Source organism: Homo sapiens, chromosome 10 (genome assembly GCF_000001405.40).
Source record: "Homo sapiens chromosome 10, GRCh38.p14 Primary Assembly".
Classification (NCBI taxonomy): Eukaryota; Metazoa; Chordata; class Mammalia; order Primates; family Hominidae; genus Homo; species Homo sapiens.
Genome location: NC_000010.11, coordinates 132,472,446 through 133,560,002, shown reverse-complemented (window position 1 = coordinate 133,560,002; position 1,087,557 = coordinate 132,472,446). Strand labels below are relative to the sequence as shown.

Below are 1,087,557 nucleotides of genomic sequence, written 5' to 3'. Positions count from 1 at the left end.
TGGGAAATAATCCTCTTCACCTTCTCTTTCTTTTAAAACTTAATTACTTAAACTAAAAATAGGGCCCCATGTTTCAAAATTAAAGAAGCAAAAGGGTATAGAAGGCAAAATGTTTTCCCAAAACCCTGTCCCAAACCTCTCGCTGGTCACCCATCTGGCTCCACTGCAGTCCATTAGATCCAGAAGTTGCCGCCTTCACTTCCCTTCCTTCCCCCTCACCCGCTACTCCCTCTTTGCTCGCTAGGCTCCTGCCAGCCATGTTCCCACCTCATGATGGGTCTTTGCACTGACTACCTCCCAACCCCACCCAAATTGCTGCAGGGCCTGCCCCCCACCACTTGATTTGGGGCCCTCAGGTCCCTTCCCATATCTCAGGAGCACTTCCCACTCCTTTGCTCTTTAGCCTCCCTTGGCCTACTTCATTTCTCTTGAACACGGTTACCGCAGCCCCATTCGGTATCTTATTGTGTCTGTTCCCAGTCTTGCCCACCCAGAACGTGAGCCCCGTGAGGGCCCCACAGAGCACCTGCTTGCAGGAGGTACTCAATAGATCTGTGTTGCGTGAAAGCAGCAGAGACACAAGGCTGGCAACCGCCCCAACTCTGCCTGCCCTGTCAACTCAACCTCCTTTCCTCCGTGCAGTGGGAAGCCTAGAGCCCCGAGTTGAGGTCCTGATTAACCGGATTAATGAGGTCCAGCAAGGTGAGTTCAGGGGCCTTGGCTGCCAGCTAGGACCAGCTGCATGGTTTGCGGGGCTCAGTGCCAAGTGAGAATGCAGGGTCCCTTGTTCCAAAGTTACTGGTTATTCACAACAGCAACAGCAGAGCCTTAAATTAAGTACAGGGCATTTCAGCATGCGACTGCCATAGTTACATGCCCATGATCCTGGCCCTGCTATCAGCAGAGCCTGGCAAGGAGAGCTGGAAGCCTCGTTTCCTACTCTATAAAATCTAGGCCACTATAGATTTACCTGAAGGCAAATGAGAAATGTCACTGTTGGGAAGAGAATAGAGGCTGCACTCACACAATGTTTTTCTGCTCTTTGGTGAAGCAAAAAAGAAAGCCAATAAAGACCTAGGAGAGGCCCGGACCATCTGTGAGGCCCTGCAGAAGGAACTGGACTCGCGTAAGAGAGCCGGGGGTCACCCAGAGGTCCCCACAGTGTCTTAAGCCTCCCCTAACCCTGTATTCCAGATAATCAGCATCCTTGCCATGGCCAAGGGTCCTGTACCCTCTCTAGCCTCATGTCCTGCCAATCTCCCCCTCTCCTCTCTGCTTGTGGGAGTGTTCAGGAAACACCCTCCAACCTCATTCCCACCTCAGGGCTTTTGCCAGACGCTGTCTGTGCTTCCTCAGATAATACAGGTTCCTCTTTCCTCACATCATCAGCTCTAAGTTAGAATGTCCCCAGACAGGATGACTGGCATTCCCCAATCATCCCATTTAAAGATGGCACCCTGCCTCCATCTGGTCACATGCCCCATCCTATTTGATGTGTTTCTTTATAGCCCTTATCCCACTTCGTGGGTGTTGGTATTTTTTCTCTCCTCCCCATGTAAAAGCACGAGCATCCTCCAGGGCCCTCACAGCCACCCTCTGTAAATGTGAAGGCCCTTTGGTGCTTACAAGGAATGTGGGCACCAGAGGGTAGGGAGGGGCTCACCTCAAGGGTTCACATTTGGGTTGGGGCCAAGGCTGTGCCCAGCTTCCCATGTGACCGTGAGCAAGCCCCATCCCTGAGGGTGCAGTGCATAGTCCCTGATGCCAAAATGTGTCACTGTTTTCTAGTGCATGGAGAGAAAGTACACCTGAAGGAGATCTTGAGCAAAAAACAAGGTATTTGCCGCTCCCCTGTCTCCAGGCTTGTGCCTTTGCCAACCCACAGAAGCCCACTCTCCCTATGGCAGCTGAAGCCTTTTGAAACCTGTCCCAGCTTGCCTCTCTCCTGTGGCTTCCACCAGACATGTAGTAAATGTTAAAGCTCAATCAGGTGTCCACAGACCTGACATGATCTGGCTGTGTTCCCCCTGCCAAAACCCAATACCTTGACAGGTTCTCATAGGGCCCTGTTGCTCTCCCTACAGAGACCCTGAGGATCCTCCGGCTGCATTGCCAGGAAAAGGAAAGTGAGGCACACAGGTAAGAGCTTCCAGCTGAGCCTAACTCTGCACTACCTCTTTATTCTGGTAGAGCAGAAAGAGGCAGGAAGATGAATCTGAGACCCACAGCTCTCATTGTTTCCCTCTAAACAATGGAGAGTCCAAAGAATGTCTTTCCCCTTCGGCTCCAACAGCTGGCAGTAGTGTTAAGGGAAACTCTCTCAATGGCAAGACATTCATTTGCTAAATTGTCAATTAAATTTCTTCAGCTGGTTTTTATTTTTTGCCTTTTACTCTTTGTCATACTCCTTGGATGTCTATTCACTCATCTGTCTGTTCATTTAGGCATTGAGCCAACCATTTGTCCATTCTCTCTCCATTCATCCATTATCTTTTCATCCACCCATCGATTTGTCCATCCATTTCTCCACCTCCTGATTTAGCTCATTTGTTACCAGAGGCCCCAGGCCCTGGCACACTGAGATTTCAGCTCTTTGGGAAAACGAGATGATACTAAGATGTGTGTGCATTTGCTCACTTAACCATGTCCACATTAATCTCTCTTAACCTGACAACAATACTTCCAGGGGGCAAATGGTCATGTCACTCCCTACTTACCACATGTTACAGAGAAGGACCTTAATGTAGAGGGAAAAAATAGCCTCAATAGAGGGAGGCAGAAGCCCCAGCCCAGTGCCCTCCTGGGGCTTAAGAGAACATGGCTGAGGGCTGCCTCGCCTCTCCCAGGAAGCACACCATGTTGCAGGAGTGCAAGGAGAGAATTTCTGCCCTGAACTTGCAGATTGAAGAAGAGAAGAACAAACAGAGACAGCTGAGGTAAACCTTAGCATCTGAGGCAGGGGGTTTGGATGGCCAGTAGTTGGGATATAATGTCAAAGATGGGGGTTAGAAAAGCTGGCTACACTGAGCCATGGAGATTCAAGGTGGTGAAGATGTTCCCAGTGGAGCAGAGACCATGGGCAAAGCACCCCAAAATCTGCCTGAAGAACCACAGACTTGGACAGGCTGTGAAGGTGGTGATTTCAGCCCATATCCCCTCATGCCTGTGGTTGGTTCCCAGGTTGGCATTCGAGGAACAGCTGGAAGATCTGATGGGCCAGCACAAGGACCTCTGGGACTTCCACGTGAGTCCCTCAAAGCCACTCCTCCCCCTTCCACATCTTCCCTAGCAGCACCAGGCCCAAACGGTCACTTCTTCCTCTCACCTGCCACAACCAGTCGCCAAGCAAGCCCTGGTGGTGCTAAGATCGACATTGCCTGAATCCAGTCCCTTGTCACCTCCTTGTGACCCTGCTGCTCAGTGGTCAGGGGGATCTCTGATGAGACCAAGGTCAAGTCTTCCATCACTGTCCGTGGATGTGTCTGGGACCATCACGGGCACAAAGGAGACAACGAGGATAAGCAGCCCGTGTTTGTCCCCCAGGAGGATCCTAGGCACTGAACAAGAAAATAGACAGTGAGTGTCAGGAAGGAAGGGCTCAGTGAGGAGGTCACACCAGGACAGAGGGGAGTGGGGAGGAGCTGCAGAGCTAAACCGGTACCTGATCCTCCAGAAAACAGCCAAGACTCACAGTGCTTGCAGGTTTATCTGTTGTAAATAACAATCCATGAGCATCCCCACTGCAGTACCGCAGAGATGTGGGATGACAGAAGTGCACAGGGAGGGAATGGCCAGTGCCATGGCCCTGAGGCTGTACTGTAGCTGGTGTGCACAGAGGGGCAGAGTTGTTGGAAGTGAGGCATAGTGAGTAAGTATGAAACAAGATCCAGATAGCCTTCTTTGAGGCATGGGGGAAAGCCAAGAGGAGTGGACAGGCCTCTTTTCTGCCCCTCAGATGCCAGAGCGGCTGGCAAAGGAGATTTGTGCCCTGGACAGCAGCAAGGAGCAGCTGCTCAAGGAAGGTGAGACCAGGGAAGGTGGATGGCCCATATCTGACCTCACGTGCCTTCATGTGCTCACCTGCCCCTTTGTGCTGCAGAGAAGCTGGTCAAGGCGACACTGGAAGACGTGAAGCATCAGCTGTGCTCCCTGTGTGGGGCTGAGGGCCCCTCCACCCTTGATGAGGGACTCTTTCTCCGCAGCCAGGAGGCTGCAGCCACAGTGTAAGATGTGGAGGGGAAGAGGGTGGGAGGAGGGAGTGGCCGGTGCTGACCACCCCCTACTGGGCCCCCCAGGCAGCTGTTTCAGGAAGAGCACAGGAAGGCTGAGGAGCTCCTAGCAGCTGCTGCCCAGCGCCACCAGCAGCTGCAGCAGAAGTGCCAACAACAGCAGCAGAAGCGGCAGAGGTGCGTGTGGAGGCCCTGTCCCCGCAACCCCCACCAGGAAGATGACTGATGTTGTATCTCCTCTCTCCACCTTCTGTCTCTCTGACTCTTGAAAACCTCTTGTCCCTCCTCCACCCTTTCCTCCTCTTCCTTCCCCCATCCTACCTCTTCCTGTCCAGGCTGAAGGAAGAGCTGGAAAAGCATGGAATGCAAGTCCCTGCCCAAGCCCAGAGCACACAAGAGGAAGAGGCTGGCCCAGGAGATGTGGTAAGCCCCAGAAGTGGGCGTCAGGGAACAGAAACAGCTACTGAAGGGACAGCGGAAGGGGCGGGAGGACAAGGGAGGGGGTCCTGGGACTCCTCAGAGGATGGTCTATGGGGAGGGCCTTTCCCATACTGGGTCCACCCAAGGTGGTGATGGGGCAGGAGGGGACCATGTGGCCATGGGGATGGGTGTAAATTCCCACCCTGGACACTAACCTCCTGCAGGCCAGTCCCAAGCCCCTAAAAGGAGAAAGACCTGGAGCTGCACACCAAGCAGGGCCTGATGTCCTCATAGGCCAGGAGGACACACTCCACCCCGACCTTAGCCCAAGGGGCTTTCAGGAAATAAAGGAGCTATTTTGATACAGCTAAGTCTACTGGTGAGGAGTAGGGGTCAGGCCCAAGATCCCCAGTCTCCTGTGACTGATTGAAGCCTTGGCTTGACTCTGCCTCTTGGTCTGGGCCAGAGGTACATCACAGGTTTTCAATAAATGCTTCCTTAACCTCCTGGTCTCTGGATTGCTCATCTCTGGTACCTGCCAGCTTCTTCTGGGTCCGCAGGCAGAGGGATGCAGGCCCGAGACGCTCTCACAGTGGGCCCAGGAGGTCTGGAACCCACCTGCATACACACATACACATACCTTGTGATTATTTCTTCAATTCCTTCATTACAGGTCTGGACTACACAGACTCCCTGAAATTAAAAAAAAAATTAAAAATGAGGATCAGTGAGCTGGGGTTCAAAATCAGTCGGTTCCATATGGTAGTCCCCACTGGTTAGCTGTGTAGTTTGTGCTCTCAAGAACACAAAATGTATAACTCAGGCACTTTTGGACAGGAAGAGGATAGAAATCCTCAGCTTGCAGGGAGTCAATCAACTAGGATGTAAGTCATGTGCATCTGATACATGTTTCAAATTCACTGAAATGCGTTGACCCAATCAAGACCAATGGTGGGAGTCAAAGTCTGCATCTCCTGAGTCAGAATGCATTGAAGTAATGACAAAGCGATCCCTTTTCTTGACAGGCTCCCAGACCAGGTAGACCAGTGACATGGTGGAGTTGAAGAGAGAGGCTCACTGCAGAGCACTGTTTCCATGGAAAAATGGAACATGGCAAAGTGCAGAAATTCTTCAGTCAGTCCAGGACAGACGAGTTCTCTAAGATGCAGTTAATCATACCTGTCTTAAACAAACTGGCAATATACTATCAAACATGACTTTTAAATCAAGTGGAAGTTAGAAAATATATTGAACTGAGTGGCAATGAAGACACCACATTTTAAAACTGTAATTCAGTTAAGCCCACAATTAGAAGGAACTTTAGCTTTTATTGGTTCACCACAATTTTTTAAGAAATCAACCAATGATTGTTCAGTTAATGAATAAAAGGCCTTTGACACAGTTCACCTATTCATGTGAAAAAAAAAGACTAATAAATAGTCAGCTTCCCTTAGATTTATTGGTGAGATGTTTGAAGAATTTCATGTTGGGAATAACTCAAGGATGTCTGCAATATTCAAATACTGTTCATTATACTGGAAGTTCTATACAGTGAAATAGTTAAGACAGATTTATGATTATATGCTTTGTGAATCAATCTACAGATAAATTTCAGAATGTCTAAATGAGTATAAAAGTTTGCTAAATACAGGTCAATATTTTAAAATCACCTTTATGTCTCAATGCTAGGGCACAGGACCCACAAAACACATCACTTAGGAATCTACGGTTGGTTGATAGAAAAGGATACAATAAACCAGTAACAAAATGATATGCATCAGATAAGGATAAGCATCTCAGCCAAAGGCTGCCTCAGTGAAGGGTCAGGAGAGGCTGGCACAAGCTCTATTTTTTTCTCTCTGCAGGATTCTGCCAGGATGTTCTTCCTCAGATAAGAAACCAGCTGTGTGTGTAGAATACCTCAGAACGGGAGAACTGTTCTGGTTCTCTACACTCTATTTGGAGCGTAGTGTAGGAGTATAGTGTAAGCTGGGCTTCTTATATACCCTGCTGATCATGTAGACATATTCTCACGGTTAACCAGCTCCCAACAGAAGATCCCCTCCTATGTTTTCACCAAGACCAGGTGGGAACTATTTAAACATCAGTTTTACTACTACCAATAGCAATGGTGATGAGATGGGACCAACCACACCCAAACTCAGCTTGGATTCACTTATTAATCTGTATTTTTGACACCTCAGTTAGGGGTCACTGCCATGCAGGTACATCTCATTCCAGCAAAAGAGCTCAGCCCATTGCATACCTGCTAGAACTAATAGCCAGCTACAAAAAGCAAAACTAAACTTTAAAATAAATGCAGTATTATAAAAATACCATGTACCAAGGAATTAATATAGTGACAGATGTATATTATTTCCCCAAAACAACTTTAGAGAAAATTTAAAAGATCTGAATAAATGGAGAGAAAGGTCATGTCCATTAATGGAAACTCATTACTGTAAAGATGTCCTTCCTGCCTAAGGACGTATAAGTCCATTATAATTTCAATAAAATTTTGCAGAAATCTGTATTCCAGACATACTCTTCCTTATGAAAGAGTAGTCCAAATTCTACTCGGTAGTCGGGATCAATCACCCCAGCGAGTAACTCCCTCTTTGCTGGTTGATTCAGAGGCATGACTAGCCCGAAGTGGCCAGTGGCAGCCTTGCAGTTCAGTGGAATCACTAGGGTGTCTGAGTGGAAGAATTTCTTCCTTTCGAACTAAGACCTAAGAGCACAATCATGGGAACAGGATGCAAAACTTTTACTCATGGGTCGCTAGAAGTAATAATGTGGACACCACTCATTTCTACCCCTTGATTTTTGGACCTGTGAATTATGGCTACAGAAGAAACTACTAAATATTGGACACTGATTCAGAGCATATGCAGCCTTCTAGAGAATCTTGTTCCATCCCTGCAAGGTATTGCCACCTAGCTAGGACTTTGGGTCTTCAAAAGGCCACTCCATTAGTCTGTCAAACCAGCTGCTTCAGGGTGGTGGGGAACATGGTAAGACAGGTTAATTCCATGATCGTGGACCCACTGAGGTGCTTCCTTTGCTGTGAAGAGTTCCTTGATCAGCAGCAATGCTGTGTTGTAATACCATGGTTGTGGAAAAGGCATTCTGTAAGTCCACCAGTAGTAGTAATGGCAGAAGCATTGTCTGCAAGCAAATGTGTATACAGATATATGCTTATCATTCATTATTCCTTCTGGAGGGGAGTCACTACTGATAATAACCAAGGCACCGTAGTAACAATTTCACTTGTCAGGATACACAACGCTGGACTCTTGAAAGAGGCAGTCAATAAAACCTTAATTTCCCTGATAGGCCCAAGATAGCTGATTTAACAAAGAGGCATAGTGGTCTCCTAAAACAACCCCTTTTCAAATTTCAATTCGGTAATGGATCCCTAAATAGGTCTCTGTCTTCCCACAAACCTTACTCTCTTAATTGAAGGGTTTTTTGTAGACTCACACCTTATACCAACTTGAAAAACCTTCCCATCACCCTTTCGTATATTTGAAGTGGGATATGTTTCATCTCTATGTATATAAAGACTGTTTATAAATGAGGACCTTTAATAATGTCTCCTATCTTTATAAAATTTTGTTCCTGTCCCCATCCCATAAGGGCTAGAGGCCAGATCCATTAACGGTAGAATGTCCCATGGACCAGGTAGCTGACCATCTGCAATAGGACCCACATAAGCTTAACTTTCACCATCCCTAAGTCCTTCCTGAATATTTCTCTTTTTTAAATTTTTTTTTACTAAAGATATGTGGCATTTTCAATTAAGGTCCAATATTAAGGATTTTTTTTTTAAAGTTCCAGGGTATGTGTGCAGGGTGTGCAGGTTTGTGACATAGGTAAACGTGTGCCATGGTGGTTTGCTGCACCTATCAAACCATCACCTAAGTATTAAGCCCAGCATGCATTAGCTATTTTTCCTGATGCTCTCACTCCCACCATGTCACCCCCCCATAGGCCCCAGAGTGTGTTGTTCCCTTCCATGTGTCTATGTGTTCTCATTGTTCAGCTCCCATTTCTGAGTGAGAATATACCGTTTTCTGTTCCTGCATTAGTTTGCTGAGGATAATGGCTTCCAGCTCCATCCATGTCCCTGCAAAGGACATGATCTCATTTCTTTTTATGGCTGCATGGTATTCCATGGTGTATATGTACCACATTTTCTTTATCCAGACTATCACTGATGGTCATCTGGGTTGATTCCATGTCTTTGCTATTGTGAATAGTCTTGCAATGAACATACACATGCATGTATCTTCATAATAGAATGATTTATATTCCTTTGGGTATATACCCAGTAATGGGATTGCTGGGTCAAATGGTATTTCTGGTTCTAGGTCTTTGAGGAATTTCCACAGTTGTTGGACTAATTTACATTCCTACCAACAGTATAAAAGTGTTCCTATCTCTCTGCAGCCTCACCAGCATCTGCTGTTTCTTGACTTTTTAATAATCGCCATTCTGACTGGCATGAGATGTTATCTCATTGTGGTTTTGATTTGCATTTCTCTAATGATCAGTCATGTTGATCTTTTTTTCATACGTTTGTTGGCCACATAAATGTCTTCTTTCAAAAAGTATATGTTCATGTCCTTTACCCACTTCTTAATGGGTGTTTTTTCTTGTAAATTTGTTTAAGTTCCTTGTAGACTCTGGATATTAAACCTTTGTCAGATGGATAGGTTGCAAAAATTTTCTCCCATTCTGTAGGTTGTCTGTTTATGCTGATGATAGTTTCTTTTGCTGTGCAGAAGCTCTTTAATTAGATCCCATTTGTCTATTTTTGCTTTTGTTGTAACTGCTATTGACATTTTTGTCATGAAACCTTTGCCTGTGCCTATGTCCTGAATGGTATTGCCTAGGATTTTTTCTAGGGTTTTTATAGTTTTCAGTTTTACATCTAAGTCTTTAATCCATCTTGAGTTAGATTTTGTATAAGGTGTAAGGAAGGGGTCCACTTTCAATTTTTGGCATATGGCTAGCCAGTTGTCCCAGCACAATTTTATTTATTTATTTATTTGAGACAGAGTCTTGCTCTGTCACCAGGCTGGAGTGCAGTGGTGTGATCACAGCTCACTGCAACCTCCACCTCCCAATTTCAAGCGATTCCCCTGCCTCAGCCTTCTGAGTAGCTGGGACTGCAGGTACGCGCCACTACATCTGACGAACTTTTTGTATTTTAGTAGAGACGGGGTTCCACCATGTTGGCCAGGAAGGTCTCGATCTCCTGACCTCGTGATACACCCACCTTGGCCTCCCAAAGTGCTGGGATTACAGGTGTGAGCCACTGTGCCCAGCCACCAGCACCATTTGTTAAATAGGGAATCCTTTCCCCATTACTTTTTTTTTTTTTGGCCAGGTTTCTTGAAGATCAGATGGTTGTAGGTGTGTGGACTTATTTCTGAGTTCTCTATTCTGTTCCACTGATCTATGTGTCTGTTTTTGTACCAGTAGCATGCTGTTCAGGTTACTGTAGCCTTGTAGTATGGTTTGAAGTCAGGTAACTTGATGCTGCCAGCTTTGTTCTTTTTGCTTAGGATTGTCTTGGCTATATGGGCTCTTTTTTGGTTCCGTATGAAAATTAAAGTAGTTTTTTCTAATTCTGTGGAGAATGTCAATGGTAGTTTGATGGGAATAGCATTACATCTATAAATTACTTTAAGCAGTATGGCCATTTTCATGATATTGATTCTTCCTATCCATGAGCATGGAATGTTTTTCCATTTTTTTTGTGTCCTCTCTGATTTCCTTGAGCTGATTTGTAGTTCTCCTTGAAGAGGTCCTTCACTTTCCTTGTTAGCTATATTCCTAGGTATTTCATTCTCTTTGTAGCAATTGTGAATGGGAGTTCATTCATGATTTGGCTCTCTGCTTGTATGTTGTTGGTGTACAGGAATGGTTGTGATTTTTGCACATTGATTTTTGTATCCTGAGACTTTGCTGAAGTTGCTTATCAGCTTAAGAAGCTTTTGGGCTGAGATCATGGGGTTTTTGAGATACAGGATTATGTCACCTGCAAACAAAGACAATTTTACTTTCTCTCTTGCTATTTAAATACACTTTATTTTTTTCTCTTGTCTGATTGCCCTGGCCATAAATTCCAATACTACATTGAATAGCGGTGGTGAGAGAGGGCATCCTTGTCTTATGCTGGTTTTTAAGGGAAATTCTTCCAGCTTTTGCCCACTCAGTATGATATTGGCTGTGGGTTTGTCATAAATGGCTCTTATTATTTTGAGGTATGTCCCTTTTATACCTAGGTTTTTGAGAGTTTTTAACATGAAGGGATGTTGAATGTTATGGAAGGACTTTTCTGCATCTATCGAGATAATCATGTGGTTATTGTCTTTAGTTCTGTTTTTGTGATGAATTATGTTTATTGATTTGCATATATTGAACCAGCCCTGCATCCCTGGGATGAAGCCAACTGGATTGTGGTGGATAAGCTTTTTCATGCACTGCTGGATTCAGTTTGCCGTTATTTTATTGAAGAGTTTTGCATCAATGTTCATCAGGAATATTGGCCTGAAGTTTTCATTTTTTGTTGTATCTCTGCCAGGTTTTGGTATCAGGATGATGCTGGCCTCATGGAATGAGTTAGGGAGGAGCCCCTCCTTTTCAATTGTTTGGAATAGTTTCAGAAGAAATGGTACCAGCTCCTCTTTGTACTTCTGGTAGAATTCAGCTATAAATCTCTCTGGTCCTGGGCTTTTTTTTTTTTTTTTTTTTTTGGTCTGCTATTACTGCCTCAATTTCAGAGCTCATTACTGATCTATAAAGGGATTCAGCCTCTTCCTGTCTCACTCTTGGAAGGGTGTATGTGTCCAGGAATTTATCCATTTTCTTTTGGTTCTCTAGTTCTTTTAGTTGTGATGTTAGGATGTCAATTTGAGATCTTTCTGGCTTTTCGATGTGGTCATTTTAGTGCTATAAATTTTCCTCTTAATACTGCTTTAGCTGCATCCCAGAGATTCTGGTACATTGTCTCTTTGTGCTCATAAGTTTCAAAGAACTTCTTGGTTTCTGCCTTAATTTCATTATTTACCCAGGAGTCATTGCGAGGCAGGTTGTTCAATTTCCATGTAGTTGTGTGGTTTTGAGTGAGTTTCTTAATCTTGACTTCTAGTTTACGCTGTGGTCTGACAGACTGTTTGTTATGATTTCAGCTCTTTTGCATTTGCTGAAGAGTGTTTTCCTTCCAATTGTGTGATCAATTTTAAAATAAGTGACACATGGTGTGGAGAAAAATGTATATTCTGTTGTTTGGAGGTGGAGAGTTCCGTAGATATCTATCAGGTCCACTTGATCTAGAGCTGAGTTCAATCCTGAATATCTTTGTTAATTTTCTGTCTCAATTATCTGTCTAATATTGACAGTGGGGTGTTAAAGTCTCTCACTATTATTGTGTGGGAGTCTGAGTCTCTTTGTAGGTTTCTAAGAACTTGTTTTATGAACCTAGGTGCTCCTATATTGGGTACATATATATTTAGGATAGTTAGCTCTTCCTGTTGAATTGATTCCTTTACCATTATGTAATGCCCCTCCTTGTCTTTTTTGAATTTGTTGATTTAAAGTCTGTTTTGTCAGAAATGATGATGGCAACCCCTGCTTTCTTTCACTTTCCATTTGCTTGGCAAATTTTCCTCTATCCCTTTATTTTAAGCCTATGTATGTCTTTGCATATGAGATGGGTCTCTTGAATACAGCACACCAATAGGTCTTGACGCTTTATCCAGCTTAGCATTCTGGGTCTTTTAATTGGGGCATTTAGCCCATTTACGTTTAAGGTTAATATTGATATGTGTGAATTTGTTCCTGTCATGATGCTGGCTGGTTATTTTGCAGACTTGTTAATGTAGTTGCTTCATAGTGTCATTAGTCTGTGTACTTAAGTGTGTTTTTGTAGTGACTGGTAACAGTTTTTCCTTTCCATATTCAGTGCTTCCTTCAGGAGTTCTTGCAAGGCAGGCCTGGTGGTGATGAATTCCCTCAGCATTTGGTTGTCTAAAAAGGATTTTATTTCTCCTTCACTTATAAAACTTAGTTTGACCAGATATGAAATTCTGGGTTGGAAATTCTTTTCTTTAAGAATGTTGAATATTGGCCCCCAATCTCTTCTAACTTGTAGGGTTTCCACTGAGAGAACTTTGCATTGGATTAGAACATACTCCTTTAGCTCAGCAAAGTTTGTTATTACCTATCTTCTGAAGCCTAATTCTGTCAATTTATCTATCTCAGCCTCATCCCAGTTCTGTGCCCTTGCTGGAGAGGTGCTGTGATCATTTGGAGGAGAAGAGACACTCTGGCTTTTTGAATTTTTAACCTTTTTGCATTGATTTCTTTCTCATTTTCTTGGGTTTACCTACCTTCAATATTTGATGTTATTGACCTTTGGATTGGGTTTTTGTGGGGTCCTTTTTGTTGATGTTGTTGTTGTTGCTTTCTGTTTGTTTCTCTTTCAACAGTCAGGCCCCTCTTCCACAGGGTTGCTGCAGTTTGCTGGGGGTCCACTCCAGACCCTATTTGCTGGGGTCCCTCCTGCACCTGGAGCTATCACCAGTGGAGGCTGCAGAACAGCAAAGATGCTGCCTGCTCCTTCCTCTGAAAGCTCCATCCCAGAGGGGCAAAAACCTGATGCTGGCTAGAACTCTCCTGTATGAGGTGTCTGGCAAACCTTGTTGTGAGATCTCACCCAGTCAGGCAGCACGGGATCAGGGACTGGCTTAACGAAGCACTCTGGCTGCCCCTTGACAGAGTGGGTGCACTGCACTGGTTGGAATCCCCCTCATCCGGACTGCCTGGACTCTTCAGAGCCAGCAGGCAGGAAAGACTAAGTCTGCTGAACTGGAGACCATGGCTGCCATTTCCCACAGGGGCTCCATCCCAGGGAGATCAGAGTTCTGTCTGCAAATATCTGGCTGGAGTTGCTGAAATTCCTGCAGAGAGGCCTCATACAGTGAGGAGAGATGGACCTGGGTCCCATCTAAAGAAGCAGTGTGGCCACAGTCTGCCACAGCCTCTGTGCTGCACTGTGGGGAATTCCTCCTGGTCCAAACCATCCAGTCTCCCTGGCACAGGCAGGGTAAAACGGCCACATGGAGCCACAGTGATGGCAGCCACTCCTCCCCCTGGAAACTCAGTCATCTTAGGCAGTCTCCAGTGTGCTGCTGCTGGCTGCAACCCAAGCAGCCACCAAGAGCCTTCACAGTTCTGTGCTTGGGATCCACCCTGGTGACATGGGCTCATGAGGGGATCTCCTGATCTGTGGGTTGCACAGATCCATGGAAAAAACGTGGTTTCCCTGATGCAGTAGCACAATCACTCACCACCTCCCTTGGCTGTGGGTGGGAGTTTCCCTTACCCTGTGCAGCCTCTGGGTGGGCCGTCACTCTGCCCTGCTTTTCCTCAGTCTCCATGGATCACGCCAATTGCCAAGTCAGTCCCAGTGAGAACCTGGATACCTCAGCTGAAGATGCAGGATTCACTCACCGTTTTTGTTCTTCTAGGTGGGAGCCACAGGCTAGAGCTGCTTCTAATTGGCCATCTTGGCCCCTCCCCCACTTTCTGAATATTTCAGTAATAAGAAGATAAATAATCCAGGATCTCCCTCTGATTCCCTTCAAGAAGTTTCAAATTAGTACTACAGGGCCATTCCCACAATCAGTATGGACTATCAAAAAGGGAGGTAGAAAACTCCACTTAGTAAATTAAAATTTGGAGATAATAAAATCAACATCATATACAATAATGAAAAAACCAGACAACCCCTTCTTGGCAGTAGTACATTCTGGAGGAAATTCAATAATAAACAACAAAAGCCAGTCAAACACAGCTGCACACTGTTCTGTGTACTATTGATCTCCTTACTATATTGGTCTGGGTGCTTTCATTGGTTTGCAAGCCAGAGGCTAAAACCTTCCAGTTAAGCCATTGTTTAAACCATAACCATGAATGCTAAGGACCACAAGCCATCAATTTTGGCTACTATAAGCCTTACAACCTAGAGATTTTCCTGGCTTGCGTGTGACCAAACAAACCAACAACTGAGCCACAGGGCCTGCCCACAGGCCAATGTTTTAATTGACAGACAACTTCACAGCCTATTAACAACACACGCCCAAATCAGGCCATATGATTTAAAACCTATTTGCAATAGAACATCACCCATATGGGGGCAAAACCTTGGAATGTGGAAAACTGTTTGCTTGCCCACCCTTAATTGGGGCTCTCACTTTGCCAGTTGGGTTACCGCACCTTGGTTCATTATGATGGTACTGCAGATGTCATTGTTGCCTTTGCAAGCTGTGCACCCACACAGCTCCTTGACTTAAAAGATATTTGCCAGTCAGACTCCCAGGCCCAATATTCCCTTCTGTTGTAGTTTGGTTTGTTTGACCTCTTCAAATCTCCTGTTGAAATTTCATTGCCAGTGTTGGAGATGGAACTTAATGGGAGGTGTTTGCACCATAGGGATAGATCCCTTATGAATAGATTAATGTCCTCCCTTGGGGTGGGTGAGTTCTCACTCATTAGTTCTCATGAGAACTGCTTGTTAAAAGAAAACAAAACCTGGCACCTCCCTCCCCTTCTGTTGCTTCCTCTCTTGCCATGTGATCTCTGCACACAGCACCTCCCCCTTTATCTTCCACTATATGTGGAAGCAGCCTGAAGCCCTCATGAGAAGGAGATGCTAGTGCCATGCATCTTGTACAGCCTAAAGAATCACGAGCCAAATAAACTTCTTTTTCTCTTTATAAATTACCCAGCCTCAGGTGTTCCTTTATAGCAACACTAAACAGACTAAGTAAGAAACCTTCAAATTACACAACTGTGTCATGATCCTGGCTTGGCTCTCTGCCACAACCTACACCCCACACTCCCAGACCTAAGAGGAAACCTGGTAGAGGTTACTGCTACCCATCCCTTTTTTAACATTTAATGAAGATTATTGCTTTCACAAGGAGGAAATTGTCCTTGAGGAGAGGACAGCCCGCTTCCCAGTGCCTCTCCTATTTCCCTACTGCAGCTTTCCACCATGAATTCCTGTCCTGAGTATTTGACCGTGGCCACCACAACCACCCCCTTTGTGTTAAGGACTGAATATTTATGTCCCTCCTTAAATGCATATGTTGACATCCTAACCCCCAGTGTGGTAATATTTGGAGGTATGGTCTTTGGAAGGTGATTAGGCTTAGATTGAGTCACAAGGGTGGGACCCTTATCAGTTGCCTTATAAGAGCAGGAAAATCTCCCCTCTCCCGCCTCTCCCCACCTTACCCACATGCATGAACCAAGGAAGTGCAATCTAAGGACATGATAGGAATGCAACCATCTGCAGACGAGGAAGAGAGCCCTCACCAGGAACCAAATCAGCCAGCTCCTGATCTTGGACTTTTCAGATTCCGGAACTATGAGAAGTATATTTCTGTTGTTAAAGCCATCCAGCCTATGATAGTTTGTTATAGCATCTCAAGTAGACTAAGACAAATTGTGTTACCAGGAATGTGGTACTGCTGTGATAATATCTAAACATGTGGAAATGGCTTTGGAACTGGGTAATAGGTAAGTAGAGATTGAAAGTTTTAAGGTTCCTGCTAGAAATATGAATGCTAAAGGCCCATTTAGATAACCTGGAAGTCAAACCTGATGAAAAGGGTACTTTAACCAGACACAGGAAGAGTGTGTCCAGTGTTATGAGTGTATACCATATTATAGAGGAATGTAAACAAGAAAACAAGTACCTTGCTCAGGGAATACATGGCTCTTAATAACAGCATGGTAAGTTTCCCGATTACATTGAACAATTCAGACATACCAAGAAAAGCCAAGAGTACAGAATCAAGTGATACTGGAGGAAAACATTGCCTTTTCTAGACCTTGAAAATAAACGTTTCAGTGTCAGGCCATAACAGCAGAATTATAACCAGAGAAAAAGTTACAGGAGTTGACAAAAAAGATGGAAGGAGACAGTTATCATCATAGTCGAGGGAAAAAACATACCTTTTCAAAGGGATAAAGAACAGAAGGCAATATGTATGGCCTGCAAATTGGAATTCAGTGAGGTATCACAAAAGTTGAATTCCTGGGATATAAATCTGAGATGTTTCAAAAAGACACAGATTGCAGAACTAAAAATGAAAACCTTTTGCAGTTTCATTAAGAGCAAATGAATACTTTAAGAAAACCAGTAGTAGGCCGGGCGCGGTGGCTCATGCCTGTAATCCCAACACTTTGGGAGACTGAGGTGGGCGGATCACGAGGTCAAGAGATCGAGACCATCCTGGCCAACATGGTGAAACCCTGTCTCTACTAAAAATACAAAAATTAGCTGGGTGTGGTGGCGTTTGCCTGTAGTCCCAGCTGCTCGGGAGGCTGAGGCAAGAGAATCGCTTGAATCTGGGAAGCGGAGGTTGCAGTGAGCAGAGATCTAGCCACTGCACTCCAGCTTGGTGAAAGAACAAGACTCCGTCTCAAAAAAAGAGAAAGAAAGAAAGAAAAAGAAAGAAAGAAACAAAAGAAAAAAAGAGAGAGAAAGGGAAAGAAAAGGAAAGAAAGAAAGAAAGAGAAAGAAAGAAAGAAAGAAAGAAAAGAAAGAAAGAAAGAAAGAAAGAAAGAAAGAAAGAAAGAAAGAAAGAAAAGAAAGAAAGAAAGAAAGAAAGAAAGAAAGGGAGAGAAAGAAAACCAGTAGTAATTATAGGCTATCCCTTTGGTTCTGTAGCTTCTTCCCAACGTCAAACTAGTTGATCATAAATATCAACCAATCTTTAGTGGTGATTTGTGAAATTTGAGGTACACGCATCTCCTGAGCAGTATACACTGAACTCAATTTACAGTCTTTTATCCCTCACCCCCTTCCCACCCTTTCCCGTGAGTTCCCAAAGTCCATTGTGTGTCCCCAAAGTCTATTCTTATGCCTTTGCATTCTCATAGCTTAGCTCCTACTCATGAGTAAGAACATACGATGTTTGATTTTCCATTCCTGAGTTACTTCACTTAGAAGAATAGTCTCCAATACCATCCAGGTTGCTGTGAATGCCATTAACTCATTATTTTTTATGGCTGAGTAGTAGTCTATCGTATGTATATACTATAGTTTCTTTATCCACTCGTTGAATCGTGGGCATTTGGGTTGGTTCCACATTTTTGCAATTGTGAATGTGCTGCTATAAACATGCATGAGCAAGTTTTTTTTTTTAATCACCTCTAAAGAACTTACTTATGTAGCCAAATACCTACCACCTGTTCCCCAAGAACCTATGGAGATGAAAAAATTTTAAAAATAAAAAGTAAAATACAATAGTGTGGGGAAAAGAAAGAGAGATCAGACTGTTACTGTGTCTATGTAGAAAGAAGTAGACATAAGAGACTCCATTTTGTTCTGTACTAAGAAAAATTCTTCTGCCTTGAGATGCTGTTAATCTGTAACCCTACCCCCAAGCCTGTGCTCCCTGAAACATGTGCTGTGTCACCTCAGGGTTAAATGGATTAAGGGCTGTGCAGGATGTGCTTTGTTAAACAAATGCTTGAAGGCAGCATGCTTGTCATCACCACTCCCTAATCTCAAGTACCCAGAGACACAATACACTGCAGAAGTCCGCAGGGACCTCTGCCTAGGAAAGCCAGGTATTGTCCAAGATTTCTCCCCATGTGATAGTCTGAAATATGGCCTCATGGGAAGGGAAAGACCTGACCATCCCCCAGCCCGACACCCATAAATGGTCTGTGCTGAGGAGGATTATTAAGAGATGAAGGAAGGCCTCTTTGCAGTTGAGATAAGAGGAAGGCATCTGTCTCCTGCTCGTCCCTGGGCAATGGAATGTCTCGGTGTAAAGCCCGATTGTATATTCCATCTACTGAGACAGGGGACAACCGCCTTAGGGCTGAAGGTGGGACATGCTGGCAGCAATACTGCTCTTTAAGGCATTGAGATGTTTATGTATATGCACATCAAAAGCACAGCACTTTTTTCTTTACCTTGTTTATGATGCAGAGACATTTGTTCACATGTTTTCCTGCTAACCTTTTCTCCACTATTACCCTATTGTCCTGCCGCATCCCCCTCTCTGAGAAATGCCTGATAATGATCAATAAATACTAAGGGAACTCACAGACTGGTGCCGGCGTGGGTCCTCCTTATGCTGAGGGCTGGTTCCCTGGGCCCACTTTTCTTTCTCTATACTTTGTCTCTGTGTCTCTTTCTTTTCTTAAGTCTCTCGTTCCACCCAACGAGAAACGCCCGCAAGTGTGGAGAGGCAGGCCACCCGTTCAAATAGCAGCAGCAACATTATTTGATAATCTTCCTAGCTCTGATTATAATAATCAGTTCTCTCCAAATGTTTTCACAATCAAGAAACAAACACAGAATGATAATATTTATACATTGAAAAAAAATCAACCAATCTGCCAAGGGAAGGATACCAAACGTTTTGATAAAGTCAGCTTCCTGAATTGCTCACCCAAATGTGTATGGGATGAGGTTCTAATATTACTTTTGATTCTTCCCATATAACTAGATGACATAGTCAGCAATTGCTTCAGTTAGTGAGAGTGGCTATACTCTGCACAGTAGAACTTAGAGGATGTTTGGTTTGAGTAGTGAAAGTTCCTAACAAAAGAGGAAGTTTGAACATCTTTACATTAATGCAAAACAAAAACAAATCTTAGTCAATGAAAAAGAGTCAAATGAAGTCTCCGTGAACCGTTTTGGGAAAGCTGTCAACTTTGCGATGCCATCTGTTTCTAAAAAAGATTTCCCTTGGATATTCTCAATTTTAAGTCACCTATGGGTTGACAAGTCCAAGAATCCAAGGGAGCTCTCTTTAGTTCAGAGACATGAACCCAAGACTCAAGACCCTGAAGCTTTGCTGCAGTGTTGAGTAGTAAGAAGACCCTGGTATGGTTTTTTTCAGTGAGACTCAAGGGCAGTTTTTCTCTAGTGTCATCTCCAAAAGACCCAATCTTTAGGTTCTAGGTGATGGAAGATCTGAACATTCTCAATTGGTGGTTCACAGAAAGCCTACTTCAACTGGTGGAAATGTACATTTGTAAAATGCATCAAGGCCTTGCATTGTCGAGTCACATCAGAGCTAACAAGTACAGGGAATACACAACATCGTACTATCAAAGGAATAGATATTCCAGTAATTATTTCATAAGGGGTTAGTTTGTGTTTTCCCACAGGGGTTAATCTAATTACCATTAAGGCTAGTGGTAAAAACTTTTGACCAAGATAAAACACTTGACTCTGTTGGTTTAACTAATTTTAGCTTCAAGATACCATTAGTCCATTCAACCTTTCCAGAATAGTGAGGATGATAGTGCAATTGGGTTTGCAAAATCTTATTTATTAACTTGTCCCATAAAGTGAGTTGTCCAACAACTTTCTCCAAACCTGAATCTGTGGCTGTACTCATTGTTTATTTGGAATATTTTGGGTCAACAGTGTCCTTCTTGGGCACCATTCTCCTCAGCAGTGCACACTCTGCACAGCAAATGTGCACACACAGGTCGATACGCATCCTGACGTTAGGAAAGGATTACTGTTAGGGTTTTGGGACTCAGACTGGCTTCCCTGCTCCTCAGCTTGCAGACGGCCTATTGTGGGACTTCACCTTATGATCATGTGAGTCAATTCTCCTAATAAACTCCCTTTCGTATATACATCTATCCTATTGTTTCTGTCCCTTTAGAGAAACCTGACTAATACAAATTCCCCACCTCAATATGATTCTGACACTGAAGTTGTGTGATCCTAGATGGAAGAGCTTTTCAATAACATGAAAATTATGTTATAACTTAATATTAAAGTAAACATATATATTTAAAACCTCTCTCTGGCTGGGCGCGGTGGCTCATGCCTGTAATCCCAGCACTTTGGGAGGCCGAGGTAGGTGGATCACCTGAGGTCAGGGGTTCAAGACCAGCCTGACCAACATGGTGAAACCCTGTCTCTACTAAAAATACAAAAAATTAGCTGGCATGGTGGTGGGTGCCTGTAATCCCAGCTATTCGGGAGGCTGAGGCAGGAGAATCACTTGAACCCAGGACACAGAGGTTGCAGTGAGCCAAGATCATGCCACTGCACTCCATCCTGGTCAACAAGAGCAAAACTCTCAAAAAAAAAACAAAAATAAAAAAAAAAAAAACCTCTCTGTGAGAATCACTTAAACAATTAAGATATTCCATGACTTAACATATAGTTAAAATAATCATGTGATGATTTATTTATATTCTGGGAAAATATTTATTTTCAAATACTCATATGCAAAGAAAGGAATCAGTTTGAGAAATCCTGACCTCAAACAATTTGAAAACTTGTTTGAAAGCGGGGGGTTCAGGGTGTCCTCCACACACTCATGAGCGGGGAATGACACAGAGTTTGTAACGTGGTGGGATACAGCCAAACCCAATATGTATAGGGCTGAGGTCGATATCCTTTGGGTCAACGAGAGGCTTCAAATTAAAATGCTGCAAAATGGCACACAACAAAAGAAACAACTCCATGCGAGCCAGGCCTTCTCCAGCACACACTCGTTTTCCTAGAAGTAACAATGGTATTGATGAGACACTGAGGGAGTTTCAGAGACACGACACTGTTAACAGTGAGACTAGGGGAAGCGGGGAGGAGGAGGCTGTGGGCAAACGGCCATCACAAGGCAGGACTCACCCTTCTCTGCCTATTAAAAGAAGCACAAAATGTACTTGAGTGGAAGGATACCAGCAACACTGACTAATTCGGGGACCAGTCTTCATACAATCTCAATTATCCAGAGCTCAACTGCAAAAACCGGTGTTAAGTTGGGAAGACCGTGTCTGCCCAGTAAAGAAGGCACCCCCAGTGCTCATCAGTGATGCCTACAGGAGGGAAATAGTGCCCTGTTAGAAGCTGGGGCTCCAGCACTGGGTGTGAAAAGTATGGAGTTGGTTGTATGATCTTCCCACAACAATCCCTAAGATGAGGCCCTGGGAAGGAGGACAAGTGCCTCAAAGAAAATCACTGAGTCACATCCCAGGAAGGCTTTGATGCTTCCTGTGATGATTCTAGGTAACCAAAGGTTAGGTTTTGTTTAGTAGCTCTGGTTTAAAATTAGGGAGAATTGGGTAATATGGCTTTGAGAGCTTTTCACTAAGTCTTGTTAAAATAGAAACAAAATTTAGCAATGAATGATGTAAAATGTCTAGTCTTTGGGAAAAAAAAAATCCACCTACAACAACACTTCATTCCCAGGATTGCTGCTAAAAGATGTTATGTAACTTCTCTGAACAGGGAAGAGCACATTTGGGTCATGTTGTCAATAGAAACAGGGCACACAGTGAGGTTTGGGGTGTCAGTGGGTGCCTGGGACGAGGGCAGAGCACATGTGGAGGGGAGATGAGGAGTGTGGGCTGCTCCTCAAGGGAAGGTACTGCCTCTGATCTTTCTCACCTGTGGAAAATGGCTTGAAATAGTCACTGTACTTGAACTTTCCATTTTCATTCAGGAAGTGTTCTGGCTTAAACTTTTCTGGATCAGGAAATTCTTGGTTGTCATACAAAACAGAGTCCAGAGTTGGCACTACGACTGTGCCCTAGGAGAAACAAAGACTGTCTCAGTGAGTCATGTTAACAAAATGTGGGCTTTCATCTGGAAACCCCCAGTGAAGAATGTAGTTTTGAATATTATGCTATATAGGATAGTATATTTCCAGTTGAAGGAGTTGCTTAGTGAAGGATTAGATAGAAAGCAGTCAGGGGTCAGGTCTAAATGAAGATGAAAGCCCTAATCTTCTCACAGGATTAACCCCAGGGCTGGTTGTGATAGTTTGTTCCTGGCATTAGAATTCACTACAGTCCCAGGCACTATCTGCTGAGGCTCTTTTCCAGATTTCCTCCACCTCTCTGGTCACCAGGCCAATGTGAGCACTCCTGGAGATGCAGTATCCCACAGGGTGGGAGTGGGGCCAGCCCTTCCCCTCAGTGACCCCTGCCAAAGGGAAGGGTCTTGGGGCCCCCATCCTGCTCCCTGGCAGGAAGGCGATTAGCTGATAGGATGGTGTTCATGCTGTGTGCTGCAGGCTCATTGCTTAACCTTGGGGATGAGGTATCCTCTGAAAATGGTGTCTCGGGTTGCTTCATGGGGCAGGTTGGAGGGCACGAGGGTGATGAACCGCTGAATCTCATGCACCACAGCATCCATGTAGGGCATCTCTTGCCTATCCTTGATGGCAGGGATTCGGCTTGGCCCAATCACCCTGTCAATTTCTTCATGGAGCTTCTCTGCCAAGATATGAATGGGACAAATTTCAGGGATTGGTTCCTGGCCAGTTGGGCATCCACCCATCATCCACCCATCTATTCAATCACGCTTTTATCCATCTGCCCACCTACACATCCATCCACCCCTCCATCTATACACCCCTCCATCCATCCATCCATCCTCCATCCATCCACCCATGCATCCATCCACCCACCCACCCAGCCAGCCAGCCATCCACCCTCCCATCCACCCACCCACCCATCCATCCAACCACCCATCCATCCACCCTCCCATCCACCCACCCACCCATCCATCCAACCACCCATCCATCCACCCACCCACCCATCCATCCAACCATCCACCCATCCACCCATTTATCCACCCTCCCATCCATCCATCCACCCATTTATCCACCCTCCTATCCATCCATCCACCCAACCACCCATCCACCCATCCATCCACCCACCCACCCACCCACCCATCCATCCAGCCATCCCTCCATCCACCTACCCACGCATCCATCCAAGCATCCACCCATCCACCCATCTATACATCCAACCATCCACCCATCCACCCACCCTTCCATCCATCCACACATCCATTGACCCATCCATCCATCCACCCACCCATCCATCCAACCATCCATCCATCCATCCATCCATCCATCCGTCCGTCCATCCACCCACCCATCCAGCCATCCATCCACTCCCCTACCCACGCAGAAGATGTTTATGGAGCATCCTAAGCAGTGCTTAAGGTTCCCCAGGTCCTTTGAATTACTGGAAAATGCTCCAAAAACTTAGTGAGAGCTAAGCTCTATGAGGTTATTTACTGGATGTTTTGGCATCCATTATCTCAGTTGATGATGGCTTATTCAGTTCTCTTCATGTCAAGAGCAGAGAATAATGAAAGTGTTTTGGAAATTTCTTCTGGGAGGGTAACCTTTGCATTGATAATTACCCCAGGCTTGTTTATTGCATGCTTCTGAGTATGAAGGGGGTTTACAGAACAGAATCAGACATGCAGGGTCTACTTCTTGAATCTGAAAGCCTCTGTCTTTCTGACAGAGGTAACAGCTGCCTTGAGCAAGTCGCCTAGCCTCCCCGTGTTTGGAGTTCCCATGGAACATCATCATATGTTGAGTGAAAAAACCAAGCTGCAAAATGTTATGTACAGTACCCAGGTAAAATATTAAACACATACAGCAATAATATGAATACTGTGCTGATAATTAACAACTGTTAAAAGTGCAAAGCCACACAGCAATTCTGAAGCCATTTCTGGTGAGAGAGGTGGGGAGATGTGAGGAGGTAGACTTTGGCTGGCTCTGTAACACATTTTCTTTTTAAGAGCTCTGATGGAAGTATCGCAAAATGTTAATAAACGTTCAATTTGGCAATGGATATATACATGTCAATCATATTTATTTTCCTTTTGTCTATATTGGAACCTCCTCATAAATAATAATTTAAAACATTTTTTGATTCCATGGTTCCCCTAGTGCAGAGTAGTCGAAAGTTCTCTTATAATCACTGCAGATCCATACAATGATTCCTTCCCTAAACTTTTGGCTCCTTCACCCTTCACATTTCCATGTGATTGAAAAAGCAAAGGCCAGGGATGGGGCACGGTGGCCACACCTGTAACCCCAGCACTTTGGGAGGCCAAGGCAGGAGGATGACTTGAGCCCAGGAGTTCAAGACCAGCCTACAAAACATAGTAACAACTTGTCTCTACAATTTTTTTTTTAGACTGATTCTTGCTCTGTTGTCAGGCTAGAGTGCAGTGGGGTGCAATCTCGGATCACTGCACCCTGTGCCTCTGAGGTTGAAGCGATTCTCCTGCCTCAGCCTCCTGAGTAGCTGTGACTATAGGCGCGTGCCACCACACCCGGCTACTTTTTTGTATTTTAGGAGAGACAGGGTTTCATCATGTTGGCCAGGAAGGTCTCGAACTCCTGACCTCGTGATCGCCTGCCTCAGCCTCCCAAAGTGCCAGGATTACAGGTATGAGCCACTGTGCCCAGCCAAAATAATTTTTTTAAATTTTTAATCAGCTGGGTGTGGTGGTGTGCACCTGTGGCCCAGTTACTTGGGAGGCTGAGGTGGGAGGATCGCTTGAGCCCAATAGGTAGAAGCTACAATGAGCCATGATTGCATCACCGCACTCCAGCCTGGGCAACAGAGTGAGACCCTGTCCCCTCAAAAAAAAAAATAAATAAATAAAAAGAAGAAGAAGAAGGAAAGAACAAGAAAAGCCCAGGGTCTGACCCTGGATCCATCACATGTCGACTTTCTTGGGGGAAATAACTTCATAGCCTATAATACCTGCTTTCAGGAACTGACGAGCCTTAAGACCACAAGTGACCATTAGCAGCAGCTTCAGGAGGAGGGCGGCACACACCACTCAGGCTGTGAACTGCCTCGGGCAGAGGCTGCCCAGCCCTGTTTCCAGCCCAGCGAGAGGCAGGGGCTCTGGGCCCCCCGGCACTCTCCAGCCAGGCTGCAGCTCCCTTTCCTCCCCTTTACTTGGACCCAACCCTGACTGGCCTGTTTGCATGCGGGTGCCCTCACATCACCTCTACTTGGCCCAGATGGGTGTTTCTCAGGGCATGACCCTCTGCCCACCTAGACCCAGACCTTTCACACCTCCTCCAGGCACAGAGTCCCAGCTGCCCCAGGTGCCGCTGGGAGGAGCCCTGTGGAAGGAACAAGGGTCCAGGGCAGCTGTAGCTGCTTCTTCCTGGACTTCCCTCCTCACGTCCGCATTTGAGGAAGACGCCCCAGCAAGGACCCTCCCCTCCAGCTCCAACCTCCCCACCTGCTCTGCCTAGAAGACCAGGTCTTACTTGGGGGGAACTGGGACATTATCTTCTCTGTCATAAAGAGGTTATTTATGGAGCAGAATGCAGACCCTGCCACCTCTCTCCACTCTGGTGTTGGGATGTTCTTTTCTGCAACCAGGGGTGTCTTAGTGGGGTATGGACCAACCAGTGTGCAAGAGTACCAGGTGTTCAGCACAGACCATAACACCTCCCCTCACAGCAGTGCATCTAGCCATCTCACCACATCACCATGAGGGTTAACAAGCAGCTTCAGACAGAAAGCTGCAGCCTAAAATGTGCAAGGCTGGCCATCCAGGGAGATGCAGCCGCACGCACGGTGTCCCTTCAGTCACTTGCCTACCTTCGATCTCAGGGTATTTCATGAGAATCAGGAGCCCATATCTCAGAGTTGTGCTGGTGGTCTCTGTCCCCGCAAAGAACAGGTCGGCCACAGTCACGGTGATACCGTCCATTGTGTACAAGCGCTCTGCACTGTGCTTTTCCTGTGATACCGGAGACAGACCGGAGGAGAAGGGGCTGCTTGTCTCCTTTCAGCACAGAACCAGCCACCTCCCAGCTCCACAGGGACACAGGAGACAGTGTCCAAGAGGCTCTCCCAGTGGAACTGTGACTTGGAGCTGTGACAGACAGAGTCATCTCCACCTCACAGCCAGGGAAACTGAGGCTCCCAGAAATCTGCTGAGGGCAGGCCAGGGCTCTGTCTCCCTCCACAGCATGAGGGCCATCCTGGGAGAGGTGAGATCCCCCTGACCTTGGTCATAGCTCAGGCAGGAGCTAAACGGCTCCTGCTAACCCCTCCTGCTACAGGGCTAGTGTCTGCTGCCACGAGGGGCCAAACTGGTGGAGAAGATGCTCAGACAGTCCTGGGAAATCAGTGTGGGCTCCACATTTGTTCTTGAGCCACAAGCCATAGGAAAGGACAAGACAAGGATACAAGAAGTTTCACCAAGGTGGGAAGGGGGCAGGGGATCAGGATCCTGAGCACCTGCAGGTGGATGAAGCTGGGGAGGCCTGGAAGTCCTGCAGCTGCGCACAGTTGGGGAGTGCATGCCCACAAGGAAGGCTGAGGGCTTCTCCTCAGACAAAATGCAATTCTCAAAGTCTGCAGACTAGAAAGGGTTGAGCAGCAGGGCCTGGAGAGAGCTAAGCGTCCCGCCCATGTGACCCCAAAGCCCCAGGCCAGCTTGGCAGCCAGGCAGGCTGACTTGCGTCCAGTGGTCATGCTGAAGCCAAGAGTGTGTGTATGAAACTCAGAGCATGCTGCGGTGGGAGGTCTGGACACCAGCAAGTGCAGCTCACTCTGTAAATCTGAAATTGTGCATTCTCTGCCCACCCCGGAGAGCCCACATCATGGGAGGGCCGAGCCTACCTTCTCCATTTCCACGAGCAGGCAGTCGGTGAGGTCCCGGGGACAGTTGGGGTCCAGAGATTGATGGTGCTCCTTCACCCTTTCAGACACATACTCTTTTACTTCAGCCACATTTTTTATGACTTTTCTGTGGCTTCCAGGCAAGTAGTGTAGAAAGCTGGGAAAATTATTGTAAAGCTAGAGAGGGAAAAAAATATTTTACTACTTTTTTCTGGATGCAACATAATTGTGTGTGTTGGACCAACAACTTTCTCCAAACCTGAATTTGTGGCTGTAATCATTGTTTATTTGGAATATTTTGGGTCAACAGTGTCCTTCTTGGGCACCATTCTCCTCAGCAGTGCAAACTCTGCATGGCAAATGTGCACACACAGGTCGATACACATCCTGACGTTAGGAAAGGGGGTGCGTGGGGCCCCAGAGATGTCTCTGGGAGGAATATTTGGGCTGTCTAATCAAACACCCCTCGAAGCTATGTTGTTTGGCTTTTGCAGTCCTGTCTATCACATATAACCCAAATTTTCCTTCTTTTTCTAACGTAAACTCTACAGTTGATGACTGATGAAAGAGGAAAGTGGCTTCACCTGGAGCCAGGGAGTGCTGAGTAGGTGGAAGTTCTCATTAAACAAATACATCAGCCTTAGAAACTTCTCATCATTGTAGTCAAAATGCTTGCGGAAGAGGATGTCGGCTATGACGTTGCAGGGCGCGCAGCCGATGAGGAAGGTGGGGTCGAAAGGCTGGCCTACAAAACAGGCAGTCAGGGCAACCAGAAGATGGGGGTGAGGAGACTCCTCCACCTGCTCAGTCACCCACTGAGGTTCACCAAGGCCTGTGAGAAGGTGCCCTGAAAACTGCCAGTTTACGAAAGATAGTGAATGTCTGAACCTGTTTGAGTTTCCTTTGCTTTTCAACAGTATTTAGGATACAAGTCACGTGTTTAATGGCCACCCTTGCTCCCTGAACTGTGTAGCTGGAACCTAGAGTTGTAAAATGCAGTATCTGGGGACTCACGAGACCCTCTCCTTGTCCGTAGGTCCCTGTGGTTCAGATGCAGTCTAGGAGTCCCAGCCAGGGCTCCCCACACCGCTGGTCTGCAAGAGGACTGGGCCCTGCTAGGCAGCAGATACGCACCTTGGGTCTTCCTGAGTGCTTCCAGCAGGAAGTGGGCCTCCCTCTGGATCCGGCTCTCATTGCCCTGTTTCCCCATCCCATAGTTCCGGAGGGTGGTCAGGGAAAACCGCCGGATGTCCTTCCAGGTAGGTCCATTATTAAAAATGATTCCTAAGGCAGAGGGGCCAGCAGAAGGTTATTCTAAATACCCATTTTGGGGAGAAATGGGCTACAGAGGGCCTTGGAGAGCAGGGCAGGATTTACAGGTGTATAAAGAAGTGACAGAGGGGGCAGAGGGACAGAGAGACAGAGGGGTGTCCCAGCCTGGGAGCTGCCAGCACCGGCCACTGGTCAGGTTTTGGGGAGGAGCCTTTCTGGGGTCCTCACAGTCTGCACTGTGGTTTCTTCATCACATGTAGCCTCTCCTGGGTGCTCTACTTCATGCTGTCAATTTACCTTCTTTCTTTTTCCTTTCTGCTGAGTCTTCCCCATGCTACATAAAACCACATATGGCCACTCCAAGAACACCTCCCACCTCTTTCCTATCTATCGACAACATTCTTGAAAAGCCATTCATTCTGTTCTCACAGATTTTTAACCCTCACACCACACACACCTCAACTTGCAGCTTTCCGACTCCACAGCAAGTTTCTTCACTAAAATCTTGCAGGTCACACAAGTGACTGTGCAAAGCATCAGAGCTGGGAAAACCAAGAACTGTCCCTACTGCACCCTTCTGAGCTGTCAAGGCCTGGCCCTGCCCTGTCTCTCCTCCCAAGAGTTGCTTGATGGATCCTCCCGAGAGTATGAACACATTTGGAATCAACAAATTTAAAGCTAAACTTTTTATTCTTTAAAAATGTTCGCATATTCCCACGCTTATCTCAACTAACTGTAAACCTTTTTATTTTCTCCCAGATAGGAACCTTGAAATGATCCCTGTTCCCCTGCACACTCCCAGCCACACCCCCTTTACACCGCAGGGGCCCCTAGCCCCTCTCTCCCTCGCTCTCCGTCTTCCTCTTATCCATCATCACTTCCTCAATAAATACATTTTGGGTACTTCCTGCATATAAGACATCCTGCCAGCTCTGGGCATTCTGCGGTAAACAAGGGTCATGTCCTATGCAGCTTCATTAGCTGATTGACCACTGACCACTCCTGGGAGGCGCCTGCAGGGTGCTCAGAAAGTGCCTGGTGAAGCTGTGCTCGTGTGTTCCAGAAGCAAGGCTGTCCGGCCTGAGAGGGGCGGGAGGGCACATGAGATGAGGTGGGTGGGGCAGGGGTGCAGCTGGACTGAGGGTTTCATTTCATCCTGAAAGGTGGGGAGGAAGGACTGAGGAGACAGGTGGGACAGAGGGGCAGACGTGGTCATGTTGAGTGGAGGACATCCCGAGATGACCCATTTAGACAGAGTTCAACAGGTTAAAAATCTAGGTTGGGAACCAAACTTTCTCCGTTTTATGAACTTTTTCTGAAAGGATGTCTGCAGTTCCCTTGACACATTATCACACAGCCTGTGCTCAGTATTGTGCTAATAAGGAATATTTCCATCATTGTCCCTTAAGGGCCAGGTGCAGCCCATGCCCAGGGCTCTGCTAATTTTCCGCCAGTCTGCGCCCTGCGGGTCATATGAAAATGAAACTTTAGACCCTCCAGGCAGAGGCAGCAAAGTCCCCTTGAGCCCCATCTGTGTTGATGTGAATTCCGCTCCCCTCCCTGCTGCCTCCGACTGTGCCTTGGACCCGTGGGTGGCAGATAAGGGCTCCCCGGAACCAGAACTGAGCTCCTCAACCACAGAACCCCAGAGCCTCCTCCAGTAATGCTTCTCCTGCGTTAACGACAAGGACTGAGATGGTTAATTTTGTTTTTGGCAACCCCAGAGAAGTAAAACCCACAATGCAGAAGAAGGAAAACCAAATGCCACTAATTGTGATACAACCACCCCGTTGCCCGCTTCCGGAGACAAGGTTCTGGACGCGGTCCTGGCGCGGGAACCTGAGCTGGAGCCGGCGACCCCCGCCCGCCACCAGCCCGCGCCCCGCAGAGCGCACGCTCAAGAGCGCGAACACCCAGCGTCTGCTCTGTGCTGACGGCGTTCTTTATCAGCTCATTTAATTTTTAGATTTGTTGGCCCATTCGACGTTCACAATGTTCAGAAATGTACGCTGGACAAATAAATAGGGCAAGAGCACGAGCTCACCGATTTAAAAATTCCACACAGCATTGCAAAGGTTTTCTGGAGCCTCGTCATCAAAGTTGACCCAGGAAGAAGTAGAGGCTTCCATGTGGGACACTGTTATTTCTAATCTACTTTGAAACCGCAGGGCAGGCAGGGAGGGAGGAAGGAGAAAGAAGCAGCAGGCCAGGTCTGCAGGCAGGAAGAGGAGAGCCGGCCGGCAGCCGCCGCCTCGCTGAGGTCTGAAGCCAGGAGGCTGGGAGAATGCGCAGATAAAGACGAGCCAGACCTCCAGACCGCAACCCTCCTCTCCCTAGAGAGGGAACAGGCCGCTTTCTGCTTATGCTGAACTCGGGGCTCTGGAGACAGGAAGCGTGGAGGAGACAGCAGAGGTGAGGCTGGGAGATAGGATTTCAGTGGGTCTCTTCCCCCTTCCCGGTCTCAGGACATCCACCCCAGCGGGACATCAGAGACTCCCTCTCTGGAGGTCACCAGCTGCAGCTGAGCAAAGCCCTGAAGCGAGCAGTGTCCGCAGCTTCCGACGCCTCAGCGTGGGTGAGGGGACCTCGGTGGACGAAGCCACCTGTACCCCGGCGGTTGAACAGGAGGGGAAAGCGCTCCCGGGAGGAGCCTGCGGGCCCAGAGGCGGAACGGTGGGGGTGGGGGCGGCGACTCCTGCTCAGAAGCAGCCCCGCCCATCCCCATAAACTCTCCCGCACAGTCGCCGAGAGGCCGGATTCCTGGGCGACTCAGTGCGCCTCGCTCCGCAGGCAACGCGCGGGGGCCATCGCCCTAATCCTGATCTCATCCTTCGGATGCTGTTACTATAATATTACTGTTAGTTTATTATTTGGCCATCGCCGACGTGGCTAGCGCCCGTAACTGTCCCGGGGCGTGTTATGCACCCCCCGCTCCGTGCCAGGGACGCGGACTCACCCCTGTCCCTGTGCGCATGGAACGCGGGGAGGTCGCCTCTGCCCGAGAACTCGTCCTTGTAGTCCAGCAGCGCTTCCTTCACCGCCTTGTAGCCGTGCATCACCACCATGCGCTGCGAGCCCACGTACAGCGTGAACACCGGCCCGAAGCGCTGGGCCAACTGCGGAGACCCGTGGCTAGAAGTCAGGCCCGCCGCGCGGCGAGGAGGTGCGGGGCTCTAAGCCACACCCCTGCCGGGCGGGTATTGCTGTTGCTCTAGAGAACCCAGAGGGACGTGGGGAAAAGCTGTCTTTGTCCAGCCCGAGGTGGGGGAGACCCTCCCCTCAAGAGGCTGCTGCGTCTGCAGGGCGCTCGGGGGGTTCCAGCTGCTCTGCTCCCCACCCGCCTGGACTCCGCGGACAACTCCGCGGCAACTCCGCGGACTCCGGCTCCTCACGTCCCTTCCCTCAGGCGCGCCCACCAACCACCCCGTTGCCCGCTTCCGGAATCAAGGTTCTGGACCCGGTTCTGGCGCGGGAGCCCGAGCTGGAGCAGGCGACCCCCGCCCGCCGTCAGCCTGCGCCCCACAGAGCGCACGCGCAAGAGCGCAAACACCCAGCGCCTGCTCCGTGCTGACGGCGTTATCAGTTCATTTAACGTTTAGGTTTGTTGGCCCATTCAGTGTTCACAACAGTCGTAGGCGGCAGGTATTGGTGCCACACGGGCTGGCCCAACACTTCACGTTTCAACTCGTGCTTTGGCAAACACAGGCGGACGCCCAGCGAGTGCGCATCTGGCCGCCAGCCCGGTTATCCTGGCGTCGCAGCAGCCCGGCCTCGCCGGCCTCCCCATCATCAGCCCCAGGACAAGGCACCGGCGGGGGCCTCCGGGGCCTGGCACGCAGGCTCCGGGCTCCAGCTGCACCACAGGCGACACATTTTGAGTGTCGCTCCAGGATGCTATCAATTCAGGTAATTCACAACAGGCTGGTATTGAACAACCACAATTTGTCTGCAAATGAGTTGAATACACACATACCAGATCCAATTGCTGAGTTATTCTCCCTAAAATCAACACTATTTCTCTTACCCGGGTGAAGGACTTGGGAATATTCTTCAATTCCAACTGGAAGAGGTTCCCGATGATGGGAAGCGGGAAAGGGCCTGGGGGCAGATTCCAGCTGCTGTGCACCTGCCTCCACATGGACACCAGCAGGAGGAAGGCCGCCCACACCAGCAGGGCCACGGTGACTCCGAGGGCAGACATGGTGCCGCTGGGGCCCTGCTGCCAGCCCGGGAGACAATCCTGTGGAAACGGAAGGTTTTTATAATGTGTTCTGAGAAGGAGGGTGACCCACCAACCAATGCCCTCTTGCTACTCGTCTATCCCAAATTACTGGTTTATTATTAGCTGCTGTTGGCCATCGTTTCAAAGGCTGATTCCCGCAATGGTGGCCCCCAGGGGTTCCAGCCAGTGACCTGGTGAGGATGGAGTTGGACTGTGTCAACACCCTGGTTGCTAGCACCTGTCACTGTGCCAGCAAACACATCCAGGAACATGTTGCCAACCCATAGTTAAGAACGTGGGGTGAGGTACCGTCCTGCCCTTTGGCACTGGTTAGACAACGGGGAACTCCAGCCACATCCCCATGCATTTGTTTGGAGTAGGGTTTATGTAATACAACTCCAACCCCATGCCGACCACCTCTAGACACGGTACCGGCCCTCCTGGTGCAACAGCCTCTTGATGTCTGATGAGGAGGTTTGTCTGAGCAGCCCCCAGTAGTACCTGAATCACCACCTGCCACATGAATGGGGCCAGAAGGAAAATTCAACATCGGAATTCGATTCCACTTTCTCAAGTTAACTGGAAAATTCCATGGAAGAAAAATAAAAGGAAAGAGTGAGTCAACCAATTCTGAGAAAGTTAATCTCTGTTTTCATTTTTTTTAAAGGTATATATTCTGGCTGTAGAAAATTAAGAAAAATTGTTCTTTGGAATTATTCCAAATTTAAATTCTTAAAAAATTACATTAGAGTTTTATTGGATTTGTTTTACATTAGGGTAAATTTAGAAGACGATTTTAAAGATATCTTGTCTTTGTTGATCCCGGGACACAATAGAGCTCCACATTGACTAGCTTCTTCTTTCATGTATTAATTATTTTCTTCATACAGACCCTCTTCCACCTTCTATGAAGGTAGTCCATAGGTATTTTGTGGAGCTTTTTTGTGTGTGTGGTTAGAATGAAGAGAATGTTTTTCATTCTGTCTTCTAACTGGCAATATATAGAAGTTCTTAATTCATAGGTTGCAATTTTGTACTTTTATATTAACAATGAATCTTTATGTATAATAGAAAATATGATGAGAAATGAAGAAAATAAAAGTCATTTACAATCCAGCCAAATCACTTGTGGATTTTGAGTTATGCCATTCTATACTTGTATTTATACAAAAATGAGACTACATACTATATATTGCATTCTAACCCAGTTTTTCTCTTGACAATTTATTAGCCACATAAGCAAGTCATTGGTTGTGCTGCACCTAACACTGCACCTCTCCTGAACCAAGAAGGGGCGTTGGCCTCTGGCAGAGGCTTCAGGGGCCTTTGCTTCCCTCTGGTTTTTGGCACCCCTCGAGGTGAGAACTGACAATGTAGACTCGACTGGCTCACGGGTGGGTTAGCCTGCCGCCTCCTCCTCTCTTTCCTTTCCAGTGGCCAGTGTGAGGTGGCAGGGACAATTCCCTGGGCAGAAACAGCTGTCCAGACCCCTGAACCCTGTTGTCCTGTGTGGGCCCAGCCAGGCCTGGCCGGGACAGACACCCATTGGGGTCCACAAGTTTCCTCGATTACTGGTTCCTTCTTCTAGTGCTTGAGAGCAGCAGAGTCAGCTCCCCACAGACTGAAATTGAAGCCTTGGCTTTGGTGGGGTGAGAACAGGAAGCATCAGGGTGGAGAGGCAGAGCAGGCCTCTGGCTCCCCTGGGCTGAGGACACCTTGTCTGTGCAGCTCACCTGAGTGTGCACATCCCAGGCGGGACCCGCGTGCCCTGGAGAGTCTGTGCCTCACAGGGATGCAGCTGTGGTCTGAGTCCTCTGGCCATAATACTGTTAGATGCCCAACCAACATCAAATTTTATATACGGGAACACCTCGTTTGAAAATAATGACATTTCTGTGTGCTTCTTTTCAGAAGCCGGGGCTTTTATTTGTTTTGCATCTGTCCCATTGGCAGGACACTCTAGGACAAGGTGAAATAATCAGGATGACAGAGTGCCTGTGCCTCTGCCCGTGACAAGGTGAAATAATCAGGACGACAGAGTGCCTGTGCCTGTGACAAGGTGAAATAATCAGGACGACAGGGTGCCTGTGCCTGTGACAAGGTGAAATAATCAGGACGACAGGGTGCCTGTGCCTCTGTCCGTGACAAGGTGAAATAATCAGGACGACAGGGTGCCTGTGCCTCTGCCCGTGACAAGGTGAAATAATCAGGACGACAGGGTGCCTGTGCCTCTGCCTGTGCCCGTGGCAGGGTGTTCTTCAGGCTTCCATCACGTCTGCTGTTGGCTGGGTGTGGCAAAGAGGTGACTGTATTGGGACAATTTTCTTCTTTCTCTAGATAACTAACAGTGTTTATCAGGGATGAGAGTTGGGTTAATGAAATCTTTTTTTGATTGAGACAATCCTGTGATTTTTCTCCATAGACCTGCTAGTATGATGCTAGAAGAAAACACTGTCTCACAATGTACCATAAAATTACCATAAATTTTTATATTGTATCATAAAAGTACCTCATAGTTCCACATCACAACCAACTCGTTCATGGAGTGATACTCTTTTAACACCCTAAGGATTCAACTTGTTAATAGTATTTTTAGTAATTTTGCATCTATACCCACAAATAAAATCGGGCTATAATTTTTGTGTTATATTAGGTTCTTGCATAAAAATTGCACTATTCTAGAAATCATTGCAAAACCCCTGTCTTCTCTGTGACTGGGGATACTTTATACTGTAGGGGAATTTTCTGTGCTTCAAAATTTTAATAGAACTCACTAGTAAAGCAATATAGAGAAGATTTACTGGAATTAAATAATTGTTTATAAAGATTAGAAAGATAATTTTAATTGGGGAAGTAAAATATCTCCTTTTAACGAATGCAAACAACACAAAAGTGGGTGAAGTGGAAACTGCGAGTCCCAAATTCACCCTACAAAGGCAGCTTCCATATTTTAAACCCCATTGAGAAGGAAAGATTCTGCTAATTCTCTTTTTATTATTTGCAGTTTTAATTTTGTACCTACTAAAATACTTTTTGGCACTTACTTTAATTCTGTGTATAATGTGCATTTGAGTTACTAGTGTTCTTTGACTTTGACCCAAGAGACTTCCTTTAGTATTTCTTATGACAGGCTTGTGAATTCTCTCGGTGTTGTTTATCCAAGAATGTCTTAATTTCTCTTTCTTTTTGACATTTGATCTTAGCCAAAAGGCTGACATATTTTAAATTTTAATTAATAAATTAATGGGGGAGGGTACCAGAAAACCTGCTAGACAAATTCTAAAGAGCTGTAATACTTCTCTCTTTTTGGAAGAATGTTTTCTGGATATAGAATTCTTGGTTAGCAGTGTTTTTCTTCAGTGCCCTGACTGTGTCATCTCACTGCCTGCTGGTCCCATGGCTTCTGGTCAACAAGTGCTGTTATTTTATCAAGGGCTGATTTACCTGACGACTCATTTGGTTTCGGCGGAACAGGTTCCTGCTATTTTATCCAGGGCTGATTTACCTGATGACTCATTTCGGTTTCGGGTGAACAGGCGCTGCTATTTTATCAAGGTCTGATTTACCTGACAACTCATTTTGGTTTTGGGTGAACAGGTTCCTGCTGTTTTATCAAGGGCTGATTTACCTGACGACTCATTTCAGTTTTGGGTGAACAGGTTCCTGCTATTTTATCGAGGGCTGATTTACCTGACGACTCATCTCACTCTTGCTGCTTCCAGGACTCCCAGTTTCCCTTTGATTGTTTGACTACAGTGTGTGCAGGTATGGCTCTCCTTTCATTTATTCTATTTTGAGAATAAATGAATAAATGACAATAAATGAATATTCATTTATTAAGCTTTTGGATATGTAGATGGATCTTTTTCATCAAATTTGGGGAATTTACACCCATTATTTCTTCAAATAGTATTTTTGTCCCCTTATTTTCTCTCTTTCTGTGATTCCCATTGTACCTGTTAGATACCCTTGATGATGTCCCAAAGGTCTCTGAGGCTCCATTCATTTTTCAACACTTTAGCTGGTGTTCACATTGCAGTTCTGGAGGAACAGATTTTCAGAGCTTCTTATCCTGCCATTCTAGAAGTGCTTCTCTTGTCTATCCTATTTATCAGGAAAATGAGAGCTTTCCAAGAAACTTCCAGAAAATCTGAGATTTTTTAAATTCTTGGTTAGAATGTCACCACTCCTCTGTGCAAGAGGGGCTGGAAAGTGGAAAGACCTTTTAAGTGAATGTGTCAAAATATTAAGGGAATTAGGAATGGGATTGATTACTAATCAATAGTGTGTACCATACTATGGTTGTAAGTATTCTGTGTATTCTTCCAAACTTCAAAAACAATTTATATAAACATACACACACATACTACATTTTGTATTTCACAATTTGTCTATTTTGAGTTGATGAACAATTCAAATGGTTTCCCCAACTATTTATGTTACAAAAGGTGCCACAATGGTGCCCTGTAGATGTATCTTTGTTCAGACATGCACCTATCTCTGTAAGTCAGTTTTGTGGGAGTGGGACGGTTAGGTCACTGGATATGTGGATTTACAATGTTAATAGGTATATAAAACTGCTTCCTCAAAAGGTTGAAACACTTAAAACCCCCCACAGTAGGATGGGAGAGCCAATTTCTACACATCTGCTCCAACACTAGATACTGCCAGTCACCGATAACTGAAAATTCATATGTCATTACTTTAATTTGCATTTCTCTGGTCAATAAAGAAGTAGAGCATCTTTTCATCTACTGATTATTTATTTGAATTTCTTTTTTAATGAAACAATTCCTTCCCTTTTCATATTGGGATTTTACATATTTCCTCTCAGATTTTAAGGACTCTTTGTCTATCAAATAAATAGTAGTTGTTTTCATGTTTGATGGTTTGGAAGTTCCTCCCAGTCTCTTGTTTGATTTCCCATGTAGAAAATTAGATTTTTATACAGTTAAACTTTTCAGACTTTTCCTTTATGGCCTTTGGAATTTAGACAATGTTTTCTAAAAGACCTTCCCCATCAATTATTTTTAATTTAAAAGTCACCATTATGGCCGAGCACGGTGGCTCACGCCTGTAATCCCAGCACTTTGGGATGCCAAGGCGGGCGGATCATGAGGTCAGGAGATCGAGACTATCCTGGCTAACACGGTGAAACCCCCTCTCTACTAAAAGTACAAAAAAGTGGCGGGCGCCTGTAGTCCCAGCTACTCGGGAGGCTGAGGCAGGAGAATGGCGTGAACCCGGGAGGCAGAGCTTGCAGTGAGCCAAGATCTCACCACTGCAGTACAGCCTGGGTGACAGAGCGAGACTCCCGTCTCAAAAAAAAAAAAAAGTCGCCTTTAGAAAAGATCTATGTGGTCTTGTCATTTCTAGGTAAGGTGCCTTGATTTCTCTGACTAGAATCGTGTTTTATTACATTATCTTTTATTTTAAAAATCTACTCAGATATGTTAATATGTATTAAAATTGGCAATTAATCTTCTAATTGTATCTTTTACTGTTATATAAACATCTTTTTGACTCCCCTGATAACTGTTGCTACATGTGTTTGCTTTTCGTAGTATTTCCCTGGTCTATCTCTGCTCATCATAATATTTAAAGTATCTTTATGTTATTTTTGTTCTTGATAGGTGTCCTGTAAACATTCTATAGCTTTGACATAAACGGAAAGTTTTTCCTTTTTATAGAATTAAACGGTCATATTTATCACGATTACTAAATTTGGCTGTTACGATGTGAATGTATGTGTGTGTGTATGCGTGTGTATGTGTGTGCATGTGTGTGTGTGCATGTGTGTATGTATGTATATGTATGTGTGTATGTGTGTTTCCTTTCCCTATGTTCGGATTGATCATTTTTTGTTTGTTCTTTTTGCTTGATGATTTGGACTCCTGTTGTTATTCTACCGGTGGTTACCCTTGAATCTGAAAACACATATAGACCTATAGTTTTTTTATTCACTTGAATAATTTGTCAATATCTTCTGATCTAAACAAGAAGGGACCTTAGCATACTGTTCTTCTCTACTTCTCTTGCAATATACACTCTACCCCAAATCTCAGGAATTTTAGTTTTAGAATATTAGTTTTAAATTTGTTCAAATATACTTCTGTTTTATAAATTAATTTTTATCTAAGGCATTCACATTTTCAGCCACCTATCGAGTGATTATTTGCCCTCAAATATATGCTGTACCAGTCCCTTCGCCTGTTTCTTCTATATCATATCTTGTCTTCCATGGATTCCTGCTCCTAGACACACAACATCTTCCACATAAAATCAGGACCCAATTTTATGTGGAGAGGGTGGGCTGCACGAGGAGGTACACTTGGAATGCCCACCTCCCTGGGCTACTTGACCTCCCTCCATAGCCAACTTCTCTTCAGTGGCAGATCACGTGGCAAAAACATGTTGTCAGACTGACAGCAAACTTGCCTCTCCTCCCTTCACACTCACAAGTAGAAAGCATAAAACATCTCAGAAGTGCTCTAGGAGGATAATCAGTAGCCATAAACCCTTGGACCACAGAGCTACGAGGCAGAAGAATATTACTCTTCTGGGCACCCAAAAGGCTCTGGATAAGAAGGGAGGAGAGTACGGATGGGGCTGAAAACATGCTCAGAATGGCTGATTTGAGGGCTTTCCCCTGGAAACTTCCTCTTGTTTTGTATTGTCAAAAGGTTGAGAACCTTAAAACAGACATTTGTGTGGGCAACTATCTGATGTTCGATGCCATACTTCACTGGAAATAACGACCTTGACAAAAGCCAAACATCTGTTCCAAGTAAAACAAAAGCAGAGAACACACAACCTCGCCGCGTCCAAAGGGCAAGCCACGCTGGTGCAGGAACGAAGCCTCCCGCCTCAGAGGGCGCGGGGCTCTGTGCTGTGTCCTGTCTCCTGTCAGCCGGCTCTGCCCGCACGCTGAGCTGCGGTTATGGCTCCGGGAGCAAACAACCCGGAAGTGGCAGCGCGGCTGGGCGGAGGGCGCCCTCCTGGTTCCGCTGGGGCTGCGGCTCCCTGAGGCCCCGAGGGGACCCCGCTCACCCGGGCCCCGCCCACCAGAGGGCGCCAGAGAGAAGCCACCGGGGAGGCGCCTGCGCTGTTTCCCTGAGCCTCCTGGTACCCCGTTTGAGACACAGGAAAAAACGCGTGAAAGGCTTCTGTAAATTATCAAGTGTGGTGACGTATGAACCCCAGGCAGCCCACTCCCAACCCCAAACAACATCTCATTCAAGCTGCGTCTACCAGAAGCTCGCACATCCAACTGCCTCCCTCCAGAGGTAGCCGCTGTCCCGAATTTTGCTTTGAATGTTCCCTGTGATTTTCTTTTTTATACTGTGTAATTGGATTTTTAAAGGGATTTCATAACATTTATATTCCCGGAGGCTTGAATTTTTTTGCTCATCGTTTTTCGTTACCACGTAGTGAGGTGTTGCTGCAGTTCCTCGACTTTGTGACTCCACAGATACGAATATGTGGCACTTTGTTTAACCACTGTCCTGTCCGATTATTCCCAAGGTTTTGCTACTGCAGACTAGGAACATTTTTGAACATGATTCCTGGAGCACTGTGTAAGAATATCTCTAGGCCAAGTGTATACCTGGGCAACCTAATATACATGGAACCAGATTGTTTTCCAAGTATTTGAACCATTTACCTGCGTCCAGTGGTGTCTAAGTGTTCCTGTTATTCCCAACAGTATGTACTAATAAATTTCTTAATATTTTCCGATTTAGTCAATATAAAATGATATTTAACTGTGGTCCCATTTTGCATTTCCCTGATTATAAAGTAGAGAAACTTTCTCTCCCTATCTCTGTCTTGTCAAAATTATACATACTTTTCTCTGAAATGCCTACTCAAGTATTTTATGTATTTTGCTCTCCTCTTCCCTTGGGGTTTTGGTCTCTCATTGTTTGCAGGAATGCTTTATTCTGATCCGTCCTCAGTTCTATGTGTTGCAATAATTTTTTCCATTCTTTAGGTTACTTTTCTATACTATTTATGGCATTCTTTTTATCAACAGATGTTCTCAAGTTATCAGTCTTGCATTTTTGGATTAGCACTTTCTGAGCTTAAAAAAATCCCTTCTTCCAGCCTGGGTGTTGGAGTGAGACCATGTCTCAAAAAGAAAAATCCTTTCCTAGCCAGAAAGATGATAAAGATAACTGCTTATTTATAAGGTTTTACTGTTCCCATTTATGCCCTAAATCTATGTAGAATTTATTTTTGTACATAGTAAGGACTAAGGAAGTTTGTTTTCCCATATAGATATGAATTGTCCCAGGATCCTGTCTCTGATCCCCAAATCATCTTCCAAAACAAGACAAAGTTCTTACACAGGGAATGCATCAGAGGCCTGTCTCTCCCTGGTCCAATGCCATAGCATTTTAATTATTATAGCTTTATAGTAGTATTGATATCAAATAGTGCAAGTCCTGTGGTGATTCACTCAGGATGGTGGCAGAAATATTAAAGGGACATATTAGGGAAAGTTATAGGGAATAGTCACAAACCTTTTTGGAAGGCTGAAAGGTTACATAGCTTGTAATAATTGAACAGGCTGAAGGCAGCGGGTTCTTACCTTAGAGCATTAGGTCATAGGGTAAATACTAGGGACAATAGAGGCTTCCCCAGTTAAGTCTGTTTACCCTACCTCCATTAACTAACCTTTGAGCCAGATGGCCCTCTTGGTGCGGAGGAGGTTGACCAGGGAAATTGCCCCCTAATGGTATTTAAACCGTGGTACCTGAGCTTTAATCATTCATAGAACTACCGTCTTAACCATGTTAATTATCCACAAGTGTGTTGACTCAGAGCTTCTGTTGTTAAGCGTATACTAAATAAATGCCTGAAGTGCAAGCTGCTCAGAGCCAGCCACAGTGACAAACCTCTCTTGGTGTGTAGGCTGTCGGACACCGAGCTGGACTGGCAAAGCAGAATATCTCTGTGTCAGTGTACGTTGTATTCATCCATCGTTTGGGTCAGGGTCTGCAGGCACACCCCTGCAGCTAATGCCCTCTTGTGAGGAGCAATACCTCGAGTCCCACCACCGTTTTTTATTTCAAGAGTGCCTTGCATACAAATTTTAAGACTCAGTTAGTTAAATTTCCTCAAAAAGTCTTTTGAGATTTTGATTAGAATCACATAAACTCTGTGAATTAAATATCTTTAAAATACTGATTTTTCCTATCCATGATGTGGAATCTGTTTCCATTTATTTAGGCCATTTTAAAATGTTTTCAATAAATTTTATAATTTTCCGCATGTAAATTGTACACATTTTTGTTAACCTTACTCTTAGTTAACGTTGAGTTTTCTAAGCAGAGTTCTTGATAAATTATGTTTTCCAACTATTTATTGCTAGTGTATAGCAATACAAATGATTTTTGCTTATTGATCCTAGAGGCAGCCCCCTTCCTAAACTCTCTTATTTCCAATAATTTCTGTGCAGATTCTTTTGTGGTTTCTCAGTAGACCATCCTGTCGTCTGTGACCAATGAGAGTTTTGCTTTATATCTTTCAATCCTTATTCCTGTAATTTCTTTTTCTTGTCTTATTGCACAAACAGATCCTCAGTACACTGTTGCCTTGATTTTTATTTTAATGGGAAACATCTCAGAAGTTCTCTAAGAGGACGCTCAGTAGCCATTGCCCCTTTATGAATGATGTTTATTGTAAGGTTTTGATAGGTATACTTTTTGAGTTTAAGGAAATTACCTTTTATTTCTAGTCTACTAAGAATTTTTAAGTTAATAATAGATGTTGAATTGTATTAAATGCTTCTTTTGAAATGTTCAGATGATTTTCCCCTTTAATTTGTGAAAGTGGTGAATAAATGTATGGAATAAACACAGTTTGGTCCTGACAGTTTGTCTTTTTAATGTATTGACGGATTTGCACCCAGAGGAAGGGCTGGCTGGCAGCTGCATTTGGTTTACTCACAGGTTGTTTTGGATTTTTGCATCTATGTTCAGTATGAGGCTGGCCCATAGTTTTCTCTTCTGTCTTTCTCTGTGTTGAATATCAAAATTATCCAGGCTCCAAAGAATGATTTGATGACCATTCATTCATATTTGATCCTTTTGAAGAGTTTATGTAAGATTGAAATGATCTAACAGCTTTAGAAGAACTCACTTTTGAAACCATATGGTATTTTTACTTGTGAAAACATTTAGAATTAATAATTCAATGTATTTAAGAGTAGCATAACTGGTCAGGCTCTACACTTCTTGAATTGATTACGAAAACTACATTTTTTCTAGGAATTGTGATTTCTTGTAAGCTGTCAAATTTATTCACATAAATTTGTTTTAGTATTGTCTTATGTTTACAGTCATGGTTGTATTTATCATTATGTTCCTTTGACATCCCAAACATTGTTTATTTGTGCTTTTTTGTGCTTAAGTAGTCTCAGAAGCAGTTTCTCTACTTTATTAATCTTTTTCAAATAGCAAGCCTTGGTTGTGTTCCTCTCTATTTCCTCATTATTTTGTATTTCATGATTTCTGCCCTTCTTTGGGTCCAGTATGCTGCTTAGTTTCAGTTGGACATTTGGCTTATTAATTTTCAGTCCGTCTTTCTTAGTACAAGGACTTATGATTATATATTTACCTGTAAGATCTTCTGTTACTGCTTCCCCAAGTGCTGATATTTAACGGTTCCATTATTCACTGAGCTCTGTGTGCTTTCTTAATCTCCATCCCTTGATTCATGATTCATGTGCAAATGGGGTATTTTTCAAAATATATAGAAATTATTTTTTAATTAGAGAAAATTTCAAATGTGAAAAAACAGTGAGAGAAAGATAAAGCACCCCCACATAGCTAACACTCAAATTCAACAATGGTCAAAATGCAGTTAATTTTGTTGCATCTTTAGAGTTAAGACCTTACTCTCTCTAATCTCTCTCAAACTACTTACAATGCCAATACCACAGCTAAAAATAAAATAATTTTATGAAGATTGTTAGTTTATACTTTTACTGATGTCTAATTTAATTCCATTGTTGTCAGAGAATGTGGTGTGTATATAAGTTTTGTACAGTTTACTGAACTTACTGTATGGCCTAGCACAGTGCTCCCTAGAGTGTGGTATGCAGACCATCGGTGACGAGGCTGTACAGAAATTGAGAGCAGGCAACTGTTCAAACTGTGTTCAAATACGGCAAACACAGAGCTGTAAACAATCCAGCTGTTTCTAGACCTCATTTTCATTTTCTCTACATTTCTTTTCTGTTCATAAATCTTCCACCACGTGGCTCCACTGCAGTCTCTCTGAGCCTATTCTGGCCTAATTAAACTCTGTTAAATTTAATTTGTCTAATAAAGCTTTTCCTTTAAATATAGGATTGGAAGAAATATTGGCCACAAAGGAAAATTCACATTGGCAGAAGTCATAATGAGTTAAAAATAATGGATATGAACCCCCCACAAAAAAACTAAGGAACCAAATCTTCATTGGATAATTTAAATGGAGAAACTAATCTAGAATAAAACCATTAATGTAAAATTAAAGTGCAAAAAAGTCAGACAGTTCAACTACTCTGTGTAAAAACGTGATACGATATTAAATAACTTAAGAGAATTTAAAGAAAAGTCATGAATGTTGGCATAATTCAGTGTTAAAGTTGCATACGTATGTCCAAATGTCACCTGAATTAAAACATCCTTACAATCAAAGTTCAGGATAGAAACTCTCGGGCTCAAAGGTCTCCTGCCTTCCCTACTTTTATCTTGTTAATTTTTTTTTAAAAAAAGAAAAACCAGGTGTTGTGTGTGTGTGTGTTTGAGACACAGTCTCCCTCTATTGCCCAGGCTGGAGTGCAGAGGTGAGATCTTGGCTCACTGCAGCCTCAATCTCCTAGGCTCAAGCAATCCTCCCACCTCAGCCTCCCAAGTAGCTGGGACTACAGGTGCGTGCCACCAAGCCTGGTTAATTTTTTTTTTTTTTAGAGACAGGGTCTCACTATGTAGCCCAGGCTGGTCTGGAACTCCTGGCCTCAAGCGATATTCCCACCTTGGTCTCCCAAAGCACTGGGAAAGTTTAATTTTTAATGAAGTATGACGTATATGTCAAGGTTTATTTGTTTTGCATGTGGACACTCGATTTTCCCAGCACTGTTTGTTGAAAAGACTACCCTTTGTCCATCAAGTTGCTACTGCACCTATGTAAAAACAGGTATATTTGTCTGGGTCTATTTCTGGGCTGTCTATCCTGACCCATTAACTTGTCTTTGTCTTTCACCAAAATCATACTCTTTTTTACTGTACCTCAAGCTGAAGGACTCTTGCTACCCAGTTTACATCTTTAAATTGGGCAGCGGGAATAAATTAGGTAACGAGAGTCCTACAACTTTGTTCTTTTTCATAGTTGTTTTGACCATTCTAGTTCCTTTGCCTTTCTGCATAGATTTTAGAATTATTTGATCAATATCTGATTGCTAAGATATTGATTAGAATAGCATTGAATTTATAGATAAAACTGGGGACAATTGATGCACTAACAAGAATCTTTTCCAACCCATGAACATGACATATCCTGCATATATTTTATTAAATTAATATCTAAGTGCTTCATATGTTGCTATTGTAAATGTTTTTTAAACATTTAATTTTATTTAAAAATTCTAGTTTCCTATTTAGTTATTCATTGCTGGTACATAGGAATACAATTGCCTTTTGTACATTGACTTTATATTCTAGTCTTGCTAAACCCATTTATTAGTTTCCAGTAGCTTTTGGGGGTAAATATGTAGGGATTTCCATATAGATAATTATATAACCTATGAATGAAAACAGATTTATTTCTTCTTCTCCAATCTGCCTGCCTTTTATTTCTTTTTCTTGACTTACTGCACAGTATTGAATAGGAGTGGAGATATGGTTTGGCTGTGTCCCCACCCAACTCTCTCCTTGAATTGTAATAATCCCCACATGTCAAGGGCAGGGCCAGGTGGAGATCACTGAATCATGGGGCAGTTTCCCCCAGACTGTTCTCACAGTAGTGAATAAATCTCACGAGATCTGATGGTTTTACAGATGGGAGTTCCCCTGCACAAGCTCTCTTACCTACCACCATGTGAGATGTGACTTTGCTCCTCCATCGCCTTCCACCATGACCATGAGGCTTCCGCAGCCATGTGAAACTGTGAGTCCATTAAACCTCTTTCCTTTATAAATTAGCCAGTGTCAGGTATGTCTTTATTAGCAGCGTGAGAGCACACTAATACAAGTGGTGCGAGAGGAACTGTTGACATTTTTTCCAGTCTTGGGGGAAAGCATTTACCCACTTATCTTCAAGTATGATGTTAGCCGTAAGTTTTTGTAGTTGCCCTTTGTTAAGGTAGGGACATTCTTTTCTATTCCTAGAATGCTGTGAATTTTTAGTGGGAATGGAGGATGAATTTTATTGTTTTTACAGTATTTTTTGAAAAGACAATATAATTTTTCTTATTCAGCCTGTTAATACAGAAAATTACATTAATTTTCCCATTTATTATTTTTTAAAATGTATTGAGGTGAAATTCATTTAACAGAAAATGGATCGTTTTAAAATGAACAACTCAGTGGCATTTCGTACATACACAATATTGTGCAACCGCCACCTCTGCTTCCAAAACATCCTCATCATTCCAGAATAAAACCTCATACCCATCAAGCAGCTTCTCTCCATTTCTCCCTGCTCCTAGTCCCTGGCAATCACCAGTCTGTGTTCTGTCTTTAGGAATTGACCTATTCTGGCTATTTCATGTAAATGGAGTCATACAGTTTCTATTGCTCTATCTTCAAGTTAGTCTTTCCTGAGCTGTGCCAGTTTCCTGGTGAGCCTTTTGAAGGCATTTTTCTTCTCTAGTGCTGTGGTTTAAAATTTCTATTGTTCCCATGACGTTCATGTTTATAGTTTCCAGCTCTCTGCTAAAATGACCTACCTGATCTTGCGTATGGTCTGTCTTTTTCATTAGGACCATTAGCATATTACTGAGTTGTTTTAAATTCCCTTTCTGATAGTTCCACCACCTGTGTCATATCCGAGTCTAGCAGTAATGATTATTTTATGTCTTCTGTTTTTCCTTGCTTTTTTGCATACTGGACATCTTGTGTAAGACAGTAGATACTAAGGTCAAAAGTGTTTTATGCTTTGAGAAGAGCACACATTTTATTTTGCTAGTTCTTTATGTGTGGGGGCTTGTGCTCATCTTAATGGGGGTTAGGCTGAGTCGCAAGTTTGTTGTTTCTGTGTGAACATGTACCAGCAGCTCCTGATTCCCCTAGACATACTTCGAGTTTGTCTGCATGCATCGCTTTCGCTCTCTCTTTGCTCCTGGGAGAGAGGCTCTCTCTTGCAGCTCCACCAGCTCTATTCCACTGATATTTTTATATGATGCTTGTCAGTGAGATTATGGAGTGTGGAGGAGGACAGCATTCCCTGAGGTTCTAATTTAGCCTCAGTCTTCGGCAGACCCTGTCTTTCCAGCCCTTCCAAGCTCCAGGAATGCTGTGGGATCGCCTGTAATTTTCAGAGGCAGAAGTTCCTCCTTGATTGTGTCCCTCCACAGAGCACTAGATAAGGAGAGAATCAGTAACTTCCACTTATGCAACATCTTTTAAAGTAATTTTCTAGCATCTATTTCTGAGATTTTAAGGACAATCATGGCATGGAGACATCCTATAATACTCCAGTGGCATCTTGAAATTGCCAAGACTGTGAGAAGCATTTCAGAAACCTGGGGAATTATTTTCTGGATTTAAATCATGTGGAAGTTGTGGTGCTTTTAATATATTTATCTCATTTGGATGTTTCATATGCAGAAGATATGTCAGTTGTATTCATAGCCTAGGAAATAGAGTCCTGTCTAACACTCCATAGTTTGTATTTTTTAAACTTAAAACTCTATTTACAAGGACAATCTTCTGTGTCGTATATTTTGTAGGTTAATATATGCCCAGAAACAACTCCCACAAAGCCCAGACTCCTCAAGTGCATGCCAGGGAATAACCTTTGTATGAAATCGAATGATAATATGTTGCAAGAGTTAGATCAATTTGCAAAAGAGTCCGTTAAATGATGATGACAGCACAATGTGAAAAGCTGGCAATAAGGCACTTCCAATAATAGATATGAGGACATCACCAGTGTACATCAGTTTCAAAAGTTCTTACTTTTTTCAGTAATCTGATTTCAATTTCTAATTAATGAAGATTGGGGAAGTTACCTTTTAACTATTTCTAACTTTGTTGACTTAAGATCAAAGAATGTGGACTGTAAAGTGTTTACTTTTTATAATTTGATAAGGTTTACTTTGTTCCCAAGTACAAAATTGATTTTTGTAATTGGGACATGAACACACAAACAAAACGTTATCTTCTGTTTAAAAAGTAAGTTTAATGATTACATTATTCAGTTTTTTCCATATTTGCTTCTTGTACTAAATTTGTCCAATTCTGAAACTGTGTTTTGAAGGTTGCCACTGTCATAGAACTATGGTCTAGTTCTTTTTTTATTTCTAGTAGATCTCAGTTCAAATATTTAGTTCCATGTTTTTGGTAAATAGAGATTTGTGGCTGTTACATCTTCTTCATAAATTATGCCTTTTATAATTGTCTACTACCTCTCTGTGTCCTGTTTAGTGCATTTATCTATAAATACTGCAGCTGTTGTAATCTCAATACTATCAAATACATAAGGAAAAGTATGCTAAGTGTATAGCCTGATGGGTTATCACAACATGAGTGTGGCCATGCCGAAGGGCTTTCAGAGTAGAAACATCACCCGCCCTCGGAAAAACATCACTGGCTGTCACCAACTCCTCCCCTAGTCCTAGGGGAGTTTATCCTACCTTTTAATACCACAGAATAGTCCTGGCCACTTTTAGACTTTATGTAACATTCGCTGAATCACACAGTATGCATTCTTTGTGTCTTAATTCTTTTACTTAGCTTCATGTTTGTGTGATTCACTCATGTTTGTGAACTTAACTTCATGTTTGTGTTATTTGTAGAAGTAGTTCATTCTTTTTCACTGCTATATATTATTCCACTCTGTGAGTATAGCATGATGCATCAATTATACCCCAAACAATACTGTTTTTTCTACTTTTTCACTATGCAAATAATGCTGTCATGAAATTTCAGTGCCTGCCTTTTAATGCACCTGCGTTGCTTACCTCTGTTGTTTATATATCTAAAAGTGAAATTGCTGTAACGTAAGGTAAGCACAAGTCATAAGTCAAGCTTCTATGCATGTGTGAGTCTGCACTTTGTGTGGCTCCATTGGTTTATTTGTCCCTCCTTGCACCAATCCCACACTGTCTTATTTAGAACATTTTAAAAATTACTCTTGATATCTGATAGTGTAACTCTTCCAACTTTGTTCCTCTCCTAGGGGATATTCTTGGCCCTTTGCATTTCTACCTACATTTTAAAGTCATCTTGTCCATTTCTACCAAAAACTACTGAAATGTCTGGAATCGCACTCAATCTATAGATCAATTTGTGGAGAACGGATATGTTGCAACAATGACTGCTCTAATTCATAAACATGGTATCAGTTATTTCTGTGCAAGGAAACTCCCAGAACTCTCTCCTAATCCAGACTAGGCTGGGATGAGTGGCCTGTTGCAGGTGGGGTGGGTGGAGTGGTCCTGCCTTCCTGAAGGTCTTGTGTGGCTCTGCTTCACATCTCTCATGCTTTTTGGAACAGTTGAGGAGCTGACACATGTGTCCTCATGACCGTGGCAGGAGCACCTTCTCAGACACCTCCTTGCATTGGTTGCTCACTGTTTTAATCATGCACTGTTGGGTCTGACATGAATTTGGAGAAATATGTGACCTACCAAAGGCCTCGAAAGGCATATCTGGGGTCTCTGCATTCTCTTCATTTGTTGCAGACAAGTTGTTCAAAGCTAAGATTCAGGATGTGATGGTGCTCATGGCAATTTCCCTGCTGCACTAATTTTGGAATTTTCTTTTTTGTTCCATTGTTATTCTTGGCTAGTTTCAAAAGAGGAGAGTATAATAAAAATGACACGCATCTACTATCATTAAACAGAAGTCTCCATACTACTTTCCGTTCTTTTATTTTTCAAAATCATCATATGTAAAATAGACTTCTTTTCCTTTGGTGTACAGATCTATGAAATATAATGCTATTATATGTATTATATATATTATATTTATAATATAGAGTATATTTATTATATTTATTGTAGTATATATTATATTTTATGTAACTCCCACCATAAACGGGTACAAAACAATTCCCTCAATGCAATTATTTATCAGTTCTAGTAGTTTTGATGTAGTCTTTATGGTTTTCTGTACGTAATATCATGTCATCTGCAAACAGGAACCGTATTATTTCCTCCTTTCCAATCTGGATGCCTTTTATTTCTTGCTCTTGCCTAATTACTCTAGCTAAGACTGACAGTAGTACTACGTTGAATGGAAGTGGTGAGAGTGGGCATCCTTGTCTTGTTCTTGATCTTAGATGGTTTGACGCTTGTCTATAGTGATATGCTTTGACTATTTTCTTCTTATCTTTTGTGTATCTACTACAGATTTTTGCTTTGTGGTTACTTGAGGCTTGCAGAAAACATCTTATGTTTATAACCAGCTATTTTTAAGCTGATAAAAGCTTAATTTTGATTGCATAAATAAACTCTACATTTCTACTCCCCCACCTCATATTTTATGCTTTTGATGTCACAATTTATATCATTTCATCATTTGTATCTCTCAACAGATTATTGTAGCTATGGTTGTTTTTAATTGCTTTATCTTTTAACCTTTGTACTAGAGATAGAATTGTTTTACAGAAGACCATTGCCTGATTACTAGTTTGAATCTGACAATGTACTTACTTTTACCAGTAAGTTTTTTATTTTTGTATTTTTATCCTATCAATTAGTATCCTTTTAATCCAGCTTGAAGAATTCCTAGAATTTCTTGTAAGGCACATCTAATGGTGATATCCTTCCTCGACTTTTGTTTGTTTGAGAAAGTCTTATTCTTGCCTTCATTTTTGAAAGATAGTATTACTAGGTATGGTATTCTTGGGCAGTAATTTTTTTTTCTTTTAGGATTTTGAATATATCATCCAGCTCCTTCCTGGCCTATAAAGTTTCTGGAAAAAGAAAATCCATGGATATCTTACACGGTGGGCATCCCTTTTGTGTAACTATTTGCTGTCCCTTGTTGCTTTCAAAATTCTCTCTTTGTCTAAATTTTTAACAATTTGATTATAATATGTCTCAAATGTGTGTCTCTGGATTTTTCCTATTTGGTGTCATCTGAGTTTCCTGAATCTTGATTTCAATTTATTTCCCTAAGCTTGGGAGGTTTTTCCCCATCATTTCTTTGAATATGTTTTGTGTCCCTTTCTCCCTCTCTTCCTCCTGGTCTACCAATTCTGAATATATTGTTCTGCTTGTTGAAGTCCTGTAAGCTATCTTTTTCATTCTTTTTACTTCTAGGATTGGATTATTTCCAATGACATGTCTTTAATCTCACTGGTTCTCTCTTTCACTTAATCTGGTCTGCTGTTGAACACCTCTACTGAATTTTTCAGTTCAGTTATTATATTCTTCAGTTTTATAATTTCTATTGGCCGCTTTTGAAATACTTTCTATCTCTTTTTTGAAATTATTTGTTTATGCATTTTTCTCCTGACCTTAGTGAACATCTTTATGACCATTATTTTGAATTCCTCATTGGGTAGATCATACATCTCCACTTCACTAGGGTTGGTTTCTGCAGATTTATCTTGATCTTTTATTTGGAACCCATTTCCCTGTTTTTCTATTTCCTTTGTTTCTCTGTATTAGTGTCCGTGCATTACATAAGACAGCAGCCTCTCCCAGTTCTGTCAGACTGTGAGACTCCCAGTTCTGTCAGTGTAGGAGAAGGCCCTCACCAATTGGTCCAGAGATTCTGAGGTGCCTCTTAAATCCTGGTTTGTCCAAACCACTGTCTCTGATTTTAGTGCCCCCCGACTGCCCACCGTAGAATTTTACAATGTGCCAAGTCCTGTCAGTGCCTTGAGATAGGTAAGATAGAAACTAGATGCAGTTGGAAAGATTGGAGTGTTAAATATATGTTCCAGTTTCTTCTTTGCTCAGGGTGAAGCTAAGAGCAAGAGTTTATCTCCCACTCTCTATGCACTATGTCAGAAGAAGGATCTGTGACAAGTGTCTGCATTTTCATGCAGAATGCACCCTCTGATAGTCACTAGAAGTTGGATTGTTGAATGTACACTTCTTTATTTTCTGTCGTCCACGGAGACTCAGAAATGCAGAGACCCACCAATTCCCAAAGTTAGGTGGTTAAGGAGGCACTCCTCCGGGTGGGAGCTGTAGAAGTTGTGGCACTTGGTGCACAAACTACTTCTAAAAGGAATCTACAGAGCTGGTTTTATCACTGGGGTGAGGTGGAGGGAAAGGCTTGGGAAGTGCCTGAACTCTCATTCAGAATCCTGGAGGTCTATCGTTTGTCGGCCCTGTTGGCTCCCAGATGCAGGCTAGATAGGAGCCTGATCCTTAAGCAGTAACTGGAAAATTGTGCAGACTAACCCCTTCCAGGGAGAAACTGGAAGGCGTGTATTTAACCTCTTGTCTGCATTGGTCCTTGCGGGTGTAACTCCTATAAGTGCTTGCATGCCCATTTTTTTTCTTTCTTTTTTTTTTTTTTTTTTTTTTTGAGACGGAGTCTCACTCTGCCGCCTAGGCTGGAGTGCAGTGGTGCAATCTCGGCTCACTGCAACCTCCGCCTCCTGGGTTCAAATGATTCTCTTGCCTCAGCCTCCCGAGTAGCTGGGATTACAGGCATCCGCCACCACACCCGGCTAATTTTTGTATATTTAGTAGAGACAGGGTTTCACCATGTTGGCAAAGCTGTTCTCGAATTCCTGACCTCAGGTGATCCACCTACCTTGGCCTCCCAAAGTGTTGGGATTGCAGGCGTGAGCCACCGCGCCCAACCTTGCCTGCCCATTTAAAACTACCTCTTTGTACCGTAATCTAGGGAGACTAGCAAATGCCAAGACGCTTTCATTCCCAGAGTTAGACAGTTTAGGATGCAGTCTTTTGGGTGGGAGCTGTAAAAGTTGGGGCAGTCAGTGTGTGGACAAACCTCTTCCAGAAAGAATGGGTAGATCTGGATATATCACAGGTGAACCACAGGAGAGGAGAAGGCTTAAGATGTGCTGAGCTACTGCTTAGCCTCCCGGAGGGCTATACACTAGTCCCCCTTATCCGTGGGTGATACAGTCCAAGACATTCTGCAGATTCCTGCAGCTGTGTATGGCACCAAACCCTATATATACTGTGCTTTGTTTCCTATACATACCTATGATGAAGTTTCATTTATAAATTAGGCACAATAATGAAGGAAACATAATAACTAATTATAAAATAGAACAATTATAACAACATATGGTGATAACAGTTATTTAAAACTTACAAACTGTCTATTTCTGGAATTTTCCGTTTAATATTTTCAGACTGCAGTTGGCCATAGTTAACTGAAACTTTGGAAAGAAAAACCATCAATAACAGAGGAATATTGTAGTTTGTCAGCCCGGTTAACTCCCTAATTCAGGCTAGTTAGAAGCTCTGCTGTTAGCAGAAGTTGGAGGAGTATACCAACAAACTCCTTTTAGGGTTTTGCTACTTTGTTCTGTGGTCTAGGGAGACTTGTGTATGCCTAGTCCCTTCCACTACCAGAGCTAGGTGAATTAAAAGTCAAACCATGGGAACCTTGGAGCTAGGGTCATATACATGTGGTCCATACCCTTCTCTCCTCAGGGAGAAGTTATGTGTTGGGAGTTTTTCCTGGTTTATGGTGCAGTACCCAGGGTGATATTTGTGCCTGCGTGTGCCTCAGCTTTTTCTACCTGCTTGATGTGAATATTTTCTCAGTTGTCTGCTGTGTAAGAGACTCTCAACTTTTTCTGACTTTCTCTCAAAGAAAATTTATCCATGTGTAGGTGTTTATTCCACGTGTCCATGGGTGGAGGGAGAGGTAGAAGTCTCCTGTGCCACCATGTTGCTGATGTCACCTCCCAGTAAAGTTTTCTAAAACAAATTACTTGACCATAAAGCCCAGAACAACAAGAAGTGAATCAAAATAAAACTTAGACAATGGGGTTTTCTAGAAATACAATCATGTCATCTGCAAACAGGGACAATTTGATTTCCTCTTTTCCTAATTGAATACCCTTTATTTCCTTCTCCTGTCTAATTGCCCTGGCCAGAACTTCCAACACTATGTTGAATAGGAGTGGTGAGAGAGGGCATCCCTGTCTTGTGCCAGTTTTCAAAGGGAATGCTTCCAGTTTTTGCCCATTCAGTATGATATTGGCTGTGGGTTTGTCATAGATAGCTCTTATTATTTTGAAATACGTCCCATCAATACCTAATTTATTGAGAGTTTTTAGCATGAAGGGTTGTTGAATTTTGTCAAAGGCTTTTTCTGCATCTATTGAGATAATCATGTGGTTTTTGTCTTTGGCTCTGTTTATATGCTGGATTACATTTATTGATTTGCGTATATTGAACCAGCCTTGCATCCCAGGGATGAAGCCCACTTGATCATGGTGGATAAGCTTTTTGATGTGCTGCTGGATTCGTTTTGCCAGTATTTTATTGAGGGTTTTTGTATCAATGTTCATCAAGGATATTGGTCTAAAATTCTCTTTTTTGGTTGTGTCTCTGCCCGGCTTTGGTATCAGAATGATGCTGGCCTCATAAAATGAGTTAGGGAGGATTCCCTCTTTTTCTATTGATTGGAATAGTTTCAGAAGGAATGGTACCAGTTCCTCCTTGTACCTCTGGTAGAATTCGGCTGTGAATCCATCTAGTCCTGGACTCTTTTTGGTTGGTAAGCTATTGATTATTGCCACAATTTCAGATCCTGTTATTGGTCTATTCAGAGATTCAATTTCTTCCTGGTTTAGTCTTGGGAGAGTGTATGTGTCAAGGAATTTATCCATTTCTTCTAGATTTTCTAGTTAAGCTGATAAGCAACTTCATCAAAGTCTCAGGATACAAAATCAATGTACAAAAATCACAAGCATTCTTATACACCAATAACAGACAAACACAGAGCCAAATCATGAGTGAACTCCCATTCACAATTGCTTCAAAGAGAATAAAATACCTAGGAATCCAACTTACAAGGGATGTGAAGGACCTCTTCAAGGAGAACTACAAACCACTGCTCAAGGAAATAAAAGAGGATACAAACAAATGGAAGAACATTCCATGCTCATGGGTAGGAAGAATCAATATCATGAAAATGGCCATACTGCCCAAGGTAATTTACAGATTCAATGCCATCCCCATCAAGCTACCAATGACTTTCTTCACAGAATTGGAAAAAACTACTTTAAAGTTCATATGGAACCAAAAAAGAGCCCGCATCGCCAAGTCAATCCTGAGCCAAAAGAACAAAGCTGCAGGCATCACACTACCTGACTTCAAACTATACTACAAGGCTACAGTAACCAAAACAGCATGGTACTGGTACCAAAACAGAGATATAGATCAATGGAACAGAACAGAGCCCTCAGAAATAACGCCGCATATCTACAACTATCTGATCTTTGACAAACCTGAGAAAAACAAGCAATGGGGAAAGGATTCCCTATTTAATAAATGGTGCTGGGAAAACTGGCTAGCCATATGTAGAAAGCTGAAACTGGATCCCTTCCTTACACCTTATACAAAAATCAATTCAAGATGGATTAAAGACTTAAACGTTAGACCTAAAACCATAAAAACCCTAGAAGAAAACCTAGGCATTACCATTCAGGACATAGGCATGGGCAAGGACTTCATGTCTAAAACACCAAAAGCAATGGCAACAAAAGACAAAATTGACAAATGGGATCTAATTAAACTAAAGAGCTTCTGCACAGCAAAAGAAACTACCATCAGAGTGAACAGGCAACCTACAACATGGGAGAAAATTTTCACAACCTACTCATCTGACAAAGGGCTAATATCCAGAATCTACAATGAACTCAAACAAATTTACAAGAAAAAAACAAACAACCCCATCAAAAAGTGGGCGAAGGACATGAACAGACACTTCTCAAAAGAAGACATTTATGCAGCCAAAAAACACATGAAAAAATGCTCATCATCACTGGCCATCAGAGAAATGCAAATCAAAACCACAATGAGATACCATCTCACACCAGTTAGAATGGCAATCATAAAAAAGTCAGGAAACAACAGGTGCTGGAGAGGATGTGGAGAAATAGGAACACTTTTACACTGTTGGTGGGACTGTAAACTAGTTCAACCATTGTGGAAGTCAGTGTGGCGATTCCTCAGGGATCTAGAACTAGAAATACCATTTGACCCAGCCATCCCATTACTGGGTATATACCCAAAGGACTATAAATCATGCTGCTATAAAGACACATGCACACGTATGTTTATTGCGGCATTATTCACAATAGCAAAGACTTGGAACCAACCCAAATGTCCAACAATGATAGACTGGATTAAGAAAATGTGGCACATATACACCATGGAATACTATGCAGCCATAAAAAATGATGAGTTCATGTCCTTTGTAGGGACATGGATGAAATTGGAAATCATCATTCTCAGTAAACTATCGCAAGAACAAAAAACCAAACACCGCATATTCTCACTCATAGGTGGGAAATGAACAATGAGATCACATGGACACAGGAAGGGGAATATCACACTCTGGGGACTGTTGTGGGGTGGGGGGAGGGGGGAGGGATAGCATTGGGAGATATACCTAATGCTAGATGACGAGTTAGTGGGTGCAGCGCACCAGCATGGCACATGTATACATATGTAACTAACCTGCACAATGTGCACATGTACCCTAAAACTTAAAGTATAATAAAAAATAAAAATAAAAAATAAAAATAATAAAATAAATAAAACAGAAATAAAGAAGCTAGAATCAGAGGTTTCTGATCATATATACTGGTAGCCACTATATTTATAAAATATGAGAGTAAACAATTTTGGCATAGACTGTAAATGATATGAATTCTGACAAGATAACATAGGCAGACACCTCCTCATTTTTCATGGCAAGGAATGCGTTCATGTTGTCTAAAATTAAAATCTGTTTAGATACAACCAGTCTTCAATGTTTTTGTAAACTTCAGTGTATGTTCTAGGACACAGCAACAATCAGGGAGCTCCTTGCCTAAGTGAATGGCCATATTTTATTTCTTTTGAGATATATTTATGCTATAGTTTAGATATTAGACCTTCCAGACCTCATGTTGAAATATGATCCCCTGTGTTGGAAGTGGAGCTTAATGGGAGGTGTTTGGGTCATGGAGGTGGATCCCTCATGAATACATTAATGCCCTGGTGTAGTGACTTCTCACTTTATTAGTTCGCCCAAGAGATGGCTGTTGAAAAGAGCCTACCCATGATGGTTAATACTGAGTGTCAATTTGATTGGATTGAAGGATTCAAAGCATTAATCCTGGGTGTGTCTGTGAGGGTGTTGCCAAAGGAGATTCACATTTGAGTCAGTGGGCCGGGAAGGCAGACCCACCCTTAATCTGGTGGGTACCATCTAATGAGCTTCCAGCGAATATAAAGCAGGCAGAAAACCATGAAAAGGTGAGACTGGCCTAGACTCCCAGTCTATATCTTTCTCCCATGCTGGGTGCTTCCTGCCCTCGAACATCAGACTCCAAGTTCTCCAGTTTTGGGACTCAGACTGGCTCTCCTTGCTCCTTAGCTTGCAGATAGCCCATTGTGGGACTTTGTGATCATGTAAATTAATCTTAATAAACTTCCCTTTATATGTATATATAGTGTGTATATATACTCTAGAGAACCCTGATTAATACAGATTTTGGTACCAGGAATGGTTCTAGAGGAACAGAATATTAAGGATGGAGTTCTTTCATTGGTTTTTGGGTTTCTGGATTTGGCTGCTTAATATGATTAGGTGCAAAAATGCTAAGGTCTATACTTCTAATAGTATGTAAAACACTGCTAGTCCTTGGCATAAACTGTTTAGTAAGTTATGCAAAATAAATGCATTTGACACTCCTGATTCACCACCGCGTGTGAGAGGCAAGGAGTTAGTGACTCTGTACATAATACCTTTGACCATATGTGGGGAACCAAGAAACATAATGAAACTGGTTAGTTGCTCCTAAGTTCAGTGGACAAAGTGATGAAAGCAAATGATGAACTCAGGGATTCTGTCTCCTGGCTTCAGAGGCAGATACTGAGCCTCAAATCTGCTAAGGTTGCCCTGAATGAGAGTCTCATCTCTTTCAGTAAAGAGCTGAAATTGTGGAAAAACAGATGCAAGCTCTTATCATTTGAGTGGCTGACCTGCAATGAAAGATGCATGCACAGCCTCACCAGGTGTCTACTGTTAAAGTGAGTGCATTGACTGGAAAAAAATGAGATCCTCAAACTTGGAATGGGGACGTTTGGGAGGACCCTGATGAAGCTGGAGACACTTGAGTTCATAAATGCTGATGAACTTTTTTGGCCAGAAGAAACAGCTTCCCCATCCCCAGTAGTGGCAACATCCCCTCCCCGACCCATGCTGCCATCAGCCTTTCCACCTTTGTCTGAAGAGATAAACTCTGTGCTGCCTGAGACAACAGTGATGGCCTCCCCTGAGGCAGATGCCAGGCAAGATAATGTTGATTCTCCTCAGGAGCTACCCTCCAACACCTCTGTTTGCTTCTAGACCTGTAACTAGATTAAAGTCCTGGTGGGCACCTAGAGGTGAGGTTGAGAGTGTGACCCATGAGGAGGTGCACTACACTCAAAAAGATCTGCTTCAGTTCTCTAATTTATATAAACAGCAATCTGGAGAACAGGCATGGGAATGGATATTAAGGGCATAGGATAATGGGGAAGGAATATAGAGTTGGATCAGGCTGAATTTATTGATTTGGGCCCACTAAGTAGGAACTCTGCTTTTAATGTTGCAGCTTGGGGAATTAAAAAAGGTTCTAATAGTTTGTTTGATTGGTTTGCTGAAATATGGATTAAAAGATGGCTCATTGTGAGCGAGGTGGAAATGCCTGATCTCCCTTGGTTTAATGTAGAGGAAGGGATCCAAAGGCTTAGGGAGATTGGGATGGTGGAGTGGATTAGTCACTTTAGACCTACTCATCCCAGCTGGGAGGGTCCAGAAGATACACCCTTGACCAACGCCTTGCAAAATAGATTTGTGAGGGCAGCACCTGAATCTTTGAAGAGCCTTGCAATTGCTTTTCTCTGTATGTCAGATCTAATGGTGGGAGCCACAGTCACTCAACTACAAAACTTAAATATAATGGTAACAATTGGATCCCGAGGTGGCAGGGGCCAAGTGGTGGCACTCAGCTATCAAAAGCAAGGTGGGCATAGCTATCATAATGGACAGCAGAGGCAAAGCGGCAATCAGAATAGTCTGACTCGTGTAGAGCTCTGGCATTGGCTAATTAATCATGGTGTTCCTAGAAGTGAAATTGATAGAAAGCCTACTGCATTCCTACTTAATTTATACAAGCAGAAAACTTCTAGGTCGAATGGATAAAAGACTAATTTGAATTATAAAAATGTAGAATCATGGCCTCTTAATCAATTTCCAGACTTGAGCCAGTTTACAGATCCAGAACCACTTGAATGAAGGGGAAGCCAAGTTCCCATTAGGAAGGACCCTACTACATTACCAGCAATTTATGCAGTGAATCTTTCTCCCATCCTTCCCCAAGGAGACCTCTGGCCTTTTACCAGGATAACTGTGCGCTGGGGAAAGGGAAATGATCAGACATTTCAGGGACTACTGGACACTGGCTCTGAGCTGACATGGATTCCAGGGGACCCAAAACGTCATTGTGGTCCTCCAGTTAAAGTAGGGGCTTATGGGAGTCAGGTAATTAATGAAGTTTTAGCTCAGGTCTGACTTACAGTGGGTCCAGTGGGTCTCTGGACTCATCCTGTGGTCATTTCCCTAGTGCGAGAATGCATAATTGGCATAGACATACTTAGCAGCTGGCAGAACCTTCACATTGGCTCCCTGACTGGTAGGGTGACGGCTACTGTGGTGAGAAAGGCCAAATGAAAGCCATTAGAGCTGCCTCTACCTAGAAAAATAGTAAATCAAAAACAATATTGTGTCCCTGGAGGGATTGCAGAGATTAGTGCCACCACCAAGGACTTGAAAGACTCAGGGGTGGTGATTCCCACCACATTCCCATTCAACTCTCCCATTTGGCCTGTGCAGAAGACAGATGGATCTTGGAGAATGACAGTGGATTACCATAAGCTTAACCAAGTGATGATTCCAATTGCAGCTGCTGTACCAGATGTGGTTTCATTATTTGAGCAAATTAACACATCTCCTGGTACTTTGTGTGCAACCATTGACTTGGCAAATGCCTTTTTCTCCATTCCTGTCCATAAGGCCCACCAGAAACAATTTGCCTTCAGCTGTCAAGGCCAGCAATATACCTTTACTGTCCTACCTCAGGGGTATATGAATTATCTGGCTTTGTGTCATAATCTTATTCAGAGAGAACTTGATCGCTTTTTGCCTCCAAAAGATATCACACTGGTCCATTACATTGATGACATTATGCAGATTGGATCCAGTGAGCAAGAAGTAGCAAACACTGGACTTATTGGTGAAACATTTGCATGCCAGAGGATGGGAAGTGTATCTGCCTAAAATTCAGGGACCTTCTACCTCAGTAAAATTTCTAAGGGTCCAGTGGTATGGGGCCTGTAGAGATATTCCTCCTAAGGTGAAGGATAAGTTGCTGCATTTGGCCCCTCCTACAACCAAGAAAGAGGCACAATGCCTAGTGGGCCTATTTGGATTTTGGAGGCAACACATTCCTCATTTGGGTGTGTTACTCCAGCCCATTTATTGAGTGACCTGAAAAGCTGTCAGTTTTGAGTGGAGTCCAGAACAAGAGAAGGCTCTGCAGCAGGTCCAGGCTGCTGTGCAAGCTGCTCTGCCACTTGGGCCATATGGCCCAGCATATCCAATGGTGCTTGAGGTGTCAGTGGCAGATAGGCATGCTGTTTGGAGCCTTTGGCAGGCTCCCATAGGTGAATCACAGTGGAGGCCTCTAGGATTTTGGAGCGAGGCCCTGCCATCTTCTGCAGATAACTACTCTCCTTTTGAGAGACAGCTCTTAGCCTGTTACTGGGCTTTGGTGGAAACTGAACGTTTGACTGTAGGTCACCAAGTCACCACGCGACCTGAACTGCCTATCATAAACTGGGTGCTTTCTGACCCATCTAGCCATTAAGTGGGTTGTGCACAGCAGCATTCCGTCATCAAATGGAAGTGGCACTAGGGAAATGACCACAGGATGGAAGTGGTATATATGTGATCAGGTTCCAGCAGGTCCTGAAGGCACAAGTAAGTTACATGAGGAAGTGGTTCAAATGCCCATGGTCTCCACTCCTGCCACCCTTCCTTCTCTCCCCGAGCCTGCCCCAACGGCCTCATGGGAAGTTCCCTATAATTAGTTGGGCCTGGTTCGTGGATGGTTCCGCATGATATGCAGGCACCACCCAAAAGTGGAGAGCTGCAGCACTACAGCCCCTTTCTAGGACATCCCTGAAGGACAGTAGGGAAGGAAAATCTTCCCAGTGGGCAGAACTAAGAGCAGTGAACCTGGTTGTGCACTTTGCATGGAAGGAGAAATGGCCAGATGTGTGATTATATACTGATTCATGGGCTGTAGTTAATGGTTTGGTTGGATGGTCAGGGACTTGAAAGAAGAATGATCGGAAATTGTGACAAAGAAATGTGGGGAAGAGGTATGTGGATGGACCTCTCTGAGTGGTCAAAAACTGTGAAGATATTTGTATCCCATGTGAGTGCTCACCAATGGGTGACCTCAGCAGAGGAGGATTTTAATAATCAAGTGGATAGGATGACCACTTCTGTGGACACCATTCAGCCTCTTTCCCAAGCACCTCTGTCATTGCCCAATGGACCCGTGAACAAAGTGGCCATGGTGGCAGGGATGGAGGTTATGAATGGGCTCAGCAATATGAGCTTCCACTCACCAAGGCTGATCTGGCTATGGCCACTGCTGAGTGCCCAATTTGCCAGCAGCAGAGACCAACACTGATTCCTCGATATGGCACCATTTCTCAGGGTGGTCAGCCAGCTACCTGGTGGCAGGTTGATTATATTGAACCTCTTCCATCATGGAAAGGGCAGAGATTTGTCCTCACTGGAATAGATACTTATTCTGGATATCGGTTTGCCTATCCTGCACACGATACTTCTACCAAGACTACCATCTGTGGACTCATGGAATGCCTTATCCACCATCATGGTGTTCCACACAGTATTGCCTCTGACCAAGGTACTCACTTTACGGCCATAGAAGTGCAGCAGTGGGCTCATGTTCGTGGAATTCACTGGTCTTACCACGTTGCCCATCATCCTGAAGCAGCTGGATTGATAGAACGGTGGAATGGCCTTTCAAAGTCACAATTGCTGTGGGTGGCAAGCCACCCAGGTGCCAAGGCAAGAGACCGAGGACACGAGCTGTTCCAGTATAATAAAATATAAAATAAGAATAGTTATACCAGAGATAGATCTTAGATATGATTATATATGAATATCATTAATCATTAGTAGCAATTACTCTTTATTCCAATATTATAATAATCCTCACTCTATAATCATAAACTAGGAAAAACCAGGCCATACAGAGATAGGAGCTGAAGGGACATAGTGAGAAGTGACCAGAAGACAAGAGTGTGAGCCTTCTGTTATGCCCAGACAGGGCCACCAGAGGGCTCCTTGGTCTAGCGGTAACGCCAGCATCTGGGAAGATGCCCATTGCCAAGCAGACCGTGGTCTAGCAGTAGCGTTAGTGTCAAGGAAAAACACCCGCTACTTAGCAGACCGGGAAAGAGAGTCTCCCTTTCCCCAGGGGAGTTTAGAGAAGACTCTACTCCTCCACCTCTTGTGGAAGGCCTGACATTAGTCAGGCCCACCCACAGTTATTCGGAGGCCTAACCGTCTCCCTGTGATGCTGTGCTTCAGTGGTCACACTCCTAGTCTGCCTTCATGTTCCATCTTGTACACCTGGTTCTGCCGTTTAGTTAGCAGTAGCAAATTAGTGAAAGTACTAAAAGTCTCTGATAAGCAGAAATAATGGTGTAAGCTGTTTCTCTTTCTCCTCTCTCTCTCTGCCTCGGCTGCCAGGCAGGAAAGGGCCCCCTGTCCAGGGGACATGTGATCCATGTGGCCTTCCCTATCATTGGAGATGGCCCACACTCCTTATCCTGCCCCTTTGTCTTGTATCCAATAAATATCAGTGCAGCCTGGCATTCGGGGCCACTACCAGTCTCCGCATCTTGGTGGTAGTGGTCCCCCGGGCCCAGCTGTCTTTTCTTTTATCTCTTTGTCTTGTGTTTTTATTTCTACGCTCTCTCGTCTCCACACAGAAGGAGAAAATGCACCAACCCTGTGGGGCTGGACCCTACAATTACCATGTCAATTAGATGACAATACTTTGCAGGGCTGGGGCAAAGTACTCTAGAAGGCTGTGTATGCACTGGATCAGCATCTGATATATGGTACTGTTTCTCCCATAGCCAGGATTCACGGGTCCAGGAATCAAGGGGTGGAAGTGGAAGTGGCACCACTCACCATCACCCCTAATGATCCAGTAGCAAAATTTTTGCTTCCTGTTCCTGCAACATTACGTTCTGCTAGCCTAGAGATCTTAGTTCCAGAGGGAGTAACACTGCCACCAGGAGACACAACAACAATTCCATTAAACTGAAAGTTAAGATTGTCACCTGGACACTTCGGGCTCCTCCTACCTTTAAGTAAACAGGCTAAGAAGGGAGTTACAGTGTTGGCTAGGTTGATTGACCCAGACTATCAAGATGAAATCAGTCTACTACTCCATAACAGAGGTAAGGAGGAGCATGCATGGAATACAGGAGATCCATTAGGATGTCACTTAGTATTACCATGCCCTGTGATTAAGGTCAATGAGAAACTACAACAGCCCAATCCAGGGAGGACTACAAATGGTCCAGACCCTTCAGGAATGAAGGTTTAAGTCACTCCACCAGGAAAAAAACCTTGATCTGATGAGGTGCTTGCAGAAGGCAAAGGGAATACACAGTGGGTGATAGAAGAAGGTAGTCATCAATACCAGCTACGACCACATGACCAGCTGCAGAAATAAGGACTGTAAAAAGTATTAACCCTAGGTGAGTCTGTGTGGGTGTTGCCAAAGGAGATTTGAGTCAGTGGGCTGGGGAAGGCAGACCCACCCTTAATCAGGTGGACACCATCTAATGAGCTTCCAGCAAATATAAAGCAGGCAGAAAAACATGAAAAGGCAAGACTGGCTTAGCCTTCCAGCCTACATTTTTCTCCCATGCTGGATGCTTCCTGCCCTCAAACATCAGACTCCAAGTTCTTCAGTTTTGGGACTTGGACTGGCTCTCCTTGGTCCTCAGCTTGCAGACAGCCTATTGTGGGGACCTCGTGATCATGTTAGTTAATATTTAATAAACTCCCATTTACATATATACATATATATATACATATATAATATTTATCCTATTAGTTCTGTCCCTCTAGAGAACCCTGACTAATACAGATTTTGGTACCAGGAGTGGGCTGTTGTGTTGCTGAAAAGATACCCAAAAATGTGGAATTGACTTTGGAATTGGGTAACAGGCAGAGGTTGGAACAATTTGGAGGGCTCAGAAGAAGATAAGAAAATGTGGGAAAGTTTGGAACTTCCTAGAGACTTTGCCCAAAATGCTGATAGCAATATGGACAATAAAGTCCAGGCTGAGGTGATCTCAAATGGAAATTAGGAACTTGTTGGGAAGTGGAGCAAAGGTGACTCTTGTTATGTTTAACAAAGGGACTGGCAGCATTTTTCCCCTGCCCTACAGACCTGTGGAACTTTGAACCAGAGAGAGATGATTTAGGGTATCAGGTGGAAGAAATTTCTAAGCAGCAAACATTCAAGAGGTGATTCAGGTGCTGTTAAAGGCATCCCATTTTATAAGGAAAGCACAGCATAGAAGTTTGGAAAATTTGCAGCCTGACAATGCAATAGAAAAAGAAAATCCCATTTTCTGGGGAGAAATTTAAGCCAGCTGCAGAAATTTGCATAAGTAACGAGGAGCAGAATGTTAACTCACAAGACAATGGGGAAAAGACATGCCTCTCCAGGGCATGTCAGAGGTCTTCACAGCAGCCCTTCTCATCACAGGCCTGGAGGTGTACAAGATAAAAATGGCTTCCTGGGCTAGGCCCAGGGTCCCCATGCTGTGTACAGCCAAGGGACTTGGTGTCCTGTGTCCCAGCTGCCCCTAGCCATGACTAAAAGGGACCAAGGTAAAGCTCCAGCCATGGCTTCAGAGGGTGCAAGCCCTAAGCCTTAGCACCTTCCACATGGTGTTGAGCCTGTGGGTACACAGAAGTCAAGAATTGAGGTTTGGGCACCTCCGCCTAGATTTCAGAAGATGTATGGAAATGCCTGGATGCCCAGGCAAAAGTTTGTTGCAAGCGCAAGGCCTTCATAGAGAACCTCTGCCACAGCAGTGCAGAAGGGAAATGTGGGGTCAGAGCCCCCAAACAGAATCCCTAATGGGGTAACCACCTATTGGAGCTGTGAGAAGAGGGCCACCATCCTCCAGACCCCAGGATGATAGATCCACTGATAGCTTGCACTGTGTGCCTGGAAAAGCCACAGACACTCAACACCAGCCCATAAAAACAGCCGGGAGGGAGGCTGTATCCTGCAAAGCCAAGGGGCGGAGCTGCCCAAGACCATGGGAACCCACTTCTTGCATCAGTGTGACCTGGATGCGAGATGTGGAGTCAAAGGAAATAATTTTGGAACTTTAAGATTTAACTGCCCTGATGGATTTTGGACTTGCATGGGGCCTGTAGCCCCTTTGTTTTGGCCAATTCCTCCCATTTGGAATGGCTGTTTTTGCCCAATGCCTGTACCCACATTGTATCTAGGAAGTAACTAACTTGCTTTTGATTTTACAGGGTTGTAAGCAGAAGGGAGTTTTCTTGTCTCAGATGAGACATTGGACTGTGGACTTTTGAGTTAATGCTGAAATGAGTTAAGGCTTTGGGGGACTGTTGGGAAGGCATGATTGATTATGAAATGTGAGAACATGAGATTTGGGAGGGGCCAGGAGTGGAATGATATGGTTTGCCTGTGCCCCCACCCAAATCTCAACTTGAATTATATCTCCCAGAATTCCCATGTTTTGTGGGAGGGACCCAGTGGGAGGTAATTGAATCATAGGGGCTGGTCTTTCCTGTGCTATTCTCATGGTAGTGAAAAAGTCTCACAAGATCTGATGGGTTTATCACGGGTTTCTGCTTTTGCTCCCTCCTCATTCTCTCTTGCCACTGCCATGTAAGAAGTGCCTTTCGCCCTCCACCATGATTCTGAGACCTTCCCCAGCCACGTGGAACTGTAAGTCCAGTTAAACCTCTTTCTTTTGTAAATTGCCTAGTCTCAGGTATGTCTTTATCAGCAGCATGAAAATGGACTAATACACTTCCCCTCTTTGTCTTGCTCACTCACTCACTCACTTCCCCTCTTGCCTTGCCATGTGATCCCTGCACGCCAGCTCCACTTCACCCTCCACCATGCATGAAAACAGCCTGTGCCATCATCGGATGCAAATGCTGGCACCATGATTCCTGTACAGCCTGCAGAACCATGAGCCAAATAAACCTCTTTTCTTTACAAATTACCCAGCCCCAGCTATTCCTTTATAGCAACACTAAATGGACTAAGACAATTGAGATAGAAACTTTAAGCACCAGCCAGCAGATAGGGGTTTTAAGAGTTTTGTTTCCCATTGAACCTACCAAATGCCCTGAAAACAATGTCAAGTATTGCCTCATTACATCTGCCTCTGCTGCAAGTTGTGATGTCATAATAGAATCATCCAGAAATCCTTTCATTGTTTTTCTTATGGAAGACTTGTGGACCCAAGGTGGCATTTAATCATAACTCTCTTGTCTAACTTGGAAACAAGAATTTACTCTCCTTCTCTTTTTTGTTCTTTCTTTCTAAAAAAAAAAAAAAGTGGGGGGCAGTAAGCATGATGTCTGAAGAAATAAATACGCCCTGGAGATTTGGAGGTATTATGTATTACCTCCCACATTCTAGATGCCCACTCTTTCCCTGGGAAGAAACACAGAGACCCTGATAAGCCCCTGATTTAAGAATAACAGACTAATCTCCAAGAAGGAAAAACTGAAATGAGGTTTGTCAGGGCGTTTTGTGCCCTCACAGGGTGAGGATATGTAGTAATGTAGTTTCTTGGAAACTAATCTTTATGAGAAATATTTTCCTGAACTTCTTTAGCTTCATCAGTTTCCTTTCTTTTTATTAGTAAATATAGCTAAAACTTGCTTTTAAAACATATATGATATTCTCATAAAATTTTATCTTTCAACCTAATCTAAGCAGTTCTCTAGCTATACAAATTTAACTTTCTTTCTGTATATGCAGAGAGACATGGAATCATGATTGGAGCGATGTCCACCAGATGTCAAAATAGAGTTCTGGATTCTTGTTTTGTATCAACTTTAATGAGATATAATTTCCATATAATAAAATGTACATATTTGTGTATAATTTGATAAGTTCTCAAAAGCTTATACACCCATGTAAACACCTCCACATCATGATACAGAACGTTTCAATTACCCTAACAAGCTCTTCTCTGCCCTTTTGATACAAATCCTTCATCTCAGCCCCAAGCAATCACTATTCTCTCACTTTACATTAGTTCTCTTATTGTGCAGTTTTATATAAATGGAATTATACAATATGAACTTATTTTGTATCTATCTTCTTTTGCTAATCTAAACACTTTTCAGATTCATCCATGTTGGTGCATGGATGAATGCATGCTAAGTCCTATTCCATTATATAGATGTATCACATTCATATAATTATACTCCATTATATAGATTGCTAAATCCTATTCCATTATATAGATATATCACAATTGTTTTGTCCATCATCTATTGATGGATATTTGTCTTAATTTTAGCTTTAGATTAATTTGGATAAAGTTGGGGTAAGCATAAATACATAGGCCTTTGTGTTGATATATGTTTTTCAAGCTCTTATATAAATCCCTAGGAGTATACGTTCAACTTTCTAAAAAAAGCCATTTTTTCCCCAAAGTAGTTTTGCCATTTTACATTTCCACCAGAAATTTACGGTTGTTGCAGTTGTTCTACATTGTTTCCAACACTTGAAATTGTCAGTTTCTTTAATGTTAGTGGGTCTCTAATGGTATCCCATTTTGCTTATAATTTCTAGTTCCTTGATGACTAATGACGTTGAACATCTTTTCACATGCTGATTGGCTATGCATATAAGTTCTTTTATGTAGGGTCTGTTTGTATCAGTTAACCATTTTAAAAAACAATTAGGTTGATTGTCTCCCTATTATTGAATTTTTAGAATTATTTATATAATATGGAAATACAACTTTTGTCTAATATATATGTTATGAATATTTTCTCCAGGTTTGTGGTTTGCCTTTTCATTTTCTTATCTATGTCTTTCAAAAAGCAGAGGTTTCTAATTTTTATAAAGCCTACTTTGTAAATTATTTTCTTTGGTGGTTTGTGCTTTTTGTGTGTGTACTACCTACAAAATTTTTGTATACCCAAAAGTTGCATATTTTTTCTAGTAGCTTTTAGTTTAGCTTTACTGTTTTGGTATATGATCTGTTTAATGTTCATATATGGTTTGAGGGAGGGATTATGGTTCATTCTTTTCTATATACATAACCAGTTATTTCTTTTCTATATATAAGTAACCAGTTGTTTCAACACCATTTTTGAAAAGATTATCTTTTGGCTGGGCATGGAGGCTCATGCCTGTAAACCCAGCACTTTGGGAGGCCGAGGTGGGCAGATCACGTGAGGTCAGGAGTTCAAGACCAGCATGGCCAACATGTGAAACCCTGTCTCTACTAAAAATACAAAAATTAGCTGGGCATGGTGATACATACCTGTAATCCTAGCTACTCTGGAGGCTGAGGCATAAGAATTGCTTGAACCTGGGAGACAGAGGTTGCCGTGAGCCGAGATCACACCACTGTACTTCAGCCTAGGTGACAGAGCAAGACTCCATTAAAAAAAAAAAAAAAGACTATCTTTTCCCTGATTAGATTAAACTGTATTGATCCTTCGTTAAAGATCAATTGACCATTTAGGTATAGGTTTATTCATTTCTGAATATTTATCCTTACATATTTATCCTTATATCAATAGCAGACTGTCTTTAAATAATAGCTTTAAAGTAAATGTTCAAATCAAGTCATTTTATTTCCCTAATTATGTTCTTTCTTGTTCTTCAAAATTGTGTAAAATACTATATGACATTTGAATAACCATATAAAATTTAAAATCAAATGTCAATTTCTAGGTACTAGTTCAATTTTGGAAGAACTGAAATATTATCAATATTGACTCTGCAATCATAGCGTGTATCTCCACTTATTTTTATCTCCCTTGAGTTTTAGCAACAATGCTGTGATCATAGTACTTAAGTCTTAAACACATTTTGCTAAATTTATCCTTATTTCATGCCTTTGATGCAATTGCAAATGGTGTTTATTTGATTGCAATTTCCAATCCTTGTTATTAGTACATAAAACACTATTTATTTTTGTATGTTTTACTTTATATGACCTTGATAAACTCACTTATTAATTCAAGTAGCACTTTTAACATACATGTGATTATGTTACATTACATGGCATAGTTAACCTTAAGACAGTGAGATTTTCCTGGTAAGCCTGACCTAAGCACACAAGCTCTTCAAAAAAGAGAGGTTTTTTTTCTAGTTTCAAAAGGCAATGTAGAATAGAAGCAAACTGGTTTCACTCTCTCCCACAGAAAACCAAAAACAAAGATTATCACCAGAAATATCCCAGAACTCAAATAAAAAGATGAGACCACTTCCAGGCCCACAGAGAAGTGAAAACACTCTGAGTAGTTGGTAAGAGAACTAGACACCCACATTTGCAATGCCCCCTCCCCCATTCTGCCTGGCACCACATGTGTTGAAAAATTTCCCCAACTCATTGTTTCTACACTGAGAAAAGCAAAATGGAGGAGACAAACAGCTTCCCCACCATTTTGGGTTCCCTGGCAGGAGAACCGTCCCTACCTTAGCCCATGGGAAGCATCAAGAAGTATCCCTGAAGACAGGCAGAGACAAAGTGGGGAGGTGGGACTACCACCTCCAGCCCTGGAAACTCTGCTCTGAAACTCAGCCACAGAAGATGCAAATTACAGTGGATGTTCAGCAGCACCATGCTGTAGGAGTTTCATCCCACAGGTCCCCTGGGTACAAACCCCTAGCCAGCCTTCCCACACTACTGGGATATCCCTTTGGGACTTCCCCACCTCTAACTCGAGAAGAGCAGTGCTCTAACCATTTACTAGAGCCAAGGGGAGCTTGTTTTTAAGGTACCACCTAGAGCCATAAAGGAGGCCTGCCTATGTGACCTAGCATTAGAGAGCCTCTAAGCTTGGGAATAAGATAGCTGACTAGAGATGCCTGGTATTCATCTCCTCCCCACCCGCCACCCCAGACAAGAAGGAACCAAAGCAAAAAATAAACAGCTCAGTGTTGACTGGAGTGTTGAAGGAAGAGTGCTGGTATGCAAAAGAGGAGTGGAAATGCACCTGTGGTGATTAGAAGTCCAGGAGGGCAGTGTGGAAGCACTTGGCCTCTGAAACCCCTTGTCCCTCATCAAGATCAGAACTGCCTAATGTCAGGAGTCACTTATTGCAGATAAACAAAAGATCCCCACCATCCCTGATTGCCACTGCAAACACCTAAAGTCCTTACAACAGGAGAATCCCACCGTCACCCAGTTTGGAGAGCTGCAGGGCATTCACACAGCTTCATTGCCCTAGATTAGGAGCACAATATGTGCACTCCCCATCCCCCAACTATCCCCTGTAAGCCAGTCTGCTGCAGCAGGGCACCATCTTGAGACCAGAGTCATGTCTGGAGTGCACCCTATTCTGGAGGCCAGTATCCACTGCACCTTTCCAGCACTGGAGCTCTGTCTTTGTTCCACCAAGCCCACACTGGTGGCCGAGCACCACAATGCTGGCAGCATGAAGCCTGGGCCCAGGATTGGCTGTGACCCTGGAGAGCAGAAAAACCAACTCCTACCACCCTCACTTCCAGACAGAGGAAAAGTCTGGCAGTCCCACCCAGGGCAAAACTGCCCTTGAGCCAGCCACACTGCTGCATGCCCTCCTCCAAGTCGGAGAGGCCCTCAAGCCTCTGAGTAGCTGACACACTTCCAGGCCAGTGGAGTGGCTATGTGCCTATATTCAGGGTCTGAGTAACAGTTTTGAGGTGCCCTATTCCCTGCAGACAAGGCCCTGACTTGTCCAATGGCCCTGTGTCCACAATCAGTGGCTGAGAAACTGCTCTAGGGGCTGCCATTTGCAAAACACCCCCAGAATAACCAAGCAGTTGTGTGCCCTGGGACTGAAAAGCAGCTCAGCTGGCCAACCCTGGTGGGCAAATCCCCAGTCCAGCTGAGCAGATGTACACCCACATCCCAGGTCCAAGAAACAGCCTGGTGGCCCACCCCCAGCAGACACACACTCAGGCCAGCTGAGCAGTCATGCAGCTGTGTCCTGGGTCTGAGAAATAGTCCCATGGGCTGCCTGCAGCAGACACACCCCCAGGCCAGTCAAGCAGCCCTGTGCCTGCATACCAGGCCTGAGAAACAGCCCTGTCAGCCACCCATGGTGAGCATGCCCATAAGCTGGCCAAATATCTATGCTCATGCTCCTGGCCAGAGTAACAGCCCAGTGGCCCCAACCCCAGGGAGCCAGACCTCAAGTTGACCAGCCCATTGTGCATATGCACACACATCCCAACCTGAGAAACAGCCTGGTAAGCCTGACCTAAGTACACAAGCTCTTTAAAAAGGAGAGGGAAAGCTGCACCGCCAGTGCCACAGACTCTCTCAGACTAGGCCACTGAGAAACTTGAAACACCACTAATGTAGATTACAGCTGAAAAGACTACACAGAGACTACATTACTGCATCCATCTAGAGCCCAGGGCAATGCACCCCACTGAACTGATGCCCTGAGGCCCATTCACATGAATGAGTCTTTTGCTTCAAAACTTACTCCATACAAGCAAAAGAGGTGATTTTTTTTCCCACCAGATGTATAGAAATCAACATAGAGACACCTCAACACATTAACCTTGAAAACGCAAAGAAACATGTCACCTCCAAAGAAAAATAATAATTCTCCTATGACAGATCTCAATCATAAGGAAATATATAAAATGCCAGAAAAAGAATTCAAAATAATAATCTTAAGGAAACTCAGTGAGTTACAAGAGAATACAGATACAACATTCAATGAAATTAGAAAATAATTTATGATTTGAATAAGAAATTTAACTAAATGGTAGATATCATTAAAAAGAGCCAAATGGAAATCCTCAGCTGATGAATTCAATGAATGAAATTAAAATATACAATCAAGCACTTCAACAACAGATTAAACAAAGGAGAAGAAAGAACTTCTGTACTTGAAGATAGGTCTTTTGAAATAATACAGGCAGACAAAAAATAATTTAAAGGAATAAAGAAAGCCTGCAGGATTTATGGGACACCATTAAGCAAACAAATATTCTGGGCATTCCAGGAGGAGAAAAGAAGGGAAATGGAAAACACATTTAATGAAATAACAGCAGAAAAATCCCAAATCTTGGGAGAGGGATGAATGTCCAAGCCCAGGAAGCTCCAAGAACCCCAAATAGATTCAACCCAAACAGGTCCTCTCCAAGGCACATTATAGTCAAACTGTCAAAAGTCAAACATAAAGAATTTTTAAAGTAGCAGGAGAAAAGCATCAATTCAGATATAAGGGAATCCCAGTTTGATTAACAGCAGATTTCTCAGCAGAAACCTTACAGGTCAGAAGAGAATGAGATGATATATTCAAAGTACTGAAATAAATTTTTAAAAACCTGTCAACCAAGAATATTATATCCAGCAAATCTATCCTTCAAGAATGGAGGAGAAACAATTTTTCTTGAGAAGGAAAAATTGAGGGAATTCATCACCACTAAAGCAGTCTTACAGGAAATGCTCAAGGGAGCCTTACATTTGGAAGTGAAAAGACAATAACCCATCATGAAAACATGCAAAACTATAAAACTAACTGATATAACAAAGGGGAAAGATAAAGGAATCAAGCCTTATCACTACAGAAAACCACCCAACTGCAAAAATAAATAATAACAGATGAAGCAAGGACCAAAGAATATACAAAGCAACCAGAAAGCAATCAATAAAATAACAGGAGTAAGTTGCCACCTATCAGTAATAACTTTGAATGTAAATAGATTAAATTGCCCATTTAAAAGCTAGAGACTGGCTGAAGGACAAAAAAAAAAAAAGGCCCAACTATATGCGCTGCCTTACCTATAAAGACACACAAAGACTGAAAGTGAAGAAAGGAATGGAAAAAGATATTTCATGCAAATGAAAACCAAAAGTGCCAGAGACGGTGGCTCACATCCATATATCCAGCACTCTGGGAGGCCGAGGCAGGCAGATCACGAGGTTAGGAGTTCCAGACCAGCCTGGCCAATATGGTGAAACCCCATCTCTACTGAAAATACAAAAATAAAAATTAGCTGGGCATGGTGGCACACACCTGTAATCCCAGCTACTCAGGAGGCTGAGGCAGAAGAATCAGTTGAACCTGGGAGGAAGAGGTTGCAGTGAACCGAGAGAGTGCCTCTGCACTCCAGCCTGGGCAACAGAATGAGGCTCCGTCAAAACAAAAAACAAACAAACAACAAAAAAAACAAGCAGGAGTACCTGTATTTATATCAGAAAGTACAGATTTCAAGCTAAAAACTGTAAAAAGAGACAAAGAAGGACATTATATAATAATAAAGGGATCAGCTCATCAAGAGAACATAACAATTTTAAATATATATGCACCCAACACTAGAGCACCCAGATATATAGAGCAAATATCATTGGATCTAAAGGGAGAGGTAGACCCCACTACAATAATAGTTGGGGACTTCAGCACCCCACTCTCTGCACTGGACAGATCATCTAGACAGAAAATCAACAAAGAAACATTGGCTCTAAATTGCACCATAGAACAAATGGGTCTAATAAACCTTTACAGAACAGTTCACCCAACAGCTACATAAAACACATTCTTTTCATCACTACATGGAGCATTCTCCAGGACTGGTCATATACTAGGATACAAAACAGGTCTCAACAAATGTTTTAAATCAAAATTATATCAAATATCTTATCTGATCACAATGGAATAAAACTAAAAATCAATAACAAGAAAAACATTCAAAACTATGAAAATACATGGAAATTAAGCAGCATAATCCTGAACAAACAATGGGTGAAGGAAGAAATTAAGAATGAAATTTTAATACTTCTTGAAACAAATGAAAATAGAAACACAACGGAAAAGCAGTATTAAGAGGCAAGTTTACAGCAATAAATGCCTACGTTAAAAAAAAAAACTAGAAAGAAAATAAATGACTTAATAATGCACCTCAAGGAACTAGGAAAGCAAGAACAAACCAAACCCAAAATTAGTAGAAGAAAAGAAATAGTAAAGATCAGAGCAGAAATAAAATTAAACAAAAACACAATACAAAATAACAAAAAATGAAAAGCTGGTTTTTTGAAAAGAAAAAGTTGATAAACCGTTACCTAGACTAACATTAAGAAAAGAGAAGTCTCAAATAAATAACAGCAGCAACGAAAAAGAAGAAATCACAATGGATATCACAGAACTATCAAGGATCATTAGAGACTGCTATGAACAACTGTAGAGACTGATAAATTTCTGGACATGTACAACTTACCAAGATTAAACCAAGAAGAAATAGAAAACCTGAACAGACCAAGACAAGTAACAAGATTGAATCAGTAATAAAAAGTCCTTCAACAAAGAAAAGTCCAGTACTGGATGGCTTCACTGCTGAATCCTATAGAATTTTTAAAGAATAATTAATACTGCTTCCTCTTAAACTATTCCAAAAAATTAAAGCAGAGGGAATTCTTCCTAACTCATTCTTCAAGACCAGAATAACTTTGATACCAAAACCAGACAAGGACATAACAACAGCAAAAAGAAAACTACAGGCCAATATCTCTTGTGTACATAGATGCAAAAATCCTCAACAAAATACTAGCAAACTGAATTAAACAACACATCAAAAAACAATAACCATGCTCAAGTGGGCTTTATCCCAGGAATGCAAGGATAGTTCAACCTACACAAATCAACAAACATCATACATACATCAGTAGAATGAAGGGAAAAAAACATGATCATCTCAATAGATGCAGAAAAATGTTTTGATAAAATTCAACATCTCCTTCATGATAAAAACTCTTAATAAATTAAATATATAATCAAAGTAACTCAACATAATAAATATATATGACAAACCCACAGTTAACAGCTTATTGAATGAAGAAAAGTCGGGGGGGCATCCTTGTTTCAGTGCTTAGAGGAAAAGAAAGTTCTAACTCTTAGTACTGATAAATTTAGTAAAGTTGCAGGATTCTAATATACAAAAATCAGTAGCATTTCTATACGTGACAATACAGTTTAGATATTTGTCCCCTCCAAATCTCATGTTGAAATTTGTTCCCCAATGTTGGAGGTGGGGCCTAATGGCAGGTATTTGGAGCATGGGAGCAGATCCCTAATGAATGTCTTGGTGCCATCTTCATGGTAATGAGCAAGAACTGATTATATTTTAAAAGCCTGGCACCTTTCTTCCATCTTTCTCTCTCCCTTCACCTCACCATGTGAGGCAGCTCCGTCTTGCCTTCTTCCATGAGTGGAAGCTTTGAGGCCCTCACCAGAAGCATATGCTAGTGCCATGCTTCTGTTACAGCCTGCAGAACTGTGAGCCAAATAAACCTAATTTCTTCATAAATTACCCAACCTCAGGTATTCCTTTATAGCAACACAAATGGATTAAGGCACATGAACAATGAACTAGCTGAAAAAGAAATCAAGAAAGCAATCCCATTTACAATAGATACAAAAAAACAGTGCCTAGGAACAAATTTAGCCAAGGAAGTAAAAGATCTCTACAGGGAAAACTACAAAATATTGATAACAAAATTGAAGAGGATACAAATAGAGAGATATCTCATGCTTATGGATAGGAGAATGACAATACTACCCAAGGCAATCTACAGATTCAGTGCTATCTCTACCAAAATACCAATGACATTCCTACAGAACTAGAAAAAAAATCATAAAATTTGTATGGAATCACAAAATATCCCGAATAGCCAAAGCAATCCTGAGCAAAAGGAACAAAGCTGAAGCTATCATCACATTAGCAGACCTCAAAATATACTACAAAGCTGCAGTAACCAAAACAGCAATGGCATGGTACTGGCATAAAAACAGACACATAGACCAATGGAACAGAATGGAGAACCCAGAAATTAATCCACATATCTACAGCCAACTGATTTTTGACAAAGGTGCCAAGAATATTCACTGAGGAAAGGACAGCTTCTTTAATAAATGGTACTGGGAAAACTAGATATTCACATGCAGAAGAATAAAACTAGACCCCTTTCTACTCTATACAAAAATCAACTCAAAATGAATCAAAGATCTAAATGTAAGACCCAAAACTATAAAACTGCTAGAAGAAAACATAGGGTAAATGCTTCAGAACATTGGTCTGAAAAAAAAGATTTTATGAATAAGACCTTGAAATCACAAGCAACAAAAGCAAAAATTAACAAATAGTGTTATATCAAACTAAAAGATTTTTACATGGTGAAGGAAACAATCAAAAGAGTGGTGAGACAACCTATAGAATGGGAGAAAATATCTGCAAACCAATCATCCAAGAAGTGATTAATATCCAGAATATAAAAGAAGCTGCAACATCTCAACAGAAAAAAAAAGATTTAAAAATGGGCAAATGATCTGAATAGACATTTCTCAAAAGAAGACATGCAAATAGACAACAGGTATGTAAAAAAAATGCTCAACATCAAGAATCATCAGGGAGACACAAATCAAAACCACAATGAGATGTCATCTCATCCCAGTTAGGACGGTTATTATCAAAAAGACAAAAAAATAACAAATGGCGGCAAGAGCGCAGATAAAAGGGAACTCTCGTGCACTGTTAGTGGATATGTAAATTAGTACAGCCATCATGGCAAACAGTATGGAGGTTTCTCAAAAACTAAAAATAGAACTACCATATGAACCAGCAATCCCACTGGGTATTTATCCAAAGGAAAAGAAATCAGTATATCAAAGGGATACCTGTACCCCCATGTTTATTGCAGCACTATTCACAATAGCCAAGATATGGAATCAACCTAAGTGTCCATCAATGAATGAAGGGATAAGGAAAATGTGGTATATATACACAATGGAATACTATTCAGCCATAAAAAAGAATGAAATCTTATCATGTGCAGCAACATGGATGGAACTGGAGGTCATTATGACAAGTGAAATAAGCTGGCCATAGAAAGACAAATATTGCATGTTCTCACTCACATGTGGGAGCTTAAAAAGTTGATCTCATGGAGGTAGAGGGTAAAATGATAGTTACCAGATGCTGGGAAGAGTGTGGGGGAAGGGGATGAACAGAGGTTGTTAAGGGGTACAAACATACAATTAGACAGAAGGATCTGATCATCACACACGGGTACCCGATTTGATCATCACACATGGGCACCTGATTTGATAATTACATTACTCAGCAAACGTACACCCTTATTTATGCATTTTGTTGTTTGAAAATATTACCTTAAAAGGAAAAATAACTATAAACAAATGTTTAATGATATGCACGCAGAAGTATTTAAGAAGTGAAATGATGTTTGCAACTGGCTTTGAAATGCATAAAATAGATGGATTGGTGATGGACACAAGGATAATCAATTAAACAAAGATAATAAGTTAATGACAGAATGTAGGTGATTGGTGCATAAATTAAAGAATGAGAATGCCCTTCTCTGAAAGGAAGTAAATCAGTAAAGCCCCATGTATTTCCTGCAGGTCATTAAAAAGAAAGGCTGGATAACCCCATCTCTCACCCTTTATGGTGCCAGGACCACGAAACCTCACACAGGGAGGAGAGCATTTCTCATGTTTTCCTTGACCTCACACCAAGAGGAGTTGGGTTGGAGAGTCGGGGTTTGGGTGATTTTCTCCAAAGCAGGATATCAAGAAATGCCCCCACCCCGTCAACATAGACCAGGCAGTGTGCACAGTGGGCATATGTGACTCTCGACCCATCCCCGGGCAAGAACCCCTGACTAAACGAAGACACGGCCAGCGGCACCCCCAAGGTGAATGCTCCCACATTGCTCCTGGGACCCAGTTGCCAGTGAAAGGGAGTCAAGCAGGTGCATGGGGTGTCGGAGGGTGTTAAGTGGCCCTTTTGGGCTCCTGCTCAACTAGCCGCTGGCCCTCCCTTAGCTCCCTGCTGCCTTGTAGCCCTGACTGCACCTACCCATACAGCCTTGGGATGTTGGGAGTTCCACATTGAATGATGGCAGCCCCGTGCGGGAGCACATTATTTATAAATATGTGGCATTAATTACTTTCTTGTTCCTTGCTGCTTGCATGAGATTCTCAAAGTCATATGTTGAAATTAGTTTGTTAACACCTGGAACATTTCACACTAGAAACTTCCCTTCCTTTTACCTGATGCAAGAAAACACTCTCCTCAGTGCTACTGATAAGTCCTTGTTCCGCAGGGAGTAGGTGAGGGGTTCAGGGTGGGGCTGACCACTGTGTACAGCACAGCCACCACTCTGCTGTTGTCCATGGATGTGCAGACGATGTCTAAAAGGGCCAGGTTGGTGAGAAAGAAGTACACTGGCGTGTGGAGGCCTGGATTCAGACTGATGGCCATGACCATGAGGATGTTTCCTACAAGTGCCATCAGGTAAAGGAGGAAAAAAGCAAAGCAGCAGCCCTGGAGTGGAAGGTCTTCAGAGAAACCCTGCAGGACAAACGCCTCTACGCTGTGTGGTTGTCTGCTGCCATTAGGAGCGCGAGGCCCTCAGGGGTCACTGGGCACAGCTAGTGCCACCAGCCCAGGAACAGGGTGGCCAGGCGACCTGTCCTCTTGCTCGCCGTCCTGCTGAGACTCTCTGGGACCTGTCCGCTTGCTCGCTGTCCTGCTGAGACTCTCTGGGACCTGTCCTCTTGCTCGCCATCCTGCTGAGACTCTCTGGGACCTGTCCGCTTGCTCGCTGTCCTGCTGAGACTCTCTGGGACCTGTCGGCTTGCTCGCTGTCCTGCTGAGACTCTCTGGGACCTGTCCCCTTGCTCGCTGTCCTGCTGAGACTCTCTGGGACCTGTCCCCTTGCTCGCTGTCCTGCTGAGACTCTCTGGGACCTGTCCGCTTGCTCGCTGTCCTGCTGAGACTCTCTGGGACCTGTCCGCTTGCTCGCTGTCCTGCTGAGACTCTCTGGGACCTGTCCGCTTGCTCGCTGTTCTGCTGAGACTCTCTGGGACCTGTCCCCTTGCTCGCTGTCCTGCTGAGACTCTCTGGGACCTGTCCCCTTGCTCGCTGTCCTGCTGAGACTCTCTGGGACCTGTCCCCTTGCTCGCTGTCCTGCTGAGACTCTCTGGGACCTGTCCCCTTGCTCGCTGTCCTGCTGACACTCTCTGGGACCTGTCCCCTTGCTCGCTGTCCTGCTGAGACGCTCTGGGACCTGTCCGCTTGCTCGCTGTCCTGCTGAGACTCTCTGGGACCTGTCCCCTTGCTCGCTGTCCTGCTGAGACTCTCTGGGACCTGTCCCCTTGCTCGCTGTCCTGCTGAGACTCTCTGGGACCTGTCCCCTTGCTCGCTGTCCTGCTGACACTCTCTGGGACCTGTCCCCTTGCTCGCTGTCCTGCTGAGACGCTCTGGGACCTGTCCGCTTGCTTGCTGTCCTGCTGAGACTCTCTGGGACCTGTCCGCTTGCTCGCTGTCCTGCTGAGACTCTCTGGGACCTGTCCGCTTGCTCGCTGTCCTGCTGACACTCTCTGGGACCTGTCCGCTTGCTCGCTGTCCTGCTGAGACTCTCTGGGACCTGTCCCCTTGCTCGCTGTCCTGCTGACACTCTCTGGGACCTGTCCGCTTGCTCGCTGTCCTGCTGACACTCTCTGGGACCTGTCCGCTTGCTCGCTGTCCTGCTGAGACTCTCTGGGACCTGTCCCCTTGCTCGCTGTCCTGCTGAGACTCTCTGGGACCTGTCCGCTTGCTCGCTGTCCTGCTGACACTCTCTGGGACCTGTCCCCTTGCTCGCTGTCTTGCTGAGACTCTGGGACCTGTCCGCTTGCTCGCTGTCCTGCTGAGACTCTCTGGGACCTGTCGGCTTGCTCGCTGTCCTGCTGAGACTCTCTGGGACCTGTCCCCTTGCTCGCTGTCCTGCTGAGACTCTCTGGGACCTGTCCCCTTGCTCGCTGTCCTGCTGAGACTCTCTGGGACCTGTCCGCTTGCTCGCTGTCCTGCTGAGACTCTCTGGGACCTGTCCCCTTGCTCGCTGTCTTGCTGAGACTCTGGGACCTGTCCGCTTGCTCGCTGTCCTGCTGACACTCTCTGGGACCTGTCCGCTTGCTCGCTGTCCTGCTGAGACTCTCTGGGACCTGTCCCCTTGCTCGCTGTCCTGCTGAGACTCTCTGGGACCTGTCCGCTTGCTCGCTGTCCTGCTGACACTCTCTGGGACCTGTCCCCTTGCTCGCTGTCTTGCTGAGACTCTGGGACCTGTCCGCTTGCTCGCTGTCCTGCTGAGACTCTCTGGGACCTGTCGGCTTGCTCGCTGTCCTGCTGAGACTCTCTGGGACCTGTCCGCTTGCTCGCTGTCCTGCTGAGACTCTCTGGGACCTGTCCGCTTGCTCGCTGTCCTGCTGAGACTCTCTGGGACCTGTCCCCTTGCTCGCTGTCTTGCTGAGACTCTGGGACCTGTCCGCTTGCTTGCTGTCCTGCTGAGACTCTCTGGGACCTGTCGGCTTGCTCGCTGTCCTGCTGAGACTCTCTGGGACCTGTCCGCTTGCTCGCTGTCCTGCTGAGACTCTCTGGGACCTGTCCCCTTGCTCGCTGTCCTGCTGAGACTCTCTGGGACCTGTCCCCTTGCTCGCTGTCCTGCTGAGACTCTCTGGGACCTGTCCCCTTGCTCGCTGTCCTGCTGAGACTCTCTGGGACCTGTCCGCTTGCTCGCTGTCCTGCTGAGACTCTCTGGGACCTGTCCGCTTGCTCGCTGTCCTGCTGAGACTCTCTGGGACCTGTCCGCTTGCTCGCTGTCCTGCTGAGACTCTCTGGGACCTGTCCGCTTGCTCGCTGTCCTGCTGAGACTCTCTGGGACCTGTCCGCTTGCTCGCTGTCCTGCTGAGACTCTCTGGGACCTGTCCGCTTGCTCGCTGTCCTGCTGAGACTCTCTGGGACCTGTCCCCTTGCTCGCTGTCCTGCTGAGACGCTCTGGGACCTGTCGGCTTGCTCGCTGTCCTGCTGAGACTCTCTGGGACCTGTCCCCTTGCTCGCTGTCCTGCTGAGACTCTCTGGGACCTGTCCCCTTGCTCGCTGTCCTGCTGAGACTCTCTGGGACCTGTCCCCTTGCTCGCTGTCCTGCTGACACTCTCTGGGACCTGTCCCCTTGCTCGCTGTCCTGCTGAGACGCTCTGGGACCTGTCCGCTTGCTCGCTGTCCTGCTGAGACTCTCTGGGACCTGTCCCCTTGCTCGCTGTCCTGCTGAGACTCTCTGGGACCTGTCCCCTTGCTCGCTGTCCTGCTGAGACTCTCTGGGACCTGTCCCCTTGCTCGCTGTCCTGCTGACACTCTCTGGGACCTGTCCCCTTGCTCGCTGTCCTGCTGAGACGCTCTGGGACCTGTCCGCTTGCTCGCTGTCCTGCTGAGACTCTCTGGGACCTGTCCGCTTGCTCGCTGTCCTGCTGAGACTCTCTGGGACCTGTCCGCTTGCTCGCTGTCCTGCTGACACTCTCTGGGACCTGTCCGCTTGCTCGCTGTCCTGCTGAGACTCTCTGGGACCTGTCCCCTTGCTCGCTGTCCTGCTGAGACTCTCTGGGACCTGTCCGCTTGCTCGCTGTCCTGCTGACACTCTCTGGGACCTGTCCGCTTGCTCGCTGTCCTGCTGAGACTCTCTGGGACCTGTCCCCTTGCTCGCTGTCTTGCTGAGACTCTGGGACCTGTCCGCTTGCTCGCTGTCCTGCTGAGACTCTCTGGGACCTGTCGGCTTGCTCGCTGTCCTGCTGAGACTCTCTGGGACCTGTCCGCTTGCTCGCTGTCCTGCTGAGACTCTCTGGGACCTGTCGGCTTGCTCGCTGTCCTGCTGAGACTCTCTGGGACCTGTCCCCTTGCTCGCTGTCCTGCTGAGACTCTCTGGGACCTGTCCCCTTGCTCGCTGTCCTGCTGAGACTCTCTGGGACCTGTCCGCTTGCTCGCTGTCCTGCTGAGACTCTCTGGGACCTGTCCCCTTGCTCGCTGTCTTGCTGAGACTCTGGGACCTGTCCGCTTGCTCGCTGTCCTGCTGACACTCTCTGGGACCTGTCCGCTTGCTCGCTGTCCTGCTGAGACTCTCTGGGACCTGTCCCCTTGCTCGCTGTCCTGCTGAGACTCTCTGGGACCTGTCCGCTTGCTCGCTGTCCTGCTGACACTCTCTGGGACCTGTCCGCTTGCTCGCTGTCCTGCTGAGACTCTCTGGGACCTGTCCCCTTGCTCGCTGTCTTGCTGAGACTCTGGGACCTGTCTGCTTGCTCGCTGTCCTGCTGAGACTCTCTGGGACCTGTCGGCTTGCTCGCTGTCCTGCTGAGACTCTCTGGAACCTGTCCGCTTGCTCGCTGTCCTGCTGAGACTCTCTGGGACCTGTCCCCTTGCTCGCTGTCCTGCTGAGACTCTCTGGGACCTGTCCGCTTGCTCGCTGTCCTGCTGAGACTCTCTGGGACCTGTCCCCTTGCTCGCTGTCTTGCTGAGACTCTGGGACCTGTCCGCTTGCTCGCTGTCCTGCTGAGACTCTCTGGGACCTGTCGGCTTGCTCGCTGTCCTGCTGAGACTCTCTGGGACCTGTCCGCTTGCTCGCTGTCCTGCTGAGATTCTCTGGGACCTGTCCGCTTGCTCGCTGTCCTGCTGAGACTCTCTGGGACCTGTCCGCTTGCTCGCTGTCCTGCTGAGACTCTCTGGGACCTGTCCGCTTGCTCGCTGTCCTGCTGAGACTCTCTGGGACCTGTCCCCTTGCTCGCTGTCCTGCTGAGTCGCTCTGCGACCTGTCCGCTTGCTCGCTGTCCTGCTGAGACTCTCTGGGACCTGTCCCCTTGTTCGCTGTCCTGCTGAGACTCTCTGGGAAAGTTTGCTGTTGGCAACTTTGCTGCAGAAAGCACATAATTAAGATGTTAACATGGGTCCCTGCGCCCAGGGAGAATCAGAGCATTAACCCTCCACTCTGCGAGGGAGTCAACAAGCCCAGCGTCACTCACCCCCGAGGACAGTGCTCCCTGCCGGCCTGCAGCGGGGCTGGCATCACAGTAAATAACAAAAATGCAGCAAGAGCCTCTCATTGCTTTGATTTTAAACATTTCCTCCATTATTCCAGCACACAGAAGCTCGTGGTGTGCAAGTGTGTTTGGCCCCCGAGGCAGGTGGAGACCACATCAGTGACCTGGGCACAAGATTCTGGGTCGCGGAGAAGGAAAACCACCCAGCAGGCATGGGCTTTATGGAGAGTTAGCGTCAGGACAGCACAGGTTTCACCTGCAGAGGCTGTGAGGGGCACTCTCCAAAGGGAGGCATGTGGGGACATCAGGGCAGTGAGTGGCTCCAACTACCACCAGGCCAGACTCCAGCTCTTTTGGCCAGGTGACCTCAGCTGTCAGATTTCAGCTGTAGGTTGACCTGGCCACAGCTCCTTAGTAGAAACCATGACTGCGGCCCTACCTCAGCCACCCCAGGCCGCTCCCTCAGGAGGGCAGACTCCATGCAGAAGCGGGCATGGACTGGCCATTCCTGTTCCTGGTCTGGGTGGGAGGTTTGTTCCATCAGGGGGTGTCAGGCTGTGTCCGAGACTGGATACATCAAAGAAAGGCACAGACCCAGCCTCGGTGCAGCCCCTAATCCAGTGCCTCCACTCAACCAACCTCACATACCTCTCCCACCACCCATCTCTGACCACCTAGCCTCCTCGGGCAGGACAGGCCCAGCCCAGGGCAAGGAGAGGCGGCTTAGTCAACATCAGAGGAAACAAGGCCAAACCCACTTCCTTCCCAGCCCAGGAGGCACCCAGCCCAGGTAGTCTTCAACCCAGGCAGCCTTCAGCTGCAGTCCTCAGCCCAGGCAGTCCTCAGCCCAGGCAGTCCTCAGCCCAGGCAGTCCCCCCAGCCCAGGCAGTCCCTCAGCCCAGGCAGTCCTCAGCCCAGGCAGTCCCCCCAGCCCAGGCAGCCCTCAGCCCAGGCAGTCCCCCCAGCCCAGGCAGTCCTCAGCCCAGGCAGCCCTCAGCCCAGGCAGTCCCCCCAGCCCAGGCAGTCCCTCAGCCCAGGCAGTCCTCAGCCCAGGCAGCCCTCAGCTCAGGCAGTCCCAAAGACCTCCTGGCTGCCCAGTCTGAGGCCCGAAATCCATCCTCCATCACAGGAGCCCCATTTGCCTGTGAAACCAAGGGCAGGTGGAGCCTTGCACCAGATTCACAGGAAGCTTCCAGGCCCCTCTTACAGATCCTGATCTGCCTTAAAGGCCAAACCACGGGGCTCCGGCTTCTTGCTCACCTGATCGAGGGCACAGATAGGGCACAGTGCAGGCCCACAGAGGTTCCCAGGCACTTAGAGTTTCAAACGGAAACCCTCAACACAACAGCAAAGCAATTTCAGCAACATTTTTTCCACATTAATGTAGGTCAGGGCAGGGTAGAATCAGATCTGACTTTTCAAAAACATTGAAAGGAAAATTAGGTGGGTCATCCATGTGGAAGGCAGGCATGGAGGGTTGCAGCCACTCACTGAGTGAGGAGTGTGGCTAGGCCAGCTCCTGTCTAAATGGGAGCCCACATGTCCATGGACATGATGGTGCCTCAAGGCTGACGCCCGTCTCTTCCCAGTCAGTGTCTCCTGTGTTTGATGCTGACCTTTGAGTGAAGTCTGTCCCCTCGGGGTGGATGCTGAGGTTGCTACAGAGGCCCACGTGTCCCCAGGAGCGGCTCTCAGGGAGCAATTACCCCACTCGGAGGTAGAAAGGGGTCCCCATGGGAACCGCCCCCAGGCTCGAGCAGAGACAGGCCAGGGCACCTGCAGGGCTTCTGGGTGATGGACCTGGGGAGATCAATTCCAGAGCTGGTGGCTTCTCCCCAGCACCTCTGCCCTGGGCACACAAGGGCCATGTGCAACCCTCCCTGCAGGAGGATGGAATTTTATTTAAATAGACTTAATCTTTTAGAATAGTTTTAAATTTGCCCCCACCCAGTTTCCCGTTACTGACATCTCCCATTAGCATGTGTTACATTAATGTGCCAGTATCGATCCTATACTGTCAACTGCAATCCATGGCTGATTCCCAGTTCCTCCGTGTTCCCCTAACGTCCTTCTGTCCACATCACAGTTAGGAGTTTCCTTAGGCTTCTCTTGACTGCAGCATTTTCTCAGACTTTCCTTGCTTTTGATGAACTTGGTAGTTTTGGAGAATATTGGCCAGGTATTTTGTATCTTCCAGGTATTCCCTTGACTGGGATTCGCCTGATTATTTTTTTACTCATGATGAAAGTTACGGGTTTTGGGGCGGAAAGACACAGAGGCACGTGACATTCTCATCACACCACACCGGGATGCACACTGTCAGCATGTCTGGCTGTTGATGTGAACTCGGGAAGGTAAATATTTTCATCACAATTCTTATGTGCCCATCCAGACGCTGAGGTGGCCTGCAGTGTCCAGGGAGACACTGTCCTGACTTCAAGGATGGAGCATCCAAAGGGTCTGAGGAGACTAAGAGTCTTCTGGCAGGCTGAAGCCCAGACCCCCACTCTGCACTCAGCAGGCCTGGCCACGTAGATGAGGCATTGTGAGCCCATGGGGGTTGACTCACTTCCTTGTTTGGGCCAAAGGCCCACAACTGATTGGTAAAGCAGTGTAGGTGGTCACAGCAAGTGCCCACAGGTAGAACTGAGATGATAATTGTGCTCAGGAGAAACCTAGCAATTTATCTTAGAGACCAAGTGCAGAAAATAAGACATGGAGAAAACAGTCATTGCAAAAGAACCAGAGACGTGGCCATGGCTGATTTAAAGTGCTTCTTAATTTCATCACAGGAAGACAACTGGCCCCTTTAATTTTCCAAACCTTCTAACATCCTTCAACTCAATCAATCGGCACATGTTTTTAATCTCTGGCCAATGATTATCTATTTTCCATGACAGTATATGTAATAGCATTTCAGCAACCCAAGATTTGAACACTTCCTCTAATTTATTCAAATGTGTTATAACCTTCAGCTATGCCGGATTTTCCTAATCAAACACACCACTTTTCTTTAAAAATAATGTTGATTTATAAAAACATTCAGTATCAAAGGTCACTGCAACACTGATTTAAGGTTATTTCATGGCCCACAATAAGTAACCATATTTGTAGCATTTAAACCTCAAAATCCAAGCTAAGTGGTAAGATGTGGGAGCACCTGCTACATACCTGGAATTGTCCTAGGGCTACGGGGATCCTCAAAGCCCAATGAGAGTCCCTCATCTTCCAACGTTTTGGGATCCTCAGGCAGCAGGGCCATCCCCAGCAAGACTCAGCAGGTCTGAGCCACCTGACCACCGTCAACCAGGCACTCCCTGGGGGACCCTGTGCTCAGCCTATGGGAAACAAGCTAAGCAAAGGAGCTTCTTCAACTCTGGGGTCGGTGAGACACCCACCAACAATTAGACACAGGATGTTCCCTTGGGAGGGGTCTCTGTATTCATCTGTTCTCACACTGCTATAAAAAAATACCTGAGACTCTGTAATTTTTAAGAAAAAAAGGTTTAATTGGCTCATGGTTCTGCAGGCTGTACAGGAAGGAGAGTGGTATCTGCTTCTGGGGAGGCCTCAGGAAGTTTCCAGTCATGGTGGAAGGTGAAGGGGGAGCAGGTGCCTCACATGGCAAAAGAGGAACAAGAAAGAGGGGGAGACACCACACTCAATGACCAAATCTCAGGAGGGAGATGCCACACTCAACTGAACACATCTCAGGACGGAGACGCCACACTCAACAACTTACATCCCAGGAGGGAGACGCCACACTTTCCACTGACCAGATCTCAGGAGGGAGACACCATACTCAATGACCAGATCTCAGGAGGGAGACGCCACACTCAACGACCAGATCTCAGGAGGGAGACGCCACACTCAACGACCAGATCTCAGGAGGGAGACGCCACACTTTCCACTGACCAGATCTCAGGAGGGAGACGCCACACTTTCAACTGACCAGATCTCAGGAGGGAGACGCCACACTTTCCACTGACCAGATCTCAGGAGGGAGACGCCACACTTTCAACTGACCAGATCTCAGAAGGGAGACGCCACACTCAACGACCAGATCTCAGGAGGGAGACGCCACACTCAACTGACCAGACCTCAGGAGGGAGACGCCACACTCAACTGACCAGATCTCAGGAGGGAGACGCCACACTCAACTGACCAGATCTCAGGAGGGAGACGCCACACTCAACTGACCAGACCTCAGGAGGGAGACGCCACACTCAACTGACCAGACCTCAGGAGGGAGACGCCACACTCAACTGACCAGATCTCAGGAGGGAGACGCCACACTCAATGACCAGATCTCAGGACGGAGACGCCACACTTTCAACTGACCAGATCTCAGGAGGGAGATGCCACACTCAACTGACCAGACCTCAGGAGGGAGACGCCACACTCAACGACTAGATCTCAGGAGGGAGACGCCGCACTCAACAACCAGATCTCAGGAGGGAGACACCACATTCATCACCGTCTAATAATTTTGCTAAAATTCTCATTTTTTCTACATACTATTCTTTTCAGTAAAGTTAATTCATTATGTGTATAATTACTAAGCTAATATCTTTAATTTTTTAAGACTTTACACAAATAAACTCATAAGTAAGGAGCCCTCCTTTGTCAGCTCACACAGGCTGGTGATGGTTTAGGCAGTCACTCACCATCATCCTATCCAATCTGCTGCTAACCCAGAAGTTCCAACTGTGCTGATTTTGCCCCCAGGAAACATTTGGTGACGTCTGGAGACATTTTTTTATTGTCACAACTGGAAGGGGGCTGCCACTGGTGCCTGGTGGGTGGAGGCCAGGGATGCTGCTCAGCACCTGTGATGCACAGGATGGCCCCACGCAGAGAACAACCCAGCCCCAAGGTCAGTAGCGCCAAGGCTGGGGGCTGCTCTGCTGGCACGTGGACTCTTAACACTGAATTGTCATAGCAAATGCATTCTCTCCCCAACTCTCCAGCCCCACACGGCTGGGGCAGACACACCTCCCTCTGCCATTTTCCTCTCCAGGACACCTCTTCCCACAGGCCTGGGTGCCTTTGATACTTCCTAAGAGCCAGAGCCTCCCAGTCTCCCAGACTTTGCTCCTGCCCCACAGCCTCTTGGGCAACATCTGAGCCGCCAGCCCACCAAGAGCAAAGATCAGCAATGGCCCAAAGTACAATGGGGGCCGCTGTCAGGGTGGGGTCCCCTGTGTGCCCAATGGGACACCTGGCTCAGCTCTGTGAGTCTTGTGGGGAGACAGCCCAGAGGGAGGAAGGTGCTTAGTGTGGCCTGGCCCCCAAGCCCACATCTGGACCTGGCTGAGGCCATCCTGCAGGACTTGATTGAACACTTTCTTCCTGTGTTCCTGCTGTGGGGAGGACCCCTCAGTACCAGGGCCACAGTTGGAAAGGACCACCCCAGGGGAGCTCATGAGAATGCTCAAAACTCAAACAACCCAATAAAGCATGAGCAAAAATGTTGAACAGACACTTCAACAGAGTACATATACAGATGGCAAATAAACACATGAAAAGGTGTTCAATATCATTAGTCCTTAGGTAAATGCAAATTAAAACCACAAGGACACAGCACCATATACCTGTTAGAATGTCAAACGTTATCAACCGAGTGTTGGAACCTTGTGGAGGAAGCAGAACACTCAGAGATTACTGGGGAGATGTAACATGATGCAGCCACTCCAGAAAGGTTGGTAGAATGTTAAACTTGCACGTACCTTACAATCGTTCCATTCCTAGGTAGCCAAGAGAAATGAAAGCACGAGTCCATATGACGACTGGTACATGAATATTTGTAGCAGCTTTTTTTGCAATAGCTGGAAGCTTTAAGCAATGCAAATGTCCATCAAGTGAACAGGTAAACAGCACAATGGAGCGCTATTTGCCAAGAGGAAGAAATGAACTATGGTTTCTCACCACATGGATGAATCGCAAGTAATTGTGCTGAGCGAAAAAAGCCAGACTCTCATCCCCGAAAAAAGAGTACATACTATATAATCCATTTACATAAAATTAAAATAGTGCAAACTAGTCTACAGTGTCAGAAAGCTGAACTTTATCACCTGAGGGGCAGGACACAGGAAGGGACAGGACAGATGTTCAAACATACATGAAAAACGTTGGGGGCGATGGATGCGTCCATTCTCATAGACGCTGCGATCCTTTCAGGGGTGTACGTGCATGTCAAAACTTATTGCAATGTATTCTTTAAATATGTGAAGTTTATTATATGCTAATTATACCCCCATAAACCTATTAAAACAAAATCACAACATATCAAAACTCTTGGAATGCAGCCAAAGCCATGCTAAAAGGGAAAGTTATAACCTAAAATATATGCATTAAAAAAGAAAAAATGCTGAATATCAACAATCTGAATGTCCATATAAAAAAGCTAGAATAAGCAGAAGGAAATCACAAAGATGAGAACAGAAATAAACGAATTAGAAGGCAGATGTTCACCAAGAAAAATCAAGAAAACCAAAGGCACAAGCTCCACGTGCCTTGGAAAGACTAATGAGATGAAGCCGCCAGCAGCACCGGTCAAGAACAGCAGAGTGCCCAGAGTCCCAGCTGTGCGGGGGGCTGTGAGGGAGGATCGCTAGAGCCCAGGAGTTTGAGTCTGGTGTGGGCAACACAGTGAGACCTTGGTCTCGAAAAAAAAAAAAAAAAAGGAGAGAAGACACAAATTGCCACTATCAGGATTGAAAAATGCACATGACTACAGATTTTGTAGACATTAAGGCTAGTAGAAAGATACTATTAACAAATTTATATGGAAAAACTTGAAAATTTAGATTAAATGTACCAATTCATTTTTTAAAAGGACTGAACAAAGCAGATCTAATAGGAAATAGAGAATCTGAATACTTCAACTATTTATTTTAAAAAATTAAATCTGGAAAAAAAAAACCTCACTAAAGAGGAAACTCCAAGCCTAGAGAGCTTTACTAGTGAGTTCTTCCAACATTTAAGAAGAAATAAAACCAATGCTACATAAACTCTTGCAAATTTTTTTAAATTATTCTTTAAGTTCTGGGGTACCTGTGCAGAATGTGCAGGTTTGTTACATAGGTATACACGTGTCGTGGTGGTTTGCTGCACCCATCAACCCGTCATCTACCTTAGGTGTTTCTCCTCATGCTATCCCTTCCCTAGCCCCCCACCCCCTGACAGGCCCCAGTGTGTGATGTTCCCCTCCCCGTGTCCATGTGTTCTCATTGTTCAACTCCCACTTATGAGTGAGAACATGCAGTGTTTGGTTTTCTGTTCCAGTGTTAGTTTGCTGAGAATGATGTTTTCCAGCTTCATCCACGTCCCTGCAAAGGACATGAATTCATCCTTTTTTCTGGCTGCATAATATTCCATGGTGTATATGTGCCACATTTTCTTTATCCAGTCTATCATTGATAGGTCATCAGAGTGAACAGGCAACCTACGGGATGGGAGAAAATTTTTGCAATCTATCCATCTGACAAAGGGCTAATGTCCAGAATCTACAAGGAACTTAAACAAATTTACAAGGTAAAAGCAAACAACCCCATCAAAAAGTGGGTGAAGGATATGAACAGACACTTCTCAAAAGAAGACATTTATGCAGCCAACAAACATATGAAAAAAAGTTCATCATCACTGGTCATTAGAGAAATGCAAATCAAAACCACAATGAGATATCATCTCATGCCAGTTAGAATGGCGATTATTAAAAAGTCAGGAAACAACAGATGCTGGAGAGGATGTGGAGAAATAAGAACACTTTTACACTGTTGGTGGGAGTGTAAATTAGCAAATATTTTTTAAAAGAGAATATACTCCTAACTCTTATGAGACCTGAATAATCCTCATACCAAAAATTAAACAGAAATACTACAATAAAAGAAAAAAATTACACATCATTTTCTTTTTTAAACATTGACCCAACATATTACCAAACTAATTCCTGTGAAATACAAAAAGAATAATATATCATGATAAAGGTAAGTTTGTTTAACCCATGGTTAATTTAACATATGAAAATCAATCATCTATCATCTTAATAGATACAAAAAAGAATTTGATAAAAGTCAACACTTATGATAAAAAGCAAAACCCTTAACAAATTAGGTATAGACTGGGCTTTCCTTGATCTGATAAATAGCATCTACAAAACTGAACATCAAATATTATATTTCATAGTGAAATTAAATGTGGAACACATTTGCTCTGAGTCCTTGAATGAGACAAGACCTCCACTGGCTGCCTCTCTTCAACACTGGACTGAAGGGTCCCAGCCCCCGAAATAAGGCACAGAAAAAGAGATTAAATGTACACGGATTGGAAGGAGAAGATAAATCTGAATATTCACAGATGACATGATTACACAAGTAGAACATTTAAAAGATACTTTGGATTCAATTAAGAAGAGTTTTTAAGAAAAAAGAGGAAGGTTCTGGCATGGGGAGCTCTGCAACCCACTGCTGGGTGCCAGAAGCGAGCTGTGGAGCGGAAGATGAAGATGGCACCATGTGTCTCTAAACCACAAATGGAACCACTGATTTCTATGTGTATTTGCATTTGCTGTAATGTGTGGGAAATCTGAAGGTTACACAGCACAACTGTCCACAGCAGATGGCCCTCGAAGGGGATGAGGTTTAGAGCCAGGCAGGGCCTGGAAGGACTGGATTTTACATGGACATGGAGGACATTGCAAGAGAAAGGCATCCAAGGTGTTCTCACGAAATCCACTACAATTGTACAAGAAAATGAAGAGCTGTGATTTCGACAGCCAGCTGGTGTATCTCATCCTCAGGTTGCTTTACAACGTCATCTCCTCCAGAGGAAACGCAGCCTCGTCATATCCCTGAGAAACAGGTCTGCTGTGTCCTCCCTCCGCACGTATAGACTGTCCCTCCAGGAGGTTAGACACCTCCCCTGAAACTGGCGCAAGAGACACCGCGTGACCAAATCAGCACACGTGCAAGTTGTCCCCAGAGCACATTTGGCAAAGCCCGTAAGACAGGAACGCATAAACATGTCAACCAGAAAGCACCTGGCAATGTTCAAGGCATCCTGACATTGAAGCACCCCAAGCAGCCTGTGACAGCAGCACAGCTCCCACAGGTGATGAAACTGAGGCTGAGTGAGCTGCAGCATATGCCCCTGCCAGACCCGCGGCTCCCAGCACACCCGACCAGCCCTCTTCTCCCACCACAGGGCAGGCCTCTCCGATGGGGACTCCAGCCACTGACTCTGCCCTCATGGGTGTGGCCCTGCTCTCCCCTGCCCACGAGTCCCTTTGCATCCATGAGCCCTGTGGTCAGCAGCCTTCTGAAGCCAGGCTCCTGTGGTCAGAGTCCCTTTCCACTGCATCTTGTGGTCAGCATCCGTAGCCCACCCCAGAGCTCACCCCTGAGCTGGAGCACAAACCCACCTGCGGCTTCTGTGTCCACCTTCACCACACTTCCGTCCTCCTCATCTTGGAGCACAGCCTCGGCCTCCATGATTTCCTCGTACAGTCCTGCTGGCGGCATTTCCCCAATGACATCATAGATGGCTTCTCCAGGAGATACCTCGGATCTTCCCAGACCTGAGGCAAGGTGAGCATGGTCACACACAGGCCCTCAGTGTGGATGTGGCCACAGGCAAGGGAGGACAGCAACTCCAGGCAGGAACCCCAGCCAGGCAGCAAAGAGGCAGGATGCTGTGGGCTGGGATGGAGGGACCACGGCAACATAGCCAGACTCCCAGTGCCCTCCCATCCCTGGCCACCGTCCCTTGCCAGCAAACCACATGATGCTTCCCAGTGGGCCCCAATGTGCTGCCTGGGGGAACCTTCTAGGGTTGAGCTCAGTCTTGAGGGCTGGAGGCTGATGCAGATGTCTGCCACTCTCTCTGGCCAATAAAATGAGCCCTAAGTGAGATCAGCCTGCAGGCTGAAGCAACTCTGCCCTGAATGCTGATCCACCGTGTTGACTTCTGACCAACTCCAGTTCCGGGAAGGCCTCTAAGATTTCTATTTTATCTACTGTTCCTTGCATAAGAGCATGCATTCACTGTAAATCCTGCCCTTAAGCAATTGTCCTACATGTCCCCTTCCCCTGAGGTATATAAGTTCTAGTTGTGAGGGATGATAATATGGGCATCCACCGTCTCAGCTAGAGGCCATCCAAGGCATGGACATGGCTTGTCTTCATAAGTCCCTTTTAAGTGTTTCTTTCTAAGGAACTGGATTTGTCTGCCTCTTTCTTCAGCTTCTCAGTTCCTTGGACTTTGGGGGTAGGTCTGCATAGGCCTGACTGCTGTGGGGCACCCCGCCTGCCCAGACCCCAACACCAGGCTGGAGCTGTGAGCTGCTCTTGCTCCTGCACACCAGTTGATGGGATCAGGGTGGGCTCACGCTTACCCCTCTGCATGGCTTGTGTGACTCGAGGCAGAATCAGAAAAGCCATGAGGCCCAGAAGGAGAAGACCAAGAAGGGATCCCAGGACGACACTGACCACCCAGAATGTCCGGAAGGGAGCTGCAGGCAGTGGGGGGCCTGGGCCAGGCTCTGAGAAAGGAGAGGTCTTGAGCCAGCTGGGTGGTGGGGGGGACCTGCACACCCTCAGCAGGACAGGGTGGCTCCAAGGGCCCAGCCACACCCTCTCCCTCATGGAGGACCTGCGAGTCGGAAGTGCTGGGGGGGCATCTGCTGGTTTCAGCTGTGCAGAGCACCCCAAAATGGCTAGTGTCCACTGGGGGTGTCTGCTTTCAAGGGACAGCCCCCTTCCTTGGTAAAACATGGCCCCCAGGCAGATGCCAGGGCAAGTCACAAGAGGTGACCAGAGCACAGAGAATGGGAGTGGCTCAGGGAAAGTTACCACTGCTGCTGCTTTTGCTAAGGTCATCACTGTGGTTAACTGTTTGTTTTCTGCAAAGAGAATGAGGTGCAGGGAACAACTGAACCTGCCAACACCCAGGTGACACATACCCGAAATGAACAAGGATTGGAATAAACAAAAGGGAATTCCCAAAAAAGATTAGGGGGAAACCCCAGGGAGTGCATGTCCCAAACAGGCCTCCACAGCAAATCAGCCTATCCCAGAAAAATCCCAGGGTGGAAACCAACCCACTAACACCTGGGCGAGCTCTCCTGCCCACCGAAGTGACACTCAAGACTGACTCCATCCCAGCGCCCTCTGCCGGCCCCATGACCGACTTCCCACCGCCCCCCACTCACCCCAGCAGCGCACGCCCGCGTCCTCCTCGTGCGCGCGGTCTCCGCGTCCCCACCGCTCCGCAGGGCAGCCCCACAGGGACGCCTCGCTGCCCCGGCACCCCACCTCGTCCAGCCACACGGGCCCGGAGCCAGGGCCAAAGGCGGCGGCCCCCAGGGCGGCGACGGCCCGACCACAGCCCAGCTGGCGGCACACGACCTCCGCGTCCGCCAGGTCCCAGCCATCGTCGCACACGGTGCCCCAGGAGCCCGCGTGCCAGAGCTCCACGCGCCCGGAGCAGCGGTCCTCGCCCCCGCGCACGCGCAGTGCGCCCTCCTCTGCAAAAGGGGCTGCGGTCACTGCGGGGGCTGGACCGGGATGGGAAGGAGGACAGCGACAAGGACAGAGGGGTACCTGGGCAGCCGAGCCAGGAGGAGCAGTTGAGGGGCTCCCCAGCAGCCTGTGGCCTGTCCTCTGACAATCCTGCGGGTTAAACAGCAGCTCTGAGAGCTTCGGTGCCCAGAGAAGCTTCACAAGGAAGGCTGTGGATCCTAGTGACCCCCAGGCCCAGGCTCTGATTGAATGGCATCCCCTGTAAGTGACCTGTCAGGACAGATAAACCTCTTCCCAGGCACCCCCAGAGACCTCTAATGCCCACCTGCACAGGTAATCCAGACCTGCTCTCGAAGGTCGCAAGAGTGCGGGTGCCATGGGTGGGAAGGGCATTGCCACAGAGTGGAGTTGGGCAGCCTGCGGCACTCGATGTTGTCCACCCAGGCGGTCCCGGTGCCCGCAGAGGGGAAGGGCCTGTTCTCCAGCCAGCCCCACTCCCCACACCCCACACCCCAGCTGCTTGCAGATGATGGACAAGGAGAGGTCCTTCAGGGCATTGCTGCACATGGCGCCCCAGGTCCCATTGTAGAACACGTCCAGCCACCCAGCACAGCAGCAGGTCCCACCTCGCAGCCTCAGAGCCACCGACTCTGCAAGGCAAGCACAGTCAGGCCAGGGAGTGCCCTGCCTGGGCACCATGGGCAGTCTCAGAAGGAGGGGGCTAAGCTCAAGGGGTCCCAGCACTGAGATCAGTTATAGAAACAGTATAGAGCTTCTTCAGAAAATTTAAACTAGAGCTACTACACAATCCAGCAATCCCACTGCTGTGTATAGACCCAGAGGAAATGAAATCAGCCCAGCAGAAACATCTGCACGCCCAGGTTCACTGCACGCCCAGGTTCACTGCAGCACCCAGGTTCACTGCACGCCCAGGTTCACTGCACGCCCAGGTTCACTGCAGCACCCAGGTTCACTGCACGCCCAGGTTCACCGCAGCACTATTGACAATAGCCAAGATGTGGAATGAGTGTAATGTCCAACAACAGATACATGGATAGAGAAAATACAGCATATACACAATGGAGTTACTCAGCCATTAAAAAAACAATAAAATCCCATCATTTGCAGCAATACGGATGGAACTGGAGGACACTGTGTTAAGTGAAACAAGCTAGAAAGCTAAATAGCACATGTTCTCACTCATAAATGGAAGCTTAAAAATGTTGATCTCCTAGAAGTGAAAAGCAGAACAGAGGATACTAGAGGTTGGGAAGGGTTGGGGGAGGGAGGGATAAGAGGAGATCTGTAAAGATACAAAATTACAGCTGGATAAGAGGAATAAATTCTAGCATTCTATAGCACTGTAGGATGACTGTAATTAACAGTATATTATATGGTTTCAAATCGCTGGAAGGAGGATATTGAATGTTCCCAACACGAAGAAATGATACATGTCTGAGATGATGGCTTTGCCAATTACCCTGATCTTATCACTACACATTATATGGATTGAAACACCACTATGAACCCCATAGAGATGTACAAAGATTGTCAATTTAAAAAAAGAAAACAGAAATGTGGTACATAGATGCTATGGAATACTGTTCAGCCTCAAATAAGAAGGAAATTATGTGATCCGTGACAACATGGATGAACCTGGAGGACATTATGTTAAATGAAATAAACCAGGAATGGAAAGACAAATTCTGCATGATCCCACTTACATATGGGAGCAAAAAAAAAAAAAAAAAGTCAAATACGTAAAAACAATAGAATGTGGTTACCAGGGGCAGGTGGTGGGGGAATGGGGAGATGTAGGTCAAAGGGTACACAACTGTGCAGGATGAATAAATCTAGAAACCCAACATACAGCAGGAGGAATGTAGTTAATAATATTGCATTGTACACTGGAAGTTTGCTAGGAAAGTAGATTTTAGGTGCTCTTACCACAAAACCAAACGTAACTTTGTGAGATGGTGGAATGTTCATTAGCTTGACTGCAGTAATTATTTAAGTGTGTGTGTGTGTCTGTGTGTGTGTGTGTACCTCAGCCCCATGTTCAGAGATAGCTTTGGTCCTGAGGGATCAGTGCCCAAATATGTTCAATGTTACCCTTGGAGCAGTGTAAAGTCCAAAAGACTAATATGGTCACCTAATGGCATGTTAGACAATCCTTTAAAGCTGTGCCATGGAGCACTGTAATAACGCTTTTAAAATACCTATACCAGGATACTTGGAGAACATTGGGTATGAATTGCATCTGATAGGATCATATCTAATTAAAATAAGCTTAGAAAGAATACTGGAAAGAAATACACTGTAATAGAATACAAAAGTGTCCATAAGTATCCCCTGCCTGTTTCCACACCCTCTCACTGAGTCTGGGCCCCAGTCCTTGAATCGCGGCTGGCTTGGGACTTGGGTCAAGGAATAGGGTCTGAGACTCTGTGCCTGTTCCTAGGCTGACACTGCTATCATTTTTGGAACCAAGGCTGGATCATGACAGAACAGAGCCTCCACTACTCCTGCCTTCAGCCAGGGCCCCGAAGCAAGGCTCCACCTAACCATCAAGTGACTGAAGGCACTAAGGGAGCCCGGCTGGGACGGAGAACCAGCAGCTGAGCACAGCCAAAGGCAATGACCACAGAGGTCGGAGCCACACACCTTGCTGCTGCTGCCTGTGGCAGGGCTGGTTACTCAGCATTAATTTCACATATGTTACGCATTCACGATGGCTTTATCTCTGGGTGTTGGGATTACAGATGGTTTTTTCTTTCTAATTTTTTGGACTCAAATTTTAATAACATGTAACATACTTTATATCTCATTCTCTCAAAGATATTAGCAATATAGTATTTTTGTAAGTCTATCAAAAGAAATCTTCTACCTATGTCTAGAAATTACTGTTCTAATTCTTCTTTAAAATAGCTTCTGCCCCTCAGATATGAACAGTCCCATCTGGTTTCCCAAAACAATCAAAGTTTGTACCCTGGACGTATGCACAGGACCTTGGGCAAAGCAGCAGCATAGGCACAAAATGCAGGCCATGTGGGTGGCCCAGAGCTGAGCAGGGCTCCACGGCCTGCCTGTCCACCTGCCCACACGTGGGACAGCAGGAGCCACGAGTGCCCCGCCCCACCCGGGGGATGCAGCCCTGTCAGGCAGGGACCCTGAGGAGCCTGGAGGGGCCAGAAGTGACCGAGGCATAGCTGAGACCCAGGTGAAAAAGAGGCAGCCCCAGGAATTGAACTGGCTGTGCCCAACATGCTGGCTCCAGCAGATGGTCTGACAGCCGGGTGCCTGTAGATGCCAGCTCAGATGGGGTCCCCAGAATGAAGCTTCACAGAAAAACAAATAAAGCAGCCACCGGAGGAAAATGCTGCAAACCAGAGAGCAAGGACAACATGGAAGATGCAGAGGAAGGGCTAACATCCGCCGCTTTCCACAGAAACCAGCAGAATGTTCTAGAAAATGACCTGTCATTCTCACTGAGATGCCAGAAAAAGATGGACCTTTTATGAGAGCAGAGCATCATGTCATTAGGAGAAAACAAGCTGCCGAGAATAAAGACACAAAAATGAGATGATGGACGAGGTGAGGAGGGCGAAATAATACACCAAAGGACTGAAGAGCAGAATCGACAGAAACACAGATTGTGACGTGGGTGCCACCTGGAGAAACACCCCAAGAATGCCTGGGGAAAGAGTCATGCCAAAATTAATTTCAGAAGCATAGGGAAGGCTCAAACTCACGAGACTCCAGCATTGCATACAAAGAACACAGTAATTGAAATAAACGTAATAATCCAAGATATCGCTGAAGAAAGCGTTCCTAAAGTAAAATATAAACCAAAATCAATGAGAAGAGCCCACACTTGGATAAGCTGCCAGAGACTCTGCCAGCATCCAGCCTCTCCCCCAGGGTTGCCTGAAAATACCCTGGGAGACCACAGGTCAGATGGGCAGCCCGTGACCCTCTCAGGAGACCGCAGGTCAGATGGGCAGCCCGTGACCCGCTCAGGAGGCCGCAGGTCAGGTGGGCAGCCCGTGACCCACTCACAGGCTTCTCCAGAGAACCCATCCCCCAAAATGACAAAATTCCATCACCCAAGAATGACCACACCTGGACAAGATCAGAACACAAAGACGCTCAGGTATGTGTGAATAATAATAATAATAATAATAAAGCTCATCCACCATCTCAAAAATAGTCTGCAAAATGGTCAGGTGCGGTGGCTCACACCTGTAATCCCAACACTTTGGGAGGCTGAGGCAGGTGGATCGCTTGAGTCCAGGAGTTTGAGACCGGCCTGGGCAACATGGTGAAACTCCATCTCTACAAAAATAAACGTTAGCCAGACATGGTGGCACATGCCCGTAGTCCCAGCTACTTGGGAGGCTGAGGCAGGAGGATGGTTTGAGCCCAGGAAGCAGAGGTTGCACTGAGTCAAGATTGCACCATTGCACTCTAGCCTGACCAAGATCTTGTCAAAAAAAAAAAAGTCTGCAAAAAGTTCTCCAGTACACCAAAATATGGATCAAAATTAAGAATCTGAAGCCAGCGGCAGTGCCTCACTTCTGTAGTCCCAGCAGCTTGGGAGGCTGAGGCTGAAGGATCCCTGGACTACAGGAGGTCAAGACTGCGGTGACCGGTGATGGGGCCACTGCACTCCAGCCTGGGCAACACAGTGAGACCGTCTCAAAATAAATAAATAAATAAATAAATAAATATTTAAATAAATATAAAATATTTTTTAAAATATATAAATATATATATATATATATGAATTTCGGATGGAAACTTCAAGCGCACTTGAGCTGGTTACGGCGGAAAATGAGCCCAGGTGGGGCTGCCCCAGGGCCAACCTGCGACAGGAAGCTGACCAGCTCCCCAGGTGCACGGAACCAAAGTACTTTGTCCGGTAGCACTTACTATACCAACAGGAACCTCACCCAATCCACTGTGGAAGTTCTGCATTCAGGGAAGAGAACAGCTCCCGATAGTTTGATGCTGTTCTGGAAAGCAAGTGCGCATGACTGTACGTAATAAAACAGCATGATCATTCCATACCCAACGGCCGCTCACCTGAGCAGAAGACGCCGGCGTCCTCCTTGTGCCTCCAGTCGTGCCGCCCCCAGCCCGCCGACGGGCACTGCCACAGCGCAGACTCGTGGCCCTGGCAGCCCAGCTCGTCCAGCCAGATGCGCCCTGCCCCGGCTCCGAAGTGTGCGGCCCCCAGGGCGCTCAGGGCGCGGCCACAGCCCAGCTGCCTGCAGACCACGTGCGCGTCCCGCAGGTCCCAGGCATCGTCACACACGGTGCCCCACGCGCCCCCGTGCAGCGCCCCGGCCCCGCGGCCAGCCGCACCCTGAGGCTCCCTGTGGAGAGACAGAGTCAGGGCGCCCGGGATCCCGTGGCGACGGGCCATGGGGGACGCGGTTCCGACCTCACCGGAGCACACCACGCCGGCGTCCCGCGAGGTCCCCGCGGGCTCCTGCAGGGTCGCGGACACGTTGCACTGAGTCAGGCGGGTTTCGGTGCCCAGACAGCGCACGCGGCTCAGCGCCACCTGGACGGATCCGCGGCTGGGGGCAGGTGCGTCATAGGCTTGCTGGGCCCCTCTGCACCCGAGTTGCCGGCACACCACGCCCGCGCCGCGCAGGTCCCAGGCATCGTCCAGGACGCGGCCCCACACGCCATCCAGGGAGACCTCCACGCGGCCGTCACAGCGGCTCTGTCCTTCCCTCAGTCGCAGGGCGTGGGCCAGACCTGGGGATGGGGACGCACAGGGGCCCAAGATGTCAGCGGGAGGGACCCAGGACCACCCCCCAGCAGGGCCCGTACCTCTCCGCCCCCTCTGTCCTTCCTTGCACTCCTCTGTCCATGCCTCTCACTCACCCTCCTGGTCCACCGTCCTGGCTGCACCCACCTGAGCAGACCGCGGAGGCTGTGTTTCCCGGGGCACAGGCCGGGGCCCCCAGGGTGCTTACTGGGCAATTCCACAAGTAGGACTCTGTCCCCTCACAGTGAAAGGCATCAGGCCAGATGGCAGCGTCCCCGTCCCCAAAATGGCCTCCTCCAGGTGCGGCCACCGCGTTGCCACAGTTGAGCTGGTGGCAGAGGACGGTGGCATCTGCTATGTCCCAGTGGGTGGCACAGAGGGGTGCCCAGGACCCCTGCACCTGGAACTCCACGCGGCCCTCACAGCTGCTGCTGCCGTTGACCATCCTGAACTCTGGGGGAGAGGAGGAGTCAGCCTGGCTTGCAGACGGCCGACCCAGAACATGGCTGTCTGTGGTCATTTCCTTCCTTCACACCCAGTGGGATGGGCACAGAGCCCAGCCTTGGTCTCACCAGCTCCCCCACCCTCCTCTGCATCAGCATCCAGCTCACACAGCTCTCCAGAAGAATTTGATCTTAGCTGCAGCCTTGGGGTACATCACTCTACACCCAGTCTCTTCCCTGCGCTTCTTTCAACCAACAGAAGCAAACATCAAAAGCACCCACACCTACTGGCCAGAGGCACCTTTAGGGCACGAAGGGATTTGACAGAGAACAAGGCAGGGCTGAGCCTTCAGAGCCCACACACAGGACTTCACCTGAGCACCTGAGCCCCGCGTCGTGACCATGCCCACACTGGCTCCCACGCCCCCGTGGGCAGTGGAACAGCAGCGACTCGTTGCCCGCACAGCGGAAGGCCTCCGTCCACACCGGCCCCGAGCCCCGGCCGAAGCGGGCGCCCTCGGGCGTGGACACGACCGCCCCACACTGCAGCTCCCGGCACACCACGTGGGCCGTGGCCAGGTCCAGGGCCGCATCACAGACGGTGCCCCAGGTCACCTCCAGGCGCCCGGCGCAGGGGTGCTCGCCGCCCACCAGTCGGGCCTCGGTGTGTCCTGGGGGCAGACGTCCTCTCAGGCAGGAGACAGGTGTTCTCAGGTCAACAGCCTGGCCCTGAGCCTCAGACTGCGGAAGGCTTCAGCCAGGAGCCATCACCTGCATCTAGGCAGAGGGTCTACCAAGCACAGGCAGGAACTTGCAGCCACAGGCCCTTCCACCCGGCACCCAGAGCAGAGCAGACGTCCTTGGCCGCATCACCAAGGTCAGGGTCAGGGTCACCTGCTGCAGGTGCTCACGTATTTCACAGCCTCTGCCTGTCCGAGGCCATGACAGCAACACCCTCTGCAATCCCAGAGGCGAGGTCAGGGCACCCCTTGGTCCACTGAGCACCACCCTCTCTGGGGTACCGCAGCAGGCAGACTATCCACCTCATTTCAGCTGCTCCTCATATGCACAACAAGGCCAGGAGCTGTGAGGCCAGTGCAGCTCACACACAGTTGAGGCAGGGCTGGGAAGAAGTGACCTCTACCCAACCCCGATCCATGTTAGACATGCAGAGATCACAGCTGAGGCAGCTCAGACTTGCAGCGGCAGCCAGGACCCCTAGATGGCCTGCGGGTTCTGAGCCAGGACACCTCTGTGGGGCCACCAGAAACTCAGCTCCACTCTGCTGAGAACCAGCGTGAGAGCTGAGGCCCTTTCCCACCTCTGCGCCCAATGTCTCATGCAGGACAGGGGGGCCCATCCGTGGGAACGCCCACCCCCCTTCTCCCTGCCCTCCCCAGGTCCGGGCCCAGCATCATCCCAAGGGTCACTGGGAACATCAGGTGGCAGCCTCACCTGAGCAGACCACCTCTGCGTCCAGCCGCAGGTCGCAGCCGCTGCGGAAGTTGTTGTCCAGTCTGCAGCTGCGGATGGTGGGCTCGGTACCCCTGCAGGCCAGGTACTTCCTGACGACGCCCACGTCCCGGCGGGGGGCCTGGAGCACAGGGCCGCACCCCAGCTCCCGGCAGAACACCATGGCCTCCTCCACATGCAGGACACAGAGGCGGTCCACCCCATTCACGTTTCTGATCTCGGGGAGTCCCGCGCAGGGACTGCGGCCCTTCACCAGCCGGAGCTCCCGGAAAGTGCCGTCTGTGGAGCACAGGCCGGTCCTCCTTAAGGTATGGACCCAGCTGGCCGCATGGTCACTCGGCAGCTCCTTTTTCAGGGAGGACAGTGATGGGCTGAGCCAGGGCCAGCTTCAGGGGCAGGTGACCGGGCAGTCACACAGGGCCCTGGGCTCAGAGAGACCCCTGTGCCCAGCTTCATGCTCTGCTGCTGGTCTCCTGAAACAAGGTTCCCCGCAGGATCCGTTCACACTGGGCCCCAAAATGGTAGGAGGTCCTGGCCAGGTGGTTCAGCCTCAGAGGCAGGACGCTATGAGGGGGTCCTCACAGCCACATAAAATGTGAGGGACAGCTGAGGACCCTCGAGCCAGACCTCAAAGGGAAAGCGTGTACCTGTCTGTCATTTGTCTAAGAAACCATCATCAGCTACCTGTGTGGGCCTCAGGCGTCCACAGACCCCGCCCCCGCTCGGCTGCTGCCTCCCCCACGCCTGGGCCGCACTCTGCTTCCTTCCTCCAATCTCTGACTCTCCCTGGCGTTGGTTTTTCCACAGCTGAATCTTACAGTCAGGATGGCCCCGGTGCCCAGAGAGGAGCCCCTCCCAGAGAGAGCTCCAGACCCACAGCCTCCCCGCCCGTCTCCGAGACCCGCCATCCTCCCAGTCCTCCTCTGCGTCCTCCCAGTCCTCCTCCTCGTCCTCCCACTCCTCCTCCTCCTCAGCCCCGTCCCCTTCACTCCTCCCTACTTACTGGAGCACAGCGCGACCACCACCCATGCGTGGGGGCACGGGCTCTGGCACCATGAGCCAAGGCTGCACTCCCAGAGGGAGGACTCGTTGCCCCGGCAGGACACGTTGTGAAGCCAGGGCTGGGCCATCTCTCCAGGCAGCGGGACATACTTGGGGGCGCCCACGGCAGGGCCGCAGCCCAGCTGCCTGCACACGACAGAGGCCTCTGCCAGCGTCCACTCCTGGTTGCACACGTATCCCCATGCCCCGTGGTGTCGGACCAACACCACTCCGTCGCACGTGCTGTGTCTGTACGCCAGCCTCAGAGCACCTGGTCCACCTACAGACAGACAGGTCCAGTTAGAGGGGCCAGAACCAACCAGAGGCGCAGGAGGAGATGGCAGCCGCGGCAGCAGGGAACGGCCTGTGAGGCCTCAGCAGCGAGTCGGGCTCCTCTCACCCCACCAAGCAGTCCCAGAGAGGTGATGGGCGCGGCTCACAGAGAAACCCTCACCCCATGTGTCTCCCCGGGGGCTACTCCCCTCCCTGGCCCTCTGGAGCCCCAACATCCTGGAGGACCCCATCCCCCAGGCAAGGAAGTCCCCTGTCCTCCTGGGTCTGCAGCTGGGTGGGTCCTCCCACCCACTCTCTGCCTCCCAAGCATCATTCCCCTACTTCCACTGGAGGCCCTGTGGTCTCCAGCCCACCACTGTCACACCTGCCCCACCCACGTGACTGTCCACACCCCTTGGAGTGCCCCGCTCACCCTTCGGTCCTGTCCTCTGCAACCCTGAGTATCCAGGAAAACCACCCCTGCCTGCCCTCCCACTATGCCAAACCCAGCCCCACTACCCCACCCATACCGGCTTCCAGGCAGGATCTCACCCTCCGGTCTCTGAGCATCTCAGCTACTCCAGCACCTTCTCTCCCACCCGCCACGGAGGCACCCCTAACCACCCTCTCCAGGCCTCTGCAACCCCACATCAACACAGCCACCCCGAGGAAAATGAAGCAACCAGTAGGAGGAAGTCCATGTGGGTGGTGCTGTGTGGTCCCAGAGCAGCCTCCAGGGCCCCTGGAGGACTCTCCACACCCAGAAAAGAGCCTCCCCGATGGCAGTCAGGAGCAGAGGGGGGACCCTGCCTGGTCCAAGATGAAGACCTTTCCCTCCCACCTCCTGGGGAGCCTTGAATCTCCTCTCTCTCAGTCTTCATCCATCCCTCCACACCCCCCAGCCTCCTCATCACCCTCCCCACCTGGTTCTTCTCAGGACATGGATGCGTGCTGGTGTCTGCAATTTTTTCTTTTTTAGACAAAAGTCTCGCTCTGTCACTCAGGCTGGAGTGCAATGGCACGATCTCAGCTCACTGCAATGTCCACCTCCAGGGTTGAACTGATTCTCGTGCCTCAGCCTCCCATGTAGCGGGAATTATAGGCGCCCACTACCACGACTGGCTAATTTTTGTATTTTTAGTAGAGATGGGGTTTCACCATGTTGGCCAGGCTGATCTCGAACTCATGACCTCAGGTAAACTGCCTGCCTCAGCCTCCCAAAGTGCTGGGATTACAGCCATAAGCCACCACGCCCGCTATGAATAGCTTTTCATTTTATATTTTCTAAAGCTATTTCTTGTTGTAATAGAGAATTCCGGCCCTTGTGCATGCGATCGTTGACACAAAAGCAAATCCCTTCAACCCCAGGCTTCCATCCATCTGTGGCCACATTGCTGCCTTTCCTTCAAATCCTAACCTCCTCTGCACTTTCTGCAGCTGCCCACAGACTTCCACCCCACCGCTGGGGATGTGGCTCCGTCCAGCACCAGGTCACCGCCCTGCTGGGCACCTGGACCAGCCTTGACAGTGAAGTGTTCCTCAGCCTCAAGGGCACCCTCCCCTGCCTCCCGCCCAGCCCCACACTCACATCATGGCTCCATGCCCACGTACGCAGGTCCCCGGGGCTCCCTCTCACCTCCAGCCTCTCCTGCTGTTCCTTCTAGCTAGACCCCCCTCTCTACACCTCCCTGCCCCTGACCCAGCAGCCCTTCCACATGGCTTCACACCCCAGTGTCTCCACCTGGGTGCAGCATCTCCATGGGACCCCATGCTCAACCTCACTGCCAGATGCAGCCAACCCTCCCACCTCCTTCCCAGGACCTCAGCCCTGCTCCAGGGCACGTGGATGGAGCAGCCCCCGCAGGACCCCTCAGGACTCTGTTGATCAGGGTCATTGGGACCAGACACTGGGCCGTGTCCCTCATTTTGTCCAGGGCCTGACCCAGCCCTGAACCCTGGGTTCCAAGCAGTGGGGCTAGGGTCTGGGGGCCCTGAGGTCACAGGGATCCAGCCATGTGGAGTCACCTCCCTCCTGCCCCAGCATGTCCCACCCACTCTGGGCTGAGTGAGACCCAGGCAGACGGCAGGTCACTGCAGGGACCCTCATGCCCCGGGGCCTGGGCATCAACAGAGCTGATGCCTCCAGAAAGTTCCATGGATGAAGGAAGCAGAAACTTACCAATGGGGACTGCCCAGAGATTCAGAAGAAGGGGCCCGAGTCCCAGGGTCCAGAGAGCTGCCCTCATGGTCCCACAGCCCTCTGGGCTTCAGCAAGCTCTCGCTGCTTAGCTGGGGCAATGGCAGAGGTCACAGCCCAGAGTCACATATACAGAAGTGGGAGCTGCCAAGGACCTCCAGGGTCCAATGGGGACAGCCACAGCCTTTCCAGAGCGAATCAGCAGCTCTGCCTCTCAGCCGTGAGCAGAGCAGCCAATGCCTTGCTGGCCTGAGCATCACCAGACATGGGGAGGGTGCAGGCTGTGGGTTTCCTCCCACACTGATCAAGCTGCTGATGGGACTAGACCCAACCATCAGGCAGAGATGGTCCAACCTGCCCACAGCACAGCATCAGTGAAGCCCTGCGTCTCTGCCCTCCACCCGGGCCCGTCGGCTTCAGCCATGCCACCACCACAGAAGGCAGTGGCCCCAGACAGCCAAGGAGGCGTCCTCTGTGCCAGCAGATGGCACTAGCAGAGTTAGGGGTAGGGGTAGGATTAGGGTTTGAGTGGGAGTCCCAGCAGCACCAGAAGAATGACACGGAAGAGCTTTGCAAGAACTCTGAGAACTGAACTGTCGTTGGAATGAAAACCCTTGAGAGAAGATACAGTTAAGAATCACTCATCATATGAAGACCCAGGGACACGACCATTTCAGTAAGAGACAACCAACTAAGGGCGGCACCAGGAAGAGTCAGGTGTCAGAATTATCTGACAAGGATTTTAAAACAGGCATCATAAAAATGTTTCCACAACAAATTGCAAATGCTCTTGAAATAAGTGGAAAAATTGAAATCTCAGCAAAGAAATAGAAGTTATAAAAATGGAACAGGCTAGGCGCAGTGGCTCACGCCTGTAATCCTAGCACTTTGGGAGGCTGAGGTGGGCAGATACCTGAGGTCAGGAGTTCGAGACCACCCTGGCCAACATGGTGAAACCCTGTCTCTACTAAAAATACAAAAATTAGCCGGGCAGGGTGACATGCACCTGTAGTCCCAGCTACTCGGGAGGCTGAGGCATGAGAATGGCGTGAGCCCAAGAGGCGGAGGTTGCAGTGAGCTGAGATTGCACCACTGCACTCCAGCCTGGGTGACAGAGCAAGACTTTGTCTTAAAAACAAAATGAAACAGTGGTAAGGATGTAGAGAAATGGGACCTCTCAGATTTTGCTGGTAGATTCAAAAATGGTGCAACTGCTTTGAGAAAGTTTGGCAGTTTGTCAAAATGTTAAACAGAGATACTCCTGGAAGATACCACTTGAGCCCAGAAGGGGCAACTCCACTCTTGGGTACATATCTAAGAGGAATGTAAACTTATGTCCACACAAAAATCTCTACATGAATGTCCATGCAGCATTATTCATAATAAAGATGAAAACAGCTCACGTGTGCATCCACTGATAAATGGAGAAACAAAATGCGGTATGTCCACATTATGGAATGTCACTCAGCCATAGAAAGGGAACAAGGCACCCACACAGGCTGGATGTGCGTCAACCTTGAAAACATGCTCAGTGAGAGAAGCCAGATGTAAAAGACCACATACTGGGTACGATTCCATTCATATGAGATTTCCAGAATAGGCAAATCAATAGACAAGGAAATTAGATTCATGGTTTCCAGGGGCTAGAGAAGGAGGAAAGAGAAAATGACTGAAAATAGTATAGTGTTTTTCTTTTTTATTTTTATTTATTTATGTATTTATATATTCATTTATTTATTGGGAGACAGAGTCTCACTTTCTCATCCAGGCTGGAGTGCAGTGGCATGATCATAGCTCACTGCAGCCTCAACTTCCTGGCCTCAAGTGATCTTCCTACCTTAACCTCCTGAGTAACTGGGACTATAGGTGCATGCCACCATGTCTGGCTAATTTTTTAAATTTTTTTGTAGAGATGGAAAGCCTTGCCATGTACCCAGGCTGGTCTCAAACGCCTGGCCTCATCGGACCCTCCCACCTTGGCCTCCCAAAGTGCTGAGATTACAGGTGTGAGCCACCACAGCCAGCTACAGGATTTCTTTTTCAGGTGATGAAAATGTTCTGAAATTAGTGGTGCTGGTTGCATAATCCTGAATATACTAAAATCCTCTGCACCACACACTTTAAAAGAGTGCATTTATGATACATGAACCTCAATTAAATTGTTTTTAAAATAAATGATTACAGAACTGAAAATATAATAACTGAAATGTTAAAAACTCAATGAACGGACTAGTAGAATGGAAATGACAGAGGAACCAGTGAACCTGATGATACTTCAATAGAATTTACACAGTGCAAACAACAGAGAGAAAATAGAAAAATTTATAGAGCCTCGGGGATCTGTGGGACAATAATAACAAGACTTAATCTTTGTATCTGGGAAATTCAGGAAAGATAAGAGAGCGTATGGGGCTGAAAATGTATTTAAAGTAACAACTACTAAATATTCTCCAAATATGGTGAAAGGCACAAAACTACAGATTCAAGAAGCTGAGAAATCCAAAATAAGATGAATTCAAAGACATTCACACCAAGACACATCATAATTAAACGTTTGGAAACCAAAGGAAAAAAAAATCCTAAAAACAGCCAGACAAAAAGGATTGCACTGACTATAAAAAATGGTAAAATGTGAATTACAGCTAATTTCTCGTCTGAAATGGAAGCAAGCAGGAAGTGCCTTATTTTTAATTGACATGTAAGAATTGTACATATTTATGGGATACAGAGTGATACTTTGATACATGTGTGCAATGCATAATGATCGAATCAGGGTAACTACCAAACCCATCAAACATTTATCATTTATCTGTTGGGAACATTCAAAACCCTCTCTTCTAGCTATTTGAAAATACACAACAAGTTATTTTGAATTATAGTCACCCTACAGAGCTACAGAACACTGGAACTTATTCCTCTGTAACTTTGTATTTATTAAACAACCTCTCCCTATCTGCTTCTCCCCTAACCCTTACCAGTCTCTAGTAACTCTAATTCTACTCTACTAATATGAGGTCAATTTCTTAGTCCCGACATGTGAGTGACAACTAGCAGTATTGCAGTATTGATATTTTTGTACCTGATTTATTGCACTTAATAGAATGTCCTACATGCACACACTGCCACAAATGGCAAGTTTTTTTTTTTTTTTTTGAGATGGAGTTTCACTCGTGTTGCCCAGGCTGGAGTGCAATGGTGCAGTCTCGGCTCACTGCAACTTCCGCCTCCCAGGTTCAAGCGATTCTTCTGCCTCAGCCTCCCAAGTAGCTGAGATTACAGGCACATGGCACCACGACCAGCTAATTTTTGTATTTTTAGTAGAGACAGGGTTTCGCCATGTTGGCCAGGCTGGTCTTGAAATCCTGACCTCAGGTGATCCACCTGCCTTGGCCTCCCAAAGTGCTGAGATTACAGGTTTCTTTAATCTACTTATTTTTTTTCTTGAGACACCCCCAGGGTCTCATTCTGTGGCCCAGGTTGGAGTGCAGTGGCATGATCTTGGCTCACTGCAACCTCTGCCTCCTGGACTCAAGTAATCCCCCTACCTCAGCCTCCCTTGTAGCTGGGACCACAGGTGCATGCCACCACACCCAGATAATTTGTTTTTTTTTTTTTTTTTTTTTGTAGAGATGGGGTTTCACCATGTTGCCCAGGCTGGTCTCAAACTCCAGGACTCAAGCAATCCACCAGTCTTGGCCTCCCAAAGTGCTGGGATTACAGGTGTTAGTCACCATGCCCAGCCTATTTCACTCTTTTTTATGGCTTAATAGTATTCCATTGTGTATATATATTACATTTCCTTTATATAGTTATCTATTCATGAACACTTAGGTTGATTCCATGTCTTGTCTATTGTGAATAGTGCTGCAGTGAACATAGGGGTGCAGATATCTCTTCAATTCACTGATTTCCCTTCCTTTGGATAAATACCCAGTAGTGGGATTGCTGGATCATATGGTCGTTCTATGTTTATTTTTTTTTGAGGAAACCCCATACTGTTTTCCATAATGGCTGTACTAATTTACATTCCCACCAACAGTGTGTAAGTTTTACCATTTCTCTGCATTCTCACCAGCATTTGTTACTGTTTGTCTTTTAGATAAAAGCCCTTCAAACTTGGGTGAGATGATATCTTATTGTGGTTTCAATATGCATTTCTCTGGTAATTACTGATGTTGAGCTTTTTTCCATATATTTTGGTTCTTTATATGTTTTCTATTGATAAATGCCTATTCAGAAACTTTCACCCATTTTTTTATCGACTTAATTTTTTTTTTTTTTTTTTTTTTGCTATTCAATTGTTTGAATTCCTTATATATTCTGATTATTCACTCCTGGTCAGATGGATAATTTGTGAATATTTTCTCCCATTCTGTTGGTTGTTACCTTGTCATTTGTTTCCTGTGCTGTGCAGAGCAATTTTAGATTGATATATGCCCATTTGTCCATTTTTGCTTTCATTACCAGTGCTTCTGAAGTTTTGTTCATAAAATCTTTGCCCAAACCAATGTCCTGACTCATTTCCCCTATATTTTCTTCTGGTAGTATTATAGTTTGGATCTTACATTTAAGTCTTTAATCCATTTTGAGTTGATTTTTATATGGTGAAAGATAGAGGCCTAGTTTTATTTTCTGCATATGAATATCCAGTTTTCCCAGCACCATTTATTGAAGAGGGTGTACTTTCCCCAAGTGTGTTCTTGGCACTTTTGTCAAAAGTCAGTTAGGGCTAATGTGGATTTGTTTATGGGTTCTGCATTTTGTTCAACTGCCCTGTGTGTCTGTTTTCATACCAGTACCATGCTGTTTTGGTTACTATAGCTTTGTAGTATGTTTTGAACCCAGGTAGTGTGATTCCTCCAACTTTGCTCTTTTTGGTCAGGATTGCTTTAGCTATTCAGAGTCTTTGTGGTTTCATAGGAATTTTAGGAATCTTTTTTCTATTTCAGTGAAGAATGTAATTTATATTTTGATAGGAATTGCATTGAATCTACAGATTGTGTGGATAATATGGTTATTTGGACAATATTAATTCTTCCAATTCATGAACATAGGATGTCTTTTCTTTCTTTTGTGTCATGTTCAATTTCTTACATCAGTGTTTTGTAGTTTTCATTGTAGAGATCCTTTACCTCCTTGGTTAAATTTATTCCTGGGGGTGGAGGTTTGTAGCTATTGTGAATGGGAATGCTTTCTTAATTTCTTTTTTAGGTAGTTTGTTATTGTTGCATAGAAATGCTATGGATTTGTGTTTGTTGATTTTGTATTCTGCAACTTTACTGAATATATTTATCAGTACTAAAAGTTTTGGGTGGAGTCTTAAGGTTTTTCTATATATAAAATTATGTCATCTGGAAACAGGGACAACTCGACTTCCTCATTTCCAATTTGGATGGCTTTTATTTCTTTTGTCTAACTGTTCTGGCTAGAACCTTCAGTACTATGTTGAATAAGAGTGTTAAAAGTAGACATCCTTGTCTTGTTCCAGTTCTTAAAGAAAAAGCTTTCTACTTTTCCCCCAATCAGTATGATTTTGGCTGTGGGTTTGTCATATATGGCCTTTTTTTTGTATTGAGGTACATTCCTTATATACCTAATTTGTTAAGAATTTTTATCATGAAGGGATGTTGATTTGATTAAATGCTTTTTCTGCATCTCCTAAGATGATCATATGGTTTTTGTCCATTCTGCTGTTGTGATGTACCACATTTATTGATTTTCATGTATTGAACCATCCTTGCATTCCTGAAATAAATCCCACTTGATCATGGTGTATAATCTTTTTGATATGCTGTTGGATTTGGTTTGTTAGTATTTTGTTGAGAATTTTTACATCTATTTTCACCAGGGATATTGGCCTATAGTTTTCTCTTTTAGTTGTGTCCTTGTCTGGTTTTGGTGTCAGGGTAATTCTGGCCTCATAGAATGAGTTTGGACAAATTCCACTCCCACACCCCCCGCCTTCAAGTTTCTGGAATAGTTTGAGAAGAGTTAGTATTTTTTCTTTTTAAAGATTGGTAGAATTCAGCTGTGAAGCCATGCAGTCCTGGTCTTTTCTTTGTTGGGGGACTTTTTATTACTCATTCAATCTCGTTACTCATTAATGGTCCGTTCATGTTTTGTATTTCTTCTTGGTTCAGTCTTGGTAAGTTATATGTGTCCAGGAGTTTGTATAGTTTCCAAAGTTATTCTTGGTATTAATTTCTAGTTTCACTGTGGTCTGAGAAGATACTTGATATGATTTTTATTTTGTTGTCATTTTGTATATCCTTTTTTCCTTTCTTCCTCTCTTAGTGTCTATCTTTGCAGTTTGGTGGTTTTTGTAATGATAAGATTTTATTTCTTTCTCGTTCTCATCTGATTTCCTAGTGATTTTTATTCTTTTGTAAGTTTTTATCATGGTGGTTAACATCCTATCACTTCTAGATGTAGGACTCCCTTAAGCATTTCTTGTAGGGCTGATCTAGTGATGATTAATTCCCTCAATGTTTGCCTGTCTTGAATCCAGACACAGGACCCACAGAATCAGCAATGCGTGCAAAGCACATCACTGACGCCAAAGCTGGTTTTCTCCAGGCCTGCAAAGTTGCATTTAGGAAAAAAGCTAACACTAGAAAATCAATCACTGTAATTTGCCACACTGAAAGGCTAAGGGAGAACAATCATATTGTCATTTTCAAAGATGTAAAATTTTTAATATAGAATTCAGTATCCATTTCTGATAATAAAGTGTTTGCAAACTAGAACTAGAAGGGAACTTCCTTAATCTGAAAACAAGAACATACAAACGCAGCTCACAGAAGCGTCCCCGTTCCTGCTCTCACCACCTGCAGCCCACTTTGCCCTGGCGGCCAAACCCAGTGCAGAAAGATAAAAAAGAAAAGGCACGATGCTTGGAGAATGACAGTCAAGACCAGCGTGACTCACAGACACGCTGCTGGGAATGCCGAGACCCACAGGAACCACGGATCAGTTAGCGACATGGGAACGTTTAGTGAGTTTACTGAACATAGACAAAAGTCACTTGTTTTTCTACATATAAGCAATGAACAGAAAATGACTTTTTAAAAATACCTACCACTTACAAAGGCAACAAAAATACCAACTTTCTAGGAATTAATCTGGTGAAAGACGTGGAAGACGTTAATGCAGAAAGTTGAGAGGCGTTGAAGGAAGATCTGAGTAAATGCGGAAACGCACCACGTTTCTGGGTTGGAAGCTTTCCTGTTGCAAAGATGTGAAATTTCCCCCAAAGTAAACTCTAGGAGGGAGACGGGACTTGAGAACTGACTTAAGATTCACATGGAAATCCAGCCCACAGCGGAGGGCGGAGAAGGCTGTGGGGTTTCACAACCAGGCGGCCGCGGGTTCTCCCTGGGCGGTGCTGAGGAGTGGGGGCGTCCGGGGGCCGTGTTGGGAGTGGGTTCCTCCCTGCCAGCCCGGCGTGGGGGGAGGGGACCCTCGTGGATGGGACCCCAAACGCGCACACACACAGCCAGGAGGCTGCCCGGGGCCCCCGGGCCCAGGACGTATGGCTGCGGGCGCTGTGCGGGGCGGGGTCCCCGGGGCGGGTCGCTGAGGGGTGGCGGCCCCGGTCTTGGGCTCTCAGTGAGGCGGACCCGGGGCCGTGGGAGAGACCGTGAGAAACGGGCAGGACCTGGAGTCTGCACCTGCCCGAGGCGGGGGGCGCGGTGGGGCGTGGGGCTGGGTGGGCGGCGCCGCCACGGTGCGCGCCGGGTCCAGGAAGAGCCTCCCGCGCGTGCAGAGGCCTCAGCCCGGGGACTCCAGGTGGGGGCTCTGCCTGTGGGTGGGTGGTCGCGCCCGGAAGCTGCCCCGGGAGAGGGGGCTCCGCCAGGGCAGGGCTGGCCCGGACGGGGCAGGGCAGAGCCGCGAGTCCGCGGTGCTCGTGCCCTCGGGGGTCCTGGCCGCCCCGGCAAAGCCTCCTGGTGGGCACCGCAGGGCGGAGCTGGGCTGCGGCCACCGACGCAGGCCCAGAAAAGCTCCCGGGCTGCCCCAGGCACAAAACTGGAGGAGATGAGAATGGCGCCTTCGCCGACGGACACCCAGCCTCTGCTCTCCCCCCACCCACAGCCCCGGCCTTTGGAGCCCCGGGGTCGGTCCCGACGCACCCCAATGCCCACCTCCAGCCCAGGCCCCTGCTCCACACGCCTGTGTCCATGCCTTTGCCCAGCCGCTCCTCCATCTCTGCACTTGCACCCCAAAACCTTACTTCCGACTTCCCCCAGCCCCCAAAACCACGCTGACCTCACAGCCTTCGGCTTATCTCTGTTCTACACCCACATCCAATCCATCAGCGAATCCATCGGGCTGCACCCCGGCAGGGTCTGCCCGATTTCAGCTACGAGGGCCGCCCCCAACTGGGCCCTGCCCCGCCCATGCTCCACCAGCGTCCAGAGGTCGAGGGGGCTCCTTGAAAGCAAAGTCACATCAGTCCCCTCTCTGCTCGCCACCCCGCAGCCACTCAGTCGGTGACAGCCGAGGACACACCACAGGCCTGTGTGCCGACACCCACCGCTGAGCTCAGCCCTCCCTGCCCACTGCTCGTCCCCCACCACGCAGGGCCCAGGCCCACCTTCACCTGCGCAGCCGCTGTCCCCTTCCCTGGCACTCTCTTCCCTGACACCTCCAGGGTGGACCCTGGCCTTGGGTGTTCTGTCCAAGCAGTGGCCCTGATCCCACTCCTTTGTGTGCCTGCCTCTCCATGCCACGCTCCACCCCCGCGTGCTGCAGAGTTACCCACCATTAGCTGTTGTCTGTCTCCCTCCAACACCTGATCCCCCAGGCAAAAATTCATGCGTCCACTGCTGGGTCGGAAGCCAGTGCTGAGGCCCAGTAAGGACCCTCAGACATGGCTGAATGTGAATAAATGTGACATTTATGAATGTGGTTTTGGGACGTGGGAACACAGAGCCATACACCTGCCCCCGGCAGCCTTGGAGGTCTGTACCCCGTGTGGACCAGGACACCAGGCCAGGCTGGATGGACTGATCAGCTGTCTCTGGGACCAGTGAAGTCCCTTCTCCAAGCACACACAGAAGGCAGGGGCCAAAGACCCCTTGGTGGGTCCTGAGCACCTTCTCCTGACCTCCCACTGCCCTCTGCCACCTTGAGCTGTCCAGCCTGGACCACCCCTCTGTGGAGCATCAGCCAGGCTCAGCCAACCAGGTGGGGAGCAGTCAGAGGACCTTGGTGTCCAGGGAGAGGGCTCTGCCCCAGGGCCGTGGTCCTCACGGGTCTAGGTGAGGAGGGCAGAGGGTTCAGGTGCCTTTGCCCCTTTCACAGCCCATGAAAAGGTTTCCTCAATCAACCCTGTGACCCTCACAGTGGCCTGGCCAGAGATCAGGAGGTAGGGGACAATGAGTCAAACTCCAGTCTCAGACCCGACTGCTCTGAGCAGGCAGGCGGAGCCCACCTGTGGGAGACCCTGGGGGACCGGCACCCTCTGCTCTGGGATGTAGGGGCTGGGGGGCATACAGGGATCCCCAGGGGGGCTCATCTTTGCAGCCAGGCTTCTCTGGTTTTGCCTCTTCCAAGCCCTGATCTTGTTGGCCTGAGTGGTCACAGGAGCCCCTGCTTCGTCCAAGAGCAAACTCCAAACTCCCCACCTCAGCACCTCACAGGTGAGGAGATGGGCCGCCAGGTCAGAGCAGAGTGTGTGGGGCAGGGCTGGGACTCAGACCCAGATCCACCACCTAGAAACCACGTCATCCTCTGCACAGGTGACATGCTGGGACTCAAATCCAGATCCACCACCTAGAAACCACGTCATCCTCTGCACAGGTGACATGCTGGGACTCAGACCCAGATCCACCACCTAAAAACCACGTCATCCTCTGCACAGGTGACATGCTGGGACTCAGACCCAGACCCACCACCTAGAAACCACGTCATCCTCTGCACAGGTGACATGCTGGGACTCAGACCCAGACCCACCACCTAGAAACCATGTCATCCTCTGCACAGGTGACATGCTGGGACTCAAACCGAGATCCACCACCTAAAAACCACGTCATCTTCTGCACAGGTGACACGTGAGTGCTTGTGTTCATGAGTGTGCCTGGGTGCACCTGTGTATATCTGTGCACCCACCTGTGTATGTGCCTGTGTATGCCTGTGTCTCGGTGCACCTGTGTATATCTGTGCACCCACCTGTGTATGCACCTGTGTATACCTGTGTCTCGGTGCACCTGTGTATATCTGTGCACCCACCTGTGTATGCACCTGTGTATACCTGTGTGTCTCGATGCACCTGTGTATATCTGTGCACCCACCTGTGTATGTGCCTTTGTGTACCTGTGTCTCAGTGCACCTGTGTATATCTGTGCACCCACCTGTGTATGCACCTGTGTATACCTGTGTCTCGGTGCACCTGTGTATATCTGTGCACCCACCTGTGTATGTGCCTGTGCATGCCTGTGTGTGCCTGTGTGCACCTGTGTCTGTGCTCACCTGCATGTGCACCTGGGCATATCTGAGTGTCTGTGCAGCTGCATGTGTACCTCTGTGTGTCTGTGTATACCTGTGGATACCTGTGTGCACCTGTGGATACCTGTGTGTGCCTGTGTGCTGCCGTGTGTCTGCATGCGCACCTATGTGTGCTTGTGTGTCCCTGTCTGAATGAGCACCTATGTGTGTCTGGGAGTGCCTGTGTGAGCACCTGTGTGTAACTGTGTATGCCACGGCACATCTGCACATGCCTGTGCCTATAACTACATTGGGCAGCGAGCTGTCTGGGGTGTGCTGGTCAACAAGCTTCCCTGAAGCAGGCGGCCATGTGGAGGGACAGCATGTCTGTGGTTTCACATTTGTCCCCGTCATGGCCTTGTCTGTCCACTTGTTTCTGTGGGAAGCACCGGGCCCCAGAGGCCGGGGTGAGTGGTGCCTGCCTGTCTCCTGGGCAGGGGCAGCATGTCTGCATGGATGACTGTGTGCCGGGTCTGGATCTGCTGTGTGCGTGTTTTTGTCTGTCTGCTGGGAGCCTGCTGTCTGCGTGGGGGCCTGTGCTGGCGGCACATGTGTCTGGGTGTGGATGGGTGTAGTTCTGATGCAGGTACCTGGGTGCCCTGTGAGTGAAGCCAAGTGTGGGGTCGGGGCATGTGATTCTGCACTTACGGTAGGTGTGGGGGAGCACATGGGCTGTGTGAGAGCATCTCTGTAGGGCCTGCATGCCAGGCTGTCCGTGGGCACCTCTGTGTAAAGGGCGTGAAGCTCTCCTGCTCCATACTTGGCAGCAGCTGGGGTCCCCCACACCCCACAGCCCCACGGCAGCAGAGCACAGGGTGCTCCACATACCTATGTGACAAGGACTCGAGGACTCCGCTGCAGATCCTGCCTCAAATTCTATCAGATAAGGCAACGCTGGCTGCATCTTCCAGAGAGGGAACCTGGGACCGGAAGAGGCAGAGGGGCACCTCAAGCCCCACAGCTGCTGAGTGGCAGCTCTGAGAGGAAGTCAGTGGTCATGAGTCACAGGAGCCATGGGCAGTGAGGGGCCCAGCTCACCGGGGAGATGGCAGCATCAGAGACGGGGGATGTGCAAAGGTGAGGGCTTCGGCCACACTGGGTCTGACTTCACTAAGATCTGGCCCGAAACCTCCTGGTGCACAGCTTCACGCCACCCCCGACGGACGCCCAAAGCCCCAGAGCGAGCTCATCCATGGGGGACCAGCACAGCGGCCGGCACCGCAGAGACTCCTGACCCCTCCCAATCCACAGGTCCGAGGTCACAAACCAAGGGTGGGTCCGGGATTTGACTTCCAGCCCCTGTCCCAGAGCCCACACTCTGAGGAGCTCTGCTGCCCCCATAGTCTTTTCAGAACAAAACTGCACATTTCTGCTGGCCTCACATAGGCACTGAGCCGGCTGGGGAGGGAAAGGCACAGAGGGTCTGGGCAGCCCAGGCACAGAGGCAGGGGAGGCGGTGGACGAGCAGTGCAGGCTGAGGGTGGGGGCTGCCCTCCCAAGTCCATCCTGCAGGGTTCTTGGTCCAGGGACGTCCTTGGGGAGTGGCAGGGTGGGCAGAGCAGCCGCCCCTCATAGCATCTACTAGCTGGCCAGCCTCCAAGGCCCCCATGGCCCAGGGCTGGAGGGACCCCCCAACACACCGCCTGCCACGCCCCAAGCTCAGCTCTGCGGTGGTTCGTTGTCAGCCGTCCCCGGCCCAAATGCGTTCACAAAATTACCCAGCTTGTTTACCAAACTGGCTGAGCTTCACCTTGAGGTTAAGTGGAGGATGCATGGAGGGCTCACCTGAGGCACTTAGGGTGCAGATAAGCAGGAAAAGCCCAACCACAGTGCACACGAGTAGATTTACTTTAAAACAGGGCGAGGAGGAGGAGAAATAGGAAAATAGGACAAAGGACTCAGGTGGCCAAGAATGTTACCAAACAAAAACCAAGCTGCTGGGTCACCCACTGCCCACCATGACCCAGTCTCCATGGACGGCTGGCCCCCGGCTCTGTTGGGAACCAGTGGGTAAGGGCGGCTGGAACCTGAGCTCACAGCCCCGTCGGACCCTGACCCAGACCCCGACAGACGCTGACCCAGACACCGATGGACCCCGACCCAGACCCCGACAGACGCTGACCCAGACACCGATGGACCCCGACCCAGACCCCGACAGACGCTGACCCAGACACCGATGGACCCCGACCCAGACCCCGACAGACGCTGACCCAGACACCGATGGACCCCGACCCAGACCCCGACAGACGCTGACCCAGACACCGATGGACCCCGACCCAGACCTCCATGGACGCTGACCCAGACACCGATGGACCCCGACCTAGACCCCAATGGACCCCAACCTAGACCCCGATGGACCCAGACCTAGACCCCAATGGACCCCAACCTAGACCCTGATGTACCCTGACCTGGACCCTGATGGACGCTGACCCAGACACTGATGGACCCCAACCCAGACCTCAATGGACGCTGACCCAGACCACAACAGACACTGACCCAGGCACTCATGGACCCTGTCCCAGGCACTGGGGTTCCCCACAGGGATTCACACCCGGTGCCCCATCCTTAGGTCCCTCCCTGCATCCCTCCCTAACCTTCCCCCAGACCATAACATAAGGAGACCCTGGAGAGGCTGAGCCACTCTTCCAGGCAAATATCCTTCAATCCCACTGCAGGGCGGGCATCTGCAGAAGGCCAGGTTCGGAGACCGGACGAGGCTGCCCATGCTGAATACAGCCCAGCATGCAGGGCCGACGGGGGCTACAGCCTTGGCCTCCCGGAGGAATCTGTCCCCTGCTCCTCCTAAGAGGCTGTGAGGAGAGGGAGGGCAGTAGACCAGGTGCAGGAGCCTCCGGTTCCCCTTCGAACGCAGTGGCTCCAGGCTGGCGGAGCTGTGTGGCTCCATGTGTCTTCTATGGTGACCTTCAGGTGTCATGGGGACCCACAGCTGGGAGCTGCTGACACAGCCTGCGTGTAGGTCAGAATCACATGTATCTGCAACAACTGTTTCAGTAATGACTGTCAGTCCTGCTGGCAAGGTTGTAAAAATCTGGGATGTTCACCCTGTGCAGTGGACACTTGCGAGTCCTGAGCTTCACTCTCGGGACCAAAGTAGAAACACACAGAGGCTGAGGCATGAGGCCTCTTTCCACACTCAGGTATTGGCCCGGCCATGTGGCGTGGGCCTCGTGCTGACCGAAAGCCTGCAGGCCGTGGGGCCCCTGCATGCAGAGCTCATAGGCACAGACACACAGTCACAAGGACAGATGCCAGGGCCGTCCAAGCCCAGGGTGACCCGGCTGCCCCGGGGTGGTGCATGGCCTGGGGGTCTCTCTGGGATGCCTTTGTCTGCAGTGGAGACAGGGCAGGAACAGAGGGAGGAAACAGCCAGGTGCTCTGAAAGCAACATGCCGGTGGGGCTGAAGGTAGGGATTTTCAGAAGGTGGCAAAGCCAGCCCTGACCCCAGTAGAACTCTGAAGACAGTGAGCCAGGGAAAGCCAGGGGGGCCAGACTTGGACACACCCAGACCTCCTCTGTGAGCCAGGGAAAGGCAGGGGGCCCGGACTTGGACACACCCAGACCTCTGAGAGCAGAGGGACAGACATCAGGGAATTGCCCGAAGGCCCCCGTACTAAACAGAGAGACCCCAGCCCCACCAGATCCCTAGACGGTAGATGGCAGCCACTGACACCTCCAGGCAGGACCCCGGAAGATGTTCCTCTCAGGAATCTGCGTGATGCTGGCAGGCGAGGCAGGGCCTCCGCCAGCCAGATGACTCTGCCACGGCCTGGTCAGCATTTTGGATCTCTCCAGTGTGGGCTGACAGCCAACAGTCACCAGACATCAGACGAGAGCCCCTAACAGGGGAGATAGACAGAGGCTGAGAGAATGAGAAGAGGCTGGAAGACACGGAGACAGAGGGCGGTGAAATCCGTGAATATCCTCACGGACATCAGAACATGCAGTTTGCACCCTTGAAACAATAGAACACTACGAGAAAAGAAAGGAAAGACAGAGTCAGAGAAAGAAAGACAGATAACCCACAAATTGGAAATAGGATGCCAGAAATAAACTCAAGAAGGACTGGAAGAAATCACTCAGAAAGTTAAACCAAAATGTGATATGGAAAATGGAGATTAAGTATGTTTTACAATTAGCCCAGTAGATCCAATATCTAAGCAGGAGAGAGTTCCACATGTCCAGAGAAAACAACTTACTAATTCAGAGCCTCCCTTTCCTGGAGGACAACAGGATGCGTCTGATCTTCTTAAAAGCAGCCGGGGGTAGATGTGAGTGAGGAGCTGCTGGGCTGGGGGCAGGAGCCAATGGGCACCAGGGAGGCAAGCCCAGCACTCGGGCCCCATGCCAGTTCCTCCAAGTCCTCCCAACACAGTGGCCCTGGAAACCCACATCTATGCCCCCGAGGAATGAGGATAAACCCGACAAGCCCCAGCCCCTGGGTCCAGGACAACCCTGAAGCTTCAGTTGGAACATCAAGTGTAGACTGAATTGAGTCACGTGGTTCTAGACAACTACCGCCACCATGTGTCCAGAAAAAGTAAAAACAAGCAAAAATACTCAAGGTTGCATCAAAGCAAGCTCTCATCAGTCCCTCAAGTAAGTCTCTAAGCACAGTGCTCAGCACACAGCGGAAGATAACCAGGCCTAGAGACGGTGGGAAGAGCAGGCATCAGACACCAACAGACAGACTCGAAACTGCTGCACTTACAAGATCCAAGGAGGCAGAACAAGCAACAAGTCAGAAGGGTATGGAAGGCAGGAACGGCACCGCCACCTTGGCCTAACTGATGTTTACAGAACACTCCATCCAAAAACAGCAGGGTACGCATTCTTTTCAAGTGCACATGCAACATTTACCCCGACAGACCCATATTCTAGGCCGAGAAATGTGTCTCAAACTTAAAAGAATTGAAAGTAATACACAGTAATTTGCAGGGACCAGTCCTACAGGGTCTGTGGGTTTTTCTCCTCATGTGCAGAGACGAGAGATCTTAGAGATAAAGACACAAGACAAAGAGATAGACGAAAAAATAGCTGGGCCCGGGGAACCACTACCACCAAGACATGGAGACCGGTAGTGGCCCCGAATGCCTGGCTGTGCTGTTATTTATTGGATACAAGACAAAGGGGCAGGGTAAGGAGTGTGAGTCACCTCCAATGATTGATAAGGTCACATGAGTCACATGTCCACTGGACAGGTGGCTGAGGCGGAGAGAGAGAGAGGGCAGCTTATGCCATTCTTTCTTCTATGCATTTCAAAGACTTTTAGTATTTTCACTAATTCTGCTACTGCTATCTAGAAGGCAGAGCCAGGTGTACAGGGTGGAACATGAAAGCAGACCAGGAGCGTGACCGCTGAAGCACAGCATCACAGGGAGACGGTCAGGCCTCCGGATGGCTGCAGGTGGGTTTGACTGATGTCAGGCCCTCCACAAGAGGTGGTGGAGTAGAGTCTTCTCCAACTCCTCTGTGGAAAAGGAGACTCCCTTTCCCGGTCTGCTAAGTAACGGGTGCCTTCCCTAGGCACTGACGCTACCACTAGACCAAGGTCAGCCAAGTAACAGTTGTCTTCCCAGACGCTGGTGTTACTGCTAGACCAAGGAGCCCTCTAGTGGCCCTGTCCGGGCGTGACAGAGGCTCACACTCTTGTCTTCTGGTCGCTTCTCACCGTGTCCCCTCAGCTCCTATCTCTGTATGGCCTGGTTTTTCCTAGGTTATAATAGTAGAGCGAGGATTATTATAATATTGGAATAAAGAGTAATTGCTACAAACTAATGATTAATAATATTCATATATCATCATATCTATAATCTATTTCTAGTATAACTATTCTTATTCTATATATTTTCTTCATTACACTGGAATAGCTCGTGCCCTTAGTCTCTTGCCTCAGCACCTGGATGGCTTCTCGCCCACAGTAATTAAAAAGAGAAATCAACAGAAGAAAATGATTTATGGGAAATATTTTGATATTTGGGAAAAATACAGTTCTAAATAACCCATCGTCAAAGAAGAAATCAAAACAGAAGTTAGTAAATGTTTTGAAATGAAAATAAACACAACATATCAAAAAATTACTGGATTTTACTAATGCAGTACTTAGAGGAAAATGTATAGCACCAAACACCTATAAGAAAAGAAAGGTCTTAAATCAGTTACCTCAGTTTCCACCCTAAGAAACTAGAAATGTAATAACAAATTAAGCAGAAAGTGATCAAAATAAATAATAAAGATCAGAGCAGAAATCAATAAAATAGAAAACAAAAATGGCAATAGAGAAAATCAACAAAACCAAAAGCTAGTTCTTTGAAAATATCAATGAAATTGGGGCCAGGTGTGGTGGCTCACACCTGTAATCCCAGCACATTGGGAGGCCAAGGTGGGCAGATCACCTAAGATTAGGAGTTCGAGACCAGCCTGGCCAACACGGTGAAACCCTGTGTCTACTAAAATTACAAAAATGAGCTGGGTGTGGTGGCAGGCACCTGTAATCCCAGCTACTTGGGAGGCTGAGCCAGGAGAATTGCTTGAACCCGGGAGGTTAGCTGTCACTGAGCCGAGATTGCACCACTGCACTCCAGCCTGGAATACAGGGCAAGACTCCATCACAAAACAACAACAACAACAACAACAAACCATCTGATTAGAAATTGCAGAAGCAAAGATAAATTCAAGGCACAGCAGCAGAAACTACCAAAAAATGAAAAAGAGAGAAGAGAATAATGTTTTAAGTGAAACAGAGTATCAGTGACAACTGTTGGATGACTCCAAGCAGATTAATATACATGTAACTGAATCAACAAAGAAGAAGAGAGAGCAAAGATATTTGAAAAACTAATGGCCAAAATTTTTCTAACTTTGAAGGAAACTACAAACTCCTAAGTCCAAGTTGCTCATTGAATCTCAAGATAAGAAACATAAAGAAAACTACACGGAGGCACATCATAATTAAATTGCTCAGTACCAGTGATCAAGGGAAAATCTTAAAAGCAGCCATTGTCTCAAGAGAAGTAATGCAAGCAAGAGAACAGTGGAACCAAAAGTTTTAAAGACTGTAAGAAAAAAAAACTGTCAATCTAGAATTCTGTACACAGGAAAAATATCTTTTTTTTTTTTTTTTTTTTTTTGAGATGGAGACTCGCCCTGTCACCAACGCTGGAGTGCAGTGGCGAGATCTCGGCTCACTGCAACCTCTGCTTCCCGGGTTCAAGATATTCTCCTGCCTCAGCCTCCCGAGTAGCTGGGATTACAGGCGCACACCACCATGCCTGGCTAATTTTTTGTATTTTTAGTAGAGACGGGGTTTCCCCATGTTGGCCAGGCTGGTCTAGAATTCCTGACCTCAGATGATCCACCCACGTCATCCTCCCAAAGTGCTGGGATTACTGGCATGAGCTACCACACCAGGCCAAAAATATCTTTCAAAAACAAAAGTTAAATGAAGAATTGTTCATACATACAAAAGATGAAGGAATATATCATGAGCAGACCAAAAGATGAAGGAATATATCATGAGCATTACAAAAAATATTTAGAGAAACCCTCCAGGTAAAAGGCAAATGATGCCAAGTGGAAATAAGGATCTATAAAAAGAAATAAAGAGCACAATGAATGCCAATAGGAATAAATGCACATCACTTTTCCTTATTATTTAAAAGATAAGTATCTGTATAAACAAAAATAATAACAATTTATCGTGGAATTTATAACACATGAACATAAAATGCATGACCACAGTAGCACAAAGGCCAGTAGGAGAGAAACGGAAGTACACTATTGTACAGCTTGTAAAATATACGTGAAGAAATAACATATCACTTGAAGGTAGAGGATGACAAGTTAAAGGAATACACTAACCCTAAAACAACCACTAAAGTAACAAAAGAAGGAGTTACAGGTCATAGTCAGCAAAGGAGATAAAATGTAATCAGAAAAAGGGAAGTAAAAGATGACAACGGGAACAAAAATCAGACAGGATAAATAGTAAACAAATAGTAATGTGGTAGATAATAAGTGTAATCATATTAGTAATCACATTAAATGTAAATGGTTAAATACCACAAATAAAAGACAGAGATTATCAGACTGAATAAAAATGCAAGACCCAACTATAGGCTGCCTACAAGAAGCACAATTTAAAAAGAAAGACAGAAGTAGGTTTAAAGTAAAATAATGGTAAAAGGTATATCATGCACTATTTAAAGAAAGCTGCAGTTAATATCAGACAAAGTAGATTTTAAAACAACAAATATTACCAGGCATAAAGCAAATCATTGCATAACTATTAAGGGGTTAATTCTTTAGAGGGACAAAATCATCCTAAGTAGGTATGCACCTAATAACCACCTAAAAATACATGAAGCAAAAACAATATAACATCAAGGAGAAAGAGACAAATCCACAATTAGAACCACAGATTTCAATAAAGATTGAACATCACTATTAACCAGCTTACCTGATTGACATCTACAAGATGTGCCACCCAATAACACAAAATGCACATTCTTTTGGGAGAACACAGATCAATTACCAAGATAGACCCATATTCTAGGCCATAAAATAAATCTCAAATTTAAAACAAAGTATGTTCTCTAATCTCAAGGGAATTAAAATAGAAGTGAACAACAGTGAAATGTCTCCAGAAAATCTCTGAACATTTGGAAACTAAATAACACATTTCCAGATCATCTGGAAACTATCTAATAATGGAACAAACAAACCCTGGATATGCCTCAAAAACACTGTGCTGAGCAGAAACTGGAGACGAAAGAGAGGACGTTGTGTGTTCCACTTATATTACATTCTAGAATGAACAAAACCTATGAAGGAAAGAATCTCAGCAGTGGTTGCCTCAAGGTTGAGAGTCAGGGATAAAGTGGGAAAGGGTATGCAGGATGTCTGTGGGGTGACGGAAGTTGGCATCCTGATGCGTCTGGGTTCCAGGCACACACACACATTTATCAAAACCCATCACCTCAACACTAAGCGCATTACTGTGTAAACTGTGCCTCCACAGAGAAATTTAGAAAGGGCTAAAGAATTCCTACAAATCAATAACTAAAAGATGACCCCGTTGGGAGAAATGTACAAAAGACACACAGAAGCAGAAACACACATTGATACCAAATCTGTGGGACAAGCAGGAAAATACGAGTCACCAACACAATGAGACGCTGCTTCTCACCCATTAAAGTGGCCAAGACTGAGAATTCCACGAGACCACCTGCTGGAGAGGGTGGGAGAGCCATAGTAGCTGTGGAGCAGTACAGCCACACTGGGAAAAGAATCTGGTATTTTCTTAGGAGGTTTTGAGTAAAGTTTGACCTCAGCATTCCCATTCTTACGGGTGGATTACAAGAGAAATATTCACACATGACAACCAGGAACCAGGCACAGGAATGTCATCCAGTGCCATTCGCAAGAACAGAGGACTGGGGATCGTTCCAAGTGTCCGTGAACAAAGAATGTGTTATGACTTGCGGTGTAGTCACACCATGGAATATTACACAGGTGTCCGACTGAGTGGAGTGCAGCTGCTGAGAAGAGGGAGAGTCTTGACATGAAAGAGCAAGACCTAGAGGACAGCGCACAGCCCGGGGCTCTGGGTTATGAAGCTTGAATCCAACAAAGCCCCGTGTTTCGGGTCATCAACGTGCTTTCAAGAAAGCAGCCAGAGAATCCCAACGAATGGTCTCTGAGGGTGGGAGAGGGGAGGAGATACGCTCAGGGGTTAGTAATTGTCTATGTCCTGTGCTGAGGGGAGGTTCATGTGCTCTTTGTATTATTTTATAAATAGATGAATAAATGCCATGCATCGAAAAATAAATGAAATGGGTGTTCCAAAGGCAGCCTACTGGGTAGCATTCAGCAGCCCCCACCCTCAAGGGAAGGGCCTCGAGTCTGCGACCTGTCCCAGGTTGGTGTCCCCGGGGTGAGGGCACCGGGAGGGAAGTTTGCATGGAAAGCTCTATTTGCGGCTGAGCAGAGCGTGGGGAGGCCTCCCAGCTCAGCGGGTCCCTCCATGGGCCTGCAGAGCACTTTACAAATCGCTCTGGCAGTCCCATCGGAGTGAAAATTTGCAATGAGAGACTTCCAGGATGGGGAGCAGATAGGGGGTGGGGAGGGCAAGGTCACAAAGGAACCGAATAAGAAACACCAGCGGAGGCAGGTAGAGGCGGGGCCGGGGGAGACGCACCTGCGAGGGAGGCGGGGCCCGCCGTGACCTTGGTCTCCACGCGAAGACCTGGGGGAGGCTGCGCGGATGCACCCAGGGCCCCAGCCCTGAGCCCCAAGGTGCCTCGCTGGCTGGTCCACGTCGCCCGGGGTGCTGTGGGACTGGGGCGGGGTGGACGGGGGCGCTGCAGAGGGTCCTCAGCGCTGAGCCTTCGTCGGCCCAGCCCCTCCCCGCAGCCGCCCACGCTGCACCCAGGGCGGGGCCCATGCATCTCCTGAGGCTGGCCAGTGGCGCCCCCCAGCACTCCGTCCTCGCCCCCGCCATGGGTAGGGGTCTCTGAAGTCGCCTCACCAGGTGGGCCTGGAGCAGCCGCCAGCTCAGACCCCCGAGCGCCGGTGAGGGAGGGGTGGTAGAAGGCTGGGTCAAGGGTCACCCAGGAATTCCACTTGTCCACGGGGACCCGGCCGCTGCCCAGGCGCAGACAGACCCAGAGGCAGAGTGCGAGGTAGGGGTCTGGGGCTTACATCCCCCGAGAGGGGCGGGGACCTCCCAGAGGAGCTGCTGCACAGGCCTGCGGAGCTCCTTCTCCCACCACTGTCCCAGCTCACCCTCCAACCCCCATCCTGCCCTCAGACACCCAACTGCAGGCAAGTCCAGGAACCAGAACCCCACGCCACACAGACCCATTGGAGGCTCTGAGTGGACAGCTCCCGCCCTTCCCTCGTCCGCCCCTTTGCTGGCTCAGAAAGTACAAGATAAAGATGTCAGGACCTAAAAGGTGGGGAGGAGCCTCCCTCCCCTCTGCAAAACCCCTGGAAGCTTTGTTCACCCGTACAGGGTGCCCCTGGCCCCTGGGGGCCAGCAGGGTTGAGGTCCAGGAAGGGCCCCAAGGCACACAGCCCCGAGAAGGCACGCCAGGCAGAATGGGTCTTCCCTTGCGCTGTGTGTACATCTGGGGGTGTGCACTTGGGTGCATGTGTGTGCACCAGGGTGTGTGTGCAGCTGGGGAGGGACGTGCACTGAGTGTATATGTGTGCACCTGGCCACGTACCTGTGTGTTGGGGCAGGGAAGATTATGCACCTCAGGGCGTATAAGTGTAAGAGGGGGTATACCTGATCATATGAGTGTGTACAGGTCCCAAGGCCCCTTGGCCAGGCGTTAGCTCTGGGTAAGTGGGCATGTTGGGCTGAGAGGTGGGGATGACAGATAAGTATTGCAGCAGGTCCCAAAGGTGCATGGTGGGACAGTCTGTGAGCCTGAGCCCCTGCCCTAAGATCCCAGGAGGGCTTACAGTGCTCTTACCTAGCTCTCACCAGTGGAGCAGGGCTGTGACCCCATCACACACCACAGCCTAGTCTCCCCACTGTTCTGGAGTGCTGAGAAGTGACTTGCCTGACCAGGAGGGCCACGTACAATTCCAGCAATACTGTGGTGACAGAGTTTGTCTTTCTGAGCTTCCCAGAGCTGCCTGACCAGGAGGGCCACGTACAATTCCAGCAATACTGTGGTGACAGAGTTTGTCTTTCTGAGCTTCCCAGAGCTGCCTGACCAGGAGGGCCACGTACAATTCCAGCAATACTGTGGTGACAGAGTTTGTCTTTCTGAGCTTCCCAGAGCTGCCTGACCAGGAGGGCCACGTACAATTCCAGCAATACTGTGGTGACAGAGTTTGTCTTTCTGAGCTTCCCAGAGCTGCCTGACCAGGAGGGCCACGTACAATTCCAGCAATACTGTGGTGACAGAGTTTGTCTTTCTGGGCTTCCCAGAGCTGCCTGACCAGGAGGGCCACGTACAATTCCAGCAATACTGTGGTGACAGAGTTTGTCTTTCTGAGCTTCCCAGAGCTGCCTGACCAGGAGGGCCACGTACAATTCCAGCAATACTGTGGTGACAGAGTTTGTCTTTCTGGGCTTCCCAGAGCTGCCTGACCAGGAGGGCCACGTACAATTCCAGCAATACTGTGGTGACAGAGTTTGTCTTTCTGGGCTTCCCAGAGCTGCCTGACCAGGAGGGCCACGTACAATTCCAGCAATACTGTGGTGACAGAGTTTGTCTTTCTGGGCTTCCCAGAGCTGCCTGACCAGGAGGGCCACATACAATTCCAGCAATACTGTGGTGACAGAGTTTGTCTTTCTGAGCTTCCCAGAGCTGCGCCATCTTCAAGGGCTGCTATTTGGTCACTCCTCATCATCTATGTGGTGACCATCCTAGAGGACCTGGCTGTCGTGGGGACCATCAGAGCCAGCCACCACCTGCACATATCCACACACCTCTTCCTGGCCAAACTCTCGGTGCTGGAGACCCTGTACACCTCGGTCACCGTCCCAAAGCTGTTGGCCGGACTCCCAGCACGAGCGACGACCATCTATCTCCTTCTCGGGGCACCTCACCTGGCTGCTCCTCTTCCTCTCACTCAGCTCCTCTGAGTGCATCCTCCCGGCCAACATGGACTGTGACTGGCACCCGGTCATCTGCCACCTGCTGCACTACCCAGCCCATCATGGACTCCATGCAGCTGGCTCTGCCTGCACCTGGCCATCAGCGCCCAGCTCAGCAGCTTCCCAGCCTCCTTTGTGTCCACGGCTCTCAACTCCAGCCTGAGGCTCCGCAGCCCCGATGTCCTCAACCACTTCTGTGATATCCCACCCCCGCTAGGGCTCTCTTGCTCCAGCACCACTACCATAGAAATGCGGACTCAGGCAGCCCAGGTGATCCTTGCGGCTTCCCTGCAGGCAACCACGGTCTCCTACACCCACATCCTGGCCAGATCGCTGAGGATTCCAGAAAGGCCCAGCAGCTAAAGGCCTTCCCCACCTATGCCTCCCACCTGGGGTGGCGGCTCCTCTAACCTCATCAAGCTGGTGTCAGGGGTCTACTTGGTTGGGATCCCTCTGCTCAAACCCATCATCTACTGCCTGGGAACTGCAACATCAGGGAGGCCCTGGCCAAACTCCTCCAGGCCCTTCCCCTTTAGAGCTGCAGGAGGGAGAGCTGCCCAATCCCTCTTCCTCCTTCTCTGTGCTCACAGACACTGGTGACCACCCAAGGCAGCCACAGCCCTCTCCCACCAGGGCAGTCAGCAAGTCCTGCCCTCGCCCATATCACCCAGAGTTGCCAAGAGCACAGAGTGGCCACAGGCAAGCATCTCCTTGAGCAGTGGAGGGGCAGAGATGCCAGACCTGGGCCTCAGCACTGCCAGGACAGCTCCTTGCCACAGCAGCTAGGAGCCTCCAGCCCAGGAGAAGCTGGGCCTGGAGCTCACAAGAAGCCCCCTCTCACGGCCTCTCCCCTGACCCTCTCGGATGAACAGCTGCTATGGAGGCCAGCCACTCTGCCCAGTCCTGCAGGCCCAGAGGGATGGTCTCCTTGCCATGAGGTCCCAGCTTCTCAGAGCAGAGCCTGAGGCCAGGTGAGCAAAGGGCTCTGGCACATCCAGGCAGCACCACCAAACACACAGGTGTCCCCTTTCCTCAGAAACAGGAATGTCATTTTGTGTCCTTTTATTGAAAACTCCATGGGTCTAATGAATAGACAACATGCCCTTACCTGTTTTCTCTGCCTTTTCTCTCTGGTGCTTGAGGGCAGAAACTAAGTTGACCGAGCACGTCTCTTCCTATTGGGCTGCGGCACCTGGTTGTGGGGAGGTATCTCTCACTTGATTTCAGTTTTTCCATGCCCCAATCCCACCTCCCTCATCACAGCCACCCAGTGTGATGCATTCAGCATGTGTCCTTGGAGAGAGAGGTACTCAACAGATGCGTGGTATTTGTGTTTTAAATTTATGTCAATGAGTTTTCACTCTAAATCTCCTTTCTTACTATTTTTGTTTTGTATATTGTGAGGTTATGTCATGAAGTGCATACAGATTTAGAAATGTTTTATCATCTTGGTAAATTTACCTTTCATCACTAAGAGGCATTACTCTTTGTCCCTAGTAGTGCTTTTACCTCAACCTTTAAGTATAAAGTCTACTTTGTCTGGCATTAATACAGCTACACTGGCTTCCTTTTAGTTAGTATTTGCATGGTATCTATTTTTTATCCATGCCAATTATTAATCTGCTGCCTCTTAGCTTCTAACCACCCTTCACAGTCAGCTCTGTGACGCTGGGACAGGGACTTGACAAACTGCATTTCTGCTTTGTCACCCACTGCCTCTTTCTGTTGAGAAGTCAGCTGCCAGTCTTACTTTTACTCTTTTGCAGGTAATTTGAGTTTCCCGCTTCTGGAAGTTGTTTGGTTTACAGCTGTCTTACCTAGGTATGCCTTTTTTTTTTTTTTTTTTTTTTTTTTTTTTTTGATTTATTGCACTTGGAGTTTGTAATGCCTCTAGAATTCATGATTTAATTTCTTTCATCAGTTTTTGGAACTTATTGGTGATTATTTCCTTAAATATTACATCTACCTCATTCTCTTCTTCCATTGGTTCTAATATTACATGGCATGTCAGGCCTTTCTATAGTGTACCCTCTGCCTCCTAACATCCTATTCTGCATGCTTTTTTTTTTCTGGATATTTTCTGATCTTTCAGGTTACTAATTCTCTCTCTAGCCATGTCTAATCTTCTGTGTTTTAAAATGTATTTTTTGATTCTAGACTTTCCTTTTTGTCCTTTTAGTTTCCCATTCTCTACTAAAATTCTCAATCTTGTTTTATTCCTGTAGACGTGGACAGGCTCCTACATGAGTTTCTTAATGGTATCCTTGTTCTCTTGTGTTGGTCTCTGTCTAATCCTTGCCAAGACTGGGTTGTTTTATTACTATGGCTTTTTATGTCTTAATATGACATGGTGAGTTACTCTTCTTTGATCTTCTTTTTCAAAATTATTTTATTAATAGTTATTTTAGGCCTTTATTTTTCCATATAGACTTTAGAAACTTTTGGGCTCTGTGCTATTTTGTTACTACCATAACAAAGTGCCACAGACAGGGTGGCTTAAACAACAGAAATTTGTTTTCTCACAGTTTGGCAGGGTTGGTTTCTTCTGCAGCCTCTCTTCTTGGCTTGTAGACACCATCTTCTCCCTATGTCTTCACAGGGCCATCCCACAGTGGGTGTCTGGGTCCTGAGTTGCTCTTGTTAACGACATCAAGCTCACCTCACCTCATTTAACCTTAGTCACCTCTTTAAGGTCCTATTTCCAAATGCACCCACCCCCACAGTATTAGGGGTTGGGACTTCAATGCATGAATTTGAGGGAGACACGGTTCAGCTCATAACAGAGTCTTTTAAAAATTATGTAAAGATTTTTATTGTAATTTCATTAAATTTATGGATCAATTTGTGGTGAACTGTCACCTTCACAATATCCTGTGCATCCTCCATTTATGCAGATTTTCTTTTATATTCTTTAATAACTTTAGGATGTTCTTCATAGAGGTCTTTTACATTGCGGACTGTGGTGAATGGCTTTTTTTTTTTTTTTTTTTTTGGAGGAGGAGTCTTGCTCTGTCACCCAGGCTGGAGTGCAGTGGCGCAATCTCAGCTCACTGCAACCTCCACCTCCTGGGTTCAAGTGATTCTCGTGCCTCAGCCTCCCGTGTAGCTAGGATTACAGGCATGTACCACCATGACTAGCTAATTTTTGTAATTTTAGTAGAGACGGGGTTTCACCATTTTGACCAGTCTGGTCTCGAACTCCTGGCCTCAGGTGATCTGCCCGACTCGGCCTCCCAAAGTGCTAGGATTACAGGCATGAGCCATCGTGCCAGACTATGAATGGCTTTTTATCTTATATTTTTTAAAGCTATTTTTTGTTCTGGTAGAGAAATTCTACCATCTTTTAAATCTAAGGTATACATCTGGCTGCAAGTCTAGGGAGTACCTGCTTAATACAGGGATGAGATGTGAGACACCCAGCAGTGCAGAGTGGCAGAGCAGCACCGCTGTGTGCCGGGGACAACCCCACCCTCCACCCGCCTAGCCGCTGACCCAGCATCCTGGGGTCTTCCGATGGCAGGAGCCACCCTTGGCACCAAGTCCCACTCCCAGCAGGAAAAAGGGGGAAAGGACAATAGCACACAGGTTCTACGCAGCCCCTCTCCTTAGGGGGGACGGAGGCTCTCCCAGGAGCCCCCGACACCCTCAGTTGCAGGTTTCACCAGCTATGCCTATGTCCTGTGGCCTCTGCCAGCTGCAGCACTTGTGGTGGAATCAGGTCTCAGGGCTACAGCTGCAGGAGCCACCCCACCTTCCATGGTACAATCAGGTCTCAGGGCTGCAGCTTCAGGAGCCACCGTGCCTTCAACGTGCTGTGTTCTTCTTGGTGGCAGCTCTGCCAATGCTGTGTTAAACAGAAGCGGTGAAAGTAGGCAATCTTCTCATTGGTTCGTATTTTTAAAAATACATTTAAAAGCTCTCCACTACGTATGTCTTCTGAGATTAGCCTTTATCAAAGAAAACATTTCACTTCTATGATGAGTTTTCTCAACATGTTTCACCACAAACGAATGTTGATTGAAATCAAATGCTTTGTCTTTCTCTGTAGAAAACCGTATTTTTTGCCTTTGGTCCACTAATAGGTAAAGCACACTGACATATATCATGACATAAAACCACCCTGAACCTGACCTGATCATGGTGATTTGCTTTCTGATGTGCCGCTGGACTCATTGTGCTGCTGCTTTATTTAAAACTTTCATGTCTCTACTCAAACATAAAACAGCCTAAATGTTTCTCTTGCGCTTCTCTTATACACCCTAAGATACATCCTATACATCTTAAGATAGAAGGCTTCTGGAATCATAAAATCAGCTGGAGCACCGCCTCCCCCTTCCTTTTCCCATTCTGTGTTCTCGGCCTTGGAACAACTGTTAGATGTTAGAGCCCAAAATGGATCCCCTGGGTCTATCCCCTTTTCTTTCATATTTGCTGCCTTTTTGCCAGAAACATTTCCTTAAATATACAATTCCATCCTTCTGTTGGTTTTTTTTTTTTGCAGTAATTTTTTAATCTCAAAAGTGTCTTTTTTGTCTTATTTCATCTTCACAGTTTCCTGTTCTTATTATATAAATATATCTCCCTAATCTGAGTCTATGGATTGGAGTTTTATCCAATCCATTCATTCCAATGATTGGAATGATTGGAGTCATTCACATTTCTCAATCCATTTATTTTCCGTTTCTTTGCCTGGTCTTTCTTTTATGTGATGCAGCTCTCCTTGAATGTCTGATACATTTTCATCCTTTAAAATGAAGCCGATGGGTGACAGGAAGACGTGCTTCCATGAAAGGCAGTGTTTCACTCCGGAACCTCAGCTCCCGCACGCTGGATCCAGATCCACAGCATCCCCAGGACCTCTTCTCCCCTCTGGGTCCTGCCCCCATCTCACTGGCTCCCATCTCAGATTCCCTGTGAGGCTCCACGCTTGGCTTCACATGCAAAGTCTAGGGGTGAGGGGCCCCTCCCAGCCTCTCAGCTGGCAGTCCTGGGCCTGTGCTGGGAAACATGCCCTCCCCGCCCGCAGCCGGAGGAGCCGCATGGCTGTCTTGAGTGGAGGTCACACATCCCCTCCCAGGGCCAGGGGAGGGAACGGTCACAGATGTTCCTCATGAGCCAAAAATAAGCAAGGTCTGGCTGCGGTGCTGTCCACTGCCGGCTCCAGCACCAGGGGTTGCCCAAGAACCCCCTTGACTCCTTGGGGTAAGCAGCTCACTGCTGGCTGTCCTGTGTGTGATGGGGAAGGGGGACTCAACCCGAGTGTGCAGACCTATGATGACCCCCGCTCCCACCTCCACGTCCCATGGCCACGGCCCCTCCCTTCCAAGCTCCTTCTGCCTGATGGGCAGCACCCCCTCCCGTCTGGAGTCTGCCGGGGCCCTTCCTGCTCTCCTTCTTAATTTATTTTCTGTCTTGGAGGGAAGCTGGGTGCACCTGCTCAGGTGGCCCCCTAGGGCCAGAAGACCTGTCAGTCACTTTCAAATACATGTTCTTTCCAGCTCTTCCTTGCCAAAGGTTCTAAAAACACTGTTGTCCGTCTCACCCAAAAAGCTAAGCTTCTGTCCAATCCTTAACGGTAGCTATAAATGAGAAGCATAAGCTTGGTTTCCTTCTAACATCCGGCAAGTTAGAAGATAGAACGTATTTCTTCACTTATTCATCACATATTTGCAGGGCACCCCTACGCGGGACAGCAGAGGTCCCAGGCCGGTGCTGCACCCGGAGCCAGGCTCGGAGCTGGCCGTGCGCCCTCAGCTGAAACTCACCGGAGGCGCGGCCGCCCTGGGCTGAGAAGACGCCGTCGGCCCAGGTGGCATCAGAACCCACAGGAGGAAGACAGCCAGCCCAGGAGGAGCCATGGGGGGCCTCTGGGGATCGCAAGGGTCGACCCCATCCTCCCTGAAACAAGGCCGGAGGTTGAGGAGGTCTCCGCCCGGCCCCGCAGCTGACAACCGGTGGAGAAACCGCACCTGCCACGGGAGGGGCCGCGGGGTGGGCTCGAGCCACCATGGGGCTGGTACAAGCACCCTCTCCGCTCAGGACCTCGGCCCTCATCCCAGGGCACCAGGGCTCACAGGGGGATGGGCCCGGGTGGGGACGAGGGTGTGGAGGGGCAGGAAGCACGGCGGGTGGAGCGGGGCCGGGTGCGGGGGTCGCGGGGGACCGCGGGGACGGGGCCTTGTGATGCAGGAGACGGAGGGGGCTGGTGACGGAGGACGGGAGGCCGCAAGGATGGGGGACGCGACATCCTTTTCCCCTCCCACCGGCTCACCAGGGATGCGCCTCCGCGACTGCCCGCCCCAATCCCAGGGCGGAGGCCTCGCGCAAAACCCAGGCGCCGCGGCTCCGCGCTCCGGCTGAGGGTCCGCGCCGCCGCCCGCCCGCTCCTTCCCGCTCGGCCGCGGCCTCAGGGACGGATACTCCAGCGCGCGGTTCCAACCGAGGCCCGTGGCGGGTAAGGCCGGGAGGCTGGGGCGGGTACGGGGCCGGGAGCGAGGGGCGGCGCGGGGAGGGGATGCAGCTGTCGCCCGCACAGCCGTGTCTGGACGCGGCCCCGCAACTCGACCCCGTCCCGCCCCCAGCCAGCTGCTGAACTAGGCGGCCGGGGACGGCATTGAGCGCCGGGCGCGCGCGGGAGGGACTGCCCCTGGGGCACGGGTCTGCTGGGGCGGAGTCCGCACGATGTCAGCAGCCGCTTGTCCTCCGCAGCATCCGCAAGGCCCGCACCCAGGCTTTGGCCCCAAAGGTGGGGACCAGGCCCAGGCACGGCCCGTCCCCGTTCCAGACCCTGATCTGAGCCAGCTCTTGGTCCCGGCTACCGCGTCCTCCAAACACAACGCCCCTCCCCCCATGCCGCCTCCCCCCGCCCCCCACATCCCAGCAACGCGTGCAGAGCTCCCTCCCCCAGGCTTGCTCCCCCGCCCGGGCCTGGACGCCCCCAGAGGCCTGAACGCTCCTGCCCCGCTTCTACACCCCCAATCCAGGTGCACAACCTTCAGGTGCAGAACCCTCCTGCCCCACCTGCCACTTCCCAGCGCCTCCCCCAGGCCTAAGTCCCTGATGCTAGAGGTTAAACCGCGCCCCCCCAGGCCTCAGTGGGCCTCCAAGATGCTGGGGGCACCCTGATCCCACAAAAGATGGGGGTCCCTCTGCTCTCCAGCCTTGAGCCCTCCGCCCCTGGGCACCCGATCTCCATGGAAACTAAGGGCCCTTTCCCTCTCTTCCCGCAGGTTTAGCCCCACGAAGATGAACTGGGCACCCGCAACGTGCTGGGCTCTGCTACTGGCGGCCGCCTTCCTCTGCGACAGCGGCGCAGCCAAGGGCGGCCGCGGAGGTGCGCGGGGCAGTGCCCGGGGAGGGGTCCGCGGGGGTGCGCGCGGGGCCTCGAGGGTGCGCGTGAGGCCGGCGCAGCGCTACGGTGCCCCGGGCTCCTCCCTGCGCGTGGCTGCCGCCGGGGCGGCAGCCGGGGCGGCGGCGGGAGCGGCCGCGGGCCTGGCGGCGGGCTCGGGCTGGAGAAGGGCCGCGGGACCCGGGGAACGCGGCCTGGAGGACGAGGAGGACGGGGTGCCCGGAGGCAACGGGACAGGCCCCGGCATCTACAGCTACCGGGCGTGGACTTCGGGCGCTGGACCCACGCGCGGCCCGCGTCTCTGTCTCGTGCTGGGCGGCGCCCTCGGAGCCCTGGGGCTGCTGCGGCCCTAGGCCTGGCTGGGCTCGGGGACCACATCTGGCCCCCGGCCCGCGCCATCCCCCAGGATCCTCCGGCCTGGGCTCCCCCTTCCTCCCTTGCCCACGGTCTTGGAGCCCCACTGGGTGCAGGAGCTGCTGGCTGTCCCTGTGGACCCGCCATCCACCGTCCTGCCCACGCCGCCTCAGCCTGCCACCTCCCACCTAGAGGAGACCATGGGCCCTGCCCCACCCACTCCAGGATGTTAGGGTCCCCTCAGCCAAAAAGGCAGCTGCCTGTGGCTCCTGTACCAACCGCCCAGCCACGCTCCATCGCCGCCCAAAGGGAGGTGCCAAGGCCAGGAACCCAAGCCACCCCGGCTCCCCTCGCCTGCCCAGGGGCCGTGGTGACTCACGGGCAGGGAGGCGACATCAGGCTGGTTCTGCCACTGAGCCCCTGAGGAATCTGACCCTCCCCAAAAGAAGCAGTGAAATGGACCAAAGGACTTAAGAATTTGGGGGGAAGTGAGGGAAAAACGTTAGGTGCTAACCACCTGCCCAGAAGAGTGGATCTCACAGCCCAGGAACATTCCCAAGCAGGAAAACCGTCCGTCCGAGGAACGTCCATCCTGGCTCTCTGCGGCTGGTGGGAAAACACACCCTGCCCTGAGGGGCTGTCCAGGCCTTCTCCCCCACACCCTCAGGCCGAGATCCGTGAGAGACCCACTTTGCTCCAACAACTTGAAACAAGTCACTTTACCCTCCTTAGGACCCATTTTGGGGGGGAAAAACCAACACATTCCAGAGCTTTCCAAGTCCTTTGAACTTCAGGTTCACATTCAGGGATCACACAGTTCTGCCTGTTCTCAGGGCACAGCAACTGCCAATCCCGCTGAAGAGGCCTCCCTGGGCACAGCACAGGCTGCACGGTGCACGCATTTCCCTGAAGGCAGCCCCTTCTTCGGAAGCAGCTGTTCCAGGCCTCGGAACAGGGCCTGGGTATCCGCGTGGTGGGCTGGCAGCTGACGGCCTGCTCAGTGGAGCCAGGAGCTAACTCAGACCCCAAAGCAAGCAGGGGGCCAGTGGCGGGGCCCAGCGCCCAGCAGGACACCCATGCAAGAGGCTGAGCCCCCCAACATCCAAGGACAGGAGAGACATGGAGTGGCGCTGGACAGTCACGACAAGGACTTGCCTCCAGCACTGGACACACCTGTGTTAAGACCAGCCCTCTGCTTCCCAGTCCCGCCAGCCTGGGGCATCCTCCATGGGCTCAGCACTGAGAGGTCTTGGGTCTGCCACGTTCTCTAGCTCTCCAGTCACCCACTCATCCAGGGTAGGAGGGGTTCTCCCTGCCCCCCGCCGTGGCCTTGGGATCTCACCCTCTCCATGTCCTGGGGACAGCCTCGCCCTCAGCCGGACTGCATCCCTCCTGGGCCTGAGCCTCGGGACTCAGTGGACACCAAAGTCAAGACCAGCACCCACCACGGGCCCTGCCAGCCTCTGCCTTCCCCAGCTGGCCTGGGTTCTGGCCTGGGTGAGGATCTGGAAGCTGTTGGCAGGACTCAACCAAGCACTGCTCTCTAGCTCCAGGGCACTAAGCCACAGGAGGCAGCGCCCTGCAGCCTCCCGTCCACACTGCCAGCAATGCCCCTGGCCCAGTGAGCCCAGACGCTCCTCCACCCCTTCCAGACCAAGCTCAACGCCTCCAAGACCAGCAGGCCAAGGCCAAGCCCTGCCCCAGATCCTCATAGGCAGAGAAGCCCTTCTGACATTTCCCCCAGGAGGCAGGGGGTGGTCTGAGTCTCCTCACAGCAGAGAGACCCACCGGAGCCCCCTCAACTTTGCAGATGCCCACCTGGAAAATGGGCTGAGCTGCACCAGACCCTCACACACCACAGCACTGCAAGCTGATGGAATGTTCCAGTTATGATGGACACTTCGTGATCTGCAATGACTGTTGATTCAGCACATTAGCATCTGACACAGCCAACCTGAATACTTCCTGCCCCAGGCGGTCAGGGTTATGGCACGATGCAGGTGGCACTCAGGGGCTAACTTCAGGCTGATGAGTGTGTGGGGTATGGGGCAGCAGAGGCAGCCAGCCAGCAAAGAGGGGCCACTGAGCACCAGGGCCCTGGTGGAGGCTGCTGTGGGACGGTCAGGCCACCACCGCAAAGAGGCAGCCGGAGCTTCTGCACAGGATGTCCCTGGCCCCAGGTCCTGCAGCACCTTAGTCCATACTACCAGCCCCACCCACCTTCCTTCCTCTTCCCTCTTCTAGGACACAGGCTGTGGACCCCTTCAGGTGCACTATAATGGGGCTGGAGGGGCCCCCACATCTCTCAGCCCCACTAATGCAGAATCCCACTACCCGTGAGCTAGAAGGTGCTCAGAGGCCAGGGGTCTCTACTGCCCATGCCGGGCGGCCTTCCAGTCATTGCACAGCAAAGCCATGTGCAGGGCGTCCCCCTCAACCCTGCCCTGAACATGCCCCAGGGCACTGAGGGGCGAAGCCAGTGCTTGGGCTCTGCTGCTGGGAGTCTCTGGTCTGTGTCTGTGTGTGCCTGTAAGTGTGAAATAAACCTCTCTGATGGCAGCAAGCCTCTCACTTGTTGTAGGACTGCAAGACACTGGACCGAAAGCCTCCAACACAAACCCTAGCTGCCAACCTGCTCATTTCTTAGGTTTCACTGGTGAGAGCAGCTTTAACACACAGGCCCAAGGCACTACGGTGCACCTCACAGGCCAGTAAGAAACAGGCCCTTTAACTGGAGATTTTAAAGGTTACAGGTTATAGCTTTAACTCCTTCTGAGACAGCATCCATTTCTCAAGAGGCCTGAGCAGGAAGCTCCGGGAGAACCAAGCATGCGGAGCTGCTCAGGGACGTCCACTGGGAAGCCTGGTGTCCACTCCCACCTGCTTGGGCCCTGCAACTGGGGTCCCTGGAGCTGGCCAGGCTGTGGGGCGCCAGAGAGCACAGCACCCTAGTGACCAGCATGGAGCTTCTGGACCGGGTGAGCTGTCTTGAGCCTCAACCACCCAGGTCAGGAGGTCTGGGAGGCCACATGCCTCCGGCCCTCCCTACCCGGACAAGTTCAGGGCAAAGTCTCAGCCGGGGGGTGGCCCCGCAGGACGTCGAGGTCCAGCATCACGGAACCCAGCAGCCCACGGCGGAAAGTCTGCAGGAAGTCACGGGCTGCCGCAGGATAGTTAGGCTGAATAATGTTCACGTTACCTGGGGGACGGGAGGGTTCAGTGAGGAAGGAGCCTTCACAGCAGGACAGGCCCAGCCCTTACCCACCTGAGGGACCAGCCCTAAGAGGCTCCATGATGGCATCAGGGAAGCCCAGGGAACGGGATCACACTCAGAAAGAAAACAGCTTGAGCTACGCTGCCCGGAGCCTCCAAGGCCAGGCATGTGAGGCCTGCAGGTGTCCACCTAGCACTGCCCAATACGCGGCAGGGCTGGTCTCACCCTCGGAAGCCTGGACTACAAGCCCTTCCTCTCCAGAACTTTCTGTAGCTCCCCTGCCCTGAAACCCATTCCCAGAAGACCCGGCGCATGCTCCTTGACACGTTCCTCTCCTCCCTGCCTCCTCCAGGGATGGCCGGGGTCCCCCAGGGTGATGGGGTGAGGCTCCGGTGCCCGCATCAGCGACCTCACTCACCCGTGCCCGTGAGCACCTTCACCTTCTGCGTCTTCCCCAGCTTCACAGCCACACTCTTCAGCACGCGCTCTACGTTGTCACAGGCACTGCCCAGGCCGTAGTGCTGCACGTACCTGCACATAGGCTGCAGGTCAGCACCAGGGGGCCCAGCACTGACACCGCGCGGCCAGCCAGGCCGGGCCCTTCCTCCTGAATGCCACAAAGGCCACGGCCAGGCACCTCCTGTGGGTGACAGTGACTGCGGCGCTGTGGATGACCAAGATGAGACTGCAGGTGACCGGTGCTGGGCCCCGGGGGAGAGCCACTATCTAAGAATCATCCCTGAGCTTCGTCCTGTGTGGCCACGGCCAGCAGCATGGGGGGCGGCTCCCACCACCGGAGCCCTTGCCGCAGCGGGAGGAGTAACAGCTGTTCACACACACAGGCTTCATCCACTCTATCCGGGGTAGGACAGGCAGGCCTCTGTGCAGGCCCAGGTCCTGGAAACTAAAAGAGGAGCACAGCAGACCATCTGCAAACATACTCTGTTTGCTGCTAAGGATGGCACTCGGTAACTTCCAGGCAGCCAGTACACCTGCATCCTCTCCACCCGGCTGGGTGTTTGAGCGGTGTTTTCCTAGCACAGGGACCAGCATGGGCTGACTAGGCACCCACCGCTGCTAAGCGTCACCCAGTGATTGTAACGGGCACTCTGACTCCTCACAGTGCAGGCTCTGGGCAGAGAGGCCTGGAGGGAAAGGCCAGCACAGAGCAGCCACTCACAGGGACAAACACCACCCTAAGCCTTGGGAGCCCGACTAACCCAGACCCAACACTCTCCCAACCTTCCTGACAGCCAGGGGTGAGGGGAACCTGTCTCGTGGCTCCCACGAGGGCAGGCTCAACCTTGAGGAGGCTGGTGCCCTCGGACCTGGTCACAGCATGAGCCGGTAACAGAGGACTCACCCCAAGGCCCAGCAAAGCAAGACATGAGCTCAGAGCCCATAGGAGCATCAGAACCCTGAGTAACACAGGTTCTAAATCTAACTTCTCGGAGGCACCAAGCATGAGCTCTGAATCAGCAGCCTCAAGGGTGCCCTGGTGCTCCAAAAAAGCTGTCCCAGGAGAGAGGAGCAAGCCTGGAGGAGGCGCCCCGGACCACCCCCGAGACCTGCCAATGGGAAGAACTCCTGAAAGGACCGGACTGTTTCCAATAATCTAACTGTCCCACAACAAAGCTCAAGAATTTTTACAGGAATGTAGATATCCATCACCTAACAAGGTGAAACTCAAAATACATGGCATCCAGCCAGGCATGGTGGCTCACGCCTGTAATCCCAGAACTTTGGGAGGCCAAGGTGGACGGATCACTTGAGGTCAGGAGTTCGACACCAGCCTGTTCACCAATATGGTGAAACCCTGTCTCTACTAAAAATACAAAAATTAGCCAGGTGTGGTGGCACATGCTTGTAATCCCAGCTACTTGGGAGGCTAAGGCGGGAGAATCGCTTGAACCCAGGAGGTGGAGGCTGCAGTGGGCTGAGATTGTGCCACTGCACTGTAGCCTGGCTGGGCGACAGAGTGAGATGCCATCTCAAAAAAAAGAAAAAAAGAAAGTCATTGGTAGCTTGATGGGGATGGCATTGAATCTATAAATTACCTTGGGCAGTATGGCCATTTTCACAATATTGATTCTTCCTACCAATGAGCATGGAATGTTCTTCCATTTGTTTGTATTCTCTTTTATTTCATTGAGCAGTGGTTTGTAGTTCTCCTTGAAGAGGTCCTTCACGTCCCTTGTAAGTTGGATTCCTAGGTATTTTATTCTCTTTGAAGCAATTGTGAATGGGAGTTCACTCATGATTTGGCTGTTTGTCTGTTATTGGTGTATAAGAATGCTGGTGATTTTTGTACATTGATTTTGTATCCTGAGACTTTGCTGAAGTTGCTTATCAGCTTAAGGAGATTTTGGGCTGAGACAATGGGGTTTTCTAGATATACAATCATGTCATCTGCAAACAGGGACAATTTGATTTCCTCTTTTCCTAATTGAATACCCTTTATTTCCTTCTCCTGCCTAACTGCCCTGGCCAGAACTTCCAACACTATGTTGAATAGGAGTGGTGAGAGAGGGCATCCCTGTCTTGTGCCAGTTTTCAAAGGGAATGCTTCCAGTTTTTGCCCATTCAGTATGATATTGGCTGTGGGTTTGTCATAGATAGCTCTTATTATTTTGAGATACGTCCCATCAATACCTAATTTATTGAGAGTTTTTAGCATGAAGGTTGTTGAATTTTGTCAAAGGCCTTTTCTGCATCTATTGAGATAATCATGTGGTTTTTGTCTTTGGTTCTGTTTATATGCTGGATTACATTTATTGATTTGCGTATATTGAACCAGCCTTGCATCCCAGGGATGAAGCCCACTTGATCATGGTGGATAAGCTTTTTGATGTGCTGCTGGCCATCAGAGAAATGCAAATCAAAACCACAATGAGATACCATCTCACACCAGTTAGAATGGCAATCATTAAAAAGTCAGGAAACAACAGGTGCTGGAGAGGATGTGGAGAAATAGGAACACTTTTACACTGTTGGTGGGACTGTAAACTAGTTCAACCATTGTGGAAGTCAGTGTGGCGATTCCTCAGGGATCTAGAACTGGAAATACCATTTGACCCAGCTATCCCATTACTGGGTATATACCCAAAGGACTATAAATCATGCTGCTATAAAGACACATGCACACATGTGTTTATTGCGGCATTATTCACAATAGCAAAGACTTGGAACCAACCCAAATGTCCAACAATAATAGACTGGATTAAGAAAATGTGGCACATATACACCATGGAATACTATGCAGCCATAAAAAATGATGAGTTCATGTCCTTTGTAGGGACATGGATGAAATTGGAAATCATCATTCTCAGTAAACTATCGCAAGAACAAAAAACCAAACACCGCATATTCTCACTCATAGGTGGGAATTGAACAATGAGAACACATGGACACAGGAAGGGGAACATCACACACCTGGGACTGTTGTGGGGTGGGGGGAGGGGGGAGGGATAGCATTAGGAGATATACCTAATGCTAAATGACGAGTTAATGGGTGCAGTACACCAGCATGGCACATGTGTACATATGTAACTAACCTACACATTGTGCACATGTACCCTAAAACTTAAAGTATAATAATAATAAAATAAAATAAAAAGAAAAATATATATATATATATATCATCCAAAAATTGCCAGGCCTACAAAGCAAAAAAACAGACCCCCTAATGAGAAGAAAAATCAGTCAACTCAAACTGACCCAATGTTAGAATTAGCAGACAAGACATTAAATCTAAGCTGAAACACGAAAGATATTTTTTAAAACGATCCAAACTCAACTTGCGGAAGTGAAAACTATGAAAACTACTGAGTGGGATGAACAGCAGATTATACATTGCAGAAGAAAAGATGAGTGAACCCGAAGACACAGCAACAGAAACCACAAAACAGGCACAAAGCTTTACTGAGCTGCGGTGGGGCAAAGCCAAGCAGCCTGACGCCCGCCTGCCCGACGCCCGCCTGCCCGACACCCACGTGCCCGACACCCGCCTGCCCGACACCCGCGTGCCGACACCCGCCTGCCCGACACCCGCGTGCCTGATAACTGCGTGCCTGATACCCACGTGATACCTGTGTGCCTGAGGCCCACGTGCCTGATACCGGCATGCCTGATAACTGCATGCCTGATACCCACCTGCCTGATACCCGCGTGCCTGATACCTGCATGCCTGAGGTCCTGAGGAGTAGAGGGACAGAAAAAACACCTGCAGATATGAAGTTTCAAAATGATGCAAATTTCATGAAAACTACAAAGACCCAGATCCAAAAATCTCAATGAACTACAAGCACAAGGAACACATAGAAAACCATACCAAGGTCCATCGTAATCAAGTTGCTCAAAAGCACTGAGAGAGAAAATCCTGGAAGCAGCAGAGGAACAAACACACACGACCACAGACGGCTCATCAGACACCACGCAGGTGAAAAAGGGAGACCAACCCCTCTCAAGCACTAAAACAAACAAACATGACCGCAGACGGCTCATCAGACACCACGCAAGTGAGAAAGGGAGACCAACCCCTCTCAAGCACTAAAAAACCCCGTCAATCTGGAATTCTACACGTAGAGAAAATATCTTTCAAAACAAAGGTGAAATAAAGACATCTTCAGACAACCAAAAGCTGAAAGAATTCATCACTAGCAAACCTGCCTTACAATACATGTTAAAGGAAATCCTTCAGACAGAAGTAAAATCACACCAGAAGGAAACCTGGACCTACACAAAGAAATGAGTGCAGGACCCGTCTATGAAAAAACAGGGGCGCCCGCTCCCGCTCCCTCTCCCGCTCCCGCTCCGCTCCCTCTCCCTCTCCACGGTCTCCCTCTCCCTCTCTTTCCACGGTCTCCCTCTGATGCCGAGCCGAAGCTGGACTGTACTGCCGCCATCTCTGCTCACTGCAACCTCCCTGCCTGATTCTCCTGCCTCAGCCTGCCGAGTGCCTCCAATTGCAGGCGCGCGCCACCACGCCTGACTGGTTTTCGTATTTTTTTGGTGGAGATGGGGTTTCGCTGTGTTGGCCGGGCTGGTCTCCAGCTCCTAACCACAAGTGATCCGCCAGCCTCGGCCTCCCGAGGTGCAGGGATTGCAGACGGAGTCTCGTTCACTCAGTGCTCAATGGTGCCCAGGCTGGAGTGCAGTGGTGTGATCTCGGCTCGCTACAACCTCCACCTCCCAGCCGCCTGCCTTGGCCTCCCAAAGTGCCGAGATTGCAGCCTCTGCCCGGCCGCCACCCCATCTGGGAAGCGAGGAGCGTCTCTGCCTGGCCGCCCATTGTCTGGGATGTGAGGAGCCCCTCTGCCTGGCCGCCCATCGTCTGGGATGTGAGGAGCCCCTCTGCCTGGCTGCCCAGTCTGGGAAGTGATGAGCGCCTCTTCCCGGCCGCCATCCCATCTAGGAAGTGAGGAGTGTCTCTGCCCCGCCGCCCATCGTCTGAGATGTGGGGAGCGCCTCTGCCCGGCCGCGACCCCGTCTGGGATGTGAGGAGCCCCTCCGCCCAGCAGCCACCCCGTCTGGGAAGTGAGGAGCCCCTCTGCCCGGCCACCACCCCGTCTGGGAGTTGTACCCAACAGCTCATTGAGAACAGGCCATGATGACAATGGCGGTTTTGTGGAATAGAGAAGGGGGAAAGGTGGGGAAAAGATTGAGAAATCGGATGGTTGCCGTGTCTGTGTAGAAAGAAGTAGACATGGGAGACTTTTCATTTTGTTCTGTACTAAGAAAAATTCTTCTGCCTTGGGATCCTGTTGATCTGTGACCTTACCCCCAACCCTGTGCTCTCTGAAACATGTGCTGTGTCCACTCAGGGTTAAATGGATTAAGGGCAGTGCAAGATGTGCTTTGTTAAACAGATGCTTGAAGGCAGCATGCTCGTTAAGAGTCATCACCACTCCCTAATCTCAAGTACCCAGGGACACAAACACTGCGGAAGGTCGCAGGGTCCTCTGCCTAGGAAAACCAGAGACCTTCGTTCACTTGTTTATCTGCTGACCTTCCCTCCACTATTGTCCTGTGACCCTGCCAAATCCCCCTCTGCGAGAAACACCCAAGAATGATCAATAAAAAAAAAAAAAAAAGAAAAGAAAACACAAAGAAATGAGAAGGTGTGGATGGTAAACTGATGGGAAAATATATACAACTTTTTTTCTGGTATTTTATATTTCTTTAAAAGATAACTGTATGAAGGAAAGAAAGTATATCTGGAGGTTATAAAATATGTAAAGGTAAAATATATCATGATGATGATGGCACAAGAATCAGGATAAGAAAAACAGAAATGCATTATTGTAAGGTCATCACTTAAAGACATACTATACACCCTAAAGCAACCTCTCCCAAAAGTTGTAGACAATAAGCTAACAAAGAAGATACAGTAGAATCGTTTAAAAATATTCAATCCTAAAGAGGCAAGAGAGAGGAAAAAAGAAAACAAAAATTGAGACAAATGGGCCGGGCACGGTGGCTCACATCTGAAATCCCAGCACTTTGGGAGGCACGTGGATCACTTGAGGTCAGGAGTTCAAGACCAGCCTGGCCAACATGGCGAAACTCCCATCTCTACTAAAAACACACAAAAAAATTAGCCAGGCGCAGTGGCTCACACCTGTAATCCCAGCACTTTGGGAGGCCGACATGGGTGGATCACCTGAGATTAGGAGTTCAAGACCAGCCTGGCCAACATGGTGAAACCCCATCTCTACTAAAAATACAAAAACAATTAGCTGGGCATGGTGGCAGGCGCCTGTAATCCCAGCTACTCAGGAGACTGAGGCATGAAAATCATTTGAACCCAGGAGGCGGAGGTTGCAGTGAGACAACATTGTACCTCTGCACTCCAGCCTGAGAAACAGAGTGAGACTCTGTCTCAAAAAAACAAAAGTGGTGGCTATATTAATATCAGACAAGAAAGATTTCAGAGCAGAGAATATTCTGAAGGATAAAAAAAGATCATTTCCTAATGATAAAGGCATCAAATCATCAAGAGGACATAACAATCTCCTGAGCGTTTCTGTACCTAACAGCAGAGCTTCGAAATACACGAAGCCAAAACTGACTGAACAGCAAGAAGAAACAGAAATTCAGTTACAGTGGGAAATTTCAGTGCCCCTCTCACAATAATTGGTAGTACAAATAGAAAATTACCAAAGTAGAAATAAAAAAATAAACATCGAATGGAAATCAATGACATAAAAAACAAAGACAACAGAAAGTCAATGAAACCAGAAGCTGATTCTTTGGGAAAAATCAATAAAATTAATAAGCCTCTAGCCAGACTGTTCTCTTCAACCTGATAAAGGGCATCTAAGAAACACCCATACCTAATACTGCACTCAATGGTAAGAGACTAAAAGCTTCCTACCTTAGATCAGGAACAAAAAAAGATGTCTGTTCTCACCACATCTCAAATACTAAAAAAACCTGTCAATTGTATTGAAGACTGTAGCCAGTGCAATAAAGCAAGAAAACAAAATATGGCATCTGGACTGGAAAAGAAAAAGTAAGATGATCTTTATTTGCAAATGACATAATTGTCTAGGTAAAAAATCTAACTGGAATCTACAAAGAGCTAATAGAATGAATAAATGAGTTTAGCAGGGTTACAAGATACAAGATCAATATACAAAAATCAATTCTACTTCTGTATACTAGCAATGAAAAATCAAAAGTGAACATAAAAACAATACCATTTACAATAGTATCAAAAATAGCGAAGAGTTAATAGAGGGAATGACATCACCAAATAGAGAAGTAGAAGCAATCTGGCTTCCCTCACCCTCTCAAAGAAAACCAAAACCAAACATCCAGTGCCAAGAATATCACCAGCAATATTCCAGAACTCAAATCTGAGGATGAGACCAGAGAAGTGAAAAAAACTCCAGGCAGAAAGTAAGCTGCAAAAAACCTCTAAGCAAACATCCAAGAAAAAAAAAGCCAGACAGGAAAGCCTGGATAACAAATCCTTCAATGCAAAACCACAGACATATGTGCACAAGAAACAACAGCTAACGGAAAACCGCGACCTTCTCAAACAGACAAAGCAAAGAGCCAGTGGCCAACCCTAATGAGATGGCAACGTGTAAGCGCTCAAATCAAGAATTCAAGGTAACAGTTAAAAAAAAACTCAGCAAACTCCAATAAAACACAGAAAAACAACTCACAAATTTGTCAGACAAATTTAACAGAGATTGAAATTAAAAAAAAAAAATCAAACAGAAATCCTGGAAGTAAAAAATACATTTGCTGAAAAATATATTAGAGGCTCTCAACAGCAGAATGGACCAAGCAGAGGAAAAAATCAGTGAGCCTGAAGACTGGCTATTTGAAAACATATAGAAGAGGAAAGAGAAAAAAGAAGAATGAAAAGGAATGAAGAACACATGCAAGATACAGAAAACTGCCTCAGAGGAGCAAACCTAGGAATTACTGGGGTTCAAGAAGGAACCGAGCAAGAGGAAGGCACAGAAAGTTTATTCAAAGAAATAATTACAGAAAAATTTTCAAACCCTCAGAAAGACATAAATGTCCAGGTACAGGGAGGTCAGAGATCACCAAACAGATTTAACCCAAATAAAACTACCCTACAGAATATAATAATCAAACTCTCAAAAGTCAAGGACAAAGAAAGAATCCTACAAGCAGTAAGTAGTACAAGTAGTAAGAGAAAAGCAGCAAATATATTTATAAAAGAGCTCCAATGTAACTGGCAACAGACTTCTCCAGGAAATCCATATAGGCCAGGAGGCAATGGGATGATATATTCAAAGTGCTGAAGGAAAAAAAAATGCAACTGTCAACTGAGGACACACCTTCAAACATGAAAGAGTAAAGCTGAGGGAATTCATCAGACCCAACTTTCAAGAAATGCTAAAAAAAAGTTCTTCAATCTGAAAGAAAAAGACACTAATGTACAAAAAGAAAACATGTGAAGTATAAAACCCACTGGCAAAAGTAAACACACAGACTCAGAATAATACTGTGAATGTGGTGTGCATTCATTCACATCTCTAGTGTGAAGACTAAAAGAAAAATGTATCAAAAATAATAACTACAGCAACCTGGAAAGAGAGAGCCAATATAAAAAAAAATAAATTGAAATAAGAAAACGTGAAAATTTGGGGGAAAGATGCAGTTAAAGTACAGAATTCTTCAGTTTCTCCTTTGTTTCTATTCTTTCCTCTGTGATCACAGATAAGGTGTCATGTGTTTAAAATGATTGTTTTTTAAGAGAGGGGTCTCACTCTGTCACCCAGGCTGAAGTGCGATGGCACGATCATAGCTCACTGCAGCCTCAAACTCCTGGGCTCCAGCAATCCTCCTATCTCAGCCTCCTGAGTACCTAGGGTACAGTCACAGAGCACCACGCCCAGCTAAAATAACTAAATAACTTGTTATAAATATAAAATGCTTTTTGTAAGCCTGATGGTACACTACATATAATACATAGACTAAAAATACAAAGCAACAAATTAAAACATACCAACAGAGAAAATCTCTTAACCACATGCGAAGGAAGACAGTAAAAAAGGAAGAGAGGAGTTACAATCAGAAAACAAGCAACAAAATGGCAATATTAAGTCTTTATCCATAATAATATTGAAAGCAAATGTACTATATTCTCCAACTAAAAGACATAGAGTAGGCCAGGCACAGTGGCTCACATTTGTAATCCCAGCGCTTTGGGAGGCCAATGTGGAAAGATCATCTGAGGCCAAGAGTTCAAGACCAGCCTCAGCAACATAGCAAGACCTCGCCTCTACAAAAAATAAATAAATAAATAAATAAAACAGCCAGGTGTGGTGGCACACGCCTGTAGTCCTAACTATCAGGAGGCTGCGGTGGGAAGACTGCTTGAGCCCAGGAGTTCAAGGCTACAGTGAGCTATGATCACACCACTGCACACCAGCCTGGGCAACAGAGTGAGACCCTGTCTCAAAAACAAGCAAAAAACACAGAGTGGCTAAATGGATAAAAAACAAGATCAAACTATATGCTACCTATAAGAAACCGACTTTACCTATAAAGACATACGCAGACTGAAAGTCAAAGGGTGGAAAAACATATTCCATGTAAACAGAAACCAAAAAAAAAAAAAAAGAGCAGGAATAGCTATACTTACAGATGACAGAACAGACTAAAAGTCAAAGACTGTATAAAGAGCAGGAGCAGCAATACTTACACAAAATAGACTACAGGTCAGACTGTAAAAAGACACAGAGAAAGTCACTATACGATTGATAAAGGGGTCAATTCAGCAAGCAGATATAACAATTATAAATATCTATGCACCCAACACCAGAGCACCCAGATATATAAAGCAAACATTGATAGATTGAAAGTGAGAGGCAGAGTGCAATACAGTAATAGTAGGGGGCTTCAACACCCCCTCTCCGTAGGGTGTTTCCAGCCAGAAATCAACAGAAACACTGGAGTGAAACTACATGCTAGATCAAACAGGTCTAACTGACATTTACAGAACATTTCACCCAACTGCTGCAAAACACACATTCTTCTCATCGGCACATGGAACATTCTACAGAATATACCATATGTTAGGCCACAGAACAAGTTTCAACAAATCAAAATCTTATTGAGTATCTTTTCTGACTCGATGAAATAAAACAAGAAAGCAGTAACAAGAGGAACCTCAAAAACTACACAAACACATGGAAATTAAACAACACGCTCCTGAATGATCAATGGGTTAATAAAGAAATTAATAAGAAAAATTTTAAATTTCTTCAAACAAACGGAAATGGAAACACCATATATCAAAGTCTATGGGATTCAGCAAAAGTGTTGCTAAGACGGAAGTTTATAGCAACAAACACCTACGCTAAAAAAAGCAGAAGACTCCAAATAACCTAACCATGAACCTCAAGGCACCAGAAAAGTGAGAGCAAACCAAATCCAAAATTAGTAGAAGAAGAGAAATAACAGAGATCAGGAGACCAGAGCAGAAATAAATGAAATTGAGTTGAAAAAAAAAATACCAAAGATCAATGAAACAAAAAATTATTTCAAAAACATAAACAAAATCCACAAACATTTAGCTAGAATTTTAAAAAGATCAAAATAAATAAAATCAGTAAACAAAAAAGGAGACATTACAACCAATACCACAGAAATACAAGGGATCATTAGGGACTACTACGAACAACTACACAGCAACGAACTGGAAAACCCAGACGAAAGGGATGAATTCCTGGATACAAACACCCTGCAAGACTGAGCCATGAAGAAATGGAAAAACTTGAACAGATCGATAATAAGTAACAAGATCAAAGCAGTAATAAAACGTCTTTCATCAAAGAAAATCCCAGGTCCTGATGGCTTCACTGCTGAACTATCAACAGTTAAGGAAGAACTAGTATCAACTGTACTCAAACTATTCAAAAAAACTGAAGGGGGGAACACTTCCAAAGTCACTGTATATGGCATTATCCTCCTACAAAAACCAGACAAGGATACGGCAGAAAAAGAAAACGACAGGCCAATATCCCTGATGAACACAGATGCAGAAATCCTCAACAAATGACCAGCAACCCAAATTCAACAACATGTTACAAAGATCATTCACCACGATCAAGTGGGATGTGTCTCAAGGTTGCAAGGATGGTTTAACATATGCACATCAATAAACATATAACATTAAACAGAACCAAGGAAAAAAAACAATCATTTCAACAAATGCTGAAAAAGCATTCAATAAAATTCAGCATCGCTTCACGATAAAAGCTCTCAGCAAACTGAGTATAGAAGGAACACACCTCAAAACAATAAAGGCCACGCATGACAAGCCCACAGCCAACAGTATATTGAACAAGGAAAAACAGCTTTTCTCCAAGATCTGGAACAACACACAGATGCCCATTTCTACCACTTTTATTCAACAGAATACTGGAAGTCCTACCCAGAACAATTAGGCAAGAGAAAGAAATAACAGTCACCCAAATTGGAGAGGAAGAAGTCAAAATTATCCTTATTCACAGATGACAATCTTATATTGGGAAAAACTGAAAGACTCCACCAAAAAACTATTAGAACTGATAAAAAGGTTTCAGTAAAGTTGCAGAATTCAAAACCAACATAAAAAAATCAGCAGCAGGTAATCGGAAAAAGAAATCAGGCCAGGCACGGTGGCTCACGCCTGTAATCCCAGCACTTTGGGAGGTCAAGGCAGGCGGATTACCTGAGGTCAAGAGTTCGAGACCAGCCTGACCAACGTGGAGAAACCCCATCTCTACTAAAATTATAAAAAATGAGCCAGGCGTGGTGGCACACGCCTGTAATCCCAGCTACTTGGGAGGCTGAGGCAGGAGAATCGCTTGAACCCAGGAAGCGGAGGTTGCGGTGAGCCAAGATCATGCCATTGCACTCCAGACTGGGCAACAAGACCGAAACTCCATCTCAAAAAAAAAAAAAAGAAATCAAGAAAATCCCATTTATAATAGTTACAAAAATATAAAATACCTAGGAATACATCTGACCAAAGAAGTGGAAGATCTCTACAAGGAAAACTATAAAACACTGATAAAAGAAATTGAAGAGGACACATAAAAAATGGAAAGATATTCCATGCTTATCAGTCAGAAGAATACTGTTAAAATGTCACCACCCAAAGCAATTTACAGATTTAATGCAATCGTTATCAAAATAGCAATGACACTCTGCAAAGAAATAGAAAAACAATCCTAAAATTTGTATGGCACCACTAAAGGCCCCAAACAGCCAAAGCAAACCTGAAGCAAAAAGAACAAAGCTAGAGGCATCACACTACCTGACTTCAAAATATTCGTAGTAACCAAAAACAGCACGCTACTGGCATAAAACACATACACAGAACAGTGGAACAGACCAGAGAACCCAGAAATACATCCACACATTTACAGCCAACTCATTTTCGACAAAAGTGCCAAGAACATACACTGGGGAAAGGACAGTCTCTCCCATAAAAGGGTGCTGGTTAAACTGGATAACCACAGGCAGAATGAAACTAGACCCCATCTCTCACAATATACAAAACCAAATCAAAAGGGATTAAAGACTTAAATCTGGCCGGGTGCGGTGGCTATTACAGGCCAAGGCAGGTGGATCACGAGGTCAGGAGTTCAAGACCAGCCTGGCCAAGATGGTGAAACCCCATCTCTACTAAAAATACAAAACTTAGCCAGGTATGGTGGCGGGCACCTGTAGTCCCAGCTACTTGGGAGGCTGAGGCAGAGAACTGCTTGAACCCAGGAAGCAGGGGTTGCAGCGAGCCGAGATCGTGCCACTGCACTCCAGCCTGGGTGACACAGTGAGACTCCTTCTCAAAAAAAAAAAAAAAAAAGACTTAAATCTAAGACCTGAAACTTCAAAACTGCTAGAAGAAAACGTAAGGGAAACGCTTCTGGAAATTGGTCTGGGCCAGATTTTTTTTGTATAAGACCTCAAAAGCACAGGCAACAAAAGCAAAAATAATAATAATAATAATAGGCAAATGTAAAAAAATTTACATCAAGCTGAAAAGCTTCTGCACAGCAAAGGAAACAATCAGCAAGCCAGGCATGGTGGTACGTGCCTATAATCCCAGCTACTTGGGAGGCTGAGGCAGGAGGATCTCTTGAGCCCAAGAGTTCGAGGCTGCAGTGAGCTGTGATCGCACCACTGCACTCAGCCTGGACGGCACGGCAAGACCCGAAGCAAGAAACGAAACTATCAAAGCACTGACAAGATAATCTACAGAATAGGAGAAAATATCTGCAAACTACTCAACAAGGAATTAATAACCAGATTATATAAGCAATTCAACTCAACAGCAAAAAAAACCACATAACTATTTAAAAATGGACAGAAGATCTGAATAATTATTTCTCAAAAGAAGACATACAAATGGCCAACAAGTGTATGAAAAAATGCTCAACATGACTAATCACCAGAGAAATGCAAATCAAAACCACAATGAGATTTCATCTCACCCTAGTTAAAATGGCTTTTATTAAAAAACACAGAGAATAGCAGATGCTGTTGAGGATGTAGAGAAAGGGGAGCTGTCGTACACTGTTGGTGGGAATGTAAGTTAGTACAGCTACTATGGAAAACAGTATGGAGGTTCTTCAAAACACTACAAATAGAACTGCCATAGGATCCAGCAATCCCACTACTGGGTATAGACCCAAAAGAATGGAAATCAATATACTGAAGAAATACTGCACTCCCATGCTCACGGCAGCACTACTCACAATAGCCAAGATATGCAATCTACCTAAGTGTCCATCAAAGGATGATGGATACAGAAAATGTGGTACATAAAACACAATGAAATATTAGCCATAACAAAGGACGAAATCTTGTCATTTGCAGTAATACAAACAGAACTGGAGATCATTCTGTTAAGTGAAATAAACAGGCACAGAAAGACAAATAATGCATGTTCTAACTCAAATGTGGGAGCTAAAAACGTGGACTTCATTAAGACAGAGAGCAGACTGGTGATTACCAGAGGTGAGGGGAAGAGGGGATGGACAGAGGTTGATTAATGAATAGTTCGGTAGAGTGACTTCAGTTAACAGGAATCTACAGGATATTTCAAATACCAGAAGAGAGCAATTCAAATGTTTCCAGCATGAAGATAAATGTTTGGGATGATGGATATCCCAATTACCCTGATCTGATCATTACACATTGTATGAATGCATCAAAATATCATAGGTACCCTGAAAACATCTACTTTGTATCAAAAGATAAATCTTAGCATTAAAAGTTTAAAAAAGAGTTCAATATAAATCTTACAAAACACTGTAAACTACAAAACACTGCAAAGAAAAACTAAAGACCTAAATAAATGAAGAGATACACTATATTCACGGGTCAGAGACTCAGTGTTACAATATTGTCAATTCTTCCCCAGACTGACCTATAAATTCAGGGGAATCTGCCACCCGGCCTCAAGAAACATAGGGATTTTTGTAGAAACTGACAAAGTGACTGAAAAATGCATGAGAATACAAAGAACCAGGAAAAGACAAAGCAATTTTGACAAAGAAGAGTGGGGGCTACCAGCACTGCCTGATTTCAAATCTCATATTAAATTAGAAGCAGTTACCAAGACGGTCGGTCACACAGAAAAGTGACACAGTTAGAGTCCACAAACAGACCCACGTATATGGACAACCGATTTGCGACAAAGATGCAAAGACAATTCAGTGGAGAAAAGACAGTCTTTGCAACAAATGTTTCCGGAACAACTGGTTCTCCATGTGCAAAAAAAAAAGAACTTCAATCTGCAGCTTGTACCATATACCAAAAAATCAGAAAGGATCATAGCCCTAAATGTAAAACCTAAAACCATCTATCTTCAATGAGGAAACCCTTGTGACCCTGGTTTAAGCAAAGATTTCTTAGATATGACAACAAGAGTACTCTGGAAAAGATCTAGCTGATAAACTGGACTGCATGAAAATTAACAATTCTACTCCTCGGAAAACACTGTTAAGAGGGCTGAAAAGACAAGGCACAGACTTAAAGTATTTACAAACCGTATCTCTGATTAAGGACTTGTATCCAGAATATATTAGAAAAAGGTTACAGGCTGGGCATGGTGCCTCATGCCTATAATCCTAATGCTTTGGGAGGCTGAGGCGGGCAGATCCCTTGAGCCCAGGAGTTCAAGACCAGCCTGGGCAACATGGGGAAACCCTGTCTCTACAAAAAATACAAAAATCAGCTATGTGTGGTGGCACACGCCTGTAGTCTCAGCTACTTGGGAGGCTGAAGTGGGAGGATCGCTTGAGCCCAGGAGGTCAGGCTGCAGTGAGCTGAGACTGTACCACTGCACTTCAGCCTGGGTAACTGAGACCCTGTCTCAAAAAAAAAAAAAAAAAAAAGATTAAAACTTAGCAATAAGGAAAGAAACAACTCAGTTAAAAAAAAAAAAAGGGAAAAGGATTTGAACAGACATTTCCCCAGAGAGGGATGACAAATAAGCACATGAAGATGCTCAACGTCCCTGTCATCAGGGAAATGCAAATTGAAATGCTATGCGACACCCCTACACGCCCGCCCATCAGACAGGCCAAAGTTAAAGACTGATCTTAGAGAAACTGAAGGACTCATTCCCTGCTTGCCAGCATATAAAACAGTGTAACTACCTTGGAAAACAATGTGGCGGTTTCTTAAAAACTCAAACATATGCCTCCCCTATGATCCAGCCACTCTACTCCTAGGTATTAACCCAAGGGAAACGAAAGCCCGGATCTACACAAAGACCTGTCGGTACATGAATGTTCACAGCAGCTTTATCTGCAATAGCCAAAACCTGCAAACAACCCACATATCCATCAACGGGTGAAGGGACAGACTGCAGCGCACCTGGACACTGAAACCGCCTGGCAACAAAAAGGATGAATGACGGACAACACACGACGACACACGGGGATCACACAACAATCGTGCCGAGTGACAGATCAACAAGAATGCACATCCTGTGTGATTCCATCTACGTGGAATTCTAGAAAACCCAAAGCAACCTACAGGGACAGTAGACGGCTGCCTGGGCTCAGGGAGGGGCAGGAAGGTGTGATCACGAAGGAGCACAGGGACTGGGGGTGACGGGAACGCTCATTTCCTTGATTTCACGAAGGAGGAGCAGGGACTGGGGGTGACGGGAACGCTCATTTCCTTGATTTCACGAAGGAGGAGCAGGGACTGGGGGTGACGGGAACGCTCGTTTCCTTGATTTCACGAAGGAGGAGCAGGGACTGGGGGTGACGGGAACGCTCGTTTCCTTGATTTCACGAAGGAGGAGCAGGGACTGGGGGTGACGGGAACGCTCGTTTCCTTGATTTCACGAAGGAGGAGCAGGGACTGGGGGTGACGGGAACGCTCGTTTCCTTGATTTCACGAAGGAGGAGCAGGGACTGGGGGTGACGGGAACGCTCGTTTCCTTGATTTCACGAAGGAGGAGCAGGGATGGGGGGTGACGGGAACGCTCGTTTCCTTGATTTCACGAAAGAGGAGCAGGGACTGGGGGTGACGGGAACGCTCGTTTTCTTGATTGTGTGTTGCTTTCACAGACGTATAGCCATACTCCCGAACTTGTCCAACTGGACGCTTTAAACGATGTGCAGGTTACCGTGTTTATAATACCTTTATAATGCTGGGGGTTTTTTTGTTTGTTTTTTTTTTTTAAATGAGGTGACTAGGAGGAGGGGCCCCAGCTGCCCTGCATTCACTGCACTCACCCAAAGCGCTGGTGTTTGTTGAGGGTGTACAGCAGGTAGTCAGCCATGGTCTCCTCCCCGACCAGGTGGTCCAGCACCGTTCCTGTGGAAGCAGCAGCCGAGGTGAGCACTGGAAACAGCCACATCTATGTTCCTGCCAAGTTCAAACACATCCCTTCCAGTCCTAGCCCAAAGACACCGTGCCGTGAGGAAGAGGCCAGCCACTGACAAAGACACTAACCAAGAGGACGGCACTCGGCTGTGGTCCCGGCCCCCACTCCTGCCTGGCACCTGCGACCAACCTCTCTGCCCTGGTCCGTCAAATGGGGAAAGGGAAGGCCACTCATGGGGCAGGGTGGAATGGTGACCAGTGCCTGTCAGCTGTGCACTATTACAGCTCTCACACTAAGCTTCGAGGAAGGTCTGGCAGCAACCAGGTCAAAGGCAGTAACAACTCCCGTCTAGGGGCCCTGTGCCAAAGCCAGCCCTAAAGGTGGGGTGGCAGGGGCCCCGGTCCCAGCCCCAGCCCCAGCCCCAGCCCCGGCTCACCACACAGGGCCAGCTTCAGGCCTGTCTCCACACTTTCAATCCGAGGAGCCAGCACGCCAGGAGTGTCCAACAGGAACATCAGGGGCCGCTCAGAGACCTGTGTGGGCACAGAGGGCATGATCAGGCCGCGGTGGCAGCCTCCCACCCAGGTGGGCCACTCAGGAAGCCTGGGCAGCCCCTGGCACCCAATGCTCCGAGGAAGGCCTCAGGGACCCAACCCCATGGCAGCGTCACTCTCACCAAGCTCCAGGGTTCCCCAGAGGATCTAATTCCCACTTAATTTGGAGAATAAATAAAAGCGTCAGGTCCCAACAGCTTGTCTTCTGCTCCCAAGGAGAACACAAGGAAGGGAGTGGAGGGTGGGGCGGGGGGCGCCACACTCAGGTCTGTCCTGACCACTGCATGGCCCTGGACAGTGGCCTCCTCATCTGGAAATGGGGAAAACAGCGTGCCTTCCCCAAAGGTTTGGCGCAAAGACTATGACGACTGTGGAATAAGGGCAGGGGCAGTGCCTGCCCCGGGGGTGCTCAGCGGGGACACTGAGTGGAGGGGAGGGAAGCGTGGTCAGCAGCCGGAAGCCACACAGAGGTCGGCAGGTGCCAGACGCCTGCAGAGCTCTTGACAGAGTGCTGGGCCTGGCCCCTGAGGACTCCACCTGAATTTTGGACATCACAGCTCTGGTGATCCCAGGCTCGCCACCCACCCTGGTGGCTTTCCCTGTAGGAAAAGGAGAAAAGGAGGCTCAAATGTATACTAAACACAGAAGCTGCAGAACAAGTAGGGAGACGTATGTAACAAACACATCTGACCAGCCAAGCAGGGAGACTATGTAACAAACACAACTTACCAGCCAAGCAGGGAGACTATGTAACAAACATATCTGGCCAAAATGGAAACTAAAAGCCAGATGAGCTTCCCAAGGCTATAATTTGTTTCACTTTCAGTCACAAACCAGCTCACAGCAAGGGCACTTTCCAAGCCACACAGAGACTGAGATTCTTCAACAAATGCACCAGAACCTAACTCCCCAGGACTGGAAAGGCACTGTCAGACTGCGGAGGTCAGACCTGAGCTGCTCCTTCCACGCAGTCCCCCACCTCCCTCCTGGACCCACCCCTGCACCCCAAGGTCAGCCTGCCTCCCACAGCACTGTCCACAGGCGACTGGCTGCTCTAGGACCCAGCTCAGGGTGTGTCCCAAGGAGGCCACTCCACTGTGGACAAACAACCCAAGAATAAAAAACACAAGTGTCCATCCAGATGAATGGACAAGACAGGATGTGGTCTGTACACACAACGGGGTGATCAGCCTTAAAAAGGAATAAAATTCTGACACTCAGGACAACACAGACGAACCTTGAGGACATCACGATCGGTGACATCAGCCAGTCACAAAAGGCCAAGTACTGTGAGTCCACTTGGAGGAGGCAGTTACAGTCATCGAATTCACAGACAGAAAGTGGAACGAGGGGTGTAGGAGGCTGGGGGAGTGACTCTTTGTATTTACAGAGTTTCATTTTCAGGTAACCAAAATATTTGAAAATAGTGGTGCTGGCTGCATAACCCTATAAATGCACTTAATACCACTGATAAAAAATAATACGCTTAAAAATAAACTTAAAAGAATAAATGACTGTAACAATGCTCCAATTAGCACCAAAAACACCCTCTCTGTAAAATAACAGTTCACCGTAGTTTAAAGCCTTCAGATTTGCACATCATGAATGGGTTTGTTAATAAATGCCTTATTAATATGAAAAATGAAGCCAACAAGGACTTGAATTAAACTTGAAAATACTTAAGGAAAAGAGCCCACGGGGCAGTGAAGGGTGCTCGGGGCTCCTGCTTTGAATCAGAGTCTGAGAACAGGCACAGAGGGAGGAAAGGAGCGCCTGCGACTCCGGAGTCCAGGAACCCTCCAGCAAAGGCAAGGCGGACGCCATGGAGGAATGGCCTTGCAGCCTCCCTGCCTGATAATCCAGCCCCGTCTACTTCACACGCTTTGTATTCTCTGGATCAAAGGGATTTTTTTTCTTTTCTTTTCTTTTTTTTTTTGAGACGGAGTCTCGCTCTGTCGCCCAGGCTGGAACGCAGTGGCACAATCTCAACTCACTGCAAGCTCCGCCTCCCGGGTTCACGCCATTCTCCTGCCTCAGCCTCCTAAGTGGCTGGGACTACAGGTGCCCGCCACCACACCCACCTAATTTTTCGTATTTTTAGTAGAGACGGGGTTTCACCGTTTCAGCAAGAATGGTCTCAATCTCCTGACCTCATGATCCGCCCGCCTCGGCCTCTCAAAGTGCTGGGATTACAGGCGTGAGCCATGCACCCGGCCAAAGGGATTTAAATAAATGAACAAATATCAAAGTTTAGAAAAGCCATCTTCATGTTAAAGATTTTAAAAGAGAGAAAAATTAAGTGTGAAATTCACAGAACGACCTGGTCCCACTGTTCAGCCCTCCTGTGAACTGGACTGAACGAGACAAGATGTGCTCTGGGGCTGCGGGGTCAGCAGAAGACTGGCAGTGCTCCTCGGGCACGTCCCCTCCAAGAAAGATGGTGGCATCAGCACATCAGCCACACGCGCCAGTACCTTTCCTGAGGTGATCAGCCGCACGCGCCAGTACCTTTCCTGAGGTGCTGCCTCCGGAGGGAGTTGATGAGGGAGGACTTGCCCACGTTGGGGACCCCAATGACCATGATACAGTACTCCAGGTTCTGCGCAGGCAGAGAGAGGGGTCACAGGGCCCACCGTGGCCGCTAGAGCCTGAGACTCTGCAACCCCACCCAGGCAAGGGGACCCCAGGCCAGGTCAGCTCAGGGAAGAAGGGAGGTTAACGCCGAGGCTCTGCCCACCCAGCGGGGACGGCCTCGGCCCTTTCCACTGAAGAGAATGAGAGGACAAAGGAGGGGCCTCCCTGCCTGGGGCGCTGCGCCTTCTCCTTGGAGAGGCCAGGCAGGAGGGGCTGGCCCATCCCACGCCCGCCTCCCACTCCCAGCTCTGGGCCCCACCAACCAACCTCTTTTCGGTGGTAGCGGTGGCTTCTCCCAATCAGTTCAGTGACCATCGGGATGATCTGCAACAAACACCCACTCATGGAGCCACCCCAGGTCGGACGTCTGTGCACTGACCCGCTCCTTCTGCCACCTCAGAACAGGATTAGGGATTCCAGTGTCTCCACTTTCACATATCCGTTAGGAAAACAGAAACCTCCTATCTGGAATTCTACCCAACATTTCATAGGCAAACTGGGCGTCACCCTTCATCTGGAGGTAGCACACCAAGTATCCGGTGTTGGGAAACTGGAGTTCTGTCCAGGTCACAGATGTCAGACTGAGCTCTGGGGCCGGGGACCACCTATGCCCGTCCCCTCCCATCAAAAACAAGCAGGGCAGACCCGGGGCTTCAGTGACAGCTGTAACTACCTTTTAATGAAGAAACACATCAAGCCAGAAAATTCTACCACATACAACTGGAAACATGAGCTACCTGAGTCTCCAAAAGACTCTGACCACCTACAACCCTGGAATGCGTCTACAGCCTGACCTTGTGCCCTCAGTACAGGGAGACCCACTTGCCCCAGGAGATCGCATCCGTGTGTGGCAGCTGGAAACCAACACCTAGGATCTTTTCCAAAGCTCTGCTTCTTACTAAAGCATAAAACAGTTTATAATGCTCCTCGAACCTACTGAAGCAGAAGCGTCAGAGAGAGCACAGACGAAAAGCCTACCTGCTTGACATTTTCATCCTTTACACAGTTGGTAAAAATGACATTTTTTAGGCCTTCTCCTTCTAAGTGTTGCATAATTTTCTGAAAGACACAAAACATTTCTATGTTACTTTTTTTACTGGAGTCTTGGCTCTGTCACCCAGGCTGGAGTGCAGTAGCACAATCTCGGCTCCCTGCAACCTCCGCCTCCCTGGTTCAAGCGATTCTCATGCCTCAGCCTCCCAAGTAGCAGGGATTACAGGCATGCGCCACCACGCCCAGATAATTTTTGAATTCACTGGCCTTAACATGCAGTGAAACTAGTGCAAAGCAGTATCATATTTCTAAACATCAGTGCTGTTAATCATCTGACCTAAAGTATGACTGATGTTTAAATCAACAAGTCCTTCACTGATTCAGCTGGTTTTATTTAGCTGTCCACGAAGATGACACGGATGGAGAGATCAAACATAAGACACACACCTGAAGCCACACACTCTGGGTAGTAAATGTACTTGGGTGTCCCTGCTCAGGGAGGCAGAAGGCAGGGCCACCCAGGGGCAAGTCTACCTCTCTCCCGATTCTTCAGAAGCACTGGCCTTTCTCTGACCAGGTCAGACACTGCTGTGCCCTATACTAGACGGCCACCCACCAGTCTACAAAAAGTCACATTTTCAAAGGCAGGAGTTGCCACTGATATGACGTAAAAGTACCAACTAGTGAAAACACTTGCGATGATTTAAAAAAAAAAAAAAAACAGGCTGGACGCAGTGACTCACGCCTGTAATACCAGCACTTTGGGAGGCCGAGGCGGGCGGATCATGAGGTCAGGAGATTGAGACCATCCTGGCTAACACAGTGAAACCCCGTCTCTACTAAAGATACAAAAAATTAGCCGGGCATGGTGGCGGGCGCCTGTAGTCCCGGCTGCTCAGGAGGCTGAGGCAGGAGAATGGCGTGAACCCGGGAGGCAGAGCTTGCAGTGAGTCAAGATTGCGCCACTGCACTCCAGCCTGGGCGACAGAGCAAGACTCTGCCTCAAAAAAAAAAAAAGAAAATAAGACACAAGACAAAGAGATAAAAGAAAAGACAGCTGTGCCTGGGGGACCACTACCACCAAGATGCAGAGACCGGTAGTGGCCCCAAATGTCTGGCTGCACTAATATTTATTGGATACAAAGCAAAAGGGGCAGGGTAAGGAGTGTGAGCCATCTCCAATGACAGGTAAGGTCACGTGGGTCATGTGTCCACTGGACAAGGGGCCCTTCCCTGCCTGGCAGCCAAGGCAGAGAGAGAGGGAGAAAGAGAGACAGCTTACGCCATTATTTCTGCTTATCAGAGACTTTCGGTACTTTCACTAATTTTGCTACTGCTATCTAAAAGACAGAGCCAGGTGTACAAGATGGAACATCAAGGCGGACTAGGAGCGTGACCACTGAAGCACAGCATCACAGGGAGACAGTTAAGCCTCCGGATAACTGCGGGCAGGCCTGACTGATGTCAGGTCCTCCACAAGAGGTGGAGGAGTAGAGTCTTCTCTAAACTCCCCTGGGGAAAGGGAGACTCCCTTTCCCGGTCTGCTAAGTAGCGGGTGCTTTTCCTTGACACTGACGCTACCGCTAGACCACAGTCGGCTTGGCAACGGGCGTCTTCCCAGACACTGGCGTTACCGCTAGACCAAGGAGTCCTCTGGTGGCCCTGTCTGGGCATAACAGAAGGCTCACACACTTGTCACGTCTCACTATGTCCCCTCAGCTCCTATCTCTGTATGGCCTGGTTTTTCCTAGGTTATGATTATAGAGCAAGAATTATAATAATATTGGAATGAAGAGTAATTGCTACAAACTAATGATTAGTAATATTCATATACAATCATATCTATGACCTATATCTAGTATAACTATTCTTATTTCATATGTTTTATTACACTGGAAAAGCTCGTGTCCTCGGTCTCTTGCCTCGGCACCTGGGTGGCTTGCTGCCCACAATGCGCACTCACTGACCACTCGGGCTCTGGCAGCACAACCTGGCCACTTCCCACAGGAGACGTGCACTCCCTGGGTGTCCAGGTCACGAACCACACATTAGATGGGGGCACGCCATATGAGAAACGATGCTGGCACGCTTCTGCAAAGCAAAGGGCTGTTTCTAAAGCAGAGCCTGCCTGGGCAAACTGACAAGTGTGCGTCCGGCAACTCTTCCGTTAGAACAAGCGACCTCGGGAAAACACAGCCACACTGCTGAAGGCGTCTGAGAGAAAGGCCTTTACCTGCTGCTCTGTAAGATCCGCCAAGTCCATCTTGTTGAGGACCAGCAAGTGAGGCTTAAGCCCAAGGGTTTCCTGAAACAGAGGGTTGCGGCCTGAAAGTGGGATGTGGCAAAATTAAGGTAAAAATTCCTCCAAAGCTTTACCAGCCAACCAACTTTTTTTCTTGCCATCAGTGAACGAATCATCACATCCTGCCAATTCATTCCTCAAGTACAGGAGAAAAGCCCCAGTTGGCAGGAACATTTAAACAGTTTCATAGCCCATCTAGAGGATTCCACTGCTGCACCGTACCGTCAGGCTTGAGTGACGCAGATATATGTATTAACAATGAAGTTTCAAAGACACGCAGTCTGGACCCCACATCACAGATTCTGATTAACTGGTCTAGAAAGGGGCCTCGCAATTCATATTTTTAAAAGCCTCCCCAGGTAATTCTAATGTGTAATATGACTTCAGGCAGAGGGGCCTCCCCTGCTCTGTGAAAGGATATCCGGGCATCGTGGACCTCGATGATACAGTCCACCAGCTTCAGGCTGCTCTGCATCTTCTTCAGCCCTGGAAAACAGAAGGACGCCTCAGCGAAGGGGCTCACAACCTTTCTAGAGTGATCGATTCAAGCTGAACCGTCCAGAATGACACGCCACCATAAATAACCTAAAAAGACTATATCTGAGGGAAGCGTACTAAGTAATGGTAACAGATAACATCCGCTGAGCGCCTCCTCCAAGGTCCGCACCCTCGGAGTGGGAGACTGGGAGGCACCCTGCCACAGGGTGGGCCATGTGTCAAAAGCCAGATGCGGTCTTCACCACCTGACTCATGGCTGACTCTGGGTGGAATATTTAACGTGCATGGGTCGCTTTTTTGTTTTCTGAGACGGAGTCTTGCTCTGTCACCCAGGCTGGAGTGCAGTGGCACGATCTCGGCTCACTGCAACCTCCGCCTGCCAGGTTCAAGCAATTCTCCTGCCTCAGCCTCCCGAGTAGCTGGGACTACAGGGACGCGCCACCATGCCGGGCTAATTTTTTGTATTTTTAGTAGAGACACGGTTTCACCATGCTGGCCAGGATAGTCTCGATGTCCTGACCTCGTGATCTGCCCACCTCGGCCTCCCAAAGTACTGGGATTACAAGCGTGAGCCACCGGGCCGGGCCCTTCCACGGGTCTTAATCTGGGCTATAACACAGAGTAACACTGGCTCATTAGGCCCCTGCTACCTCGCGGGGATGATGACGATAGTCCCCTAACCAGGAATACCACACACAACCAAGATAACAAAGCTTCCAGCTTTCTTCCCCTCCAGTGTTATCCGAAGACCGAGGACACAGCCTCAGTCACCCACACGGGCCCTTCTTCCCCCTCGGCCCCCAGTACACGCGGAGCCGACGCAGGAGTGGCCATCACAACACCTAGACGGGCTGGGCTGGCCCCAGAGGTCTTCTTGGGGCCGAATTGTGACAAACAGTAAGAATTACCAAAGACGTTAAGCAGGAGAACGACTCAAGATACCAGTTAAAACTGAACAGGTGCCTTCATACCCACTGTTTCATTTAGTCCCCAAAAGACTCAGAAAAGTCTATCTTGTCAAGAACATGTGGAAACGGAGGCTTCGGGGGATTAAAAGGGCAGAAGGAACTTGCTGGGAACAGAGGACAGGGGCGGCGGGCCAGAGGTAGGAGGTCAAGCAGGCCCTGGGTCCGAGGCTGCGCCGCGGGGGCACTCGCGGGAACGGGCCTCTCCCGCAGCTGCGCAGGGGAAGGGGTCCCGGCGGCTCCGGGAGCGGGTGAGAGCGGGGAAGGAGGGGAGACAAGGGAGGAGGGGCGGGGCCAGCCCAGAACGACCGGGAGAAGCAGGCGACGGCCGAAACCGGGGTGGGAGGGAAGCAGAGGCGCCGCGGCCGTAGGCATGACCTTGCCCCTCCCCGCCGTGCCTCACCCTTGGCCATGTGGCCCGGGAACCAGCGCGCCACGTCGCGACCGCACAGGGGGAAGTTCTCCCGCCAGGCGGCCTGGGCGGCGCTGCACAGCGCGCGCGGGGTCAATCTCATGGCGGCACCGTCCCCGGAAACGCTCCCGCAGCTGACCTCCTCTGCGCCGCTGCGACCCGCCTCTGAGGTTCCGGCGCTGCGGGCCTCCGGCACTGCGGGCTTCCGGCGCTCCAAGGGGCCGCACCACGGCCTGCGCGTGCGCACGACGTTGCCTCCGCCTCCGGCGAAGCCCGGAGTGGGCGGGGCCCGGGCCCAGAGGGAGGGACGAATGGTGGGTCGAGCGTCGGGGCGGGACTGCGAGGAGACCCGGGGGGACGGGGAGGTTCCTGGGTTTTGTGGGTTTAAGTAATTCGCAGATTTATTAACATTCATTAAATATTAAAAATCATCGTTCTCCCTTAAGCATATCCTGAGTATAAGTGTAAAAATTTAGCAATCTCTTTTTACAATTTGGTTAAAATCTCTCAAATACTTTAAATTTACCTTATAAATGTAATCTCTTCATTTTCTTTTTAAGTACTTCAGGGTTTTTGTTTGTTTTGTTTTGTTTGAGACGGAGTCTCCGCTCTGTTGCCCAAGAGTGCAGTGGCACGATCTCGCTCATTGCAACCTCCAACTCCTGAGTTCAAGGGATTCTCCCACCTCAGCCTCCGGAGTAGCTGGGATTACTGGCGCCTGCCACCACGCCGGCTGATTTTGTATTTTTAGTAGAGATGGAGTTCCACCATGTTGGCCAGGCTGGTCTCCAACTCCTGACCTCAAGTGATCTACCTGTCTCGGCCTCCCAAAATGCTGGGATTACAGGCATGAGCCACCGCGCGCAGCCTCAAGTACTTCAGGGTTTAATATAACAAACTGTTTCCAAATACTGACTGCAGTTCTGCTAAATTAAACCGATTAATTAATGAGGCTGAAATATTCTCCACTGTCCAAGACTAGACATAAATATAGTCGGATTTCAACTCTAAATCAGCAGTCAGCAACTGCTCAATTGCACACTGCGTTACAAGAGTATTACTCTACCGGAATTTTTATTTTTGAGACGGAGTCTCGCTCTGTCGCCAGGCTGGAGTGCAGTGGCGTGATCTTGGCTCACTGCAACCTCCGCCTCCCGGGGTTCAAGCAGTTCTCCTGCCTTAGCCTCCTGAGTAGCTGGGACTACAGGTGCGCACCACCACGCCCGGCTACTTTTTTTGTATTTTTAGTAGAGATGGGGTTTCACCATGTTGGCCAGGCTAGTCTCGAACTCTGACCTCAGGTGATCTGCCCACCTCAGCCTCCCAAAGTGCTGGAATTACAGGCATGAGCCATGGCACCCAGCCTCTACTGGAATTTTTTAAACAAGCTACTGAAAATACCAAACATGCTCAAATTCTAAGTACAAAAATATTGCCATGGTTCTGATGTTCTTAAACCACCTAATACCCTAACGCCTAGCTGTAAATATTTTTGGGCATGAGAGAGTGGCCCCTCCGTGGAAGACAGAAGCCTCCCAGGTGGTTTCTGGGCTGAGTGGGGGCAGTCAGGGCCTCCTGCTAGGTCAATGCCCCCAAGCCCCCTCCTCACCAAGCCGGTCCCTCACACCCAGAGGGGGCAGCCTGGGTCTTGCTGCCTTTCTCCCTGGGATACAGAATTGATGAAACCCTAAATGTCAATGATAAAGATTTTTGTACTTTAAGGAAGCTGCATTCCCTCATGGTCCTAGGAGCACAAAACCACAATAAAACCCTGTGGAATCTGAATTTCTCTCCCAGGCGTCTGATGGGCAGGTGTCCCCAGAGAGAACAGTCTGGTGACACAGCAAATGCAGGTGGGGCTGCTGGCTACAGAGGGAGGCTGGGGCTCGGGAGGGTGGGGTCAGGGAACATCCTAGGAGGGGCAATTTGAACAGAGACCAGAGGGTGAGAAGAGAGGAGCCCTGCAGATCCAGGCTGGGGTGGAGGGGCCGGAGAGGGGCCTGGACTCCCAGCACATTCACCCCAATACCACGTGGTACCCCAGCACTGCCCACACCCCAACATCCCCCGGCACCCAGCACACTCACCCCAACACCCCCCAGCACCCAACACTACCCACACCCCAACACCCCCCAGCACCCCAGCACTGCCCCCACCCCAACACCCCCCAGCACCCAGCACACTCACCCCAGCACTGCCCACGCCCCACACACTCCCTGGCTCCCATGGGCTGGGCACCGTTTCTCTTTTCAGGCCTTATTATGTATTCACTTCCTCCAGAAAACCCCCGGCCTCAGGGCAGGGCAGGGCACCCCTCATCTCCCCAGTGCCCTGCGAACCTGTGAAGTGGGCGCCTGATGCAGCATCAGTTGATGAGCAAGAGGAGGGTTGTCAGCTATGCTGTCATCCCAGGCAGCAGCCACGAGAATGCAGGGGCACGAGAAGCAACTACAGGACCCAGAGTTCAGGGAACCCAGAGTGTGGGGCCATGTGTGGTTGTGGGGATTGGAGACACAGGGCCCTGTGCAACCTGGGCCCGGAGCAAGACAAAGACAACAGCAGCAGATGCTGGAGCCCCAAGGCAGGAAGGACAGGACAGCCTCAAGGCAGGAAAGATGGCTCTGGGAGCTGTGGCTGTAACTTGCTTTATGTGTCCAGCATCTCCGTGAGCATCTGGTGTCTCAGCTCAAGTCAACCCTGGCCAGACTCCAATAACAGACACAAGAACTGAGAAGGTGGCCCTGGTTACCAAAAACCAGAGGACCCTCATTAACATCCCCAAATTTCAAGCCAGACTGAAATCTGTCAGAAGAAATGAGGGTCCCAGCCTACCCCCGACACGGGTGGAACAGAGTAGGCTGGGCCCAGCTAGAGCCTGGGCCTGGGCTGCTGCACCTGCGGGGCCCACAGACTGAGGAGGCGGTCGGCCTCCCTCCATCCCGACAGCAGAGCCCCGTGCGTCGTGGAGTAAAACGTGCGATGTGTGGCTTCCCCCGCAAACAGGATCTGGAGCTGCAAAGAAGAGCCAGGGTTAGAATGGGGATGCAATTCAGACAGCAGGGTCTGGGCAAGGAAACACAGAAAATGGCTCACAAGCATCCACCAAGAAGCAGGAAAACAGCTCACACACCTCCACCAACGGACGAGAAAAGGGCTCACGTGTACCCACCAATAGCCAGGAAAACAGCTCACACACATCCACCAACGGGCAGGAAAACAGCTCACATGTATCCATCAACAGCCAGGAAAACGGCTCACACGCATCCACCAACGGGCGGGAAAACGGCTCACACGCATCCACCAACGGGCGGGAAAACGGCTCACACGCATCCACCAACGGGTGGGAAGACGGCTCACACGCATCCACCAATGGGTGGGAAAGGAAGCCACTGCACCCCGCAGCTCAGGTGTGAACAGCTTTTAGAGAAAACAAGGGGTGTAAACACTGAATAGTGATCTGGCCTCAACTCCTGGATCACATATGGGGAGGGTGGGGGAGGGATCTGGGAGTCGGGTGGGCAGAGGAAGAAAGCTACAGCCTTATCTGATGTAATGAGAAGTCAATTAGTAACACCTGAAACTGAAAACTCAAGAAGCAACATTTCCAAGCAGGTTCACTGAAGAGAGACCATGAGCTGATTGGAAAACTGAACAGTGACTAAATATTGGATCATATTGAGGAATGATTATTAATTTTTAAGTGGGTAAATGGTATCATAGTTATATGGTTTTATTTTTATGTTTTCTGAGACAGAGTCTTGCTCTGACACCCAGGCTGGAGTCCAGTGGTGCAGTCATAGCTTACTCCAGCCTCAACTTCCTGGGCCCAAGCCTGAGCAGCTGGGACTACAGGTGCATGCTACCATGCCTGGCTACTTGTGTGTGTGTGTGTGTGTGTGTGTGTGTGTGTGTGGAGACCGACTCTCACTATGTTGCCCAGGCTGGTCTCGAACTCTTGGCCTCAGCAAACCTCCTGCCTAGGCCTCCCAAAGCACTAGGATTACAGGTGTGAGCCACTGCCCTCAGCATCATAGTTAAGTATTTTACAAGGATGTCTTTATCTTTTAGAAACAGGCACCAAAATATCCTGAGGTGAGACAATGTCCTGTGTGAGTCATGCTTAATAAAAAAGGGCGGGGGTGGGCGGGGAGAAGCTTGGCTTAGGGGAAGCCTGGTGGGCACTGAAAGGTTCTCCCTACTTTAGTATGTTTGACATTTTGCACAGGAAATGTATCTCAAAACGTGGTAGCAGAAACATGTTTTTAGAGATGCAGTAAACTTAGCGATGAGAATCAGCTGGGAGCACCGTCTGAGAAGGGCAAAAGGGGCTCCACCTGCCATTTTGGTTTTATTTTCTTTTGTTAGCACTGCAGAATTCTCTGACTTTTTAAGCTGTGTGTGTATAATTCTCACAAAAACAGTACATTTAAAAATTATTCTTAGTTTCAAAAAGAAAATGGCTTCCGAGTCTGGGATCCCAGCCCACCCGCCACTGGCTGGTGCTCCTGCAGCGCCCAGACTCGGCGGGGGCCTCTGCAGCGGGACCCACGCCCCCCGACTGGGGCACGCCACATACCTGGGCGCCGGCGCCGTCTGCAGGGAGGGGCTGAGCCAGCAGGTCCAGGTCGCCCCCAGTACTGCCCACGGCCACGTAGCTGTAGGACCCCCTAGTGTACGGGGCGCTGTGCCAGCGAGACCGCAGGACGCTCTTGGGCGCGGGGAGCCGTGGGTTTCCTGAGCCACAGAGACACTGCATGTTAACCGAGAACTCTCACCCACAGGTCTGCAACTGTTTTTGTCATTTTTAAAGATTGAGCAGTTTAACGTGAAAGATGCTATGCAGGAAGAAAAGTGAGCAGCAGAGTGTGTCAGGAGAGGCTCTTCCTGCCGCCTCTGACCCGAGAGCAGTGGGCTGGGACCCGGGGGCCTCTGACCCGACAGCAGCGGGCCGGGACCCGGGAGCTGTGACAGCAGCAGCTACTGTTTCCGAGCCTTGGGTTCCTCCTCTGTAAAAATCTGATCAAGGACAACGGCATTTATTTTGGTGGCAGAAGTAGGAAGTGTTTGCAAAGTCATTTCAGTTCCTCGGAGGTAAGAACTGTTACTGACCCCACTAACATGAGGAAGGATGGTCCCTGGAGATGTACAGAGTCAGCCAAATTTAGTTTTTCTCTGTTCTGCAAAGTCTAGTTTCTGTTTAGAGATCAACCAGTAACGAGCAGAGGCAGGAACCAGCGTGTGTGGTGAGTACCTACCTGTCACTCTCCGGAGCACTTGGGTGAGACACAGAAGTACTTCTTCATCCGACAGAGTCTCCATGAACTCAGACTCAAGTCCGGCAATGAACCCACAGAGAACGTGGACAGACCTGCATGGAGAAAGAGAGCCCTGGGATGACCAGACCTGCATGGAGAAAGAGAGCCCTGGGATGACCAGACCTGCATGGAGAAAGAGAGCCCTGGGATGACCAGACCTGCATGGAGAAAGAGAGCCCCGGGATGACAGTGTCCAGCCCAGCTCTCCGCCCGCGTTTCTCAGCAAGGAACCACTGATGGAGCAGGGGCCCCAGAGGCACAAAGAGCCACCCCACAGAGCGTCCCTCAGGCAGCAGTTCGCAGAGTGTGGGCGGCAAAGTCCTGGGGGTCCGAAGGCCCTGCCAGGGACCCTCAAGGTCACAGCCATCTTCAGACGCTAAGACAGCATTTGCTGTTTCCACCACGCCGACATTTGCACCTGAGCAAGAGCCAGGGCAGGTAAACCGTCCCTTAGCAGAATCAGGCAGCAACAGGATCCACATGCGCCTACAGGCGTTCCCACCACTGCACATGAGGGTTACAAAATGCTGCTTTTTGCAGCCGTCAAAGAACGAGATCATGTCCTTTGCAGGGACATGGATGGAGCTGGAGGCCATTATCCTTAGCAAACTAACACAGGAACAGAAAAGCAGACAGCACATGTTTTCCCTTTCAAGTGGGAGCTAAATGATGAGAACACACACTGGGGCCTATGGGAGAGTGGAGGATGGGAGGAGGGAGAGGAGCAGGAAAAATAACTAATGGGTACTAGGTTTAATTCCTGGGTGATAGAACTAATCTGTACAACAAGCCCCCATGATACACGGTTAGCTACATAACAAACCTGCACGTATATCCCTGCCTCTGAATATAAAAATTAAAATATATATATTAAAAAATAAATAAAAATGCTGCTTTCACTTGAGAATGTCCTTGATCAAAGGCAGTAAAAGTTACTAATTTTATTAAATCTTGATCCTCGAGTTCATGTCTTTTTAATAATCTGCGTGGAGGGCCAGGCACAGTGGCTCAGGCCTGTAATCCCAGCACTTTGGGAGGCCAAGGCGGGCGGATCACGAGGTCAGGAGTTCGAGACCAGCCTGGTCAATATGGTAAAGCCCTGTCTAATAAAAATACAAAAATTAGCCAGGCGTGGTGGCGGGCACCTGTAGTCCCAGCTACTCGGCAGGTTGAGGCAGGAGAATGGCATGAACCCGGGAGGTGGAGGTTGCGGTGAGCCAAGATCGCGCCACTGCTCTCCAGCCTGGGCGACAGAGTAAGACTCCATCTCAAAAAATAATAATAATCTGCGTGGAGAAGCGGGATCCGCATAGAACACTCCTGCTGCGCGTGGTGCACGGTGGCCGTGGAGGACTCACCTAGCACACGCTATTCCAGGCGGGGCTGGTGCGTCTTTCACAGACAGGCTCAGAACTCAGGAGAGCACCAGTCAGACAAATCATGGTGTGGTATTTGGTGACATTTTCTTGAAAATGAGCAAAGTGTCTCTATCACAGGAAAACAACTAACAAATAGTATTTATAGACAATGACAAAGTTTAAGCTCTCAAGCAAAAACTGCAATTTTAGAAAAGCTTGTTTCTGCCACCAACAGCATAACAGCTTCCCAATCCTGAAAGACTTTTCTGAGATCAGTGGTATGTTAATAAATTTGATTTTTTATATTGTATAATGAAATGTATCAACATTTGGAAGACTACATGAACCAATATATATATATTTTATTTTTTTAAGACATGGCCTCCCTCTGTTGCCCAGGCTGGAGTTCAGTGGCTTGATCACAGCTCACTGCAACCTCCGCCTCCTGGGCTCAAGCAATCCTCCCACCTCAGCCTCCCAGTAGCTGGGACCACAGGCACGCACCACCACATCTGGCTAGCTTTTTGTATTTTTGGTAGAGACTGGGTCTTGCTATGTTGCCCAGGCTGGTCTCGAACTCCTGAGTTCAAGCCATCTGCACACCTTGGCCTCCCAAAGTGCTGGAATTACCGGCATGAGCCACCAAGCCCAGCCTAGTATTTTCCAATGACTAAAGCCATGGATAGATAAAAGATCCATTTAAAGTGCAAGACAGACAAATAGATTTCAGTGTCACAGAAGACAAAAAATTCACTGGTGTGCTCTCCAATTTCATATTTGGCCAACCTTTAAGGAATTACTACTACATCTTGACTTTTGAGGTAGTATCAAAGAATACCCACAATCATTTCAAAAGCTATTTAAATATCACTCCTTTGGCCGGGCGCAGTAGCTCACGCCTGTAATCCCAATACTTTGGGAGGCCAAGGTGGGCAGATCACTTGAGGTCAGGAGTTCGAGACCAGCCTGACCAACATGGAGAAACCCCATCTCTGCTAAAAATACTAAATTAGCCGGGTGTGGTGGTGGGCACCTGTAATCCCAGCTACTCAGGAGGCTGAGGCAGGAGAATTGCTTGAACCCGGGAGGCGGAGGTTGCAGTGAACCGAGATCGAGCTATTACACTCCAGCCTGGGCGACAAAAGCAAAACTCCATCTCATAAATAAACAAATATCACTCCTTCTTCCAACCACATATCCATGTAGATCCACATTTTCTTCCTATGTTTCAACCAAAATAAAACATCACCACAGAATGAATGCAGAGGAGGCCTGAGAACCCAGATGTCTTCTATTAAGTGTAACACTGAAGAGTTTTGCAGAAAAGGCCGGGCGTGGTGGCTCACACCTGTAATCCCAGCACTTTGGGAGGCCAAGGTGGGCGGATCACTTGAGGCCAGGAGTTCGAGACCAGCCTGGCCAACATGGCAAAACCCTGTCTCTACTAAAACTACAAAAATTAGCTGGGCATGGTGGCACACACCTATAATCCCAGCTACTCGGGAGGCTGAGGCAGGAAAATCGCTTGAACCCAAGAGGCAGAGGTTGCAGTGAGCTGAGATCACGCCACTGCATTCCATGCATTCCAGCCTGGGTGACAGAGAGACCTTGTCTCAAAAAAAAAAAAAAAAAGTTTTGCAGAAAAGACAAAACTGCTGCCACCCTTCATTAAATTTTAAGAAAATATTCATTTAAAAATGTTATTTATGCTAACATAGAATAGGTTTGTTACTATCATCTCAAATAATAATTTAATTTATCATGTGGTGACTGGGTGCGGTGGCTCATGCCTGTAATCCCAGCACTTTGGGAGGCCGAGGCGGGCGGATCACGAGGTCAGGAGATCGAGACCATCCTGGCTAACACGGTGAAACCCTGTCTCTACTAAAAATACAAACAATTAGCCGGGCGTGGTGGTGGGTGCCTGTAGTTCCAGCTACTCAGGAGGCTGAGGCAGGAGAATGGCGTGAACCCAGGAGGTGGGGCTTGCAGTGAGCCAAGATTGCACCACTGCACTCCAGTCTGGGGGACAGAGCGAGACTCCATCTCAAAAACAAAAAAATATTTTATTTATCATGGGGTAAATTTACAGATGTGACTCACATAAACAAAAGCTCTTTGAGATCCCCAACCCTTTGCAGGTATATAAAAGGATGGGACAGCTACCACCCCGTGCCACAGACAGGGTCCCACCAAAGCACTCAGGGTCCCACTGATGTCCTAAGCAAGAGAGCACAGGAGGTGGGGCTGGGCCTGGAGCAGGTGGCTCTACACACAGTCACCCACCCGGCTGCCCACCAGCAACCCAGGCCTATCTCAACACCTGGAATGCCAGTTTTCTTTCTTTTTTTTTTTAGACAGAGTTTTGCTCTTGTTGCCAAGGCTGGAGTGCAGTGGCACAATCTCAGCTCACTGCAACCTCTGCCTCCCAGGTTCAAGCGATTGTCCTGCCTCAGCCTCCTGAGTAGCTGTGATTACAGGTGCGTGCCACCACACCGGCTAATTTTTTGTATTTTTAGTAGAGACGGGGTTTCATCATGTTGGCCAGGCTGGTCTCGAACTCCTGACCTCAGGTGATCCACCCGCCTCAGCCTCCCAAAGTGCAGGGATTACAGACATGAGCCACCGCGCCTGGCCGAAATGCCAGTTTTCTCTTCAGTGTGAAGGAGACACACAGGCTTCCCCCGTCACAGGTGCAGGGCTGGTCTGCAGCCTGCAGCCTCCTGCTCCCAGTGGATGGCAACTATGAACCATCTGGCAGGCATGCCCTACATCCCACCCCATCCCGGGTCTTTCAGAACAAGAACTTGGTGCCCCCTCCTGCGGCATCTCTCAGTGGAAACGTGGAATTATTTCTGCCATCTGACTATATCAGGCTGTCTTTGTGTTTTAATCTTGCTGGAAAAGTCAGTCCCTCCATCCCCACATCACTCATGGGATTAACTCCTGAATCGCCACGTGGTCTAGATATGCTGTTTCTAAGAGGGCCAGCCCATACAAGGGAGCCCTTCCTCTGTGGGTCTCCCATTCCATTACTTCTCGGAATGTTTCCTTCAATTATTTCATCCCATTTAAGTATTGTCTCCCCACGTATGGGCAGATGGTGTTTCAAAGTTCTTCTGTATCTACAAGCCCCAGCTCCCTGCAACATTCCAGTAAACACGTTCCCACTGACTGAAGACTGAGCCTGCCTGCAAGTCTACAAACACATTCTGGGCCCTGAGGGACGCTGACAACCCGCATACAGCAGGGCGCCATCTGTCCCCGCAGGGGTCAGGCCCAGGTGCAGCCAGCACCTGGTGGGGGGGCGCTCATGGGAACCCTACCCATTAAACCCCCTAGAAATACCCTGCAGTGAACAGACACACTGCTGCGTCCTCCATCAGATGAAGGCCTATGAGCCAGCCACTCGCAGAACTTCTCAGGGAGCAAACGTACGCAAAGGCAGGCAGGACCACAAAGCCAATGAGCTTCCGGAACCAGGCGTCCTGTAGCTCAGGGGCAGCATCCTCCAGGGGCGACGTGTCCTCCCACACCAGCTGGATCAGCTGGCAGTCTGGCTCCCAGAAGGGCTCCTCAAACTCCAGGAAGATTTTGTTGTTGGTCCCAAAGCCTATCTTCCTGATTGCTTCTGCCTTCTCAGCCGGCAGGGGAGGGTCAAAGAAGGTGTCCAAATGTTCCCTAAGAAAACCTGGAATTCAGAATTGGACTCTTCTTACATCACATAAAGCCCTCCACGGAAGTCCTGTCTGTCCAGACCTTGGATCCAGCAATTTCCCCTGCTGGTGTTTATCCTACAGACACATTCACACAAGCAGTTTTACTTTTTTGTCCTTGTTTTTGAGATAGGGTCTTGCTCTGTTGCCCAGGCTAGAGTGCATGCAGCACCATGATCAGGGCTCACTGCAGCCTTGACCTCCCTGGCTCAGTCCTCCCACTTTGGCCTCCCAAACTGCTGGGATTACAGGCGTGAGCCTCTGTTCCCCACCTTTCACACAAGTGTTTTTTGTTTTTTTGTTTTTTGGGTTTTCTTTTTTTTTTTTTTTTTGAGATGGATTCTCACTCTGTCGCCCAAGCTGGAATGCAACGATGCCATCTTGGCTCACTGCAACCTCCACCTCCCAGGTTCTAGTGATTCTCCTGCCTCAGCTTCCCAAATAGCTGGGATTACAGGCACCCACGACCAGGCCCAGCTAATTTTTCTATTTTTAGTAGAGATGGGGTCTTGCCATGTTGGTTAGGCTGGTCTTGAACTCGTGACCTCAGGTGATCTACCTGCCTCAGCCTCCCGAAGTGCTGGGATTACAGGCGTGAGCCACCGTGCCTGGCCAACACAAGTGTTTTTAAGTGCACATGTAAAACTGCATGAAATAGAAAAAGTGAAGGCCACCTAAATTTCCATCTATGCTTATGAAATAATGACAAGAAAACACTGCGTGGCAAATTAACCCGCTCCTTTTTTTTTGAGACGGAGTTTCGCTCTGGTCTCCCAGGCTGGAGTGCAATGGCACAATCTCGGCTCACTGCAACCTCTGCCTCCTGGGTTCAAGCAATTCTCCAGCCTCAGCCTCCTGAGTAGCTGGGACTACAGGCACCCGACGGCTAATTTTTGTGAACTGGCTCCTTATAAACAAAATGCTCACAGTTGTAGCAATGTATCTACTGACAATGTCCCCGTGATCAGCACTTAGCAGGGCCTGCAAGCACTTACTCCAAACGTGAATGAACAAAGCCACTGGAGGGAAACAAAAAAGACCGCTGTAGATCTATGTGTGCTGATTTGGAAACACTGACAAGTTCTATTAAGAAAAAAACAAAAAACAAAAACAGGCAAACTGAGCAGCAGATTTTTGGTTTTTTTTTTTTTCTGAGACAGAGTCTCACTCTGTCACCCAGGCTGGAGTGCAATGACACCATCTCGGCTCACTGTGACCTCTGCCTCCCCCGTTCAAGCGATTCTCCTGCCTCAGCCTCCCAAGTAGCTGGAATTACAGGTGCCTGCCACCATGCCCAGCTAATTTTTGGATTTTTAGTAGAGACAGGGTTTCATCATGTTGACCAGGCTGGTCTCGAACTCCTGACCTCAGGTGATCCGCCTGCCTCAGCTTCCCAAAGGGCTGGGATTACAAGCGTGAGCCACCGTGCCCAGCCAGCAGCAGATGTTCATGTGTGGACGACGACTGCATCTCTGGGAAACAGCAATGGGGTCTCAGTGCTCATCCCTGCCCCGGGGAGGGCAAAGCCACCCCTTGGAGACAGGAGTTAGGGCTGCGGAGGCTCCTGCTTTTCATCACACACCTGTCAATCACACCTAGATTTCCAAGTGAGTGCTGGCAATCGCTAGCTTTGTGAACTTGGGCAATTAAGTGACTTCTCTCTACTTGCCTAGATGTTCAAATCTGTCATATGTGGGACAATGACAGACACCTCCCAAGGCTGCCTGAGTCAATGAGATAACTCAGGCAGAGACCCACGGCAGCGTGAAACCCGTGGGAAGCAAATGTCCAGTTGACAGCAATTATCCTAGTAACTCTGTTTTCAACCATCTCCACCTTTTATAAAACAGCTTCAAACCACCTCTACTCAAGGACAGATCTAAAGCACCAGATCTAGAATTAAACAGAATTATACACACGGCTCCTTCAACAGGTCACCCCAGGCCTGACCTTCAGACCAGGCCTTTCATGCCTTTTCCTGTCTGCAGCAAAGTGCGGTGTGGTTAATCTCCAAGGCCGTCGCAACCCTAAACGGTTACCTCCAAGCGAGCAGGACGCATACTTACTCGCGTTTTTTCTTACGGTGAAACCCTTAATTCCAAAGCATGTAATTGCTACAAAACATAACAGAATCATTCCTTCCACCTATCTGGAACTTACTAGAACGAAAATGTGAGCTTCGTACACAAGCAAACGCCCCAGAGCCAACTGAGGCAGGGTAAGGGCAGAGGCGGGGGCACTTGGGATGGGGGTTTGGGCTGAAAACCTGACCTACCTAAGGGCACGGTGACGATGACATGGTGCGCCGGGAACCGGTCTCCATCCTCACACTCTACCGACACTGGAAAGGTCTCCCCGGGAAAGGCTGCCTCCTGGAAGGACCCGTTCCAGTGGATGGTCTTCACAGGCTTCTCAAAAACTACAGTGTCCTCCGGCAGGGCGGCCATCATGCAGTTTGTGAGTCCTTGATAGCCCCTAGAAAGACGGAAGTGCTGGTTTCGTAGAGGCCCAGTCCCTGGAAGGGCAGGACTGGTGGAAATACGTGCTCTGAGTTCCCACCCGCATCAAAGGTAGCTGCGGGGAGCTCTCCATCGCTCAGGGCCAGCAAGGAGGTCAGCTCCACTCTGTGGTTTTCCACCTCAAGGATGCTCATACCTGCCCTCCAGGCTGTAAGGGAGGGTTCAGTGGGCACAGAGCACTCAAGGCAATCTGCCGGAACCAGGGCTTCCTCCTTACCACCACAGAGTTCCTGACTCACAAATGCCCATTGCCTGGCCAGGAGCCTTGGGGCCAACACCAGGGGTGACGGGACAGCCCGAGGAGGGTCTCATCTGCACCTGGTACCTGGCAGCCACCCTGCCACAGGGAGAGGGCCTGTCTGGCCCCCTCTGCAGTTGAAGCCCCTCATAAATACAGGAGCAAGAGAAGTCTTTACTCTTCTTCTTTTTTTCTCTTTTGAGATGGAGTCTCACTCTGTCGCCCAGGTTGGAGTGCAATGGCGCAGTCTTGGCTCACTGCAACCTCCGCCTCCCAGGTTCAAGCAATTCTCCTGCCTCAGCCTCCCGAGTAGCTGGGATTACAGGCATGCACCATCACGCCCGGCTAATTTTTGTATTTTTAGTAGAGATGGGATTTCACCATGTTGGCCAGGCTGTTCTTGAACTCCTGACCTCATGATCCACCTGCCTCAGCCTCCCAAAGTGCTGGGATTACAGGCGTGAGCCACCGCACTCAGCCTTACCTTTCCTTCTTTTAAACACTCTCTCTCAGAAATAACTTTTTTGGCTTAAATGAGCAAAACTAGGGAAAGGAGCAACCAGTCTGTCGGAATGGGGAGGACAAATGGTCTCCTGTCCCTCCCATACCCAAGCAAGAGCGGAGCTCAGCCAGCCCCGGTGCCCTGGGGAGCCTGGTGGGAGGACTGGCGGGGCAGGGGCTCAGGCACGCACTTAGAAAAGGTGCAGTCCAGCCCCGGCAGCACGGTATACTCCCCAAAGGGTGCCAGGGCCACCAGGTCCATGCTGTGGGTGCCGCTCACACAGCATTCCAGGTTGAAGAAGGAGTTCAGGACGGCCAGCTTCAGCTTCCTGGTCTCCTCATCCTCTGTCCAGCCGGCCACGTGCTGGCCAATCTCCTTCTTGAGGTACTCCCCGACGCTGGGCACCGGGGTCTCTGCAGCGTGCAGGAACTCCCGGGTCTGGTCTATCAGGCCGTAGAACAGAGTCGCCATCTCCGCCACCAGCTGGAGGCTCACGCTGGCCCCGGAGCTGGCGTAGCTCACGGAGGGCAGGCCCACGTGACCCCCGGTCTCCACCAGCTGGTTCTCCTGGGACAGCTCCTTCTCCCCCAGCAGCCCGTACTCAGCAGCCAGCTGGAAGACGGGGTTACCCCGGGAGGGCCCATGGATCCAGTGCGCGCCCACCTCCACCACGCCACCTGCGAGGGGACAGCAGATGCCACCTGGAGGTCCCTTTCCTAGAAGGGTCACCCCGAGCCCTTCTCCTGGGCCACGCCCACGCTGGCCTTCCCAAGGAGGATGTACCACACTGTCCCCAAGGGCCCTGTGGTCCCCCAGGGCAGGGCCCTGTCAGACCCAGTTTAAGGGGAGCACCTGGGCAGGAGGGCACTTGTCGGGCGGTGTGGACCAGAGGGAGGGGCGCAGGGTGGGCGTACCCCGGGGCTGGGGGGGCCCCCGTGGGGCAGAATCAGGGCGGCCTTGTGGAGCCGTAGGTCGCCTTCCCTGGCCGGCGCCCTCCTGACTAACTCTGAGCCCTGAGTTTCGGGGCGGTGAACTCTGGCGGATTAAGCGAGCGGGGATTCCCTCGGGGAGCCCGGTGAGGCGGCCGGGCAGGTCGGCTGCGCGCAGGGCAGGTTGGGGCCGGCGAGTTCGGGCGCAGCCGGTTGGGTTCCGGGAGGGGCTCCGGGAGGGGCGGTTACCGAAGCAGCGCTCCGAGCGGATGCGGCCCCCGGCGCGGGCCGTGGCCTCCAGGACCCGCAGGTGCGGGAAGGCGGAGTGGCCGCAGAGCCTCTGCGCCGCGCCCAGCCCCGCGATGCCGCCGCCCACCACCAGCACCCGGGGTCCGCCCGGGGCCTCCCCGACGCTGCCGGTCGACTCCATCGCGCGGTCCGGGCAGTCCGAGGGCTTCTGAGTAGCCGGGAGGTCTGGAGCTCTCGGAGGAGGCCGGAGGCGGAGCGAGGGGGCGGGGAGGCGCTGGGAGGGGCGGGGAGGGGCGGGGAGGCGCGGGGAGGCGCGGGGAGGGGCGGGGAGGGGCGGGGAGGGGCGGGGAGGCGCGGGGAGGGGCGGGGAGGCGCGGGGAGGGGCGGGGAGGCGCGGGGAGGCGCGGGGAGGCGCGGGGAGGCGCGGGGAGGGGCGGGGAGGGGCGGGGAGGGGCGGGGAAGGGGCCGGGCCGAGCCCCACAGTGCGCCTCGGCCTCCGCGAGCCTCCGGACTGGGCTCGGGTCTCAGAGGGAAGCGCCCCGCGTGGGAGGGCCCGCGAGGACAGGCGTCAGGGAGCGTCCCGCGCTGCCGGGCGGTGCGCGCGAGCGTCCCCATGGAGGGAGAAGCCGGCCGGCCGGGCGGGCCAGTGTCTCCTCCAAGGGAGACGAGGGCGCAGCGAGCGCTTCCCCCAGGGACCCGCGTCGAGTGCGAGGGCGCAGTGGGTCTGGGGGTGCCACGGTGTCAGGGGTGGGACCTGGGAGAGCTTAACGCGTCCGGAGGGGGGCTGTGAAAGCCTCCAGCATCGCCAGCGAGCCGTCAGTTCGCGTGTGCGCGCGCCTGCGTGTGCGCGTGTAGTCACAGGGCTGCAGGGACACAGGACCAAAGTACAAAGTACACTCGCAAAGTACAAAGTTCAGAAGCCGAGGGCAAGTGCAGAAACGTCCCTCGCCCGGGAAGTTGAGCGCACACCCAGGCACGCCTGTGTTTCTGGAGAATCCCCGGTGCAGGCGGCCGAGTTTTCTGCTGCATCGCAGCCCGCGGGGGTTGGAAAGGCTCCCGCCCTGTTTTCAGGCGCGTCCCCGCCTCCTGAGCCCCGGTCCTCTGCCGAGGGGCCGCGCGCTCCAGTTTGCCAGCGTGAGCTTCACTCTTCGCTCTCGGCGTGGGCCTCCTGAGCCGTGTCTTACTTTCCTTTGATTCCCTCTCGTCCCAGCTGGAGAAAAGGCTCCCGGAAGGGTGACCTGGTGTCGCTGGATTCCACTCCCCATCACTCCCTAGCCAACCCCGCGAGCTGAGCTCCAGGCAGGGAGAGGGGCGGGTGCCTGGGAGTCGGGCTGACTCCCTGGGCGGTGGCGGGCAGGGGTCGAGCGTCCTCTGTCCGTCAGGGGCCCGCAGCACCAGGAGGCGACGCTGGATGCAGTGGCCATCTCCTCCTGCCTCCAGGCCATGGGGAACCCAGGGCGGATCCCGGGTCAGCAGGGCCAGCTGTCCACCAAGCTGACCCACCCGACATGCCAGGACTAAGGAAAGAAGGGCTGCCCCACACCCTTAGTCGGATGGCAAGTGTTTGGGGTGCAGCCCCCGCCACGAGTGTCACCTGTTCTGCCTGAGCAGGCTTCTCTCTTACTCCCTGCTCTTGGGCCTGAAGCAGAGCCGCTGGCTCAGTGGGGCGCTCCATTCTGAGGTCCCTGGCATGCACCACGGAAGCCCAGCGGGACCACCCACCCACCTGCCCCAGCTCCCCAGCGGAGGTCCTGAGATGGCAGATTAAATACTCTGGGGTTCTGAATTCCACAGATGAACTGGGTCCCCCACGGGTATGGCCAAGGGAACGGCCCACTCCCTAGTGGCTCCGTGTGAAATCGAGCTGCTGCTGCTCTCGCCGCAGGGCCCAGCTCACTGCCCAGACATAGGAGCACATCGCCCTGCGCACAGGCTGGGTGGGCACAGCTGTGAGGGAGGCCACCCCATGCCTCAGGCCTCCTGCACAGGCGTGGGCCTCGCCACTCTGGGTGGACAGGCTACTTTGGCCCCTCAGCCTCTGGGGACTGCTGCCCTGTTTTCAGCACCGTGTCAGGCACCATCTGGTCAGCCAGCTCCTCCAGCCCCGAGACTCCCGTGTCCTCATTCTCCTGGGCCGTTACGGTCGGCCAGTGCCCAGCCTTTGCTGGAAGGCTGTCCAGGCTGGGCTCTGGTCAGGCATCGATGTCCCCCAGGCACCTGGCCTCACCTCGCGTTGGGACAGCCTCTGCAAGATGGAACAGGAAGGGTCTGGCTTTGCCTCTGTCACCTTCTCCCGGTCCATCATGTCCTCCTGGCCAGCCCGTTCCTGGTTCCTGCGGGGAGCCCAGCCCGAAGGGGAACCGAAAGATTCTAACTTAACTCTAGTTCAGCCTCCCGGATCCTCCTGTGGAGCGGCAGGATCCCATAAAAGATACTTGGCTCAGCAACTTGCTGGCCAAGCCTCCCCACAGCGGTCCACACAGGCCAGAGGTAAACATGCCCATGCCCCACACCTGGAAGGCCTGGTGCAAGGAGGGGTGATTGTAGTGACTGAAATGGGAACTCTGGCTTTATGGCGCGGAGAGAGAAGACATGGACCCAAGAGCTGCAGGGTGGGGACAACCGACGCGCTCTTTGTCCCCTGGATGTGGTGCCACAGCCTGAATCCAATAGCACGGGCCGCTGACGCGCTGACCTGGGGCTGGGTTAGTCGCTCGTCCCCCTTGCTCTGAAATGGAGAGTGCACGTGACCACGGCCAGTCCTGGACAATCCTGCCATGCCAGAGCCACCAGCTGGAACACACGGACACAACCTCTTTTCCATCTGACTGGTACAAGGTATGTGCTTCTCCTAGCTCCAGAGGGCCTTGGGTGATGCCACCTATGGTGATCAAGGTGGCAACTACCCATGTGGCTTTGACTGAATCAGGCTTGTTCATTTTTTAAAATAGCTTTATTGATATAGACATCATGCTGTAAGACTTCTCCCGTTTAAAGTGTTCAATTCAATGGTGTTCAGTTTAGTTACAGAGTTGTGCCACTGTCACCATCATCCAGTTTAGAACTTTTTTGTTTTGTTTTGTTTTTTTGAGATGGAGTCTTGCTCTGTTGCCCAGGCTGGAGTGCAGTGACACTACCTTGGCTCACTGCAACCTCTGCCTTCCAAGTTCAAGCAATTCTCCTGCCTCAGCCTCCTGAGTAGCTGGGATTATAGGCATGTGCCACTACGCCCGGCTAATTTTTGTATTTTTAGTAGAGACGGAGTTTCACCATGTTGGACCAGGCTGGTCTCGAACACCTGACCTCAGGTGATCCACCTGCCTTGGCCTCCCAAAGTGCTGGGATTACAGGCGTGAACCACTGCGCCTGGCCCCAAGTTTAGGACATTTTCATCACCCTAAAAAGCAAATGGGGATGCCCCTCAGCAGTCCCCCCCATTACCCCTCCCTCCAGCCCCTGGTGACCGCTAATCTAGTTTCTGTCTCTGTGGATTTGCCTGTTCTGTACATTTCATAGAAATGGAACCTATTCAATGCACGGCCTTTGTGTCTGGCTTTTTTTACTGAGCATAACATTTCCAAGGCTTGTCCATTTTGTAATGTGTATCAGCGCTTCTTTCTTTTTTACTCCTGAATAGAGTCCATTGTATAGTCTAATACATTCTAATGTATCCATTGTTTGGATATATGACATTTTGTTTATCCATTCATGAGTTGATGGACAATTGGCTTTTTCCCTCTTTTTGGCTATTATGAATAATGTTGCTATGAACGTTCATGTCTAAGTTTTTGTGGACATTTGTCTTCATTTCTCTGAGGTGTACACCTAAGAGTGGAGTTGCTGTTTGACCTTTTGAGGAAACAACAGACTGTTTTCCAAAGTGACTGCACCATTTTCCATTCCCGCTGGCAGTGTACCAGCGTTCCCCGCTCACGTCCCCCACAACCCGCTGTGACTGTTGGGCTTTTTATTGCAGCCAGCACAGTAGGTGTGACGTCGTATCACTGAGGGGTCAGTTTGCATTTCCCTAATGATTCGTGATGCTGAGCTTATCTGACACTGATTATCTTCATTGGAGGAATGTCTGTTCAGTCCTCTCACTATCTTGGTAGTGTCCTTTCAGACATAAAAGTTTTAAATTTTGGTGAAATCCAATTTACATATGTTCTCCCTTTGTTGCTTGTGCTTTTGTGGCTACATTACTTGATGGAGGACGGGAGCTGCCCGGCCTCCTGGGTCGTTAGAAAGGAAACCTCTTGGCGGACACGGTGGTCCACTCCTGTAATTCCAGCACTTTGCGAGGCCGAGACCGGTGGATCACTTGAGGTCAGGAGTTCGAGAACAGCCTGGCCAACATGGCAAAACTCCCGACTCTACTAAAAAACTACAAATATTAGCCGGGCATGGTGGTAAGCACCCGTAGTTCCAGCTACTCAGGAGGCTGAGGCAGGAGAATCGCTTGAACCCGGGAGGCGCAAGCTATGATGAGCCGGGATGACACCACTGCACTCCAGCCTGGGTGACAGCGAGACAAGAAAGAAAGGAAAGAAGAGAAGGTGAAGGAGAAGGAAGGAAGGAAATAAACCTCTTTTCTGTCTGAGCCATTTCATTTTGGGCCTGTCTGTCCCAGAGGTTTAACTACACTAGTATAGAGCATCGTTTACTAAAGGTTTGTTGAGGTTTGTTGTTGATTTGTTTCTACTTACACGAGATGTCTTCATTTTTACCCTCGGTCTTGAAATAAAATTTTGGTGCATGTTCATTTTTGGTTTGAATTGAATTATTTTCTTGAACATAGTGAGGCAGGAGAACAGGGTCTGGAGGCCAATTCATGCTGACTCCCTAGAACTAAATCAAATGGAAACACTTCCGCTATGACAAGAAGTGTCCTCTCCATTTACACAGGGCGTACACCAAGTAACCAATGGAAACCTCTAGAGGGTATTTAACCCCCCCAAAAAATCTGTAACGGGGCTCTTGAGCCGCTATGCTCAGCCGCTCCCACAGTGTGGAGTTATTTTCGTTGTCTTTTCTTGTTTCTTTTTTGAGACGAAGTCTGGCTCTATCGCCCAGGCTGGAGGGCAGTGGTGCGATCTCGGCTCACTGCAACCTCCGCCTCCCGGATTCAAGCAATTCTCCTGCGTCAGCCTCCCGAGTAGCTAAGACCACAGGCGTGCACCACCACGCCCGGCTAATTTTTGTGTTTTTAGTAGAGAGGGGGGTTTCACCATGTTGCCCAGGCTGGTCTCAAACTCCTGACGTCAGGTGATCTGCCCGCCTTGGCCTCCCAAAGTGCTGGGATTACAGGCCTGAGCCACCGCGCCCGGCCACACTTTTGTTTTCCATAAATCTCGCTTTTGTTGCTTCCTTCTTTCCGTGCTTTGTTTGTGCGTTTTGTCCAGTTCTTTGTTCAAGACGTCAAGAACCTGGACACCCTCCACCGGTCACAATAGCAGTTTCGCTTTCCATTCCATTTTATCCAGGGTGGTTTTATCTCCACCCTGGCGTTTGCAGAATCCGGGCAAGTACACAAATGGATGCTCCACAATACTTGTCTAGATATTTAAAAGGTATAAATAAAATAACTTAAATGAATGAAATTTTTATTATTTAAATCTGTTGAAGTCTTGTGTGCATGAAAATAAAACTCCTCCTAATGTGGCGTTCAGTGCCCACGCCGCTGCCACCGTGCCTGGCCCTGCGCCTGGGCGCGCTGTGTCCGCTGCTACAGACGCCGGCGGGCAGGCGGGCAGGCGGGCAGGCGGGCAGGCGGGCAGGCGGGCAGGCGGGCAGGCGGGCGGGGGGAGGCGGCGCAGAGCCCGGCAGGCGCCGCCGTTGCCTCCGCCTCCGCGCGGTCTCCCCGGGGCCAGCTGGGACCCCGAGGGCTGGGGCGGGGGCGGGGGCGCGGGCGACTGCGGCGGGGCCTGGAGGGCGCTGGTCCCAGCCCAGGGCGGGGTCCCGGGGACGCCCCTCGGCCTTAGATCCGCGAGCGGCAGCTCGGGCCTGGGGGCGGGGCCTGGCGGAGAGCGACCCGCTCACTCTGCCCGGGCTGATCTCGCGAGGGCCGCCTGGTCTCGCGGCGCTGGCCTGTGGGCGGAGCGAGCCCTGAAAGGCTATAGGCGAGGGGGCGGCTCCGCGGGGCCGGGCGAGGAGTCCAGAGAGCCATGGCCGCCCTGCGTGTCCTGCTGTCCTGCGTCCGCGGCCCGCTGAGGCCCCCGGTTCGCTGTCCCGCCTGGCGTCCCTTCGCCTCGGGTGAGTGCGCGGTGAGAGCTGGCGGCCCGAATCTCCTCCTGACTCCGACCTGCACGCCCAGACCAGATCCCAGACCGCACCCCCCTCCCACCTGACCCCGCATCCCCCACCTGACCCCAACCCACACCCCTCTTCCGCCTGACCCCGCACCCTCACCTGACCCCTACCCGCACCCCACTCCGCCTGACCCCGCACCCCCCCGCCTGACCCCGCACCCCCCCACCTGACCCCGCACCCTCCGGCCTGACCCCTACCCGCACCCCACTCCGCCTGACCCCGCACCCCCCCACCTGACCCCGCACCCCCCGGCCTGACCCCGCACCCCTCTTCCGTCCGATCCCGCATCCCCAGGGCCTGACTCCGCACTCTCCTGCCTGACCCCGCACCTACCACCTGACCCCGACCCGCAGCCCCTGCCTGGCTCAGGCCTGCAACACCCCCCTCGCCTAGTGCTGCACCCCCCACCTGACCCGCACCCACAGCCTGACCCAGGCTTAACACCCCCCCACCACCCGCCACCCCGCACCGACACCACCCACCTGACCCTGGCCCGCACCCCCACCCCCTGCCTGGCTCTGCAGGAGGCCACTCTCACCAGGCCACGTCCTGCGGGAGGCCCGGCGGCTGGCTGGTACTGCCCCAGTGCCAAGACCTCTGGCCAACTGGGCGCAGGGTGGGGGTTGTAAAAATCCGGGGTGTTCCCTCGGCTCTAAGAGCAGGCGTAGCTCCTGTGCAGCCGGCCAGCCCGAGAACAGGAGATGCAGGTGCATTTTGTCCTGGGTGCCTCCTGACCAGGGCCACCCCTCAGAGGGTCCTAAGGGAAAAGCTGACACCTCCTCCCCAGCCACAGGGGGCTGCCCTCTTCCTCCCTCGTGGCTCACCCGGGGCCCCACTCATGAGCGGCCATCACCGGCTCTAGTATCTGAGGAATCTTGGGCCATGCCTTGGGCTGGGGAAGAACTCTTGCTTCCTCTTCCTCCCTCACCCTGTGTAGCAGTGGACCACTGAGTTGTGTTGGTTTCATCTCCATGCTCTCCTTGGCCTTCGGCTTCTCCACCCTGACAGCAGCCCTTTCCTGGATCTTGCATGGCGGGCACTGCTGCCAGACACTTCACCTGTGATCTTCCAGTTACCCCTAGAAACCCACAGGATACGGCGGGGCACAGTGGCTAATGCCTATAATCCCAGCACTTTGGGAGGCTGAGGCAGGTGGATCACCTGAGGTCATCAAGACCACCTTGGCCAACATGGTGAAACCCCATGTCTACTAAAAATACAAAAATTAGCCAGGTGTGGTGGTGTGTGACCGTAGTCCCAGCTACTCGGGAGGCTGAGGCAGGAGAATCACCTGAACCCTGTAGGCAGAGGTCGCAGTGAGCCAAGATTGCGCCACTGCACTCCAGCCTGGGCAATAGAGTGAGACTCGGTCTCCAAAAAAAAGAAACCCATAGCACAGGGACTATGATCCCTGCTCTGCCACTAACGGAGGCAAGCATCCAACACACAGGCTACCTTTGTCTTTTCAGGTTCACCTTCTCACCCCTGGAACGCCATTGTCCTTTGTCTCCTTCCCACCTTGCTGTCCACCCAGCAGGCGCAGGTCCTGTGCAGCAGGCCAACCGAGAAGCGCCTGCGTCTCCCATTTTCGGGCTGGCCTGCTGCTCCGGACCTGTGCCTGATCTTAATGCTGCAGGAACACCCAGGATTTTCACATCCCCCACCCTGCGTCCAGTTGGCCAGAGGTCTTGGCACTGGGGCGGTACCAAGTGCAAGGAGCTGCCTTACACCCCCTCACCTGTTGGCATTTGTTGAAAGAAGGTGTTTCCTGGTGCCTTGTCTCAGCAGAGTCCAGGGCTGTCTCCAGAGTGGTGTCCTGGGAAGAGCTGACCAAGGCATATTAGGAGAAGGAAAGCGGCTGTGGGCTGTGTTCTGTGCTGGGGATTTTTCTTTTTTTCTTTTCTTTTTTTTTGAGACGGAGTCTCACTCTGTCACCCAGGCTGGAGTGCAGTGGCATGATCTCAGCTCACTGCAAGCTCCACCTCCTGGGTTCATGCCACTCTCCTGCCTCAGCCTCCCCAGTAGCTGGGACTACAGGCGCCCGCCACAACACCCGACTAATTTTTTGTATTTTAGGTAGAGACGGCGTTTCACCGTGTTAGCCAGGATGGTCTCGATCTCCTGACCTTGTGATTCGACCGCTTCGGCCTCCCAAATTGCTGGGATTACAGGCGTGAGCCACCGCGCCCGGCCCGGGGATTTTCTTTAGGACATGTTCAAACACATGTGAAAGCAGAGAGAATGGTACCAAGGCTACCATCTATCCTTGTGGCTGAGAGCTACACCTGGAGCCACTGAGGACTCGGCAGGGAGCCCTCAGAGGGCCTCTTGGGGTCACACTGTATCCACCGATGGGGCCACATCCCTTCCCCCACTCTCCCCAGTTTGATACCTGTGTGAATAGATACCCCTTTTTGCCTTCTTGCTCCAGGTGCTAACTTTGAGTACATCATCGCAGAAAAAAGAGGGAAGAATAACACCGTGGGGTTGATCCAACTGAACCGCCCCAAGGCCCTCAATGCACTTTGCGATGGCCTGATTGACGAGCTCAACCAGGCCCTGAAGACCTTCGAGGAGGACCCGGCCGTGGGGGCCATTGTCCTCACCGGCGGGGATAAGGCCTTTGCAGGTACGCGCGGCAGCAGAGGCCTTTGTGTCTGGGCAGATGTGGGAGGCACGTATGGCCTTGGGAGAAGCCTCCAGACAGATTTGCGCCTCTGTGATGGCAGAGGCATGCGACTGGGGACTTCCTCAAATATCGAGTGAAGACGGTCATGGGAACGGCTTGCATGAGCAGCTTTGTGTATGCCAGAGAGCTGCATGTGCTCCACCAGCAAAACAGCTTCTTCAAAGGGGTTTAGGTCCTTGGCAGTCAGGCTTTGTGTGTGTCAAGGGCTTATGCCCTGACAAATATGCCTAGCCTCTGTGGGCGCCTCCCTTGCACCTGCTGCCTGCCTCAGGGCCCCTCTGCGTGACTTCTGTTCTAGCTGGCATTACAGCGTCCCTACAGCTGTCCACGTGGCCTGGTGTCAGCCGTGCCCAGCAACCCCACTGCCTGTGTCTGGTGTGCTCTGAAGTTCCTTGTTGGTCTGAGAGATATAGGATGGGTGGGCTCTCTGCTCTCTGGTAACTGGAACCTCCTTTCCACTCCTGCTAGCTGGAGCTGATATCAAGGAAATGCAGAACCTGAGTTTCCAGGACTGTTACTCCAGCAAGTTCTTGAAGCACTGGGACCACCTCACCCAGGTCAAGAAGCCAGTCATCGCTGCTGTCAATGGCTATGCCGTGAGTGTTGCTGCCAAGAGTCTCCTCCTCTCGTGGTTGAAGGAACCGTGCTGTGCATACACAGCATAACAGATTTTTATTTTGAAGAGGCCTTTAGTTCCCAGGCCAGCAGCCTCCTTTCCTGCCTCATGGTGCTAAAGAGCCAGGAACTGTGTGGAGAGGACACCTCCTGGCATCTGCTTTTTTCGTGGCTGTTCACCTGACAGCTTCTCCCCAGCAAGCCTCTCTTCCAGGGTGGGGGAAGAGAGGTGTTGGCTTTGGCTACATCTATAAACTAGCTTCTTTTGCTCCCCTTGAAAGCTCTGTGTCCTGGGACTATTTGAAGTGCTGAGACTGATCTTGGCCTATAGGGAAGGCAATGTGATCATTTCATGACGCTCCCTGCCGTGTAAGCCAGGGGTCTGCGGATTGTGATCATTTCATGACGCTCCCTGCCGTGTAAGCCAGGGGTCTGCGGATTGTGATCATTTCATGACGCTCCCTGCCGTGTAAACCAGGGGTCTGCGGATTGTGATCATTTCATGACACTCCCTGCCGTGTAAGCCAGGGGTCTGCGGATGGAGTTTTCCCGGCACAGCCACACCCACCTGTGCACCTAGTCTCTGTGGCTGCATTTCGGCCACAGCAGCAGAGTTGAGTCGTGGCAGCAGAGCCTGTAAGACCCTCATGGTCCTTTACAGGATGTTTGCCAGCCCCTGGTAAACAGCATCAACCATCTGTAGTTAACTTATCATAACAATTATCTAGTTTGGTGCCACCATGTTAGTCTTTGTCATACCCCCAACACTGTTTCTTTTAAATGGAAAATTTGAATAAGCAAGCAGAGTGATTTCTGACTGGGTTCCCCTGGTAAGACTCTCCTGATGCCGAATGTTTTACAGTTTGGCGGGGGCTGTGAGCTTGCCATGATGTGTGATATCATCTATGCCGGTGAGAAGGCCCAGTTTGCACAGCCGGAGATCTTAATAGGAACCATCCCAGGTAAAGAGTGACACTGTCTCTGGCATAGATGCCTTAGGTAATTACTCAAAATCTGCCTGTGTCTCAGGGCCCACAGCTCATATCTGACCAGAGGCCCTGGATGGACAGCCCCATGGCTGGTCAGTGGTCCCTCTGTGGACAGCCACGGAGGCTAGAGTGGTTGTGACAGAGCTTGGGGGGGGCCTTAGAGTCCCGGGACTGTGACTGTGCCCACATCTGATGGTGTTGGGAGAGGCTGGTCCTGGGTAACGCTGGCTTCTAACCATGACAGTTCTTGCTTGTGATTCGTGTCCATGGCAGAGAGGGAACATGGTGACCCTGGGTGGCACTGGGAGCTCTGCACACTGCCATCTCACTGGCCATGGAGGTCACATGGCCTGGGTTCAGGGTGGGGAGTCAGACCCCCCACCCAGGCCCGTGAGAAGGGCCTGGGCTCTTGGCAAAAAGCAACACCCTCTAACCCCAGGGTTCTCCTGGTAGGAAGGGTGGGCCCAGGCCGAGCAGCCAGGAGGGAGCTGAGACCCTGAGGGGAGCAGCTGCACTCAGGGTGCCCTTCGCTGCCCTCTGAGTTGGACGAGGCCGATTCTGAGGCCTGGAGCTGTGAGCTCGGTGCATTTGTTTCGGGTCTGATCCCTAGAACAGCTGCTACTATAAGGGACCAGTGCCTGGGGTCAGGGAGGCCTATAAGCTTCTAATATGTTGACCACAGAGGCTGGGGAGGGCCCTACAGAGTCATCACCTTGATCTAATGTCAGGGTGTTGGGGGAGTGTAGTGTCCAGCCCTACGGGGCTTAGCAGGTGTTCTCCCCATGTGCGGAGACGAGAGATTGTAAGAAATAAAGACACAAGACAAAGAGATAAAGAGAAAACAGCTGGGCCTGGGGGACCAATACCATCAAGAGGCGGAGACCGGTAGTGGCCCCGAATGGCTGGGCGCACTGATATTTATTGCATACAGGACGAGGGGGCAGGGTGAGGACGGTGAATCCTCTAAGTGATTGACAAGGTGAAGCAAGTCACGTGATCATGGGACAGGGGGCCCTTCCCTCTTAGGTAGCCGAAGCAGAGAGGGAAGGCAGCATATGTCAGCATTTTCTTCTATGCACTTACAAGAAAGATCAAAGACTTTAAGACTTTCACTCTTTCTTCTTCCACTATCTGCTACGAACTTCAAAGAGGAACCAGGAGTACGGGAGGAGCATGAAAGTGGACAAGGAGTGTGATCGTTGAAGCACCACAGGGAGGGGGTTAGGCCTCCGGATGACTGCGGGCAGGCCTGGAGAATATCCAGCCTCTCACAAGAAGCTGGTGGAGCAGTGTTCCCTGACTCCTCCAAGGAAAGGAGACTCCCTTTCATGGTCTGCTAAGTAATGGTTGCCTTCCCAGACACTGGCGTTACTGCTTGACCAAGGAGCCCTCAAGCGGCCCTTATGCAGGTGTGACAGAAGGCTCACCTCTTGCCTTCTAGGTCTCTTCTCACAATGTGCCTTCAGCACCTGACCCTATACCCGCCAGTTATTTCTTGGTTATATTAGTAATACAACAAAGAGTAATATTAAGAGCTAATGATTAATAATGTTTATACTAATGATTGATAATGTCCATGATCATCTCTATATCTAATTTGTATTATAACTATTGTTATTCTAACTATTTTCTTTATTATACCGAAACAGTTTGTGCCTTCAGTCTCTTGCCTCGGCACCTAGGTAATCCTTTGCCCACAGGGGAGCACCAGATGTGGGGCCTGAGCTTGAAAAGGGGCTGCTGCCCCTGATGTTCCCGGGCTCTTGTGCTGCCTGGCCTCTGACCCCTGGACCTAGTCTCAGGGCCTATCTTAAGCCCCTTGGAATTTGCTGGCTGCACAGCTGTGATGTCTTCTTGGGTTCACTCATCACAGTGCCAGCCATGACCAGCCCCTCCCTGCAGGTGCGGGCGGCACCCAGAGACTCACCCGTGCTGTTGGGAAGTCGCTGGCGATGGAGATGGTCCTCACTGGTGACCGGATCTCAGCCCAGGACGCCAAGCAAGCAGGTATGGGTTGGGGCTGCCCGCAAGAGCCACCTGGAAACCCGGGGTGGGAGCCCCACAGAAACCCAGGGCGGCATCCAGGTGTCCCCCTCGGGGGAGCCCCACAGAAACCCGGGGCAGCATCCAGGTGTCCCCCTCATGGGTGCCCCACAGAAACCCTGAGCTGCATCCAGTTGTCTCCCTCGTGGGAGCCCCACAGAAACCCAGAGCTGCATCCAGGTGTCCCCCATGGGGGAGCCCCACAGAAACCCAGGGCGGCATCCAGGTGTCCCCCTCGTGGGAGCCCCACAGAAACCCCGGGCAGCATCCAAGTGCCCCCACGGTGGTTGCATGAGCTTTTGGGTCCTGAGGACCTGGGAGAAGACTGACTGCCTTTTGTTTCTACATTTTGAAGTACTGTATGTACGGAAGTGAACCACACGTAAGTATCTGGTACAGAATAACAGCCCAGCAATTGCGTCCCCAAAATGCAGTGTAAGCAATGGGCATCTCCAGGCCTCAGTGGCCGGTCCTCCCACTGCCCTGTTGGTGATCACAGTCCCCGTGTCTGGCCGCCTCTGCCGTCGGAGCTGTGGCCAGCCTGGCCCACATGTCTGAGAGCACAGTGACCGCAGTGCCGAGATCACTCAGCACTCAGGAAGGGGCACGTGCGGCACTTCCCGTGTGGAAGCCGCCCTTGCTTAGCGTCCAGAGGCTGGGGTGCTCCAGCCACGCTGCTCCCCAGCGGCCACTCACTCGAGAAGGGATAGACAAGTGCTGTTTCTGCACATCACTCACTGACTTTCTTGTGTTTCAGGTCTTGTCAGCAAGATTTGTCCTGTTGAGACACTGGTGGAAGAAGCCATCCAGTGTGCAGAAAAAATTGCCAGCAATTCTAAAATTGTAGTAGCGATGGCCAAAGAATCAGTGAATGCAGGTAGGGGATCTGCCAGGAAGACACTGGAGAGGTCTCCGTGGCTGTCAGGAGCATTCCTCAGCAGCAGGCTTTCTGGCTCCAAATGAATATGCCTTAAGCCCTCCTGGGCAGAAATGCTTCTCAGTGTCTCAGTTCTGCTGTCTGTAGAGTCGTGGTTTCTGGTCACGCACTCAGGAACTCCGCTGAGATGTTCCCAGCTCCCCTTTGTACCAGGGCCCAAGAACTGAGCCAGGCCTGGGAGGTGAGGGCAGTACAGAGCTGGCAGTGGCAGGGAAAGGCTGAGAAGGGAGCAGAGGTCCCAAATGTAAAATGGTCTCTGCCATGGGGAGGCTCGGTTCACCTCCCGAGACCTGGGGTTGGCGGCTGCGTGTGCGCCTGGCAGGTGGCTACGCAGGCTTGCAGCCCAGCACCACGCTGTTCGTTCTTGGCCTGGATCCCTTTTAGTTCTCCCTCTGCCAGGGAAGTGGATCTGAACCTCCCCCTCCTCAGAAATGCTCAAGTTTTAATGTCACAATTTATTCTCAGCATGTGGAATGAGATGGTTATTAGCTGGTTGAGTCCGGACAGGTGTGGGTGGCCCCAGGCAGGTCCCCTAACCTCTCTGAGTGCATTTATCTCGAGGGTGTGGCCGTCCCCCGGGCTTGCCGTTGGCTTGAGGCAGGATACAGTGAGGAGAGCATTTTGAAAGAACGGAGGCTGCTGTCGCCCGAGGTGTTTGGCAAGGTCGTGCTCCCCTGGGAGAGGATGCTGGCACCAGCCCTGGAGCCACAGCGCCTGCCTCCATCTGCGCACCTGGATCTGCTCTGCTTGGCCTCGTGCAAAGAACGGGCCTGGAATGAGCAGAGCCAAAGGCGTTCTTGGTGCCGGCCGCGCCCAGCTCTGGCTCTCGTGCTGTCCTTCCTGGTTTTCATCCTTGGTTATTTTTCTCTGTTTGCAGCCCCGTTGCCGCCTCACAGCCTCTCCTCAAGGGCACAGTTTGCCATCTCACCTTTCATCCAGTTCCTCTCCCTTCTTGGGGCCGTGGGCTACCGGAGTGTGACGTTTGGGGGCCATAGCAGAGCTGTTGGTTCTGCCAGGTCTCCGCTGGGGCAGTGCCTTTGAGAAGGGCGGCACCATGGAAGCCTGTGCAGGGCTGGGCCACGTCGAAAGCACAGTTGTGCATGGGTCAGTGAGGAGGGCTTCCTGTCACCGTGCAGGAAAAGTTCTGCATGTAATATCTCCGTTCATAACTCTGGGACTTTGTTTTTCAGCTTTTGAAATGACATTAACAGAAGGAAGTAAGTTGGAGAAGAAACTCTTTTATTCAACCTTTGCCACTGTGAGTAAACAGTGTTCAACCGGAGAATCAAGCAAATTCCAGTCACACAAGTTGCTGGGAATTTCCTTTTAAATTTTATCATTAAGTATCGTTTCTTTCTGGTCAGAACTGCCAGCCTCACCTTTAACGGGATCAGATTGGTTCCATCAGTGGGTCTTGATGTTAGGAAAAAAGTAGAGCATGTACAAGTTCAAAAGTACAGAAACCTTACAGGGGCTTTTCTTGTTTTTCCTGTTATGTGAGGTCTGTGAATTGCACCCTCAAGCAGCTCCTTTATTGAAAATGCAGTTTCAGCCGGGTGGGTGTCGAGCATCCGTAGCCCCAGCTTCCTGGGAGGCTGAGGCGGGTCGTTCGAGTCCAACTGGGCAGCAAAGCAAGACCCCGTCTCAAAAAAAAGACTTTTTTAAAAAATGAGGCCGGGCGCGGTGGCTCACCCTGTAATCCCAGCACTTTGGGAGGCTGAGGCGGGTGGATTGCCTGAGCTCAGGAGTTTGAAACCAGCCTGGGCAACATGACGAAACCCGTCTCTACTAAAAATCCAAAAAATTAGCCGGGCGTGGTGGCAGGTGCCTGTAATCCCAGCTACTCTGGAAGTTGAGGCAGGAGAATCGCTTGAACCCAGAGGCGGAGATTACAGTGAGCCGAGATCACGCCACTGCACTCCAGCCTGGGAGACAGAGTGAGACTCTGTCTGAAAAAAAAAATGTAACTCATTTTACCCATGTTTTTTTAGATCATTCCAATTATTTGGAATAGGCTCAAATGTATTCTAATAAGATAAGCTGAAGCTTTAGAGCAATATTTTATAAGATTTCTGCCAGTAACTTAAAGTAATTCCTCTAATTACCATCATAATTTTAATTTTCTTCCCTTTGAGGCAGAGTCTTGCTCGGTCGTCCAGGCTGGAATGCAGTGGTGAGATCTCAGCTCACTGCAACCTCCACCTCCTGGGTTCAAGTGATTCTCCTGCTTCAGCCTCCCGAGTAGCTGGGATTACAGGTGCCCACCACCACACCTGGCTAATTTTTGTATTTTTAGTAGAGACAGAGTTTCACCATGTTGGCCAGGCTGGTCTTGAACTCCTGACCTCAAGTGATCTGCCTGCCTCGGCCTCCCACAGTGCTGGGATTATAGGCGTGAGCCACTGCACCCGGCCAGATTACCATTTTAATTCATGTCTTTCACTGGGAGAAAGTCATACTTCGGTGTTTTAATTGTTCTATAAAATAAAAATTAAAAGTGGTTTGGGCACCTGAGGAAGGGGTACAGATGCGTGTGTGTGTGTGTGTGTGTGTGTGTGTGCGCGCGCGCACACCTGGGGACACACGTGCACACAGTGTAAGAAAAGCAGATGCAGAGTTGAGTTCTCACGTCCTACTCCAACACAGAGTAGCCCCTGATACAGGCCACCCATCATCCAGTTGATGACATGGTGAGTGACCAAGATGGGTGCATCTGAGGCTCTTTAGATGTGAGCTTGTTGGACATACACAGTGGCTCCTGAATGACCGTCACCTAGACTGGTAGAGAGAGGCCGTGAAAATCCCCGCGCCCAGGCCCAGCTCTGATTGGGCAGGTGTTCCTGCCGCTGAGTCCCCTCCCCGGCCCCCTGGGCCCCTGTGAGCATGAGTGAGGCAGAGCCAGGGAGAGACGGGCGGACATTGGCATCAGGCTCTGTGAGGATACTGCGCGTCCAGCTCTGTTTCTGTTCCTTTTCCTGCCAGGATGACCGGAAAGAAGGGATGACCGCGTTTGTGGAAAAGAGAAAGGCCAACTTCAAAGACCAGTGAGAACCAGCTGCCCCTGCTTCACACCTCTGCTTGGAGAGGACAAGTGCAGCCTGTCAGTTTTAGAAGCAAGTAAATCATCCTCTTTTCAAGAGCAGTGTCCGTGGTGTGCAGTTCCTCTCCAATTGCTGCGTGGTCGTGGCCCGACCTCTCACGGCATGACAGCCTTCGTCACCCAGCCTGTGAGGGTCCTGACTGGAGCACCTTCTAAATCTAAGATTCTGCTGAGGAGCCCCCGCTGGTCCCTCTGGGCATGCTGTGCTCGGACGGAAAGCGGGGCCTGCGGGTCCTTGTGTCCCTGCCGCTGAAGAATGGGGCTGCTCTGAGGGAAACGCTGTCTGCTGCCTTCATACAGATGCTGATTAAAGTGATAGCGATTCAGATTACACCACGCCTTGTAGTCATGTCTGCAATGAGCATTCTGTCATGTTAGTTGTTTTTTTAAACTTTTTTGTTTTTTCACTGTAAGGAACAACATTCAAACAAAACAAGTTTGTATAGTCAGTTGCCTCACATCATACTTCCAGGGTAGCCACTGTGAACAGCTGGGCTTGTGACTTCCTAGAGTTCTGTGCACGCACCCACACACCCCTGCACACGGGCACAGGCATGGTCTATGGTTTTCTTCCACGCCCACTCACGTCGAGCCCTTTCCTCACGAGAGCCCACCCTATTTTCTTCCTACTTCTGTCATAAGGAGCTCTCTGTTCAGTTTACTGCATTCTTCTCTACTGTGGGAACACACGACGTCAACTTGATCATCTTAACCACTGTGTTTTAGAGACGGGCTGGAGTGCGTGGCTCAGTCACAGCTCACTGCAGCTTGAATCTCCTGGGCTCAAGTGATCCTCCCCCCCTCCCAAGTAGCTGGGACCACAGGGGCGCACTCCCACACCCAGCTGACTGTTTAAATTTACCTTTTGTAGAGACGGGGTTTCCCCGTGTTGCCCAGGCTGGTCTGAACCATTTCAAATGCACATTTCAGCGGCATTAAGTACGTTCTCGTTGTGCAGCCATGACTATCCAAGAAAGCTTTCATTTTCCCAAACGGAAACTGTCCCCGTTAAACAACAACCCCTTTTCTGCTTCCCTCCAGCTCCTGGCACCCACGCTTCTACTTCCTGTCTCTATGGAGGGACCTCCATTTATCCCTTTGGGTCAGGCTCATTTCACTCAGCCCCACCCCAAATCCCTGGGTTGAAATCCTAACCCCTACCGTGACTGCATTAGGAGGGGGGACTTTGGGCAATGACTAGTCACAAGGGCAGAGCTCTTCGAGTGGGTTTAGTGTCCTAGGAGAGAGAGGGTGGAGCTCCTCCAGTGGGATTAGTGCCCTATGAGGGGGCGGAGCTCCTCCAGTGGGATTAGTGCCCTATGAGGGCAGAGCTCTTCAAGTGGGATTAGTGCCCTATGAGGGGGCAGAGCTCTTTGGGATTAGTGCCCTGTGAGAGGGCGGAGCTCTTTGAGTGGGATTAGTGCCCTATGAGAGGGCGGAGCTCCTTCAGTGGGATTAATGCCCTAAGAGAAGGCAGAGCTCTTCCAGTGGGATTAGTGCCCTATGAGAGGATGGAGCTCTTCCAGTGAGATTAGTGCCCTATGAGAGGGCGGAGCTCCTCCAGTGGGATTACTGCCCTATGAGAAGATGGAGCTCTTTGAGTGGGATTAGTGCCCTATGAGAGGGCGGAGCTCCTCCAGTGGGATTAGTGCCCTATGAGGGGGCGGAGCTCCTCCAGTGGGATTACTGCCCTTAGGAGAGCCCTGAGGGCACTCTTTCACCCCTCCCACAATGTGAGTGCTCTGTGGGAAGGTGCTGTCTGTAAACCAGGGTGGGCCTCATCACACACCGAACCTGCCTGGAGCCTTGGCCTCCAGAACTGTGGAAAGTCAGTGTTTATCAGCCACCCAGACCATGCCACTGCATCACAGCAGCCCAAGCTAAGGCACATACTGTCCAGAAGGTTTGTGCCTGTTGTGGCATGTTTCACCATTTGATTTTCTCACTAAATGACAGTCCTATAACATTCTTTTTAGTGGCCCTGACGTTTCATACTATGGACATGTCATCATGCCCTTGGTTCTAGGTATTTCCCCCAGGGAAGCCCACCTGCCCCCAGCTCAGTGCAGACGCCAGAGAGCGTTTGCCGGTGTCTCCTCCACTTGGCCCCGCAGCTCAGTGTGCGTAGGTGGTCTAGATTGTGGTCATGGCCTTGGGTTGGGTGGGCAGAGTGTGTGAGCCCCCACCGCTGAGGACTTGGGCTGAATACCAAGGACAGGTTCACCTGCATCAAGAAAGAAGAACAGTGATCTTTGCCGAGCTCTGGTTCCCTGAACGCTGCAGGTGCCACGCCCGTGTGTCCGGTTACATGTACACGCAAAGGGGACACACGCATGCTCTGCGACCGCTTGCCTCGGAGGCATTGGCTCTGCACTCCCACCCACCCCGTCTGTCCTCCTGTGTGCTGTGATTGGAGTCCACTAGTTCAGAGCCGGCTTCAGGGTGGAGCAGGTTTATCTCGCTTCTGCCAGGGCAGGTGGGAGTTCTCATGCAGTTGGCCTTAAAACAGGCGGGAGATGTTCTTTTCAGATAAGCCTCAGATAAGCCTTGGGATCTGGGACTGTTTGACAAATACTGAAACAGGTACAAAGGGAGTTTGATTCAGGTCCAACAGGGCATAACAGGCTCTTCCCTTGGGGTAGGGAATCTGGAACCTGCTCACTTACTGGAGTGGAGCACGTGGAGTCTGCGTGGGTCATGAACCACTGGCCCTGGAGCCTGGAGTAAATATGCAGAGATAGATAGGCACCAAATGTTCAAGTATGCAAGGGAGGAAGCCTGAACATTGAGAAAATCCACTCCGTTTAATTTTTCATGTGCACTGGGGTCAGCCTCCATAATCTGATTTCAAGCAATGGAACCTCAGAGATCCGTAGGGCTGGCTGCAGCCTCACGTTCATACCTGTGTCAGCCACACTTGGCTGGAAGCCAAGAAAGGGCCCAGCATGGAAGCCGCATCTCAGAGGGCTGCGTCTAGTTATCTGGTTCCAGAGCTTGGCAGGGACAGACACCCAACCCTTAGGCTGGGGAATGGACTTTGTCTTCATGCTGGCCCCAGGGAGCCTGGAGGGAGGGGTGCCACTGTCCGGGGCAGGGGAACCCCAGACTCAGAGTGAGGCTTCCACTCACTCCTGAGCTAGTTGACCTCTGGCCCCATTATTGTTTGGGGTTTGATTAGGTGTTTTTTCTTTGTTGGTTTTGTTTTTTTTTTTGAGACGGAGTCACTTTCTGTCACCCAGGCTGGAGAGCAGTGGAGTGATCTCGGCTCACTGCACCCTCCGCTTCCCGGGTTCAAGCAATTCTCGTGCCTCAGCCTCCCAAGTAGCTGGGATTACAGGCACCAGTCACCATGCCTGGCTAATTTTTGTATATTTTGAAGAGACGGGGTTTCACCATGTTGGCCAGGCTGGTCTCCAACCCCTGACCTCAAGTGATCCGCCCGCCTCGGCCTCCCAAAGTGCTGGGATCACAGGTGTGAGCCACCGCGCCCGGCCTGATTTGGTTTTGAAGCTGAAAACTTTCTTGCCCATCTCTATAAAATCCTCTTGCCCTTGTATATTTGGGTAAACGGTGACTCTCCACTTACAAGTTGGAGTAGAAACTGCCCAGGTACAGCTCTGAAACCCGGTGGCCTCGGTGCAAAGCCACCCCTCATTGGCAGGCCCTGGGCAGCCCCGGTCTTCTCTCTGCCCGAGTGGCCGGCCCAGGGCCAGCTGTTCAGGTGCTGCTGGGTGCCAGCCTGGGTGGCCCCACCAGGCTTTTCCGACGCAGCCCAGGCCACTTCCCATGGGGACAGGCTCCTAGGGCCAAGCAGTTCAACATGGAGACGTCTGTTTCCTCCTGGTTTTCTGACGCGGCTTTGTCATTTTTCACATACAGATTGATTTTCAGAACTTTTTAGGAGCCGCCAGGCCTCAGAGCATTTGTGTCACCTCAGGGCTGAGGGCCAGGGCCGCAGTGCTAGCCCCACAGCTGGTGTCCAGCTGGGAATCATGTGGAAGAAGGTGGTTCCGCGGAGGGAGGGCCTGGCCAGCCTGAGCTCAGCCAAAGGTCAGGATGCCGCCATCCTGGGCAGGGGGTTGCAGGCCGCTGACACCGGGGGATGATGGAGGACCCTTAGGTGTCCTGGCACTTCGCAGCTGAGCCTGGAAGCTGGGCCTGGCTGCCCTCCTGGACTCCCCCCAAGGGGGTCCGAAGTCCTGGCTCCCGTGTCCCTTGCTCCCGGTCCCTCAGGAGCGTGGGCTGAAGGCCTGGGTCCAGCTACCCACCATGGTGACCCCAGGGACCCGGTGCGCTCCGGGCATTCTGCCAGGCCTAAGGGCAGCACGAAGTGGTCAGAGGGCAGAGACCCTCATGAGGGGAGGCCGCGGCGGTTGAACCCCTTCGGCCTGAGGGAGCTCGGGGTGGGAGGCTCGGGTAGGGACACTGGGGAGCCCCCGGCCACAGCGCAAGGGCACCCGAGTCTCGGACCTGGCGAGGAGCCCGTGGGCTGGCTGGGTGTTGCCCCCACGCCACGACTCAGCCCGCACGTCCCCAGTTCCTGGGGCTCCCCGCCCTTCCTTGAGCCGCAAGCGGACCCCAGCCCGCCGAACCCTAGGCCCGGCCCGTCCCCAAGCCCCAAGCCCGGGACCCTAAAGCCCCGCCCTCCAATAAAGCCCCGCCCTCCCCGTAAAGCCCCGCCTCTGCCCCTAAGCCCCGCCCTCCCCGTAAGGCCCCCGCCTCTGCCCCCAAGCCCCGCCCTCCCCGTAAGGCCCCGCCCCGGCCCCCAAGCCCCGCCCCTAGGCCCCGCCCGCCCCGTCTGCCGGGCCATGGTGGCGCTGAAGGGTGTCCCCGCACTGCTGTCCCCCGAGCTGCTCTACGCGCTGGCGCGGATGGGGCACGGGGACGAGATCGGTGAGCGCAGCGGGCCGGGGCCTCGGGGAGCACCCCGGGACAGGCAGGAGGGCGAGGCTTGCACGGGGACCCCCGGGCCGGGAAGGGCCGCGTCCTGGGGTGTGGGCGTTGCTCGGGCCTCCCTGGCTTCCGGGCAGGAAGCCCCCTCCCCCGCATTCTTTAGGGAACTGAGACCTCGTGGGGCTCTGGGCGGAGCCGGCCCGAGCTTCTCCCGGAGTCCCTCCCCAGACGGCCCGAGAGCCCTCGCGTCTGGGCTGCCCCCGAGGGTTCGGCGCTTTTTCTTCTCCTGGGGCCTGGGGTCCCGGGGCAGGGGTTGGGTGGCCGGGGGCCTGGTCCGGGCATCGCGGGCAGCCGCGCGTCCTCTGGCCCCTGGGGAGGCGGCCGGGTCCGGGTCGGCCCCCTGGCCTGGTCAGCACCCGACAGCCTCGCGGGCAGCTGTTGACGCCTCTCTGCCTCCCAGGCAGGGACCTTGCCCTCCCCACCTCCCCGCGTGGCTTCCAGCCCTGCGGATCTGACTGCGGCCGGTCGGCGGTGGGGGCGCCCAACTGGCTGACCTGAGACCTCTTGTGACCCACGATCTGCCGCCATGACTGGGTGGGAGGACGGGCGGCGCCGACCCCGAGGGCAGGGATAGGTGCCGACACGGGCTGTCCTCCCGGCTGTTTAGTTCTTGCGGACTTGAACTTCCCGGCCTCCTCCATCTGCCAGTGTGGGCCCATGGAGATCCGTGCAGACGGTGAGCGAGCCCCAGGTCCCCCAGGGCAGGGCGGGCGGGTGAGCGGTGCTCCTGGCTCTGAGGCTCCTCTGTGGCCTGCCGTGGCCCCAAGTCCATGCTTGCAGTGTGAAGGGTGCAGACAGGCAGGCGGGCGGGCGGGCTGGAGACTGAGTGCTGCCTCCTCTGCCCTCCAGGCCTGGGCATCCCGCAGCTCCTGGAGGCCGTGCTGAAGCTGCTGCCCCTGGACACCTATGTGGAGAGTCCGGTGAGGGCTGAGTCGCCCCTGCACCCTGCTGCTCCGTGCCTCAGTTTCCCCTTTTGCGGGCTTCATAGGGCCCACCTGCCTTGGAGTGGGGGGAAGCCATGTGTCCCCAAAGGGGCCCTGACCCTCACCAGGGGAGTCCCGAATGGTCACCTGACCAGGAAGGCTGGCAGTGCCCAGGGCCCCAGAGCTGACCCCTCCCTCTAGGCTGCAGTCATGGAGCTGGTGCCCAGCGACAAGGAGAGGGGCCTGCAGACCCCAGTGTGGACGGAGTACGAGTCCATCCTACGCAGGGCCGGCTGTGTGGTAAGCCTGCAGCCCCAGTTGTGGGGAAAAGGCCAGGGACCCTCTGTCTCCTGGAGGCTCAGGAGGAGCCAAAGACAGAGGGTCCCAAGCTCTGTCCTCAAGTGGTCTCCCACCCATCACCCTGAGAACCCCGGACCACTGGCACTCCTTCACCAGCCAGGTGGAAGAGGTGCACCTGGGCAGTGTGGCCCCTCTTCCTCTGCCCCCGAGCTTTCCACCTGCCCTGCCCCGCCCAGGATCCTGACCTGCCAGGTGGGTTGTCACCCACCACAGCCTGTGAGTGGAGCCTGGGGGACTCAGGATGCCTGGCCTCCACCTCCTCAATCTCCCCTGGAGGGGTGCCCCCTGGTCCCAGGTCTCTCGCCCCATCCTGGCTATGGTTGGTCAGAGGCTTAGCTGGGTGCTGTGTCTCACTCAGCCCTCTCCACACCTTGCCCTGCAAGGGGACAGGCCCATTTTCCTGGGCAACCCACTGGCAGGTCTTGAGCAGGGCCTCCATAAGGGGGGCCAGGGGCTCTTGTCCTGGGCAGGGGACTCCCCCCAGGACAGCTGGCAGGGGCTCGACAGTCTACTGAGCTGTCTGGGTGGCCCCAGGTCAGGCAGAGACCCAAGCATGGCAGGTTCCTCGTCCACCATGTCCTGGGACCCCCTGTCCTAGGCCTTGGGAGCCAGAGGCTGAGTGACCGTGGGGCCCTTGCCGGGGGAGAGCCCAAGAAATGGAACCCCACTTCCTGGTGCCCTCCCTGCTTTGGGCCCTGGGGAGTCCAGGGCTGGCCCATGAGGGTTTCTTGGCAGGGTTCCCTCCAACCCTGCCATTTTGTCTTCCAGAGAGCCCTGGCAAAGATAGAGAGGTTTGAGTTTTATGAACGGGCTAAGAAGGCTTTTGCTGTTGTGGCAACGGGGTGAGTTCCAGCTGGCTCAGACCTGCCCCATCCCCACTGGGGCCTCAGGAGCTGCCCCCATCCCCACCGGGGGGCCTCAGGAGCTGCCCCTACCCTCTTCTCAGCTTCTGCCTGGCTGAGGCTAGACGTCCCACAGAGTGGAGAGACCAGGGAGGAATTTCGGGGGGGCAGGGCCCCCATTTGCCTGAGCATCAAGTGGGTGAAGGTGGACAGGGTCTGCTCTGTCCCCCAGATGCTGAAGCAGGGTCTCGGCACCCTGGCCCTGCAGCCCAGCTCAGTGCTGGGCTTGGCTCCTCTGCAGGGAGACGGCCCTCTACGGAAACCTCATCCTCAGGAAGGGGGTGCTTGCCCTCAACCCCCTGCTGTAGGCCTGGTGAAGACCACCTGGGCCGGAAGAGGAACTGGGGGCACCCTGAGCTCCAGTACCACCACTCACAACAGGCCTCCCAGTGGCAGCTCCCAGACCTGGGCCCTGGCCAGGGCTCTAGGGGCCGGCAGTCTTGGGGTGGGCCCTGCCAATTGGGACGAGTATCCCTGATTTGTGAAAATGATGGAAAAACGTTCAGTCTCAAGAGTCCAATTCCAGCTCTGTTCTCACGCAGGCTTGTTTGGTGCTGAGCTCAAGGGAGGCTGCTGGCTCCAGAGTGGCCCCCACGTACCCTTGACGAACCTTGAGTGGGAAATCAGGCCTGGGGCCCTGGGGACTGGGCGGGGTGCCTGGTGCCCTGGGGACACCAAGGGCTGGAGTGGGGGCAGTGGCTGCCCTGGAGGCCTTGAGAGGGGTGGGGACTTCTGCCATAGCCCCTGGGCTGTGGACACCAAGGGGGTTCTTCACCGGGGTCCATTCCTTCCACCCGCAGGAGGGCAGGTGGCAGGGGCTGGCCTGGACGCTTCGGGAGGAACTGTCGGCTGGAGAGGCCTCGGTGTGGGCCATGCCCTATGCCTGTGGCATAGGTGGCCTCCCGCTGAAAGCCTCACTTGCCCTGGCAGGCAGGGGAGGTAAAGGACACGAGGTCATTTGGAGTCCAGTGCCAGGCAGAGGTGGGATGCAGGGGGTTCCTGAAAGGGGGTGCCTGGGAGGCTTGCCCATGGGATGCTTGGACTGGTCCCCAAGGATGGGGAAGAATAACCACCAGCCACTGTCCGGACCCTCGTCTTGCTCCCCAGAACTTGCTGCAGTGACAGGTACAGGAAGAAGATGGGGCAGGGCTGGAGTTTGAGGGACCAAGGGCAGGAGTGGGGATGACAGGGGCTTCCCCCAGGGCCTGGGGCTGGTGTCCCCGGGGCTCGAGGGGGCAAGTCCCAGGGTTCCAGACCCCCACTCCAGACCGCAGGAGAACCTTGGGGGTGCAGGCAAGCCCACCCCGGCTGAGATGTGGCTCCAAATCTGGGGAAGGGACCCTGTCTGGGCTTGGCTGCAGACTTTGGGGTCCTGTCCGCCTGCTGCTCCCAGATGGTAGCCAAGGCTTTCTCTGTGCTCACTAGTGGTCAGCCTTGGCCCCAGGGGCCTCGCACTTGCCTGGCCAATCACTGCTCATCTCTAGACCCGATGGCCGCGTCGTGGCCTAACATCAGCGGTGTACGAGCTGGTTGCACACACCCTCGCCCATCCCCAGGCTCAGCCCCACAGATGAGCCTCTGGGGTTAGTGTGCCCTCTCTAGCATGTTATATAAATGAAGCCATATATGAGCAAACTAAGTAAAATCACGAGAAAAAACAAAGTAATGGGCAAAACAAAATAAAATCAAGATAGCTTTAAAAAAAAAAAAAAAGCCACAAACACCAGCTTGGGCTGCCTAGGGCAAGACCCTCCTGCAACTCAGAGATCCAGGGTCTTCTACCTGCCTGGGGCTCAGGGAGTGGGGAAGGAGTTGCCCAAATCTCAGCCCTGAGCGTGTTGATCCCTCAATGCCCTCCTACCCCATGTTCTTATCAGGATGACAGGGGAGGCTGCCAAGGGAGAAGCTGGCAGCCCATCTCTGGCCCTTTTAGGACAGAACCTCAAAGGTCACTGGCCTCTCCAGCTCATCCATAAGCCAGGGTAACAGCTCTTACATTGTGGGACACCGTGGGGCACCCTTGGGCAGTTACTCTCAGCCGTTGGTGTCCTGGGAGAGCGGGGATTTGCTGGCGGTGCAAGGAGCTCTTCCACACCTGGGCAAACCCTCAGCCCCCTGAGTGGCCACACGAGGGCTGAACACGGCAGGATGAGGGACGGGTGGCCTCTCTCCCTTGCTCCGTTCTGTCTTAGCTGCTGGAGCTGGCAAATGTGTGTGGCTCAGCCCCGGGCTTGGCACCAGGTGCTTCTCTCTCACCATAGGGATGAGACTGCCACGCAGGAACCCCGCCCACATTTGCATGTGCCCAGGACACATGCGGTGTGTGAGTGACTCCAGCAGCCTGGACCTGCGCTGCAGCATTGGGCCTGCTGGGCCAGGAGGACAGGATGGGCACCCAGAGTGGGAGCTGCACAGAACGTCAGGAGGGCAGAAAGGCCATGTCCTGGGCCTGGGTCTACCCGCCCTCACCTGAGACCTGTGCACTTTCCACCTGAGCACATGCACGTCCGTTCAGCTGGGCCCTGAGCCCCAGGCACTCGGCCACCCTCCTCCCCGACCCTGTCTCAGGCTCCTGCTGTAGGGAGCCCAGGGTGGGTTCTGTTTCTCAGCTGAGACTGGTCCCAGGGTGCCCTCTGGTCCCATCCCCTAACTGCTGCCACACCCCTCACCATCCCGGTATACAAGGAGGAGGGCCTGGGGGTAGTGCAACCTTCTGGGAGCCAAGGGTCACCTGGGCCTTGTGCAGCCCTTGATTCTCCTAGGCAGGGCAGGCTGGGCCCCGGTCATCGGTCTTCTGGGGCATGTGGCCTCCCACCTGTTTGCAGGGGTTGATTGATTGATTGATTGATCGATTGAGATGGAGTCTTGCTCTGTCGCCCAGCCTGGAGTGCAATGGCACGATCTCAGCTCAATGCAACCTCCGCCTCCCAGATTCAAGCGATTCTCCTGCCTCAGCCTCTCAAGTAGCTGGGATTACAGGCACCCGGCACCATACCCGGCTAATTTTTGTATTTTTAGTAGAGACGGGGTTTCACCATGTTGCCCAGGCTGGTCTGGAACTCCTGATTTCAGGTGATCCGCCTGCCTCGGCCTCTAAAAGTGCTGGGATTACAGAGGTGAGCCACCGCGCCCGGCCTGCTGGGGTTTATTTGTCTAGCTGGGGCAGGGTAGGGAGGGTCCCAGTCCCAACAGCCTGGGCCTTGGGACAGGGCGGGGGCAGTGATGGCCCCTGGAGCCCTACTGGGGGTGGTAGATGTGGTCTTGGTCTTCCTCCGGTCCCAGGAGCACCTGGTGATTTGGCATCACCCACAACCGGGGCCTCTCCTCGCCCTGGTCCTCCTCAGGCGGAGGGTGGTACAGGCTGTCATGGTCGGGCTCGGGACTCAGGACATGGCCCAGGGTGTCCTCGGTCTCCATCCAGGCCTTGGTGCCTAGGGACAAGCACATGAAGGTATAGTCTCAGTTTCTTTCCCGAGACCCTTGGTCTGTCCAAGTCAACCCCACGAGCGGACTCTGCTGCTGTGACCTTGTGCCCACCTGGAAGGATGGGGCCCCTGCCCTGACCTCGTGGCTTCTCCTCGGTGGTCAAGAGTTTCGGCTTCTGGACAGGGAACAGCACCACCAGCTGGTCGTCCTTCTCCGGAGGCTCCACCACACGGGCGCCCCAGGCCCTGCTGGCACAGTTTGGTCAGGTCCACATGCAGGTGGGGGAGGTGGACAGAACCCCCCGCAGGAGGGTGCCCACCATCCCAGGGCAGCCACTCCAGCCCCACCACCAGCAGCCCCAGGACAAGCCTCTCTCTCAAGAGCCAGTGATGAGTGGCCCCCAGTGCTCCCGGCCAGGCTTCCACACCACGTCCCTGGGTGGCTGCGTGGGGAGCAGTGGTCAGAGCCTTGGTTGAGCAGTGTCCCAAGGGCAAGGATGTGGGGAACCTCAGGATCCAAGACTGAGCCGCCCCAGCTACAGCCACCAGCCGTGGAGCACAAGCTGCCCTGGAGGCTGTGGGGAAGCTGAGTAGGGAGACACCGTGGAGCCCCAAGCCCTCCGGCTGTGCTCTCTTCTCCCTGCATGGGGCGCTGTTGACAGATGCCCATGAGGCTGGAGTGCCCCCTCCTTCCAAAAGCTGCTGGACAGGGCTCCTCTCTGCATCTGCCCCGTGCTCTCCAGGTTCAGGAAGGGCCCAGCAGAACGGGCTGTAGCTTCAGGGAATGGGTGGTGGGGAGGTGGGGTTGGGGGGACTTACTTCTCTGGGTCCTGCTCTGAGGGCCAGTGTTTGACTTGCATCTTGATAGGGACCTGGGGGAGAGTCACAGGTGTGGGCTGGGCCACAGTCCACGCGGGTGGAGGACACCTGGGGAGAGGTTGCTCCGAGGCCCACCTGGGGCTGCATGGGGTGGAGGTGGCTGCAGGGGGTGGGGGCAGGGCCAGCTCAGCACAGCTCGAGCGTCTCTAGTGGGCAAGCCACTCTCGGGTGTTGGGATTGCAAGCCGGGATTGAGGTTGCCGGCCTGTGCCCAGATGACCAGCTGGCCTGGAATTCTGGCCGGGTCTGGGGCAGCACAGGACTGGGATGTAACCTGGCACCGTATCCCTGACCTAGCACTCCCAACCCTGGCCGTCAATGCACTGGCTGTTTTCTGCAGTGACTGGTTGGGTCTGTGTCTGCACCACCCCTTCCTGGCTGGTGCCGAGAGAACGCGGTCAGCCGCTCTGAGCCCAGCTAACCTTAGTTGTCAGCTGCTCTGAGCCCAGCCAACCTTAGTTGTCAGCTGCTCTGAGCCCAGCCATCCTCAGTGGGGCAAAGGACAGACAGGAGAGCAAAGCAGGTGACCCCAGGGGAGGACCAGTGGCTCCAGGGGAGGACCAGCACCGTGGGGGGGCTGTGCCCATGCTCCTGCGTCTCCAGTCAAGGAAGGCGTGGGCCTCCTTCCTCCCGATCCATCCCAGGTGTGCAAGACTGTGTGGCCTTGACATGGGCCAGGGAACAGGGCCCGTCCCCAGGCATAGTCCCGGCTGAGGACACCACTGTCAGCACAGACAGTGCAGCTGAGCCACTAGCACATGGAGTCACCTCTGGCCTTCAAGGCCCAGGTGAGTATCAAGGGGTGTCATCCGGGCCCTCCTCCACCTGGGTCACATGGGTTCATCTGGGATCACCTGTTCCACTTGGGACCACGTGGGTGTCATCCGGGCCCACCTCCTCCACCTGGGGTCACGGGGGCTCATCTGGACCCACCTCGTCCACCTGGGGTCATGTGGGCTCATCTGGACCCACATCATCCACCTAGGACCACCTGGGTGTCTTGAGGCCTGTCCATCTGACCCCAGGGAAGGGAAGCCTGCCCCCTCCTCATGCCTGCACAGGCATCAAGAGTCATGAGCGTACCCATGCCTCTCTCCCCTAAGCCAGCTTGGGGTTTGAAGCCAGAAGAGGGGCCCTTTGTCCACATCCCCTGCTGTAGGGGCAGAAGGTGACAACTGGAGTTGCTGCCCAGATGGGAGGGGCTCACACCTACCTTGGGTGCTGGGACTGCACCTGCCTCCCACAGCAGCACAACCACCAGGCTGGTGACCAGGAGGAGCCTGAGGGGGGGCCAGAGAGGGAAGTGTGAGGTAGGGGAAGGGGACGCCCTGAACTCCAGGCAGCACCCTGATGGGCAGCTGGGAGGCCTGGGCTGGGTTCCTCCTTGGGAGCGCAGGTAGTTTTACTGGACTGTGCTCACATGGGCCAAGACACGCAGGCACAGAACAGGGAGAAGCCCCAGGCCCACCTGCCTCCAGCCCCCCTCAGGCCAGAGCCCACAGCCCCAGCCCCAGACTCTGCTCCTCACAGTCTGGGCAGACCCCACTGTGGCAGGCACTGGTGGTTGGCTTGGAAACTCCAGAGGTTCTGCCATGCCTCTGTGCCGCCCTCCACGTGGGGACACACATGAACACACTTGCACATGGGTGTGGGTATGGGTGGGTATGGAGCAGCGAGGGCCCACAGCCCCACGCCCACAGAGCCCTGAGGCTGCACGCTGCTGCAGGCAGGGCACCTGCTGTGTCCCAGAGCTGCGGGGCCACGGCTGGGGGGCTCAGGGGTGAATGGCAGCACTATTAGGCAGGCAGGCAGGGTGTCAGGTCAGTTCGGACACGGGATGTGTGTGTTTGTGTATGTGGTGGGGGGTGTGCATATGTTGTCTGTGCATGTGTGTTTTGTGGGTGTGGACCATGTGCATGGTGGGTGTGCATGTATGCTGTGGGTGGTGTCGTGTTCGGGTGTGTGTGCACTGTGTGCTTCAGTGTGTGGTGCATGTGTATGTTGTGTGTGGTGCGGAGTGTGTGAGTTCGGGGGTGCGTGTGCTGTGTGTGTATGTTATGTGTGTTTGTGTGTGGTGGATGTGTGTGTATGTTGTGTGTGGTGTGGAGTGTGTGGGCTTGGGTGTGTGTGTGTGCTGTGTGTGCATGTATGTGTTGGATGTGTATGTATGTTGTGTGTGGGGTGGAGCGTAAGGGTTTGGGGGTGGGTGTGTGCTGTGTGCATGCGTGTGTGGTGTGTAGAGTGTGAGGGTTTGGGAGTGTGTCTGTGTGTGCGTGCGTGTGTGATGTGGTGCAGACTTGTCTCTTCAGGGCCCTGCGGGGGAGGCTTGCGTCTGTCAGGGTGGGGTGGTCTTGGGGTGGGGCGGGGCTCTGGGTCTGTACAGGGCTCAGCAGGGCTGCAGTCAAGGGTGTCTGGGGCAGGCGCAGTGGTTCACACCCATAATCCCAGCACTTTGGGAGGCTGAGGTGGGCAGATCACCTGAGGTCAGGAGTTTGAGACCAGCCTGGCCAACATGGCAAAACTCCGTCTCTACTAAAAATATGAAACTGCCTGGGCACGGTGACTCACGCCTGTAATCCCAGCACTTTGGGAGGCTGAGGCAACAGATCACTTGAGGTTAGGCATTCGAAACCAGCCTGGCCAATATGGTGAAAACTTGTCTCTACTAAAAATACAAAAAAAAAAAAAAAAAAATTAGCCAGGCGTGGTGGCAGGTGCCTGTAATCCCAGCTACTTGGGAGGCTGAGGCAGGAGAATCACTTGAACCTGGGAGGTGGAGGTTTCAATGAGCCAAGATGGCGCCACTGCAGTCCCTCCAGCCTGGGCGACAGAGCGAGACACTCTGTCTCAAAAAAAAAAAAACAAAACTTAGCTGGGGGTGGTGGCACACACCTGTAATCGCAGCTACTCCTGCTGAGGCAGAAGAATCAGTGTCTGGGACACCCTGCAGGCCTGGATTGCAGCTCCACAGGGACCTTTGCCCGTTCTCTGGGTGACTCAGCCATGGTGAGAGGTCAAAGGGCAGGGGGGATGCCCCGGACAGCCCGGGGCCGGGACCTGGTCTGGTCTGGTTCGGGGGCCCTGCTTCTCCTCAGGACCCCCAGCTGGTTCTGATGCTGGGCAGGGGCTCTTGTCTGGGCACTGGACCCCAATCCCACTGCCGTGCTGCCTGGGCCACCCCTGGTGCCCACCTCCCATGACACACAGCCTGGGGGCCTGGGATTCGGGTCACGGTAGCCCCTAGAAAGGTGGTCGGTGGTGACTGCCAAGCAGCCTGGCTGTGGGATCCCCGTGGGTCCCCTCTCCAGGCAAACGGCTCTGGGCACCAAAGGGTCCCCAAGCTACCCAGAAGCCACCTCTCTACAAGGGAGAAACACCAGGAGAGGAGGGGCAGGGAGGGCCCTGGCTTAGAGGAGGGGGAAGAGGAGGAGGGCACCTCCACAGGAGCGGGGAGAGGGGTCCCCCACACAAGGAGGGGGAAGACAGACACCCCCACAGAAGGAAGGCAGCCTCTGATTCCAGGGTCCAGCGGGAGCCCGGGTGCTTCCCTGAGCTCCAGATCACAGCTCCCAGGGTGACACCACCTCAGGGCAGCCCCTGGCTCCTGCGCCCCAGCCCCTCCCCTCCCCCAGCCCCCTTCCTTTTGGGCAGTCACAGGCCTGCTGGTTTCAGCCTGGCACCTCCCCTTTCCTTGTTCCGGGTGGGGGTCCCTGGGTGATTCTCCACCAGGCCAGGGGAACCAAGAGGCAAGTGCACTCGGGGCCACAGAGGAGGTAGAGCCTGGTGGCAGACCCCAGACCCTCAGAGGGCCCCTCCTTCTCCCTCCCACCCGCACACTCCCCTGAACCAGGCCCCCTGGAGCGCAGCACAGCTGGGCCCCCTCTGGCTAAGGGCCAGGCCTCCAGGTTTGGGTGGGGTGGGGATTGGGGCTCAGGGATGGTGGCATTACCTCCTCATGTCTGGGGTCCGCGTCTCTGTAGAGAGTGCTCAGGGAGCTGCAGTGGCTGATCCCAGTATCTGGCACCCGGCCCAGCTCCTCCTGCCCAGGCCCAGGCCAATTGGGGCTTTGTTGCTGCCGCTTGGGGCGTGTCAGGACAGAGGTCGGGGCCAGGGATCCCACCCTGGGTAGCTCAGGTGACTGGCTCTGCAGCCGCCCAGCCCACTCGGGCCTGGATCTGAGCGGGGACACCCAGCTGCCTGCTCAGGGCCTGCCACACGACTGAGGAAGAAATTTGCCTTTAAAAACATGCTTGTTGACCGGGCGCGGTGGCTCACACCTGTAATCCCAGCACTTTGGGAGGCTGAGGCAGGTGGATTGCCTGAAGTCAGGGGATTGAGACCAGCCTGGCCAACATAGTGAAACTCCGTCTCTACTAAAAATAAAAAAAATTAAGTGGGCGTGGTGGTGGGCTCCTGTCATTCCAGCTACTCAGGAGGCTGAGGCAGGAGAATTGCTTGAACCTGGGAGGCGGAGGTTGCAGTGAGCCGAGATTGCGCCACTGCAGTCCAGCCTGGGCAACAAAGAGCGAAACTCAGTCAAAAAACAAAACAAAACAAAACAACACCAAAAAAAAAAAACCTGCTTGTCATGAAGGCTGAACCGTGCTCACAACCAAGGCAACTTGGAAGGGTGTCGTGGGCAGCTGTCCCCAGCTCAGCTGAAGCACTTCCTTCCTCAGGTGGGCGTGACAAATCCCCCATCCAGCCCCAGCCCACCTGCCTGTCACACCTGCCCCTGCCCACCACCTGCGGCAGGGCGGGACCAGCTCAGCTCCACCACCGTGGAACCCTCACCCCCAACGCCACCACCTTCCCCACCCCTTCCAGGCGCTCCCTCCTGTCCTTCCTTACTGGGCACACCAGCCTGAGGAGTCTTGCACGCTGTGTGGCCAGGGCCCGCTCCACGGGGCCCAGTGCCCTCATTGCCTTTTTTATTTTATTTTTTTTGAGACAGTCTCACTCTGTCACCCAGGCTGGAGTGCAGTGGCGCGATCTCAGCTCACTGCAACCTCCGCCTCCTGGGTTCCAGTGATTCTCCCGCCTCAGCCTCCTGAGTAGATGGGACTACAGGTGTGCACCAACACGCCCAGCTAATTTTTGTATATTTAATAGAAACGAGGTTTCGCCATGTTGCCCAGGCTGGTCTCGAACTCCTGACCTAAGTGATCCGCCTGCCTCGGGCTCCCAAAGTGCTGGGATTACAGGCATGAGCCACTGCGCCCGGCCCTGACCACCTTCTTTAGCCGTCCCTGGCACACCCTGTAAAACAAAAACACAATTCCAATCTCCGCCTGACCCCACCCGACTGATGGACCCTCCCTAAGCCCAGGGCATTCCACGGTTAACCTGAAAACTAGTTCAGGCCATAATGGGAAGTGGGGGTCAGACAGGCCTCATTGTACCCGCCTCCTTTTGGAATTCAGGCAAAACTGACCAGCATTAACATTAAAACAGAGACCTTAAGACTAATAGAACAGACTCTGACAAGAAATAGTCCCTTTTATTGATTCTATCTGCATATACTTGGTCTCCACAACACCTTATCTTAACCCTGACTTTCCCTTCTATTGATTCTAGGTCTTTAGATAATAACTTAACTCTTTTGACCAATTGTCAATTGGAAAATTACTGAATCCACCAATGACCTGGACACCCGCCGCCTTTCTGGACCAAACCCATGTACATCTCCCACGTACTGAGTGATGTCTCGTGTCCCGAACATGTATCAAACCAGCTGCACCCCAACCCTCTCGGGCCACACATGTTCTCAGGATCTCCTGGGACGGCATCATGGGCCTTCCGTCACTCATATTTGGCTCAGAATCACTCTCCAAGTATTTTACAGGGTTTCACTCTTTTCCTCGACAACCCCCAGCGGGCAGCTACTGTTGGGGGCTCTGAGACCGCCGGCCTGCAGGGTATGGTTCTCCCGAAGCTGCATGTTCAGACACAATTGGAGGCCGTGCTTCCAAGGGGGTGGAGTGAGGGCCCTCAAGAAAGGCCAACTCAGGAATTTCCAACGTGACCCACAGCGTCTGAGCTATTGAGGAGGGGTCACCCGAAGAAGCCGCTGGGCTTGGGTGAGAACAGATGTTCCTCTGGCCTTCTTGCCTGGGGCTGCTCCTGAAACCACCTTTGCGAAAACCTGATAGTGAATCTGACCTAACCGACTCCACCTTGCTTCTAACCTCCAACCTGTCCTTGTTCATTCCTGGGTGTAGGTCACACCAACTTTGGGAGGATCTTAGTTTATAGTTTAATGTTGAAACAAAGATGAAAACAGCCCCTTCCTGAACAAACCCCCTTCTTGCCTGGGGACCAGACTGCCTTTGTAAAACTAACAAATTAGTCACAAGATTAGAAATTATGGTTTAGGAAACTTCTAGTGGCTTGAGGTATCGGCCGGAGCGGCCGGGTGGCGGGAGGAACCGTTACGGGAACTGAAGTTGCCGATTAAGCCTGATCAAGATGCCAACCTCCCAAAAGCACCGAGACTTCAGGGCAGAGCCCATGGGGGAAAAGCTAGTGGGGAGCCTGGCCAGGATTGGTGAAGTCCTGGGCAAGAAGCTGGAGGAAAGGGGCTTTGACAAGGCCTATGTTGTCCTTGGCCAGTTTCTGGTGCTGAGGAAAGATGAAGACCTGTTCCGGGAATGGCCAAAGGACTCGTGGTGCCAACACCAAGCAGTCCCGGGACTTCGGATGCCTTCGAGAGCATGCGATGCCTTCTTGTGATGCTCTCCAGGAAGCTCTCAATCCCCAGCCCTCACCCAGAGTTTGTAGCCGAGTCGGGACTCCTCCCCTGTCCTCTACAAAGGAGAAGATTGCTATTGTCATACTCACGTCTGACGCACTCTGGGTCTTTTGGGAGTTTTCTCCCCTAACCATTTCAACTTTTTTGGACTCTCACTCTTGCATGTCTCCCCCTTCCTTTTTCACTTTCCCTGGTGACAGTTACCAGCTTTCCTGAATGGATTCCTGGCCCCGTCCCTCACCTCCACCCTCACTTTCAGTCCATTTGATACTATTTGGCTCCTTTTTTGGCAGAACAGTCACTGTCCTTGTAAAGTTTTTTAGATCAAGAAAGTCAGTGGCTTTCATGAAAAATAAAAAAGAAATTATGTTTTAGGTGTCAGGCAGGACCGGGCGCGGTGGCTCACGCCTGTAATCCCAGCACTTTGGGAGGCCGAGGCAGGCGGATCACGAGGTCAGGAGATCAAGACCATCCTGGCTAACATGGTGAAACCCCGTCTCTACTAAAAATACAAAAAATTAGCCGGACGTGGTTGCAGGCGCCTGTAGTCCCAGCTATTCGGGAGGCTGAGGCAGGAGAATGGCCTGAACCTGGGAGGCGGAGCTTGCAGTGAGCAGAGATCACGCCATTGCACTCCAGCCTGGGTGACAGAGCGAGACTCCGTCTCAAAAAAAAAAAAAAAAAAAAAAAAAGGAGTCAGGCAGCTGGAGGCCACAAGATTCTAAGCCTCCCCAATTATTCTTAGGGAAAACATCACTATTGTAAATCCTAAGATTGGTGCTCGAGACATTTTTCGGACTCTGAACTTGGTGGAACAGCTGGTGCCACCCAGATCCATGAACTGGCTCACCTGGTCTTGTGGCCCCCACTCAGGAAGTGACTCAGCACAAGAGGACAGATTCGACTCCCTGTGATTTCATCTGCAACCCAACCGATCAGCACTCCCTGCTTCCCAACCCCTACCCACCAAATTATCCTTTAAAATTTGAGTAGTGATAAAGCTCCAGCCTCCCGTTCAGCCGGCTCCGCGTGAATTAAACTTTCCGTGTTGCAGTTTCTCTCTGCCCTGATAAATCGGCTCTCTCTGGGCAGCAAGCAGAATGAGCCTGTTGGGCAGCTACACTCCCACCCACCCCTCAGTGGCCGAGTGGCTCCACGGGGGAGGCAGCAGAAGGCCAGTGGCTCAGGGAACTGGGGTCCCCAAGGGGATTATGAGCAGTGATTGGCAGGCCAGCCCGAACTTGAATGGGGTGATCAGGTCTGGAATGAGAAAGGCACAGGGAGCCTCCCCAGGTTCCCACACAGTCCCAGCTGACCTCCCCATTCCTCTGGCCCAACACAAGTCTGTGCATTCACACTCAGGAGACGGGAGACAGCCGGTGGGAAGTAAAGGTCGGGCACCTTAAAAACTGCATCCACACAGAGCGTGGCCCCCAGCCCACCCTTGAGGCACCAGCAGAGTGGGTCCCGCGGCCTGAGCACAGCCTCCAACCACACAACCCAGTGTGACTCAAGGAAGATAGGCTTAAAAAACTGGGCGGAGACACCAGGCCACGTGCTACAGGGGAAACAAAGTCCACAGATTTCAACAAAACAGCAACAACAACCCTTGGGAGAAAATATCAGAACTCAAAATGTTTGCAATATATTATCTAAAACATCTAGTCTTTAGTAAAATGAGACGAGGTCCCCAGGCTCGTCTCGAACTCCTGGGCTCAAGCAATCCTCCCACTCAGGCCTCCCAAAGTGCTGGGACCACAGGCATGAGCCACTGTGACTAGCCTGTTGTATATTTTAAATTAACAAAAAAGAGTGGAATTAGAATGTTAGCACAAAGAAATGATACAATCTTGGGGTTATGGATACCCCAATTATCCTGGTTTGATCATTACATATGGCATCCGTGTACCCCATGGATATATATACCTATTATGTACCCATAATAATTAAAACTTTTTAAAAATTAAAAATAAAGGGCCAGGTGCAGTGGCTCACGCCTGTAATTCCAGCGCTTTGGGAAGCCGAGGCGGGAGGATCACTCGCGGTCAGGAGTTCGAGACCACCCTGGCCAAAATAGCGAAACCCCGTTTCTACTAAGAATACAAAAATTGGCTGGGTGTGGTGGCAGGCGCCTATAGTCCCAGCTACTAGGGAGGCTGAGGCAGGAGAATCGCTTGAACCCGGGAGGCGGAGGTTGCAGTGAGATGAGACTGCACCACTGCACTCCAGCCTGGTTGACAGAGTGAGACTCCATCTCAAAAAAATAATAATAAAACTAAAAAAAAGAAAGAAAAGGACTTATACCCAGAATATAAAAAGAACTCTTACAACTCAACAATAAAAAGACAAACAACCCAACTGAAAAATATTCAAAACATTTGCACAGACATTTCACCATAGATGATTTACAAATGGTGACTCCACCCTGAGAAGATGTTCAGCACCACTTGTCACTAGGGCGACGTGGACTCAAGCCACAGCTACACTCCTATAGGACGGTGTTATGGGCTGTGTCCCCTCTAAATTCATACATTGATGTCCTAACCCCTCAGAATATGACGATATTTGGAGATGGGTTTTTAAAGATGTAAGTAAGGTAAAGCAAGGTTATTAGGGTGGACCCTAATTCAACAGGACTGGTGTCCTTATAAGAAGAGATGAGAACACACAGATACGCCAAAGGGAAGACCATGTAAGGACACGGGGAGGTGTGGCCACCCACAAACCCAGGGAGCAGCCTCAGGAGGAGCCAACCCTGCCAACAGCTCCAACCCTGCCGACAGCTCCGTCTCAGACGTCAGCCTCCATCGCTGTGAGAACATGAATTTCCATTGTTGAAGCTGCCCAGTCTCTGGCAATTTGTTATGGCAGCCTCAGCTAAGACAGATGGCTAGTATAAAAAAGACAAAATCAAGGATCAAGAGTTGGTTGCTGGGCACGGTGGCTCACGCCTGTCATCCCAGCACTTTAGGAGGCCGAGGCGGGTTGAGACCATCCTGGCCAACATGGTGAAACCCCATCTTTACTAAAAATACAAAAATTAGCCAGGCGTGGTGGCATGAGCCTATAGTCCCAGCTACTTGGGTGCCTGAGGCAGGAGAATCGTTTGAACCCGGGAGGTGGAGGTTGCAATGAGCCAAGATCGTGCCACTGTACTCCAGCCTGGCCAGAGGGAGACTGTCTCAAAAAAAAAAAAAAATCAAGAGGTGGTGAGGATGTGGAGAAACTGGAACCCTCCTATACTGCTGGTGGGAATGTCACATGGTACGGCCACTTTGGAAAAACACATTTTAGCATTTTCTTTCAAAGTTAAATGTCAACTTTCCATCAAATTTGGCAATTCCACTCTTCAGTAACTACCCAAGAGAAAGAAAAGCACACGTCCACCAAGGTTGTGATAAGAATGTTCACCACAACATTATAAACAGCTGACAAACTGGAAACAGTTCATACGGATGAATGGATGAAACCTGGAGAATCCATGGGTTAACAGCAATAATGGCCGGGCGTGGTGGCTCACGCCTGTAATCACAGCACTTTGGGAGGCCAAGGCAGGCGGATCACCTGAGGTCAGGAGTTTGAGACCAGCCTGGCCAATATGGTGAAACCCTGTCTCTACTAAAAATACAAAAATTAGCTAGGCGTGGTGGCACACGCCTATAATCTCAGCTACTCAGGAGGCTCAGGCAGGAGAATCGCTTGAACCCCGGAGGCAGAGGTTGCGGTGAGCCGAGAACGTTCCATTGCCCTCCAGCCTGGGCAACAAGAGCAAAACTCCTCTTAAAAAAACAAAACTAAACTAAAACAAAACAGGTCGGGCGCAGTGGCTCACGCCTGTAATCTCAGCACTTTGGGAGGCCGAGGCAGGCGGATCACGAGGTCAGGAGATCGAGACCATCCTGGCTAACATGGTGAAACCCCGTCTCTACTAAAAATACAAAAAATAATTTAGCCGGGCTTGGTGGCGGGCGCCTGTAGTCCCAGCTACTCGGGAGGCTGAGGCAGGAGAATGGCTCGAACCCGGGAGGCAGGGCTTGCAGTGAGCCAAGATTGCGCCACTGCCCTCCAGCCTGGGCGACAGACCGAGACTCCGTCTCAAAAAAACAAAACAAAACAAAACAAAAAGACAGTAGTAACAACGGGTTACCGTTCAGCGTGGATGAAACGCGGCATGTCCATGAGTTAACAGCGGGAACAATGGGTTACGGTTTAGCAATGAAAACGAAGGCATCACCAACGCATGCTCCTGTCATTGCTGACCACCCACAGCTGGGAGCCGCACTCAGGCAAATGCCTATGGAGCGCCTTCTGTGTGCTGGGCACCATGCGGGCGCCAGGGCCATCCTCAGGGTGAGTGAGAGCCAAACCCAGCTGGGTCTGACCCAGCACAAAGGCGGAGGGGACGGGGGAGTCTGAGCATCCACCCAAGGTCCACCTGGAGACTCTGGGGGGGGCCCCAGACCAAGGAGCAGCCAGGGTTGAGCTGGCCAGGGCACCTGCCCCTGCACAGTGAGGCGGCGAGCGTGTGTGCGTGTGCGTGAGGGTGTGTATGTGTGAGATGTGTGTGTGTCACATGTGTATGTCAGGTGTGTGTGAGGTGTGCGTGAGGGCTGTCAGGTGTGTGAGGTAAGTGAAATGTTTGCGTGATGTGTGTCAGGTGTGAGAGGTGTTTTGAGTGTGTCAGGTGTCTGCTGGGGTGACAGGTGTGTCTGAGTCAGGTGTGTGTCAGGTGTGTGTGAGGAATGTGTGCCACCTGTGTGGGAGGGTGCATGGGGTGCATGTGTCAGGAGTGTGTGTGCCTGAGGTGTGTAGGGGTGTGTGTGCATCTGGGATATATGTGTGAGGGGTGTTTGGAGGTGTCTGGGGTGTGTGTCAAGGGTTTGTGTGTGGGGTTGTCAGTGTCTAGGGTGTGTGTCAAGAGTGGGTGGATCCAGGGTGTGTCTAGGGTGTATGTGTGAAGGGTGTGTGTGCAGGTCAGGGATACATGTGTCAGGTGTGCATGTGTGAAGTGTGTGTGAGTTGTATGTCAGGCGTGTGTGTCTGGAGTGTGTAAGGGATGTGTGTGTCGAGTATATGTCAGGCATGTGTGGCTGGTGTGTGCGTGAGGTGTGTGAGGGTGTATGTGCATGGGAGGTGCGTGTTTCGAGCATGTGTGTGTCTGGGGTGTGTGTGCCTGAGGTATGTGGAGTGTTTGTGTGAGGTGTGTGTGTTAGGTGTGTGAGGGTGTGTGTTAGGTGTGTGAGGGTTGTGTCAGGTGTGTAGATCTGGGGGTGTGTGGTGCGTTTGTGAGGTGTGTATCTGGGTTGTGTGTGTCTGATGCATGTGTGAGGTGTGCATGGGATGTGTGTGTCTGGGGTGTGTATCTGGTGTATGTGTCAGGCATGTGTGTGAGTTGTGTGTGTCTGGGATGTGTGAGGTGTTTGGGGTGTGCATGTCAGGTGTGTCTGGTGTGTAAGCAGTATGTGGGGTGCATTTGTGAGGTGTGTCTGGGGGGGGTGTGTGGTGCGCATCCGGGGTATGAGTCCAGGGTGTGTCTGTGTGTCGGGTGTGTATCATGTATGTGTCAGGTGTGTGGTGTGAGGTGTGTGTGGCGTGTGTCTGGTGTGTCTGTAAGGTGTGTATGGGGGTGTGTCTAGTGTGTGTGTGTGAGGTGTGTGTCCAGTGTTTGGGATGTGTGTCTAGGGTGTTTTGGTGTGTGAGGTGTGTGTCAGGTGTGGGTGTGTCAGGTCTGCAGGGGGTGTGTCTGGTGTGTGTGTGTTTGGTAGGTGTGTGTTTCTGGTGTGTCTAGGGTATATGTGAGGTGTGTTGGGTATGTGGTGTCTGATGTGAGGTATGTGTGTCTGGGGTGTTTGGGTGTATGTGTCGTTGTGTGGTGTTTGCGGTGTGTGTCTGGGTGTGTGGTGTGTGTGAAGCGTGTTTCCTGGGTGACTGGTGTCAGGTGTGTGTTGGGGCGTGTGTGGGTGTGTCTTGGGTGTGTGAGGTGTGTGTGTTTGGGTGTGTCTGGTGTGTGAACTGTATGGGTCAAGAGCGTGTGTGAGGTGTGTGTGAGGTGTGTGTTGGGGGTGTGTGTGAGAGGTGTATGTGATGTGTGTATGGCTGGTGTGTGAGGCGTCTGTCTGAGGGGTGTGTGGCGTGTGTGAGGTGTGTGTTTGGGTGTGTCTGGTGTGTGAGGTGTGTATTTCTGGGGTGTGTGTCAGGTGTGTGTCTGGGGTGTGGGTCAGGTGTGTGTATGTCAGGTGTGTGGTGTGTGTGTGTCAGGGATGTGTTTGAGGTGAGTGTGTTTGGGTGTGTCTGGTGTGTTTCTGGGGTATGTGTCAGATGGGCATCAGGTGTGTCAGGTGTGTGGGGGGGTGTGTTTGGGTGTTTCTGCTGTTTAAGGTGTGTGTTTCTGGGGTGTGGGTCAGGTGTGTGTGTCAGGTGTGGGGTGTGTGTCAGGGGTGTGTGTGAGGTGTGTTTGGGTGTCTGGTGTGTGAGATGTGTGTTTCTGGGGTGGGTGTCAGGTGCGTGTCGTGTATGTGAGATGTGTGGGTGTGTCTGGTGTGTGAGGTGTGTTTCTGGGGTGTCAGGTGTGTGTGTGTGAGGTATGTCTGGGGTGTGTGTGTGAGGTATATCTGGGGTGTGTGTGAATTGTGTGTTTAGATGTATTTGGTGTTTGAGGTGTTTCTGGGGAGAGTGTCAGGTGTGTGTGTCTGGGGTGTGTGTCAGATGTGTGTTTCTGGGGTGTGGGTCAGGTGTGTGGGGTGCGGGTTAGGTGTGTGGGGTGTGTCTCAGGTGTGTGTGTGTCTGGGGTGTGTGTGAGGTGTGTGTCTGGATGTGTCTGGTGTTTGAAATGTGTGTTTCTGGGGGCTGTCAGGTGTGTGTCAGCTGTGTGTGTGTCTGAGGTGTGTGTGAGATGTGTGTTTGGATGTCTGGTATTTGATGTGTGTATTACTAGGGTGTGTGTGTCAGGTGTGTGTGAGGTGTGTGTTTGGATGTATCTGTTGTTTGAGGTGTTTCTGGGGTATGTGTGTCAGGTGTGTGGGGTGTGTGTGTCAAATGTGTGCCTGGGGTGTGTATCAGGTATATGTGTTGTTGGGTGTGTGTGAGGTGTGTGTCAGGTGTATGTTTCTGGGGGTGTGTCAGGTGTGTGTGTCACGTGTGTGTCAGGTGTGTGTCGGGTGTGTGTGAGGTGTGTGTTTGAATGTGGTGTTTGAGGTGTGTGATTCTGGGGGTGTGTCGGGTGTGTCAGGTGTGTGTGTGTCTGGGGTGTGTGTGAGGTGTGTGTGGTGTGTGTGTCGGGTGTGTGTTGGGTGTGTGTCTGGGGTGTGTGTGTCTGGGGTGTGTTTGGATGTGTCTGGTGTTCGAGATGTGTGATTCTGGGGTGTGTGTGTGTCAGGTGTTTGGGGTGTTTGTGAGGTGTGTGTGTGGGGGGTGTTTGTGTGAGGTGTGTGTCTGGGATGTGTGTGAGGTGTGTGTTTGGATGTGTCTGGTGTTCGAGGTGTGGTTTCTGGGGATGTGTCAGGTGTGTGTGCATCAGGTGTGTGTATGAGGTGTGTGGTGAGGCCCGAGCAGGGTCTGAGGGGCGCATGCGCGGCTCCCTAGCCGGGGCGGTGGGTGGGGGTAGAGGGTGCGGGACCAGAGTCGAGGCCCCGCCTCTAGCCGCGTTTCCATGGCGACCACAGCCTCGGTCTCGCAGCTGCAGCCCCCGCCCCGCCCGGCCGCGAAGCGTCTGGAACCGCATCCTCCGCATCCACATCCGCATCGTCGTCCTCCCCGACCGCGTCCTGCAGCAGCTGCCAGTGGAGCCGCCTGTGAGCTATTTCCACATTTCTTGCAGAATGTGGGCGGGGGGCCCGAAGGGGTGCGGGGGTGCGAGGCGCGTGTGCGGGTGTGTGTGCGAGGTGCGTGTGCTCGCGAGTGCGCTTGTGCGTGGCGCGCGTGCGGATGAGGGTGTGAGTGCGTGTGTGCGAGGCGCGTGTGCGGGTGCGAGTGTGCAGGGCGCGCTGCACGGCCGCCCTCCTCCCTCGGGCCTCCTCTGGCTGCCCCAGGCCAGTCCGACCCCGCGGACCCGAGGGCGGTGGTCTCCAGGCTTCCCGTGACGGCGGGGCCCCGGCACGAGGATCGCAGCCTGGAGTTAAGGGTGTCTCCGAGGTGGGGAGGGGGTACCAGTCCCAGCTCCCGCCCAGCTCTGTCCGCCGGAGGCGGGGTGGGGAGGGCGACAGAAGGGGCGTCGGACCAGAGCACCGAGGAGCCGCTGCCCGCACGGGGGTTGGGGGTGGGCGGTGGGCTTGATGGGGGCGTCTGCGTGACAGGCAAGAGGTGGCCAGGAGGCCGGGAGGGGCGCGGCTCCGGAACCACCTGCAGCAGGCTCGGGTGCGGGGCCACAGGTGGCTGGGCTGGAAGCGGGAGCAGCTGCGCGCCCACTCCCCTCCGAGGGGCTGCGCCGACCCCGCAGTGCAGCTGCCTTTTAATAAGCGGGGCAGCCACAGCCCCCTGCAGCGCCAGGGGCGGGAGGCTGCGGTGGCGCCCGCGGGGGCTGGGCGGGACCCTCAGATCCGCAGTCACACGCGCTGGTGCCCGGCCCGCACAAGCCCACCTGCGCGCACCCCCCAGCGTGACGCAGCATTCCATGGTTGGGGGGGGCGCATGCGGAAGCGAGTCTGTGACGTGACCTCCAGCCGAGCTTCCGTGGACTTTCGACTGAGAGCCTGCACCCCCGCCCCCGCCATCCATCTGTCCATCTGCACGGCCTCACTCACCCGCGCCCCCACCCATCTGCCATCAGCATCCCACGCCTTCCCCGCCCCAGAGACAGGAGCCGGGCACTGCCTCCCTGCCAGAGCGCGGCGGGTGGGGCGCAGGGGACCCGCAGAAGATGCCGCGACAGCGCAGGTGCAGGGAGGGGCCGGGAGGAGAAGCAGAGGCGGCCCCCCAGTTCCACGAGCCGCGTGTCATCCGTGGGAGGAGGCCCCCATGACGCAGCAATGCAAAGGGAAGGTCTGGTGTGTGGGGTGGGGGGGTTGGACCCCACACACAGGCTAGTCCCCCCTTTCCAACCCCGCATTCCGCCCGGGGCGCTGGGCCCGGAACCAGAAGCGAGGCTCCAGTGGGCCCCCAATGGCTTTTTCTTCCTGAAGACGCGTCTCGGGCCTGTCTGCGTTGCCATGGAAACCCGCGATGACGTAAATTGGCCGTCCGAGGAGTTGGATTTGAAGTTTGGCTCGAAGGGGACCCCTCAAGCGCAGCTCCTCCTGGCGGGGGTCCTGCCCGAGCGGGGGTTCGGGCGGAGACTCCTGGCGCGGGCCCTCCGGGGCGTGGCCCTACCCTATGGCGCTGCGGGCCCTGGTGCGGGACTGCGCCCCCTTCTCCGCCTCCCCCTCGCCCGTCTGTAGAGAGGCTGGGCTTGCTCTGGGCGTCCGCTCCGGGGAGACCCCCGACCCCTCCTCCTCAGCGGCACCCCCACCCCCGCGGGCCAAGCTCCACCTCAAGCCCCGGCGCTGGCTGCCCTCGCCCCACAACCACGTCATTCCCCGGCCTCTCGGCCCTCCGCTGCTCCGACTCTGCTTCCACCGATCGCTCCTGTATCTGAGCCCCGTGGCGCCTCGTCCGTCTCCGCCTGCACACACACGGACGCTGGCTGCACCGTGAAACCTCGCCCGCCGAGTGCCCATTGCCCCTGCCCGGGCCACGTGGGAACCCACCTCAGGAAGAGTCTTCAGCCCGGGGTGGGTGGTCTGGGGGACACCGCACGGCCTCTTCCAGAAAGGCCCGGCAGGCACAGGGTCGCCTGCGATGAACACACAACAACGAGGGGCACGGGTTAGGGCCCCAAAGCGCGTGGCCAGGTCCAGGACTGGGGGCCCTGTCTCCCCTCGCCTAGCTCCTTCCGGCTCAGAGTGGCCTCCCCCATCCCCTACCCAGCCCTCGTTCACCGGCCGCACTCTCGCCCACGCAGATCCTTCCCCCTCAGTTCTTTCCCCACGCAGAAGCTGCCACCTCCAAATCCTTCCTCCCCTGATCCTTCCCCCTTCAGATCCTTCGCCCCTCAGATCCTTCTCCCTCATGTCCTTCCCCCTCAGAGCCTCCCCCTCAGAGCCTTCCCCCCTCAGAGCCTTCCCCGCTCAGATCCTTCGCCCCTCAGATCCTTCCCCTCATGTCCTTCCCCTTCAGAGCCTCCCCTTCAGAGTCTTCCCCCCTCAGAGCCTTCCCCGCTCAGATCCTTCCCCCCTCAGATCCTTCGCCTTTCAGATCCTTCCCCCTCATGTCCTTCCCCCCTCAGAGCCTTCCCCCCTCAGAGCCTTCCCCCCTCAGAGCCTTCCCCGCTCAGATCCTTCCCCCCTCAGATCCTTCGCCTTTCAGATCCTTCCCCCTCATGTCCTTCCCCCCTCAGAGCCTTCCCCCCTCAGAGCCTTCCCCGCTCAGATCCTTCCCCCCTCAGATCCTTCGCCTTTCAGATCCTTCCCCCTCATGTCCTTCCCCCCTCAGAGCTTCCCCTTCAGAGCCTTCCCCCCTCAGAGCCTTCCCCCCTCAGATCCTTCGCCCCTCAGATCCTTCCCCCTCATGTCCTTCCCCCCTCAGAGCCTTCCCCCCTCAGAGCCTTCCCCGCTCAGATCCTTCCCCCCTCAGATCCTTCGCCTTTCAGATCCTTCCCCCTCATGTCCTTCCCCCCTCAGAGCCTCCCCTTCAGAGCCTTCCCCCCTCAGAGCCTTCCCCGCTCAGATCCTTCCCCCCTCAGAGCTTCCCCTTCAGAGCCTTCCCCCCTCAGAGCCTTCCCCCCTCAGATCCTTCCCCCCTCAGAGCCTTCCCCCCTCAGATCCTTCCCCCCTCAGAGCCTTCCCCCCTCAGATCCTTCCCCCCTCAGAGCCTTCCCCCCTCAGATCCTTCCCCCCTCAGAGCCTTCCACTCTCAGATCTTTCCCCCTCAGAGCCTTCCACTCTCAGATCTTTCTTTCCCCCTCAGAGCCTTCCACTCTCAGATCTTTCCGCCTCAGAGCCTTCCACTCTCAGATCTTTCCCCCTCAGAGCCCTCCCTCTCAGATACCTCCGCTCTCCGACCCTTCCCACCTGGGATCCTACCCCACTTGGATCGTTCCCCAAGTCGGATTCTTCCCCCCTCAGATCCTTCCACCCTCGGATCCCTCCCCCTGCGTCGGATCCTTCCCCCCGCGTCATATCCTTACCCCTTCGGATCCCTCCCCGCACCCCGTTGGGGTCCCTTCCCTTCAGATCGTTCCACCCTCGGACCCCTCCGCTCGGATCCCTCCCCTCCACCCCACCCCCACCCGCGCAATCCTTCCCCGTTGGGTCCCTCTGTCCTTGGATCCCTCACCCCTCGGATCCTTCCCCCCCCCCCACCCCCTCAATCCTTCTCCCTCGGATCCTTCCACCTTGCAATCATTCCACCCTCAGCTCCTTCCACCCTTAGATTCTCCTCCACGCAGATGCCTCCACATTATCTGTACTTGAGTGGCAGCAGCTGGGCAGAAGCTCTGTGACCGCGGGTCCCTTGCTCCTGTTCCCGTGGTGCCTACCCACACCTGGAACCCACAGCGGAGCCTGGCCACTGCAGGGCGAGAAAGACTGGTCACTGCTGGCTCTGGCAGTTAATTGGACATCCTCGCGCTGCTGTCACAAATTACAAGCAGGTGGCTTAAAATAACAAATTCTTTCACAGTTCTGGAGTCAAGAAGTCCAAAATGAAGGTGTTCACGGGGCCATGCTCCCTCCAAAGCCTCTAGGGGAGCTTTTTCCTTGCTTCCTCCAGCTTCTGGTGGCCCAAGCAATCCTTGGGTTTCAGCTGCATCGTTCCAATCTCTGCTCCGTCTACACATAACACTCTCCTATGTCTAATTTCCCTGTTTTAATAACGATACCAGTTTTGGGTCAAGGCCCACGCTGATTCAGGACGAGTTTATTTTAGCTTGATTACATCTGCAAAGACCCTATTTTCAAATAAGATCCCATTCAAAGGCACCCCTCACTCAGATCCTAGGACTTGGATGTATTTTTGAGGGAACATCATTCAACCCACAATGCACCCTCATCATTTGTGGGTTGCAACTGTCTTCTCCCAGTCTTGGTTTCTGCTTCCATTTTTTGAAGGCTGTTTTGATAAGCAGAAGTTCATAGTTTTAATGAAGTCATTTTATCAATATTTCCTTTTATGGTTAGTACCTATTGTCCTAATGAAGAAACATTTCCCTCCCTGAGACCAGAAAAATCTTCTTCTGTATTATCTTTGAGATGCTTTATTGTTTTGCTTTTCCAGTTTAGGTTTATCCACCTGGAGTAGACTTCTCTGTGTAATGTGAGGTAGGGATCAGGCTCATTGCTCTTGATGTGGACAGCGGTTTACTGAGAGGCAGCCATGCTGCAAATCAGGGTCTGTGTGTGCAAAGTGTGTCACGTGGGACTTTTTCCACCACGCAGTAGCCCCACACCTCTCCATTTCCAATGCTGTGCAACAAGCTAGACCCTGGCAGATGAGACCTCCTCCATGTTCTTTTTTTTTTTTTTCCCAGACGGAGTTTTGCTCTTGTTGCCCAGGCTGGAGTGTGGTAGTGCAATCTCAGCTCGCTGCAACCTCTGCCTCCCAGGTTCAAGGGATTCTCCTGCCTCAGCCTCCCGAGATTCTGGGATTATAGGCGTGTACCACCATGCCCGGCTAGTTTTTGTATTTTTAGTCGAGACAGGGTTTCACCATGTTGGCCAGGCTGGTCTCAAACTCCTGATCTTGTGATCCACCCACTTCTGCCTCCCAAAGTGTTGGGACTACAGGCGTGAGCCACTGTGCCTGGCAATCCATGTTCTTTTCCAAGATACTTGATGTGTTCCTGCCCCTCTGCCTTCCATATAAAATGACAGTGCTTGTCAAGTTCATTTTAAAAACCCTGTTGGGATTTTGCTTAAGATTTACTGCATCTACAGATTGGGGGGTGGGTAATTTGTTTAAACATAGAAACTCCCAAAATCCATAGCCACAGCCTTCCCCATTTACTTGGGGAATTTAGCTTTTCTTGGTCTCTGTCGACAGTGTTTCCTGGATTCCATGTGAAGGCCCTGCCCTGTCCCTGCTCCTCAGCTCTTTTTACACCTATTCCTGAGGATTTGATAGTTTTGATATTATTTAAATTGAGTACTTCAATAAATTATTTATTTATTTATTTTTGCCACTGACATATAGGAATGTAACTGATTTCTGAATACCTTAAATCCAACAACCTTGCCAAACTCACTTTTTGATCCTTATGATTTGTCTATATATTCTTTTGGGGTTTCTAAACACAGACACTGTTTCATGGGTGAATCAATCAGAGTTTTACTTTTTCTTGTCTGGCACTGGAGCTCTTTCTTTGTCCTGCCCTACAGCATTGGCTGAGACCTCCAGCACCATAACTTGTAGAACCGCAGATCGAGGCACTTTCAGGATTCACATTCAGTGAGGTTTGCTGTGGGGATTTAGTGGTTCACTGTTACCGGGTTACAGCACTCGCCTCCTGCCTTAATGCACTAATGGGTCCGAGGAATAGTAAATGAGCCCTGAGTCTTACCCAGAGTTACTTCTGCTCCTCTAGCAATTGATCAGATAACGCTTTTTCATTATTCTGTTAATATGGTGAAAAATATGATTGCTTGTCAAATGTTAAGCCAAACTTCATTTCCAGAATACACCCAAACTGTCATGATATGTTACCTTGTTGTATTCGCTGGATTCACGCTGCTTGAGCTTTGGGGCCTCGCAGTGGTGTGTACGTGTGGCGGGGGCTGGCCTGTGAGCTCCTCTCCGCTGCTGTCCTTGCTGGGTTAGGGACTGAGGCTACGTTGGCCTCAGGAGCTGGTGAGTGCTCCCTTGTCTTTCTGGAAGAGTTTTGTGGACGTGCATTACTTTCCCTGTAAATGGTTGGTAGAATGCTGTGGTGATGCTGTCTGCGCCTGGAGTTCTTTGTGAGAGAAGGTTGTAATGACAGATTCCTTTTTTTTTTTTTTTTGAGACGGAGTCTCTCTCTGTCACCCAGGCTGGAGTGCGGTGGCGCGATCTCGGCTCACTGCAAGCTCCGCCTCCCAGGTTCACGCCATTCTCCTGCCTCAGCCTCCCAAGTAGCTGGGACTACAGGCGCCCGCCACCGCGCCCGGCTAATTTTTTGTATTTTTTAGTAGAGACGGGGTTTCACCGTGTTAGCCAGAATGGTCTCGATCTCCTGACCTCGTGACCCGCCCGCCTCGGCCTCCCAAAGTGCTGGGATTACAGGCGTGAGCCACCGCGCCCTGCCTTTTTTTTTTTTTTTTTTTTTTTTTGGCAGAGTTTCGTTCTGTCACCTAGGCTGGAGTGCAGTGGCGTGATCTCGGCTCATTGCAACCTCCGCCTCCCGGGTTCAAGCGATTCTCCCGCCTCAGCCTCCCGAGTGGCTGGGACCACAGGCGCCGCCATAGCACCGGGCCACAGGTTCCGTGTCTACTGCACACAGGACCTTTCTTTTCTCCTTTGATTGATTGAATACATTTTCTTTTTCTGCTTTTTCCATCCATCAGCTCGGAGGTCATCCGCTGCATTCCTTTTCTCTAGAAGGTCCGCCTGAAGGCGAAGCCGGGCACCCTCGGCTTCTCTGGGTTAGTGGGGCCCGCCCTCTCCCAGCCCCGCGGGGCCCTGCTGTGGCTTTCAGCTCCGCAGGAGACCCGCTCTCCGCGGCCTTTAGCGCCAGGCTCGCAGCTGGGCTGACTCGCGGGTGCCCTCTTGTGGCCGCTCTTTCTCACTTCGTGCGTCTCTGGCAGAGAGCCGCCAGACAGAATGAGGACTGACTTCAGGATAAGCACGTCCCATACCGCGTATTGCGTGGGATGCTCTTATATTAAAAATGAGCTCGTTGCTTATTTGAAATTCAAATTTAGCTGGGTCTCCAGCATTTTTATGTGCTGAGTCTGGCACCCAGCTCTCCATACTGATGTCCGGGATTGTCGGCTTTAGGAGGTTGTCTAGAGTCAGGCGCGGTGGTTCATTCCTGTAATTCCAGCACTGTAGGAGGCCTAGGCAAGCAGATCGCTTGAGACCAGCCTGGGCAACCTGACGAAACCCCGTCTCTACACAAATTTTAAAAATTAGCCAGGCGTGGTGGGGCGCACTGTGGTCCCAGGTACTCGGGAGGCTGAGATGGTAGGACTGCTGAAGCTCAGGAGGCAAAGGCTGCAGTAAGCCAAGAACACACCACTGCACTCCCACCTGGGCCACAAAACAAGATCCTGTCTCAAAAAAAAAAAAGAAGAAGAAGAAGAAGGAGAATAAGAAAGAGGAGGTTGTCTAGAGCAGCCACCAGTGGAAGAAGAAGAAAAAAGAGGAGGTTGTCTAGAGCAGCTGCCGTTGGAAGTCTCCCCCTGCTTCGTGGACAGTCACTGGTTGGGGCGCTGTACCCTGCAGTGCTGTGGGGTCCAGAGGGGCTGTGGGGGTCAAGAAGGTACAGCACCCAGCATCTCGCTGGATTTGACCGGTTTGTCCAAGGAGGCTGGCCTGACCACTTACAGCCTGTCCCTGGCTCTGGTGTGAGGAGCATTAGGCCCAGCTCAGGGTCCTCTGGCTTCAGAGCCAGCTGGCGTGGGCATCCAGGGGGCAGCCTGTGGGCAGTGACTCTGTCTGTCTTTGGACAGGACAAGGACTGCCATCCACCATGGTGAAGCTGGGCTGCAGCTTCTCTGGGAAGCCAGGTAAAGACCCTGGGGACCAGGATGGGGCTGCCATGGACAGTGTGCCTCTGATCAGCCCCTTGGACATCAGCCAGCTCCAGCCGCCACTCCCTGACCAGGTGAGGGCCTGGGCCAGCGTGGGGGCCCTTCTCAGGCTCCCCTGGGAACAAAGGGGTGTGGGGTGAGGTTTGTCTAGATATGGCCTCTTCCCAGGTGCAGTAGAGCAAACAGATGAAGGGCCATGGGGGCCAAAGCCCCAGCTGGCCATGGGCACTCTGTGTGACCTCCTGGTCAGCTCCCCCATATGCCAGAGCTGGGCAAACTGGCTGATGGGTAACCGAGAATTCACGCACTGACTCCTAGACAGCACCCCGCCCACGTGCTGTCCATAGGGCACTCAGCAGGCAACGCTTCCCACCCTTCCCCTCGGGGCATGGCCCTGTCCTGGGTTTAGCCTGAGATCTGGGGGTCCTTGGGCAAGTGACCACTGGGGTTGCTTATAGCAGAAACTGGGGAGAAGCAAAGAGCTCAGCTTGAGCCCAGCCCAGTTTGACCCCCCAGGGAGTCATGCAGCATGAAGGGCACCCCGAGTTGTCCCTGCTGGAGGTGGGGGCAGCATCTATGCTGGGGACCCGGGGCAGGAGGACCACCCCTGCTGGCCAAGGGCAATTCTCCAGCACCCTGAGTTGAAGGCAGCAGGCAGAGTGAGGGGCTCTGTCAGCAGCCCAGCCAGGCCCAGAGCTGCCATGCGCCCAGCAGACAGACTTTCAGCGTCCACCTTCCCTTGGCCTCACTTTGTGGCTGCTGGAGCCCTGCCATCCACCAGACAGTCCTGGGAGATGGGTCAGCGTCAACACCACTGCCACGAAGCTGACGCTGGCTCCCTCCCCTCTCAGTTCAGGGCTCTCTTGGGTCCCTGCCAGCTGCCTACTGAGGCCATGGCCATCTCTTTTCACAGGTGGTCATCAAGACACAGACAGAATACCAGCTGTCCTCCCCAGACCAGCAGAATTTCCCTGACCTGGAGGGCCAGAGGCTGAACTGCAGCCACCCAGAGGAAGGGCGCAGGGTAACCACACCCACCCCACCCACTGTGGGGACTCAGGACAGGAGGAGAAGGTGGAAGGCAGCTGGGGGTGCCTGGGTTCCGTCCAGGCCAGTCTGGGGTCCCCTTGCTCTCAGGGAGGAGAGGGTGGCAGTGAGTCATCCCGCCCAGAGCTGGCCCCACCGGCTGCCCTGCACCCACCAGGCCCCCTCCCGAGGCTGCAGGTGCAGACTGACCAAACAGTGGCGCTCCTGAGATGTTTTTCTTTCTGGGAAGTGCCCGCGAGTGCTGCTTGCTTGTTTGCCCAGTGGGTCATTGTCTCATCTTCAGTGACTTACGGGCTTTCTATGTAATACTTCCTTTCTGCAGTATATCTGGCAAATATCTTCTCTCATCCTCTTGTTTAAATCTGTCAATGTTACTAATGATAGCTTTAGTCATTTTTAGTGGACTGTTTCCAAAGCCTTCCATTCTCCAGTAGACAGATCTGCTAGGGCTCCCCGCCCCTGGCCTCACGTTCCAGTCTGCAGCTCATGTTACCACACATGCACCCACTGTGGGCAGTCACCTGGGAGGCCTGGTGAGTGCAGCCTCCGACTCCCCTGAGGCTGCGGCCCCATCCCCTGGGAGCCCACACCGCAGGAAAACTGCAAATTCCTGCAAGACCCACCTGGGTCAAAGGCCACATCACTTTACCTGGTGGCAGATGTTTCCAGAACCCCAGTGGAGGGGCCACCAGCAAGGCCTGGCCCCGAGGGGTGACGCCTGCACACTTGACCCTCGGAAAAGTTGGAAAAGCCACTGGCTGCCCAGGGCGGGGGTGGGGCATCAAGACTGGAGGGCGGGGATGGTCCTGTGCCAGCCCAGCCCCTGAGGAGCTCCCCACAAAGACCGCCCCTGCCTGGCGTGGCTGAGCCCCTCTCTGCCCTCCTGCCAGCTGCCCACCGCACGGATGATCGCCTTCGCCATGGCGCTACTGGGCTGCGTGCTGATCATGTACAAGGCCATCTGGTACGACCAGTTCACCTGCCCCGACGGCTTCCTGCTGCGGGTAAGGGGGCCAGGGCTCTGGTGGGGGGTGTAGAGCCGCCCCTCCTCCCGTAGCCTCCAGGCAGGGGGTGGCAGGGGTGTCTCCTGCTGCTGGGGGAACGTGGTCTCCAAAGCCATGTTCCTGTTACTTCTCTAGAACATGAGATCGTATCTTTTGAAAATTTAAAAGAAAAGATGAGTTAGTGATGGGTTTCTCTTCTTGTAATTTAAAAAATAAGTAAAAAGATGAGGCAGAAAAGGTCACCCTGCAGCCACCTCTCTAGGGGTCATCTGTCCTCCTGAGTGACTTGTGTGAGGTTTTATTTTTATATAACATGATATTAATGCTCCCCACCTATTTGGCAGATATTTTCTTCCATCCTTTTTTTTTTTAAATCTCTTTGTCAATAATGGTTATAGCTTTTAGTGTGTTTTTAGAAAGCCTTTTATTTATCAGAAGTAAAATCTGCTCCTTTTCTCCTTAACTCCATGGTTTATGCTCTGGAGCGCGCTCCGCAGAGTCCTTGCTGCGCTGGGCAGGTCCACTGGTGTCTGCGCCCCTCTCCCTGGGTGGCCCCTCCCCTTACAACGCGCGACCTCCTGCTCCATGCCCCTCCAGGGCCCTGAGTTCTGAACTGGAGGCTGATCTTCGGTGTCCTGAAGCCATGGCTCCATTACAAACTGTCCGCAGTGTCCCCAACCGCAGAAGCGGGAGGGCCTGGGCCCGGGGCGCACAGGAGGGCTCAGCCCCACCGACCCTGACCCGGCCCCTCCCGCAGCACAAGATCTGCACGCCGCTGACCCTGGAGATGTACTACACGGAGATGGACCCCGAGCGCCACCGCAGCATCCTGGCGGCCATCGGGGCCTACCCGCTGAGCCGCAAGCACGGCACGGAGACGCCGGCGGCCTGGGGGGACGGCTACCGCGCAGCCAAGGAGGAGCGCAAGGGGCCCACCCAGGCTGGGGCGGCGGCGGCGGCCACCGAACCCCCCGGGAAGCCGTCGGCCAAGGCGGAGAAGGAGGCGGCGCGGAAGGCGGCCGGGAGCGCGGCGCCCCCGCCCGCGCAGTGACGTCTCCAGCCCCGCAGCCCGGCCCGGGGTAGGTGCGCGCCGCGGGGCTCCGGCCGGCTCTGCCCAGGTCTCTTCCTGGCCTCCCGCCACCGCTTCTGAGCCAAAGACCCCCGCCACCCTTCCCTTCCTCTTCCCTCCGACCCGGCCCGCCAGAACCTCGGGGTTGGGGGTTGCGAATCCGAGCCCGCCGGGTGACGCGGGGTCCGCGGGGAGCCCCTGGCCGCGTCGCCGCTCTCAACCCTCGGGCTCTGTCTCCGCAGCGTCCTCCGCCAGCTCCTGTGACCAGCGCGTCTCCCGATGCTCTCCGCCGTGTTCGTGTCCCCAGGCGCCCTCGCTGCAGCCCCGCCCCCGTGGGTCTCTGACTCTGTCGCTTTTCTCTAAGTAAAGATTTCACGTCCACCGGAGGCTTCCATCTCTCCTGCGCGTCCTCTGCCGGGCTGGCCTTTCTCCCGCCCCCCACCCCGCCAGTTGTGAGTGAGGCCGGCATTGTGCTCCCCCCAGGGACCCCCGAAGGACCCAGGAGAGACCCCGTGGGGGGCAGCTCCCAGGAAGCCGTGGTGCGCCCAGGCGGAGCACGCGCATCCTCGCGCTGCGTGGTCCGGGCCTTGTCCAAGCCCCACCGGGATGTGCCTTAATGGCGGGGCTCCGGCCCACCCAGGGGAGCCTCGGGTCCATCCCTATCCGCTGCCCAGCCCCTTGTCCTGCTGGTTCCCCGACCCCCCGCCCCCATCTACCTGGTGCTGGGCCTGGGCCCCGGGCGTTCCCCCTCTGACAGGAGTGTCTGCCTCCCGGGGGACCCCTGGTTCTGGGCGGCACCCATGAGCAGCTCCTGCCTCCTAGATGTGTGGCCCACAGGCATAAATGACCAAGTGAAGAAAGGAGTGAATGGGGGCGTCTGAGTGGGGAGTGGGGCCTGATGAGGGGTGAGCTCTGGTTCCTGGGGGCTGGGGTCTCCCGTGTCCCTGGAGCCAGATGAAAGATGGTGAGGCTGAAACGCCAGGGGAGCCTGGAGCTGCCATGAGTCTCCCCCAGCATCCCCACCCCAGCCCCAGCATCCCCACCCCAGCCCCAGCATCCCCACCCCAGCCCCAGCCAACTCCCGGCACTGAACACTACAGGGAATGGACTTCCGGCAGATCTCACCCACCACCTGCACCACCCCAGCCAGCAGCAGCTCTGCAGCCCCGCCCACCCCAGCCAGCAGCAGCTCTGCAGCCCCGCCCACCCCAGCCAGCAGCAGCTCTGCAGCCCCGCCCACCCCAGCCAATTGCAGCACTGCAGCCCCGCCCACCCCAGCCAATTGCAGCACTGCAGCCCCGCCCACCCCAGCCAGCAGCGGCTCTGCAGCCCCGCCCACCCCAGCCCCCGACCATTGGTGGATGGAAGCCCCCCACCATTGGCTCCCAGGCTTGCTGGCTAGGTGCGGGTCTAGGCAGCTTCCCAGCTCAGTGGGACTGGCCTGCTTTGGAACAGCGGCAGTGCCCAGGAAGCCTGTGAACTGGGCCTGCCAGGGAAGCCATGGTGAGCTGGAAGCCAGCCAGGTGGGGTCAGGGAAGGCAGGGCCATGCACACCACACCCTTCACTGCTGGGCTTCTAAGGGCATTGGCCAGATGAACAAGCACACGCAGAACTGAATTGGCCCTGATGGCCTGCAAGGGAGGGGGGCCCGGGGCCTGGGGCGTCAGCTGGGATATATGGGGGCAGGGAGTCTCTGCATGGCCGATGTTTGAATTAAAATACAGCTTTCCCCTGTATTTTATTATTATTATTATTATTATTATTATTATTATTATTATTATTATTTTGAGAGGGAGTCTAGCTCTGTCGCCCGGGCTGGAGCGCAGTGGCGCGGTCTCAGGTCACTGCAAGCTCCGCCTCCCGGGTTCCCACCATTCTCCTGCCTCAGCTTCCTGAGTATCTGGGACTACAGGCGCCCGCCACTACGCCCAGCTAATTTTTTGTATTTTTAGTAGAGACGGGGTTTCACTGCGTTAGCAAGGATGATCTCAATCTCCTGATCTCGTGATCCGCCCGCGTCGGCCTCCCAAAGTGCTGGGATTACAGATGTGAGCCACCGCGCCCGGCCTTATTATTATTATTTTTTTGAGATGGAGTCTCGCTCTGTCACCCAGGCTGGAGTGCAGTGGCACGGTCTCGGCTCACTGCAAGCTCCGCCTCCCGAGTTCACACCATTCTCCTGCCTCAGCCTCCTGAGTAGCTGGGACTACAGGCGCCCGCCATCGCGCCCAGCTAAGTTTTTGTATTTTTAGTAGAGATGGGGTTTCACCATGATAGCCAGGATGGTCTCAATCTCCTGACTTCATGATCCATCCACGTCAGCCTCCCAAAGTACTGGGATTACAGGCGTGAGCCACCACGCCCAGTCTGTATTTTTTTTTTTAACATTTCGAGATAATTTCAAATTTGGAGAACAACTGTGATCATGTAAAGAACTCCCATGCACCCTTTACTGAGATTGCCCAGTGGCTGATGCCCTAATCCCTTTAGTGTTGCTGTAAAAAAAAGGAGGTTTATTTGGCTCACAGTTCTGGAGGCTGTACAAGAAGCACAGCATCAGCATCTGCTTTTGGTGGGGCCTCAGGCTGTGTCCACGTATGCTGGATGGGGAAGCAGGCCTGGTGTGCAGAGACCACAGGGCCAGAGAGGAAGCAGGAGAAGGATGGAGGGAGGTGCTAGGTTCTTTTTCTTTTTTTGAGACAGGGTATGCTCTGTTGCCCAGGCTGGAGTGCAGTGGCACAATCACAGCTTGCTGCAGCCTCCACCTCTTGGGCTCAAGTGATCCTCCCATCTCAGCCTCCTGAGTAGCTGGGGTTACAGACATTGACCATATCATCTCTTTTGTAGAGACAGGGTTTTGAAACGTTGCCCAGGCTGGTCTTGAACTCAAGTGATCCACCTGCCTTGGCCTCCCAAAGTGCTGGGATGACAGGTGTGAGCCATTGCACCTGGCCATACCAGACTCTTTAACAATCAATTCTCGGCTGGGCGCAATGGCTCACGCCTGTCATCCCAGCACTTTGGGAGGCCAAGGTGGGCAGATCACTGTAGGGTCCAGTCCTAAGGGGCTTAGCAGGTGTTCTCCCCATGTGCGGAGACGAGAGATTGTAAGAAATAAAGACACAAGACAAAGAGATAAAGAGAAAACAGCTGGGCCTGGGGGACCAATACCATCAAGAGGCGGAGACCGGTAGTGGCCCCGAATGGCTGGGCGCACTGATATTTATTGCATACAGGATAAGGGGGCAGGGTGAGGACGGTGAATCCTCTAAGTGATTGACAAGGTGAAGCAAGTCACGTGATCATGGGACAGGGGGCCCTTCCCTCTTAGGTAGCCGAAGCAGAGAGGGAAGGCAGCAAATGTCAGTGTTTTCTTCTATGCACTTACAAGAAAGATCAAAGACTTTAAGACTTTCACTATTTCTTCTTCCACTATCTGCTACGAACTTCAAAGAGGAACCAGGAGTACGGGAGGAGCATGAAAGTGGACAAGGAGTGTGATCGTTGAAGCACCACAGGGAGGGGGTTAGGCCTCCGGATGACTGTGGGCAGGCCTGGAGAATATCCAGCCTCTCACAAGAAGCTGGTGGAGCAGTGTTCCCTGACTCCTCCAAGGAAAGGAGACTCCCTTTCATGGTCTGCTAAGTAATGGTTGCCTTCCCAGACACTGGCGTTACTGCTTGACCAAGGAGCCCTCAAGCGGCCCTTATGCAGGTGTGACAGAAGGCTCACCTCTTGCCTTCTAGGTCTCTTCTCACAATGTGCCTTCAGCACCTGACCCTATACCCGCCAGTTATTTCTTGGTTATATTAGTAACACAACAAAGAGTAATATTAAGAGCTAATGATTAATAATGTTTATACTAATGATTGATAATGTCCATGATCATCTCTATATCTAATTTGTATTATAACTATTCTTTATTCTAACTATTTTCTTTATTATACTGCTACAGTTTGTGCCTTCAGTCTCTTGCCTCGGCACCTGGGTAATCCTTCACCCACAGATCACAAGGTCAGGAGATCGAGACCATCCTGGCTAACACAGTGAAACCCCGTCTCTACTAAAAAAAAAAATACAAAAAATTAGCTGGGCGTGGTGGCGGGTGCCTATAGTCCCAGCTACTCAGGAGGCTGAGGCAGGAGAATGGCATGAACCTGGGAGGCAGAGCTTGCAGTGAGCTGAGATCGCGTGGCTGTACTCCAGCCTGGGTGACAGAGCAAGACTCCGTCAAAAAAAAAAATCCATTCTCGGGCCAGGTGCGGTGGCTCATGCCTGTAATCCCAGCACTTTGGGAGGCCAAGATGGGCGGATCACAAGGTCAGGCGACCAAGATCATCCTGGCTAATAGGGTGAAACTCCGTTGAGAGATGAAGCCAGCTGCACTTCCTGGGTTGAGTGGGGACTTGGAGAACTTTTCTGTCTTACAAGAGGATTGTAAAATGCACCAATCAGCACTCTGTAGCTAGCTAGAGGTTTGTAAAATGCACCAATCAGTGCTCTGTAAAAATGCACCAATCAGCACTCTATAGCCAGCTAGAGGTTTGTAAAATGCACCAATCAGTGCTCTGTAAAAATGCACCAATCAGCACTCTGTCACTAGCCAGAGGTTTGTAAAATGCACCAATCAGTGCTCTGTAAAATGGACCAATCAGCACTCTGTAAAATGGACCAATCAGCAGGACATGGGCAGGGACAAACAAGGGAATAAAAGCTGGCCACCACTGCCTCCCCACCCCCAGCCGGCAGCGGCAACCCGCTTGGGTCCCCTTCCGCAGTGGGGAAGCTTTGTTCTTTCACACTTCACAATAAATCTTGCAGCTGCACACACTTTGGGTCCATGCCACATTTGAGCTGTAACACTCACCACAAAGGTCCGCAGCTTCATTCTTGAAGTCAGTGAGACCATGAACCCACCAGAAGGAACCAACTCCAGACACACTACACACCGTCTCTACTAAAAATACAAAAAATTAGTGGGGTGTGGTGGTGGGTGCCTGTAGTCCCAGCTACTCAGGAGGCTGAGGCAGGAGAATAGTGTGAACCCGGGAGGCGAAGCTTCCAGTGAGCCAAGATTGTGCCACTGCACTCCAGCCTGGGCGACAGAGTGAAACTCAAAAAAAAAAAAAAAAATTCCTCACAGGAAGTAATCAAGCAAGAACTCACTCATTACCTTGAGGGTGGCACCAAGCCATTCATGATCTGCCCCATGACCCAAACACCTCCCATCAGGCCCCACCTCGAACATTGGGGATCAAATGTTAACATCCAAACTCTAGCAGTTGGCATTCCATCCCATCTGCTCTATCACATTCCACCACCTCGTCTATCTACCTACCAGCCTATCAATCATCTGTCACCTATTGTCTATGGCCTATTATCTATCATCGATCACCTATTGTCTATAATCTATCATCTATTGTCTATCGCCTATTATCACCTATTATCCTCTATCATCTATCACCTATCGTCTATTATTTATCACCTACTGTTATCTATCATCTATCACCTATCGTCTACTATCACCTAATGTCTATTGTCTATTATCTATTATCTATCACCTATCGTCCACTATCTATCACCTACTATCTATTGTCTATTATCTATTATCTATCATCTATCACCTATCGTCTATTGTCTATCATCTATCAATAATCTGTCGTCTCTTTAGCTGCTACCTACTACCTTTTTTTCTGAGCCAATGAGTGAATGGGGCATCTGAGTGGGGAGTGGGGGGTGGGGCCTGAGGAGGGGTGAGCTCTGCCCCAGGGACGGGCATCTCCCATTCCCCTGGAGCCAGATGGGAGATGAGAAGGGCCCAGGGGCTCCTGGAGCTGCCGTAAGTCCCACCCTCCCCACCCGGCCTGGCAACTCCTTGCATTCAGAGGAAGTGACCTCTTTATCCGTATATACTTGAGTGTGGATTCCCTGCAAACAAGGGCGTCTTCTTACGGAACCTTCATGCAATGATCAAAATCAGGAATTTAGGTTTCCAGATCCACACAGCCCACGTGAGAGCCAACAGGATGGGGGTGGAAGGGCCTCTGGCTTCCCTGTGTGCGAGCATGGACGCACGTACAGAGAGGAGGGGGCATGGATTGTGTGTGTGAGAGTGCGTGTGTTAGTGTGAGTGTGTGAGGGTATGAGCACAGACGTACTGAGAGGAGGGAGTGTGGATGACGTGTGTGAGCGTGTGAACACGGACACACAGACAGGAGGGGGTGTGCATTGTGTGTTAGCATGTGTTAGTGTGAGCATGTGAGTATGTGAGCACGGACGCACAGAGAGGAGGGGGTGTGGATTGTGTGTGTGTGAGCGTATGAGTGTGTGAGTGTGAGCACAGATGCATATACAAAGAGAAGGGGTGTGGATTGTGTGTGTGTTAGTGTGAGCGTATGGACGCACATAGAGGAGGTGCATGGATTGTGTGTGTGAGCGTGTGAGTGTGAGCACAGATGCACAGAGAGGAGGGGCGTGGATTGTGTGAGTGTGAGCGTGTGTGAGCAGGGACGCACATACAGAGAGGAGGGGGAGTGGATCATCTGAGTGTGCACGTGTATGAGCATGAGAGGCAGAGAGGGGCAAGGGGGACAGTAGGAGTCAAGGAATGTGTCCACCGTGTTCCCAGCACTGGGCTTCAAATCTGGCTAATTCTTGGAGCTCACCCGTCACCTGCTCATCTACAGATGGGTAAACTGAGGCCCGCGGCAGAGGCCTTACCTTCGCGCAGGGTGGCTGGAACCGGGAGGATCTCTGGGGACCCCTGCCCTGCTCCCACACCTCCTCCCACAGGCTCCCAGCCGCCTGCCCCTGGCAATGCGAGGCCTGGATGCTGGGCCAGGACCACCACAACCGCCGACTCTGCACCGCTCCGCGCGGGGCCGCCCACATCCTCCAAGCGCGTCCCTCCACAGTGTCCGAACTGACACCCAGCGGAGAAGGGTGCTGACGCCTCCAGGAGGTGGCGCTGCAGCCAGACACGCCGACCTGGGCCGCGGGGAAAGGGGAGGACGGCGGTCGGTCGCCTGAGGTCTTCATCTCCGCACGCCCGGGGGTATCGACCGGCTGCCAGTGGAGCAGACACAGGCACAGCCCGTCCGTGTGAGGAGCGGGCGAAGGGGCCAGAGGATGAAGGGACCGGGGTTGGCGGCCCCGGCCTCCGTGTTTCCTGTGAAGGAGGACGGAGACCGGCACTGGCACCCACGGCTGCACTTCAGCTCGGAGTCGTCCATGCACAGCTGGGCCCTGGCCTCTCCACCTGTGCGTGTTCCCGGGGATGCGGCCATCTTTCCATCTCTGCGTCCGGGGGGAGGGGGGTGGGGGGTGTGGTCTTTCCATCTCTGTGTCTGGGGGGCAGGTGTAGTCTTTCCATCTCTGTGTCCTCGGGGGGTGGGGTGTGGTCTTTCCATCTCTGTGTCTGGGGGGGGGTGTGGTCTTTCCATCTCTGTGTCTGGGGGGGGGGGTGTGGTCTTTCCATCTCTGTGTCTGGGGGGGAGGTGTGGTCTTTCCATCTCTGTGTCTGGGGGGGGGGTGTGGTCTTTCCATCTCTGTGTCTGGGGGTGTGTGGTCTTTCCATCTCTGTGTCTGGGGGGGGTGTGTGGTCTTTCCATCTCTGTGTCTGGGGGTGTGTGGTCTTTCCATCTCTGTGTCTGGGGGGGGTGTGGTCTTTCCATCTCTGTGTCTGGGCGGGGTGTGTGGTCTTTCCATCTCTGTGTCTGGGGGGGGGTGTGGTCTTTCCATCTCTGTGTCTGGGGGGGGGTGTGGTCTTTCCATCTCTGTGTCTGGGGGGGGGGGTGTGGTCTTTCCATCTCTGTGTCTGGGGGGGAGGTGTGGTCTTTCCATCTCTGTGTCTGGGGGGGGGTGTGGTCTTTCCATCTCTGTGTCTGGGGGGGGTGTGGTCTTTCCATCTCTGTGTCTGGGGGGGGGGTGTGGTCTTTCCATCTCTGTGTCTGGGGGGGAGGTGTGGTCTTTCCATCTCTGTGTCTGGGGGGGGGGGGGTGTGTGGTCTTTCCATCTCTGTGTCTGGGGGTGTGTGGTCTTTCCATCTCTGTGTCTGGGCGGGGTGTGTGGTCTTTCCATCTCTGTGTCTGGGGGGGGGGGTGTGGTCTTTCCATCTCTGTGTCTGGGGGGGGGGGTGTGGTCTTTCCATCTCTGTGTCTGGGGGGGGGGGGTGTGGTCTTTCCATCTCTGTGTCTGGGGGGGAGGTGTGGTCTTTCCATCTCTGTGTCTGGGGGGGGTGTGTGGTCTTTCCATCTCTGTGTCTGGGGGGGGTGTGGTCTTTCCATCTCTGTGTGTGTGGGGGGTGTGGTCTTTCCATCTCTGTGTCCTGGGGGATGGGGGTTGTGGTCTTTCCATCTCTGTGTCCTGGGGGAGGGGGTGTGTGGTCTTTCCATCTCTGTGTCCTGGGGGGGTGTGGTCTTTCCATCTCTGTGTCCTGGGGGAGGGGGGGTGTGGTCTTTCCATCTCTGTGTCCTGGGGGGGTGAGGCCTTTCCATCTGTGTGTCTGGGGGGGGGTGTGGTCTTCCCATCTCTGTGTCCTGGGGGCGGTGCGGCCTTTCCATCTCTGTGTCCTGGGGGAGGGAGGGTGTGGTCTTTCCATCTCTGTGTCCTGGGGGGGTGAGGCCTTTCCATCTGTGTGTCTGGGGTGGGGTGCGGTCTTTCCATCTCTGTGTCCTTGGGAAGGGGGGGTGCAGTCTTTCCATCTCTGTGTGTGGCGGGGTGCGGTTTTTCCATCTCTGCGTCTGGGGGGGGTGTGGTCTTTCCATCTCTGCGTCTGGAGGGGGTGTGGTCTTTCCATCTCTGTGTCCTGGGGGAGGGGGGGTGCGGTCTTTCCATCTCTGTGTTTGGGGATACAGTCTTTCCATCTCTGTGTTGGTGGGGGGTGCAGTCTTTCCATCTCTTTGTCTGGGGTGGGTGTGGTCTTTCCATCTCTGTGTCCTGTTGTGGGGGGTGTGGTCTTTCCATCTCTCTGTCTGGGGGGGTGCGGTCTTTCCATCTCTGTGTCTTGCGGGGGTGGTCTTTCCATCTCTGTGTCTGGGGGGTGGGTGTGGTCTTTCCATCTCTGTGTCCTGTGGCAGGGTGCAGTCTTTCCATCTGTTTGTGTGTGTGTGTGTGTGTGGGGGGGGGGGGGGGGGGGGTGGTCTTTCCATCGCTGTGTCCTGGGGGGGTATGGTCTTTCCATCTCTGTGTCTTGGGGAGTGTGGTCTTTCCATCTCTGTGTCCAGGTCGGGGGGAGGGGTGGTGCGGCCTTCCTATCTCTGTGTCCTAAGCGGGGGTGTGGCTGTTCCATTCTGTGTTTGGTAGGGGGGTGCGACCTTTCCATCTCTGTGTCCAGGGAGGGGGGTGTGGCCTTTCCATCTCTATGTCTTCGGGGTGTGTGGCCTTTCCATCTCTATGTCTTGGGGGTGTGTGGCCTTTCCGTCTCTGTGTCTGGGGAGTGCAGTTGTTCCATCCTGTGCCTTGTCTGAGTCCTCTTGACAGCTGCAACCTGGAAGCCACTTCCAGGTGTGTCGGGAGTTGGTTCCTTCCAGTGGGTTCGTGGTCTTGCTGACTTCAAGAATGGAACTGCGGATCTTCGTGGTGAGTGTTACAGCTCTTAAAGATGGCATGGACCCAAAGAGTGAGCAGCAGCAAAAGTTATTGTGAACAGCAGAGGGTCACCACTGCTGGCTGGGTGGCGGAGGGGGTTGTGTGTGTGTGTTGGAAGGGGCAGCTTTTATTCCCTTATTTGTCCCTGCCCATGTCCCGCTGACTGGTCCATTTTACAGGGTGTTGATTGGTCCATTTTACAGTGTGCTGATTGGCCCATTTTAAACACTTCTAGCTAGCTACAGAGCATTGATTGGTGCATTTTTACAGAGCCCTGATTGGTGCATTTTACAAACCTCTAGCTAGCTACACAAAAGTTCTCCAAGTCCCCACTCGACCCAGGAAGTCCAGCTGGCTTCAGCTCTCACAGGTCTTGCAGCTGAAACACGAGCATCTCTGCCGGGCGTGGTGGCTCATGACTGTAATCCCAGCACTTTGGGAGGCTGAGGCAGGCAGATCACCTGAGGTCAGGAGTTCGAGACCAGCCTGGCCAACATAGTGAAACCCTGTATCTACTAAAAATACAAAAAGTAGCTGGGTACGATGTTGTGTGTCTGTAATTCCAGCTACTCAGGAGGCTGAGGCAGGAGAATCGCTTGAACTCAGGGGGCAGAGGTTGCAGTGAGCCAGGATGATGCCACTGCACTCCAGCCTGGGCAAGAAGAGCGAGCCTGCCTCAAAAAAAAAAAAAAAAAAAAAAAAAAAAAAAAAGAAGAAAGAAAGAAAAGAAACATGAGTATCTTCTTAGAAACGGATGCAGCCCACGTACAGTTATGATGCTGGCTTTGAAACAAAACAGTAACATTCTTCATACCGAAGTTTTACACTCCCCACTTGTCAGAAGAAAAACTGAGACAGAATAAACAAATCGCTTCCAGGCAGAGATGAAGCTAGGATTGGAAGCCAGGACCAACAGTCCCCGAAGGGTATAGAACAGTCCTGCTGTGAACAAAAGAGTTTTAGCAGAATCTGCTGTTGTGGAAAGGGCTAATACATCCTCGTGGAGCGCTGCCGCCAGGGCTGTGCTGCTGGCCTTGTGCAGGGAGCTCACGCAAGAGCCAGAGGATTCAACGGGCTGGGGCAGGATCTTCTCAGGGAGATGGAGAACCAGCAGTAAATCTGCGTGTTTGCATTTTTCTTGTGTTGTGCTTTCTCAAGCAGCCGACAGGCCCCGGGCGGCCCCACCACAGCCACCCTCGGCCAGTGCTCATCTCCCACCCCACACATGTGCGTGTGAAACCTCTCTTCACTGATGCACCCAGGCCTGGGCTTCAGGCTTTAGTGTCTTCCCTTGAGTGCTTGGGAACCTGCCTTCAGTTTTCAGAGCACGAAGCACTGTGCCATGTCAGCTCTGAACCTGAGGCCCTTGAGATTCCTTGACTCCAGGTTGCTGGAGAGCTCTCAGCATCATCCTGTGGAGCTGGGCAGCAGCTGCAGATGACCACCCACTGCCTCCAGCCAGACCCAGAGCCCCAAAAGGAGTGGGCTGTGAGGCAATGCCAGGGGCAGGGGGCCAGGAGCACACCAGTCACATGAAGGGACCAGCCCCACAGGGTCTGTGTGTTTTTCTCCCCGTGTGCAGAGACAAGAGATCGTAGAAATAAAGACGCAAGACAAAGAGATAAAAGACAGCTGGGCCCGGGGGACCACTACCACCAAGACGCGGAGACCGGTAGCGGCCCAGAATGCCAGGCTGCACTTTTATTGGATAGAAGACAAGGGGGCAGGGTAAAGAGTGTGAGTCATCTCCAATGATAGGTAAGGTCACGTGTGTCACGTGTCCACTGGACAGGGGGCCCTTCGTCATTTGGCAGCCAAGGCAGAGAGGCAGAGAGAGAGAGGCAGCTTACGCCATTACTTCTGCATATCAGAGACTTTTAGTACTTTCACTAATTTTGCTACTGCTATCTAAAGTGCAGAGCCAGGTGTACAGAATGGAACATGAAAGCGGACTAGGAGTGTGACCACTGAAGCACAGCATCACAGGGAGACGGTTAGGCCTCCAGATGGCTGCGGGCGGGCCTGACTGATATCAGGCCTTCCACAAGAGGTGGAGGAGTAGAGTCTTCTCTAAACTCCCCCAGGGAAAGGGAGACTCCCTCTCCCAGTCTGCTAAGTAGCAGGTGCTTTTCCTTTGCACTGACGTTACCACTAGACTACGGTCCGCTTGGCGACGGGCATCTTCCCAGACGCTGGCGTCACCGCTAGACCAAGGAGCCCTCTGGTGGCCCTGTCCGGGCATGACAGAAGGCTCACACTCTTGTCTTCTGGTCACTTCTCACTATGTCCCCTCAGCTCCTATTTCCGTATGGCCTGGTTTTTCCTAGGTTATGATTGTAGAGTGAGGATTATTATAATATTGGAATAAAGAATAATTACTACAAACTAATGATTAGTGATACATATATAATCATATCTATGACATATATCTAGTATAACTCCTGTTATTTTATATATTTGTTATACTGGAACAGCTCGTGCCCTCGTTCTCTTGCCTTGGCACCTGGGTGGCTTGCCGCCTATATCACATGCTGTGGGAACAGGGCCGCTGGAGGAAGACGTGGTCGGGAGTCTCTGAGCGCCCTAATTTTATCAAAACAGAGTGATTTCTCCAGGACACACTGCCCCCAGTGTATCTCTGCAATCCAATGCCAGCCCCAATCTCCTGGCCTGCATTTCCTGATGCAGGCTCTGTGGTCCCCGCTGGCACTAGTGATGGATCCTGCACCCTCTGGGGCAGCACCCCCCACTCCCCCAGCATCCCACACACCCCCAAGCACCCCATGCCCCCAGAGCCAGTGCCCCTCCCTGTGGGCATCAGATCCTACCCCCACCAGGTCTACTCCCTAAGTGGTGTGGCAAGGACAACTGGGTGTGGCTCCCAAAGCCAGGAGGTCCGGGACGAGGTGGAGTGCTGTATCCTACCCCATCACCCACCTCTGAGGGGTGCCAGGACTTTATAAATCTTCCTGAAAACTGAGGGTGGAAAACAGAATACCCATGGGTAACAATAACCACTCCGCACCTGACTCAACACAGAAATGAAGACTCAAGACCATCAGTGAAAAATACTTATTTCATGTGTTTAAAAATACATTCTTAGGGTGGGCCCTGCAGGAGGAGACAGGCCGTCCACATCTCCTTCCCAATAGTGTGTCCAGGTCGTTTCCAAAATCTGTGGGTCCCTCACAGCTTCTGATGACAGCTGCTAATGCCATTTGCTGAGGAACAAGGATGGGGAGGATGGCGAGGGCCTGGCCCCCAGGGCGGCCACACCAGAAGGTCGGAGAAAGGCCCAAGGCGGATGCCACGCCCAGCAGTGGTGACTGCCCCCCACTCCTTTTCTGAGTCTATCAGCATTGTTTGGTTTTCTTCTTGTTGCTTTTAAATCCTCGAGCGGCACCCTGACCAAAGCAGATGGTAGAGGGTATTCTGGGATGGAAGAAAGTTTCTATTAGATGCTGTATTTGCCAACCAACAACCCAGGTCATAACAGCACTTGTGTGTCTCCTTCTCATTCTCTTTCACTCTGGGAACATGCGGAATGCAGAGCCGGCCCTCCTGGGCCCTGGGGCAGCTCCCTTTCCACAGCCTGAGACCTAGTTCCTGTGGGGGGTCCCCGCCAGCCACCAACGCACACCCGCTGGGAAGAACTCCGCAGAGAGGGCGGCTCCTGCCAAGCCCTCTGGGGCTGAGACTTCCTGCTACCCCATGTCCATTCCATGAAAACCCCTACTGTCCCAGCCCCCCGGGGCTCATTCACAGGCCAAAGTCCAGGCATCTGTAAGGAGGGTGCAGGGAACATTAAGTTCATCGTTCCACCTGTTTGGAGTCTTTGGTGATGTTTTTCCCCACTTGTTCACCGTTTTTCCCAAATTAATTTAAAATCAACTTTAACTAGAAAGGCAGACGGCACAGGTGACGCTAGAAAGGCAGACAGTACAGGTCATGCTAGAAAGGCAGACGGCACAGGTCATGCTAGGAAGGCAGACGGCACAGGTGACGCTAGAAACGCAGACGGCACAGGTGACGCTAGAAACGCAGACGGCACAGGTGATGCTATTAAGGCAGACGCCTGGGTTGTGACTGAAGCAACTGCAAGTGAGACTCTTTCCATCCCACTCAGACAATGAGGAAAAGTGAGTGGTGCTTGGCATTCCTGCGCTTCAATGGCTCAAAAACAGAGTATGCGAGAGAAACTAAGTTATTCACAGGACCTGAGATATCTGGACTTTCTTCTCTGGCGGAAGCCGATTTTCTTACCCAGCGTTACCTTTCTGAATTCAGTATGAGAAGAGCTGCGGCCCAGGTGCAGCCCAGAATCCTCAGCACCGAACACATGTTGAGAACGGGTTTCAGAAAGAGCTCAGACACTGACCTATGTCTGTAGATCCGCCTCTCACCTGCCGGTGCAGGGGAGGCTGCCACAGGCTCAGAGCAGATTTCCATGGCCTCCCCTTCTGACCGCTCTCCACTGTCCCCTGGGGCTTCTGCTGAGGCTGGGCTGCGGGGAGAGAGCAGTGAGTAACTGCCCTGCACGGCTCCCACAGCCCCTGTGTTCCCCAGAAATGAACATGCAAGAAAGAAACTGGATTTCCCTGTAAGTAGCATATTTTCTTACTATTTTGGCATAGTCTGATTTTATAGTGTGGTTTAAGATACTGGGAAAAGGAGAATGATTACAGCAAGGCCATTGTTTATATAATAGAGTCTGCATCTTATAAACTTAACTGTAACAATCATACTTTTTTTTGAAAATAGTATTTTTATGGTGCCAACGGTGCCACGGGTCTTTTTATGAGTGTGAGAAATTTGCTAAAGTTAACCAGAGACTATAAACTAGTCTCTTCCATAATACGAATGTCTTAATCCAGCATTGCACGGTTTTTCTCCTTAAAATGATCCCTCGGAAAGGAGACAATTACTTTACACGTAAGTCTTTGTAAAGCCTCCCACATTGCAGTGGGTTCTCCCAGTTCTTTTATTTTAAAGAGCAAATTACTACTTGAGAAAATGTAGAGTCTGAAAAACTCTGATCAATAAAATTGTAGATGATTATGAAAGTTCACCTCATCAGTTAAAAAAAGAAGAAATATAACACAATTTAAAAATTGTTCCGGCTGGACATGGTAGCTCATACCTACAATCTCAGCACTTTGGGAGGCTGAGGCAGATGGACGGCTTGAGCCCAGGAGTTCACGACCAGACTGGGCAACATAGCAAGACCCTGTCTCTACAAAAAATAGAAAATTTTGCCGAGTGCGGCGATGCGTGTTGGTAGTCCTAGCACTTTAGGAGGCTGAAGTGGGAGAATCGCTTGAGCCTGAGAAGTGGAGGTTGCAGTGAACCTACATCACACCACTACACTCCAGCCTGGGTGTCAGAGCAAGACCCTGTCTCAAAAAAAAAAAAAGATTGTTCCTGGAAGTATTTCCCAGAGTGCACTCTAGGCAGGAACATGTTAATCAACAGCTTTGTCATCAAGTTCATATGCGCACAACCAACCAGGACAAAAGGAAAGCCAGGGCTGCATGATGTGTGAGCACGGCCGACGGCTGCAGGAGGTACAGACACGGCCCCGAGGGGTGTGAGTGCGGATGACCACGGCCGACTGCTGCAGGAGGTACAGGCATGGCCCAGAGGGGTGTGAGTGCGGAGGCGCTGCGCCCGCTCATTCCCACACCCCCTCTGCTGCCTCCACCGGCACAGAGCTGGGCAGCCAGGGGCTCCCCTCCAGCCTCCCTTCGGCAGGGTGGCCGCTGGCACAACCACCTGTAGCTGTGTTGCCAGGGCTTCAGGTACCTGCAGGTGAACACCCCATTAGGTGACACACAAGTGCTTAATAAGTCTGACCGTCTATGCATTCCGGCTAGTTGGAAACCTTTTCCTAAAATCAAAAGCAGACACGTGCTGAGCCTGGCGGCTCCCTACCTTCTGCTTTTCTTTGGCTTATCAAACCGGAAGTCCGCGGGGTACAGGTGCATCCTCACCATGTGATCCTTCCGGTCTCTGCTGGTCTTGAACTTCTCTGTGCAGCCTTCTACCAAGCACTGATACTGAAATGGAGACCGTGTCACCTCCCTCTGACCCCTGGCCCTCCCCCACCGCCATGCCCCCGTAGCAGAGCTGCCAAGGGCGGAAAGGTGTCCCCGGCCTTGCCCGAGCACCCGAGAGCTGGGGGCAGCACTCTGAGCCCATCACCAATGGGGGGTGGCCTCGGCGGCTGTGCAGTTGTCACCCACCATGTCCTGCCTCTCAGACAGGATCTGGAAGAGCGAATCGTGCCACTCCAGGATGTGGGCGTCCAGCAGGTGTCCGGAAGGGAAGGCCCGCTTGCAAAAGGAGCAAACATTTCCGTGCAGCGTGTGGTAGTGGTGCTCGTAGTCGTCCAGGGCATCGAACACCTGGCAGCAGCCGGCCACCTGGCAGGCAAACGCGGGCACCCTGCCAAGGAGACGTGCTTCAGGAGCCCTTCCTCCGGTGCGAGGAACCAAGCTGGACTTTCTGCACAGTTTCCCTTTGAGACGTCCAATAAAGCCCCTATGCATCTTTTGCAATCCCAAACCCTCTTTTTATGAATTAAGTTTCACAAACAGGCTAGGTGGTGGAAGAGTCGGCCACGCCAAAGCTGGACAGGCACAGCGCCTCGGTGGGGCGGCCGCACATGGAAGAGCGGCAGCACAGCCCCAGGGACCAGGCACCGGTCAGGGAGGCGGCGCAGGAGTAGCACTGGCTAGGCACTGCCCATTCGCTTACCTGGGCTTCTCAGGCACGTCGGCCACCTGCATGATCACGTCCTGGAGGTAGAGGTGGCGCTGCACGTCCCCATCCTGCAGGAAAAGTGCGCCGTGGGCGGGGCCAGGTGACTCGCGGCACGCCCACCGCGTCAGGCCTCGCCCACACCCGTGGCCCCAGTCATCCCGCGCTCCGGTCCCGCCCCACAGCCTCAGGCCCCGCCCACTCCACGTTCCGGCCCCGCCCCACCACCTCAGGTCCCGCCTGTCCCAGGCTCCGGCCCCGCCCCGCAGTCGTAGGCCCCTCCCACTCCAGGCTCCGGCCCCGCCTCGCCGCCGTAGGCCCCACTGGATCCTACAACTACTTTTTCCCTCTTTTGCTCACGCACCTCGAAGAACTGGTGCTCCCGCGGGAAGCGCACGGGGCGCGCAACGAAGCGAAAGGGCGCGGCCCCAGCCGCGGGATCCCGCTCTACAGGCAGCGGCTCCGCCGCCCCGGGCCCCGCAGCGAGGCGGGCGCACAGCGCGGGGGGCAACTGCATCACCCCGGGCGCGGGCGGGCGCAGCCTGTCGGCCACCGTCCGCGAGCCGAGCCGGACGTGACGTCACGCTCACTTCCGCCGCCGTCGGGGGCTGCGCGGGGGCTGTGGCTCCGGGACTGCGGTGAGTCCTGGCCGAACGCGGGCGCGGGCGTGATGAGGGGGTTGGGGGACTGCCAGGCCCGGGGGGGCCCACGAGGCGACGGGGCTGGCGGGACGCGGCTCTTCCCGCGCGCTCCCTCTGGCTGTGCAGCGGTCCCCGAACTCTGGGGCCGAAGCCCTTCGGGCCTGCACCGGCCAGGCCAGCGTCTTGCCCCGCGGCCCGACACTCAGCCGGGGCGGGGCGGAGCGGGCCTCCGGGTCGTCCCGGGTGTCCCCTCCCAGCCCTGGGAAGCCGGGTCGCAGGTCCCCCTCTCGCACGCCCTCTCCCGTCCGCCTTGCCCCGCCTGTCGTCTCCCGCTGCAGTCCCTGGATCTTGTTCCCTCTAAACCAGTCGCGAACTGGAGCCAAAGTGACTCCAGTTTTATTGTAACCGTTTTTAATTTAAAGCCCTTGGGTGACTTCCCGTTACTTTAGTTCAAAGGCCCTTTCCTGGTTTGTCGGGGTCCTGTCGACCTCTCCAGTCCCCGCAGCTCCCGTGAAACACAGGACCTGTGCTAGGTGCTCAGGGCGTGTGGGGGAAGGCATCACAGGAGGGCGCGGCAGCCTTGTAGGAGAGACAGACGTCAGAGTAAAGAGTCACCTAATTAAAATGGTGAATGACAACACACGCGGGAAGCAGTGGACGCTTCAGATCTACTGCAGAGAATGGGCCCAGTGGCGGATAGAGGCTTTAGCTTTCTCGTCTGTCACCCAGGCTGGAGTGCAATGGTGCGATCATAGCTGATAGATCGCTGCGGCCTCAAATTCTTGGGCTCAAGTGGTCCTGCTGCCTCAGCGTTCCAAAGAGCTGTAACTGCAGGCGTGAGCCACCATGCCTGCCCCTGTACTTTTTCCATGTTTAGATACACAAATATCTCTGTGTTACAGTTGTCTAGTGTTCAGCACCGCCACCTGCTGGGCAGGTTTGTAGCCCACGAGCAAGAGGCTCCTCTAGGTGGTTTAGGTGCATTGTAGGCCGTACACCATCCAGGTCTGCGAGTGACTCTGATGATCGCACAGAAGGAAATCATGTAACCATACGTTTCTCTTTTTTTCTTTTGGAGATAGTGTCTCTCTCTGTCGCTCAGGCTGGAGTGCAGTGGCGCGATCTGGGCTCACTGCAACCTCTGCCTGCTGGGTTCAAGCGATTCTCGTGCCTCAGCTTCCCAAGTAGCTGGGATTACAAGTGTGCGCCACCAGGCTTGGCCAATTTTTGTATTTTTGGTAGAGACTGGTTTTCACCATGTTGGCCAGGCATTTCTCAGAATGTTGAGTGATGCATGACTGTACTTTCTGTCTCTGTAAAAGCCTTTGGGCTCTTGACATTTTCCACAAGTTGTAAAATAACATTTTTCAAACCAATTTGTACAGTTAGCTTTGAGCTCTCAACAGAGACTCTTTTTCACGTCCCTCTGTGTTTTAATCACTTGGAGTGTGTGCTCACTAGGAGTGTGTGCCCCGCTTGTCCGTGGTGGAGTGTGACATGCGTGCATTGCTTCCCTCAGCACGCGTCCCTGCGGTAGCTCACAGCCTCTGTGAGGAGGACGTCAGTCCCTCCCAGTCACAGTTGCTGGGCCTGTCAGTTTGTGTGATTAATAGTAAGAATTCAGGAGCATCAAGAAGGCCAAGTCAGCGGCCATGGCTAGACGTTCCTCCAAGAAGCAGCCACGGCTAGATGTTCCTCAGAGCTGTGTTTTCAGTGGGACGCTGTGCATTTCTGGCGGGACAGCTCTGTTGATGATTAGCATCCCCCGCCCTTGCCCTCTAAGTAGCGAGAGCACCCTTCCATGACCGTGACACCCCAGAGTTGCCCTAGGACTTTTCCAAAGGTCTTCTGGGGGGAGGGACTCTGTGCGAGTACGGGCTGCCCTCTTGGAGGCCCGGTCCCCACATTCAGGGAGAGCAGCAGGCTCCTCATGGGATGAACACTCATGACGTGCGGGCATCTGTGCTTCTATTTCTAGAAGAGATACGAAGTTTCCTGAAGGTAGTTTTTATTTTTTTTATTATTATTTTTTGAGACAGAGTCTCGCTCTGTTGCCCAGGCTGGAATGCAGTGGTGTGATCTTGGCTCACTGCAAGCTCCGCCTCTCGGGTTCATGCCATTCTCCTGCCCCAGCCTCTGGAGTATCTGCGACTACAAGCGCCCGCCACCACCCCCGGCTAATTTTTTTGTATTTTTAGTAGAGATGGGGTTTCACCATGTTAGCCAGGATGGTCTCGATCTCCTGACCTCATGATCCGCCCACCTTGGCTTCCCAAAGTGCTGAGATTACAGGCGTGAGCCACCGTGCCCAGCATGTAGTTTTTAAATAAATACTCAGATGATTTTTCTTCATAGGTAGCTTTCTCTCCTGACTTGTGTCTGGTGGGGGAGTGCTTTGTTTTGGTGGCAAATGGTTTTCTTGCCACCTAGCATGACCAAAGTGTTTCTCAGACCAGCAGTTATAGGACAACCTGCAGTCCTCGGGGAGCCGAGTAGAATGTGGGTGAAACAGGCCACCCTTGGATTTGAAGGGGCCGCTGGCCGGAAAGTTTGGGCTGTCTTTTCTGCTTCACAAGTAGTTTGCAGGGCCTCGTCCAGGGCTCCCATGACTGTTAAAAAAGCATCTGGTAGTTTAAGATGTTGTCAGTGATTGGGACCCAATTTTCCTTTTGTAAACCTAACCATTTCCCAGATAACAGAGTTAACACCTCCAGGGAGCAATGGTGCCGCATGTTTGTTTCTGCTTTCCTGGTAACAACAGTGTAAGAACTTACCACGTATGGGCCCTTCTGTGCTTTCTCAGGGTGATTTCACTTCTCTCTACCACAGCTCTACGCAGGACCTAGGGCTTCCCCTTTTCAGAAGAAGCTTGGAGAGGACGTGTCCTTGTTCAGGGTCCCACAGCCTAGAAGTAGCCACGTCAGTGTCCAGACTGCATGGGGCTCCATGGCGCGTGCCCTGCTGGCCTTGTGCTTGAACTGTAGTTACCGTGAGCACCTCCTGGGTCAAAAGCATGTGTGTGAGCAACTCAGCACCATGCCTTCTTATCGCTCTCCTTCCATTTTCGGAGATACCCTGCCTGTGACCAGTATTTGATGTTCATCTACAGATAAACTGTCTTCCATCACACAGGATTAGAATCTCGGTGTCGAGTCCCGTGCTAATAATCGTTAGTGAATTAGCATATTGTGGGAGTATGTGCTGAGTCTTCTGTACTCTATTGTAGGGACCAGCCCCACAGGGTCGGTGGGTTTTTCTCCTCGTGTGCGGAGATGAGAGATTGTAAAAATAAAGACGCAAGACAAAGAGATAAAAGAAAAGACAGCGGGCCCGGGGAACCACTACCACCAAGACGCAGAGACCGGTAGTGGCCCCGAATGCCTGGCTGCGCTGTTATTTATTGGATACAAAGCAAAAGGGGCAGGGTAAAGAGTGTGAGTCATCTCCAATGATTGATAAGGTCATGTGTGTCATGTGTCCACCAGACATGGGGCCCTTCCCTGTTACGTAGCCGAGGCGGAGAGAGAGAGGACAGCTTATGTCATTATTTCTTCTATGTTCTTTTCAGAAAGATCAAAGACTTTAATACTTTCACTAATTTTGCTACTGCTATCTAGAGGGCGGAGCCAGGTGTACGGGATGGAACATGAGAGCAGACCAGGAGTGTGACCGCTGAAGCACAGCATCACAGGGAGACAGTCAGGCCTCCGGATAACTGCGGGCGGGCCTGACTGATGTCAGGCCCTCCACAAGAGTTGGAGGCGTAGAGTCTTCTCTAAACTCTCCGGGGAAAGGGAGACTCCCTTTCCCGGTCTGCTAAGTAGCGGGTGTTTTTCCTTGACACTGACACTACCGCTAGACCAAGGTCCGCTTGGCAAGGGGCATCTTCCCAGACGCTGGCATCACCGCTAGACCAAGGAGCCCTCTGGTGGCCCTGTCCGGGCATGACAGAAGGCTCACATTCTTGTCTTCTGGTCACTTCTCACTATGTCCCCTCAGCTCCTATCTCTGTATGGCCTGGTTTTTCCTAGGTTATGATTGTAGAGCAAGGATTATTATAATATTGGAATAAAGAGTAATTGCTACAAACTGATGATTAATGATATTCATATATAATCATATCTATGATCTAGATCTAGCATAACTCTTGTTGTTTTATATATTTTGTTACACTGGAACAGCTCGTGCCCTCGGTCTCTTGCCTCGGCACCTGGGTGGCTTGCCGCCCACACTCGATGTTTTGTTGAGCTCATCCTTGTCTCCCTGAAGCTGTCAGCAGAGTGGTTGTTTACCTTTTTTGGGTCATAGAGCCTTTGAGAATTTGTTGAAGGGTCATCTCCTCAGAAAATAAAAAGTTATTTTGCCCATAACTTTCAAGGGCTCATCTGTTACTGATTACTCATGGATACCGGCTTAAGAACCCTTGTGTAGATGAAATGTTTGTGAAGCATGTAAAGTTTGCTTATATTTGTTTTGTAATCTATAGCCAGTTGCCTTGCCTGTGTTTTTTGTTTTGTTTTGTTTTTTGTTGAGACAGGGTCTCCCTCTGTCGCCCAGGCTGGAGTGGCTCAAGCGATCCTCCCACCTCAGCCTCCCGAGTAGCTAAGACTACAGGCATATGCTACCATGCCCAGTTAATTTTTGTATTTTTTGTAGAGACAGAGTCTCACTGTGTTGCCCAGGCTGTCTTGACTCCTGGCCTCGAGTGACTCACCTGACTCAGCCTCCCAAAATGCTGGGATTCCAGGCGAGAGCCACTGCACACAGCCATGTGTTTGTCTTAATGGCCTTGTATCGGAACTCTTGGTGACAGAGGCTAATGAGCAGCCACTGGTGGGAGAGTAGGGGCGGCGCTCACCCTGCCCCCTGACCCAGGGGTGGGCTCACCCTACACCCTGACCCCACGCAGTGTTCTGCTGCCCACTTGGGTGTCTGTGACGCCTTCGATCTCATATGTGTTATATGTCTCCTGGTGAGCCCCTGGGGCAGCTGGAGCTGCAGTGGAACTTCACCTAGCTCAAACGTGTAGGGAACGTGTAGAAGTCCTACCAGAAGCGTCTCTGTCGGTAGCCACGCTTGGGCAAGAAAAGGAGATGTCACGGGTACCAGAGTGAAAAAGTAACGCAGAGCCGGCCAAGTGAATGGAGCTGCGGCTGAGCACCGCGGGCTCTGAGAACCAGTGTGGGCCTCTCCGGTAGAAGCTGGGATGTTACTGTGTGTGCCGGTAGCTGGCACAGTGTCAATGGCTTGGGCCTGCACAGAGCTCCCTGTGTAGACCCCACAGGCCTCACGTCTGGGACCAGAAAGCTCTGTCCCCAAGCCGAGGCGAGCAGCAGAGCATTCCCTGCTGGCCCAGACCCATGTGTGGAGGGAGGTGCAGGGGAAAGGGAACCTGGGTCTCAGGCCCCATTCATGCTGCCCACGGGGCTGGCTCCCGGAGCTGCGGAGGCCGCCTGGAAGCTGGAGGCAGGTGAATCCCAGGCCCACCCAGAGGACCCTCTGAGAGGCTGCTGGGGTGTCGGGGAGGGGCCCTAATCCCAGGCCCATGCAGAGGACCCTCTGAGAGGCTGCTGGAGTTCAGGGAGGGGCCCTAATCCCAGTCCCGTCCAGAGGACCCTCTGAGAGGCTGCTGGGGTGTTGGGCAGGGGCCCTAATCCCAGGCCCATGCAGAGGACCCTCTGAGAGGCTGCTGGGCTGTTGGGGGAGGGGCCCTAGGCCAGGCAGGCCAGGTGATAACTTGGTTTGTCAAAGCCTGACATTGGCCAGTCTTGAGTGTTTAAAAAAATGTTTTTTATTTCTACAGTTTGAATTTTATGAATAGCTGTCTTCTTACCTATAGGAGAACATATTGTGATGTTCGTGCCTCAGAGCTAAAACTATGAGTGAATTTCGGATTCACCATGACGTCAATGAACTGCTTAGCCTGCTGCGTGTCCACGGAGGAGATGGGGCTGAGGTCTACATTGACCTGCTTCAAAAGAACAGGACCCCGTACGTCACTACCACTGTCTCTGCTCACAGTGCCAAGGTGAGCACTGCCCTTGGTGTAGCGCTGTGCAGGGTGAGCACTGTTCCTGGGTCAGGGTGGTGCAGGGTGAGCCCACCCCTGGGTCAGGGTGCAGGGTGAGCGCCGTTCCTGGGTCAGGGTGGTACAGGGTGAGCACCATTCCTGGGTGAGGGTGCAGGGTGAGCCCACCCCTGGGTCAGGGTGCAGGATGAACACTGTTCCTGGATCAGGATGGTGCAGGGTGAACCCACCCCTCAGTCCATGTGCAGGATGAGCGTCGTCCCTGGGTCAGGGTGCATGATGAGCACCGCCCCTGGGTCAGGGTGCAGGGTGAGCGCCACCTCTGGTGCAGGGGGCAGGGTGAGCGCCACCTCTGGTGCAGGGTGCAGGGTGAGCGCCACCTCTGGTGCAGGGTGCAGGGTGAGCGCCACCTCTGGTGCAGGGCTGTGCGGGGTGCAGGGTGAGCGCCACCCCGGGGTCAGGATGGTGCAGGGTGAGCACTGCCCCTGGTGCAGGGCTGTGTACCGTGCAAGATGCAGGGTGAGTGCCCGTTCCTGGGTGGCCTCAATGGTACCGGCAACGATGGCAGACAGCACTTGGTCTGTGTGTGTGTTCAGCTCTGATTCTCCTGACTCCCCCCAGCAGCTCCTGTGATTCACCCCACTGTGCAGATGAGTAAATGGAGGCCTATGGAGAAAGCTGGGCCTAGAACCCTCCCTCTTCCCCACTCTGTCCCCTGCAGCCATGAGGTGGGAGAGTCCTGACATGTGCATTCCTGTGGATAAAAAGGGAGGGACTGGGCCAGGCGCGGTGGCTCACACCTGTAATCCCAGCACTTTGGGAGGCTGAGGCAGGTGGATCACAAGGTCAGGAGATCAAGACCACCCTGGCTAACACGGTGAAACCCCGTCTCTACTAAAAATACAAAAAATTAGCTGGGTGTGGTGGCGGGCACCTGTAATCCCAGCTACTCGGGGGGCTGAGGCAGGAGAGTGGCGTGAACCCGGGAGGTGGAGCTTGCAGTGAGCCGAGATATCGTGCCACTGCATTCCAGCCTGGGCGTCAGAGTGAGACTCTGTCTCAAAAAAAAAAAAAAAAAAAAAAAAAAAAAAGGGAGGGACTGGTATTAACCATGTTGAAATGCCTTTAAGGTATTATTTCTTTATTCAGATAATATGTAATTCAGAAGTATAGATTTTCAGTAAAAATGATTTTGAATTTGAAGTCTATTTTAAAAAATACATTATGAAGCTTCAGTTATTTAAACAGGTTAACAATGGCACAAGGATAATTAGGCAAATTAGCCGAGTGGAATAGAGACTTGGGGACACCCATGTTTAGTTCATTCTGAAGGAAGCATTGTAAATCACTGAGTAAAACATAACCCCTGCTGGGCACGGTCGCTCACACCTGTAATCCCAGCCCTTTGGGAGGCCGAGGCGGGTGGATCACCTAAGGTTGGGAGTTCGAGACCAGCCTGGCCAACATGGAGAAACCCCATCGCTACTAAAAATACAAAAATTAGGGCGTGGTGGTGCGTGCCAGTAATGCAGCTACTCAGGAGGCTGAGGCAGGAGAATTACTTGAACCAGGGAGGTGGAGGTTGCGGTGAGCCTAGATCACGCCATTGCACTCCAGCCTGGGCAACAAGAGCGAAACTCCGTCCAAAAGAAAAAGCATAACCCCTAGGGTTGCACATAATAACAAATTCCAGAGGGAACATAGTGAGGTGTATACAATGAACGCATAAACTACTGCGGGGAATACAGTGAGATGCAGACAATGAACGCATAAACTACTGGGGGGAAAAGGTAAGTCGCTACTCTCCAGTACAAACCTGAAGAAGCATAAAAGGGAACACAGTGAGATGCATACAATGAACGCATAAACTACTGGGGGGAAATGCAAGTTGCTACTCTCCAGTACAAACCTGAAGCAGCATAAAAGGGAATACAGTGAAATGTATACAATGAACGCATAAACTACTGGGGGGAAGTGTAAGTCGCTACTCTCCAGTACAAACCTGAAGAAGCATAAAAGGGCGGGCGCAGGGGCTCACACCTGTAACGCCAGCACTTTGGGACGAGGCAGGTGGATGGCTTGAGCCTGGGAGTTTGAGAGCAGTCTGGGCAACATGGTGAAATCCTGTCTCTAGAAAAAATTAAAATAATACGAAGAAGCACAAAAGGAAAGGAACCATAATGGGAAATACGGATAAGGTTTGTTTTGTTTTGTTTTGAGACAGAGTCTTACTCTGTCACCCAGGCTGGAATGCATGTGGCACGATCTTGTCTTACTGCAGTCTCAACCTCCCAGGCTGATGTGATCCTCCCATCTCAGCTTCCCAAGTAGTGACCACAGGCAAGTGCCACCACGCCTCGCTAATTTTTGAATCTTTTTGTAGAAATGGGGTTTTGTTATTTTGGCCAGGCTGGTCTTGAACTCCTGGACTCAAGCAGTCTACCAGCCTCGGCCTCCCAAAGTGCTGGGATTACAGTCATGAGCCACTGCCTAGCTCAAAACATGGATAAGTTTAACACAATATGGAGATGAGTTTTGTTAGTTTATTTCAGAGGGATAATTATTTAACCTACCCAATTTAATTCCATTGGCTTATTGTGTTCAATTTTCGTAAAGGTTTTTTTTTACAGTGCTTTATTAATTACCGTCATTAAATCACTCATGTTTGTGCTTTTGAGGTTAAAATTGCAGAGTTTTCTCGTACTCCAGAAGACTTTCTAAAGAAATATGATGAACTGAAATCTAAAAATACAAGGAACCTTGACCCGCTGGTGTACCTGTTGTCAAAGCTCACGGAAGACAAAGAGGTAGGTGCCCATGCCACGTGCCACACTGCGCCCGTACGGCCCATGTTGGGAGTGGGGTCGCGTCTCCTGCTCACTCCACGCCATCTTCCTGTCAGCTCTTCCTCGCTCACACCAGTAACGCTTCTAGGCCATGTAGGAAATTTTTGGTGAATCAGAATGAAAGATAACCCATGTTGGGTGTAAACATGAGAAGCAGCCTCTGGGGCACTTTGAGCTTCCCGCATGTGTCACGCTCAGTTCCTGCCTGTCGCACGCGTCGCTTTGCTATTAATGGGTGCCTGTCAGGGTTGGGGAGCCGTCCTGGTGGTGTCGTCCCTACTCTCCCCCTATGGCCAAAGAGGTGCTGGCCCAGTGTGAACACACAGTTTTACATGTTTTCAGACTCTGCAGTACTTACAACAGAATGCAAAAGAAAGAGCTGAGCTTGCAGCCGCTGCTGTGGGCAGCAGTACCACCAGCATCAACGTCCCTGCCGCGGCCTCCAAGATCTCCATGCAGGAGCTTGAGGAACTGAGGAAGCAGCTTGGCAGCGTGGCCACAGGCTCCACGCTGCAGCAGGTACTGCGTCCATGGCTGTCCACAGGCTCCATGCTGCAGCAGGTCCTGTGTCCGTGGCGTCCACAGGCACCCACACTCAGTGCTGTGCCGGGCCCCTGCTGGAAGGACATGTCTCTCTGTCATTTATTGAAAATGAATCCCTTAGAGAGGCCAAGGCTTAATGCTTGATCATGACCTAGCTCTATATGTTTAGTTTTTTTTTTAACCAAGAATTCTGGACCACAAGAATCAATAGCAGCAAGGTTCTGACCCACGTGGGAGTTGTGCTGCCAGGTGGCCACGTGACTCTGAGCCTACCCAATCCTGACTCCCCATTTCCCTCCTCCAATTTTTGACAATTTTGAGGGAATGCTTTCAGATCATTATATTTTCAAGATTCTCGAAAATACAGTAATTTTTATTATTCCTTCTGTATTTGCTACTTGCTCTTGGTTTTGATTTTATGCCCTACCCTGGTCTTTTGACGTAAGTCATCTCCCAGTCTCTCTCATTAGAGCTGCCACGTTCCTGCCTTTGTGACCTTTAAACTCCCTTTGGAGCTGTGTCCCTGAGGCGTCCTAGCCTCCTGGGTGCGTGTTGAGTGCAGCGGCTCCCAAGGACCCAGCCGGTTCTTGCTGGGCACGTTCTGTGCTGGACATGGTGCTAGGCCTCTGTCCACGTCTCCCTCAGCCGTGGCAGAAGACTGGGTCTTACTGCCACGTGCAGAGACAGTTTGCATCTGCCCGTGTCCCTGACCAGCCCTGAGTGGGAGTCAGTGCTTCCGAAAGCTGGGCCAGCCCAGGCCGACCCCATCAGCCTCTGGCGGCCACTGGCGCAGGAGGGCAGGCTCTCTGACCACATGTCAGGAGCCATCCTGTCACGCTGGGGCCCTTCTCCGGCAGGGTAAGGATGCATGTCTGTTGCTGAAGCCTGTCTTCACCCATCAAGTGGTGTTCAGACCTAGTCACTGCCAGAAAGAAGCAATTCAGCTTGTTCACAGGGCGCCCTCCTTTGAAACAGCGGCTCTGTGCCTAGGTGCACCCTCTCCCGTGGTTCCCACTGCTGGTGCTCATGTTTTCCCAGGGGGGCCCTTGCAGGACCTGCACTCCTGAGAAGAGGGGCTAGGGCTCCCCATCTGCCCTGTTGTCCCCAGCCCCTCACGTTGTGGCAGGCAGGGATGTCGAGGCGCATTTCATTTCTATGTGGTTGACCCTTTGTGGGTGTTGAATTGAGTAATCATCTTTGCCGTAGATGCTAGCTTCTATGCATGTCTTTAGTTGAGTGTTTGCGCTAAAGTGTATCTTTCTGGTTTTGTTTTTTAAAATGTCCTTGCTAGTCTCTGGAACTTAAAAGAAAGATGCTTCGAGACAAGCAGAACAAAAAAAATTCAGGCCAGCACCTCCCCATCTTCCCAGCATGGGTGTATGAGAGACCTGCCCTGATCGGGGATTTCCTGATTGGTGCTGGCATCAGCACAGACACCGCTTTGCCGATAGGTACGTGATGCGTTGATTTCCGGGCTCTGCCGATAGGTACGTGATGCGTTGATTTCCGGGCTCTGCCGATAGGTATGTCATGTGTTTATTTCTGGCCTCTGGGCAGGACACTTTGCAGGCCCAGCCCTCCCCCGGGCCTGCCTTTCCTCAGGTTGTGAGGCTCAATGCTGACTGGCTGCCGCCTCCATATTCCCATCCCAGGATGGCAGCAGAGAACGGCTCACCCGGGTCCTTGAGGGTTCTTCTCCTGTCCCTTCTGCCAGAGCTGTGGGGCAGCCTGCAGCAGGCCCCTCCCCAGCCGGCATCCTGGTGCCCTGGTGCAGACCTGCAGGCATCAGAATTGTGTGCAGCACTTATTTCTGAACAGCGATTCATGACTCCCATAGATTCTGTTACAGCAGTATTCTCAGAGGCCTCTTAAGTAGTGTTCGTGTAAACAAGATGCGGGTGAGACCACACAGTCATTTCAAGACGTTGTTATTGGGGACCTGGGATGTGTTCATCTGTCACAATTCATGGGTACATTTTTATTTTTATTTATTTTTAGTTCTTTTGAGATGGAATCTCGCTCTGTCGCCCAGGCTGAAGTGCAGTGGCGTGATCTCGGCACACTGCAACCTCCACCTCCCAGGTTGAAGCGATTCTCCTGCCTCAGCCTCCCAAGTAGCTGGGACTGCAGGCGCCACCACGCCTGGCTAATTTTTATATTTTTAGTAGAGACGGGGTTTTGCCGTGTTGGCCAGACTGGTCTCGAACTCCTGACCTCTGGTGATCTGCCCACCTTGGCCTCACAAAGTGCTGGGATTACAGGCATGAGCCACCACGCCTAGTCAAGTACATTTTTAGATTGAAAAATGAGATTTCACAAACTAAGGACAGAGCATACCTGCTTATCTTGCCCCATCCCCGTTAGTCCAAACTCAAGAGGCAGCATGGAGCGTGGTCTGCTTCCCCACTACTCACGGCTCTGCAATGTGGGCACCAAGGGGCCAACCCTTGCCTTTGCCGGAAACCCTGGAGAACGGTGACGTGAAATCCACCTGTTTTCCTCATCCCCAAGCAAACAGAACCCTGCTGTAAGTTAATGAAAAGTATAGAAAAACCCTGCTGTAAGTTATGAGAAGTATAGAAAACCATGCTGTAAGTTAATGAAAAGTATGGAAAACAGTCTACTTCGGCCAGGCATGGTGGCTCACACCTGTAATCCCAGCACTTAGGGAGGTGAGGTGCGTGGATTCCTTGAGCCCAGGAATTCGAGACCAGCCTGGGCGACAGGACGAGACTAGTCTCTACAAAAAATGTGAAAATTAGCCGAGTGTGGTAGCGTGCACCTGTAGTCCCAGCTACTCAGGAGGCTGAGGTGGGAGGATCACTTGAGCCTGAGAGGTCGAGGCTGCAGTGAGCTGTGATCGTGCCACTGCACTCCAGCCTGGGCAACAGAGCGAGACCCTGTTTCAAAAAAAAAAAAACAAAGCAGTCTGCTTTGTGCAGTGTTTTCAGTAATAATCCAACTGTGAAAACCCAACTGTGAAGACTTAGGGAGAGAGAGCTGCTCCCTTAGCGGGTACTCAGCAGGCAGCCGGGGAGTGGTGGGCACCTGAGAGCTCCTGATGGTACCCAGGCAGACTTCGGAGAAGGAAGCGCGGGGCCCTGCTGCCTGGGATCCCAGCAGTGGAGCCGGCTTTTTGGAGCAGGAGGCACTGAGGGGGTGTTCAGGCTTTCCCCCCATGTTTCCCCATTCAGGGAAGGGGTTGTACAAAAGAGGAACGCACTGTCCAGTAACGCTGCGGCGCCGTGGGCAGCTCTGAGCGTGGCGGTGATTGGCAGCAAGTGTGTGAGACTTGGCTGTGAACCCTGCAGCCAGCTCTCAGGTCAGGGTGCAGGTGCCCTCAGCACACTCAGCATCCCAGGAAAGGGGCGGCCTCGCCCCACCTCCCTCCCACGGCCACATACCACAGGTCCCAGGGGTGCCTCCGGTATTGAGGCTGCCTTGCCTCCCTTTGTCCGCACTGTCCCTGTCCCCTTGTGCCACCTGTGCAGACTTGAGAATGGAGCTCACTGTGGTGTTCATGCCGGGGCCTGTCTAGCTCCTCACCCCACGATTTGACCAGTGCCACACCACGGGACCTTGTGTGACCTCGGGCCTGCGTCCTCTGGAAAACAGCTGTGGAGTGGTGTGATGAGGACAGGTGCCTTGGAAAGCATCAGGACCTTGTGAGCACGAGGCAGCTGCCAGCACTCCACGTTCCCGCCATGCTCTCCTCACCGTGTGGGCATCCACCTGGCCAGCGCCGCCTCCGCAGTGCCCCTCCCTCTGGTCGCTCCCGCGCAGCATGCGAAGGTGTTATCTGCCCGCGTCCTGCCTTTTCCCCACACCGGCACGGAGGAGCCACGTGTTCGGTGGTCGTTCGGACGTGGTGATTTGCAGGTGACATCGCAGGTGTTGAGATGACACTGAGGATGTTGAATATTGGGGAGGTGAAGCAACTGACTCTTTTTTTGCTTGAGACAGGGTCTCACTTCGTTGCCTAGGCTGGAGTGCAGTGGCACAATCTCAGCTCACTGCAGCCTCGACCTCCCAAGCTCAGGTGATTCTCCCACCTCAGCCTCCCGAGTAGCTGGGACTGCAGGTGTGCACCATCACACGCAGCTAATTTCTGTATTTTCAGTAGAGACGGGGATTCGCCGTGTTGCCCAGGCTGGTCTTGAACTCCTGGAGTCAAGCGATCTGTCCACCTTGGCCTCCTAAAGTGATGGGATTACAGGTGTGAGCCACCATACCCGGCCTAAAGCAACCCTTGAGGTCCCTCCACAGCCAGGCGGCTGGATCCACACTAACCCCCACCCCACGGCACCTCCACCCCACCGTGAGGCTTCTCCCCACAAGGGCATTGGCCGAGGCTTCGTGGCTGTGGATGAATGAGGCCAACATGGTGGAAAGTAAGTGATGCAGAGTCAGAGGCAGTTCCTGGAAGATGCACTCGCTGTTCCCAAAACGCCAAGCCACACCCACTCCTTTAGGGATGGTAGACATTGGGGTCTCGGTTTTATTGGTCATCCTGAGAAGGCCACTGGAGTAATAGAAAGAAATGGAATTTGAAGTTGAAAAGTGTAGATCTGCCAGCCTGGGCAACACGGCAAGACCCCACCTTTACAAAAAATTTAAAAATTAGCCAGGAATGGTGGCACGTGCCAGTGGTCCCAGCTCCGAGGGAGACTAAGGATACAGGATCGCTTGAGCCTGGGTGCTCAAGGCTGCAGTGAGCTGAGATTGCACCACTGCCCTCCAGACTGGGTGACAGAGTGAGATTTGTCTCAAAAATAAAAAAAGGAAAAAAAAAAAACAAGGACAGTGTGGATCTGCATCAGGATTGAGGCTTTCGCTGAAGGGCTTGCGTTGGTGACGGATTGTAGTCTTGAGGCCTGCAGTCACAGGACACTTCCCAGCAGATGTGTGAGGCTGACAGAGTGATTTTGTAAACCGAAAGCCTGTTGTACGGAGCCTTCCTGAGCTGCCAGGGCCTGGTTTGGGTATGGTCTGGCTGGCACGGGGCCCTGTCAGGCCCTCGTGGGGACAGTTTCAACATCCTGCTTTCGTCTGGTGCTCCTCCCGGCCCCCCAGGCATGGCCCGCCTGAGGCTGTGGACTGAGAACTTGGTCCTGGGACCTGAGGGGTTTGGTGGGTGGCGGCCCGTGGCCGTCCTCGTGAGGAAGCTTAGCTGTGTGTCCTGCAGCCGTCTCATCCTCTCTGGATAGAAATTATCAAGAGTTTCTTAACGTTTAAGTGATAGCTTTTTAAAGACAAGGTTTTTTGTCCCAGAGTAACTCAGACTTACCAAGTTGTACTTACCAATGTTGAAAGTGCAGCTTCTGCTGGAGTCGCCTTTTCAACTCCTAACTTCACCTTTTCAAATGTCAGCCATGTATCTGAGCATTGCGGAGCCGAGTGTGGTGAGATCTTGACACCAGCCACCACGCCTCCCAGGCCGGCCCCGTCCTGCGGCGGTTGGAACTCAGCCTGTGGCTCCCCAGTGGGGTCAGTCAAAGCCAAGTGCAGTGGCTGACCTTTTATACCCATAAACAAAGATGAGCAAGAGTGAGACTGACCCGCAGATGAGGGCACGTGGCTGTGGGGGCATGGGAGTGGGGGCTGCAGAGCCACAGCGCTGTCTGTGCCCGCAGGCACGTTGCCCCTGGCCTCGCAGGAGTCGGCCGTGGTGGAGGACCTGCTGTACGTGCTGGTGGGCGTGGACGGGAGGTACGTCAGTGCTCAGCCCCTGGCTGGGAGGCAGAGCCGGACCTTCCTCGTGGACCCCAACCTGGACCTGTCCATCAGGGAGCTGGTGCACAGGATCCTCCCAGTGGCCGCCAGCTACTCCGCTGTGACCAGGTGGGCACCGGGCGCGGTCCCTGGGAGCCTGCGCTGTTGTGGGGGAGGGGTTAGGTCCCATCCTGATGACCATGGGGACGTCTGCATCGCTTCTAAAGAGAGCGCCCGCCTTGGTGACAACTCCGTGCCCAACTCAGTTTTGGAGGGTCTGTGAGTCACCATCCAGGGTCCTGACTCATCTCCTCCTGGGGCAAAAGTTCCCCTCTGGGATGTGGGGTTCAAGTGAGTCATTTGCTTCCTGTTTGGGATGAGACTCAGAATATCGGACATTGTATGTGCCTGCAGCTTGCCTTTTTGAGGAAGTCTGACAGCTTTTCTTCCAGGTTCATTGAAGAGAAGTCTTCCTTCGAGTACGGGCAGGTGAACCACGCCCTGGCGGCCGCCATGCGCACCCTGGTGAAGGAGCACCTGATTCTGGTGTCACAGCTGGAGCAGCTGCACAGGCAGGGCCTCCTTTCGCTGCAGAAGCTCTGGTTCTACATCCAGCCAGCCATGCGCACCATGGACATCCTGGCCTCCCTCGGTGCGTGCCCGCCCGGGGGGCATGGGGCAGTGGTGGGTGGCAGGTGTTGAACATGGCACCCAGTGTGAGGAGAGACTCTGCAGGGGCCGTGGAGCAGCTGCCCAGGGCAGGGGCGTGTGGCCAAAGCTCATGTTGCTCCATGTGCTATTAACTTGCAAGAGGAAAGCCCTGGAAGCTCTTACTGGTCAGCTGAAATCAGCAACTACAACCTTACAGTTAATACGTATCCCAAAGAAGCAGCACCGTCCCAGGAAGAAGGTTGGAGAAGCATGAGGGGCCCCAGCAGTGTTGTTGGCAGAGGCTGGGCGTGCGCTTCCTTCTCAGCAGTGAGCCCTCCTTTCTCCCCACAGCCACCTCGGTGGACAAAGGCGAATGTCTTGGGGGGTCCACGCTGAGCCTGCTCCACGACAGGAGCTTCAGCTACACAGGGGACAGCCAGGCGCAGGAGCTATGCCTGTACCTAACCAAGGCGGCCAGTGCTCCCTACTTCGAGGTTCTGGAGAAGTGGATCTACAGGGGCATCATCCACGACCCATACAGGTAGGGCTCCCCGGGACACGGGGACACGGAGGGACACGGGGACACGGAGGGACATGGGGGACACGGAGTGTGCATGCTGCCCTCTCCCGTACAGGTAGGGCTCCCCGGGACACGGGGACACGGGGGACACGGAGGGACACGGGGGACACGGAGTGTGCATGCTGCCCTCTCCCGTACAGGTAGGGCTCCCCGGGACACGGGGACATGGGGGACACGGAGGGACACGGGGGACACGGAGTGTGCATGCTGCCCTCTCCCGTACAGGTAGGGCTCCCCGGGACACGGGGACATGGGGGACACGGAGGGACACGGGGGACACGGAGTGTGCATGCTGCCCTCTCCCGTACAGGTAGGGCTCCCCGGGACACGGGGACATGGGGGACATGGGGGACACGGAGGGACACGGAGGGACACGGAGGGACACGGGGGACACGGAGGGACATGGGGGACACGGAGGGACACGGAGGGACACAGAGGGACATGGGGGACACGGAGGGTGCGTGCTGCCCTCTCCCGTACAGGTAGGGCTCCCCGGGACACGGGGACACGGAGGGACACGGAGGGACATGGGGGACACGGAGGGACATGGGGGACACGGACGGTGCATGCTGCCCTCTCCCGTACAGGTAGGGCTCCCCGGGACACAGGGACACGGAGGGACATGGGGGACACGGAGGGACATGGGGGACACGGAGGGCGCGTGCTGCCCTCTCCCGTACAGGTAGGGCTCCCCGGGACACGGGGACACGGAGGGACACGGGGACACGGAGGGACATGGGGGACACGGACGGTGCATGCTGCCCTCTCCCGTACAGGTAGGGCTCCCCGGGACACGGGGACACGGAGGGACACGGGGACACGGAGGGACATGGGGGACACGGACGGTGCATGCTGCCCTCTCCCGTACAGGTAGGGCTCCCCGGGACACGGGGACACGGAGGGACACGGGGACACGGAGGGACATGGGGGACACGGACGGTGCATGCTGCCCTCTCCCGTACAGGTAGGGCTCCCCGGGACACGGGGACACGGAGGGACACGGGGACACGGAGGGACATGGGGGACACGGACGGTGCATGCTGCCCTCTCCCGTACAGGTAGGGCTCCCCGGGACACGGGGACACGGAGGGACACGGGGACACGGAGGGACATGGGGGACACGGACGGTGCATGCTGCCCTCTCCCGTACAGGTAGGGCTCCCCGGGACACAGGGACACGGAGGGACATGGGGGACACGGAGGGACATGGGGGACACGGAGGGCGCGTGCTGCCCTCTCTGGGGGCTCTGGCCTTCCTTTGCTTGTGGTCTCAGGAAAGCACACCCCGGGCAGATGTCCGCCTGCTGCCCATGGGGCCCAGGGCAGGAATGGCCCAGCTGCTTATGGCCTTATTCTTTTGTGTGCAGGACATTAAATTGCCTCCAATTAGGTCCTTCAACCTCTTTGGTGCTTGGATTTCCTGATCTGGTGGGGTCTGTCGGCTTCTCTTCAGTGCGATATATTTAAATGGATAAAAATATGTTAGTTCCCAAAGAATTGTATTATGTCTATTACGTCAAGATACCGTTGTTGAAATATTTTCAAAAAATACATTAGTGATGTGGAAATGTTATTTCTTTACTAATGGACCAAATAAAATCTGGTATAATGGGCACCTTTAAAGAAAGCACCTTCACACTTGAAGTGCGTAAATGATGTTTGAAGTTGTTCAGATGATGACGTGGAGATGTCTGGTTTCTGTCAATGTTGGCCCCGCCTACCCCACACGAGCATCATTTTGGGTGTCAGGGCCCCACGCACCCCACACGAGCATCATTTTGTTGCCTGGGCTCATCATGGAAGGAAATGCTAAATTCCAAAAAGAGGTGGGTGCAGATAAAGACAAATCAGTTTCCCACCTATCTCTGCGGACCGTACATTCTCCCTGAGCCCAGGTTAAATACTCCGTTCCAGAGCGAGGTTTGTAGGTTTGTTGGTTTTCTTTTTTTTTTTTTTCTTTTTTTTTTTGAGGCAGAGTCTCGCTCCATTGCCAGGCTGGAGTGCAGTGGCATGATCTCGGCTCGCTGCAACCCCCACCTCCCAGGTTCAAGCGATTCCCCTGCCTTAACCTCCCAAGTAGCTGGGACTACAGGTGCACACCACCACGCCCAGCTGATTTTTTGTATTTTAGTAGAGACGGGGTTTCACTGTGTTGGCCAGGATGGTCTTGATCTCTTGACTTCGTGATCTGCCCACCTCAGCCTCCCAAAGTGCTGGGGTTACAGGCGTGAGCCACTGTGCCCGGCCCCTAGGTTCGTTTTAGCCGAGAAGTGTTGGGGTTACAGGCGTGAGCCACCGTGCCCGGCCCCTAGGTTCGTTTTAGCCCACAGTTGAGAAGTAACTGGTAGATTAGGCTCGGCCCTTGTGGAACGTTACTTGGAAGTGTGCTGGCCTCTGTTAATGTCCCTGCGCGCTGCCGGCCTGGAGAAGTGTCGCCTGCCTCAGGCGCCCTTGCTTTGCCTGTGACCGAAGCGCTCCCTGTGGTTTTAGTGAGTTTATGGTCGAGGAGCACGAGCTGCGGAAGGAGAGGATCCAGGAGGATTACAACGACAAGTACTGGGACCAGCGGTACACCATCGTCCAGCAGCAGATCCCGTCCTTCCTGCAGAAAATGGCGGACAAGATCCTCAGCACAGGTGCGGCGCAGCGGGCGGGGACTTGGGGTGCGCAGCACAGCTCTGCCTGGAGAGTCTCCTGCAGCCCAGGCCCTCCCACCGGGAGCCTGTGCCTCACCCTGTGGTTGCCCTGAGCCCTGGTGTCCGTGAATGCGGGGCTGAGGTCAGGACTGGCCCGTGGGCTGGGCTGCGGCGCTGAGTTAGGCCTTGAGATGGTCTCTGTTGCCAGGTTCCCTCAGGTTTCCATCTCCGGGACTCTGTCCCTGACCCTGCGAGGCTCTCTCACAGGTGCCTTCTCTATTTCTGTTTCTGATTTCTAAAACTCCGCTAGCATGTCAGGAAAAACCAGCAAAGACACACGCCTGGCGGCCGGCAGTGTTTCCTATCTCTGACCACACAGGTTAGGGCCTGACCTGGACCCAGGGCAGTGGCGCGGGGACTTGGACTCGGCACATCGGGGCCGTCACGAAAGGGTTGGGAAGCGATTAGCCATCCGGTTCTCATAATGCCTGTTCGAAATTATTTCTGTGCCCTTGGTTAGAAAATTCCAGATGTGCAGAGCCACGGCAAAGCCCTGCCACCACCAGCTCAGTCTGTAGCCGCTGACAGTGATTTACCGGGAAGGAGCAAGGGTGTGGAGCCGCCTCATGCAGCCCAGTTTCCATTCCACTGCCTTCTGTGTAGACAAAGACAGCTGGGGCCTCAGACTGACCGTGTGGAGAGCCCATTCAATGTCCATTCCACTGCCTCCTGTGTAGACAAAGACAGCTGGGGCCTGAGATCGACCATGTGGAGAATAAAATTTTGAATTTCTGTGTTTTCAGGAAAATATCTAAATGTGGTCAGAGAGTGTGGCCATGACGTCACCTGCCCGGTGGCTAAAGAGATCATCTACACGTTAAAAGAGCGGGCGTATGTGGAGCAGATCGAGAAGGCGTTTAACTACGCCAGCAAGGTGCTGCTGGACTTCCTGATGGAGGAGAAGGAGCTGGTGGCTCACCTCAGGTGATTCCGTGCCCTGTCCCTGTGCGGGCACTCACCTCCCTCTGAAACCGGAACCTGTGGGACGTGGGGCTGAGATCGCTGGGTTTCTTCTGGCAGCTCCGCCTTGTCTTTTTGAAAGTGGGCACTGCTGGATGGTCTCTAGCTCAAGGACCTGGCACTCACAGTGGGTGGTGTAGGCCCCCGGTCACCTTGTCCAGGGGCCCCAGCTCCCCTCCTTGCCCAGGGCCCACCAGCCCCTTCTCAGCTCCTCCTGCCACAGCTTGCGTGGTGGTTGCACAGCCCCTGCCTGAGAGCCAAGCGCTTAGCCTGTTGTAGTGTGTTTTAGGGTGATGGCTATGGCGAGCATCTGTGGGTGGGCACGTGCTCACGCCTGCTCCCTGGCCGTGGCGGGCACCTGCGGGTGGGCACGTGCTCACGCCTGCTCCCTGGCTGTGGCGGGCACCTGCGGGTGGGCACGTGCTCACGCCTGCTCCCTGGCTGTGGCGGGCACCTGCGGGTGGGCACCTGCTCACGCCTGCTCCCTGGCGCAGGTCCATCAAGCGCTACTTCCTCATGGACCAGGGCGACTTCTTCGTGCACTTCATGGACCTCGCGGAGGAGGAGCTCCGGAAGCCGGTGGAGGACATCACGCCCCCTCGCCTGGAAGCGCTCCTGGAGCTGGCGCTGCGCATGAGCACGGCCAACACTGACCCCTTCAAGGACGACCTCAAGGTGGGTGGGGGTGCCGGGGGCTGTCCCCTGTGGCAGAGGCCTCGGAGGGGCTGGGAGGAGAGCACAGCAGAGGCCAGCCCTGTCCCCCACTCCCCGTCCCGGTGAGGCGACCGCAGGGTCTGTTTCCTTCACTTGGCTACCGGGGCCGGCTTGCCGGGATCGGGGGTCTTTGTGCCTGTGCTCTGGAGGGGCGCGGGTCTCGGGTTTTCCTGCAGTGCCCTCGTCCGGGCCTGGCTTTCAGGTCATGCTGGCCTTGTGGAATTGTTTTCACGTGTCCCTCCATCTGTCTTTTGAAAGGGTTTCAGGTCTTTTGAAAGGGTTTCAGGAGTGGTGTTAATTCTTTTTGTTTTTGCCTTTTTGTTGTCGTTGTTTTTTGTTTTTTTTTTTGAGACGGAGTTTTGCTCTTGTCACCCAGGCTGGAGTGCAGTGGCATGATCTCAGCTCACTGCAGCCTCCACCTCCTGGGTTCAAGTGATGCTCTACCTCAGCCTCCCGAGTAGCTGGGATTACAGGTGCGCGCCACCACGCCCAGCTAATTTTTGTATTTTTAGTAGAGATGGGGTTTCACCATGTTTCCCAGGCTGGTCTTGAACTCTTGACCTCAGGTGATCCACCCACCTTGGCCTCCCAAAGTGCTGGGATTACAGGCATGAGCCACCGTGCCCAGCCGTTTTTTAAAATATATATATGTTTTATCTGTTTTTTACTATTTTTAATAGAGACGGGGGTCTGTGTTGCCCAGGCTGGTTGAACCCCTGGGCTCAAGCGATCCTTCACCTGCGCCTCCCCAGGAGGGTGTTGATTCTTTGGCTGTTTGGCAGGGTTTGCCTGGGAGCTCTTGGGCCCTGGGTTTGTCTTTGTTGGAGACTTTTGAGGGGGACTTGGCCCCTTGCTGGCCACAGGTCTGCTCAGTCCCTTTCCTCTTGGTCGGCTGTCTGTCTCGCATCTTGTCTGGTGCACAGTTCATGGGTTTCTAGTATCTGCTTTTTATTTCTGTAAGATTAGTAGTTATATCCCTTCTTTTTCTGATTTTAGTAATTTGAATCTTCTTTCGTCTTAGCTGATGTAGCTAGAAATTTGTCGATTTCATTATCTTTTCAAAGAACCAACTCTTGGGTTTGTTGACTGTATTTTTCTGTTTTCTCTCTTCTGTCATCTTTGTTACTCCTGTCTGCTGCTTAGGGGTTCAGTGTGGTCTTCTTTTTTCTAGTTTCTTAATTTGAAAAGTTAGTTTACAGCTGTAAACATCCCTCCGAGTGCAGCCTTCGCTGATCCCCTAGCGTCATAATTTCTGTTTGTCTGGAGGTGTTTCTGATTCCCTCTGATTTCTTGTTGGAGCCGTGGGTGGTTTATGTTTAACTTCCACATGTTTGTGAAGTTTCTGGTTTTCCTTCTGTTGCTTGTTTCTAACTTTATCTCCTTGTTAGAGAACAGACTTTTTGTGATTTCAGTTTTGTGAAATGTATTGATTTGTGTAGTGGCCCCACATCCATCCTGGAGAGTGTTCCGTGCGCGCGGGAGGAGGATGTGCCCTCGGTTCCGTGCGCGCGGGAGGAGGACGCGCCCTCGGTGCTGTTGGGGTGGTGTTCTGCAGGTGGGTTGAGGCCGTGTCTTTCCTCACTGATCGTCTGTCCGGCGGTTCTCTCCGTGGTTAGAAGTAGGGCACCGAGTCTCCCTGTCACTGAAGAACTGCTTTTCTCCTTGTCATTCTGTCTATTCTTGATTCAGATATTTTGGGGTCTCTTGTTAGGAGCAGGAATATTTTCGTAGGAAAAATTCCTGGTAGTGAAATTGTTGGGTCACAATACATGGCCCTTGTATGACTAGGCTGACCTTGCTGGAGTTGATGGAGTCCAGTCTCAGGACGCTGCTGTCTGCACACCTGCGAAAGCTCCCACCTTGGCTATTTGATGGACAAGTGATGTCAGGGGCTCATTTCTGCGTTTGTGATGGTCACGATTTCGTCTGTCCGCTGCTTGTTTCTTCTTGCTTTATCCCCTGCCCTTCATTTCCTGTCCTGTCGTTGTGCGATGGTTTTGTAGGAACTCTGTTGCGGGTGGTTGGAACTTAGCAAATACTCGAGTGATTAACGTGAGGACAGTATTACTTGCTTATAATAACTATTATGTCCCTCGTCAAATATGCTTCATTTTTCAACCTGGGCCTGGTGCTTATCATGGTACAAAGGTTTTCGTCCTAAGGAATCACGTTTCTTTCACCGTCCTTAGCGGTTTTTCCCTTATACCACCCACAGCAGCAGTGGGTATTTACAAAGTAATTCATCTGAATTTTTGTTGTTTTGTTCTGATGGGAAGTGGTTCAGTTTTGAATTTGATTTATCAGTAGATGTTTGGGTTTTTGAAAAGCCTCTGATATTTAGAATCGGAATGTAGGGAACCTTACGTCAGCGCTGGGTCTGTGAGCGAGGATGGCGATCGGGATGCGACTTCGGGTCTTTTCCTTAAAACTGGATGCTTTGTTTCATTTCCTTCCCTCCAAGATCGACCTGATGCCCCATGACCTCATCACTCAGCTCTTGCGCGTCCTGGCCATCGAGACCAAGCAGGAGAAGGCGATGGCGCACGCCGACCCCACGGAGCTGGCGCTGAGCGGCCTGGAGGCCTTCTCTTTCGACTACATCGTCAAGTGGCCCCTTTCGCTCATCATCAACAGGTGCGGGTCGGCTGCTCGGGCACCTGCCAGATCTTCACTCAGGTTTGGCAGAAGCGAGAACTGTGCCACGCGGTGGCCACCTCGTCCCACAGAGGACCCAAGGCGGCTCTCCCCGGCCTTCAGTGTCCGAGAGATTCACGGGCTGTCCGGGGGCCACGGTGCGGACTGTGGAGTACAGACGCCGTGTCCACGACGCCGCCGGTCACGGAGGCCCACCTGAGGTGCCGCCACGTCTCTTGCAGGAAAGCCCTCACTCGCTACCAGATGCTCTTCAGGCACATGTTCTACTGCAAGCACGTGGAGCGGCAGCTCTGCAGCGTCTGGATCAGCAACAAAACCGCCAAGCAGCACTCGCTGCACTCCGCCCAGTGGTGCGTTCTTCCTCTGCCCCCGCATGCCCTCCTGAAGCAGCGCTCGCTGCACTCTGCCCAGTGGTGCAGCGCCCCCCTTGTGCCCTCCTGGTAGACAGCTTTCTAGGCTTCTGGAAGTGTCATCTGGAAGCGCACGTTGGTGGCTTTAGATCCATAATGCTTCATTGCTTCATTTTCCTGTCTTGGGGCTGCACGGCGCTGCCGTCCACCCCACAGGGGATGCTGGCTCTGTCCCTCAGCCCTCTCTGGAGCCTTGTGGTGACTGCACGGGCATGGAGACTGCCCAGGTCGGTGTGCAGGACACTAGCTCCTCCCGAGAGCGGACAGCCACATCTTGCTGGGACCAGAGGTGCTTTGCAGCCGGTCTGTGCCTCTAGGGTGTTGAAAAAAGGGGTCGATGGCAGAGCTTCATAAGAATTTGTCCAGTCGGGTGCAGTGGCTCATGCCTGTAATCTCAGCACTTTGGGAAGCTGAGGAGGGAGGATTGTTTGAGCCCACAAGTTCGAGACCCGCCTGGACAATGTAACAAGAGCTCATCTCTTAAAAAAAAAGAAAATTATTTTAATTAGCCGGGAATGCCTGTAGTTCCAGCAACTCAGGAGGCTGAGGTGGGAGGGTTGCTTGAGTCCAGGAGGTCAAGGCTGCAGTGAGCCAAGATCGTGCCACTGCACTGCAGTCTGAGCGACAGCAAGACCCTGTCTCTCGAAGAAAAAAAGAAATTAGAAGAAAAAGAACTCATCTTGATGATGAAGCACAAATATGCATCTGTTGTGTGGCACTTTCCTGGCGTGGGCTCCGAGGGGTCCGTCCACCAAGGAGCCCGCGTCCCAGTCTCCACCGTCCAGCTGGCTGGGGGTGTCCCTGCAGGGCACAGGTTGGTAGACGGTGACAGCTTGTGCTGGGCAGACGCAGGAGCAGCGGCCGTGAGTGTCTGGTGTGCTGGGAGGGGCGCTTGCTCTGCAGAGGAAATAGCCACGTCCAGAGAACGTCCTCCATGGCTGTCCTCCGTCCTCCGTGTCACTTGGTGGGCGCTGTCGGGGCCGCGTCCTCCATGGCTGTCCTCCGTCCTCCGTGTCACTCAGGTTTGCTGGGGCTTTCACTCTGCGGCAGCGAATGCTCAACTTCGTCCAGAATATTCAATACTACATGATGTTTGAAGTGATGGAACCGACCTGGCACATCCTGGAGAAAAACCTGAAATCCGTGAGTTTTAGCTCCACAGATAATAACGTTTGAAAGCCACTTTCCTTTCACAGGGAGACAGGAAGTGCAGGAGAGGCAGGGCGAGGGGAGAGGCAGGGAGTGCAGGAGAGGCAGGGAATGCAGGGAGACGCAGGGAGTGCAGGAGAGGCAGGGAGTGCGGGAGAGGCAGGGCGTGCGGGAGAGGCAGGGAATGCGGGAGAGGCAGGGAGTGCAGGGAGACACGGAGTGCAGGAGAGGCAGGGCAAGGGGAGAGGAAGGGATCCCCCAGGGCGGGGCTGCACCCACACTGCTGGCCACACACGGGACCCCTTGCTGCCTGCCGTCCTAGGGGGACTCTGAGCCGTCTTTGCCCCGAGGTTGTCTCTCCCACATTGCGCATCTGAGGCTGAGGGGCCTGAAGGCAGAATCTGTTGGTACCAAATTCCAGAAGCTGCCGCAGCCTCCCTTCCTGTCTTCTGCCTTAAGAAATGAAACCCCTTCGGGGTGTGCCCATCATTTTTTTAGTGGTGTTTGGAAGTTTTCCCCTAAAAGCCCAAGGCCCATTTAAGAGGTAGAAGTGCGTAAACAGGAATGCACAAAGCCAGAACTGAGCACGTGCGCATGCAGGGCCCGTCTGTCAGCCACGTCTTTCTGAGAAGGGGCTTGGCCTGTTCCCCGCAGGCCTCCAACATTGACGACGTCCTTGGCCACCACACAGGCTTCCTGGACACCTGCCTGAAGGACTGCATGCTCACCAACCCCGAGCTGCTGAAGGTCTTCTCCAAGCTCATGTCTGTGTGCGTCATGTTCACCAACTGCATGCAGGTGCGTGGGTGTGGGTAGCACCATCGGGTGGGCAGGCGCGGGTGGGCAGACCATGTCCCGACCGTGGCCGCACGCAGCCTGCTCACGTTTTCCTGCCCTTGTGTTCGTGGAGGAGCCGCTGGGATCTGAGTGTTTCCAGAACTCCTGGTCTTCCTGGCCGGGTGATTCCCTCCTGGAGCCCCTGCCCTGGCAGCGTGGGCAGGGCTGTGTTCCTCCCGAACCATCCCTCAGCCTCTGTGGTGCTGGTCTCTGTCCGGGGCCTTTGCTTATGGCCCTTGCATGCTCTTTTCCTCAGCACTTGAGCTATTTGATTCCGTTAAGGACCTGCAGGCACTAGTCACAAGCAGCTGCCGACTGGCGATGGTGCAGAACCTGCGTGTCTAGTGGCAGAAGCAGGGGTCTGAGAATGAGGCTCTCCAGGCAGTGCCATGGGGAGGGTCCGGAGGAGGGCGAGTGGGGAGGTGGAGGAGGGCATGGCCACTTCAGGGTCCCAAATAGGGAAACACCAAAATAACTGTTCTCAGGAAAATCAGCTGGTCACCGTGGAAGGTAGACCTGGGAATTCTGTCGGCACAGATAAGTCATTTCCCCTGCAGCCTCAGAGATGCTTGTGTACCCCCAGCCGCAGGCTACAACAGAGGTGCGGAGGGTGACGTGCCTGCAGGACTTGTTTTTTCTGCAAAGCATTGTGGTTGTAACTAACAGAAGCATTTCCTTGCGACTCTCCCCCCCTAGAAATTTACACAGAGCATGAAATTAGATGGCGAGCTGGGCGGGCAGACGCTGGAGCACAGCACCGTCCTGGGGCTGCCCGCAGGGGCCGAGGAGCGGGCCCGGAAGGAGCTCGCCAGGAAGGTGCGTGGCCTCCAGGTTTGGCCAGAGAGAGACGCTTCCTCCCGGCTGGGCGGCAGCCTGGGCATCCTGACGCAGGGAGAACAAACCTCCCCCCTTTTACTTCCATCTCCCCTCAGATTGAAGAAAAGACTTAAAATTAGCTTCCAAGCACAAGCACAAGAGCCTCTCACAATCTTCTCAGCTCTCTGGTCCCCACTTCAGCCAGTCGGGCTCGAGGGAACCCCCACAGATCTTCAGAGCGAGCGCTGTGCAGGGCGCCTGGGCGAGGGCAGGGGCCACACCCGCTGTCCCTGCTGAGCTCGGTCCTGAGTTAGAACCGTCAGGCTCTCAGCAGGCACGGACAGGCTGCATGTCCTCGGAGGCATGGCCCTGCGGCGCCGGCTCCGGGGTGGCATGGTGGGGTGGGCAGTCCCGTGTTCACACGCTGGAGCTGGAGCTGGCAGAGAGGAGTTGGGTTTGGAAGCGTGGGGGCCGGAGGTGAGGGACACTGAGAGGCGCCCCGACCTCCTTGCTGAGAAAGCTGCTGGGAAAGCTCGTTCATCTCACCCCAAAGGAGAGTGACCACCTCATCCCACGAGGCCTGGAGTGTTTCTCTGAGTGCTGGGTTCTCAGGAATGTTTTTTGATGTCTTTTTTACCTTGAATCTCCTGAAAACATCATGGAACCCATGTTTTCTATTTAAGAAAAGGGGAAGGGAAAGGACACCGGCCTGCTGGGAACAGTGTGGAGCCAAGAAGGCCCACGGTGGGGGTGGGCATGGCTCACGCACCCCGGCTTTCTTTCCAGCACCTGGCTGAGCACGCAGACACTGTGCAGCTGGTGTCCGGCTTCGAGGCCACCATCAACAAGTTTGACAAGAACTTCTCAGCCCACCTGCTGGACCTCCTGGCCCGGCTGAGCATCTATAGCACCAGTGACTGTGAGCACGGCATGGCCAGCGTCATCTCCAGGTGGGTGGGCGCCACCCCGGCTCAGCCCTTCCTCAGCTCAGTCCAGCGCCTGCCCCTGCCCAGCACCGCCCTGGCTCAGCCCTTCCTCAGCTCAGTCCAGCACCTGCCCCTGCCCAACACCGCCCTGGCCCAGTGCTGTCCCTGCTCAGCCGTCCCCCAGCTCAGCCCAGCACCTGCCCCTGCCCAGCACTGCCCTGGCCCAGTGCTGCCCCGGCTCAGCCTTCCCCCAGCTCAGCCCAGCACCTGCCCCTGCCCAGCACCGCCCTGGCTCAGCCCTTCCTCAGCTCAGTCCAGCACCTGCCCCTGCCCAACACCGCCCTGGCCCAGTGCTGTCCCGGCTCAGCCTTCCCCCAGCTCAGCCCAGCGCCTGCCCCTGCCCAGCACCGCCCTGGCCCAGTGCTGCCCCGGCTCAGCCTTCCCCCAGCTCAGCCCAGCGCCTGCCCCGGCTCAGCCCTTCCTCAGCTCAGCCCAGCATCTGCCCCAGCCCAGCGCCACCCCAGCTCAGCACCTGTCCCTGCATCCAGGCCCCATCTCCCCTGCACCCTCCCCTGGTCCACCTGGTGTAGCCTCCTTCAGAAGGTGGGGCAGGTCTGTGTCCTGGTGCTAGTGCTGGTCATATGCCACTCCCTGAAGTCAGGCTAGCCCAGCTCTCCCTGGGGTGTGACATTCTGTGCAACTGGGCTGCCCCATTGGCACCCTGCGGCTGTGTGTGTCCTGTGGGGCTGATCAGGCCTGGGTCAGCTTCCCTCATGCTGCACTAACACCTAGCCTGGGGGAAAGGGCCAGGTGGCCAAACTGCCAGCCTGGAAGGGGTGGTGCCCTTGGGGGTGCTGTCCTTGGGAAGGTGCCTATTTGTGCTTTTGGACCACCCTGTGCCCTGTGCCCCCCACAAATGTTCTGATTTTCTGAGCAGGGATTTCTGAGGCCACCCTGCATTGAGAACCACTGCTTGGTTCTCCAAGCCCCTGACACCTCAGGCCCCATTGCTAGGCCCTGTTGGGGTGATGGGAGCCCCAACTTTCTGGGGCCAGGAGAGAAGAAACCTGTGTTTGTGCCTTTGAGCAGGACTGAACAGGACTGAAAACCTTCCTGTGGAAACATTAGTTAGGAGCGTGCCTCACCCTCACCCCTGCAGGGCCTCTTATGGTCTCTGTAGCTGAACACTTCCCCATGGTAGGAGCAGGGCTGCTCAGGACGGACCCGCAGAAGGAGTGTGTGCCCCAGCTCCACTGTCCTTCCTCACCCCTGCTGCCCAGCACGCACCCGCAGAAGGGGTGTGCACCCTAGCTGCACCGTCCTTCCACACCCCTGCTGCCCAGCATGCACCCGCAGAAGGGGTGTGCACCCCAGCTCCACTGTCCTTCCTCACAGGCTTGACTTCAATGGTTTCTACACGGAGCGCCTGGAGCGCCTGTCTGCAGAGAGGAGCCAGAAGGCCACCCCCCAAGTGCCTGTCCTGCGGGGGCCCCCGGCTCCTGCACCCAGGGTCGCAGTCACCGCACAGTGAGCCCTGGCTGTGACAGGAAGGAAGGGTGTGGGGTCAGCAGGGACTGGTGCAAATGGGTCCAGAATTTTCAAATCGAATGCTCTGTGTTCTGTCTTTGCAGTTTAAATATAAAGCAGGAATGATTGACTCAGCTCACTTTGTTTCTCAAGGCGCTGGGTTTCGTTTTATAGAAGCTGCCCAGGCAGGGTGGATGTCTCCCTGGATTTGCTAATCTGTTTGCTTTTTGAAATTACACTATCACCTTTTTGGGTGTTTTTGGCCTCAAAGTGGAAATACATGGTGTTTAAGCCAGGAGCAAGCAAAGATGCATGTGGGGTAAGATCCAGGCCTGGTGTCCACATCTTTCCGGGTGAGCTGGGGCCGGGCTTCCTGAGGTCTGTCGGAACCGGGACAAGCCTCTGGAAACGGTCAGGGAGTTGTGGAAACCCACCGGGCATCGGGTGTCGGGTTTGCTTTGGCCCCAGAGGCAGCCCCGTTCCTTCTCCTGAGGACTCACCCGCCTCCACGACCCTCCTCCTGCTGCTGCTCCAACTGGTCCAGGGCAGGAGGCCACAGACAGGGCCCTCAGGCACCCTGGGAGCCCACACCTCCCCCTCCGTGGGAGTGGGTCGAGGGGCAGGCTCTGCTGCTGGCTGGAAACCCCACCCCGCCCTATCCGGTACCGCCTTGTTACGTAGAACTTACTCAGCAGACTGACACCCAATCCCCCTCGGGCGATCATCTGCCCTGTCTTCCCACCTCCAGGGCTACAGTGGGCAGCACCGCCATCCCCAGTGTGACAGGGCCCTGGGAGCCTCAGGGCTGCCCGGCCAGGTTGGTCTGCTCTGGTTACATTCTGGCCAAGCTGCCCCTTCCTGCTGACCTGCATGTGTATTGTTGTCACCTTCAGCTCTCAGCACCTCGGCCCCCTTGGGCAGTGAGGAAGGGCCCTGGAGGCGAGGTTGGGAGAAAGGATAGCTAGAACAGGATCCTGCGGGGAACAAGGGTTGTGGGCAGCTCTCACCCGGGGCTGCCTCACTGAGAGCACCGCCGAGTGGGGGTGGGGGTGTCCAACTCTCCAGCCACAAACCGCTTCCTCCTTGTCTGCAGGCTGTGCAGGTCTGGCCTGTGAGTAAACACATTTATCAGCAACCCAAGCTGTCAGTCTCAGTGTTGTGCAAATGCCGGACTGGTGAGCAGAGGAGCCTGCTAGCTTTCCTGCCTGGCCCCGAGGCCCAGAAACCCCTGATCTTGTGTCCTGGGGTCTGGGAAGCCCTGGGCCTTGAGAAGTGGGGTTTGCAGGTGGTGATAGGAGGAGGGGAGGGAAGCCTCCAGGGCTGTGGGGTTCAGGCTCCCAGACCCCCCGGCACCTGCTGAAGAGGAGAGCTGTGTTCTGTGGGATTGGGTGGAACTTCCTCAGCGCGGGAGGAGCCTGTTCTGGCCCAAGCTGGTCCTGTCTTTTTAGGAATAAATCCCTGGTAGCTCAGCGTCGGCAGGGGCCTTGCTGTGCCTCTGATGTGGCCAGCGTGCCGCCTTTGCACTTTGCTGTTGAGTAACTTGCACCATGAGGTCAAGGAAGGGAAGTGTGATTGCCAGCTGGCCATTGTTCTATAATAACAGGGTCACCTGCATGAGCTCAGGCACAGGCCAGTATCCCCAGCCCTACCTGGGAGCCTCTCGGCAGCCTGGGGGACCTCGTCCTGTGCCACACAGGCAAGCGGACACACCCCCAGGCAGCAGAAGTCACCTGCGGCCCAGTGCCAGCCCTTGCTTTCTTGCTTTTCATGCCATTCACATTAGGGTAAGAATGGCTTTGAGACAAAATGTGACAGCATCACTCACGCCAGCTTAGATCCTCCGGGTTCCCTGTCCTCCCAGGATAACGTCCGAGGCCCCGGCCTCTTCTTGCCACTGCCCCTTGACCTCTGTCCTCTGCCCCTAGGCCCGTGCAGTTCCCTGACTCGCCCTGCCCTGGTGCCCTCTCTCCAGGCAGGACTCCCTCCAGCCCCTTGCTGGCCCTGCCCTGCCTCTCCCCAGGGAGGCCCTGAGGCCCCCCCCCCCCATGTGATCTGTCAGCAGCGCCCTGTGTGGTCATCTGAGCTGCCTTTCCTGCCACCACCACTGTTCCCACTCCAGGAGGGCGGCCTGGCTGTGAAAGCCCCAGGGAGGGGTCCTGGGTGGACCGTCTGGGGAGCTGTGGTGTCAGCCCAAACCTGCACCCTCGAGGCTGAGCCCACCACGGGGAATGTGGTCACCAAGGGCAAGCACGCTTGGCCGCAGGCCTGGAGACGCCGGAGCCAGGCCACGGTGGGCTGCTGCAGGCTTTGGTCCACGTCGGCCAGCGTCAGCTGCTGTCTGGGGATCTTAGGCTAGGGACGGCCCCTGCACCTGCCATCACCTGGGCTGGGACCCCCACCTAGGGCTCCCCCTCCCCACTTGGACGCCTGCGGGCCCATGCCTATCCCACTCCGGTGAGGCCTCAGCCTGGTGGAGGGGGCGCAGGCTTGGGGGGGAGGGTGGCAGAGCTTCCCACAGGGCTGAACCTATGCCCACAAAGCCATGACTTGCCCCTGCCTGAGGCTTTCTGTTCCCCAGGAAATCAGAGACCCCCTCTCCTGAAACCGCCAGGCGGCCCTCACAAGTCCCTTCCCCTCCAGGACCTGCCTGGCGCCACCTCCTTCCAGCCGCCGGGTCCTTCGAGAGGCCCCCTCTCGGGGCTCTGGCCGGACTTGGGACAGGCTGTGCCTGAGTTTCCTCACCTGTGCAAGGGAGGATGCTGGATTGTGGGGAGAGGGGAAACGGACCCCGCCCCCAGGTGCCGCGCGCCCCGCCCCTCCCACCGGCCGAGGGGCCCATTGGCTGCGGGGCGCCGGGGCGGGGCGCGCGGAAAAGAGCCTCGGGCCAGGAGCGCAGGAACCAGACCGTGTCCCGCGGGGCTGTCACCTCCGCCTCTGCTCCCCGACCCGGCCATGCGCGGCCTCGGGCTCTGGCTGCTGGGCGCGATGATGCTGCCTGGTGAGTGGTTCCAGGGAACCGTCCCGGGCGCAGCGCGGGGCAGGGTGGCTCTCCCCGCAGGACGCGACGCGGACCCCGAGCCCCTGGCCTGCTCGCACCCCGCACCCTGGCCCGGCTTCGGGCTGGTCCCTGGGAGCGGGCCATCAGGTGCACAGTGGTCTCTGGGTGGAGAGCCCCGGGCCGGGGAGGCCGGGGAGGTCGGAGGGAACCTTCAAAGGTGAACTGTGAGAGGGAAGTCCCGCCTCTGAGCTTGTTAGTGGGGTCGGGGCCGGGCCAAGCAGGACGCTTCACCTGCTGCGCGAGGCGCCCTGGGTTCCTGGGATTCACCTGTGGGGCTACCCACCCCCACTATTTAGCCGAGGAGGGAAGGGAGGGCAGACAAGCTGAGGCCTGGAGTGCAGGGGTGTGGGCTGAGGGGACCCGTCTCCTGCCTGGGGGAGGACATGGGGCTGCTGACCCTGGATCCCACCCCTGCTCCTGGAGTGACTTGGGCTGGGGTGTGCTGAGGAGCTTCAGGCTGGAGGCCGGGTTGCTTCCCGCCAGTTTCCTGGGCAGATAGGGGCTGGCTGCTCCCCTGCTGCCTCTCCAGGTTGGAGATGTGGTCATGGAGACACGTCCACTATTGTGTTTTAATGGGAGCAAAGGGTCCTGGGGTTGGTGGTCTCCGAAACCCTGCCCATTGCATGCTGGGACCCTGCCCTCTGCTCTCGGATACCAGGGAGTTTCCAGTTCTTGGGAGGTGAACAGCCTCCGGGAGGCACTTCCTGCTCCCCAGTTAGATGCGATCAGATGATCAGAAGAATGGAGGAGGAGAATGGAAACGGGCAGGTCGGCGGCCCGAGTCCTCCTCCCTGGGGGGAAGGTTCATCCTTGCCCTCGGGCCCCTCCAGAGATCTGAGACAGCCTGGAGACCTGTGGAGTCACTGGCACCCGCTGGCACCCACAGCGTCTCTGAGCACTGTGTGTGGGTGCTGCAGGACACAGGCCCACCGGCCATGCCTGGGGGCGCTCCTGGGGTCTTTTAGGCACAGAACCCTCACTTGAGTCTTTGTCCCAGAGCTATCTGGTGAGTTCCCCAGGGGAGGGTCAAGCCCAGCAAGAGACAGAATCTGAGGGCCCAGGAGGCCTCTGGGAAGGAAACCTGCCCCCCGGCCCCTCATGCCTGCTGACCCTCCCTCCTGCAGCGATTGCCCCCAGCCGGCCCTGGGCCCTCATGGAGCAGTATGAGGTCGTGTTGCCGTGGCGTCTGCCAGGCCCCCGAGTCCGCCGAGCTCTGCCCTCCCACTTGGTGAGTCTAAGCTGGCCTGGGGAGGGTCCCTGGCTGGCCCCTGAGCCTATTTTTGTGAAAGGAGCTTTAGCTTACAGAAAGTGGTGAGAGGCCAGTGGGTGTCTGGGGCTGCCCTGTACAGCTCTAGCCCCCTGGGGCCCATCTCCGTTCCTCCCTCCAGCACTGCCTGAGGGCTCCCAGCCTCCTCGTTCCTTCAGGAGCTCTATGGACCCCTGGAAGGGAGCAGGGGCAGGTTGTGCTGGCCCCGGGCCCCTCCCCAGTTTCACTTGGCGAGGCTGATAAGCCAAATTCCTCTTTGAGAAGTGACGCTGGCTCACCGCAGAGTTGACACACCTTCCTGTGTTGGGGGGGGGGCCTGGCGGGGGTTTCCCAGGGCTAGAAACTGAGAATGCCCCCCTCCCCGACTGGGGCTGCCCGAGGGTGATTCCTGAAGCCTGAGTGGGTGGGTGTGCACACATGTGCACGGCATATGCATGTGTGCACCTGTTTCCAGGGAGGGCAGTTCCGGCCCCAGCCCTGTCCTTACCTCAGCATCCGGGGAACCTACTACCGACCTGCCCGCTGCCCTGGGCTCATCCAGCCGGTGGCACAGCTAAGGCTGTCCCAGAGCTCTGCAGGCCGAGCCCCAGCCTGCACATGGGGGCTGGAGATGCAGTGGTCCAGCAGGAGGCTCTGCAGGCACCACCAGGTCCGGCAGCTGCTGGAAGGGATGGGTCCTGGAGGCAGGCAGCTGTCGCTGGAGGGGCCTGTGCGTGCTATCCCCGCCACCCACCTCCTTTGCTGCCTGGCTGAGGCTATGCCTCCCCCACCCTATGCTTTCTCGGGGAAGGGGCATTGTCGTTACCCATGCGTGGTCAGATGGGGAAACTGAGGCCTGGGAGGACCGAGGAGCACCGTGTCCTTCCTGTCTACCCAAGTGCTGGGCTCCGCCGGTCGCCTTCAGCACAGCCCCGTTCCCTACCCTCCACCCTCCACCCCCCGCCCCCCACCCTCTGCCCTCCGCCCCCCGCCTCCACCCTCCACCCTCCACTCTCCACCCTCCACCTTCCACCCCCCACCCCCTGCCCCCTACCCTCCACCCTCCACCCTCTACCCTGCCTGAGGCTGTGGACCCTCCAGGATGGAGCCTTGACCTGGGGCTGGAGGCCGGCACCCCTTCCCCCCCAGCTGAGCTTCTCTGGCCCCCAGGATTGAGGTGGGCACAGCCCGGGCAGGCTGCTCACCTGGGACCCTTCCCTCCTCGCTCAGGGCCTGCACCCAGAGAGGGTGAGCTACGTCCTTGGGGCCACAGGGCACAACTTCACCCTCCACCTGCGGAAGAACAGGTGAGTGGGTCTCGGGTCGGCCCCCCTGCCCGGGCCTGGCTCCAGCACACTGGTGTCCCCGGCGTCCAGCCTCTGGGCCAGCCTCTCTGCACCGAGGGGGCCGAGGCAGTCACAGCACTTCTTTTCCAGGGACCTGCTGGGCTCCGGCTACACAGAGACCTATACGGCTGCCAATGGCTCCGAGGTGACGGAGCAGCCTCGCGGGCAGGTATGGGTCGGGCGGAGCAGCTGGGCGGGCAGGTAGGGGCTGGGCGGCCCTCCCCGAGCCTGTGGGGCCATGGGGGCACAGCCTGTGGACCCCTCTCCTGCTTCCCCCGCAGGACCACTGCTTCTACCAGGGCCACGTAGAGGGGTACCCGGACTCAGCCGCCAGCCTCAGCACCTGTGCCGGCCTCAGGTGGGTGTGGCGGACGAACGCCAGGGCTCCCGCAGGTGGAGAGGAAGGCCTAAGCCTGTGGTGGGGGTGGGGAAGGGAGGCAGGGAGGGTGCCTCCTCCTCCCACTCAGGCCTTTGCTGTCTTGCATGGGGGTCTGCTCAGGGGACGCCAAGCCCAAGAGGCTCACCCTCCTGTACCCTGGGGCCTGAAGTCACCTGCGGGGGGCTGCTGGTGGCAGGGTAGGGGGAGCTGTAGGCAACAAACTGGAGCCTCTGGTCCTTCGGGGCAGGACCAGGCCACTCTGAAGCCCACAGCACACCCGGCTCCCACTCCCCTCAGGGGTTTCTTCCAGGTGGGGTCAGACCTGCACCTGATCGAGCCCCTGGATGAAGGTGGCGAGGGCGGACGGCACGCCGTGTACCAGGCTGAGCACCTGCTGCAGACGGCCGGGACCTGCGGGGTCAGCGACGACAGCCTGGGCAGCCTCCTGGGACCCCGGACGGCAGCCGTCTTCAGGCCTCGGCCCGGGGTGAGCACCCTTGTCTCCTGTGTTTGGCTGGCCCTGCCGGTGTCCACTTGCCTGGCCTGTGAGTCCTCCTGGCTCCCCATGTGCTGGGTGCTGCCCATTGTCTGCAGCCTGGAGCAGGCCTGGCCACGCTCCCCCAGCACTGGACAGGGGCTGGACAGTGGCCCCGGGTCCCTGAGGGAGGGTCCAGGCCCCGGCGCTGGGAAGGCTGACTGGCTTCTTGTGGCTGTTCCCCAGGACTCTCTGCCATCCCGAGAGACCCGCTACGTGGAGCTGTATGTGGTCGTGGACAATGCAGAGGTGTGTTGGGGGCAGGGAAGGTGGGAGAGCAGCCGGCGGCGGGGGCATGGGGGGTGTGTGGGCTCCAGCCTGAGGGTCTCGTGTCCCCAGTTCCAGATGCTGGGGAGCGAAGCAGCCGTGCGTCATCGGGTGCTGGAGGTGGTGAATCACGTGGACAAGGTGGGCAGCGGTCCTGGCTGCAGAGGTGCCAGAGCCCCTGGCGGGAGGTGGGGGGGGTGTTGCCACAGGGTTCATTCCACCTGCTCCAGCTCTGCCCCGCACCTGTGCCTGGCCCCACCTCGCCGTGGGACAGGTGCATCCTCCGCCACCCACCCTCCCTGCTGTACCTTCCGCCACCCTGCCTGACCCCCAGGACTCCACCACCTCTCCAGCTATATCAGAAACTCAACTTCCGTGTGGTCCTGGTGGGCCTGGAGATTTGGAATAGTCAGGACAGGTTCCACGTCAGCCCCGACCCCAGTGTCACACTGGAGAACCTCCTGACCTGGCAGGCACGGCAACGGACACGGCGGCACCTGCATGACAACGTACAGCTCATCACGTGAGCTGGCGGAGCGGGCAGGGTGGGGAGGGCTGGGGAGGGAGGGCGGGCAGGGTGGGGTGGAAGGGAGAGCAGGGCTGGGGTGGGAGGGAAGTGGGGAGGGAGCCGTGTCCAGGGCATCTGTGTCACTCCCACTTCCAGGGGTGTCGACTTCACCGGGACTACCGTGGGGTTTGCCAGGGTGTCCGCCATGTGCTCCCACAGCTCAGGGGCTGTGAACCAGGTGAGGGGGCTCCTGCCCGGGTTTGCCAGGCCGAGGCCAGAGCTGGATAGGGGAGGGGACGCCTCGGTCCAGGTCTCTGGAGCAGGCCACCTCCCCTCAGGCCAGGTTTAATGCCTGATTTTATGTTTTAAGGTGGTGTTGGCGGGAAGCTGTGCCAAGTCCTGGGCCCTGGTGGGGTGAGGGTGGCAGGCGTGGGGAGTTGGCCACATGGTTCCTGAGAGCACAGACCCTCCTGCAGGACCACAGCAAGAACCCCGTGGGCGTGGCCTGTACCATGGCCCATGAGATGGGCCACAACCTGGGCATGGACCATGATGAGAACGTCCAGGGCTGCCGCTGCCAGGAACGCTTCGAGGCCGGCCGCTGCATCATGGCGGGCAGCATTGGGTGAGGCGGCCAGGCCCTGCAGAGCCAGGGTATGCTGGAGGTACGAGGTGGGTGGGGAAGGGGCCAGGCCGCCTCCCCCAATGCTGCCCCGCCTCCCCAGCTCCAGTTTCCCCAGGATGTTCAGTGACTGCAGCCAGGCCTACCTGGAGAGCTTTTTGGAGCGGCCGCAGTCGGTGTGCCTCGCCAACGCCCCTGACCTCAGCCACCTGGTGGGCGGCCCCGTGTGTGGGAACCTGTTTGTGGAGCGTGGGGAGCAGTGCGACTGCGGCCCCCCCGAGGTGCGTCCATGCCCCATACCTGCTCCCGTCAGCACTGGGTGCCACAACCTCTGTCCCTTCAGGCCAGGGTGACCACTGCACATCCACACGTGGAACTTGGGGCTCTGTGGGTGTCCAGAGCGGTCACAGGGAGGGAGTGGCTGCAGGGCACCCCAGTGGTCAGGGGAGGCGGCCAGGTCCGCCCTGGAGCCCAGCCCGGCCCCAGTGCAGCCTGCCAAGGCCTTTGCCGTCGCCCCAGGACTGCCGGAACCGCTGCTGCAACTCTACCACCTGCCAGCTGGCTGAGGGGGCCCAGTGTGCGCACGGTACCTGCTGCCAGGAGTGCAAGGTGAGTGCAGCCTCCCACCAGTGACCCCCAGAGCCCATGGCTGGCAGGTGGGAAGGGACCCTGGGGCACCAGGGACCAGGCAGCTTGCGTGGACCTGTCCCCATGGTGAGCTGTTCTCTGCTGGGCCAGGTGAAGCCGGCTGGTGAGCTGTGCCGTCCCAAGAAGGACATGTGTGACCTCGAGGAGTTCTGTGACGGCCGGCACCCTGAGTGCCCGGAAGACGCCTTCCAGGAGAACGGCACGCCCTGCTCCGGGGGCTACTGCTACAACGGGGCCTGTCCCACACTGGCCCAGCAGTGCCAGGCCTTCTGGGGGCCAGGTGAAGTGGGCACAGAGCTGGCCTGGCAGGGTGGCTGCAGGCCTTGCCAGGGCTAACCCGCTTCTGGTCCCACAGGTGGGCAGGCTGCCGAGGAGTCCTGCTTCTCCTATGACATCCTACCAGGCTGCAAGGCCAGCCGGTACAGGTGAGCTGAGACCGCCCTGGGCCCAGGACATGTGCTGTTCCCACAGCGGGGTCAGCCCCAGAAGGGCCTCTGCAAAGGGTCCTGCTCCCATGAGGGTCTGCTCTGGACCCATGGACCCCAGGCTCAAGCGCACCGTGTTGTGGGAGGGAGGTGGGTCACTGTGGCTCCTGGGCTCCCCAGCATGCTCCCAGGCAAGCTGGCCCACGACCTGCCGTCCATCCACAGGGCTGACATGTGTGGCGTTCTGCAGTGCAAGGGTGGGCAGCAGCCCCTGGGGCGTGCCATCTGCATCGTGGATGTGTGCCACGCGCTCACCACAGAGGATGGCACTGCGTATGAACCAGTGCCCGAGGGCACCCGGTGTGGACCAGAGAAGGTGAGCCCCTGGCTCAGAGGCCGCGCCACCCCCCAGGCATCCCGGGCATGTGCCCCACGTGGGTGCAGATGCGTTTCTGAGCTTGGCAGCTGCTCGAGGCCATGGGAACAGAGTTCTCTCCGCGCTTCTAGTAGAGACTGAAAGGTTTCCGGGGGTGGGGAGAGACATGGTTCTCAGTTCATCTGATGGCCGTCGCCGGCGGCCACGTGCCCCAGGAGGGCCACTTCCCAGGGGCTTTGGGGGTAGGCAGCCGGCAGATGGGCTGAAGCACAGCCACCTTGGACGTGGTGACCACAGCCCACCCCCAGCTTACCATGCAGTTTCAAGGGACGCTGGCGGGGCAGAGGTCCAGAGCGGCTGCCTGAGAGACGCCTCCTACCCCCAGGTTTGCTGGAAAGGACGTTGCCAGGACTTACACGTTTACAGATCCAGCAACTGCTCTGCCCAGTGCCACAACCATGGGGTATGTGTGGCCTCTCGGGACAGGGCCCCTGCACAGAGGCTGCCGCTCTGAGGGAGCCGGTGCTGGGGACAGCTCTGGACACGGGAGCCTGAGGCTGGGGGAGCCTGGCGTGTCCTGTCCATGGGGGTCTCTGTGGAGCCCCTGTCGGCTGAGGCCCGGCCTGGGTGGCCTCCGTGGATGGAACCTGCATGGTCACCGGGCAGCGGGCAGGGGCTACATGGAGAGGCCTCGCCGTCGGCGCATGTGGGCAGGGACCGAGGGGCCCTCGGGGGTGGGGCTGGCCCGGGGCCCTCATGCTGGAGGCACGGCCCCCACGGCCCCTTGGGGTCCACAACAGGGTTGGCCCTGAGCCCAGCCGTCCCCGCAGGTGTGCAACCACAAGCAGGAGTGCCACTGCCACGCGGGCTGGGCCCCGCCCCACTGCGCGAAGCTGCTGACTGAGGTGCACGCAGGTAGGCCTCCCTGGCCAGCGCAGGTGGGGCTGGGGTCCAAGCTCAGAGGGCCCGAACAGAGCCCAGGCAGAAGCCGCGGGCCCGGGAAGCTGGTGGTGTTCACGGTGCCAGTTTGCTGCCACAGGCATCGACACACAGGTATAGGCAGAGCCTGTCTGTCCCCAGGCTGATGTGAGGAGGGGAGAGCCCTGTCCCAGAGGGAGGCAGTGGCCGAGGGCAGGGCACGGCCGTGAGCTGAGACTCCAGTGTCCTCAGCCTGTGTCTTCCAGCCCCTCCTCGGCCCGGGGCCCTGAGGCCACCCAGCATTTCCTCCCCGGCGGCCACTGAGCATGTGGTCGTCCAGAGCATCAGGCCTCAAAGGCACAGCCGTGCCCACAGCACTGTGGCCCAGGGCCACCCTGCCAAGCTCTCCAACCTGTCACTGGCAAGCTGGGAGTGCCAGTGTAAGGTACCAGGTCCTCCCTGAGGGGTCCACAGGGCACAGCCTGGGGGTGCTGAGAAAGACCGTGTCTCTGGGAACCTCCCTGGCTCCTGCCTGAGGTCGCGGCCTGCCTGCCTGATGTGGGGCCGTGTGTCCCACAGCGTCCGGGAGCCTCCCCGTCTTCGTGGTGGTGGTTCTGGTGCTCCTGGCAGTTGTGCTGGTCACCCTGGCAGGCATCATCGTCTACCGCAAAGCCCGGAGCCGCATCCTGAGCAGGTGAGGGTGGTGGGGGCTGTGACGGAGGGTGGCGAGTGCTTCCCGTGCTCAGCTGCCAGAGGAAGGAGTGCCCAGCACGGGCCCATGGTGGACGGCACGGACACCCAGGCTCCTCTGTGCCCCGACGTCATGACGCCCCCCGGCTTGGGCTGAGTTTGAAGGGCCTTCCTGGCTCCACTCGGCCAGTGCCACTCTGGACTCCACCTTCCCCTGAGGCTGGGGCGGGGCATGGTTTTGGTGGCCGGTTGGGCTTGGGGCAAATCCAGAGAGGCCCGGTGGGGTCCCCCATACCCTGACCCAGCCCCGTGAGCACCCTGCCAGTTTCCTGCTGAGCCCTGCTCTAGGGACCTGGACCCCCACACAGCAGGAGACCCCCACGCAGCAGGACACACTGGCCCCACAGCCTCCAAGCATCTCCCGCCCACCTGACTGGGGCCCCCAGGACATGGAGGGGGTGTCCCTGCCTCTTCAGGGTCCGCCCCACCTCCTGGGCCTGTCTGTCTCTCATGGCCACAACCTCTCGCCCTGAAGCCTCTCGGGTCGGCTGGAGCTGGGAGGGAGAGACTCGGGGTGTGGTGCTGGGGCCCCATGGCCGGACACTGACCATGCGCCCTGTGCTTCCTCCCCAGGAACGTGGCTCCCAAGACCACAATGGGGCGCTCCAACCCCCTGTTCCACCAGGCTGCCAGCCGCGTGCCGGCCAAGGGCGGGGCTCCAGCCCCATCCAGGGGCCCCCAAGAGCTGGTCCCCACCACCCACCCGGGCCAGCCCGCCCGACACCCGGCCTCCTCGGTGGCTCTGAAGAGGCCGCCCCCTGCTGTAAGCACCACCCCTGGCGGGTTCATGAGGCCGAAAGCAGTGCCCAGGCCCCATCCTGCGACCCCAAGTGCAGCCCGAGGCCAGCAGAGCCCTTTCATTAAATTCACGCACAGGCCAGCGGTGGCCCCGAGGCCCAGAGCAGCTGCTGTGGTCGCCCTGCTGGGAACACTGAGGCTTTGGGAGTGGGCACTTCCCAGACCCCTTTGAGCCATGATAGAATCTGAGCTTGAACTTAAACTTGGGGGCTCCCAGCCCAGGGAAGCTTCCTGGCCTCCACAGAGCCCATCTGAGGACAGTGTCGAGACACAAATGCTCTCCGGCCCCCAGCTCGGGATCACACGGCTGAGGGGAGGAATGGGGCGGGGCCTCTCATCTGGGGTGGGGCCCTGTGGGCCGCGCAGACGCCTCCAGCACACACAAGAGGCAGGAACCTCGGATCCTGGAGCTGGGGGTGCTGGAGGGGCACGGGGGTCCCAGCTCTGACCCAGGCTCTCGGCCCTGTCTCCTCCAGCCTCCGGTCACTGTGTCCAGCCCACCCTTCCCAGTTCCTGTCTACACCCGGCAGGCACCAAAGCAGGTGAGCAGTGGTGATTGGGCGGCCAAGCCTTCTGAGGGTGTCCAGGCCTTCCTGATGGGATTGGGGTCTGTGCACTGCACCGGGGGCCAGGGATCCCCAGGTGGCCCCTGCTGTACACAGAAGGCTGGTTAGCCCGACCTCGTGAGGACATCAGACAGAAAGGCAGGTCAGCGAGGCCACAGGAAGGCAGGAGCTCAGTCCTGCCCTGCGTTGGAGCTGGTTTGGGGGTCCTGGCTCCTTCTCCTTCCACTCAGACCTGCTCCGCCCACCAAGCCCCTCCCAGAGCTGAAGCTCTGGCAGAGAAGAGGACTCCCTGGGGCCCTGCAGGACAGATGGGTGGGTGGGCTCAGGGCAGGGACACGTTCCGCGCTTCCCTTGGGTTTGGGGGCTTTGGGGGTTTTGGAAAGATCTCTCAAAACCCGAATCACTGGAGCCCTGGCATGCTGAGGGTTAACTCCCAGGCCTCCGTGTCCCCCCAGGGTTGGGGTCCTGTCCCTGCGCCCTGGCTCCCACCTCTGGGCTAACCTTGGAGCCCTTTTTGGACCCCGTGGGGGCAGCTCATTGGCCTCAGCCCTGGGAAACCGCTCTGGCAGTGGGTGGAGAAGGACCCTTGAGCTCCCTTCCTGGGGCCACTGACTCAGCTAGGGCAGCAGAAAGGGCCAGGCTTTCTCTCTGGGGCCTGGCACGGGGCCCCAGTGGTACCATCGAGGTCCACTTGGCATTGCGGGACATTGTGAGCAGCCTCTGTCCTCAGAGAGGGCAGGACGGTGGCGGGCAGGCTGGGGCTGGGGAGGTGCCTGTGTGAAGAGGTCCCACGGTGCATCTCCGGGGACCCCCTCCACAGAGGTTCGTGGTCAGCCCTAGGACTGGGCTGTGCATGGAAGACCTGGGGCAGGAGAGCCCCTGCCCTCTGGGTTGAGGCTTTTTTTTTGTTAACATTTAATTTTGAACAAATTTTAGACTTACAGAAAAGTTGCAAAAATAGCCTAGAGAATCCTGCATGCCCTTCGCCTGGCCTGCTCCCGAATGGCCACAGTGTGGGCGCGCAGCCGAGGCTCCACGTCACCAATGCGACCCAGTCAGTACCGCCTGCTCCCTCTGGACGCCCTTCTCCAGCCATGGTCCCCCCAGGCACTCAGCCCCCGGCCCCTCTGCCTTTCCTCAGCTTGCCCTTTGGAAGTGTGGCCAGCAGTGTTTTCAGAGTCCCTCAGCCTGGGTTTGTCCCGTCTTTCCTTGTGTGGATGAGGGCCCTGCACTGTTGGCGGGGGCAGCACTGGACACACCCTTCCCCAGGCACAGCCCAGGCCTGGCCCACATGCAGCTTCGGTCACGGGGGATGTTGACACAGCGCCTAGTTGGAGCAGCGTCCACAGATTTTTCCTTAGAAAGCTCCTGTCTTCTTTTTATAGTGAGCAGATGCCTCAGGGAGATACCTTGAGACTCTTTGAACCTTAAGCTTGGACCCACTAGTTTTGGCATCCATTGGTGAATATTGGCTGCAATAGTTGTTCTGTGCTGTTTGCCTAATAGTGATTTTCTCTCTTTTTTTTTTTTGAGATGGAGTCTCGTTCTGTCGCCCAGGCTGGAGTGCAGTGGCGCGATCTCAGCTCACTGCAATCTCCGCCTCTCAGGTTCATGCCATTCTCCTGCCTCAGCCTCCCAATGTATCTGAGACTACAGGTGCCCGCGACCATGCCTGGCTAAATTTTTGTATTTTTTTTTTCAGTAGAGACGGGGTTTCACTGTGTTAGCCAAGATGGTCTTGATCTCTTGACCTCGTAATCTGCCTGCCTTGGCCTCCCAAAGTGCTGGGATTACAGACGTGAGCCACCATGCCCGGCCCTAATAGTGATTTTCTATTTCTCTCTTTCCTTTTTAACTTTTTATTTGAACTAACTTCAGACTTGTACGTGAGTTGCAGAAATAGTCCTAGAAGGGGTCTGGACAGGCAAAATGGGGGCCTGAAGGGGGCAGAGAGATTTCTGGCCAAGGAAGTTATGGTTACCAGGCATAGCAGTATATGGGGCAGAGGCTGCAGCAGGAGCCGGGCGTGGTGGTAGATGGGGCAGAGGCTGCAGCAGGAGCCGGGCGTGGCGGTAGATGGGGCAGAGGCTGCAGCAGGAGCTGGGCGTGGAGGTAGATGGGGCAGAGGCTGCAGCAGGAGCTGGGCGTGGAGGTAGATGGGGCAGAGGCTGCAGCAGGAGCTGGGCATGGAGGTAGATGGGGCAGAGGCTGCAGCAGGAACAGGCGTGGAGGTAGATGGGGCAGAGGCTGCAGCAGGAGCTGGGCGTGGAGGTAGATGGGGCAGAGGCTGCAGCAGGAGCCGGGCGTGGAGGTAGATGGGGCAGAGGCTGCAGCAGGAACAGGCGTGGAGGTAGATGGGGCAGAGGCTGCAGCAGGAGCTGCGCGTGGAGGTAGATGGGGCAGAGGCTGCAGCAGGAGCTGGGCATGGAGGTAGATGGGGCAGAGGCTGCAGCAGGAACAGGCGTGGAGGTAGATGGGGCAGAGGCTGCAGCAGGAGCCGGGCGTGGAGGTAGGTGGGGCAGAGGCTGCAGCAGGAACCAGGCATGGAGGTAGATGCGGCAGAGGCTGCAGCAAGAGCCGGGCGTGGAGGTAGATGGGGCAGAGGCTGCAGCAGGAACAGGCGTGGCAGTAGATGGGGCTGAGGCTGCAGCAGGAACAGGCGTGGCAGTAGATGGGGCAGAGGCTGCAGCAGAACTGTGCAGGAGGGAAGTCACTCACTCTTCACTCTCACGGGCTTCCCCTGGCTGCTCAGTAGGGTCCTTTGGAAGCTGCTGAAAACTGCAAATGCTTAGCCCACCCAGGCTCCGTGTGACACAGCCAGGAGTGAGCTCCACAGCTCTGTGTGGTGGACATCCAGCCTCCCTACCCTGGGAAAGCTGAAATGCAAAGAAACACGTGTTTTAGTAGCTAATTATTGGCCTTTGAGCTTCCAAAACCCCACATTCCGGCAATCTGTAGAGCTCTTCAGGCCAGGCGCATTGGCTCATGCCTGTAATCCCAGCACTTTGGGAGGCTGGGGCGGGAGGATCACTTGAGCCCAGGAGTTCAAGACCAGCCTGGGCAACATAGGGAGACCCCGTCTCTACAAAAAATAAAAAATTAGCTGGGTATGGTGGCTTGTGCCTGTCGTCCCAGCTACTCAGGAGGCTGAGGCGGGAGGATCGCTTGAACCCAGGAAGAGGAAGCTGCAGTGAGCCAACATCACGCCACTGCACTCCAGTCTGGGTGACAGAGGGAGACCCTGACTCAAAAAAAAAAAAAAAAAAAAAGGAAAGGAAAAAAGCTCTTGGAGGGTAATATGGGGGTTGGTTAGGGGATGTGGATGGTGTACTGGGCAGGTGGGCCCAGGATGGCGTTCTGCCACTGATGGGCTTTATTCCTGGGCAGTGGCAGCCAGGAGGGCTTTTCTGTAGCGAGCTCAGTGGGGGCGGAGCCTGCAGGCTCCCTGGGGGGCAGAGCGAGGTCTGTGGGGAGCTTCGTTCCAGGTCCAGAGAAGGTGATGTCCAGGCTAGAGCCGGGAGTGCCTGGGGGACCCATGTCAGCTGTGTCTGTTTCCTCCCAGGTCATCAAGCCAACGTTCGCACCCCCAGTGCCCCCAGTCAAACCCGGGGCTGGTGCGGCCAACCCTGGTCCAGCTGAGGTGAGGCCCCAGCACACACCAGGCAGAGTCCACTGTGCAATGGACGGCACGGCCTCCCCACGGGGCTGACGGTGGCACTGCCCTGGAGGGTGGGGTTTTTTTCTGATTATCTGTGGATAAACTTGGGTGACTGAAAGAAAAGGGAAAGGCATTGGCAGTGGCTGTACTGTGGTATCTGTGCTGTGATCAGGGGACTTCTCAGCAGATGCCGACCCCGGCTGTCAGTGGTGCCTGACCTTCCCCCAGCAACTGCAGGGAAGAAAGTCTGTCCTCTGTGAGCTGTATATATTGTGACTGCCACACCTGCCATTGTGTGCATGGGCCATGTTGTTGGTGGATGAACCAAGAATCCACATTTTAAGAGATGTTAAAGGACGTAAAATTTCGTTGTACCCTTTATATACCTTTTATAGCAGGTAGTTTTTCAACATCAATTATCTTTTCCTCCTCCCAGGGTGCTGTTGGCCCAAAGGTTGCCCTGAAGCCCCCCATCCAGAGGAAGCAAGGAGCCGGAGCTCCCACAGCACCCTAGGGGGGCACCTGCGCCTGTGTGGAAATTTGGAGAAGTTGCGGCAGAGAAGCCATGCGTTCCAGCATTCCACGGTCCAGCTAGTGCCGCTCAGCCCTAGACCCTGACTTTGCAGGCTCAGCTGCTGTTCTAACCTCAGGAATGCATCTACCTGAGAGGCTCCTGCTGTCCACGCCCTCAGCCAATTCCTTCTCCCCGCCTTGGCCACGTGTAGCCCCAGCTGTCTGCAGGCACCAGGCTGGGATGAGCTGTGTGCTTGCGGGTGCGTGTGTGTGTACGTGTCTCCAGGTGGCCGCTGGTCTCCCGCTGTGTTCAGGAGGCCACATATACAGCCCCTCCCAGCCACACCTGCCCCTGCTCTGGGGCCTGCTGAGCCGGCTGCCCTGGGCACCCGGTTCCAGGCAGCACAGACGTGGGGCATCCCCAGAAAGACTCCATCCCAGGACCAGGTTCCCCTGCGTGCTCTTCGAGAGGGTGTCAGTGAGCAGACTGCACCCCAAGCTCCCGACTCCAGGTCCCCTGATCTTGGGGCCTGTTTCCCATGGGATTCAAGAGGGACAGCCCCAGCTTTGTGTGTGTTTAAGCTTAGGAATCGCCTTTATGGAAAGGGCTATGTGGGAGAGTCAGCTATCTTGTCTGGTTTTCTTGAGACCTCAGATGTGTGTTCAGCAGGGCTGAAAGCTTTTATTCTTTAATAATGAGAAATGTATATTTTACTAATAAATTATTGACCGAGTTCTGTAGATTCTTGTTAGATCAGCGGGGAAGGATGGAGGGCTTCAGTTCACGAGATACAAGGGTCGGCGCTTGGTAAAATGCAGACTGCGAATAGATGAGGTCAAGCCACCTTCTTTTCTCCCTGGATTTCTCAGGCCCTCCCCAGCGTAACTAAGCAGTCCCGCCCCTCCCGCGGGCAGACGATCCGATCCAGGAACCCACGCCCAAGAAGACTTCGCCGCGATGCACGGAGGAGCCCGCGCTACCCCTGCCCCGCCCCGTCTCCGGGCAATGGCCCGGCCCCGCCCCCGCCCCGTCTCCCGGCAACGGCCCCGCCCGCGCCCCGCCCATTCCGTCTCGTCTCCCGGCAACGGCCCCGCCCGCGCCCCGCCCATTCCGTCTCGTCTCCCGGCAACGGCCCCCGCCCGCGCCCCGCCCATTCCGTCTCGTCTCCTGGCAACGGCCCCGCCTCTTCCGGCCCCATGCCCTTGTCCGGGCCACTGCCCCGCACCCCCCCCGCCATGCTGGGCTCGACCCCGGCCCCGCGCGGCCTCCACGCCTGGCTGGACGCGCTCCCGCTCAGCCACCCACGCGCCGCCTGGCCCGGGACCTCAGCTATGGCGGTGGGCGCGCGTCCGCGAAGTCGTGGAGTCCGAGGGGCCCCCGCGGCAGGGGCCTGCGCCCTCGGCCCAGGAGAAGCGGCGAATGGCCCGCGGCGCCCCTCCCGGTTGCTCGCTGACCCCCCCGCCCAAGAGTCTGGGGCTGCGAACCCCGCTTCGCCTTTGCTGCATCCGACTCAGCCTTTCAGATCTGTAGGATCCGGGACTCCAGTGTCCGACTACAGGGCGGGGCTCACGGCCCACACGCGCCGCAGTACCCCGCCCGATGCGCACGTTCCCTCTGGGCACCCCCTGGGAGCGTCCCCGTGGTGCCAGGCTGGCGCGCTGGCCTCTGAGGAGGTGGCTTCTGCTCTAGGCACCTGAGCAGCAAGTCTGAGTGGGCGCCCACGGGGCGGAGGCTGTTAGACGCATCTGGTGCTGCACCGAGGAGGCCTGACGTCCCCTGTGGCCAAGCCCCCACACCCATGGGTGCTGCCTCCGGGTGGCTCCTCCGAGGCAGAGCCCTGAGCTGATAGCGCCCATTCGTCTCGCAGGCCTGCCACGCCCCCAGCTCCCTTCAGCACGAAGAATGAGAGCGTTCTGGAGGGGACAGGCCACTGCACTTGCAGAGGGTGGGTTCCTGTCTCTCAAGCCCATACCTCCCTTCCTCCCGATCTCCCCAGCCTCCGCCGCCCACCCCATTTCCTCGACAGTTGGATTCAAGGCTGGTGTCTACCTTGTAGTGGGGACCCAGCCGCCGGGCGCCAGAGCACCCAGACCCCGGAGTCCAGCAGCTACTGGAGGACAAGGAGCAGGCGCTGTCCTTTCCGCAGGAGACAGTCAGGGTGCAGGCGACCTGGCACCCTTGTTGCCGGGACACCCTGTGGCTGAAGGACTGGGAAACAGGGCCTGTGCGGAGCCTTGCAGAGAGGGCATGGCCTTCATTTTCTCCAGCCCTCCCCAAAATGCAGACATTTGCTGAGTACCTGTGGGCACCAGCTCTTATCACCTGGCGGTGCTGGCTGGCAAGTCTGCCTGGCTGCCCTCCAGCCAGAGCCGAGCCCCTTCTCCCATCCCCAAATGCACAGAAGACAGCCAGAGAGCCAGGGTCCTGGGCAGCACCTGCCCAGCCCAAGACTCCACATGAGCACTTAGATATGCAGTGCACACCTGGCTCTCTGCACACACCTGGTTCTCAACAGACACCTGGCTCTCCATGCACACCTGCTCTCAGTGCACACGCGGCTCTGCAGTGTACACCTGACTCTCTGCACACCTGACTCAGTGCACACCCGGCTCTGCAGCGCACACCTGACTCTCTCTGCACACCTGGTTCTCAGTGCACACCCGGCTCTGCAGCGCACACCTGACTCTCTCTGCACACCTGGTTCTCAGTGCACACCCGGCTCTGCAGCGCACACCTGACTCTGCACACTTGGTTCTCAGTGCACACCTGGCTCTCTCTGCAGACCTGATTCTCCGTGCACACCTGGTTCTCAGTGCACACCTGGCTCTCTCTGCAGACCTGATTCTCCGTGCACACCTGGCTCTCTCTGCACACCTGGTTCTCAGCGCACACCTGCTCTCAGTGCACACGCGGCTCTGCAGTGTACACCTGGCTCTCCGTGCACACCTGGTTCTCAGCGCATACCCAGCTCTGTGGTGTAAACCAGGCTTGACAGGCTCTGTGGACCCATGCCTGGCTCTGCAGGTGCACACCTGGCTCTTTCACCAGGGGTCTCCAGTTTTCCTGCGTGCAGGAAGCCCCTTGCCATACCTGCCTCCCCCAGCTCCAGCCATCAGGACCCTTAAGGGATGCTGGATGGGAGCCCGGACTCCACACAGACGTTCACTCCAGGCCTGCTGGGCAGTGCACGGCCACATCCGGAAGAATCCCTCTCACCCCAGGCACCTGCCTCGGGCACAGTGGCCACAGGAGAGGCCTGCTGACCGCCTCCTAAACCTTCCTATACTGGAAGCACAGACTCAGCCAGTCTCCAGCAGCAAACAACGTGACCCACTGTGGAAAAGCTGAGCTGCCTCAAAGGACGTTTCCCAGGTGAAGCCCAGGAATGACGGCCACATATGGGCAGAGCTGGGTGGCAAGGGGCAGGCCTGTGCTCAGTAGACTCAGCCGGACCAGGGCCCCCATGTGGACCCAACGCCACTCGCCGGTCATCCCAACAGTGTCTCTCGCTCAGAGACAAACTCCAAAGGCCAGGGGGTCTCTGCTGACTCTTCCAGGGCATCCATCTGACCCCATGCTGTGCAACAACTAAGCCAGGGCCCTCCGTGGAGTCGCCTTAAACTGCAGCTTGAGCTGCTTTCCCTCTGGGTGTCATGATGCAGCTGTGATTCTTGCTGCCACACGTGGATCATGGAGGCCGTGACTGGGAAGCCAGCAGCTTCACTTCCTGCCACCACTCCCTCTCTGCCAGGCTGCGGTCAATCTGAAGCCACAAAATGACGTCACTTTCCTGCTTTCTCCAGAAAACAGCTCATCCAGATCTGGGCACCCGCTCAGGAACCGCGATGTCGACATCATCTCCAAGAGCCCCTTCAACCCCGAGGCCCCTTGGGCACAGCCTGCACACCTGCCCCACACACTCTGTCCTGTGTCCCGGGCCCCTGTCTTGAGGTTCTGCCCTCCCCGGTGCCCCTGGGCCGAGGGCTTAGTCCCCTGCGGGGTCTCAGGAAGGAACTTCAGGGCCACAAACCTCAGGAGGGTTCCAAAGCCGCCTCAGGAGGCAAGGCGAAGGCAGCTGAAAGCAGCCGCTTCCTCCCTGAGCCAGAAGGCAAGGCCCCCTCCCCCTGCACGGCCAGCTGCTGCACCGCCCTGCAGGGGCACTGAGGCACAGCCCTCTCCACCCAGTGTCCCTGCAGTGCATAGGCTGAGAGGGCGGCTTCCCAAAGACTGGCCTGGTCAGGTGTGGTCAGCTACCCGGGGCCGCCTGTTCCCAGAGCCCCTCTCGAAGCCAGGCCAGGGCTGCCTCTAGGAAGGGGCCATTCCCAGGGGAGCAGCCCCTCAGTGCCACAGTGGGCTGGGGAGGGCCACGGCGGGTGCCAGCCCCCAGGGTCCGCCGCTTCCCCGCTGTCAGGGGGACTCGGTCCTGGCTCAGGAGTCCGGGTCATGCTGGGTCATGCACGTGGCAGGCTGCAAGCGGTGCTCCTGGAATCAGGAGACTCAGGTTTTCTGGAGTCACTGCAGTGACCCCTCAGAGACAGGGCTCCCACAGCACAGATTTCAGCAGGTCCTGCAGCTGGGGCTGGGCAGGAAGTGCTGGGGAAGGGCCTGGCCGAGAAGCCCGAGCCAACCCAGGCCTAGGCAGCTTCTGTCAGGAGCTGTGGCAGTGCCAGACCCTGCCCTGCCACCCCGGGTGGTGACAGCACAGGCCACCGCTCAGCTCCAGGTGCCCCCACAGGCTCATGCACACACAAACAGGGCTGCCTGCCACCTGCGAGGAACCTGCTCTCTCCAGGGACTCAGAAACAGGCGCCAGGCCAGAGACACACCACAGCCAGAAAGGCAGGTATCAGGAGCCAGCGGGTGCTTGGTGCCTGGAGGCCACACCCCAGACACCCACAGGCAGGGCCGGCTCACCCGCCGGAAGACAGGCCCAGGAGGCCCTCTGCAGGGTCCCCAGGATGACCAGGGCCCTGGTGGCATGAGGCTGGTGGAGGGTGTTGAAGCCAGGAACCCTCTCGATGGAGTATGGACCCCATCCTGGCTGGAGGAGAGGTTGTCAGGGCGGGGCTGGCCCTTGGGAGGCACCACAACCCCTGTGCAGGGTACCCCAACCGGGGAGAAGCCACCAGGCCACGCTGGAGTGGGAGCCAGGACCTCAGCGCCAGGTCCCCACCGCGTCTGCCGTGCCCACCCCTAGAGGGTGCTGAATCCTGGCCCCTCCCAGCTCTGGGTGTGTGGTGGGGAGGAGCTGCTTCTCTCCGTCCTCACCCGGCCTTGCCCTCGGCCAGCAAAGACCGCAGAGGAGAGTGAGACCCTTGGGAGCTCCCTGGGCTCAGGGGTTCTGAGTGCCTGTGCTGGGACCTTGGACGGCCAAGACACCGCTTGACTTCCACCTTCTGTCCTCTGGCGCCCGCCTGCACCTGGTCCTCTGCCTGCCCACGCGGCCAGCTAGAAAGCGCGCGCCCTCCAGTGGGAAGGAGAGCAAGGAGTAAAACGTCCCGCCAGGGAGTGGGGAGTGTCAGGAAATTAGGAGGAAGTGTCGGGGCTGCGGCTTGCCGGGATGTAGGAGCACAGGCCCTGGGGCAGAGGAGGGGCGGGGGGAGCCGTGAGAGGCCCGGAGGGAGCAGGGGAGGTGGAGAGGAGCTTTCCCCAGTGGAGCTGGCAGGAAGAGTCCCAGGTGCAAGGAGCGCATTTTAGAATTCCAGGACTCGGGAGGAAACCTGCAGGATGAGGGCTCCCCTTGGGGGCGGCCTGCATTTCTCAGCGGGAAGGTGGGTGTGGGTGCCCCTCACATCACCTGGCGTTTATTTTTGCATGTGTGAAATATAACAACAATTTCCTAGGGGAAAACACCCTAGGGTGCACAAAAGTTGTAAAAATGGGAACATATGGTCCGAAACTCACTGCTGAATAATGTGCTGTCATGAAATTTACTTCAAAAACCCCCTCACGGAGTACAATCTTGGGTAGATGAAGGAGAAAAAAAGTAAAAATGAATTTAAAAATCTCTTAAAGCTTCTGTTTTTTGTTTTTTATTTTTGAGACAGATCTGGCTCTGCTGCCCAGGCCGGAGAACAGCTCACTGCAGCTGGAGCCGTTCTCCCACCTCAGCCTCCGGCACGTGCCACCACGCCCAGCTAATTCTTTTCTTTTCCTTTTTTTTTTTTTTTTTTTTTGAGACAGGGGTCTCACTCTGTTGCCCAGACTAGAGTGTAGTGGCACAATCTCAGCTCACTGCAACCTCCACCTCCTGGGTTGAAACGATTCTCCTGCCTCAGCCTCCCAAGTAGCTGAGATTACAGGCGCCCGCCACCACGCCCGGCTAATTTTTGTATTTTAGTAGAGACGGGGTTTCACCATATTGGCCAGGCTGCTCTCAAACTCCTGACCTCAGGTGATCCGCCCGCCTCTACCTCCCAAACTGTTGGGATTACAGGCGTCAGCCACTGCGCCTTGCGTAATTCTTTTCATTTTTTGTAGCAATGGGGGTCTCACTGTGTTGCCCAGGCTGGTCTTGAACTCCTGGGCTCAAGTGATCCTCCTGCCTCTGCTTCCCACAGTGCTGGGATTACAGGTGTGAGCCACTGCGCCTGGCCAGCTTCTTTAGATCAAGCTGTAAATAACTTCAAATAGTAAATTAGTAGAGCAGACACGACTGACTAAAATTATTAGCAATGAAAGCACAAAGGAGTAAGCAGGGGAGGCCACCCTGAGCACGTCTGGACGGCTCGCGTGGGGAGTCCACGCTCAGAGCACCCCACAGGTGTGCAGGAACCGGCATGATCCACAGTGATCGCCTTTGGTGGCAAAACTTATTTCTTTTCTGCAGTACTCACAATTCTCCATCATAACAATGTGTCGTTTTACAAGCAGGAATAAATGAAAACAATGGCTGTTCAAAGCTTGCTGGAGAGAGGCGGCGGCAAAGCTCTGCTGCTCCCCGTGTTTCTGGAATCTGTTGACAATTGTATCTGCGCTTCTCACAGATTCTGAGAAGGACACGTATGTTTAACAAATATATATAACTTCCTCAGAGAGCCACTGAAGGCCAGGTGCGGTGGCTCATGCCTGTAAACCCAGCACTTTGAGAGGCCGAGGTGGGCGGATCACCTGAGCTCAGGAGTTCACGACCAGCCTGGGCAACACAGCCAAATCCCGTCTCTACAAAAAATACAAAACTTGGCCCGGCATGGTGCCCGTAGTCCCCTCTACTTGGGAGGCTGAGGTGGGAGGATCGCTTGGGCCTGGGAGGTGGAGGCTGCAGTGAGTCGAGATTGCACCCCTGTACTCCAGCCTGGGCCACAGAGTGAGACCCTGAAATAAAGAAAAGCTGTGGACGTGGCTGAATCGTGTGCACCGCTGACCCCCAGCATGTGGGCCTCACCCACCATCCACGCGACGCCCTCGCCAGGAAAAACAGAGCCATGTGACCGGGGAGGGTTGATGGGGGTGTCCAGAGGCCAGAGTGCCCTGGCAGGGTGGCCCCCACCCCATCTGTCCCTGGAGGTCTTTGTCTCCTTCTGTGCTGAACTCCACCCTCCAACAGCTCCCCGTGGCTGCCCAAGCAGGGGTGGCGGGGTGTCAAGGAGGGTGGGCGGCGGGACCGCGGGGCAGAGGGGCTGTGCATCCTGGGTAATCCCACCCTCGCCCTGGGTGGCCACCAAGCGGTGCCGGCAGCTGGACCTGGGTGCGGAGTGTGGAGCCGAGTTCACCTGCCTTTTTGTGGCTCCCAGAGGAACACGCAGAGACCCAACTGAGGCCAGCCTAACTGGGGCTGCTGAGGGTCAGCCCCGGCATCGGCTCGGGGCACCAAGGACCCAAGGAGACTGAGCAGGGACTGCAGCCGCTCAGCGGGGGTTGGAGGTGGCAGAGCCCTCCTCAGCCTGGGGGAGCTCAGCCCTGTCCTCAGTGAGAAAGACCCCCAGCCCCTGGCAGCGGACGGCAGTGACCACACAAGGGCTTGAGACCTGGGACTGGGACCTGGGCCGAGTGTGGGGTCCAGACCCAGGTGGTGGAGAAAGGGGTAGGCTCTGCAAGTGTGTGTGTGTGCATGTAGTGTGCTTTGTATGAGTGTGGGGTGTGTGTGTGTAGTACTAAACACATCATGTGACGTGTATATGTGTGTGGTGTGTGTCTACATGTGGTGTGGTGTGTGGGGTATGTATATATGTGGTGTGTACATGTGTGGTGTGTACAGGTGGGATGTGTATATATATGTGGTGTGCACATGTGTGGTGTGTGGGGTGTGTATTTGTGGTGTGTATGTGTGTGGTGTGTAGGTGTGTGGTGTGTGGGGTGTGTATATATATGTGTAGTGTGTACATGTGTGGTGTGTGTGTTGGGTGGCACGTGTGCACATGAGACACGGGGTCCAGCCCGGTGGCCCCAGCTCCTGGCCAGGCAATCCCAGGGGACAAAGGCTCCTGGACAAAATGGCTTTGGCCCCTTCCGCCCGCCGTGGCCTTGGAGGGCAGAGGAAAGTTCTCATGGCCCAGCGAGTGCTCCTGATATGTGGGTGTGCACAGGAGAAGAGAAAGAAAATATCAAGAAGCCGTGATTATCTCCTCTGAGGGAGTCACAGACACGCAGCCTTGAAACGCCAGCCCTGAGCTTAGGGCAGGGCTCTCCCAGGGCCGGGGATTAACTCTTTGCTTCCCTCTCCCTCCGGGGCTGGGGGCTGCCTATGGTGGCTCAGCTGAGCCCCTGGCCCACCAGCCCCTTGAGACCATCCCAGACCCTGCCAGGAGCCAGGCGGTGATCAGCCTCTGGGCACAGGCCCAGCCCTCCATCTCCCCTACAGCCGGCCTGGAGCACAGATTCCAGGGCCTGGCTCCCAAGGGGACATCCCATGGGGTCCCAGAGCCTCAGGAGCCTCAGGGCCCGGTCACTCAGCTGCACTGCCCTCCACACATGATCTGGGGCAGCCCCAGCACGCCTCAGGTCCTCAGTCTGACCTGGATCCCGGGAGCCCCCTGAAGACAGACGAACCGACCTGGGTCCTGGTCACTGCTCCAAGCTCATGCCCTCTCCATAAACTCGGTGTGGGGCCACCAGACGTAGCAAGTAAAAATTCAGGACACACAATTAATTCAAATTTCAGTGAAACAATGAAAACTTACAGTGTGAATGCATCCTAAATATTTCATGGGACATATTTATCCTAAGAAATGGTCCGTGTTCTTCCGAGACGCACATCTGACCCTGGGCCCCGTGTTATTCTGACCAGGGCATCCCAGGGTCAGCCGACCACCGCAGAGCGGGCACCCCCACGGCTCCGCCGCACAGCCCCAAGTTTTATTTCTATTTTATTTATTTTTTGCGGAATAAACAGTCTCAAGTGCACAAGCCCAGGGCTCTGGCAAATGCGTCCAGTGCGTAACTACCTCATCCTCAGGCCACGGAACATTCTACCGGGGGGGCCCTGTCACCCCACGTGGTTTGGCCTGCTCTGGGGAGGCCCGAGACCCTGTGTGTCTGCTTCTTTCTTGTACAGTCATCATGATTTTTTATCCATTTCTGTGTGGATGAAGGAGACTTGGGGACTTGGAGTGGTTCCTGTTTGAAGACCTTCTCCTTCTCCTTCTCCTTCTCTTCTTCTTCTTTTTTTTTTTATATGGAGTTTCACTCTTGTTACCCAGACTGGAGTGCAATGGCGCAATCCCGGCTCACCGCAACCTCTGTCTCCCGGTTTCAAGCGATTCTCCTGCCCCAGCCTCCCGAGTAGCTGGGATTACAGGTGCCCACTACCACGCCTGGCTAATTTTGTATTTTTAGTAGAGACGGGGTTTCTCCATGTTGGTCAGGCTGTCAGGCTGGTCTCGAACTCCCGACCTCAGGTGATCTGCCTGCCTCAGACTCCCAAAGTGCTGGGATTACAGGCGTGAGCCACCATGCCCAGCCTTCTTTTTTTTTTTTTGAGACAGGGCCTCGCTCTGTCACCCAGGCTGGAGTGCCTTGGACCATCACAGCTCACTGCAGCCTCGAACTCCTGGGTCAGATGATCCTCCCGCCTCAGAGTCTCGCATAGTTGGGACCACAGGTGCATCCACCACACACAACTAGTTTATTTTTTAATTTTTTGTAGAGACAAGGTCTCACCATGTTTCCCAGGCTGGTCTCAAACTCCTGGGCTCAATCAATCCTCCTGCCTCAGGCTCCCAAAGTGTTGGGATTACAGGCGTGAGCCACCCACCGCACCCGTCCCAGAATGTTCTTATTGAAGTCTTTCTGGGGACGGATGATTTCATTCCTCTTTGTAAATGCTTAGGAGTGGAATTGCCAGGTCACACGGTGGACACAGGTTTCATTTGTAAGACTCTGTCCATCTCCGAGGGAACTCTATTTCCAGCACCTCCTTTGACAGGTGGGGAAACTGAGTCCAGGAGCGGTCAGCTTTGCTCTAGGCCTCGGCTGCTTCTCTGGGGTAGCCATTGACATCGCCCGGCCTGCAACTCAGGGGTCGGTGGGACCAGCACATAACCTGAGGGAAGTGCTGACTCCCGGGACACTGGACCTATGGGGTGGGGGCTGCAGGGCAGGGTCAGGAGCAGAGTGGGACAGGGTGCAGGGCAGGACAGGGTGCAGAGAGGGATGGGGTACAGGGCAGGACGGGGTGCAGGGCAGGACGGGGTGCAGGGAGAGCTGGGGTGCAGGGAGGGATAGGGTGCAGGGCGGGCCGGGGTGCAGGGTGGGCTGGGGTGCAGGGTGGGGCGGGGTGCAGGGCGGGCTGGGGTGCAGGGAGGGATGGGGTGCAGGGCGGGCCGGGGTGCAGAGCGGGGCACGGTGGGGTGCAGGGTGGGATAGGGCAAGATGAGGTGTGGGGCAGGACGGGCTGCTGGGCAGGGTTGGGCCCAGCCTCAGGGTGTGGCCAGTGTAGACTGAGGTCTCCACATGCGATGCAGGAGGAGCAGGCCACCCTCTTTGGGAACTTCAGCAGGGAGAGTCCACCAAGGGTTAACAGTGGGCTGCCTTTGGCCAGAGACAGCTGCAGGGACACCCCCGCCACCCGCCTCCACCGGGCCCCACAAGGAATGGAATGGAGGGAGTGGAGCCGCCTGAAGGCCACCCGTTATCACCGCCAGCTCCGTGCCAAGCACGTCTGCCAGACCCACAGAGATCCTTTCTGTTTCTGGTGGAGGGAGGGAGGGTGGCCGGTGTGTTTGGTGTGGAGGGGCTGCTATTGGGGTCTGAGGCACCCAGGGAGTGTCTGGACCCACAGCAGGGCCCCTGCCCAGGTGGTCATCCTGACCCCTGCTGATGGGGGAAGGACCAGGACACAGTCCCCGGCTGGTGCTGGCTGGACTGCTGAGGCCTTCTCGGGGTTGGCGGTGCAGCAGGAGGCCCCGGGATGGTGGGAAGGATGCCCGGGTGGGGCTCCTCTGCTTTCAGGCCCTTCCACCCCTACTCTGCAAATCTCCGGCAGGAGGTCCCCAGGATGGGTGGGAGCCAGGCTGTGCGGCCTCCAGTGGGTGAGGTGGGTCCCTGTCCTCCTGCTCACAGGCTGGGTTTCATTCAAAGCACTGGGGAGCCACAGGGAGCTCGGGACGGGGGCAGGTGTGTGGGGTGTGCCTGTCGGGAAGCCTGGGGTCCACCTGCGGGTGGTCCCTCGGCCCTCAGGGGCTGGGGTTTGCTCTGAGTCCCTCCCGTCACCTCACAGAATCCCCTGAGGGGTCTCAGGACCTCCAGGGCTCGTAGCCAGGATGGCCAGGCGACACTGACACCTGGTCCCTCGGCTGCCGCCCCTCTGACCAGTTCCACCCGGCAGCCCGAGCCCAAGACAGCACAAGACAGAGAGACAGAGACAGCGGGGAAGCAGGGAGACAGAGACAGAGAGACACACACAGAGAGACAGAGACAGCAGGGAGGCTCTGGGCTATTCTAGGGCATCGCCCAGTCCCTCACTTGGTTTCCCTAACTTTTTTCTGGATTATAAACCCACACCTGCTGATCAGGAAGACTTTCATCATCCACACGGGTTTAAAGGGGCTTCCAGGGACCGGAGGGTCGGGCTGCGCACAGGTGTGAGGACGGCCACCCTCTGCCCACTGCCTGGCCCACAGCCTTCTGTGGCTCCTTGAGGCCTAGGGGGAAACAGAGGGGGGTCTGGGCCCCCACCCAGTTGTCACCCCAGCTCCCAGGCTCCAGCCGATGGGGCCAGCAGGAAGACGGGCCCTGGGCTCCTCCACCTGCAGAGGCAGCAGAGGGTGGCCGTCCCCACACCTGTGCGCAGCCCGACCCTCCGGTCCCTGGAAGCCCCTTTAAACCCGTGTGGATGATGAAAGTCTTCCTGATCAGCAGGTGTGGGTTTATAATCCAGAAAAAAGTTAGGGAAACCAAGTGAGGGACTGGGCGATGCCCTAGAATAGCCCAGAGCCTCCCTGCTGTCTCTGTCTCTCTGTGTGTGTCTCTCTGTCTCTGTCTCCCTGCTTCCCCGCTGTCTCTGTCTCTCTGTATGTGTCTCTCTGTGTGTGTCTGTCTGTCTCCCTGCTCTTTCTCTCTGTATGTGTCTCTCTGTCTCTGCCTCTCTGTCTCCCCACTGTCTCTGTGTCTCTGTCTCTATCTCCCTACTCTCTGTCTCCCCACTGTCTCTGTCTCTTTGTTTGTCTCTTTGTCTCTGTGTCTTTGTCTCTCGGTCTCTGTCTCCCCACTGTGTCTCTCTATCTCTGTCCGTGTCTCTCTCTCTTTGTCTCTCTGTGTCTGTCTCTCTCTCTGTCTCCCCACTGTCTCTGTCTCTTGGTCTCTGTTTCCCCACTGTCTCTGTCTCTGTCCCTCTATGTCTGTGTCTCTCTCTGTGTCTGCTGATCTCTCTCTCTCTGTCTCTGTCTGTGTCTCTCTCTGTGTCTGCCTCTCTCTCTCTCTCTGACTCTGTCTGTGTCTCTCTCTGTGTCTGTTGGTCTCTCTGTCTCTGTCTCTCTGGCCCTCTGCCTGTCTCCTCCTTCCCTCTTGCAGAACCGAGGTCAGGAGCCCAAGGTCAGGGTTTGCATTATGTGTTTCCCAGAAGCCTCGCCGGGCAGCTGTAAACGGGGAGAAACGGGGAGAAACAACGGGGAGAAACAGGGAGGGCTGATGCTGGGCGGAGGCCCAGGATGGGGGGCTCTGCAGGGGCCTTTTGAGCCCAGGCCCCCGAAGTGTGATGCTGGGGCTCTCTGTGTAGGTTCTAGGTGTCTGGAGGAGTGGGGCCCCTCCCCTGCTAGCCCCCCAAGGACTCTTCCTCGGATCCTCGGACCTCATGGAGGTGGGGGACCATGGGCGTGTGTGAGTGAGGGTAAGCATAAGTGTGTGAATTGTGCATGCGTGTGCGGATGTGAGCGTGCCTGCAGGAGTGAGTGTGGGTGAGCCTGAGTGTGTGAATTGTGCATGCACGTGTGTGTGGATGTGAGCATGCCTGCAGGAGTGTGCGTGAGCCTGAGTGTGAGCATGCGTGTGTCTGAGCTCCACGTTCCCTCCTCCCCCAGAAGGCAACCCTCAGCCTGCCAGCAGGTGGATGGAGCCCAGCAGCCCCCCGTGCCCACTCTGGGCCTCGTTGTGGGGGACCAGCCCTGAGCAGGGCCTGTCCCCAGCCCCATGTCCCCACCAGGAGGGCTTGTGACCGACTGATGTGCTCCCCCCCACCCCTCTGTGGCCATCGCTGGTCGTGACAATCACCTGCTTGGCCTGGCGTGCAGATCAACGGTTTGCACAAGGTGGGGGCAGAGGCTGCTCCCATGGGGGGTCTGCAGAGTGGCCTGGCAGGTGGCTGGGTCATCATCCATCGTCCATCATCCCCATGGTCCCTATGGCTCCTCCTGCCCAGCAGGGCCCACTCGTCCTTCCCCAGACGGGGCTCCTGGCCGCCTCGGGGGCCATCAGGAGGGCGCTGGACAGTCTTGCAGCCCCACCTGGCCCCTCATGCCCCCCACGCCCCTCCCCACTCAGGGGACAGGAGACTCTCGCGTACAACAGTCAAGGCCCGCTGCACCTGGGGGGTGTGTGGGTCCATTGTGTGCGTGTCTGTGTGTGTCTCTGTGTACATCTGTGTCTCTGTGTGTCTACATGTCTGAGTGTGTCTCTGTCTACATGTCTGTGTCTCTGTGTGTGTCTATGTGTGTCTGTGTGTGTCTCTGTGTGTGTCTATGTGAGTCTATATGTGTCTACGTGTGTCTATGGGGGTCTCTGTGTGTCCCTGCCGCATGTGGGTGCTGCGTCGGGTCAGTCCTGAGACTCTGGCCCTACAGATCACAGGTGCTGGGGCCAGGCGCCCGCACGGGCCTGCCTAGCGACGTTGAGTCTCCCCGAGGACATGGTCACTGAAGAGGCCTCTGAGGCCTCAGCCTTGTTCCTTCACCAGCCTCCACTTGCCTACGTCCTGGGGAGAGACCGCTGGCTGGGGTTCAGAAGCCCTGTCCCTGGCCACCTGTGGAAGCCCTGTGCCCTGGCCTCCTCTGGGCCTCTTCCTTGTGTCCTGAGCCTGGGACACAGGGACAGCCCCAGACCTGCAGGAGTTCTGCTGCCTGCCTGGGCCCTTCGGCCGGGGGCTCCCTGGCCCTAGGAGAGGGTGTCTGCCTGCCTGTGTGGTCTCGCTCTGTGTGGGCAGCTGTGGGTCTGGCCAGCTGTCCCTGAGGGGCCCTCTCCCTCCGACCCTGCACTCTTGCCCCCAAGGCTGCAGAGCGTGGCCCCTCTCCACGTGCTCGCGGGCTCTGTGGCCCGGGGAAGGCTCTGGGCCTCACTGGACCAGTGTCCGCCTGATGCCGTGAATCCTCAGGGAGCCCCAGCTGTGGAGGCCGCCCCAGGCCAAGCAGGGCCACCTACCCTGGGGGTGGGGTCTGGTTCCCAGTGGCCAGGACAGTGTTGGACACGCTGGCTGGGGGTTCTGAGAGTCCCTGTGAGCCAGGAGGCTGCGGGTGCAGCCCAAGGTGCTGCTTATTGCTGAGCTGGGCAGGCCCAGGAAGGAGAGTCGGCCCCTTCCCTGGACAAGCGATTCTTGCTCACGTGTGCTTTCCGGGCCCCTGACGCAAGCAGAAGCGCGTGGGGAGATAAGGGTTGGAGGAGGCGGGGGGACAGGCTGGCCCCATCCCAGCTCCCGGGCCAGCAGCCCCCGGCCCACAGCCCTCGCCGCCCGCCCGCCCGGCGGGCCCTGGCTCAGCACTCTTCTCACAGCAGGTCTTTGTGCCCCAATCTGGCAGGTGCGGGGGTGCGACGGGGTCCTTGGCACAGAGCAGCCCTCTGGTTGCATGTGACAGCGGCGGCCAAGGTCTCCCCTGCGCATAAATGTGGAGCTCGCTCGGCAGCAGCAGAACTCCCGGCTCAGAGAGTTCTCCACCGCTCCTCCCAGGCTCACGAGGCTCACGGGCTACCCAGCGCCAGCGGCCCAGGAGGCTGGACCACAGGTAAGACGAGGCCCAAGGCCTGCCTCTGGGAACTCGGCCCTGGCTTGGCTCTGCCCTCCTCACTCCCACAGGATCTCCGTGCCCACCAGGCCTCAGTCCCGACTTCTCCCTGCTGCCCGGCACGGGACCCTCCCCCAGGACAGCCACCTCCCAGTGCTGAAGAGCCGGCCCGCCTCAGAGCCGCCCGCCGTTCCTTTTTCCTATGCATATACTTCTTTGAGGATCTGGCCTAAAGAGGTATAGGGCATGGGAAAACGGGGCGGTCGGGTCCTCCCCAGCGGCACCTGCACCAGTGCACCTGCACCTGCTCCAGCAGCACCTGCCTCCTGACTTGGGACTCCACCTGCTTCCTTTCTCCTCGGCCGGGAGCCCCGGGGCTTTGACCCCCACATCCTTGGGGCAGAAAGGGGCCAAATATTCTAAAACAAGGGAAACGTGGATGTGTGCTTTTGTGTGGGTTCTGGAAGTGTCTGGGGAGGACGTGGTCCAGGCCTCTGCCCTGGGTTGATCTCTGCAGCCCCTGAGCTGGGACCCAGGATGCAGAGAGGAGGGCTGGAGCTGGGCGGTGCTCTGTGACCAGTCTGACCGGAGTTGGGGGTGGACCCATTACAGGAGGTGGCGGGAGGGACAACCTGGGCTCTGGGGCCGCCTGGTGGTCGGGGGAAGTGGGGCGGGGTGCCTGGGATCTGGGCTCTGGCTGGGAGGATCCACAACTCATTCTTTGGACATTTTCTTTGCAGACTACGAAGCTGCACCGTGTGGGGCCCACTTTTTATACAAGCGGGTGGCGGTGGATCCAGGCGCAGACGGGAGTGAGGCGTGGCGGAGACGCGTGCACGCTGGGTCTGTGCACTTTTGCTGCTGCTGCTTTTTTTTTTTTTTTTTTTTTTTGAGATGGAGTCTCGTTCTGTCACCCAGGCTGGAGTGCAGTGGCGCGATCTCGGCTCACTACAACCTCTGTCTCCCGGGTTTAAGCGACTTTCCTGTCTCAGCCTCCCAAGTAGCTGAAACGACAGGCGCCTGCCACCATACCCGGCTAATTTTTTTATTTTTAGTAGAGATAGGGTTTCACCTTGTTAGGCTGGTCTTGAACTCCTGACCTCATGATCCACCTCACTCGGCCTCCCAAAGTGCTGGGATTACAGGCGTGAGCCACAGCGCCCGGCTGGCTGTTGCTTCTTAACACCTTTATTACTTTTGTAATCATGGGTATGAGTTGATTTTCTGGTCAGAAATTTCAGTAGAGCTAATTTCATTTAAATGTGTGAGATGTGGTAAAGTTTTGACAATAAATACAAATTTTGACAAAGCAGCTCTGTCGTGCTGGTCTCCTCTCGTTCACGGTGGTTGGACGTCACATTAGTCACGTGTGGACTTGGGGGAACTTAGTTAAAAATGCATAAACACGGGGGGATGAAACGGCTCCTGGGGCCTCGGTTGGGGGCCTGGGCTGGGCACCGGTCTGGGGCCACCCTTCTGATGACCAGAGCCTGGGACCGGCCGGCAGTGTTGGGAGAGCCCAGAGGGACGGCTTGTGAGGGTGGGGGGCACTGGTCTGTCCTGGGCGGGGGCCCCGCAGCTTCCAGGCCTCCACAATGGCCAGGGTGGGACTGCGGTCTTGACTTCCCACTGAAGAAAAATGGACAGGGGGTCCCTCATCAGCCCTGTTTAAAGAATGACAGTCGGCTGCTGTCTTAAAAGGAGGCCTGAACGGGAGTCGGGGAGGCCCCACCCTTCAGCCAGAGTCCTCGTCAGCCGGCAGGGCCACGCCCAGGTCTTTGAAGGCCACAGCCTTTATCACCAATGAGCCCAGCAAATGGAGCAATGAGCTGGCTGAGAGGCCCCCAGGCCGGTTATCAGGGGCTGCCTCCCCAGGCTGCGCCTCCTCTCCAAGCCTAGCACTAATCTCATCTGATAGTCACCTCCCACCTCCCTCACAGCCCGCAGCTGGGGTGTCCGAGGGGAAAGATCAGGCAGCAGGCAGAGGGGTGGGGTGCTTCCGGCCGGGGGGCCGCAGGCCACATGTGGAAGGGCAGCCACGCCCCCCACCCCAACGAGCTCGGCTGCTCCCCCTGCCCCCTAGGGAACGGTGGAGGTCGGCCCTGCTGGGGAGTCTCTTGCAGGCCTTCGAGTCACTCTCCACAGGACACCTGAACATAGGGCTTTAAAGCTGCACAGATAAAGCAGGTATTACCTCGCTGTGCTGTGCGGACATGCAGCAGCAGCTGTTACTCCAGACAGTGTCGGCAGAATGGGGATGCAGGCACGGCTGGATCCAGGGAGCCAAAGGCTCTGCCTCACTCTGCGCTCGTACCCCGCCTGGCTCCGTCCCTCCGCCTCACTCTGCGCTCGTACCCTGCCCAGCTCTGTCCCTGCAAGGCTGCGGTGTAATTAACAGCACCTGCTGGGCTGTGAAAGGAGAGGCCCCACTCTCCAGTATGGTGCCCATTTCCCCAGAAGAGCTGTGGTTCTGAGGGCTATGCCCTCCCTGGGATCTGGGCTGGGTGAGCTGGGCCGTGTGCCCTCACCTGTACTGCAGGGTGGGCGGCTTGCTGGGCAGGGAGAGGGATGAATTCCCCCAGGAAGATGGGCAGGGCTCCTGCCAAGACCCCACCAAGGTGGCTGTCCAGGCTTGCCAAGACATGCCCACGTATCAGGTCCAGCCACTGAGACCCTGCTGAGGGCATTGGAAGGAGCACAGGGGCCAGGACGGGGCTGGAAGGCGTCCCAGAAACGGAGGCCTCCTGGCCACAGCCCCCCGGTCCTGAGGCCGTTGTCCTGTGAATGGTAGGTGGGGGCTGAGGGGCACCATGGGGGAGTGGCTCACTGTGGCTTCTGTGGACAGCCAGGCTGGGAATGAGGGTCCTCCTGGCCTGGGAACAAGAGGAAGCCCTCTGAGACCCTGCCTTGGGGAGTACTCAGGAGCCCCAGGAGTCCCCTGAGAAGCTGACCGCCACTCTGGGGCATGAACGGAACCTTTCTGAGGTGGGGGTGGCAGAGCCTCCCAGCCAGGCTGCAGAGGCAATGGGGGGAGGGCCAGCGCTTCTGGTACTTACCTTTTTTTTTTTTTTTTTGAGTTGGTGTCTTGCTCTGTTGCACAGGCTGGAATGCACTGGCACGATCTTGGCCCACTGCACCCTCCGCCTCCCAGGTTCACGTCATTCTCCTGCTTCAGCCTCCAGAGTAGCTGGGACTACAGGTGCCCGCCACCGTGCCCGGCTAATTTTTGTATTTTTAGTAGAGATGGTTTTCACCATCTTGGCCAGGCTGGTCTCGAACTCCTTACCTCATGATCTACCTGACTCGGCCTCCCAAAGTGCTGGGATTAAAGGTGTGAGCCACCGCGCCCGGCCCAGGTGATTTTTCTTTGACTGGGGGCTGTGCAGGGCCCCACCAAACACCCCTAAAGGAGGCCAAGGCCTGCTTTTGTTCAGTGAGCCCACTTTGCTCCAGAGGTCCTGGCGTGGCCTAGGAGGCCCTGAGCACTCTGCCACTTCCTCACGGCCTGGAAGCCGACAAGTCTGGGCTCAGAATGGGAGTGAGTGCTGGGCCTCGGAAGAGACGCTGGGGCCGGCTAGGGGCCGAGTCCAAGCAGCCTCTTCCCTGCAGTTTCCTGGATAGTCTCAGGTGCAGAATTGAAAAGAGAAGTGCACGAGCCCCGTGGACTCCCCACGGAGAGGGGAGTGGATATTCTGCCATATTTACGTCATGCTATGTCTTGAACCCTTTGAATGTCAGTTTCAGATCTGAGGCCCTGAGCGCTGCCTCTGGAGACAGGGTGTTCTCCACACCCGAGGACACGGACCACTCCCCAGCACCGTCCCGAGCCCCTCGGAATCATCCCCACCAGCTGTGCAGGGCTGTGCTTTCCCACACTTCTTTGTCAGGGCTCATGTGTGCACCTGCGGCTGCGTCTCCCCAGCCTCTGCATCAAGGGCACCCCGCCCTCTCTCACAGAGGCTTCTGCAGGAGCCCAGCTGATCACCCTGGGAGCCCCCGAGGGCACCCCACCTTCTCTCACAGAGGCTTCTGCAGGAGCCCAGCTGGGCGCCCTGGGAGCCCCCGAGGGTTCCTGTCCACTGGAAGTTAGATGTGCAGGTTCCCAGAGATTCTTGGCAGGACTATTTCATAGCGACTGCACCTCCCACCTGATCCCGTGGGGAAGGAGCCGGCATAGCCCTCGGCCCCATGCAGCTGGGCAGCTCAGAGGGAAAGGAGGGTGAGCAGGAAGCCCGGCGGCATCGCAGGCCCAGGGCCCATCGGCAGCCTGAGTCCCCGGCGTCCACACCCGGCCCCACAGCCTCCCTGCCCTGACAGCCACTCCGGTTACAGAGAGGACAAGGCAGAGTTGACAGAGTGTGTCCGGGGCTTGGGAGAGACACACAACATATGCAGAGTACACACGTTCACTACACACGACCCACACACAGCACACACGCTCACTACACACCCACACAGCACACACGTTCACTACACACACAGCACAGACATGACACACACGTGGTGCACACAACACATACACAGCACACACATTACACATGCACACAGGACATGCACACGACACACACGGCACAGCACACATTACACATGCACAGCATACAAGATACAGTAACATGCGTGCATACACTACACATGCACAAACACATATACACCCCACATCCAGAGCACAACACGGAATTCTCACATCCATGACATGTACGCACTCACACCACACACATCACACGTGACACACCCACTCACACGCCACGTGCAGCACGGGTGACACACCCACACGTGACTCAGCTTCGGCAGGAATCACCGTGGAGCTCAGGAGTTCTGGCATCTAAAGACTGTTGTTTCCGGATGCATCTTGGCTGGACCCCAAGACTTTCTGTCTCGCAGAGAGCTGGACCCTGAGGGGCCCTGTCCTACGCCCTGACCCCTGCCATCCGGCGCGTCCAGGCTGCACCCCTCGTGCCCAGCTGTGCTGAGACCTCCTCACAGCTGCAGCTTCTGACCGCCTTCCTCTGCCCGGGATGTGTAGGTGTCTCTGCCCCGCCGCCCTGCGCCCCCAGTCAGGTCAGGACCCCCAGTGCTTGTAAGATGTCCACATGGGGATGTTGAGTGGGGTGGGGCCAAGAGCACCTGGGGCACTGTGCTTGTGGGGGCAGCTGGGGGCATCCAGGAGCAGAGGACTTGCCAAACTCTGGGACTGACGTCCAGCTGTCAGCCAGAGGACCCCAGAAGAGAGTGGGAAACAGGCTGCGGGGATGTGAGGAAGGTCCCCAGGGGAGAGCGGAAACAGGCTGTGGGGATGTGAGGAAGGCCCCCAGGGGAGAGCGGAAACAGGCTGAGGCCAGCGGAGTGGTCACTGCATCCCGGCCAGCTGTGACGCAGCAGGTGGGTGGAGTAGGGCTTGGGGGCATCTTGGTCTTCAAGGTCCACCCAGATACCAGCAGCCCATGAGGCCTGGGCCAACTCACTCTGCAGCCCCGGATGGGGGACAGGGAGAGAAGTTTGGAAGTCGTGGGTGGCAGAGCCTTCCCTGGGCCTGAGGGCCTTGTGGATCCCCCAGAACTCAGGGTCTAGGTCCCTGCTGGACACTTGGAGCCCGCCCCACTCCTCAGCCTCCGGGACTTTGCCCTTTTCCAGAGCTCCTCATCTGCAGGATGGAGCCAGGGCCCTAAGGAGGCCCAGGTGTGCCTCCGAACAGGCACAGCTCAGCCCCAAGGGGCTGCCCACCTTGTAGGGCCCAGTGTGCTGGCAGGACCTCGAGACACCACCAGGCCAGGGCCCTTACTCACCGGGAGAGTTCAGGACCAAGACGGTGTGGTTTGTGGCCTGGGGCCACACAGGGGACCAGAAAGCAATCTCCACGGGCGGTGAGGGGCACTTGTACTTTTATCACGGACAACGTGCCCCCATCCACATCCACAAATCAGTGCTGTCCAGGCCAAACCCAGTAGTCCCTGTCCAGCTGCTGCCCTCCGAGGGCCTCGCCCAGGCTTCTGTCACATTGTCACTCGCCAGGACGATGTACAGCAGCTGTTCCCCTCTTACCTGACGTTTAAAAGCACATGCCAGTTGTAAACACTTACAACAAGGGAGAAACGAGCAAGGGGAAAGTGAAACTCGCTGGGGACGCAGCCGCAGGACCACGCTTCTGTTCCTGTTGGGGTGCCCGGGTGGGTTTCACAGGTCGCCTCCAGTTCTGCAGGCTGAACCCGTCTGCCTGGGCACCCCGCACTGCCTGCCTCCTGGGCACTCTGGGGCGACATGGAAGGAATTGCACTTGTCTCAGGTTTCATGCACGCAGTCAGGAGTCTGCACCAAGAACGGTCCATCAACGCGGGAGTCCTCCCCGGGAGGGGCTTCCGTGCCTCCCATTCTGGGCACTTCCAGACCTTCTGCAAGAAGTGCTGTCCTTGAGTCATTGTTTTGTCCCGAGGCTGCTGCGAGCAGGGGGACAGGTGAGCACGTGTTGGAGGGTGGGGACCTGCGGGACAGCTTCAGTCCAGGCACAGCCGCAGGTCCCGGCTGCCCTGCTTTCCCTGGCCCAAGAAGAGCAGCCCTCAGCAAGCTGTGGGTACAGTCCCGGCTCACGCACAGCCTAGAGCGCACTGCAGGGCCCCAGCATCCTCGCCTTCATGTTCACCTTTGTTCCCTCCTGCTTTCCAGCTTTGGAGTTCTTGTTAAGAGGGACTTGAACCACAACGCTATAAACACACCTGCATTCCCTGTTTTCTTTTGTACACACAAAGCTTACAACCTTTACTGTTTCCAACTGGAAAACCAGTTTTTCCAACCCCTTTTAAAAAACAAATGATCCTTTTATCGTACGCCGAAAGCCCTACCCATGACAAGCCCACTTCTGCATTTGACTCTGTTCACTGACCCTTCGTTTCCTTCCTAAACCGACTCTTTCGGTAACTTTCAGTGAAGAGGTGGCTTTAATAAATATATTCTCAGGGCCGGGTGCAGTGGCTCATGCCTGTAATCCCAGCACTTTGGGAGGCCGAGGCGGGCGGATCACAGGGTCAGGAGTTTGAGACCAGCCTGGCTAACATGGTGAAACCCCATTTCTACTAAAAATAGAAAAAATTAGCCGGGCGTGGTGGCGGGTGTCTGTAATCCCAGCTACTCGGGAGGCTGAGGCTGGAGAATCGCTTGAACCCAGGAGGCGGAGGTTGCAGTGAGCCGAGATTGCGTCATTGCACTCCAGCCTGGGTGACAGAGCAACACTCCGTCTCAAAAAAAAAAAAAAAAAAAAAAATATATATATATATACACACACATATGTATATATATATTTATATATACGTATATGTGTATTTACATATATACGTACATATATATATTTATATATATTCTCCAGTAATCTCCAGAACCTTTGTGTGGGTCAGGGTGAGAGGTGCCACCAGGATGTAAACAGAACAACTGAGTCCTCCAGGTAGGAGCCAGGTGCGATCAGCAAGACCGCGAGTGTGGGAGTCAGAGGTGCCTCCTCAAAATGCATCCCCCGTCTGTGGCATAGCACACAGGCCCCGGGGCCCCGTGGACAGGGCTGGTCCCAGCGAAGGCCGGCCTGGGGTAGGGGGGTGGGACGCCAGAGGCTGCCCGCAGCAGGAAGCTCCCGCAGATGCCAGGGCCTCTTGTGCCACTTGGCAGAGACCCCAGAAGGAGCCAGGGGGCAGCATCAGAGCCTGGGGCCCGGACAGGGGTGCCCAAGGGCACAGCAGCTGCAGGCCATTGGCAAGGCCAGAAGACGTTGAGTAGAAAGCTGGGGGCGCATGGAGAGACCCCGAGAAGGGGCTGTGCAGCTGGGGGTCCTGCATTTGCCGTTTGTGTTTCATGCGGCGATTCTGAAACCAGGTTTTTATCTGTAGGAAAAGCAAGATCAGAACAGGGGTGAGACTAGGCCACCAGCCCACCCTTGCCCACCCCTGCCCACCCCAGCCTGCCCGGCCCACCTCACCTGGACCTCTGAGAGCTGCATCTCCCTGGCCAGCCTCTTCCGCTCCAGAGGGCTCAGGTACTGGTGGTGCTGGAAGACGCCCTCCAAGGTGCGGACCTGCTCCATGGTGAAGGCTGTGCGGACACGGGGGGCCCGCAAGGTATTTGGCTCCTTACTCAACCCTGACATAGAGGGTAAGGGCATTTGGCTCAACATGCCACCCCATGGGGCAAGCTCGTGCCCACGGGTAACAGGTGAAGACAGCCATGCTGGGGGCTGGGCAGGGCAGATCTTCTCACCTGACAGTGACCAGCAGCACCCCCGCCGCCTCCCAGGTCACATGCGGAAAGGGGGCTCAGAGAGGGGGCTCAAGAGGGGAGGGAATGTTAACAGCAGCTTGGGCCTGCCCTCCGCTCAGTCCACTCAGTTCCGCCCCATCCCACACTTCCCTTCCAGAAGCCGGTTCCCAGGATGCCCTTCCCACAGCCTTCCAGGCCGGTAAGGTAAGAATCCATTATATGCAAAGGCCTGGCGACCCACCCAGGGGCACCCATCCCTGTCCCGGGCTCCGTCTCCTCAGCCAGCGGAGGCCAACTCAGTTAATCCCCAGGCCCACTGTGGTCAAGTCTGTTTCCTAATTTCTAAGTTAAGGAATGGGGGCTGGCACCAAACGGCCCCACGAGGTGGTCTGTGGAGCTGGGTCTGGGTCCCAGGAAAGGCCAACGTGGCCAATCGAGCTCGACATTAAATGCAAGTCTGACCAAAATGCTCGCTGGAGTTTCTGCGGAAGGAAGCGTATTTTACAAAATCTGTCTTAACGTTAGCCTGAAAGCACATGGTAGACCCAAAAAGCAAATGCCTTCTGGCAGGGAGGGCTGTAGGACTGGCATCAGAAAGGGGGTTGCGGGACAGGGATGGCTGGCTTTTTTGGGGTGGGGCAGGATAGCTAGCTGGGGAGAATACATTTAAATTTTCATTTCCCTTAAGTACAAAGTCACTCCATAAGGATCAGTCAAATTTTTAAAAATGAAAACTTGTAGATGATGTCAACCCCACTTTTGACCAAGTACTACCTTAAACCTAAAAGTGGTGATGATGTCACAAAGACTAAAACACAAACGCAGAGAACCTTTGTTCTCAGCAGACAACAGAGCATCTGGGCGGCCACAGAGGGAACTTCAGAGTTTCTGCAGGCATCGGGGTCACCGCCACCCCTGCAGCGAACCTGCAGGCTCTTTAAAGACAGCTGTGCTCCAGGTGACCCGGAATGGGCTTGAGCCTAGACGCTGAGCAGGCACCGGCTGTGCTGGGGGGCGGGGGCGGGGGGCTTGGCAAATCATCGAGACTTTCAGTGAGCGCCCGGAATCAGGGCAGGGAGGTGCGGACGGGGACCCCTTGGACGGTCCCTCGGCACCAGGCCGGGGTGGGGGACGAAGACACAGCTGAGGAACGGGGTGACAAAAGGAGGCAGAGGAGCCCACCGGGGGCTCAAGGAGAGGAAATCCCCGTCAAGGCTTTGGTTCCGAGGGAAGCTGCGCTCCAGTGAGGGCGCCGGCAAGGCCTCCGCCGGCCCTCATGGAAACGCCCCCGGCCCTGACCTAGTGGGCAGGGCACCGCGGGGAGTGCAGCCGCCGGGCTCCTGGCCTCTCCCCCACTCCCATCTCCACCTGGGAAGGAAGGGACCCCCCCCACCCGGACCTACCGGCCATGGTCCTCTCCGGCGCAGGCAGATTTGAGGACCCGGCGGCCTCCTTGATGCTGACGGCCTGAGGGGGCTCCCGGGCGCCGGATGTCTGGCCTGGGCCAGGGAGGCTCCCCAGGGAGAAGTCGGCAGGCCTGGGGGTGTGGGTCGGCCCTGAGCAGCTGCTCTGGGAGAGCCAGTCCACGGAGCCAAAGCTGGAGAGCTGCTGCGGGCCACGAGGTGGGGAGGAGGAGAGGCGCATGGCGGCCAGGTGGGCCGGAGGGAAGGCCAGGCGGGGCTGGCCAGGCGCAGGATCCACCTCGGGCCTCGCCAGGCGGCGGCGTTTATAAGCCCAGGAGGAGGGGGCGGGAGCCCGGTTTGCATACACGGCTAATGCCCAGATAAGCAGCGCCTAATTGCCTTCGATTCAGAGGCACAAAGGAGGCCGTTCACACCTCCCCGGCTCCTCGATGTCTGGGGGAGGGGCGGGGCTGCGGGCCCTGGTTAATGGAGAGGCGATGGTTCGGGATCGGTCACCTCCTTTCATCTCTCCCAACCCCCCACCCCGCGGGCCGAGGCTGCAGGAAGGTAGGAGGGTCCCACTCCCACTTGGGCCTGTCCTGGGAGGTGCCGGGCGACCTCTCCTCTCCAGGGGGACGCTGGCGCCTGTGCCCAGCCCGGACACCCGAGGGCGAGCAGGCTTCAGGCTGGGAGAGTCAGGGCGGACTTAGGTTGGGAGCAGGCTTCGGGGTGGGAGAGTCAGGCCGGTGCCCGCGTGCGCTGCGTCCAGGCTGTGCGGCCGCGCAGGAACCGAGGGAGGCTTTCCCGGGAAAGAGACGCGGAGGACCCGGGGAGCGGCGCGCGGGGGCGGGAATGTCGGGAGGGGCCTCTCGGGGGACTCGGCCGCCTCCAGCCCTAATCCGGCTCCTCTGGGGGACTCACTCCGGGGCCATCGCAGGAGCCTCTGCATTCGGGCGCGGGCGGCTCCCTGACTCCATCCCGAGCTGGAAGGGCCGGAGCCACTGCCTCGCACGGCGGGGTAGGAACTCCGCGTCGGCGGCGGGACTGGTGCGTCCCCGCCAAGCCAGGCTGTCCCCACTGTGGCCAGGGCGCGGGCAGAGCCGCCGGTGACTGTGGCGCCCAAACCTCACGGGGACGCCCTGAGCACGGGCCCCCGGGACGGTCATAGCCACGCGCGGCCGCTGCTCCCACGAACCTGAGTCCCGAGCTGTCTGCGTCTCCGCGTCCCCGGGTCGCCTGCGCGTCGGCGTGGGGCGCGGGGACCGACGTGACCGGGTGGGAGGCAGCCATGCCGAGGGTAGGACGGTGTCTTCCGCGCACTGGCTTGGGGTCCGCACGGCGTCTCCGGCGGCCGGAGTTAGGCGGAGGCGCAGGTCCGGCCCCCGAAGCCATGCGGGGTTTCGGCGCAGACGCGGGGTCCACGGAGCAGCCCCGACTCCCGGCCAGGTCCTGACCGCGGCTGCCTCAGCGCCCACGCCGCCCGCGGAAATCAGAAAGACCGGCGGGCCTCGCCCCACGGTTACGCCCGCCCCAGCCAGCCGAGCCTCCCGGGCTGAGCAAAGAGGTTGGAGCCCGGGAGGCGGGCGCTGGGGCGGGACCTCAGCCGGGAACCGATCGGCGGCCTACCTGGGGTCACAGGAGAGGGGTCGCGGAACGGACCGTGCCGCCGCTGACCCTGGTCTTCCTCGGACCCTGCCGGCCCAGTTAGGTCACTGGGCCCTCAAGGGGGAGGCTGGCGGGGGTGGGGCGCTGGGGGCTTTGGACGTGGCCTCGGGGGTAAAGCCAGGAGGGGTGGGGGGCCAGGAAGCCGGCCTAGACCCCCGCTGCACTTCATCTCCGGAGAGACCGGGTCACCCCCGGTAGAGGGGCTTTGAGCCACTGCACAGGACCGGCAGTGTGTCCCGGCCAGGGGCAGCGAGGGCCCAGATGCCTGTGGCCACAGGGCTGGCCCCGAGGATGCCCCATGGGGCAGGTCCCCAGCACTCCCGCAGTGGGGGCGGTGCCTCAAAGTGGAGCAAGACAGCACACCTCACACATCCCGCAAAAACATACAGAACGTTCGACAGGCAGGGAAAAGGCCCAGAAGCTTCCCTTACATAAAGAGGAACACCACGAGCATGCATTTCCGAAACGCCAGCACCCAGCCTTCCATTTCTCCATTTCTAATTTCCGGGGCCCAGGGCCCCGGTGTCTCAGCCCCCTTCTGTACGTGGTTCAGCACCCCCACCCCCAGCTCTACATAGAGCCCCTCCTGCCGGTTTCCCAGCCCCCCGCCACCACCTCCACCTGAACCGCCCCCTCCGATCCCCCCAAGCCCGAAGACAACCTCACCTTCACACGGCAGGGTCAGGCAGCCCCTCTCTCCTGCCCAGCGGCCCCACCACCGTGGCTCAGGCCTCCCCGCCTCCTGCAGCCCGGGCCCCTCCCTCCACCCTCCCTCTAGAGCCCGCCGAGGCTGCTCTAGCCCAGGCTTGGGGGTCCCCAAAGCCTCCGCCTCCAAGCCTCCGTCCACCCCCGGCTCTGGGACGCGCCCTGATGCGCTGCCATGGGTAGGAGACTTGGGCGCCCCCCTGCCTCCTTCCTCCCAGCCCCTGGGGCAGCCCAGCCCCGTGAATTGCGCCCCGCACGCCCCAGAGCGTGGTCCCCGCGGGCGTCGCCCTGTCCCCCACCCTCGGGGGCCAGGCCGGGTTGCGCTGGGCAGGAAGTCCCGCGTCACTCCCAGGCCGACAGCACCGCCCCCACGCACAGCCCGGAGTCCAGCTAGTCCCCGAAACGCGCTCCCCCCGAGTCCAGGGCCTGAGGACAGACACCGGGCCCAGCGCGTGCTGCCGGCCCCGTCGCGACTCGCCCGAGCCTCCTCCGAGCACTCTGGGACCACCTGAGGGGGAGGCCAGCTACTCAGGAGGCTGAGGCAGGAGAATCTCTTGAACCTGGGAGATGGAGGTTGCAGTGAGCCGAGATCGTGCCCCTGCACTCCAGCCTGGGCGACAGAGTGAGACTCGGCTGAAAAGGCTGCACATTGTATGATTCCATTCATATGGCCCTCTAGAAAAAGCGAAACTATAGGAACAGAAAATAGATCAATGGTTGCCAGGGCTGGGAGTCAGGGAGCAGGTGACTATAAAGGGACACAAAAAAAGTTTCTTGTTGTTATGGAAATGTTCCGTAACTCAATTGTGGTTTTGGTTGCACAACTATATGTATTTTTACAAATTCGTAGAACCGTACACTACAAATGGTGAGTTTTACTGTATGTGAATTACACGTCAATTAACCAGACTTTAAAAAAAGTTTGTAGAGATTCCCCAACCCCTCCCCAACACCCACCCCTGTGGCCTCGGCCTCCCTGACATCCCACGTGCCCCCTTCCCCGACGCCCCACGATCCCCGCTCCCCAACACCTCCACGCCCCCCTCCCCGACACCTCCATGCCCCCCTCACCGACACCCCACGCCCCCTTCCCTGACACCCCCACGCTCCCCTCCCCGACTCCCCCACACTCCCCGCTCCCCGACTCCCCCATGTTCCCCGCTCCCCGACACGTCCACTAGGAAGTGGGGCTGGTCTGGTGCATGGCCGATAAAGAAACGCTAAGCCGGCCAGGTGCGGTAGCTCACGCCTGTAATCCCAGCACTTCGGGAGGCCAAGGTGGTCGGGTCACCTGAGATTGGGAGTTCGAGACCAGCCTGACCAGCATGGTGAAACCCTGTCTCTACTAAAATACAAAATTAGCCAGGCGTGGTGATACATGCCTGTAATCCCAGCTATTCGGGAGGCTGAGACAGGAGAATCGCTTGAATCCAGGAGGCGGAGGTTGTGGTGAGCCAAGATCGCACCATTGCACTCCAGCCTGGGCAACAAGAGCCAGACTCCATCTAAAAAAAAAAAGGTAACGCTAAACCAACTGTGCTCAGACACTGGCCCCATTAAACAGCACACAGGAGGCTAATCCTGCCATGCCTACAGAGCGCCTTACTTATTTTGGAGACAGGCTTTCACTGTTGCCCAGGCCGGAGCGCCTCATGTGATCACAGCTCACTGCAGCCTCGATCTCCAGGGCCCAAGTGATCCTCCTGCCTGAGCCTCCAGTGAAGCTGGGACTGCAGGTGCGTGCCACCATGTCCAGTTAATTTTTGTGTATTTTGTAGAGATGGGATTTTATCATGTTGGCCAGGCTGGTCTCAAACTCCTGAGCTCAAGTAATTCTCCTGCCTCAGCCTCCCAAAGTGCTGGTATTACAGGCATGAGCCACCGCATCTGGCCCCTAGATTGATTTAAACAGCCAAAATACACTCTCTGCACCAGATTAGAAAGCATTAGAGGTCCGGGGCCCATGTATTCAGATTCATTATTCTGATACCGGGCTCAGGAGGATCATAGCACGTGGCCCCTGCCCCACTACCTGAGTAGGAAGGCAGATTAATTCTGCTTGGTGCCCCTAAATTGCTCCAGCCCAGAGATGGGTCCTTCCTCCAGGGCCGAGTGTCCAGTAACCCGAGTGATAGAGCGGCACAGCCCCCACCCTTAGGGTGCTGGTGTGTTTGCTGGGATGTGGCTGTCTGGACCTGGGCTTGCTGTCAGCAGTAACCTTCTGGAGCGACAGGGTCATGTAGGGTGCACCTAAGCTCTGTTTCAGACCCCACTGTGGCCTCAGCCTGTGACTCTGACCTTTGGGGGCTGTGTATGTGAGGGGGAATGTTTGCAAGCTTGGCTCATCCAACAGGCTTTTAGCAGCTTGAAGATTCTCAGGAAACACAGCAGGGTGGAGCTGATGTGAGACGGGGTCTCACCATGTTGCCCATGCTGGTTTGGAATGCCTGAGCTCAAAGTGATCTTTCCGCCCAGGCCTCCCAAAGTGTTGATATTATAGGCGTGAGCCACCTAGCCTGGCCTAGGGTGTCTATTTTTTTTTTTTTTTTTTGAGACGGAGTCTCGCTCTGTCACCCAGGCTGGAGTGCAGTGCACAACCTCCACTTCCCAGGTTCAAGCGATTCTCCTGCCTCCTCCTGCCTCAGCCTCCCGAGTAGCTGGGATTACAGGCTCACGCCACCATGCCTAATTTTTGCATTTTTAGTAGAGATGGGGTTTTACCATGTTGGTTAGGCTGGTCTCAAACTCCTGACCTCGTTTGTGATCTGCCCGCCTCTGGCCTCCCAAAGACCTGGGATTACAGGCGTGAGCCACCGCGTCTGCCTTCAGAGTGTTTTTTTGTTTTTTGAGACAGAGTCTCTGTTGCCCAGGCTGGTGTGCAGTGGCGCAATCTTGGCTCACTGCAACCTCCGCCTCCTGGGTTCAGCACTTCTCCTGCCTCAGCCTCCCGAGTAACTGGGACTACAGGCACCCGCCACCACACCCGGCTAATTTTTGTATTTTTAGTAGAGATGGGGTTTCACCATGTTGCCCAGGCTGGTCTCGAACTCCTGAGCGAGCTCAGGCAATCCACCCACCTCAGCCTCCCAAAGTGTTAGGATTACAGGCGTGAGCCACAGCGTCCGGCGCCTCAGTTTCTTAAATGAGGTGAGGCTTGGAGTCAGTTCTTGCAGGCGTGGTCTCACAGGCCTCCCCCTCAGACCTGGGCAAGCCGTTCATTTCCCCAGGAGCAGCCTTTAGCACTAGCGGGAACTATTCTTCTGGATACCCAGAAAAGCATGTGCAGGAGGGGCTGCAACCATACCACCCACAGGGAACCCCTCAGGACTGCTGGGTGCTGGGCCAGCGGGGACCCCCCCAGCCCCATTTAGCTGCATGGCCCTGGGCAAACCACTTGTCTTTCTGGATGGGCCCACTAATTTGCAGGCATTGTTATGCTAGCGGAACTCCTCCAGGCTACATTTGTATCTCCGGCTCCAGCCAATCCCTCTTCTGACTCAGGGGTCCAGGGTGGGGCCCTCTATTGCTACTTGGAAAATGCTTCCTGGGCAGGTTTGCTTCGGTTTTCTCAAAATTGCAAGGACCCTGCCCTCAGCCTCTGCCCAAGGATCACACCCCAGACGCTCAGCGCCTCCCTAGGCCCACCCAGACCAGAGCCACCTCCCTGGAGACAAAACCAGCATCCTCCCTGGAGCTCTGTGGCTTCTCTTCCCCTTTTGTTTCCCAGGACCTGGGAGAGTTCAGCCGGGTGGTCCAAGGCTGCCCGAGGCCATGGGAGGACCTTCGGAACCCCCCATGCTACTCCTGGGTCAAAGGGGGTTCTCTGCTGGGCAGTGTGGAGGCGACCACTCTAACCCCTACCCCTGCATTGAGTGAAGAGGTGGGGTCAGCCTCAGGTTCTCTCCGGACCCCCAGCGGAGCCCACCCGTTCACTTCGTTTTACTCAGTGGGGCTCCCCGGGAGGGGCAGGGAGAGTCTGGTGTGGCCTTGAGAACCGAGTGTGTGACCAGGACCCGGCAGCAGGCACCACGCCCACCACCCTCGAGCCTGGCCTCCTCGGCCTACATTTGGGTGCGCCCCACGGAGCTCTGTCTACACCTTAGGAGCGAGTGGGAGCCCCTCTCTGTGATGAGAGCGTCGCAACCCTGCCCTGACCTTTGCAGCCCCAGCACTGCAGGGCGCCACTCCCTCCCCGTCTCCAGACCCGCACTCCTACACAGCCCGGACTCTAGGAAAACAATCCTTTTATTGAACATACCCAAGAACGGGGGTGGGAAGGCAGCAGGAGGGGTCAGGGCGGAGGGGCCTCGGCCTGGAGAGGGGAGACTGGCCGCAGCCGGGACTCACTGGCACGGGTCCCTGAGGACCCCTCGCTCGGCGGCCGCGCTGCCCAGAATGAAGCCCACGGCCAGGGACACTGTCTGGTCGAAGGCGCCGCGCAGCTGCTCCACGTGCTGGTTCAAGGTCAGCAGCTGGTCGCGCAGCGGGCCCAGGATGTTCGCGATGTCGCCCAGGTGCCCCAGGGTCTGCAGCAGGGCGGTGTTCAGCGACGGGGGCGCGGCCGGAGGGGGCGCGCAGTCCTCGGGGCGGCCGGGCGGCGAGTCGGGGTCTTCGCGGGCCGGGGGTGGCGGCGGGGACCCGGGGCCGCGGACGGGCGCGCGGTCCTCGGGGATGCAGGTGGCGAGGGCGGTCGGGGCGGGAGCTGGCGGGGAGCCGGGGGCGGGGGAGGCGTCCGCAGACTTCGGTGGGGACGGGCTGAAGCGGAGCGTCCAGGTGGGGTCCGCGTCGCGGTCGCGGGCGGTGGGCAGCGGGGTGGCGTCTGGGAACGCGGAGCAGGCGGTCGGGCGGATTTTCGCGGGGCGCGCCCGCCCCTCCCCCGCAGCCCTCGGCAGCCCCCGGTTCCTCCGCAGTCCTCGGCCCCACCTGGCCCCCCAGTCCCCCGCCTACCTGGTTCGCTGGGAGCCGGCGCGTGCGCGTTGGGGACCGGGCGGCGGGCGCGCTGGGGGCGCCCGGACCCCGGGGAGCGGCGGCGAGGCCGTTTGCGCCCGTTGTCGCCCAGCAGCCCCATGAGCTTCCGGATCTGCTCGTCGAAGGGCCCGGGCGGCTGGCCGTGCGCCTCGCGAAACTTGTCTTTAAGGAACTTGTAGCGGCGGCGGCACTGCGCGGGGGTGCGGCGCACCTGCTGCTGGGCCAGCGCGGCCGACACGCGGCGGTAGGTGGGCAGGGCCTGGCGGCGGTCCAGGAGCAGCGCGCGCCACACGGCCGGTTGCAGCAGCGTCCCCAGCAGCAGCTCCGTCTCCCGGGCGCTCCAGGGCGTGCGCTGCGCCGAGCCCGGGGACACCGGCAACCCGAGTTCCCCCAGCGCGCTGGGCGAGGCGGGCCTCCGGGGCGGGGTCCCCGGGGCGTCTCCGGGTGTCCGCGGCTCGGGGTCGGGGCTGGCGGGCGAGGGCGGCGCGGGGGGCGCGAGCGGGGGCGGCCTGCGGGGCCGGAGCAGCATCCCGGGGCTGGGGCGCGGCGCGCGAGGATGGGGAGAGGGCCAGACGCCGCCCGGGCCGCCCACACGCGTTCTGAGCATCCCGCGCCGCCGTCCCTCCGTCCCAGCCGGGTCTACGCGACCCTCCCACCATCCCCGCCCCGCCCCGCGCGCCCCGCCCCGCCCGCCGGGTCCTAAGGGGTCGGTCCTGGCGCTGCGGCCGGGAAGACGCAGAGCAAAGACTGGCTTCGGTTGGAAACGGAGGGTCCTCAGGAGTTCTGTTCTTAGACCCGTTCAACGGAGGTGCCGCGATGCCTAAGCCCCGGCGGCTCCGCTCGTTTTTAGCCTGTGCCGAGCCTACCCCCGCCCCCGTCGAGGTGTGTGCGGAGCCCCTCCCGCTCCGGAAGGCGCTGGCGCCCCCTTGTCCGGCCCCCAGTGCTGCCCCCGCCCCCGCCGCCCCCGCCCGGGCTCAGCACCTGCACGCGAGGGGTCCGGAGGACCGACCCGGGTCCCAGGGGGAGTCGCCAGGCCAGGGGATGGGTCCGAGGAGAAGCCACGCCAGCCGCGGGAATGGGTGTCGGAATTCACGCGCTCGCAGAAGTAGCTTTTAAAATCTGAACTTCTTCCATCTGCAGCGCGTCTGCAGCCAGCATCCCTGGGAGGAGGAAATTCTCTTCCTATTAAATGCTCTTCCTCCTTGCCGCACGGCGCCGAGTCCTTCTGTCTCCTGGGTCTCCTCTGGGCCGTGGCAGCTTCTCGCGTCCTCGACACGGTTGAGGACGGGCCAGGTGTTTTGTTGAATGTTCCTCGACTTGGGTTTGCCTGGTGTCTTCCTGTGATCCGACTAGGGTGGTGGGTTTTAGGAAGGAAGGCGCAGGGGTGGAGTCTCGCCCCTCCTGTCTTGTGGCTCAGCACCGGTGAGGTCTGCTCCGTGCTGGGGTGCGGACTGTCTGCCACTCTTGCAGTCTTCAGGTATCGCCTTTCCATCCCTGCTCTGGTCACTGGAATCCGGCCCCTCAGCCCATCCCCAACTCATGGGGAGAGTAATTAGGCCCCACCTCCTGGAGGGGTGTCTGTATTTTCTGGGATTCTTCTGTAAGGTTTGTCTCTCTGCCTGTTGATTTATTTACTCAGTCATTTATTTCTACAGTGTGGGCTCGTGTATATTTATTTTATCCTTTAGGTCATAACCCGATGCTGTTATTATTTATTTGTTTTAAAAGTTCTGTTTGTTTTTATTATTTTTTACAAATGGGGTCTCTTTCTGTCACTCAGGCTGGAGTGCAGTGGCCTGATCACAGCTCACTGTAGCCTTGAACTCTTGGGCCCAAGTGATCCTCCAGCCTCAGCTTCCTTGGTAGCTGGGACTACATGTGTGCACCACCACACGCACCTAGTTTTTTTTTTTTTTTTTTACTTTTTGTAGGGACAGGGTCTTGCTATGTTGCCTAGGCTCGTCTTGAACTCCTGGGCTCAAGTGATCCTCCTGCCTGGGCCTCCCAATGTGCTGAGATTACAGGAGTGAGCCCCTGTGCCGGGCTTTTATTTGTATTTTTGCGCATATCGTTCCTGCTTTGGCCATTGAAAGTCTTCTCACCTCCTCCTCTCTTCCTTGTCCTTTTGAAACCCCCTCCCAGCTCCCTGGCAATACAGGATGCTCCTGCCTCATCTGGTCCTTTGCCGACCCTGGTCCTAGAATCAGCTTTTCAGACACTTCTCAAGAAATCTGTGGTTCCTGGCCAGGCACTCATACACGGGGCTCACACCTGTATTCCTAGCACTTTGGGAGGCTGAGGTGGGCAGATCTCCTGAGGCCAGGAGTTTGAGACTGACCTGGGCAATATAGTGAGACCCCCATCTCTGCAAAAAAATAAAAAATAGCCGAGTGTAGTAGCAGGTGCCTGTAGTTCCAGCTACTTGGGAGGCTGAGGCGGGAGGATGTCCTTTTGCTCAGGAGGTTAAGCCTGCAGTGTACCGTGATGACCTGACTGCACTCCTGCCTGGGTGACAGGGCAAGACTCTGTCTTAAAAAGAAAAGGGGGGCGTGCAGGCGTGGTGGCTGTAATCCCAGCACTTTGGGAGGCTGAGGCAGGCGGATCACCTGAGGTCAGGAGTCTGAGACCAGCCTGGCCAACATGGTGAAACCCCATCTCTACTAAAAATACAAAAATTAGCGAGGCGTTGGATGTGCACCTGTAATCCCAGCTTCTAGGGAGGCTGAGGCAGGAGAATTGCTTGAACCTGGGAGGTGGATCTAAAAAAAAAAAAAAGGCTGGGCGCGTGGCTCAAGCCTGTTGACACCCAGCACTTTGGGGGGCCGAGGCGGGCGGATCACGAGGTCAGGAGATTGAGACCATCCTGGCTAACACAGTGAAACCCGTCTCTACTAAAAATACAAAAAATTAGCTGGGTGTCGTGGCATGTGTCTGTAGTCCCAGCTACTCAGGAGGCTGAGGCAGGAGAATCGCTTGAACCCAAGAGGTGGAGGTTGCAGTGAGCCAAGATCGCACCACTGCATTCCAGCCTAGGTGACGGAGTGAGACTCTGTCTCAAAAAAAAAAAAAAGATTTTTAATAACTGAGGGTTGGGGGTGCTGGGGGCATCTGATGGGTGGAGATCAGAGATGATGGTGCACAGGACGCCAGCGCAGACTGTCTAGCCCACAGTGGCACTGCAGTGCACAGCACAGCCTGCCTTGAACCCGTCTGGGACAGAGCCGGGGAGTGGATGGCGGCGTGGGGGACAGAGCCGGGGAGTGGATGGCGGCGTGGGGGACAGAGCCGGGGAGTGGATGGCGGCGTGGGGGACAGAGCCGGGGAGTGGATGGCGCCGAGAAGCGAGGCTCATGAGGTTGCTGGCTGTCAGCTCTCTAAGAGAAAAGTCCTGTGCTCAGCGGAGCTGAATTTATTGGAGCCACTGCAGTGAGGGGTCCGGCCTGCATGGCGTGGGGGCGAGGACGCACACATGACCAGGACCAGGGCCCCCTGTCTCGGGCAGCTCCTGTCCAGCACAATTGGACTCCACCATCTTGTCTTCTCGGCTTCTCCTGGGCCTCCCTCCAGGCGGATAACCGCACCGTTCATCACGGGAACTTCCCGAAAGACCCATCAGCTCTTTTCCCAAAAGCATCCACAGTTTACAACCCCAAAACCATTGGAAGCCCTGGCTGTGAGCCCCTCCCTGAGTGGTGTCCACCAGTCTTACCCTGTGACAACCGTGAGAGTGTCCTTTCCCGGGCCACAAGCCCCACCTGCAGGAGCTCCCCGTCCTGGCCTCCTGCTCCACTGTGGTCAGAGTTACGGCGAGCTTGCACCGTGATGACGGGGGACCCAGCTCTGTCTTGCCCACAGGGCTGCCAGGTGGGAACTGGCTGGGTTGGGCAGAGTTTAGCGCAGATTGACCCAAGAACAGCCGTGGGTCTGTGCAAATAGCCTGTAAGAACTGATGGACAGACGCCCGTCCTGATCTTGGATGAAGACACTGCACATCCAGCATGAGGGACGTCCTTTTTGTCAATGGAGGGCGAGCCTGGATGTGCGCACACAGGAGCGTGGTTACGGGAGTCCGTTCTTTTAGGCTGTTTGCAGTCACAACCAGAAGCAAGTGTTTCCTGCCCCAGCCGGTGCGTTTGCTTGTTCCCACGGCCTGGGAGTGCTGGCGGTAGCTTTCCTCCTGGCGGGGCCTGAGTTGTGACACACGTCTGGCAGGCCCGGGCCTTTCTCTGCGGCATCAGAGGGCGTCGCTGTGGACCGGCAGATTCGTTTTCAGTCCTGGGTTGAGCACATCTCGCACCTGGAGTCCTTGTGAGCACCTGTAAGGGGCCTTCGTGCGGCCATGAAGGAAAACGTGTCGACCTGCAGAGGTCACCGTGGGGACCCGCAGAGTGACCACACAGCAGCAGCTGGTAGAAAGGACTTTATTCAGAAATTGGTGCCAGGACGGGAGGGAGCCATGCGGACAGTCGCGCTGAAGCCTGAGCCCAGTGCTGCCCCGGGGTCAGTCCTGACCGCTGGAATGTTGATTTGCACTGAGCACTGTCTGTTAGATACAAAATCTGAAAATGCGGGCGTGGGTCAGCAAAACATAATCCATATAAAAGCCTAAAAAAAAGTGAACTGCATTTCGTGGCCAGGACGCCGACTTCCTCTCATGTTACATCGAAGCGGGGCCCGGATGTCTCCGGTGAATTTATGTGGGAAAACACATCTTGACATTAAAAATGCAGCGATTTGTCACAGGTCACAGTTTTCCTAGAAATGCCACTAGCTGGCTGCTCTAAAGAATGACTAATTCTAAAACTCAAAAGCACAACCCTGGGTCTTGTGATTGGCACCGTGAGAGCCCCACGGAGCTGGGGCCGTGCCCGGGGCTCTGGTCACCCAGCTGCAGAGGCCAATGTGGAGCTGACTGCGCGGGACTCCCATGGCCCTGGCCAAGGGGCTCCACACCAGCTGCCTGGGGTCCAAGAACCTGAGCAAGGGCAAGGGGCCGTGGAGGCAGCGCACTTCCTGTCTCTGGCGAAGCGTGAGTGTGTGGCGAGCTGTGGAGGCAGGGCTGCGGGCGCACATGCATGGCTGCTGGAGGCGGTGGGCAGTGGCGGTCCCTGGGGCATGAGATGGGTGGGGGCACTCTCAGGGACCCCCGCCACAGAGCCTCTGTCTTGGAGCTGCTCTGAGTGTCCTTTCCAGGAAGCAGGGCCTTTGCCCGGGCATGACCACCTCACCAAGGGCTGTTCTAAGCTGGGGGGCCCTGGGCCCTGGGGGAGCAGGCCCAGCCCAAGGTGCCTGCTCCAGCAGCAGGCCTTGGGCACCTGGGGGTCTGGGCTGGGGAGGAGGGGCACTGGGCAGGGAAGGGGAGAGCGGTTCTGGGTCTGGGTTGTGGGGGGTGAACCCAGGCAGGGTCTCGGACCGGAGGTCTCGGAGTCCCTGGGAGCTGCAGTTGGCCACTCAGAGGTCAGCTTTGGCCCTTCGTTGCTCAGCCAACCCAGGCTGGCTCAGAAACCTGCTCAGGGAGGAGCTACTCTGAAGTTTGTTGAGTTGGCGGTGGAGGCTGTTGCTGTTTTGTGGGGGAGTCACTGAGAGCTGGGTAAGAGCCACTTATCTGTGTGTGAGAGGCGCAGACAGGCACAAAACTCCTGGGAAGCTGTCTTTCATTTTCATTTTTAAATTTAACTTTTTAATTCTAGCAGAAACACGCAAACCTCCAAGACTCTTGTGCCCGTCCTGGCTCCGTCTGCTGGGAGGAGACCAGCTCTGCCTGTCCCCATGGGGTCCCCTGAGCCTCCACCTCCTGGTCCAGCTCCCCAGGGTTCGGGGGCGGAGGGGCCTTGATAACGGCCGGGCCTGAGACGCGGCTCCCACCTCCCAGCCCGCCCCCCACAGTCGGATTCGGATCTGGAATTCCACACCAGGCCCGAGCTCGGCTACTGGAATGTAGCCTTCATCCTCCGTAGCTTGTCCTGAATCTTCCGTGAGTGCTTCTCGCTGGAGACCTGGTGGAAGTTGGCCCTGCTATCTGCGGCGAGTGTGGAAATGTCGGCACCGCTGAAGCGGGCAATCCTCTGCTTGAGGTACGACTGGAGCTTGGGGTCGGGGCTGAAGGTGTAAGGGTTCTCCTGGAACGCGTGCACCTGGCTCACCACCTTTGCGATGTTCCTTCCGTTGAGGAAAGAAGAGACGTTAGTTTGCACAGGGCAGGGGCGCGGCTTCCGTGGGGAGGGAGTCCCCCCGCGTTCTTAGGAATCATTTGGACTAAATCTTTTCACCGTGTAAATTCTGAAGGGTGGGTTGTCTGTATTTATTGGCGAGGTGGAAAGGTCACTACTCAGACCTTTCCGTCTGTCTGACTGTCCATCCATCCACATTTCAGTCCACACACGCTTATGGAAACCCTGCAGGCTCAGGCTCGTCCCTGCTGAGCGTCCCAAGAAGAGTCAAGCCCAGTCTGCCGCAGGGGCTGCAGCTGAGAGGACGAGGCAGGCAAGGGACTCTCTGCTGCCGTGCAGAGCGTTCACATTCACACCTGGGAATCGCCACGGCCGGGGCCCAGGGCCGGAAGCCTGGGACAGCTGGTTGACAGTGACCAGCACACCATAGAATATAATGGAGAAAGCTGGCCAGTCACGAGCAGGAGCCCTCAGCCAGGCCTGGGGACACTGATGCCACAGACAGACGCCCTGTCCTGATTTTGGATGGAAACACCACATGCCCAGTGTGAGGGACAAAGAAAGGGGCGTCCATTACGGCAAAGAAAGGCCAAGCCTGGATGGGCTCTCACACACACACACGCCGGGAAGAGCATGCCTGGATGGGCTCTCTCACACACACACACACACGCCGGGAAGAGCATGCCTGGATGGGCTCACACACACACACACACGCCGGGAAGAGCATGCCTGGATGGGCTCACACACACGCCGGGAAGAGCATGCCTGGATGGGCTCACACACACACATGCCGGGAAGAGCATGCCTGGATGGGCTCTCACACACACACACACGCCGGGAAGAGCATGCCTGGATGGGCTCTCACACACACACACACGCCGGGAAGAGCATGCCTGGATGGGCTCTCACACACACACACACACGCCGGGAAGAGCATGCCTGGATGGGCTCTCACACACACACATGCCGGGAAGAGCATGCCTGGATGGGCTCTCACACACACACAGACACACGCCGGGAAGAGCATGCCTGGATGGGCTCTCACACACACACACACGCCGGGAAGAGCATGCCTGGATGGGCTCTCACACACACGCACACACACGCCGGGAAGAGCATGCCTGGATGGGCTCTCACACACATGCACACACACGCCGGGAAGAGCATGCCTGGATGGGCTCTCACACACACACATGCCGGGAAGAGCATGCCTGGATGGGCTCTCACACACACACATGCCGGGAAGAGCATGCCTGGATGGGCTCTCACAGACACACACACGCCGAGAAGAGCATGCCTGGATGGGCTCTCACACACACACACACACGCCGGGAACAGCATGCCTGGATGGGCTCTCACACACACACACACACACATGCCGAGAAGAGCATGCCTGGATGGGCTCTCACACACACACACACCGGGAAGAGCATGCCTGGATGGGCTCTCACACACACACACGCCGGGAAGAGCATGCCTGGATGGGCTCTCACACACACACACGCCGGGAAGAGCATGCCTGGATGGGCTCTCACACACACACACGCCGGGAAGAGCATGCCTGGATGGGCTCTCACACACACACACGCCGGGAAGAGCATGCCTGGATGGGCTCTCACACACACACACACGCCGGGAAGAGCATGCCTGGATGGGCTCTCACACACACACACACTGGGAAGAGCATGCCTGGATGGGCTCTCACACACACACACGCCGGGAAGAGCATGCCTGGATGGGCTCTCACACACACACACACTGGGAAGAGCATGGCTGGATGGGCTCTCACACACACACACACACGCCGGGAAGAGCATGCCTGGATGGGCTCTCACACACACACACACTGGGAAGAGCATGCCTGGATGGGCTCTCACGCACACGCACACACGCCGGGAAGAGCATGCCTGGATGGGCTCTCATGCACACACACGCCGGGAAGAGCATGCCTGGATGGGCTCTCACACACACACACACACGCCGGGAAGAGCATGCCTGGATGGGCTCTCACACACACACAGACACACGCCGGGAAGAGCATGCCTGGATGGGCTCTCACACACACACACACTGGGAAGAGCATGCCTGGATGGGCTCTCACACACACACACGCCGGGAAGAGCATGCCTGGATGGGCTCACACACACACACACACACCGGGAAGAGCATGCCTGGATGGGCTCTCACACACACACACACACGCCGGGAAGAGCATGCCTGGATGGGCTCTCACACACATGGGGATGCTGAGAAGGGCAGATCTGGAGGCGCTCACATACGCACGTGGACGCTGTGGAGAGCAAGTGCCACTCTTGGCTTGTTTTCTTTCCTGATTGAGCATCACCTTAAGTTTTTTTTTTTTTTTGAGACGGAGTCTCGCTCTATCGCCCAGGCTGGAGTGCGGTGGCGCGATCTCGGCTCACTGGAAGCTCCGCCTCCCGGGTTCACGCCATTCTCCTGCCTCAGCCTCCCGAGTAGCTGGGACTACAGGCGCCCGCCACCGCGCCCGGCTAATTTTTTGTATTTTTAGTAGAGATGGGGTTTCACCATGTTGGCCAGGCTGGTCTTGAACTCCTGACCTCAAGTGATCCGCCCGCCTCGGCCTCCCAGAGTGTTAGAGTTACTGGCGTGAGCCACCGCGCCCGGCCCACCTAGGGTTACAGGCGTGAGTGGCTGCACCCAGCCCGGCCCACCTAGGGTTACAGGCGTGAGTGGCTGCACCCAGCCCGGCCTACCTAGGGTTACAGGCGTGAGTGGCTGCACCCAGCCCTGCCCACCTAGGGTTACAGGCGTGAGTGGCTGCACCCAGCCCGGCCTACCTAGGGTTACAGGCGTGAGCCGCCGCGTCTGGCCTACCTTAAGTTTTTAACTTCTCTTTTGCTGACATGGGTTTTCTGATCTCTTACGATAAGCATACATTTATGGCATATTATAATTATTGTTTTTAAATTGGTGGCTATCTAAGAAGGGGACCTTCACCTATCAGGCTGAGGATCCATGGGCACCTGGTCCGCTGAGCATTGCTCCCCAAGTGAGGCCATCTACCGTGGGGGAGGGTGGAGCCGCCGTGGCCTGGGCAGCCTCCACCTGACCGTGTGTGGACAACGGCAGGCGATGAGATGAGACGGGAGGGTGGGAGATTGTGTCTTGAGGGAGAGAGTGAGGCCGAGCTTGGGGCTGTGGGCACCTGAGGGTCATCGGACACAGGCCTGGGGCTCCAAGGAGAGGCTGGCCCCTGTGCCTTACCAGGTGGAAGAGCCTGTGTGGCCTGGGGTGTGAGCCCTGTGGGTCGTGGTGGTAGGTTTTACAGCCAGCCCCAGTCTGCGCCTCCCAGGTGGTGTGCAAGGTAGTTGGTCCCAGGTGCTGGGCAGGTGGACAGCAGGACCACAGGAACAGGCTGAGGACTGATCCTGGGTCCCACCTGGATGTCTCTAGGGAGAGGGGTTTCAAGGGGAGCAGGGACACTGTGGCACCCAGCGGTCAGGACAGGTTGCTGCCGGGCAGCCTCTGTGCTGCAGAGACCCTCAGGGTGGGGTGGAAAGTGTGCCTGGGTCCCAACACAGGGGTCCCTAGAGACCACGGGGAGTGTTTTGGGACCATGGACAGCAGAAGTGCAGGAAATGCTCCAGATTTGCAGAGAAGGAGGTGGCTGGAGGTTATCTTGGGTAGAGGGAGGTCTGAGGCTGTGAGTGCCAAGTGAGGGGCAAGGTACCCAGGCCTCTGAAAAGCAAGGACAGGAGGAGAGGTGCCACCTGAGCGTGCCCCACCTGGGCATGCGCCCATCTGAGCCCCTCCTCTGCTGGATGCGCGGCCACCTGAGCCCCTCCTGACCTGGGCGCGCGCCCGCCTGAGCCCCTCGTCTCCTGGGCGCGCGGCCGCCTGAGCCCCTCCTCACCTGGGCGCGCGGCCGCCTGAGCCCCTCCTCTCCTGGGCGCGCGCCCGCCTGAGCCCCTCCTCACCTGGGCGCGCGGCCGCCTGAGCCCCTCCTCTCCTGGGCGCGCGCCCGCCTGAGCCCCTCCTCACCTGGGCGCGTGGCCGCCTGAGCCCCTCCTCTCCTGGGCGCGCGCCCGCCTGAGCCCCTCCTCACCTGGGCGCGCGCCCGCCTGAGCCCCTCCTCACCTGGGCGCGCGGCCGCCTGAGCCCCTCCTCACCTGGGCGCGCGGCCGCCTGAGCCCCTCCTCACCTGGGCGCGCGGCCGCCTGAGCCCCTCCTCTCCTGGGCGCGCGCCCGCCTGAGCACCTCCTCACCTGGGCGCGCGGCCGCCTGAGCCCCTCCTCACCTGGGCGCGCGCCCGCCTGAGCCCCTCCTCTCCTGGGCGCGCGCCCGCCTGAGCCCCTCCTCACCTGGGCGCGCGGCCGCCTGAGCCCCTCCTCTCCTGGGCGCGCGCCCGCCTGAGCCCCTCCTCACCTGGGCGCGCGGCCGCCTGAGCCCCTCCTCTCCTGGGCGCGCGGCCGCCTGAGCCCCTCCTCTCCTGGGCGCGCGCCCGCCTGAGCCCCTCCTCTCCTGGGCGCGCGGCCGCCTGAGCCCCTCCTCACCTGAGCTTGCTCCACCTGTGGGCCCCGTTGGTCATGGTGAAGCCGCCTGTCTCCAGCTGCTGGATGTGCATGGCCAGGAGGTGGGCCGAGGGCAGGGTGGGCTGCGCCCGGAAGCGCCGCCCTTCCATCAGACACAGGCTGTCGCTCTTCAGGAAGACCTGGTGGTCCAGCCGGGGCGTGGGCCGGGGAGAGACAGGGCGTGGTCAGTGCAGGAGCCTCAGCCGGGGCCAGCGCAGCCCAACCAGTCCCAGCGGGTCCTGCGTTCTCCACGCACGGGGTCTACCCGGCTCTCTGAATTAGCTTCCAGTCCCGAATGTTCCTGGATGGTTGGACTTGGCTCACACCTGCGGGGTCTTAAGCTTTCACGGCCCTGACAGCCGCTGGGAGGTTTTGTGCCTCCTGCTGCTGAAATGGTGAGTCCCTTTCCTTGCTCTCTGCTGGACTCCAGGAAGTGCCAGGTAACCCAGCTTCCCTAAATGAGACCCCGGCTGACCAGAGCAGGGCCCCGTGTCTGCGTGTCCAGCAAAGACATGCAGGAGCCGTCCCACCCGTGGACAGCTGTGGCTGGGGCTTGAGGCCGAGCTCTGAGACCCAAGACGGGGACAGGCTGTGGCTGCTCTGGGACTCGTCTGAGTCATGTTTGGGGATGGCTGGTCACTTCCAGCAGCAATTCCTTGTTCATCATCTCATGAGGCCACCCCTGCCGTCCTGGAGGAGGTCCAGGTCGGTCAAGCTCAGGCCCCAGCCACAGACCTCAGTGCTGTCCTCTGGGCACCTGTGCTCTGTGTGAGGAACTCAGACCAGCAAGGCCCCGGGACCGAGCAGGTGGGACACCTCTGCCCAGGTGGCAACAGAGGCCCTGCCGGGAGATGACTCCAAGGCCTCCGTGAGGCCACCCTGGCTGGGCCACCTGCACACACTCTGTGGTGCCTGCGTCTGGGTGCGGCAGGCTCTGCACAGCAGTTCGTTTAGGAGAGGGCCTCGGGGGACCAAAGCCGCCCGGCCACGTAAAGTGCTGGTACCTCCACGGCTTTCAGCTCCTCCATGACCTCTGCTATCTTTGCAGGCAGAATTCTCCAGGCCTGAAATGAAAGCACAGGTGAGCCTCCTGCGGCCGTGCGGGTACCCACCCCCGCCTTGGGGCCCGAGGGGGACGCACAGGGGACTGCCTCACGGCCAGGTGCTCCAGCCCGCTCAGGATCTGCATGGCTGTCGCGAAGTTTCTCTGCTCATAGCAAGATTTTGCAATCAGCAAAAATTTGGACAGCAAGTTCACCTGCAGCTGCAATAAGAAAATGACACATTCAGCGTCTTCTGGTTTAAGATGAACAAAGGGAATATTTGAGAACCTGTTAAAATCACCCAGCTCCAAGACACAAGAGCGTGTGCTGCATCACGTGTGTGGAAAGGAAGCGGCTGTGTGGACGCAGGTGAGCGGTGGCCGTGGAGGGGCTGGGCTGGCGGGACGGGGTGGGCATGACTTGAAATAAAACAAAATAAAAGCAAAGCCTGATACGCGGAAAGACTTGAAAAGAAGTCCACCCTCACTTCTCAAAAGCAAGATTGTGCCTGGATGCACCTCCCCAGGCAGCTTCAGGACTGGGAAAGGCGACCCCACCCAGGGAGAGGCCGCTGTCGTGTCCACAGGCAGATGGGGAGCCACAGGCAGCTCCGTGCCCACCCCCCAACCCGCTGCGCCAAGCCCGTGGCAGGAGTGTTTGGGTGCAGTCCGGGGTGGGTGCCTGAGTGCCGCCCCCTCCTCCGGGGCTCTGTGGCTGGCGGTGACGACCTTGCTGGCCTTGGTTGGAACACCCCATGGGTGGTGAATGCCTCACCCAGCAGGATTCCTATTCTGAGCAGTCCCAAAGGGCTGCGTTCCTGGATCCACTTCCAGGGCTTCAGGAAGATTCTGGAGAACTCAGCTGACCCCTCCTGTTGTAGCTGCCTGTCCCTGAGGAATCACCTTGGCCTGGGCCATCCTTTGGTGGAAACCAAGGCTGCAGAGTCCAGCTGGACGCCATGCCCCGGATCGACTCTTTTTTTTTTTTTTTTTGAGATGGAGTCTTGCTCTGTGGCCCAGGCTGGAGTGCAGTGGCGCGATCTCGGCTCGGTGCAGCCTCCACCTCCCGGGTTCAAGTGATTCTCCTGCCTCAGCCTCTCAAAGTGCTGGGATTACAGGCGTGATAATTTTTGTATTTTTAGTGGAGACAGGGTTTCCCCATGTTGGTCAGGCTGGTCTCGAACTCCTGACCTCGTGATCTGCCCGCCTTGGACTCCCAAAGTGCTGGGATTACAGATGTGATAATTTTTGTATTTTTAGTGGAGATGAGGTTTCACCATATTGGCCAGGCAGGTCTCGAACTCCTGACCTCATGATCCACCCGCCTTGGACTCCCAAAGTGCTGGGATCACAGCCGTGATAATTTTTGTATTTTTAGTAGAGATGGGGTTTCACCATGTCAGCCAGGCTGGTCTCGAACTCCTGACCTCATGATCTGCCTGCCTCAGACTCCCAAAGTGCTGGGATCACAGGCGTGATAATTTTTGTATTTTTAGTAGAGATGGGGTTTCACCATGTCAGCCAGGCTGGTCTCGAACTCCTGACCTCGTGATCTGCCCGCCTCGGACTCCCAAAGTGCTGGGATTAGAGGCGTGAGCCACCGCGCCTGCCCCCGGGCTCAACTCTTGTCTGCAGGGCCCCTGTGCAGCTGAAGGCGCCTCATGTGATCCTGGGCTCACCCCGACTGCGGCCCCAGCCCTCTTGCCTGAGCGCCTTGAGAGGAGCTTGAGAAGTGTTTACCGGATACACTTTCTACGCTGACGTCTCAGTCTGTTTCTTCATCGGTTTAAGTAGATGCAAAGTATGTAATTTTGAGATAAAACTATTTCGCCACACTTTTTCACTGTTGTTTTAACCTTTTGATTTTTAATTGTAAAAAGTATGTAATAGAGGATTTACCTTTGTAGCCTTTTCTGAGTGCACGGTTCAGCCGTGTTAACTACATCCACACTGTGCAGCATGTCTGCGACTCTCCATCTTCCCAAACGGAAACTCGGTCCCCGTTCAACACGAGCTCCCCGTGCCCCACTCCCAGCCCCCGGCGCCCACCCTGCTACTTTGTCTCCGTGAATCTTGCGCCTCCAGGCGCCTCGTGTACGTGGAGCCGTCCACTGTCCGTGCTTCGCGACTGGCTCGTTTCCCTGAGCCTGAGTCCCTCGAGGTTCATCGTGCTGCCGCAGGCGTCAGAATTTCCCTCCTGTTAAGGCTGAATAAGTTCTCAAGGTACAAAGAGGCCGCATTTTCTTTATCTGTTCTTCTCTCCGTGGACATTTAGGTGCCTCCACCTCTTGGCTATGGTGTTCCATATTTTTAAACAAATCTAAAGAAACCAAAGCCCTATTCTGCTTTCAAACTCCCCATTTTTATTTTTTATTTTTTTTGAGATAGGGTCTCGCACCGTCGTCTAGGCTGCCGTGGTGCAACCTCAGCTCACTGCAACCGCCACCTCCTGGGCTCCAGTGATCCTCCCGCCTCAGCCTCCTGAGGAGCTGGGACTCCAGGTGTGCGCCACCAGCCTGGACAATTTTTTATATTTTCAGTAGAGACGGGGTTTCGATATGTTGTCCAAGCTGATCCCAACTCCTGGTCTCAAGTGATCTGCCCTCCTCGGCCTCCCAAAGGGCTGGGGTTACAGGCATCAGCCACTGCGACCGGCCTGCGTTTTCTTAAGGTGAGAAATTTTACGCTGTTTCTTCCTGCTTCTGTTTCCACCTTGTCTCCCTCCAGACGTCGTCTAAACGGTGCCACCAAGACATTGTCTGAACGGAACCACCGACCCCCCATTTTCTTCAGGTGAGAAATTTTATGCCGTTTCTTCCTGCCCTTGTGTCTCCACCTCGCCTCACTCCAGGCATCGTCAGAACGGAGCCACTGACCCCCGAGCATTTTTATTGATCACTGCTGCCCTCTGTGCTCGAATTTTGTATTTTAATGATTTTCTGGGGTCCTGAATTTACAAATGTGAAACTCAGTGTCCTGGATTGTTCCGACCTCACAGCCATTGAGACACAATACGTCAGGACATCGTGGCTCTAACACTTGTTAGATGGACGAGCGTGGTGCTTTTAGAAGTGGGTCTCCGGCGAGGTCCGTCCGCTCCCGTGAGGAGGTGAGGGGCCTGTTCTGAGCGATCCGCAGCTCCCTTTTGCTAACGGGGATGTGGCAGCAGTGCCGAGCTCTGTCCCGGCCACGCTGGGTGCCAGCAGCCCTGGGTGTGAGCCTGCACGACTCTTGCCCACCCTGCAGACCTGTACACGGGTGCGTGACCAGGACGAGCGGCCATCCCGGAGACCCTCAGGCAGGGCCGCCGCAGGCTCGAGGTGGGTCTCAGGCTGGGAGGGGCAGTCCTCCACCCGCTGGGGCAGCTCGGGGTGAGGGTGCGCCCAGGACGATGTGGGTTGGCCAGGTGACAGCCACCTGTCCTTGTGCTCATCCTCATGAAGCCTGGCCACACGGGCCGTGCGTGAAGGCTCTGGTTTAGGGAAATCGCATTTTCATGTCCCTCACGATATGGTGAAAACCATGGATCTGAGGAAAGAGGCAACCAGGCTCCCTGTTCCCACGCCCCGTGCTGGCGTGCCCTGGCGACAAATCCCCAAAGTTGGAAAGTTCTCCCCAAGGGAGGAGAGAAGGCGGTGCCTCTGCCTTCGTTTACGGCCCGGGGTTGCCTGCGGGCTTGGAGGGGTGTGAAGGAATAATAGGAAGGGAAGCTCTGTCCACCGTGGAGGTGGCTTTGCCGCCTGGCAGGGAGGTACTGCACCTTGGTGGACTGCGAGCAGCTCCTGGTTCCCCCAGAGCCTTCAGCCCACTCTGGGACAGCAGCAGGGACGGCAGTGATGGGGTTCGTGGCCGGGAGTCCTGTTCCTTGGGCTCAAGTTTGCTTTCAGAGAGCTCCGGCCCAGGAGGGGGTGGGCGTCTACCTGCCTGCTGTGGGGGAAGGGGCCCTGTAATCCTGAGTCTTACTTGGAGCGGGACCTGGTGACCCCAGCCCACGACAGCCAAGCGCCAGCTGAGCTCAGGTGTGAGGAGATCACAGTCCTCTGTAATAGGCTGTCCGTCTGCTGGGTGAAGGCATCCGCTGGGTGAAGGTGCAGACCCCTGGGGCTGGGGGACTCTGGCCTCCTGAGAAGCTGTGGACCCTGATGCCTCCTGGGCAGGTAAGCCCCGTGAAGGATGAGCTGGTCGAGGCAGTGACTCTCTAGGGGCTGCACAGTGCCCTGCCTGACAGCAGGTGGGGCAGGTCAGGGGAGGAGCCCCCAGTCCAGCCCAAGCCCCACAGGACCTAGAAGAGGCTGAGACTGGGCCCCGGCGCTGGAGCTTGACCTTGACCTTGGTCAGACCACGGAGCCGATCCGTTCCACAGACTAAGAACCCACAATGAGCATTCGGCCAGGAGGAGCCCAGGGTGGGACGCTGGGCATCACAAGCCCCAGCCCAGGGGCCAGGCTCAGGCACAGAGGGGATGGGGCCTGGGGTGGAGTGGGGTGTGTGGCGGAGCCCAGTGCTGGGGGTGGTGCGTGAGGGACTCTGTGTGTGGTGAGCACAGGTGGGGGTGGTAGCAGTGGTGGGTGCAGCTTGTCCTGGGTCTCCAGGCGGCCCACAGCCAAGGATCACCCACCACTGAGGGGAGCCATCTCTGGCTGCAGATGTGGACGTGGCTGTGGAAGTGGCCGTGGATGTGGATGTGGCCGTGGATGTGGCAGGCAGTGCTGGGGGAGAGCTGGGAGGGCGGCTGACCCCCCTCCTCCTGATGTAGTGAAGCCTGTGCCCTGCTCCCCTCAGCCTTGGGTCGGGTGTGGTTCCAAGGGACACAGAGTTGGGTTCACTGCATTGGGAGAGGGTTCAGGCCACGGCCTTATAGGAGGCGCTGCCACCCCCGCGTAGGTGGGCCCCACGCCCCGTGTTGGCCTCGGAACTGTAGGGTGCCCACCTTGGAGGTGTGGCTGGTCACAATCTCTGCAGCCACCCAGGTGCTGACGTCATCTGCGTTTCTTAGAAGCTGTAACAGATACTTGTCCTGAACGTAATTGGGCAGAAATAAGCTGCAGGTTTTGGCCGAAAGAGACTCAGAAGAGCTGGCTCTGGAAGAGAAATATGGTCCCTGTCACCCCCAGGACTTGTGCAGTGGCCCTGCCCGGCCCTGGGGCTGCTGGTGCAGGGTGGGCTGGGGTCGGGCCACGAGGCCGCTCCAACTGGCAGACACCACTCTCTCGCGTCTCTGGAGACACAGGCATCTCCTGCTGGTCAGGAGCGTCCACAAGACTCTTACGGGAAGCCCCCGAGACCCTCCACCACCGCTCCCAGCTGAGGGTCCCGGACGCTCACTTGGGGATGGCAGTGCTCTTGTCCATGACGCCCAGGGCCCGTGAGTTCAGGAAGTGGACCGGGTGGCACTTTTGAAACAACTCCTGCCCAGAACATGGAAACAAGAGGTTCAGGCTTCCATCCCTTAGGGCCTTGTGTCCAAGGCAGGGTCCCAGGGAGGGTGGGTGTTTTCTGGGGGGCCAGCTCTGCAATCCCAGGTTCAATACCCATCTAACAGTCCACAGGGGTCGGCTGCAGGGCTCCCCATGTGCTTGGCCCCCAGGGGCTCATGGTGTCCGGGGCAGCCCTCGTGACAGCAGGTGGATCACTAGATTGGCATCACTGCTGTCACCTGCTACATGATGTGGGCTCCCGGGATGGCAGGGACCTGGGAAGAGGCCACCTGAGGGCTGGCTGTGGTGGCGGCAGAGGAAGTTGGGCAGGGCCCTGGCAGCTGGGTGGGGGCACAAGGAACCGGGTTGGCCCAGCTCCGGTGGAGGGGCTGGGGGGAGAGACTCAGCGCCCCATGCGGCCCTCAGGGCATCCTCTAGTGCCTGTGAGGCCAGAGTGCTGGGCAGAGGCAGGGCCAGGCCCAGCGGGCAGTGGTCTGGAGAGGAGGACTCAGCTTTGCTGGGGCCTCCCATTGAGGCAGCAGCCGCCTGGACCTGTGCACCTGGCAGCCACCCCCAACCTGTGCACCTGGCAGCTGGCCCCTTCTCTGCCCGTCTGTTCCTCTGGAAGCAGCCGCTGAGGGCCCTATGGGCGCGGAGTGTTTCTGGGGCCCCGACTCGCAGGTGACCTGGGCGCAGATCCTCGCCCTCCTCACCTGCTGTAGCAGCGTGAGCTGGCTGAAGAGCTGGTGAGTGCTGTACTCCGTCAGGAAGTAGGGCCCCTTCTCACTGGTCTTGGCGCAGGGGCCGTAGAAGTCCTCGAGGAAGCAGGGCTTGGGCAGGGCGGCAGCAATGGTGTAGGGGCGCTCCTTGTGTGGCGGCAGCACCAGCCCGTTGCCTCGGGGCAGCCTCCAGGGGAAGCTCTGCAGGGCAGGCCGGGCACTGAGGGGCCTAAGCTCCGTGTCCCCTCTGGGTCAGGGGTCCAGGGAGGCAGGGTTGGGGGGTGAGGACCAGGCCAGGTGCAAGCCCAGTACTCCTCAGACTGGCCCAGCCAGAGCCAGAGAGCAGCCTGCCCACCCGCAGCTGTGCTGGCACAAGGATGCCTGTCCTGGTCGTTTCAGCAGGTGCCCCACGGGCAGGACGCTGAGGTTTAATGGAGAGGGCATTTCTCTCCCCACACTGGCTTCTGCCTTAGTCTCTGGCCCGTGGGTCAATGAGTCACAGCAGGACCCTCCTCCCCTGAGCACCCGGGATGGTGCAGGAGGTGCCAGCGCAGCAGGGCTGCCTGGGACCGGGAACATGGAGGGGGTATGTGAGTGTGCACGTGTGGATGTGAGGGTGCATGCGTGTGTGTGTGGATGCGTGTGCGGGTGCACGTGTGTGCATGTGTGGATTGCGTGAGGGTGCACACGTGTAGGTGTGGATATGTGTGAGGGTGCACACGTGTAGGTGTGGATATGTGTGAGGGTGCACACGAGTGCATGTATGGCTGTGTGAAGGTGCACGTGCGTGTGCACGTGTGGATTGAGTGTGCACGCATGTGCACGTGTGGATTGTGTGAAGGTGCATGCATATGTGCACGTGTGGATGTGTGTGATGTGCACAGGTATGTATGTGCACACAAGTGTATGTGCACACGTCTATGTGTATGCATGTATACAGCTGTGCCCATTTGCACTTGTGTGTATGTGTGTGCATGCACCAGTTGTGTCTTTGAGGCTGGGCTCAGGGACCCACATCCGCCTGTCCAGGGAGGACCTCCCCTGAGAAAGGACCCCACCTTCCTGGAGATGCCGTCCTCTGAGAGCCTCTTACAGAGGGCGTTGAAGGGTCTGGCATCCTCCTCGGCCTCCCTGGGGTTCTCCAGGTCTGTGCCGCGAGGGTTGCCCTCGGCCCGCCGGTCCATGCCCACCTCCAGGAGGCCCAGCAGGTGCTTGGCAGAGCCGTCCAGGGGTAGGATCTAGGCAGAAGCACAGTGGTGGGGGGGTCACTGCCACCTTCTGGAGGAGGGCGGCACCTCCCACTGTGGGAGCCCCGGGTGCGGCCGCCCAGCTCAGCGCCACTGTCACCTTGGAGGAGATGAAGTCCTCTAGCTTCCCCAGCAGCCCGCTGTTCCGAGGGAAGTCCACAGCGTAGCAGTCCTCCACCCAGGCCTGCAGGACGCAGAGGCTCCGCCTGTAGATCTTGGTGAAGGTCGAGGTGGGGTCCTGGTGGGCCCTGGAGACGCAGGGGAGCTGCTGAGCTGCCAGGATGTGGGAGTCGGGGGCAGAGGCCCAGGGGCTTGCATGTGGCTCTCCCAGAGAGGCAGGGTGGGACCAGGCTCCATGTGTGCAGGGGGCTTAGGGGGCTGGGGGTCTTCCGTGGGTCCCTCCCCCGAGGCAGGAGCTGAGGTGCCAGGGAGGTGCCCAGCCTGGGCGTGTGGGGGCAAGGGGGTGCGTGGAGTGTCCTGGGGGGGCAGCAGATCAGCCCAGAGAGAGGCAGAGCCCCTCCCCCCTCAGCCCACCACCCCTCTCCTGACACCAGGTGCTGGCCATGGGTACCGAGGGAGGCTGGCGGCCGGTAGGACCCTCTGCTTGGTGCTTCCCCTTCCCCCAGCTGACCTTCTGGCTCTCACTGCCTGCCCACCTGCCCTCCGCTTTCCTCCCAGGTCAGCAGGAAGAGACCCCGACTCCCCCAGGTCCCCTCCCAGAGCTCCCAGGTGCCCAGGCCACCGCCCTCCTGCCCCAGCTGCTTTCTCCGCATCCCTGTGTGTCCTCCACCTCCAGCCGGACCTCCAGCCAGGCTTCCCTGGCCCCTCACCCCCTTGGGTCGCCAGGGACCACCTCGTTCTTCATGGTGGCTAAACCAGGCCCATGGGCGCCCACCCTGCCCCAGGGGGAAGCTCTGGCGGGCGTGGAGCTGTGGAGCTTGGTACCTGGTCAGCGTGCTGTTGATGCGGTCGAGGAGGAAGTGCAGGAAGTCGTGGGGTGTGCAGAAGTAGCGGAAGGTGTAGAGGAATTGCTGCACATAACCCTCCAGGAAGGCATCACTGTGGGGCGGGGCGGGCGGCGGTGAGGTGGTGGGGTGGCCGCACCCCAGGGCTCGGCTAGTGTTCGGTGGTGGGGTGTGACTGTATGTGTGTGTGCGTTTTCTTTGAGTATCACTGTCAGGAGAATCCCCGGAGAAATTAAAGGGGGGACATGGATAACCCTCAAATTTCAAATTTCATTTGAAATTCCCAACTACTTCCAGCCTTCCAGCACCAGGGCCTTTTTTTTTTTTTTTTTTTTTTTTTGGCAGAGTTTCGCTCTTGTCGCCCAGGCTGGAGTGCAATGGTGTGATCTCCGCCTCCCAGGTTCAAGCAATTTTCCTGCCTCAGCCTCCCGAATAGCTGGGACTACAGGCGCCTACCATGCCCGGCTGATTTTTGTGTTTTAGTAGAGATGGGGTTTCACCATGTTTCCCAGGCTGGTCTCGAACTCCTGACCTCAGGTGATCTGCCTGCCTCGGCCACCCAAAGTGCTGGAATGACAGGCGTGAGCCACCGTGCCCTGCTGAACACCAGGGCCTTTCTGAACGCAGCCCTATGCAGGGCTTTGTGACGTCTCCACTCGCAGGACCCGTTAGCTCGGGAAGCTGAGGGAGCTGGTGCCTCGGGACCGGGCGCAATGCTGCACGCTCAAAGGTTCTGGGTCTTCACTGGGTGAAACCGCGCCACCCTCAGGAGACACTGACCAGGGCCCCGCCTGCAGGTCTGGGACTGTCCTGGGAGCCCGACGGCCACGGTCAGGAAGCGGAGGCCTGGCAAGGCCTCCTCCCACCCTGGAGGAGTCTCAGGCAGGAGATGGCGTGGCCCTGGAACAAGGGGCCTGGTCACCCACTCACCTGGGGTCCGAGGACACAGGTGGCCACAGCCCCAGCCCCAGGCTGCCCTGCAAAGGTGACGCCCACCAGGTCCACAGAGCGGGGAAGCCCCTCGTGACCACATCACGGCCAGGAGACGCTCCTTCCATGGAAGCACAGCACTCACACTCACGCCATGCAAGCCACAAACTGTACAACCACAGACACGCACGCCACACACGTGGACAAAGCCACACAGAACTCGACAACCAGACGCGCACACCACACACATGCACAAAGCCACACAGAACTCCACAACCAGACGCGCACACCACACACGCGCACACAAGCCACACTATACCCCACACCACACATACGTGCACACACACACTATACCCGCCACACACCACAGATCACACATGTGCACACATGCCACACTATACCTCACACCACATGTGCACACACTATACCCCACACCGCACAGCACACACGTGCACACACACACTGTACCCCACACCACACACACTATACTCCACACACCACACACACACTACCGCATACCACACACCACACATGTGCATACGCACCACACAAAACCCAACCACACACGTGTACACGCCACACTACACCCCATGCCATACACACATGCACACCTGCCACGCAATACCCAACCACACACCACACACGCCACACAATACTCCACATCACACACCATACATGGGCACGCAAGCCACACATCACCCCACACATGCACACACATCACACTATACCTCACAACCGCACACGTACCTACTACACCACACGATATCCCACAACCACACACCACACACGTGCACACATGTCACATTATACCCCACGCCACACATGCGTGTGCTTACATGCCAGACAGTATCCCATCAGCACATACACACACCACACACATCACACACTCCATACAAGCCTAAATACACATCACATTTGTGTACTACACATGCACAACAAAGCACATCACACATTACCCGGACACACCACACATGCACACACACCAAGAACGCACCACACTGCACACGTGCCCAGTCACGCACACGGACGTCTCCCGCAACGGCACAGAGACCCTGCGGTGGGCGTGGGCTGTGTCTGTCTTGCAGTTGAGGAGGCTGAGAACTAGGTCCGAGGGTCAGCCTGGACCCCTGGCTAGTAGGTGGCCCCATGTGACCAGGGGCAGCTCACCTTGGGAGAACGGGGTCGGAGGTGGGGCCACGTCCCTCTCTAGAGGGTCCTTGGGGTAACGGGGTTGGGGGGGCCACGTCCCTCTCTAGAGGGTCCTTGGGGTAACGGGGTTGGGGGCCCACGTCCCTCTCTAGAGGGTCCTTGGGGTAACGGGGTTGGGGGGGCCACATCCCTCTCTAGAGGGTCCTTGGGGTAACGGGGTTGGGGGGCCACGTCCCTCTCTAGAGGGTCCTTGGGGTAACGGGGTTGGGGGGGCCACGTCCCTCTCTAGAGGGTCCTTGGGGTAACGGGGTTGGGGGGCCACGTCCCTCTCTAGAGGGTCCTTGGGGTAACGGGGTTGGGGGGGCCACGTCCCTCTCTAGAGGGTCCTTGGGGTAACGGGGTTGGGGGTGGCCACCATCCCTCTCTGGGGGCCTGCCTGTCCCCACTGGCTGCTGAGAGCCCTGGCTCCCTGCTGTCCTCCTTGGCGTCCTTTGCTGGGCCCCATGGCCTCTGCTCAGAGAGGACCCTTGGGGCTCCAAGGTGGTGTCATAAGGGTCCCATAAGCCAACATGGGGTTGGCCCCAGTCACTGGCAGGGTGGCCTCTCTGGGAGCTGGTCAGACCAGTGGGTCCAGAGCCTGCTGCAGCTCCCAGTGCCTGAGAACAGGGTGCAGCCCAGGGGCCCATGCAGGCCAGAGTGGGTGAAGGGCCAAGGGGGCTGGTGGGGCGGCCGGGGGTCTGGCCCTGTGGCCCTGGTGGAGGTGAGTGGGCCCGGCGGCTCCTCCCTGCTGCAGGCGTACGTACGCACACCAGCGTTTACGGATCAGGGGTCTCCTGAGCCAGTGTGCACACCGAGTGGAGGGGGCTGCAGAAACACCCCAGCCTCACCCGTCCCTGGAGCTAATTACCCCGGGTGTTCTGACTCGGTGAGTTGGATGGAGTCCAGGCCACATCGCCGAGCTGCCTGTGCGTGTTATTTTTGGAAGCCATTCCGTGTGTTAATTATGTAGGGCGGTTCCGCAGCACCTCCGGGGACCACCAGGCGCACCCTGAGACCTGGTGCCCAGGCCCACAGGCGGCGGAGGCCACTCTGGCCAGGGCTCTGCAAAGCTGCCGGTGGCACCTAGTGCACATTGGCCTAAACCCCGATTAAACATTTCTCTAAACTAAAAAGTGCAAACCCAGCCTAGCTGACTGGCGAGGGCACGTTCCCCCCCTCTTCTCAGCACCCCGGGCTACGTCTCCTTTTCCGGGTGAGCTTTTCTCCCAACGCACCTGGAGTACAGGTAGGCCATGAGCCCCAGCGGCGTGCCGGCCTGCAGGATGCGGGCCTTCTGCCGGCCGCCCGGGTGCTTGTTGACGTTGTAGAAGATGAGCGAGGAGGACTCGTCCAGGGGGCTGAAGTCCAGCGTGTCGCAGGGTGCGGCCGCGATGTTCACGATCACTGGGAGGGTGCAGGGCTCCAGGCCCCAGCGTTCCGCGTACATGACCTGCCGGAGCGGGACACGGGCGCTTGGTCACTCTGCCCCTCGCCCCAGGGCTTCCTGGCATTGGACCCTCAAATCAGGGCCCCTTTTATAACTTCACACGGACAGATTTACAGCATCCAACAGTGGGAGGCCCGTCTGAAGCTACTGCCTCACGGGGCAGAGCGGGGCCCGGAGCCCACTTGCCTGCAGATACTTCTTGACCAAGCTGAGGAATTGCACCCTGGATTTCATTTCTTCTAGCTGCCCTTTCAGCTTGGACAGCATGGTCTTGACGTCGGAACCTGTGGGTGGAGCAGAGTGGGTGGGGGCCGGGCTGCCTGCAGCCAGGGTCTCGGACCTGTGCCCACAGGGGCCTTACCTTTGTTCCTCTTTTCCTTCTGTAAGAGTTTCTGGTAGAACTTCAGGGTCTTGCGGTAGTTTCTTTTCTCCATCATGAGCTGCTGTTCCAGCTCCTGGGGACGAAACACAGCGCCTAAGCCCCAGGCAGCCCCAACACACGTCAGCCACATCCAGGGCCAGGCCCCACCCCACTGGGGCCTCCTTGGCCTTGGAGATCAGCTGCAGGGCAGGGTCCCATGGAGACAGAGGCCCACTCAGCCAGCGAGGCCAGCCCCGGCCTGGGCAGTGTGGTCTGGGGGGCCCTGGGCTGCCCCCAGGCTCACAGGGCAGTGCCCAGCTTGGGGCCGACTGCTCCCTGCGCCCCTCACCCACAGTCAGGCCCTTGTGGGGGATGCTCAGGGGAACCAGGCCCCACCAAGTCAGCACCAGGCCCTCCTGCCCAAGCAGGCAGGGCTGTGCCACCTCTGGGCCCCCAAGTGCACATTGTGGGCGGGGCTGGGGGCAGGGGGTGGCAGCGGGACCTCCCCAACGTGCATCCCGTGTGTCTTCAGGTGTCTGCCTTTTTATTTTTTATTTTTTAATTTAGTTATTATTTTTGAGATGGGGTTTTTCTCTTGTTGCCCAGGCTGGAGTGCAATGGCACCATCTCAGCTCACCACAACCTCTGCCTCCCAGGTTCAAGCGATTCTCCTGCCTCAGCCTCCCGAGTAGCTGGGATTACAGGCATGCACCACCATGCCCGGCTAATTTTGTATTTTTGGTAGAGATGGGGTTTCTCCATGTTGGTCAGGCTGGTCTTGAACTCCCGACCTCAGGTGATCTGCCCGCCTCGGCCTCCCAGAGTGCCGGGATTACAGGTGTGAGCCACCACGCCTGGCCGTTTTTTATTTTTATTGACTTTTTAATTTTATTTTATTTTTTATTTTTTGAGATGAGGTCTTGCTGTCACTCGGGCTGGAGTGCGGTGGCCCGATTCGCTCTGCTGCCCAGGTGGGAGTGCAGTGGCGCGATCACAACTCACTGCAACCTCCAACTCCCTGGGTTCAAGCATTTCTCCCATCTCAGCCTCCCAAAGTGCTGGGATTACAGGCGTGAGCCACTGCACCAGCCTTGCCTTTCTTTTAAACTTAAAGAAGCCCAATGATGCGGATTCCAGCTGGCCTGTGCAGACGAGGCCCCCAAAAACCCTCCTCCCGGGAACCCACTGGCTGGACCATCGTGGTTTGCTGGGCGGCGGCCGCAGCGTTTGCCCCAGCCCTTGGGTGCTCCATAGAGCATGAGCGTTGAGTGTAAATGTGAGTGCACGCCCGGGTGTGATTCTCCGGAACCTGCCCAGAGTCTGAGTTCCTGCCTGCGAGATGGAGCCGGGGACCTCATCCCCAGGGCTGTCGCCATGAGGGAAGCAGGACTGAGGCCAGACGGGCAGGTCCTGATCACAGGAGCTGGGGGCGAGGGCCGCCGGGCACTGCTTCATGCACAGACAGCAGCTGGGGCTGAGCGCCTCCCTGGACGGGACTCTACATTCAGGGAGAGGGCGCCGCGTTGTCCCAGGATGCCTCCCACGCCTGGCCGGGCAGCCCTCGTCTGAGCACTCCTTCTGTCCTACGGGACAGGCACACGGGCGTAGAGGCTGGAGGAGGGGCGCCCTGAGGATGGGCTGCCAGGGCAGTGACCCCAGAGACGGCCCTTCCCTCTAGGGGTACAGGGGCAGATACAGCCTCCTCCTGCACCCGTGGGGCTTGGCCCAGTACTGAGGAGGGTGGTGATTCTGGGGGTGAGGAGGGTGGTGGTTCTGGGGTGAGGGGTCTGGGAAGTCTTGGGGGTCCATGGGAGCTGGGCCTTGAGCAGCAGGTCTTCAGGGGGACTGTGAGGTGCCACGGGGCAGGGGCACCTGGCTGGGGGCAGAGGTGAGAGGCGCGGCAGCCCTCGGCCCGCAGCCTCCTGTGAGGGGTTCACGTGCCCAGGGCCCGAAGCGACCGCCCCGAGGGGCTCATCCGCGAGCCGGTCCACCAGGCTTCCTTTTGTGAAGTGCGGTTGGCTCAGATCCACACAGCCACCCCCTCGCCTTGTCAGCCGCCAGTGACTCTGCTATTGACAGGGTTTATTTTTGAATGTTTTTTGCAAAATAAAAAAATGCAGGCGACATTTCTATTTAACTACTTGAATCCGCTCTATCTGGTGGTTCCATGGAGACGGGGTCCCTGTGCTGTCTTCTCCCACGCACGGGTTCAGCAGCGGCCGTGGCGGTGCCACGGAGGGCCAGGCTCCCCGCTACGGCAGTGTGGGCAGTGTCCCAGCTGCGTAAAGACCAGGCCTCTGCAGAACCTCGGCCACTAAGCCAGGTTCCCCAAGCCCTCCGGACCCCGCTGCCACCCAGCCAAGTGCGACCCTGCCTCCCACACTGAGCTGCAGGCTGCCGTGGCTGCCTAAAGTGCAGTGAAATTAAAACATCAGGTCCTCAGTCACGTGGGCCATGTTTCCAGAGCTCAGTAGCCACACGTGGCTGTTGGCTACCCGGTGGACAGCGTCTAGAACATTCCATCATCAAGGAAGGACCTACCGGGCTGGGCAGGTTGAGGTTGGTAAACGCAGGTGTCCCCATGGAGCTGTGTTCTGCTGCCGGGGCACCTGGTCCTGGCTTCTGAGGATGGTGGTGGCCACGTTCCCCCATGGCCTGCACCATGGGGCCCTCGTCCGGCCCCCGGAGGTCACCGGCGCCAGGCTCCATCCAGCCCTCTCACCCCCATCCATTTGCAGAGGTGCTGATGTCGAGAAAATCTCCTGGGAAAGGTCTGTGTACCCTGACGCATCCAGGAACCTGGAGGCGGGTGCCTGCGAGCCCGATGCCCGCCTGGCTGGAGTGCAGCTCACGCAGACTCCTCTCTGGCCGGCACCTCCACGGCCTCCGTTCACAGTCAGACTCGATGTCCGTCGGGGGCGCTCCTCACGCGGGAACCACAGGCGGACTCCATGAGGAGGACGGTCTTGACTGATTTTAATAAATCCACGGTAACTAAAATCCACACCACATGTGGGGCAGTGAGGAGGGAAACACGAGGCCAGGCTTCACCGGTGCAGACAGACGGGGGAGGAACCCACACCAGTGCTGTCCACGCTGACTCTGGGAGCCACGCTTGTTTTAACAGCAGGAGACGCGGATGCCAGCTCCACAGCCCCAGGGCACCCGCAGTGCTGAGCCCAGCACACACGGCCGGCACCAGTAGGTGGGGGTCAGCGCTGAAGGGAGGAAATGCCCACCGGCTGCTCCAGCCGCCCCAGAGAACGGCCCTCGCTGCACCGTGTGCGTTTTGGGCTGCGGATGTGAAAGTCTGTCTCCAGGTGGTTTTTGCCCTTGCTGTGTTTCTGAGCCTCCTGTTTTGAAAGAGACACAGTAGCTCCTCCAAGAGAAACGTGAGGCTGTGGCCATGGGCCGGACGCTGTGTGTTTGGGGGCCGAGTGCTCCCTGCTGGACACCATGAGTTTGGGGGCCGAGTGCTCCCCGCTGGACGCCGTGAGTTTGGGGGCCGAGTGCTCCCCGCTGGACTCTGTGCGTTTGGGGGCCGAGTGCTCCCCACTGGACGCCGTGCGTTTGGGGGCCGAGTGCTCCCCGCTGGACTCTGTGCGTTTGGGGGCCGAGTGCTCCCCGCTGGACGCCGTGCGTTTGGGGGCCGAGTGCTCCCCGCTGGACGCCGTGCGTTTGGGGGTGGAGTGCTCCCCGCTGGACTCTGCCAGTTTGGGGGCCGAGTGCTCCCCGCTGGACGCCATGCGTTTGGGGGCGGAGTGCTCCCGGCTGGACGCCGTGAGTTTGGGGGCTGAGTGCTCCCTGCTGGACTCCCTGCGTTTGGGGGCCGGGTCGTTTGGTGTTTGCTGTGCCGGCCGCCCTTTTCTCTCCCCAGCCCCGGGGGCGGCCTTTGCGTCCTCGAAGCCCCCTCAGGCCCTGTGTGGGGTGTCCGAGATGCAGGTGCAGAGGCTGTAGCACCATGCGGGTCTTTCACGTGGCCCAGAAGCTGAAATGAAGTGAAGGCTTCACAGAGCTTAACCCCTGTCCCCTCACCTGCCCTGAAGGGACACCGGGTCATGTTCTGGACTGAGTCATAAAGTGCAGGCCAGGAGGCGGCAGGAGAGGAGCAAGGAGGAGCCCCAGGAAGGGCTCCGATGCCCAGAGGCTGGGGGAGGCTTCCCACGGTGGCTCAGCTCGAGGCAGACGGTGGTAGGAGAGGTTCCCGGAGCTGATGGCCACTGGGCCCCTCCTGTCATCCACCCTGGAGTCCCGGGGCTCTCGAGAATGCAGCCCAGGTCGGGGCTGTGGGTCACTGGTCCCACCTTGCGTCCAGAGCTCTGCAGGCCTCTCCTGCACCCAGGACTCCCCGGTCTAAGACCTCCTCTCCCTGCTGGCCAGGGAGGAGTTGCAGCTGCTCCTGACCCAGGATGGCACTGCTGGCCAGAAAGCCCGGACCAGGCTGCAGCGACCAGGCCCAGTCTAGACTTGCTGGGCAGGCGTTTTTGGTGTTTTCTTTCACTGCAGAGCGAGGCTGCCCAAGGGCCCGGAGGCTGTGCCTGCCCCACGGAAAACACGACCGAACGCAACCTGGTCACGAGCATGGAGGGGCCTCCTGTGAACCCATCGCCCGGGCGACCATGAGAGAAAAGCCCTTCCCTGTCCTCAGACGTGGAGCCACCAGGAGCACCAGTGCAGACGAGCCTGTCCCTAGACGTGGAGCTCAGCCCAGGGAGGGGGCCCTGACCATCTTGACAGCCACGGGGTGGGGGCACCAGGACCAGTGTCACCCTGTTGGGGGCTCTGGGCACACGGTGCCATCTGTCACCTGCAGTGACCAGGAAGCTCTGCTGGAAGGAGACGCCCTGCCCCACCCGGCAGTGCCAAGGCCTGGGACTCACCGGGCTCTGGGCGTCGGGCAGGGCCCCGTCCGCCTGCTGCCGCCCCAGGTCCTTCACGTAGTTGTGGACGTCGGCCCCGAAGCAGTCGGCCTCGTAGAAGGCGCTGCACCAGCCGGGGCTGCAGCTCTGGAATCCGGCTGGGCCGGGGGACAAGGCTGGGCCGACCCCTTTGGACCTGGCCAGTCGGGTCACTGCCTCCACGTCTGAGGCCCCGCCAGCTGGCCGTCTGTCCTCGCCAGCCTCAGGCTGCTGCGCTCTCTCGGCTTTTACGGACCTCTGAGGCCGAAACCCCACCTCGAAGTTTCCCCGTGACAGTGCGTCCGAGTCCACATCCGACACCGAGGTGGGTGAGCAGGGGGCCCTGCTGCTGGTCCTGGCCATGGCTGGCTTCTCTTTTCCTTGAAAGAAAGAGACGCAGGTTACGTGGACAGTGGCTCCTGTGGGCGGAGCCCGGGCAGGCTGTTAATGGGAGGCCGGTGGTGCTTGCACACCCGACGCCCTTCTCTCTTGCACCCGCCCACCACGGGCGCCCCCCGGGCACGGCTGCCGCCTCCCAGTGCAGGGGAGATGCTGGGACCCTGAACTGCCGCACGGGGCCGGGTGACAGAGAGAGGCCTCTCCCCAGATGGAGCCCCACTCTGCGCCCTCACTGCTTCCAAACTCGTACTCGCCCCGGGGTGGGGCCGGGCCCTGTCCTCGCTGGCTCTGCTATCAGGACTGTGTCCCTCTGCCCCCTCACGCTCTCCTCTTTTCTTCTGGAATTTAAAAAGTGGTCCCCAGCTCTGTCCCTGCGGGAGCTTCCCCTGTGCAGGGCTTTCCTGCCATCCAGGAGTGCACGGGCCTCATGCCCCAGCCTGCCCGCCTGGTCTCCGACTTGATAGGAACTGGGCCCGTCACCAAGCCTGGCCACGACTACGGACAGCCTGAGGGTGACCACCACCCCCACCTTGTCCCTAACACCAAGCCTGCTGGCTGGACGCTGGGACGTCCCCAGCCTGGCACTCATGTGCCCTGGGATCCTGGGGCTAACAAGCCCACTTCTGCCTTGTCACCAAAGCCCCGGCTCACAGGCCCCCCTCTGCTTGGAGAGCGGATCCCACCTGGCTCCCGGCGGCTCCCACTGTCCCAGTGGCCGGTGACAGAGGACCCCCCACCTCCAAGGTCCTGGGCTCCTGCTCGCCCCCAGAAGAGGACGGCCTTTGGCTGGGCACCCCCAGGAGAGGACGGCCTTTGGCTGGGCACCCCCAGGAGAGGGCGGCCTTTGGCTGGGCACCCCCAGGAGAGGGCGGCCTTTGGCTGGGCACCCCCGGGGCAAAGGCAGCCCCGCTGGAGCAGTGCAGTCTGAGGCTGCTGGGACCCTGGGGCGCCCCCCGCATTGCAGAGAGCACAGAGGAGCCGCCCAGCAGAGCTCCTGCCGCGGGGCCCGCCCAGCACTTACCCAGGCGGTGCAGCGACGGCCTCTTGCTGGACGGGGAGCGGGGGCTTTGGCTGCCCTCGAGCTGTGACCCAGCCTCCTCGGCCGTGCTGACGACGAGAATGCAGGTCAGTCCCCACCTCCGCCCACTGGGAGGAGGCCACAGTCTCCACAGGGCGGGGCCCACAGGCCCACACGTCTATGCGGAGCTCTCGCTGGAGGCGGCAGGAGCTCACCCCTCTCAGTCACTAAGGGGCACAGCAGCCGACGGGATCCCTGGGTCATTCACTGCTTGGGGTCCCTGGGGGGACTCGGGAGCAGCCTCTCAGTGCTGCGGGGCCGAGGAGGCCGGGGCTGGGGTGGGTGCCCTTGCTCACAGCTGTGTTTACTCCACACGCACGCGGAGGAGCTGCCCGGGCTGCTGGCACCGCGTGGAGCTGTGAGCAAGGCAATGTGGGGTGGCCGCCGCCCCACCCAACACAGCTCAGTGCTGGGCCCTGTGGGGTCTGGGGCCACCTGTTTGGGAGTCTCTTCACCTCCTTGGGGCCCTCACACTGGTCCCTCTGAGCAGGGAGCCCTGTGGCCATCACTGCCCAGGCCCCCTGCAGCCTCCCGGAGAGCCCCTGCCTCATATTCTCTGAAAGCCCTTTCGTCCTCCAGAAGAAACCCAGGTCCGATGGGAAAGCTGTGAGTAGGCGTCAGGCCCAAGGAGGGGCTGCTGGGACCCCCACCCATCTCCACCAAGGGTAGCCCCTCTGGAGACAGCAGCGAGATGGAAGCGGAGGGTTGGGAGGGGAAGGCTGGGCCCGGGTCAGGCAGCAGAGCCCAGGCACAGTGGGCATCAGGGAGGGGCGGGAATGCAGGGCCGAACTGGGCACCCACCTTGGGGAGGGTGACGCCTGCCCGTTGACCACCTTAAAGAGGTTCTGCAGCAACTTCTCATCCCAGTACAGGTCACAGAACTTCTCGGAAATGGCGCCACAGAAAGTGGCAAAGGTGAGATCTTTCAAGGCGAAGATGTACTCCCCTGGTTTTGCAAAACGATGGAGACAAGTGAGATGGTGGCAGGGCTGCTCATCTGGTTCCCTTGTGGCTGATGAAACGGACAAGGCTGATCTCGGCTGGGGGGCTGGGGGAAGGGCGTGGGGCGGCCCCGAGTCCCCTGTGGGGCTCTCCCTGGCCCGGGCCTCCTCTGGGGCGTCTGCGGCCCCCACGTACCCATGATCAGAGCCTCCAGCCCATTGTCCAGGTAGCCATCGAAGGCAAATTCCTCCTGGATGAGGCGCGTGGCCTCCTGCAGCGACGGGCAGGCCGTCCTCCCTGGGAGTGGCGAGGCATCCACGCAGGGCAGACAGAGCCTCCGGTCTGCGGGCCGCGGCCTCTCTGGGACACTGTCTGGACTCTGGTCATCACGTTCCCCGGCAGGGGTGGCCCCGGGGCCCTCTGGCTCCTGGCCCGGGCGCTCGGTGGCCTTGCTTCGTGGGGGCTTGGGCGGGTGGCGTGGGCCGTGGTGGGCCGTGGTGGGCCCCAGGGCGTCGGGCCTGAGGCCCCCGGAAGCAACTCCAGGTGGGATCGGCTCAGCCGGCCCTTGCTCTACGGGCAGCGCAGATGCCTTCGTGGGCGGGGCGGGGACTGGAGAGCCGGGAGCTGCCGATGAGGCCCCCTCTGGCTGGTTTGCTGGGGCCTGGGGTGGAGGGCAGGGGCGGCCCTGGGCTGAGTCACGCTGCACTGACGCCCCAAGAGGCTCTGGGGCTGCTCCCTGTGGCCCCGGACCAGGCACCGGCCCGTCAGGCGTCTTCAGGCTGGGGGACCCAGCGTGGGCCTCCAGGGAGAGCTTCTCCTCACCTTCTCCCTCCCTCTGGCCGCCCCTCTCCTCGGACTCCTCCTGGGCCAAGGCAGGCTGGTCCCTACGGGAGGAGCAGAGCTCAGGAGGGGCTGCCTGCGCCCGGGACCCAGCAGCTCCGGGGTGTGGGGACGATGCTCACCTGGCCACACTTGCGTTCTGCGCGAGGACAATGGGCTTGAAGTGCGTGGCCTCGGAGGTGAACGCTGCAGGCAGCTGGGTGGCTTCTTCACCGCAGGGGTGCTGGCCGGGCACGGGCCCTGGCACAGCCACAAGCCCGGTGTCGCTGTTCACCGGCAGGAAGCCTGGGGAGCCAGGGGGCTGAGGGTGTGGGCGGGCGGAGTGGCCCCAGCACGTGCCGCACCACCGGCTCATCCCACCCAGTGCTCATCCCACCCAGTGCGTGGTGCCGCGTCCCCTCCCGCATGGCCCTGGGGGCTTCCTCTGTGCTGGGCCCTGGAATGGGAGGGTGGGTGAGACTGGTGCTTGGGGGAGGGCCAGCAGGCGGGGACGGGCCAGCAAGACCAGGCCCCACCAGAAGCCTTGGAGGGGCCTGCTGAGCAGGGCTCAGTACGGGGGTGGGGTGGGCTCTGTGTGGACTCTGGGGGTCTCCAGATGTGGGCTTGGGAGGGCCAGCTGCTGGGAGATGGGAGTGAGAACCTGGAGCTGGGGCCTGAGCGACTGGGAGTTTTGGGAGATGGGGGCTGGCAGGGGCAGGCAGGCTGGGCTGCATGGGCCACGTTGGCCGAGCTCTGGACTTGCTTCCCGGGTTTCCGAGAGGTGCCCGGCTGTGTCTGTCCATGCAGAGGTGGGGGCAGCTGTGGTGTCAGGTGCAGGAGCTGGTGGGGCAGCAGGGGCTGGTCAGGTCCCCACCTGGGCTGGGCTCTGGGGCTGGTGCCACACTGGGCTTCAGTTCAACCACTGAGAAGGCGTTTTGGAGGCTGATGGTCTCTTCCTCCTGGTACACCTGGGGAGGAGGTGACAGCCCTGGGCCAGGTGACCACGGAGCTCCGCCAGCGCCGGCAACACCCACAGGGCGTCCCCCACCACCCGCCGGTGCCGTGGAGCTTCCTGCTGGGGAGGAGCCGGGCATGGCGGCCACACGGCCCAAGCTCTGCAGCGGCTCTGCCTGGAGAGGGAGCCGTTGGGGCTCCTTTGCCTCCCAAGCCAACCAGGTTTCCGTGGGTTCCAGGGAGTGGGAGACGCCAGCACCACCCGAGACTCAGGGCCCACACTCCCAAAGCTCTCTGCGCCCGGGGTGGGTGCTGGGCCGCCGTCCTTGGGACCCTGCCCTGATCCTGATCTGGGTCCCTGGGGGCCACTGTGGGGCCTTTAGATGGGACTCGAGTGTCCCCCTGCACCCCCAGATGCACCCACCCACAGCTCGGTGGTCAACAGAGACCGGGGTGTGGGGCTGCCGGGAGCGGCCAGGCAAGGGCAAGTGCGTCCAGGAGGGAGGAAGCTAAGCGCGGCGGAGGAGGCGGCGGCCTGGCTGTTCTAGCCCACCTGGCAGATGGAAGCTCTGAGGTGGGCAAGGATTTTCCGGCTGTCCATGCCTCGCTGGAGGAGGTAGCTGCCGCACACCTGGAGGGAGGAGACAGTTCACACGTCCCGACAGGCCTCAGCCACGGCTGCACCGTCCCCGTGTCACTGGGTCCCCATCTGAAAAAGCTCAGGGCTGCCAGGAGGGTTTCCTGTTTGTTCTCACCGACACCCAACTACAGGCCCCGGACAAGCCTTTCTTAGAGCATTTCCTGAAAAGGGCTCACAGTCGGCCACTGTCCCCCAGGCTCCCTGGGAGGGCAGAATCCCAAACCCAGCGTTGGCCACAGACCTGGTAGCCTCGTCGCCTGGACACTGGCAGCCCTTGGTCACGTTCGCCTGAGCCCCACGCTCCCTGCCCCCGGCCACTCCTGTCCTCCCTTTATAAGCTCAGGCCTTGTGCACATGGGAACTGAGCTCAGCTTCCCCAGCTCTCAGTAGTTACTGAATAAAATCTGCTTTCACTGCTTGGCAGACGCCCAGCCGTGTCTAGATCTCATCCTCCTGCAGCAGAGGAGGCCTGAGAGGCCCACAGGGTCTGAGCAACCCGCCCAAGACCACAGAGCAGTCGAGGCGGAGACGGCTGGACCCAGGTCCCCAACCCCATGGCCGTCTCCGCTCCCCCAGACACGGCTCCTCCCCAGGAGGTCCTCCTGATCACCCACACCCAGCTCGGCTCCTCCCCAGGAGGTCCTCCTGATCACTGACACATGAGAGTTTGGCTCCTGCCCCACCTGCTGGTCCACCCGCTGGTCCCCATGCCGGGTGCGGGTGCAGGTCCCAGCAGGAGTACGTTAGAACCCAGCCCCAAAGCTTGAGTCCAGCAGGGAGACCAGGCAGGGAGGGGCGGGGCTGGTGGGATCCTCAGAGGAGGTGGGGGTTCGGGGTGGGGGGTGAGGTGTGGAGGCCTCTCTCTGCTCCCCTCCAGCAGGGCCTAAGAGCAGGGGTCTGCACGTGCCCACAGGACACCCCTTGCCCCCGCCCTGGCCTCTTGGACAAGCTGGAGAGAGCGGGCTCCGCAGGAGGAACGGCCATGGTGGGGAGCAGCAGAGACCCCCATGCTGTCCACCCACATGGACGTGGCCATGACGCGAAACCCACTCCCTTCCCCATGCGACGGCCAGGCCGACGTCTAGAAACAGGGACCTAGAAACAGACCTGGTGGCCTCATCACCTGGACACTGGCAGCCCGTGCTCCTCCACCCCCAGCTCAGCGAGGGCGGCCACTGCCCACAGTCCTTGGACCCTGGGCTGGGGCCATGACTGTGGTGTGGTTACCTTGATGGCCTCAGCCGCGGACGGCCGCTCCGGGGCACTGCGCCTGGCCATGTCCAGGAGGAGGGTCTTGAGCCTGCGTGGCAGGGCCAGCTTGTGGTTGCGGGGGACGCTGAACTTGGCTGCGGTCCACAGAACGGCGGCCACACAGTACACAGAGGCCTGGGCGGGTGGGGAGAGAATAGTGTCTACCGCAGGGCTGTGGGCTGCTGTGCCCAGCAGACCTGCCCACCTCAGGCACCCTGAGGGGCACCCAGGCACTGCCCCCACAGAGGGGCTCTCCTCAAGACCCCTCCTCAGCATCTATCAGGCCCCACCCTGGACCCCTGCATCCGCCTCCAGGTCGTGGTCCAGGAACCTGCAGGTCGAACTCTCCCCCATGGTTCTGTCCGCGTTTTAAACACCAGAGGGTTGGAAGCCTCAACTGGACTTTCCCACCTTCCACTCTCCTCACGAAGGCAGCAGCTCGAGGGTTTGAGGAGAACTGGCCAGCATAGCCCCCACCTCACGGACCCGGGAGCCCCCCGACTGGTGCCTGCTCCCGGAAGCCCCCCGACTGGTGCCGTGCTGCTACATGGCTAACAACTGGCTCTCCGAGCGAACACACCGCCTGTGTGCAAACTGAGTTCATCCGGCACGTTGCTGATGTAAGGGATGCACAGCACACCATTTGATGCACGTTTTGTAAGTTCCACAGAGCCAGTCAATTCTCACTGAAGGCTTTCATTGATAAAAATCAATGAAACCCATGTTCATCCACAGTCCACCACAATACACGAGTGCTGCTGACATGAGTGTTGGTTGATGTTTTCATTCATTTCAGTAAATGAGATGGAAGTGAAGCCGGACAGACCCATGCTGGAATTCGGGGCACCCCTCTGAGCGACGTCTTTGCTGAATCAGATGGTCGCGGTTGATATCGTAAGACCATGTCCTCCACCTTTTGGGCTATTCTCAAGGGAGCGGCCACAGACATGACACACTTTTAAGTTTAATCACATCATCCACGTGTTCTCCATCACTTCAGTAAGTCCAGAGAGTCAACAGAACAAGACATTTGTAGCGTTTGCTGCTTTCCCTGGTGTAAGTACTCCCACGTGGCTGACTTCTGGCTACCAATGCAGTGCCCTTGAGTGTGGAGCTGGGAAGAGGCAGCTCCCCTTTACAGAGTCTCCCCCATCCAGGCACAGCAGACGCAGACAGCCCCACGAGCATAGAACAGCCAACTAGAGTCAGATAAGTAGGAAATCACCCATTTTGAGCACTTGTTACACTTTTAAAAAATTAACCTTTTATTTTGTGATAATTGTACATAGTTTTAATAAATAATAGAGCTCATGTACTTTGTACCCAGTTTCCACAACAGTAGCAGCTTGCAAAATACTGATACTGATATAGTCCAGTATCTCAGCCAGCACATCGCCATTGGCACAAAAATCCTGGTTCGCCATATGTTGCATTTTCATTTTCACTCAGTTCTATATGTTTTTAAAATTTCCTTGAAATTTTCTCTTTGACACATAGAGTATTTAGAATGTGTTGTTTCGTTTCCAAGTGTTTGGAAAATTTCCCTTTTATTTTTGTTACTGTGGTCAGAGAACACATTTGTATGACTTAAATTCTTTTAAATTTGTTGAGGTTTGCGTTATGGCTCAGGATTTGGTCTAGCTTGGTGTATAGTCAGTGGGGCAACTGAGAAGAATGTGGATTCTGCTGTTGTTGGGTGGAGTGTCCTTTAAATGTTGATCCAGCCGTGTTGATTGACAGTGTTGTTGAGTTCCTTCATATTTTTACTGGTTTACAGTCTGATTGTTCTATCAAGTGTTCAGAGAGGGGAAACTGGCATCTCCAACTATAATTGTGGATTCATCTGTGTCTCTATTAATTCTATCAGTTTTGCTTCACATATTCTGCAGCTCTGTTATTTGGTGCATATATGTTTAGGATTGCTATGTCTTCTGGGCGGACTGACCCTTTATTGTTATAGAATGTCCCTCTTTATCTCTGGTAATTTTCTTTGCTCTGAAGTACACTTAACCTGATATTAATGCAGTCACTTCTGCTTTCTTTTTATCATTTTCATAATGTATCTTTTTCAACTCTTTTAACTTTCAACCTACTTATATTGTTTTATTTGAAGTGAGTTTCTGGTAGACAGTACATGGTTAGGTCATGTTTCTAAACATTACTCTGTCAATCTTCTTCCTTTCTTCTTCTCTTCCTCCTTCCTTCTCCTTTTTCCTTCTTCTTGTTCTTCTTCCTTCCTTCTTTCTTCCTTCTTCCTCCTTTATTTATTTAAGAGACAGGGTCTCGCTCTTGTCGCCCTGGCTGGAGTGCAATGGCTGTATCTGGGCTCACTGCAGCCTCCACCTCCCAGATTCCAGTGATTCTTCTGCCTCAGCCTCCCAAGTAGCTGGGATTACAGGCACCCACCACCATGCCTGGCAAATTTTTGTATTTTTAGTAGATACAGGGTTTCGTCATCTTGGCCAGGCTGGTCTCAAACTCCTGACCTCAGGTGATCCACCTGCCTCAGCCTCCCAAAGTGTTGGGATTACAGGCCTGAGCCACTGCACCTAGCCTGTTTCCTTAATTTCTGAAGGATATTTTTGCTGGAAATAGGTTTCTGGGTTGAAAGTTCTTTCAGAACTTAAAAAAATGCTATGCACTTCCTCTACAGTTACTGATGAGAAATCTGATCATCTGAACTGTTTTCCCCCCCCATATGTGTATATATGTAAGCTGCTGTTTCTCTCTCTTTTTGTTTTTTATTTTTATTTTTATTTTTTCGGAGAGGGGAGGGTTAGTATTCAGAGGTTTGACTATGATGTGTCCTGGTGTGGATTTCTTTGCATTGATCATGTTTGGGGTTTTCTCACCTTCTGAAATCTGTAGGCTTATGTGTCTTGCCAAAATTTGGAAGTTTTCAGCCATTATTTCTTTGAGTACTTTTTATGCACCACCCTCCTTCTCTTCTCTTTCCAGGATTTTGATGACATGGATATTAGATCTTTTATTATAGTCCCACAAGCTTCTCAGGCTCTGTTCAGTTCTTTTGGTCTATTTTCTCTTTGTTGTCCAAACTGTGTAATTTCTATTGTCTCCATTTCACCAATTCTTTCCTCTGCCCTCTCTATTCTGCTATTAAGCCCATTCATTGAGTTTTTTTAAAAAATCAGCTCTAAAATTTCCATTAGCTTTTTCTTTTTCTTTTCTATTCCTTGGTTGAAACTTTGTATTTCTTTGCTGAAACTTTTTCATTTGTTTCAAGCGTGTTTGCAATTGCCCAATGACGCATTTTTATGATGGTTGCTTTAAAAATTTTAAAGTCACTTTTAAAATTTCTGTCATCTCCAGGTTGGTATCATTGGTTGCCTGTTTTCATTCAGTTTGACATCTTCCTGATTCTTGGTATCATGAGTCCTTCCCCATTGCTTGATTTTGTCAGCTCTGTCAAAGATCAGATGATTGTAGGCGTGCAGCCTTATTTCTGGGCTCTCTATTCTCTTCCATTGGTCTATGTGTTTTTGTACCAGTGCCATGCTGTTTGGGTTACTGTGGCCTTGTAGTATAGTTTGAAGTTGGGTAACGTGATGCCTCTGGCTTTGTTCTTTTCACTTAAAATTGCTTTGGCTATTTCAGCTCTTTTTTGGTTCCATATGAATTTTAGAATAGTTTCCTCTAATTCTGTGAAAAATGACATTGGTAGTTTGATAACAATAGCATTGACTCTGCGGATTGCTTTGGGCAGTGTAGCTGTTTTACCAACACTGATCCTGCCCATCTGTGAGCATGGGATGTGTTTCCACTTGCTGGTGTGGTCTCCAATTCCTTTCAGCCATGATTTCCAGTTGTCCTTGCAGGACACGCTGCAGGGAAGGAAGGTCCTGGCTCCTGCTCACTTTCTTTGAGGCCACCTGGGGCCAGGGCAGGCACTGGACACTTCTCTGCAGTCTCACAAAGATGAGTCCAGGCTCCAGGCTCGGCCCTTGCTGGGCGGGGCCGCAGTGCTCCTGTGGGGTTTGGTTGGTGCAGAGCAGGGGGTGTAAATGCATCCTGGTCCTCCCTGGTCCTCTGATTACAGACCCAGGCTTTTGTTGGGGCATTTGTTTTACTTATTTTTTTGAGACTGAGTCTCACTCTGTCAACCAGGCTGGAGTGCAGTGGTACCATCTTTGCTCACTGCAACCTCTGCCTCCTGGGTTCAAGCAATTCTCCTGCTTCAGCCTCCCAAGTAGCTGGGATTATAGGTGCACACCACCACCCCTGGCTAATTTTTGTATTTTTAGTAGAGATGAGGTTTCACCATGTTGGCGAGGGTGGTCTCAAACTCCTAACGTCAGGTGATCGACCTGCCTTGGCCTCCCAAAGTGCTGGGATTACAGGTGTGAGCCACCACACCCGGCCCTGTTGGGGTATTTATTTTTTGAGACAGGGTCTGGCTCTGTCATCCAGGCTGGAGTGTAGTAGCATGATCTTGGCTCACTGCAACCTCCTGGGTTCAAACAATCCTCCCACCTCAGCCTCCCGAGTAGCTGGGATTACAGGCATGCGCCACCACACCTGGCTGGGATTACAGGCATGTGCCACCACACCTGGCTGGGATTACAGGCACGTGCCACCACACCCGGCTAATTTTTGTATTTTTAGTAGAGATGGGGTTTCGCCATGTTGCCCAGGCTGGTCTCGAACTCCTGGACTCAAGTGATCTGCCCGCCTTGGCCTCCCAAATTGCTGGAATTACAGGCGTGAGTCACCATGCCCGGCCAGTTGGGGCTTAAACTCTTTTTTATTACTCCAAAAAGCTTCATTTTTTCTTAGTTTTCTGACTCTGTGCTTGTGCCTCAGCACTTTCCCAGCGATTTTCGTTCCTTGAAGGGGAAAGCACTAACCCTGAAGGGATCCCACAGGAACACACACAGTGCACACAGAGCCACTGCAGCCTCACGGACGCGGTTTTTGTTTGAGACAATCTCATAAGAGCTTCAGGTCTCACAGCACCAACCCCCTGAGGTCGGCCTGGGCCACCTGCAGATGACAGTGCTTTCCCAGCCTTCTTGGTGTAAAGGTGAACGATCTATTGCTGGGGTTCAGGACAGCCTCTTTTCGTTACAGGCTAGACTGCAGGAAAGCCTTCGATGGTTTGGCAAATGGTGGACCATTCCGAGTTTCTCTAGACAACATCCCCAGAAGATGAAAAAGCGCGGCTTTTAGTGTGCGCCCATTGCTTTTTCCCGGTCACCGGCTTCTTTACCTCCAAGTCTCAATATGTGAGGCAGAAGGAAAACCCAGGGCACTCACGGCTGCCTTGTTCCTTGGTCCAGAGGCCCCTCGCCGGCTGCCGTCTCCTCCCCCTGCAGGTGGCCTGGTGCTTGTTTTTTGCACAGTGTGCAGGGTGCTTACTGCAGGGTGCTTAGTGCAGGGTGCTTACTGCAGGGTGTTTAGTGCAGGGTGTTTGTTTAGTGCAGGGTGCTTAGTGCAGGGTGTTTAGTGCAGGGTGCTTACTGCAGGGTGTTTAATGCAGGGTGGTTAGCGCAGGGTGCTTATTGCAGGGTGTTTGTTTAGTGCAGGGTGCTTAGTGTAGGGTACTTAGTGCTCTTCCTCGGTGGGAGGAGCGGGAAGTACACATTTCTATCATTCCTGAGTGGAAGTTTTACCTTGATTTTGAATGTAATTTATTGAATTGTATTTAAATTTGTGTAATTTAAATTTTAAGAATGCTCATGTTTCACAGGTGCCTTATACACATCCCTGGTTGTTTAGCCCTTAGTTCTCGTGAGCCAGGAGGCGCAGCTCTAGTGCACATGGCCAGTGCCGTCCACACCAAGCCCTGTCTTGGTGCCCCGGCCAGAGCCACGGCCCTGCTGGCAGATACCGCCTGTGGCCGCCTGGCCAGGAAGGGCTGCCCTGACTCCCTCGAGTCCTGATGGGGGGCTGCTGGACAGATGGGGGACGTGGCATCCCCGAGGGCTGGGGGCAGGGCTGGGGCAGGGTGGGGAGGGCCCGGGTACCTTTTCAGTTACCAGCCTCTCCTCTGCCAGCTCGGGAGCCAGAAAGAACGAGTCATAGGAACCTAAGAGAGAAACCCGACTGAGCTTTCCTCACCCCTGGCGAGCCGGTGCTGGACTCGGCCTGAGGGGAACCCACACACTCACCGTTGGCAGGGGGTGGCTGGAAGAGCACAGCCCCGTCCTCAGCAACCAGCACGGAGTCCAGACACAGGTAGGCTGTGGCAGAGCTTGGGTCAGGGCGGGTATGCATGCTGCCCCGCACTTGGGGCTGGCTGGGGGGAAGGAGCTGCGGAGCCTCAGTCAGGCCGGGCAGCCCCCCAGCCTCCCCATTGCACGGGCACGCACCTGCCAGTGCACGCACATGGCCTGACCCCAGCCCCCGGGGTCCTCGGAGCTGCCTCCTCCCAGCCCTCCCCGAGGGTAGCGCTGCCCCAGCCGACACAGTGGCTGCAGCGGCATATCTGCGGCTGAAAGGGAGCCAAGCGGCAGGGAGAACACGGTAACTTGAAGCCCCCGTGTCACAGGCCCCGTCCCGAGTCAGGGCCCACGGGGCAGCCACGGGCTCACGGTGGACGGACACTGGAGCCGGGTGTGTCTCCGATGGCCTCTCCCCCAGCCCTTTCAGATGCTGCCCTCATCACCCCCAGGACGTTTTTACGTCTCAGATGCACCGTCCGTCTGCCCTGATGTCTGGCAGGGCTAGGCTTTGACGGGGCAGACCCGTGCAATGCTGAAGATTCCCTCCCCACTCCAAAGCCAATTGCTGCCTCCCTGGGGACAATGTCACTGTGTTGAGAATGTGTGGGCGAGGGCCATGGCAAAGTCCCCGTTCCTCTTTACGGCACAGTCACCGGTTTCAAGGCCCACCTTGCAGGCATCTGTCCCCACACCTCCCTCGGTGCTGCAACCCAGCAGGCACCCACAAGGTGCTCCAGACGGGAGCCGCCTGTTCCGTTCACCGGAGACACTGTCCTGGCTGCCCCTGGGTCCCTTGGTTCAGGTGGGGGCCAGTTACGCATGGGACGGCAGGGGTGATGGGACAGTGGGGGGGCGTGGGACGGTGTGGGGGGTGGGACGGCGGGGGTGTGGGACGGCGGTGGGGGGTGGAACAGCAGTGGGGGGTGGGGACGGCGGGGGGGATGGGATGGTGCGTGCGTCACCTGGGTGCTCAGGGCGTGTCTGCAGTGCGCGGAGGCAGGCCAGGCACAGGGCCCACAGCTCGTACTCCCGGAAGGGCCGGCCCAGCTGGGACAGGAGGTCCTGCAGGGACACCCACTGTGGGCAGGAGAGCGGCGAGGTCAGTGTGGACACCCCTTGCCAGGGCCCGCCGCCTGGAGAGGCATGTCCGGGGGACAGGCCAGGGTGAGGCCCACTCAGCCCCTGAGTAGGCGCCCCCCACACCTGATAGAAGGGCTAGGGAGGTCCCTAAGTCAACTCCAGCGTGTGGGGGCCGTGGGGAGACTGGGGCCCTTGGCCCTGTGGGTGGGAACGTCCCACGGTGCAGCCACTGCAGACGACAGTGCTGCCGTTCCTTGAAAAGCTCAACATACACCTCCCAGGTGACAGCAGTTCCACACGGCCACATTCCCCGAGGAACCGAGGGCAGGGCTCACGCATACGTGCACACCCATGTTCCCAGCAGCACGGCTCGAAATAGCCAACACGGGGAGCACCCAGGCATCCACGGACGGACGCAGGGGCAGTGTGGATGGCGCTTGGCCTCGGGACAGGGATGGGGGGTTCTCACGCAGGCTCCCTGGGGAGGAACCGTGAGGACAGTGGGCTCAGTGAAGAGACCAGACACACAGCTCTGTCCATCCCACTCCCACGAGGCCCCTGGACAGAGCTCATGGAGGGGAAGGGTGGGACGGGGTGCAGGGGCCAGGCTCATGGAGGTGGAGGGCGGGACGGGGTGCAGGGGGCGGGCTCGGGGGTTGGGGTTTCGTGTGGGCTGATGGGGACAGCTGTGCAACAGCGTGAACACACCCAATGCCGCTGAGCTGTGCTCTTGCAGAGGGTTGAAGTGGTGGCTTTTGTTCGGTGCATTTTCTCACATACACACACACCGTGACACCAGGCATGCGTTCAGCCTGGGAGGCCACTCTCCACTCCAAGGCCTCACGGACAGCTGGGACCAAAGTCCACCCTCCAACAGGTGGCTCGGCCACCCTGTGCCTCCGTGTGCCCTTCGGGAAGGTAGGCTGTTGTGCGTGGGAAGGCGTGCCGCCAGGGAGAGTGGTGGAGGGCGACGGGGCACTGCGCCCTTGTCCTTCAGATCAACGAGGCCTGGTGGCTTGAGGGCACCCCCGTCCCCGGGCCAGGCGCTGCCTGGCAGATGGACTTGCATGCAGGCCACTGACTTCAGGTGACCTTGCCCGGAGGAGCTCACGGGGACACAGCTGGGGGTGGCTCACTGAGGAGCCAAGGAGGGCAAAATGCACTTGGCCAGGCCTTGGCCCAAGCGTCTTCGGCTGGACAGAGGGGCCGACGGACCAGGCCCCCCAGAACACTGGCTCCAACAGCATCCTCCATCCCTCGTGAGGAGCAGCTGACCAGGGGCAGCACTGGGCTGGGGAGGCCCCATCCTGTGTGGAGGCCACGTCCGGGCAGCCGCACCAGATCCCAGCGTCCCCGCGGAGGCAGCGGAGGTGGCCCAGCACCGACACCACCAAGCCCCACAGATGAGCAAGCTCAACCCACAGCTTTGGTTTCTAACTTTTAAACCGTCAGAATAGGAAGATGAGGAGGGCTGTGAGCATCAGGACTGGGGACACGGAGCCCCTGAAATGACATCACGGAGCCGGGGCTGCTGGCCTTGCTTCCCGGAAGAAAATTAATCCCTCGGGACGGCCGTGCGGGGCTGTGTGAGGAGCCGGGCAGGGCTGAGGAGGCGGCTGCTTTCTGGGTCATCCAGAGGCAAACGTCTACCCGAGAGGCCACGCCTGGGTGACAGCATCCCCAGCCGCAGCCACAGCTTCCTTCAGAAACGGGGCAGCTCAATGAAAATGTCTTTAATTATGGAGCGAGGGTGAAGGTTAATTCTCTGAGTTAAACAAAGCGTTTGCATCTGTGGAGAGGCCCGGCCCCGGACTCACTGACCGCCGACCCCTCCACCCACACACAAGACCCAGGCACCCACCTGCTCCGCGGCTGCACTTTCCAGCTGCCTAGCTCCTTCTGGAATTCTCTCATCGTCCCTGGGAGTCTGGGCTTCACCGCTAGCATCTCGAGGGTCTGCAGGGGCCTCTGCTGGCCCCTGGCTGGGGTGTGAAGTCTCGGGCTGTCCTGGACTGCCGGGCACCCCAGGGCCCCTGTCCGTGCTGCGGCCTGCACAGGGAACCCGTCCCAGCTGGTGTTCCGGCTCCTGCTCCGGCCACAGCCTGCATTTGGGCTGAGCCTGGAAGCTAGAAAGGCCATTTTTCCTGTCCAGAAAGGCCTTCCTGGGGTCCGGAGAGAATAATTCCGATATGGGCAGCTGGCTTTTCCCGCGGGTCAGCGGCAGGCAGAGGGTGGCCTCGGGGCTGTCGGACAGCAGCCTAGGGAACGTCTGCACCTTCCGCAGGCGGCTTCTCCTGAGGGCGTCTCTGTCCAGCTCCCCGAGGGTGCGCTCGGCATCCAGGACGAGGCCGGCCAGCCCCTCCCGGCTGTGGCTCTCGCCATTTCTCACCGGGGTGGACAGCAGAGCCTTGGTTGGGGAGGCTCTGGGGCCCCGGCTCGTCTCAGACTCCGGGCCTTCGGGGGTCGGCAGAACCTCCGGGTCAGTGCTGGGGTCCCCGGGCGGCCTCCTGGGCCCAGCGTTTCCTGGGGCAGGTCTCTCCCGCCAGCTGCTCTCGCTGACATCTGGGCACAAGCAAGATGTGGTCACGGCTGGGTGCCCCTCCCGCCCCTCCCCTCTCCTCCCGCCCCTCCCCTCTCCTCCCACCCCTCCCCTCTCCTCCCACCCCTCCCCTCCCACCTCTCCCCTCCCCTCCCCTCTCCTCCCCTCCCACGATCACAGACCCCAACCCAGGCTCTCACAGGAGGGGGCTCCCGCCTTCCTCTCCTGCCCCACTCATCAGGTCATCCTGGCTAATTAGAGGCTGGGGCTGCCTCTCCCCCAGGCCAGGCGGGGCTTCCCTCTGGGGCTTCCTATGGGAGCCTGGACCTAATTATCTCATCCAAAGGCACGTCGTTTTCCTCGAGGATTACACAGGTGAGTCCCCACAGGAAGAACCTGGATGATGTGGCTACGGCCGTCAGCGGCCGCCTCCCACACACGGCGTTGATCTCTCTCTGCTGTGTGTGGCTCTGTTCTGCCTACTTCACACTGCACACACTGCCTACTCCACACTGCACACACTGCCTACTCTACACTGCACACACTGCCTATTCCACACTGCACACACTGCCTACTCCACACTGCACACACTGCCTACTCCACACTGTACACACTGCCTACTCCACACTGTACACACTGCCTACTCCACACTGCACACACTGCCTACTCCACACTGTACACACTGCCTACTCTACACTGCACACACTGCCTATTCCACACTGCACACACTGCCTACTCTACACTGCACACACTGCCTATTCCACACTGCACACACTGCCTACTCCACACTGCACACACTGCCTACTCCACACTGCACACACTGCCTACTCCACACTGCGCCCCTCCCGCAGCAGCACAAACCCTGAGCTGCAAACGTGCTCATTCAGCAGGGAGGGCCCTGCCGGCCACCATGAGACTCCTCGTGGCCGTGCCCTGGCTACCGTCCTGAGGCCCCACGGGGCTCCGTGCTGCAGGTAGCGATGCCAATGCAGACACGGCCTCTGTTCAAAGGCGGCCTGAGAGACACCAGAATATGCGTGAGCCACAAACGCCCCAGATGCTGCAGCTGCAGCTCTGTAACGCACCCACCTGGCGCTCCTGGTGGGGGCAGGTGAAATTCAGTTGTGAAACATCAACCCATCCGTTTATTGAAATGCCCATGAGACTAACACCCAGATGCCTGGCACCAATGCCACACCGGCACCAATGCCACACTGGCACCAATGCCACAGACTTCTGAAGCTGAGCCTGAGTCACCTCTGCCTGCGTGGGTGCCTGCAAGGCTGGCACAGGCAACATGATGCACATGAGAGTGTGGAAATGGGTGTGTGCATAGGACCAGCATGTTTGCGTGTCTGACCACGTGTGAGGCAGTGGACGTGGTAGGCATGAGAGCGGGTGTGTAATGTGTGCATTCTGGTGTGGGCGTGTGCAGTGTGAACAGGCATGCCTGAATTTTCATGTGTGTGACTGTGAGCAAGAGTGAATATGTGTGTACGAGGCACATGTGATCTATTTGAACACTCGTGTGTGACTGTCAGTGTGTGAATACGTGAGTTTGTGTGATCTCTGAATGTGTGAGTGGGTGTGTGCGTGTGTGCGTGTGTGTGCGCAGCATGTGTGTGTGCATGGGTGTGTTGCAGCGTGTGTGCAGCACATGTGCATAGGTGTGTGTGCATGGGTTGTGCAGTGTGTGCATGGGTGTGTGTGCAGCGTGTGTGTGCATGGGTGTGTGTAACGTGTGTGTGCAGTGTGTGCGCATGGGTGTGTGTGCATGGGTGTGTGCAGCATGGGTGTGCATGTGCATAGGTGTGTGTGTGCATAGGTGTGTGTGCAGTGTGTGTGCATGGGTGTGTGTGGCATGTGTGTGCATGGGTGTGTGTGCAGTATGGGTGTGTGTGCAGTGTGTGTGTGTGCATGGGTGTGTTTGCAGCATGTGCACGTGTGCATACATGGCACACAGGTATATGTGCATGAGGATGCACGTGTGTGGGTTCAAGAACTCACCCTGCAGCGCTCCGAAGGACTCGATGGAGAGGACCCTCCTCCCCACAGCAGAGAGGCTCCGGCACACGCGACAGGAGGATGTGAGCTGCAGCTTCTCTTCACACAGCGCGATGATGCTCTGGGGACGGGAACACCTCAGACAGGAAGGCTCGGAGGAGGGGCCATCTCCCGCAGCCACCCACCCGACACGGCCGGATCCTTTGAAGGTGACCTGGGGACAGTCCCCAGAGCCTGCCTGCGCCTGCCTTGCCCATTTTCTAGTATGAAAAGGCAGCACATCTGGGTTGCAGAGAACCAGGAGGCTTGTCACAAGCAAAACCTTTCATAACAAAAATGGACAATAAAAAACCAAGTCCTCCTTTAAGCAAAATGCCATGCCATGAGACTGTGGTTGCGGAACCCAGGTGAGGCTGCTGGGCGTGGGTGTGGTGAGCACACGGTGTCCAGGCCTGTGGGGTCAGGGTCACAGCCTGGGGTGGCCCAGGGCAGCCTCGCTTACCTCAAGGTCCGGCCGGTCCCCGGGGTCCTCCGCCTGCATCCGGCTCAGCAGCGCCTCGAGGTCTTGGCTCAGCCTGGGTTCCAGTGTGGGCTCTGCCACGTACTCGAGGGCGGCCTTCAGCGTGGCCCCCAGAGAGTAGATGTGCGCCTGTGGGCACGACAGGCTGTCAGCTCCAGAGTCTCTGCGTGTGCGCCACCCCGACCGCGGCCAGCACTTCTCCGGGCCAGGAGCTCAAGTTTCAGGAATCGTGAGATTCCCCTGAGGGGAAGCAGCACCCGTGCCCACGCTGCCCACACCCTTGCCGCCCGCGCCCACGCCGCTGGCACCCTCGCCGCCCGCGCCCACGCTGCTCACACCCATACCGCCCACACTTTTGCCGCCCCTGCCGCCACCCACGTCCACACTGCCCGTGCCCACGCCGCCCACACCCTCCTCACTTGTACCCACGCCGCCCATGCTGCTCGCACCCATGCCACCCATGCCCTTGCCGCCTGTGCCCACGCCGCCTGTGCCCACACCGCCTGTGCCCACACCGCCTGTGCCCACACCGCCTGTGCCCACACCGTCCGTGCCCACATTGCTCGCACCCACGCCACCCATGCCCTTGCCGCCTGCGCCCATGCCACCCACGCCCACACCACCTGCGCCCACACTGCCCGCGCCCTCGCCGCCCGCGCAGTTGGGCCTAGATCTGTGCTGGCCATGGCCCCGCCCCTCTGCGCTTTCTGGAGGGACACAGACTCCTCTGGCCTTTCAGTGTTTAGGTCAAAAACTTCAAAACCTCAAAAACTGGATTTCAGTAGAAGGAAAGATGGGTTTTTCTTTTTGTTTGAGAGTCTGGGTTTTCCTCCCTTGCCTGAGAGGGTGGGCTCTGCACGAGGTCCACCCTGGACACGGCCGCACTTCAGGCCTGGACACTTCTTCCCAGGACGGCTGCCTGTGGGGCTTCACCTTTCCCACAAGAGGAAGCAGAACGCAGAGCGGCTCAGGAACCTGCCTGGGGCCACATCGCAGGTCACACAGCTCATGTGTGGAGCCAGGACCTGACCCAGGGCCTGCTCTGCCCCCGCACCTGTGCTCCCAAGTGTCCACTCTAGTCCAGGCTGGCTGAGTGGACACGCACCTGCATCCTGGGCTGGCTGAGTGGACATGCACCTGCGTCCTGGGCTGGCTGAGTGGACGCGCATCCGTGTCCTGGGCTGCCCTGGCCCCAGGCCTCTCCCTGGGTGGTCTCAAGATATCGTCACAGAACCCTGAGACCCACCTCCCCAGTCCGTCGTGAGGTCCAAGGTGACCAGCGGAGCATCCAGTCTTCACAGAAAGCCCTGCATCCCGCGGCCCCAGGCTAGCTGGTCATCCTGGCCGACTCCCCCTCTCTGTCAGGGTCTGTCTCAGGGTCAGGCTGCAGGGACCCAGCCAGATCCCAGGGCCCCTGACTCCACCTGAGCCTGGCTCCAACCACTATCACCAAGCTCATCCAATTCTGCCTCAAACTCCTTTTTCTCCTGAGATGTCTTATTTGAACAAGACAGAAAGTGTCACAGAGAAGAAACCAGGTGCACCCAGCACCCCACACTTTCTTCTCTGGGGCATAAACTGCCTCGCAGGTGGTTCCACTTCCACAGTCTGGTGTGTGTGTGTGTGTGTGTGTGTGTGGACGGTCCTGGGGCTTCCTGGTCTGGACACGGGCACACATGCAGACACATACGTGCACACCCAGCACACACAGACAGCTGGACACGCATCTCTTCTCTCTCCCCAGCTGCACTCTGCCTGCATCCTGGCTTTTTCATGGCGTGAATCTCCTTCCCGGTCAGGAACCCCGGCTGACCTTCTCTGTCCCATGCCTGGCCCTGCCTCCCCCGCAGGCTGGTTTCTGCTTCTCCTCTACCCTCTCCCTCCTGCACCCTGCCTGGTGCCCTGGGGCAGCCCACCTGGCACACCAGCCAGGCCCCCGGCCGCTGGCCATCCCCACAGACTCCCTGCTGTGCACGCACCTCTGGTAGGGGACCTGGCACCTCCCTGTCCCCTCACGGCTCGCCTGGCACCGGCCCCAGCCACTGTCTCTGACTTTGCACCTTGGGCCAGGAGCCCCGATAGCTGCTCTGCTGCCAACTCCTGGGGTCTCCTGTGCCATCCGGGGGGGACCTGCCAGCCTCTCGTGCCTGGGCCAGGGTCCGCCTCCCTGGGGGACCTGTGACATGCATGTTTGGGCACACAGGGTCCGTCCCCTCCGCTCTGATGCTGCTGTGGGTGCTTCCCATGTTCTGCTGTCATGACCGACACTTCCCTGGGTGCCCCATGTGGCATCTGTGGGTGCCCCGTGTGGCGTCAGTGGGTGCCCCATGTGGCGTCAGTGGGTGCCCCGTGTGGCGTCTGTGGGTGCCGCGTGTGACGTCAGTGGGTGCCCCATGTGGCATCTGTGCAGCCATGTCAGGTGTGCAAAGCCTCAATTCCAAGAAGGGGGATGCTGGGTCCCAGGTCACCTCCACTTACAATTCTGACAGCTGCGACAAACCCTCCTGATAAATGACCGTCCGGTTTACTCACCAGCCGCAGCCAGTCTCTGCGGCTTTGCCAATCTGTTAGAGTAAACTCACTCGTCGAGTTAATTTGCATTTTTGTAATTATGAATGAGACCAAGCATCTGTTCGTATCTACTCGCAGTTTTAATTTTTCCTCTAAATCCCCATGCAAGGACTATGCTTTCTCCGCTGAGGTAGGACTGCCGAGCGCCCCTGCGCATCAGGGCTCGCCTCAGCCTGGGCGCCGCACACACGCTTGCTGTGTGTGTTGCCAGCTTCTAACGTTGTGCGTGTGTCTTCTCACATCCAAGAGCTCTAAGTGCCCATGTGTGGAATCTGACCTGTTTATCTTCAGCAGCTTTGCAGGAGGATGTTCTCCACCCCGAGGCTACAGGGACAGCTTTCCTTTGTTTCTGCTAATATTTTTATAATTTTAAGATATCCAGACCTAATCTGTTTGAAGCCTCACTCTCTGGGGTGTGAACTTGGAGGGCACCCTCCGGCTGGCACCATAAGGAAGGGCTCCTCCTGCCCCTGAGACGCTATCCTTGCAGCCGCGGAGCCTCACATCTCCAGGTCTCTGCATGGCCGCGGGCGAGGGGCCCCTTGGAGCCCAGAGGACGCAGTCGGCCCTCGAGGTGCAGAGCCATACGGGGCCTGCCTTGCACCGATGCAGGGAGCTCAGCATTTCTGCCTTCTGGAAGCTTCTGACCTGAAGGATGGTGCACCCTGAAGGAGGGAAACACAACTGTGTGCTGCCCGCGGGGGTCAGGAGACAGCGATACATGGAGAAACAGATTTCTGTGAGAAACTGTGCTGGAATCAGAAGCTGCAGTATTTGAGCCACCGGCGAAGAGCAGCCGTTTGAGTGAGTTCCCTGGGGGTCATGTTGCCAGGGAAGGCTCCTCTCAGGAAACAAGGACCTCGGAGGCCCCAGGGCAGCAGGACGAGGCTGGACCACGGGCAGGCGTCTGGCAGAGGAAGGGAGGGTGGGGCCCACTCTCCAAGCCTGTGGGCCAGAAAACCTGGGACGCTGTCCTGGGAGCACCGAGTGGCCCTGCCTGGCTGGGCTTGGCCGTCAGCGGAGGGAACAGGCTGGAGGGAGGCCGATCAGGCATGAAATGATCACACCTTAGGCCACAGGGCGACGGGGAGCCGGGTCGAGGAGGTGGACGTTGCAGCTTCCTGCTCCGGGCCTCTCTGTGGTCCAAAGCCTGCAGCTCCCACGGCGCCTGCGATCGCGATGGGCATCCCGGTAGCTCTCGCCTCGAGTGGGGACAGGGCCTGGCCACGCACGTGAAGTGGACGTGAAAACTTCCCCACGAGATGCGATTCCTGAGCAAACGCGGTCAAGCCAAGTGGTTTTCAGTTCAACACTGGTTGAAGTTTTTCTCCAAACTGAAAAGGCCACCTCTCTAGGGGGTAGGAAGCGGGTTACACTCTCCCGAGTCTCGCTTCAGGAAGCCCCTCCTCTGCTCTGCTGGAGATTCTTGGATCAGGGTCCAGGTCAGCCCTGGGAGGCTCTTCGTGGCCCTGGGAAGCAATTCCAGTGGACTTGAGGTGACTGGTTCAAAGAAGAATTGCGGCTGCAGCACTCAGCGTGGTGGGTCCACCACAGCCCGGGCCTCAGGAGGACACTGTGAACACGCACCTGGGGGCTCCCAGGACCGCCTGGGCCCAGACAGGGCCTCACTGGCCAGGGCTCTGCAGACAAATGGTTGATCAGATTTCGGGGCAGGAACCCCATAGAAGGGGCTGGAGCATCCTGCCACACCAGGAAGTGGGTCAGAGCCCAGCAGAGCTGCGTCCCAAGGACCGGGGTGCCTTCTGAGCTTCAGGTGGAATCAGCAGAACAGACAAAATCCCATCAAAGACGTGCGAATCTTAAATTCATAAGATCATAAAACCAAGCTCACTGGTCCACGTTGGAGGACGCTGGATGCACTCACTGCTTTGAAAACAGGTGGATGAAGAGAAGGAGTCGAGCCTCCCACCTCTCTGTCCACAGGGACTGTCTGCTGCGGCTGCCCAGCGTCGATGAGGGCGGCTCTCCTGAGAGCGGGAGCCCTGCTCACGAACCAAGGTGAGGACTACTGTGGCGGCTCGCAGGATTCATGGTGGCTGCTGACGGCTGTCAGGGAGCAGACACCACAGGTCCCCGGTGGGCCCTGGTAGGAACCTGAGTCCTACGGCACCCCTGACTGTCCTGGGCCTGGCCTTAGGGACAAACCACCAGGTTTTCAACAAAAACCACAAGGAAGAAAGAGAGTCGGGGGTGTGGGGTCATGAGAGACTCAGGAGGCACAGAGGCAGCCAGGTGTGTGGATCTCACTCAGATCGCATGGGGAGATGGCTGGAAGAGCAAGATTCGGGCAGCAGAGGGGGGACCGGAACCCTCAGTCCATACCCACCCAGGCTGGGAGTGGCTTGAACGTTTCCGAGCGTGGCCGAGGCTCTGTGGTTACGTGTTAAGAGGGGCCTGATCTTTTCGGGTAAATCCGAGGCTGGGTGGAAAGCCTATTCCTTGAAACTTGCTGTAGTTTCGCTAATGTAGCTTCGCATATGCTGTTCTTACTCTCTTTTCTGTATGTTTAAAATGTTTTGTCATGAACATTAAAAAATAAAAAGCACTATCCACTGAAAGCCTTGTCCTCACCCAAAGACTGAGGATCAATCCAGTGCTGCAGACATGCACCATGCTACACATGTGTGCCTGTGACATGCAACACGCTACATGCATGCACACACACCACATACATACACATGCCACACTGCACACACATGCATGCTACACACAGGATACACTCGTGTGCCCGTGACACATAGACTACATGCATGCACACACACCACACACATGCACGCTACACACTGCACACACACCAAACTGCACACACATGCACGCTACACACACCATGCTACACACGTGTGCCCATGACACATACCACATGCATGCACACACCACATACATGCACACCACACTGCACACACATGCACGCTACACACATACATCATGCTACACGTGTCCGTGACATAACACACTACATGCTTGCACACACACACTGCACACACATGCACACTACACACACACCATGCTACACACGTGCCCATGACAACACACTACATGCATGCACGCACACATTACACCACAAACATGCACACACCATAGTTCATACACAGGCATGCTACACACACCATACCACACACATGTATGCACACCATGCAACACTCATGTGGCCACAACACACCATACCACATGCATGGACACACACATTACACACATGTGCCCATGATATACACACCACATGCATGTACACATCATGCAACACACATGCTCACAACACACTATGTGCATGCACATGCATTATGCACATGTGCCCGATACACACACCACATGCATGTACACATGCAACACACGTGCTCATGACACACACTATGTGCATGCACACACATTACACACATGACCATGACACACACCATACTACATGCATGCACACATGGCATACATGTACAAGATGCATACCACATTACATTCATGCACACCATCATACACGTGTGCTTGAAACACACCACACACCATACTGCATACGTGTGCACAACCCACAGACATAGCATGCCATGCATGTACACACGGGCATGACACCACGCTACATACATGTACACACTACATAGATGCACACATATGCCAGACCACATACATGTGCACACAAAACACACTATATCATATTGCATGCATATGCACACACCATGCACACACACACTATACTACATACACGTGCACATGACACACTATACTGTATACATGTGCACAGAGACACAGACACACAATTGGACATGGACATGGATACATTCTCTGCCAGGCAGCAGCTGCATGGGTCCCCAGCAGAAGAGGGTGAGCAGAGGTTGGTGCACAGCTGGGTGATCTGCTGTGGGCTGGGTCAGCTGCCATGCAGGGCAGCAGGGAACGCAGACTCAGATGGCAGAGGCTGCATCTGAATTCTGGCCCTGCCATGGCCTGACCAGGCCAGCTAGGGCACGTCTGCACATTTCCGAGCTGTGCTCAGCTTGACTGTGGACAGTGTTCCTGCAGAGTGGGCAGCAGCATTCTCGGCTGTGGCCAATGGCTTGAGCACAATAACCCCAGATGGCACCTCCCTCAGCCTAGATGCAGGGGTGCTGAGCAGCACCAAGCACAGCCCCGGTCTCCAGGGGATCTAATACCTGAGGACCCAGAGCACATTAGCAAAACTACAGCAAGTTTCAAGGAACTGGAGTGGGGCCAGCCTCTGTGGGCTATGGGTCAGGGAGGATTCCATGGAGATGTGAGTGAAGCTGTGAGAAGACAAGAGAGGACACTCCAGGTCAAAGGAGCAACCTGGGCAAAGATGTGGAGGCAAAAGTATGGACCAGAGGTTTGAAAACCCGGCCGAGCATCCAGATGGCCAGGGCCCACTGCACATATGCCTACCAGGCACTGCACACACAGAGGGCAGGAGACCAGCAACAACCCTCCTGGGATCATGCTCTCAACAGTGATTCCCACAGCCTTGAGAATAGAACTTATCTCCATACCACACGGAAAGCCAGGGTATTCATTCCTTCCCTCCATTCCCCTTTGTTTCCATCCAGGCACCTGGAACCCATCCGTCCACCCATCCATCCACTTATCCATCCATCTGCCCATCCCCCATCCACCATGCATCCATCCGCCTATGTATCCATCCACCCATCTAACTACATATCCACCCATCTATCAACCCATCCTCCACACATCCACCCACCCATCTATCCTCCATCAATCCACCCACCCATGATCCATCCACAAATCCACCCATACATCTGCCTGTTCATACACCTATCAATCCATGTATCTACCCATCCACCCATCCATCCATCCACCTATCCACTCACCCACCCATCTATCTATCCATTCATCCATCCATCCATCCACCCATCCATTCACCCACCCATCCATCCATGCATTCACCCACCCATCCATCCATCCATCCACCCATCCATTCACCCACCCATCCATCCATGCATTCACCCACCCATCCATCCATCCATCCACCCATCCATTCACCCACCCATCCATCCACTTAACTGCCCATCCACACGTCCACTCACCCATCCACCCAGCCAGCCATCTACATATTCACCCATCTACCTACCCATCCATCAGCCCATCCTCCACCCGTCCATCCTCTACTAATCCATACACTCATCCGTCCATTCACCCATCCATCCACACATCCATCCCTATCCGACTGTTCATCCACCCATCCACCCACCTACCCATCCTCCACCCATCTATCCACCCATCAATTCATACACTCATCAATCCATCTGCCTGTTCATCCACCCATCCATCCATCCATCCATCTACCCATCCATTTACTCACCCATGCATCTACTCATCTATCCTCCACCCAACCATCCACCCACCCATCCATGTGCCTGTTCATCTACCCATCTATCTACTTATCCACCCATCCACCTGTTCATCTACCATCCACCCACCCATCCATCCACTCATCCATTCATCTACCCATCCACCCACTCACCCATTCATCCACCCATCCATCCTCCACACATACAACCACCCACCCACCCATCCATCCACTTATCTATCCAACCACATGTCCATCTACCTATTCACCCACCCACCCATCCAGCCACCCATCCATCCACATATCCACCATCCACCCATCTATCCACCCACCCATCCATCCATTTGTTCATCCACCCATCCATCCACATATCCACCATGCACCCATCCACCCACTCATCCATCCACATATCCACCATCTACCTTTTCATCCACCCATCCACCCACCATCCATCCACCCATCCATCCACATATCCACCATCCATCTATCCATCCACCCATCCACCCACCCATCCATTTACCCATCCATCCACATATCTACCTTTCCACCCATCTTTCCACCCACCCATCCATTCACATATCCACCATCCACCCATCCACCCACTCATCCATCCACATATCCACCACCTACCTGTTCATAATCCCATCCACCCACCCATCCACACATCCACCTATCCATTCACATATTAACCATCCATCTATCCATCCACCCATGCATCCACCTAACCATCCATCTGTTCATCCACGCATCCATCCACATATCCACCATCCACCCATCCGCCCATTCGTCCATCCACATACCCACCATCTACTTGTTCATCCACCCATCATCCATCCACCCATCCATCCACATATTAACCATCTATCTGTCCATCCACCTATCTACCCACCCATCCATCCACATATCCACCATCATCTGTCCATTCACCCATCCACCTGCCCATCCACCCACCTATCCACCTATCCATCCACCTGGCCATCCACTCATCCATCCCTTCATTCATCCATCATCAATAATCTATGCTCCAACCATCAATCCATTTATTTAGAAAATAACTCAGCAAATAACCTTCTGGTTAGTTATTGGTTGACACTGCCTGATACACACCCGGTGGTATCAGCAACCTTCCCACTCACCGCCCTTCCTTCTGTGTTGGAAGTTCCCCATCTTCACCGCCCTTCCTTCCGTGTTGGAAGTTCCCCATCTTCACCGCCCTTCCTTCCGTGTTGGAAGTTCCCCATCTTCACCGCCCTTCCTTCCGTGTTGCAAGTTCCCCATCTTCATTCAGTGAACCCTACTCAACCTCAGGTCCCAGTTGAAACTCCACCTTCTCACAGTGGCCTCTGGAGGCCTCTGATGCAAACAAGAGCCTTGGGGCCCCATTCTCATGTCCCAGCATTATTGGATCCCCAGCCTGTGGGTCTCACATCAAGTCTGTCACTTGTGTAGACCAGAACCAGCAAGAGGCAGGACCCCACTCACCCTGCTGTCTGTGAGCCCAGACGCTTGCTAAGCCTGCATGTCGTGGATGAATGCCAAGCAAACAGGCCAGCGATGGGGGAGGGGTCGGAGTCTTCCAGGCCGGGCCACTGGAGCCCATTGGTGCTCAGGGCAGCGGGGTGGAGAGGGGAGCCTCATGGGGTGGAGGCTGGAGAAGTTAAGAAGAGAATGAAAATGACACATAAAAGCCCTAGTGTGTTTGGAAGTTTAGAGACGACTGTTGGGAATAAATGCTTTCCATGGCCACACGGAATAAATCTCACACCCGTGATGCTGGGTGGAGGACTAGCCACCAAAGGCAAGCGCTGCAGGAGCCCACCCACAGGAGGCACAAAAACAGGAAAACCGCAACCTCTGCTCTGCGCTGTCCAGACAGTGACCCGGGGAACAGGCAGGAGCTGCTGCCATCCATCTGGGTGCTGCTTACACAGATGTTCGGTGTGAAAATCCTTCAAGTTGTATGTTTGTGATATCTGCATTTTTCTGCATGTATATCTCAATAAAAAGTAAGAAAAAACCAATCTGTTCACATTGTTAAAATAACTCAGGGGCTAAAGAAGAAATCCCAGTGGAAATAAAAAAAAAAATTAGAAGGAAATGATCATGCAAACATTATGTGGCAAACTCATAGGCTGCAACAAAACCTACAGGTTGAGGAACATTCATAGCCTTAAGTACTCTTACTGATATTGGAAAGGAAGAAAAGCTGAAAGCCAATGACCTAAGTGTCCAGCTCGAGTCAGAAAAGGGATGGATCCTAAACTCAGAACAAGGAGGAAAAGAGAGAATGAGAAACAAGAATCAATGGAAAAGAAAACACAGACAGGCCAGGAGAGCAGACGGGACACAGAGGAGGCTCTTTGGAAAAATGAACGAACTAAACCCCTAGTGAGACTGGGAAGAGAAAGCACAAATTAACTGTCCAATCAGAGAATTGGGGTGACCTGCAGCTAATGCAGCGCCTGAAGAGGAGAGCACCTGCAGCTGAAGGCCAGAGATTTCACAAACATAAAAAGCAGACCCACAGCTGACTCAGTAAGAAACACCAGAGATCAGTCCTATAACTATTTTTTTAAGAAGTGGCGTCTCACTCTGCTGCTCAGGCTGGAGTGCAGTGGGGTAATCATGGCTCACTGCAGCCTGGAACTCCTGGGCCCACGCAGTCCTCCCGCCTCAGCCTCCTGAGCGGCTGGGGCTACAGGTACATGCCACCATGCCCGGCTAATTTTTAAAATGTTGTGTAGAGACAGGGTCTCAGTTTGTTGCCTAGGCTGGTCTCTAACTCTGGTCTTCAAGTGATCCTCCTGACTCGGCCTCCCCAAATCTCCCTGTGCTGGGATTATAGGGGTGAGCCACTGTGCCCAGCCAGTCCTGTAGCTATTAAAAACTGAGCAGTAGTTAAAAATCTTTCCTAAAGAAAACAGGTGGCCCTGTAAGTGAGTTTTACCAGACTTTCAAGGAACAGATCATCCCATTCTTAAATAAACAGGACAAAGAAAGGGAGGGGGTGCTGCTTATACAGGATTAGAACAATCCTGAGGCCGGTGAAAACATCAACAAAATGGGAAATCGCCAGTCCACTCCAATATGCGCAACAATCTGAAGCAAGCGTTAGTAAATCCAATTAAACAGTGTATACAAAAGGCAAGACACTTGCCCAATTTAGGTTTTTCTATGTAAGAAAGGATGATTTAATATAAGAAAATAAAGATGTGAATATGAAAATCTTAAGAAAAAATTAAAGGATCATGTCAAAGGATGCAGAAGAAACATCTTGTAAAATTGACACACACATTCACGATCAAACTCTGCATCAAGGGGGACTCGCGGTGGAGGCGGGCGCCATTCTGGATGAGGAAGGTGAAAAGCGCTCTTTTTAGAATGGGGGATGGGGGGAGTGGTCAGTTTCTCCCTGAGATGGGACAGTGCCCAGCCTCACACTGCTTCTGTTCCAAGACTCATTGCTGTTCCCTGCTGCATCAAGTAAGAGAAGGAAGGAAAACCTGTAGCAGGACCATCGGATGGGAGGAACCAACACTTGTTTCTTTGTCAGTGATTGATCAGTTAAATAGGAAAACTAAAAGAATCTGTAAGTTATTAGAAATATTAAAAAAACTTTAGCAAGATGGCTGGATATAAAATAAAGATACTAAAGTGAATTGTGGCCAGACACAGTGGCTCATGCCTGTAATCCCAGCACTTTGGGAGGCCAAGGTAAGAAAATCACTTGAGCCCAGGAGTTCAAGACCAGCCTGGGCAACCTAACAATACCCTGCCTCTACAAAAATAAAAATAAAAACATTAGCTGGGTGTGGTGGCGTGTGCCTACAGTCTCAGCTACTTAGGAAGCTGACGTGGGAGGATTGCTTGAACTCAGAAATTTGGGGCTGCAGTGAGCTATGCCACTGTGCTGCACCCTGTCTCGAAAGAAAAAAAAGTGCATTGCATTTCTGTAGACTAGCAACAAACAAACAGAAAAATGTAATTAAAAAGAGGACAATACAATTGGCCGGGGCCAGTGGCTCATGCCTTTATCCCCAGCACTTTGGGAGGCCAAGGGGAGAGGATCACTTGAAGGCAGGAGTTCAAGACCAGCCTGGGCAACAGAGTGAGACCCCATCTCTATAAAAATTTTAAAAAATTAGCTGGACATGGTGGTGCACACTTGCAGCCCCACCTACTTGGGAGGCTGAGGTGGGAGGATCACTTGAGCCCAGGAGGTGGAGGCTGCAGTGAGCCGTGATTGCTCCAATGCACTCTAGCCTGGGTGACAGAGTGAGACCCTGCCTCAAAACCAAAACAAAACAAAAAGAGGACAATGAATTTTAGAATAGAATCAAAAAACATCACATTCCTGAGGAAAATCTAATAAACTATATCTAAGACACCTACAGCAAAACTTTACAACGTTAAAGTAACTTCAGGTGGATCAAATGTGAAACAAAACTTAAAACTCTTCGTAGAAAATATCAGTGACTATCGGCTCAACCTTGAAATGGGAAAGGTTTCTTGTGAAGGTTAGACCCTAACAGTAGAAGAAGCATTAAAACATTTGATTATATTAAAATCGAGCAACTACTTTTCAGCAGAGGACACCGTCGGCCAGCTTTTCTCTGAGTGTGGCTCAAGAGGTTAAACTCTTCCTGTAATGATGCCGAGACGGCATTTGCCTTGGTCATCCCATTCCCTCATGAGCGGACAGTGGAGTTAGGGTTAGGGCTGGGGTTGGGCTTGGGGTTGGGGCTGGGGCCACGTGATGTGATATCACAGCCGACTGAATGCAGAAGCTGCCATGAAAATCCAGGCGTTTTCCACAACCCAGACGTGAAAGATTTACAAATATGCAACCCAATGCCACTCTTCTCACTAATTTTGGAAAGAAAAATATTCTTCATAAAAATGTTATGTATGTTAACATGCAATGGGTATTGTGATTTTTAAATGAATTAATAGATAACTTAAAATGTCTTGGTTTTAATTTATATCATCATAAACATGAAGAGACAGAACGCACATAAGCAAACGCTCTTAGGGGCAGACAATACTTTTTAGGGTTATAAAGCTTCACTGGAGAGGCACTCCTCACCCACATCCCCTATGACGCAGGAAGGAGATGCAGCGCGGTGCTGTCCTGTGTGTGAGACCCCAGGCCCCTGCCACGCCTGTGTCCTGCAGGAGCCAGACCCCAGGCCAGACCCCAGACCCCAGGCCAGACCCCAGATCCCAGGCCCCTGCCACGTCCACGTCCTGCAGGAGCCAGCGATCCTCACACCGTGTTCTCGGGCCTGCAGTTGGGGGAGTTCCAGGAACAGATGTACGTCCACCTGCCCCACGAGCCACACTTCCTCCTGGGCATGCACCCTAGAGAAACCTCGCCAAGATGTGTTCTTGGTGTACACACCAGGAAACACCTGCGCACCCCTCAGTCCCCTCACAAGCGGGGATTTAAATGTAGCGTTTCACCCGACGGGATAACACACAGCAGGTGCCACATTATGGCCACACAGTGCTCTGCAGATGAAGTTTAACAAGAAATACATAAAAGGAAGTCCTGGAAGATCACAGATGGCCTCAAGTCTTTTCAGAAAGTTAAAAATGGCCCCGAGGAAACAACAGGACTTGGAGGAACGTGCAACGCGGGATAAAAATGAAGGAATGCGAGTCCCACGGGGGAACCACGGAGTAGGGGGACCGGGCACGGCCTGGGCTGAGGTCATGTCCAGGTCTGAGCTGGATTATGACATGACTAGGAACGCAAGCACAAAACTAAAACTCCCTCATGTGCACCAGGGATCACAGCCACCAGGCCACGTGCCACGTCACAGCCACCAGGCCATGCGCTGCGTTCACAGCCACAGGCCACAGCCACATCCCAGCCACCAGGCCACACACCATGTCCCGGCCACCAGGCCACGTGCCGCGTCACGGCCACCAGGCCACTGCTGCAGGGAGTTGGGTTCTGGACGCTGGGGTGCACTAAAATGTAGGACCCCCGCAGCAGAGGCCTCCTGGGGCACCCTGCCCACCTCCCAGGGTGAAGGGCTCCAGCCTCACTTGTTTCAGAGTGAAAGTAAGCAGGGTGCGGGAAGCCATCCCAAAACTCTTCTTTCCTTGTTTTTGAGGCAAGGTCTTGCTCTGTCAGCCAGGCTGGAGTGCAGTGGTGCCATCTCCGCTCACTGCAGCCTCGACCTCTTGGGTTCAAGAGATCCTCCTGCCTCAGACTCCCGAGTAGCTGGGACCACAGGCGTGCACCACTGCATCCGGCTAACTTTTGTATTTTTAGTAGAGACGGGGTTCGCCATGTTGGCCAGGCTGGTCTTGAACTCCTGGGCTCAAGCGATCTGCCCGCCTCAGCCTCCCAGAGCGCTGGGATTACAGGAGTGAGCCACCATGCCCAGCCCCCAAACTCTTCTTTCAAGGTCAAATTTTAAGGTCATGACATAGCTGATGGGCTTTTATTGGGAAGATCTTTGAGTTCCTAGTTACTTATTTGTTAAGGATTGCTTTACTTTCTCTGCCCATGGGCTTCGTGACAGTAGGAACCACCAATGGGCCACTCCCTGCCCGGGGACAGAGCCCAGCCTGATGGACTGATCGACTCTGAAGGCCCCGGGGTGATTCCGCCCCTCTCCAGCCGGCCACACAGGTGCTGACCTCAAGGCGCTGGGCTGCCGTTGCCCGACTCCTCCCACGCAAAGGGTCCCCAAGGGGCTGCACTGGAGTCTGCTCTGGGAGCAGCAGCATCTATGACTCTGCCGGTGAGGCCCCCAGGGTGGCCCATGCCCACGCCCATACCCAGGAGCTGTGCCTGGAGGCCTTGTGTCTGGAGAGGCTGTGAGTGGCCCGGCTGCTAACTCCCTCAGAGGAGCTGTGATTCCCTGCCGATCATCACTGGTCATTTTGGTCACTTTTAACATGTTAAGTGTAGTAAATTCGCATTCCAGAAAACCTGCTATAAAATGGTAATGATGACAAACGTAGCCAAAGCCTCTGCCCACAGTCTGAGCTGCCCACAGAGAACCCACAGTCCGAGCTGCCCACAGAACCCACAGTCCGAGCTGCCCACAGAGAACGCTGCAGGGGACGAAGCCGGGTGTGCCCCAGAGGCCGTCCCTATAGCCCAGTGAACCGGGCAGCAGCGGCTCCGCTCCCGGCCAGAGGCCACTTGCAGAGGTCGCCCCAAGGCAGGTGCATTTCTGAGTTAATGGCAGAGGCCACCATAGAGGTAAAAGGGGGGTGTGGCACATTACCCCCACCTGCACTTACCTCAAAGGTGTTCCCGGTCACGTCGAACTCGGGGGGAACGAAGGCACCCTCAGGGTCGTCTTGGGGAGGAGAGAGAGAAGGAGAGAAGGCTTCTGGTCACACCTGCAAACCTGAACCCGCCAGCTGAGAAGGGCCTGGAGAGGGAGCGGCCCCAGGTTCCCTCCCCGCAGACCTGGTGTCCCCAGACCATTTTAGGCCATGAAAAAGGGAAATCAGCTCCTTAACGGTTATGATGGGAAATGGGTTCCAAAGTGGAAGAGGGAAGGGTTCTACCACTTTCCCAAGAAGGAAGCTGAAGACATTCACCAGGGAAAATCAGCTCCCGGGCAGGGGCCACGCAGTGGGAGCAGCTGACCCACGGAGGCAGGGGCGTCCCACCCTCCCGGGCCTGCGTCCACTCACAGCAGGGCAGGCGGGACTGGCTCAGGGGAGACAGAAGAGGGGCATAGCCTGCCCTTAGGGGAAGTCCTGAGCGGAGGGGGCTCAGGGCGGGCCGAGTGTCCCTCTGGTGTCTGAGGGTAGGCGTGACTGCCGTGGCACAGCAGGCACCCCCACGGACCCTCGGCCACTCTCCAGCCTGAGTCCCTCCCAAGGAAGAGAAGGTCTCCACAGGAAACCCGGGTCCGGGCATGCTCCCAGCATCTGCTCCGGCAGAGCCAGTGCTCACATCCCCCCTGAAAGGCACCTCCACCCCGCGTGCCCGCCGCCGCCGCCACCGCCACCGCCGCCTCACCGCTGAGCTGCTCCATGAAACACACGTTCCCGCTGGTGTTGAAGGCCAGGGTGTCGGGCGTGATGCACAGGCTCTGGAAGATGGCGGCGTGGGCCACGCTCCGCATGGACAGGCTGCACTCCAGGCACACGGCCCAGGCTTCCTGCTCGCTGAGGCCGCGGTCCCGCAGGGAGAGGATGTCAGCCAGAGACACGTTCTCCTGCCAAGACCGGCCCTGGCCGTGAGCCCGGCAGGACCCCCAGCCAGGCCCCGGCACCCCCACCGAGACGATTCCCTGGGGAAACGGACGACTCGTGGCAGCGTTTCAACGCGTGGGTCAGGGAAAGGGCTTTAGACCACGTCTCATTTTGTTTCAAGAGTCGTCCTGCTGTTCCCTGGACGTCAGAGCCACGGAACATTTGGTGGCACCGTCGGCGTGCTGCCCAGAGCAGGTGTCGGCTCCTGGAGCCTGGGCACGGGGCCTTCCTCCCGGAGGCTCGGCCAGAGCTGCTGGGTCACCTGCTCCGTGGAGCACCCCGACCCCGCAGGCTCACGGCTGGACTGGCCTGTGGAGGCTGCCAACAGATGAGCGAGGCGACGGAGTGGACATCCCCAACTGTGGACTCGTGCAGAGCTAACGGGGCGTGATCCTGACACTCACATGACTTACAACCACACGCGCTGCCAACATTTGTTCCAGGCAATTCACACGGAGGACACAGTCACGGCGGTTCCCTCCATGTGGCTCGGCCGCCCCCATGTGGGCTCACCTCCAAATCCGAGTGGGCTCCTGGACTCCGCGAGGGCTCAGCTGTGATCACGATGGTTGCCACCAACACCCACACCCCCCCCATGCACATGCACAAACATACCCACCTAGCACACGTGCTCACCCTCACACAGACACACGCATCCCCATACATGCATCCCACATGGACACACGCCAACACAGGGCACGCTCACACAGTAACACTCGGACGCTGGTGCAAGGTGTGTGCACACTCACAGTTCCATCCGCTTCACACACACACACTCATGCAATGAGAACAGACATCCTCATACACACACACACCTCACACTCACACACATACTACATGCCACCGCACACATGCCTAACACTGACCATATGCACGCACAGACATGCACACCCGCACACACCCATTCCCACACTTGGTGCACACACCCTCACAGGAACACACAAGGCTGCACAATCCACACTCGCACGCACCCGAGTATGGAGCTGAAGGCCCTCTTGGGTGTGCTGCTCCCCGGCCGGGGCACCCCATGTGCAGGTAGGAGGGGGTGGCCGGGGGCTGCAGCCTGGACACTATGGGTGGGGCCCGTGAGGAGGAGGCAGAGGCCCCTTCTCCCCCATCGCTGGCCCCCCCTCCCCCAGTGCACAGGGCGGCTCTGGCTGTACTGGAGCCACTGGGCTGATGTCCTGAGAGGCACCTCCTGCCTCCGGTCCCCCTACCCTGCCCCAGCGGCTGGCACTGCAAGAGGCCCCCCAGGCACAGGAAAGGGATGAAGGGCTCAAACCAAAGCAGGAGGCCAACAAACGACGGGATCAGGGCATGGGCGCCCGGTGGGGCCTGGCCATGGGGCTGGCTCTGCGTCTGTTCGTGGGGTCCTGGCACATCCCGTCCATCTCCTTCTTGCGGTCCAGGGAGGGGCTTGATGACATCATTTCCCAGGCCCTTCCAGCTCTTTCTATGGCGGGAATCTCCCTGCCCCATTCCTGTGGCCCGTGATCGATCAAAGGTGTTTGATTTGGGCTCAAGCCTGCCGCCCTCTTAGCACCGCCCAGGACTCCTCAGGACTCCAGAGAGCCCGAAGCTCCCAGCGACGCCTGTGAGGCTGGTTAAAGAGGTACCTGGGCACTGCGTACACACAAACACATGCACACACCCATGCACCTGCACACGCAGGCGCACACATATGTACACACTCCCGTGCACTGGCACACACATGCACACAGCGCAACATGCCCACGCACACGTGCCTGCAAACACGGGCACAGACGTGCACCAAGCGGTAAGTCAGTCTGAGGACCCCGTAGGTTGTGCTGCTTAGGAGGAAGGGAGTCAGCATGAGGCGCGTCTCAGCCGGTCCCCGTCCCCCTGCGGGGCCCTGGGGTGCCTCTGGCTGTCACTCACAGGTCAGGCGCCTGCCGCCAGCCCACAGAATGGTGTCGAGACACGTGGACCCGGGAAGGGAGCCCAGGTCAGCCGTGCCAGCAGGGCCACCACTCGCACACAGCACGCCCTCCTGCTCAGACCTGGAGGGGAGATGCCTGGTGATGGGCAGCCCCCTCCTCCCCTCAGGGAAGCCGGACACCTGGAGCCCCAGCACCCATGAGAGGTGGGCGTGTCTGAATTCCGTCGGAGATTCTCTGGATGACTTTAGCGGTGAATTCCATGGGGTCTGTGGCTGAAGCCTCCCCTCAGGGATAGGATGGTCTCAGCCTCTCTGGGGCTTTCCAGAGGGTGGGCTTCCGCTCACACAGGGTCCTGAGCCCGGCCACCCAGGGGGTCTTGTCATGTGCTGAGGGCTCCCAGGCCTGAACTCTGGGCCCCGGGTCACCTGCCCTCTGGGACCTGCAGCCTCCACCCTGCTCTGGCACAGGTGAGAGGAATTAGCCCTCCTTGCCCGAATCCACACTGGCTGGGTGAGCAAGGGGGGGTCAGACAGGCCTAAGAGGCCAGGACAGGACGAGAGGACTGGGAGAGACACAGGCAGCACTCAGCAGCCTGGGGATCCCACGTCCTTGGGCTCCCCCCGCCACATCCCAGCAGACAACCCCACGACCACCCTCAAGGTCGGGAGCTATCTGGGCGTCCTGTAGTCCTGAGCTGTGGGCGTCCTGTAGTCACCTCCAGAAGGGGCCCTTGGAGACCCCGGGGCTCTCAGCCTTGCTACCAGGTAGGTTCAAGTCCACAGCTGGGCCAGGAAGCTTCGTGCTCAAGTAAAATACGCCCAGCCGGGCTGCGGGGCTGCCGAGGTGGCCTCGACAGGAGTTTAATGGGCTGTGGCAGACACTTGGGAAGGAGGTGACGTGCTGTGAATAGCAACGCCGGCCTCAGCTGGCCGACGCCTGTCTGTCTGCCCAGCGCCGCCTCCTGCGCACCTGTCTGCCCAGCACCCACGAGGGCCCCACGGCAGGCTGGGGCCTCGTGACTTTCCACACTTCAGCCTCTCCTGCCCCTGCCAATACAGTCTGACCTTGTTGTGGCTGGCCAGCTTTCAGTGACTCCGTCTGCCGGCACAGACCCAGCCTCTTGAGCAGGCCCAGAGGGTTCTTCATGACCTAGTCCAGCCCACCGACCACCCACCCTGCCCCTTACCATCCCTAGCAGGGCGTGCCTGGGTGAGCCATGGGGTAGGTCTGAGAGCAGGGACCACCTAAGACCTGTTCCTTGCAGGACAGGAAAGACTGGTCCCCACTTTGCAATTGTGTGGCCACGAACTCCACCCCCAACCCAGGTGGGAGGAGGGATTCGGGAAGGCAGGTGGACATGAACTCCACCCCCATCCCAGGTGGGAGGAGGGATTTGGGAAGGCAGGTGGACATGAACTCCACCCCCATCCCACGTGGGAGGAGGGATTTGGGAAGGCAGGTGGCCACGAACTCCACCCCCATCCCAGGTGGGAGGAGGGATTTGGGAAGGCAGGTGGCCACGAACTCCACCCCCATCCCAGGTGGGAGGAGGGATTTGGGAAGGCAGGTGGACATGAACCCCCGGGACTGGGCTGCTCTCCAGGGCAGCAGCACATCAGCCAGTCCCTGGGTCTCAGAGGGCAGGGCACGCTTCCCACCGAGGACCCTTATCTCATGGCAGGTCCCCATTAGGGGCCCTGTGCATTCAGAAAGCTCCCACACCCCCCGCCACACTGCCAGGCAGACTTCGAGCCAGGGTTACACAGGGACGCCTAGATCGTGTGGCGCATTTGAAATACACTGTCTTATGACCAACTGATTTTTTTCAGCCGTGGGATTCTAACAGGACTAATACAAAACTCCAATCACAGCTGGGAGCACTGGCTGCCAATCCCCAGGCCTCCTGACAGCTCTCTTCACACTGCCAGGCCCCCACCACAAAACCACCTCTGCTCCCGAGGTGCCTTCTGCTCTGAGCTCATCCTGGCACAGATGTCATATGGACCCTGCAGCGGGGACGTCCTCTTCTTTACTGGGAGCCCCCAGCTGTGTGCCCCTCCAGGGAGCAACTGCATCCTGTCCAGCCTCAGATTCTGAGCCCAGCCTGACACCGGCACACAGGAGGTTCTGGGAGGCAGTTGCTGAACTCTGGGAGGGATGATAGTGCTGCCTGCCTCTCAGGGACCCGGGACACGTCCTGCTCTGGCACCCAAACCGGTGCACCCTCTTCGTCTCATCTGAATTCCCATGGGGCAGCCAGCATTGCCCATCCATCGACTCCAGCCGCCTGGACTGTGTGCCTCTTCTGCAGCCGCTGTTCTGCCTGGATTGCACTGTTCTGCCTCAGATCCCATACCCCCATCCACAGTGACTGAAATCTCATGGGAATCCCGGGCAGGACACCTCCAGGAAGCCCTCCTTGCATCACCCCCACAGAACATCTCCCTGTCTATCGTGTACTGGTGGTTCTTTGCCTGTACTGGGATCCAACCTGGTCACTTCCTCCAGGACCTGCTGGCCCACTTGCTGATGCTCTGGTAGGTTCCAGCTGAGAGTGTTCTCACACACGCACGGCCACGTGTCTCTGGGGCCCACACCATAGTGAAGTTGCTGGGACACAGGGCACTGGTGCCTTCTACTTCACCAGCGAATGCTGGGCTGTTTTCCAAAGAGGCTGCTCCATTTGTCCTCCCACTGGCGCGAGGGAGAGCTGCTGCGCCGTCCTTGCCAGCACAAGCCGCTGTCCGCTCTTCAGTTCTTGCCAGCCTGGCGGTCTTGGGAAGGCATTCGTGGGGGTGTATTTTGCATTTTCCTGATTGCAATGAGCAAACATCTTTTCACATGTTCAGCAGCCATTTGGATTTTCTTTGGGACCATGTCAAGGGAGGGACATTCCAGGGGCTCCGGTGGGTGTCCATAGGGGTCTATTTCTTGACCCCATCATGGAGCCAGCCATTATAATTAGCTGTAGAATGAGTGAGTTCCTACATCTTATGAAGCCTGCATATGTCCTGGGCCTGGCGCCACCGTGCTTTCCCGGCAGCTGCCCTGCACCCTTGGCCTTCCGGCATTCTGGGATGATGATGCAACCTCACCGTGCCCTCACCTCACCCAGGACGGTTTTCCCATGCAAGTCAGGTGCCCCGATGGAGATTTCAGAACCTTCCAAGCCAAACACGTGTGGGAAGCAGAGTCTGAACGCCAGGGGAATTCTGAGACATGGGGTGTGTTGGGCTCAGTACTGGGCACAGGGTTGGGCCAGGGACCACCCGATGCTTTCCAGGAGTGTCTGCGAAGGGCCCACCTGAACGTTCCCACTGCACGCTGCAAACTCGGTGGGATGACAGTTCACCTGGAGGCCTTGGTGGACGTCACAGGATGGAGCCACCCACCCCAGTACTGTGCCGGCCGGGAGCTGTCCGGCCGGCCCGAGGACACTGGTGTGTGCGTGGGGGTGGGGAGCGGGAGTGGGGAGTGTGCAGAAAGACAGCCTGTGGCTCCAAGTGGGCTCGCGCCTGGCGCGGCGTGTTGTGTGCGTGGCACCGGCTGCTGCCTCCGTGTGCGGAGCGGGGAGGCCCTCAAGGCTCAGGCCTCTGATGCACGAAGGAGCTGTGGGAAGAGCTGCGTCCTCAGGGCCGCCTCCTAACAGATACCCTGGGATGTGTCCTGGGGCGTTTCTGAAGGCTGCGGGCTGCCCCTCCCTCTCGGTCAGAGCCGAGGTGATCTTGGAAGCTTTATTGCCTCCCCTGGCTGCTCCTCTCTGCAGCCTTCAACTGCACCGAATCCAGGCCATGGTGGGGGCGGGGGCATCGCCAACCCCCGCACAGCCTCAGCTGTTTCTAGGTGGCTGGGCCGAGGGCCTCCTGGGGCTGAACCTTCCCAGAAGGACGGTGCTTCCACAGCAGAAACTCCCGGTCCCTTCAGAGCCCACTCCCCTGGGGCAGCAGGTGGGGACTGCGAGGGGGTCAGGCCCGCGGCTGCTGCAGCCGGGATTCCCTGCTCCAGGCTTACTTGGCCGGCTTTAAAGAGAGGGCGCCACAACATCCCACTAATGGCTGCAGGTGACGACGCTGTCACCCGGAGACGCAGGCGCCCAGCGTCTGGGCTCTTGCCTGTTGGAGGTTTGGCAGATCTCGGATCCCTGGAGGGTGAGGGTCCCTCTGGGAGCTGCTGTATCCCCTGGGGGCCACCTCTCATGCTTCCGGGCCTGGCTTGTCCACTCCATCCCAGCCAAGCCAGAGCTGAGCTACAGGGTCAGACCCAGCCAAGGTGGCGTCTGGGCAGCCGGTGCTGTAGGGTGGGCGGTCCATGAGCAGAAGCGCCAGGGTATGCAGATGGCAGGCAGAGCCCCTCTGCACCTTGCGGGGTAGGGGGGTCTTGGGTGAAGGCCCGGAAAACCAGAGAGCAGGAAGCAGCTCTCAGTCTCGGGGGGCAGTCATCCAGCGCTCCCCCCACCCCCCGCTCCTGAACCTCAGCTCCGGGGACCTCATCCCCCAGCTCCTGAGCGGCGCCTGATTGGACTCTGCTGCTCTGCACCCCGCTGGCCTCCTGGGGCCCGGCAGGGAGTAAGCAGACCCCCCTCCGTCCTCCTTGCTGCCCCCACACTGTCCCGCCAGGGTTTCCACCAGGAGCTACCGCGCACCAACTTCTGCAGGGGCTGCCCACCCGCCGCCGTCCCGTGCGCATTCGGGGGTGCTGTCCCCTCCGGGTGAAAATCCTAACGCGGGGGCTGAGAACGGCGGTGGGAACCCCTCGGCCATGGAGGGCGCCTGGGGAGGCGGGAGCTCACAGCCCCTCCCGGGTCCTCCCCCCGGGCGCTCTCCGCGGACCCCTCGGCGGCGGAAGGGGCCCCCCAGTGGGGCCGGGGGCTCACCTCGTCCTCGGGGAGGGTGGGCAGCGGCTCGAAGTCGTAGAAGTCCAGGTCTTTGCCGTCCTCCTCGTAAAGATCCGCCGCGGCCGGGTCCATGGCCTGCATCCTGCGGCCGCGCCGCGCACCGCCCCCGGGGCCTCCGGCTGGGCTGGGCTGGGCTCGGCTACGCGCGCCCTGGCTCCATGGAGACGCGCCCGGCCCTCGCCCGCCCCCGCCCGCCCGCCGCTGCCGCAGTGTCTCCAGGGGACGCGGTCAGGGATACGGGGCGGGCCCGGGGGGCGCGGGGGGCGCGGGGTGCGCGGGGGCTGCGCGGCGCTGTCCGGACCCGGCGCCTAGGGAACGTCGCTCCTTCCTGGGGGAGGCACCGGGGGCGGAGCCAGGCGTGTGGCCTCCGCGGGGAGCCACGGGGTCTGCGCCCCACCTGGGCCCCAAGGGTCGAGGGGCGGAGCCGGCGCCCAGGAAAGCTCGGACGGGCAGACCCCCTCGCCGGCTCCCGCCGCCCCCGTCCCACCCCCGCTGCTGCCGGGCGGGGCTGCCGCAGTCCCGGGGTGGCCTCTGCAGCGGCGTTGGGCAGGGCCGGGCGGGGCCCGGGGTGGGGGGCGGGGCCCGGGGTGGGGGGCGGGGCGGTCGCTGGGCCGGGGTCTCTCCTGAGCGAGGGTCTTTCGGAGGCCCGGGGATGTTGGGGGTGGGGCAATAACGCTGCCTCATCCCCACCTGGAGGCATCGGAGAGACCCACTGGGCACCCGACCCTCCCCGGTCCTGGGGGACCCTGGGGGGTCCTGGGGCTCTTGACCTCTTCCTGCCCCAAAGGCCCCCCGGGGCTTTCTTCAGCGCCAGGGTGACCCCGGCCCACGGTAGTGCCGCGGTCAGAAGAGCCAGGATAGCCCCAAGCTCGGCCAAGAGGCAGGGAGGGTGGAGGAGAATCTCACCTTCCCCGGCCACCCCCAGAACTCCCACAGGAGAGAGGGCGGCTTCAGGGCCCGGCTGTCAGCTCCCCGTCCGTGTGGCTGGCCAGGCACACAGTAGGTACTTAATCCATGCTCCTGGCTTGAAGGAGCAGCAGGGCTTTTGACCGCAGAGTGGGAGGGTGCAGTGTGTTCAGGGACGTGAATTCCCAGCACTCTGTCCCCTGGTCGGTCACCCGGGCTGTCACTCTGGCCTGGCAGGGAGTTCAGGGGCTCAGCTCCCCGGGAGCCAGGTGGGCACTGAAGCCGGAGGCTGGGAGTGGGGCAGGTGCTGGGCAGACTCCCTGCGTCCAGCCAGGCAGCCCCACCTTATTGAAAATGCCCACCCTGGGGCCCACCCTGGTCCACCGAGTCAGCAGTCAGGTGCAGCCTCCCCCATCCTTGGGTGTTTGGAAGCTTGGGCAGCAAGCCAAGGTGGAGTGGGCTGGAGCTGGAGAGGAGGAGTCTCACAGAGGGTGGCCTCAGCCAGCTGTCCCTGAGCTCTCTCTCTGTGGGCCCCACAGGGCCTGCAGCGCCCCAGTCCCTGTCTTGGAAGGAGGCGGAAGTGGCAGGCAGACTCTGCTCCAGGAGCCTGATCCCGCTGCACCCTGGTGCTCAGACCTGGACATTGGAGCTGAGCCCCTGGGCTCCTGGGCCCTCTGCTGCAGGGCTGGGGCCGCCTCCTTTGTCAGGTCTGGATGTGCCCCTGACGCCTCTCAGCTGCCACCCAGACTTGTGCCTCCGGGGGAACGCCGGGCTGACGTGACCCCAAAGGGAAGGCACCAGGGACCCCACAAGCACAGGACTTTGTCACCGAGTGCCCAGGTCACCTCACGGGCTTGGGGTGAGGATATAGACACTGAATAGGGGGCAAAGGTAACCCCATAATTTGGGGGGCAGCCATAGGGCAAGCACTCCTGGAAAGACGTGCATGCGGTTGGTAAAATGCAGAACTCACAGGCTCCTGGAGTCGGCCGTGTCAGCTTCGGCTGTTGCGGCCTAAAACCCCTCAGCAGGCATTTCCCACACCTGGGTCACTCAGCGCTGCTGCTGCTCAGGGCTGGGCACGTGGGGAGGGGCCTCGGGCAGGGGCCGCAGGCTCTTTCTTTTACGCACCTGCTGCTTTCCTTTAAAGATTTGTGGGCTTTGGTCTCTGTTGTTCTGGGGAGTGGTGGGAACTTCCAGACGTTTTGCGAGTTGTCCCGGGCGCCCGCACACTCGCCTGCAGTGATAAAGCTTTGACCCAAGTGGAGGGTGCGATGTCGGTCCTGTGTCCTGGCACCTCAGTTATGCTGGACGAGGGCGCAGTTCCTCCAGGGTCTGGATTCATCGCCCCACGTCTTCTAGAGCTGGTGAGCAGCTTCTGGGTGCCACGCGGAAACGGCCAAGAGCCCTCCGTGAGCCACAAGGAACGGCCTCCTCATCAAGCCCTCCTGCCTCTCGGTGCCAGCCCTGTGTGCCCAGCATGTGCTGGCACAGCTTCCTCCCGAGGATGCTTGTGGTGGTGTCGGAATTCTGAGGGGCTTCCCAGCTGCACGATCAGGTCCGTGGTCCAGGGCCATGACTTGGTGGCACTTTCGTCCTCTTCCAACTCTTCCATGGCCTCTACCCATCCTCTGCCCCACCCCACTGCCCTTTCCCACCAGACGTTCCCCTCTGCTAGAGGCAACAGCCTGAACTGTGGCTCCTGGCTGGAGTGAGGAACCTGGTTCCTCCCTCCCTGCCCAGGCCCTGCCCACCCTCCCTCCTCCATGAGGGGCCCAGGGTAGGACTCCCAGATGCTTCTCCTGAGACCTTGCTCCGAGGGGGTTACCGGGCCCTTGTCACACCCGGACGCTGTCAGGATCGGCCTTGTCCTTCTCACTCGGTCTCCCACAGTCGGCGCTCAGCTGGACTGGGCTGCGTGCTGAGGCGGGTGGAGCAGGGGTCTTCAGGGCCTTGGCTCTCGTTTTCCCTAAAACAATTTTGAAAAGCTGCCAAATCACTCACACATGTTGACGTCAACATCCAGGTTTCTTAAAAAATCCAGACATGTAAATGATGGCAAATAATGTCATTTCTGGTGTGATGTAAATACTCACATTTTGAAGTAAAATTGTTAGTCACTCCTGTAAATGTATCTAGGAAGCTAAATGCCAAAATGGTTTTGATACCTACTGTCAGTCGTTTAAAGAATTCGTAAACACATTCTTCTCTAACAGTCCGAGATCTTCGTGCTGACATTTTTCCTCAGACGCATCATAGCCATCTGGTTTTTGCCCAGATTGTATCTGACGATGAATTATTTTTATGCCCGAGTTTCTGTTGGCTCCTCATCACACTTTGCAACAAATACACATGTAAATTTTAATAAATCAGATATTTAGTAAAGAAAAAAAGGAAATGTGGAAGTAAATGGCGGTGCTCCTGTTAGAGATTGGGAGCCGGCACGCGGGAACCGTGGACCACGACTGGCTTCTGCGGGGAGCTGCCCTGTGGCTCTGGCGGAAACACGGTCTCCTCACTTTGTCTCTGGGCGCTGGGCTGGCCCTGTCCTGCCAGGCTCACCCCACGGGGGAACCAATGCGGCTGGGAGCAGACGGAACCCCCGTCCCTCTGTGCGTGTGTGTATTTGTGTGTATATGTGTGCGTATGTGTGGGTATTTCTGTGTCTGTATGTGTATGTGTATTTGTGTGGATGTGTGTGTATATTTGTGTGTGTATGTGTGTATGTGTATTTGTGTGTGTATTTGTGTATGTGTGTGTATTTCTGTGTCTGTGTGTATGTGTATGTGTATTTGTGTGTATGTGTGTGTATTTGTGTGTATGTGTGTGTATTTGTGTATTTGTGTGTATTTGTGTATGTGTGTGTATTTGTGTGTGTATTCGTGTGTGTGTATTTGTGTATGTGTGTGTATTTGTGTCTATGTGTGTGTATTTGTGTGTGTGTTTATTTGTGTGTGTGTATGTGTGTGTGTATTTGTGTGTGTGTGCGTGCATTTTTCCTCAGTGTCTCTGAGATTCAACCATGTTGTTATGGGTAGTAGTAATTTATTGATTATTGTTACTGAATTGTATTAAATTACATCAATACCCCACAGTGGAGGTTCTCTTTCCAACGACGTCAATACCCCACAGTGGAGATTCTCTTTCCAACGACGTCAATACGCCACAGTGGAGGTTCTCTTTCCAATGACGTCAATACCCCACAGTGGAGGTTCTCTTTCCAATGACGTCAATACCCCACAGTGGAGGTTCTCTTTCCAACGACATCAATACCCCACAGTTGAGGTTCTCTTTCCAATTACGTCAATACCCCACAGTGGAGGTTCTCTTTCCAACGACATCAATACCCCACAGTTGAGGTTCTCTTTCCAACGACGTCAATACCCCACAGTTGAGGTTCTCTTTCCAACGACGTCAATACCCCACAGTTGAGGTTCTCTTTCCAATGATGGCAATACTCCACAGTTGAGGTTCTCTTTCCAATGACATCAATACTCCACAGTTGAGGCTCTCTTTCCAATGACGTCAATACCCCACAATTGAGGTTCTCTTTCCAACGACGTCAATACCCCACAGTGGAGGTTCTCTTTCCAACGACGTCAATACCCCACAGTGGAGGTTCTCTTTCCAACGACGTCAATACCCCACAGTGGAGGTTCTCTTTCCAACGACGTCAATACCCCACAGTGGAGGTTCTCTTTCCAACGACGTCAATACCCCACAGTGGAGGTTCTCTTTCCAACGACGTCAATACCCCACAGTGGAGGTTCTCTTTCCAACGACGTCAATACCCCACAGTGGAGGTTCTCTTTCCAACGACGTCAATACCCCACAGTGGAGGTTCTCTTTCCAACGACGTCAATACCCCACAGTGGAGGTTCTCTTTCCAACGACGTCAATACCCCACAGTGGAGGTTCTCTTTCCAACGACGTCAATACCCCACAGTGGAGGTTCTCTTTCCAACGACGTCAATACCCCACAGTTGAGGTTCTCTTTCAAATGACGTCAATACCCCACAGTTGAGGTTCTCTTTCCAATGACGTCAATACTCCACAGTTGAGGCTCTCTTTCCAATGACGTCAATACCCCACAGTTGAGGTTCTCTTTCCAACGACGTCAATACCCCACAGTGGAGGTTCTCTTTCTGCGCTGGTGGGCACTCAGGTGGCTTCTACAATTTGCAGCCTTAGGAACGAAGCTACGGGGGCATCTTTTCTTCAGGTGCCTGTGTTTCTGTTTGGCCTATCTTTAGAGTGGAGTTGCCGGGTCTTAGGTTATGCATGTATGAAGTTCCTGTTTTCCCCGCACTGGCGATGGCCGGGCACGGGGGCGGGTGTTGGGAAGGTGCCCTTCACCCTCCGTTTTGCCAGCCTGGCTTCTGCTGGGTCGAATGTGCCCGGGTGTGAGTCTGTTTCTAGACTCTATCCTTTCCCATCGGTCTGTCAGTTCTGCAACAGCCACAGAAGTCTCCACACAGAACCCACCCTTGCCTCTTCCCCCACCTCCTTCTTCTTCAAGAAAGTCCTGGCTGCCCGCGGTCCTCTGCATTTTCAGACCCACCTGGAAGCAGCGTGTCATGTGCCCCGCAGCATGGCTGGGGTTGCGCTCACCCTGCACAGCTTCCTCACCCGTGAACATGCATCTCCTTCCACATGTTCCGATTACCATCCTGTTCTCCCAACGATATTTTGTAGTTTTCTGTGAAAAGGCCTTATGCATCTTTTATTATGTTTAGCATGAATATCTGATATTTTGTGGTGCTACTGTAGATTCTGTCTTTGCAAAGCACTTATTTTCTGTTTAGTGCTGGCCTATAAAGTTGGTTTTTGTATAATGACCTTGTATCTGGCAACTTTGCTAAACCTGCTTATTAATTCTGATCTTCGTGTTGCTTTGGATTTTCTATGTAAGCAACCATATCATCTGAGAATAATGTCAGACTGACTTCTTCATTACTAATCCTTCTCATGTTTCTTTCTTCCTCCTCCTCACTGTCCCTGCCAGGGCCTCCTGAACAACAGGGAATAGCAGGGGTGGCGATCGTCCACTCTGCTGAGTTCCCAGTGGGAGAGAAGGCCAGCTTTCCATTTCACCATTAAGTGTAATTTTGCTTCAGGTTTTTGTAACTCCCTTTAGCAGACTAATTAAGTCTCCTTCTTTTGCTGATTTGCCAAGTGTTCTATTAAATCACAAACAGGCGCTGAATTTTATCAAGTGTGTTTTCTGCATCCACTAAGATGATTATGTGACTTTCTCTCATATTCTGAGGATGTGTTAGATTACACGGATAAATGGTTGATGTTGAACTAATTTTGCACTCCTTCCATCTGGTTGTGATATAGGGTCTTTACTCAGTATGCTGGATTTGGTGGACTAATATTTTGTGTAAGAACTTTTGCATTTATTTTCATCGGCCAGTGATGTGTCTTTCTTATAATGTCCCCGTTAGCTGTAAGTATCAAGGTTATGCTTCTTCCTGAAATAATTGGGATGTGTTCTTCTTTTTCTATTCTCTGAAAGAGTTTGAGTTCTAGTAAAACTACTGTTATTTTTTTTCCTTAAATGTCTGGTGGAATTCTCTGGTGAGGCCATCACTGGATCTAAAGGCATTTGTTTTTAAATACGAAGGTTTCAAATTATGAATTCAATTATTTAATACTTATACAACTATTAAGATGCTTTCAGGCCAGGCACAGTGGCTCACACCTATAATCTCAGCATTTTGGGAGGCTGAGGCAGGAGGATCATTTGAGACTAGGGGTTCAAGACCAGCCTGGCCAACATAGGGAGACCCCATCTCTAAAAATAAAGCTTTCACATTTCCTAGGAATTTCTGTCTTTTCCAAGTTATTGGCATCAACTTGCGTGTATTATCTATCTGCTCTTTACCTTTTAATGTCTGTAGGGTCTGAAGGAATAGCCCCCCAACTCCTGACATTTGTTACTTGTGCCTTCTTTCTTTTTTCTGGATTGGATTTGCCAGGACTATATTGATTTTATGAACCCTTTTAAAGGATATATATTTTTTATTTTGTTAATTTCTGTTCTTATTTTTTCTTTCTTTCTTTTTTCTTTTTTTTTTTTTGCAGACTGAGTCTCGCTCTGTTGCCCAGGCTGGAGTACAGTGGCACAATCTAAGCTCACTGCAACCTCTGTCTCCCAGGTTCAAGTGAGTCTCCTGCCTCAGCCTCCTGTGTAGCTGGGACTACAGGTGCACGCCACCACGCCTGGTTAATTTTTTTGTATTTTTAGTAGAGACAGGGTTTTACTGTGTTGCCCAGGCTGGTTTTGAACTCCTGAGCTCAGGCTATCTGCCTGCCTCGGCCTCCCAAAGTGCTAGGATTACAGATGTGAGCCACCGCGCCTGGCCACTGTTCTTATCTTTATGATTTCATTCCTCTAGTTTTGGTTAGTTTGTTATTATTTTTCTAAATTCTTGAGATGATTGTATAACTCACTGATTTTCACCCTTTTCTTATCTTTTCTTTCCTTTTTTTTTGAGACAAAGACTCACTCACTGTGTCACTTAGGCTGGAGTGCAGTGGCGTATCTTGGCTCACTGCAGCCTCTGCCTCCTGAGTTCAAGTGATCCTTCCACCTCAGCCTCTCGAGTAGCTAGGGTTACAGGCATGTGCCACCATGCCTGGCTAATTTTTGTATTTTTAGTAGAAACCAGGTTTTGCCATATTGCCCAGGCTGGTCTTGAACTCCTGACCCCAGGTGATCCGCCTGCCTCAGCCTCCCAAAGTGCTGAGATGACAGGTGTGAGCCACCGCGCCTGGCCTAAATCTACCATTTGTTAAGTGTTTTCTGTTTTCCCCTTGTTCTCTGCTCCCTTTTCTTTCTGACTTATTTTGTATTGGTTATTAATGTATTGTTTCATTTCTATTCTATATTAGTTGGAAGTTTGTAGACCTGCTGGAATCCATGGCTTGTGTTTTTAAGCAGTTTGGGAAAGTTTTCACCATTCTGTCATTAGATGCTGTTGCAGTGTTCCCTCCTGTTCTCTCTCTCTTGGACCCCGGCTCATCCCGGCATTCGTGGACTCCAGGGACGCACGTGTGCTAGATCCATCCAGCTCATTCCGGCATTCGTGGACTCCAGGGACACACGTGTGATAAATCTGCCCAGCTTGTCCCAGCATTGGTGGACTCCAGGCACACACATGTGATGGATCTGCACACACTACACTGTGTGTCTTTTGCCCTCTATTCTGTAGTTTATCTTTTAGTTTTATGCTCGATGTTTTCAGATGGTCCATCTTCCAGTTCACAAACTCTCTTTATGTCTAATCTACCATTAAACCCATTCATTGGATTCTTTCCATTATTTCTTTTTCAGGCCTTTTATTTATTTTAAAATTTTGATGGTTTCTGATTCTCTGCCAAAATTCTCAACCTTAGTTTCTATGTCTGTCAACTCTCAAACATCAAAAGGATCAGAATCCAGTTTAAAAGAGTATATTCAAGCACGAAGCTGAAAATAGCCATCCGGATAACACAGACTCCAAAGAAATGGGGTCAGTGCTCTGAAACTGAAAAGTTAAGGTCTCTGTTATATATGCAGAAAACAGAGAAATTTAAAAGGGTTACAGCATTTTTCATACAAGGCTGGCTTGTGAGTGATAGCAATTTGATTCGTTATACTCCGTTTGTTTTCTGTTTTCCATTTAAAAGAGCATATTTAGCATTCAGCCTTACACTGTGTGGTAGTCATGAGGTCTTGTGTCAGTCAGGGAAGAAAGGGGAGTTAATCTCTAATGAAGATCAGCAGGGAAGAGGGAGGGTCTTCCTGACGCCTTAACTTCTCTACATTTTACAAAACAATGTCGGTCAAGGAAAGGCTGATCTGCATTCAGGGAACAAAGGTTGCAGCTGCCTGTCCTCTGAGTCAGGTCCCGTCGTTGATTCCTTAAGGCTCAAAATTGTGCGAAGTTCCAGGGACTTTGGTTTTGAGTGACTGATTTCTGTGTGTTATTGAGCATGGTGGGCAAGCACAGGTCACCTTCACAAGCCTGTCTGAGAACTCCATGAGCTGCGGCCCCACGCGTCTCTCCTGTTGTCTGCTGTTTCTTACCTCCCTGAGCTGTGGCCCCACGCGTCTCCTGTTTCTTGCTGGCTTTTATGGGTGTGATCTTTTCTCTTTGAGTGCCTGATTATTTTAAATTGTGTGCTGGCTACTGTGTTTCGCAAAAGTATTCTTGGAAACTACTTGAGGCCTAGGGTTACTTTATCTTCCCCCAGAGAGAGTTTTAGTTTGCTCCTTTGGCACTATTTTTTTTTTTTAGATAGAGTCTTGCTCTGTTGCCCAGGCTGGAGTGCAGTGGTGCAATCTCAGCTCACTGCAACCTCTGCCTCCCAGGTTCAAGTGATTCTCCTGCTTCAGCCTCCCGGGTAGCTGGGATTACAGGTGTGTGCCACCACACCCAGCTAATGCCCCTTGCCCCCAGGAATTTGCCCCTCTTTTCTTTATTTGTGGTATTTTATGAAACACACTTGGTTTTATTGGGGTGTGTGGGATGGGGATCCATGACCCCAGGAAGATTCTGAGTGACGGGAGTGTCTTTTGTTATTCATGAGGAGCCCTGTGATAACTCCAGGGTTATGGCAATGAGGTGGACAAGTGGGGCCCCTGGGGAGGCCGCAGGATGGCGGTCCTCAGAGAGACCAGCAATGATAGGATCCAGGTGGGAACTTTCTGCTTCACCCACTGCCCTCCGGGAGAGGGATCTGGAGACCACACTCCAGACAACCCCAAGCAACAAGATCCGATGAGCTTCGGGGTTTGAGCCTGGGAGCTTCCAGGAGGGAGGCACGGCCGGAGAGGAGGCTCTGGGCCCTGAGGGCGCCTTGGCCGCCACCCTTCACTGGGCTGCATTGAACGTGGGAGGTGTTAGGTTTGGGGTAACATGTGAAGGTTTATTACACAGGTAGACACGTGCCATGGGGGTTGGTGGTACAGATTATTTCATCACCCAGGTACGGAGCCCCAGCGGTTACCTTTTCTGCTCCTCTCCCTCCTCTCACCCTCCCCACTCAAGGAGACCACAGTGTCAGTGATTCCCTTCTTTGTGTTCATAAGTTCTCATCATTTCGCTCCCACTTGTAAGTAAGAACGTGCGGTATTTGGTGTTTTGTTCCTGTGTTAGTTTGCTAAGAATAATAGCCCCCAGCTCCATCCATTTTCCCACAAAAGACACGATCTCCTTTTTCACGGCTGCATAGTATTCCATGGTACATATGTACCACATTTTCTTTATCCACTCTGCCATTGATGGGCATTTAGGTTGATTCCATGTCTTTGCTATTGTGAACAGTGCGGCGATGAACATTCACGTGCTTGTGTCTTCATGGTGGAATGATTTCTATTCCTCTGGATATATACCCAGTAATGGGATGGCTGGGTCAGATGATAGTTCTGCTTTTAGCTCTTTGAGGAATCTCCATCCTGCTTTCTGCAATGGTTGAACTAATTTACACTCCCACCAACAGTGTATAAGCCTTTCCTTTTCTCCCCAACTTCACCAGCATCTGTTATTTTCTGACGTTTTAATCACAGCCATTCTGACTAGTGTGAGATGGTATCTCACCGTGGTTTTTACTTGCGTTTCTCTAATGGTCAGTGGTATTGGGCTTTTTTTCATACACTTGTTGGCTGCATGTATGTCTTCTTTTGAGAAGTTTCTGTTCATGTCCTTTGTCTACTTTCTAATGGGGTTGATTGTTTTTCTCTCGTAAATTTGTTTAAGTTCTTGCAGATGCTGGACATTAGACCTTTGTCAGATGCAGGACATTAGACCTTTGTCAGATGCATAGTTTGCAAATATTGTCTCCCATTCTGTAGGTTGTCTGCTCACTCTGTTGATAGTCTCTTTTGCTGTGCAGAAGCTCTTCAGTTTAATTAGGTCCCACCTGTCAAGTTTTGCTTTTGTTGCGATTACTTTTGGTGTCTTTGTCATGAAATCTTTGCCCGTTCCTATGTCCAGGATGGTATTACCTAGGTTGTCTTCCAGGGTTTTTATAGTTTTGGGTTTTACATTTAGGTCTTTAATCCATCTTGAGTTGAATGTTTGTGTATGGTATAAGAAAGGGCTCCAGGTTCGGTCTTCTGCAAATGGCTAGCGGGCTATCCCAGCACCATTTATGGATGTGGAGTCTTTTTTCCGTTGTTTGTTTTTGTCAGCTTTGTTGAAGATCAGATGGTTGTAGGTGTGTGGTCTCATTTCTGAGATCTCTATTCTGTTCTGTTGGTCTATGTGCCTGTTTTTGTGCCAGTACCACGCTGTTTTGGTTACTGTAGATCTGCAGTATCATTTGAAGTTGGACAATGTGATGCTTCCAGCTTTGTTTTTTTTTTTTTTTTGCTTATGATTGCCTTGCCTATTTGGGCTCTTTTTTGGTTCCATATGAATTTTCAAATAGTTTTTTTTCTAGTTCTGTGAAGAATGTCATTGGTAGTTTGATACGAATAGCATTGAATCTAAGTTGCTCTGGGCAGTATGGACGTTTTGACAATATTGATTCTTCCTATCCACGAGCATGGGATGTTTTTCCATTTGTTTGTATCTTCTCTGATTTCTTTGAGCAGTGTTTTATAATTCTCATCGTAGAGCTCTTTCACCTCCCTGGTTAGCTCTACTCCTAGATGTTTTATTCTTTTTGTGGCAATTGTGAATGGGATTGCCTTTCTGATTTGGCTCTTGATTTGGCTGTTGTTGATGTATAGAAATGCTAGTGATTTTTGTACATTTATTTTGTATACTGCAACTTTGCTGAAGTTGTTTATCAGCTGGAGGAGCTTTGGGGCCAACTATGAGGTTTTCTAGATATAGAATCATGTTGTCTGCAAATGGAGATAGTTTGACTTCTTCTTTTCCTATTTGGGTATCCTGTATTTCTTTCTCTTGCCTGATTGCTTTGGCTAGGACTTCCAATACTATGTTGAATAGAAGTGGTGAGAGAGGGCATCCTTATCTTGTGCCGGTTTTCAAGGGGAACACTTCCAGCTTTTGCCCATTCAGCATGATGTTGGCAGTGGGTTTGTCATAGGACGGCTCTTAGAGGTATTGGATTTTATGGAAACCCTTTTCTGCATCTAGTGAGAAAATCATGTGGTTTTTGTCTTTCATCCTGTTTATGTGACAAATCACACTTATTGATTTGTGTATGTTGAACCAACCTTGCATCCCAGGGATGAAGTTTTCTTTTTTTGTTGTGTCTCTGCCAGGTTTTGGTGTCGAGATGATGCTGGCCTCATAGAATGAGCTGGGGAGGAATTCCTCCTCCTCAATTGTTTGGAATAGTTTCTGTAGGAATTGTACCAGCTCTTCTTTGCACATCTGGTAGAATTCAGCTGTGAATCCATCGGGTCCTGAAGTTTTTTTGGTTGGTAGGCCATTTATTACTGACTCGATTTTAGAGCTCATTATTTGTCTGTTCAGGGAATCAATTTCTTCTTGGTTCAGTCCTGGGAGGGTGTATGGGTGCAGGAATTTATTTATCTCTTCTAGCTTTTCTAGTTTGTGTGTGTAGAGGTGTTCATAGTAGTTTCTGATGGCTGCTTTGATTTCTGTGGGTCAGTGCTAACGTTCCCTTTATCATCTGTAATTAGCTTTATTTGGATCTTCTCTCTTTTTGTCTTTATTAATCTAGCTAGTGGCCTATATTATTATTTTTTAAAAAAACAACTCCTGGATTTATTGATCCTTTGAATGGTTTTATGTGTCTCAATTTCCTTCAGTTCAGCTCGATTTGTGTTGTTTCTCATCTAGCTTTGGGGTTGATTTGTTCTTGCTTCTCTAATTCTTTCAGTTGTGAATTTAGGTTGTTAATTGGAGATCTTTCTGACTTTTTAATATGGGCATTTAGTGCTATGAATTTCCCTCTTAACACTGCCTTAGCTGTGTCCCAGAGATTCTGGTGTGTTGTATCTTTGTTCTCCTTATTTTCAAATAACTTTTTGATTTCTGCCTTAATTTTACCCAAAAGTCATTCAGGGGCATGTTGTTTAATTTCCGTGTAATTGCATGGTTTTGAGTGATTTTCATAGTCTTGACTTTTATTTTTATTGTGCTGTGGTCTGAGAGTATGTTTGGTATGATTTTGGTTCTTTTATGTTTATTGAGAATTGGTTTATGTCCAATTATGTGATTTTAGAGCCTGTGCCATGTGGCAATGAGAGGAATGTATATTCTGTTGGTTTGGGTGGAGAGTTCTATAAATAGGTCTATTAGATCCATTTAGTCCAATCTTGAGTTTAGGTCCTGAATATCCTTGTTAATTTTCTGCCTCAATGACCTGTCTAATACTGCCAGTGGAGTGTTGAAGGCTCCCACTAGTATCGTGTGGGAGCCTATGTCTCCTCGTAGGTCTCAAAGAACTTGTTTTATAAATCTGGGAGCTCCTGTGTTGGGTGCATATATATTTAGGAGTTAGGTCTTCTTGTTAAATTGAACTTTCTACCATATAATGCCTTTTCTTGTCTTTTTTGATCTTTGTTGGTTTGAAATGTTTTGTCTGAAGTCAGGATTCCTACCCCTGCTTTTTTGCTTTCCATTTGCTTGGTAGATTTTCCTCCGTCCCTTTATTTTGAGCCTAATGAGTATCATTACGTGTGAGATGGGTCTCTTGAAGACAGCATAGTACTACTGGGTCTTGCTTTTGTATCCAGCTTGCCACTCTGTGCCTTTTAAGTGGGGCATTTAGCCCATTTATATTCAAGGTCAGTGTTGATCTGTGTGGATTTGATCCTGTCCCTGTGCTGTTAGCTGCTTATTATGCTGGCGTGTTTGTGTGGTTGCTTCATAGTGTCACTAGTCTGTGTATTTAAGTGCATTTTTGTATTAGCTGGTCTTTCGTTTCTGTATTTAGTGCTCCTTTCAAGATCTCTTTTAGGCAGGCCTCGTGGTGATGAATTCCCTCAACATTTCCTTGTCTGAAAAGGATCTTATTTCTCCTTCACTTAGGAAGCTTAGTTTGGCTGAATATCGAATTCTTGGTTGAAGATTTTTTTCTTTAGGAATGTTGAATATAGGTCCCCCGTCTCTTCTTGCTTGTAGGGTTTCAGCTGAGAGGTCTGCTGTTAGGCTGATGGGGTTCCCTTTGTAGGTGGTCTGCCCTTTCTCTCTAGCTGCCTTTAACATTCTTTCTTTCATACTGACATTGGAAAATCTGACGATTATGTCAGACATTTTGGGGATGATCTTTTTGTGTAGAATCTTGCAGGGGTTCTCCGTAGTTCCTGAATTTGACTGTTGGCCTCTTTAGCAAGGTGGGGGAAGTTTTCATGAACGAGACCCTGAAATATGTTTTCCAAGTTGTTTGCTTTCTCCCCTTCCCTTTCAGGATGCCAGTGATTCATAGGTTTGGCCTCTTTACATAATTCCATACTTCTTGGAGGTTTTTTAATTCTTTTTTCTTTATTTTTGTCTGATTTCAGAGAACCAGTCTTCAAGTTCTGAGATTCTTACCTCAGTTTGGTTGATTCTGCAGTTAATACTTGTGATTGCATTGTGAAATTCTTTTTTTAAGAATTTTTTTTGAGAAGGATTCTCACTCTGTCACCCAGGCTGGAGTGCAGTGTCATGATCTCAGCTCACTGCAACCTCAACCTCCTGGGTTCAAGCAATTCTGCTGCCTCAGCCTCCAGAGTAGCTGGGATTACAGTTACTTGCCACCATGCCCGGCTAGGTTTTGTATTTTTAGTAGATACGGGGTTTCACCATGTTGGCCAGGCTGGTCTCGAACTCCTGACCTCAGGTGATCCACCCGTCTCGGCCTCCCAAAGTGCTGGGATTACAGGCGTGAGCCACCGTGCACGGCCTGAAATTCCTGTATTGTGTTTACTCAGCTATGCTGGGATTACAGGAGTGAGCCACCGCACCTGACCTGAAATTCTTGTATTGTGGTGACTCGTCTCTGCTGGGATTACAGGAGTGAGCCACCGCGCCCGGCCTAAAATTCTTGTATTGTGGTGACTCAGCTCTGTCAGATCCATGAGGTTGTTTTTCACGCCAGCTATTTCGTCCTTCAGCTCCTGTATCATTTTATTGTGATTCTTATTTTCCTTGAGTTGGGTTTTGCTGTCCTCCTGAATCTCAACGACCTTTGCTCCTAGCTGTATTCTGAATTCTATTTCTGTCACTCCAGGCAGTTCATCAGCCTGGTTAAGAACTCTTCTTGGAGAGCTGGTGTGGCTGTTTGGAGGACACACAGCACTCTGGCCAGTTGAGTTACTGGACTTCTTGCATTGGTTCTTACAAGCAGGTTTTTAAAAGCAAAAAAGGGGACAAGGGGCCGGTCTCTGTTGAGCCGCAGACGCAGGACTCTGTTCCGCAGGATGGGGTTTGTTAAAGTTGTGCAGGATAAGGCCGACTTTAAGAGATACCAAGTGAAATTTAGAAGATGATGAGAGGGTAAAACTGATTGCTATGCTCGGAAACGCTTGGCGATTCAGTATAAAAACAAATACAACACACCCAAATACAGGATGATAGTTGGTGTAACAAACAGAGATATCATTTGTCAGATCGCTTATGCCCAGATAGAGGGGGTATGATAGTCTGCACAGCGTATGCACATGACCTGCCAAAATACAGTGTGAAGGTCGGCCTGATAAATTATGCCACAGCGTATTGTCCTGGCTGCTGCTGGCCTGCAGGTTTCTCAATAGGTCTGGCCTGGACAAGATCTAAGAAGGCGAAGTGGAGGTGACTGGTGATGAATAGAATGTGGAAAGCATTGCTGGTCGGCCAGGTGCCTTCACCTGCTATATGGATGCAGGCCTTGCCAGAACTACCACTGGCAATAAAGCTTTTGGCGCCCTGAATGGAGCTGTGGATGGAGGCTGGTCTATCCCTCACAGTACCAAACAATTTCCTGGTTATGATTCTGAAAACAAGGAATTTAATGCAGAAGTACACGGAAGGGCATCATGGGCCAGAATGTTGCAGATTACATGTGCTACTTAATGCAAGAAGATGAAGATGCTTACAAGAAACAGTTCTCTCAATACATAAAGAACAGCGTAACTCCAGACATGGTGGGGTGTAGGGACCAGCCCCACAGGGTCGGTGGGTTTTTCTCCCCGTGTGCGGAGACGAGAGATTGTAGAAATAAAGACACGAGACAAAGAGATAAAAGAAAAGACAGCGGGCCCGGGGGACCACTACCACCAAGACGCAGAGACCGGTAGTGGCCCCAAATGCCTGGCTGCGCTGTTATTTATTGGATACAAAGCAAAAGGGGCAGGGTAAAGAGTGTGAGTCATCTCCAGTGATTGATAAGGTCATGTGAGTCACGTGTCCACCAGACATGGGGCCCTTCCCTGTTAGGTAGCCGAGGCGGGGAGTGAGAGGACAGCTTATGTCATTATTTCTTCTATGTTCTTTTCAGAAAGATCAAAGACTTTAATACTTTCACTAATTTTGCTACTGCTATCTAGAGGGCGGAGCCAGGTGTACGGGATGGAACATGAGAGCGGACCAGGAGCGTGACCGCTGCACTGACGCTTCCGCTAGACCACAGTCTGCTCGGCGACGGGTGTCTTCCCAGATGCTGGCATCACCGCTAGACCAAGGAGCCCTCTGGTGGCCCTGTCCGGGCATGACAGAAGGCTCACGCACTTGCCTTGTAGTCACTTGTCACTCACCATGTCCCTTCAGCTCCTATCTCTGTATGGCCTGGTTTTTCCTACGTTATGATTGTAGAGCGAGGATTATTATAATATTGGAATAAAGAGTAATTGCTACAAACTGATGATGAATGATATTCATATATAATCATATCTATGATCTAGATCTAGCATAACTCTTGTTGTTTTATATATTTTGTTACACTGGATCAGCTCGTGCCCTCCGTCTCTTGCCTCGGCACCTGGCTGGCTTGCCGCCCACAGTGGGGGAGAGAGATAAGAAAGCTCATGCTGCTCTACAAGAGAATCCAGGCTATGAGAAGAAGCCCAAGAAAGAAGTTCGAAAGAAGAGGCAAAACCGTCCCAAAATGGCCTTTGCTCAGAAGAAAGTTCGGGTAGCTCAAAGAAGGCAAGCTTCCTTGGAGCTCAGGAGCTGCTGAGAGCTCAACCGAACAATTACCTATGAGGATTTTTCAGATCAAGACAATAAACCTACAGACAGAAAAAAAAAAAAAAGACGAGGTGTGACCCACACCAGCTGTTTGTCAGGAGTCCCCACTGTCTACAGGGCGGCCGTTGACTGGTGATTAGCTCAGCTGTTTGTCAGGAGTCCCCTCTGTCTACAGGGTGGCTGTTGACTGGTGATTAGCTCAGCTGTTTGTCAGGAGTCTCCTCTGTCTACAGGGCCGCCATTGACTCACCAGTCAACGGCTGTTGAACTCTGGGGTCTGAGTGACGGCCTGGCGTGGGGCATGTCAGGCTCATTTATTGCTACTTGGTGTCGGTCGGTCTCTAAGGCAGGGAGGGCGGCCGCTCTTATTCCAGGGCCTCTCTGGGCTGATAACTTAAAGGGACCCACATTCCTCAGATAAAAGCTGCTTTCTCATCTGCATCTTTTATAATATCCTTTAGAATAAACGGGTAAATGTACATAAGCACTTCCCTGAGTTCTGCGAGCCGTCCTGGCAAATTAATCGAACCCAAGGAGGGGATCATGGGAACCCCACTTTGCAGCCAGTCAGAAAGGAGCATCCGGGTGGGCCAGACCTGTGATCGGGACCTGCAGTGCGGGTGGCTTGTGGGACAGCTTCCCCTCGTGGGGCCGGACACCATCGCCGGGTAGATGGTGTAGAGGCTGAACGGAATTATAGGACACTCAGCTGGTGTCCCTGGAGACACACATGTCCGGCCACAGAAGTGTTCTGTGGTGTCGAGTGAGTGCAGAGAAGAAAACAGCTTGTTGTTCCTCTTGCTCTCTTCATGGAAGAAGATTCCATAAAGGGCCTTACCAGGTGACCGGGGAGGTGGCCGTCAGGCTGTGAGGCGAAGGGTGACGTGAAGGTGGGGGCGTGTCTGAAGGGCAGGGCCAGGCGAGACCTTCCTGGCCCTTAGACTAAGCCATTATAAACAACTTTGTCTTTAAAACAAAATTCCAGAATAAACTCAAACTGAATCCGAATGAGATGCGTCTTGTTCATCGGCCATGCCGTTTGCAAACGCGTAAACAGCAAAACTGATCTTATACTGTAGTTTTCTGTAAATAAAATTCAAAAAGCCCATCACCTTTCCTGGATGAATGGTCATTTCTTGGAAAATAACGGAACGCTCCTTTTCATTCAATTAAATAGGATATGTTTCTCAGAAAAAGATGAAAAGACCTGAGAAGCAGGTACGTACTTAATGCACTCACGTTTTCTCTTCTGTCTGTTGGCTGGCGCGCCGATCACAGGGAAGGGGCCGTGCTCAGCACCCGGACACTCCGGCCCCGCCCCCAGGGCAGCAGCAGAAACCAGGGACTGCTCGGTGTGTGCCTCCTCGGGTGCAGGTCCCGGCCTGCACGGGGTGTCTGTGGAGGCAGGACTTTCCGGGAGCAGGGTGCGCGGTCCAGGGCAGAACAGGGCCACGGGGCTCCGGGATGCTGCGTAGTGCCGTGGGCCCTCGGGGCGATGGTGGCCGCTCAGTGAGGCTGAGGCCTGGGGGGTGTCGGGCCCCCGGATCCCAGCACCGGTGAGGGTGTCCCAGCCTCTAGGACGTCCTCCAGTCCCACATTTCCTCTGTGCCTCAATGGCTTCTCCAAAAACCAGCTCAGAGCAGGAGGCCTCCTCCTGGCTGATGCCCAGATGCCATCTGCAGAGCAGGGTCAGGGTCCCGGAGCCCACTGATGCCCTGACGTGCTTATGAGAACTGGAGGGGACCCTTCATGGGGCCCAATGCTCACAGGTCCCAGCTCCACCCCTACCCAGTGTGGGGATTTGAGCCCCGTCCTCATCTGAACACTGCAGAGGGGCCGAAACACACGTGAGAGAACCCGGGAGGCCCCAGCCCAGACCCAGCCCAGGTCACCGGGCCCCCTGTACATTCCCTTAGAGCCCGGCTGGGATGCTCCCAGGGCTCAGCCCCTGCGGGTGGCTCCTGGGCCTGGGAAGGGGACGGTACAGGACTGTGCGTGTCCTTGTTGCTCGCCGACCACAGGTGCCGTCTCCCGACCTAATTCCCCCTGGGTCCTGGGCCTCACTGGGTGCTCTTGGCCACGGGCCCTTCCCTGGCAGCCTTGCTTTTGTACTCACAGTGGAGGCTGCTTGCCTCGCCCCTGCCACACCTCCCACAGGGGCTGCCGTCCTTCCCTGATGCTGTGGCCTGACGGGGCAGGAGGCTGGGGTCCCTGGTGCTCTCCAGGAGCTCCAGCTGTGGACACTGTGATATTTCACCCCTCCTTCCAGGAGGGCCGCAGGCTGAGGCCGAGACACGCGGTTTCCCTTGAGGCATTCCAAGCTGTGGCCTGGCCTCCGCTGGCTCCCAGAGGCCCCCGGGGGAGGCACAAATGCCGCTGATGTCAGAGGGCAGCGTCACGGATCTGGCCCCAGAAGTTTCTGTGTGGGGCCTGCCTGCCCTTCTCCCCTGTGACCTGGGGAGGCCCCAGCCTTGCAGGGGAGGGTCACTGCCCCTGCACGGCGCTAAGGCGGGAGGCATGTGGAAGGAGAGGGACGGTGGCTTAGAGACCCTGCGTGTGAATGGCGTGGAGCCCACCGTGGTTCCCGAGGCCCCTGGGTCAGCACCTCCAGAGCAGGACTGAGGCCCCGGACACACAAGAGAGTCACAAGGTTCTTATTTCTGCTTCCCGTGGATGACCATCCTGCCCATGAAATCCAGCCGAGCCTGAGGCTGCTCCCAGTACATCCAGGAGGCTGACACGATGCAGCTGGGCCCTCTCCGCCAGCCCTGCCCTCTGCTCTGAAGGCTGATGCTACTCAGCCAGGCCCAGGCACCTGGCCCCTCCCCAACATCAGCCTGCTTCTTGCTGGGTGTGTGTGAAATCGATTTTAAGCCTTCAGGAGGTGTAAGTGACGCACAGTGAGCTAGAGTGCAGCCCCACAGGCTGGGGCCCGCGGCTACACCGTGAGGCCATCGCTAGCCTCCTGCAGTGCCATGTCCACCTGTCTGCTGTGCCCCTGCCGCCAGCTTGGCCCTCTCTCCCCCGGTTTGCCTGTGGGCCGGGGGTCCTGTGAAGGAGTGTGAGGGGGCACGGGCTCACAGCCCTGGAGGGTCAGAGGCGTCAGGGACGTGCTGGAGCCGCATCTCACTCTGGAGACCAGGCCGGATGGAGAAGTGGATGTAGGCCAGGGTGGCGGGGCAGGGGCAGGGCAGGGGCGGGGCAGTGAAGGGGCAGGGCAGGGGCAGGGGCAGCACAGGGACAGCACAGGGGCAGCGCAGGGGCAGGGCAGGGGCAGGGCAGGGGCGGGGCAGGGGCGGGGCAGGGGCGGGGCAGTGAAGGGGCAGGGCAGGGGCAGGGGCAGCACAGGGACAGCACAGGGGCAGCGCAGGGGCAGGGCAGGGCAGGGGCAGGGGCAAGACAGGGGCAGCACGGGGCAGGGGCAGGGGCAGGGCAGGGGCAGTGAAGGGGCAGGGCAGGGACGACCCACTCAGGGCTCCGGAGGTCGGTGTCCAGACTGCGAGTCCAGCCTCAGGGTCCAGCGGGAATTTAGCTGTGCAAGTTCCCTTCCCAGGCGCCGGGACCTGCCCCCGGGGTCACCTTTGAAGAAGGAGGAGAAATTCCCTGCAGCCCTGACTCCCCAGAGTGCCCTGGGGGAGGACTGCGGAGCTGAGGCAGCTTGAGAAGGAGGCAGGTGGGCCCCGCAGAAGGCCCAGAGCAGCTCAAGATGCAGGGGCAGCTGCCCGTGGGTGGGGCTGTGTCCCAACCTGGGCGGCGCTTCCTCACATCCTCGGAAGGCACCGCCTGGAGCCGAGGCCCCGCTGTGGCTTCCCAGCTGCCTGCTGAGGTTTGCTGCCGCCTCTTCCTTCCTCCCCAGTTGACCAATGAGCCCACCTTGGTCCAAAGAGCAAGTCAGGGTGAGAATCCCACCACTGACTGACTATCCTGCTGCCCCCGACAGAGCCCTGGAGACCAGCCGCCCCCACAGGGACCCAGAGACCAGACTCCCCCACAGGGACCCAGAGACCAGACCCCCCCACAGGGACCCAGAGACCACCCACCCCCACAGGGACCCAGAGACCAGACCCGCCCACAGGGACCCAGAGACCAGGCCCCCCCACAGGGACCCAGAGACCAGACCCCCCCACAGGGACCCAGAGACCAGACCCCCCAACAGGGACCCAGAGACCAGCCACCCCCACACAGGGGCCCAGAGACCAGACCCCCCCACAGGGACCCAGAGACCAGCCACCCGCACACAGGGACCCAGAGACCAGACCCCCCCCACAGGGACCCAGAGACCAGACCCCCCAACAGGGACCCAGAGACCCCCCCAACCACAGGGACCCAGAGACCAGACACCCCCACAGGGACCCAGAGACCAGCCGCCCCAACAGGGACCCAGAGACCAGACCCCCCAACAGGGACCCAGAGACCCCCCCCGCCACAGGTACCCAGAGACCAGAGCCCCCAACAGGGACCCAGAGATGAGCCGCCCCCACAGGGACCCAGAGACCAGACCCCCCCACAGGGACCCAGGGACCAGACCCCCCCACAGGGACCCAGAGACCAGCCACCTCACAGGGACCCAGAGACCAGAACCCCCCACAGGGACCCAGAGACCAGAACCCCCCACAGGGACCCAGAGACCAGCCGCCCCCACAGGGACCCAGAGACCAGGACCCCCCCACAGGGACCCAGAGACCAGCTGCCCCCACAGGGACCCAGAGACCAGAAACCCCCACAGGGACCCAGAGACCAGCTGCCCCCACAGGGACCCAGAGACCAGAACCCCCCCACAGGGACCCAGAGACCAGACCCACCACAGGGACCCAGAGACCAGCCGCCCCCACAGGGACCCAGAGACCAGACCCCCCAACAGGGACCCAGAGACCCCCCCCACCACAGGGACCCAGAGACCAGCCGCCCCCACAGGGACCCAGAGACCAGACCCCCCAACAGGGACCCAGAGACCCCCCCCCCACCACAGGGACCCAGAGACCAGACACCCCCACAGGGACCCAGAGACCAGACCCCCCCAACAGGGACCCAGAGACCAGACCCGCCCACAGGGACCCAGAGACCAGACCCGCCCACAGGGACCCAGAGACCAGGCCCCCCCACAGGGACCCAGAGACCAGACCCCCCCACAGGGACCCAGAGACCAGCCGCCCCCACAGGGACCCAGAGACCAGACCCCCCCCACAGGGACCCAGAGACCAGACCCGCCCACAGGGACCCAGAGACCAGCCGCCCCCACAGGGACCCAGAGACCAGCCACCCCCACACGGACCCAGAGACCAGACCCCCCCACAGGGACCCAGAGACCAGCCGCCCCCACAGGGACCCAGAGACCAGACCCCCCCCACAGGGACCCAGAGACCAGCCGCCCCCACAGGGACCCAGAGACCAGCCGCCCCCACAGGGACCCAGAGACCAGCCGCCCCCACAGGGACCCAGAGACCAGCCACCCCCACACAGGGACCCAGAGACCAGACCCGCCCACAGGGACCCAGAGACCAGCCACCCCCACACAGGGATGCAGAGACCAGACCCGCCCACAGGGACCCAGGGACCAGAACCCCCCACAGGGACCCAGAGACCAGCCGCCCCCACAGGGACCCAGAGACCAGCCGCCCCCACAGGGACCCAGGGACCAGAACCCCCACAGGGACCCAGAGACCAGCCGCCCCCACAGGGACCCAGGGACCAGAACCCCCACAGGGACCCAGAGACCAGCCGCCCCCACAGGGACCCAGAGACCAGAACCCCCAACAGGGACCCAGAGACCAGACCCGCCTACAGGGACCCAGGGACCAGAACCCCTACAGGGACCCAGAGACAAGACCCCCCAACAGGGACCCAGAGACCAGCCGCCCCTACAGGGACCCAGAGACCAGACCCCCCCACAGGGACCCAGAGATCAGCCGCCCCCACAGGGACCCAGAGACCAGAACCCCTCACAGGGACCCAGAGACCAGCCGCCCCCACAGGGACCCAGAGACCAGGACCCCCCCACAGGGACCCAGAGACCAGACCCGCCCACAGGGACCCAGAGACCAGAACCCCTACAGGGACCCAGAGACCAGACCCCCCAACAGGGACCCAGAGACCCCCCCACCACAGGGACCCAGAGACCAGACACCCCCACAGGTACCCAGAGACCAGACCCCCCAACAGGGACCCAGAGACCAGACCCGCCCACAGGGACCCAGAGACCAGAACCCCTACAGGGACCCAGAGACCAGCCGCCTCCACAGGGACCCAGAGACCAGACCCCCCCACAGAGACCCAGAGACAAGCCGCCCCCACAGGGACCCAGAGACCAGAACCCCCCCACAGGGACCCAGAGACCAGCTGCCCCCACAGGTACCCAGAGACCAGACCCCCCCACAGGGACCCAGAGACCCCCCCCACCACAGGGACCCAGAGACCAGATCCCCCCACAGGGACCCAGAGACCAGACCCCCCCACAGGGACCCAGAGACCAGAACCTCTCACAGGGACCCAGAGACCAGTTGCCCCCACAGGGACCCAGAGACCAGAACCCCCCCACAGGGACCCAGAGACCAGACCCCCCAACAGGGACCCAGAGACCAGACCCGCCCACAGGGACCCAGAGACCAGCCGCCTCCACAGGGACCCAGAGACCAGACCCGCCCACAGGGACCCAGAGACCAGACCCCCCCACAGAGACCCAGAGACCAGCCGCCCCCACAGGGACCCAGAGACCAGAACCCCCCACAGGGACCCAGAGACCAGCCGCCCCCCCAGGGACCCAGAGACCAGAACCCCCACAGAGACCCAGAGACCAGACCCCCCAACAGGGACCCAGAGACCAGACCCCCCCACAGGGACCCAGAGATCAGCCGCCCCCACAGGGACCCAGAGACCAGAACCCCCCACAGGGACCCAGAGACCAGCCGCCCCCACAGGGACCCAGAGACCAGGACCCCCCCAAAGGGACCCAGAGACCAGACCCGCCCACAGGGACCCAGAGACCAGAACCCCTACAGGGACCCAGAGACCAGACCCCCCAACAGGGACCCAGAGACCCCCCCCACCACAGGGACCCAGAGACCAGACACCCCCACAGGGACCCAGAGACCAGAACCCCCCCACAGGGACCCAGAGACCAGACCCGCCTACAGGGACCCAGCGACCAGAACCCCTACAGGGACCCAGAGACCAGACCCCCCAACAGGGACCCAGAGACCCCCCCCACCACAGGGACCCAGAGACCAGACACCCCCACAGGGACCCAGAGACCAGCCGCCCCCACAGGGACCCAGAGACCCCCCCCCACCACAGGGACCCAGAGACCAGACCCCCCCCACAGGGACCCAGAGACCAGACCCCCCCAACAGACCCAGAGACCAGACCCGCCCACAGGGACCCAGAGACCAGAACCCCTACAGGGACCCAGAGACCAGCCGCCTCCACAGGGACCCAGAGACCAGACCCCCCCACAGAGACCCAGAGACAAGCCGCCCCCACAGGGACCCAGAGACCAGAACCCCCCCACAGGGACCCAGAGACCAGCTGCCCCCACAGGTACCCAGAGACCAGACCCCCCCACAGGGACCCAGAGACCCCCCCCACCACAGGGACCCAGAGACCAGACCCCCCCACAGGGACCCAGAGACCAGAAACCCCCACAGGGACCCAGAGACCAGCTGCCCCCACAGGGACCCAGAGACCAGAACCCCCCCACAGGGACCCAGAGACCAGACCCACCACAGGGACCCAGAGACCAGCCGCCCCCACAGGGACCCAGAGACCAGACCCCCCAACAGGGACCCAGAGACCCCCCCCACCACAGGGACCCAGAGACCAGCCGCCCCCACAGGGACCCAGAGACCAGACCCCCCAACAGGGACCCAGAGACCCCCCCCCCACCACAGGGACCCAGAGACCAGAACCCCCCCACAGGGACCCAGAGACCAGACCCGCCTACAGGGACCCAGCGACCAGAACCCCTACAGGGACCCAGAGACCAGACCCCCCAACAGGGACCCAGAGACCCCCCCCACCACAGGGACCCAGAGACCAGACACCCCCACAGGGACCCAGAGACCAGCCGCCCCCACAGGGACCCAGAGACCCCCCCCCACCACAGGGACCCAGAGACCAGACCCCCCCCACAGGGACCCAGAGACCAGACCCCCCCAACAGGGACCTGGAGACCAGCTCCCCTATGGTACCAGCCCAGGCTGTCTCACACCCAGGGACCCAGTGGCCCCGAATGAAGTCTGCCGTGTTTTAACAAGCATCATTGAACCATGTTTCCTTTAACACTGCTCACCTGCAGGCCATCGGCCCCACCCCACCGAGGCACTGAAGCCACAGGTGCTGCAGTGGATTCTTTACCCTGGCAGCTCAGCCCACGCCAGCGTCCCGCACTCCCTTGGAGGCAGAGACCCCGGAACTCATTTTAAACAGTGTTTACCAGGAGACACAGACCACAGATACACAGCCCACGTGACACAGGACCTAGTACTCAATTGAGACGACTCAGACCACGAGAACTCAGCCTCCCAAACACACAGAAGAACACACGGGCGCAGCTCCAGCCCACCACATGCAAACGCACCACCACCGCCGCCACCTGGGCACACGGAGGGTGAAATTTCAGCCCATACCAGTGGCACCAAGAAAGTAGCCCAGAAAATGTGTCCTCATCCTACAGCAGCACAGACTGCTACTGTCACCTCGAGTATTTTACCCAGCAACACAGCTCACTATGAATCCAATACGAGCATTAACCCTAACAGGGAGGCACTACGTGCCAGAGTTCCTCACTCCACGAAGACGTGGGCCACGAGTACTCTCCGAACCAGGGCAGAGACATGGGTACTAACCCAGGCTATCCCTCACCAGGGTACTCACTCCACTAGGACCTAGACCAAGGGTACTTTCTGGACCATGACAGAGACATGAGTACTAAACCAGCCAATCCCACACCAGGGGTATTCACCCCTCTAGGACCTGGACTTGGAGTAATCTCTGAGCCAGGGCGCAGACATGGGTACTCACCTGCTTTGTCCCTGGCCGATGTCAGCCCTGCACCACTCTGTGGCTTGTTCAGTGACCCTGTCTGGGAGAGGCTGGGGGGCGGCTGGCAGGGAGGGACTTGAGCTCTGGGTGCCTCTGCTGCCGGTTCTGACCTGCAGGCCTCCCTGAAGGGCTATGTTGGGTGTGGTTGGAGTTGTGAGTAGGGAGCAAGGTGTCTGTTGCGATTACAGGGGAAGTTGTTGATATTTATGTAGAAAAGAAGTAATTAGAGTGAGTTTAAGAGTGTCCTCTTAACAGTGGTTTTCCCAGTACCCACGTCCTGGGATGGGAGTGGGAAGGAAAGGCAGGCCCTGGCAACCCCAGTCATTTCCTGGGACACAGGACAGAGGTGTGAGGTCCAAGTCGGCGCCCACTTGGGCCTGAGCGGTGCTGCTTGTCCTCTGGAAGTCGGCCGCCTGCAGATCTGTGGCCGGGGGGATGCAGCCTGGGGTCTGGGGTCCTGAGTCCTTGCAGGACCGTCTGTGGGCAGCCACGTCTGTGCTCAGGCACTGGCCCTGCAGCCCCCAGGAGGCCTGGACAGCCAGTGTTGGGAGTTGCCCTGGTGGGCCCCAGCTCACCCAGCAGCCCTCCCTCCAGGCCCAGAGGAGCCAGCACGGCGGGCATGAAGGGCTTGTCTTGCTGCTGAGCCCACTTGCAGCCTGACCTGTCTCACTGGGAGACACTGATCTTCTAGCTGTGGCCCGAGGGACAGGCCTCTCACGTGTGCCAGGCCCTCCTATGCCCCTCCTGCTCCGCCTGCCCTGAACAACCACAGCACTCAGATGCCTGCTCAGACTTGGCCCCAGGGACCCTCCGAATTGGCTTCTCTGTCCCTGTGCCCAGTAGCCTCCCCAGATGCCCACCAGGCCCCGCCTCCACCCCACCGTTGACCTGGCCTCACAGCACTTTGTCTGTCCTCACGGGGTGCTCACCCTTTCCCTCCCCCTACCCCGTCCCCTGCCTCCCTGGGCACACGCTGCCCCTGCAGACACAGGGCCGGCCTCCATCTGCCCAAGGTACCCCCACCCCACCCACCTCAAAGGCTACAGAACAGTCCTTGGTCTTGAATACAACAGGCAGAATTTCTGGCCGAAGGTGCCTGTGCAGTAAAGGCTCTGCAGAAGCCTCTAGGCTCAGGTACAAACCCTGGCAGTGCAGTGGAAGGGAAGCGTGATGAAGTGAGACACAGAGGAGCAGGATCCACGTGAGACACGGAGGAGCAGGGTCCACGTGAGACACGGAGGAGCAGGGTCCACGTGAGACACGGAGGAGCAGGGTCCACGTGAGACGTGGAGGAGCAGGGTCCACAGTCCCCGCACAGTGAACACACCCACTGTTCCAGCTCAGGCCAATGCTGGTCCCGACAGCGTCCCCCGAGAAATGCAAGCACCAAGGGTCAGGGAGCAAGTGGCAGGACCGGTCAGGCACCATCTGGGCACTGGGTAGGTGTGGAAGTGCCCGTTGCAGCCAGTCTCTGCACATGGGGGGCATTCACCACATCAGTGCAGGGCCCTGAGCTCCTTCCAGGGTCCCTAGACAGGCTTCCTGCAGCTGCTGTCACTGATGGGCGACACTGCAGCCTAGCGTGTGGCTGCTGAGCTGCCTTCTGCCAAGGCCCTCCCAGGGGCCCAGTGCTCCCATTCAGCCTGCATCCCTCCTCAGTCCTGCTCAGGCAGGTGGAACGTGCGGGCCCCAACCCAGCCCCTTCCCCGCAGAACCAGTGGGGGCTCCTCAGCTGCCCAAAGCCCCTGCAGGGGTGGCTCATTCAGAGACAGAGCAGGCCGACCAGATCTGAGCCCTGTCTGGGGCCTTCGTGGGCGACGCGGCAGATGCCACTGTGTGTCTCCCAGGACTGGAGGCCTCCTCAGCTAGGACTGCTCCAGAGAAGAACTGTCAGGGTCTGGAGGCACAGGCAGCTTCTGCTTCCTAGTCCTTTAAGCTGACTAAAGTCACCACAGTGTTGCCGTGTGGTAGTTACACACCCGCACGGAGACAGGGCGGAGGGGCCGCCTCACAGTGTTCCTCCAAAGAGCATGCACACACATGCACACTTACCCTCAAGCACACGTGCATGTGTGCACACAACTCCCACAGAGGGACCTACACACCACACAGGCGCACACTCTCACACACTAACACGTCAACACCCACACAACCCACAAGCCACTCACAAACACACAGGCACACAGGCAAGCACACTCACACAGGCCAGCATACACGCACACTCCATCGCATCCGACACGCAGGCACACGGACTCACACACACACAGGCACACAGGCACACTCGCACAGGCCAGCATGCACGCACACTCCATTGCATCCGACACACAGGCACACGGGCAAGCACGCTCACACAGGCCGGCATGCACGCACGCTCCATTGCATCCGACACGCAGGCACACGGGCACACTCGCACAGGCCGGCATACACCCACGCTCCAGTGCGTCTGACACGCAGGCACACGGGCAAGCACACTCACACAGGCCGGCATGCACCCACGCTCCATTGCATCCAACACGCAGGCACAGGGGCACACTCGCACAGGCCGGCATGCACCCACGCTCCAGCACGTCTGACACGGAGGCACACAGGCAAGCACACTCACACAGGCTGGCATGCACCCACGCTCCGTTGCATCCGACATGCAGACACACGGGCACACACAAGGAAGGAAGTGGCACGAAAGTCAGGTGCGGAACGCAGGGTCTGGCTCTGGCTTCATGGTCTGGTGGAAGCTGACTCCGAGCCAGGAGCCCCTCAGGGTGGTTGGGCTGTGGATGTTTATGCTCCAAAACGTTACGTGCAATTGGATATGGCCCAACACCAGTCCCAAGTGGACTCATGAGGCTAAGTCAGTATAGAAACACACAGAGGTTTAATGTTCAATGTTGACTTTCTTTGGTTGAATGGTGGGACGCCTCTCTGCTCAGCCGGGGGCACTGAGGGTGGAAAGTTCATGAGGGGCTGCAGGGGCCAGGGAGAGCAGCCCTGCCCCAGGATCCAGGACACAGACGGGGGCCACACATTCAGGTGCCCCTCTACCCCATCGAGGGTGAGAAAAACACACGGGGATGCTATTAACCAGCCTCACAAAGAACAAACAATGCCAAGACTGTATTTTTGTGTGGACGGTTCTGCACCTACAGTGCGTACACAGCACAGCGTGGGGATTCGGGTTCACATCAGCTATGGAAGCAGGTGAGAAGGTGAGGCAGAGGCAGAGCCACCTGGTGGTCCTCCGACGGCCCGTCTGGTCGACCTGTAAGGACACACGGGGTTTGCTGGGAGGAGCACGCTGTGGGTTACTGAGTCACGGTCAAGTTTACCGACACCCCGGGAAGTGAGGCTCCTCATACTCAGATACTGAGTGCCAGTCTCCGGAGAGCCCTTCCACCGAGCAGGTGCTGGGAACACTCCCCGACACCCCTCTTCTCGGAGGTGCACGTTAGGGAGGCTCTGCTCCTGGTGAGACCTCCCAACCGGATAGCACAGCGCACCGACGAGTCTGCTGACGTTGACGTTTGCAGGGTGAAACAATCTCCAATGCAAACCCAGTGTGTGGGTGGCTGGAAAACACACTACTACGTGTGTGTGCACATGTGCACAGCAGGTGCAAGTGTGTGTTAAGTATGTGTGCACGTGTGTTTGTGTGTGATATGCACGTGTTTGTGTGTGTGCGTGTGTGTGATATGCACGTGTTTGGGTGTGTGTGCGTGTGTGTGATATGCACGTTTGTGTGCATGTGTGTGATATGCACGTGTTTGTGTGTGTGCATGTGTGTGATATGCACGTGTTTGGGTGTGTGCGCGTGTGTGATATGCACATGTGTTTGTGTGTGTGCATGTGTGTGATATGCACATGTGTTTGTGTGTGTGTGTGTGGGTGCACATGTGTCACAGACAAGGAGGAAGAGGGAGGGAGGGAAAGCTGTGCACAGTTTCACACCCATGACCCTCTGGACTCCCTCCCACCTAGGGACGGGCCACTTGCTTTCACAGAAGTCTTGCTGTCATCCACATCTGTCCTTTGAGTCAGGGCTTGGTACCCAGATGTTCATGGAGACGAGAAAAAGGGAAAGGGATTTTGTCCATGAGAATCTCCCGTCTGTCAGCCCCTTTTCTTTTTGGAATAAACCTTCGTGTTGCTAAGTGCCTATACTGGAGTGGAATCCAGTCCCAGCGGTGGCTGGTTTTGGAAGTCGAGTCTTCACTAAAGGATGTCTGGGCATTTTCCCAAGCCTTGGGCCCGTGAAAGCCCCCCATTGGCCCTCTGAGGCTGACAGCCATCCCCAAAGTCCAGAGCAGCCCCCAGCATCTGTGGTGCTCTCAGCCCTGCAGGGCTGGGGCTACGACAAGGACAGGGCTGACAGGGCACACTGAGTGGGCAGAGGTGTGCAGGGGCCCTGTGAAGCTGCAGGGGTGGCTCAGACACACGACAGCGGAGGGTCCCGAGGGTTCTGCCCAGAGCGAGAATGCTGGGGACAGACCTGCCGCCGCCACCCCCGGAGTAGAACGCAAGACACACACATTGAACACTGGGAAAGGTCAGGGCAGCCCCCTCCTGCGATCTCGGCCCTGCCCGGCCACACCAGGGGAAGCCAGGACTCCGTGGGCAGCAGGGCATCTCGGGCAGGGCCATGCTGGGGTCTCAGTGGGTCCTTTGATGGAATCCCCTGCTCTGCCTCTAGGGTGCCCCAGGACTGGAGACCACAGGACAGAAACCGGATGACCGTGTGCGGGACCAGCACGCGGAATTGGGATAAGGGGAGTGGGCGTGGCCCGGAGCGTTTCCCCGCTGAGGTCTTTCACAAGGAAGGGGCAGGGGTGTGATCACAAGGAAGGGGCAGGGGTGTGATCACAAGGAAGGGGCAGGGGTGTGATCACAAGGAAGGGGCAGGGGTGTGAACGGCTTCTGAAAGGCGGGGTCACTTCGGTACCCCCAGTGACCTCATGTGGCAGATGGGCCCCCCACTCTGCTCTGAAGCTCCTCCAGGAACACCGTGTCCTCTGCCCCCATCTACACAGTAGTTTCGTTTTTCCAGGGTCCCGTTCGGATGTTGCCGGTCCCGTCGGTGCCAAACGGCAGGCCTTCTAGCAATTTACCCTTGGGCAGCCCGTTCTGGCTGGGGCCACCAAAGGGCAGGGACTGTGTCCTCCGCAGCATCTCCAAGTGGCCGGGCCCGAGCGCTGCCTCCCTGCCCGGCTGCGTGGGGCAGCTGTAGAGGGCAGGGCTCCCATCACTGCCCTCGGGCTGGGTGACCATGGGGAAGGGGTCGCCCTGGGTGCAGCAGGCCAGCGTGTGTGTCCCCGCCGGGCCATCCAGAGAGCTGGGGGGGCTGTCTGTGCGCGAGCTGCGGGGGCTGCCATCCAGGCTGGATGGGATGTGGTAGGCGTACTCGGGCTCCTCTGCTGGGTGCCGGCTAAAGTAGGGCGGCTTAGTTCTGCCCTGAAGGCACCCGTGCAGGTGGGGGTCGTGCCCGAAGGCGCCCTCCTCCTGCAGGTGCACGTGCGCCTCGTCCGCCGTCAGTGGCTCGCAGTGCATCTTGGCGCAGCACGGGGTGGCCGGTGACAGGCAACTGGCGTGGCCCTGCGCGGCCTGCAGGTTGGTCATCTTGCAGGGGCCCGGTGGGTGCGCGAAGCCCCGTGGCTGGCCCAGTCCCGGCGAGTGCAGGCAGGCGGCGCGGCCCAGCGCGGCCCCGTTGGCGTCAAGTGCGGGGTGGGCGTCCTTGCGGGGCGGGCAGCATGCCCACCAGCACTGCCACACGTCCTCACGCTTGGCGCAGTGGTGGATGAGCACGAAGAGTCCCAGGGTCACGCAGAAGGCGCCGTACAGGCAGCTGAAGACCATGTCCAGGAAGTGGCCCTGTGACACCGCCAGCGCCCCGAAGGCCCACGTGGCCGTGAACAGGAACAGCGTGAAGGCGGCGGCGCGCAGCTGTGCCTGGAATGAGTGCTCGTTCTGCAGCACGGAGGCGCCGGGGGCATCGTGTGCGGGTGGGGTGCCTGGCCGGATCCCACGGCCGCCCTCGGGTGTCGCCAGCCGCCGCTGCTCCTCGGGCTGTGTGCGCAGCTCGTACCTGCGCCCTGGGTGGCGCCGCAGCTGCACGTAGGTGCCCAGGAAGTACACACAGGTGACCAGGGTGATGATGGCGGCTGGGCCGTAGAAGGCGCCCAGGCTGGGCTCCCAGGCCATCCAGCAGCTGTGGGGAGACGCACGTCAGTGTCAGCGGGGCCAGCACGGCCAGGACTCAGGACGCCCCCTGCAGAGCAAAGGGCCCTGCACCCACCCGGCCTAGCGAGTGGCTTTGCACAGCTGCGGCTTGGGGGCCTTGGGCGTTTCTAGAGTCGCTGAGAGTGTGGATGGGAACCGGGCCCTATTGGCCCTACCAGCTTGGGAGGTGGGGTAGCCAGGAAAGTGTCCCAGGTGCGGGTAGAGGCAGAGCCAGGCAGGGGGCCAGGTGCAGGGCGGGTCTGGGTGGGCAGGGGCAGGAAGGACAGAGCTGGGTGGGTGGGGCTGGTGTGGGGTGGGTGGGGCCAGGAAGAGGTGAAGTGGGGTGGGCGGGGCTGAGCAGAGGGCAGAGCTGGATGGGAGGGGCCAGGCAGAGGGTGGAGCCTGGTGGGCGTGGCCAGCGTGGGGTGGGCGGGGCCAGGCGGAGGTGGAGCTGGGTGGGCGGGGCCAGGCGGAGGTGGAGCTGGGTGGGCGGGGCCAGGCGGAGGTGGAGCTGGGTGGGCGGGGCCAGGCGGAGGTGGAGCTGGGTGGGCGGGGCAAGGCGGAGGGCAGACGGGCGGGCCATCCTGGGGCCGCAGAAGGAACTGAGGGCCCTGAATGAGAGGTTCCAGGCTGGCTCTGGGCACTGATGGCTGGACCGCCGTTCCTACTCGATGGGGTTTCCCTTCTCAGCTGAGCTCTGTGCTGTTGCCAAATCGCTATTTGTCCCCAGGCCCCTCCCATAGAAGGCAAACCAGGCCTGCCTTGTCCAAAGGCAAAGATTAGGTTGGACTCCCTGGGAGAGGAGGGGGCGCTGCGCACTCCTCGGGGGTGCGAGCTGGGAGGGGCGCAGCTCTCGGCAAGCCCCAGGTCCAGGCCCAGGCCTTGCTGCTTCGTCCTGGGCTTCCCCACCACAGGTGCCTGGGAGGGACCTCAGGCAGAGCCCACCCGCTGCTCCCAGCTCCCGGTTCTGGGTGCCCGGTACTCACTACGCCGTGTCCTCGTCCTCTGTCCCGTAATTCCTGATGTTCGTGGCAGCCGTGACCCCACAGATGATAAAGGGGACCCCTCCGCTGACGAGGTAAAACCTGCCGGGGAGGAAGGCGTTGACCCCCTTGCAGACGCCGCCTGCATCCTCCGGGGTCAGCGCTGTCCCTCCCCCACTCCGCGGGGCAAGGGAGAGCAGCGGGTGCGGGCGGAGCAGGAGGAGACCAAGAACCCCGACCCCCGACCCCCGACCCCCGACCACTGACCGAGCAGCCAGTGCCGGCCTCGCTGGCCTCCCGCGGGCCTCTGCGCCTGGAGAGGGCCCTGACCAGGTCCTTTCACGGGTGGGCCCCGGGAGAGCTCCGTTGGCTGCGGACTTCTCTGCAACTGCAGGGAGCCCCTGGCTACAGGCGGGACTGCTCCCCGGGGCAGCGTGGGGTCACACAGGGAGCTGTGCGTCCCACCGGGTCCCCAGGTCATGGCCCCTCCCCGCGGGTAGTGCGTGGCCAGTGACCAGCAGTGCCCCGTTTTAAACAGTTTTAAGGCCCCGCTCAGCCTCAGGGGAAGAAGGTCGGAGGGCCGAAGTATCTGCTCCCTGTCAGACCGAGGAACCCCGCCTTGGAGGGGCAGAGTCTCATCCTGACAGGCACAGCCCGAGCCCAGGGCAGGGGCTGACCTTCCCCTCTGCAGGGCCTGGCAACGGTGCTGAGGGCGCCCAGGGATCCAAGCGGGATGCAGCGTGTCCCGGACCGGGTGCACTTGCTCACCGCCTCCAGCCCCCACCCGGACCCATGAGACAACCCCTGGCTGCCACCCCTACGGAGCATGGGTGACCTAGGGGCCGGCTCAGAGACCATCCCCCATGGACGCTGTCTCCCCGGCTCCTGCGAACACCTGGGTTGGCCACAGACCCCTGCCCCACACGTTCAGTGGGCTCCAAGGTGCAGTGGTGGGAGGGGGTGGCCTGTGTCTGGTAGTTCTCAGGGACTCCCTAGGAAACCTGTGCTTCCCAGACTCTATATCCCAAGAAGATATCCTTCAAGAATAAAGATGAAATAAAGATACTTTCTGATAAAAATAAAACTAACAGCATTTTCCGTGTATCGACCTGTACTTCAGGACATGTTAGATGAAATTCTTCAGGGTGGAGGGAGAGTAGACACTCCTGCAGGCACCGCACCTGTGGAAAACCCCAACCAGACCTGCACGGTGGGCCTTGGGCCGAGGGTCCGTGCTGCGGACTTCACCAGAACAGCAGGAAGCCCCTGGGCTGCTTGGGGGGACTTGGACTGTGCGGAAGGAAGGAGAAACACCAGAAACGCTGAAGGATAAATAGAAAAGATTTGTCTCCCCCTTCTTAATTTCCTCCCTCTTTCAATGACTGTTTAAAGAGAGAACTTTAGCAGTGCCTTGTGGAGGGCACTGGGGATGGTGCTCTGCCCAGCATCTGCAGGAGGAAAGGTGGGAGGCAGGAAACGGTCCTATATAGTCTCAAGTTTTCTGTAAATATGTTATATGAAGAGAACAATTTTACTCTACATAGGCTGTGGAAAGGTTGCGGATTTTAATCCATTAGAGCAACCATAAGAAACTAGGTAAAAACTAGGCAGGGCACGGTGGCTCACGCCTGTAATCCCTGCTCTTTGAGAGGCTGAGGTGGGCAGATCACGAGGTCAGGAGACCGAGACCATCCTGGCTAACACAGTGAAACCCCGTCTGTACTAAAAAATACAAAAAAAAAAATTAGCCGGGCGTGGTGGCGGGCGCCTGTAGTCCCAGCTACTCGGGAGGCTGAGACAGGAGAATGGCGTGAACCCAGGAGGCGGGGTTTGCAGTGAGCCGAGATCGCGCCACTGCACTCCAGCCTGGGCGACAGAACGAGACTCCGTCTCAAACAAACAAACAAACAAAAACATTAAAACAAATTTTTTAAAAATATTAAAATAATCCAAAAGAAGGAAGTAAAGGAGAAATGGAAGAATTCCAAAGAGCAAAACAATCACTTAAAGTGGTAAAAACGGAAAACAAACAGTAAAATGTAGACTAAATCCAACCAGATCAAAATTCCAATTAATTTTAACAAGCTAAAAGCTCCGATCCAAAGGCAGAGGTTGTCAGAATAGATAGTAAGCTTCTGGAACATGGTGACTAGAATAGAAACACTTTGAGTATAAGACACAAGTAGGTTGAAAGTAACTGGATGGAAAAGGCCATGCAGTGCCAACTGTGAGATTAAGAGAGCTACAGCGGCTACACGGATGCCCGGCAAAGTAGACGATAAGACAGGGAGATAGAGGGGCCCAGGGGACGCAGAAGTGTCCAGGATGGACCCACAGCACACAGGAGTGGTGCAGGACGGACCCACGGCGCACCACCGGCTCCGGGCTCCTTCCCGGTGAGCCGGCAGAGGGCGCGGGAGGCCGCCGCTTTTCTCGCCGCCGCCGCTGGGCAGTCACCGCCGTGGACGTGCAGGCGCGGGGCCGGGGCCGGGGCCGGGGCCGGGGGAAGGGGGTGCTCCGCTGGGTCCAGCATCCACCATCCACCGCCTGACGTGGGCCCCTCGCAACAGCCTCGGCCCACCGGTGTCCGGGGAGTTGTTCCCGCCCGTCTGGCAGCTGGGAACACCCTCTCCTATGGCTCCAAGCCCCAACCAGGGTAGGGGTCCAGCTTGTCCTCCTCCTCTGGGCGCTGACGAATCTGTCACTCAAGCGTCATCTTCTGTTACGTCGAATCCCGTCTAAGCCCCAGGCAGACTCTGGGCGTCGGGGAATGGCCACCCCACCCCTCTGTGCCCAGGTGCCCAGCGTTGGGGCAGCGGCTCGCACGCCAGGGCCACTCGCTGGGACATCTCCGGGTTACGTGATTTCCGCGAGTCAGGCCAACCACTGCCTTTGGGGGAAGGTTTCTAGAAAGGGAGGGCGGATCTGAATCTCGGTGAAATCCTAACAGCTTCCCCTTGGGAGCTATGAACCCGACCCAGAGGTGTCCGGAGGGGCAAAGCGGGAGCTGACTCACGGCAGAGCACATTGCTCAGAGCCCGGGGAAGGTGGCCTGGCCAGGGAGGGTGCAGAGCCGGGGAGGGTGCAGAGCCCAAGAGGGTGGCTTGGCCGGGGAGGTTGCAGAGCCGGGGAGGGTGCAGAGCCCAAGAGGGTGGCCTGGCCGGGGAGGGTGCAGAGCCCAAGAGGGTGGGCTGGCCGGGGAGGGTGCAGAGCCTGGGACCAGCCCTGAGTGCATCACCACGTGACCCAGTGCCAAGTGAGGGAGGAGCGGCCATCAGTGCCGGGGCAGGTAGATGAGCATCGCACAGGAGAACAAGAGCTCGGTCCTATGTCGGCTGAGTAACACCCCCAGACATCCACGTTCTCTTCCCTGAAACCAGTGAAGGTTTCACCTCACGCGTCAAGAGGGACCTTGCACATGGGGTTAAGTGAGTGGCGGTGAATGGTGGAGACTGCCCTGGGTTGTTTGGCTGTACTGACATCACCGGCGTCCTCTTAAAAGGGAGGGCAGAGATCCCAGTGGAGAGAGGACGCAGGGCTGCTGGCTTTCAGGGTGGAGGAGGCCCCAAGCCCAGGAGTGACGGTGGCCGAGGCAGCCCCAGAAGGTGCCGGGGGGGGGGAGGGAGGCAGTCCTCCCCACAACTCGACGTCGGCCCAGCGGGGCCCATTTCGGACCTTACGGCCTCTCGACTGTCGGATGATCCCCCTGAGTTGCTTTAGGCCACTGAGCTTTCACCGTGGCCACAGCAGCCACGGGAAGGCGGTGCGGCCCCAGCTGTGCGGTGAACCCCAGCTACACACAGTTACAGGACGGGCGTGCTGCTGCTCACAGGGGGTGACTGGGGAGCCTCGTGGAGGAGACATGGTGTGGATGTGGCATGAGGACGGGTACCTTAAACCATCCCTAGAAGCACGAGGCACCCCAGTATCACAGACTTTGGGTTCCAAAGCTGACTCAGCGAAAGGGAAAGTCTCTGCCGCTCGGGCTGATGTGAGGAACAAACACAGGCTCCTGCCCGTCAGTGAGGAAGAGTGGGCGGCCCAGAAGAGAGCGGAAGAGACCTGCACACGCTTCACAGAGGCAAGAGAGGACGGCGCAGCCAGCAATGCTCACAGACGGGCGCAGAGGGACGGGCGCAGAGGGACTCGCGGGGCCCCTGCCAGGGATGGGCTTGTGAGGAGTTAGCAGGCTTAGAGCTGAGCCCCGCATGGGTGGGACGAGCCTGCAGACCACCTGAGCCCTCGGAGACCAACGTGCCACAGTCGGCAGGAGGGATAAAGGGATAAAGCCCCGTGGTCTCGCCAGAAGCGGGTCCCGTGCAGCCATGGACATGGGGAGCCCCAGCTACCGACGGTTACAGGATGGGCCTTAAAGAAACACGTGCAGGGAAAGAAATCAGAGAAATCTGCTATGAAACCAGGTGAGACAACAACTCCAGGAACACACAGCTCGAAGCCAGTGCAGCCTGGGGACGCGTGTGCCTGGGGACGCGTGTGCCTGGGGACGCGTGTGCCTGGGGATGCGTGTGCCTGGCTGGTGAACCGGGAGGAAAGACAAGGAGGCCCCAGGGCCAGGCCAGGGAGGCACGGCCAGGGGTGGGGCCGGCCCCAAGGTTCTCGCTTCTGCCCCGCGGGTCGTGACCACAGTTTCCTGGCTGTGCTGGTGTGTCCGGCCAAGACAGCAGGTTCCTGGGCGGTGCTGGTGTGTCTGGCATCTTCCTAAATGTTCCACTGCACACTCAAAAATGATTAAATCTAGAAAGTATTTTTAAAAGGAAAGGAAAGAAAAGAAGAAAGAGACAAGAAACAGGCCTGTGGTGCAGGTGGAGCTTCGCAGTAGAGGGGGCACCTGCAGCTGACCCTGCCCAGCCCCTCGCCCATTAGCCCCTCGGCCCCGTGCCCAGCCTGAGTGCTGCCGGCTCTGTGATCCCTCCTGGCACACTAGCCCGCTGCTGGTTGGAGCTGATGGTCGGAATCAGCACACGCTGGGACACGGGGAAACGGGGCGAGGACGCAGACTGCAGGTGTGGTCCTGCCACGGCTCTGTTCCCGCCATGGCTGATGCTGCACACCTCTCACCGGTTGCAGTGGCACCATCACAGCCTGAGCGAAAAGGTCCTGGGCCCAGGTGCCACCCAGGGCAGCCCTTCTGAGACCAACACTGTGTCCCTGGGCTCAGGTGAGCAGCACTGCCTCTGCCTCCATGCTGCGCCTCTCCTTACACCACGCGCATGCTCACACGTGCACACACGTATGCTTGCATGACACTTCCACACGTACATGCCCCCCCACTCTCACACACTGGAACACACATACCACACACACACTGGCACCCATCACACACACAGGCACACACATACACACAGGCATGCACACTCACACAAGCACACTCACACACACACTGGCACACTGGACATGCACAGGCACTCACACTTGCACGCACGCACACTGGCACACACCACACACAGGCACTCATTCACACACGCACAGGCACACATATATGCACAGGCATGCACACACACAAGCACACTCACACACACACTGGCACACGACACGCACACTCACACTTGCACACACGCACACTGGCACACACCACACACACAAGCACACTCACACGCACACTGGCACACTCCACATGCACAGGCACTCACATGCACACATGCACACTGGCACACACCACACACATGCACACGCACACTGGCACACATCACACACACAGGCACTCACATGCACAAACGCACAGGCACACACATGCACAGGCATGCACACAAACAAGCACACTCACACACACACTGGCACACTGGACATGCACAGGCACTCACACTTGCACACACGCACACTGGCACACACCACACATGCACACACGCACACTGACACACTCCACGCACACGCACACACGCACACTGACACACCACACACATGCACACACGCACACTGACACACACCACACACATGCACACACGTACCCTGGCACATTCCACACACACAGGCACTCACACGTGCACAGGTGCACCTGGGCTTTGCAGGTCCTGAGTTTTTCACAGGTGGAGGCTGTGGGAACCCCGGGTTGAGCAAGTCCATCAGCGCCATTTTTCCAACAGCGTGTGTTCATTTTATGTCTCTGTGTCATATTTTGGTAATTCTGTAAATATTTCAACTTTACCATGATTACTATGGGGAGCTGTGATCAGTGATCTTTGGGGTTTCCATGGTAGTTGTCTTGGGCACCACAAACCACGCCCGTATAAGACGGTGAACTTAGTGGGTAAATGTCCCGTGTGATCTGGTCGCTCCACGGGTTGGCTGTTCCCCATCTCCCTCCTATTCCCCGAGCCACAGAAATATTGAAATTAGGCCAATTAATAACCCTACAATGGCCTCTAAGTGTTCAAATGAAAGGAACAGTTGGACATCTCTTGCTTTATTTATAAAACTAGAAATCATTACGCTTAGTGAGGAAGGCATGTCAAAAGCAGAGATAGGCCAAAAGCTCAGCCTCTTGTGACAAACAGCCACGTTGTGAATGCAAAGGATAAATTATTGAAGAAAATTAAAAGTGCTCCTCCAGCAACGCATGAATGATAAGAAAGTGAAACAGCCTCATGGCTGATGTGGAGAAAGTTTTAATGGTCTGGATGGAAGATCAAATCAGACACAATATTCCCTCAAGCCAAAGCCTAATCCAGAGCAAGACCCTAACTCTCTTTAACCCTATGATGGCTGAGAGAGGTGCAGCAGAAAAAATGCTCCAAGTTAGCAGAAGTCGGTTCATGAAGTTTAAGGACAGAAACTGTCTTCATAACGTAAAAGTGCAGGTGAGGTGAAGCAGCAAGTGCTGATGGAGAAGATGCAGCAAGTTCTCCAGAAGATCTGGCCAAGATAGCGATGAGGGAGGCTGCACTAAACAAGATATATTTTTTTTCTTTTTTTGAGACAGAGTCTCGCTCTGTCGCCCAGGCTGGAGTGCAGTGGCATGATCTTGGCTCACTGCAACCTCCACCTCCCAGGTTCAAGTGATTCTCCTGCCTCAGCCTCCCGAGCAGCTGGGATTACAGGCACCTGCCACCACGCCCAGCTAATTTTTTGTATTTTTTGTTGAGACTGGGTTTTGCCATCTTGGCCAGGCTCATCTCGAACTCCTGACCTCAGGTAATCTGCCTGCCTCGGCCTCCCAAAGTGCTGGGATTACAGGCATGAGCCACCGCGCTTGGCCTAAATAAGAGATTTGCAATGCAGATGAAAGCCTTCTACTGGAAGAAGATGCCAGCTAGGACTTGCATGGCTAGAGAGAAGTCAATGCCTGGCTTCCAAGCTTCCAAGCACAGGCTGACTCTCTTGCTAGGGGCTAACGGAGCCAGGAACTTTGAGTTGAAGCCAATCCTCATTCACCATTCTGAAAATCCCAGGGCCTTTAAGAATGATGCTCAATCTACTCTGCCTGTGCTCCGTTAAGTGGACAACAAAGCCTGGTGACAGCACATCTGTTGACAGCATGGTTTGCTGAATATTTAAAGCCCACTGTTGAGACCTACTGCTCAGAAAGATTCTTTTCAAAATATTGCTGCTAGTTGACAATGCTCCTGGCCACCCAAGAATTAGAAGTGGAGCCTGAAGATGGCACTGAATTGCTACAGTCTCACAGTAAAATGTAACCAGTGAGGAGTTGCTTCTTATGGATGAGCAAAAAAGTGGTTTCTTGGGATGCAATCTGCTCCTGGTGAAGATGCCGTGGACATTACTGAAATGACAACAAAGGATTGAGACTATTTCATACACTGAGTTGACCAAGCCGTGGCAGAGTTTGAGAGGATGACTCCAGTTTTGAAAGAAGTTCCACTGTGGGTAAAGTGCACCAAACAGCACCACGTGCTACAGAGAACTCTTTTGTGAAAAGAAAAGTCTATCAATGTGGCAAATGTCATTGTTGTCTTATTTTAAGAAACTGCCACAGCCGCCCCAGCCTTCTGCCACCACCACCCTGGTCAGCCCCAGCGGCCATCCACATCGCAGTGAGACCCTCCACCCGCAGGAAGATTATGACTTGCTGAAGTCACTAGCATTTTTTTTTTTTTTGGCAATAAAGGACCAGTGGCTGTAAGGTCCGCGGAGACCTCAGGTCATGGTCATGGCCTCCTCTGCCACGCCCGTCTCGGTTTGCACTTTAGCTGAAGCCCTCACCTGTGCTGTGACTTGAGCTGTGCTCCATGTGGGGTGCTTTGCGGGTGTGCGTGCAAGTGTGATGTGAGCATGTGAGTGCGTGTGTGTGTGCAGTGTGCAATGCAAGAGTGTATGTGTGTGGTGTGAGTGCATGTAAGTGCCTCAATGTGCACGTGTGCAGTGCAAGTGTGTGTGTGGTGCGTGTGTGTGATGTAAATGCATGAGTGTGTGTGCACATGTGTGCAATGCATGTGTGTGTGGTGTGTGAGTGTACGTGTGTGAGTGTAAGTGTATGAGTGCATGTGTGTGTGATGTGTGTGTGCACACTGAAGAGGTGGTACAGGTTCAGTTCCAGACCACTGCAATAAAGTGAGTCACACAAATTTTTTGGTTTTCCAGTGCACATGATATGGTTTGGCTCTGTGTCCTCACCCAAATCTCATCTCAGATTGTAATCCCATAATCCCCATGTGTTGAGGGCAGGACCTGGTGGGAGGTGACTGGATCAGGGGGCGGCTTCCCTCATGCTGTTCTCATGATACTGAATGAGTTCTCACGAGACTGAATGTTTTATAGGAGGCTCTTCCCCCTTCACTCTTCCCTTCTCTCTCCTGCCTCCTTGTGAAGAAGGTGCTGCTTCTCCTTCCCCTTCTGCCAGGACTGTAAGTTTCCTGAGGCCTCCCCTTCACCTTCCACCATGACTGTAAGTTTCCTGAGGCCTCCCAGTCATGTGGAACTGTGAGTCAATTAAACTTCTTTCCTTTATAAATTACCCACTCTTGGGTATTTCTTTATGGCAGTGTGAAAATGGACTAATACAGCACATAAAAGTTGTATTTATACTCTACTGTAGTTGACTAAGTGTGCAATAGCATTATGTCTAAAGAAACAACGTACGTACCTTAACTTAAAAATCCTGTGGGCACCGTGACCTGAGGCCTCCATGGACCGTACATCCGCTGGTCCTCAAGGGGTTTTACTCTCTAATGAAAAGGCAGTTTGGGAAATGAGGCAGGAAGAGGCTGGTGGGGCCTCAGTTCCTGAAGATGGTGAGACCAGAGAATCATCTGGAAGCCGGTGCCAGTGCTGATTGGGGACGGTGGTGTCAGTTTGGGGACACGTCCAGCTCCCCGCAGGGCTCACCTGGCTGGCCTGACCAGCTGGCTCATTCCCTCCCAGCCTCCACTGTCAAACACAGCTTTGCCAGTCAACTGGCCGCAGCCCCAGCTGCTGTCCCAGACAGGGGGACGACCAGCACGTGGGCAAAGGGAGGGGCAGGGATGATTGCTGTCTGGCCACTGGCTGGAGCTGGCAACTAGGGTGACAGGGGAGCTGGGCCTGGCAGGGACTCCTCCCAGGATCCCAGAATGAAGTCACCAGATTGCAAGCTGCCTAGCAGCCAGTCTCGTGTCTCTAAGTCACTGCCGGCTGCCCTTGTTATTTCAACCACTGAGGTCACGTGTGCAGAACCCAGAAATACATGGGACTCAGCTGAGGTCAGGGACACAGTCAATCCCCTTCTCCAGGCCCATTCCAGATGCTGAGCTGACAACTGGCAGCCTCCTCTTGGCCGTCCACGGCCTGAGTGCCAGGGGTAGGACCAGGGAGCACCAGCCCTGAGCAGGTGCCCGGGCTAGTGAGGGCCTGATCCTGGGGCCTCCTGGCCCAGGCAGTCTCCCGGGCTCTGCCCTGCCCACGTCCACAGTGCACCGGACCTCCCAGGGGGCAGGTCTGGTGTGGCCACGCTGAGCGCTTGGCCTCTGTGGGGCTCCAGGCTGGATGCACCGTCAGTAGGCTGTTCCGTGGGTGTTTGCTGGGCACCCCGGGCACTCACTCAGGCCAGGCTTTCGGCGCGTGCCTGCTCTGTGTGCACAGGTCTCGGGTCTCGGGCCCAGGCAGTGGGCAGGGGTGGGCTCCGGGTGCTGCCTCTGTGCCTTGGACTGTGTCCCTCTGTCCACTCACAGACAGGTGGCCAGCAGTCCTCGCTCTGGACCAGATAGCATGTGGCTCACAGCTCCTGCCGGGCACTGACCCCTCACTCGGGGTGCTCTGATACTGGCGACCAGCTGGCTCATACCTTCCCCTTCCCCCTTCTGCCTGTGCCTCCATGAGAGCACCTGGGACTGAGCCCTGGACCCCACTACAGAGAGCGTGACCGACCGAGGCCACCTTCCACAAGCTGCTCCAGTGACTGGATGGGGACAGCGATGGTGAGAAGCGTCCCCATCGCCCTTTACCCTCCCCGCCCTCTGTCCCGAACTGGGGGTCAGACCTGCATCTGTGCTGACACTATCCTGGCGTTCCTCATTCGCTTGGGTTCCTGGAGGAGTCTCTGCTCGAGGCGCCTGCCCACCCCTTGCCTGACTCGGAACTGACCAGAGCTGGGGGGTCAGATGAGGAGGAGAGGATGGAGGAAAGAAAGAGGCGCGGCCAAAAGGAAGGAAGCCTGGGGCTCCATCGGCTCCACCTGGCACACAGGTGGCATCCCCACCACTGAGGAAGGGGGGCCCTCCTCGGGCTGCCCGTTTCTGGTTGAGTGTCTGCGTCTCTTCATCGTGAGAGGCCCTGCCACACCTGGGGGGAGAGGACGCCTGTGGGTGGGTTGGGTGTGCTGGGGGGCAGCTGGTGGGCGGCCTTGGGTGTGGTCTGGGTGGGAGAAGGGTTTGGGCAGGGCCCAGGGACGCCCCCCAGACAGGGACTGAGGGAGCTGGAGTAGCCGTGGTGGCCCTGAAGGGACCGTGGGTGGTGGCGGGGGGTGGGGGTGGGGCGCTGACAAAGCCTGGACCACGTAGGAGCTAAGAGCTTTGGGATTGAGGGACAGTGAAGGCGAAGGCACAGGCCCTGCGGGGAGGGCGGCTGGGAGCTTTGGGGTCCCCCACAGGCCGAGGGACTGTTATAGGCGAAGGCACAGGCCCTGCGGATCAGCTCGGTTCCCAGGAGCATTTTCACCACATTTCGTTACTGTGTCTTTCACCCAATCCACACTCGCCCCGTATGGCCTCGCACTGGGCAGCGGCCCAGGGTAGGGGGGCAAGGGGCCTGGGCTCCACGAGGAATGCCCCTGCAGAGCGGCGTGGGTGGGCCAGGCATGCGTCTAGCCCTGGGCTTGGCCTGAAGCCGATGGAAGGTGGGGAGGGGAGAGGAGGAATGAGGGGGAGGGAGAGGGGAATGGGGAGGGAAAAGAGGGAGGGAGAAGGGGAGAGGTGAGCGGGAGGGATAAGTTAGGGAGAGGGTCTTGCTGGGTGGATGCTGGAGCAAAGCGCCAGCTCTCCCCTGGGGCAGGGTCTCTGGAAGGCAGGGAGGGGTTGGGGGCTGTAGTACACCAGGACCTGGCAGTGGTGTCTCAGGGCTGGGTCTGATGTGTGGCCCTGGAGGCTCAGAGGACAAGGGAACGTGGCCCTCTTGAGGACAGTGAGGGTTGGAGGCTTGCAGCCGGTGTGTCAAGGGTCCCAGCAGTGGGTGGTTCAAGGGGCCCGGGAGGGGTGACAACGCCATCGGCCGACCCTCGGCTGTGCTGAGTCCCCACAGTGCCGGCGGGGTCCTGGCCTCCCTCCTGGGGAGCCACCTGTGATTACTCATTTCCCACCAAGTCTTCAAGGAGGTGGCTGGCTAGCACTGCGCGCCCTTCTGCCAAGCATGGGCCAGGCCTGGGGGCTGCCCTTCTCGGGGTACCCCCGATCTACCATGTCCTTTGGGGTCAGGCCTCTAGGCTGAGTCCAGCTGTGGCCTCGTGAGGACTGTTCTTTGGCCAGATCCAGGGCCCGGCTTTCACAGGTGCAGAGGCCTTGTCGGTTTCCCTTTACTCTGGGGTTCCCCGCTCCCTGTGCCTGCCCGTGCCTGCTGCTGACCGCTGGGCAGAGCCTGTGTGCCATTGCCCTGCTGGAGGCGATGTGGACGCCCCCAGCCTGCGCCACCCCTGCCTAGGGGAAGGCCGAGGGGTGAGGAGGGCTCAGGGGCTGAGGGTGGACTCGGGACAGCCCCACTCAGGCGATGGGTGAGGCCCAGGTGCACCTCATCCATCGCCTGAGGCCCAGGTGCACCGCTGAAATCTGACCACTGGGCCCTTCCGGGACCCTCTCGATGAAGCCCCCCAGGCTCCTAGCCACCCCTCCACTGGAAGCACGTCCCCAGGACAGTGGCGCTGCCCCACCAACCAGTCGCACTCATGGAGTTGCGGCCCCTGGGGGCCTTCGATGCACTGAGGTCATTTTTCACAGGAAAGACGGTGGATTCCAGGTGTGGACCCGAGGCTGGCACTGCCCAGGGAGCAGAAGGAGCCAAGGAAACCGCAGCCTCAGGGAGCTGCCTGGATTGGTGGTGCAGGGGCGCAGGGGCGGGCGGAGCAGGACCGGGCAGCAGACAGCTCAGGAGACGGCCCCGGCACCTTCACTGCCCTGGGACACGGGACCCATCTGTGAGATCGTGATCCCTGGCCCGCTTAGCATTCTTTGAGTTAACCGTGACTTCTGAATTCCGAGAAATGAGGTTGAGAATTCCTGCTAGGATCCAAGAGCTATTTATGTCCATTTGCCTAAGTATCTCCGGAAAGTCACCAGTGAGCCTCGGAAGTGCATCCTGGGCTCCTCGGCATTCGATAACCTCTGAGGGTGGATGCAGGAGGACGCCGCGGGTGTCGGGAGGAAGGTAGGCTGGCGAGACAGGAGTCAGGTGGAGAAGGACAGGGCCACTGTCCTGGGCACCAGCTGTACCCTGCAGACGGCACCACAATGCCCAGCTCCAGACATGAGCTGAGGACGCTTCGTGACTGACAAGATGCTTTGAATGCCATAGCACCGCCGCTCTGGTCCGCTTGCAGTGGGTGCCCAAGGATGGGTCTGCAGGATCACTTGTGCTGTGAAGAGCACCTATGTTCCAGGGCGAGGTCTGTGTCCCAGGACGTCAGGCCACATGTGGCCTCGAGGTACCATCCCTGGACCCAGGCATCAGTGGCGGTGTGTCCCGCTCTGCCCTTGAAGCTCCAGTGCCCTCTGCTCCTGCTCAGGGGAGCTAAGTGTGCGGGCACTGGGCTTGGTGCTGTTCCCAGGGGTGGAGAAGGGGTTGTACCACGTGGCACCTCCTCCCTTCCTCAGCCAGCGCTGCTGTCAGTAGACAACAGGACCGGGCAGGAGACGGAGGTACTCATGGTGTCTAGAGTCAGGGGACCGCCAAAGTGTGAGATGCCAGGTCCTGGTGGCCAGGCCAGGGCTCTGGGTAAGTCCCCGTGCCTGTGGGCCCTTGGTTTCCCCATCTGTAAAGCTCACGGCTGGGCTAGAGGGCCAAGTGGGAGGCCCAGGCCCTTCCTGGCCTGACGTCCGAGGGTCCACAGGGACATGGGGAAGGGGCGGGAGGCTGCTTCACAGATCTCAGAGCTGCTCCCTTCCAGGGTTTTCCCCGCACAAAGCTCCCTCGGCTCCCTCCCACCCACCCCCATCCTTGCCCTCTCCCAGTGAACCCACATTCTTGGAAGTGGCAGGCGCCAGGTCGCTTGCTCGCCTGTGACCTCTGCCCGCCCTTAGGCAGCTCATCCTGAGGACTGGCCTCAGGCACGCATTCCAGATGGAACAGGAGGGAGTGGACACCTCCTACTGGCCATTCCCAGGGCCCCAGTGCCCGAGGGCCCCAGCCCAGTGGGGTCCAAGCCAGGCCCAGTGCGTGGCCACGGGCAGGTCCCAAGCCCAAGGCAGTCTCCAGAGTTTGCCCTGTGGCCTAGAGAGGGTTCCCAGCTGAAGGAGCCCCAGGAAATCACTCATCCATGGGGTGGGGTCAAGCATCCCTCAGCGCCTGGCCAGCACTGGGGAGGCTGCGAGGCAGGTGAAGGCGGGAGCAGGCATCCTCGGCAAGCCGGGCCGTGACACGGAATCTAAGTGCCGCGGTGCCATTGGACTTCCAAACCGAAACACGGCCCACAGACCCCAAATAACTGACACAGCTTACAGACCTCAAATAACTGACGCGGCCCGCAGACCTCAAATAACCGACGCGGCTTACAGACCTCAAATAACCGACGCGGCTTACAGACCTCAAATAACCGACGTGGCCCACAGACCTCAAATAACCGACACAGCTTACAGACCCCAAATAACCGAACCGACACGGCCCGCAGACCCCAAATAACTGACACAGCTTATAGACCCCAAATAACTGACGCGGCCCGCAGACCCCAAATAACTGACACAGCTTATAGACCCCAAATAACTGACGCGGCCCGCAGACCCCAAATAACCGACACAGCCCGCAGACCTCAAATAACCGACACAGCTTACAGACCCCAAATAACCGAACTGACGCGGCCCGCAGACCCCAAATAACCGACGTGGCCCGCAGACCTCCAATAACCAACACAGCTTACAGACCCCAAATAACCGAACCAACACGGCCCGCAGACCCCAAATAACCGACATAGCTTACAGACCCCAAATAACCGACGCGGCCCGCAGACCTCAAATAACCGACGCGGCCCGCAGACCCCAAATAACTGACGTGGCCCGTAGACCCCAAATAACCGACATGGCCCACAGACCCCAAATAACGGACGCGGCCCGTAGACCCCAAATAACCGACGTAGCCCGTAGACTCCAAATAACCGACACGGCCCGCAGACCTCAAATAACCGATGCGGCCCACAGACCTCAAATAACCGACGCGGCCTGCAGACCCCAAATAACCAACACTGCTTACAGACCCCAAATAACCGACGCGGCCCGCAGACCCCAAATAACTGACGTGGCCCGTAGACCCCAAATAACCGACATGGCCCGCAGACCCCAAATAACGGACGCGGCCCGTAGACCCCAAATAACCGACACGGCCCGCAGACCCCAAATAACTGACGCAGCCTGCAGACCCCAGATAACCGATGCGGCCCGCAGACCCCAAATAACTGACACAGCTTGGTGCACTTGATCAGAAAGGGTGGCCGTACTGCAAAATTAAGATGTCATTATTCATGGCTAAATGGGGAATCAGCCCCCGAGCACCTATGAAATCACAAAAGGTCTGCTTGTTTCTGGAGTGTCTTCCTTTTGGCTGGCAAAGGGAGCAGAAAATGTGGAAAGTTCTGTCTACTTAGAGGCCCTTCCTCAAAGTGGGCTGGCCAGCAGGATTAGGAGGGAGATGCCCATGGCAGGCAGGTGGTCTGGAGGCATTAGGAGGGAGGTGTCTGTGGTGGGCAGGTGGTCTGGAGGCATTAGGAGGGAGGTGCCTGTGGTGGGCAGGTGGTCTGGAGGGATTAGGAGGGAGGTGCTCACGGCGGGCAGGTGGTCTGGAGGCATTAGGAGGGAGGTGTCTGTGGTGGGCAGGTGGTCTGGAGGGATTAGGAGGGAGGTGCCCGTGGTGGGCAGGTGGTCTGGTGGGATTAGGAGGGAGGTGCCTGTGGTGGGCAGGTGGTCTGGAGGGATTAGGAGGGAGGTGTCTGTGGCGGGCAGGTTGTCTGGTGGGATTAGGAGGGAGGTGCCCGTGGCGGGCAGGTGGTCTGGTGGGATTAGGAGGGATGGTTCCCGGGGGGGCAGGTTGTCTGGTGGGATTAGGAGGGAGGTGTCCGTGGTGGGCAGGTTGTCTGGTGGGATTAGGAGGGAGGTGTCCGTGGTGGGCAGGTTGTCTGGTGGGATTAGGAGGGAGGTGTCCGTGGTGGGCAGGTTGTCTGGTGGGATTAGGAGGGAGGTGTCTGTGGTGGGCAGGTTGTCTGGTGGGATTAGGAGGGAGGTGTCCGTGGTGGGCAGGTTGTCTGGTGGGATTAGGAGGGAGGTGTCCGTGGTGGGCAGGTTGTCTGGTGGGATTAGGAGGGAGGTGTCCGTGGTGGGCAGGTTGTCTGGTGGGATTAGGAGGGAGGTGCCTGTGGTGGGCAGGTGGTCTGGTGGGATTAGGAGGGATGGTTCCCGGGGGGGCAGGTTGTCTGGTGGGATTAGGAGGGAGGTGCCTGTGGTGGGCAGGTTGTCTGGTGGGATTAGGAGGGAGGTGCCTGTGGTGGGCAGGTTGTCTGGAGGGATTAGGAGGGAGGTGCTCACGGCGGGCAGGTGGTCTGGTGGGATTAGGAGAGGAGGCACCCCTGGCGGGCAGGTGGCCAGCAGGATTAGGAGGGGAGCTGCCCATGGCAGGCAGGTGGCTTGGCAGGATTAGGAGGGCAGGTGTCCCTGGTGGGCAGGTGGCCCAGCCTACCCAGAACCTCCCCAGTTCAGCCACATTTCCACTTAACAGATTCAGAAACAACCCTTCAGTGGGCTGTGCTCACATTGGAGCAGGTGCTTGGGGACCTGGGATCACTGAATTATCCAGCAGCACCTGTGTCCAGGGCCCCATGCAGACATCACTCTGCGGCAAAGGGATTGGGCAGGAAACTAAAGACAAGGAAGGGGAAGAGGCTGAATAGAGGTCAAAACAGAATTCCGGAAAATAAATCTGGATTGTGAGATATGGGTATAGAGGAAGCAGGCTAATTGTTCAGACATGGGCATCAGACCACTGGCTTTTGTTTTGTGTACAAAGGGTCAGCTCAGGGTGCATAATATTTGCCCTTATTCTTTTTCTTCCAGTATTTCTTTATATTTCTTACCGACTCTCTCTCTCTCAGGCTTTCTTTCTTCTCACTCATATAGTTAGAAATGGCAGATCCAAGGAGCTTCTCTCTGAACATTCGACCCTGTGCAGCTCAGTGTTGCTCTGCAGAAGGGCCAGCTCTGGGGCGTGGCAGGTGCCTGGGTCAGTGGCTTTCAGCACATTCCCCACGCACTGCCTGATAAGGCTGCTCTGTGTGCAGGGACGCAGGATGTGGCACTACAGCAGCCTGGGCTGTTTGCATGAACCTTATGACTGACGGCAGCACCTGCCTTCCCGCCAGAGTGTGAGGCTCCGTAGCTGTGGCCAGCGGAGCTGGCAGAGCACACAGGAGTGACCTGTCCCAGCAAGAATGCGGAGCTTGAGCCTGAGCGGCCTCCTGGGCAGAAGTGCGGGGCACACTTTGCTGCATTTTGCTGCTGGAGGAAGGAGCAGGTTCCGTGTGGATCCTCCCCACCTGCCGTCTCCCAGGACAGGAGAACTTTGGAGACGGCACCTGGAGTCTTGGACCCTGCTGGATGTCTTTTCCCTCGTTGGCCCTGTGGTGTATCCTTCTGTGGAGACAAACCACACCCAGGAACGCCGCCGCTGCTGAGTCCTGAGTGTATCTTCCAGCCCCTCCCTGAGTGTATCTTTCTGTGGAGACAAACCACACCCAGGAATGCCACCACTGCTGAGTCCCGAGTCCTTCCAGCCCCGCCCTGAGTGTGCAGAGGCCGTGGGGCCTGACACTGCATGACGGGCAGTGTGCTGCTCACCCAAGCCTCAGAACAAAGTATGAAACTGATTGCTTTCCATCGACACATCCAGCCCAGCTGAGCCTGGAGGCCGATTTCACACATATTTACTACATCCCTGCCGTTTGTCTCTTTCTGGTTTCAACATTTAATCAGGAGGGGCTGGATGCCAAGCCTGGAGAATATGAACCAGGAGGGACCTTCCCGTCATTGTCATCGAGGGGAGGAGAGGTCAGGGGACAGTTGCTCTGCAATAGGAGGTGGGCACCGGGCAGAAGGTCGGGGTCTCACTTAAGAGGAAGCTGAGGTGCAGGGAGGAGGCTGGAATGGAGACGGGAGGTAACCATCCCACTGGAGGGACCGACCCTCAGTGCTCAAAGGGCAGGTGAGGCCAGGAAGGGGCAGACAGGAAGGCTCTGAGCCACAGCTGAGCAGCAATGGGGGGTCTGGGGAGTGGTCGTGGGGGCAAGCAGTCAGGCTTCCAGCTGGGGAGAAAAAGTATCCAGGTGGTGTGGAGGTGGCAGAGCAGGAGGCTGAGAAAGGGACCTGGAGGCCCGCTGGGGTCAGGGCAGTCCACAGAGCAGGAAAGATGAGGTCCAGGGAGCGGGGGCTGGGAGAGGAGGAGGGACAGGAAAGGTGGGGAAGACTCCTGGGCCTGGAGGTGTGGCCTGATCTGGGAAAGGGGGTAGAGAGTTTGGCAAAATGTCTAGCACCCAGACACGAATGCTGGGAGAGCAGTGCTGCTGCTGAGCTGCAAAGACATTGTGGGGGTGGAGCTGGTTCCATGGAGGATATGAGGGGCAGGGGTGGGGCCGGGGCCATGGAGGACATGAGGGGAGGGGTGGAGCTGGGGCCAAGTGGAGCTGGTTCCTTTGTGGGACTGATGGACGGGTGGAGCTGGGGCTAAGTGGAGCTGGGACCGTGGAGGACATGAGGGGACGGGTGGAGCTGGGGCCGAGTGGAGCTGGGACCATGGAGGACATGAGGGGAGGGGTGGAGCTGGGGCCAAGTGGAGCTGGGACCATGGAGGACATGAGGGGAGGGGTGGAGCTGGGGCCGAGTGGAGCTGGGACCATGGAGGATGTGAGGGGAGGGGTGGAGCTGGGGCCACATGCACCCAGTATTGAGCTGTCTTGGGATATCTGAGGGAGGCATCAGGAGGCTGCGGCAAATGTGTGTAGTGGTCAGGACTGGTGGGCAGACTGCAAATGGTGTTTTGTGGACTGGCAACAGAGTCTTGCAACAGAGTCTAGTGTCTAGAATCTTGAGAGTATTGGGAGGTGACAGTGGCCACCATGTTGGTCAAAGGTGAGGGTGCCTGAATCCAAGGAGGCACCACTGTGAGGGGTTGGGTGGCTGAGCCGGTGCCTCTGTGGGCCTGGGGGGTCCTGTGTCCAACACCTCTGTCTCCTCCCTGCCAATCCTCTTCCTCCTTCCCTTCTGGTGTCCCTCCCTGCTTCCTTCTCCACGGAGTCACCCTAGCCCCATTTAGCAGTGCCAAGAGTCCATGGACTCCTCGGTTGAGGCTGCACCTGTCCTTCTCCTAAACTCTCCCCTACAAGGCTGAGGGTGACACTTCTGTTGGCCAAAGGCTCACGCCAGGTTCTGTGTGGTTTCTCACCCACAGGAGGCCCCGAGGCAGAGCTCTGGGGCCAGGGACCAGATTCACACACAACCTACAACCATGCCTGCACTGAAGACACCAGCAGGGCAGCAGGTCCTGCACACTCCCAGGTGTGCTCGGGGAGGTCTGTGTGATGCCTGGTCCAGGCCTAACCTTGAGGCACTCCCTGGCCCCTCGTGCCCACATCCACTCCACTCCTCACATGTGGAGAAAGGGAAGAAGGCTGGGCTGGCCAGGGCAGGCCACACAGCAGGATGTGCAGGGTCACCCACTCCCTCACACCCCTCTGCTGTACCCAAATCACAGAAAAGAAATGAAAAAATGTTTTTCATCATTGTAATGAAGATCTCCTTGCAGAGACAAGCCACCCAAAACCACACTGCATTGATCAAGTGGGGACTCCCTTCATTCAGCTTGACACTAAAAGTTGCAGCACAATTTTAGACAGGGTGGTTTTTTCCCTGACTATCTAGAGATCTGTGAGAATTAAACAGCATATTTTAAAACAACCAATGGGCCAGAGAAGAAATCACAAGGAAAAGCAGAAATGACTATGTGGAGATAAATGAAACAAAAAAACCCACGAGACAGCTCAGGGATGCAGGAAAAGCAGCACTCAGAGGAAAATTCATAGCTGTGAACATCCACATAAGAAAAATGAGCTCAAGTCAACCATCTGATTTTATACCACAAGAAACCTGAAAAGAGAAGAGCAAGCTAAATCCAATGCTAACAGAAGAAAGGAAGTAATAAAGACCAGAGCTGAGACAAATAAAATAGACAACAGAAAAATAAAGACCATCAATGAAACTCAAACTGGCTCTTTAAACAGATCAAGAAAATTGGCAAACCTTTAGCTAGACCGACAAAGAAAAAAAAGAGAGACTCATTTTGTATTGGAAGTTGTAGCCAGCACAATTAGGCAAGAAAAAGAAATAAAGCCCTCCAGACTGGAAGGGAAGAAGTAGAATTATCCTTATGTACAGATGGCGTGATAATTATATATACAGGAAATACTAAAGAATTAACAAAACACCAACTAGAGCCAATAAAGGAACTCAGCAAAGCTGCCGGACACAAGGTTGGCACACAGAAATCGGTTGTGTTTTGTTCACAAACAAATAAGCAATCTGAAAGGAAAGTTAAGAAAAGAACCCCATTTATAATAACATCAAAAGAATAAAATCCCTGGGAAAAAAATTCAACCAAGGAGGTGCAAGATGTGTACACTGGAGACAGCAACGCTTTGCTGGAAGAAATTAAAGAGCTAAATAAAAGGAAAGACGTCCTGTGCTCACGAATTGGAAGACGTGGTGCTGTTGAAACGGTGACGCTTCTTAACGTGGCCTTCAGATGCAATCGTGACTCCAGTGGCGCTCAGAGCGGGCGTGGCCCCAGATAAACACTGCCCAGGAGCCCGCGATGGGCACTCTGAGCCGCGGGGGTGAGACTGTGTGCAGAGACATGACCTTCCGCTTTATCTGTGAGGGTCTTTGGCCTCGATGGCCTTCCCCCAGGAAGCATGCTGCACACTCTGTGTGACGTCCATCCACTCGCCCAGGCCTCACCTCGACAGGATCTGGGATGGGTGTCTGCTGCCGTACCCCCGATGCGGGGAAGCCAGCATCTCATGGCTGGTGCCCTTCCTGGGGGCTCTCCAGTCCCCTGCGCCCTGAGGCCAGGCTGTGCCCATCCTGGGCACCCTCCTTGGCCCAGTGCTGCTGTGCTGGGGACGCCCACAGGGATGCATGTGGGTGGATGGAGATGACCAGATCCTGGCACAGCAGGGGCTGAAGAGAGCAGAGGGACCCATCCTGGTGGGGTTGCTGGGCAGGGTCCCAGGCAGGACCACAGCTTGGGCCTGGAAAAGGGTCTCTAAGGGTTCCCAGGAGCTGGAGCCTGCGTGTGACTCATTCGGTCAGCAGGGGCCTCACCGGATGCTGCTGGAATTTGGAGAAAACGCTGTGTGAATGGAGGGGAGTGATGGGCCTGGGACTGAAGCAGGGAAGCTCCAGCCAGCAGGGGCTCCGGCGCCCCCCAGATCCAAAGCGCCCCCCTCAGGCTCCAGTCCTACCGCTCTTGCCCTGGTGTGGGCTCCAGGCCACACACCCATCAGGGCGGGGATCCCCATCAGGCCACTGCCCCTCCACAGACCCAGGGCGGTTCTGAGGGCCTGGCTGTGCAGTGCCTCCTAACCGGGGTGGGAGAGGGTGCCCCCAAATCTCTCCACACAGGCCCACATGCATGGGGGGCTCATGCTGGGACTAAGGGGAGATGAGACCAGGTGAATCCCCATCTAGAAAGTGGCAGAATCCGGTGCAGAGTCCAGGCTTGGGTTGTCCTAGTAACAAGGGCCACACTCCTGCTTGAGGGGAGAGGTGGATGGCGGCTGTGACCTTGGCCCCTGCAGCTGGAACGTTCGGGCCGCAGAGGCTGCTGGCTTCTCGCTGCTGGGCCTCCCTGGACTGGCCCCTCTGTTCCTTGACCTTGCCCTGACCAGAGGGCAGGTTCCTGCCCACGGAGTCCAATCCCTGCAGAGTTGGGGGTCTTGGGGGGTGTCCGCCCCCTCTGCTGACCAGGCTGTCTTGTGGAGAGGGGAGGTCCCCAGCCGAGGTGGGGCATCCCCCCTGCTCACACAGAAAGGGGCTCAGGCGTGTGAAATGCTCACGGACACCAGCGCAGCAACATTTTACATGGCTGTATCTTCCCTGGACTCTGAAGGTTTGGTTTCCAGGAAGCAGAGCAGAGGTGGCCGTTGCATGTGGGCCAACCCCAGCTGTGGGCCTTCAGGATGGCGAGGGCTTTCTCAAAACGTCGGCTGCTCAGGAGCGTCCTGAGTTCACGCAGCTGCTTCTCGGGGACAGCCGTTTTCTTGTTATTTCTTGTTAAACACTTGCAGAGCTGGGCCGGGGACGGGGGCTTACACACGGCTCCTTCATGCACGGCGGCTGAGACTCGGCCACTGCCCATGTGAGTGGGAGCTGGCTGCGCTGCCCTGTCCCGGCGGAGGGTCCGGCAGGAAGTGGTGTGGGCATTCTTTTCAGAGGGCAGGATGGGAACGGCCAGAGAGGGTGTGGGCGACGTGCTGCCTGGAGAGGCGTCTGTGCCCTTCCCTCCCAGACCGCAAGATTCTTGGAACTCAGGAACTAAATTTCTGCTGGCGTGGATAACGTGTGGGCCATGTAGAGTTCTGGGAATGGGGCTGGGGATGCAGGGCCGCTGGGAGGGGCTTCTCTGATGAGGAGGTTTCCTGGTGGAGGAGGGGGAGGTGAGCGGAGGCTCTGGACCAGGGCCTGGAGGGCAGACCGTGAGCACCTTCGGGGTGTGGGGAGAAAGGCCCCGCTCCAGCCTGCTGGCCTCCCTGAGGAGGTGCAGCCCAGTCTCCCAGCACAGTCCCCCAGCAGCCCCAGGCCCAGCCACGGAGAGGGCAGGCCCTCGGCAAAGCCCAAGCTAACACCGCCCACCACTCCTGAGTCTGCACCTGCCTCAGGGGTGCACAGGCTGAGCCCTGGCCAGACACCGGGGGGGCGGCTGGGGAGGCGGAGCGACGAGGCAGGCCAGGAACCAAGGAACACAGCTGGAACACGGCACTGTGTGGACACCCCCTGCCACAATGTCAAGACCTTTCTTACACAGGAAGGGGGCCCAGAGGGCAGGGGGTGGAGGATGGGGGTCTCCAGGCAGCCCCAGGAGGAAGCAGTCGCCTCGGCACCATGGCCGCAAGCAGGGCCTTGCCGTCGCTGGGTCCGCCGGTCAGTGCCGAGCCCCGGGCCCGCTGGCCCCCCAGCACCTGGACAGACGCACGGCTCTGCGGCGCGCATTGGCAGACACCGGATGGAAGAGCGCCGGGGTGTTCCACGGCTGCCAGCCTGGTCTTCAAAACCAGGCAGCTCTTCCATCAATTACAGATGAGGAAACGCATTTTGAGAGTGATTTATACACCCAGGGGACCTGGGGCCTCCCTGGCAGGAGAGGCAAGATAATGAAACCCTACCTCCCCAGCCCCCATCAGCGGCAGAAGCACCACCCAGCCCTGGTTGCTAAGTGGCAACGTGTCTGCGTGGATCTGAAAATCAAACAGTGTCAGAAAATGCTCCGGGTGCAAATGAGTGCTGTTTGCTGGAACAATACAGGACGTGGCTGTATCTGCCTTGAAATGAATTCTTCAGACCGTTTTGGACGGGACAGTGCCGGACAGCCCTTCCGAGGAAGCAGGTGTCCGTGCGCCAGCACCGGGTCACGTCTCCCATGCAACCGGATGAATGTCCTCCAAGACCCCCTGGGACCGCTGGCCACAGAGCAGCCTCTGGCGGGGGTGCCTCACACAGGGTGCTACTCTGGGCAGGCATTCAGGGAGCCCCAGGGAACCCCAGAGGATGGGCCAGGTAGGCACCCAAGGCCTCGAGGCCACGCTCCGAGCCTGGCTTTCGCCAACTGTGTCTGGGATTCAGTCTCAGTTCAGAAAAGGAAACACCAAAGGCGCTGGAGCTCCCTGGCGAGCTCCGGCCTGGTCACGGCCGCGGCCAGACCCCCGTCTAAAGCAGCTGTCCCAGCTCCCTGACCCGGCTTTTTCCTGCTGGTGCAGAGGAGCTCCTGCCACCTCCCAGACGTGGACGTCTGGGTTCCCCTGGCTCTGGACTGAGGGAGAGAGGGAGGGAGGTCTGTGCCATCATGGGCTGTGTCCGCCCCCCTAGGCAGGCCCATGGTTCCCACAAAGGCCACGGTGCATTCCCAGCCTGAGGATGGATGGGGACCAACAGCTGGTGCAGGCCGCCGGGGCGGCGGGGGAGGGCGAGTGTCCCATCCCAGCAACCGGGCCTCACACAGCAGAGACACTGGGGGACCACACCTGCCTCCTGGCCTGAAGGGCCCAGGCCAGGGCCACCTTGAAATGAGTGCCTGAGTGTGTGAGGTTTTCCACCCGCTGACAGTCAGCTGCCTGATGTTACGGAGACCATGAAGCCGAAGCCAAAACCACCAGAGCCCGTTTCCCCAGTGTGGCTGCCCTGCGGGGCATAGAGGGTCTCACGCCAGCAACTCGGTAGCACAGGAGGCTTGTCCAGCCCCCAACACACGCCAGCCCCAGACCAGCCCCAGAGCAGCCGGGCTCCAGCTGCAGATGTGGAGGGCAGGGCACCGCCTGCCTCAGACTCCACCCGGGACCCTCCACCCTCAGGGCCCCCTCTGCCCCACCCCCAGTGACCGGCGCCCCTCCCCTCCGGCGCCCCTCCCCTCCAGCACACCACCCTACCCTCAGATCCGTCGCCCGCTCTCCACCCTCCCTGGGAACACTGACCCTCCCCCATGGACCGGATCATCCTCAGGCCCCTGGTGGCCTGGTGAGAAGGTTTGCCAAGACCCAGAAGGTGCATGCAGCGTCCAGGGCCCAGGTGGCGGGGCCTCGCGCCCATGTGCACTCAGTACCTGAGCAGGGGCTGCCTGGGGTACGGTGGCTGGTCTGTGTCCAGGCACAGAGGGGCCTTCTTGGTCACCTGCTTGTAGATGTTCCTGGCGGTCACTCCTATCCACAGCATGGTGGACAGTGTAGAATAGTGCAGCACGATGCCCACCTGTGGGGGAGCAGCGGTCAGCCAGGCCCTTGGCGGGCACCCACCCCCCAGAGCCCAGCAGCCTCGGCCCGGGCTTGCAACTTCAAGAATGAGAACGGCAGGCGGCCAGCAGCGTCTGTATCCCAGGGCAGGCAGCGGCCGCCCCACAGCCGCCCAGAACTCACAGGGAGACGCTGAGCTGCAGAGACCCTTGAGCGGCTCAGCTTTCCTCCCCTTCTGCACAGAGACGGGAGCAGGGAGTCTGTGGGGACCCATGGGCCTGTGCACTCACGCCCCTCTGCATGCACAACCCGCTGTGGTCCCTGTGGCCCAGGCACGGACACTGTGAGCTGCAGACCAACGTCCCCTGAGCTCAGACCTGGATAGGTGTCCACCAAGGGAGAGGAGGTGAAGTCCTCAGTGGGGTCACGCCAGGATGCTCTTACTGTGGGTAGGATGAGCCCCCCACGGGGACGGCATTCGTGTGGCCCTGCAGGTCGCCGTTCCTCATTCACCAGGATGCTCTTACTGTGGGTGGGATGAGCCCCCCACGGGGCCGGCATTCGTGTGGCCCTGCAGGTCGCCGTTCCTCATTGCTATGGAAACTTCCTGCGTTTGCTTATTACGAGGGCCACACTGCTACCTTTGGAGTAATAACCTGACATTTTGAAATGACAGGTAAAATACTGCTATAATTGGAAAGGACATAAATGTTTAAGGAATACAGAGATTCGCCGCATAAAGCTAACGTCGCACCATTATGATGATTTATCAGATCCAGAGCTCAATTTTCACTGATGAGGAGGCTCTGCAGTAATTGATGAGAATATTGTGGGGTGGGCTGGAAAGATCGGAGGGCTGCGTTTGCAGTTTCAGGTGAGATCCCTGTGCGCCGCTGGGGGCAGGAGACACAGCAGCCCCCGGGGGGCTCCACCCTTTCCCCCGGCCTGGCCACTGAGTGTGGGGTCGTGTCCCATCCCAGTGCCTAGGCCTCATGCAGCCTGGTGGAGACAGGGAGGCCTGGAAACCATGGGGCACCGTGTCGAGGAGTAGGGCAGAGGCAGCCCCCACAGCCCGGCCTCGGGTTCTTTCTTTTCAGGAAGCAGCCGTGGGGCTGTCAGTGTCACTGCCCGGGGCGCTGAGGAGGGTGGCAGAGCTGAGCCTCACCCGTGCCATGTGCATTTGGGGGTCACAAGAAGGTGTACGTGGCAGAGCTCTGAGTCCTGGACACCGACTTCAGGCTGGACAGATGGAGAGGCTGCAGGGAAGCCACCAGCGTCCCACGGTGCTGCACGGCTGCCCCACCCCGCCGGACCCAGGGCCAGCGCCTGTCTCTGTTGAATGTGTCACTTAGCATGCGAATGGGGCTCACGGCCATCTCTTTGTTGCCATAGCAACAGTCCGTCCTCTCCAGCCATCCAGAGCCTGGGACCAGGTTTCACTCAGTGCTGAGCTGTGGCCCCGGTGGGCGGGGCAGGCGGGCAGGAAGGTGGGTGTGACAAGGGCGGGGCAGGCGGGAAGGCGGATCAGCCACCACTGGCCCATATGCAGGCAGGTTGGGCTCCAAGTCTAGTTTTTACTAGACCCTCAGGTCTCCTTCCTCCAGCCGGTAGTGGCTGAATTCTCCTCCTTACCCGGAGGCGGGAATGCGGAACTGGCCTGGCCTCAGCGTTAGATCAATGAGAGGGCTTCTGTTCGCCTCGCAGAGCACGGGGAGCAGACAGTTCATCGGGGAGCTCGGAGAACGTCGCCTTGTGGGCTCCCCGAGTGGCTCTGGAGCTGCAGCCACTGCGGCCCCTGCCTCCGCTTCCCGAGCCTGGCGTCACGCGTCCGGCAGGCACCTCCCACCACCTGCCGTGGGAAAATGCTCCCACGGTTCATTTTCCACACTTGCGTCCTGTTCTGGAACGCGGCTTCACAGTGAGACCATGTGGGTTTGTCTCTGGCAGTGCCCTAGTGCCCACAGCATGGCCTGGCACCTTGCAGGCCCTCAGCACATTTGCTGAGTGAGCGAGTGAGTGGATCGTGCTCCCTGGGAGATCAGGACAGCATCTGGAGATAGGCCACAATCTTTTCTGCTCATTTCCTCCTGATGGCTGTTGCCTTAACAAGATCTCCTCCAAGATTGCAACCCTCTGGAACCTTCCAGACCTGCCTGCTGCAGCCCCAACACCCCAGCATCCGCCCCGAGCTGTCACCGCAGGCCTGGGCCCCAGGAGCTCCGTCCAGGCAAGCAGTGGCAGGTGTTCCCGAAGGCGCGGGCGGGGTTTGCTGAAGGCCCTCGGGGGGCCTCACCCGCGGATCCAGCAGGCTTCATCCCAGTGTGGGGCGTACTTGGTGGCAAAGTGCAGACGTGATGGTGACGGCCTCTCGCAGGCACTTACAGGCGGGACGTCAATGGCGTTTCCCGGGCACTTGCTGTGGTTGTTTCCAGCTTACCAGAGGAATGATTAAGGAGGCAGGAGGTACGTCTGACCTTAGCCACCTTCAGGTGCGTGCCAGCGACTCCTCCGCCGGGGCCATGCTGGGCCCAGGCCCAGGCCCAGGCCGGGGGCACGGCCTCCTGGCAGTCTGGCATGAAGTGTGGTCACACAGACATGACGTCTCCTCTGCGTGCCGGACGCCAGGGCCCTGTGTTTGTGTGAGCGCCTGCCCGGCCCGTCCCAGCCTGGCACACGGAAGTGTAGTGCTGGGAAGGAAGGAAGCCCGTGGCCGTGGCAGGCAGGTGTGGGAGCCTGTGGGGGAGTCTGGGGGGTTCTGTGCACTCAGCTCAGATTCTCCCCAGACACCCCTGCATGAGTCTCCACCACTGCTGTCTGCAGGTGCATGTCAGTGCCAGGTACTATGGGAGGGTTCCAGAAACTGCAGGGTGGACCCCTGGCAAGTTGCCCTGCAGTCCGTGGCAGCCCCCTGGCTGTGTCTGGGCCCTGGAGGTGACTGTACTGGGCTGTGTGGCTGCTGAAGTGGGGTGGCCACTGGGACTGGGCTGGGTGTGCGGGGAGGAGCCGCCCCGGAGCTGTGGCTACAGAGGCTCCGGGCAGGTCCTCTTGTTGGCCATGAGCCACAGCCCAAAGTGGAGGAGGACAGGGCTTAGTTTTGATGTAAGGGTCTCCACCATGAGCTCTGCCAGGAACTGAGTGTGATGTATACGTCCCCCCTTTTAAACCAAGGTCAGGCTGGGCCCCCGGATGTGAGGAGCCCTTCTGTGTGTCGTTCTTTTCAATGCTCGGTGCTCTCCAGCTCTCCCTGCAGTGGGGGAGGAGGGTTCCCCGAGTGACATTTCTGTTTGGCTTCCGGGGGTTGGGGGGTCTGTGCAAAGGACGAGCTTGCCCTCCTGGTGACTCAGGCGGCAGCATCTGCAGGTTCCTCCCTGGACCGGAGTGTGTGCCCCTCCTCGAGCTGCCCCCACCACTCTCTCCGGGAGGGGTGGGCTGTGTCTCCCCACCACTTTCTCTGGGAGGGGCGGGCTGTGTCCCCCCAGCACTTTCTCCTGGAGGGGTGGTCTGTGTCCCCCCAGCACTTTCTCCGGGAGGGGCGGGCTGTGTCCCCCCAGCACTTTCTCCGGGAGGGGCGGGCTGTGTCCCCCCAGCACTTTCTCCTGGAGGGGTGGGCTGTGTCCCCCCAACACTTTCTCCGGGAGGGGCGGGCTGTGTCCCCCCAGCACTTTCTCCGGGAGGGGCAGGCTGTGTCCCTGTTCCCGGGCAGTGCACCTTTTGGGGACAGTAAGTGTCAGGTTAGCGCCGGCCTGGAGGGGGCGGTGCAGTGGAATCAACCCTGGGGTCAAACGTGGAGCATGTGGACTTGCATGGCGTGAAGCCGAGACACCGATGTGCCAGGGTCCGACCCTCTTCCCGGGAAATAGCTGAGCAAACGCTGGAATATTATTTAGTAAACAAGACGACGCTCACGCAGTTCCCCTCTGGGAGGAGCCAACGAGGGCGCCCCGGCACTCACCGCCTGGCACAGGATGGGGTACTTGGTGCGATTGATGCCGCCGGCGAACACAGTGAAGGTCAGGGCCGCGTGGAAGCAGAAATTCAGGAGCGTGTGCCGGCCCTTGCGGCTGATGCGGATGGCGCTGTGGGACGGGAAAGGAGGGTTTCACATGAGCAGAGGCTCTGCAGGGGGAGGCGTGGAAGGGAGCCCCCTGGGGCGCAGGCTCTGTCCCCGGGAAGTCCGGGCTCTCCGTGGGGTCAGGGGCAGCTGTCCGAGGACCCGGTCAGGGGAGAGCAGATGGGTCGTCCGAGTCTGCCCTGAGTGACGGCCACTGGAAAGTTCTGCCTTACGTCACCCTGGCACACTGACGCTGGAAGGGGTTTGCAGAAGCCTGAACAACCTAATCCCTTGGCGGATGAAGACACCGAGGCCCTGAGACTCCAGGACTTGGCCACACACTGTCTCAGAGATAGAGGCCGCACCCCCTGGGTCCCAGCATGGGGTGTCCCTCTGAGCAGGTGTCTGGCACATCAGGAAGAGACCGTGATTAGACTGGCTCAGCGTGACCCCGGCTATAGCCTGGGGCTGAGCCGGCCATGCCCTCCTGTGGCTGTGACCCTTTCCATGACCACCACCATGTCTGGGGCCCGACCCGCCCAGGCTGTGGCCAGCACAGGTATGGCTGCATGGTGGCCACTGTGACTCTGGCCATGGCCTCGCCTCATCCTCTCCCCATAATCACAGCCACTCTGGTCTAAATGTATTTTATCTGCCTCCCCCCGAGTTGGTAGGACGGCACTAACCACCAAGCTGATGATATTTGGAAGCGGGGGCCTCTGGGCAGAGCTGTGGTGATGGGATCAGGGACCTTGAGAAAGAGGCCCCCAGAGTGCCTCACCCTCCACATGCAGGGACACAGGCAGGGACACAGGCAGTGGGTGCCGTCTGTGAGCCTGGAGCTGGCCCTCTCCAGACGCACCAGACACAGCGTCATGGGTGCCTTGATCTGGGACCTCGGCCTCCAGAACTGAGAAGTCAGTTTCTCCTGTCGATAAACCATCGAGGCCCCCGTGTTCTGCTGCAGCAGCCCAAACAGACCAAGATGACAGTTTCGGAACCGCCCAAGCCTCTTCCTGTGATCACAGCCTCGTGTGTGCCCGAGTCTCTGATGAGACTGTGGCCCTGGGCGCCTCTAAGCTCTGTCCGTGACCGAGGCGACCTTGGCCTCAGACATAGCCGAACCCCCGCCCATGACTGGCTGTGGGCATGCCCACCCTGACTGCGGCTGGACACCCTCATGTTCTTGGTGCCTCTCCCAGGCTCTGCAGGCCATAGTGACTGCCCGGGGGAACTGAGCTCCTCAGGGTGCCTGGACGGACACCACACCTATTTCTGGAAGAACTTATTTTGCCCAGTTAAGGACACGGGGGATGCCGTGGAGAAGACCCTGACGGAGGCCTGAGTGGACAGGCGCGGCTTCCCTGAGCTCCATCCACCCTTCGGCTGTGTGATGGGCACCAGGCTGCTGAGCGGGTCTGAGCTAGCTGGTGACCTGAGTTGTACCTTCAAGGACTTCTTGCTACATGAGGGGGCAGTGGCATTGCCCTTCAGGGACTTGCCTTTGAAGGTAAAAGCAGGTTTCTTGGGCACAGGGGGCGCCCTTGCCCATGCCAGGCTCACCTCTGGTGCACGATGTAGGTGACGAAGGAGGCCAGGAGGCAGAGCAGCATGACGGCCGTGCACGCGTACACCACGGGGTGCAGGAACTCCCCTGGGTAGCGGGGCAGGGAGAGCACTGTCTTCAGATCCTGAGGATAAAGCAAAGGAGACGTGTGTGACTGGCTGGTGGGTCTGTGTGGGCGGCGCCGTCGCCTGAGCCTACCCTTGGGGCTCGGCTTCCCCTGCAGCCGCTCCAGGCATTTTCGTGTGGGGTCTCAGGGAAGGGGGGCTGCCTGGGGAGGTACGGTCAGGCTGCGTCTGTGGATGCTCAGGGAGTGCACGGGAGGGGCCCCACGTGGCCACGGAGTGCTGTCTGTCCTCGCCCTCCACTGGCTCTGCTGGCCAAAGGCATCCTTGTGTGGCTCTGAGGCTGGCTCCTGGGGCCATGTATCGGCCGACTGATGCCTGCCTCCAGCCTCCTCTCTTCCCGTGGCCTGCGGGTGGCCAGGTGGGATCTGGATGGGCCTTACAGAGAGGCAGGGAAACCATGGGATGGCCCCAGCCCTGCACTGGGAGCCCCACACTCATCGAAACCCTGCTTGTCAACATCTTCCGGGAGGATTCTGTACGAGCTTCTGCGAGAGGTGGAGAAAGAGTGGAGACTGTTCGGCACCAACAGACCTGGACCGGAGGCCGCAAACTCCACCTGCTTCTCGGCCCAAGAAAAGGGTTCAGGGTCAGAGTTCAAAGGGGAATGTGTGTTCTCTGTGGCAGAGTAGACTGGGGGAAAATCGACCCAGCTGGAAAGGCTTGGAGCTGATGGAGCTTCATCTTTTCTTCATCAGGTGAGTGAGGTGAGCTCACCGGGGAAGCACAGAGGGGTGCACAGGCTGGGGAGGGGGCTTCAGGGGCATCAGCCCAGAAACATGCGTGCACAGGCCCAGGAGGGGGCCTCGGGGCACCAGCCTGCACTCAGCTCTGTCTCAGGCTTCCAGCCTCCAGACTGTGGGAAACATGTCTGTGCTTCAGGGCCCCACTGTGTAGGGTTTAGTTATGAACCTCAGGCAGGCGAGCAGGGTGGGTGCCATGTTCCGGTAAGAACCCTGTGGGTGGGTGCCAGCAGGGGTGAGGGCTGCAGCCGCCTGGCCCCTCCCCAGCCCCCTGGTGATCGCTGCACCTGTGCCAGGCTCCAGCCACTCTGACCACGCCATGGATGCTGCCCTGGGCATCGGGGCAGGAGGAGGCAGCCGGCCGGGCCTCTGGGATGGCTCCGGCTGAGTGAGGCGGGAAGTGGAGAGGGACCCTCCTGTGCAGGAAGGGCCATGGGCAGAGGCAGTGTCACCTGTGTCGGGATGCAGGCAGCCAGCGGGCCCGAGAGCTCCTGCTTCCCTCCTGAGGCCACACTTCTTGTCCGTCCAGCCAAGACGAGGCCCTGGCTGGCTAGAGAGTGTCCACCGTGGACAGAGGGTGCTCTGGGGAGCCAAGGGACTGGCTGACAGTCAAAGCCCGAAATAGGGCCCCTGCCCCAGGGTTCGAACAGCACTGGCCAGGCGGGCACCGGAGGGGCCCTGCATCCCGGGACGAGGAGCCTGGACCTGTGCGAGGGCGAAGGCACCTGGGAGAGGAGCGGGCGTCGCTGTGGGGCCGCAGAGCTGGAGTGACAGCAGACACTTTGCTTTCCGGGGAGTGTTTAGAATCTGCCCATTTCTTCCTGGACACCAGGACCCCACAGAGAGACAGCGCCCTGTGGTTCAGGCTTGGCTCTGAGGCCCACCCTGGACAGAGGCCCCTGAGGGTTTTCGGGGGAGTCAGGGCCCAGGAGAGCCCCACCCTCACTCTGCCCCTCTGTAAAGAGGTGAGCTGGGTGGGCCTCTGTCCAGATTCTCCTGAGTGCCCCAGAGCCCGAAGCGTCAGTTGCCTCCTGCAACAGTCGTGGGGTGAGTGTCCGGTCCGAGCTCCAGCTGGGGCTCCTGCTTCCCCCAGAGATCAGCCCAGGGACAGCCCGGCCAACTGTGGACATTCGCACGTCCCTCCTTGGTGTTCTGGCTACTGGAGTGCTTGCCATCAGGAGACGATGCATGGGGGCTCTGGCGTGGCTCGGGCGGTGCCAGGCTGGTTGTCCCACGTTTGCTGGTTTAGTAGGCGCCCACTTCCTGCCACGTGCAAACAGCTCCAAAGTCACAGAAAAGCATGTTTTCCCGGCCAAATCCCGACATCAGGTTATCCAGTGAGTTATCTGCTGCTGGGAGGTGGAGAATGCCCCATGTGGGTAGAAGAACTGAAGTTTTAACAGGGCGTGAGCGACGCCCCAGATTCTTGTCCCCAGGATTCTTCCACGAGAGTCAATGGCTTTTCCTCCAAGACATTGACCCAGGGTCTAAAATAAACCTGAACGCTCTACACAGTTCCGACGAGCCATTGTTGCAAACCCAGATCCGCGAGAGAAGCCAAGAGAGTGGGGTCCACTCTGTGTCCAGCCCTCTCCGAGTCTATCGGAGCATTTCCTCAGTGAGTCGCCTGGAACAAGGACTTCGTTCTCATCTGTTGTGTTGAAGAGCCTGGGGTGGTCTGCCCCGGGCCCTCACGCGTCCTCTCACGGCCTCCCTGGGGCTGCTGTGGCCGCCGCGCCTTCCTGCAGGACTCAGACTCCTGCTCAGCTACGGGGGCGAGGGGCGGTGCCACTGTGGGCGGAGGCGCAGATGGCAGCCAGGAAAGTGTGTGCCCTGATGTCTGGTGCCTGCGAGCCGCGTCCTGTCCCGCTGCCTCCATCCTCAGGGCCAGAAGGAGACTTAGCCTCCCGTTTGTGGCTTTTAGTCACAAACACAAACCCCTTCATGTTAAGCCCAATCAGAGCTGCTTTTCATGCAAGAGGCAAACGTCTCAGGGCGCGAGTGCAAGGTGCAGGCTGCGCTGGGAGGAGGCCGCCCAAGCTCCAGTGACAGCGAGGGCCACGCCGCCTTGTGTGGGGCTTCTCGTCTGAAGGCCAAGCTGTGAGGTTTCACACGGACTGAGGCGGCAAGGGCAGGCGTGGACGCCTGGAGCTGCCGCGTGAGCTGGAGGCCTGGGCCATGGTCCTCACCTGTGCAATGATCCGTGTGTCAACAAGATGTTTTATAAGAAACAGATGTGTGATTTGGTTTGGTTTCTTTTCTTTTTCTTGTCTCCAAATTACAGTTATCAACAGTGCCTGTCTACATTTTCAGAGGTGACATTTAAAACTCAAAGTGGGTCATGTGCAGTGGAGACGTGTGTTGTCTTTTAAAGTTTGCACATGCACCGATTCTTCTTTGCAAGTGTTCCCCAGGCCTGCTGGTCTGATCTGTGGCTGAACAGAGCCTGGCTGACAGGGGTGAGCCAGCAAGTCAGAAGCAGAGTTCCTGGACCCTCGGCTCGCAATGCAGCCAGGCTCCTGGGGGGTGAAGAACACGGTTCCGAGGACCCAAGGGGGCTGGGAAGGGGCGGATGAAGGTGGCCCCGACCTTCTTGGCCCAGATGAAATGGCCGGAATGCCAGCTTGGTTCTGTGCCCGCAGGATGGCCCAGGTTGCTCTAGAAGGCACCCAGAGATGTCTCTGCTTCCCTGGGGAAGGCGGGCATCCATCTCCCATCTGCCGGCCTCGGAGCCAACAGTCCCGCCAGCGTGTGAGCCCGGCGTGCGTGGGACTCGTGCTCTGGCTTATTTGTGTCTCCTCTTTCTTTAGTCATAACTTCCTCCTCTGTTTTCCCTCATTTTAATTGGAGGTCTCCTCTTTGGTGTGTTCTGCAAATCAAGTGGGTCAGGGTGTTAAAGACAAAAACAAAGGAGGAAAGATGAGAAGGAAGCAGTCGGTCAAGTTATGTGTGAATTTTCTGATCAAAACTTAACCTTTCTGCAGCAGTGAGAGGTGGGAAAGTGACCTCTTCAAACCTGGGGAATGCCAGCTGCCTGAAGGAATCTTCCTCCCTGCGGGTGAGGTGTCCGGGGCCAGGTCTGCAGCTCCGACTGGCTGAGGAACCTTCTTTCCTGCACAGTGAGGTGTCCGGGGCTAGGTCTGCAGCTCCAACTGGCTGAGGAACCTTCTTTCCTACACAGTGAGGTGTCCGGGGCCAGGTCTGCAGCTCCGACTGGCTGAGGAACCTTCTTTCCTGCACGGTGAGGTGTCCGGGGCCAGGTCTGCAGCTCCAACTGGCTGAGGAAGGAACACATATCCTCCCAGGTGCTTCCAGTCCTCCTTCTCCTTCTTCCAGGTTCAGGCTCCCTTCATTTCCTTCCTTCCTTCCTTCCTTCCTTCCTTCCTTCCTTCCCTCCCTCCCTCTCTTCCTTCCTTCCCTCCCTTCCCTCCCTCTCTTCCTTCCTTCCTTCCTTCCTTCCTTCCTTCCTTCCTTCCTTCCTCCCTCCCTATTTCTCCTTCTTCATTCAGGTGCTTCTTCCTGGTTCTTCCTGTTTCTCTTTCTTGTTTTTTCTGGTTCTCCCTGTTTTACTTCCTGGTTCTGTGCCAATGAACACTGATTTCCTGAGAGCCTGATGTATTCCCTTGTCTGCCTTTTAAATAATAATTGCATCTACTGATCTGTCAACTTTTCATGGATGTGTTCCAGGGGAAAGGTGGAAGGTAGAGGAGAAGAATTTATTCCTCCAGAACACAGATGACCCATAGTCGGCATTACGTTTGTAAGGTGCGTTATGATTTTCTTCTTGGAGGAGTAGATGGGCTAGTGAAGTTTTGAAGAGATTTGGGAAAAAAGTGTTAAAATATCATAGACGCTTTCTTTCTAGACTGGTAGTTACTTGCTTAAAGTTCTTAATTTTCGGGAAGATGTGAGGTGGGATGACAAACTCTCCATCTGTGAGATGAAGGAAGTAGACTGTAGCCATTTTTAGTAATTTAGATATTAGACTAAAAAACAACTAGCTGAAAAGAACTCAGTATAGCTCTGAAATGTTCGTACGCGCGACCGACCATCCTTACGCCCTGTGAGAGGCCCTGCGTCCCGGGCCCCTCCCACCTCCTGAATGCCCATTCCTGGCAGAGGCCAAGGGGTAAAATTTGAGCAGAGATAAACCCACCTCATGTGGGCTCACGTACTTCCTAACAACTCAGAGCTCCGAGTCTCCCACAACCTGCCTTTGGGCCAGGACCCGATCCTGGTTCTCTTCAGGGCGGACTTCACATGGGTCCGGCCTCGGGGAGCAGCTGCAGGCTCCTCCTCACTCTCGGCCTCCGAGACTCCCCTTCCTGGGGGCACCGCCAGGAGGCTGGCCTTGACCTTGGGCCTGTCACCCTCCGGTTGGAGGTCTTCACCCTTTGGCTACCCGCCTCGTCTCCTTGGAGGTTTCGAAGGCACTCTGTCCTTTCAGAAGCTGGGGAAGGAAGTGTTAGACCCAAGGAGCTCCCTACACACACCAGGTCTCTGGGGTCCCCCAGCCCAAGCTTGTCCTCGCACTCAATCCCGGCATTGAGAACATGCAGGGTGCAGCAAACAGCGCCTCTGATGACCAAGAGTCAGCCCTGAATTGAGAGCTGGAAGGGGCTCGGTTGAGTCCCCTTTGAGAGCCTCCACCCTACTCACAGAAAGCTGGCAGCTCACAGATGACCACATAGAAACACAGATGCTAACCAGGCAATGGTGCCATCGGCACAGGGCCTGAACCCTGAAGGGACGATGAGCTCATGCTCCCAGCTGCACCTAAATATTGCAATTGTGGAATGAAAGTAGCCACAGAGGGCCAGACGACATCTTCACACCACACCATATCCCACAGCAACCACACTGCACCAGCCACACCGCCCATCCCACGGCAACCACACTGCACCAGCCACACCGCCCATCCCACGGCAACCACACTGCACCAGCCACACCATCCAACCCTGCAGGTGTTTCCCCATAGGTGCCACACCCAGCGCAGCCCCAGGCCTCCCAGTTGGCAGGATCTGTGGCTTTTCAGCCTCAAATTCAGGCCCTCGAGAACAACTGTTCTCTGAGTTAAGTGTGAGGACTGCAAGTTACAGGGTGCGAAGTGACACCTATTTCATTTCGGAGCCTGCTGGAACGTAAGTCCTGATAGCACCCCTTGCGGAGACAGGCAAGTTCACATTTGCTTTTGCTCGTTAACAGTGGTGACGGAGACACAGCTTGCAGAAGGAGGTGCCCCAGCTTTAACCACTGGACAGGTGGCCTGCAGGTCCTCCAGAGGGGAGCAAACTGTCCATCCTGTAGAGCACCATGGGCCGACAAACCAGCCTTTTGAGAGGACGGCCTGGCCCAGCCAAGCTGCTGGACAGCAGCTCAGAATCCAGGGCTGACTCATGCCTTTGTGCCTGGCCAGGAGCGATGCCACCAAAGAATCTGACCTGTGACCTGTGCCCTATGCCCTTACACTTGGGAGCTCAGCAGGCAGCTTGCCCCTGGCAGGCGTCAGGAGCCCCCCAGAGCACAGCAGTGGGGCAGGCAGAGTCAGGGCCACCCTGCCCTGGCCACGGCCTCCAGGCTTCCTTCTCAAGACCCCATGGCCATGGGGTGAGCCTGCCCAGGTATCTACGCTGTGAACTTGGAGACACGTGCTGTGAATTACGCTGTCACACTACGCTGTGAACTTGGAGACACATGCAGAAAAATGCTGCACCAGACTGATGCAGCACGGGAGGGCAACTCCTCACACTTTCAGAGATTTTCTCAGGTGCAAATGTTACTTGTTGTGAATAAAAACAGTGAGCTGCTGAAATGCCACACTCTCCAGGCAGATCGAGCTCAGCAGGCTTTCACAGTCTTGGGTGAGCAGGAGCTCTGGGCTGCCAGGCCGGCTGGGACCGGGTGGCCCCGGGCCGAGGAGGTGGTAGCAGGAAGCTCCACCAGGAGCCAGGAGCTGAGAGGAGAGTGCACGAACAGGCTCAGCCTGCGAGGGGTGGTGCCCTTCTTGGATTGGGGAGGCCCCCGCACAGTTGTTCGCAGAAGGGCCAAGGGTTAGAGAGGAGGAGGCGAGGAAGGGGATGAGAGGGACCCCCGGGCTGCGGCAGCACCCCCACCTTCAGAAGCCCTTCTCCGTTCACTGTCCTCTGTCAATGACAGTTTTCCATTTTGCAAATAAGGGTCTCAATTTGAGGCTGAAAAGCCACAGATCCTGCCAACTGGGAGGCCTGGGGCTGCGCTGGGTGTGGTACCTGCGGGGCAACAGCGATGGTTCCTGAGGCTGGTGGGAGCCTGGGGGCAGGCAGGAGCCCTGGGGCTGGCCTGCTGCCCCCTGAGGTGCTGCTGGTGCTGGAGACGCAACCTTGTCAGGTGTCTGAAAGGTAAGTGCGGAGACCTCAGCCAGCCTCAGAGGTGAAGCAGCCACTGGAAGACGATACTGAATGTTGGCAAAGGCATCTCTCTTGCTTGGACATTTCGAACGGAACAAGAAGAAAATGAGCAAGTGACTCAGACCGATGGCTCCTTATGCAGCGAACACTGGGTCTGCTCCGAAGCACGCCAGCCGGCGTCTGTGGCGGCCGCACATTCTAGAGGCCATTGGCATTCTCTGCACGTGCCCTGGGTCCTCACCGCCTGTCAGCTGTCCCTTACCAGCACACACAATGCATTGTTCACTCAGCTGTCAGCCCTTCCGGAACCCAGACATTCAGCAACTGCAGCAAAAGCTTGCTGGTGCCTCAGGGAGGGACCCACGATGGGCTCGGCTAGCCGATCCAGCCAGCTGCCAGCCACGAGCCCCTTCCCGCTGAAACACCCTTCCCGTGCCTGCCGTGTGCGCGGCCGCCTTCTCTCCGCCACAGCCTCCACTGCTGAAGCCCACCTACGTCTGTCCGCACTGCCTTTCATCAACTTTCTAATGGGAAGGGGCCGGCAGGGTGGCGTGGAGGAGGCCGGTGACCAGGGTGGAGGGGCTTGGGGTGGCAGGGACCCCAGCCCAGGCACAGACCAGGTTTTCACAGGGCACGGATGCCAGCTTTGCGGGAGGGACGTCGCCTCCATTGATTAAATGATTCCACATTGCCATATGCCTGCAACTCATTAGTATGATCAGCACCCAGCACGCGGGGAGCAGAGGTGCCCAGACACGCGGCCTGTCCCCGGCCCCCACTCCACAGAGCCTCCCACCCCGGCACTGAGCCCGGAAGCCCGGTCACCAGCTCGCCATTCCACAACTTTTCCAGCCTGGGAGTCCCCATACGGGTGGCCGCCCCCCCGCAGCGGCCTAGCCCCCAGCTGCAGGACCCCCGGGACCCCCGTACTCACCATGAGCGCTGCAAAGTTGCGGAAGCGTGAGCGCCGCTGGAGGAGGCGTCCAGGGGGAGGCGATCAGGTGGCGCCCTGCTCCCCGCCAGCCTCCATGGCCTCTGGAAGGTCAAAGTCCCAGACGGCGGCCAGGAGGTCGCGCTCCCGGGCCCCTGGCCTCAGGGTGACCGCGGCGGGGCGGGCGCAGTCCGGGAGCTGCTCCCATCTGTGAAGACAGCGGCGGTCAGCGGGGCGGGCGGAGGGTCCCCGCGGAGGGCAGCTCGCAGCCCCGACCCCGCCAGGGAGCAGCCGCGGCCCCTGTCGCTCCCTCCCCTCCGCGGGCGGCCTGGGGGCTGCGCCTGGGGCTGGCGGAGGCGGTGCCGGTGGGGACCGGTGGGGGGCTCGGACCGAACGCGCCAGCGGCAGATGCGTCTCCTTCTCCATATTTAAAAATCAATCTGCGCCCCACTCCCGGCTCCGGAGCCAAACTCAACCATCTCGGGCTGCACAAAGCCAGAGGCGCGCCGGGGGGTTTGCACCGGGAACCGGCACCGAGTGACCCGCCCGCCCCAGCCCGGCCGCGGCGCCTGCTCTGCCTGGATGTGGCTCGAGCTCCGGGCCGGGCGCGCGGGGCGGGGGCCCTGGATTATCCGTGGCGCCTCCCGCCCCAGCGGAGCCGAAAGTTACTCGGAGCTGCTTTCCTCGCGGCCAGTGTCACCTCGGGGCGCGAGCTTTTCTGCCGAGCCGCGGCCCCGCGCGTCCCTCCCGCCGCCCAGACCCGCGCGTCCTTCCCACCTGCTGTGGCCGAAGCGGCTGCCGGGGCGGCCGGGCCGCGCTCCCGGAGACAGACGCGCTGCGCTCCCCCCGCCGGGGACCCGCTCTCCATTCGCGAGGGCAGCGGCCGAGCTGGGACCGAGTTATCAACAGATTGCGGGGCTGCGGCGCCGGCCGGTGAGTCACAGCCCCGCGCACGAGCGGCCCAGCCCGGCCAGCAGCGCCGCCGCCTCTGCGCGCACCTCCCGCGGCGACAGCGGGGACCCGGGGCCGGAGGCAGGCGCGTAACCATGGGGACCGGGGCGGGCGATGGCGGCGGGCGGGCTCCTGCCGCAGGGTGGGGATGGCTCTTCCAGCCGGGCGGCCGCCGTCACACTGCAGAGCGTATTTAAAGAGACACCTCGCTCCGCGCTCGCTCCCCAGCACCAGACCCTCGCCCGAAAACGCCGCCGGGCGGACTGCACGACCCTGTGTTATTCCCAAAGACAATCTCCATCCGTGGAGAAGCTGCAGGAACAGAAATATACACAAGAAAATGGATTTGGAAGGAATTTTCCATCCTTTATTTAACATTCTCAAGTCCAGATATGCCAGAACCGAGGTGCACCTGTCGTGAACCCGTCTGAGTGTGAGTCAGCAGGGCAGCCGCAGCCGGTGTAGACAGACAGGGCCTGTGGCTGTGCAGAAAGCGTCCCTGTCCCCCTACCCCAACCCTCCTGCATCCTGGGCCACAGAGCTGGGCATCCAGAGCCAAGGCGAGTGTGGAGGCCAGGGTGCCAGGGGCGGCGCAGCCCAGCCTCCCACCCGCAGCGAGGTTTGGGCTCTGCACACATCCCACAGGTCCCTATCCTGCCCCAAGGGGCCTCCTACCCGACAAGGTGGGTCCAAGTCCACTCCAGTTTTCGTCACAAACTCCGTTTTCTGGGGCACGTGCTGGCCTGGTGGCAGCCTCAGCAAGAGTCTCAGGAACTGCCCTGGGGGACTCCACACCCCTCCACCTGTTCCCCCTTTGGCCCTGGGTGACCCCACACCCCTCCACCTGTTCCCCCTTTGGCCCTGGGTGACCCCACACCCCTCCACCTGTTCCCTCCTTGGCCTCCACCCTTGCATGGCTACTTCTGCCCCAGGTTCTGTGACACTGGCGCCTGTTCAGGGGGTCCCCAGGCCCTGCTGCCATGGATTTTGAGGGGCCTGAAGGATGTACTATTGGGAGGTTGTCATGAAGACTCACAGAGGCAGAATTAGATGCAGGGGTGACAGCGTTCCGCTTCCCCGGCCTCTCATTATGGGGCTTTTGAGCGGGATGTGCTCAGGGCCCCACTGCCCCATCTAGCTGGTGTTCCCAGAGCCCCTCTGTGGGGACACTGTGCTGGTCCCTGAACTCCAGCTGAGGGACACAGGGTCCAGGCAGGCGACGGTCTAGTTCCCAGCTGGAGACGCTCTAGGCACCCCAGGACCTGGCCGCCCTGACTCCCTGGACACCGTTCCCTTGGAGCCTCGGAGCCCCCCCTGGTGTCCCCTGGGTGATGGTCCTGGACAAGAGGGCTGGGAAGAAGCGGGCAGCAAGGGGAGGATTCTGCCCCAGACGTCCCCAGGCCGGGGGTCCCCATGGGCTCTGCCCTGACGTCTTACTCCTGCACCCAGCGGCTCCCACCACAGAGACTGCTCCAGGTGAGGGTACCACACTGAGCACAGGTCAGCCTGTGTCTCCCGGGAGGCTCCTGGCACATCACAGTTGGGGCCCAGAGGAGGCCCCGGCCGGTGGGGGGAGTGGCCCTGGCTTGTCTCTTTCCCTGCACACGGACTGGAGCCCTGCCCTGAGTCCCACGGGGACTTTGCGGGGGAACTTCTCGAAGGTGCTGTGGGGGCAGAGGGAGGTGGTGGAGCCAGCCAGGCTCTGGGAGGCCCCAGAGAAGCTCCCACTGCCCACCTCAGTCCTAGCTGGTTTTGGGCCCTGGGCTGGGCCCCCACAGGCTCCAAAGGGAAAGGTTGTCCAAGGGAAAGCCCTGGAGGCCGCTGGTATCCGGGTAGGACACACAGAAGGCTACCAGGTGCTGTGGGGGCCCTGGGGTCCGGCACTTGAGGCAGACAGGTCCACTGGCTTGCGAATGTCCTGCTGCCCCCGCACGTGGTGGTCAGGACCCGGGAGGGCTGCCCCTCCCCCCCCATTCCACACCTAGTGATAACCTAGGTGAAGGAGAGAGAGCCAGGGGGAGCTGGCACTGCCACGTGTTCCAGAGCTGCCCTTGGGCAGAGTCTGTGGGGCTCGGCCTTGTGAGGGGTGGGGGCACCGGGTGTCTCCTGCTCACTCACAGCTGCCCCCCAGGGCCCCTCCCCCGCTGCTCTGCGAGCCCCTCCCTGGAGCTGCCCTTGGAGGGCACCTGCTTCAGGTCTCATCTCCAGGGTGGTGCTGGGGACCGGGCACTGTCTCCTGAACAGTCCCACATGGTGGCCTGGGCGGCACGCCTGTGGGATGGGGAAACCGAGGCACAGACAGTCACGTGCTCTTCCAGTTGCAGGTTAGACCCCACTTGCGGTTGTGTGTTCCAGAAGTCTCCGGGCGCTGTGTGGCAGGATGAGGAGCTGCCCCCCTGGAGGATCACGCAGGCCTCTGGGTGGCATTCAGCAGGTGAGCCGGCGGCCGTGTGCCCGGCAGCCCGGGGATGTCAGCACTTGCCCTGCCACCAGAGGTCACTGCCCCGGGCCCTGGGCCCCCGGCCCTCTGCTCACTGTTCATCAGCAAAGCGTCTGCTTTCTGGACTGCAGGGTTGGCTGCGGCACCGGCTGACCACAGGGCCCACCTTTCCAGTCCCGGCAGGAGAGAAGCGTCTCAACCATGTTGCAGGCACACGGGTGAGGGTGCTGCCTGCCTCCCTGACTCTTACCTCCCCAAGAGAGGAAAACAAAAGAAAAAAAGATAAGACCAGGAAATGGAAATAAGACAAAGAAGAATGAAATTTTAAAATCCGAACAAACCCAAACATGCTGTTTCAAAACGTAAGTCCATGAAGAGTCTCGTGGTGAGAAAGACAGAATTCCTAGCCAGGAAAATGCCCCGTGCTTGCCCCTTGGAGGCAGGTGCTCACCACGGCAGGGTCTATCTAGGTGTTTATTAAGGTGTCTCACCACGTATCGCCCGGATTCACCAGAGATGCAGAGGCGGAGGATACGTTCCTGTTTACATTGATACATAGTTACATAGGTGAAGAGCTTTACAGTGAGGAAGCGGCTCACGCGGCCATGAGGGACCCAGGCAGGAGCTGCTGTTGCTGCCCCAGGTGCGATTCCTTCCTCCTCAGGGAGGCTCAGCTCCCCGCTGCAGCCAGGTGGGCCCAGGCAGGCCTCCTTGGCCTACAGCGCAGACGGCCAAGTGCTGGTCACGGCCATTGCATCTACACCACCCCTTTCTCAGCAGCAACTCCACGAGTGCTCGATGGGAAACTGCAGACAGCAGCCTTGCCAAGCGGATGCCCAGGGCCGACCACCGCAGCCCCTCCAGCCACGTTCTCCATCAGGGCAGCCTCCTGCTGGCTTCGGCACTGCAGGTAGCACACCAGCGAGGGGTGGGCCTGTGTGCCACGAAGCGTCATCCATGGACGTGCCACGAAGGGTTATTCTTCTTTTGACTTTTTCTGATGGTTTAAAACTGTAAGAACACACAGCTCACAGTCCACACGGAAGCAGGCATGTGGCTCCTGCCTCACTGTGGGAGGAAAGATGTTCTCAAAAGAAATGGCTGGGTTTGCGGAGGGGTTTGTGGAGGGCCGGGCAGTCTGAACACAGCCCAGCTGGCCTTGGTGGAGGTGGGCCTGGCACAGGGGGGTGGGAGCAGTTCTTCCTGACGCAAATCCTAACGCCTTCAACACTGACCTTCCAAAGAAACAGCTGCTGGACGCCGCCCGACAGCAACGAGAGCCCCACTCCTGAGGCGCGCGACTCTCGAGGGCTTTGTTGTTTATTTGGCACCCGAGGCCCAGGCTCACAGGGTCTCGGGTGCATGGGACCCCCCAGCCCTTCCCACTGCTCTGCGATTCTTCCTCCCTTCTGGAAAGGTCAGTTTGGGGTTCTATTCTGGGAGGGGCCAGGCCGCCACCTGGCCTCATTAACTGGGCAGGCCACTGGGACCTCCTCCGAAATGCTGGGGCCATGGCCGAAGACTTGCCTCCCGCCAGGAGCCTTCAGCCCTCTTAGTAGTGGATGTGGGCTTCCTCCCTCTGAGGGGACGTCCTGATGGACACGAGATGTGGGGCGCCCGTGGGTGGCCGCCTGCTCCTGCCACAGTCCCCCTTGGGGCCTGAGCTGCGGCTGCTGCCTCCGTAGGGAAGGAACAATGGGGGATGGGCCCGCCCCTACCCAGAGAGAGTGGGCCGTGTTGCCTGCAAGGCCTCAGCCAGGGGACCACGTTTCTCTGCATCTTGTGGCTTTGGGTTCTGCAGGCTGTTTGTGGGAGAACGGGAAACAGTCCCAGAGATGACGCTGCCTCATGCAGGTTAACAGAGTTGGAGGTCAGGCCGACGCCTGAGGCTCAGGACGCTGATGGGTGCCTTCCCTCGCCAGGGGTGAGCCCCCAGCCCCGTCTTCCCTCGCCAGGGTGAGCCCCTCCCCAGCCCCGAGTTTGGAGGGGCCGTGGCTGCCGGGGACTCGCGTGAGGAGCTTGCTGTAAATACGGAGCTCTGGAGCAACAGTGGCCTCACGCCACTGGCATCTCGGGCAGGACCTGCCTCTTTTTGGAACACTTTCGAGATCTTTGCGTTTGTTCGTTTCCAGCCATTTGGTGGAGACTCTGAGAGCCTGAACTTAGAAGCCCGCCGAGAGGGGAAATGGCGGCCTCCGGGGAGCGGGCAGCCTGGCCGCAGAGCGCGCGGGACCCAGGGCCACCGTCCTCCCGAGACAGCGGCAGCAGCCGCCACTCACCGTGCGGAATTAAAAACGGCTCTCTGGTTGCCACGGCAACCAGCCGTCTCCCCCCAGCGTCAGTTTGAATTTGTGCAGACCATTCCTAGCCAAGATTCAAGCCAACAGATTCGTGCTTACCCTGAGGTGAAGCCTCGTTTGAGAACCAAATAATAAAATTAACAAACCTAAAATCTCCTCACTGCTGCCGCCTCTTTAATAAGCACTCAGCAGAGCCCCCGAGAGGACACAGGGCCAGCACAGTCTCCCTCCTCTGAGGCGGGAGGCCCCCGGGGAAGCTCACGTGGCTCCCACTGACCACCACGTGTGGCAAACAGGCCCTTTGGCGCTTGTGGGCCCCCCTGCAGAATGAGCCCCTTGGGTGGGTTTTACGTTGGAAGGCCTCACCGCACAGGGCCTGCGTCCAGGGTGCCTCGGCCAGGCCTCTGCGTCCAGCGCAAGGCCCTGGCACACGCATCCAGGCTTACAGGGGGACGGCACAGGGTTCTGTCGGCCTGTACTGTGGGGCGGACTCTGCGTGTCAGGGGTCCGGCTGTGTGAGGGATGTGCTCTGTCTCAGCATCCTATGCCCACCTCAGGCCAAGGCCGTGGGTCTCGTAGGCCTCTACCCGCTGGGCCTCAGATACCTTCTCCTCCTTGGAAAAGGCATAAAGGCCTCCCCTCCCCAAGTCGCGAACCTTGGTTTTGCTGAAGGCTTGTGGAGGGTATTGAAAGAAGGCAGGAGTAGGCTCTGAGTGGGTGTTCACGGGAAGGGAGGCCCTATGCAAAGCCCCGATCCTACAAGGTTCTGGGGTCCCCGGTGTGGCCTGGGGCCCCCACAGCTCCTGTTGGCTCCTGCCGGTGGCCACAGAGGATCCACGTGGCCTCCTCTCTCACTGAGCCCACCCGGGACCCAGGCAGAGAGCACCTGGGGAAGTCTGGGATCAGGTGGGGAGGGCTGGATGGGTGTGGGATTCTGCTCATTCTGCAGGCCAGGGAGCCAGGCAGGTGTCGGGGGCAGGGGCTGTGAGGGGCAGGAGTGCACTTGGCTGTTGGGGCAATGGCTATGCTGTAGCTTTGCTCACACACTGGGGGTGACATGCCTTCACCCGTTCTCCCCGAGGCCCCACAGGCCCCACCCCAGACATGGCTTTCCGACGTCCTCAGCTGCGCATTGATGGATAAATCCTCTGCAGCCCAGGAGCTCCACCAGCCTCTGTCTGGACACTTGAGTGGGGGAGGGGAGCGGATGTGGCCAGGCCACAGTAGTTGGGAACCCACAGTGTCCCCGCCAGCCAGTGGCTGCACCCGGCACAAAATCCTCGTGTAGAGCTGCATCCGAGCACAGCCCCTGCTGCTGGCTGCCTGGTGCCCGGGTCTGGTTGTAGCGCCCGGTGCTGCCGAGGGAGCCCTGGCTCCAGGGGGTCCTGCCAGAGGGCGTGTTGATAATCAGAACACGGCTTCTGTGGGTGGACGACCTCCAGGAGCCCACAAGCACGCAGCCTTCCCTCCTGGTGTCCTCCTCCACCCCCGATGGCCCTGGACTCACAAGGGCAGCCCTGGTGAGGCCCGAGCCCTCTACAAGGAGTCAGGGTTCAGCAGACCAAGGAGGGCTCCCCTTCGGTGCACCCCAAGCACTGTGGCTGCTCCAGGCAGGCTCACGAGTGTTCGATGTGAGTCTCTGTCCACCCCTCCCAGGGCTGACACGTGGCCTGGGCACCCGGCCACAGACGTGGGGCGAGGACACTTATAAACTCTGCCACAGAAACCACCACATGCAGCCCGGAATTGTAATGAGGGCTCATCACAGGGAACCACAGAGCCACACTGCCGATCTTAACAGCGACATGCATGCGCTCCTGCCCGTTAACGTCCATGAATTCAGACGGTGAAGCCCACGGCCACCAAACGCCATCTTCGCCAAGATGCGGGAGCACCGTGAAACCCCCGATTTCATGCAGATGATTCCTTCCCGACTCGGAAGTTAATGTGGGTCCCCGGGAAGATTTGTGAACACAGAGCTTTTACATCTAGGTCCAAGGCTCTGGCTTCCCTTCATCAGAGCGGCGCATCCCGCCCAGCTGGCTCCAAGACCATCTACCCTGATCTCAACCTGGGACAGGTCCGAGGCTCCAGCTTCCCTGTATCAGAGCAGTGCGTCCCGCCCAGCTGGCTCCCAGGTCTACCCTGATCTCAACGTGGGACAGGTCCGCGGCTCCGGCTTCCCTGTATCAGAGTGCTGCTGCCTGCACAGCTGGCTCCCAGGTCTACCCTGATCTCAACGTGGGACAGGTCCGCGGCTCCGGCTTCCCTGTATCAGAGTGCTGCTGCCTGCACAGCTGTCTCCCAGGTCTACCCTGATCTCAACGTGGGATAAAGGCTGAAACAGAAACAGCCAAATGTCCAGATGGTTTTACATTTTTGGGACTATTCCGGTTTCCAGACCTGAATAATCAGCCACATGACCTGGTTTTCACAAAAGCCTCCATCCTGGGGGTCAGGAGCTGCCTCTTGGAGCCTGGTGGTCCCTCCAGGGCCAAGTCCATCGTTGGGGTCTTCCCAGGAGTGGGGGTGGCTCTGGGGCCTTTCTTGGTCCTGTCCCTGCTCTGTCAGGGCTGGGACGCCATCCCCGTCTGGCCAGCCATCCCTGGGCCGTGGTCACAAGAAGGACGGGGATCCAGCCCCCACCGCACCCCTCGGGGTCCTGCTTAGGCAAGAGGGCGGGTCCAGTGAGGAGGAAGCAGGCGGCCCCACAATCCTGTCTCCGTACCACCAAGGAGGGATCAAGCACGCGTTCCCTCCCGACCACACCCTCGCCTGCCTCCGGCTCACCCACGGGGCCTCACTGTCCTGACATTCATGAAGCCTTCCCTGCCTTACCCACAGCCCTGGAGCATCTTCGAGGGTCAGCCCAGGTGCCGTCCCTGGGGCGTCTGGCCTGGAGGGCCATGAGCAGGCCCATGGTGCAGCCAGCCCCTCCCTGGGGACCAGAGCCGGCAGCGGCTTGGGAGCTGTCCCTGGTGCTGCCTGGAGTAGACCTGGTACCTGAGGTCCTGCCCACCCACTGGCCCAGCCTTTGTCCAGCTCAAGCCCCCGCCCTTCCGTGGGACCCGCTCCGTCTGATCACACCTGCCGCCTGGTGCTGCCCGGCCCTGCCTGGGTCGGCTGCGCTGCCCTCCGTGGCTGGCCCAGCTGCCTCAGCCTGGTTCCTGCCAAGGCTTCTGGCAACCGGGCCAAAGCAATTTTACCAAATTAGATGTGGTCGGAAGCAAGTCGTTCCACCTGGCAATTTTGTTAAAATAATTATTTGTTTGAAAATTAATATTCCTGAGTCGCTGGTTTTTCTAGGATTAGCAGTTTTGGCACACCGCGGGGCAGTGTGTCTCACGCTGCGGGGCAGTTTCTCTCACGCCACGGGGCAGTTTCTCACACACACGCCGCGGGGCAGTTTCTCACACACACGCCGCGGGGCAGTTTCTCACACACACGCCGCGGGGCAGTTTCTCACACGCCGCGGGGCAGTTTCTCACACACCGTGGGGCAGTTTCTCACACACACGCCGCGGGGCAGTTTCTCACACACACGCCGCGGGGCAGTTTCTCACACGCCGAGGGGCAGTTTCTCACACACCGCGGGGCAGTTTCTCACACGCCGCGGGGCAGTTTCTCACACACACGCCGCGGGGCAGTTTCTCACACACACGCCGAGGGGCAGTTTCTCACACGCCAAGGGGCAGTTTCTCACACGCCGCGGGGCAGTTTCTCACACGCACGCCGCGGGGCAGTTTCTCACACACCGCGGGACAGTTTCTCACACACCGCAGGGCAGTTTCTCACACGCCGCGGGGCAGTTTCTCACACACACGCCGCGGGGCAGTTTCTCACACGCCGAGGGGCAGTTTCTCACACGCCGCGGGGCAGTTTCTCACACCCACGCCGCGGGGCAGTTTCTCACACGCACGCCGCGGGGCAGTTTCTCACACACCGCGGGACAGTTTCTCACACACCGCGGGGCAGTTTCTCACACGCCGCGGGGCAGTTTCTCACACACACGCCGCGGGGCAGTTTCTCACACGCCGAGGGGCAGTTTCTCACACGCCGAGGGGCAGTTTCTCACACGCCGCGGGGCAGTTTCTCACACACACTCCGCGGGGCAGTTTCTCACACACACGCCGAGGGGCAGTTTCTCACACACACGCCGAGGGGCAGTTTCTCACACACACGCCGAGGGGCAGTTTCTCACACACACGCCGCGGGGCAGTTTCTCACACACACGCCAAGGGGCAGTTTCTCACACACACGCCGCGGGGCAGTTTCTCACACACACGCCAAGGGGCAGTTTCTCACACACACGCCAAGGGGCAGTTTCTCACACACACGCCGCGGGGCAGTTTCTCACACCCACGCCGCGGGGCAGTTTCTCACACGCACGCCGCGGGGCAGTTTCTCACACACCGCGGGACAGTTTCTCACACACCGCGGGACAGTTTCTCACACACCGCGGGGCAGTTTCTCACACGCCGCGGGGCAGTTTCTCACACACACGCCGCGGGGCAGTTTCTCACACGCCGCGGGGCAGTTTCTCACACGCACGCCGCGGGGCAGTTTCTCACACACCGCGGGACAGTTTCTCACACACCGCGGGACAGTTTCTCACACACCGCGGGGCAGTTTCTCACACGCCGCGGGGCAGTTTCTCACACACACGCCGCGGGGCAGTTTCTCACACGCCGCGGGGCAGTTTCTCACACGCCGAGGGGCAGTTTCTCACACACCGCGGGGCAGTTTCTCACACACCGCGGGGCAGTTTCTCACACACACGCCGCGGGGCAGTTTCTCACACACACGCCAAGGGGCAGTTTCTCACACACACGCCAAGGGGCAGTTTCTCACACACACGCCGAGGGGCAGTTTCTCACACACACGCCGCGGGGCAGTTTCTCACACACACGCCAAGGGGCAGTTTCTCACACGCCAAGGGGCAGTTTCTCACACACACGCCGCGGGGCAGTTTCTCACACACACGCCAAGGGGCAGTTTCTCACACACACGCCAAGGGGCAGTTTCTCACACACCGTGGGGCAGTTTCTCACACACCGCGGGGCAGTTTCTCACACACCGCGGGGCAGTTTCTCACACACACGCCGCGGGGCAGTTTCTCACACACACGCCGAGGGGCAGTTTCTCACACGCCAAGGGGCAGTTTCTCACACACACGCCGCGGGGCAGTTTCTCACACACACGCCAAGGGGCAGTTTCTCACACGCCGAGGGGCAGTTTCTCACACGCCGCGGGGCAGTTTCTCACACGCCGAGGGGCAGTTTCTCACACACCGCAGGGCAGTTTCTCACACACCGCGGGGCAGTTTCTCACACACACGCCGCGGGGCAGTTTCTCACACACACGCCGAGGGGCAGTTTCTCACACGCCAAGGGGCAGTTTCTCACACGCTGCGGGGCAGTTTCTCACACACACGCCAAGGGGCAGTTTCTCACACGCCGCGGGGCAGTTTCTCACACACACGCCGAGGGGCAGTTTCTCACACACCGCGGGGCAGTTTCTCACACACACGCCGAGGGGCAGTTTCTCACACGCCGCGGGGCAGTTTCTCACACACACACCGCGGGGCAGTTTCTCACACACCGTGGGGCAGTTTCTCACACGCCGCGGGGCAGTTTCTCACACACACACCGCGGGGCAGTTTCTCACACGCCGAGGGGCAGTTTCTCACACGCCGCGGGGCAGTTTCTCACACGCCACGGGGCAGTTTTTCACACACCGTAGGGCAGTTTTTCAGTTCTTTGTGTCTTAAGACATTGCTTTCTCTCCTTTCAAAATATCTTTGAGCCTAAAAATAATCTTTTTATTTAAAAATTTATAATAATCTTTGAGCCAGTGATTCCTGCTTTGAGCTGTTGGTAATAGCCGAAGCCCAGAACAAGCTAATACCTGAAGTGGGGGCAGGGACTCACGCCCTCCGTGGGGACCACTCCCTGCATTGTGGAAAGGGGAGAAGCCAGTGGCTCGCAGAGCCATGGACAGATGGTTGCGGTGTGTGCCCGGGGCCTCGAGGGCATTCGTCAGAGCCTCACAAGCCCCTCTCCCCAAACAAGGCTCCCGTACAAGCAGCAAGTGGACCTTCCTGGGCTGGGCTGGGTGGGGGGTACACCACCGGGAGGCCCTGCTCTCAAGAATTGCTCTGGGGGGTGATAAGCACTTGAACCGACTGCATCTGTGGGTAGCAGCTGGTGCCACAGAGACGGGGAGACCAGGTCAGGGGCCCTGGGGCTTGGTGTTGAGCACGACGGCTCCATCTGGGCTGGGCAGGTGGCCACGGCAGCGCAGGCATCCTCCCTGGAAGATGCGGAGAGTTTGGGAACCACATCATCACCCAGGAGGCAGGGGAACCCGCAGAGCCTGAGACACGGGCACCAGCACATGCGGCCGCAGAGCCCGGCACCCTCGGCTCCTAAAGGCGCCACCCAGGAGCAAACACCCTGCTGACAAGGGGTTGGTTTCAGGTGGATCACATCCTCCCCAGAAGCTGGCATGTTTATATATTTTGGAAGTCTATGAAAGCCAAAATCCTCATTAATTTCAAAATATAGTTCACAAACTCCAAATATTTGACCAGTGCGTCCATATGCTCAGCCATCATCATAGCCACAGAGCAGCTGGCGTGAGACTCGCAGGACGAGGCGTGAGGCAGAGGCAGAGCCGGAGGCGAAGGCCGGTCCACAGTGACCGGTTTCACGTGCCCTGCAAGGGCTGTGGGCAGGAGGACCCAGAGGGGTGAGTGAGGTGCAGGGACAGGGCTGAGAGGGGGTGAGGTGCCCCCGTGTCCCTCGGAGGTGGTGGATCCTGCTCAGATCCTGCTCCCGGCCCATAGCCCACGCACCCCGCATTGCTGCGTCCTCCTCCTGGACCCTGTGGCCCACTGTGCCTGCATCTGCAGGATCCACGCTGTGGGTGGTCTGCTCCTATTTGCCCCTCACCTGTGCCTTGCCCTGAGGGTGCCCAAGGTGGGGGAAGAAGGGTCCAAGGCTGCCCAGGACGTCAGGAGTGGTGTCCAGGCCAGTCCCAGACCTCTGGCCTGTGATGCTGGGGGAGTGAGGGGCAGGCGCAGCCCTCGGTGGAGAAAAGGCAGCATCTTCCCGTGTGGGCCACCCCCAGAGGACCCTGCCTGTGGCCCCACGGATGCCAGGGGTCCCCCACTGGGGCATGAGGAGCCAGCATTGCACTCACCTTATCACACAGCGCAACCCTGTCACTCCTAAACTACGGATAAAACAAGACTTCCTCATCCGCAGGTTAAAAAAAGATTCCTGACACAGCAATTTTCTCCAAATGCAATTTGGACTCAGCCAGATCCACTAAGCCAGTCTTTCAAGTTGACTTTAAAATTCCTCCCCCAAATCTCTGCCCTCCGTTTTCACTCCTCAAAGAGTCAGTAGGTTTAGCAGTATCTCCCCACGCTGGTTGTGCCATGCCCAGGACACCCCGAGGGCCACAGGACCCAGGTAGTGGGTGTGTGGCCAGCAGGAAGGACACAAGGACCAGGCCCCAGCCTCCTGCCAGCCCTGCTGCCCGTGGGCCGCCCCAGCCCCAGCTGCTTCCTGGACCAGACCTGAGCGTCCACTCCTCCCAGGGCAATGCTGCAGGGAAACACGCTCGCTGCTTGGCCCGTGGGTGCTGTCTTCCTGACCGAGGGCGCCCACGTGTGATTTCACGTGACCCCAGCTTGCCTGCCAGGTGGACAGGGACTGCGACCGCTCCTGGCTGGGCCTGCTCCTCCCTCCATGCAGCTTGGCGTGGCCTGGGGCGGCCCTGCCACCGCCACTCTGCCCTCTCCTACCTGCCCAGCAAGGGTGCTCGCCTGGAGAAAATGGCTGGTTCCTGTGTGGACTTGGGGCTCCCTGACTGGGCTGTGCTGTGTGGGAGGTGAAGGGGCTGTGTGCTCTGCGGAGTTTAGACGGAAGCCTCAGCAGGGCTGGACATGGTGCTGTCAGCCAAGCCTCGGCACAGAGGTCACAGAGGTCAGCTGCTGGGCCTCGGCAGGGGGTGCTGTGGGCTGCAGAGCTCGGGGCCTGTGGCTGTTCCCTGCTGTGACCACAGGCCAGGGCTGGGGCCTGAGGCTTCTGCGGTGGCCCTGTGAAGAGCAGGAGCCTCTGCTCCACCCCCAGGGAGCTCATGACAGAGATCGGAAGGGAGGTTCCTGAGGGGCGGCTGCTTCTGAGTGCATGGCCGGGTCCTAGGTCTGCATCCTCAGACCGACTCCCAGCTTCACCCTGAGCCAAGGTCCCCACGGGCTGCTGGCACCTGTGGTCCCCACCACACTCCTCACTCCTAGTTTGCCCAGTTAAACAATGAATAGCCCAGTCTCAGTGAACACTCTGGGCAAACACTCTGTGGTCTCTAAAGCCCACAGCCCCTGCAAGGAGCCCTGGGCACAATGGTGATGCCCAGCTGGATCAGGAAGAGTGTGCACAATGGTGATGCCCAGCTGGATCAGGAAGAGTGTGTCGGGGCCGGGGGCCAGCAGCACCAGAAATCCGGGCCACTGCTGCTGACATCATCTCGGGAGGACTCTGGAGCCACTGACCACGCGGGATTGTGCAGGCGTCTACAGGGACCACGGACCATGGGGGCCTGTGTAGGTGTCTACAGGGACCACGGACCATGGGGGATCATGCAGGTGTCTACAGGGACCACGGACCATGGGGTCCTGTGCAGGTGTCTACAGGGACGGCAGACCACGGGGGATCATGCAGACGTCTACAGGGACCATGGACCAGGGGTATCATGCAGGCGTCTACAGGGACCATGGACCGGGGGGGCTGTGCAGGTGTCTACAGGGACCCCAGACCACGGGGGATCATGCAGGCGTCTACAGTGACCACGGACCAGGGGGACCTGTGCAGGCGTCTACAGGGCCACTGAAAGAAAAAGAGATGAGGGGATTGGCCTTCTGACCCCTGCTGGGTCAGTGGACTTGGCAACAGCCATTGTGGGAAGAGAGACTCCACCACCTCTGGGCGGTCAGTACCTCAGACACAGCCACAACCTTGTAAGACACGCAGGGGCTGGGCATGGTGGCTCACGCTGTAATCCCAGCACTTTGGGGGTCCGAGGTAAGAGGATCTTTAGAGCTCAGGAGTTCGAGACCAGCCTGGGCAACATGGCGAAAGCCCATCTCCACCACAAATACCAAATGTAGCTGAGTGTGGTGGTGTGTGCCTGTAATCACAGCTACTCAGGAGGCCGAAGCGGGAGGATCACCTGAGCCCGGGAGGTTGAGGCTGCGGTGAGCTGAGATCACGCGACTGCACTCCAGCCAGGGCAACAGAGTGAGACCTGGTCTTTTAAAAAAGGAAAAAAAAAAAAAAAAAAAAGACAAGGGGCCACAAGACCCTGTAAACAACACCGTGGGCACCACCCCTGAGTCCACAGGGGGAACTTTGGCCGGAGGATGCCGGCCGGCGTTTCTTCAGCAAAGAGTATTCGGGGAGACAAAGGCGGCTGGCAGAGGCCGGCAGGTCCAGACGGAGGGCGGGACATCAGCCAGCCACACCTGGGGCCTGTGCTGGTCCTGATTTTACAAATAAATTGTACAAAGTGTAAGAAAACCCAGAAAATGGGAACCTAGGCTTAATACTTGATCAAACAGGAATTTTATTGCTAATTTTTGAAGAAATCACAGCTGTTATCTTTTAGCAATGCGTACAGGGAGGCGTCAGTGAGATGAGGCTGGCTGTGGGGACGGTAGCGTCACCGCCTCATGACACTCTTTCTGCCACTTTACTCACACACCGTGCACGCGTGTGCACACACGTCGCCCTTTATCAGGACTAGCAGGGGGACCTGTGAACAAATGCCTGCACGGGGTGTGGGTGAAGGCCCTGCCGTTGGTCTCGGCGACTCCTCTGTAACTGGGACCTCCAGGGAGACCTGGGCTCTGGCACCCACTTGTCCTTGAGGCCGTAAGGCCACCTGGGGCCACCGGGCCAGCGTTGCAGCATCAGCCCAGATCCCAGAAGGCAATGGGGGCTCCTGCTGCCCAGGGTCCTCACCAGCCTGGAGCCTCCGGCCGTGGGCCCACCGACCAAGCTCACGGCCTGGCCCCGGGGGCTCGTGGACCCCCAGCAGCCCTGGGCACCCAGCTCCAGCGTTTCCTCACAGACGAGCATGGCAGCTCCGGGACTTGGCTTGCGTGCGCTGGGCGGTGGGGTGCCAGGTGGGTGAGAGGATTGCAAGACGGAGGTAAAAATAACACTGTTCCCAGAAGCAATTTCCCCAAACGAGTCGGCGGCCTCTGGTAATTTGTTGCCTAGGAAAGTCGGGAACAAATAAAGACGCCCTGTTTTCTGAGCAGCTGCCTTCCCATCTGCACGGCCGCTGGGCTCCTCTCTGAGCAGGTCAATAAATCCAGGTCCCAAGAACCCTGAGGGGCGCCCAGGACGGTGCCGGTGCCGTGCCGGAAGGGGTGGGAACAGTTAAGTGGGTCGCGCCCACTTAACTTTAAAGACTGTGTTACAGGAGAAACAGACTGAGATAGATGATATTAAATTGGAAATGAAATTAAAAAGCTTGATGTGTGAATTCTGTGAATGCACCACTTACGGTTCGTCAGTTCTCAGCGAGGTAGAGTCACCCGTGCGAGCTCGGCACTTGGCATCCAAACTGGGGCGCTCCAGTGATGGGGCAAACCAGGCAGGGCCAGGCAGTCCCCCGGGCAGGACAGACCCGGTGGCCCCTGCCCAGACCCGCCCTCCAGCCGGACCTCCTGTGGTGAGTGCAGGTCCGTCAGCATCCGTGGCAGCTGCAGGCCTCCCGGTCACAGCCTCGGGCTCCCTGGGGGATACGCCGCTTTTGTGTGGCCAGGCTCCGCCCTGAGCCGACTCTTCCTCCAGTGAAGAGGCTCCCGGGTGTCCTTGGTCACCAGGACCTGCAGGCCCTTCCCCGGGCAGATGTCCCACCTGTGGGCGGCCCTCTGGAGTCCAGGCTTCTGCCCCTTCCTCAGCAGGAATCTCCGGCATCCCGCTTCCAGGCTATGGCCTGGGAGGACGTTCTCAGGCCCATGGTGCTGTCTGGGCCTCACTCTCCCCACGGCTGCCCCAGTCTCCTGGAAGGGCCTCATCTGCAGGCCCCTGGCGCCACCAGCCTCACCTGAGTCCCTGCCTGGATGGTGTTGCCACCAGCAGGCAGCCACTCGGGTGGAGACGGGAAGCCCAGGAAGAGCCTGTCTCTGCAAATAGCCACTTCTGAAGACCCACGCCCATGAGGGCTCGCCCTCGGCCGTTCTCCCACCCTGAGGTGCCCGGAGGCATGTGACGTCTGGCAGGGGCATCTGCTGCCCAGAGAGCAGCTGTGGAGTCCCTCCTTCTCCAGGGCTGGGGCCAGGCCTGCATCGCCCTGCCCTGTGCTCCACCCCACAGCTTCCCGAGGCCCCCAGGGCTGCCCTCCCTCTGCCAGTGATCCAGAGCCCCCTTAGACCCCCAGCTGGGAGGCCACATCCTGGGGAAGGAGTGTGTGGCTGGACACTCTCAGCCACAGCCAGCCAGTGACCCTGAGCAATAGCAGTAGCCAGGCTAAGGAATCCGCTGTGCCTGGCCCCTGGGGTGAGAGTCAGTTGGTTCATTTTAAAGTCACTGGTTCATGACATCTACTGAGGGCTCAGGGTGTGTGAGGCTGGGGGGCCACAGGCGACTGAGTCTGACCCTGGGGGAGCAACAGAACAGTGGGGAGGCCCGAGGAGGGGAGAAAGGGAGGGAGGGAGGGAGGGAAGAAGGGAGAGAGGGAAGGAGGGAGAGAGGGAGAGAGGGAGGGAGAGGGAGAGAGGGAGGGAGAGGGAGGGAGGAAGAGAGAAAAGGAGGGAGGGAGAGAGAAAGGGAGGGAGGCAGAGAGAAAGGGAGGGAGGCAGAGAGAAAGGGAGGGAGGGAGAGAGGGAGGGAGAGCAGGAGGGACAGGGTTCAGCTCTGTGCTGGAAGCCCCCCAGCTCCTGTGCTCTCTCCTCCCTGGCTGCGAGGCTTCTTGGTGTGAGTTCACCTCGGAAGGGCCTCTGCACGCAGGCTTTGGGGCTTGGGTCCTGGGGGAAGCTGCCACAGATCCCAGCAGCACCTTTGCTCCGGGAAAGCTGACGTTGATGAGGGCCTCGATGGGCCGGTACGTCCATCTGCCCCGGGTGTGGCCCCCAGCGGTTGGGCCCCGGCTGTCTGGTGACTGTGGTGTCCGGCCCCCTCGGCAGTGTGCACCGTGCGCCATCTGTGCCTGGTGGTGATGGACGTTGCCCAGAGAAGCACATCTGGATTTCAGCCGCGAGTGGTTCCCGTGGCCTCGCATCTGCCGGGCAGGTGCCCCTTCCTGGGTCCACTGCGCCCCCCTTAGAGGCTGGGGTGTCTTCACTCAGATCCGAGATTGCAGAACAATGGAGGAGTTGATCTCTGAAATTGCTCCTTGGGCCTCCTAATAGGTGACTAGGTGACTGGCCTGTGCGGATGGGCGAAGTCCCACGGAGGATGTGAGCCGGGTGGGCGGCCCCAGAGGAGAGACAGGCACAGAAATAGCTGTGGCTCAAGTCACCAGGGACAGGCACTCGCCTGAGGCAAAGGAAGGGAGGAGCAAGCAGGCAGGGTGTCCTGGAGGAGGCGGCTTTGAAAGATGAATAGGAACCAAGAGGAGAGGAGAGAAGTCGTGGGAAGGGCCCAGGGCAGAGTGACGAGGAACGCCAGCGAGTCAGTGAGTGGTGAGGGCCTCAGGGCCAGCTCCTCCGAGCCTCAAAGGCCAGCGGGCAGAGATAGAGAGAGAAATGAGGTCAGAACAGAGCTTCTGGTCGGGCGCAGGGCCTCACACCTGTGATCCCGGCACTGTGGGAGGCAGAGGTGGGAGGATCACTTGAGTCCAGGAGTTCTAGGCCAGCCTGGGCAACATAGCAAGACGCCATGTTTACATAATAAAAGATGGAAAGATTCGCCAGGCGTGGTCGTGTCTACCTCTATTAGCAGCTACTCCGGAGGCTGAGGTAGGAGGATCTCTTGAGCCCAGGAGGTTGAGGCTGCAGTGAGCTGTGATCGCCCCACTGCACTCAGCCTGGGTGAGAGGGTGAGATCCTGTCTCTAGAAGAAGAAAAGCTGTGCTCTCAAAGATTCCCCAGTGCAGGGTGAGCTGCTGGTGGAGAGGAGCCTGGGGCTGCGGGGAGACCTCCTCGGCACAGGGAGGTCAAACATCCCAGGGCGTGGCTTCACCTCTGCCCCCTGACTCTGCAACCCAGGGCCCCCCGACTCTGCAACCCAGGTCCCCCCGACTCTGTACCCCATGGCCCCCTGACTCTGCACCCCAGGGCCCCCTGACTCTGCACCCTGTGGCCCCCTGACTCTGCACCCTATGCCCCCTGACTGCACCCCAGGGCCCCCTGACTCTGCACCCTACGCCCCCTGACTCTGCACCCCCGGGCCCCCTGACTCTGCACCCTATGGCCCCCAGTCTCTGCACCCTACGGTCCCTGACTCTGCAGTATGGCCCCCTGACTCTGCACCCTGCGCCCCCGACTCTGCACCCCAGGGCCCCCTGACTCTTCACCCTATGCCCCCTGACTCTGCACCCTGCGCCCCCGACTCTGCACCCCAGGGCCCCTGACTCTGCACCCTATGCCCCCTGACTCTGCACCCTATGGCCCCCTGACTCTGCACCTTACAGCCCCCTAACTCTGCACCCTACGCCCCCGACTCTGCACCCTACGGCCCCCTGACTCTGCACCCTACGGCCCCTTGACTCTGCACCCCAGGGCCCCCTGGCTCTGCACACTACGGCCCCCTGCCCTCCCACGCCTGCCCTGGGCAGAGGCGGGCGAGGTTCCTCACACTGCTCCAGGAAAACATGGACATCCTCTGTAAACACAACAGAACGCCAAGTACATCTCCCAGTGCTTCTAGAAAAACGTCGGCCGCCTTCCCACCCCTTCCTTCGCTCCATTGAGGTCACTCATGGGACAGGGTTGGTGTGAGCACCCCAGAGGCCTGCCTGAGACCTGCTGACGGCCCCTCGGCCTCCCCGCCAGCTTCCCAGCTGTGGGTCCCAGGGTCTGAGGCCTCCCACAGCAGCTGGCAGGAGCTGGAACCAGGCCCGGGGCGGCCGATCCGCGGGGGTTGGGCCAGCGAAGGGCACGATGAGGTTTCTCCAAAGGTCCTTGTGCGCCATGACCACACGGAGCCCTTGGGGCCGGCCTCACTCAAGACATAAGTGAATGTGTTTATTGGTTTTGGTCTGAAACAGATGAAAAGCCACCAAAGGGTTTTGCAATAATTAAAACCCAGCCACGCCGGCCGCAGGTGCTGTTTGAGAGGCGGCATCCACAGAGAGGAGCTCTCTCCTGTCTCCCCACAGAGCCCGAATCTGCTTCTGCATGAGAGACAGGAGGCTGTAATTGCAGAGTTAATTAAAAGAATAAAGTGATGACAGCCCCAGGGGCTGCAGAGAACTCAGGGAAATGGCAGATTTGGGACTCAGGGCCCAGGCTCAGCTGCACAGTTGGGGCCACAGGCCGGGATTTGGCCCCCACACACCCAGGGGGAGGCTTCTCTGAGCACTGGAGCTGCCCAGAGCACCGGGTGTGCCGGGAGCCCGGGCAGATGGCGGGGCCAACCCTCATCTCAGGGCCAGTCCTGGTGGCAGCCAACGGGGACCTCACACCAGCGTGATCTGAACAGGGTCAGCACTTGCCAGCCACCTTCGGGTGATGTGGGGCAGACCCCTGGGTGGCTGTTCCCAGGACACAGAGAGCTGACAACCCACGGAGCAAAGAGACCCCTTCGTGCACCCCAGCGCCGGCTCACTCTCAGCCGAGTTCTCAGGGCTTCTGCTGCGCCATGCTGTGGCCAGGGGAGGGCGGGGCCTCTCGTCTGTGTGACCATGGATGCTTGGACTGGATACTTGCCCAGGTACAGGTGCCCTGCCCCTTGGTGCAGAACATTCTGGAACCTCTCCCAGCTTTCAGCCAATGGGCTAAGAAGCCGCACAGCCCTCCCATTGCAGAGCAAACCCACAGCCAGCCAAGGTGTGAGGTGCAGCCAGCGTCGTGGGGCCAAGTGGAGCCATTTTGTGAAGGCCAAGAAGGTCCAGTGTCCACCTGCCAGGCTGTGCAGGAGACCAGGGTGCCCCTGGCCTCTGCCCCAATGGCTTGATGCCGCTGCCTCCCTCCACCCAACCATCTGTCCCTGAGCGAGCCTGGCCCAGGGTCATGGCCAGCACTTGATGAGTGAAGGCGGCTGGGGGTGGGAGCAGGGGGCTCCGGGAGCAGGCTTTCTAGCACACATGACACGTGTCTGCTGCTGTGGCCAGCACAGTGCTGGGGATGGGGGTGGGGCAGGCAGGCAGGGGCTCACAGCTCTGCTCTTCACTGTCCCAGGAGGAAGGTCCAGCATCTCCCAGGTGGTCCCACTGCAGCACATCCCAAGCTAGGACGGGGAGAAGCGGCCCAGTCCCCACCCCCTGGCCCGCACCAGGCCACAGCACCCTGAAGTGTGGGGCAAAGCCTCCCGCTGTGTATCCGCGTGCCCATGTGTCCATGCGTCTGCCTGTCTGTGTGTGTCTGTCTTTCACACACACCCACGCTGACCGGCTCCTGCAGGCTCTGGGAACCGCAGGCATTTCGGGACTGTTCTGTCACTGCCTTTTGCATCCTTATTCAGTAATGGCCATTTTTAGAAACAGCACTAAACCTTTCATTTCTTTACATAAAACCAGAATAATTTTCACAAAGTAGTTGAGGAAGTCCCAAACACATTTGTTTTGTTAACCTAATTTGTATATTTATGATACTTAACCTCATTTAAGAGAAAGTTACTGAGAAAACATTTGTTCTCACAGTTTTCTCCTCCCTTTCTCAGTGGTTTCCATGAAGCGAGCTGCTCTGGCGTCTGAACCCAGCGTCTGCGCCTGCACAGTGCGGTCTTCTGAGCCCAGCTGCTGCCGCGGAGTCCCCCCCTCTAGAGTCCGGCCTGAGCTCTGATCCAGGAGGAGGGAACGGAAAACCCTCCTCCAGCTCCTCTGCTTCTTTGTTACTTATCAGCTAATGTTTCTTTGCGGGGAGCTTAAAACATGATTTTGTTCCTAATATTTCATCCAGTTTTGGAATTTCTATAGAACAACTTCTTTATGATGTGGATCCGTAAATGTCCGCCCCGTGTGTCAGTATTCACAGGCATAATGAATTCCGGGGAAAAATAAATGCTTAAGGCTGGACCGCTGCTCCTTGGAACCAGCCTTCCTCTTTTTTTGAAGGTGAAACCATCCTGTGTTCCTTTCCCTCTGTTGCCCTGTCCATTCTCCAGCCATCTGTTTGTTCGTTCTTCCTCTTCTTGTCCATGCCTGCCAACCACCACCCACCTATCCCTGCACCCACCCATCCACCCACTCATCCATCCATCCCCCACCTACCCCTCCACCCCTCCACCCCTCCACCTCTCCACCCATCCACCCTCCACCCATCCACCATCCACCATCCACCCATCCACCCATCCACCCACTCATCCATCCATCCCCCACCTACCCCTCCACCCCTCCACCCCTCCACCTCTCCACCCATCCACCCTCCACCCATCCACCATCCACCATCCACCCATCCACCCATCCACCCACTCATTCATCCAACATCCATCCATCCATCCACCAACCATCCACCCATCCACCCTCCCCCATCCACCATCCACCCATCCACCCATCCATCCACCCATCCACCATCCACCATCCACCATCCACCCATCCACCCATCCACCCACTCATTCATCCAACATCCATCCATCCATCCACCAACCATCCACCCATCCACCCTCCCCCATCCACCATCCACCCATCCACCCATCCATCCACCCATCCACCATCCACCATCCACCATCCACCCATCCACCCACTCATTCATCCAACATCCATCCATCCATCCACCAACCATCCATCCATCCATCCTCCCCCATCCACCCACCCATCCATCCACCCATCCACCCTCCCCCATCCACCATCCATCCATCCACCCATCCACCCACTCATTCATCCAACATCCATCCATCCATCCATTCCCCACCTACCCCTCCACCCCTCCTCCCCTCCACCCTCCACCCATCCACCCACTCATTCATCCACCCATCCACCCTCCACCCATCCACCATCCACCCATCCACCCACTCATCCATCCACCCATCCACCCTCCATCCATCCACCATCTATCCACCCATCCACCCTCCCCCATCCACCCACTCATCCACCCACTCATCCATCCATCCATCCATCCACCCACCCATCCACCCACTCATCCACCCACTCATCCATCCATCCATCCATCCACCCACCCATCCACCCACTCATCCACCCACTCATCCATCCATCCATCCATCCATCCACCCATCCATCCATCCATCCATCCACCCTCTCATCCATCCACCCGTCCACCCTCCATCCATCCACCATCTATCCATCCCTCCATCCACCCATCCACCCACCCATCCACTCACTCATCCATCCATCCTCCATCCATCCCCCACCTACCCCTCCACCCATTCACCATCCATCCACCCATCCACCAACTCATCCATCCACCCATCCACCCATCCACCCTCCATCTATCCATCCATCATCAATCCATCCACCCATCCACAATCCACCCACCCATCCACCATCCATCCACCATCCATCCATCCACCCATCCACCCACTCATCCATCCATCCTCCATCCATCCCCCACCTACCCCTCCACCCATCCACCATCCATCCACCATCCATCCACCATCCATCCATCCATCCATCCATCCATTCATCCACCCTCCATCCATCCATCATCCATCCATCCATACATCCACCCACCCACCCACCCACCCATCTATCCATCCCCCACCCACCCATATGTCTCCATTTCCCATCTACCCACCTGCCCACCCACCCTTTTACAAGGACCCTCTCCCTGTGGACAGGGGAAACATACAGAGCTGCAGCTGGGAGGGGGAAGAGCAGAGGAGTGGCCAGCCCGAGGAGGGGAGGGTCCCTGAAGCCTGGGAGTCAGGGTACAGATTGGCAGGAGACAGGTTGAAAAGGCAAGTGGGGCTGGGTACACAATGTAACAACAGAAAGAAAATCACTAAGAACCTAGACACTAAGCAGCTTGACCTACCATCTTGACCTACTTGACACACGCTGGACCCTGCACACAGCGGAATGCCACCTTCTCAAGTGCGTGTGTGTGTTCACCCAGCGGAACGCCACCTTCTCGAGCGCATGTGTGTGTTCACCCAGCGGAACGCCACCTTCTAGAGTGGGTGTGTGTGTTCACCCAGCAGAACGCCGCCTTCTCGAGTGGATGTGTGTGTTCACCCAGCGGAACGCCACCTTCTAGAGTGGGTGTGTGTGTTCACCCAGCAGAACGCCGCCTTCTCGAGTGTGTGTGTGTGTTCGCCCAGCTGGAGTGCCACCTTCTCCAGTGTGTGTGTGTTCGCCCAGTGGAACATCGCCTTCTTGAGTGGGTGTGTGTGTTCACCCAGCGGAACGTCGCCTTCTCAAGTGGGTGTGTGTGTTCGCCCAGCTGGTGTGCCACCTTCTCGAGTGTGTGTGTGTGTTCGTCCAGCAGAACGCCGCCTTCTCGAGTGTGTGTGCGTGTTCGCCCAGCAGAACGCCGCCTTCTCGAGTGGGTGTGTGTGTTCGCCCAGCTGGAGTGCCACCTTCTCGAGTGTGTGTGTGTGTTCGCCCAGCAGAACGCCGCCTTCTCGAGTGGGTGTGTGTGTTCGCCCAGCTGGAGTGCCGCCTTCTCGAGTGTGTGTGTGTGTTCGCCCAGCAGAACGCCGCCTTCTCGAGTGGGTGTGTGTGTTCGCCCAGCGGAACGTCGCCTTCTCGAGTGGATGTGTGTGTTTGCCCAGCGGAACGTCGCCTTCTCGAGTGGGTGTGTGTGTTCGCCCAGCTGGAGTGCCGCCTTCTCGAGTGGGTGTGTGTGTTCGCCCAGCGGAACGTCGCCTTCTCGAGTGGGTGTGTGTGTTCGCCCAGCTGGTGTGCCGCCTTCTCGAGTGTGTGTGTGTGTTCGCCCAGCAGAACGCCGCCTTCTCGAGTGTGTGTGTGTGTTCACCCAGCAGAACGCCGCCTTCTCGAGTGGGTGTGTGTGTTCGCCCAGCTGGAGTGCCACCTTCTCGAGTGTGTGTGTGTGTTCGCCCAGCAGAACGCTGCCTTCTCGAGTGGGTGTGTGTGTTCGCCCAGCTGGAGTGCCGCCTTCTCGAGTGTGTGTGTGTGTTCGCCCAGCAGAACGCCGCCTTCTCGAGTGGGTGTGTGTGTTCGCCCAGCGGAATGTCGCCTTCTCGAGTGGATGTGTGTGTTTGCCCAGCGGAACGTCGCCTTCTCGAGTGGGTGTGTGTGTTCGCCCAGCTGGTGTGCCACCTTCTCGAGTGTGTGTGTGTGTTCGCCCAGCAGAACGCCGCCTTCTCGAGTGTGTGTGTGTGTTCGCCCAGCAGAACGCCGCCTTCTCGAGTGGATGTGTGTGTTCGCCCAGCTGGAGTGCCACCTTCTCGAGTGTGTGTGTGTGTTCGCCCAGCAGAACGCTGCCTTCTCGAGTGGGTGTGTGTGTTCGCCCAGCTGGAGTGCCGCCTTCTCGAGTGTGTGTGTGTGTTCGCCCAGCAGAACGCCGCCTTCTCGAGTGGGTGTGTGTGTTCGCCCAGCGGAATGTCGCCTTCTCGAGTGGATGTGTGTGTTTGCCCAGCGGAACGTCGCCTTCTCGAGTGGGTGTGTGTGTTCGCCCAGCTGGAGTGCCGCCTTCTCGAGTGGGTGTGTGTGTTCGCCCAGCGGAACGTCGCCTTCTCGAGTGGATGTGTGTGTTTGCCCAGCGGAATGTCGCCTTCTCGAGTGGGTGTGTGTGTTCGCCCAGCTGGAGTGCCACCTTCTCCAGTGTGTGTGTGTTTGCCCAGCTGGAGTGCCGCCTTCTCGAGTGTGTGTGTTTGTTCGCCCAGCTGGAGTGCTGCCTTCTCAAGTGTGTGTGTGTGTTCGCCCAGCTGGAGTGCCACCTTCTCGAGTGTGTGTGTGTGTTCGCCCAGCGGAACGCCGCCTTCTCGAGTGGGTGTGTGTGTTTGCCCAGCGGAATGTCGCCTTCTCGAGTGGGTGTGTGTGTTCGCCCCGCGGAGCGCCACCTTCTCCAGTGGGCGTATGTGTTCGCCCAGCGGAACGTCACCTTCTCGAGTGGGTGTGTGTGTTCACCCAGCGGAATGCTGCCTTCTCGAGTGTGTGTGTGTGTTCGCCCAGCGGAACGCCGCCTTCTCGAGGGCGAACACCCCAGGTTGGAGGTGGGACCCCGCTTGCTTCCAAGACGACCTTAGAAAGAGGATGAGAGGCGCCTTCTACTTGCAAACACCGAGACTTCCTCTAACGCAGCAGGAACTGAGATACGTGCTGCTGACGAAATGGACAGGAAACGGCCGGGAATTGACCCGCACACACAGTGGGATTGGGGAGGGAGGGGCCCGCAACCCAGGGCCCTGGACCCACGCCGAGTCCCATGGAAAAAGGGCTGAGCCCCACTCCACACCACCCTGGCACTGGCCTGAGGCGCTTGCAGATCTAATGGGAAAGACAAGAGAGAAGCTTCTGGGGAAACCGAGAGACGACTCATCTTTGAGGACTCGCAAAGACAAAGATTTTTAAAAAGAAGGCATAAAAAGAACTGTTTGTAAAGAAACATCAGGAATATTGGACTTCATTAAAATTAGGAATTTTTGATTATTAAAAGGCACCATGATGAGTTACAAAGTAAGCCGTGGCTTTGGGAAAGGTTGTCTGCAGGGCGTGTTGCCATGTGTGTCCGGGTCCAGAAAGCCTGGAGAACTCTATCTCGAGAGAAAGATGACGGATGATCCAGGTAAAACGGCAGCTGAGTCAACAGGTTCTTCCCAGGAGCGGACGGTGGTGGCCAGCAGGCACGTGACACGTTACTTAACGTGTTGAATCACTGAGGAAACGTGGAATGAAAGCACAATGGTGCCGCCAACACCCTCCCCCACGCAGCTAAAATGGAAAGGACCGACGCGCCCCCTACGCGGGTGCGGAGCCCCCGGAACTGGCTATTTTCATGCGGTGTGTGCTGGGACACCCATTTTGGAAAACAGCGTTTGGTGGTGTCTACTGGTGCTAAGCTATGTATATCCCATGACCCGAATTCTAATCCTGGGAAATCACCCAAGAAAAATGAGTACGTATGTCTGCTAAGGAAAGGGACATGAATGTTCTTATCAGTATTTTTCCTAAAAGCCAACATTTGGAAGTGACCTGAATGCTCAGTGTTGGAATGAATGCTTTGGGGCGTACGCACATGGGGAGTGCCACACAGCAATGGAAAAGGGGCCGCCACGGGGAGGGGTTCCACCCCCAGGAGGGCCTGCGACACGGGACCCATTCATGTGACACTCCAGGGTGACCCTGGGCAGGCCCAGGTCTGACGCTTCTGCCTGTGGGCCAGGTGGCTAAAAACGGGAAGTGTGAAGCCCCAGCCACCTGCACGCCGAAGGTGCAGCTCTGCTGCTGCTGAGTCCAGCCCAGCAGCCACGGCTGTGGGAAAACCCTCCCCAAATCAGGGTCTGGCCCACCCCTCCAAATGGGCTCCTGGATGAGGATGGGTGCCTGGAAGCTGGAAGAGAAACAGCGTGAGGCAGAGAGAGGCTCAGTGGCCCTGCCAAGCCACCCATAGGCCGTTCTGGCCAGTGGGGCCACCTTGCTGTCTGTGAGGAGGGGGTGAGGCCAGGTGGCGGGCCATTCGACTTTCAGCAGGAAACCCCGTCTCTGCAGCCGGCACCCGGGTGGAGGCGAGGGTCACGGTGGAGGCCTCGGATTCAGGATTCAGCATGAAGGGGAGCGTGGCCCACCTCGAGCCACAGAACATTCTTGGACAGAACTTTTGTTGGTGCCCTAAATCTAAACAGCTAAATAAGAATATTTTTTAAGCAGCAGCATATTTAACCTTTAGAGATGATTGAGCTCTTAATGGGGTTCAGCTGTGAGACTGGACTCTGACGTGGGCTTTGTTTCTGAGAGCCTTTGTCTTCCCCTGTGCACGGAGCACGCAGCTGCCCCAACACGGAACATCACCTGTGCACTCACTGCACGCCGGGCAGGGCGGCTGGTCAAGGGGCCTGAGCCTGGAGACGAGTGTGGAGCCTGGAGCACCTGCAGGGCCCTCACCTGGCTTAGGAGGGCACAGAGGAAGGAAGCGTGGGTGCCTATGGGTGGCCCCCGCCGGGAGGGCACAGGACTGACAGGGGAGGCTGGTGTCCTGAGACTTGAGGAGGGGAAAGGCCTGACCCAACCGTGGAGGCCTGGGGTGCTGGCTGGGGGGCTTGAGATTGACCTGGCTGGCAACTGGGGGTCATTAGGGGCAGCTGAGAGGGGGCGGCAGGCTCAGCTTTGTGCTGGGAGTCCCAGGGACAGGGCCACACATGGCGTGCCTGGCAAGAGGCAGGCGGTGTGACTCGATCGGCCATGGACCACCCTGTCAGTGTGCCCAGAGGTCGAGGACCTTGGCCTGTGTTGCAGACCCGGCCAGCCGGCCACAGGTGGTCCCACCCTCAGTGAAGGGGCAGGCCCTCCCCAGCCTGCAGCAGGCTGGTCTGGGCTGCAGGGTAAGCCGGATCAGCTGCACTCTCTCGGCGCCTGTGGGCTCCCCAGCGAGGCTCCCTGCCCAGCCCTCGGCCCTCGGCCCTCGGGGAGGCCAGTGGTGGGCAGACTGGGAGCTGCAGCCATCCCTGGGGCTCATGGGGAGGGTTTCCCTGAGGCGGTGGCGTCGGGGGTCCTGCTTGCCCACCCTCCTGACCCGTGGCCTTGCTGGGCCTCTGGAACGGCCAGTTTGGTGCCAGCTGTGGAGCTTTCTTTCGTCTGGAAGTCACCAGAACCATCCGCTACCGAGCCCACCTGCTGTCTGTGCAAAGGTGTTGCATGGGGAGTCTCCGAAGAGGCCGTGCAAGTCTCCCTGCACTGGGCCCGACTGGGGCGGGGCGGGTGTGAACCTGCCGGAAGTTACTGCCGGGTGTCTCCTGGCTCCCAATCCTAATTTCCTGCTTGGTGGGCACCGCAGGCTGTCAGGCTGGGGAGGGGTCCTCCTGCCACCCAGGCTGGCCGCCCACCTGCCCACATAGACGGAGACCAGGAGCCTGGGGCGGAGGAACGACCTTGAAGCCCCAGCTCGTGTACATTAGGGGGTGTCTTTACTACACTGTGTAGCGTGAAAGACGGAAAGTGAATGTGGTGTGTTCGTTTCTCTGGAAGTGAGCTGGCACGGCGGGCAGGTGACTTTGGAAGACCTCTGTTTCCCTGCACATAAAATCGAGCAGGTCCCCGGCCCCGGCCACACACACAGAGCCGGATTGTTCCTTCAGGATGAGGAGCAAAGATCTGGGCAGAGGCTGTGTGTGTGGGCAGCAGCCACCAGAAGTCCCTCAGGGTGGACTGGATGCCCCCAGACCCGTGTCCCTCAGGGAGGGCCCTGAGACCCAGGCTGAGTGGGGGGTGGGCAGCTGCCAAATTCGGGTGGAGTCCCCCCGCCCTGCCCCCTTGGCACCTGGAGGTGCTCAACACAGTAAGGACACATGTGGAAGCGCGGAGCCCTGGCTACAATCTGGGAGTCCAGCCCCTCTGGACAGAAGGCCCAGCTCCCTCCACTTTCCCCAGGTAATTTAAAATCACTATGTTCACCTGGGGCTGAGAGAGCTCTATATCTTAGGGAAAGGTAAATCCCACTTTAAATTCCACTAAGCATTTGGGAAGAAATAAAAAGAAAAGACATGGAAATGGAGGCCGGGCGTGGTGGCTCACACCTGTAACCCCAGCAGTTTGGGAGGCCAAGGTGGGTGGACACTTGAGTCCAGGAGCTCGAGACCAGCCTGGGCAGCATAGCAAGTCCCCAGCTCTACAAAACATAAAAAATTATACTCAGGAGGCTGAGGCAGGTGGATCACTTGAGCGTGGGAGGTCGAGGCTGCAGTGAGCTGAGATTGCGACACTACACTCCAGCCTGGGCCACAGAGCAAGACCCTGACTCAAGAAAAGGAAAAAGAAATGGAAATAAAGGTAACGGGTGCTGCTGACTCCAGACAAGACTTGGGACATCCCACGGTGACGACACAAAGTGACAGGAGCAGGAGTGGCCCCTCTGTGTAAAGGGCTGGTGAAGAGGCAGTGGGTGAGGCTGGATGACATTTTGAGTTCAATCAGCAATTTAATCGATGATATTAACAGAGCCATGATATGCAAGGGAGGAGGGCTGACCACACACATCAAAGTCCTCCACCTCCCACCCCCCAAAAGGCTGGTGATGGGGTGACAGTGTCAGTCAAGGCTGCAGGCCCCACGCCCTGAGGAGGCCGGGAGGGGCACCCCGGGAGTGCCGGCTTTAGCAGTGTCCAGCCTCTGATGGCAAAACACAGAAAAGGTGCATGGAAGACACAGGAGCTTAGGGGGCAAAAGGAAGCTCCTTCCCCAAGCAAACAAAACCCACAGAAGCCAAACCCTTCATAAGAGCACGAGGGTTGGATGATGTTAGAACCACAAACCAAAACCAAGATGTGAGCAGGAAAGAGAAGTCAGAGAAAGAAGGAGCTCTCTGAAATAAAAAATTAAACTGTGGGAGTGAGAAACGTCCTGTGGAGGGGCTGGGAGGAAATCCCAGGAAATTCCCAGAAAGGAGAGGGCGAGGCTGCTGCAGCGCTGACCCAGGGGCCACCACCCAGGCAAGCAAAGGAACGGAGGGGAGGGAGGAAGTGAGGACGGGAACTTCCACACCCGAGGGCATGAAGAGCCCCCCCAAGGAAAACCACCAACCCACAGGCACCACCACAAACGGCAGAGGAGACTCCAGAGGAGGCAAGGGAGCACCTGCAGGCCCCTCACCTGCCTGGTCCCTCACCTGCACATACTCTCACCTGCAGGGCCCTCACCTGCCCAGTCCCTCACCTGCACATACCCTCACCTGCCCGGTCCCTCACCTGCACATACTCTCACCTGCAGGGCCCTCACCTGCCCAGTCCCTCACCTGCACATACCCTCACCTGCGGGGCCCCTCACCTGCCCGGTCCCTCACCTGCACATACCCTCACCTGCCCGGTCCCTCACCTGCACATACTCTCACCTGCCCGGTCCCTCACCTGCACATACCCTCACCTGCCTGGTCCCTCACCTGCACATACCCTCACCTGCCCGGTCCCTCACCTGCACATACCCTCACCTGCCCGGTCCCTCACCTGCACATACCCTCACCTGCGGGGCCCCTCACCTGCACATACTCTCACCTGCCCGGTCCCTCACCTGCACATACACTCACCTGCACATACCCTCACCTGCCCGGTCCCTCACCTGCACATACCCTCACCTGCCCGGTCCCTCACCTGCACATATCCTCACCTGCCCGGTCCCTCACCTGCACATACCCTCACCTGCCCAGTCCCTCACCTGCACATACCCTCACCTGCGGGGCCCCTCACCTGCCAGGTCCCTTACCTGCACATACCCTCACCTGCCCGGTCCCTCACCTGCGGGGCCCCTCACCTGCCCGGTCCTTCACCTGCACATACTCTCACCTGCCCTGGGGCCACAGGCACCAGAGCCTGGCTTCTTATCTAGGGGCATGAGGTTCTGAGAACCAATCCATTAAGTTTGTGGCAGAACGAGGACTGTGTGACTTGTAAGGACACAGAAAATGTATCTCCTGATACACCATTTCTCAGAAAGTGCCTTGGGTGATTCCTGATGAATAGGACTAAAAGTCGCTCTTCCCAGGCCCTGGATAAACAAAGTCAAAATCAAGGCACAGCCCACAGGTGGGAGCCAGGGAGGAGCCTGTGGGGGGTGGAGGGGGATTTGCACTCACTCAGCCTTGCCCTCCTCTCCAGGAAGTGCACACCTGCCCTGCCCTCCTCCCTGTGAAGGGCATGGGTTGGGGTGAAATCACCTGCTCCCTCCTCTGCTCAATGCTCCAGGTTGGAAGGGGCCGTGGGGCCCCTGTGCTGGTCACCTGATGCTCGGCCCCTCCTGCATCCGAACTGCACCTCCACCCGCCGGTCGCTGCTGACCTCAGCCCTTCAAAGCTGTCCTCCAGTTGGTCTGGGGCTGCCTCATCCTGCTGGGGTTCCTCCTCCCGCCCTCCTCACCTGCCTCTGCACCTGCCACAGGGCATCACCACTTGCGGGTGAAGCCAGCCTCCTGGGAGGGAGGCCCTGAGCTGATGGGTTGTCCACCGGTGCAGGCGCACAGGCTGGGCTCACACAGGCCCCAGGAGTCTGTGGCAATGCCCTGGAGTCCCCGGAGCCTGGCACTGTCTGGATATCCATGACGGCCACTCCTCTCCTCGGGCCTGAGCCTGCCCCACCCCGGAAGGGCTGCCCCCCGGGTCCCCTGTGGCTGGGCATCCAGACCCACTCTCCCCTTCATGTCTGATGTGCCCCCTGCCCCCAGGCACGTGCAGGAAGAAGCACAGAACGTGGCTGGCACCCGCCCTGAGGCCCGGCTCTGTTCCCATCTTCTCTTTTCCTAAAGAGCGGCAAGGGAGCCTGTGACCCGTGGCCACGTGGCTGCCCCCTTGGACCCGCGGCCGCTGGGTGATGGATTCCTGGCTGGCCAGAGGTTTCTTGGCCATGTGGCCTGGACAGCTGCCCCTCCCTTCATCTCGGGCCTCAAAGTCTCCAAGTGACGTGCAAAGGCAGTGGAAAATTATTTCGGACAAGGTTTTCACCAAGGTCGATATCATTTATTTTATTCCTTCTAAATTAGCCCTTTCAGCTGAAAACCTTTTGCAAGGATGTCCTAGACAGATGGAGACAGATGATGTTCTCACCCTCCACCCCCTGCAGGCTTCTCTCCCATCCTCTTTTCCTGTGTCCTGGGCTCCAGCACAGGTGCTGGGGCCTGGTGTGGACGATGAGCTTGTGGACGGCCAGTGTGCGGGCAGTAGGTCCCCATGACATAGCCTTCTCTGTGGGGGCCATTCTCATGACCTTGGGTCCTGGGCCTGTGGCCCCCAGTCCCCCGGCTCCCCAGCTGTGAGGCCATGCCCAGGCCATCTCTGAGAGAGTCTGCCGGTCTGACGGCCGGTGCTTATCAGGGGGGCTCTGAGGGGCCAGAGCTCACTGGGCAGCCTGCAGCCTCAGGCCTGTGCCCTGGGGGCCACGTCCATTCTGCTTTCGGAAGCTCCCAGGACCCTTACATCTAACAAAGAGCCTCATGTGTGGCTTTGGCCCACGCAGCGGGGGAGGCCAGAGAGCCTCCTCATGGCTCGACGTGGAGACCACAGCCCCTCTCAGCTCCAACAGCACCTGCACCCACAGGTCCTGTGTGGCCAGCTCACCTCCCAAGCTGGATGCAGACCCTCTCCTCACCACTGTTCCCAGACCCCTCTCACCCCACTCTCCAGAACCCCATCCACTCCCCTCCCTCTGAGAGGGCCTGGACCTGCCTGCATGGGGCCAGCCTTGCTGTCCCTTGGCCACAGCAGCTGAGCCTGCCCAGCCATGGAAGATGCCATCCTGGGTTCTCTGTCTCTCCTTTAGCCTCCTGGCTTAATTACATAGGCTGGACGGTGCTCTCAGCCCTCAGGAAGCCACATCGTGGCAGCTCTCAGCTCCACATTCCTGCAGGGGCCTCTTGTTTCCTCAGTGAGGTCATTCAGGAGTGGCAGGTCCTCTCCCAGGGGGTCTCACTGCACAAAAAGCAGTTTCTATGAGGATTACACAGAGATGCAGAGCAAATGCTGTCCCCCACATGCCAGCACAGGAGACCACAGCCTGTCCTGGGGGCACTTAGAAACCAGGGAGACCCTGGCCGTGCACGGTGGCTCACGCCTGTAATCCCAGCACTTTGGGGGGCCGAGGCAGGTGGATCACCTGAGGTCAGGAGTTTGAGACCAGCCTGGCCAACATGGTGAAACCCCATCTCTACTAAAAATATAAAAAATTAGCTGGGTGTGGTGATGGGCACCTGTAATCCCAGCTACTTGGGAGGCTGAGGCAGAATTGCTTGAACCCAGGAGGTGGAGGTTGCAGGGAGCCGAGATCGCGCCATCGCACTCCATCCTGAGCAACAGAGCAAGACTCTGTCTCAAACAAACAAACACAAAAACAAAACAAAACAAAACAAAACAAACAAAAAAAAAAAAGAAAAGAAAGGAAAAAAGAGAAACCAGGGAGATCCAGGGAGTCACAGCAAAGGCCCAGGGCAGAGGGGAGGTTTCCTTCTTCTGCCCTGCCCTGCTTACCCCCCAACCCCAGGAGGCTTCCTCAGGAAGCTACACCTGCTGTGCACACGCGGTCAGGACTGAAGGTCTGAAAAGGATTCCAGTGCTTAGCCGTGTGGCTGTTGCCTGGGAACATGGGACCAAGGTCAACCTCTCTGTGGACTTGTCCAGGTGCTAGAAGCCAGGTGAGCAGCAGAAACCTTTCTCCTCACAGACGCTCAGCGTGCCCTCTCTGCGGCATCTGGAATAAATCAGACTCTTGTGTCATTAATGTGACCGTGGGGTGTGTGGCTGTGGGAAGCTCCATCTGAGACCCCATCTGTCCATCCAAAACCCCATCTGTCTATTCAAGATGCTGTCTCCCTATCTGACACCACATCTTTCTGAAAACCCATCCGATCATCTCACTCATTTGTTCATATATGACCACACATGTCCCTCCAAGATTCCATCTGCCTACCTGAGACCCCATTAAGCCATGAGTGACCACATCTGTGCACCAAAGACTCCATCTGCTCATCTGAAGCCTCAGTGCCCATTCCTGGTCCTCTCTGTCCACCTGAGATCCTGTCTGTTCATCTGAGACGCCATCTGTCCATTTGAGACCCTATCTGTCTGTCCAAGAACCCATCTGCCCATGTGACCCCCTGATCTGTCATCTATGACTTCATCTGTTTATCTGAGATACCATCTGTTCATCTGAGACCCTATTTGTCATCTGTGACCCCATCTGTCCAGTTAAAACCCCAGCTGCTCATTCATAACCCCATATACCTACGCGAGAGCCCACTGTTCACCCGTGATCCCATCTGCCCATCATTGACCCAGTCGGCCCACTTGACACTTGTCTGTTCATCTGAGACCCCATCTGTCTGAGAACTCATATGTCCATCCCACTCCATCTGTTCATCTGAGACTGACCACTGAGATCCCATCAGCTCATCTGTGACCCCATCTGTTCATCTGAGATCCCATCAACTCATCTGAGATCTCATCAGTTCATCTGTGATCTCATCAGCTCATCTGTGACCCCATCTGTTCATCTGAGATCCCATCAACTCATCTGAGATCTCATCAGTTCATCTGTGATCTCATCAGCTCATCTGTGTCCCCATCTGCCCATCTAAGATCCCATCAGCTCATCCGTGTCCCCATCTGTTCATCTGAGATCCCATCAGCTCATCCATGTGCCCATCTGCCCGTCTGAGATCTCATCAGCTCATCCGTGTCCCCATCTGCCCGTCTGAGATCCCATCAGCTCATCCATGTCCCCATCTGCCCGTCTGAGATCCCATCAGTTCATCCATGTCCCCATCTGTTCATCTGAGATCCCATCAGCTCATCCGTGTCCCCATCTGTTAATCTGAGATCCCATCAGCTCATCCGTGTCCCCATCTGTTAATCTGAGATCCCATCAGCTCATCCGTGTCCCCATCTGTTCATCTGAGATCCTACCAGCTCATCCGTGTCCCCATCTGCCCATTTGAGATTCCATCAGCTCATCCGTGTCCCCATCTGTTCATCTGAGATCCCATCAGCTCATCCGTGTCCCCATCTGCCCGTCTGAGATCCCATCAGCTCATCCATGTCCCCATCTGCCCGTCTGAGATCGCATCAGCTCATCCATGTCCCCATCTGCCCGTCTGAGATCCCATCAGCTCATCCATGTCCCCATCTGTTCATCGGAGATCCCATCTGCTCGTCTGTGACCCCATCTGCCCATCTGAGATCCCATCAGCTCATCCGTGACTCTATCTTTTCATCTGAGATCCCATCAGCTCATCCGTGACTCTATCTGTTCATCTGAGATCCCTTCAGTTCATCTGTGACCCTATCTGTTCATCTGAGATCCCATCTGCCCATCTGAGATCTCATCAGCTCATCCATGACCCCATCTGCACATCTGCACATCCTATCAGCTCATCTCTGACCCCATTTGCTCATCTTAGACACCATCTGCCCATCTGAGATCTCATTAGTTCATCCATGATCTCATCTGTTTATTTGTGACCCCATCTGCCCACCTGAGACCCCATCCACCCATCTGAGAGCCCATCTGCTCCCCTGTGCTGGGGCAAATAACCCCAAGGCTGGATGCTCGAGTCAGGTCCCAAGCATGAGCTGCCTTCCCTGATTCATCTGCCTGTGCAAGGCCCTGGGGTTCATGGCTGGGCCCAGGTCTGCTCACAGGTCATGAGGTCATGGCTGGGTCCTGTGTGGGGTCACGGGGTCATGACGAGCTGGGACCACGGCCCAGGGTGACACCTGTCTCCTCTCTGACACAACATGCTTCAAACAGTTAGAAGGGGGCAGCCAGGTGACCTCAAGGCAGGGTAACACCTCAAGTTTCTTGGGGGTCTCTGAAGGTGGGAGGGGCTGTCAGCCATGCAGATTCCTGGGGCCCTTCCTTGGCCGCTGCTTCTGCAAGGCTGGGGTGAGGCCTAGAATGTGTGCTGCAAATGGGCCCCTGGTGGCTCTAGGCAGGCTCTTGATCTGGCTCGTTAGGTGCTGGGCTGGGGTTCAAAGCAGAGGCAGAAACCAGACCCTCCAGCCTGAGGGCTGAGGGCGCGTCTGGCTCTGCCCACCACATCTCAGGAGAGGAAAGGGCCCCACGCTGCTGGGGGCTTCCCACCTGAGTGGGGAGGAGCTGGGTGCTGGTGAGGCCCCTAAGGCAGCTAGAATGGCAGGCCCAGGACACTGGCCTCGGACGCTCCCGGGGGAGCAGTGTGAATATCACACAGGTTCTCTGCGATGTGGCACCCCCGTGAGCTGCCTTGCCCACCGGGAGCCTGATGTGTAAATGCACAGCCCCAGGCTGGCCGGGAGAGAACCCCAGCTCCCGTCTGACACCCCCAAGACACAGCACCAGCGGCTGGGCCCGCCCGCTCCAGCAACCGGGGCTCTCAGGCAGCAGGTTGGGGGCAGAGCGTGTGATATGGTTTGGCTCTGTGTCCCCACCCAAACCTTACCTGGAATTGTATTATAATAATCCACACGTGTCAAGGGAGAACCCAGGTGGAGGTCATTGAATCGTGGGGATGGTCTCCCCCATGCTGTTCTCACCATGGTGAGTGAGTCTCATGAGAGCTGATGGTTTTATAAGCGTCTGGCATTTCGCCGGCTGGTTCTCGTTTTGTCTCCTGCCACCCTGTGAAGAGGCACCTACTGCCATGACTGTGAATTTCCTGAGGCCTCCCCAGCCCTGCAGAACTGTGAGTCAATTAAACCTCTTTCCTTTATAAATCACCCAGTCTTAGGTATTTCTTATAGCAGTGTGAGAATGGACGAATACAGAGTGTGTCCTGGTTGGGGCAGGGCGGTCTCGGTGTGAGAACAGATGAACACAGCGTGTGTCCTGGGGGCGGGTAGGGTGGTCTCGGTGTGAAATGGATGAATACAGTGTGTGTCCTGGTTGGGCCTCCAACAAGGAGGCCTCCTCAGGGAGCTGCTGGGCCTCTGTCTGTAGCCTGGGGGAGTCAGTGCTCCGTCCTGGGAAGTCCAGCGGTTAGATTTTAGTTGCAGGTCCTGCCACACGGGAACACACTTCAGGGCTGGGCAGGGCTCTCGTCAGCTTTCCTCTTTTCCTCTGAAAACCGTGATGGAGAAAGTGATTTCAAATAACCTGGAATAATCTTGCTCTAATTTAGCACGCACTGTTAGGCTGGCAATTTCTTAAGAGGAACATGATTTGGTTCCACGTGAAATCTGCATTTGAATGAGGAGATAACTTACTCTGACCTCGGTGCTGGAGTCGGCACAGCGAGGCGGCCAACCTCCCAGCAGGACCCGCATCCCCACCCATCCCTGTTTCCAGGCCTGCTGGACTTCCGTGGTCAGTGTTGATGCGGGGCCACTGCTGTGAGTCTGGAGAGGACAAACGAGTGTGGAAGGGGCTTGGTGTTCTGTTCCCTAGAACGGAGCCATGGAGCTGCTGAGCCTGTAGAACGGAGCCATGGAGCTGCTGAGCCTGGTCCCAGAGGCAGTGTGGGGATCCAGATGCCAGTGCCCAGGACAGCACATCAGGACAGGAATCCTGACACCAGCCCCCGGGACCCCACATCAGTGTGGAGATTCAGACACCAGTGCCTGGGACCCCCACATCAGGACAGGAATCCTGACACCAGAGCCTGGGACCCCACATCAGGACAGGAATCCTGACACCAGCGCCTGGGACCCCCAAATCAGTGCGGGGATTCAGACACCAGTGCCCGGGACCCCATATCAGTGCAGGAATTTAGACACCAGCACTGGGACCCCAGCTGAATTGCCGTCCAGCCTGATAAAAGCATATGGGGGCGGCCTGCAACCTGGCAAGGCTGCTGCCTTTCCAGCTCCAAGCATCTGCCCCCTGCCCTCCTCCTCATCAGAAAGCATTGGGTGGCAGAAAGTCCCAGCCCAGCAGCCGGCTCCAGGCTGGGGAGGGAACCTGCAGCCCGGCCCCGCCTGTCCTGCGGAGCAGCTGTCAGTGGGGACCTCCCCCACCCAGAGCCACCGCCCTCCCTGCCTCGGAGGCCAGGCCCTCGGTCAGGCCAACAGCCCTGGCCCCACAGCAAGCGCATCGTGTCCTGGTCGATCTGTCCATCAAGTTTTTGTTCTCTGGGGACTTAGACCAGATTGAACTGGGAGTGCCAGCCCCTCTTCCTGTCCACCTGAGGCTCACAGCTGCCTGCTGGTGTGGAGGTGGGGGCTTAGGGCCCTTTGCACGGATGGGAACTCCCTCATTTCATGTGGTGGGGGTGGGCAGCTCTGTGGACAGAGGCCCTGAGAGCTGCTCGGGAGCGCTGACTGCCTCGCCCATGCCCTGAGGCTGTGCCCGCTGGTGCTGGGAGGAGCCCTGCCCCATCCACGATCTCTCCGAGCCATCACGGCCCCGGAAGCTGGGCTGAATGGGTCTCCAGGAAGGGCCAGGGAGGGTGGCTAAGCCTCTGCAGCATGGCCGGCCTTTGGGACCACCTGTCCACCCAGGGCCGGTTTCCTGGAGCTGGGGCTCAGCCACCCTCCCTGGCCCTGCTGGCTTGGGGAGATCGTGGATGGGGCCAGGCCTCTCCCAGCGCCAACAGGCACTGAGCTGGGAGGTGCAGCCTCGGGAGGCGGGCCCATGGTGGGGTCCTCGCTTCCTGGTCTGCTGAGGGCCCTCCAAACCGCACATGGCCCCTCTGGGGCTTGCAGAGCCTATACCGAGAGGACTCTCAGGAGAGGAACCCAGAGCTGGAGAAGAGAGTCCAGGCCAGACCCTGGAACCAGTGCTGCTGGTAGGTCCGCAAGGCGGTGGAGGCAGAGACTCAAGGAGAAACCTGCAGCAGGGCCCCCACCCCTGCTGTGGGGCAAGGTCCCTGCCAGGCTGGGCCGGCCTGAGGTGCCTCAGAAGGGCCTTTGTGCCAGGCACTGTCTGCCGTGTTGGAGGAGCTGGGCCGTTCCGTGGCTGTGGCCAACATGACCCTCACCATCAGTCAAGGGAAGAAGGACGTGAACAAGTCTCTCCAGGGTACATTGAGGTTAACACGCTGGCTTCTCCCTTCCCCTCGGCCCCCAGGGAGCTCAGGGGTGAATGAAGGCCCAGTCAGTCCCTGGGTTAGCTGGTTTGCCTATTGATTCAGAAGGATGAACGGGGCTGACGGGCGGCGGGCAGAGCCGGTAACTTCACAACCACCTGCGTTTGCACAGCAGAGCCGTGTGAATGAGCATCTGCTCCACGCCTCCCGGGAAGAGGCTGGACACTGGCATTCCTGGCGCAGAGGAAACCAACAGACTCTGGATCTGCTTTGGGAGGTGGACACGGAGGTTCTCACTCTGGGTAGAACTGGGGAGACAGGAGAGAGAATGCTCCTCTTTCCTGCTGCAGTCCCGTGTGAGTCCAGCCCCCGGGTTACAGGAGACGGGCTTCAGCGCGTGGTGATGGGGGCCTGGGGGCTTGGCTCCATGGCTGCTGCTCCCTGCGTGGGTGGGGTGGGGGTCCCGGGTGGGGTGTGGGGTCAGGGCTGCGGAGCTATGGAAAGTCTAGAGTCTGTGGAGCAAGCTCCGGAGTGGGGTGTCTGTTGCAGGCATGGCCCCGTCTTCTTCCTGTGTGACCCCCTCTCTGTGGATGCCCCTTGCTCCTCTGGACCCCGCTGTCCCCTCTCTGCTCACACATTTGACACCGGGGGTCCTGTCCTCTCTCACCCCATGCCCTGCGCCCAGGAGCATCCGGCTGAGGGAGGTGGGCAGCGGTGTCCTCCCCTCCTCTGCCTGCTGTTCTGGGAAAGCAGCTGGGGAAGGGCCTGTTTCTTGTCTGTCAGAACTGGAGGAAACCACCACATCAATGGATGATGAGAAAGGACAAGTAGACATGTTCAGGAGTATTTAAGCTGCTGTGAAGACGGGAATGTGAACGGCAGAGCTTTTGCATTTTCAGGACACAGGGAGGCTCTGTGTCCCTGGTGGGGTCGGCAGGGGTGAGGTCCAAGCCCACGTGTCCCACAGCTTCCTCCTGCTGCCTCCACCCTCCGGGCCACAGAGCTGCACCTGCAGGTGGGACCTGCAATCCGGAGCCTGGGCCCCTGTGGAGGCCGGGGCCTCTCTGCTGCCAGCTCTGCACCAGCAGCACCTCTATGGGGGGCACAGGTCGTGCGGTGCAGGGTGGGGTTCCCAGCAGCTGCCAAGAGCACTTCAGATGCCTGTACTCTGAGCCCGGGTCACGGGGCAGGAGCAGAGTCCCTGCTGCCTCTGAGCTGAATCAGGAACCGTCTCAGCTCAGGCTTCCTGGTGTGCAGTCGACATTCGGAACTTAGAGAAGAAAGTTCCCGCTCTGGCCCTGGTGAGCTCCTTCCTCTCTCCTGTCCACACGTGAGTGGCCTCTTAATCATTTGCCCGATGTTAGAAACAACTGAACAGAGCCAGTGGCTGGGTGCAGGGTGGCCTTGAGCAGGCCAGGGAGGGACAAGGCAGGAACAGGCCCCCGGGTCTGTGCTCCCTGCTGGGGGTTCAAATGCATCTAGCAGCTGGAGCTGACGCTTCCGAACTGTGGGCAAAAGGCCTCACTGAGCGACAGAGGCCACACCGGGAAGATGTCGCTGCTGCGGGTGGCGTGATGTCACTGACAGATGGCCCCGTCGATAAATATCAACATCAGCATCACAGTCTCTAGAGTTGGTTCTGCACTGACAGGCGGAGAGCCACGGTGCGTGCAGAGGCCGCTGCTCGCACAGCCGCACCTGAGAAGCCTGAGACGTAGCTGACGGGGCTACGCGCAGGCAGGAGCCGTGCTGCCGGCACCGTTGGCCGGTGACACTGGAGGGGGGCGGCTGAAGTGCGCGGTCGGCCTCTGCAGGGAGAGGACGTTACTTCGGGTGCAGGAGGCCACATGCTGGTCACGCGTCAGAATCTGAGAGCCTCGCACGGGCCGGGGGTGGGGGATGCTGGGCCCTGCAGTCCTGGAGCTGTGGCCAGGCGTCCATACCCCGGTCCTGACAGTGGGCAGTGGGGGCCCGAGGGCCGGGTGTGCACTGGGCAGGCTCTATCCCGAAGGACTCCAGGCGTGGACCACGTCAGAGCCGAGGTGGGGGCTGGCCAGAGCCAGCTGCAGGAAGGCAGCATCACAAGGTGGCTTCTGAGGCCCTGAGTAGAAAATAATCAAAATTCAGAACTGACAGAGACGGAGCGATGCACACAGGCCTCAGCGGATCGTGCTTCCCTGTGCTCCTGCATGGGGAGGCTTCCGGAAAGGTGTGACTGGAGGGGACACCTGCGGGGGCACCTGGAAAGGATGCCTGGGGGGACGCCTGGGAGGACACGTCGGGGGGACACTGAGACTCTTGGGTGGTGACAGCTGCTCCCCAAGAACTGCCCAACTCTGCCCAGGACGCCCTGGTCAAATCCTTTGGGATCGAGCTCTGAAGGAGAAAACCATCTCTGTGCTTGTGACACGGAAATAGTTGCATCGTTCTCAAATCTGTGACTCCTTGATCCAACCAAACCCTCGCTTTGGGGCTTTCCCAGCCACTGGTCTCTGAGGCGAGCCGAGCTCTCCAGACTTCTTCTCCAGGGAACAACAGAAGCTCCAGTTTGCTGGAGCTGCCCCCTTCCTGGTGACCGATTCCTGAGCCAGCCCCAAATCAGCCTCGTGCAGTACCCCCTGCATTCCGTTAGCCTGGGCACTGAACAATAATGCATGGAAGGCTTTTTTAAAAATTAATTTCAAGCTTCATTCCTTGATTTGAACTTAATTTGCTAAAGCAGTTTTCATTTGAAGATGCTCTCCTCCCATGAAAAAAGCAAAACCAAAAAAAAAAAAAAAAAGAGCTAATTTATCTCTGACATGAATAGAGCTTTGAAGAGTCCAGCGACTCAGCTGGGAGATGGGACAGGGCGGGAGGTGCAGGAGGAGCCTCCGAGTCCCTGATTGGGATGCACCTTATAGGCCACAGTGGCAGGGACCTCGACGCATGGAATTGCGTCTTCACTTCAATGGCAACTTTAATTAGTGCACATTTAGCTGGCAGTTTGGGAGCAGATTCAATTAAGTGCTCCGCCGGTTCTGAAGAGGCCTCATGCTGCTGAGAGTGCCAGGCATGGAGTTAGAATCAGGTGAAGGAGCTGTTTTCCTCGTTCGGGGGCCCAGGACCACCAGCATGGGGGCTATGCTACGGGCGGGGGAGAGCAGATGCCCCGTTCCGAGGTCCAAGAGCCTTTGGCGGTGGAGCAGGTCATGGAAGGGACTTGCTGTGAGAACCACCTGAGCAGCCCCAGCTGGCCCCCAGGCGGCTGTCATCAGAGTTTGAATTTCACTCCTCAAGATAACGCCCAAGCAGGCTGGACTTGCAGGAGACAGCTCCAGGAAGTCAGGAGGGCAGAACCCGGGTGGCTGGGCTGAGCACCAAGGCTGGAGACCACGCATGGGCGACTGTGACTGCCTGGCGGGAATCTTTCAGGAGACTCCTGCTTAAAAGAACAGCGAATGCCCCACTGTGTCCTGCGGCTTTGTCTTCCTTTTACTTTTGAAGCTTAACACATCCCTGCAGAGTAATCTAGAATGTCCTGGCATGTACGATTGCTCCAGGAAGCGAACACCTGCCAGGCGCCAAGTCCCTTGGGGCCGTCCTCGGGTGGGGAGCAGCGAGGCGCTTTCATGTGGAGCCTGTGGCGACTTTCTGTCTTGGGGAGGAGAGGAGTCACATGCACACCCGCTGTATACACTCACACATGCACACACAGATGCACACATGCATGCACACACAGGCACACACATGCACGCATGTGCACACATACACACACATGCATGTGCACACACATTCACATGCACACTCATGCACACATGCACACACGTATGCACACATACACTCAGATGCACACATGCAGTCACCTGCACTCACCCACGTGCGCACATGTGCGCACACATGCACACACATGCACACGCTCCCATGCATGTACACACACACTCACCTGCACTCACACACATGCACGCACACATTGTGATCGTCTTGCTCCCCCCAGAGGGCAGCTGAATGTAGTTTCTGAGTGAGTGGACCTTGGATGTTGGCTACCAGGGCCAGGCCTGGAGCTCCCGGTGAGCAGGACAGGGCTGCATGCAGAGAGGAAGCTTTCATGTGTTTTCTGAGCAGCAGGAAGGTGGGTGTTACCACAGCTCAGGGCACCTCAGTGTCTGGGCATGGACCAGCCCTGTGTCCTCAGTATCTCGGCGTCGACCAGCCCCGTGTCCTCAGTGTCTGGGCGTGGACCAGCCCCGTGTCCTCAGTGTCTGGGCGTGGAACAGCCCCGTGTCCTCAGTGTCTCGGTGTGGACCAGCCCTGTGTCCTCAGTATCTAGGTGTGGATGAGCCCCGTGTCCTCAGTGTCTCGGCATGGACCAGCCTCATGTCCTCAATCCACGGCTTGACTCCTCGTGTCACAGCTGATGTTTTCTCCCCACATTTCTGGGGCCTTAAGAGGTTCATGTGTTCGCCCCCAGGCCACTCAGAGAGCAAGGGACACAGGACATGATGAATCTTGATCTGATTCCGAGTCATCAGTCCGTGATGATTTCACAAATCCGGGACAGGACCACGGAGCAGGAGCAGACCAGGAGCTGGGGAGCAGTGACCTGACAGTGTGAGGGACGGCAAACCCTGGACAGGGCCACGGGGTGGGGGCAGATCAGGAGCTGGGGAGCAGTGAGCCGGTGGCCTGAGGGACAGCCAGATGCCCTGCGGTCAGAACGAGGGGCCCCTGCCTGGAGGACAAAGAGACATGGGGGCGGGGAAGGCAAGATCCAGGGCCAGGCCCAATTGTGAGTTGTTCTGACAAACGGGCGTTTCCAGCCAGCACAGGGGAGGCGCCACCCTGCACAGCCAAGCGTGGCTGCCGTGGCCTGGTGAGATCAGATCCGGGGCAGCGCCTTTCCAGCCCTGTCGGGCTGCAGCCTCCCTCTGGGCCGGCGGGGACCTGACTGTCCAGCTGAGCTGCCCGTCCCTCCCCTGCTGCCCCCATTTCCCGCCGTCCTTCCACTGACCGCCCTGAAAGTTCAGTGGGAAAGGGGAGCCGGGCTTTCCCCTCCTGGGCCCCTCCTGTGTGCAGCCTTGGCCTCACGTGTGACGATGGCTCAGCCTCCCCCGGCCTCAGATTCTGAGGCTCTAAAGCTGTCTCACGGCAAAATTTTAGAACATTGCCAGGAGAGAACATATCTTTTTCTCATTATGAAAAGCCAAAAAGTCACTGTTGAAGAATTTCATCCATTAAAAGTTTGCATTTGAATAAAATGAGCTTCTGTGTCTCATCTGGGCTTAGAGAAGCTGGGAGCTGGGAGCGGGAGCTCTTCCCTACCAAGGAGCTTGTGGCCGAATACTCAGATGGGCTTTCTCCGGAAAAGGCGCCTGAGAAGGACGACTGGAGGTCAGCGCCTATGATGACTGACCCCAACTCCCAGGGGCCTCAGGATGAGGCTCCCTGTGTGCACCCAGCTCCTACCTGGGATCAAGGTGTCTCCGGCCCGTTCATGCCTCCACCCTGCTGGACAGCGCCCACCTCCACCCACCCGAGGCAGGGTGAGTCCCCCTGTGTTGTGCTGTGGTGGGTGGGGCAGGCATAAGGCCCCAGTCCCTGGGGCAGGGTGGTGTTAGGATGCTGCTGTGGGGCTCAGCTTCAGGCCCCAGGGAGGGGAGGCAGGGGAGGGAAGCAGGGGGCCTGGGGGTCTCCAGTCCCCACGTTCACAAGGAAGGTCACAGCCCCCACCGCCTGGCTGCTGTCCCTGACCCCAGACTCCCTCAGGTCTTCCAGCTCCACCTCCCCAACCCACCCACTGGCCAAGGAGACCTCAGGGCAGGTGGGGCAGCCTGGACAGCACCCGGAGGATGGTCAGCTGTGTTGATCAACGCCCACGTGAGCGTGGGCCGTGACTTCCCACCAGGTCCCTGAGTGGAGGAGTTCTGCGACGCTGCAGCCTCATGCCTGCTCCTTGGGCCAAACCTGACCTTCCCCAGGCCTCTCCAAGGTGTCTGGGCTCCAGGGTCACAGGGTCAGTGCGCATGACATGTGGCCCAGAACTCAGTGCAGTGCAGTGTCCCGGCCCAGGGGGAGCTTCCAGGCACAGAGGTGTCCAGGCAGGGAAGTTTCCAGGCAGGAGGGCATCCAGGCAGGGAAGTTTCCAGGCAGGGAAGCTTCCAGGCAGGAGGGTGTCCAGGCAGGGAAGTTTCCAGGCAGGAGGGCGTCCAGGCAGGGAAGCTTTCAGGCAGGAGGGCATCCAGACACAGGGGCATCCAGGCAAGGGGGTGTCCAGACACAGGGATGTCCATTCAAGGTGTGTCCAGGCAGGGGGGCATCCATCCAGGCCGGTCTCAAGGATGCTGACGTCCAGGCTTTGTCCCCTGCCTGCCGCAGAGCTGGACAGCACGCTTCCCTGTCCTGAACCCGGACAGAAGATTTCACTTTGACTCCAGAGGGCTCCAGTTGAGCTGGAGGTGTTTAGAGAGCTGCCAAAGCTCCCCCTCAAATTTCTCTCAGGGGTTCGAGGAGCTGCAGGGGACAGCGATCTGTGTCAGCATCGGGGAGCCGTGGAGCCGCCATCTCCCTCGCGACCCAGCTCCGGCCGTGGCCCGGGATTGATGACACGCTCAGTGAGAGGGAAAATTACATTTTCAGGATGTCTGCCAGGGCTCGCTTTGATAAATGTTTAAAAATGTGCTAATATGCTCTATTTAGCCATCTTTATTACAGTCACTGTCAGGGAATCGGCTCAGTACCCTTCCTCCAGAGCGCAGCTCCACGGCACTGAGGTCTTTCAGAGCTGAGCAGCCCACCTGCCCCCCAGGGGAACTTGGCTCCCTCCAAGGTGGGAAAAGTCCCTTGTGAGCCTCCAGCCGCTCTGGGTAGAACTCAGCCCCTCGGGCCCCCAAGGTGTGGCCAACTGTTGGGCTGTGCTCAGGGTGCAGGTCACTCCACATAAACTGGACGGCCCCACAGCAAGAGCCTCTGGGGCAATGTCACAGGAGACCTTGGAGGGTCAAGGGGATGCTGGTGTCATCCTCACCGAGGCCGGCTGGATGCTGGCTTAGAAACCGCCAGGCAAAGAGGCAGTCAGGTCGGAGGAAACAGTGTTCTCATCTGACCCGGAGCTCCTGGTGCTTGTCCACATGAATGTGGTGTGGCCTCGTTAGACAGGGCCACAGGCCACAGGGCCACGGAAAACAGGGCCACCAACGGTGGGGAGCCTGGTGCAGACGGCAACGTTTCCTTCTGTGTCTTCACAGCTCTGCACCCAAACATCTCACACAGGGAGTCTCAGAGCTCAGAGTCCCCATATGAGGACAGGCTGCATCATGTGGGACACCCTGCGTGTCCCCACAGACCCTGCCCATCCCCACGGACCCCAGCCTTCCCGGACCCAGCCTTACCGGACTCTGCCTTCCCAGACCCTGCCTTCCCGGACCCATCCCGGACCCAGCCTTCCCGGACCCATCCCGGACTCTGCCTTCCCGGACCCTGCCTTCCCGGACCCAGCCTTCCCGGACCCATCCCGGACTCTGCCTTCCCGGACCCTGCCTTCCCGGACCCAGCCTTCCCGGACCCATCCCGGACTCTGCCTTCCCGGACCCTGCCTTCCTGGACCCTGCCTTCCCGGACTCAGCCTTCCCGGACCCTGCCTTCCCGGACTCTGCCTTCCCGGACCCATCCCGGACCCATCCCGGACTCTGCCTTCCCGGACCCTGCCTTACCGGACTCTGCCTTCCCGGACCCTGCCTTCCCGGACTCAGCCTTCCCGGACTCAGCCTTCCCGGACCCTGCCTTCCCGGACCCATCCCGGACCCTGCCTTCCCGGACCCTGCCTTCCCGGACTCAGCCTTCCCGGACCCTGCCTTCCCGGACCCATCCCGGACCCTGCCTTCCCGGACCCAGCCTTCCCGGACTCAGCCTTCCCGGACCCTGCCTTCCCGGACCCTGCCTTCCCGGACTCAGCCTTCCCGGACTCAGCCTTCCCGGACCCTGCCTTCCCGGACCCATCCCGGACCCTGCCTTCCCGGACCCTGCCTTCCCGGACCCAGCCTTCCCGGACCCTGCCTTCCTGGACCCATCCCGGACCCTGCCTTCCCGGACCCTGCCTTCCCGGACCCAGCCTTCCCGGACCCTGCCTTCCTGGACCCATCCCGGACCCTGCCTTCCTGGACTCTGCCTTCCCGGACCCTGCCTTCCTGGACCCTGCCTTCCCAGACTCCTGCCAGGTGCCCTGCTAGAAAGCTGCCGGCCCTTGGGGAGTTGGAGGTGAGGGTTTCACAGGGTGCACGTGTCCAGGACCAGGCGTGGTGGGTGGGGTGGGCTGCCGTGAAGGAGCCCCTCCCAGGAGGATGGGTCTAGGGTCCCCCCACCCCTGAAGGGAGCTGGACCCGGGGCTGAGGGTTGGCAATGCTGGCCCCGTTCCCTTTCTTGATCCCTGAGAAGGCCAGAGAGAATGGCCCAGCCCTGATCCTTGCTCCGCTGGTTTGTGAGGAAGTGAACCTCCTTTTTCTTTTCTTTTGTTTTTCATGAGACAGAGTCTCTGTCACCCAGGCTGGAGTGCAGTGGTGCCATCTCAGCTCACTGCAGTTTCTGGGCATGAGGACTCCTCCTTCCACACCTTCCCTTGAAGCTGGGACCACAGGCGGGCACCACGACGCCCAGCTAATCTTTCTACTATTTCTAGAAATGGGGTCTCCCTGTGTTGCCCAGGCTGGTCTCAAACTCCTGGGCTCAAGTGATTCACCTGCCTCAGTCTCCCAAAGTGCCAGGATTACAGGTGTGAGCCACGGTGCCTGGCCTGGGGCTCCTTTCAGACCTGGATTTGCCATGTCTCCTCCCCCAGTGGATGTCACAATGTCCACTTCCGGAGAAGAGCCCTGCCCCGCTCCCTTCCCCACCTCACCCACAGCCCCCCGCCCCCGGCCCCCTTTCCGCCACCCCGCCCCTGCCCCGCCCACAGCCCCCCCCCCTGCCACCTGCCCCACCTCACCCACAGACGCCGCCCCCTGCCCCACCTCACCCTCAGCCCCCCTGCACGGAGCCACTCGTGTCCTGGGTCCCTCTCGCCTCCACTCAGCAGCCTCATGGCCTCCTGCGCCTCGTGCCCCTCCTGTCCTGAGGGTGCCTCTGGCCTCACTGCATCCCACATCCTCGGGGACAGCTGGCTGGTGTCAGCTGCATGAAAGCGGATGCAGTTTCCAGGCTGCTCAGGCCAGGTGGGAAGATGCTAAGTCCTGCAGCCGCCTGGCCTGACTCGCCTTGAGCCGGCCTGCCCCAGGTTTTTTATGAGCAGCTGCCGTCATTACAGCTGGAATTCTTCCAGAAGGTGTGAGAATGCCAGAGCCAGGTGGCAGCAGTGACCTCTGGGCTTGAGCCCTTGGCCAGAAAGGGCATAGCCCCTGGGCAGAGGACACCAGCTGCTTCCCACAAACGCTGAGGACCGACCCTGAAGGCAGGGACCTTCAGAGGGACACGGCCTGCTTCCACCCCAAGTCTCAAGTCCAGCGGCTGCCCGGGGCAGGGTCCATGCACCTTGGGGAGTCTGCGTCCCTGCAGCCTCCGGGGCAGGACTGAGGCACCCGCTGAGGACACAGAAGCCGGCACCTGACCGGCTCCTCCAGCTCCAGCCCCAGAGGCTTCCGTGATCAATCACAATATGCAAATCGCTCATTTATGAAATCTCATCACACCAGGGCAGCCTGATTCATTATTCAACACTCCAGGTGTGTGCACGGAATCCCTAATGACCCCGCGAGCCAAGGGCTTTTGATAACAGACCCCTGTTCCAGGTGGCGCCGCGTCTCTACTGCCTCAGCGGGGCTTGGGGCTTCCGTGATCTCATCTCAACTCCACACAGACTTTGTTGAGTCCCGGGGTGTCGGAGGAGCCTGGGTGCTGCTGGCTGGGGAGGCCGTCGGGCAGACGAGCCCCGGGGGCAGCACGGAGGCGGACCAGGAAGCCCCTCTGCTCAGCAGCCTCTGCACACGGTGTTCCAGCGTCCACACGGGCTGGCGAGGGGCCTCACAGCTGCTCCACAGATGGGACCCTTAGCCCATTCCCCAGTCCCAGGCCTGGGAAGTGCTGGCCCTGGGGGGCTCTCCTGAGGTCTGCTCCAATCTCAGGGCTGCAGAAGGGAGCCCCCAACCCACCTCACCCAGTCCCCAGGTCCCGGAGATCTGCAGAGTCTCAAAGCCACAGGGCTCTGTTCCTCAGACTGTCCTGCAAACGGCTGAGCCTCTCTGCACCTCCACCCAGTGATGAGAACAGGGTCCTGCAAGGAAAACAGCGGGGCTCAGGGGAGCGTGCGCATGCACCGAGCAGGTTCAGAGACTCCACGTCCGGCAGAGCAGCCTCCCGGCCCAGCTCCAGCCTCCCCCCGGCGGCTCCTGGTCTCCTGGACAGGCTGCAGGGAGTGGCTGCTGCTCCAGGTCAGAGGGGCTTCCAGGGACCAGGCGGGCAGAGGGGGCTGTGCTCTTCTCTTTCCCGTTTCTGCTGACCCCTGGGGCTGTGGGGTTGGAGGGACACCAGTGTCTCCAAGGGGCTGGCACCAAGTCATGACGGGGTCATAGGTCACTGTGGGAAGCGGGAAGGTGAGAGCAGTGTGGGGCGACGTCCGCAGCTGCAGAGGGTCCCAGCCTCGGCCTCCCCGACACCCCCAGCGGCAAATTCCCTTATAAGGACACTTGAGCCTGGATTAGGGCTGCTCCCACAACCCAGGATGATCTTGCCTCAAAAGACCCTTTTTCCAAACCCGAGTGCTTCTGGGGTTAAGATGGAGACATGTCTCTTTAGGGATCGTTACTCAATGTGCTACACTCTTCAGTCCCAGGGACCCACTGCTCAGACCCAGGAGAGAGGTGACCCAGGAGGGAGGTGGAAGAAGTTGGTGCAGTGAGTGGGGCGGGGACGCTGCAGCCAGGAGCAGACAGGAGGACGAGGTCTGTGTGAAGGGCCCTCCTCGTGAGCACCCGGGCCTGGGAGCTGGGGCTGCAAGAGAAGCAGGATCCAGCATGGGAACAGGCCTCTCTCTGGAGACCCCAAATGCGGGCTTCACACCGGAGATGGTGTGAGCCTCTGGGAGGTGGTGGACCGGCTGCATGCAGGGCTGGCCTCCAGGGAAACACTTCGGGACTCAGGGCAGCCGAGGCCAGGCGAGAGAGCCGCTGGTGTTTCAGGGGAGGCGTCGGGGACACAGCCGTGGTCCATGGGGCTCACCCCTGAGATCCAGACTCCAGGGACTTCTTTTCAGACCTTCCCAGTCTCTGCAGAGTCAGGCAGCTGCGAGAGGCTGCGGCTTTCTGCATTCCCCGTAAGGGAAGGATCCTTAAACGGTGAGCCTGTGTGTGGGGGCAGCGTCAGTGCTGACGAGGCAGGGTGGACCCCACACTCCCGGATCATGTGACGACCCAGTCAACGCGCGGAGGCCTGGAGGCAGTGCAGCCCTCCCACTCCCCAAACAGACAGGTTCAACGTTGCTGGTGTAATTTACTTTGTTACATTTTCACTATTTATTTGGAATTTATTTTGGAGCTAAGGACATGAGGATTTTCTCAGGAAAGGAAAACAATCTAGTTTGCGTTACCTTAAGTTTTTTTCTACTAACTTTCCTAATTTTGGAGTGGGGCGGACAGGCTTAATTCCATAATGTCTTCTATATCAATGTAATTTAAAGTATTATATCCTGGCAGAAATGGAAAGTGTATCGTAAAAGGTTTTCCTAATGTTGACAAAAAAAAAAAGCCCAATTCTGTAAAATATTGAAAGCGGTTTATTCTGAGCCAATATGATTGATCGTGGCCTGAGCTACAGTCTCAAGAGGCCTTGGGAATGTGTCCGAGGTAGGTGGGTCACAGCTTAGTTTTATACCTTTCAGGGAGATGGAAGTTACAGGCAAAGACGTCAGTCAGTCCATGGAAGGTTCAGGTAGGACATGGGGGCTTGCACCCAGATTCAAAGATTTTCTGGTTGGCAGTTGGTTGAAAGAGTTAAGCTTTGTCTAAGAACTTAAAAAGTCAGGGGACAGAAAAGCTTGGCTTGGTATAAAGTGGGCTGTAGACGCCAAGGTTGTTGTTAAGTAGCTGAGGCCTCCAGGTGGGAAACAGCCTTCAGAGAGAACGGGGGGTGGAAGTCTCTTTTCCAAATTTAAAAGGTGTCGGGCCAGGCGCGGTGGCTCACGCCTGTAATCCCAGCACTTTGGAAGGCCGAGGCGGGCGGATTACGAGGTCAGGAGATCGAGACCATCCTGGCTAACACGGTGAAACCCCGTCTCTACTAAAAAATATATATATAAAAAAAAATTAGCCGGGCGTGGTGGCGGGCGCCTGTAGTCCCAGCTACTCAGGAGGCTGAGGCAGGAGAATGGTGTGAACCCGGGAGGCGGAGCTTGCTGTGAGCCGAGACTGAGCCACTGTACTGCAGCCTGGGCGACAGAGCGAGACTCCGTCTCAAAAAAAAAAATTAATTAAAAATAAATAAATAAAAGGTGTCCGACTCCTAGTTAATCCTCTGTAGGTCTGGGAAAGACCTAGAAAGGGAAGGAGACCCTCTAAGATGCAATGTTCCCCCACAGCAGACAGGCCCATTTCTAAACGTGTCAAAGGCATACATTGTGGTGAGCACCCTGTGCGTGTCCTCAGGGCCTGCTGTCTGCCGTCCGTGTGGGAGGCTGCACCAGAGTCAGGCTGGGAGTCTGTCTGTCCATCCTAACATCTCTATTGCAACGTCAATGCTGGTTGGTGGTGCCCGGACGCCAAAGGGGAGGGGGCGTAACGAGAGGTGTCCGCCGCTTCCCACCATGGCCGGGAATCCCGTGTCTCAGGTTCTCTTGGCCATGAAGGGGGATCCGTCCAGTTAGCGGGGGGCTTAGGGTTTTATTTTTGCTTTACACTAAAATACTCTGAAACTGCACCTACTTGCAACTAAATCAATTAAAAATTCATCAGCTTCTATTTGAAACGCTTACATTTTAAAGCTCTCTTAGACTGGGCAATAGACCTCTGTCCTCATCTACATACACTTTAAACATTAATGTGTTTCTAAAAACAATGGGTTTTCTCTGCAAACCAAAAATATGTTTATTCACTTAAAAATGTATATCCTAAATGATTTTTAAAACATTCTTGGTGGACGTTAGCTGTCCTCCCTGCACAGGGAAGGTTTGTTAAATTAGCGTATTCGTTTAGTGCAGGCTGATTGACGTCCAGGGACTCCAGGCACATCTGAGGCTGTTTGCGGTCTGTGGATCTCTTTCACAAACATCAGCATCTCATTAGAGCTAAAAAAAAAATACCCTCTGGGAAGGCGTTTGGGCAGGTGTTATCACCGTCTTGCTTTTGGGAGGAGGAAGGAGACCTTAGCCTGCCAGGCTCACAGGGTGGTAGAGTGAAGGCTCAGCCCCCCTGCCCGCCCCTGGGGGAGGCCGCTCAGGATCGAGTGGGGAGCCGGACCCCCGGGAGGGTACCTGAGCCCCTCGCTTCCTACAGCAGGGATGGTTTATTGCTTTCAGTCCATCGTCTCATTGCATGATATTTCTCTTTTAATAGTAATGACTTAATTGTGTTTGTAAAACATGATACACGCTCCTTATCAAGAAAAAGTCAAGTTGCCCAGAAAATTACCAAGAAAGTAAAAACTTGTCTAAAATCCAACCACACAATCAGATTCTTCTTTGTACATACTCATAGCTTGAAAGAAAGAAGAATTTATTTCAGAAAATTGGAATAATATACTATTTCAACAAAGCATTACAAATGAATTTTACTTGAAATTGTTGATGAAAAGAGTCAAACTCTGTAAAATATTGGAAGAGATTTATTCTGAGCCGAATCTGAGTGACCGTGGCCCGTGACACAGCCCCCAGGAGGTCCTGAGAGCATGCGCCCCAGGTGGTCGGGTACAGCCTGGTTTTATGCATTTTTAGGGAGGCATGAGACAGCAATCAAATACATTGAAGAGATAAACTGGTTTGGTTCAGAAAGTTGGGACAACTCAAGCGGGGCTTCCAGGCTGTTGGTGAATTTAAACATTTTATGGATGACAATTGGTTGAGTTTATCTGAAGACCTGGGATCAGTGGAAAGGAATGTTCAGGTTGAGATAAAAGATTGTGGGGACCAAGTTTTATTGTCCAGAGGAAGCTCTCCGATAGCAGACTTCAGAGAGAGAGCAGGTTGTAAAATGTTTCTTATTAGACCTAAAAGGGAGCCTGGCTCTTAGTTGGTTATCTCCTGGATCTGCAAAGAAAGGAAACAAAGGGGAAGAGGATTCTTTACAGAATGAGGATTTTTCCCACAGGAGACTTTGGAGGGCAATTTCAAGGTATAGCAAGAAAATATATTTTAGGGTAAAACATTTCGATGTTTTCGCTTGTTATGCCAGAGTCAGATTAGATAGTAAGTCACGATATACAGGGTTAAATGAAACCCATCTGATGAGAATTTACGGTTTGTAGGGCATGACTCCCCAGACTCCTTAGATAGGAATTTGGGCAACATGAGAAAATCAGAGCTTCATTCTCATCACAATCATGGCTGAAGGGGAAGCAGCACCTTGTTCACAAGGCAGCAGCAGGGAGAAGTGTGAGCAGGGGAAATGCCAGGCGTGCAGATCTCGTGAGAACTCACTCACTATCACGAGAACAGCGTGGGAAAACCACCCCCACGATCCAGTCACCTTCCACAGGGTCCCTCCCGCAAAACGTGGGGATTATGGGAACTACAATTCAAGGTGAGATTTGAGAGGGAACACAGCCAAACCATATCAACATGCAAAGCACACAGTATGAGTGTTGCGTCCTAGAGCCGTGATTCTCCCAGTGCTTAGCATGGAAGGGGCTCCCGGGCAACATCGTGGTGCTGTGACTACCCAAATGTGAGGTTCATTCTGGCTCTGTCTTGGTTGGGTGGACTCTGGCAATAGTCAGTTTTCAAGAGCAGTTCTACTGCCCAATTCCTTGGGTTCTCTACATGTATGATGGCAGCTCATGGGTGTGATTCCCTCAACCTGCCACATAAGAGAAGAGTTCAAGGGTGTGATTCCCTCATTCCCTCCACACGGGAGAGGAGCTCACGGGTGTGATTCCTTTATTCCTTCCACATGGGAGCAGTGTTGACGGGTGTGATTCCCTCGGTGCCCTCGTATGTGAGAAATTCCTGCTGCTGTCTCTATTGCCTGGGATTCTATTTTTGACCATAGTTTCCTTATGCAGAATTCACATGTTTCTGGGCCTTGGGATTCTGTGGGAAGCCTGTGGACAGGCATCTCTTTCCCCACATGTGACCTGCTTTTTCTGCCTGAGTACCCATAGGATGCTGTTTCCTCCTGCAATCTGGGGAGAGGCCTCTGCTGGCCGTGCTGTCGTGTCTGCCTGGGTGTTTCAGGACAGCGTTCATCGTCCACGGCTTTGTGTTTTCTGTCCTGGGTTTCTGTTCTTTCCCCGGGAGCACCTCTGTGGACCCCCCGTGTCCCTGCATCTCCCTCCACTGGGACTTTGACTTGGTGACTTGGTTCCATTCTTTTGCGGCTTCTTCAGGCCTCTGCCGCTTCCCCAGCTCTGCTTTTGCAGTCCAGGCCTGTCCACAAGGCTCTCCTCCCTGCCATGGGTGTGTTTTTCTCTCATTCCTTCCTGAGCTCGGCGTTGCGGTTGGACCCCGGCTGCTCTTCCTGAGAGTTTTGTGGAGAGAGGTGCTGCCGCTGTAGGGCTCGGCCACGTTCCCATCGGAGACTCTGGTGGATCCTCTCCAGCCTCACGGGCTCTGGGTGGGGATGGCCGCTGGCTGAGGAGCTGGGGAGCTGCCTGCCCTGCCCGCCACCCTCTTTGCTACATTTTCTCCCCACAGTGGCTGCCTCCATCTTCCTCCCAGGCTGGCCTTGGCCCAGGAACCCATTCAGCTCGCAGGGTTCCCTCCAGGCCCTGTGGACCTCCCCTCCCCTCCTGCCTTCATCACGCCTCGCTCTCACGCCTCCCCAGGACTCTGACGCTAGTGGGTTTTCAGTCAGGGTTTGCAGCCCCGCCCTGTGGCTCGGCTGGCCTTCCTGTGTGGTCTTGAGAAGGCTGGGTTGCAGAGGGGGTGCACGACCCTGACCAGCACTGTCAATGCCTCCACTCCTCCAGGGCCGCATCTCTGGGCAGAGCTGGCCCTCCTGGCTGCCTGACCCCACACGCCTGGGCCTTGGTCGTGAGGCCTGGTGGCCACAGAGCATGCAGACAGGGTCAGGTCTCAGACATGCAGGAGCTGAGTGGGGGTCTGCTGTCGAGGCCCCCAGGCTGCCCAAGGAGCATGGAGGGTGGAGGTGCCCACCCCCTTGGAAGAGAGGGGATCTTAGTCCGTCTGTGTTGCTATAAAGGACTGCCTGAGGCTGGTAATTTATTTAAAAAGAGCTTCCTTTGGCTCACAGCTCTGCAGGCTTCACAGGCCGCGTGGCCCCGGCATCTGCCTCTGGTGAGGCCTCAGGAAGCTTCCACTCTTGGTGGAAGGCGAACGCAAACCAGCATGTCATGGGGACGGAGAAAGGAAGAGAGAGGGGAGGGAGGTGCTGGGCTCTGTTCAACAGGCCGCTCTCTGGGGAACTCAGAGCAAGAACTCACTGCCCCAGGGAGGGCACCAAGCCCCTCCTGAGGGATCCACCTGTGACCCACACACTCCCACCAGGTCCCACCTCCAACACGGGGGATCACATTGCAACACGAGGTTGGGAGGTCGCACCACAGCAGAGGGTTCCCTGGGCTGGCATGACCGAGGCGCTGTGACCAGGCCCTGCTCTCTGCACACCTGCAGGTGTCTGCTCCCCGGGACACCCGTGTCCACTTTCTCCCTTGACCCACAGTGACCCCGGGATAGCCACATTCCCATGAGGAGGGAGAAGGGGGCAGGGAGAGGACAGTGTCCATCACAGAGAGGCCCCTCCTGGGCTGGCCTTCAGCGTGAGCTGCCTGGGGGGCTCCAGCAGAGGCAGCCCCACTCCCCACTCCCCACGCCAGTGACATGGCCCTCCGGCCTCTGTGCTCCATGAGGCTGTGAGCTCAGGTGGGAGCTACTATAGAAACTCTGGGCTGTTTGGCAAAGACGCCCTCTGCGCCCAGGCCTCTGGAGCAGGCGAGCCCCACCTGTCTGGTGCCTCAGCACCTGGTGCCCAGTGATGGCCTCCGTGCCCCGGCTAGCTCTTGCCCCTCTGTTACTTTCTAGGTGGCCGGTCAATGACCCCCACCACCCCACACGCCTCCCGCCACCTGCACCCACAGACAGATCTCAAATCCCAGGATGGAGCCCTTACAAGGGCTGGGTGCCGGCTCCCCTGATCGGCTCAGGTGGGATGCCCCTGCCTTACCCCCAGGCTCCAGGCCAATCGACTGATTGATCTGACAGGCAGTTGTGGGAGCCTCCATGGAAAGACCGGGCTGGTGCTGGGACCACAGCGTCGACAAGTCAGACTGGCCCCTGTCTTCGGAGCTCCTGCTGGGGGACCCAAGTGAGCACACAGTGTGGGAGACAGGATGGCCTCTCTTGGGAGAGGCCTTGAACTGAGCCCTGGGGAGTGGGGGAACGGCCATGCTGTACCCCTATACCAGGAGTGGGGGAGGCTGATTCCTGGCAGGGGGATGAGCCAGGACACGGGCCCAGGGCGAGAAAGAGCTGGGCTCAGAGAAATCGGAGCAGGAACATGTGGCCAGGCCGGGAGGATGGACAGCCAGCAGGAACCGGAGCCAGGAGCCTCGTGGGGCCCCACAGGAGCCGGAATCGGCCCAGTGCAGCCCCGTCCAGCAGGGAGAGGCCTGAAGGAGCTGGATCCGGCCCAGTGCAGCCCCGTTCAGCAGGGAGAGGCCTGAAGGAGCTGGTCCCCCTCTGGCGATGAGTGCCTGTGGTTGCTGGGAGTCCCATCACCCTGTCCAGTTATGGGGATGCTGGGCCTGAGCTCTGCGGGGCTGGAGAGGAACAAGGCTGGGCAGGTGCCTCCGGCCAGGTGGACAAGTCGGCCAGTGGCTGGGCCCCTCAGAGGGGACATGGAGCGCGGCTCCCCTCTTCCATCTCACCCTAAATGGCAATCCCGGCTGGGGATCCACCTCACTGCAAGAGCAGAGCCTCCTGCATCTCTGGCCGCCTGTAGGGTTCCTGCAGTTCCCAGGGAGCGGAAGCTTGGAAGAAAAACTGCCCCCATTCCCACAGCTCGCTAATCACGCTGGAAGACACACGGAGAGCAGAACGCGGGCTCCGGATGAAGAAGGACAACGAAAACTTTAAACAAGTGAAAGAGCAGCAAACTCCCGGCCTGCGTCCCCAGCGGAGGAGAAACCGGCAGAAGCACCTCGCACCTCTTGATGAGCAGACGCCGGGGACAGCGTTGTTCACGACACACGGGAATGTGCTTTAAAAGCAGGTCAAAGACGACGTGTGTGCCAGGTGCCTACATGCCACCCGCGGCCCGGTCTTCTCATCCACCATCAATTATAAAAACCACCTGGGCCTCCAACGCGGCCTCCGCGGCACGGAGCATTCTCCAGCTGCAATCCCAGGAGGCAGCGCCTGTCTTTCCGATGTTCCTTCCACTCTTCCATCTGCTGCGAGATCAGACCTCAGAGCGCCGCGGAGCTCGGCCAGCGGCAGGTGCGTCCTCAAAGGCAGCTCGGAGCCGGCTTCCTGGCCCGCAGTGGGCGGGCCCGTTGAGCTGCATTCTTGAATTCCTGCCTTCAACACCGGAGGAACCAGTGGGCTTTTGATGCGTGGTTCACAAATAAAACGGAGCGGACTCTGAGGGCCAGCGCATAATGAGGGATGCATCCGCCTTCCCTTTGATGGTTGCACAGTGACAGGCGTCCTTGGCTTTTGTTGGAAAGTGCAGACTCTTTTTTTTTTAACAAACCTTTTGCTGTTAGAGGACGAGAACCGCATGTACTGGTGCTAGCTGCGAGTGGTCCTGGAGTTTCTGTGTGAGACTATTTTGTTGTTCTCGAGGCCAGCTCAAATGAGGTGCTTCTAAAGTTGTATTTTTAACTGGAACGTCCAATCCCAGTGACTGGGGTCCAGGCCTGGGAGGCAGAGTCCGTCCTGCGAATGAGTGACGTCTTTGTGTTGAATGAGAAAAGACGAATTGAAGTCCAGCTTCCAAAGCTTCTTGTGCGTCTCCCAACCTGCCCGCGCCTGGTGGGTTGAGGGTGTGTCTGTCTGTGAAGAGCCCTTGGACACCCAGGGGTTCGGTGGGACCAGGCCAGAGCCGGGCTCGAGGACCACCCATGCGTTCTGCAATGGAACAGGGACGTCCTGAAACTCAGGTGGCTCTGAGGTGCCTGCCCTTGTGGACAAGGAGCTCCCGTGTCACTGAGAGACCCCGGCACACGGGACCCCGGCGCCTCCCCCGTGGTGGGCGTGGCCTCCTGTGTCCCGGAGGAACAGGAGGAGCCTGTGGTTTGGGTTTCCCGGCGCGTTGTTGGGTGTCCTGGAGGAACGGGGGAACCTGTGGTTTGGGTTTCCCGGCGCATTGTTGGGTGTCCTGGAGGAACGGGGGAACCTGTGGTTTGGGTTTCCCGGCGCGTTGTTGGGTGTCCTGGAGGAACGGGGGAACCTGTGGTTTGGGTTTCCCGGCGCGTTGTTGGGTGTCCTGGAGGAACGGGGGAACCTGTGGTTTGGGTTTCCCGGCGCGTTGTTGGGTGTCCTGGAGGAACGGGGGAACCTGTGGTTTGGGTTTCCTGGCGCGTTGTTGGGTGTCCTGGAGGAACGGGGGAACCTGTGGTTTGGGTTTCCCGGCACGTTGTTGGGTTGCAACAATCTCTGTTCTTGTGACACCACTCCAGCCCAGGCATGCGGTGAGGTGTCCAGCTGTTTCACGGCCCTCTGGGAGTGTGATGCCCTGAATTCCTATGGCCCAAGGCTCAGGAGCAGCCTCTGCCTTTGGGGAGAGAACCCAGGAAGGGACCGTGTGGCGCTCGGATGACATCCTGGTTCAATATTGTCACGCAGTTTTCGTTGAAGAAAAGAATGGAAAATGCTGGTTCATCTAAACTTTCTCATGTTTTATTTAGGATGCTGAATTATTCACTATGGCCCTGAGCCTCCAGTGATCCAAAACTAAGCTGCCCGTTCATCAGGGACGCCTCCTGGCACTGCCTTTTCCTCTGCATCTCGTGGGGACTCTGGCTTGGCACCCCCTGGCCCCCGAGGCTCTGGTATCCAGGCTCCCCTGAATCAGCTCCCTGAAAAGAAGTCGGAGGAAAGCGGGTGGGGGCATGGCCTCATTCCCTGGCGAGGTGAAACAGGAAGGTGAAAACATTCACACTTAAAAGGACTGCACGGTCCTGCAGCTCTGCAGCCCCGAACCCAGAGCCTGGGAACGTGGCCGGTGAGAATTGGGCTTCAGCTCAAACCCGGTGCAAGCTGCTGGCTTCTCAGGGAGACGTGTTCACTGCTGCTCAGCTGCTCCGTGGCTTGGCCGGCACCTGGTCAACCTGAGTCTCCTCGGGGCAATCTAGACCCTCACCCTTAGGGATGAGGCCCAGGAACTGCGCCTGTGGAGCTGGGCCGGCTGTGGCCGCCCTTGGACCCTCTGCAGATGCCCTCTGATGGGACACAGCGGAGATCAGCCTCCCACCACACGCCCACGGGTCCGTTGGCAACTGTGTTGCCCTGATCCTGGGACTGCTCACTCAGTGTGAACTGGGCAACCCTGAAGGTGGCGATGGCCCTGCCAGGGAAGTGCCAAGCTCCCAAATTATTCACAACATCTAGAAGGAGGGCAGAGAACCCAGGGGTTGGGCAAAATTCCAGGGGTGCTCTATGCAGCCATGTTCTATCCTAAATGAGTGAATGATAACAGGGGTCTTATCCTCCCAAGAGGCCTCAGCTAGAGCATGGCCACCCTGCTGCCCACACCCCTGTCCTCACCAGAGCTACCTATCCCAAGGGAATAGCCCCCGAGTTTCACCATCCACCCACCTACCCACCCATCCACCCACCTATCCACCCATCCATCCATTCATCCATTCACCCATCCAGCCACCTACCCATCTACTCAACCATCCACCCATCCACCCACCCACCCATTTATCTAACCACCCACCCATCCCTCCACCCACCCATCCACCCATCTACCCATCTACCTACTCACTCATCCATTCACCCACCCATCCATCCAACTACCCATCCACCCACCCATCCATCCATCCACCTACCCATCCATCCATCCACCCAATCACCCATCCACCCATCCATCCATCCACCTACCCATCCACTCATCCATCCATCCATCCACCCAATCACCCATCCACCCATCTGCCTACCCACTCATCTACTCATCCACCCACCCATCCACCTACCCACCCATCCATCCATCTACCCATGCATCCACCCAGCCACCCACCCACCTAATAATCTACTCACCCCTCCACCCACCCATCCATCCACCAACCCATCCACCCATCCATCTACCCACCCACCCGTCCATCCATTCATTCATCCACTCATCCTGCTGTTCACTCAACAGACACACTGAGCCCCTCTGACTCCTGGGTACACTGAGGTGCAGAGATGAAACAGATGCACCTCCTGCTCTCCAGCATCAAAACCTCCAGGCGCAGCACAAGTAACTGACTCCTCAAACACCAAGATAAAGGTCAGTGCAGAAGGGAGAAAGTACTTCAAACAAAAGAGATTCTTGTTTCTAGGGGTGGGCTGGGAGAGCAGAAAGGAGCTCCCCAGGAGGCCACATCTGGGCTGAGTCCCACGTCAGAGAGAACTCGGGAAGGCTGGTCCTGCGATCCATGCTTAGCCTGACTACTGGTCAACTGATCATGAAAGAAGAAAAAAGCACCTGTTGCTGACTTTTCAAATGACAAAGGTGACGCCACCCGAGGACTGTGAGCCGGCTGCCTCCCTGCAAGGCCCTCACGGCTTGATTGCTGAGGTCACGGGCTCCACATTCTGTGCCATGCGTTCAGCTCAGATTTCAAGGCAAAGCTGTTGTCTGTGAGCTCTGTGAAGCGGGCTCACAGTGCACTGGTACCAACCTCAGGAGAGGACTCGAAACACCGTGCAGCTCACACACGTGGGGATCAGAGTGTTTGCCTGAGCTGGGCGAGGCAGAGCACTCACACAAGTTAGGAGGAGCAACCTGATTACCCAGACAGGCAGCAAGGGAGAACAGAAGCCCAGGGTTCAAGGCAAGCTGGCCCCCAGGCTCATAGGGTGGGCGGCAAGCCGGTCCCCCAGGCTCACGGGGTTCACGGCAAGCTGGTCCCCCAGGCTCACAGGGTTCACGGCAGGCTGGCCCCCCAGGCTCACAGGGTTGATGGCAAGCTGGCCCCCAGGCTCACAGGGTTCATGGCAGGCTGGTCCCCAGGCTCACAGGGTTCACGGCAGGCTGGCCCCCCAGGCTCACAGGGTCGGCGGCAAGCTGGTCCCCAGGCTCACAGGGTCGGCGGCAAGCTGGTCCCCAGGCTCACAGGGTCCACGGCAAGCTGGTCCCCAGGCTCACAGGGTTGGCGGCAAGCTGGTCCCCAGGCTCACAGGGTTGGCGGCAAGCTGGTCCCCAGGCTCAGGAAAGCAGCCCAGGGCAGGACGGGCCTCGTCTGCGTGTGCCCCATGTTGCACTGCCGCAGAGGGATCCAGAAGGTGCTGCTCTGGGTCCACACCGAGGGGACAGCATGCACCAGGCTTCAGTATTGCAGGACACCTGCTTTGCCTGGGCCGCGGTGCTTCTGGATACCCTGCTCTGGCTGTGGTCCCACAGCATACCTGCTCTACGGGGGACAGGAACAGAGCCCGGCTGCCAGGTCAGCTCCCCCCTCTCTCAGGATGCTGCGTTCCCAGCAAGAATCTGCAGTGGTTCTTGAGAAGTACAAGCAAGAAAGGCGGTGGGCACTAAGTGGGTCCAAGGCCACTCAGAGACTCACCCGGCCCCACTCAGCTGCAGCTGAGAGCCTTGTGTGTCTAGTTCTGTGTCGCCGCTGGACAAGAGACGTCCTGCTGATTTTTCCAAGCCAGCATAGTAAATCATTAATAATTGTGAGCCTGTTTAAACCATTTACTTTTGGAAAGTAACATCAGGATTTTAAAGGCAAGAATTGCCAGGAAATGCGGGTCTGTTGGTAACTATTGAGTTTTGTCCCCAGAACACATTGTAAGGCGGCAGGCAGCAGGCCCAGCAGGGCAGTGAGTGGGCTGGGGTTGGCCCTGTGGACTGGGACTGGTAGACATGTCCTCTGCAAAGCCCCCGCTGGAGCCTGGGCCTGCCTTGCTGGTGCAGAGGAGGCTGGTGCTGCGGGATTCCTGTGAGGAGGCGGCTGATGTGGGCCACGGGGCATCACCGTGGCACCTGAGGGGCCCCACTGGAGGAGCCAAGCGGGTACCCACACAGAGTACCTGCCCCTGAGGAGAGAGATGGAGGCTGCAGTCCTGGGCTCCCCATTCCCTTCTTTGCCTAACATCCGTGTGTCGAGGAAATCCTGCCTCCCAAGCAGAACACATCCCAGCTCCTCACTGGGGAATTTTACTGCCCTGTGTGGCTCCCAGCCTGCATCAGGCTACGAGCTCTGCCCTGTTCCTGGCTCCTCTTGCCCCGAGAGCTGTGGGTCCCACCCTTTGGCTTCTCACTCAGAAGCAAGGCCTCGTCCTCCACCCACCTCTCTCTTCAGGGCCTGCGTCTGCCCACACTGGCCTCTGCTCTGACACTCTCCTGGGGGTCGGCTGGCCTCCCAGGCCCACCCGGGACCCTCCCCACCTACACACCCCATGCTCCGTGCTCGGCAGGGCCCTCCTTCCCTCTTTGTTTGGCAAAGGCTCTGTCACCCCAGATCCCTCCAGCTCCCACACTTGCTCCCGCCCTCACTTAGGCTTCACCGACTGCACCTCTGAGCCCATCCCTGCAAGGGGGGGCAGTGGGGGCCCCTGCCTCATCCTCCCCCCACCAGGACCTGGGCTTCACAGGTGTGCAACAGGTTCTTGGCAAATAAACAGAAACCAAAGATTAAGCGTGTCCCCAAATGCCAAAATGCCACATTATCTCCGCTGTTTCAGGACTCTGGAGGAAGACCCTCCCAGCCCACTGGCCGCTGTGCACCTGCAGGTGAGGGGATGCACCTGCTGTGTGAAGGGATGCAGGGCGCATTGCTGCAGATGGGAGCCATGGCCCGGGGATGCCACCTCGTGCCGTGTGGAGAAGACCTCTGATGAGCCCTCCTCATCCTCTGTGTGGGCGCCAGTGCTGTCCCCAGACAGGGCTGGGAACTGCTGGACAGAAGGCAGGGAGCTGGCGTGATGGGAGCTGCCCCATTTTAAGGTTCACTCCCTCGTGCTGATCAGATAACACAGGGTGTCCAGCCTCTCCAGGGAGCCTTAGGGAGATTGGAGGGCTAACCTCGAAAACCTTAGTCTTCATGTCTTGCCGGTTACCTTTCCAAATGTTACGGAAATGAGACATTGGATGTGACACCCTGTGGTCCCAAAGTCAGGCAGGAGCGGGAGTGGCCACAGCCTCGAGGGACGCGGAGGGAGCCCGGTGGCCACATCTCCGCAGAGCCGAGCCCCGCCAAGTGTTACTCTGGGACTGCTCTGCCGGGTCTCATGGCAAAAGGAGATGGTAAAAATAACGTGGCCGTAAATCCTGGACGCCCAACAGGCCATCAAGTCTGCTGCAATGCCCGCTGCTGCCACTCTCGGTTGGGGCCCCTGCCAGCATCTCCAGAGCTGACTTCGTTGTCGGGTGTGTGACTCTGAGATGGGAGGGAACAGACCTCTGCGTTCCGAGGCGGGAGGAGTGAGAGCTTCATGGGCGGCAAGAGCGGATCCAGTGACATTTCGATTGTTATTTAAAAGCGATTGAAAGCTTGGGGCAAAGTTTTACATGACTGACTTATGCTTCCTGGAGACAAAGGAGCCGATTTCAAGTTTTCAGAGACAGTAAGTGTTCAATTCATGGAGGAAAAAAGTCAAAAGCAGTGTAAAAGTAGGATGCTGCCTTCAAACTGCTCACTGAACCCCCGAGACAATGCAGGAGCTCTCAGGGACCTCTCGGGAACGCTCAGGGGGCAGTGGCCCCGAACCAGCCAGGGCAGATGCTGTTCCAGCTGCAGGATCGATGCAGACTCAGGCAGCCACGTCCGACCTAAGTCAACAAAATGGTGCCACCCCGGCCCTCGGCAAAGCCCAGAGACCACCAAACAGCCCCTAGAGGTTTCATACCCCAGAAAACCTCTGCTTGGAAAAATGTTTAAAGCGAAACTTTGGGTTTTGGCTGTCTAGAGGAGAACGCATGTTTCTGGCAAGATGAGGTTGTTGTGAGCCAGGGGCGTTTTATCGCCAGTCCTCACGTCTCAGCCCCTGTTTGGAGTACGCTCAGGTCAGCCCAAGCATCTTCAGGAGGAGCCACCTTTCTGTGAGTAGGAAAGACAACGGTGCCCACCCCAGTCACGTCTTTCACACTTTCATCCTGGCAATGAGAGCGAAGACCCCGGGGCTGGAAGGAGCAGGAGCTTGAAGACCCCGGGACTGGAAGGAGCAGGAGCTCAAAGACCCTGGGGCTGGAAGGAGCAGGAGCTCGAAGACCCCGGGGCTGGAAGGAGCAGGAGCTCGAAGACCCCGGGGCTGGAAGGAGCAGGAGCTAGAAGACCCCGGGGCTGGAAGGAGCAGGAGCTTGAAGACCCCGGGGCTGGAAGGAGCAGGAGCTTGAAGACCCCGGGGCTGGAAGGAGCAGGAGCTTGAAGACCCCGGGGCTGGAAGGAGCAGGAGCTTGAAGACCCTGGGGCTGGAAGGAGCAGGAGCTCGAAGACCCCGGGGCTGGAAGGAGCAGGAGCTCTCCTCTCAGTGGTCACACATGCAGGCTCAGCAGCCAGAGACCCAGGACAGTCATCTGTGGCCCCACCTCCTTCCGCTGTGGCCTGGAACACCGCCGTCCCACGTGGACTTGGAACACCACCACCCCACGTGGACCTGGAACACCACCGCCCCACGTGGACCTGGAACACCACCGCCCCACGTGGACCTGGAACACCACCGCCCCACGTGGACTTGGAACACCACCGCCCCACGCGGATCCATCCACAGGGCCCCGGGCACAGGTTGAGGCTAAGACAGGAGCAGCCACAGCTCTGGGCAGCCTCCCTGACACGCAGGGACCCACTGCACTTGGTGAGGCCCCTGGTCATGTGAGGCCAGCCTGGCGTTTTTGGAAGGTGTGCGTGGGTTTGCGAACCATGTCTGTTAGTCATGGCTACCCGAGGCTCCGCTCCAGCTCGCTCTTGCCGTGGTCACGTTGGTGTCACCTGATTTCTATTTTGGCTGAGAAATGCTGCAGACGGCCCGGCCAGGCTTGGGTTGCGAGTGTGGGTGGTCGGTGGGACCTTTCATGGAAACGCAGGTGCTGGCCGGTGCCTGGGGAGGCCTGGACCAGCCCCACAGGGCACGGGCAACAGCTTCTGTTCCTGCGCTTGAGGTGGACAAAGTTGAAAGGTGCTGATAAAAGTGCCTGAGCCAGAGACGTACGAGGGAGAGGGAGCGAGGCCCAGACACCTGCTCAGCCATATTGAGACAATCCTGAAGCCAAAATCTCCACTAGGCCCCAAGGCCAAAGGGCTACTGGGAACCTCCCCTGAGCAGTAACAAGACCTCAGCAAATTCTTTCCAAATAAATTGTTTTCCCAACGGCTGAGGGCAGGCTAGCTTCCCGAGGATGCTGGGTAATCTGATTAGACGCCAGTGGGGCGGGAGGGAGGCAGGAAACAGCCCTCCTCCGGCCCAGAGCCGCCGCGGCTGACGGATCATTTGGTGGAAATGATTTTTAGCTGCTAGAAACCCAGAGTTGCCCAAGTGACAGCTGCGTTTCTGAGTTTGTAGGTAATGATTCAAACTTAATTCTGCAGAGCAGTTTAAGTCCGTTTTCGCTGTGAGCTCTGCCACCCATGGCTGCGGTGCTTGGACCACAGTCCTGAAGAGTTTAAAGTCCATCCAGACTCCCAGAGCCAGGAGCCTCAGACCCGCTCCAGGCACCCGGCTTTCCATGAGCTCCAGAGGCAGATCGGCCACATCACAGACGTGTGTCTGTGTGAGCACCTCTGCTCCTGACGACAGGGTGGGGGACTGCGGGCCGGGTCAGTCCCACTTCCAGGTCAGAAAGGGCCGACTGCTATCAGCCTTTGCCCTGCAATGTCAGGAGGCTGCCCGTGTATTCTAAAGAGGGTCAGCTCAGAGAGGACCCAGCTGACGTTGCCCTGGTGGGGTCCGCGGGAGAGCGTAGCCAGGCCGAGGGCCGACTCCGGAGAGCAGGACGAGTCGCCTGGGCCCTCAGCGGAGACAAGCGCGGTGGCCTCTTTCCGCGGCCCCCATGCAGAGCCGGCCCTGCCTCCCTTAGGCTCCGCCAACGCCTAGAGCTCCTCGTGGGTGACGGCGGGGCTCAGCCGCCCCCGAAGGACATCGTGGGGGTGGGACCAGCGCCCGCCCCGTGCCTCTGCATGCTTCAGGCTGCTGCGCCGCACATCAGAGAGAACCGTGCTGGGGCTGGTGGGTGCCCTGAGACACTGGAGGGGAGGGAACGGAAGTAGAAGGTTGTTCTCGGCCTGCGATCACGCGCGGGCAGGTCTGACGTGGCGTAGACCCCGGGTCCTTCCTGTTTATGGGTGTAATGTAGTTTATGGGTTTAATGTGGATATGTTATCACAGTTTGTAAGCTCGGATGTCTGCCAAAATGTCTGGAACACCCAAACTTGATTAGACCAACCGCGTTGGGGGGTTCCAAGGAGGGACGATGTCACGAGCCAGGCGCGCCGACCTCCAGGAGAGCCAGACACAGGTGGATGCCGTCGAGGGACTGTAGAAAGAGGATTCCCCAGTCAGCTCAACCCGCTGGCTGAGACGCAGACTTGAGAGGATAAGACACTGCCACTCAGAAAGGGGCCCGGAGTTGGCCGCCAACCTCGACGCTGGAGGAACCATCCCCGGAGACCCAAGGTCTCCCGCAACCTCCCTGTGCCTTATCGGTGTGAGAACTTGACCTTTCCCTAATGGTGAAAATGAGAAGCTGTGTGCAGTGTGACTGGGATAAACACCTACACTTGTTAGGAATTGTTTGTGCCAAGAAACCGTGGGATTCAGGCATTAAGCCACAGTGTCTCTCGTCCTCTGCCACTTCACCCGCTGCGCACGCTGCTGCCTCTCTAAATTGTTCCGCGCGTGGATCCCGGCACGTGCCAGGCGTCCCCTTGGAGTGCCCGTGCCCAGTCGGCAGCGGGGGCCTTGCTGAGGAGCTGGTGCTGCTGCCGGCCTCGCTTTCCGGTCCTGACTCCATGCCCAGGCCCGCCGGGCGTCGGCCGTGACCACAGGTGACATTCACGCAGCAGCCAGCGTCCTGGTGCCTGCCCGTCTGTCCCTGCTCCTCCCCAGCCCTCCCTCAACCCAGGGCTGGGGCCGGGACCGCGGAGGGGCTGACGGGAAGGGCGGCCGTCACCGCAGACAGGTGCAGACTGGAGCGACCAGTCTCAATCACACCAACCAGCCCAGGGGGAGGTTCTGAGCATTTGGTTGGCTTTTTGGAACTGGAAACACGCGTTCCCACAGAAGCACTGCTGTACAAATAGCGTTCCCAGCTTCTCCCCAAACACACACACCCTTGGAGAAGGTGTCCCGGGCAACAGCACTGCTGCCTCTAACTCCTGGAGCCACCCCCTCTCCTGACTCCTTCAGGGGAGAAGGCGGCCGTCCCCTGGGGGAGAAGGTGGCCGTCCCCTGGGGGAGAAGGCGGCCGTCCCCTGGGGGGGAAGGCGGCCGTCCCTTGGGGGAGAAGGTGGCCGTCCCCTGGGGGAGAAGGTCGCCGTCTCTTGAGGGGGAAGGTGGCTGTCCCTTCGGGCAGAAGGGTGGCAGTCCCGCCGAGAGCCCCATTCTCTCCTTTGTCCTGTCAGGGCGGTGATGACTTCTGCCCACACGGCAGGAAAGGACAGAGAGGCTTCCACCCGCGGTCTGAGGGGCTGTGTCAGGAGGCGTGAATCCGCACCCTGGTGCCTGGCTGGATGGGGGGCAGGCGGGATCCCTGGATCTTGGGGTGAGGGGAGGCCCTGACTTCACTGGCTCGGGCTGGACCTCAGGTGGTCTGGGCCACTGGTCTGTGGCTGTGTGAGTGGCCCAGCCCATCTGGTGCTGCTCAGGACATGATTGGTCGAGTGATCACCTACGAGGGCGCGGGCAGAGCTGGGGATCCCGCTGGGGAGGCAGCAGCTTCTCACACGCAGCGCCGCGTCTCTGCCCCACAGCCGGCGCCCACCCCAGCGACTCGGGTCCTTGGGTGTTGGACTGGACTGCAAGGCGGTGGCCCCGGCCTACAGACAGCGCTTCCCAAAGCAGGCAACTGGACCTAGAATTTCAGAGACCAGAGTTGGGTGCAGTTAGGGGTCCCAGCCCAGCTCCTCACTTGCAGATGGAGATGCTGAGTTCTGGAAGGTTCTGTGCTTTGCCCAAGACCCCCACCAGCTGTGGCAGAGCCCTCACTTTCACCGGTTCTAGACTCTGGCTCTTCTGAAGGCCCTGGGATCCCTGTGCCCTGCGCGGGGGGTACAGCCTGCATGTCGATGTCAGGCGCCCGCCCAGTGACTTGGGGCAGAGGTTGGTGTTTCGGTGGCTCTGACGCCCAGCCTGTGCCCGGCATGGAGCTTGGGTTAGTGACGCATGGACAGGTGCTGGCACCCCTTTGAGAAGCAGCTGTGCAGGGCACAGGTCCTCCCTTCAAATGCCTCTGGAAGTAGCTGGGGGCGGGCATGGGCGGACATGAATTCAGACTGGATGCCCTCTGGAACAGCCGCGTCTCCAGCCACTGTGGGCACGAAGGGACGGGTGCTCCCAACATGCAGCTGTGTCTGAGGATGAACTTCAACCCGGGTATCTCCAGCAGCGCACATGCTGTTAGCGGCTTGGAGCACAGGGTCCCCCACTGGCTGGCCCAGGAAGGGGGCAACCCCAGCCCTTCTGAGGATGAGGGACCCCTGTTTCTGGCCTATGTTGCCTGCTACTGGGAGGGCAGCGTCTTCGCCATGGTGGACTTTGCCTTTATCCTGGACACAAATGTCACAGCTGCCCTTAGGGAGGTGCGTGGAGCCTCCCCACCCCCCGCCCAACGCACCACAGGAGAGGCCCCAGCTCCACCTAGGCCATGTCCCGCTCGGGTCCTTCCCTCCAGCCTGTGGCTGTGTGAGGCAGGGGTGCATCCGACGGCCACTCGCCAGCCACCCCCATCCCCACGAGGATGCCACCGCCACTCCAGGAGCCAGGACACCAGCTGCACAGAGTGCGAGGCAGGTACCCACATCCCAAGGGCCCCGCCTGCAAACCAGCTCCGAAGGCAGCAGACGCCCAGCGCGGAAGGTGCCGGAAAGAGTCTCAGGGATGTGTGCCTGATGCATGTTTATGCTGCATGAAAAGGAAAACATTTCAAACCCCAAACAACCTTCACCTTTATCTAAATCTGGAAAAGTGTATTTTTTCATTTGTTCAGAAAGAGCATCTCTCAGAGGCAGCCTCGGCTGTCACTCGATATTAAACTGTCAGAAAGAAACTCCAGCCTCATAGCTCAATAAACCATGCGGAACAAAAAAGAAATCACAGGCTCTTTTATAGATTTTACAAAAGCAAGATGATGCTTTTTTTCAGGATACAAAAATCCCTTTTTTCTCTTTTAAGAAAACACAGTGTATAAAATCATGGTGCTAAGAATCAGATCAACAGCCTGGATTTTAATGTGGGGGAAGAGCATTCAGCAGAGAAATCCTTTTCTCCCCAAACGAGAGCTGCGGACACCAGAGACAGTCCCGGGGCACCAGACATGTCGCGGCTTCTGGAGCACGTTCTGGACTCTGGCTCTGGCGGGGGAGAGCCCCCTGGCTGTGATGACCCCCGGCTGACAAAGAGGACAGCCCCTGGGCCTGGGAGGCGAAGGCTCCGCCGGGTCTTCCTGAGCACCTGGTGCCCCCGTTCTGGAGCCCCCCAACCCCCGAACGTTTATGCAGCAGCAGGAGGGCAGGTCCCTGCACACGGTCCCGGTCACCACGGTCTCTGTCACCACGCTCCCTGCGGGTCCCGCTGTCCTACTAGACCCGTATGTGGCATCCGTGTCTACCAGACGCCCATGTGGCATCCGTGTCTACCAGACGCCCATATGGCATCCGTGTCTACCAGACGCCCATGTGGCATCCGTGTCTACCAGACACCCATATGGCATCTGTGTCCATTAGACCCCCATATGGCATCCGTGTCTACCAGACGCCCATGTGGCATCCGTGTCTACCAGACGCCCATGTGGCATCCGTGTCTACCAGACGCCCATGTGGCATCCGTGTCTACCAGACGCCGTATGTGGCATCCGTGTCTACCAGACGCCCATATGGCATCCGTGTCTACCAGACGCCCATGTGGCATCCGTGTCTACCAGACACCCATATGGCATCTGTGTCCATTAGACCCCCATATGGCATCCGTGTCTACCAGACGCCCATGCGGCATCCGTGTCTACCAGACGCCCATGCGGCATCCGTGTCTACCAGACGCCCATGCGGCATCCGTGTCTACCAGACGCCCATGCGGCATCCGTGTCTACCAGACGCCCATGCGGCATCCGTGTCTACCAGACGCCCATGTGGCATCCGTGTCTACCAGACGCCCATGTGGCATCCGTGTCTACCAGACGCCCATGTGGCATCTGTGTCCATTAGACCCCCATATGGCATCCGTGTCTACCAGACGCCCATGTGGCATCCGTGTCTACCAGACGCCCATGTGGCATCCGTGTCTACCAGACGCCCATGCGGCATCCGTGTCTACCAGACCCCCATGCGGCATCCGTGTCTACCAGATGCCATGTGGCATCCGTGTCTACTAGACCCCCATATGGCATCCGTGTCTACCAGATGCCCATGTGGCATCCGTGTCTACCAGATGCCCATGTGGCATCCGTGTCTACCAGACGCCATGCGGCATCCGTGTCTACCAGACGCCATGCGGCATCCGTGTCTACCAGACGCCATGCGGCATCCGTGTCTACCAGACGCCATGCGGCATCCGTGTCTACCAGACGCCATGCGGCATCCGTGTCTACCAGACCCCCATGCGGCATCCGTGTCTACTAGATGCCCACGTGGCACGTCAGCACCTGGCGCCCGGAGTGGCTGGGGTCTCTGTGAACGGAAGTGGTGTGTGGCCATACATGAGAAATGGTTGGACCCCTCCTTGCCAGGCTCAAGGTGTCCTTGGAGGCTGGCAGCCCCGGCCAGAACCGTGCAAATTTTTCCAAGGTGGCGCTGCCTCACAGGTGCCTGCACATTCCAAAGACTCAGAGAACCGCATGCGGCCCCCTCAGCTGCACGGGGGATGGGGAGACCCGCAGGGAGCGTGGCGACAGGGACTGTGGCGATGGGGAGCGTGGCGACGGGGAGCGTGGCGACGGGGAGCGTGGCGACGGGGACCGTGGCGACGGGGAGCGTGGCGACGGGGACCGTGGCGACGGGGAGCGTGGCGACGGGGACCGTGGCGACGGGGAGCGTGGCGAGAGGGAGCGTGGCGAGGGGGAGCATGGCGACAGGGAGCATGGTGACAGTGACCATGGCGACAGGGAGCGTGGTGACGGGGAGCATGGTGATGGTGACATGTCTGCTGCCCAGTCGGCCTCCAGTCCTTGAGCCTTGGAGGGGCCAAGGGATGAAGGGGGACGACGGTGAGCTCCACCTGTGCCCAGCCCAGCGGGAAGGAAGGAGGGAAGGAGAGCGGTGGGGTCAGTGGTGGGGCAGCAGCTTCCTGGCCTGTTCCTGGCTCTTTCCTGGGTATCTCGATGCTGCGCTTTGATTGTAAATGGTCCAGCACAAAGGTGGAGACGGGCAGCCCTGGCCTGCTCGCCCAGCGGATGAGACCATCTCAGGGGCTGGCAGTGGGGAGGCAGGCGCTGCCTGGCTGGGCCCGCCCTGGATGCAGCTTCTCCACGATGCCCGGCCACGGCACAAAGGACAAGAAACACGTTTGTTCTGAGTCTCTCAAATAGGCATTCTGGAACATTCCCTTCCACCTGACTCTCCCCAGTTCCTAGTCCCCATCGACACACCTCACTGAGGGCCCCAGACTCCTGGAGAGCCATGGGCTGGGCTCTGGTGCTCTAACCAGATCCATCAACTCCAGCACTTTTAGGAAGAGACCCCCCGGGGCAGAGTTCCTGGGTGAGGGCTACCCCGCTCCCTGGCCTGGACCCTGCCCACTCCAGGTCCTGCAGCTGCCATGGGGCGATGCCGGTGGCTCTGGGCCTGGGCTGCAGCCGCTTGGTTCACGTTCCGGAGGCCCCGGCTCAGCGCCGGGCAGTGGCTCACGGTGTTCTGAGCAGGCGTTCTGGGCAAAAGCGCCTGCTGGGTAGCGCGGCTGAGGCCTGAGGGTGGGTGGTGCTGAGGTGTGTGCAGAGCTGCCTGGGCTGAGTCCCCGGTGCAGGCGGGCAGTGTCTGCAGCGAACGGAGGCCATTTCGAGTTCAGGTTCCCACAGCCAGAACAACCCTTCCCTGAGGCCGGCCTGTGTGCTCAGAGGTCAGAGTTGCAGGCCCTGGCATCTGCTCTCCGCATGAGGCCCAGAGGCCACAGCACACGTGTCTGGGATCGCCCAGTCCCACCTGGGACAGAGGAGCCTGTGACCCCCGCTGTGCAACCTGCCTCCTGCCCTCGAAGCCATGCGTGGGTGCAGTGCCTTCCCCGACGCCTCCTTCCAGGGGTGCGGACTCTGCGGCGGAGTCTGCAGGCTGTTTGAGCTCCCTCCCGAGCCCCCACTTCTCCAGCCTGTCATAGCCCTGCGGAGGGTCCGAGAGGCAACTTCTGCCAGCGTTTAACACAGCTGAGAGAACACAGAAACTTCTCTTTTTTCATTTTTCCAGAAAGCAAACCCAAGTACTCTTGTCCCTGGCCCAAAAAACCTTCCCAGGACCACCACCAATTCCAGAGTGCAGGCCCAGATGCCCCTGCCAGCGTGTACCAAGTGTGAGTTTACCCATCGGGAGGGGCCTTTCGCAGGGTCTCTGCAGCGTCTGTCCCCCCACCCCTCAGTGTCGTGTGGCAGGAACCCCACCTGCGTCCTGGGCGCCCCCTTCCCAGTCGAGACCCCACTCAGGAGCACCTCGGGTTGCCTGCCCGCTGGGTCCGTCCGAGCCTGGCCCCTCGAGGGAGCTTGCTTGAAAGATGCACTGTTTTAATTAACTAGAAAAATGTTTCGCTTTGGCTTTTCAGTAAATATTTCATTAGTAGTGGCGGCGACGTCAACAATACTTCCGGCTGAGGGGCTTTCTTCCTCTAGGGAGCGTTAAAGAAGAGCTGCATATTCTATGCAGCTTCCCTGGAGTTTATGTTCATCCAGAGGCCCATCCAGAGGACAAGACGCCAGGAAAACTGCAACAGAGACAAGGAAAAGCGTGGAGGATTCACCCTGCGGCCCGGACATGTCCGTCCCTGCCAGCCGCAGTGAGGGCAGGTGCACAGGAGAGGCCTCCGGACACGTCCGTCCCTGCCAGCCGCAGTGAGGGCAGGTGCACAGGAGAGGCCTTGGCCTGCAGCGGACGCCCAGGACTTCCTTCCACCGGAGCCGGCCTGGCCTGCAGGGAGCAGCATCTCTTCCTGCCCAGAGGCAGCCCGGGCCTCCCAGAAGCCAGGGAGGGGCTGGGGCTAGAGTGTCGGGCCCCCATCCATCACATCAGCCATGCCATCTCTTCTGTCTCATGCCCAGCAGTGGCCTCGGAAGGCTGACCCAACCAGCAGGCCTCGGGGACCCGCCCTGCTCCATCCCGGCCCTGCCGCCAGCACCATTGGCTGCCTGAAACTCCTGGTCCCCCTGCAGCCCTTGCTGTCTTGAGCCACCTGCAGCTGAGCTGCCTCTTGGCTCCCGACTTCCCCGCCACAGTGACCCTGACTAACCAGGCTGCCCGGGCATGGTGCATACTGAGAGCTCTGGGACCCCCGAGCCTTCCCGGCCCCGTGCCTCCCCCGCCTCCTAGGCGCCCCTCACGTCACCTGTGGGTGCAGCTCAGACCCAGGCACAGCAGCTGCGTCGTGCGTTTGGGCCTGCTCGAGCCCTGCTGGGCCTTGTCTCTGCCCTTGCACAGGCCGGGTTTGGCAGAGGCTCCACTGGAAGCCAAGTGGGAACCTCTGGAGGCGTCCACCGCAGTCTTCACTGCACCTCCATCCTGACGTGTCCTGCCGGGTGGCCTTGGTTGCTGGATGTGGCCTCCTGGTGTCTTAGACCAGAGGGGCCTGCAGAGCCCACCGTGGCTGTCACCCCACGGTCCTGGCAGTTGTGGGTTTCTGGACAGGGTGAGGACGCTCACATCAGACAGGCAGCAGCCCGAGGCCTGGAGCCCTGGGGTGGGGGTCCTTGCTGGAGGCAGGGCCAAGCGTGGTGAGGGCTGGAGCCTTCTCCTCCCACCTGAGCCTCACACATCCCAATGCCCCGAAGTATCTTTTTTGTCAAGGTTTCTGGACCCTGTGTCACCTGCGTGGCTGCAGCCATCTGGGTGCTGTGCCGTGGTCTGGAGTTTGTGCCAGGAGCGTGTGGCGCGCTGTTGAAGGGATGTTCAGGGCTCTGTGCTCCCTGGTCGACCCTGGAACATGGTGGATATGCCAGCTGATCCCGAGCTCCGTCTCTCAACACTTCTCCCAGGGGCAGAGAGGAACATGCGGGTGCCCGGGGCTGGGCCCCACCCCTCAACACCTGTCACCCCACTCTGCCCCACAGCCTTAATAAGGGGGTCCCGCTCACTGTAGGGACTGTCAGGCAGTCAGAGAGTGAGGCCTATGCCCTCCACGCCGGGCCCAGCTCAGGCACCTCTGCCAGGTGACATCACAGAGGCCACCACGCAGCCCCCGTGCCGCCCGCATGTGCCACCGGCTGCTGGCGAGACCCTGCCCTCCCCGCACAGTGACACAGGTGAGTGCCAGTCTCTGGGCGGCTCCACACGGCGGCTGCTTTCTTCCTCGGCTTCCTCATTCTTCCTCGGCTTCCTCATTCTTCCTCGGCTTCCTCATTCTTCCTCGGCTTCCTCATTCTTCCTCGGCTTCCTCATTCTTGGACCTTGAGTTTTGTCGTCTTCCTGTTTCTTCATCAATTGCCCCAGATCCCTTCCTAATAACAACTGGTTTCAATAACCCAACAGGTGCTACATTTATTTTGTTGATTCTCTGAAGACCCCGTTATTCCTCCTGCTAAACGCCATCCCAGAGCTTCACAAACATCTGTGTGTCCATGTTTTGCACGCAGGGGCTCTCTGGGAATGTCTGTGGCCTGCAGGTCGCACACCTCCGTGGCAGCCCGTCGCTGGCCACCCCACACGCGCGCCGTCTGGTGCTTCCAGACCACCTGCGATGGGAAAACCGTGGCTTTGGGGATGAGCAGACCTGGCGCAGTGCAAACCCCTGACCCATCTTCACTGTGGGTTTTTTATTGTGACGAGCGCTGGTGCCCAGCAACCCCAGGCAGGGTCGGTGCCCGGCCCACACGAGGGGACAGTCAACGCCCGATGCTGTCTCTTGACTTCATTTGGGCCACAGCCCCAGAAAGACCGACCTCAAAGACAGCCTTGGGGCAAAGGGCGGGTAACGGTCGGCGGGGGGCACCCTGGGTGGTCCCTCCTCCTCCCCCATCTTTCCATCACCCACAGAACGCGTCGCAGGAACGAGAGGCCGACCACGCTGTTTTCCTTTCCAGTTTTGAGCCCCTCGCGTTTTCAGCTTGGAAACGTGAGTGTGAAGGAACAGCAAGGGCTGGACTGGGGCACCGACGCTCGGCCGCTCGCTCAGAGCCATGACGTCATGGGGCTGCTGAGTCACCGCGCGTAATTCACGTGAGTGCACGGAGAGGAACTGTGGCTCCTCTAACCAACCCATCACCTCGGCGAGTGCAGGGCAGGCCCCGGACGTTGACCCTCCCGCTCCTTAGGGCACCAGTACCCGCTTCCGGTGCCGCCGTGCCAGGCCTCCGAGAAATTGCCGCCCATGGAGACGCGGCACTCAGATAAGCTGAAGAGCCCCACGTGCTACTGGGGACAGCATTTGCCACGGGAGCCAGGGTCACCTCGATAATAGAAAACCCCAGGGCCACCCCATAATAGAAGACCCCAGGGCCACCCCATAATAGAAAACCCCAGGGTCACCCCGATAATAGAAAACCCCAGGGTCACCCCGATAATAGAAGACCCAGGGTCACCCTGATAATAGAAGACCCCAGGGTCACCCCATAATAGAAAACCTTGCCCTGTTTTAGCAACGCTGCAATACTGATGGTACATTATTTCCATCACATATAAAACCCAGGTTTTACAAATGTACCTAAGACGTAAGGATGTTTTTTACTTAAGTCAGGAGCTAAACATCAGTTTGCACAAAAGCACCTCACGGAAAGGTTGACCCTGATTTTGGCTCCTGGCAGCTGCCCCTGCAGGTTTGCCCCCGTACTTGCCCCGCCAGTGTCCTCGCGCCCTGAGATTCTCCAGATCCCTCCTCACTGCCCTCGGTCACGGTTCACAGGCCCCTTCGGAGAGGAAGGGATTCCACAGAGACTCAGCCTTGCAGCAGCTGCCTGTGCCTACAGTGTGGTTTGAAGGGAGAGGTTCACCATTTGTGAAGATGGCGGCTGGGCCCAGTGCATCTCTGGGGGCTCGGGCAGCCAGTGCTGCCATGAGAACTATCTCTGGAGGACACACAGGAGGCCTGGACTCTGAGGTAAGGGGCTGCCAAGCTCAGACCAGAGGAACCCCCACACTGCAGAGGCCACCTGACAATGCTAATGTCCACTTGAACAGCAGTGAGACATCACGCACGCTAACACATTGCACACTAACACACATCACACACGAAAACACATCACACAAGCACACATCACGCACGCTAACACACATCACACACTAACACACATCACACACTAACACACATCACACGTGCTAAAACACATCACACAAGCACACATCACACACACTAACACATCACACACACGAAAACACATCACACAAGCACACATCACACACACTAACACATCACACACACAAAAACACATCACACAAGCACACATCACACACGCTAACACACATCACACACTAACACACATCACACACTAACACACATCACACGTGCTAAAACACGTCACACAAGCACACATCACACACACTAACACATCACACACACAAAAACACATCACACAAGCACACATCACACACGCTAACACACATCACACAAACACACATCACACACACTAACACATCACACACACAAAAACACATCACACAAGCACACATCACACACGCTAACACATCACACAAACACACATCACACACACGAAAACACATCACACAAGCACACATCACACACGCTAACACACATCACACACTAACACACATCACACGTGCTAAAACACATCACACAAGCACACATCACACACACTAACATCACACACACGAAAACACATCACACAAGCACACATCACACACGCTAACACACATCACACACTAACACACACATCACACACTAACACACATCACACGTGCTAAAACACATCACAAGCACACATCACACACACTAACACATCACACAAGCACACATCACACACGCTAACACACATCACACACTAACACACACATCACACACTAACACACATCACACGTGCTAAAACACATCACACAAGCACACATCACACACACTAACAATCACACACACGAAAACACATCACACAAGCACACATCACACACGCTAACACACATCACACAAACACACATCACACATGCTAACAGGTAACACATTAACACATCACACACTAACACATCACACATGCCAAAACACATCACACATACTAACACACCACACCAACACACACCACACCCACCAACACACACCACACCCACTAACACACATCACACATGCTAACACATCACACACGCTAACACCACAGGCGGATGCAGGAACAACAGGCTCCTGCGGCCCAGCCTGAGCCAGCAGCTGGGCATCTCTGAGCCGGAGACCAGCTCCCACCGTGCCTTTCCCTGGCCCAGGCACCAGCAGCAGCCCTCAGAACCTGAGGCCCAGACCGGTGGGTGCAGCCTGGTCCCAGTGCTGCGGCACCCACAGCTGTGAGACAGACCTTCGGGGAGGGACCTCCAGCCGGCCCACGCGCCTCACACTGGACAGAGGGGAGTGTCCCTGGACACAGACCCCCGGCTCTGAACTGGACACAGGGAACATCTCCGGACACAGACCCCCGGCTCCAAACTGGACACAGGGAACATCTCCGCACACACCCCCCGGCCCTGAACTGGACACAGGGAACATCTCCGCACACAGACCCCCTGGCCCCGAACTGGACACAGGGAACATCTCCAGACACAAACCCCCGGCTCTGAACTGGACACAGGGAACATCTCCGCACAGACCCCCTGGCCCTGAACTGGACACAGGGAACATCCCTGGACACAGACCTCCTGGCTCTGGGCTGCATGATGAGGGACAAAGGCAGCCACCTCTGGTTCCTAAGGCGGAGGAGCCGCTGGCGTTCCCAGCACTGCCGGAGCTGGGGTGGGCTGCAGGGGCAAGGACCGCCCCGCCTGACCCCGCTGGAGAAGGCAGGCCGCACGGACCACAGAAGCGGCAGCATCGCGCTGGCCGTTTTCAGGCTGAAGGCAGGAGGGCATCCCAGGGATTTGCTTTTTGAAGCCGAGTTGTGTTGATTTGAAGCCACTTTCTCTTCCACGCTGTTTGTATCCACAGAACAGGCCGTCAGCCCAGAGGTGTCACCACGCACCGCCTGCCCCAGGCCCTGCCCCGTGCCGCACCCAGTGCTATGAGGAGTGCTAAGTATTGCCTCCTGAAGACAGGACTCTCGGGCTGCTCTCAGGAGGGAGTGTGTGCGGGGCTCGGGCGGTGGCAGCCGCTGAGCAGGGACTTCCCGGCCTTCCCTGCATTGGGGAGGCTGCATGGGCGTGTCTGGCCAACGGAACCTGACTTCCCGAGGTCCATTATCTCAGGTCCAGCCCCCAGGAGCCCTCCTAGCACCCCACCTCCTTCTCTTTCCTCCTCTGCTGACCTGGAGCAGAGGGGCCGGGGAGGAGCCCCAGGTGCCGGGGACAGGAGCCCTGTGCAGACCAAAATATTTTAAAGTTTTCTACTTCCTGCCCTGGGTCTGGTTCTGGGCCACTCCCGTGTGGGAGAGTCACGCCCTTGGTGGCCTGAGGGCGTCACTCACATTCAAGTGTGGGTAACTGGAAGGCTGGCTGGCGCCCTGAGAGAGGGTGGGGCCTGGCTGTCTCATGACCTCTGCAGGGACAGGGCCAAAGGGTTTTCTCCTGACACGTCAGTTTCTCTGGAGAAGAATCTGGCCCCTTCCTGCCTAGGAAAGATGGTGCTGCCTCTGTGTCAGCATGGGCCTCTCCTGGCCCTCCCCACGGCTGCTGTCTCAGAAACCACAGCCCCCAGGACCATTTTTCTCAGGTTAAACCTCCTTCCAAGGCGGGAGTGGGCATTCACAGACATGCTCTCCTGACTCTGAAGTTGGGGAAAGAGCCGTTCTCCTTCAGGCTTATTCTGTTCATGGTAATCACAGCCACATTGAGCCCCAGACATTATCATGCTTCTCTGCTTCTTCCCAAAGTGCGCTGAGGCTGCGGCTCGCAGTGGCGTGAGGGTCGTACCCATCTGCAGGGGCCTGGTGCAGCCCATACCTGATGTTTGCGTCCAGGCAGGCCGTTTGTGCTGGCGTGAGATGGACTCCAGCGAGGCTGTTGTGCTGGGCTTGGGAGTGTGACCTCGGTTGGAATTGCAGAGTCAGTCTGAGAGAATCTGTGCCTGGAGTCCAGGAGAGTGCAGGGGGATGCTTTGTCCACCCTGTGGCTCAGCCTGGCCCTGTGGGTCAGGAGATGTTCCCAGCTGCCGTGCAGTGAGCTAGGGGCCCCTCGAGTACACTCTGGGCAATGTCCGGGTGAGTAGCCCTTCCCCGCCCAGCTCCCGGGCAGCTGCTGAATCTCTTCCCAGGGCTCAGGCTGCTGTGTCCAGACCAGGACCCGGGTTTGGAGCAGAGCAAGCACTTTCGCACTGGATCTTCCAGAATTGCGGGGCCCGGCCTGACACTCAGCCTGTGGCTCTGTGATGTGAGCCGCCACCCCCTCACCAGATCGGGCTCTGCAGCAGTAGGCTCCTCTGAGACCCTCTCTCACAGGCCCGGGGGGCCCGGCCCTCTTTCCCTCCGCATCACCGAGGGAGGTGTGAGAGAGACGCTCCTGGGGGCCCGGCCCTCCTTCCCTCCCCGTCACCGAGGGAGGTGTGAGAGAGACGCTCCCAGATGGTGGCCCAGTGCCGGTCCTCCTGGTCTCGTCCAAACACCTCGCACACCACAGCTGCCCTGACGCTCGGAGCACGGCTGGCGGGACCCTCCAAACATGGTCCCGAGGCAGGGTCTTACCCATCCACCACTCCTGGGATGTGAGAGAAAGGGGAGGCCGGTCTAACCCAATATGTAGATTAAAGGAAAACATTCTAGGCAAGGACAGAGCACTTAGGAGGCTGGGAAACTTTCAGGAGAGAAAGATGAAGCTACGTTCATCAGTGTTGTAAATGTGAATGCTCTTCCTTCATTTTAAGCCTACTGGGTTGTTTTTTTCCACTTTTTTCTTTTGATGACAAGCATTCAGTTGCCGTCTCTCTCAAGTCCTAAGTGTGGGAAACATAACTAAGGCCGTCCCGTGATTACGGACAATTCTTCAGCTTACTGACAATCTGCCCCTCTGTTTCCAGCCCCTCTTTCCAGGGAGGTGCCAGCTGTGCCTAGGCTGTGGGGCTCCCTTTCCTGGGACCCTTGGCCTCTGGGTCAGGTTTGCCCAGAACCCCCGGACTTCCTGCCTCTGCCCAATAGAGGCCGCGGGGGTGGGGCTGTGTTTGGGAAGGTGCCCGGCCCTCTGCCTTGTTCCCAGACTGACTCTGACGTCACCTGGGCCTGGTGGGCATCTCCAGGCTGCCGCCCGGCCGATCTGGGTCCAGGCCTCTGTGCCGACTCACTTGTCCCACACCCTGGCTCTCAAAGGCCACCCAGGCCCTGGGAGGCCAGCTGTGCCCTGGTTCCTTGCCTCAAAGCCTGGCCTGGGTGTCCCCTCCAGGACAGCTTCCTCCCCAGGGACTGGCTGTCACCACTGCCGGCAGGTGAGATTCCTCTCCCTCTGCCATGTGCCTGGCTGGGGGCTGGGAGGGGAACAGGGACCTGGCAGGCAGGAATGTCCCATGTGACCGAGCGCCCTGGGCCAACTGGGACATAAAACCTCGGCCAGCCCCTCCCAAGAGTGGAGGCCCAGGAGCCATTCAGTTGGCCCTGGGTGAAGGTAAACTGAGGCCCGTGTGCTGGGAAGCCCCAGCCATCTCAGATCGGGTTCCGACTGTCACCCCTGTATGATGTGAAGGTACTGTGAATCCTGGGGAGCTCATTTCCTTTCCCCCAAATGTCACCTGCTCCCACCCTGAGCCCCCTGTGCCCCCACGGCAGGCGTGGCTCCTCACCCCCAGGGAGACGCCAAATCCTCCTGTGAGGTGTGCTGAGCCACATTGAGTGTCCCAGGGTCCCAGAGCCTTCTGGACAGCCAGGCAGGCGCGGCTGCTCACTGGGCTGTGGAATGAGCCGGGGCCCTGGCTGCGCTCTCCCTCGGGCCCTCCTCACGGCGCAGGACGACGTCCACCTGAGACCGCAGAGTACGTGGTCGTCAGAAGCTAAACCCTTGCCTGGCCCAGGGAAGGCCTGATGGACTCTTCGTCCTGTGGGGACCACGTGTCCACGGGAGGTCACTTGTCCACAGGAGGTCACTTGTCCACGGGAGGTGGCCTTGTGTGAGTGGAACTGTGTCCCTGGTTCCCGTCTCTCGCTCTTGGGTGTGGCCTTCCTGGCAGACAGGACCTTTCCGAAGGCAAGTGGGTTAAAGTTTAGTCATGGGGTGAGCTCTGGTCCAGCATGACTGAGGTCCTGAAGGAAAGGGACATGTGGACACAGACATGCACTGAGAGGAACGCTGTGGGGACGTGAGGACCCTTCCCAGCCCTGCGGGCACCTTGATCTCAGGCTTGCAGCCTCTGGGGCTGTGAGAGGACAAGGCCTGTGGCCTACGCTGCTGTGCAGACTCCCATCTGGATAGCCAGACCATCTCCTCCAGGGTCCGGAGGAAGCCCCGAGCCACACCAGACCCCCAGATGCTTCTGCGGCAGAGGGAAGTCCCTAAGAAGCTTGTCACCCGGTGAAGGCCTGGTCCATCCTTGGCCACGAGCCAGAGGCTCTGCCCAGGACCCTCTTTCTGGTCCCAGCTGGCACGGAGGAGGAGAGCAACCACAGCTGACACTCCCACAAAACCCTGTGTCTCCAGGTGAGCCTGGTGTAGTGTGGGGCGGGAGGGGCCTGGCTGGGAACAAGGGGGATGACTTCCACAGCCACCTCTGGGTGCAAAGCACAGTCTCTGATTCCCGGTGTCTGCCCAGGAGATGCAAAAGGCAGATGTTGTCTGCAAACCGCAGGACTTTCCTGCACTGAATTGGATCGGGCTCTGGAGACCTGGAGGGACCTGCCCAGGAGGGGATCTCCTCGCATGGTGGCAGGAATCTCCCAGATATTAAATGCAAAATCTTAATAGTCATGTTTTTCACATCAGAGGAGAAAAGCCGTGTTTGGGATTGGTTTTTGCTCCAGGAAAATAGATAGTTGAGCACTTATGTCAACAGGAAAAGGACCCCAGCAAACAGGCCCCAGATGCAGAAATGGGTTCTCTGTCAGGAGACCGTCCCCCGTCAGGCGCTGGATCAGTCAGGAGACCGTCCCCCGTCAGGCGCTGGATCACTCAGGAGACTGTCCCCTGTCAGGCGCTGGATCACTCAGGAGACCATCCCCTGTCAGGCGCTGGATCAGTCAGGAGACCGTCCCCTGTCAGGCGCTGGAGCTGCCAGTGTGGGCTGAGCTGGCGCGTCGAGGTGTGGGAAGCAGCCCAGGCTGTGGTTTCCAGGACACACCTCACGCTCGCACTGGTAATGATTTGTTTCTATTTTCTTCTTTGAAGACTCGTCCCATGCGACTTCAGATGCATGATAAGCAGTGATTTCCCTTTATCTTCTAATTTCCTCTGCTGTCATTTTGCCTGTCTCTGACAACAACCTCCACAAAAACAGAAAGGCGGGACAGTTAGGGCACGACTCATGGCCTCTGGAGGCTCCTTATGTGGGAAATGTTACGTCCAAGCCCACAGAGGGTCATTTGCAGACACAGAAGCTCTACTGTGTCTCCAGAACTGTGGCGTAGCCCCGCAACACCTGGTGGTGATGCCGCACACAGGACACCCGGCTTCGTGGGGCTTAATCCCTGGACATCCACACCCATCACGTTCCAGGCACGGCTGGAGAACTCCCACACCTGACCTGCATGCACCAGTGCTCAAGCCATCCCTTCAGAGACACGCTTGCCTGGACCCGCGGGAAAGGCTCACTGTGATGATGCAGCCTCGTCTGGGGCTAGAGGCTCCCTGGGACCAACAGCCAGTAGGGACACAGCGTGTCCTGAGCCACGGGGCCACACAGCGTGTCCTGAGCCACGGGGCCACACAGCGTGTCCTGAGCCACGGGGCCACACAGCGTGTCCTGAGCCACGGGGCCACACAGTGTGTCCTGAGCCACAGAGCCACAGTCTGTCCTGAGCCACAGAGCTACAGGACCTTGGGTGACATCTGACTCCCCCCGTCCCCAGCATTTTCTACAATGTTGCAATGAGCATCGCTTCCCACCTGAGACAAGAAATTGCTCCTGAGGAAAACAGTAGCAGGCTGCCACTTTACATGCAAACCAAGCAATGCACACAGAGGGTTTTGTTTAGTTCTGGAGGATGCATCATGGGATGCAGCATCCTGGGCTGACAGGACCTAGGGAGGGCCCACGGCTGGGGGTGCTTCCCAGGACTTCAGCCCTCCAGCTGGGTGCTACTTCGGCTCCCAACTGCCCACGTCTGGAGTCCACGCCCATGCTTCCTCTTTCATGCGCGTCCGTGTGAAGAGACCACCAAACAGGCTTTGTGTGAGCAACATGGCTGTTTATTTCACCTGGGTGCAGGTGGGCTGAGTCCGAAAAGAGTCAGCAAAGGGAGCTAGGGGTGGGGCCGTTTTATAGGATTTGGGAAGGTAATGGAAAATTACAGTCAAAGGGGGTTGTTCTCTGGTGGGCAGGGGTGGATCTCACAAAGTACATTCTCAAGGGTGGGGAGAATTACAAAGAACCTTCTTAAGGGTGGGGGAGACTACAAAGTACATTGATCAGTTAGGGTGGGGCAGGAACAAATCACAATGGTGGAATGTCACCAGTTAAGGCTGTTTTTACTTCTTTTGTGGATCTTCAGTTACTTCAGGCCATCTGGATGTATACGTGCAAGTCACAGGGGATGCGATGGCCTGGCCTGGGCTCAGAGGCCTGACATCCTCCCCCTGCCCAGTGGCCTCTGCCCAGAGAAGCTAACCAGCTAAGCAGTCACCATGCACACTGCATTTATTTTTTAAATAAATGTTTAATCTTAGGATAGCTTTAAATTTACAGAAACCCTGGAAAGATGGTGCAGAGACTTCCCATGTGCCCCGCCTCATGGAGGGGCTCTTTCGGTTGACATAACTGTGGGTGTTTTGTCTTGATTTCTTTGTTCATCTGAGCACTTCCTTGCTTTCTGGCACTACAAGATGCCCCAGTCACACCTTGTGTGTTTTTTGCCCCAGTCATAGGATCGGGAGCCCTGGCTGCTTTTACTGGAGAAGGGTGTTTGTAAGCCGAGGTCTGGGTGGTAGGGTGCTCACCCCTCCTGGGGTGTCACTGATTGCAGACCCCCTCTGCCAACAGAGCAAGTGAGTGTATGTGCATGTACCAACTGCACTCACACCTCAAACGTATGTGCGTGTACTAACCGCACGCACACCTCAAACGTCTGTGCGTGCACTAACCGCACGCACACCTCAAACGTCTGTGCGTGTACTAACCGCACTCACACCTCAAACGTATGTGCGTGTACTAACCGCACTCACACCTTAAATGTTTCCATGTGACCGTTCGTGAGCAGGCTAGAGCAGCTCCATCTCAGATGCTAGTCCAACATGTTGGCTTCTGATTAACCCCAGCTCCAGGGATGTGTAAACCAAAAATGAAGTTCTAAGTCCCTCCAACCATTTTAATGGGCCCCTCCTCTCAGCCAAGGGCATTCCAAAGTAAACCTAAAAAACCAGTTCAGGCCATGTTGGGATGGGGTGGGTTGGACGTACTCATGACACCCTCCCCCTTTTGGAATTCAGGCACAGGTGATCAACATTAATGTTAAACAGAGACCTGAAGAATTTGTAGCAGTAAAACACCAAATTCCAGCCTGACTGTAGTTTAGCATCACATGACAGAGATCAGGCCCTGAAAGAAATCAAAGTATTTTACCCTAAAATCTGTTTCTTTGACATATTTTGCAATGGCCCTGCAAAGCTGTCCCTCATGGGGAAAACCTGCATACTGTAGAGAATCCTGTTCCCTTTCCAAGTCTTTTCCCTGATCCAGGAGAGAATTAACTAAGAGTCTGGCACATTTTTAAGTCTGATAAGAAACATTTATAACCTATTGTCTCTGAAGCCAGCTACCTGGAGGCTTCATCAGCATAATAAGAACCTTGGTCTCCACAGCCCCTTATCCTAATCCAGACACTCCCTTCTATGGATTCCAGGTCTTTAGATAAACTCTTTCAACCAACTGCCAGTCAGAAAATCTTTGAATCCACCGATGAGTTGGAAGCCCCACCCCTTCCAGTTGTCCTGCCTTCCCAGACCTAACCAACTGATTGATGCCTTATGTCACCCTAAAATGCCTAAAACCACGCTATAGTCTGACCACCTTGCATACATATTCTCAGGATCTGTTGGGGCTGTGTCATGGGCCATTGGTCACTCATATTTGGCTCAGAATGAATCGCTTCAAATATTTTACAGAATTTGACTCTTTTCATTGGCAAATTCCTCTAAGATTTCTACTTTATCTACTGTTTCCATAAATCCTGCCCTCAGGTCAAAACAACCTCAATCACAATGCTGCCCTCAGGCAGATTCACAGAGCGGCCTTGCCTTTCCCTGAAGGGTTGACTTCAATTTTCCTGGAAGTCCCTTCCCTGTGGGGTAGAAGTCCCGGGTCTGCGGGGTGGTGGCTGGGGATCCACCATCTCATCATCCTGGGTCTGCGGGGTGGTGGCTGGGGATCCACCATCTCATCTGGTAGCTGCCCAGGACATTTGTTCTGTTTTTTGAGATGGAGTCTCACTCTATTGCCAGGCTGGAGTGCAATGGCGCGAGCTAGGCTCTCTGCAACCTCCGTCTCCCAGGTTCAAGCAATTCTCTTGTCTCAGCCTCCCGAGTAGCTGGGACTACAGGTACATGCCACCATGCCCAGCTAATTTTTGTATTTTTAGTAGAGATGGCATTTCACCATGTTGGCCAGGATGGTCCCGATCTGTTGACCTCGTGATCCACCCGCCTCAGCCTGCCAAAGTGCTGGGGTTACAGGCGTGAGCCACCACGCCCGGCCTAAATGTTTCTTTCTAAGAAACTGGATTTGTTAGCCTCTTTCTTTGGCCTCTCAGCTTCCTCAGCCCCAGGGGTAGCTTTGCATAGACCAGCTCACCATGGAAGAGTTTGTATCTACATGAAACTAAATTTGCACGCATGCTGAGGCTCCAGCTCTAACCCAGCACCACATGCAATTCCAGCCCCTCCTTCCTCATCTGTCACCTCCCACTGCATGGTGAGGAACCCAGCTCCCACCATCCACCATCCGTGCACTTAATTGTTCGATTCCAGTGTGCATGCACAGCAGCATCAAAACCCAATGTAAGAGTCTCCGGAATATCTTATAGTTGAAATCACAGAGCCTGTAAGTTCAGACTGGCTTCTTTCACTTAGCAAGATGCATCTAAGATTCACCCCATCTCTGCATGGCTTAATAACTTACTGCTTGACCTCGGTCCGACCACGGCCTGAGAAATGACCAGCACCTTCCTCTAACAGCCTCCGTCAAACAGCCCTTTCAGCAGAGAGCAAACCATCACTTTGCAAGTCACCAGGAGAGAGTGTCCAGGCATTGGGACTGAGCAGGACACTCTCTCTGCTGGAGCACCCTAGATTCTGGCTTCGGGATGACGGAGACTCAGGAGGTTTTACTCCCCCTCCCACCTGTTATCTGCAGAGAGCACCCTGCCCTGAACTCACCCCACCAGCTGGGGCAAGTGGTGTGAACCCCGCGAGGACGTCCCACGGCCTGTGTGACCCGGCACCCAGCAGGACGCAGGCAGCCCAGCCACTGTCACACAGTCACGGGAAAGGCCAGGGGACCTGGGGACTGTGGCCCAGAGCTGATAGCAGGAACCACCTCCGTTAGGCAGAAATGATGCACGAAGCCGCAGGTGCACTCATGGAACCAGGGAAAGTGTTCCAGTCTAAGTTTATCTGGGGGAAGTGGAGGTTATAAAACAGGAAATGTGTATAATGAAGCACTCAGATTTTAAACTGATGGCTTTGCACACCTTTTTATTAGCTAACGGGCATAAATGATGCCTCATATCTTTCCTTGTATTAATTTGTGGCATGATGTAAGTGGCTTTGGCATCTGAGGGAGAATCTGAACTCCTCTGTGTTCTGATACATGCTGTTCCCTGAGTCGACTCCCGGCTGCAGCCCTGCAGGGCAGTGCGGGGGTATTGTCTCTTCAAGCACATGGGGGTCCTGGGGAGGGGAGAGCAGCCGCCGTGTGCAGCCGTGTCTGGAAGGGTCTGGGGTGCCAGGGTCTGTCCAGCCACTGGTCAGCAGGCTTTACCAGAGGCTACTCAGACCACCCTAAAATCAGGAGAGGACAGCCAGGCGCAGTGGCTCATGCCTGTAATCCCAGCACTCTGGGAGGCCGAGGTGGGTGGATCATGAGGTCAGGAGTTTGAGACTGGCCTGGCCAATATGGTGAAACCCCGTCTCTACTAAAAATACAAAAATTAGTCGGGCGTGGTGGCGCATGCCTGTAGCCCCAGCTACTTGGGAGGCTGAGGCAGAAGAATGGCTTGAACCTGGGAGGTAGATGTTGCAGTGAGCCGAGATCGTGCCACTGCACTTCACCCTGGGTGACAGAGCGAGACTCTGTCTCAAAAAAAAAAAAAAAATCTGGAGAGGACATCAGGGCTGAAGAAAGGGCTCACTGGCCCCTGAGGCCTGCTGGGGCCTGACTCAGGCCTGAAGCCGTGCTTCCTGCCCTGCGTGGAGCAGAGGTTGTGTGGACCAGCACTCCACAGCCCAGGGTGCCGAGTTCCCCAGGGAGAATGCACAGCTCCTAGGTGCTGACATTTGTCAGTGAAGGGCTTGAAATAGGCTGTTCTTGCAGACTGACTTTAAGTTAAAGACACTTGAAACACAGCAGGTGCAACCAGGTCACTTTGACCTTTGTGCTGTTTCTTAAAAGCAGAAGATGAGATTCCCAAGTGGAAAACACCAGTCCTATACTAGAAGGAAAGGCAACGTCTTTATCTTCCAGGACAAGAAGTTCAAGAATACAGTATTCTCTTCAAGGACAGAATACCCTTGAGACCTTGTTAGAATAACTCATCTTTCCAGCTTCCTGTTTCATTCCATTGTATGTTGCTATAACACGACACCACAGACTGGTTAACTTACAATGAACAGAAATGTATTTGGCTACTGTTTCTAGAGACTGGGGAAGCCCCAGGGCGTGGTGCTGGCCTCCAGCAAGGGCCTTCGTGCTGTGGCAGCCCATCGGGGAGGGCAGAAGGACTACAGAAGGCAACAACAAGGGGGCAGGAGGGGAAACTCACGTTCCTAACAAGCATATTCACAATAATGAACCCACTTTGACACTAATCTGCTCACGAGGACAGGTCTCGAGACACGAGGGCCTCACTGGGAGGCTCAGGGGATGGAGGTGGAGAAACAGGAGGTCCTCGCCGGGAGGCTCAGGGGATGGAGGTGGAGAAACAGGAGGGCCTCACTGGGAGGCTCAGGGGATGGAGGTGGAGAGACAGGAGGGCCTCACTGGGAGGCTCAGGGGATGGAGGTGGAGAAACAGGAGGGCCTCACTGGGAGGCTCAGGGGATGGAGGTGGAGAGACAGGAGGGCCTCACTGGGAGGCTCAGGGGATGGAGGTGGAGAAACAGGAGGGCCTCACTGGGAGGCTCAGGGGATGGAGGTGGAGAGACAGGAGGGCCTCACTGGGAGGCTCAGGGGATGGAGGTGGAGAGACAGGAGGGCCTCACTGGGAGGCTCAGAGGATGGAGGTGGAGTTCTGCCGAGCCTGCCCTAGCTCTCCAGCTTTGTCTCTGTGGCCAGCCTGGCTGGATGGGTCTGATCCAGGCTGGGTCTCCTCTCATAAACCAAACCTGATATTGGCTGGACCTAGGAATGCATGAGGCCTGTCAGTACTGCCCAGAGGACGAGAGGGTCCTAGGAAGACAGTAGAGTGGGAAGACCCGGCCTGGGGTCCGCAAACTGGTGGGCGTCCTGCAGATGGGCTCATGGTGCTGAGCTCATGGTGCTGAATTAAGTGGACACAGCCTGGGGTCCATAGCCTGGTGGGCATCCTGGTGGGCTCTAGGAGATGGGCTCACGGTGCTGAATTAGGTGGACACCCTCAGGCAGGAAACAGGAACCTTGACTTAAACCTCACACCTTATGTGAAAATTACCTCAAAATGCACCATAGGTTTAAATGTAACACTTCTAGAAAAAAACAGAAGGAGAAAATCTTCAGTATCTTTGATCTCTAGGGCTAGACTTGACACCAAAGGCATGATCAATAAAAGGATAAAGTGATAAACTGGACTTTCAAAATTCATAAAAATGGAAAATACGTGTCCCGTGAAAGCCTGTTGTTAAGAGGATGAAAACTACAGGCTAAAAGAAAATATTTACAAACCTCATTTCTAACCAAGAACCAGTGTCTCGAATATATAAAGAACTCTCAAAACCCAATAGCAAAAAATCCAATTATAAAATGCACAGAAGACAGAGAGGGACATTTCACCAAGAGGATCTATAAATGGCAAATAAGCACACGAAAAGATGTTCAATATTGTCAGCTGTTAGGGAAGTGCAAATTTAAACCACAATGAAATATCACAACACACCTATCAGCATGGCTCAAATAAAAAATAGCATCAACAGCACATGCTGGATGCAGAGAAACCGGATCCCCATCACCTGCCGGTGGGAATGCGAAGTGGCACCGCCTCTGAAAATAGTTCGACAGTTTCTTAAAACATTAAAGGTACATGTAGCGTGTGCCCCAGCAACTACATTGCTGGGCATTTATCTCAGACAAACGAAACTTATGTTCGCACAAAAACCACACAAAAATGTTGATAACAGTTGCATGCATACTAGCCGCATCTGGAAATAACCTGGATGCTCTTCAAGCGAGTGTTAAACACACTGAGATCCATCCATGGCGTGAAGAGCTACTCAGCAGCGGAAAGGCGCGAACCATGGGCGACAGGACATCCTGCACGTATGTCCAGGGACCCATGCTGTGGGAAAAAGCCGGCCCCCGAAGCTTGCACGTGTTATGATTCCACTGACAGCTCAACAGCTCAACGTGGAGAAAGTATACAATTGGGGAACAGATTCCAGTTGCCAGGGGTTGAGGTGGGGCTGGGGTGAGGGCACAGGTCTGTGTGGAGGGTGTGTGTGCAAGTGCACAGGAGGCCCACAGAGGGTGTGCACGTGCAGTGTGTGTGCAGCAGTCAGCAAGCATGGATGTGAGAGGCACTGCATGCACGACTGTCCCCAGGTGTGCACGTGTGTGCTTGTGCCTGAGTGCACACGTGTGCATGTGTGTTGTCTGTGCGTGCATGTGTGTTGCCTGTGTGTGTGCATGTGTGTTGTGTGTGTGCATGTGTGTTGTCTGTGTGTGCATGTGTTGTCTGTGTGCATGCGAGTGTGTTGTCTGGGTGTGCACACAGGTGTGCACTTAGGTGTGTGAGTGCGTGCCTGTCCGCTTCACTCCTGGAATCTGACCCAAGATAGGTGACTTCATTAGATCGTGGGGCCAAATGCTTTCTGGAAAAGTATGTGTCTGAAATGACACTGGGAATGGGGAAATGGGACTCTGCAGAATGTTCATTTTACACATTGTTTCTGAACCAGATCAAATATGCAGAATAAAGCCAGCCCTGCCAGAGGCTGCAGGGCACCCTTCGAGCCCGAGTGAATACAGCCGCTAGTAAACTGCTTATGGCAATCTGGTTTAGTTCTAACGTTAAACCTCAACTGTGATAACAACATCTCCTGCATCAAGGAACAGCAAGTTCCTTTCAAATAGAGAGCTCGGCCTCAGAACATATTTAGAATATAACTCAATTAAGCAAAAATTAAGTTATGCACAATCTGTCAGAGCTGCAGCTATAATGTTGAGCAAAGCCCCATTCATCGGGCTTATAAGTCACGGGTCAGCGTGAATTTGTCTTTATTAACTGCAATTATCTCCCCACCATCCACTGGACAAGCTATGACCTGCTCTAGCAATCAGCTTCCGAAGGAAAAGGCCGAGCATCTTGCCACATCTCGACAGGATTGCTGCACGTCTCTTTTTCATACATGAGTTTAAAACCGGCAGAAATAGAAATCTTCCATTACTACAAAGCTGAGTTAAGCAAATCCTGGTAGAGTGGACCCTGCAAACCTTTACACGGAACGTCCGAAGGGGCCGACCTCGGAAGTGCTCCTGAAAAGGATGGTGCCCCTCAGTCTCTGTGCGTCCTCGGTCAGCCCTGACACACGGTGTCCCGCACAGAGGCTGTGCCGGTCAAGGAAGCCACCTCCGGGCCGGATGTGTCCAGGGACACCACAGCTCCCGCCACAGCAGCCCGGAGCAGAAGCCGTGAGGCTTTTCAAAGAAAGCTGGAAAGATGATGTTTAAAATCAGAGGATGGAAATGGACGGTGACAGAGCTGAGGGTCAGGGCGGGTCACCATGGGGTCAGGGTGGGTCTCCGTGGGGTCAGGAAGGGTCTCCGTGGGGTCAGGGTGGGTCTCCGTGGGTGGGTCTTCGTGGGGTCAGGGTGGGTCTCCGTGGGGTCAGGGTGGGTCTCCGTGGGTGGGTCTTCGTGGGCTTTGGTCAAAGGCCACCCAGGCGCACCAGCATCAGGCATGCTGCGGGGCTGTGCAGCCGACCTGGAGACTCCCAGGAAGCATCGCTTTGACACGGGGCAGGAGGTCCCCACCTAGGGGAGGTCGGCGTTGAAAAAATCAGAGGGGTCGTGGAAAGAATCAGGGAGAGGGCCGTGGCACCAGCTTGTGGGGGCACAGAGGATGGAGCCCACGGCATGGGGCCCTAGGTTGCCAGAGGGCATCAGTCTGGCTGGTGAGTTCCTGATTGTGAAGGCAGGTGACCGGCTTGGGCAGAGCGTGCTCTGGAGATGTGACTCGCCCAGAATGGCAGAATGCACAGGCCCCTGGACACACCCCAGGTGGTGGACAGGAAAACCCAGGCCCTCCAGGGGTCAGAGGTGAGGGACAGCAGCCCCAGACACTGCCTGGGCCTCGGGGCAGCGTCTCTCATTCCTCTGAAGGACGGAAGCCGAGGTCTCTGCTGCCCACTGCGCCCCTGCCGCCTGGTGTCGGCCGCTCCTGTCCAGCCCCGGGGTCCCCACACATCAGCAGGGAGTGAGGAAAACAGTGCAGCTGGCCGGGATGCATCCATGCAGCATTTTAGCAACAACGAACACACAGGGTTCTGAACGTCCAGGTCCCTGTGCTGGTGAATGGCCATTGCTGGGAGCCGATGTCTGGAAGGTCCCAGTGCTGGTGAATGGCCATTGCTGGGAGCCTATGTCTGGAAGGTCCCAGTGCTGGTGAATGGCCATTGCTGGGAGCTGGCATCTGGAAGGTCCCTGTGCTGGTGAATGGCCATTGCTAGGAGCTGGCATCTGGAAGGCAGTTGCTCCCTCTGCCAGCCATGACCCACTGGAAAGCCAGAACCAGTGACTTTTGAATCACGGGGTTTTAGAAAACTGTCTTTTGTATTTATTTTATTCTCTTAACAGCAATGACTTCAGTATAGGCTGATTTCTTGCACAGACATGGCAGAAAAGGCTGGAACATTTGGAAAAGCCGTAGAAAGCCGTGAACCAGCTATGAAAGCCCACATGGAGGTCAGGTGTGAGGGGAATGCAGCCGTCCCAGAGGACGCACGGCTGAGCTTGCCCCACATGGAGGTCAGGTGTGAGGGGAACGCAGCCATTCCAGAGGACGCACGGCTGAGCTTGCCCCACATGGAGGTCAGGTGTGAGGGCAATGCAGCCGTCCCAGAGGACGCACGGCTGAGCTCGCTGGGATTTACCTTCTCCTGGGCCTCAGGGATTTCTTCTTATTCCTGGGGAAAATCAGGAATTTGGACAAGCCTTCCATACACAAACTTATAAAAACAGCTCATGGTACCGAAAATGGGCCCATCCAGAGGACACCCTGGCATCCGGGATCCCGCACCCAGGTCCCTGCCGCAGTGGCCAGTACCTCTCCCAGTGCCGAGCCCTGCCCCTGCTGAGCTACCCCACGCTGGGTCCCTTCCGGGCAGCAGCATCTGCAGGCTGTGAGGCCTGGGCCTTCAGAGGCAGAGGTCTCTGTCCCCGAGCTCAGGAGGAGGCCACTGCCGGGACGCCAGGCCGCACAGGCGGCATTTCCAGTACGAAGCACAAATCTGGCCCTGTCAGCTCAGGGCACTGCTGGGAAAAAACATCCCTCGGTTGGTCCCACCGGAATGTGACCTTTTTTAAAGCTTGTCACTTTTACTTCATTAGCATCCGACACCAACGCTCTCCCTGGAAGGATGCAGCTTCAGCCCCCCCAAGTGCAAGGAAACCACACGCTGGGCCTTAAGGAGCCACTCAGCTTCCCTGAGGCAGCGAGCTCGTAATCTGGAGCTACGGGAGGCACCACGCAGCTGGAACAGGAGCTCTGGTGGGTTTGCCCCGCTAATGACAAGGTGTCAGGACTTAATGAGACGCGGAAACGCTGCCTCCTCAGGGCGCATCCTCATCTCCTCTCTCCCTCCCGCCCTTCCCACCCGTCGGCCTTCCCCGCTGCGAGCAGGAGCCGTTCTCAAACCGAAAGCAGCAGCCCGCAGGCAGCAACCGTCTCCAGAGGCTTTGCTCCAACTGCCTCCCGGTCGACCTACTTGATCCTCCTCCTAACCCGGGTGCTGTTATCACCCCAATTTCACCAATGAGGAAAGAGGTGCAGAGAGCGGAGACCCACCAAGGCGGCCCTGTGAGGATCTAAGAGTCCACAGTTCCGCTCGAGAGACAGCCGTCACTCCCGCCAGTGCGCTCTGGGTCTGAGACGTGAAGTGAAGTCACGGATGCTTTTCATGAGCTTTACCTGTGAGTGGGGGCTCGGCAACACCATGGTGAGCAAACGCCCCACATCTCAGGGGATTGAGACCACGAAGGTTTCATGTCACTGTGGGCTTCTTGGGCTGTGCCCCCAGGTCCTCCCTGGGACCCAGATGGCGGAGCCAACCCTGCCATGGCCGCGGCCTGGGGGGCTGAGGCCGGGGCAACGAAGTGGGCTTGAGACATCCCCTGGAAGGTGGAAGGTCACTGCCAGGTGGAATCCTAACTCACTCACCACATCAACCAATGGAGTGGTCAGCGATGGTGACGGCAGTGGGTGGGGTTCCGCTGAGACGCGCCTCGTCACTCGTCTTACTGAATTGACGTTCCCCCCATGAAACCGTGAACCTGCACTGGTGCTGAAGGAGCGTTGCGGTTTCCGCTTATCGGGACTCACCTGCAAAGCATCCCGACGGGCAGTTAAAAGTCCACGCAGTGTGCGACGCTGCCTCACACATACTCACACACACTCACACACACTCCGAAGACAGATGCCGCAGTGTGCGATGCCGCCTCACGCACACTCCGCAGAAGACAGATGCCCACAGGTGGCACCAATGGGGAATTCCCGACTCTCATGCAGTTTCTCTTTCAAAAGGACGTGGACCTCCCAGCGTGGCTCCCTCACGGCCACCACCGTATCCCTGAGCTGGCGCCCCACCAAGAGCAGGACCAGGGAGGCCCAGCCACACCACACAGCACCCTCAGGGGCCAGGCAACATCAGGGAGGCCCAGCCATGCCACACAGCACCCTCAGGGGCCAGGCAACATCAGACCTGCTACCTCCGTGGGCCCTACTGCGGTACTGCCTCCCATAGCAGGCACCGTCCCCCACTCTGGGGAACGTAGCAGGAGCTGCCGCAGGGTGGGAGATGGCCTGGCCTGGCCATGACCTGTGACCCCACGGCTTCAGGAGGGAGGGATGGGGAGGCCCTGTGAGGCCACGGCCATGGGGGACCCTCAGACACAGCTGACTCTCTCAGACACAGCTGACTTCCACCGGCAAAACACACCCAGAGCCTTACGTCTCAGTTCCTTCTATTTCAGAGAAAAGTACATCTTCACAAATGCAGCTGGATCCACGCTGGAACAGAGGCCACTCGCCCAGATCCATCAGCCACGGATGGCCTCGCCCTGAGAGTCTCCGCCCAGGTATGCCTGGAGTCCGCCGGGGGCGGGGCTGGTGCTGGGACGGGCTCAGGGTCATCACAGCACGAGGCTGCGTTCGGGGTCCTCACGGGGCGAGGAGGGGCTCTCGCTGCCGCCTACAGGTGCCCTGAGCTTCCCCTTCAGGCCCCCAGTCCGTGGGGCCCTCCTTCCCAGCCACACAGTTGGTGATGCCGAGGCCCCCTGAGTTCACTGTCTTGGTCCCCATTGGCAGGGCCTGGGGAAAGTCACACCCAGGACCCTCACTCTTCCCCTCAGTGGGGGTGGCCAGGGATGGCCGGGGATGTGCGGGCGAGGTGGGTGCTGGCCTGTCCAGCCTCAAGGACGGGAAGCGCACCACGGCTGCGGAGGTGGGAGGACCCGCGAGGATGCGAACACAGAGAGACCCCACAGAGCCAGACCCTGCTCCGGGAGGACAGAGGAGCCAGCATGAAACCCCAGACTCGGGGCTGAGGGGGTGGCAGCCCTGGGGACCCTGGATGCCAGGGGTCATGGGAAGGCTGCCTGGTGAGCAATGTCCATGCCCCGGCCCAGGGACCCAGGATTGCACACTTGGCAGCGCTCGCACTTGGCTCCCGGGCTGAGGAGTCCAGTGAGCTGCTCCCAGCTTCTGCCAGCAGCCCCTCTGCATCCCACCAGCACCCCTGCACCCACCACCTCCTCCTCTGCACCCCGCCCCCTCCCCCCGCCCCCGCTGCTGCCTCCTCTGCCTCCCGCCAGCCTGAGCCCTGGGGACCGACTGACACCACAGCCCAGGCTGAGGCTGGAACCTGGGACAGTCAGGGCGCCGTCCACCCTCTGTCCTCGAGGCTCCCTCTGTCCTCGAGGCTCACAGGCAGGACACCTAAACTACAGCCTGAGTGAAGGACGCTGGGACAAGGCCACCGTGGCTGCCCCTTTTGCAGGAATGTCCAGTGGCCTCCATTGCTTGGGGGATGGAATTTAGGTACCAGGGAAAAGTGGTCTTTGATTGGGTGACCCCCAGGCCCCCTACCTCTGTCTCTTTGTCAACTGACATGAATCCCTCCCCATCTCCTACTGTGAGCAGGGCCCAGCAGCCACAGGGTGGGAGGCCTGCTAGGACTCAGCTGCTCTGCTGACTGCCTGTGACCTTGCCTGGCTTCTCGCTCAGACGCTCACTGAGGAAACAGGTGCCCAGGTGCAGACCACACAACCTGCCGTGATTAAAGAGACAAGGTCTGCTGGCCCCGGGTGGACTCCACCCAGGTCGGACGCGAGGGGCTCCAGGCACTGGGGGGCCATTGGCGCCTGTGTTTCCTTTAATCATAAATCATTCCACTTTCGAGCAGAGAATATGAGTCCCCCCAGCACACACACATTTCCTGCATATTCTTTCTTTGGATCTGTATTTGGGCCTGGGTCAGAGTGGAAATGCCCCATGCAGGAAGGTTTCCTTGGCGATTACGGTCCCTCGTGGCACTGGTCAGTGTGGCTGGCTGTCCAGCCTGGTCAGTCCTGGGGCCACAGCAAGTTCAAGGGCTGGAGGAGCTGCCCTGAGGCCCAGGCCTCACCCCCCTCATTCATCAGAGGCTGAGGGGGCACCAACTTGCTGCCAGGCCTGCTCCAGAGGAGGCCCACGGGGAGCAGCCTGGACGGTTCCCTTCACTGTCACTGCAGCATGAAACAGAAACAAGAGGTGAGAGTGAGGGAGGCCGCCGAGAGCATGGGTGGGGAGGCTGCAGAGCCAAGAGCACCCCCAGGGAGGTGGGCGCCAGGAATCCAGGGGCAGGAGGGCCCCAGCAACTGTGACGGGGGTGCCAGCCGGGGGTGTGTAGCTTCCATGACAGGGAGCCTGGTGTGGGCCTCAGGCCTCATGGGAATGGAGCCCCCTCCTTTGACACCCCATCTGATTGTTAAGGGCTTCATTAGCATTAAAAAGTAATGTAAAAAGTTCTTACACAAATCATGGGGAATTGGATGTAACGGGGTAAAGATGCTTTTGGAAACATGTTTATCCGACAGTGAAACCACTGGGCACAGTGCCCAGTGCTGAGCGCTCCATCTGCCCGGGAAACACACGGGTGTGGGTCTCCTCCATCCACTGAGGCAAAGCACCCCATGTCCTCTTCGAACGAGGGATGGAGCCCGAGGGACTGGCGGGACCTGTCACACATGTGGCCACATGCACGTGGGGTCTCGGGACTGGCGGGAGCCGTCACACACTCAGGGTCTCGGGGCTGGCGGGACCCGTCACACACTCAGGGTCTTGGGGCTGGCGGGACCCGTCTCACACTCAGGGTCTCGGGGCTGGCGGGACCCGTCTCACACTCAGGGTCTCGGGGCTGGCGGGACCCGTCTCACACTCAGGGTCTTGGGAGAGGAGGGCGAGAAGGGCAGGATGTACGTGGTGGAAAATGCCTGTTTAGCAAAGGAAGGTGCCTCCCATCAATGAGCTCAGCTCTCACTGTAGGAAAGTGGGGAAAAAAGAGCAAATTAAATCCAGAGCAAGCAGAAAGAAAGTGAATAACAGAGATCAGAGCAAAAATCAGTGACACAGAAAACAGAAAAACAACAGAGAAAACGGATGAAGCCGAAATCTGGCTCTTTGAGAATATCAATACAACGGATAAATCTCCAGCTGCAATGAGCAGAAGAAAAGGAGGGAACACAAAATAACAATATCAAGAATGAGAAAGTTATTTACAATAAAAGAAAATATTGGTCAATCAGCCTTTATCGCAGTTAAAAATGTTTGCCCTTCGAAAGGTGCGGTTAAGAGAATGAACAAGCAAGCACCTGAGCAGGTGAAACTGTCTGCGATGCCCGGATCTGGGAAGGGACTTGTATCTAGAATAGACGAGGAACTCGTCGCCCAGAAATAAGACAACGAACAACCTGATACAAATACACACCCCCGGTTCCAGCAGACACTTCATTCAGCAAAGAACACACGCAAACAACCAGCAAGTACGCGAAGAGACAGTTCACACCGTTAATCCACGTGGAAACGCACATTAAATCGCGGTGCACCTAATGGAATGGCCAAAATTAAAAACACAAACGCCGACCGGGCTAGGGCTGCTGAGGGCGGGAGGTACCGGAACACGCGTGCTCTGCTGGCGGGAATGTCAAGTGGAGCAGTTGCTTGGAGAACAACTTGGCAGCTTCCTGGGCAGTTAGACGGCGTGTGTCACCTACAACCCACCCATCCCACTTCCCGTTGCTTCTCCAAGAAAAATAAGAATGTGTTCCTACCTGCACTTATGCAAAAATATGGGTAGCAGCTTACAGGTCGTGGTGAAGATGCAATGTAGCTCGCATGTCCCTCAGCAGGAGAACGCACCCTCGTGGTGGCACGTCTGTGCAGAGGGCACGGCGCTTCGAAGGAACAGATCCACCCACGACACACACCGAGCACCACGGTGGCTCCCGAGAGCCGAGTGGAGGAGCCACAGCCCAGATCCCATGTGTGGGCCACGTCCACAAAGTCCTACACAAGACAAGGCCCACCTGCCTGGCGGAATAGACCCAGGGCTGCGGGGGGCTGACAGCGCACAGGCTTAGCACCCAGGGGCCTGAGAAAACTTTTGGTGTGAAGAAAATAGTTGTATCCCGATTGTGGGGTGAGAGTGGTGAGGGCACCCACCAAAACACATCAACCGCCCCTCAAACGTGTGCATTTCATTTCTGGAAAGTGTGCCTCGGTGTGGTGGATTAAACGAACGAATATTTGCTATGAACCAGATCTTCAAAGCACCCGGCACCCACTGTTGCCCCACACACTGTCTTTCTTCCCAAGATAAGAATTCCCATTCTCCCGCCACCAGCTCCACACCAGGGCACAGAGAGGGGAACAGCAGCTCCCCAACAAACTGGCCTCAGGCCCCTCCCAGTAAGGTCAGCACCCCCCCCACCGGGCCTCGGGCCCCTCCCAGTAAGGTCAGCACCCCCCCCACCAGGCCTCAGGCCCCTCCCTGTAAGGTCAGCTACCCCCAGGCCTCAGGCCCCTCCCTGTAAGGTCAGCTACCCCCAGGCCTCAGGCCCCTCCCTGTAAGGTCAGCACCCCCCCCCCCCCCACCGGGCCTCAGGCCCCTCCCTGTAAGGTCAGCTACCCCCAGGCCTCAGGCCCCTCCCTGTAAGGTCAGCTACCCCCAGGCCTCAGGCCCCTCCCTGTAAGGTCAGCTACCCCCAGGCCTCAGGCCCCTCCCTGTAAGGTCAGCTACCCCCAGGCCTCAGGCCCCTCCCTGTAAGGTCAGCTACCCCCAGGCCTCAGGCCCCTCCCTGTAAGGTCAGCTACCCCCAGGCCTCAGGCCCCTCCCTGTAAGGTCAGCTACCCCCAGGCCTCAGGCCCCTCCCTGTAAGGTCAGCTACCCCCAGGCCTCAGGCCCCTCCCTGTAAGGTCAGCTACCCCCAGGCCTCAGGCCCCTCCCTGTAAGGTCAGCTACCCCCAGGCCTCAGGCCCCTCCCTGTAAGGTCAGCACCCCCAGGCCTAAGGTCTCTGCCTGTAAGGTCAGCACCCCCGGGCCTCAGCCCCTCCCTGTAAAGTCAGCCTTGGCCTCAGGCACCCAGCTGCTGGTGGTGCCCCTCGTGCAGCAGGAATCCTGTACCCTGCTCCCCACATTCGGCGCTCATGACGCACAGAATCCGGCAGAAGACAGCCACCCCCTCATGTGGCACCCCCGGCGCAATGGTGCCGAAAGCCAAGGCAGCTCTCAGAGGGTTCGGAGGCGGATTTGCTTCCTGTGACCACACGAGCTTTCTCTCCACAGAATCCTGGTGATAACCAGCAGATTCAAAACCCGGGCACTGCCATCTGGCTCCGTGAGTGGTAATTATGTCACTTGTTTCTTTTTAAACTCCACATGCCTGGCATTCATTCTGTTTCCAAATCTGTTCCCGCGTTCCGTTTTCATCTGGTTCCAGTTAAATGTGCATTTTGTTTATTGAGTATAATTTGGCTGCATAGTTAAAATATATCTTGATGAAGAATGGCCTTTAACGCTGATGTGGATTGCCGGCGATGGATATAGCATCCTCTAACCATACATTTTTTTAAACCCTCTCTGGCTTGTTAAGTTTGAATGATGCTGTGGAACGGAGTCTGGGCCAGGGACTTCCGCTGGAGATGATTCAGCATTGAGGACAAAGCCAAGCACATGAGTGGATGGGGCTTGTGTGCAGCGGGGAGGTGCCCAGGGCCACTGCCTCTCCAGGCCGGAGTTTAAGAGGTGCTGTCTTGGCCGGGCGCAGAGGCTCACAGCTGTAATCCAGCTACTCGGGAGGCTGAGGCAGGAGAACTGCTTGAACCTGGGAGGCAGAGGTTGTAGTGAGCCAAGATCGCAGCACCACTGCACTCCAGCCTGGGCAACAAGAGCGAAACTCCATCTCAAAAAAAAAAAAAAGAAAGAGGTGCTATTCCAAGAGGACTCCAAGGGCCGCTTCTCCCTGAGATGCCTGGTCCTTCCTGCCGGGGGCCTGGATGGTACCAACATATTTCCAGTCTCTCGGAGGGGGCCGACTCCTGCTGCCCCTCATGACGGCCCCAGACACATCCTTGGGACGGGTGTTCTCACCAGCTGAGATTCTCACACATGCTGGAGTCTGAGCACCACTAACCTTCTCCTCCCATGATCTCGAGACTTTACGAACGGATGTCTCCTCAAAGTCCATGAGGAAGACCATAGAGACCACTGACGTGTAAACCTCTTTTCCAGAATTGGCAATGACAATCTGTGTGAGCCACTATCGGGTATAAATTGCCATGTCAGTTGTTTATAAGAACTTATACTTGATAGCACTTTAAAGCTCCTCATTCCAGCTACGGCTCTCACCAGCGTCTGTCACACCCTGACATTCATTCCAGCTACGGCTCTCACCAGTGTTTGTCGTATCCTGACATTCTCGGGTAATTTTCGCAGAATCAGATCACGTGTGCTGAGCCAGACGTGCCGCCTGCAGCAGGCCACGCAGAAGAGTGAAATGAAGATGCGTGGACCCATCAGCTTCAGTTCCCAAAGGACAGCGAGACCACAGAATTCTCAAATCAAGATCTTCAGGCAGGATAGCCCCTGGCCCCAAGAGTTCAACTACACGCATCAGAAACACCTTTGTGAATAAAACACTTTGGGAATGTTCAAAACTCAAGGAGAGAAGACTCTGGAAGCCATGAGTGCCAGTGAAGTCCCTGTGGACTGTGACGTGCCTCCCTTCTCACAGCAAGAGCGTCACCAGCCCAGCCTCCGCCACCCGGGCCCACAGGCAAGACCAGCTTCCACAGAGAGGAACGGGTGCCCGCTGCACCTGCTGGCCTCAGCCAGTGCTCAGGACCCCCCAGCACCAGCATCGGCCACACCCACCCTGCTGGTCTGGTGCCCTGGAGGCCTCCCAGAAAACGGCAAAGGGCTTGTGACCTGTCCCCACCCTCAGGGGAAGGTCCCATCCCTGTCCCTGACCCTCAGGGGAGGGGCCAGGAAATACTCCCTGTGTTTCCTGGGAATGTGCTGAGGCCACATCTTGCTGGGAGAACCCACTGAGTGGGTTTGGAAATGGGACCCCATTGACCTCACACTGAGCTTGGTACTTATAACTGCTCTGTGGAGTCAGGCATCCGGGGAAAGGAGCTCTTGGCACCTGCAGAGCTGCAGCGTCCACACCCTTTGAGCAGGGGCTCCTGGAGAGAGCTCAGTGACGCCTGCCAGGCCTCTCCCCACCACCCACCCAGAGCCGCCCCTTCCTCCAGCTGGGCCCTGCTCTCAAGCTTAGATGATCATGCCACAAACGAGGAAGCCGAGGTCCAAGACCCCCGGGACCTGCCCAAGTAGCCAGCCTTGGACAGGCCAACCCTCCCTCAGGGACACCCTGGCCAGCCATGCTGGGACACAGGCCCCACGGCCAACACCTGCAGCCACTGCTGGGCAGGAAAGCTGGGCTCCCATAGACTGCAGAGTGCAGTCATGCTGAGGACAGCCTAGGGCCCCTTGACCAGCCCCTCCACTCCTACCTGGATCCTCCCTGACTCCCCCTGCACCCCCACCCTGTCTCCTCCCCCACCCCCTGCACCCCCACCTGGACCCTCCCCGAGCCCCCTGAACCCCTACCCTTTCTCTTCCCCAATCACCCTGCACCCCCAACTGGACCCTCCCCGACCCCCTGCACCCCCACCTGGACCCTCCCTGACCCCCCTGCACCCCCACCCTGTCTCCTCCCCGACCCCCTGGACCCCCACCCTGTCTCCTCCCCGACCCCCAGCAGCCCCACCCTGTCTCCTCCCCAACCTCCTGCACCCTCACCTGGACCATTGCTGACCCCCCTGCACCCCCACCTAGACCCTTCCTGACCCCCTGCACCCCCGCTGCTGGGACCCTCTCCACTGCAGCGTCCAGGCCCCTTGAGCCGCCCATGTCCCCATCTGGTCAGGGCTACCCCACATGCTCAGCTGCTCAAAGTGAGGTCTCAGCGTCATCTCAATTCTCTCTGTAAAGACAGCTCCTCCTCTGGTCTCTGTAATTGGATGTCCTAAAGACATTACCCCATCCACAGACGACCGCCACCTGCCTCAGGCCACTGTCATCTCTGGGGGCCCCTGGCACCCCGCCCCGAGGACCCCGAAGAAAGGAGGGGTCAGCCTTCTCCACGCCTGACCTGCTCTGGTCACAACAGCCCTGTGGGTGGCCATGAGCTGTGGACACAGGAGCAGCTTCCAAGGATCTTCCCAGGCAAGGAATGCCTCAGGGGTTTTCTCTAGCAGGGAACTGCAAATCCAGTGACCAAGGCCTGGGCTTTCCAGCCCTGCTCCCAGGACAGCTCATGTCTGTTGAAGTCCAGCCTCCAAAGGCACCACCCTTCCTGCCGAGATGGGACCAGAGCCGGAGCCCTTTTGGAGTGCGTGCCGGGTGGGGCAGGCCTGAGGGTTCCCAGCACCAGCCTGGGTTCGCCATCCAGACCTAGGGCCGGCCCGCCTGGGGCAACCCACCAGCCTGTTTCTGACGTCCTGGGGCCGAGGTGCCTGGTGTGGGGCCGCCAGCCCTCAGCCTGGGCCGTCAGTTCTCAGGATCTGCTGACCCCCACAGGCGGTGAATCTGCCTCACGGGCAGACGGGCAGGTCCTGGGAGCCCTTCTTCAGCCCCTCCCAGCTGCAGCCGAGCCAAGGTCGGGAGGGAAGAACCTCCCTTCAGCACCTGGAACAGCACTCAACTCCTCCCAGACCCAAGACGCCACTTGTTAACAGAGGTGGGACTTCCAGGACACCTGCGGTGGCTCGAGAAGTGACGGTTTGTGTCCAGTCCCGACGTCAGGAGGACAATCCAAGCCCCGTAGACACTAAACGACAGGGAAGCATCTGCAGCCAAAGCTGGGAGCGTCGGAATGCTGACCCGCATCTTTGTGCCTTAAGGAGAGAAATACAGAAACTGCCCAGCCAGCTTCAGGAGCCCAGGAAGACACGACAGGGGAAATCCTAGGGGCTGGCACACCTTTAAGTGCGGTGAATGAAGGCCCTGCAGCCGAGCCCAGCCAGGGCCAGACCTGCAACATGGGAGGAATTTCTACCGCAAAGATGACAACCCCCCCAGGTGCATGGCTTTTATTTTTATCTCCGAAAGCGCTCGGAGAGGAGGCATTTTGAGGATCTCACCTGTGTTCATCTCAGTGATAAGTTTATGAAGATTTTTAATTTTAAAAACCACACAGTCATTGATTTTATAAATAAAAAAACACTCAAGCTCAAGATGCAGTTAAATGAAAAAGCAGCAGCTTCCCTGATCTGACTCATAATTTAGCACGGCTGAGAGTTTCCAAGGGGTCTGGATTCTCACACCAACAGGACGGTTTGTAACAGACGGCCCGACCCCGGGCACTAAACGGGAGGGACGCAGACGAGCTTACGTCGGCCGCACACCCACACGCGCGCAGCAACTCGCACAGACGCCTGAGCCCACGCGGTCACGCGCGACTGACAGAGAGCCTCGTCCGAGAATTAAACTCGGAGCTGCCGTGAGATTCAGCAGCCCCACCCTCAGCTGAAAGCCGGCGTTCACACAAACACACGTGCAGGAACATTCGCATCAGCCAGCAGCGGGGAGCCCCCCAGACACCACCAATGGCGAGGACGCGTGAACAGGACGTGCTCATCCATGCACTGGAGCGACTAGTGACGAGGACAGGGACCCAGAACCCACGCAGGCTACGGCGTGATGAAGCTGGAAGGCATCTCGCTCCGTGGATAAGCCAGACGCGAAAGGCCGTATGTTTTATGATTCCATTTACGTGGAATGTCCAGAATAGGTCAATCCAGAGGCGGCAAGAGATTCCTGGTTGTTGGGGGCTGGAGGGCGGGAGAAGGGGAGCGGTGGTCAGCTCGGGCGACGCCGTGTTCTGAGCTCAGGGGTGATGCTTGCACAGCACTCTACAAGCCCTGCACACCCAGACTCGCACACTTTAAAATGGCTAAAGTGGTGAATTTTACCCCAATAAAAAAGGGGGGGTGACTATGTCCTATCTGCCCCCACCCACCTATTCTCAAGGCCACCCTGAACGACTGTGAGACCAGATGACCCCGAACGACTGTGAGGCCAGTGTGTGTCCATGAAAGGCCTGCCCAGGACGGTGTCATGGACCGGCCGCCTGAGCGAGCTCTAAGCTGGGGTGTCCAGCCAGGCCTGAAGACCCACTGCCCTGAGGGCCGCAGTTACAGGCGGTGCTGGGAGCCGGAGGGTGGGAGGAGGGTTACAGGCGGCGCTGGGAGCCGGAGGGTGGGAGGAGGGTTACAGGCGGCACTGGGAGCCGGAGGGTGGGAGGAGGGTTACAGGCGGCGCTGGGAGCCGGAGGGTGGGAGGAGGGTTACAGGCGGCGCTGGGAGCCGGAGGGTGGGAGGAGGGTTACAGGCGGCGCTGGGAGCCGGAGGGTGGGAGGAGGGTTACAGGCGGCGCTGGGAGCCGGACGGTGGGAGGAGGGTTACAGGCGGCGCTGGGAGCCGGAGGGTGGGAGGAGGGTTACAGGCGGCGCTGGGAGCCGGACGGTGGGAGGAGGGTTACAGGCGGCGCTGGGAGCCGGACGGTGGGAGGAGGGTTACAGGCGGCGCTGGGAGCCGGACGGTGGGAGGAGGGTTACAGGCGGCGCTGGGAGCTGGATGGTGGGAGGAGGGTTACAGGCGGCGCTGGGAGCTGGAGGGTGGGAGGAGGGTTACAGGCGGCGCTGGGAGCTGGAGGGTGGGAGGAGGGGAAGCCCGTCCTTAGAACACGCCACTGCTCCTAGGCTGGAAACTCAGAGGGTCCAGAGGGTCCACCTGACTTCATTTCAATGACGACATCGTGGCTCTCAGCATCACCGCCCTATCTGCACCTCTGCCAACTCCAGCCTGGCTGTGTCGAGCTCACAGGACAGCTGCCTGGAGTCCACTCCATCGAACAACGGGAAGCTGAGGAAAAAGACAAACAGCAGCAGCGCACAGAGGGAAGGCCAGGCCCTCCCAGGTTTCGTGTCTCTTTTAAAAGGTCCACTGTGCACAGACCTACTTCCGCAGGCAACTGGACCATCAGGTCAGGAGGCAGCGTGCACAGAGACCGAAAGCAAAGGCAGGGCCCGGGGCCTCACGTGCCACGGACACGCCGCGCCCATGCTCTAATGACGCGTCTGTCTCTGCGTCCTGCCCGTGGCCAGCCTTGGGGCGCTGGCGTGTTGCTCGTGGGACTGCCCACGTGGGTTTCATTCCAGGCCTGGTGAGGAGGGAGGCGCCTCCTGTCATCAGGAGTTCACAGCCCAGGGCACCCAGCCCCCTATGGTGCCAGCCAGGCCCCCCACAATCCCCACAAAATATAGCAAACGGGGTAGAGACACCCGCCTCTCCCTCCCTTCTCCAGGAGCCAATTGCCATCAAATACATCAGGAACAGTAACAATTTCTTGAAGGTTTGGGAGGAATGAACCTCATTAATCCATGGTCATGATTTATACAAATCACTTCAGCATTTCACAATGAAGCCGTTCAGCCACTGACAGCAGAGTGCGAAAGCCACCCTCGAAGCTGCAGCTCGTCTAGAGGGCCGTTCCGAAACAGAATGACAGAATCAGGTGGGCGGCCTAAGGCAGCCTAAAGCAACATGCTCGCACAACACAGACCCATCGTGGCACCTGACGAGACGTTGTCTCCATCTGAGCGCCGCTTTGACAAAGCCCTGACGGCTGCCACCAGCCAGACGCGCCTCTGTCCTCCAGGCCGAGGGTGAGGATGGGAGATGCTCCGTGGGACTTTCAGGCCTGAAACTGGGCATTCCGGGGCAAACCAGGAGGTGGGCTGCCCTATTCATTAACGCGTAGTTGTGAAAAGCAAATCGTGTATTTCCTGCTTCCACCAGGGCCTCTCCCATGTTCCACCTCGGTTCTAAAATCTCAGTTCAAAGAAATTTTGCTCTAGAAAGTAGCGCACACGCGTTGGTCCAAACCTCTTGTGCTGCTGGTAGGAGGGCAGCCTTGGGTGGGGAGGGCCAGCAGCTCCCACAGGTGGGGACAGGTGGGCAGGGCATGGGCGTCCTGCTGCCCGACTGCCCGCCTTGCCATGCCCCAGCCTGGGGAAGCCCTGGTCCCCGCTGCCCCGAGCGCGGTGGAGAGGATTGCGCAGGCTTCCCACCTTGTTTCTGAGAAGCTCCCACTGGGCTTGTCGGGCGGGGGCACAGCCCCAGATGTGGTCGCTTTTCTCAGGCAGCCCACAGCGGCCCCCTTCACCCCCTGAGCACCCCTGAGCCCCTCCTCTGGGCTCTGATGCGTTTCCCACAGGGGCTGGCAGCAGCAGCTTGGTGGGCAGCAGCTCGGTTTCTGTTCAGAACTGTCCGTCTGCCTAGACTGGCATGGCTCCAGGGTCAGCCGGAAACTGGAGCAAGGGTTGCGGACAGAACATGCTCTCCCACTTCTCTGCTTCCTCCTTTCCCAGATCCTCACACACTCACACACTGGCAGCCCTGGCTGTCCCAGGTATCTTCACCTGTGTTCTCCATACCCAGAGGTGGTGACTTTGTGCCAGCGTCTTACTAACCCCAGGCAGTGCTGCCCTCCTGGCAAAGCCACACACAGAAGCCTCGCCTGGGCCGGGTGCTGCTTCTAGCTCTGACTCTCCCTCCAGAAACTGCCTGTTTCTCCTGCTCTAGAGCCCCGGGCGGTTGACTTTGTATTGTGCCTGGGTCCACGCGTGTTACCCGAGGAGCCTCCATTCGCTGGGCACTCACCGGGCACTCGCTGGGCACTCGCTGGGCATTCACCGGGCACTCGCTGGGCACTCACTGGGCATTCACCAGGCACTCGCTGGGCACTTGCAGGCACTCACCGGGCACTCGCTGGGCACTCGCTGGGCATTCACCGGGCACTCGCTGGGCACTCGCTGGGCATTCGCCGGGCACTTGCTGGGCACTCACTGGGCACTCACTGGGCATTCGCCGGGCACTCGCTGGGCACTCGCTGGGCATTCACCAGGCACTCGTTGGGCACTTGCGGGCACTCACCGGGCACTCGCTGGGCATTCACCGGGCACTCGCTGGGCACTCTCTGGGCACTCACTGGGCATTCACCGGGCACTCACTGGGCACTCGCTGGGCATTCACCGGGCACTCGCTGGGCACTCACTGGGCATTCGCCGGGCACTCGCTGGGCACTTGCGGGCACTCACCAGGCACTCACCGGGCACTCACCGGGCTCTCACCAGGCACTCGCCAGGTACTTGCTCCTCCTCATTAGAGACAGAACTCTGGAATTTCCTTTCGTGACATACTCCTGTTGGCTGCGTTTATTTAGTGTTGACTTCGTTCCCACAGGTCCTTAATAGAAAAACAGTGTCACTGGCTGGGGTTGGCTGCAAGCTGAAATCCAATAAATTGGCGTGAAGTGTCTCTTATAACCTCTCAAGTGTGTAGGAAAAGCTGCACAAAGACGGAGCAGTTAAACCCAACTGCCAGGCAATTCCGTTTATGGTCAAAGCATCTTGAGAGCTGACCAGTAACTGCCCTCTGGAGCCCACGCTGCTGTTAAGAGCTGCAGGCTCTCCTTTCCACACTCATGCTCTCCCCCAGGCCAGCGTATCTGTTCCTGCACCTGCTGCCCAGGAGACCAGGAGGCCGGAGAGGCTGGAGAACCTCCACCTTCTCTTTGTGCTCCCTGTGGTGATGGTCAGTGGCAGGACGTCCAGGCACAAAATTGGGTGAGAGATGCCGTGAAGACACCTGTGTCCACAGGAGAGCTGAGTCCAGGACACACAGGTCTTCAGGTTACCTCAACGAGGTGAATTCGCAAGAGGACAGGGCTGGGCTGAAAAGCACCTGTGGGCACTGGAAAAGATTAACCCTTCATGGAACTCACCATGGGCCCAGCACAGGATCCCAGCCCTGAGGGTGCATCAGTCTTGACCGGTACAGTCCTTAGAGCTTATGAAACCAGTGTTCACGCAGGGCGACCCTCCGTCACGAGGGCAATTCATCATGAACCCACGAACATGCTCTCTGACAAGACCCCATGCATTTGACGCCGGAGAAAACCTGCCAGTTTTGATTAAATGTCAAAACATCAAATGGTGTTGCTACTGACCTGCAGAATCTAAATTAATAAGAAAAAAGACATTAATAAAGGGAGTTGAAAATCAGCCCTGGCAAACACAACAACAAAAAAGAAAACAGCTTTCCTGGGATCCTAGAGAAAACTTTCTTATTGGTGGGAGCATCATGGACAGTGTTGGAGCAGGACTGCAGGTGAGGAAGCCTCCAGCACACCTGTGCCTTCCTGGTACCCAGGCTGAGAGCTGCCAGGAAAACTCACAGTGAGGCAGCTGTCACCTGCTGCTCCGGCAGCTCCTCACACGGCCCTGAAGGGCTGGGTAGTTATTCCCAGCTTGCAGGTGAGGACGCTGAGGCCCCTCTTCTTTCTTAGTACATCTGGGCTCCAACCACCTCTGCAAGCACCAGCGTCTCCACTCAGCGCTGACTAAGACATCAGCATCTTAATCAGCGTGGATTAAGGACCCTCACATCCAACCACACTCCAGAAGTATTCCTCTAAGTTCTTGCTCATGTGTTTTTTGGAGAGTTCCACACGTGCACAGTAGAGTGGCTGCAGAGCTCACCAAGCATCAGTGGCTTCCAGCTCCTCAGCCAGGCCCATCTGGCTTTTCATCCTTGCTATGATCTGAGTGTGTCCCTCGAAAAGTTCAGGTGTCGGAAACTTAATCCCAAATGCAACAGTGTTGGGAGAGAGGGCCTAAAAAGAGGTAACTGGGTCGTGAGGGTGGCGCCCTTACAAGTGGATCGGTGTTATTGCTGGAATGAGTGGTCATGAAGTGAGTCCAGCCCTGGTGCCTCTGCTCACTCCCACCTTCCGTCTACATGGCGGGGCCACCCTCCCAGATGTAGACACCACGCTCTCGGCCTTCCAAGCCTCCAGAGCTGTGAGAAATAAGCTCATTTCTTTATAAATGACCCATAGGTGGTATTCTGTTTTAACAACAGAAAGCAAACTAAGACAGTAACAGTAAATTGGATTATTTTAAAACAAATCCCAGACATGATATCATTTCATCTGTAAATATTTCAGGATGTTTCTCCAAAGGATGTGGACACTTTTCAGATATATAACCATGGTACCATCCTCACACCTAAGGTGAGTAACAGTGCACCCTCCATATCATCCGATGTCCTGCAAGGATCCATATTGATAACTGCCCCATACGTCTGATTTTATTGTTGTTTACCTTTGCTACCTGGGGTTCATTTGTTCGACTCAGGGTCAAAATATCCCACAGAGTGCATGTGTCTTTGATGCCTCTTTTGATATCCTGCCCGCTCCGTTTCTGCTTTTCCTTGCAATTGATCAAAGTTGTTGGGCCATCTGTGCCATGGAGGCCAGCGTGCAGCCTGAGGACATCCTGTAGCTGCCCTGGGTGCTCTGCGTCTCTGTGGGACGTCTCCGTGCCCCGCGTCTCTGTGGGGACATCTCCGTGCCCCGCGTCTCTGGGGGACGTCTCCGTGTCCCGCGTCTCTGTGGGACGTCTCCGTGCCCCGCATCTCTGTGGGACGTCTCCGTGCCCCGCGTCTCTGTGGGAACTGCTAGTTGGAACGAGGCTGGGGCACATCCGGGTTCTTTGCTTTTGGTCGGAGGCGCCTCCATCAGGATGTATGTGGCATCCTCTTGTCTTGTCTTTGTTGTGATGTTAGCGTCAGTAAATACTTCAGCCAAGGAATGTTCTAGTGAACAAGCGAATGAACTCACAGAGCCCCTGCCCTGACGGGGCTGTTTACCCGCGGGGGCATTTTCCCCGGCCCCTCATCCTAACATGCACTCGTCTTTTAACTCTTTTGCTGAGTTAACAAAAGTTGCAGAAATAGCAGAGCGAGCTCCCTCATCCCTTCACCTAGATTCCTTCACTGCTAACCTTTCTGATCCACCTGAAACTTCCTTGCAAGCACAACAGATGCCTGTTACTGCTAAATACTTCAGTGAGTATTTCCTGAGAAAAAGACGCTGCACACAAAACTGCAGCAAAATCACTCACAGCAGGAAACCAGCGTTGGCTCAATGGCAACACCTACCCCATGGGCTCCACTCCGATTGCACCAGTTCCGCGGTTTCTTCCAGAAGTCCAAGACTAAGCCCAGGGTCAGGTGCTGTGTTCGGCCGCCACACACCCGTGCTCTGAAGAGCGTCTCGGCTCTGCCTGCGTTTCAGGATCTCGGCAGGCCGGCCCACGGCTTCGCGTCCTTCAGTTTGCCTGGCGCTTTCTTCTGAGGCGTGTGTTTCGGGCAGAACATGCTAGACATCGTGCTGGGCTGATCTCAGCACCGCGCAGGGCACGCGCACGAGGCCAACCCATCCCTGGCTGATGACCGCGCCTCCGACCACCAGGGTAAGAGGGTATCTGCCTGGTCTCTCTGCCGTTACTGTGTGGCCTCGGAGAGAACAGCCCCCAAGGTGCCCACCTACTAATCCTGGGAACCTGGGTATGCATCAGGTTATGTGGCAAAGGGAGCCAAGACTGCCTGGGACGCGAGGTCATCCCCAAGACTTCAGGGGCAGTGAGGGTTACCCACCTGCTGGCCTGAGACGGGGAGGTCATCCCCAAGACTGCAGGGGGAGTGAGGGTTACCCACCCACTGGCCTGAGACGGGGAGGTCATCCCTGGCCATCCGGGCAGGCCCAGAGTAATCATGAGGGTCCATCCCAGTGAGAGGGGAGGTGAGGGATCAGAGTCAGGGAGAGGCTTGAAGGTGCTGAAGAAGTTTGAAGATACTGGCTTGAAAGGTGGACTGGGTCTGTGAGACAAGGGACTTGGGTGGCCTCTAGGAGCTGAAGGGGCCCAGATTCTCCCCTGGAGCCCCCAGAAGGAAGGGCTCACAGCACCAAGTCCCATGTCAGGCATCTGGCCTCCAGGACTAAACAGTGACAGTGACTGTTGTTTCAGCCATAAGTTTATGCTGATTTGTTATAGCAGCCACAGAAAGCTAATGCACATGGAATATATTGATATACATGGAATGCATTGATACACATGGAATGCATTGATACACGTGGAATATATTGATACACGTGGAATATATTGATACACGTGGAATGCATTGATACACGTGGAATGCATTGATACACGTGGAATGCATTGATACACGTGGAATATATTGATACACGTGGAATATATTGATACACGTGGAATATATTGATACATGTGGAATATATTGATACACATGGAATACATTGATTGAAAAGCAATTAATATCTATTTTCCGGGGAGATCCTTCAGCACCGGAGGGGTCTGGTGATGACACCCTGGCCTGGTGCGTGGAAAGACCTCACAGAAGAGGAACACTGATGATTTGCTGAGACTTTGTCTCAGCTGAGGCAACAAACTCACTGGCCCCGCGGTGCCCTGGTGTCTTCACTCTGCCCCACCTGGCCCTGGCCCTGCTGCGCTGGACTCCCCCACACTGGCTCCTGGAGAGGCCCCCGCACGGTCTATGCCTGGATCCCGAGCCCACCTTTCCCCCAAGGACGCATCCACATTGTCGAAATCCAGGAAGGAAAACGAAACCACAGACGTTTTCTCTCCTCCTCTCATTAACCCCATGCGATGACAGTTAAGGAGCAGAAGGGAATTAACCAGCCGTGAGGAAGACAGAACTGGCATTCACAGAAAAAAGATTCAACAAATTCCCGGGAGGTGGGAAGTCGACAGAAACGTTTCAAGAAGCAGCGTAGGGGTGCCGGAGCGATGTCCCAGGACGGCAGGACCCCAGGGCTGTCCCCACACGGGAATCAGAGTCTGCATGGACGTCAGACTTCGCCTCAACAACGCTGGAGCCGGAAGACAATGGAGCCGGGCCTTCCAAATTCCACAGGAATCTGGCTTCCAGCCTTGAATTTTATACTCACGCAAACCATCCATCAGGGAGAAAGGATGCCTCAGCCCTTCCAGGCCTGGCCAGTTTGCACGACTTCTTAGACAGCACGCGGAGGTTTCCTGCAGCAGGGCAAGGACTCACCCAGAGAAACAGAGGCAGTGGCTCTAGCCTGGGGCCCGGAACAGCCCAAGAGGCATCCCAACCAGGGCAGAGCATGGAGGAGGGTGTCAGGAGGTGTCTCTGAGGATAAGGAGGGGGTAAGGATGGTGGAAGTGCAGACCACAGGAAGGAAAGGAAGTCAGTTGGGGCTGCGAGGAGACACAGCCTGCGCCGGGGATGTGCACCGGGGACGTGCGCCGCAGACATGGCCGAGGCAGCCTCAACCCTCCCTGTGGACTCAGCCAGGGGACACCCCCGTGGGGCATCTAGGTGGGGCCTCTGCAAAGAGCATTTCCACAGCTCCTGGCTCTGCCCTGCGGAGGGACCTGAGGAACAACACGTGTTGATTTGTTGATTTTCAGCTCTGGAATGAACCCTGAGACCAACCCTGAAGACCCAGCAGGAGGTGCTGGGCATTACTGATGTTGAGACTGGGTGGTTCAGCCGGGAGCAGCTGAGCCCTAACCTGCCTGCTTTGGTGGGAGGAGCCAGTCCTCATCTGCCCATCGGTGGCCTGGCGCTGTCTGGCCCTCAGCCCGTTCCCCACAGCACCTTTCCTTCAGGGCAGCTCTGGTGTCTGGTGTGGGCCTGACGCTGTAGGACCATCCCTTCCTGCTGTCCCTATGAAGGGAGCCTTTTCCCAAGGCTGCTGGTGGACCACCGGTCCCATCCCACTGGCTAGAAACATGGTCTCACGCTCACCCCTGTACTCATCCTGCAGGCAGCTCAGGCTGATGGGAATCTGCCCTCGAAGAGGGGCTGGGGTGGCTATTGGGCTGTGCACTCCCAGCAGGCTCCAGGGCTGTGACGCTGCAGCCTGGACCGCACCGTGTGTGGGCAGCAAGTTGCCAAGAACATGCTTGGTATCCACCTCTCCTGGGCAGGGCAAGTCGGGGAGAGGCAGGCACAGGCGGCGTCCATCTCTCCCAGGCAGGGAGAGTGGGGGAGAGGCAGGTGCGGGCGGCATCCACCTCTCCCGGGCAGGGCGCGTTGGGGAGAGGCAGGTGCAGACAGCGTCCACCTCTCCCGGGCAGGGTGAGTGGGGGAGAGGTAGGTGTGGGCGGCGTCCACCTGTCCCGCGCAGGGCGAGTTGGGGAGAGGCAGGTGCGGGCGGCGAGGATCTGGCCTCATCTCACAGGCAGCGGCAGAGCCCACCTGGAGTCAGAACAGAAATGACGCTGCAGGGTTTTGGGGGAGCTGTGTGTGGACGAGGCTGGGACAATGACACGCTGGAAGGAGGCTGTGAGCGGCGTGGGTTGACCTAGATTCTCGTCACCAGTCACAGCCTGAAGCTGGCGCCTCTGGAAGGCACAGCCCGGCACCACAGGACCCCAGCCATCAAACCACAGCCTCTGAATTTGGAAATGTCTCGCCAGAGAGGGAAATACCCATCCCCACAGGAGCGAGAGCCCAGGGGTTGACAACCCTGGGAAGCCGGTGGATTTCAGAATCCACACAGGAGGTCCAGCCCGGCTAGGGCCGGATGGCCAGGCTGTCCTTGGTTGGCCTGTGGCCTGGCCTCTGGCCTGGAGACCCCAGGAGGGCAGGTGGCCACTCCCAACAAGACCACATGGCCACTGCCACACGTGTCTTCTTCCTCCAGCCACAAAGATAGTGATCCCTTGGGCGTCCCTGTGGGGCTGTACAGCAAATCCCCTGGGGAGAGGGACCGAGGCCCGTCCCAAAGGGACAGTCCAGGTGCTGCAGGGCAGCCGCTCAGGGCAGGCATGGCTGGCAGAGGGTGCCTGAGGGGCTCAGATAGCCCCTTCTCCATGGAGCACCCCCGCCAACCCCCTTGGGCCATTCTTTCTGCACTGGGGGGTGTCAGCCCCCTGGGTCAAGGGCAGTGGGGACCTGGGCTGATGTCCTCAGCACCGAGGCAGGACCCGGCACCCAGAGCCCACCCCGGGCGGCCCCTGCACACTCCCCAGAGGGGCCCGGGTACATCTGGCCATGGCCGTGCTCTGTGCCTGAGCCCTGACGCCTGGCTTTGTGTGTGCTGGGCTGGGCTGGGCCTCCGGACAGGGGCATGAGCTGGGCCACTGGCTGACCAGGGGTGTCCGTCATCCAGGGGTGTCCGTCATCCAGGGGTGTCCATCCATCCCCAGTGGGCACAGCTCCAACCCCTCCAGGGCAGCCTCAGCTCCCATTCCCATCCAGTCTGCCCCTGCCCAGCCTGCCCAGCTGGGTGCAGGCCATGCCCTCAGGCCCAAGTGGGCCTAGCCTCATTCTCTGTGGGTGGCTCACCCCTCTTCCCAGGGTGGGCTGCCCCCCGTCCTCCCCACAGGGGAAGATCCTATGTCTGGGCCCACCGTGGACAGCCGGAGGAGACCTCACACCCTCTCCTGGAGGCCACGCTGGTGCGTGTGGCCAGGTGTGGGATCTGGGCCTCGCTGGCTACCAGGACATACTGTCATCCTTGTGTGCTGGGGGACGGGGCTGTCCCTGACATGAGGAAAGAGGCAGGCAACTTCAGTACACGGTGCTGGATGGGAGGAGATGAGAGGAGAACCCTGGCACTCGAGACCTCCCTCCAAGACGCCCTTGCCGCCGAGTCCGTCCTGAACCTCGGCGAGTGAGTCACTTTCCCACTCAGAGGTCAGTTTCTCCGAAGTGACTTCCCAGAGCCGTGAAGACAGCAAGCCAGCCTCTGGCAAGCGATGGCTTGGGGGCAGCGGTGAGGGAGGGGCTGTGCTGAGCAACCTCAGGACTGGTCGCCAGTGCCTGAGTCAGGGCACCTGGATGGGGTCACAGGCAGGGAGGTGGGCACGTCTCCAGCTGCGCAGCCCCGTCTACCCAGCCCAGCCCCAGAGACCCTACCAGCCTGGCAGGAGGGCAGTGTGGCTTAGAGCAGGTAGGAGATGGATCTGATGGCGAGTGCCGGGCTCTTTGTGCATAAAACGGGCCCCAGATACTCACAGTGGGCCCTCGTGTGCTGTCTCAGTCGTGGTCCCGTGGGAGGAACGTGAGTGTCGGGAACCAGTAGCAAGAGGGAGGGCCAGGGAGCAGGGCCTGGGCTGGGGAAGAACCTGAAAGGGGTGCTGGAGTGGCTGCCCTGTGGGAGGCGGAGGGAGGGGCCTCTAAAGAAGCACGGCCGATTGCTGCGACTCTGGGCCTCCTGGTTTTTAAGACCACAGCAGACAATTAAACTGCCCCTCACTCGTGTTTGGCGGTCTCTGGCCGCACGGAAGCCAGGGGTCAGAGCCCTACCAGCCCAGGCAGAGTCAGTTCCTTGAGGTCAGGCCCTCCAGGACCTGGGGGATCCAGGGACCAAGTGGGTGGACAGCTCTGCTCCTGGGGTGATCTTCCCCCTCCCCTGAGTCCTGACCCAAATAAACAGCTGGTGCCCTGTCCTTGCAGCCTATGCTCCTGGGGAGCCGGCCTGGGATTTGGATTTGTACTCATGAAGGACAGCGCTCCCTGACTCCCAGCTCCCCCTCCCTGGGCTGCTCCCCTTGGCAGATCACCAGGGGAGGGGGACAGGATGCGGGAACCAGCGCCCTCCCTCTCCTGAGGCTCAGCAGAGCCCTGCCCGGTCCCGCAGTGCTCCCAGGACCCTGTACCAGCCCATCTGTGCACTGTGCCTCGGGCACTCCTGGTAACGATGCCTCTTCCTCCAGGACGTGCGCCCAGGCCTCCGCTCAGCGCCGTCCGGGTTTCCTGCTGCCTCCTCTTGCTCCTTTCGGGGACACAAGACACCCGGGTCTTGCTCCTGCCATACCCTGCTCTGAACCTCCCCCCAGGAACCCCGACCAGACCGCCAGGCAGTGCCTGGACTCGCTGTCCAGAGTGGGGAATTCGACCAGACTCATTCATGTCTAAACCCTCTGAGTGTTTCCAAATCACCCCACTCCCAGCCCCACCGAGAGGAAGGTGGGGAAAGAAACCAAGCACGGTGGAGGGTCCCTGCTCCTTCCCCACAAGAGGCCGCGCCTGTGGTGCCGAGTCAGCACTGCTGCTGGTGTGGCTGTAAATAGTCCTGAGATTGGAGAGCTCAGCTTTGAGGAGGCTGGAAGGTAACAACACCTGACAAGTTTTATTTTTAAATGTATCTGCCCAGGCTGCAAGAGGGGCTTACATAATTCAGGCCAGTGTGTTTACTTAGTCTAAGGTGAAACCCAAAAAAAGAAAAGGAGGGAGGGAGGAGGAAGGGTGGGAAGGAAGAACAGAACAGGGAAGGGGGAGAGGAAGGGTCCCCAGCAGCCTCGGCTGGCACAGACTTGGCTGGGGCTGCCCTCAGCCACCGCCTGGAGGGAGTCAATGTCCACCACAGGTGTGGGGGCACCTGGTTGGCCTCCCAGCAGGCTGTTTCCTGGCTAGGGCCCTTGAGCAGAGCCCTCAGGCCACACGTGATTCGCTGAAGTGGGCATATCAAGGAGGGGGCACGTCCTACCTGGGGTGAGGGCCGAACCTGCTGCTCCCAGGTCAGCACAGCTAGTGGGGAGGAGGCGTCCTGACCCTGGAATTGTGGTATGTGCAACAGAGTCAGGCTGTTCTCAGCCGGGCAGAGCTCCTCCCTCCTCCTGAGCATGGAGGGAGCCATCGGGTACTAGTGGTTGCCATGAGCACCGACCCGCCCTGGTCAGTCCCCCAGTGCTGCTGCTGGCCACTCCAGGGGTCCCAGCTCTGAGGGCACCCTGCCCCTTCCTGGGGCAGCCTAACGATGCCATGCAGGCTGGGTGACCCTCACAGAGGAGCGTGGGTGCCTTGGGGGCTGAGGCCCAGTGGGGGCCGAGCGGTGGGCGTCGTGCCCACCCCAGGCAGCAGGGTGCACCACTCATGGCACAGTGGCCACCGCTCACTTCGTCCCAGGACGACTGGCATGGATGACACCCAGGTGCTTCTGCAGCAAAGAGCCCTGACTGCAAATGGGAGCTGAAAGGGGTCCCGCCGGCTCCCATGAGTGAACCCATCTGGAATGAGGTTTAGTCATCATCCTGACTGGAGCCCCAACTCCAGCTCAGCCCTTGCCCCTGCACACCTGGGACCCCCAGTGATGTATCAGCAACTCCAAACCCGACCAATAGAAATTATTCAATTTGAAGAACAGAGAGAAAAAACGATTTTAAAAAATAAATGGAGTTTAACAATATAAGTGTCTAACACACGTGTATTTGGAGTCCCAGAAGTAGAGAAGAAAGACAATGAGGTGGAAACATTTTTAAAGAAATAACGGCCCTAAGTTTTATGAAAACATATATTTATATATTAAAGAAGCCCAGCAAATCCAAAGCAGAATAAACACTACACATGATAACTGCACATCATCACCAGACTCCTAAAAACCAAAAACAAAGAGAAAAATCTTTAGAGCAGCCAGGGTGAAATGACAAATCACACCAAGGAGAGCAATGACACGAATGACAGCCAACTTCTTCCCCTCGGGAGAGAGAGCAATGTCCTCAAGGTGATGAAGGAAAGACCCTTCAACCCCAAATTCTACATCCAGCAAATACAGCCTTTTAAAAAATAAAGGCAAAATAGAAATATTTTCTGATAAGTAAAAATTTAAAGAATTTGTAACCAGCAGACTTTTGCTCTAAGATACGGTAAAGGAAGTTTTTAGGCTGAAGGGAACTGACACCAGATGGAAACTGGATTTTCAAACCCGACATGAAGCACACCAGACACAGCAAGTACATAAGCAAATATAAAATATTGTATTTTTAGTCTCTTGATTCTTTAAAAGACATATGACTATTTCAAATAAAAATTATAACAGATTTTGAAGTTTGTGATGTAAGTAGATTTAAAATATATGAAGCAATGGCACAAAGGACAGGGTGGGAAATGGAGCTGCCCTGTTGTAAGGTCCTCACATTTGAGAAGTGGCTCAATATTAACTCTAAGTAGACTGTGGAAAGTTAAGCATGTATATTCTAATACTAAGAGCACACATTAAAATACTTGTGCAAAGAAGCAGAGGTGAAAAAGCACTAGGAAGATTAAATATATTTAATTAACTCTTTAAAAGACAGGAAGGAAGGAACAGAGAATAAAAAATAGAAGGGATGCAAAGGGAAGCAAATAACAGAATGATAGACATAGAGTCAATCTTATCAATAATTACATTAAGTATAAATGAACTAATTCCTCCAATTAAAAGGGAGAGGTTATCGGACTGAAGTTTTAAAAATAAAAAAGCAAAACCCAGCTATATGCTATTTATAGGAGAGACATATTTTGAATGCAAAGTGACATAGTGAGAAAGCAAAAGGATGAGAAAAGATTAAAGTGTCAACAAAAACATTAAAAACCCAGAGTAAGTATATTAACATCAGACAAAACGGATTTAAGACAAAGAGTATTACCAGAGATAGAGGGTCAATGTATTAGTAAGACATAAGAATCATAAAGGTGTATGCACCTAATGAGAGCACTTCAAAATACATAAAGCAAAAACTGACAGTATTAAAATGAGAAATATACAAATTCACAAACCTAGTTGGATATTTTCACACTCTTCCCTTACTAATGGATAAAACAAGTAGACAAAACAAGCAGTAAGGACACAGATCTAAGTAACACTATAATCCACATTGACCTAATGGCATTCACAGAACACATCGCCTAATAACTGCAGAATACACGTTCTTTCCATGTACACATTGAAAACTTGCCAAAATAGTTGATATGTTGAGCCAAAATCAAGTGTCAATAAATTTCAAAACATTGAAGTTGTATGGTGTGTTCTCTGATCACTGTGGAATTAAATTAAAAATCAATGCCAGTAAGATATCCAGGAAAGTCTCCTGCCCTGCCAGATACATGGCAATTAAGAAAAATGCTTCTGAATAAACTGGGTCAAAACAGAAAGATTAAAAAAAATTTCAAATTGATAGTGAAGATACGAGAAATGTCTTTTCTGTTTCATTTTAATTTAACTGCTTTAAAGAATGAAATTCAAAACCAATTTTATTAGTCAGGGTTCTCTAGATAAACATAACATAGATAGATGATAGATAGAAAGATAGAGAGACAGGGAAGGATGGATGGATGGATGGATACATGATTGATTATTGATGGAGAGAGAGAAAATCTATTATAGGAATTGGCACACATAATTATTAAGGCAGAGAAGTCCCATGGTCTGCCATCTGCAGGCTGGAGAACAGGGAGAGCTGGTCACGGTGTAATTCAGTTCAAGTTTGAAGGCCCAAGAATCACCGAGGCCAGTGTTTGAAGGCAGGAGAAGAGAGATGTTCCACCTCCAGCAGAGAGAGTTTTCCTGTCCTCCATGTCTGTGTTCTATGCAGGTCCTTGGCAGATTGCATGATGCCCACACTGGGGAGGGCAGACCCTCTTGACTCGGTCTATGGATTCAAACACTGATCTCTTCCAGAAACACACCCAGAAACAATCTTTTACCAGCTACTTGGGCATCCCTTAGCCCAGTCAAATGGACCTAAAATTAACAATGGCACCAGTAATCCACATTGTCACAGCCAGAGCTGGAAAACTGTAAGTAAATTTAAACAAAAATAAATATAATTAAGAAAATAATAAAAATAAGAATAGAAGTCAACAAAATAGAAAACAGAAAAAAGTTCAAATTGGCAAATCCAGGATTCGGTTCTTTAAAAAGATTAATAAAATCTTGGTATATCCTTATGATACGGAAGTGCTGGGAGGGGAAGGGTGTGGTCCCTTTAAATGATAGGGAAGGGGGAAGGGAAGTGCTGGGTACAGGAGGGTGTGGTCCCTGGCTAGGGCTCCACCCCCACGGACCTAGGTGAGGACAGGAATTTCCTGCCTAAATGTTGCATTTCCCAAGACCTCCCCTGGCCTGTCACACCCCTGTCACATCCTGTGCCTATAAAAACCCTGAGACTCTAGCAGGCAGGCACACAGGCAGGTGGACATCAAGAGGAGCACATCAGTGGAGGAACACACGGGCAGCTGGACGTGGTGAGCAACGCTCCGACAGTCACCAGCACGCCAGAAGGACACCGACCGATCGGCAGAACGACGTGGAGTTTGGCCAGGGCAGTTGGAGAGACCAGGCTGCCAAGTGGCCTGACTCCAGAGGAAAACCTTCCCACTCCATCCCCCTCTGACTTCCCCGGAGCTACCTCCACGCAATAAAACATTGCAGTCATTCTCCAAGCCCAGGTTTGATTCGATTCTTCCGGTGCACCAAGGCAAGAATCCTGGATACGGAATGCCCTCTGTCCTTGCAACAAGGTCTAATTGAGCTGGTGAACATAAGCCACCTATAGATGGCAAAGTAAGAACATATGGTAGCACATGTCCACTGCAGCGTCAGGAGCTGGAAACATTCACCCCTAGACACTGCCATGGGGTCAGAGCCCCCCAGCCTGCTCGTCTGTATGCTCCCCTGGCTAGTTTGAGCATCGGGGCACTGAAGAAGCAAGCCACACCCCCATCGCACACCCTGCAAGGGGAACAAGGGAACCTTTCCCATTTCACTTATAAGACTGATCATAAGACCGATCAGGGCCGGGCATGGTGGCTCACGCCTGTAATCCCAGCACTTTGGGAGGCCAAGGGGGGCGGATTATGAGGTCAGGAGATTGAGACCATCCTGGCTAACATGGTGAAACCCCGTCTCTACTAAAAATAATAATAATAAAAAAACTAGCTGAGTGTGGTGGTGCATGCCTGTAGTTCCAGCTACTCGGGAGGCTGAGGCAGGAGAATGGCTTGAACCCGGGAGGCAGAGGTTGCAGTGAGCTGAGATTGCACCATTGTACTCCAGCCTGGGTGACAGAGCCAGACCCCATAAGACTGATCAGGAGGCCTGGCACCGAAGCTCACACTTGTAATCCCAGCACTTTCAGAGGCCAAGGCAGGAGGATTGCTTGAGGCCAGGAGTTCAAGACCAGCTTGGGCAACACAGCAAGACCCCATCTCTCCAAAAAATATTTTCTTTAAGTAGCCAGGTGTGGTGTTGCATGCCTGTAGTCCCAGCTATTCAGGAGACTGAGGCAGGAGGATCACTTGAGCCCAGGAGTTTGAGGCTGCAGTGAGCTATGATTGCACCACTGCACTGCAGCCCAGGAGACAGAGTGAGATCCTGTCTTAAACAAACAAAAACACAAAACAGATCAACCAAGATAAAAGAAAAATAAAGAGGGAAAAGCCTAAATTGCCAATATCAGAAATGAAAGAGGAAATATAGAGATTCTACAGTCACTAAAAGGGAAATCAGGGAACATGATAAACCAGTTTATGCCAATACATTTGGCAATTACAATGAAATGGGGGAAAGTCCTTGAATAATACAATTTACCAAAACCACCTTAGAATAAAATGGAAAATCCGAACGTCAACCCAGACTGAGGGGCACTCTGCAAAGTCGCTGACAAACACTCACAAAAATGTCAAGGTCAAGAAATACAAAGAAAGGCTACAAGAACTGTTGAAGAAGGATGGAAATTAGGACTTTGAAAAGGTCATAGGCCCGCGGTCCTGGATTAGATCCAGGATGTAGTGGGAAAAAGCTAAAGGGATGTTTAGGCACAATTGATGAAATCTGAGTATGGACTCTGGATTAGATATTTCATTGGTGTGAACTTTCCTGATTTTGACAGCTATACTGTGGTAATGAAAAGAAGTGTCTTTGTCAGGAAGTACACGCTGAGGTATTTAGCAGTAAAATGGCATAATTTCTTCAACTCTCAACTCACCCTCCGTCGATTCAGGGAAATGCGCATATGCAGACACAGGCACATGCAAACACATGTAAACACATGCAAACACATATAAACACGCGTGAACGGCAGAACAGCAGGAAGGTAACGCCAGAGAGAATTGGGAACAGCAGGAAGGTAATGCGTGAGGAGAAGTGGGAATGGCAGGAAGGTAATGGCATGAGGAGAAGTAGGAACAGCATGAAGGTAACGCCAGTGAGAAGTGGGAACAGAGGGAAGGTAACGTCGTTGAGGAGAAGTAGGAATGGCGGGAAGGTAACGCTGGTGAGAAGTGGGAAAGGCGGGAAGGAAACACCATTGAGGAGAAGTGGGAACGGCAGGAAGGTAACGCCGTGAGGAGAAGTGGGAATGGCAGGAAGGTAACGCCAGTGAGGAGTGGGAACGGTGGGAAGGTGACACCGGTGAGAAGTGGGAACCGCAGGAAGGTAACGCCGTTGAGGAGAAGTGGGAACGGAGGGAAGGTAACGCCAGTGAGGAGTGGGAACGGTGGGAAGGTGACACCGGTGAGAAGTGGGAACCGCAGGAATGTAACGCCGTTGAGGAGAAGTGGGAACGGAGGGAAGGTAACGCCAGTGAGGAGTGGGAACGGTGGGAAGGTAACGCCAGTGAGGAGTGGGAACGGTGGGAAGGTGACACCGGTGAGAAGTGGGAACCGCAGGAATGTAACGCCGTTGAGGAGAAGTGGGAACGGAGGGAAGGTAACGCCAGTGAGGAGTGGGAACGGTGGGAAGGTGACACCGGTGAGAAGTGGGAACAGTTGGTGAATTCGCCTAAGGCTCTAATGGCAGTTCCTTGTCGTATTCTTGTGACTTTTACATATGTTTGACGTTGTATCAAAATGGTAAGTTGGGAAAAACCCTCAGAGCAGCTCATCCTCAGACCTGCTGAACAGTCTTCAAAGACGCCAAACGGTGGCAGCCGCGTCTTTGTGAGGCTCTTCTGGCGACGGCGCTGGCGCGGACCTGCCCCGGCAAAGTGTGCGTGTCGGGAGGCAGCACCCGCCCGCCAGGCCTGGCCACAGTGGGAGGAGGGAGGTGGCGCAGCAGCCGCTGGGCGTCCTGGGGGTGACCTGGGCTCACAGAGGGCAGGGCCTAGGGCCACGCCGATGAGCCTGTTAAAGTGCCTCACAGTGTCATTGCGACTCATAACCATTCTCACCGTTGCTTATTTTACGTGGCACTTGCTTGTGTCCACCCAAACTGCCTGACCACGAACCCAGAAACCATGAATATTTTGTCCCCGACCGTTGGCCGCGCCCTAGAACCAGGCCTGGCCCAGGCTGGGTGGGTGGGTGTGAGGGATAAGAAGAGAAATGGCAGGCAAGTCGGTTTTAACATACAGAACAGGTGGCCACGCGGGACAGACCCTAAAGCCAAGGTTCTTTCTGACCTTATCATGAGGCTGATCCTTGGAGCGCAGGGAGGCGGCCGCAGGGTGAACAGTGCCCTCTGTGTAGGCTCCGGAGCAGAATGGTCATCATGGACAGGCCGCCGGCTGCTGGGCTGTGACTGTTCTGAGGCTGAAATGGGCAAACAGCCTTGCCTCCTCTCCACCTGCAGCTGCAAGCCTGGACAGTCGAGGCACCCCGGGAACCTCCCCTACGCTCATGTCTTGCTCGTGCATTTCTGAGCTCCCCGGCAGTTCAGCCTCCCTTGTATTAAATCCTGACAGGAAGCTTGGATTAAGACCTCGGTAGTGCTAAAGCCGTTGCTCTCTGAACCCATGCTCATGGGGGATGAATCTTGTCTCCCCAAAAGATATGTTCGAGTCCTAAGCCCTGGTTCCTACAAACGTGACCAGTTTGGAAACAGGGTCTTCGCAGATGTAAAAAGTTAAGGATATCATGATGAGATCATCTTGGATTTAGTATGGGCCTGAAATCCGGTGCCTGGCATCCTTATGGGAGAAAGGAGAGGCTTGCAAAGATGGAGGTGGGGCTGGGCGATGCTGAGGACACCCGGAGTCACCAGAAGCAGAAGCGCCGAGGAGGGATCTCCCTGGAGCGAGCAGCTCTGAGGGAGCGCAGGCCTACACCTCAATCTTGGACTCTGGCTTCCGGAACCATGAGGGAACAAGTGTCTTGTTTTAAGCTGCAGCCCAGGAATCCGCCTCCCTGTGGCTCACCAGTCCCCTTGGGCACATCTTCCCTCTCCTAATGGGGTAAAATCAGGGGCAATGTGCTGTGACCTGTGGCTTTGGGGGTGCTCTCAGGAGCGGCCTGGGGCTGAGCAGGCAGGGAGCCTCTACCTGTACCTACTGTGCCTGCTCCCTGTGAGGGCTGGGATGCCCCCCCGATGCTGAGCAGGTGCCAGGAATGTTGATGGATGGATGGATGGAGAGAGGGATGTTGATGGACGGATGGATGGAGGGAGGGATGTTGATGGACGGATGGATGGAGGGAGGGATGTTGATGGACGGATGGATGGAGGGATGTTGATGGACGGATGGATGGAGGAAGGGATGTTGATGGACGGATGGATGGAGGGAGGGATGTTGATGGACAGATGGAGGGAGGGAGGAATGTTGATAGACAGATGGATGAAGGGAGGGATTTTGATGGACAGATGGAGGGAGGGAGGAATGTTGATAGACAGATGGATGGAGGGAGGGATGTTGACGGACAGATGGAGGGAGGGATGTTAATGGACTTATAGAAGGGATGAAGGGACGGCCAGTCCACCACCAAGCAAGGATGAAACCCTAGATGCAAATCAGGCTCCGAGTCAACTTATGGGAGTTCTTTGATAAAAACACATATTCATAAAATGAGTCACAAAGGCCCTTGCATTTTTCATTTTCAATCTGCATTTGTAAACATCTTTACTCAGCTTCACTTTGTACAGGGAGGTCTTCGAAATTTTAATTTCAAGCTCAAAACATGAGGGCTGTTATTCTGGCCCACTTTTTTTTTCTTGGAAAAGATAGGAAGCTCTTCGCCAAAAGAAAAATAAGTCACAAGCTTAATAAATAACGAAGCACAAAGCAAACCACTCATGCTCAATTTTTCATACTTCTATGAATATTTCAGGAAATAATAGATGGCCTTAGAAGACTATCATAAGGCTGGCAGGGACCCGGAGCTGGGGACAGCCACCTTCTTCTCTCAACCCTCTTGATGTCATTTGTGTAAAATTAATGCAGGAGTTGGTTTCATTTTCTAATTCATCGAGAAAGGATATTTCTATTCACAATGGCATCTTCCAGTTACCCATCCAAGACTTCGGTGGTGCGGGGCAGGGGAGCCCCCAGGTGGGGCTGAGCCCCGACGGTTCTTGGCTTTACCCTGGAGGGAATTCAAGGGCAAGCCGCAGGTAGAAGGAAAGAGCTTTATTCAGGCGGCCGTGCCACAGCTCACAGCTCCCTGACTGCTCCTGCAGCGGGGCCGCCCCGTAGGCAGAGAGCAGCCGCTTGGGGCAGTTTTGCAGTCACACTTATACCGCTTTTAATCGCATGCAGATTAAGGGGCGATTTATGCAGAAATTTCTAGGGAAGGGGTAGTAACTTTTGGGTCATTGAGTCATTGCCATAGAAGGGGGCGGTAACACCCGGGTGTTGCTATGGCAACGGAAAACTGACAGGCACTCGGGTGGGCGAGGCTTAGGGAAAGCTGCTTCCGCGAGCCCTGCTTTAACTAGTCAATCCGGTCCGGAGTCCAAGTACTGCCTCTGGAGTCGACTCCCACCTCAAACCTCACTCGAATGATGGCGTCCCAGTCCTCTCTCAGAAGACGTCCATCAGCAACGTGATTCTGTCCTCCCAGCCAAGCTGGCAGCTCCCGGAGCCCCTGCCCTATCGCTGGTCTCCCGGGCTGTGCAGGCCCTGCAGGGACTGTGAGCCCTCCTCACGCGGAGGAAGCAGAGGGGGCTGGACCTGCCGGCCTGGCACATGCACGTGGAGAGGCCGACTGTTGTGCACACTCACGCAGGCACACACACACTTGCTCACACACACACTGAACTCATGCTCACACATGCCTGTCAGGCTCACACTCACACTCGCTCATCCGTGCACTGACACTCATACACGGCCAGCGTCCTAAGGCGGAAGAGTGAAGGAGAAAGGCCTGCACTCCAAGGCTGGGCTGCAAGTGCAGCGGGGGTGAGGGGTGGGGGATCGCCGGAGCAGGTGTGCAGCAGGGGTGAGGGGTGGGGGATCAGGGGAGCAGGTGTGCAGCAGGGGTGAGGGGTGGGGGGTCAGGGGAGCCAGCATGTGGTAGGGGTGAGCAGGTGAGAAGTGCCGGGGAGCAGGCATGAGGTGGGGGTGAGGGGTGGGGAGCCCCCGGGAGCAGGTGTGTGGCAGGGGTTGGGGGTGAGGGGTCCTGGGAGCAGGCATGCGGCAGGGGTCACATTGAGCCGATCTTGATGTTTCTGGTTTTGCCTTTCTTAGCCCTCAGCCCCAAATTCTTGCTTACACTTCTAGAAATAAATTACAGCCAACCCGGTCAACACGTTTCCAAATTTTCCAAGACGTTTGCTGACGTCGTTAGCTGGTGACATCCTCTTCTTCACATTTTTAAAGCTTAAAAATAAAAGTCCTGGATCCAAGTCAGACGCCAGCATTTGCTGCTTCCCCTCCGTCTTCTGAGCAGATCTGAGCCTGGGGTTCCGGCTGGGTTTGTTGTTAACTCATAGATACAAAAAACGTCTCCCAGCCCTGCCTCCCTCCGCCGTCCGCCCACAGGGCCTGCAGCCTGAGGCTGGCTCCTGCCTGAGCCGCGCGCTCTCAGTGCGAGGGGCCGTGGGGGTGTCCCTCTGTGGTGTGGCTCCGGACCAGGGGCCTCTGTCACACTCTGGGGCAGCAGTGTTTGGGAAGAGCTGTCACCTGTCGAGGGAATGCCCCTCGGGATGGCACCACCCTGGTGGCTCTGACACCCACGGTGACCAGGGAGGGCTGAGGTGGGAGCGCGTTCTGGCTGAACCACGTGGGAGGCGGCATCTGGGGACGAGGCCTCGCCGTCTGTCACCAGTGACCCTTGGCCGAGCGTGAGGACGGCTGTGTCCCCAGGCTGCAGCAGCCACGCACCAGCACCACCTCCCCCGAGCCCCTCACACCCCCTGTCCACAACCCCATTCGTGGCACCCTCGTCAGTGGTGGGGCGATCGTCCCCTTGGGTCCAATCTGGACGCTGGGGCCGAGGCCACCGGACGCCAAGGCCACCCGTTGGCTCCAGGCCGGCACCTGTTCTCAGAAGAGATCTTGCCTTTGCCAAGGCTGGCCCTGGCCTCGGGCCTGAGACAAGAGCCCAAGTGGGAGTTGACTGGGGGGGGCCTGGGGGGCACCGGAGGGGTGGGGATGTCAGGAGAAAGAAGGTGATGGCCTAGGAGCCTCAGCGAGGCCTGGACAGGGGACGGGCAGAGGAGCCTCCTTAGTCCCCGTCCAGGTGAGAAAGCCGTGGCCTCCACCCAGGTGCCCACCTGCCCCGGGGGCCTGATTGTGGGTCCCCACCTGCATGCGGGGCGTCCTCTGTATGGCTGCCAGTTTGGGGCATGGCGAGGGCCCAGGGACCTGTCTGACTCGAATTCCTGGCGGGAGCCGGGTTTGAGGCACACAGGAGCCTCGGTGCTGAGTCGGGGGCAGGTCGGCCCAGGTGACATCACACCCACCCTTGTGTGAGCCGCCAGGAGGAGCCCAGGCAGGATAAGGACAAAAGGTCAACCCTGGGGCAAGGAAGCCCAGAAGGTGCCGGCATGTCTGTGCCTGGGGTGGGTCCACCCTTCCTCTCAGGGGCCGGCGATGAGTGTCCGGGAGGAGAGCCCTTGGCCTCAGCGTGCACTGACACCAAGGTGGCGGCGCCTCCTCGGCTTATTCAGACAGCAGGACGCGTCAGAGGAGAGGCTCCAGTTTGGGTTGCCTTTCAAGCAGCGACATCAGAAATGCCCCGTCTCTCCTGGTCTGAGGGATCAGGAGGGTCTAGACCAAAGGGCGGTTACCCACCCAGGACAGCCTCTGTCCCTCTGGGAAGGAGAGGTCGCCTTGGTCAGAATCCCACCCTCACCTGGCCAGCCCAAGTCTCCCCTGGGACAGGAGGAGTGGAGGCCACCCCTTTCCAGACCCTGATTGAAATACCAGCTGAGAAGGGAGACCGGCATCCCTGGAGTGTGGTGGCCCCCAGGAGAGATGCACCCAGCCAGGTGGTGAGCGGAGATGGTACTGCAGGCACACTGGGCAGGTGAGGCCCAGGAGTCCTGGTCCAGGCATGTTGCCTCCAGCGCCCACCTGTCGGTCTGTGCAGGAGGCCAGGCTGCCCTGCAGGGGGGATTGGGTGGGGAGGAGCAAAGGGAGAGGAGGGCATCGCTGTGGCCCTCGACAGCCTGGGGGTCTCCACCAGAGTTGGCGAGGCCGGTGCTCCAGGAGCGGCCGCGTCACCCCCTGCCTCCCCCTGCAGAGCTATTCTGCACCTCCTGACCCCCGAAACGTGGTGCAGAGGCTGCCGTGTGCCTCAAAGACCAGCTCCCACCTGGGAGATTCAGGTCAGACAGACCCCTGGGCCCTCGCCATGCCCGGAGCTGGTGACTGTTCAGAGAAGGTCCTACATGCAGGCGGGCCCCCTGTGCTGGCCCACAGGCTCCAGGGACCCGTGACCAGGAGATGCTGAGCTCAGCGTGTGGGGGTGTGAACATCTGTCAAGTAAGTAAAGGCACGAGGGGAAGAGGAACCCGTCAGAGGATGGGGGTCCAGGGCCAGGCAGGGGATGGCGCCACAAGGACTGAGGGAGGGAGGACGCTGGAATCCCGCTGCCGTGGGAAATTAACCTGAGCAGCTCTTCAAGAGGAGGAGACCTTGGGCCAGTGCCTGGAGAACTGGCATGGAGCCTGGGGCTGCGTTTCAGCCATGCCCTGGGCAAGGCTCAGAGCAGCTGGCTCTGCAGGGACCTTGGCCACGGCTTCCTCCTGCTGCTCCCCAGTCTCGCTGCCTCCTTCCGGAAGGTGCACAACTGACCCCCCAAAGTGCTCCCTAAAGGTGACCCTGGGCTCAGGAGCAGGAGCTCCTGGGTCCTCCCACTCGCCTTCCGAAGGGCCCTGCCCAGCCTGGTGTCAGCAGGTATCCCAGGGGGAGGGCCCCACGGCTCCGCACAGCCTGTCACCTGGCTGTGTGCAAGCCAGGGAGGTCACTGTGACGTCCCGATTTAGTTTCCAACTTCGCTGGTAGAGTTGTGACATTTTCTCTCAAATCACTGCATCCTGCCACAGCTGACTGATCTTGCATTTAAACAGCCGCCCGCTCTGTCCTGGTGCTCAGAGGAGGATAGGGCCTGCCTGTTCAATACCTAGACTGTGAGCACACGGGGCGCAGAGAGGCCCTTCAGAGCAGGACGCCTAAAATAGCACCACCGGCGCCCTGCAGGAGCAGGCCTGCCCGACTCTTCCTGAGCACAAGGAAGGGCAGTCGCCCCGACACCCTGTCAAACTGAATGTTTAAAGCTCTGATGTGAGCCACACAGGCGGCCTCCGTGCTCCGGGCCTCGCTGTCAACCCACAGGTCTGGGCACCAACATGTCCTAAAGTCCTGCCAGGTGTCGCGTCCTGCCTGCCCCACACCCCAGGTCCTGTGGGCATCCCCAGCAGATCCCTCCCCAGCTTTGTAGCTGTCCCGATGGGTGCGGGACTCCCTGCTGCAGCCCCCAGACACAGGCAGGACCCTCGATGTGGGTGGGGTCTCTGATTTGTGGACGGAGAGATCCAGCCTCGGTGGTCAGGTAAGGGGTCTGCGTTCATCCAGGAAGGAAGGGACCAAATGGGAGCTGAGCCCACTGGACCTGCCACCAGCCCGCAGTGACCCCCGGGGGCCTGAGCTTGGGACGCAGGAGTCCACCTGCCCCCAGCACACTGCATGCGGAGCTCTGCCCTGTTTGTGGAAGCTTGAGGAGGGCTGGCCTCCTGGCACGGCAGAGAGGGACCCCCACTTCAGAGTGGTGGGGGAAGGAGGGGCGAGGGCCCTAGGGTGTCCTCCCTCAGTCCTCAGATGAGGCCGCAGCGCCTTCAGAGACGAAATCCTCCCTCGGTCTTCAGATGAGACCCAGCACCTTCAGAGATGGGATCCTCCCTCAGTCCTCATATGAGACCCAGTGTCTTCAGAGACGGGGTCCTCCCTCGGTCCTCACATGAGACCCAGTGCCTTCAGAGATGGGATCCTCCCTTGGTCCTCACATGAGACCCAGCGCCTTCAGAGACGGGATCCTCCCTCGGTCCTCAGATGAGGCCACAGCGCCTTCAGAGAGGGGATCCTCCCTCGGTCCTCAGGTGAGACCCAGCGCCTTCAGAGATGGGATGAGACCCAGTGCCTTCAGAGATGGGATATTTGATGTAGGATGTGGCAGAGGGGCTTTCACAGGCCTGTTGGTGAACACAGGGTGGCCTGGCTCCTTTTTATATTTTCACTGTAGTGGATGTCGCTTAACCACAGGCCGATTCCACATGGCTCTCAGCAGGGCTGGGAGACAGCTGTTAGTGCTCCAGGTGCGGGCCCACCCTGAGGGACTGACAGGGATCTGGCCAGCCCCAGGAGCTCTGTGCTCAGCTGCACTGAGGTGCAGGGGCTGAGATTAGAGCGCTCAGCCACATAGCACTTCCCAGCAAGACCTCTGATCACCCAGACTGATACACCGGCCACTGCCAGCGCAGCCTGGCATGACGGACAGGAACTGCCATCAGGGCCAGGCAGGCAAAGCAGGAGTGGCTCGCCCCAAGGAGGGCAGCTGAGGACAGGGCCCGAGGCTGAGGCCTGATCTAAAGGAGGCCTCGGAGGATCCTGGGGAGAGATCAATAAGGGGGTCGATAAGGGAATTGGCCATGTATCTGCAGGAAACACTGCCTGCTGCCAATGCTTCTTCAGCAACACGTTTGCCTTTTTTACTTGTTTGCGGAGAGGTTTGACCATTTAGGGTTTTTATGTAGCTGTGTGACCACCCTGTGGGTTCACCTTGCCCGATGTCTAGACAGAGCTGATTTATCAAGACAGGGGAATTGCAATAGAGAAAGAGTAATTCAGGCAGAGCCGGCTCTGCGGGAGACTGGAGTTTTATTATTACTCAAATCAGTTCCCTGAAAACTCGAGGACCAGAGTCTTTTTTTTAAATATATATATATTTTTATTATACTTTAAGTTCTAGGGTACATGTGCACGACGTGCAGGTTTGTTACATACGCATACACGTGCCATGTTGGTGTGCTGCACCCATTAACTCGTCATTTACATTAGGTATATCTCCTAATGCTATCCCTCCTCCCTCCCCACAACAGGCCCCGGTGTGTGATGTTCCCCTTCCTGTGTCCAAGTGTTCTCATTGTTCAGTTCCCACCTATGAGTGAGAACATGTGGTGTTTGGTTTTTTGTCCTTGCGATAGTTTGCTGAGAATGATGGTTTCTAGCTTCATCCATGTCCCTACAAAGGACATGAACTCATCATTTTTTATGGCTGCATAGTATTCCATGGTGTGTAGGGGACCAGAGTCTTTAAGGATAATTTGATGGGCAGGGGCCAGTGAATCTGGTGCTGACCGGTTGGCTTGGGATGAAATCACAGGGAGTCGAAGCTGTCCTCTTCTGCTGAATCAGTTCCTGGGTGAGGGTCACAGAACTAGTTGGCAGTTTCAGGTGGGGCCATCCAGTTGTCAGAAATCAAAAACCTGAAAAGACATCTCAGCAGGCTGAGCTTAGGTTCACAATAGTGATGATATCCTCAAGAGTAAGTGGGGAAGTTGCAAGTCATATGACCTCCAGAATCATGGCTGGTAATATTTAGAATTCCAGCCTGTCTCATTCTAACTTGGTAGCTGGTGGCCTTTCATTCATTTTACAAGAGCAGTTTAGCTTTTGGGAAGGGCTATTATTTAAACTATAAACTAAATTCCTTCCCAAAGCTAGTTCAGCCTACGCCCCGGAATGGACGCGGACAGTTTGGAGGTTAGAAGCAAGATGGAGTCGGTTAGGTCCGATACCTTTAACTGTCATCATTTCCTTCGTTATGATTTTCAAAGGCAGTTTCAGTTGTGTCTGTCAATCTTTCATGCTCTCTGGGTTTTGCGTCATAGTCATTCCTCAAGCCAAGGATGTTTACAGTTCTCCTCTTTTCTTCTGAAATGCTTTGGATTTATTTATTTTTTAATTTAACTTGATTTTTCCAGATGCATTTGGTGCGAGCGTGTGAGGCCCAAGTTGGCTCGTTCCTAGCCCCGCTGTCACATGCTGCAGGACCCCCTCTGCAGTGAGCAGGGCACCTTTCTGGCCACTGCATTTCTGGGTGGCTCCACCGTGGTCTGGAGACTGCAGCGGCTCCACTGACCGGTTCATGGCTCTCGAACAGTGCTAACTTCCTACCTCGATGAAATGTCTGTTATCCGGTAGGACTAGTCCATCCTTGCTTCTGCCACAGAATTTTTTTGAATCCATGCATATTTGGTTTTCTAAATAAAACTGAGAACGAACTTGCCCAGTTCTTCACACATGAATACACACACACACGGACACGCACACACACTCGTACATAAGTTGGCATTGGTACGGAATCACACTAAATGTACCGAGTCACTTAGGAATAATTAATATCTTTGTAATACTGAGTCTTTCTACCCAAGAATGCGGCAGTCCTTCCTTCTTTTTTCCAGTCTTCTCTTCCAGTCGCCAGTAACATTTATGGTTTTCTTTGGGAATATCTTGTAGTTCCTAGGCATTTTATCTGTGCTGCTGCGGTTGTTGTAAGTGGGATTATTTTCTCATTTTTCTTCTAACTGGTCACTGCTTTCTAGGGAGTCTGTGGCTTGTCACCCTGTGTTATGCACCTGCTCTGAGGGCGCCCTCTGGTCAGGGATCAAGTCCTGGTTGTGCAGTGCACAACCTGACCACCCTGACATGCCAGTGCCTTCACCTCCACCTTTCTCAGATTTGTGCCTCTGATTCCTGTCTTTGATCAAATTTCGTCAAGGTCATGTCGAACATCCTTGCCTTGTTTCTGACAGTGAAAATGGCCATAATATTTCCCGTTAAGTGGGATGTTGTACATGCCCGTTCATTCCTAATTTATTTAGGGTTTTTACACAAGAATGGACGCTGGATTTTATCAAGTGCATTTTAGACATCTATGGAAGTAATCACATTTTTTCTTTTACAGCCGGCAACAGGAGGAATTAGAGTCATCAATGTCGTAGTGTTAAATCGTTGGCTGGTCCCAATGGGTCATTCTTTCTGATCCACTGCCGATTCTGCTGGCTAAGATCCTATTTAAGATTTTTACATTGACATTCACAGGCAAGACTGGCTTGTAGCTTTCACTTTTGTGCTACCTTCATCAAAATTGAATGTCAACATTATTCTGCCTTTGAAAATTAGTTTTGAAGCTCTCTTTCTTCTCCTATGCTCCAGAATCTTTTAAAAAGCAACAGAGTGACCATCTCCATAAAGATGATGCACATTTTCTCTGTGAAATTGTCTGGCCTGATTTTCTGGGCAGGGCTGGGTAGTTCTTAACAGTTTTCTCTGTCTCTTCTACAGTCATTGGTCCATTGAGAGATTTTCTCTCTTTTGGGGGAGTTTTCATACCTACATTTTCCTAGAAAAGATAAAATCCATAGCAGCAGAGTGCTGCCATAGGATTCTTCACTGTAAATGTGTGTGATGTCTCCTTTTCCATTTATTATTTTGTGATCTGTATTTTCTCCATTTTTCTTAATTACCAACAGGCTGATCAGGTGCTGGGTTTATTTATTGTTGCTTTGGTTCTTCTGTTTTCTAATTAACTTCTATTTTTATCTTTTTAATCCCTTCCTTGTACTTTTCTTAGAGCAATGTCATTTTTTTTTAATAAAACCTGAGTTGGATGGTTAAATACTATGTCTGGGTTATAATCATAAGTACTTTTTCTCTGAGCACTGCCTCTGGCAGTGATATGTAACAGCTTTCCTTCTTGCTATTTTTGAGATATTCTATTTAATTTATTTAAGTTTTGGTTTGTTCTTGAACCTAAAAGTTGTTTAAGACACAGGCCTTTTATTCAGCGAGTAGGGCTGTTAGTTTCCAGTTGTGTTTTAAATGTCTACTTTTGTTGTCTTATTGTAAATCAAAAATAAAATTCTAAGCCCCTCGACCATCTGAACAGACCCCTCCTTTTAGCCAGGGGCCAAAGTTAACCTGAAAACTTAGTTCAGGCTGTGATGGGAGCAGGGAGCTGGACGTGCCTCATTATCCCTCCTCCCTTTTGGAACTACTGATAGAACAGACTCGTTAACTCTGATAAGAAACATTTACAGTCTATTTTCTCTGAAGCCTGCAACCTGAAGGCCTCACTTGCGTGATAAAACCTTAGTCTTCACAACTCCTTATCTTAACCCAGATGTTCCTTTCTATTGATAATAACTGTTTCAACCAATTGCCAATCAGAAAATCTTTGAATCTGCCTACGACCTGGAAGCCCCCTCCCCCTTCTCATTGACCCACCTTTCCAGACTGAACCAACACATCTTAGTGTACTGAGATGCATCTCCTTTGAGTGTATAAAACCAGGCTGTGCCCCGGCCACCCTGGGCGCATGCCCTCAGGGTCTCCTGGGGCTGTGTCACGGGCCATGGTCATTCGTATTTGGCTCAGAATAAATCTCTTCAATTATTTTACAGAGTTTGACTCTTTTCATCAACAGTGTTAGCAGTGACCAGCCAGAGAGACAAGGGGAGGGAAGAAGAAATGAGTTCTCCCATACAGCCCACCTCCTCCACTGCCCACACGGCCATTCCCTGCTCTGACCAGTGTCCCCAGGCATCTGGGGTTTGGAGTGGAACCTACCATGCCTGCTGGTTCACTATTTTCTCAGAGCTGTTTAAAAAGAAAAAAAGAAAAAAAATGACCACAACGAAACTGCTAAACCACCTGATAATTAAAGCAAGAAAAACAAATCAAAGAAAATGTCAATGCACAAAATTAGGACTGGGAACGTGAGACTGACCACAGACAGAGAGAATTAAAGTGCTTGATGCTCAGATCCTTGGATAATGTTTTGCACAACTCTTTGCTAATGATTTGAAGTTAGGAGGCAATGCAGCTTTTAAGGAAAATTAAGATGGGCAGGGTGGACTTTTGGATGGCCCAGTGACTGTGGATAAACTGGGAGAGCTCCGGGTGAGACCAGAGCTGAAGAGAGGTCCGTGGATCTCACTTCCCCAGCAGGGCATCCACAGCCATCTCAAGAGGATGCATCCTTCCTCCATGGGACTCCGGGATTTTCTGGCTTTCCAGGGCCTGCATTTCAGAGGGCAGGCTTTTCCTGCCCTGCCACACCCTGCAGTACCTGCACCTGCACCCCTTCCTGCATGCCGCCCTCTCTCTCTGCACACCTCAGCTGGGAGGGAGGAGAAAGAACAGAGTGAGTGATCCCTATTTGTGGGATTTCAGGACATTGGCAAAAGCTTCCATTCCAAATACAATATCCAGCCCCCTCTGAGTGGTGTCTAACCTCCACACTTAGAGACTTTTTCCTTTGACTGAAGCAAAACCATGCTGCCACTCACTTCTCAGGGGGTGCCAGCCCTGGGAAGGGGTGTTCCTGGAAAGGTCTGCACACTGGGCTGCACAAGGTGTTTCCCTCCAAGAGTGGAGAAGAGTGGGGTTTGGAGTCCTCACGCTCCAGGGTCATGGCCGCTGAGACTGGAGGAGCTGCATTAGTCCCGTCTGAATTCCGTGATTTGGGCAGAATTGCACTTGCCACGTTGAGCACACGCTCCAGCAAACCCCTGTGCTCTGCGTTATAGGAGGTTCTACAACAGGCAACTCTGGTCTGTGGTGGCTGAAGTCAGAGCACAGGTGCCCCAGGGCAGGGTAGGGCCAACTGGGAGGGGCACAGGGGCCTCTGTGGGGTGACAGGGTGGTTTCCGTCCTGAGGGGTGTGGGTGACCACGTGCACACACTTCCAAAACTCACGGAAACGCAGCACTTACCACCTGTTCGTTTTGCTGCATGTAAATTATACCAAAATAAAGGAAGCAGTGAAGGAGCAGGGAAAAGGCAGGTTTGTGATCTTCCTCGCCAGGGCTGGCTTCAAGGAAACAAGTGCTGACCGAGACAGATGGGCACTTGGTGGTAGCAAAGGATATGAGCCACAGAGAAGCCCCAGCAAACCCCTGTGCTCCGAATGGGATGGAATTGGCATCTGCTGAGAGTGAGTGACAGAGCCAAAGGGTGTGCAGGGAGAGCCAGACAGACACTTCAGAGGCCTGAAGAGCGTCGTCAGTAACACAGTTCTAACCAATATTCATCGAAGGCCTTTCAAGTGCCCATGGAACAATCACAAAAATGGATGGCGTATCGAGGCCCAGAGGAAACCACGAATTCCAAAGCATACACACCGCCAGGCGACGTTCACCAATCCCAGCGCAGTACCACTGCCGGTTGAAGTCAATACCGTGAAGCGGAAAACCTCACCATCTGAACATTTTTTAACTCTCTAACATAACTATTAAGCCAAAAGAAAATAAAGTTCTCTTTACAGAATATCTAGAAAACAATGAAGAAGAAAATCCACGTTCAAGAAAATATCTCCAAAGTTTGAAATTGAGGAAAATTAGTGGTGAGTGATTTTAGTATCACAGCAGAGCACTCTCCCCTCCCTCGGAAAATGCGGCCTCACTGCCTTCCCGCTTACGGCCCCCAAGGCTGCCGTACTGCAGCCCCATGAAACTGGAGGGCGTCTTACAGAAAGGTGATAATGCGGAAATTTTTTTGGAGAAGATAACCCTAGAGGTTACGCTTTTTGTAGGACATGAACCAGGTTTGGACCTAACTTATCTAATGATCTCATAACCCCAAAATAAAATTCTAAGACCCCCCCCCCCAGTTGACTGGACTCCCTCTGGGCCAAGGGGACCCCAGGAAACCTGAAAAACTGGATTATTGATGAGAAGGGAGGCTGGGCTCCCCCTCCCTGTTGGAGCTTAGGCACAGCTGACCAGCATTTATACTAAAGTAGAGATCATAAGACTGACAAATAGACTTTTTGTGGCAATTAGATACCAAATTCCAACCTGACTCTGGCATAGCATTGCATGACAGCAGATAGCAGACCCTAAAGAAAAGCACAGTATTTTACTCCCAAATATGTTTCTTTGACATGTTTTGAAATGGCTGGGAAAAGTGCACTCTTGTAGGGGAAAATTGTGTCTATAGAGAGTGGCCTTCCCTTACTAGGTCCTTTCCTGATCCGGGAGAGATTTACCTAAGAGATTTATGGCACCTTTTAAGGTCCAGAAAGAGATGTTTATCATCTACTCTCTCTGAAGCTACTTCATGTATGAAACAAAAATTACCTTGACTTCCACAACCTCCGATCTTAAGCATTTCTTTCTGCTGACTTCAACTGTAAGCAAAGCTTAACTTTTTCAACCAATTGCTAATCATAAAATCTTTGAATCCACCTAAGACCTGAATGCCCCTGCGCTGCCTGGCTTCAAGATGTCTCACCTTTCCAGGCTGAACCAATGTACACCTTATATGTATTGATTTGCCTGTAAGTTCTGTCTCCCTAAAATATGTAAAATGGAACTGTAACCCAACCACCTTGGGTGCACATTTTCAGGAGCTCTTGAAACTGTACCCCGGTCCATGGCCACTCATATTTGGCTCAGAAGAAACTTCTTTAAATATTTTAGACTTTGGCTTTCCTCATCAACAATCTCTCTCCCATTTAATTTCAATTCCTCAAATACTCTGTGAAGTCATGCTGTCATTCTGTCCGTTACCTCATTCATGAGTTAAAAAGAACTTTGTCACATAGAGCAGCTATTTGTATAAAAAAGAGTTTTAACAGTTTGAGAATTGTGCTTTTACAAGACATGTCAGAAATTATTAGATACTGCCAAGAGTGCTCAGATAGAAATTCATAGTCTCATATGCTTATCAGTTAACAAGAAAACATGAAAATAGGTAAATTAAACATCCAATTCAAGAACTGCAAAACATAGCTAAGTGAGGCAGACAGAAGGACTTTGTAAACCAAAAATAAAATTCTAAGCCCTGATCATCTGAATGGACCCTGCCTCTCAGTCAAGGGCATTCCAAAGTTAACCTGAAAACCTAGTTCAGGCCATGATGGGAAGGGGGAGCTGGAGGTGTCTCATTATCCCTCCTCCCTTTTGGAATTACTGAGAGAACAGACTCTTTAACTCTGACAAGAAACATTTATGATCTATTCTCTCTGAAGCCTGCTACCTGGAAGCTTCATCTGCGTGATGAAACCTTGGTCTCCACAACCTCTTATCTTAATCTGGACATTTCTTTCTAAGTCTTTAGACAATAACTTGACTCAACCAATTGCCAGTTAGAAAATCCTTGAATCTACCTATGACCTGGAAGCCCCCCGCTTCCAGTTGTCCCCCATTTCCAGACGGAGACGATGTACGTCTTACATGTGTTGATGGATGTCTCATGTCTCTCTTAAAGATATAAAACCAAATGTGGCCTGACAACCACAGACACATGTTCTCAGGAACTCCTGAAGGCTGTGTCATGGGGCCATTGGCCACTCATATTTGGTTCAGAATAAATATCTTTAAATATTTTACAGAGTTTGATTATTTTCATCAACAACTTACTAAGGAATAAAGAAGAAATTAATGATTTGAAAAGCAGGAAATGATAGGATCAATTAATAGGCACCAAAGCTGGTTCTTTTAAAAAAAAGGAAAACAATAAAATACAGAAACCATCAACAAACCTAACCAAAAAGAAATACATAAAATCAGAAATAAGCATCAGAAAATAGCCCAGATGCAGAGTAAGTGAAAAACAACTATGATAAGACTACTTTGTTCAACACTATGCATATTGAAATCTGGATGAAATGAATGCTTTTTAAGGAAAATATTATCAAACTGATTTTGGAGGAGCCAATTACCACAGGAGAAGTATTAAAGAGCTATGAGAGAAGTGTTAAAGAGCTACGACAGTCAGCCACACATGCTTATGTTGGAGGAAAACTTGTCCTCTGTCATCTCAGGTTCTCTATTGGGGGCCTGCAAATGAAACAAAAGACGGTTTAGCAAAGGGTAAAGTTGATTCACATGCATACTCAGGAAGAAAGTGACTCAAAGAAGCAGCTAGAATTTGGGGCTGAGAAACCATCTTATCAAGGGGAAGGAGGTAGGACCCTGAGGGCCAGCATGTGGTGGGAAACGAGCGAGAGAGACACAGGAAGCTAACGGAGGGCAAGGTCCGCTTGGGAAAGGTCTGTGTGTGCCATTGCTCATCCCAGTGCTGACTTCTCATCTCCAGCAACTGGAGTTGCTCTGTCTCTTGGTACCAGAAGCCTCCTTTCAAGGGGCCGTGATGGCTGAGTCCTTGGGCAGTAATGGCCGAGTCCTTGGGCGGTGATGGCCAAGTCCTTGGGCCATGACGGCTGAGTCCTTGGGCGGTGATGGCTGAGTCCTTCTGGAAGCCTCTGCTTTTAGGCAGATAAGGCCGCTGTGGAGAAAGCCTCCTCCTGCACTGTGGATCCCCAAACACCATCAGCTCAAAATGATCCTTACACCACAAAGTGTGATCTGGATCCCTTCACACACCTGCACATATACACACACATGCATGTGCTTACACGTATGTACACTTGCACACTCAAACACGCATACATATGTGTGGTTACATGCACACACGTGTACACATACACATGCACACATGCACATACATGCATATAGATATACACAGTGCATGTATACACATATATATCCATATCCACACAAATGCACACATGAACGTGCTTACATATGGGTACACATGCTCACACATATACACATATCTCCATCTACACATATACATCCACATCCACATGAATACTCATGCATACACATGTTTACACACGTGCACACACGGACACGCAGGCACACACATACACATGTACACACATGACCAAACAACACACATGCATGCATGTACTTACATTTACACATGCACACATAAACACCCACATGAAGACAACATACATATACATATGCACACATACATGCTCACACATTCATATACACACACGCTATACACATACATGCAGCATGTGCATACACAAACGTACCCACACACACACATACATATACACACTTGCTCCAAATGAGAAAGAAAAGTCCACCTTACAAGTTCTCGCAAACCTTAAGGAACATGTAATTACAATGCTATGAACCAGTTCAGGAGCACAGAAGGAAAGATCAAGCTTCCACATTGTTTGTTTGAAAATATCACAGAATCACCTTCCTTATCAATATCGAGGCACAAATTCTTAGTATTAGCAAGCAGATGCACACCGAAGGCAAGCGAGTGAGAAAGCCCACTGCGGCTGGATCAGAAGACACACGGTCTTACGGCAGTTCTCTTTAAATCAACCTGTACCGGAGAAAATGCCAACAGTGTGCTTTTGGCTGTGTTTTGTGTTTATTTTTTAAACTAGACCAGATGTTTCAGCATTTACATAAAAATAAACATGCAAATACAGTCTTACAAAACGTTGAAGAGAGAGGCCTCAGAGAAGAGAGTGCTGCCGCTGTCCAAGTGTGCCATGAGCTGCAGCAGCCTCTGCAGCAGGGCCTGCTGGACCAGGAGTTCAGAACGAGGCTCTGCTCTAATGACACAGCAAGGCTTCAAAAATATCTTCCAGTGAATGGATGGGTAGTTAGCTGGAAGCCATGATGCTAAACAGGTATGATGCAACTGCCATTTCTGTGAACCAAAAAAGAATATACATGTACACATCACCTGTGCACGGTGTCTGCAGAAGGCAGAGGGAAGGCAGGTAGAAGCATTAATTAAGAGCTGCAGATTCATCAGATAAAAATGTGTGACCCCAGGTTAGGTGCTGGGATGCAGCAATGCTGAGTTCCTGGGATCCTGGGATGCTGGAGGTACTGGGGGTAGTGGGATGCTGGGGTGCTGGGATACATGGAGGCTGGGATGCTGCAGTGCTGGGATGCTGGGATGCTGGGGTGCTGGGGTGCTGGGGTGCTGAGATGCTGGGGTGCTGGGGTGCTGGGATGCTGGGGTGCTGGGATGCTGTGGTGCTGGGATGCTGAGATGCTGGGGTGCTGGGATGCTGGGATGCTGGGATGCTGGGGTGCTGGGATGCTGAGGTGCTGGGGTGCTGGGGTGCTGGGATGCTGAGATGCTGGGGTGCTGGGGTGCTGGGATGCTGAGATGCTGGGGTGCTGGGATGCTGGGGTGCTAGGGTGCTGGGGTGCTGGGATGCTGGGGTGCTGGGGTGCTGGGGTGCTGGGATCCTGGGATCCTGAGTGCTGGGTGCAGGGCTGTTGGGGATGACAGCCTGGGGTGCTGAGTGCTGGGCTGTTAGGGATGATGGTCTGAGGTGCTGAGTGCTGGGGTGCTGGGTGCTGGGTGCTGAGTGCTGGGCTGTTGGGGATGACAGCGGATGTTCTCCTCCCTGTCTTTTCAGGGCATGTGCACACCACCCTCGGCCGTCATCCTGGAGACGCGGGAGCTCGGCTGCCAGGTTGCTGATACGCTCCATGTTCAGGAGCTGTCCCACCGGGAAAGGTGTCCGTGGGGGTGAGGAGCCCTCTTCTGATCCTCCTGCTTTCCTGGGGGGTGAAGCTGCTTTCCCAGAAAACACCAGGCCCCCCTCCCAGCTGCCGGACCCCACAGTGTGGTCTTTGTCCCCAGGGGCAGTGCTTTCTGCCCCTTTTGTTCTCTGCTGATCCCCAGAGCCTGGCCCTGCACAGGTCGTCGGTGATGTCTGTGGATTAGAGACCTGCTCCCCTGTGCCTCCACAGGGGAGGGCCACACATGCATACACATGCACACTCAGACACATGGTCACACACATGATCATGCTTACATGTCACACACTATACACACGCACTCTTGTGTACACATGGCACACACTTACCCTAACGCAGCCACACAGTTCACACACACCCACCCCCTCCTGCTGACACTCTCACAGTCACACACATGCACTCACCACACCCTCCCCTAGTGGGCTCTGGGGTTCCACCAACCGTAGCTGGGTGGCCACCCCATGGTCTTCACCACTGCGTGGCCCAACACACAAAGGTGGCCTGGGGTCTCTCCCGACTCTAGGTCAGTTCTTCCTGGTTCCCTGGGCCAACATTCTCCTGCGGGCCCAGTCTCAGTCAGCCCTCACACGTGGGGATTCCAGCCCAGCCCCCTTTCCCAGACTCCACACTTGGATTCTCAAGCCATAGGTAAAGTAGCCGTGCCGGCACCGACTGGCCCCAAAGTGGAGCCGATGCCACAAAGCACTGCCGGGCCAGACACCAGCCAGGCAGAGTGAGGAGAGCACAGGCCCCTGGGACAGCGGTGCAGGTCGGCTTCCAGCCAACTTTGGGGTCCCCAGGACCCCGCCTTTCTGGAGGGGTCACCAAGCCAGAGCTGGGCTCCACCTGGCCATTTGTGAGATGTGCAGCTTTGTGAGCTGGTGCTGCCCCTGGGGCAGTTTAAACAGCGGTGGTGGGAGGATGTGCAAATGCTTCCAACCAGGGGCTTCATTTTCGCTTTTCCCTGGAGAGCCTGCTTGCCAGCACCCCGCTACCAGGGACCCTCCGTGCCTCCCCAACTCCACCTAACCCCTTCTCCAGCTCCCCTAGTGGGGGGCGGCACCTTGCTCTTCTGAGCGGAGCCGGGGAGAGCGAGGACCCCGCACATCACCACGTCCCTCCTGCCCCCGGCTTCTGCTTGCCTGTCCCCAGGAGCTGGGATGCCAGGTCGATTTCAACTAAGTTCTCTTTTACGGACATACACACCAGTGGGATTTGATTACTGGCCTCACCTGCGCTGGAAGAAGCTCTATCTTTAACTTCTGTTCTGCTCATTCTGCTCATGTATATATTCTGAGATGTTTTAAACAACAATTCACCCATCTTCCTGGCTTTCACCTGATGAAATTACAAATGTTCAGAATTCTCACCACCTTCTGGTTAAGCAAGTGTCATGGATTGAACTGTGTCCCCCTGAAACTCTTATGCTGGAGTCCTAGTCCCACGGCCTCAGAATGTGGCCTTATTTGGAGACAGGGTCTTCACAGAGGTGATCTATTTAACAGGAGGTCCCAGGGTGGGCCCTAAACCCCATGGCTGGTGTCCATATAAGATGGGCACATTTGGACACCGAGACACAGACAAGAAGACGACCACATACGGCCACGCGGGGTGCCCTCCAAGGAACCAACTCCGGCCGCACCTTGTTCTCGGCCTTCCCGCCTCCTTTCCCGCTGTTTAAGCCGCCCATGAGAGTGCCCCGTGATGGCAACGCCAGCGGGCGCATATACAGCAGGCCTCTGGGGTCCAGCCTGGGAGCCCAGACACAGACACCGTCTCTACCTGGCAAGATGGGGTGATGAAATGAGAAATGAATAGATCTGGTCTCTGCTCCCGAGACCCCGCACAGGGCTCCAAAAGCCCTCGAATTTCCTGGGTGATGGCAGCAGATTCTTCCATTCAAATGAGGTGAGGCTTGGTGGCTCCTGGAGGGGGTCCAGTCACCAGAGAGACCAGCCAGGATTAGCACCTGCAGCTCTCAACCCTGCACCCACCCTCCTCCAGGGATCATCCACCATCATCCTTCATGTCTGCGATGGAGCCTCCATAAGAATGCCTGGACTATGGGTCCCGAGCAGTTCCAGGTTGCTGAACACATCCACGGGCCAGGAGGGTGGTGCCCCCCACTCCACGGACACAGAAGCTCCTGGGCTGGGGACCCTTTCCGACCCTGCCCTGTGCCCCGGCCCACCTGGCTGCCCATCTGCGGCCTTTCTCATCTCCTTTTCCTGCGTTCTGTGATAATTTTGTGTTGCACTCTTGATATTTAAGGCTAATGTGTAACTAGAAAACTGAGTTTTAATATTTAATGCCCTTGGATTTGGGAAATCTCTTACTACATTATGTTTGGATATACTTTCTCTGAGGGGATAAATATTTTATCGAGGCTGTACCCATGTGTGGAGTGTCTTTACCAACAAAGGCCCATCTGAGAACTGTCTTTGGGAAGGAATATGGTCATTTAGCAGGGATCTGAGGCTGCCAACTTCAAGACGGGGTGGGGCTCTAGGAGCCTGAGAAACATACGACGTTCAGGTTTCAAAACTATGTCCAGGCAGCTTATTTGATCCCATGTAGGTATGGTGGCCTCTCCCGGGTGGAATTCCACTCTCCCAGGTGGGCCTCTCCCAGGCGGTCCTCTCTCAGGGGGTTCTCTCCCAGGTGGGCCTCTCCTGGGTGGAATTCCACTCTCCCAGGTGGGCCTCTCCCAGGCGGTCCTCTCTCAGGGGGTCCTCTCCCAGGTGGGCCTCTCCCGGGTGGAATTCCACTCTCCCAGGTGGGCCTCTCCCAGGCGGTCCTCTCTCAGGGGGTCCTCTCCCAGGTGGGCCTCTCCCGGGTGGAATTCCACTCTCCCACGTGGGACTCTCGTGGGTGGGCCTCTCCCAGGGGGTCCTCTCCCAGGTGGGCCTACCCCAGGTGGGCCTCCCCTAGAGCTCCCCTAGTGTGCCCACCCCGGGGTGAGTCCCGGGCCCTCCCCTCCCCAGGCCGACCCAAGTCCTTCAGTGGCTCCGGCTTCCCCGCGCGGGGGCTGCGCGCCCCGCCAAGCCTCCAATTCGGGTCGGTCGTAGGCGCCGTCCGGACCCCGGCCGGAAAGCAGCCCCGGCTGGGAGGTGGGGAGCCCCGGGGGGCAGGTGGCTGCGCTGCTACCCTCTCCGTGGGGGCCGGGGCTCTGCGTCTGCTCCTCCCGCCTCGGCCACCCCCTGCTGCCAGGTCTTAGCTCGTCCCCAGACCCGGCGGCCCCATCCACGCCCGCAGCCCGCATTTCCACTGCGCGACTTTCTGTGCCCGCTGCACTTCCAGCACCGTGGCAGGGGCAAATCACCGCCTGTTAAAGTAATGACGGAATGAATGAAAGAACGAAAGAATGAAGGAATGACTGACTGACTGACTGACTGACTGACTGAATGGATGAATGAATGAATGAATGAATGAATGAATGAATGAATGAATGAGCCGACGAGCGCAGGCGCGAAGGACGCAGTCGGAAGTTCCCGGGGAAGGTGGAGGGTGAGCCCGGGGTCAGGACCAGAACCCGGGCACACAGGAGCCCTGAGCGGGGAGAGGAGGCCCGCGCGGAGCCCCCGGCGTCCCCCCACGCCGCCTTCCCTCCCCTTTCTTCTTCCCGCCCCTCGCCGGGGGTCGCTGCCCTGGTGTCTCACTCCCGCGGAGCTGGCGGGGGGCAGGGCGGGGGCGCGGCGTTGTTCGCCTTCCCCGAAGTGTGGCCCCGCCGCCGACCCGTAGCCCCGCGTCCGCGTCCCTTTCGGTCTCCAGGCAACCGTGGCCGGGTCCTCGCGGCTGGAGAACCCAACCGACAGTGGGCGGCAGGACGCACCGCGGACCCCGGAGAGAGCGGACGAGCAGGGCGCCGGCGCCATGGACCTGGTCATCACGCAGGAGCTGGCCCGCGCCGAGAGCCAGCAAGGTGACCCCAGGCCCGCCACGACCCCCGCCCCGGGGAGGCCCCGGGACCCGCCACGACCCCCGCCCCGGGGAGGCCCCGGACCCTCTCATCCCAGCCCGCCCAATGGGTGATCCCTCGAGGGCCACAGCCGGAGCCCCCACCTCCCGATCGTCTGACCAGAGCAAACGTACAGGAAGGCGCCCACACCGCTGCTCCCTGGCGGCGACAGGTTCTGACGGTGGCTGTGGCCCGGGGGCCCAAGGCGGCTGCCTGGGGCCTTCGGGATGGCGTTGCCCGGCTCACTTCTCCCAGCCCAGTGACCAAACCTTCCTCAACCACCCGTTTGGGACAGATGCTGCGTCCTTGAAGAAGGCCTACGAGTTGATCAAATCGGCCAACCTAGGGAAATCGGAGTTTGACCCCTCAGAGAGCTTCAGCCCAGACCTGTTTGTTCTGTGTGCAGAGCAGGCCCTGAAGGTAACTAGTTCCCGGGATCCTCGGTCAGGGCAGCTTTGACAGGGAGAGGGAGGGCCTCTGGGTGTGCAGCGGATGCAGAGTGGGGCTGGGGAGAGGCAGCTCCTGGCCGGGCAGTCAAGGGGCCAGGATGGAGGATGGGGCTGGAAACAGGCTCCACCTGTGCTGGGGGCCTGTTCTGAAAGCGGGCCCGTGGTGCTTCTGGGCAGGGAGGCCACCCCTCCGGGTCTGTGATCTTCTGTGGTGGTGTTCTCTTGCAGATGAGGCAGCCAGAGGTGAGCGAGGACTGCATCCAAATGTACTTCAAGGTGAAGGCGCCCATCACCCAGTTTCTGGGCCGAGCGCACCTGTGCAGGGCCCAGATGTGTGCCCCGAAGTCGGCAGAAAACCTGGTGAGAGGCGTCCTGTGCCCCTTATCCCCAACAGTTCAATTTTCACCCCATCTCCAGAGCAATGCCAGGCTAGACCAGGCTTAAAATCGTTCTTAGGGTAGTAGAGTGAAGGAATTCCTTTCCAGAGTGACACGAAACTTGCACCATTTCCTGTCCATGCTTTTTGCTCAAGTGGTGATATCTGACACACAGGACCCCTGGACCTTTGCCTCGTAGCAGCGTGGTCTCTGTGGCATCTGCGCCTGCAGCTGCCCCGAGTGGGCACAGGGGAGCTGGGGTGGGGCGGGCGTGCTGGAGCACAGGCACTGCGGTTTCTGCTGCCTCGCTGTGTCTGCGGGACGGGAACCCGGGTGCAGGTCCAGGACCTCGCCACGACACTCAGGCTGTGTCTGCCACACCGTCACCTGTGGATACACAGGTGACACACAGGGGGTACCAGGCCAACCGTGAGGGAGCCGTGGCATCCGCAGATGGGGCAGTGAGCAGGGGTCAGTATTTCGGTCTAATTGTGCTTCTTTATGTTGCCTTAGGAGGAATTTGAAAATTGCGTGACTGAGTACATGAAGGCCATAAACTTTGCCAAAGGAGAACCGAGGTAGGCAAAATTGAAGTGGCCGTTTCTCACTGACTGGGTGAAAGACTTCAGAGCCAGAACTTATCAAGTGGGTGTATTTATTTGAACTGTGGGGTTTCCCCTCGTTTGTGGTCTGTGATTTTCATGCACGTGTGATCACTCCCTCATCTCGTCAGCGTGTGGACAGGCCACATTCATGCCGAATTCCGAGTAACAGCCTCTTTTGCACTCGGCGGTTTTCGTGATTTTAGATGGCTGTGAAGAGTCTGTTTTCTGCCGGGCGTGGTGGCACATGCCTGTAATCCCAACTGCTGGGGAGGCTGAGGCAGGAGAATCACTTGAACTCGGGAGGCGGAGGTTGCAGTGAGCCCAGATCACGCCACTGCACTCCAGCCTGGATGACAGCGAGACTCTGTATCAATAAAAAAAAAAAAAGAGTCTGTTTTCTCCAGGGCCTCCCCGGGCGCACCCCCAGGGCGCCTTCTCCTTCCCCACGGTTCCTTCTTCGGCCCAGCGTGCCTTTGCTGCTCCCTAGCGGACAACTTGGCCAAGGCCGCTGTCCCTGCGGAGGCGACTCCAGCACTTTCTACAAAATCAGTGCTTTCTGCACAAAAACAAATATCATGCTTCAAACTGTTAAGCTTGCACAAAACTGATTCATATCCTATTCAAATCAGTTTTGTGCAAGCTTGACAGTTTCAAGCATATTTGCTTGAACATATATCACATATTCAAATAGGATACAATGTTTGGAGGATATTTAAATAGAAGCTGTGGGTTCCCTGGTCTGTTCTACCCACATCGGCCTGCTTGTCTGCTGGTGGCCTTCTCTGGTCACACCCTGTTGCAAGTGCTGGGGATGTAGGGCCCAGCCCCACAGATCCTCTCTGCATGGGGACAGGGACGGGGAGGCCCCACCTCAAGCCACAGATTCTAAAGACAAGGGGTATTTCCAAGGGTGCTGTGACGCGGGAGTGGTGGGTACCATGGGAAGGAGGCTGCTCTGCTCCAGGGCCCTCAGGGGCACTGTGGACGGGTCAGGGGGTGACAGAGCCTTGCCAGAGGTCAGGACCATCTTTGGGAAGGGTCCAGGTTGTGTGGAGAGAGAGGGCAGCGCTGGCTTGTCCAGGGCAGTGTCAGTGGGACAGGAGACTGTGAGCCCAACCACGGGCATGTGGAGGCCACAGTGGGAATTTGGGGAGAGCCACTTACAGGGAGGAGACGGGTTCCTTTCGAGACGCAGCACTCAGGGAGACGCAGCACTCAGGGAGACGCAGCAGGCCGCTGGAGTCCCATGATGACCCCTCTGACTCAAGCAGGCGTGACCGTCTGGTCAGGACACCCCGCACCTCCGCTCCTCTCCTGAAAACCTGGAAACAGGATGAGTCCTGTCCTAGGGTCACGTGGTGGCTCTGAGTAAACTCAGAGGAGTGGGCTTGCCACAGCCACCCTGGTGTCCTCCTCCCACCTGGGCATTGAGCAGTGCTGGTCCACCTGGTGGCCGGCCCAGGACCACAAGGCACACAGGCCCTACATGGCAGAGCTGGCCTGCCCCACTGTGGAGTGGCCCTAGAGTGAGAAGGGCAGATGGGCCCGGATTCCCTTACTTCAGTCCCTGCAATGCTCCCTGCTGCCCAGGGAGAGGCCCAGACCCCTGAGAGGGGTCTCTGCTCACTCTTCCAGCCCACCCTCCTCCACTTCACACTCTATGCTGGCAGACGGGAACTTTGTTTCCCAAAGGTTCCTCCCTTCTCCTCCATCTTCCTGACCTTCTTTTCCTCTACTACTGTCTTGGCTGCCTCCTGACATCTTTCAGGTCACAGCAGGCATGTAACCTCCTCCAGGAAGCCTTCCTTGATTCCCTCTGTCCTTGCCCATTCTTGTCTATCCCTTGAGAGTCAGAGGAGGCCTTGCCCAGTGGTGTATTTTCATGGGAGGGGGCCGATCAGTTTGTGGAATAATTGATGAAGAAGGCCCTGGTCTGGACTCGGGAGCCTGTGGCCGGGTCATCACAGCCGGGCCTGCGCTGGAGCCATGGCACGTCGGACGCAGGGTCGCCCAAGGCTGTCCCAGGGAAGGGCTCTGCATCCTGGTGCTCCTGCAGGCTGGGCCAAAGCTTCTCAGGTGGGGCTGCTGCCATCTGCTGGAGAGGACCTGAGGCCCCTCCTGGGAGGGGCTCCGGAGACACAGCGGCCCCTTGGTTCTGCAGCTTGGGCCGGCTGGGCTTTGAGCGTGCTCTCTGCTTCCTCTGCTCGCGCCGCAGGTACTACTTTTTGGTGTACAATGCATCAGTCCTCTACTGGCAGATGGTGAGGCCGTTCCTCAAGCCTGGATATCGTCACCATCTGATCCCCAGCCTTTCCCAAATCATAAACGTGCTGAGTCAGACTGAGGAGGAAGACAAGGAGTGGCGTGCTGAGCTGATGCTGTGAGTTGAGCTCGCCGTGCCCTCTGTGGCCTCCCGGTGGGCCGCCCTCTGGCTCTGAGGCCACCACCCCTTCTCCGGGGGGGGGACGGGAGTTCCACATCACTGGGGCACACTCCATGTGCGTTCTCTCCCACAGTCACAAGTTTCTGTGTGTCTTGTCCGAAGGTCGTTTCCAAAATCTGTAGATGACATTTGCCGTGCCCTGGTTATGAGGTTATGACAACAGAACAAGATACTGTGTTTAGACTCCCAGCAAAGCAGATATGATCCTGCCCCACGCAGCCTGGCTCACGGTTTTACAATCTTAGTTCTTAAAATGGTAACGCAGTAGACGTTTTAACAGCGTAAAACTAAGCAGAGTCAGCACATGCGGAGCCCAGGCAGCCCTGCGAGGAAGTTGGGGCAGCACAGGGCAGGCCGGCCTTGCTGGGTCTCAGCCCTGAGGGGTCACCGCACAGGCTGTCACCAATGCTTCGGTCACTGTGCCGGGCGGCGGAAAGGAAACGGGTCCGAGCCTCTCTGTGTCTGCGGCACTCTCTGTGCAGGCTGGGGACGGGTGGATGTCCCCATTGAGGATTCCAGCTGTGCCAACTCCAGAGCAGCTCCCCTCGGCACCAAGCCCACAGCCTGCAGGTGTTGGTTACTTGCCATATGGCCGTTTGGGGAACCTTTGAAGAATATCAATACAGATCTTTCATTTCAAAATGCCCCGGTGCTAGCGGTAACGAGCTGTCTGGCACCTGCTGGCCCTTCCTGGTGAGCCACACAGCCTGGTTCTGGCTGAAGAAGCTGACCCCAGGGTAGCTTTTAAACTTTGTGAAACACAAAATATGTAATGGTTTAATAACCTGGTTATTAGATAGGAGAAAACAGTTTCAACCAGGTTGACCAGTGGTGTGTTTCTATTATCCAGGGAACTTCTGGAGTGTTATCTGCAAGCCGGAAGAAAGGAGGAGGCTGCCAGGTTCTGCTCCACGGCAGCTCCGTTCATTAAGTCTCACGTGCCACAGAAATACCGGCAGATATTCTCTGTTATGGTAAATCAGCGTATTAGAAATAGAGACGTAAGAAGTAATTTTCTTAAAAGTCATTGTTCAGAAAACTGCGTAGAAATTACATAAGTTTGCTGAGAGATATAAAAATCTATATGCATACATACATGAACAAAATTACATAAGCATATTAAAAAGAAATAGCAGTTCATCCAATGCAAAGATGTATAGAACTGTGACATTTAGAAAACAAAACAGGGTCTTTTGCCTTTATCGTCGCTCTTTAAATATTTCCTTTGTAATAGCTTTGAATTTTTTTAAAGTTAATAGAAAATTCACAAAGATACAAGTAATTACTACAAGAATATGTACCAAAAGCATTCATTCATCAGCAGTCCATTTTGACATATGGGGAATCAGCTTAAGTTGTATCTGAAAAGCTAGATACAAAATTAATGAGAAAATAAAATCTAGACACAAAATCTGAACCTCTACCGAATTGTTTGAATCCAGATTAATAATCTGCTCCATTTTATGACAGGTTCGTCATGAATTAATGGACGAACTTCAGTTAAAGGAAGAAAAGAAAAATTCCATTAGCCTGTCAGTCACTTTCTATATTAATATGCTAAAGGCGTAAGTCGTTTTGGGAGGGAGAGCAAATACTGAGTTTCACAAGTGCTGGGCTTGGGAGAGCTCTGTCCCCTCCATGGGGGGAGGTCCTGTGTCCAGGGGCCTGTGAGTCTGGAGTTGCAGTGAGTGGGGCTGGAGAATAGGAGCCTGGGAGACCTCAGGGTGTGGGGATCCGAAGGCCACCCCAATTCCTGGCCCTGCCTCCCTCCCAGCACAGAGGAGAGGCCAGTGAGGCCACAGAAGGGAGAGGGCGGCTTTAAGCCAAGTGCAGAAAGAGCCTGTAGGAGGAGATCATGGTGTGTTTGGATGCCGAGGGGAGTGAGGAGATCATGGTGTGTTTGGATGCCAAGGGGAGTGAGGAGATCACAGTGTATTTGGGGGCAGAGGGGAGTGAGGAGATCACAGTGTATTTGGGGGCTGAGGGGAGTGAGGAGATCACAGTGTATTTGGGGGCCGAGGGGAGTGAGGAGATCACAGTGTGTTTGGGTGCCGAGGGGAGTGAGGAGATCACAGTGTGTTTGGATGCCGAGGGGAGTGAGGAGATCACAGTGTGTTTGGATGTGAGGGGAGTGAGGAGATCACAGTGTGTTTGGGTGCCGAGGGGAGTGAGGAGATCACAGTGTGTTTGGATGTGAGGGGAGTGAGGAGATCGCAGTGTGTTTGGGTGCCGAGGGGAGTGAGGAGATCACAGTGTGTTTGGATGTGAGGGGAGTGAGGAGATCGCAGTGGGTTTGGGTGCCGAGGGGAGTGAGGAGATCACAGTGTGTTTGGGGGCTGAGGGGAGTGAGGAGATCACAGTGTATTTGGGGGCCGGGGGGAGTGAGGATATCACAGTGTGTTTGGGTGCCGAGGGGAGTGAGGAGATCACAGTGTGTTTGGATGCCGAGGGGAGTGAGGAGATCACAGTGTGTTTGGATGTGAGGGGAGTGAGGAGATCACAGTGTGTTTGGGTGCCGAGGGGAGTGAGGAGATCACAGTGTGTTTGGATGTGAGGGGAGTGAGGAGATCGCAGTGTGTTTGGGTGCCGAGGGGAGTGAGGAGATCACAGTGTGTTTGGATGATGAGGGGAGTGAGGAGATCACGGTGGGTTTGGGTGCTGAGGGCTGTGAGGAGATCACAGTGTGTTTGGGTGCCGAGGGGAGTGAGGAGATCACAGTGTGTTTGGATGTGAGGGGAGTGAGGAGATCACAGTGTGTTTGGGTGCTGAGGGCTGTGAGGAGATCACAGTGTGTTTGGGTGCCGAGGGGAGTGAGGAGATCACAGTGTGTTTGGATGTGAGGGGAGTGAGGAGATCTCAGTGTGTTTGGGTGCTGAGGGGAGTGAGGAGATCACAGTGTGTTTGGGTGCCGAGGGGAGCGAGGAGATCACAGTGGGTTTGGGTGCTGAGGGGAATGAGAAGATCGCAGTGTGTTTGGGTGCCGAGGGGAGTGAGGAGATCACAGTGTGTTTGGGTGCTGAGGGGAGTGAGGAGATCACGGTGTGTTTGGGTGCTGAGGGGAGTGAGGAGATCGCAGTGTGTTTGGGTGCTGAGGGGAATGAGAAGATCTCAGTGTGTTTGGGTGCTGAGGGGAGTGAGGAGATCACAGTGTGTTTGGGTGCCAAGGGGAGTGAGGAGATCACAGTGGGTTTGGGTGCTGAGGGGAATGAGAAGATCGCAGTGTGTTTGGGTGCTCAGGGGAGTGAGGAGATCACAGTGGGTTTGGATACCAAGGGGAGTGAGGAGATCTGAGGTATTTGTGTCCTATGGGCAGCATCCCTGGGAGAGAGCAATGCTGGCCCAGGTCCTATCGCCGTTGAGCAGAGAGAGTGCCCCACATTTCCCGTGTTTGGCTCCTATGTGGGGTGCTGACTCTGGCGAGGGGTCTGGGCCCTCTGAGTGTTTCTATTCCAGCCTTGTAGGAAGGCCGGGCATCATGGAGGGAAGGAGGACCAGAAGGGGTGAAAAGTCATCTCAGGAATTTGAGGAAAGAAGGCAGGAGGGGTTATTTTCAGTCTCCTCTTCAGTGAGAAACACAATTTCATACACGCAGAGTTTCTCTTAGAAGAATTTGAATAAATCTGACAGGATCTTGTGCTGAATTACTCTCTGAATTATTTCTAGAAAAGCGGAGCAAAATGATTTACCAGGTGACATCAGTGTCATTCTGAGGAAGGCCTACAGACACTTAGGTCATTACAACCACCAGCGCTTTCCCTCTATCAGTGAAGAAAAGTAAGTGTTTGTATTTTTCCAATATCACATCTTCATAATCGTTGTACAAAATTTAGCAGGCACTGAAAAATGTGAAAAAATGTAAAACAAGCAACTAGAACCACCTTTGCAAAAGCCAGCCATTGTGGAGGTTTTAGTAAGGTCCTGTCTGGTCTTTTGTGGCCTGAGATTTGTACTGTCTTGCGAATACTTTCATACCCTACTTTTTAACATGAGTTTAGTTTGTAGGCATATGGATGGTTAGGTCACTGTGGCACCTCTCACGGTTCTGGTGGCTGCGTGGCGTTCCATGGGTGGGAAAACACAGGTTTCTCTGGAGCCTTTTTCAGGCTGGTTTGTTTGGATTCTGTGCTTTCTCGAATCCTCCAGGCACTGTTGAGAGTTTGGGATAAGTCCTGGGCTGGTATCCTGGAAGCAGGAAGCTGAGCCCGAGGCTTTCAGAAGCACATGGAAAGCACTGGCTGGTTTTGCCTTCGTGGGCACGGGGTGGGTGGGGGGGTTTGTCCCCTGCCCCTGGAGCGATTTTGTCACCTCCTTAGTAGCACTGTGTATATTTTTAAGAAAATGGGAAACAAGTAAAGCTTGTTGATATGGGAGGCTGAAATTATCTGTTTGGTTTTCTGGTGGCCATGGGAAACTAACAGAGAAGGTGTATTAGTTATCTGCAGCTGCGTAACAAGTACCCACAAACTTAGGAGCTTGAAACAACACAGGTCCATGACCTCACCGTGTCTGCGGTTCAGGTACCCGGGCACAGGTCCATGACCTCGCTGTGTCTGCGGGATGGGAACCTGGGCACAGATCCATGACCTCCCTGTGTCTGTGGGACGGGAACCTGGGCACAGCAGCAGCCACAGTGTTGACTGGTCTGGGGTCTTTTCTCGAGGCTGGACTGGGGAAGGGGTCCCCCAAGCTCACAGGGGTGTTGAGAGGACTCGGTTCCTGTGGGTTCAGGCCTCGGTCCTGGTGGGACAGCTTGCTTCATCAGTGCTAGCGAGGGGCGCCAGACGCCAGCACGTTCGTGGTCTCATCAGGGAGGTGGCACCTGCCCAACATTGAGGTCTCCGCTGCTCAGCTGCAGGCTCCTCGAGGGAGGGGCCCCAGGACCGCAGGGTGGCTGCTGGGCCACAGCCTGGGCCGCAGGGGCACAGGGCCAGCCTGCTGGTGGGTCTGTTTTTGGGAGGGGTATGAGTGCATGTGTACATGGGGATGTGTGTGGATATATTGTTCTGGAAGGAGTTTACGTCTTCCATCAGACCCTCCAGGTTGTTCTAACTGAAGTCCGGCCAAGCGTGGCCGTGGCCCTGGCCGAGCATCCCCTTCTGTGGCCAGGCGCTCCGACGAGAGGTCTTGGGACCAGTGTAAATAGCCCTGTTCCGAGGTCTGTCCACAGGCGGCATTCTCAGGCACTTTTACGGATTCTCTCTTCCCGACCTGCCCAGCAGGCCTGTGCGCTGGAGCTCAGGTAGGACGGAGAGGCCAGTGTTGTGATGCCAGGCCTGCCAGGACCTGAGAGGGCCCAACAGCAGAGCAGGGGGAGGAGGAGGTGGGCAGGGACGAGGGGCGGAGAAGCGTCCGCACCCCACCCCAAAGCAGCCTCCTGCCCACAGCTACCCAGGGATGCAGGGAGGATGGTCACACCACACTGAGGGCCGAGTTGAGTCGCTGCCAGCAGCCGCCAATTGTGTTCCCGGTAAGACTGTGATTACTCCCCGGGAAACAGCAGAAGACATGTAGACCTGCTCCCCAAGGACATTTGGCAATGTCTGGAGACACTGTGGGCGGCTGCTCTTCATCTAGCGGGCAGCTGCAGGGACACAATGGACAGGCTCCTCCTGGAAGAGAGGCGTCCCGGAGGGAAACCCTGGCCTAATCTCCACCGGAGGAGCGTGATCCTGATCCCTGCAGCTCAACAGGAAGCCTTAGAGTGGAGAGCTGAGAGCACCCGCTGTGCTCTTTCTTGAAGTTGTCTGGAGCACTGTGGGTCCTTGCATGTGGATACAAATTTTAGCCTCAGCCTGTCAGTTTCTGCAAAGACCCTGATTGGTGACTGCAGGTGCGGTTGGCGGCACGCCTACGGGCTTGTCGCATGGTAGGAAGGCCCAGGCTCTGTGTGGGGAGCGTGGGGAAGCCCAGGCTCTGTGTGGGGAGGAGGAAGCTGCAGGATCTATGTGGGGAGGAAGAAGGCCCAGGCTCTGTATGGGGAGCGTGGGAAGACCCAGGCCCTGTGTCAGGAGTGTTGGGAAGGTTCAGCCTCTGTGTGAAGAGGTGGAAGGCCTAGGCTCTGTGTGAGGAGTGTGGGGAGGCCCAGGCTCTGTGTGGCGACAAGGAAGGCCCAGCCTCTGTGTGTGGAGGAGGAAGGCCCAGCCTCTGCGTGGGGAGGAGGAAAGCCCAGGCTCTATGTGGGGAATGTGGGGAGGCCCAGGCTCTGTGTGGAGAGGAGGGAGGCCCAGGCTCTGTGTGGAGAGGAGGGAGGCCCAGGCTCTGTGTGGGGAGGAGGAAGGCCCAGGCTCTGTGTGGGGAGTGTAGGGAGACCCAGGCTCTGTGTGAGAAGTGTGAGGAGGCCTAGGCTCTGTGTGAGAAGTGTGGGGAGGCCTAGCCTCTGTGTGGGGAAGGCCCAGGCTCTGTGTGGGGAGGAGGAAGGCCCAGGCTCTGTGTGGGGAGGATGAAGGTCCAGGCTCTGTGTGGGGAGCAGGAAGGCCCAGGCTTTGTGTGAGAAGTCTGGGGAGGCCCAGCCTCTGTGTGGGGAGTGTGGGGAGGCCCAGGCTCTGTGTGGCGACAAGGAAGGCCCAGCCTCTGTGTGTGGAGGAGGAAGGCCCAGCCTCTGCGTGGGGAGGAGGAAAGCCCAGGCTCTATGTGGGGAATGTGGGGAAGGCCCAGGCTCTGTGTGGGGAGTGTAAGGAGGCCCAGGCTCTGTGTGGGGAAGAGGAAGGCCCAGGCTCTGTGTGGGGAGGAGGAAGGTCCAGGCTCTGTGTGGCAAGGAGGAAGGCCCAGGCTCTGCGTGGGGAGTGTGGGGAGGCCCAGGCTCTGTGTGGAGAGGAGGGAGGCCCAGGCTCTGTGTGGGGAGGAAGAAGGCCCAGGCTCTGTGTGGGGAGTGTAGGGAGGCCCAGGCTCTGTGTGAAAAGTGTGGGGAGGCCTAGCCTCTGTATGGGGAAGGCCCAGGCTCTGTGTGGGGAGGAGGAAGGCCCAGGCTCTGTGTGAGAAGTATTGGGAGGCCTAGCCTCTGTGTGGGGAGGGTGGGGAGGCCCAGGCTCTGTGTAGAGAGGAGGAAGGCCCAGGCTCTGTGTGAGGAATGTGGGGAAGGCCCAGTCTCTGAGTGGAGAGTGTGGGGAGGCCCAGGCTCTTTTTGGGGAGGAGGAAGGCCCAGGCTCTGTGTGGGGAGGAGGAAAGCCCAGGCTCTGCGTGGGGAGTGTGGGGAAGGCCCAGGCTCTGCGTGAGGAGTGTGGGGAAGGCCCAGGCTCTGCGTGGGGAGTGTGGGGAAGGCCCAGGCTCTGCGTGGGGAGTGTGGGGAAGGCCCAGGCTCTGTGTGGGGAGTGTGGGGAAGGCCCAGGCTCTGTGTGGGGAGGAGGAAGGCCCAGGCTCTGTGTGGCGAGGAGGAAGGTCCAGGCTCTGCGTGGGGAGTGTGGGGAAGGCCCAGGCTCTGCGTGGGGAGTGTGGGGAGGCCCAGGCTCTGTGTGGAGAGGAGGGAGGCCCAGGCTCTGTGTGGGGAGTGTGGGGAGGCCCAGGTTTTGTTTGTGGAGGAGGAAGGCCCAGGCTCTGTGTGGGGAGTGTAGGGAGGCCCAGGCTCTGTGTGAGAAGTGTGGGGAGGCCTAGCCTCTGTGTGGGGAAGGCCCAGGCTCTGTGTGAGGAGTGTGGGGAAGGCCCAGGCTCTGCGTGGGGAGTGTGGGGAAGGCCCAGGCTCTGTGTGAGGAGTGTGGGGAAGGCCCAGGCTCTGCGTGGGGAGTGTGGGGAAGGCCCAGGCTCTGTGTGGGGAGTGTGGGGAAGGCCCAGGCTCTGTGTGGGGAGGAGGAAGGCCCAGGCTCTGTGTGGCGAGGAGGAAGGTCCAGGCTCTGCGTGGGGAGTGTGGGGAAGGCCCAGGCTCTGCGTGGGGAGTGTGGGGAGGCCCAGGCTCTGTGTGGAGAGGAGGGAGGCCCAGGCTCTGTGTGGGGAGTGTGGGGAGGCCCAGGTTTTGTTTGTGGAGGAGGAAGGCCCAGGCTCTGTGTGCGGAGTGTGGGGAAGGCCCAGGCTCTGTGTGGGGAGGAGGAAGGCCCAGGCTCTGTGTGGGGAGTATGGGGAAGGCCCAGGCTCTGTGTGGAGAGTGTGGGGAAGTCCCAGGCTCTGTGTGGGAAGAAGGAAGGCTCAGGCTCTGTGTGGAGAGTGTAGGGAAGGCCCAGGCTCTGTATGGGGAGGAGGAAGGCCCAGGCTCTGTGTGGGGAGTGTGGGGAGTCCCATGCTCTGTGTGGGGAGGAGGAAGGTTCGGGCTCTGTGTGGGGAGTGTGGGGAGTCCCATGCTCTGTGTGGGGAGGAGGAAGGTTCGGGCTCTGTGTGAAGAGGAACCTGCCTCTTCCCTGCATGGCCTCTGGCCTCGCTGAGCTGCAGATGTGGGTCTGAGCTGCTGTGCAATGCAATGGCTTTGAGTACGCATGTCGTCATCCCTGTGCTTCTCCTGGGTTCTGCACATGACCTGAAGCCTGGAGAGCGAGGAGCAGGGTGTCCAGTAGGGACGTGGCCCTGGGCAGCCTCCACAACTGTGCTGGCCCCGGGAGACTGCTGGGCTCCGGTGCTGTAGCTTGAAGCCCTGCTGGGGCCTCCCCACAGGGCTTCTGTTCTAATTAACTTAATTTTATTTATTTCTTATCCTACCTTTATTTCCTGCTTCTGCTTGAACGGGGGACATGGATTCTCGCCTGCAGCCATGTTTCCTGTGCCCCCTATTGAGCCGGTGCTGGCTGGTTTGTTTGTTTGCAGAATGCTTTTGCTTTTTGAATTGGCGCGTTTTTCCTTGACCTTGAAATGCATGGAGATCTCCTCTGCCTGCCTCTCAGACCTGAAGAAGATGGAAAGCAAAGTAAGTGGCTTCATGACACTGCTGCCTGGGGATGAGGCGCTGCTCACCGTGCAGTTGGACAAAAGGCAAAGAAAGGAAGAGCAGTTCACCAGGCCACGGCCCCCAGGGCTTCGGTCCGTGGTTGGCACATTGCCGTCTTTCCTACCTGTGTTTTGCACAGTTGCAGTTAGATGGTGTTTGCAATTTTACACCTGCCCGTTTCTCTTTACCTTTCTTGTGGCCACGGGTCCACAGCACCACAGTTGTTTCTAGAGTCCAATTTACGGACGGCGTAAAATTTCATGATGCTGATGATCCAGAACATCCTCCACCAGTCCCATTATTGGACGTGTAAATCACACCGGCAGTGCCTCGTTACCCGCAGTTCACTTTCTGCAGTTTGTTACCTGCAGACAGCTACAGTATGAAAATATTAAGCTATTCTGAGGGAGAGGCCACAGCCACATCACTTCTGTTACAGTATAGTGTTATGATTGTATCTTATTATTAGTTATTGTTATAAATATCTTATTGTGCCTAATTTAGAAATTGAAGTTTATCGTAGGGATTTCCGTCTAGAAAAATCACAGTATAATCGGGTTTCGGACTACTCCACGTTTCAGGCCTCCACTGGGTTGGGGGGTCTTGAAACGTATCCTCTCAGAGAAGGGGGGGCTACCGTATAATTTTTTGCTTATTACATAAAGGGCTGCAGTGAACATTTTGTGCCTAAAACATTTTTCTGCGTTTAGGATTTTTCCCTAAGATGAGTATATTTACATGAAATGACTAGGGAATTTTCACTTTTAATATTTTAAGAATACACGTTAGAGTATTGCCCTCCAGAAGAAGCTTCACACAACGACAAGTGTGTAAGACTGCATACATCAGGTTTGCCGATGCTTTCAGGAACTGTGACAGGCTCTTCCACAGAGCAGGGAAAATGTGATCAGTTTATCAGGGATGGTTTTGAGCAAACTGAGTGTCGCTTTACACACAGAGAGTGAAGAAGGGGGACCCTCGGATGCACAGCCACATGCTGGGGCCTCCCTGTGTGCTGTCTTCATTGAGCACTTGCTGTGTGCTTTGCCCAGGTTACCTAAGAGTGAACGTAAACCAACCATCAGTGGCGCAGGAGACACGGCCATGGCTCAGCACGGGGGGAGCCGTCCAGTCACGCTGAGGGCTGTGCTGATCTGGAAATGGTTTCAGAATAGGAGATGCAGTTCACGTGGCCTTGACAGCCAGGCAGCCCTTGGAGGGACCGCCCACCAGGGTGCAGGTGGGAAGCGTGGTCAAGGCTGGAAACAGCAGCCCATGCCGCACGGAGGATGGGAGCAGCGTGGGAGGCTCCTGTGTTTGATGCCCTTTACCGGCTTCTGTGGGCCCCATTTCCATCTTCTGGGTTTTCACGGCACGGTGTCCCCAATTCAGAATGACTATGGAACGCCTGGGTCCGGCCCCACTTCCTCCTTCCCAGCAGCCCTTCCTTCAGCTCCCTGTGCCTCAGGGCTTGTCCCTGCAAAATGGCAGCAGTAACAGGACCCATCTCCAAGGGCTGCTGTGGAACTGAGAGCAATGTTTTGTGTATCCCAGGTTGAGGCTCTCGGGTGGGCCCCTGCTGACGTGGGGTCGCTGTTAGGGAGGCTCCTGTGGCCCAACTCTGCCCCCACCGCCCGTGGCCCCTGCACAGCATGTTCCTCTGCCCCGGCTTGAGGACACTGTCCTGGCCCTTTGCCCGGTTGGCCTCTGCCCATCCCTCAGGCCCCAGCCCTCCTGTTACCTCCTGACCACTGGTCGAAAGCGACCTTCTCTAGGTAAACATTCTACCAGGAGGCTCATTATCCCCGCCAGCCTACTGTTAGACATTCAGGATCTCACGAGATTTATTTTAAATTAAAAGCTCACTAATGTTAAGGATATGAATAGTTTTTAATTTTGAAGCCTTGGTGCATTTTTAAAGACTATCCACTGTAATACATTTCACAATTGCCTGAGTGAATGGTGGAAATGATTTAACCAGGCAGACACCTGGACTTGTGGGACCACATAAAGAGTTTTAAGATCCGTGAACGTGTGGGAAGCACGGAACGCTTTTTCTGACCTCTGTGAAGCCTGGCATGGCTTCCTTAGTGGCATGGAGGCTTGCAGCCGCTGGACAGGCCGGGGCACACAGCCTGGGGTGGTGGCCTCCTGCGCTCTCCATCCTGGCCGGCACCGAGGCCCAGACATGCAGGACTGCGGTGCAGCCATCCCGAGGTGCTGCGGGTACTTCCCGTGCTTGTGGACGTCTGCCGCCGAGGACCTGCTCCCCGGGACGGAGGCGTCTGCCGCCGAGGACCTGCTCCCCGGGACGGAGGCGTCTGCCGCCGAGGACCTGCTCCCCGGGACGGAGGCGTCTGCCGCCGAGGACCTGCTCCCCGGGACGTCTGTGTCTGATAGTTGTGAAGATGCTTCACCATCATCAGCGCCTGCGCTCACAGACTAGGAGCTTGAGTCTCCTGTGTCCAGAAGACCTGCACCCCTCACGCCAGGGCGGGTTTAGGGGTGTCACCCCTCGAGCGGGGTGGGTTTAGTGGTCTTTGGATGACAGCCACACGTTGCTCCCCAGCTTTTGTAAGGCCACCGAGGCCTGGGAACATCTTCCCCGAGCTCAGCAAGCCCCCAAGAAAGGAGAGGTAGAGTGCCCTTCTTCCCGGTGTGACGTACAACACATTGCTTCCCAGACTTCAGCGCAGCCCCGGGCCGCCAAGCAGCCTGGCTGAGGCCTGGGTACCAGGTGTTGGGGGCCGGGACAAGGCCCCTGAAAAGGGCAAACTCAGGACCCTCCCGTGCCGCTCTCAGGTGGTGGGGCCCGCAGGCAGACAAGGAGTTGGTGTAGCTGAAAACACGGCTTCCTCACTTAAACCTCTGCGTCATAGGTGTCTTTGTGTCATCGTGTGACTTGTATTTGTTAAACCTCTACCCAGTAATATTTTAAATGCCTTTGAATTTCATGAATGTACACAGCTGCTTCCCTTACAGATCTCCATCTTTTCAAAAACTGTTTATATCTGCAGGATCCTGGGAAGCTTATTGAAATGGAATGTCTGGAGTGTGAATCGGAAGCTTTAAGACTTGAAAGTAAGATGAAAGTGTACAACCGAGCGGCTGTTGAGGTCAGTCCTTACGCAGGAGTCATACACCTGGCATTATTTTGCAGATTCCTGGAGCTTGGTGCAAGTTGAGTGTGTCCCAGGCTTGAGGGTGCTGGGGACATGGCCTGGACCCCACTGCTAGACTCGCCCTGGCTCCCGTGACAGCGGGTGTGAGTCCAGCCTCCAGTGCCACACTCCCTGTCCTGCGCACAGGGGCCTACACGCCGCCCTGGTGGGGTGGGGTCGTGCAGGTGGGGGCTGGGATGCGACTCCCTCTGACCCTCCTCCTGCAGCCCCCACGGAGCTGCCCCCTCCCCGCCGTGTGGTGATGCCTGCCTGGGAGGACGGGGGACGGCCACGCGTCCCATGAGGGCTTTCTGCCAGCCTCACTTGAGTCCGGGAAGGCGTCCTAATGATGAGGGGCAAAAGCCACCGCCGGCCCTGGCGTCAGGTGCCAATTACAGGCACTTGACCCACCTCTGTCCTGCTGTCTGAGACGACAGGCTCTGGAATAGCAGCCACTACCAGGAAAGGAACTAGGAATCCTTTTAGACTCTTCCTCAGTAATAATTTCCCAGTTAAAAGATGAACAGAAACCTCACAGGATGGTGGCCTGCAGCCCTGATGTGGTACCACGGCAAGTGCCACAGGGTCGGCTGGGAACCCTCAGGCCCTGTCAGCCAGGCAGTGCGAGGCTCCGCTGGGTACAGAGGAGCCAGGGGCGTGCGGGTCAGTGCCAGAGGTGCCGTGGCAGGGGATGAGCACGGCAGCTGGGAGGCCTTCCCCATCCCCACTCCTAACGCATCCATCCTCAGCCCGCACTGCCTGGCACACGTGTCACAGCCCGGCGGGTGCCGATGCCGCTGTGGACTTGCTCCTGGGTCTGCCTCCGTGGGGCTGAGCTTCTCGCGGGAGGTTTTTGACTGCTGCTGTGCGCTGGTGCCACACGTGGTAGGCGCTTAATGAGTGTTCGTTTAAGGAATGATTTCCAGACGCTTTGGCTGTTGCACTTTGTTGTGAAAGTGAACAGAGGCTGCTTGTGGCTGTGGCGCTGTGGGTTGTGCGGCTGCTTCCCCGACTCACCTGCTGAGGACCTCAGAGGGGCCGGCACCGGCGTACGAGGCTTTCAGACCCAGCAGCCAAGTGGCAGGATGGAGTTGTGAGGTTCAGGCCCCACCCAGCCCAGGGGCAGCGTGAGGGCTAGGCCCCCGTGGAAGCCACAGGCTGTGGGGACGTGGCCAAGTGAGCCCAGGACGGTGGGCGGTCCAGCAGGGCTTGTGGGAGGTGGGAGTGTGGGGAGACTGCTCCACTGAAATCCTGGCCAAAGCCTTTGTCCTGGGAAGGGCCCGTGTAGCACAGACCGGAGGAGGCATTCTGGGGGTGGGAAGCGTAGCGAGCACAGGCCCCAGGAAAGAGACGGGATCAGGAAGGGAGCAGCGCCCGCTGAGTCCACACGGGGGAGGCGGGCGCAGCCACGATGTGTGGGCACCGCCAAGCCTCCTGCATGTAATATCTTGTGAGACGTCCACTTCCTCCTAGAAAGAGTCACTCTGGCCATTTTCACGGACAGATTTGAGCATGACGCCACGCAGGGTGATGAATTTAGGGCCTGCGTTCTCAGTGTGCCCTGCACGCAGGTGCCGCCCCAGCCCCGCAGCTCGAGCCAGCAACCTCCCTAGAATCCCCCACGTCTTCTCCGCAGGCCCAGCTGGATATCATACAGAGGCTAGACGTCGCGCTGCAGCGAGCCGTGCGCCTGGGCGACCCCCGGGTCATCCACGTGGTGTGCGCCACGCAGTGGAACACCTGCCTGCCCCTGCTGCAGCACAACCTGCGGCACCACCTGCGGAAGCCCCTGGCTGGCGTTGCGGACGTGCTGGAGAAGCTGGACAGGTGGGGCGCTCACCTGTGCTGTGTCCTCCACAGAGGGCGTGGCGCATAGGAGGAGACAGAGGAGGAGAAGGTGGCCCAAGCCCCCTTGCCATGACAGTGCCACAAGCAACAGACTCCCCCTGTACTCAATAAGGGCCACCCTCTGTCCCAGCTCCGGGCCAGGCACGTCGGGTCCTCTGTGGTGCATTGGCGGCGCCAGAGGAAGAAGCAGGCTCGGCCTTGCCTCACGGGCATCTGTGTCCCTCGAGCCTCCATGGAAGGGGCCTGTCATGGCCACAGAGGCCGGGAGTGGGGGGCTGGTTGTGGCCCCGTGGGACTTGGGCCATGCTGGGTGAGACAGGAGTGCTCAGAGGGCCCAGCGTCAGGGAGGAGCACGGTGTGTCCTCAGGGGTGACAGGAATGCAGGGGCCAGCGTGGCAGCAGGCGGCAGGCATCACGGTGGACCATGGCAGGCAGGCGGCAGGCATCAGGGTGGACCATGGCAGGCAGGCGGCAGGCATCAGGGTGGACCATGGCAGGCAGGAGACAGGTACTGGGGGTGAGGTGCAAGGGCAGCCACAAGCTGTTGCAGAGCCTGGGCCCAGGGTGGCTGGAGAATCACAGCCCTGATCTCAGGACCTGTTTCTTGTTGGGAGGGCTCAGCCTCTTCGTTGCCGTCAGCACAATCTTGACTCTGAGTCCGCCGGCTCAGCCCCCGCTCCCTGTCTGCTACCTTCCTGCACTGCCAGTGCTCCTTCCCACCTTCTCTGGGGCTCCCTGAATTTTTCTAGAGTTCTATTTAGTTTTCTCTATTGGCTTCTTGGTTTCTCGACTATACCTTTTGGAGGAATGGAAGATTTCTCTGGGGCTAAGAACATGCACCCTTAACTTAGCACAGTCTGTGTCAGGCCAGCATCACTCCAGCTCATTTCACACAGACACATACCCTAAAACATGGTGACCACACCCCTCACACCCCTGCTGGGCCTTCCTTCGACTTCCCACAGCACAGAATGAACCCTGGATCCCGGCTCAGCTGTGTCTAGAACTGCTTCTCAAGCCTGGGGCCATCAAACGCAGGCTCCTGTCACACACAGCCTGCTCGAGGCCGGGGGTCCGGGGCACCCCCACAAGGGCTGCGTGAGGCCAGGGGTTCCAGGGCACCCCCACATGGCTGCTCAAGGCCAGGGGTTCCAGGGCACCCCCACATGGCTGCTCAAGGCCAGGGGTTCCAGGGCACCCCCACATGGCTGCTCAAGGCCAGGGGGTCCAGGGCACCCCCACATGGCTGCTCAAGGCCAGGGGTTCCAGGGCACCCCCACATGGGCTGCTCGAGGCCAGGGGTTCCAGGGCACCCCCACATGGCTGCTCGAGGCCAGGGGTTCCAGGGCACCCCCACATGGCTGCTCGAGGCCAGGGGTTCCAGGGCACCCCCACATGGCTGCTCAAGGCCAGGGGTTCCAGGGCACCCCCACATGGCTGCTCGAGGCCAGGGCGTCCGGGGCACCCCCACATGGCTGCTTGAGGCCAGGGGTTCCGGGGTACCCCTACATGGCTGCTCAAGGCCAGGGGGTCCAGGGAACCCCCACACGGGCTGGTTGGGCTGCTCCGCACGGCCCTTCCTCTCCAGACCCTAGCCTCCTTCGCAGCCCTGCACCCCGACCCCTGCCGCCGTGGCCTGTGGGAACCACACCCCACACTTCAGGAAGTTGTCCCCAGGCAGAGAGCCGGGCAGTCTTGCACTAGCGCCCAGGTTTCCTTCCAGGGGCTGCCGTCGTGAGCTGCCGAGGCCTCTGCGGTCTGCAGGGGCTTCTCTCCTTGTCCCCATTTGTGAGTCCCCAGGGCCAGGTAGGGACATCACTGGAAGGATGGCAGAAAGCCAGGGGCACCGGGCACCAAGCCTGCCCTACACTCTGGGGCCACTGCAGGCCTTCCTCTGGAGGGTGTGACCCCAGCCTGACAGAGGCGCAGCGCCGCCAGGGCCCCTGATGCCACGCCACCCCCGCAGCCTCATGACGCTTCTCCGCTGTCAAGTGCACATGGAGATGGCGCAGATCGAGGAGGACGAGGACCGGCTGGAGCCCGCCACGGAGCACCTCCGGAAAGCCGCGCGCCTGGACAGCCTGGGCCTCTACCGGGACAGGATCCAGATGGCCTCCACCCGGCTGCGTCTGTGCACCACGCTATACCAGGCCCCTGAGCGCGCAGAGGACAAGGCCATCATGGCCGTTGAGCAGGTGCCGCCCCGGGGAAGTGAGGGAGGCTGGGTGCTGCAGCCCCAGCATGGGGCCGGGGCGGGGCTCTGAGGGCACAGCAGGGCGGGAGCCGCCCAGGGCTGCCTGAAGCAAGGAGGCCTGGGACCGAGCTGTCACTGTGTCTATGAGCACGAGGACCACACAGGCCCCTGCCAAAGGCCAGGAGGCTCCAGAAGTTGGAGAAGGTGCTGTGGAAAGTCCAGCGGCCCCTTGCTCATCAGTCTCTGCTTTTCACAGGCAAAAAAAGCTACACCAAAGGACAGCGTCAGGAAGAAGCGGGCCCTCCTGGTGAATGCAGGCCTGGCCTTAGCCCCTGACGCGTTTCAGATTGTGCTGGACAGTGAGAATGAGGCCAAAGGTGAGCTCTGCACTGGGCTCTCCCAGCCCAGAACGGTCCACCTTGGAATGGCTCCCAGGCTGCCCCGGGGCCTCCCCAGTCCCCATGCTCCCTGCCACCGCCCCCTGGATGCACAAGGACCTTGCACCGGCAGTGTCCTTCGATCTCGGCCCGCCGGGTCTGGCAAAGCCCAGCGACGGTCTTCTGTGCACACGCCAGTCAAGTCGGGTGCCCTGTGTGCCGGGACAGACCCCACAGGCTCCGCTGCTTAGACTACGGGAACTTACTCCTCCCAGCCCCAGGCTGGAAGTCAAGGCGTGGGCAGGGCTGATTCCCCCTGAGTGCTCTTCCTTGGCTTGTGGACGCCATCTCCTCCCCGCATCCTCACAGGGCCATCCCCTCTGGGGGTCTGTGTCCTCGTTTCCTCCCTTTGGAAGGACACCAGTCAGATTGGACTAGGGTCCACCCTGATGACCTCATTTGACCCAAATTACCTCCAAAGAAGGTCATACCCTGAAGTCCTGGGGGCGAGGACTTCAACACACCCTGCTCTGGGGAATGGGGTTGAGCCACTGCCTGAGGCACAGGACGGGGCTCCCTGGATCACGGGGGTCAAAGCTGAAGCCATCACATCTGTCCCAGGGAGACCCTGAGCTGGCTTTGGGTAATGGGACACGGGGCCGTACGGCCCATGTGCGGGGACTGAGCCAGGGTTCGGCAGGTGTGTTGCATCCTCACTGCCCGAGCTTCTCTGGGCACTCGCCAGTGGCTCTGGGAACGCAGGCGGCCCCACTCTCTCCAGCCCAGTGCAGGGGCCAGGCTGGGCCTGGCTTGGGAGCCCTTCCCGCTGGTCCCCTGAGGGTCCTGCTGGGGGCTGCTGCCAGGCCTCCCTCCAGCTCAGTGCCCAGCAGCCGGCGGCTTTCACCCAGCACGACGAACCAGGTGTCACCCAGACTGCAGCCTGTGGAGATGGTGGTCGGGAGTGGAGCTGCTGGGTCATGTCTCGGGTCTGAGACGAGGAGATGGGCAGACGCAGGGTGGGTCGCGCCCTGCAAGGGAAGGTTGGCGACTCTTGGAGCGGGAAGGGGCTGCCGCCCTGTCATCCACCGCCCTCAGATGCTGCCGCACCTGTGCTTTCATTTTGCCCTAATGAGTTTGAGGAGCAGCTGCAGATCCACCAGTAGGACCCAGACTCACCTGTTTTGCCTTCCTGACTCCTTTCACTCATGGGCGTGTGCTGCTGGCTGCCTGGGGGTCAGGTGCATGTCCACTGCTGGCTGTGGGGCCGAGACAGCACCTACACCCAGCAGGAGGTGCTGCGGGGCCCTGCCCAGGGGCAGTGAGGGCGGCACGGGCTCCAGGGGAGGATGCCGTTGAGTGGCTCCTGAAGGTGAACCCCTGTGCTGGCCGAGAGGGTGGACACCAGCCAGGGGAGGCCCAGCCCCCGGGGTCGCCCATGCACAGGAGGCCCCCCAGGGTGTGGAGCTGAGTTCCGGGTGCTCGTGATTATTTGCCAGGAAAAGGAGCGGTGATTCGGAACATCTGGCGTCATGCGGATAAACCTGCTGGGACTTGGGGTGCTACGCAGGGGCTGGGTGGGAGCTCGGGAGTCTGAGGCCGGGTGCCTCTGCTTGGAGGGCAGCTGGACAGCGCAGCCAGCAGAGCAGCAGGAGGGTCTTGGCAGACTCTGCTCCAAAGTTCCTGGAGCCTCCCCCACTCAGAGGAGCACTGGCTCGGCCTCATCGCCGGCAGGAGACACAGGCAATGCCACTCTGCAGCTCTGTGAGGAGCTCGGCTTCTGGGAGCCGGGGATCTAGGGCCCCTGGAGCCGCTACCTGTGGGTGGCCACCCCGGCGCCGGCGCAGGGCATTGGTTACTGATGGGCACGTCCCCGGCCCTTGGCCAGCAGCTGCAACACCTGCCTTTGCATTTCCGCCCTCAGTCTCCACCGGGAAGAACAGGGGCCGGTTCACCTACCTCTGTGCGAAGGCGTGGCACCACACCGTCAGCGTGGACAAAGCTGCCGGGCACCTGCGGCGCCTGGGCAACGAAAACGACAAGGAGAGGTGAGTGAGGAAAAGGCCAGAGCGCCACGCACAGCTCAGCCCGGGGGTCGCTCAGCCCGAGGGCCAGTGTCTGTGGCGGCTGAGCTGACCCTGCATGTGGCCGTCTGGGGACTCGCCAGGCCACCTGCTCCAGGATGGTGGGACGAGGTCCCTGCCTGGGAGTCCCGCCACAGACGGGACCCCCCAGCCTGTGATGACAGCCACGGCCTATGAGGTGTGCGGCTGCCCTGTCCCGCCTGTCACTGCTGTCACTCGGAGGACACGCAGCGCCTGTGACCAGAGCAGGCTGATTTTTGGTACCGACCCTGCGGTCGGTACCATCCCCGGGAGGCCTGTCCCGTGCACTCCCCCGGGGAGTGGATTGTGTGGCCTTTCTTCTCACCACAGGGAAGGGAGGTGCCGCGCACAGCTGGCTGGCAGGGAGAGCGGAGAGCTGCGCCCGACCCTGGGACATGCACCCGCCAGGCCGTACCCAGCGCGAGTGCCGGGCTCCTTGCCACCTTGAAACTGCAGAGCCACAGTGGCCTTTTCTCAGGCAGCCAGCCCAGGTGTTTTCTAACTTCAGCAACCACACTTGTCTACTCACCTTTCACTCGTTTGGGTTCTCGGTGAGCAGGATACAGATTTGGGCAGAGCTGGCCAAAGTGGCCCGGAAACAAGGCGTGTGGGACGTCTGTCGGACGGCGAGCCGCTTCTGCCTCCTGTATGACAACGTCAAGGTGAAGAAGTTGAGGCTGCGGCGAGGTTCGTACCCGCCCTCACGAGTGTGTCCCAGCCTGGCCACGGCCGCCCTCTGGGTGTGGGAAGGGTTGTGGTTCGTGCAATGACAACCCATGGGGCCTTCGCATGAGAAAGCGTATTGCTAAGTCACAATGGTAGCAGTTCCCACTAATTATCAGGACCGCCAATCATGGGGCGGCGGCCACATCTGGCTGTGTCGGCCGAGCCACGAGCACCGTCGTCACACTCCATCTTCAGTCACTGGGGGCCTCGGAGGCTCAGGCAGGGGCCACCACAGCCAGTGAGCAGATGCCCATGCGGGGCACCTGCAGGCAGAGGGCAGTGGCCACAGGCCCAGCGTGGAGCGGGACATGGGTGGGGCAGGCTCATCAATCAGCACCCGGCCCTGGAGAGGCTCCTGTCTCAGGGACAATCAGGACCCGGAGGGACGAGGGAGGTGACAGAACGGGCACAGGGGGTCTGGGAGTCCTGCAGGAGTCAGGGAGGGCACCCCCCAAGAAGGCAGGGGATGCAGGAGGAGTTGGGAGAGCCACAGGTGCCAAGAGCATCTGCAGGGATGTGGCCAAGAGCAAGCCCTGGCTGGGAGCCAGCACTCCACCCACCTCCGCCATCCCACGGAGAGCTCCTCCAGCCTCTTCCTGGGCAAGCTGCCCACCTCCCGCCTACCCGCCCACCTTGGCGGACCCTACACGGAGCTGGGGAGAGGCTCAGGCACTCCAAGATGGTTCAGGAATTCTTGTGTTTTTATTTATTTGCTAGAAAAAAACATGATCCTTACCTGCTGCCATTTCTCTCAGGGAAGAAGAAGCGAGGTAGGGACGGCTCGGTGCAGGACACCTGGAGCCAGCCTGAGGTCGTCCTGCAGAGGCAGGTGTGCCCCGACCTGCTGCGGAAGTTCGCGGAGGTGGGGTTCATCCATGCTGAGGTGCGTCATGGAGAGGGGGGTTCATCGGTGCTGAGGTGCGTCGTGGAGAGGGGGGTTCATCGGTGCTGAGGTGCGTCGTGGAGAGGGGCGTTCATCGGTGCTGAGGTGCGTCGTGGAGAGGGGGGTTCATCGGTGCTGAGGTGCGTCGTGGAGAGGGGGGTTCATCGGTGCTGAGGTGCGTCGTGGAGAGGGGGGTTCATCGGTGCTGAGGTGCGTCGTGGAGAGGGGGGTTCATCGGTGCTGAGGTGCGTCGTGGAGAGGGGGGTTCATCGGTGCTGAGGTGCGTCGTGGAGAGGGGGGTTCATCGGTGCTGAGGTGCGTCGTGGAGAGGGGGGTTCATCGGTGCTGAGGTGCGTCGTGGAGAGGGGGGTTCATCGGTGCTGAGGTGCGTCGTGGAGAGGGGGGTTCATCGGTGCTGAGGTGCGTCGTGGAGAGGGGGGTTCATCGGTGCTGAGGTGCGTCGTGGAGAGGGGGGTTCATCGGTGCTGAGGTGCATCCTGGAACTGGGGCTTATCAATGCTGAGGTGTGTCCCTGCACCACAGCGTCAGAGGGTTGCTTTCCTGCATCCACACAACCTGCTGTGGGGCAGGTGTTGGTGTCCACGTGGCCTGTTAACCCACTGCAGATATTTATTGTCATAGAACCTTCTGTGCTTCAAACAAAATGAATATGAGGGAGGGAAAACTTCCTGGATTCTTGGGAGATTTTCTAGGAGAAAAATATAAACCAAAGTGTGCATGGGTGTAAATTTCTCTTGGGAATCATTTCTGAGTGGTGAATCTGCAGTTGTGTGGATGACACACGGCAACCGCCACTCGGTGGGGAGATGGTACCTCGGCATTTGCTGCAGAAGCGCATTGAATGTGGCGTGATGTCCAGGGTCCCTGTGATGGGGCCGCCAGGCCTGTTCCTCCCACGCAGGCTCAGAGACTCCCGGGCTCGCCCTGCCCAAAGTCAGCAGGTAGAAATGGCGGAGTGGGATCCAAACCCAGCCCTGGGACCTCGGGTCCGAGCTCGCAGCCACCGCGCTGCACCAACACAAGTGTGGCCCTTGTGACATTGTGTGACTTCAGAGTTCCCAGAGCCACTCTCGGTTAGGTTTCTGTGGACTTTCTCAGTGGGTGCGTGGCCATCAGCCCTGGAGGACAGGGCACCTGCCGATTTAGGCAGTATGTCTGCTGAGTGGCTCCCAGGTGCCAGGCCCATGCCCTCAGCTGGGGTCAGGGTGAGAAGCGGCACAGAACTCTCTGCTCAGGGAGCCGGAGGCCACATGGCAGAACCAGAGCCAGCGGCGGCCACGGGGCTGTGCCACATGGTCATCCACGCCCCGGAGGCCAGCGCAGACCTTTCCCCTCAAACATTTAAAACGTAATGATTACGTAGGGGAGGTGCAAATGCTGGCCGGTGTCTGCTGATACCGGGAAGCCACTGTTGGTCCTTCGGGGCTGCTGGGGTGTGCGGTGCTCTGGAAGGACCTTCTCTTCCCTGACCCTTGTGCTAATGGGTGGAGAGAGTCTGTGAGGAGCTGGCTTTAGTCCCTGGAGTGGCTATTGGGGCAGGCCCAGCTTGCAAAGGGCACAGCAAACGGGTCTCACAGCCTGTGCTTGGCATTTTCAAATCAGAGCTGAGGGAAGGGCGTGTGTGTTTCCTATCTGGTGCTGGGCCCGTGCTCCGCCCATGACCCCTCCCACCGCATGTGTGTTTTGCAGGCCACGGTTCATTTGCTGCGGTCAGAAGGTGTAGAGCTGAATGACCGGGCCATCCCCCCCGAAGACCTGAGCCAGCACCCAGCTGGCTACGTGCCTGAGCCCCCGGAGGTGAATGCTGAGTGGATCACATACAGGTGGGCAGAGGCGACAGTGGCCTTGAGCACCGCCCGGGGCCGTGGGTCAGAGTGTCCCCTGCACTCAGGCTGGCGTGGGGAGGGACACCCTTTGCATTCGTAAGGACACCGGCTTCTTGCGTGGGGGACGTGTCCATCGTCACGTAAATGACTGAGACCATGAAAGAGAAAATGGGGTGACGTGGCCTCTCCTGTTTTTAGCCGTCGTTCCTCGCAAGACCCCAGGCGTAGTTTGCTGTTACTACGAGGAAACGTTCAGGAGTGTCTTTTCCAGCGTCCTGTAGTGTCCCTCTTGCTCACCCTCGTCAGGCCCTCTGATGATGCGTGAAAGGCAGCTGCTAGGGAGGTGGTCTTCGTGGCAGAAAATAGAAGGAGCAGCTTCTGTATTTGCTCAGAGGAAAAGCTGTGCTCTCCCTCCTATTGTGGGAAAAGCTATCGAGGACTGCCTTGGCCTCGAAAACGCCTTGTGTGTCAATAAGAAAATTTAGTTTGTACAGAACATCTCACAGGATTTGCTGACGTGAGGTTCCAAGTTCAGAAAGAATTGAAATTGGAGTGCTTGTACCAGCAATGATGGTTTTTACCTATTTTTAATATAAAATTAAATATTTTTAACTTATTTTTTTAATTGACAAGAATTTTACCGTTTTTGGGGTGCATAGTGACGTTTTGATCTGTGTAACGTGGTGATCAGATCTGGGTAATCAGCGAATCCGTCACGCTGGACGTGCGTTGTTTCTCCATGTTGGGAATGTTCGATGTCCCCCTTCCAGCATCCCTGTAAACTATAGTCGCTCGCCGTGCATAGGACACGGGAACTTATCCCTGCAATGCAGCTGCGTCAAGCACACGAACGTGGTAAGCTCGGGTGTCCCCGACTATCCATGCATCAGAAGCTGGGCACGGCACCCCGCCCTCGCCGGTCCCTCGGGGCAGAAGCTGGGCACGGCGCCCCGCCCTCACCGGTCCCTCGGGGCAGAAGCTGGGCACGGCGCCCCGCCCTCGCCGGTCCCTTGGGGCAGAAGGAAAGCCAGCTGTCCCTGCTTGCCATGCACGCCTGGAGCCACCCGGCCGAGCTCTTTGGAGGGAAGAGGTGGTCAGGCAGCAGCAATGACGATGACGGCTGCAGGTGGCCTTTGTCTTGGCCTCTTGGGATCCCTCTCCTGCAGCAGCTCCGGGCTCTGTGAGGAGCCACCGGGCCCAGGCCCACCCCGGGCCTCCAGCCCTCACAGCCCCGTCATTTCAGGCAGGGGCTCCAGATGCCTTTCCAGGACCCAGGCCCAAGGCTGGGCAGAGCTCTGCACTCCTGGTGGGCCTGCTCACAGACAGAGGAGGGTCTGAAAATTAGGGCTCAAGCCGTTTGCAGCCTGTGAGCTGAGAGTGGCTTTGACACTTTTAAATTTGTAAAACAAAATAGAAAAAATATACAGTGAAGACTATATGGAGCTTGCAAAGCTCAAAATGCTATTTGGCCCCTTATAGAAAAAGTTTGCCCAGCCTGGTCTAGCGGGACGGACAGACCCTGTCCACGTCCACACGGCTGAGTGAGGGCTGACTGCCCTGCGCTCGGTGTGACGGCTCCCTGGGGAAGGGCAGAGCCTGCATGTGATTCAGGTGGGGAGGAAGAGGGAGACGCTCACTTGGGCAGAAGGGAGGGCGGCGCTTCACAGTGTGGAGCGAAGCCAGGAGGCTCAAGGGAGCTGCAGTGTGGCTGGACACAGCCTCGGGCCGGGGTGCAGTGTGGCTGGACACAGCCTCGGGCCGGGGTGCAGTGTGGCTGGACACAGCCTCGGGCCGGGGTGCAGTGTGGCTGGACACAGCCTCGGGCCGGGGTGCAGTGTGGCTGGACACAGCCTCGGGCCGGGGTGCAGTGTGGCTGGACACAGCCTCGGGCCGGGGTGCAGTGTGGCTGGACACAGCCTCGGGCCGGGGTGCAGTGTGGCTGGACACAGCCTCGGGGCGGGGTGCAGTGTGGCTGGACACAGCCTCGGGCCGGGGTGCAGTGTGGCTGGACACAGCCTCGGGCCGGGGTGCAGTGTGGCTGGACACAGCCTCGGGCCGGGGTGCAGTGTGGCTGGACACAGCCTCGGGGCGGGGTGCAGTGTGGCTGGACACAGCCTCGGGGCGGGGTGCAGTGTGGCTGGACACAGCCTCGGGCCGGGGTGCAGTGTGGCTGGACACAGCCTCGGGCCGGGGTGCAGTGTGGCTGGACACAGCCTCGGGCCGGGGTGCAGTGTGGCTGGACACAGCCTCGGGCCGGGGTGCAGTGTGGCTGGACACAGCCTCGGGCCGGGGTGCAGTGTGGCTGGACACAGCCTCGGGCCGGGGTGCAGTGTGGCTGGACACAGCCTCGGGCCGGGGTGCAGTGTGGCTGGACACAGCCTCGGGCCGGGGTGCAGTGTGGCTGGACACAGCCTCGGGGCGGGGTGCAGTGTGGCTGGACACAGCCTCGGGCCGGGGTGCAGTGTGGCTGGACACAGCCTCGGGCCGGGGTGCAGTGTGGCTGGACACAGCCTCGGGGCGGGGGCCAGAGGTTTGCAGGGGTGAGCGGGGGTCCCATGGCAGGTGTGAGCACTCGTGGCCACGGGAACCAGCCAGGGGCTGTTGGAGGTGTCCAGGGAGGATGAGGACAAACTGGAACGAGGGGGCTGCTGGGAAAGGGGAGCACCAGGCCAGGCTTCAGGTGGAGCGCGCAGGCCGGCGGGGGGCTGGGTGGAGGGGTGGGGCAGAGACGCTCTGCCCCATGCAGCCCCCACAGGAGCCCCTTTCTGAGCCCAGGGCTCCACAGACTTCCGGAAACAAGAGAGTCTCATAGGAAGAGTCCACACTCTCTTTAGCGAGGGCGGGTGGGGAAAGACCGTCTCACACTTAGACACCATCCAGCCGTCCCAGCGGTTTCAGCCCCAGGGACTGGTTTCGTGGGAGACAGTTTTTCCACGGACTGGCTGGGTGGAGGCTGGTCGCGGGATGAAACGTTTCCACCTCAGATCATCAGGTGTTCAATTCTCGCAAGGAGCACGCGGCCTAGATCCTTGGAATGCGCTGATCGCAATAGGGTTCGCGCTCCTGTGAGACTGGAATGCAGCTGTTGATGGGACGGGAGGCGGGGCTCAGGTGGGAGTGCCAGCGGCGGGGCGACTGTAAATGCAGATGGAGTTTGGTCGCCGCCCACCCGCCCCTCCCACTTCTTGCCCTGCAGCCTGGTTCCTAACAGGCCCCGCAGCCTTCCTGGTGCCTGGCCCCGGGGCTGGGGACCCTGCATTAAGGGCTTGGTGGTGCTCGTTTTGCAGAACCTGGATCGAGAGTCTGTCCCGGTGTGCCATGAATAACTGGCTGCGCTCCGCAGAGATCGGACAGGAGATCCAGGAGGCGTGGATTGTGCAGAACGCCGTGGTCTACGTCCTGAACCACAACCACCACCTGATCCTGGCCGGGCGGCAGAAGGAGCTGGTGGACGCCCTGTACCACCTCCTGAGCATCGTTAAGGCCACAGGCCACAGTGGGTGCGTGTGGGCTGTGCTGCGTTCACGCAGGGAGGGGCTTCTTCCCTTGGGAGACCCCAGAGCAAAGGCAGGCAGCTGCACTCCATGGCCCTCTGTGTCCCAGCAGAGGAGGGTCGTGGGCACCCGTGCATCTCAGGCCTCTTACCGTGACCTGAGGACTCAGCACATGGGATCGGGGCGAGGCCTGCGGGGGCCAAGGTTCCCTCTGACAAGCATGTCTCCCAGGGACCCCGTGATGCTGGTGACGCTCTGCAACACCTTGGCGCGAGGCCTGATCATCAGCTGGATTCCAGTCCAGGCTGCCGAGAAGTCCAGGAAATTCATGCGACCAAACGCGTTTCACAGCCCACTGGACGCAGGAGCCACTTCCGAGATCAAAACAGCGGTGGAGGTACCACCTCCATGATGCCGAGAGAGAGAGAGAGAGAGAGAGAGAGAGAGGAGAGAGGAGAGAGAGAGAGGAGAGGAGAGGTGAAAGAGGAGAGAGGTGAAGAGAGAGAGAGAGGAGAGGAGAGAGGTGAAGAGAGAGAGAGGAGAGGAGAGAGAGGTGAAAGAGGAGAGAGAGATGTGAAGAGAGAGAGAGGTGAAGAGAGAGAGAGAGGAGAGGAGAGAGGGAGGTGAGAGAGAGAGATGAGCAGAGAGAGGAGAGGAGAGAGAGGCGAGAGAAGCAGAGAGAAGAGAGGAGAAAGAGAGGAGAAGAGACAGGAGAGAGAGAAGAAGAGAGGAGAAGAGACAGGAGAAAGAGAGGAGAGAGAGAGGAGGAGAGAGGAGAAGAGAGAGGAGAGGGAAGAGAGAGAGAGGAAAGAGGACAGGAGAGAGGAGAAGAGAGAGGAGAGGGAAGAGAGAGAGAGGAAAGAGGACAGGAGAGAGGAGGAGAGAGAAGAGAGAGAGGAGAGAGAGAGAGATGTGGGGGTGGGGGGGTGGGGGTGGAGGGAGAGAGCAGGGAGGCAGCTGACCTGAGACAGAGCCCTGCAGACCTGTAGCTGGAGGCTGGGGCTGAGCTTCTGAAGGCTCCTGGAAAGGCCCTGGGAGAGCAAACTGCCTTCAGTGGAGGCGACAGACGTGAGAACAATCTAGGAAGTAAAACGTCAGGGGCTCCAGTTACTGGGAAATAAGGCCAGGGCTGGAGAGAGGAAAACAAGACCCGTGGGTGGGTGTGAGGCCTCCCCTCAGGGCGGGCTCCAGGCCTAGAGGAGAGTGGAAATAGAACCAGAAACGGCGGATTGGAACGGCGAGAAACAGGGACCACACCACCCACACATGCAGCCGTCCCAGTAAAATGCAGCAGACCCAGTGTGTGGGACGATCCTGGTGGCCCAGGCGGATCATTTATCCCATGGAATGTGGATTTTGTTGTAATCCAAAAGGAAGGGAAAAGAAATAGTGTTCTCGTTGACAGATGCTGCAGAAGTGTTTGATGAGCCATTGCCCATTTCTAACTCAGAAGAGCCTCAAAGAACCCGAGAGAAAGCCGGTTTCCTAATGAGTCAAGGGAGTCTGTGGGGAACCTCCTGGAGCCTGTGTGTGGAGCACCCGCGGTGGGGCGGGGGCAGGGAGGCCTTGAGTGTCTCCGCAGGGGCACGGGGCGGGGGAGCTGTCCCCACCCTTGCGGAAGACTTTGTGCTAAAGCTCATCCTGCATGACCCTTTCTGGGCCATGGATAAAACCGCGGGCTGGAGAGTCTTGAGCCTGCGGCCCGGCACTCACAACGCTCACAGTCAGCTGCGCCAGGCCAGAGCCAGAGAGGGCCCTAGTGCTCCCAGCTCCCAGTGGGGACGGCTGGCCCTGGGCAGTCAGTGTGGGCCGGCCAGGAACACCGGCTGTGGCATCAGGTGCAGGTCGTTCTTCCGAGAAGGGACAAGGGGCCGGCTCCGGGGACCTACAGGGATCAGGCTGGAGGCTGCGGAGGGGAGGGCGCCGTGGGCGGCTCAGGCAGCTGTGGGTGCAGCTGAGCCTGCTGTGGGCCCTGGGAGGCAGCTGGGGGGTGCAGAGGAGCTTCCCTCTTAGATGTGATGATGGCTGGATCCAGATGCTGAGAGGAAATGCCAGCACCGACTTGGCAGCCCGGGAACACGGAGTGAATGGCGGAGAGTGTGAGGAAGCCGGCTTGGGCGGTGCCTGGACTGGGCATGTGCACAACCGCACGGGGAGTCAGGTGGTGAACAGGGGAGTGAGTGCTCCCCAAACACATTCCGATGGGATGGCTGTGTGGAACTTGACAAATGTTTGGAAGTTTATCCAGAAGGAAGGATGGAGGGGAGGAAAGGGAAGGACGCTGCCCAGTAGGTGTCTGTGCTACCAAGACGTTTTGCAAGGAGCAGGTGTTCACAAGGCAGCGAGAGATGGGACATCCCTGGGTTAGCAAGAGGTCACTCCCGGTGGCCAGTGCTTCCTGCACCGGGCGAGGCTCTGAACAAGGACTCACCGATCCTCACGACGACCCATAGACTGGGTTTCATTTCTACATAGAGATGAGGAAACTGAGGCGCACAGCATGAAGAAACTCACCTGGTCACACGGCCAGCAAGACAGGGAGCTGGGGCGCAGCCCAGGGGCTCAGGGCAGCAGCCCACATGCCCGTCACTGCAGGCAAAGCACGTGGCAGATTTCACGCCCCCACTTTCGGGGCTCCGTCCTTGCTGCCCCACCCCCAACCGATACCAGCTGCAGTGGGGGAGGGGTGCTGGCTCAGCTGCTCCTTCCTGCGGGGTCCCAGGCCCATGCCGTGGGGACAGCTCAGGAGTGAGGGCCGGGGCGCACTGGAGGCCAGGTGGCAGCTGCGTCCTCGGCGTCTGGGGGTGGGGCTTCATCTGCTGGGTTTGTGGTGCAGCCGCTGGTGGGCCTGAGGTCTCGTGTTTAAGGCCCTTCACGGGCTGGATCAGGAGCGGGCTCCATCCATCTTTTAATGGTTCGGATCTTGGCTCAAGGTCCCCTGTTTAGAATTCAGGTTTCGTGACCGAGAACACGTCTGTCCTAGGTCTGCGAGTTTGCCCTGAACCTGACCAATGGGAGTGCGCCCGAGGAGACGGTGCCCACCGGCACCCGGCAGCAGCTTATCGCCACCTGGGTCAAGGCCAAGCAGCTGCTGCAGCAGCAGATTGGGCCACGGCTGGGCACCGAGGAGCAGGTGGGCGCCCCTGCCCACATCTGGGCTCTGACTGAGGCCCTGTGGACATAGAGATCTGAGACAGCCGGGGGTGGTGGGGCCCCCGGGACCACTTAGCTCCAGATGGAGCCATCACGGATGGCCTGGGCACTCCCTTTTCCCACTGAGCTCACCGCCGCTGGCTGCCCTTGAGTGTGGCACGGGGCCTCCTCTGCCCACCCGTCCACGGGGTCTGTGAGCTGCTGGGCCTGTGGGGGTGCTGCGCTCTCCCAAGGAGGAGTGGGCCCAGGGCCGGCCCCATGAGCTCCTGGAAAGCCAGATGGAGGAGGGGCCTTGGAGCCTGGCCAGGAGCCAGGCCCTAGTGGGGCCCAGGGAGGCGGGGAGGGTCCAGGTGTTGACCTGCCTGCCCCAGCAGCCACCATGTCAGGCCCACTGGTCCTTCCCTCCTCGGGGGTCACCCAGCCTTCAGACAAGGCTGCCTCACACATGGGGGCCGCACGGACTTGGGGCTCCTCGTTGTATGAGAAGATGACCTGCAGGTCAACAGTTACAAAAACAGCCTAAGGTATAAACGCTCCCAATTTTGTGGTCTGATTATTGCCATAAAACTAATACCTTGCAGTGTTAAATTCACGCATATTCCAGACTCCCCCCGCACGCTTGGGCTGATACACTCAGGGCATCCTCCCCACCAGGGCACCAATGAGGATGTCAGCTCGGTGACCAGAGTCCTCGTTGCCTTGGAAATGTACTCATGCAACGGGCTGGGCCTCATGGACTTCACTGTCCCCTCCCTGGCCCAGGTAGGTGTCCCCAGGGGTCCCGGGAGGCCAGGGGCCAAGAGGCGAGGACGCCGAGGCTCTTGCCCTAGGTGGCTGGAACTCGAGCCCCATCGTGCATGCTCACCCCCACTCTGCCCCGCTCTCCCCCACCTCCCAACGGAGCTGCGCCCCCTCGACGCACTTCCTTCAGCTCCATGCTCAGAGCATCCCTGTCTCCTGGTGCGAGGCAAACGCTGTTTGAGCGGACCCTCCATTCCCACCCAACCCTGAGCCGCTCAGGGGCAGCCAAGGGCTGCACACGCCAGTCCCGTGTCCAGGACACCCTGTGGGGTGTGGGAGCTACAAGGACATCAGGGGTCCTCACAGGCACGGACGTGGCAGCTCAGCTTTTGTGGCACGGTGGCCCTTCACAGGCCACGCCTCTGCTTAGGATCACATGCGCTGCGTGGTCCGTGGGGGCTGCAGGCCGTGGGAAGTTCGTTGTTGCTAACACGGTGCCCCTTCTCTTGCCACCCACCGGAAGTTGGTGAAAATGGCTTCCGAGTGCAACTGGTCGGACCCCCTGGTGGAGCTGCAGACCCTGACGCGGCTGACCCACTTCGCCCATGCAGCGCGTGACCATGAGACCACCATGGCCTGTGCTCACAGGGCTCTGGAGATGGGCATCAAGTACCTGAAGAAATTTGGGCCGTAAGTAACCCTCATGACTGGACAAATTCCCTCAAAACGGGCAGGGAGCGCAGGCCTGGGCCTCAATCACAGATCAGGGAGCAGGTGAGCGCCCCACCAGTTCCCCAAAACGGGCAGGGAGCGCGGGCCTGGGCCGCGATCACAGATCAGGGCGCGTGTGAGCGCCCCACCAGGTCCCCAAAACGGGCAGGGAGCGCGGGCCTGGGCGGCGATCACAGATCAGGGAGCAGGTGAGCACTCCACCAGGTCTCCAGGCCCAGTCCAGAAAGCTTCCCACAGGCCTCAGCCATGTGCACAGGCAGCCTCCGTCCTGCCGGCCCCGTGCCCTCATGGACAAGTCAGCAGTGGCCCCGTGGAAAGCTGGTCAGGAAGGATTCTGAAGTCACGTGGGCCTCAGCAGGAGGGGTGTGTGGCCTGCTGGCCGCGTGTGCATTGTAGGCACAGAAAGGGGGGGCCTCAGCCTTCAGAGGCTGGGACAAAGGGCCACAGACCGGGGGGCTCCCACCCCAGATGGTTCCTGCTCACAGTTCCGGAGGCTGGAAGTGCCATCGAGGTGTGGCAGATTCGGCGTCTGCGAGGGCCCCTTCCTGTCTCACAGACGGCGCCTCCCGCTGTGTCCTCACATGCGGGAAGGGGCAGGGCTCTCTGGGGTCCCTTTCATAAGGGACTAACCCTGTTTGTGAGGGCTCCATCCCCATGATCCAACCCCCCTCAAAGGCCATCAAAGGCCACCCCAACACCATCACTGTGGGGGTGAGGATCGCCCAGCATGGGAATTTTGAGGGGACACGGACACTCCGCCCATGGCAGGTCGAAGGGAATTTTGAGGGGATAGGGACATTCAGCAGGTAGACAGCTGCCATTTCTAACGACATACAGCTTTGAAGTAATTTTGAATAGACAGATATGCACGCTAATTAAATTTGAAAATAAATAAGGGTAATTTCAATGAAAGAAAATGGCCTCTGACTTGGGTCCCTCGCTCACTCTCCAGAGTCAGCCGTGCCGCCAGGTCCCCGTCGTCAGCATAGCTGGACACAGAACATTCTCATTCTTTAATTTTCACGGATCTCACTTTTAGTGGCTTACCGTGTTCCATCCAGTTGAGCAATTGTTATCATCCCTAATCTTTCCCCAATTTTTGAATATGAGGCTGTTTTCCATCTGTTGCTATTGTAAATGTTTCTGCAGTAAAGGTTGTTTTCCTTGAGGTTCTTTTTGGCTAATTTCCTGGGTCTAATAATCCTGGAAGATGAAACCGCTGACCCAAAGGCTGTAACGATGTTTTCTGTGGCCAAATGGCCAGCGTGGGCAGCACCTGCCGGAGGCAAGGAGCGCCCCAGGCCCACGCCCCATCTTCCCACAGCCCTGCACACCAGGACGGCTCCAGGGCCTGTGTCGGCCACACCCGTGGGGATGCGAGGCCAACATAGGAACGTGCCAAGATGCCTTTCACGTCGGCAACTTCCACGTGTCCGGGGTCTCCTGGGTGCTCAGAGGCACAAGCAGGCCAGTGCTCAGGACTGGATACCATGTACCAGGCCCCCCATTCACTCAGTGCCCAGCACGGGGCATCACGCGCCAGGACCCCATTCACTCTTCTCAGTGCCCAGGATGGGGCATCACACGCCAAGACCCCGTTCACTCTTCTCATTGCCCAGGATGGGGCATCACGCGCCAGGACCCCGTTCACTCTTCTCGGTGCCCAGGACGGGGCATCACGCGCCAGGACCCCGTTCACTCTTCTCAGTGCCCAGGACGGGGCATCACGCGCCAGGACCCCGTTCACTCTTCTCAGTGCCCAGGACGGGGCATCACGCGCCAGGACCCCGTTCACTCTTCTCAGTGCCCAGGACGGGGCATCACGCGCCAGGACCCCGTTCACTCTTCTCAGTGCCCAGGACGGGGCATCACGCTCCAGGACCCCGTTCACTCTTCTCAGTGCCCAGGATGGGGCATCACGCGCCAGGACCCCGTTCACTCTTCTCAGTGCCCAGGACGGGGCATCACGCGCCAGGACCCCGTTCACTCTTCTCGGTTGGCAGGCACTACTGTTCCCAGGCTCTAGAGCAGGAAATGGGCAGGCAGAGGCCAAGTTGCTTCTGAGGCCACCCAGCTGGGGTGAGTGGCAGAGCTGGGACTGAACCCAGGCGATGGGCTATAAGCACTGCCTTGGCAGGGGTGAGACTGCGAGTGCTCAGGAGGCTGCGAGCCCTGCCAGGAGCTGTGCACCTGGGACCCTGCCCTGCTGGCCTGGCACTGCCATGCGTGGTGCCCCACGTTCACAAGGGGGGCTAGAGGGAGAGCGTGGCAGCAAAGGGCCGGAGCAGAGTTGGTCTGGAGCCCAGTCCCGCTGTTTTCTCTTTGCCAACATCGACGGGCTTTTCACTGCAAATGATCTTTCTTCCAAAACAGTATGGACAGGATTCCATGCCAGGCCCCCCTCTTTGGCATCCCTCTGTTGGAGGCTAGAGGTTACATTTTCCCTGCAGCCTGTAATAAAAATCAATTTGCTTCCAAAAGGAAAACTCACCTCCTTTGATGTCCCTCCCTAGCCTTCCTTGCAGGTGGGGCTGGGGGTGCGTCCCCAGCCCTGCAGCTCTGGCATAAGCAGGAGATGCCTGCCACCCACCCTGGCCCCTCAGGCCCTGGATGTGCTGAGGCTGAAAATACATCTGCCTGGCTCTGGACATGCTGAGATACCAGGCCAGGATCAGAGGTGTCTCTGGAAGTCTCTGTCTGACACCAGGCTGAGATCAGAGGAGCAGGAAATAGAACTGCCCCAACCTTCTCAGCAGCCACCACTTGAAGCAAAAAGAAAATAGAACGTTCCACGTGGAGGTAATTGTCAGCCTGGAATTCAAGCTCACCCAAACCATCAGTCACATATCAGGTCAAAATAAGCCATTTTAGACAAAAGGACCCAGAGAGTGTACTTCCCATACACCATTTTTAGAAAGTTTCTTGAGGATATGATCCAGAAAAACAAGGAAGTAAACCAAAAAAAAAAAAAAAAAGGAAAGATATGTGGGATGCTAGAAATAACAGATTCAACCTAGAAAGGTAGTCAAGAGCTGTCCCCAGATGGACGCTGTGCGGAGAGAGCTGTCTGACTGCATTGGGTGGCTCAGGAGGACCCTGGGGAGGGCGGGGAGACAGAGTCCCTCATAGGACGGATGGGGACAGTTCAGAGGCGTACACCAGTTAGAGAGTCCGGGAAACCAAGTCATTTACAGCCGGACTCTCCAATGAGAAACATGGTGTTCACTGATATTCCACTTTTAGGATTAACTTGTTGACAAAGAAAGAAGCATTTTGACAAAAGGAAAGGATTGATTTTGACAATACAAAAGTGAAGGAAAAGCGCAGATAACATATGCTGGTAGAGCAGGAAGGACGAGCTAAGGGAAGCGTGGGTGTTGTGGTCCTCACCGGGAAGGTGAGTCACCAGGGTCACAGTGGGGACCAGAAGATGAGAGGCTGGCGTGACGTCGTAGGTGCCAAGGTGATAGGTGGGGATTAAGTGTCATGCGGTCACTGGCCACACAAGTCAGTTGGAAGGGGCTGCAGGGGGTCTGAGTGAGCTGAACTGCATTCACCCTCGTAAGGAGCCTGTAGGTCGAGGCTGCAGCAAGCCGTGATTGTACCACTGCGCTCCAGCCTGGGTGACACAGCGAGACTCTGTCTCCAAACAAAACAGAACAAACATTATTTCTAAGAGAAATAAACTACAAAGACAGCGTCATAGAGGTGAGGGTGCAGAGTGCTGCTGCATAAAGCCTCCTCATAACTGAGTTACAATTACTTCCCCAAGTGTGGAGGGCAGAGCGGCACACAACAGGAGGATGTGGGGGCTGGGCGCCCTGGCCGTGCCACTGCTGTGTAAATTGACTTAAAAATCATTTTTTCTGTTAAATTAGCTAAAGCTGTAAATTTAAACATATGGTGACAGGGAAAAGGAGAAGTCATATGAGACTGGAAAAATTGGATTTCCACGTTAAGACTTTGGAAAGTCCTTTGTGGACCATTGCTGTCCTCTAGTGGCCCTTGGTGTCATTGCGTCCCAGCGGGAGCCCCTCTGCCCTGGGCGCAGTGTTGGCGCCTTTCCACCAACCGCAGGTGGGTGCTCCTGTGTGCAGGCAGCCTGGGTGCCAGGAGACTGGAGAGAACCCGCAGGCGTGCTGCTCAGCAGGAGATGATGTGGTCACCTCGCTGGTCACTGTCAGAGCCACAGGCCCTTCCCCAGTCCAGCAGGACCCATGCCCACATCCAGCAGACGACCAGCCTTTGTAAGAGATACTTTAAAAAGTTTACACATATTTCAGTTCTTCATTCTAATTTCTTTCCGTTTTGAAAATTATGTGTAGAAACTCTAGCATGGAATTTGCCACAGAGTAGCTTTTATGATAGCATTTTACACTAATAGCAAAAATGGCTTTCTGTTCTTGGTGAAAAGTACAGCAGTTACGAATGAGTTCATATTCTCAATTGTGACTGTGTGGTTGCCAAATCAGTTTCGCATTTATGCTATTAGTGTCAAGGAATATATATTATACATTTCATGTAGATTATTAAAATACACACAAAATGGGTAAAGAACAATAGTCTTAAGAGTGTCATTTGGACCTTCCAACTCAGCTCAACATTTTTATTTAACGTAATCACCAACAGTGATTTTATATATATTCACATATCATATATTTATTATGTGTAATATATTTATATTTAATGTTGTTAATAATATAAATTTAAAAGTCACCTAGTTCCGGCCTTGAAAGCATAATGGGTATCGTACTCTTGTGCTGTGAAAAAGAAAAACTGTAAAACTTGAAAATATACGTGAGACAGTTGTTTTTAGCTGTTGGACAGCAGGCAGTACCAGGCAGCCATTCTTGCTAGAAGGAAATATCGGAAGTGGGCTCCGCATTCTGCCTAAGGGAGCTTCACATGCTGCAGCCTGGAGAGCGGGCCCAGATGGAAGAGTCGCGGGGAGAAACGGGTCAGGGCTTGGGCCCAGATGGATGGAAGAGTCGCGGGGAGAAATGGGTCAGGGCTTGAGGCTGTAGCAGCTGAGGTGTCCAGGATGTGACGCGGCAGGTGGGGTGGGGCCCTCGTTCTGTGGAGCCACCCATGAGTCTGTGCCTGTCTGGTGGTAAACTGTGTGTGCACAGGACTAGATTCCAGGCCTGGCAGAAAACAGGGATGGAGGGGTCTGTACGCTGACAAGATGCCAGAGGCCATCCTGCGCTAGAGAAGTTGGAGCTGTGGCCAGCTCACATTGGGGCGTAACTCACTGAACTCCAGGCATTCAGAAAGACACACCTTAGCAATGGGGTGAGAGAAGTTGGAGCTGTGGCCAGCTCACATTGGGGCGTAACTCACTGAACTCCAGGCATTCAGAAAGACACACCTTAGCAATGGGGTGAGAGAAGTTGGAGCTGTGGCCAACTCACACTGGGGCGTAACTCACTGAACTCCAGGCATTCAGAAAGACACACCTTAGCAATGGGGTGAGAGAAGTTGGAGCTGTGGCCAGCTCACATTGGGGCGTAACTCACTGAACTCCAGGCATTCAGAAAGACACACCTTAGCAATGGGGTGAGTGCAGACTCACCCCAACAAAGCCTAAACCACATCTCAGTAGGATGAAGCTGAGCCACCAGTAATTAACTGCCTGTCAGAACAAAACCCAACACTCTTTAAAGGAAGTGGACACAATCCACACTTTCAGCAGCAGAGCCCTCACGACGTCCAGCATAAAGTAAGAAATTACTAGATGTGTGCAAAAGCAAGAAAATGTGGCTCATAACCAGGAAGAAAAGAGTAGAATAGAAAAAACAGCCAACAGACCCAGCTGTGGTGTATGTTGACATGAGCAGATGAGGAGTTGAAAACAGCTACTGTCAATATAATCAGATTTTCAATGGAAATAACTAGTGTACAGACAGGAATTTCAATAAAGAATGGAACCGATAATAAAATCACTGAATGGAATTCCTAGAAATGAAAAATAAAGTGTCTGAAATGCAAACGCCACTGGAAGAGTGTTATCATCAGGCTGGACGCTGAAGAATGATCAGTAACTTCGAATCCAGGCCAGTGGACTATGAAAACCGAAGCACAGGGAGAAAAACGGAGAAACTAAATGAACAGAGCTTCCCGTCTGTGACCCGTGGGGCCACAGAGCTTTCCGTCTGTGACCTGTGGGGCCATAGCAGGGGGTCTAACCTGAGTGTAACTGGAGTCTCAGGAGGACAGAGGCAGCAGGGGGAGGCCAAAATACACACGTTTGAAAACATAATGGCTGAAAATTTTACAAGTTGAATTAAAAATATCAACCTGGAGATCCAAGACTTTCAAGGAATCCCAAGTGGGATAAACGCAAAGAAAACCACACCTGGCTCCATCGTGGGGGAATTGTAGTCACATTGCTGAAGACCAAAGACCGGGAGCAGATCCTGGAAAGGAGTTAGCATGGGGACGGATTTGTGCATACAGGAAAACCAGGGCAAGAGCTGCTGCTGACTTCTCATCAGAAATGATGCAAACCAGAATACAAAGGATGACAGTTTTTAAGTGTTAAAAAAAGAAAACCTGTCAGTCTAGAATTCTATATCCGCCAGCAATAGTCCTCACAAATGAAGACAGAATCAAGACATTTTAAGATTAATAAGAGCTAAGAGGATCCATTCCCAGCAGATCCTCAGAAGAGGACATGCTAGAGGAGATGAAAAACACCAAAAATGGTAAATTTGGGGGTAAACATAAAAGACTTTTTTCCCTTTCAGTTCTTAAATTCTTCAAGAAACACTTGACCTTTTAAAGCAAAAATAGCATCCTATTGTGGGATTTTTCATAAATATAGAGGCAAGATGCAGGGCAGTGGAAACACACAGGGCGGGCTGAGAGGCAGCGATTCCGAGGGCCCTCGTGCCACACGTGACGTGGAGTAGGACTCAGGTGAGGTAGAGCCGTGGTTGGTGAAGGATGCACACTGCAATCCCTAGAGCAAATGCTAACAAATGGAATAAAGCAAAGAGATGTAACTAAAAATCTAATAGAGGATATGAATTGGGATACTAAAAAATATTCCATTCATGCAAAAAAAGGGAAGAAAGGAACAAAGAACATGTAAGTCAAAAGGAAAGCAAGGACCAAATGGTGGATTTGACCCATATCAGTCATTCCATTAAACGTAAACGAACCAACACTGCAGTTAAAATGCAGTTTATCTCACAGAACATAGGAGCAAGACCCAATGATAAAGTACGTACAGGAGACCCTCTTCAAATGTAAAGACACAGATACAGAACATAGGAGCAAGACCCAATGATAAACTACGTACGGGAGACCCTCTTCAAATGTATAGACACAGATTGAAGGTAAAAGGATGGGAGAGAGGCACTCTGCAAGTGCCAACCACAAGAAAGCTGGTGTCCGGTTAAACGGCCCAGGCACGCGATCCGAGGTAGACATTCCTCATGATGAAGGATTCAATCTTCAAGAAGACATAAAAATGCTAAATGTGTGTTCACCTAATAGCAGAGCTTGAAAATACAGGAAGTAAAACATGGATACGTCTACGATTCTAGCTGTAGATTTTAACATTCCTCTCTCAGCAGCTGACAGAACAAAGTAGGGGGGAAGTCACTGAGGCTACAGATGGAAGGAACAGACCTCACTCATTGGCATTTATGGAACACTCAACAACTGCATAACCCAGATCAAAATGTTTAGGACGGCAGTACCCAGGAAACTGAACTCTCCTTCCTGCCCTGCCTAGGTCGCCATGCCCGCCTTAGAAGGTGGTTTCAGCTTCAGACCACCGGCTTGCATTGGGCACTGCAGGCCCATGCAGGCCAAGGGGCAGCGCCTTCCTCCTTTGACTCCTTTGGGACAGAGGGGCAGAAGTGGCTGTCTGCTCCTGCAAGCAGATTCCTGGCTCTGGGACCCTGGCCCATGAGGGGAGTCTACCCGTGAGCCAGCATCTTTCTCATAGAATAAATCTGGTGCCTCCTCTGAGCTGAGCCGCAAGGGCGTGCTCCCCCATCCATGGCGAGAATCCTGCCTTAGTGTGTGTGGCGTTGCAGCCCCAGCCACGGCAGCCCTGGAGCAGCGAACGTCCAGGGATGAGGAGCCGTGGAGCTGATGCTGCTGTTGACACCCAGGAGTGTGCACCTGGCCAAGCTCTGGGTGCAGAGTGGACCTTCTGGGGCCAGACTTCCATGTGGGCTTGGGCAGCAGGGCTCTTAGAGGGGAGAGGCCCCAAAAGAGGGGCTGGTTCTGTGGATCTGTTGCTGCACAAGTCCCTCTAAAGATTAGTCATTAAAAAAACAGTTAATGATTCTGCCCCATGGTTCTGGGGGCTGACTGGACACAGCTAGTTAGTTTTGGGTTGGGGTCGCTCATAAGGTTACTGTGAGAGTCAGCTGGGGTGACAGTCTTGAGGGTCCACTAGCTGGATGTCCCCATAGCCCACTCCCACCCTTGCCATGTGACTGCCAGCTCCGTGGTTGAGAGCATTCCCAGGGCGGCTGTCTCCGGCACCCAGGCCACACGTGGGCACTCCAGGCCTCAGAAGACCAGGAGCCCCTTGCCCTGCATCCCTGCAGTCTAGCAAGTCCCTGAAGCTGACTCAGATTCGGGGAGGGCGGAGCCCTGTGCACATGTGCTTGTGGGCCAGGAGGTGCCCCATCTTAGAATACCACCTGTGTAGTCCACAGTTCAAGACAGTGACCCAGGGAGGGAGGACCCAAGGTGGGCCACAGTGGCCTCCCTCCTCACTGGCCCTGTTCCTGCAGCGAGGAGTCCCGGCTGGTGGCAGAGATGCTGTGCACAGCCACGGCCATCCAGGGCAGGAGCATCATGGAAAACCTGAAGGGCCGGAAGCAGCTGCGACTGGTGGCAGCCAAGGCCTTCACGGAGAGCGCCAGGTGTGTGGCTCTAAGGGGCTGGGGTGGGCTCTGTCCCTCCCCGGCCGTGCGGGACCCCTGTGCTCACCAAGGCTGTGGCCCATCCTGTGGGCCCAAGGGAGGGCTCCTGCCGGCGAGGGGAGGTGGCCGGTGCGGCCAGTTCAGGGCACAGTCTTCAGGGAGGTGCAGCGGCCCCCTCTTGCCCTTGTACCCACCTGGGCTCCTACAGCCTGGCCTTGGTGGGGGTCTGACCTCGTGCTGCCCAGAAAGGCCCACTGGAAAGGATGCAGCAGGGACTCCTGAGCAAGCCACATGCCCAGGAGGGAGCGAGCGTGTGGCTGGGCCCTGGGCGCCCGACCTTCCTGTCCCTCCTGGTCCAGCAGCTCCAGGTGGGCCCAGGTGGAGCCACCGCGTCATGACCTGCCCTCTTTTAGGTTCGGAGGCATCGCGGGCAGCAGCGCCCTGGTGATGCTGGCCGCGCGGCATTACTGGAACGCCTGGCTCCCACTGCTGTCCTCAGCCGTCTACAGGAAGAAGGCCAAGGGTGCCCTGAAGAGGCTCATCGGCATCATCAACAAGACAGAGGCCAGAAAGCAGGTGCACCAGCCCTGGAGGGGGCTCCTGACTCCCACTGAGGCCTCTAGTGGGTCTTCCAGAAAGGACCGGAGAGACTCCCAAAGAAAGACAGACCCCACAGGCCTCCCAGAGGGTGCACCAGCACCAGCCGAGGAGGGGAGGGGGTTAAGGGGGGTCTCCAAGTCCCAGCACTGCGGGGGCCCCTGCTGGACTCGGTGCTCAGACCTGACCTCTCCCAGCAACACACATGCACCGAGGGGCTCTCAGCCCTGGAGACACACAGCAGCGGGTAGAGTGAGGCCAGCACAGTCCCTGCCTTAAGAGGCTTGGATTCTAGGCAGGGAGGACAGGCCCCACCTGCCATGAGAGAGGGTGGCCCTGAGAACAGCAAGCAGAGGGCAGGGCAGGGGGCGGGGGCTGGGCCACAGGTGCCTCTGGCGGCTTAAGGCAGAGTGGGGTGGCGGGGAGTGGAGCCCCCAAGGCCCAGGGGATGGGGCAACCCAGGGAGGACGGTTGAAGGAGAGGGGCCAAGTGGACCCAAGAGTGCACCTCCTTCTAGGGCTGTTGGAGGGAGGCTAGGCATGGGTCCTGGAGTGGTCCTGCAGGCCTCTCCAAGAGCAGGAGCCTGGCCAGCTTCTCGCTGGGCACAGACTGGCAGGACAAGCCTCAGCCTTGTGGACTGGGCTTCCTGAGCAGGCGCTGGAGTTGGTGAAGGCTTCGTGCTCCTGGCTCACAGGTCTGTGGATGCAGCTCCCTGCTGGGAGATGGGGAGGCATCCCGCTCCTCCTGGAAAGAGGCTGAGACTCTCGGGTTGGGGTCAGTCTCCAGACCAGGGCTGAGCCAGACCAGCCCACTCTGAGCTCTCTTCTGCTGGCCTCAGCTGTAACCAGGAATCAGGAGTCAGCCACAGAGAACCCACAAAACGGGGCCCTTCTAAGAGAAGCAGAGCTGCATAACCCAAAGCTCCAGTGGGAGGAGGAGGACGGGAGTGGGGCACCAGACAGCAGGCAGAGACAGTGGGTGCGGCTACAGAAGCCGCTGCGCTGGATCCTCAGATGCATGCCCAAGGCAGCTTCTTGGCCTGACTTTGAAAAGGCTGTGTCGGGGCCTCTGGGCTGTCCAGCCCACCCCAGCCTCTCTCCCCATGCTGGCCTCCTCCGGGGGACTGCCTCCTCATCCAGTGTGGTCTAGGCAAAGGGACCCTCCTCGGCTGGCTCCCCCAGGAAGCCTGGGTCTGAGCTCTGTGCAGAGCTGCCTCTGGAGCCAGACTGGAGAGTACGGAGGCAAGCCAAGGCTGCTCCACCTGGCCTGCCGACCTGCCAACCTGCCAACCTGCCAACCCACACATGGCCATCCTGTGGGCCAGATGCAGCTTCCTGGCCCCAGGGCTTAGCCTCCCACTGGCGCTGCCCAGCACATTTTCTGGCTGCCCAGGAAGACCAGAGTAGATTTTTACTGCTTGTGACCAAGAGTCCTGGCTGACCTAGATATGCGGTTCCTACCAACCTGCGGTGTGCGGCGGGGCCTGTGAAGGGAGAGCCCACGGACAGTGAGGGCCGTAGCAGACGGAGGTTCATGCCAGAGAGCCTCAGGACAGAGCCTGCATATTAATCCCTCAGCAGATACCTGATTTGCAAGTATTTTCTCCCATTCTCTGGGTTAACTTTTCACTCATTTGATCATGCCATTTGATGCATAAATGTTCCTAATTTTTAAGAGGTTCAGTTTATCTATTTTTTCTTTTGTTGCCTGTGTCTTTGGTGTCATATCCCTGGTCCTGCTACATCTAATACCATGAGGATTTTCTCCATTATTTTCTTCTAAGAATTTTGTAGCTTTAGCTCTTAAGTTTAGATCTTTGATCCATTTGAGTTAAGTTTTGCATATGGTATTAGGTAAAGGTTCAACATCAGCCTTTTCCATGTGGATATCCAGTTTTTCCAGCACCACTTGAAGAGACTGTGCTTTCCCTAGTGAATGGTCTTGGCACTGTTGCTGAAAATAATTTGACCAGAAATGCAGGGATTTATTTTGGGGCTCTCTATTCTATTTCACCGGCCTGTATGGTATCATTTTGCCAACACTATGCTATTTGAGTCACTGTAGCTTTGTCATATGTTTCCAAGTTGGGAAGTGTGGGTCCTCCAACTTTGTTCTTTTTCAAGATTGTTTTAGCTGTCTGGGGCCCCTTGCAATTCCATATGAATTTGAGGATCAGTTTTTTAATTCCATATGAATGTGAGGATCATTTTTTAAAATTATATATATTTTTAAAAAGACTATTGTAACCCATAGGGATTGCGTTGAATACTGCTTTGGGTAGTATTGACATTTTAACAATGTTAAGGCTTCCTATCCATGAACATGGTCTATCTTTTTGTTTATTTAGATCTTTAATTTCTTTCAGCAACCTTTTATAGTTTTTAGCATGTAAGTCTTTCACCTCTTTGGTTAGATTTATTACTAAGTATTTAATTTTTTAAGGTGCTGTTATAAACAGGAATGCTTTCTGTCTTAGCTTGGGCTGCCATAACAAAATACCATAGACTGGATGGCTTAATTTATTTATCAAAGTCTGGATCTGGAAGTCTGAGATCAGGGAGCCAGCGTGGCTGGGTTCTGGTGAGGAACATCTTCCTGGCCATCAATGCCTGGATGCCTTCTCACTGTGTCTTCATGTGGCACACACAGCCTGGCTGCCTTCTCACCATGTCTTCATGTGGCACACACAGCCTGGCTGCCTTCTCACTGTGTCTCATGGCACACAGAGCCTAGCTGCCTTCTCGCCGTGTCTCATGGCACACAGAGCCTGGCTGCCTTCTCACCGTGTCTTCATGTGGCACACAGAGCCTGGCTGCCTTCTCACCATGTCTTCATGTGGCACACAGAGCCTGGCTGCCTTCTCACCATGTCTTCATGTGGCACACAGAGCCTGGCTGCCTTCTCACCGTGTCTTCATGTGGCACACAGAGCCTGGCTGCCTTCTCGCCGTGTCTCATGGCACACAGAGCCTAGCTGCCTTCTCGCCGTGTCTCATGGCACACAGAGCCTGGCTGCCTTCTCACCGTGTCTTCATGTGGCACACAGAAGGAGAGAGCAAGCTCTCTGGTGTCTTTTCTTAAAGTGCACCAACTTCATTGTGAGGACCCCACTCTCGTGACCTTATCTAACGTCAATTACCTCCCAGAGGCCCTGTCGCCAAATACCACCACAGTGAGGGTTAGAGTCTCAGGATATGAATTTTGGGGGCACACAGCTCAGTCTATAGAACTTTCTTTCTAATTTCATTTTTGGAGTTTTCATTCCTGGTGAATAAAAACACAGCTGATTGTTGTGTGTTGATCTTGTGCCCTGCAACTTTTCTGAATTCATTAATTGGCTCTAATAGTTTTCTTGTGGATTTGTAAGAATTTTCTCTGTATAGGATCATGTCATCTGTGAATAGAGATAGTTTTACCTCTTCTTTTCCAGTATAGCACACACAGCCTGGCTGCCTTCTCACCGTGTTCTTTCTTGTTGTTGTCCAGTAGCTCTGGCCAGAGCCTCTGGTGGAATAGCAGCAGTGGAAGCAGTGGCCTTGTCTTGTTCCTGGTCTTAGTGAGAGAGCTTCAGCCTCACCATTGCATGTGACGTGAGCTGTGGGTCTTTCCATAAGGACCCTTTATCATGTTGAGGAATTTTCTATTTCTAGTTTTCTGAGAGTTTTTATCATGAAATAGTGTGGGTCTTGCCAAATGCCTTTTCTCTGTCAATTGAGCCGGTTGTGTGGTTTTTCTCCTTTGTTCTGTTAATGCTGAATACTGTGCATCACGCTGACTGATCTGCACACAGTGAGCCACCATTGCATCTCTCATAAATCCTACTTGGTCATTATAAGTCATCTTTTTAATATGCTGTTGGATTTCATTTGCTAATCTTTTGTGGAGGATTTTTGCACCTGTATTCATAAGGGATATTGATCTATAATTTTCTTTTCTTGTGATGTCTTTATCTGGATTTGATAGCAGAGTAATGCTGGCCTCATAGGGTGAACCCAGGAGTGTTTCTTTTTCTTTAAATTTTTGAAGAGTCAATAAGGATTGTTGCTAATGCTTCTTTAAATGTTTGATGGGAGTCACTGATGAAGCCATATAGTCCAGGATTTTTCTTTATTAAGAGGCTTTTGATTACTAATTTAATCTCTTATTATAAGTCTGTTGAGATTTTCTATTTCTTCCTGAGTCAGTCTGGGTGTGTTTGGAGGGATTTGTTCATTTTTTCTAGATTATCTAATTTGTTGGTGTGCAAATGTTCATAGGATTTTCTTATAATCCTTTTTATCTCCCTGAGGTCGGTAGTAATGTCTCCACTTGCCTTACTTATTTTAGTTATTTGAATAGTCTTTCTTTTTTTTTTGTCAGTTAGCTAAAGGCTTGTCAATTTTGTTGATCTTTTTGAAGAACCAACTTTTAAACAGTAGATTTTCTTTATTGTTTTTCTGTTATCTATTTTTGTCTGTGCTCTGATCTCTATTATTTCCTTCCTTCTGCTAGTGTTTTAGTTCCTTATGATGTAAAGTTGATTATTGAGTTGAGATCCTTCTTTAATACAGCATTTACAGTGGTGAACTCCCTCTGAGATTGGCTCTCACTGCCTCCCGTAAGTTTTATCTAATGTGCTTTTCATCACATTGATTTAGAGCCATGAAACCAACTTAGATGTTCCATGTCATTGAAAAAGCTCTCAATTATGTTAGGGGAGCAGTTGCAGACTTTTTGTGACTTAGTATTTCAGAAATTTAGCTGCAATATCTGTAACTAGATAGAGCCAAATTCTTAGCAGCAGATATATTTGAGTCACACACCACCAAAGTACATTACCAGCGGCAAATCCACAGGGGGCTGCAGCAACCTCAAAGCGTGTTACCAGCGGCGAACCCTCAGGGGGCTGCAGCAACCTCAAAGTGTGTTACCAGTGGCAAACCCACAGGGGGCTGCAGCAACCTCAAAGTGTGTTACCAGCAGTGAACCCACAGGGGGCTGCAGCAACCTCAAAGTGTGTTACCAGTGGCAAACCCACAGGGGGCTGCAGCAACCTCAAAGCGTGTTACCTGCGGCAAACCCACAGGGGGCTGCAGCAACCTCAGTTCTTGCCTCCTCAGAAGAAAGACTTCAACTGAGGAGCATAAAGCAGAAGGAGAGACAGAGGCAAGTCTTAGAGCAGGAGTGAGAGTTTATCAAAGAGCTTTAGAACAGGAAAGAAAGTACACTGGGAAGAGGCCGAGCGGGAGACCTGAGAGATCACGTGCATGGCTCACCTTTGACTTGGGGGTCTCACACTGTTGCGGGACTTTTGCTCAGTTCAGCTAAAGACGGGGTCCTTGTCACATTGCCACAAAAGATGAGGCTCATAGACAATTTGAAGGGTGAGAAAGGCAGGATTTTATTGGGTAGAAAGGAAGAAAAAAGGGAAACAGAGACTCTTAGTGAAGCGAGAGAGTGTTTCCTGCCAGTGCACTTCCCACCTCACCAAATGAATCCCAGGTTCACCCAGGAGGAGGAGGGGCCAGGCTCCTCCCCGCTGCAAGTGGCGTGAGCCTCTGTGGCTCCACCCCAGTGCACATTCCTCCCAGTGAGCAGCTGATCAGAGATTCTCTGGGGACCCCTTCCCACCTGGCTGTCTCAATACATTGGCTGACTTCCAGCGTATTGCATGATTTCTCCCCAGATGCTTCCCTTGCAGTGGACTGTCCACGTGTACGGTGGCTGCCTGCACTTGGGAGGGGCCGCATGCCCAGTGTGTTTACTGGAGTTTTGCACGTGCTCAGTTGAGGTGGTCCCTTACCAGTCACGGTGTTCCTAGAGGAAGGTCATAGACCAGTGAAACTCCGCCATTTTGCCTCTCAGTGTGCGTGCTTGAGCCCGCTCACCCAACTCCTGAGATCTTATCGGGAAGCTACTCATTACCAGTTTTAGGTTTTTTATGTCTCTTGGGAGATGGCCTTTCCCTGGTGCTGGCTGAGACCAGTTATTATTTTAGAGAGACAGTTAACAGCTGCCTGACCATCACCTGATGGTTGCCTGAAGTTCCTGGTGTGGGGCGGGGGGCCTCTCCTGCCCCACTCATGTTTGACTAGCTACCTACTATAACAAAATGAAAAGCAAAATGGTGTCAACCTAAAAGGAAGAAGCTGAGGCAAAACTGGTGTAAATAGAGAGTTTACCTGGGCCAAGTTTGACGGTTGTAATCCGGAAGCATCGATTCAAGCGGCGCTGAACGTGCACTCCAATCAGAGGCAGTTCCAAGTGGGTTTTTAAAGGGAATTAAGAGGCAGTTCCTGAGTTGTTTGCCAAAAATTTACATTAAAATAACTTAAGTTATTAATTGGCTGTAGATTGTTAAGCTTTAGAATTTGGCAATAGTGGCCGGTACAACATTGTCAGGTTAATTTACAGCTGCTTATGGCAATAGCAAGCAGTTTAAGGAGAGGAACACAGAGCTCAGAGGGGGAGTTTCTTATCTCATGGTGAAAGACTGTCTTGCAACTTTCAAATATACGTGTCGTTTACTTGCGTTACTTTAGGAGAAAGGAAAGACGCTGCTTCTGCACCAGTGGCCCACGGCCGACTTCCAGGGTGGCGGGACGACCGAAGGATATTTTCTTCCAGGTTTGTAGCAGGACAGACAGACCCACAGGCTCCAGGTACAAGGAAAGGGAAGGACTTGAGCCAATTTTAAACGTGGTGCTTTTAAATTCCCATGCCCTGACGTGAAGCCACTTGGCAGTAACTCCAGATAATGTCTGTTCAGCATCTGATGCATGCCAGGCGCCTGAGTGCTCTTCAGGAATGAGCCCATGAAATTCCCTTTCAACGTGCAATGAAGCCAGAGCCGGGACCTTCTGACTGTCCATGAAAACAGTCAAACTCTGTAACTATTGGAAGAGATTGATGCTGAGCCACGTGTGAGGAGCATGACCCGTGACACAGCCCCTGGAGGTCCTGAGAACTTGGGCCCAAGGTCGTTGGTTTATAGCTTGATTTTGTACATTTTAGGGGAACAGGAGTTACAGGCAGAGACATCAATGCATGTCTGGTGCACATTGGTTTGGTCCAGAAGGTGGGACAACTCAGAGGGGAGGCTTCCAGGTCACTGGTAGATTCAAGATTTTCTGATTGACAATTTGTTGAAAGAGTTATTATCTAAAGACCTGGAATCAATAGAAAGGAATGTCTGGGTTTAGATGAGGAGTTGTGGAGACCAAGGTTTTTATCTTGCAGATGAAGCCTCCAGGTAGCCGGCTTCCGAGCTCTTCTCAGACAAAAAGGCACCAGACTCTTGGTTAATTCTCCCCTGGCTCAGGGAAAAGCCCTGGAGAGGGAAAAGGGCATTCTCCACAGCATGTGGATTTTCCCCACAAGAGACAGCTGTGCGGGCCCCTTCAAAATATGTCAGAGAAAGATACTTGGGTATGAAATACTTGGATCTCTTTCAGGCCTGCTATCTGTCATGCGATGCTATGCTAGAGTCAGGCTGGAACTTGGTGTCTTACGGCTACAAAGCGTCCACTCTGTCAGCCTTAAGAGCTCTGTTTTCATGTGGATGCTGGTCCATTGTGCCTGAGCTCCAAAGGGAGAGGGGATGATGAGGCCTGTCCACCCTTGCCCCCTACCACCCCCGACCCCACCAAACTCGTTTTTCAGGCATACTTCAGAAGGCCCTTGGCCGAGAGGAGGGCCCATTCAGTCGGTTGGGGGGCTTAGAATGTTATTTTTGGTTTACATGAACCTTGTCCAGGGCCACACACCCCTGAGTGCAGAGTGGGCACTGTCCCCCTGGTCGTGGCTGCCGCGAAGTCTGGCCTCTAGGCTGTGCTCACAGATAAATCGCATTTTTCTACTTCCACAAAAAACGTGGACACACACTCCTGCAAAAACAAACACACAAAAACGCATACTGACTTCAGAACAATAGAACCATATTAGAATACCAATTCATGTTTATAGAAAAAAAATTGTCTGCTAAAAAAAATTATCCCTGTTAAGAGTCCTAAGGTGTATTTGGGAAATCTTTAAATGCTGTGGAATAGAAAAGTGGAACCTACCTTGAGCATTAGAGTCTATTTAGAGAAGCAAAGTTGATTTAAAATAATAAACAAAAGTGTGGCCATGTGTAATTACTAAGGTGAGTACTAACCCCAGCAGTGTGTGTGGTTTGCTGGTCCTGCAGGCATGAGCCCGACGCACACGGCAAGTCCGTCCACTGAGAGGCTAGGCTGCAGCAGAGGAAGGGTTAATCCTAGGGTTGCTGAGCAGGAGATGGGGATACAGCCTCAGACCCACCTCCCTGAGGAGTTTGGGGATAGGGGTCTCGAGGGTTTTGGAGAGGACGGAAGTGTGGAAGAGCGCAGGGTCTTGGGAAGGCATTCCTGGGCCAATCCCTACCCGCTCCTCTGGGGGGGACTCCGCACTGGTTGCTGGCATTCAGGGTCTGAAAAATATCCTAAGTGATCCTTCAACCAAAGCCTTAGGGTTCTGACGTCAGAGGCCCATCATAGGAGTGACGGGGGTCCAAGTGACTTTTAGCAGCAAGGATGTGTCCAGGGTGCAGCCTGGTTACTGCTCAGTCATAACTACTTTCTGTCCACAACCCGGCATGTGATTCTTGTCAGCCCTGTGGGGTGTTTCACGAGGACAGAGATGTGGATCAGGGCACTGGGGAGGCAGAAGGCAGCCCAGACCCCTTCAGTACGTGGCTCGGGCAGAGGAGGCTGTGGAGGGTGTTTTGTGCCTCTGGGCAGCCCAGACCCCTTCAGAATGTGACCCGGGCAGAGGAGGCTGTGGAGGGGGGTTTTGTGCCTCTGGGCAGAACCTGGAAGCCACGCTATATTTTACTCCTTTCACCAAAATAAACATCAGACAGGTCGAATAAGTCGTTTTAAAAATTCAAATTCTAGAAAAAAATCAGAAAGTAGAATTGAGCATAGCAGAGATTTTGTGGAAAGGAGCACTTTTCACAGATACGAAAATGTACGCTCCTGAATCCTGATAAGTGCAGAACAGTAAGAAGTGAACAGACGGGAAGATACTCACACCACGTCTGGCAGCTAAATGCTTAGCGTCCAGGCCGCATCAATACTTTAATCAGGCGGGACGGCCATGCTGTGCTGTGGAAACACGAGGCCCAGAGCTCAGCACAGGCACATTCCTCCTCATGCACAGTCCACGGCCCTCACCCACCCGGAGGCACCATGGAGCTGACGGCCTCCGGGGAGGAGGAGACGGTCCACAGGAATGCATGAGGGGTGGGGTCCGGCTGCAGTGCCTCCGCCCGTGAATTGGATGTGTACTGGGTGGTCCCAGGACATGGCTGTGGGTCAATCAGGAGGTCACACCTCAAAGTGAGCCCTCCACTTAGGCAGGATTGAAGAGGACTCCCTGCGACCCTATGTGTGGTTTCCAAGTTCATTGGACCCTGGTTTAATGAATTCAAGCAGGAGGAAGCAGGGCTCAGGGTTCCCAAGTTTCAGACGCAGACCCGCTTCTCTGGCCAGTGCCTGGGTGAGGAGGGCCTGGCAGAGTGTGAAGGCCACAGTGAGCCCACAGATCCCAGCATCCAATGGGGTGCCGCCCTCCTAGCCATGGGTGCCTTCCTTCCAGCCATGGGCACCTCTGCTCCCTAGACCCAGCCGGTCGGCTCTGGAGAATGCAGTCTCATGAAAAATGAGTCAGAGAAGGGAAAGAAGTCTCCACACTCTGTGACGTAAGCCTCGGTGGTCCAGGTGCTGGCACCAGAGGCGGGTCCTGCTGATAGCATGACGGGGCTGGTGCAGGATGACACGGACTCCAGCCCTCAGCACTGTGGCCTGCAGAGTGCTGGGGGAGGGCGCTGGGAGAAAGGGGTTTGTCTTTCCTTGGGGTCATACTGTTTATCTTTAAAATTACAGAAAAGCACCAGACTTCTGAAAAGAGAAAGGGCGTGAGGGGCTGCGTAGTCTGAGAAGGCTCCAGAGGGTGGGTGGAGGCGGGAGCCTTCCTGACCTGGCCCAGAGACCCGCAAGCAGCACAGCAGGGCCAGTGGGGGTGGCAGGTGCAGGCGGCAGGGGTGAAGGTGGCAGGTGCAGGCGGCAGGGGTGAAGGTGGCAGGTGCAGGCGGCAGGGGTGAAGGTGGCAGGTGCAGGCGGCAGGGGTGAAGGTGGCAGGTGCAGGCGGCAGGGGTGAAGGTGGCAGGTGCAGGCGGCAGGGGTGAAGGTGGCAGGGGTGAAGGTGGCAGGTGCAGGCGGCAGGGGTGCAGGCGGCAGGGGTGAAGGTGGCAGGTGCAGGCGGCAGGGGTGAAGGTGGCAGGTGCAGGCGGCAGGGGTGCAGGCGGCAGGGGTGAAGGCGGCAGGGGTGAAGGTGGCAGGGGTGCAGGCGGCAGGGGTGCAGGCGGCAGGGGTGCAGGCGGCAGGGGTGAAGGTGGCAGGTGCAGGCGGCAGGGGTGAAGGTGGCAGGTGCAGGCGGCAGGGGTACAGGCGGCAGGGGTGAAGGTGGCAGGTGCAGGCGGCAGGGGTGAAGGTGGCAGGGGTACAGGCGGCAGGGGTGAAGGCGGCAGGGGTGCAGGCGGCAGGGGTGCAGGCGGCAGGGGTGAAGGTGGCAGGTGCAGGCGGCAGGGGTGAAGGTGGCAGGTGCAGGCGGCAGGGGTGAAGGTGGCAGGGGTACAGGCTATGGAAGCACCCAGGATGGGAGCCAGGTGAGGGGTGGCAGGGTGTGGAGACAGCCAGGAAAACCCAAGACCCGCTACCATTAGACGGGGTGGAGCCCGCATTGGTGCCCACTATGGTTCTCGGGCGCTCGATGCAGCAGAAATTGACTTGAGATCCAAAGAGTTTTCCAGACGAGGCTTCACTGAAGCTTATTCCTGGGATGAGAGAGGGAGAGGGGAGAGGGAGAGAAGAGGAGAGAGAGAGGAGGGGAGAGGAGAGAGAGAAGAGGGGAGAGGAGAGAAGAGGGGAGAGGAGAGAGAGAAGAGGGGAGAGGAGAGAGAGAGGAGCGGAGAGAGAGAGGAGCGGAGAGAGAGAGGTGAAAGAGGAGAGAGGAGAGGAGAGAGAAGAAGGGAGAGGAGAGAAGAGGAGAGAGGAGAGGAGAGAGAAGAAGGGAGAGGAGAGAAGGGGAGAGGAGAGGAGAGAGAAGAAGGGAGAGGAGAGAAGAGGGGAGAGGAGAGAAGAGGGGAGAGGAGAGGAGAGAGAAGAAGGGAGAGGAGAGAAGAGGGGAGAGGAGAGAGAGAAGAGGGGAGAGGAGAGAGAGAGGAGCGGAGAGAGAGAGGAGAGGAGAGAGAGAGGAGAGGAGAGAGAGAGGTGAAAGAGGAGAGAGGAGAGGAGAGAGAAGAAGGGAGAGGAGAGAAGAGGAGAGAGGAGAGGAGAGAAGAAGGGAGAGGAGAGAAGAGGGGAGAGGAGAGGAGAGAGAAGAAGGGAGAGGAGAGAAGAGGGGAGAGGAGAGAGGAGAGGAGAGAGAGAGGAGAGGAAATAGGCGAGAGGGGAGAGAGGAGAGGAGAGAGAGAAGAGGGGAGAGGAGAGAGAAGAGGGGAGAGGAAAGAAGAGGGGAGGAGAGAGGAGAGGAGAGAGAGAAGCGAGAGAGGAGAGAGAGAAGAGGGGAGAGGAAAGAAGAGGGGAGGAGAGGAGAGGAGAGAGAGAAGCGAGAGAGGAGAGAGGGGAGAGAAGAGGGGAGAGGAAAGAAGAGGGGAGGAGAGAGGAGAGGAGAGAGAGAAGCGAGAGAGGAGAGAGAAGAGGGGAGAGGAGAGAGAGAAGAGGGGAGAGGAAAGAAGAGGAGAGAGGAGAGAGAGAAGAGGGGAGAGGAAAGAAGAGAGAGGAGAGAGAGAAGTGAGAGAGGACAGAGGAGAGGAGAGAGAGAGGTGAAAGAGGAGAGAGGAGAGGAGAGAGAGAAGTGAGAGAGGAGAGGAGAGAGGCCAGAGAGAAGATGAGAGGAGAAAGAAGAGAGAAGAGAGCAGAGAGAGAGGCGAGAGAGAGAGAAGAGAAAAGAGAGAAGACAGATCCTTCACTGACCTCTGAAAGAGCTGGGAGGGTGTGGGAATTACCGTCAGGGGAAGGGTGTGCAGGCTGGGCTGGGCAGCGCCCATGACGGGGAGGGGACGCGTCAGCATTCTAGTCGCCATGGCTGTGTTGGGTCGGGGGCAGCAACAAGGCACAGACCCGCCACTCAGCACCCCTTCCCGAGGTGGGGCCTCCATGGCCTTGGTTTGATGTTTTGGATCTCCCGGGGCTCTTGGAATCCTTGAGGTAAAAGGACTCTTGGCCGGAAGGTGGCAGAGTGGGCTGGGTTCTGTGCTCACTGGGGATGTGTGAGGGATGCGGCCCTGTGTTCACCCCGTCTCTTCAGGGCCCTTCAAGTTCATCTGCAGCTCGCCCAGACACTGAGGGTTCCATCCCACCAGGATCCACCCTGCTGGCTTCGTGCATTTGGGGGCACTGATGGCCCACAGGGCGCCCTATGGAGGCTGGGTGGGGCTCACCTCCCGGCAGGCAGGCGATTTTTGTGTGTGCCCTGAAGGCAGGCACCTTTGCCTCTGCGTGTCACATGGCTCCGCTGCCTGCGTGGAGACTCGGGGATTGTTCCCGTGCTGCGGGCACCAAGCATGAGGACTCCCGAGCGTGCACGTGGCGCTGTGTCCTCGGCCGCGGGGGAGCTTTCCATGCAACTCCTGAAAGGACCCCAAGTCCTGCTCGCCAATCTTTAATACGTGGAAACACAGGTCTGTGTTTGTGAACGCAGAATTCTCCAAGGAGATGGAGAGTGACAGGCAGCAAGGAGACAAGACAGCTGCTTCCTGCAACGGAAAGGGCATCCCGGGTGGCCACTGTGGGGCTGGAGGGGCCATGCAGGTCCACAGCTCACTTCAGCCCTGCGGGGCATGCGCTGGCCTGGGCACCTCTGTAGCCGCGGTTCCACCTCAGGGGCACTGTGATGGGCAGCTTAGTCTGGGAGGTCCGAGGGCGCCTTTGATGAGGGATCAGGCGGCTCCAAGGACACCCCTCCTTCTCCCTCCCAGGGGCTGAGGACGACCTGGCGCTCCGTGCTGCGCTCTACGGCCTGCTCTTCCACAGCCATGCCGACCAGGACGACTGGGAGGGCGGCCTCAAGGTGCTGGACGAGGCTGTGCAGGTGCTGCCAAGGACGGCCCACCGCCTGTGAGTGCTCCCCCCACCGCCTGTGAGTGCTCCCTCCACCGCCTGAGTGCTCCCCCCACCGCCTGTGAGTGCTCCCCACACCGCCTGTGAGTGCTCCACCCACTGCATCCCCACCGGGGGTGTGCTCCCCCACCGGAGTGTGCTCCCCCCACCACCTGCTGCTCCCCCACCGGAGTGTGCTCCCCCCATCACCTGTGAGCACCTGCCTGCTGCTCCCCCACCCAGAGTGTGCTCCCCTGCTCCACGCTGTCCCCCTCTGCCTGGGCCTCCCCAGGTTCCCACTTGCACTGGAAGACTTGACTTCCCCAGGAGAATTCAACACAGGGAGAGCGGGGACTGAAAACCCTGCATAGCCCCGAGGCCCCCGCTCACCCCCGAGACCCCCGCGTAGCCCCGAGACCCCCGCTCACCTGGGCTCTGCTTTGCTTCGTCTTTTTAAGCTGGAGGTGGAGGAATAAGTCCGGGCTGCATCACCCACGTTTAAAATTCTGCCACCCGATCCTGACGTTGGTTTCTCACCTTCCCTTTCTTTAGCTTGATCTTCAAGCACATGGTCATCGTGAAGGCCAAGCTCGGGCAGAATTTTTCGATGGAAATACAGAAATTCAAGGCCGAGAGTGAGGACTACTTGGCGCGCATGTGGCACCGCCTGGCCCTGAACTCGCCGAGCGTGTCTGGAGAGCTGGCCTGCTACAACAACGCCATCCAGGCCTTGCAGGTGTGAAGCCGTAAGCGTGGGTGCACGTGGTAAAATTTGTCCTTTAGTGAAAGGGAGAACCGTGTGGACAGAAGCTCAGCAGGGACCTGGTGTGGGGCAGCACGCAGAGCAGCCACAGCTGACGGGCACAGAGAATGCACCGCGTGGCCCCGGGCACTCCTCTTGCTGACCAGTCAGGGACGAGGGATGGAGCTGGTTTCAGTGGTCCCTTTCCAGCATGGAGGGGTCGTGGTCAGGTCCTCGTCCCTGAGCAGGGTGAGGGGGGCCCAGAGGGTGATGCCCCAAGTGGAAGCGCCCAGGCTCCCCTGGTGGCACCAGGGCCCCGATGGGCGGGTGGCTGCAGAGGAGAGCAGGCAGGGGCCCCGATGGGCGGGTGGCTGCACAGGAGAGCAGGGCTCTGCAGGGCCCTGGGATGTGGGCGTTCTGGGGATGTTGGCGTCTCTTCCCCACCCCCAGGAAGGCGAGATGGACGTTCCCCTTGGGGTGGGCTCAGGAGGAGGTGGGTGCTTTGGCGTTGATTTGATGCCTCTGCTTGTCAGGGGCAAGGGCCATGTGGTATGCACCTGAGAACTTCATCTTGGGGACGAAAAGGCATCCCAGGCCCCTGGTGTGAAAGGCATGAACCTTTCAACATTAGTGAAGATCTTAAAAGGCTTTTCTGTTACACGAGCTGTTTCTCCGGCTCAGAGCAATCCTGCCCCGAGGCCTTTGGATTGTTCTGGGGTCCAGGGGGCCCTTGGCATCGGGAACTGAGGATGGTTGGGGGTCTCTGACGGTGCTGTGTGAGTGCCGGCTCAGGGCACTGGGTGATCAAGGCAGACGCCTGGGTACCACCGTGGGGAGCCACAGGGAGCCACTGCTCCTCGCTCCGGGGAACCAGAGGCCACGTCGTTCCTCGGCAGTTGCCCTGCTAGGGTTCGCGGGTATCAGGCAGGGACCTGGCTGCCTCCAGGGAAAGCAGGAAGGGCCTGAGGAGGGGAGGCTGCGGGCGGCTGGGGAAGGCAGGACCCAGCTGAGCTGCACTGGGCCTCGGGGCAGAAACCCTTGAAAGTGTTTTCTGTCTTCACTTACCCGAGTCCTTCCTTCAGTTGTCTTTGTTAGAGGTACAACATGTTTTTAGTAAATTCTCAGGGTTATATAATCACCCACACACAATTTTAGAAGGTTTCATCACCCCCCAGCAATCCTGCATCCATCAGCACTCACTCCCCATCCTTCTCTCCCTCCATTGGCCCCAGCAAGCCACAGATCTGGACATTTTCTGTAAACAGAGCCAAGCATTACGTGGTCCTTCATGCAGCATGACATCGCCCAGGGCCATCCCCATCATTCCCGTTTAGGACTGAGTCGTATTCCGTTATGTGTCTTACAGTCCACAGATGGCTATTTGTGTTGCTTCCCATTGTCTGCCTGCTGTGAGGAATGCTGTGGTCAGCATTTGCTCCCGAGTTCTGGCGTGGCCCGGTCCTCGTCCCCCGGGGGCACAGCCCAGCAGTGGAGTTGCTGGGCACACGGTCGCCCTGTGTGGGGCCATCAGATGAAGTGCCAGATTGTCTCCCACAGCGGCCTCACAGGGTTGCCTTCCCGCCTGCAGGGCGTGGGCTGCGGTTTCTCCACACGCTCACCAGCTCTTGATGTCGTCTGACTATTCTAGCTGTGCCGGCAGGGGTGAAAGGGGTGTCTCCTCGTGTTTGCCTGTATTTTCCCAGCCACTGATGATGGGGTGCATATTCCCATGTGCTTATGGGCCATTTGTAGGTTGTTGGAGAAGTGTTCATTGCAGTCCTTTGCCCATTTTTAATCTGGTTGGTTGGTTTTCGTTGCTTTAGAGGAGCTCATGGTGTATCGTGGATGCAGGTTCTTTAGCAGGAGCCTCATCTACAAACCCTTTCTCGTTCTGTGAGCTGCTTTTTCAGCCACGTCTCCACTTTCTGGATGCCATGATTTGTGGCACAAACACGTTTTAAATTGTGATGAAATTCTAGTTGTCTGTGTCTTGTTTTGTTGCTTGTGTTTCTGGCATTATATCTGCGAAACTGTTGCATAACCCAAGGTCTTGAAGGTTGGTTCCCCTGTTTTCTTCTGAGTTTTATGGTTGTAGCTGTTATGTTAATGAGTTATACAGTGTGAGGCAGGGTCCCCGGCACTCCTCAGCCTGTGGATGCCAGCTGGCCCCGCACTTCTGTTGAGAAGATGACCTGCTCTCCCTTGAACCTCCCATCAGGGCCAAGGCCCTCCCCCGCGTACACAGCTTTTGTGGGAGCCACCATCGGCCTCCACAGCTGCTCCCCTCCTTCCCCATCCATGGGCATCCTTCACGTGGCTCCCAAGCCCCACCACCTCACTGGTTCCTCGTCCTCCTCCCCTTCCCACCTCTTCATGACAGAGGAGGCCCCGGGCTAAGGGCAGGACCTTGGCCATCTGATCTCACTGCACGTCCTGAGCTAAGCACCGCTGCCGCCCATTTTACCCACAAGCAATTCTCTAGCCCAGACCCCCCACCCGCTAGACCTGTGAATCCTGCTGCCTGCCTGGCCCCGCCCTGGGGCCAGCATCTTACCCAAAACCAAACGCTTGCTTTTCCCACCATCCTTCTTCTTGCCTTCCCCCTCGAGATGTTGCAGCTCCATCCTCCGGTGGCTGGACTTACACCCGACATCCACAACAAACCCACACCTTGCACCTAGACCCATGGACACACCCAACTTAACAGCCCACAGCTGTGACCAAGACACACCCCACGTATCCCACCCCCACACAGCCTATACTACACCCCACAGGCCACACCTTCACACCTGTAACCCACATCTCATACACACCATTCACACCCAATACCCCCACACACAACTCACACACTCCACATCCCACTCACACCCCACATCCCACACACACCACTCATACCCCACATCCCACTCACACCCCACATCCCACACACACCACTCACACCCCACATCCCACACACACCACTCACACCCCACATCCCATACAGACCACACACACCCCACATCCCACACGCACCACTCACACCCCACATCCCACACGCACCACACACCCCCCACATCCCACACACACCACACACCCCTTACATCCCACACACACCACACATACCCCACATCCCACACAGACCACACACACCCCACATCCCACATGCACCACTCACACCCCATGGGGACCTGCTTGTGACAGCTGATGCAGTGTGAGTGCCGAGCACAGAGGGAACCCCCAGCAGATTCGTGGGCTGAATAAGTGGCATGGGCCAGCGCTCAGAGAGCCACAGATATTTGACAGCAGAAATGAAGTGGCGGCGACATCTGTGCATGGCACGTGGTGTGGTGCCAGTGCGAGGTCCACCCTGCTGGAGAAGAGTGTGGCCGTGGCCCCAGCAGCACCTGTGGAGGGGAGGGTGTGGTGCAGGCTAACCCCGGCTCGCAGGGCTGCGGAGGGTGCGGTGCAGGCTAACCCCGGCTCGCAGGGCTGCGGAGGGTGCGGTGCAGGCTAACCCTGGCTCTCAGGGCTGAGGCTCTGCTCTGCAAGGGTCAGGTTAGGGCAGCCTCATACAATTCTGTAGCGATGATGGCCAAGTTTGCACAGGCCAGGCCTTGGACTGGGCTCTGCATCTGGACGCAGGACAGGGCAAACACCTTTCCTACCCTGCAGAGGCCTCCTTTCCAGCAGGGACATGGGGCTGCCCACAGAGCCACCCAGAGAGGGCCACCTGCAGACAGAGCGACAGCAGGACCCCTGTCCTGTGTCCTCTTGCGGTGCAGGGAATGTCTGGGGACCCGGGAGTCCCCAGGAGGGTGGCATCTGCAAAGGGTGAGGAGACGGGGAAGGAATTCGCCAAGCTGCAGCCTTCCCACCTCTGCTTGTGAAAAGAAACAACTGCACCTGAAATGTCCCAATGAGCCTAAATGGCAACTTGGTCTCATTAGAGGCGGCCTGCAAATGATCACTGTGGGGGTAAGAATGAAGCTTTTCTTGTAGAAAATGAGCAATAAAAGTATTCCACTGCGTCAGGAACGCCTTCAGGGCCATCCTGAGGATGTCACCCTTCCTGTTCAATCCCACAGAAGCCTGAGATGGAGTGGCAGAAGGTGGAGTACCTCATGGAGTTCGGCCAGTGGCTCCATCACAGACACTTTCCTCTCGAGGACGTGGTCTTCCACCTCCGCTGGGCTGTCGAGATCCTGCTGGCCATGAAGCCGCCCGGCGATGTCCCTGAGCCACAGCCCACGCCGGATGGTGAGCCCACGCCGCTGGCAGGGTGCCGACCCCACGCCGCTCCCCAGAGCTCTGCTTCCTGCTCCGTGATCTGGACCGCCGTTGGGTATCCATGTGTCTGTGCAGGCTTTGGAGGCCAGGAGCCCCTGACGTGTCTCAGCGCTGTCCTCTGCAGGGGCCCCTGACGTGTCTCAGTGCTGTCCTCTGCAGGGGCCCCTGACGTGTCTCAGTGCTGTCCTCTGCAGGGGCCCTGAGGGACTCAGCCTGACTGCCACCAGATGACCTTCACAGAAAGGTTCCATCCAGGTCAGGCGGAAGGCATGTTCTCGGGCACACAGCTGGGCCGGCCCAGAGGCAGCCTTCCTCAGGAGGCCGGGGGAGCGGGGGTCCAGAGCACCTCAGACCCTGTGGGCACCTCAGCCATCCCCAAAGTTGCTTCTGACTCGAGGTGGGGGCTCCATTCTCCAGCTACTGCTCCTCAGCAGGCCCTTGGCCACCCAGCCCCTGCTCACAGCAGTGCAGGAAAGTGGGTGTTTGCTGGCAAGTGGGGACCTGGGCAGACAATGGCGGCCCCACTGGCATCATCCAGGGCTTAAACACTGCCAGTGCCTGGGCATCAGCCCAGGGTGACCCGGGGCAGAAACTCTGTGGGGAGCGCAGGTGCGCACGGAGAGTCCCATGGGGTGGCTCGGCAGTCCTGCCGTGAAGAGCAGAGGCCGGCAGAGCCCAGCTAGGGTGGCCACTCCACACACACACACACACATACATGCACACACACACACGTGCGCACAGCAGGGCCATCCTAGAGCACTCGACAATGCTGGCTTGCTCAGGGCCACCCTCCCTGTGGCCGCGGTTCTAGCCCCCTGTCAGGATGAGTGGGGGCCCTGCTCAGAACTCCCAGGCCCTTGGGACAGTCTGGGACAGGAACGGGGTGCCCAGGCCAGGTGCAGCTCATGAGGCTTCCAGGACACACAGGGCAGCAGGAGAGCTCTCGGGGTCTGGGGGCCTGGGGCTGGAGCTGAGACTGGAACTGCCCCTGGGGGTGAGGGGGCAGCCAAGCTCAGCCTTCGCAGAGTAAGTACAACACGTGACTCTTCCCCTGGCTGCCGGCCCTCAGCAGAGTGGAGCACCGGGTGTCCGCGAGGCACCGGGCAGTCCACCACAGCCTCGGGCAGGGAAGGGAGTGGCCTGGGGCCCACAGACCCGTAGCCGGGCCTGCTCTCAGCCTCGGGCACCCCGTGTTTCAGGGGAGTACGTGGCTGTGGAGATGCCCCCACGGAGCCCCGTGTCCGAGGCCGAGGAGGCGGTGTCCTTGGAGCAGCTGCGTAGCGTGCGGCAGCTGGAGGCGCTGGCCCGCGTGCACATCCTGCTGGCCCTGGTGCTGTCGCCGGGCGCCGAGGGCTACGAGGACTGCTGCCTTGCAGCCTACGCCTTCTTCAGGCACATCTGGCAGGTGAGGCCCAGCGCAGACTCCCCTGCTCCTGCAGCACCTCCCGGGACGGGCCGCGGGCTGGGGAAACCGCAGTGAGCGTTGTAAAGATGTCAGAGTCTTTCCCAGCATTTCCTAAAGACCTTTGAGATGTGAGCAATTTCCTGCGACATCCAGATTCTTCCTCTCTCCTGAATGGTTCCCATCAGCATAAAAACAAGAGACTCCCCCAAAACAAAAGACTCCCCTCTTCATTCCTGCACCCTCCACATTCCCAGCACTCCCCAAGGGAGGGGCTCGTGGCTCCCTCCAGATCAGCCGGTCCTCCCTGACACCCGCCCTGGCACCCTTGCAGACCACCACCCAAAACTGCCTCTGCCTGGCTCGCCACACCAAGGCAGCGGCAGGCGCCTCTGTTAGCTGGGGCCCGACAGCTCCTGAACCGCCCGCTGACGGGGCTTCCAGAGCCTTCTTCCCACTCCCACCCCCCTCCTTGTCCTGCTCCTCCTACCACCTCTCCCTGTAAAGCCCACCAGGAGCAGCTGTCGGGGGCCTCCCCGTGCGTCTGTCTAGGCCTCCCGCAGGCTACACCCCAGCAGGGCAGCGCCAGGCATGGCAGGCCTTTCTTCTGAGGATGAGTTTGCCCGGAGCCCCCATAGGGCATCTCAGGATCAAGAGGGCCACCGCCCAGCCGTGGGCAGAGCAGGAAAGGCAGGGAGGCCCCCCTATCCCGTCTTCAGAATGCTCCACGCTAACCCCCCACCAGCCTCAACCACTGCCAGACCCGGGGCTGTGGGCGCCCACGCTGCCATTCTTTGTGACTCTTCTAGGAGAATTGCTCAATGTTATTCTCATGTGTTCTTAATTAGAGACCTCGAACTCATTCACCCAAGGAGTGGCAAGTCTCCCCCAGGGCCAGCCACGCCTGCCCCAGACCCCCAGGTGTCAGGGCCGCGAGGGGCCCGCAGGGCCTGCCAAGGAGGCGTGCCTAGCGTCCTCCCTGCCTGGGTACATCCCCAACAAGGGCCGCTGCAGGGAGAGTGCGGGATGGCCAGCAGGGAGCCCCAGGGCCAGGGGTGTCCCGCTGTGTCCCTGACAGTGGAGTGAGACTGAGGGACACCCGCGGAGCCAGCAGGCTCACGGGCATGTCCCTGCAGCCCCCGGTGCCCACACCCCGGGCCAGCCCAGCTCCGTGCTCTAGGGGCTCCCCTGATGGCAGCTGACGGGGACGCAAGACCACCAGAGCACTAGAGTCTGGGGAGCCCCGCGGGTCTGAGCGTCCCTCATCCAGGAGTGGAGGGTGGGCAGAGTGGGCGGTGGGTGGGTTTTCAGTGCTGCAAATGTGGATTTCATCCCCACCAGGTTTCTTTGATGACAGCAGGAAAATCAGTTCTGGAAAACAGACCCCTGGCAGCAACCAGCTCACATCTGTTATTGCCTAAAAAAGAGAAGGAGAATGAGAGGAGTAAAGAGAAGGAGAAGGAGAGGAGTAAAGAGAAGGAGAATGAGAGGAGTAAAGAGAAGGACAAGGAGAAGGGAAAGGAGGAGAAAGTCAAGGAGCCCAAGCAGGTGATGCCCAAGTGGCCACGGTGCAGAGGCCGGGCCCAGGATGGCCTGTGCCTCAGTTTCCCTGCCTGTCAGGGTTCTCGGAGGAGCCCCAGGCGGCCTCAGTGCAGAGGCCGGGCCCGGGATGGCCTGTGCCTCAGTTTCCCTGCCTGTCAGGGTTCTCGGAGGAGCCCCAGGTGGCCTCAGTGCAGAGGCTGGGCCCCGGCTGGCCTCTGTGCCTCAGTTTCTCTCCCTGTCAGGGTTCTTGGAGGACAATACAGGGGAATGTCTGTAAAGCACCCTGGCTTGTCCCTGGCAGGAATCCCGGGCCTGGAGCTAGCCACGTAATGCACGCAGTTTGCACAGAGCACGTTGTCCCAGGTCTGCCAGGCTCAGAGGCCATGGCAGCAGACACAGCCCAGGGCCTGGGTCCCAGAGCAGTGAGAAAAGTGTTTTTTTCATCTCATGAAACCTTTCTCTCTGCAAGTATCCACTTCTCAAAGTGCTGGGCAGGTCTGAGAAACCACTTGGCTGCCCAGCTCCCCAGAGCAGGACGCTCACACCTGGACCCCGGCACGAGCACTGCTGAGTTCATGGGACGCTCACACCCGGACCCCAGCACGAGCACTGCTGAGCTCACCAGCCAGCTGTCACTGAGGGGAGACGCAGGAGGCAGAGGCTGCAGAGCCTTAGCTCTCGGGAGTCCTGAGCCTGGGCACCCCCAGGCCAACTCTGGCTGTGCACGGGGCAGAAAGCTTTGCGTGCACTGCCTGGAAACAGTATCAGAGGCTGGATCTGGGCACTCGCTGGGACCTGGTGGTGGGGAGGATGCCGGCTGCCCAGGGCTGTGGCCTGAATGCTGCACAGCCATGCCGGTGGGCCGGGGGTGTCTGCTGTTTCACCTCCACCGTTTCAGGTAAATCCTGTATTCTTGCCTTTCTAGTCTCAAAGCCCAGCTCCTATCAAACAACTGGAAGACTTACCCATGAGCATAGAAGAGTGGGCTTCCTACTCCTGCCCCGAGGAAGTGCTGTCTGTACTGAAACAGGACAGAAGTGACTCTACTGTGAACCCCTCAAGTATCCAGAAGCCGGTACGTTGACATAAAGAAAAGGCTCAAGACCTTGGTCACAGCATGGTGTCCCCTTGACCTGTCCCCAAGTCCAGTTTTCACTGTGAACTGTAGCCAGAAAAAGGAGGACAGGACAGAGTCCCATCAGCCCCCAGCCTCCCACAGGCCCTCCCAGCACCACTGTCTGCCCTCAACTGCCGACACTTAGGAAAGCCTTCCTTCTTTCCCCACTCAAGTCCAACACGTACCTAGTGAGACAGGACAGGTGTTCATGACAAGCTCCCACAACCGCATGGTTAAAACAACAGAAATTGATCCCCTCATGGTTCTGGAGGCCGGAAGCCGAAAATCAGTGTCCCTGGGCTCAAATCCAGGTGTCGGGAGGGTGGCACACCCTCCAAAGGGGCCGGGGAAGATCCCTCTTTCCTCATCCCGGTCAGCCTCTGTGGTCACGTGGCCTCCTCTTTTGTGTGGATCAAATCTCCCGCTCCCTCCCACAGAATTGCATTTAGGGCACACCTGGACCATCTCCACCTGCGGTGTTTGGTGCCACGCTGCCATGCTGCCCTCCATAGTGGTCATTCAGTTCACTGCCGTGCCCGCTGTGGGTAGAGTGGCCCTGCGCAGATCCCTGCTGATGCCACTCCCCTCAATATCAGCAGCCGGTGGGTGGGCAGGGGCATTCCCCTTGGTTTAATGGGACACCCCTGGCCACAGTGAGGTTGGCCTTCAGTGCTTCCTATCCTTGGAGGTCCTCTTTTGTGATGTGCCCTCCAGGCTGTCGCCCATATTTAATTAAGCTTTCTGACTTTTCCTGATTGGTTTGAAGGAATCCTTTATTCTGGAAAATCACATGAGCAGCCATGTGACCAGCAGATCTGCCTCCACTTTGTGCCTTGCCTTTCCACTCTGTTAAGGAGGTCTTTTTGGGAACAGGGATTAGTAGTTTTAATGTAATAAGAGTCATTAGTCTTTTCCTTTGTAATTAGTCAGTTTTTTGTGTGTCCTTTTTTTTGATGTTTTCATTTCTGGAGGTTGTACAGATATTCTGTTATAGTATTTTTCCAAAAAGTGGAAATATTTTGCACCTTTGTAGTTTTGCCTGTCATCTGAACTTGATGTGTGTGTGGTGTGAGGTAGGGGTCAAGCCTCAAGCATGGCAGTCAGGGTGTCCCATTGTTCTGACACCACTTCCTGAAATGTCACTGGCTGCCTTCCCTGCTGGCTGCACTGGGCATGAGCAGTTGCCCACCTGTGCATGGGGCTGCTTTGGGGTCTCTCTTGCTTTCTGTTAGTTTTTTGTCCTTGGCATCATCATCTCATTGTCAATTACTGAGCTTCACAACCGTGAGTATTTGGTAGAGAAAATCTCCTTACCTCATTCTTCAGGACGGTTGGGCTATTCCTTTTATTCTCCATTGCATGTCCATGTGTATTTTAGAATCAGTGTGTCAGACCCATCACAAACCCTGGTAGAGTTTTTACTGACATTGCATTGAATCTGTAAATTACTTTATGGAGAACTGACATTGTTATGGTGTTCAGCCTTTTGATCCATGGACATGGTCTGTCTCTCCATTGACGTAGGTCTTCTTCAGCATCTCTTAACAATAGACCAGAGTTTTCTGCTTGGCAGTTATGCATGTCAGATTTATTTCTGTGTATTTGATATTTTTGATGCTGTTGTAAATATAGCTTTTTTGTTTCATGTTTAAACTCCAGATAAACTATAGAAATGTAATTGTTTTCATTTTGGCCTTGTAAGCATCCATTTTGTTAAGCTCTTTATAACTTTAGTAATTTGTCTGTAGATTATTTTGGATTTTGTGTGTACATCATCGTTTTATCTGCAAACACATTTTTCTTTTTTAGTTTCCACTCTTTACACTGTTTTTTCTTTACCTTGCCTTATATTCTGGCAAGGACCTCCGGTATGAGGTTGAATGAAAATGGTGATAACATCTATTTTTATGTTGCACATCCTATCTCAAAGGAAAGTTTCCAGCATTTTACTCTGAAGTATAATTGATGTTTGTTGTAGGTTTTTATCGATCTTTATTGATGAAGGAAGTTTATTTCTATTCGTTAATAATTTTAGTCATGAATGCTTTTATATCTTTCTCCATCTATGCAGATGATGTTTTCCTCCTTCATTCCTTGAATTAATTACCTTGATTCTTTCTAATGATTATCACAATAGGGCAGTTGTAGGTTTTTATCGATCTTTATTGATGAAGGAAGTTTATTTCTATTCGCTAATAATTTTAGTCATGAATGCTTTTATATTTTTCTCCATCTATGCAGATGATGTTTTCCTCCTTCATTCCTTGAATTAATTACCTTGATTCTTTCTAATGATTATCACAATAGGGCAGTTGTAGGTTTTTATCGATCTTTATTGATGAAGGAAGTTTATTTCTATTCGCTAATAATTTTAGTCATGAATGCTTTTATATTTTTCTCCATCTATGCAGATGATGTTTTCCTCCTTCATTCCTTGAATTAATTACCTTGATTCTTTCTAATGATTATCACAATAGGGCAGCTTGGCTGTGCTGTCACTCACTTTATGTCACCAGCTTTGGTTGGCGGCACTTGTTTCCGGGGTGTGTGCATCTGTGCTTGTGAGGAGGACGATGTTTGATTTTCCTTTCATGTGTGTCCTCCTCAGGATGTGGTAAAAGTTACGCTGGCCTTTTAGTCAGTTACAAGTGTTCCTTTCTGACCATTCTTAGGAGAAATTTGTATAAGATTGGTGGTTATTTCATCCTTAAATGCGTGGAAGAATTCCCTGGTAAAGCCATCTGAGCCCAGAGCTTCTGTTTGGGAAAATTTTAAATTATGGATCCAATTTATTTCATAGTTATAGAATTCTTCAGAGTTTCTGTTTCTTCTTGTAACAGTTTTCATAGGTTGTGTTTTTCTGGGATGTTTTTATTGAAAATACATTTTGGATGTATTGCCATGAAGTTGTTCTCAATGTCCTTGTATTACCTTTTAATGCCTGTGGGACCTGTAGAGCCCTGTCACCCCTCGCTCGCTCTCCCGATCAGCCTCACTGGGAGTGATCAATTCCATTGACCTCTCAAAGGACCCTGTGCTTTCCAGGCCACCCGCACGGCCCCTCTGCCTGGTTGTCATCCCTGAGGGGACGGCCTCCTCCTAGATTGCCTGGAATTCTGAGGTGCAGCCCTTCAAGAACCCAGCCTGAGAGAGAGAGTGAGAGAGTGGAGCTCTTGGTGGGCCCTGAACCCCGTTTTCTAAGCCCAGCCTGCAGCACGATGCGGAGCACCATGGGGCCCTCAGCTGCCTCAGTGCCTGATAGCCAGGCTCGTATCCCTGGATGCCTCAGTGCCTGACAGCCAGGCTCGTATCCCTGGATGCCTCAGTGCCTGACAGCCAGGCTCGTGTCGCTGGATGCCTCAGTGCCTGATAGCCAGGCTTGTGTCCCTGGATGCATACTGACTTCCAGATCTTGGCCCAGTCATTCTTTGGATATTGATTATCCTCCAGTTCTTAGAAGTACATTTTTGCGACAAGTCATCCAACTTTCCTAATTTCCCACTCAAGAGTAATGGTTTTAACAAACCAAGTCCAACATAATAAGAAGCATTAGCTCTTCTCTATATATTAAATTTGTAAGTGGTTGTGTGTGCACACAAAGAAATTCTGTCTCTAATGAGTCAGTAGTTTTTAGTGGAAAAATGAAACAAACACATAAGGGTGTGTTTCTTGTGAGGATCTTCATACTTGGGTGCTGATGTTCACAAAGATTATCACGTGACAAAATGAAACCCATGAGTGGAAGAGGGAAGGAAGATAGCACAGCCTCCATCCATCCCACAGAAACGCACTGAGCACCTGCTGTGTGCGGACACGCGCTGAGCACCTGCTGTGTGCAGACATGTGCTGGCATGGGGAGGGAGGGAGTTCTCTGAGGAAAGACCCTTATGCTTGTGGTCTACACCCGCTCCTGTGACCTCCTGTGTGTGTTATGTGTCCATGTAGACATACAGTTTGTATTTCCTGGACCACCTGGTCAAGGCCCTGCAGAAGATGTGCCTGCACGAACTCACGGTTCCCGTCCTGCAGTTGGGGGTGCTGATTTCGGACTCCGTGGTGGGAAGCAAGGGCCTGTCGGATCTCTACCACCTTCGGTGGGTACAGCTCCTTTTTCGGAGTGTGATTTCCCCAAAGCAAAACAAAAATAAACAACATGTTAAGGTATTAATTCTGTAGTTGACTGTGTAAATAATAAAGTCCCTGGGACTTGAACACCAAGTAAATAAAAATATTTGAATATGAAAATGGTATTTTTGGTTGGGACGGGAGGACTATTTGATCCCAGGAGTTTGAGACCAGCCTGGGCAACATAGCAAGACCCCATCTCTACAAAAAATTTAAAAAATATATTAGCCAGGTATGGTGACACACACCTGTTGTCGCAACTACTCAGGAGGCTGAGGCAAGAGGATCACCTGAGCCTAAGAAATGGAGGCTGCAGTGAGCTATGATCATGCCCCTGCACTCTAGCCTGGGCAACAGAGCATGATGCTGTTACTAAAAATTTAAAAGATAAAATATGATATTTTTATTTTAAAATTTCTACCTGATCCTTAGGAGAATATTCTTGTTTTAAGGAAATACAGGCATATCTTGGAGATATTGCAGGTTGTGTTCCAAAACAAAACAAATATCACATTAAAACAAGTCACATGAATTTTTTGGTTTTCCAGAGTATATAAAAGTTAGGTTTACACTATTCTGTAGTCTATTAAGTGTGTGATAGCCTTATGTCTAAAAAATGTACATACATCCATTTAAAATGTATGTACTAAAAATGCTAAAAAGGCTGGCAATTTCTTAAAATAAGACAACAATAAAATTTGCCACATGGATCAACTCTTTCACAAAAGATTTCTCTGTAGCATGCAATGATGTTTGATGGAATTTTACCCATGGCAGAAGTTCTTTCAAAATTGGAGTCAGTCTCTTAAATGCTGCTGCCACTTTATCAACTCAATGTATGGAATATTCTAGGTCCCTTTTGTCATTTCCACAGTGTTCACAGCATCTTTACCAGGAGCAGATCCCATCTCAAGAAACCACTTTCTCTGCTCATCCATAAGAGGCAATTCCGCATCCATTCAAGTTTTCTCTTGAGATTGCAGCAATTCAGTGCCATCTTCAGGCTCCACTTCTGATTCTACTTCTCTTGCTATTTCCTCCACATCTGTAGCTCCTTCTACTGAAATCTTGGATCCTTCAAAGTCATCCATGAGGTTTGGAATCAACTTCTTCCAAATTCCTGTTAATGTTGCTATTTTGGCCTCCTCCCATGAATCAGGAATGTTCTTAATGGGATCTAGAATGGTGAATCCTTTCCAGAAGGTTTTCAATTCACTTTGCCCAGATCCATCAGAAGAATCACTCTCTGCGGCAGCTATAACTTTATTAAATGTGCTTCATAAATAGTAAGACTTGAAAGTCGAAATGCCTCCTTGATCCATGGACTGCATGGGTGCAGTGTTAGCAGTGGTGTTAGCAGGCACGGAGAAGGCATTCGTCTCCTTGTATGTCTCCGTGAGCACTCTTGGGTGGCCAAAGCATTGCCAATGAGCAGTACTATTTGGAAAGGAATCTGTTTTTCTGAGCAGTAGGTCTCAACAGTGGGCTTTAAATATTCAGCAAACCATGCTGTCAACAGATGTGCTGTCACCAGGCTTTGTTGTACACTTACGGAGCACAGGCAGAGTAGATTGAGCATCATTCTTAAAGGCCCTGGGATTTTCAGAATGGTGAATGAGGATTGGCTTCAACTCAAAGTCCCCGGCTGCGTTAGCCCCTAGCAAGAGAGTCAGCCTGTGCTTGGAAGCTTGGAAGCCAGGCATTGACTTTTCTTCTCTAGCTCTGAAAGTCCTAGAAGGCATCTTCTTCCAATAGAAGGCTGTGCGGTCTACAGTGGAAATCTGTTGTTTAGCGTAGCCACCATCCATGCTCTTATTAGCTGGATCTTCCGGCTAACTGGCTTCAGCTTCTCCATCAGCACTTGCTGCTTCACCTGGCATTTTTATGTGACAGAGACAGCTTCTGTCCAGAAACCTCACGAGCCCACCTCTGCCGCTTCAAACTTCTTCTGCAGCTTCCTCACGTCTCCCAGCGTTCATGGGATTGAAGAGAGTGAGGGCCTGGCTCTGGATGAGACTTCGGCCTGAAGGAATATTGTGACTGGTTTGATCTTCGGCGCAGACCACGGAAACTTTTTCATACCGGCACTGAGGCGGCTCCACCTTCTCGTCATTTGTATTCATATGTTCCCTGTAGGAGCTTCTCATTTCCTTTCAGAACTTTCCCTTCACACTTACAGCTTGGTTAACTGGTGCAGGGGCCGAGCTTGCAGTCTGTCTCCACTTCTGACGCGCTTTCCTCACTGAACTGAATCATTTTTGGCTTTTCTTTAACGTGAGAGACGTGCGCCTGTTCCTTTCTCTGGAACACTTAAGAGCCCATCGTAGGGTTATTAACTGGCCTAATTTCAAAATTTCTGTGTCTTGGGGAATAGGGAGGCCCAAGGGGAGGGAGAGAAATGCGGGAGCGGCCAAGCTGCAGAGCAATCAGAGCCCACGGGACATTTATCGACTCAGTTCACCGTCTCATATGGGCGTGGCTGATGGTGCCCCAAAACAATTACAATGGTAACCGCAAAGATCACTGAACACAGATCACCATAACACAATCATAATAATGACAAAGTTTGAAATATTTTGAGAATTACCAAAATGTGACACAGAGACACCGAGTGAGCAGGTGCTGTGGGAAAATGGCGCCGATGGACTTGGTCGCTCAGGGCTGCCCCAGACTTTCAATTTGTAAAATATGCAACATCTGAGCAGCGCAATACAGCACAGTTTGATAAATGGAGGCGCCTGTGCCCTGAAGGATCCGGGAGAAAGGCTGCAAGTTGCATCCTCAGCTTGCTCAGATATCCCAGGGGCGGGCACGGGAGAGGAGGCTGGAGCAGGCGTGGTCACGGGGCTAAGAGGGACCACCGGGGCCCGCACAGGGATGCTTCCTGGTGTCTGTGCAACTTTCCTGCTTGCCTGAAAGCATTTTACAAGAATAGGGTTTTCAACAGGAGTCGAGGCTTCTCTGCTTATTGTGGTGGGTGCTGAGCCCACCTGAGGGCCTCCTCTTCTCCTCGGACGGCGTCCAGGAGGCAACAGATAATGCCTCGCACGAGATCTGTGAAGGAGCGGGAGAAGAATCCCACTTGAAATTTGATGGAGCTACCGGGCACTTTTCCCTAGTAATTTCGCTTACCTTTAAAAATGATTGAAAATACCATCCAAGTGTGCCTCGATGTGTTAGTTGACCGTTTTCTGTGAAGCACACTAGTAGCTTCGTTTCTGGCTCCCTCTGCGCCCGTGCAACACTGACTCTTTCGGCCACACTCCCCACAGCCTCGCCCACGCGTGCTCCGAGCTGAAGCTGAGAGAAGCAGCCGCGCGCCATGAAGAGGCGGTCGGGCAGGTGTGCGTCAGCGAGCTGGAGCAGGCCAGGTGTGTGCCGTCCCACCCTGCGCCGCCTGGGGTTTGAGTCTCGCCCTTGGTGCGGCCAGGTGAAAGCCAGCTGCGCGGCCACCCTCTTCCCTGGACTCCTGCCCCTCTGGGGAGAGTGAGCACTTGGGGGACACGGCTGTGGCCGGTTCTCCTGGGTCGTGCTGGAGGTGGGTTGTGGGGAGGTGCTCCTCACAGAGGGAGGGAGGGGCGGTGAGGGGGGCTCTCCAGGGTGGCCCGAGCCCCTCCCCGGAGGACAGAAAGGCTGGCTGCCGGGCCCTGGACCCTTGGGCGCTGGGTGCTGGGCGCCGGGTCCTGAGGCAGTGCTCGGTCAGGCCACTCCCGTCTCCGGCAGCCTTCAGGCAGGAGTTCACTTCAGAGCTGTTGAAGTTTACTAACATCAGGCTGTGTAACAACTAACTCTCGTTAGTGTAGCAAATCACTTTTAGATTTAGAGACCATCTCAGAAATACTTCTGTGCTATGATTGTATACGGTTCTGTTTTTATTAGTTTTTACAAGATACTTTTTAAAATTACGTAAGTGATACATTTTATAGTGAAAATCTTAGAACATGTAGATAAAAGAAAGAGGAAAATAAAGCTCACGATTGGCCCCATCATTCAGCATAACCCTGTTCATATTTTCACTCATGCTCTTCCGGCCATTTCGCCGTTACATTGAAACAGACACTGTTATGGTGAAAGTGGAATTAAGCTCTCTATACCCTTTCACTTAGCGGCCTGTGGTAACCAGCCTTCACCTGCAATGTGAACTTTGCATTTTTCAGTACCGTGAGTTATCTGTGCACCGTGAGTTATCTGTGCAGCCCGGCTGAACATTGGAACCGTGTCCACACTCTCCTGGTATAAGGGACGTGGAGCAGTGTCCCAGGAACCTGGTCTTTGGCCCGGTTGTCCTCACAGCCCTAAAATAACTTTGGAGCAAAGGAGTTGTGGAGGCCATAGGGTCCTGGTTCCCTGCTGTTCATTTGTTTACGAGCTGTGGAGGGTGGCAGATGGCAGAGGCCAACGCGATGTGGGGTGGCCAGCGCGATGTGGTGTGCTGGGAGCAGCGACGTCTCGGCGGCAAGGGGCACCTCGACTTGGAACGCGCGTGGCCGGGGAGGCCTGGGCAGAGGGGCGTGCAGGCCTCGGGAGAGGGTCAGAGGTCAGAGGACGAAAACGCCCTGGGGCTGGGCCTGCTGGGTCTTGACCTCTGCTGTGACCCCCTGCTGGCCTGCCTTCTAAAGGACCTCTCTGGACGTGCTGTGGCAAATGGCCAGGACCTGGTGTTCATGGCACAGGAGAAGGCGGGACAGCCGGGGGCCGTGGCCGGGGCCAGGTGGAGCAGCGAAGGGGAAGGTAGCAGACACCTTGAAGACCCCGTGGGAAGGCCGAGCGGGGAGCAGGAGCCCACCCAGGGACCTGTAGTTGGTTCCGAACTTTCCGGTGGGGGTGCCCGCGGGAGGCACAGCGGGGCCGGGGCTGGGCACGCCGGAGAGATGGAGTCGGAGATGCTCATTAAACACCCCTGGCTGTCAAACAGCAGCTGGACATGACCTTGGAGTTTGGAAGAGAGAACCAGTGATGGACACAAATTTGGGAGTCGGATGTGCCGTTAGATCCTGAGGATTTTTAAAAATCTTTGTAAACACGCGCGTGAAGAATGTAATTGTGGCTGTTTTCGTTTGCGTTTCTTTGGTTACTCGTGAAGGGACATTTTCGTGGCCATGTGGCTCTTGCGTATTGTCTGTTTTCCTCGCATTAGCTGCAGAAAAGAGATCGCGTTGAAAAAAGAGAAAAATAAGGAGCCTTTATTAGAAGAAAGCCTGCCAGCACTGAATGAGCAGACACTTCCTGTCCAGCCTGGGGAGATCAAACCACTGGACGCCAAGGACAAGGTAACCTCACCGTCCAGAATCCCTCTGACCCGCAGCCCAGCGGGCGCCGGTGCCTCGTGGCCATGCAGGGCTGCAGCTGAGCCAGGCGGCCGGCCTGTGTGTGTGTCAGTGTGTGAGGGGCCGGCCTGGGTGTGTGTCAGTGTGTGAGGGGCCGGCCTGTGTGTGTGTCAGTGTGTGAGGGGCCGGCCTGTGTGTGTGTCAGTGTGTGAGGGGCCGGCCTGTGTGTGTGTCAGTGTGCGAGGGGCCGGCCTGTGTGTCTGTTTGTGTGGGGCTGGCCTGTGTGTCAGTGTGCGAGGGGCTTCCTGTGACTGATTTCTCCTCCCGTGGGCCCTGGAATTCCCCGGGAAAGATGAGCTTTATGTGCACCACGGGCCTCCCTGGAACAGGCCTGCTGGGCGCCTGGGCAGAGGCTGAGAGAAGGTGGGGGCAGCGAAGAGGGAGCTCCGCCTGGAGGTCCCGGTCATCTGACAGAACTGGTTCTCCCACCACCTGGGTTTCCCTCAGCAGGAGAGCACAGCACCCCTCTGCATTTGCCCATAAAGGAAGGTGACCAGCCTGGCTCCTAACCCAAAACGCAGTTACCGTGGGAGCACCATGGAGGGGCAAAGGCCATGCTTCCTGTGACCTGGCAGTCAGGACAGGACAGGGGCTCAGCACAGGACCTGGATCCAGAACACAGCAGTGCGGGGCTCAGCCACCGCCCCAGGCCGGGGGCTCTGCTTAGCGAGGAGAGGCTGGGGGGATGCGGGGTAGGCCCAGATCCTAGTGCAGGGGCTCAGCCACCGGCCCACACCCGGGGCGCCCTAGCAAGGCCGGGTGCACAGCCGCAGGCAGGCCCAGATCCCAGGGTTGTTCGGCACCACGAGGTGGGGCAAGGGGTCCTACACCCCAATGTGTGTGTGTGGAGTAGCAAAGGCTCTACGTGGCTAGTGGTGGGCTTAGTTGGCTTCAAGGGGATTCGTGAGAAAAGAGAGGTGCCCAGGGTGCAGGAGGTCTGTCGGGGGAAAGGCAAAGGCCTGAGCTCTGGCCTTGGGGCACACGGGGAGCTTGCGAGGCGCCCATGGTGCCTAGGCCAGCAGGGAGCCCTTGGTGTGGTGTGGCTCCCTGTGTGGTACAGATGGCTCCTGAGCCAGAGCCTGTCCCGTGAGACTCAGAGGTCACAAGTGTCAGGATCGTGCCGCCTGGGGCTGCGGTATCTTACAGATTTTGAAGATGAATGGGGAGACCGGGAGGGACCTGGATGGGACGTCCTTTCCCCACCTGTGGATGCTGAAGGCAGAAGTTCTGCTGGAGATGAACCTGTACCAGCCTGCACGGCTGCTCCTGTCGGAGGCTTACCTGGCTTTCCAGGTGAGGAGCCCCTCCCAGCCCATCACCATCCACAGCCGCTCCCAGCGCACTGTGCACAGTGGAGGGACTGCGGGCAGAAGCTTGGGCTGTAGCGTTCAGCTCTAGCAGGGCCACGTGCCTCTCTTGTCTGGGTCCAGCTCTCTGCGGGAAGTCAGTCCTGTGCGTCCTCTGTCTGTCCGTCTTTTGCTCTGCCACTCACAGTTTGCTGAAGTTTCTATTTCCAGTACCTGCTGTTGGTCTCTGCAACCTCTCGTTTCTCTTGGGTGTCAGTGGCTCCGCTCTGCCTCCTGCCATAGTCAGTTTCTTACCTTCTGAGGCTGGACGAGAACTTGGAGAACCCCAGAGGGTGTCTCTGCCAGGAGCGCCACTTTGTTCTAGAAGGCGGATTGTGTGCGGGGCTGCCTGGGTCCAGGAATCTGGGCCTGGTCTGGTCTTTGTTTGTTTTGCTCTCACTCCCTGGATGGGACCCTTACGGTCCCCAGCGAAAGCCCCGGGACGTTTGCTGAGGCCCCGTCTCCCCGGCGGGCGCTGCACCTGTTTGGTCTTAGCTGGTTCCTGCCAGGCTTTGTGACATCCTGCTCTGCCCTGAGCAGCCAAGCCCAGCTGACAGCCCTTGGACCCTTCACCTCGGCCCCTCCTCCTGGGACTGGCCCTGCAAGCCTCAGCACCGGAAGCCCCAGCTGCAGCCTCCTCTCCTCACCCTGGGCGCCTGCACTCCCCCAGCAGGGATGGCAGCCCCAGGAAAAAGCCAGATGGATGGAGGCCCACGGGTGCTTTTCTCTGTGCAGAGTGTAGTTGCCAGTTTTTGCCAGCACTGACTGCCCTCCAAACTCACCTCAGACACGTGGTGACATCTTCTCTCCAGATTTTAGAGTTGCTTTCACTGGGAGGGTGAGGCAGAGCTGCAGAACCAGACAGCCTGTCGATGTTTTGAAGAAAAACTCCAGAAAAAGAGAGGGTCCTAGAATGGTATAAAAGTTCAGTGATGCCCATCAAAGCCTTGAGAGGTTCAGACTTTATCTCTGGCACTGAGGGCAGGTGTGTGCAGGACTCTGGCACTGAGGACAGGTATGTGCAGGTCTCAGGCACTGAGGGCAGGTGTGTGCAGGTCTCAGGCACTGAGGGCAGGTGTGTGCAGGTCTCAGGCAGGGGGACAGGTGTGTGCAGGTCTCAGGCACTGGGAACAGGTGTGTGCAGGTCTCAGGCACTGGGGACAGGTGTGTGCAGGTCTCAAGCAGGGGGACAGGTGTGTTCAGGTCTCAGGCAGGGGGAGAGGAGTGTGCAGGTCTCAGGCACTGAGGGCAGGTGTGTGCAGGTCTCAGGCAGGGGGACAGGTGTGTGCAGGTCTCGGGCACTGGGGACAGGTGTGTGCAGGTCTCAGGCAGGGGGACAGGTGTGTGCAAGTCTCGGGCACTGAGGGCAGGTGTGTGCAGGTCTCAGGCAGGGGGACAGATGTTTGCAGGTCTCAGGCACTGAGGGCAGGTGTGTGCAGGTCTCAGGCAGGGGGGCAGGTGTGTGTAGGTCTCAGGCATGGGGACAGATGTGTGCAGGTCTCAGGCAGGGGGACAGGTGTGTGCAGGTCTCAGGCACTGGGGACAGGTGTGTGCATGTCTCAGGCACTGGGGACAGGTGTGTGCAGGTCTCAGGCACTGGGGACAGGTGTGTGCAGGTCTCAGGCACTGGGGACAGGTGTGTGCAGGTCTCAGGCAGGGGAACAGGTGTGTACAGGTCTCAGGCAGGGGGACAGGTGTGTGCAGGTCTCAGACACTGGGGACGGGTGTGTGCAGGTGTCAGGGGGACAGGTGTGTGCAGGTCTCAGGCGGGGGACATGTGTGTGCAGGTCTCAGGCACTGGGGACAGGTGTGTGCAGGTCTCAGGCAGGGGGACAGGTGTGTGGAGGTCTCATACAAAGGGAGAGGTGTTTGCAGGTCTCAGACACCGGGGACAGGTGTGTGCAGGTCTCAGGCAGGGGGACAGGTGTGTGCAGGTCTCTAATAGCAGGAACAGGTGTGTTCAGGTCTCAGGCACTGGGGACAGGTGTATGAAGGTCTCAGGCAGAGGGACAGGTGTGTGCAGGTCTCTGATCGCAGGGAGAGGTGTGTGCATGTCTCAGGCACTGGGGACAGGTGTGTGCAGGTCTCAGGGGGACAGGTGTGTGCAGGTCTCTGATAGCAGGGACAGGTGTGTGCTGGTCTCAGGCAGGGGGACAGGTGCGTGCAGGTCTCAGGCAGGGGGACAGGTGTGTGCAGGTCTCAGGCACTGAGAACAGGTGTGTGCAGGGCTCAGGAAGGGGGACAGGTGAGTGCAGGTCTCAGGCAGGGGGACAGATGTGTGCATGCAGGTCTCAGGCACTGAGAACAGGTGTGTGCACGTCTCAGGAAGAGGGACAAGTGTATGCACGTCTCTGATAGCAGGGACAGGTTTGTGCATGTCTCAGGCAGTGAGGAGAGGTGTATGCAGGTCTTTGATAGCAGGGACAGGTGTGTGCAGGTCTCAGGCATTGGGGACAGGTGTGTGCAGGTCTCTGATAGCAGAGACGGGTGTGTGCACACCAGGGTCAAAAGGGAGCTTGTCCAAGGAAGGGACTGAGGATGCTGTGGACAGCTATGGAGGGGACATACATGGGTGCAGCATTCTTTTAGCCGCAGACACAGAAGAGGGCCAGCCTCTGCTGGGGCCGCAGGGCTGGAGGTGTGGAAGAGCTCCTGGGAGCTCCCGGGGCAAGAGTCAAGCCTCCGAGGTGGGCAGAGGCCCAGTCTCCCTCACCCCGGGGTCGGGAGGCAGTGGGAGGTGGTGAGAGCCCTGGGACTTAGGGAGTGAGTCTGCTGCATGCCGGGGCCTCCGTGGTCCTGAGCTCTGGGACTTGGGGAGTGAACCTGCCTCATACCCGGGGCCACCGTGGACCTTGGAGCCCAGACCCAGGACAGACGTGATGGGTGCTGGACTCCCGCGAACGTGGGTTCGCCACCCTCCTTCCTGCAGCCGCTGTTTTGCAGGGACTTTGTTTCACAGCAGGCGCTTCTGACAGGAAGTTGTTTGTTTCCTTGATCTTTCCCGCCCTCTTGCCTGAAGGCCTCCTACCTCCCGTCCTCAACTTTGCCCTCAGCTCACCCTGGCTTCTCAGCCACATCCACACCACAGAAAGCCTGCCTCCATGTGCTGCCCTCCCCTCCCGCCCCTCCTCACCCTCAGCCAGTGCAGCCCGGCCGCCCCGTCCCCCTCCAGCCTCTCCTGAACCTGCTCCCCGAGGCCGGCGATGGGAGTGCGCTCTGCCCTTCCACCCTGGTCTCTCCTCCGCGGGGCTCTCTCCGTCCTGCTGGTGGCACCCCTCCCCTCTCAGGCCCACCCACACAGTGGCCTTGTCTCTCGGGGGTCTGACCTCCCCTGGGCTCTCCCACTGTAGCCTCAGCACTCAGCACTCAGACCCCCGCCGACCTCAGAGGCCTCCAGGCTGGAAACATCTGCCTTGGGGGTTGTGACTATTGTTGTACTGCCCACTCCTCAGGACAGGGCTCTGCCCCTCCCACTCAGTGTCGGCACTGGAAACCCTGGCATCAGCCTCACGCACCCCCCACCCCGCCCCACCCACCCTGTCCTCTCCCTGCCTTCTGGGCGCTCCTCACCCCCGGCCAAGCTCTGTCCCACCTCCGCACCCTCCTCCTCTCCATGTGGAAGCCCCTGCCCGCCCTGTCGCCGGCCTCCGGCCCACTGTAGCTGCCCTCAACAAGCCCCGCAGGGGCCCGGCCCCGTTGGACCCTTGCCAGCCCTTCTCTCTGGGCCCAGCCACGAAGGGCCTCCCCCTCTTCCCTCCTCAGAGGCCTGCAGCCCCCTGCCAGGCTTGGTCCAGAGGCCAGGAATGCCCTTCCACAGAGCCCAGTCGCCCACCTGCCTACCCTCAGGCCACCTGACTGCCCACGAGGCTGCTATGGGCCCAGGCCCTGCCTACGCCGTCTGGCGGTCACAGCCATGCCCAGGTGCATGCAGGCTGTGGCGTCCAGGTGGATCCTGTGTCGGGCAGGGGCACAACTGGGGCATGCCTCCCTAGTGGCTGGGGCCCCTCCCTCGTCCTGGGCATCTAAATGCATGGAACGGCCAGAGATGGAGCCCTCAGCAGCTGGGACACCTGCTCTCTGGCGGCGGGTAGCCCCAGCTCATCAGCCCACCCTCCCCTCTGTCCCCACACCTGCAGCTACACCTGGGAGGGGCCTGCCCAGGTCCAAACGAGCACACAGAGCCTCTTGTTTGGCCAGAAAGTGATACATGGGAACAGGACGCTGCCTTTCCACTGCAGAAGACACCTGGGCAGCCCTGCAGCTGGGACCGGCTTTCCCGCCACCGCTCCCGTCCTCTCCTCACCCTCTGACCAGCACCTCTCTGTTCTTAGCACAGTCTGCCCTGTATTTCTGTCCCAGATCATGTGGCTGCCCAGCTCCCTGGCTGCAGGCCCCCGGATGGGGAGGCCTGGCTCTGGGAGGCTCTGAGCCGCTCAGCATCCGTGTCCAGGTGTGGCTGTCCCGAAGCCTTTCGCCCCAAGCGGGAGCCCCTAAAAGACAGGGCCAGGACGGGGCCAGCAGGAGCCCCAGGAGGCTCCGGGGACGAAGTTTCCTGCCGCTCAGCTCAGGCAGAGGGAGACAAATCCCCCCGAAGACCAGCCAGAGTGGGGCTGTGCCTCCCTGAACGCCGATTCCACTTGTCAGCTCCTCACTGAAATATAATTAAATGGAATGAGATACAGTCATGCGCGCTGCAGCTGGTGCTGACTCCAGAGAAACCTCTGGAGGGCAGGGAGGCGGGCGTCCCACTCAAGGAACCACAGTGGGGCAGGAGCCGGGCAGCACTGCAAGTCCTGCCAGGGAGTGCGAGGGCGGCCATGGGCCCCACCCTTCCACTGCCAGAGTGAGCAGCCCTGTCTTCCCCTCACCTGGTGCGTCTGTCTGTCTCTGCCTCTCTGTCTCCCTCTTCCTTCTCTCTGCCTGCTCCTGTCTCCCTGCCTGCACACATCTGTAGAGGAACCCAAGCATGTCTGAGTTTCTCTCCTTCAGGAGCTGGATGAGCCTTGTGCAGAGGCCCAGTGCCTGCTCCTCCTCGCACAGTTGGCCAACAAGGAGAAAAACTATGGACAAGCCAAGAAAATGATCGCACAGGCCCAGCACCTGGGCGGAAGTGAGGAGTTCTGGTACAATTCCACTCTGACCCTGGCAGAGGCGCTCTTGTCCATGGAACACTCAGGAAGGGAAGCTACGGTAAGAGGCACGGGGACCTGGGGCTGCATGTCGGGTGCCGGGCCAGGTGCTTGGTGGAGAGGAAGGGCGTCCATGGGGCTCTGCCTGGCAGACCGCTGATGACACGCCTGGATCCATCCCTGCCCCACCCTCAGACACACCCGTATCTACCCCCGCCTGTCCTCAGGCCCGTATCTGTCCCTGCCCGCCCGTCCTCAGGCCTGTATCCATGCCTGCCTGTCCTCAGACACACCCGTATCCACCCCTGCCTGTCCTCAGGTGTGTCACATATTTCAGAAGCTCATCAATGCCTTCAAGATCCTCAAGAAAGAAAGACCAAACCGATTGCCTTTACTGGAATTCATGATCACAGATCTAGAAGCCAGGTAACTCTTTGTAAGAAACACTGTTCATTAGCGTGAAAGCTGTGGTTTCCTCTTTTCCATCTGCAATTTTTGTGCCATACGTCAAGTCTATGCAAGTTCAGAGACCCACGTCATGGGGCCACATATCCACAGCTTTCCGTGCAGCTCCAGAAAGCTCCAGAAGTTTCCTGAGCTTGCTTCAGACTTTCTTTGAGAAGTGGACCTTCCATCCACATGTCCCGTCTGTTTGGCTTAGAAAGTCAACTTCAGGGCCTTGGGAAGGGCCTGGGAAACCTTTTCCTCTAAGTCTGTGGTGTGTCGGTATAAATTTGTAGGGAGTGTGTTCTTATAGCTTTCACAAAACCCTTGCGGCAGGCACGCCTCCCTTATTGCCATTTATCGACGCCCAGGCTGGAGTGCAGTGGTGCAATCTCAGCTCACCGCAACCTCCGACTCCCTGGTTCAAGTGATTCTCCTGCCTCAGCCTCCCGAGTTGCTGGGATTACAGGCATGTGCCACCATGCCCGGCTAATTTTTGTATTTTTAGTGGAGATGGGGTTTCACCATGTTGGCCAGGATGGCAACGCCGTCTCTTCTAAATCAGAATCACAGGCTCCAACGCAGCAGACCTTTTCAAGGAGCTGGCTTTGGTTTACAGACCCCAGCAACACGGATTTCTGCCTGACTCAGGCTTTCCTTGTGTTCTGCTTCATCTTTGTGGAGCTCCCTGCATTGGCGCGAGGGCAGCCCAGGGCCCTGCTGTGGCTGCTCCGGGGCGGCGGCCTCATGCCTGTGCTCTCTGCCTCCCTCCCGACCTTGCCCTGGGCCCCCCAGCTGCAGCGTGTGAACAGCCCAACGCTTCAACATGGGTTTCTGTTCCACTAGTGAGTCAAGTAGGAGAGGGTTTTTGAATTTCCGCCTGGATACTGTTCCACTAGTGAGTCAAGTAGGAGAGGGTTTTTGAATTTCCACCTGGATACAGTGCCTGGGGTGGGGCTTGTGAGTTTCTGATTTTATCACATGCGATCACAGAATGAGGCCCATATGATGTTGATTTTCGAGAAATGCTCCGAAAGCGTTTCTCCGAGCATCCCTGGATGAACACCGGGGAGAACAGCGGCAGCCCAGCCGCAAGCCCTGACGCGGCCCTGGGGCTTCTGACTCCAGGCCCCAAACCGTCCCTCCGTCAGGTGCCTGAGCCTGCGGGTCAGAGTTGCGCAGCACTCAGCGGTCACTGAACCCACAGAGTGCTCGTTGCTACTGAAAGAGATGGATGATGGCCTGTTGGAAATTGAGAGAAAGTTTATCGACTGTGGCTGCAAAGAGAATTGTGTTGACGTAAAACTAGAGCGTGCGAAGATCAAGAGGTAAGGCTGCCTCCACGACCCCTGCACGGGAGTCACTGCTTCTCTTACACACAACACGCCCAGCGCCATCCTGCCTTCTGGGCCTGGCTCACCCCGGCTGCACCCCCGCGGGGTCCACAGGACCCTCCCCTGGGAAGCTCTCGGCTGCCGCCTCACCCACACGTTCTGATCACATGCCCAGCCCTCCCCGTCGGGGGAGCCCCCGTTGCCCCTGACAGGGCCTCCTTCTGGCCCCAGCCCTGCGGCTGCCCACACCTTCCTCGAGGGCATCCACATTGGGCCTTGCACCTCCAGCCCTTGGCAGACACGCACAGACATACAGCACCACCCACCCCCACCAGCCACAGGCACACGCGCATTGCACACACATGCCCAGGCCCAGGTCACACGTGCACATCCCGAGCACAGCCCTGAGCTGCTTGCAGGGCCCTGACCTCAGGAGGTGGCCCTGCCCTGCATGGCTCTGTAGCGCGGCCGCAGACGGCATCTCAGGGGCTGCTCCCACCGAGGGCAGGGCCAGCACAGCCCTGATGCCAGCCGTCCCCACCACAGCAGCTGCCAGCCACTCCCACCCTGGCAAAGCCTCCCTGGCCCCGCCCACAGCCCTGCCCCAAACCTGGGGTCGCCCCCAGCAAAGCCTCCCTGGCCCCGCCCACCGCCCTGCCTCCAACCTGGGGCCACCCCCAGCAAAGCCTCCCTGGCCCCGCCCACCGCCCTGCCTCCAACCTGGGGCCACCCCCAGCAAAGCCTCCATGGCCCCGCCCACCTCCCTGCCCCCAACCTGGGGCCGCCCCCAGCAAAGCCTCCCTGGCCCTGCCCACTGCCCTGCCCCCAACCTATGGCCCCCGGACTTGTCCACACGCAAGCGTCTCGACACGGCGGGCCCAGTGCGGGCGTGTAGAAGCCTGCGCGAGGGAAGCATAACCCACCACAAGGTCTGACCTGAGCCGTGTCTGTTACTGTGGATGTCGTACATTGTCCTTGCAGAAGTTCAGTTAGCTGATCAGACCCAGCCCGCTGGGTAAAGCTGATGCTGTGGAATTGCTTCAGCAAATCTCCTTCAAGCGCACACTTAATTTTTATAACCATAATACACTGTACATACTGCATTATTCCAGCTTCTTAAACCTCTAAGACGTATCGAGGATGTCTTTACATGTTAGCTATTTTAAAACATCATTTTAAGCACTAATAAAATATACAGTATGATAGAAAATGACATATTAAACATTTAGTAATAATAACATAATGTTTTAAAATTCCATTCTTATGTCTTATAAAGGTTACGTGCCCAGAACGAGAAAGATGAAGAACAAAAAACTGCGTATTACTTGGAAGCGTATGGCCTGGCCCAGGGTGCCGTAGCTGAGGAAGAAGGGAGGCTTCACAGCATCCAGGGCTTATATGGCCTGGCCCAGGGCGCCATGGCTGAGGAAGAAGGGAGGCTTCACAGCGTCCAGGGCCTATTGTCACTTCAAGACGTAAGCAGGTGTCCTGGTTCCTGTGCACACTGGGTCACTCCCACCGGGATATAAACCCCACTGTAACTTACCTTACAAGCCAGCTGACTTCTGCTTCTAGCTGAAATGGAATAACAGGGATCAGATACTCCCCCATCTGAAACAACAAAAAAACAAACAGTGTATGAAACAAAGACTTTGAAAACACTAGACGTCAGCAATGACAGGCAGTGGTCCCTGAGCTAAGGTCCGAGCTCACCACGGCGGCTCAGGTGGAGTCCGCTGGTGACCTGAGTCACAGGATGGAGCCGAGAGCCTGGGGAGAGCCAGGCACTGCCACTCATGGGACAGAGCCCCAGGGAGGGGAGGGCAGGAGAGGGCTGCACAGAGAGAAAACCCCAAGACCTTCGAGGGAGGCCCCGGAGTGTCCTACCAAGGACTAATCAGCACATTCTTGAGAGGAAGCTACCCCATGCTGGGGAAGAACCCACCCAAAAGGGTTCTAGGGTGGGAACAGCACCTACTTCACCAGCCGGATTGGAAAACCTCATGATCCCTGGGGCATCGGGCAAAGCAGACACAGGGCCTTGCCTCAGTCGGGGGTCATTAGGCCTGGGTGAGCCCCGCTCCAGACCTGCCTGAGAGACCCTAGAAAGCAGACCTGAAAGGACCCAGCTATTTCCTTTGAGAAGATAACTGTCCCGGAACAGAGCCCAAGCCTGAAGAACACATACAGGAATGCAGAAATGCCCACCAGACCCCAAAGGAAGACAAAGCCCAAATGTCTGGCAACCGATAAAATATTGCCGTATAGAAAAGCAGGAAATTAGGAAGAATAATTGATCAATCAAAAGCAAATTGATCAATGGGCACAGATATTATAATTGGAAGACAAGTTATCACTGTATTCTGTATGTTCAGAAAGTTAAGTAGAAATGGTGAAGATGTAAAAGGAAGAAAACCCAAACTTTCAGGGTGAAAACCACAACACAGGAGATGAAGAAGGCACCAGGTGGGGTGAATGACAATGATGGCAGGAGAAAACATTGGAGAACTTAGAGACATAGCAACAGAAACTTTTAAAAAGAGAAAATGAAATTAAAAAGAACAAAAATTAAAGTCACACAGTTTTAAGTGCACGAATATAGGTGTAATTGGAATCCTGGGAGAAGAGGAGAAAGTAGAATAAACAGAATAATTTGAATAACTAATGACTGAAAATTTTCCAAATTTGATAAAAATAAATACAAACCCACAGATCCAAGAAGCTGAATGAGTCCCAAGCACAAGAACTAGAAAGAGGAATGAAACTATATCAGGGCACACCATAACCAAACACTTTAACACCAGTGCAAGAAGAGCATCTTAGCATCAGCCAGAGAGCACTGTGTGTTGTGTGCAGAGTGGCAGAGGTGAATGGCGCAGCTTCCTGCAGAAGCAGTGTAGCTGAGAGCCCAGCGCAGGGACCTCTGTGAAGGCCGAGAGGAAACACTGCCAACCTGGAATTCTGTACCCAGAAAATATGATTCTTAATGAAAGTGAGATAAAGATGTTTCTCCAAACACTCGAGAGCTGAAGGAAGGCGTCCTCAGTGGCTGAGCCCTGCAGGAGCTCTTGGAGTCAGTCCTGCAGGCAGAAGGAAGCCACACCCACTGGAAGTGTGGATCCACACAGGTGCATGGAGAGCCTCGAACACGTAAACTCCAGGGGAAATTGTGTCCAATTCTTCTTCTAAAAATCACTCTAAAAGATAATTGGCTGCTTAAACAATAATAACAATGTAGCATGGGGTCTCTAACATGTAAAAATGTACGACAACAATAGCATAAAGATTGGGAGGTCAGTAACAAATGCAAGGTTTCTATGCTCTGCGTGAAGTGATATCATACACTACATACCAAAACAGCCACAGAAATACCAGAATACAGATGTATGCTGCATGAGCCAAGAAAGGAGATAAATGGAAATCATAACAAGTATTCATTTGTCCCCCTGAAAGCAGAAAAAAGAAAAAGAATAAAGGACAGGTGAGACCAACAGAAAATAAACAGCAAGATGATAACCTTAGACCTAATCATGGAATAATCACATGAAATTTAAATAATCAGAACACCCTCAGTTAAAAGAATCTATCAGATTATATAAAAAAGCAAAACCCAACTATGGGCTACCTACAAGAAAGCCACTTTAAATATTAAGACATAAATAGGTTAAAAGGAGAAGAATGGAAAAAATGTACCATGCTAACACTAATGAAAAGAAAGCTGGAGTGGCTATATTAACAACACACACAGCCGATTTTGGAAAAAAGAATATTACCAAGGATAAACAAACTCATTTTATAGTGCAAACGGCTCAACCAGTCAAGAGGCTATAAATGCAAACATTTCTGTAGCTAATAACAGAGTTTCACAATCAATGAAGCAAAAACTGATAAAATAAAATTGCAACGGAGAAATAGACAACTCTACAATTACAGTCAGATTTCAGTTCCTCTCTCTCAGTGTTAATAGAGTAAGTAGCCAGAAAATCAGCAAATCACTAGAAGATTTGAACAACACTACCAACCAATATGACCTGAAGATATTTCTAGAACGTTCACCCAACAACAGCAGAATAAGATGCTCTTTGTGTGCACATGAATATGTTTCAAGATGGACTGTATTTTGGACCATAAAACAAGTCTCAATAATTTTAAAAGATTTAAGTTATATAAAATATGTACTGGTGCCACAATCTAAATTAGAAATCAGAAACAGAGAGATAGATAAATCCATAGAAACAGGGCAAGGAGGATAAGGGATGATTTTTTAATGGGCGAGGGGTTTCCTTTTGGAGTGATGAAAATGTCGTGGAATTAGAGATGATGGTGGCACAATGTTGTGAACGTGTAAGTGCCACTGAATTGTATATTTTTAAACGGTTAATTTTGTGTTATGTGACTTTTACCTCAATTAAAAAAAACCAGAAAGCTGGCCGGGCACAGTGGCTCATGCGTGTAATCCCGTCACTTTGGGAGGCTGAGGAGGGCAGATCACGAGGTCAGGAGATCGAGACCATCCTGGCTAACATGGTGAAACCCCATCTCCACTAAAAATACAAAAAATTAACCAGGCATGGTGGCGGGCGCCTGTAATCCCAGCTACTCGGGAGGCTGAGGCAGGAGAATGGCGTGAACCTGGGGGGGAAGAGCTTGCAGTGAGTGGCGATCACGCCACTGCACTCCAGCCTGGGCGACAGAGCGAAACTCCATCTCAAAACAAAACAAAACAAAACAAAACAAAACACAGAAAGCTATGTATGCACGAAATGCCAAAGATTTGAAAAATAAATAGCAAATGTCATAATAACTGTGGGCCACAGAAGAAATCAAGGGGGAAAGTATTTTGAACTGAAGGGAATAAAAAAACACCTATCAAAGTGTTTAAGATGTTGCCAATTCAATACCGAGATGGAAATTTACAGCACTAAACACCTGTAGGAGAAATGGGAAAAGATTCAAATCAATTACTTCAGCCTGCACCTTACAAAACTATAAAAAGAGCAAACTCAGTTCCCAAATAAGCAGAGGAATAAAAATTAAAGATCTGAGGGGCAATCGATCAGTGAAATAGAAAACAGAAAAATAAAAGAGAAAAGTAATGAAACCAAAGCTAGTTCTTTGAAAAGATCAGTAAATTGAAAAACTTCTAGTCAGACGGATCAGAAAAAAAAGATGACATAAATTACCACTATCAGAAATGAGAGACACAATTTCTCCATGGATTCTACAGATATTGAAAGGATAAGGGAATCATATTACAAACAACTTTATGCTAATATGTCTGCCAACTTAGACGAAATGGAAAAATTCCTTGAAAGCATGAACTACCAAAGCCCACTCAAAAAGAAAGAGATAGCCTGAGTAGCCCTATATATTTTAAATTTTTAATTTGTAATTAAAAACATTCTCACAAAGGAAACGTCAAGCCCAGATGGCTTTACTAGTGAATTCTGCCAAATATTTAAGAAAAAATAATACGAGTTCTACACAAATTATTCTAGAAACTTGAAAAGGAGAGAATACATCCCACTTTTTCTATGATACAAATATTACCTTGATACCAAAACAAGATAAAAACATTAACAACAACAAAAAGCTACTGACCAGCATTCCTTGTGAGCAAAATTTTAGCAAATTAAATCCCACAATATATAAAAAGGATAATACATCATAACCAAGCCAAGGTTACCCCAGGAATAGTTTAACATTCAAAAATTAATTAATTTCACCATATTTTTTCAAAACTAACAAAAACCATATGATCATCTTTGTGGATGCAGGAAAAGCATTTGACAAAATTCAACACCCATTCCTGGTAAACACTCCTAGCAAACAATTAATACAGGAAAACTTCCTCAACCTGATAAAGGACATCTATGAAAAAGCTAGAGCTAACGTCACAATTGTGGGAGAAAGACTGATGCCCCCTTTCGATAAGGACGAAGACGAGGATGTGCCCTCTTCTCACCTGTGTTCCGTGTTGACATGGGAGTTCCGGCCTATGGAATCCGGCAGGAAAAAAGGAAATTAAAAGCATCCAGATTGGAAAGGAAGGAATGAAACTGTTTTTATTCACAGATAACATAGTTGTCTGCATACACAGTCCTATGCAATCCACCAAAAAATAAAGCTACTAATGCTGAGTTTTGTAAGGTTGCAGGATATAAGAACAATATGCAGATATCAGTTGTATATTTCTACATGCTAGAAATAATCAGACATTAAAAATTTTGAAACAATTTTATGACAGCATTTAAAAATGAAATCTGTCCCAAAAATGTGAGAACTTGTACTCTGAGAACTACAAAAGATAACTGAGAAAAATTTGAGAATACCTAGGTAAATGGAGAAATGCATCATGTCTGTGGATCAGAATTTGAGAATGCCTAAGTAACTGGAGAAACATACCATGTGTGTGGATCAGGATCTGAGAATGTCTAAGTAAATGGAGAAACAGACCGCGTCTGTGGATCAGGATCTGAGAATAGCTAAGTAAATAGAGAAACATACCACGTCTGTGGGTCAGGATCTGAGAATGTCTAAATGCAGAAACATACCACGTCTGTGGATCAGGATCTGAGAATTCCTAAGTAAATGGAGGAACATACCACGTCTGTGGATCAGGATCTGAGAATTCCTAAGTAAATGGAGGAACATACCACGTCTGTGGATCAGGATCTGAGAATTCTTAAGTAAATGGAGGAACATACCACGTCTGTGGATCAGGATCTGAGAATTCCTAAGTAAATGGAGGAACATACCACGTCTGTGGATCAGGATCTGAGAATGTCTAAGTAAATGGAGGAACATACCACGTCTGTGGATTGGGATCTGAGAATTCCTAAGTAAATGGAGGAACATACCACGTCTGTGGATCAGGATCTGAGAATTCTTAAGTAAATGGAGGAACATACCACGTCTGTGGATCAGGATCTGAGAATTCCTAAGTAAATGGAGGAACATACCACGTCTGTGGATCAGGATCTGAGAATTCTTAAGTAAATGGAGGAACATACCACGTCTGTGGATCAGGATCTGAGAATGTCTAAGTAAATGGAGGAACATACCAGGTCTGTGGATCAGGATCTGAGAATTCCTAAGTAAATGGAGGAACATACCACGTCTGTGGATCAGGATCTGAGAATTCCTAAGTAAATGGAGGAACATACCACGTCTGTGGATCAGGATCTGAGAATTCCTAAGTAAATGGAGGAACATACCACGTCTGTGGATCAGGATCTGTGGATACCTTGCACATGAATGTTGGCAGCAGCTTTATTGGTAGTAGCCCCAGAACTGGAAATAAAATATTTGAATAGATAAGCAGGGTGTGGCGCGTGCACACGGTGCACCGACGCCGGCTGTGAGAGGGAAGGAGCATGCGTGCAGCCGCGTGGGGGAGTCTCACGGTGACTTTACCGAGGAAAATGAACCAGACGGAAAGACAGCACTCTGTGCGCCTCCACTTAGGTACGGTTCTGGAAAATGCCAAGGAATGCAGGGTGCCGGCAGGCAGCTAGGTGACCGGGAGGGAACATGAGGGGACGCGAAGAGATTTGGGGATAAGGGCTACTGCATTATCTCGAAGGTGGTGATGGTTTCACGGGTGTATTCGTGATCAAAGTGTGTCAGTTTTCCACTGTAGATCTGCGCAGTTTGTTATGAGTTTCTTACGTCGGTTATGCCTCATCCAAGTTGTGGGGATGTAGATTCAGGCTTACCAGAAGCTTCCATGCTTCAGAGGCATGCCTGACCCCCTCAGTTGCAGAACGTCAACACGCCCCTGATGAGGAAGCTGGCGCGCCTCAAGCTCGGCCTCGTGGAAATGGCTCTGGACATGCTCCAGTTCATCTGGGAGGAGGCCCACGGGCAGCAGAGTGAGCAGGGGTCCCTGGAGAAGCTGCTGGCGGACTATCTGCAGAACACCAGTGACTACACTTCCGTCGGCCTGGTAATTGCTGGGGTCACAGATTCCCGGTGGAGGGAGCGCCAGGCCACAGTGCAGCTGATGGGACCCCCGTTCCAGCAGGAGCCGTCTCCACCACTGTGCACCTGGCGGTGCGGGTCAGCTGGGGACCTCTTGCAGCAGGGGGAGCTCCCGGGCATTGTCTCACCATTTGAGGAGACTGAATTGGCTCATGAAATCGAGGTCCCATTGCAGGGGTGTTTCCTATATGACCCACAGCTGCCCTTCCCGACTCATGAATTTGCTCTAATTAATTCGTATTAATAATTAATGCATATGTGGATTAAAGAGCTCAATAGAGGTGGACTCCATTTTGGTAAAAAAAAAAGTTGAATATGTAGAATGTTTTGAGGGAAATATACATTCTTCCATTTTGAGTTTTCTGAGACTTCATGAAACATGACTCAAATTAATTTACATAAGTATAAATGGACCAAAGACGGGCCTAAAACTGATTTGTCAGTGAGCTCTGAATTAAGGTTCTATGAGCAGACGTCTGTGACCCCCACACCAGAGCCCTGGAGACCCTCCCTGCGGGGCAAGGCTTTCTCAGAGCTCCCCAGTGTTCCCACCCACAGGGCACAGCAGAGGGCGGGCTCACTGGGTCCCCTGGGCAGGGTGGGCGGTTGCCCTTGGGGTGGCAGCTGTAACATGTCTGTCTTTTCGAAGCAATGGTTCACGCTGAAGCGGACTCTAGCACACGGGGCACTGGCACAGCTGGGGAGCCTGCAGCCGCTGAGCGTGGGCTGTGTGGAGATCCGCGCCCGGCTCCTGGGCCTGGCCGGGAGGGCCCTGCACCTGCTGGCCATGCAAGCTGACCCTGTGCACCCTACCTGCTACTGGGAGGCGGGCCCCTCGGTAGGTGCTCCTGCTTCTATCCCAAGTCTGGCTCCAACACCAGTCACCCGTGCCTGAAAAACACAAGCGAAGTGTTTAGGACTCCTGTGATTGCAGCAGTGGCCCCAGGAAGAGAGAAAAATGTAGGAAGTAGGCGTGAGGGAAGAAATGGGGCTGGCAAAACTCAGGCCTTCCGGAACAGACCTGGGAGGGAAACACAGTGTCTGTGGAGTAGGCAAGGAGGGCAGGCGGGCACTTGGGTCGGCCCACAGCAGCACAGAGCCAGCCCGCCCCAGCACGCGGCCCGCCCCAATCAAGCCCTGTGCTGGCGAGCGTGGAGCAACGCAACTGGTGTGTCCCGCAGCAGCGGCTCTGGCCAGGCCCCGCACAGGGACCTGGGGAGCTCAGAAGCTGCAGGAGCGGCCTAGGGTGGGCCTGAGCACCGGGCGCCGTGGCCCCCATGCCAGTGCACAGCAGGGCCAGCCCTAGGCAGCCTTGGCTCCCCTCCATCCCCCACCCCCTACAGCCCAGGGAGGCTGCTGCCTCCATGCCCAGGTGGCTCTGAGAAGGGCGGTCGGGACCTTCTTCACTCTCAGCCCAGGGCCCACCCTTCTCCAGAAGGCTGCAAGGCTGCCCAGCTGGGCTGAGTCAGCTGCAGGAGTGACCTGCTCCCTCAGGACCCTGGTGATGGCCCCTACAAGCCACGCAAGGCCCCAGGTCACCTTCCTAAACACTTGTGCAGATGCCAGCTCCTCCCCCGGAAGGCACCTGCCCCAGCAGAGAAGCTGGGCTCGTCCCCACACACCAGCTCCTAAGGAAGATGCCCTCAGGGACTGGAGCAACCACGCCATATGTGCCTGGCTCCATGCCCAGGGCAATCCCCCCACCAGGTGCCGTGCAGCCCTGGGTCGGCCCTGAAATGTCTGTCCTGCGTCTTCAGGACCTAGCACAGGACTTGATGTACCTCGAGTGAATTGATGGAATCGAGGCTCTGCATGCAACCAGCCTCCATTGGCCTGCTCAGGTAGCGGGTGGGTGTGGACCAGAAGCGAGGGTCGGCAGGGCCTCCTGTGAGCTGCGTCCTCATCCATGAATGCTGCTGATGGTGCTCCAGCGAGGAGGGGCCAGGGCAGAGCAGACGTCAAGTCCCGTGTGGAGGGCGCAGGGTTCTTCCGCGGCCCCCGCCCCATGCAGGCCAGGCCGGGACGTACCTGCCTTTTGCTGTCCTTAGATATGATTTATGTTGTTGTCCAGCTTCTTGAAATCAAAGCTTAAATCAAGGTTTTTCTGGGTTTTTTCTTGTATTCAAGGCTGTATTTTTCCTCTAACCCCCGTTTTAGTCTCCCAAGTTTTGATACGTAGGATCGACACGGTCTAGGGTTGCTGGTCACGTTGTCTAAGGTGTTATCCGAGCTCGTTGTCCATCGTCTCACAACCCAGAAAATTAAGGCGCGTGGACACAGGGAGAAGTTGCAGCGAAAGTTTAATAAGTGAAAGAAAAAAGCTCTCTGTGGCGGAGAGGGGGCCCGAGTGGGCTGCCATTTTCACAGTTGAATCCAAACGCTTTGATAAGAAAGTCCGCTGGTCTCTTTCGCTGTTCTTGTGACTTCCTTATCTGTGCCGCTGCGGGTGTGTCTTTAGGGAGCACAAAGCGCAGCCTCTCTTGTTTGTGCAGCTGTGGGTGTGTTTTGGATAAGCCCCCACCCCCTCCCACAACCCATGCAGGTTCCCTCGGAGCCCACCGTGTTCATGCCTGAAAAGGGGAGGAAACTTTCCCTGGCAGCCGGCTGATGACCTGGAGAACGAAGGCTTCTCTGCTGCCCTCCCTCCCCCCGACTCACCAGTGCTGCCGCAGCTTGGTTTTGCCTGGCAGCTCTCTCTCTGCCTGTGGCTGTGACATTTCAGGCTGTTTCTCCAAAGACCAGCCTTGGCTGTCGGCCTCACTGACTTTTCCTTTTCTCTTCCCTCAGTATTTTCATTCTCTAAGTCCGTTTTATAAATTCCATTGCAATTTCTTGTTTGACTGACTTGATGATTGTATCTTGTTTAATTTCAAGGCGACTGTTTCTCACGGGTCTATTTTCATGACTGACTTCCTGTTTAATGTCCTGGTGGTTGAAAACACACCGAGTGGTCTCGGTCCTGGGGACTCTGCAGTGGCTGCACGTGGTGCAGCCCTGGTTGGTTTTGGTAAATGTTCTGCACACGTCTGAACGGCGTGTGCTCCGTCGAGAAAGGGGCCAGGCTCCGTGCATGTCAGGCAGCCGTGCGTGTCAGGTGGCCACGGCTGCCCTGCCTCCAGCGTGCTTGCTGGTTTTTGCCTGCATTCAGGCAGCCTACTAGAACGGGGACATGTCCATCACTCCTTCTCCATTTCTATCAGTGTTTTTATTTTGACGCCTGATCATTGGGTGCATATATAGATTTGGTGCTGCGATACCTTGTGTCCCGAAAACCCAGGGGGCTCCCTCTCAACCCAGGTTCTTCAGGGGCTGCCAGGGCTTCCTATACCCAGGTGGGGCTTGTGTCTCAGCCAGATCAGGGGCCCCTGAGGGCTGGTGGATGCCTCAGCCTCAGTGCTGGCTGGTTCCGGGAGAGGTGTTTCCAAAGGACAGGAACGAGAGCCCCCTGGGAATGTGTTGGATTCCAGGCCCACGTGACTCAGGCCGGCTTCCTCAGGGGTCTGCGTCCTCACCCTGGCTGCAGCATCCCCTCGCCCAGGCTCCAGCGTCCCCTTGCCCAGGCTCACGGGTCAGGGCCACCCTGCATCAACTCAGGGATGGAGGGTTTGGGATAGTGAGAGGCCATGCTGTGGCCTGCGGTACCCCCTACCCGGGGACCCTGCTGAGGAGCCCGACCACCCCGGCCTCCCTGGGTGGGCCCTCCCCACGCCGACCAAGCAGGAACCCAGAAGTGTCTGCCAACCTGCAATGTGTGTCACAGGTGGGCGCCAAGCTGAGCGGCCTCAAGTCTCTGGAGCTGGAGGTAGAGGAAGAGGGTGCCACAAAGTCCAGCAGGGACCCGCCGGCCTCCAGGGCAGCCCCGGAGGAGCACTGCAGGAGAGGCGAGGACCTGAAGGTGCGGCTGCCCCTCCTGCCCCTCGTGTGGCCTCTGCCCGGAGCCTGGCCTGAGCCTGAGCCTTGTGCCCCACAGAGGAGGATGGTTCTGGCCCAGCAGTACCTGGCTCAGGCGTCAGAGGTGCTGCTGCAGTGCCTACAGGTGGCCCTTGGCAGTGGCCTCCTGGATGTCGCAGCAGCCGCCAGCCTGGAGATGGTGGAGTGTGTCGGCACCCTGGACCCTGCAACTACCTGCCAGTTCCTGGCTCTGTCTCAGGTGTGTCTCTGCCCTGCCCACCTCCAGCCAGGCCCTTCATGGAGGAGGGAGGACCCTGGGCTTCAGCTGGGGCCCTCGCCTTGGGGGGACTCCATTAGAGAAGCAGGCCGCAGGCCAGGGTCCTTAAGCAGTGGGAGCCTGCCGGCCACGTAAACTTGTGGCTCAGAGAGAACATGCATTCGTGTGCTTATCCCCGATCCCCTGCATCGGGCAGACATGGAGACCTGGCAGTCACAGGCCAGCAGGGCCCCGTCCATGCGGACCTCACAGAGGTCCCACAGAGGATCGGGCAGACACAGAGACCCGGCAGTCGCAGGCCAGCAGGTCCCTGTCCGTGTGGACCTCACAGAGGTCCCACAGAGGATCGGGCAGACACGGAGACCCAGCAGTTGCAGGCCAGCAGGTCCCTGTCCGTGTGGACCTCACAGAGGTCCCACAGAGGATTGGGCAGACACAGAGACCCGGCAGTCACAGGCCAGCAGTGCCCTGTCCGTGCAGACCTCACAGAGGTCCCACAGAGGGAACAAGCGTGGCCCCACGCGACTCTGCAGGTGCCAGGAGGAGCCAGCATCCCAGGGGAGCCTTGCCAGGAGAGCCAGCCCACTCCTGCTCCCAGGCTGCAGCTGCTGCGCACCCTCCGCAGGGTGCAAGGCCTCCCCGCCCAGGCCTCGGGCCCCTGGTACACCTCCCCTGCTCCCTTTCAGAGCTGCTCGGCCTCAGAGACGATGAGGGATGTCCTGCTTGCAGCCACAGCCAACACCAGCAGCTCACAGCTGGCGGCCCTGCTGCAGCTACAGCACCAGCTCCGGTGCCAAGACAGGACCACCACCAGCCTGGGCGCCCGTGTGGAGCAGAGGCTGGCCGCCGTGTCCAAGGTAAGCGGGCACGGATGCCGCTGAACCTGCCCCCAGCTCTGGAGCTCTGTGGACAGACACTGCAGCCGCACAGTCCCACGCCTGAGCGAGGCAGCCTTGCTCACCCCCCAGCTCATGAGCCATCCCTCCCCGTGCCCCCAGCCATGTGCACCTGGGTCGCCTCTCCAAGCCTCAGTGTCCCCTGGTCCTTGTGGGGGTAGTAACGGCCCACGTGGTGGGTGCGGTGAGGTTGGCGAGGTCACAACTACAAACGCACAGCCAGGCCTGCAGCCAAGAGCTGACCAGCAGATGGGCCAGCAGTGCCCTGAGGGCCTCATGTGGATCGGAGCTGCATGTTCCCTGCCTCCGTTTAAGGAAATATTTTACACCTTGGTCAGGTCTAAGGGTTCAACCTTGAGAAACATGTCTGTGGAGCAGGACAGCTAACGGCGCTTTTTGTTCAGATTAGCAGATGCGAATGGCAGTATTTAAAGAAAAAAGACGACGACATTTCTTGAATTGTGGGAAACAGACAAGCATGGCCTAATGGGGCCCCTCCCTCCTTCGGCTGCGTGGCTGCCTCCCTGGTCCTCTCGTTGGGGTGGACCTGACCAAATATCCCCTCGTCCAGGGCTGTTTGGTGGACAATGCTTTGCTGGTGAGGGTGGGGCGGGGGCAGCATCCGCCACTGGCTGACAGGAGCACCCCTGCCATTGTGACATCCAGAGATGTCTGCAGACATGGCCAGTGGGCGCAACATGGCCCCGGCTGAGAACTGGTGACTCAACCCAGAGGTGGAAACCTGGAAAGCTGCCGTCCTTCTGAAGCTGAGAGGACAGAGGGTGGAGGCAAGGGGCCTGCAGGCCCAGCCCAGGCCCGAGGACAGGAGAAGGTGGCACAGCCTGGCCCTGCGCCTGGAGGAAGATGCTGATGCACATGGCCCTGCCGGAGCTGGGTCCAGGAGGGTGTGCATGGCAAGCGGGAATTAAAATGGGCTAAGCTGGGCGTTGGGGGCGCCTGTGGTCTAAGCTGGGCATGCAGGGGGGTGCCTGTGGCCTAAGCTGGACATGGGGGCACACACCTGTAGTCCTAGTTACTCAGGAGCCTGAGGCAGGAGGATCACTTGAGCCCAGGAGTTCGAGGCTGCAGTGAGCCATGATAGTGCCTGTGAATAGCCACTGACGCCCAGCCTGACCAACATAGTGAGACCCCATCTCAAAAAAATTGGGCTGCCCCGGGCAGCACTTACTGGACAGGTGAGGAGCAAGCAGCCAGGCTGGTACCAGAGCACCTGCTGTGGGTGAGCTGGGCACGGGAGTCATGGCTCTCCCTCCCGCACGGCTGCAGACCAGGCAGAGCTCACCCCATAGGAGCTTTGGGGACCAAGGACACCAGTGTGTGTGCAGGACTGAGTGCAGGGCCAGGAGGCGGCCTGGGGCTTGACATGTGGGAGCCATCAGTCACCACGATGGGGGCCACCACTCCTCAGGCCCTCCTGTTTCAGGAATTCTCATGGAAAAGCTGCACCGAATCTCAGCCAGGCACAGACTCAGTGCAGTCGGGCTGGGGGATGTCGTAGACCACAGCAGGCCCACCGCAGCAGCCTCGGGAAAGGCTGGCGAATGGCAGAGCCTCATATTTTTGAAGTTATCAGCCGTGGAAGCAATGAGAACTAGCTAAGCTAAAATGTTTGCACTGAGAGCATTGAGTCAACCCTCACCGTCCATCCTGGGGCCACTGGGCAATTCGGAAATCAGCTGGGACTGGTGTCAACAGAAGCTCTGCGAGGAGGAGGAGCGAGCCTGCAGCCAGGACAGGAGAGGTCACTGCGCTGCAGCTAGGAGAGCCCCACAGCACCCTGGGAACACCCACCAGGAGCAGCCCCGCAGCACCCTGGGAACGCCCATTGAGAGCAGAGCCCCACAGCACCCTGGGAACACCCACCAGGAGCAGCTCCACAGCACCCTGGGAACACCCACCGAGACCAGAGCCCCACAGCACCCTGGGAACACCCACCGAGACCACAGCCCCACAGCACCCTGGGAACACCCACCGAGACCAGAGCCCCACAGCACCCTGGGAACACCCACTGAGACCAGAGCCCCACAGCACCCTGGGAACACCCACTGAGACCAGAGCCTTACAGCATCCTGGGAACACCCACCAGGAGCAGCCCCACAGCACCCTGAGAACACCCACCGAGACCAGAGCCCCACAGCACCCTGGGAACACCCACCGAGACCACAGCCCCACAGCACCCTGGGAACACCCACCGAGACCAGAGCCCCACAGCACCCTGGGAACACCCACTGAGACCAGAGCCCCACAGCACCCTGGGAACACCCACCAGGAGCAGCTCCACAGCACCCTGGGAACACCCACCAGCAGCAGCCCCACAGCACCCTGGGAACGCCCACCGAGACCAGAGCCCCACAGCACCCTGGGAACACTCACCGAGACCAGAGCCCCATGGCACCCTGGGAACACCCACCGAGACCAGAGCCCCATGGCACCCTGGGAACACCCACCGAGACCAGAGCCTTACAGCACCCTGGGAACGCCCACCAGCAGCAGCCCTACAGCACCCTGGGAACGCCCACCAGCAGCAGCCCTACAGCACCCTGGGAACGCCCACTGTGACCAGAGCCTTACAGCACCCTGGGAACACCCACCGAGACCAGAGCCTTACAGCACCTTGGGAACGCCCACTGAGAGCAGAGTCCCACAGCACCCTGGGAATGCCCACCAGGAGCAGCCCCACAGCACCCTGGGAACACCCACCAGGTCCTGGGCCTTAGGGACATTCCCCTGGAAGCTTCTGGAAGGCAGTGAAATCTGCTGTGGTCTTGTGGTGCCTGGAGAGGACGCAGCCTCCAGGACATAGTGTCCTCTGCAGCATCCCATATGTGCTCTCCTAAATGAAGGGCTCAATGTGGGGGTTTCTGGGAAAAGTGAATGCAGCCCAAGGTTGAATCTGTGACTGAGAAACAGACTGAAGAAAAGACCCTGTCTGAGGGGGACATTGGAAAAGACAGAGCAAGGGTGCTATGATTTGAACGTTTGTCTCCCTTGAAACTCATGTTGAAACAATGCCCAATGTGGCAGTATTGAGAGGTGGGGCCTTTAAGAGGTAACTGGGTCATGAGGGCTCATGAATGGATCAGCCCATTTGTTGACTAATAAGTTAATGGATTATGGTTATCATGGGAGTGGGGCTGATGGCTGTATGAGAAGAGGAAAAGACCTGGGCTAACACAGCCCCCTCACCGTGTGTCATTCTGGGCCACCTCAGGACTCTGCAGAGGCCCCACCTGCAAGAAGGCCCTCATCAGATGCGGCCCTTTGACCTTGGACTTCTCAGCCTCCAGAACTGTAAGAAATAATTTCCTTTTCTTTGTAAATTACTCAGTTTCAGATATTCTGCTATAAACAACTGGAAATGGACTAAGAAAATTGGTACCAGGAGTGGGGTGGTTAACAATAATGAATACTTGAAAATATGGAAGCAGCTATGGAACTGAGTAATGAGCAGAGGCTGAAAGCATTTAGAGGAGAAGGCTTTTAAAAACCCAGTATGTCTGTAAATGGATCATTGAGGGTGATTCTGGTGAGGGCCTGCCTGGAAGACAAGATGACAAGGGAAAGTTTGGAACTCTTTAGAGATCCGTTAAGTGGTCGTGACCAGAATGCTGATTTGGACAGGAAAGGCCATTCTGATGAGATTTCAGATGGAACTGTGGAGCAAGGTATTAAAACCTAGAATAAAGGCCAGCCTCGTCATAAATTAGCAAAGACTTTGGCTGAACTGTCCACGTGGAACAGCTTTGTCAAAGGCTGAACTTCAGAGTGGTGAACAAGGGTATCTGGTAGAATAAATATCCAAGCAGCAAAGAATTAGGCTGCTGCGTGGCTACTTCTAACCACTACACGGAGCTGCAAAAGGGAAAAAATAACTCGGAGATGGAATTATCATCAAAAGAAAAGTGAGCGGAAGGATCTGGAAGCTCTTAGCCTGGCCACGTAAAGAGTGAAAGGTGTGCCCAGGAGAGGAGCCAAGGCTCTAGACCGTTCACCAAAAGTCAGCACAGAGAGGAAGGGCCGGGTGCTGTTCTTCAAGGCAGTGGAAGAAAGACCCAGAAGTCATTTCAGAGATCCTCAAGGCTGCCCTCCCATTGCAAGCCTGGAGGCCATGGAGGGCAGAATTGCACTGGTGGATGTGCCAGAGGTGCCCTCCACAGGCTCTCTGCCCAGGGCCTGCTGGGGACCATGCTCCCTAAATTCCAGTGCAGCTCTCCATGGCGGCCCCAGGGGTGGCTCAGGCAGCTCTGGTGCAGATAGACCCACAGCTCAAGAAGGTGTGGCCACAGCATTGGCCACGGCCACGTGGCACTGATTCTGCAGGCTTGCAGAGAGCAAGATGGAGGCTTGGCAGCCTCCATCCAGATTTCAAAGGATGCCATTGAAAGCCTGGAGGCCTGGGCAGAGACTCGTCCCAGGGATGGAGCCACCACAGACAGCCCCAGCAGAGCAAAGCCACGGGAACAGGACCCCCACCAGGACCCCAGAGCTGTGGAGTCACTGGCAGCTCGGGAAGCTTCAGGCACTGGACTCCCACCCATAAGAGCAGCCATGTGGGCTGCACCCAGCAAAGCCATCGGGGAGGCCCAACCCCCAGCCCCTGCGTCCAGAGGCAGCAGGTGCTGTCGGAAGAGACCATTCCCTGAATTCAGGATCACATCAGCCCTGTGGGGTTGGGGCTTGCTTCGAGCCTCCACTCCTCATTTTGCCTATTCCCGTTTTCAAGTGGGAATGTCTCAGCCGGTCCCACCGCTGTATGTCGGAAGTAGAGAACTTGTTTTGATTTCACAGGCTCATAGATAAGACTGAACTTCGGACTTTTGAGTTGCTGCTGGAACAAGTTAAGACTTTGGGGCTACGGGGTTTGTAGGAATCTATTTGTATATGAGAAGGACATGAGTTTTGGGGGCAGAATGCTATGGTTTGAATGTTCCCTCCAAAACTCATGAATGGATTGATCTAATTAATGGTTTTAGATTCAGGGGTTATCCTGGGAGCGGGACTGTGGCTTTATAGGAAGAGGAGGAGAGACTTGAGCTGGCACACTCAGCCCCCTCGCCACGGAATGCCCTGTGCCACCCCGGACTCTATGGTGTCCCCACCTGCGAGAAGGCCCTCACCAGACATGGCTAAAACCGAACAGCGCTGGGCCACACACAGCCACAGCAGAGATCCCCAGTACCAAGGTCACTCAGAGCGTGTTTTCCAACCACGGTGACATAAAGCAGGAAATCAGTAACAAAAATGGACCTGTGAGAAACACGGGCACCTTGAAATTAAACAGTTACTTACGATGATCAAATTAGTCAAAGAAGAAGTCACAGCAGAATTCAGAAAACACTTTAAACTGACTTAGACTTAAACTGACTTAGAGAATGAAAATACTACAAATAAAAACTTACGTGACTTAGCTCAAACGGGTTACAGGAAAAATAACAGCCTTGCATACAAGAAGAAAGCCAGAAAACACCTTGATTTAAGCTTTGATTTCAAGAAGCTGGACAACAACAATAAATTACAGCTAAGAAAAATGAAAGAGGACAAATCAATACAACATCAGAAACAGCGAAGCCAAAACCAGCAGAGGAAATCCAAGGCACAAGTTGGTTCCAAAGAGAAGACAATGAAATGGAGAAACACCTGCTCAAGAAAGAAAGGGAAAAGGCAAGTTTCCAGTATCAGTAAGAAAAAGACCCATCCCTGAGATGATGCAGGCATTGAAAGTTCACACAGAATGTTCTTGACAGCCTTACTCCAATACAGGCAACACCGGACTCAAATGGACCAACTCCTCAACATAACACAGCTCACCAAAGCCAACAGAAGCGTAGAAAATCCAAATGATTCGGTGTCTGTTAAAGAAATTGAATCTCTTATTTAAAATGTTGCTACAAAGAAAACCCAGACCCCACTGGCTTCACCAGTAAATTCTTCCAAAAACTGGAAGAATAAATAACCTCTGAAAACTCATAGAAAGTAGAAATAAAGCAAACAACTTCCTCTTTTACTAAGAGGCCAGATGAACGTTGACACTAGAAACTTAGCAGGGACATTACAAGAAAGGAAAGGCTCTCTCATCACTAATACACAAAAATCCTAACAAAATACTGCAAATAAAGTCCAGCAGTTATAAGGGGCGCCACGTCAGGGTGAAGTAGTTGTGTTCCATGTGGTTCAATATTCAAAAATCATTCGATATCATTGACCATGTTAACAGAAGGAAAAGGAGACAAATCGCAAAATCACCTTGACAGGTGCAAAAAAGGTGTCTTTCAAAATCCAACATCAACTCATGATTTTTAAAATTAAGATAGAAGCAAATGTCCTTAATCCAATAAAGAATATCTATACAGCCCTAGCATGCATCATATTTAATGGTACAGTATTGAAAAGTTTTCCCCAAGAGCGGAAATGCACACCCTATCAGCACTTGTATTGAATACAGAACAATATGACTAGAAAAAGAAATAACATGTAGAAAGACTGAAAAGAAAATACAGAACCAAGAGACTGAAGAACTCGGGTGCTGTTCCGTGTGTGTGGGCCGAGAGGCTCCGTGCCATGAAGCCACCAGTTCTCTCTGTGGCCGAGGGTTCACGAAGGCTCTTCCTCCTTCCGGTGAGGTCTTAGCCTGGTTCCCCTGAGCTATTAGCAATGTTGTTTTCCACAGAGATGGCCTGGCAGGTGGCCCAGGGCTGTGTCCCTTGTGGGGACCTGGGGCTGCGCCACCCCCCTGTGGCCACGGGAGACACAGGGTAGGAGCCGTACAAGGGAAAAACGACAAATCAGACTGCGCTGAAATTCAGAAGTTCTGTTCACCAAAAACGCCCTGCCGAGAGTCAAGGGGCAGCCACAGAGAATGAGAAGATATTGACACTAGGTTGCCGACACATGTGTGTCCCACATGGATGAAGGGTGTAGGTCCCTTTTCAGTAAGAAAAGGAGACACTGATTGAAGATGGCACGAGGTTGGAATCTCACAAAAGCAGAGATTCGTGTGGCCAATAATTTTAATGGTGCTCAAGTTCATTAGTCAGGGAAATGCAAAATTGAAGCCTGACGCAGATAACCAGACACCAACCAGAATGGCTCCCATGGAAAAGGAGGACACGGCCAGTGGGGATGAGACGGGGATGGGGGCAGCTGAGGCTCCCTGGGCCTCATGCCTGCCCCTTGGCACAGTAGCCCGTGGGTGCAGCAGCCCCTGGGCAGGGTTCTGGCAGAATCGCTGTAGCTGACACAGCAAGTCTGCACCTGACTCTGCGCCCGGTAGAAATCCTTCGCTGGGGTCCCCAGAGAGCAGCATCGCTCATGACCCCCATTGACGGGAAGCCACCCAGATGCCCTTGGCCACAGAACGGATGAAGACGCTGTGGCATTCCCAGCTGTGGCATTACCAGCTGTGGCATCTGCAGGGAGGAAGGCCAGCCCCACGCTCCACCTGGGTGAAGCCCACGGCGCAAGCCAGAGGCCCGGCAGAAAAGCCCACCTGAGCTGCTAGAATCTGTTGTGGTCCCCTTGTGGGGACGAGGGCCAGTGGCCGGCAATGTCCCATCTCTTTGCCTGGCCACACAGGTGTGCCCACTGCAAAAATCCATCGAGCTTTTCACGCATGGGCTTTTACGCCACTTTCTGTATATTCTACTTTGATAGTAAGTTTTATAAAAACTGCTTTGTTTGTGCAAACTTGAAGCTATGACTCAGAACCAGAAGCCTCACAGCTCGATGGAGGGCTGCCCATGCGGAGAGGCCCAAGCCTCCAGGAGCCCTCTGGCTGGCCCTCAGGGGCTGTGGTGGCCGCCTGCCGCTGGTGGTGAGGAGCCTGAACTGCGTGCCGGGTCTGGTATTAGACAGACTCATAGTCCACGGGAGCGGACGGGCCGGAGCTGCTGCCTGCACCACCTGACCACAGCCGACTGGCATCCCAGGGGCCTAAGGCCAGGAAGAGAGGGCCTTCCCCAGGGGAGCATGGGGGCACGGCTCTGAGTCTGCACTGTGTACACGTGTGTCCGTGCATGTCTGCGTGAGTGTGTGCGTCTGTGTACACGTGCGTGTCTGTGTCCGTGCATGTCTGCGTGTCTGGGTCCGTGTATGTGTTCATCTGTGTGTGTCCGTGCATGTCTGTGTGTGTGCATCTGTGTACATGTGCGTGTGTGTCCGTGCATGTCTGTGTGTGTGCATCTGTGTACGTGTGCATGTGTGTCCATGCATGTCTGTGTGCATCTGTGTACGTGTGCGTGTGTGTCCGTGCGCATCTGTGTACGTGTGCATGTGTGTGTCCGTGCATGTCTGTGTGTGTGCATCTGTGTACGTGTGCATGTGTGTCCGTGCATGTCTGTGTGCATCTGTGTACGTGTGCGTGTGTGTCCGTGCATGTCTGTGTACGTGTGCGTGTGTCCGTGCGCATCTGTGTACGTGTGCATGTGTGTGTCCGTGCATGTCTGTGTGTGCGCATCTGTGTACGTGTGCGTGTGTCTGTGCATGTCTGTGTGCGTCTGTGTGCATCTGTGTACGTGTGCATGTGTGTGTCTGTGCATGTCCGCGTGAGCACGTCTATGCACGGGTGGGTGTCTGTGTCCGTGCATGTCTGTGTCTGGGTCCATGTACACGTGCATCTGTGTGTGTCCGTGCCTGTCTGCGTGAGTGCGTGTCTGTGCACGCGTGTGTGTCTGCATGCATCCATGTGTCTGTACATGTATGTCTCCATGTGTGGTGTGGAGGACACAGAAGGATGGAGGGAAAGGCACCACTCACAGAGGCGGCGCTGGAGAATTTTCCATTTGTTATTTTGGGTTTGGTGAACATGCACTTTGCGTCATGCAAATCAGGTTTCTAAACATTAACAACCGGAGAGAAATGACATTTTGGGGCCGCCGGTGACTCTTGCGTGCCTCTGCTGCCCCCTGGTGGCAGCCCCGAGTCACTTCCAGCAGGGCCCCCCACCCCAAGGGCCCAGCCTCGGGCAGGAAGGGTACAAAGCCCCCGCCGTGGCTCTGCCACGAGGTCTCCTGGAAATGAGGGGAACAGCACAGCGACGTCCTTGCGTCCTAAATGCATCCCCTGATGGCCGTTTTTCGCCACACAGGCTTGGCAAAATCTCTGCGTCACTGAGCAGCATTTTAACCTCTTGAATGAGATGCCTCCGACCTTTTGGATCCTCTTTCTGCACCTCTCAGGGGACAGGTAAAGCCGCTCCTTCTTGTTGAGGCCGCCCCCAGCCCGCTGAGAGGCCTCAGGGAGGCAGAGACCCAGCCGTGGGCTGCCCACACCTCAGCCCCACCCCAGGGAGGCCTGGGACTCGGGAAACGCCCGGACAGTCCCAAGAAGGTGCCGGACAGACACCGGGTACCCCAAGGGGGGGGGGCCGTCCAGAGACGCCACACACCCCTTCCTGTGACCTGTCTCCAGTACAGGGTCTTTGTGTCTGGTCTGGGCGTCCGGACCCGAAGGTCACTGTTATGGTGGAGCCGAGAGCAGGACAGCTGTCCTCTCCAGCTCCCACTGGCCTGGAGCCAGCCGGCGGTGCCTCTGGCAGTGACCACAGAACTCACTGGCCGTGGCCAAGTGCCCGGTGCATGACCCAGCGTGTTCTCAATCCACGTCCTGACCGGCCATGCACACCCAGCGGTGCCCCTGGAGGCGCACACGGGGAGGGCCCTGCTGGGCGTCCATGGTCTGCAGAGTTGGCCTCACTGGGCTCCTCTGAGGTCGCTGGAGCTGGGCTGTGAGGTGTGTTTCCTTCATGGCTTGCCTGCGACCCTGGCCCACGTCCTGCCAGCAGGTCCCGTCTGTACGGCGCTGCCTACGAGAAACCCAAGTTCATTACTGCAGCCAAAGGAAAGGTGCAGGCGGTGGGAGGTGAGCAGGGCTGCAGGGGAGGGGGAGGGGGAGCAGGGCAGGCGGAGCATGGGCGAGAGTGGGGAGGTGAGCAGGGCTGTGTCGGGAGGGGGAGGTGAGAGGTGGAGGGGAGGGGGAGCGGGGCGAGAGGGGGAGGGGAGCAGGGCGAGAAGGGGAGGGGAGCGGGGACGGGAAGTGGGGAGGGGAGTGGGGGGAGGGGGGAGCAGGGGCAGGAGCAGGGGGAGGGGAGCGGAGGGGACGGGAGCATGGGGAAGGGGGAGCAGGGGCGGGAGGGGAGTGGTTTCGGGAGGGGAGCGGGGGCGGGAGCAGAGCTGATACCCACTGTGCCTCAGGTTCCCTGCACACGGGCCCTTTCCTTCCAGAAGCTGAAGGCCCACCAGGGAGCCGCTGGGGTCCCAGGGGTGTGGCCTCTCCCAGCCCTCCACCCACAGGGATGGAGGGGTCTGTAGAGCCTGTGACATTCTGGAAACAGGTGTAGACGGGGCGTGTGCTTCCCTGGGGCCCAGGAGGCCCATCCGCTGCCTGCGCAATGATGTGGCAGCGTCTCCACAGCATGGGACCAGGGGGACCCCACATGAAGGAAGGGACTTCCATCCATGCAGCCTTTCCTGTGGGACAGCAGCCCTTTTCCCAGTGCTCACCATGCACGGTCCAGCTGCCATCCTCAGCCCTGGGCAGCGACAGAGGGTGTGTCCATGTCCCCACAGGCTCCTGCAAGGTGATGCGTCTGGCCATAAGTCCCACTGCCTTCTCCCACCTGCTGGCCTGTGCCCAGCAGTTCCGGAAGCAGACCCAGGCCCAGGTGTACAGTGAGGACATGGCCCTGAACATAGGCTCGGTGAGGCCCTCCAGGCTCCAAGCCACCCAGCCGGGACCCTCTGCTCCCCACCCCTGGGAGCCAGGACCCTGGCGAGGTGGGGGGAGGGGCGGGGCGCTAGGCCAGGCTGCTGAAGGGCTTGGGCCATCCCAACACCCGGGCACTGCCCAACTCCCAGGCCAAGCTCCATGTGGGGGGAGAACTTGCTCCTTGGGCTCCTTGGCCATGTCTGATCCCTGAAGCACAAACAGGAGGGGCCTGGTCCACTCTGCTCCGCAGAGCTCAGGGTCACCTGGGCCCGGCTGTCCCCACAGGCAGGACCCTCCGTGGTGCGGGCAGAGGAGATGGGTGGGGGCTGGGGTCTCAGGGTGACCCTCCAGAGGATGGGCCAGGTGCTATGGGGCCCTCGTTGCCGAGCCAGGTGCCCTTGTCCACCATGCTGTTTGCAGAAGGGGCAGGAGCTCGGCCTTTCTGCAGGGGCCTGGCCCTCGCGGGGTCTGGGCCATGCGCCCTGTTTGCTACGGGGGCCTCTTTTTTGGATTGCGGTAGGAACCAGAAGGCCTGCAGGTGGAAGAGAAGGAGCGCCCTGTGCAGAGGCTCAGTAGCGTCCTGGGGCCCCTGGAGGAGCTTCTGCAGCCGCTATTCCCCCTGCTCAGCCTCTCCAAGGCCAGGTACTGGGGATGACGTTGAGGCTGGCACCCCACCACGCTCACGCATGGACACGTGTGTCCAGTGCTGTGGCCAACCACGTGTGCTTGCTGTGCCTTCTCGGCCGCCTTTGTTCAGGACTCGGCGCCGCCTGCCTGCTCCCAGGAAGCAATTCTTCTGGTTCTGCCTCCATTCCTGCCTGGAGGAGTACTGCCCACTGCCCACTGCCCACGGTCCCTCCAGCCCCTGGCCCAAGTGTGGGGTGGGAGGGCAAGCACCTCCAAGGGACCGCCCGGGCTGCTTTGATTTGGGGTGGGAAGGAAGGCAGAGGGGACGGACACCTGGCACCGTTTAGCTTGGCTGGTGGATCAGAGATGATCCCAAAATCCTGTGGCTCATCCCGGCCCCACCTCAGTGGGACCATCCCCAGAAGTGAGCGTGGGGATTCGTGGTGCTGCTGCCTTAGAGTGAAACAGGCTGAGCAGGTGTCGCCTATATTCCAAGCGTTTGTTATCTCTGTTTCTTAAACCCGAATATATAACCTGACTTTCAGAGTGCAGACACCTGCGGTTGTTGCCGATTCAGGGAAGTCGAAGGGCAAAGACAAGGAGAGGAAAACGTCCACAGGACAACACAGTGAGTGGGGCGGGCGTGGCCACTCAGCCTGGGGAGCTCATCCCGCCAGAAGAGGTGGGGTTGGGATCCACCCACCCATCCGGGAACGCCAGGGGGGGTCAGGAACCCAGGAGTCCCACAAGCCCTGCTGCTCCTTCCCCTGAGGCCTCCCTGCGCCTGAGGTCCCCGGAAGGTTCTCTGCACAGCCCTGGACCAGCCCTCTGGGTAGGAGGCTCTGTGCCAAGCCTCCTGAGAGCACCACGGAACCCAGCACAGCCACCTTCGCGTGGGTGGATTGTCAGCCCCGCCACACCACACGTGCTTGCTAACAAAAAGAATCGTGTGGAGGGACAGGCGTGATGGGAGGCTGTTCCTCGCCCCGTTCTGGGGCATCTGGAGGAGGAGGTGGCATGGAGTCAAGGCGGGCTGCCAGCCTTTCCCAGCGCCCAGCAGCCAAGTCAGAAGACGGAGCCCTGCGACCCCGTGGGAGGGGTCCCGTCTTCAGGAGCTGATCTCCCTGCACTGCTGTTTCCCAGGCACAGTCCAGCCTGAGGTTGCCGATAAGATAGTCCTGGTCGCAGACAGACATCTCCTGGAGCTGCCACTGGAAGGTCTCTCTGTGTTCGATGAAGGGACAATTTCCTCTGTGTCACGAGAATTTTCTCTTCAAATGCTGTGGAATCGCCTCCATAAAGAAGAGACAGGTAGGAACTGCCCTCAGCCACCTTAATGTGTAATTTTAAAATGGAAATATTTAAATTATTTTTCAGATGAAACAATGTTAGCTCCTATCAAGAAATAATCATCAAATGTTGCAACATTTTTCTAGGCATTTATTCATTCAAAGATATTTGTAGGATATAAATACTCACCAGCCTGGGCAACATGGTGAGAGTGCATCTCTACAAGAAAGTTTAAAATTAGCTGGGCATGGTGGTGTGCACCTGTGGTCCTGGCTACTCAGGAGGCTGGGAGGTGGGAGGATGGTTTGAGCCTGGGAGACTGAGGCTTTGGGGAGCTGAGATGGCGCCACTGCACTCCAGCCTGGGCAACAGAGTGAGACCCTGTCAAAAATAAAATATATATGTATATATATAAACACTCAAAACTATTTATAAAATACCTGCTATGTGCCAGTATCCTGGTGCTAAACACACAGGGAAGACAAACTTAACGCTGTTCTTGCCCCCACAAATACCTGTTTCAAAGGAGGGGACCAGATGTGTAGTAAACAGCCAGCCTCTCCGTTAATCACTCAGACAGTGAAAAGCACGAGGGAGCGCGCGGAAGGCCCTGACCTCGGCTGGGATTCGGGGGTGATGACATTCTGTGACTGAGTGCTGGCTGTGCAGACGTGCCCCGGTTGTGAAGCTTCCCCGAGCGCTACCCTTGCGGTACGTGCAGTTTTCTGCACTTCGGTATCAAATAAAATTAAAAATAAATCGATTGGACTTTTGCTTCCATCTCAGATGAAGTAACAGGGACCAGATTCGTTCTTCCAGCTGAGACAAATAAAAACCAGAGAAAAGCACATGAAATGAGGGTTTTCAAACATTGACGAGCAGTCCGCGCAGGACGGGGGGCCTCGAAGGGGGTTTGGCTGGCGAGCGCCATGGCCCACCCAGGTCTTACTCTCTGGGGAATTTCCAGGCCACAGCATTGGGGGGGGGGGGCAGGAAGAGCCCAGGGGTCTCCGCAAGTTGAGGACAGACAGTTTGGAGTCTGGGAAACTGACAACTACAACGTGCAGGGCGGGACACCTGGAAGGAGAGAGCTGCAAGGAACGGCCACTCCGAGATCTGCAGAGCCCTCAGCAGGAAGACAGCCACCACCTGTGTGCGAGTCCAGGGAAACAGACAGCTCTGAAAATAGTGAAAACACGGATAAATACTTAAAACGCCTTTATTTTCAAAATCTCTTTAAAATATTTTTGAGCAAAAAGCTTAGAGCAAAAGACAATAATAATGGTATGGGGTTTTATAACATAAATGTGAAATGAATGACGACAGCACAAAAGATGAGAGGGAGGGAATGGAAGCAAAGTATTTAAAGTCTCCATCCTCTGGAGAAAGTGGTATAATATTACTTGGAGATAGACTGTGATAAAGTTATAAACTATACATCCTCAAGTAATCAATAAAAACAAAACAAGAAAAACAAACAAAAAACCCCACAGAGTTTATAGCAAATACATAACGAAGAAGATGAAATGGAATCATAAACATACCCTTAATCCAAAAAAACACAGAAAAAAAGGGAACAGAGAACAGATAGGAAAAATAAGAAAAACAAATAGCAAGATAGTATATTTCAACCCAACCATATCTATCATCACATTAAGTGTCTAAACACCCCCAACTAAAAGAAAAATATCATCTGATTAAATGAAAATTCAGCGTTCAAAATATGCTTCCTCCAAGAAACCCACTTTAAATACAAAGAAAATGGTAAGTTAAAAAGAAAGGATGGAAAAACCTTATCTCTTAGTATCCAAAGAAGGTTGGCATGGTGAGATTAAATTAGAAAAAGGTGGAGTTCATCCTGGGAATGTGACCAGGGCTACAGTGGGCCATTCCGTAAAGAGGAGGAGGCTAATTCATGAAGAGGATGTGAAACCTCAGTGTCTGTACATCGATTAACATCCCCGTAAAACACACGAGACAAAACCCATGGAGCCACAGAACAATCAAGACGTACCCGAGGATGGCTGGGGAGGTCAACATCCCTTTCTCAACAGTGATGGAACAAATATGCATCAAATCAGTAACGGACATTGATGTAACATTCCCCCCACGGCAGAAGAATGTACACTTTACACACACACACACACACACACACACAGAACATTTGACAAGATATACCCTAAGTTGAGCCATAAAACAAGCCTCAAAAATATGAAAGGGTCCAAATTACCCACAGTAGGTTCTCTGACCACAGTGGAGTTAAATAAGAACTTAATAACAGAAACCATGCCTGGAAAAACCCAGACACTTGGAAACTAAATATGCTTCTTAAATACCCACGGATAAAAGAAGAAATTAAAAGGAGGGAAATTTAGAAAATATTGTGATGTGAATGAAGACAAAAGCACAATTTATCATTATGTGTGGATGCTGCTGAAGCGCAAGAAGGACTTTATGGAACTAAGCATGTATGTTAGGAAAGAAGAAAAGGCTGCAAAGCAATGGCTGCTATTTCTATCTTCAGAAATTAGAAAAAGAGCAAATTCAACACAAGCATCATCAAGGATGATGAAAATAAGAACAGAAATCTATGACACAGGAAACAGAAACACAAACCAGAAGCAAGTGCTTTGAGAAAAATCAATAAAATTAATACACCTCTAGTCAGGTCAGGCTGATCAGGAAAAAAGAGAGACACAAAATTATCAATATCAAAAATGATAGAGGCAGCATCACTACAGAGTCAAGAGAGGATAAAAAGTAAATAATGAATAATGCTGCACCAATAAATTTAACAACTTAGATGAAATGGACAAGTTCCTCGAAAGACCCAAACTTCCAAACTCGCTCAAGAAGAAAGGGATGACCTGGATATGCCTGTATCTATTAAAGTAATAGAATCTTTAGTTTAAAATCTTCCCACAAAGAAAAAGCCTTGGCTGGGCGCGGTGGCTCACACCTGTAATCCCAGCGCTTTGGGAGGCCAAGTCAGGTAGATCACGAGGTCAGGAGTTTAAGACCAGCCTGGCCAAGATGGTGAAACCCCATCTCTACTAAAAACACAAAAATTAGCTGGGTGTGGTGGCATGTGCCTGTAATCCCAGCTACTCAGGAGGCTAAGACAGGAGAATTGCTTGAACCCGGGAGGTGGAGGTTGCAGTGAGCTGAGATCATGCCACTGTACTCCAGCCTGGGTGACAGAGCGAGACTCCATCTCAAAAAAAAAGAAAAAAGAAAAGAAAAAGAAAAGAAAAAACATCTATACCCAGAGGATTTCTACACACATCCTCCCACAGCAATTAAAAGAGGAGACTCTGCTTCCCAACTGATTTTCTGAGGCTGGCATTATCCGGATACCAAACCCAGAAAAAGACATTAGGAGATTAAAAAAAAAAAATGGACCAATATGCCTCATGGCTATAGATGCTAATAACATTCTTAACAAAATGTTAGGAAATGGAGCAAAACAATATGTTACAAGGATTTATATTATGTCCACGTGGGTTTTAACCCAGAAATACAAGGGTAATTAATTTAATATTTGAAAAATCAGCCAATGTAATTCACCGCATTCATAAGCTAAAAAATAAAGACTATCTGATGATTGCAATAGATGCAGAAAAGCATTTGACAAAACCCAACATCCATTCGGAATACAAACTCTCAGAAAATGAGGAGGGGAAGGCGGCTTCTTCCAGCTGGCAAAGGACATCTGCAGAACACCTGCCCCTGAGCGTCGCAGGTTGGCAGGAGGCTGAGGCCATCCCCTAAGGCCAGCAGCCAGGCAGGGCCGCTCACTGCAGTGTCAGCACCACGCTGGAGATCCCGGCCGGAGTAGAGAGGCAGGAAGAAAAAAGGAAAAGCATCTAGGTGGTCTTTCTCTGCAGGTGGTCTCATCATCTGTGTAGAAAATGTAGTCTAATCTACAGAAAAAGCTACTCTGACTAGTGAGTGATTTTGGCAAGGTTGAAGGATATAAAAGTCAAGGTACAAAAACCAATTGCATTTCTATATAACTAACTATCAGAAATTAAAACTTAAAACACTACCATTGACAATAGCTTCCAAGCCAGGAAATAATTAGGGATAAGTTTGACAAAAGGTGCAAGACTTTATACGCTCATACTATAAAACATTGCCGAGAGAGATTAAAGAACTCAACAAATGGAGAGAAACATCATGCTCTTAGATGAGAAGGCCCAATATTGCCAAGGTGTCACCTTGCCCCAAGGTGATCTATAGATTCCACACAATTCTAGTCAAAATCTCCACAGGATGTTTTTTTTTTTTTTTTTGTAGAAGTTAACAAGCTTATTCTAAAAGTTATATAAAAATGTAAGGGACCCCTATAATAGCCAAAACAGGAGGGCACACGCCACCTGATGTCAGGACCCCGTCACATGGGTGCAGTATTGATACAGTGGAGCGCAGGCGTGACGGTAGCCGTGTAGACCCAGGGGATGGGGCGGGGAACCAGAAGCACGCCACAGGTGCACAGCCGGGTGGTGGCTGGCAAAGGGACGAGGACGCTGAGCGGAGGAAGGGCATCTCCATGAGTGGCTGCAGTCCCTGGACGTCCAAGTGCAGAACGAAACACAACAAAAACGAGGCCGCACGCCACGCAGGAAAATCAGCTCGAAATGGATCCGAGACCAAAGACCCTCACATTTCTAGCAGAAAGCACTGAAGAAAATCTTTATGACCGTCAGCAAATTTAAGAATTTCCACTCTTTGAAAGATATTGTTAAGAAAATGAAAAGTTACGCCAAGACTGGAAGAATCTGATAACAGTAACAAATTTAGACTATATAAAGAACTCTCAAAACTGAATAATAAGAAAGAAACAACCCTAAAAAAGATTTGAACAGATACTTCACGAGAAAAGATTTAGATAGCAAACAAAGTACGATGGAAGGATGCCCGACATCATTAATTATCAAGGAAATGCAAATGGAAACCACAATGGAATACCCCTGCACACCTGTTAGAATGGGTGAAACTCACACAGTCGACCAGAGCGCGTGTTGGGAGGGTGTGGAACCGGAACCCTCATACTCGGCTGGTGGGAATGGTGAATGCTGGAGCCACTTTGGAAGACAGTTTGGCAGTTTCTTAAGAAGTTAAAGCAGGCCTGTTGTATGCCGCAGTCATTCCACTCCATCTACCAAAGAGATAAGGAGACACGCGTCCCGCAGAAACTCATACACATGTTTACAGCAGCGTTATCTGCAATGACCTAAACCGGGAAACCACAGAAAGATCCATCACCCACAGGACGGACACCTGGACACCCAGTGGGCGATGAGCACATTGGGGTGCGGCCACGTGGTGGGGTCCTGCCCGGCAATGAGGGGCGAGCTGTTGGTGCGTGGGACAGCGTAGACGGGGCTCAGAAGGATTACGCTGAGGGGTGACGGGGCTCACTCAGAAGGATTACGCCGAGGGGTGACGGGGCTCACTCAGAAGGATTACGCTGAGGGAAAGAGGCTGGATCAAGGGAGTGCACAGGGATGGTTTCATTTTTACAAAAGCCTGGGAAATACAAACCAATGTACAAGTCAGAAGGCAGGTAAGTTGCTTCCTGGGGGTGGGGGCTGGGGCTGCAGGAGAAGTTGGGGGAGGGTCGTGGGTGCAGGAGGGAGGGTTGCAGGCATTTTGGGGAAGCTCCTGGGGCTGGGTGTGCCGTGACCTTCGCTGTGGCGATGACTTGCTGGCGTGCAGCGTCCAGTCCCGTCACGTTGCTCACTTTAAATGCAGGCAGCTCCCTGTGGTCAGTTGAACCTGAACAATGCTCAAATTGGACTCTGTACTCTGGCACTCCGAGCCTTCCTGTGACCCCAAGGCCTCGTGGAGTCTCCTGCTTGTGAGTGGAAATTTTTTACATGAAATACAGAAAGAGCAAATTTGCATCGGTGTCACGGAAGTTTGCAGAAGGGCACATGTGCGAAGTGGATCCTTGAAGGAGGAGGTCCAAGGACAGAGGGCCCTGCAGGCACCGTGTCCCAGGGAGGCTCCTCCAGGCCCAGGAGCTCCCACAGCAGTCGGCGTGGCAGCTTATAGCTGTTCTCCGTCTGATTCTGGCCCACTGGGTGCCCCGTCCATCACAGGCCACGGTCAGCCCCTTCTCGGAACTGTGGCTGGTCCCTCCGGCCGCCCTCCTGCCTTCCCCTGACGAGCACCGTGTGGGGTTGTGTCTGCCCTGCATGGCAGGAGGGTGGCTCAGTGGCCCAGGACTGGGTGGGGCTCAGGCTGTGGAGAGGGTGGGAGTGCCGGGTGGAGAGGCAGGGAGCCCGGAGCTGGAGTCGGTTGGCACAGACACGAGGCTCATGGAGGTGTCGGAAACCGTTTTTGATAGTGAAGTGCACCATGGCTCTAGAAAAATGCCCAAATGGAGAATCAGGCAGGAGGCAGCACCTGCACCCACCCGAGAGCCACTCCTGCTTCCCCAGCCCAGCTCGCCGCCCACAGCGCCCACCCTCCTGACTGTACTGCAAAGCCAGGGCCTTTTATCACCTCACCTCCAAGATCAGCACCCCAAAATCCTGCAGCCTGGGGTGCCTGTTATTAAACTCGTGCAAATGGCATCTGAGGGCACATGCTGCATCCAGCTCCTGCCTGGCTCTGTGGCTCCAGCTTCTGCCTGGCTCCGTGGCTGGTCTCTGTGGCTCCGGCTCCTGCCTGGCTCCGTGGCTGGTCTCCGTGGCTCCGGCTCCTCCCTGGCTCCGTGGCTGGTCTCTGTGGCTCCGGCTCCTGCCTGGCTCCGTGGCTGGTCTCCGTGGCTCCGGCTCCTCCCTGGCTCCGTGGCTGGTCTCTGTGGCTCCGGCTCCTGCCTGGCTCCGTGGCTGGTCTCCGTGGCTCCGGTTCCTGCCTGGCTCCGTGGCTCCGGCTCCTGCCTGGCTCTGTGGCAGGTCTCTGTGGCTCCGGCTCCTGCCTGGCTCCGTGGCTGGTCTCTGTGGCTCTGGCTCCTGCCTGGCTCCATGGCTGGTCTCTGTGGCTCTGGCTCCTGCCTGGCTCCGTGGCTGGTCTCTGTGGCTCCAGTTCCTGCCTGGCTCCGTGGCTCCGACTCCTGCCTGGCTCTGTGGTGGGTCTCTGCGGCTCCGGCTCCTGCCTGGCTCCGTGGCTGGTCTCCGTGGCTCCGGCTCCTGCCTGGCTCCGTGGCTGGTCTCCGTGGCTCCGGCTCCTGCCTGGCTCCGTGGCTGGTCTCCGTGGCTCCGGCTCCTGCCTGGCTCCGTGGCTGGTCTCTGTGGCTCCGGCTCCTGCCTGGCTCCGTGGCTGGTCTCTGTGGCTCCGGCTCCTGCCTGGCTCCGTGGCTGGTCTCTGTGGCTACGGCTCCTGCCTGGCTCCATGGCTCCGGCTCCTGCCTGGCTCCGTGGCTGGTCTCTGTGGCTCTGGTTCCTGCCTGGCTCCGTGGCTGGTCTCTGTGGCCGGCCGTGTTCCACCCACCACAATTTATCTGCCCCACCCCCCGTTACCAGACACCCTGTCTGTCTGCATGTCCTGGTGTGCCCGGGAGTCCCAGCCCTTTCGGCTTTTCACCAACCAGCTGTTTGTGAAGAGCCTGTTTTGTCTCTCACCGGTTCTTCTGTGGGGTTATCTGGGTTTTGTTCTTTGAGGTTTGTTGGATTTTCCTGGTATACTTTGGATATAATTTTTATTGTTTATATGAATGACAAATGTCTTCTCTGTACCAGTTCTTTTCACTCTCTTAAATGGGTCTTTTGATGAACAAAATATTTTAATGTTATTATAGTCTAATTTATCAATCTTTTTCTTAATAGCTGGTGCTTTTAGCATGTTTTCTAAGCCACTTTGTTGAGGTGTGACCGGCATGTAAGAAGCTGTACATGCCTAACATAGACCACTCAGTGAGTTTGTGGATGAGTGTGTCCACGAAGACATTATCGTGATCAGGCCATGCACGTGTTCATCGCCTCCCAAAGGCTCCTCCTGCCCCTTTATATTGCGTGTCTGTAGATGGTAAGAAATGCTAACATGAGCTCCACCCTCCCAGTGGGTTCTGAGCCCACAGCGCGGTGGACACACACAGCACACATCAGTGCACACGGCACACATCAGTACACACAGCACACATCAGCACACACACAGCACACATCAGCACTCACACAGCACACATCAGGGCACACACACAGCACACATCAGGGCACACACACAGCACACAGCGCACACAGCACACAGCACACACACAGCACACATCACTGCACACACAGCACACATCACCACACACACAGCACACAGTGCACACATCAGCACACATCAGCACTCACACAGCACACATCAGCGCACACACAGCACACATCAGCGCACACACAGCACACATCACCACACACACAGCACACAGTGCACACATCAGCACACATCAGCACACACAGCACACATCAGCACACATCAGCACTCACACAGCACACATCAGCACACACACAGCACACACAAGCAGCACACACAGCACACATTAGCACTCACACAGCACACATCACTGCACACACAGCACACATCAGCACACACACACATCAGCGCTCACACAGCACACAGCGCACAGACAGCACACATCAGCGCACAGACAGCACACATCAGCACTCACACAACATACAGCACACATCAGCACTCACACAGCACACAGCACACACACAGCACACATCAGTACACACACAGCACACATCAGCGCACACACAGCACACATCAGCACACAGCACACGTCAGCACACAGCACACATCAGCACACATCAGCACACAGCACACATCAGCGCACACAGCACACACAGCACACATCAGCACTCACACAGCACACAGCACACACACAGCACACATCAGCGCACACACAGCACACGTCAGCACACAGCACACATCAGCACACATCAGCACACAGCACACAGCGCACACAGCACACACAGCACACATCAGCACACAGCACACATCAGCACACAGCACACATCAGCACTCACACAGCACACAAAACACACATCAGCACACACAGCACACATCAGCACTCACACAGCACACATCAGCGCTCACACAGCACACAGCACACACACAGCACACATCAGTGCACACACAGCACACAGCACACATCAGCACTCAGCACACACAGCACACATCAGCACACAGCACACATCAGCACTCACACAGCACACACAACACACAGCACACACAGCACACATCAGCACTCACACAGCACACATCAGCGCTCACACAGCACACAGCACACACACAGCACACATCAGCACACACACAGCACACATCAGCGCACACAGCACACATCACCGCACACACAGCACACAGTGCACACATCAGCACACATCAGCACACACAGCACACATCAGCACACATCAGCACTCACACAGCACACAGCACACACACAGCACAAACAAGCAGCACACACAGCACACATTAGCACTCACACAGCACACATCACTGCACACACAGCACACATCAGCACACACACACATCAGCGCTCACACAGCACACAGCGCACAGACAGCGCACATCAGCGCACAGACAGCACACATCAGCACTCACACAACATACAGCACACATCAGCACTCACACAGCACACAGCACACACACAGCACACATCAGTGCACACACAGCACACAGCACACACACAGCACACATCAGCGCACACAGCACACATCAGCACACAGCACACGTCAGCACACAGCACACATCAGCACACATCAGCACACAGCACACATCAGCGCACACAGCACACACAGCACACATCAGCACTCACACAGCACACAGCACACACACAGCACACATCAGCGCACACACAGCACACGTCAGCACACAGCACACATCAGCACACATCAGCACACAGCACACAGCGCACACAGCACACACAGCACACATCAGCACACAGCACACATCAGCACACAGCACACATCAGCACTCACACAGCACACACAACACACATCAGCACACACAGCACACATCAGCACTCACACAGCACACAGCACACACACAGCACACATCAGTGCACACACAGCACACAGCACACATCAGCACTCAGCACACACAGCACACATCAGCACACCGCACACATCAGCACTCACACAGCACACACAACACACAGCACACACAGCACACATCAGCACTCACACAGCACACATCAGCGCTCACACAGCACACAGCACACACACAGCACACATCAGCACACACACAGCACACATCAGCACACAGCGCACAGACAGCACACATCACTCACACAGCACACATCAGCACACAGAGCACACATCAGCACACACACAGCACACATCAGCACATACAAAGCACACATCAGCACACACAGCACACATCAGCACTCACAGCACACAGCACACATCAGCGCACACACAGCACACAGCACACACAGCACACATCAGCACACACACAGCACACATCACTGCACACACAGCACACATCACCACACACACAGCACACAGTGCACACATCAGCACACATCAGCACTCACACAGCACACATCAGCACACATCAGCGCACACACAGCACACATCACCGCACACAGCACACAGTGCACACATCAGCACACATCAGCACACACAGCACACAGCACACATCAGCACACACACAGCACACACAAGTGCACACACAGCACACATCAGCACTCACACAGCACACATCACTGCACACACAGCACACATCAGCACACATCAGCACTCACACAGCACACATCAGCACACACAGCACACACAAGCGCACACACAGCACACATCAGCGCACAGACAGCACACATCAGCACTCACACAACACACAGCACACATCAGCACTCACACAGCACACAGCACACACACAGCACACATCAGCGCACACACAGCACACGTCAGCACACAGCACACGTCAGCACACATCAGCACACAGCACACATCAGCACACACAGCACACACAGCACACATCAGCACTCACACAGCACACATCACTGCACACACAGCACACATCACCACACACACAGCATACAGTGCACACATCAGCACACATCAGCACACACACAGCACACATCACTGCACACACAGCACACATCACCACACACACAGCACACATCACCACACACACAGCACACAGTGCACACATCAGCACACCAGCACTCACACAGCACACACACAGCACACATCAGCGCACACACAGCACACATCACCGCACACAGCACACATCAGCACACACACAGCACACAGTGCACACATCAGCACACATCAGCACACACAGCACACAGCACACATCAGCACACACACAGCACACACAAGTGCACACACAGCACACATCAGCACTCACACAGCACACATCACTGCACACACAGCACACATCAGCACACACAGCACACATCAGCACACATCAGCACTCACACAGCACACATCAGCACACACAGCACACACAAGCGCACACACAGCACACATCAGCGCACACACAGCACACACAAGCGCACACACAGCACACATCAGCGCACACACAGCACACATCAGCACTCACACAACACACATCACTGCACACACAGCACACAGCACACACAGCACACATCAGCGCTCACACAGCACACAGCGCACAGACAGCACACATCAGCACTCACACAACACACAGCACACATCAGCACTCACACAGCACACAGCACACACACAGCACACATCAGCGCACACACAGCACACGTCAGCACACAGCACACGTCAGCACACATCAGCACACAGCACACATCAGCACACACAGCACACACAGCACACATCAGCACTCACACAGCACACAGCACACACACAGCACACATCAGCGCACACACAGCACACAGCACACACACAGCACACATCAGCGCACACACAGCACACGTCAGCACACAGCACACATCAGCACACATCAGCACACAGCACACAGCGCACACAGCACACATCAGCACTCACACAGCACACACAACACACATCAGCACACACAGCACACATCAGCACTCACACAGCACACATCAGCGCTCACACAGCACACAGCACACACACAGCACACATCAGTGCACACACAGCACACAGCACACACAGCACACATCAGCACACAGCACACATCAGCACTCACACAGCACACACAACACACAGCACACACAGCACACATCAGCACTCACACAGCACACATCAGCGCTCACACAGCACACACACAGCACACATCAGCACACACACAGCACACAGCACACATCAGCACTCACACAGCACACACAGCACACATCAGCGCACAGACAGCACACATCAGCACTCACACAGCACACATCAGCACACACACAGCACACATCAGCACACACAAAGCACACATCAGCACACACAGCACACATCAGCACTCACAGCACACAGCACACACAGCACACATCAGCACACACACAGCACACAGCACACACAGCACACATCAGCACACACACAGCACACATCAGCACACACACAGCACACATCAGCACACACAGCACACATCAGCGCACACACAGCACACATCAGCACACACACAGCACACATCAGCACACACACAGCACACATCAGCACACACAGCACACATCAGCGCACACACAGCACACATCAGCACTCAGCACACATCAGCACACACAGCACACATCAGTGCTCACACAGCACGCATCAGCGCACACACAGCACACATCAGCACACACAGCACACATCAGTGCACACACAGCACACATCAGCGCACACACAGCACACATCAGCACACACAGCACACATCAGTGCACACACAGCACACATCAGCACTCACAGCACACATCAGCACTCAGCACACATCAGCACACACAGCACACATCAGTGCTCACACAGCACACATCAGCGCACACACAGCACACATCAGCACACACAGCACACATCAGTGCACACACAGCACACATCAGCACTCACAGCACACATCAGCACTCAGCACACATCAGCACTCACAGCACACATCAGTGCTCACACAGCACACATCAGCGCTGTGTACCCTTTGCCCTGCGGGTCAGCGGAGCTTCCTCATCCTGCACCACCAGGGCTTTGCACCCTGGGCCAGCACCTCTCACTCCCTCCCCCAGCCCCCGTCAGCCACCACTCACTCTGCTTCTGTGAGCTGCACTCTTAGATTCCTCATGTATATGGAATCATGCAGCCTCTGGCCTTCGGTGCCTGGCTTTTTTCACTTTGCGTGATGTCCTCAAGGTTCATCCATGTTGTCGCCAACGGCGACAGGATGTCATCTTGCTAAGGCTGAGACCTGCTCCGTCGTCACCTTTAGATGTCACCTTTTCATCAACCTGTTAGCCATTTTTATGTCTTCTTTAGAGAAATGTCCCTTCAGGTCCTTGGCCCGTTCTTCGATTGGGTTGTTTGGTTTTTTACTATTGTATTATAGGAGTTCCTTATATACTTAGGCTATTGATCCCTTATCAAATATACATTCTACATTCATTTTCTCCCACTCCATAGATCACTTTTGCATTACGTTATTTCCTTAGCCATACAGAAGCTTTTCAGTTTGATGTGATCTCACGTGTTTATTTCTGCTTGTGTTGCTTATGATTTCAATGTTATATCCAAAAAATCATTGCCAAGACCCAGTCAAGGAGCTTTTATCCTGTGTTTTCTTCTAGTAGTTTTATCGTTTCAGGTCTTACATTTAAGCCTGTAATCCATTTTGAGTTGGTTTTTGTAGATGGTGTAAGATAAGGCTCCAAACTCATTGTTTTGTGTGTGGATATTGGGTTACCCCAACACTGTTTATTGACGAGACCGTCATTTCCGCATTGTGTGTTCTTGGCACCTTTGTCAAATATCAATTGACCCTGAACGTGTGGGTTTATTTCTGGATTCTCCATTCTCTTCTATCGGGCCCAGTGTCTGCTTTTATACCAGTACCACATTGTTTTGATTACTATAGCTTTGTTGCATAATTTCAAGTCAGGTAATGTGATGCCACCAGCTTTGTTCTTGCTCAGGATTGCTTTGATTATTCAGGGTCTTTTGTGGCTCCTCATAAATTTTAGGATTGCTTTTCTATTTCTGTCAAAAATGCCATTGGAATTTTGATAGTGCATTGCATCTGTAGGCTTTGGGTAATATGGGCAATTAAAAAGATTAATTCTTCCAATCCATGAACACAGGATATCTTCCCATTTATTTATGTCTCCTTCAACTTGTTTCCTCAGTGTCTTACAGTTTCCAAGGCACAGATCTCTCACTTGATAGTTGAATTTATTCCTAAGTATTTTATTCGTTCTGATGATATTATAAATAGGGTGGTTTTCTTAATTTCTTAATTAGATAGTTCATTGTAATGATGAGTTCATTGTAATGTATAGTACTGATTTTAATGATAGTTCATTGTAATGTATAGAAATACTACTGATTTTTGTATGTTGATTTTGTGTCTTTCAACTTTACTTAATTTATTAGTTCTAACAGTTTTTTGGTAGAGTCTTTGAGGTCTTGTATATATAAGAGCTTGTTATCTGCAAACATAATTTCACATCTTTTTTTCTGATGTGTGTGCCTGTTCTTTCTTTTTTTTCTTTTTTTTTTTTTCTGGAGATGGAGTCTCACTCTGTTGCCCAGGCTAGAGTGCAGTGGCGCAATCTCGGCTCACTGCAACCTTGAGCCTCCCAGGTTCAAGCAATTCTCCTGCCTCAGCCTCTCGAGTAGCTGGGATTACAGGTGCACACCACCATACCCAGCTAATTTTTGTAATTTTAGTAGAGACGGGGTTTGGCTATGTTGGTCAGGCTGGTCTCAAACTCCTGCCCTCAGGTGATCCACCCACCTCGGCCTCCCAAAGTGCTGGGATTACAGGCATGAACCACCGCACCTGGCCTGTTATTTCTCTTTCTTTCCCGACTGCTCTGGTGGGGACTTCCAGCGCTGTTTAAATAGTCAAGAGTGGGCTTCCTTGCCTTGTTTCTGATCTTAGGTGAAAGCTTTGTGCTTTTCACTGTTAGCTGTGGTTTGTCATTAGGTGTGTTCGGGGTTTTTAAAATCTTTCTTCACCTCATGATCATGAAAATATTCTCCGATGACATCCTCTAAATGCATCTTTTTTTGTGTTCCACCTTTCACGTTTCCACCTAACTGCCATCCGAGATGGACTCTGTGGAGTGTGAAGTGGAGTTTAAGGTTTTTTCTACGAGGGGATCCAGCTGTCTGCACATCGCTTATTGAAACATCCTTCCCTTCCCCACTGCCCGGCGCGGCCACCACTGTCATGGCAGGGGCAGAAAAGGAAAGCAGCAGCCCAACTAGACGCTCCAGCAACGGTGTGGTTGGCAGGACACGGGCCGCCCAGGGGTGCCTGTGAGCCTGCGACGTCGCGTGGTCCTGGGGCTTTGCAGATGCGATTCCAGACTTGAGACGATCCTGGGGATCTGGGTGGGCCCAGGTGATGAGAAAGCCCTCACACAAGAGAAGCAGGAGAAGGAGCCTGGGGGCTGCGCTGCCGACGGTGAGGATGGAGGGCGTGGCCAGGAGCCAGGAGAGGATTCTCCCCGGGAGCCTCCAGGCAGAGCGCGGCCGACGCCGTTCACTGTGACCCAGTGACCCCATTCGGACCTCCGACTCCCAGAACCGTCAGACAGGAAGCAGTGCCACATCAAGCCTGCGTTTTGTAGTAATTGGTTAACAGCAGCCACACAAACTAACAGAACCCTCACCACAGAGTCACTGAAAGCCGGGCTGCCGGTGATCTAGAGCCTTGAGTGTCCTCAGCCGCCAACCGCTGAGTCTGGGGCGCCGCCAGGTGTGGCCGCACTGCCGTAAAGCGCTAAGGACACCACCAGAGAGTCGGTGTGCAAACTCCCAACAAATAGAGAAGGAAGAATGAATGAGGAAGACGAAGGGGCCGGTTACCTCAATCAAATCCAACAGCTGGTCATGGAGAAACAGGTAGAAAACCAGGACAAATAAAAATAAAGTAGTAAGATGGTAGAAGTTGGCCCATTTATGTCATATATCAAAAAAAGAAAATTGGCCAACCCTGCCAGTGAGAAGACACAGGAGATAAGAGGTGCCAGCCGCATGCCCTTTGCAGGAAGCACGCCCGTCACAAATGACCCCCACGTGATAAACCAAGAGAAGGGAAAATGAGTAAATATTTAAGAGTAACCCGGAGGGCCGGTGTCTGACTCTCAGAGGAAACAGACTTTAGAGCCAGGCATTATTAGGGACATGGACATCATGAGAATCGAAAGTTCGCCTCCTCAGAGGTATGAAATAGCCTCTAAATACAAAAAGCAATAAAAAGCAAAAACCGCGGGGTGCAGCCGTTGGCCAGCCCCAACGCTGGGAGATTTTACCACGCCTGGATTACTGACGGTCCAGACAAAGAGCAAAAAGAGAGAGATTCAGGGCGACATAATTAACAATCTTGGCTTAATAGAGACATGGAACTCTGTGCCTCAAAAGTGGCGATTTGCAATCTTTTCAAGTATCCTGGGAATAATCACAAAATTGAGAAGCAAATCCCACTGTGCCTCAGACACAGGCAGACGGCCCGCATCTGAGGCCACAGCGTGATGAGGGTAGAAAGCAGTTCCCGAAGGCAGACTTTTTTCCATCCTCGCGCACTTGAAAATTCAACAGCTCACTTCTAAATATCTCATGGGACTCAGAAGACATGAAATGATCATGGAAATGTCAAAAACTAGCGAGATGTTGCTAAACATAACTTAGAAGGTATTGCAGATGTAAATGCCAACGTCAGAATAGGAAAAGCGCCAGGAATTCAGAAGCTCAGCATCTGATTTAAGAAGTCAGAGTTGGCCGGGCACAATTGCTCACGCCTGTAATCCCAGAACTTTGGGAGGCCAAGGTGGGCGGATCACCCAAGGTCAGGAGATCGAGACCATCCTGGCTAACACGGTGAAACCCCATCTCTACTAAAAATACACAAAATTAGCCGGGCGTGGTGGCGGGTACTTGTAATCCCAGCTACTCGGGAGGCTGAGGCAGGAGAATGGTGTGAACCCGGGAGGTGGAGCTTGCAGTGAGCCGAGATCGCGCCACTGCACTCCAGCCTGGGCGACAGAGCGAGACTCCGTCTCAAAAAAAAAAAAAAAAAAAAAGAAGAAGTCAGAGCAAGGAGGCAGAATGATCCCCAGGTGAGCAGAGGAGAACATGCAGAAGACGCCAGGGAAACAGAGATGCCACAGAGAAGAGCAACCGAGAACGCCAGAAACGGAAAGACACAGCGCTAACGACGCACCAGCAGCGACAGGAGAACCCGGAAGTCCCCGAGCAACTTTGAATCAACGTAGCAAAACCCCTGGGCAGCAAGGACAAAATACTAGGAGAAAACACCTTCCGATGCCAGGAAGAAAGCAAACCTGAGTAGTCTCATAACCAATAAAAAAGGACATCGATGGATTTGAGTCTTCCCACAAAAAATATGTTTTTCCATGTTTTCACTGAATTCTGCCAGACTGTCAAGAAACAGATCATGTCAGTGTTAGATAAATCTCCCCAGTAATAGAAAAGTAGACAGCTCCTCCCATCCTTCCCTAGGCCAGCCTACCTCCTCCCAGACTGCCCCAGAACAGCACAAAAAATACATAAAAAGATAAGCTGCCATCACTCAGTTCAGCTTTTCTCTTCCCTTCCTCCCCACTTCCTGACGGTCTCGCTCTGTCACCCAGGCTGGAGTCCAGTGGCACAATCACAGCTCACTGCAGCCTCCACCTCCTGGGCTCAAGCGATCCTCCCTCCTCGGCCTCCCAAAACACTGGGATTACAGGCATAAGCCACGTGCCGGGCCCCAGTTTAACCTTAAAACGTACAGATGTCCTAGAGGAACAGTGCAAGCATTTCAGTCAGCGCAGGGGAAAAGCATTTGATAAAATGCACATATTTACTTCGTGAGCCAGGAACCAAACGCAATGCCCCATCCTGATAAAGAAATCCATCAAAAGCTGGAGACAGCCTCCTTCTTAATGAGGATCCCTCAGAAGCAGCCTCTTTGAAGGCGGTCAGGCAGTGGGCCCCATGCGTGCGTCCATTCCGCTGTCTGCTGGAGGCCCCAGCATAGGCACACAGAAAGGAAAGTCGGGGGCAGAAACAGGAGGGAAGTGGCCATCCTTCCCAGGCACATGACTATCTACTCAGAGCCTGCAAAAGAAAGTGTTCGTGTCGAAAGGGGCAGGTTGTAAATCCCTGTACAGAAGGCCCTGGAACCAGTGAGGGGCCCGGGCATGGCAGGCACACTGGTGAGTACCCAGTGGGGTGGGTGAATGGTCAGCCAGGTGGGCCTTGGAGCCTTTGGAGACTGGTTCTTTCTTAAGGACTTTCCCAACCCTGTGAACCTTTGCATTTCACAAGTTATTGCCACGTCAACTTTACACAAATTAAAACCGCTTGTTCTCACAACTTGTTTTTTTTTTCATTTAAGTGAAATTTGCATAACATGAAATTAACCGACCGTGTGGCCGGAGGGCTGCCTCGAGCTGCTGCCAAACATCCCTGCCTCTTTCTTGTCTTCAACAGAAGGTGGCGTGAAAAAGGAGGGAAGAAGCAGAGACCCCAAAAAGAGAAGCCTAGCGAAGAAGGGCAGGAAGGTGGGTGGGGGCCTGTGATAGGGGATCGGGCTGGTGGGCACAGCGGGAGGTCAGGCTCCTGGCCCCTGCACCTGCTGACCCTGGTCTGTGGTTGCAGGGCAGCATCCCCCGGACCATCCCCCCTGACTGCATCATAGTCGACTCAGACAACTTCAAGTGTATCCTTTGATGGGCCCCGGGGGGGCCCCAGACCCCGCCCTGTGCTCCCGTTTCTCCTTGACCGGGACCCAGTCGTCGTGGACCCATACGAGGAGGCCCAGGGCCCAGGTGGGTGCTGCACAGGGCTCCCTGTTCAGGCACACGCCAGCCTCGGGCCTCCTGCCGTCCTGCAGTTGTGGGCAGCAACTGGTGCCCCACTCCTCGAGGCTCCGAAATCTGCATATGTGCTTGCCCCATTTTGGCTGTAAATATTTTAATTTGTTGAGGTTTTCTCTCTGGCTAGCCTGGTTCTACCATCACCCCACCCGGGCATGGCAGGGCACTGATATATGCGCCTGCATTCGCTGTGACCCCTCCCCAGGGACCCCGGCCCTGCACACCCGTGTCTGATGAAACACCGTGGTCTGTATCCACCCTGTTCTCCTTGCAGAAATGCTAACTCCTGTCTCCATCACCCAAGACATTTTGGAAAGATTCCAAGACACATTCACGTCGCGATGGGCGGGACATCTGGGAAGCAAGCACTTTCCCAGGTTCGGATCTGGGCTCCCAGGAGCCGTTTGCAGTGTGGCAGGTCTGGGGGTCCAGCGGGGAGCCACTGCCCCCTACCCCCGGCTCCCTGGGTCTGCCCTGCCAGTCCTGCCACATACAGCATGCAATGCTGAGACAGACCCAGCTCCTTGAATCCTCACAGAGACTGGGCGAGGGGCACTGTTACCCTGCTTTACAGATGGCGACCTGGGGCCCCCAGGGTCACTGATAGCACATGGTCCAGCAGCAGGGGCTGCCTCTTCACCAGCAGCACTGCAGCCCCTCCAGAGACCACTCGCAGACTCTGCCCCCCAGATGCCCTTGGGGTTCCGTGGTCCAGAGGTGTCCAGAAGCAGCCAGCAGGGAACAGAGCAATCAGGGAGAGAGCACCACGGGTGGGAGGGATCGTTCCACGTCACAGGCTCCACGCCAGGGGCGGGGCTGCAGGGGCAGGTGTGTGCAGGGGCGGGGCTGCAGGGGCAGGTGTGTGCAGGGGCGGGGCTGCAGGGGCAGGTGTGTGCAGGGGCGGGGCTGCAGGGGCAGGTGTGTGCAGGGGCGGGGCTGCAGGGGCAGGTGTGTGCAGGGGCGGGGCTGCAGGGGCAGGTGTGTGCAGGGGCGGGGCTGCAGGGGCAGGTGTGTGCAGGGACAGGTGTGTGCAGGGGCAGGTGTGTGCAGAGGGTGGCACTGCAGGGGCAGGTGTGTGCAGGGACAGGTGTGTGCAGAGGTGGGGCTGCAGGGGCAGGTGTGTGCAGGGACAGGTGTGTGCAGAGGTGGGGCTGCAGGGGCAGGTGTGTGCAGGGGCAGGTGTGTGCAGAGGGTGGCACTGCAGGGGCAGGTGTGTGCAGGGGTGGGGCTGCAGGGGCAGGGCTGGGATCCTGTATGGAAGGAGGGAACCCTGGTCTGGTCACTGTCTCCCATGCCTGGAGTACTGGGGGTGCCTTGACCTCCAGGTGCTGGGCCATTGGGAAAGCCCCTCCTAGCGTTTCCCGCAGCGAGCCCCGCCCGAGTAGGGGTGTTCATTCCAGCGTAGAAGTCCATGCTCACCGTGGGTCCCCTTGACTAGGCTCCGCCGTGACCCCTGTGATCAGAGCACAGAGGAGGGAGGCGTGGGCATTAGGAACATGAAAGAAAGTTCAGTTTAATGCACAAATGGGACAGGCGTGGACCACGCAGGATGTGGCCTGCTTTAAGAACGCACGGTGGGGTCTGGTACAGGTGCATGGGCACTGTTGACCAGCGCTCTCCTCTCTCTGCAGCCAGGCCCAGTGGGAGCAGGCCCTGGGCAGCTGCAGCGGTTTCTTCTTCTATGGAATGGAGAGCTTCCTGTCCCATATATTAGTGGAGAGATTGGTCGCCATGAACTTGCAAGGTGAGAGGTGTCCTCTCAGCACCCCCTCCCCCGCGGGCACAGGACAAACCCGCCTGAGGGCAGAGCAGGGCCACTGTCACCTGCTGGTGCTGCCCCCACCCCCTGTGGCCGCAGCCCCCTCCTGCCCCCCACCCTCTGTGACTGCAGGCCCCTCCTGTCTGCAGGTGGACGACCTCTACCCACCCCTGCACCCCCTGCCTGGCCCACACAGACGTGGCAGCCACAGGGGCTTCTGGCCCTCCCGCCCTTCATTTCCGAGTGCCCCCACTCCACCCAGCCCAGCTTTTCAGACCTGGCAGGAGTCAGTGCTGGGCCCAGGAGCCCAGGAAGGCTGGGGTGGGCTCAGGACCGCGCTGGTCACGGCCCCTCCCTCAGGGCCTCTAGTTTAATCGTGGGCACTCGGGACCTCGCCTTCCCCTTCGCCATCCACCAGCCGTGGAGGGGCTGCCAGGTGTGGTCCTGCCATGCTTGGCACAGTGACACCCCAGCCAGCTCCAGCACAGGGGGGGCTTTTGGCAGGAGGTGGGGATGGCAGGGCAGGCTGGGGGCGTGGCGTGAGCACAGCACACACGTAGGGGTACGTCACCCTGTCACACGCCACGGCCCAAGGGTAGTGCTGACGGAGACAGCAGGCGCAGCCACTCGGACACCGCAGGGCGAGTGGTCAGGAGGCAGGCGTGGCTCAGCCTTGTGCCGAGGCCACCCCTCTGACTCAACGTCCTGTGGCTGCAGCCCCACCAGGACGCCCCCTGTGCAGGGCCAGCCCACTTGCCGTGACCTTCTCTGATGGGGCTGCTGATGGCCCCACTGTGTGGGGTTGACAGGAGTCTTTTAGGGACTCGGGAGTTGCTGTGCCCCCCATGAGGGGTGTGGGCCCTGTTGATGGAGCGGAGCAGGTGTGTGGACACTTGTCCTGTGGCACCTGGCACCCAGGGCCTGCACTTGGGTGGGGCCAAGCAGGACCCCCACTCTGCTCTGCAAGCCTGGGCCTTGGCCATCAGAGGTGCTGGAAGCCCATCCCAGGTGGAGTTAGAAATGGGCCTCTTTGAAAGTTGAATTCCAACTGAGGCAGTGAGTAAAGTAGAAGAGGCCTCGCCAGGGCTCCCCCAACTCCCCAGCAGCCTCGGCCTCACGCAGCTGGACAGCCTGTCTGCGGGAACGGCCAGGCTGCGAGTGGAAGTGGGCAGCGCCCAGGGTTGCCCTGGCCCCCGATCCCTGCTTCCGTGGAGGGCCCAGGCCAGGGTGACCAGCTCATGCCCAGTGCCCGGGGCTCCCCTGCATCCCAGGAGCCTGCCATGTCTCCACTACACAGGGACATGTGGCCCCCTCACATCAGCCCCCAGTCAGTGCTGCCCCCCAGCAGCCTGTCCCTCCGTCCTTGGGGAGGGCTCCACCTCGTACACCTCATTCATGTGGGGTGCCAGGGTGTCCAGGCATGGTGGGGGTGCCGAGATGCCCTCCAGGGCAGAGGAGGCTGGGGGAGCCCAGGTGGGCTTCCCACCACTTCCTGTTGCCCGGCACAGTCGCCGGGAGGAGGCTGTGAAGGGGTCTGGGCTCCTGAGGCTGGCGAGGTCCACTGTGGCCAGGGGGTCCCTGGAAAAAACCTGACGGTCATGAGGTCGGAGCCCGGAGCTGAGTGGCCAGCGTGCCATGCCCTGCTGCGCCCTTGGGGCACAGGCCCCACCTGCCCACACCCCATCCCCACTCCCCATGTCAGGCCAAGGCTGCTGAGCTGCCCTTCCCGTCCCGGCAGAGTGCCAGGTGGCAGTCCTGCTGGACCTGGCGCGGTCCTACCAGAGCTTGAAGAGGCACATGGAGAGCGTGGAGCACAGGAGGTGCCTGGCTGCCTGGAACGGGTGGGCAGGGATGCTGAGGATGGAGAGGTCAGACAGACGGGCGTGGGACCCACAAGGGAGGAGGGACCTGGGGTCGGGTTTCAAGAACGGTGAGAGCTGTCAGGGTGCACATGCGTTCCAGCAGTTGGCGAGGTGTGGCTGTGCATGGGGAGGGGGGCGGCTCAGCCGGGCCCCTGGCACCAGCCCACGGGAGCCGGGTCCCCACAGCGCCTCACAGCTGTCCCTGGAGGAGCCCGTTGAGGCGGCCATCCTGCTGAGCCTGGTGGGCGTCAAGAGCATCCTGGCAAACCAGTGGCCGACGCTGCTGCAGGACAACGCGCTGCGGGCCAGCGTCTTATGGGAAAGTGCGTGGGCCCCTGGCATCCCGGGCCTGTCCCGCAACCCTTCAGCAAGGCTGCCAGGGTGTCCATGCCCTCCTGAGGGGACGTTTCTCCCCTAGATCTGTTGGCCGTTGGGAAGCCAATTGGAGAAACAGTGCGTCTCCTTCAGAAGATGAGTGGCGACGAGGCGGTGAACCAAGGTAAGGGAGGGGCGGCCTGCACCCCGCGGCCTTCAGCACCCTCTGCAGCCACTGCCCATGGGGCACGTGCACTGCACAGCCCTGCAGGGACAGGTGTCTCCGCTTCTCCGTGGGGGACCTGGGACTCCAGACGTTAACTAGGAGCCGGAAAGAGGGAGGGCTTGTTCTTGCCTGGAAGTTGCCTGCGTCTCTGTACCACCCCAGCCCCCCACCGTGGCGCGACCCTCGGCAGTGACGGCCCACAGTGCCACGTGGCTCCAGAACCCAGAGGGAAAGCATCACGGTTCCTCGTTGACAGCTCCAGTCACACAATCCCCACGAGCCCAGGGGCTGTCTGGGAACCAGTGGGAAATCCAGGTGGCAGCTGTGCCTGGCCCCCTCCCCAAGCAAGGACTCCTAGGGGGCCGACAGCTTGCACCACAGTGCCCGACGGCCCCTTGATATGACCAGGAGTCCCAGCCCAGGAAGAGGCCTCCCGGAAGAGGAATGCATGGGTTGAGGGGTGTCTCCCATTGGCGTCCTGGAGAGCAGCCTGCCTGTCACATGGCATCCAGCGCCCGTCCCTCTCTTGGCCTCACAGGGGAAAAGTCGGGAAGGGGCACGGGACATGGTCTGTTCTCAAACACGGACAGACGGAACCCCACCCAGCCGTCCTTCAGAGTCAGCAAAACCCTCCTGCCACGGTGAGGCGGGAGGAGCCAGAAAGGAGCTTCCCGGGACCCCGGGGAGGAGCCACAGAGGAGCTTCCCGGGACCCTGAGTTGAGGCGCTCAGCGGTGCACGGAGGGGGTGGTCTGCCCTGACTAAGAAGGCTTCCCCCAGAGGCCTTCAGTATCCACCGCTCACCAGGAGCTTATCGTGTAAAGAGCACGTGGTCCACGGTCCGGGGATACCGGTCCCAAGGATCCCTGCTTGTTGGGGGAGAGAGGGAGCGAGGGGCAGGAGGAAGGCAGACGGAACCCACACTCATCCCTGCAAATGCAGAGCAGGGCACAGACACGGATGCCGCCGTGATGTGGCCAGTGTGGGGCCCACACGATGCCCTGCTGGGGAATCGGGGAAGGGCAGAGCCAGGCTGGCTGTCCCGCTGCTGCTGCTCAGCGATGACCTGCAAGTTCTGGTCCCTGCAATGGAGGCATGAGCCCAGTGACTGTCACTGTTCAAAAGGGGCAGAGGCTGCTGCTTCCTGCAAGGCCGCAGCCACACTCTAGACGGGCGCCCCCCCAGCAGAGCAGCTCGCCTGGCCAAGGGGTAGAGGGGGATGGTGGGCTTCGGATCGGGGGTCCAGTCCTGGTGCCGTCACCCGGCTGCGCGGGCCTGGACACCTCGGTGCGGGAGGGGTGCGGGTGGTGGGGGCGCCCTGGAGGCCTGGCGAATGGCAGTGTGTTCCCCAGAGCGCCCTCAGTTGGAGCAGCTGCCACTTCCCGCCCCTGTGCCCTGGTCCTCACCGGGCTGGACGTCCTGCGGGGCCTCGGGGTTCATAGCTCCCGCCCCTTTCTCCACAGACGAGGCTTCTCAGACCTTGAAGGACAAGCTGCTGCTGCTCCAAAGCTCCGAGCTCCTTCCCACCACGCTCAACTTGGTCCTGTATGGGCTGCCGCACCAAGCCATCGGGTAGTGCAGGCCTGGACCTGCCTCCCATCAGCTGCTGGGGCCCCAGCACTTGCCTCTGCCCTTGGCTCTGCCCCTCTGCCAACCCATCCCCACCTCCCGGCTCCCATCCCCAGCTCCCAGCTCGCTCTCCCCTTCCTGGGCCTCTCCCCAGCCCTTGGTGCAGCCTCAGCCAGGGACCCTCCCCCAGCGACTTCCCGCAAGGCAGCCGCCTGGACCTCGAGCTCTGCCTGCCTGTGTGCGCCATGGGGTCTGCGTCGGGGCTGGAGCTGCGTCTCTTCCCGGGGCCAGGACAAGGGCGGCCTCCCCTTGGCGGCGCTGGTGCTGAGTTGCTTAGACCAGAAGACTATTCAGACCGTGAGCCTGTTTTTGATTTGAGTGTTCCACTAAACAAACAACAAAAGCCAGTCTCTGTGAGTGGTTTCCGTGACTCGAGGCTCTGGGTGGGGGGCTCCTGGCCCGCAAGAAATGCGCCCCCTGAACCCAGCAGCTTTCCAGAGTGGGGATGGGGGTGGGGCTCACACTGGCACAGGCCACGTACCCTGCACACGTGCAGGGCCCCTCAGAAGGAACCTTCCAGAATAAGGAGAATCATGGGTGGTGGAGTCTGTGCCGGCAAGCACCACGTGGAGCTTCTCGTGAAGTGATGCTTTTCTTCCTTGAACACTCCTGGTGGGCTGCTGCATCCAGCGGCTCCTTGGGGAAGAGACGTGCCTTCCAGATGGCCTTTCTGACCTTCTGGATATGTCTCTCCCAACTCGGCCGGATGAGTGGGGGCTGGGGGGGGGGTCAAAGGGCGTATTGGTCCATGGGAGGACCACGGGAGGACCATGGGGCCTGCAGAGCCTTCTGGGGACGCACCCTCCAGCCATACACACGGGCTCTGGCCAGGAACAGGGGAAGTCCCAGGACGGCCCCAAAGGGCCAGAGCGTGAGCCTCGCGTGTTCCCGCCAGCGCTCCTGCCCGCCCTCTGCGTGGGGCCGCGTGGGGCTGTTTCTTCAGCCTGGGACTCGCCATGGGAAGGCCGGAGGGCAGCCCCTCCCGCGTGGCCTACAGAAGCTCAGTGCGGGAGCCACGTGAGGTCAAGGCTGCCTGTGCAACCTCAGAATCCCCTCCGTGAGGGAGGGAAGGGTCTGCCGAAGGCGTTCCCGCCACGCTGCACCCATGGAGCCCACTCGCCCGGCTCGGCACCCACCCAACTCCTGCCGGGCACTGACGCCAGGCCGACGAGAGCCCAGACAGCTGGGTCAGGACAGGTGGCCCCAAAATTGTCCAAAATAGGTCTATGGGCCAGGCGCGGTGGCTCACGCCTGTAATCCCAGCACTTTGGGAGGCTGAGGCGGGCGGATCACAAGGTCAATAGATCAAGACCATCCTGGTCAACATGGTGATGCCCCGTCTCTACTAAAAATACAAAAATTAGCCGCACACAGTGGCACGCACCTGTCGTCCCAGCTACTCGGGAGGCTGAGACAGGAGAATCACTTGAACCCGGGAGGCGGCGGCTGCACTGAGCTGAGATGGCACCACTGCACTCCAGCCTGGGCGACAGAGCGAGACTCTGTCTCAAAAATAAAAAAAGGTCTACGTACCTAGTCCCATAGCTGGAATTTTAAAAAGAATAAAGATAACATCAAATGCTGGTGAGGACACCAGGAAACGGCCTCTCACACGTTGTGGTGCAGCCTCTTTGGAAAACAGTTGACCTGATTCTTACAAAGCCACAACCCAGCAATTGCACTTTTAGGCGTTTAGCCCAGAGGGCGGGAAATGCACCTTCACACAAACGCACACACGAGTGTTTACAGCAACCCTGTGTCCGTCCACAAGCAAATGGTCAAACTCCGCTCTGTCCACTTGGGGTTAATGCTGCCAAGCAACAGAAGCAGAGAACGGTGGCTCCGGCCCGGACAGACCTCCAGGAGTTGGGCTGAGGACAAAGCCAGCATCAGAAGCTTCACACACCGCAGGGTGCGGCTTGCAGAGCATCTCAAGGCGGCAGAGCTCCAGCACTGCACAGTTAGCGTGCCTGGCACGGGGGCCCGCTGCTGACACACCAGTTGTGTGTCTCGACGGTGGCTGCAACGCCAATCCCTACCTGAGAAAGGAACCACGGCACCCGCAGTTCACCGAGAGCTTGAACCAGTCTCATTTCCCAGCTTTGCCATTGGCTGCAGCTGTGCGGTCACCGCTGGGGAAGGCCGGGGAGCGGACCCGCTGCGCCGTGTACTGTTTTTGCAACTTCCTGTGAATCTATAATTAATTTGACATAAAAATTTCAAATGCACATCTTTGATAATATTGAAAGGTTATGTGTGATTCCCCTCTTTTGTTTGATTTTTCTTTTTTCAAATATATACACATGCTTATTTCAGTTTAGGAAAAAAAAAAAGCTAACTAATGACCAGGAAATAAATTCAAATCAGAGCTGCGCTGGAAATATGGGCTTCCTTCTATGGAGCCGCTGGCGCTCACCCAAACAACAAGAATAAAAGCTTCTGGAAATATTTCATCCACACAGCACCACATTTTTTACCCTACGCTGTGTCCACACATGTGAGAAATATTAAACGGTGAGTGCCGTTCCATGCATCACAGGCTTTAAAATAACTTTCTGAATTATGTCCCGGCAACATAACAAATCACATTATCAATTAGCTTCCATAACAGAAGTGGCATTCTGTAATATATTCAAGCATAAAAAAATTGCATAGGTGAAATTTATGTAACCCTAAAAACTATAAGGCAAGAGCAGATGCCTTGGAATTTATTGGAGATAATGGGGGACAGAGGGTGGTCTCGCGGTGCTTGGCCCTCAGCCTGCAAGTCCCGAGCGCAGAAACCATGCAGGTCGGTGGGGGACGGGACTTCCAGGAGACGCTCCCCCGGCCAGCGGGTCCCCAGCCCGGGCCTCTCGGATGTCAGAGGGCCCCTGGGACCAGGGGAGGCAGGGACGCTCCTGCACTGCTGTCCCCGCTTGGGTAGTGACAGGGTCAGCCCAAGCCCCAGGCCACACACTCAGCAGCCCCGTCTTCTCCCCAGAAAGCAGCTGGAAACCTGGCCTGGGCCTTCGGGGGAGCATGAGGTGAGGCTTGCTGTGCCCCGGCTGGGGGCTGCCCCCCAGCTTCCTGACTGCGTGCTGGGGGAGGTGACTTCCCTCCAGCCCCGGCGCTTCCCTCCCACGAGGCCTCGTCCTGCTCGGGTCCCAGGTGGTGGAGGGGCACCCCCAACAAGCTGTCCAATCTGGTGCCCTCAGTTCTTCCACCATCTAAAAATGTCCATTTATTAGTTTACAGATTGAAAATTTTTACACATTTAGAATGAGGGTTTTTCACCCAAAGCCACACCAGACAGCAATGTTTAGGGATCCTTTCTGGCTCCCATCAGCCTCCGTTCCTGCATGGCGAAGCTCGTGCTGTGTCTCCAGTAACTTTCCCAGCTTCCCCATTTGGAGGTGGTCACGTCCAAGTCCCGTTTAAAGCTCCCCTTACCCTGCGACAGGCACCTGGCAAGGACCCTCTAAAGAGTGTGAGTTCCCGGCAGCCCGGGCTCTGGAACGCAGCCTCAGCCCCTCACTGCACCGGTGGAGGTGGCCTCTCTGGACAGGGTGGGGCGACAGGGCCCCATCAGGTCTGGGCCACAGCAGAGTGGGCTGGGGGGGCCTGGGCACAGCCAATGCCCCCCGTCCCATACTCACTGGGGTCACACACATGTGGCCTGGAAGGTAGGTCCCCAAAGTTCCCACCCAAAAGGCTGTGGGAAGGTCAAAGGGCGTGGCCAGCACCCTGCAGTCGTCCCTCTTGTAATCCCCAGGTGCACCTCGCAGCCCCTGTAGGCCCCTACCCCGCCCCCGCCTCTCCCTTCTTTGGCAGCTCAGCCCCTCCCCTGCAGCCTGAGGGCCCGGCCTGGGTACCCTCGGGATGTCCCTTGAGCCACGCCCTGGCCGTCCTCTCTGGAAACACAGGGGCTCTGGGCCGCCACTCACAGGCACAGCCAAGAGGCCTTTCAGACGGATTTGGATGAAGGAATTAGGCGGGTTAATAAAACTAAAATGTTCACAGACGCTTGTATATAAATTTCTAGTAAGTTGCCTCATCCAACACTGGTCTCTCTAATAGTTTAATTTCTGTGTTAAATAATTAAAACTCTATCTCCAATTGCTGTGAACAATTGTTTTCCTTAATGATCTTCCCAGAGGAGCCAGTAATTTTATATCTTGTAAAAATGATTAAATGGCATCATTATCCCATATCTCTGAAATATAACTCAGCAACTTCAGGAGAGGCCATTCGTATTCAATTAATGCCCCCTTGCGCGAGACGTGGGTGTCACCTCACGCCAGCCTCACCCGGCTGTCCTCGTTTTATGATGACAATGATGAAGATGGAAACAACCAGTTTAATTATCCCATTTCCAACACAGAAATCAATTTCCAATACGTCTTCACCCGTAAGAAAAAAAGGCAGCCGTGGTTCCTGGGAAGGGCAAGTGGAGCGAGAGCCCTGTGAGGGGACAGGGCCGAGGGGACAGGGCCGAGGGGACAGGGCCGTGGGGACAGGGCCGAGGGGACAGGGACGTGGGGACAGGGACGTGGGGACAGGGCCGAGGGGACAGGGCCGTGGGGACAGGGCCGAGGGGACAGGGACGTGGGGACAGGGCCGAGGGGATGGGGCCGAGGGGACGGGGCCATGGGGACGGGGCCGAGGGGACCCGGCCAAGGGGGTGGACCTGAGGCCCTGGGGCCGCTCAGTTGCCCATCCCCCTCCCGGCTCCTTTCCCAAGCACAGGGCTGGGCCCTGGGAGCTCCCTGCCCCTCCTTGCTGAGCTCAGGGCTCTGCACCCTCCGAGGGGCCTGGATCCCCCACCTCTGTCCTGTTCCCAGGGGTTACCCTCCCCTGCCCCTCTCCCACACCTCCCTCTGGCCCCACAGTCTCTCCAGCTGGGCTCCAAGGGGCTGGGACGTGGGTTCCTGGGATGACCCCGCATGCTGGGCCGACACGCTGACCCCCATCGGCCCGTCCTGCTGTCCTGGAGTGGCTTTAGCATGGCGCGGAGCAGCTCCCGCTGTTAGGGTGACTCGAGGGACACGCCTGGCTACTCATCACCGTGCTAGTGGCCAAGATAATCTAATTGTTTGACATTTTTATCACAATTCATTGGGACCGGAGCGAGATGGCTAGATTGACACCCCGTGCAGTCGGCTAATGGCCACACAATTATGAAGAGCTCTTAAATGTTCTTATTACGGATTTTAATTCTTTGTGACAAGAGGCAAGAGATGCGTTAAGATAATGGGGACGCAGCTGAGCTCCGCCTGCTGCAGACCTGCCTGTCTTTCTGGCCCTGCCCTGAGTCCAGCCTGGCTAGGGTTGGGGTGCTGGAGGGACTTGGGGTGCTCAACAGCCTGGGCAGAGACCAGGGGGGGTCCCTATAACCCCTGACCCCAGGAGACCTCGTCTTTGGAAGGAGGCTCTTGAGGCCTAGAACCAACCCCTGTGGAGCTGCAGCTGGAGCCCCCGCGGAGCCTGCACCCCACAACCCTCAGGACAGAAGGCTGGACTCAGGGCTGTCCTGGGGGCCTTTCAAGGGGCTTGAGAAGGGTTTTTTCTGGGAATCCCAGCCCCAGAATGTCTTGCCACCTTTGAGGAGCTTGGAGACCTCGGCCCCTAAATACCGGCTGACCCACGACGGGGTGAGGCAGCTCCTAAATACCCACGATGGGGTGAGGCAGCTCCTAAATACCGGCTGACCTACAATGGGGTGAGGCAGCCCCCCCCCCCACCAATATCAGGCCCTAGGAGAGGAAGAGCCCCGGGGCTTGAGACCACAGGACTCACTCAGAAGGGAGGGCAGCGGTCCCATCACAAGTAGCTTTGCTCTTTGGGCTGTAGGGGTCGCTCCCCTCCCTTCTCCGCATCGCTGAGCCCCAGCCCTGCAGGGACAGGGCCTGAGACTTCCCAGAACCCTGTGCCTCTCTCCCTGGGCCCCGTTCTTGCTGACTGAAGAAATGGGAGGGAGTCAGAGAACCAGGGTCCCTTAGTAACAGACCCCCAATTCCTGGCCGGGTGTGCGGCCAGCCTCCCAGTGTCCCTTAGAAATCTCACACCTGTAATCCCAGCACTTTGGGAGGCCGAGGTGGGCAGATCACGAGGTCAAGAGATCGAGACCATCCTGGCCAACATGGTGAAACCTGGCCTCTACTAAAAATACAAAAATCAGCTGGGCATGGTGGCATGCACATGTAGTCCCAGCTACTGCAGAAGCTGAGGCAGGAGACTCGCTGGAACCTGGGAGGTGGAGGTTGCAGTGAGCCTAGATCTTGCCACTGCATTCCAGCCTGGCAACAGAGGGAGACTCCGTCTCAAAAAAAAAAAAAAAAAGGAAAAGAAATAGACCCCCCATTCCTGGCCAGGTGCACAGCCAGCCTCCCTTGCAACACGTGTGGCCATTTGACTAAGTTCTGGTTCAAGACACCTCCATAAAAGGAAAGGCTTGCTCTTTTTCCTTCCTGTCTGCAGGATGGGATGGAATTTGATGGCTGGAGCTTGGCAGCCATAATGTGCTATGAGGTGAAATCTACATGTTGAGGATGGCACAGCCACAGTTGCGAGGAGCCTGGGTCCTCAGTGCTCTTGGGGTCAGAAGCTTCCTGTCCTGACTAGCTCGCCTTGGACTCCATAAACATGAGCGAGCAACAGCATTGCCCCTGGTTTAGTTCTCACCAGAGAACCTGATCCCGTGGACGCGGTGGGACCATAGGACCATATGGACCACGCATGGGGGCAGGGGTCCCAGAGTCGTGTTTCCCCCTCCAAGGCAGAGTCCTTGAGAGCAGGTCTGCATGGGCTTCGAGGGTGGGGCCTGGGCCTGCTGCCCCAGGCTGCTATGGTCCCATAATCACTTCCAGGGTTGACAGGTGTGGTTCCCAAGGCTGCTCTGTCCTGCTCATCGAGGAATTCCAACCCAGGCAAGAGGCCAGGCGGTGGGGAGAGGAACGAGGAGGACTGTGGACAGAGGACCAGCCCACGTGAGCAAGGCTGCAGAGGGGATGGCCCAGCAAGAGGAAACACGGGTTCTGTTCTGGTTACACAGCTTCCCTGGGGAGGCTGAAGGGCCCAGCCATAGCAGAGCCATGAATGTGGAAAGAAGAACCCGGCAGGGGTGTCTGCATCCCCATGGTGGAGAGACGTCCCCACCCCCATCTCAGATGTCCCCGCCCCCACCTCGGAGAGCCCCAGCCACCTGCCACGTGGGGCCTGCACAGCTACCCCAAGTCCAGGGTCTCTGATGTCCGAATGAGAGGTGACAGCGTGCTGGCAGTCCTCACAGCCCTCGCTCGCTCTCGGCGCCTGCTCTGCCTGGGCTCCCACTTTGGCGGCACTGGAGGAGCCCTTCAGCCCACCGCTGCACTGTGGGAGCCCCTTTCTGGGCTGGCCAAGGCCAGAGCCGACTCCCTCAGCTTGTAGGGAGGTGTGGAGGGAGAGGCGCCAGCGGGAACCGGGGCTGCGCGTGGCGCTTGCGGGCCAGCTGGATTTCCGGGTGGGCGTGGGCTTGGCGGGCCCCGCACTCCGAGCAGCCGGCCGGCCCTGTGCAATGAGGGGCTTAGCACCCGGGCCAGCAGCTGCGGAGGGTGTACTGGGTCCCCCAGCAGTGCCCACCCACCGGCGCTGCACTCGATTTCTCGCTGGGCCTTAGCTGCCTTCCCGAGGGGCAGGGCTCGGAACCTGCAGCCCGCCATGCCTGAGCCTCCCACCCGCTCCGTGGGCTCCTGTGCGGCCGGAGCCTCCCCGACGAGCTCCGCCCCCTGCTCCAGGGCGCCCAGTCCCATCGACCACCCAAGGGCTGAGGAGTGCGGGCGCACAGCGCGGGACTGGCAGGCAGCTCCACCTGCAGCCCCAGTGCGGGATCCACCGTGTGAAGCCAGCTGGGCTCCTGAGTCTGGTGGGGACGTGGAGAACCTTTATGTCTAGCTCAGGGATTGTAAATACACCAATTGGCACTCTGTATCTAGCTAGGTTTATAAACACACCAATCAACACCCTGTGTCTAGCTCAGGGTTGTGAGTGCACCAATGGACACTCTGTATCTAGCTACTCTGGTGGGGCCTTGGAGAACATTTGTGTCCACACTCTGTATCTAGCTAATCTGGTGGGGACGTGCAGAACCTTTGTGTCTAGCTCAGGGATTGTAAACACACCAATCAGTGCCCTGTCAAAACAGACCATTAGGCTCTACCAATCAGCAGGACGTGGGTGGGGCCAGATAAGAGAATAAAAGCAAGCTGCCCGAGCCAGCAGTGGCAACCCACTCGGGTCCCCTTCCACACTGTGGAAGCTTTGTTCTTTCGCTCTTTGCAATAAATCTTGCTACTGCTCACTCTCTGGATCCACACTGCCTTTATGAGCTGTAACACTCACCGCGAAGATCTGCAGCTTCACTCCTGAGCCAGCGAGACCACGAACCCACCGGGAGGAAGAAACTCCGAACACATCTGAACATCAGAAGGGACAAACTCCGGACACGCCGCCTTAAGAGCTGTAACACTCACCGCGAGGGTCCGCGGCTTCATTCTTGAAGTCAGTGAGACCAAGAACCCACCAATTCCAGACACGAAGTACAACCTCAGCCTGGCTGGCCCTGTGCTGGGGGCCCCAAGGCCAGAGGCTGGGGGAAAGCTGGGGCCCCACCCAGGCCCTGCAGCCGGTCCCGAGTCACTTGCCCCTCAATGCCCCAGGAAGGCCAGGTGCCGCGGGGGTGTGTGACATTGCAAGGCCAGGCTCTGTGTCCCGAGCCTGTGGCCCACCCAGGTGGAAGACGGGCACCTCCAAACAGGGCTCTGGGGAGTGTGTGCCTCTCAATCAGTCAGCACCTCACTGCACACCCCACAGGCTGGCCAGGGCTGGGCAGTCCAGGGAGAGGGGCCCCTCCAGTTTCCAGCCAACTCCCCCAGATGGCCCTTGAGCCACCCAGAGGAGTCCCCTCTGCCACCGTGACTGTGAGTTTCCTGAGGCCTCCCCAGCCACACAGAACCGTGAGTCAGTTAAGCCTCTTTTCTTTATACATTACCCAGTCTTGGGCAGTTTTTTATAGCAGCATAAAAACACACTAATACACCAGGCTCAGGCGAGGTGTCCCAGGCTCAGGTGAGGTTTCCCTGGCTCAGGCGCGGTGTCCCGGGCTCAGGCGCGGTGTCCCGGGCACAGGCGCGGTGTCCCGGGCTCAGGTGAGGTTTCCCTGGCTCAGGCGCGGTGTCCCGGGCTCAGGCGCGGTGTCCCGGGCTCAGGCGAGGTGTCCCGGGCACAGGCGCGGTGTCCCGGGCTCAGGCGCGGTGTCCCGGGCTCAGGCGAGGTGTCCCGGGCACAGGCGCGGTGTCCCGGGCTCAGGCGCGGTGTCCCGGGCTCAGGCGAGGTGTCCCGGGCACAGGCGCGGTGTCCCGGGCTCAGGCGCGGTGTCCCGGGCTCAGGCGAGGTGTCCCGGGCTCAGGCGCGGTGTCCCTGGCTCAGGCGCGGTGTCCCGGGCTCAGGTGCGGTGTCCCGGGCACAGGTGCGGTGTCCTGGGCTCAGGTGCGGGCCTACACTGGGCACCACCTTCCCTTCTCTCCTCTCCTATGAGCACCAAGCCACATCACTTGGGCTGGAATCCCAGCGCCGGCCTTGGCCAAAGGGGTTTACTGGGTCTGGGCACCCCCTGCCCGCCTGTGCTGTGGGACAGTGCGTCCAGGTGGCCGTGTGGCCTGAGGGTCTGGCAAGGAAGCTGTGGAGCCGCTTCCCCACTGGCGTCTGTGTTGGGGTTGCCTCTTCCAAGGAGGCCCCACAGCCCGGCACTCCCCACACCCCACACAGGCCCTGTCCCAGAGCCTCACCACGGGGTGTGCTCGAGGGCCATGGCAGTAACGGGTCTACAGCTCCCCTGAACAGCCAGAAGCCTCCCCTTCTCCCGCCACAGAGGACGGCAACTTCTTCCCAGGCCCCTTCTCCTACCTCACTGAGCAAAACCCCGGAGCAACCAGGGCCCAACACGAAACGGCCCTGGTCCTTCCAAGCCGGGTCCTGCAATGAACTCCACAGCCACACACGCCCCACTCAGCCCATCCCCACACGCTTGAACTCCACAGCCCCACACGCCCTACTCCGCCCATCCCCATACGGCTTGTGAGCCACTGTGACCCCAGGCTTCCTCCTAGATGTACCCACCCTGGAATCCCATACATCAGGGCAGCACGTGTGAGGCCTCGGGCCACGAGACTGCGGCCTGATTTCAGTCCCCACCTCATCCAGCTGCCTCGGCCCACCTCAGGGCCACACCGTCCAGCCCAGCTGCCTCGGCCCACCTCTGGGGCACCTCGTCCAGCCTCGGCCCACCTCAGGATCACACCGTCCAGCCCAGCCGCCTCGGCCCACCTCCGGGTCACACCGTCCAGCCCAGCCGCCTCGGCCCACCTCAGGATCACACCGTCCAGCCCAGCCGCCTCGGCCCACCTCTGGGGCACCTCGTCCAGCCTCGGCCCACCTCCGGGTCACACCGTCCAGCCCAGCCGCCTCGGCCCACCTCAGGATCACACCGTCCAGCCCAGCCGCCTCGGCCCACCTGCGGGTCACACCGCGAAACACGTCTCCTAACGGGACTGTTGTGTCACGTCACAGCGGTGGAGAACGCTGGGGGAGGCAGGAAGGGCCGTGGAAGAAAAAATAATCCAAGGCCAGGCAGACCCGAACCGCACGCCGGAGAGACACGGGGAGAGGAGACGCGGAGCCATGTTAAACCAGAATTATTCAACCAGTGCAATGTGTCCAAAGAGTCGTCTTGATTAAAAATACTACATGAGCTTTTTTCTTAACAATGACATACAGGTATCGAAACTCTCAAGTTTGTTTAAAAGTCCGTTTTTCCTTCTTATCTTATAACCTAGTGACCAAGTAAGAAAAAAAAAAAAAACCCAGAGCCAGCAACAAACCTACGGTACAAGGAGTATTTTTTAAATTTTTAAACTTTTCTTACTTTACCTGAATATAAAAAATCATTAATATCATTTCTAAAAGCCAAATGGAAAAAAAACCTCACACCAAATAAATGTTAACAGAGTTTATTTATCATGTTTCACTCTCCCCAAAGGTAAAGTTATATTAACGAGCTTGATGAAAGAAATATTTCCTATTCATAAAACACACCGTTTTAGCAGCTTCGCGAGACCCCCGAATTCGAGGCGGACGGCGCAGTCCTGCGGGAATGCTGACCGTGGCAGTAGCAGTGACATGCGGTGAAGCATCGGGGAGTCCTCTGTGGAAGGATCATTATGAAAAACCTGCGCAATCTTAGGCTTCCCTCGAATTTAGCAGGATAGGGTTTTGTCTCTCGTGATGATGACAATCTCCTGTCTTTCCCAATTCCTCACGAGGCACCGGTTTGGAAGCACCCCATTGTTTGAAGGAATGGCTGCCCCGGCACCCAGAGACCGAGGCGGCATCAGGCTCTGACCTCCGCACACGCTCCAGCGCCTCCCTGGGTGTAGCGGCTCCCACCTTGGCGCGGGCACAAAGAGGGTAAACAGGCAAACAGCAAAAAGGCAGTTCTGCACCCCCATCCGCTGCCACCCGCAGGAACCTGATTCCTGTCATCTGCCACTGCGGAAATCACGAAGCAGAGCCTCCAGTTCCTGCGCTGCTGGCCCGGTGTGGACACTGAGCCGTGCCAGTGAGAACGGGCGCAGGGGCGTTGGGAGGCTGAGGGCCCGGGACCAGGCCAGGCACATCCAGGTTCATGCTTGACGGCTCCCAGGGAAGGACCCAGGCAAGCTCCCTGCGGAGCCCCAGGAATTAACTGTCACCACGGCTCAGACTCTGGCGGGTGGAAAGAACAGAAAGGTTTACCTGCAGAGTGCGAGGGAGCAGCCTTGAGAAGGGCCGGCCCGCCCAACAAAGCACAGCGGACGCCAACGGGAGAAAAACCACCTGCCGTGCTGCCAAGGCTGCGTCTCTTCATTTAGCTAGAGACGCTGCCGCCGCACCAGGTGGCTCAGAAGTTACCTCAAATCTCCAGGCATCCCCCGAGCAAACCTCAGGAGTGAAATGGTCACTCGTAGGAGCCCTGGGTTTATGGAAAGGATTCCAGGTGTTCTTATTTGGGGACCAGAAGCCTGCTGGGGTGACCCGACGTCCTAGTGCGGTGTGGCCTCCACTGCCATCATGGGCAGTGTCTGGCTGTGACTTCGAACCTGGTCCGAACCTGGTCAAACCATGTGACCCCTGAGAGTGCTGGGAACAAGCTCAAAGCCCCCTGAACTCAACGTCTTCAGCATCAAGGGAAGCTTCCGGAACCCACTGTGCCTGAGGGTTGGTCCCAGGACTTCCAGGACCTCAGGCAGCACCTGCTCTGTCTGACGAGGCGAGCTGCCTGTGACACATTTCCTAAATTGTGTGTTTGTTGTTTTTTATGAATAAAAATAAGACATGTTCACAGGAAAAAAACAAAACAAAACAAAACACGAAGCACAGCAGATAATACAATGAAGATGCAGGGTGAGCCTGCTCCTCCCTCCGGGGCGCCCACAGGTTTGGTGCCCAGAGGCTCCTCTGGGCTTTTCTGGTGCATGCTTACACAGTTAACGATGAAATGACACAGATCTGTTTGTTTATTTATTATTATTATTTTTTGAGACGGAGTCTCACTCTGTCATCCAGGCTGGAGTGCAATGGCACCATACCAGCTCACTGCAACCTCCGACTCCCTGGTTCAAGCAGTTCTCCTGCCTCAGCCTCCCTAGTAGCTGGGATTACAGGCATGTGCCACCATGCCTGGCTAACTTTTGTATTTTTAGTAGAGACGGGGTTTCGCCATGTTGGCCAGGCTGGTCTTGAACTCCTGACCTCAAGTGATCCACCTCCCTGGGGGACTGACCCTGGGATGTGGCCCATGCACACCTCCTCCTGTGTCCTCTCCCTGAGTGGGCACCCCCATCTCCCGGGGGAACGTGAAATCCGGGCGCCGGGAGCCCTTTGCACCTGGGAGGGCAGGTTCAGTGCTCCTGGGAGAAGCCGAGCAAGTACTGTTGTCTGGGCAGGGAGGCGCAGCGTCGCTGGGAAAAGTGGATTAATTTAGATTAATTGAATTCAACTCAGCCAGGGATGGCAGAGGCCGAGAGGGACCGGGCATCTTCCCCACCTCCCATGTCCCCGCCCCATCAGTCCCCCCTGCCCTCCCTGACCCCCTGACTGCCTCCACTGGCCCCCCACAACTCCGTCAGCTCCCACCCCTCCCTGCTGGCCCCCCACAATCCCGCCAGCCCCCACCCCTCCCCACTAGTCCTGTCTTCCTGTTGGGCTCCCGTTGACTCCAGGGCCTGAAGCATTTCCAGAAACAACCATAACTGGGAAGGCCGTGACCCCTCTAGGACGGCTGTGTGGGCAGCCTCAGGCTGTAGGTCAGGGACCTGCGACTCCAGGCAGGGGGTGCCAGACCCAACTGTGGTGGGAGAGCTGCGAGCCACCCAGCCTCAGGGCACGTGCCCAGACTAGGACCCAGGGCAGTGGCTCTCCTCCCCAGCCCTGCCCTGGAGACACTGACTCACCCGAAGCCTCAAGGCCTCAGGCCCCAGACCTGCCTCCAACTCCCAGGCCAGACAAGACCCCGTTTCCGAGGGGAGCGCCCCTCGGCTGGAAGAGGAGGCTGGGGGGCAACACTCCAATCACAGATGGTGTTTCTGTTAAGCTGACTCAGGTGGAATGGCCGGGGAGGGGCAGCTCGGCCAGGGGGCCTCACACGGCGGCTGCGTTCCCCAAAAGTCAGAGGCCATTCCCCATGCAGGGGATGCCCCAGGACAAGTGTCCCGTCCTGGATAAACGCTCTCACACGTGATGCCGGCGTGAAGGCTCTGGAGACGAGGCCCTCCCGAGCCTGGACACCCGGGGAACGGCGGGTGACTCCTTCACTCTCATCTGAAACCATCTTGTGGGGGCCCTGCCCTGGGCTCCCCAACCAGAGAGACCATTTTCTCCTCACACACTCGTGCCTGCCCGTGTGCCCCCCCACCCCCCCCCGGTGAGGCCCTGGGGTGGACTTCTGCTGCCGGGAGAAACAGCCACCTCTGCCGTCCCCCATGACTGGCAGCTTCCTCCCCTCTTTCGGGTCTTCCCAGCGACCCACACTGCGTCCTGGCGGCACCCCCGGCTCCCCCACAGCTCCTGGGCAGAGGGCACCTTCACTGGCACCGCACGGTGACCCAGCACAGGCTGGCGGCCTCCGATCACACCTGTGACCCTCGTATTGCCACTGTCCCTGCTGGCGCTGCTGCGAGCACTGCTCTTGTCTGAGCTCTGTCCGCCACTGGAACTCACCCAAGACCCGGGATAAATGGGCAAAGAAGCAACGCCCTGAGAGCTCAGAGCACCCTCGCAGGGTGGGGCTCAGACAGTCCTGAGCTGGAGCCGTCCCACGCTCGGCTTCTGTCACGCAGACACGGCTGCCGAGGCCACTGGGCACCCAGTGCCGGGGCCTCTGTGAAGACCTGGACGGGAAGGGGCCCCGAGGACCTGTGGAGGCGTCCATCACTGGGAGGCGCCATTGTCGGGAGGTGCCCATCAGCAGGGGGCGCCCATTGTGGGGAGGCACTGGCTGTGGCACCACACGACCCGTCGCCCGCCCGGGGGCCCTCACCCCCCTGGAAGCCCCCACACAGCGCCGTGGCCCAGCCTGGAGTGGCGCCAGGAGCGAGCCTCTCCGGAAGCCCCCCCTTGGCCGGTGCCGGTCCCATCTCATCCTCGGATCACAGCCAAGGCGCCGGAGCAGGCTCCTGACACAAATCTCCAAGGGCTCAGCACTCAATTAGCGCGTGCGCCACGTGGCCAGACACCCGAGAGGCCCCAGGAGAGAGCTCATTACGCCGGCTGCACATCTGGTGCCCCAGAGCCCTGGGGAATTAGCTCTGGGCGTGATTTACAGCCACGTCTCCTTGTCCTTTCCTGAAGGAGACAAGATTCTTTGGACCCCAGAGAAGAGGGTTTCTGAGGAGATGCGCCGCTGTCCCACCGACGGCGTGGCCCCTCCGCTTCGGCAGCCTCAGTGGCCCACCTGCTCCTGGGGAGTCTCCTCCAGTGATCGAGGGGGACTTAGTCACCCCCAGCCCGGCCTCTGTGTCCACAGGTCACACAGGTGGGAGGGTGGCTTCCTGCATGGGCTCTGATGTCCTCAAGGGATGCTGTTGCCCCAGGGCCTCCCCAGCCAGAGCCCACAGCAACTGTGTGCTGGCCACTGCAGGGGCGAAGAGCCCTTTCTGGCCCAGCTTGTTGGGTATTGTGGGGGCCAAGGCGGCCAAAGGTCTCCAGCTGAGGGCCAGGTGCCTCCAGAGGCAGGAGAGCTGCGCCCAGCTGCTCCATGGAGACGCCCTCCAGTGGCAGAGGCCCCCTTGGAGGGCCGCTCACCAGCTGTGGGCTCCAGTGAGCTCCTCCAGGTGTGGGCATCTGGTGTCCTTGTCCCAGGGGCCATGCAGGACCCGGGAGGAGAGGTGGCGCTGTTCCCTCAGGGGCTGTGGGACACCCATGTGAAGACAGGGAGGTTCCGGGCAGTGCACCCCGGTTGGTGGTACAGATGTGGGGTCCTCAGTGCCCGGCAGGGAGCCAAGAGGGCCCTAGAGGTGTCTGTCACCCACCAGGGCCGCGGACCCAGGGGGTTCCCGAGGATGGGCCTGGAAGTAGAGGAAGAAAAATGAGCAACAGACAGGGAGGAAAACTAGCTGCACCTGTAGCCTGGAGGCGGGGGGCAACGCAGGCGGGCGTCAGGGCCGAAGTCACATGGCCAGAAACCTGAGCGGTGCCAACAGATGGGGCAGCTCCGCTGGGGACCAAGGAGCTTGGGCCGTGCCACCCTTTTAAGAACTTCACCTGAGAAGTGAATGAAGATGACAGATTCCATCTGCAGAAGGCGGGGCACTCGCACGGGGCAGCTCCCAGCAGCCAGGGGTCCCAGGGACGCGTCCCCAAAGCACGACCACCAGGGAGAAGAGAAGCAGCCTGCCCGGTGTAGACGCTGCACCCACACGGTTCCCGGACCCAGTGTAGACGCTGTACCCATACGGTTCCCGGACCCAGTGTAGACGCTGCACCCCCACACAGTTCCCGGACCCAGTGTAGACGCTGCACGCACACGGTTCCCGGACCCAGTGTAGACGCTGCACCCACACGGTTCCCGGACCCAGTGTAGACGCTGCACCCCCACACGGTTCCCGGACCCAGTGTAGATGCTGTACCCATACGGTTCCCGGACCCAGTGTAGATGCTGCACCCATACGGTTCCCGGACCCAGTGTAGACGCTGCACCCCCACACGGTTCCCGGACCCAGTGTAGACGCTGCACGCACACGGTTCCCGGACCCAGTGTAGACGCTGCACCCACACGGTTCCCGGACCCAGTGTAGACGCTGCACCCCCACACGGTTCCCGGACCCAGTGTAGACGCTGCACCCACACGGTTCCCGGACCCAGTGTAGACGCTGCACCCCCACGGTTCCCGGGCCCAGTGTAGACGCTGCACCCCCACACGGTTCCCGGGCCCAGTGTAGATGCTGCACCCCCACACGGTTCCCGGACCCAGTGTAGACGCTGTACCCACACGGTTCCGGGACCCAGTGTAGACGCTGCACCCCCACACGGTTCCCGGACCCAGTGTAGACGCTGCACCCCCACACGGTTCCCGGACCCAGTGTAGATGCTGCACCCACACGGTTCCGGGACCCAGTGTAGACACTGCACCCCCACATGGTTCCTGGACCCAGTGTAGACGCTGCACCCACACGGTTCCTGGACCCAGTGTAGACGCTGCACCCACACGGTTCCTGGACCCAGTGTAGACGCTGCACCCACACGGTTCCTGGACCCAGTGTAGACGCTGCACCCACACGGTTCCTGGAGTCCAATGTGTGCATGAAAATGCCCCGCAGCAGGGCTGAGGCTGAGGAACGGCGTCCCCTGAAATCTCTGCATCAGGGCTCAAACACCTGGCAGGCCCACCCGCAGCCCCCAATGCCGCCTTGGCAGCTGGTCAGAGCTGGCCTGTGCTTCAGCAGAAAAAGGCACCTCCACTGAGGCATTCCAGCCTCCTGCAGTAGAAAAAGTGTCCTCCCAATGAGCAAAGGGCCCCTCCTCTTCCTCAGATGGCGTCTGGGTGTCGAGGGACCCACTGGGGCCCCTGCCGAGGGGTCCTGTGGTGAGGGCGCGCCTGCTGCCCCTCTTCCCCCCAGCTCCACTGCTCAAGCTTGGCCTGTCTGCACCCAGCACCCCCGGGTGTCCTCCTGGGAGGGCTGGACCTTGTCTCTTGGCAGCACCGTGGGGCCCTCAGAGCCCTCCATCTAGTTCCGGGCAGGGCAGGGCCCCTTCCCAACACCATCGGCTGCCTCTGGTCACTCCCACCCAGGGGCACAGGGAATCTCTGAACACCCCTTCCCTGGGGAGCAGGAAGACTTGAAACCTCCTTGGCCAGGCCAGGGCGGTTTCTACTGTGCCCACCAGACCCCCAGGCTAAGCCAGCAGGGAGACTGGAAGGCCCAGTGTCCAGCCCCTGCCCTGCCTCAGGGTGGCTGCTCGCCCTCTCCCCTCCCACCCCACCTGGACAGCCTCGGTCCTCAGGGCGCTGTAGGGAGTGAGGCACCTGTGGGATGGAGCCTCAGCGTGGGTGGGAGAGATGCTGCAGGGCCCAGGTGCGGAGCCGCGTGTGAACGGGCAGGCGGCCCGCAGCGTCTCCGTCACGAGAAGGAAGTGGATGCTCGTGACAACAGAAGAACTCGGTTCGGGGGAAGAACTTGGTTGTTCAGGGGAAGAACTCGGACCATTCTCTGTGTGTCTCTCTCTGTGCTTTCGGTAGGTGCTGCTCCGTGGCTGCTGCATTTACAAGTGACTTTTAAAGAACAGAAGCTGGAAGGAAACCTGGGGCTCAGGATTCAGGGAGGGGGCCCTGCAAGGTGGGAGGGGCCCGGCCAGGGCCCAGGCTGTGCAAGGAACTTCAGGCCCAGTGAAGCTAGAGGGTCCACAAAGGCTGGGCAGGGGCCACCCTGAAGGGGTGCTCAGAGAGTTCAGGCAAGCTCTCCCTCCCCTGCCATCCAGGTCCTCCCAGCCCCTGCCCTCTTAGCCCCCCTTCAGGGCCTCCTCAACCCGCGGGTGTTCCAGATTCCACAGCCTGGCCCATATCTTCCAGGGAGAGTGTTCGGGTGCCCGGGCACCCACTGTGGCCCCACCCCAGCTTCCATCAAAGCCTCCCTCCCTGTCCTGGGCCACTCGGCCTGGGGAGAAGCGGCACCCTCTCCCCAGAGCCTGATCCTCCACTTCATGTGGACCTGTAGGTGTTGGCAAGTGGGCAAGAGGCCGCCATAGCCTGGGAAGAGGGGGCACCTGGACGCCCCACCTACAGCTGGGTACCCCAGAAGCTGCCGGGCTCTACCTGGACACCCTCCAGCTCAGGAGATGGGGTGGGGTTGAGTTTGGTCTAAACAGCAAGACCTCAGGCTCAGCTGGGAAATGCCACGGCGCCAGGCCCCACATCCAGCATGTCCTGTGGCTCAGGGTTCCTGGAGGCACCTCCACAGTACCTGCTCCTCCCGGTGGGAAGTCAGGTGCGCGGTCCTCCCTCTCCAACCCGCACCCGGGCTCTGAAAATTGCTCTGAGGCCTGCAGCTGTCACACTTGCGTTCATTCACCCACCCAGCAGCATGAATTCAGTCCTGGAGGCGCCCAGAGGACAGAGCCCCTGCATCCATCCATGTCCTGAGCAAGGTGGCGAGGAGGCGGACATCAGACACATCCACTAATGCCTTCGGCAGGGGGCCAGTGCCAAGAGGGGCAGCCGTGCTGAGTGGGAGTGTGGGGGCTGCACCAGACCGGGTGGCCAGGGAGGCGTCCCTCAAGCTGAGACCGCGTGGAGGAGGTGAGCCCTGTGAAGTGGGGGGGCAGAGTGGCCGGGGTGGGTGAGCCTGGGGGCCACGAGGGGACCAGTGGAGGGCCTGGCAGGCATGGGATGGCATTAGGTGGAAACAGGTGGAGGTGGAGACTCGCGATCTCTGAAATAAAGCCGCTGCTAGCAGGCTGGTGCTCAGCAGGCAGTGCTGGAAGTGTGAGAAGGGGCCAGGCTAGGCCAGGATGAGGAGTGGAGCCTCCTCTGCCCACCTAGGGGCGTCAACTCCCACCCCTGGGCGGTCCCCACCCCAGCCCTCAGCGCTCATGGCCTTTCAGACCCGGCTGGGTCCATGAGCCCAGTGGGACGCCGGGGCTGCCTGGCTGGGATCTGCGCCTGCCTCCCAGCCCTTTCCCGCTGCCCTGGCAGGGCTGCCCCCAGAGGGCACGGGAGATGGGGTTGGGGTCTGTCCTGCGTGGGAGGCAGGGCCCCTTCGAGTTGTGTTGTGGGGTGGGGTTTTCTCTAGCCCCCCTTCCCCTTCCAGCAATTCCAGAGCGTCCTGGTGGGCTCCTCTGTTTCCAAGCAACAGAAGGCACCCCGCCTGGGCCCGGGCTCCTGGGGGTCCTGGTAACCCCACGCCGCTGCTTCCGTGGGTGGGGCCCACAGAGGGGTCCCTTGAGTCATCTTGGGCCTTTTTTGGTTCTTTGGTCATGAGGACCCCAGGGAGGCCCCGTCTGTGTCTGGAATGCCTGGTGCGGTTACCTTGTCAAGCCTGGAGAGGCCGGGAATGCGCTCACTTCGGGAAAAAAGACAATGCAGGGCCTTTGCCGGGAACTGCTAGGAGACCCCCGGCCTGGGGGCGCGGTCAGGGCGGGCAGCTTGGCAACTCGCCTAGGGCTGCGCGGGACAAGTCACCTCAGTGATAAATCAGAGTTTGTGAACTCTATGGCCTGGGCGGCCGAAGGCGAACGCAGGCTCCTTCCCTCTGTGGAGTTCCCCCGTCGCCCCTCAGCCCCCAGCGCGGGGACACCGGGGCCTAGGCCGGCTCTCCTTCCGGGCCGACACCCCCGCCGTCCTCCCCGTCGCCCGCTCCCCTGCAGACGCCGCGGGGGTGCCGGGGGAGCGCGTTTGCTGCTCTGACCCGCCCGCGCCCGGGCCGGAGCCCGCTGCGTTCACGGTGCACCCCCCGGACAGCCCGGGCGCGGTAGGAGCCCCACAAATACAGGCTGAACGAGTAAAACAAACTTGAATGGCCTCTGCCAAACCCCGCGCTCTCGGTTTTCCAGCGCGGAGCGTCGGCGCCGATGCCGGCAGCCTTCCTCGCGGGACATCTGCTCGCGGGCCAGGAGGTGGCATCGCGGACCTCTCCAGGCAGCGGGGCCGCCGGGCGGCGGAGCCCAGGCAAAGACATCGCGGTCGGAGGCGCTCGGACCTTCCCGGGAGGAGGGGGAGTTGCCTCGGTGGTTTCCGAGAGGGCGGCACCGGGGGACGCAGGAGAAAAGGTGCGGGCGGGGGCCGGAGAGGGGACGGGGCCCGGAGTGGGCGCCGGGAAGCGTAGGAGGTGAAGCCACCGGACCCACGCGCAGCTCCGCGAGGAGGAGGGCGGGAAAGCGCGTGGGGCGCAGGCCGGGGAGCCGGGTAGGACGCGGCACCTGCGGAGCGCGCCAAGACTTCCACGGCTTACAAGAACGTGGGAGAGGGACCCCCCCTTACCCGGCTCCTCTGCGCCCCCAACTCACCCTGGCCCCTCATCCCGCGCCCCTGAGCCCTGGAGAGCCGCGCGCTCCGCAGCCAGTGACACGCCAGCCCCACCCGCGACCCCACGCGTTCCCTCGGCAGCCCAGGGAGGACCGGGGGGCGCAGACAGACCCAGGGTTTATCGGGCCGCAGCGCAGCGCCTCCAGGTCCATGTTTCCTCAGCCATAAAACAGCGCTAGCGACGCCCCCTGCCCCGCCCCTCCAGGCTGTGAGAAGAGCCAGAGCCTGTCCCGAGCGCGGCTTCCTCCCGCCGTTCCGCCCGCGCGCGCCTCCTGGGCCTCAGTTCGGGCGACCCGCACCCCTCCCGGCCCGCCCAGGGTCTGCCCGGCCGCGCAGAGTGGGGGATCCCAGGGCGACAGCAGCCCCCGCCCCCAACTCCCCCTGCCCGCCCCCCCCGGCCCCGCAGTTCCCGCGTCTCAGCTCAGAGCCCGAGCCTTGGGCGCGGGCGCCGTCGCCTTGGGGTGCTGGGAGGGGCCCGAACCCGACCCGGGAGGGCCCTTCCTCGTGTCTCCTCCGAGGGAGCGGGGCGCAGGACAGGCCGGGGCGGGTCTCGGGGCCGGACGGGCGCTGGGGGTTCCCGGGCCAGGCTCCGCGGGGGCCGATCACCGGTGGGGCGGCCGCGCCCAATCGAATCCCAATCCCAGTCGAATCGAGTGCGGAGTCGACGGGGGAAGCGAACCCCCCGTGAACGCGGGGCTGCACCTCAGTGGAGCCGGAAGCCGCCGGGGCAGCCCCGAGCGCGCACACACCCGGCGGCCGCACCACTGCCCCGGAGTTTGGCCGCAGGTGGCTTTTCCAAGCCGCCATCCAGGAGCGGCCGACGGCGCCAAGTCCCCGCCTCGACCTGCACAAAACGAAAACGGACGCTGGAGGGGGGCGAGGGGGCGGACGTGAGACCCCGGCCCCGAACCCCGGGCGCCGCCTTCCTCCGCGGCACAGGCCCGAGAGAGGCCACGCAGCGGCGTTCCCTGCGCACAGACTCGGGCTCCCCACGAGCCGTGGGCCACAGCCACAGCCGCCCCGTGTCCCTAAATCAATACGAGACGTCACCACAGACGTCGGAGCGTTTGCTCGCGGCCGCCGTGCGCGGGGCTCGGAGTCATCTCACCGCCCGGTCTGCGGGATGGATGAGCGAGCGGCTCCCGGTGCCGTGGGGGCGGGGGGGACACCGGCCCCCCGCGCGCGTCTAAGGCCGCGTTTCTGCCGCTGCGCCCCCAGCCCGCACCCACGTTCGGGCCCTGGACAGGGCTTCCGCGCTGAGGCCGTCCTGGTCTCTGTTCTCCCGGCCGGGGATTCGCGAGAGGCGGCCCGTGGGCGAAGTCGTGGGCCCAGGTCACATCCTGGGGGACCCCCAGCGGGAGACCTGGAGGCCGATGACGGGGAAGTGCCGAGCCGCGCGTGTGGTCCCGGGACCCGCCTCCCCGCCCCGCTCCCGCCTGCCTCACTCCTCCACCGCGCCGGCCGCGTGTCGGCGAAACCAGAGGCAGCTCCGTGCGAGCCTCGCCCGGCCGTGAGGCCCGTGGATTCCGTGGACTCGAGGCCCGCGTCCTCCGCCCTCCTGTGGCCCCGACCTGCCCGGAGCGCGTTCCCCGCCGGCGTCCGCTGCCGCTCACACCCACCCCAGCCACGGGCGGCGGAGCAGTCGCGACTGGGACGCGGGCCGGGACTCTTCCCCGAGTGGGGCGCTCCGAGCGCGCGGGCGGGTCCTCAAATCTGCATTCTTTCCGTTAATAAAATACGTTCTCGTATTTTTTCCTGATTTCGCATGAAAACCTTTGCCTAACTACACTCCCATCCAAGCTGGATTTATTTCGTCCCCGGGGAGATAAATCGGGGCGAATTTACAGCCCGGGAGGCACCTGCCGCGCTAATGGGCCCTTCATGGAGTGCGCGGCCGGCGGGGGCGCGCGGGCGGGGGGGGGGCGCCGGCCAATGGCCGGACCGCGGGGTCCGCAGCCAATCAGCGCGCGCGCCGCGCCCCGGGGAGCCCCCGTTATCAGCGCGTCCGTCCCGCGCGGCGCCGCTCCGACCGGCCCCGGAGCCGCCGCCGCCGCCGCCCGCCCGCCCGCCCCGCGCCGGAGCCGCCCGCCCGCCCCCCGCGCCCCGCGCCCCGCGCTGCAGCCGACGCCCGCCCGGGCCGCGCGCAAACTTCCCGGGCCGGCGGGCAGGGGCGGCGGCGGCGGGGCCCGGATGGGAGCCCGGGCCGGCGGCGGCGGCGCCCATGGACACTAACCGCCCGGGCGCGTTCGTGCTGAGCAGTGCCCCGCTGGCCGCGCTGCACAACATGGCCGAGATGAAGACGTCGCTGTTCCCCTACGCGCTGCAGGGTCCGGCCGGCTTCAAGGCGCCCGCGCTGGGGGGCCTGGGCGCGCAGCTCCCGCTCGGGACCCCGCACGGCATCAGCGACATCCTGGGCCGGCCCGTGGGCGCGGCGGGCGGGGGCCTCCTGGGGGGGCTGCCCCGGCTCAACGGGCTCGCGTCGTCCGCCGGCGTTTACTTCGGGCCCGCGGCCGCTGTGGCGCGCGGCTACCCCAAGCCCCTGGCCGAGCTGCCGGGGCGCCCGCCCATCTTCTGGCCCGGCGTGGTGCAGGGCGCGCCCTGGAGGGACCCGCGTCTGGCTGGCCCGGGTGAGTGGCCCGCGCGGGGGGTGCGGGGCGGGTGGGCGCGGAGGGGGACCCCGCCGGCCGCTGACCTCCCTCCCTTCCCCTCCCTTGCAGCCCCGGCCGGCGGCGTCCTGGACAAGGACGGGAAGAAGAAGCACTCGCGCCCGACCTTCTCGGGCCAGCAGATCTTCGCGCTGGAGAAAACCTTCGAGCAGACCAAGTACCTGGCGGGCCCGGAGCGCGCGCGTCTCGCCTACTCGCTGGGCATGACCGAGAGCCAGGTGAAGGTGAGCGCGGCGGGGCTCGGGAGAGCAGAGCCGGGGGCCCGCGTCCTGCGAACGGCCCCAGCGCCAGCCCCGGGCCCCGCGGCCGCCTGACCGCCCCGTCCACTCCCAGGTCTGGTTCCAGAACCGCCGGACCAAGTGGCGCAAGCGGCACGCGGTGGAGATGGCGTCGGCCAAGAAGAAGCAGGACTCGGACGCCGAGAAGCTGAAGGTGGGCGGCTCGGACGCGGAGGACGACGACGAATACAACCGGCCCCTGGACCCCAACTCGGACGACGAGAAGATCACGCGGCTGCTCAAGAAGCACAAACCCTCGAACTTGGCGCTGGTCAGCCCGTGCGGCGGCGGCGCGGGGGACGCCTTGTGAGGACCCGCGGGGTGGGGGCGAATCTATTTTTGCAGAATCCGGGGGCGGCCCCGGGTGGGCGCGAGTCGCTTTGTATCATCAATAAATTATTTAACGGGTCCCCGTCGGAGCCGTCGCTCCGGAGCCTGCGCCGCGTGTTTCTTCCGTCTCGAACCCGGAGCGAGGCGGCCCCTCCCCGGCCCCGGCTTCGCCCCTGCGCCCGCCTCGGGTCCTCCGGGTTCCCGGTGCGGAGGCTGCGGGCCCCGGGCAGGCGCGAGGAGGCGGCGAAGGCGCAGGGAAGGGGCCCGGCCCGCGGGAAGGAACCGCAGCGACAGCCGCCAGGAGCCCGGGACGGAGCCGGGGACGGAGCAGCAGGTACGGCCCGGCCCGCCTCGCCTCGGGGCGGATTCGGACGCGCTTGGGGGTTCCCGAAAGGGCGGGTGAGCCGCGTACCCGCCTCGAGTCCCCGCGGGAGGTTTTTCTTCTTCCGTTTTCCCGCTTTGGGGCCACGTACTCGTTGCCACCGGGCACCCGTTCCCGCTTGGCCGAGGGCTTCGCTCTGATTATTTCCAAAGTCCCTCTGCGCATCAGCGGATCCCATAGGCCCGCCCTGGGCTCAGCCGGTGGAACCGGGTCTGATCCGCTGCACGGAGGCCCTTCGGTCACCATCCCGCCAGATCTTCCCGCGGTGGAAAGCAGTTTCTTCCGAACTAGGACCGCAAAGAGAAATCCGAAATAATTCCGCCCGCGGAGCGGCGGGGCCTCCCGTGGGTCACGCGGGGTCAGGGAGCCGGAGGCCCCCTGGGCAAGGCCCGCAGCGCCCAGCCGGGGGCTCGGGGGACCCGTCTCCTGCCCTGAAATGCCGCCAGCTCCGCGGGGCTGTGACTGCGGCTGACAAAACCCCTCCAGCCTCCCGCAGCCTCTGTGGCCGGGGCTGCCCATCGCTGCATCTTAATGGGCGTGGCTGTTGAGTTTTAATTTTTAAAAATTAAATGTAAATAATGATATCACTGCGGTGGTACGATTTCTCTTGGCATTTGCGGAAGCGTTAAAGGGAAATAGAAAGGGCTTAAACTCGGCGCGTTTTGTTTTAGGCTCTTAGCAGCCTTCTTTACAAGGAAGCAACTCGAAGGGCAGAAGCAACGCTTTTCTGTGGGGAGCCCCTCTCAGCTCAGAGCAGAGGGGCTTCTTAAAGTTTTGAGGAAGGCAAAGCGTTGATATAATCCCGTTTTAAAATGTTGAGGGATAAATCCTTTATTACAGTAGAAAGTCCAAAAGGCTGTGTTTCTCCTCTCAATGAACGGCTTAGTGTTTTGTGACAGCGTGTGATACAGTGAAATTCCAGGATTTCTAATGAGCTTGATCTCAAATAACAGGCTATACAGGAGGCCGCTCCCCTGAGTTAGCATTTCAAAGGTGGCAGGAGAAGGGAAAGGAAGAAAAAGCAACACGGGACTATTTTCACCACGGTCAATTTTATTGCTTAGGAACCAGACCGGTCACTTCCAAAGGCCCCTCAGAACGACCAACAGCTGAAACCCGCGGGGCGGACTCCGTGTTGAACCGCGGACAGCGGCAACCACAGCAGCGACACGGACCTGTGCTTCCACCAAGAACAGATTCCGCAGCGGACAGCAGTCACTTGCAGTGGTAGTATTTATCCCACACAAACACCCAGCTAATGCCTTCACCCGGTCCAGGAACTCTGTAGTGTTCTAAAGTAAAATCAATAAAACATACATTTGTGTTTCATCAACAGACTCTCTAATCACCTTCTAATGCTGTACTTACTGCTATAGGAGAAAAATATTTGCAACAAGGTTATGACATGGGTTGTCTGTAGCGGAGCAATGAGGAAATGTACAGTTTTGTTTCTCTTTAATATTTTTATATACAGCCCATGTTAAAAGCAGTTTCTATTGGAAGCAAACTAGGCTATTTCTATTTCTCCCATGATATTATTGTTGTAACGTAGGATACTTGGCACCATAAAACAGTAACAAAAGACAGACAAACGGTTTACAAAATTCTTAAAAGGTACACCCAGGCTAGCTATAAACTTCACATTCAGTTCTTAATATTACACAGAAGAACGGCATGGGAGTAACGGCCCGCTGGTGCAGACGTGCTGTGGGGCCGATTTTACCCACGATGGCGAGGCCATGTGTGTTTTTTACGAATTTGTGTGTTGATGGACACACAGCTGAGCTCCTAGACTCCAATGCCGCCTGCTGATGGGACTCTCCTGTGCGTTCATACTGGAAAGTATATTTAGCATAAGTTTTGGTAAGATTTATAAATTATTTTTAAAAAGTATATATTTATATATATTTATATATATATAAAAATGGAAAGCAGCTGCAGTGTGATTCAAAAACCATGTGACACGGCGCAGAGTCAGTGCCGCGGAAGGAGCATCGGCAGAGACAGACCCCCTTGCCATGCTCAGGGCCACGCTGCCGGCCGGCAGAGGGAGTGCCCGTCTCGGCTTCCCCAGCCCCTGGACACACCTCCACCTGGCAGAGGGGGTCCCTGGACACAGTGGGGGGTCTCTGTGCTGAAGAAGCCCCTCCACTGGCAATCATTAAAAACTGAAAACTGTGAAGTCTACGGTACAGACCCTCTTTGCTGTCTATTAGAGTTTTGACAACAGGACTGTGACTTATTTAAAAAAAAAAAAAAAAAACCAATATTTCTACTTAATGTCACATAGACAGACGAGACAGTGAGGTATGTGAGGCTGCTCCGGAATGGTCCGGAGGCTGAAGCGAAGTGTGGGGCTGGCCGTCTAGCAGGTGGCGCTTGGGCGGGTTCTCGATGCAGCTTTCAAGAGTGCGTATTCGGTCCACGGCTACAGGGAGGCTCACGAAGTGTCCTCTCGTGGCGCTGGCATCTCTTCCCTGTCACGGAATTCGTAATTTGTTAAAGGAACAAACGCACCAGGAAAAGCTGCGTAAAAGCTGAACTGGAGGGAGGAGTCATATTTACCACCACGTCACTGCACGACACAACACTTGTGCACATGGGCATGAGGTTTACCTGCCCCGGGCATGATTCGGAAGGCCAGGAACACGGGCTGCAGCAGGAAGAGAGGACGGTGTCAGCACGGCGCACGCGGGACAGCACAGCACATGCCGCCGCCTCCCGTTGCACCCCCAGACCCTGCGTCTCACCAGGGCAGCCATGAACCGGGCTGGGAGGAGCTGATGGCCAGCAGAGGCAGCTCGGCCCTTGTGCACAGCCACGGCAGCGCAGGGGTTGGGGGCCCCGTGAATGTGGAACTGGAGCCAGGCCGGCCATGAGAGGTTTTGCAAGGAAGGTGTTATTTCCAGGTAAAAAAATTAATGGAAAAACTGATGTAAAAGAATGGCTAAATAGGCCCCAAATGAAGCGGGGAAGGAAGGCTCTCCCGTCCTCGGCTCTGCCGCACCTGGCAGGTCCAGCGTCTTATCCGGGTGTGTTTGGGGCTCACAGCTCTGGGCCTCCAACGTGGAAGAAGCTAACTCATTTATTGGCTGAAAATGAGATTTGATCTGTCTCCTGTGCACACTCTCGAGGTGCAGTTGCCTGAATAAACGATCTGTGCCAGTGCTGCCCCTTGGCACACGGTGGGGAGCGCCCTCACCCCGGCTCCTCGGCTGACAGTGAGCCTGCCCCAAGAAGGCCATTAAAACACTGAAGCTGCATATTTGCAAAACAGCCTTCAGAAACAATCAGCTGTGGACATTTTTTTACAAATATTAAATTATGTATTTTATTCTATTGTAACGTCATTTCTGCCTTCTTCCTACTTACCCACCTAGCTTATGATATTTTATTAAAATTAAATAAAAACAGACCAACTTGGCCTACTCTGTAGTCAGACTAAGAAGACAGGAGAACAGGAGAGGAGAGACTGGCCAACCCCCGCCCACCTGCCTGCCAGCCCCAGCACCCGCCCACCCACTGGCCCCAGCCCCCCGGCCCCCTAGCTTCCCCTTGGTCCCCCAGCCTGGCCCCTGGACCTCAGTCTATGTCACCTTGTGGTCTCCCATGCAGACGTTGGGCCCAATGTGGTCATAGGTGACAACCTTCTCCTCGCTCTCCGACTGGAAAGGGGAAACAGACAGGTGAGTGTGGGGAGGTGGGGCACCCTGGGTCCAGTTGGGAGCTGACTGGCAGGAACATCAGGGTTTTGTGGGGGCAGAGAGATGGGGATGTCGGCCCCTGCCAGTACCTCCCCAGCCTCTGCCACCCGCCCTGCCTGGCCCCTGAGAGAGAGGCCAGCTCATGGACCAAAGGCTCTGGTGATGTGGCAGCGCCTCAGCACCTTGACCCTGGCCCTTTTGGACAACAGGTATCTGCCTCTAGGAGGGGTCGCGTGGGGAGCCGCGGGTGCTGGCCCGGCTCCCAAGCTCCCCTCTCCCGGACATGCTCCTGGGCTCTCAGGGGAGTTGCAGGGGACCCTGTTCACAGGAGTGTGTGCGCCCCAGCTTTCTGTGCAGGTGTGCTCCTCTGAGTGCGGCAGCCCATCTAGTTCCAATCTTCCCACTTTGATTTGTTTTTGACTGTTCTATTAACCTAGAACTCAGTGTTCAAACGAGAACAGACACCGAATTCCACACCACTACACAAAGCAATCTGTGCACAGTAATTCACGGCTGTGTGCGCACTTCCCAGCAGGTGCCTGTATTCCGGGCGCCTCCGGAAGGGGTTTGCTGCTGGTCAGCACTCGGCTCTGGTTGGGCTGGAATTTTATATCCACAGCTGGAGCATCTGAGACTATCCAGGTAAAACTGAGTTATCTTTAATGCAGTGGGAAGCTCAAGGTCAGATTTACTTTCCAGCATGGGCGCCTGCCAGAAAGAATGAGAAAACAAGCTTCGGCACCGCATGCATGAGCACCTTCCCGCCTCTCGCGGGTGAAGCGGCGCCTCCGCAGAAGTGGAGAAACATTCATCAAACGCAGCGTGGTAATTTACAAAGGCAGCATAAAATTGTGGATTTTCAACTGCATAATCTTTGGACAGATAAACAAATTACGGCGGGCACAGGCAGCGTGCGGCACACCTCACTGAACACTTGTCACCGAGGCTCCCCAAGCAGCACCGCCCGCGTCCCGAGCCCCTTTTGGTGTTTTAGGGCTCCGGAGGCAGAACGGAGCTTGGTGACGAGGTGACGGCGCGTGTCATGATGGATGAGGCTGCGGAGCGCGCCCGGCGCCCGTCTGCTTGTCCTGCACACCCGCTGCCCACTGGGTGGCCCCATGGGGAGAGCCTGTCCAAACTCCAGCCCCAGAAGGCAGGGGCTGTCAAAGGCCGCCAGGTGTGTGTTGTGAGGCTCTGTCCCCCACCCTGAGCATAAAGTGTCAAGTCCCGGATCCAGAGAACCCGAGAGGCTGTGAGTGAATGGAAAACGGGCTGCAACGCTGCCCTGCTCTGAGCTGGTGGAGCCCTGGCAGCGGCAGCACAATGTGGGGAGGCCACAGCCCTGCCAGCCTTCTGCCCTTGGGCGCTGCTCACCAATCTGCACTCGCGTGACCTCCGACGTTTTCCCAGGGGATGGCATCTGTGCCCGAGTCCCCGGGAGGCTCCTGCCCCGCTGGTGGCAGCCCTGGGCTCCACATGCCTGACCCGCTCTCAGCACTGGCAGATGGGAGCACCCACCATGTGGCACCGAGGGACTGGCGTGCCTACCAGTGAGCCCAGCCAGAGGGGCAGTGGCAGGTCCACAGCCAGGCTCCAGGCCGAGCCCACTCCTGGGCTTTTGGGCTTGTGGCCAGCACACTTTCCTCAATGATGGGCACAGGCCCTGCCCACAGGCCAGAGGTGGGGCTGCGGAGGAGCCAGGCTGGCTGCAGACCCCAGGGACTTCTGGCCAAGGGGCCCCGCCTCCAGCCCAGGCCCCCACCAGGCAGGCTCCTCACAGCACAGCCAGGGACGGAGGGCAGGCTGCACCCAGGGTGCTCCAGGATGTAGGAAGGAACAGTAAGGAACCCGGCCCGGCAGACAGAGCCACATGGCAGAGGCCAGCAGGGTGCATCTCAGGGACCAGGGCTGCAGAGGTCCCCGCCCTGCTGAGGGCACACCTGTACCCAGGTGTTTGCTGTGCCTGGGGTCTGGTGCCGTCTGGCACAGACACAGATGGGCAGTGAGGGACAACTGGAGCCTCACACAGCTGGTGTTGAAGTCGGGGTTAGTAGGGGGCTCCTGTCCCTGCTCTGGGCCTGGGACAGTGGAGAGGGGGCAGAGCCCACCAGGCTGGCAGTGGAACCACCAGAGTCTCCAGCCTCCTTCCGATTGCACACCCACGTTATGTTCAGAGGCCCCGGCTCTGGGTGTTGGGCACAGCTGCAGTTCCCACGCACACCCGCAAGCTTTCATTACTATCTGCATTTAATTTTCATTCACGGGGTTGACAAAACCAATTCAGATATTGATTCTTCTGAAAACACTCCTTGTATGTTAAAATGTGGGAATTGAAAAATCACAGGATTGACCGGGTGCAGTGGCTCCTGCCTGTAGTCTGGGTACTTTGGGAGGCCGAGGTGGGTGGAATGCTGGAGCCCAGGAATTTGAGACCAGCCTGGCCAATGTAGCAAGCAAGCCCCTATCACCTCTTTTGTAAAAAAAAAAAAAAAAAAAAAAAAAAAAAATTATTATTAAAAAAAAAAAATCACAGGAAATCTGAAAATTTCCCAAGGCCCAGGCCATCTGAAAATGTCGCCTATTTATTTTTAACTTATCGAGGCTCAAATGAATCTGGCTCTAATTTACAACTTAGGAAAACAACCTCAGACATTTCTACTGCGCTTCACGGCCCAGCCCATGAGCGCTGGAACGCACAAGAGCACGTTGACTTCCAAGGATACAATGAACCACGATTTGAAAACACTTCCTGCTAACCGCCTGTGTTATGTTTCAAACTCAGGATGACGCTGGCTGCCCATGGCCCAGGAACTCGGCTCCATCTGCTGCTGCCCCAGCCCAGGTGCTGGCTCAGAGGTGACCCAATGCTGGGGTGCAGCTCATGGCAGCACGAGGTCAGGGCCCAACCTGGCAGCATTCCCCAGACTGGGTGCCCCCACCCCTGGGGCCCTGTCACCAGGGCTGGGCCAGACCAGACCCAGCGCTCCACATCCCTCTGTGCCCAGGGCTGGGGCAGCACACACTCACCCGCAGCACCAGCTCCTTGGCAGACGGGGACATGAGGATGCGGTCACACCAGGCTGGGCACCGGGTGTTCATGTACTGCTCACCCTGGCGGGCGTCCTCACTGTACGGGTAGCTGGGGAGACATGAAGGCAGAGGGTCAGCCGGCCGGCTCGGGCCGTCCTCAGCCCCAAAGGGACGGCTGTGCCGATTCTCTCCCAATACACCTTAGAATGGCCAGCACTACCTGGGGAATGAATACACACATGGAAGTTTCTAGAATATAAAACCAAATTCACAATTTAAGTTCTATATCAAACTGTTTTTATGTGAGACTAAATTTTAGCTATAGCACAGTATCTTCACATCAGTCCTTCCTTTACTGCATGAAATTGTCTGTTGAGCTTTGGTTTTTGTTGGTTTTTTGAACATGGTCTAAAGTATGATGAAAACCTCCATGGAAACAAAATGGCAGCCAGTGTCATCTGGTCCCAGGACGTTCCTCCACCTGGTGACCTGGCCCGGATCAGCTCGAAACGCCTGTAAGTGCAGGCAGCTCTGGGGTGTGGCACACGTGGTCTCCGCTTTGACCAACGCCGCTCCCACCTCGGGGAGCATCCAGGTGCTCAGGCTGTGGCCCCGGGTCACTGCTGCAGTGGAGGGTGACTGTCCCCGACTCACTGCTTCCTGGGCCTGCCCACGCCCTCTGCGGGTCTGGGAATGGGGCTGGCCACATGGCGGTGCCAGTAGCCCTGAGGGCGGAGCCCTTCACCCACACAGTGAGCGCATCCCACACTGCCTGGGGTCTGCTGGTTGCGTCTCCACCACCCACCGCCGGCCAGGGCACAGCTCATCTGGGCTCCTCCGCGGCCTTGCTGTGTCTCTGAGCCATTGGCCCCCGCCCTCACACAGCAGAGCAGTCCACGCACACACGGACTGATCACTCCCCCACCAGCCTGGAGCCTCATGGCCATGGCCCCCACTACCCGCCGAGTCTGGAACACGCAAGCACAGCCCCCACTTCCGGGCCTGCAGGTTCTCAGGGGGCCCGACCCACCCATCAGGCTGCAAACCCACCCCCAAATGGGCATGTTGCTTGGGACTGCACTGAAGTGGTAACGAATTCCACTTGGAGTGAACGAACCCCGGGGGTCCTGTGGCTGAGCTCAGCCACCTGCCCCTAAGTGCAGCGTCTCTGCTTACTCTCAACATCTCTGGGGCCTTCACCAGAGTCTCAAGAGTTTTTTCAGTTAATTCCAAAATATCATACAGCACCTGTCGCGACTGGGATCTGATTCTCTGTGAAATTTCCCTGTTGGCTGTGATTGGGTTTCGGGTCCATCCCGGCACCTCAGCTGCGGATTCTGCAGCCCCTCCCATGCCCCCCGGACCCTGCCCACAGGGGCGCCTGTGGGCCCTGTGCCCAACCACCTGGAAACAGCCGGGGACTGGGAACTTGCTCTGCCCTGACGCAGGAGCTCCCATCCTCCGCGCGCTCCAGCGGGAGCCACACTCACAGGAGCCACGGCTGCCACCCGGCCTTGGGCAGTCACTGCTTGGTTAAAAACGTAGCTACGCAGGGCCTGCGTGTCATGCATGTCTCTGAAGAGCACAGAGCAGAGAACAGCTGCACATGCTTTCAGGAGAGCCAGCAACCTGGTGGCCTGCCCCATTTCACATGTTTGAGAGGCTGGGCCACTTTGTTCAGGAGCTTCTCAGCTGATCCCAACCGCGGACACGAGTGGAAACTGGATGCAGGCAGGGGCCTGCCCAGCCCCTGACACACGTCCACTGCCCCTGGACACATGTCCATTGCATCCGCACACACGTCCACTGCCCCCCGGACACACATGCACACAGCACACAATAGGTGACTTCTAAATAGGAAGCTGGAACCGAACCAGTTCTCCCTCCTCATGCACCCCATGGAGCTTGGAGAGCCCGTGCCACCTGGCGTCCCCTGGGGGCACGGAGAGAAGCCAGGGCGTGGCAGGAAGCACAGCCGCCCTCTGTCCATGGGACAGGGTCTGATGGGCATTGCTGCTCAGACAGACTGGGCTCTGGGGATGAGCAAGAGAGAACAGGGATGCCAGAGTGGCAGCGGCTTCCTCAGCCCATCTGCTCCAGGAAGGGCTTCCCTGGGAGTGTTCACAGACGACTCAACAGGAGGAAGAAGCCTGGGTGAGAGAGGTGTCCTGGCCAGGCTGTTGGGGGCAACACCCTTAATCCACAGCCAGGGGTGCTCCCTGTGGCCCCCAACACCCAGGGAGAAATGCAGGAGGGGCTGGTTCCAGCTGGGTCTGGGGAAGGCCAGTGTGGACTGCACACAACCGCTGTACCCACAGGTGGGAGGTGCTGGCGGGGCCACGCTGCAGAGCAGCAGGACGCGGGGCCTGGACGCTGCCCAGCAGTGACTGACGTGGGAGTGCCAGGCATGTGGGCTTATCTGAAAGCATACCTGCTGGGTGGGGGGGGAGGCACACAGGACAGGGGCGCACCTGCGCCTACAGCGTGGGAGCGGCTGTGATAGGGCGAACAATCGTACTCCTGTGCTAGCCTCTGCAGGCACTGCCCCTCCCCCTGCCCCTCCCCCTGCCCCCTCTCCTCCCTGCCCCTCCCTCTCTCCCTGCCCCTCCTCTCTGCCCCTCTCTCCTCCCTGCCCCTCTCTCCTCCCTGCCCCTCCTCCCTGCCCCTCCTCCCTGCCTGTCTCTCCTCCCTGCCCCTCCCCCCTGCCCCTCTCTCCTCCGTCCCTCCTCCCTGCCCCCCCTCCTCCCTGCCCCTCCTCCCTGCCCCTCCTCTCTGCCCCTCTCTCCTCCCTGCCCCTCCTCCCTGTCCCTCTCTCCTCCCTGCCCCTCCTCCCTGCCCGTCTCTCCCTACCCCTCTCTCCTCCGTGCCCCTCTCTCCTCCCTGCCCCTCCTCCCTGCCTCTCCTCCCTGCCCCTCCTCCCTGCCCGTCTCTCCCTACCCCTCTCTCCTCCGTGCCCCTCTCTCCTCCCTGCCCCTCTCTCCTCCCTGTAGGATGCGGGCAGCAGCCCCTGTGTAGGCTGCACGGCAGATTGTTTGCTGTGGCCAGGCTGACTGGCCCTGCTGACAAGGCCCAGCTTTAGAACCTGAGCAGGCTGGGCTGGGTAGGTAGGGTCGCCACGGGCCCGAGAAGCAGACAACAAGCTTAAAAGCCCGGCTATGTCGAGGTCTTGGGGCAGGGCTGACGGCACAGGAGAGACCAACGGGCCTGGGAGGACCCCAGAAGGCAGGCTGGGTGGGGGCCCACGGCTTCGCCACAGTGCTCAGCCGCCCTGAACCACAAGTGAACGGCGACAGTTCACGCCAACTCCCCGAGCTGTGCTCAGAGGAAGCGGCAGGAGCGCAGCCTCACTTCTCCAGGTGGGCGTCAGGGTGAAAGCCCCTCCTCTGACTCCCGCCTGGTTAAAATATTAACCAATTACCACGCCGCTCTTGTGTACACGGAGCAGGAGGGTGCAGCACACTACAGAGAAAACGGTTCTGACACACCCCCGTCACAAGCAGGACCTCATCAAAGCTCTGCCTTCCCGTGCAGCCTGCAGGCACCACTGGCAATGCTGGCTTCAGACACCCGCTTCCAAACACACCAGCTGCCACTGGAATTCCTGAAAAGGAGAAGGCCCTAAAACCAAAGAGAAAGAACTAAACGATTACAGCTGTGGCAATGCTGAAGCTACCGAGCGGGAGAAGGAAGCGGCACAGACTTCCAAGAGGGTCTGGGGGGCTGGGCATGGGGGCTCACGCCTGTCATCCCAGCATTTTGAGAAGCTGAGGCGGGAGGATCACTTGAGCCCAGGAGTTTAAGACCAGCCTGGACAACATAGTAAGACCCCTGTCTCTATACAAAATAAAAAAGTTAGCCAGGTGTGGTGGTGCACACCTGTAGTCCCAGCTACTTGGGAGGCTGAGGGGGGAAAATCGCTTGAGCCCAGAAGATGGGGCTGCAGTGAGGCAAGATCACCACTGCACTCCAGCCCGGGCAACAGAGCAGGAGGCTGTCCTGGGTGCTCCCCTCGCCCGTATCTCGAGGGACAAAAGCTCTCCGGGTGACCAGAACCCTTGGCAGGCCTCTTCTGTGGGACGGGTTCCCTCACTGTCCTCCCCCTCGGCACAGGTCCCACAGTCTGTATGAGCCACAGGCACCCAGGGTTCCTGACCACCAGGCGGACGGGCGGCCTCGCTCCCTCCTGAGCACCCAGCTCGCAGGCAGTAGAGTTCATTTTGCTAGATAATTATTACACTATAAATACACATCTAAAGACAGGAGAACATAAATTATGGCCCACGGAAAGTTTGAAAGGGGCCTCCTAATCCCTAATTTAAAAATATATGTGTCCATTAAAGAGAGACGACCTCTGGTTGGACTTGTCTGCGCAGTTCATTCCTGTGTTGCGTATATTTTTGTGTTTTTCAGAAGCTAAAACTCGATCTTGCTCAGTAATTGTTCAATGAAAACATCCCTCTCCCACCTCTGAGAGTCAGTCTTTCTTTGGGAAGGAGTGATTTTTTCCCACTGGACCTGCTCTGCGTATGATAAAAACTTTGAAACGTTTTGACGGGTAGCAATAGAACTTCTAAACTTTTCCATTTATTTTAGTAAATTTCACTTCACAGTGAGGCACACACAAGGCTGAGTGCACACGGGACATGGGTGTTCACCAGCCCACCGCACCCTGCGCCGGCCCACAGCCCAGAGGCCTCCACCGGGGAGGGCGGTGGGAGGTGATTCCCCGCCTGCAGTAACAGCACCCTGTGGAGTCCCAGGGCGTCCTCTCCACCTGTGCAACCCGGCTTTAAACTCACTTGTGGAGCTGTGCGCAGCGGCGGCTCGCTGCAGGTGGCTGCCGTGGCCTCCGTGTCAGTGCTGAGTGTCCGTCCCACTCTTCGTGGGGCGGCTGCCGTGGCCTCCGTGTCAGTGCTGAGTGTCCGTCCCACTCTTCGTGGGGCGGCTGCCGTGGCCTCCGTGTCAGTGCTGAGTGTCCGTCCCACTCTTCGTGGGGCGGCTGCCGTGGCCTCCGTGTCAGTGCTGAGTGTCCGTCCCACTCTTCGTGGGGCGGCTGCCGTGGCCTCCGTGTCAGTGCTGAGTGTCCGTCCCACTCTTCGTGGGGCGGCTGCCGTGGCCTCTGTGTCAGTGCTGAGTGTCCGTCCCACTCTTCGTGGGGTGGCTGCCGTGGCCTCTGTGTCAGTGCTGAGTGTCTGTCCCACTCCTCGTGGGGTGGCTGCCGTGGCCTCTGTGTCAGTGCTGAGTGTCCGTCCCACTCTTCATCGGGTGGCTGCTGTGGCCTCTGTGTCAGTGCTGAGTGTCTGTCCCACTCTTCATGGGGTGGCTGCCGTGGCCTCTGTGTCAGTGCTGAGTGTCTGTCCCACTCCTCGTGGGGTGGCTGCCGTGGCCTCCGTGTCAGTGCTGAGTGTCCGTCCCACTCTTCATGGGGTGGCTGCTGTGGCCTCTGTGTCAGTGCTGAGTGTCTGTCCCACTCCTCGTGGGGTGGCTGCCGTGGCCTCTGTGTCAGTGCTGAGTGTCCGTCCCACTCTTCATCGGGTGGCTGCTGTGGCCTCTGTGTCAGTGCTGAGTGTCCGTCCCACTCTTCATCGGGTGGCTGCTGTGGCCTCTGTGTCAGTGCTGAGTGTCTGTCCCACTCCTCGTGGGGTGGCTGCCGTGGCCTCTGTGTCAGTGCTGAGTGTCCGTCCCACTCTTCATCGGGTGGCTGCTGTGGCCTCTGTGTCAGTGCTGAGTGTCCGTCCCACTCTTCATCGGGTGGCTGCTGTGGCCTCTGTGTCAGTGCTGAGTGTCTGTCCCACTCCTCGTGGGGTGGCTGCCGTGGCCTCTGTGTCAGTGCTGAGTGTCCGTCCCACTCTTCATCGGGTGGCTGCTGTGGCCTCTGTGTCAGTGCTGAGTGTCTGTCCCACTCTTCGCGGGGTGGCTGCTGTGGCCTCCGTGTCAGTGCTGAGTGCCCCACTCTTCACGGGGCGGCTGCCTGGGCCTCCGTGTCAGTGCTGAGTGTCCGTCCCACTCTTCATGGGGTGGCTGCTGTGGCCTCTGTGTCAGTGCTGAGTGTCTGTCCCACTCTTCATGGGGTGGCTGCCGTGGCCTCTGTGTCAGTGCTGAGTGTCTGTCCCACTCTTCGCGGGGCGGCTGCCGGGGCCTCCGTGTCAGTGCTGAGTGTCCGTCCCACTCTTCATGGGCACTGGGGATACTTCCAAGTTTTGGGCAGTTCTGGAGTTGGCGTGTGGCCCCCTGTGGGTCCCTGGGACCCCTGCGGCAGTCTGAGAGGGGAGATCTACATTGACGAGCACACTAAGGTGATATTCACTGATTTCATGGAGCTGGCATTGCACGGATGTGGCAAAAGCTGCCCAAGGTGGTAAAACTGCCGGCGCCGGCGTGGGAACCAGGCAGAGGCCGGGCCGTGCTGGGCAGGGTCTCTCCCAGGGTCAATCCCTCAGCACTAAACAAAAAGCTACCTTCACTTACGAGGGAAGCAGGAGAAATGATTCCTTGTGTTGAACCCCAGGCCTGGGAGATGGGGTCTTGGGCTGGGTGGGATGAGATGAGGCCTCCAGGGAGTCCTCTGCCCAGAGGGATGACATGGCCCTCATCTCTCAGGGGAGCGTGCCTGCATCTGAGTCGTCAGCTAAAGCAGCTGCTCGTTTTCACGGACACCATATTTTGCCAGAAAGATTGACAGACAGACTGTGGTAACTTAGACCTCGGTGGCTAACAGGCATTTTCTCCAGAAGGGCGGACGAGCCTGCCTCTTCCAGCAGCAGCGGATGCTATTTGTTGCCAATGACAAAATTTAAGCTTTCAAGGAGACCCGAGGGTGTTGGAAAACGTATTCCTCCCAGAGGCTGGCGGCGTCCCCACCACAGAGACCCCTCCCTTGAGCTCTGCCATATTCTGAGGAAGGTGCTGCTCGCACTGGGTGCCAGACGTGCCGCGTCGAGACTCCCACACCCTGGGTGGCTGGGATTTCCCGGGACCTGTGTGTGCGGCTCCCAGATCACGCCCTGGCGGAAGGAGACCTCCCCGTGCATGGGTACTTTTTTCACAAAAATGTTACTTATGTAAACATGTAATTGTGTTATTTTTAAAACGGACTAATAAATATTTAAAAACTGATGGCCATGACCAACAGATGGAACCCACATAGACAAAAGCTCCAGGGTCCTCAGTAGCTGGAAGAGGGAAGTGGCCAGGCCACCGGGGCGGCCAGCGAGGCTCTGCGGGGCCATTTCGATGGTGGCATGTGGCTTTCTTCTTAATAAATGAATGATGCAGTCTCTTCACTATGTAAGGAGTCCACAGACACAGGGAGCCCCCAGGCAATGGACGTGACAATTCCCATCCTCCATACGCTCAGCGTCCACACAGACAAAGAGGGAGAGCCAAACCCCGGCTGACTATGCACAGCACCACGGCCTCCGCGAGGAAACGCAGTGCCCCCCACATTCCGGAAGCTGCAACAGGAGCCACCCGATGGCCGGCGACACTGCGGTGACTTGGGAGCGTTCGGCTCTCTGGCTGCGGAGAGGCTGACCTGGGGGTGGGTACCGTCGGGCAGGCCTGGGCCTGAAGGCTCAGCCTGCCCAGAGGAGACGATAGCATCCTGAGGGGGACGCTGAGGCCACGAGGGGTGAGCAATGTGCCCAACTCTGCAGTGTCAGGGCAGAGGTGGGACTCTGGTTCCAGAGGCGCCGCCCTCGCCAGCCCTGTTCTACATGGGGTTTCGTGAGAAATGCTAACGCCTAGAAATGTCGGGCTGTCACACCAGTGGAGCGGCCACCGAGGAGCCATCTTAAATCTCTTTATCTTAGAGTTAATGGCGGTTAATTCTCAAAGTTAAACTAAAAATTAGAAATTCACTTCTAGCTAGGATGCGCAAAAAGGCAGCAGCTCCATGCTACCACTGGGGTGTCCAAATCGCCGCCACCTGAGCCTGGGCTGTACCGGGAGCCACACGTATCAGGAACTTGGGGGGGGGGAGCTACGGGGTGGGGGCTGCAGGGCTGCTGTTGAGGCGCACACCACAATCCTGCCCTGAGGGCCTTGGCGTCTGGGGAGCCGGGCAGACCAATGCTGGGTGAAGAAAGCCCATCGCCGCCTCTGCTCACCACTAAGGGCTGACGCCACCTGACCCCGCATCCACTCATAGCCGCCTGGTTTCCAGAGACCAGAGTGGGCAAGACTCATCCCTGCCACCATGGGTCCCTCATCCCCCAGTAACTCTAAGCACACGTGTAGAGCTTTAACACGTCACACCCGATGGAAATAGCACATGGCATGAAAGGCCTTCGGGAGGCTGTATCCTGGGTGCTGTCCTGGCCTGAAGGCACCATCTTACAGCTCAGGGTCCCGCCCGGGAGAGTTCCTTATGCAGAGGCAGAGGCAGCCCAAGGTCTGGCCAGCCTCCTTCCCGCCTGCTCACTCTCCTGCTCCTGACCGCCTCAAACAGGTCACTTTTGTGGCTGTCCCTAAAGAAGGCGCTAGGAAGAACCGTGCTTTTAGTTAAGGACAAAAATTGAGGGTTGTATAAATGTCTGAAATATTAGCACCTTTTCTGGCAAAATGACAGACAGCATTCAGTTACAATTCATTCAGAGCAGAGTTCTATTCATCCATGGGATCAGTGGCAAACACCTTTGCAGGAGAAGACCCCGCTGGTCTTCAGAACCATCCGCCAATGACACATTTCCTGGCGTCACTCTGCCAGTGTACGCACCAACGCCCCGGGTGCGGCTGTATCCGGAGCTCTGCGCTAGGAATGCTGTCTCCTCTCAGGGTCAGCAGGTGCGGGCTCTCCCCATGGAGGGTCTACTGCCCGCGGGAGGGTCCTGCCCACCAATGCTGATAAGGTGCCTTGAACCACTCCAAGGTGGTGAGCTCACCTCTGCCCAAAACCAGGGCGGGGACTGTGGCAGTGATGGGAAGATGTACTTGGCTGCTCGGCCGGTTTGCAATGCGTTCACTCAAACAACAACAGCAAAAACCATGAAACGATTCTGAAAACCGGGAGTCACCGCAGGAAGGAGACGCTGCCAGACCAGCAGGTACAGATGGCGGCTCGGCTCCCAGCTTCTGAGGAGCTGGGTCAGACACAGGCCTCAGGGGCCAGGCCGTGGCAAGGACGCCTTCCCACGGCCTCAGAGCCCTGGCAGCCTTCAGGAAAGCACAGGAAGGCCAACGTGTCCTGACAGGGGCAGAGCTGCACGGGGAAGAGTGTGAGGCGGCAGGTGGACGAGCCTGGCACGCAGAGGCACTCGGGACCCCCCGCCAGGGCAGACGCAGCGGGAAAGCGGAAGCTGATCTCACCCAGCCAAATGCCGAAGAGGAAGCCAGGCCTGTGTGAGCACCTGGGAACACTGAGGGTCGGGGTCCATGGATCTTTCTGGAATGCCACTGGGCGCGTGAGCACCTGGGAACGCTGAGGGTCGGGGTCCATGGATCTTTCTGGAATGCAACTGGGCGCGTGGGCACCCTGGGAACGCTGAGGGTCGGGGTCCACGGATCTTTCTGGAATGCCACTGGGCGCGTGGGCACCCTGGGAACGCTGAGGGTCGGGGTCCACAGATCTTTCTGGAATGCCACTGGGCACATGGGCACCCTGGGAACGCTGAGGGTCAGGGATCCATGGATCTTTCTGGAATGCCAATGGGCACGTGGGCACCCTGGGAATGCCGAGGGTTGGGGTCCATGGATCTTTCTGGAATGCCATTGGGTGCGTGGGCACCCTGGGAACGCTGAGGGTCAGGGTCCACGGATCTTTCTGAAATGCCACTGGGCACGTGGGCACCCTGGGAACACTGAGGGTCAGGGATCCATGGATCTTTCTGGAATGCCACTGGGCGCGTGGGCACCCTGGGAATGCCGAGGGTTGGGGTCCATGGATCTTTCTGGAATGCCATTGGGTGCGTGGGCACCCTGGGAACGCTGAGGGTTGGGGTCCACGGATCTTTCTGGAATGCCACTGGGCGCGTGGGCACCCTGGGAATGCAGAGGGTCGGGGTCCACGGATCTTTCTGGAATGCCACTGGGCGCATGGGCACCCTGGGAACGCTGAGGGTCGGGGTCCATGGATCTTTCTGGAATGCCACTGGGCGCGAGGGGCTCTCTGGGGGCCCGTGTGTCTAGCAGTCAGACTTCAGATCCAAGCGGGATGGGGGAGCCCTCCAGGAAGAGGGGTGTGAGCCCGAGATCCCCTGAGGCTTCCTGCACCTCCCACAGGATAAGGCTGGCATGCCTGGCAGGGAGCCTCGGTGTCTTTGCAGAACAGGAAGAAGCTCGTGAGGAGGACGAGAGGCCTGGGCCACCACTGCCTTCTGGAGGCTCCTCCAACCTGTCCAAAAACTTCCCCTGGACACCAAAGTGCTCCGTCACTTTCAAGGCTCAGACCTCAGCACTGCCTCTGGCTTCAGGAAAGCCTGTGTCCCCAAGCTGAGGACACATCCTCCAGCTCCCACCCAAGCTCCGAGGCCGCATCCTCCAGCTCCCACCCAAGCTCCCTGAAGCCGCATCCTCCGGCTCCCACCCAAGCTCCCTGAGGCCGCATCCTCCAGCTCCCACCCAAGCTCCGAGGCCGCATCCTCCAGCTCCCACCCAAGCTCCCTGAAGCCGCATCCTCCGGCTCCCACCCAAGCTCCCTGAGGCCGCATCCTCCAGCTCCCACCCAAGCTCCGAGGCCGCATCCTCCAGCTCCCACCCAAGCTCCCTGAGGCCGCATCCTCTGTCTCCCACCCAAGCTCCAAGGCCGCATCCTCCAGCTCCCACCCAAGCTCCGAGGCCGCATCCTCCAGCTCCCACCCAAGCTCCGAGGCCACATCCTCCAACTCCCACCCAAGCTCCCTGAGGCCGCACCTCCGGCTCCCACCCAAGCCCACCCAAGCTCCCTGAGGCCGCATCCTCCAGCTCCCACCCAGGCTCCCTGAGGCCGCACCTCCAGCTCCCAATCTTGCTCCCAGCTGACAGGCAAAGTCCACATCTGCCAGTGGAAGTCCCCTGCGGCTTCCAACAGTGAGAACTGCTCTGTGCTGGCAAATCTGCATAAAAATGCACACAAACATCCACACCCAGGCACACATCTCCACGCGTGAACACACACACATGTGCACACACATCCGTGGAGCACAGCCACATGCATGAGCCCTACACACGTCACACATGTTCTCACTCATGCTCTCACTCATGCTCACATATGCAACCATGTACGCGAGCACACCTTATGCACACACATCCACAACTGTGTGACGCACGCCCCACGCACATCTGCACCAGGTCTGCACACACACGGACACCCACGCAACATCTGCACATTCAAACCCAGGCACACACACGCATGCCTTAAACACATCCACACCCACATAGACACACTGCATTTGGAGGCCCCGATATTGCCAGAAAGATCCATAACACACAGTCCCCGTAGGTCCCTCGTGAGCAAGTCTGATAAGAAAGTATTTTGCATATTGGAAAAAACCTTTTTTGGAAAAAGATAACAGAATTACTTATTACTCTCAGCTGCTTTTTTCATGTCATGAAAAGGGCAGGAGAAGGTGCAGTTTGCACACAAGTGCAGGACACACAGATACATGTGCACACACAAAAACACTATGCACACAAGAACACACACGTGCACACACAGATGCACACGTGCACACACAGATGCACAGGTGCACACACAGATGCACTCGTGCACACACACTCGTGCACATGTGCACACACACAGACGCATACGTTCACACACAGACGCACCTGTGCACACAGATGCACAACACACACGTGTACACACAGGTATGGTACACACACTCTGGATGCACACAGAATGCACACACTCATGCCCAGCACAAACTGGCACACACAGACACGCAGATGCACCAGAGACTGGGAGGGTGGAGACGCCACCTTCCCGGCCGGGTTCATCCAGCAAACAGCATGTTCCATACCTGGGAGGGAACGAGATGTCCAGTTCATACAGTCTGTCCTTAAAGACAGACAACTCCTTGTCAAACTCCAAGAGCTAAAGAAAAGAAAGAGCAGAAAATAAAGTCACATTGGTTTTCCTCGCTGGGGGCACGTGTGTCTGTGTGCAGCTGGGACGCTCAAATGCTCGGTGTGACATCTGCTCTTCCCAGAGCCGCCACATCTGTCACCAGAAAGCTCTGTGGTGCCAGCAGGCTCTGGTGTTCGCCTGCCTCTGCTGCAGACAGTGGGACCTGCCCTGCCCGTTATAGATGTGCTCTGCCCACCCATAAAGCTTTCTCTGTTGGTGACGCCAGAGAAGCACTCATGGCCTCGGGCACTGCCGTGGCAGCCCCAGTAGCAGCCCCTCTCGGCCTCTCCTCCCTAGTGCTGGCTCCCCCAGCAGAGGGAACACAGCTCCTGTCCTGCCCAGAGTGTCAAGTAACCTGCAGAGTGAGCAATGTCAGCTTTGTGAGAACAGGTCAGGGAAAATGGCCCCAAGGTGCACACTGGTGAGATTCTGGCAGCAGTTCGGGGGCAAAATGTTCATTCTCACATGCACGGGAGGCAGCAAATGGCCTTGCCCCCTGAGACTCTTCCAAAACAAGCCCCAGGCGGGCATCACCTCCCACACCTGCAGGACTGGCCCACCGTGTTTCTGAGCGGTCACCACACACACCCTCCCACCCCTGCAGGACTGGCCCGACCATGTTCCTGAGTGTCACCACGCACACCCTCCCACCGCAGCAGGACTGACCCGGTCGTGTTTCTGAGTGTCACCACGCACACCCTCCCACCCCTGCAGGACTGGCCCGGCCGTGTTCCTGAGTGTCACCACGCACACCCTCCCACCGCAGCAGGACTGACCCGACCGTGTTCCTGAGTGTCACCACGCACACCCTCCCACCCCTGCAGGACTGGCCCGACCGTGTTCCTGAGTGTCACCACGCACACCCTCCCACCACAGCAGGACTGACCCGGCCGTGTTTCTGAGTGTCACCACACACACCCTCTCAACCCTGCAGGACTGGCCCGACCGTGTTTCTGAGTGTCACCACGCACACCCTCCCACCGCAGCAGGACTGGCCCGACCGTGTTCCTGAGTGTCACCACACACACCCTCCCACCACAGCAGGACTGACCCGGCCGTGTTTCTGAGTGTCACCACGCACACCCTCCCACCCCTGCAGGACTGGCCCGTGTTCCTGAGTGTAACCACGCACACCCTCCCACCCCTGCAGGACTGGCCCGGCCGTGTTCCTGTCACCATGCACACCCTCCCACCCCTGCAGGACTGGCCCGACCGTGTTCCTGAGTGTCACCACACACACCCTCCCACCCCTGCAGGACTGACCCGACCGTGTTTCTGAGTGTCACCACGCACACCCTCCCACCGCAGCAGGACTGACCCGACCGTGTTCCTGAGTGTCACCACACACACCCTCTCAACCCTGCAGGACTGGCCCGGCCATGTTCCTGTGCGGTCACCATGCACACCCTCTCTGGTGCTATTCATTAGTCATGGCCCCACAGCTGTGCAGGGCATGGCATTGAGCTAGAGCTCCCTCAAAACCACACCATATCCCAGCTCTTCCTGTGACCTCGTCCATTATCCCTGAAATGGGCAATCAGCAGCCTCATGCACACAGTCATTACCCTGTGCCAGGCTGCTACCTGAGCCACCGGCCCAGGCCTCCTGCCTGGAGCACAGGCGTTCACAGCCCCACTGCCTCCTGCCTCCTAAGAGGGTACAGCTCCAGTTCCCCTTCCAGGGAGCAACTCCCTCCCTCCAGCACCCACAGCCTCTGGGAAGGGCCCCAAGTCAGCTCCTAAATGGGGTGGGGATGCAGCGGAGGCCTCGGGAGACGGATGCCCCTCCTCAAAGGCAGAGTAGGGGCATGGGCTCTGGAGCAATTCTGCACATGCGTGTTTATGTGTACACAGGCATGTGTTTGCATGCAGGCACGTTTATGCATGCACAGGCATGTGTGTGTTTGCATGCAGATGTGTTTATGCGTGTACAGGCATGTGTGTTTGCATGCAGGCATGTGTTTATGTGTGCAACGGCATGTGTGTTTGTATGCAGGCATGTGTGTGCATGCAGGCACATGTTTATGCATACACAGGCATGTGTGTGTTTGCATGCAGGCACGTGTTTATGTGTGCACAGGCATGTGTGTGTGCATGCAGGCATGTTTATGTGTGCACAGGCATGTGTGTGTTTGCATGCAGGCATGTTTATGTGTGCACAGGCATGTGTGTGTTTGCATGCAGGCACATGTTTATGTGTGTGTGCATGCAGGCACGTGTTTATGTGTATGCAGGCATGTGTGTCTTTGCATGCAGGCATTTACTCAGATACATTCACACACAGGCCTATAAACACGCATCATCTCTAGGTCATTCTGGAGCTTGAGTTTGAGGCTTCCCCACATCAGAGATGCAGCAGCGTCCCCAGTCCAGCGTGGGCCCTGCTGGCTTCTCAGGTGTGGAGGTGAGGAGGCAGCAGGGAGGCTGCCAGCGCTAGGTGCCATGCGGTTCTTGGCTCTGCAGGCACCAGCTATGAGACTAGGAGCCCAGATTTCCCTAAGGCCTGCCCAGGAGCATCTATGAGATCTGCTGAGAGTCAGAAAGGAGCCACTGCCATCCTGTGGCTTTCACCAAAATGCTGATGGCAGGTTCCCTGAATCTCTATGATACAACATGTTTCGAGATTTCAGGAAGGCACTGGCAGGAGGGGATCAGATCTCCCCTGCACCACCAAACCCTCTCATTCCTCCCAGTGTAACTCAGACCTTTCAAGAATCCCAAGTATGGTTTTTAAGTTATTTATTTATTTATTGAAACAGAGTCTCCCTCTGTCACCCAGGCTGGAGTGCAGTGATGTGATCTCGGCTCACTGCAACCTCTGCCTCCTGGGCTCAAGTGATTCTCCTGCCTCAGCCTCCCGAGCAGATGGAATTACAGGCGTGTGCCACCACTCCTGCTAAGTCTTTATTTTTTGTAGAGACGGGGTCTTGCCACATTGCCCTGGCTTGTCTGAGACTACTGGCCTCAAGCAATCCTCCTGCCTCGGCCTCCCCAAGTGTTCTACCGTGCCCAGCCCCAAGTATGTTTCTATATTACCGCCATGCATGAGTCCACAAAAAGCAGCTCGCCTCAGCCTACATGTTTTTAAGCTTTACACAAATGTTCTTCTTCCTTCTTCATCCCACCCTGCTCCAGAAGCTCAGCTACTCCTGGTTCTCTGTGGGACCTGCTGGTGGGGCTGTGTCTCTCCATCGCCAGGTACTGTCTTTATGGTGGCCAGTGTTCTGAAGGCTGACTTGGCTGCTGAGAGAACTCTAAGTGTGTGGGTGGGGTTTTCCACCAGCTCTTTGACTGAACGCCTCCACTTCTCCTGGTGTGTATTTTTGTGGTTGTTCTGGAAACCCGCCGCCACTTGCATTCTTATGTAATAGGACATTTTTCCCACAATGCTTCAAAAATATTCTCTTCGTCTTTGATGTTCCGCTGTTTCACTCTGACATGTCTGTGTGTGGATTTACTTCCATTCCTCCTGCTCAGGACTCACCATGCTTCCTGAGGTTTATGTCTTGGATAATTCTGGAAAACGCCCAGCCATTGACTCTCCAGTGTGCCCCTCGTGGACCCTCACTGCGCAAGCGCTGGGCTCTTCCCTCCTCTCCCAGCCCCGACCCTCCTGTCCCATCCTGCCACGTTTCTGTGCTGCATTCTGGGCCATTCCCCAGGCCTGCCATCCCATTCCTCAATCCCTTCTCCAGCTGTGTCTACTCCGGCACTTAATTCATCCCTGGAGCTTTTAATTTTAATGATAATACTTCTATGAGTCCTACTTTTTTTTATCTGTTGGGATTTTTTTCATAGTGTGGTACTTATGTTTCTAATTCTGTCATGCTTTTAATAATTTACAATATTATAATTTGTATCAATTATTCGATGATTTGGCATTATTGACGGTCTGTCCTGCCTTTGTTGTATTTCTGGACTCTTGCTATCTGTGGAATGTGTCCTTACGTGGTTCACAGTTTGCAACTGTAAGATCGTCTTTGGTGGGTCTTGATTTTTGGGAATTTTTTTAGTTGTGACAATGAATGTGGACCTGCCCTCCAAAGTGACCGACTGGGTCCCTGCACCGCACTGGCCTCCCACAGCTTGGAGTCACCCAGGGTGACTGTTTATGGCTCTTCTCAGCAAGCCTCCGCATGGCACCCCCAGGCTCCGCCCCACCGTGCTGTCCCCCACCAGCCATGCCATCCTCAGCAAGCTTCCTCGTGGCACCCCCAGGCTCCTCCCCCACAGGTGCTGCTCACCTGCTGAGCACACTATTCCCAGGCTCCTCCCCACCATGCTGTCCCCTGCCACCCCCAGAGCTCCATGGCAGGGATGTGTCTGTCTGTCTTGTTAACCCAGAGCAGGGCCTGGCTCAGAGCAGGCACCCAGAGTGCTGTCAAATGAACACATGCCCCCACAGTGCACTGCAGTGCCTTTCCTGTTCCCAGCGTGTGGTCTCCAGACAATCTAGGCATTTGCTTTCTTTCTCACATCAAGTTACTGCCTCAATGACACTCCAGTAAAACTTGAAAAGCTGGAGATGCAAGTTCATAGAAGTCTCAGGGGCCCGTGCCACCCAGAGACGGGCATGTGGCACCCGAAGACGCCATGACCTCTGCAGAGCACACCAGGGAGTCGAGGTCGAACCAGACGTGGCACGAAGCCTGGCGGTCCCAGCACATTTTTAGTCTAAGAATCCAAAGAGCCTGGCTTTGTGTTTTGCTTTTGCCAAGTGTGTATTTATATTATGCGGATGCAAACTCTTTCTGAAATTCCCCCTGGAAACGAGATGCTCTCACCAGATGCCAAATTCTTTCTCTGAAAGTGGGTCCCTCTCCCCGCGTTTACAGTGGAAACACTGCCTGCTGTGTCCCGAGATGCAGGGCGGTGGGCCTGTCTGCCACAGAGTTAGACCTGGGGCTTCTCCTCAAACTCCCCTCAGGAAGACAGTGGACAAAGGACCGCCCAGGAAGGACAGGCCCAGCTGTGCAGATGGGAAACCGAGCGTCCTCCTGCCTTGACCTGGGCCATGGGAGAGAGGGGCCCGGGCGTCATGAGGAAGCACACGCTGCGCCACAGTCACCCCGTACCAGAGATGGGCACAGAGGAAAGGAGAGTCCTCAGCAAAGCTCCCGCTCAGGTGAGCCAGAATGACAGCTCTGCTGTGTGGGGCCCTCCGATGCCACGTCCTTAATGAAGTTGTCCCGGATCAGCATTCCTCCAACCTTCTGCAGTGACCCCAGAGCTTTCACAGCTGTGGGGGACGCAGTCCTGGACAGCACCAAAGTGCAGGGGCACAGATGGCCTCTTGCAATGAGGGCTCTGCTCACAGCGGGCCCACAGCTCTCATGGAGCACTCAGGGAGCTCTGGAGCCCAGAAGGACCATCGCCCCTCGCAGGCGTGCGGCACAGCGTCCGACCCTGGCTCTGCCTCCAGCAACCACCAGCACCCCTCAAGTCCTCAGCACCCCCAGTCCTCGGTGCTGGCCCTGTGCCTGTCTGGGCTGCAGCCAGGCCCGGGCTGTGCCTTACCACGTAGGCCTTTGAGGGCCTGGGGCTGCTGGGGCTGCTCCACCTCCTAGAAGCAGCAGGTGCTGCAGAGAGGCTGGGCATGTGAGCAGAGGGAACGAGTAGCTGGAGCTCTTGGCCGACATGAATTCGTTTAGCTTCAGAGAGCAGAGCACCGGGCTTCCTGCACGGTGTGGCTATCGCCCAGGGTGGGTCATCCCTGCCTCTGGCCGCCAGGGTCCACGGCGTGGGGTCTGTGAGCACGGTGCTGCGTGGCTGAGCACCGAAGTCGTGAGGCCGCAGCCCTGAGTGAGTGTCCCCAGCCTGGTGAATGCACCGGGCACAGTGAGCACGGGACTGCGCATCAAGGGGCACGTGAACAAGAAGAGGGAGAACAGGCCCAGGGGACTCTGAACAGGGCCGGGGGGCTCTGAGGACGCCAGGGCTACCTCCATGGGCTGGCGTGGGCATGGGGCCGGGGCTCCTGCAGGGTGAGGGGGTCACTGATGCTTACGGCCGGGGCTCCTGCAGGGTGAGGAGGGCGCCGGGCCATAGAACACAGACTGTTCACTGTAGCCGGACCCCCGAGAGCCCCCCACCACCTCCCTTCCCGAGAGCTTCGATGTTAGCAGGAATGGGGGTGCCTGGGGACACACCCTGACGTGGAGCCCCACCTACTGGAACTTCCGATGCTGGGCCCCTCCGGCTACCACAGCACAGCAGCGAGCGAAGCCCCAGGCAGCCCCTAACGCCTGTTGGTGCAGGTTCTGGAAGCCGGAAATCCCAGGCTGAGGTGTTTCTGAACCATTCCAGGCCTGTGCACCCTTTGCAAGTTCCTGAGGCAGAAGCCACGGAGTGTGGCCACAGCTTCTGTCTGGCATGAGGCGCCTCAGGGGATAAGATCCCCGACCCTCCTCTGTACACTCGTGGGTGGAGAGACCTTTGCCCAGATCAGGATTCTGAGGACCCCTCACTACCCCGGGGGTCTTCCCTGGTGCATCCAAGCTGGCACTGAGGGGCCTGGGGACTTCCTGTCCCCCTAAGGACACTGTTGGTCCCTGGGGGCTCTGAGCGTGTGGACGGGCATGGCCTCACTGAGGCCTGGGCCACGCTGACCTGCTGCACACTCAGGGCCTCAGTCAGAAGCATACCATGCACAGTGCTCTGGAAATCAGAACTCCGCCTTCGGGGAGAAAAGTCTCTGCAACTCCTCGCCCTAAATGTAAACAGAGTTCAATATCACTGTTGGCTGAACCAATGATTTGCATTGACAGGGAAACGTGATGGCAGAAAAATTAAAAACCCAGCTTTCCGATCCTTTTCAGGAGGAACGCGGGTCTGAATCCAACTGACGAAACCCGACGCTCAGGAGACAGGGCCGCCGGACACCGTGGGAGAGTCCCACAGCCACAGGAGACCCCACGTGGGCCACATCCACAGATGGCAGCTCCCAGCCTTGTGCTCCTCATGAGAGGAGACAAAGGACGGTCTAAGGCTTTTCAGCAGCTCTGGGGGTCCTTCCTCAGCACCTGCCCATAGATAAGACAGTCCATGACAATAGGAAAACAGCCGAGCTGGGGTCAGCTGGGGACCCATTCCATGGTGCTGTGCTGTCGGGTCAGCTGGGGACCCACATCATCGCACTGGCCCATGGGGTCAGCTGGGGACCCAACGACATTGCACTGGCCCATAGGGTCAGCTGGGGACTCAGGTCATGGCACTGGGCTGTGGGGTCGGCCGGGCACCCACGCCATGGTGCTGGGCTGTGGGGTCAGCCAAGGACCCACGACATCGCACTGGCCTGTGGGGTCAGCCAAGGACCCACACCACGGCACTGTGTTGTGGGGTCAGCCAGGGACCCACAACATTGCACTGGCCTGTGGGGTCGGCCGGGGACCCACGCCATGGTGCCGGGCTATGGGTGTGGGGTCAGCCAGGGACCCACAACATCGCACTGGCCTGTGGGGTCGGCCGGGGACCCACGCCATGGTGCCGGGCTGTGGGGTCAGCCAGGGACCCACGACATCGCACTGGCCTGTGGGGTCGGCCGGGGACCCACGCCATGGTGCCGGGCTATGGGTGTGGGGTCAGCCAGGGACCCACAACATCGCACTGGCCTGTGGGGTCGGCCGGGGACCCACGCCATGGTGCCGGGCTATGGGGTCAGCCAAGGACCCACGACATCACACTGGCCTGTGGGGTCAGCCAGGGACCCACACCACGGCACTGTGTTGTGGGGTCAGCCAGAGACCCACAACATTGCACTGGCCTGTGGGGTCGGCCGGGCACCCACGCCATGGTGCTGGGCTGTGGGGTCAGCCAAGGACCCACGACATCGCACTGGCCTGTGGGGTCAGCCGGGGACCCACACCACGGCACTGTGTTGTGGGGTCAGCCAGGGACCCACGACATCGCACTGGCCTGTGGGGTCGGCCGGGCACCCACGCCATGGTGCTGGGCTGTGGGGTCAGCCAGGGACCCACGACATCGCACTGGCCTGTGGGGTCGGCCGGGGACCCACGCCATGGTGCCGGGCTGTGGGGCTCGGCTTTCCAGCCTCTCTGCTCCGCTGTGGTCCAGCCCTCAATAGCCACCAAGTCATCCTTCCAGGCTGTTTGGCAAGGGTTCTGCACACACACAGTCACGTGTCACGGAACGACGGGGATACGGTCTGAGAAACGCACCCTTAGGCGATTTCGCTGTGGGACATCACAGCGCGTGTACGCTCCACGCCTGGGCTGTACAGTGGGAGGCCCGTGGCTCCAGGGCTGCAGACCCGCACAGCAGGCCACCGACCACCGCAGGTGGCGTAACACACTGTAAGTACCTGCGCATCTGAACATACCTAAACGTAGAGAGGGAACAGTAAAAACAAGGTCTAAAGAAGAAAAAGCGTGCACCTCTGCGGAGCCCCGCTCGCGAAGGGAGCTGGCAGGGCTGGGACGGGCTCGGGGTGAGCTGGTGAGCGGGCGGGGGTGAGCGGGAAGGCCTGGGATCAACTGTGCACTGCAGACTTTAGAAATGCCCAGCGCTGAGAGTAACAGAATGTCAGACTTTATAAATACGGAACGCTGAGACGCTAAGAGTAACATAATGTACTGAAATGTATTTTCTCGTAATAAGTTAACCTTAACTTATTGTAACTTTTTTACTTTATAAACTTTAACATTTTTCAACTTTTTCACTCTTTTGTCAAATAGTACTTGGCTTAAAACACATTGTATAGCTGTATAAAATATTGTTTATATATTCTATAAACTTTTTGCCTATTCTTTATATTTAATATTTCAAAATCTTAAAACATTTTTTGATAACAATGAAGACAACGACACAGACATGAGCCTAGGCCCGCACAGGGTCAGGATCATCGACGTTCCTCTCTGCCGCCTCTGCGTCCCACGGAAAGGCCCTCAGGGGCAACCACCCGCATGCAGCCTCATCTCCTGTGATAACGGCGCCTTCTTCTCCGTGGACCTGCCTGAAGGACCTGCCTGAGGCTGTTTACAGGTACCTTTTTTTATTAAGTAGAAGGAGTGCATTACAGTAATGGTAAGAAGTGTGGGAGAAGAAACGCAGACACCAGTAACACAGTTGTTTGTTGTTGCTCTGAAGTACGACACACTGCGCATCCCTGAGTGTGCCAGACTCTCCCACAGCAGGCGGCGCAGCGGCTCCTTCACACCAGTGCCGCCACGCTGTGATGTCACAACAGTTACATCACACAGCGAGAGGAAGCTTTCAGTCCTATCGTCAGATTATCAAACCTTAGTCACATATGTAGTCTGTTGTTGACTGAAACGACATTATGTGACGTGACTGTATACACACACGCACACACACAAGTGCATACAAGTACACGCACACATACACACACACGAGTGCACACGTGTACACACACATGCATACACCACACACGAGTGCACACATGCATACACACATACACCACACACACTAGTGCACATGCACACGCATGCGTACACACCACACACGTGAGTGCACACATGTACACGCATACATACACCACACAAAGTGCACACATGTACACGCACACACATATGTGTACACACACACACTCCCCCCCCACACTTGCTTTTCTCTTCAATTCCTGACCGGGCCGAGGAATTCCAGGCCAGGCGGATTCTGAGTGTGTTGCCATCTTTACTTCTGAGCTGCAAATCTGACCACCCAATGATGGGGTCCCTATGAGCAGCTCTGGGGATGCCTCCCTGGGGCCCAGGCAGAGGCGACTCCACACTGTTTGGTGTGTGCACAGGTGTGCCTGGACATATGTCTGAGGGCTGTGTGTGCCAGGTACATGTGCCAAACGTTTGTGTCTGGATACGTGTATGGCTGGACTGCAGGGGATGGCTTCACTGTCACCACTGAACACTCCCCAGTCTTCCTCAGTCTCCAAGAGAGACCTGCAGAGCCGTGTCAGGCCCCTGGAGCCTCCTCTGGGGTCAGCACCTGCTCCTGGGTGGCCAGGACCTCCCTCAGGCCTCAGCGGCTGCCGCTAGGGTCTGCCTAAACTTTCTAACTAAAAAGCAAACCACCCCCCACACACACCCACTCACATGCACACACCTGCTCACGCTCATGCATGCACACGCCTGCTCACACACACACACACACCCACTCACTCATATGCATATGCCTGCTCACACACACTCGCTCACACCTGCTCTCATGCACACACCCACTCATATGCATATGCCTGCTCACACACTCGCTCACACCTGCTCTCATGCACACACCCACTCATATGCGTATGCCTGCTCACACACACTCGCTCACACCTGCTCTCATGCACACACCCACTCATATGCATATGCCTGCTCACACACACTCGCTCACACCTGCTCTCACGCACACTCCCACTCATATGCATGTCTGCTCACACACACGCTCACACAGCTCACACACTCGCCCACTCAAATGCATATGCATACACGCTCACACACACGCTCATGAAGGCTCACATGCACACACCTGCTCACACCTGCTCATGCATGTACACGCCTGCTCACACATGCACACACCCGCTCATGTGCATATGCCTGCTCTCACACATGCTCACACACGCTCATATGCATATGCTTGCTCACACATGCTGACACACCTGCTCACACGCCAGCTCACACACTTGCCTGCTCACATGCATATGCACATATGATCACACACACGCATATGATCACACACATGCATACGATCACACACACGCATACTCACACAGGCTCACATGCATATGCCTGCTCACACACGTCCGCACACATGCCTGCTTATACACACACTTGCCCATTCACATGCATATGCACGCACACTCATGCATACTCCTACAGGCTCACATGCATATGCCTGCTCACACACATATCCACGCACACACGCTGACACACACTCCAATAGGAACAACCCCAAGGCAAGTTGTGGGGAAGCTGGAAAACTCCAGGAAGAAGGAGCAGGCTGGGGCTGCCCAAGGTTTTCGGTGGCTGGGGGCCCCCTCCTTCCCATGGGGACTGAATGGGATTCCTCGGCCGGCATCCTGCCTGGGTGGTGGTGTTTCAGGACTGCTCAGTGGACCAAGGCCACTTTCCCACCCTGTCTTCTGAGTTAGAAGGCCCCCAGTTTTGGCAGTGCAAAGTAAAAATAAAAGGAAATTCGTGTGTGGTTTGAAGTGAACTTGAACCTTCAAGCTGCTTAAACGGTACTGGAGCCAGGGGTGGAGGGGTGAGGGCCCCAGGCTGTCCTCTGTCCACTGTGATGCCCCAGGCCCATAGGTGCTCGCCCCCACACACTGACCAGCCCTGAGCCTGGTGCCTGAGAGAAAACCCCAGGGCAGTCCGGCTGGGAATCCCCATCGCTCACTCGTGAGGCTGTCTCCTGACAGAGGTGTCCTGGCCTGGGCCTGCCTCCATCCTCATTGGACACGGGCTCACCGTGCTGCTCCCACGTCGGCACTGTGCCAGACACTCCAAACACGCGGTCTTTACCCCACGGGTCTTCCCACCTACAGGGCAGGCAGAGGTACACACGACCATGATACAAACGCAAGGCTGCGCAGGGACCATGGCGGCCAGGTGGCGGGGGGATCCTGTGTGGCGGGAGGGTCCTGGCATGTCCCTGCTCAGCCACTGGTTCTGAGAAGTCGGAGGGAGCCTCACCCTGCATGGCTGGCATGGGGGCTGTTGCCCCCGGAATGATGTGGGTGAGGGCCCCTGCTGCGGCTGGAACAAAATACCAGACAGGAGAGGTTTCTGATTAGAAACTGCGCACGTTGCTGTTGAATTGATAATTTGTATCTCTCTGAGATTTTTCACAAACATGATCACCAATTTCGCATGGTCTCCCACATTCTTCTTGATTACAAAGTGAAGGCAGGCAGGGCCGTGTGGACAATGACAAGGCAGCGGCTGATCCTGCCCATCTGTCAGGAGCTGTCCCGGCCGCCGCTCACGCCACTCCTGCAGAGACACTGGCGCTGATAAAGGAAAGAGGCCCAGAAAATCAATGCACCTGGGGCTACAGCGGTTGCTAAACACACAGAAAACACCTCCCTCCAAGAGGCCGGTGCTGCGGAAACTCCCAAGCCCGGCCCTGGGACAGCCGAGGAAAATTTAATCTCTCCAAATCCTCACCAGGGCACTCCATCCTGCAGCCCTGACAGCTACACTTATAATTAATTATACAATTTCGATGGGAATATCGACTAAACAAAGCTATAAATCATAGAAAAAGTCAATAGGCATGGACACATTCAATCATGTCCCGGCCAATGATTACTACTCTTAAAATACAATAATTATTTTCAGGAGCCAGCCTGAATTAAATTTCTGTCAGACGGGTACAAGACCGGCGGTTGATGAAGGATGCAATGGACTTGGGGCTGCGACCGGCGCAGGCACATCCATCCTGCGGACGGAGAGTTTGCTCTCCATGGCTGCGGTGCTGTGTGTTTAACCGGACCGTGGAGATGGGATTATCTCCCCAGGCTCCCCGTCCGACCACCTTGACCCTCCGTCGATGGGGACAACTGCCAATTTCTGGGCACAACTGACTCGGCATGCCGGCACCTCGGGCAAGTGCGAGGGCACCCGGGTCAGCAGGAACCCATGGGGCGTTCCCGAAGGTGCCGTCGTCCCAGGCCCCAAACAGAGAGGATCTGAGTAGCAGGACAGGAACGCCGAGGCATCGGCTCTTCTCATGAGAAACAGCCTCAGAAGGCGCCTCCTGAGCTCAGGCCGCCTTTCCACATGGGACTCCCGACGTATCGACACAGTGCACCAGGCCTCCGCAATCACACCGGGTGCCTCACGTGGCTTCAACCCCACAGCGTGTTTTCATTCAGAACCAAATCCAAAAGTTCTCTCAAATATTCAGATTAATTTTCCTCTAAAGGTAGGAAACACTGTACGGTATGGTGGCTACCGACAGCAGGGGCGTGCTCTGTGTCAAAATGCTGAGAGAAAAGGAGGACTTTGGATCCACATGAAAGACAATTGCTCCCAGATGCTCTAGACACACCCCTCCATGCCGCACCGCCTCCACGCCGCACCCCCTCCATGCCGCACCCCCTCCACGCCCCGTGCCCCTCCACGCCCCGTGTCCCTCCATGCCACACCCCACTCCATGCCACACCCCACTCCATGCCACACCCCTCCATGCCACACCTCCTCACCACTCCCCTCCACGCCACACCTCCTCGCCACGCCCCTCCACGCCACACCTCCTCCACGCCACGCCCCTCCACACTGCACCCCTTCCACTCTGCACCCCTCTCCATGCCACACCCCCCTCCACGCCACAGCCCCCTCCACATCACACGCCCCTCCATGCCGCACCCCACTCCACGCAGCCCCGGCTGGGAACTGTCCCCTGCCACCACCCTACCTGTGGCTGAGGGAGCCTCCCTCTTCCCTGTCTCCTAGCTCCTTCCAAAACATTCCATCTCCCTGGGCTTCCCTGGCATCCTCCTCCAAGGGACCCTCCACTTTTTCATGCCCTGTGCAAGGTCCCCGGAGACTTTGCTCCCCTGGCACTGAGGAGCCAGCTCTGCTAGGGACCCTGAAAGCACCTCCTCCAAACGACGGCAGCCCTGTCTCCCTCCTGGGCACCTGCCTCCACCCAGACGCCTCCTGGGCACCCGCCTCCACCCAGACACCTCCTGGGCACCCGCCTCCACCCAGACGCCTCCTGGGCACCCCCCTTCACGCAGACGCTTCCTGGGCACCTGCCTCTACCCAGACGCCTCCTGGGCACCCGCCTCTACCCAGACACGTCCTGTGCACCCCCTTTCACGCAGACGCCTCCTGGGCACCCGCCTCTACCCAGACACCTCCTGGGCACCCGCCTCCACCCAGACACCTCCTAGGCACCCGCCTCCATCCAGAGACCTCCTGGGCACCCGCCTCCACGAAGGCACTTCCTGGGCACCTGCCTCCACCCAGACACCTCCTGGGCACCTGCCTCCATCCAGACACCTCCTGGGCACTCGCCTCCACGAAGACACCTCCTGGGCACCTGCCTGCACCCAGACACCTCCTGGGCACCTGCCTCCACCCAGACACCTCCTGGGCACTCGCCTCCACGAAGACACCTCCTGGGCACCTGCCTCCACGAAGACACCTCCTGGGCACCTGCCTCCACCCAGACATCTGTGCTCCCCAGGCTCTCCCTGCTCCCCACTGACGAGGCCGGGATGCGCCACCCGGGAGTGTCCTGTAGCTGGAAGCATCCTGGAGCCCAGAGTCCCGCAGGCAGAGCCAGAGAGGGGCAGCGGGAGCCACAGACAGGCGGCCCCACCAGGCCCTGGAGGCTTGAGAAGGAGAGGGGAGGGTGCCTCCCACACATGGCGCAGGAGGAAACCCAGCCTGCCTGGATGGAGAGAAGCGGAGGAAACCTTAGGCTTGCCCAGGCTGATGGGGCCATGTGGGGACAGGACACCAAGGCCTGACCCGACCCCAGTGGGGGAAAGGACCATGGGCTCCTGCAGCAGGTGACAGGGACGGGCACAGGAGGCCCAGGCACCACGGAGGTGTGGGCGTCACGGGAGCCTCGGGCTCTGGGTTGATGAGGGGCAGGAGGCAGAAGTGACTTCCCAAGAAGACAGGAGCGTGGGGTCTGGGGGCCGTTGGGGAGGCAGCGAATGCCATCCTGGAGTGGAGGTTCTGGGCCTGGGACTCGGGGCTGGCAGCGTCCGCTGGGCTGGGCGTGCCCCTCTGTCTGGCACTGAGAGACCCCAGCTCTTCCTAAGCACTTTGCATGCACTCACCCATAAGCCCCCAAACCCCACGAGGGGAAACTGACACACAGACACCTGGCTGGCCCAGGATGCTAGGATGTGAACGCGGCTGCAGTGTCCTGGGTCTACCCGCCTGTGCTCCCTCACCTCTCCCCCGGCCACTCCCCAGACAGCTTCCTGAGGACAGGGGCCACCTGCCCTGACGCAGCGCCAAGGGAACCATAGCTGGCTCGGGAGCGCCCTAGGAACTGATGCCGAGGTTTCCAGATCTTGGATGCTGGCTCGTTGCACACGGCATCACGTGTGGCTTGGAATCGCCACAGTGGGCGTGTTTACAGAAATCGGCCGAGGCCGCATATGGGGCCCAGCCAGCTGCTGCGTGATTCCTGGTTCTTTGCGCTGATAAACATTTGTAAATACATTAAAAATGGGACAAAAGTAGACCACAATAAAAAATAAAAATTGTAAAGAGAGTGTGTAGGCCGCCCCTCAGCGCTCGCCTACACTGATCCCTTGAAGGGAAGACTCACGATTTCAAAACCAACAGCAGGTCCAGCAGCCGGGGCTGTCTCTCACTGGCAGGGGCCACCTCTCCGTGGACCGACCTGAGCCGCACATTCCCATTGACACGCACTTGTTTACACACGTGCTCATGGACATACAGCGGCACACCCACCCCACAGAGGCAGATACGCACTCACGTGCACATGTGCACACGCATGCACTAGAGCACACACACGTGCTCACACACAGACCCACACACAGCAAGTCTAGCGACAGGAGTGTGAGGAACCTGCTCCCTTCAGTCTCCCACTTCAGAGTGAGGCCCGAGGCCCGGCCGGTTCACTCTGAGACAAGGGGCTTTCCTCCCCACCCCACAGCACCAGCGTCTCCCCTCGCACACGGGGGGATCTCTGAAGCTGATGGGTCGAGTGTCATGCTGCCCGTGGACAGGACAGTGATACGGAGCCTCCACCCAACCTGGCCCGGGGTGCCGGACGCACCCAATATGTGTCCCCAGCAGTCTGACTTGCACTGGCTCAGAACTGAGTCCTGGAGGTGGCAGGGACAAGGCAGGGTGGTCCCAGGTAAGCAGAGGTAATGGGAAGGCCTGGGGGCGTGGATGTCCCAGGACGGGGGAGCTGCCACATTGGACCACAAACTCACCGCGGTGCCGTTGTTGTCTCGGAAAACCTCCTGGTTGAAGTAGTCGAAGAGTTTCTTTTCTAACTGGAGCATAACCTGTGAAGTCAGAGTGGCCCATGAGCACCTGAGCTCCCCCAGCCTTGTGCGTGTCCCCTAGCCCCCACCGAACCGGGCAGGCAGGGCGGCTCTGAAGGAAGCTGCAGAGTCCTGCGCAGGCCCCGTGCGTCACCTGCCCAGTCACAGGCCCCGCTCACCTTCCGGTCGTTGTCCGACTCACGAAATATGAGCTTCACCACTTCATTGGTGTCGGCGGCCCGGACCGTCTGCATGGTGGCTTTTGTGCAGAGCGTCTGCAGAAAGACAGCAACGGAGATAAGTCCCAGGGGGGCCCACCTGCCCATGGCAGCGTCACCCGACACCCCGAGTCAGTGGGATAGGATGGCTGGTTCCAGACAGCAGCTGGTGTCACACCCAGATTTCCGCACCTGGGGTCAGGGGCCACTCCCGCAACAGCCGACCCTCACACGTGCGAAGGGCCTGAGGCTGGCTGCTCCCCAACAAAGCGTGGCTGCAACCGTGAGGACACCCCGGAGCTGCTGCCGCCCACAGAGCTGCTTTGGGGCAAAAGCCAGTGCGACACCAGCAGGCTCGGAAGGCACAGCAGCACTGAGAACAGCAAAGAGGGTGCCTGCGGGGGCACATGGCCGGCCTCCTCCCGCTCGCTCTCTCCCGTCCCTGAACTCCCTCGAGAGCTGTTCGACTGTGACAACGGGCAAGGGCTGCAGGCGGCTTGACCGGGAACCGTCTCAACAGGCTCATCTGGGTGAAGCTGACGTGGGAGGGATGGCTGAGGTCACACGCCTGCTTTGTGGTGTTAACAGGCTCAAACCAGTCCCTGGGGCGCAGGCTGGGGTGGGCAGGGGCCCAGAGGCAGGTGGACAGGACCCAAGAACAACTCAGGCTCCCGCCAGGGTCCCAGCGATCACACCGACCAGGAGGACCAAGGAGAGGGGCTGGGGCAGCAGTGCTGCAGGGTCAGGGTTGCGGCCTCTGGTGCCTGTGGATGCTCACTGGCCTGACCAGCTACGGGAAGGGGCAGTCATCTGGGCAGCAGAGGAGAGGGAGGCTGAGTGAGTGCCGATCTCTCTCCCACACTGCATGGCTGAGCTGCTCCAGGAGGCACGGTCCTGGCTGGCGGACAGCCGGCACAGATCACCGCGAAGGATTACATTGAGGCCTGTTTTGAAAATTCTTCTCGTCTTAACCTCAGTACAATGCAGGGAATGGTCACTGAGGGTCAGTCCCTAAAGGTAAGAGAGCTGGAGACCCCTACCTGGGTGGACTGGCCACGGGGAGCCCCTGGCCCCGACACAGGGGCCTTGTGGGCACTGAGCTCTCCGAGCTTGGCAGAAGTCATGAAAACAAGAATGCCTAGAACCTCACCGAACAAGGGAAGTGTGAGACCCACATCTGAGAGAAATCAAAGCTCTGTGTGGACAGCGAGGGCCCGTGCTCATGGCGGGCAGAGGCACCGGCGTTTCTGCATCGCTGGTGTGGGTGGAGGAGGGCACAGCTGCTGCCTTACACAAAAGGCCACAGACTGTAGATTCCATTTACACAAAATACCCAGACATGGCGAAGTCGGAGAGACAGAGGCAGCAAGGAGACTGCGGGGGCCGGGAGGGAACTGACTGGGGCGGGGGCTGGAGGGATAGTCTAGAACTGGATTATATGGAGAGAGAGTCTAGAATTGGATTATAGCTTGTGTGTAAATTATACCTCAATCCAGCTTGTTTTTAATAAAAAAAATTTTTTTGCAGATAGGGTCTTGATCTGTCATCCAGGCCAGAGCGCAGTGGCGTGATCAAGGCTCGTTTTAACCTTGACCTCCTGGGCTCAAGTGATTCTCCCACCTCAGCCCCTCGAGTAGCTGGGACTGTAGGTAATGCACCACCATGCCCAGCTAATTTTCTAAATTTTTGTAGAGACAGGGTCTCATGATGTTGCCCAGGTTGGCCGTGAACCTCTGGGCTCAAGCGATTGTCCCATTTCAGCCTCCCAAAGTGCTAGGATTACATGTGTGAGCAGCTGCACCTGGCCTATAAATCTGTTTTTTTAAGAAAATAATATATGATTTTTGTTTTATAAAATGATGACTGCACCAAAAGTAACTTTGGCTTTAAAAATTTCTCCCTGAAAGGGCCCTTGGGAGCTGGTGCTGCTGAGGAGCACCTCGGTGCCCCGGGCGCTGGCCGGGGCTCGGAGACAGGGCTCAGGAGGACACCCCTGGGCCGGTGCCCGGCCTTCCTGTGCAGGTTCCGGGCATGCGCTCAGCAGGAACTGAGAGGAACTCTGGAGCCCTTCGGCAGCCCGACCCGCCTCTTGCCAAGATGCAGCGTCTACCTCCTGGTGGCTGGTGTGCAGTGTCTCAGCCTGGGCCAGGAGGCGGCCACCCGCTATCCCCAAAGCACACTCCAGGGCAGGCCATTGACATTCCGAGCACAGACCGGCTGATGGGGTCAAGCCCCCCAAAGTGGCTTTTGGACTCATGTGTCACAAATCAGTCTGGAGCCTTCAAACAGCGTGAGGATTAGAACAAGCACCCAAACAGCCACACAGCGGGGCCACCCTGCCCACCCCTGTGTCCCAAGGAGGTCCGGCCCCATCCAGATGCTAATGGGCTTAAGTGGCTTAAGCTGCTTTCCCTGAATGGGAGAAGGCTTGGCAGGCAGACGGCCATTGTAGCCATCCCAGGACGCGGCTCAGGAAATTCACGGCTCTGTCTCCCAAAAGGCATCTGCGGGAAACTGTTTAAAAACTGCTTTATCTCAGCACTTCAGGCAGGCTCCCAAAGGACAAACATCTGATGGACCCCAGAGCCCAGGAAGGGGCCGGCCACCCCAAACCCCTCCCCAGAGCTGCCTCATTCACAGGCTGTAAAGGAGTGATCAGGCCAGGCTGAAGGGGCCAAAGCTGGCCTGTTCCCTTTGCCTTTCAATCCAGCAAAGTCGTGGCCACTCATGCGGAAAGTGGCCAGGCTGGGCCTTTCCGGCTCGCCTACTTTGGGAAGGGATTCTTCTCTTTTGAAAGGAGAAACAAATACCCTAAATGCTATGTTTAAAAAGCCATCTAAGATGTATTTCATTATTAGCAGCCGCAAGGAGAGGCTCTGGAAAGAGTGGTCCGGTGTGCCGTCTTATCCACACTTAGAATTTAACGGGAACGCTGTGTGCCAGGGTCATCCACACGCGTGTGGATCACGAAGTTCCTGCATTTCTTCTTACTGTTTGGATAACCAAGGAGGCATGCTGCCTGGACAGGGCGTCCACAGGCCCAGGGCACAGGTGTCAGCCCAGGAGAAAGGCTGTTTTCTGTGCAAGGAAATAACGCAGTCATTCGGATGTGCACGGAGCTGCATGGCAGGCAGAGTCGCCCCAATGTGCACCTGTGCAGTTGGTCTCACGTTGGGAGCTGAATCTGTCCCATCACCCCCTCAACTGTCCCGGACACTCTGCCACAAAATCCAAAACTCTACTAAAGGCAAACACATCCTCTCAGACCCTGTCAGCCCAAGTTTTTAAATGCAACCTTCAAGAGCTGGTTTATAAAAACAAAAAGTTGTTCTGTACTCTCTGAAATGAATCCTCGCTGGCTGTAGCCTCCAGGCACCGCACGCACAGCCAGCAGGCGCCTGGGCTCCACTCTCTACCTGGAATCACCAGGTGTCCAGAGCGCCCTGCCTGGGCCAAGTGGACACACAGCCTCGGGGGCCCACTCAGGGCTCCGAAGAAGCCATCTGGGCACACGTGCAGGCAACGCCGAGGCCCTACCCCAGGCTTGGCTTCTAGGTCCTGCCAAGGCGTCTCAGGGTAGGCAGGGTAGGCGAGGCTGGGTGGGCAGCATGTGTTGCTCTTGTGGCTGAGCTGGGAGCTCTCACGCACCCGCCTGTTCTCCAGGACACACTCCTCCTCGGGGGCCACCACACCCGGGCCCACCACACCCGAGGCCACCATGGCCGGGCCCACCATGCCCAGGCCCACCATACCCAGGGCCACCACACCCGAGGCCACCACGCCAGAAGCCCACCATGCCCGGGCCCACCATACCCAAGGCCACCACAGCTGAGGCCCACCACGCCCGAAGCCCACCACGCCTGGGCCCACCACACCCGAGGCCACCATGCCTGAAGCCCACCATGCCCAGGGCCACCACACCCGAGGCCACCACGCCCGAGGCCCACCACACCCAGGGTCTGACACACTGTGGGCCCACCACACCCGAGGCCCGGGCTGGGGCCAGTGCCAGCCGTGACATGCCTCACATGAGGAGGAAGGTCCCAGCAGGGCCCAGCACAGATGCTGCCCGGACTCGGGAAGGGAAAGCTGGGATCCCAGGGGTGCAGCTCAGGCACTGGAAAAGCAATCAGGCTCGAAGGCTGGGAGATGCCCCTCCTGCCACACGGAGAGTCCAGTTCCCTGGTTACTCCCTGGTGGTCAACACACTCCCAGGCAGACAAGGGAATCCGTTAGTCACTGGGGCCACAAACCTCCTTCCTAGGGCCAGAGCCTGGCAACAGGGACAGCCCCAGCCCTCACCTTCCCAAAGGGGAGGTGTCCCCAGGAGCATCGTGGCCTCCAGGAGCTCGCGAGGGGATGGAGGACCCCGTCCTCTGTGGCAGGCAGGCAGAACCACCTGCCCCAAGATCAAAGGCTGACAGGCCATAGCGCCCTCCCACCACGTCACCCTGTGTCCCCAGGCCCTCCCAGAACCGCCCAAGCTCGCCTGGAGCAGAGGCAAATGCACCTCTGTGGCCTCCTGAGCCAGCCACTGGCTCGGGCACACCCTGTCCCCAAGCCTGTGCCACGGGAGAGGCGGGCAGCCCGGGCCTCGCAAGCTGCCAGGGGCTGCACCGCCGGGCCCAGGACAGCACTTTCGGGAGGGACAACGGTGCCGTGGTCTGTGGCGGCATGTCTAACATGGCGGCTGCACAAAGTGAGGCTGAGGTTGAATCCTAACCTTCCTCAGTGGATAGAAATCAGTCAGCCCTGCAGGTCGCCTCAGGCTCAGGGACAGCCCGGCCTCATGAAGCCTGGGAATCCCAACAACTTCTTCCTCTCCTTGAGAGCCGTGTCCTCTGTCTCACCTCAATGCAGGGAGTAAAAGGGCGTTCACAGTTAAATAAAATAAAAACGAACCACAAAGCCAACGTTGCCCCCGAATCTAGAAACACCACAGGCAGCTACTAAGGGGCAGATTCTAGTGCGTTCTTAAGGAATGAAACCATCATCAAGGAAATAAGGCTTTTTTCCTCCAAACTGAGACCCCCTAAAGGAGCCGGTATTGAAACTCCCCCATCTGCCCGACACCTACGGGCATATCCCACCATGAACGGGATGTCCGCTGACACCGATTCCATAGACACAGGGACCGGTGGAGCCGCAGTGTCCCACCCTCCCGGGGGTCCTGGAATTCCTGATCTGGCCATTGCCTCGGTGACAGCGGCCGCTCTGCTGCGGGAGCAGGGCCTCCTGGGAGGCCTGTGGGTGGTGGGGGATGGCTCACATGCTGGCCCCAGGACCAGGCCAGTTTCTACATACTCAGCTGCTGAGTCAATCCGTGGGGGGCTCAACTAACTTTTCTCATCCAACCAGAAGAAAAACCACCTTAAAGCAGAAAGCAACAAAATGAGCCTGCTCCTTGAGGCTACGACTCCCAGCCCCTCAGCAGGCACAGAAGCTCTGTGGGTGCACCTGTTTCCCTGGTGGTGTCTGGCAGCTTGGCCAGAGCCGGCCACTCCTCCACCTCTGTGGGGGCCCGTCCAGCCTGGCCCTTAAGTGTCGCAAGACACAGACCTGCAGGTGCAAATCCGCTGTGGCTGGAGTTCTTTCTCATAACAAAAACTTCCTCTGTTCCAAGGATGGAATTCGGGACCACACGCTCAGCCATGGTCTGTCTGCGCCAGAGTGAATGCACTAAAACCAGGAGGCTCAGATGTGGCCCCAGCCTGCCTGTCTGAGCCCCGGGGCCGGCCTTGGAGGGTGTCCTCAGCACACGTGTGCACCCCAGTCCTCATCACAGGTTTCCTGGGAGGGTAACGTCTGCGCTCCAGTGAGGCTGCCCGTCAGCAAGCTTAGCAAGGGTGTGACCGCTGTGGGCTGGCTGGGGTGGTGTGAACTCAGCCACTGACTTCAGTGATTCAGAAGTTTCCTCCCCACACGTGACGAGGAGTGAGTCCAGTCTTGAAGAAAGTGCTGATTCGGAAGCAAACTGCCTCTGGCACTTTGCAGACATCCAATTGATACTCACGGGACAAATGAATGAATGGAGGGAGGGGCAGAGCCCACAGCCCCAGGGTTAGGGTCCGGCCCTCCAGGGTTCGCGCAAGGGGCTCGCCCTCACTCCCAGGCCTGGTCCCTGCTGGGGCTGAGTGCAGCGCTGGTGGGTGGGCTCGCCCTCACTCCCGGGCCTGGTCCCTGCTGGGGCTGAGTGCAGCGCTGGTGGGTGGGCTCGCCCTCACTCCCGGGCCCGGTCCCTGCTGGGGCTGAGTGCAGCGCTGGTGGGTGGGCTGCCCTCACTCCCGGGCCCGGTCCCTGCTGGGGCTGAGTGCAGCGCTGGTGGGTGGGCTGCCCTCACTCCCGGGCCCGGTCCCTGCTGGGGCTGAGTGCAGCGCTGGTGGGTGGGCTGCCCTCACTCCCGGGCCCAGTCCCTGCTGGGGCTGAGTGCAGCACTGGTGGGTGGCCTTGAAGACACATTTTACCAATTTTTCATGCCCTCCCCTCTCAACGTGACCCTGCTCCTGAGCTTTTATCCTGCTGACAACTTCATGCAGAAAAACACGCAGACCTCTGATAGCATGAAATCAGAAACAATGGCCGGGGACAAAGGGGGCGCGGGGCAGGCGCAGGCCGGCTGGGTCGAATTTCAGCCACAAACAGATGTTCGTAGGAACATCTGAAAAGAAACTCTTCTAAAAGAAATGGTCTTAAAAACAATGCCTTCAGCGGTTAAATAAAGGGCCAAAGGACGCAGGATGCCTGTCAATGATAAATCTCGGCAAAGAGAACCAAACCGGCATCATGAATTTCAATGACAGGTTTCTTGACTACCAAGGGCCCCGGTTCACCAGGGATTCCAGACCCCGGGAAGGAAGCATCGGAGCTGGGTGTCCCTCACGGTCCGAACTCATCGGGAGGCACTTTTTGTTTCACGGGGCTGTAATTTATGGAAAGCTGTGCCCGTCTCCAAGACTTCCCTGAAGAACAGCAATGACTAAAACAGCAAAACCCCGCAGGGGAAGCTCTGGCTGGACACAGCCTGACTGGGCGCCGGACTAGATACAACCGCCTTCCACCTGGGGATGGCAGGCAGGACCTGAGACCAACGGCCAGCGAGTGAAGCTGGGGGTGGCCCTCTCGCTCAGACCTGGGGCTGACTTCCACAGGCGGTGGGCACCCTCTCTGCTCAGGACAAAGCTGGGAGCGCCCCTCTCTGCTCAGGACAAGGCGTGGTGTCGCCTCTGAGAGCTGGTGCCACTGTGCGAAGGCTTCCTCCTGCAGGGCGGGGCTGCGCGTGCTGGCCCAGGTCGGGGCTGCATCAAGGGGAACACAGAGTGTGTTCTTGGGGTGGGACTCTGAGCTCTGTGTTCACACGGGACTCACCTGGATTCATCCATCAGGAACAGAACAGGCTCCTATGAGGAGCACTTCGCCATCTCTCCTCGGCCCTATCTGATGCAGCGTGGCTCATGGCGCATGAGCTCTATCTGGTAGTAAGTTCACAGAGCAACCGCCCCTCAGGGCTGTAGGACCCGGTGCTGATTGGCCTCTGGGAGCAGGCTCCTCTCCAGGAGACTCGTGAGGACACCTCCTGTCCCACACAGCTCTGACCTGGCCTTTGCTCTCCCTCAGGAGTGAGCGCCTTCTCTGTAAGTATGCATCCTTTCTGCAGAGGACGGCCACATCTCGGAAAGAAGCCATTCGTGGGTGCTGCAGCCAGCTGCAGTTTATATCAGCTATGGAGTAAAGCAAGCAGACGCGGACGCCAACGTCCACCTCAGTTTACGTCGGCTATTGAGTAAAGCAAGCGGACGCGGACACTGACGTCCACCTCAGTTTACGTCGGCTATTGAGTAAAGCAAGCGGACACAGATACTGACGTCCACCTCAGTTTACATTGGCTATTGAGAAAAGCAAGCGGACGCGGATACCAACGTCCACCTTCATTCCGGGGTATCCTGTTCTGGGTGTGACGAGGGCCGGGGTTCTGCAGAGTGGACAGCAGCCTCCACCTTCATTCTGGGGCATCCTCTTCTGGGTGTGACGAGGGCCAGGGTTCTGTGGAGTGGACAGCAGCCTCCAGCTTCATTCGGGGGTATCCTCTTCTGGGTGCAATGCAGGCTGGGGTTCCAAGGATGAGGAAGCTCTAACTTTCCTGGCACAGATGCCGAGAAGTTCCCGTGGTGTGAACCTGCAGTGTTTGTCCAGCAGGAACCAGACTGAGACCAACCACTTGTGACCCACAGACACGGAGCTGCCCACTGTTAGGCTGCGGAGATCTGGCCAGCCCATCTCATGCTGTCAACCCAAGACAGGCGGTGTCCCTTTTTTTATTTATCTCTATTTTTAGGTTTTTGAGACAGGGTCCTCCTCTGTTGGCCAGGATGGAGTGCAGTGATGTGATCATGGCTGGCTCACTGCAGCCTCGACCTCCGGGCTCAAGCAATCCTCCCGCCTCAGCCTCCTGAGTATCTGGGACTACAGGCGTGCCCCACAATGCCTGGCTAATTTTACTTTCTTATTTTCTGTAGAGACGGGGACTCCCTATGTTGCCCAGGCTGGTCTTGAATTCCTGGGCTCAATGATCCTCCTGCCTCAGCCTCCCACAGTGCTGGGAAGGCAGGTGTGAGGCACTGTCCCTGGCCTTCCCCTTTCTTTGTAGGTGAACTCTTAGGGTTTCTCTCCTCCTCCTCCAGGAAATCACTGTGACGTCAGAGAAGCCTGACCCTTGGGTGGTGAATGCTGGGGGTGAACGATGTGGACCCTGCGAGTGGCTCTCACTGGGAAAACTGACCAAAGGCACGGCAGGAAGAAACTTGCCAAGTCCCATCCTTCTTTATTATCCTGTAGTTTTTGGTTAAATTTTAACCAGAAACATGTCTAGAAATAAAGAAGGGTTATACACAGAAGTTCCACGTAGCCACTCTCTAGCAGCAGGGATGAAAGGAGGAAGTAGAAAAGGATTTCTAAAATATGGTTCACAACAAAAGGCCCGAGTACTTTACATGGGTTTTCCTTAAAACGAGTTAATAGGAAATCATTACGGCTTCAGTTTTTGAATGACTCTAGAAAACAGAACTGACTCCAGGGGATAAACATTTTCTATGCTACAAATAATTCTTCTAGTCATGGTGAACGTGAATATAAATCTGTGCTCCCGGATGCCGCGCCACTACACCAACGTAATGCTTTCGCTGTGAAAGGAGAATTCACTAAGAGGCTCCCACCGCTCCTGCCCTGAACGTGCCTGAGGGTCCGGACCACTGCTCAGAATCGAGGGGGTAATTCCGTTACAGTTCAGAAAACTATGGAGCCTACTGACAAACCAGCACGCAAAGTTCCAGGTTTACTATTAGGTCACTGCAAACAGGCAGAGATAATTCAAACGCTAAGTTCTGACAAACGCCCCAGTCCTCTGGATATCCACCTGGAGAAGCATTACTGGTCCCGTGGGGTTAGCCATTCCTTGGTAACTCACATTATGGACGCTGGTGCAGATCTTAGACATTGCCGTGGAGTGGGAAAGGAGGACAACCAGCCAATCGCTTCACAGGCGGCCCCAACGTGCAAGTCCTGTCTTTAAAACCTGCTTCGTCCTGGGGAGGCCACGGAAAGTGCCAAGGAAGCCTCACCTCTGGAGTCCTCTGGCATCCCGTTGGGGTGGACACAGGCGGCACCCCCGAACGTCAGTGCTCATCAAACATACACGGGCCAACGGACACACAGGGTGGAGACAAGGTCCTCAGACCCTAGAAGACGCCTCTGCTGAGGCCCCTGGGTCCTGGCAGGGGGCATGGCGAGGGCCTCACAAGCACTACACCCAAGCCTGACGATCTTTGATGGAAACAGCACACGTCATCTCAAATTAACTCCCGGAGGCTCCAGACTCCTTTCCTATGGCACACACGTGTGCAGCTTCTTGGAAGCGAGAGTGCGACTCACCCGGCTCCCAGGGCAAGGAGGGCAGCAAAGGCCAGAGAGCGCTGCGTCCCCCTCTGGGAGTGGCTGAGATCAGGGGGCTGGCACTATAGCCACCACCCCCAAGTATGCTGGTGGCTACTAGGACCTATTAGCACACAGGCCCACAGGGCAACAGCTGTGCCCTCCAGGCTCGACAGGCTGGGGGTGTAGCAGGTGCAGGGTAAGGATGAGTAAACCACCTTCCCGCTGCCTTCTGTCGGCACGCCCCCACCACGGGCCTCACACAGGCTTCTCCAGGGGCTGGGCCTGAGCTTGGCAGAGGGACCCCGGCCAGACTTGGCGTGGGAAATGTGTGGTGAGGCCGGGAGGCCAGGGTGGCAGGCACCAAGGACCCTTCCTCGGGGGCACGTGCCCATGCTCAGCCCCCAGTGAAGCCAGGAACGGCGTTCTGTAAAGTGTGCCATGGTGCCAATTTCCTAGCTTTTTAGGACCAGAGTGGGCACCGAACACAGAGAATGACCATCCCAGATGGAATCTGAGGAGCTGAGAGCCTGGCTTGCTGGGAGGGCTGTGGGGCAGGGTTTGCTGGGAGGGCTGCGGGGCGGGCCCTCAGACACTTCGCCGGCCTCCCTTACTTTGACTTCCCAAGAGAAAGCCCTTCTGGTTAGCTCCATCTTCTCAACGGTCTTCCTGGTGAACCCTAGACCCGAAGGGGGACCCTATCACTTGACAAAAGTGCCCACCGTGAGGCCCTGGAGCACAGACCTCACCGCGAGCCCCAGGGCCAGGCACAAGGCCCTGCATCCCAAGCTTATGGGGTGCAGAAATGCAGCCAGTGAAAGGCACTGTCATGGGGAGATGTTGGCGTCAGCATCCGAGTGGCCTCCCTCCTCTCTGTGTTCATTGTCAACGGCCACCCAGAACAACAACATGCTATAAAGACTCTTTCATGTCCTCTCCCAAGGTTGCTCCCGGACTCCAGCAGCCTGGCAGGCTCGGACACAGCGCGCATGGAATGGGAGTGGCGCCCACTTGCTCTCACGCCAGCTAGAGCTCAACAGACTTTCTGGGAAGAAGGCGGCGGGTCTCTTTCTCAGGCTGTGTCTAGCACCATGCCGGGCACCCTCTGCTGGGCCCAGGGGTGGCTCCACAGGACTGGCCCTGCCCGGCGGCAGAAGCACCTGCTGTGCCTCTGGGTGGCTCCTCCCGGACATCCCCAGCCTTCCACTGGCACGGCTGGACGTGGGGAGGGGGATGTGGCAAAGGGAGGGGGACGCAGGACACAGAGCTCAGCCCTCGTCCCAGGGTCCCCTGTATGCTTGTCAGAGCCACTGATTGCTAGTAAGGGAGCCGGGTGCGATGTGTGAAGGAGGAGGACGAATGAGGCTACACAGTGTCCGGGGTCTCCAGCAACCCCCTGCCTTGGCACGAGAGACCTGCTCTGTGCCCTACCTTTCCCATGGGTTTCTTTTAAACCAAGGGCAGTCAGAGGAATTTTTAAATAAAGTATGAGCTCATAAAAAATATAGAAAAGTGCATTAAAGATTAGTGAACACACTACGGATTATGAATCATTTAGGAGTGAGTCCAAAAAACAGTTCCTCGAACAGAGTCCCAGCATAGACCAGAGAAAATGCCAAGCGTCTTTTGTTTTTTGTCTTCTTTTTCTATAAAATGAGAAGATTCTTGGCATCAATATACCAGTTGAAAATATTGGGTAATATTTGCAAAGTGAACTTCCTAGAAAAAATCCCCTAAATACGAAGCCTAATGTCATCACTATAATTAAGTATAACATTTTATTTTATTTTCAGTTGATGTCATAGGCCCTATATAGAAACAGACCAAATAAAATCTCTTTCTAAACAGAAAAATTAAAAAATAAATTTAATGATTTAAATCAGTGCTTCTGTTGTTGCCATTGCTATTTTACACCAAGACTCTAGAATAACAAGTGAGTGAACCGAGCAGCACGGCTTAGCTCACGTGCCCTCTGCAGGCCCTCACCGCCCTGACCTCCACCCTCAGGGAAGGGCGTCCCTGTGGCTGAGGAGCTGGCAGGGAGGGCAGAGAGGCTGCCACTGGCCTGCCTCACCATCCAGAGCACGCTGGGCACGTGGCGAGGGCAGTGCCCCACTGGGTCTGCACAAGGTCTGTCTACACACTGGGTCCCCAGGTAAGATGAGAACTTGACGATGACTAACATTAGTCCACGGCAGTAGGAGGACAGGGCTGCGCTAACATTAACCCACGGCAGCAGAGGACGGGGCTGCGCTAACATTAACCCACGGCAGCAGGAGGATGGGGCTGTGTGCATCTTTCCATCCATGCTGCTCTGGAGACGGTGCTGAGGCTCTACAGGAGTGTCACTCTGAGCCAGGCTTTCTGGGGTCTGTGGGAGTTAGAAGGGACCGTCCCTGCCACCTGCCCTCTGGACACACACTGTGCCCATGTTGCCACATCGAGTCCGCTCATGGCTGTGGGATGGGCCAAATCCTGAATGGTGCAGGGCTTTGGAGGGCTGCGCCGACTGCAGCCGATGCAGGAACATCGTCAGACTGAGGAGTCAGCCGCCATGCTCTCAGTTTTTAGGAGCTCAGGCCTGCCCATACACAGGGCTAGCGACAGCTGCACAGTCATCCCTGTCTGTCACGCCTGATGGGAGCTGCCAGTGGACACAGGGACCTGGCCTCTCCTGCCCACAGCCTCACGGCGCCCACTGTGCCCACGGCTGAGGGATCAGGGGGCAGAGGGGCTCAACAAGGCAGCCGGTAACCAGATGAGGTCACAACTTCACCTGGAGCCTGGCTGGGGCCGGAGCAGCCAGCGGGTCTCAGGAGTCTGTGGGGCTGTGGGGGGCCATGACCAGGTGCGATGTTACCTACTGGCTGACAGCTGCTCCTCCTCCCAGGACGCAGTGCACACTAGAAGGAAGGACGCCTGGGCGCCAGGAATGTCTGAGGTCTGGGCCTGGGCTTATGCTGCTGGGCAGCCTGGCCTTGGCTGCTCTTGCCGGCCATGGTCTCCACTGAACGGCAGACACAGCCTTTGAGGCAGGTGCTGGGATCCTGCCTCGCGGGCAGTGGTGGTATCCTCCCTGGTGCCCATTGAGAGCCGTGTTTTGGGAAGCCCGGCTCTCGGGGTGTCTCCTTGCGACGTCAGCCCCTCTCCGAGGACGGCTCCTTCTGGATGTCAACGCCCCCAACGGCCATTCCCCTGCAGGCCCAGCTGGCACCTGAGCATGTACCTGTCAGTGATTGGTAACTGGTTGTTAAAAATGGCCACCAGCCTCCAAAGACGCATCCATCACCGTCACTGTCAGACGTGATGGACGGCAGGTGTGGTGTGCGGTCGGGCCGCGTGGAGACGGGTGCGCCTGGCACTGCTGTCACTCTTTGTCACCACGGCCAGCTGAGCGCCCCAGCTGCCAGTTGCCACCGCGCGAGGCAGGAAACACACCCTCTGAACATCCCAGCAGCAGCTGGAGCCGCAGGCTGCATCACTGACTCGTGTGAGGACGCACGGCCCTCTCAGATGGCACACGACTGGCGTGTTTCATGTGGTGGGTTGTAATTACAGCTTCCGTGGTGCCAGATCTGACTCCAGTATCTTTTCAGTTCTGCTCTGTGAGCAAGTCTGCATTAATCTGCATCTGAAACACAGGAGGCTGCGCATTCCTGGGGGACAGTCTCTTCGCTTTGCACACAGAGCCTCTTTCACAGACTGGTGTGGGGCAGGGCAGGACTCCCGGATCCAATCCCTACAACCCTCCTGCCACCAAAAATCACAAGCAGGTCTCCACCTCGGGGTCTGAGAGCCTCCAGGGCCACCAAGCTGGTCGTCCTCCCAGACACCCTGCCCCTGAACTCTCGGCAGGGCAAACAACCCTGTATTTAATCTGCTGCTGCCAGCCCGGCTCTGCCCGGCCTCCCATTGCTGTGGAGATGGATTTAATTAACCTCTGATGAGTCTTTCCAGCAAGCCTGCCACTGAGGGCACCAAGGAGGCGCTGTGAGCAGGCAGAGGAACGCGGTCGGCAGTGAGAGCAAGAGGATGACCCCACCAGCCCAGGACCGAGGGGGCAAGGATGGGCTGCTGTGGGTGGGAGCTCAGCAGTGAAACCAAAGCCAGGCCAGCCGTGGTTTCTGAAAGACCATTACACTCACGTGTCCCTTCGTACCAACACCGCCCCAGGGCGCCCGTGCCACCGGGCACCGCCTGCCCCCAGCCTCCAGCATTCCCAGAACACTCCATCAGGCAAGACGCTCTGCACTGTGATAAACACGGCTTCCTGATGCGCTCTGGCTATGCACGACTGTGTCACTGTCCACAAACCTTCAGAACCGCGTATGCTTACTCTGATCCTGGGCAATCTGAAAACCACCCCAGAGGAGGGCACAGATCTCCCCACAAACCCAGGGTGGAGGCTGGGTGTGGCCTTTTCCGGCTCCCAAGGAGCCAGACTGCAGGTACCAACGTGGCCTCTGAATGTGGTATCTCCACACGGGGGGTTGCAGAGGGTGGGGAGGACTAGCCTGCATGGAGCCCACAGGGTCTCACTCTAACCCATGCTGCTGTTTGACAGAAAGGCTCAGGGGAAGGAAGGACAGGTGCTCGAGATGCACCTGCTCCACACGGCTGGGGAGCAGACAACACTTCTAAGCCCTCTGGGAGGCCCTGCCCGCCTCTGTGTGGCCTTCTCTGAGGGGCTCACCACACAGCTGCTCTGCCAAGAGGAAGGGCAGAGCCCATCTCAAGGACTGAACCCACTCCATTCAGCCCCGAAGCTAGCTCCATCCGAGGACCCTGCAAGACACTCCTGCCGGCCTTTGACTCCGACACTCCCTCTCCTTTAAAATGCAGATGCTTCTAGGAAGGCAGAGAGATGTGCACAGACACTTCGGTGGGAAATCACTCCCAGGCAGGGGGAGAACTGAAGAGAGGTGGGGGAGGCAGCCGCCAGGCAAACCCACTGCCCCGGGCACTCCTGGTGCCCAAGGCCATGGTCTTGAGGGCAGGCGGTACCCTCATCCTGGTGCTGGGCCCACATAGCAAACGCACAGGACACACTTGCTGGACCAATGGGGCTGCCCACAAGGCAGCCAACAGTGGGACACTCACCCACCCAGAACCTCAGCCATCCACAGGCCTGTGTGAAAAAGAACCTGCTCAGCTGAGCAGCTGGAAACGCTGCGAATCCGCACTCTGCCCAGGCCATGCTGAGCTGCTGCACGCTCCAATTCCTCCTGATACTTCCCAGCTGCAAAGACACTGGAGGCTGGACCACAGTGCGAAAAATGAAAGCTGTACGAGGAAAATGAGGCCCTGGACCACAGGGATTCCTCGTCCACTTTTCATCTGAGGAAGGAGAAGCGCACAGCCTCAGGGAGCACCGAGATCAGTGGGCAGTGACGGTGGCCACTGCCGGGTGTGGTCCTGCCATGACAGTCCAGCCCAGAGGTGATGCTTCTGCGTCACACGAGAGCATAGCTGGCATCTCAGGTGCGCCTGCAGCGATGCATCCCTGGAGGCTGCACGGGCATGGCACTGCGGGTGGCGTGGACCGAGCCTGAATCCCGACCAGAGGTACCTGCGCAGCCCCGGTTCACCAGCTGCACTGAGCCTGGTGCCAGGCAGACGTGAGGAGACGCTGCCTGGGCCCTGGGCCTGACTCACAGGATCTGTGTGCTGAGGAGCTCCCAGGAGACTCGCAGGTCCGGGAGAGCCCAGGATGTGTGTGCTAAGGAGCTCCCAGGCACTCCTGTCAGTTCTTCATCAAAAAGCTTCATGTGGAAGGAAACTGCAACAGGGACGTGCCACAGGGCCAAGTGGAGATCAAGCTTGTTCACGCGCAGAGGCTGAAATCAGCCTGTTCAGGTGCAGAGGCCGGCATCAGCTTGTTCACACACGGAGGGAGGCCAATATCACCCCGTTCACACGCAGAGGGAGGCCGGCATCAGCGTTCAGCACAGCCTGATCTGGTGCCGGTATGAGGGGTCCCCAAACACCTGCCCTCAATTCCTTGGTCCAAGTCAGCCTCAAAAGAAAATCGTGCAGAATTTTCTTTGGTTTCCACAAAATTTCTACGAAATGTTTTACAGTCAGAAACCTTTTTTAAAAACCATGCCATGCCAACTAGCAGATTTTGATTTTCCATAAGAGGGGCTTGGATGGTATTTTAAAATTCAATAATCTACCTAATTGGCACCTTAATTAATGCAGCTGAAATTAATCACCACCAACAAATAAATCTGGTCATTTTTCAGTGAGATTTATTTTTAGGTAGGGCTTTCAAAGAAACGTTTTCTGTGCTAGTGTTCAGTGGACCACGTGGCAGGAGACAGTCACTCCGGCGCTGCCTGCTGTCCTGGGCTGTACGGTGTGCCCCCAGATTCATGTTCACCCAGAGCCTCAGAATTGGGGCCTTGTTTGGAAATGGGGCCTTGCAGGTGTAACTAGTTAAGATCTCGGGATGAGACATCCTGGGTGGGGTGGGCCCTAAGTCCATGGACTCATGTCCTTGCAAGAAAAGGCCACATGAGGATGGAGGCGCAGACGGAGGTGATGCGGCCATGAGCCAGGGCCATCTGGGCCACCTGTGGCTGGGTGAGGCAAGGAGGGGTCCCCCCTGGAGCCTCCAGGAGCAGCGTGGCGCTAGGACACCTTGATTTTGGATGTCCAGGTTCCAGGACTGTGAGAGAATAAACTTCTGCTGTGTAAGCCACCCAGCCTGTGGTCCTCTGAGCCACTGCCGCAGGAATCTCCCCACACGGAGACAGGAGACTCTGCGCGGGAGGGATCCACCTGGCACGCACATTCCACGTCAACAGATGAGCAAACAGAAGACAGGCCGTGACCCTCCGGAGAGCCTGCACGTGTCTGCGGCCCACAGGAAGCGACATGGCCACGTGGAGGTGCCACGCAGCACTGAGGGGCCGCAGGTGACCCTGGGGATACCGCCCCTGCCCTGGGCCTCAGGGTCCTCCCCGTGGTCGGTTCCAGGGTCCTGTGACTCCTCACGGCCCCCAGCCCTCAGGAAATCCCTGCGGCCATGGGATCCAGGTGCTCAGCTTCGGGCCAGTCCCTGCACCAAGCACTTAGCTTCAGTGAGCTGTGGAATTTGACACACAGCTGACGACTGTGTTGATGATGCCAGGAGGGAAAAGCGGTCCTTATTCCAGAGGTGTGGCCCTCCCTTGACTGAACAGTCCTACAAGAACTCTACACTACACATCATTTTCCCTATTTTCCACTAGGCTCGCTTTACTTACATAGTAAACTGTGTGCAAAATGTAACGAAAGACTTGTCAAATGAACAGCTATGTATCCACAGTCTTAAAGAGCCACGTGGGCAGGAAAACCCTCCAAACACTAATGCAAGGATCTTAGACACTTGCTGAGTAAACAATCCAGTTTAAAACTATTCATTTTTCTTCCCATTCCTTTGCAAATGGCAGACAAACAGCGCAGAACAGTAAGACCCACGTCTGTCCAGCATGAGGGCATTATAAGCCAGGGCCTGGTAACTGCATGGGCAGCTGCTGTCGCGGGCAGCATCCTAGAGCCCAGAGACCAGGGTGGCCGGGCGTGTGAATGAGCCGTGGTGGGTGGAGGCCTCCCTGCTCCCAGGAATCTGCATTGCCACTGCCTGGGGTGCCGGGGGCTCCCCTGGGTGGCATCTACGTCTGTTGGGGACATGGTGTCCAATTCTGGTGCCATTTAGACAGGGGCTCCCCTGGGTGGCATCTACGTCTGTTGAAGACATGGTGTCCAATTCTGGTGCCATTTAGAAGGGACCTTTGCAGACAGAACCTGGATTTCCCACGAACGCCCTGGGCATGCCTCGGTGATAACCACAGAGCACATGCGGCTTTCCTTCTGCCGATTCGTGTGAACACTGAGTTCTGCACTGGAGGAAACCCGCACTGGAGGAAACCCTCACTGGGGGAAACCCTCACCAGAGACCAGCTCCCTCCCAAGCTGATCGCGGGGCTGGAGAGCCCCCACTCCCAGCAGATGCAACGGAGGCTCAGCCACCACCTCCTGCGTGCCCTTCCTTGGTCCCCTCCTCATGTCTGACACCAACAAACGGCACCAGCGAAGAAAACCTGCTGCTGAAAACACCTGCGTCTGATACGAGGCAGGGGTGCGGTCACTCCCAGGGTCGTCTGATACGCAGGAGGGATGCGGTCACTCCCAGGGCCGCCTGATATGGGGCAGGGACGCGGTCACTCCCAGGGGCGTCTGATACGCAGGAGGGACGCAGTCACTTCCAGGGGCGTCTGATACAGGGCAGGGACGCAGTGACTCCCAGGGGCATCTGATATGCAGGAGGCACGCAGTCACTCCCAGGGATGCCTGGTAAGTGGGAGGGGGCGCCTGATGCGCAGGAGGGACACCTGATACGCAGGAGGGGTGCCTGATATGCGGGAGGGGTGCGGTCACCTCCAGGGCCGCCTTCTCTGTTCTCTGACCTCTCACCGGGGGGAACCCAGGCCTGACTCTTCCCTGGGATTGTGCAGGGCTGACCACGCCATCCCATGTGAATGACCGCCACGTCTGCCAGGCAGCGTGGAGACCCCACCCAGGGCCCACCTCAGGGCTGTGGTTCCGAGAACAGGGATGCACTGGGGAGCAGCTGAGCCCAAGCTGGCTGGACAGCAAGTCCACGGGAATGTTCCTCCCCCGTGGTAGCCCCTGCACTGGTTGAAAGTCACCTGGTCTGTACTGTCCCATGGAATAGCCACGCGGCTCTATCAGATCTGAATTATCAGATCTGAATTAAAATGAAATGAAGTGAAAAATCGGGTTCCTGGGCTGCCCTCGGTGCTTGTTAGCCTCATGTCCTGGCAGCCGCTGCAGGGGCAGAGGGGAGGCAGCTTGCGGTCAGGCTCACAGCAGGACACGCCAACGCGGCTGGGACTTCAAGACGCCACCTGGGTCAGCCAGGCCCGCAGGAGCTCTGCCACGTTCCTGCTTACTGTTCCTTTGAGAAATCCACTTGGGGCATGCAGAGGAGGTTCCAGGAAGACCGCAGTTTTCTTTCCCTTCCTGACTTATAGTCACCTCTGACGCTTCGATGGCCAGGCAAGCCCCACACCCGCTGTCTTAACAAGCTGCACGCAGGAGCTGCTCTTCCTACACCCAGGACACCTCTCCACAGAGCTGAGTGGGTGGGGCTGCAGAGCGGCCGAGGAGCCTGCAGACAGGGCGTGAGGGACAGACGTGAACTGTCCTGCAGCAGATGGCGCCCCCTCCCGCGCTGCCCACGCAGCCCCGGCCAGCACGTCCACCAGCCCACCCGGCTGCACTGGGTCTGTCACCCGACTCGCCCACGTGGCCCCGGCAAGCAGGACACCAGCGTGATGGGGGCGGAGGCAGATGGGTGGCAATGATGCACCCCGTGGAGCCCAGAAAGGGGCCTGGCCGGTCCAGGGCAGAGGGGCTGAGGGAAGACCAGGAGGTGGTGGGGAGGGCCCCGCAGGGGCTGAGGACAGGGCAGGTGGACCCAGGCTGCTGGACTCCATTTAAAACCAGCTACTGTGGGGGAACTGAGAGGAAAAACAGCATTTCAAGTAACTCCATGTCTGTTCCAATTACTGTGGATGGGAAAGTGATAAAAAACAGTGACGACTCAATTCCTGAAGGACGGGAGCTGGTGAGGCTTATGGTGGTGTGGGCGGCTCTCAGACACAGGTGCTCACTCGCCCTGGAGTGCTCCACCAGCCGCTCGAGCAGCTGCCTGGAGGTTGCTGAAGCTCTTTACTGACTCTCAGGAGAAAGTGGCAGTTTCTGGAGAACTGTTTATCACCAGTTCACAAAGTAAACAGCCCCTTAAGCACAGCCATTAGAATTCCCGTCCTCTGTAGTTTGATGTTTAAAGTTAAGCATGAAGGCTGCCGTGGAAGATCCCACTGGTTTATTGGTGATGGGAATCTTCGAACTCTGGCTTCAGGCCAGTGCCCTCCCCAGCACTGGCCCTCTGCGTGGACCCCTTCAGCAGCGCAGAGGGCTGGGACGAGGGCTCCTTTAGCGACAGCCTAACACGAACACGGAGGACGGGGTACAGGTGGGGGCGAGCATGGTCTTGCTTCTTCCTGGGTAAAACTCAGGCAGGTCCCAGACCTGAAACTGGAAGGTCCGGAGAGCCCACTGAGGCCCGGGAGGCAGTTCCTGCTCTGCACCCACCCTCCCTGGCGGGGTCCAGGGCACCAGGGCCATCTAGACCTGGGCAGGAGCTGCCGTGCTGCGACTGCCTGTGTGAGAGGAACTCTTTAAGAAATAGGACTGATCTTGGTGATCAAAAAACACTGCTGACAGTGACCCATGAGGGTTGAGGGCTGTGTGTGAAGGCACTTAGGGAGGCCAGGGGAGCAGGCCAGGTGATGCAGGAGAAGATGTGGCAGACTCAGGCCGGCTCCCGAGGCCCCTGCACTGTTCTCCCGCCATGCCTCCTCTTACGGCCACACCCACAGGCAAACCCCGGTGAGGTGCTTTCTTCCTTTTCTGCTCAGCAGAAAAAGGAAAGCCTTGCAGTCCTTCATAGGAGTTGCCCAACGCCCCACAGGACCCAGCGTCCAGGCCCCCCACGCCTGCTGAGACCACAGCGGCCACGCAAGCCCCACAGGCCCTGGAGTCCAGGCCCCCCACGCCTGCTGAGACCACAGCGGCCACACAAGCCCCACGGGACCCAGCGTCCAGGACCCCCACGCCTGCCAAGACCAGAGCGGCCACACAAGCCCCACAGGCACCGGAGCCCAGGCTTCCCACTGCCCCCGACGCCTTGTGGTCACACGGCCCGGCCACCGGGCTCAGCAGCTGGCTCCCTTCACCAGGGAGGCTCCCGCGGCTGCTCCAGTGCGTGCCTCACCACGGCTCTGACCCGGCCAGGACCAGCTGCCCTTTACTGTGACATTTGCTCTACCAGAAGGAAAAGGCCCTTTCCAAGCTCCCTGACCTTTCCCCAATTGCTGGGCGCCCGGGATTGATCGGCTTTGGTCTTTCGCGGGTTCTTCTTGACTTTCATCCTGGCCCCTCCCAGTCAGAGCGGGAAGTACTTATGTGCACTGTGGACTCACTGGCTCTCGAGTAACAGGTTAGAAATGAGCTCACTCAGAGATGTTCCAGACCTGCCGGAAATGCCGCTTCCAGCCCCCTGTGGCTTGGCGGGGGTGGAGGAGGAGCCTATGACAGGGCCCCGCCTCTGTGGCCCCCAGGCCTTGCTCCCGGGTCCCGCACAGCCTCGGACGCGGGGACATGGATTCTAGCAAGGATGGGCACAGCCCCTGCCCTCGAGCCCTCACCGAGCCTGTGGGATGGCAGGCCAGAGACCGATCCATTTGACAGCCTCTACGAGGAGAAAGGAAGCACAGCAGCGGGATGGAAAGGACTTCGGGGCCCCTGCTGGGGGATGTGTGCTTTAAAAACTCCATGTGCTCCTCAGCCCACCACACGCAGAGGCCCTGCCTTCCTCCTCCACAGCCAGATGAAGGGATGCCTCGACCAGGAGCCACTGAACGTTTAGGCAATGCCACCAGCACGGCCAAATGTTGATACACAGGCATGCGGTGGGGCCTTGTGACAAGGTGCTGCCAGCTCAACCCAACAGAGGGTTTTAGGGGCACTCATTTCTGCCAACCACAAGAGACCCAGGATGATCAAAGCCAGCTCAGTCTGTCTTTCAGAAACAATGTCCTGCCACCGTTGGAAGATGAATACGTGTGGGTGTTTGGAACTGGAGACTAAAATGGGAAGATAACAGTCTCGGGGACCGCCATGTCCCCGTTCGACTCACCGTGTTCCCATCCAACTCACTGTGTCCCCATCCAACTCACCATGTCCCCATCTGACTCACCGTGTCCCCATCCGACTTACCGTGTCCCCATCTGACTCACCGTGGCCCCATCCAACTTACTGTGGCCCCGCTGTGGGCTGTCAGCTCATGCCCAGCACCTGGAGGGGCCACCAGGGAGGCTGAGGGTGAGGGCAGCAGGGCCAGGGCGGGTGGGCAACAGGTGCTCCACCATTTCCCACACCCCCCTCTTCACAGCTGCCCGGGAAGTGGAATCCCAAGTCATGAAAACTGGGAGGGAGGACCCACAGCCAGCGTGGACTGGACCACAGAGAAACATCGGCCCTTGCACTGAGCCTAGAGGCCCACTTCCTGTCGGTGGCACCTCGGCGCCCAAGCTGCTGGTCCCCGGCCAGCCCGAAAGCACACCCAGGAGCACCCTGGACCCCTGAGTTCCCACACCCAGGAGCACCCGGGACCCCTGAGTTCCCAGGCGGGGGTGACGACTCGTTAACTCACGGAATAATGACTTTGCAGACAGAAAAGCACAATGTTTAAAACGGGCTCTGACAGTTTCTACGTGTTATGACAAAAAATCGCTGAGATCAAGTTGGACAGTGTGAAGGAGCTGACACTCTGCAGAGGCTGCAGCTCTGTGGGCATCGAGGGGGTGGCGCTGTGACGGCACTCCAGCAGCTCCTTGTGTGCCGACGGCGGAAGCCACAGGGCAAAGCCCCACAGCACTGTCACCCGCCATCCGGGGCAACCTTGAGGGCCCGCGCACCCCGGATTCCAACACGGATCCCTCTGCCGACAGCAAAACATGCTTCTTCATTGAAAGGTTTTGCCTTAAAAAGTGCATCCCGGGAGGCGGATGGCATTGAAAGTGCCAGTAAGGGGCCACGCTCCTTCCACTGTTTTCCTCAACACAGAGCAAGGCATGAGACCAGGGCGGGAGGGAAGCCAGCGCCTACCTCCACGACGGACTTGGAATCCAGCCGGAAGTTGAAATCACCAAATACAAAGTAGGAAACCTTCTCGAATCGCTGATCAATGATTCTGGAAAGAAAAAGAGGACTTGTTACCGAGGGCGCTGAAGCCGGCCAGCCCTCATGCCCGGCCCCGGTGCTCCTCCACGCTCCCCATCCGCACACTCTCTGTTCTGTCACCTGCTGCAGGGGAACCTCAGTGGTTGCCTCTTTGCACACCCAAAATTCAGCTCTGAGACCACCCCCAATAGAGGTCCACTGAGCAGTGCTCAGCCCTTGGCAACACGGACACGCATCTGTTGCCAGCGACATGGAGGAAGAGGAAAGGCAGAGTCTCAGCTGCCTCCTCACCCACTGGGCCAGGGCAGCGTGAGAGCCTCACGCATGGAAAACCACGGCTGCCCCGAGAACGGGAAAGGGCCGGACAAGGATGCCTGAATAATCCACCACAAACCAAATAATCCACCGCAGAGCTCAGGAAAGGCGGGAGGGAGACAGACGGGAGGAGGGACCGACAGCGGGAGGGAGATGGACGGGGAGGCGCGTGCAGGTGAACCGGCAGGAACCGGAGCCCCCGCTCTCTCCTCCCAGACAGGGATGTCCCCTCAGACCTGTTTTGAAGGTTTACATATGATCTCCACTCGGACGTTTCAAAGTGAGAGGGTAACAGTGGCTGCATACGTGTGTGTATGTTTTTAGCCAGGTACAGCTGTACTCAAGAAAAATTCTTCCTCATATTTTCAATCAATCACAATCAGTTTCCTAAAGGTTTTTCCACTGCGGCTTCCCTTACAGATATAAGCCTGTAAAAAGATCTCAGAAACCGCCAACTCACTCAAACCCCAAATCTCCCCTCAGCGGCTCCAGTCAGTAACGCCGTGAACTGCTTGCTTTTGAGGAGGGCAAGGCACTCAACCCTTCTGGTGTGAAAGCAACACGAGAACCCTTGCAACGTGGCATTGGCCACCAAAACCATCAGTGGAACAGAAACATGTGATCTGTAGACAAAAAAAGGAAATACTCTGGTTGCCAAATTTCCTAATTTCACAGCCCAGAGCCAGGTGGGGCTGCCAGGGCAGGGGCAGGCAGCACAGAGGCTGCCCATCCAACTACGCTGCATTTGGAGATAATAAACTCAGGTTATTAGCCAGGCAAAAGTGAGAGCTTCCAATCAGGTTAACTGCAGGTGTGCACAGCTGTCCACAGGCAGGGAGTGCCAGCCCGGGCAGGTCACTGCTGGGAGCACTGTGCCCTCTTGGAGCTGGTGACAGGGGCATGAGGGGCACGGTAGGGCCCAGTGGGATGAGGCCGGGAGGCAGGGGGCCCAACCAATCACTAACTCAGCCTTTTCCAGCTTGATCCATTCGCTTGAGAAGTAGAAGAATCCCCAAGTGAGCAGATGGTCTCCCGCTTCCCAGTTCTTATGTGGTCTTGTTCTGCGTTGCCCCGCCGCCACCGCTGACACCTCCACCCTCGGGTTGGAGAGCCAAGTGGCCGTGAGGCACCAGCCGGGGCCACCAATGGCTGTGGACCCGCTCTGCACTGTCCAGGGCCTTTAGACCAGAGCGAGGGAGGACGGAGCATCCGTGCAGGTCACACTTTCATGACTGAGTGCGGGTGGAACCATCACCACTGTATTTCACTTTGGCTATGGAGCGTAGGAGTTCATTTCCATCTTAACTTGCACACCCTCAATATTTTTAAATCTACATATCAAAATTTGCATTTTCTCCCGATTTCACCTGTTCACAGCCTGCTGTTCTCTTTGGTTCCTGGCCTTTTCTCTTTGATTCCAGGGGCCTCCCTGTGAGTTCTGGAGAGTAACCCCCATCTGCGGTGAATATGGCGTGTGCTCCTGCTGGCCTGGGGCCCCCCGTGAGTTCTGGAGAGTGACCCCCGTCTGTGGTGAATATGGCGTGTGCTCCTGTCGTCCTGGGGTCTCCCCGTGAGTTCTGGAGAGTGATCCCCGTCTGTGGTGAATACGGCGTGTGCTCCTGTCATCCTGGGGCCTCCCCGTGAGTTCTGGAGAGTGAGTAACCCCTGTCTGTGGTGAATATGGCATGTGCTCCTGCTAGCCTGGGGCCCCCCGTGAGTTCTGGAGAGTGACCCCCGTCTGTGGTGAATATGGCATGTGCACCTGTCATCCTGGGGCCTCCCTGTGAGTTATGGAGAGTGAGTAACCCCCATCTGCGGTGAATATGGCGTGTGCTCCTGTCGTCCTGGGGCCTCCCTGTGAGTTCTGGAGAATGAGTAACCCCCATCTGCGGTGAATATGGTGTGTGCTCCTGCTGGCCTGGGGCCTCCTTGTGAGTTCTGGAGATTGAGTAACCCCCGTCTGTGGTGAACACGTGCTCCTGCTGGCCTGGGGCTGGCCTTTCCGTTTTGCCTGTGGTGGCTTCTGTCAGGCAAAAGTTTTAATTTCCATATAGTCACATGTATCAGTTTCCCCTGTGGCTGAGACACCTGCCCCAGTCCCCACGCGGGCATGGAGCCCCCACCTTCATCTTTATGGTAGAGTTTTAAGGGTTATCCTTTAATCCATCCGGAATTAAGGTGTAGAGCAGGGATCTAAGTTCATCGATTTCCCAAGCGGACGGTCAATTGATCGGCACCATTTATTCAACGTGTCCCATCTTCCCACCAAGTCTGTATCTCAACACAACATTCCCAGCGGCACGGGTTTTTTTGAGACAATCTATTCTTTTCTGCAGATCTTTTAAAAAATCAATTCCTGCATGCTTTTAATTAGTACAACTTTTTATAGGGAAGTCCTTCTTGTTGACAGTTCTTTCAAAAATGGTCCCAGCTATTTCGTGCTCCTCTTGCCTGTTAATTGCTATAGTTTGGCTTGGCAAAGCCCACGAAAGTCTTGTTTACCTTTTTAATTGGAATTCCTTCCACTTTAGGTTAAATCTCAGTTGTAACAAGTTTGATCTATTCTAGTGTGATTTGCTTAAACGAGCCCCAAGCTCTGCCCAGGAGAAAGGGAAGCGCTTGCTGTGTCCCGTGAGCACAGAAAGCTCGGAGGGTGCATGGAGGAAGACAGAGGGCCCTGTGCTCCGAGACCCCAGGAGAGCGGCAGCCCGGGGCACAGAGGCTCCCGAGGGAGGGCGGCAACGCCCGCCGGCCAGCGGGCAGGATGCAGCCAGCCAAGCCCAGGTGTAGGCGAGACCACAAGATACCAAAGCCATCCCCACATGGCCAATCCCCACACGGCCAATCCCCACACAGCCAATCCCCACATGGCCAATCCCCACAAAACCAATCCCCACACGGCCAATCCCCACAAAACCAATCCCCACACGGCCAATCCCCACATGGCCAATCCCCACACGGCCAATCCCCACACGGCCAATCCCCACATGGCCAATCCCCACATGGCCAATCCCCACACGGCCAATCCCCACACGGCCAATCCCCACATGGCCAATCCCCACACGGCCAATCCCCACATGGCCAAGCATCTGTGTGCGGTGTCGCAGGAACAGACGCGGCCGTCAGTTGGCTAAACAAACAGCAGAACCCTGACGGAACAAACTCTAATGAGTTCCCCAGTGCGGAGAGAGAGGAAATGCGGCCTCCCGGCTGGCCCTCACTCCACTGACCGAGTTTCCTCTCTCAATACTCTGGGGTGCCGCCTCACAGGAGGCCCTGCCCAGGCCTGGCTGCTCCTTCTTCCCGAGAAAGCCGCCAGGCGACGCACCAGGTGGGCCTGCAACGCCCTGGAGACGCCGCGTCATCGTCCTGTCTGGAATCCTGCAGGATCATCATGAAACCCTAAACTGGATCACACTTCCTCGCCCTGCTCTGCTGACAGAACAGCTTGAGCCCATTAATAACAGCAGCTGCCTCTAAAGGGTGCACGGCGGCCGCAAGACGAAGGGGCTGTCACGGCCGAGGCAATCACCTGAGTGCCAGCCCCGCTGCCCTCCCAGAGCTCACTTTCAATTTCAATATAGTGCCATTTGGAGCAGGAGAAAAAAAAACAGTTGTTCTAAAATTAATTACCTTGTCAGTAGCTATTATGATTAAAACGTAGGCCCACATCAATATCATGTGCCTAATTCAAAAAGAGAATTACAAGAAGAGCCATAAAAATCAATTTTTTAGGCCTTGAAAATGGGTGTCTCTCTCTGTTTTGACAAGTGGTCTCATTACGCGGCGGAGGCACTGGGAGGAGGGGCTGCCTCATCGTCCCAGCAGCTGCTCCACCGCGACGGCTGGGGGGCTCGTCAGCGTGTCTCCAGGACAACTGCGACCTCACGACACCGCAGATTAAAGACTTAGGGAGAGTCACGGGTTGAACGTTCCGAATTACATTTCCAACAGCGGGCGCTTCCCTAACACAGCAGTGGGAACCGGGCGCGAGGCTGCTGGGGCCTGGGACACCGTGGGAGGCCCCACGGTGACAGGGCAGGTGGCGGGAGAGCGTCATCGGCAGTCTCACTGGGGCCCTAAAAAATATCAGACTCGAATGGGGCTAGTTTTTTTTCCCCCAAGGAGGAGCTAGTGCAGTGTGGGAAGCAAACTGGCCGTGAGACATTCATCCAACCAGGACACCTAACTTGCTAGGAGTTGGTTTTTTTCCTTCTTTCCTTTTTTATTTTTTAACCCCTGAAAGCGACCGTAGCTGAAACCTTTGGCACTGTATTTTTAAAGGCCTAAGTTGTGTACAATTGGGAATCTATTAAAGTTGGTTTGTTTCTCTGCTATGGTAGAGACCACATTCTCTGATCAAACAACTTTACATAAGCAAAAACATCGACAGTATAAAATTACTAAAACTACTGAGAATATTTTAGTTAATCGCTTAAAAGTTTCTCTTAATAATCATAAACACCTCACTGCATGGTTCATCGCAGATGTGTTTAAGCCACTTTAAATAAACTCATCCCCCCAAAATAAACATACCAGCCTGTTTATTTTTACCTTCCTAGAAACTGCTGGACTATTTTTCATGACTTCACTTTTTACTCCACCCACTGTGAGCTCTACCCCCATAAAGCCTCAAGCCCTCAGGGTGAATCTCCCAGCACCACAGACGCAGGCAAGACAGCCATCTAAGGCGCCCCCAGACAGAACCTAGGCACCACAGAACCCGCAAGACAGCCGTCTCAGGTGCCCAGACAGAACCCAGGCACCACAGAACCCTGAAGACAGCAGTCTAAGGCGCCCAGACAGAACCCAGGCACCACAGAACCCGCAAGACAGCTGTCTAAGGTGCCCAGACAGAACCCAGGCACCACAGAACCCTGAAGACAGCTGTCTAAGGTGCCCAGACAGAACCCAGGTACCACAGAACCCTGAAGACAGCCGTCTAAGGTGCCCAGACAGAACCCAGGCACCACAGAAACCGCAAGATAGCCGTCTAAGGCCCCCAGACAGAACCCAGGCACCACAGAACCCTGAAGACAGCCGTCTAAGGCGCCCAGACAGAACCCAGGTACCACAGAACCCTGAAGCCAGCCGTCTAAGGCACCCAGACAGAACCCAGGCACCACAGAACCCTGAAGACAGCTGTCTAAGGCGCCCCCAGAAAGAATCCAGGTACCACAGAACCCGCAAGACAGCCGTCTAAGGCGCCCAGACAGAACCCAGGCACCACAGAACCCGCAAGACAGCTATCTAAGGTGCCCAGACAGAACCCAGGCACCACAGAACCCTGAAGACAGCAGTCTAAGGCGCCCCCAGAAAGAACCCAGGTATCACAGAACCCTGAAGACAGCCGTCTATGGCGCCCAGACAGAACCCAGGTACCACAGAACCCTGAAGACAGTCGTCTAAGGCTCCTCCAGGCAGAACCCAGGTACCACAGAACCCTGAAGACAGCCATCTAAGGCCCCCAGACAGAACCCAGGTACCACAGAACCCTGAAGACAGTCGTCTAAGGTGCCCAGACAGAACCCAGGCACCACAGAACCCGCAAGACAGCCGTCTAAGGCGCCCAGACAGAACCCAGGCACCACAGAACCCGCAAGACAGCCGTCTAAGGCGCCCAGACAGAACCCAGGTACCACAGATCCCTGAAGACAGCCGTCTAAGGTGCCCAGACAGAACCCAGGTACCACAGAACCCGCAAGACAGCCATCTAAGGCGCCCAGACAGAACCCAGGTACCACAGAACCCGCAAGACAGCCGTCTAAGGCGCCCAGACAGAACTCAGGCACCACAGAACCCTGAAGACAGCTGTCTAAGGTGCCCCCAGAAAGAACCCAGGTACCACAGAACCCTGAAGACAGCCGTCTAAGGTGCCCAGACAGAACCCAGGTACCACAGAACCCTGAAGACAGCCGTCTAAGGTGCCCAGACAGAACCGAGGTACCACAGAACCCTGAAGACAGTCGTCTAAGGTGCCCAGACAGAACCCAGGCACCAAAGAACCCGCAAGACAGCTGTCTAAGGCACCCAGACAGAACCCAGGTACCACAGAACCCTGAAGACAGCCGTCTAAGGCGCCCAGACAGAACCCAGGTACCACAGAACCCGCAAGACAGCCGTCTAAGGTGCCCAGACAGAACCCAGGTACCACAGAACCCTGAAGACAGCTGTCTAAGGCGCCTCCAGAAAGAACCCAGGCACCACAGAACCCGCAAGACAGCCGTCTAAGGCACCCAGACAGAACCCAGGCACCACAGAACCCGCAAGACAGCCGTCTAAGGTGCCCAGACAGAACCCAGGTGCCACAGAACCCACAAGACAGCCGTCTAAGGTGCCCAGACAGAACCCAGGTACCACAGAACCCTGAAGACAGCCATCTAAGGTGCCCGGACAGAACCCAGGTACCACAGAACCCGCAAGACAGCCGTCTAAGGCGCCCAGACAGAACCCAGGTACCACAGAACCCACAAGACAGCCGTCTAAGGCGCCCAGACAGAACCCAGGCACCACAGAACCCTGAAGACAGCTATCTAAGGTGCCCCCAGAAAGAACCCAGGTACCACAGAACCCTGAAGACAGCCGTCTAAGGTGCCCAGACAGAACCCAGGTACCACAGAACCCTGAAGACAGCCGTCTAAGGCGCCCAGACAGAACCGAGGTACCACAGAACCCTGAAGACAGTCGTCTAAGGTGCCCAGACAGAACCCAGGCACCACAGAACCCACAAGACAGCCGTCTAAGGCACACAGAAAGAACCCAGGTACCACAGAACCCTGAAGACAGCCGTCTAAGGCGCCCAGACAGAACCCAGGTACCACAGAACCTGCAAGACAGCCGTCTAAGGTGCCCAGACAGAACCCAGGTACCACAGAACCCGCAAGACAGCTGTCTAAGGCGCCTCCAGAAAGAACCCAGGCACCACAGAACCCGCAAGACAGCCGTCTAAGGCACCCAGACAGAACCCAGGCACCACAGAACCCGCAAGACAGCCGTCTAAGGCGCCCAGACAGAACCCAGGTACCACAGAACCCGCAAGACAGCCGTCTAAGGTGCCCAGACAGAACCCAGGTACCACAGAACCCTGAAGACAGCCGTCTAAGGTGCCCAGACAGAACCCAGGTACCACAGAACCCGCAAGACAGCCGTCTAAGGCGCCCAGACAGAACCCAGGTACCACAGAACCCTGAAGACAGCCGCCTAAGGCGCCCAGACAGAACCCAGTTGCCACAGAACCCTGAAGACAGCTGTCTAAGGTGCCCAGACAGAACCCAGGTACCACAGAACCCCCAAGACAGTCGTCTAAGGTGCCCAGACAGAACCCAGGTACCACAGAACCCGCAAGACAGCCGTCTAAGGCACCCAGACAGAACCCAGGTACCACAGAACCCTGAAGACAGTCGTCTAAGGTGCCCAGACAGAACCCAGGTACCACAGAACCCGCGAGACAGCCGTCTAAGGCGCCCAGACAGAACCCAGGTACCACAGAACCCGCAAGACAGTCGTCTAAGGCGCCCAGACAGAACCCAGGTACCACAGAACCCGCAAGACAGTCGTCTAAGGCGCCCAGACAGAACCCAGGTACCACAGAACCCGCAAGACAGCCGTCTAAGGCGTCCAGACAGAACCCAGGCACCACAGAACCCTGAAGACAGCCGTCTAAGGTGCCCAGACAGAACCCAGGTACCACAGAACCCGCAAGACAGCTGTCTAAGGTGCCCAGACAGAACCGAGGTACCACAGAACCCTGAAGACAGTCGTCTAAGGTGCCCAGACAGAACCCAGGTACCACAGAACCCGCCAGACAACCGTCTAAGGCGCTCAGACAGAACCCAGGCACCACAGAACCCTGAAGACAGCATCTAAGGCGCCCAGACAGAAACCAGGCACCACAGAACCCTGAAGACAGTCGTCTAAGGTGCCTAGACAGAACCCAGGTACCACAGAACCCTGAAGACAGTCGTCTAAGGTGCCCAGACAGAACCCAGGTACCACAGAACCCGCAAGACAGCCATCTAAGGCGCCCAGAGAGAACCCAGGCACCACAGAACCCTGAAGACAGCCGTCTAAGGCGCCCAGACAGAACCCAGGTACCACAGAACCCGCAAGACAGTCGTCTAAGGCGCCCAGACAGAACCCAGGCACCACAGAACCCTGAAGACAGCTGTCTAAGGTGCTCAGACAGAACCCAGGTACCACAGAACCCTGAAGACAGCTGTCTAAGGCGCCCCCAGAAAGAACCCAGGTACCACAGAACCCGCAAGACAGCCGTCTAAGGTGCCCAGACAGAACCCAGGTACCACAGAACCCTGAAGACAGCCGTCTAAGGCGCCCAGACAGAACCCAGGTACCACAGAACCCTGAAGACAGCTGTCTAAGGCGCCCAGACAGCTCCCAGGTACCACAGAACCCTGAAGACGGCCGTCTAAGGCACCCAGACAGAACCCACGCACCACAGAACCCGCAAGACAGCCGTCTAAGGCGCCCAGACAGAACTCAGGTACCACAGAACCCTGAAGACAGCTGTCTAAGGCGCCCCCAGAAAGAACCCAGGTACCACAGAACCCGCAAGACAGCCGTCTAAGGTGCCCAGACAGAACCCAGGTACCACAGAACCCTGAAGACAGCCGTCTAAGGCGCCCAGACAGAACCCAGGTACCACAGAACCCGCAAGACAGCCGTCTAAGGTGCCCAGACAGAACCCAGGTACCACAGAACCCTGAAGACAGTCGTCTAAGGTGCCCAGACAGAACCCAGGTACCACAGAACCCTGAAGACAGCTGTCTAAGGCGCCCAGACAGAACCCAGGCACCACAGAACCCGCAAGACAGCCGTCTAAGGCGCCCAGACAGAACCCAGGCACCACAGAACCCTGAAGACAGCTGTCTAAGGCGCCCCCAGAAAGAACCCAGGTACCACAGAACCCACAAGACAGCCGTCTAAGGCGCCCTCAGACAGAACCCAGGTACCACAGAACCCTGAAGACAGTCGTCTAAGGCTCCTCCAGGCAGAACCCAGGCAGATGGCGGGATGTTCTGAAGCAGCAGGGTCAGCCTCAGGGCTAGCAGAGCCCCCAAAGTGCCTGGGGCAGCCAGGCTGCTCACTGGGTGGAGTCACAGCAACCACTGCTCTTGAGGAAGCTCCTTGACCAACCCGCTGATCCCCAGTGCCGCACCCAAAGGCCCCCTGACTTCCCCACCCAGTGAGTCCCAGCCTCGGAGCCCCAACCCTTTAGGGGCCAGCACCTGAGGTCACGGGGGTGGGGGAGGGAGGCGGGGCCCTGATGCAAGAGGAAGGGTGTCCTTGTAAAAGAGGAAGACACCAAAAGCTCACCTTCCCTCCCTCCCTCCCTCCACCACGTGAGGACGCAGTGAGAAGGCGGCCGTCTGCAAGCTGTCACCAGAACTCAGATCTCAAACTGAGAACTAAGGTCGGCTGCAAAGCCCCGCCACAGAGTTGTGTTGCGGTGGGCGGGGCTGAGATGGCCTCTGGACCTCAGCCTTGGGGCTGGGGGCATCCTGGGCCCCAGCAGTATGTGCCTTCTCAGTGTCTGGCACCTTTTAAAGCCCACACTCCCTTCGATGAGTCCATCCCCACATCAAGTGCTCTCGGGCAGAGTCGTGCGGGGAGCCCCGTGCAGGGCGGCAGGAGGGCTGTGCAGGGCTCTCCTTCGGCAGCCGCCGCTCTCATGCTCTCCACACGGAGCATCGCCATTTTACTTTTGTTTTTCTCACTCTGAGACCCACCCTCTCAAACTCTGCTTGGACACCGCCATAAACCACAAAAACTGGTGCGGCACAGAAGTGCCTCAACCTCCAGGACCCCCCACTCCTCTCCAGCTAGCAGAAAACACAACTGGCTGAGATGCCAGTGGTGACGCTGGGGTTCAGGGTGTGGAAAGGACCAGCGGGAGTGGAGACACACGGCCCCCATGGCCCAGCACAGGCATCGTCCTGTCTGCCACCAAAGGGCCGGGAACCACCCAAACGCTCTCCAGACAGCCGGCAGCGAGTCCCATGACCGAGCACCGTGGCTGGAGCTCGTGGAGACGTCCGGCAGACTCCGTTCACAGGATGCTGGACATGTTGGTCACAGGCGATGACATGTGTAAAGACATAAACCACACACAGGCGTCACAGCAACGTCACGTCGACGCTTGCCTCCAGCTGGCACATAATAAAAGTACAGAAACATCCGTGCCTGTGTCACAAGAGGCCAGAAAGCTGCAAAGGAGCGACAGGTGCTGAATTCAGGCTGATGCTGGGGGCCAGGATGGGGTTCAGGATGGAGGACGGGGCACCTGCGGGCCCACATGGTTTGTTTCTTAAGGAAAGGAAACATGCGGAGAACGTGCAGGGTGCGTGGCGGGTGCAGGCGCTGCCCCTGCATCTGCATAGCGGCACCACCTTTCTTGGCTCTTGACTCCATGTTCAACAAAATGAAGATCGCAGCCATGGATCAGCTGAGGCACAGGCGAAAGGAGCCCCTCCTGCCGGGCAGCAGTGGACCGACCACGCCCTGGAGAGGCTAAGGCGACACAGAGGCAGCGGGCTTCACGGCAGCGGAACGGCAGAGGGCACGGGCTTGTGCTGCCAGGAGTCCCGGGCATGCGGAGGGACACCACAGGGTGCCTGGTGGGCTCCACAGACACATGACCTCGGCCACCCTGAGGTCTCCGAGTCTGAGAAAGCCTGATTGGGACGAGCCCACGACCAGCAAGAGCCTGTGAGCTGTTCTCCGAGGCCAGCGGGAGTGTGAGGAGCGCGAGAACCAGCCCTGTGGCCAGGAGCGCTCAGGGTGACCCAGATCTTTAATGCCGAGTTTGCCTTTGCCTGGAGACGCAGCAGCTTTTCTTTACTGGCTGCACAGCAAGGCAAGTTCTGGGAACGTCTAAAGAGAAACATTTAGGTTGGGGGCTCTTTGAGCGGCTGACAGCTAACTGATGGCCCTCCATAAAGCCACAAAGCGGGGCTGGGGCGCGGGCATCACGTCACCTCTCCCTGGGAAACTAATTGCTTGGAATTGTTCAGAAGAACATTATTTTTCTGGCAATCATTTCCTTTGAATGCCCAAAATGAGCATGAAACAACTCTTTTGACTGGACATAAAAGTTAAATGTCCCAATGTTGATCAAATTAACTTCAGCGCCATGACAATGGACTGTATTTGTGAGAAAATAATGGGGGGACAAAGGGGTGCTTTATGCCGAGATTTCACAGTTGTAATGTAAAATGTTTCTGTTGAACTAGCCCAGGCCACATTTCAGAGGGGAGACAAAGAGTCCCGTCACTTATGGGAAAATCTCCTTTCCAGCTGAAAGCTCAGGAAGGTTTCGGGACGCCTCAGTGGATGGTGCCTAGGAAGGCTGACGTGCACCTCTGGCTCAGCCCCCAGATGCCCCCCAAGGGCTGACCTGTGTGTCCAGGAGAGGGACCGGGGCTGCCCCCAACACGGGCTGAGTGCTCGGCGCCTCCAAGAGCCACACAAGGGTGTGCACGGCCCGGCCTCACCCAGGGTCCAGGACCCCAGCCCAGCACAGATGCCGCCAACACCTGCCCAGAGCCTGGTCCTCCTCACTCATTAGGGATTTGTCTTCTTTTTAAACTTCTCATAACAAGAGGTTAACAGCAACAATTTCAAAAATTACACACAAAAAAGTAAAGGTTCGCATCTGTGATAAGAAGTCCAGTGGAGCCCTGTGACTGGCTGTGGTGGTGGCAGGCACCCCGCAGCACTCGCCCTGGGGCTGCTTCTGAAGACTTTAACTCAGAGCTTGTCTCTCAGTTGTTTTACAATCATCTTCCTACTCTGGAATGCGTTTAGGTTTAGAGCAACGGTGCGAAGGTCCTACGGTGCCTCTGGGTTTTAACCTGGCCTGCATCCTCCTCCAGGGCTGGGACCTGCCCTCCCTCCTGGGCCTGGTGCTGCCGGCCCCGCAGCTGATACGGGACATGGACCTGGGAAGCCGCGCGGGGAGATTAAACCAGGAAGAGGCTGCAGGAGCCTCCTCGCTGTCTCCCTGCGGGGCAGACAATGTGCGCCCGGTTCCCAACGCCGTGAATGGGGCCCCGTTGGTGGCAGCGTCCATTCAGAGGCCGCGCGGCATTGTCCTGCCCGATCCGCACAGCAGAATGTGGTCTGCTGGTGGCTGCCAAGAGGTTAGCAGCCGCGGTGAAAGGGCGACCCATTGTTCCAGACTCCGACAGAGCCGCCCTTTGTGTTGCGCGGCCCGCCCCACGCCGCGGAGGTCCGGATCTGCGGCTGGCTGAGCGCGCCGCAGGAGCCATTCATGGGAATGCAGAGACGCAGAAAAGTGGCCCAAAAGCCCAAAGGCTGCTTTCTTGAGGCCGCGGAGCCATGGCAGCGAGGGGCAATGACACATTTTAATGCCATGCCATGCTGACAACCTAACCGCTGTCACCAAGACCCAACAGCAGACACGGCAGGGCCCTCCCTGCTCCTGGGCTCCGTGGGAGGTCCCCGAGACGCTTGGTGCCTGCAAGCCGAGGGCTGATCAGGCAGGAAGAACCGCGCCGCTCCTGTGGGTGAGGCCCTTCTCCCTGGGCGACTGACATGCTGTCCAGGGAGGGCGCCCAGGGCACAGGCGGTCATCAGTCACTTTGTCGCTGACAAAGCCCCAGGCCCCCATCCCCCACCTGTGCTGCTTCCCTACGGTGGGCAGTTGAGAGCACAGTCCCCAGGCTCAGACCGATCCCTGCCTCGGTGTCAGTGCCAGCTCCAGAGATATCCGGGAGGCCGGACAGGTCCCCTGCAGAGGGTGTGGCCGTGCACAGGGCTGAGGGCCGGCCTCAGTGTGTGGCCACGAGCACAGCAGCACCCAGGCCTCGCAGTTGCCACCCTCCCCGGGACCAGGCTAGTGGCAGGGGACCAGGGCTCCATCACTCTGGAGACGGAGGTCAGGGGCGGTCAGAGGGGATAAGGGGCCACGCCTCAGGGCCCTCAGCAAGGGCCAGATGCAGAGGAGAGCCAAGGCCATATACCCGCTAATAACAGCACAGGGATGGGAGCCCAGCCCAGACTCCTTGTGCAGAGCCCTGTGGGGAACCCGGGAGGATCGTGAAGGCGGCAGGCAAGGAGCCACGCAGGCCACACTCACCACAGCAGCAGACGGAGCCAGCATTCAGGAGGGGCCCCATCAGCTCCAACTCCCCCTGGAGCCACACCTACTGGAGAATGCAGCCTTCCACCCCTTCCTCAGGATGCACAGTGCTGAGCTATGACAGGTACACACTTATGTGCACATGCACCCACACCTGTACACCTACACACACGTGTGCACACCCATACCTACACACATACATGTGCACATACCCACAAATGCACACACACCCGCACACACACATACACATGCACTCCACACACCCACAACCTGCATGCACACATACCCACATGTACCTGCACACATATCCAACCCACGTGCATATGCTCTCCCCACATATGCACACACACCCACACACACGCACACATACATACATACACCCCAGCACACATGCATACACCTTAGCACACATGCATCCACACAGATCCACATGCACCCACACACCCACACGCCCACACCCATGCATGCACACACCCACACACATGCACACACCTACAGGCACATGCACACCCACACAGGCCTACACATCGACACGTACCCCCACACAAGCCTACACATATGCACCCACACGAGGCCCCACACACATGCACACATGCATCAGTGCACCCCTGCACACATGCACACACCCAAATACACAGACACATGCACCTACACACACACCTACACATGCATACACCTGCACTCACATGCACCCACACATGCATATACCCACTCACATGCACCCACACATGCATATACCCACTCACATGCACCCACACATGCATATACCCACACACACATGCACCCACACACCCGCGCACACATACACCCGCACTCACATGCAGCCACACAAGTGCACTCACATGTGTCCACGTGTGCACACACAATGCAACCCCCACACCCCTGCAAGTGTGCACACACCCAAATAGACATGTACCCACACACATCCACACCACACATGCACCCACACACACCCACACACGCGTGCACACACATATGTATGCACTCGTGCACCCACACATGCACACACAAGCATCCACACACATGCACACACGAACACACACACGCAGATGTGCGCACACCCACCCCCACACAAACCCCACAAGCAACTGTGCATACACTCACATGCATGTGCATGTGTGCACACACACAATTACATACATAATTGCATGCACACAAGGTGTGCACACTCAGGCATGCACACACGCACAGGCACACACATGCACACTGAACACTATCCTTACAAGGCACTATTAGGAGGCAGGGACCTGCTGGCTGCTGTTCTCCTTCATAACCCCACCTGCCTTAGGGACCCCTCAGGACGTGGGTCTTGGGTAGAAATGTGCTCCACACAGTCCCCAGGGGTGCCTCTCATAGGACTCTCCCACTCCTGCTCTTGAGCATCTGACGGCGCTGGTCACATACCACACATGACTCTGGGGCAGGGGCCCCACCCACGGACCCCTCCACATGGACTGCTCCTCCCACTGTCTTCCCCAGGAAGCCTCCCAGAGGCTCAGAGGGTACCAGGCCCTGCCCAGCCTCCTCCCTCTCTGGGTCCAGACCTCAGTGCCTGCCAATCCCTGCCTCTGCCTGTGCAGCCCCAGGCAGTTGTGACTGCCCCAGGGACAGTGGTGGCCTGGGAATGACTCAGTTATTCTGCTCTGCACAAGTCCAGGCTAAGACAGGTGTGGGTGGGAGAGAACCGGCCCCGGGAACAGAAGGTCGGCGTCTGAGGATGCCAGCTGCTGGAAGGTGGGCGAGGCGCAGGGCAGCTCCAGGCCCTCGCACGCTTAGTCGGGAGTGTAACTCCGCATTCTGCACGCACGGGGGCTGGGCGGGGGCTCAGGTCAGGGGCCCTCTAGGGAGCAGAATGGGGTTCAGGTGGAAATCAGGGACCACCCCAGGGCAGAACTGCTGGTCTCAGGCCTGTGTTCATCACTGCTGCAAGCCCAAGCTGACGGAGCACTGTCTTGTCAACCACAGGGATGCTGGCGGGAAAGGTTTCCATGACAGGCCTAACTGGAATGGGCAGAGAATAAACCCAGACTGCCTGGCTGTGGGGCCTGAGCTTCAGCAAAAGGCCCAGCTGTAGATGGGGAGGGACACGGGCCCCAAGATCAGACACATCCCACCAATGGGGGTCCCCTGCTTCCCAGTGACAGCCCGTCATCTCCACAGTATCACCGGTGGAGCAGCCCGGAGCACTGGGGGGCAGGGGCCCAGGCGCAGGTGGAGGTGGCCCCCACGCTCCCACTGACTCTTCAGTGTCCTATTCACCTCCCACCACAGCACCCCATGGCACCGTTTTCTTATCTTTCCCACAAAAAAGTCAGAGAGAAAGTGAAGCCATCCCCATCCAAGTCCATTGTGAGGGTGCAGCTCCAGCCTTTGCCAGGGCTTGGGGGCTCTGCCACCTCCATGGGGCAACTCCAGTAAGGCCCATCGGCAAATCAGCAAGCGCAGAGCAGAGTGTGCCTCCCAGAGCAGGCACAGCCTTTCCCAGTGGCCAACAGGGTGAGTGGACACACCGACCTGCCCACCCACCTACCCGCCCGCCCACACCTACCTCTCCACCCATACCTATACCTGCCCAGCACACCTACCTCTCCACCCATACCTATACCTGCCCAGCACACCTACCTCTCCACTCACACCTACCTGCCCAGCACACCTACCTCTCCACTCACACCTACCTGCCCAGCACACCTACCTGCCATCCACACCTACCTCTCCATCCACACCGACCTGTCCACTCACACCTACCTGCCCAGCACACCTACCTGCCATCCATACCTACCTCTCCATCCACACTGACCTGTCCACCCCACCTACCTGTCCACCCACACCGACCTGCCCAGCATACCTACTTGTCCGCCCACACCTACCTCTCCACTCACACCTGCCTGCCCAGCACACCTACTTGCCCGGCCCACGCCTACCTGCCCGCCCACACCTACCTGTCCAGCACGTAGCCCAGTGCCTTGTGCCGGATTCCCGAGTACACGGAAGGGCTTGTTTCCCAGGCGACCAGATTGGAAGCATCATGGAAAAGATGGATATTCACCAAGTCAAAGGCACTGCAACCAAAAGAGAAAAGGACACGTCACCAAGGGCCGGAGCCTCCGGGTCACACTTCGTTCTCCCAAGGAGTCCCCGGGAAGATAAGACCTGCACTGGCCTCCGCCGTGCGGAGCCACCCGAGGCGGGGCACCTGTCCACCCACCTGTCTTCCGACAAGGCCAGAGGTCAGGAAACCTCCAGTGAAGTCTGAATATGTCTTTACAAATGCAGTTACTCTGGGCAACTAAAAAGTGAGCTACTTTTCTTTAAAGAGAAAAACTTACAGGTGACTATGGAAACTCTCCCTGATGGCTAAGCTAAGAGGAAGGGCCACCCCTCAGCCTCAGCTGATGCTGCTCAGGGCTGCCGGCTGCACCCATCGGGGACCCTGTAAGGCAGGGTTGGGGGCACAGGGACAGGCAAGAAGAGTGCTTCATTTCACTCCCAAAGGGAAGACCCTTGGGAAGCCCCGTGGGCCGGCTGTGGGCCTGCAGGCACATGGACTCGGCAAGGCCTGATCAAGGCCTGAGCCTCTGTCACACTGCAGGGGACCCTCAGCACCTTCAGCTGGCAAGGACGTGCCCTCTCACCAGGGGAGGTCAGTGCAGGGCTTGGCACAGTCTGGACACTGTCCCACAAAGCCCTCACTGCCTGCGTGTCCTCCACAGGCTCCAAGACCTGGCCGTCTCCCTACCAGGAGGCGCCAGGAATGAGTGCGTGCAGGCGGTCTTGCCCTCCTCCAGCCTGTGGCCCAGCTGCCACAATGACCCCGATGACGCTGCCTGGTGAACGTGCCCCATGTGCCCCCACACCATGCCAAGGCTGTTCCCTGTGACCAACAGCAAAGGGCAGCCTGCAGCCTGCACTGCCTGGGGTGGGCACGGGACCGCGGCTCCTTCTCAGCTCCCTCTGTCCTCCCCCTCCCTCTTCTTCCTCTTTCTCTCCCCCTCCTTCCTCCCTCCTCCTCTCTTCCCCCTCCCCATTCTCCTCTCCTACCCTTCTCTCTCACTCTTCCCCCACCTCCTTCTTTTCCCCCTCCCCCTCCTTCCCCCATCCCCTCCTCCTCCCCCTCCTCCCCCCTCCCTCCCTCCATCCCCCTCACTTTCTGGACTCTTGCTCCTCCTGGGGATGTCCTGCCCTGAGCAGCCCCAGGGAGAGGCCCGAGGGGGAGGGGCAGAAACCCCTGCCCACAGCCCCAGTGAGCTCGGAGATGAGTCCTCTGGAAGCCCCAAGGTGACCAGGGCCAGAGCCCCAGAAAAGCCACTCCTGGGTCCTGAGACACTCACAGCTATGACCTCGTATGTGTTTTTAAAGCTGCTAAGTTTAGGGCGGTCTGTTACATGGCAGCAGATAATCAAGCAGCCAAGTTTTGGAAAATCCATGAAAAGAAAATGAAAACAGTATTCAAATGAGATGTGATGGCTGGAGGGACACGTTGGGGAGCCACCTGGAAGCCACCTTAGGAAAGCAGATAACAGGTTTCTGTTTCTTATGATGCAGAAAAGGTGGGGCGGCGCTATCGAGAACATGTTCACTGCAGAAAGGCCAGGCCAGAGGATATGTGGATGAGACGCAGGCTCCGCTACGTCTGTGCTCAGTCTGCTGATGGACCAGGCTGCCAGGCAGCGCTTACGCCGTCTCACTGGGCAGCCACAGGGCCCCAGTACTAGGGGGCCTCCCTGCTGACTTCTCTGTGCAGCGGGCTCTGGCCAGCGGAACTCTCCAGCTGCGGGGAGGGACTGGGGCCGTCACTGTGTCTCCATTGGCACTGGGCACCCAGATGTCTGACTTACAGGGAACAGTGACAATGCTCCGAATGCATCGCCGTGAACCAAAAGGGTCAGAGTGGCAGGTGGGGGTCAGGCAGCTGGGGGTCCTCATGCAAAATCAGTAGAGCCTCCAATGAGGTGTGTGGAACATGCCGCTGGTGCAAGATATAAAAGGGTAAGAAACGTTATGGAAATTGACAAAGCACAGACACCACGTACCAGTCTGCAATGCACCACCTCGTCCGGATGAAGCCTTTTCTTGACCATTTGCACTGAAAAATAAACACGTCACACAAATGAGCCAGAGTAAGTGAGCAAGAGCAACACGTGGGTCCCACACACCTAAAGGACACAGGAGATGCTTTCCAAACAAAAAACAGCAGGGCTCTTCCGGCACTGATGCCGCCCCACTAAAGAGAACCGAGCTGTGCACCTATCCTCAAGTGGGGCTTCGCACAGAGATGCCTGCAGGGGCTGCTGATGCCCAGCCTGGGGTGGGGTGGGGGGAAGATATGAAGAAACGTGCCAGCCTGCCGCCTGTGAGCCCCATGCCCCCATGTGAGAGCAGCTGCAGGGAAACCACTGTCACCACAGATGCTGATCAGGGAGCTCGAGACACACGGCCGCCCTCGGCTGGACCACAGGGAAGACTTGAGCAGCCGTGCCCAGCCAGGCGTCCTGGACAGTGGGTGACCTGCCCACCCCAACAGTGTGTGTGGTCTCTCACTGATCCCCACCACCCACCGATGCCTCTCACCCACCGATGCCGTTCACCCACCGATGCCTCTCACCCACCGATGCCTCTCACTGATCCCCACCACCTAGCAGAGCCACCGAACGTAGAGCCTGAGCTCTGGTCTAAAAGTACCCCCAAAATTCAAGTGAAACAGTCAACAGCATGAGATTCCAAAGAGGGGTGTTCTTTAAGAGGTGGCAGGGCTCCCCTCGAGATGGCATGGAGGCCCTCCTGCCCTCCCACCTCCCACCATGGTAGGTTCCTCTGCTGGGCCACCCAGTACAGCAGTGGCCAGCCACCGGGGCCACCGAGCGTGCAAAGTGTATGACTGAAGAACTGAATTTTAGATTCCATTTTATCTTCATTAATTTTAATTTAAACAGCCATGCAGAACAGGGTAGCTTCACAGCCTAGGCCTCTTGGGAAACCCTTGAAAACCACAGAAGGCACTGGGAAGAGGCTGACAGAGTCAAGTCCAAGGTCCACAAAGCAAAGCGCTTCAGGCAGTGGCGGGGGAACGGCAGCCAACAGGGCAGGGCACCGCCCATTCCGTTCCCAGCAGCAGCCATATGCCTGGCGCCATCGGGGGCGGAGGTGGACAGGGGCTGCTGTTCTTGGTGCTCATGGGCTGGCAGAGAAGGAAAGCAGGACAGGGAAGACCCTGTCTCCTCCACCACACCCTAAGGTCTGCTGAGGAGATGAAAGCAGATGGGAATCTGGAGTTAACTGTGGACGAAACACCCGTGAAGAAAGGGTCCAGCGTGGCGTGCTCCCTCTATCTAACACGGAGAGCGCAGTGATCAGAGGCTCTCCCTTTGACCCCACCTTGCCACTGGCCACCGTCCCCTTTGGCTCCTCCAGTATGCGCACGTGCCAGACAACAGCTGCCCAAATGCTCTCTGCAAGGTCACCACAGCCTCCACAGGCAAACTCCTACAGACACTCGCCCTTCATCTCGCCTGGCCTGTTGGCGGCACCTGGCAGCACAGTGGCTCCTGCAGCCCTGTCTCCTTCTCCTGGTCCCCATCCAGCACAGTGGCCCCTGCAGCCCCGTCTCCTTCTCCCTGTCTCCCTCCAGGACAGTGGCCCCCACAGCTCCCTCCTGGGCAAGGCTCTAGGGCTGTGGATTCCCAGGCATGAGGCCCTTCTTTGCCTGCCCCCACCACAAGTGCTCCCTGCCCCCTCCCTAAGTGCTCCCACTCATGCTCAAGAAGGGAAATTCCAAGCCCCACACACTGGTGGGGGTGATGCTGAAGCCAGCCAACCCTTCCCGTACACACTGCATTCTTCCCCTGCACTCTGGATCCACCACTGCTGTAAGAAGCACCCCGGCACACGAACTGTGAATCCTCTGAATGTATGTTTTCCTCTCTCTGGCTGTTTTAAAGTTTTTCTCTTTGTCATCAATATTCTGAAGCTTCACTGCCATCCAGGTATGGGTTTATTTTTATATATCCTGCTCTGTATCCAAATTGTGCTCGGGAATTAAATTTTTAAGAATTTCCCCTTATCACTTCCAACACTGCTCCACTGCTTCTTTCTGGAATTTATTTTGAGTTTATTTGAGCCTCTTAATAGTCTTTATGTCTTTTAACTGCTCCTTTCTATAAAAATAAAAAACATACAAACAACCAAACAAACACAAATCTTTGTCCGTCTTGACTATGTTTAGATGAACTCCTTAATGACATTGTCTAATTCTCTGATTCTCTCTTTGACCACATCTAGTCTAGAATCTGTTCTGTAATTTCTAATGCAGAATGTTTAATGTTTCTACAGGCTCCTCTTCATATTCCCTTTTCTTGTTTTATTTCTGTTTTAGTTGAATAACATTTTTAATGAACCCTATCTTTCACTTATCTCTTTGAGCAATTTAAACATACTTAAAGTCTGTCAGCTTTTCCCAAGAAATCAACTTTATTTGGGGTGAGTCTGTATTCTGGTGTCTGCTCGTCTCATAGACGTTCTTGGTTTGCAGTCTCCTGGGGAGTGAGAGGCGCCCCCTCCTCACCTGTGCAGTTCCATGGCCACCCCACCCAGCATTGTAAAAGGTCTGGGCTCTCTGCTCCCCAGTGATACTGAGGCACCCACAGACGCACCCTCAGGGTCCACAGGTGGCTCCAAGCTTCCTCCTTCCAGGGCTGGTCCTTCTTCCCTCACCTGTAAAGTCCCGGGCCCCAGGTAAGCAGACTTTTAAAGAAGTAATAGGCTTTATTTTTCAGAGCAGCTTTAGGCTTCCAGAAGAATTGAGCATAAGGTACAGAGACTTCCTGTACACTCCTCCCGGCCTGGCCACGCACTTGGACGCCAGGCTATGGCTCTACTCGTCGAGGAGGATCCGTCCTCACACCACGAGCTGGCTCTGGTACTGAGCCCACATCCCCTGCTGTGCTCAGGCTGCCCTGCTTGCCAAACAACATGGGCTGTGCCAAAGCTCCAGGAGGCTGGCCAAGGCATCCCCAGGCTACTGGTCTGGCTGCTGCATGGGGCCATGCCCAGACGACCCAGGGAGCTCTATGGCGGGGTGGCGGGGTGGCAGGCTCCCTGCGTGCTGCACCAGACACTTGTCTCTGATTCCAAACATGTCCGCCTCCTCTCTCGGGGAGGCCATTTGCCCCGGGGAGCCTCTGTGTTCATTTCCTGTCGGTAACTGTGTCTGCAATGGAAACACATCAGTGGGAAGCTGAGCTGTGGGGAGAAGTGGGTGCTGCTGATGCCCCACAGCGGGCTCCATGCTCCCACCAACGGTGCAGCTGGGACACCCCCAATGCTTGGACTCTCTCCCCTCCACTCAGCCTGCACTCCAGACGAGCCGCCTGCCACCTGTCCAGACGCCCTTCCTCCATCCTCCACACTCCAGAGGAGCTGCCTGCCGCCTGTCCAGACGCCCTTCCTCCATCCTCCACACTCCAGAGGAGCTGCCTGCCGCCTGTCCAGACGCCCTTCCTCCATCCTCCACACTCCAGAGGAGCTGCCTGCTGCCTGTCCAGACGCCCTTCCTCCATCCTCCACACTCCAGAGGAGCTGCCTGCCGCCTGTCCAGACGCCCTTCCTCCATCCTCCACACTCCAGAGGAGCTGCCTGCTGCCTGACTAGACGCCCTTCCTCCATCTCCCACACGTCCAAATCCAGCCTGCACTTTCCGGGGAGACGGCCCACCTGGAACAGCCACTGCCCCCCCACGGCCCAGCCACGCACAGGATCCACACCAGCAGCACCCAGGGCCTCAAGGCAGTGGGTAAGACAGGACTGCCAGGCTGCCAGGTTCAAGTCCCAGCTGTGGGGCCTCGGGTACAAGGAGGGGAGGACAGAGCCCATGTTGCCGGCGGGCTGCGAGGGGTGGCTCTGCGCACCAGCAGCCGCCGCGGGCTGGCGTCCAACACACAGGCACACACCCAACCCTCGGGCCGACCAGAAAGGGAAACTGAGGCTCACAGGTTAAGAACTGCACCTATGGTCCCTTGGTGGCTTTAGGCCACAGTCACTGGGCCCAAGGCTGGGTTCTCACCCATGGGGGCTGTCATGGGAGAAGGCTGGACGTGTGACTGGTGACAAATCTACAGTAACTGGGTGAGGCCCCTCTACTAGTGACAGTGGGAGGCAGGCGTCTTTCCAGGAGAAAAGGTACCGTCCCTGCAGGCCAAGGCGCCTCAATACACGACTCCCCTAGAGCACCAGCAGCTCATCTTCCGTGCCTCGACACCTCCTGTCTGGGGGGACTGGGGGGCCTGACATGCTTTGGGAACCAGATGCTGCAGCAGAGATCAGGCCAAGCCTTCAGAACCCATGCGGGTGAAGCTGCGTGTGTGTGGGGGTGAAGCCACGCGTGTGTGGGGGGGTGAAGCCGTGCGTGTGTGTGTGGGTGAAGCTTGCGTGTGTGTGGCATGTGTGTGTGAAGCCGCGTGTGTGTGGGGGTGAAGCTTGCGTGTGTGTGTGGGGGTGAAGCCACGTGTGTGTGTGGGGGGTGAAGCCGTGCGTGTGTGTGTGGGTGAAGCTTGTGTGTGTGGGGGGGGGTGAAGCCACGTGTGTGTGTGGGAGTGAAGCCAAGCGTGTGTGTGGGGGTGAAGCTGTGTGTGTGTGTGGGGGGGGTGAAGCCGTACGTGTATGTGTGTGCAGGTGAAGCCGTGAGTGTGTGGGGGGGGTGAAGCCGCATGTGTCTGCGGGGGTGAAGCTGCACGTGTGTGTGTGTGGGGGTGTGCGGGGATGAAGGTGCGCGTGTGTTGGGGGGCAGAAGCTGTGCGTGTGTGTGTGAAGCCATGTGTGTGCAGGGGTGAAGCCACGTGTGTGTGTGGGTGAAGCCACGTGTGTGTATGGGTAAATGTGAGTGTGTGTGTGTGTGTGTGGGTGAAGACACTGTGTGGGGGGTGAAGCCACGTGTGTCTGTGGGTGAAGCATGTGTGTGGGGGTGAAGCTGTGTGTATGTGGGGGGGTGAAGCCGCTTGTGTGTGAAGATGGCCGAGGGCCAGTTCCCCAGAAACCAACTCCATCAGGGGCCTGCGGCTGGCGGGTGAGAAACCTGCGGTCAACATGGATGGGAAGACAGGCACCGCGGGCACAGGGTTGTGCAGGAGGCACGTATGACAACGACCGCAAGAGCCCAGATCCATGTCCTCGCCAGCTGATGACAATCACAAGAGCCCGGATCTGTCCTCGCTGATGCAATCACCAAGCGACCGGGACAGGTGTCTTGCCTGCACCAAGTCACAGGGGTGACCGCAGGGGAAGCTGGCCTTGTGAGACAGTCAGGACCAGCTCCTCTGGGAGAAACGGTGAGTCCGAAGGGTGGGGGGCACCCAACGGGAGGGAGGGGAGTCCCAACCCCGGTGTGTGGGCTCGGCAGGGAGCCTGGAGGCCGCTCCTAACCAGCACCGGCAGGGCGCCCTCTGCCAGCTCCCACGTCCAGACTCGCGGTAGTGCCCCTGCCACTCCCCCAAGCCCACAGTCACCCCTGTGTAAACAAGTGCCCCGGCCCACCCCAAGCATCCCACAGCCCACTTCCTGGGTGCAGGCGCTGTCCACATCCTCTGCTAGGACAGCCCATGGGTCTCAGTCCTGCTGGATGGGGCCAGAGCCCCAGAGCACACTGTGGAACGAGAGAGCAGAGGTGCTCCGTGGCATGTGGAGGCAAGCGCTTCCCATGTGCGTCAGAGCTGTGCCCGGGCACTGCCTCTCCTGCTTCCAGGCAGGCAGTAGGGCCCGGGACACAGGGACACAGCACCTCCCTGCACGCACGCCTCTGAATTCTGACAGGTACAGCAGAGACCCCAAACTGAGCATGCCCAGGTTTTTACCTAGAATTTGCGATAACCGTCAACAGTTTTACTTCCATTAAAAATGGAAGGCATTTGTAAATTTTTGAACCAAAATTAATTATTCTTCTCCTGAGTTTTCGATTATTTGTGTTAAGGTGTGTGTTTGTGTGTCTTGAATCTATGTGCATGTGGGTACATCTTGGTTTTTTAAATTTTTAAGTTTTCCACAGTAATGGAGAATTTTTTCCAACATTAATTATCCATAGACTGAATAAATAAAACGAGAAACAATGTTATTTTTGAATAATATAAATTGGTAATAACTGTAGTTTTAGGATTCTAAGATTTTTAAATAAATTGCAAATGAATCTCAGAAAATTTAACAGTATATTATCATAACCAACTATTTTCTAAAGTATTTGTAGAAAATAAGTTCCTTTTGAGGTAAGCTCGTCAGAGCAGCTACCACTGCACTAAGACTATGTTTCGAGGGATTTTACAGCAGGAACAAATGAAGCCACAGCCCACAGTGTCCTGACACTTCCACGGCCCGTGGCTGCAGGTGCGGTCGCATCCTTGGGTTTAGGGTGGGATGCGCGGTGCAGGGAGAGTCCTCACAGAGGGCGTCCCATGCACCCTTCGGTGGCCCCACCAGCACTCAGGACAGGTACCACCCTCATTTCCCCAGCGAGGAAACTGGGGCCTGAAGACCTCCAGCTCTTTGGAGAAAGAACCAGAACGGGAACCACCGCCCCAATTCCTGCACTGAAGTCCCCGCCTCCCGACGCCCCACTCCCCTTGCTGGCCAAGCCCCAAGCAGGCAGCCAGGGCTGGGGTGGGGTGGGGTGGCCCAAGAGGAAGGAGGTCCCCAGAGTCATCAGCAGGTTCAGGGGCCCCTCCCAGAGGCCACGCCCCCACGGGCGCACCTGAGCACCCCAGCCTGAGGTGGATGCACCCCACACCCAACACTGTCCTCCAGAGCAGGGCCGGGAAGTGCTGGGAGGCAGAGACGGGCGTCCTGGGGCCTCAGCCAACGCTCACATGCTCAGGACTCAGGAAGACCCCAGAAGCTTCTGGATGTACATACTTGTTGCTCCAGCCACGGCAAATGGAGGCAGAGGGTGTATGGCCAGGGCTGGGGGTCTCCTCCATCCCAGGCTGTGTGCGGGAACTTTCTGGTCACCGGCCACCTTCGAAGCCCTCACTTGGGGAGCCCTCAGGAGCCTGCAGATGGGACGGCCGTGGCTCCGCTCTCCCGAGGTGGCCGCCCCCTGGCCTGTGTTGGCTCCTCTACTCCCAGAGAGGTTTTCACCTCAGAAATGACACCCACATCCCGTGGGGGTGGGGGTACATCCTTCACCTGATGATATGAAGTCTCTCTCAGGCCCCTGTTAATAGGGTTCCTTCAGCAGGCAGATGGATAGCGAATCCAGCCGGTTTCATCTACTAAAAGACGGCATAAATCGCCACGGAGAAAAGAGAGGCTGCGGGGAGGTTATTGCCACACAACCCTCACGCCGAAGGCCCGCTCAGAGCATTAGTGGAATTAATTCATCCTTCATGAGAGCTTGCAGCCGGCCCTGTGATCTATGGTAGCAACCAATTTCTCACTACGGGCAAAAGGAAAAAAATGACTCACCCTGATCGACTACACAAATCTGCGTTTTAAAAATGGCCTCACATTATCTGGAGTGTGGCTCCCAGAGGCATCATTTGAAATTCATACCAAGCCAAAAGCATCCATAAATCAGCAGAGAAAGTTTTGTTAGTTTCTGCTGCGGCTGTAATTATCTGAGACTGCATTATACCCCCATCAAGGTAATTACATTTAGATTACCCTTAAGTGATGGTAATAAAAGAAAGAGAAATCAGTCTGAAACTAGTTCCTTCCTCCAAAATGTGTTCAAACACAGCGAGAGGTCGGGTGCAGAGGCACAGAGGGAGGGGCGGGCCCGGCCAGGCTGCCAGGCCGGGACTCCCATGGCTCCCCGGGCCCCTCCCTCCTCCTTCCTCCCTCCAGCAAGGACACAGGGTGCCACATAGGCTCTGTGGGGTTAAAAACCCACACTAGGGACAGAATGTTAGAAGCTTACAGTTTTTAAAATAAGGGTTTCCTTTTGTTAATTTACCAGGGAAGAGGAAACGTCAGAAAACCTTTGCAGATCATCAAACACACGGGTCCCGGGAGGATTTCTAAGACGATGACGTGGCAGGGCTGGCCCTGACCCACAGGGAGGCCTCGGCCCAGGGCAGGGGCTGGCCCCCCGTCCCAGCCACCAGCAGCCACAAGGATCTGCTGAGCAGCTGACCACCAGGCCGCAGACAGCGACACGCTGCTTTCCCAGGGGAGAGACGGGTCCACACAAAGAGGCTCGGTGCCTTTTCCTCCCAGGAATCGTCTACTTTCCAGAATGTGCCTTCTCCTCTGCCTGTGGACACAACACTGCACAACACTGGGGTTGGACCCAGGCTGGGGGCTGGGGTTTCTATACAAACCGGGCCTGAGGCTGCTCTTCCTGGGGGAGGGGCGGCCCCTCGTGCTATGCCCTCCACAGACCCATGCCAGCAGGCCCCCAGCATCACAGAGGCCTCAGAGTACTGGCATTAGGGACCAAGGCCAGGGGCCACACTCAGACCCCTGCCAGGGCACCCACCCTTCAAAGGGTGGCAAAGTCATAGCAGAGGCCCCCAGATCTTGCCCAACTTCAGTCTGGGCCCCGGGCCTCAGCTCCCCGCTTGCTGGGTCCAAAAGAGAAGCCTGAGGCATGGGTGCAAGAAGGAGGTCCCGCTGGCCAGAGTGGCAGGGCTGCTTCGGGGCGGGGCTGAGAGACGGAGGGGTCAGGAGCCTGTGTGGCTGCCTGGGAGGACCCTAGAGTGTCTGTTCCTTGCTGAGGGCCCGCTGCCCCCGAGCTTCCCACCCTGGCTGACCCTGCGGGCCCTGGCCTCTCAGGACACACCTCGGCCCCCACCCCCAAGAGCTATGGGGCTCCCTATGGGCTCTCCTACCCCATCCGGAGTGGACAGGACCCAGTGAATAAGTGGACACCTGGTGGGGAGGGGACAGCCCAGCAGCACCTGGTCCGGCCACGGCCCTGGACAGCAATGCAGCCACATGGGTCCTGAGACGAGGTGCCGGGTCAACAGCCTCTGCCTGGACCAGCCCAGCCACCCACAGCTGCTCTCCTCATGCCATCAGGTGGCAGCGCCTGGCCCTGCCCAGCCCAGCCCCCCCCCACCCCAGCACCCACGCTTCCCACAAAGGGCCCTGAGTCGGTCTCTGGTCACTCTGAGATGAGAGCCTTGCCCGGGTTCAAGAGAGGCCAGAGTTCAGCTCGCAGGCTCTCCAGGGGAACCACAGCCCCCACCCTGCCCTTCCGACGGGCCTGCACCACAGCCCCCGCCCTGCCCTTCCGATGGGCCTGCACCACAGGTGGCCCCTTCAGGGAGGCTGTCATGACCCAGGGACGCAACTACTGTGCGTGGAGAAGACCATGGAGCTTTCTTGCATGTCCTTTCCAACTGCTGGACATCCGGAGCGGAGGGAGGCAAACGGGCGGTGCCGGAAGCAGGACCGAGGACAGGAGGCTGGCCCACTGACACGGCGTCCTTGGCCTTGGGAAGACGGATGAGGAGGCCGAGCCACAGGGTGACAGGAGCACCCCATCCTTCACGGGCGGCCACAGTCCCTCACTCAAGGTGCGGGCCATAAAGCAAGTTAATAAAGTTGTGGCCTTGCTGGAAGTCAGCTCCGTAGCAGCCTCAGCCTGCACAGCTCTCGTGGAGACAGGACCGCAGAGCAATCCTTCTTGGGGCTGCCTGCGCAGACAAGTCCGGACGAGAGCTCCTATATCACAGCCTGGACGCCCCCAAACCTGCGTCCAGCTGCCAGCTCTTCCGTCTCAGTGCCTGGGCTGCTTCTGGCCACAGTGCCTGCACCCCACTGTGATTCAGCAGATGAGGAAGGGCAAAGCAGCAAACGCTGCCTCGACAGGTTAACTACACAGCCAGGGAGACGCCGACAATGCCGCGTGTGAGGTTTACCCAAAGATCACGTGCACAGAGCAACAGCCGCGCACACAGCTCAGCAAAGTGCATGGCCGCCAGAAGGAAACACCAATTTCTCATCAACACCGTGTCTGGCAGTGAGACGACAAATGCCTTCCACACATTTTGATTCTAATCTCTCCGTGTGACGCAGGCATAACTGCCGGGACCCTGCTGCTCGCAGCCTGGCACAACCACCAAGGCTGTATCTGACACAGGACCGTGCCCCTGCCCCACACTCACACCACGGGCACACAGGACTGTCAGCCACTGTCTTGGTTACCACCAGTCAGCCTGACCCTCTCCCAGCTGGGCGTGCGGGAGACCCCAGGTGCACGCCAAGGGAGCTGAATGATTTTCCTACATCTTTTGGCGAAGGTTCTTTCTCCTGGATATGAGGATTCAGGAACTTACTGATTACTTGGTGCTAATGCCTTAGATTCTCACTGCCCTTACGTGTGACAGCCCAGACCAACCACAGAAGCCTGGACTCCCAGGAAGACAGATTATCGGAGGTAACAACAGGCAGCTGTGACTAGTAACAGTGCAATGCGAAAATTCCGTGTTCCATGTCACTTCTGACTGGCTCACTCTGAGAAGTAAACACGTCAGTGAGAAAGCCTCGCTACGTACCTCGGGGAAGTAGTCCTGCGGAAACTTCTCCTTCTCCAGCATGGGCGTGCTCTCTAAGGTATCCGAGTAGATCTCTTTGCCAGCGACCTTTCTATACTTCTTAGCTGGAAGAGACCAGAAGGACGAGGTGACTATCCCATCACTGTGCCCCATCCAACCAGCCTGGAGCACAACCTGTTTCCACCCGACTTCAGCCCGATGGGAGCCAGAGAGGCCCCCCGAGAGGAGGCCCTGATGAGGGGTCCGACCCAGAACAGACCCCCAGCGGGCCGGCTACTCCATGCCTGTGGCTCATAAATTCCCCTCCCATGACCTGGAATCTGACACTCCACTCCATTATCGCCTGAGAGCTCCCAGACTGCAGATTTACAGGAGCTAATTGGCATCCTCTTTTAAACCCGTGAATATATTTAAGAGGGCTGTAGAATTACCATTCACTCAGACCTTCACATGAATTTATTTAATAACATCGATTTCCTCCCCGTATCCAGCCTCCATCACTCATATTCCAGGGAAGAGGTTTATGTGTGATGGTGAGAGAGGCAGCGCGCGGCAGGGTGCCTCCCAGATGGGCTTTGCCAGTGGCTGCTTGGCACCTTTCCTGGACCCCCCAGTGGATAGGCCAGGCCCAGGGACACAGGCCTCGCCATGGGCAGGGCCCGTCTCACTATTGTTCACAACCAGGCCTCAGCCTTTCTTTTTATGGACAGGTAGCTCCACACCCAAGGTGGGGTGTGATCAAGGATGGCAGGGATCCATTCCTCAAACTCCTGCTGGGTCCAGTGGGCAGGTGGCTGCTGGCCTCTTTGCAAGATGCCACAGGATGGCTCCTGGGCCACTGAGGTGACACTCCTGGGTGTCAACGAGGTTCCTGGAGACCGCTTTGGAGCAGTGTGTTGTGTCCCACAAGCAGCTCCAACCTGCAGTTTCTGGGGTATTATCCACCCCACTATGGCAGGAGGAACAGAGGGGGCAACCTGAGGACCACAGCACCATGGGCCAAGGTACTGGGTCACCACTGGGGTGGGCAGGAGTTTCAGGAAAAAACAGAGTGCTGTGGTCTGGCCCAGCCCTGGGTGCTGTGGTGTGGCCCGGCCCTGGGTGCTGTGGTCTGACCTGGCCCTGGGTGCTGTGACCCGGCCCAGCCCTAGGCGCACAGTCCTGGATGTGGGTGCCTCATGGACAGGAGACAGCATGAGATGTTTCAGCGACTTATGGAGCATGGACAGAACGTGAAATAGAGGCCATTCCCTAAACTCGGAGCTTAGACACCACGGATCCTTTCACTGTCTCCACAGTTCTGCCTTTTCCAGAGTGTCACAGAGTTGGAATCACAGTGTGTAGCCTTTTCAGGTTGGCTTCTTTCATTGGTAGCAGGTGTGTCAGCCTCCTCTGTGTCTTCTCGCAGCTTCAAAGCTCATTTCTTTTTATCACCAAATAACACCCCGTGGAGCTGACATGCCACAGTCTGCTTGGCCCATTCACCCACAAGGCAGAACAGCAAGTCTTGAAGTCAGGAAGTGCAGGCTCTGACTCTGCTCTTCTTCTTCAAAACTCTGGGCTATTCTGGGTATTTTGCTTTCCACATAACCTTTACAGTCAGTTTGTCAATGGCATGACACACCTTGCTGGGGTTGTGTTGAATCTATAGCTGAAGTTGGGAAGAGCTGAGCCCTTGACAGTATTGGGTTTTCCCATCTGCCTTAGTCCACTGGGCAGCTATAGCAAAATAGACTGGGTGGTTTGTAAACAAAGTAAGTGTCTTTCTCCTAGTTTGGAGGGATGGGAAGTCCAAGATCAGGGTGCTAGGAGATGAGGTTCCTCACAGATAGTGCCTTGTGTGTGTCCTCATGCATGGAAGGGGCAAATGAACTCCCAGCCTCTTTCATGAGGGCTCCGATCCCATTCGTGAGGGCTCTGACCTCACATTCTAATCAGCCTCCCAAGGCCCCGCCTCTTAACACCATCACCTTAGGGGTTAGGAGGTCAGCAGATGAATTTGGGGGTGGGGGGCACCTACTTTCCAACCATAGAACTATCCATGAAGATGAAATCTCTCTCCATTTATCTAGATCTTCCTTATTTCATCAGAGTTTTATAGTTTTCCTCACAGAGATCTTGTATTAATTTGTTAGATTTATTCCTAAGTACTTCCTTTTGGTGTGTGCTTAAGCAAATGGTATTATGTTTTTAATTTAAAATTCCACCTGTTCATTGCTGCTACACAGGAAAGCAATTGATTTCTGTATCTTAACTAGGCATCCTGCAATGTTGCTATAATTGCTTACTGGTACCAGGTTTGTCTGTTATTGTTGCTGACTCTTTGAGATTCTTGACATAATCATATCATCTGAGAACAGAAATAGTTCTATCTCCCATCACCCCATCAACATGGCTTTTATTTCCTTTTCTTGTCTTATTACATTATCTAAGATTTTCAGTAAGATGTTGAAGAGAAGTAGGAGAGGAGGCATCCTTGCCTTGTTCCTGATCTCATAGGAAAAGCATCTAATTTCTCATTAAGTGTGGTATTCATTGTAGGATTTTTGGAGCTCTTCTTTATCAGGTTGAGGAACTTCCCCTCTATTCCTAGTTTGCTGGGAGTTTTTTTTCAAACAATGAAGAGATGTGGATTTTGGGAAATGCTTTTTCTGCATCTATCCTATGATCATGTGATTTTCCTTCTTTTGCCTGCTGCTGTGATGGATTACATTAATTGATTTTTAAATGCTGAACCAGCCTCTATACCAGGAGTAAATCTCGGTTGGTCATAGTATATAACTGACTCTTGAGAATTTTGTTGAGCATTTTTGTTTACAGTTCATAGTTTTCCTTCTTTGTAATGTCTTTATCTGGTTTTAGTATTAGGGTAATGCTGGCCTCATAGAATGATTTAGGACGTTTGTCCTCTGCTTATATTTTCTGGAAAAGATTGTAGAGAACTGGTATAACGTCTTCCTTAAATGCTTGATAGAATTCACCAGTGAAACCATTTGGTCTGATGCTTTCTTTTTCAGCAGGTTATTAATTACTTATTCAGTGTTGTTAATAGCTATAGACCTGTTCAGATTCTCTAGTTTTCCTTTTATGAGTTTTCATAGATTGTGTCTTTCAAGGAATTGGCCCATCTAAGTTATTACATTTATAGGCAGAAATTAATGATATTCTTTTATTATCCTTTAAATGTCCACAGGATCGGCAGTAATGGCCCCTCTCTAATTTCTGATATTAATAATCTGTGTCTTCTCTCTCTTTTTCTTAGTCTGGCTAGAGGTTTATCGATTTTATTGATCGCTTTAAAGAATCAGCTTTTGGTTTTGCTAATTTTCTCTATTCATTTCCTGTTTTCAATTCTGTTGCTTTCTGTTCCAATTTTCATTATTTCTTTTCTTCTGCTTACTTTGGAATTTTCTTTTCTTCTCCTAGCTTCCTAAGGTAGAAGCTTAGATAATTGATTTTAGCTCTTTCTTCCTTTCTTCTTAGCACTTTTTTCTTTTTAGCTCTTTCTTATATGCATTTGATGCTATAAATTTACCTCTAAACATTACTTTTGCTAATATCCCATGAATGTTAAGCTGTATTTACGTTTTCATTTGGTTCAAAATATTTTTAAATTTCTCTTGAGACTTCTTTGACTCATATGTTATTTAGATATGTGTTGTTTAATGTTCAAGTATTTGGGGATTTTCCAGCTACTTTTCTGGTGCTGATTTCTGGTTTAATTCCATTGTAATCTATGAGCATGCTGTATATGGTTTCTGTTCTTTTAAATTTGTAAAGGTGTGTTTTATGGCCCAGAATGTGATGTCTCAGTGAATGTTCCAGGCGAGCTTGACAAAAACGTAGATTCTGCTGTTACTGGATGAGGTATCCTATAAGTGTCAATTAGATCAATTTGTTTGATGGTGCTGTTGAGTTAAACTATGTCTTTCCTGATTTTATGCTTGCCAGATCTGTTCATTCCTGATACAGGGTGTTGAAGTCTCTAACTATGATAGTGGGTTCATCTGTTTCTCTTGGCAGCTCTACTTGGTTTGCCTTGTGTATTTGACACTCTGTTGTTAGGCAGCTAGATACTAAGGATTGTTATGTATTCTTGGAGATCTGATCTTTTCATCATGATGTAATGTCCCTCTTTACTGCTGAAAACTTTCCTAGCTCTGAAGTCTGCTCTGCCTATTCTGATAATTTCTGACATGAATAATTTGTGTCATTTTTTTTCTTAGTCTGGCTAGAGGTTTATCCATTTTATTGTTTTTTTCAAACAACCAGCTTTTGGTTTAATTTACTTTTCTTCTAGTTTCCTAAGGTACAAGCTTAGATAATTGATTTCAGATCTTTCTGCTTTTCTAATATATGTATTTGATGCTATAAATTAATATAGCTCCTCCAGCTTTCTTTTGGCCCATTTAAGTTTTCCTTTGATTCATGTTAGAACACTATACCTTCCTCCATCCCTTATCTATTAATCTTTAGGTGTTTATATAAATGGGTTTCTAGAAGACAACATATAGTTGGGTATTTTTTTTAATCCACTCTGACAGTCTCTGTCCTTTAATTGGTATATTTAGACCATTCACATTTAAAGGGATCGTTGATATAGTTGGAGTAATATTTACCATATTTGTAAGTTTTCTATTTGTTGCCTTTGTTCTTTGTATCTTTGGGGTCTCCCATTCTTTATCTGCCTTCTCTGGCTTTTACTGGGCATTTTATATGATTCCATTATCTCTCCTCTCTTAACACATCAATTATACTTCTTTTAAAAAGCTTTTTAGTGGTTGCCATAGTTTGCAATATAATGTATAACTAATCCATGTCCACTTTTAAATAATACTATATTCCTTAAAACGATAGTACAGGTTTCTTATAACAGAGTACCCCAAATTCCTCCCTCCTGTCCTTATGACTTTTCTGTTATTCATTCCACTTATCCATAAGCTGCAGTTAACCAATACATGGTTGCTGTTGTTACGTTGAGCAAAAGTTATCTGCTAGACCAATTAAGGGTAAGAAAAATATATTTCATTTTACCTTCACTTATTCCCTCTCTAATGCTTTTTCTTTCTTTAGGTAAACCAGAGTTTCTGGGCTATATGATATTTCCTTCCGTTGAAGAGCTTCTTTTAGCATTTCTTGCAAGGCAGGTCTACTGGCAACAAATTACTTCAATTTTTGCTTATCTGACAAAGTCAATTTCCTTCACTTTTGAAGAATAATCTTTTTCTGAATATGATATTCTTCTTCTTATAATGCTTTAAATGTTTCACACTACTCTCTTCCTTCTTGCATGGTTCCTGGGAAAAGGTCCAATGTAATTGTTATCCTTGTTCCTTTACAGATAAGGAATCACCTCGCCTATAAGGAATCTCCTGGATTCTTTCAAGATCTTCTCTTTTTTCTTTGATTTTCTGCAGTTTGAATACAAGGTGGCCTGGGGTTGACTTTCTGGCATTTATCCTGCTTGGTGTTGGCATTCGTTGAGCTTTCTGGATCTGTGGTTTGGTGTCAGTTACAAGTTTGGAAAGTTCTAAACCATTACTACATTAAATCTTCCTTCTGTTCCTTTCCTTCTACTCCTACTGGGGTTCCCTTTACAAGCTGCACCTGTTGTCGCTGTTTCACAGGTCTTGGCCATTTTCTTCTGTTTTCAAATTTATTCTCATTTCTTCTTGCTTTTCAGTTTGTGAAGTTTCTAACACCTTCCAGCTCGCTGATTCTTCCCTCAGCCGCGTGTGCACATGAGCCACTGCTTCATTTCTGGTACTGTTTCTGATTTCTAGGTTTTCTTTTTGAGTCCTTCTCAGAGCCTCGAGCCCCTAGCCTGACCCCCGAGCCTGACCCTCGAGCCCAACCGCCCAGCCCGAGGCCCCCCGACTGCGCTGAGCATCAGCAGCAACACCTGCCGTGTGGGGCACTGAGAATATCGTCAGCATCCGCATGCCTCCCGGGACCGCACGCCTGCCAGGACCGCACGCCTCCCGCGACCGCACACCCCGCGACCACACGTCTCCCGCGACCGCATGTCTCCCGCGACCACACGTCTCCCGCGACCACACGTCTCCCGCGACCGCACGTCTCCCGCGACCACACGTCTCCCGCGACCGCACGTCTCCCATGTCCACACGTCTCCCGCGTCCACACGCCTCCTGTGTCTGCATGCCTTCCTGACGCACCACGTGCTCAGGACATGCTCGCTGCCCACTCCTCATGTTGTTCTTGTTAGTTTGGCCACATGGAGGGCTCTGGGGAAAGTTTTGCTAGAGTGAAGTGTGTATCTCATGTATAGTTTTAAATACACTGTAGGTTCACCAGGCACTTTATGACTGATTTAACTTAGTAGTAAAACAGGTATTCAAATGGCTACTGAAAAACACAAAAGGTCTGCAGATCCGCGGCACGGCGCAGCCTGACGCACCAGCTCCTTGGCTCCAGCTTCCTGCAGCACACGCTGCGTCGGCGCGCTCTCTCCACTCTCGCCGGCCGCTCCGTGCCTGAGCGCACAGCACGCAGACGCCGTGTCTCCAAAACGGAGCGGAGAGCGCCACCGGCCGGCTCCTGCAATTCTGTGCGGCTGATCCTGCCACGGGCCTCATAGAAGGGCTTGGATGCTATAATTTGGAAGGATCTGAAGGTCTTCAGGTAACGGGGCAGTGACAAATCATTTTGCTGGCCAGAATCTTGCTCTCGTCATCAATGAAATCACCACTCAAGCAACTGAGATAAGACTACCGCGCAATTTCACAGGAGCCGCTCCGTCTCCCGAGGGAGCACAAACACGGAATCCGAACGAAACGACATCGTTTGTGGCTCCACAGTTACTACGACGTGCAGGGCACTTCACATGGATGTCATCTGCTCCGGAGGCCGCGTGGGGTTCTGAGAACTCACACACAGCAGGAAACGATAGCGTCAGACGGGAAGTCATCGCACAAACACCCCCAGGCCGTGTGGAGCACGCACGGAAGCCCCACACCCGGCCTAGCTCACGCACCTGCCCCCGACAAAGAAATGAACAGGAGGGGACAGCTTGTGTCAGCGGAGCGTCTCAGGGCAAGTCTTTTCCGTGAAGACACACAGCACATGACCATCAAACGGGGATGCTGTTCACGGCAGGGAGGACCGTCCCTGCCTGTTCTTATTTCTGAAACATGCAACCCTCTCATTCGGCTTTTCATTTTCTCACACTGGATGGGAACACAGATACAAACTATTCCTTCCTCTTAACTCAACTCTAGGAAAGCCAGGTCCCCACCAGAGCCTTGCCAGGGAGCCAGTGTGGGACAGCCAAGGGGCCTCGAGTCCAGGTCCAGGAGGCCCCTGGAGTGACCTCTGGACAGTGGCTCAAGACACCCAGCCCACAGTGGCCACTCACAGAGACAGGGCAGGAGAGGTCTGGGGAAGCCAGACACCAGGAGGGGTGAGTGCCGAGACAAAATCCCGGAAGACGGCACGCAGTCTTACCTTTAAAGTCAAACTGGTAGATGTTTTTTAAGGACTCATGAAGAAAATAAAAGCTTCCTAGTGCCTGTAGAGCAAAAAGAGAAATCAAATGAGAGACTGGTGCTGGGAATATTTCTAAAGATCATTTTTAACAATAAAAGAAGCTCTTTTAAACTAGCTAGAGCAAGAGTTTCACCAGTTATAATTTAATCACAGTTACTGAGGCACAGGATGTCAGGCAGAGGTAACCTGCAAACACCCAAACTCCACCAAGCTCCAGGCATGCGGTGAGCCGTGCAGCCGCTGCTGGCTCCAGCAGGGACGCAAGTCCCACGGGCCAGGCATTGAGTGGACCAGACCCTTCCCAGGTGAGCCGTGCAGCCGGTGCTGGCTCCAGCAGGGGCGCAGGTCCCGCGGGCTGGGCATTGAGTGGACCAGACCCTTCCCAGGTGAGCCGTGCAGCCGGTGCTGGCTCCAGCAGGGGCGCAGGTCCCACCGGCCGGGCATTGAGTGGACCAGACCCTTCCCAGCACTGATGCTCGGCTTCGTCCTGGGGCCTCCAACCATCAGCTCCACTGCGCCTGGCCCCACCCTGCCCCATCGCCCCAGGAGCTGCCAGTGTCTCCCACTTACAAATTAGCCGGATGGTTGCAGAGCACAGGGATCCCTGCTCTTCATACCAGAGAAGGCAAAAGTACGCGGCTGGACGCCACAGGGCTGGGTCGACGGATACCACACAGACAGTTACTTGTTGATCTGAACTGCAAGTTTCACGTGGTATTTTCTACAGATGAACCTGTGTCTACATGCAGCAGTGTGTTCGTACTGACATGTGTATTATTTCTGTGTATTTTTTTCTTTTGCTAAATCTGGCAACCCCAACACGGGGCCTGGTGCAACTCTGGGGTGATCAGAATATTCTACACTGGTTTGCAGTGGTTGCCTTTGTCAAAACTCACTAAATTATACCCCAAAGAGGGCGAATCTCACCATCTATACATTAATCGTTATAAACCTGACTTAACAAACAAACCTATCTCATAGGAGATAGCTGTGTGCCCTGTGGGGGTAGCAGGTCCTGGGATAAAGCAGGGGAGAGTTTGAAGCGGCGGTGCCAGGTGGGCCAGAGAGGAGGGCACACGGGCGCAGCTGCAGACGGAGGGCAGGGGCTGCCTGCAGGGAGCCCAACCGTTACCAGGTCACACAGGGCCTTCCACAGGGAAGAGACTCTGAGCCACTGGGGGCTCTAACCCCAACTCTGCATTCTGAACAGGGCCTGTCCTCAGCTGAAAGCACAGGGCGTGGTGCATCCCTCACTGTGTCTGTGTGAGCCTGTGGGCAACACAAGGGCAACGCCTGAGTATCACCTCATTCCAAGGCTTCACTTGTACACTCTTGCACATTCATGTACACACATGCACACCACACGCTTGCAAACATTAACACATATATGCACTCACGCACAAGCACTCACAGGCACTCACACACACTTGCACACATACACTCATGCACACACAACATGCATTTGCTCACAGGCACTAACATGCACACATGCACTCATGCACACTCACGTGCTTGCTCTCCCACTTGCACTCATACACTCATGCACTAACTCATGCACACACGCACTCACGCACACTTACACTTGCACTCAGTCATGCACTCACACTGGTGCACACACGCACTTGCTCACACACGAACTCATTCGTGCACTCACATGCACTTGCTCACACACTTGCACACATTCATGCACACAATGCACTTGTTCACACTTGCACACACATGCACTCATGCACACGCACACACTTGTTCACACTCACTTGCACACACACTCATGCACACGCACGCACTTGCTCACACTCACACACTTGCACACACGCACTCATGCACTCTTGCTTTGTTTTGGGCAGAACCATGACCCCACAACCCTGCAGTTCTGAGTGCCCCAGTGTGGACCTCCTGCTGAGATGCTGCCCTACGGGGCTGCAGAGCTATTGTCTCTCTAAGAAAGTCAAAGGCAATGCCTGAACATCACCTAATTCCATGGCCCAAGCTAAACGTCCCACACACTTCAGGCTCTGCAGTTCCCAGGGAACTGCTGCTCCCTCCCTGACGACCGGTCACTGGGGTGGCTGTCCTGGGGGCAGGGCTGCAAGAAGGTGCACCACACTGGGGCGTCAGGAGGCTGCTGCTCCCTCAGAGGCGCAGGGCGGCAGGCACAGTGCATGGTGAGGGGACTTATGTTCTGGGCCTGCTGAGGGCCAATCGTGCCAGTAACTCTGGCCTGGTCCCTGTCTGCAGCCCCCTGGGCCCCTGGGTCAGCTCTCTGGGGCCTGTTAGGCCGTCTCTGGTTTGATGCCGACTCCACAACATGGGAAGCTCCCTGGAGGCTGTGCAGCTCCTGCTCCTAGGGCGTGTGCAGTGCATGGTGGGCTGGGGTGATGGTCCTGCTCCCGGGGACGCTGGCCACATGGACACCTCACCAGAAAACAGTGTTTCACCTTGGGGATGACACAGCTGCCCTCTGACAGAACACACTTCAAGGAGTGCATTTAAACTCCTAAAAAGAGAGGCCGGCTGGCAAGCCTGAGTCCTGTGCACCGACGCCATGGTGGCCTCTGCCTCCTGTCTCTGCTGCGTCTGGTGGGGAAGGGAACACACCCACAGGCAGGAGCAGGGACACGTGCCGCCTCCACCCAGCACAGGTGGCAGGTGCGAGTGCTCGCTTGCATGTGCACACACACATGCACACTCATGAGTGCCAGACCTCGGTGGGAGAACCCAAAGCTGCAGGGTAACCATGGGCCTCCCAGCCCTGCATCCTGGCCACCACCCAGATGGGAGCCCCCAGGCTAGATGACAGGGACCTTCTGTCTAGGGGACGGAGATGAAGGATACCCGAGGGGGACGCAGTGCACTTCCTCTTCTCTCGCAGGTGGGTCTAGGGTGCAGCAGGCAGCATCTCTGCCTCCACGGGAAAGCCAGAAGGTGGGAGAACCTGTGTGCCTGACATGGGGCTGTGTCCTCAGGCCCTCTGTGGTCCCTGGCCCCAGGCCACATGCCCTGGTGAGCTGCTGCTGGGTCCAGAAGGCTGCGTGTGGCCATGATGCACTCGGCTGTGACATGGACACTGCTCGACTGACCCGCTATCTCACTAGGCATCTGCTGTGAACCTGCTCAGAACCCGGGGAACTGAGCCACCTTTACAGCAGGTCTTAAAAACACCCAGTGTTGGCCAGGCTTGGTGGCTCACGCCTGTAATACCAGCACTTTGTGGGGGCGAGGCAGCGGATCACTCGAGGTCAGGAGTTCAAGACCGGCCTGGCCAACATGGTGAAACCCCGTCTTTACTAAAAGTACAAAAATCAGCCAGGCGTGGTGGCATGAGCCTGTAATCCCAGCTACTTGGGAGGCTGAGGCAGGAGAATTGCTTGAACCTGGGAGGCAGAGGTTGCAGTGAGCTGAGATCATGCCACTGCACTCCAGCCTAGGTGACAGGGCGAGACTCCGTCTCAAAAAAATAGAAAATTAAAATTAAAAAGCCAGTGTTCATCCTTTTCTTTGGCAAAATAGAGTTTCAGCACAGAGTTAAGAGAGAAAACTGCAGGCCTATGCCCCATGGATGAAACTTAATGTCTCCTCCACCAACATCAGCCCTTCTTTATAGAAGATATCCCTTCATTTGTTTCAGATAAAGAAAGCACTCTGAAAAAACATAATAAATGTCGCTGCAAACATTTAAATCATTACCTCATTGAATGTTAAAGCTAACAGAATATTATAAAGTTTGCAATAAATAAGTGAAAAATAAATTGCCAGTGCAGGGATAGAAACTGCAATTCATAGTCAGAAAATCCATAATTAGCTGTAATGAACATTTAAAGTCAAAGTTCGACCCAACTTTTTCGGTGTTTACCCTGTCCCATCAATACGGTTCAGGGCACCCATTTATCACAGACACCAGGACATTGGGCCAGGAGCGTGTCCGGGGCCTGCCGACAGGAAGTCCCCAGCTCGCCCAGGTCTCTGACCACAGTACTTGTCAAGAGTATGTCTGTCACATCTGAGAATAATGACTCCTCGCCTCTTGCTAAAAACAAAATACTTTTTACGTATTGATAAACAAGACTGTCAAGAGTGCTCATTAATTCTGCATTAGTGAAATGCAGCCATTAGCTGTGATGCTTCTGCGAGGACTGCAGACACGGGCAGGAGTCCTCCAGCCCCCGGAGGCCACGGCACAGCCGGGAAGCGGCCTCCACTGGACAAAGCCAAGCCCCTGGGGCACCGAAAAGTCGATCCGGTGCGGGCCACACAGGAGATCCAGACCCCGGCTAACCTGGGCCCTGGCTGGGGCTGCACTGGTGGGACCCTGGTCTCTGAAGGCAGCCTGGGAGCTAATGGGCAACTGAAGCTCCCAGTCACCACCATCAGGCTTCCACACCAACTGGCGACCAGGGCGCAACGAACCCTGCGTACCATGGGGGCTCAGTGCCTCTCACAGGGGCGGCTAGTGAAGATGGAGTATTTACAAATGCTATTAAAACAACCTCTCAACTTCAATTGGAGTCCGGTAATGTGATAAATGGCCACACCGTGTCACTTAGCTTGATTTCGGGAGCTGAATTCTGATAGCGGGCCCACTTTGCAAACACAGCCAACTCAGGGCGGGAGCAGACCACTTCTCACACATTTGGAAAGAACAACGCGTCCCGGCAGGCACTGTGCAATCACAAAGCCCGTGTTTGTTGAGCAGGGTCCCACCTCCCGGACGGAGCCACCGGCTGGAAGGCTCGGGATGACTCAGGCCGGGGCAGAGGCTGACAAGCCAGGAACACAAAGCTGCCATTGGAAATGCCTCCATCACTTTTTATTTGCAAACAAGTCAGATGGCCGGTAATTTATCATTTCCGCAATCAGGTGAACGACCAAAGCACACATCATTAACCTGGTCTTCTGCACCCAGCTCCCTCGTGCACAAAACAGAACACATTCCTAAAACTTCAGTCACACAGACCCCGCGCTAAGGGACGCACATGAGCACACACTCTGCTCGAGACAGAAAGGGGAAATGCACAAGCAGTGCCCATGTGAGGCCCCAGGTGGCAACAGGGCCCTTCCCCTGTGCTGGTTCCAACCGCGTCGCGGGCGTGACCACAGGTGCCAGCTCCCAGTGCGCCCCAGGGGGATCTCTGTGGAGCCTGCCACTGCATTCTGCCACTGGGAAGGGAAAAAGTGTTGAGGGAGGAGGCCACGGCCCGCGGCCCAGGGGAGCCCTGACTAAGGCCGACCGTGCTTATCAACAGTGACTCAGAAAAAAGAGTGGCAGCATTTGGTGACTCCCATCTCACTCTGAGACAGCATGACATTTTGTTATTTCTACAGATAAAGCGTTTTCACCTCCAGTTTTTTTTTTTAATAAAATAAATCTAGGAGCAGAAAGAAAAACTTCATAAGATATTGTTGGTAACTAATCTTCAAGTCTGCAACAAAATAGAGAACTTCATTTGTTTTAAATGAGAGTCGAGAGATTACTAAACATGACTCCCCTCATACGCAGCCCACTCCTTCCCCAGCTGCATGCTGTGAGGACACAGGACCCCCAAATGAAGGACGCGGCCTCACGCAGGAGCCCAGGGGCACGAAACCATGCTCACCTGGGCTCTGACACACCCTGTGAGGGCCAGTGGCAAACATCTGTGCTCTCTGAGAACAAAGCTAAGGACATCACGGAGAGGCCAAGCCTGACGTTCCGTCCTCATTAGGGTGAAAGCACCTGCCCGAGCTGAGGCAGGCATGTGGTTCTGAGCCTGATCTTTCAGACATTTCCTCTGCCCTTGTAATACAGGAGAAATGAGAAGACAGGCTCACAGTGACTAATGAGTGACTGCTGAAGACATGAGCCACAGGGACACACCACATCCTGTGAACTTACAACCCCACACCCTCACGGCTGCTTTGCACCCAAGAGAAACTCCTGCACACACACACATATGTACACATCCATGCACACACATGTACATAACCCACATCCATATACACTATAGACAAACATACATATGTAATACACACACATACATGCATACACCTGTAGACATACATATGTCTGTATACACACGTGGAATGCACACACAGACCTCTCTCAGAGACGCTGGAGCTCTCAGGAGACAGGCATGAGAATACAATGGCATATGACCTCTGAAAACACCAACTGAAAATGACCCAAATGCTTAACGTGCAAATGGGTAAATCAAATTTGAAATATTCCTATGATAGAACCAGATACAGCAAGGAAAATACACAGATCAGAGTTACATCCAGAAACACAGGTGGATTTCACAAAGGAAGCCAAGAAAGAGGACAGTTTCTCAAATGTCCTATGGCGTGATACCAAGATAAAGACATATTTTAGCTTATTTTGAATGCTACATAATAATTCACCATATAAAAATACTGTAATTTGGCCAGGCACAGTGGCTCACACCTATAATCTTAACACTTTGGGAGGCCAAGGTGGGTCGACCACTTGAGGTCAGGAGTTCGAGACCAGCCTGGCCAACATGGCGAAACCCCATCTCTACTAAAAATACAACAATTAGCCAGGTGTGGTGGCCCATGCTTGTAATCCCAGCTACTTGGGAGGCTGAGGCAGGAGAATCACTTGAACCTGGGAGGCAGAGGTCGCAGTGAGCCAAGATCGCGCCACTGCACTCCAGCCTGGGCGACAGAGCAAGTGAGACTTTGTCTCAAACAAACAAACAAAAAACCCTGTAATTTATCCATTTCTCTGTTGCACATAAAGACTACTTCCAATTATTTGAGTATTGTAATTGATGCTATAATAATCTTCCCTGCATGGTGTTACTGAGCAAGTGTGTCAGAGATAACAAGCATCCAGGTACATGGGTACTGAGTGTTCACACAGACATACTATGCAGGAGGATTTGCTGGGTCACTGCAGACACGCACCCTCCACATAGGGTAATACACACATGTACACGTGAATTAAACATGCGTGCATATATATATAACAGCCTTGCTGTGTCACCGCAGACACGTGCCCTCCACATAGGATAATACACATGTGTACACGCAGATTAAACGTGTGTGCATATGTATATAATACACAGATGGCCTTGCTGGGTCACGGCAGACACGTGCCCTCCACATAGGATAACACACACGTGTGCACGTGGATTAAACGTGTGTGCATATGTATATAATACAACACATGGCCTTGCTGGGTCACGGCAGACACGTGCCCTCCACATAGGATAATACGTGTACACGTGGATTAAACGTGCATACATATGTATATAATACAACACATGGCCTTGCTGGGTCACGGCAGACACGTGCCCTCCACATAGGATAACACACACGTGTGCACGTGGATTAAATGTGCGTACATATGTATATAATACACAGATGGCCTTGCTGGGTCACAGGAGACGTGCCCTCCACATAGGATAACACACACGTGTACACGTGGATTAAATGTGCGTACATATGTATATAATACACAGCATTGCTGGGTCATGGCAGACACGTGCCCGCCACATAGGATCACACACATGTGTACACACAGATTAAACGTGCGTGCATATGTATATAATACACAGATGGCCTTACTGGGTCACGGCAGACATGTGTCCTCCACATAGGATCACACACGTGTACACGTAGATTAAACATGAGTGCATATGTATATAATACACAGCATTGCTGGGTCATGGCAGACACGTGCCTTCCACATAGGATAACACACAGTTTACACGCTGATTAAACATGCGTGCATATGTATATAATACACAGATGGCCTTGCTGGGTCACCACAGACACATGCCCTCCCAGGCACCACCACGTTGCCCCTCCTGTTGCCATGACGATCCCCCAGTGGTCTCATCAGGGCAGTGCCCACGTTCCACATCCTTGCCATGGCCCAGTGCCAGCCTCTAGTTTTTGCCAACTGGATAGGTGTGAAATTAGACCTTATTGTTTTAATTTGCATCTTCATTATACTAGCATAGTTGGGCACCTCTTCATCGAACTGTGTGGCTGTGGTAAAATGCACACAGCATAAACTTGACCATCGTACCCACCTTCAGGTGAGCAGGTCAGTGGCACGCAGTCCGCGCCTAACGAACGTCTGCACCCGTCACACCATCCATCTCCAGGACACTGTCCACCTTCCCAGCTGAGACTGTTCCCGACCAGCAACAGCTCCCATCACAACATCCATCTCCAGGACGCTGTCCACCTTCCCATCTCCAGGACGCTGTCCACCTTCCCATCTCCAGGACGCTGTCCACCTTCCCACCTCCAGGACGCTGTCCACCTTCCCACCTCCAGGACGCTGTCCACCTTCCCAGCTGAAACTGTTCCTGTCCAGCAGCAGCTCCCTTCCCGCTCTCCCCTTCCCGCTCTTCCCTTCCCGCTCTCCCCAGCCCCTGGCAACCAGGCACTGTACTTTCTGTCTCCATGACTTTGACTAATCCGAGTACCTCATGTAAGTGGAATCATACCATGTTCGTGTTTCTGTGACAGGCTTGACTTGGCATAATGTCCTCCAAGTTCCTCCACCATGTTGTAGTGCTTGCCAGAATTTCTTTCCTTTTTACGGTTGGGTCATATTCCATGGTACTGCTTCCGCATTTTGCAGTTGTGAATAATACTGCTTTGATTATAGGTGTGCAAATATCTGCTGGAGACTGCTCTCAATTCTTTGGGGTCTGTACCCAGAAGTGGGACTGCTGAATCAGACGGGAATTCTATTTTTAACTTTTTGAATAATCACCTCAATGTTCACAGTGGCTGCCCCCTGTTATATTTCTACCCACGTGCACAAAGGTTCCAACTCCCTCCCATCGTTATCAGCACCTGCTATTGTGTCCGGAATTGGTGGGTTCTTGGTCTCACTGACTTCAAGAATGAAGCCGCGGACCCTCGCGGTGAGTGTTACAGTTCTTAAAGGCGGCGTGTCCGGGGTTTGTTCCTTCTGATGTTCAGATGTGTTCGGAGTTTCTTCCTTCTGGTGGGTTCGTGGTCTCGCTGGCTCAGGAGTGAAGCTGCAGATCTTCGCGGTGAGTGTTACAGCTCATAAAGGCAGTGTGGATCCAGAGAGTGAGCAGTAGCAAGATTTATTGCAAAGAGCGAAAGAACAAAGCTTCCACAGTGTGGAAGGGGACCCGAGTGGGTTGCCACTGCTGGCTCGGGCAGCTTGCTTTTAGTCTCTTATCTGGCCCCACCCACGTCCTGCTGATTGGTAGAGCCGAGTGGTCTGTTTTGACAGGGCGCTGATTGGTGCGTTTACAATCCCTGAGCTAGATACAAAGGTTCTGCACGTCCCCACCAGACTCAGGAGCCCAGCTGGCTTCACACGGTGGATCCCGCACTGGGGCTGCAGGTGGAGCTGCCTGCCAGTCCCGCGCTGTGCGCCCGCACTCCTCAAGCCCTTGGGTGGTCGATGGGACTGGGCGCCCTGGAGCAGGGGGCGGAGCTCGTCGGGGAGGCTCCGGCCGCACAGGAGCCCACGGAGCGGGTGGGAGGCTCAGGCATGGCGGGCTGCAGGTCCCGAGCCCTGCCCCTCGGGAAGGCAGCTAAGGCCCAGCGAGAAATTGAGTGCAGCGCCGGTGGGTGGGCACTGCTGGGGGACCCAGTACACCCTCCGCAGCTGCTGGCCCGGGTGCTAAGCCCCTCATTGCACAGGGCCGGCCGGCTGCTCGGAGTGCGGGGCCCGCCAAGCCCACGCCCACCCGGAAATCCAGCTGGCCCGCAAGCGCCACGCGCAGCCCCGGTTCCCGCTAGCGCCTCTCCCTCCACACCTCCCTACAAACTGAGGGAGTCGGCTCTGGCCTTGGCCAGCCCAGAAAGGGGCTCCCACAGTGCAGCGGTGGGCTGAAGGGCTCCTCCAGTGCCGCCAAAGTGGGAGCCCAGGCAGAGCAGGCGCCGAGAGCGAGCGAGGGCTGTGAGGACTGCCAGCACGCTGTCACCTCTCACTATCTTCTGCGCTTTTTGACAACAGCCATCCTAATGGGTATAAGGTATTTTGCAAGTCCTTTTAAACTGACAAATGAAAATGGCAGTTTGGATCTGCATCTCCCTAAAGGTTCGTGGAGCTGGGCGCTTTTTCGTGTACTTATCGGCCGTCTCCACGCCGTCCTTGGAGGGAAGACGCCTATTCAAACCCCTTTCTGACTCAGGTTGGTTTTTGTTGTTGCTGTTGTTGAGTTTTCGGAGTTCTCTATATATTCTGGATAGTAATTCCTTATCAGATTTTTGATTTGCAAATATTTTCTCCCATTCCACGGTTGCCTTTTTACTCTGTTGATGTTGTCTTTGGCTGTACAAAGTGGTTGTGTTTTAATGCAGTCCAATTTGTCTCTTTTTTCTTTTGCTGCCTGTGCCTTTGGTGCTGCGTCTGAGAAATCATCGCCAAATCCAATGTTGTGAAGGTTCTGGCCCATGTTTTCTTCTAAAAGTTTTATAGTTTTAGGTCTTTGACTCATTTTGGGTTAACTTTGTACACAATGTAATGTGAGGGGCCAACTTCATTCTTCTGCGTGTGGGTATCAGCGTCCCAGCACCACTGGCTGGAGGCTGTCCTCTCCCATGGAATGCTCTTGCACCCTTGTCAGAGACCACCTGGCTGCCCAGGCAGGGTGCCTCCTGGCTGTCCCCTCTGCTCCATGGTCTGTGTGTCTGGCGCATCTCTTTTTAAGATTATTGGCAATTTAAGTTTCTTCTGTGAACTCTTTGTATCCTTTGCCCATTTTCCTGTCTCATTTTGTAGATTTTTAATTTTTAAATATAATCCAGAATTATTTATTTGTCTCATCACCTTCTCACGCCCTCCACCCTCCTCCAAACTCTGTTACTTCTAGGCTACGGGACTCCACATTCTCCTTCCCTGGATCTCCTCCTCCTACTTGGGAATAACAGCACTCTGGATCTGCTCAGGGTACCCTACGAGCCCTTCTCCTCCACCTCCTCCTCCCGCTGGGGTGGCCCGTCTGTCCCATCTTCCAGCGGGCAGCTCTTGTGTGTACAGCATGGAGCCTCCTAAAGGCCAGCCTCCTGGCCCGGCGGCTGCACAGTCTCCACTTGGGTCTCCCGTGACAAGTCCGACCTTTCAGGACTGGAGACCTACTCCACCCTCACCCTCCTCCAGCTCCCACTGGAAACCACGGATCTCTCCAGATTCCTCCAGCATCTTGTCCATATGCCTCACCCAAACATCCCTTCCTTCCACAGGTTCTACGGATTACAGAACCCTGTCCATCTCTAGCCTTCCACGTCTCTGCACTGCTGCACACCCACCTCCCTCATCTCCCTGTGGGGCCCCCGCCTCCTCCACAGCTGTAGCCCCCTTGGTCTCTTCTCCACCGGGCACCAAGGTGGCCTTTTCCACATGCACCTCTGGGCCTGCCACTGCACTTCCTCCCAGCCACGTCCTGCACAGTGGCCACCCCAGCTGTCCTCTGGCCCTCACACACCCAGCTGACAGAGCTCCAGCCCCATTGGCCATCTGGGCCTGAGGAGGCTGCGCCCTTCTGTCAGGAGGGTACCTCTGCTGCCTCCCCTTTTCCAGCTTCTCACATGGACCCCCTGCTGCTTCAGGTCTCTGTGGAAATGCAGCCTCCTCCAAGCAGCCCTCTTGATTGGCTACTCTGGGCAGAGGCTTGGCAGTCCCAGTCCCCAGCCTTTCCTTCAAGGTGCTGCATATTCCAGCACTCACTGGTTTCCTCATCTAAATTCTTTCAGGGAAGGGAAGCCCCCTGAGGGCAGGCATGTGGCCTGGGCGCCTCTGAGTCCTCCACCACAATGCCCAGGTCACGGCAGGCAGGAATTCCACGGCTCCTGGGCAATGAGAGAGGCACCACACCCTCTGGGCGCCCGGCTGAGCAGCAGCAGCTCAGGACCGCTGGACAGAACCCTCAGCTCAGGTCTCAAAGCACAACCCAAGGCACAGGTTCACGGTGCTCCCGAGAAGCTGAACACACTTGCAAAAGTCACACATTTAACCCTATCACAAAGGCAAGTCCCAAGACACCTTGTTTTGAAACAATTTAACAGATTGAGTAATAAATCAAAGCAAAGTTATAATAACAGTCATTAGATTATAAACAATAATAAATGAAACAAAGCTTTTGTTTAAATCAATGTAGCGCTTCATTGATCTTTTCCTGTATAATGAACTCATGGGCGGCTGACCCAACTGGACAAGGCGGCGTCCTCACTACTGCCCACTTCCCCCAGTGCCACCCCCAGGCAGCATACGGGGGGCTGTGACCGTCCGCTCTCAGAGGAGCTCCGTGACCACCACAAAATGACAGCTGACTTATTTACAAAGCACTGACTTTCCAATTTCAGCTCCTGGGGCCAAACGGGATGACGGCACCAAGGTGTCCCCCTGTCTGGCCTCCTGCCGAGCCCCTCTCCCGGCTGGCTGCTGGCGGGAGAGATGCACACGTAATCTCATTCTGCCTCCTGTTCGACAGCTGACGCTAGAGGTTAATTAAATTGGTTGTCCATTGTATTCATCCACTTTACAAAGCTAATGATATTCTGTTCCTGAATTAAAGAGCATTTTATAAAGCGTGCCCCGTGGAAGCCGGCATTCTGCACGCGGGTTGCTGAACCCTGTCACGGCTCTTGGATGTAGTGTCCCCAATTAGGAGCCCAGGAAGGACCGGGCCTTCATCTGCCAGGGTGGAACACCAGTCATGCTGACACGAGGGTAAACACGCCACATACCAGCCGCTTAATCGCCCTCGCTGGCCACGATAAATTCCACCAGACGAGTGCGCCCGTTAACATTTCCGATTACCACGGTGAGGAGCAACTGAAATGGAACGAGATGGCCTGTAAAACAGCCTGCGGCAGGCTTCTCCAAAGGGGGTACATCTGAGGGCGGCAAGGTGACCAGCAGTCCTGGCTTCTCGCCTGCTACCAGCACTGGGCTCTCTGTCACACTGCGGGGGCAAAGTCATTGGCCGGTCTAAGGACACCCACCCTTGCTGAGAGAATTCAGTCACCACTCACATTCCACAAATATGCACCCGGCACTTTCTCCTTCCTCTGTGCCACATATGTTCTCAGACATGTGAGATACATGAGTGACCAGATGGCCAGAGCCCAAGACGGCAGCGTGGTGAGGGGGGCCATGACAGAGGAGCCCCAGTGGGGAGGTTCAGCTCTGCACCCAGGCAGCATCCACAGGACCTCCAAGACCAATGTGAGCTGGGATGGGCTCTGGAGAGACAGCGTCCAGCCATGGACCTGCAGAGGCTGAAACAGCTTCAGACACCTCAGGGAGGCATCAAAGGTGACTGAACCTAGGTCTACAGTTCAGGACAGGTGCCTGGGTGATGGTGGGGGTCACCATGTGAATACCTGTGGGTCTACAGTTCAGGACAGGTGCCTGGGTGATGGTGGGGGTCACCATGTGAATACCTGTGGGTCTACAGTTCAGGACAGGTGCCTGGGTGACGGTGGGGGTCACCATGTGAATACCTGTGGGTCTGCAGTTGAGGACAGATGCCTGGGTGACGGTGGGGGTCACCATGTGGATGGGCCTCAAAGCTGGGGAAGACTCAGCTTGCCAAGGAGGAGCTGGAGCCAGAGAAAAGGGCAGGGTCAAGCACTGGACTGAGGCTACTACTGTGGAGAGACAGGAGCAGGTGAGAGCCAGCAGTCAGTGGGGCAAGGAGCCACGGGGGAAACAGGAGGGGCCGGTCAGGGACTAGGACGGAACCTTGGGCAGGTGGCACCTTGGAGCAGAGTCAGGAGGAGGGAGCAGCCACAGGTGCCCAGGGCTGCCATCTCATCAGGGGCGCAGGGAGCGGAGCACTGGCCGGGACAGCAGTCTGTAGGCCAGCGGCGGTTTGGGCAGCCCTGTCCCACACAGTCACCTGCTTGTGTTCAGCCCATTATCATGGACCTTGCTTTTCAAAAGGGAAATCTCTATTGACTTTTGTCTGATGTAATATATTTCACGAGCTGATGCCAGACAAAAAGGAAAAGCAAGTAAATTCCCCATGCCTCTTTCACCCGGAGTGGAGGGAGACAGGTGGAAAGGTCCTGGCCCAGAACTCACGGTGTGCCAGACAACAGCAGCCTCGGCCACAGGGAGACGTGACGCCCCAGAGCCTTTCCGCAGGTCTCATGAAAAACGAGGCTGTGTGAGGAACCTAGTTTCCCTGTGGGTGCCTACCAGTCATTTTAAACCTGTATCACCTAGAGCTCTTCCTCTCAAAATGAGATTCATTTGCAACGCAGATGCTATTTTTTGAATAATAAATATTTCACAAATTGAAAATTTCAATAATGAACAAAGAAAAATATCAGTCTTAAAATAACTAGTTTTAATTATGAAATTTGTTATATTTTTCTACGTATAAATGATTATACAAGTAAATCAATAAACTTTTATGCCAATTAAATTATGTAAGGAGTTTGCATCCTAATTAAAATGGTTCTGACTCTTATCTTTTGTCTTCTAAAAATCATTAGCTTTTCAATTACATTTCATGTATACATGTTCTGGAGAAACTGGTTATGTGCATTATGGATATAGAATAATTAAAGTAAAATGCACTTTAAGAGATGGCCAACACTGAACACAAGCTGTTTACAAAATACCTTCTGCCAGTACAAAAGCTCAGGGCATATAAAACTCTACTCAAAAGCCTTAATTGAGTTTTAAATGTCCATTATATTAGGAAATTGCCATCTACTTCTGTTTCAAATAATTTACCTTAGTTCCCGGTCCCCAGAAATGCTAAAACAGCAGTATTCCAAGGGCACACGCTCCCTCCAGACCCTGATCGGGGTCCCAGTTCTCCGCGTGGGAATATCCCCGTGGGAATGTCCGTTACCCTCACTCTCCCGGGCACGGCAAGGCCCCTGGAACGCTCACTCCACACGCACCCACCCCCATGCTCAACCGCACTTCTCTCCGTGTTTTACACTGCAGGAGGTGCCTCGGTTTACACAACCAATGCCCATGGCCATTTGCCCGCTTCCCCCAACTGCCTTGAGTCTCATTCCTTTCTCCTCTCTGACTTCATATGAGATCATTTTCTCTCCGCTTGAAGAACATCCGTTAGTACTTACTGTTTTTCATTTGAGTTAAAATGTCTATTTCACCTTCAATCTTAGGAGATGTTTTGCCGGGTAAGACCCTATGCTGACATTTCCTCCAAGGACACGGAAGATGCGGCTGCACCGTCCCCTGCGGTTACCATTTCTGCAGGAACAGGAAGGTGGCCTGTCAGTGTGACTGCGGCACACCCCTATGCTCTCTATGGTTTTCTTGATTTGTTATAATCTGACTGGGTATGAGTTTTTATTTTTTTGATGCTGCTAGGGATTCACTGGGATTCCCAACTTTCTGGACTTTGGGTATGGAGGACTGAGGGGGTCCAGAAGAGGAGTAGGCTCTGCAACAGGTCCAGGCTGCTGTGCCAGCTGCTCTGACACTTGGGCCATATGACCCAGCAGATCCAATGGTGCTTGAGGTGTCAGTGGCAGATAAGGATGCTGTTTGGAGCCTTTGGCAGGTCCCCATAGGTGAATCACAGCGGAGGCCTCTAGGATTTTGGAGTGAGGCCCTGCCATCTTCTGCAGGTAACTACTCTCCTTTTGAGAGACAGCTCTTGGCCTGTTACTGGGCTTTGGTGGAAACTGAACGTTTGTCTATGGGTCATCAAGTCACCGTGTGACCTGAACTGCATGTCATGAACTGGGTGCTTTCTGACCCATCTAGCCATGAAGTGGGTCATGCACAGCAGCATTCCATCATCAAATGGAAGTGGCATGTATGTGATTGGGCTTGATTAAGTCCTGAAGGCACAAGTAAGTTACATGACGACGTGGCTCAAATGCCCATGGTCTCCACTCCCGCCACCCTCCCTTCTCTCCCCCAGCCTGCACCGATGGCCTCATGGGAAGTTCCCTATGATCAGCTGACAGAGGAAGAGAAGACCGGGGCCTGGTTCACAGATGGTTCTGCACGGTATGCAGGCACCACCCGAAAGTGGACAGCTGTAGCATGACAGCCCCTTTCTAGGACATTCCTGAAGGACAGCGGTGAAGGGAAATCTTCCCAGTGGGCAGAACTTCAAGCAGTGCACCCGCTTGTGCACTCTGCTTGGAAGGAGAAATGGCCAGATGTGTGATTATATACTGATTCATGGGCCGTAGCCAATGGTTTGGCTGGATGGTCAGGGACTTGGAAGAAGCATGATTGGAAAATTGTGACAAAGAAATCTGGGGAAGAGGTATGTGGACAGACCTCTCTGAGTGGTCAAAATTTGTGAAGATATTTGTATCGCATGTGAGTGCTCACCAATGGGTGACCTCAGCAGAGGAGCATTTAAATAATCAAGTGGACAGGATGACCCCTTCTGTGGATACCATTCAGCCTCTTTCCCAAGCCACCCCTGTCATTGTCCAATAGGCCCATGAACAAAGTGGCCATGATGGCAGGAATGGAGGGTACCCATGGGCTCGGCAACATGAGCTTCCGCTCACCAAGGCTGATCTGGCTACGGCCACTGCTGAGTGCCCAATTTGCCAGCAGCAGAGACCAACACTGAGTCCTTGATATGGCACCATTCCTTGGAGTGGTCAGCCAGCTACCTGGTGGCAGGTTGATTATATTGGACCTCTTCCATCATGGGAAGGGCAGAGGTTTGTCCTCACTGGAATAGACACTTACTTTAGATATGGGTTTGCCTATCCTGCATGCAATGCTTCTGTGAAGACTACCATCCATGGACTCACAGAATGCCTTGTCCACCATCATGGTGTTCCACACAGCATTGCCTCTGACCAAGGCACTCACTTTATGGCTAAAGAAGTGTGGCAGGGGGCTCATGCTCATGGAATTCACTGGTCTTACCATGTTCCCCATCATCCTGAAGCAGCTGGGTTGACAGAATGGTGGAATGGCCTTTTGAAGTCACAATTACAACACCAACTAGGTGGCAATACTTTGCAGGGCTGGGACAAAGTTCTCCAGAGGGCCATGGATGCTCTGAATCAGCGTCCAATATATGATACTGTTTCTCCCATAGCCAGGATTCACGGGTCCGGGAATCAAGGGTGGAAGTGGAAGTGGCACCACTCACCATCACCCCTAATGATCCACTAGCAAAAGTTTTGCTTCCTGTTCCTGCAACATTACGTTCTGCTGGCCTAGCGTTATTAGTTCCAGAGGGAAGAATGCTGCCACCGCGAGACCAAACAGCAATCCCACTGAACTGGAAGTTAAGATTGTCACCTGGATACTCTGGGCTCCTCCTACCTTTATGTCAATAGGCTAAGAAAGGAGTTACACTGTTGGGGTGATTGATCTGGTCTATCAAGGTGAAATCAGTCTACTACTCTGCAACGAAGCTAAGGAAGAGTATACATGGAATACAGGAGATCCATTAGGGCGTCCCATAGTATTACCATGCCTTGTGATTAAGGTCAACGGGAAACTACAACAGCCCAATCCAGGCAAGACTACAAGTGACCCAGACCCCTCAGGAATGAAGGTTTGGGACATTCCACCAGGAAAAAAACCACGACCCGCTGAGGTGATGCTGAAGGCAAAGGGAATACAGAATGGACAGTAGAAGAAGGCAGTCATCAATACCAGGGGAGTGGGGTGGGGCGTGGAAGGCGTGGGGTCCAACGCACATGTAACTGGAACCTAGAGGGAATGCAGAGGGGGAGTGGAAGTCGTTTTTGAAGAGATGAGAAATCACGTTTTTCCAAACTTAGGAAAGACCTTGTATTAGTTTGTTTTCACACTGCTGATAAATACATACCCGAGACTGAGGAATTTACAAAAGAAAGAGGTTTAATATGGACTTACAGTTCCACATGGCTGGTAAGGCCTCACAATCATGGCAGAAGGCAAGGAGGAGCAAGTCACATCTTATATGGATGGAAGCAGGCAAAGAAAGAGCTTGTGCAGGGAAACTCCTCTTTGTAAAACCATCAGATCTCATGAGACCCACCCACCACCATGAGAACACCATGGGAAAGACCTGCCCCCATGATCCCCTTGCCTCCCGCAGGGTCCCTCCCATAACATGTGGGAATTCAAGATGAGATTTGGGTGGGGACGCAGCCAAACCATATTATTCCATCCCGACCCCTCCCAGATCTCCTGTCCTCACATTTCAAAACCAATCGCCAACCCAAATATTATTTCATAAAGTTGACAATACTTAAATGCTGATATGAAGTGAATAAATCTTATGTCACATGATAAAGGAAAAGGAAATAAAATGAAGATATTTTCTTAGTACAAGTGTATACATGCACAAACATGTTTTTAGCAAAAGAATGTCACAATGCTCAATAAGAGCCACTTAACAAAACGTAGTTCTCTCCCTACATCCTTGGGAAAGGAACTACTGAATTTTGACCTCTAACGAAACCTGTCCTCAAGCTTTAAAACCTACAGTTTAGCTGAATATTGGACAACAGTCACCTCTAATCAATGCTGTCCACCCTGAGCACCACCCCCACCGTCACCCTGGCTGAAGCTGGCCTTTCCTGCGCTGTCCCCTTCTGAGAGCAGAGCAGGCTGGTTGAGAGTACAGGCTCTGAGGCCAGAACCAAGTTCAAATCCCACATTGGCCTCTTCTGGTTGGTCCCTGAACCTCTCTGTGCCTCAACATCTCTATCTGTGACACGGGGAAGACAAATAACAGTACCCACTTCATAGGGCTGCTCTGATCCCTGCATGGGTGGCACATGTAAGGCACATGAAACAGTATCAGGAAGCTCATGTGCCAACGGCTATTCCAGGAGGTGTTGGTGCTGCTTCCTGTCAGCACCTTCCCATGCTGGAGGAGCCGCAGAATACGGCCCCAACACATCCTTGGCTGATGATGGGATCAACAGGCATGGCAGGAAGGGCTGTGCCAGCCAAGAAGGTTGTGTCCTTCCAAAGCAAGGAGGTAGATACCGAAGCAGAAAGGGTGGAGTCAGAAGCAGGGAGGGCGGAGTCCAGAGCAGGGAGGGCCGAGTCCGAAGCAGGGAGGGCGGAGTCCGAAGCAGGGAGGGCGGAGTCCAGAGCAGGGAGGGCGGAGTCCGAAGCAGGGAGGGCGGAGTCCGAAGCAGGGAGGGCGGAGTCCGAAGCAGGGAGGGCACAAGCCTCGCCGCAGCCCACGTTTGAACTCTCCACTCCTAAGTCATCTGTGCCTCCCTTGGGCCCAGGGGAGGCCACGGCTCCAGGGGCCCCAGTTGCCCACTGGCCACCAGTGTGACCCACTGTCCCAATCAGAAGGGAGAGACAGGGACACTCCTGACAGATGGAGGCGTGCCCACATGCCCATGCCTCACTCCAGAAGGAGTGGGCCACCTGCTGCTTCCAACAATATGAAAGAGAGACCTTCTCTTTTCTTTACTGAGGCCAAACCATGAGCAACCCTTACGGGAAAAGACATCCAAAGAAAGCTATCTCCCACTAATGGCCCTGTTATAAATTAGACCTGACTGACAAAGACCAAGGAAAAGTGACGCCCGTCAAGCCGTCACCGCCGTTTGCAGTTTCTCCACTTTGGCACCGCTGTCCTGACCACATGAATATCCATCATTTTCCTTAAAAAAAAAAAAAAAAAAAAAAGAAAGAAAGACACTGCCAAGAAATCAGTTTCTATAGGACAAGGAGCTGGGGAGATACGGGGTCAAGGGAGGCTTCTTCCCTAAGAGGGAAATGCCTGCCTGTTTGCTCACAGGGGTGACCCGGCACAAAGGGAGACTGGGTGTTCTGGGGAGAAGACAGGCTCCCCACTGGGACCTCCCAGAAGGCCACAGGGATGCGCGCAGGCAGGGTGAAGACTTAGCTGTGCTGTGGGCAGCAGAGGGGCAGGGGACAGGTGTGCCCCAACCACTCTCCCCCCAGCAAGGAGGGGCTGACAGTGTCCTCCTGCTTCTGGGCCAGGGCTGTGCTGAGAAGCAAGCCAGCCAGGGGCTGGGGACTACAGCAGAGGAGAGGCTGAAGATGGGGGCTGTGGGGTGGTGTCAGGGGGTGTGGGGGTCAGGTGCGGGTTCTGGGAGTGCGCACTCAGAGGATGTAGGGTCAGGGGGTGTGAGGTCGGGGGGGTGGGGTCAGGTGCAGGTTCTGGGAGTGCACAGAGGATGTAGGGTCTGGGGTGTGGGGTCAGGTGTGGGTTCTGGGAGTATGCAGAGGATGTGGGGTCAGGGGTGTGGGGTCAGGGGGTGTGGGGTCAGGGGGTGTAGGGTCAGGGGGTGTGGGGTCGGGGGGGTGGGGTCAGGGGGTGTGGGGTCAGGTGCAGGTTCTGGGAGTGCGCAGTCAGAGGGTGTAGGGTCTTGGGGGTGGAGGCTGAGGGTGTGGGTTTCAGGACGTGGGGTTTAGGGATTGGAAGCTGAGGACATGGGGGCTGAGAACGTGTGCAGTGAGGGCATGGGGGCTGGGGGTGTGGGGTCAGTGGCTGCAGAGGGATTTTCTGCAAAGAGGTTGGTGACCCTGGGGACCCAAGAGAAGATAAGAGTTTGGACAAAAGAAAGACCTGAGAGGGCTAGAAGGGCTGTGCAGGGCTGCACCCTGAGGACAGAGAGGGAGCAGTCACCAGCGGGTCCTGGCTCCCTGGGGGCTCAGCAAGGCCACAGTGGGGACAGGGACACGGGAACAATGCCCTTCCAGAAACCCAGGTCCACGCTCACGCCAAAATCCCAATGGCATCTACCCACATCTCACTTGGAGCTGCACATCTAGAGTCCAGCACGAACCGCGCCCGCCCTCTCTGCCCATGGGGCACGCACAGGCAGGCCCCACATCCTCCAAGCTTGACCAAGTCACTGTCAGACTAAGGACACATGAATGGTGTCTGCAAGCACGTAAGAGAAGCAGAACCACTTTCAAGGACGCAGCTAAGCCAGGCTGAAATGTCACCGACGGTCCCCCAGGAGAACACGGGGCCTCCTCGAGCAGCTGTTTCTGCCCTGTCACTTGCCACTCCTCCACCACACCCCCAGCTCCCTCTCGTTCTGTGGTCCCGTGAGGACGTGCTACATAGAAAGCCTTGAGGTTAAGAATAGGAGCCTGCATTGTGCCCCTCAGAGTAGGCCACAGTGGGCACCAGGGAACCCGCCTCACAGGGAAGGCCTGGCCCGGCAACACCTGGCGCTCACGGGGCTACTTCCCAGCTTCACACAAGCTGGTGCTACTCACCGGCTGTTTGTTTGTTTATTTTGAGATGGAGTCTCACTCTGTCTCCAAGGCTGGAGTGCGGTGGCACGATGTCTGCTCACTGCAAGCTCCGCCTCCTGGGTTCACGCCATTCTCCTGCCTCAGCCTCCCGAGTAGCTGGGACTACAGGCGCCCACCACCACGCCTGGCTAATTTTTTGTATTTTTAGTAGAGACGGGGTTTCACCATGTTGGCAGAATGGTCTCTATCTCCTGACCTCGTGACCCACCCACCTCGGCCTCCCAAAATGCTGGGATTACAGGAGTGAGCCACCATGCCCGGCCTCACCGGCTGTTTCTTAACCTTCCTGTGTCTCCGGCACCCCAAAGATAAAGTGGGGAAATGATCCCCCAGAACAAAGCCTCACAAGCAGTACACGCTCAATAAACGCCAGCAGTGGTGGTCGTGCGATGGAGCTCGGCAGTTTTTAAAGAAAGCCACAGAAATGGACCAAACCCAGAGCACGGTCAACAGGGGCTGAAGCCCCCTGAGCTATTCAGAGAGGGGTGAAGTGGGCCGCAAGCTTTTAAATCCTACGGAAGAGAATAAAAACATCAGGAGGAATGATAAGCCCTTCTAATGCTCCCTGTGCAAATTCATGTTTAATTTGAGGAGAAATATCAACATTTTTTCATTTCCCTGATCATGCTTTAATTAAATCTCTAGCCCACTGTTTAAAATAAAGCCATTATGGATAGTGATCAAGAATTTCATCACTCCCTACTGAACTATAAAATCAATCACTTAACTTTTTATTATATAACCTCTGAAAAGTGAAACAGTTTGAGGTTACAGGATTTGAAGTGCTCTGATTTTCGCCAAAAGAAGTCCGTCAAATGTGCTTCTGAGAAACTCATGTTCTGCTTCATTTCCATATTTTTTCCATGGCAGCATCAATAAGTTACAGGGCGTCACTTTGCCCCCTAACCACCAACAGAAAGCCTCAACTGAAAGGAGGCCGAGGCCATCAGCCCATGGCAGGAACGTGAGGCTCTCGTGTCATTTCACCTAAGAAAGGATCAGTGACACCTGAGCCTGGGATCTGCCACTGGAATTTTCAAAAGTCAAGTGTGGGGCTGGGCTGCAGGAGCCCATTAGTCCCTCACCACCACACCAACCCTGCAAGGCCGGCAGACTCCAGTACACTCAAAAAACTGAATAACTTTGTTTAATGTTGCCTAGAAATAAGGAAAAATAACAAATACTTGTAAAAGTTACACTTGAAAGATCTCCACTCCAACTTATGTTCAATGTACTTAGCAAAAAGGTCAAAGCTCCGGAATTTGCTGGATAAATAAATGTTGGTGAGGCGGATGAATCACTGGAGAATTGGTGCATGGCGGCGAATGAATAACCTGCAAATGCCTCCCAAACCCCATTATTTCCCCTTTTCCAAGAGCCCAAGATTCATGTCCCCGCATGCCGCCAGTTCATTACCGAGAAATATCATCCCTCTTCCGGCTCGCGCCGGGCAGCGCACACGGCCCCCTGAGGACCCTTTAATGTTTAATTCCCCATCATCTGCTCCACTGAACAGCTTAATCTCTGCTTGTATGATCAATACTATATCAGTGTAAATTAAAATGACAATTTTAAAGTAATTAAGCCTGTTAATGCTCGATTCAAATGTCATTATTTGCACAAGGGATTGAGGAGAAATTACATCGTGTCCGGGGTGACAGGAAGCTGTCTGGGCCTCTTCAGCCCCGCTGTGCAGGGCCACTGGAGGCTTCAGCAAAGCAGATTAACTTCTGCCTCGCCCTGCCAGCATGCCTATCCAATTTCTAAAGAGGATAACGCAATTTGATAAATTTAATTCCAGCTACAAACTCAATTATTGTGATAATAGATGAAAACTGGGAGGAGCCTCTGCACAAGGCCCACAGTTTTAAAAACACACTTAACTCCAGAACGAGCTTCAACAGTAATGGCTTGATTTGATTTGTTCTCTCTCTTTTGAAGCCCCTTTAAATAATTATGATGGTTGGAAGAACAGCCGACATTTATTAAACAGCCGAGCTCCAACCAAAAGGGGCTGCGGCTTAGACAATCCAGGTCATACTGGAAACGTCTGCTGTCCTGAGCTTGTACAGCAGCATTTATTAGACAAGCACATCATTACATTATTGGATCTCATAAATAGATATATAAAACTCAGCCAGCCTCAGATGAAACCTCCCTCTTGCTCAACACTGGCGGGTCTGCCCCAGCTTGGAAAGCGGCATCCAGCAGGACCCTGCCATTTTTTTGTCCCAGGTGGCAGAGGGGGTTGGGGGTGAGAGGAATTAATGAAAATAACTTTTTTAAAAACCACCTTTACCCTCCTATGATTCCCAGCACACTCAGTACACATTATGACTCAAGTTATCTCCAACGAGCTCTCAATGCACAGATATCTTTCTCTACCCGAGTCCACTTACGGATGAGGTGGGTGGGTAGCCTGCCGAGAAGGTCTGCACAGCACACGCTGGGGGCCGCTTTAAGGGGACAGCTGCAATTGCTGGACTTCATCCATTAGGTCAGCAATAAAAATTGACAACCAAACATTAATTTCAAGATGAAGAGCACAGTGTAACAATTTCCGTTTGAAAGATGTTTCGGCTCGGTGTGGGCCATCCTTCAGGGTTTTCCCAGACAATTCCAGATGCTGCTGCACTCCAGAAGGAAAGAGAGCCCCACTGCAAAGTCGGCAGCCTCGGGATGGTGCGCCACGGGGCCAGCGGTTTTGGGTGATCCGACAGGGGTTTTTTTGTGGCTGTTTTCAAACCCAGTGATGTATACTTTAATACTTTAACTGTCTAAATTCCACCTTTTCCATACAGGAGGGAGCTGTACAGCTGGTGTCTCTTCACTGCATGCTTGAAAGGCCCTTATCCGTTACCTCCCTACTGCCTACGATGACTTCACAGTTCCTCAAGTTTCCCCCAGCCAGCAGAAATCAGATTTAAAACCAGTGAAAACATGGAATAATGTGTTCAAATGGCTCTCCCTTTCTGTCGGTTTAAACATAAATATCCCTGACTATGAATTACTCCCCCAAGTTCCTAGATGAATCATAGTGAGGAAGTAATGATGCATTATAACAGTCACGACATGGGAGGAAGCGCTGAGTAAAGGCCAGGCACACAGTGACTCAGTTTTAAGGCAAACCTGGTAAAGGACTAATGTGGTTATATCATTCTTCTCTTTTTTTTTTTTTTTTGAGACAGGATCTTGCTCTGTTGCCCAGGCTGCAGTGCAGTGGTGTGATCTTGGCTCACTGCTACCTCCACCTCCCAGGCTCACACGATCCTCCAGCCTCAGCCTCCCAAGTAGCTGCGACTACAGGTGCACGCCATTGCAGCTGGCTAATTTTTGTATTTTCAGTAGAGATGGGGTTTCCCCATGTTGGCCAGGCTGGTCTTGAACTCCTAAGCTCAAGCAATTCACCTGCCTCAGCCTCCCAGAGTGCTGGGATTACTCCTAAGCTCAAGCAATTCACCTGCCTCAGCCTCCCAGAGTGCTGGGATTACTCCTAAGCTCAAGCAATTCATCTGCCTCAGCCTCCCAGAGTGCTGGGATTACTCCTAAACTCAAGCAATTCACCTGCCTCAGCCTCCCAGAGTGCTGGGATTACTCCTAAGCTCAAGCAATTCACCTGCCTCAGCCTCCCAGAGTGCTGGGATTACTCCTAAGCTCAAGCAATTCACCTGCCTCAGCCTCCCAGAGTGCTGGGATTACTCCTAAGCTCAAGCAATTCACCTGCCTCAGCCTCCCAGAGTGCTGGGATTACAGGTGTGAAGCACTACACCCAGCCCATTCTTCCCTTTTAACCAAGGAAGAAATTACACAATGAAACAAATACCCCGAATCTTAATATCACTTTTCCTTTGTCATAATTAACAATTAGCGACACAGAATCGAGGGGAAAAACACAGGATCCGTTTACTCCTAGGAAGGGCGTTTCTGTGAATCTAAGAGGGGGCTTTCCTGTGTTCTCAAGGCCACGGGTCAGCCAGTGGCCGCTGCGGGGTGCGCTGTCTGGGAGACACTCTCGGGATGGAAGTGAAGTGCTCCGTCTGTCCCCCTTCTTTGGAAACACAGGTGTGTCTGCAAAGGCGAGGGAAGGCCTCAGGTGGGCATGATCTCTGAAGCTCCAGCTTCGTTTCCTTCAGTCTGGGGGTGCCCTCATGCACAACAGGGCTTGGCCTTGAGGGACCTGCCCTGCACAGGCGGGGCGCTGCCAGGCCACGACTTCAGGAAAGTTCTGGGCAGGCAGGGGCAGCCCCTGACTGCTCAACGCCTCAGTTGCAACGGGAAAACCTGAGCCACCCCAACAAGCCTACATCGGGGACTCCGATACTTAAGACAGCAGGATGCATCTCTACGTGCACAGGTGGGATGCACTAAACGCTGCCCTGACAGGGATGTGTGGCCAGGATGGGAGCCACTTTCTCCCAGGAAAACATCGTGCTTGTCACCTTCCTTGGGACAGAAGGATGGGTGGTTTTCAAAGAGCACATAGCAGTTCTAACAGGTGCCAAGCCAAATGGCAAGGTGCACTCATGAAAATCACCCACACTTCTGTGCTCAGCTCTGGGCTGCTGCTGATGGGGAGCTGTGGGCCCCAGCAGACGTGGCTGTGAGAGAGCGCACTCAGAGGCCCAGCCACCCCCACACAGCGGTGTGCCACACCCCAACTCATCACACAAACGCACAGGGCAACAGGCGAGGTCTGTGTAGACACCCATCTGCTCAGGAACACACTGAAAAACACGATGTTCCCTTTGGGACATCAGGTAGTGAAGCCTCAAGAGCAGGTCAGGTGCCCTCCAGGCACACAGCAGGGTCCTGGGCAGGCTGTGACATAAAAGCTCACATTCATTCTGTGGATTAAGCCTAGAAATGTACACACGGCTCACAGCATCTGAAGCCAAACCTGGACGGGCTTTGGAGAAAATATTTGTTCATTCAGTTTCCTTCGGTCTCCTTCAAAATCATAAAAACCCATCTCCAGGGAGGCTGTGGTTGGGTGAGCACAGCTGAGGGACCCGCAAGAATTTGCACAGGAAAGAAAGCCAGGCAGAGCAAGGAGCAGCTCACGGGGCTCCGGAAGTGAAACATCACCTGAGGCCAAATGAACAGAACAACAAGCTAAACTGTGAATCAACCATGGCTATTTCTTTATGTTCACTGCTTCAGTGATTTTCTGTCAAAAAATGCTAACAAGCATGAAAGTCCTTAAGAGCTTTACAATTTTTCAGTTCGTTCACCAATACCTTTCGCGCGGCGTGTTTGTTTCCTGGGCTGCGTGTGACACGGCACTCGATCACGCCTGTCGGCCGCCTGATGGATCGGCTGCCCACGAGGCACCTTGGCCCAGCCTTTGCCACAGAGCCTGTTACGGATTTCCCACCCGGCGACAGGGGGAGAGGAATGATGTGAGCGCGGCCCTGCCCAGCTCACGGCTCAGAAGAGGAGCGAGATGACTTCACCCCTAGGGGCGAATCTGCTCACAGAGCACCAGGGACCCTCCCCAAAAGGCAAGGAAAGCGCAATGACCCAAAGTCATGCAGACGGCTGCCACAGGCACAGACTCCACTGCAAACCAACCCCAGCCAGAAGCTAGAAGTGGCACCTGCCGGCTCAGAGTGCAGAGAAAGTACAGGTGAACGTCGACCAAAATCACTCATTGAGTGGGAATAATGTTACATTCAAAATCAACAAAGCCTTACTTAACCTTAAAAATGTCTTTTTGGCAGGGCACAGTGGTTCGCACCTGTAATCCCAGCACTTTGAGAGGCCAAGGCAAGAGGATCACTTGAGGCCAGGAGTTGGAGACCTGACTGGGCAACACGGTGACACCCAGTCTCTATAAACAGTTTTTTTTTAGCCAGGCGTGGTGATGCACACCTGTATCCTCAGCTACTTGGGAGGCTGAGGCCACAGGATCACTTGAGCTCAGGAGTTCAAGGCTGCAGTAAGCCACGATTGCACTACTGCACTCCAGCCTGGGCAACAGAGTGACATCCTGTGTCAAAATAAAATAAGATTTAACGAGAAGAAAGTCTTTTCAATTTTATATAACATACGCATATGTGTATATAAAATGGAAAATTACTCACACTCTGCCGTTATGTCCTGCGGCGTGCCGAGTTGCCTGAGTTGTGAGACACACAGTGGTGTGCACAGTCCGTTCGAGGGGCCAGCTGCTGATGGAAGTACTTCCCTTTTCCATTAAATCTGCAGTTTGACCCCTCACAAGCCATCCACCACAAGACTAGATTTTCCTTCTAGAGTGCTAAGGTACGTGTAAGTGGCACTGACAGAATTGCACCCATGTGACGTGTAACTGGATGAGTCCTGACACATCCACACGTGAAACCATCACCACAATTAGGAGACTAACATGCCCGTCGCTCCAGAAGGTTCCCTGGGTCCCTTCGCCCCTTGACACAATTTACACTTGGCTCTGGATTGTGTTTGCTAAACTACAGCATGAAAGGGTGGGAGCAGAGAGCGGCCAGGCTGGAGTGCGGGTGGGGTGGGCAGTGTGGAAGGGACAGCTGCCTTCCGTCCAGCATCCTCACCTCGGCCAAGGTGCGGGGATCTACCGTGCTCCCCTCCTGGGCTTGACCTGGCTTCTCCTTAGTGCTCACTGGAATCCCTCCAGCCCCCACCACAACCCCTTCCCCGGGAAACCACTATCTGTGTTCTGTCATTACAGACTTGTTTGCATTTTTAAGAATATGATATACATGAAATCATACAGAATGCATTTTTGGTTTGGTCTGGATTCTTTTGCCCACCATAATTACTGCGACAGCTGACACACCACGGTGTACACAGACTGTCCCCTCCTGTTCCCACTCACCTGCTGTGGCTATCTGGGCTGTTGACAGGTTTTGGCTATTCTGAATAAAGCTGCTATGAACATTCAGTCTTAGTGTGGAATGTGCTTTCATTTCTCTTAAGTAAATACTGAAGAGGGAAACGGCTGGGTGATACGGTGTGTGTATTTTCAACGTTTTTTTTAAGACCTCCATGTTTTCGCATGTTTTACATTTCCAGCACTAACACGACGGCTGCAGTGCTACCACCGCCTCCCCAGCGCTTGCCACGGTCGTCTTCATAGGTCCAACTGACTGGTTTCCTCTTATAGTGGTTTCTGCTTTTGGTGTCATATTTAAAGAAAGAAGTCCTGTGTGATCTTGTGGAAGCTGCATGGTTCTAGCTCTTACGCTAGGTCTATGATCCAGTTCAAGCTAAATTTTCATGTGGTTTCAAGTAACAATTGAAGTGAGTTTTTTGCAAACGGCCCTCTAATTGCTACAGCACCCTTTGTGGAAAAGATCATTCACTCACTGCTGAAGTCCACTGATACCTCTGACAAAGATCAATAGTGGGCCACTTTCTAGACTCTCCATAATGTTCTGTGATCTGTTTATCTGGTTTTATGCCAATACTATACTGATTTAATTATTGAGATTCAAAGAAGTCTTAATCAGGTAGTATAAGGACTCCATCTTTATTCATGTTCAAAGTTGTTTTGGCCCATTCTAATTCCTTTACATTTACATATACATTTTAGAACCAGCTTAATTTCTACCAAAAAAAAAAGTCTGCTCAGATTTTGATTAGTAATGCACTGAATCTTTACATCAATTTGGGGAGAAATGACATCTTAACAAGATTGAGTCTTCTGATCCATGAACATAGTATATCTCTCCATTTATTTAGATCTTATTTAATTTCTCTGAGCAATATATCATAGTTCTCAGTATACAGGTCTTACACATCTTGACCTAATTTATTCCTAAATATTTCATATTTTTGATGCTATTATAAATGGTAATGTTATTTACATTTCAATTTCCAACGGCATCATTTACAAGTTGACAGCTTACAAGCCACTAACTACATAAAGAGATTCTGAAGACATAATCAAAATATTTTTATGTTAGTAAGACCCTTCTGACTATTCATGAAAGCACTTCATTTTGCCTTTTTCTTCCTGAAGGAGGTATTGTCCTCATCACTTTCAATGTAGGCAATTCAGTAAAGTTGATCTCAAGCATCAAACAATTTACACATGGTGCTGGATTGTGTTTTTGAAACCATATCACGAAGAGGTGGGAGCATGCAGCTGGGGACACAGAGAGACCTGGCTGGATTGTGGGTGGGGGCATTGTGCAAGGGAGAGATGCAGGCCTCATTCCAGGACTGGCTATGCTCCATCCGGCATCCTCATCTTGGCCAAGGTGCAGGGATCTGGTTTTCCTCCCTCCTGGGTTTGACCCTACTTCTCTTTAGTGCTCAGTATGGGACACTGCCCTAGTTTTAGGCTTAAAGGAATCAGAGTCAAAAAAATAAATGTGCACCAATATGGATCACCACTTCTGGTCCTCTCTGTGCATTTACTTCAATAAGAATTTAAAAGGTAGATATCAGAGGACTCTACGTTTGAAACAACACACTTGTCCCTTCTCCATCTTCCCCCAGTTCTGACTGCCTCACCTCTCTCCCTGAACTCTGTAATGGTCCCCACTGACTACCTAATCACATTCAAATTTCTTTACCTGATACTCAAAGGACAGTCAAGATTCTAGGCTCTTCTCTCACCGTGAATGGCATCCAGACAGCCTCTGCTCAGACACCAGAGCCTCTGCTCAGACACCAGAGCCACTCCCACCTGTTGCTGACACAGGTGCCTCACCGCACCAGATCACAAACTGGCACACCACCTTCTTGTCAGTGCTACCTCCTCCTGCAGGTCTTGTTTGATGTCACCATCAACAGAAGGAGTCTCTTCCTCCTAAGAAGTTTCCTGGAATTTTGTTTTTTAAAAGCTAGTAACACACACACACACGAGTTCTGCAAGGCACACTATGAAAACAGTAGCTCCTGTCCACTTCAGTCTTCTAGTTCCCAGAGGCAATTATTTTCTTTTGATTGTTTTCTTTTGGTATTTATCTCCATACCTCTAAAGCTTATATTGCCACTTCTTGATTTTCCAGTTTTCAACATTGATTTTTCAATTTTTCCATGCTGGAAGAAGAGGATTTAACTACTTTCTACTATCTTTCCCCGTCACTCAATATCACACACACACTCCATCTCTCACCCCCACCCTCTCAATATTTTCACTTAAATCAATAATCAATATTTACATCATTATAATGTGCCGTGTGTCACGCATTGGCAGACGTCAGAACGTGCCGTGGGCCACGCGTCGGCGGAGCGCGGGAACGTGCCGTGGGTCACGCGTCGGCGGAGCATGAGAATGTGTTGTGTCACGTGTCATGTGCCATGTCACAGGGAGTATGCCGCGTGTCATGTGTTGTATGTCACATGTCATGTGTCAGGAGCTGCAGGCTGCATGTCCTCAGGTTTCTGGAGCCCAGCTGACAGCACTGGATCCTGTTGTGGGCATCTGGCTCTGTGATGAGGCACTGGCCTTCTCCATGCTCCACCTCCCAGGGCAGGCAGCCATGAAGCCGTGCAGACCTGACTCGGGACAGTGCTGGGGAGGAGGCCCTGGTGAGTGCCAGGCAAGGTTGCCGCCTGCCAAGTGGGTTGTTCTCCTGATCCGGCCCTTGCTGTGGGCCTGCGTGCAGAGGTCTCCTCTGCAGGGGACGGTGGGTGTGCATCAGCCACGGCGCTCAGCACAGAATACCCATGGCTGTGCAGCAGCTGGACCAGGGCATGTTGAATGAATGGACTGCCATGGGAGCTGCTCGCTGAGAAGGAACACTGGATAACCTGGGCACGGTCATCCTTCAAAAGCCTCAGCTTAGACAGCAGCGCCTCCAGACCCGCGTCCGTGGATGCACCCCACAGGGACCTCATGGCCAGCACTGCCCACCACTCCCGCCTCACCCAGAGCTAGGGAACCCTCTGCCCATGGTCCCATGGCTAGATGGCCAGGACCAGCCCCAGAGCTACGGGCCAATGGCAGCTCTCCATCTTTCCAGTTCTGGACCCTTCCAAGGCTGCTCTCAGCAAGGTGCCTTTCTCAGTGCTCCAGCTCCTGACAGGACTTCCTGCTTCCTCAGCCCCAGGCCTCAATCTGAACCCCTGTGCCTCTGAGTCTGCCTGACACCTACAGGAGCACAGACAGGTCTCCCCGGAAGTTTGGAGAACACTGGCGTGGGGAGTGGCACCTGCAGAGCTGGGGACCCACCTAGGCATCTTCGCCTCCTGGGCTGCTCATCCCCAGGGCCCAGGTCGGTAGCCTTGGTGGCTGGCAGCTTCCACTGTGGACGGCAGCTGACTCCAGGTGATGGCAGAAGGAGCTTCCCAGGCAGCCTGTTGAGCACCCACGAGGAAGCGCAGATGCTGGCGGCACCTATCTTTTCAAACTGCCCCAGGCCCGACGCCTTCCACTCTCCTGCCGGGTGCATGGAGCCACCGGGAGCAGCCGGCGGCCTTGGTGGTCTTGGCAGTCTCGGCGGTCTTGGTGGCTTTGGCGGTCTCAGCAGTCTCGGTGGTCTTGGTGGCCTTTCGAAAGGAAAGCTTCTCAAGAGACATACAACCCAGCCTCCTTGGAGCCCAGAGGGCCTAGAGCATCCGTGCCCAGAGACCACCCAGCTGCGGGCAGCTTGCAGACACCCGGGCACCCATGAGCACCCCCGGGGGGCCGGCGGACTCAGCCCTGTGTGTAAACAGATCGACACGCGTCAAGGCTGCATCCAAGGCCCGGCCTGCAGCCAGGAAACACCCGTCTGCTCAGAACGCACGGAGCCGACCATGAAATTAACCTCATGGCAATTGTTTTCCCACCCGTTTGATAGCCCAATGTCAGCTCATCTGTTAGAAGGAAATAAAAGAGTCAAGCCTAAATGTACAAAAAATTATGATGGAAGGTCCTAAATAAAGCAGGCTTATGGAGTCAAACATCAATCCATCAATAAGGGAGTGGATTAGGAGCACCTCATAAGCCCCAAAGAAATAATGTGCCCAAACACTGGGATTTCACAGTGGAGGACCAAATTCCAACACTTTTAGGAAGTAAATAATGAAAAATCAATTCAAAGAAAAAACAGATCAAGAACCCTGGACTCTGACACATTTATTGCTGAATACCATTTCTCGGCTGACCCAAAAACTTCGGAAGGTGTTTATTTACTTTCAACACCTTCCAGAGATCAATATTTTTAATTTGGATCCGAGTTATTATTTTTCACATCACAGCAGCGGGGAGCGGAGTAAAGTGGCTCATATTTTAGTGCTAAAAAGATCGATATGACAGTTTCACCTTCACTGCAGCCCCAGCCGCACATCATCGCGTCCCACGGGACTGCAGGTGCTGGGGCCGGGGAGCAGGTCATTACCTGCCCGCTGAGGAGACAGCCCGTGATTTAGGGGAGCATGAAGGGCCCGGTGCCCTCAGAAAACCAATCTCGCCCCCTCTCACTTCATCAGGACTGTCTTGCCCCCAGGCAGGTGAGGAGGCAGCGAGCCCCAGGGCAGGGCTGGAGCCCTAAGGCAGATGAGCTTCCTCATCATAAACGCGTTTGCCTTTCCTTCCCCTTCTCTGGATCAAAGAACATCCGTAAACTCCATCAATTTTCCATAAATTCTCCCTAAAGTCTTATTTAGGAGAACGAGAGTGGAAGGGGGAGCTCACAGAGGAGGAGGAGGGAAAGCAGAAGGGCCTCTCCCAGGAAGCAGCGGGCCTCTCATTCCTGGGCCACCGCTGGGTACTGGGGCCCCCCACCCCAAGAGCACCAGGGCCACTGCCTGGGGGCCATGCCGAGAGCCTGCCTCTTACAGACTACAGAGCTGGGGGTGGGGGCTGTGAGCTGCCGTGCACAGCACTTGCAAAGGGCATCTGTGCCCCACTTCACTCTCCACAGACCCAGCCGCGGGGGAGGCAGACCCTGCTCTGCAGGAGGCCAGAGCCCCTGGAAAAGCCTAGAAGCCACCAAGGCGCGAGCAGAGTCCACCATGGCAGTGCTTGCAGGTCACTCATGGTGCCAGCAGAGACCTGCCCTCCGAGGTGCAAAGGCAGCGCTAGCGGGTGGGAGAGGGGTAAGCCCCCGGTTGGTGACCAGCGGCCACGTGCTGTGGCCACTCTGCCCAGCAGGCCTTGCAGGCTCATAGTTCTGCTCCGAGCCCAAGAGCCTTGAGTGAGCAGGCGGCGCAGCTTAGCAAGTGCATGGGGCCATCCTGGCTGAGGCAGCCTCCTGCCTCTGGGGCTACTCCACACGGAGGTCTCCTACACAAGGAGCTCAGACTTCACTCTCTCTTCCTCAACGCCTCGGCTTGTGGCTGCCCCAGACCCAACTAGGTCATCGGACCCCAGGCTCAGGCCTGCCCAAGTCCCCACACAGCCCTGTCGCTGCTGTCTGCCCAGAGACTCCTGGCACATGGGGTCCCACGGTTCCCCACATGCACCATCTGGGCTGAGTGCCCAGGCCTGTGGAGCCCTGCTGCATAGGGAAGGGTGCACACGCCTCCGGGCCACCTGAGCAGCTGTGGAAGGGTCTGCACCGCCCTGGGCCCCTCCAAACTGTCTCCAGCTGCTGCATGTGAAAAATCCTCTCAGGAGCCCGGGGCAACCCTGCTTGGTGCCCTTCAGGACCGGCTCACCTGGCCCAGCTGGCTGGCTGCACCTCCAACCCCTCCTTCTGTCTATGTGGCCACAGAGGGGCTCAGGCAAGAGGCGAGGTGGGGCAGCCCGCACAGCCACCTCCTGTCCCCAGCCGCTCCTCCAACCCCCTCTTCTGCTGACTCCTTGACTCCAGCTGGGGTCCTGTGCAGCAGGTACCTTCCCAAGCAGGGGGGACCCTCCGAGGAGCAGGCACTCTCTGAGCAGGCACAGCTGGCGGGGGCAGGGGTGTCCCTGGAGGCAGTGTGTCCGCCAGGCCACACCTTCTCAGCCCTCTCCCGAAGCTATCTTAATTGTATCAGCAGATAAACCCTTCTGCTCCAACTTTAAGCCATTAAAAGGCATGGTTTCTTCAAACTTCTTCTGGGTGGGTGGATGAAGAGGAGAGTGGGGCTTTCCTTCTCACACCCTGACCCCACTGCCACCTTCCCTCTAGGAGTTCCTCCAGGTGGGTGGATGAAGGAGCTGCATGGAGAGAGGGTCTTTCCTCTTGCACCCTGTCCCCACTGCCAGCTTCCCTCTAGGGCTTTCAGTCCGGTCAGGACAGTCCTGGGCATGGGCCCCAGCAGTGCTCACAGCTCCCAGCAGGAAAGCTGCTGAAGCAGCCGAAGCTTTGAGAGGCCACGGTCAGTGCTGGGAGGCCTTGAAGAAGCTGCTGCAGGTGCCCACGCCAGGCCCTCCTGGCCCCACCAGTCTGCATGGGACCCATGCCCAGCCAGCCACAAGGCTTCAATGGGACTAGAGCCCAGGACACAGGCTGGGACCTACACTCAGGCGCCTGCAGCCCCACGCAGCCTCTCTGGGAGGGGCGGGTGACAAGCGAACCAGAGCCATGGATGGTAAGTCACCAAGCTGAGCTGGGAGGATGGGGTGGCCTTGGCTCCTACCAGGCCCCAAGCAAGCCTCAAGTCCCTACAGTAAATACATCTTCTGGGCTTCCCAGGTAGGCCAAATCAGCAGCAAAGCCCAGTGACAGGCCCCCCACCCCTCCCACTGCAGGGCTCCACTTCTGTGGTGAAACCAGATGCGGGTGACGTTAAACGAAAATGAATTTGCAACCTCTTCCTCACAGAACCCTCTTGGAAGCGGAGTTCAGGAAAGCCGTTACCCTGCGTCCTCTGGCCGACGTCGGCTCTCTGGGCGCTGACTGATGTGTTCTCGGAGCTCCCTGCGTGCCCGGCAGACAAGACACGGGATTTCTGTGCTGTTGGAGCTGTGGATCAATAGGCACTTGGCAGCCCGGGAAAGCCTCGCCCAGGCACTTCTTCAGTGTCGAGGCCTGTGTGGGAGGATGCACCGCGGTGGCTAAGAAATTTCTCTGGGTACCAACGTGGTACCGAGACCTCCACGGCGGGGCTAGCTCTGAGCCCTGTCTCCAGTGCTGTGGGTGGACATGTGTTCCCAGGGGTAGGGACACCAGGCTGAACCCAGGAGCAAGGGCTCTGACAAAGGCGCTTCAGGGATGAGGCACACAGACCGCCTGGCACTCAGGTGTCTTCCAGCCTGGCTCTCGCCACTTTTCCATTTTCCATGCGGGCGCAGAGCTCGGGGCTCAGCCTGGGCACCTCCTGGGGCCTTCTGCCCTGAGCCAGGCCCACCTCGCCTGGCGGAGTCGGTGCATGTCCATCCCAGACTCAGCCTCCCAAAGTGCTGGGATTACCGGCGTGAGCCACCGCGCCCAGCCTAATATCCTCATTTTTTAAGCATTAAAAGTTGCCTTCTGATCATCTCCGGTAGGAAACTCTCAGGCGCTGCGTGGGCGCCATCTCCTGGTGGCAATGGGCACCTGCAGGTCGCTCAAAGCCCCTCAGCCGCGTCCCCCCCACAGGCTCACGCGCCAGGCGCAGCTTCAGGTTCAATCGCCTTCTGGGAACAGGCCACTATTTTCTGATCCCTATTAATACCCGTGACAGCATTTATGTACAAGATAAATTCATTTCAATTTCCTTTTTCAATTAATGGCCTATTATTTGAACCAGACTCAGCTAAAAATATTGCTCCAATACCATCAATCTTGTAAAAATTAAATTTTCCTCCCTCTGACAGCCAGAGGGCACCTGGCTGGGGCAGGAGGGTGATTGTCTGGCTGGCCGCTGCTGCCCAGCTCTGCCCAGGACCCCGGGGAAGTCAGGCCCCGCCACACAGACACCCCGAGGGCCCCCAGCAAAGACCAGGCCACTGAGGCAGCCAGTGGTGGCCCAGGGGGCAGCGTTCCGAGGTCTGCCAGCCCAGTCTCAGTGACAAGACAGGGAGGACAGGCCCGCCTGGCACCAGCTTGGCATGAGCTAACTGGGCATCTGGGGCATCCTGGACCCTCCTACCTGCCAGGCAAGGCTGCCCTCCACCATCCACCTGGCCTAAAGCCTCACTCAGGGCCGTGGCTGTGGGAGAGATCAGGTCCGTGCCCAGGCAGGGAAGCCGGGGCTGGAGCCCACTGAGCTGAAGGGCGGCAGCAGAGGCACGGGAGCTCCTGCCAGGCCACAGTTCCCCGAGAGCAGGCCTGAGACCCACTCTCACTCCCAAGCCTTATCCTGTCCCATTTTCCGGAAACCCTCATCGTGAGGGTGACTGGAGGAACAGCCTCGGGGCCTCAGACACAGCACGGCTGCCTCTGGGTGGCCTGTTCAGCCGCCCTGGTGCCCCGCACCCTGGTTTCAGACATCTCAGAGACGTAATTGGGAAGCGTGTGTGCTGAAGAATGGGCTGCCAGGCCCACGTCACTGTCGGGCACTTTGAGGCACCAAGTACACAGCGGCTTCTTGAGGGGAGGGGCCCGGCCCAGCCCCTGTGCTTCCTCCCCTGAGAGGCACCTTTCCTTTGACGGGGGGCGCCGTGCTCCCCGCGCTGAAGGCTGCCGTACGATCTGCAGCGGGTGCAGACTATTTTGGCATCTCACAGATTTTGAAGGTTCTAGCTTTTCACATAATTTAAAATACCTTGTAATTCTCTTTGACTTGGGATTATTAACAAACAAGTTAATTTCCAAATATTTGAGACTTTTCCATATATCTTTTTTATTTACTTCTAATTTAATTCTTTTTGGTAAGAGAATGCGTTTGTATCCTTTCCATCTCTCAGAGGCAGGGGCAAGGTCTTTCTGGAACTAGACTCATGTGCCCTGGCGACTGTTTTGCTGGAACCACCCAGGGCCAGGGAGGAACCCTGGAAAGAAGGGAGAACAACCCCAGAGCTCGTACAGGCCTGGCACGGCCTGTGCCCGGCAGCCAGGTGCAGATGCCCAGATACGCACGCCAGGCAGAGTCTCGGGTGGACCTGAGCCCTTAAGCACAGGCCGCTCCGGACCCACCTGGAAAACCCTGAAAGCCAGGTGTGGAGGCAGCCGCAGCCCTCGGGGGCCTGAAGAAGGTAGCCAGGTGTGGAGGCAGCCGCGGCCCTCGGGAGCCTGAAGGAGGTTTTGCTGAGGCTTTCGCCCTCATGTGGAAAAACGTTTTGGTGGAAACAGAACTACAGCATGACGGCTGCCCCTCCGCCAGCCCATGTGTGCCTCGCTCTCAGGTATCCCAGCCAGGCTCGGACAGACGGAGAGGCCTGCTCTGGCCAGGGCCCAGCACGCGGGTGCCTTCTGTCGGTGGCTGCGTCCACCACTGCTCTGGCTGGAGAGCCTCAGATGCCAAGGGTGCGGGTGGCGGGCACTGCCCCTCCGCCCACCTGCACATCGGCCAGCAGGAGGGGACTGTGGGGTCCTCCTGCGGTGCAGAGCCTCCCGTCTCCACCCAGCCCTGTCGGTTTCGCGTCTAAGTGAGCTCTGATATTAGGGGCGCACGTTCACGACCGCTATGTCCTCCCAAAAAGCTGACCCCTTATCATCGTGAAATGACCGCTCTCAGCCCCGACAACACGCTCGTTCTGAGGGCACCCTGACATGCAGACAGCCACTCCTACTTTCTTCTAACGACTGTTTTACAAGGTACATCCTCCTCCGTCCCTTCACTTTTAAAATACCTGTGTCTTTATATCTAAAGGAAGCTGGAAAGAGCTGAGCGATGGTCCCCATGAGGAAGAGGTAGCTGGCGACTGGCACAGATGAGGCTCCCATGGCAGGGCAGCACGCAGAGACGGGGAGCAGAGCCCCACTCTTCCGAGGATGATGGGTGGCAAGGAAGGGCCTTCATGTAACTTGCTTTCAGCAATCGGACCTTGGCCTGCGTTGGTATGTTTATTCGGCTTGAAGCTTGTTGCAGTATTTGGATCTTTCTGTAAGTTTCATGGACTGATGAAGAAATCTGAGCCATGACATCTGTAAGCATCACCCTGTCTGCCTCCTTTCCCCGCTCCTCCTGGGGCTGCAGCCACACGTGTTAGGACACCTGGTATTTCACAGTGATTTCTATCCACTTTTCAGTCCTTCTCTCTGTTTCACTTTAATTTTGTGGCTGTCTTCAAGTTCAGTCACCTTCTCTTTTCTTCTGCAATGTCTAATTTGCTGCTCCCCCAGTGGTGTTTTTCTTTTTCATCTGAATAAGCCCCTACTTGGGAAACACATTACGTTGGGTCATGGCAGAGGAGAGTGAGAGGGTCAAGGAAGCTGCCATTTTATGGAAAGGATGGCAGAGCTGAGAGAAAGAAGCTGGTAGGGAGGAGGGACCAAGGGGGAGAGGGAGGAGGGACCAAGGGGGAGAGGGAGGAAGGCTGACAGGAGGAGCTACATCCTGAGCACAGGGGTGAGGGCCTTGGCTCTGGTGTGAGTGGGGGCCCCGTGGTCCCCGTGTGCCCCACAGAGCGTGAGGAGAGGCCGCTTGTGTGTGGGCAGCTGCTTGACAGGGCGAGGGTCGGAGACCGAACGGGGGATTCCCGGGATTGTACAGACTCCACTACTGGTGGGGACCACGCATGACAGCTGTGTGACCATCTCAGGGACAAGGACATTGATCAACTGGCACTGGATGCCCAAACAAGTGAGATGGCCCTTGAACCCAAACAGCAATGAGAGTCCCACCTGCAGGGCAGGGGGGCACTGGAGAGCGAGACCCTCAGCACTGCAGCCTACGGGGGCCCACCTGGGAGAGGGCAGATTAACAAGGGCCTGTCACGTGACGGCGCAATGACGGCTAGTGGGCGCTGATGCTGGGGACAGAAGGCCAGAGATGGGGGAGAAGGATGCAGGGCCTCTCCAGAGACGGGGGAGATGGAACCAGGCCGGGGGACCCAGGGCCTCCCCAGAGATGGGGGAGATGGACCCAAGCCGGGGGACCCAGGGCCTCCCCAGAGACGGGGGAGATGGACCCAGGCCGGGGGACCCAGGGCCTCCCCAGAGACGGGGGAGATGGACCCAGGCCGGGGGACCCAGGGCCTCCCCAGAGACGGGGGAGATGGATCCAGGCCGGGGGACCCAGGGCCTCCCCAGAGACGGGGGAGATGGACCCAGGCCGGGGGACCCAGGGCCTCCCCAGAGACGGGGGAGATGGATCCAGGCCGGGGGACCCAGGGCATAAAGACGGGATTTAAGACGTGGGTCTCTGAACCAACAGCAAGTTATTCACGACCTGCAGAGTGTCCCCTCCTCTGAGGAGCTTCCTGCCCCTTCCCAGACACCTGGTGCCTGTATCTCTGTGGCTGCCACGTCCACCAGGGCCACCCTCTCATGTGTCCACCTGACAGAGGACCGCAGAGGAGGGACAGGTCTTTCCCAGCCCTGTGGAAGGCTCTGTCCCACTCCCCCTGTGCTCACCCTGAGGAACAGCCTCTCTCCGAGGCAGGACACCGCCCCAGCCCTGCACACTCAGGGATCAGGAAGGGACGGACCCAGCATGGGAGCAGGGCTGGCGACGGTGGCTCTTGAAGCAATACCGGCTGCTGTCCAACCTCTCATCTACACGCCTGGAGCCCCGGACTCCCTCTTATTTTCATGCACGCTGAGGCCCTGGGCCTCTCCCCACCTGTCACTCCCCAATTCCCTCTTGGGCTTGGTCTGGAGCCCCAAGACCCTGTGCGTGCTGGGCCACCTTCCCTGCCAGGCCAGCCATGGGCTCAGACCACGAGCAGACCACCAAGCAGGCTGCGGGAGTGCCAGGCAGGGCAGCGTGAGTGAGGCTTCAGGCAGGGAGCACCCCGACCTCTCTCCATTTACACAGGAGAAGGGCTGGCTTCTGCCAAGGCCAGCCTGTCTGACCCCTGCACCAGGCAGCGGGAGGGACTCACCGTGAAGTGCTCCTGGGATTTGTAGTTTTCATCCAGGTAGACTCGAGCCCTGTTATATTCTTTCATCGCATCACTCGACAATAGTTCTCTGGAAGGAAGAAAGTAGGTTCCTGAGGAAAAGCCACACAGACGCCTTGCACCTCATGAGATGACCACAAGGTATAAGAGGGGCTCCAGCACATAGGTACATCACCGTGAGACCATCCACCCGTGACAGGCAGAGGGCAGGGAATGGCGGCAGCCACCGCAGGAGCTGGCCTCACGTTCAGCTCTCAGCATGTGCAGAGCTCAAGCTCCCACAGGCTCTGGTCTCCACGCAGCCTGTGAGATGCCGGGGTCTGAGGCATCCCAGGGATGGAGACATTGAGAACTCACCCAAGGTCTCATGCCAGGGAAGCGCAACTCCAAGCTCTGGGGGCTCTCCTGATAGCTCACGCTTGGTCTTAAGAGAGAAATTGGACCCCCAGTAGCCACCAGCACACACAGGTTGGGGCACATGCACCCCAGGGCCCAGGTAGTTCTGTCCCCATCTGCTCCTCCCAGAAGTGGCAGCGAGAATGGTGGTTGAGTTGCCACGGCCTTGCAACCACACAGGAGGGAAAGGACCTCTGGACACGCCATTGTCCCCGACCGTTCATCCTACTGGTCACATTTTATCATCAGGAAGGCCTTAAGGAGACAAGCTCACCACCATCTCCGCAAAGCATGGCTGCACAGGAGGCCACCGCACACCCCTGGAGCCCATGAACGGAGGACGAGGCCCCGTCTGCCTGGCCCCTCCACAGAGACAGTCCATCATCCCCCTACCCACGCATGCTTATTCAAGCCAGTGGGGAGAGAGGAGACCAGCACCCTGTGATCCAGCCAGTCCATGTGTCAGGAAGAAGGGGGGTCCACATTGAAGAAAATAAAACTGCACCAGTAGAGAAGGGCAAGGCAAAGAATGCCTTGACAGACCCACACTGATCCCCATGTGGCTTAACTGTTGGTAAACACAACCTTCAACACGCTTTAAAGGAAGAAAACAGGGCTCAAACACTAAACAACGTAACATTCGCAATGTCTGCCATCCTACGGAAAATAACTTGATATGAGAAGCAGCAACACCACGTGAATGTGTCCCGTCATCCTACGAAGAAGCCGTCAACAGAAACAGACCCGGAAGAGGCAAAAATGACGGAGTGAGCTGAAAGCAACTGGGAACAGTCATTGCAACTGTGACCAGACAGCGAAAGGAACGCACAGACGGAAGGAAAAGCGAGGACAGGGAAAGCACACGTGAGGCTTCTGGAAGGAGTGGACAAACACAATGTCAGAAATAAAACGAACTGACTGCATGGACCTAAGAGAAGATCAAAATCTGCAACAGAAAAGAGCCCAGCCACTTAAAAATACAGCAACAGAGGCGATCCAAACCGAAACACAGGGAAAATGAGCTGAAAACAATCAGAAGAGCTTTAGGGCCCTGTGGGGCAGAACCAGGCAATCTAACATCAGGTAACTGGAGCCTAAGAACAAAAGAGAAGGGAAGGAAAAGAAAAATAGTATTTAAAGAAATAATGGACAAGGACAAATTTTCCCCAAATTTGATTAAAACGATAAACCCACAGACTGCAAATGCTCAAACGGCCCCAAGCAAGATAAACATAAAGAACATCAAAGCAAAGTACAACATAATCAGGTTGCTGCAAACCAGCTATAAAGACAAAACCTAGCAGTGGAGGAAAGGGCACATTATATACAAGAAAATTAAGAGAGAACAATGGCGAGATTCTCGCCAGCAACAATGCAATACAGAAGACAATGGGGCGATATCATTAAAGTAGTGAGAGGAAAAAAAATTGACAAGCTAGAATTCTATTTACAACAAAAACAGCTTTCAAAAATGAGGACAAAGACCTTTTTCAGATAAACAAAAGCTGAGAAAATTCATGAGCAGCTGACTTGTGCTAAAATAAATGTTAAAGAACGTTCTTCAGGCAGAGAGAGAAGGGTGCCAGATAAAAAGCAGAATCCACACAAAAGGGCGGAGGGCACTGAAAGCCAGTGAACTGGTCCACACCAAGGGCGTTTCTCTCACGTCTTAATCTTTTAAAAAGAAAATTGTTTAAAGCAAAAATCATAACGCTGTACATTAGGCATAAAGCGCGGAGGAAGGAAACACACACGGCATCGCGGGGGCACAAGGCCGTGGGGGCCACACTCCACTGTGAAGCTCTCACACCAAACACGGCGGCATCGTTCCCGTCCGGCCTGCGGTGTCCCCGCCTGCTGTGAGGGCGGCGTCCTCCGTGCTCAGGGTGCACCCCCACTTTCTCTCCTCTGGAAGGTGCTTCCCAACAGGGGCTGCTTTCCTTCTCTTACCGACTTACTGAGTTCTTCATATATTTAAACACTCGTTTTTGTCAGTAAGGTGTGCTGCAGATATCTTTTCCCGAAGTGGCTGAATTTTGATTTTGTTTTGAGTGACTTCATTTTGAGTGACTTCATTTTGAGTGCCTTTTCATAAGCAAATGCTTAGTTCAAACATGGCCACATTTTTCAGCCTTCCATTCTGTAGGCTGCACTTCCTGCACATTTTAAAAGAAATCTCTCATCCCAAAACTATATTTTCTCCTATATTTTAGACTGAAATTTTTAATGTTGCCTTTTACATTTATATAATTAATACAACTGAAATTCATCTTATGTAGGGTGAGTGAGAAGTGGCTGCTTATGACACAAAGCAGGGATCCAATTTCATTTTTCCCAACAGGACACCAATGATGCCGTGCCCCAGCCCATGTCCCCACCCACCCTCCTCCAAGGCAGCCGCGAGGGTCTGGGTGGGGCCTCGACTCCGCTCTCCACTCTCTGGGCTGCGCACCTGCCTCGATCCGCTCTCCTCTCCGGGCCTGCGTCATGCCACCTGCCCCACTGCTTCTTCGGAATGAGCCTTGGGGTCGAGCTGGGTGAGAACCCACTTTGTTTTCCTTCAGGATTCTTTTAACTATTCTTGACCCTTTGCTCTTATATGGCAATTTTAGTATTAGTTTGTTGAGTGTTAGGAAAAATGCCGCTAAGATTTTGATTAAAACTGCCTTAAACTGGCCAGGCATGGTGGTTCATGCCTGTAATCCCAGCACTTTGGGAAGCCAAGGCAGGCAGATCACAAGGTCAGGAGATTGAGGCCATCCTGGCTAACATGGTGACACCCCATCTCTACTAAAAAAACACAAAAAAATTAGCTGGGTGTGGTGGTGGGCACCTGTAGTCCCAGCTACTCGGGAGGCTGAGGCAGAAGAATGGCATGAATCCAGGAGGCGGTGCTTGCAGTGAGCTCAGATCACGCCACTGCACTCCAGCCTGGGCAACAGAGCGAGACTCCGTCTCAAAACAAAAAAAAAAAAAGAAAAAAAAAATGCCTTAAATTACAGATTATTTTGGGAAGTTGTGGCAGTTTTTTTTAGCAGCTGAAACCACTTTGCTCTGCTCGAGGACCCTGCGCTGGGAGTTCAACACGGAGGGCTTATGTCACAGCAAGGATGCAGCGGCTGGGATCGCCTGAAGCCTCGCTCACACTCACACTGGCACCAGGCCGGGAGGGCTCGACGGCTCTGCCCACAGGTCCCGACTCCGGGTGGCTGCATCGACCCACAGAGCATGGCAGCAGCGTCAACCCACAGAGCGTGGCAGCAGCGTCGGCCCACAGTGTGTGGCAGCGGCGTCGGCCCACAGAGCGTGGCAGCGGCGTCGGCCCACAGAGTGTGGCAGCTTTGTGAAGCTCTGCGATGTTGGGGGCTGGTCCCAGAAGCCCTCATGCTGTGAAGAAGCCAGGGCTTGCCCAGGGTCTGGAGGTGGAGACGAGCCCCCAACATGGGAATGTGCCAAGGCCACACTGTAGGGGACACAGAGGGCGGGCTTCACGGCTGCGGCCTCGGGAAAATACAGCAGCCACTATTAGCAACAGCCTATAGGAGGCCCCATGTCTGAACACAAGCCTGCCTGCCCCTGCCTGCTCCTGTCCACTCCTGGATGCCCCAGGTCCGGGCGCCCCCTCTTCCCAGGCAGGACCCAGTTGGGCCGGCCCTGTCAGAAGCCTCAGGGCATGTACAGTGGGAATACACGTGGGGCACCTTCCTCCTAAACGATGGAGATTTCGCCCCCAAGGAGGATAGACGCTCCCTGCCGACCTCCTTGAGACAGACTGCGCAGTGGGATGTGAACCCCGGCCACCACAGGCCCAGGCCTCAGACACACACACACGGAGACGGCTCCACTGGTATCTGGGGCTCACGTCCCCTGGCCCGAGAGCACAGACCCTCGCCGTGTGGAGGCAGCAGGCTGTCACTCCGTGGCCTTCTGTCGCCGCCCCAAGGAGGCTCGTGGCCACACGTCTGGGCCACTCCTCTCTTTGGAAAACTGAGACTCAGCCAAGATGACCCCCAGGTGAGTCCCGAATGGTGAGGCTGGTGATCATAGTACCATGAAAAGACCCCCGCCGGCACCCCACACCCCTGGGAAGTGGACATGCACCAGCACCTGCCCCTAGACTTACTTGACGAACTTGTCCACGTGGGACATGGAGGCCTCGTAGTTCTTCCCTCCAAACTCCTGACAGTGCAAGGCCATGAAGTGCGGCTTGTGTGTGTGCACGACCTGGAGGGAGAGAAGCACACTGTCAGGGTCGTCGGAGCCGTCCACAGAGCCACACGTGGCACCACCCCCTCCACCGCCCCCACAGCCTGGGAGCCACCAGGGTCTGGCAGAGACGGGGCCCCATGTCTGCGACCATGGGTTCTGGACAGATTCTAGGAGTCACGTCGCCTTTGTGCTTCCAGTTATTTATATTTCCAGTGCTTTTCATTTTCCCATTACTGTAAATTCCATAGAAAAGAGTCCAGATTTCTCAGAAGCCTCTTCAATCATCTAGAGGCCTTATTTCTAGTTAAAAAAATGTTATGCGTGTTTACTGCAGAGCCTCTGGGAGCCTCAAGATCAACTGGTCACAATCTCACCAGGAAGGCAGCCATTAGCAACACCCAGGCACAACCCCAGCAAGGGTGCACACGTGTGCATACGTGTGCGGGAGCACGTACCAGCACGCGTGTGCCGGAGCATGTGTGTGTACACATGTGCCTGTGTATGCATGTGTGTTCACGTGTGTAGGAGCCAGGCACTCCGCCGCCTGCTCACAGCCTGGGAGGACGCCGACACACAGCAGCAACTCACGCAAGGCCACTTCCACTAAGTGGCAGAGCCGGGAACCTGAGCCTGGCATCACGGCCACTGGTGCCCCTGCCCCGCCCGCCCCATCAAGGCTCCCAGGCCCCCGACATGTCTCTGAGGTCCCCAGCAAGGATTCTGACTCAAGCAATCACCGCTGCAGCGTGCTGAATCTGTCCCAAACTTTTACAGCTAAAGAGCAGTGCAACAAATATCCTTGTCAGTGCGGCTTCCTGTGTGACCTGGCGGCTTCCACCATGAGGCTCTGAGAGGACGCGCGGGCAGAGAATTCAGAGAGCGGATGCAGTATCGACATGGCCTCCCCTCCTTCCAGGTCCCCGTCTATCTCCCACTGTCAGTCCAGCCACTGCCCCACACCGCACACCTCGCCACTCATGGGAGTCCTGACAGGCCAGGACACGAACCATCTCACCTGGCAGGAAACCCTGGGTGGGACACATGTGAGGCAGTCGGGGAGCCCCATTTCACTTGAGCAGGATGAGGGGTGAGGCACTGATTGACCCCGCTCCCCTGGAACACAGGATGCGCAGCGCTTCCAAGGAGCAAGCCCCGACAGGGCTCTCTGTCTGGTGCCGGGGTGGTGGTGCTACAACAGCCACTGAGGGCCCAAAAGGACGAGCTTCCTTGGAGGAGCGGAAAGGCGGGGAGAGAAGGGGCCGGTGCTGTCTGTGCTGGGCTTGGGAGCCTGGAGGTGCTCACGACGACACGGCACTCACTGTGAGCCAGGTGGAGCTGTGGGCATGGCCCACCTCCCAGGAGCCCAGCGGCCACGGTCCAGGGCGCAGCTGAGCAAGTGGGCAGCCAGCAAGGGACGACGGGCTCAGGCTGGGGAGACAGAAATGGTTCCAACCAAGCCCGGCGGACAGGCCCTGTCTGTGCTGCAGGTGAAGACGGGGCTCAGGCTGGGGAGACAGAAACAGCTCTGACCAGGCCCCGTGCACAGGCTCCGTCTGTGCTGCAGGTGGCAGCGGCAGCAGGAGACAAGGGCGGCCGTGCCTGAGTTCGCAGCCGCCTCTGCGTGGATGCACCGAGTGGGCCCCTCCCTCCTGGGCGTGGGCGTGGGCTCCCCGGGCACTCAGGAGGCCAGACAGCCCACTGCCTTCAGGCCCAGGCAGTGCACTTCTCCCTAACAGACGGCCCAACGTGGTTCCCAAGGGCCAGCTGTCCCTTTGGGCTGTGCTCAAAACAACAGAAGTTCTGAAAACAGACAACCCTTGGTGCCGGTGGTCTGAGTGTTTCCGGTGGTCTGGTTCCAGCTGTCTTGATGCACAACTCTGGTTTTGTTGTGGTGTCCGAGGGTGGGGGAAGAGTGGGTGGGCTTGAGATCTGCCACGCCTCCCTGGCATGGAAGAGGCCTGTGTCTACACGCCCTAGGACACCACGGGGTCACCAAGCTCCGGAGCCTCCACGACCCCCTGTGAGTGGGAGGCGATGTCAGCACTCTCCTCACTCACAGGGCGCCAGGACCCAAGGTGATGGATGCTGTGGGCATAGTGGCGCAGGGCTGGGCACAGGAACCGACGCTGGCTTTTGCTTCTATGCCAGAGCTCCTGGCCTTGGTCACAGCACCTCGAATGCACCAGCAGAATTAGTAACTCACAGCATCCTCAGACCTGGGCCAGGCTGATGCTTTTATGCCCTTTGACTTCCTCTCATGCCCCGTCCCTTCACCATTCCTGCTAGGTCTCAGAATCCAAACACTAAGCTGCCCGTCCTAAGACAACATATTTATTACACTTATAGGTTATTTAATTTAATTTTATTTCATTTAATTTCATTTGAGACAGGGTCTCACTCTGTTGCCCAGGCTGGAGTACAGTAGTGTGATCATAGCTCACAGCAGCCTCCAACTCCTGGGCTCGAGTGATCTCCCACCTCAGCCTCCCAAAGTGCTGGGACTACAGGTGTGAGTCCCCACATCTGGCCTCAAAATCCTTCAGGCCCGTGACTTTTCTCACTAGACTGCCTCAACTCCTGTACCACCCAGAGAAAGACAGTGGCAGTAGTACAATATTCAGTGATAACTTGGATGTGTTTAGGTTTATTTTGTGCCTTTCTTAGTCTTTAATAGTTGAATTCCTTCTATATACTAGCAGAGCTAACTGATTAAACCATACCTCTATGGGAGAAAAAAACCCCCCTATATTCAATATATCTTAATTGGTCAACCCAATGACCTTGCTAATTAATAGTATTTGAAACTAAATTTTAACAAATCACTAAGTTTAAATAAACAACTGAGGAAAATGACTCCTCTCTCCGTGACATTCATTTAAAGTCAACATCTCCCACAGAGCGACCTGGCAACACCTGCTTTGTACTGGACGGAACGTGAGCTCAGCTACGTCAACAGCACATACTCTCAGTTTCCCCAAGCTGGCAAGATTTCAAGCACGTGACAGAAAAGCAGGATGATGAAGAGTTATGACATGTAAAATTACCACTGCGCTTCATCGGCAGGTCTTTATCCCCACGTGCGGCCGCCCCTCCACATGGACAGTTGGGTCAGAAGTCTTACGTATATATTTTCATGCAGTTATTGACAAACGGTCCCACTAATTTAAAGCGGGACAGCTTGGTTTCTCTCAACAGCAAGTGTACGTGACATGGATGAGCTCCTCAGCAAAGCCCAACAAAGGCCAGGCCTGCTCAAACAGAGGGGACCCCTGCTCCCGGAGTGACAGGGGAGGAGAGGGGGCTGCGACGCACACAGCTCTGTAGGCAAACGCCATCACAAGAAAAGATGTGTCCTCAGATTCCAACGACCCCACGGATAACTAGATTTTACAGCATTTCCTGGGCTGTCACGGCAGGAGTAAGGCGGTGGAGAAACTGCAGCTATGCTGGCATAGCCACCACATCAGGGGCCCCGGAACGCCAGACGCACAGTGAGACACAGCCCTGATGCGAGAGGATGGCCGGCGAACCGCGTGGAGAAGAACCGAGGACACCAGGGCTTCTCAGATGTCGTCCCCAGCCCGCCGGACACTGCACAGAGCAAGTGCTGCACGCTGGGGCTCTGCTGCTGCCCCTCTGCTGGAAACGCCTCCACCCACTCCCACGCCCCAGGCCTCCTCTGCAGATGGGCTCCAGGCTGTCCCCAGACCGCAGACGGGCTCCAGGCTGTCCCCAGACCGCAGACGAGCTCCAGGCTGTTCCCAGAAGGCCGCCCCTTCCCGCTGGACTCCCAGATGGCTTTGTGAACCTCCTTTTCTTCTGTGGTCACAGGCTGCTCTCCACATCCCCTCCCACTGGACCATGAGCCCTGAACCGTGATGCGCCAGCACTGGTCCACACTGGGGAGCCCTGCTGGTGTGCTCCACACCCTGACCATGCACAGGGGTGATGACGCCCTCAAAGCTGAAGTGAGAGGACGCTTCAGAAACACAGAATGTTGCATCAGGAGAAGCCCGGGGTTCCCACACATCTGCAACAGGTTATGGAGATGGGTACCCCAAACAGACGAAAGGCCACACTTCCTTTGAAAACCAAGTTATCAAAATGATAAGATCTTTACCATGAGAAGTTTCAGAAGAAAAGCAATGAACGACTATAGAAAAGAGCAGGGCACTGAATGGCAGCAGATGATGCTATTGTTCCTCCACACCCACAAATCAAACTACCTCCACGCACAGTTTACAACACGGGGCCCTTGCGAAGCTGTGCTGGAACAGACTGCAGGTGAGTTAACACCCAGTCCCTGGAGCTTCTGCTGAAAGACTGGGCTCAGAAAATCGCCCTCTGGCACGGGGTCGTCTCACTCCACAAAGGCACAGGCAAACTGTCTGAGGAATTCATGAAGGAGAAGGAAGACATCCTGGTTAGATCTATCCGGATAGCTGGACTAGTTAGCTGTATGGAGAAATATAACTTCACATATTATAAACTCCATCTAGGAGACAGAATTATGGTCTAGAATGGATCGGCACAACAAGAAAGTTTATATCCATGAGTACATAATGAGCCTGAGAGTCTCCAGGCATTGGTCATCTTGAAATCAGGGTGTTATTTTAAATCCCGACATTGTTTGGAAAACTGGCAAATAAGGGGAATGGAGCAACGTGTTATCCTGCCTTTCTTGGACAAACAGTGTCTCTGGAAAAGCACAGGGGACACAGTCCCTCTTTACAGAAACACTCCTACCAAAAAGTGAAAAAGAAATGGTAGAATTAGAATACAGCCATTTTACAATTCTTAATGACGCAGTGAATCGAGGCAGTGAACACCAGCAGCTGCTAATACCACAAAGAGACACAGACAGAGGGGTGAACAGAGTACATGCCTCCCGATGAAAGCTGTAACGCCATGGCAGAGCATCCCGGCGGAAAAACTGAACCCACGTCGGATCTCGACGGAGGCCGATTCCAGGAAATGGGAGACAGCACGCTGAGCACAGCCACAGGACACCTCCAGCCACAGGACCACGGACACTGTGTGGGGGACACTGGATGCCTTCCACAGATAAGTGCTGGCAAAGAGGGGCAAAGAAGAACAGGAAACGGCCGAGAGAAAAGAAGGTATACAGAGACACGCATCAACTAAAAGGCACTACAAGGGCATATCAGCAGGGGCTCCGGTTTTGCCATGGGAGCATGTGGCCCTCGGAGGCCACTGTTCCCGCCGAGGACAACCACACACTACAAACAAAACATGTGCCCGAGGAGGCTGAGAGGTAAAGAGAGGCAGACAGGCAGCGCCGGGAGTCAGAGCCTGGAGAAGTGATACACAGGGCGAGCCTCTTATTCTTTCCCTCTTCGGGCTTTGCCCAAGCCTGGGCCACACTTACGGGAGCAGCAGAATGTGGACCCTACAAATCCAGAGGAAACCCCACCCTCTCTCTGGCCAGAAGAGCAACAGAAAGAAACCCAGGCTAGCCGGACGGTGTGGGGCAACCCTGGAGGGAAGAGCTAGGAAGAGGGAACCCTAAGTCTGTGTATGAAGCCGCTTGAGTCTCCAATAACCCCAAACACACACATGTGTGACAACCCACGTGAGCGAGCAGAGGCTCTGAGCAGTGAGGTGGGCTCTGACCAGCACCCAGCATGAGACTGAGCTTATGGTCTGTACCTCATCAGGGTGAATGCGTGCATGCTGAGAACCGTAAGAAAAGCCAGTGTCTATACAACGCAGCATCCACAATGACCAGGACACAACCCTGAGTTATCGGAATCTGAAAACATGGCCCACATTTAATAGAAAGAATGACAGACAGATGCCACCACTAAGACAACACCAATGCCGGACACAGCAGAGGAAGGTTTTCAAGCAACAACTACAACATGCTCCATGAGGTCAAAGTAAATACTCTTGAAATAAATGAAAAGACAGAAAATTTCAACAGAAACTATAAAGGAGAAACAAATGGAAATTTCAAAAACTAAAAACATTTATACAACATCTAAAATAAATGACCAGAAGAACTCAATGGTAAAATGAAGATGACAGAGAACAGCTGGCAAATCTGAAAATAAGTCAGTAGAAATTACTGAAATCAAAGAACAGAAAGCACAAAGGTTCAGCAAAAGCCAGCAGAGCCTCCAGAAAATGGCATCACATCTACTCTACGCGTAGTCGGAGCAACAGAAGGAGAGGAGAAACAGATGGTGCATGAGAAAAACACTTGGAAAAAACAACGGCCAAAATGTCCCCAAATTTAGTGAAAGACATACATTTACAGATTCTAGAACCTCAGTGAGTGCATAACAAGATAAATTCAAACAAATAACAAGATAAATTCAAAGAAATTCCTATCTAGGCATATCTGTGCCACATTTTATCATAATCAAATTGAGGAAAAACAAAGATGTATTAATAGAAAAAACTTCTGAAACCAACTGGACAGAAGTAACAGAACACACATACAGGAAGGAGTCAACAATTCAAATTACCACGGATTTCTTATCAGGAAACCTGGAGGCCAAAAGACAGTGGAACAAGGCCTTTAAAGTGCTTAAGGAAAAAAAAAAAAAAAGTCAACCCAGAAGTCAGTATCTATTGAAAATATCCCTCAGGAATGAAGGCAAAGGGAAACATTTTCACACAAAAGAAAACTAAGCAAATGTTCCACCAGCAGGTCTGCTGGAAACTGATGGCTGGGCAGGGCTGGAGGGGAATGATCTGGGGGCAGCTTGGATCTCCAAGAATAAGGAAAGGCAGGAAAAATGGGAAGCATCTGGGTAAATATAAAAGATTATATTTTTTCTTCTTGGGTTCTTTAAAATACATAGAATGAGCCTCCAGGGTAGCTGAAGACAGCCTAGTCCCAAAAATTTGCTCCCCAATTTTCTATGTAGGCAGGGGATGTGATATATAATGAATGTAACATATAAACTATGTCATATATATATGTAACTTATATAGAGAGAAAAACCCAAATTGCAGCCTCAGCGTGGCTTGAAGAAAAAGTGGAAGCTGCCAGGCTCAATGGCTCACACCTCTAATCCCAGCAATTTGGGAGGCCGAGGCGGGTGGATCACCTGAGGTCAGAAGTTCGAGACCAGCCTGGCCAACATGGTGAAACCCCGTCTCTACTAAAAATACAAAAATTAGCCAGGCATGGTTGCATACACCTGTGATCCCAGCTACTTGGGAGGCTAAGGCAGGAGAATCACATAAGCCCAAGAGGCAGAGGCTGCAGTGCTCCGAGATTGTGCCACTGCACTCCAGCCTGGGTGACAGAGCGACATTCTGTCTCAAAAAATAAACAAATAAATAAATAAAATAAAATTGGGAGCTACAAATAGCAGTGAATAAAATGAGGAAAAATCCAGACTCCAGAAGGTGATCTCTCGGGCTCCGGGACTGCCCCCGCTGGGGTGTGAGGCTTTGTGAAGCACAAAGGCACAGCAAGAAACACCACAAGAGAGGGAAGGGAGACACCAGGGAAGAGACACACAGAGAGTCAAACACACAGCCAGCAAGTCCGGAGGCTGAAGATTCTGGAAGAGCATCCCAGCACATCCGAGCGTGGGTTGGAACACAAGGCGAGACTTGGAGGCTGCTGTGATGGAAAGTGGGAGGCCCAGCCTAGCAGGACAGCCATGCTTCAAGGGCACTACTGAGACACTACCAACGAAGAAGAGAAAAATATTTCTAAAAAGAGAGAGAAGTAGCAGCCCTGAGTCACCAGGTGGCAAAGGAGAAAGGAAGAAAAGGCAGGAAAAGAGGGACTTGAAAGAGAAAGAGCGCCAGCAAATCAGAGAACGAACAACTCCCAGACCCCAATCACTGCCCAACTTCCAAAGCCAGCGAATGCACTTGGACTTTGCAATACCAACACAAGAGGGTGCTATTAAATTAGGAATCTTGCAAACCCCATACTCCCACTAAAGATGAGCAAAAGGAAGTCCCTACAAAACGGCTGTAAAAAAAAGACAAAAAATTGTACACACACAAACTGAGGAAAACGTGCCCGACCTGAGGAAAACGACCGTGAGGCAGAACAGGACGGGAGCCCACATTGCAGATAAAATCAAATCTACTCAAGCAGTCGAGAATATGAAAAACCACCTCACATCAGAGATGCGAAACTAAAACACAGAATGGACCACTGGGAGAAAGAGACGGAGAGCGCCCATCAACCTCGGGGGCGGCAAAGGCAAAGCACAGAACAGTCATGACAGAGGAGGACAGCCACAGCAGGCGCCAGGAGAGTCACTGGAAGGAAACCCCAACATGGGCATCAAAACCAGAAAAATCCACTGAGAAAGCAAAATCGCACAGAGAAAACAGCGTGAGAGAAAGAAGTGACCGTGGGAGACAGGCAGAGAAGGAGGAACATTTGGAGGATCAGGGACCCAAAGGACACCCGAAACACCTAACATTTAAAACTATAACCCAGGAAAACTTCAAAACAGAAAAAGACCCGCACTTACACACTCACCTGAAACACCTAACATTTAAAACTATAACCCAGGAAAACTTCAAAACAGAAAAAGACCCGCACTTATACACTGAAAGGCTCACTGAATACTTCAGAAAATTAACCCAAAGTAATCAACTCCAAGATTTCAAAGATAAAGATAAGATCCTCATGGCCTCCAGGTAAAAAAGATCAATTAAACAACAGGTGGCTCACGCCTGTAATCCCACCACTTTGGGAGGCCGAGGCAGCGGGCGGATCAACCACAAGGTCAGGAGATCAAGACCATCCTGGCCAACATGGTCAAACCCCGTCTCTACTAAAAATGCAAAAATTAGCTGGGCCTGGTGGCGCACGCTTGTAGTCCTACCTACTTGGGAGGCTGAGGCAGGAGAATCGCTTGAACCCGGGAGGCGGAAGTTTCAGTGAGCTGAGATTGTGCCACTGCACTCCAGCCTGGCGACAGAGCGAGGCTCCATCTCAAAGAGAAAAAAATAAAAATAAAAATAAAATGTAAAGAATCGGACCAGCACCAGTCTCTTCAAACCCAACATACGCACTAAGACGACAACAGAATGACCTTTCCTAAACATCTCAGTGAAATGAGGCCTGAACCAAGGGCGATTTATCCAGCAAAGCATCCTTCAAATTCCAAAACTATACAAAACAGTTTTCAACGTACAAAAATTTGGGAAATTTTGCCCCCATCAGCCCTTTCTGAGGAATCCAGGAAGGCAGGGCTGGTTCTCTTCCATAAATAACCAAATGGACATGGGAGCTCTGTGGTCCCTGCTCAGCAGCGCAAGGGCAGCCCCAAGGGACAGGAGCGACTGGGGGTGGCTGTGCGTCCACAACCTCGATTTCCAAAGGCGTGCAGCAGGCTGGCTTGGGCTGCAAACCAGGGTGGAGGGAGTGCAGTTTGCTGATGCTGAGTTCATTTTTTAAATTTGTATACATGTAAGGGGTACAGTGCAGTTTTGTGACGTGGCTGTTTTGCACAGGGCTAAAGCCAGGGCTTTCAGTGTAACCACCACTCGAATCGTGTGCACACTGTACCCTTAGGTGACTCTCATCCCTCACTCCCATTTAGAAGGGAGAACATGTGGACTGACTTTCTGAGCTGTTTCACGGAAGAAGTAAAGCAAGTTCTATCCACGTTGCTGCAAAAGACGATTTCATTCTTTTTATGGCCGAATATTACATTGCATATATGTGTGTGGTATAGAAAATACACACACACACACACACACACACATTTTGTTTATCCAATAAAGCATTTTTTTGAAATAATATTTCCAACTGGGATTTTCAACGTACACAGATGGAATACATGCCATATAGAAACCTATGTGATTTCAAGATTTCAACATTGCACATGAAGTAGTACAATATTAACTAGCAACCACTTGAATATGCCTTTTTTTTTTTTTTTTTTGTCTTTGAGATAGGATTTCGCTCTGTCACCCAGGCTGAAGTGCTGTGGTGTGATCACAGCTCACTGCAGTCTCCACCTCCCAGGCTTCAGTTATCCTTCTGGCTTAGCCTCCAGCCTCCTGATGCTGGGACAACAGGTGTGCACCACCAAACCCAGCTAATTTTTTTTTTTTTTAAATCTTCGAGAGACAGGGATCTTGCTATGTTGCTCAGGCTGGTCTCAAACTCCTGGCCTCAAGCAACCCTCCCACCTCACCCTCCCAAGTAGCTTTAAAAATATCTTTAAAAAGGGCCGGGCGCAATGGCTCATGCGTGTAATCCCAGCACTTTGGGAGGCTGAGGAGGGCGGGTCACGAGGTCAGGAGATCGAGACCATCCTGGCTAACACAGTGAAACCCCATCTCTACTAAAAATACAAAAAATTAGCCGGGCATGGTGGCGGGCACCTGTAGTCCCAGCTACTCAGGAGGCTGAGGCAGGAGAATGGCATGAACCCGGGAGGCGGAGTTTGCAGTGAGCCAAGATCGCGCCACTGCACTCCAGCCTGGGCAACAGAGCGAGACTCCGTCTCAAAAAAAAAAAAAAAAAAAAAAAAAAATCTTTAAAAAGGCAAACAGCCAATAAAGAAATAAAAATGGAATGCCAAAAAAAATTAAATAATTCAAAAGACAGCAGGAATGAGGGGAAAAGGGTACAAAAACCAGTGTACAAACAGAAAAATAAAAAATGGCAGACCCCAATTCAACCACATCAACAGTTATAACAGGGTTAGTGGTCTAGACTGGCACTGTGTTATCTAGCTGTCACAAGTCAAATGTGGCTATTTAAAAGAAAACGAAATAAATGTTTAAAAACTGAGTTCTTTGACAGCACGAATCACATTTCAAATATGCGCCATCAAAAGCCACAGGTGGCCAGTGGCTGCCATTGTGAATGCCACAGACTGGAACTCTCATCAGGAAGTTCCGTCAGCTGAGGCTGTTCTGGACTTTCCAATTGCAAGGCTGGGAGCTACAGGGTGGATAAAAAACAAGACTGAAGGACACACTGCCTGTAAGAGACACACTTTCAGGATAAAGACACAAACAGACAGAGAGCAAACAGGAAAGCACACACCACACCAGCCATGAGCCTGGGAGGGCTGCGGTGAGCCAGGCAGGGCTGCCGGCCGAGAGCCTGGGAGGGCCACCGTGAGCCGCAGTGGCGGCAACATTCATTGGACCAAGGCTCCAGGAGACGAAGAAGAACATTCGTGATGACCGAGACAACTCTCAGGAAGACAGCACAACCACAAATGTGTATATGGCTAATAACAAAAAACACACTGGGCAGAGGTTGACAGAACAAAGGAGAAACAGACAATCCCACAACCACTGTAGGAGACTTTAGCGCCCTCCCTTGGCACTCAATGGATCTAGACCAACACACACAAGCAGTCAAGATGCAGGACACAGTCAAGCTCCGTGGTCCACTTGGCACGACAGAAAACCACATCTGACACCTGCAGAACACAGAATGCATACTCCTCTCCGTGGCACACTCACCAAGGGAGATGACACGCCTCTCCGGGGCACACCCAAGGGAGATGACATGCCTCTCTGGGGCACACCCACCAAGGGAGATGATACGCCTCTCCGGGGCACACCCACCAAGGGAGATGATACGCCTCTCCGGGGCACACCCACCAAGGGAGATGATACGCCTCTCCGGGGCACACCTGCCAAGGGAGATGACACGCCTCTCCGGGGCACACCCGCCAAGGGAGATGGCACTCCTAACTTCACGAAAGCTACAAAACAATTTCCATCAAAACATCAATTAATTGTAACACATGAACTGTAAAAAACAATTATGAGACAACTGAGAACATCTAAATCCTAACTGGATATTGAATAGGTTGGAATTACTGATCATCTTTTTAGATATAAAGCTACTGTGTAGGGTCTGTATTCTTTGAAATACCTACTGAAATAGTCACGAATGAAGTGATGCACTGTCTGGTTTTTGCTTCAAATGCTCAGGGGTGGGAAGAGCAGGTGGAGGGGTCTGAAGCAGAACTGGCCACGAGCTTCACAGCTGAGCGTGGGTGCTGGGCACGGAAAGGATTCTCTCCATGTTTATATGGGCTTGAAATCGTCACAATAAGTTTGCTGAACGTGCTCACTGTTTAACTAACTCTGTAGGAACAAAACCAGAAACCCAAAAAACACATTCCCTCCAGCCAGCAACACCCAAGGCAGGAGCCCTGGAGCTGCGCAAAGCCACCCCCAGGGCCTTCGAGTGAGTGCCTCTGAACAATGGAAAAATCATGACCTTCTCTGAGGTCTGTGATCTTTCCTGGTCTCATAATGGCAAGGCCAGGGAGAAAAGAGGGAATCTCTGTTTCTTACCAACGTCCTGCTTGGGGATTCAGCTTGAAAACACTTCTGTTTGCCAGCTCTGGAGGAGGTGCGGTGCCCAGGCTCAGACAGTACGAACCCACTCCACGCTTGGGCACCTGCAGTGGCCTCACCAGAGCCGACAGACACGCACATCAGAGACTTCGTTTTAAAACAGATTTAGTCACTGCACAAGGCGAGAAACTCAAAATAGCTCATTTGAAGAGGATGGGTTTTCGTGACCTACTATTGGACATTTTTGGCTAACAGAAAAAAAAATATTTCCTCTGCAAGTGAGTGAAGCTGCAGAATGTACCGGGTAAATGTAAATGCTTCACTGATGAGCAATGACTCCCAACAGCCAGGATTCAAGCACCTCGCCCACTAAAGGGAGCCAGGCAGGGGCTGAGGTCCGGGAGCTCACTACTGAAGCTGATGGGTGGCTAGCACCACCACAAAAGGCAGCCAGGGACAGGGCACCTTTGTTGCAATGTCTTTACCTGACCAAGTAAGCCAGCACCCAGGAGCCCCTGCCCTGGGGACAGAGGCCTCCTCCATGGGGAAGGGAGACAGAACCAGCCCCCCAACTCCCCAGGCAGTGGTGTGCTCGAAAGCTCTCAATACTAGCTCTCCAGGCGAGGCCCTGGGACTGCCCTTCCGAGGTGTGAATGCCCCGCCATGGCCAACGCTAAGCCACCGATGTGGCATCACTGAACCTGGGGTAGGAGAGGTGCTCGGCAAGGCACCATCATTCACACATCAAATACTGTGTGAGTATTTCCCTCACCCAGACACAGAGCTAAATAGTCAAGATCATACGTAACAGTACAATAATTAGGAAGGGATGAGTGTGGGGCATTTATTGCCTTTGGTTTTAATATATTTACTTTATTACAGGTTTATATAATTTGATTTTTAATAATGGCTGCATTTCACACCTGGCTCCCAAGTTCCTGATCAATTCAGTCAGTGCCCATGACAATCTGGGCGGGGTGCAGTGGTGGTGGGTGGAAGTGTGGGCTTTCCAGGAAGCACACCGGGCACGGGCTCCTGCTGGACCCCTTCCTGGCGGGAATTCTGGGGCCTGGTTCCTGCCTCTCAGAGGATCCACTTCGGCACATGCCTTCCTGAGACGGTCGCTGTGAGGTGTCAACAATGCTGGCATCCAGGCTCAGCACAGGCTGGACAGAGTGAGGTGACACCAGCCAGACACAGCTACTCACACCACAGGCGTTGGCCCGTGCCAGAGAGATACAGCCACAGGGGACACAGGCGCCCTGGCATCCGGGAGGACAGGGACACACACAGAGCTCTAGGCAGCTGCAGAAAGCCAAGCAGCTCCCCAGGGCTGGCCTGGGAGCCTCTGCAGCCTGCACGATCCTGGACAAAGATCCCTTCAACAAAACATATTGCTGGACCGCAGAGGATGGACAGGAAAGGCCACGCCACAGTGTCGGACAGCACGCTTGGGTCAGGCCTGGCTGGAAACACACTGCTGCAAAGCACAGATGTGACCGAGTGTCCCCAGGTTACCAGGCAGGGCTGTGAAGAGACACAACCCCCATGGGGGTGCACATCTCCACCCACGAGTCTGAGCTTCTGCTCAGCACTTCACGCCCTGAGTGACAATGACACTGGCATGCGTGACCTTGGAACTATCGGGGAAGTCACGGCCCAAAGCTGTGCATTTTCTTCACCAAAATTCTACAGTGAAAAAGCAGGTGCTCCTACCTTAAAGGAAAAAAGGGCAGTCAATAAAACCACATGGGTTGTTTTATTATAGTGTCCTTGAACTGGATGCTTCATAGGAAGGCCCAGGAAAAATATCTTGGAAAGGCATGGCAAGAAAAAGCACGTTCACCAGCCAAACAAGCAGCACCCTGCTTCTGCCGCGGAGCGGGGCCCAGCACGAAGGGCCCCTGGTTCCCAGGAAACAGGCAGCACAGGCCTGCCCAGGCCACGTCCATCGGCACGGCCAAGACTCGGTGTTAAAAATAGCAACAGCCAGGCCCTGTCAGGCGTTCTCCAAAGAGGAGTATCGGAGTGACCTAAAAAGGAATTACATCCTGCACAGCACCCCAGTGGAAGCCCCATGCCAAGATAAGGCGCGCAGAGGGACACGGGAATTTCTTGATAGAAAAAGGCCACAGTTACTTGCCAACGACGCCTGGAAAACACCCTGTTTAAAATCCCCGCTGCCCACCCTTGCCCTGGGTGGGGGCTCTCCTCTCCAGGTCCCTTCGGGGCTGGGCTGGGCTGCAACGGGTGCTGGGACCCCAGAAAGAGGCCTGTTTGTGACCAACCAGACCCAGGTTCCCACAGGCCCCTGGTCAGACAGCCTCCTCAAGGCGCAGCCGATGGGACCGGCCAGGGCACACGGAGCAGCTGTGTGGGCAGGGGCCTGTTCTTCTCTCCGCCCTGCACACAGGACACCATGAGTTTCCATGACCTCACCGCAGGCAGCCTGGCCAGCCTGTGTGATCTGGAGCTGCCTTTCCTTGGCCCTGCGTGGGGCTGGGCCACCATGGGGAGGGGTGTGGGACCCAGCAGGCCCCACCCAAGCACAGCCTAGAGGTTTTTTGGGGAGACTGTGGGTTCTACCACACTGACCACATGCAGCAGCCTTCCCCCCAGAGATAGGGCAAGTGACTTAAGCAAATCTGCAGATGGAGCCAGAAGCTGCTGCCGGAGACGCCACGGGCAGAGGTGGAAACGCAGGGCTCTAACCCGAACAAAGTCCGGGCTTGGGCCATCGAAGCTCCCACAAATCAGCTCTAGTTTAAGAAGCACGTCCCCCGCCGCCCCCGCCGCCTCCCGGCCCCCACCACCGCACAGGGCAGGGCAAGGTTAAGTCCAGGGTCATGGCAGGTGCGACCGAGGCCCCACCCGCCCCCCACCCTCATGGACACTTTCACTTCACTGATGCCTTCCCCTCATGGATGTCTTCCCCTCATGGATGTCTTCCCCTCATGGATGTCTTCCCCTCATGGATGTCTTCCCCTCATGGACGTCTTCCCCTCATGGACGTCTTCCTCTCATGGATGTCTTCCCCTCATGGACATCTTTCCCTCATGAAAGCCTTTCCCTCATGGATGCCTTTTCCTCAAGGATGGCCTCTCTTCATGTATGCCTTTCCCTAGAGCTTGCCTTCCCCTCAAGGACACCCTCCCCTCATGGGCACCTTTCCCTTATGGACACCATCTCCTCATAGACATCTTTTCCTCAAGGACACCTCCCCTCAAGGACGTCTTTCCCTCATGGAGGCCTTTCCCTAGAGGACACCCTCCCCTCACAGACACATATCCCTGGAGGATGCCTTCCCCTCAAGGATGCCTTCCCCTCATGGACGCCTTCCCCTCATGGACGTCTTCCCCTCATGGACAGCTTTCCCTCATGGACGCCTTCCCCTCATGGACACCTTACCCTCATGGACGCCTTTTCTTCATGGATGGCTTTCCCTCATAGACGCCTTTTCCTGGAGGACATCATCCCCTCATAGATGCCTTTCTGAAGGATGTCTTTCCCTAGAGGGTACCCTATCCTCGAGGACGCCCTCCTCCATGAACACCTTTCCCTCATGGATGCCACCTTCCCCTGGAGGATGCTTTTCCCTCGAGGATGACGTTCCCTCAAGAACGCTTTGCCCTCAAGAACACTCTCCCCTCAAGGACGCCCACCCTTCTTGGATGCCTTCCCCTTATGGACACTTTCCCCTTATGATTGTCTTTCCCTGGAGGGCAGCTTCCCCTGGAGGACACCCTGCCCTTGTGGACACCCCTCCCTCATGGATACCCTCCACTCATGGACCCTCCCTCATGGATGCCTTCCCTGGAGGACAGCTTCCCCGGAGGCCACCTGGCCATCGTGGATGCCATTCCCTTGTGGATACCCACCCCTCATGGATGCTCACGTGTGGAATGCATGTGGAGAACTGCCGCAGCACAGGGCTGTCCGCACAATGCAGAGGGAAGGGCCAAACCACGCAGCAGCAAGTGAACACTCATTCCACAGCCACTAGCACCAACCCTGGAGCCACACTGGAGACTTCCAGAAAAAGAGGGGACACAGAAGAACCTTCTGTTCAGGTCTCCCGTCGCCCCACAGCCAATCTTCCGCTATGCATGCAAATGTAACACAACTCCCTTCAAAGATGTACGATGAGATTTTTATCTTCAGCCACTTTCCTGAGTCACTGAAAGTTCATGAAGACACTGAACAGCTGCAGGGCCCTGGCTCGAGAGGATGGGGCCATTCGTCACCTGAAGTTGAGCAGGCGGGCAGCGCACTGCCCTACAACAGAGCTGGGGTTCCCTCACGTGGAGTCTGTGTTTCTGGAGCTCTTAGGAGGGGAGGGCTGGGGTCAGAGGGCAAGAGCAAGTTTGAGGCCACTGCTGTATAACACCAGGTAGCTTAAAGAGGAACCACCCATCTGCAGTGCTGGGGACACACGTCAGGCAGCCAAATGGACCCACCCTCGGCACCCAGAGGCCAAGAATGGGAATGCCAGGTGCTGCTTCAGCTGTAAGCAAGGAAGGGGCACTACCTGGCAGCCACCTCCCCTCGCTCCTGCCATCTGTGCGGCCACGGCTCAGGGTCAAACACACCCGGTTCTGAAGGCCACACAAAAACAGATAACATGTCTCATTAATAACTGTATACTGATTATATGTTGAAATGATAACATTCTAGATACACTGGGTGAAATAAAATATATTATTAAAATAATTTCACCTATTTCTTTTTGCTTTTTAAAATGTGACTCTTCAAACTTTGAAATGACATATGCACTTTACACACCATTTCTATTGGATGGGGCTGGGCTAGATTCTAAGAGAAGCTTTTGACCATCTTTCTATTGGAATTTTACATGTTCTCTTTCATTTATAAGAGTTCTTTATAAAAATTGTTAAACCAGCCTATTGTTGTTTTTAAAAATATATTCCCAGTCTGCCTTTTAATCACATTTAAACTCTAAGAGCCTAAGAAAAGTCCTGCCAGTTTTATTTACTCGAATCCATCAGTCTTTGCCTCTACAAATTCCTTCAACTATGTGGAGTTTAGAAAAGCCTTCCCCATCCGGAAAGGAAATAAACAGCCATGTTTCCTTCTACGTGTCCCCCACGCCACGCCCCCCCCCCCCCCCGCCACCAGAGCACATCTGGAGGGAGAGGGGGCGGCCACCATAGGGCACAGGGCTCCAGGCCCTCACAGCAGTTAGTGCTTCCTGAATGGTGCTGCCGGCCCGGTGGAATTCACTCTGTCACTCCTCACAGTCATTGCCAGCCATGGGTGCATGCTCACGAGGAAGCGGGGCACGGTGAGGTTACACAGCCCAGAAAGGGGAGCCTCCCATCAGTCTCCTCCCAGGGTCCACGATGGGCTCTCAGCCATGCCGGCCCTTACTGAGCTGGTAGGAATGGGCCTGAGCTGCGTCAGGCAGACAAGGATCACACTGTCTTCCAAAGGAGACCAGACCACTGGCAGGAGGTCTGCTTTTAGAATCTGGTTTGCGGTTAATTTCCACACTTGAGCCTAATCTAATGGTTGCTCTTCACCAAGAGTAGATCCGCAGCTGCTGATCAGAGCGCTGTGCTGTAAACACCCTCCTGGGCAATGGCAACCAGTGAAGACATCAACATCAACAACAAAGTCACCGAGTCAGATTCGCGTCCCTTATCTCCAGTTTCTCTCCACACCCGACGCCGCCACTCCAGCCTGGGCACCTCCCCCACACGGCTCTCTCCACGGCCTCACCCCTCCCGGTTTCCAATACTCCAACCAAAGGTCCTCACAAATCTGTCCGTGGCTGCCGTTACCCTGAGGATGAAGAAAGTCTGAAGCTTTTCACGGGGAAGAGGAGGCCCTGTGGCATCTACCCGTCTGCATCCCCTGTCTCGCCTCTCACTATAATCCCAGCCATCTCACACCCCCAGCCCCGGACCACACTGTGCTCGCTGCTTTCACCACGATTCCTGGAAGGTGTCTTTTTCGGCTCTCACTCCCTCGTTCATTTCACTTGTCATCCGCTGCACGTTGCTGGCAGCTGGGGACACAGAGGGAGTCGGGACAGACCAGGCACTGGCCCTCAAAGCACCCACTTCTGGCAGGGACGCTGCTGGACGAGGCAGCCACCGCGGACAGCTGCACGCATCTTGGGAGCCGCGCCCAGCACCGCCAGCCCCACCGCCCTCCAGACCCACCTGCTCAGCGGCCAGGACAGACCCTCTCAGGACAGGTGTGGAGCCAGCAGCAGCTCCCGGCCCCGGTCTCCCCGTGAAGCCTCCTGGGAGCACCCAAGGTGAGGTATTCCCAGCCTGTCCACCCTCAGCCCCTCCCTCGGTCGGCAGAGGCTCCATCACAAAATGCCACAGACCAGAGAGCCTAAACGAGACACGTATTTCTCCCAGTTCTGGAGCTGTCAGTCTGAGGCCAAGAAGCCGGCCGGTTTGGTTCCTGGTGAGGGTCCTTCCTGGCTCACAGAGCTGCCTCTGCGCCCTGTGGAGAGAGCCTGATCCCGTGTCCCTTCTTGTAAGGGCACCCATCCCATCCGGGGGGCCCACCGCATAACCTCATCTCACCCCATCACCTCCCAAAGGGCCCACCCCCCTCAATACCATTACACTGGGGTCAGAGCACAACCTATGAACTTGGGGGGACACAATTTGGTCTATGACACCCACCCCGCCCCAGTGCCAAGCACAGGACCAAACTACAGCCAAACAGACTCTAGCAGAACACACGACCCTTCGAGGGCAGTGGGGCATGAGCTGGGAGGGCCTCACACGGAGCCAACAAGGGGCCTCCCACAGTCGCCACAGGAACCCCTGCACTGCTGTGAGCTCGGGCTGTCCACAGGGCACAGCAGACTGCTAACGTGTGCATTCCACAGCAAGCCTTGACAATCTGTCTGTAAAGAATCTAAGTGCTGGCTAAAACGAACACCAGAATCCACCTTGTGGATACTGACAGAGGGCTCTTGTGCACACCCACAAAATCTCACTTCAGAACAGAGAGAAAGAATTGCACAGTCTGCGATCTTGAACACGCCAGCTCCCACAACTGTATATTGCTACGAGGCACTTAGCGGTGTCAGGGAGCCGAAAGGCAAAGGACAGCACCAACTGTGAGAGACACATGGAGTGACCAGGACTCCCACCTACTGGCTGCAGGCGTGACCAGGCACCTCACCTGGGCAGCTCCTTGAAGCCTTCAACACACACCCACCCTACAGCCAACAGTCTCCCTGAGGAATGGACCCAGGCAGAATGAAGGCGTGTGTCCCGGGAAGCCTGCGTGTCCACATGCACGGCAGCTTTGTTTAACCAGGCGAACCTGGATATAGCCCAGGTGTCACCAAGGGGAGAGTGGGGAGCGCAGAGTGGGCCCCACACAGCAGGATCCAGGACCAGTGCTCGTGATGACAGCACTGAGCCACAGTGTGTGACAACACGGAACTGGCTCAACACACTAGCACAGGGAAAGCAGGCGGGTGCCGCCACGTTCCCTGGGTCTCAGCGTGTGACGTTCTGGAATGGGAAAAACGGATCTGTGGTACCCGAGGGGCGGGGCAGCAGGGAAGAGGAAGATGGAAATTCCCCATTATGTTGGGGCGGGCACTATACAGGTGTGCGCATTTGTCAAAATCGAAGAAACATGCACCAAAGATCAATATATTTTACTGTGTATAAACTACCTCAAGTTTACAAACACTGTACACACACACACACAAACACACACACACACACACACACACACACACACACACAGAAGTCCTGCCAGCCCTTGCAGAGAAGCAGCCTCAGGTGAGTGGGAAGTTGGGCCAGGCAGGATGGCACCTCCCCCTCCAGAACCCCCTGCTCCGTGCAATGCCCAGGGCCAAGGCACGCCCCTGACCTCAGCCAAAGAAAGGAACTGAGAGTCACAGGGCCCGACCTTGGTCAGGAAGCCTCAGGACTGGCCAGGGGTCACCCCTTGCCCCTGCAGCAGAGGCTCCCATGTCCCCGGGCCTGCCCTTCAGTGCCCCTCAGCCAGCTGCCGGCCAGTCTGAGACCCCTGTGCCTCAAGGGGCTCCCAAAGCCTCCCCTCCTAGTCTCATCTACCCACTCCCCAGCTGGTTTTTCCTGCACCTCCCAGCTCAACTGCTTTCACTGGAATCCTGCCTGGGGTGTGTTTTGGGAGACCTCAAACCAAGACATGAATATTTATTGACTGCCTCCCTCCCTAGCCCAGGCATTGACTCAGAAGCTGGGAAATCATACAGTAATTCAGAAAGACACAGGGCCACAGAAAAAGATCCTGCTGAGAAAGGGGTGTGGGGTGGGATGACAGGAGCGGAGTAGGGAAAGCCTTGGGTTGAGCCACGTGAGGGGGAAGGACAGGGACAGGCAGGGAGCAGAGGTGCCGTCAGAGGGAGCGGTGGCCTGTGCGAGGTCCTGAGATGGCAGAGCAAGGCCAGCTGGAGGGAGGGAAGGAAGGAAGGAGGGAGGGGGAGGGGGGAGGGAGAGAGGGAAGGGGCGGGGCCTCCAAGGCTCAGCCTGTGAGAAAACTGAGGCAGGAGCAGGAGGCCCTGCAACCAACCAAGGAGAGTGGACTGTGGCGTGGGCAGGGTGGCAGCAGGGACAGTGACCAATGCCAGATGCCAGGGAGCCTCTGAGGGTGGCGGGGCAGCACCTGCTGACAGGTGCGATGCCACATGGGAGAAGAGGCAGATGCCACGGTGTGGGCCCTGGCACCGGCGGCATGGAGCTGTGTCAGCCAGGAGGGTGACACTGTGGGGCAGGCCAGGGCGGGGGTGGGGTGTGGAGCAGAGGACGGAGAAGCCCCTCTGGACATTCTAAGTCCGGCAGGCCACAGGGCATCCAGGCAGCTGGAACCAAGAGTCTGGAAGGAAAGGAGGGGTTTGGGTTTGAACAGAAAGGTGGGGAGTCCTGAGCATGTATGGAGGTGCTGAACGGGCAGAGACCACGGCCTACATGCCAGGCACCAAACAGGTGGGAATGGGAGGAACCGCACAGAAGACAGGAGCTGCCAAAGGGAAATGCACATTCCCCAAGTGCAGACACGCCAGTGGGAAGTGCAGACACGCCGGTGGAAGTGCAGACACGCCGGTGGGAAGTGCAGACACGCCGGTGGGAAGTGCAGACACGCTGGTGGGAAGTGCACGTGCCGGTGTGAGGTGCAGGTGTGCTGGTGAGGGCGCGCCGGTGTGAAGCACGGGCATGCCGGTGTGCAAGTGGCACCACAGCCAAAACAGCGAGCTCACACTTCAAACTCCTTCAAAGACCCCAGGCCTCTGTAAGAACCGCTCATCTCTGTGCCCACAGCTCCCCCGCTTCCATGTGACCCAGAAATGGAACCACGCAGCAGAGGCGGGGATCACAGGTGAAGCAGCTGTGAACATTTGCTTCAGGCTTCTGTGCAAACAGGCGCCATCATGTCAGCCGGTGAGCAGGAGCAACGTGCGTGGGTCAGGGGGTGGCCACACGTCCAACTTTATAAGAAATGACAGATTCCCTGATGGCCATAGGGATCTGCAGGGCCAGCAGCAGGCATAGGACTTCCGGTGGCCCTGCGTCTTCATCAACACTGAGTATTGTCAGGGTTTCTGTACTGTTTTTACAGCCAATTGAATTTTAGCCAGTCTAATAGGCACGTACTGATTATGTTGCTGTAATCTGCATTTCCCGAAAGACTACTGAAGCTGAGCACCATCTCAGGCACTTACTTGCCATTTGTATTCTCTTCTTCAGTGAAGTATCTAGTAAAATTTTTCAGTTATTTTAAAATTGGGTTCTTTGCTTTCTTATTATTGGCTTTTCAGAGTTCTTTGTATATTCTAGATACAAGTCCTTCATCAAATATGTAATTTGCAAATATTTTCCTCCAATCTGTGATATGTCTTTTCATTCTTTTCACAGTGTCTTAACAAAGAGCAGAAGTTCCTAATTATGATATATTTGAATTTGCCAATTCTTTTCTTTTATTAATTGTGCTTTTGCTGTTGCATCTAAGAAATCTTTGCCTAATCCAAGGTCAAAAAGATTTTCTCTTAAGTTTCCTTCTAGAACTTTTGTACTTTTTAAGATTTATATTTAGCTCTAAGATCCATTTTGAGTTAATTTTTGTGTATGGTATAAAGTATTAAAATTCTCAACTTTTTGCATATGGATGTCCTATTGTTCCTGCACAATTTGTTGAAAAAAAAAAAAAACTGTTCCTTTCTTTAACAAATTGCCTTTACCCCCTGGTCAATCCTAACTGTATGTGTGAGTCTAGTTCTTAATCTCTTTTCTGTTCCACTGATCTGTATTTCTGTGCTTTTACAAAGAGCACACTGTTGTGATTGCTTCAGCTTTATGGTATGTCTTGAAATCTGAATATAAGCCCCCAAACATTAGTATGTTTTTACTTTTTAACTGTTCTGGCTATTCTAGTTCTTTTGCTTTCCTGTGTATATTTTAGAATAATCTTATAGAGTTCTACAAAAAAAAAATCCTGCTGAGATTTTGGTTGCAACTGCACTAACTCAGTAGATTGGTTAGTGGGGAATTAACATGTCAGCGTAACTGAGTCTTCCAATCCACGAACACGGACGGTATATTTCTCAAGTTCTAACACGTCACCGTAACTGAGTCTTCCAATCCACGAACACGGACGGTATATTTCTCAAGTTCTAACACGTCAGCGTAACTGAGTCTTCCAATCCACGAACGCGGTATATTTCTCAAGTTCTAACACGTCAGCGTAACTGAGTCTTCCAATCCACGAACGCGGTATATTTCTCAAGTTCTAACACGTCAGCGTAACTGAGTCTTCCAATCCACGAACGCGGTATATTTCTCAAGTTCTAACACGTCAGCGTAACTGAGTCTTCCAATCCACGAACGCGGTATATTTCTCAAGTTCTAACACGTCAGCGTAACTGAGTCTTCCAATCCACGAACGCGGTATATTTCTCAAGTTCTAACACGTCAGCGTAACTGAGTCTTCCAATCCACGAACGCGGTATATTTCTCAAGTTCTAACACGTCAGCGTAACTGAGTCTTCCAATCCACGAACGCGGTATATTTCTCAAGTTCTAACACGTCAGCGTAACTGAGTCTTCCAATCCACGAACGCGGTATATTTCTCAAGTTCTAACACGTCAGCGTAACTGAGTCTTCCAATCCACGAACGCGGTATATTTCTCAAGTTCTAACACGTCAGCGTAACTGAGTCTTCCAATCCACGAACGCGGTATATTTCTCAAGTTCTAACACGTCAGCGTAACTGAGTCTTCCAATCCACGAACGCGGTATATTTCTCAAGTTCTAACATGTCAGTGTAACTGAGTCTTCCAATCCATGAACATGGTATATTTCTCAAGTTCTTTATATCTTCTCTGATTCTTTCATCAGTGTTTCAAACTTTTCAGTACAGAGATATTGACATATTTTACCAATTTATACCCAACTATTTCATTTTACTGCTATTGTAAATATTTTTTAAGTCTCCAATTATTGATAGCTAATGTAAACAAGATGTTTTCATACTGACCTTGTATGTTGAAAACTAAATAAATCCACTTAATAGTAATAGTAAAGTTTTATGGATTCCTTCAGTTTTTCTAAATAGTCCACCATGTCTTCTACCAATAAAGTTCTATTTCTTCCTTTCAAATCTGTATGACTTTTGTTTCCTTTTGTGAAAGGAAAATAAACCTTGGGAACACAGAATCACTAAGCCAGTGGGAAAAGTTAAGCTAGGAATTGCGTGAGGCAAACCTGCCTCCTATTTTATTCCTAAATAAGACAGCTACACAGATTTAAAAAAAAAAAAAAAAGACATACCCCCCTCACGATTTTCCCACAAGGTAATTCCTTATGGACAAAGGACAGACAGAACTCAAAGTCATCCCTCTGAGGCTCCTCTGGGACAAACGCATGACTGATGGCTTCCTCTGCCCTACCACTTCACTGAGCCAGACTAAGGCATAAGTGATTATTCCTCTACCCCCTCACATGTAAACTGTGTATTCAGTAAAAGGCTAATCAGAGACTCAAAAGAATATGACCCTTTGTCTCTTATCTACCTGTGACCTGAAAGCCCCCTCCCCTGCTTCAAGCGGTACCACCTTTCCAGAACAAACCAATGTACATGAACACACACTGAGGCCTCATGTCTCCCTAAAATAGATAAAATCAAGCTGTGCCCCAATCGCCTTAGGCAACATCATCAGAACCTCCTGAGGCTGTGCCACAGGAGTATTCTTAACCTTGGCAAAATAAAATTTCTAAATTGGTTGAGACCTGTCTCCAATATGGTGTGTTCACACTTTCTTGCCCTATTGTGCTGGCTAAGTCTTTTAGTACCATACTGCATGGGAGAAGTAAGATCAGGCAGCCTTGCCCTGTTCCCAGTCTTCAGGTAAATAAGCACTTCCTCTATCACAGTTTAAGTGTGGCATGAGCTGTGGGGCTCTGTAGATAGATGCCCTTTACAGGCTGAGAATGCTCTTTTCTATTCCTAGTTTGCTAAGAGTTTTTATCAGAAATGGTTACAGAATTGTGTCAAATGCGTTTTCTGCATCTACTGAGATGATCATATGGCTTTTCTTCCTCAATCAGTTGACATGGTAAATTCTGTTGATTGATTCTTGAATGTTAAACCAGGCTTGCATCCCTTGATTTACAACATTGAAAATAATTTTTGCCTTTATTTTCATGGGGAATGTTGGTTTGAATTTTTCTAATGTTCATATCAAAGAATAATTCAAAAAGTATCATCTGTGACTCAGTCTTCTTCTAAAGGCTCTGTAGAATTTCTGTTGTTTCTTGTTTAAATATAGAATTCACCAGGGAAGCCATCTGGGCTGGGAGGGTTTTTGTGGAAAGGTAATGGGCAAATTTTTAATTGAATAGATATAGGACTATTGAGTTCATTATTTCTTCTTGATACTTTTGTTTTTCAAAAAAAAAAGTTTCTTTCATATAAAATTTCAAGTTTATTGGCATAAATTATATTAATATTCCCATAACCCATGATATGCTTTAGCAAAGAACTTGGCTGCATTCTGTTTATGCTCTAGAGATCAATGGAAATTTGAAGCAAAGAGTGATGATTTAGGGTATCTGATGGAAGAAATTTCTAAGCAGCAAAGTGCTCAAGAAAGATGTGGCCTGGCTGCTTCTAACAGCCTACACTCAGATGTGGGAGCAAAGAAATGACTTACAGTTGGAACTTACATTTAAAAGGGAAGCAGAGCACAAAAGTTTGAAAACTTTGCAGCCTGGCCACATAGCAAAGAAAGAAAAAGCTTTCTCAGGAAAGAAAATCAAAAAGGCTGTAAAGCAACCACTTGCTAGAGATATTTGCATAACTAAAAAGGAGTCGAGTGCCAACAGACGAGACAATGACAAAAAGGCCTTGAAGGCATTTCAGAGACCTTTGCAGCAGCTCCTCCTGTCACAGGTCCTGAGGCCTAGGAGGAAAGAATGGTTTCATGGGTCAGGCCCAGGACCCTGCTGTCCTGTGCAGCTTCAGGTCAGTGCTCCCCACATCTAGGTTGTTCCAGCTCCAGCCTCAGCTCAAAGGGCCCCAGACACAGCCCAGGCTGCCATTTTGAAAAATGCAGGTGTTAAGCCTGTAGGTGCACAGAATGCAAGAGTGAAGAATGCTGGCAAAGTGCAGTGGCTCACACCTGTAATCCCAGCACCTGAGGTGGGTGAATCACTTGAGGTCAGGAGTTCAAGACAAGCCTGGCCAATATGGTGAAACCCTGTCTCTACTAAAAATACAAAAATTAGCCAGGTGTGGTGGTACATGACTGTAATCCCAGCTACTCAGGAGGCTGAGGCAGGAGAATCATTTGAACCTGGGAGACTGAAGTTGCAGTGAGCTGAGATCATGCCATTGCACTCCAGCCTGGGTAACAGGATGTATAAGAAAACCCAGGTGCCCAGGCAAAAGCCTGCTGCAGGGGTGCAGCCCTCACAGAACCTCTATAGGGGCAGTGTCAAGGGAAAATGTGGGGTTAAAGCTCCCACAGAGAGTCCCCAGCAGTGCACTGCATAGTGGATCTGTGAGCAGGGGGCCACCATCCTCCAGATCCCAAAATGGTATATCCACTGGCAGCTTGTACCCTGTGCCTGGAAAAGCCACAGGCATTCAACTCCAACCCATGAGAGCAGTCCTGGGGGCTGAACCCTGCAAAGCCACAGGGGCAGAGCTGGTCAAGGCCATAGAAGCCCACCCCTTGAGCCTGTGTGCCCTGAGTGTGGGACATAGACTCTGAGGAGATGATTTTGGAGCTTTAAGATTTAATAGCCGCCCTACTGGGTTTCAAACTCGCCTGGGGGCTATAGCCCATTTCTTTTGGCTTATTTCTCCCTTTTGAAGCAGAAATGTTTACCCAATACCTATATCCCCATTGTATCTTGGGAGAAAATAACTTGTTTTTGATTTTGCAGGTTCATAGGTGGAAAGGACATGCCTTGTCTCAGAGAAGTCATCAGACATGGGACTTCTGAGGTGAGTCAAGACTTTGGGGGGACTATTGAGAAGGGATGATTGTATTTTGAAATGTGAGAAGAACATGAGATCTGGGAGGGGCTGGGGCAGAATGATACAGTTTGTATATTTGTCCCCGGCCAAATCTCATGTTGAAATGTGTCCCCAGTGTTAGAGGAGGAACCTGGTGGGAGGTGTTTGGATCATGGGGGCAGATGCCTCCTGAATGGACTGGGCCATCCCCTTGGTGATAAGTGAGTTCTTACTCTTGAGTTCACATGAGGTCTGGTCATTTGAAGGTGTGTGCACTTCATCCCCACTCGCTCTCTCTTGCTCTGGCTTTCACTGTGTGGCATGGCTACTCCCCCTTTGCCTTCTGCCTGACTGAAAATTCCATGAGGCCTCCAAGGGCTGAGCAGGTGCCAGCACTAAGCTTCCTGCACATCCTGCGAACCGTGAGCGAATTAAACCTCTTTCCCTCATAAATTACCCAGTCTCGGGTATTTCTTTACAGCAAAGCAAGAATGGCCTAATACACTCTTCTTCCATGTTAGCTGGAAACAGACACTGCCTATCACATCATTCTTAAAATTACCATCAGGAAAAACTGTGAAAGACTTTAAAATGAGCAATAATGAGAGTGCCTCCATTTAGCTCACCTATTTGGGTTATCTCTACCTTTAGTTGTCTCTGAGCTATGTTGCAACTCTGTGAGTTTAAAAGCTGATGATGATGGAAATGATTCTTGACCACAGAAATGCACAATGTCCAGCAGATGTGATGGATCATGACCCTGTGGACAGTGCCAGCCTTGCATCCGTGAAGCACACTCATGTCAGTACTGCTGATGGGAGAAGCTATTTGCCTACATTCTGGATTCTTCCCTGAACCAGTTCTACATCTTACTGGGTCTCTCCCTGATAAATAAACAACATTTATTATCTCAATTTAAAACTCTATTTTTAAAATAGGTATTTAAAGTGAATAAGTACCTATTCATTTTATATTTGCATGACAGACAACATTATATCCTGTTTTAAAATTTATCCTCATTCCCACAAGCAAACTTTAAACTACCTCAAGGTCCAACAGAAAAACAACTTTAAAAAATTAAGGCCTAACTATATCATAAAATATTCTGAAGCTATTAAGATAGACAGCATATATTAATTCACATAGAAAGATTTCCCAGCTTACAAAAAAGGCAGAGAGAGTAAGCTGTACGCACATGTGTCTGCTGCCCACTTGTGGATGACCCACTTGTGGACTGCACACCTGCCCACAGCCACGCAGGCAAACACATATGATGGGGTGTGCATCATGCTGGAGGCAAAACTGGGGAAGGAAAGAATGTTTATCCTTTTCTGCTTTGATCAGTATCCTCAGACTTCTGTGTGGCAGGCAGTTGCTCCACACACGCCACGTGCCAGACGCAGTCAGGTGCTCGGTGAAGCAATGCACAGATAGCCAGAAGCTTCCACTCCATGTACTGTCTTTGTCAACAGGAAGAAGGTCACAATGGATGTCCTGGCTACCTCACCTGCAGTCTGAGGATTCAAGATCTGCACTGGCCACACGAGCAGGTAACAGCCGCTCCTCCACACCCTTCAGGTGTGGCTCACAGGAGACCTTCCCTCTGGGAAAGGGGTCCTCCACCGCCTCTCACCCAGGCAGTGAGCGTGTGTGAGTGTGAGCATGCCCACGGCCGGTGGACATCCCTTCCTCTCGTCCCTGCAGTCACCGGAGGGAAAGCTTCTTGTCCTTAGATCAGACCAGGAGGCAGAAGGGCCCTGAGAGAGCCACAGGGTGGCTTTGCCCCAAGCCACACTGCACAGGAGCTCTGAAGGGCGGGGACTGTCTGCTGAGCTGCCTGCAAAGAGCCAGAGCCCAGGGCCAAGCAGGGTCTGTCCTGGCTCTGCCTCAGCCTGTGGCTTCGTGGCTCCCCACCTCAGCTCGTCACTGGGAGACCAAGAATCAATACAGCCACCAACCAGGGCGCGGTGTTTGAGGAGTCACCAGATGATGGAGGGAGAGAGAGCCTGCAGAATCTTCCTACAGGTGAAGGCTGCGGGGCTGGGCTGGGACATGATGCCGAAGCTGCAGAAGCGGCCTGCATCTGACCCCAGGGAGCAGACAGACCCAGGCTGCTTCGAAGGACCTCAGGCGGCCTCTCCCCACCAGCGCAGCAAAGCAACTGGCCAGCACGATGGCTCCACAACCCCCAAACATCCTCACTCCCAGAACAGACTGCCCAGGAGCTCCTGCAGCGTGAAGCTGGCCTTCCTCCCTGCTGCATGGTGCCACTCGCCACTGGCCAGAGCTACAGGAGATCCAGGACCCCATATCCCCCACGCCACGTCCCCCATCACCACATGACACATCGCCATGTCACCATGTCCCCCACACTGCATCCTCCACGCCACATTACCACACCACCTCCATCACCACCACACCCTACCCTGTCACCATGTCCCATGTCACTACCATGTCCCATGTCACCACTGCAACCCCAAAACCACATCCCATGTCACCACCCCATCCCCTATCACCAACACACACTATGTCACCACCACGTCCCATACACCATGTCCCATGTGACCACAGCATCCCACACACACCACATCCATCAGCACCACATTCTACACCACCACCACATCCTGCGTCACCACCATGTTCCCAATACCACATATCCCACACCACGCCCACGGCGTCCCCGCACGCCACATACCTCACACCACGCCCACGGCGTCCCCGCACGCCACGTGCCCCACACCACGCCCACGGCGTCCCTGCACGCCACATGCCCCACACTGCACATCTGCCACTGTGGTCCTCCCTTGGATGCTTGTTCACAACCAACAAAGCACAGGCACCTCCCACTGCAGCTGCCTCCCACGCCACCCTGTGGTTCTTTCAGGGCCCGTCTGCCTCCCGGTCTGACTTAAGGACAAGAAGCTTCCCCTCCAGTGGCTGCAAGGACAGGAGGAAGGCATGTCCACTGGCCATGGGCATCCTCACGCTCACACACATGCTCCTAAAACGACGCACACGACCATCCCTCACCGCTCCCCACAGGACCCGGAACCGGCAGCTACAGAGGGTGAAGCCCATCACCACTAAGAGGGGAGGCCCCTGTTCCCCAGGCCCAGGGCCTCAGGTGCCAGGCCCACCAGGCCATGAAGGTCGCAGCCTCTCAGCTGAGAGGCTCAGCTGCACAGCTTTGTTTATCCCAGCCGCCCAGAGCGGCAGACACCCCCTTGCCCCAGCCTGGGGCCTCCCAGCCCCTCAGTCTCCAACCAGCTCCTCCACCAACCCAGTGCCTACACTCCACTGACCCAGGGCCCACTCTGTCCTCAAAGCCCGCCCCTTCTCCTGGGTCTTCTTAGCTTCAAGCAAGGGTGCCCACCTCAGTCCCAGCTGCCCACTCTCCAGCAGGGCCAGTTCCTACCCCAAAGACGGGGCCCTCAAGCAAAGGGGCCTGCCCAGCTGCTTCACCAGGGGCAGAAATGCAGCCGCAAAGCTGTGTGTCGAATGCAGGCTGGGTCCCACCCCTTCGGTCAAACCAAGCGCAGTGAACTTCCAGGTTCCGAGAGTTCAGGAGCCTCCCCGCACCCAGCAGCCACTTCCTCCAACTCCACTGAGCAGCGGCCACGGGCCTTCACCCCAGATGCCTGGGGGTTTAGAAGGAAACTCGGTGGGCCAGAAAAGTCACGTGTGAAAGCCACACAGAAGTCTTCCTCATACAGCATCCCATGTGCTTCCAGGGTGCACATTTTTTAAAGGCTAAAACCAGCAGTTGCATCCTGAGCTGGTTCCGGACGCCACACTTGGAAGACAGGCAAGGAGTATGGGAAGCTTCTGAGATGAAGCCCTCCATTGTGGCCCACGGGCTGCGGGCCGCCACGAGACAGTGCTGGGAATTCAGAGCAACTCGAGACGTGGATCGGGCCACTGTGGGGACAGAGGGCAGCAGCTCCAGGCCCAGACTCGGGGCTCCCTCTTGCCCCACGCACCATCCCTCCATCTGAGTGCAGCCTGGCATCCCCCAGCAAGCGTTCTTATCGGGTCCTCCACACTGACCCAACGCTGGACGCGTCACGGGAAGGCGTTCTCTTCACTCAGGCTGCGGCAACAAAACACCGCAGCCTGCGGGGCCTACGCCACAGACGTGTGCTCCACAGGGCACCTGAAGCTGGGAGGATAAGAGCGAGGCCAGCCCATTCCACGAGGAGGGTCCACTCTTCACAGACGGCACCTTCTTGCCGTGTCCTTGTAGGATAGAAGGGGTGAGGCAGCACTCAGGCCTCTTCTTTCAGGGCACTGATTGCATTCATGGGGATGGAGTCCTCTCCTTGCGATCTCATCGGCCCCCAGAGCCAGGCCTCCTGAGGCCACCACCTTGGGGGCAGGATGTTAACACAGGAATGTGGGAGGGGCCATAAGCATTCTGAAGACAGCAGCGGGGGCTGGCTCCTGTGTTTGGGGCCTGAGCCCCTCCTGACATAGAGAAGATTCTGGAACCCCTGGTGATGAGTCTGTGAGTCTGATTCTCAGGAGAGAGGACGGAACCTGGACGGGTGGACAGGACAGCTGAGGAGGCCAGCACAGGGTGAGCCCAGGCTCTGCAGCTTTGTTTATCTATTTATTTTTTTGAGACAGGGTCTCACTCCATCACCCAGGCTGGAGTACAGTGGTGCAATCTCGGCTCACTGCAACCTCTGACCCCTGGGTTCAAGCGATTCTCCTGCCTCAGCCTCCCAAGTAGCTGAGATTACAGGCGCCCACCACCATGCCTGGCTAATTTTTTGTATTTGTAGTAAAGACGGGGTTTCATCATGTTGGCCAGGCTGGTCTCGAACTCCTGAGCTCAAGTGATCCACCCGCTTCGGCCTCCCAAAGTGCTGGGATTGCAGGCATGAGCCATCGTGCCGTCCAGGCTCTGCCTGGGGACTCAAGACTTGGGAAGGCGTGCCAAGCTCTCCAGTGCCAGGCTGAGTTCTGGACCTAATCTTCGAAAGCCGTGGGTCCCAAAGGCGTCGAGGGTGCTCACGACTGGCGATGGAGGCACACACAGGCTTTTCTGCGCTGTCTCCTGCACTCTCTACAGGGATCAAGTTTTACAGAAAGGGTTTCTAAAAGACCATGAAGATCATATTTAGTTCTTCCCTATATAAAAGCCACTTCTTCAAGGCTATTTTGAAAAATAATTGTATAATGGAAACTCTAGGATTTAAAAACACCCGAAACAGTCAGAGGCCCAGTGTCGAGGCATCTCATCCACCCCTTGCCCTTGAGCTGCTGGCACAGTGGGCTCTGGTCATGGAGACCACCAGGTGTCTGATCCAGCCCTGGCGAGGCCCACTCACTGCCAGAAACCCACCAGCCCGAGGCCCCTCAGTGCAGCCGCTGAACTGGCTGATAGCCTAAGAAACAAAGTCAGGCTAAAACAAGCATGAGAGTGGGGATTGGCATTGAAATCGAGAGTGGGGATTGGCGCTGAAATCTCACTTTTGAGAATTCTCTGTTCTAAGTGTCACTGAAATTTCTTCCTTCTGAAGAGGTTTTTCCAAGAAAACCAAGAAAATTTGGTTTTGCAACCAGGAAAAATGACACACTGCACAGAGCAAACCATCATTCATTATTTTTCTTTACAAATGACTCTACTGTCTTTCATAAAGGCTGAGTCTCCAGAAAGGACGCCAGGTGCTGCTGTCCACCTCCAAGAGCCCTGCCCACCTTTCTGTCAGGTCCCACAAACCGCCCAGCAGGGCCTCTGTTCAGTGGGGGACTCGGGAAGGAGGGGGCCCTGCGGGGGGACTCGGGAAGGAGGGGGCCCTGCGGGGGGACTCGGGAAGGAGGGGGTCCTGTGGGCCGTGGCGTTCCAGGGGCTGCAGGTCACAGGAGGAACCACCTCGCTCAGAACTCACTTCCAGCACCACTGGCGAACTCTACTATCAACGCTCACAGTAACTGTTTAAGCCATAAGTAAAAGAAAAAAAGGTAAAAGGGAAAGAAATGAAAGAAATGGGACATGTACGTGGGGATTCTGGGCGGCCTGAGCCTTGGATCTGAGGTCTGTCAAGTTGGGGTCTTGCCGCCTGCTCCCCAAGACTGCCCTCCCCCATGGCCTCTGGTGCAGACGGTCCCACACTGAACAGGCTGCAGAGACCCGAATGCGCGGGAACTGTCCCTGCTCCATGGGACAGAGCAGCCAGGACCCATCCCCACTGCCGGCCCCTCCTGGATGCGCCCAAAACCCAAAAAGAATTCCAACCCCCACCCCACTGCCCCAAGGCCTCCATCTTAAAAGAAAACAAACAAAAGCTTGAGCTTAACACACAGCTGTTGCTGCCAAAATGTAACACAAACCAGGAAGCCTAGAGAGCGGACATGGGCTCCAGCCACAGCCCAGCCCCTCACAGCCGAGGGCCACGCACACGGCCAGGCAAGGGGCAAGGGCCCCTCCAGCCAGCGCCACTGTCCCAGATCAGCAAAACCAGCAGGGGAACCGGGCCTCAGCCCAAACCACCATCAGCCAGCTTGGAGCAGCCCTAGGAGTGCCAGGCCCCCTGCACAGCCTCCCCAAACTCCCAAAACAGGCCCCCTGCACAGCCTCCCCGAACCCCCAAAACAGGGCACCTGCACAGCCTCCCCGAACCCCCAAAACAGGGCACCTTCACAGCCTCCCCAAACCCCACAAAACACAACATCACAATTCTAACTCAACAGGACAGAAAATGGGAAAGAGAGGCTCACCATGTGATAAGACACCATTTCTCTACCACAGGTCTTGTCTGACAGGAGCTGTCCCATGAACTCCTCACCTCCCTCACCCTCCTCTGACAAGGCCTCTCCCCTGCCCACCTCACCTCCCACACCCTCCCGACAGGGCCTCTCCCCTGCCCACCTCACTTCCTCCACCCTCTTCAGACAGCGCCTCTCCCCTCTCTGACAGGGCCTCTCCCACGAACTCATAACCTCCCTCACCCTCCTCTGATGGGGCCTCTCCCCTGCCCACCTCACTTCCCTCTCCCCTCTCTGACAGGGCCTCTCCCCTGCCCACCTCACCTCCCACACCCTCCTCTTGACAGGGCCTCTCCCCTACCCTCCTCACCTCCCACACCTTCCTCTGACAGGGCCTCTCCCCTGCCCTCCTCACCTCCCACACCCTCCTCTGACAGGGCCTCTCCCCTGCCCCCCTCACCTCCCACACCCTCCTCTGATGGGGCCTCTCCCCTGCCCACTTCACCTCCCACACCCTCCTCTGACGGGGCCTCTCCCCTGCCCTCCTCACCTCCCGCACCCTCCTCTGATGGAGCCTTTCCCCTGCCCACCTGACCTCCCTCACCCTCCTCTGACAGGGCCTCTCCCATGAACTCCTCACCTCCCTCACCCTCCCTGGACAGGGCCTCTCCCCTGCCCACCTCACCTCCCTCACCCTCCCCTGACAGGGCCTCTCCCCTGCCCACCTCACCTCCCTCACCCTCCCCTGACAGGGCCTCTCCCCTGCCTACCTCACCTCCCTCACCCTCCCCTGACAGGGCCTCTCCCCTTCCCACCTCACCTCCCTCACCCTCCCCTGACAGGGCCTCGCCCCTTCCCACCTCACCTCCGTCACCCTCCCCGGACAGGGCCTCTCCCATGCCCACCTCACTTCCTCCACCCTCCTCAGACAGGGCCTCTCCCATGAACTCCTCACCTCCCACACCCTCCTCTGACAGGCCTCTCCTCTGCCCACCTCACCTCCCTCACCCTCCTCTGATAGGGCCTCTGCCCTGCCCACCTCACCTCCCTCATTCTCCTCTGACAGGGCCTCTCCCCTGCCCACCTCACCTCCCTCATCCTCCTCTGACAGGGCCTCTCCCCTGCCCACCTCACCTCCCTCATCCTCCTCTGACAGGCCTCTCCCATGAACTCCTCACCTCCCTCACTCTCCCCTGACAGGGCCTCTCCCATGAACTCCTAACCTCCCTCACCATCCTCAGACAGGGCCTCTCCCCTGCCCACCTCACCTCCCACCCCACATCCTCCTCTGACAGGGCCTCTGCCCTGCCCAACTCACCTCCCTCATCCTCCTCTGACAGGGCCTCTCCTCTGCCCACGTCACCTCCCTCCCCTCCTCTGACAGGGCCTCTCTCCCCTGCACTCCTCATCTCCTGAGATCCTCCTGATGCTGACCTCTCCTTGTCCCAATCTCAAAAGACCCCTTTCCAGATGTTTTTTCCTGTTCAGGCCTCAGCTGTTCTCCAAGCGATCTGCCTACATCCTCATCCCAAACCCAACCATAAACCCTGGAGAACAAGAGCTTCTTCAGTTAGTGAGCAAAGACACCAGCTCCAAACCCTGCAGCAGATGCAGCTGTCTGGATGGTGAGGAGCAGAGCAGAGAAGCTGCCACGGCCCAGCCTGTGGGTGCCTGAGCATCAGTGGGATGTGGATGGCTGGGCCCAGCCGACCCAGCACTGGGTGGTCCCCACGCTGGCCAGCATAGGCTGCAGACCCTGGAGCAGCCCCAGGTCTCCCCACCACACCTGCGCCCTGCAGCGAGCTGGCTGGGGCCACACGCCAACGTCCACTGGCAGGCCCTCTGGGTTTTTTGCAGCTCTCTGTGCTCAGGTCACATGTCCCAGGGCCAGCACCTCGCTTGGGAAGTCCAGCACATGGTCCAGCCTGAAGAGAGCCCACCAGGTGTGCAGGCCCGGAGCTAGGCCCGGGGCAACCCCTACTTCCTGTTCACGAACCGCCCCCCACCCCCCACCCCCATCACTGGGCTCCACAGAGCTGCAGGGGCAGAGGGGACCCAGGATTCGGGGGGCCACGCACACAGGGAAACAATTGCCAGGGGCTGGAGCGTGGGGACAGGGGCTTCCTCCACATCGACCTTTCCGGTCCCTCACAGGTGGGGCTCACGTGCCCCTCCATGAGGCAGAAGAGGCCTTTGGAGCCCCAGGTAGAGCCTGGCCACTGCCTGGTGTGAGGAAGCCCAGGGTTTGTTGGGAGCTGTTGCCGGGACCTCGGTGTCCGCCATGGCTGCACTGTACCATCAGGAACTGCGGGTCAGGCCCAGCCACTGTAAACGTCTCCTAAAACTCTGCTCCTGCGGGGCTGCCGCTGGCTTGATTGGGACAAAATTTAAATATAATTAAAATAAAATAAACCAAGAAAAAAGCGGCAGACAGGCCAGGTGCGGTGGCTCATGCCTATAATCCCAGCACTTTGGGAGGCCAAGGCAGGCAGATCAGCTGAGGTCAGTTCAAGACCAGCCTGGTCAACGTGGTGAAACCCCGTCTCTACTAAAAATACAAAAATTAGCCGGGCATGGTGGCGGGTGCCTGTAATCCCAGCTATTTGGGAGGCTGAGGCAGGAGAATGGCGTGAACCCGGGAGGTGGAGCTTGCAGTGAGCCGAGATCGCAACACTGCACTCCAGTCTGGGTGACAGAGTGAGACTCCGTCTCAAAAACAAAAACAACAACAACAACAACAAAAGCAGCAGACAGTTTTCAAAAAGGAAAAACACCAAAACACAGGGGCAGATTCTGATTTCAGCTGTGTAGGCGGCAGGTTCTGCTCCTTGCCGGTCACACACACCTAAACATTCAGTGAGGGAAAACCTGTGGATCCCTGGAGGGGAGACACACCAGGAGAGGACGAAGGTTCTGCAAGGATGTGGGTCTCCCCGACAGGCACACGCAGCAAGACCCCACCTCACAAGGCAAACCCGCCCCCGCCACTGGCCCCCGACGTGCGGTTGACATAAAGGACAGAGATGATGAGAGCACCGTGGATGGGGGTGGCACGGCAGCTTCAACTCCTGGAGTGTCCTCTTTCTCCAAGTGAGCGCTGAGCAGATGATGTCACACATTACAGCTAAATTCATCATATCTATTATTTCGATTTGTAAATATATGTTTTCAAAAGGGAAAGATGTCTCTCATTTGCACATCTGACCAAAGACTCTACGGAGAGAGATTTATCAGGTCCCTGTAGAACAATGGCTTCCTCACCACATAGGTGCTAAGCACACACATGCGCACACACGTGCACACACACGCCGTTGTCCCTATGGGGGGACTTGGATGCCGGCTACAGAGCACCATTGCATGCTGGGAGCCTCACCACATGGGAGCACTGGCAGGCAGGACACAGGCCCGAGGGCACAGAGGTCCCCAGCCCTCCTGGCTGTCCCAGCTCCACCTCTGGCCCAGCACCTCAGGCCCAGGTCGGGCCACCCCCCAGGTCCCACACCCCCATGCCCTCACAGAGGGCCCCTGGGCCTCCACTCTGGCCTCCCCAGCCCATCTCCAATCAGCAGCCAAACACACCTGAAACAGGATTTCAGTCCCGGGCTCAGCCCTTGCGTGGGTCTGAGCATGTGAGCAGCTCCACCGTCCAGGCCACCCCATCCTGAAGCTGACCTCACCACCAGCCCCTGGAGCCGAGCCTGGCCACCGTCATGCCCATGGCCACGTTGCCCTCCTCGCCTGCCTGGCCTCCCCCATGCACCCAGTCCTCAGAGAGGCCTCTGGCGCCACCCCACAGGCACACATGCTCGGCCACAGGCCCCAGGTGGCTCCTTCCATGAAGACCTGCGAGGGCACCAGCCTGTCTCTTCACAGTGGCATCTGCAGCGTCCACACCAGAGCACAGCACAGTACCGGGCTCCATAAACACCGGCCCCATATTAGACAGGGGGGTCCGTGCCTCGGCCTGGCAGTGCCAGCCCGAAACCCTCCAACCGGTCGCCTCCCCCAGCCCAGCACCCACTCTCTGCACAGAGTGCGCTGCACGGACCGGACCTGGTGAGGAGCACACCCAGCCTCGCTGCCAGCTCTCCACGGCCCCACTGGGGATGCTCACCCAGCCCTGGAGGGAGCCCCCAGGTTCTCTGATTCTCTGAACCCCGCGGGGAGCGGGGAGGGAGCCGGAATGTGAACAGTGAGCCCGAGGAGGATCTGGCCAGGCTCACCGGCAGGCGGGCAGTGGACCGACTGTGACACAGAAACATGTTGCCCAGCACAGGCAGCGGAGCCGAGAGACCCAGCCACAGCCCAGGCCTGCGCTCCCCATAGACACACCAGACTCCATGGAGGAATGCCAAAGCAAAAAGGCACCTTATTGGCTAAGTAATGAATCCAAAAGAACACGTTTCAGTGGTTCTTACCTGGTAAAATTCCCGAAGCCAGTTCTTCTGCAGGTTTTCTGGCTGTAAATTAAGAAGAAAAAGAAAAGCCAGTCAGACCAATGGCACAGCCCTAAACAGAGCCAGGACAAGCTCCTGTGAAGACAACGTGGGGCAGGAGCAGAGGCGCAGCCCGGGCCCACCCCGCATGGAGGAGCTCCACCCGCACGGGGAAACCCCAGGCCCACGCGGGGACCCCGCTCTGTGTGGGGGCTCCGCTCTGTGCTGTCCCAGGGACATGGTGCACGATGCACTCTGTCTCAGGAAAGCTCGGGCAGCGTCGCGCAGCCCCCACACGGGTGGCGAGGAGGGGAAGGCTCTGTGTTGCTCCAGCCTCCAGCCTCCCAGGGAAGAGACGGCTCAGCCAGTAACCCAGCTTCAACAAGCAAGACGGTGGCACCTTTCCACACCCGCCCCTGCCTGAGCCAAAGCCCCTTCACAGGCACTAGACAAAGCTGAGCTTTGTGGAGTACAAAACATCATGGTCGCATATGGCATTTCTGTGTGTTTGGGGTGAAGAGCAAGGGGCTTTTATAGAGTCCGTCACAACTGTCAGAATCTTCAGAAAGCACTTGCTAGAGCCATCAACAGAAAACCTACCACATGCCACAGGCGTGCACACACGTGCACACACGCAAGGAAACTCCAGCCCCGCCAGAGACCCAGGCCCCAGGAAGCTCCTGGACAGAATCGGAGGAGCTAAGCGCAAGCCTGAAAATGCCACTGCTTCAGGAGAAGGGACGGCCCAGTCGCTCTCCACCCTGACCGCTCCGCTGAGCCCCAGGCCACCTGGCTGCTCCTGGGCTCTGTGCCAGCTCCGGCCAAGGGCAGCACAGCCATTCAAACCCAAGAGGAGGGAGGTCACCGCGGACGAGGCTGAGCGCGAGCACTCAGCACAAGCCGCCCACGCTCAGGAAGCACCCCAGCTCCAACATCGCCCACCGTGAGGGGACAGAGTCAGCATCTAAAAGGGTAGAGTTTCCATTTTGCGAGAGAACAAGTTCTAGAGATCCGTGCAACAACGTGAATGTACTTAGCACTAAGGAACTGCACACTCGGAAACGGTTAAGGTGGTAAATTTAATGTTGTGGGTTTTTGCCGCGATTAAAAACAATAAACAAGGCCCTGCCCCCGCTCCCATCGGGACTAAAGCCCCTGCCCTGGTCTCAGCCTCCGTGGCCGTGGGCATGGGGCCAAGGCGTGCAGGCCGCCAGTGCAGCTGGGCCCAGACTCCGCGCCCACGCAAACACAACAGCATCGCAAGGCTGGCCACACACCAGGCGCGCTCCTCCGTTCACTTGCTGACGGGTCTAAGAACCCTAAAAAGCAGGAAGACTGAATTTTAGATAAATTAATGAAAAATAAAAAACCTGACAAGAAACAAGAGCTTCACAGATCACAGGACCGAGCCGAGAACACCCTGGCTCCAGGCTTCAAGGACACACAACCCCAGCACACACACACGCGAAGGGAGAGAATCGCCCACTGCGGCTCTGAGCACCCCCATGCCCTGCCCTCTGGGTCCAGGGACCTCCTCGTGGGACGCACGCAACCGCCCCAGCAGGAGGGGAGGCCATCAGCCCACGCCACTGTCCCGCCACTGAGGACCCGGCAGGAGGGGAGGCGACTGACCCACGCCGCTGTCCCGCCACTGAGGACCCGGCAGGAGGGGAGGCGACTGACCCACGCCGCTGTCCCGCCACTGAGGACCCTCAGCCCACGTGGACAGCCTCCCTTGGCCCCAGCTCCTACCAGCAAGTCCCCATCGAGGGTCCCAGCCCCACATCCAGCTGCAGCTGCGTGCCCAGCAGCCCTGCCCAGGAGCCACCCTAAACACCAAACGCACAAATGTGACAGCGGACACCTGGACACACCGTTCACTGTGTGCACCTCGCCCCAGTAACACGCGCTCCAGCCCAATTCATGGGTCATGACCTCATTTAAACCGTGGATATGACTTCCCCCAACATTGACTGTGGATCCACTAAGGTTAATAAGCCCAGACAGTCCTAACACGGTGCTCTAAACAAAGACATCCGTGTTTGCTGACTGTTTATGAGGAGGCACTCAAAGGCTGTGAAATAATTAGACCAAAAGTCTAAATGAAAGATGAGAGCAAAAACACTCCAAAGAAGGAAGAGAAGAAACGTGAAAAAAAGACAAGGCCCTCAAGGCCTTCAGTTCTTGCCTTTGGCACACACCCCAACACTAGTCGGGGCCACTGTGACGGCCACGGTGACCATGGGGCCCTGCCCAGGGGCCACTTTCTGGCCCGCGTGGCGCTGCTGCGTCTGCCTGGCTGACCCCAGCTTGGAAGCTCCCAGGGCCTCCTGGGCCCCATCCCACCATCCCACCATCCCACCAGCCTCCCTTGGCCTCAGTGCCACTGTGTCACTTCCAGGACATCCCCCAGGGGATCCACGCCCTCCCTGTCCCCTCCCCATCCCCAGCCCCTTCCCCATCCCTCCAAGGGATCCACACCCTCCCCATCCCCTCCCCATCCCCAGCCCCTTTCCCATCCCTCCTGGGGATCCACTCCCTCCCTGTCCCTTCCCCATCCCCCAGCCGCTTCCCCCTCACTCCTGGGGGATCAATGCCCTCCCCATCCCCTCCCCATCCCCAGCTGCTTCCCCCTCACTCCTGGGGGATCCACCCACTCCCCATCCCCAGCCCCTCCCCCACTCCCTCCTGGGGGATCCACTTCTTCCCCATCCCCAGCCCCTCCCCCACTCCCTCCTGGGGGATCCACTTCTTCCCCATCCCCAGCCCCTTCCCCACTCCCTCCTGGGGGATCCACTTCTTCCCCATCCCCAGTCCCTTCCCACTCCCTCCTCAGGGATCTCCCTGCTCTGTCCTTACCTGCTTCCAGTCTACACTCCACAGGCAGCCAGGGTGATTCTCAGAAAACACAAGTGGATCCACCCTCCAGGGCCCTCCTGCTCTCTCAGGATAAACAGCAAAGGCCTTCCAGGTCTGCACAGCCACCAGGCCCTGAGCCCGTGGCCTCCCTGCCCTCCGCTCCACCTGCTTTGCTCTGAGTCTCAGACATTTGGTCCTCTGGCCCCAGGGCCTTTGCACTCTCTCTTTGCAGACTGGCAACAGCCCCCATGCCTTCACTGCTCACAGGTCTGATCAAATACTGTCTTCTCCATCAGTTCAATTTTCCCTGGGTCACTGAGCTTCCCCAGACCAATAGGTGACCCCTAATCCCAGCGTTTTTCCATCCTGAGCAGTGAGGCTGCATCATGTTCCTTCTCTGTCTTCCCTCCATCCAGGAAAAGGACATTTCACTATGCAGCCCCACAGACCACAGTGTGCAAGTAGCATAGCTTGAGGAATTGATATGACAAGAAAACCTTTTCAACTACTATTGAGCTCTGGGCAAACACACCATAAGGAAGATTAAGACACCCCTTTCCCCCCAAACCTCACCAAATAACAAACGGGGGGAAGAGGAAGAGAAGGATGCTCCAGAGGCAACAAAACAGGGTCTGACTGCATCCTCGCTCCTGAGCGTAGCAGTCACGGGAAAGGAGGATGTTTGCAGGGCAAGCGTCAGAGAGGGGACCCTGACAGCACAGGGCAGGATGGAGAGGGGACCCTGATGGCACAGGGCGCGCCAGAGAGGGGACCCTGACAGCACAGGGCAGGATGGAGAGGGGACCCTGACGGCACAGGGCAGGATGGAGAGGGGACCGTGACAGCATAGGGCAGGATGGAGAGGGGACCCTGACAGCACAGGGTACGCCAGAGAGGGGACCCTGACGGTGCAGGGCAGGATGGAGAGGGGACCCTGACAGCACAGGAGCACAGGGTGCGCCGGAGAGGGGACCCTGACAGCACAGGGCGGGACAGAGAGGGGACCCTGACGGCACAGGGCGGGACAGAGAGGGGACCCTGACGGCACAGGGCGGGACAGAGAGGGGACCCTGACGGCACAGGGCGGGACGGAGAGGGGACCCTGACGGCGCAGGGCGGGACGGAGAGGGGACCTTGACGGCGCAGGGCTGGACGGAGAGGGGACCCTGACGGCGCAGGGCAGAACTCAGGTGATGCAGCAGAGCCCAGAAGTCAGAAAGGAAAGACCACAGTGACCCACACCATGTCCACACAGTACAGAACCAAGGGCTGAAAACGGAGGCAGGGAAAGGTGGAACAGAGTGTCTCTGTTACAAACTAACAAAACACAAGTAATAGAATCTATTAAATCAGCAAGTGGGGCCCAGGAGCTGAGAGGCTGCCTAAGAATCATGATACCTTCCAAACCAGAGCATTCATAAACGTGCTCTAAAATTAAAATGTATTCTTAAACGCTACATTCTTCAAGTTTAGAAAAGTTTTCTTATCCTTAGAGGAATTGTAGAGCTTTATCTCTTGCACCAATAAATATTTATCTCAAATTCAGAAGTTCCTTGAGTTTCACTTCAGTGTCTGTTTCTCCTGACAATTTGAGCAGGATTAAATTTAACTGGTGAAGCACAGCCTGTCCTCCTTGCTGGAGCTCTGCAGACTGGGATGACGTTTATTCCACGTGGACAAGCGTTCTTTCTGGGTAGTGGGAGCTGGAGTGATCTGTAATTTTCTATAGTGCATATTCTGAAGGGAAGGGAGAAACAGACCTTATAAAATGATTCCATTTTAGTGAGAAGTACTAAAAAACTGAGATGATCTTTAGCGTGTTTGCTATACAGCCCCTAATAGAGAATACCCACATGAGAGACCAAGATGCCAGAGGCAGCCTGGCCCACAGCCGCCCAGAAGGCCCAACTCTTCCCCTTTGTAGCTTCGGAAGGCAGAGACGTCAGCAGGAGAGATTGAGGCATTTCACACTGTTGAGGGAAGAGGCATTAATTGACAAGCAATACTAGGACTAGTTAAATATTTACTTTTAAAATGCTATATTAGATCCTTTCTTTATTCCACAAAGAAACTAAACTCCAGATAGATTCAGAAGATATGAACATAAGACTTGAAACCACAAAGGAATCAGGAGAGAAAATAAGCAAATTGCTGTCATCGTGGTAGAAAAACAGCCTTTCTAGACACAAAAGGAAAGAAAGGACCTCTGAGAGAGAACGTGCCTGTAGATTACCACCCACAGTGAATGCACTCAATAGTGGATGACAGAAAGCTTTCCCTCTAAGAGCAGGAACACCAGGATGCCCGCGCTCATCACTACCATTCAACACTGCACTGGTAGGCCCAGCCTGGGCAATTAGGCAAGAAAATGAAAGAAAAGGTACCCGAATGGGAACGGAAGAAGTAAAATTATCTCTGTTCACAGACTATATGCTCTTATGTATACAAAACCCTAGAAATTCCACCAAAAAATTGATAGAAATAAGGCCGGGCGCAGTGGCTCATACCTGCAATCCCAGCACTTTGGGAGGCAGAGGCAGGTGGATCACCTGAGGTTAGGAGTTCAAGACCAGCCTGGCCAACATGACAAAACCCTGTCTCTACTAAAAATACAAAAAATTAGCCAGGCATGGTGGTGCATGCCTGTGGTCCCAGCTACTCGGGAGCTGAGGCAGGAGAATCACCCGAATCCAGAGGCAGAGGTTGCAGTGAGCCGAGACTGTGTCACTGCACTTCAGCCTAGGTGACAGAACGAGACTCCGTCACAAAAATTCAGCAATTCAGCAACGTGGCAGGATATAAGATCAACACACAAACAACACTAACAATGAACAATGTGAAAAGAAAATGTTTTAAAATCCCATTTATAACAGCATCGAAAAGAATAAAAAACTTAGAAATAAACTTAACCAAGGAGGCAAGACTTGAACACTGAAAGCTACATAATGTTGCTGAAAGAAATTCAGATATCCATTCCATGTTCACAAACTGGAGTTAACGTTATTAAGATGCTGATGCTACCCAAAGAAACCTGCAGATTCAATTCCATTTATATCAAAATCCCAATGACTTTCTTTTGCAGAAACAGAAAAGTCCACGCTAAAATTCATATGGAATCTCAAGGGACCCTGAATAGCCAAAAATAGCCTTAAAAAAGAAGAACAAATTGGAAACCTCACAATTCCTTATGTGGAACTTACTACAACCTAAAGCAGTCAAAACAGTGTGGTCCTGGCACAAGACAGACATGTGGACCAATGGAATGGAATAAAGAGCCTTGTAATATGGTCAAATGATTTTTGACAGTGGTGCCAAGACCATTCACTGGGGAAAAGAACAGTCCTTTCAACAAATGAGGCTGGGAAAACTGGATAACCGCATGCAAAAGAATGAAACTGGTTTCTTACCTTACACCACAGACAAAAATTAACTCAAAATGGATCAAAAATCTAAAACTATAAAAATTCTTAGAAGAAAACATAGGGGAGAAACTTTGTGACACTGGATTTGACAATGACTTCTTAAATGCAATATCCAAAGCACAGGCAACAAAAGGAAAAACAGACAAGCGGGACATCAAACTTAACAACTTTTGTGCATCAAAAGCCACTATCAATAGGATGAAAGACAAGCCACAGGATGGAAGAGAATATCTGCAAGTCATGTGTCTGCTAACGGGTTAATATTCAGAATATATTTTTAACCTTCTACAACTCAACAACAAAAGGACATACAACCCCATTAAAAATAGGAAGAGGACTTAAACAGTTTTCTAAAGAAGACATATGAAATGGTCAACGTGCACATGAAAGGATGTTCATTATCACTAATCATTAAGGAAATGCAAATGAAAACCATAATGAAATGCCATTTCACACCCATTAGGATGGATACGATGGATATTATACAAAACATTAAAATTGAAAAGAGAAAATAATAAGTGTTGGGATGAGATGGAGAAATGGGACCCTTGTGCACTGCTGGTGGGAATGTAACATGGTGCCATCGCTATGAAGAAAAATGGCAGCTCCTCCAAAAATTAAACAGAATTACTATACAGTGAAGCAATTCCACTGCTGGCTATATTCCTGATGTGGTTTGGCTGTGTCCCCACCCAAATCTCAACTTGAATTGTATCTCCCAGAATTCCCATGTGTTGTGGGAGGGACCCAGGGGGAGGTAATTGAATTATGGGGGCCAGTCTTTCCCATGCTATTCTCGTGATAGTGAATAAGTCTCATGAGATCTGATGGGTTTATCAGGGGTTTCTGCTTTTGCTTCCTTCTCATTTTCTCTTGCCACTGCCATGTAAGAAGTGCCTTTTGTCTCCTGTCATGATTCTGGGGCCTCCCCAGTGATGTGGAACTGTAAGTCCAATTAAACCTCTTTTTCTTCCCAGTCTCAGGTATGTCTTTACTGGCAGTGTGAAAATGAACTAATACGGTAAATTGGTACCAGGAGTGGGGTATTGCTGAAAAGATACCCGAATATGTGGAAGAGACTTTGGAACTGCATAACAGGCAGAGGTTGGAACAGTTTGAAGGGATGAGAAGACGACAGGAAAATGTGGGAAAGTTTGGAACTTCCTGGAGACTTGCTGAATGGCTTTGCCCAAAATGCCAACAGCAATACAGACAGTAAAATCCAGGCTGAGGTGGTCTCAGATAGAGATGAGGAACTTGTTGGGAACTGGAGCGAAGGTGACCCTTGTTATGTTTTAGCAAAGAGACTGGCAGCATTTTGCCCGTGCCCTAGAGATGTGTGGAACTTTGAACTTGAGAGATGATTTAGGGTATCTGGTGGAAGGAATTTCTAAACAGCAAAACATTCAAGAAGTGACTTCAGTACTGTTAAAGGCATTCAGTTTTCTAAGGGAAGCAGAGCATAAAAGCTTGGAAAATTTGAAGCCTGAATATGTGATAGAGAAGCAAAACCTATTTTCTGGGGAGAAACTCAAGTCAGCTGCAGAAATCTGGGTAAGTAGCAAGGAGCCTGTTGTTAATCCCCAAGACCATGTGGAAAATGTCTCCAGGCCACATCAGAGACCTTCATGGCAACACCTCCCACCACAGGCCCAGAGGCCCAGGAAGAAAAACTGGTTTCATGGGCCAGGCCCAGGGTCCCCATGATGTGTGCAGCCTAGGGTCTTGGTGACCTGCATCCCAGCCACTCCAGCCGTGGCTAAAAGGGGCCAACATACAGCTCGGGCTGTGGCTTCAGAGGGTGGAAGCCCCAAGACTTGGCAGCTGCCAGTGGTGTTGAGCCTTCAGGTGCACAGAAGACAAGAACTGAGGTTTGGGAACCTCCACCCAGATTTCAGAAGATGTATGAAAATGCCTCGATGTCCAGGCAAAAGTTTGCTGCAGGGGTGGGGCCCTCATGGAGAATCTCTGCTAGGGCAGTGCAGAAGGGTAATGTGGGGTCAGAGCCCCCACACAGAGTCTCTATTGGGGCAATGCCTAGTGTAGCTGTGAGAAGAGGGCCACCATCCTCCAGTCCTCAGAATGGCAGATTCACCAACAGCTTGCACTGTGTGCCTGGAAAAGCCGCAGACACTCAATGCCAGCCCATGAAAGCAGCCGAGAGGGAGGCTGTACCATGCAGAACCGCAGGGGCGGAGCTGCCCAAGATCGTGGGAGCACACCTCTTGCAACAGTGTGACCTAGATGTGAGACCAGGAGTCAAAGGAGATCATTTTGGAGCTTTAAAATTTGACTGCCCCGCTGGATTTCGGACTTGCATCGGCCCTGTAACCCCTTTGTTTTGGCCAATTTCTCCCATTTGGAACGGCTGTATTTACCCAATACCTGTACCTCCATTGTATCCAGGAAGTAACTAGCTTGCTTTTGATTTTACAGGCTCATACATGAAAGGGACTTGCCTTGTCTCAGATAAGACTGGACTGTGGACTTTTGGGTTAATGCTGCAATGAGTTAAGACTTTGGGAGACTGTTGGGAAGGCATAACTGGTTTTGAAATGTGAGGACATGAGGTTTGGAGGGGCCAGGGATGGAATGATATGGTTTGGCTGTGTCCCCACCCAAATCTCACTTGAATTGTATCTCCCAGAATTCCCACCTGTTATGGGAAGAACCCAGGGGGAGGTAATTGAATCATGGGGGTTGGTCTTTGCTGTGCTATTCCCATGATACTGAATAAGTCTCAAGAGATCTGATGGGCTTATCAGAGGTTTCCGCTTTTACTTCTCTCTCATTTTCTCTTGCTGCAGCCATTTAAGAAGTGTCTTTCACCTCCTGCCATGATTCTGAGGCCTCTCCAGCCATGCGGAACTATAAGTCCAATTAAGCCTCTTTTTCTTCCCAGTCTCAGGTACGTCTTTATCAGCAGCATGAAAATGAACTAATACAATTCCCAAAAGAACTGAAAGCAGGAACTTAAACAGATATCGGTACACCCACAATCAGCCAGAAGCTGGAAGAAACCCAAGTGTCCATCCACGGACAAATGGATACAATTGTGGTCTATCCACATAACTCAGCCTTAAAAAGGAAGGGTATTCTGACTATGCAACAACCTTGAGAACATTATGCTAAGGAAAATAAGCCAAACACAAAAAGACAAAGAATGTATGATCGCACTCATGTGAGATATCTGGAGTCATCAGATTCATGGAGACAGAAAGTAAAATGTTGGTGACAAAGGAACTGGGGGCAGACAGGGACTCAGTGTTTAACGAGGACAGAGCTGCAGTTTTACAAGATTAAAAGAGATCTGGAGATGGATGACAGTGATGGTTATGCAACATTATGAATGCATTTCATGCCACTGAATTGCACCCTTAAACATGGTTAAGATGGAAAATTTTATACCCATTTTACCGCATTAAAAAGGTGGAGGTAATCTCCATCGCCACAGCGCCACTCAAGCAGCCGAGCCACACACTGAGTCTCCACACGTCTGAGAGCTGCACTTTACTCACCTCATATAAAATGAAAAAAAGAGAAAGTTCTGACCCTAGCAGTAGGAAGGGTAGGTCCCAGACGCCCAAGCGAAATCAAACAAAAACTGCAATTGAAATTAAAACAGACAGTAAATCTGAGACCTGCCCAAAAGGCCCAGAGTCACTATGTGTAGCACAGCCCGGGAACACGCACCACAGGCCCAGGGTCACTACGCGTAGCACAGCCCCGCAGGACGCACCACAGGCCCAGAGTCACTACGCATAGCACAGCCCCGGAACACGCACCACAGACCCAGAGTCACTGCGCATAGCACAGCCCCGGAACACGCACCACAGGCCCAGGGTCACTACGCGTAGCACAGCCCCGGAACACGCACCACAGGCCCAGGGTCACTACACGTAGCACAGCCCCGCAGGACGCACCACAGGCCCAGGGTCACTACACGTAGCACAGCGCTGCAGCACACACTAAAGGACAAAACACTGGAAACAGAGGAACAAGCAGACACGTGCAATGCACACAGATGTTAATACAGTTTTTACAACCGCTCTGCATATAAACATATCCCCAACATGTAACACTATTGTTTAACTTGCCTAATGCATTCCTGAAGATGTGTAAGAAATTATATAATTTCTTAAAATTCACAACTGAAATAACAATATAATATCCTAATATGTGACTCAAATTTTATCCCACTGAATGTAAGCACTTTCACAACAAACCACAATATCCTCAATGAAGAAAATGTGGATATAGAAACTTCCCACCACCTGCAGGAACAGGGGAGATGGCCCGAGTCCTTGTGGATGAGCTGACAGACCACATCCAGACACCCTGACACATCTTCTGAGACTGAGAGAAGAGGGAGAGGACAGTAGCACAAACACTGAGAAGAACAGAAAAGGTTCTGTCACTTAGGGCTTCAAATTACTAGAAAATAAACCCTCGGCCATGAAAACACAAGTGCATGTGCATACGCACACATGCGCACACACACTCACACACATGCATGCACACATGCACACGTGCACATACCCATGCACACACATGCAAACACATGCACACATACACACACGCACACACGTACAGGAGCCTGCACACACACATGCATGCATACACATGCACACATGCACACACGTACAGGAGCGTGCACACAAACACACGTGCATGCACACACGCATGCACACACGCACACATGTGTGCACACACGCACACATGCGTGCACATGCGCGCACACATGCACACATGCACAGGAGCCTCCAAACACACGTGCATGCACACACATGCACACACATGCACACACACGCATGCACACACGCACACAAGCAAACACATGGACACACACAAACGCGCACATGTACAGGAGCCTGCACACAAACACACATGCATGCATACACACGTACACAAACATGCACACACACATGGGCCGGGCGTGGTGGCTCACGCCTGTAATCCCAGCACTTTGGGAGGCCAAGGAGGGTGGATCACGAGGTCAGGAATTCTCAAGAACAGCCTGGCCAACATAGTGAAACCCTGTCTCTACTAAAAATACAAAAAAATTAGCCGGGCATGGTGGTGGGTGCCTGTAATCCCAGCTACTCAGGAGGCTGAGGCAGGGGAATCGCTTGAACCTGGGAGGTGGAGGTTGCAGTGAGCTGAGATGGTGCCACTGCACTCCAGCTGGGTGACAGTGCGAGACTCCATCTCAAAAAAAAAAAACAAAACAAAACATGCACACACACGCACACACACTTGGGTGTCCTCTTCTGCCAAGATCAAAGACAAAAAAGAAATTTTGAATGTACATGTGCCAGAAGCTTTTATAAAATTAGACCCTGCCTACCACGACACCCTTTAATTGAGGGCCATTCATCCTGCCCAAACTGGTCTTTACTGGGCCATGCCGCCACGCCGCCATGCCACGTCCATGTAGCTGTCCCACTGGGTGATGGGCACAAACTAGAGAGACTGAACCCTTTCCCAGGAGCAGCTCTGGCAAGAAGTCCTCGGAGGTACAGCCACGTTTGGTTAATGTAGTTATTTTTAAAACCACTGAAGTGAGAGTAAAAAATAAACAAACTAGGTCTTAAAGAAATGCTCAAATTTCAGCCCACAGGCCAAGCAGCTCTGCGTGTGTTCAGCCACCATATGAAAGAAAGCACATGCCTTCTTTTTCTCTTAAACACCCAAAAATTCTTCTCTTGGTCTCAAAGAACAATACAAAAACTATGAAAATATGGGAAATGTTAAAAAAAAAAAACTCATTACTTTCAAATGTGGAACTCTATTTCTGGGAGTCAGTCCTTAAAAAAGTAATTCTAAAGAGCAAAAATGCTCTGTCAACAAAGAAGTTCATAATAGCATCATTTATAAGAGAATTACAATTAGAATACTGCAGAAAAATATTACAGAAGGCACCTCAATAAAGAAAGTTACACAGGGCGTCCACGGAAGGAAAGAAGAGGGAGGAATCAAAAACAAATTTATTGGATAAAACATGACGTGGAGATAGACAGGGTGCCAGTGACAAACACCCCAATGTAGGTAAGGAAGGCACTGAACTACACACTCACCAACAAACACTGGAATGTAGGTAAGAAAGGCAGTGAGCCAGACACTCACCAACAAACACCGCAATGTGGGTAAGAAAGGCAGTGAGCTACACACTCACCAACAAACACCACAATGTAGGTGAGGACGGCAGTGAACTACACAGTTACCAGTGGTTAAAATAACAAGTATTAGGTATATGTTATCAAAGTAAAGATTTACAATGAGCACATAGACATGGAAGACACTTATACTCTAAAAAAATGGATTGAACACAAAATAAATCACACCTCACACAAGCCCCCACCGGCGCGAGCAGCCCACATGGCCACCTGCAGACGTGGCCCTGCAGAAACTGCATGCCCTGGCCCCCTTCCTCGCTGTGGCCAATGCAAAGGCACAGCTGGCCCCTGAGGGTCCGCGGGGACTCCAGAAAGGGTGCCAGCACGTCACAGGAGCCCCTCATGCCGAGCGCTGTCAGCACTCCCAATGGTATTCTCAATAGGAAAAGGGAAAAAGACAGAAAAAAACGCCCAAAGGTTGGAGTGGGTATTTGAGGCAGAGGTATTTCTTTTTCTCTTCTTTATTTTTAACATGCCTATAATCATCACGCATTACTTTCCTATTTTTTAACTCTTAATTTTAAAGGCTTTAGGAAGAAGAAAACAACGAAAGCCACTTTGGCCAGAATGTTAAATAACTGCCTGTCACTAAGAGCAATAACAAAGGGCAAATGGCAGACGGGGAGAACCATGGAGAACCTCATACAGCCTGCAGGGCTGGCAGGGGGACCGCCTACCAGAGAGCTCCAGGCAGGCAGCTGTGGGGCAGAGGTCCCCACCTCAGGAAGAGCTGCTACAACTGGGCCAGCAAAGACAACCACCCAAACACACATGCCACACACGTGCAGGCACACACACACCCACCACGCCACACATATGCACCCCACACACATGCATGCACCACACACCACCCATGCACAGGCACACAAACGCACCCCACACACTCACATACCACACACCTATGCATGTGCATGTGGGCACACCTACACACGCATGCACCACACACCACCCGTGCACAGGCATGCAAACGCACCCCACACACTCACCACATGCCTATGCGTGTGGGCACACCTACACACACACGTTCAAAAACCACCTAGGCCGTTGCTACAGGACTGGCCGGTGTAGATGACGGAATGTTTCCACCGACGCAGGAAGTCTCAGTACGTTCCGCAGTGATGGACACGTTCTAGACCTGCACTAGCCACGTCTGTCCTTTAAATGAGGCTACTGGTGACTGAACAGTTTTTTTATTGCATGTAATTTTAGTTCACTTAAATTTTAATAATCACACGCGGTTAGAGGCTACATTACTACACAGCACAGCTCTAGATCACAGCACAAGAAGGAAAGTTCTAAGTTCCTATTATGAGACAAACATAACATTGGCATATAAACAGGATGAAGACAGCGTATGTGCAAAAGGGAAACCTTCAAACCAGCCTCATGTGTGCACTCATGTGTGTGCCACGACACACACCCCAAAGATCCAGCAGCACGTTAAAAACTTCACACATAGTAAGCAAGCGAGTGACTATTCTATACATACAGACATGGATGATTCACTGTTAGGAAAACTGCTAATACAACTGATCACACCAACAGATCTAAAAAAGTCTAATGATTATCTTTATAGTTCCTGGCAAACTTAAAGAATTCCAGTTACAGTTGCAACATATAAGAGCTTTGAAAATTTCCAAAATTAGTGCCAGACACCAAACCACAGATCCACGAAGCCCAGAGAACATCAAGCAGAATAAATACCAAAAAATCTATACCTAGGCAGATCATATCCCAATTGTAGAAAATCACAAATAAAGAAAATCTTGAAAGAAGCAAGAAAAAAATACATCTTAGCTATAGAGGAACAAGGACAAGAATTAGAGTGAACTTGTCAACAGAAACCACACCAGCAAGAAGAGACTGGAGGGACTACCCCCCGACCCCAGTCATGTGTACAGCAAAATCATCCTTCGAAAGTGAAAGAAAAATAAACTTTCTCACACAAAAAAGTAGACATGCCCTGTAAGTCATGTTGAAAAAGTTCTTCAGGAAGGAGAATATGACACAACTCAAAATTCCGGATGTACATAGGAAAGGAAGAATGATGGAGAAGTAATAAATGAAGGTTAATTTTTTTTAAGTTTACTGAAAAGTTCTTCAATTAAAGTCAACAACCATTTGTCATAAAATTGTAATGCAGGATCCCAGCAGGCCCGCAGGGCTCCCCACGCCCCGGCATTCACATCCAGTGTAATCCCCGTCCTCAGTGCAGGTGGGACCTATGAACCGGGGAAGACGGCGCGCCCATGCATAGGCTGAGGCAAAGGTGAAAGTGTCAGGCAGACATAATGAAGCTCCATCTCCAGCTGATCTTAGGTTAATCAAAAGGGAGATAATCCTGGGTGGGTCTCATCTTATCGAAGAGCCACTTCAGAGTGAGTCTAAAGGTCTGAGGCTGTAAGCAGAGGGCAGTCTCTCCCCGATAGGCTCTGGCACAAGAAGCTGTGAGTCCTACAACCACAGGGAAATGATATCTGCCAAGCACCTGAGGCAGTCTGAGAGCAGGCCCTGCCTAGTTGGGCCTCCAGATGAGAACACAGCCCACTGAGAACAGGCAACCTGACTGCAGCCGCGTGAGACCTGAGCAAAGGACCCAGCAGGCTGAGCCCTGACTCCACCCTACAGAAGCATGAAACAACAAACTGGTGTTATTTTAAGCCACGACATCCGTGGCCACCTGTTACACAGCACAGAAAGTCCTGCGTGTGCCTCAGATTAGGACTATACATGCCTGTATCAGAAAATAAAATTAATATTATTTTAAACATTTTTGGCCGGACACGGTGGCTCACGCCTGTGATCCGAGCACTTTGGGAAGCCAAGGCGGGCGGATCACCTGAGATCAGGAGTTTGTGACCAGCCTGGCCAACATCACAAAACCCCATCTCTACTAAAAATAGCTGGGTGTGGTGGCGCCCGCCTGTAGTCCCAGCTACTTGGGAGGCTGAGGCAGGAGAATCACTTGAACCCGGGAGGCGGAGGCTGCAGTGAGCTGAGGTCGTGCCACTGCACTCCAGCCTGGGCCACAGAGCAAGACTCCATTTCAAACAAACAAACAAACAAACAAACAAACATTTTTGCCCCACTTAGATTTTGTTTTGGTATAATGTCTATAGTAAGACCCCAATTTAAACCTTTCCCCGAATAGTTAACAAACTATCTTACAATGGATTGTTAAACTGTATGAATCCTCCTGTTCCTCACACTACTATGCAGTCAACCTGCCCCTCCCTCTCTCAGGTAGCTTTACCAAATGTGTGCTTCATTTATGTTTTCAAACTGTTGCCATTTCCTTAATTTGCTGTCTTTCTGGGGTTTTTTTCTGTATTTTATTCAATAATTTTTGGATTTATATAATCCTTCCGTAATTCCCTCATTTATGGCACAGTTCTATACTCTAGCCTTATAAGTGAAACGCTTTGTCTTTTCACTGTTATTATTTCTTGTTTAATAGCAACAACGCTGAATACCACGCTGAATACCACATGAGACGTGGATTCGAAACATCCCACCCCACACACGCTGACACCTCATCCCAGAGCCGGCTCTTTCCTCCTGGGCAAACCCAGTCATTCCCTCGGACAAGGAAACACAGCAAGGGCGCCCGTTACGCCCAGTGCCATTTCACCTGACATATCGGGGGAGGGAATGAGACCCGAAAGGGAACACATGCAGAGGCGCAGCTCCGGGAAAGGAGATCTGAGCTCCCTGCACCTGCAGATGGCGTCACAGCACACCTGGAGGGGCAGAGAAGCAGGCAGAAAAAGGACAGACAACAGGAGAATCCAGGAAAGCAGGAGGTCCTGAAATTAACAGACAAAACAACAGCCATCACAGACACCAACAACAACCAGGCGGAAGGCCTGCTGGAAGAGAAGGCCCGCTTCCAATGCAACAAGGAAAAAGGTAACCTCACAAACGACCTTTTGCATATGTGAACATTGTGTAAGAGAAAAACTTTAAGACATTCCTGAAGGAAACGAACAAAAGCTTTGAGTCCATGAAAAGACCTCTCTTGTTTCCAGGGACCATGACTCGGCGCCATAGAGCTGTCAGTCCTCTCCAAGCGAGCGCAGAAATAGCCCTGGCCTGTCCCACAGCCTGCCAGCGGCCCGCCCCGCCCAGCCCAAACCAGACAAGGTGATTCTAAAGTTCATATGGAAAAATAAACTATGACTCAAAATCCAAACACAATCCTTAAAAAGAGTGAGTCAACTCTAACTTTTTTTAAACTTTGGCATGGCAAAATCAAAAGACAAATGTCAAACTGGTTGAAAATATTTGCAATATATATCACAGATAATTAATCTTCTTGCAATTGAAAGAACTCTTAAAAGTCAAGGGAAAATACAAAACAAAACAAAACTGATGGAAAAACGGGCAAAGGACCCATAGAGGAGTCACAGAAGATCCCCAAATGGCGTCATACATGAGGAGCCTCCTCCCGCCAAGCTGGGAGTGGGGCGATGCCACCTTCCCTGTGACAGCAGCCTGGGCCCCCAGAGCTGATGGCACAAGAAGCGCCCAAGCTCACCTTGGTAATGTTCCTGCCCAAAATCTCTAAGTGAAAACCATGGAGCAACCAACTACCTAACTAACCACGGACAGGACACAGCTAACCACGGAGCGAGCAATGACCACAGTGACCCACACGGCAGGCTGCCCTAAAGACAAGTGGGCTAGACTCTTTCAGATGGCAATGCCAGAAAGAGCAAAGCAGGGGCCGAGATGAAAAGACTCAAACACTCACGACCTCCAAAGACGGCACGTGGCCCCTGTGTACATCCAGGAAGAGGAAGAGGGGACTCAACGCTACCGAGGCTGTCTGGAAGCAACGGGGTGCGGTGATTCTAGACGCGACGCTTGAGATCACTGCACCGAGGACCCATCGCTGGAGGGTGCGACCAGCATGGTGGTCGGAACATCCTCGAACGCAGGCCCCACTGACATCTTTACACGTGTCGCAATGTCCACACCTGTGTTCCAACAGTGTCTCCCCCACACTCCTCTGTGCCCCAGGAGGTGTTGGACACAGCCAGCCTGACTTCCCAGCCTCCCTGCCGGCAGACAGCTGCTGGAAACCACCTGCACTCCTAGCGCGGACAGTGTGGGGGACATCATGGAGGCCGCACTGTCCCTCCCCACACAGAACGGCATCATCACAGACGGAGACGATACTGTCAGTCCCCACACAGGACGGCGTCACCACGGATGAAGGCCACACTGTCCCTCCCCACAGGACGGCATCTGACCACTGCAGGAGGCCCCATCCCACAGGACGGCATCTGACCACTGCAGGAGGCCGCATCCCTGGCGTCCCTCGCCAGCCACATACCTTGACCAATTATTTCAAGCCAACTTCTGGAAAGCCCAGGTGCCATAACTCTCAGCCACCTTCGAGCCTCCACTTGTAGACCGTGTCCTTTTCCAGCCGTGTTGACAATGTGAAACCATCCGTGCAGGAGCCATGGGTCTCGTCGAGGGGCTCCCCGAGGCCTGGCATGGCATTGCACATCGGTGCCCTCCCACCACGCCCTGCTCCAGCCTCCTCTGTGACCTCCCTGTGCTGGCGCCAGGCGTGGCCCTGGGTGGAGGCTGTGGGCTCCCTGGCATGGGATAACCTGCGTCACCCCCTAACCCCACAACACCCCTCGCACTGCTGGTCTGCACAGGGCGAGAGTGGAAAGCCAGGAGCGTCTCTTGGAGTCCGAGGCCACCTCTGGTCTGTCTGCTCTCTGAAGGCCATGAGACAACACCGTTTGGGAGGACAGGGCAGCAGGGCCATCCCTCTCCCACTCACCAAGCACTGCCTGGGCCCTGGCTGGCAGGGAGCACTCGGGGTTCTGGGACACACAAGACCCACAAGCTGTGCAGTGCACACCGGCAAGAAACCTCTACAGGCAGAAGGCTTCCCAAGGCAGGACTCCGTCCCAACAGGAAGAAAATGCTGGAAGCAGTGGAGGCTGTGGCCAGTGGGGCCTGAGGAAGGACAGGAGGGGCGAGTGCCTCGGCTTGGACCGCGGCCCCTACCGGAGGCCCTGGCAAAGGGACCCTCAGGGTTTGGAACCAGGTGCCCACATTCTGACCCACCATCCAGGACCTTCTGCAAACTCCACCTTCCCTTTGCCTCAAGAACCCGCACAGCAAGCCTAGTGGGAAGGCACTCCCACAGCTTCCTCGAGCCCGCATGCGCACGTGGCCCTGCAGGGTGTGGGTGCCGCCTGTCAAACGACCCCAGCGCTCCCTCAGCAGGCAGGCAGAGTGAACGCCTGGTCAGAAGGACTAGTGGGCTTCAGAGACTGGGCAGGAACCCTGCACGTGGCGCAGATGTGGATTCCAATCCACAAAAGCCGGGAGGCCTGGGCAGCAGCCCCCACACCCTGGACCACACCCCACACTCCAAGAAACAGTGACCACTGATGGCGACACACACCAGAACGTGGGACCACACACCACACTCCAAGAAACAGTGACCACCGATGGCGACACACACCAGAACGTGGGACCACAACCCACACTCCAAGAAACAGTGACCAGCGATGGCGACACACACCAGAACGTGGGACCACATCTCACACTCCAAGAAACAGTGACCACCATGACAACACACACAGAACGCGGGACCACACCCCACACTCCAAGAAACAGTGACCACTGATGGCGACATACACCAGAAAGCGGGACCACAACCCACACTCCAAGAAACGGCAACCACCGATGGTGACACACACCAGAACGTCAACTCATTTCCTTCCAAAGACTTCCTTAAAACTTTCAAATACAAGTCATTTAAAAAAAAAGCACTGTGGGTGCCTTAACCCTGTAGACGCAGCACAGGCTAAGGCCTCCTGGGGACACAGGGTGGGCGCTGTGCTGGGGGGTGGGAACCCAGGGCCGTGCTGCTGATTCCTCAGGAAATCCTGCCCCGCACGACTCGCTTATCCCTGTGGAAAAGCATTTCCTTTCATGAGAAAAGTCCTCTTGTCTGTGCAGCCATAAATACATTGCAGCTAAAAATAGTTTTGTAAAAGGAAGTAACGACTGGGCCTTCCACCAAATGAGAAGCACAAACTGTGTCCAGGCGGTGCAGGAGGAAGGCCCGTGAGAAAGGACCCAGTCTGCAAGCTGCGTCTCCCGAGTAGGACAGAGAGCTGTCTCGAAATTCAGTTTTCTCTCAGAATATTATTCCTGTTAGCTGAACCTCACAGAGCAAGAGAACTATAAAAGAAAACGGGGACACAGAGGAACAGATACCTTCTGATGAGAGATAATTCAGAAATATCCTCCTCTTTCATCAAATACAGAGACAAAATCAGCTTAAGTCTACACATGATGGCAAATTTCTCCAAAAGATGTCTGCTAGCAAACTGAATCCACTGGGAAAAGGGCTGCATACCCTAGAATCTATTTAAAATGACAACTTATCATTAGAGAGGATCAAATCCTTTTTTTTTTTTTTTTTTTTTGAGATGGAGTTTTACTCTTGTTGCCCAGGCTGGAGGGCAATGGCGCCATCTTGGCTCACTGCAACCTCCGCCTCCCGGATTCAAGTGATTCTCCTGTGTCAGCCTCCTAAGTAGCTGGGATTACAGGCGTGCACCACCATGCCCGGCTAATTTTTTGTCTTTTTAGTAGAGACGGGATTTCACCATGTTGGTCAGGCTAGTCACGAATTCCTGGCCTCAGATAATCTGCCCGCCTCGCCTCGGCCTCCCAAAGTGCTGGGGGATTACAGGCATGAGCCACCATGCCCGGCCAAATTCTAAGAAACAACACAAGTATAACTTTGAAATCATGGCATACACAAAACGCAATTATCTACAGGCCCCGTTTCTGAACGGAATCCTCTGGCTAGCTTCTGAGCACGGCATACAAACAACAAAGAGGGAGAGGCTGGAGTTCAGGCAGGTTTAAACATTGGCCCAGAAATTTCGCCTGCTCCCCGCGTCCCAACAGCTCTGGTTACAGGGACCCTGTGGACAAAGGTTCCGTCTGGTATGGCCGCATCCTTTCCCCGTCATGATTTCTGACCTCGAATCACACAGGCCATGCCAGGATCCCTGCCAGCCCCACAGAGCACACCATGGGCTGTGCTGGCAGCAGCAGAAGCAGGCTGGGCCACCCAACTGCTCCTCAATCGGACCCCCTGCCACCCCTGTGAGGATGTACCAGCCCCTCCTGCCCAGACACGGCCCTCACTCCTGCTGCCAGCAGGTAACAGGTGAGGAACGGGCCCAAGCTGCCCTGGGTCCATCTCCTGTCCGCCCTCTGAGTTCTGTGGACACTGTTCATTGCCTACTGTTTTCACACTGGCTCTCTTGTTTTTTAAATGTGTTTGTATTATTTTTTAAAACTGAAAAAATCAAGTCATAGCACACTACATGGCTCAGCTGTGACTGGAATACACGCAGTCCTAGTGACAGTGATCTTGCTGATGACAGCGTAACGATGGCGGGGGAGGGGCCACCCAGGGGACGGGGAATGATGACATTGGTCTGCAGAAGCCGACAGATGATGAAAAACTAGCTCCAGCTCCGACTCCGACTCGCTATTTACAAACACAAAGTGGGCACAAGCAGAGAACCACAGCCTCGCCGCGCTGCGCCGCCTTCTGACGCGCAGGAGAGAACCGTGGCCTCGCCGCGCTGCGCCGCCTCCTGACATGCATGCATGTTTCTTTCTCTGTTCAACTTAAATGGAAATTGCTTTTCAAAAGTCAATCATACTTGTTTCAGAAATTTGGGGAAATTCAGCGGGAGGGAAGCACAGAAGAGTTAAAATCACCAGCAGCGCCATCACCACGAGGCTCTGGCGCACGTATCCGTAACCAGCCATTTCACTCCAGATTCCAGTGACTTCACAGGAGCCCGTCGTCACCGGCCACCCTTCCAGGCCACCCATGGTGACCTCCAGTCCCCCATGCCAAGTGACGCCTCCAGATGTTCCGCAGCACCAGACACTCGGCTGACCACTTCCCACAGAGGAAGTCAACTGGGTTTCTGGGGAACGGCGTGTCGTGCCCACCCTGCCAGCCATGCGGCACTCTGTGGGGAAGGGTGACGAGGTCGCCACGGAGCTGTGAGCCCCTAGGGAGGCAGCCCCGCCCATGGTCCAGAGAGCCCCCTGCTCTCCTCACAAAAAACCAAACGTGTGCCAAGTCCCCGTCCTGGAGGGTGCTGGCTTCTGTTCTGCTGCTGACAAAACCCAGCTGCAGTAACAGAGTCGGAGGTGGGGGAGACGTGGAGAAGGCCCGAAGTCTGCTTCTCCTGACAGAGAGCCACCTCTGATGGCCCAGGAGGGTCAGCACCCCAGAAGCACAGGGCGCGTCCAGCCCCAGCTGCACGAGGCCAGTCTCTGCCCGGGTCTCCAGAGGCACACCCATTTCCCAAAGGGCAGACGTGTCCCTAAGATCACCTGACCACTGGCCCCCGGACAGAAGCGCTGGCCAGGTCTCAGGGACAAGCGGCGAGGTCCAGGGAGGCCTCCAGTTCCAAGGAGGTGAGGCTGCTTCACAATGACCCAGAGGGAAGCCCAGACACACACAGCACCCTCAGGGTGGGATCCACGCTTGGACAGAGGCTGCAGTGTCATCTGCTCCTGCTAGCAGGAACCAGCAGTGGACACCCGAAAGGACACTCCACCTGCAGGGCAGCCGCTGACGACACACATCTGTGGGGAGCGTCACACAGAAAATGAAATAAGACAGGGGCCACCCCAGAAGCAGAGGATGTGGAAAAAGAATGAAGTGCAAGAAAAGGATGAAGAAAGAGATGGTGGTATCTGAGGCTCCGTGAGACCTGGGAATCCAGGGTTGTCATCATTGCTCCTGGCTTTGCCCTGGTAATGCTTCTCACCATTGTGGAGCTTCCAGTCCAGCACACAGGCATCCCCCGTAGCTGAGGGGACACATTCCAAGACCCCCCCAGTGGACGCCTGTAACGGCAGCTAGTACCAAACCCCATATACACCATGGTTTTTCCTATACATACATACATATCCATGATAAAGTTTAACATTAGGTACAGTAAGAGATAAATAATAACTGATAATAAAATAGAACAACTAGGACAATATACGGCAAAAGAAGTTACATGAATGTGCTCGCACTCGCGCTTTCTCTCGCTCTCTCAAAATATCTTACCTAGTTTCTGACCGCAATGACATAAGGTACCTGAAACCATGGATGAGGGAGGACTACTGTACTTGTATACAAATGATTTCATTTTATTTCATTTTTAAGAACATATTTTATTTAGGTACCTGTTAATAACTTTGTATAAAAAAACTTTTGGCTCAGTTACATGACTTCTAATTTCATTTTATTGTATATGTAGTCAATGAATTTTAAAATTGCTTCCCCAAAGCACACTTTTAATCAAAACCTGGAATCAACTGCAGTCCTGTTAAAACTGCGACCTTCTAGAAGCCCCTGAAGGTCTGATTAAACAAGTTCCTTGGAAATAACTGTTCCATGTCACCAAGAAAACAGAAAACAGAAAAATCCCAGCACTTTGGGAGGCCTGAGGCCAGGAAAGACCAGTCTAGACAACACAGTGAAACCCCCATCTCTACAAAAAAATTAAAAGCTTAACCAGGCTTGTGCCTATAGTCCCATCTACTTGGGAGGCTGAGGCAGGATGACTGCTTGAGCCTAGGAGGTTGAGGCAGGGAACTGTGAGTGGGCCACTGCACTCTAGCCTGGGTGACAGAGGGAGACCCTGTCTCAAAAATAAGTAAATTAACACAAAAACAGACAATTTTAAAAATTAACAATTTTTTTTAGTTCTTAAATAGATTAGCAAAACTAATAAGCCAGTAGGTAGAATGATCAAGAATAAAAGACACAAATTACCACTATCAGGAATCAAAGAGGGGTTATCACTATAGACATTAAAAGAATAATATGAGAATATGTGAACATTGTATCAACAAATTGATAATTTACATGAAGTAGACTGATCATTTAAATAATTTTTAAGTTTATGTTTTCCTCAGAAAATAAATTTAAAATATATTTATTCCTTAAAAAACAAAACTTGGCACATAATGAATAGAAAACTTTTATCTATTAAAGAAATTTGAGTCATATCAAAAACCTTCCCACAAAAAAAGGCACAGATGGTTTCACTGGTAAATTCCATTAAACACCTAAAGAAGAAACAGCATCAATCACAGATGGCTCTTTTCAAACACAGAGGAGGGATGACACTTTCCAAATGGTTAGTGTTTTCCAAATGGTTGGTGGTTAATCTCTGAAGCCAGCATAACCCCAACACCAAAACCGGCAAAGGCATCACAGAGGCAAGGCAAAGAAACAACATTACAGGTCAACAGCTCTCACTGATGTGTACACAAAGCAAGGGCAGAAATGTTTGTTTGTTTGTTTGTTTGTTCTGGAGACGCAGTCTTGCTCTATAGCCCAGGCTGGAGTGTCGTGGCGCAGTCACAGTTCACTGCAGCCTCTACCTCCTGTGCCCAAGGAATCCTCCTACCTCAGCCTCTGGAGTAGCTGAGACTACAAGCACACACCACTGCAACTGGCTGATTTTTTTAATTTTTTGTAGAAATGGGGTTTTACCACGTTGCCCAGGCTAGTCTTGAACTCCTGGGCTCAAGCTATCCGCCCCCCTTGGCCTCCAAAAGTGCTGGGATTACAGCAATAAACCACTGTGCCTGGCCCAAAATAGATTTTTTAAAGGAATATAATGTGACCAAGTAGGGGTTAGCCCAGAAACACTAGTTTCGTTTAACTAAACAGCGATGTAATTTACCAAGTTAGCCAAATAAAGGAGAAAGTGTGGGGTCACGTTAGCACATACAGAAAAACCATCTGAGCACATTCGACATTCCTCGACGGCGAAAACGCTCAGCAGAGTATGAAATACAAGGAAACCTCCTCCCTTTGATAAAGGACATTTTTTTTTTTAAAGGAACAATGACAAAAACACTCCAGATACTCACATCCTTACTGGTGAACCACTCAATACTTTCCCCGAAAGGAAGAGCATGGCAGAAAGGCCCAGCTCCCCACGCCGACTCACCCGATGCCAAAGGTCCTGACCAGCCCAACGAGGCAGGAAAAGAAAGGAACGGCCTCAAGCCTGGAGAAAAAGGTGCTCACATGGCTCTATCTGCAAATGCCAACTGTTTACAACTGTCACCCACGGCTCCACAGAAGCTACGGTTCAGAGGGGCCATAGGACACGAGATTAGTACACAACCATGCATCTGCATCTCCATTCACTAATAGTAAACAACTGGAAAATCACACGTTTAAAAATACCATTTATAATGACATAAAAAACATAAACTACGTAACAATTCATTTACAAAAGACACAAAACCACTACACTGAAAATCACAAAATGCTGCTGAGAAAAATTAAAGACACCCTCAGTAAATGAGGTGACAACCATCTTCATAATCAGAAGACTCAGCATTGTGAAGACATCACTCCCCCGCACACTGATCTACGATTCCAAGCAATACCAGCCAGAAGCTCAGCAGGCACTCTGCAGAAATTGACAAGATGCTCTAACATCTATGTCGGAATGCAACAGGCCTGGAATATCCAAAGCAGCCTCTGCAAGAATCAAGTTAGGGATGTGCACTGACTGTAAGACTTACTCTAATGCCAACACAACTGAGGCATGTGGACCTGGAATAAAATTCAATGGACTGATGGAGCAGAATAGCGAATCCAGAAATAAAGCACACTTATACCTGGATTTTCAACAAAAATACCAAAGCAATCCAATGGAGAAAAACAAAGTATCGTGCCTGTAAACCCAGCACTTTGGGAGTTCGATGCAGGAGGGCTGCTTGAGCCCAAGAGTTTGAGACCAGCCTGGGCAAGATAGTGAGACCCCATCTCTACAAAAATTATTTTTAAAAGTAGCTGGGCATGGTGGCGCATGCCTTTAGTCCCAGCTACTCAGGAGCCTAAGGTGGGAGGATCGCTTGAGCCCGGGAGGTCAAGGATGCAGTGAGCCGTGTTGCCACTGTACTTCAGCCTGGGTGACAGAGCAAGACCCTGTCTCTTTAAAAAAAAAAAAAAAAAAAAGTTATCAACAAACAGTGGTGGAACAGCTGAATTCCATATGGAAAAAATAATAATAAACTTCAACCACTATCTCACATCATACACAAAAATTAACTTGTGATAAGTCAAAAACCCAAATGTAGACAGTAAAAGCATATAGCTTCTAAAGAAGGCAAAAAGGAAGAAGGTCTTCATGGCCTGGCAGTGAACACAGATATATTCTGCCTCAGAAAGCGAGAACCATAGAAGAATCATAACTAAAAACTGCTGCTCATGGAAACTGCCATTAAGAAAATGAGGCCGGGCGCAGTGGCTCATACCTGTAATCTCATCACTTTGGGAGGCCGAGACGGGCAGATCATGAGGTCAGGAGATCGAAACCATCCTGGCCAACATGGTGAAACCCCCGTCTCTACTAAAAATACAAAAAAATTAGCTGGGCATGGTGACAGGCACCTGTAGTCCCAGCTACTCGGGAAGCTGAGGCAGGAGAATGGCATGAACCCAGGAGGCAGAGCTTGCAGTGAGCCGAGATCGCGCCACTGCACTCCAGCCTGGGCAACTGAGCAAGACTCTGTCTCAAAAAAAAAAGAAAATGAACAGGCAAGCCACAGACTGGGGGAAAGTATCACAAAATATACATCTGACAAAGGACTGGTATCCAGAGTACATAAAGGCCCCCTGCAACTCCCTAACGAAAACAAACAACTCAAAAAAAATGGGCAAAAGATATGAACAGACACTTTGCAAAAGAAATACATGAATGGTCAATAAGCAGCTGAAAAGATGCTCACCTCCTTAATCCTCAAAGAGATGCCAATAAAACCTACAGTGAGGTCCCACTGCACACCCGCCAGAAGAGCTAAAACTGAAAAAACAAGAACACCAAATGGGGGAAGGGTGAGGAGCAGTCAAGGCCTCCACGCACTGTCAGAGGAAGAGACCAGCAGAATTGGCCTGGGAAAGTTCCAGAGCCTCTGATAAAACTAAATGCACATCTACTCCAGGACATTGCCACTTCACTCCTAGGTAGAATTGCCTAAGAAAATAAAAATAGATGTTCACAAAAAATGTGTACAAGAATGTTCATAGAGTCTTTGCTCATCATAATTAAAACATGCTATCATTGTAAGTTTCCTGAGGCCGGACAGGAAACTCCTGTCGACAGGAGAACAGCTAAATGTGCTATGGCATAGTCATACACTCCCACAAAGGACTACTATTCAGCCATGAAAAGGAACAAACCTCTGGTTCGGAGAAGAATATGGACCCATCTCAAAAATGTCTGGCAAGAGACTGAAGCCATATGGAGAGAGGGCATCTGTGAATGTGGCGTCCTCCGACAGGCGAAGCTACGTGAGGGAAAACCCACAAGAGCCACCTCCCTGGGAGGGCCAGGGAAAGGTATGGGGGAGGGGTCTTGGGTGATGGTCAAGCTTTGTGTTTGTTTTGATAACAATTTTGGTTAAACAGACACGTCAAAACTCAGCAAATGTGTACTTAGGATCTGTATATTTTGCTGTGTATAATTTTTATGTCAAAAGAAAAACATTAAATACTGAGCTCTAGCTAGTGATATTCACACAGAAGCATTTGGGGGAAGTATGCTGATGTCAGCAATTTACCTGGAAATGCATCAAAATCAACAATGACTGATGGACAGAGGAAAATGTGCTAAAACAAGTAGAGTAAAACATTAATGATAGAATCTAAGTGGCAGATAAACAAGTGTTAGCTATAAAATTCTTTCAGCCTTGTAAGTCAAAATTTTTATAAAACAATCTCACATGTGTCTTTAAGAATCAAAAATAAAAGGGCTGAAGTTGATGATCTCTAGGGCCCTTCCTGTGACTCTTTCCCCTAAGCATGGCCAATTCCAGGACAGTATTAGTCCGTTCTCACACTGCCATGAAGACTTACCTGAGACTGGTAATTCATGGAGAATAGAGGTTGCACTGACTCACAGTTCCACAGTCTGTACAGGAAACATGGCTGGGAGGCCTCAGAAAACTTACAATCATGGCGGAAGGTGAAGAAGAAGAAAGCACGCCTTACCATGGTGGAGCAGGAGATAGAGTGTGAAAGGGGAAGTGCCACACACTTTTAAACAACCAGATCTCACAAGAACTCACTCACTATCACGAGAAATCGGCCCCCAGGATCCAATCACCTCCCACCAGGTCCCTCCCCCAACACTGGGGTTACAATTTGACGTGAGATTTGGGTGGGGACACAGAGCCAAACCATATCAGGGACCCAGCAGGCTTTCTTTTCCTTCTTAAACAGAACCCACTGCAAGTTGCCAAATAATTCTACTCTCAAGCCACCCAGATGCAGCCCCTGGAACCTTCTGGGCAGATTATTCAATGAAAACTCAGCCCTGGGAGCTGCCAGCAAAGCCCCTGCCAGCAGTGGGAGGAAGGTGGGCCACAACCCGGGGGCAGACTCCACTCCAGTATCGGGAGTGGACCAGCCTAGGCAAGATAGCAAGACTCCATCTCTACAAAAAAAAAAAAAACTTTTAAACAGGCAAGGCATGGTGGCTGAGCTTCAGGTTTGCAAAAGGGGAGCACCAAGAACCAGGCGCCACGGAGAGGCAGGTGGATGACGAAGCAGGGGTCAGACGAAAATAGGGCCCTGTGAATTAAAAACCTGCTCAATCTTCCGGGCTTCTCCTCTCCTTCACCCCATCAATCGCTATGGGAGGCCAGCCCTGGGCAGCACCAGAGTATCATCTCCCAGCCTCACTGAGGCCCCACCTACAGCAAAGGGACAGGGCAGGATGGCCGGGGAAGCAGGCCCCACCACCGCAGGGCAAGGCTGGAGCCAGCCGCAGAAGCACAGAGCTTCTGGAGAATGGAGCTCACCCTTCTAGTGTCCCTGGCCCACAGCAAGCATCAGCCCAGTTCATCCTCACACAGACCATTGGGATGCCCAGAGTCCACTCCTTGGCTCCGGCCCCCTCTCTGCCCCTTCCCTGCCCTGCACAATCCCACACCCCTACTGCTCCCACCAGAGCCACCGGTGCAGCTGCTTTCACCACAGTACTGGGGCGGGGGGACTCAAAAGGAGGAAAACGGAGTTCATGCCCTCACTTCCCAACAGGTACGCCTCACTCAGGGGCACGACAGCCACCCACAGCTGCAGCCCCAGACACCAGGAGCCCCACTCGCCACCCCGCCCCGCGGTCCCCTCCGTCACCGGCCCACAGGCTCCACCTCCCCCCACACTCTCCTTCCCCCGCCTCCAGCTAGCCCAGCTTGGAGCCCGCAACCGGCGCGGCTCTGCCTCCCTGCCACTCAGAAGCCCAGCTCATTTCACAGCTGCCCGGCACGCACCAGCCTTGAGCCACACAAAGGGGCATCAGGCCCCTTCCTACATCACCGCAACAAGTTCAACCATACAGGTGTGGAAACCGAGGCACAAGAGGACGAGCAGCTTCCCTAGGGCCAATGAGAGGCAGCTCCAGCACTTAAACCCAGAGCCTGTGAGGCCCGACCTCTACCCTGCACCACAGAAGGCAGGCGGACTGAGCACCTCTGCAGTGCCTGCCACCCTCCCTAAGACTACGGCCGCAGCCCCTCTGCTGGCACCCCCTCCAGCCACCATGCCATTCCCTGGGGCTGCCCACCGTCGAGAGTCTCCTCTCCTCTCCTGGAGCCCAGACCCAGCCCCTGCACACTCTCCTGGTGTCCTGGAGCCTGGACCCAGCCTCCACATACTCTTCTGGGTGTCCTGGAGCTCGGACCCAGCCCCCACATACTCTCCTCCCCTGAAGCCCAGACCCAGCCCCCGCACACTCTCCTGGGTGAGACGCCCCACACACTCTCCTGACAGAGCCCCTCCAGCCCCCGCACACTCTCCTGACAGAGCCCCTCCAGTCCCCGCACACTCTCCTGGATGAGACTCCCCGCACACTCTCCTGACAGAGCCCCTCCAGCCCCCGCACACTCTCCTGACAGAGCTGCTCCAGTGCAAGGTCTTGCTCACCTTCACCTGCCGGGGACTGGCACGGGGGCGGCATGCAGAGTGGGCACTGAATGCCGGCCGAGGTGCTCCACATGCACCCAGTGGAGAGAACCAGGGTCTTTGATAAGGCTCGGGCTTGTGCTACAAAGATCCCCATAGACAGAGCACCACACAGCCACAGGGGCAGAGGTGGAGCGCCTGGACCCTTGAACCTTCAATGCCCAGATTTATATGGCACTGAGCTAAAACCAGACACAAAAAAGGAGAGGGTTCATTTTTATTGCTGTCAAATCAAAGTTCTGCAACACTTTCTGTAGAGAGCATAATAATCTCCCAATGGTGAAATAACTTCCCCTCACACGTTAATTTTAGAATCCTGGTTTACTTCATTCAATGCAGTTCAATACTGAGCCTAATCTCAAAACAAATTTTGAGTGAGGCCAAATTGCTGACATTTAGCAAACATGCCTACAACTAAAATAACCCAAGAAATACCAGTGTCACGGCTGTCCAGCTGCCAGCTTCATGGAGCACCCCCAAATGGCACAGCTGAACCCCTCGAGGACAGGGAGCCCACACTCCCTTCTCAAACCAGGAGTCTGACGGCTGCCGAGTAACCAACGAGGCTGGAACCGAGAGCAGCGCCCATGGGCGAGAGAGGCTGCTGTCCAGTGACCAGGAGAGGTCACTAGGAGGCCACGAACCACCGCTGCCCACAACACCCAATGCCTCCCTGAGACAGGCATGCTGGCTGCACTTTCCCACCTCATCCATCTCCTCAGGGGCCCTCCTGTCCTTCCTTTGGGTCTCAGTGTCACCTCCAAGGGTCTCAATGTCACCTCCAAGGGTCCCTATGTCACCTCTAAGAGCTGCCACTTTCCACCTGACCCCATGGGGGGCTCAGGCCCCTCCCTGATGGCCACCAAAACAGGGGCCACCAAAAGATGGGCCTCAAGACAGCAGGGGCCCACTGTTTTCATGGCCATGTCCCGTTCCCTGGCCCGGGGCCGGGCATGCGCAGCCCGAGATAAACGTGTGAACAAAAATCACAGATACAGGAATGCCACCTGTAGGATGCCAGGTACCCCACCACCTTTTGACCCCATATCTCCTGTGTAAACTTAACTCAGATACCAACTAGGATATGCAGGCCGGCTTGGAGGATGATCAGAGTCCCGTCCTGAAATGCTCAGGAGCAGACACTGCAACAGAACGTGATGCACCACGGGCGGCGTGCCGGGGGGGAGCAACCCACCTGCACTCAGGGCACCACGACCCAGTCTTTGCCTTCCAGCTTCTCTCCAGGTGCAGCGGCCCTGCCTGGGGGTCCCTCTGCCCCCTCCACTCCTGGCCCCTTCATTCTGCTGAGCCTCAGCCAAAACCCCTTCCCCACAGTCCTGCCACCTTTCAGAGGTCCCTCAGAGTTTTCTGGAGCCCAGCACAAGCCCTCTCCCCATGGGTCAGAGGCACCACAGGTGCGTTCAAACCGTGGCACTCAGCCCACCACTGGGCTCACAGCAATTCAGCGGGTGTGACCAGCATTCTGGGAACAGGGCAGACACCGGCAGAGCACATCCTGGTGGCCCTCGTCAGTCTCACTCTAAAACCCGGGTTCTGGGGTGTGAGTCTGGGTGCGACCCTCGGCTCCCCATCCCAGCTGGGGACTCTCCCAGGGTCTGTGGCCGGTCAGCACAGGCAAGACGCTGGGTGCATCAGAGATCTGCTTAATTCAGAAGGTAAAATGAGGTGACAACCATTTATTTAAGAAGGTAAACATTTAATGCTTGAAAGTAACATATGCAAGTTTGTATTCCAAGATCATTTAGAACACTCTCGTTTGCATCCTGTTAGCTGGTTGGGAAAAAAGGTAATGAATGATATCATGTGCAGTTTAGGCCCCAGAGAGGGTGGATGCAGTGGGGGACGCACACTGGGGACAGGAGCAGAGGACCCCTCCCAGCTGCAAGGCCTCAGGGAGCCACCACAGCCCAGAGCCCAAGGCTAGATTCTCTCCCTCTTTCCATCCAGGGCCAGGACTGTGTGGAGAACCCACTAGAACCTGCAGCCCCACACCTGAAAGGAAAACCCGCTCGGGGTGCCACCCAGCACCTGTCCAAGCCCGCATTCTGAACCTCTCCATACTCTCCTCTCCCTGCAGACAGGAGCTGTGCTGTGAGCCTCAGGAAGCAGACAGAGAAGTGCTGTCCTGGGGGCAGGAGGGGCACACCAGCACCTCCCACCTCTGGCAAGAGGGCTGGAGAGGAGCAGAGCCACAGCCCCGGACCACGGCTCCCTCACCTGGCCTCAACCTGGAGCCTGACCTGCACAGGGAGGGCCCAGGGCTGGGCCGTGATCTCAGAGGCTCAGCACACACACTGGCAGGGAAGGGCAGAGTCTGGTCACCAAGGAGCTACAGCAGCCCAGTGGGTAGCTGCAGGTCAGGTGGCATCTGTGGTGGAGGGATGTGGGCAGGGGGCAGTGGGTGAAATCATTTCCCCAGAAAGTACTCGTGGTTCAGGAGGAGAGGGGAGCCACCAGCTCCACAGTCCACAAGAGCCGCGATGTCAGTGGCATCAAGCAGGTCCTTTGGCAGGGAGTGTGAGAAGCAAACAATCATAAAGAAAGAAAACAGCCACAGAGCAGGCGGTGTCACTAGGGGACCACACACTCCCCACTGCCAGGGCCCTGGGCCGCACACACCACGCGGGAGCCCACGGCCAGAGGGACACAGGGAACCGGGGAAAGGCTGTCCTGAGGGCCAGGCGCTGAGGCGTCAGGAGTTCCTTGTCTAAGCTGGTGCAGGATTCCTCCTCGCCAAGATAAACACTGTTTACGGATTTCAAATAAACGCACTTCCACAGAGAAGCCAAGAAATAACTGGCTCCGCTGCTTGTGGTTGGGTTAGGGAAGTAGGATAGTGCTCATTGCTTTCCCCTTTTCACCAGTTTCCAAATGATTGTGAATGTGGTTAGATCGGTTTGGTTACTAATTTTATGATGTTTAACCAGACTGACAGTGACGTGCAGGCCCCTGTGGTGCCTGGTGCCTCAGCCTGTACTCCCCTCCCATCCTGACCCTGTGAGCTGCGGGGGGCTGGGAGCAGGCTAGCCACATGTCAGTTCTGCACAAGCCTTTCTGGGAGCTACACATCAGGTAAGAGGACCAATCCCTCCCTCAGGCAGAAACCAGGTGTCGTCCAAATGCCAAAAGCAGGCAGACATCAGGCGGCCGCCCTTCAGCACACAGGTCAGGGTTGCGATGTGTCCAGGCCGGTGCAAACGCCAGCCTGCGGAGGAAGAATGCAGCATTCAACAGAGTCCCAGCGGCTGGACAGGGAGCCTGAAGGCTGGGTCACCTGTCACCTGTCACCCTGTGGACCTGGCATCATGTGTTTTCCACGGACACCCCGAATCCGGAGCCCCCGGGAGGACTCCGCAGACCATATGCTGAGGTGTGCTTTGCGTTTCTATCGTCAGGTGGGCTGCAGGCTTCCAGGCTAGACAGCTCCTTACCACCAGAAGTCCGTGCCTACCAGCTGCCTCACGCCCCAAGGCCCAGCAACAAGGACAAGCACCTCCCCAGAGCTTCCGGAAGGCTCTCACAGAAACCACATTCCAGGCCTTTTAAAACGAAAAACACCCCCCAGCTACTCCAGAGGCTGAGGCAGGAAAATGGCTTGAACCCAGGAGGCAGAGGTTGCAGTGAGCCAAGATCCCACGACTGCACTCCAGCCTGGGCAACAGAGCGAGACTCTGTCTCAAAAAAAAAAAATACTGAGACCCCATCTCTACAAAAAATAAAATAAAATAAAATAAAATAAAATAAAATAAAATAAAATACAAAATTAAAAAAAAAAGAAAAAAAAGAGAAAAACACCCTCCCTAAGACCTCTGTTCACCCCTCCCTGTGTGAGGCCCAGGAGGCATCAGTAAACAGAAACAAGGCCGGCCCTCACACAGCAGGTACACCCCAACATCTCAACAAAACCTCACACAGGACACACACCCAACATCGCAACAAAACCTCACACGGCACACACACCCCAACATCTCAACAAAACCTCACACAGGACACACACCCCAACATCTCAACAAAACCTCACACGGCACGCACATCCCAACATCTCAACAAAACCTCCCACGGCACGTACAACCCAAAATCTCAACAAAACCTCCCACGGCACGCACACCCCAACATCTCAACAAAACCTCCCACGGCACGCACACCCCAACATCTCAACAAAACCTCCCACGGCACGCACACCCCAACATCTCAACAAAACCTCCCACGGCACGCACACCCCAACATCTCAACAAAACCTCCCACGGCACGCACACCCCAACATCTCAACAAAACCTCCCACGGCACGCACACCCCAACATCTCAACAAAACCTCCCACGGCACGCACACCCCAACATCTCAACAAAACCTCCCACGGCACGTACACCCCAACATCTCAACAAAACCTCCCACGGCACGTACACCCCAACATCTCAACAAAACCTCACACGGCACACACACCTCAACATCAACAAAACCTCACACAGCACACACACCTCAACATCAACAAAACCTCACACGGCACACACACCCCAACATCTCAACAAAACCTCACACAGCACACACACCCCAACATCTCAACAAAACCTCACACGGCACACACACCTCAACATCAACAAAACCTCACACGGCACACACACCCCAACATCTCAACAAAACCTCACACGGCACGCACACCCCAACATCTCAACAAAACCTCACACGGCACGTACACCCCAACATCTCAACAAAACCTCACACGGCACGCACACCCCAACATCTCAACAAAACCTCACACGGCACGCACACCCCAACATCTCAACAAAACCTCACACGGCACACACACCCCAACATCTCAACAAAACCTCCCACAGCACACACAACCCAACATCAACAAAACCTCACACAGCACACACACCCCAACATCTCAACAAAACCTCACACGGCACGTACACCCCAACATCTCAACAAAACCTCACACGGCACGTACACCCCAACATCTCAACAAAACCTCACACGGCACGCACACCCCAACATCTCAACAAAACCTCACACGGCACACACACCTCAACATCAACAAAACCTCACACAGCACACACACCCCAACATCTCAACAAAACCTCACACAGCACACACACCCCAACATCAACAAAACCTCACACAGCACACACACCTCAACATCAACAAAACCTCACACAGCACACACACCCCAACATCTCAATAAAACCTCACACGGCACGTACACCCCAACATCGCAACAAAACCTCACACGGCACACACACCCCAACATCTCAACAAAACCTCACACGGCACACACACCTCAACATCAACAAAACCTCACACAGCACACACACCCCAACATCTCAACAAAACCTCACACGGCACGTACACCCCAACATCGCAACAAAACCTCACACGGCACGCACACCCCAACATCTCAACAAAACCTCACACGGCACGTACACCCCAACATCTCAACAAAACCTCAGTATCTACAAAAAGTAGCTGTGTATGAAATAAACCGAGCTGATGTTTCTTTAAACAAGTTCTTTCAATGGGATTCCAGAGGCCCAGGTCTTGCATTTCAGCAATCAGCAGAGCAAGGGAAACACTCCAAGGCACGCTGCAGACAGACGCCCAGCAGAGGCAGGGCCAGAAGCAACACCAGGTTAAGTGGCACAAACTTTCCCTCAGCAACAGTGTCCTCTGAATCCTGTCCTGTTATAAACGCTACCGAGTAAAGCCAGAACAAGCACACTAGCCCATTACCAGGACTAGAGCATGAGAACCAGCAGTACCAAAAACACTTCCCAAGGGCTAGACACATGAAAAAGAGCAAACGGCACATCCCCACCAAGAGCCCTGGGTCACGCTGCTTCACAGGGAAAGCAGCCCTGGGCAGCCTCAGCATCCCTCCCAGGGAAAGCAGCCCCGGGCGGGCGTGCTCAGCATCCCCCTCCCCCAGGACAGCACCAGCACAGCCCTACGAAAGGCCCCACCCCCAGAAACCACGACTCCTCCCAGGCAAGCTGTGCAGCTCAGGCACCTCCCTGCAAAACAGAAGCTCAGGGAAGGCCTCTGGTCCAGGTGAGGGGCCCCACACCAGGGGCATCTTGCCACCAGGGGCATCTTGCCACCAGGGGCATCTTGCCAGCTGAGAAACTCCGACATTCTTCTGAAGGCCCCCCCATGGGCCACAGGCGTTTTCCTCTGAGTATCACAATGGTCCCTCCGGCCAGCCTCTCGGCACACCTGGGCCAATACCCTGTGGGTTTCCGGCCAGGCTCTTGGATGAGTCACCTTTTCCTAGACTATCTGCGGTGCCAGACATGAGCTGTCAAATCCCCAGTGTGTAAGTCCCAAGAGGGCTCTGCAGGCTCGTCCTGTGCTGCATGCTACTCAGCAGGCCTGAGTCTCTTCTAGTCAGGAGGGACCACAGGAAACAGTGAGACAGAGGGGCACAGCAGTGGGGGACAGAGGTGGTGGTCAGGGTGCGGCCCACTCTGCCTCTAGCCCAGTCGGTCGTTAACAAGCTCAGATGCCAGAGCCAGCCCCAGCTCAGTTCACACCCTGCCCCCTCCACCTGCTACCGCAGGGCCTCACACTGGCTGCTCACTCGCTAGCCCCTGTCTTTCCATCTGTGCAATGGAGCAACACAGCACAGGCATCAGGGCTGTGGAGATGATAGGTCTCCCTTCAGACACTCGAGGTCCTTACAGCACGCACGTCAGGGCTGCGGGGATGACAGGTCTGCCTGCAGACACTCCGGGTCCTTACGGCACAAACGTCAGGGCTGACATACCTAGAGACACACCACATCCTTACAGCACTATCTGGCACATAAAGGACATAAATATCAGCTGCACTTTTTTTAAATTTAGCTAAGCTCCTTAATAGCTCTGTGTAGTCCAAAGTTGGTGGTTTTGATTATCAGTGGTCCTGAGTGACCCAGAACCACACACAGCGGCAGGAGCTGGGCCTCTGTGTTCACCCAAAGGGAACTGAAAGAAGCCCTTCCCCGCAGCTGGGGAGGACAAGGCCCAGACAGGCCCATGTGGCAGAGCCCGGCGTGCCAGCAGAGAGGGTAGGCAGGTCCCAGCAGTGTGATGAGGGATGGGTGTGTCCTTGCGCCAATGGCCCTCCTCCTCTGCTCGGCAGGAGCCTCTGGCCTCGCTGCTTTGCTAGGCGATCTCTCCTTTTCTCCCTCTTGCTGTTCACCTCATTCAGCAAAAGGCACCTGCCTCATGCTGCATTCCCAGGTAGCTGCTGTCAGGGCCAGGGAAGGTGTCCAAAGGGCCCAGGGCGGAGCCCACGGTGAGGAGGGCCCAGCAGGTGGGCGTGCACTGTGCCCAGCTGGACCTGGCCAGGCAGCAGGAGGGGTTTGGAGAATGTTCCAACGCCCCGAACCCACGGGAGTAGGCTGTGGTGGGGAGGGAGTGCCTCGTTTTCATCCCTCAGCCCCCACCCACCAGGAGAGCCAGGCAGGCTGCTGCCGTGTGATGCGCCGCTGTGCCGATGAGAGGCGACCTGAGAGCAGCAGCGGCCGGAAGGACGGCCCTCTATCCACATCGCAGCACGAAGCTCACTGGCACAGAACACCCCCACCTCCTGCTGTCCTGGCAGCCCAGAAACACCCAGCACCAGCCAGTCACCCAGAAGTGTCACCACCGTATGGGTGTCCCCAGCCACCACTTCCAAATGGCTCAGTTGGTCCCTTGGTTTTATTGTTGGTGCACTGGAATTCTTACAAAAAAAAAAAAGTGTTTTGGTACTTAGAAACACAAGAGCTGAAAACGAAATATTCAAAGCAAACACCCACAATGAAGATTCAGTGGCCAAGTTGCCCAGTTCTCCCATGAGTCTGTGTGTGGTCAGCACCAGCAGCAGCACCAGGCCAGCGGGGGTTCAAGGACCCAGTGACAGCTAGAGAAGCCTTGCCACCCCTTTCTCCCCTCCCCAGACAGGATCGCAGAGGGACTCCACATACCTCGTCGGAAGGAAAACCCTCCAGCTCCACCCGAACTCCTCCCGCTTCCCAGGGCCAGAGATGAAACTGATGGATACGAAGGTGCCCACGGGGCATCCACAGAAGGGCTACAGTTAACAGTGAGCCCAAATGGTCATCTGGTTCTATGAGAGCTCACAGCTCAAGGCAAACGTGCAGTCACCAACAAGAAAATATCAGCAGAGCGCAGGCTCACACCTGTAATCCCAGCACTTTGGGAGGCTGAGGCGAGTGGATCACCTGAGGTCAGGAGTTTGAGACCAGCCTGGCCAATAAGGCGAAACCCCGTCTCTACTAAAAATTCAATTAAAAAAAACAGTGGGGGCCCAGCGCGGTGGCTCACGCCTGTAATCTCAGCACTTTGGGAGACTGAGGTGAGTGGATCACCTGAGGTCAGGAGTTCGAGACCAGCCTGGCCAATATGGTGAAACCCCATCTCTACTAAAAATGCAATTTAAAAAAAACAGTGGGGGCCCAGTGCGGTGGCTCACACCTGTAATCCCAGCACTTTGGGAGGCCGAGGTGAGTGGATCACCTGAGGTCAGGAGTTTGAGACCAGCCTGGCCAATATGGTGAAACCCCATCTCTACTAAAAATTCAATTAAAAAAAAACAGTGGGGGCCCAGTGCGGTGGCTCACACCTGTAATCACAGCACTTTGGGAGGCTGAGGCGAGTGGATCACCTGAGGTCAGGAGTTCGAGACCAGCCTGGCCAATATGGCGAAACCCCATCTCTACTAAAAATTTAATTAAAAAAAACAGTGGGGACCCAGCGAGGTGGCTCACGCCTGTAATCCCAGCACTTTGGGAGGCTGAGGCAGAGAATCGCTTGCACTCAGGAGTTCGAGACCAGCCTGGGCAACATACTGAGACCCCGTCTCTACAAAAAATAAACAAAATTAGGCGGTCATGGTGGCACATTCCTGTAAACCCAGCTACTCAGGGGGCTGAGTTGGGAGGATCCCTTGAGCCTGGGAGGGAGGTGGAGGCTGCAGTGAGCATTGATCCCACCACTGCACTCCAGCCTATGCAACAGGGCGAGACCCTGTCTCAAAGAAACCAAAAACAAACTAACAAAAAAACAAGCAAAATGCAGAAACATTTACAAGACCATGTCAGCTTCATATTAACAGAAGAAACCATGTGAGATAAAATTTTTATTATTTTTAACCAAAAAGAATTGACAATCCAAAAGAAAAACATGTAGAAAGTATAAGAACTTAACACTCTCTGCTGTATGGTGAGAATTAATCAGATGCTCAATGTTTAAAATAATTTCAAAAAAAGAATACCAGTAAGACCAACATGGAGAAACCCTGTCTCTACTAAAAATACAAAAATTAGACAGGCATGGTGGAACATGCCTGTAATCCCAGCTACTCGAGAGGCTGAGGCAGGAGAATCGCTCGAATCCAAGAGGCGGAGGTTGTGGTGAGCCGAGATCGTGCCATCGCACTCCAGCCTGGGTGACCGAGCGAGATTCCGTCTCAAAAAAAAAAAAAAAAAAAAAATGCCGGTAAGAACATATTGTGATCTATGTTGCCTTGCTCTTTGCAAATATATGTAGTAAACTTACATAGTTTTGACAATACAATTTCTGTACTTATTCACTAAGCTTCAATTGTCTCAAAAAAATTCTTTTTTGTGTTTTGTTTTGTTTTGTTTGAGACAGAGTTTCACTCTTGTCGCCCAGGCTGGAATGCAATAGTGCAATCTCGGCTCACTGGAACCTCCACCTCCTGGGTTCAAGCCATTCTCCTCCCTCAGTCTCCTGAGTGGCTGATATTACGGGTGCCCAACACCACGGATGGCTAATTTTTTTTTTTTTGTATTTTTAGTAGAGATGGGGTTTTACCACATTGGCCAGGCTGGTCTCAAGCTCCTGACCTCAGGTGATCCACCCACCTCAGCCTCCCAATTACCAGCCTCCCAGTAATCCCAGTAGCTGGGATTACAGGCGTGAGCCACTGTGCCCAGGCCACAAAAATTCTTAATTTACAAATGGAAAACTTGAGGCTTTAATTGAAGGCAGCTTAATAATTCTGTTATCTCATGGAGCCATTAAGGGCAACTTTTGAAATATTAAAACAAACTTCGCTATCGATACACATGGAAATGGCTTCCAGAGAAACACATAGGAACCCTTAGCCGGGTCCTCCACAGGTGGTACCAGGTGAACACCAGGAAAAATGTCTGGTGTTTCAGCCAATTTTTTTTTTTTTTTTTTTTTTTTGAGACGGAGTCTTGCTCTGTCACCAGGCTGGAGAGCAGTGGCTCGATCTCAGCTCACCGTAACCTCCACCTCCTAGGTTCAAGCAATTCTCCTGCCTCAGCCTCCTGAGTAGCTGGGACTACAGGCACGCACCACCACACCCAGCTAATTTTTGTATTTTCAGTAGAGACGGGGTTTCACTATGTTGGCCAGGATGGTCTTGATCTCTTGACCTCATGATCCGCCCGCCTCGGCCTCCTAAAGTGCTGGGGTTACAGGCGTGAGCCACCGCGCCCGGCCTCAGCCAATATTTTTTTTTAATTTTTTGCCAGATGTGGTAATTAAGCACTAAGTTATATGATCATTCAAAAAGGAAAGCATATAATTCAGTATAATTCACATTAAATCTTTTCTGAATAAGCTTTATATGTAGAGAACATTAAATATGTTTTAAATAACCAGATATTGGAATAAAAAGCTGGAATCGTTGGACTTCAGGCCACAGGGGCAAAAGCAGCTTTGGAAATCAGACCGAGCCCCGCATCTTCACCACAGACACGTTTACATGGAGCGGAAAAGGGAGGTGGGTGGAAAAACTGGTAAAACCCAAATAAAGCCTGTAGTTTGGTCAACAGTAGTGTCCCGTGTTACCATCCTGGCTCTGACAAACGAAGCATGGTTATTTACGATGTTCCTATCAGGGGAAACATAGGAACCAAACCTAAAATTATTCACCATACAAAGGTTTTTAAAAGTTGCCCAAGGGGCTGCGCCCAGCAGCTCACACCTGTAATCCCAGCATTCTGGGAGGCCGAGAAGGGAGAAGTGCTTGAGCCTAGGAGTTCAAGACCATCTTGGGGAACATAGTGAGCCCCCATCTCAAAAAATTAATAAATGAAATAAAAGTTGCCCAAGTAAAAGAGAGTTATTTTGTTTTGGTTGTTTGGGTATTTTTGCGTGCTTCCTTCCTGCTTCTGCAGAATGTGGGATGAGAATCTGACAGTGGCATCTGAGAAGGACGGTGTCACCTGCACAGGAGGGTGGCCGGATGGAGACAGGGGAAGAACTGGTTCCTGGTGACATCACTGAGCTGCTTGCCCACCCGGGAGCCTCCCTCCTCCAGACATTCCAGGGCAAATGACACCACCGTCCATGAGGGGTTCTGTTACTGCAGCCTACAGGAGCCGGACTAATACCCTGTGCCTCCTGAGAGATCAGAGCTCAAGATTAGCAACAGTTACTATTTCTCCATAAACCACTATTACAGGTTTTCAATAGATTCTCTTGTGTTTTCCAGATGCACAATCATATTTGCAAGTAACGTCTCTCCATTCTAGTATTCAATATTTACATTATTCTTTCTCTTGTTAAATTGTTAATTTCACTAGCTAGAGCTTCTGAAAGTATATTACACAACTGTGGTTACATGGGGTGTCTTGTCCCTGACACTAGTGGAAATGCCTGATTCTGTGTTTTAAAATTATATTATGGAAATACATGTTTTAATTTTATTAAGAATAATCATTTTTCAATCAAAAGTAGGCATTTAATATTAACAAATACATTTTCAGCATCTATCGAGATAACCTAACAAGGTTTCTTCTACTGATGAACTATTAACTTATGAAAACAGGGAATTACATCCCTCAACCTTTTGGAACATGAACTTATCCTTACGTTTCTAGTATGAACACATTGGATCGAGTTTATTTGCTATTGGGTCCTAAGCCGAGATGGTTTCACTCACAAGCAACAGCAAGACAACTGCACAGCTGTTTTCACGGTGCCACCTTCTGTCGGGCCTCCGTATCCCTGCATTTTCCTTCTGTCTGATAAGCTGGCTGGTTGAAAGGGAACTGGGGCCGGATGTTCCTCAACAGTTTGGTAGAATCCACTCTGGAAACACCTACATCTGGAGCTTTTTTGGGACAGCAACTTTGACAAGTCGATCAATCTTTTTAATTTTTTTCCTAATAACTGGTCAATTTAGTGTCTCCCTCTCTTCTGGAGTCAGTTTCATCATGCATACCTTGCATACATACCAATTTTTTCAAAAGTATTTGAACATCGTTGAGCAAATTAATGTCTTAAAACTGTTTTAAGTTTGACAGGTTTCCTTGGAGAACCAAGGACGACCACACATGTGGCCAGGTGTGAGTCACACCCAGAGAACACTCCTGAGGCTACAACGCCTCCCCGAGACCGACCACAGGGCTCTCTTGTCTACGACTGCTCCAGGCTACGAAATTGAGCAAAGTGGTCTTCACTCCTGCAAGACTCCACTGAAGGTACCTCCACACACAAGCCTCCAATTCAAAGAGACTCAAAACTAGGAGGAAATGGCACACACAAACACACACACACATTCACATACACACATGCACACATACATGCATACACAGAGACCCACACACACATACTCACACGCATTCACATACACACATGCACGGAGACCCACACACAACGGCGCACACACACACACACACACACAAACTCAGGCACACATTCACATACACATGCACTCACACAAACACACCCACACATAGACCCACATACACACATACACATATACATACATATACACACATACACACATGCACACACAGTGACATACATGCACAAATGCACATGCATACAGACATACGCACACATACATATATACACACACACAGGAAGGCTTTTGTCTTGCCTGTTTTAGACATCTGGGCCAAAAGGTAATGCCTCGGCCTGGATCTGTTCCACTGTCTAAACACACAAATCCAAAGCTATCTGGGAAGGTTGTGTTGAGGTGGGCCCATAAACTCCAAATACCTTACAAACTGTGCACATCAGGGAGTGTGTTGCCACAAACTATGGGGTTAAAAGTGACTGGATGAAAGTGCTTCAGAGAAGCCTTTGGCTTATTCCTTGAGTTGTTTAGGGTCAGACTTAAAACTGGCCAGGTGTGGTGGTGCATGCCTGTAATCCCAGCACTCAGGGAGACTGAGGCAGGAGGATCCCTTGTGCCCAGAAGGTCAAGGCTGCAGTAAGCCGTGACCATGCCATGCACACCAGCCTGGACAACAGAGCTGAGACCTTGACTCGAAAACAAAACAAAACAAAATTTTTTTAAGAATTAAAATAAATCTTTAGATATGTACCATCTCACTCTATAAAATACGCAGGGACATTCCAAACTCTCTATTCAGCACAAACGTCGTAAAGCAGCGCTGTGAATGGCTTGTTGGTGTTGGTACTGCTGCTGTGGGGAGCGGGGTGGCAGAGGCTCATACCAGGTGACCCAAGCACAGCCCAGAGCCCATGGGTGGAATTCTCACGGCCAGCACAGGCCCAGGCATACGGGGGCATGCAACAGACACGTGCTGCATGAATAAGGAGCCCCAGGTGACGCCATCCCACTGACCAGAACTCCCAGACCTCATAGAAGAGCCCATCTGCCACCAGGAGCTCCAAACAAGAGCTGGGCCCAGCGGCCACTGGCAGGGCCTGGGCACCCAAAAGTCACACTGCACACTCCCGTCTGCCCTGCACTCACTGCCATTTGGCAAGGTCTGTTTATTTTTAATAGTAAATTTTCATCCAGTTAAAATACACTCTTGTTATATAAACTTCTACTCCAATAACACTGAACTGTTGGAAACGACCCTCCATTGCCAGTGCTATTTTCACGGCCACCGACTCACAGTGAGCTGAGCCCTGGGCCGGTGACTCTGAGGAGGAGGAGGGGCCGCACAGCCCAGGGAGGCAGCCAGGGGCTCTGGGAGACCCTGGCTACCATGAAAAACCATTTGTCACTCACCCATTGAGCAGGTCAGGGCCTCCAAGCCCACCAGAGACGTGCTCACAACCCTCTTCAAGAAGCGCAGTCCCTGAATCGGGGTGGAGGGAGAAGTCCAACTCCTCCATAAGATCCGTAAGAGGTCCCCTGGGACCCTCGCCTTCCCTCCCCAGGATCATGTGTCACCCCAGGGACCAATCATGGTCTCCCCACTGATGGCGGTGGCCATACCCACAACGCGCACGCCACATTTCCCCAAACAAGCCGAGACAATGACAGCAACGAGCAGGACAAAAAATCGTGAGGTGAGAAGCCCAGGGGAGCAGCAGCAGGCTCCTGAACCAGCTGCTGAAACTGTCCTAACTGAGAAGGCATCCTCACACCTATCCTTTGTGGTTAAAAGATGCCGAAATGGCTTGGTGAGTTTGCAGACCACAGCCGCGGCCGGGCCTCTCGGTTCAGGTATGAACCAGGACGACTTTGCTCCCGCTCTGCCCTGACTCAGCCGCCAGGGCTCAGGGCTCAGAGTAGAGTGGACATGAGCCACCATGGAAGTGAATACGCCTCCCTGGCAACCGGCCCCCACTACAGGCGGCAAACCACCAAAGCAGTGAGAAGGCGAGTTATAAATCCCCCGGGGCTGTCTCACCAGCAAGCGCAAGGAAAACCAACAACCAATTTGCTTGTCGGGGTGAACTTATGGTGTGCTTTCCTTTCTTTCCTTTCCTTTCCTTTCTCTCCTTTCCTTTCCTTTCTCTCTTTCCTTTAATTTTTCTGTAGGACACCCACTCGCACTTCGTTTTTCAGCAGCAGTCCTGAGAGAGGAACCCTTTTGATTTTGAAGTTATTCAGTGTAACAGGCAGTAATGATGATCTTCCCAAACACACCTGCTATTTTCTGCTGCTTTTCCTACCCTGTATACATTCTAAATTCACCTAATAAGACATAAAGCAATAGGTTTTTGTGAACTCATGAAGATGACGGCGCTGCTGTTCACTGTCCTTGATTTAATCACAGCTGGTGCTCACATTTGCAGGACCCACATCCCCACAGAAAAGGCTCCCGCAGCACCCGGCAGACGCTGTGCTATCCACACCCCAGAGCAGAGCTCGGCCCCGGAGACCCCACTTCCCTAACAGATTGGCCAAGACCCTCAGCAATGCCAATGCCACCGCCAGCCCCCAGGGACTGTGAGGGTGTGCAGGGACCTGGCACTCAGCAGGACCCTGAGGCCAACTCACAGCCGCCAAGTGTGGCTGCTCCAGGGCCCAGCTCCACAGCCTGGAATCTGAACAGAATGTCAGTCTCTCCCAGCCCCTCCCCATCTGGTCTCCTCCAGCACCTCGCAGTCCCTCTGCCTGGGCGGGGGCATGGCACCTCCTCACCTCCTGCCAGTTCTGGCCCATGAGGGCACCTCCTCCCCGCGCCCTCCCCACAACCCTCCCTGAAGCCCTCTGCAGAGCAGCCGGCATGGCCAGGGAAGAGCATACAGGGAAGGGGGCACCAGGGAGCAGACAGGACCTGAGATACCAGAGCAGGGGAAGGAGGGCACCACCGCCCCGAGCCTGCGACTTCACAGAGCTCCAAGCTCAAGGCTCTGTCCCTCTCGAGGGGCCTCTGCAGCTGCCATCCATCCCCACAGGCCTGCAGAGCCAAGGTCTGGTCCTGGGCGTGGGGTGACTTTAATTCACCCTCGAGATGAGCCGTGGAAGCATGCCGCTCCTCACAGTGCCGTGGGCTCTGAGGGAAAGAGAAGCCAGCAGGGCTTTCTCCACCTCAAGAAAACCAGCTCCAGTTCATACTGGCCACACTCGTGCCGTGTGTGCAACACGCACCATGTTTCACGTGCTGGGAGCCGCAGGCGGCAGCCACATCCAGAACGCAGTCTCTGCCTGTCATGCAGAGGTGTGACGGGTGTGCAGGGAGCCGAGGCTGCACCTCGCTGTGACCCGACGAGCTGCTGGGTGCACACTCCTCACAGGAACTCTACGCACCTCATGGGGGGAGCCACCCCCAGGCCCAGGTTCACCTACGTGTCCTCCCACCTCCTGACAACACTGCCAGGTCTGTGCCCACTTCCAGAAGGGCTGCAGACAGGCAGCAGACAGGCCAGAGGTGGCGAGCGGGCCACGCAGAAGGTGCCTCCCAGGTTCCCTGGGTGCCAGGCCTGGCCCAGCCGTATCAAGCCCTGGACACCTGTGATGTGCAGAGGTCATGCCTGGCACCAACTGGGCGAGGGCGGTGCAGCAGGAGGAGGACGCCAGGCCCCAGAAGCCGCAGGTGAGCCTCACGGTGCACAGTGCAGGTGAATGCACCCCTCTTCACAGGAGGCCGCCAAGCCTGGCTCTTCGGCCCTTCCTGGGCACCACCTGATGTTTTGTGTTTTTAAACTTCCTTTCCTACTTAAACTGCAGACATGAGTTTGCCCATCATAACTAGAACCCTGAAGCTGACAAACCCACAAGGGAGGCTTTAAAATCATCTTGCCGGGATCTCCCAGCCACATCACATGCCCCTGAGGACAGGGCCAAGCCATCTGCTCCCCTCCCCAGGACCAACCCCTATTAAGTAAGAACTGCATCTACAGATCCAACGCAACCCCCAAAATTCCACCAGGGTTGTGTGTGTGTAGATTCCAGCAGGGTGGTGTGTGTAAATTCCAGCAGGGTTGTGTGTGTGTGTGTGTGTGTGTGTGTGTGTGTGTGTGTGGAAATTGACAAACTAATCCTAAAATCAAAACAGAAATGGAAGGACACCAGAATAGTCAAAACAATCTTGAATAAAAGACAACAAAGTTGGAACTCTCACTTTCTGATTTCAAAACCTACCTCAATGCTACAATGATCAGGTCTGTGGTACTGGCATAAGGACAGACACATAGATAATGAAACAGAATCAAGAGTCCAAAAATAAATCTATATATTCATGGTCAATTAACTTCCAACAAGGATGCCAAGACAATTCAATGAGGAAGAATAGTCTTTTCAAAAATGGTACCGAGACAACCAGATATGGATATGCAAAAGAATGAAGACCCCTACCTCACACCAGATACAAAAATTAACTCAAAATATTTCAAAGACCTACATGTAAGAGCTAAAACTATAAAAATCTAAAAAGAAAAAATAAGGGTAAATTTTTGTGACCTTGATTAGGAAATGGCTTCTGGTTATGATAGCTGAAGCACAAAACTTAAAAAAAACTAGCCAGGTGTGGTGATACAAGTCTGTAGTCCCTGCTATTCCAGAGGCTGGGGTGGGAGGATCACTGGAGCCCAGGAGGTCGAGGTTGCAATGAACCACGATCACACCACTGAACTCCATGAACTCCAGCCTGGGCAACAGGGGAAGACCCTGTCTCAAAAAAAAAAAAAAAAAAAGTGCTTCAAACGACACTATCAAAAAAGCGAAGACAACACACAGAACAAGAGAAAACATTTGTAAATTACATATCTATCTAATAAGGGTCTAGCATCCAGAATATGTAAAGATCTCTTTAAACTCAACAATTAAAAAAAAAAAAAGCCTGGGCATGGTGGTTCACACCTATAATCCCAGCATTTTGGGAGGCCAAGGCAGGAGGACTGCTTGAGGCCTACAGTTTGATACCAGACTACAGCATAGCAAGACCCTGTATTTACAAACTAAAACTTTTTAAAATTAGCCAAGCATGCTGACACACACCTGTAGTCCCAGCTACGTGAGACACTGCTGCTTGGGAGGTGGGAGGATACCTTGAGCCCAAGAGGAGGCTGCAGTGAGCTATCATCGCACCACTGCCCTCCGGCCTGAGCAACAGAGCGAGAATCTGTCTCTTAAAAAAAAAAATTAAAATGTGCCATGGATTTGAATAAGCGTTGCTTCAAAGCAGATCTACAAATACCCAGTAAGCACACGAAAGACACTCAACATGATTACTCATCAGGGAAATGCAATTCAAAGCCACCAGGAGATACCACTGCACACCCACCAGGACGGTTACAGTAAAAAAGATGGACAATCACGAGTACTGTTCTGTGATGTTGGAAGTCTGCAGCCCTCAGACACTGCTCACAAGAACGAAAAATGCTGCAGCTGCTGTGGAAAGAGTCTGGCAGTTCCTTAAAAAGTCAGAATTATCACGTGACCCAGCAACTCCACAAGCAGGTCTACACCCAAGAGAGCTGAAGACACATCGTGACCCAGCAATTCCACAAGCAGGTCTACACCCGAGACAGCTGCAGACACAGGTTCACACAGCAACTCCACAAGCAGGTCTACACCCAAGAGAGCTGGAGACACATGTTCACACAGCAACTCCACAAGCAGGTCTACACCCAAGAGAGCTGAAGACACATCGTGACCCAGCAATTCCACAAGCAGGTCTACACCCGAAAGAGCTGGAGACACATGTTCACACAGCAACTCCACAAGCAGGTCTACACCCAAGAGAGCTGGAGACACATGTTCACACAGCAACCCCACAAGCAGGTCTACACCCGAGAGAGCTGGAGACACAGGTTCACACAGCAACTTGCACATGGACACTCATGTCCATCCACTGATGAACAGATACATGAAATGTGATCTCCGCACAATAAACAGCATTCAGTCATAAGGAAGAAGCACAGGTGAGCCCAGAACACACGTGCTGAGTAAGTGGAGTCCCTGGAACACACATGCTAAGTAACTGAGGTCCCTGGAACACACGTGCTGAGTAAATGGAGTCCCTGGAACACACGTGCTGAGTAACTGAGGTCCCTGGAACACACGTGCTGAGTAACTGAGGTCCCTGGAACACACGTGCTGAGTAAGTGAGGTCCCTGGAACACACGTGCTGAGCACGTGAAGTACGATGCGAAGGCCACACGCTGTTTGATTCCATTTGCATGAAACATCCAGGTCAATCCACAGAGACAGAAGTGGCTTCGTGGTTGGCGGAAGGGGGGAAAGGAGGGTGTCATCAAATGGGTACTGGGTTTCTTTCAGAGGTGATAAAAACATTCTGAAATCAGGGGCGAAGGTCACACGACCTTGTGAACACGCTAAAACACTGAACTGTAGGTTTTATGGTGCCTGAATTTTGTCCTAATTAAAAGTAATATCGACAACAATAAATGCAGCCAACACAGGCTTCCCCAAATGACAGGACTAACCCCCCACTGATGGGGCAGATTTACCACGTGTGCGCTTCACTCAGCAGGGCCGGGGAGAGGGGATGGAGCTGGCCCTAAGAGAGCTGCCACAGCTCCGAAGCCACCGACGGCCCCGAGCGGCGGGCAGCCTTCCTCCAGAGGCGAGCACACCACCACGTCTGTGTGTGATCAAGGACCATGAGGCAGTGAGTGGCCAGCCGGGCAAGCTCAGGGACCCTCAGGAAGCTGGCTGGGCAGGAGGCGGGGACAGAGAGGGCATGGGCCAGAGGACGGGGCTGGACTGTCCCGAGGAGGCCGATGGGTCTGGGAGGAAGGCTCCAGCTGGCTGGGCTCGACCAGGGTGGGCACCGTGAGCAGAGGACTTCCCTAAGGGGTGTGGAGGGAACGGCAGCTCCCAGAGCCACACACCCATGGCCCCGGAGGCTGCAGCGCACAGCTGCCTGAGGGTTCCACCTGGGAATCACCACTGCAAGGCGACTGCCGGCTTCAAAAGCCACATGGAATATCCTGGTCCCACGCTGACCCTGAGGAGTTTAGGCAAAGGATGTCAAGAAGCTGGTCAACTGCATGCGATGGCAGCGAGGCTAGGCTAGCACTGAGCCCAATGCTGCCAAGGCTACCGCCTCCCTACCTGGAGCGTCCCCCAGCTCCAGGGAGAAGGAGGAAGGGCTCCTCCAACAGCGCTCCTCATCGGCAGCTGCAGCTGGCCTCTCTCCACACCTGGAGCTCTTCCAGCCACAGGAGACTGGACATGAGGGACAAGTGGACCCCATGCATATGGACCACCCGCCCCCAGAGGGAGCCTGATGGAGACTCCGGTCTCTACTGCACAGGAGCCGACGTGGACGTGGCTTCAGGAGGCAGAAATACCAACACACCATGCAGCTGTCAGGGCCTGAGGAGGGGGACTGGATGTCAGGCGAGGATCATGTGGGATTAACCATGATTAGCCCCGGAGCGAGTGGCCTCTCAGGAGAGCGTGGGCCGGGGGGGAGAGCCCCAGAGCGTGCTCAGCGCGTGGGCCGGGGACACCCGGAGCAGCTTGGGGAAGTCGCGGCTCTGCGTGGCCCTTGGCACACCCCATCACATGCGCAGCTGGCGGGAAGGCTATCAGGACACAGAGCGCCCCTTCCCTGCTGACACCTCCAGGTACTCTGACCTGCCCTGCGGAGCCTCCACCTGGACAGCCAGGTGGCTTTTACTACCAGTTAAGAAGACACGGTGGCCATGTTTAGGTTCTACAGCAATTTAATTTTTCATGGGTGAGAATCTTCTCACTTTCAACAGTGAAAATGACCACAGTCCAGCCCCCAGGTCCACTGGGAAGACAGGGACTAGAATTCTCGCAGCAGGAGGCGGGCACGCGGGACAGACTGAGGGAGCACAGGGCCTCACCTGGCTCTGTCCAGCCTGGCGTCACTCCCGCCATAAGCCGTGGCTGCCACACTCTGAACAGAGACCCAGGGTAAGATGCACACTTTAGGCTATGGCCCTCCCCGCCCAGGCCCAGAGGCATTCAACAGAAAACTATGGTAAGTACCTCCAGGACTCACCTCCCTGCAGCCCGAGACACTCGGGCCCCTTTTAACCCAAATATGGTCTGACCCCTCAAAATGACCTCACAACCTGTGGTTACACCCTAAGTCTGACAGACATCAATTCCATAGGCACCAGGTTCAAACCAGCACTCAATGACCCTCTGCACTTGCTGGCATCAACATCAACTCAGAAAAGAGGCAAGAAGAAAAAATTGACTCGGCCCTACACAAAAATGAGCAGCTGAACCAGCAGCTGAGAGCGGCCATTTTCTTCTGATTTCTACGCAGGTCTCTTGTTGGCATTAAGCAGTTGGGGAAACCCCCCTCGTGACTCTGCATGGGGGCTCCTCTGCAGCACGGTGACACTGCGCAGGTGTGGCACAGGCCAGGTGCCCGCGTGCTGCAGGAGGGCACTGCTGCAGGAGCCCACATCTGCCCGGCACTGAGCACTGTGACCCGTGGCCTAACCGGAACAAATCCCAGGCTCCATGGGAGTCACAGTGGCCCCGGGCGAGGGTGCCTCAGCCTGGACTCCATCCCTCATGTGAGACAGTCGGTCACAGCGGCAACAGACACCAAAGGATACCCCTCTGCAAGGGAAAACCTTCTCCCCAGAAAGCCGGGCCCGTCGGCCTTTAGGCGGAACTGACCAAATCTCCACTCAGACCTACCAAACCGGTGTCACAGCATACAAAAGAAACACACACACAAAGGCCACAACATGTGCGTACAATGAGACTCAGGAAGAAAACTTTCAGCCAAGAGTGCCACAGAAAGTGACCTCTCTACACCCATCAGTAAACACCGTCCTGAGAAGTCACAAGCCTAAGTCACTCAGCATCAGGGAGCACAATGACAGAAGTGTCTATTCCACAAACCCTACAGTCACTGCCTCATCAAATAACTTATCAGCAACCTAAATACAAGATCTGCAAGGGCTCCAAAGTTCTAAAATCAAAATCATAGAAAACCAAAAAAAAAAATCCCCAAAATGATAATACAAGTAACCAAGGCAATGCAAATTAAATTATAACAGATGCCATTTTACACATCTAATAGGTCACATTTTAAAGCCTGACCACAACAAAAGTTGTCAAGGATGTGGAATATCAGGGACTCTCCGACGGCCTGGTGGGAGTGTGTGATGAGCATGTGTGTGATGCACATGTGTGTGCCTATGTGGTATGCATGTATGTATATGTATGTTGTGCATGTGTATGGTGTGTACATATGCACCTGTGTAGTGCATGCTTGTACATGCATGTGTGTGCCTGTGGTGTGCAAGTGTGTGATGTGCATGTGTGTACAGAAACTTGGCACACTGGAGAGCAGCTTCCACCAGCCCCAACAGGTGCCCAGATATTCTGGCCCTGGTCCCCGTGGAGGTGCACGGAGAGGGCTCGCCGCATCAGCCCATGTGACAGCCGAACAGGAAACAGCCTCAGTGTCCACTGTGGGTCTGTGGATGCATTCTGGTGTGTTCACTCGGTGGAGCAAATTTCACAGCAGTTAAAATGCTGCATGACCTCACAATGCCTGCAGGACAAAGCCACAGGAGGACACAGGTGGCATAGTGACAGCCCCCGGAGCGTGCCATCAAGGAGGACCTATACATCTGGCAACTTCAGCACGGGGGCTGGGCCAGGCATCTGCACAAGGAAGGGAGCCCACAGGCTGGGACAGATGCCTGGGTGAAGGCGGCTCCTCCACTTCAGGGGCCGGGCAGCCCCCCGAGACACCAGGGCACGGCAGACCCCAACTCAGGTTCCACCCAAGTCTGGAACTGAATTTTCTCCATCAAAAGCACCAAGCGCTGAGCCAAGGTGAATTCCAGCAGGTGAGAGGCTGTTCATCCTCTTACGAAAAGGGGAAACGCGTGTTTTTCATCTGTGACGCAGATTCCTAATGCAGCAGCTGCCATAAAACGCTGAAGTCACCCCCTGGTCTGTCTGTGCAGACCACACGTGCTGAGGGCAACAAAACACCCTGCAGAGTGTGACAAGGTGTGTCAGTGTTGTGCCTGTCTGGGTCACTCTGCACGAAAACTAAACTAAAATTGTCAAGGTTATCAAAGTTCATAGACCATTTTTCTCCAAGACGCTAGGATACACTTGAACTCTCTCCCTGATAGGATAGAAGCCCCAAGTGTGTGCATTTGAGTTTGTGACCCACGGCTCTCAGGAGGCGAGTCAGGACGGCCCCACTGTCCAGAGGCTCCTGGTCACCCCGTGCACTTTGTGAGCACACACCAACGGCGCCAGGTCCCCTGAGTCACTTCAAGCTCCTCATCCTCCCAGCGTGGCCACGCCCCAGCCCAAGCCCCCCTTCTTCCCCTTCCGGCCAGGCAACTTATCAGAAGTTCAAAAAAACAGATAGGCCCCAGCAGCTCCACTGGGCCAGCGCCTGTAAAATGGGGTGAACGTACTCAGGGGACAACAGCCTCTCCTACGACATCTTCTCACTGGTCTCACAGAGGGATCAGGAGCGCCCTTCCCCAGCACGGTGAAGGAACAGGGGCCTGAGCACCATCACATATCACCACCCAGCCTGCAGCACCTGGTCCTGCCGCTTGCCATCCACACCCCCCCACCCCACCATGCCATCTATGCCACCCACTAACCACGCCAGCCACACCACCTATGTCACCCACAGCAGCCATGCCACCCACACTGCCCATGCTACCCACATCAATGCCAACCACGCCACCCATACCAATCATGCCACACACAATACCATGCCACCCATACTACCCACAGGGACCAACCACGCTACCCACATCAGTGCCAATCATGCCACCCACATGGACCATGCTACCCATGCCACCCACACCAACCATGCCACCCACACCATGCCACCCATACCACCCATGCTACCCACATCAATGCCAACCACACCACCCACATTGATCACACCACCCACACCGATCATGCCACACACAATACCACGCCACCCATACTACCCACAGGGACCAACCACGCTACCCACATCAGTGCCAACGACGCCACCCACACCAATCATGCCACACACAATACCACGCCACCCACATTGATCACACCAACCACAGCAATCATGCCACACACAATACCACGCCACCTATACTACCCACATGGACCAACCACGCTACCCACATCAGTGCTAATCATGCCACCCACATGGACCATGCTACCCATGCCACCCACACCAACCACGCCAACCACAACCCACAACACCCATGCCACCCACATCAACCGCACCAACCACGCAGCTTCCCAGGCAGGCTCAGCACCTATTTCCCGCCTCTCAGTAGCCTGAACAGCTGCCCCTTCCTTATTCTCCAGTTGGCTCTGATCCTCTGAAGCCCTCAGAACCCAGCCCCGCCACTTGCCCAGGAGACCCTCTGCGGTGTCCACCTGCACTGTGGACTCTGCGTGCCCTAAGCCACCCTCCAGCCACTGGACAAATCCCTCATCTCCTGCTGGAGCTCAGAAGCCAGGGAAGCCGGTGACCACAGCCGTGGAGCCAGGCAGCACAGTACACTACCCCTTTGCCCTGTGAGCACAACAGGCTAGTGAGGCCCTGAAAGTGACAACAGATATTCCAAATACTTCCTATCTGAATAAATATTTAACCAAGGCTCTGAGGAGGCGCCCTCGAATCCTCCCTCCCTATCCCACTCAATATTCCACCAAGGCTCTGAGAAGGTGTTCACCAGTCCTCCCTCCCTGTCCTACTCAATATGCCACCAAGGCTCTGAGAAGGCGTTCACCAATCCTCTCTCCCTATCCCACTCAATATTCCACCAAGGCTCTGAGAAGGTGTTCACCAATCCTCCCTCCCTATCCTACCCAATATTCCACCAAGGCTCTGAGAAGGCGTTCACCAATCCTCCCTCCCTATCCTACCCAATATGCCACCAAGGCTCTGAGAAGGCATTCACCAATCCTCCCTCCCTATCCTACCCAATATTCCACCAAGGCTCTGAGAAGGCGTTCACCAATCCTCCCTCCCTATCCTACTCAATATTCCACACCAAGGCTCTGAGAAGGCGTTCACCAATCCTCCCTCCCTATCCCACTCAATATTCCACACCAAGGCTCTGAGAAGGCATTCACCAATCCTCCCTCCCTATCCTACTCAATATTCCACACCAAGGCTCTGAGAAGGCATTCACCAATCCTCCCTCCCTATCCCACTCAATATTCCACATCAAGGCTCTGAGAAGGCGTTCACCAATCCTCCCTCCCTATCCCACTCAATATTCCACACCAAGGCTCTGAGAAGGTGTTCACCAGTCCTCCCTCCCTATCCTACTCAATATTCCACCAAGGCTCTGAGAAGGCGTTCACCAGTCCTCCCTCCCTATCCTACTCAATATTCCACCAAGGCTCTGAGAAGGCGTTCACCAGTCCTCCCTCCCTATCCCACTCAATATGCCACCAAGGCTCTGAGAAGGCGTTCACCAATCCTCCCTCCCTATCCTACCCAATATTCCACCAAGGCTCTGAGAAGGCGTTCACCAATCCTCCCTCCCTATCCTACCCAATATTCCACCAAGGCTCTGAGAAGGCGTTCACCAATCCTCCCTCCCTATCCTACCCAATATGCCACCAAGGCTCTGAGAAGGCGTTCACCAATCCTCCCTCCCTATCCTACCCAATATTCCACCAAGGCTCTGAGAAGGCGTTCACCAGTCCTCCCTCCCTGTCCTACTCAATATTCCACCAAGGCTCTGAGAAGGCGTTCACCAATCCTCCCTCCCTATCCTACCCAATATTCCACACCAAGGCTCTGAGAAGGCGTTCACCAATCCTCCCTCCCTATCCTACCCAATATTCCACCAAGGCTCTGAGAAGGCGTTCACCAATCCTCCCTCCCTATCCTACCCAATATGCCACCAAGGCTCTGAGAAGGCGTTCACCAGTCCTCCCTCCCTGTCCTACTCAATATGCCACCAAGGCTCTGAGAAGGCGTTCACCAGTCCTCCCTCCCTATCCTACCCAATATTCCCCCAAGGCTCTGAGAAGGCGTTCACCAATCCTCCCTCCCTATCCTACCCAATATGCCACCAAGGCTCTGAGAAGGCGTTCACCAATCCTCCCTCCCTATCCTACTCAATATTCCACCAAGGCTCTGAGAAGGTGTTCACCAATCCTCCCTTCCTATCCCACTCAATATGCCACCAAGGCTCTGAGAAGGCATTCACCAATCCTCCCTCCCTATCCTACTCAATATTCCACCAAGGCTCTGAGAAGGCGTTCACCAATCCTCCCTCCCTATCCCACTCAATATGCCACCAAGGCTCTGAGAAGGCATTCACCAATCCTCCCTCCCTATCCTACTCAATATGCCACCAAGGCTCTGAGAAGGCGTTCACCAATCCTCCCTCCCTATCCCACTCAATATGCCACCAAGGCTCTGAGGAGGTGTTCACCAGTCCTCCCTCCCTATCCCACTCAATATGCCACCAAGGCTCTGAGAAGGCGTTCACCAATCCTCCCTCCCTATCCCACTCAATATGCCACCAAGGCTCTGAGAAGGCATTCACCAATCCTCCCTCCCTATCCCACTCAATATGCCACCAAGGCTCTGAGAAGGCATTCACCAATCCTCCCTCCCTATCCCACTCAATATGCCACCAAGGCTCTGAGAAGGCGCCACCAATCCTCCCTCCCTATCCCACTCCAACTTCACCAAGGCTCTGAGAATGCGCCCATAAATGCTCCCGAGTGAATGGGAGACAAGGATGCAGGAGGACACAGCCTCACACAGAAGCTCTCCTGGTCCTTGGGCCTCCTGCTCCACCAACAGACTCAGCACAGCAGAATCAGAGGACACCTGGACCCCTGTGTGGGGGGTACTGCCAGGTTGGGCCGCAAGGCAGGCAGAGCTCCAAACCCCAGGGACTCCCCGAGCAGAACCCAGTTTAATCGTGCAGCCGACTATTCAGAGAAGACCCCGGCTGGCTCTTCTGACAGTCTTGGTCAGTCCTGCCTCTGTCCCCCTGGGTCCTGCCTCTGTTCCCTAGCTGGTCAGGCCCATTCCCACCCCACGTCCCTCCAGCCTGGGCCCAGGCCTCCACCTTCCACCTGTGTACGACGCACACACTGCCCACTGCAGCAGCGAGGGAGGCACAGCCGTTACAGCAAACAGGAAGTTGCAACAGCTCTGAAAAACCGTAACGGTGATGGAGAAAATTAAAGCAAGTCATATGTCCCCACAAGTCTGTGTGCTACTTGGACAGATGTCTTTCTCAAGAGAACCAGCTCCTCTGAGAGTCCCACCCAAATCCCCCCACATGACCCACAGTGGCTGGTCCACTTTGCACCCAGGCGTATGGCAAACACTTGCTGACCCAGAAGCCCGGTGTCCCCCGACCACCTGGAGGGACGCTGCAGGCAGATGACGGTGGGCTGGCCTGTCCCCTAACTAAGGCACTCTTTGCAAGAAACAAAGCAGCAGGCAGTCAACCCAGTTCTCAGCTTCACACTCGCAGGCTCATCCATGTGGTCAGAGTGCCAGGGACCACAGGAAGGGGCTCCCCACTCAGCTCTGCAGTCTAACATTCACAGTGCCAGCAGGTGGCAACTGACAGCCGCTCAGAAGCCTGAAAGGTAGGCAAGGGAGGGTGCTCAGGGATAAGGCTCCACAGCTGCCCACCAGGCTCGCACTCTGGGCCTCATCCCCATCATCTGCTCAGTGGGCTCAGGCAGGAACCTGGACCAAGCAGCGTGTGGCTACTGAAGCCACTGGCCCAAATGGACCACAGTGCAGCCCCTTTCAGGTGGACCCCTTTCCAGGTGGCCTGCAGAGTCCCCACCACATGGCCCACTGTCACCCAAGGATGGCCAGGTCCACCCTAGAGAGCCACGCACCCAATGACCACCCTGAAGGCCAAACGCCATAGGGGCCAGTTGGTGGCCAAAGAGACAACAGCTATGTCTGGCAGAACCGCCCCTGCAGTGCCAAGGATCTAAGACAACAGGAGGCGAGGTCAGCGACCATGGCCCCTCACACTCTGGCGGCTGCCACCTCCACCGTCTTCCATGAGGTCAGGCGGGACCAAACTAGTGTTTCCACTTGTTTTAATAGTGAAATAGCCAGACACCCCCACTCCCAGCTGTCCTACAGTGGACGTCCTGTGGCCAGCGAGCCCAGCCAGAATGCCGGCTTGGCCACTTGCATTCAGAAGGTTCGTACCATGCGGCTCACAGCCAGGCCCTCTCAGCACGTCAAGGGACACAGCTGCCGGTTCACGGAAAAGCTCAGCCCAAGGGTGTCGCTTCCCTCCTCTCACGGGCGCTGCTCCAGGTGTGGTGAGGTGCACCTTGGAGTGACAGCAGTGTCACAGGTGGCACTAGCTATGCAGAACCTCAGAGTTGCTGCTGAGACCTGCACCTGGACTCCCAAAAACCACTGACACCCAGGAGAGAGCGGTCGCTGGAGAGGACAGGGACTACTGGCCAGAGGCCTGAGACAGCCCCCCGAGCAGCCTCATTACATCCCTGAGAGGCTGGGTGAAGTGAATTAACCTGCGGGACCACTCTGACCCTAAACAGTGGCAATGTGGTCTCCTAAGCTCTCTCTGCTCTCCCCGATAAATACTAATAACTCAAGACTGACCCCATCTTCTACTGCCTGGTTAGTAACTCGAGCCTGACCCCATCCCCTAATGCCCGGTTAGTAACTCGAGGCTGACCCCATCCCCTAATGCCCGGTTAGTAACTCGAGGCTGACCCCATCCCCTAATGCCCGGTTAGTAACTCGAGGCTGACCCCATCCCCTAATGCCCGGTTAGTAACTCGAGGCTGACCCCATCCCCTAATGCCCGGTTAGTAACTCGAGGCTGACCCCATCCCCTAATGCCCGGTTAGTAACTCGAGGCTGACCCCATCCCCTAATGCCTGGTTAATAATTTGAGGCTGACTCCGTACTCTAAGGCACAGTGACTCAGACGTCACACCAATCCTGTAACAGAGACACACCAACCCCACCATTCAGACCAGGGGCAGAGAGTGGGGGCTGCAGGAACCCAGGCTGGGCTGGGTGGCCCCGACCTGTGTCACAGAGCCTCACGGAAGCCCCGGCTCCCGCCCTGCAGCTGCAGAGCTCCAGGACACGCACCTGTCTGCTCCTGCTTCACCTGCACTCCCCATGCTCATCACACCTGCCACCTGCCAGGCAAGCGGGAGCCTCGTAGCAGAGGCCTCGCATCCCACAGGCCCTCCTGGAGGGGTGGGCAGAGGGCAGCCCGCCAACACCGTCTGTCATCCAGCTGTCAAAGCCATTACCAACACGGCAAGATAACCATCCTTGTGGGGAATTATTATTTGGAAGTAGGACCAGAAATGCAAGTTAAACCGCAAGATGCCACCACACAGCCATAATTAAAAAGACAAATGCCACCAAGTGCTGGCATGATGCAGAAGAGCTAGAGTCCTTCCACACCACTCGACGGGGCACGAATGGGGCAGCAACTATGGGAAGAATTGAGCAGCTCCCGGAAAGACAGCCACAGAGTGACCACTCGGCCAGCCCTAGAGCAGTGACACCCTCGTCCACACAGGCACGTGCATATTCACAAACAGTACACTAGCCACGATAGCCCCGACGTCCATCTGTGGGCGACTGGAGAAACGAGGTATGCCTCCACTCAGGGGACACTGCTCAGCCATGAAACAGGGAAGACAAGCCCAGGCGCAGTGGCTCACACCTGTCATCCCAGCACCTTGGGAGGCCAAGGTGGGAGGATCACTTGAGGCCAGGAATTCGAGACCAGCCTGGGCAACATAGCGAGACCCCATACCTACAAAAAATTGTAAAAGCCTGGCATGGTGGCCGCGCCTGTGGCCCCAGCTACTCAGGAGGCTGAAGCAGGAAGAATGCTTGAGTCCAGGAGTTTGAGGCTTCGGTGAGTGGTGACTGCGCCACCGCACTCCAGCCTAGGTGGAAGTGAGACCCTATCTCAAAAAAAAAAAAAAAAAAAAAAAAGCCAGATAAACTGCTGATATGCAAAGCATATCAATACAAACCTTGAAACGCTGCGTTATGCTAAGTCAAAGAAACCAGACGCATGAAAACAACACAGCCTGTGGTTCACGATACAGTGCCCTCGGCGCAGGCGAAACTGGCGGGACAGAAAGCAGTTGTGGCCCAGGGCCGGGAGCAGGGACTGAGGAGGGAAGTGTCTCAAAACTGGGGTGCGGTGATGGTTACACACCATAAATATTTTCTCAAAGTCAGTGAACCATACACTCACATTGGGTGAACTGCATGCTATTCAAATCCCGGGTAAATAACACTGTTAAACGCGCAAACACAAAAGCCAACCAGATCTCGGAACACCCCCAGGCCGGGTGCGAGGCAGAAGCAGAGTCGACTCCCGGGCCACCGGCAACGGGCAGCAGAGGCCTGGCCTGGCCTTTGGTGACTTCAACACCCCTTCCCCTGGCCCCACTGACCTCCTGAGCATGGCATATGTGGCCGCAAACACCACCACGGTCCGGGGACTACCGGATCCACAGCTCCTCCAACTCCCTTCCAGCTGCATTGGCCCCACCCCACCCCTCCACCCATTTGAGCAGAACCCGAATAAAGACACCATGGCCGGGCACGATGGCTCACACCTATAATGCGGGCAGATCACAAGGTCAGGAGTTCAAGACCAGCCTGGCCAATACGGTGAAACCCTGTCTCTACTAAAAATACAAAAAAAATTTAGCCGGGTGTGGTGGTGCACGCCTGTAATCCCAGCTACTAAGGGGGCTGAGGCAGGAGAACTGCTTGAACCTGGGAGGCGGAGGTCGCAGTGAGGTGAGATCACGCCATTGTACTCCAGCCTGGGTGATGGAGTGTCCATCTTAAAAAAAAAAAAATTAAAAAAGACACCATGGTCCCCACCCCAGACGCTGCTGCCAAAGGCCAGCACACCTGAGTGTGACGCCACAGTCACGGTAAAGCACAGTATGACAGGAAGGGAGCTTGGGACTCACTTGGTGAGTCACCAAGAGCGCGTCACAGGGCTGGGGGCACGCGGGCTGTCCCGTGAAGGAGGAAAACCCTGCTTGCCTAGGCGAGGCGTCCCGGAGGAACCCTTTGAAAAAAGAGCCCCTCAAGCTGAGGCATGAAGGCCTGAAAAACCAAGTCCTGTTCAGGCCACGGGCGCTTGGGTAGAGAAGGAGGAGATGGGAGGTCAGCCCAGGGCGACGGCGAGGGTGCAGGTGCCCGGCCTCCCGGGAACCCCAGATGCCAGGCAGGTGGGCAGAGGCGGGCACTCCCTCCCGGTTATATTCACCACGGCAGCTGGGCCCGGGCTCACAGAACCTCACACCACCTAGGCAGCCGAGTGCACTGCTCAGCCTGGGCCACGCGCCCCGGACAGAAGCAAAGGCCAGGCTGTTACCGAGAGGCCGCCGAGAACACCTGACGCCAGGAAGAGGATGGAGAGAGCCCCTCCAGGGACCCCTGATGGCAGTAACGCCTCACTCAGCCCAAAGGCTGACAGTCCAGAAACCATGTGACAGCCACGCCCTCCCTGACCACCCTGAGCCACCATGCAAGGTGGGATTCCTACTCCCTGGGCACAGACAGGCTGACAGGTGAAACACAGCCCAAGGCCGCACATGCGAGGAGAGGTGGGGCCTGCCCCGCATCCACGTGAACCTGGACTGTGGCCTGGCACCTGGCACTGAAGGCGGGATTTCCTCTCCACAGGGACTTGGGCCAAAGCCAAGTCTCGGGTTCTTCAATCTCCTCTGGTTCCTGGAATGAGGACCAGTCATGCGGGACCCCGAGAGGGGAGGACGCAGAAAGGAAGGCTGTCTGCGGCAGATGACACAGCCTGCTAACCAGGGCCAGGCCTGGGCTCTGCTGAGCAGGAAACAGAGTCTGCCCCTGCCAGAGTGCAGTCCTGGTGCCTACAGGACCAAAAGCAGGGCCAGGCAAGACCAGCCAGGCAGGCCCAGGCAGAAACGAGAGGGAAGGGCCAGGGAGAACAGTGGCTGGGCGGTCAGGTGGGGACAAGGGGACAGGCCAGAGCCCAGGGGGCCCGGGGTATGCAGTGCACCCAGGAAGAGGGGCAGTTCAGTGCAGGCTACACAGATCTGCAGGAGCCAGGAGACCCCACACAGAGACGCCCAGGACAATCCAGAGTGGGAAGGAGGCGGGGAAGGGGCCGGGGAAAGCTGCCCCAGCAGCCGAGGCAGCCCTACTAAGCCCTTACACCTTCCAAGAGAGAAGGGGGAGCACGGCCCCCCGACACAGCAACCAGCTGGTCCCCAGCAACCCCTGAAGAGGAGTCTCACACTCCTGTCGGAGAGAAGGATCAAGAAGACAACCGGCTCAAGGTCACCGAGACCCACCAGGGGCTCAGGGTTCAAGTAACAGGCTGATCCGGAGGCCATGCTCCTGGAGGTGGGGCTGTTCTCACTCACAACGGGGAAAAACCAGAAGCGGCATCTTCTGAACCTGGAGCGGCAGCAGAGGGCCTTTTCCCAACACTCAGGGCACGCCGCTGGGAAACCACTTCTGCGCCAACGCCAAGACCCCCGCGGGCTGGGAGCGCCATCACCCTAGACCTGCCCCAGAAGTGGTGTCCAGCCCCAACCCACCCAGGACGACTGGTGGCTTCCACATCCTCGGAAGCGTCCTCGGTCACATGAGCACATGGCGTGACACGGCCAAGGGCTGCAGGCTCCAGGACGTCCCCAGACGCCTCGGCCACTCATCCCAACACAACGGTGCTGCCGGCCCCCGTACACAAGCAGGACCTGGTGGACGCTCCTCCAGAGCCACTTCCACGTCTCCAAACACACCATGAACATTAGAGCCTAAAGAGTGGACACAGTGCAGGTGCCATCCACACTCTCATCACCTCAGGCCGAGCGGAGGCAGCAACCACGATTGAGGCAGTCGGCCTTCCTGAAAGCCGGCCTGGAGCCAGCGCTCAGAGCTCCACAAAGCAGGGGGAGCTTGGAAAACGCCAGATCTGAGCCCATGGCAGCACCAACCAGACCTGGTGGGGTGCGACTTGGGGCTCCAGAGCCTCTGAGCTCAGTTCCTGGTTCCCACCGGGCTCTGAGATTCCCAAGTATCCCAATTAATGAAACCGAGCAAAGGAAGGGGGAACTTGACAGCACTTTCAGGTCCGCATGGGAACAGCCTGCCTGTTCCGCACCCTCTTCCCCTAAGGCCCCCACAGGTATTTCACTGGAGTGCACTCACATCAGAAGGACCCGCCCAGGAGACAGCGGGAACACCCCGGCAGGGGCAGTGGGGCACAGAGTGGCATGTGGAGAGATGCCCACCCTCCTCCGCCTGGACCCCATTCCCGGATGGAGGCCACCTTCCTGGAGGCTGTCCCTCCGTGAGCCCCACAGCTCAGAGAGACCTGCCGTCTCCTGCCGTAGGCAGCCCCCTCAGCCGCCCCGATCTGGTCAAAGTCTTCCGAATGCCCCTCTAGCCCCTGGACAGAGGGGCTCTAAATTTGATGCTTCACGGTGGGGCAGGCCTGGGTCTGGATTTCTGTAACTTCTGAATCAGACCCAACAAGTCCACGGAAACACCCCAGTACCAGCCTCTTCCCCCAAAATCAGACCCCCACCGAGCACAGCCATCCCAGAGCCGTGCGGGGCCCTCTGCCCTGCTCCACCTGCCCCACAACTCCACACGGACAGACACTCCTCAGTGGTGCTGGTCAGAGTGGGGCTTCTCGGAGCAGCGCAGGCAACAGGGACGGACGTGACCACGCCTACGTGCAGACATTCTCCCAACACTGCCCGACAGGTCGATCTGGGTGCTTACTTCAAAACATGAGGAATCGTTAATATTTCAAACCAAAGAAGTCCCACCACCCCCACCCCTAACCCGGGTGATCTAAACTCTCTCCTCAGCAACTCTAGAGACTGATAAAAAAACAGGAAGTAAACGGGGGATGAAAGTTTGTGAGCAGAGAGAACACCGCCGGCCGTTCTCAAAGGCTGAATCAGTAACAATCCAAAGAGCACAGCCTGCTGCGTCCCAAATGCCAGGGCCGGAGGGAGAGGGGCATGCAGAGCTGGCAAACGGAGAACTGCCAGGCTTATTCCAAAAGTCTAAAAATCAAGGACCGACCCGAAATGATGCTGTCTAAGGTAAGGAGGTGTTCAAGATTTAGACGTGGTTTCCTGAGGTGGCAGAAGCAGCTCCCGTACCCTGCAGCCAGGGCCGGGACCACAGTCATATTTAACCCTCCCTGCCCGGCAGACAGACGATCCTGCCGCTTATGAGCCCTGGCAAACAGGTCATAATTCTCCCAGGGAAAGTGCACCGAGATCTTGGGTCAGAGACAGCAACCCAAAAAAAAAGACTGCTGAGACACCTCCAGCCACGCCCATTGCCGCACCGGGGCAGGGAGGGCACCTGCAGACCACAGGCCGCCCCCATCCTCTGTGCCCGGCACACAGGTAGGAAGACAGCTGCCTCCGAAATGAGGACGCCCCAACCTCCTTGAGAGCTGGCACTCTGCTCTGGCCGGAGCGGCAGAGCAGGGCCCCACCTACTGCAGGCTAGCATCCTGGTTGTGCGCTTCTCGCTGGGAGTGGGCACCCACACAGAGATGGCACTTATGGCTGTGCGTCTAGATGAGGTCCCAGGAAGGGAGAAGGGTGGCCAGCCTGAGCCCAGGGGCGCCAACACTGAGAGGTGCAGAAACCAGAACCCTGGGAGGGATGTGACATGGGGCAGCCACCATGGACTGCCTGACAGGCCCTCAAGGGTTAAATACGAACTCACCACGTCACCCAGCAATGCCAAGACTATGCACACCCAACAGCACTGAGAACGCATGTCCGCCTAGGGACGCCTGCAAAGATGCACACAGCAGCACTGTTCACCAGAACCGGAAGGCGGGAACAGCCCAAACATCCACTGTTCACCCGAACTTAAAGGTGGGAATAGGCCAAACATCCACTGTTCACCAGAACCGGAAGGAGGGAACAGGCCAAACATCCACCAGCTGATGAACACAGAAACAAAACTTGGTGTATCCACACAATGGAATATTATTCAGCCATAAACAGGAATAAAGAGACTTGGCACTGTGGCTCATGCCTGTAAGCCCAGCACTTTGGGAGGCCAAGGCCAGGGGATCACTTGAAGCCAGGACTTTGAGACTAGCCTAGGCAGCATAGTGAGACCTCATCTTCTCAAAAAGTAAAAAGAATTAGCTGGGCATAGTGGTGCATGCCTGTAGTCCCCGTTATTCAGGAGGCTAAGGCAGGAGGATCACTTGAAGCCAGGAGGTCAAGGCTACAGTGAGCTGCGATCACACCATTGCATTCCAGTCTGGGTGAACAGCAAGACCCCGTCTCTGTAATTTAAAAGAAAAAAGAAAGAAAGGAAGAAATGCAGGACTGACGCACGCTGCAGCATGGACACTTTTACATACGCTCAGTGAAAGCAGTCAGGTCAAAGGGCAGACCGTCTGATCCCATGTATGTGAAACGCCCGGGACAGGCAAATCCACAGAGAGGAAAACTGACTGCAGGGGGTGGGGAGGCTGGGGGACGTGGGGCTTGGGTGCTAATGCAGCTTCTTTTTGAGGTGATAAAAATGTTCTACAATTGCCTGTGGTGACAGCTGCACACCCTGTGAACATACTGAAAACCAGTGAATTGTACACCTCATATGGGAGAAAGGGCTGGGTGTGAGGGCCCACACCTGTGATTCCAACACTCCGGGAGACAGAGATGAGAGCACTGCTTGAGCCCAGGAGTTTGAGCCCAGTCTGGGCAACACAGCAAGACCCCATCTCTACAAAAAATAAAAATAAAAAAATCAGCTGGGTGTGGTAGCGTGCACCTGTGGTCCCAGCTACTTAGAAGGCTGAGGCAGGAGGATGGCTTCAGCTCACTTCAGCCCAGGAGTTCAAGGCTACAGTGAGCCACCGCACTCCAGCCTGGGTGACAGAATGAGACCCTGTGTGAAAACAAAAAAGAAAAGGAAAAAGAAATGGGTGAGGGGCATGGTGTGCGAATTCTGTCCCAGCACAGCCATTACCAAGTGAAACGTCCCTGAAGAAGAAGGAGGATCCACAGAGGGAGCAAAAATTCTGGCTAGTCACTGCCAGCTGGGTACAACCCGCACCCAGCCCTGGGCCCTGCTGTGCAGGAGTGCTGGGGCAGAGGCCTGGAGAAGGACATGGAGGGGAGACCCCCCCACCCCACTCGAGGGCTGCCACGGTAGAGAGTCAGGATGCCCCGCAGTGGCTGGAGGAAACATGGAGTTCAGAGTTTTCAAGGTGGGAGAGAGGGCAGTACCTTTGGTGTTGCCAGGAACCACATGGCAAAGAAGGCAATGCTGATGCTACCAGAGAGAGACGCCAGCCTGCACCACTGACCATCACCGACTCCATACCCACAGCAGCTCCGCCACCTCCACGCTCTTCCAGGGCTCTTCAACACCTGCTGACTGCAAGGTGCTCAGGTCCCTGCCAGCGAGCACTTGCCGAGCCCACTCTCACAGCCGTTCTGCAAACCCGGGTCTGGGCAGAGGGACAGGGCTGCCCGGGAGCTGACTAAGCAAAAAGGCAAACTGGCTCAGAACTGACTTAGCTGCGAACAAGCAGCAGGAAGGGCCACCAGGCAGATACCCGCCAGCGGGCTGTGTTCTCAGGACCAAACAGCAGCCTGACCATGCAAGGGTGGGACGCCACAGCTGGCAAGAATTCACCTCCTCAATTCCCTTCTCATAAAAATGGAAGGAACCAAAAGCCAGAAACCTCACTTGTCAAAAAACCAGCCACATCAAAGCAAAACAATTAAATATGGACCCCTGGTCACCTCTTTCCAAGCAAACCAGTAGTGACAGCAGGAGTCCAATCCAGGAATTAAAGACCAGCTGCAGGGCTCACCGAGGGTGATCTGGCAGTCTGCATAAGCCTGGGAAAGTCCCAGGCACCCCAGCCACCTGGCCAGAGACAGGGGTGCCCATGACAGTATGGGGAGGGAGGACTGGGCTGAGGAGGCCTTTTCACAGGTTGACTAGGTCAACACTATTTCCATAATACTACAAAATGACTCCTCTTTCCATTCTCACTGTCTCCTAGGGAAGAACGGCCAACACCTGAGGGGGTGCCTGTGATGTGGGATGATGTAATCGCTCTGCCAGCTAGTGCAGTGAGCTATGTATTCTCATGCAGTCTCAGCTCCCAATATGAGAAATATTGGTAGTTATAACCAACATAAACAAGAACTCTTTCGGGTCCTCCATAATTTCTAGGAAAGTGAGGGATAAGGGCTTGGGGACCGGTACACTGTAAGGCATTTACCGCAACACTGTCTGCACAGGGTCAGACACAACCCCAGTGGGGACAGCCCCGCAGCCCGCAGCATGGCCAATCTGGGGTCACAAAGATGGAGTAGTGATGAGCAAACAGGGGCTGCTGAGTGAGATTCCGTGTGGATCCCAGGATGCTACAAACCACAGCTGAAGTGGATGCACGCAGCGTTTTGAGAGGGGTGACCTCTGGACCAGGGACAGTGGCTCACACCTGTAATCCCAGCACTTTGGGAAGCCGAGGCAGGTGGATTGCTTGGGCCCAGGAGTTCCAGACCAGCCCGGACAACACGGCGAAACCTGGTCTCTACAAAAATTAGCTAGGCATGGTGGCATGTGCCTGTGGTCCCAGCTACTTAGGATGCTGAGGTTCACCTGAGTCAGGGCGGTCGAGGCTGCAGTGAGTTGTGACCGCACCACTACAGCACTCTAGCCTGGGCGACAGAATGAGACCCTGTCTAAAACAAAAACAAGAGGGGGAGGAGGAGGGGCCTTAAGAGGGGAGACTTTCAAAACTGCAAAAGCAAAAGCAAACCACCTATCACTTGTGCACAAAAGGAAAACAGAGTCCGCCACAGTCCGGGATATCTGCTTCAGATTCAAACACCTTCCTCCTCGGAACTGTGACCGGCTCCAGCACTGGTCACAGACGAGCTTGGCTTCCAACACGGTGAGACTGGGCGAGAAAGATTCCTTCACAGCCTGAGCACTGCCTGCAGGGTGCGTTCGTCAGCACGGGACGGGCTGCACAAAGGCAAACAGAATCTCAAAGCAGGTCCCCTGAAATCCAGGACAAACCAAGAAACCAAAACTTCCTTCACTCATGAATTTCCTTCCACCGGCCAGGCTTCTGGCCCACAAGTACCACACCCCAAACCTCAACCAAGGAAGGGGGCCTGGGAATGTGAGTGCCTGGCTGGTTTCCACTGAAGGAGACTGGGTCTGGCCCCCGGGGACTGAGCTGCACACATTAAGAAATCTTCAGACACGGACAGATAAGTTTCCACTCAGCCCTGAAATCACAATGCACCTTTCAGAATTAACCTATGTACTGTTGACCTAAACAAATGTTCCTTCTAAACATAAACATAATGCAAAATTCCACATAGCCTTTAAGAAAAATGAAAATTCAGAGAGAATAGGTTGCTAAACAAAAGTGAATTAAGTTACCCAATTTAATATCAACAGAGATAAATACGTGTATACAATTGAAACACAACAAAAATGCTAGAACTCAGAATCAAAGATTACTGGAAAGAATGTCTGCACAGTAAAACTCGTTTCCCTTTGAGACTAAAATGCCCCAGCAAGCTTAATGCTCCTGACATTTCTGAGGCTTTGAAGCCGCAGCTAACGGATCTGAATCATCTGAACAAAACCATGCTATAGTGACATGTTACTGGAAAGCCTAGAATAGAACGCCAAATATACAGACACACACCCATGCCAGGCACTTTTGTAGAAAATGATCAAACATAAACCTAGATGAAGTTGTTAATAATAAAGTGTGAGGAAAACCAGTTCCTCCCCAGCAGGTCAGTATAATACATGGGCACCTGGAAGTTAAAATAAGAAAAACAGAAAAACAGCGCCTTTTGTTAATAAAAACCAAACCTAGCCTGTGCATGAACTGAGCTTCATCAAACACTTCACCCATGCTTGCTGCCAGCAAAGACACAAGACCTCCTCCTGAAATGGAAACCACGCGTGCATCAGTGGCACACATCCGTCATAAAGCTGGTGCGGTGCCCCACTGTTCACCTAGGGAGGGAGGGAGGGAGGGAGGGAGCGTCCGTGGCTCCACGGCCTCCATCTGGGCCACTTGGAGCCTCACTCTGCTTTATTTGGGTTGGCAGCAGGAGTACCAACAGCAGGGTGGCACCGTGGCTGAAACGCCAAACTAGGTCAGACCGGCCTGCCTCTGGGGAGCTCCCAGTGCGCCCTGGGCCTCAGCTCCCTGGTCTCTCCAGAGATGGGGGCACCCTGGGATCCTGGGTGGGAATGAGGCTTGGGTGGGAGGGGCCCTAGAAGGTAAAGGCCATAGGCAGTCAGCATCCCCTTTCTGGCCCTGAAGAGCTTCTCAGCATCTTTTTCTTCAATAAACAAGAAATATAAAGTCCTACAGTGCTTTACAGACTTCCCTTATTTACGAACTAAAGAGATACTAAGTGGCAGGGTTAAATGGGGGCACCCTACCCTCTGGCCCTGCAGGGACAGACAGACAGTGAGGCCGGCACCCAGGCATCCAGGAGCTGGGGCTGACAGCCAGAGTGGAGGGCCTAGGCTCAGAGGACAGGGGCCAGGGGTGGGAGTCAAGGGTTAGGGTTTGGGAATTCTGCAGGCTCAAGGCCCAGGCTTTAAGACCAGGATTCAGGATTCAGGATTCAGGGGCAGGAGCTTGTTGGAGGAAGGGGCCAAGGATGGGATCTAGGAACCAGAGTTAGGGGCAGGGTCCAGAATTGGGTTTGGGGCCTGATTCTGGAACCAGGGTTCCAGGTTCAGGGGTCAAGGACAAGTGTTCAGGGCCATAAGCTGGGGCCTGAGGTTGAAATTCAGGGTTCAGAGTCAGGCTAGATTGGCTTTAGAGGCAAAGGGCCACAGTATGAAGGCTGGGATTCTAGGGCTAGAATTCAGTGATTGGGGAACAGGGACAGGAGGTTGGGGCCACAGCCCTGTGTCAGAAGTTCCTGGGTTAGGGTTTGTGGTTATGTTTCAGGGTTTGGGGTCCAGGGCTCAGGGACCAGAGACAGACGTTTGAGAGCAGGTTCTGTAACCAGAGTTCTGCAGTCAGGATTTGTGGTTCCAGTGACCATGGACCTGGGGTTCAGGGCCAGGGTTGGGGATGGGCATTCCAGGGCCAGGGTTCTGAGGATTCGGAAATCAGGGCTGGGGCTGGGTTTGGTGCGCACAGACCCGGTTTCTGGGGTTTGGGTTCCAGGAACTGTTAACAGGGGTTCTGACAGGGTTTTAATATTGGAGTTTCGAGGTCAGGATTTGCAGACAGGAGTTCAGAGGCAGGGTCCCAGGGTCAACGGTCAGCTGCTGGAGTCTGGAGGATGGGGTTCGGGGATTCAGGGCCCAGGTCTTCAGGTCTCGGGCTTGGGGATCAAGACAGGGGTCTGGGCTCCCAGACTTGGGAATCAGGACAGGAGTCTGGGGTCCCGGGTACAGGGATCAGAGTCTGGGGCCTCTGGGTCTGGAGGTTCACGGTCCAGGGTCCAAGGCTTGCAGTTCGGGACCCCGGGGTCAGGGTCGGGGGTTCCGGGCTTGGGGCCTGCCGCCGGCACGGGGGACTTACGTCGTCGAAGAGCGAGCCCACGTTGGCCGTGACCAGCAGCACCGCGGTGCCCGGGGCGGCCGCCTTCCCCGCCATGGTGCCCGGGCGGCGCGGGCGCTGGGCTGGGCGGCGGCGGCGGCGGCCGCTTCCTCCGGGACCGGCCGGCCGGGGTCTTCGCGGGGCCGCGGGGCGTCAGCTGCGCCGGGGGGCGGCCCCGGGGCGCATCGCGGGCTCGGCGGGTCGGCCGGGCCTGGCCGGGGCTCCGGCCTCGCGCTCGCTCGCTCGCTCGCTGCTCCGCGGCCCCGCGCCCGTCGCTCGCCGCCGCGCCTCACAGCGGCCCGCGCGCAGCCATTAGATCCGCTGGGAAAGTTCCCGCAGCCGCCGCCGACTCAGGCTGAGGGCAAGTCCCGCCCCGCGGAGCCGAGCCCGGGGCGGGGCCTGGGCGGGGCGGAGCCTGACTCGGGGTGGGGCCTGTGCGGGGTGGAGCCGGGCCTGGGGCGGAGCCTTGCTGGGGGCGGAGCCTTGAGGTGCGGAGCCTGAGTTGGGCCTAGATCTGAACAGAGTGGGGCGGGGCCTGCGGGGGGCGTGGCTTGTGCGGGACTTGGTGTCCTTGTGGAGGCGGGGCCTGCCCCGGGGCGGGGCCTCCTTTCGGGGCGGGGCCTACGCGGGGCGCTCTTGCGACCGGCGGCCTAGTACTGGTCGCTCCCGGAGGGCGCTCCTGTCAGTCAGGCCCGCAAGAACGCCGCGCCCCCGCCCCGCCCCCCGCGCCGCGGCTGCGCACAGACTCCGCCCTTCGCACTTCTATGACGTCACGGCCCTGCTCCGGCGGCGCCTCTTAAAGGGGCCCTGGGTTCCGGGCGCCGGCGGCGGGTGCGCTCTCTTGCGGCTCTGAGGGGATGTTCCAGCCCCCGCGCGGCCGCAGTCGTCCAGCCGCGTGCCGGGCGTGCGGGGGAGGGGAGCCCACCGGGGCGGCGGCAGTCGCGCCTGCAGGGGCCGGGCCACGCGCGCCCGGCTCTCCGCGCAGACGGAGCGTGGACCGTGCAGCTTCCCGGCGCGTCCACCCGGCTCCCTGGCCGCGACCTCACTCACGAGGAGCGGCTGCGGCCCAGAGAAGACGGAGGGGAGGCGGCGTGAGGCCAGGCGCATCCTGACGTCGCGGAGGGCTCCGGCCCGGGCCAGGCTGGGTCTCAGCGCGGGGCGTGCAGGGAACCCTCGCAGGGACGAAGGGGGCTCCAGGGGAGGGGGCTGGTGCGGGCCCAGGAGCGCAGAGCACGGAGGAGCAGCCGGCTCGGCGCGGGCCCCGGGGCAGCGATGCTGATCCTGGCCGCCGGAGGGGCCAGAGCATGGGCTGGACCCTGGGTCTGAGGCCGCGGGGACACAGCCGCCGTGAACCGGGACATGCCTGTAGATGGAGGAGGAGAACCACATTTGTCATCTTAAAGCTTCCAGTAGCTACATTTTTTAAAGGTAACAAGTAATAGCCAAAGTTAACAATACGTTTTACTTAACCCAATAGATAGATACATCATTCAACATGTAACCAGAATTTAACAACCTCAGTGAGATTCCTTCACAGGAAGGCTTTGCACGGGCACCTGCCTCTTGGCAGCAGCTCACAAGGCCGCTTCCAGTGCTCAGCAGCCCTGTGTGGCCAGTGGCCACCATGCGGAGCAGGCACTCCGGAGGATTTTGTGGACACAGATTTAGGGGCGGTCAGGGCCTGGCAATGGGCTCTAGCGAGGCTAGCCTCCAGCTTCTGAGTAAACCGCCAAGGCAATGCCCAATGACATCAAAAGGGGCTTGTTCTGTTCTAGGAAGACACCTGCTGCCAGGGCGGGGCGGCAGGAATGGTGCTGCAGGCTCGGGCCCCAGGCCTGTGCTGAGGCCGCATCACTGGCTTGTGTTAACACCCCCAGGGTTCCTCCTTACGGCCACCGCTGAGCAGGACTCCAGCAAAATCCATTTGATGTATAAACCAATGTCTACTTTAGTCAGTAGGTGCCTGCTACAGACTGAATTCCGCCCGCCCCACCCCACCCCACCCCGCAAATTCATGGGTTGAAGCCCTAACCTCCAATGTGACTGTATTCGGAGGTGGGCTAGCGGGGGTAATTAATGTTAAGTCGTGCAGTAGGGCTGGTGTTTAATGTTAAGTCGTGCAATAGGGCTAGTGTTTAATAGAAAGGGCTCAGTGCTGTCCCCACCCTTACATGTGCAAAAGAAGTGGCAGTGTGAGTGCACAGTGGGAAGCTTCACCCCAGCCAGCCACAAACCCTGCACCAGAAATCCAACGCTGCTGGAACTTGATCTTGGATTTCCAGCCCCCAGAACTGTGAGAAGTAAAAGTCTTGTTTCAGCCTCCCAGCCTGTGATATTTCGCTACAGCAGCTGAAGCTGACTGATGTAGTCGCTTATTTTTCTTTTTAACAAAATCAGCACATGCTAAGGGTACCCTTAGTAGAAACCAAATGTGGGGGTGTCACTGATCCCTGGAACGTGCTTTCTGAGAAGGGACATTGCCTCCTCACTTCTCCCCGCAGGCTGTGCCCTCACACCCGGCTGAGGCAGCGTCCCCCACCCCTTGTGCCCTCCCTGCTCCCCCCTCCTCCTCTCCTCGCCAGCCAGCTCCTGCCATGCCTGGACGTTGGCCTCTGCCCTTCCTCCAGGCAGCCACCTCCTCTTTCCCATGCACCCCTCACCCACCACAGGTTCAGCCCCTCACAGTTCTCCTGCCTCCTATATTCCGTGCTCATTACCAGAACCTCCAGAACCCAAGGGGGTGCGGCCTGGACCTCCCACTTCTGCATCCACGGCCCTGGGCATAGCCTGGATGTTCTCATCACCAATGACCACACCAAGGCCGAATCCAGGCACCTTGCCCTCCCCACCACCTCCTCTCCTTTGGTTTCACTTCCGTGGGACCTCATGGAAACCTACAGCCCATGCTGCTCCCATGCCTTCGTTAGCCACCGCCACACGTGCACACCCACACAGAAACACATGCACACGCATGCACTTGCACGCACACACATCTGCACATGCGCATGCACGAACATGCACACGTGCACACATGACCACGCATGTGCACACCTCTTCTTCCTGCCTTACTCTGCTTCTCTCTGAGGGTAGAATCACTTTGTGTACCCACTCCCTCCCCTCTCCCTGCCCCCCAGCACTCACCCAGCTGGCCCCCAGGACTGATTTACTTGCTTACAGTGAACCTGCGCCCAAATTAGAGAAAACTAAATTGGGGGAAAAACTAGACAACACCTTATTTCCATGCCCCTGGCATCTCCCAGGTCTCAGGCACACCCACGTTGAGCACTAGGCCTCCTGGCTCTGCGCATGTGCACTCCACCACTCCAAGAGGCCACTGCAGCCTTCCCCTTCTCTAACCACCAACTACGCTCCCTGGAGGAAACGTTTGCCCTTTGTTGAGGAAGGATTTGCAGTCTGGGATTTTCCCACTGTCACCCTAAATAACAGAGAGAGGCTCTCTAAAAGAAAATGAGATTTACTCGGGAACATTCATTGCAATAGAATATGTGTGCCATCGTAAATTGGGTGTGGGTCAAGGAAGGTAAAGGAAGACAAAGATTTTCAAAGGAAACAGGAGGATTACATCATTGTTTTGAATCAATGATCCTTGGCTACAAGGATCTCCAGGAAGGATGGTGCCAGTCTGAGGCTGGACAGGCAGCTACTGGGCAGATGTCTTCCCAGAAGTGTTTGTGTGTGTAAGTTGTGATGGTCTTTGTGCACGGCTGTGATTTTTGCAGTCTTTTGTGATTGTTCTTGCTATCAAGCATGTCTGCATAAGAACCCTCCCTTCATGCCCTTCCACAGTCTATATGTCAGGGTTTTTAATACCAGTGACTCCATTTGGATTCTGACTGTGATCACGCCACTAAGTCAACACATCCAGCATCTGGTGTCTGTCCTGCACATCCTCCATGCTGCTACATGGAATGAGGTGCCTGTCCCCGCCCAAGGCCACCCCCTCCTGGGTCACGTCGGCAGTTCACAAGCATGCTGCGGTCTCTCAGATCTCTGGAAGCCTCCAGCCTGTGCCCCTCCATTTTCCTCCCCCCTCTCTGCTCTCCTTGCTGCAAACCTTGTCCTAAAAGTCTGCCCATCTCTGCCCCGCATGCCAATGGACCACTCTTGTCCAGGCCCTCGAATTGTGCTTCTCATGCCCACACCCCATGGGGCATCCTAATTCAAGGGCCAGCCCCCCAGGCCTGATTGCAGCTGACCTTCCAATACGGTTGACCACTGGCTGCCTCTTGGAAGTGAGCCTTGCCCTGGCATCTGTGGCATTCCTGCTCTTCCCTCCCAACTGCGCTGACCACCCCCAGTCTCCTCTGCTGGCTCCCTTCATGCTCACCTGAGTTCTGGGGCCCTGGGGTCCTGGGTGTGCCCTTCCTGTGTTCACTTTCTCCCGGCTGACCTGGCTGGGCCCTCACCTTAGATCATATCAGCATGCCGACCGCTGCATGGGCATGGCAGACCTGTCACTGTGCCCGGGGCCTGGCTCTCCTATGTTCAGAAAGACATTGGCCACTTGTGTCACCTGTGTTAAAAGCCACACTCATGAAACCAGGTGAGAGGGAGGATGCCTCTCCCTTGTGTGCCCTTCTTCACCCTTGAAATATTGCCCCGTGTATTTGCTCCTTTGCCAAAATAATAATAATAACGAGTTTCCTAAAGACCTACTTACCTGGCTTAAGGAGATCCTGGGCCCACCTAGTCTGCAAGGAGCAGAGAGGGAGATGGGGAGCAGAGCCTGCCCGATTTTCCTCCTCCTACCATGGATGAATTCCTCAGCAGCTGCCAACCCTCTTCAACCTGGTCAGCCACTTGGCCCAAAGCTCTTGTTCTCCCAGGAGGGAAATTCGGCCCAAGACTTTTATTAGACAACAATATATTGCGAGCTTTTTAAAAAGGACAGCACTAAATATCACATTGTTACTTCGTTTAAGACAGTAACCAATTTGCTTATGGATTCATAGTTATCAGAGGCTTCCAGCCAGCATCCCTCATGCATGTCCACAGCAGATTCAGAAGGTGCCCTGCGGCATGTCTGCGTCTAGCACTGCGCAGCCGTAAAGTGCATTTCTAGCGTCTAATAATCATCGCTCTTCAGTACTCCTGCCGGGTGGGTCAGACTTACTCCATTGCATATAAAAACACTGAGGTTAAGTGACTCACTCAAGATAATTGTCTGCAGACAGAGCCTGGCTAGGTGCACAGTGAAAGGAATCCAGGGTCCTGTCCTCTTTGGGAGTGGCTAGACCTGGTCACTTTAGGCAGAGGTATTTTGCCATTAGTAAGCTCTGACGTCACCCAGAATTCATCTAGAAAGGGAGCTGTTGAATTATGGGGATACTTTCCTCATTAATCAGCTTAGTAACAGTTATCATTTTTCAGGAACCAATTGTGTGTGAGGGGTTTACATTTCCTATTTCTAATCCTCACAAAGGTCTTACAAGGTATGTATGTCTGTTTTACATATAAGGAAAGCAAGGCTGTAGAATTAAGAAGTTTACCAACCTCACACAGCCTCTAGGATACCTAGCGAAGAACAGAGCCCAATCAGGACCCCAAGCCAGCTGGCCCAGGCAGCGCTGTGTGGCTTAACCTCCATACACGCATGCATTTAATTTATTTAATGCATTCTCTGTGCTATGCGCTGTTCTAGACACCAGGGATGAGACGGTGAAAAACAAAACAGAAAGACATTGTCCTCAAGAAGCTGGCATTCCAGCAGCAGGAGCAGGCTCGAAGCAGGTGCAGGGTCATTCAGATCACATGACATCATGCCAGCCTCCTGCATGTTTCCTTGTAAAAGTCACATGCTCATCGTAGCATGATGAGCCTTTAAACTTTTCCATGTAGAAGTCATCTGCTCAACATTTTACAACTACAGAGCAGGGTACAGGGTATTCAGGGAAGAATGTTCACTCACAACTTCACTCCAAATATACCAAGCACTGTCACTATTTTGATAATATTTCTGTCGAGTTTCATTTATGCTTAGCTCTGTAGTGAGCACTCGGATCATTCCGTATACACAACTGTGATGCCTTTTTTAAAAAGCCGACATTAGAACATACATCCTTTCTCATTCAACTGAAAACTCTAAATGTTTTTAATGCCTATGTAGTAGTCAGCTGATAGACGTGGTGGTTTACCTAACTGATAACACCGTATTGTTGTAAGTTAAGGTTGTTTTCAATGCTGCATGATTAGAAAAATGGCAGGATGAACATCTTTGTACTTAAGCATTTTTAGGTCTTAGGATTCTTTTCTCAGTATAGTTTCCAAGAATTAAAATGTTTTAAAGGGTACAAATAAAGAGCATGAAAACACAAAATGTATAAGATGCAGGTAAAGCAGTGCTTAGAGGAAGATATATAGCTTTAAAGGCTTATTTAGAGAAGAAGAAAAAGTGTAAAATAAATGTCCTACAGTTCCAAATTAATAAGCTATAAAAATAAAGCAAATTAAACCCAAACTCAGTACAAAAGAGGAAATAATAAAGTCAAGAGTGTAATCAATGAAGTAGGAAGCAAACAAGACAGGAAATAAATAAAACCTAAAAGCTGGTTATTTAAAATAATCAATAAAATTAAAAAACCAGGCCAGGTGCAGTGGCTTAAGCCTGGAATCCTAGCACTTTGGGAGGTCAGGCAGGCAGATCACTTAAGCCCAGGAGTTTGAGACTAGCCTGAGCAACATGACGAAACTCTGTCTCTACAAAAAATACAAAAATTAGGCATGGTAGCATGCACTTCTAAACCCAGCTACTCAGGAGGCTGAAGTGGGAGGATCACCTGAGTCTGGGAGGTAGAGGCTGCAGTGAGCCATGATTGTGCCACTGCACGCCAGCCTGGGCTGCAAAGTGAGACCCTGTCTCCAAAAAAAAAAAAAAAAAAAAAAAAAAAATTTAATTGATGAATGAAACCAATATCTAGAATGATGAGGGTGATGCAGAAAGGCCAAAACAGAGACATAAGTTACTAATATGTGTAAGGAATGAGAAAGGAGACATTACTACAGACCCTACACACTTTAAAAGGTAGTAAGAGAATAAACAACTTTGTGTTGACATACCAACAATTCAGATTAGAAGGACCAATTTCCTGAAAGACACAAACTACAGAAACTCATTCAAGAAGAAATAGCTGCTCTGAATAGCACTCTATCTATTAAAAATTTTGAATCTATGATTTAAAATCTTCTCACAGGGAAAATTTTAGGCCCAGATGGCTCCACTGGTGAATTCTGTCAAACATTTGAGGAATAAATAGTAACAGTTCTAGACAAACCCTTCCAGAGATTTGGGGGAGGGGTGGACTATTTCCCATTCAGTCAGTGAAGTTAGATTTCTCTAATCCCAAAATTAGACAAAGACAATACAAGAAATGTAAACACCAATATTCCTGATGAACACTATCGCCGAAATCCTCAGGAAAATGTTGGTAAATCTTGTCAATATGCAAAAAGAATAATACCTCATGCCCAAATATGTTATCCAAGGAAGATAAGATTGGATTGAGATCCGAAAATCAATTTAATATATCGTATTAATAGATTAAGAAAAAATATGATCAGGTCAATAGATATAGAAGCGCACTTGACAAAATTCCATATCCTCTTACGATAAACACTCTTCATGAACTAAAAATAAAGGGGACTTCTTAAATCTGATGAAATGCATCTATTGAAAAATTACAGATAACACGGTTAGTGCCGAACGATTGAACACTTGCCCCCAAGGTTACGAACAAGGCAAGGATGTCTGCTGTCACCCCTTGTATTCTACTTGACATTGTACTAAGGTCCCAGTCTGTACAATAAAATGAGAGAAAGAAATAAAAGTCGTACAGATTGGAAAGGAAAAAAATAAAACTGCCTTTGTTTTCAGCAACAGGATGATATGCATAGACTATCCTAAGAGACCTGCAAAACATACATACTACTGGATAAGTGAATTTAACAAGGTCATGGAGTACAAATCAATATTTTAAAAAATGTATTGTTGTATATTAGAAATCAGCATTGGAAAATAAAGTTTTAAATAATTTTCATTTATAATAGCATAAAATTTAAAATAGGAATAAGTGTAATATAAGATATACGAGACTTTTACAAAATCTACAGAACATGGCAGGTTAAAACTTAAGTATCTAAGTAAATGGAGATAAACCATGTTCACAGATTGGAAGACTCAGTGATGTTAAGATGTCAGTTTTCCTCAATTGTTCTATAGGTTTAACATAATCTCAGCTTCCTCCTCCTCCTCCTCCTCCTCCTTCTTTTTCTTTAGAAATGACAGGTTAATTCTAAAATGTAGATGGAAATGGAAAGGTCCTAGAATAGCTAAAAAAGTTTTAAAAAAGAACAAAGATGAGATAAACTACCTGATTTCAGGACTTACACAGCTGCAGTTGAGAGGGTTTGTGCTGGCATAATGGTAGGCACACACGCAGATCAATGGAACAGAATAGAGAAGCCAAAAGCAGACCAAACTGATTTCAACAAAGGTTTCAATTCAGTGGGAAAAGAGCAGTCTTTGTAACAAACGGTGCTGGGGTCACTGTAAATCCATGTGGAACAAAGTGAACCTTGATGTACCCGCAATTCACAAAAATTAGCTGGGTGTGGTGGTTCCAGACCAGTTTGGGCAACATGGACTCTGCCCCCCCAAAAATAAAATTCACTAAATATGGATCATAGTCCCAAACACAAAAGCTAAAGCTAAAAATCTAGAAACGTGAGAATGTTTTTGAGACTTTTGGGCAGGCAAAGATTTGTTAGAAAAGACATCAGAAAACACTAACATAAAAGAAAAAAAATGAATAAAGTGCACTTCATCAAAATTTTAAAACTATACTCTTTGAAAAACACCATGAATAGGCCAGGCATGGTGGCTCACGCCTGTAATCCCAGCACTTTGGGAGGCCGAGGCAGGTGGATCACCTGAGGTTGAGAGTTTGAGACCAGCCTGACCAACATGGAGAAACCCCATCTCTACTAAAAATACAAAATTAGCTGGGCGTGGTGGTGCGTTCCTGTAATCCCAGCTACTTGGGAGGCTGAGGCAGGAGAATTGCTTGAACCCGGGGCGAGGGGTGGGCGGGGTGGCGCGGAGATTGCGGTGAGCCAAGATGGCACCATTGCACTCCAGCCTGGGTGACAGAGCACGACTCTGTCTCAAAAATAAAATAAACTTGAAAAAAGAAATGATTACATCTACAATTCTTACATATAATAATGTAAATCAAAATCCTCTAAACACAAAAATTGTTTTATTTGTTGACATAACCTGAAGTAAGGAAAAATCGTGTCTTTGCGCCTGCACTGAGTGTGGTTGTCCACGTGTGCTGCTTTGGAAACATCGAAACGTGCGGACATACGTGCTGCTGAGGCTGCGTAACAGGTGGGATATGCAAGCTACCCTCTTTCTAAAATCCGAAGGGAAGAAAAACTGAATTCTGAATTACATCTGGCTCCAAGATTTCGCATAAGGAATTGTTGAGCAACATCTCAGAAAACAGCTGCATTCAGACCCGCACAGCTCATTCTTTAGAGAAATCACTCCAAGGGTCAAACATCTGGAAACACAATAGCAAGGTCTGCAGCTGCTTCTCTGGTTCCTGTGCAGATTGGACACTTTGTTTCATCGTCATCCTAGAACCTGCAGAAACGGAGCATCTTGGGGGAGGAGCCTGGAGCAGGACCTGGCACACAGCAGCCTCCCATGTGGACGGAGGGACCCCCAGGTTCCCAGCCTAGGAGCAGCCCTGCACACAGGGCAAGAGCAAAGGCAGCTCGCGACCTGCCTCCCTGCTCCACCAAATGAAATATGATCTTCCCTGGAAGCAAATCACTAGTCAGGGGCTCTGTACACATCTATGCACGTTTCAAAAGTCCCGACAGTGAGAAAGGGAAGCCCCTGGGAAGCACCAGCAGCAGCTGGACCCTCGGTTTCTGCAGGGTTCCCCCTCTGCCCTCATAGGACACCCACAGCTCTTCCTTTTGGTTGGTTCTTGATCAGCACCATAAAATCCATGGCCATCTTTGCCCCCGACAGGTTTGAGGTCAACCCTGCCCAGCCCTGCTTTGAACCTGGGTGTCCCCAGCCAGACACACTCAACCCATGTGACCCTGACACTTCCCATGGCCCCGGGGGGCGGGGGGTCACTGTTGTCATTCCACCTGACTTTGAAGGAAAAGAAATTGTGACTTCGGATTCCTCATGGCAAAAGCCATAGGTTTGCGTCTCCAGTCAGATACGGGTGAGGGAACAGGGCGCCTGTTCTTTACGGTCGGTAAAGCAGTGAGTCCCTCTCTTTTGGCTGGGACAGGTGGTTGACAGCACCAGATTATTGACACGAAATGTACGTGCGTACCGTGAGTCAGGAGGGTAAGCCAGAGGGACGCCAGTGCGCTCTCTGTGGTAGACTCCCCGCTCGGGCAATGCAGCCCCTGCCAGGACACGGTGAGGGGCTAAACCTTGTGGCCAAAAGGACAAATAGCCCAAACCATGAGCAAAACAACATCAGCAAAAACAGACAAGGAAAATCTGTGTCTGTCTTGGCAATGCTCTTTGAAGTTGTCAGAGCTTCTGGCATTCTTTCAGCCTGTTTCAAGGGTCAGGCAAGATTTTCTTCTAATGACCAAGTCTTAGGAAAGGGCCGGGCGCAGGGGCTCACGCCTGTAATCCCAGCACTTTGGGAGACTGAGGCGGTGGATCACCTGAGGTCAGGAGTTCAAGATCAGCCTGACCAACATGGAGAAACCCTGTCTCTACTAAAACTACAAAAATTAGCCAGGCATGGTAACACACATCTGTGATCCCAGCTACTCGGGAGGCTGAGGCAGGAGAATCACTTCAACCCAGGAGGCGGAGCTTGCAGTGAGCCGATATCGTGCCTCTGCACTCCAGCCTGGGCAACAGAGCGAGACTCCGTCTCAAACAAACAAACAAACAAAAAGTTTTAAGGGAAGGCCATCCAGCTCCCATGATCAACATTGCTAGTGCAGGGGATCACTTTTCAGAGGTTCTCTACTCAGCTGTCACTTCTATTTTGCAACTCTGTATTTAATAATTAAGCTTCATAAAGATTCATCTCTGTTGTCCATTGCTCAAATCTTCAGAAGACTTTGAAAGCATCCTTACGTTGTTTTAAAAGGAAGACACCCACAGGAATGTCGGCGTTTCACCAGTGCCTTCGGGAGCTTCGCCTCCTTTCCTCTGGGCTCTGGGACTCACGAAGGCTGCAGTCCTAACTGGCAGCGAAGGGAAGATGAGTCAGCAAGCAAACGTGAATAAATGACTCCACTCCACGGAAATGTTTTCACGAGAAAATACTACTCTAGTACACGTTTATATTATTTTGAATAGTGAGTGGTCTGCTCAAAAGTGAATGTCGGCCGGGCGCGGTGGCTCACACCTGTGATCCCAGCACTTTGGGAGGCGGAGGCAGGTGGATCACCTGAGGTCAGGAGTTTGAGACCAGCCTGGCCAACATGGTGAAACTCTGTCTCTACTAAAAATACAAAAATTAGTTAGGCATGGTGGTGCATGCCTGTAATCCCAGCTACTCGGGAGGTACCACTGCACTACAGCTTGGGTGACAAAGCAAGAATCCATCTCAAAAAGAAAAAAAATCAAGTGAATCTCACTGTATATATACCACATATTTTTGTCTATTAAAGTTTATTTCTCAATGACTTGATTTTGTCAACCAGCTACATTTTTGCTTTGGTGGATGTGGGTAAATAACTCGCCATCAGCCATGTTATTTCCTTTACCTTTTTTTTTTTTTTTTTTTTGAGACGGAGTCTCACTCTGTCACCCAGGCTGGAGTATAGTGATGCGATCTCGGCTCACTGCAACCTCCGCCTCCTGGGTTCAAGCGATTCTCCTGCCTTAGCCTCCCGAGTAGCTGGGATTAGAGGCGCATGCCACCATGCCCAACTAATTTTTTGTATTTTTCAGTAGAGACGGGGTTTCACCGTGTTAGCCAGGATGGTCTAGATCTCCTGACCTCGTGATCGGCCTGCCTCGGCCTCCCAAAGTGCTGGGATTACAGGCGTGAGCCACTGCGCCCAGCCTTATTTTATTTTTTTAAATAAGTCATCTACACTTCTTAAATTTATTTCTGGGTATGTTAATCTTTTGTGTTTCATTGGGAATGGGATTGTTGTCTGCCGTGTATTCAAACTGGTTGAGGTTTATAAATAGAAATGCTACTAATCTAAACATATATTTAATATTTGAAAACTATCACTTCCGGTTTTCTCTCTTTCATGATTTATAGACATTCTCTTACAGTTTTCAGGCGGGCAATCACATTAACACGTTTGAAATGAAGGTTTCCACGCTATTTAAAGATAAATCAAGGTATGCCCAAGAATGAAAAAGACATGGTGACTTTTTTTCAAACCACAAGTACATGTAGTTAAACTGTTTTATTTTTTGAAACGTGAATCCATCACAGTGTTTGCTTTGCAATGTGGACTATCATCATGTATGTGATAATGATGTAACTTGAGGATAAGAGATTTCGAGCAATTCTTTAAAAATGAAAAGCCCACCTTACTCCATAAGGCTCAGCCCTCCCCTCTCAGCACCTCCCCGCATGGCTGCTTTTGCTTTTTGCTTTGCCCCACTCATCCAGTTTCCTTCTGCCAACGCTAACTTGGGCTGGCAGGATTAATCTGCCCAAAATTTATCAGCAAAGTTGCAGATGGTACAATTACCCACTCAGCAGCTGGTATCCCCACCTTTCAACTTTAAAATGAGTCTAGGATCAATTAGTAGAACAGTTGTGTTAATTAAAAGATTCATTCAGAACTCAAAGCCTGCTTAGAAGCTGCAGATTCTGCCTTTTCCAGCCAAAGCCCGAGAAACAAACCGGGAATGAGTCCTTGGTATTTCAGGGAAAACGAAGAACCGGCCTTCTGACCCCATTGCTGGGCACCTGCCCAGCTCGCTTTGGGTGAACTTCTCTCTCTGTGGCCCCTCCAGGCTCTGAGGTTCTTGTCCGCCCCAGGAAGGCATTCCTCTTCCAGCTTGTTCCCAGCCTTGGTCTGTAGGTGACTCTGGGGCTTCCAGTGTCCTTTCTCCACTGAACACCCAAGGCCAGCAGCACCTTGACAAGGGCAAGGGAGGGACACATCCAGAGAGCTCCAGGCAGGCTCCGATCTCGGCCTGGGCAGATTTGGGGAACAAATAGCAGGGGTGGCTTTGGGTAGACTGTGGTCTTCCTGGAGCTCAGAGTCTAAACTTGTAGGAATATACCGTTTGCTCCACTTCTAAACACGCACCTCCAGTGTAGACAAAGTCGAAGGTCCTGGTCTCAGCCGACCCTCAGTGTTTCCTCAGCCGGACTGCTGGGACCTGTTTCCTCATCTCGCCCACAGAGCACGGTCTCCAGAGAAGCTTCTGAGCCTCTGTCCTCCTGGGCCAGAGGAGAGAAGGCGATTCCTTGGTGCAGACAAGGGCTCAGTCCTCCCGCTGGCCCTGGGGAGAGACCAGACCCAGCCCTCATCTCTTCTGTCCTCCATTCCAGGAGTCCACCGGGTGCCTCCCACAGTCTCAGCCGTGAGTGCCCAGCAGTGTTTGTGATGTCCCCCGCTTTGTACGAGCTGCTGTCCTGAACAGCACCCCTTCCACTGCCTTCTGGAGGGGCTGCCCGCAGAAGCGGGCAGCTCAGCTTCATGCCAGGCACACCAGGCTCCCCTCTTCCCTTGGCTTCCCCTCGAGCCCAGCCAGAATCAGCCTGTCTGCTGGATCCCTCTCCTCGGCACCTTGTCCCCACCTTTGCTGGCTCCTCTGGGGCTGCACTGGTCCCTAGGCTGTGTGTGATCCAGGGTGCCCGTGGGGTCCCCTGGGCTCCACTGCCCCAGCTGCTGTGAAGGACAGACTTCAGTCGTCTGGGACCGGGACCTGTGGCAACAGTTCTCCATGCTGGAGGCCCTTGTGGCATGGAGGCAGCTGTCTACAGAAGGAAAGATGACTGTAAGCAGAGAAGCAAGAGAAAGAGACGGGAACAGGTGAGCGGTGCTCCAGAAAGCTGGAGTCTCAGAACAGGGACAGAGAGGGACTGCAGACCCACATGGAGAGAAGACAGAGAGAACCGAGAGGGTCTGACTTCATCATGGAGGCCTGGCCCAGCCCTGCCTGTATGGCCTGGGCCCCCGGGGCCAGTCTGCTGTGGGTGCAGCCGCAGGTCTCCAGCTCCCTTGCAGCTCCTTCAAGCTGGCACCCACCCTGAGGTGCTCTGTCAGGGAGGTCCCAGCCGCCAGGCTGGTGCACTGGAGGGCCTGTTTCCTCATCTCAGCCTCAGATCCTCCACACCCTAACAAGCTGGGAGCAGAGACAAAGACTTCAACCACTCGTTCATGTGACGGTGTGACCTGGCAACTGCTTTTCTGACCCAAATCAGTGAAGGTGGGAGCTGGGGTGTGGGCAGCAGCCACCTAGTGAGAAAGGATGTGATGGGTTTTGGCCACAGGCAGTGTTAATTGCTTATGATGTTAGTTAGGCCCATGAAATGGGGCTGGGGGCAAAAGCTTCTGAGTCGAGGGAGAAAACCTGCTCGGTGGATGCACCATGCTTGTGCCGATTTGGGGGCATAGTGGGTGTGTCTGTCAGCCCAGAAGAGCTTCACTAGGTCCTTCAAGAGCCTTTGCTGAAGGGACATCACCCTCGGTGCAGGCGAAAGCACCAGGGGCCCGCAAGGGGCAGGAGTACGGCCAGGGGTGAGGTGGCCGAGCAGAGCCCAGGGATGGCCTGGTGTGGAGGAGGGCCACCTGCCTGAGAGGGTCAGGACAGCCCAGGACAGGGACAGCCAGGAAGAAGTACCCAGCCATGATCAGGGCCCTCCGGTGGGCTGACCCCAGCTAGAAGTCAGCAGGCCGGTGTGCCTGGGCTCAGCCTCCAGGACCACAGCAGAGGGGACAGGGTGGCGGGACCAGCAGGAGATCAGCTCTGTGGGCATCACCCATCCCCTCCCAGACCTGGGGTCCTCTCAGCTGCTAGCAGCCTCTTAGGGGCAGGGAGGGTCCCCACATTCTGTGTGCTCAGCGCCCCACATCTGAGTGGATGAGGGTGGCCCCTGGGCGCCTGGGCTCTGCAGGCTGCTCTGAAGGTGCTGGGCGGATGGGAGGGCTGCACTGTGGCTGGAAAGGCCTCCCTTCTCCCCCGGAGTCATGGGGTCTGCAGTCCCCTGGGGTGGCCCTCGGCCAGCCAGGCTCAGCAGAGGCTAGTGGTCAGCTGGGAGGTGACTTCTTCTCGTGGGGCAGAATCCCATTAGCCCTGCATGAGATGGGCTAATGGGTGCCTCTGAGAGCCAGCTCAGGAACATTCAGTTCCTGCAGCCCCTCCTCCTAGGAAGTCCAGCAGAGCCAGGGTGCTGCCTCGGAGCTGGCCCAGGGGTGCAAGGTGGGTGACTCTCGTGCTGAGGCCTGGATATGGGCTGGCCAGCCCCACCAGACCGACTCCTGGCAGCCCCCAGCCAGCCCCCTGTACTTGTTCCAGACTGGGCAGAGGCTCAAGGGTCCTCCCTGTCCAAGGACAGACTCCTCCAGGAATGAGGCTCCTTCCAGCCAACAGGGCCAAGCCTGGTTGCTGTAATGTCAATCTGCGTGCCTCTGCCTCTCAGCAGAACTCCCCAGCAACGCTCCCATCCTGGTCCATGGGCCACCTCTCCACATCCTCAGGCTCCAGCAATGCACCCTCAACAGACCCATGGGGGCTCACGAGCTCCCAGCAACGCACCCTCAGCAGACCCACGGGGGCTCACGAGCTCCCAGCAATGCACCCTCAACAGACTCACTGGGGGGTCACGAGCTCCCAGCAATGCACCCTCAACAGACTCACTGGGGGGTCACGAGCTCCCAGCAATGAACCCTCAACAGACCCACGGGGGCTCACGAGCTCCCAGCAATGCACCCTCAACAGACTCACTGGGGGGTCACGAGCTCCCAGCAATGAACCCTCAGCAGACCCACGGGGGCTCACGAGCTCCCAGCAATGCACCCTCAACAGACTCACTGGGGGGTCACGAGCTCCCAGCAATGCACCCTCAACAGACTCATCGGGAGGTCACGAGCTCCCAGCAATGCACCCTCAACAGACCCACGGGGGCTCACGAGCTCCCAGCAATGAACCCTCAACAGACCCACGGGGGCTCACGAGCTCCCAGCTATGCACCCTCAACAGACCCACGGGGGCTCACGAGCTCCCAGCAATGCACCCTCAACAGACTCATTGGGGGCTCACGAGCTCCCGGTCCGAGGCCTCCTTTGGCAGCAGGGACTCAGGAGGGAGAAGAGTGAGCCCTTGGCCACATGGTTGGTCAAATCAACTCCTAGAGGTTGTGACCCTTCTCTGCTGTGGCCTTCACCAAACCACGCATGTTGGGTGGAGGGGAAGTGGCCTCTGTGGCTGCCCCAGCTGGCAGAGTGTGGTCTGTCCTGCTCTAAACTGGGTCCCCAGAAGGCACTGCTCTCCAGATGGGCTGGTGAGACTCCTTGGTGTCCAGCTGCTTATGACCAGCACAGTTAGGGGCTGTCGTCAGCACCGCCACTGGTACCTGCAGAGCCGAGTCCACTCCTGGGGCCGGCTGGATCAGGGTGCAGCCAGGGTGTGGGGCACCAGGGAGCTCTCCGGGACCCCCAAAGCCAGATGCGGCCCTGTCCACTCGTGCTCTGTGGACGGAGAAGGCAGAGTCCCAGGACACTGTGCTCAGGAAAGCGAGCTCCAGAGGAGGCTGAGGAGATTTGGGAGTGCCCAGGACAGCCTGGCCCTGTGCAGGTCCATGGGAAAACCTTCCACTCTCCCCTTTCAGGGAGGTCTGGGGGCTTGGCTGCCTCTCAGCGGGCCAGGGCGACTTCTCATCATTTCCGCAATGGATGCAGCTCTGGCCTGGGGGGGTGGGGAGGAGCCTCCAGCCCTGGCCCCTCCGCCCCAGCCCTCGCTAGCGGCATGACTGTGGGTGAACGGCGGCACCTGAAAGCCTCAGTTTCCCTGTCTGTGAAGGGATGCACAGTGTCAGTTTGACCCCCGGAGGCTGCAGTGAGGACGGGGCCCAGGAGGTCAGGAGAGCAGCCCGTTTCTGGCCAGGGCACCGTGGTGTTTGTGGAACACAGCCCCACTGACTTCAGCTGCTGGGGCAGAAAGAGCCGTGAGAAGAGTCGATCTCCCAGGGGCTTCATGTGTCTTTTTGCTGCATTTTACTCACACACGACCCTCCTAGTCCATGTAAGAGAAGATAAGTTTATGGAACAAACCCAGTATTTACTTAACTTTTAAAATATAAGCTTCACAGACCAGCGTTACATAAAAAGAAGAGATGCTTTCTGGCCAAGCTTTGCTCCTTGCCGCGTTTCCCCCGCTGTCTTCTCATGGAGCTGAGAGCAAACCGCTTCCAACCTCGGAAAAGGTGAAACAGAGGCCGCTGGCGCTATTTTAAGCATGAACTTACAAAGTAAAAGCAGCTGTGACATGAAAGTTTTAGGAACATTTCCATTTCCTGGAGCGATGGAACAGACAGCATTGCCAGCAGGTCCTGAGCAGCCGGAATCAGCTGCTTGGATGAGTGGGGCATCCAGGCCTCCGCAGCCCAGCCTGGCACTGCGAGGCCCCGGCTGTATGTAAGGGCCGAGTGTCAGTAATTCATCGTGGTTGGGGAGATGGGCCAAGGCTGAGGTCGGTGTGTCCAGCCCGGGTTCACCCCCTGGGCCCCATCATATGCTGGGCTCTGAGGGGAGAGGATGGTTTTAACATGGGCCCTGCCTTAACCCTCTCAGAGCCTGTGTGCGTCTGGCCTGTGTGCCCATTCTTCCTGCCTGCTGTCCCCATCCCTCCCTCTAGCTGAGGCCAAAGTCCTTGATGGGGCCCCAGGAGACTCATGGGGACCCCTCTGGCCTTCCTTGGCTCCCTACTCCCAAGGTTCCCAAGGTGCCTGCCCAGGAGGCCCCCAGGGGCTGCAGTGGGGGGTGATGACTCCATGGGATCCAGGCGTACATGGCTGCCTTGCTGTTGCCTGTGGGCTGAGCCAGCTCCGGGGCCTTCACCCCCATCCTGGGCTGGAGAGGGTCCCAGGGATCACCTCAGCGGCGCCCGCCTGGGGGCCCAGAGGCAGCAGCACTTGGGCTTGGGGCTGCGTTTCCTGGGGGCGCCCACGGACAACACTGCCTCCTGGCCCCGGGGCTGGCGTCCCCTGGGTGTTCACCATCCATGATGGTGTCCCTGGCAGACCCGTTCCAGGGGATATCCTTGTTAGTGTTTGGGAAGTCGAAGCAATCGCAGCTGTGCCCCGCCCAGCACAGGGAAATCTGGGGACAGAGCTGCAGAGGGAGTTGCTGTTTCCCTCCAGGCTTCCTGAGGAACTGGAACCGGAGCCACCCCAGGCTGATCATGGGCCGGAACCCAGGTTACTACAGACCTCACTCTCTTTCCAGAAGGTTCCCGGGATGCCCCGGCTCATGTGCTGTCTGGACCCAGAGGCCGTGTTCTCTTGCACGAGGCGTGAACACCTCCTCAGCACGGAGAGCTGATCCTGCTGTTTGGAGCGATCCCAGAGTCCAGCCCTCGGGGCAGGCTCACCTTTGAGGCCGTGGGAGGGGGTTTGAGGTCAAAACATAGAAGCATCCACGGGGCCTCCTGCCCTCTGACCTGACCTCCCTCCTGGGAGTTAGCACGAGGCCACAGTGTTGTCTCTGGGGCTTCCCCGGGGGAGCTTTGCTCATGGACACGGGGACCAGGCAGCATCTGGGGTCCCCGCTGAACATTTGGTAATGAACATGGCAGTGCTCTTCCCAGCACCCTCCCCGGAGCAGACAGACCAGGAGGCAAAGTCTGGGCATGACAACACTGTGTCCGGACACCAGAGGGGGAGGCGGCTGTCCAGAGAGGCTGCGTCTCCTCCATGGGGAAACAGCCCCGTGCCTGACAACAGCAACACAGCCTCCTGGTGCCGGCCCCACAGCTCAGGTGCTCTCACCACCTGGAGGAGTAGCTGGGATTACAGGAAAGGAAAGAGGAGCCCAGCAGGGGTTAGACAGGGTTAGCGGCTGCTGGGGAGTGAGCTGGCCAGCGGTCTGGGAAGTGTGGCTCGTGCCTCCGACCTTCACCCCGCAGAGGCCCTGAGTCCCTTAGGGATAAAATCTCCACCGATCCTTGTAGGTTTCACAATGTTAAACAAGTGTGCTCTGTGACCTGGTGTCTTCCTCGGGGATTTGTCCAGAAAACAATCAGAAGGTGGGCAAAGATACAGGCCCAAAGGCACCTCGGCTGCTTGTTTCAGCGGCCAAAAAAGCAGACGTGATATAAATGTCCATCGGCAGGTCTGGGTGGAGCAAGTTACGGCACCGGCCCACGTGCCCTTCAATGTAGGCGGGGCTTCTCCAGAGGGAGGAGCACAGAGACACGCCAAGCTGTGCCCGGACCAAATCACAGGTGCACTTGGCCTCACGCCCGCACCCCCGCCTTTTCCTGCGCTGGCCTCCATAGCGGCTGTAGGAACCGCTAGGGAAAGGTCTTGGGGGGACACAACCTGCTTTTACTTTTTTGTAGTTTGTATTTTTTACAAGGGGTATCATTTTTATAATCAGACAATACATGAAGCTACTTTCAGGGTCAACCATCCACACGAACTCTGAGTCTCTGCGTTTGGGGCCGGGCCCTGCCCCCAGGGTCTCTGCAGTGGAAGGACTGGAGCTGTGTTCTGGGTCCCACGGGCTGGAGGCAGCGCTGACTGGGTTGAGCCTGGGGCTTTCTCTGTTGCAAAAGTGCACCCTCCTCAGATGGGGATGGGGAGTGGCCTTCACTAGGGTGGTCCTCCTGGCTGAGCAGGGCCGGCCCAGGGGAGGGCGGGGCCAGCACGTCCCCAGAACAGTGCCTGTCCAGGGGCACAAGGGTTCACTGAAGACTCAGGAGAGGGGTTTAGAGCACAGCCTCCCTCTCCAGGGTCAGGTTCACGGGAGCTGTTGGGGGCTCCTTCCCTCGCAGCAGTGACCACTCCAAGGACCACGGCCTGGACATGAGCGGCAGCGGTGAGCTGGGAGCTGCTGGCCTGGTAGCTATTGTTTCCATGGAGACAGGGTCTCGGCTCAGGTGTCCTGGGGACGGCTGCACCCTGATGTATCTCACACCCCTGCAGGCCCCACGTCAGTGGTTTCTGGGGACAGGGTGCAAGGCTGGCTTTATGGGGGTGCAGCTAGGGCCCAGAGTGGCTGCCCCCAAGGCCCCATACTTGCCCCGAATACTTAGTCATTGTTGAAGGGTGGCCTCGCAGTTTTGTTTTGCACTGGGCCCTGCGTGAGCAGTGGGTACAGAGAGTGAATCCAGAAAAGGCCCCACAGACGTGGGAGACTCCCCAGGGTGGGCAGGGGAAGAAAGTCACCCTCCTGATGGAACAGCAGGTCCTCGCGGGGCAGAAAAACCAGGAGCTGCCCCCGTACAGTGCCTGGTCATCCCTGGGAAGCGCAGGAAGAAGGGGCGTGTGGGTGGGAGTCAGGCTGAGGGCGCAGCCCCTGCCCTGCCCCCACCGGAGGGACCCGGCTTGAGTGTCCAGGGCCTGGTGACCTGGCAGCCCCACAGCCTTGACCGAGCCCCTCCCTCTTCCGGGCTCTGAGAGGAGAGGCCACCCCAGGAGGAGGCCCTGCCGCAGCCTAATAATAACTTCCCGGCTGGTCCAGCGAGCGCCAGCGCAGGCTATTTTTAGAGTCCCCTGGCCCAGCCCCCATGTGACTCAGCCAGGCCAGTGCTGGGATGAGAAAGTCACCCTCTGCGTGGGATGCTCCAGGCGGCCAGTGGGCAGCCCAGGCCCAGGGGGAGGCCAGCAGGACCTCAGGCCTGTGGAACCTGGAACAGCCTCAGCCACCCCGCCCCACCCCCCGCTGGCCTCGGCTCCCTCCTGGCTCCCTGCCGGCTCCTCCCCCAAAGCTAGCTTGGAAAATCTGATGTCAGAATTCCAGCTTCCGCAGGAATGTGGCCCGACCTTCACCTCCCGGAGGAGCCGCCTTGTTGAGGCCTGAGGGGCTGGCTTGGATCTCACCCCTAGGCGTGCCCTGGCACCTGAGAGCCCTCTTTCCAACCAGCTTGGGGCCACCTGCGCCCCCCGCCCCACTGTGGCCCTGGCCAGACTAGTGCCTGCGTCTTGCCCTGCTACTGAGCGCCCCAAGGTGCCACGCGGCAAGTCCCCGGGCTGGTCTCGCCCCAGCAGCCATTTGTCGGGTGCAGCGGTCCGGGGGAACTTGTCTCTGGGACGGTTTCTGGAGCAGGTGACTTGGGTGCCTGTGTACCTGGGAGCCAAGGGGGCGGGTCCCTGCCCCAGCCATGTGTCACTGAATCACATGGGTAGGGAGGCCCCTGATCCTGCCTTTGAGGTGAGGGGAGGGTAGCAGGATCAGGAGAGAGCTGTGTGTGTGTGTGTGTGTGTGTGTGTGCACGCGTTGTGCACTGTGTACTTGCAGATGCATGCTGACGTACATGGTGTGCATGTGTGTACATGCATGTATGAGCACATATTGTGTGGATGTGCACATGTGTGTGCACTGTATCTTATATGCGTATGTTTGCTTGTGCACAGCACACATGTGTGCATTGTGAACATGAACTGTGCATGTATATATACACGTGCGTATGTGGGGTAGCCAGTCCCTTGGGAGCAAACCGTTGCTTCCTCAACGTCTTCTGGTCACAAGGAAGCACTGAGTGATGCGTCTCATGGCCAGGCACCTTCCCACCACAGCCGGAGCCCTGCACAGGCTCTCCAGCCCAGATCCACAATGCCTCCTGTGAGACTGGCAGTCCTCATGCCCCGGGTAGAAAGGGGAAGAGGGAGACCACTTCACAGCCAGGGCCAGCCATAGGGCAGAGGGCAGAGGACAGAGGGCAGAGGGCAGAGGACAGAGGACAGAGGGTGGAAGGCAGAGGGCGGTGGCTCTGCTGGAGCTGGGACACTTGTTTCTGCAGAGGCATGGGCACTGGGGGGCCCCTCCAGAGTCAAGGAGGCTTTGTAGTAGATGGAGAGAGAGCCGACCACCCTGGCTGGAGCTGGGGGTGCAGCAGAGTGAAATGAGACACCCAACACCCCAGTTCTCCCTCACCACTTTCCCAGTGGCTCAAGTGGCTTTGGGCACTGTCCCCTTTGCAAGCAGGAGAACCATGCAGGCAAGAGGTGGCAGCCAGGGTCCCCGGCCTCCCCAGCCTCCCAGCTCTGCCAGAGCTCCCAGGTGCCTTCCAGCTGTGGGACACATTGTCCTGACTGCCCATAGCTCCTGGGTGCCATCCGGCTGTGGAACATATTCCCGTTTATTTCCCAGAACGAGGTCATTCGGGAAGGTGGCCGTTGCTGTGCGAGCCCTGGACTCCCAGCATGGGAGCCGTCCCTGGTTGGTTTTCTCTGCTTCAAGCGTTAGGGTACTTTTATATGTAGACAAGAAAATTGCTTCCTGGGAAGATGGATGATAATAGGAAATTGTACCTTGTAGATCCCACATCTTTTTTTTTTCTTTTTGACTCCTAAGTCTGGCTTTAATGAAACAAAGGAAAATAAAAAGATCTATAAAAAGCGATTCATATTTTCTAGAATGAAAGCATTATGTTGTTTTTCATTAACTTCAAAATCTGTTAGAGAAAGGTTTCTGTTTTAAAGATCAGGCTGGCTGCCCCGGTTGCAGACTTCCTCTTTAAACTGCCCACTGAGGTGCCCCTGGAGACGGGAAAAGCACAAACCCATAACACCTGTGGAGTCCGAGCCCCAGGTCCACCGTGAGACTCTGGCAGGACTTGCAGGCAGCTGCAAGACTGGCGGAATTTGGTGGAAAACATGCTTGGCGGCCCCTCTGCTGTGCCTCCGCCACAGAGGCTGAGGCCAGAAACACAGACGGCCTTGGGCCCACCCCGCTCGTTGCCTCCCATGCAGGAAGCCGAGGCCTGTGTTCATCAGAGCTCCAGTCAGGGCTGCTTTGGGGGCAGCTCTGCCATTTCCCCAGGTGCCTCTTGTGGTTCCACCCCTTCCGAATCCAGGCAGGGATAGTGGCCGGGGACCTCCTCGTGGGGCCACACAGACCCCCTGCCTGAAAGCGTCTCCAGGAGAGGCCTCGGGCCAGGCCAGAGGGAGAGCCTGGGAGCCGTGAACACAGGGCTCTGCGGCGTTTTTGAGTAGGAGCAGACAGAGGGCTTGGAGGACAGAAGAGCTGAGCCAGACATGGATGGGGAGTCCCTGGGAACTGGCTCCCCCAGGGGCTCCATCCAGCCAGGGCTTCCGGAGGGTGCACCAGCCCCAGGTGGGCCCCAGAGGAAGGAAACCCATATACGTGTCCTGTTTTTGTCAAATGCAGAGCTGATCATCTTACACACATGCACCACATACACACACACACAGCACACACACCACACACATACCACACATACACACACCACACATATACCACACATACACCACACACAACCCCACACACCAATACATATGTGCATACACACACCACACACACACATGCACACACACCACACATCCATACAGGACACATTCATACATATACATGCCACAGACACACTCACCACACACCACACACACTCACATACGCACACCACACACATGCACACACAGCACACATCCATACATATACACACCACACACACACCACACACCACGCACATACCATACACAGTCATATACACCACACATGTCACACACACATACTCCTATACATACGTGCACACACCCACCACACATGCACACAACGCACATTCACACAGACCACACACACACCACACATATCACACACATATACCCCTATATATACATGCATACACACCACACACATCATGCCACATGCAAACCACACATATACACACATACATACCACACATACACACATACATACCACACACACACCCATACATACATGCATACACAAACCACACACATAACACACACACACCCCTCATAAGCCCTTCCTGACATCCACACCAGGGAGCTCATATATAGTCCTAGGTAAGAAACTGAAACACCGTCATTCTTCATTCTGATGGAAAAACAGCAATAAATTTTAAAATGCATGGCAAATAGAATCCAGAAAATTAAAGAAAATATAAATAAGCAAAATTATAATTATAACACCCAGGCAATTAAAATATGAAAATCTCAACAAAATAATTTTATAAAAATATAAATTAACAAAATCTCCTCAAGAAGCATGAGAAAAACTAAACAGGCCAATAACAATGGAAGGTGTTTGAAAAATGCTGTCTAGGAATTACCTCTAAATACAGGTTTCATGGATTGACCTTTCATACATTTAAAGAACAAGCAATTCTCAAGCTATGTAAACTTTTCTGATAAGAAACTCCTTTCTAATTCATTTTATGAGGCCAGCATAACCTTGATTGAGACACCAAACTCATTCAAAAGGAAAATTATTGACCACTCAGAAGCAAAAATTATAAATGGAATCCTGGCAAATCAAATCCAAGAAAATAGGAAAAGAATATGATGTCCAAATATGGTTTATCCCAAGAATGCAAAGATAGTTTAATTTCAGGAAATTAATAAGCTCTACAATAGTCAAAGGTGAAAGAAAAAAATCTTATCTCAATGAGTTACAAAGAGGGATTTGAAAAATTCCAAATCTACTCTTAATTTTTTTATTTTTTTTTATGAGACAGAGTCTCACTCTGTCACCAGGCTGGAGTGCAGTGGTGCAATCTTGGCTCACTGCAACCTCTGCCTCCCGGGTTCAAGTGATTCTCCTGCCTCAGCCTCCTGAGTAGCTGGGACTACAGGCATTCGCCACCATGCCCAGCTAATTTTTGTATTTTTAGTAGAGGCAGCGTTTCACCATGTTGCCCAGGATGTTCTCGATCTCTTGACCTCATGATCTGCCTGCCTTGGCCTCCCAAAGTGCTGAGATTACAGGTGTGAGCCACCACGCCCGGCCTATTCTTAATATTCTTAAACAGAATAGAATATGGAGGAAGAAAAAGAGCATTTGCTAGGACAATGGTGACCACAGCAAAAGCTGAACGCCAGGCTGGAGGCAGCCCATTGATATGCAGGTTCACGTGGTGCCAAGTCAGGGAAACCAAGTCACAGTAGCTGGAGCGAGAGAGGGAATTTACCAGAAGGCTGGCTGGGCATCTCACATGTCCAAGAGAAGAGTGAAAGGAGCCATTTGTCTGTGGGAGCCATGAGCTTCCCCCATGGAGTCCTGCTGTTGGTAAGCTCAGCTCCTGGTCTCTGTGTCCCTGAGCTCAGATTCTAGTCTGCCAGCAGGGTCTGAAAGATGGACCAGGGAGCCGAAACGCATATGTGGGAGGCCACCCTTATAGAGGGTGGGGGATGAGAGGAGGGCTTGGGTGGACCTGGGTCATTGGGGATAAGAGGAGGGCTCAGTGGACCTGGGTTGGGAATGACAGGAGGGCTCAGTGGACCTGGGTCATTGGGGATGAGAGGAGGGGTCAGGTGGATCTGGGTTGTTGGGGATGAGAGGAGGGCTCAGGTGGAGCTGGGTCGTTGGGGATGAGAGGAGGGCTCGGGTGGACCTGGGTTGTTGGAAATGAGAGGAGGGCTCAGGTGGAGCTGGGTCGTTGGGGATGAGAGGAGGGCTCGGGTGGACCTGGTCATTGGTGGCACCTACCCAGCTCTGCATCTCTTCCCTCACCTGTCCACCCTAGGAATGGGCAAGTGACCCGGGGTGACAATCAGCACATTGTTTTCCTGGCCACAGGTGGGCAAGAGGTCCCAGGAGACCAGTGAAGCATAATTAGACTTTTTCTGGAAATTCTGGAAAAAATACACACATTATTCCCTTGGATTCATACCCAAGGGGACATACAGTCTAGAGCTATTGCAGCCATCTTGTGACAGAGAGGGGAAGCACATATACACACTTAGAACCTAGGCTGGGATGCTTGATCCAGCCACACCTGAATCTCACAGCTGTGTGTAAATAAGTAAATGCCCTTGAAGCTAATTTGGTTGTTTTTCCTGTCTTTTGTAGGAGTCTAGATGAATATAGGCAGCAGCCAAAGGCCACAGTCACGACAAACCTACACACTCTCACCACTGTCATCTCATATTGTCCTAAAATTTCCAGCCAGTGCAAAAAAACATGAAAAAGAAAAAATACAGCCATTGGAAAAGAGGAAAAGTAATTGTTATTAGCTGATGATGTGAATGTCTTCCTGAAAACCTTAAGAGAACCAACTGGAAAACAACCAGAAATGAGAGCATGGAGTTAGGCAACCGCCGATCTGCTTTCTGTCACTTGGGCGAGTTTTTCCCGTCCTGGGATTTCATATCTCTGGAATCCTGCAGTACGTAGCCCTCTGTCTGGCTTCCTCGCTCCGTGTAATGTTCTTGAGATTCATCCATGCAGCTGTGTATACCTGCAGTGATTGTTTCTCTTGTTGAATTGCTGAGAAGGGTTCCATCGTATGCCTTTTCCAGTTTATTTGTTCATCTGTTGTTAGACATTTGAGTTATTTCCAGCTTGGGACTCTTATGAACAAAACTGCTATAAACATGCATATTCAAGTCTTTGTGGATATGTGCTTTCTTTTGTCCTGGATAAATGTCTCCACGTGGGCTTCCTGGGTCTCACGGTAAGTGTATGTTTCGCTTTCTGTACCGCTTTACATTCTCATCTTCCTCATTCCCCGTTTCCCCGATGACTAAGGACGTCAGCAACTGGTATGGTCTGGATCCTTGTCCTGGCCCAAATCTCATGTTCAGTTGTGATCCCCAGTGTTGGAGGTGGGACCTGGTGGAGGTGACAGGATCGTGGGGGTGGATTTCCCCCTTGGCTACTGTTGTCACAATAGTGAGTTAGTTCTCGTGAGATCTTGTTGTTTAAAAGTGTGTAGCGCCTCCCATCCATCTCTCTTCCTCCTCCTCTGGCCATGTGACGTGCCGGCTCCCCCTTCACCTTCCGCCATGATTGTAAGTTTCCTGGGGCCTCCCCAGAAGCAGAAGCCACTATGCCTTCCCGCACAGACTGCAGAACCGTGAGCCAATTAAACCTCTTTTCTTTATAAATTAGCCAGTCTCAGGTATTTCTTCATAGCAGTGCAAGGATGACAGAATACAGTATCCTTTTGTGTGCTTAGCCATTTGTACATCGTTTCTTATAGTTTGTGTGTTCAACGTTTTGTCCATTTATGAAACTAGTTGATTTGCTTTCTTATTGAGTTGTAAGTGTTTTTTATGTATTGCAGGGAAAGTCCTTTGTCATTTATAGGCATTGCAATTATTTTCTCACAGTCTGTGGCTTGTCTTTTCATCGATTTAATGATGTCTTTGGAAGACAAAAAAATTTAATTTTTATGACATCCAATTTATCAACTTTTTTATAGTAACTGCCTTTTCTGTCCTAAGAAATGTTTGTTAACTCAGAATCACAAAGTTTTCTTCTGTGTTTTAGTCTAGAAGTTTTATAGAATTAGGCTCCACATTTAGGTCCATGATCAGTACTGAGGTCATTTTTAAGGACGTGGTCTGGGTCAGAGCGGCCACTGGGAGGGGCTTGGAGGAGCCGGCAGGGCCCTGTGGGGAGGCCACCCCAGGAGCAGGGTGGCAGCATTCACCCACTTCAGCCCCAACCCTCTGGAGCTTTGCCGCAGAGGGCTCAGGGCCGGCGGCGTCACATCACCCCCGGGCTCAGGGGCTCTTTGCCAGGCCTGGCCTGCCTTGTGCTCAGCCCTCACTCTGGGCATCACAGGGCGGTCCCAGGTCTGCTCTGCGACCGGGTCTGTGCACCTGCAAATAAATGTCCCTCAGAGCCAGGCACGGGACCAGGCCCCAGGCAGCCACACTCAGAAGGGTTTGGATGACGGCCGCTCCCGGCCCTGGCCTGGCTCGAGGGTTTGGGGGCCCCAGGTGGGTGGCAGGAGGATCCTGGTAGCTGCGGAGCTAGGCACAGGCTCCGTGCAGGATGAAGGTGGGGATAACACACAGATCTGGGGAGGGGCCCAGGGCAGGGCTACAGGAGAAAGATGGGCTTGGCAGGAGGCAGGGGGTGGGGTGGGAACCATGACAGGGCCACAGGTTAGGGCTTGCAGAGTCCGGAGACAGGTGTGAGGTCTTCCCCTGAGAGCAGGAGCCGGCTGGGCCCATCCTGGCCTCCCAGGAACTGAGAGTGCATAGGTGGGGCTGTACCCAGGGAGGCAAGGTCCTGTGGCTGTCACAGGTTGTCATTCCCTGGGAAATCCCAACCTCCAGCCCAGATTCAGCTCTGGTGAGGATTTGGAGCAGCAGAAAAATCCTCAATGCCCCACTTCCGAAGGCTGAGGGACCCTTCAGCACTGACCTCAGCTCAGCATGGCTCAGCCCCAAGCTCAGGAGGGCCCTGTGTGGGCGGGCTGACCCTCCCCTGCCCCGCTGGCTTCTTGTTTGATGCTCTCCTTCCAGAGGGTGACAGGGCTTCATTCCTGGATGGAAAAGTGCACGGCACCCCCATCTCTGCCACGACGCCTGGTGATACGGTGACCACCACATCTGAACACAGCGGGCCCCGGCCCACTTGCCGGCCCAGACTTGGTGGGGGCCGCTCCTGGGCCTCTCTCCTTCTCCCCGGCAACACCCAGGCCTCCTTTCTGCACCAAGAAACTGCCCACTTGACCCAGCCCCTGGGCACTGGCACCAGCAGCTCCCTCTGTCTTTGGCCCTTTTCCCTGGATCACACGCAGCTGGCGTCTTGCCCCTCAGTGCCCCCTTGGGAAAGAATTTGCAGGTCAATCCAGTGAGACTCCCATCACATCCCCTGTTTTGTTGCTATCAAAACATCTGCACTTGGTGGATGATCCTGTTTGTATGTTTGCTCACCCACGTACCTTCGATCCTTCCCACTAGAATGTAGGTTCCCAAGAGCAGGGACCCCACGCCCAAGAGTGGCCTTTTCACAGCGGGAGCTGCATGCTTGCTTGCTTGCTGGGTGTGTGAGGACCAGAACGGTCCCCTCCTGCACTCTGCACACCTCAGGTTGGCTGCCCTTTAAGGGTGAGGCAGGTCAGGCTCTGGGACTTCTGGGGGGCTCCAGGAGGGAGAAGAGCTCGATGTGGTGGGGGCTGTTGGCTGAATCCCTGGTTGATCTGGAGGGTGTGGAGCCTGTGGGGCAAGGCGCACCTGCTCAGCAGCCCTGGAGTCAGCTGTGCTCTCCGACCTCAGGAGCCTCCTTCCCCGGGCCCAGCTTTATTCCGGGTGGCACTCAGGGTGGCACTGCTGTTTCCCTGCAGGACCTCACCAGCTGACGTGGCCGGCCCTGGACTTGCCATGGAGAAGGCAGAGCCTGCCTCCCAGTGGGTCCCTGTGAGGAACAGCAGTACCGGCTTGTCGTCTTTCTGGGAAATGCATTTCGCCTCCTCTAGGAACCTCCCGGATGACCCAGAGTGTTCTCCACCCACTTTTCCTGCCCTGTGCGGTCACCTCATTTCTACAGGCTTGGGGAAACAAATGCAAAGTGCTTTCCAGAACGTTTTTGTCTTACACATGACACTTCTATGGAAAAAATGACTTTTTTTCCATTGTTCCTTCCAGAACCTGAGCACATCCCTCTGCTGGGAGGACGCTGTCTGTCCAAATGTCACTGTCCCCCATTTAGGAGCAGCAGCAGGGCCTTGCTTCATGTTCATATGGGTGTTGATTGGGATATGATGGATTCTTCTGTGTACTTTGGAGGATTTTCTCCTTAGTTTGAATAGTAAACTGTAAACTCAGACTCAGGACCTGGCTGGTGGAGAGCTGGGTCCCTGGTTGGGGCTGACCACAGAGGCCCAGGGTCTGTCTCTCCTTGGAAAATGCCCAGGCTGGGCAGGCAAGGAGCTGGGCTGACCTCTGCCAGTGACAATTCCTGGCAGGTACACCTGGCTGGTCCCCAGTGCCCTGGGCCAGTAACCCTGCAGCAGAGAATCTAACGCTAGCCAGGCCTGAGCCGTGGGTCATCTGTGAAGTGGCCTGCCCACTGTCATAAGAGGTGCACCCGTCTGCCTGAAGCCAGGCTCAGCTAGCCGACTGGTGAGCTGCCTCCTGCTTCAGAGCTCAGGCCCCGGAGTTCTGCTGTGGCCGCAGGCATGCACCCTCGTATTGGCCTGCACAGCAGGCCTTGGGCTGCTCCATGCATCACATGTGCTCCAAAGGATCGTGGATGCCTGAGTTCCACCCTGGAGGGACCGGGCATGGCCTGGACATCAGGACGTTCACATCTCCTCAAGGATTCGTCCTCCGTGACCCTGCTGTGGCTCCAGACGGTTTACAAAGGGCACTCACCTGTGCCTGCTCATTGACACTTCACTGTGTTCCCATTCGATAAGGAAACCACGGCTCCAAAGACCAGCTGAAGTCACGGGTGGTAAGAGGCCAAGCTGAGGCCCCTTGCCCCATCCCTGGCTCCAGGCAGCCTTTGCCCCCACCTCTCCCTCACCGTGGCCTCCAGGGTCTCCCAAAGCTTCCTTCCCTCCTTCAAATCTCAGTTTGGTCCGTGGTGAGTCAGGTGTGCTGAGTGGACTAAAGTTCATAGCTCCAGCCAGGTACAGCCCGGGCAGCACCAGCACCTTCAGTTTCAAGGGGTCCTGGGAAGGCTGGCTTGGGAAGAGTTCCGAGCCTGAAGGGTACAGGTGGGTCAGCAGGTGGGAGGAGCTGCCATCATCCATGATGTGTGGACCATGAGTTTCTTCTGAGAGTGAACATTTCCCCAGGCAGGTGTTTTGGGGGAAGGGAATGTGCCCTGCAGGCAGGTGTGGCCCTGGGTAGCTGCATGGTCGGGTGCATGTGGCCCCAGGCAGATGCATGGTGGGTGGTGTGGCCCCAGGCAGGTTCATGGTGGGGGAGATGTGCATGGTGGTGGGGTATGACCCCAGGCAGGTGCATGACCAGGTGGTGTGACTAGAAGGCTTCCTCCATCCTTGCTGGACGGGGGGTCCCACACTGCCTGGGCCCTCTCTTTGGGTCACAGGCTTGCTGCCCCTTTTGTTGCCATTTCTGGGCCTGTGTTAGCCAAGGTGACCTTCAGCAGCCACCATCATGCACAGAGAAGGACCTCTGCGCCTCTCAGAGTCCCTGGCCTGACAAGAAGAAACTGAAGCCAAAGGCAGCCCAAACCTCGGGGCACCATGGGCCCCTTGGCGGCCGCGGCTCATTAAATGCCCTCTTTCTAAGGGTTTCCTCAGAGCCTTCATTCCCTGCTCAGCATTCCAATGGCCTCCTCCGGGATGCCTTTTAATATCCCTGCCAAATTGAAATGTGAGCCACCTAATTACAACCAGAACATCCTGCCCTTGGACGCGCTCACTTGATCCATGGAGGGACTGTTCCCTCTGTTGTTCACGTCCTGACTGGACTTGGAGATGAGAGACTTGAAACCTGCATCTGTGTCTGGTCAGGAAGGACCAGCAGCTCTAGTGACCACAGAGAGCAGAGCCCAAAGCACTGACTCAAGCCCCTGCCAGGTGCAGAGCCTGGAGGTCCCAGAGTGACCACTCCTATCACTGGAGCCAATCCCAGAGTGACCGTCCCTATCACTGGAGCCGATCCCAGAGTGACCGTCCCTATCACTGGCGCCGATCCCAGAGTGACCGTCCCTATCACTGGAGCCGATCCCAGAGTGACCGTCCCTATCACTGGCGCCGATCCCAGAGTGACCGTCCCTATCACTGGCGCCGATCCCAGAGTGACCGTCCCTATCACTGGCGCCGATCCCAGAGTGACCGTCCCTATCACTGGCGCCGATCCCAGAGTGACCGTCCCTATCACTGGCGCCGATCCCAGAGTGACCGTCCCTATCACTGGCGCCGATCCCAGAGTGACCGTCCCTATCACTGGCGCCGATCCCAGAGTGACCGTCCCTATCACTGGCGCCGATCCCAGAGTGACCGTCCCTATCACTGGCGCCGATCCCAGAGTGACCGTCCCTATCACTGGCGCCGATCCCAGAGTGACCGTCCCTATCACTGGAGCCGATCCCAGAGTGACCGTCCCTATCACTGGAGCCGATCCCAGAGTGACCGTCCCTATCACTGGCGCCGATCCCAGAGTGACCGTCCCTATCACTGGAGCCGATCCCAGAGTGACCGTCCCTATCACTGGAGCCGATCCCAGAGTGACCGTCCCTATCACTGGCGCCGATCCCAGAGTGACCGTCCCTATCACTGGAGCCGATCCCAGAGTGACCGTCCCTATCACTGGAGCCGATCCCAGAGTGACCGTCCCTATCACTGGAGCCGATCCCAGAGTGACCGTCCCTATCACTGGCGCCGATCCCAGAGTGACCGTCCCTATCACTGGAGCCGATCCCAGAGTGACCGTCCCTATCACTGGAGCCGATCCCAGAGTGACCGTCCCTATCACTGGCGCCGATCCCAGAGTGACCGTCCCTATCACTGGAGCTGATCCCAGAGTGACCGTCCCTATCACTGGCGCTGATCCCAGAGTGACCACTCCTATCACTGGCGCTGATCCCAGAGTGACCGTCCCTATCACTGGCGCTGATCCCAGAGTGACCGTCCCTATCACTGGCGCTGATCCCAGAGTGACCGTCCCTATCACTGGCGCTGATCCCAGAGTGACCGTCCCTATCACTGGAGCTGATCCCAGAGTGACCGTCCCTATCACTGGCGCTGATCCCAGAGTGACCGTCCCTATCACTGGCGCTGATCCCAGAGTGACCACTCCTATCACTGGAGCCGATCCCAGAGTGACCGTCCCTATCACTGGAGCCGATCCCAGAGTGACCGTCCCTATCACTGGAGCCGATCCCAGAGTGACCGTCCCTATCACTGGCGCTGATCCCAGAGTGACCGTCCCTATCACTGGCGCTGATCCCAGAGTGACCGTCCCTATCACTGGCGCTGATCCCAGAGTGACCGTCCCTATCACTGGAGCTGATCCCAGAGTGACCGTCCCTATCACTGGAGCTGAGCTCTGTACAGGAATGGAGGAAACAAAGGCGCCCGCTGCCTTGGAGGCCCAGCACCTTCGCACCTTCTTCAGGACTTGCTGTTTTCCAGGGCTGTGGTCGGCACTGGGGACCTCTGAATGCAGCCCCTCCCTGCACCAGCAGCCTGGGCCTTCCGCCCTTCTTGGGACATTGGGGTGATCAGAAAACCACAGGCCAGGCCTCCTTCAGATAGTGCTTGAAAAGATCCCAGAATTCAGCCCTAGGAGGGGCTCCTTCTCCCACTGCACCCCTGTCCCAGACAGCCCTCCTTGGTCTGTGGGGGCACCAGGCCTTGGGTCTTCCAAGGGGCCCAGCTCCCCAGGTGTGAGCTCACAGCTGAGAATTGCCCTCCACCTGGCCCGGGGTCTGGCCATTCCAGCGGCTGTGCACATCTGGGGCTCCTGTTCACTGCAGCCCCTCCTCTGTCCTGTCCTCGGTTCTCCCTCCCAGCCTAGAATCCCTACCCCAAAGCATACACTTCCCAGGGAGCTGAAAGGACCTCAGGGTGGGGCCCACCCTGCTGGGTAGAAGGAAACAGCAGGGTGTGTAGGGCAGGAACGTCCCTGGAGGGCTCTCGGGGTGCGCCTGCCATCCCTCTACACCCCTCTGTTCCACCCCCACGCCCGTCAGCCTGAGTGCAGTGGTTAACCGTGGCATTTGGGAGGCCAAGTCTTGGAAAAATCAGGCCATTTTTTGGTCTGTTTGTTTGATATTCTGAGAATTTCTATGAAGCATGAGTTCCTGCAGTCCGAAGGCTGAGAGGTTCTGCAGAAGGGCACAGACCCTGCGCTCCCTCTGCCATCATCAGCAGGAGTGGGATGACCCTGTCTGGGAGGCCGTGGGAGGCAGGACTCGGTCTGGTGCCTGACATCTGGTGCCAGCAGGACTATTCCTGGGGAGGCCTCAGCATGCCACCCTGAGAGAAGGGAGGGTCTAGGCAGGGGGCTGTGTGGGTCCAGAGACCTCAGCTGACCCCAGAAGGAGCTGGCTGCTTTGGCAATCAGGGTAGCCTAAGTCTCGGCCAGACTCAAGCCTCTGTGTCCTGCACTGACTGGACACGGGATACAGGCCAGCCCCAGGGTCCTGGGCAGCACGTCTCCCCAGATATGTCCATTGGTGGGAGCAGCTGTCCTCCAGGCCTTGTGCCGCTCTTACTGAATGGGGCCAACAGTCAGGGCCGCCACCTGAGACCCACACGTTTCCTGCTGGCACCTGGGCGGTGGTGCCCTTTGGCCTAAGCAGCTCCCTGTGCTTGGCTCAGCCTGGCCTGGGGGTGTGGTGGACAGGTGGTGCATTCTGCTCCTGATACCCCTGCCTGGGCAGAGCCCTTCCAAGTGGTGGTCTGGGCTCGTCATGGAGGCTGAGGGCTGGCAGGGCTGGTTCCCTCAGCCATAGAAAGGATCCTCTTGGGGGTTGGCGGGGAATTCTGCAGGAGCCTTTGAGACAGGAGTCCCAGGCCTTGGTACCCTGGCAGGGGAGGCTCTCTGTGCCCACCCCTTCCTCCACCTGGGAGTCCTGCCAGGGGGCCTGCGGACAAGCAGCCCTGGGTATCCCATGCGCTGCTGCTGGAGAGGCCGCCCTTGGAAGCTGCTCCCGAGATGGAGGAGAATGGGGCAAGCAACCTTGCAGGCAAAGAAACTGGAAGCCTCAGGATCCTTATGGATGCTGCTACTTTCTCTTTAACAATTGAGGATTAACTCGCCGATTCCAGGCTCATTTGAGGTGACCCCGAACGATAAGCTCGCTCCGATTGAGAGACTCAGAAAAACAGTCTCTGAGCAGGTCCTTAATAATCGACCTGCCCGAGGCATCATTACAATAGATAAATCTAAATAAAGATTTCCTTTGCCATTGACTTGTCTTGGCCTAAATATCGTGGAAAATTTCCAAGACTGCTTATGCCCGACACACGACGTGCAGCCCAACTGCACGTCGAAATGAAAACTGGGGTGTGGCGAGCCTGGCGGGGCACGCAGAGGAGATCAGGGTACATGAGAGCGCTCCTAAGGGTGCGGCGCAGTGGAGCCAGGAAGGCTGGCGAGGACCCTGCAGGTCAGCGGCTCCCCGGACGCCCTCGTGCACAGTGACCCTTTGGGGTGGAATCCAGTTCCTGGCCTGGGTTGGCCTAGAAACATCCTCTGAGGAAACTCTCGTTGAGTTGTTACCTTTTCTCTTGACACAGCTTTACTGAGGTAGAGTTCACACGCCAGCCCCACATCCCTCTGAAGTGTGCAGTTCAGCGGTCGTTGGTGCATTCACGGAATCCCTCTGAGGTGGGCAGTTCAGTGGTTGTTGGTGCATTCACGGACACGCTCAGTTCAGTGGTCGGTGCATTCACGGACACGCTCAGTTCAGCGGTCGTTTGTGCATTCACGGACATGCTCAGTTCAGCTGTCGTTGGTGCATTCACGGACATGCTCAATTCAGCGGTCATTGGTGCATTCACGGAATCCCTCTGAGGTGGGCAGTTCAGCCGTTGTTGGTGCATGCATGGACATGCTCAATTCCGGACATTTTCATCTTCCTCCAAAGAAACCCCGGGGCTGGGCAGAGCAGCTCGTGTCTGTAATCTCAGAGGAGGGAGAGCAAGGCTGGAGGATCCCTTGAGCACAGGAGTTAGACCAGCCTGGACAACATAATGAGACCCCACCTCTATAAAAAATATAAATATCAGCTGGTGGTGATATGTGCCTGTGGAGGCTAAGGTGGGAGGATCATGTGAGCCCAGGAGGTCAAAACTGGAGTGAGCTGTGATGGTGCCACTGCCCTCCAGCCTAGGTAACAGAGCAAGACTCCATCTCAAAGAAAAAGACAACTCTGTGCCCTTTGGCTCTCGTGCTTGCCCCCAACCTCCCAGATGGGAACCTCAGCGTCCCAGCAGCGTCCGGGAAGCTTTGGGAAGCCCACTGCCTTCCCAGTGGGCAGGGTCAATACACTCACCTTGAGAAGATGTGTTACTAAGTATGAAAATGTGTGCAGAGAACCAAACCCAAAGTATGAATATTTTGTGACAGATTTATGCATGTTTGGTATTTTAACACTATGCAATGCTTCTGAGATTTTTGCTAAAAAACAGGTCACCTGGTGGGAGGCCGAGGCCAGCAGATCACGAGGTCAGGAGATCGAGACCATCCTGGCTAACACGGTGAAACCCTGTCTCCACTAAATATAAAAAAAAATAGCCGGGAGTGATGGCAGGTGCCTGTAGTCCCAGCAACTCGGGAGGCTGAGGCAGGAGAATGGCGTGAACCCGGGAGGCGGAGCTTGCAGTGAGCCGAGATCACGCCACTGCACTCCAGCCTGGGCGGCAGAGCGAGACTCCATCTCAAAAAACAAACAAACAATAAAACAAAACAAAAAAGAAACAAGTCACCTGGGATTCCAACTTAAACAGGGTAATTGGGTAATTGATTTTGACTTTATCAGTAGATACCTTTCCAAATTGATATATAGCTTTGGACACTTACACTTTGAACATGTAAAGATCAGCACATGTGTAAGGTTAACTAGCATTGCAAGTATTTGGGAAAGTCTGTTTTTAGGCAAATAGAGTCCTTTAAAAAGAAGTGAAGTTTTACAGTTTCACAATTTCAGCTTAAAAGGTTTAAAGAAGCTTAGATAAGTTTACAAATGGGACCAAATACTAATCAAAAGTGTTGAAATTAGTTAGGTTTAAAAATAGAATATCATGAAAAAAGATAGAATATGTGGTGTATAAGCTAAGATTAACCCTTAAGAAAGAAATGGTTTGCAGTCAAATGCTCTATCCCTGAACTATATCCCCAAGAAACAGGATTTGCAGTTCTTGTTTTGATAAACTGTACTTTTGTGGGTTTTTTTCAAAGCTTTTATTGTGGTAAGACACATACAGCAAGCAATTCAGCATCTTACCCATGTTCGCATGTACAGTTCCATGGTGTTAGCGTGTTCAGGATGTTGTGACGCCGTCATCACCACCCGTCTCCAGATCCGTTTTCATTGTGGGAAACGGAAACTCGGTCCCCATGAAACACCCACTCCCCATTCCCATCTCCCCAGCCTCAGGGAGCCTCCGTTCTGCTTTCTGTCTCAGTGAGTTTGGCTCCTCTGGGAGCCTCAGGTACACAGAGTCAGGCAGTACTTGCCCTTCTGTATCTGGCTTCTCTCCTTTCCCACAGTGTCTTAAAGACCCATCCGTGTTGTAGCACATGCCAGGTTTTCCTTCCTTTTTAAGACTGAGTTAAAATCCATTCTGTGGGTATTCCACATTCTGTTTTCCATTCATCTGTGACAGACGCCCGTGTTGCTGCTGCCCCTTGGCCATCGTGACTAATACTGCTGTGAACATAGTGAGCAAATATTGCTTGAGACCCTGCTTCTGATTCTTCTGTGCATATACCCAGACGCAGACTTGCTGGGTCCTAGGGTGATTCTATTTCTAATTTTTTGAGGAATCATCATACTGTTTTCCACAGTGGCTGCCCCATTTCACATTCTTACCAATAGTGCATGAGGGATCCAATGTAACCATAACCTCACCAACAATTGTTATTTTCTGTTTTTTAAAAATAGTAACCATCCTCATGGTTGTAACGTGGTATCTCCTTGGAGTTTTGATTCACATTTTTCTACAGATTTGTTATTGTGTTAGCCCGTTCTCACACTGTTAGTAAAGACATATGCAAGACTGGGTAATTTATAAAGGAAAGAGGTTTAATTGGCTGGGGAGGCCTCAGGAAACTTACAATCATGGCGGAAGGGGAAGCAAACACCTCCTTCTCACGGCAGCAGCAAGGAGAAGTGCCAAGCAGAAGGGGGAAAAGCCCCTTATAAAACCATCAGATCTTGTGAGATCTCACTCACTATCATGAGAACAGCAGCATGAGGGTAACCACACCCATGATTCTATTACCTCCCACTGGGTCCTTCCCATGACATGTGGGGATTATGGAAACTCCAATTCAAGATGAGATTTGAGTGGGGATGCAGCCGAACCATATAAGTAATCCAGGAGGATCCAGGCCCAAATTACAATGGACACAGGACCAACCCATGATGGAACCAGGTTCAGCCCATGATAAACCCAAGCTCAGCTCAGGTAGGATCCAGGCTCAGCTAAGGTTGGAACCAGGCTCAGCCCATGATGGATCCAGGGCCAGCTTAGGTTGGATCCAGGCTCAGCCCATGATAGACCCAATCACAGGCCACAGTAAACCCAAGATCAGCCCTCAATGGACCCAGGCTCAGGCCACAGTGGACCTAGTATCAATCCAGGAGGGACCTAGGATCAGCCCAGGATGGATCCAGGATCAACCCTGGCAGCTTTGAAGGAGGAAACTGGGTCACAGTAGATGCATCTCATTCTGGACTCCTGGCGTCTGGGAGCTGTTTGATGATAGAATGATAGGCTTTAACACTGAATAGAATTACATCCTGCCTGTCTTCAAGTTGCTTAAAAGAAGCATTCTCTCACCTTTCCTGAGATCAGTGGGAACGTCCCCAGGAGTCAGTAGGTCTGTGTTGGAGATCAATGCGCTGGAAGCTGAATGAACTCTGCCATGCCAGAAGCCCCAAGCACACAGCAAAGCTACCCGGAGGGAGCGTAAACACACAGGATGAAGCTGGGCTAACGTCCCTCAGCCCAGCACCTTCCACTGTGCCACCCACAAGGAAGGTGCTGTGAGGGACACGGCCTCTGCCCTCAAGAGGCTATCGCCTCCTGTGGTCCCGCGGAGCCCCACCCTCGCCTGCTCACACCACCTGCTGAGGGTGGGCCACCTGCTTCCTGCCAGGACAGTGACCCCCTCTAGACTTGGATTAGACCATCTGAGCAATTGCAGAGAATTCGGGGGCAAGTAAGGCCTCTGAGGGAGCGGACATCCCACCTGGGCCCCTGTGTCCAGGTGGAAGATGCTGGTCTTGTCCCACCACACTGAGAGCTCTACCCCCGCCAGCCTCCTGTCGCTCAGGCAGAGATGCCAAGGAAATGTCCTGGAACGCAGCTGTCAGTGCCTGGCACTTTCCAAGCTAAAGCTACATTGCCAAGGGACTGAAGACACCATACAGTTTGCAGGCCTTTTTTTAAGAAGACATTGGGGCTGGGTGCAGAGGCTTACACCTGGAATTTCAGCACTTTGGCAGGCTGAGATGGGAGGATCGCTTGAGCAGGAGAGTTGGAGGCTGCAGTGAGCGGTGATTGCACCATTGCACTCCAGCCTGGGAGACAGAGCAAGGCAGTGTCTCTTAAAAAAACAAATAAAACTTTGGGGAACACTGCGATGGAGCAAGACCATGAGGAGCACAGGAGAAGACGCTCAGCCCGACGCAGCCGTCCGTGTGGCAGGAAGAATGCTGTACATCACAGCTGGCATGGCCGCCCGTACCCTCTTCTTCACGCTCTCATGCCTCCTAGAGCTTAGGCTCCAGGACCTCTGTCCTGACCTGGCCCTGGTGTGTGTGTGCATGTGCACATGTGTGTGCATGTATACATGTGTTTGTGTGTGTGCATGTGTGTTTGTGTGTGTGCATGTGTGTTTGTGTGTGTGCATGTGTGTGCATGTATACAAGTGTTTGTGTGTGTGCATGTGTGTTTGTGTGTGTGTGTGCATGTGTGTGGTGTATGTGTGGTGTGAGTAGAGGGGCTGGTCGGTTGGGTCAGGGGAGGAGTTTATGTTCCCATTGAGGCATAAGGGGGGGTCTTCTGGGGACTTCAGGGAAGGTTTTTTCTGCTCTGGCAGAGGGGCAAGCTAGAGGTTTCTCTCTTGCATGAACCACACTGTCTGGCTGTTCCAGCTGTCTGGTGACCAGGGTGGCCTGCCCGGGGCACTGAGGATGATCGTGTGGAAAACGGCACTAACTCAGGTCCTGGACCTGCTCCACCGCTCAGAAACCACTGCCAGGGCTGCCCCACTCTCACACTGGATGGGGGAGGCAATGCAGTGTCCTTACCTCTGCCTGCAGGTCCTCTGACCCACAGATGGTCACAGATGGTATATGGCCTCTGGCTAGGACTGCATGACCTATAGGCCACATCTGGGGGCTCTGTCGTGGACACACCCAGCGTCCCAGGGCTGTGGTTTTTAAATCCCTCCTAGGGCCCTTGGGAACCAAACCAGCCTGACGGACCTCTGCTGCAGGGTGTGTCCCCCAAGACAGGGCGTGCTGTGGGTGCCCGCCTACAGAGCCTCTCCAGAGGACAAGGGTTTGGGCCACAGTGGCCCTGCCAGCCTGCACCATCTGGTCCCCATCACCGCCTGGCTGATGGCCTTAAGCTCACCCCACACGTGGGTCCTGCTAGGGCCCTGCAGCGTCTCATGCTTGGGGCTTCGGCACGGCTTCTCCTGGGAGCGTGTGGTGCTCTCGGGAGGCTGTGGCTGAATTTAGGCTTAGCCGCATCCCCCGCCATTATTTGGTTGAAAGTAGGAAAGGTCATTTGGATGATACATAGCCTTGGGCTCCAGCTGGAGGTGTTCATTTCATGTCTAAAACTCCTCTCAATGCCCTGGTTCTTTTCTGTGAAATATTTTTCAAAATTTCTATAGAGAAGGGTTTAAAATAGGCTGCCCAAGAGCCACAGGGAGCAATGACCCAATTGTTGGTCACAAGAGGGAAGCGGGGGCCCATTTGGCCGTACCCGCCCCTGTCCGGGCCTCCCCGTCGCAATGTCGAGGAGTCTGTGCCACCCCTGGGGCCCCTTGGGGCTGGTGTTGGCTTCTTGGCAAGTTTCAACAGAAACGTGCTTCTGACTTCCCCAATCGTGTCTGCACCTCGTTCAGGGAGCTTCTCCCTGTGGGTCTGCCACTTGGCCCTCGGGGGCTTAGAACGCCGCTGGTCCTGAGATAGTGCCTTGTGCCCGCCGGCACCCTTGCTGCTCTCACTTGGGGGCTTAGAACGCCGCTGGTCCTGCGACAGTGCCTTGTGCCCGCCGGCACCCTTGCTGCTCTCACTTGGGGGCTTAGAACGCCGCTGGTCCTGCGACAGTGCCTTGTGCTGCCAGCACCCTTGCTGCTCTCACTCGGGGGATTAGAACGCCGCTGGTCCTGTGACAGTGCCTTGTGCCTGCCAGCACCCTTGCTGCACAACCATCCCCAGTGTCTTGGCATTTGCAAGCTTGGCTCCAGGACAATTTCTGGGGGTTTCCTCGCTATCCCTGCTCCTGAACAGCCGCTCGGCAACAATGCAGACTCCGGGGTTTCCAGGAGTGGTCCCGTTGGAGACAATGATGACAGTGGGCCTCCTTCCCTCCCTAAGCCGCCAGCACAGGCATTGCTCAGCAATGAGGGGGCTGCCTGGAGTGGGGAGCAGGCCATGAGCCCTTCAGACAGGTCCCAGACCTCGTGTCTGGCTCAGAGGCCAGAGGGGCATATATGTCAGCAAGATATGGAATTACAGAAGTGACAGGTGTCCAGACAGAGGAAGGACAGTGCCACGAGAGGACGCGATGGGAGGACACGACCTGGTTTAGAGATCAGGGTGGACTTTCTGGAGAAGCAACGTCTGAGGGGTGACCTGGAAGGTGATGAGCCCACCCTGGTGTCTCACTCTCCCCCTCCAGCCCAGCCTCTGACAGACAAGGCCAGTTTCCTGGCCCACAAATCCCCAGGAGTGAATTGACTTAGCGCCTCCCTTTGAGGTCACACTGCCATCTTCGTCAAGTTGCCTTGTAAATCCTACAAGCCTGCCACAGTTACTGACTCAATGTCTGCTACGTGCCAGCCAAGGGGAAGGGTGGGGAGGCATATAGGCAGTAATGCCTGTTGTTCAGCTTGGCTCAGAGTGTGTGTGTGTTTGTGTGTGTGTGTACATGCACACGTGTGTCATGTAACTGTTGTGTGAAGACGAAACTACACAGAACATAAGAGTGAATTAATGCACAGAAAACATCTTTAGAAAAATACAACAGGAAAAGGAGGGAAAAGTAAATTGAAAAGAAATTAAGGAAGGGGTTAAAGTATTAGGGAGAAACTGAAAATACTGAAGATCTGATATGTGGATAATAGGAGTCCCCGAAGTGGGAAATCAAAACAAAGCAGAATAAATATTTACATTCAAAGAATTTTTAGCTGAAATAAAAAAAATTGAATTACAATATTGCAAAAGCACACTGTGTACCTGAGAATACTGCCCAGAATGGCCAAAACCAAGACATGGTCTAGTAAAGTCATTGGACTTTAAATAAAAAGAAAAGTGCCTTTGGGCTCTAGTAAAAACAGTGGGGGACTTATAAAGAAAAAAAAAGATTTATCATCAGACTTTTGTCATTGACATTTCTTGCCAGAAGATAGTGAAGATTACAAAAAAAATTAGCCAGGCATGGTGGCAGGTGCCTGTAGTCCCAGCTACTCAGGAGGCTGAGGCAGGAGAATGGCGTGAACCCAGGAGGCGGAGCTTACAGTGAGCCGAGATTGCGCCACTGCACTCCAGCCTGGGCGACAGAGCGAGACTCTGTCTCAAAAAAAAAAAAAATCGTCTTGCTGAGAAAGCTTTTTGTCTAAATGCTATTTTTCCTTGCAGTACCAAGGAAGAAGCATTCTGTTTCTAAATAAACATTTTACTTATAACAGTCCTCTCAAATTCTGCCATTGCTTTGTCAGCTAAGTTTGTGGAATATTTTAAATCCTTTATGTCATTTCAACAATGTTCACGGCATCTTCACCAGGAATAGTTTCCATCTCAGGAAACCATTTTACTTGTTCATCCATCAGAAAGAACTCCTCATCCATTAAAGTTTGATCCTGAGATTGCAGCAATTTAGTCCCACCTTCAGGCTCTACTTCTAATTCTAGTTCTCTTGCTGCTTCCCCCACATCTGCAGTTACCTCCTCTGCTGAAGGCTTGAACCCTTCAAAGTCATCCGTGAGGGCTGGAATCAACTTCTTCCAAACTCCCGTTAATGTGATATTTTGACTTCTTCTCGTGAATCATTATTGTTCTTAATGGGATCTAGAAAGGTGAAACCTTTCCAGAGGACTGTTAATTTACTTTGCCCAGATCCATCAGAGGAATCACTATCTATAGCAGCTATAGCCTCATAAAATATTTTTCTTTTTTTTTTGTCTCTGTGCCAGGGCCTTGCTCTGGATGGGGGTTGGGCTTAAGGGATTGTTGTGACTGATTGACCTTCTATGCAAGCCGCTGAGACTTTCCACATATCACCAAGAAGACGGTTTCTCTTTTTATCATTCGTGGGGTCACTGGAGTCGCACTTTTAATTTCCTTCAAGAACTTTTCCTTGGCATTCACAACTTGGCCAACTGTTTGGTGCAGGAGGCCAAGCTCTCGGCCTCTCTGAGCTTTCTCCATGCCTTCCTCCCTCAGCTTAATAATTTCTAGCTTTTGATTTAAAGCGAGAGACCTGCAACTGTTCCTTTCACTTGAACGTTAGAGGCCATTATAGGGTTATCAACTGGCCTAATTTCAATACTGCTGTGTCTCGGGGAAGAGGGAGGCCTGAGGAAAGGAAGGGAGAAATGAACAGCAGTGGTGGATTGGTGAGAACGCATATTTATGCGCTAAGTCCGCCTGCATATATGGCCGTGGTTCGTGGTTCTGTGAAACAATGACTGTAGTAACTACAAAGGTCGCTGAGCGCAGGTCACCGTAACAGACACAATCATCATGAAAAGGTGACATGGAGACAGGAAGTGGACACCTGCTCTTGGAAAAATGGCACTGATGAACTTGTTGGACTTAGCATGGCTACCAACCTTCAGTTTGCAAACAATGTTATTTCTGCAAAAAATGCAGCCCAGCAAAAGTCAAGTGCATAGAAATAAACCTAGTGAGGCATGACCTGACTGGCCATCCTGGGAGGAGGACAGGAGCCAACTCATCGTCCTGAAAGATGATAAATGAAGGGAGAGAATCCTGCATTCATCCTGCCTTTGCTCCATGACCTGCACCCCCAGGCAACCCGGTGGTAGTGAGGGGAAGCGACATTTTATAAAAGCCAATGAACAACTAAAGGGGCATGATGGAATCCGTATGCCACCATCTTGCAGCCCCTGGGGATGCGAGGACCAGGCGCTGGACCTTCTGGGTGCTCATGTCAGAGCTGGGGCAACGGCCAGGCAGGAGGTGCCTCCTGGGGACGGTCACCACTGCTTTGAGTCTTGCTAACGGGACTGGATCCAGCTGTCATTTGCCTGGAAATGCAAAGGAGCTGGTGCACGGCCCCGTGGGGTGGTGGGCAGCCCGTGCTGGCTGGTCCCAGGCATTGCAGAGAAGCCACGAGGAAGCAGAGTGGGGAGGGGGTCTGTGAGTGAGAGGAGACCTGGAAGACTCATCAGATCTGAACACGGGGCAAGACGGCTCTGGTGTCTGGGAACATGGGCTTGGGTGACACACAGCACGGAAGTTTGGGGGAGTGGGGACAGTCATTGGCAGGATAGCCAGGCGCCAGGTGCTGTGCTGGGCGGGGCACATGGAGGGCTCTTGGGATAACTGGCCAGGTTCTATCCAGGCCTGGGAGATCGTGATAATGGTGTTTGCCTTATACTAACTCATTAAACTACACATTGTTGGTGTGCTTTTATCCCTCTGAGCTTTATTTGGCAATAACTGGGCCTAAGGAATAGATACCACATCTTGCTGGTATGCAGTGCAAGGTGACCTCCCATCAAGTAGGCAGGGGCGTGGCTCCTCTGTGCCTGGCTGTCTCCTCAGGGCAGGGCTGGGCATAGGGCTGGAGGGTAAGCACCCTGGAGCCCCGGAACCTCAGGTCTCCATGGCAATGCTGCGCCCACTTGCACAGTGCCTGACAGCTCTTGCGGAGGCCCTTGCAGGGATCAATCACTGTCAGGAACATCAGGAACCTGCAGAAAAGGAGCACCCAGCCTTCCCGAAACCAGCCCACGCCCAGAGTGGGTTTGCAACAACCCTACCAGCACTCAGCTGATGGGCAGGGACGGGATCTCTGAATCTGTCCAGACTCAGCAGGCCCTGGGGGCCCATGGGGGTCAGAGAAGGTTGATTTTCACACCCCCGCACAAAGAGCTCACAGAGCAGCTGTGTGAGATGGAGACTGAGGGGAATTGAGCCATACCAAGGAGGCAGCTCTACTGGCCTCATGAGGGGGCCTCTGGGGTCTCGATGGACGGCCCTTCCTTGCAGAAGGAAGACTCGCAGGATTATGGGGAAAGAGCATGAAACACGGAAGAAGGAGGCTTATTCTGAAGACGTAGAAGAATTTTCGAAGATAATTTTCTGGAGAAAGAGGAAAACTCTTTGACATTTACAGTGTGATGTGGGAGGCACGGCCCCCACGTAAGGGGAGGAGGCGGCCTTCAAGAGAGACAGCTGAGCCAGAAAGACAGGGACGTGACAAGAGGGAAATGTTTCTTGCAAAAACATGAAGATGTAACAATTCAGATCATCCAGGGAGCGGGAAAGAACCCCCAGACAGCTGAGTCAGGGAGCACCCTGTGCCGAGAGAGAGGAGCAGCAGCGAGGACGGGGGCCCAGCAGCCAGAGAACAGCGAGAACGAGGCTCTGCAGGCCCAGTGGGAACAGCTGGAGCCAGGGCAACAGCCAAGCACACAAGCCAGAAACTCCCTTGTTGAGTAAAACACAAAAGAGATGAACTGGGCATTGAAAAGGAGACGCAAACCTTTCAAAGAGCAGGGGGGACAAGGCCGAGATGCAAGCCTTTCAAAGAGCAAGGGGGACAAGGCCAAAGCACAGGATCCTCTGAGGGCCTCGAACGTGCGGGAACACAGAGCCCAGGCGGGCAGCCGTGGATCATGAAGCAGCCTCTTTCTTTCGCTCTTTTGTGACAGGGTCTGGCTCTGTTGCCCAGGCTGGAGTGCAGCAGGGCGATCACAGCTCACTGCAGCCTCAACCTCTCGGACTCAGGCAATCCTCTTGCCTCAGCCTCCTGAGTAGCTAGGACTACAAGCACACGGCACCACACCTGCCTAATTTTCTAATTTCTGTAGAGACAACGTCTCCCTATGTTGCCCAGGCTGGTCTCGGACTCCTGGGCTCAAGGAATCTTCCCACCTTGGCTTCCCAAAGTGCTGGGATTGCAGGTGTGAGCCACCGTGCTCAGCCTGAAGCAGCCCCTTCCTGTGTGTTCACTTAGAAAGACGGCGGGTAACGCAGCTGGTCTAAGATTCTTCACATGTGTTTTTGCCTCAAAATTCTGCAGTTATTGCCCCATTGCACATTAAATGTAGAAATACATGTATTATATTGTAAATAACAGGCTATTATTAATTACTGATAAGTAAAATGAAATAATAAATATAGCTATTCTCTATCAACACATTAGAAACATTAATGGTGATGATAATTATGATAATATGTACATAATACTATGTGTCCTCAAAAAGTACTTGAAGACATGTTTTGACCAACTGAAAAATGAATTAAAAATGTAAGCTGGGGTGGGCGCGGTGGCTCACACCTGTAACCCAGCACTTTGGGAGGCCAAGGCAGGCAGATCACCTGAAGTCAGGAGTTGAAGACCAGCCTGGCTAACATGGTGAAACTCCGTCTCTACTAAAAACACAAGGATTAGCCAGGCATCGTGGTGGGCGCCTGCAAAACCCAGATACTCGGGAGGCCAAGGCAGGAGACTTGCTTAAACCTGGGAGGCGGAGGTTGCAGTGAGCCAAGATCTGCGCCACTGCACTCTAGCCTGGGTGACAGAGTGAGACTTCATCTCAAAAAAAAAAAATGTAAGCTGGGATTGGTGGCAAACAGCTGTGGTCCCAGCTACTGAGGAGGCTGAGGTGGGAGGATCACTGGAGCCTCAAAGTTTGAGGCTGCAGTGAGCTGAGACCGTGCCTGCGAATAGCCACTGCCCTCCAGCCCAAGTGACAGAGTGAGACACTGTCTCTTACAAAAGAAAAAAGCAAGCGTGAACACTGATGCAAAGCATGGGCTTTGGGCGGTTTTGTGTCCACACAAGTTCCGTGTCCATGCAGGTTCTGTGTCCACGCAGGCTATGGGTCCACGCAGGTTCTGTGTCCACGCAGGTTCTGTGTCCACGCAGGCTATGGGTCCACGCAGGTTCTGTGTCCACGCAGGCTATGTGTCCACGCAGGGTCTGTGTCCACGCAGGCTATGTGTCCACGCAGGCTATGTGTCCATGCAGGTTCTGTGTCCACGCAGGTTCTGTGTCCACACAGGTTATGTGTCCACGCAGGTTCTGTGTCCACGCAGGCTATGTGTCCACGCAGGTTCCGTGTCCACGCAGGTTCTGTGTCCACGCAGGTTCTGTGTCCACGCAGGCTATGTGTCCACGCAGGGTCTGTGTCCACGCAGGCTATGTGTCCACGCAGGGTCTGTGTCCACGCAGGCTATGTGTCCACGCAGGCTATGTGTCCACGCAGGTTCTGTGTCCACGCAGGTTCTGTGTCCACACAGGTTATGTGTCCACGCAGGTTCTGTGTCCACGCAGGCTATGTGTCCACGCAGGTTCCGTGTCCACGCAGGTTCTGTGTCCACGCAGGTTCTGTGTCCACACAGGCTATGTGTCCACGCAGGCTATGTGTCCATGCAGGTTCTATGTCCACGCAGGCTATGTGTCCACGCAGGCTATGTGTCCATGCAGGTTCTGTGTCCACGCAGGTTCTGTGTCCACACAGGTTATGTGTCCACGCAGGTTCTATGTCCACGCAGGTTCTGTGTCCACGCAGGCTATGTGTCCACGCAGGCTAGTGGATTGTAGGGAATGCGCCGCTCTGGTGGGGGAGAGAGGGCAGGGTGTGCACGAGGGGAGAAGGGCGTACAGGAACTCTTTGGACTTAACTCTCACATTGGCCGTGCATCTGAAACTGCACTAAAAATAAAGAAATTAAAGGTTTGAAAAGAAGAATAGAAATGAACAGCTGGTGGCCCCCAGGTCAGGGTCCTCGGTAAATGCTGCAACCCTGCATGCCTTGCCCAGCGGCCCTGCCGTGATTCCCCAGTTCCGGGAGATACATTTCTTGGGTGCACCCCTGCTCAGCCGTAGAGCTGCGGAGAGAGCGATGGTGTCTGTGTCCCTCGGCAGACTGTGAAGGGTGCCTCCCTGCATCATGAAACCTCGGGTTGAAGCCTGTGGACTCTCTTGTCCATTTCTGTTCATAAAGAACAATAAGCCGTGACCGCCAGGCCCCTGGCACCCAGCTCCACATTTCCTCTTCCACCAGGAGCGGCGGATGCTTTTACGATGCCCTGCCCCCCACCAGCCCCGCGGGACGGGACGACTGCAGTGAGGCCGTGAGAGTCCCCGGAGCCCTGAAAGTCCCAGAGCCGTGGGGCCTGCCTCTCCCCGGAGGGGGTTTCCTTCTTTGCCCTCTCCTGAGAATTCCAGCTTTTAATAAGGCGTACATCTCACCTTTACAACCAGAAAGGAGCATTTGAGCGGGAAATGCAGTGCCGCCTGGGCACTCTCTGACCGCTGAGTGAAGACACACCTGGGCATAAAACTTTGCAAGGCTCCTCCGAGCATGTGGGGGCCCGAGGCCAGGGAGTATTTCTTCTTCTTTCTAGTTTATATATTTCCCAATGTTCTACAATGAAATGGTATTACTTGTAAAACGGAATTCACTTTAGTTTAAAACTGAAAATCAAATCAAGGTGGGTGAGAGGAAGTCGCTGTTTAAGGACACCGCCTCATGGCGTCTAGGAAGTCCCTGTTTAAGGATGCACCTCGTGGCGTCTGGGGCGAGCTTCTCGGGGCCCTGTCTGGGGACGTGGCCATGTCTGCAGGCGAGGCCTTGGGTGGGAACAGGGCCGCTTCTCAGAGGCGTGGCGCAGCCCAGCCTCGCAGTAGGGACGTGGACAGGCTTGGTGCAGAGGTGCCATACTGTGCTTGGTGGGTGCCCTGCAGGACAGATGGACCCTCAGGGCACCTCCTGCAAACAGTCATCTTGCGTGGCAATAGGTGGGCAGGCCCAGCCAATGTGCCACTCAAGCAATGCCAAAAGTGTTCCTGGGAGTAAACAGAGGCTGGAGGCCAAGAACAGCAGGCTCCCTGCTGGGCATCTGCCTGGACGGTGGGGCTGGGGATGTGACTCAGCCCCACCAGGCCTGGGTCAGCCAGCAGCCAGATGTGCTTGGGAGCCGTGCAAACCAGCGGAGGGGACTCAACAGGGAATGGCGTGGACAGGGCTGTTGTCTCACTGCCTGAGGGGCTCACAGGGAGGGTGGACGTGGTGGTGCAGGGGCTCAGGAGCATGGCCAGGGGAGGGCTGGGGACAAGGCCGCCCTGAGGGAAGACCCCCACCCTGCCCTAGGCGGGGTCACCTGGCTGAGGTGTGCGTTGGGTCTCCACACTGCAAAGGCCCCTCCCCTCTTTCCATGCTGGTCTCTCTAGAAGAAAATAACCTCATGGCCCAAACATGGAAATGACTCGTGGATCCTCTGCACTGCAGCTCTGTCTCTGGGTTTGCTGCTTCGGGGAGTGAGGACTGTGGAGAGGATGGTGTCAGACCCAGATCTGGGCATCAGCGTGCTCTGCCTGGACTGGGCTGCCTCGCACTTGACACTGGGGACTGCAAAATGCTGTTCTGCACAGAGACCCCCGCCAGCCCACCACTGAGCCTCTGCCATGCCCTTCCAAAGCAGAGAGGCCTCCTCCAAGGAGCCCAGCAGCCCACGACCAGGCGCATGCAGTGGGCAGGACAGGTCCTGCAAGTGGCCTGCTCCTCCAATCCTGAGGGCAATTGTCCCCCAGCCCACCCGCCTCCAGGGCCCTCCTGAGGTCTCCTGTGTGAACACAGACACCGTGTGGACACAGGAGCCTCCATGGGCTTCTCACGCTCTCCCTTCTGAAGGGTCACCATCCCCTCCGGTTCCCACCCTGACGTTTTCAAAGCTGCCGCTCCAGGACTGACCACCACCTTCACTTGGGAACAGGCAGCCTGACTGCTTGTGAGGGGGCCCCGGACCCCGCAGAGCCTCAGGGCAGCAGGGACACTGAAGAGGATGATGGACAGAAACCGCCCCCCGTCCTCCGCAGGTGGGGAGCAAACCTGTCCCAGCTCCTGCTGCTCCAGGGGTGGCCTGGATGGAGCTGGGACTCCTGGCCTTCCATCCTCCATCCTCCATCCAAGAAGGCCCTCCCCCAGAACCTCATATGAAGATGGGAGGGATCCACCTGGGGAGCACCCCCACCTCCAGTGCCCTGAGTGGGCTTCTCAGGGACAGGAGTGTGGGGCCCAGTCAAGCCGCAGGGGCAGAGTGAGTCCTCAATGGCTTGGGGCTTTGTCCCTCTAGGAAGAAGCATGTCTTGACCAGAGAGCTGGATCGATGGTGCTCTCCCCGCTGGCCAGGCTGGGATGCAGTGGGGTGCCCCCCACTGTGACACCCTCGGCTGTAATCTCCTTGGCCCTGGGCTCCAGGCCTCTGATCCAATTCCCTCTGCTATAAACCAGAGCTGTGCTCGTGCTGAACGGGCTTGTTGATCTGATTCTGGAAGTGTCTGCTCACCCTGCCCTGGCCGGGATTCCCTCCCAGGCTCTCATCGTGTGTTTGCCGTTTGAGCAAATTCAGCCTCCCAAGGCGATGTCTGCCTGTGTCCTACTGGAAGGATGTGGAACCCTGGAGGTGGAGGCAAAGTCCCTACACTCGGCAGGGCGGAGCTCACCTCAACAGGGCCTCCCGCACAGGACCGGGTGGGGCATCCGTGACGGAAAAGCAGCCGCGTGAGCAGCCCCGTCCACTCATTCCCGCTTGCGGCACAGCTTCCCAAGCCTGACTCTGTGGCCACCTGCAGCTCACCGGAGAGAAGCATCGAAGACAAAACAGGACGGAGCACAGGGCCCGGGTCTCTTGCCTGACTCACCACGTTCCGTAAAAGATGAACGAGTCCAGTCCTTGCCTTTCCCCGCACGTAAGATAACATCGGCCGGGGTTGGGGATGACGCCTCTGACCTCTAACCAGACGTCCTCCTGCACCCACACCTGGTGCGACTCTTCACCAGCTGGAGGTAAACCGTGAACTGAAACTCTCGTAGGCGCAACTTCACGGGGCTGCTCCTGAGCTGGAGGCCTCGGTCCACCGGCCTCAGTCAGATTTCCACATGAAACTAACTTGTATTTTCCTTCAGTCAACAGGCCCCTAAGGTGCCCTCGGCTGTCTCGGGTGTCCTGTGCTCTTGGGTCCCAGGGTTGCAGTGCGTTTGGGGACTGAAGAAGGTGGTCCCAGAGTCTGGGCTGCAGGAAGGTTGGGGGAGGAGGAGGATGGGATCTGGCCAGGCCGATGCAGCTTCGGGGTCGGGGTGGCCTGAGTGGAGGGGACATTCCGGGACATGCCTGCAACAGAACCAGCCGGCGCCCTCCCTGCACCGTTCATTCACTCCTTTACTCACGGCCCTCTGCTCGGTGGCAACTGTGCCAGGGCTGTCTGAGCCACAGAGATGCAACAGCAAACCTAACACACAAATCCGGGCCCCCAAAAGCCGACATCCCAGGGGATGCGTCAGGCCAGGAACAGACGGGAAACAGTGTGTGGGTCGGGAATGGGCTCTGCAGGAATCTCTGTGTCGGCGCGACGTTCCCCTCGGTGACTGGTGATCGGGGCTCCACCGGGTGGTGCCTGTGAAGAAAAGCCTGAAGGGGTGAAGGAGGCAGCTGGAGTCTCAGAAGGGATCTGCTTGGTCCAGGAGAGGGTTTTCCAACCTGGCTGTGCCAGTTTGCACTCTCAGCAGTGGTGCGGGAGAGCTCTGTGTGGACTCGGGGCTCCACCCAACGCTTGGTTTTGTCAGGCTTCTCACTTTTTGCCCATCTGTTGGGTGGCAAATTCACATTCCCACCTGATGAAGGACAGTGGACGGCCTCTCCCCCGGCGGCGGATCGCTGGTGGCTCCACCTCGGAGGTTCACGTCTTTTGCACAGTTTTACATTGGATTGTTTGGGGGTTTCTTTCTCTTTTTTTGAGACAGAGTCTCGCTCTGTCACCCAGGCTGGAGTGCAATGGTGTGATCTCGGCTCACTGCAACCTCTGCTTCCCGGGTTCAAGCGATTCCCCTGCCTCAGCCTCCTGAGTAGCTGGGATTACAGGCATGAGCCACCACACCTGGCCTGTTTGGGATTTTCTTATACTTTAAGTAATGTGCTTTTAAAAATCCTAGATAGTGGCTGGGCACAGTGGCTCACACCTGTCATCCCAGCACTTAGGGAGGCTTAGGCGGGAGGATTGCTTGAGCCCAGGAGTTTGAGACCAGCCTGGGCAGCATGGCAAGACTACAATAAATAAAAAAAATTAGACTGGCATGCTGGCGCACATCTATAGTCCCAGCTACTCTGGAGGCTGAGGCTCGAGGATCACTTGAGCTCAGGAGTTTAAGGCTACAGTGAGCAGTGTTTGCACCACTGCACTCCAACCTGGGCGACAGAGTGAGACCCTGTTTCAAAAAAAAAAAAAAAAAAACCTGGATAGTGATCATTTGAAATTTGTCTACATTACAAATATCTTCCCCTGGTGAGTGGCCTGTATGTTTATGTGGTGGTTTTTAATGATGAGAAGTGTTCAATTCTAATGCCGTCACTCACTGTGTTCTGGACATCTGTGTTCCTCCAAAACTCCTATGTTGACCACTAACCTCTCATGTGTGGGAATGAAGAGGCAGGGCTTTGGGAGGTGATTCGGTCACGGGGACTCTGCCCTTATAAATGGGATTCGTGTCCTTACAAAAGAGGCATGAAGGGGCCCCTTTGCTCTTCAACCACGTGAGGACACGGCTGGAAGTTACTACCGCTGAAGCGTAGAGCAGGGCCTACCAGACACCCAGACTGCCGGCACCTTCATCTTGGACTTCCCAGATCTAGAATGTGAGCAAGAAACTTCTACTGTTCCTAAATCCCTCGTCTAAGGTATTTTGTTATGGCAGCTGGAGCAGACTCAGACATCACTTTAGGAAATATTTTCTCTTATGGTTGACCTTTTTGGGTCTTGCTTAAATTCTCTCTTATTATGAGGTCATAAAATTCACGATCAGATATTTTCCTCCAAAAGCTCTAAGGCTATGGGTTTCTACACTGATGTCCTCCACCGTTTCACAGGCGAGCCTGTCCAAGGCTGTGCGTTTCTACACTGAAGTCCTCCTCCGTTTCACAGGCGAGCCTGTCCAAGGCTGTGCATTTCTACGCTGAAGTCCTCCTCCGTTTCACAGGCGAGCCTGTCCAAGGCTGTGCGTTTCTACACTAATGTCCTCCTCCGCTTCACAGGCGAGCCTGTCTCTCGGCAGTGACACGCTAGCTCAGCGACGTGAATCGGATAGGACACACCCTCTGCTTGTTCTTCCTCAGGGATGTCTTTGGTTATTCTTTTCCACTTGTTGTACCATGTAATCTTTAAAACTGGCTTGTTAAATTCCACAGAAACTGTTGGGATAGTGACTGCAACTGTATTGGATGGAGAGATAAATTTTGGGAGGTGGAACATCTGTACAGATTGAGTATCTCTCCATTAAAATGGTGTATCTCCATTTATTTGTTTATGTTTCTGTCATAGTATTTTCTTTATGTAGGTATTTTCTGTCTTTATATAGATTTGTTCCTAGGTACCTTATGGTTCAATAAATTTTTTGAGATAAAATTCACATCATAAAAAATTCATCATTTTAACCATTTAAAGCACACAATTCAGTGGTTTAGTATATTCAATGTTGTGTAACTATCATCTCGCTCTCATTTTAGACATTTCAATCACTCCAAAAAGAAACTCCACACATGCCCCTACCCTCAATAACCACTCATTTATTTTCTGTCTTTATGGATATGCCTATTCTGGACATTTCATATAAATGCAGTTATACAGGCCGGTCGCGGTGGCTCACAACTATAATCCCAGCACTTTGGGAGGCCGAGGTGGGTGGATCACAAGGTCAGGAGATCAAGACCATCCTGGCTAACACGGTGAAACCCCATCTCTACTAAATATACAAAACATTAGCCAGGCGCGGTGGCGGGTGCCTGTAGTCCCAGCTACTCGGGAGGCTGAGGCAGGAGAATGGTGTGAACCCGGGAGGTGGAGCTTGCAGTGAGCCGAGATCGCGCCACTGCACTCCAGCCTGGGCGACAGAGTGAGAATCCGTCTCAAAATAAATAAATAATATATTAATTAATTAATTAATTAAGTTATACGACATATGGCTTTAAGGTATAGACCTAGGAATGGAATTGCTGCATCATATGGTAATTCTGTTTAACTTTTTTTTCAGACAGGTTCTAGCTCTGTCACCTAGGCTGGAGGGCAGTGGCATTACCAAGGTTCACTGCAGCCTTGATCTCTCAGGCTCAAGCGATCCTCCAACCTCAACCTCCTAAGTAGCTGGGACTACAGGGCTCTGTCATCACGCCTGGCCATTTTTAAATTTATTTCTTTGTAGAGACGGGGTCTCTCTATGTTGCCAAGGCTGGTCTTGATCTCCTGGGCTCAAGTGATCCTCCCACCTTGGCCTCCCAAAGTGCTGGGATTCCCGGTGTGAGCCACCGAGTTCGGCCTGTTTAACTTTTTGAGGAACCACCAAACTGCTGTCCACAGCTGCAGCCCCATTTTACATTCCCACCAGCAATCTGTGGGGGTCCCAATTCCTCTACACCCTCACCAACTGCTGTTATTTTCCTTGTATTAGGACTACTTGGATTACTTTTTGCAGCTGTCCTCACGGGTAGGACCTGGTGTCTCATTGGGGTTTCTGTTTGCATTCTCCTAACGACTAATGACCTTGAGCATCTCTTCCTGAGCTTATTGGTCGTTTGTATATCTTTCTGAGGAACATGGCTATCAAATACTTTGTCCATTTTTATATCGAGTCACTTCTTATAATTCATTATTATTATTGTAACTATCTTTATTTGAATTATGTTTTCTATTTGCTGATGTTAAGAAATACAATGGCTTTTTATGTGGATCTTGTAAGCCGGCTACCTTGTTAACTTTCTTTTAGTAATTTCTCTACAGATTCATTTTGTTTTTGTAATAATCATTGCCTGGAATTTATGAATTATGTTCTTCCTTTCCAATCCTGGTTCTCTTCACTGCTGTTCCAGTGAATGACAAGGTGTGAGGCTGCCCTGCGTTAAACCTCGGCTGGATCTCTGCCGTGCCGCTGAGGGGAGAGTATTCCCACCTTGGCTCTGGATTTTTTTTTTTTTTTTGACGGAGTCTCACTCTGTCACCCAGGCTAGAGGGCAGTGGTGCAATCTCGGCTCACTGCAAGCTCCACCTCCCGTGTTCACGCCATTCTCCTGCCTCAGCCTCCTGAGTAGCTGGGATTACAGGCGCCCGCCACCACACCTGGCTAATTTTTTGTATTTTTAGTAGAGACGGGGTTTCACCGTGTTAGCCAAGATGGTCTCCATCTCCTGACCTCGTGATCCGCCCACCCCGGCCTCCCAAAGTGCTGGGATTACAGACGTGAGCCACCGTGCCCAGCCTGGGCTCTGGATTTTTAAAGGGGATGCACCGGTGTTTCCCCATTTTTGGTCTGCTGTAGGTTTTTGGTAAGTTTCCCATTTCTAAGTTTGAAAAGTCTCTTCCTTTTTTCCTGAGTGTGTTTTGAGTTGTGTTGAGTGATTTTCGGCATCCACTGGGATGAGCCTGTCTTCCCCTTTAATCCGTTCATGCGGTGAATGAAAGTTATCGATCTTCTCGGTCTAAATCACTCACATTCCTGGGATAATCCCAGCAAATCCCAACACAGTCATGAGTGTCATCACCTTTTAAAAATAGACGCCGTGAGTTCAGTGTGCTAATGATTTGTTTAGGGTTTGTACGTCTTTGTTTGGGAGTGAGATTGTACTAAAACATGATTTTTCTTGGACTATTCTTGTCTGGTTTGTTTTAAAGATTGTAATGGCTTCACAATGATTCAGGGAGTGCTCCCTCCTTTCTACTCTCAGGAAGAGTTTGTAAAAGACTGGAACGTTCTGTTCCTTGAAAGTTTGGTAGAACACATCTGTGCAACCCTGGGCAGGGGAAAATAAGAACCCTGTGAGTTCTTAGTCGGAACAGATCCCTCTTACAAAACAGAGATGAATAGAAGAAAAACAAGCAGAGGCTTATTAACATGTGTGTTTCACGTATGTGTGGGAGATGCCTAGGGCATGAGTCACTCTCAACGAGGCGGCTTTGAATTCCAGCTTGTAGAGCATCTTTAACAAAGAGCGATAGATTTTCAGAGAAGTTCTGGGCAAAAAAGAAAGACTTGGAGTCTCTGTAGGCAGGAACTTGAGGAAAAGCGAATAAATGTCAGATAAAGGCTCCTTCATAAAGCTTGTTGGTGCAGATTATTCTGGAACTATCTTCAGGTGCAGGTGATGAGGGTCTGAAGCTGTCTTCAGTGGTTAACCTTTGTTCTCCCTAGTAGAGGGGGGCAGGATTCCTTCGTCTTTGTAAGCCCGTGTCCTGTGTCGAGGGGGGACCGGGAGCTCTACCTCCGTTGCTCCTCGCAGAGGCCCTCAGCCCCACAGGCCTGCTTTTCAGGAGGCGCGTTCTGGTCTCCCACACCTGTCAACCTGAGTTTTCTTGCAGGAGATTTTAAATCAATGGTTAAATGTCTTTAATGGTTGTAGAATTATTAGGTCATCTCTTCCTTCTTGAATCAATTTTTTGTCATGATCTTCTGCGAATGTATTCATTTTCCACAATTTTCTGGGAATGTATCCATTTAAAATCTTACCTGTTTTGGAAAAGATTTCAAACGGACTGGTTCCTGATATGTTTATCTTTAAACTTCTGCTTGTGTTTGATGATTCTCCTTTTCATTCCTAATACCGACTCTGTTCTCTCTCTCTCTGTTTTTGCCAGTGGCGTCTGTCACCTTCATCTTTCTAATAATCAGCCAACATTTGTCTTTGATCCACCCGATTTGCCTTTTATTTTCTATTTCCTGAGTTTCTGCTCATATTTGTATCTTTGTCCTGCTTTTATTGCTTTAGCCTCTTGTTCTTTTTGTCACTTACGTTGAAGGCTTGGCTCATTAATTTCCATTGTTTCCTTCTTTTAAATCTGTCTAATTTCTGGAGTGAGTTAGTTGCACTTTGCAATATTCCATATGTACGTGGAGAGTTTCATGTACTCATACATAATAGGCAGTGCACCCACTGTAATCTGGTTCTAAGCATTTCTCATTTCTATCATGTGTTATTCTTTAACTCACGGCTTTTAGAAGTGTATATTTTATTTTCCAAATAAATGGTAATTTTGGAAGGTTCTACTTCTTTTTTTTTTTTTTTTTTTTTTGAGATGGAGTCTGGCTCTGTCGCCCAGACTGGAGTGCAGTGGCGTGATCTCGGCTCACTGCAAGCTCCGCCTCCCAGGTTCAAGCAATTCTCCTGCCTCAGCCTCCCGAGTAGCTGGGACTACAGGTGCCCGCCAGCACACCTGGCTAATTTTTTTTTTTTTTTGTAATTTTAGTAGAGACGGGGTTTCACCGTGTAAGCCAGGATGGTCTCGATCTCCTGACATTGTGATCCACCCACCTTGGCCTCCCAAAGTGCTGGGATTACAGGCGTGAGCCACCGCGCCCAGCCCCTGAAAGCTTCTTCTTATCTCAAATTATTAAGATCAGTTGTAAGATCTCATGTTGACTGTTAGCTCGTTGCATCCTGGTCAGGAAACATTGTTGCTACAGCATGAACTGACTGAAGTCAGCTCACTCACTTCCTGTGGGATGTGCAGCTACTTTTCCCAAGTGCTGCATGTACTTTGAGAACAGGAAGGCCCCTTGGACTGCCAGGGTGCCAAGCCTGGGAGGGATGTCCATTCATTTGTCCACATAGCTAGGAAACCCTACACCACAGCTCAGTGTCTCAGTAGGGCACTGCTCGACGACTCAGAAGGATGCCAACTTCCCCGGTGCCCCAGGCAGGGAGAGTGTCTCGGCTCCAGTTGACCTAGACTCTCCTTCAAGTCTTGCCCAAGCTCTCCGACCTTCCTCGGTCTCCCTCAGGGCAGCCTGCACTTCCATATACGGAGGTTCTCATCGTTTCTTGCCTCTCTGCCTGCACTTTTTTCTGCCATCTACACCTATTAGCTGACATTTGTCTGTAAAGAAGAGCCTTCCCTTCTCCCCCACCTCTGCCTCCACATCGTGCATCCTAATTGTGGAAGTGCCGGTTCTTCCCTCACTCAGTGCCCTCTTCCGCCCTGGGCCACTGGCCTTGGTCTGGTCTTGGTCTCGGTCTTGGCACATCTGGGAGTTGTCCCAAATGTGCTGGCTATGAACTCCTCACACTGGAGCTGGCACAGGTGAAAAGTTGAAAGAGAGATACCAGCTGATGTTTACGAAGATGCGATTGAGAAATACCAGCTGATGTTTATGAAGACGCGTTTGGAACAGGGCATGTGCATGTCCTGGGGACCAGCACGGCAGCTCGGCCACCAGGACACAGGGGCACTGCCTGTTCCCTCCCTGAGTGGTCAGTGTTCTTGGGCCAGTGGCCATAGTCAGCTCGTTCTCTGTCACCAGCGTGTGGGTCACACAACATTGGGAAGCCCTGTGTACACATTTCCATGTGTCCCGTGACAGGTGGCAGCTCCTCCCAGGACACCAAGAAAGAGACCAAGGGGCTGGGCTGGGTTCACAGTCGGATGTGAGTGGCCTCCAGGCCTGCAGGACAAGGAGGCCAAGCACTTTCTGCAGCCACAGGGTGATTCCTGATGCAGGTTTCCATCCCAGCGTCACCTGTGGTGGCACCTGCAGCCCCACCCATTGGGAGCTCATCTTCTACTCCCTAGGGGGGCAATGCAGAGGGGTCTACTTCTTCCTCTGCAGTGCGAGGCGGGGTCGTCTTCTGCATTTAGAGTCCAAGCCAAAAGTCCCCTCCAGAACCAGCTCACGCAGGGGTCTCACGCCTTTCTCCACCCACCCTCAGGCCCGTCAGCCATGCATGGTCCCGCAAGGTCACTGAGCCACCCTAAGCCCTGGCCTTTTCCCTCTGTGGGAAGGGGCTCAAGGTGGGGCTCTAGGTACGGCTAAAGGTGGGGCTCAAGGTGGGGCTCAAGGTGGGCCCCTTGTCCAGCTCCTGCTCCAGCCAGGGAATGGGCTCCATGGATTCATGTCCACCAAGAACCTCAGGATGTGGCTTTATTTGGAAGTAGCCTTGCTGATGTCATGGGTTAGGGATGTTAGGGATCTCTGGATGTGGTCACCCGGACCTAGGATGGGCCCTACAAGGATAGCAGAGAACACAGAGAGGAGTCCGTGAGAAGGCATGGCTGGGGTGATGCAGGCACACGCCCAGGAACGCCAGGAGCCACCGGGAGCCGGCAGAGTCAAGGAAGGGTCCCCCCTGAGGGACAGAGGCTTCGGAGGGAGCGTGGCCCTGCTGACACCTTGACTGCAGGCACGTGGCCTCCAGCACTGTGGGAGCAAACACGTGTCTTAGCCACTCACATGCTGGCTCTGTGGCAGCAGCCCTGGGACACCGACGGGAGCCCTGAAAGGGGCACAGCCTGAGGCGCAGACGTCTTCGGCTAGGTGCTCTGTGACACCCTCAGGGCCAGAACTGTCTCAGTGCCTCCTGTACAGGTGGAGAGACTGAGGCACAGAGTTGGCAGAGGTGGCAGAGGTGGGGTTCAAACCATGCAGCCCGGGTTCCTGCCACCCAGCAACTGCCCCTCCCAAGTGCTCAGGGTCACGTCCTCTGGGCCCCAGGGGCAGGGTGGAGGCTGCAGGAGCAGGTGTGCTGGGGCTGCCAAAGGGAGGATTGCACCCACTTCCTGGGGTTTGCAGGCCTCGGCAGCGGCCTTTGCCCAGCTTCAATATCCCCGGGCCCAGAGGGCAGAGGGTGCCGGGGGGAAGCCCCTTCAGGCCTCTCCTTTCTCCCCCCTGTACCCCACAGGACCTGCTGCAGGGGAAGGGGCCAGGAGGCCAGGAGACTGGACAGCAGGAGGCTCGAGGACCACGCAGACACTGGCCTTGGGAGCACCCACCTCTCTGACCCGCTCCAGAGGGGGCTAGAGACCTGGAGGCAAAGCCCAGGGTCAGAAACCACAGATGGCTCCTAAGGCCAGGTGGGCAGCTGAACCCAGCAGGGTGAGGAGCAGGAGGTATCCCTGGGCCCCAGCACCCACCCAGTGTGGTGCCCCCAGAGCTGGCCTGGAGGAAGATGCCCCCCCTGCTAGACCTCAGGGCTGACAAGCCCCCTGCGAGGGGCTGCGGGGCCATGGGTGGGGGCTGCTTTCTCCCGGCTCCCTGGGCCCCAGGGCCCCTCTCCTCAGCCTGGAAGCCCACATGCTCCTGACTCCATGGCTGTGGTTCTTGGCCCACACTCTGGGTTCTGGAGGCTGAGGGGGCTCCGACGGGGGCACACCTGACATCTGCTAAGGAAGCAGGAGGTCCCAGGGCACAGCGGCCACATCAGCTGGAGGCACTGGGAGAGCTGCACTCCCGGGCTAAACAGAGCCAGGCATGTGCTCCACGGGGAGTGGGTGGGGCACTGCCCTCAGTGGTCTTGGCCCAGGCTGCCTCTGGCTAGCGAGGGAGTGCGCTCCTGGGTGGCCTGGCTGCACGGCCGTCCTGCATGGCCCAGCTTTTGTCTGTGTCCCTGTGCAGCCTCATAGGCCCCGCAGCCCCCTGGGATCCCATATCTGCACAGGTGGCCTCTGCTGGGAGGGAAGTGGGTGGCTCTGATTCCTCTCTGGCTCCTGTTCTCTCCTGGGGCCCCTGGAGGTGGGCGGGCGGCCTCGAAGCCTGCCTATGTGGAAGAAGCTCGGACGGCACCAGCAGGATGGTCGCAGGACTCAGGGGCCCGGGCTGCACCTGTTGTCTGGCCTGCCTGTGCTCGGGTTTCTCCCTCCCTCCTGGAGCCCCCAACCAATGGGGGAAGCAGGCAAACAGTGGGGGCCCCGCCTGGCCCAGGGAAGGCTTTATGGAAGAGGCGAGGCCTGAGACCCCAGGAAGGAGGAGCAGCCTCTGGGTCAGGGGAGGGCAGGGGCCAGAGCTGGCAGGAGGCGCAGCTGTGAGCTGGGGTCTGGGGGCCCTGACTGGAGTCTGCGGAGGGCCCTGGGATGAGTGATCAGATGCTGTGTTATCAGGAGGAAGTTTTTGGGGAGGCTGGCGGTGGGGACCCACTTGTCAGAGACGCGTGTGGAAGTGGGTGAGACTCAGGAGACCCTGGAGCAGGGATGAGGGAAGGAGGGACGAGCTGGAGAAAGGAACAACGTGGGCATCCAGGAGGGCCTCACTCCCTGTCTCCTGGGGTCCCCACGCCCACATCCCTGGCACCACCAGCTCCTCCCCAGGCTGTCGGGGACCCTGCACCATGAGTCCTGCAACTGCTCCTGTGACCGCTGCAGAGTGGGTAACAGGAGGGAGTTGATAGAAGCCCTCAACCCAAGTGCCCCCAGCTGATGAGCACCCCAGCGGCATCTCTGACCCGGGCCGGGAGCCCTGGCTTTCCAAGCACATCACAAGCTAGGCCACTGGCAGATGCAAAGGTTGGGCTGATTAATGCTTCTCCAGTGAAATGCCACAGGGGCCACCCAACATGCGGGCTCGCCTGTCTGCAGCTGTGAGCAGCTTATTGATCAGCTGGGGAGCTTGCAGAAACCCAAAGACCTCAGTGCAGACATGGAGATGGCACGTCCCTAGGGCGCCAGGCCTGGGGTCTCAGACAGCTGGTGGGGGACCCAGCGTCCCAGCCTGGACCCAGGAGACCTGAGCTGGAGCCCCTGGGGAGCTCCCCAGTCTGTGTCCATTCTGGGACCTGGGTTCCCAGGACACAGTCCAGCTGGAGACAGGGTTTGGAGGTGGGAGGAACTTTGCACCTGGTTCCCAGGACACAGCCCAGCTGAAGATGGGGTTTGGAGGTGGGAGGAACTTTGCACCTGGTTCCCAGGACACAGCCCAGGTGGAGATGGGGTTTGGAGGTGGGAGGAGCTTTGCACCTAGGCGCCTGGTCTACAGCAGGTGCTGTGTGACCGCAGGAGGGGGCTCACCTCAGCCCAGCTCTCCATCAGGCTCGGGAAAGGAGACACCTGGATGGAATGCAGAAGGTACCATGGCCGGTGACCACAAGAGGTGAAGGTGGCAGGGTGGCCAGGGGCTGGGTGCATGGCCACCTTCAGCTTAAGTTCCAAAGCAGACGGGTGTGAGGGGAGCCAGGAAACATCTGCTCATAGATGCCTGCTCTACTGGGGTGCAGGAGTCCCCTCAGCACTCCGGGAGGAGACAGACGGGGCAGGCACACACACACACACACACACACACACACACACACACACCTGCATGTGTGCACAGACTTTTGCTCACATACACATCCGTATGCACATGTACACGTGCACAGAAAATCCATACGCATGAGTGCATAGGTGTGTACACACGCACACGTGCACACACCCAGAATAAAACCATGTGGGCCTGTGAAAAGATCCACCATCATAAAGGGCAGAGAGCTAGCCGGCCAAGAGGAAGATAAAACAGGCTTCGAAAAGATTTTCTCGCAGAGATTCTCTCACTATTTTTTGAAGCATCTGCTTTATGTTTTCATTAAAAATTAAGAATAAGTGGACTTGGGGAACAAGAGGATACATAAGAGGTCTCAATAGAGTAAGAAGATTTTAAAAAGAAGAGAAGCTGCCTAAAAATCAGAAATAAACAGGTCGATGGAGAGGGGAAAGGGGAAACATTACCCCAAAACTGACAGCAACTGAAGGAATGAGAATCTGCATTCGCCGTGGGTCTGAGAGGCTCACCCTGCTTCCAACCAGGACAGTGGAGAGGGGACCTGAGGTCAGAGACACCGTGACGGGCGTCTTGGAAGTTAAAAAACTGAGGGTGAGTTTTGAAATAAATTCAACAGGTCAGTGGTTGAAATAATTGTATTTGGTTACCTAACAGAGTTAACTATCAAAAACAATTCTTAAAAATTACATAGTAGCAAAGAATTATAAATGAAATAATGTGCAACATTATTACATTTGTACATCTCAAAGAAAGGGGCAATTTTCCAGGAAAATGTGGTTTTCCAAAAATTGTCTCAAAAGGAAACCTGAACACTTTAAGAGATGAATAACCACTGAATGAACTGAAAGGGTTTTGCCAAAGAATTATTTCCATACGTGATGCCAGACCAGTACAACTTTATAGGTGGGTTAGTTCAAACTTTTAAGGAACAGAGCTCCAATGCCATATACATTGAAAATTCATAGAAATATTTGGAAAGCTCCCCACTTAATTTTATGAACCTAGTATAACTTTGATATTAAAACTTGGCAAAGATAGTATCACAAGACGAATTATAATATAATCTCAATTACGAATGTAGATATAAGAATTCCAAATAAATTCTTAAATGTAAATTCAGTCACCATTTTAAATAAAGAATATATCAAATTCACAGAATTTATTCCTTGAAGGCAAGGATGAATTAATATTATAAAATCTAATAACTTAATTATATCAATAGGTTAAATGAGAAATATAATCATTTGATTGTCAATAGATAACAAAAAGGCATTTGATAATGTTTGATATCCATTAACCTTAATTTTAATCAAAACCATAATTAATGTTAAAATTTGAACTGTGCGGCAAGGCTTATAACCAAATGCTGTAGCCCCTTACCTAATCTGTCTGACTTCTAGAAAGTTCTTCCTCTTCAGAGGCCACCACTTTCAGCTCTTTGCAGAAATTTTTTTAGGTATTTACCTACATATTTCTAAATAACACACTTACCTTGTTGTTGCTTGGTTTTTGAGTTTTATATATTATCTGTTGACCGTAGATGGGAAGATGAAAGTTAAGTTCTCTTACATGGCCTCTATCACCACACAGACCCATGAACTTCTTTTCTTCCTATTTTTTTTGGGATAAATCACAATTTTTTATTTATTTATTTATTTTTTGAGACAGAGTCTTACTCTGTTGCCCAGGCTGGAGTGCAGTGGTGCAATCTTGGCTCACTGCAACCTCTGCCTCCTGGGTTCAAGGGATTCTCCTGCCTCAGCCTCATGAGTAGCTGCGGCTACAGGTGCCCGCCACCATACCTGGCTAATTTTTGTATTTTTAGTAGAGACGGGGTTTCACTATGTTGGCCAGGCTGGTCTCGAACTCCGGACCTCATGATCTGCCCACCTTGGCCTCCCAAAGTGCTGGAATTATAGGCGTGAGCCACCGTGCCCGGCCATAGTTTTTCATTAAATCAAAGTTAGTGTTTGTGTTAGGTAAATATGACTCAGATCTGGGCTATGACATAAAATTTGATTACATTTCCTTTGTTGTATAACTATAGTTTCCTGATGTTAATATTGCCTTTCTTTTTCACCCCCCCCCCCCATTTTCTTTTTTTCTTTGACACAGGGTCTCCCTGTGTTGCCCAGGCTGGAGTGTAGTGGCATGAACACGGCTCATTGCAGCCCCCACCTCCTGGGTTCAAGCAATCCTCCCACCTCAGCCTCCTGTGCAGCTGGGACAACAGGCATGTGCTACCATGCCTGGCTAAATTTTGTATTTTTCGTCGAGATGGGATGTATCTGTGTTGCCCAGGCTGGTCTCAAACTCCTGGGCTCAAGCAATCCTCCCACATCAGCCTCCCAAAGTGCTGGGATTACAGGCATGAGCTGCTGTGCCCTGCTGCCTTGTTTTTCATTAGCTTAATTTTTCTCTTGTGTCTTGCAGAGCTTCTTGAATTCGTGAATTCATTCTTGAGTTCTAGGCCATGATCTTCTTGCACATTGCTTCTGCCCCATTTGCTCTCTCCTCTCCTTCTGGGACTCTAGTGATGAGAGCATTGGAACTTTGGAGCGTGCTCCACACGCCTGTCACAGGTTTCTCTGGTTTTCTTCTTATCTGTTTTTACAGTCTCTGTGCTATAGTTTGAATGTTTTCTATTAATCCATTTTCCGGTTCACCAATCTGGTGTTCAGCTGTGTCCAACTGCTATTAAAGCCATCGATGGAACTGCTAATTTCAGATACTGAATATTATAGTTACAGCATGTCCATTTGATATCTTAATAATTTAAATTGGCCGGGCACGGTGGCTCACGCCTGTAATCCCAGCTCTGTGGGAGACCAAGGCAGGAGGATCACGAGGTCAGGAGATCGAGACCATCCTAGCTAACACAGTGAAACCCCATCTCTACTAAAAATACAAAAAAATTAGCCAGGCGTGGTGGTGGGCACCTGTGGTCCCGGCTACTTGGGAGGCTGAGGCAGGAGAATGGCGTGAACCCGGGAGGAAGAGCTTGCAGTGGGCTGAGGTCGCACCACTGCACTCCAGCCTGGGTGACAGAGCGAGACTCCATCTCTAAAGTAATTAATTAATTAATTAATTAATTAAATTATTTTTTCAGATTTCAATTCTTTGCTGAAGTTTTTCAGCTTTTTATTTAACTTATTCGATCCCTCCTTGAATTCTGTAATACTGATGTGGTTTGGCTCTGTGTCTGCACCCAAATCTCATCTTGAATTGTAATCCCCACATGTCCAGGGAGGGACCTGGTAGAAGGTGACTGGATCATGGGGGCGATTCCCCCATGCTGTTCTCATGACAGTAAGTTCTCACAAGATTTGATGGCTTAAAAGTGTTTGGCAGGCTGGGCGCTGTTGGCTCACACCTGTAATCCCAGCACTTTGGGAGGCCAAGGCGGGTGGATCACAATGTCAGGAGTTCAAGACCAGCCTGACCAACATGGTGAAACCCCGTCTCTACTAAAAATACAAAAGTTAGCTGGGCGTGGTGGCACACACCTGTAATCTCAGCTACTCGGGAGGCTGAGGCAGGAGAATCTCTTGAACCCAGGAGGAAGAGGTTGTAGTGAGCTGAGATCACGCCACTGCACTCCAGCCTGGGCGACAGAGGGAGACTCTGTCTCAAAAAAAAAAAAAAGAAAAGGGTTTGGCAGTTACCCCGCCCTTGCGCTCT

The 1,087,557-nt window shown here is 54.9% G+C and overlaps 21 protein-coding genes, 15 long non-coding RNA genes, 4 other non-coding genes and 5 pseudogenes across 118 annotated transcripts in view, besides 211 other annotated features; 25 read left to right on the top strand and 20 right to left on the bottom strand.

Moving 5' to 3' along the window:
• Positions 1 to 6,104, top strand: part of SYCE1 (synaptonemal complex central element protein 1) — a 14,393-nt gene extending 8,289 nt beyond the window's left edge. For 2 of the 3 annotated variants that reach the window (NM_130784.4, NM_001143763.2), the window contains exons 3-13: positions 643 to 702; positions 1,052 to 1,126; positions 1,789 to 1,836; positions 2,085 to 2,139; positions 2,847 to 2,936; positions 3,181 to 3,244; positions 3,956 to 4,022; positions 4,100 to 4,223; positions 4,296 to 4,406; positions 4,565 to 4,652; positions 5,675 to 6,104. In NM_130784.4, coding sequence (NP_570140.1) covers positions 643 to 702; positions 1,052 to 1,126; positions 1,789 to 1,836; positions 2,085 to 2,139; positions 2,847 to 2,936; positions 3,181 to 3,244; positions 3,956 to 4,022; positions 4,100 to 4,223; positions 4,296 to 4,406; positions 4,565 to 4,652; positions 5,675 to 5,713 — 821 coding nt within the window. In that variant the 3' untranslated portion in view covers positions 5,714 to 6,104. Of the gene's footprint in view, positions 1 to 642; positions 703 to 1,051; positions 1,127 to 1,788; positions 1,837 to 2,084; positions 2,140 to 2,846; positions 2,937 to 3,180; positions 3,245 to 3,955; positions 4,023 to 4,099; positions 4,224 to 4,295; positions 4,407 to 4,564; positions 4,653 to 4,873; positions 5,157 to 5,674 lie in introns of those variants that run through there. The other variant, NM_001143764.3, reaches the window with a different exon arrangement.
• CYP2E1 (cytochrome P450 family 2 subfamily E member 1) lies at positions 20,880 to 32,640 on the bottom strand. Its single transcript, NM_000773.4, has 9 exons — positions 32,431 to 32,640; positions 31,363 to 31,522; positions 28,269 to 28,418; positions 27,719 to 27,879; positions 27,135 to 27,311; positions 26,106 to 26,247; positions 22,753 to 22,940; positions 22,111 to 22,252; positions 20,880 to 21,223 (listed from the first exon to the last, which is right to left on the bottom strand). Exons 1-9 carry the CDS (start codon positions 32,605 to 32,607, stop codon positions 21,039 to 21,041), a joined length of 1,482 nt encoding a protein of 493 aa, NP_000764.1. The 5' UTR covers positions 32,608 to 32,640; the 3' UTR covers positions 20,880 to 21,038.
• Positions 27,416 to 28,615: an enhancer, noted in NCBI's record as "BRD4-independent group 4 enhancer chr10:135344892-135346091 (GRCh37/hg19 assembly coordinates)". NCBI's record gives its function as "activates an origin of replication core promoter dependent on BRD2, P300/CBP, MED14 and CDK7 cofactors, and independent of BRD4, by STARR-seq in HCT116 cells {active_cell/tissue: HCT116}" and the evidence as "EXISTENCE:reporter gene assay evidence [ECO:0000049][PMID:35650434]".
• Positions 32,545 to 34,002: a promoter, noted in NCBI's record as "1.4 kb promoter". NCBI's record gives the evidence for it as "EXISTENCE:reporter gene assay evidence [ECO:0000049][PMID:10825386]".
• Positions 32,545 to 36,352: a biological region, named in NCBI's record as "CYP2E1 5' regulatory region". NCBI's record gives its function as "regulatory_interactions: CYP2E1".
• Positions 32,633 to 33,186: a promoter, noted in NCBI's record as "EcoR1/SmaI fragment; -539 promoter". NCBI's record gives the evidence for it as "EXISTENCE:reporter gene assay evidence [ECO:0000049][PMID:3233219]".
• Positions 32,633 to 36,352: a promoter, noted in NCBI's record as "-3710/+25 promoter fragment". NCBI's record gives the evidence for it as "EXISTENCE:reporter gene assay evidence [ECO:0000049][PMID:17353354]".
• Positions 32,937 to 32,961: a transcriptional cis regulatory region, noted in NCBI's record as "HNF4 site". NCBI's record gives its function as "mediates activation of promoter by hepatocyte nuclear factor 4 alpha" and the evidence as "EXISTENCE:site-directed mutagenesis evidence [ECO:0005528][PMID:25238230]".
• Positions 33,044 to 68,579, top strand: LOC105378575 (uncharacterized). 2 transcript variants are annotated; one of them, XR_946512.3, is made up of 5 exons: positions 33,044 to 33,243; positions 33,860 to 40,332; positions 45,675 to 45,783; positions 50,714 to 50,790; positions 67,162 to 68,579. It is a non-coding gene; the product is annotated as an uncharacterized LOC105378575 (long non-coding RNA). The 2 variants fall into 2 exon arrangements; XR_007062396.1 differs by having other exon boundaries at positions 33,044 to 33,986; positions 34,582 to 40,332.
• Positions 33,187 to 33,314: an enhancer, noted in NCBI's record as "-671 to -544 element". NCBI's record gives its function as "mediates activation of promoter by interleukin 4" and the evidence as "EXISTENCE:reporter gene assay evidence [ECO:0000049][PMID:15345327]".
• Positions 33,206 to 33,222: a protein binding site, noted in NCBI's record as "TonE; overlaps STAT6 site that is important for activation by interleukin 4 (PMID:20723539)". NCBI's record gives its function as "mediates stimulation of transcription by hypertonicity" and the evidence as "EXISTENCE:protein binding evidence [ECO:0000024][PMID:17440116]".
• Positions 33,603 to 34,015: an enhancer, noted in NCBI's record as "-1372/-960 fragment; C allele at rs3813867 increases enhancer activity". NCBI's record gives the evidence for it as "EXISTENCE:reporter gene assay evidence [ECO:0000049][PMID:1778977]".
• Positions 34,187 to 34,193: a transcriptional cis regulatory region, noted in NCBI's record as "NFATc1 site". NCBI's record gives its function as "mediates activation by interleukin 4" and the evidence as "EXISTENCE:site-directed mutagenesis evidence [ECO:0005528][PMID:20723539]".
• Positions 34,593 to 34,874: a tandem repeat, noted in NCBI's record as "-2178 to -1945 tandem polymorphic repeat region; contains 6 copies of 42 bp, 48 bp, or 60 bp repeat units". NCBI's record gives the evidence for it as "COORDINATES:motif similarity evidence [ECO:0000028][PMID:10491286]".
• Positions 35,878 to 35,926, bottom strand: LOC124902569 (uncharacterized; annotated as a pseudogene).
• Positions 36,023 to 36,343: an enhancer, noted in NCBI's record as "59 bp repeat enhancer region". NCBI's record gives the evidence for it as "EXISTENCE:reporter gene assay evidence [ECO:0000049][PMID:17353354]".
• Positions 36,051 to 36,086: a tandem repeat, noted in NCBI's record as "59 bp repeat (partial)". NCBI's record gives the evidence for it as "COORDINATES:motif similarity evidence [ECO:0000028][PMID:17353354]".
• Positions 36,089 to 36,147: a tandem repeat, noted in NCBI's record as "59 bp repeat". NCBI's record gives the evidence for it as "COORDINATES:motif similarity evidence [ECO:0000028][PMID:17353354]".
• Positions 36,151 to 36,208: a tandem repeat, noted in NCBI's record as "59 bp repeat". NCBI's record gives the evidence for it as "COORDINATES:motif similarity evidence [ECO:0000028][PMID:17353354]".
• Positions 36,161 to 36,190: a protein binding site, noted in NCBI's record as "GATA site". NCBI's record gives the evidence for it as "EXISTENCE:protein binding evidence [ECO:0000024][PMID:17353354]".
• Positions 36,212 to 36,270: a tandem repeat, noted in NCBI's record as "59 bp repeat". NCBI's record gives the evidence for it as "COORDINATES:motif similarity evidence [ECO:0000028][PMID:17353354]".
• Positions 36,274 to 36,330: a tandem repeat, noted in NCBI's record as "59 bp repeat". NCBI's record gives the evidence for it as "COORDINATES:motif similarity evidence [ECO:0000028][PMID:17353354]".
• Positions 39,601 to 39,800: a silencer, noted in NCBI's record as "silent region_2984". NCBI's record gives its function as "represses an Ori minimal core promoter by ATAC-STARR-seq in GM12878 lymphoblastoid cells {active_cell/tissue: GM12878}" and the evidence as "EXISTENCE:reporter gene assay evidence [ECO:0000049][PMID:35858748]".
• Positions 62,401 to 62,480: a silencer, noted in NCBI's record as "silent region_2983". NCBI's record gives its function as "represses an Ori minimal core promoter by ATAC-STARR-seq in GM12878 lymphoblastoid cells {active_cell/tissue: GM12878}" and the evidence as "EXISTENCE:reporter gene assay evidence [ECO:0000049][PMID:35858748]".
• Positions 69,506 to 69,555: an enhancer, noted in NCBI's record as "active region_4254". NCBI's record gives its function as "activates an Ori minimal core promoter by ATAC-STARR-seq in GM12878 lymphoblastoid cells {active_cell/tissue: GM12878}" and the evidence as "EXISTENCE:reporter gene assay evidence [ECO:0000049][PMID:35858748]".
• On the bottom strand, positions 78,232 to 78,781 carry OR7M1P (olfactory receptor family 7 subfamily M member 1 pseudogene; annotated as a pseudogene).
• On the bottom strand, positions 90,243 to 106,058 carry SCART1 (scavenger receptor family member expressed on T cells 1). The gene is made up of 12 exons (NM_001396050.1): positions 105,939 to 106,058; positions 103,449 to 103,766; positions 102,428 to 102,724; positions 101,347 to 101,643; positions 100,677 to 100,982; positions 99,833 to 100,516; positions 95,092 to 95,397; positions 94,829 to 94,897; positions 94,438 to 94,752; positions 93,622 to 93,768; positions 92,650 to 92,805; positions 90,243 to 92,156 (listed from the first exon to the last, which is right to left on the bottom strand). The coding sequence occupies exons 1-12, from the start codon at positions 106,003 to 106,005 to the stop codon at positions 92,035 to 92,037; spliced, it is 3,084 nt and encodes a 1,027-aa protein (NP_001382979.1). The 5' UTR covers positions 106,006 to 106,058; the 3' UTR covers positions 90,243 to 92,034.
• Positions 106,284 to 106,333: an enhancer, noted in NCBI's record as "active region_4253". NCBI's record gives its function as "activates an Ori minimal core promoter by ATAC-STARR-seq in GM12878 lymphoblastoid cells {active_cell/tissue: GM12878}" and the evidence as "EXISTENCE:reporter gene assay evidence [ECO:0000049][PMID:35858748]".
• Positions 111,572 to 111,772: a silencer, noted in NCBI's record as "peak1138 fragment used in MPRA reporter construct". NCBI's record gives its function as "represses an SCP1 promoter by STARR-seq MPRAs in K562 erythroleukemia cells {active_cell/tissue: K562}" and the evidence as "EXISTENCE:reporter gene assay evidence [ECO:0000049][PMID:32103011]".
• Positions 122,110 to 122,159: an enhancer, noted in NCBI's record as "active region_4252". NCBI's record gives its function as "activates an Ori minimal core promoter by ATAC-STARR-seq in GM12878 lymphoblastoid cells {active_cell/tissue: GM12878}" and the evidence as "EXISTENCE:reporter gene assay evidence [ECO:0000049][PMID:35858748]".
• On the top strand, positions 128,685 to 129,609 carry OR6L2P (olfactory receptor family 6 subfamily L member 2 pseudogene; annotated as a pseudogene).
• Positions 130,122 to 135,433, bottom strand: LOC124902564 (uncharacterized). Its single transcript, XR_007062397.1, has 2 exons — positions 134,842 to 135,433; positions 130,122 to 130,268 (listed from the first exon to the last, which is right to left on the bottom strand). It is a non-coding gene; the product is annotated as an uncharacterized LOC124902564 (long non-coding RNA).
• Positions 135,055 to 135,562: an enhancer, noted in NCBI's record as "H3K27ac-H3K4me1 hESC enhancer chr10:135237945-135238452 (GRCh37/hg19 assembly coordinates)". NCBI's record gives its function as "activates a minimal SCP1, AML or CMV promoter by ChIP-STARR-seq in naive H9 embryonic stem cells {active_cell/tissue: H9 hESC(naive)}" and the evidence as "EXISTENCE:reporter gene assay evidence [ECO:0000049][PMID:30033119]".
• Positions 135,378 to 139,337, top strand: SPRN (shadow of prion protein). 2 transcript variants are annotated; one of them, NM_001012508.6, is made up of 2 exons: positions 135,378 to 135,526; positions 136,306 to 139,337. In NM_001012508.6, exon 2 carries the CDS (start codon positions 136,322 to 136,324, stop codon positions 136,775 to 136,777), a length of 456 nt encoding a protein of 151 aa, NP_001012526.2. In that variant the 5' UTR covers positions 135,378 to 135,526; positions 136,306 to 136,321; the 3' UTR covers positions 136,778 to 139,337. The 2 variants fall into 2 exon arrangements, with proteins under 2 accessions (NP_001012526.2, NP_001378903.1); NM_001391974.1 differs by having other exon boundaries at positions 135,378 to 135,530.
• Positions 136,381 to 137,000: an enhancer, noted in NCBI's record as "H3K27ac-H3K4me1 hESC enhancer chr10:135236507-135237126 (GRCh37/hg19 assembly coordinates)". NCBI's record gives its function as "activates a minimal SCP1, AML or CMV promoter by ChIP-STARR-seq in primed H9 embryonic stem cells {active_cell/tissue: H9 hESC(primed)}" and the evidence as "EXISTENCE:reporter gene assay evidence [ECO:0000049][PMID:30033119]".
• Positions 137,483 to 165,846, bottom strand: MTG1 (mitochondrial ribosome associated GTPase 1). The gene is made up of 11 exons (NM_138384.4): positions 165,671 to 165,846; positions 164,226 to 164,290; positions 163,736 to 163,840; positions 161,488 to 161,568; positions 160,777 to 160,833; positions 160,384 to 160,474; positions 158,413 to 158,474; positions 157,758 to 157,854; positions 157,230 to 157,311; positions 140,411 to 140,523; positions 137,483 to 139,977 (listed from the first exon to the last, which is right to left on the bottom strand). The coding sequence occupies exons 1-11, from the start codon at positions 165,780 to 165,782 to the stop codon at positions 139,838 to 139,840; spliced, it is 1,005 nt and encodes a 334-aa protein (NP_612393.2). The 5' UTR covers positions 165,783 to 165,846; the 3' UTR covers positions 137,483 to 139,837.
• Positions 158,481 to 158,770: an enhancer, noted in NCBI's record as "active region_4251". NCBI's record gives its function as "activates an Ori minimal core promoter by ATAC-STARR-seq in GM12878 lymphoblastoid cells {active_cell/tissue: GM12878}" and the evidence as "EXISTENCE:reporter gene assay evidence [ECO:0000049][PMID:35858748]".
• Positions 159,021 to 159,080: an enhancer, noted in NCBI's record as "active region_4250". NCBI's record gives its function as "activates an Ori minimal core promoter by ATAC-STARR-seq in GM12878 lymphoblastoid cells {active_cell/tissue: GM12878}" and the evidence as "EXISTENCE:reporter gene assay evidence [ECO:0000049][PMID:35858748]".
• Positions 164,166 to 165,120: an enhancer, noted in NCBI's record as "H3K27ac-H3K4me1 hESC enhancer chr10:135208387-135209341 (GRCh37/hg19 assembly coordinates)". NCBI's record gives its function as "activates a minimal SCP1, AML or CMV promoter by ChIP-STARR-seq in primed H9 embryonic stem cells {active_cell/tissue: H9 hESC(primed)}" and the evidence as "EXISTENCE:reporter gene assay evidence [ECO:0000049][PMID:30033119]".
• Positions 165,445 to 165,644: a silencer, noted in NCBI's record as "silent region_2982". NCBI's record gives its function as "represses an Ori minimal core promoter by ATAC-STARR-seq in GM12878 lymphoblastoid cells {active_cell/tissue: GM12878}" and the evidence as "EXISTENCE:reporter gene assay evidence [ECO:0000049][PMID:35858748]".
• Positions 165,705 to 166,054: a silencer, noted in NCBI's record as "silent region_2981". NCBI's record gives its function as "represses an Ori minimal core promoter by ATAC-STARR-seq in GM12878 lymphoblastoid cells {active_cell/tissue: GM12878}" and the evidence as "EXISTENCE:reporter gene assay evidence [ECO:0000049][PMID:35858748]".
• Positions 168,309 to 180,741, bottom strand: PAOX (polyamine oxidase). Of its 7 annotated transcripts, none has more exons than NR_109764.2 (7): positions 180,506 to 180,741; positions 178,344 to 178,543; positions 177,064 to 177,151; positions 175,791 to 176,043; positions 170,935 to 171,047; positions 170,256 to 170,413; positions 168,309 to 168,691 (listed from the first exon to the last, which is right to left on the bottom strand). NR_109764.2 is itself a non-coding variant. In NM_152911.4 (7 exons), the coding sequence occupies exons 1-7, from the start codon at positions 180,684 to 180,686 to the stop codon at positions 168,548 to 168,550; spliced, it is 1,536 nt and encodes a 511-aa protein (NP_690875.1). In that variant the 5' UTR covers positions 180,687 to 180,741; the 3' UTR covers positions 168,309 to 168,547. The 7 variants fall into 7 exon arrangements, 3 of the variants coding, with proteins under 3 accessions (NP_690875.1, NP_997011.1, NP_997010.1); NM_152911.4 differs by lacking the exon at positions 177,064 to 177,151 and adding an exon at positions 179,518 to 180,004; NR_109763.2 differs by lacking the exons at positions 175,791 to 176,043; positions 177,064 to 177,151 and adding an exon at positions 179,518 to 180,004.
• Positions 170,115 to 170,194: a silencer, noted in NCBI's record as "silent region_2980". NCBI's record gives its function as "represses an Ori minimal core promoter by ATAC-STARR-seq in GM12878 lymphoblastoid cells {active_cell/tissue: GM12878}" and the evidence as "EXISTENCE:reporter gene assay evidence [ECO:0000049][PMID:35858748]".
• Positions 170,784 to 171,078: a silencer, noted in NCBI's record as "tiled region #11835; K562 Repressive DNase matched - State 1:Tss". NCBI's record gives its function as "represses a minimal TATA promoter and a strong SV40 promoter by Sharpr-MPRA in K562 cells {active_cell/tissue: K562}" and the evidence as "EXISTENCE:reporter gene assay evidence [ECO:0000049][PMID:27701403]".
• Positions 171,245 to 171,374: an enhancer, noted in NCBI's record as "active region_4249". NCBI's record gives its function as "activates an Ori minimal core promoter by ATAC-STARR-seq in GM12878 lymphoblastoid cells {active_cell/tissue: GM12878}" and the evidence as "EXISTENCE:reporter gene assay evidence [ECO:0000049][PMID:35858748]".
• Positions 171,245 to 171,492: a biological region, named in NCBI's record as "ReSE screen-validated silencer GRCh37_chr10:135202015-135202172".
• Positions 171,335 to 171,492: a silencer, noted in NCBI's record as "fragment chr10:135202015-135202172 (GRCh37/hg19 assembly coordinates)". NCBI's record gives its function as "represses an EF-1alpha promoter that drives an FKBP-Casp9 reporter gene in an ReSE screen in HepG2 liver carcinoma cells {active_cell/tissue: HepG2}" and the evidence as "EXISTENCE:reporter gene assay evidence [ECO:0000049][PMID:32094911]".
• Positions 180,406 to 180,815: a silencer, noted in NCBI's record as "silent region_2979". NCBI's record gives its function as "represses an Ori minimal core promoter by ATAC-STARR-seq in GM12878 lymphoblastoid cells {active_cell/tissue: GM12878}" and the evidence as "EXISTENCE:reporter gene assay evidence [ECO:0000049][PMID:35858748]".
• Positions 180,916 to 181,175: a silencer, noted in NCBI's record as "silent region_2978". NCBI's record gives its function as "represses an Ori minimal core promoter by ATAC-STARR-seq in GM12878 lymphoblastoid cells {active_cell/tissue: GM12878}" and the evidence as "EXISTENCE:reporter gene assay evidence [ECO:0000049][PMID:35858748]".
• LOC124902563 (uncharacterized) lies at positions 181,112 to 185,267 on the top strand. Its single transcript, XR_007062395.1, has 2 exons — positions 181,112 to 183,343; positions 184,797 to 185,267. It is a non-coding gene; the product is annotated as an uncharacterized LOC124902563 (long non-coding RNA).
• Positions 181,149 to 181,648: an enhancer, noted in NCBI's record as "H3K4me1 hESC enhancer chr10:135191859-135192358 (GRCh37/hg19 assembly coordinates)". NCBI's record gives its function as "activates a minimal SCP1, AML or CMV promoter by ChIP-STARR-seq in naive H9 embryonic stem cells {active_cell/tissue: H9 hESC(naive)}" and the evidence as "EXISTENCE:reporter gene assay evidence [ECO:0000049][PMID:30033119]".
• Positions 185,906 to 185,995: an enhancer, noted in NCBI's record as "active region_4248". NCBI's record gives its function as "activates an Ori minimal core promoter by ATAC-STARR-seq in GM12878 lymphoblastoid cells {active_cell/tissue: GM12878}" and the evidence as "EXISTENCE:reporter gene assay evidence [ECO:0000049][PMID:35858748]".
• Positions 186,377 to 186,886: a silencer, noted in NCBI's record as "silent region_2977". NCBI's record gives its function as "represses an Ori minimal core promoter by ATAC-STARR-seq in GM12878 lymphoblastoid cells {active_cell/tissue: GM12878}" and the evidence as "EXISTENCE:reporter gene assay evidence [ECO:0000049][PMID:35858748]".
• Positions 186,649 to 197,518, top strand: ECHS1 (enoyl-CoA hydratase, short chain 1). The gene is made up of 8 exons (NM_004092.4): positions 186,649 to 186,757; positions 189,246 to 189,443; positions 189,972 to 190,099; positions 190,981 to 191,080; positions 193,010 to 193,114; positions 193,908 to 194,027; positions 195,278 to 195,345; positions 197,070 to 197,518. The coding sequence occupies exons 1-8, from the start codon at positions 186,670 to 186,672 to the stop codon at positions 197,133 to 197,135; spliced, it is 873 nt and encodes a 290-aa protein (NP_004083.3). The 5' UTR covers positions 186,649 to 186,669; the 3' UTR covers positions 197,136 to 197,518.
• MIR3944 (microRNA 3944) lies at positions 188,340 to 188,447 on the top strand. The gene has a single exon (NR_037509.1). It is a non-coding gene; the product is annotated as a microRNA 3944 (primary transcript).
• Positions 200,561 to 200,723: a silencer, noted in NCBI's record as "fragment chr10:135172784-135172946 (GRCh37/hg19 assembly coordinates)". NCBI's record gives its function as "represses an EF-1alpha promoter that drives an FKBP-Casp9 reporter gene in an ReSE screen in phorbol 12-myristate 13-acetate-treated (for megakaryocytic differentiation) K562 erythroleukemia cells {active_cell/tissue: K562(+PMA)}" and the evidence as "EXISTENCE:reporter gene assay evidence [ECO:0000049][PMID:32094911]".
• Positions 201,756 to 201,835: a silencer, noted in NCBI's record as "silent region_2976". NCBI's record gives its function as "represses an Ori minimal core promoter by ATAC-STARR-seq in GM12878 lymphoblastoid cells {active_cell/tissue: GM12878}" and the evidence as "EXISTENCE:reporter gene assay evidence [ECO:0000049][PMID:35858748]".
• Positions 201,886 to 202,505: a silencer, noted in NCBI's record as "silent region_2975". NCBI's record gives its function as "represses an Ori minimal core promoter by ATAC-STARR-seq in GM12878 lymphoblastoid cells {active_cell/tissue: GM12878}" and the evidence as "EXISTENCE:reporter gene assay evidence [ECO:0000049][PMID:35858748]".
• Positions 201,984 to 207,230, top strand: FUOM (fucose mutarotase). Of its 15 annotated transcripts, none has more exons than XM_011539675.3 (6): positions 201,984 to 202,080; positions 202,748 to 202,816; positions 202,990 to 203,060; positions 203,265 to 203,363; positions 204,192 to 204,265; positions 204,868 to 207,230. In XM_011539675.3, exons 1-6 carry the CDS (start codon positions 201,996 to 201,998, stop codon positions 204,881 to 204,883), a joined length of 414 nt encoding a protein of 137 aa, XP_011537977.1. In that variant the 5' UTR covers positions 201,984 to 201,995; the 3' UTR covers positions 204,884 to 207,230. The 15 variants fall into 15 exon arrangements, with proteins under 15 accessions (XP_011537977.1, XP_011537975.1, NP_001091953.1 ...); XM_011539673.3 differs by having other exon boundaries at positions 204,159 to 204,265; NM_001098483.3 differs by lacking the exon at positions 204,868 to 207,230 and adding an exon at positions 204,567 to 204,845.
• Positions 202,656 to 202,755: an enhancer, noted in NCBI's record as "active region_4247". NCBI's record gives its function as "activates an Ori minimal core promoter by ATAC-STARR-seq in GM12878 lymphoblastoid cells {active_cell/tissue: GM12878}" and the evidence as "EXISTENCE:reporter gene assay evidence [ECO:0000049][PMID:35858748]".
• Positions 203,233 to 203,967: an enhancer, noted in NCBI's record as "H3K4me1 hESC enhancer chr10:135169540-135170274 (GRCh37/hg19 assembly coordinates)". NCBI's record gives its function as "activates a minimal SCP1, AML or CMV promoter by ChIP-STARR-seq in naive H9 embryonic stem cells {active_cell/tissue: H9 hESC(naive)}" and the evidence as "EXISTENCE:reporter gene assay evidence [ECO:0000049][PMID:30033119]".
• Positions 207,231 to 207,319: 89 nt separating the features above from the next.
• PRAP1 (proline rich acidic protein 1) lies at positions 207,320 to 212,630 on the bottom strand. Of its 2 annotated transcripts, none has more exons than NM_145202.5 (5): positions 212,578 to 212,630; positions 209,842 to 209,908; positions 208,570 to 208,622; positions 207,863 to 207,996; positions 207,320 to 207,756 (listed from the first exon to the last, which is right to left on the bottom strand). In NM_145202.5, the coding sequence occupies exons 1-5, from the start codon at positions 212,583 to 212,585 to the stop codon at positions 207,563 to 207,565; spliced, it is 456 nt and encodes a 151-aa protein (NP_660203.3). In that variant the 5' UTR covers positions 212,586 to 212,630; the 3' UTR covers positions 207,320 to 207,562. The 2 variants fall into 2 exon arrangements, with proteins under 2 accessions (NP_660203.3, NP_001138673.1); NM_001145201.2 differs by having other exon boundaries at positions 207,890 to 207,996.
• On the bottom strand, positions 207,320 to 251,089 carry ZNF511-PRAP1 (ZNF511-PRAP1 readthrough). The gene is made up of 9 exons (NM_001396060.1): positions 250,907 to 251,089; positions 250,540 to 250,613; positions 250,026 to 250,227; positions 249,715 to 249,839; positions 248,162 to 248,287; positions 209,842 to 209,908; positions 208,570 to 208,622; positions 207,863 to 207,996; positions 207,320 to 207,756 (listed from the first exon to the last, which is right to left on the bottom strand). The coding sequence occupies exons 1-9, from the start codon at positions 251,057 to 251,059 to the stop codon at positions 207,563 to 207,565; spliced, it is 1,128 nt and encodes a 375-aa protein (NP_001382989.1). The 5' UTR covers positions 251,060 to 251,089; the 3' UTR covers positions 207,320 to 207,562.
• Positions 211,285 to 211,944: an enhancer, noted in NCBI's record as "H3K4me1 hESC enhancer chr10:135161563-135162222 (GRCh37/hg19 assembly coordinates)". NCBI's record gives its function as "activates a minimal SCP1, AML or CMV promoter by ChIP-STARR-seq in primed H9 embryonic stem cells {active_cell/tissue: H9 hESC(primed)}" and the evidence as "EXISTENCE:reporter gene assay evidence [ECO:0000049][PMID:30033119]".
• Positions 211,945 to 212,604: an enhancer, noted in NCBI's record as "H3K27ac-H3K4me1 hESC enhancer chr10:135160903-135161562 (GRCh37/hg19 assembly coordinates)". NCBI's record gives its function as "activates a minimal SCP1, AML or CMV promoter by ChIP-STARR-seq in primed H9 embryonic stem cells {active_cell/tissue: H9 hESC(primed)}" and the evidence as "EXISTENCE:reporter gene assay evidence [ECO:0000049][PMID:30033119]".
• Positions 212,605 to 213,264: an enhancer, noted in NCBI's record as "H3K27ac-H3K4me1 hESC enhancer chr10:135160243-135160902 (GRCh37/hg19 assembly coordinates)". NCBI's record gives its function as "activates a minimal SCP1, AML or CMV promoter by ChIP-STARR-seq in primed H9 embryonic stem cells {active_cell/tissue: H9 hESC(primed)}" and the evidence as "EXISTENCE:reporter gene assay evidence [ECO:0000049][PMID:30033119]".
• On the top strand, positions 215,013 to 215,728 carry BANF1P2 (BANF1 pseudogene 2; annotated as a pseudogene).
• Positions 223,107 to 235,931, top strand: CALY (calcyon neuron specific vesicular protein). Of its 2 annotated transcripts, none has more exons than NM_015722.4 (6): positions 223,107 to 223,169; positions 230,994 to 231,148; positions 231,988 to 232,098; positions 233,012 to 233,125; positions 233,883 to 234,204; positions 234,437 to 235,931. In NM_015722.4, the coding sequence occupies exons 2-5, from the start codon at positions 231,014 to 231,016 to the stop codon at positions 234,174 to 234,176; spliced, it is 654 nt and encodes a 217-aa protein (NP_056537.1). In that variant the 5' UTR covers positions 223,107 to 223,169; positions 230,994 to 231,013; the 3' UTR covers positions 234,177 to 234,204; positions 234,437 to 235,931. The 2 variants fall into 2 exon arrangements, with proteins under 2 accessions (NP_056537.1, NP_001308546.1); NM_001321617.2 differs by having other exon boundaries at positions 233,723 to 234,204.
• Positions 224,177 to 224,852: an enhancer, noted in NCBI's record as "H3K27ac-H3K4me1 hESC enhancer chr10:135148655-135149330 (GRCh37/hg19 assembly coordinates)". NCBI's record gives its function as "activates a minimal SCP1, AML or CMV promoter by ChIP-STARR-seq in naive H9 embryonic stem cells {active_cell/tissue: H9 hESC(naive)}" and the evidence as "EXISTENCE:reporter gene assay evidence [ECO:0000049][PMID:30033119]".
• Positions 229,778 to 229,857: an enhancer, noted in NCBI's record as "active region_4246". NCBI's record gives its function as "activates an Ori minimal core promoter by ATAC-STARR-seq in GM12878 lymphoblastoid cells {active_cell/tissue: GM12878}" and the evidence as "EXISTENCE:reporter gene assay evidence [ECO:0000049][PMID:35858748]".
• Positions 235,391 to 235,440: a silencer, noted in NCBI's record as "silent region_2974". NCBI's record gives its function as "represses an Ori minimal core promoter by ATAC-STARR-seq in GM12878 lymphoblastoid cells {active_cell/tissue: GM12878}" and the evidence as "EXISTENCE:reporter gene assay evidence [ECO:0000049][PMID:35858748]".
• Positions 241,232 to 241,461: an enhancer, noted in NCBI's record as "active region_4245". NCBI's record gives its function as "activates an Ori minimal core promoter by ATAC-STARR-seq in GM12878 lymphoblastoid cells {active_cell/tissue: GM12878}" and the evidence as "EXISTENCE:reporter gene assay evidence [ECO:0000049][PMID:35858748]".
• Positions 245,159 to 245,660: an enhancer, noted in NCBI's record as "H3K4me1 hESC enhancer chr10:135127847-135128348 (GRCh37/hg19 assembly coordinates)". NCBI's record gives its function as "activates a minimal SCP1, AML or CMV promoter by ChIP-STARR-seq in naive H9 embryonic stem cells {active_cell/tissue: H9 hESC(naive)}" and the evidence as "EXISTENCE:reporter gene assay evidence [ECO:0000049][PMID:30033119]".
• Positions 245,667 to 245,936: an enhancer, noted in NCBI's record as "active region_4244". NCBI's record gives its function as "activates an Ori minimal core promoter by ATAC-STARR-seq in GM12878 lymphoblastoid cells {active_cell/tissue: GM12878}" and the evidence as "EXISTENCE:reporter gene assay evidence [ECO:0000049][PMID:35858748]".
• Positions 246,842 to 251,089, bottom strand: ZNF511 (zinc finger protein 511). 2 transcript variants are annotated; one of them, NR_130127.2, is made up of 6 exons: positions 250,907 to 251,089; positions 250,540 to 250,613; positions 250,026 to 250,227; positions 249,774 to 249,839; positions 248,162 to 248,287; positions 246,842 to 247,215 (listed from the first exon to the last, which is right to left on the bottom strand). NR_130127.2 is itself a non-coding variant. In NM_145806.4 (6 exons), exons 1-6 carry the CDS (start codon positions 251,057 to 251,059, stop codon positions 247,137 to 247,139), a joined length of 759 nt encoding a protein of 252 aa, NP_665805.2. In that variant the 5' UTR covers positions 251,060 to 251,089; the 3' UTR covers positions 246,842 to 247,136. The 2 variants fall into 2 exon arrangements, 1 of the variants encoding a protein (NP_665805.2); NM_145806.4 differs by having other exon boundaries at positions 249,715 to 249,839.
• TUBGCP2 (tubulin gamma complex component 2) lies at positions 247,666 to 281,368 on the top strand. 4 transcript variants are annotated; one of them, NM_001256617.2, is made up of 19 exons: positions 251,131 to 251,180; positions 257,023 to 257,211; positions 259,890 to 260,018; positions 260,400 to 260,576; positions 261,892 to 262,051; positions 262,599 to 262,682; positions 266,234 to 266,441; positions 266,765 to 266,964; positions 267,315 to 267,504; positions 270,034 to 270,179; positions 270,983 to 271,163; positions 271,694 to 271,874; positions 274,375 to 274,547; positions 274,790 to 274,918; positions 276,001 to 276,121; positions 276,782 to 276,925; positions 277,661 to 277,780; positions 278,567 to 278,730; positions 280,102 to 281,368. In NM_001256617.2, exons 2-19 carry the CDS (start codon positions 257,062 to 257,064, stop codon positions 280,235 to 280,237), a joined length of 2,793 nt encoding a protein of 930 aa, NP_001243546.1. In that variant the 5' UTR covers positions 251,131 to 251,180; positions 257,023 to 257,061; the 3' UTR covers positions 280,238 to 281,368. The 4 variants fall into 4 exon arrangements, 3 of the variants coding, with proteins under 3 accessions (NP_001243546.1, NP_006650.1, NP_001243547.1); NR_046330.2 differs by lacking the exons at positions 251,131 to 251,180; positions 262,599 to 262,682 and adding an exon at positions 247,666 to 248,383 and having other exon boundaries at positions 276,819 to 276,925; NM_006659.4 differs by lacking the exon at positions 262,599 to 262,682.
• Positions 250,306 to 251,001: an enhancer, noted in NCBI's record as "H3K27ac-H3K4me1 hESC enhancer chr10:135122506-135123201 (GRCh37/hg19 assembly coordinates)". NCBI's record gives its function as "activates a minimal SCP1, AML or CMV promoter by ChIP-STARR-seq in naive H9 embryonic stem cells {active_cell/tissue: H9 hESC(naive)}" and the evidence as "EXISTENCE:reporter gene assay evidence [ECO:0000049][PMID:30033119]".
• Positions 250,306 to 251,494: a biological region, named in NCBI's record as "H3K27ac-H3K4me1 hESC enhancer GRCh37_chr10:135122506-135123201".
• Positions 250,604 to 250,898: an enhancer, noted in NCBI's record as "tiled region #2011; K562 Activating DNase unmatched - State 1:Tss". NCBI's record gives its function as "activates a minimal TATA promoter and a strong SV40 promoter by Sharpr-MPRA in K562 cells {active_cell/tissue: K562}" and the evidence as "EXISTENCE:reporter gene assay evidence [ECO:0000049][PMID:27701403]".
• Positions 250,645 to 251,494: a silencer, noted in NCBI's record as "silent region_2973". NCBI's record gives its function as "represses an Ori minimal core promoter by ATAC-STARR-seq in GM12878 lymphoblastoid cells {active_cell/tissue: GM12878}" and the evidence as "EXISTENCE:reporter gene assay evidence [ECO:0000049][PMID:35858748]".
• Positions 251,725 to 251,954: an enhancer, noted in NCBI's record as "active region_4243". NCBI's record gives its function as "activates an Ori minimal core promoter by ATAC-STARR-seq in GM12878 lymphoblastoid cells {active_cell/tissue: GM12878}" and the evidence as "EXISTENCE:reporter gene assay evidence [ECO:0000049][PMID:35858748]".
• Positions 265,978 to 267,177: an enhancer, noted in NCBI's record as "P300/CBP strongly-dependent group 1 enhancer chr10:135106330-135107529 (GRCh37/hg19 assembly coordinates)". NCBI's record gives its function as "activates an origin of replication core promoter dependent on BRD2, BRD4, P300/CBP, MED14 and CDK7 cofactors, with strong dependence on P300/CBP, by STARR-seq in HCT116 cells {active_cell/tissue: HCT116}" and the evidence as "EXISTENCE:reporter gene assay evidence [ECO:0000049][PMID:35650434]".
• On the top strand, positions 267,956 to 269,170 carry LOC124902562 (uncharacterized). The gene is made up of 2 exons (XR_007062394.1): positions 267,956 to 268,601; positions 268,696 to 269,170. It is a non-coding gene; the product is annotated as an uncharacterized LOC124902562 (long non-coding RNA).
• Positions 281,111 to 281,190: an enhancer, noted in NCBI's record as "active region_4242". NCBI's record gives its function as "activates an Ori minimal core promoter by ATAC-STARR-seq in GM12878 lymphoblastoid cells {active_cell/tissue: GM12878}" and the evidence as "EXISTENCE:reporter gene assay evidence [ECO:0000049][PMID:35858748]".
• Positions 281,681 to 281,730: an enhancer, noted in NCBI's record as "active region_4241". NCBI's record gives its function as "activates an Ori minimal core promoter by ATAC-STARR-seq in GM12878 lymphoblastoid cells {active_cell/tissue: GM12878}" and the evidence as "EXISTENCE:reporter gene assay evidence [ECO:0000049][PMID:35858748]".
• Positions 282,886 to 283,445: a silencer, noted in NCBI's record as "silent region_2972". NCBI's record gives its function as "represses an Ori minimal core promoter by ATAC-STARR-seq in GM12878 lymphoblastoid cells {active_cell/tissue: GM12878}" and the evidence as "EXISTENCE:reporter gene assay evidence [ECO:0000049][PMID:35858748]".
• Positions 282,886 to 283,692: a biological region, named in NCBI's record as "H3K27ac-H3K4me1 hESC enhancer GRCh37_chr10:135089815-135090462".
• Positions 283,045 to 283,692: an enhancer, noted in NCBI's record as "H3K27ac-H3K4me1 hESC enhancer chr10:135089815-135090462 (GRCh37/hg19 assembly coordinates)". NCBI's record gives its function as "activates a minimal SCP1, AML or CMV promoter by ChIP-STARR-seq in naive H9 embryonic stem cells {active_cell/tissue: H9 hESC(naive)}" and the evidence as "EXISTENCE:reporter gene assay evidence [ECO:0000049][PMID:30033119]".
• On the top strand, positions 283,135 to 297,580 carry ADAM8 (ADAM metallopeptidase domain 8). Of its 8 annotated transcripts, none has more exons than NM_001109.5 (23): positions 283,135 to 283,231; positions 284,416 to 284,519; positions 285,768 to 285,844; positions 285,974 to 286,052; positions 286,165 to 286,241; positions 286,560 to 286,749; positions 286,984 to 287,046; positions 287,137 to 287,205; positions 287,418 to 287,587; positions 287,729 to 287,810; positions 288,049 to 288,197; positions 288,298 to 288,475; positions 288,714 to 288,803; positions 288,933 to 289,122; positions 289,198 to 289,267; positions 289,493 to 289,643; positions 290,029 to 290,106; positions 290,474 to 290,558; positions 291,141 to 291,255; positions 291,885 to 292,074; positions 292,586 to 292,651; positions 296,238 to 296,315; positions 296,770 to 297,580. In NM_001109.5, exons 1-23 carry the CDS (start codon positions 283,186 to 283,188, stop codon positions 296,845 to 296,847), a joined length of 2,475 nt encoding a protein of 824 aa, NP_001100.3. In that variant the 5' UTR covers positions 283,135 to 283,185; the 3' UTR covers positions 296,848 to 297,580. The 8 variants fall into 8 exon arrangements, 7 of the variants coding, with proteins under 7 accessions (NP_001100.3, NP_001157961.1, XP_047280382.1 ...); XM_047424425.1 differs by lacking the exon at positions 283,135 to 283,231 and adding an exon at positions 284,009 to 284,297; NM_001164489.2 differs by lacking the exon at positions 291,141 to 291,255 and having other exon boundaries at positions 291,937 to 292,074.
• Positions 284,696 to 284,955: an enhancer, noted in NCBI's record as "active region_4240". NCBI's record gives its function as "activates an Ori minimal core promoter by ATAC-STARR-seq in GM12878 lymphoblastoid cells {active_cell/tissue: GM12878}" and the evidence as "EXISTENCE:reporter gene assay evidence [ECO:0000049][PMID:35858748]".
• Positions 284,993 to 285,642: an enhancer, noted in NCBI's record as "H3K4me1 hESC enhancer chr10:135087865-135088514 (GRCh37/hg19 assembly coordinates)". NCBI's record gives its function as "activates a minimal SCP1, AML or CMV promoter by ChIP-STARR-seq in naive H9 embryonic stem cells {active_cell/tissue: H9 hESC(naive)}" and the evidence as "EXISTENCE:reporter gene assay evidence [ECO:0000049][PMID:30033119]".
• Positions 288,738 to 289,494: an enhancer, noted in NCBI's record as "H3K27ac-H3K4me1 hESC enhancer chr10:135084013-135084769 (GRCh37/hg19 assembly coordinates)". NCBI's record gives its function as "activates a minimal SCP1, AML or CMV promoter by ChIP-STARR-seq in primed H9 embryonic stem cells {active_cell/tissue: H9 hESC(primed)}" and the evidence as "EXISTENCE:reporter gene assay evidence [ECO:0000049][PMID:30033119]".
• Positions 296,703 to 297,679: an enhancer, noted in NCBI's record as "H3K27ac-H3K4me1 hESC enhancer chr10:135075828-135076804 (GRCh37/hg19 assembly coordinates)". NCBI's record gives its function as "activates a minimal SCP1, AML or CMV promoter by ChIP-STARR-seq in naive H9 embryonic stem cells {active_cell/tissue: H9 hESC(naive)}" and the evidence as "EXISTENCE:reporter gene assay evidence [ECO:0000049][PMID:30033119]".
• Positions 297,996 to 298,325: a silencer, noted in NCBI's record as "silent region_2971". NCBI's record gives its function as "represses an Ori minimal core promoter by ATAC-STARR-seq in GM12878 lymphoblastoid cells {active_cell/tissue: GM12878}" and the evidence as "EXISTENCE:reporter gene assay evidence [ECO:0000049][PMID:35858748]".
• Positions 300,618 to 300,667: an enhancer, noted in NCBI's record as "active region_4239". NCBI's record gives its function as "activates an Ori minimal core promoter by ATAC-STARR-seq in GM12878 lymphoblastoid cells {active_cell/tissue: GM12878}" and the evidence as "EXISTENCE:reporter gene assay evidence [ECO:0000049][PMID:35858748]".
• Positions 301,666 to 301,965: an enhancer, noted in NCBI's record as "active region_4238". NCBI's record gives its function as "activates an Ori minimal core promoter by ATAC-STARR-seq in GM12878 lymphoblastoid cells {active_cell/tissue: GM12878}" and the evidence as "EXISTENCE:reporter gene assay evidence [ECO:0000049][PMID:35858748]".
• Positions 311,196 to 311,710: an enhancer, noted in NCBI's record as "H3K27ac-H3K4me1 hESC enhancer chr10:135061797-135062311 (GRCh37/hg19 assembly coordinates)". NCBI's record gives its function as "activates a minimal SCP1, AML or CMV promoter by ChIP-STARR-seq in naive H9 embryonic stem cells {active_cell/tissue: H9 hESC(naive)}" and the evidence as "EXISTENCE:reporter gene assay evidence [ECO:0000049][PMID:30033119]".
• MIR202HG (MIR202 host gene) lies at positions 312,118 to 313,524 on the top strand. Of its 2 annotated transcripts, NR_108078.1 has the most exons (3): positions 312,118 to 312,212; positions 312,302 to 312,449; positions 312,953 to 313,524. It is a non-coding gene; the product is annotated as an MIR202 host gene (long non-coding RNA). The 2 variants fall into 2 exon arrangements; NR_108079.1 differs by lacking the exon at positions 312,302 to 312,449.
• Positions 312,227 to 312,741: an enhancer, noted in NCBI's record as "H3K27ac-H3K4me1 hESC enhancer chr10:135060766-135061280 (GRCh37/hg19 assembly coordinates)". NCBI's record gives its function as "activates a minimal SCP1, AML or CMV promoter by ChIP-STARR-seq in primed H9 embryonic stem cells {active_cell/tissue: H9 hESC(primed)}" and the evidence as "EXISTENCE:reporter gene assay evidence [ECO:0000049][PMID:30033119]".
• Positions 312,383 to 312,492, top strand: MIR202 (microRNA 202). The gene has a single exon (NR_030170.1). It is a non-coding gene; the product is annotated as a microRNA 202 (primary transcript).
• Positions 312,827 to 312,946: a silencer, noted in NCBI's record as "silent region_2970". NCBI's record gives its function as "represses an Ori minimal core promoter by ATAC-STARR-seq in GM12878 lymphoblastoid cells {active_cell/tissue: GM12878}" and the evidence as "EXISTENCE:reporter gene assay evidence [ECO:0000049][PMID:35858748]".
• Positions 314,310 to 315,162: an enhancer, noted in NCBI's record as "H3K4me1 hESC enhancer chr10:135058345-135059197 (GRCh37/hg19 assembly coordinates)". NCBI's record gives its function as "activates a minimal SCP1, AML or CMV promoter by ChIP-STARR-seq in naive and primed H9 embryonic stem cells {active_cell/tissue: H9 hESC(naive and primed)}" and the evidence as "EXISTENCE:reporter gene assay evidence [ECO:0000049][PMID:30033119]".
• Positions 314,310 to 315,693: a biological region, named in NCBI's record as "MED14-independent group 3 enhancer GRCh37_chr10:135057814-135059013".
• Positions 314,494 to 315,693: an enhancer, noted in NCBI's record as "MED14-independent group 3 enhancer chr10:135057814-135059013 (GRCh37/hg19 assembly coordinates)". NCBI's record gives its function as "activates an origin of replication core promoter dependent on BRD2, BRD4, P300/CBP and CDK7 cofactors, and independent of MED14, by STARR-seq in HCT116 cells {active_cell/tissue: HCT116}" and the evidence as "EXISTENCE:reporter gene assay evidence [ECO:0000049][PMID:35650434]".
• Positions 316,015 to 316,867: an enhancer, noted in NCBI's record as "H3K4me1 hESC enhancer chr10:135056640-135057492 (GRCh37/hg19 assembly coordinates)". NCBI's record gives its function as "activates a minimal SCP1, AML or CMV promoter by ChIP-STARR-seq in naive H9 embryonic stem cells {active_cell/tissue: H9 hESC(naive)}" and the evidence as "EXISTENCE:reporter gene assay evidence [ECO:0000049][PMID:30033119]".
• VENTX (VENT homeobox) lies at positions 318,075 to 322,148 on the bottom strand. Its single transcript, NM_014468.4, has 3 exons — positions 321,848 to 322,148; positions 320,167 to 320,327; positions 318,075 to 320,071 (listed from the first exon to the last, which is right to left on the bottom strand). The coding sequence occupies exons 1-3, from the start codon at positions 322,086 to 322,088 to the stop codon at positions 319,697 to 319,699; spliced, it is 777 nt and encodes a 258-aa protein (NP_055283.1). The 5' UTR covers positions 322,089 to 322,148; the 3' UTR covers positions 318,075 to 319,696.
• Positions 321,361 to 321,964: an enhancer, noted in NCBI's record as "H3K27ac-H3K4me1 hESC enhancer chr10:135051543-135052146 (GRCh37/hg19 assembly coordinates)". NCBI's record gives its function as "activates a minimal SCP1, AML or CMV promoter by ChIP-STARR-seq in naive H9 embryonic stem cells {active_cell/tissue: H9 hESC(naive)}" and the evidence as "EXISTENCE:reporter gene assay evidence [ECO:0000049][PMID:30033119]".
• Positions 321,965 to 322,569: an enhancer, noted in NCBI's record as "OCT4-NANOG-H3K27ac-H3K4me1 hESC enhancer chr10:135050938-135051542 (GRCh37/hg19 assembly coordinates)". NCBI's record gives its function as "activates a minimal SCP1, AML or CMV promoter by ChIP-STARR-seq in naive H9 embryonic stem cells {active_cell/tissue: H9 hESC(naive)}" and the evidence as "EXISTENCE:reporter gene assay evidence [ECO:0000049][PMID:30033119]".
• Positions 322,570 to 323,173: an enhancer, noted in NCBI's record as "H3K27ac-H3K4me1 hESC enhancer chr10:135050334-135050937 (GRCh37/hg19 assembly coordinates)". NCBI's record gives its function as "activates a minimal SCP1, AML or CMV promoter by ChIP-STARR-seq in naive H9 embryonic stem cells {active_cell/tissue: H9 hESC(naive)}" and the evidence as "EXISTENCE:reporter gene assay evidence [ECO:0000049][PMID:30033119]".
• Positions 324,383 to 324,987: an enhancer, noted in NCBI's record as "H3K27ac-H3K4me1 hESC enhancer chr10:135048520-135049124 (GRCh37/hg19 assembly coordinates)". NCBI's record gives its function as "activates a minimal SCP1, AML or CMV promoter by ChIP-STARR-seq in naive H9 embryonic stem cells {active_cell/tissue: H9 hESC(naive)}" and the evidence as "EXISTENCE:reporter gene assay evidence [ECO:0000049][PMID:30033119]".
• Positions 327,405 to 328,204: an enhancer, noted in NCBI's record as "OCT4-NANOG-H3K27ac-H3K4me1 hESC enhancer chr10:135045303-135046102 (GRCh37/hg19 assembly coordinates)". NCBI's record gives its function as "activates a minimal SCP1, AML or CMV promoter by ChIP-STARR-seq in primed H9 embryonic stem cells {active_cell/tissue: H9 hESC(primed)}" and the evidence as "EXISTENCE:reporter gene assay evidence [ECO:0000049][PMID:30033119]".
• UTF1 (undifferentiated embryonic cell transcription factor 1) lies at positions 328,445 to 329,786 on the bottom strand. Its single transcript, NM_003577.3, has 2 exons — positions 329,165 to 329,786; positions 328,445 to 329,036 (listed from the first exon to the last, which is right to left on the bottom strand). The coding sequence occupies exons 1-2, from the start codon at positions 329,712 to 329,714 to the stop codon at positions 328,561 to 328,563; spliced, it is 1,026 nt and encodes a 341-aa protein (NP_003568.2). The 5' UTR covers positions 329,715 to 329,786; the 3' UTR covers positions 328,445 to 328,560.
• Positions 329,005 to 329,804: an enhancer, noted in NCBI's record as "H3K27ac hESC enhancer chr10:135043703-135044502 (GRCh37/hg19 assembly coordinates)". NCBI's record gives its function as "activates a minimal SCP1, AML or CMV promoter by ChIP-STARR-seq in naive H9 embryonic stem cells {active_cell/tissue: H9 hESC(naive)}" and the evidence as "EXISTENCE:reporter gene assay evidence [ECO:0000049][PMID:30033119]".
• KNDC1 (kinase non-catalytic C-lobe domain containing 1) lies at positions 333,591 to 399,784 on the bottom strand. Of its 7 annotated transcripts, NM_152643.8 has the most exons (30): positions 399,434 to 399,784; positions 392,424 to 392,622; positions 391,691 to 391,749; positions 376,513 to 376,659; positions 376,014 to 376,131; positions 373,329 to 374,029; positions 371,350 to 371,464; positions 370,334 to 370,405; positions 370,190 to 370,251; positions 364,182 to 364,340; positions 362,868 to 362,945; positions 362,235 to 362,328; positions 361,504 to 361,666; positions 360,737 to 361,425; positions 360,401 to 360,545; positions 359,543 to 359,628; positions 358,105 to 358,502; positions 353,225 to 353,318; positions 353,050 to 353,147; positions 352,652 to 352,866; positions 349,279 to 349,392; positions 348,434 to 348,581; positions 348,145 to 348,324; positions 347,081 to 347,287; positions 346,276 to 346,358; positions 345,881 to 346,031; positions 341,050 to 341,172; positions 340,913 to 340,972; positions 339,891 to 340,048; positions 333,591 to 335,344 (listed from the first exon to the last, which is right to left on the bottom strand). In NM_152643.8, the coding sequence occupies exons 1-30, from the start codon at positions 399,533 to 399,535 to the stop codon at positions 335,113 to 335,115; spliced, it is 5,250 nt and encodes a 1,749-aa protein (NP_689856.6). In that variant the 5' UTR covers positions 399,536 to 399,784; the 3' UTR covers positions 333,591 to 335,112. The 7 variants fall into 7 exon arrangements, with proteins under 7 accessions (NP_689856.6, XP_016872347.1, XP_016872348.1 ...); XM_017016858.3 differs by lacking the exons at positions 333,591 to 335,344; positions 339,891 to 340,048; positions 340,913 to 340,972; positions 341,050 to 341,172 and adding an exon at positions 344,085 to 344,877; XM_017016859.3 differs by lacking the exons at positions 333,591 to 335,344; positions 339,891 to 340,048; positions 340,913 to 340,972; ... (5 more) ...; positions 348,434 to 348,581; positions 349,279 to 349,392 and adding an exon at positions 349,404 to 350,198.
• Positions 334,285 to 334,908: an enhancer, noted in NCBI's record as "H3K27ac-H3K4me1 hESC enhancer chr10:135038599-135039222 (GRCh37/hg19 assembly coordinates)". NCBI's record gives its function as "activates a minimal SCP1, AML or CMV promoter by ChIP-STARR-seq in primed H9 embryonic stem cells {active_cell/tissue: H9 hESC(primed)}" and the evidence as "EXISTENCE:reporter gene assay evidence [ECO:0000049][PMID:30033119]".
• Positions 341,166 to 362,807, top strand: LOC105378573 (uncharacterized). 3 transcript variants are annotated; one of them, XR_007062351.1, is made up of 5 exons: positions 341,166 to 341,320; positions 342,586 to 342,751; positions 343,678 to 343,743; positions 357,731 to 359,646; positions 362,729 to 362,807. It is a non-coding gene; the product is annotated as an uncharacterized LOC105378573 (long non-coding RNA). The 3 variants fall into 3 exon arrangements; XR_007062353.1 differs by lacking the exons at positions 357,731 to 359,646; positions 362,729 to 362,807 and adding an exon at positions 343,949 to 344,103; XR_007062352.1 differs by lacking the exons at positions 342,586 to 342,751; positions 362,729 to 362,807 and having other exon boundaries at positions 357,731 to 357,887.
• Positions 358,908 to 359,653: an enhancer, noted in NCBI's record as "H3K27ac-H3K4me1 hESC enhancer chr10:135013854-135014599 (GRCh37/hg19 assembly coordinates)". NCBI's record gives its function as "activates a minimal SCP1, AML or CMV promoter by ChIP-STARR-seq in naive H9 embryonic stem cells {active_cell/tissue: H9 hESC(naive)}" and the evidence as "EXISTENCE:reporter gene assay evidence [ECO:0000049][PMID:30033119]".
• Positions 359,654 to 360,400: an enhancer, noted in NCBI's record as "H3K27ac-H3K4me1 hESC enhancer chr10:135013107-135013853 (GRCh37/hg19 assembly coordinates)". NCBI's record gives its function as "activates a minimal SCP1, AML or CMV promoter by ChIP-STARR-seq in naive H9 embryonic stem cells {active_cell/tissue: H9 hESC(naive)}" and the evidence as "EXISTENCE:reporter gene assay evidence [ECO:0000049][PMID:30033119]".
• LOC105378574 (uncharacterized) lies at positions 363,667 to 365,516 on the top strand. The gene is made up of 2 exons (XR_946511.3): positions 363,667 to 364,862; positions 365,002 to 365,516. It is a non-coding gene; the product is annotated as an uncharacterized LOC105378574 (long non-coding RNA).
• Positions 393,945 to 394,456: an enhancer, noted in NCBI's record as "H3K4me1 hESC enhancer chr10:134979051-134979562 (GRCh37/hg19 assembly coordinates)". NCBI's record gives its function as "activates a minimal SCP1, AML or CMV promoter by ChIP-STARR-seq in naive H9 embryonic stem cells {active_cell/tissue: H9 hESC(naive)}" and the evidence as "EXISTENCE:reporter gene assay evidence [ECO:0000049][PMID:30033119]".
• Positions 398,233 to 398,823: an enhancer, noted in NCBI's record as "H3K27ac-H3K4me1 hESC enhancer chr10:134974684-134975274 (GRCh37/hg19 assembly coordinates)". NCBI's record gives its function as "activates a minimal SCP1, AML or CMV promoter by ChIP-STARR-seq in primed H9 embryonic stem cells {active_cell/tissue: H9 hESC(primed)}" and the evidence as "EXISTENCE:reporter gene assay evidence [ECO:0000049][PMID:30033119]".
• Positions 398,824 to 399,413: an enhancer, noted in NCBI's record as "H3K27ac-H3K4me1 hESC enhancer chr10:134974094-134974683 (GRCh37/hg19 assembly coordinates)". NCBI's record gives its function as "activates a minimal SCP1, AML or CMV promoter by ChIP-STARR-seq in primed H9 embryonic stem cells {active_cell/tissue: H9 hESC(primed)}" and the evidence as "EXISTENCE:reporter gene assay evidence [ECO:0000049][PMID:30033119]".
• Positions 407,296 to 408,102: an enhancer, noted in NCBI's record as "OCT4-NANOG-H3K27ac-H3K4me1 hESC enhancer chr10:134965405-134966211 (GRCh37/hg19 assembly coordinates)". NCBI's record gives its function as "activates a minimal SCP1, AML or CMV promoter by ChIP-STARR-seq in naive H9 embryonic stem cells {active_cell/tissue: H9 hESC(naive)}" and the evidence as "EXISTENCE:reporter gene assay evidence [ECO:0000049][PMID:30033119]".
• Positions 408,103 to 408,908: an enhancer, noted in NCBI's record as "OCT4-NANOG-H3K27ac-H3K4me1 hESC enhancer chr10:134964599-134965404 (GRCh37/hg19 assembly coordinates)". NCBI's record gives its function as "activates a minimal SCP1, AML or CMV promoter by ChIP-STARR-seq in naive H9 embryonic stem cells {active_cell/tissue: H9 hESC(naive)}" and the evidence as "EXISTENCE:reporter gene assay evidence [ECO:0000049][PMID:30033119]".
• Positions 408,909 to 409,715: an enhancer, noted in NCBI's record as "H3K27ac-H3K4me1 hESC enhancer chr10:134963792-134964598 (GRCh37/hg19 assembly coordinates)". NCBI's record gives its function as "activates a minimal SCP1, AML or CMV promoter by ChIP-STARR-seq in primed H9 embryonic stem cells {active_cell/tissue: H9 hESC(primed)}" and the evidence as "EXISTENCE:reporter gene assay evidence [ECO:0000049][PMID:30033119]".
• On the top strand, positions 414,653 to 416,496 carry RPL5P28 (ribosomal protein L5 pseudogene 28; annotated as a pseudogene).
• Positions 419,152 to 419,710: an enhancer, noted in NCBI's record as "H3K4me1 hESC enhancer chr10:134953797-134954355 (GRCh37/hg19 assembly coordinates)". NCBI's record gives its function as "activates a minimal SCP1, AML or CMV promoter by ChIP-STARR-seq in naive H9 embryonic stem cells {active_cell/tissue: H9 hESC(naive)}" and the evidence as "EXISTENCE:reporter gene assay evidence [ECO:0000049][PMID:30033119]".
• Positions 428,328 to 472,079, bottom strand: ADGRA1 (adhesion G protein-coupled receptor A1). 4 transcript variants are annotated; one of them, NM_001083909.3, is made up of 7 exons: positions 471,865 to 472,079; positions 471,091 to 471,295; positions 462,902 to 463,029; positions 461,240 to 461,363; positions 457,161 to 457,306; positions 432,672 to 432,770; positions 428,328 to 431,674 (listed from the first exon to the last, which is right to left on the bottom strand). In NM_001083909.3, exons 2-7 carry the CDS (start codon positions 471,091 to 471,093, stop codon positions 430,492 to 430,494), a joined length of 1,683 nt encoding a protein of 560 aa, NP_001077378.1. In that variant the 5' UTR covers positions 471,094 to 471,295; positions 471,865 to 472,079; the 3' UTR covers positions 428,328 to 430,491. The 4 variants fall into 4 exon arrangements, with proteins under 4 accessions (NP_001077378.1, NP_001278014.1, XP_011538575.1 ...); XM_017016779.2 differs by lacking the exons at positions 428,328 to 431,674; positions 432,672 to 432,770; positions 471,865 to 472,079 and adding an exon at positions 452,059 to 454,986; NM_001291085.2 differs by lacking the exons at positions 461,240 to 461,363; positions 462,902 to 463,029; positions 471,091 to 471,295; positions 471,865 to 472,079 and adding an exon at positions 457,665 to 457,757.
• Positions 431,767 to 432,479: an enhancer, noted in NCBI's record as "H3K27ac-H3K4me1 hESC enhancer chr10:134941028-134941740 (GRCh37/hg19 assembly coordinates)". NCBI's record gives its function as "activates a minimal SCP1, AML or CMV promoter by ChIP-STARR-seq in naive H9 embryonic stem cells {active_cell/tissue: H9 hESC(naive)}" and the evidence as "EXISTENCE:reporter gene assay evidence [ECO:0000049][PMID:30033119]".
• Positions 432,480 to 433,191: an enhancer, noted in NCBI's record as "H3K27ac-H3K4me1 hESC enhancer chr10:134940316-134941027 (GRCh37/hg19 assembly coordinates)". NCBI's record gives its function as "activates a minimal SCP1, AML or CMV promoter by ChIP-STARR-seq in naive H9 embryonic stem cells {active_cell/tissue: H9 hESC(naive)}" and the evidence as "EXISTENCE:reporter gene assay evidence [ECO:0000049][PMID:30033119]".
• Positions 447,628 to 449,424: a minisatellite, noted in NCBI's record as "CEB36 (D10S473) VNTR, 42 nucleotide repeat".
• Positions 447,628 to 449,430: a meiotic recombination region, noted in NCBI's record as "meiotic double-strand break mapped by DNA meiotic recombinase 1 chromatin immunoprecipitation followed by single-stranded DNA enrichment and sequencing in the germ cells of some male individuals with the PRDM9 A/A, PRDM9 A/B and PRDM9 A/C genotypes". NCBI's record gives the evidence for it as "EXISTENCE:chromatin immunoprecipitation-seq evidence [ECO:0000229][PMID:25395542]".
• Positions 447,715 to 448,905: a repeat instability region, noted in NCBI's record as "repeat instability region; AluI fragment containing the CEB42 minisatellite". NCBI's record gives the evidence for it as "EXISTENCE:restriction fragment detection evidence [ECO:0001124][PMID:12226793]".
• Positions 449,224 to 449,239: a nucleotide motif, noted in NCBI's record as "nucleotide motif; similarity to the predicted 16-mer PRDM9 C binding motif, CCNCNNTNNNCNTNNC".
• Positions 454,718 to 455,279: an enhancer, noted in NCBI's record as "H3K27ac-H3K4me1 hESC enhancer chr10:134918228-134918789 (GRCh37/hg19 assembly coordinates)". NCBI's record gives its function as "activates a minimal SCP1, AML or CMV promoter by ChIP-STARR-seq in naive H9 embryonic stem cells {active_cell/tissue: H9 hESC(naive)}" and the evidence as "EXISTENCE:reporter gene assay evidence [ECO:0000049][PMID:30033119]".
• Positions 455,280 to 455,842: an enhancer, noted in NCBI's record as "H3K27ac-H3K4me1 hESC enhancer chr10:134917665-134918227 (GRCh37/hg19 assembly coordinates)". NCBI's record gives its function as "activates a minimal SCP1, AML or CMV promoter by ChIP-STARR-seq in naive H9 embryonic stem cells {active_cell/tissue: H9 hESC(naive)}" and the evidence as "EXISTENCE:reporter gene assay evidence [ECO:0000049][PMID:30033119]".
• Positions 457,083 to 458,058: an enhancer, noted in NCBI's record as "H3K27ac-H3K4me1 hESC enhancer chr10:134915449-134916424 (GRCh37/hg19 assembly coordinates)". NCBI's record gives its function as "activates a minimal SCP1, AML or CMV promoter by ChIP-STARR-seq in naive H9 embryonic stem cells {active_cell/tissue: H9 hESC(naive)}" and the evidence as "EXISTENCE:reporter gene assay evidence [ECO:0000049][PMID:30033119]".
• Positions 461,137 to 461,637: an enhancer, noted in NCBI's record as "H3K4me1 hESC enhancer chr10:134911870-134912370 (GRCh37/hg19 assembly coordinates)". NCBI's record gives its function as "activates a minimal SCP1, AML or CMV promoter by ChIP-STARR-seq in naive H9 embryonic stem cells {active_cell/tissue: H9 hESC(naive)}" and the evidence as "EXISTENCE:reporter gene assay evidence [ECO:0000049][PMID:30033119]".
• Positions 470,163 to 470,925: an enhancer, noted in NCBI's record as "H3K4me1 hESC enhancer chr10:134902582-134903344 (GRCh37/hg19 assembly coordinates)". NCBI's record gives its function as "activates a minimal SCP1, AML or CMV promoter by ChIP-STARR-seq in naive and primed H9 embryonic stem cells {active_cell/tissue: H9 hESC(naive and primed)}" and the evidence as "EXISTENCE:reporter gene assay evidence [ECO:0000049][PMID:30033119]".
• ADGRA1-AS1 (ADGRA1 antisense RNA 1) lies at positions 473,306 to 474,759 on the top strand. The gene is made up of 3 exons (NR_111905.1): positions 473,306 to 473,514; positions 474,357 to 474,472; positions 474,610 to 474,759. It is a non-coding gene; the product is annotated as an ADGRA1 antisense RNA 1 (long non-coding RNA).
• Positions 479,651 to 479,851: a silencer, noted in NCBI's record as "peak1134 fragment used in MPRA reporter construct". NCBI's record gives its function as "represses an SCP1 promoter by STARR-seq MPRAs in K562 erythroleukemia cells {active_cell/tissue: K562}" and the evidence as "EXISTENCE:reporter gene assay evidence [ECO:0000049][PMID:32103011]".
• Positions 487,691 to 488,372: an enhancer, noted in NCBI's record as "H3K4me1 hESC enhancer chr10:134885135-134885816 (GRCh37/hg19 assembly coordinates)". NCBI's record gives its function as "activates a minimal SCP1, AML or CMV promoter by ChIP-STARR-seq in primed H9 embryonic stem cells {active_cell/tissue: H9 hESC(primed)}" and the evidence as "EXISTENCE:reporter gene assay evidence [ECO:0000049][PMID:30033119]".
• Positions 495,741 to 496,243: an enhancer, noted in NCBI's record as "H3K27ac-H3K4me1 hESC enhancer chr10:134877264-134877766 (GRCh37/hg19 assembly coordinates)". NCBI's record gives its function as "activates a minimal SCP1, AML or CMV promoter by ChIP-STARR-seq in primed H9 embryonic stem cells {active_cell/tissue: H9 hESC(primed)}" and the evidence as "EXISTENCE:reporter gene assay evidence [ECO:0000049][PMID:30033119]".
• Positions 501,374 to 502,366: an enhancer, noted in NCBI's record as "OCT4-H3K4me1 hESC enhancer chr10:134871141-134872133 (GRCh37/hg19 assembly coordinates)". NCBI's record gives its function as "activates a minimal SCP1, AML or CMV promoter by ChIP-STARR-seq in naive H9 embryonic stem cells {active_cell/tissue: H9 hESC(naive)}" and the evidence as "EXISTENCE:reporter gene assay evidence [ECO:0000049][PMID:30033119]".
• Positions 508,889 to 509,512: an enhancer, noted in NCBI's record as "H3K4me1 hESC enhancer chr10:134863995-134864618 (GRCh37/hg19 assembly coordinates)". NCBI's record gives its function as "activates a minimal SCP1, AML or CMV promoter by ChIP-STARR-seq in naive and primed H9 embryonic stem cells {active_cell/tissue: H9 hESC(naive and primed)}" and the evidence as "EXISTENCE:reporter gene assay evidence [ECO:0000049][PMID:30033119]".
• Positions 528,307 to 528,920: an enhancer, noted in NCBI's record as "H3K4me1 hESC enhancer chr10:134844587-134845200 (GRCh37/hg19 assembly coordinates)". NCBI's record gives its function as "activates a minimal SCP1, AML or CMV promoter by ChIP-STARR-seq in naive H9 embryonic stem cells {active_cell/tissue: H9 hESC(naive)}" and the evidence as "EXISTENCE:reporter gene assay evidence [ECO:0000049][PMID:30033119]".
• Positions 529,535 to 530,148: an enhancer, noted in NCBI's record as "H3K4me1 hESC enhancer chr10:134843359-134843972 (GRCh37/hg19 assembly coordinates)". NCBI's record gives its function as "activates a minimal SCP1, AML or CMV promoter by ChIP-STARR-seq in primed H9 embryonic stem cells {active_cell/tissue: H9 hESC(primed)}" and the evidence as "EXISTENCE:reporter gene assay evidence [ECO:0000049][PMID:30033119]".
• LOC112268067 (uncharacterized) lies at positions 544,236 to 550,261 on the bottom strand. 2 transcript variants are annotated; one of them, XR_007062350.1, is made up of 3 exons: positions 545,867 to 550,261; positions 545,389 to 545,679; positions 544,236 to 544,770 (listed from the first exon to the last, which is right to left on the bottom strand). It is a non-coding gene; the product is annotated as an uncharacterized LOC112268067 (transcript). The 2 variants fall into 2 exon arrangements; XR_002957107.2 differs by having other exon boundaries at positions 545,389 to 547,132.
• Positions 545,832 to 546,381: an enhancer, noted in NCBI's record as "H3K27ac-H3K4me1 hESC enhancer chr10:134827126-134827675 (GRCh37/hg19 assembly coordinates)". NCBI's record gives its function as "activates a minimal SCP1, AML or CMV promoter by ChIP-STARR-seq in primed H9 embryonic stem cells {active_cell/tissue: H9 hESC(primed)}" and the evidence as "EXISTENCE:reporter gene assay evidence [ECO:0000049][PMID:30033119]".
• Positions 545,832 to 547,481: a biological region, named in NCBI's record as "CDK7 strongly-dependent group 2 enhancer GRCh37_chr10:134826346-134827545".
• Positions 545,962 to 547,161: an enhancer, noted in NCBI's record as "CDK7 strongly-dependent group 2 enhancer chr10:134826346-134827545 (GRCh37/hg19 assembly coordinates)". NCBI's record gives its function as "activates an origin of replication core promoter dependent on BRD2, BRD4, P300/CBP, MED14 and CDK7 cofactors, with strong dependence on CDK7, by STARR-seq in HCT116 cells {active_cell/tissue: HCT116}" and the evidence as "EXISTENCE:reporter gene assay evidence [ECO:0000049][PMID:35650434]".
• Positions 546,931 to 547,481: an enhancer, noted in NCBI's record as "H3K27ac-H3K4me1 hESC enhancer chr10:134826026-134826576 (GRCh37/hg19 assembly coordinates)". NCBI's record gives its function as "activates a minimal SCP1, AML or CMV promoter by ChIP-STARR-seq in naive and primed H9 embryonic stem cells {active_cell/tissue: H9 hESC(naive and primed)}" and the evidence as "EXISTENCE:reporter gene assay evidence [ECO:0000049][PMID:30033119]".
• Positions 551,265 to 552,092: an enhancer, noted in NCBI's record as "H3K27ac-H3K4me1 hESC enhancer chr10:134821415-134822242 (GRCh37/hg19 assembly coordinates)". NCBI's record gives its function as "activates a minimal SCP1, AML or CMV promoter by ChIP-STARR-seq in primed H9 embryonic stem cells {active_cell/tissue: H9 hESC(primed)}" and the evidence as "EXISTENCE:reporter gene assay evidence [ECO:0000049][PMID:30033119]".
• On the bottom strand, positions 564,428 to 565,844 carry LOC107984283 (uncharacterized). The gene is made up of 3 exons (XR_001747674.2): positions 565,666 to 565,844; positions 564,925 to 565,130; positions 564,428 to 564,784 (listed from the first exon to the last, which is right to left on the bottom strand). It is a non-coding gene; the product is annotated as an uncharacterized LOC107984283 (long non-coding RNA).
• Positions 565,087 to 565,769: an enhancer, noted in NCBI's record as "H3K4me1 hESC enhancer chr10:134807738-134808420 (GRCh37/hg19 assembly coordinates)". NCBI's record gives its function as "activates a minimal SCP1, AML or CMV promoter by ChIP-STARR-seq in primed H9 embryonic stem cells {active_cell/tissue: H9 hESC(primed)}" and the evidence as "EXISTENCE:reporter gene assay evidence [ECO:0000049][PMID:30033119]".
• Positions 568,135 to 568,636: an enhancer, noted in NCBI's record as "H3K4me1 hESC enhancer chr10:134804871-134805372 (GRCh37/hg19 assembly coordinates)". NCBI's record gives its function as "activates a minimal SCP1, AML or CMV promoter by ChIP-STARR-seq in naive H9 embryonic stem cells {active_cell/tissue: H9 hESC(naive)}" and the evidence as "EXISTENCE:reporter gene assay evidence [ECO:0000049][PMID:30033119]".
• Positions 574,856 to 575,370: an enhancer, noted in NCBI's record as "H3K27ac-H3K4me1 hESC enhancer chr10:134798137-134798651 (GRCh37/hg19 assembly coordinates)". NCBI's record gives its function as "activates a minimal SCP1, AML or CMV promoter by ChIP-STARR-seq in naive H9 embryonic stem cells {active_cell/tissue: H9 hESC(naive)}" and the evidence as "EXISTENCE:reporter gene assay evidence [ECO:0000049][PMID:30033119]".
• Positions 575,371 to 575,884: an enhancer, noted in NCBI's record as "H3K27ac-H3K4me1 hESC enhancer chr10:134797623-134798136 (GRCh37/hg19 assembly coordinates)". NCBI's record gives its function as "activates a minimal SCP1, AML or CMV promoter by ChIP-STARR-seq in naive H9 embryonic stem cells {active_cell/tissue: H9 hESC(naive)}" and the evidence as "EXISTENCE:reporter gene assay evidence [ECO:0000049][PMID:30033119]".
• Positions 575,885 to 576,400: an enhancer, noted in NCBI's record as "H3K27ac-H3K4me1 hESC enhancer chr10:134797107-134797622 (GRCh37/hg19 assembly coordinates)". NCBI's record gives its function as "activates a minimal SCP1, AML or CMV promoter by ChIP-STARR-seq in naive H9 embryonic stem cells {active_cell/tissue: H9 hESC(naive)}" and the evidence as "EXISTENCE:reporter gene assay evidence [ECO:0000049][PMID:30033119]".
• On the top strand, positions 580,758 to 589,537 carry LOC124902527 (uncharacterized). The gene is made up of 2 exons (XR_007062349.1): positions 580,758 to 581,168; positions 581,492 to 589,537. It is a non-coding gene; the product is annotated as an uncharacterized LOC124902527 (long non-coding RNA).
• Positions 581,409 to 582,314: an enhancer, noted in NCBI's record as "H3K4me1 hESC enhancer chr10:134791193-134792098 (GRCh37/hg19 assembly coordinates)". NCBI's record gives its function as "activates a minimal SCP1, AML or CMV promoter by ChIP-STARR-seq in primed H9 embryonic stem cells {active_cell/tissue: H9 hESC(primed)}" and the evidence as "EXISTENCE:reporter gene assay evidence [ECO:0000049][PMID:30033119]".
• LINC01168 (long intergenic non-protein coding RNA 1168) lies at positions 583,506 to 594,469 on the bottom strand. Its single transcript, NR_046231.1, has 3 exons — positions 594,096 to 594,469; positions 585,148 to 588,904; positions 583,506 to 584,771 (listed from the first exon to the last, which is right to left on the bottom strand). It is a non-coding gene; the product is annotated as a long intergenic non-protein coding RNA 1168 (long non-coding RNA).
• Positions 584,215 to 585,041: an enhancer, noted in NCBI's record as "H3K4me1 hESC enhancer chr10:134788466-134789292 (GRCh37/hg19 assembly coordinates)". NCBI's record gives its function as "activates a minimal SCP1, AML or CMV promoter by ChIP-STARR-seq in naive H9 embryonic stem cells {active_cell/tissue: H9 hESC(naive)}" and the evidence as "EXISTENCE:reporter gene assay evidence [ECO:0000049][PMID:30033119]".
• Positions 588,147 to 588,868: an enhancer, noted in NCBI's record as "H3K27ac-H3K4me1 hESC enhancer chr10:134784639-134785360 (GRCh37/hg19 assembly coordinates)". NCBI's record gives its function as "activates a minimal SCP1, AML or CMV promoter by ChIP-STARR-seq in primed H9 embryonic stem cells {active_cell/tissue: H9 hESC(primed)}" and the evidence as "EXISTENCE:reporter gene assay evidence [ECO:0000049][PMID:30033119]".
• Positions 594,470 to 594,713: 244 nt separating the features above from the next.
• LINC01166 (long intergenic non-protein coding RNA 1166) lies at positions 594,714 to 616,036 on the top strand. 2 transcript variants are annotated; one of them, NR_120627.1, is made up of 2 exons: positions 594,714 to 594,817; positions 613,522 to 616,036. It is a non-coding gene; the product is annotated as a long intergenic non-protein coding RNA 1166 (long non-coding RNA). The 2 variants fall into 2 exon arrangements; NR_120626.1 differs by lacking the exon at positions 594,714 to 594,817 and adding an exon at positions 612,707 to 612,976.
• Positions 597,273 to 598,168: an enhancer, noted in NCBI's record as "H3K27ac-H3K4me1 hESC enhancer chr10:134775339-134776234 (GRCh37/hg19 assembly coordinates)". NCBI's record gives its function as "activates a minimal SCP1, AML or CMV promoter by ChIP-STARR-seq in naive H9 embryonic stem cells {active_cell/tissue: H9 hESC(naive)}" and the evidence as "EXISTENCE:reporter gene assay evidence [ECO:0000049][PMID:30033119]".
• LINC01167 (long intergenic non-protein coding RNA 1167) lies at positions 597,766 to 598,663 on the top strand. The gene is made up of 2 exons (NR_125763.1): positions 597,766 to 598,244; positions 598,539 to 598,663. It is a non-coding gene; the product is annotated as a long intergenic non-protein coding RNA 1167 (long non-coding RNA).
• Positions 612,491 to 616,636, bottom strand: LOC105378572 (uncharacterized). Of its 2 annotated transcripts, none has more exons than XR_007062348.1 (3): positions 615,428 to 616,636; positions 614,878 to 614,983; positions 612,491 to 612,794 (listed from the first exon to the last, which is right to left on the bottom strand). It is a non-coding gene; the product is annotated as an uncharacterized LOC105378572 (long non-coding RNA). The 2 variants fall into 2 exon arrangements; XR_946499.2 differs by lacking the exon at positions 615,428 to 616,636 and adding an exon at positions 615,288 to 615,401.
• Positions 616,953 to 617,536: an enhancer, noted in NCBI's record as "H3K27ac-H3K4me1 hESC enhancer chr10:134755971-134756554 (GRCh37/hg19 assembly coordinates)". NCBI's record gives its function as "activates a minimal SCP1, AML or CMV promoter by ChIP-STARR-seq in naive H9 embryonic stem cells {active_cell/tissue: H9 hESC(naive)}" and the evidence as "EXISTENCE:reporter gene assay evidence [ECO:0000049][PMID:30033119]".
• Positions 617,433 to 751,611, top strand: CFAP46 (cilia and flagella associated protein 46). 17 transcript variants are annotated; one of them, XM_047425390.1, is made up of 59 exons: positions 617,433 to 617,567; positions 617,899 to 618,023; positions 618,281 to 618,412; positions 618,943 to 619,007; positions 621,250 to 621,414; positions 622,328 to 622,451; positions 622,948 to 623,042; positions 625,141 to 625,251; positions 630,199 to 630,298; positions 633,337 to 633,435; positions 635,117 to 635,307; positions 637,295 to 637,523; positions 637,779 to 637,899; positions 639,821 to 639,944; positions 640,561 to 640,688; positions 641,483 to 641,610; positions 643,321 to 643,454; positions 646,745 to 646,957; positions 647,183 to 647,348; positions 649,935 to 650,084; positions 650,759 to 650,866; positions 651,369 to 651,535; positions 660,337 to 660,468; positions 660,882 to 661,044; positions 667,586 to 667,670; positions 674,044 to 674,182; positions 674,717 to 674,900; positions 678,971 to 679,142; positions 680,372 to 680,577; positions 681,916 to 682,122; positions 683,042 to 683,191; positions 687,179 to 687,327; positions 690,631 to 690,729; positions 692,496 to 692,628; positions 693,832 to 693,978; positions 699,021 to 699,221; positions 699,480 to 699,586; positions 700,756 to 700,932; positions 702,215 to 702,413; positions 708,698 to 708,886; positions 709,571 to 709,759; positions 712,682 to 712,816; positions 712,892 to 713,071; positions 713,776 to 713,946; positions 723,089 to 723,186; positions 723,782 to 723,861; positions 724,569 to 724,699; positions 725,228 to 725,349; positions 725,880 to 725,962; positions 726,478 to 726,645; positions 745,089 to 745,159; positions 745,257 to 745,317; positions 745,391 to 745,426; positions 745,749 to 745,851; positions 747,106 to 747,218; positions 748,972 to 749,053; positions 749,282 to 749,418; positions 749,514 to 749,594; positions 751,099 to 751,611. In XM_047425390.1, exons 1-59 carry the CDS (start codon positions 617,519 to 617,521, stop codon positions 751,209 to 751,211), a joined length of 7,917 nt encoding a protein of 2,638 aa, XP_047281346.1. In that variant the 5' UTR covers positions 617,433 to 617,518; the 3' UTR covers positions 751,212 to 751,611. The 17 variants fall into 17 exon arrangements, 14 of the variants coding, with proteins under 14 accessions (XP_047281346.1, XP_047281345.1, NP_001186978.2 ...); XM_047425389.1 differs by having other exon boundaries at positions 748,972 to 749,074; NM_001200049.3 differs by lacking the exon at positions 749,282 to 749,418 and having other exon boundaries at positions 723,785 to 723,861.
• Positions 617,537 to 618,120: an enhancer, noted in NCBI's record as "H3K4me1 hESC enhancer chr10:134755387-134755970 (GRCh37/hg19 assembly coordinates)". NCBI's record gives its function as "activates a minimal SCP1, AML or CMV promoter by ChIP-STARR-seq in naive and primed H9 embryonic stem cells {active_cell/tissue: H9 hESC(naive and primed)}" and the evidence as "EXISTENCE:reporter gene assay evidence [ECO:0000049][PMID:30033119]".
• Positions 620,917 to 621,642: an enhancer, noted in NCBI's record as "H3K27ac-H3K4me1 hESC enhancer chr10:134751865-134752590 (GRCh37/hg19 assembly coordinates)". NCBI's record gives its function as "activates a minimal SCP1, AML or CMV promoter by ChIP-STARR-seq in naive H9 embryonic stem cells {active_cell/tissue: H9 hESC(naive)}" and the evidence as "EXISTENCE:reporter gene assay evidence [ECO:0000049][PMID:30033119]".
• Positions 621,643 to 622,370: an enhancer, noted in NCBI's record as "H3K27ac-H3K4me1 hESC enhancer chr10:134751137-134751864 (GRCh37/hg19 assembly coordinates)". NCBI's record gives its function as "activates a minimal SCP1, AML or CMV promoter by ChIP-STARR-seq in naive H9 embryonic stem cells {active_cell/tissue: H9 hESC(naive)}" and the evidence as "EXISTENCE:reporter gene assay evidence [ECO:0000049][PMID:30033119]".
• Positions 628,001 to 628,070: an enhancer, noted in NCBI's record as "active region_4237". NCBI's record gives its function as "activates an Ori minimal core promoter by ATAC-STARR-seq in GM12878 lymphoblastoid cells {active_cell/tissue: GM12878}" and the evidence as "EXISTENCE:reporter gene assay evidence [ECO:0000049][PMID:35858748]".
• Positions 629,530 to 629,649: an enhancer, noted in NCBI's record as "active region_4236". NCBI's record gives its function as "activates an Ori minimal core promoter by ATAC-STARR-seq in GM12878 lymphoblastoid cells {active_cell/tissue: GM12878}" and the evidence as "EXISTENCE:reporter gene assay evidence [ECO:0000049][PMID:35858748]".
• Positions 646,363 to 647,168: an enhancer, noted in NCBI's record as "H3K27ac-H3K4me1 hESC enhancer chr10:134726339-134727144 (GRCh37/hg19 assembly coordinates)". NCBI's record gives its function as "activates a minimal SCP1, AML or CMV promoter by ChIP-STARR-seq in naive H9 embryonic stem cells {active_cell/tissue: H9 hESC(naive)}" and the evidence as "EXISTENCE:reporter gene assay evidence [ECO:0000049][PMID:30033119]".
• Positions 647,169 to 647,976: an enhancer, noted in NCBI's record as "H3K27ac-H3K4me1 hESC enhancer chr10:134725531-134726338 (GRCh37/hg19 assembly coordinates)". NCBI's record gives its function as "activates a minimal SCP1, AML or CMV promoter by ChIP-STARR-seq in primed H9 embryonic stem cells {active_cell/tissue: H9 hESC(primed)}" and the evidence as "EXISTENCE:reporter gene assay evidence [ECO:0000049][PMID:30033119]".
• Positions 655,123 to 655,623: an enhancer, noted in NCBI's record as "H3K4me1 hESC enhancer chr10:134717884-134718384 (GRCh37/hg19 assembly coordinates)". NCBI's record gives its function as "activates a minimal SCP1, AML or CMV promoter by ChIP-STARR-seq in naive H9 embryonic stem cells {active_cell/tissue: H9 hESC(naive)}" and the evidence as "EXISTENCE:reporter gene assay evidence [ECO:0000049][PMID:30033119]".
• Positions 666,647 to 667,147: an enhancer, noted in NCBI's record as "H3K4me1 hESC enhancer chr10:134706360-134706860 (GRCh37/hg19 assembly coordinates)". NCBI's record gives its function as "activates a minimal SCP1, AML or CMV promoter by ChIP-STARR-seq in primed H9 embryonic stem cells {active_cell/tissue: H9 hESC(primed)}" and the evidence as "EXISTENCE:reporter gene assay evidence [ECO:0000049][PMID:30033119]".
• Positions 666,647 to 668,036: a biological region, named in NCBI's record as "MED14-independent group 3 enhancer GRCh37_chr10:134705471-134706670".
• Positions 666,837 to 668,036: an enhancer, noted in NCBI's record as "MED14-independent group 3 enhancer chr10:134705471-134706670 (GRCh37/hg19 assembly coordinates)". NCBI's record gives its function as "activates an origin of replication core promoter dependent on BRD2, BRD4, P300/CBP and CDK7 cofactors, and independent of MED14, by STARR-seq in HCT116 cells {active_cell/tissue: HCT116}" and the evidence as "EXISTENCE:reporter gene assay evidence [ECO:0000049][PMID:35650434]".
• Positions 670,857 to 671,385: an enhancer, noted in NCBI's record as "H3K27ac-H3K4me1 hESC enhancer chr10:134702122-134702650 (GRCh37/hg19 assembly coordinates)". NCBI's record gives its function as "activates a minimal SCP1, AML or CMV promoter by ChIP-STARR-seq in naive H9 embryonic stem cells {active_cell/tissue: H9 hESC(naive)}" and the evidence as "EXISTENCE:reporter gene assay evidence [ECO:0000049][PMID:30033119]".
• Positions 696,292 to 696,823: an enhancer, noted in NCBI's record as "H3K4me1 hESC enhancer chr10:134676684-134677215 (GRCh37/hg19 assembly coordinates)". NCBI's record gives its function as "activates a minimal SCP1, AML or CMV promoter by ChIP-STARR-seq in naive H9 embryonic stem cells {active_cell/tissue: H9 hESC(naive)}" and the evidence as "EXISTENCE:reporter gene assay evidence [ECO:0000049][PMID:30033119]".
• Positions 696,824 to 697,356: an enhancer, noted in NCBI's record as "H3K27ac-H3K4me1 hESC enhancer chr10:134676151-134676683 (GRCh37/hg19 assembly coordinates)". NCBI's record gives its function as "activates a minimal SCP1, AML or CMV promoter by ChIP-STARR-seq in naive H9 embryonic stem cells {active_cell/tissue: H9 hESC(naive)}" and the evidence as "EXISTENCE:reporter gene assay evidence [ECO:0000049][PMID:30033119]".
• Positions 697,357 to 697,888: an enhancer, noted in NCBI's record as "H3K27ac-H3K4me1 hESC enhancer chr10:134675619-134676150 (GRCh37/hg19 assembly coordinates)". NCBI's record gives its function as "activates a minimal SCP1, AML or CMV promoter by ChIP-STARR-seq in primed H9 embryonic stem cells {active_cell/tissue: H9 hESC(primed)}" and the evidence as "EXISTENCE:reporter gene assay evidence [ECO:0000049][PMID:30033119]".
• Positions 697,889 to 698,421: an enhancer, noted in NCBI's record as "H3K27ac-H3K4me1 hESC enhancer chr10:134675086-134675618 (GRCh37/hg19 assembly coordinates)". NCBI's record gives its function as "activates a minimal SCP1, AML or CMV promoter by ChIP-STARR-seq in primed H9 embryonic stem cells {active_cell/tissue: H9 hESC(primed)}" and the evidence as "EXISTENCE:reporter gene assay evidence [ECO:0000049][PMID:30033119]".
• Positions 700,741 to 701,271: an enhancer, noted in NCBI's record as "H3K27ac-H3K4me1 hESC enhancer chr10:134672236-134672766 (GRCh37/hg19 assembly coordinates)". NCBI's record gives its function as "activates a minimal SCP1, AML or CMV promoter by ChIP-STARR-seq in primed H9 embryonic stem cells {active_cell/tissue: H9 hESC(primed)}" and the evidence as "EXISTENCE:reporter gene assay evidence [ECO:0000049][PMID:30033119]".
• Positions 701,272 to 701,803: an enhancer, noted in NCBI's record as "H3K27ac-H3K4me1 hESC enhancer chr10:134671704-134672235 (GRCh37/hg19 assembly coordinates)". NCBI's record gives its function as "activates a minimal SCP1, AML or CMV promoter by ChIP-STARR-seq in primed H9 embryonic stem cells {active_cell/tissue: H9 hESC(primed)}" and the evidence as "EXISTENCE:reporter gene assay evidence [ECO:0000049][PMID:30033119]".
• On the bottom strand, positions 702,308 to 711,351 carry LOC105378571 (uncharacterized). Of its 4 annotated transcripts, none has more exons than XR_007062347.1 (4): positions 710,703 to 711,351; positions 708,355 to 709,812; positions 707,493 to 708,231; positions 702,308 to 702,549 (listed from the first exon to the last, which is right to left on the bottom strand). It is a non-coding gene; the product is annotated as an uncharacterized LOC105378571 (transcript). The 4 variants fall into 4 exon arrangements; XR_946497.4 differs by having other exon boundaries at positions 708,156 to 708,231; XR_007062346.1 differs by lacking the exon at positions 702,308 to 702,549 and having other exon boundaries at positions 706,978 to 708,231.
• Positions 722,112 to 722,641: an enhancer, noted in NCBI's record as "H3K4me1 hESC enhancer chr10:134650866-134651395 (GRCh37/hg19 assembly coordinates)". NCBI's record gives its function as "activates a minimal SCP1, AML or CMV promoter by ChIP-STARR-seq in naive H9 embryonic stem cells {active_cell/tissue: H9 hESC(naive)}" and the evidence as "EXISTENCE:reporter gene assay evidence [ECO:0000049][PMID:30033119]".
• Positions 722,642 to 723,172: an enhancer, noted in NCBI's record as "H3K4me1 hESC enhancer chr10:134650335-134650865 (GRCh37/hg19 assembly coordinates)". NCBI's record gives its function as "activates a minimal SCP1, AML or CMV promoter by ChIP-STARR-seq in primed H9 embryonic stem cells {active_cell/tissue: H9 hESC(primed)}" and the evidence as "EXISTENCE:reporter gene assay evidence [ECO:0000049][PMID:30033119]".
• Positions 723,173 to 723,703: an enhancer, noted in NCBI's record as "H3K27ac-H3K4me1 hESC enhancer chr10:134649804-134650334 (GRCh37/hg19 assembly coordinates)". NCBI's record gives its function as "activates a minimal SCP1, AML or CMV promoter by ChIP-STARR-seq in primed H9 embryonic stem cells {active_cell/tissue: H9 hESC(primed)}" and the evidence as "EXISTENCE:reporter gene assay evidence [ECO:0000049][PMID:30033119]".
• Positions 733,211 to 733,710: an enhancer, noted in NCBI's record as "H3K4me1 hESC enhancer chr10:134639797-134640296 (GRCh37/hg19 assembly coordinates)". NCBI's record gives its function as "activates a minimal SCP1, AML or CMV promoter by ChIP-STARR-seq in primed H9 embryonic stem cells {active_cell/tissue: H9 hESC(primed)}" and the evidence as "EXISTENCE:reporter gene assay evidence [ECO:0000049][PMID:30033119]".
• Positions 741,626 to 742,126: an enhancer, noted in NCBI's record as "H3K4me1 hESC enhancer chr10:134631381-134631881 (GRCh37/hg19 assembly coordinates)". NCBI's record gives its function as "activates a minimal SCP1, AML or CMV promoter by ChIP-STARR-seq in naive H9 embryonic stem cells {active_cell/tissue: H9 hESC(naive)}" and the evidence as "EXISTENCE:reporter gene assay evidence [ECO:0000049][PMID:30033119]".
• Positions 742,127 to 742,627: an enhancer, noted in NCBI's record as "H3K4me1 hESC enhancer chr10:134630880-134631380 (GRCh37/hg19 assembly coordinates)". NCBI's record gives its function as "activates a minimal SCP1, AML or CMV promoter by ChIP-STARR-seq in naive and primed H9 embryonic stem cells {active_cell/tissue: H9 hESC(naive and primed)}" and the evidence as "EXISTENCE:reporter gene assay evidence [ECO:0000049][PMID:30033119]".
• Positions 750,893 to 751,866: an enhancer, noted in NCBI's record as "H3K27ac-H3K4me1 hESC enhancer chr10:134621641-134622614 (GRCh37/hg19 assembly coordinates)". NCBI's record gives its function as "activates a minimal SCP1, AML or CMV promoter by ChIP-STARR-seq in naive and primed H9 embryonic stem cells {active_cell/tissue: H9 hESC(naive and primed)}" and the evidence as "EXISTENCE:reporter gene assay evidence [ECO:0000049][PMID:30033119]".
• Positions 754,207 to 754,708: an enhancer, noted in NCBI's record as "H3K4me1 hESC enhancer chr10:134618799-134619300 (GRCh37/hg19 assembly coordinates)". NCBI's record gives its function as "activates a minimal SCP1, AML or CMV promoter by ChIP-STARR-seq in primed H9 embryonic stem cells {active_cell/tissue: H9 hESC(primed)}" and the evidence as "EXISTENCE:reporter gene assay evidence [ECO:0000049][PMID:30033119]".
• Positions 767,497 to 767,998: an enhancer, noted in NCBI's record as "H3K4me1 hESC enhancer chr10:134605509-134606010 (GRCh37/hg19 assembly coordinates)". NCBI's record gives its function as "activates a minimal SCP1, AML or CMV promoter by ChIP-STARR-seq in naive H9 embryonic stem cells {active_cell/tissue: H9 hESC(naive)}" and the evidence as "EXISTENCE:reporter gene assay evidence [ECO:0000049][PMID:30033119]".
• Positions 770,510 to 771,304: an enhancer, noted in NCBI's record as "H3K27ac-H3K4me1 hESC enhancer chr10:134602203-134602997 (GRCh37/hg19 assembly coordinates)". NCBI's record gives its function as "activates a minimal SCP1, AML or CMV promoter by ChIP-STARR-seq in naive H9 embryonic stem cells {active_cell/tissue: H9 hESC(naive)}" and the evidence as "EXISTENCE:reporter gene assay evidence [ECO:0000049][PMID:30033119]".
• NKX6-2 (NK6 homeobox 2) lies at positions 773,856 to 776,822 on the top strand. The gene is made up of 3 exons (NM_177400.3): positions 773,856 to 774,460; positions 774,551 to 774,723; positions 774,833 to 776,822. The coding sequence occupies exons 1-3, from the start codon at positions 774,055 to 774,057 to the stop codon at positions 775,085 to 775,087; spliced, it is 834 nt and encodes a 277-aa protein (NP_796374.2). The 5' UTR covers positions 773,856 to 774,054; the 3' UTR covers positions 775,088 to 776,822.
• Positions 776,523 to 1,022,216, bottom strand: INPP5A (inositol polyphosphate-5-phosphatase A). Of its 8 annotated transcripts, NM_005539.5 has the most exons (16): positions 1,021,832 to 1,022,216; positions 952,047 to 952,088; positions 914,035 to 914,135; positions 909,498 to 909,585; positions 869,548 to 869,611; positions 862,084 to 862,187; positions 851,638 to 851,690; positions 849,547 to 849,666; positions 833,098 to 833,182; positions 810,391 to 810,486; positions 810,158 to 810,232; positions 794,157 to 794,230; positions 782,221 to 782,332; positions 779,086 to 779,154; positions 778,055 to 778,142; positions 776,523 to 777,966 (listed from the first exon to the last, which is right to left on the bottom strand). In NM_005539.5, the coding sequence occupies exons 1-15, from the start codon at positions 1,021,904 to 1,021,906 to the stop codon at positions 778,062 to 778,064; spliced, it is 1,239 nt and encodes a 412-aa protein (NP_005530.3). In that variant the 5' UTR covers positions 1,021,907 to 1,022,216; the 3' UTR covers positions 776,523 to 777,966; positions 778,055 to 778,061. The 8 variants fall into 8 exon arrangements, 4 of the variants coding, with proteins under 4 accessions (NP_005530.3, XP_016871693.1, NP_001307971.1 ...); XM_017016204.2 differs by lacking the exons at positions 914,035 to 914,135; positions 952,047 to 952,088; positions 1,021,832 to 1,022,216 and adding an exon at positions 884,677 to 884,776; XR_945735.2 differs by lacking the exons at positions 776,523 to 777,966; positions 778,055 to 778,142; positions 779,086 to 779,154; positions 782,221 to 782,332; positions 794,157 to 794,230 and adding exons at positions 796,987 to 801,284; positions 802,440 to 802,600; positions 805,618 to 805,759.
• Positions 810,078 to 810,784: an enhancer, noted in NCBI's record as "H3K27ac-H3K4me1 hESC enhancer chr10:134562723-134563429 (GRCh37/hg19 assembly coordinates)". NCBI's record gives its function as "activates a minimal SCP1, AML or CMV promoter by ChIP-STARR-seq in primed H9 embryonic stem cells {active_cell/tissue: H9 hESC(primed)}" and the evidence as "EXISTENCE:reporter gene assay evidence [ECO:0000049][PMID:30033119]".
• Positions 810,785 to 811,493: an enhancer, noted in NCBI's record as "H3K27ac-H3K4me1 hESC enhancer chr10:134562014-134562722 (GRCh37/hg19 assembly coordinates)". NCBI's record gives its function as "activates a minimal SCP1, AML or CMV promoter by ChIP-STARR-seq in naive H9 embryonic stem cells {active_cell/tissue: H9 hESC(naive)}" and the evidence as "EXISTENCE:reporter gene assay evidence [ECO:0000049][PMID:30033119]".
• Positions 813,757 to 814,292: an enhancer, noted in NCBI's record as "H3K27ac hESC enhancer chr10:134559215-134559750 (GRCh37/hg19 assembly coordinates)". NCBI's record gives its function as "activates a minimal SCP1, AML or CMV promoter by ChIP-STARR-seq in primed H9 embryonic stem cells {active_cell/tissue: H9 hESC(primed)}" and the evidence as "EXISTENCE:reporter gene assay evidence [ECO:0000049][PMID:30033119]".
• Positions 815,209 to 815,390: a silencer, noted in NCBI's record as "fragment chr10:134558117-134558298 (GRCh37/hg19 assembly coordinates)". NCBI's record gives its function as "represses an EF-1alpha promoter that drives an FKBP-Casp9 reporter gene in an ReSE screen in K562 erythroleukemia cells {active_cell/tissue: K562}" and the evidence as "EXISTENCE:reporter gene assay evidence [ECO:0000049][PMID:32094911]".
• Positions 815,901 to 816,436: an enhancer, noted in NCBI's record as "H3K27ac-H3K4me1 hESC enhancer chr10:134557071-134557606 (GRCh37/hg19 assembly coordinates)". NCBI's record gives its function as "activates a minimal SCP1, AML or CMV promoter by ChIP-STARR-seq in naive H9 embryonic stem cells {active_cell/tissue: H9 hESC(naive)}" and the evidence as "EXISTENCE:reporter gene assay evidence [ECO:0000049][PMID:30033119]".
• Positions 824,567 to 825,218: an enhancer, noted in NCBI's record as "H3K4me1 hESC enhancer chr10:134548289-134548940 (GRCh37/hg19 assembly coordinates)". NCBI's record gives its function as "activates a minimal SCP1, AML or CMV promoter by ChIP-STARR-seq in naive H9 embryonic stem cells {active_cell/tissue: H9 hESC(naive)}" and the evidence as "EXISTENCE:reporter gene assay evidence [ECO:0000049][PMID:30033119]".
• Positions 825,591 to 825,748: a silencer, noted in NCBI's record as "fragment chr10:134547759-134547916 (GRCh37/hg19 assembly coordinates)". NCBI's record gives its function as "represses an EF-1alpha promoter that drives an FKBP-Casp9 reporter gene in an ReSE screen in HepG2 liver carcinoma cells {active_cell/tissue: HepG2}" and the evidence as "EXISTENCE:reporter gene assay evidence [ECO:0000049][PMID:32094911]".
• Positions 849,754 to 850,254: an enhancer, noted in NCBI's record as "H3K4me1 hESC enhancer chr10:134523253-134523753 (GRCh37/hg19 assembly coordinates)". NCBI's record gives its function as "activates a minimal SCP1, AML or CMV promoter by ChIP-STARR-seq in primed H9 embryonic stem cells {active_cell/tissue: H9 hESC(primed)}" and the evidence as "EXISTENCE:reporter gene assay evidence [ECO:0000049][PMID:30033119]".
• Positions 871,967 to 872,711: an enhancer, noted in NCBI's record as "H3K4me1 hESC enhancer chr10:134500796-134501540 (GRCh37/hg19 assembly coordinates)". NCBI's record gives its function as "activates a minimal SCP1, AML or CMV promoter by ChIP-STARR-seq in primed H9 embryonic stem cells {active_cell/tissue: H9 hESC(primed)}" and the evidence as "EXISTENCE:reporter gene assay evidence [ECO:0000049][PMID:30033119]".
• Positions 893,044 to 894,243: an enhancer, noted in NCBI's record as "BRD4-independent group 4 enhancer chr10:134479264-134480463 (GRCh37/hg19 assembly coordinates)". NCBI's record gives its function as "activates an origin of replication core promoter dependent on BRD2, P300/CBP, MED14 and CDK7 cofactors, and independent of BRD4, by STARR-seq in HCT116 cells {active_cell/tissue: HCT116}" and the evidence as "EXISTENCE:reporter gene assay evidence [ECO:0000049][PMID:35650434]".
• Positions 915,077 to 915,595: an enhancer, noted in NCBI's record as "H3K27ac-H3K4me1 hESC enhancer chr10:134457912-134458430 (GRCh37/hg19 assembly coordinates)". NCBI's record gives its function as "activates a minimal SCP1, AML or CMV promoter by ChIP-STARR-seq in naive H9 embryonic stem cells {active_cell/tissue: H9 hESC(naive)}" and the evidence as "EXISTENCE:reporter gene assay evidence [ECO:0000049][PMID:30033119]".
• Positions 915,596 to 916,115: an enhancer, noted in NCBI's record as "H3K27ac-H3K4me1 hESC enhancer chr10:134457392-134457911 (GRCh37/hg19 assembly coordinates)". NCBI's record gives its function as "activates a minimal SCP1, AML or CMV promoter by ChIP-STARR-seq in naive H9 embryonic stem cells {active_cell/tissue: H9 hESC(naive)}" and the evidence as "EXISTENCE:reporter gene assay evidence [ECO:0000049][PMID:30033119]".
• Positions 925,181 to 925,690: an enhancer, noted in NCBI's record as "H3K4me1 hESC enhancer chr10:134447817-134448326 (GRCh37/hg19 assembly coordinates)". NCBI's record gives its function as "activates a minimal SCP1, AML or CMV promoter by ChIP-STARR-seq in primed H9 embryonic stem cells {active_cell/tissue: H9 hESC(primed)}" and the evidence as "EXISTENCE:reporter gene assay evidence [ECO:0000049][PMID:30033119]".
• Positions 926,695 to 931,478: an enhancer, noted in NCBI's record as "VISTA enhancer hs1763". NCBI's record gives its function as "enhancer in: heart[4/5]" and the evidence as "EXISTENCE:transgenic organism evidence [ECO:0001131][PMID:17130149]".
• Positions 936,752 to 937,951: an enhancer, noted in NCBI's record as "BRD4-independent group 4 enhancer chr10:134435556-134436755 (GRCh37/hg19 assembly coordinates)". NCBI's record gives its function as "activates an origin of replication core promoter dependent on BRD2, P300/CBP, MED14 and CDK7 cofactors, and independent of BRD4, by STARR-seq in HCT116 cells {active_cell/tissue: HCT116}" and the evidence as "EXISTENCE:reporter gene assay evidence [ECO:0000049][PMID:35650434]".
• Positions 951,399 to 951,900: an enhancer, noted in NCBI's record as "H3K27ac-H3K4me1 hESC enhancer chr10:134421607-134422108 (GRCh37/hg19 assembly coordinates)". NCBI's record gives its function as "activates a minimal SCP1, AML or CMV promoter by ChIP-STARR-seq in naive H9 embryonic stem cells {active_cell/tissue: H9 hESC(naive)}" and the evidence as "EXISTENCE:reporter gene assay evidence [ECO:0000049][PMID:30033119]".
• Positions 966,498 to 966,577: an enhancer, noted in NCBI's record as "active region_4235". NCBI's record gives its function as "activates an Ori minimal core promoter by ATAC-STARR-seq in GM12878 lymphoblastoid cells {active_cell/tissue: GM12878}" and the evidence as "EXISTENCE:reporter gene assay evidence [ECO:0000049][PMID:35858748]".
• Positions 966,957 to 967,036: an enhancer, noted in NCBI's record as "active region_4234". NCBI's record gives its function as "activates an Ori minimal core promoter by ATAC-STARR-seq in GM12878 lymphoblastoid cells {active_cell/tissue: GM12878}" and the evidence as "EXISTENCE:reporter gene assay evidence [ECO:0000049][PMID:35858748]".
• Positions 983,510 to 984,278: an enhancer, noted in NCBI's record as "H3K4me1 hESC enhancer chr10:134389229-134389997 (GRCh37/hg19 assembly coordinates)". NCBI's record gives its function as "activates a minimal SCP1, AML or CMV promoter by ChIP-STARR-seq in naive H9 embryonic stem cells {active_cell/tissue: H9 hESC(naive)}" and the evidence as "EXISTENCE:reporter gene assay evidence [ECO:0000049][PMID:30033119]".
• Positions 983,826 to 983,885: an enhancer, noted in NCBI's record as "active region_4233". NCBI's record gives its function as "activates an Ori minimal core promoter by ATAC-STARR-seq in GM12878 lymphoblastoid cells {active_cell/tissue: GM12878}" and the evidence as "EXISTENCE:reporter gene assay evidence [ECO:0000049][PMID:35858748]".
• Positions 984,279 to 985,048: an enhancer, noted in NCBI's record as "H3K4me1 hESC enhancer chr10:134388459-134389228 (GRCh37/hg19 assembly coordinates)". NCBI's record gives its function as "activates a minimal SCP1, AML or CMV promoter by ChIP-STARR-seq in naive H9 embryonic stem cells {active_cell/tissue: H9 hESC(naive)}" and the evidence as "EXISTENCE:reporter gene assay evidence [ECO:0000049][PMID:30033119]".
• Positions 985,049 to 985,818: an enhancer, noted in NCBI's record as "H3K4me1 hESC enhancer chr10:134387689-134388458 (GRCh37/hg19 assembly coordinates)". NCBI's record gives its function as "activates a minimal SCP1, AML or CMV promoter by ChIP-STARR-seq in primed H9 embryonic stem cells {active_cell/tissue: H9 hESC(primed)}" and the evidence as "EXISTENCE:reporter gene assay evidence [ECO:0000049][PMID:30033119]".
• Positions 985,819 to 986,588: an enhancer, noted in NCBI's record as "H3K4me1 hESC enhancer chr10:134386919-134387688 (GRCh37/hg19 assembly coordinates)". NCBI's record gives its function as "activates a minimal SCP1, AML or CMV promoter by ChIP-STARR-seq in primed H9 embryonic stem cells {active_cell/tissue: H9 hESC(primed)}" and the evidence as "EXISTENCE:reporter gene assay evidence [ECO:0000049][PMID:30033119]".
• Positions 986,589 to 987,357: an enhancer, noted in NCBI's record as "H3K27ac-H3K4me1 hESC enhancer chr10:134386150-134386918 (GRCh37/hg19 assembly coordinates)". NCBI's record gives its function as "activates a minimal SCP1, AML or CMV promoter by ChIP-STARR-seq in primed H9 embryonic stem cells {active_cell/tissue: H9 hESC(primed)}" and the evidence as "EXISTENCE:reporter gene assay evidence [ECO:0000049][PMID:30033119]".
• Positions 987,358 to 988,127: an enhancer, noted in NCBI's record as "H3K27ac-H3K4me1 hESC enhancer chr10:134385380-134386149 (GRCh37/hg19 assembly coordinates)". NCBI's record gives its function as "activates a minimal SCP1, AML or CMV promoter by ChIP-STARR-seq in primed H9 embryonic stem cells {active_cell/tissue: H9 hESC(primed)}" and the evidence as "EXISTENCE:reporter gene assay evidence [ECO:0000049][PMID:30033119]".
• Positions 987,578 to 987,627: an enhancer, noted in NCBI's record as "active region_4232". NCBI's record gives its function as "activates an Ori minimal core promoter by ATAC-STARR-seq in GM12878 lymphoblastoid cells {active_cell/tissue: GM12878}" and the evidence as "EXISTENCE:reporter gene assay evidence [ECO:0000049][PMID:35858748]".
• Positions 987,638 to 987,787: an enhancer, noted in NCBI's record as "active region_4231". NCBI's record gives its function as "activates an Ori minimal core promoter by ATAC-STARR-seq in GM12878 lymphoblastoid cells {active_cell/tissue: GM12878}" and the evidence as "EXISTENCE:reporter gene assay evidence [ECO:0000049][PMID:35858748]".
• Positions 988,288 to 988,427: an enhancer, noted in NCBI's record as "active region_4230". NCBI's record gives its function as "activates an Ori minimal core promoter by ATAC-STARR-seq in GM12878 lymphoblastoid cells {active_cell/tissue: GM12878}" and the evidence as "EXISTENCE:reporter gene assay evidence [ECO:0000049][PMID:35858748]".
• Positions 988,897 to 989,667: an enhancer, noted in NCBI's record as "H3K27ac-H3K4me1 hESC enhancer chr10:134383840-134384610 (GRCh37/hg19 assembly coordinates)". NCBI's record gives its function as "activates a minimal SCP1, AML or CMV promoter by ChIP-STARR-seq in primed H9 embryonic stem cells {active_cell/tissue: H9 hESC(primed)}" and the evidence as "EXISTENCE:reporter gene assay evidence [ECO:0000049][PMID:30033119]".
• Positions 999,683 to 999,732: an enhancer, noted in NCBI's record as "active region_4229". NCBI's record gives its function as "activates an Ori minimal core promoter by ATAC-STARR-seq in GM12878 lymphoblastoid cells {active_cell/tissue: GM12878}" and the evidence as "EXISTENCE:reporter gene assay evidence [ECO:0000049][PMID:35858748]".
• Positions 1,004,188 to 1,004,688: an enhancer, noted in NCBI's record as "H3K4me1 hESC enhancer chr10:134368819-134369319 (GRCh37/hg19 assembly coordinates)". NCBI's record gives its function as "activates a minimal SCP1, AML or CMV promoter by ChIP-STARR-seq in primed H9 embryonic stem cells {active_cell/tissue: H9 hESC(primed)}" and the evidence as "EXISTENCE:reporter gene assay evidence [ECO:0000049][PMID:30033119]".
• Positions 1,008,412 to 1,009,152: an enhancer, noted in NCBI's record as "H3K4me1 hESC enhancer chr10:134364355-134365095 (GRCh37/hg19 assembly coordinates)". NCBI's record gives its function as "activates a minimal SCP1, AML or CMV promoter by ChIP-STARR-seq in primed H9 embryonic stem cells {active_cell/tissue: H9 hESC(primed)}" and the evidence as "EXISTENCE:reporter gene assay evidence [ECO:0000049][PMID:30033119]".
• Positions 1,009,153 to 1,009,895: an enhancer, noted in NCBI's record as "H3K4me1 hESC enhancer chr10:134363612-134364354 (GRCh37/hg19 assembly coordinates)". NCBI's record gives its function as "activates a minimal SCP1, AML or CMV promoter by ChIP-STARR-seq in primed H9 embryonic stem cells {active_cell/tissue: H9 hESC(primed)}" and the evidence as "EXISTENCE:reporter gene assay evidence [ECO:0000049][PMID:30033119]".
• Positions 1,013,444 to 1,014,031: an enhancer, noted in NCBI's record as "H3K4me1 hESC enhancer chr10:134359476-134360063 (GRCh37/hg19 assembly coordinates)". NCBI's record gives its function as "activates a minimal SCP1, AML or CMV promoter by ChIP-STARR-seq in primed H9 embryonic stem cells {active_cell/tissue: H9 hESC(primed)}" and the evidence as "EXISTENCE:reporter gene assay evidence [ECO:0000049][PMID:30033119]".
• Positions 1,014,032 to 1,014,618: an enhancer, noted in NCBI's record as "H3K4me1 hESC enhancer chr10:134358889-134359475 (GRCh37/hg19 assembly coordinates)". NCBI's record gives its function as "activates a minimal SCP1, AML or CMV promoter by ChIP-STARR-seq in primed H9 embryonic stem cells {active_cell/tissue: H9 hESC(primed)}" and the evidence as "EXISTENCE:reporter gene assay evidence [ECO:0000049][PMID:30033119]".
• Positions 1,018,130 to 1,018,259: an enhancer, noted in NCBI's record as "active region_4228". NCBI's record gives its function as "activates an Ori minimal core promoter by ATAC-STARR-seq in GM12878 lymphoblastoid cells {active_cell/tissue: GM12878}" and the evidence as "EXISTENCE:reporter gene assay evidence [ECO:0000049][PMID:35858748]".
• Positions 1,018,130 to 1,018,724: a biological region, named in NCBI's record as "H3K4me1 hESC enhancer GRCh37_chr10:134354783-134355317".
• Positions 1,018,190 to 1,018,724: an enhancer, noted in NCBI's record as "H3K4me1 hESC enhancer chr10:134354783-134355317 (GRCh37/hg19 assembly coordinates)". NCBI's record gives its function as "activates a minimal SCP1, AML or CMV promoter by ChIP-STARR-seq in primed H9 embryonic stem cells {active_cell/tissue: H9 hESC(primed)}" and the evidence as "EXISTENCE:reporter gene assay evidence [ECO:0000049][PMID:30033119]".
• Positions 1,018,270 to 1,018,429: an enhancer, noted in NCBI's record as "active region_4227". NCBI's record gives its function as "activates an Ori minimal core promoter by ATAC-STARR-seq in GM12878 lymphoblastoid cells {active_cell/tissue: GM12878}" and the evidence as "EXISTENCE:reporter gene assay evidence [ECO:0000049][PMID:35858748]".
• Positions 1,018,725 to 1,019,259: an enhancer, noted in NCBI's record as "H3K4me1 hESC enhancer chr10:134354248-134354782 (GRCh37/hg19 assembly coordinates)". NCBI's record gives its function as "activates a minimal SCP1, AML or CMV promoter by ChIP-STARR-seq in naive H9 embryonic stem cells {active_cell/tissue: H9 hESC(naive)}" and the evidence as "EXISTENCE:reporter gene assay evidence [ECO:0000049][PMID:30033119]".
• Positions 1,021,266 to 1,021,315: an enhancer, noted in NCBI's record as "active region_4226". NCBI's record gives its function as "activates an Ori minimal core promoter by ATAC-STARR-seq in GM12878 lymphoblastoid cells {active_cell/tissue: GM12878}" and the evidence as "EXISTENCE:reporter gene assay evidence [ECO:0000049][PMID:35858748]".
• Positions 1,022,096 to 1,023,195: a silencer, noted in NCBI's record as "silent region_2969". NCBI's record gives its function as "represses an Ori minimal core promoter by ATAC-STARR-seq in GM12878 lymphoblastoid cells {active_cell/tissue: GM12878}" and the evidence as "EXISTENCE:reporter gene assay evidence [ECO:0000049][PMID:35858748]".
• Positions 1,023,080 to 1,051,559, top strand: LOC107984282 (uncharacterized). Its single transcript, NR_158224.1, has 4 exons — positions 1,023,080 to 1,023,277; positions 1,035,397 to 1,041,886; positions 1,047,842 to 1,048,445; positions 1,051,074 to 1,051,559. It is a non-coding gene; the product is annotated as an uncharacterized LOC107984282 (long non-coding RNA).
• Positions 1,031,717 to 1,032,217: an enhancer, noted in NCBI's record as "H3K4me1 hESC enhancer chr10:134341290-134341790 (GRCh37/hg19 assembly coordinates)". NCBI's record gives its function as "activates a minimal SCP1, AML or CMV promoter by ChIP-STARR-seq in naive H9 embryonic stem cells {active_cell/tissue: H9 hESC(naive)}" and the evidence as "EXISTENCE:reporter gene assay evidence [ECO:0000049][PMID:30033119]".
• Positions 1,041,301 to 1,041,808: an enhancer, noted in NCBI's record as "H3K27ac-H3K4me1 hESC enhancer chr10:134331699-134332206 (GRCh37/hg19 assembly coordinates)". NCBI's record gives its function as "activates a minimal SCP1, AML or CMV promoter by ChIP-STARR-seq in naive H9 embryonic stem cells {active_cell/tissue: H9 hESC(naive)}" and the evidence as "EXISTENCE:reporter gene assay evidence [ECO:0000049][PMID:30033119]".
• Positions 1,042,317 to 1,042,824: an enhancer, noted in NCBI's record as "H3K27ac-H3K4me1 hESC enhancer chr10:134330683-134331190 (GRCh37/hg19 assembly coordinates)". NCBI's record gives its function as "activates a minimal SCP1, AML or CMV promoter by ChIP-STARR-seq in naive H9 embryonic stem cells {active_cell/tissue: H9 hESC(naive)}" and the evidence as "EXISTENCE:reporter gene assay evidence [ECO:0000049][PMID:30033119]".
• Positions 1,042,825 to 1,043,333: an enhancer, noted in NCBI's record as "H3K27ac-H3K4me1 hESC enhancer chr10:134330174-134330682 (GRCh37/hg19 assembly coordinates)". NCBI's record gives its function as "activates a minimal SCP1, AML or CMV promoter by ChIP-STARR-seq in naive H9 embryonic stem cells {active_cell/tissue: H9 hESC(naive)}" and the evidence as "EXISTENCE:reporter gene assay evidence [ECO:0000049][PMID:30033119]".
• Positions 1,043,334 to 1,043,841: an enhancer, noted in NCBI's record as "H3K27ac-H3K4me1 hESC enhancer chr10:134329666-134330173 (GRCh37/hg19 assembly coordinates)". NCBI's record gives its function as "activates a minimal SCP1, AML or CMV promoter by ChIP-STARR-seq in naive H9 embryonic stem cells {active_cell/tissue: H9 hESC(naive)}" and the evidence as "EXISTENCE:reporter gene assay evidence [ECO:0000049][PMID:30033119]".
• Positions 1,053,715 to 1,054,414: an enhancer, noted in NCBI's record as "H3K27ac hESC enhancer chr10:134319093-134319792 (GRCh37/hg19 assembly coordinates)". NCBI's record gives its function as "activates a minimal SCP1, AML or CMV promoter by ChIP-STARR-seq in naive H9 embryonic stem cells {active_cell/tissue: H9 hESC(naive)}" and the evidence as "EXISTENCE:reporter gene assay evidence [ECO:0000049][PMID:30033119]".
• Positions 1,054,415 to 1,055,114: an enhancer, noted in NCBI's record as "H3K27ac-H3K4me1 hESC enhancer chr10:134318393-134319092 (GRCh37/hg19 assembly coordinates)". NCBI's record gives its function as "activates a minimal SCP1, AML or CMV promoter by ChIP-STARR-seq in naive H9 embryonic stem cells {active_cell/tissue: H9 hESC(naive)}" and the evidence as "EXISTENCE:reporter gene assay evidence [ECO:0000049][PMID:30033119]".
• Positions 1,059,961 to 1,060,460: an enhancer, noted in NCBI's record as "H3K4me1 hESC enhancer chr10:134313047-134313546 (GRCh37/hg19 assembly coordinates)". NCBI's record gives its function as "activates a minimal SCP1, AML or CMV promoter by ChIP-STARR-seq in naive H9 embryonic stem cells {active_cell/tissue: H9 hESC(naive)}" and the evidence as "EXISTENCE:reporter gene assay evidence [ECO:0000049][PMID:30033119]".
• Positions 1,060,461 to 1,060,962: an enhancer, noted in NCBI's record as "H3K4me1 hESC enhancer chr10:134312545-134313046 (GRCh37/hg19 assembly coordinates)". NCBI's record gives its function as "activates a minimal SCP1, AML or CMV promoter by ChIP-STARR-seq in naive H9 embryonic stem cells {active_cell/tissue: H9 hESC(naive)}" and the evidence as "EXISTENCE:reporter gene assay evidence [ECO:0000049][PMID:30033119]".
• Positions 1,079,032 to 1,079,631: an enhancer, noted in NCBI's record as "H3K27ac-H3K4me1 hESC enhancer chr10:134293876-134294475 (GRCh37/hg19 assembly coordinates)". NCBI's record gives its function as "activates a minimal SCP1, AML or CMV promoter by ChIP-STARR-seq in primed H9 embryonic stem cells {active_cell/tissue: H9 hESC(primed)}" and the evidence as "EXISTENCE:reporter gene assay evidence [ECO:0000049][PMID:30033119]".
• Positions 1,082,035 to 1,082,636: an enhancer, noted in NCBI's record as "H3K27ac-H3K4me1 hESC enhancer chr10:134290871-134291472 (GRCh37/hg19 assembly coordinates)". NCBI's record gives its function as "activates a minimal SCP1, AML or CMV promoter by ChIP-STARR-seq in naive H9 embryonic stem cells {active_cell/tissue: H9 hESC(naive)}" and the evidence as "EXISTENCE:reporter gene assay evidence [ECO:0000049][PMID:30033119]".
• Positions 1,082,637 to 1,083,237: an enhancer, noted in NCBI's record as "H3K4me1 hESC enhancer chr10:134290270-134290870 (GRCh37/hg19 assembly coordinates)". NCBI's record gives its function as "activates a minimal SCP1, AML or CMV promoter by ChIP-STARR-seq in naive H9 embryonic stem cells {active_cell/tissue: H9 hESC(naive)}" and the evidence as "EXISTENCE:reporter gene assay evidence [ECO:0000049][PMID:30033119]".

Coding starts and splice junctions, on each gene's coding strand:
- CYP2E1 (NM_000773.4), bottom strand. CDS start 32,607: ATGTCTGCCCTCGGAGTCACCGTGGCCCTGCTGGTGTGGGCGGCCTTC. Junction 27,880..28,268: donor AGCACTCAGGAAGACCCAAG/GTGCGTATCTGC, acceptor CCTGTTTTGTAG/GCCAGCCTTTCGACCCCACC. Junction 21,224..22,110: donor TTTCAAGCCATTTTCCACAG/GTGAGAAAGATC, acceptor TGTTACTTCTAG/GAAAACGAGTGTGTGCTGGA.
- SCART1 (NM_001396050.1), bottom strand. CDS start 106,005: ATGAGGGCAGCTCTCTGGACCCTGGGACTCGGGCCCCTTCTTCTGAAT. Junction 101,644..102,427: donor CGCAGAGGTGGTCTGCTCAG/GTGAGGCTGCCA, acceptor GTCTGCCCCCAG/GACACACCGAGGCCCGACTG. Junction 100,983..101,346: donor CGCGGGGCTCAGGTGCTCAG/GTGAAGTCCTGT, acceptor CCTCTCCCCCAG/AGTTCAGGATGGTCAACGGC.
- SPRN (NM_001012508.6), top strand. CDS start 136,322: ATGAACTGGGCACCCGCAACGTGCTGGGCTCTGCTACTGGCGGCCGCC.
- MTG1 (NM_138384.4), bottom strand. CDS start 165,782: ATGAGATTGACCCCGCGCGCGCTGTGCAGCGCCGCCCAGGCCGCCTGG. Junction 163,841..164,225: donor TCGAGGTCCACGATGCCCGG/ATATCCTTTCAC, acceptor TAATTTTGCCAC/ATCCCACTTTCAGGCCGCAA. Junction 140,524..157,229: donor AACAAACACCAGCGCTTTGG/GTGAGTGCAGTG, acceptor GCCTATGTGCAG/GTACGTGCAGCACTACGGCC.
- PAOX (NM_152911.4), bottom strand. CDS start 180,686: ATGGAGTCGACCGGCAGCGTCGGGGAGGCCCCGGGCGGACCCCGGGTG. Junction 176,044..178,343: donor CATCGTCACCGTGCCCTTAG/GTAGGTCAGGTT, acceptor TCTGAATTCCAG/GTTTTCTTAGGGAACATTTG. Junction 170,414..170,934: donor AGTGCTCCGGAGAGTGACAG/GTAGGTACTCAC, acceptor TCTGTGGCTCAG/GAAACCCACGGCTCCCCGCG.
- ECHS1 (NM_004092.4), top strand. CDS start 186,670: ATGGCCGCCCTGCGTGTCCTGCTGTCCTGCGTCCGCGGCCCGCTGAGG. Junction 191,081..193,009: donor CTTAATAGGAACCATCCCAG/GTAAAGAGTGAC, acceptor CCCTCCCTGCAG/GTGCGGGCGGCACCCAGAGA. Junction 195,346..197,069: donor TTTATTCAACCTTTGCCACT/GTGAGTAAACAG, acceptor TTTTCCTGCCAG/GATGACCGGAAAGAAGGGAT.
- FUOM (XM_011539670.3), top strand. CDS start 201,996: ATGGTGGCGCTGAAGGGTGTCCCCGCACTGCTGTCCCCCGAGCTGCTC. Junction 203,061..203,264: donor ACACCTATGTGGAGAGTCCG/GTGAGGGCTGAG, acceptor CCCTCCCTCTAG/GCTGCAGTCATGGAGCTGGT. Junction 204,266..204,533: donor TTTGCTGTTGTGGCAACGGG/GTGAGTTCCAGC, acceptor CTGGCCCTGCAG/CCCAGCTCAGTGCTGGGCTT.
- PRAP1 (NM_145202.5), bottom strand. Junction 207,997..208,569: donor TCAGAGCAGGACCCAGAGAA/GTAAGTCCCCCC, acceptor CTGTGCCAGCAG/GGCCTGGGGCGCCCGTGTGG. Junction 207,757..207,862: donor CAGGGGCCCCATCCTTCCAG/GTGGGCACAAGG, acceptor GCTTGTCCCTAG/GCACCAAGGCCTGGATGGAG.
- CALY (NM_015722.4), top strand. CDS start 231,014: ATGGTGAAGCTGGGCTGCAGCTTCTCTGGGAAGCCAGGTAAAGACCCT. Junction 232,099..233,011: donor ACCCAGAGGAAGGGCGCAGG/GTAACCACACCC, acceptor CCCTCCTGCCAG/CTGCCCACCGCACGGATGAT. Junction 233,126..233,882: donor CCGACGGCTTCCTGCTGCGG/GTAAGGGGGCCA, acceptor CCCCTCCCGCAG/CACAAGATCTGCACGCCGCT.
- ZNF511 (NM_145806.4), bottom strand. CDS start 251,059: ATGCAGTTGCCCCCCGCGCTGTGCGCCCGCCTCGCTGCGGGGCCCGGG. Junction 250,614..250,906: donor GGGAGCACCAGTTCTTCGAG/GTGCGTGAGCAA, acceptor CTTTTCCTGCAG/GATGGGGACGTGCAGCGCCA. Junction 249,840..250,025: donor TGTCTGAGAGGCAGGACATG/GTGGGTGACAAC, acceptor TCTCCATTTCAG/TATCAGTGCTTGGTAGAAGG.
- ZNF511-PRAP1 (NM_001396060.1), bottom strand. CDS start 251,059: ATGCAGTTGCCCCCCGCGCTGTGCGCCCGCCTCGCTGCGGGGCCCGGG. Junction 248,288..249,714: donor AAGCCAAAGAAAAGCAGAAG/GTAGGGAGCCGC, acceptor CTCTCCCCGCAG/CCCAGCCTCAGCAGAAGCCC. Junction 207,997..208,569: donor TCAGAGCAGGACCCAGAGAA/GTAAGTCCCCCC, acceptor CTGTGCCAGCAG/GGCCTGGGGCGCCCGTGTGG.
- TUBGCP2 (NM_001256617.2), top strand. CDS start 257,062: ATGAGTGAATTTCGGATTCACCATGACGTCAATGAACTGCTTAGCCTG. Junction 262,683..266,233: donor CTGCAACCTCCACCTCCCAG/GTTGAAGCGATT, acceptor CTGTGCCCGCAG/GCACGTTGCCCCTGGCCTCG. Junction 271,164..271,693: donor GAGCTGGTGGCTCACCTCAG/GTGATTCCGTGC, acceptor TCCCTGGCGCAG/GTCCATCAAGCGCTACTTCC.
- ADAM8 (XM_047424423.1), top strand. CDS start 284,989: ATGCATGTGTGCACCTGTTTCCAGGGAGGGCAGTTCCGGCCCCAGCCC. Junction 288,198..288,297: donor ATCATGGCGGGCAGCATTGG/GTGAGGCGGCCA, acceptor CCGCCTCCCCAG/CTCCAGTTTCCCCAGGATGT. Junction 296,316..296,769: donor CCAACCCTGGTCCAGCTGAG/GTGAGGCCCCAG, acceptor TCCTCCTCCCAG/GGTGCTGTTGGCCCAAAGGT.
- VENTX (NM_014468.4), bottom strand. CDS start 322,088: ATGCGCCTCTCCTCCTCCCCACCTCGTGGCCCGCAGCAGCTCTCCAGC. Junction 320,328..321,847: donor GCCGGAGAGGACCATGGCCG/GTAGGTCCGGGT, acceptor CCTCTATGTCAG/GGTTGAGTAAGGAGCCAAAT. Junction 320,072..320,166: donor TGCAGCTCTCAGAGGTCCAG/GTGAGGTGGGCC, acceptor CTTTTCCTACAG/ATAAAAACCTGGTTTCAGAA.
- UTF1 (NM_003577.3), bottom strand. CDS start 329,714: ATGCTGCTCCGGCCCCGCAGGCCGCCCCCGCTCGCGCCCCCCGCGCCG. Junction 329,037..329,164: donor GCCGGCTCCCAGCGAACCAG/GTAGGCGGGGGA, acceptor CCGCGTTCCCAG/ACGCCACCCCGCTGCCCACC.
- KNDC1 (NM_152643.8), bottom strand. CDS start 399,535: ATGCAGGCCATGGACCCGGCCGCGGCGGATCTTTACGAGGAGGACGGC. Junction 360,546..360,736: donor GCTGGAGGCTCTGATCATGG/GTACGTGGGGGC, acceptor TTGCAAAACCAG/GGGAGTACATCTTCGCCTTG. Junction 359,629..360,400: donor CAGGCGTCACCCTCCCCAAG/GTGGGTGCCCAG, acceptor TCTCGTCGTCAG/CACGGCCGAGGAGGCTGGGT.
- ADGRA1 (NM_001083909.3), bottom strand. Junction 457,307..461,239: donor ACCCCATCCTGTGCCAGGCG/GTGAGTGCCGGG, acceptor GCTCCCCCACAG/GTGGGCATCGTGCTGCACTA. Junction 432,771..457,160: donor CCCAGGCAGCCCCTGCTCAG/GTACTGAGTGCA, acceptor CCTCCCCGGCAG/GTTTTACCTCGTCAGCGGAG.
- CFAP46 (XM_047425386.1), top strand. CDS start 617,519: ATGGACCTGGTCATCACGCAGGAGCTGGCCCGCGCCGAGAGCCAGCAA. Junction 641,611..643,320: donor TGGGGTTCATCCATGCTGAG/GTGCGTCATGGA, acceptor TGTGTTTTGCAG/GCCACGGTTCATTTGCTGCG. Junction 745,852..747,105: donor GGAAGCAAGCACTTTCCCAG/GTTCGGATCTGG, acceptor CTCTCTCTGCAG/CCAGGCCCAGTGGGAGCAGG.
- NKX6-2 (NM_177400.3), top strand. CDS start 774,055: ATGGACACTAACCGCCCGGGCGCGTTCGTGCTGAGCAGTGCCCCGCTG. Junction 774,461..774,550: donor CCCGCGTCTGGCTGGCCCGG/GTGAGTGGCCCG, acceptor CCTCCCTTGCAG/CCCCGGCCGGCGGCGTCCTG. Junction 774,724..774,832: donor TGACCGAGAGCCAGGTGAAG/GTGAGCGCGGCG, acceptor GTCCACTCCCAG/GTCTGGTTCCAGAACCGCCG.
- INPP5A (NM_005539.5), bottom strand. CDS start 1,021,906: ATGGCGGGGAAGGCGGCCGCCCCGGGCACCGCGGTGCTGCTGGTCACG. Junction 849,667..851,637: donor AGGTGGTGCATTGCAGACTG/GTACGTGGTGTC, acceptor TTTTGGTTGCAG/TGCCTTTGACTTGGTGAATA. Junction 794,231..810,157: donor GAGACAACAACGGCACCGCG/GTGAGTTTGTGG, acceptor TCTTTTCTTTAG/CTCTTGGAGTTTGACAAGGA.